This window comes from Schistocerca cancellata, chromosome 2, assembly GCF_023864275.1.
Source record: "Schistocerca cancellata isolate TAMUIC-IGC-003103 chromosome 2, iqSchCanc2.1, whole genome shotgun sequence".
Classification (NCBI taxonomy): domain Eukaryota; kingdom Metazoa; phylum Arthropoda; class Insecta; order Orthoptera; family Acrididae; genus Schistocerca; species Schistocerca cancellata.
In genome coordinates this window covers 341,041,811-342,195,243 of record NC_064627.1, presented here as the reverse complement: position 1 = coordinate 342,195,243, position 1,153,433 = coordinate 341,041,811, and the positions used below count along the sequence as shown (strand labels likewise).

General features: G+C 39.9%; 7 protein-coding genes, 1 long non-coding RNA gene and 1 other non-coding gene across 11 annotated transcripts in view; 5 read left to right on the top strand and 4 right to left on the bottom strand.

Moving 5' to 3' along the window:
- LOC126161733 (S-adenosylmethionine mitochondrial carrier protein homolog) overlaps positions 1-42,710 on the top strand; it is a 71,543-nt gene extending 28,833 nt beyond the window's left edge. For all 3 annotated transcript variants that reach the window (XM_049917767.1, XM_049917769.1, XM_049917768.1), the window contains 3 exons: positions 21,529-21,799; positions 26,160-26,310; positions 41,812-42,710. In XM_049917767.1, the coding sequence (XP_049773724.1) occupies positions 21,529-21,799; positions 26,160-26,310; positions 41,812-41,938 (549 nt within the window). In that variant the 3' untranslated portion in view covers positions 41,939-42,710. The remainder of the gene's footprint in view (positions 1-21,528; positions 21,800-26,159; positions 26,311-41,811) is intronic.
- Positions 42,711-109,842: 67,132 nt separating this feature from the next.
- LOC126161732 (interleukin-1 receptor-associated kinase 4-like) lies at positions 109,843-235,255 on the bottom strand. The gene is made up of 10 exons (XM_049917766.1): positions 234,890-235,255; positions 215,819-215,980; positions 199,354-199,523; positions 186,680-187,007; positions 179,909-180,178; positions 171,129-171,243; positions 142,240-142,395; positions 130,939-131,094; positions 117,187-117,249; positions 109,843-110,076 (listed from the first exon to the last, which is right to left on the bottom strand). The coding sequence occupies exons 1-10, from the start codon at positions 234,910-234,912 to the stop codon at positions 109,867-109,869; spliced, it is 1,653 nt and encodes a 550-aa protein (XP_049773723.1). The 5' UTR covers positions 234,913-235,255; the 3' UTR covers positions 109,843-109,866.
- Positions 235,256-300,668: 65,413 nt separating this feature from the next.
- Positions 300,669-794,128, top strand: LOC126161731 (transmembrane protein KIAA1109). The gene is made up of 86 exons (XM_049917765.1): positions 300,669-300,844; positions 336,842-337,101; positions 346,291-346,434; positions 350,070-350,216; positions 350,484-350,626; positions 365,244-365,390; positions 371,963-372,086; positions 383,078-383,166; positions 387,064-387,162; positions 391,869-391,976; positions 392,261-392,398; positions 393,278-393,428; positions 393,520-393,675; positions 393,758-393,855; positions 400,595-400,755; positions 418,558-418,744; positions 420,110-420,229; positions 421,741-421,962; positions 423,787-423,981; positions 425,545-425,664; positions 425,926-426,177; positions 435,159-435,331; positions 435,602-435,733; positions 449,121-449,312; positions 464,880-465,027; positions 465,801-465,997; positions 466,588-466,822; positions 483,086-483,321; positions 485,929-486,094; positions 493,947-494,135; positions 494,827-495,003; positions 501,560-501,662; positions 508,047-508,091; positions 508,838-509,014; positions 510,824-510,944; positions 511,054-511,306; positions 515,280-515,423; positions 516,012-516,216; positions 518,353-518,534; positions 520,026-520,278; positions 535,820-536,084; positions 537,498-537,678; positions 539,525-539,686; positions 549,317-549,442; positions 571,911-572,037; positions 597,640-597,917; positions 603,950-604,133; positions 614,847-615,232; positions 618,507-618,663; positions 619,119-619,301; positions 620,264-620,459; positions 632,673-632,839; positions 646,404-646,635; positions 647,086-647,269; positions 650,064-650,264; positions 651,832-651,978; positions 652,063-652,171; positions 659,246-659,367; positions 663,433-663,561; positions 664,269-664,515; positions 669,247-669,452; positions 673,196-673,321; positions 680,077-680,353; positions 683,534-683,733; positions 684,134-684,363; positions 685,002-685,148; positions 692,950-693,102; positions 701,397-701,552; positions 709,970-710,152; positions 710,443-710,638; positions 710,880-711,126; positions 719,186-719,420; positions 719,854-720,002; positions 721,767-721,946; positions 724,284-724,518; positions 724,603-724,736; positions 731,115-731,262; positions 731,410-731,567; positions 737,533-737,725; positions 748,172-748,428; positions 759,208-759,474; positions 762,311-762,508; positions 773,072-773,257; positions 775,397-775,527; positions 788,042-788,199; positions 790,864-794,128. Exons 2-86 carry the CDS (start codon positions 336,870-336,872, stop codon positions 791,093-791,095), a joined length of 15,126 nt encoding a protein of 5,041 aa, XP_049773722.1. The 5' UTR covers positions 300,669-300,844; positions 336,842-336,869; the 3' UTR covers positions 791,096-794,128.
- A 39,781-nt stretch (positions 794,129-833,909) lies between these two features.
- Positions 833,910-1,032,898, top strand: LOC126153905 (uncharacterized). Its single transcript, XM_049916101.1, has 9 exons — positions 833,910-834,101; positions 854,109-854,161; positions 889,405-889,579; positions 947,013-947,258; positions 949,075-949,225; positions 961,976-962,258; positions 993,797-993,968; positions 1,004,358-1,004,542; positions 1,031,645-1,032,898. The coding sequence occupies exons 1-9, from the start codon at positions 833,910-833,912 to the stop codon at positions 1,031,757-1,031,759; spliced, it is 1,572 nt and encodes a 523-aa protein (XP_049772058.1). The 3' UTR covers positions 1,031,760-1,032,898.
- On the top strand, positions 883,414-883,486 carry Trnak-cuu (transfer RNA lysine (anticodon CUU)). The gene has a single exon. It is a non-coding gene; the product is annotated as a tRNA-Lys (tRNA).
- Positions 1,032,899-1,068,624: 35,726 nt separating the features above from the next.
- On the bottom strand, positions 1,068,625-1,074,679 carry LOC126161729 (uncharacterized). Its single transcript, XR_007534949.1, has 2 exons — positions 1,071,172-1,074,679; positions 1,068,625-1,071,025 (listed from the first exon to the last, which is right to left on the bottom strand). It is a non-coding gene; the product is annotated as an uncharacterized LOC126161729 (long non-coding RNA).
- A 5,348-nt stretch (positions 1,074,680-1,080,027) lies between these two features.
- Positions 1,080,028-1,081,723, top strand: LOC126161728 (NAD kinase 2, mitochondrial). The gene has a single exon (XM_049917764.1). The coding sequence runs from the start codon at positions 1,080,430-1,080,432 to the stop codon at positions 1,081,564-1,081,566; it is 1,137 nt and encodes a 378-aa protein (XP_049773721.1). The 5' UTR covers positions 1,080,028-1,080,429; the 3' UTR covers positions 1,081,567-1,081,723.
- A 16,589-nt stretch (positions 1,081,724-1,098,312) lies between these two features.
- LOC126161727 (tRNA (adenine(58)-N(1))-methyltransferase non-catalytic subunit TRM6) lies at positions 1,098,313-1,130,917 on the bottom strand. The gene is made up of 4 exons (XM_049917763.1): positions 1,130,580-1,130,917; positions 1,121,305-1,121,426; positions 1,121,073-1,121,146; positions 1,098,313-1,103,747 (listed from the first exon to the last, which is right to left on the bottom strand). The coding sequence occupies exons 3-4, from the start codon at positions 1,121,095-1,121,097 to the stop codon at positions 1,102,144-1,102,146; spliced, it is 1,629 nt and encodes a 542-aa protein (XP_049773720.1). The 5' UTR covers positions 1,121,098-1,121,146; positions 1,121,305-1,121,426; positions 1,130,580-1,130,917; the 3' UTR covers positions 1,098,313-1,102,143.
- Positions 1,130,918-1,134,092: 3,175 nt separating this feature from the next.
- LOC126153889 (uncharacterized) lies at positions 1,134,093-1,135,537 on the bottom strand. Its single transcript, XM_049916100.1, has 3 exons — positions 1,135,382-1,135,537; positions 1,135,188-1,135,292; positions 1,134,093-1,135,100 (listed from the first exon to the last, which is right to left on the bottom strand). The coding sequence occupies exons 1-3, from the start codon at positions 1,135,535-1,135,537 to the stop codon at positions 1,134,093-1,134,095; spliced, it is 1,269 nt and encodes a 422-aa protein (XP_049772057.1).
- Positions 1,135,538-1,153,433: the final 17,896 nt, after the last annotated feature.

Here is a 1,153,433-nt window from a genome sequence, read left to right as displayed (position 1 = left end):
TTCTAACATTAACCAAAATGGCCTTGCTGTTGTGGTACTGCGAACGGCTGAAAGCAAGGGGAAACTACAGCCATAATTTTTCCCGTGGGCATGCAGCTTTACTGTATGGTTAAATGATGATGGCGTCCTCTTGGGTAAAATATTCCGGAGGTAAAATAGTCCCCCATTTGGATCTCCGGGCGGGGACTACTCAGGAGGACGTCGTTATCAGGAGAAGGAAAACTGGCATTCTACGGATCGGAGCATGGAATGTCAGATCCCTTAATCGGGCAGGTAGGTTAGAAAATTTAAAAAGGGAAATGGATAGGTTAAAGTTAGATATAGTGGGAATTAGTGAAGTTCGGTGGCAGGAGGAACAAGACTTCTGGTCAGGTGAATACAGGGTTATAAATACAAAATCAAATAGGGGTAATGCAGGAGTAGGTTTAATAGTGAATAAAAAAATGGGAGTATGGGTAAGATACTACAAACAGCATAGTGAACGCATTATTGTGGCCAAGATAGACACGAAGCCCATGCCTACTACAGCAGTACAAGTTTATATGCCAACTAGCTCTGCAGATGACGAAGAAATTGATGAAATGTATGATGAGATAAAAGAAATTATTCAGGTAGTGAAGGGAGACGAAAATTTAATAGTCATGGGTGACTGGAATTCGACAGTAGGAAAAGAGAAAGAAGGAAACATAGTAGGTGAATATGGATTGGGGCTAAGAAATGAAAGAGGAAGCTGTCTGGTAGAATTTTGCACAGAGCATAACTTAATCAAAGCTAACACTTTGTTCAAGAATAATAAAAGGAGGTTGTATACATGGAAGAATCCTGGAGATACTAAAAGGTATCAGATAGATTACATAATGGTAAGACAGAGATTTAGGAACCAGGTTTTAAATTGCAAGACATTTCCAGGGGCAGATGTGGACTCTGACCACAATCTATTGGTTATGAACTGTAGATTAAAACTGAAGAAACTGCAAAAAGGTAGGAATTTAAGGAGATGAGACCTGTATAAACTGAAAGAACGAGAGGTTTTACAGAGTTTCAAGGAGAGCTTAAGGAAACAATTGACAAGAATGGCGGAAAGAAATACAGTAGAAGATGAATGGGTAGCTCTGAGGGATGAAGTAGTGAAGGCGGGAGAGGATCAGGTAGGTAAAAAGACGAGGGCTAGTAGAAATCCTTGGGTAACAAAAGAAATATTGAATTTAATTGATGAAAGGAGAAAATATAAAAATGCAGTAAATGAAGCAGGCAAAAAGGAATACAAACGTCTCAAAAATGAGATTGACAGGAAGTGCAAAATGGCAAAGCAGGCATGGCTAGAGGACAAATGTAAGGATGTAGAGGCTTATCTCACTAGGGGTAAGATAGATACAGCCTACAGGAAAATTAAAGAGACCTTTGGAGCTCAGATGGAAACCCAGTTCTAAACAAAGAAGGGAAAGCAGAAAGGTGGAAGGAGTATATAGAGGGTCTATACAAGGGCGATGTACTTGAGGACAATATTATGGAAATGGAAGAGGATGTAGAAGAAGATGAAATGGGAGATACGATTACTGTGTGAAGAGTTTGACAGAGCACTGAAAGACCTGAGTCGAAACAAGGCCCCGGGAGTAGACAACATTCCATTAGAACGACTGACGGCCTTGGGAGAGCCAGTCCTGACAAAACTCTACCATCTGGTGAGCAAGATGTACAACACAGGCGAAATACCCTCAGACTTCAAGAAGATTATAATAATTCCAATCCCAAAGAAAGCAGGTGTTGACAGATGTGAAAATTACCGAACTATCAGTTTAATAAGTCACAGCTGCAAAATACTACCACAAATTATTTACAGATGAATGGAAAAACTGGTAGAAGCCGACCTCGGGGAAGATCAGTTTGGTTTCCGTAGAAATGTTGGAACACGTGAGGCAATACTGACCCTAGGGCTTCTCTTAGAAAATAGATTAAGGAAAGGCAAACCTATGTTTCTAGCATTTGTAGACTTAGAGAAAGCTTTTGACAATGTTGACTGGAATACTCTCTTTCAAATTCTAAAGGTGGCAGGGGTAAAATACAGGGAGCGAAAGGCTATTTACAATTTGTACAGAAACCAGATGGCAGTTATAAGAGTCAAGGGGCATGAAAGGGAAGCAGTGGTTGGGAAGGGAGTGAGACAGGGTTGTAGCCTCTCCCCGATGTTATTCAATCTGTATATTGAGCAAGCAGTAAAGGAAACAAAAGAAAAATGTAGAGTAGGTATTAAAATCCAGGGAGAAGAAATTAAAACTTTGAGGTTCGCCGATGACATTGTAATTCTGTCAGAGACAGCAAAGGACCTGGAAGAGCAGTTGAACGGAATGGACAGTGTCTTGAAAGGAGGATATAAGATGAACATCAACAAAAGCAAAATGAGGATAATGGAATGTAGTTGAATTAAGTCGGGTGATGCTGAGGGAATTAGATTAGGAAATGAGACACTTGAAGTAGTAAAGGAGTTTTGCTATTTGGGGAGCAAAATAACTGTTGATGGTCGAAGTAGAGAGGATATAAAATGTAGACTGGCAATGGCAAGGAAAGCGTTTCTGAAGAAGAGAAATTTGTTAACATCGAGTATTGATTTAAGTGTCAGGAAGTCGTTTCTGAAAGTATTTGTATGGAGTGTAGCCATGTATGGAAGCAAAACATGGACAATAAATAGTTTGGACAAGAAGAGAATAGAAGCTTTTGAAATGTGGTGCTACAGAAGAATGTTGAAGATTAGGTGGGTAGATCACGTAACTAATGGGGAAGTATTGAATAGGATTGGGGAGAAGAGAAGTTTGTGGCACAACTTGACTAGAAGAAGGGATCGGTTGGTAGGACATGTCCTGAGGCATCAAGGGAACACAAATTTAGCATTGGAGGGCAGTGTGGAGGGTAAAAATCGTAGAGGGAGACCAAGAGATGAATACACTAAGCAGATTCAGAAGGATGTGGGTACTGGGAGATGAAGGAGCTTGCACAGGATAGATTAGCATGGAGAGCTGCATCAAACCAGTCTCAGACTGAAGACCACAACAACAACAACAACAACAATTTACATACCCTCCAATGGTGTGTATGTGTATGTCTTTACATTGACTTCTTATCATGTCTTCAGGGTGCTTCACTTTTTTTTCAGGCTGTGTATTTGTAATTCCCTTTCAGGCAGCGTATTTTTAATTCTCTGAATTCCATCTGGTGCACAATGGTTGTTTCATTAAGGAAAAATTACAAAAGCTTGTGACAGGGACTCTTATCTGATGTAATGTTTTGTCTCTCTCCCTTTTGGTTCTGCTTCTGTATGCATGTTTGCTATTGCAAGTCTACTTTAGCTGTTGTCAGTAATTTTGCTTCTTAAACAGCAAAACTTATCTTCTGCTTATTATGTCTATTTTGTAATACAATCCCTTCATCTTACCTGATTTAATTTGACTGTACTCCATTACCTTTGTTCACTTTTTTTGGTGTTCATCTTATAACCACTTTTCAAGACACCATCTATTCCAGGGTCGGCCATGGCGCCAAAACTGCAGAATGTGCTGCATGCATGTGGCCCGAGGCTCAGCACTATTCGTAACATCTCAGCTTTGCTAATTTCTTCTTGGAACTGATCACAACTGCGCGATATTTCATTTTGCAGTGCAATGCAGCACTGTTTCTTCTGGCATTTGGTGTGCACGTTTTGATCAGCACAATTTTCTCCTGTTTGGCAGAACGGTGCCGTCAGCATTTTGTTTGTGATATAAAGAAAATTCACAGCTCAAGTGGCCGTTTGCACAAAAAGAGGCAGTCTAGTGATCTATCATTATAAACATTTAAAAATTACTGGCTGTCACAGAAGAGAAGGATGAGAATTCTCAATGTCTGTTATGCAGCTGCTTAATCAACAGGTACTAAAAATTTACTATGGAACAGCATTACAAAACAATGAAAGAGCAAAAAATTATGACAGTTGATGGGCGGCTGGTATGGAATTTGTTGTTTTGTACATCAAGAGGCAGTCTGTGCTAATTTGTAGATCGAGTGCCTGGTATGAGTAGTAAATATTCTGAAGTCGCAAACATTATTATCCAGTCAGTTACAACAGTTTTTGAAGGAAATGCATTAAGAGAATGGAGAAGTTAAATATTACTGCAAAGTATGTTGGTTATGTCAAGAAACATACCTGGAATGAAGTTTTGAATCAAGATCCACTATTGTATAATTTATGAAGGAAAAAGGAAAACAGAAATAAAAATTAGAAAGTCTGGAATGGATTGCAGTCCCTGAATTTTAAGTAGACACTGCCCTCAGAAAGGCGTTGCAAGAGGAGAAACAACTTATTTCTGATTTGGCAGAGATGCATTTAAAATGAAAATCACATTGTGGACAGGACAACTTTTGACAAAAAACGCTGTCCACGTCCCTACGCTCACTGGCATGGTGTGGAAAGAATTAAAAGAATAGTTTTCGAACTGTGTTATGGGCACTGCCAATCTTACATCTGTTTTTGAGCTGTGTTTGAGACCATTTGCCATTTTGGTTGAGACCACTCCCGTCAAGTGCAGATGGAACTGACTGATCTGCAGTGTACAAGTGCCATCCAATAAGTAAGTCCCTATTTTATAAAGAAACATTACACACAATACATAGTGCTGAAATAATATTATTGACATTGTACAGTGCTTCTGTTTCTTTTCTACATAGTTGCCATATTTTTCCAAGCATTTTAGGTAACGTGACACAAATTTTTCCAAACGAGTGTTGTGCCAGGTCGAGTCCTGTGGACATAACCACCTATTCACTGTTGATATACCTTTATTGTCAGTGTTGAAGTGGTTACTTTCAAGATGACCTTTCAGTTGAGGAAACATTTGAAAATCACTTTGGGCAAGACCTAGTGAACATAGAGTATGCGGGAAAACTTCCCAGTTGAATCTTCTGAGCTCCGTATAAGTCATTCAAGCTGTATGATGCTGAGATTGTCATGAAGGAAGAGAACTTTGCAAGACAAAAGTTCTGGACATTCTCTTTTAATGTCAGCTCACTGATTCCTCAAAACAAGCACAGGATCTGATACAACACTGTTTTGGATAAAACATGTGTCACATTGCCAAAAATGCTTTGAAAAACATGGTGACTATGCAGAAAAGAAACAGAAGCATTTACAATCTCAAAAAAAAAAAAAATCAACATGATAAATTTTATGTAATGTTTTTTTATAAAATAAGGAAACTTACTTTTTGAATAGCCTTCATAATTCTCGTTTAAAAGAGAAATTCTTTTATGTTAAAACTGTCCAGAAGCTCTACATTGTTTTCCTCAGGAAGAGTTTCTATGTCTCGATAATGAGGTTGCAAATATGATTAAACATGTCGATCAACATATTTGCATGAGTGGCTTTTTTCGATTATGAAACTAAAAACTCACAATTTCGTGGCAGCCTGTGTGACGAAAATCTGGGAACTGTCTGTATCTGTATAGGGCAGCTTTCTGTACTACATATAATTTCAGCACATCAAATATGTATTTAAACACTGGAATCTCCAGGTCAGAATATAAACAGAGTAAGAAAAAGGTAAGTTGCTACTTACTGTAAAGATGGCATGTTAAGTTGCAGACAGGAACAACTGAAAGACAGTTATACATTAGCTCTCATCCACAGTGTTTGTCAGAATAAGAAAAAGAAACACACACACATTCATTCACACAAGAAAGCACACCTCACACACGCAACCGCCATCTCTGGCAGCTTGTACCGGAATTGGCAATCTGGTCTGAGTTTGTAACCTCCCCCTCACTTATCGACCTTAATGACAGTGAAACATTAAACCGCGTGTACCTAATGGAAATTTGGGAAAAGCAATCGTCACTGAAGTTAACCTGTCGGTAAAGAGGGAGGAAAGTGTTACATCTAAATGAAGGAAAATTGCAAATGAAACTGGTGGAAATTAATTTTGAAAAGGGGTAAAGTTAATAAAGAAAGTAAATGTGCGGCCGTTACGTTAACAATTAACTTGCAATAATTAGATATTTGTGATTTGGGGAAAATTACGGTCGCCAGTCCTATGGACAATTACTATAGTAACTGAAAAAGAAAGGTTATTGCACATATAATTAGCACTAGAAGCGTGGCAACTGAAGGTTGACACGTGTAGTGTGAAAACTGAATGTTTGTCAGAAGTAATAAATTTTGCTACACTCTGACTTAATTTAGCAAAAGAATTAATAAAACCGGAAAATTGAAAGTTAATTTAGTGACTGAAATTAATAGTGAGCTTTGTTTCTGAAGCACATCAAAATTCAGTAAAATACGGTTAGTCTTGGGCTACCTCAACAATCATTTCAAAAGCTACTTGAAAGGGCTGCAGATTCCTCGACTTGCGCCATAGGGTGGTGGGGTTTCGGGTTCCGCTGGATAGGTCAGGAGTCCACTACACGCAACAAGCGGCTACACGGGTAGCAGGGGTTGTGTGGCGTGGGCTGGGCGGTTTTTTAGGTTAGATGGCCTCGGGCAAGTGCAGAAAGGGCAACAGCCTCAACGGGTGCGGGGCAAAGTCAGGACATGCGGGGACCAAGCAGCAATCGGTATTGTAATTGTAAACTGTCGAAGCTGCGTTGGTAAAGTACCGGAACTTCAAGCGCTGATAGAAAGCACCGAAGCTGAAATCGTTATAGGTACAGAAAGCTGGCTGAAGCCAGAGATAAATTCTGCCAAAATTTTTACAAAGGCACAGACGGTGTTTAGAAAGGATAGATTTCATGCAACCGGTGGTGGAGTGTTCGTCGCTGTTAGTAGTAGTTTATCCTGTAGTGAAGTAGAAGTGGATAGTTCCTGTGAATTATTATGGGTGGAGGTTACACTCAACAACCGAGCTAGGTTAATAATTGGCTCCTTTTACCGACCCCCCTACTCAGCAGCATTAGTGGCAGAACAACTGAGAGAAAATTTGGAATACATTTCACATAAATTTTCTCAGCATGTTATGGTCTTAGGTGGAGATTTCAATTTACCAGATATAGACTGGGACACTCAGATGTTTAGGATGGGTGGTAGGGACAGAGCATCGAGTGACATTATACTGAGTGCACTATCCGAAAATTACCTCGAGCAATTAAACAGAGAACCGACTCGTGGAGATAACATCTTGGACCTACTGATAACAAACAGACCCGAACTTTTCGACTCTGTAAGTGCAGAACAGGGAATCAGTGATCATAAGGCCGTTGCAGCATCCCTGAATATGGAAGTTAATAGGAATATAAAAAAAAAGAGGAAGGTTTATCTGTTTAGCAAGAGTAATAGAAGGCAGGTTTCAGACTACCTAACAGATCAAAACGAAAATTTCTGTTCCAACACTGACAATGTTGAGTGTTTATGGAAAAAGTTCAAGGCAATCGTAAAATGCGTTTTAGACAGGTACGTGCCGAGTAAAACTGTGAGGGACGGGAAAAACCCACCGTGGTACAACAACAAAGTTAGGAAACTACTGCGAAAGCAAAGAGAGCTTCACTCCAAGTTTAAATGCAGCCAAAACCTCTCAGACAAACAGAAGCTAAACGATGTCAAAGTTAGCGTGAGGAGGGCTATGCGTAAAGCGTTCAGTGAATTCGAAAGTAAAATACTAGGTACCGACTTGACAGAAAACCCTAGGAAGTTCTGGTCTTACGTTAAATCAGTAAGTGGCTCGAAACATCATGTCCAGACACTCCGGGATGATGATGGCATTGAAACAGAGGATGACAAGCGTAAAGCTGAAATACTAAACACCTTTTTCCAAAGCTGTTTCACAGAGGAAGACCGCACTGCAGTTCCTTCTCTAAATCCTCGCACCAACGAAAAAATGGCTGACATCGAAATAAGTGTCCAAGGAATAGAAAAGCAACTGGAATCACTCAACAGAGGAAAGTCCACTGGACCTGACGGGATACCAATTCGATTCTACACAGAGTACGCGAAAGAACTTGCCCCCCTTCTAACGGCCGTGTACCGCAAGTCTCTAGAGGAACAGAAGGTTCCAAATGATTGGAAAAGAGCACAGGTAGTCCCAGTCTTCAAGAAGGGTCGTCGAGCAGATGCGCAAAACTATAGACCTATATCTCTGACGTCGATCTGTTGTAGAATTTTAGAACATGTCTTTTGCTCGAGTATCATGTCGTTTTTGGAAACTCAGAATCTACTATGTAGGAATCAACATGGATTCCGTAAACAGCGATCGTGTGAAACCCAACTCGCTTTATTTGTTCATGAGACCCAGAAAATATTAGATACGGGCTCCCAGGTAGATGCTATTTTTCTTGACTTCCCGAAGGCGTTTGATACAGTTCCGCACTGTCGCCTGATAAACAAAGTAAGAGCCTACGGAATATCAGACCAGCTGTGTGGCTGGATTGAAGAGTTTTTAGCAAACAGAACACAGCATGTTGTTATCAACGGAGAGACGTCTACAGACGTTAAAGTAACCTCTGGCGTGCCACAGGGGAGTGTTATGGGACCATTGCTTTTCACAATATATATAAATGACCTAGTAGATAGTGTCGGAAGTTCCATGCGGCTTTTCGCGGATGATGCTGTAGTATACAGAGAAGTTGCAGCATTAGAAAATTGTAGCGAAATGCAGGAAGATCTGCAGCGGATAGGCACTTGGTGCAGGGAGTGGCAACTGACCCTTAATATAGACAAATGTAATGTATTGCGAATACATAGAAAGAAGGATCCTTTATTGTATGATTATATGATAGCGGAACAAACACTGGTAGCAGTTACTTCTGTAAAATATCTGGGAGTATGTGTGCGGAACGATTTGAAGTGGAATGATCATATAAAATTAATTGTTGGTAAGGCGGGTACCAGGTTGAGATTCATTGGGAGAGTCCTTAGAAAATGTAGTCCATCAACAAAGGAGGTGGCTTACAAAACACTCGTTCGACCTATACTTGAGTATTGCTCATCAGTGTGGGATCCGTACCAGATCGGGTTGACGGAGGAGATAGAGAAGATCCAAAGAAGAGCGGCGCGTTTCGTCACAGGGTTATTTGGTAACCGTGATAGCGTTACGGAGATGTTTAACAAACTCAAGTGGCAGACTCTGCAAGAGAGGCGCTCTGCATCGCGGTGTAGCTTGCTCGCCAGGTTTCGAGAGGGTGCGTTTCTGGATGGGGTATCGAATATATTGCTTCCCCCTACTTATACCTCCCGAGGAGATCACGAATGTAAAATTAGAGAGATTAGAGCACGCACAGAGGCTTTCAGACAGTCGTTCTTCCCGCGAACCATACGCGACTGGAACAGGAAAGGGAGATAATGACAGTGGCACATAAAGTGCCCTCCGCCACACACCGTTGGGTGGCTTGTGGAGTATAAATGTAGATGTAGATGTAGATGTAGAATCTACGCAATTTAGAAATAAGAGATTTAACTTTGAACTTCAATTAAATGATTCTGAGCAATTAACAATAGTAAAATTTAGTACATACCAAGCTGAGCTGCAGTCACAGGTAAGCTAAAATATGGTAACAAAACTCGCACTCTTAATTTGTGCTTGTGTAATCTGAATATTGTAGCCAGCTATGAATAATTTAACTGAACTTTGAACTTACTTTACTTTTTCGTGTCCGGAGATTTGTTTCAAAGCCTTTCAGCCCAATGTTGGGCCAAGTCCAATGTTTCTCTCTTCTCAAGCCATAGTTCATCAAGGGTACACCTTGTGGGGCAGATGGAACACTGTAGAAGGTGTTCCATATCCTGAACTTCACCACAGTCGCATTTGTTGTCTCCTTCATCCTTGAAGCCCCATTTGACTAGGTTTGCTTTAACTGGTGCTACGCCTGTTCTGATGCGGTTCAGTGTTCTCCAAATCTTCCAGCTTGATGTACTGCCGCTGGGTATTTCTCATGAGGCAGGGTAGTTCTTCGGAGGCTCGTTCAATTCACTAGTGAGAAATCTCTTGCGGGCTTTAAGTCTTCTACGTCCACATGAACCACCGTGCAGCGGGTGGCGCTCGTCGAAAATCTGTTTAAATTTTTCTGTATGTTCGTGCGCAATTCTTCAGGATTCAGGAGATGAGAATCCAGCTGCTTTGTATATTTTCCCAGGTGGAGTGGGTTTCATGCATCCTGTTGTTAGCCTGCATGTTTCATTAAGGACTGTAGTGACTTTTTTGGCATGTGTGGATCGAGACCATACAGGGCATGCATATTCTGCTGTGGAGAAACAAAGTGCTTGAGCAGTTGTTCGTAATACGGTCGGACTAGTTCCCCATTTACTGTTCGTCAGTTTTCTTAAAATATTGTTCCTGGCAGCAACTTTTTGGCAGGTTTTTTCACAGTGATATCTGTACGTCAGTGATCTATCAAGCACGACACCGAGGTATGTTGGTTTGTCCGTATGGTCCAGTTTGTTGCCATTCCAGGTGACGTTCAGCTTCCTGTTTGCCTGTTTTGTGCGGAGGTGGAAAGCGCTAACTTGTGTCTTAGATGGATTTGGTTTGAGGGAGTTCTCTTTATAGTATTCAGACATTATGTGTAGCGAGCTTTCTAATTTCCCTTCTACTTCCTCGAAGCTATTTCCTTGCGCTGTAATGGCCAGATCATCGGCATACAAGAAATGGGTAGTGCATTCCAGTGTTGGTTGATCATTGGTGTATAAGTTAAATAGTAGGGGGGGCAGCACACTGCCCTGGGCGAGACCATTCTTTTGTTGACGCCATCGGCTTTTTTTCCCGTCCAGCATTACATAGAACTGTCTGTTGTGCAGCAGAGATTCAATGATTTTTGTGAACTGATGATCCTTAAATGTACAGTACAGTTCTTCCATGAGCTTTCTGTGGTTGACGGTATCGTATGCAGAACTTAAGTCCACCAATGCTACACCTGTCATTTGTTTGTTTTCAAACTCTTCCTCTATGTTTTCTGTGAGTGCTAGGGTTTGACTGGTGCATGATATCCCGGGTGTGAATCCAGCCTGTTGGGGAATGAGCTTTTGGTCTGCGATATTCGCTATGCGGTTTAGGATTATTCATTCGTACAGTTTGTACAGATGGCACAGGAGTGCTATTGGGCGGTAGTTCTTCGGTTGACCTGCGTCTTTCCCAGGTTTTAGTAGCGCCACTACCTTTGATTTCCTCCACATCTTTGGGATCTTACAGGTTTTTAAGCAATGATTAAAGAGCTGCAGGATCAATTGCTTGGCACTAGGTCTGGGCTGTTTGATCTGTTCCACGCATATATCGTTGACTCCCGCTGCTTTCCCGTTTTTCATTGAGTTCATTCCATGATTAAGATCTTTCATGGTAAATGGTATTTCGAACATGCTTGACTCTTGACTCTGCATTCTGCTGATTTTTATTTTATGACATTTCTTGTTGGGTTTTCCATTTAGTAGGAGCTGATGGGCAATTTGATTGGGTGTTACTGAAGAGCATTGTTTAGCTGTCCCAGAGTCACAATTAAGTTTTTTTATTAAGTTCCAAGCGACTTTGCTGCTGTGGGTCATATCCATTCTTTCCAGAGTTTCGACCCATTTCCTTTGCATTGGACTACCTCTTCACTAAAGGGGTCCTGTTCGTAAAGCATTTCGTAATCCCTCAGGATGTTCTTTGATTCATCAGAGAGACCTGGTATGAAATGCTCTCTGCAGCCTCGGGGTATGTGTCTTCGAGAAATCTTTTGGAGGGTCTCTACGAAAGTTTGATTAATTTTCTGGAATTGGGTGTAGATTTTTTATTTCTGCATCCAGTTCCACAGCATATTCTGTCCATTTAGCTTTTTTAAAGTTGAAGCGTCTGCGGAATGGTATTTTCGTTGTTCTCAAAGCAGCGTATATTTGGATTCCGATAGGTCGGTGTTGTGTTTTAGGAAGAGGTGCATATGCAGTTTTTAAGCATCGGTCTTCCACGTTTGCACTTACAAAACAAATATCAGGGTTGTATTTGCGCTTCCAGATTTTGCTGCTGAACGAGCACGGTAGCTTGGGATCATGGATCAGGGATGAGTTACTTATTTCCGCCCACTGCTCTAATTTATGTCCGTTGTCATCTGTATGTTTGTAGCCCCATGATGTGCTGTGGCAGTTGAAGTCTCCTAAGATGAACTGTGTTTTCTGGTTGTTGAAGTTTGGCGGCAAAGTCAAGTTGAACTTCTCTCCGGGCGGCTTGTATACTGACGTTACGGTGAAGGTGCTACACTCGATAGTCAGTAATGCTATGTTATTGTATGTAGTTCTGTTAGTTGATATTATGGCCATCTCAGGTTTTGTGAAGACAGCGCTGCCATATTTAGGATGTGGATATTCTATGGCTAGTTTCATTCCTTCTATTTCTGGTCTTATTGCCCCTTCTTTCCTGTGTGTTTCTTGTATACACAGTATGTCTCATTTGTGCGTGCGGCAAATCTGTGATATGATTTGTTGTTTGTTTTTGGTGATACCCTCTATGTTTAGGCTTGCAATCATCAGAGTTGGCTCTGATAACGGCCCATTCTTTTTGCTTTTCCGGTATTGGAAGGATTGGCCATAGCCTTTTATTGCAACGTTTCCAGGGGACGCCGGTATTATCTGACAGATGGTTCTCGGTCTCTTATCTCAGATAGTGCACGCATGGAGGCTCCTTTGAAATTAAAGCAGTGAAATGGAATGACATTACTTTAATGCTGGCGTTTGAATTTCAACGACACTCGAGTTCATTTCGGAAAAGGAAGGGACCCTGCTTGGTAATGCAATTGGCACAATGAGCAACAAAGGTTCATGCTAAGTTGCTGTATTTTTGTGATGCAACAGTTTTAAAAGCTGAGGTCTGCCATACAGATCTAAAACTTTACGTGCTTCCAGTCTTCCTTGTTGGTTGATTGAAGGTTTGAAGCCATCGATCGAGGAGGTGGCGACAGTCTTTCATTGTCGGCCATCGCTGTTGCAGAAGCTGGATGTTGGCACGCCTTCTTCTCGACACGGTCACTAGGCAAAACGGGATCTTGATGTGCGACAGCTAATGATTCCCGTCCGTGACACCGTGTCAGAAACTATCATAGCAAGTCGAGTGCAATTACATGCTGCCAAACCCCAAAAGCGCGGCAACTCACGGGAGCGTCACACAACACACCTGCTCCACCGCCCTACCCCAGCCAGACTCTGTCCGCTCTGCCCACGCTCCATGCGGCAGAGTTAACACTACCAAAGATCCTAAACACTTTGGTTCTCCTCACGACCTGTCGATGTAATCGTTCGATAGCATAGTTTTCCCTAGGCCAGACCCAGCGGAAAAATACAGATAATATTTACAAAACAAAACAATTATACATCGACATATATACACACAAATAGTAAAACAATTACAATGTATAAAGATACAGAAACGTCATATCTTCAGGTAACAAATAAAGGAAAAGAATTTATAGTACAATAGATGGAAATAGGAGGATATGCATTTCCGGCGTTACAAGCTGCCGGAGACAGTGACCATGTATGCATGAGGTGTGGTTTCTTGTGTGAATGAATGTGTGTGTGTGTGTGTGTGTGTGTGTGTGTGTGTGTGTTTTCTGATGTAGGTTTTGGCCAAAAGCTAATATGTAAGCATCTTTTAGTTGCAACTTAATATGTCTCTTAATGATAAGTAACAATCTATCTTCTCCTTACACTGCAAATATATTTAAATAATACTGAAAATATGTTTTGTTTATGATCTATGTTCTTGATAAATATGAAGGTAAGCTACATGCAAGCCATTCAGTGTCCTTTACACAACTGTGTTACCATGCAACACATTCCAGTTTCCATCACCCTTTTCCCTTTCACCCTTTTTCCTGCTCAGGTAGTGTGCATGTGATTTCTGGTGACAGAGATCTGCACATATGCAAGAGTTCTGCAGCCATGCGAAATTCTTGGCCTTCCCTTATCTATTTGGTTCAACTGTCTTCCAAGTCCTCTGCCACTTCAGACAGATCCCTTTCCGAATTTCTCCTTGGTTTCCTTTATTGTTTGTGCAGTGTACACATTGAATGACAAGGAGAGAGGCTACAGTACTGGCTCAGTCTGTTTTGATTGCTGCCTCCTTTCATAATCTTAAGACTCTTATAGCTGAGTGGTAGATAGCATTTGCTCCCTGTATGTTATCTACATCTACATATACACTCCCCCAGTTAGCTTTGTCAAAAGCTCTCTCTCTAATTCTACAAATGCTATAAACGTAGGTTTGCCTGTTGGCATTCTATGTTCTGCGAGAAGTCAGGGGGTCAGTATTGCCTCTCATATTCCTGCAGTTCTCCAGAATCCAAATTGTTCTCTCCTCCAGTTGGCTTTTAGTGGTTTTTACAGTCTTCTGTAAATAATTGTGGTTAGTATCCTGCAAAAAAAATTATTGAACTGATCATGTGCTATTATTCGTATTCTGTCTTCAGCGGCGTCCCCGATAGAGTACTTAAGCGCCTGCCTCTCGCTTAGCCAGCCAGTCTAACATTGCGTACGTCTCAGGGCATATCGCCTCGCCTTAGACAGCGTATTTACTTTCGTGTTTTGTTTACGAGTGGACGTGGTTGTCTAGTTAGGTTTTGTTGACTCTTTTGTCTCATTCTTGTTGTTGTCATAAGGTCCTTTGTTGGTCGTGTCCACCCTCTCCATTGTGTAGTTGTTCGTGGGCCACTCCGCTGCGTTTTCCGTCACTTCAACCCCGCGACCGTTCCGGTTGCTGTTACAACATTTTGGCGACGAGGTTAACGGTGGTCATTGTTGGTATGGAGGCAAAGTTGGTCTCTCAGCAGCAGCTCATGCAGCAGGAGCAGCTCCAGTTAGACATCTTACAAAAGTCGCTGCAGTTGCTAACGTACAAAGTCGATGCCCGGGACGCGTTACCACACCAGCTTCAGAGTTCTCGGGTGTCCGATGCTTTCCCACGTCCGCCATCATTTCCACCCTTTAATGATGCTAACGAGGACTGGGAATCCTACTTACATCGGCTGAAAAAAATTTCACGGCTTTTCAAGTCACGGTCGATTCCTTGCAGCGGTCGTTGTTTTTGTCTTGGGCCTCCTCGGACACGTTCTTTCTTCTCCGCAAGTTGGCACCGTTATCTGATCCTGTGGCTCTCTCTTTGCAGGAGACCTGCCTTTTGCTGACAAACTATTATTCCCAACGCCACCATGTGGTCACCTCTCGGCTGGAGTTCCACCAGTACCATAAACAGCCTGGTCAATCGTATCATTCCTGGGTCACGGACTTGCAGGATCTCAGCTGTCGATGCAATTTTACGTGCACCAATCAGCAGTATGCGGATTCCCTGATCCGAGATGTGGTGGTTCAGCTGGCTCCTGATCCGAGGTCCGTACTGCGGCGTTGAAACTCGACAACCCCTCCTTGTAAGAGATTCTCCTTTGAAATTGCTCAAGCGGCTAACAAGCATCTTACGGCATGACCACACGTGGCGGCGATCGCAGCATCATGGTGGGTTCCGCCCTTGCGGCGCCGACGTGGCCCGGCCGACAAAGGCCAGCGCCATCAGGACTCCTCGTTGTCCGACGTCTGTATGGCATAGGCGCCTTCAGTCACCCCTCGTCGCTGGTTGCGCGGCCCACTTCCATCTTACCCACAGTGCTTTACTGCACATTTGCGGGCTGATTGTCCCCACCGCTGGAAAACGTGCATGCTGTGTAACGAGGAGGGCCATATCCGATCGGTTTGTCGTAGTCACTCGACTCACTCCAGTCCTGCCCCTCGTGGGCCTCAAGATACAATCCATGCTGTGCAATTGGTCATTCCACAGGATGACCCGTCAGCATGGAAGCTTTTCCTCATACTCCGCGTTTTCACTGAGGATGTCAGTTTTCAGGTTGACACTGGGGCCACCATCTCCCTGATTAATATGGTGCCATATGCCCAGCTGGGCTCTCCTGCGTTGTCGCCTCCCTCTCCGTTTGGTCACCTACGGAGACAGTTCCATTCCCCTTTGTGGGCAGTTCGTCATCCAGGCGACATACAAGTGTGTTCCCCGGCTCCTTACCCTCTTTGTCGCTGAACATCTGTCAGTTTCGAATATTTTTGGCCTGGATGCTTTTCAACTGTTTGGCTTTTCAATTTCCGACGAAGTTAAGGTCGTTTCCACGGCTGTTCCCTTTCAGGACTTGGATGATCTGTGCTCCGCTTTTGCATCATTGTTTGCACCGGATCTCAGATGTGCTTCCAGCTTTCAGGCGCACATCACCCTACGGCTGGATGCACAGCCTCGCTTTTTCTGGGCCCGGCCCCTTCCGGTGGCCTTACGGCCAGCAGTCAAGCTAGAACTTGATCAGCACCAGGCCGCTGGTGTGCTGGAGCCTGTAACTTACAGTGCGTGGGCGACACCACTGGTGGTCATACAGAAACCCAGTGGGTCCCTTGGGCTGTGTGGGCACTTCGGCACTACAGTCAATGCTCAGTCCCTCGTTGACACTTACCCCATTCCCCGACAGGAAAACCTTCTTGCCAAGCTTGCCAGGGGAGAGCATTTTTCCAAGAACGACCTGGCTGAGGCATACCACCACTTGCCCTTGGATGCCAAATCTCAGAACATCATGGTTATCAACATGCCTTTCGGATTGTATAAGTACAAGCACCTTCCCTTTTGTGTCTCTTTGGTGCTGGCCATTTTCCAGCGATTACTGGAGCAGCTTACACAGCCTATCCCTGCCTGTGTGAATTATCTGGTTGACATCGTGGTCATCGGGCGTTCCCGCCAGGAACATTTGCAAAACCTCAGCGCCTTATTTCATGCTCTACAGTCTGCTGGTTTATGCGGTCGGCTAGACAAGTGTTGTTTTTTTCAACAGGAGGTGGAATACTTAGGCCAATGGCTTAGCAAAGATGGCATTCGCCCTTCAGGTCGGGTCGTAATGTTGCGGCCATTGAGGCCCTTCCTCGTCCCAAAGACTTATCTGAATCCAGGTGTTTTTGGGCGAGGTTACTTATTACTTAAAGTTCTTGCCCCAGGCTTGCCCTCAATCACTTGCGTCGCAAAGGGGTGTCTTTTGATTGGACTCCTGCCTGTGACCATGCTTTTCTCCGTTTAAAGGCGATGCTGAAGTCCACCCGTTGCCATACTCTCTTTTCTCTGGACCGCCCCTTGGTTGTGGCGGCTGATGCATCGGCTTACAGCGTTGGGGCCGTCCTTGCGCACCGGGATGCCGATGGCTCCGAACAGCCCATCACTTATGCCTCTAAGATGTTGACCCCAGCACAACGGAACTACTCCCAGATTTGAAAGGAGGCTCTGGCGATCGAGTACGCTGTCCAAAAATTTCACACCTATCTCTTTGGGGCAAATTTCACCCTCCTGACGGACCATAAACCCTTGGTTATACTTTTTGGACCCCATTTCACCTTCCAGAGTGGACGTCTCAACGCCTCCAGAGCTGGGCATTGTTTTTATGTAATTACGCTTACACCATCCGGTATAAGCCCACCACCCACCATGCTAACGCGGACGCTTTGTCACGTCTCCCCACAGGCCCCGACCCTGCCTTTGAGCAACAGGAGGTCCTCTGCTTTCACATTGATTCTGCCCGCCTGGATGCGCTGGATGGTCTGCCTCTTATGGGTGCTCACATTGCTGCGGCTACCCACCGCGACCCTGTCTTGCGGCAGGTTCTCAACTACATGGTCCATGGGTGGCCATCCTACGTTACTCATCAGATGCAGTCCGATTTCAGCCCCCTGGTGTCACCTGTCCCACAGGCTCTCCGTAGTCGATGATGTCCTTCTGTTGGCCATGGAGTCAGATGCCCGTCACGTGGTCATCCCTCCGGAATTGTGGCTTCGGGTGCTCAGTTTGTTACATCTCGGGCATTGGGGTATGTCCCGTATGAAAGTTTTGGCTCGCCAGCATGTGTATTGGCCCAGCATCGAAGGCGATATTGAGCGCCTGGTCCATGGGTGCACTGTCGGTGAGTGGCACCAGGTGAGCCCCCCTCAGTCATTTGCACCCTGGTCTGTGCCTCGCCGGCCCTGGTATCACATCCATATCAATTTTGCGGGCCCGTTTTTGGGGTCCATGTGGTTACTCGTCGTTGATGCCTACTCCAAATACCCGTATGTTGTTGGAATGGCATCCACCACCACGGAGGCTACACTCATGGCCCTGGCCGAGGTTCTCGCAATCGAGGGTCTGCCACACACATTGGTCTCCGATAATGGTCCCCAATTCACGGCATCCTCCTTCCACGACTTCTGTCAGGCCAACAGTATCAAACATATCCGTAACCCCCCTTTCCACACTTCGTCCAATGGCGCGTCGGAAAGGTTTGTCCGCACTTTTAAAAAACAGTTGACTAAGGCAGTCGACACCTCTCCAACCATGTTGGCCTGCACCCTGTTTTTGAGCACCTGTTGCACTACACCATTTGACGGACGCAGTCCGGCAGAGCTCCTACATGGGCAACAGCCACAGACCCTGCTCCATTTTCCGATGCCATCCTCCTCCTGCCCCTACTCCCGGCCCTCGCAGCGGTATGCCGCTGGTACGGCCGTGTGGGCCCAGGCGTATGGGCTCAAGGCGGGTTGGACACCCACCGTGGTCATAGCGGCCCATGGGCGTTGTGTGACTTCAGTGCAGACGTCGAAAGGGTTGGAACACCGGAGCACCGCCATCATAATCAACTCCACCCACGTGCCACCACGGGACTCACGCCGCCGCCTCTTTCCCTAACTCCTTCAGGTACAGACGTGGTCCTCGAGTCACCGTCCCTGTCCCCAGTTGCCATCTCCCCAAGGGCCTGCCGCCAGCCCTCTCCATCTCCGGGTGGATTGGCAGCACCCTCCCCTGCCCTGGACTCTGGATCAGCTGTCATGGATACCTCAGACATCCCTTCCTCCCTGCCAATTGCGGTTGATGAGCCCGGCTCCTCTTCTTACTGCCGCCCACCTCGGCACTGTCCGGGGCGTTTCCACCCCTACATGCAAGTTTCAAGGGGGAGGGATCTGGTACCGCACACCGCGGTATTTGAATCCCCACCAGACGTCATGGACGTCGAAGACCCCTAGAGGTCTCTGCACCATCATGCCATAAGCTGTGGTGGCGCACGCCTCCTGGCCCGCATTTAGCGTGATGGTGCCACAGTGGAACACATGGTTGCAGTGGCCAATAGTGGCGTCCCTGAGTACTTAAGCACCTGCCTCTTGCTCAGCCAGCCAGTCTAACATTGCGTACATCTCAGGACATATCGCCTCGCCTTAGACAGCGTATTTACTTTCGTGTTTTGTTTACAAATGAACATGGTGGTCTAGTTAGGTTTCCTTGACTCTATTGTCTTGTTCTAGTTGTTGTCATAAGGTCCTTCGTTGGTTGTGTCCGTCTTCTCCATTATGTTGTTGTTCGCGGGCCGCTCCGCGGGTCCCGCCACGTTTTCAGTCACTTCAACCACGCGACTGTTCCGGTCGCCGTTACAACAAAGACTACATCAATGCAACCTTCTATGCACTGTTTAGTCTGAGATACAAATCCTTGTTGTTCGAGAGAAGTCATTCCCAATATTTGTGGCAGTTGATGTTGGGTGCCTGTGTGCCAACAGTTGGAGGAAACAATCCTGCATTGGTGTTGTCATACAAGGACGACCACTGTGAGGTCTATTATTCACATTTCTGATCTTTCTATACTTACTCCACACCTTAGATACACCACTTTGAGTAACATATAACTGATCAGCAGCATCCTGTTGTGTATGACCTGCTGAAAGTAAAGCCACTATCCTAATTCTATTAAAGTGTTGTATTCCGCTACATGGCATGTTACTGGATTGCTGAACACGAGCTGAACAAAGCTGTTGTTGATACTGGACTGTTTGCAGTATGCCACTGTGGCAGGGCATTTAAGATGACTAGGAAATGGCCAGTATGGCCAGTAATAAACATCATCCAGTATATGGGCTCCAACTGGGTAATGCATGGTCAATGAGACCTCATGTATCATAGACTACATTTTACGATAATATTCCAAACTTTTGTTGAGCAGTGTATCTTATCCAGATTAGTACATGATGGAAGTTCAGAAAGTACCTATACAATAAAAATACATGTTCAAACTTCAGAATGACTAAATGAAAATAATATAGTTGAATTAAATTTAACAGTATTAAAACTAGTTCAGTTGTTACTTATATGATTAGCATTCTTTATAAAATTCAACAGAGTAGAAAGACTGACCTAAGAAAAAATCATAGTTTAGTTTCAAAAAGAGATTGATTGATATCTGAGGTTTTAAGCGCTCTCTGAAATGAGTTGAATGTTTTAACACTATTGTACTTGGCTTCTCTTTGAGCAAAAAACATGTATTTTTAGTGTCAGTGTATATTATTCCTTAGCCTAGTATCATGATTGTAAACAGCTAAGTTCCTGTCATGCCGAGCATTGATACAATAAAGCACATGAGCTAAAATAAGTATTGAGAAGAAGTAAGTATTCCCAGTTGCCTGAACAGTTTATGAAAGAAGTTTATGGGACTCATTTTAAAATGACTCTAATTCCTCTTTTCAGAGCCATACAATCTCTTTCGAAAAGAGAATAAAATCAGCTGCTGTTGGCTGGTAGATGCATGTAAATATTTACAAAACAGGAACACTACAGGAAACCAACATAAAGCTCATTGTATGACTACTTCTGATCACTCCGTAACCACAGCTGTACTTCACAAGCACCTTTATGACAGGTGCGTGCATGCTAAGAAACCAGAAAAAATGCTTCAGTGGTGGTAGTAAATCCTCTCTACAAATGAGTACTAACTTTTTTTTGTACTGATATTCAACACATATTTATGTGTAGAGAACCTAGAACATTACTATCCATTCAGTGTTGCCAAAAGAGATTTAAATAAGCTAACCAGATGTTGGAGTAGCACACAAATAAAAAATGAAGTGGCCAGAATTTTCTCCCATCTCAGTTAAGCATGGTTGACTGCAATCAACCCTATAAGAGTGATAAAATGCATACAACTAAGAACTGATTTGGTCCAGTTCCTTTTTAACAGCATAGTTTCACCACTAGTCTTATACTAGTGTTAGTGGTGTCATATTCCAGTTTATAGATAGACTGAAACATGTCTTATTCAACTTTTGTAGAGATTTGTTTAGAAACAACAGTCATAACATTGTCATTTCAACAACATATGGTTTATCCATAACTCTTGTCCACTTGTTAGTAATCAATGTACATTACAACTTCTTATTTCTTAATGTAAACTTCTAAGTTGATAGCAAGTTTGGTTATTTGTGATGCATCAATTTAAGGTGAACCATCTTATACCTCTTGCTTCATAAATTCTTGTCAATATTCATATCAAATGATTCAATAGTGTACTGTCACTAATGGGTATAAAATATGTAAATTCCTAAGTTTTCCATCTAAACAAAGGATATTTCATATTTAAGAGACCCTATCTGTGGCTCATTGAATCTGTGTCAGGTATCGTATTTGTATCTCAATCTCTGACAGTTATCTTCAAAAAGAGTTTTTTTCCTTGTAAATAAAAATAAAAATAAAAATAAACCAGCAACTTCACAGTAAATAACATTTTGTATATACTCCATTTGCAGGTCTCTTGCCTGGTTAAAGTGCCAACTGAAATTTTCAAGCAACGACAACAAGCTTCTACGCAAAATTTATCCTTGTTGTCCATGTGGCACCACATCTATGCCAAGGAAGGCTTTATGGGATTCTACAGAGGCTTTGCTAGTACAGTTGTCCGGGAGATTCCATTCTCCGTTGTGCAGTTCCCTATCTGGGAATTTTTTAAACTGAGTCTCAGAGAAATAAAGGGTGATGAACTTAACCCTGCAGAAAAGGCACTCTGTGGAGCATTTGCAGGTAAACTGTTAATTAATTACTGAATACTATAAGGTTGCATGGATCTAAAGACTAACTATGTTTTCTAATCTTGAAGTGTAAAACAATTCAAGTTGTCATTATTTACGTTGGGGCATGAGCCCACCGTGGTTCTTCACAATTACTCTTCCCACGTATTTTTAAATTGCCCATTTCATATCTCTCTCTCTCTCTCTCTCTCTCTCTCTCTCTCTCTCTCTCTCTCTCTCTCTCTGCCTGTCTGTCTGTGTGTTTGGGGCGGGGGGTTAGTTTGTCTTATATTTGTCGTTTGATCTCCATGTTCTTTCACCATCTCTGGTATTGTTTTATCACTTAAATTATATGCTGAATTTTGAGTTCTGTAAAAACTCTTCATTTCTTTTCTTATCCGTGTAGCTGTGTCTCGTTAACATCACAAAAATCATTCCATTAGTAGTAGTTCTCACTACCATGCAGCAAACCCAGTAATGTTATTACTTTATAACATTTAATCAGGGTTCCTTTGTGAACTTTCTTTCCCAGTGTTTGCTGTAGACTACTGCAGAAATAATTACTAGCATTCAATATATTCTCTCTTTCTTTGTTTGAACCTTGTGTGATCTCCAAGTATTTGAAAGTTAACGTGTTTAATTACATTACTTATTTTGATTCTAACCCTTAGTGTTTCAGGTCCTAAAAAGCCATAATCTTTTTCTCAGTACCAGAGATCTAAATATTTTGTTATTTTATTGTAATCATCATCATCATCTCCATCTCTTACCTTCAATAAAGATAAAGGGCACACTGTCCACTCAGTTACACGAGGGTGAGTCAAATGAAAACCTTAAATATTTTTTTAAATATTATTTATTGTGCAGAAGTGGTACAAAGCTGTATTACTTTTCAACATAATCTTCCCCACACTCAATGCAAGTCCTCCAGTGCTTACAAAGTGCATAAATTTCTTTAAAAAAAATTCTTTCAGTAGTCCACACAACCACTCATGCACCACATGGCGTACCACTGCATCAGAACGGAACTTCTTTCCTCCCATTGTGTCTTTGAGTGGTCCAAACATATGGAAATCACTTGGGGCAAGGTCTGGTGAGTATGGTGGATGAGGAAGACACTCAAAATGCAGGTCTGTGATTGTTGCAACTGTTGCACAGGCGGTGTGGGGCCTTGCATTGTCATGTTGAAAAAGACACCTGCTGACAGCAATCCATGTCACTTTGATTTGATTGCGGGCCCCAGATGATTTTTTAGGAGATTGTGTATGATGCGCTGGTGACAGTGGTCCTCTAGGCATATAATGCTCCAAAATGACGCCTTTTTTGTCCCAAAAGAGAGTCATTATAACCTTCCCTGCTGATTGTTCTGTTAGAAACTTCTTTGGTTTTGGTGATGAGGAATGCCACCATTCCTTGCTTGCTCTCTTCATTTCCAGTTGATGGAAGTGAACCCAGGTTTTGTCCCCAGTAACGATTCTTGCAAGGAAGTCATCACCTTCTTGTTGAAAAGGCCAAAGAAGTTCTTCACATCATCAACACGTCATTCTCTCATTTCAGGAGTCAGCTGCCATGGCACCCATCTTGCAGACACTTTGTGAAACTGGAGCACATGATGCACAATCTGGTGTGCTGATCCGTGACTAATCTGTAAACATGCTGCAATGTCATTCAGTGTCACTTGGCAGTTTTCCATCACTATGGCTTCAACTGCTGCAATGTTCTGTGGAGTCAGAACTCGTTGATCCTGACCTGGACGAGGAGCATCTTCCACTGAAGTCACACCATTTGCGAACTTCCCCTCCATTCGTAGACTTTCTGCTGTGACAAACATGCATCACCGTGTTGAACCTACATTTGTAGATGAATTTCAATGGGTTTCACACCTTCACTACGCAAAAACCGAATAACAGAACGCTGTTCTTCTGTGGTGCAAGTCACAAGTGGGGCGGCCATCTTTATACTGATACTCCGACAGTAAGTGTGCATCTGCACTATGCTGCCACCTACAGGCCTTCCCGCACGCTGTTTGTAGCAAGCTTACCAACTTACAGGATAACGGCACAAAATTTCGATTTGTTATTACAAGTTTAAGGTTTTCTTTTGACTCACCCTCGTATGTTTTATATTAGTTATTGCTGAACTCAGACTAGATGATTTTCAGAACAAAGCAGCCTCATCTAAGTAGTTGGCTTTGGAATTGCCTGCTCCTATCCACAATCTGTTTAAGATTTTCATGTAGCACTTTTCAGTGGACAGATGGTAAGCATTCTATAATTGTCATCTATCCTGGGATTTCAGGAATTCTGGCTTCAAATGACTGGACTTAAGTTATATCACTTATTTATGCAGTGAATGGGTTCTGGCTTCAGGTATAGAAGCAAATAATATTAATGTGACTAAAAGTTTTAGGTATGTAGTAACAAATGGGTTTGCAATAACTGTAAAGGTGAAATCGAGAAGTTAAACAAATGATTAAAAAGTGTACAGCTAGCTGTTAATTTTCTGAGTAAAATATCACTGACCTTAGAAACAAAAGTTGAAGCTACAAACAAAAGTTTCAAGCAATATCTGAAGCAATTTACCTGGAGAAATTTGATACAGAAAACTCAAGTGCACATACACCAGTGAAAAGTAACAGTAAACAGTGCATAAACAATTCAGAGACTCTTACCAGTGTAAACAGTGGGCGAAAGTGCATAAATAATTCAAAAATTGTTTCCATTTAACTTGAAATACCCAACAAAGTTATTAAAAATTGACACATTCTCAGGAATACTCATTAAATAAACCTAATCTCGTGGGCACAAACAGCTTCAGTGTGCTATCAGAAAGTATCACTAGCAAGGTTGTAAATGTTGAAATGAACATTCCAGGGAGTGTGAAGTTCAAAACAAAATGGAAAATTTGTAAAACTGATTTCAGGATCAGTCATAAATAATGGGCAAAGAAGTGTGCCTTTTCTAACGGATAACCCTGATAGAAAGCTAAGCAGCAGTTTTCAGAACATGAACATGGATCTTCATGCAACTATCATAGTGAAGTCCAGCTTAAAAGATGAAAAAGACTGTTGTTGTGACAATACCTTATTGACATGACTTGATCTTTAATTTATTGTGAACAAATAGATCCATAAAACAAATATTACAATCAAACAATTAAGCTTCACTTACGCAAAATGCAATACAGTGGATATTAGTAGATTAGACAAAAAATTGTACATTGAATATGGTGAGCTTCTAAATTGCATGGAAAAGAAATAATGTGTTTGGAGAAAAAATAAGTTATAACTGAATAGTAAGAAAAATTCTTGCTGAAAGGAAATAGTTAAAGAGTAAAGGAGACTACCCACTGAATAGCAAAAGGGTGGAGTCGTCGAGAGGTGCACACAAAAGAGAATGAAAACTTTGCTAACTTTCAGAAGGAATCCTTTGACAAGCAGGAAAACAAGTGCATGCCCATTTTTTTTATAGAGAGAAAACAGAGGAAAGTAGGCAAAAATTCCTCAAACTTAAAGTGTGATTCTCACACATATAGAGGTTTTAAGGCAAAATAATTGGATGTAATAGAAAAAGTGAATTTGAGTACTGTTAATCACAGTTTTATTCGTGACAGTAACTAGCTGCACATCTGCCTTGTTGTGGAATGAAGTTGCAAATTGAGTAAACCAAATGTAAGCGGTAAAATAACCATATATTATTGTCATGATATGGCAGTTGATGGCATAGAAAATTTAATTTTGTCACTAGAACAATGTGACAGACGTCTTTGCACAGCTAAGTTAACAGCCATAATGAATGTGACAACGGTTTGTTGAAACCAACCATATATAATTCTGGGCACTGCAGACGAGAACATACCTCAAGGTGTTTTCGGTTCCCATTTTCAGCACTGGTATAACTTATAGAAAGACCTTTAATTTTATTTTTGCCCCTTTTCATCTCTTCCTGCTTAAATGCCATCATGAATCTTCCAGTTCCCTCCCTTGTCTCTGTTTTTCAGTCATAAATCTTTTCATTGTTGCTTAAGACGCACTTCTTATACCTTCCCCAATTCATCATCGCATTCATAATTTTTCTAGATGATTATTTTTTCTATATTATAACTTGATGTACCATAAGGTTCCACAACACTGTTCTTAAATTGGATTCTTATTTGTTATGTTTCATTTTTTACATTATACTTCCTATGTATTGTCAGTTTTGAATGATTTGTCCATATTTAACTACTTCAGCAGTTTCTCATTGACCAAATACATCCACATCTGAAAAAATGCAACTTCAGCTATGAAAGCCAGTTATGAGTGAAAAATTCAGCTAGAATCATTGTTGTAAATGTTATTTTATACAAATAATTCATATAAAGGCCCTTTGTAGGTTGCATTGCTGCTGCAGTAACTACTCCACTTGATGTAGCAAAAACCAGAATTATGTTGGCAGACAAAGAACTTCAAGTTCCAGAGGACTACAAGAAACTGAAAATATCAAGAGTATTAAGAAATGTGTATTCTGAAAGAGGATTTAAAGGGTATGTATCACATGGATGTCTTGTGGAAGCAACATTTTTTAATTTTGAACTTTCTGTTAATTTTCATCTGTAAGTTGAGTGTCTCTTAGCACACATACCGTTTGTGCTGTTTTGAACATTGCGTGGTGTTGAATAGATTTAATTATTCTGAATGGTGAAAAATTGAACTAGTAGATCAGCTTAAAGACTTGCATGCACACAAGTGTACACACACACACACACACACACACACACACACACTCTCTCTCTCTCTCTCTCTCTCTCTCTCTCTTTCTTTCTTTTCATTGACATCACTGTGTGAGAGGTAGGTGTCCATACATATTCTGGTTTTGATGGTTAACTCCAGGATATTGCAATAAAATAAAAAAGTAACTTGAATAATTTCACCTGTAACTACTTAGCTGTAAACAGGGTTCTTTTAGTACCAAACTGTTCCATAACTTTTGTTTTTAGCTTTTTAGTTTGTTAGTACAGTCACACATTTTTATTGTCTGCTTTGAAATCAACTGTATCCCAACAGTAATTTATAGTGAATTGTGTATATTAAATAATTTACAGTGACCCAACTGCTTTAGTTAAATATTATCATAATACTATTTTAACTACACATGTTAGCATAAGACAGAAGAGGAGCACCTAAATACCAGATTTAATGAGGAGGTATGTAGAGTAGAAGAGGAGATGTGAGAGTCCTTGAAAGTTGATGATGGAATATAATTAATACTGTTATTATTAAAATATTCAAAGAATATTAGTATTAAAATACTCCTTGTTGTTATGCAGTGGTCAAATGAATTTCTTGCAGAAATGGTCAAATGAATTTCTTGGAGAAAGCCCTCCTCTGAAGAGGACATTTTTAAGGTAGGTTGTAGCCTCTATGAAGGTCAAATTTACACCCTGGCTCACTACTGTCAGTAGTGAGCTAGGGTGTGAATCAGACTTCCAACCCTCCTTGAATATACCCTCCACAGATAAAGACAAAGTGTTGGGTTTCTGCGAGAAATTCATTTGGCCCGAGCATAACAGTCAGGAGCTTTTTAGTAATTGTGACATATCTGGACCTAAAAGTTTACATTTTTCAGTATCAGAATAAGACACTATGAGCACATGGAGAAAATTTTTTCAGCTCTAACAGCAAAATAGATAAAAAATTTATGTAATTTTTGTGTGGTTCCCTTTTAGGTCAGTGCACTGCAAGAACTAAGTTAAGAACCTTTTGTTGTTCATAAAATTGCTGGTTTAGTAAACCAAAAAAATCGAGATATTAATACATTTTTATATTCGTTAATGTCTTATAGCATAATTTTCCAAGGTATTTCAGTGTGTAGATAAAAGTATTAATTGCAAATAAATTAAGCACTGAGAATAAGAAGTGGAATTAAACACAATGATCTTTTAGACGGCTCTTCAGTGTGATGGGCATTTTAACTGCTTCTTCACAATATGTATTTTCACAAATGAAATTTGTCATACATAATCCATTGCAATTTGAGAAGAACAGTGGCGTTCAAAGCTACAAAATGTAATACATCACACCTCCCCTGGTTGCAACATATCTCTTTCTGTGTAGATCCACAGTTTTACGTAATGTTTTCATATTTATTTTTCATGTCAGGTGCCTTTTACTATCGATTAGTTACTTATTTAATTTTTTTTAACATTTCTGATAAAATAAAAATTGTGCGTTAAGTCACGTCAATATGGACTGTGTTATCAACCTGTTCAGTTATACGTATGTTAACAGAAGGAGTAAGAGAGCGTTAGCCACCTAAGCAAGGAAAAGATTTATTCCATCAGTCAGGTTGAAGCAGTTATATGAGAAACACTAGGAGAAAAACTGACCTTTACTATTCATTACTAAAGCTGTCTGTTGCTTAGAATGAAGTTCAATATGCGGTCACAAACATCTTTGTCCAGTAACATAAAATGACTGACAACTTGGAAGTTAGTGTTACCACAGATGGTAAATAAGGTGGCTGTTCCAACAGACTATACTTAATACCCCTCACTTTTCCCATTACCAAAGTACCTTTATGGGCAGGAGTGTAGTCCTGATAAAAGTTGATTATCTTCTTTCGCAATCCAGACTTATTCTTGAGTACTGTTTCATCCATTTGTCCCACAAAACAAGCTTAGTATTCACCAGTTACTAGTTTCCCTTTTTCAAGAAGAATCCTTTCTGTGTCCCAGTGTTTTCTGACTATGACCTTACCAGCAGTTTTAACTCCCCGGCACCAACTGAGATGGAGCAGTAGTTAAGACATTGAACTCATTTTTTGGAGGACAGTGGTTTAAATCCCTATCTGGCCATCCACATTTAGGTTTTTTGTTTATTTCCCTACATTGCTTGAAATGCCAGACTCCTTTCCAATTTCATTTCTCAGTCCAAGCTTTCATCCACTGTTTTGATTACTGTTTCGACAGGTAAGACACCCATTCTGCACAAAACTATCTTGTAGTTAATTCTCAATGTCAAATGTATTGCAGTCTTTATTCTGATACATCATGGTTCATATGTATTTATTTGCCAAAGACCCAATATTGCATTCTGCATTTTCTCAGTGTTTTCATTTGAAATATTTTTTCATATTGATCATATTCAAGAGAAGCATAGCATTTTTGAATTCAGCCTCTCCTTTTTTAAATGTCGAATATGAACGAAGAGCATCTTAAACCTTCACTATCTTTGGATAAATTTCTGTTGTTAACAGAATCACTCAAAAGGAATGAATTTGAAGTTTGATAAAGAAATGATGTCACAAGTGGTGCAATGTTATTGGTGATGTCCGAATATTCTCTGATCATGTATTTAGTCATTGTCTTTTAATGTTCTTTTGTTTCAATCTTGAATTGTTTCTGCTATCATTTGTATGTATTAAATTTGTTAATAATATATCTAAAAACAAAGATGATGAGACTTACCAAACGAAAGCACTGGCAGGTCGATAGACACACAAACAAACACACAAAATTGAAGCTTTCGCAACAAACGGTTGCTTCATCAGGAAAGAGGGAAGGAGAGGGAAAGACGAAAGGATGTGGGTTTTAAGGGAGAGGGTAAGGAGTCATTCCAATCCCGGGAGCGGAAAGACTTACCTTAGGGGGGGGGGGAAAAGGACAGTTATACACTAGCACACACACACATATACATCCGCACATACACAGACACAAGCAGACATTTTTGAAAAATGTCTGCTTGTGTCTGTGTATGTGCTGATGTGTGTGTGTGTGTGTGTGTGTGTGTGTGTGTGTGTGTGTGTGTGTGTGTGTGCGTGTGTGTTTTTGTGTGTGTGTGTGTGTGTGTGCGCGCGCGTGCGCGAGTGTATACCTGTCCTTTATTCCCCCTAAGGTAAGTCTTTCCGCTCCCGGGATTGGAATGACTCCTTACCCTCTCCCTTAAAACCCACATCCTTTCGTCTTTCCCTCTCCTTCCCTCTTTCCTGATGAAGCAACAGTTTGTTGCGAAAGCTTCATTTTTGTGTGTATGTTTGTGTTTGTTTGTGTGTCTATCGACCTGCCAGCGCTTTTGTTTCGTAAGTCTCATCATCTTTGTTTTTAGATATATTTTTCCCATGTGGAATGTTTCCCTCTATTATATTCAAATTTGTTAATAAAGTATTCATACTAAAACAGCAACACGTTTTATCACCACGAACACTTCAACCCATGCCACATCACAAACAAATATGAAACAACAGCGTCAAACATGCTGCATATCTTCTGCATATCAAACCTTAATTATTTACACTGCAGAATCCAACATCAACTTTCGATGTGCCTGTGAACATACTTGTGAACCATAAAACAGTTAAACCTGCAACCATTCTGACTAGAAATCCTGTTGTATGGTTTGCTAGAACAAGTTTGTGTTAGCCCACTACTCTCAACAAGGATATGGGCTTAAAAGTTCAGGATATTTTGGCCTGACTACGAAGTGGTGATAAATACACTGCCATTAAAAATGCTCTAATTGATCAATTGCTGAAGTCTGAGGCCAAATGATAAGAAAAGTTTATTTGCACAGAAGAGTTAGTGTCACCTATGAACCTCACTAGCAATACTGTTAATGAATATATTCTACAAAACACCTGGCTGTCGTGATTATCACTTGATGCACAGAAGATACTCGGCATATGCGTTGGCGACCACAACACTGTAGCGTGAACAGTGGACTTTATTGCCAAGATGTAGCCTTCCACATTTGTTGCAGCTGAGTGCCAACGGGCAGGCATTTCCTTGAGCTCTTTACAAGCACAAATTGCTTAGCTTATCATACAACTCACCATTCTTCAAACACAACATTCCAGTCACTTGTCACAGCTCTAGTGCTCACTGAAGAAATGCCACAATCACTTTCAGCTGAAACGATGAGCTGGTACCACAGATGATTCGGCTTAGTGCGGCATATAGGCATATTCTACAACCCAGAAAGTTGCACTAGCTTTTGAGTGAACCATTGCGTTTTTCTTCTTCTTCTTCTTCTTCCATTTTTTTGGTTTAAGTGCACACTCTTTCACTCAAAAGCACAGACACTCAAATTGACACTTCTACACCCACAGCAGCACTGACCATTGTTGAGCAGTTGCTCCAAAGGTAAGTGTTAAGAAAGAAAAAACATGTGACAAAGGGTATGATGCTGGGACACAAACACTAATCGTAGAGTATCTGTAATGGCTGCTTAGTACTAGATTAAAGAGTACTGTTACACTAAGCTCACTGTCAATTCCATTTTGTACAAGAAGTGGGAAATCCAGGTTCAAATTCTGGTCTGACAAAAGCTTTCATTTATTACCACTGAATTTATTTCAGTGTTCAGTTGCAGCCAGTGTCAATTGTTTATCTTAAAATCCTGAATGAGGAATTCCTGGGCCAACAGTGAGGAATTGCAGGGCCAGCAGCCTTATCATGGCTAGAGCACCAGAGGAACTGGCCCCTGCCAATGTGGTGCCATATTGCTGAGCATCTGGCTCACTACGTAACAGGATTTATGCTCACCAAGATGTCACTGTTCACTGTTGAGTCAACAGTGCCCATCATGCCATAGTTGTTCAGCAGGATATAAATTCTCTCCTGCCATTAATCAGTCTGTTGAGCTCATAATTGCAAAGGTGTAGTATGGTCAGGCAACAGAAGGGGGCTGGATATGATGGGATCCTTACCAAAAGTTAGAGCTTCAAGAAGATGGTCACATCAGCCTCATTTAGTTCTGGCAACAATAGTGGTGTGGTCATCTAGTGTCTACGATTCCTGGTCAGGCAAAGGAGGTGAAACTGATTCCACATCCCTTGGAAGACCCAAAGAATGAACACTGATCTCCAAAAGCTGCGGTTTAGGATCATATTGGTGCATGGGCTGAGGAATATGTGCACCTACTTATATTTAGCAGACCACTCTGAAATGCAAAATCAAGAATACCTCCCATTGTACCACTCATTAGGGTTTCTTCCTGTTCCATTGGTGTATGGAGCACATGAAAGATTTATTCCTTAAATGCGTTTGAGCCTTCTGTAATTAGTGAGATCATAATAAAATTTTCTTGGGCTTCCAGCCATGTCAGGTGGTTAAAAAACCAAGAGCTTTTGACCAAGCTCTTCTCAGCCAATGGTAAGTGTTTAATGATTGCTGTGTCGATGTGGTGTCACCATTATATAGCTGCACTGCTGGCTGTGATGTCACTGTTGATCACTTCCTATTCAAATAGCATAATGTTTTCATCCCGCATCCATCGCACCCTCTTCTACCTTGCAATGCCCAGGTCCCAAACTGTGCTAAGATGTAAACCACCATTGTTATTAATGTTGTTTTCAGATATTTTTTATTTTTATAGCTTCTTTTATAATGCTGTTCCAACATCCGTTCATCCTCATAATGACAGATGTTTCAGTGAATACAACCTGGTGTTGATTTTCTGCCATGGCTGGTTTTTCGGGATAGCATAGGCAAAAGCACTTCTCGTGATCCATCCTGCATTGCTCCACAATGCATACTGTTTGCCCAACATAGAAGCAGTCACATTCACATGGTATCTGGTACATTCCAGGTGTTCTGAGCCCTATCATCCTTCACGGGCCTCATGAGCTGTCATATTTTTGCTGGGGGTCTGATTGCAAATGAAATGTTGTGCCTCTTGAGGAGGCAGCTAATCTTTCTCAACACTGTGCCACAGAAAGGCAAGAATGCAAGTTTCTACCTCTCTTCTTCTCACTAGAAATGGGCTGTGATATCTGCTGGTAATTGTAGCCATTTTATGAGAAGGCTCTTTGGAGTTGGCTTAATTCCAGTGGCAGACAACTTTAACATGATGGACGAGGTTGTTCAGAATGCAACGTTTTTGTGCCAGATGATGGTGGCTGAATTTTGCAGGTACTGGTCCATAGATTGGTTTCCTGTAGATGCTGTGGCTGAGGTGACCACAGGATTTTTGGGGAATGAGGACACCAAGGAAAGGCATCTCTACTTACATCATAAATCTAATGTGGTTGTGAATGCCAGCCAGTTTTTCACGCCTGATGATAAATGTGTCATTGACATAATGATAAAAGCAATTTGGCTTACCAGGAACTGTGCCCAAGGCGATGTTTTCAAATTTCTCCATAAAAAGGTTGGCTTTGGACGGAGCAAACAGACTTCCCATTGTCATGCCATCCATCTGGTCAAAATACTGGCTGCCGTATAGGAAATATAATGATGTCAACATGTAATTAAACAACCCCCACAACTGTACAGTAGAGTTCCGCTATGTGGAACTAATTGCGACCGAACACTGTTCAGTTTAGCAGGAATTCAGAATAGGCAGATTTCATGAATAATATCAATGTATTGACATGTTAAGTCCTAAATTAAGTGTGATGAAATCTGTGAGTGACCTTTGACAACTCATAGCACAGACACCCTACCTATCCCCCCTCTCCCTCCCTCGTTCCAAACACATTATTGTAAATTTATTGTTAAGTTTTGTTCCGTGAGTGTTGAGTTACTTTACTGAGTTACTGTGCCTTTTTTATTTATGTTCACAGTACTTGATGTCAAACATTAAACATGGCAAGTAAACAAGGTCATTCTTTGTATACTTTAAAACAAAAGCTGGAAATGTTAAAAAGACTGGAGAAGGGAGAATGTGCTACTAAATCATCACTCATATATGGTGTCGGAAAGGCAACAATTACAGACCGGAAAAAAAATTGCGTTAAAATTGAGCAGTTTTGTTCTGGATCAAGTGGAATAACTCTGGAAAAGTGGTAAAAAACAACTGTGTCTTCATATGAAAAACTTGACAAGGCCTTATTCTTGTGGTTCACTCAAGTAAGACAGAAAAGAATCCCCATTTCTAGTCCTGTGGTAAAAGAAAAGGTGCTTCAGTGAACAAGCTTATGGATGGTGACCCATCATTTTCAACTAGAAAAAACACAGACTTAGACACCTCATAATTGCTGGGGAGGAGCTGTTAGCTGACAGCAAAACAGCTGCCAATTACCTATAAGAATTTAAAGACCTTGTTTCTTCTCAAAACTGCTCACTGCAGCAAGTTTACAACACAGATTAAACCGGACTGAATTTTAAGGCTTTGCCTACCAAAAGTCTTGCTTTGCAAGAAGAGAAATCTGCCCCAGGGTTTAAAATGGACAAACAACATCTATCTTAGCTCACAGCAACTACCCAGCAACAAACAAACTTCCACTGAGGGTAATAGGCAAATCGGGTAATAGCGATTCAAAAACTATAACATCAACTCACTTCTTGTGTATTATAATAATCCAAAAAAATGTTTGGATGGAGCACAACTTGTTCAAGGAATGGTTGGAACACAATTTGTCCCCAAAGTGACTGCGTTCATTAGAGAAAATGGACTGCCTAATTGTGCCCTGCTGTTCATAGACAATGCTCCATCTCAATCAGAAGAAACGATAATTGTTTGTGGAGACATCAAAGCAGTTTTTCTACCACTGAATGCAACTTCAGTTCTTCAGCGTACGGACCAGGGTGTGATGCAGGCCATTAAACAAAAATACAAAATAATGCTGCTTCACACCTCACTCGAAGATGATGAAAATGAAATCACAATCCTGCAAAAACTTAAGAAAATTACAATAAAAGATGTAATTTACTTGTTGGCTGAAGCATGGAATAACACCAGTAATGGTGCATTACAAAAATCATGGAAAAATCTCTAGCTTGCATTGGAATTTGTTGAAACACCTTTTACACCAGTGAAAGACTGTGATCTTCTTCCACTAATCAAGAAAATCCCTGGCTTTGAAGACGTAGACGAAAGCTATGTTGAGGTTTGGACTGCTGTTGATGACAATGGTCACCAGGGGTATGGAGATGAAGACATCTTACAATGGTGCAGGACTCATCAGCTGACATTGACTCAGAGGAAAGTGAGGAGGTGGTTAACACTCAAAACTGACCTCATACCACACACAGATATGGTAAATGCTCTTGACCTCACCTTACACTATGTTGAATAGCATACTTCATCAACACCAAATGATGTTATATTCATGTGGCAATGGCGGAACATTGCATCCTCAAGTCAATTCAGTGCTCTTTGTCAGAAAAAAATGACTTGACTTTACTTCTGTAGTGTTTGTAATTTGGTTATTTTATGTGTTTAGCAGTGATTAAAAATTATTCCACAGAATTGTATAAATGGAGCCAACATGTACTGTAACACACTCTCATTCCTATATGTTTCCAGGTGTTTTCATCAAGCTTAGGCTCTATGTATGTCTCTCTTTAAATTCTTTGTCCAATAGTAAATGTACATTTTTTCACAATGTCTTATTTAATTTCTACTGTTTTTAAGTTCAAAAATCAGTAATTTTTCTGAACTTTGTTCCGAATAGGCGAATTTTGGGAGTAGCGGGGTTCATAATACTGGGACTCTACTGCGCTATCAAATAACAGATTTTTGGAATAGAGGGTTTCGTAATAATGGGACTCTACTGTACTATTAAATAACTGGGAGAAAAGATCCATACATGAACATGCATAAATATGGAGACCTCATTAAAGCTGACCATTACGTAATCTCCCCCAACACAAAAATGCTCAATTCAGTTGATAAAATCATTGGTATTAGATGAGATGTACACACAACCCACGTTGGCTGGCCAGATATTTTGCCAATCTATATGTTGCTGTCCCAGTTTTGTTCACAGTGTGACAAAGAGGTGAATTCATTTCACGGATCTTTGATAGCTCATAAAGTGTATGTGCTCTCAGCACCTGTGGGATGAGATTGATAATAACAGCCTCTTCCAATGGTTACTGTTTTAGGAGCTGTAATGTTTTCCCACCTGACTGTTCTTGACATCAGGTGGGTCCCATGGTAATTTTCGGTTGGACTCCTCCTCAAGAATCACCTGAATTTTTGCATCATAGTGAGCTTTATTCAGAATGACAGATGCATTGCCCTCGTCAGCAGGCAGAACCATGATGAGAGGATTGTTGCAGTGTGTGCAAAGTCTGTTGTATTCAGTCCCAGTCAAGTTAGTTGGTGATGGTTTTGATTTTGAAATAATTCACCATATTTCACAATAAATTTAGTCTGCAATCTCTCAGGCATCTTGCAGATTGCATGTTCGACCCCACTTATAATATCGCAGATAGGGATACTCTGAGAGGCCGATGTGATGTTAAGACTCTTCTTAAGTGCCGTTATGACACCTATGTTCATATCTCTCTGTGTCGTATAAATGACAGTTCGTTCTGTTGACTTTCATTCTGCACCTTGTTATTGTTGAGAGATCCTACTGAACCTTTCTGTTCCTCTGTGTCCTTTTCTGTGATGACACCTGTTGTACTACAGTGGCCACATTGATCCACTTCCAGTCTAGTTCCTAGCGCACCTCTGTCAATCAGACAGTCTGTAGCGCATGACTATTTGAATCCAGCTGTCTCCTAACGAAATGTATACTCTCCCACAGCACGGCAGAGTTGGCATGATGATGTTATAAAAGAAGCTATAAAAATAGAAGCATCTAAACACGTCAATAAAGATGGCAGTTTGCAGCTCAGCAAAGCACAGCCTGGGAGCTAGCCATCACAAGTTTGAAACAGGGGTAATCAACATGGGATGAAAACATTACCAAATCTGATGAGGAAGCGAGCACCAGTGATGTCACAGTGCATCTATAGAACAGTGAGGCCACAGTAACATGGCAGTCATATACAATTTGACAGTGGCCAATGACAGCTCTGTTTAAAGCTCTTGGAAGTTTAATCGTTAGTCAGATCTTGTCTTCATGGTCATTACAAAAGCAATGCTTAGCAGGCTGTAGGATATTCCAAGACTTCTCACTTAGTTCTAGTTCTTGAAACTTTGTAAGTATGTTTTTGTGGTACAGTTTCCATCTAACTTCAAGGGTCAGCTAATTCTGGTTTTTCAGATGTTTATGATGCACCTTATGTGTGAAATCAACCTGTGGCTATTCGTACTGCCTTTCTGTATACATTCAAATCGCTCTTTAGTCCTGTGTGGTATGGTCCCCACTCTTAAGTAATATTCTGGGATGGAATCCATAGGAGTTTTGTAAGCAGTCTCCTTTGCTGACTGGATGCATTTTCTCAGCATTTTGTCGGTGAACTGAAATCTGACACCTGCTTTGCCTATGACTTACCCTACAGGATCATTCCATTTCATATTCCTACAAAATGTTACACCAAAGTATTTTAATGAGTTGGCAGATTCCAACTACAACTCATTGAGGAGGTAGTCATAGGATAGTACATTTTTGGATTTTGTGATGTGTACACTTTTACATTTATGAATGTTTAAAACAAACTGTGAGTCTGTGAACACCACTTTCAACTCTTATTGAGATCTGACATTATTTATATAGCTTTTGTCTCACAGTACTTCGTTACAGATAACTGCATCGTCAGCAAAAAGTCTGAGGTTACTTTTAAAATTGTGTGCTAGTTTATTAATAATCAGCACGAACAGCAAGGATCCCAGAGCACTTCTTAGGGCATGCCTGAAGTTACTTCTACATATGTCAATGTTTCCCATCCAAAATAACATAGTGCATCCTCCCTAACAAGAAATTCTCAATCCAGTTACAAATTTCACCTGATACCCATATGTTTATACTTTTGATAATAGGTGTTGGTACAATACTGAGTCAAGTGGCTTTTGAAAGTTAAGAAATACTGAAGCTACCTGGCTGCCTTGATTCACAGCTGGCAGGATGTCTAGGTGGCAATCACTGGATTGATGTTTTTGAAATCCACGCTTGTTGGCACAGAGGTCATTCTGTCCTAAGGAAGGAAGATTAAGAGTTTATCATCCCATTGACAACAAGATCATTAGTAATGAAGCACAAGCTTGGATTACAGAAGAAAATCATTTGTGCCCTTTCAAAGGAACCATCCCATCACTTGCCTTAAGTGATATAGGGCTATCGTGGAAAACTAAATCTGGATGGCTGGACAGGGATTTGAATCATCCTGCTGAACGCAAGTCCAGGGTGCTAACCTCTGCACCACCTCAGTCAGTCATTTTGTTTGAGATATATCATTATGTTTTATCTCAGAAAACTGCTATTTTCTAAGATTCTACAACTGATGGATGTTAAAGATACTGGTAGATAGTTTTGTGCATCACTTCTGCTAAGCTTGTTATAAATGGGTCTGACCTGTGCTTGCTTCCAACTACTGAGCAAAGTTTTTTGTTCAAAATATCTACAGTTTATTATGGTTGAAAGACCATCTAATTTAGCCACAAAGTCTTTATACACTCTGATAGGGACCCAAGTAGGCCCTCACCTTATTCAGTTATAATGATTGCAACTGTTTCTCAATGCCACTGACACTAATATCTACAACAGTAATATTTGCAAGATTTAGACTGGGGCAGTACTCTTGGATTTTCATTTGCAAAGGAACACTTGTAAACAGAATTCAGCATTTCTACTCTTGCGTTATCATTCTCAATTTCAGTTCCTGTGACATCCACATGGGTGTGGACATTAACTTTGGTGCCACTGACAGGCTTTACATATGACCGGAATGTTCCTAATTTTGTGAGAGGTCATTCGATTACATTCTGCCATTGTACCAGGTGTACCGGTATGAAATGAGCGTTTTGTGCGTGTGTGTGTGTGTGTGTGTGTGTGTGTGTGTGTGTGTGTGTGAAAATGAAACACTAATTTTGAATTGAAAAGTAAAAACATTTTATTCAAAGTACTGGCCATTGCTTTCTATACATTTTGACCACCTTTCTGGCAATATGTGGACACCACGCCAATAGAAATGTTCGTCTTTTGAAGCAAACCAATCGGACACCCAATTTTCGACTTCTTCGTGGGAATCAAAGTGGTCCTCAGCCAATGCGTATCCCATTGATGAAAACAAATGGTAGTCAGAAGTGGCCAAGTCTGGTGAACACGGCGGGTGCGGTAGCAGCTCCTAGCCAAGTGTTTTGATTGTATCCTGAACCAGTTTTGCTTTGTGTGCAGGTGCATTGTCGTGGAAAAAAATTACTTTGCCATGTCTTCTGGCCCATTCTGGTCTTTTTTCGATCAATGCATAGTTCAAATTGATCATTTGTTGTCTGTAGTGATTAGTATTCACAGTTTCACTGGGTTTCAGAAGTTCATGATACACCACTCCTTTCTGATCCCACCAAATACAGAGCATTGTCTTCTTGCCGAATCGATCTGGTTTTGCAGTTGATGTTGATGGTTGTCCCGGATTAACCCATGATTTTTCCCGTTTAGGTTCCTTAAAATAAATCCATTTTTCATCGCCAGTAACAGTTTGATGCAAAATTGATTTTCTATCATGTCTTTGAAGCAAAAGTTGACAAATGCATTGCTGTCATTTTCTTCTGACTCAAAGTACCATCTTCATCCAATATTGCTTGCAATTCGGCATCTTCGAACTTTTTTGGTGGTCTTCCACGTTCTTCATTTCTTACATCAAAATCATTATTTCTGAACCATTGAAACCATCTTTTGCACGTTGCTTCTGATAGAGCATGATCACAGTACGCCTCGACAAGCATTTGATGTGACTCTGCAGCACTTTTTTTCAAATTAAAACAAAAAATTAATGCTATCGACAAATCATCACTTTCTGGTACAAAATTCGACATTGTTAACACGATGATAACATATGATTTAGTTTGTTCCATGACTTAATGTATACTAAATATCTTTGACAGATGTCATACCAACCAAACAAAAAAAAAATTAAGGCTCGTTCACAACAAATGTTCCCTATCGACACATTTGTATCTTATCACTCATTTCATACCGGTACACCTGGTATTCATATTGAAGACTTCATACACTGACTGTCTGACAGCCAAATGCATCTCATTTAGCATCTCTCCATCTGTACTACTGTGCTTTGTTTTTACAGTTACTGTGCAGTAGTCACTGTTTCTTTAGAGAGGCTGTACACCTTGGAGGGTCTCTTTCATCACGAACTCTTCTACTAATTACACACACTATGTGATCAAAAGTATCCGGACACCCCCAAAAACATTCGTTTTTCATATTAGGTGCATTGTGCTGCCAAGTGACCTCAGTAGTCATTAGACATCATGAGAGAGCAGAATGGGGCACTCCACGGAACTCATGGACTTCGAACATGGTCAGCTGATTGGATGTCACTTGTGTTATATGTTTGTAGGTGAGATTTCCACACTGCTAAACATCCCTAGGTCCACTGTTTTCGATGTGATAGTGAAGTGAAAATGTGAAGGTACATGTATAGCAATAAAGCATACAGGCCGACCTCGTCTGGACTGACAGAGACTGCCAGCAGTTGAAGAGGGTCGTAATGTGTAATAAGCAGACATCTACCCAGACCATCACATAGGAATTCCAAACTACATCAGGAACCACTGCAAGTACTATGACAGTTAGTCAAGGAGGTGATAAAACTTGGATTTCATGGTCAAGCAGGTGTTCATAAGCCATACATCACGGCAGTAAATTCCAAACAATGCCTCGCTAGGGTGTGGGTATGGCGAGTGCCTGGTGAACATCATCTGTCAGCGTGTGTAGTGCCAACAGTAAAATTTGGGGGTGGTGGTGTTATGGTGTGGTTGTTTTTCATGGAGGGGGCTTGCACCCTTGTTGTTTTGCATGGCAGTATCACAGCACTGGCCTGCATTGCTGTTTCAAGCACCTTCTTGCTTCCCACTGTTGAAGAGCAATTCAGTGATGGCGATTGCATATTTCAACACGGTCAAGGACCTGTTCATATTGCCTGGCCTGTGGCGGAGTGGTTACATGACAATAACATCTCTGTAATGGACTGCACAGAGTCCTGACTTGAATCCTGTAGAACACCTTTGGGATGTTTTGGAATGCCAACTTTGTGCCTGGCCTCACTGGCTGACATCGATACCTCTCCTCAGTGCAGCACTCTGTGAAGAATGGGCTGCCATTCCTCAAGAAACCTTCCAGCACCTGATTGAACATATGTCTGCGAGAGTGGAAGCTGTCATCAAGGCTATGTGTGGGCCAACACCAACCATATTGAATTCCAGCATTACCTGTGGAGGGCGCCACGAACTTGTAAGTCATTTTCACCCAGGTGTCCAGGTACTTTTGATTACATGGTGTATTTATCCAGTGCTTTGTCAACTACTCTTCTGAGTTTGAGCCGCAGTTCCCCTAAATACACCTGCCTAGAGCTAAATGTTTCATGTTCCTCTGTGAGATATCACACTGTAATTCTTGTTCTCCTGACTAGCTTGATGCTGCCAGCCATGAATTCCTCATGTGCCAACTTCTTTATCTCAGAGTAGCACTAGCAACATACATCATCTTCATCATCAGCTATTTAACACTTTCCTTGAGGTAGTTTTGGAAGCCCAGTAGCAAGTAATCTTATTGTAATGATAACCTAACGACAACATCCTGACTCAGAGAAATGGCTCAGTAGTCTTTCGGCTTTACATTCTTTCCACAGAAAATCATGCTGGTGACCAAGATCTTGTGAGCTAGCTTCCCATGACTGTCTTACTTGTTTTGGAGACTGGCTAGACTTTAATTATACAAACACTACATGTGTTTGGGGATGAAAACTACTATTGTAACTGAACTTTGGCTAGTAATATGCTTTCTCACAAGGTACTTATTTGATTACATTCTTCTGTGCATTGGAACAGTTTCATGAGGAATGTGATTTGAGGCTTCACTTCATTGTACCACATACTTCTCTTCATTGACAAACATTCAAAATAATAAAAATGCAAATACTTATTGGTAGTGTTATAATTCTGACATGTTAACTTAAAAGCTGTACCTCAAACTGAATACCAATCTACTTCAGTACATTTTCTCCACAAACTATTTTTCTGTAACGTGCACAACTCTACTCAATGCTTCCGAATGGCAATGATTGATTATCTCCGTCATCTCACCATTGTTTGTGTTCAACCAGTAATTTTCCATAATCTTATCGATTTATGTGATCATAACTACTTTTTCATGTAATGTAACAGTTAATTTAAAATGTATTTTTCTCTTTTTACAGGTTATTTGCTGGATTTCTGCCCAGAATCACATGGATAACACTTGGTGGTGCCGTATTCTTTGGCAGTTATGAAGTTGCCGTTGATGTTTCCTCTTATATGTTGAAACAAATTGAGGTTATAGATTGAGTAGTGTGTGTGTGTGTGTGTTAACAGTTTGTATAACATGCAGAAGTGATGTGCTCTGAGAAGCTTTAAAGTGCGAAAGAAGCCTAGCTGAAGCTAGCATTGCAACTTGTGGGGAGCTGCAGGCCCATTTTCATTAACAGCTGAGACAGTGCAACTGTCTTGACAAGATCACTTGAGTATGTATTAAGGAATGGGCCATTGCACATGCACTCGTCAGAGAGGATTTCCACACTGTGCACTTCTTTATTATTGGGCCATACTTCAGTTGTGAGTAGTATTGCTGAAGTGATTATGGATATATGAAAAATATACGCTACATTCACTGCACAGCATGAGTTTGGATTGCAGCAATATGCAGATAAAAAAGAATTCTGAACATCTGGAACCAGGGACTTTTTCTTTAGGAGCTACATGGAAAAAAGAAATGGCAACACATGCTGCTGAAGAAAGTTGTTCACATACAACACCATAAAATGTTCAGCTCCGAAAGCTTGATGTTTGCTAATTCTGCATCGCAATAAAAATAATTAAATTAGATGGCAAAGTTGTGCCAGAGCAGTGTATGGAATATATTCAGCATCCACTGGCACAATCACTGTTGCTCAGGTTGATAGCTTGTTACTCACTCTCATGTCTACAAACTTGGGCTACAGGTGTTTCAGGTGATTTTCTGCTGAACATAACTTTTTTTCCTTTTTAATTGAATAAACAAATTGCAGGAGTATACATCACACATGAAACCATATAGCTCAAGTCCATAACAATTTTTTTTTGTGTTATCCAGCAGTAAATGTGAAATAGCTGATGATAATATTTTACAAAATAAAGGAAATTAAGTCTCCAAACACCAACAACAGTTGCTAATGTTTAATTAAACAGGGATTGTACTCCTAAATGTCAGTGCTAATCAGATCCCCCAAAGAGCCACCTATGTGATATTAATTGTATCAAAAGGAAATTTTACTAGTGAAGACTGTAAAATTGTAAGACAGGATTGCTGGCCATTACTTTCCTTTAGGAGGCAAAATTTCAGTTCCGCTTATAAATAAGTAAAAAAGTACATTACTATTCCAGTTTTCAGAACTAACAGTTCCTCCCTCAGGGAAGTGATGGGTCCTGGGTTCTGAGTAACCTGCCCCCCCACACACACACTTTTTTTAACCTTCCCCAACCGATCCCTGTCTCCTCCCTGATGGCCAGCCGCTGTGGCCGAGTGGTTCTAGGCGCTTCAGTCTGGAATTGCACTGCTGCTACGGTCGCAGGTTCGTATCCTGCTTCGGCCACGGATGTGTGTGATGTTCTTAGGTTAGTTAGGTTTAAGTAGTTCTAAGTCTAGGGGACTGATGACCTCAGGTGTTAAGTCCCATAGTGCTTAGAGCCATTTGTGCCATTTTTTTCCTCCCTGATGAAGGAACTATTGTTTCAGAAGTTAGGATAGTGTATATACTTTGCTGTGTGTTTATTGGCAGTACTGAAATGTCGTCTCCTGGTGGTAAGTACTAGCTAACAATACTGTCTCATAATTTTATAGCTCCTGTGCCGTGATGGCCTTGAAAGAATTATATTTAGTACTAGACTGATGCCAGTTTCTTGTAATTTGATACATTACACTAAATAATGGTTCTATGCCGCAAATGTGGTGTCAGTATTAAGTAGATCACTGTATCCTCTCACGTGTAACATACACAACGATTCTGAAAAACATTGACAAAGCTATGGCACAAGCTAGCAGATTATAAACAGAAAATATTTGTTAACTTCTCATTATTGCAGTTCACAGTCATGTAGCATTTTTAAAAGGACATCATACTTGCTGTTGACTGCAGAAATTGTGAAATAAATAATTTCTACAGTTAGCAGCAAATATGATGTCCTTTAGAAAATATTTATTCACTGTCTGGATACATATGTTTAACATAATATATGACTGAAAATCATACGCTGCATTATACAACAGCAACTGCATTAGTGGTGATTCCTGAATAAAGAACATGTAGAAAATGATACTGTTGCGGTTTTGTAAATTATAGAACATTTTTATTGAAAATAGTCTCCATTGATTAGCATTTTCCAACAGAAATGATATATATCCGAACCTCTTCTTTATTATAATTCTACCCTCTCCAAGACAGTAAGCTGATGTCAGCCAAAACCAGCATGGCAAGTTATACTTCAGTTGATATACCAAAGCAGTGGCAATAAACAGCTATACACTGGTGAGGAGAATGGAGATAATCCTTCAAATGTTTACTGTTAATCTAGATGCCACTAGATTACCCAGAGAGTTTTATACAATGGTGTCAGGGCAGAGGGCTTTGTGTGAAAAGTATTCTTGTTAAAGACAACAGTTGTGTATAGCAGCAATCAGATTGTGGTAATGGTAGCTTTGGAATCATATATGCCTTCTTTGTGGCATGCTTGAAAGGATATATGCTTTTGCTGGGGATATATGCTTTTGCTGGGGAAGCTGTGAGGCAGAAAATGTTTTTCTATCATTCACAAACTGCAGATGCACTATTAAATGATTCTCAGACAAAAGTTTTTCATTTCATTTTGAACACGTGAATGTGCCATGAATTTTCTATAACAAAAGAACAATCTTTTGTACTATTCAATGATGTAAAGTCAAACAGTAATGAATCTCTTCTACTGTTAGCATTAATTTAACAATATTAGGAAAAGGATAGACTCCTACTCACCTTAAAGATGACACATTGAGTAACAGATGAGCACAACAAAACAACTGTTACACATTTATCTTTCGGCCAAAACCTTCTTCAGAAAAGAAAGCACATACGTTCAAACAAGCAAGCACACCTTATGCACACATCTCTGGCGGCTCGGTGCAGAATTTGTATGTTTTCCCAAGAAGGCTTTGGCAAAAGATAAATATGTAACACGCCTTTCATTGTGCCTGTCTGCAATTCAGTGTGTTACCTTCCTGGTGAGTAGCAATCTATCCTTTTCCTAACATTGTTGATATTCCAACTTGGAGATTCCATTGTTTGTGACTATTAATTTTCTACAAAGATGACTGCAGTGGAACCTCTCATAATAAGCATAATTTGCTCCAGAAACTTACTTATAGTGCTAAACACTCATTAAGCAAAACAATTTATCTCATATAAATTAGTATAAAATATGACAATGCATTCCACGCAGAAAAAGTATTAAAAGTTTTATTCTTGCCATTTATTCAAAGAAAATTATATGTATAATGTTATGTACTTTATTATTCACAACACATAACTAATTCTTTTTTACTAGGAAGCTATCTATAGTCTTTTGTTTGTGCTGACATTTCAACACTTGGCAAAACTGCGACACAACATGATTGTCAAATAAATTTGTAGCACCCATAGCCACTGCTTCATTGGCGTGATGATTTTCAATGTACTATGCAACTGATTCCCGTGCTTTCAGCATTTCTGTTGTTGCACCAGAAGATTGCTGCTTTGCTGTTGCCACCTCCTCTTCCTCCTCCTCCCCCCCCCCCCCCCCCCCTTCTCCTCCAATGAACTCCTCTCCATAACTTCTTGCTGTGAAACACACTGCAGCTCCATAAGCTCTTCGCTGGTCATTTCTTGGCTGTGATCTTCCACAAGCTCATTGATATCATTATTATCCACTTCTAGTCCTACACCTCAGAGTCTTATCCAAGAATTAACTCTGGCCAAAGCCTCTTTCAAGCAGAAGTGGGAGTTCTCTTGGTAACCCCTTCCCACGCTTTTTCAGTCATCTTGACGCAGGCAACAATGTTGAAATGATATTTCCAAACTCACTGAGAGTGAGATTGGTAGCTCCAGTCAACTCAAAGCAATGCTCAAAGAGTGCTTTAGTGTGGAGCTACTTAAAGTTAGAAATAATGTGCTGGTCCGTAGGCTGGAGTAACAAAGCGGTGTTGGGAGACAAAAGTTGGATCTTGATGAATTGAAATTCTTCAAGGAGGTCATCTTGTAAGCCTGGAGAATGGGCAGGAACATTGTCCATAACAAGCAAGGCATGGAGTGGCAGATTCATCTCAAGCAAATATTTTTTCACCAAAGGACCAGAGACATCATTGATCCAATCACACAAAAGCTCACACGTACTGAAGCCTTGTTGTTGGACCACCACAACACATTTAACACACTCTTCTGGACTATACACTTCTTGAAGGCTCATGGAGTTTCAGAGTGGTAAACAAGCAGCAGTTTAATTTTCAAATTGCCGCTTGCATTGACACAGAATAGCAGTGTGCGTCAGTCTTTCATTGTCTTGTGACTGGGAATGCATTCTCATATGCTATTATGAAGGTACACTTCGGCATCTTTTTCCAGAATAGACCCATCTCGTCACCATTAAAAACCAGCTGTGGCAGATAACCCTACAGTATTGAACCTGTTCGATCAATCACATGACATTTAACTCACGGCCAGCATTACCAATTTGTGGGGAATACTCCAAACTGTGGGGAATTTCAATCTGATTGGGGATTTTATGGGGATTGGCTTTACATGGGGAATATGACACGGATTTTAACATTTTACTGTTTATTAATATATTGCAGCTTTTACTTCAACAATTTGACGGTTGGTGAGTTTGTTGCTGGTATTGATTCCAATGATTTTCAAAACCTTAAGCTCAGAATTAGTTTCATAGTGAAGATTTCAAGCAAAGTCTTGTAAACAGGGTAGATAAATGCTATTTTATCTATGTATAGTACTTAAACGAGATTGAACATAACAATGGTTGAGTGCATGCATAGGGCACAGCGTTATTTCCATTCCACATTGTGTTTGCTGGGTGCTACTGTCTCACCACTCATCAGTTCATATTGAGTGCATTCTAATACATTTGACTGTTTATGTTTTGTTTCTTTTCCTTGTAAACGATAATGATTTTGTGCAAAAATGGACAAATAGTTGCCAATAGATGTGTTGGAAAAGCTCCCGAGAGTCGTGTACCTGAGGTATGTTGAGTACTATCCTCTCCTGTGTATCCTGTCTCCTCTGCAGGAAGTACAGTATCTGTCATTACCGATTCACTTGACTATGAGAGGCATGCCAATGGTAGATCTAGGCATCCTGTAAAGGGTGAACAGGGACTAGGAGAACTCAGGGTGTTTTACCAAGCCCCCTAACCAACAAGTCTCAGGTGCTGTCTTTCACTGAAACTGAAACTAAGCCAGTGAGACCCACGTCACCTGTTTTGGGGAAATCTGTTTTCTTTTATGTCAGTAGGATGCAAATACAAAAACAGTAGGGATCTATTAAACATCAGCAGTTCAGACATATGTTAAATGATGACACCCCTTAGGGAAATGGCTGCAAGGGACAGGAAAGGACACCATGTGCACTCAGTGTGTATGCCTGGGGCCTCATTTACATGTTGAAGAGGCTATTCCGGCAGCCATTGAAGAAACAGGTGCAACCAACTGCAGATTGTGGCGCACGCAGGAACATATGATGCCTGTTGTCTAAGCTCCGAAGTCATTCTTGGTTCATTCCTGGGACTGTCAGAAAAGGTTGAGAAGCCCAGCCTTGTGTTTGGAGTTTCGCCGAAGCTCACAATTTGCAGCATTGTCCCCAGAACTGATTGTGGCCCTTTGGCTCTGAGTCGAGTGGCAGGACTGAACCAGAGACTTCAAATGTTCTGTGACAAGCTAGGCTGTGACTTCCTGGTCTTGCACCATGGGGTTGAGAATTTTAAGGTCCCCCTAAATACACTATGTGATCAAAAGTATCCGGACACCTGCCTGAAAATGACGTACAAGTTAGTGACACCCTCCATAGGTAATGCTGGAATTCAATATGGTGTTGGCCCACCCTTAGCCTCGATGACAGCTTCCACTCTCGCAGGCATATGTTCAGTTACGTGCTGGAAGTTTTCTTTGGGAATGGTAGCCCATTCTTCACAGTGTGCTGCACTCAGGAGAGATATCGATGTCGGTCAGTGACACCTGGCACGAAGTTGGCATTCCAAAACATCCCAATGGTGTTCTATAGGATACAGGTCAGGACTATATGCAAGCCAGTCCATAACAGGGATGTTATTGCCATGTAACCTCTCTGCCATAGGCCATGCACTATGAACAGGTGCCCAATCATGTTGAAAGATGCAATTGCCATCGCCGAAATGCTCTTCAGCAGTGGGAAGTAAGAAGGTGCTTAAAACTTCAATGTAGGCCTGTGCTGTGATAGTGCCGTGCAAAACAACAAGGGGTGCAAGCCCCCTCCATGAAAAACAACCACTCCATAACACCACCACCTCCGAATTTTACTGTTGGCACTACACATGCTGACACATGACGTTCACCAGGCACTCACCATACCCACACCCTGCCATCGGATCACCACATTGTGTATCATAATTCATCACTCCACACATCATTTTTCTACTGTTCAATCATCCAATGTTTATATACTAAGATGGTATCTGTTCTTTCAGACATGTCCGAAAGAACAGATACCATCGGTGACCATGCAGCTCGTTAGAATGAAATTACAATGAAATCAACACCCTTAGCTGCTTACAGGCGTTGACATACGTCAACGGGGACAGATGAAAATGTGTCCCCGACCGAGACTCGAACCCGGGATATCCTGCTTACATGGCATACGCTCCATCCATCTGAGCCACGGAGGACACAAAGGATAGCATGACTGCAGGTATTTATCTCTGGCACGCCTCCCGCGAAACCCACATTCTCAACGTATTGTCCCGCACTACATTCGTAGTGCCCCCGCCCATTATACTCATTACTCGCGGCGCATTTCATATTAGATTCCGAAAGAACAGATACCATCTTAGTATATATATAGTTAAGGCTCACCGGCTACTTGACCACCTTCTTCTTCTGTGCGAATGCACAAACAGTGCCCTAACTCTTACGGGAATCGGCAACGCGCTGCGAGTAATGAGTATAATGGGCGGGGGCACTACGAATGTAGTGCGGGACAATATGTTGAGAATGTGGGTTTTGTGGGAGGCATGCCAGAGATAAATCCCTGCAGTCGCGCTATCCTGGGTGATGGTCTGGATAGATGTCTGTCTTTACACATTACGACCCACTACAACTGTCAGCGGTCTCCATCACTCAACAGACGCGGTCAACCTGTACGTTTTTGTGCTGTATATGTCCCTTCACGTTTCCACTTCACTATCACATCAGGAATAGTGGACCTAGGGATGTTTAGCAGTGTGGAAATCTCGCCTACAGATGTATAACACAAGTGACATCCAATCAGCTGACTACGTTTGAAGGCCATGAGTTCTGCCGGGCACCCCATTCTGCTCTGTCACGATGTCTAACTACTGAGGTCGCTGATATGAAATACTTGGCAGTAGGTGGCAGCACAATGCACCTAATATGAAAAACATATGTTTTTGAGGGTGTCAGGATACTTTTGATCACATAGTGTAGGTCAGGTGTGCAATACAAATCAGAGGCTGCTACTCAGGTAGGTGACTGTGTGTGGGGTTCACACAAGGGTTTTTTAAATTAGGCGACTCTACATACAATCCAGATAATGATAGCAGTAGGAAACTCAGAAGTATCAGCGTTAGATTGAAAGAAATGCCTCCCACAGGTGAGAGTCTAAAATCCTATTGGTAAACTGTCAAAACATTCTCACCACACTATGAGAGTTTGAAGTGCTCATGAAAAGCAGTGAAGCTCACACAATGCTATGTACACAACACTGGTTGAAACCTGAATTTGGTAGCAGTGAGATTTCTGGGGAAAATTTAAGTGTTATCGAAAGTATAGGCAAATGGGTAATGGAGGTGGTATATTTGTTGCAGTAGAAAAGAAACTCAAATCCACTGAGACAGCAAAAGAAGCTGTATGTGAGATTCTTTGGGCATGACTCAGTATCAAGGGTGGGCCTAAAATGACAGTGGGCTCCTTCTGTTGCCCACCAGACTCATCTCCTGATGTAACCAAAAACTTTAGAGAAAACCTCAGTTCACTTGTACATAAGTTCCCCAATCATACTGTAATCATTGGTGGAGACTTTAATCATCCAACAATTAACTGAGAAAATTACAGTTCTGTTAGTGGTGGGTGTGATAAGACATCCTGTGAAACAGTGCTAAATGCCTTCTGTGTAATCTACCTACAACAGATAGCTAGGAACCCCACTCACGATAGAAACATGTTGGATCTAATAGCAACAAAGAGCCTGACCTCTTTGAGCATGTCCACATCAAAACAGGTGTCACTGACCATTACACAGTTGTGGCTACAATGATTACCAAAGTACAGAAGTCACAAAACCAAGCACTAGATAAAAAATCAGTAGTGTCCTATCTTAGTGAGGAACTTGAAACTTTCTGCACAAGCAGGAGCATGTAGAGGAACCATGACTGAAGTTTAAAAGAATAGTTAACAATGCATTGGATACAGATGTTCCCAAAAGAACAGTCCATAATGGAGAGAACCTCCATAGTATACAGTCACTGTACAGAAACTTTTAAAGAAATAGAGATTACTGCATAATAGGTGTAAAACAAAGCGTAGAGCTATAGATAGAGATATGCTGAATGAACTGCATTTGACTGTCAAGAGAGCAACATGGGATGCCTTCAGTGACTGCCGGAGCTGAATATTGTCAAATGACATTGCACAATCCAAAGAAATTCTGGTCATACATAAAAGCTTTAAGTGGCACCAAAGTAGTGTCCAGCCCTTAGCGAGTGACACAGGAAATGAAATTGAGGGTAGCAAACCAAAAGCTGAAGTGCTTAACTCCATTTTCAAATATTCCTTTACAAAGGAAAACCCAAGAGAATTGCCGCAGTTTATTCCTCATACCACTGACAGGATGAATGAAATAGGTATTAGTGTCAATGGTGTTGAGAAACAACTGAAATTGTTAAAAATAAACAAAGCTCCAGGCCCCGATAGAATCCTTGTCAGATTCCATACTGGATTTATGGAAGAGTTTGCCCCTCTTCTAACTATAATCTATTGTAGATCCCTTGAACAAAAAACCATGCCCAGTTCTTGAAAAAGGCACAGGTCACACCTGTCTACAAGAAGGTAGTAGATGTGATCCACAAAACTACCATCCAATATCCTTGACATCGATTTGTTGTAGCATATTCTGAACTCGAACATAATGAGGTATCTTGAACAGAATGACCTCTTCTACGCCAATCAACATGGATTTTGAAAACATCGATCATGTGACACTCAACTCTCACTTTTCTCACGACATACTAAAAGCTTTGGGTCAAGTGAAGCAGATAGATGCAGTGTTTCTTGATTTCTGAAAAGCACTTGACTCACTACCTACATTTATTGTCGAAAGTATGATCATATGGGTATCAAGTGAAATTTGTGACTGAGTTGAGGACTTTTTGCTAAGGAGGACACTGCATGTTATCTTGGATGGAAATTCGTTGTCAGCTGTAGAAGTCACTTTGAGTTGCCCTGGGATGTGTGTTGGCACTCTTGCTGTTCATGTTGTATATTAACAACTGTGCAAACAATATTAATAGTAAAATTATGCTTTCTGCAGATGATGCAGTTGTCTATAATTAAGTAGACTATTGTCTGAGAGAAGTATGTGAAATATACAGTGAACAAATGTATAGATGATGATAATTTATGGCGGAGGGCACTAAACGGGTCGTCAGTGCCCTTGCATTAATGATATACCGAAGATGATTTTCATAATCTATCGAAGGAGATCAATAAACTGGAAAACTACATTTAACCCCCCACCACAAGAAATATAAAGCAACCCCAAGAAGGTGAGATTAAGAAAAGCCCATAATAAAACCCCAGCAAGACACAGCGGGATAACTAAATGAATTCATGGAGAAAATATGCTGTTAAAAAAGGAACAAATAAGCATGGCTGGATGACAACTTAGAAATAATACATGACCCAGCCACTCTGTGACACATTAAGATCGCACACCAAGTATTTTGGGAATAATTCTGGACACTACACAAAATTTTAAGACACGAACAACACTTGCCTTGTTATAAGTTAAAATAGAGCGAAGATCCTGTGGGAGACCCAGTTCAACCCTCAGGTTATCATATAAAATACACTAAGTTAAAAGATGTCGTACTGATAGCTGTGTCCCACATCTCCGACATACTAGGGGCTCCTCCCAATGTAAGAGGAAGCCATGTGTCAATGGACAATGTTCCACTCGTAAGCTGAGTAAGGGCTACTTCTTCACACCGTTGCAAGCAGAAGGAGGTGATTCATGGTCGCACTGAAGTCTTGATGGAATTTAGTTTATTGTTCCTCACTTCCAGCCACTGGGACTCCCACCAACGTATGGGCTTCCTGGTCAAAAATGAAGTGACAACAGCGAGTTCGTTTCCCAGGGTGCCTGTGTGCCCTGGAACCCAGCAAAAAATGATTTCCTTGTTTTGCCTGTGCAAAAGAAGGAGAGCATCCTGTACCTGTTGCACCATCCAATCTGCTAGGTACACCTGTCCAACAGCGAGAAGGGACTTTGAGAATCAGAGCAGATGATAAATTTTTTGTCACAACACCTTCTCATCTGCTCCACTGCCCTCAGGATGGCAAACAGTTATGCGTAATAAACTGAAAACTGCTCTGGGCACCCATATCCTGAGGACAATGTCAGGGAACATGACAGAACAACCGAAATATCTCCCTGCTTAGAACCATCCATGTAAACAGTAATAAAATCTGGGTAGCTACATAAAATTTCATTAAATTTAATTTTAAAAACATAGTCTGGGGTACAGTGCTTCTTGTAGCAGTCAGTTCTAAAAGCAATCTGGGCCTTGGTAGTAGCCAGGGGGAGGCCCTACTCCACCTGTGGCTTAGGACCTTAATGACCTCCACCTGTAATAACTCAAGGTTTTTCATTGCATGGATCCCAAATGGCGGTGTTGCGTGTGGTCGATGATCGAACAGCCATTCCAGTGGCGGCTGAACAACTTAACTGGATGTTGGCGATGTAGGAATGGACAATGCCCTATATGCTTGGCGTACCATGAGAAGAAGACGTCGAATAGACAGCGGAGCCTCACCAGCCTCGGCACGCAAACTAACAACAGGGCTTGTGCGACAGGCCCCTGTCGACAGCCTAATATCCTCAAGATGAACTGCATCCAGAATTTTAAGGTATGAAGGCCTTGTTGACCCATAAATCTGGCATCTTTATTCAAGCCAAGGTTGCACGAAAGCCTTATAAAGTTGGAGCAGATGTGCTCTGTCAGCTCCCCAAGACCTATGACTGACACATTTAAGGATGTTTAAGGCCTCGAGACATCTCAGTTTCAGTTCTTTAAGGTGTGGCAACGATGTTCGCTTCTCGTCAAAGATAAGACCCAGATACTTCACCTTTTCCTTAAAAGTGAGAATGGTGTCCTCCAGTTTTAAAACGAGCAAATTAAACGGTCAGTGGGAAAGATTAAAAACAACATAAACTGTTTTCTCTAATGAGAATCTAAAACCTGTGGTGCAAGACCATTCCTCCAACTGCGTGCTCATCAGTTGCAATTGCTAAGTGCTGTGGTGAGTCTGGAGGATGCACAGAAGATGGAGAAGTCATCCACAAACAACAATCATAGTACTTGACGTTGCACTGTGGTTGTAATACTGTTGATTGTGATGGCAAAAGCCGTGACACTTAAAACATTCCCTTGAGGGACACCATTCTCCTGCTTAAAATGGTCAGACAGAGCATTCCCAACACTGTATCTTAAACGTCTGTCCAGGAGAAAGGACCATATGGAGGTCAGTAGATGTCCACGGAATCCACCATGATGGAGCTGCAACAAAATATTATGCTTCCAGGTAGTGTCATAGGCCTTTTCCAAATTGAAGAAAACACCAATAAGGTGTTACTTATGAAGGAAAGCTTGTTGAATAGCAGCTTCGAGGAGGGTCAGGTTATTGAGAGTGGAGTGCTACATTCTGAACCCACACTGGGAGTGACTGAATAGGGACCTGGTTTCAAGAACCCACATTAGGTGCCTATTGACCATATGCTCTAGTGTCTTTCCTATGTAGCTTGTCAGGCTAATACTGTGATAACTACCAGGGTCTGTCCGATCCTTTCCTGGTTTTAAAGTTGGGATTAAAATAGATCTTTCCATGAGTTGGGAAAGTCACCAGTTATCCAAATTTTTTTGAAGAGCAGAAGGAGGGCTTCCTTTGGCCACTGGACCAACTACTGCAACATGTTGTAGGTTATCAGGTCATTTCCACGGGTCATATCACGAGCAACTGACAGTGCAGAATTCAGCTCCCATGGAGAGAAAGGCTGGTTGTATTCCTCCATATTGGCTGAATGGAAATCAAGACCAGCCTTCTCCTCGACCTCCCGATATCAATGGAAGGTGGGATTCTGGCTGGAATCAGCCGTAATGGATTTATACAATTCAGCCATTGTCTGAGCTACATCCCTCATCAATGTTACAAGAGACCCCTGTATTCGTACACCTGTTATTGGTGGTTGATAATTGTGCCTTGAGATCCTCCTGATGGCTTCCCAAACTTTACTTGCGGATGTGGCTTTATTGATGGAGTTCAGGAACTCTTGCCAAGACCTCTGCTTACTCTCCCGAATTATTCTACTCACTTTTGCACGCACCATTCAAAACTTTGCAAGATTCGCATCTGTAGAGCATTGATTGAATCTGTACAAAGCTGCCCTCCTGTACCTGATTGCAAAATGAAACTCATTGTTCCATCAAGGGACAGTTCGCCTCCTATGGTACTTCCACAGACTTTGAGATGGATGCATCAGCACCATGGTGGATCACAGCTACATGTGATCAACCCAGTCCTGGACACCGTCACATTGCTCAGAAACAGCTAACTGCCTGTAAAGCATCCAGTTAGCCTTCTTGAATAATCATCTGAGTGGCTTTCTTTCTGGATCTGCTCTATCAGGCAGATGGATCCAGATAGGGAAATGATCACTACCGTGAAGGTCATCATCCACTGCCCACTGAGCAGTGTCCCCAAGAGCAGGCAAGCAGAAGGAGAGGTCTATGGCTGTAGATGATTCTGTAGCGGTGCTAAAATGTGTGGCTTGGCCCATGTTAAGCAGTATAAGATCTGTTATGTGTAGCTTATCGTCAAGTACCCAACCCTTGTGGCATGTGGTGTTAGAACCCCATAGTGCACTGTGTGCATTGAAGTCCCCCAAAAGGAGAAAGGGTCAAGGTATTTCATCAAGAATATGAGTGAGGACCCCACTATCAAGAGGCTCATGGGGTGGTAAGTACACAGAGAACACCGTGATGTCAACATGGGCCACCATCCAAACAGCAACCACTTGTAGTCTTGTTAAAGGAATAGAGTAAAAAGTGTCCTTTACAAACACTGCAACCCCACCTTTTGCCCTGTCACCAGTTAGGTCATCATTGCTATAAAGGTAATAACCTCCAAGTACAGGTGTGTCAGTATCTTTAAAATGGGTCTCTTGAAGGCACAGGCAAAAGGGTCTGCCCTGTACGAGGAGTCTCAGTTCCGCCAGATGAGTCCTGTATGCATTTATATTCCATTGAAGTTGTTGTTGTTGTTGTTGTTGTTGTGGTCGTGGTCGTCAGTCCTGAGACTGGTTTGATGCAGCTCTCCATGCTACTCTATCCTGTGCAAGCTTCTTCATCTCCCAGTATCTACTGCAACCTACATCCTTCTGAATCTGCTTGGTGTTTTCATCTCTTGGTCTCCCTCTACGATTTTTACCCTCTACGCTGCCCTCCAATACTAAATTGGTGATCCCTTGATGCCTCAGAACATGTCCTATCAACCGATCCCTTCTTCTAGTCATGTTGTGCCACAAACTTCTCTTCTCCCCAATCCAACACCTCCACATTAGTTATGTGATCTACCCATCTAATCTTCAGCATTCTTCTGTAGCATCACATTTCGAAAGCTGCTATTCTCTTCTTGTCTAAACTATTTATCGTCCATGTTTCACTTCCATACATGGCTACACTCCATACAAATACTTTCAGAAACGACTTCCTGGCACTTAAATCTATACTAAATGTTAACAAATTTCTCTTCTTCAGAAACGCTTTCCTTGCCATTGCCAGTCTACATTTTATATCCTCTCTACTTCATCCATCATCAGTTATTTTGCTCCCCAAATAGCAAAACTCCTTTACTACTTTAAGTGTCTCATTTCCTAATCTAATTCCCTCAGCATCACCCGGCTTAATTTGACTACATTCTATTATCCTCATTTTGCTTTTGTTGATGTTCATCCTATATCCTCCTTTCAAGATACTATCCATTCCATTCAACTGCTCTTCCGAGTCCTTTGCTGTCTCTGACAGAATTACAATGTCATCGGCGAACCTCAAAGTTTTTATTTCTTCTCCATGGATTTGAATACCTACTCCGAATTTTTCTTTTGTTTCCTTCACTGCTTGCTCAATATACAGATTGAATAACATCGGGGAGAGGCTACAATCCTGTCTCACTCCCTTCCCAACCACTGCTTCCCTTTCATGCCCCTCAACTCTTATAACTGCCATTTGGTTTCTATACAAATTGTAAATAGCCTTTTGCTCGCTGTATTTTACCCCTGCCACCTTCAGAATTTGAAAGAGAGTATTCCAATCAACATTGTCAAAACTTTCTCTAAGTCTACAAATGCTAGAAATGTAGGTTTGCCTTTCCTTAATCTAGCTTCTAAGATAAGTCATAGGGTCAGTATTGTCTCACGTGTTCCAATATTTCTACGGAATCCAAACTGATCTTCCCCTAGGTTGGCTTCTAATAGTTTTTCCATTCGTCTGTAAAGAATTCGCGTTAGTATTTTGCAGCCGTGACTTATTAAACTGATAGTTCGGTAATTTTCATACCTGTCAACACTTGCTTTCTTTGGGATTGGAATTATTATATTCTTCTTGAAGTCTGAGGGTATTTCGCCTGTCTCGTACATCTTGCTCACCAGATGGTAGAGTTTTGTCAGGACTGGCTATCCCAAGGCCGTCAGTAGTTCTAATGGAATGTTGTCTACTCCCAGGGCCTTGTTTCGACTCAGGTCTTTCAGTGCTCTGTCAAACTCTTCACGCAGTATCATATCTCCCATTTCATCTTCATTTACATCCTCTTCCATTTCCATAATATTGTCCTCAAGTACATCGCCCTTGTATAGACCCTCTATATACTCCTTCCACCTTTCTGCTTTCCCTTCTTTGCTTAGAACTGGGTTTCCATCAGAGCTCTTAATATTCATACAAGTGGTTCTCTTTTCTCCAAAGGTCTCTTTAATTTTCCTGTAGGCAGTACTATCTTACCCCTCATGAGATAAGCCTCTACATCCTTACATTTATCCTCTAGCCATGCCTGCTTAGCCATTTTGCAGTTCCCGTCAATCTCATTTTTGAGACGTTTGTATTTCTTTTTGCCTGCTTCATTTACTGCATTTTTATATTTTCTCCTTTCATCAATTAAATTCAATATTTCTTCTGTTACCCAAGGATTTCTACTAGCCCTCGTCTTTTTACCCACTTGATCCTCTGCTGCCTTCACTACTTCATCCCTCAAAGCTACCCATTCTTCTTCTACTGTATTTCTATCCCCCATTCCTGCTATTTGTTCCCTTATGCTCTCCCTGAAACTCTGTACAACCTCTGGTTTAGTCAGTTTATCCAGGTCCCATCTCCTTAAATTCCCACCTTTTTGCAGTTTCTTCAGTTTTAGTCTACTCCATTGAAGTATGGGAGCCATTTCGTCAATGTAGTCTTGATTTACCCCTGTCTTTGCGCTGGGATGGTGAGGCGCTTGTAGACTGAGGCGGGGTTTTGGAGCTGACTGGGTCTGGTGAAGAGGCATCAAAATCCATGATGTTCTCGTTGTCAGACGTGCCAGAATGATGTCTGATGGTGCCCGGGTCAGCTTTTGACCCGAATGGTGGGATCCTTTCCCAGCAAGGATGAAGGGGAAAGGGGGTGGTGAGAGCCACTTCTCTTTGAGAAAACTTGGCATTGAGGGACACTCTGCTTTTGGGTGCCTTTAGGCTGTGCACTGTGGAAGCATTACTGGTCTCTTTCATAATAGCTGTCTGAATCGGTATGTTTTTCACTTTACTTTGGCACATACAGGTGCTAGAGGTGGATAATGGAACACTGGACGTTGTCTGAGTCGAAGCGTTGACCTTAGTAATAGGTTTCTGCACCAATGAAGCATAAGAAGTGGCAAAGACAGAGTGTTTCATCACCTGATTGTCCTTTTTGGCTTTTGTGTAGGGGATCTGTTTGGTCACTTTGATTTACTGAATTTTGTGTTCCTCTGCAAAAACAGGGCAGGCTCAACTCCAGACTGGGTGGCTTCCACAGCAGTTGATACAGACTGCTGGAGATGGACAGTTCATCCCAGCTTCATGGGCTGCCTTTACACACTTCCCACAAGTCACTTCGCCTCTGCAATTCAACATTGTATGGCCAAAACACCAGCATTTGAAGCATCGCATAGGGTTAGGTACATAGGGCCAAACCCTAAGTCAGAGGAAACCTGCCATGATGTGATCAGGTAGCGTTGGAGAATTGAAGGTCACAATAAAAGTGGCAGTCTCCTCAGTCTCTCCATTGTCCTTGCGTATCCTTTGTTCGACATCAATGATCCCCTGTGGTGCCCATTCTTGTTTGAATTCAGCAAAGTCTATATCCAAAATATCAAGGCAGGTTATTACACCTTTGCTTGGAGTTAAGGGAGTTATGCAACTCAACAATGATGTCATACTCACCCAATTTCTGTGACTTCTTAAGGAGTACCACCTGCTTTGCCAGGTTAGTCTAAACAAGCAAGGAACCATTGCACAACCACTTAATAGACTTTAGGGTACTAGCCAGCCCTTCTAAGCCTTTTTGGATATAGAAGGGGGACGCTTTTTCAAACGTCCCCTCCTTCCTCTTGATCACTACAAAGACATTGTGATTCGTGACTACTTGAGCGCCGTTACTGACAAGTTGATTATCAGGAGGACTAGTCTCCCTCATTTTTTTTTATGAAAGGGTGTGAGAATTCCCAGGCGGTACACCTTTCCCGTTGGGAGGAGAAGAAGAAGATTTTGAGGGTTCCATCTTGGTTCCACGAGCAGCTAGGGAAATAAGGGTACACTCAGACAGAGCCCTGTGTTCCTGAGTAAGCCTTCTACTGCTGAGGTGCAGCAGGTTCCCCAGAGGTTGCCCATTAATGACTGTTCCACCTCAACAGCTATGCATCTCATCAGCGCACAGCACACCTTGAGACTGAGGTTTTTTTTTATACTGGTTTATTCCATCCTCGCGATCCGGGTCGTCAAGCCAAGCGCGATCCGGGCGGTCAAGCCAAGATTCCCATTCCTTGAGACACACAACGTTCCACCGCCGCGCCACATGGTGGTCACTGAAGTATGCCCAGAGTTTACGATGGAAGGGGACTGGCGGCACTTACCATCCCCAGCTCAAGAACCCCAGGGTCGCCAAACCCGTACTCAGCAAACAAGTGCTGAGCCCCTGAGTGCAACAAATATATAATAATGTACAGGAAAACTGTATCTGATAGAAGCTGCATAAATATTCAGTCATCTTGACAAGATTTCAACGTGGTGCAGAGATTGACAACGTGATCTAAATGTTCAGGAATGTAAAATTTGGCTCTTCACAAAACGAAAAAACATAGTATCCTATGAATATAATATCATTGAGTCACTTCTGGTATCGGCCGACTCATACAAATACCTGGGTGTAGCACTTTGTTAGGATATGAAATGGAGTGATCATATTTGTTCATTCATGAGTAAAGAAGGTGGTAGATTTCGGTTTATTGGTAGAATACTGGGGAAGTGCAATTAGTCTGCGAAAGAGATTGCGTACAAATCACTAGTGCGACTGGTTCTAGAATATTGCTCGAGTGTGTAGGACCTGTACCAGATAGAACAGGTGATGTGCATTTTCAACTTCTCGCGGCGTAATGAATACTCCATTAAATTTCGGGCATGCAGCCGCGCAAATAAAATTTCTTCTACTGATATTTCGGCCGCGTATCGTCCGGCCATCTTCAGAGCGAGTCACAAGACTGATGACAAGGTGCCAAGCGCGGCCTTATATGCTCCACCGCGGCGGTACTGCGCATGCGGGTCACAGATGCTGCGCCGCCTGTGGCGAAAGCGTACGGACGTTCGATGTGCTTATCGATGTTTGATCGGCGGCGATGACACGGTGACGACTTCTCTGCAATTTAATTAGTCCAAGAGCCGGATTCCATGCTTTGTCCAAATTGAAACCTTTATCTCTGTTTATTAAATTGTTGGCTAATCGAATTTCTATGGCTTCCTTGAATACAGAATCCCAAAAAGAAGAGGTGGATGTTAAAATCTTCACATCACTGTAATTCATGGAATGACCCGTATCAATACAGTGTTCGGCCACAGCTGACTTGTCTGGTTGTAATAGGCGTGTGTATCTTCGGTGCTCCACACACCTTTCATGAACGGTGCGTGTTGTTTGACCTATGTATGACTGCTCACAATTTCCGCAAGGAATCTGGTACACACCCGCCTTACGAAGCAATAAATCGTCCTTTACAGAGCCGAGTAAAGCCGCAATCTTCGTGGGGGGCCGGAAGATCACCTTAACACAGTGTTTCTCTAGAATACGGCCTATCTTTGAAGAAAGAGCACCCACATAAGGCAGAAACGCCCTATATCTGAAGAAATTACTATCTTCTTCCGCATCGTATACCTTCTTTTTAGGTTTTACATCGAATGCTCTACGAATTTGTTGCGGAGAATATCCATTCGATTTAAAAATACTCTTGAGGTATGTTAGCTCTCCTTGTAAATTGTCTTCATCGGATACACAGTGCGCCCGATGCACTAAGGTCTTAAGGACACCCATGCTCTGAGAAGGGTGATGGCAGCTACTGGCATGAAGGTATAGATTTGTATGCGTTGGTTTCCGATGTACGGCATGTCCTAATGTGCCATCACTTTTACGGCGAACGACAACATCCAGAAAGGGGAGGCACCCGTCTTTTTCTATTTCCATGGTAAATTTAATGCTAGCATGGATAGAATTCAAATGCTGAAGAAATCGATGTAATTCATCCATACCATGGGGCCATACCACGAATGTGTCGTCCACATACCTCCAGAAGACCGTGGGTTTAAAACATGCTGAGTCCAGTGCCTTGTCCTCGAAGTCTTCCATGAATAAATTAGCTACCAGAGGGATATTCTCCGCAACAAATTCGTAGAGCATTCGATGTAAAACCTAAAAAGAAGGTATACGATGCGGAAGAAGATAGTAATTTCTTCAGATATAGGGCGTTTCTGCCTTATGTGGGTGCTCTTTCTTCAAAGATAGGCCGTATTCTAGAGAAACACTGTGTTAAGGTGATCTTCCGGCCCCCCACGAAGATTGCGGCTTTACTCGGCTCTGTAAAGGACGATTTATTGCTTCGTAAGGTGGGTGTGTACCAGATTCCTTGCGGAAATTGTGAGCAGTCATACATAGGTCAAACAACACGCACCGTTCATGAAAGGTGTGTGGAGCACCGAAGATACACACGCCTATTACAACCAGACAAGTCAGCTGTGGCCGAACACTGTATTGATACGGGTCATTCCATGAATTACAGTGATGTGAAGATTTTAACATCCACCTCTTCTTTTTGGGATTCTGTATTCAAGGAAGCCATAGAAATTCGATTAGCCAACAATTTAATAAACAGAGATAAAGGTTTCAATTTGGACAAAGCATGGAATCCGGCTCTTGGACTAATTAAATTGCAGAGAAGTCGTCACCGTGTCATCGCCGCCGATCAAACATCGATAAGCACATCGAACGTCCGTACGCTTTCGCCACAGGCGGCGCAGCATCTGTGACCCGCATGCGCAGTACCGCCGCGGTGGAGCATATAAGGCCGCGCTTGGCACCTTGTCATCAGTCTTGTGACTCGCTCTGAAGATGGCCGGACGATACGCGGCCGAAATATCAGTAGAAGAAATTTTATTTGCGCGGCTGCATGCCCGAAATTTAATGGAGTAGAACAGGTGATATTGAATGTATACAGAGAAGTGTAGAATTGTAGCACGAAAGGTCACACGTTTATTTAATCTGTGGGAGTGTGTCACAGAGAACTAGCAGACTTTTTAAGACAGGCGTAAACTATCCCATAAAATCTATTAACAAAGTTTCAAGAACCGACCTTGAATGATTATTCTACGGACATATTACAAACCCCTATGTATCGTTCACATCGGGATAGTCAGGATAAGATGACAGTAATTACTGCACTCACAAACGCATTCGAGGAATCATTCTTCCGGCGCTCCTACGTGAATATAACAGAAAGAAATCCTGGTCACTGCTACAATGGTCTGATTCTAAAGCGCAAAGTAGTTTTAATCGCACTGTAGTCTGATATAAAGTATCGACAACATCAAAATAATTCTCACAGTAATAGTAATAATTTCGTGTGGCTCAGGAGCCTGGTTCAAGACATTGATTGGTCGCTACGTTGGCGATTTGCATGCCTCATTCTCACACTAAAAAAAAATGAAAATACACAAGAAATTAGGTAAAACACTTGCTAGAACAATTGAAGCGAAAATTCGACTCGGAGTCTGAGTCATGACATCACTAAAGCCAATACACCATTTCCGTCACGTGATAAACCTTGAAATTTAATGATTTTCAGCTTTAATTGCGGAAAATTAACAGGATAAGTGGGAAAATTGACCAAAATTCTTTCAATACTTTATTCATCACTGAGTAATAAAGTATTTATTGCACAAAAGCGTGTAATCAGAATAATAGCTGGAGTCCACCCAAGATCATCCTGCAGACATTTATTTAAGGATCTAGGGATATTCACAGTAGCTTCTCAGTATATATATACTCTCTTATGAAATTTGTTATTAACAACCAAACCCAATTCAAAAGTAATAGCAGTGTCCATAACTACAATACTAGGAGAAAGGATGATCTTCACTATTCAAGATTAAATCTAACTTTGGCACAGAAAGGGGTGAATTATACTGGCACTAAAGTCTTTGGTCACTTACCAAATAGTGTCAAAAGTCTGACAGATAACCAACAAGTATTTAAGAAGAAATTAAAAGAATTCCTGAATGACAACTCCTTCTACTCCATAGAGGAATTTTTAGATATAAATTAAGAAAAAAAATTTATAAAAAAACAAAAAATAAAAAAGTTGTTATATTAACTTAATTATGTTGTTAAATTAACTTAATTACATCATGTATTGAAAATTTGACTCGTTCCACATCATTACGAAATATCGTATTCATGATCCATGGAACTAGTATTAATCTAATCTAATCAAGATACATTCCGAGGCACATTTTTAACACTGGAAAATACTCTATTATCTCCAGGGAAAAAACAGATTTCAGTTAAATACCAGTAATATTTACTGAATTATTTTTATTCAACAATTGTCTTCTGCCATATCTTTGTAGTTAACATTTCCTTTGATGGGTTAAATTTTAATTTACCATACCCCTGTTTTTAATCCCATCTCTGGCAGCCATTAACAATACTACTGCATCAGTGCCCAAGCGATTTCGATTTTCCGTTTTTATGGTTTTAGATCACTGAATTTTCTTTCGGCAGATGCATTTTAAAGTGTCATTACAAGCAATAAGCAGTAGGCGATTTTTAAATTTAGAAACATGCATAGTCCTGCGCCGTTTTTGCAGCTGAACACCTTAACACAATAACTTTCGACATCATCACCTATCAAGATCATGTTGAGCAAAGTCTAGCATAGCGTGAACTCGCCACTCGCCCTCCAGTTTTTGCATTTCCAAATACTTCTAGAGCACAGGAAATCGCTTCACTAATGGTATAGAGACCTATTGTTGCATTGTTGAGTTTCAGTCTACAATAGATATAATAGAAAATAGAGGATCTCTGAAATAAAATATTATAGAAATGTCCGACGTTAACTCAATATAAAAATCTTGGCAAGTTTTATAGAAATCAAAATGTTGAACAGGGTGAATTTTCATCTTTTTTTTTTCAAATTTTCTATACTCTCTGCAGCCTTCACACTACTATATACGAGGGTTGGAACTTTAAATAGTGACAACTATTTATTTACAGCTCGTACAAAATAGATACGTGTTTCATAGTTTTACTGACCTTCGAAGTAGTCATCAGCATTGTGTATAACCCATTGCGGGCGATGTGGAAGTCGTAGGAGTCGTAGCAGTGCCAGTTGTGCCGACAGTTTTTAGCGGCGCGATCTATTGCCCGACGAATTTGTAGCAGTTCTAAAGCGAATGCCATGAAGTGTTTCCTTCAGTTTGTAAATCGAATTGAACTCACGAGGGCTTAAGTCAGGAGAGTGCAGTAGGTGGTATAGCACTTAGCAGCCCCAACAGTCAAACAAATCAGTAACAGCTTGCACTGTACGTGCTTGAGCATTGTCCTGCAAAATGGTGGTCAGGTCCTGCATAAAGAGTCATCACTTCTGTTTCTATGCTGTTCATTTTTGTAACACAACCTACGACCCTAAATCTCGGAACATCTCATCAATTTGATTGGAAGTTTTGCTTCTACAATACAGTTAATATTTTTGAATTCATAGCGGGACAAAAAATTAGAACAACTCCCATTTTAAGTTTTAATTTTAATTATTCCGTTATTCAGACAGGTAGTCCAATTTACTATGCAAACCTGTTACAGCCATAGAAATACCTCCATTAAAATACGTTAAAATACATTTTTCCTGTTTTCCATAAAGATTTACAATGGGAAGTCCGAAATACGTTTCAAATCGGCCGAAAAAAATTGTAGGCTTCGCACTCTCACAAAATTACTTTGAAGAATCCCACTCGGAAGTGGATCAGATGAGTCATACATTCCGAATGAGGACCTTACTAACCTAGATCCTCATAATGAAACAGATAATGACGATGACTCTCCCGATGATGATGATCGTGGCGATGAAACTATTCGATAAATATTTGAAGTAGAAAATACCCCATTCCGCGCAGAAATCGGAGAACAACGACAGCCTGACACAAGGTCTAGAAGAAGCAGATTTATCACTCCACAACTGCCTACTGTTGTTTCTAGCTCATCTACGCGTTCAGACCATGACAATCAAGATGAGAGTTGTCTTCCAGTTTCTTACTACGGAAGAAATAAATGTTTCACATGGTCATCAGTTCCTTTACGCTCTAGGTCGCGAACAGCAGCATTCAACATCACAAAAGTATGGTTATCCAAGATACAAGGTCCTGCCCTCACTGTGGAAACAAACCCAATGCCAGGAAAAGTTGGACACCTTTACTTTACCGACGACATGATTGAGACGACTGTAATTTATACCAATAAAAAGTTGCCGAAATTGCGTGCTGCTACTGAACTAAGGGAAAGTGTAGTGTATGAGCGCGGATCAAATAGAAACTGGATTTTATTTTTTATTTAAATTGATTTACTGAAAAACTCAAGGCAATTATACTTATTTTTCCACATAGTCTCCTGCTTTCGAAATGCAAATTTCCCAGCGTATGGGCAGCTTTTTGATGCCCTCATCATAAAAAGAACTGTCGCCAGCCAGTTGCATACGAAGTCTTCCACACTCTCGTCATCTTCAAATCGTCGCCCTCTTAGAGCTTCTTTAAGCGGTCCGAATAAAAGGAAATCGCAGGGCGATAAGTCCTCACTATAAGGATGATGATAAAGTGTAGTCCAGTGTATTTTCTGTAGCTTGGAGACAGTTAGAGCTGCAGTATAGTGTCGCCCATTGTCGTGGAGAAGGATGACCTGTGGAATCGACTGGTCTCGTCTTTTGCGACGGTATGCAACTGTCGCCTTGTTCAACAGTTCGCAGTAGTAAGTAGGATTGATTGTGAGTCGTTCATGCAAAAAAATCGATCTCAAAATGCCTCGCTGATCGAAAAAAAACAGTTGAAAAAACCTTGCCAGCTGACAGTCGAGTCTTGGCTTTCACTGGTGCTACCTCCCCTTTCCTCCGCCACACCTTACTGTCTTGTTTGGCTTCTGGAGTGTAATGGTGAACTCATGTTTCGTCGCAGGTGACGATCCGACTCAAAAATGCATCACCTTATTCCACAAACCTTGTTGTAAGCCTCTGACATACCTCCAAACGTCTCAACTTCAAATTTTCGCTCAAAATTTTAGTGACCCATCTGGAATACATTTTACGGAACTGTAGGTCGTTTGTGATGATTCCTTGACAGCTCCCATAATTGATTCCGACTTTTTGTGTAATTTCTGATACTCTCGCCCGTCGATCGTCGCTAGAAATATATTTAACCACACGAATGTTATTGTCTGTAATGCTGGTCCGAGGACGGTGATCGTGTTGCTGATTTTCCACGCGTTCTTGTACTTCCTTGAACTATTTATGCCAGGCAAGCACACGCGTCCTTGATAATGTATTATCACCGAACTGCGCAGTCTATCTTTGGCAAATTTCCGGCGCTGTAACCCCTTCACGAGCAAGAAATTTGTTAATTATGCATTGCACAATGGGGTGGTACGCCTGTTGCTCAGATATGGTGAGCGTTACTGACGAAACGGCGGGGAATATATAACAGCACGCTCTCCTTACTTCTAACGATCCCGCATAAGCATAGCAGAAGCGCGGGGCCAGTTCTACCAACTGTTAATATTCACGAACACAAATCCCGTTTATATTTGATCCCCCCTCGTACAAAGACACTAATGTGCATGAAGTGATTGGACGCACAGTTATTTCATCATAATCATATCTGCGAGGGAGCCTATGACCTCGCTGTTTTCCACTTCGGTCTTGGGCAGGCGAATTCTTCGATCAGTTATAACAGAAAAGCGATTAGGAATATTGCTTAGAGCATTTCGATTCAATGAATCGGACACGAGGAAACAGAGGGAGAAAAATAATCCAGCTCCTGCTATTACGGACACATTATGGAATGTTGTTAGAAGGGAGACAGGAAAAGTAACCACTGGGGTAGGTAGTATTACTGTAAAAGAGAATGAGACCATCTTAACCAACAGTACACAGGTAGCCAATGTATTTAACAATCACTTCTTAAGTGTAGGAGAAAAAATTGGTGAGAATAGTTCAAAATAAAAAAGCCAGGCAGTACATGGAAGAGACAGTTTTGAAAAATTTTAGTCAGATTAAGTTTTATCTAACAACTGCTTGTGAAATAAGGAAAATTATTAAATCTTTGAAAAATAAATGTTCTGTTGGAGTAGATGACATCTCTGACAAGTTATTAAAACAATGTGGAGCAATTACAGCTGATGTTTTGAGTCACATATGTAATGCACCACTGACTCAGGGTACTTTTCCAGACAGGTTGAAATATGCCATTGTCAGGCTTCTCTACAAAAAGGGGAAAACCACACATGTCAATAAATACCGGCCAGTATCCTTGCTTAAAGCATTTTCAAAAATCTTTGAGAAAGTAATTTACTCAAGAGTGGTTAGCCATGTCAACATTATTGGGATATTTAGTAAATCACAGTTCGGATTTCAGAAATGCTGTTGCGCTGAGACAGCAATATACAGTTTCACTGTCCACATAATAGAGTCTTTAAATAGTAAAATGTCACCAGTAGGAATATTCTGTGACTTACCCAAAGCATTTGATTGTGTGAACCATGACTTAATGTTAGAGAAATTACAATTATATGGTATAAATGGAGCAGCATATGAGTGGTTTAAGTCATATCTACAGAACAAGAAGCAAAAAGTCTCTTTATATGCTTCAAGTGATTCAAAGGAGTTTGCCACTTAATCTAACTGGGGTGAAAATACATTACGTGTTCCACAAGGTTCGGTCATGGGTCCCTCTCCTGTTCGTGATATATGTGAATGACCTCCCTTCTTATGTGAAACAAGATGCTGAACTGACACTGTTTGCAGATGATACATGCATAATTATTAACCCAGTAAAAGAAAATCCGATAGAAAATGATACAAATAAGGTCTTTGGAAAAGTTATTAATTGATTTTCTGCGAATGGGCTTGCTCTGAACGTTGAAAAAAACACAGTACATCCAATTTTCTGCTGCAAAAAGTACAATTTCTTTAATAAACATAATAAAAATGAAATGAAATGTGTGGCTAGGGCCTCCCGTCGGGTAGACCGTTCGCCTGGTGCAGGTCTTTCGAGTTGACGCCACTTCGGCGACCTGCGCGTCGAAGGGGATGAAATGATGATGATTAGGACAACACAACACCCAGTCCCTAAGCGGAAAAAATCTCCAATCCAGCCGGGAATCGAACCCGGGACCTTTGGATTGACATTCCGTCACGCTGACCATTTTTTTAAAAATCTCATTTTGTTCGCTTTCGTTCGTTGCATCTGCTCGGGGCGGACGTCGTAAGACATCCGTTTAAGTTTGTTGTTGATCGATTAACTCAGTTTTTTTATTATAGAGGGCAGTTAACCCTCTGACCGAACACGCTGAGCTACCGTGCCGGCTGTCCATTCAGCTACTGGGGCCGGACAATAAACATAATACATCAAAAGAAGTCAGTAGACAGGCTAGAGCATACTAAGTTTTTGGGTGCACATATAGATGAGAATCTTAATTGGAAAATTTATTTTTTGGATCTCCTAAAGCGACTAGGTTCAGCAATTTTGCAATCAGAATAATTGCCAATTTTGAAGATGTAGAAACTAGTGAGCAAACATACTTCGCACACTTCCACTCTCTGATGTCATACGGAATAATATTCTGGGGCAACTCAACACTTATGCATAAGGTAGTCACTGCTCAAAAGAAAGTAGTTAGAATAATGTGTGGGGTTCATAGTCGCACATCTTGTAGGCATCTGTTTAGAAGGTTAGGAATTCTTACAACTGCTTCACAGTACATTTACTCAGTAATGAAATATTTTCTCAACAACATGGGCCAGTTTAAAATCAACAGCGACATTCATGATTAAAATACCAGAAAAAGAAAGCCCTACATTATCCTTTACTTAACCTATCTTTGGCACAGAAAGGGGTAAAATATACTGCTATAAAACTTTTTGATAAATTACCAGATGAAATAAAATGTCTGACAGACAGCAATAATAGTTTCAAAAACAAATTGAAATCATACCTCCTTGACAACTCTTTCTATACCATAGATGAATTCTTGAATATGAGTAAATAAATCTGGAGATATAATATATGCATTTTGTGCCATTTAAGGGAATGGGATAGATAACAGAAATATTTAGGTATAACACTACAATGTAAACAAAAAAAGAAAAAACTTGTTTCCTGTACGCATTTGAAACATTGTGTATTTGACACGTACCACATATATATATGCCCAAAAAACCCAAATAATATGGCATCAAAGTCATCGGCCTGGCAGATGCACATAATGCATATACACTCCTGGAAATGGAAAAAAGAACACATTGACACCGGTGTGTCAGACCCACCATACTTGCTCCGGACACTCCGACAGGGCTGTACAAGCAATGATCACACGCACGGCACAGCGGACACACCAGGAACCGCGGTGTTGGCCGTCGAATGGCGCTAGCTGCGCAGCATTTGTGCACCGCCGCCGTCAGTGTCAGCCAGTTTGCCGTGGCATACGGAGCTCCATCGCAGTCTTTAACACTGATAGCATGCCGCGACAGCGTGGACGTGAACCGTATGTGCAGTTGACGGACTTTGAGCGAGGGCGTATAGTGGGCATGCGGGAGGCCGGGTGGACGTACCGCCGAATTGCTCAACACGTGGGGCGTGAGGTCTCCACAGTACATCGATGTTGTCGCCAGTGGTCGGCGGAAGGTGCACGTGCCCGTCGACCTGGGACCGGACCGCAGCGACGCACGGATGCACGCCAAGACCGTAGGATCCTACGCAGTGCCGTAGGGGACCGCACCGCCACTTCCCAGCAAATTAGGGACACTGTTACTCCTGGGGTATCGGTGAGGACCATTCGCAACCGTCTCCATGAAGCTGGGCTACGGTCCCGCACACCGTTAGGCCGTCTTCCGCTCACGCCCCAACATCGTGCAGCCCGCCTCCAGTGGTGTCGCGACAGGCGTGAATGGAGGGACGAATGGAGACGTGTCGTCTTCAGCGATGAGAGTCGCTTCTGCCTTGGTGCCAATGATGGTCGTATGCGTGTTTGGCGCCGTGCAGGTGAGCGCCACAATCAGGACTGCATACGACCGAGGCACACAGGGCCGACACCCGGCATCATGGTGTGGGGAGCGATCTCCTACACTGGCCGTACACCACTGGTGATCGTCGAGGGGACACTGAATAGTGCACGGTACATCCAAACCGTCATCGAACCCATCGTTCTACCATTCCTAGACCGGCAAGGGAACTTGCTGTTCCAACAGGACAATGCACGTCCGCATGTATCCCGTGCCACCCAACGTGCTCTAGAAGGTGTAAGTCAACTACCCTGGCCAGCAAGATCTCCGGATCTGTCCCCCATTGAGCATGTTTGGGACTGGATGAAGCGTCGTCTCACGCGGTCTGCACGTCCAGCACGAACGCTGGTCCAACTGAGGCGCCAGGTGGAAATGGCATGGCAAGCCGTTCCACAGGACTACATCCAGCATCTCTACGATCGTCTCCATGGGAGAATAGCAGCCTGCATTGCTGTGAAAGGTGGATATACACTGTACTAGTGCCGACATTGTGCATGCTCTGTTGCCTGTGTCTATGTGCCTGTGGTTCTGTCAGTGTGATCATGTGATGTATCTGACCCCAGGAATGTGTCGATAAAGTTTCCCCTTTCCTGGGACAATGAATTCACGGTGTTCTTATTTCAATTTCCAGGAGTGTAGTTACAACGCCTACATCTACTCCGGCAAAGGATGTGATGGAGCCACACATTCAGTAGCAGATAAAAAATGTAACATTCCCACTCGATCTGCCTACCTAAAGGGTTGTATGGCACAAACAGAAATATCAGTTGCGACAACTGGTTTGTTGTTTAGAACTTGCTCAGGAGCTACTAGCTCACAATTTGACATCAGTTGGGACAGTAAAAAGGAACAAACCCTAGATACCAGACGAATTTCAAGCAACAAGCGCTCGTGAAATTGGATCTAGCCTTTACGGCTTTACAAAAGACATTAATCTGCTTTCTTATGTGCCCCCAAAAAATAAGGCAGTCCTACTTCTATCGACAGTGCAGCATTCCAATTACACTGACGTTGCAAATGGTAAACTGAAATCATATTATTATAGTGCCACAAAAAGGGGAAGAGACAGGCCAGATATGAAGTGCAGTGTTTATTTTGGTAATCGTAAAACAAGAAGGTGGCCGTTGGCAATTTTTTACTACATGGTGGCCATGGCTGGATCAAACGCAAGTATTCTTTATGGACTTCTTGAAGAAACAAAAACCATATCACGTTTTGATTTCCTGAAAAGAGTTTCTCTATATTGGGTCCACGATTTCGTGAAATCCCGACTGGCAAACCCCAACCTGCCTCTAGAGCTACGAAATATTATTTTATCTATAGATGAAGAGGCAGCAAAAGAAAAAAACATTTTTAGTTCTAGTCAATGTCAAAAAAAGAGGAAAACTGCATACAAGTGGGTTTGTTGCAAGAGCCAACGTGCTTTGAGTGTTCACAAAAAGTGTGCAAAACTTGTGCCATGAAAAATAAACATTAAATTTTGTTTTTGCGTTACTTGTGGGTATTCCGTTTCTTTACATGTAATTGTCATAATCTAAAAACAAAAAAAACGAGTAAAATGTAAACAACCAAATACTGCAGATTGAAGTTTTCTAGTGATAATTTTGTATTTCTTGGTAATATAAGAAAGGTTATGGTTTAAAAACTTAGTATTGTTCTTATTTGTACCTTAAAGGCCAAAAAAAAGATGTGGAACAGCGAAAAAGTAAAAAAGGGTGAGAAAAATGTAGTTTGTGGTTTCTAGCGGTCTAGGAGACCGATGTTCCATCTTTGGAACACCCTTTTCTTTTAACTGATTTTTCTTGTGGCGATCTGAATTCTTGTGACAAATTAAGTTACTTTTATGTGCTATAAGGCACAGGACAGGGTAAATAGCCTGCTAATTCATTTCTATCTTTCACGTTTGAATCTTACTGTAGCCAACTTACGAGGTACGGTTCTTTGAGCCACAAACAGTTAAATTCATTCTGGCGTTTTACAAGCCGCCACTGACAACTTCACAATTAATTTATCATTAGAATTTTAAATTAACAAAACGGACTGAAGCCTTAACCTTTTCGATAGCTTATTCACTTTTTAATGATTCCTGAGGTGAGGGTTGTGGAAGTGTGAGCAAAGCTGCTGCATAAATAACGAGGAACGAAGCAGGGTGAATAACTTTTGCCGTGTTGCTCATTGCTGACAAAACATACACGGCTTTTGCGCCGATCAAATGCTATAGTATCTGTAAATTATGAGGCACGCGCAGAAGGAAACGCGTTTTTTTTCTTTTTGTGCACATGACGTCTTTTAGGTACACTTGAGGCCCACGAGAAAGGCAGGCCGCGGTGAGTACGTCACAAAGGTAGGCCGAGCTCGCTAAACTCAGCAGCTAAACTGCGTTTCTGCACCTGTTAACTAGGAATTAGACGTCTACGTACAAACGAGAATTGCATCTTGTACTGGAAGCCACTACTGTGGAGTCTTAGTGTCATCCGTCCTACAATGATAGTACGTCCACAAGCCTGCTGATAATTTATTACGGATGTACTGGGGTATAATAAAATTAAAGTCATGCCAAATGGTTCTCTGCTGCATAAGACGCCACATCTTGTATGACATGAGGACTGTTAATCAGAAGAGACTAAATGCCATAAACAAGCCGTTATACCATGTATGTCGAGAATTAATCTTAAATTTTGTTGTACGACTAATAATCAGTATAACCTCATAATGGCAGATTACAGTAAAAGATGCAATTCCCGTTAGTACGTACACAACCAGTTGCGAGTTAACAGGTTTAAAAACGCATTTTGTCTGCTGAGTTGAGCGAGCGAGCGCGTAACGTACGCGCCGAGGCCTGTCTTTTTCGTAGGCCTCGTGCCAGCCAACGGCGTAGCAAAACGATTATTTGCCCAACCTTATATGGAGGTAGAAAAAGATGGGAGATGGCATTATGTACCAAACTTCAATCCAGCCGAAAACAAAGGTTTACCGCATTCATGCCCCCATAGTTCACCGTGGTGACTCTTCCCCGTGACGTCACTGACTGTGTCATTCATGGAGCAAATACGCATTCAAGAACAGAAAAACGTTCGTAATTGCCTTACAGACAGGACGTTATTCATGTAAGTTCCATAATTTTTTGTATTTCAAATAGTTATTGCGCGCACACGGCAGAAATAATGAACAAGAAGCACTTGTACTCAGTAGTCTGCTAATGTTTTGGGCTACTTAAAATGGCTCATACTCTGATTTCAAAACAACGTACACCGAAAGTCTAATGCCACCTCCCTTCTTTTTAACATCCATGCCAACCTTATTTTTAAGATCCTTGCTATGGTAGAAATTTATGTAGGTAACCCACAGAAGTAAGAACTAAGATGCTTTTGTGGATGCTTTCGGTCATGCTCAAATATAGTTCTTGTTTGCAACATAGAATATGATGTTAAATTACGCCGATTCCGAATCAAATATTCGATGAGTAAGATAGGTATGATATTTAATTTATTTATTAAACATTTACAGTGGGTTTACTCTATTCCACAACTCATCAGTTGTTGTGACAGAAATAACACGTGGATGTAAAAATGTATTGTCAAAGTTTGTTAGAGAGACAAATGTTAGAGACACAAATGTGATACTGTGTGTGTTGGTACGAAAATGAAGTGAAATTAAGCCTCTTGTAATAGTCACAATAACTGTTATATTGCTAAGGATGTGAGCAGTAGAAAATGATACTTGATAGTCACGAAGCAAATGATTCATATGCCTACCAATGTGTCTTGAGCACAGAAAACGCCAACTCTCTGCTCAAATAATTGTAAGCATTTGTTGGAATTGTGTGAACAATATATTTCGTGTGTGACGGCTCAAAGTGCACTGTGTAAAATAGACCTCTTTGGCATTGTCTAACACTATTTGTGTGCGCTAATTATTCTGTTGTGTTCGCTGTACATTTTTTTTTGTTCTTGAATGTGCAAATATAGTTATTAGTAAAATGTCTTTTTTTCTCCTTAATACTTATTCAGCTGCGCAAATTCCAATAGGTTATGGGCCCAGGCTGCATTTGGAATAAGTATATCAATAAAATAGTATGGAGAAAGTATTGGAAAAGTTCCAATTTACGTGAAGTGCGAGTTATCCTTACAAGACGAACGCAATTTTTTCCGTATTATTTTTCGGTGTTCTTTACGGCAATAAAAAGCAAGTTACCGTTAAGAATGAGTGCGGCACAAATTCCACAGATTGAAAAACTTATAGGTCGCGAAAACTATGCAAACTGGAAGTTCGCAGTAGAGGCGTATTTACGTTTAGACGACCTATGGGACGTGGTATATGGGACAATGAAATCCACAGATCAGAATTATTCAAATAAGGATAGGAAAGCAAAATCAAAATTGATATTACTGATTGATTCGGTGAATTATGTTCACGTTGAAAAAGCTGCTACAGCGAAAGAAGTCTGGGATAATTAACGAAGTGTATTCGAGGATGGTGGTCTTACGAGAAAAGTAGGATTATTACGCGAGTTAATTACCACTCGTCTGGACAAATGTAAGAGTGTAGACGAATACGTTAACAAAATAATAACCACGTCGAACCGACTGAGAAACATGAGATTCGAAATCGCTGACGAATGGATAGGAACATTGCTGTTGGCAGGACTGCCCGAAAGGTATGCACCTATGAGTACACTGGTCAACACTCATTTTCTTGCCAAGGATATTTGAGTGGCTTTAGGATGGGTTAGTGGTGCTGAGGACGAATATAGCAACCATTTATGCAGTTTGGCTCTAGTTTTTGAGATAATGCATGATTTATTCAAAAAATTAGAAAAAATTGCTAATACTGAACTCGAGCGCTACAAACTACAATGAAAAAAGAAAATAATCTTTATAAATAGCTTCTATGAAAACCTGATAGGCATTTGTCCACGTATAAAACATAATTGAAAAGTTTCTCTATAAGTATATCATTTTCCGTCCATGACGAACCGCTTCCTGCACGCTTTCCTTTTATAGGTCTCTTCAGAACAGTCACGTTGCAGATTCCAGCAATAATCTGCAATCATATGCCTGTCCCAACTTCCTTTATATCTTTCCTCTATTCCTTTCATATCTTGATGGAACCGCTCTCCTTGTTCCTCACTGAAATCACCTAGATTACGAGGAAATCGATCCAAGTGGCTGTGAAGGAAGTGCAATTTTATGCTCATGTTAGCTCCTAAGTTTTGAAAGTTAGTGAGCATGTTTTTGACCAGTTCCTCGTAATTGGGATCTTTATGATTGCCCAAAAAACATTTTACAACAGCGACAAAACTGTTCCAGGCCGATGCTTCAGTGACAGTCATGACACTTGTAAAATTGGTATCGTTGATGAGCCTGCGAATTTGAGGACCATCAAATATTCCTGCCTTAAGTTTTTCACTACTGAGTCCAGGGAACGTATTGCAGATGTATGTGAAGCAATTACCATTTCTGTCTAAAGCTTTGGTGAATTGCTTCATTAGTCCTAACTTAATATGTAATGGTGGAAGAACAATCTTGTCCCTACTAACCAGAGGTTCATTAATGATGTTTGCTTCACCAACAGCCATATGTTCCCTTGGAGGCCATGTTTTCTGCTTCCAATGTTCGTGCTTTGCCCTACTATCCCACATGCAGATAAGACATGGGTGCTTTGTGTATCCACTTTGTTGTCCAAGCAAGAAGTTCACCATTTTCAAATCAACACAAATCAACCACTGGTGCTGCATATACTGAATTTTCTGCAGAACCATCTTGATGTTAGCATATGCTTCACAAAGTTTTGTTGAGTGGGCAATTGGAATAGATGCGTAACGATTGCCATTGTGTAGGAGAACACATTTTAAACTTCTAGTGGAACTGTCTATGAAGAGACGCCAGTCCTCTGGTCTATATTCTGGCAGCCCCAATTCAAGTAAAAGTCCAGGTATATTGTTGCAATACACTATAACCTCTTCTTGGTTGAAGTATGGAAGAAGGTTTTCTTCTCTCGTCCGGTAAGCTGTTATTTTAACACTTGGATGAAGACAGTTCTTTTCCTTAAGCCTGGATGCTAAGAGTTCTGATGCTTGCTTTGAAAGATTGAGTTCTCGTATCAAGTCACTGAGCTCCTTCTGGTCGAACTGCTGGGGTTGTGTCTCACGTCCTTCGTATTCCGAACCACTACTTGTACATTCCTCGCCGTGCACCTCATCATCTGATGATGTTAGCGTGGGTAATGTTGTGAAGGTTGGTACAGGAACATCGTTGCTGTGCACCACTGGTCTTCTTGCTGACTCCAAATCGGGATATTCCCACTTTCGTTTTTTGAACCTATTAAAACCTTTCACATTAACAATGCAAAAATAGCAATCATCTGTATGGTTCTTCTGCTCTCGCCATACCATAGGCACTCCGAAGTTTAAGCTTTTCCTTTTTCGTTTTGTCCACTGCCGTAAGCACTCCACACAGCATTTACAAACTTTATGGGGTGCCCACGCCTTGTCTTGATCTCCAAGTTTAATTCCGAAATATGCCAGATACGCTTCCTTCACAAAAGGAGTGATATTCTTCCTGTTCTTTTGAAGAACGTATTCACCACAAATGTAGCAGAACTCATCTGGATGGTTCACGCAAAGACGGCGTGAAGAACTCATGTTTTCCTAAAACAAAATTGCACAAATACTACATATTATGCAGAACTTTCTTGTATTTGCATGTCAATCACATCCAACAAACATAATTAATTGTTTTGTGTGAAATGAATACTCACCTCTTATTTGCTACGTCACGATGAAAAGGTTCTTTCTCCTTGAAGCTGCACTGCACATGTGTGTGACTTTCGACCATCGCCATTTTTCTTGTTTACACTGAACGCTACCTATCGGCTGTTGCGGGGATTACCTCGGCCAACAAATGAATATCGAGTACCGCCGAATTCAAATCTGCACAACCCTCAATATCTTCAACACATGCACCGCACAACAGGACTGAACACATGCTGACAGTGTGATGTTTGCATGATGTAATCCTCAACCACACAGATGCACTCCCTGAGCACAATTGTTTAATAAAGATAGTACAATATCACTAATTAAAAAACAGGTAGCAAATACATTACACCATATATGGACCCTGCAGTCGATATTATCCACATGAAACTCTCATTTCCACAAATAACCCATATCTCAAAAACCAGAGCCAATTTGGAAAAAGTACAAATATACTTGGAATGAGTATCATAACAATATCCCATTTTCGTTCAAACTTCCCTGGCAACGAAAAAAAAATTTATTTTGTAGAGCTGTGTTATGGGACTTGAAAGCTCGGGTATACCAATCACAGGCGACAGTGTTAAGGTGAAAATCCTGCAGGACGTAAAGAGTGCTCCAAGCTGTTGTACATTGGAGAAGGAAGGTGCGTCTGCTCTCTACTCAAAAAACAAAAAGAAGAAATCGGTGAGGTGCTATAAATGTCAGAAGATGGGACATATTGCGTTTCAGTGCAAAGAAAAAGTAAGCCCAGGATCAGACACTCAGCAAAAGAGGTATGTTACTGATAGCCCAGAGAGAAGGACCAATAACAAAGGTAAGACACTCTCATGTTTTTATTCTTTTGGTGGGATGAGTAATCGTGATATGGAATGGATTTTAGACTCAGGTGCATCTGTGCATATTGTTAAAGATAAATCACTTCTTTATGACATCAAAGATAAGACTCATATAGGAATATCTACTGTCGATGGCAACAAGCTCCAGTGTCACCTGGCTGGGAAACTAGACCTACATGTAAGTGTAAATGGTGAATCAGATATGGTTACAGCACACAATGTTCATTACGTGAAAAATGTTGCAACTAACCTGCTGTCTGTAGGGGAAAGTGCCAAGAAAGGAAATACAGTCACTTTTGACATGCAGGGTGCAAGAGTAATCAGTGAAAGTGGTTAAGTTATAGCTACAGCAAGTAACGAAAGGGGTATTTTTAAGTTGGATACCATTGACAGTAAACATAAAAATGTTAGTGATTCAGTATATTCAGCAGAAGGTTTTTTATGGCACTGGAGGCTTGGACATCTAAATAGAAAGAGTATGTCGATAATAAAGGATTTCGTAAAGGGAATACAGAATTTTAGAGTGTCCAAGGATCCTTGTGAGACATGTATAAAGGGAAAACAAGCAAGGTTACCCTTCAAGACTAGTAAGAGTAAATCCACAGAAGTCTTACAGTTAATCCACACAGATGTATGTGGCCCGATGGAGTGTGAATCCATAGGTGGGAGTAATTATTTTCTTACGTTTATTGATGATTACTCACGATATACTCATGTTTATTTTCTTAGTCCTAAAGACCAAGTGAGATATATCTTTGAGGAATATTGCAATATGGTTGAAAGGTGGACGGGAAAGAAGATCAAGATCATCAGGTCTGATAATGGGAGAGAATATATTAACCAGAAATTGAAGAAACTTCTGGCAGAAAAGGGAATCAGGCATCAAACTACCATAAGGTACAGCCCATCTCAAAATGGGGTTGCTGAGAGGGCTAATAGGACCATTGCTGAGAAAGCAAGGAGCATGATGACTGACGCTGAATTATCCAAAGATTTTTGGGAGAGGTAGTGTCAACAGCTGTATGTTTGAACAATAGATCACCTACAAAAGCATTAAAGAATAGAACCCCTTATGAGATATGGATAGGAAAGAAACCTGATCTAAGCAATATAAGGGTTTTTGGGTGTGATGCAATGGCACATATTCCAAAACAGCTAAGAGGAAAATGGGATCCGACAGGTAAAAAGTATATTTTTGTAGGCTATTGTGAAAATTCAAAGGGCTACCGATTAATGGATCCATTGACTAAAAAGATTGTCACAAGTAGAGATGTAATATTCTTTGAAAATACACTCCTGGAAATGGAAAAAAGAACACATTGACACCGGTGTGTCAGACCCACCATACTTGCTCCGGACACTGCGAGAGGGCTGTACAAGCAATGATCACACGCACGGCACAGCGGACACACCAGGAACCGCGGTGTTGGCCGTCGAATGGCGCTAGCTGCGCAGCATTTGTGCACCGCCGCCGTCAGTGTCAGCCAGTTTGCCGTGGCATACGGAGCTCCATCGCAGTCTTTAACACTGCTAGCATGCCGCGACAGCGTGGACGTGAACCGTATGTGCAGTTGACGGACTTTGAGCGAGGGCGTATAGTGGGCATGCGGGAGGCCGGGTGGACGTACCGCTGAATTGCTCAACACGTGGGGCGTGAGGTCTCCACAGTACATCGATGTTGTCGCCAGTGGTCGGCGGAAGGTGCACGTGCCCGTCGACCTGGGACCGGACCGCAGCGACGCACGGATGCACGCCAAGACCGTAGGATCCTACGCAGTGCCGTAGGGGACCGCACCGCCACTTCCCAGCAAATTAGGGACACTGTTGCTCCTGGGGTATCGGCGAGGACCATTCGCAACCATCTCCATGAAGCTGGGCTACGGTCCCGCACACCGTTAGGCCGTCTTCCTCTCACGCCCCAACATCGTGCAGCCCGCCTCCAGTGGTGTCGCGACAGGCGTGAATGGAGGGACGAATGGAGACGTGTCGTCTTCAGCGATGAGAGTCGCTTCTGCCTTGGTGCCAATGATGGTCGTATGCGTGTTTGGCGCCGTGCAGGTGAGCGCCACAATCAGGACTGCATACGACCGAGGCACACAGGGCCAACACCCGGCATCATGGTGTGGGGAGCGATCTCCTACACTGGCCGTACACCACTGGTGATCGTCGAGGGGACACTGAATAGTGCACGGTACATCCAAACCGTCATCGAACCCATCGTTCTACCATTCCTAGACCGGCAAGGGAACTTGCTGTTCCAACAGGACAATGCACGTCCGCATGTATCCCGTGCCACCCAACGTGCTCTAGAAGGTGTAAGTCAACTACCCTGGCCAGCAAGATCTCCGGATCTGTCCCCCATTGAGCATGTTTGGGACTGGATGAAGCGTCGTCTCACGCGGTCTGCACGTCCAGCACGAACGCTGGTCCAACTGAGGCGCCAGGTGGAAATGGCATGGCAAGCCGTTCCACAGGACTACATCCAGCATCTCTACGATCGTCTCCATTGGCGAATAGCAGCCTGCATTGCTGCGAAAGGTGGATATACACTGTACTAGTGCCGACATTGTGCATGCTCTGTTGCCTGTGTCTATGTGCCTGTGGTTCTGTCAGTGTGATCATGTGATGTATCTGACCCCAGGAATGTGTCGATAAAGTTTCCCCTTCCTGGGACAATGAATTCACGGTGTTCTTATTTCAATTTCCAGGAGTGTAGAAAGGACTCAAAAGAGAGCAAAACCACTAAGTCAACTGCACCTAGTTCAGAAGGTGAAACCTTGTGTGAGGAAATAGAAAGTGAAGAAGAGGAAGACGACAGCCAAGGACAAATGGATACAATTTATAATGACAATGAGTTAGAGGATGAAACAAATGAAGAAAACAATGTAAGGCGTTCTTCTCGTGTACCAAAACCGAAGGAATATCTGGATTTTGAGATGTATATAGCACAGTCTTTTAATGATGAGCCAAGAACAGCAGAAGAAGCAATGAGTGGCCCAAACTCTCAAGAATGGAAAGAAGCGATGAAGAGAGAATTAGAATCTTTATATCAGAACGAAACCTTTGAATGGGTAGATATGCCAGGAGATAAGAAACCACTGCAGGTAAGATGGGTATTCAATTTGAAGAACCCTGAAAGCTCATCGCCAAAATACAAAGCAAGACTTGTGGTAAAAGGATATTCACAAAAACAAGGGGTAGATTACGAAGAAACCTTTTCACCTGTAGTCAAGTATGCATCATTGAGATATCTTTTAGCCTTGGCAGTAAAACGAAATTTAATAATTCATCATATGGATGTTAAAACGGCATATTTAAATGGGAAATTGGAGGAGGAGATATATGTCATTCCACCAAGGGAAACCATAAAAACCAGATCAGAAAGTAAAAAGATTTGGCGTTTGAGAAAAAGTATTTATGGACTTAAACAAAGTGGACGTTGCTGGAATCGATGTCTACATGAAACTCTAATAAATATGAATATGAAGCAATCCAAGGCAGATCCCAGCATTTACTACAAAGGGAGAAAAGAAGAAATAATAATAATGGCGATATGGGTGGAAGATTTCTTTATCCTGACTGAAAGTGAAGGGCAAATGAGAATTTTCAAGAAATAGCTGCAAACCAAGTTTAAGGTGCATGATTTGGGAGAAGTCAAACCAGGGTGTATACGTGGACAAGGAAAAAAAAATCCCGGATTTCCCGGTTGAAAATACACTTTCTCCCGGGTGAAAATACGCATTTTCCGTGTAAAATGACAGTATACTTTTCCTCGGCACTGTAAAACTTATCAATCGTTAGAATGTTTATGGTTTTCTACAGAGACGTAGAATTTGACGGCACTTAAGGAAACGAAACCCAGGGGGAAAAAAACACGTTTTGGAAAGATCTTTGATGTGCAGCAACATGTAGGCTGCATTTCTTCATTTTACGGAGGTATAAATTCGAATTCCATAAAACACTGCATGTTACTTTCCGAAGCAATGAAATCGAGATTGCGACGTGCTTTTGTAAGGCAGTCATAGCTCATGTCACGTGACCTCGGCAGCTGATGAGAGCACAGGACACGTAGGGTAGTCAACCAATAGCAAGATCACTCTTAAGTAGCACGGACACACAAAAAGAAAAGTTAATGGTTTAAATTAATATACATAGTTTTGCTAGAAGAAAAACAAAGCTTTCACAAATAATATTGGTCTCGAAGATTAATAAGCTACAAGAGAAGCTAAGCTTCCACATACACTCCTGGAAATGGAAAAAAGAACACATTGACACCGGTGTGTCAGACCCACCATACTTGCTCCGGACACTGCGAGAGGGCTGTACAAGCAATGATCACACGCACGGCACAGCGGACACACCAGGAACCGCGGTGTTGGCCGTCGAATGGCGCTAGCTGCGCAGCATTTGTGCACCGCCGCCGTCAGTGTCAGCCAGTTTGCCGTGGCATACGGAGCTCCATCGCAGTCTTTAACACTGATAGCATGCCGCGACAGCGTGGACGTGAACCGTATGTGCAGTTGACGAACTTTGAGCGAGGGCGTATAGTGGGCATGCGGGAGGCCGGGTGGACGTACCGCCGAATTGCTCAACACGTGGGGCGTGAGGTCTCCACAGTACATCGATGTTGTTGCCAGTGGTCGGCGGAAGGTGCACGTGCCCGTCGACTTGGGACCGGACCGCAGCGACGCACGGATGCACGCCAAGACCGTAGGATCCTACGCAGTGCCGTAGGGGACCGCACCGCCACTTCCCAGCAAATTAGGGACACTGTTGCTCCTGGGGTATCGGCGAGGACCATTCGCAACCATCTCCATGAAGCTGGGCTACGGTCCCGCACACCGTTAGGCCGTCTTCCGCTCACGCCCCAACATCGTGCAGCCCGCCTCCAGTGGTGTCGCGACAGGCGTGAATGGAGGGACGAATGGGGACGTGTTGTCTTCAGCGATGAGAGTCGCTTCTGCCTTGGTGCCAATGATGGTCGTATGCGTGTTTGGCGCCGTGCAGGTGAGCGCCACAATCAGGACTGCATACGACCGAGGCACACAGGGCCAACACCCGGCATCATGGTGTGGGGAGCGATCTCCTACACTGGCCGTACACCACTGGTGATCGTCGAGGGGACACTGAATAGTGCACGGTACATCCAAACCGTCATCGAACCCATCGTTCTACCATTCCTAGACCGGCAAGGGAACTTGCTGTTCCAACAGGACAATGCACGTCCGCATGTATCCCGTGCCACCCAACGTGCTCTAGAAGGTGTAAGTCAACTACCCTGGCCAGCAAGATCTCCGGATCTGTCCCCCATTGAGCATGTTTGGGACTGGATGAAGCGTCGTCTCACGCGGTCTGCACGTCCAGCACGAACGCTGGTCCAACTGAGGCGCCAGGTGGAAATGGCATGGCAAGCCGTTCCACAGGACTACATCCAGCATCTCTACGATCGTCTCCATGGGAGAATAGCAGCCTGCATTGCTGCGAAAGGTGGGTATACACTGTACTAGTGCCGACATTGTGCATGCTCTGTTGCCTGTGTCTATGTGCCTGTGGTTCTGTCAGTGTGATCATGTGATGTATCTGACCCCAGGAATGTGTCAATAAAGTTTCCCCTTCCTGGGACAATGAATTCACGGTGTTCTTATTTCAATTTCCAGGAGTGTATAATGCTGATCATTTTGCGCGTGTTACACTTTAAGATACATCACACAAATGTGCGAGTAAAATTTTTAATAACGACTTAAAGGTCTGATCTTCTGGGTTCGAAATTCTTCTACATGGTCATCCTCAAAGAGTTGATTTTTAGATGAAAGTCAAACGCTCTGTGATTTAAGAAATTCATCGTACATTCTCGCACACAGTTCATCTTGCGTAAAAGGAAATTTACTTTGAAAGTAACACTTTTCAAACCACCATTCGTAATATTTTCCCGTGACCTGCTAGAAATTGGTTCGTTTCAGCAGTTGCCAGAGAGCGCCAGATAACAGGTGTCACTGCGCCTACGCAGCTACGGTGACGCAGGAAGCCCGCACGTTCGTAGGTGTAAAACATTAAAAGATCTTGCATTATGTCATAAAAGAAAAAAGACATCAAAGGATACTTCAGGAGCATCGGAATTTCGTGAACTATACTAAAATGCATAATTCGGCTTAAAGTGCACAATCGTACGTCCAGATTCGGATGTAAATTTTCTTGAGTAGCAGTACTGTATTATCTCGTGTTTGGTTCTTTATTATGGCATAATGCCATACGAGCCAGAAGATGGAAAACGTGCACTTGAAATGAAGCGAACAGTTGAAACTAGCCAACAGTGTGAAATTAAACACTTCGTTTCAAATAAATTGACTGCCTCAGCGCAAAATATTAATAAAAGCCAAATCTCTTTAGCAAACCGACAAAAATAACTTCATTGTTCTGCAATGTGATTAACGCTTGACTGTCAGAAAGGTGAAACTAGTAACATATTTTAGCCTTCCGTAACTATGCGAATGTATTTTAATTCATCTGGTAACTCCCGGCCACAGAAATCCGATTTTTGTTTTCATTTAATGCGAGAGCAATAAACGAAGAGGAAACAGCAAAATCATTAAACGTAAACACAGGTCACGTTGAGACTACCCACCTCCCCACTACAACTCAAGACTGCTCTGTGCATCAGCCCTGGATCTACAATGTTTCCGAACCGGAGCAATTAGATAGTGGCGCCCAGCCACACATCTGTAGCCAGAAGCGGGAGAACGTACTACTCTCAGGCGATTCAACTGCGCATGCGCAAGAGCCCGCCCGCAACTGCTCAAATGAATCAAATGTAAATAGCTGTCATGTCACCTCATCAGAGGCAATTTGTTGTTAGGAAGCACTGCATATTCTTCCTAAAGCCTTTGACACACTTTGATTGGCAGACGCTTGTATGAACACTGTGTTTTGTTGTTGTATATGGCGCATTTCCTTTGCAACTTAAGTTTTATTTTCGTTTTTTTTTCTCTCGTTCATGTTTTTTTGCTGCAGCATTATTCTGCAGAAGCGGGATACAGTAATATCCTTCGTTTGAGTATTGGTTCTTGTTGTTGTTGTTGTTGTGGTCTTCTGTCCTGAGACTGGTTTGATGCAGCCCTCCATGCTACTCTATCCTGTGCAAGCTTCTTCATCTCCCAGTATCTACTGCAACCTACATCCTTCTGAATCTGCTTAGTGTATTCATCTCTTGGTCTCCCTCTACGATTTTTACCCTCCACACTGCCCTCCAATGCTAAATTTGTGATCCCTTGATGCCTCAAAACATGTCCTACCAACCGATCCCTTCTTCTAGTCACGTTGTGCCACAAACTTCTCTTCTCCCCAATCCTATTCAATATCTCCTCATTAGTTATGTGATCTACCCACCTTATCTTCAGAATTCTTCTGTAGCATCACATTTCGAAAGCTGCTATTCTCAACAAATTCCTCTTCTTAAGAAACGCTTTCCTTGCCATTGCCAGTCTACATTTTATATCCTCTCTACTTCGACCATCATCGGTTATTTTACTCCCTAAATAGCAAAACTCCTTTATTACTTTAAGTTTCTCATTTCCTAATCTAATTCCCTCAGCATCACCCGACTTAATTTGACTACATTCCATTATCCTCGTTTTCTTTTGTTGATGTTCATCTTATATCCTCCTTTCAAGACACTGTCCATTCCGTTCAACTGCTCTTCCAAGTCCTTTGCTGTCTCTGACAGAATTACAATGTCATCGGCGAACCTCAAAGTTTTTACTTCTTCTCCATGAATTTTAATACCTACTCCGAATTTTTCTTTTGTTTCCTTTACTGCTTGCTCAATATACAGATTGAATAACATCGGGGAGAGGCTACAACCCTGTCTCACTCCCTTCCCAACCATTGCTTCCCTTTCATGTCCCTCGACTCTTATAACTGCCATATGGTTTCTGTACAAATTGTAAGTAGCCTTTCACTCCCTGTATTTTACCCCTGACACCTTTAGAATTTGAAAGAGAGTATTCCAGTCAACATTGTCAAAAGCTTTCTCTAAGTCTACAAATGCTAGAAACGTAGGTTTGCCTTTTCTTAATCTTTCTTCTAAGATAAGTCGTAAGGTCAGTATTGCCTCACGTGTTCCAACATTTCTACGGAATCCAAACTGATCTTCCCCGAGGTCGGCTTCTACCAGTTTTTCCATTCATCTGTAAAGAATTCGCGTTAGTATTTTGCAGCTGTGACTTATTAAACTGATAGTTCGGTAATTTTCACATCTGTCAACACCTGCTTTCTTTGGGATTGGAATTATTATATTCTTCTTGAAGTCTGAGGGTATTTCGCCTGTCTCATACATCGTGCTCACCAGATGGTAGAGTTTTGTCATGACTGGCTCTCCCGAGGCCATCAGTAGTTCAAATGGAATGTTGTCTACTCCCGGGGCCTTGATCGACTCAGGTCTTTCAGTGCTCTGTCAAACTCTTCACGCAGTATCTTATCTCCCATTTCGTCTTCATCTACATCCTCTTCCATTTCCATAATATTGTCCTCAAGTACATCGCCCTTGTATAAACCCTCTATATACTCCTTCCACCTTTCTGCCTTCCCTTCTTTGCTTAGAACTGGGTTGCCATCTGAGCTCTTGATATTCATACAAGTGGTTCTCTTCTCTCCAAAGGTCTCTTTAATTTTCCTGTAGGCAGTATCTATCTTACCCCTAGTGAGACAAGCCTCTACATCCCTACATTTGTCCTCTAGCCATCCCTGCTTAGCCATTTTGCACTTCCTGTCGATATCATTTTTGAGACGTTTGTATTCCTTTTTGCCTGCTTCATTTACTGCATTTTTATATTTTCTCCTTTCATCAATTAAATTCAATATTTCTTCTGTTACCCAAGGATTTCTTTTAGCCCTCGTCTTTTTACCTACTTGATCCTCCGCTGCCTTCACTACTTCATCCCTCAGAGCTACCCATTCTTCTTCTACTGTATTTCTTTCCCCCATTCCTGTCAATTGTTCCCTTATGCTCTCCCTGAAACACTCTACAACCTCTGGTTCTTTCAGTTTATCCAGGTCCCATCTCCTTAAATTCCCACCTTTTTGCAGTTTCTTCAGTTTCAATCTGCAGTTCATAACCAATAGATTGTGGTCAGAATCCACATCTGCCCCAGGAAATGTCTTACAATTTAAAACCTGGTTCCTAAATCTCTGTCTTACCATTATATAATCTATCTGATACCTTTTAGTATCTCCAGGATTCTTCCAGGTATACAACCTTCTTTTATGATTCTTGAACCAAGTGTTGGCTATGATTAAGTTATGCTCTGTGCAAAATTCTACAAGGCGGCTTCCTCTTTCATTCCTTCCCCCCAATCCATATTCACCTACTATGTTTCCTTCTCTCCCTTTTCCTACTGATGAATTCCAGTCACCTATAACTATTAAATTTTCGTCTCCCTTCACTACCTGAATAATTTCTTTTATCTCGTCATACATTTCATCTATTTCTTCATCATCTGCAGAGGTAGTTGGCATATAAACTTGTAGTACTGTAGTAGGCATGGGCTTTGTGTCTATCTTGGCCACAATAATGCGTTCACTATGCTGTTTGTAGTAGCTTACCCGCACTCCTATTTTTTATTCATTATTAAACCTACTCCTGCATTACCCCTATTTGATATTGTATTTATAACCGTGTAATCACCTGACCAAAAGTCTTGTTCCTCCTGCCACCGAACTTCACTAATTCCCACTATATCTAACTTTAACCTATCCATTTCCCTTTTTAAATTCTCTAACCTACCTGCCCGATTAAGGGATCTGACATTCCACGCTCCGATCTGTAGAACGCCAGTTTTCTTTCTCCTGATAACGACGTCCTCCTGAGTAGTCCCTGCCCGGAGATCCGAATGGGGGACTATTTTACCTCCGGAATATTTTACCCAAGAGGACGCCATCATCATTTAATCATACAGTAGAGCTGCATGTCCTCGGGAAAAATTACGGCTGTAGTTTCCCCTTGCTTTCAGCCGTTCGCAGTACCAGCACAGCAAGGCCGTTTTGGTTAATGTTACAAGGCCAGATCAGTCAATCATCCAGACTGTTGCCCCTGCAACTACTGAAAAGGCTGCTGCCCCTCTTCAGGAACCACATGTTTGTCTGGCCTCTCAACAGATACCCCTCGGTTGTGGTTGCACCTACGGTACGGCCATCTGTATCGCTGAGGCACGCAAGCCTCCCCACCAACGGCAAGGTCCATGGTTCATGGGGGGATTGGTTCTTACCAGTCAAAATAACAAAAAATTAATTGGTGAAAACAAGGAAAAGTTCCCGGAATTCTAAAAAATTCCCGGGTTTTTCCCGGTTTTCTCCCGGACGTAAAAATTCCCGGGTTTTTCCCGGATCTCCCGGGTCGTATACACCCTGCAAACGTTATTTAGGTATGCAGATTACTAAGGATGAAGAAAGACAAGAACTGAGCATAAGTCAATCATCATACACAGAAAAAATATTAAAGAAATTTGGCATGAGTGATTGCAAACCCATAAGTACTCCAACGGAAGTAGGAGTGAAGTTAAGTGTAAATGAGACTGACGTGGAATGTGACAAGAATGTTCCTTATTTAGAAGCAGTAGGGAGTCTGTTATATTTGTCTCAAACGTCACGACCCGACATTGCTTTTGCTACCAATGCAGTGAGCAGATATTGCAGAGACCCAAAGGAAAAGCACTGGAAAGCTGTAAAGAGGATATTCCGATACCTAAGAGGAACCTCAAACTATGGGTTAAAATACCATAGAGATGGTAACGCAAAACTAGAGGGATATAGCGATGTGGACTGGGGGAGTGAATTGGGAGACAGATACTCCACCACTGGCTGCTGTTTTAAATTAATGGAGGGCCTCACATCATGGTCCTGTCAAAGGCAAAAAAACTGTTGCATTGAGCACCGTAGAGGCCGAGTATATGGCACTATCTTACACCACACAGGAAGCATTATGGCTACGAACATTAAGTGAAATAGAACCCAATTTAATTGAGGAAACTACAACCATCTTCTGTGACAATAAAAGAGCCATAAACCTAGCTAAAAATGATGTTACTAGTGCTAGGACAAAGCATGTTGATATACGGCACCATTTCATTCGGGACCACATAGAGCGACAAAACATTGCTGTGGACTATCTGCGCACAGAAGACATGTTAGCTGACCTTCTGACCAAACCCTTGGAAAGGGAGAAGTTTGAGAAGATTGTGGGACTATTTGGTTTATCTTGCGGAAGCAACACACAAAATATAAGTTCAAGGAGGGGTGTTGGAATTGTGTGAACAATATATTTCGTGTGTGACGGCGCAAAGTGCACTGTGTAAAATAGACCTCTTTGGCATTGTCTAACACTCTTTGTGTGCGCTAATTATTCTGTGGTGTTCGCTGTAAATTTTTTTTGTTCTTGAATGTGCAAATATAGTTATTAGTAAAATGTCCTTTTTTTCTCCTTAATACTTATTCAGCTGCGCAAATTCCAATAGCATTGTTCGTTGTTATTCATTCACAGTTATGTAGTAGCACTCCTTGAAGAGCTAACACTACCACTTAAATTTTAAAAGCTGCGTTTCCGAGACGCTGCGCTCACGAACGACTGATAATCACAGACTTATTTACTACGCTGCAGGAAAGTTAAATGTGTGAATTATGGTTGACATGACGTCACATTGTTCTCGGCTGCAAGGAGAGCAATGTAAGGGGGGGGGGGGGGGGGGGGGGGGAGTTATAGATACATTGTATATTCACCAAGTGCTCTTGTAAATGAGTTTATTTTATTGATTTAGATTGTTATCACACCAAATCTAGAACAATTACTTTGCCTATGTAAACCTTTACAGACAAATGGAAAAACTAGTAGAAGCCGACCTAGGGGAAGATCAGTTTGGATTCCGTAGAAATATTGGAACACGTGAGACAATACTGACCCTATGACTTATCTTAGAAGCTAGATTAAGGAAAGGCAAACCTACATTTCTAGCATTTGTAGACTTAGAGAAAGCTTTTGACAATGTTGACTGGAATACTCTCTTTCAAATTCTGAAGGTGGCAGGGGTCAAATACAGGGAGCGAAAGGCTAACTACAATTTGTACAGAAACCAGATAGCAGTTATAAGAGTCGAGGGACACCAAAGGGAAGCAGTGGTTGGGAAGGGAGTGAGACAGGGTTGTAGCCTCTCCCCAATGTTATTCAATCTGTATATTAAGCAAGCAGTGAAGGAAACAAAAGAAAAATTCGGAGTAGGTATTAAAATCCATGGAGAAGAAATAAAAACTTTGAGGTTCGCCGATGACATTGTAATTCTGTCAAAGACAGCAAAGGACTTGGAAGAGCAGTTGAACGGAATGGATAGTGTCTTGTAAGGAGGATATAAGATGAACATCAACAAAAGCAAAACGAGGATCATGGAATGTAGTCGAATTAAGTCGGGTGATGCTGAGGGAATTAGATTAGGAAATGAGACACTTAAAGTAGTAAAGGAGTTTTGCTATTTGGGGAGCAAAGTAACTGATGATAGTCGAAGTAGAGAGGATATAAAATGTAGACTGGCAATGGCAAGGAAAGCATTTCTGATGAAGAGAAATTTGTTAACATCAAGTATATATTTAAATGTCAGGAAGTCGTTTCTGAAAGTATTTGTATGGAGTGTAGCCACGTATGGGAGTGAAACATGGACGATAAATATTTTGGACAAGAAGAGAATAGAATCTTTCGAAATGTGGTGCTACAGAAGAATGCTGAAGATTAGATGGGTAGATCACATAACTAATGATGAAGTGTTGAATAGGATTGGGGAGAAGGGAAGTTTGTGGCACAACTTGACTAGAAGAAGGGATTGGTTGGTAGGACATGTTCTGAGGCATCAAGGGATCACCAGTTTAGTGTTGGAGGGCAGTGTGGAGGGTAAAAATAGTAGAGGGAGACCAAGAGACGAATACACTACGCAGACTCAGAAGGATGTAGGTTGCAGTAGGTACTGGGAGATGAAGAAGCTTGCACAGGATAGAGTAGCATGGAGAGCTGCATCAAACCAGTCTCAGGGCTGAAGACCACAACAACATGTAAACCTAACCACTAACACCTCTACATAATCAAATATTAAATGTTTGTAACAGACCAGCACATTTCTCTATTGGGAATTAATAGAATAGTATATGTAGTATATATATACTGTATAGGCATTCGTTTTCAAAAACAGAGTTATCTAACAGGCAGAATACGGCTTTGCGGTCAGCAACATCTATATAACACAACAGTTGTCTGGCGCAGTTAGATCGGTTACTCCTGCTACAATGGTAGGTTATCACAATTTAAGTCAGTTTGATTATGGTGCTATAGTCGGCGCACGAGCGACGGGACACAGCATCTCCGAGGTAAGGATGAAGTGGGGATTTTCCCGTACGACCATTTCACAAGTGTACCGAGAATATCAGGAATCCCGCAAAACTTGAAATCTCCGACTTCGCTGTGGCCGGCAAAAGATCCTGTAAGAGCGGGTCCAATAACGACTGAAGAGAATTGTTCAACGGGACGTTAAGTGGAATCCTTCCACAAATCGCTGCAGATTTCAACGCTGGACCATCAACAAGTGTCAGCGTGCGAATCATTCAACGAAACATCATCAATATGGGCTTTCGGAGCTGAAGGCTCCTCGATGACTGCACGACACAAAGCTTTACACCTCACCTGGGCCCGTCAACACTGACATTGGACAGCTGGTGACTGGAAACAAGTTGCCCGGTTGGGCGAGTCTTGTTTCCAATTGTATTGAGCGAATGGATGTGTACGGGTTTGGAGGCAAAGTCATGAATCCATGGACCATGCATCATAGCGGGGCACTGTTCAGGTTGGTGGAGGCTTTGCAATGGTGTGAAGCGTATGCAGTTGTAGTAATATGGGACCTCTGACATGACTAGATACGACCCTGACAGGTGACACGTACGTAAGCATCCTGTCTGATCATCTACATCCTTTCAAGCCCATTGGGCATTCTGACGGACTTACAGCATGACATTGGGACACCCCATATGTCCAGAACTGCTACAGGGTGGCTCCAGAAACGCTCTTCTGAGTTTAAACACTTCTGCTGGCCACCAGACTCCCGAGACATGAACATTATTGAGCATATCTGGGACGCTTAGCAATGTGCTGTTCAGAAGCACTTACTCTTACGGATTTATGGACAGCCCTGCAGTAGAATTCATGGTGTCAGTTCCCTCCATCAATACTTCAGACATTAGTTGGGTCCATGCCACGTCATGCTGCGGCACTTCTGCGTGCTCTCATGGGCCCTACACGATATTAGGCAGGTGTACCACTTTCTTTGGCTCTTCATTGTAGAAAAGATTGATAACTCCATAATGAGTTTTCAATCTGCAGCAGAGTGTGCACTGATCTGAAACTTACTAGCAAATTATATCTTTATGCAATGGCAAGACTCAAACCTGGAACCTTTGCCTTTCACATGGGTATGTTCTCTACTAACTGACCTAGCCAAGCATGACCCATGACCAGCCCTCACAGCACTACTTCCACCAGTACCTCATGATATGCTTTGTTTACTTATATTGAAATGATCCTCACAGAAGAAGATATAGGGTGGCACATGAAATGTGTTACCATTTTGTTTTTGAATATAAACTTTATTGTCAATACAATCTGAAAGGAACATATACTCCAATGAAGAGCCGTCCATGGAGATTTGTTCTAACTCAGCATATGCTCAATATGTCCACCATTTCGTTTCCTAACTTCCTTCATACGAACACTGAAGTTAGTGATTACCCTATGGCACATGACTTCCGTAATTTCACTGCAAGCTTGAAGAATAAGTCTTCTGAGCTCCATTAAATCATGTGGACGTTTCGGGAAAATTTTTTCCTTTAGGTACCCCCAAAGAAAAAAGTCACATGGATTGAGGTCTGGACTATGGGGGCCAATTTTTTCCGTCATTGAAGCGACCTGGAAACCTGAGTTAAATGATCCGCATGTCGAAATGCTCATGTAAAAGCTCCAACACAGTGTTTGCAGTATGTGGCCTTGCTCCATATTGCATGAACCACTGCATGTAGAAAGGGCAAGGCAGTAGCAAGAAGCTGTGGAATGAAGCAATTGCGAAGCATGCTCAAATAAAGCTCGCTGTTCACAGTTTCTTCAAAGAAAAAGGGGTCCAATAAGTCCGTGACTGGAAATTGCTGCCCACGCTGTAATCCTCAGAGCATAATGTTGTCGTTCATGAAGCACTTGTGGGTTTTCAGTGGCCCAAAAGCGTGCTTTTGTTTGTTAACCACACCGTCTAAATGAAAATGCACCTCGTCTGAAAACCAAACGTTGTTGAGTGTTTCTTCCCTATCCTCCGCCCACTAAGCAAACAGTAGTCTCTGCTGCTTGTGTTGTTCTGTACACAGGTCATTTTGTATGGGTACATATGGAGGTCACTTTTAAGAATGCATTGAACGGAATGTCTGGATATTCCCAGTTGCACTCCTTCCTTTCTACATGATTTCCTGGGACTTCTCTGTACAGCAACTCGTACCACATCAATATTCTCCGGCGAACAAACAGGCTTAGGCCGAGGTCACTTTGCTTCCAATACTGTTCCTTCCTGTACAAATTTATCGTACAACCTGTGGATGGTCTTCTTCCAAGGGACCCATCGTGTGTTAAACTGTTGTCGAAAATGCCTCTGAGTCACAACAAGGCTTTTCGTTTCATGGAAAAGTAATACAATTGCTGATCGTTGCTGTGTCGTCAGTCTTCCATTGTCAGCCGTTGCTACTTACTAGTCTCCTAGTGGCAGTATCGTGAATTACACGTCATTTCGTAATTAATTTGTTTTTCCAAGCTCTGCTGGTACTGCTGTAGAGATCCCAGCGGGCTATCTAATGTGCGCCGTAAACTGTGAAAGAAACAATTGGTAACATGTTTCGTGTACCACCCTGTACTTGACGTCACTACTATTGTTTCAGATCTTTACGAGAGAGCTGCAAACACATTTTAAGCATCTTCTCACTTTAGTAACATTCAGACACAATTTTCTGGAGTTGTTATAGATTTATTTCTACAACATGGTACTACACACCACTCATTTTCATATCATAAATTCTGAAACAGTGTGCTACTTGAAATGACTTTACGACTATAGTGAGAGCTTACGTATTTATTTTATTTTTTATTTACACGTCAGGTTCCGTAGGACCAAATTGAGGAGCAAATCTCCAAGGTCATGGAACGTGTCAGTACATGAAATTACAACATAAAAGTGATAACAGATGAAAATAAAATGTTTATGTGCCTGAAAAAAGTCAATCCATAGGTTTAAGTAAACGCAATCCACAATACAACACGAATCACCCTAATTGTTAAAGGAACTCCTTGACAGAATAGGACCCACGAGGAAACATTTCAGTTTGGATTTGAAAGCATGTGGATTACTGCAAAGATTTTTGAATTGAAGTGGTAGCTTATTGAAAGTGGATGCAGCAGTATACTGCACATCTTTCTGCACAAGAGTTAACGAACTCCAATCCAAATGCAGGTTGGATTTCTGCCGAGTATTAACTGAGCGAAAGCTGCTTATTCTTGGGAATAAACTAATATTGTTAACAAGAAATGACAGTAAGGAATATATAGATTGAGAGGCCAATGTCAAAATACCCAGACTCGTGAACAGCGATCGACAAGAGGTTTGTGAACTTACACTACTTATTGCCCGAACCGCCTGTTTCTGAGTAAAAAATATCCTTTTAGAAGAGTTACCCCAAAATATAATACCATACGACATAAGTGAATGAAATTAAGCAAAGTAGACTAATTTTTGTGTCGAACGATCACTCACTTCAGATACCGTTCGAATAGTAAAAAATGGTAGCTTTAAGTCTTTGAACAAGATCCTGAATGTGGGATTTCCATGACAGTCTACTATCTATCTGAACACATAGAAATCTGAACTGTGCAATTTCACTAATCATATGCACATTCTGTTAAATTTAAAGGTCAGGTTTTGTTGAATTGTGTTATAGAAACTGTAAAAACTGAGTCTTACTGTGATTTAGCATTAGTTTATTTTCTACAAGCCATGAACTTATGTCATGTACTGCACTATTTGAATCCGAGCCAATGTTGCACACAACATCCTTTACTACCAAGCTAGTGTCATCAGCAAACATAAATATTTTGGAGTTACCAACTAGAGGGCATATCATTTAAATAAATAAGGAGCAGGAATGGCCCCAACACTGATCCCTGGGGCACACCTCACTTGATCGTACCACACTCAGATCCCACATCACAGCCATTCTCAACACTGTGAATAATCACTTTTTGCTGTCTGTTGTTAAAGTAAGAGATGAACCAATTGTAAGCAACTCCCCGTATTCCGTAATGGTCCAACTTCTGGTGCAATATTTTGTGATCCACACAATCAAATGCCTTAGTTAAATTAAAAAATATGCCTAGCGTTTGAAACCTTTTGTTTAACCCATCCAGTACATCAAAGTTGTTCTACGACTTCTAAAGCCGAACTGTATATTTGATAGCGAATCATGTGATATAAAATGATCAATTATCCTTACATATACAGCCTTTTCAATAACTTAAGCAAACACGGGTGGCACAGAAATAGGTCTAAAATTGTCTACATTATCCCTTTCTCCCTTTTTATAAAGTGGCTTTGCTACTGAGTACTTAAATCGTCCAGGAAACTGACCATTCCTATAGGAAAAATTACAAATATGGCTAAATAAAGGGCTAACCAGTAGAGCACAGTACTTTAATATTCTGCTAGGCACTCCATCATAACCATTAGAGTCCTTAGTCTTCAGTGATTTAATTATTGACCCATCTCCCCCTTGTCTGTATCACAGAGGAGTGTTTCAGGCATCTATCTCGGAAAGGCATTTGCCAAGAAAGTTATATGGTTCCCTGAAGAAACTAAATTAATCAAGATGTTACAGGCATCATGCCTGTGGCTTTTAAAGTTACTTGAAGTTGTTTTTCTTGTAAATGCTGGAATTTATGAAGAATAAATGCTTATTATGAACACGAAATAATGTAATCAATAATTTACTCAAGATGAGTATAATTAAACACTCAAATATCGTGTTATGTGCGGAATTTGCAGGGCATCACGAAATTTTTTCTCCAAATTTGGGGGATTTCACATAGATTTCTGGGGAAATTGGCATTGGCAAACCTGCTCGTGGCTCTAGTGCAGCGGAGAAGCTAATGAAGTAAGAGAAGCTATGTATAGACTAAGTGCTACAAGAACAGAATGCTCTGCTTAAAGAACTGACAATTTTGTGAAACACAGGAGGAAATAGCATTAAATTCTATCAATTCACAAACTTTTTTTGTATATGAACAGATTTGCAATAGAAGTTCTCACACATGCATGGATACCATATAAATACATTTATGTTGCTTTTTTAGTGAAGGTGAAGATCTTGTCGTTCAAAAACCATTACATGATTCTGAATCAAAGTCAGTATTTTATTTGGTTATCAGAAACTAATGATTCACAAAGAGCATCGCAAATGAAAATTCATTAGCTGTTCGCATATTAGGATACCGGGAAAAAAGGTTACCAGCTTTCAATCAGCTTTAGATCAATACGGTGACTTTCAGATGATCGAGAAAGAAAGTTAGTCTGGAATTAAAAACCTAACAAATAAAAAAAATCATGTTAAAAACATTGAAATTATCACTGCAAGAATAAATTATAGCGGAAAGACCCATTGTGTAACTAGTGCCAACAGACAGCACTAAATCCCGGGGCGAGCGAAAGTTCGAGAATTGGAGTGAATCGTGATTGCGATCTTTTATGTATTAGTTGCTGTTGTTAGATATGACCTACGTGCTACAAGACATACCGTCTGTGTTTCACTGTTGCTCAAGCACAGCACAATGTTAGGCTTGGTAAGAGGGAGGGGGAGGGGGGGGGGGGGGGAGTGACACGAGCTGGGAAGGTGAGTGGTGCGCGGGCAGCAAATTTCATCGTGCTGCCAATCATGGAAATCTATACCACGCACTTTGCATTTTATGGCCATCTACCATGTTTAAACTGCAATTTGCCTGAATCCATATGTAAGTTATACTGTGTAATTTGGCTTTCTCTGAACATCAATCACGTTTACTCTGAGGTTTGCCTGAATCCATTTGCACTTGTTTGCCTGAATCCATTTGCACTCGCAATCGAATTTACTGTAAAATTGGCTAGATACTCAATAATATCATGCATTTTTGCAACAGATGCTAAAAGTCTAAACTGGGGCCAGTGGCATACTTACTTTGTTTGTGCAGCAGTGTTGTCGATGCTCACCAAGAGGTAAGATTAAACGATAGGGGGTGTGGCACCAGCTGGTCCTACACAGCCAATAGGAGAGTGGTGGCAGATGATAATATTTGTGACAACAGAGATATAAGTTTCACAGCTGCCCTGTTAGGATGATGACGATGATTACTAAAGATAGTGGTAGCATAGATGACAGGCTAAACAGAGGTGGCAGTGAAGATAAAAATTAATGCAAACAATTTCTTTTTGTTTATTTTATTTCTCCTTCTATTATCAAAACATAGAAAACCAATAAACAGCATAAGTTCATAAGATGTGTAGATGGTAACTTTTTAGGCAGATACCTCATGTCAATAAAAGTTTGTAATTTTTAGTAGTAATAATGTGTTAAAAAATTTTCAGGGAGACGCTTAAAAAAAGGGGTCATCTTATATTCAGGGTCCTCTTATACTCAGGTAAACATGGTAATTTAAATTGTTATTGTATAGCTGTACACCTCACAGCACTGCAATTTATTGTTCACTTATTTTTGCATTAAAATACTAATTGCATGAAGAAAATGTGCTTTATCTAAGAAAATGTATAAATTTCAAACTTCAGTTGTGAAGATTGCACTAGTATTTATACAAATGAAGTAACAGTTTCAGAGACATTAACTGGTCTCATACGGATATGATTTTATGTATATAGATTGAAGCCTCAAGTGAAAATTTGTCCCAAGGCCGGGACCAAACTCAAGTCTCCTACTTACTAGGCATGTGTATTAGCCACTAAGCCACCTTGGCAGAGTGGTTCACACAATTGCACAGATTATCTTGGCACACCTCCCTCCTGCACTTGGGTTTCACGCTGGTTCTATTTACATTCAATTCTGAGGTGCTATTCCAGAAATGGACAGCCTCGGCAATTCTGTTCGTTTGTAAGGGGGAATTTAAAGCAGACTGGGGCAGCAGTGAGAATTTGGATCGAGGAGGGAGTAGTCTGTACAGTTGTATGAACCGGTGTGCCAAGGTGGTTTAGTGGCTAACGCACCTTCCTATTAAACAGTAGACCTGGGTACGATTCCCAGCCTTGGTACAAATTTTCACTTGCTGCTTCAGTCTGTATACATTAGTATTATTGTGTGCTTGGTGTATGCTACAAAGAGATGCTGAATGTTACAGTGTTGCTGAACAGGACTCTACTTTCATACCACTACGGGTAAGCATTGTTGACAGTACTTGAATGAGGTAAAACAATAAAGATTGAGTATGCCTTTTCTGCTTGCTGAACACAGATTGATACATGCTCATTTAGCGTAATGCGAGTGAGACCTGGATGGAATCCACAATGCAGAGTAACTATCTTGGCTGGCGGATTGGCCAGCAGAGATAAGGTACTGGCAGAAGTAAAGCTGTGAAGTCGGTCGTGGATCATGCTTGGGTACCTCAGTTGATAAGAGTGCTTGCCCATGAAAGGCAAAGGCCTCTAGTTCAAGTCTTGGTTTGGCACATAGTTAAAATCTAACAGGAATTTTTAAGAAGAATGCAGATTAACATGTTATTTTTCAAAGTGACCCAAGTCAGTCCAGATTCAATTGGTTCAACATGTCTATCATGCTTGGAAGATTGTAACGGATCCTATCTTCAAAATAATAGGATCTGCTATTTGCCATCTAACTCTAATTTCAAATGAGAGAGTTAGAAAAAGCCTTGCAGGGAAGATTACTATGTGTACAGCCTGAAAAACTTTGACCTCCGATAATGTCACCCAATGGGTCATCACAATTCAGATAAAAGAGTGAAGTTTACAGATCTAATACAAGATACTTTATGAGTATTATGAAAGAGATAGTTGCTACTCACCATATAGCGGAGATGCTGAGTCACAGAAAAGCACAACAAAAAGACTGTCAAAGTTAGCTTTTGGCCAGCAAGGACTCTGTCAAAAGTAGACAACATATGGGTACACACATGCGCACACGCGCACACACACACACATACACACACACACACAATTACAACTCACATACACATGACCACAGTCTATGGCAGCTGGAGCCAGACTACAAGCAGCAGTGCATTGTGGGAGAGGCAACTGAGGGGAGAGGGGGCAGGGGTGTAAGGAGGAGGCTGGGGTGAGGAGGGGGAAGGATAGCAGGGTAGAGTTGGGGAACAGTAAAGTGCTGCTGGGAGCGTGCACGGACAAGGTGGAGACTATGGCGGCTAGGTGCAGTCGGTAGGTTAGATGAGAGGGCGGGGGAAGTGAGGGAGGGGGGTAGTTGAAAAAGGAGAGAAGTAGAAAGAATGGGTGCATTGGTGGAATAGAGGGCTGTGTAGTGCTGGAATGACAACACAGAAGGGGCTAGATGGGTAAGGACAATGACTAACAAAGATTGAGGCCAGGAGGGTTATGGCAACGTACGAAATACTGCACGGAGAGTTTCCATCTGTGCAATTCATAAAAACTGGTGTTGGTGGGAAGGATCCAAATGGCACAGGCTGTGAAGCAGTCATTGAACTGAAAAACGTGTTGGGTGGCGTACTCAGCAACAAGGTCATCCATTTGTTTCTTGGCCACAGTTTGTCAGTGGCCACTCATGCTGTAGTATCCTGTAGAGAGAATTTGATATTTCATTGTATTCTCTGTCTTACGATGCATATGCGAAAGTGGTGAAAGTGTCAATGCTGGAAATGTTTTTTATTTTGTTAAAAGCTGGTAGTGGCAAAATGTTTACTTCGCATATGTTTTGAAATGAAATGCATAATTTTTTTTCAACGTCCGATCTGGATAGACTAAAAAAGCTATACATTGTTTTATATGTTAAAAACTATGACTGTATTAGTGATACTCAACGATATAGTGGTTGCGAGTGGCAACAGCAATACTAAAAAGAGACTTTTGTACATTGTATCTCTGGCTTTGTTAGCCGACTTGGATTTAATTTACAATTTTTTTGTTTTTGCTTCTAGCAGCAGGAGAGAGAGGTATATATTGTTGTATGTTGTATGAAAGGGATAGTCCGCCATTGCAATCAGAATTGTGGCTTTAATGTTTGGTGTCTATATAGAATATGTGGGAGGATTAAAAACCATTGCAATCCAAAAGAGCTCAACTTGATGAATAAATGGCGAATATAATCATCTTCAAAGAGGACAAAACAGGGTAAGGTAATTCATTCTTTTAAAAACCCGACATATCACATTGGACATCATATATGCTTAAGTTTTACCAGCAAGATTTACATCCTGTGGCAAAAATAATTTTAAGGGCCTGCACTGAATTTACAATAACACAGATCAGAAGTGGCGATGAGCGACATTGCCGTCTTTTCTTAAAAGTAGCATTTAGTAGCCTGGACGTGGATTTATTCTCGCTACAACGATTAAGGATCTGCTGCCATTTTCATTCCCTTCCTGTTTTTCTTTGAGATTGTGCAGAACCATCCCATCAACCCAAAACGTCAATCACTGCAGCCATGGAGTCCTAGGAGGACTCTTCCTCCAGTGAATCTCTATTGCTGTAGATACAATATTAATAATAATAATAATATTATTATTCTTTCTTTCTTTTCTCAGACGTTATGTCTGGTCAAAAATGGAAAGTGACGCGGACCTTCATCAAGCGTGACTTCCTTTTAACTGTACGGTATATGTTATATTGCATTTAGGAACTTTCGGGTAATTGAACAAGTATCAATAATTACGGATTTCTGTAGTTGTATATACACTCCTGGAAATGGAAAAAAGAACACATTGACACCGGTGTGTCAGACCCACCATACTTGCTCCGAACACTGCGAGAGGGCTGTACAAGCAATGATCACACGCACGGCACAGCGGACACACCAGGAACCGCGGTGTTGGCCGTCGAATGGCGCTAGCTGCGCAGCATTTGTGCACCGCCGCCGTCAGTGTCAGCCAGTTTGCCGTGGCATACGGAGCTCCATCACAGTCTTTAACACTGGTAGCATGCCGTGACAGCGTGGACGTGAACCGTATGTGCAGTTGACGGACTTTGAGCGAGGGCGTATAGTGGGCATGCGGGAGGCCGGGTGGACGTACCGCCGAATTGCTCAACACGTGGGGCGTGAGGTCTCCACAGTACATCGATGTTGTCGCCAGTGGTCGGCGGAAGGTGCACGTGCCCGTCAACCTGGGACCGGACCGCAGCGACGCACGGATGCACGCCAAGACCGTAGGATCCTACGCAGTGCCGTAGGGGACCGCACCGCCACTTCCCAGCAAATTAGGGACACTGTTGCTCCTGGGGTATCGGCGAGGACCATTCGCAACCGTCTCCATGAAGCTGGGCTACGGTCCCGCACACCGTTAGGCCATCTTCCGCTCACGCCCCAACATCGTACAGCCCGCCTCCAGTGGTGTCGCGACAGGTGTGAATGGAGGGACGAATGGAGACGTGTCGTCTTCAGCGATGAGAGTCGCTTCTGCCTTGGTGCCAATGATGGTCGTATGTGTGTTTGGCGCCGTGCAGGTGAGCGCCACAATCAGGACTGCATACGACCGAGGCACACAGGGCCAACACCCGGCATCATGGTGTGGGGAGCGATCTCCTACACTGGCCGTACACCACTGGTGATCGTCGAGGGGACACTGAATAGTGCACGGTACATCCAAACCGTCATCGAACCCATCGTTCTACCATTCCTAGACCGGCAAGGGAACTTGCTGTTCCAACAGGACAATGCACGTCCGCATGTAACCCGTGCCACCCAACGTGCTCTAGAAGGTGTAAGTCAATTACCCTGGCCAGCAAGATCTCCGGATCTGTCCCCCATTGAGCATGTTTGGGACTGGATGAAGCGTCGTCTCACGCGGTCTGCACGTCCAGCACGAACGCTGGTCCAACTGAGGCGCCAGGTGGAAATGGCATGGCAAGCCGTTCCACAGGACTACATCCAGCATCTCTACGATCGTCTCCATGGGAGAATAGCAGCCTGCATTGCTGCGAAAGGTGGATATACACTGTACTAGTGCCGACATTGTGCAGGCTCTGTTGCCTATGTCTATGTGCCTGTGGTTCTGTCAGTGTGATCATGTGATGTATCTGACCCCAGGAATGTGTCAATAAAGTTTCCCCTTCCTGGGACAATGAATTCACGGTGTTCTTATTTCAATTTCCAGGAGTGTATAAGTTTGGATGTAGCTGTATTGCGTTGATGTACTGGTGGATATTGTGTGGTATGACTCCTGTAGTTGATAGTATAATTGGTATGTCAACTTTATCCTGATGCCACATGTGCTTGACTTCCTCAGCCAGTTGGATGTATTTTTCAATTTTTCTCGTGTTTTCTTTTGTATATTTGTTGTACTGGGTATGGATATTTCAATTAGTTGTGTTAATTTCTTCTTTTTATTGGTGAGTACGATGTCAGGTTTGTTATGTGGCATTGTTTTATCTGTTATAATGGTTCTGTTCCAGTATAATTTGTATTCATCATTCTCCAGTACATTTTGTGGTGCATACTTGTATGTGGGAACATGTTGTTTTATAAGTTTATGTTGTAAAGCAAGCTGTTGATGTATTATTTTTGCTACATTGTCATGTCTTTTGGGGTATTCTGTATTTGCTAGTATTGTACATCCGCTTGTGATGTGATCTACTGTTTCTATTTGTTGTTTGCAATGTCTGCATTTATCTGTTGTGGTATTGGGATCATTAATAATATGCTTGCTGTAATATCTGGTGTTTATTGTTTGATCCTGTATTGCAATCATGAATCCTTCCGTCTCACTGTATATATTGCCTTTTCTTAGCCATGTGTTGGATGCGTCTTGATCGATGTGTGACTGTGTTAGATGATACGGGTGCTTGCCATGTAGTGTTTTCTTTTTCCAATTTACTTTCTTCGTATCTGTTGATGTTATGTGATCTAGAGGGTTGTAGAAGTGGTTATGAAATTGCAGTGGTGTAGCCGATGTATTTATATGAGTGATTGCTTTGTGTATTTTGCTAGTTTCTGCTCGTTCTAGAAAGAATTTTCTTAAATTGTCTACCTGTCCATAATGCAGGTTTTTTATGTCGATAAATCCCCTTCCTCCTTCCTTTCTGCTTAATGTGAATCTTTCTGTTGCTGAATGTATGTGATGTATTCTATATTTGTGGCATTGTGATCGTGTAAGTGTATTGAGTGCTTCTAGGTCAGTGTTACTCCATTTCACTACTCCAAATGAGTAGGTCAATATTGGTATAGCATAAGTATTTATAGCTTTTGTCTTGTTTCTTGCTGTCAATTCTGTTTTCAGTATTTTTGTTAGTCTTTGTCTATATTTTTCTTTTAGTTCTTCTTTAATATTTGTATTATCTGTTCCTATTTTTTGTCTGTATCCTAGATACTTATAGGCATCAGTCTTTTCCATTACTTCTATGCAGTCGCTGTGGTTATTGAATATGTAATCTTCTTTTTTAGTGTGTTTTCCCTTGACTATGCTATTATTCTTACATTTGTCTGTTCCAAAAGCCATGTTTATATCATTGCTGAATACTTCTGTTACATTTAGTAATTGGTTGAGTTGTTGATTTGTTGCTGCCAGTAGTTTTAGATCATCCATGTATAGCAAATGTGTGATTTTGTGTGGGTATGTTCCAGTAATATTGTATCCATATTTTGTATTATTTAGCATGTTGGATAGTGGGTTCAGAGCAAGGCAGAACCAGAAAGGACTTAATGAGTTTCCTTGGTATACTCCACACTTAATCTGTATTGGCTGTGATGTGATATTATTTGAATTTGTTTGGATATTACGTGTGGTTTTCCAATTTTTCATTACTATGTTTAGGAACTGTATCAATTTAGGATCTACTTTGTATATTTCCAATATTTGTAGTAACCATGAGTGGGGTACACTATCAAAAGCTTTTTGGTAATCAATGTATGTGTAGTGTAGCGACCTTTGTTTAGTTTTAGAGCTTGATATGTCACCTCTGCATCTATTATCAGTTGCTCTTTACATCCTCGTGCTCCTTTGCAACAGCCTTTTTGTTCTTCATTTATAATTTTGTTCTGTGTTGTATGTGTCATTAATTTCTGCGTGATGACTGAAGTTAATATTTTGTATATTGTTGGTAGGCATGTTATGGGGCGATATTTAGCTGGGTTTGCTGTGTCTGCTTGATCTTTAGGTTTCAGATAAGTTATTCCATGTGTAAGTGTATCAGTGAATGTGTATGGGTCTGCAATGTAACTGTTAAATAATTTAGTTAGATGTGAATGTGTTGAGGTGAACTTCTTTAGCCAGAAATTTGGCATTTTATCTTTTCCAGGGGCTTTCCAATTGTGAGTAGAATTAATTGCTTGGGTGACTTCATGTTGCAAAATTATCACTTCAGGCATTTGTGGTATCATCTTGTAAGTGTCTGTTTCTGCTTTTATCCACTATGCATGCCTGTTATGTTGTACTGGGTTTGACCATATGTTGCTCCAGAAGTGTTCCATGTCTTTATGTTTGGTGGGTTGTCTATTTTAATGTGTGTGTTATCTATTGTCTGGTAAAATTTCTTTTGGTTTGTGTTGAATGTTTGGTTTTGTTTCCTTCTATTTTCACTTTTGTTGTATCTTCCAAGTCGTTTGGCCAATGCTTGTAATTTCTGCTTTTTTTCATCTAATTGCTCTATTGCTTCTTGTTGTGAGATTTTACCTAACCTTTTTCATTTTTTGTCTGATATTTCATTTCTTATAAATTGTGTTAGCTGTCCGATGACTTTTCTCAGTTTTTCTATTCTGAGCTGTAGCCTGCGTTGCCATGCTGGTTTTGTGGGTTTCTTCTGTGTGTTGGTTGGTTCTGATCTCTGCCTAGTGTGTATATTTAGTGTAGTGAGTGCTACTATATAAACCAGTAGTTGTAACTCTTCCATAGTTGATTTTTCATTTATTTTGTTGTGTTGATAGTTGTTGTTGTTGTTTCGACTTGTGGGTTACTTGGCGGTCCATGCAAGAATGGTCTAATGTCTGTATTTGTGTCTTTGTATTCTATATATGTCAGCTGAAATTTTTCTTCTATATCTAACATGTGTGTTACTTCGAGTTCTATTTGTGCTTGTTCTGGTGGCTGTCTTAAGATTTCGTTTTCCTCTGATTGTTTAATTGATGTGTGTTGTTCTTTGTTTGTTTGCTCTGGGATGTTTGAGTCCATTACTGTATTTTCTTCTTCTTCTGATTGCACATTATTTTGTTGTAGTATTTCTTGTACTTGTTGTTTGATGTTTTCTAGTTCTGACTGGGGTATCCTGTTATTTTTGATTATTACACGGATCTAATCAGCTAGTTGTTGTTCTGTTAAAAATTTTAATTCTGGGTATCTGGTAATAAATGTTGTTTATACTTGTGATCTGTATCCAGTTGTGTTGGTTCCTAAGTTTGTTGCTTGGTAATAACAGAACATGAGGTGTCTGTTAACTTCATCTGACCATCTCATCCTCTGTCTTTGTTTTCCTTCTAGATTGTTTGCAGGTGTGGCTGGTAGTGTCGTTACCATTGTGGACGGGCATAGGGTTCAAGCGTCGTCCCCAACCATGACAGCGCTTGTCCGAGGCTTCATTAGTTCTGTCCTGAACCAACTAATCACACTAAAAGGGGGGTTAGCCCTATTAGTGGTTTGTTCTTTTCGTTGCCTTTCACGACTGGCAGAACATACCGGAGGCCTACGGGTTTATTATTATTATTATTATTATTATTATTTTCAGAGACTCTTCAAAATTTTTGTTAGGAAAGTCCTGCAATTAACTTCACAAACATTCATTATATTGTCTTTTTTTCTTTTTTCTTTTTTTTTCTGCATAGTTGCTCAGTACAGTAGACATTCATTCAAGAGAGAATTAGTGCATTTTTGCAATTAACTTGGGGAAGGAATATTATAATGCGAACGAACAGCTTCTTGGCCGTCATGCCCACATACAGTGCAGCATAGTGGTTGCAGCTTCTTGCAGATCACATGACTGATTTCACAGGTGGCCCTGCCTTTGATGGTATAGGTATTATTTGTGACCACACTGGAGTAGGTGGTGGTGGTGGTGGTGGTGGTATGGGACAGGTGTTGCATCTATGTCTATTACAGGGATATAAGGCAAGGGGTTGGGAGCAGGGGTTGCGTAGGCATGGACAAGGATATTGTGTAGGTTTGATGGGCAGTGGAATACCACTATGTGAGGGGTGGGAAGGATAGTGGGTAGGACATTTCTCATTTCAGGGCACAATGAAAGGTATTTGAAACTCTGTCGAAGAATGTGATTCAGTTGCTCCAGTCCTGGGTGGTACTGAGTCATGTTCCTCTGTGGCCGGACAGTTGGACTTTTGAGAGGTGATGGGTGACTGGAAAGATAAGGCATGAGGCATTGTATATAAGGTTTGGAGGGTAATTACAATCTGTAAAGACCTCAGTAAGACCAGCAGTATATTTCGAGAGGGGCCACTCATCACTACAGGTGGCTAGGGTGTACAGAAGGGACTTTTTGGTATGGAATAGGTGGCAACTGTCTAAGTGAAGGTACTACTGGTTGTTGGGAGGTTTGATATGGACAGAGGTGCTAAAATAGCTATCTTTGAGGTGGTGGTAAACATCAGGGAAAGTGGATTGATGGGTTGAGTAGGATCAGGTGAAGCGAATGGGGTAGGTGTTGAGGTTCTGAGGAATATGGGTAGGGTGTCCTCACCCTCGATCCAGATCAGGAAGATGTCATCAATGAACCTGAATCAGATGAGGGGTTTGGGATTCTGGGTGTTTAGGAAGGATTCCTCTAGATGTCCCATGAATAGGTTGGCATAGGATGATGCCATGGCCATATCCTGAGTGAGAGTATAGACAGACATGGCCACTAGGTAGGAGGTGATTGCTTTGAAATCCATCAGGCATTGGGAAAGGTAGTATTCAATAGCAGTAAGGCCATGGGCACTAGCGATGTTGGTATAAATCAATAGTGGCAAATGGTGCACTGTGTGGTAAAGAAAATGGAACTGGTGGGAGTCGGTGGAGGAAATGGTTGGTATCATTTATATAGGAGTGTAGATAGCAGGTAATAGTAACCAGCCACAACGGGGCGTCCTGGATGATTTGGTTTGTGGACTTTAGGAAGTATGTAGAAGGGAGGAGTGCAGGGAGTGGTAGGGGTGAGGAGAGAGATAGATGCCAGGGAGAGGTTCTGCGATGGTCCTACCGATTTCTGCAGTTCAAAACAACAGTGGTGGAGCCTTTGTCAGCAGGGAGGATTATAAAGTCGGGATCAGTTTTTAGGTGGTGGATTGTGGGTCTTTCTGTGGGTGTAAGGTTAGTTTCAATATTGAGGAATATGGGGAATGATGGTGAAGCAAGGTTTCAGGTTAAAAGCTCCTGGAAAGTTAACAGGAGGTGATTTGGAGAAAGTGGGGTTGGATCATGGTTGGGTGGAGGAGTGAAGTGAGTAAGGCAGGGTTCTACATTGATCTTTGGTTGAGTCTGAGTGTTAGTGTTGGTAGTAAAAAAGTGTTTCCACTTTAGAGACCGGGACAAGATCTTTAACAAGTACTACATGATTGATTTTGGGAGTTGGGCAAAAGCTGAGGCCTGCAGGGCTAAGGCTTTTGGAGGGAAAGTTCATGACTGTGTTTCGTGTCTATTTAGGTTGTGGATTATGTGTGGTGGTCGGAGGGAGTTTTGGACAGTGGGGTAAATGTAGCAGGTCTGCAAAACAGGGTTTGTCAGCTATGAGGGGATGTGGGGGAGGTTTGGAGTTTATTGTAAAAGTGTCCAGGCAGGGGTAGGTAGTGAGCAGGTTGAGAGTTTTTTGAAGTGGCATTGTGCATGTTGCTCTAGTTGCTGTAGGGCAAGAGTTTCAATTTGTAACTTGTTTCAATGCATAGCAGGAGAATTTTATGGATGGGGAGGAGGTGTTGCAAGGAGGTTTGGGCCTGAGTGATATCGTTTTGCAGGACAATGTGTGTGTGTGTGTGTGTGTGTGTGTGTGTGTGTGTGTGAATTCCTAAGGGACCAAACTGCTGAGGTCGTCAGTCCCTAGACTTGCACACTACTTAAACTAACTTAAGCTAAGAACAACACACACACCCATGCTCGAGGGAGGACTCGTACCACCGGCAGGAGGGGCCGTACAATCCGTAACATTGCGTCTTTAGCTGCGTGGCTGCAGGACAATGTTGGTAGGGCTAAAGATTGGCGGAAACTGAACAAATTTAGGTCACTGTGGAGGGAAGGGTGGCAACCAGAGATGGATATTTGATGGTAAGGCCATTTGGGGGGATTTCATGAACCAAGCAACTAGACAGGTACAGTATGGGGGACTGGGTTCTGGCTAGGGATAAGGAAACTTTTCTGTATTGATGCAAATGGCAGGAGCAAGGATCCATGATCGTTCATGCATTTTTTTCCACCATCGTGTCTCCTTGCTCCTTCCCGACACTGCTATCGCTCCCCTCCCTGCTCCAGCCTCCTCTTTATCCCCATCCAGTTGCCCCTCTCTCTCATAATGCACTGCTGCTCATTGTCTGTCTCCAGCTGCCAAAGACTGTGGTCGTGTGTGTGTGTGTGTGTGTGTGTGTGTGTGTGTGTGTGTGTGTGTGTGTGTTTCTATTGTCTACTTTTGACAAAGACCTTGTTGGCCGAACACTAACTTTCCGATAGTTCTTTTGTTGCGCCTTTCTGCGACTCAGCAGCTATGCTGTATGGTGAATAGTAACTATCCTTTTCATAATATTGTTACATTCCATCCTAGATTTTCCACTGTTTGCTTTTACAAGACATTTTATGTTTGATTGTGGTAGCAAGCAGTACCTTTAACCCCCAAATGTGTTACCACCAGGGCAGCGACTGCAAGCTGACTTTTAGTGATAAACTTTATCTGATATTGCTAAATACTGTAATCTTCACAGACATTATGATACCCACATCTGACTACCGAAACTCATTACGGTAAGTCAAATTGTGAATGGCATGTGGCAGTTTTATGTGAATATTACATTTTAATGGTCACTATGTCCCTCAAAGGTCATGCCTGATTGCTAATGGGTGATTTTTAAAATGTCCCCCATAATTATCTGCAATCACAGACCAAAACAACCCTCACCATGCTTCAATGTAAGTCACTGAAGTTCCATTTGTACCTGCTTTTTTATTAGAAATCATGGCACCCACTTATCACATACTAGTGACAGTACAAAAACTAGTGAATGAAATATTGTAGTAAATATTCAGTATCTCTGCCAATGCATCCAATATTACTTATCAGTTTTTCCTTACAATGGCAACCACATAGATTTTGATGTAATTCGTTGGAACAATTGGGCTGTAGTCTGTTTTGAAGGTAGAGCCATTCTTCAACTGATTGCTGTAATAGTGCATGCTGCTATGGTGAGTCTATGATACAAAGAATTAAATTTGGAAACCACATTATGCTCTCTACAAACCAACTCAATATTACACAGACAATTGTTGAACCATAATACTTTGTGCTGGCATTATTGGTGCATTAATAAAAACATTTCATTCTGTGACTGCCAACTGAGAATTACCGTTGTCACAAGAAACTGTTCTGCTGCTGCATATGTTATGCACAGGAATCACGTCCTCTGCAAATGGACCAATGCTGCCTGCTAAATTAAAGAAAGGGAGGAAGATTATACTTTTAAAGTCCCATCATTTACAGTAATCATTAGAGGTTGAGCATAAGCTTCGCCTGTAGAATCACATGATTTAGAGAATCTGCAAAAAATATACCACACAGGCTGGGATTCAAACCCCACTCTTCCTTGAATTAGAATTGCTGCCTGCTAATTGCTTGATACAGAAAATAAATAATTCTGATCTTATTACACCTGGAGTCATATCATTGCACATAGAAGATAGCAATCTGTACTTGGACAACTGTGAAATTTAACAGAATAATTCAGCTGCACATTTTGAAAATAAAATTTAATTAATATATACAATTTGTCTCTACAAAAAACCACATTTTTCAGCAATATTCTCTAGTGTATTCACTATATAATCCATACTTGGCCTCAATCTTTTTTCTTCCAGGCATTTAATGGCAATAACATAAAGTTCTTCACATATCTTCTGTCCATTTTCCGCAGTCCAACTACCAGCCTTGGTATCAAGAAGTGGTTCAATGGATCCTTCACAAATGTCATCAACATGTGTTACCTGGGGAAAAAAAAAGTGGTGTAGACTGCTTCTCAAATATCCAAGTGAATGAGAATTTAAGTATTTTTTTAACTGACTTACTAATTACTGTTATAACATAGGAAATTACTGTGAATTTTCACTATTTTAAACTTACAAGCAATTTACATAATAGCTAAGTAAAAATGAAATTTCATATATGCACTATCAAATTCATGAGTAAAGATTATTTGCTACGTAAGTTATGAAAGACAGAATATCCATTTGGTATATAAATGATATAGATTTATGTTGTCACTGATAAAGAATATTTAGTAGGAAACATGAACTTCTTTGTGTGTCCTGCATTTTCTCTTTAGTGTATTATGATGTAGATGATTAATGAAGTACACGCAGCTCACCAGCTGTTCACTCACACCTGCCACCATTTTCAATGGTATGTTTTAATTTTCATTCCCACTGTGTCAAACACATGTGGTTTAACAATTTTTGAGAACATCATTTCCGAATGTTCATGATCAGTTTCTTCCTTATTTCTTTTAAACGTGTAAAGCAATAGTTCTGGTATTTTCTGCAAATGGTGTAATAATGGAAAATGTATTCAAAATAATGTTTTTTTTTCCAGAGCATATTTTTGACCGAAGTGACCAAAATTTCGAAAGGTAAATGGGGGAGGGGGGTTAAGGGGGGGAGGGGGGAGGCTCTAGTTTTTGTAAGAGTTGGCTGTAATGTAAACAACACTCATGAATTAGGCCTTGACCTGTTCTAACTGGCTGACTACTGCCTTCAAGGCAGTACGAGGTGTGATCTATGATCGTGGGACCTGGGATCAGCATGTCATCAATCATTTCATTAATTATTGCCAGTATATGAATCCTGCTGATGCTGCTGGTTTTTTATTCATGCAGTTCCTGATTATTTGTTCCCTATGAGGTTGAATGTATCTCTTTCCAAACCTCTCTACCTCAGAAGAAAATCTGAGGGGGTACTTCGAATTGAACCCGGGTCCCTCCATACCAAACACAGTGACATTAACCACTGGCAGATGTGGTCAGTTGGAAATGAAGATGCAAAATTATGATATTGTAGAGCATGGCAAAAGGTTTTTTTTCTCCTTTTCAATAGTAAAATGTAAACGCTATGACAAAAATCATGGTTTTTATTCTCTGTAACAGTGTGTTACAATGATACAGAAATAGTTGCATGCTCACTTTGGTAATGGAAAAATACCTTTGTGTGTAATGTAAATGATATTTCTTTTATGTTTATGCTTTGGGTTTCTTTTTTCATAATGCTACACTATGTGATCAAAAGTATCTGGACACCCTCAAAAACATATTTTTTTTTTTCATATTAGGTGCATTGTGCTGCCACCTACTGCCAGATACTCCATATCAGTGACCTCAGTAGTCATTAGACATCACGAGAGAGTAGAATGGGGCGCTCTGCGGAACTCACGGACTTTGAACGTAGTCAGGTGATTGGGTGTCACTTGTGTCATACATCTGTAGGCGAGATTTCCACACTCCTAAACATCTCTATGTCCATTGTTTCCGATATGATAGTGAAGTGGAAACATGAAGGGACACATACAGCACAAAAGTGTACAGGTCGACCTCGTCTGTTGACTGACAGAGACCACCGACAGTTGAAGAGGGTCGTAATGTGTAATAGGCAGACATCTATCCAGACCATCACACAGGAATTCCAAACTGCATCAGGATCCACTGCAAGTACTATGACAGTTAGGCGGGAGATGAGAAAACTCGGATTTAATGGTCGAGAAAAACTTGGATTTAATGGTCGAGATGCTGCTCATAAGCCACACATCACACCAGTAAATGCCAAACGATGCCTCGCTTGGTGTAAAGAAAGTAATCTTTGGATGATTGAACAGTGGAAAAATGTTGTGTGGAGTGACAAATCATGGTACACAATGTGGCGATCTGATGGCACGGTGTGGGTATGGCAAATGCCTGGTGAACGTCATCTGCCAGTGGGTGTAGTGTCAACAGTAAAATTCGGAGGTGGTGGTGTTATGGTGTGGTCATGTTTTTCATGGGGGGGGGGGGGGGGGGGGGGGGGCGCTTACATCCCTTGTTGTTTTGGGTGGCACTATCACAGCACAGGCCTACATTGCTGTTTCAAGCACATTCTTGCTTCCCACTGTTGAAGAGCAATTCGATGATGGCGACTGCATCTTTCAACACAATTGAGCACCTGTTGATAATGCATGGCCTGTGGCGGAGTGGTTACACAACAACAACATCCCTATAATGGACTGGCCTGCACAGTGTCCTGACCTGAATCCTATAGGACACCTTTAGAACGTTTTGGAATTCCGACTTCGTGCCAGGCCTCACTGACTGACATCGATACCTCTCTTCAGTGCGGCACTCTGCGAAGAATGGGCTGCCATTCTCCAAGAAACCTACCAGTACCACATATGTCTGCGAGAGTGGAAGCTGTCATCAAGGCTAAGGATGGGCCAACACCATACTGAATTCCAGCATTATCAATAGAGGGCGCCATGAACTAGTGAGTAATTTTCAGCCAGGAGTCCCAGATACTTTTGAATACACATAGTATATATACAAAACTCCAATAGGACTGGTGGTACTCCTTTACAAAAAAGGGTGACGGAAAATGATGTCCACATCCACATGACCCTTACCTGCATCCACAAGTTCCATATATGCCAATATTTGAATGTAGCCATGACAAAAAAGCTCATCAGTTGTCAACAAAGCCGCATGGGATTAGCCGAGCAGTCTAAGGCGCTGCAGTCATGGACTGTGCGGCTGGTCCCGGCAGAGGTTCAAGTCCTCCCTCGGGCATGGGTGTGTGTGTTTGTCCTTAGGATAATTTAGGTTAAGTAGTGTGTAAGCTTAGGGACTGATGACCTTAGCAGTTAAGTCCGATAAAATTTCACACAAATTTGAACATTTTGCTGTCAACAAAATCTTTTTTCTCCCTAAGTTGCAAGTGGAAATGGATTTCTTGACAAGGTGTGGTTCCTTATTGATATGGTGGCTAAGTAACATACAGTGAGTGTCACGGAGCAGGAGCTCTCTAGAGTGCTCTCTGCAGTGGCTTGGATATAGTGTGGTGTGGGTACTATGAGTATGAGATCGGCAATCATATAATGCATAGGTAACAGTGCTGCTGTCCATTGTGTTGATACATTTGGTTGTTTACAGCATGTGACAATGCTCCATTTCATTATTCAGAGAGAGCAACAATGCTCCTTACACTAGAACAGCCTGTTTCAGAACGTCTACTGTCATACATATGAAAAGCGGAAGTAGCACTAAACAGATCATCATTATTTAGTCTCATAATATTTCACAAATCTGATTTTGAAGTTAAATGTTCTTGTTTGGAATGGTAAAGAATACTGCAAATGTCGCGTTTCTAAATGTCAGAAAGCTTATTACATCCTAAACTTTTTTTTCAACAGAATCAATTAAAATGTCTTGATTTATCTTGGGCCAAATTGCTAAAACTTCAAACCACTGTAAGTTAATTGACTCAAACATGTCTAGTTTGCTTCTCACAGTGTATTCAAATTTCTTTTCGACGACTTCTGCAGGCAGTTCTGAAGGTCACAAATATTTAAAAGGGTTGTGACAACTTGAGAAAAGTTTATTTATCGCTGTGCATCATTCTTCTTATGATTGGTATCTCCCACACTTGGGTGCTCCAACATAGTAATGAGAATGTGTGCTGAGCATGAGTGTGTCTTATACTAATTATGTGCTGCTGCAGTGTTTGGACCTCTGTCAGCAACATACACCATCTTTTGCATTGTGCTGAATAAACTGAACAACCATAATATCTTTATCAGTAAATGTTTAATGTTGTCTTCAATTTTTTTAATCTCACTTAAACCTCTGGTGCACAACACTAAGTTTCCCTTCTTCATTGTTAAGGTGATATTCAACCACTTCCATGTAGCTTATTTTGCAATATTAATCACTCCATAGATCAACTATTAATGCCTCTTCTACACACCTAAAATATTCCTCACCTCTCTAGAACCAGCTTCCACATATGATCGGCAGTTTCCTTTAACTTTCTCAAAATGCTTGTTGGATGAGATAGCAATTCTTTGATACTCACTGCACTATACACAGCACCCACATCAATAAGGCACTGTGCTGTTTAAAGAAATCATTGTTTAACAAATCTGAAGTCCCAGCTTACACTACACTTGTCCGCCCCATTCTGGAGTATTGCTGTGCGGTGTGGGATCTGCATCAGATAGGACTGACTGATGACATCGAAAAAGTACAGCTCATTTTGTATTATCACGAAATAGGGGAGACAGTGCCACTGACATGATACGTGAATTGCAGTGACAATCATTAAAACAAAGGTGTTTTTCGTTATGATGGGATCTTCTCATTAAATTTCAATCACCAGTTTCCTCCTCTGATTGCGAAAACATTCTGTTGGCACCCACCTACATAGGGAGAAATGATAATCACGATAAAATAAGAGAAATCAGGGCTCGCACAGAAAAATTTAAGTGCTCGTTTTTTCTGCATGCTGTTCGAGAGTGGAACGGTAGAGAGACAGCTTGAAGGTGGATCACTGAACCCTCTGCCAGGCACTTAATTGTGAATAGCAGAGTAATCACAAAGATGTAGGTGTGTCCAGTGAAAGAATGCACTTTTTACATGCAAAACAAGCCACTATTTCTTCAATTTTCTCATTACTATCAAGTAAAGAAGCAAATATCTTCCAAATCAACTATTTCAATTCGGCATGTCACAATAATGGGAAATAACCTTGTTTCATCTTACATGAACTTATGCCCATGGTGTGCATTTTATTAAAGCACTATCACTAATGTTTTCTTCGATGCAATCATTACATTATCATTCAATTACTAAAAAGTGCAACTGAAGTCAGCATCAATGTGGCAACTCGCACCTCTCAGGTACCCGGTGGCTAGAGTTGCCATCCAGAACATGTTTCACAGACTGCATGAAAGATAAGGCAACAGGCAGTCACTAGGTACAGCTCCCTTGGGTACCGCTAAACTGGTCACAGACAGAACACAAGAACGAAAACAGACTTCTGCTATACCTGGGTCCACAGAACTCAAGTTTCCAGATAACATGACAACAGCATGCAGTATTATTAGTAGTTGGGTAAATGTTTAAGGTTTTCATTGTAGTTTTATAGTAGTTGAAGTAGTTGTATTTTAAAAAATTAAGAATCAGAAATACAGAGTTAATACATAATTTATTACTAACCAAGGAAATATGATTTTTATGGCCTATTTTAGCTTTTCATATGTTGTTGTTGTGGTCTTCAGTCCAGAGACTGGTTTGATGCACCTCTCCGTGCTACTCTATCCTGTGCAAGCCAACTACTGCAACCTACATCCTTCTGAATCTGCTTAAGTGTATTCATCTCTTGGTCTCCCTCTACGATTTTTACCCTCCACCCTGGCCTCCAATACTAAATTGGTGATCCCTTGATGCCTCAGAACATGTCCTACCAACCGATCCCTTCTTCTTGTCAAGTTGTGCCACAAATTCCTCTTCTCCCCAATTCTATTCAGTACCTCCTCATTAGTTACATGATCTACTCATCTAATATTCAGCATTACTCTGTAGCACCACATTTTGAAAGCTTGTATTCTCTTCTTGTCTAAACTATTTATTGTCCATGTTTCACTTCCATACATGGCTACACTCCATACAAATACTTTCAGAAATGACTTCCTGACACTTAAATCTATACTCGATATTAACAAATTTCTCTTCTTCAGAAACACTTTCCTTGCCATTGTCAGTCCACATTTTATATCCTCTCTACTTCGACCATCATCAGTTATTTTGCTCCCCAAATAGCAAAACTCCTTTACTACTTTAAGTGTCTCATTTCCTAATCTAATTCCCTCAGCATCACCCGACTTAATTCGACTACATTCCATTATCCTCATTTTTCTTTTGTTCATGTTCATCTTATATCCTCCTTGCAAGATACTGTCCATTCTGTTCAACTGCTCTTCCAAGTCCTTTGGTGTCATCGGCAAATTTCAAAAGTTTTTATTTCTTCTCCATGGATTTTAATTCCTACTCCAAATTTTTCTTTTATTTCCTTTACTGCTTTATCAATATTCAATTGAATAACATCAGGGGTAGGCTACAACCCTGCCTCACTCCCTTCCCCACTCCCTTTCATGCCCATCAACCCTTATAATTGCCATCTAGTTCCTATACAAATTGTAGATAGCCTTTCGCTCCCTGTATTCGACCCCTGTCACCTTCAGAATTTGAAAGAGAGTATTCCAGTCAACATTGGCAAAAGCTTTCTCTAAGTCTACAAACGCTAGAAATGCCTTTCCTTAATCTATCTTCTAAGGTAAGTCATATGGTCAGTATCGCCTCGCGTGTTCCAGCATTTCTACGGAATCCAAACTGATCTTCCTCAAGGTCAACTTCTACCATTTTTTCCATTCGTCTGTAAACAATTCATGTTAGCTTTTCAGATAATAGGCTGTCATTATGAAGAATAAATAAATAAAAAACATTATAACAGATGTGCAGTGCTGATACATGCAACATTATTGATTGACCCCAAGTAACGCAATTTTACGAAAAATGTGTAGTAAGATTGATACATTCCCTTAATTTTTAACTACAAAACAAATATTATTGCAGATCCTCACTGATAACCCACTGATATCCACAGCAACACCTGCTTTTATCTGAAAGGTAACAGTTTGAATTACTGTGAATATCTGCATCCAAGCAGACCTCAGCCACAGGAAACTACAACTTACTTGTACGAATAAATTACTTCAGTATATTATTTCAGGTGTCAAGCTTTGACACTGAAGATTTCCCAAAACTTACGACATCTACACACTTGTTGGTAAAATAATGAGCGGTTTGATAGATGAATCCTTACTTGATTATATAAGTTGTGGAATACCTCCCTCACTGAATGACTAATCTCTTTGCTGTTATAATTTTAAAGTAAGATTATTTTCATTTATTATCCTTCCTACACTGGCTGGTTGCTCCTGACTTGCTGCCATATACACATTTTTATGAAGTTTGAGTTTCTAGATATGAAGGAAAAAGGAATAACAAACATAGTAAGTCTTACCAAGTCACAACCTTCTCTGTTTTCATCATAGGGTGACAGGCTTGTCAGAAGTTCCAGTAACACCTATAAAAACGAAAAAAAAAAATTATACATATAAATTAAAAAAGTGTCATTAATCTAAAATGCTTTACTGGTGTGAAATCCCCAATGAATTATTACTCAACTGTGACACTCACTATTAATTAATTGTTGAAAGTATTTTGAAATTGTCAAATACAAATGGAATTGTTCCAGCACATCCTCTATTCCCACATCTGCTAGTCTCCATCCTTTGAAATTCCTTTCCTACTACCCTGTTTTATCACAAAACGTGTCACACCCACAGCTTCTGCTTTGTCATTACGTTCCTCTTCCCACCCTGGCTGTCACCTTCTTTTCCAAACTGCTTTTGTGCTTCCATTTTTTAATTGCAATAAATTCACTCTCTCTTTCAAGGCAATATTGGACTGTATAAGATTCTTTTTTTAACATACACACATTCTACACTCTCCCACCTACTAATGGTAGTGGTCCATGTTTTATCACTGCATTTGAGAGCCATATTTATTCACCTCTCTTGCCCTCACTTTAAACCATGTCATGCCACATCCCTTTTCTTCTGACTGAACAACCGCACACAAATAAAACCTAAATGATACTGGTTAGATAAGAATCTACATCATAAATGAAGATTCATCATACCAAACAATGGAGCCTCCAGGTAGGAATATCAACAATGTACGAATAGATAGATTGCTTCTTACCATAAAAAAGACACACAGCAGACAGGCACAATTATAAGACACTTACACAAAGCTTTTGGCCACAGCCTTCATGCACACAAGCAAGCACACACAACACACACTTGACTGCCAACTCCAGCAGCTCAGGCCAGAATGCATCTATCACATGGGCTGCAAGCAACTGTCAGTTGGGGGCGGGTAACAGAAGGGATAGCCATGAATTGGTGGGTGGGAGAGGAAAACTGTCTGACAGAGTGTGCAGGGGCTAGAATTCCAACAGGTGCAGCAACTTGAGGTTGTGGGGCAGGGAGGTGAGGAAAAGAGGAGCAAAAAAGGAGAGGAGGGGGGGAAGATGGGTGGGTGAGTTTGCACAGGGTGGCAAACAAAAAGGGTGGGAGGTAAGAATGGGGAGGAGATGATAGGACAGATGGGCTCGAAACTGTTGGGAGGAGGGTGTGAGGACACTATGTTACTGTACGTTGAGGCAGGGATAATTACAGGAGCAGAGAATGTGTTGTAAGGATAACTCCTATCTGTGCAGTTCAGAAAAGCTGGTGGTGGAGGGGAGGATCCAGATGGCCCAGGGTGCGAAGTAGCCATTGAAATCAAGCGTGTTATGTTCAGCTGCTTGCAGTGCAACAGCATGGTCCAATTTCCTCTTGGTCACTGTTTGGCAGTGGCCATTCATCCTGGTGGACAGCTGGCTGGTAGTCATAACAGTACAAAAAGTTGGGCAAAGATTACTCAACTTTTTTATTGCACCATGCCTACCGAGCAGCTATCCACCAGGATGAATGGCCACTGCCAAATTGTGGCCAAGAGCAAAGTGGACCACCCTGTTGCACAACATGCAACTGTATATAACACGCCTCATTTAATGGTCTGCTCTCTTTTTTCCCTTCCCTCCCTCCCCCACAGTCTCCCAATGCTGCACCAGGTAGCTTTGTCTGCCACCTCTAGTCCCTGCATTCTCCGCCATGCAAAATTGTTTCCTCTTCCCCCACCCATTCCTTGCTATCCCTCCCCCTTTCCCACTCCACTATGTGTTGTTGCTTCCGTTCGACATGTTTCAATTTGAATCTGGCCTGAGCAGCCAGAGAGAGCAGTCATTTGTGTGAGGTGTGCTTGCTTGAATGAATGCATGCATGTTTCACTTTTCTGATGAAGGCTTTGGCCAAAAGCTTAAAGCATAACAATCTTTTTGTTATGTCTGTGTGCAAAGCAACGTGTCATCTTTATGATGAGTAGCAATCTACCCTTTCCATAATTGTTGTTACTATTGATTTTATTCCACATCCTTCTGTTATAAACAACAATTTTTCCATCTATTTCAGTATCAAACTTGCTCCCCTCACCCCTTGTCTTTAGGAGTGTTTTAAAATGTCCTGTCATTTACTTTTATACAAATGTGTGGTGTCTGTTCTTTCGGACAAATCGGACAAGTCCGAAAGAACAGACACCTGATTTGCCTTCAGGGGCCATGAATCCACAATCTTCACAGTGGATGCACAGCTATGTTCATTCTCCTGTGGGAATCTTAAAGTTGGGAGTATGGAGAACATTGATGGGGCTGATGATAGGTGGCACTCTGTGGGAATGTGGGTCGTCCAGGAGGCATGCAGAGACAGTCCATGCAATTGCTATAAACATTGTGTCTGAATGGCTAAGTGGTAAATGCAGTTTCTCAGTACGTAAGACTTCGCATAAATCCTTGATGCAGTTGACATCAATAATTCTTTCCCTTTGTTTTCTTTCTCTCCCTTCCACCTTCAGTTACATAATATGTTACTTATTTGTTTAGCTTCCCATTTTTTTGCTTTATTTTTCATTTTGACAGCTTTTTACTTCTTATCTTTTTAGTCTCTCCAACCAAAATTTTCACCTTGTGCATACTGCTATATTTTTCGTTTGCCAAACCACCTTTGTCATCTTCTAGACTGCATACATTGGCATGTAGGCTCTCACAGCAAGCACGATCCTCAATAAGGTCTTCACTTTATTTTATATTCCTATAAACCTGACTGTTTCTCCAGCTTAGTTCCTGATGATCTGAAATTAAGTAGCATGAATGTCTGAAATTAAGTAGTATGAATGAATATACCCTTGCCGCAACAACTATTTGTCAGCTTTGATTTAATTTAATCAATTGGCCAACGTTTCAATCATCTGCTTCTCCCGTTCTTTAAGTCCTATGGACCTCAACATCATTGTTGTTGCCATCAATACACTAATCATCCTTGCACTTCATTCAGTTCTAAGAAATGTGCAACAAAATCTTTAGTGGCCTTTTACGGTATGCTCTGATTTCAATCCGTTCCCTAATTTATGATATTTAAGAGTACAAAGGAACATTTCTTGACCTAGTACAGATATGACGCTGACATCAATGAAATTTTGTCTTTTATATTGGTACAATATTGTGTAATAATCTACCTGAAACGTCAACTTATACAGAATAATTTTGTTATACAGTTTTTTAAAAATAATCCAGTTGTTTGGAATTCTGTGATCAACAGATTCTTGGCTTTTTATAGTTTTATCATCAATGAATATTTATCCAAATGTGGTTAAGTTTTATACGGTGTCAGCTCATTCATTTTCAATAGTTCTTGAGTGGCTACATACAAACATGCTGTACTTCGGGTATCCCACCTGTGAGTCTTTAAAGAATCGAACTCCCATGTATAAAACAGTTTCAAACATCTGATCACTTTACAAATAAGCTAATATGTTAAATATCTAGTGTTACAGATGGAAAACCTTGGCATGATGTCAAAGTTCTGTCACATAAGCAATGAACATTTATTTAGTGACTAATCATTTTCCTTTCATTATTTTCTGAGGCTGTAAGAGAGGAAAACTTTAGGAAATGTTTGAAATTATGTTTAAAGTTTGTTGGAAGTCGTAAAGTGTTCTCATTATCAAACACTGTATGAGTGTAGGCAGGGTAATTTGCACCCTATTTCAAGAAAAGCTGGTTTTTCATGCATTTCAATGTTTATGGTGTCATATCTCTGAACTATGTGTCATATAATGATATAATGTTGCAGGTACATTCACGGCCACAATGTCCAAATATATTGTCTGCATATGCGTTGTGAATAGAATTAGTAGTAAAGAAGTACAACATGGGAGTCAAATGAAAATTTTAAAACTGTAATTAACAACCCCAATACCAGTTCAAAATGGCTGCCCCACTTGCAACATGCAACCAAGGAAGAACAGTGTTCTGTCATACATTTTCTGAGCACTGGAAGTATGAACCTACTGAAATCCATCACCAAGTGAAGCTTCAGTATGGTGATGCATGCCTATCACTGCAGCAAGTGCGTGAGGGAAGAGAAAGTTCGGAAATGGCAGGACTTCTGTGGCAGATGCACAGTGCCTGGGTCAGGCACAATAGGTTGTGACACCGCAGTCTACTGCATTGTGATGGGAAATCAGCAATGTGAAGATGGATAAAATAGCCACAAATCTGGACATTAGCCATGGCTCAGAACATCACATCATTCATGAAATGCTTAAAGTTTCACAAAGTGTCTGCAAGAAGCGTACCACAGCAGCTCACTTCAAAGCTGAAAAAGCAACGTGTTGATGTCTGTGAAGAACTTTTGTGGCACTCTGAAGCAGAAGATGATGGTTCCTTTATGAGAATCATTACAGAAGATGAAACCTGGGTACATTACCACCAGCCAAAAACCGAGAGAGCAAATAAGGAATACCGCCATTCCTCATCAAAACTTCCGGACGCAGCCATCTGCAGAGATTTTGCTGACACTCTTTTGGAATGAATGAGACGTTGTCTTGGAACACTACACAACTAGGGGAAACACTGTTCGCCAGTGAATCACACTCCAATACGTTAAAAAAAAAATCAGCTTTAGCCTGCAATGAGATCAAAGTAACATGGGCTTGTGGACTTCTGATTGCAGGTGTCACTTTGAAACATGACAGTGACTGGCCTCATACTGTCTGCACAACACACGCCATCACCTATGACCTACACTCTGATACTTGGCCACATCCACCATACTCACTAGACTTTACACTAAGTTATTACCACATGTTTGGACCACTCAAAAAGTTAATGGGAGGAAAGAAATTTCGTTCTGACAAAGAGATGCAGCAGGTGGTGCACAAGTGGCTGTGCATATGGCCAAAAGAATTTTTGTTTTCCTTTATTTTTTTCTTTAAGCATTGAGTCATTGACAGCACACAAAACAAGAATAAAAGCCAGTTGTCTACTTTAGTCAAAATTACTAACATTCTTCCACAACTTTGAAAGGTAACTGTTGATAAATATTCCACCTCGCCTTCCCACTGCCTACTATCTACTTTCTCTTGGTTACTTAAAAATATTTCTAGTTTTGCTTCATTACTATTGGTCAAAGAAAATATTGTGAAAATATGTGGCTACTGTGGATTTTAAATTTTTCTTGATTTTTAATTCTTTTTCTTATTACTTTTGTTTGGCATTATAGCTCTTCTTATTTGTTCTTGTCCATTATTGGAGTAATTCAAGATGGGGCAGATTAACATAGTAAGTGAGAACAATTATGAAAAAAACAAAATTGTTACTGGCAATAAGTGTAAAGTGTATGTAAAATGAGCCGTAAAAAGCATTTGGTGTGCCATGTGTAGTTTTTGGTTCCATGAGAAGTGATCAGAGGTGTCTATAAAATTTATAACAAACAATTTCATGTTGTCTTGTCAGGGGTGCACTACAAAAACATGCAAATGAGAAACTAAAAAGGTTTTGAAGGACAAAGACAAGTTAGTAAAAAGACTGCAAAATGAAGTCGACATCTTCAAAAATATATACAATGCTCCGAGTGAAAAAGGTGCAAATTTACAGAAGCAACTGCCTATTGAAGATCACTGTCGTTTGAGCAATTCGGATGTGAACAGTGACACATGGCGCCGACCTACAAATAGTGTCTCACTAAATGTTGTGCAAAACAAAACTAAAAGTGTTCTTGGGCTCTAAAACAAATGCAGAGAAATGAACAATGATAAAACTGCTTTTCCTGCAGTAGAAGTGAAAAAAGAATGAAAACCTGACATATGAACAATACCATAACCGATCCTACAAATATCTCTACGAAAAATGACACTCATGCAAAAAGTGTAAATAAAAATTAACTATGCACCGAGAAGAAGAAAGAAACAAAAACCAATGTGCATGGAGCCAACCAAATGAAAAGACACTCTCAAGAGCTTAGAAGCATTAGTAAAAAACTGGCAGCGACAGGCGTGATTAAGCCAGGTACAGTTTTCAAAGAAGTGATGAGAAAAATTGTGAAAAATGATGACTTGTGCTAGAGCAAATGACATGTGCAAAAATAGAACCGAAAACATGTTTACAGAGCTCGAGACTTCTATTACTTCTAACTAATATGAATACCATAATCATAAACTTCAGCCAGAGACATGACCTGCCAGAATCCTCACCAGTAAACAACAAAATTCATGGAATAAATGAAAAACTTAAAAACATGTGTAAGATGTTGGGTAATGTTAAATTAATAGATTTCAGCTCATTTGCTAGAGCGTGTTTCACCAGACATGGACTTCACTTGGATAGTAAAGAAAAGTTCATGTTAGAAAAGATGATAAGTGAAGAAATTAAAAGTAGATCCCAAAAGACAGTCCTTGAACTGGGGTGGTATGAACCATATGGAGAATGAGCTACTGAACCAGCAGCAGCAACCACTTGATACAACCACATCAGCAGCCAAGAGGAAGGATAGTGCCACCACTTGTTCATCTACCAGAAGCAGCAATGTGAGTTATTGTAGCGAAGGCTTTTTATGAACTGTCATGCCCTAGCCAGTGCCACCAAAATTGTAAATGTAGATGCATTAAGTTCTTTGCCTCTTTCAGCAAATGTGCTGACAACCAACGCCTCTATGACTAACTTGACAAAAAACAGTACACAAAAATGTTCTTTGTTTTTCCCAACTTAAAAGATTTGCACACACATTCTGACAACTGCTTAATGTGCTCAGTATGGGGTGTGACCACCCCTGGCAGCAATACAGGCCTGACAATGATGGGGTATACTGTGAATTATGCCATCAGTCTCATGTTGAGGCAATAATGCCTATTCATCCTGCAGAGCTGCTTGCTGTCTTGGAGAGTTGTTGGTGGGTGCTGACGTGATGAAAGCAGTCTCCCTAGTGCATCCCAGACATGCTCTACGGAATTCAAATCAGGAGAGTGAGGAGGCCACACCTGCTCTATGAGGTCGAGCATTATCATCCATCAATACAAAGTCTTGGCCCACAGCACCTCGCATCAACCACAAATGAGGTTCCAAAATCTCATCATGATACCTGTCAGGAGTTAAACCTTGCCAATTCATCTGTTATCGTGAAGAGGGGGTTGAGTGATGTTTGTGTCATCAAATTGTGTTTCACATTCCCTCTAGATGTGAATCCCTTGACAACCACTCTCCAGACTAAATCGGGACTCATCTGTGAAAGCAACATTGTCCCATTGTTTGGCCACCCAGGTTAATGACTCCACTCTAGATGTTCCCTCCTGTGAATACGTGTCAGAGTTACACATACAGCAGGTCTCCTACACTAAAGTCCACTGCCAAAGCCTCCTGCACAATGTTTGCCTCGATACTACATGTCCAGTGGATGCTGCGAGCACACATGCCAGCTGCCATGCAGTACTAAGGCAGTACTGTTGTCCCCTTACAGTCAAATAATGGTCCTCTCTTCTGAAATCACATGTGATTTGCTCTGCCCTGATCTTTGGGCTACACTTTAAGTCTGTATACACTGTCGCCACATCCAAGAAATAACAGAACGAATCGCACTAAGCCATCGGCCCACATTGGTTTGCGACTGTCCTGCTTCCTTTCTTTCTATGATCCTCCACCGCAGAGTCTGGTAGGCATCTTGTCTGTGCCATAAAGCACTGTCTCTGACTGTATACACAGCAATTATGGATATAGGGCTATACAGAAAACACTACATCATCTCACAGGTGCCCTGATGTCATCATCGACATGGTTGTCCATTGACCGGAATGCCCTCTTCCATGCACAACACAATTGTGCAGCCCTCTGGTTAACAGTTCGAATGATTATATCATGAATTATGCACAGGCAGGGAAACAGCAGTTTGTTTCTTTAATTTTGGACACCACTGTATATTTGTCCCGAAAGTGAATGTTGCTGCAGACATAACATGTAAAGAAACAGAGAAAGAATGGGGGGACTGGACTTCTTGCTAAAGAAGGAGTAAAATTTACCAGAATTGATTTATCTACATATTGTTCTAAGCTGGATGGGGAGTTTAGTTGTGTAAAACTCGAAAATAAAAACATAATTGCAGTAAGTCTGCATAGGTCTCCAGAAGGTGATGAAAACTTTCTTATTGAAATATGTGAATTCATAGTTTTAAAAAATCTTGGAAAATAAGTCAAGAATTATAATATGTGGTGACTTTTAACATAGAAATGGCAAACCACAAGATCAAGTCACAAGGACATTTCTGAACATGCTAAGATTACTTGACCTATACTGTACAAATAACTGTGCTACATGTAAGAATGCCTGCATAGACAGTAATATAGTGAATTTCCATTGGTAAGACTTCACAGTCAGACTTTCAGGAGAAAGGGTCGGCAGATCATGAGCCTTTACTCCTAATTAAAATTGAAGAACCTAAAGTGGTACTATTATGAGGGCAAAAGGAAGAGTACATAAGAGTGTTTATTGAGAGACTAGATAGGGCAAACTGGGGCTTTGTATAAAATTGCCAGTCGGGGAAAAGGTGAGCCGAAATGGCCCTTGATAACTGTTTTAAAGAATATACAGATTTGTGGTATTCTTGTTCTCCAGTCTCAAAAATAAAAAGTTGAAGTGGTTTTCTGAAGAACTTGTGGGAATCAAAGAAAATGTGCCCATACTGTACCAGAGACATAAGCTTGCCTGAACCCAAAGAACAGAACAGAGAGAGAACATCTATGGGTCCTATATGGAAAAAAAACTGGCAGTGGAAAACTATATAGAAATATAGAAAGGGCCCCCAATAGATTCAAGGTAGCATGGAAAATAATAAAACAAGAGGACACACCAAAATGCACATAAGGAGCTCTGATACAGCCTGAGGAATTAAATCATTGCCTTTTAAACTCAGTTAAAGAAATAGGAAACTATATTAAAGCAACAATTTCATCCGCAAGGGGCCTGATTGGAGCCCCACTGCCAGATGACAGGTATTTCAGTGGAGTGATATCACATCTGATCATAAAAGCTCGTTTTCAAATTCTGGCCTACGCAGATGACATAGATATAATAGCAAGAACCCAAAAAGCAATGGAAGAGACATTTACAGCTCTTGAACAGGTCAGTAGGAACATGGGGTTAATTATTAATGAACAAAAAACAAAATATATGGCAGCTGGAAAAGCACATAGAGAAAATATGCCAAATGCAATAACAATGGGCAATTATACATTTGAGAGAGTTGAACATTTCAAGTATCTGGGCTCGACAGTTACGCATCTAAATGATACCTCCTTTGAAATTAAGCAGAGATTAATACTGGCCAACAGAGCCTTTTTTGCCCAAACAAGACTTCTATCTTCAAGGCTCCTGACTCGTACCACGAAATCAACTATGTATAAATCACTTATACGACCTTACATATGCCTCTAAAACCTGGACATTAACAACTAAAGATATTGAAACACTGGGTGCATTTGAAAGAAAGGTACTTAGACGAATTATTGGCCAAATCTGTGAAAGAGGAAGATGGAGGAGGAGAGACAACCATGAGTTGTATACCATATACAAAGACCAACCCATCAGAAGAATAGTGAAATCATCCAGACTGAGGTGGGCGGGACATGTGGCTCGCATGAATGATACAGAAGTACCAAAAAGAATATTACAAGGAAAGCCAGGAGGGCAGAGAGGACGTGGTCGACCAAGAGCCAGACGGGAAGATGGGGTAATTGAAGATCTTAGGAAGATGAGCTATAGAAACTGGAGAGTATTGGCAAAGGACTGAGAGAGATGGAAGGAAATTGTAGAAGAGGCCAAGGCTCATCATGAACTGTAGAGCCAAGAAAGAAGAAGTTTTCACATTCTAAATGTATAGACTGCTGTTGGTTCTTGAATTATATCATTAAAAAGACAAAACACTCAGTCTCTAAACCATTAGCTTTTATCTTTAATAAATGTGTAGAATTTGGAGTATTTCCAGAATCGCTCAAGATATCAAAAGTTATTCCAGTTTTTTTTAAAAAAAGGGGACAAACAATTTCCCCTAAGCTACACAGCAGTCACAACTATGCCAATATTTTGAAAGATATTTGAGGCACTGCTAAGCAGCTATAGTGGAACCTCACATAGCCAGCATAATTTGTTCCAGAATCTTACTCGTAGTGTGAGACACTCGTTAAGCGAAACAATTTATCCCACATAAATTGATATAAAACACGATAATCTTGTTCGTGCCATTTGTTCAAAGAAAATCATACATACAGTATTACGTACTTTGAATATAATAGAGGGAAACATTCCACGTGGGAAAAATATATCTAAAAACAAAGATGATGTGACTTACCAAACAAAAGCGCTGGCATGTTGATAGACACATAAACAAACACAAAAATACACACAAAATTCAAGCTTTGGCAACCAATGGTTGCTTCATCAGGAAAGAGGGAAGGCGAGGGAAAGACAAAAGGATGTGGGTTTTAAGGGAGAGGGTAAGGAGTCATTCCAATCCCGGGACCGGAAAGACTTACCTTAGGGGAAAAAAGGACAGGTATACACTCACGCGCACACACACACACACATATCCATCCGCACATACACAGACACAAGCAGACATTTGTAAAGGCAAAAAAAAACTTTCCGCTCCTGGGATTGGAATGACTCCTTACCCTCTCCCTTAAAACCCACATCCTTTCGTCTTTCCCTCTCCTTCCCTCTTTCCTGATGAAGCAACCGTTGGTTGCGAAAGCTTGAATTTTGTGTGTATGTTTGTGTTTGTTTATGTGTCAATCGACATGCCAGCAGTTTCATTTGGTAAGTCACATCATCTTTGTTTTTAGATGTATTACGTATTTTATTATTCGTGATACATAACTAATTATTTTTTACTAGGAAGCTATCTATAGTTATTTGTTTCTGCCGACGCTTCAACACATGGTGAAAATGCGACACAGCATTATCATCAAATAAATTGTAACGTGCGTAGTCACTACTTTATTTGGGTGATGATTTTCAATGTACGATGCAACTGATTCCCATACTTTCAGCATTTCTCTTATTGTGGCAGAAGACTGCTGCTTTGTGTTACCACCTCCTCCTCCTCCTCCTCCTCTGAAGAACTCCTCTCTACAACTTTCTGCAGTGAAACACATTGTAGCTCCATAAGTTCTTCAGTGGTCATTTCTTGGTTGTGATCTTCCACAAGCTCATCAGTATCATTGTTATCCACTTCTAGTCCCAAGCTCTTGCCAAAGACACAATCTCATTGACTACAGGCTCCATAGTACCGACTGAAGCGCCTCTGAGTCACCTTTGACAACACACACTGGCCAAAGCTCCTTACACGGAAACGTTAAGGTTCTCTTGGTAATCCCTTCCCACACCTTTTCAATTATCTTGATGCAGGCTACGATGTTGAAGTCATTTCCCAAACTCTCTGAGAGTGAGATTGGTAGCTTCAGTCAACTCAAAGCAATGCTCAAAGAGTGCTTTAGTGTAGAGCTTGTTAAAGTTAGAAACGATCTGCTAGTCCATAGGCTGGAGTAACGGAGTGGTGTTGGGAGGCAGAAATTGAATCGTGATATACTGAAAGTCTTCAAGGAGGTGGTCTTGTTGGCCTGGAGAATGGGCAGGAGCTTTGTCCGTAACAAGCAAAACAAGGAGGGGCAGATTCATCTCAAGAAAATATTTTTTCTCTGAAGTACCAAACACTCATTGATCCAATCACAAAAAAGATCACATGTCACCCAAGACCTGTTGTTGGACCTCCACAAAACATTTAACCTGCTGTTCTGGGATTTACATATCTTGAAGGCTCGTGGAGTTTCTGTATGGTAACCAAGCAGTGGTTTAATTTTCAAATCACTGCCTATATCAGTACAGAATAGTAGTGTGAGATGGTCTTTCGTTGACTTGTGACCGGGCAATGCATTCTCCTCTGCTGTTATAAAGGTATGCTTCAGCATCATTTTCCAGAACAGACCCATCTTGTCACACTTAAAAATCTGTAGTGGCAAGTAGTCTTCAGGATCTACAGGCATCTTGAAGTTGCCACCGAGCTCTCTGCTACCTTTGTGTTGGAGCTGGCTGCTTCGCTGTGCCTCACAATGCTGTGGATGCCGGTAATTCTCTTAAACTTCTTGACCCACGCAGGTCCCTTAAACACTTCTTCAACCCTGATGAACATAGTGTCTTCTTAATGAGGTTGGCAAAAATCATTCTCACATTCCTGTAAATGATGTTCTCATTAATAGTATTGCCCTGCAATTGCTTTTCATTTATCCATATAAGGAGCAACCTTACGACATCATCCAAAAATGAAACCGTTGTTTAAATACTCTTGTCACTCCCTTTGAAGCATCTATTTCCTTAATCTCTTCCTCATTCTTGAGGATAGTGCAAATAGTTGAGACAGACTAATTGTCTGAAGCTCACACCACATTTGTTTTTTTCAATGATTTTACATTTCATTTCGATGGTCATTTTCTTTCTCTTGGTATCACTGCTGTTAGGTGGCCAAAGCAAAGCATTTGATTGCATTCCTGTTGACATATTAATAGGGAAGATGGAGTTTTATAGTGTGTGTGGGAGCACATTAACTATGATGTATTCTTATTTAATCAACAGAAAACAGTTCGTCTCAGTCAGAAATGTAAATTTCTCCTTAAAGGAAATCAGCACAGGTGTTCCACAAAGGTCTAGGCTCATTCTGTCATATGTTATGTAGCTAACATAACACTACTTACCACACATTGGAGGATCTCAGATCTGAATAGGATAACAAAAGAAAATCTTGATGCAGCTTTGGACTGGTTTGGGGCTAATTAACTCCTGTGTAATCTTGATAAAATCCAACAACTCCTAATGGGAATGTCCAATGAAACAGAAAATAAGTCAGTAAAATTTTTAAGTTTTACATTGGCTCCAAACTCCACTGGGAGGAACATACCAATCATATATGTGAAAAAATCTCGGGTGTCATACCTGACTTTGAAGCTAAGGGATTTAGTGAGCTTGGATTTCTTAGGGTGACACATTTTGGACTATTCCAGTCACATATGTCATATGGTCTCATTGTATGGTGACACTCCCATCACATTGAGACTGTTTTTAAAAACACAGAAGAAAGTCCTACATATAACATGTAAAACAGGACACATGGAGCATTGTCGTCATCCTTTTTCCAGGCTCAGAATACCCACAACTATACATTTATATGTACAAGTGTCTGTGCTGTACGTTAAAAATAATATTTCAGAATCTGCTGCTAGATGAGAAACTCATGAACACAGCATCAGTGCTAAGGCTAATTCAGATACCAAGGCACAAGTGAGCAATAACTGGAAATTCTCACAAAGTGAACCCATTCCAAAATTTCAACAACTTGCCAATCTATGTTTGATATATGGACCTAAAAATTTTTTTAATTAAATGGTGCATGTGGCTATCAGATCACCCATTTTACAATATTAAAGAATTTTTTGAGGTGCCTGAGGAGGATATTAGCATAACAAATTTTCCTATTGTCTACTGCATCATTATGCTTCTGTCTTTTGTACAATTATGTCCTTTATACTCCAATTATTATTGCACAGTGTTCGTACCATACTACATCACAGCATAACTTATGGTCACTAGCTATTAGAGATCTTCCTGTAGCTTAATATAAACACTACAGTTAACGGATATTATTTTATTACTACACATATGTATTATTATATTCCTGCATTATACAATAACAACAAAGCCTATTTCACTGTAAAATGAGAAATCAAATGAGGAACTTACCACACCAAAACTGAAGGCATCTAATTTGACTGACACATCTCCTCTAAAAGCTTCCGGTGCCATATATGCTGATGTGCCAAATACTGTACTTGTCAGAAGAGCACTCTGAGTCTGTTGTGAACCTGCACCCAGATGGACAAGTCCAAAATCACCTAACTGTCAACAAACAAAAAATATTTTAAATTTCTTAAATATTATGACAACTATGATGTGCTGAAGAAATTAAAGTAACACAGCAAAGCACATTTGACTTCTGATAACAATAATTGAAATTCCTTCATGGATTATGTAAAAACAAAGGAAAGGCAATCAATCACCTATAGTGAACTTATTTGTGCCACTCAGACACACATAAGAAAACAGTATTCACACTAATTTTTTAACTCCTTTTATGTTTTCTGTTACACATGTGTATGCACCACACATTTCAGTCTGCTATAGGTGAGTGGTTGCCTTTTCCTTAGTTTACATCCAAATTCTGATATGGAATTGATACTAAACATGCTGCAGAAATTCATCAGTGCAAGTATACAACAGAGAACCCAGTAACACATGGTAAAAATAGTTTAAGAAAAACAAATGTGATAATATGAAGCACAAGTTCAGAGAACTGATTTTTTGAAATCAACAGCATTTTGTTAATTTCTTAAATTATTTATTTCCATTACTATTTAGCTTTGTACAAAAAAACTAAAATAGACTGCCAATCCTCATTTCTCCATAAAAAGGTCAATTCCTTTGGAAGGGAAAGAATTAAACCCATACGATTTGCTCAAAAATGCAAACGCACATCTTCTATCTGAACATATTCATAGTGAAATAGACTAGAATTTGGAGCATGCAGGTTCAATTCAAAGCACCCCTTGAGATTTGTGAGAATGTAAAAAGTTGGATCTGGTGTACTTTAGGTCTTGTGTGGCCAACTTTAAAAGGACATGAATACAGAAACAACAGCACTATGATTAATATATGCAAATAACATGCTGAACACATGCAACCCTAAATAGGATACTAAGAGACTGCATCATTATTCAGAGCAGGACATCTGAAATGTGGATAAGCTGACAAGACAAAAAATTTATACAAAACAGAGCTTAAAAATGAACGGTAATTGAGACGGACAAAAAACCTGGGATAAATGCATGTAGCTGAAGCTTGAGGGGGGAGGGGGATGAGCAATCTAAAGACAATATAAAGTACTTCAAAAAAGGGAGAGGGGAGGGGGGCATGAAAAGAAACCCACTGAAGGCTGGAACGTACTTACATGTTCACATTTCCTGACTAATACAAATCTTCGAACTCTCATTCTTTTGTAACATTTTTATTATAATTCCCACATGCTTACTCAGCCCTTTATTCACAGATTTCCTCTTGTTCCCACTCACTTCCCACTTCTTCATTAGCACTTTCACTACATCTCATGTTCTAACTTCTTTCATCCACGCTCTAGTAAAATTTCTACTCACGTCTAGCAGAAAGGGAATGACAGCTAACACAGTTATTAGATTCTTTCAGTTTGTGGAATTTTGTACTGGGACCACAGCAGAACATGACTGATTTATGACACAGCTAGTAGAAGGCACATATTGTGTATCAAGACTGATTCACTATCAGTTGTAAGATAGCTGGACTGGCATAAATATAGTGAGTAGAGTTTTGATATATTCATGTTGATTTGTGTGGCTTTGGCACACACAGTTCAATAACAGCAGGGCAAAAGTGTATAATGAACAGCTATGTGGTCAGCCAAGGACGTCCATGTCAGATGACAATGCCTATCATATCTTTCAGGATGATTATGACATTCAACTGGTGTCTTAAAGATCTCAAAGGACAGTGCACACAACACCAATCAGGACAAATTCCATTACAGACACATATGATCATAACCAATTCCCACAAGAGCACATTCATTTCATGAGGAAGGAGTATTGTTCATGCTCCATGTCACTGCAATGGATAAAACAAGGACAATGCAAACCAGGCATGCACAGTATGGAAACATACATGGGCCATTTTTTTCCCCAACCTCCGATCGTTTAGTATAGAAGATACATGAGCGGCAGAAAGTGGACGTGCGCTGTAGGCTACCGTGCAACTCTCACACTACCCATTCTGCCATTGCTGACCTCAAGGCATCAGTCTGTGTTGCACTACAGCCATGTAAACATGGCTGCAGTCATTGTTGCCTCCGCCAAGTGTGAGTTACCATGTGTAATTCCGTTTCTGTAAGCAGAAGAGAATAGTGCAGCAGACATTCATCAGTGAATGAGCTAAGTGTACAGTGATAACTTTATGACTGATGGTGTTGTACGTGAATGGTGCCGAAAATTCTAAGATGGACAAAATAACATGCATGATGAAGGGGGCCAAGGACACAAGTCATTCGTTACAGCCAAACTTGTTGAACGAGTTTGCAGAATGGTACAGTCCTGACCTGCCACACAGTGACTTTCACCTTTTCTCTGAACTGAAGATGTGGCTATAAGGGCAGCACTTTCAAACCAACGACGACCTTCGAAACGTCAATGCTCATTTTAAATCATTGGCGGCAACATTTTTTGAAGAGGGTAATGCAAACTGGTCCACAGGTACAATAAATGTCTCAATCTTTTCATGTTGAAAAGTAACCATAAGTGTACAAAACTTTTGGTAATAAAATAATTGTTTTCTATGAACTTGTCTTTTATTTATAACCTACTGGTGGTTGGGGGGAGGGGGCGCTCATATATTATTCCAGCCGCCACATATATTTAAAATGTTCTACCCTGTACTGGATGAATTACTGCAAGAAGTGTCTTTCTGACATGACTAAGTGGTATGTAGAAACAGACCTCAGTAGCTACTGAGGTATACCTGAGAGCCACTACAGAGCTTTGAAAGATGGAAGTTCAATAAAACTATGAAACCATTCTCAAATGGCTCAAGCTATTAGCTTGCTGCACATAAACAGCAAACCCTGAGGTTTAATTTGTCATACAATTATACAATGCAGGCTTTAACAGACAGTGGTATTTCCTCAATGGCTTTTAATTGTTGACTAAAAGTTCATTTCCTGCTGTGGAAGACATTGTCAGGGGCTTGGAGATAGCTGTCTAGCTTCTCTTACTTGTACTAGTTCTAAAAGCAAAAACTTCACTTTCCAGTGTAAATAGTACAAAACTTTGCCACAGCTCAGGAATCTTTAACAGTGTTTCGAGGATGACATGAGACAATGATTATTGTGATTACAAGTAAATAGGTTGGCACCTCAACTATCTGAAGTTCTAAAGATTTGAGAAACAGTAATTGCCAGACAATCTAATTAAATGCCTCCACAGACTCTGATGATATCTGCTGCAGTAGGAGACGAAGTGTTAGACAGAAGAATGAGCCATAAACAATGACCAATAACCTAGAAACACTGTGTCTCTTAGGAAACTGTAAAAATGTTGAAATTAAACTAAGTAGCCCTAGAAAGACCACTGTGGAATGGGAATTATTACCTTGGAACACTGAAAATATTACCAATGCAGGAGGTACTAAATTTAACTAGCAATCAGGAGATACATTACTGTCATTTATATGGTAATAGCAAATGCTTGGTGGACTGTAAATAATTTACAGAGTAGAGATGACAGCACATCAGCCATCAACAGGCATATATACTGAAGCACCAAAGAAACTGGTATAGGAATTTGTATTCAAATACAGAGATATGTAAACAGGCAGAATAAGGCACTGCGGTCGGCAACATCTATGTAAGACAACAAGTATCTGGCACAGTTTTTGGATTGGTTACTGCTGCTACAATGGCAGGTTATCAAGATTTAAGTGAGTTTGAATGTGGTGTTATAGTTGCTGCAAGAGCGATGGGACACAGCTTTTCCAAGGTAGCGATGAAGTGGGGATTTTCCCATACGACCATTTCACAAGTGTAATGTGAATATCAGGAATCCAGTAAAACATAAAATCTCTGACATCACTACAGCTGGAAAAATATGCTCCAAGAACGGGACCAACAATAACTGAAGAGAATTGTTCAGCGTGACAGAAGTGCAACCCTTCTGCAAATTGCTGCAGATTTCAGTGCTGGGCCATCAACAAGTGCTACCGTGTGAACCATTCAAAGAAACATCATCGATATGGGCTTTTGTAGCTAAAGGCCCATTTGTGCACCCTCAATGACTGCATGGCACAAGGCTTTATGGCTCACCTGGGCCCATCAACACTGACATTGGACTGTTGATGACTGGAAACATGTTGCTTGGTCGGACGAGTCTCGTTTCTAATTGTATCGAGTGGCAGGCAGCGAAAGACGTCCCCGGAGGCTGATCAGAAAGCCTCCCCGGTGCGTCTGACAAACAGGTTTCAGGCACTGTCTCTGGCTCCGTGTGCATTCCGGGTGGAGTCATTACTGATGTGGAAAGGGTCCTTCCGGATGCCATGAAGAGCACAGGGTGCAGCCAGCTGCGGGTGGTGGCACATGTCGGCACTAATGACGTGTGTCGCTTTGGATCTGAAGAAATTCTCTCTGGATTCCAGTGGCTATCTGATTTGGTGAAGGCTGCTGGTCTTGCTTACAAGATGAAGGCAGAGCTCACCATCTGCAGCATCATTGACAGAACCGACTGCGGACCTTTGGTGCAGAGCCGGGTGGAGGGTCTGAATCAGAGGCTCAGACGGTTTTGCGACCGTGTTGGTTGCAGATTCCTTGACTTGCACCATAGGGTGGTGGGGTTTCGGGTTCCGCTGAATAGGTCAGGAGTTCACTACACTCAGTTGGCGGCTACACGGGTAGCGGAGGCTGTGTGGCGTGGACTGGGCGGTTTTTTAGGTTAGAAGGCCTCGGGAAAGTACGGGGTGGGCTGCAATCTCAAAGGGTGCATGGCAAATACAGGACGTGCTTGGATCAAGGAACAGTCGGAATTGTAGTTGTAAATTGTAGTTGTGCTGCGAAAGTCCCTGAGCTTCAAGCACTAATAGAAAGCACAGAAGCTGAAATCGTTATAGGTACAGAAAGCTGGCTAAAGCCTGAAATAAGTTCTGCAGAAATTTTTACAAAGTCTCAGACAGTGTTCAGGAAAGATAGATTAGGCAGAACTGGTGGTGGAGTGTTTTTGTCTGTCAGTAGTGGTTTATCTTGTAGTGAAGTTGAAGTAGATACTCCGTGCGAATTGATATGGGTGGAGGTTATACTTAACAGCCGAACATAGTTAATAACTGGCTCCTTCTACCGACCCCAAGACTCCATTGATATACTTGCGGAATAGTTCAGAGAAAATTTGCGTCTCGTAACAAATAAATACCCCACTCATACGGTTATAGTTGGTGGGGACTTCACCTTCCCTCGATATGTTGGCAAAAAAACTTGTTCAAAACCGGTGGTAGGCAGAAAACATCTTCCGAGATTGTCCTAAATGCTTTCTCTGAAAATTATTTCGAGCAGTTAGTCCACGAACCCACGCGAATTGTAAATGGTTGTGAAAACACACTTGACCTCTTAGCCACAAACAATCCAGAGCTGATAGAGAGCATCATGACTGATACAGGGATTAGTGATCACAAGGTCGTTGTAGCTAGTCTCAATACCATTTCTTCCAAATCCACCAGAAACAAATGCAAAATAATTTTATTTAAAAAATCGGATAAAGAGTCACTAGAAGCCTTCCTAAGAGACAATCTCCATTCCTTCCGAACTGACTATGCAAATGTAGACGAGATCTGGCTCAAATTCAAAGATATAGTAGCAACAGCAATTGAGAGATTCATAGCTCATAAATTGGTAAGAGATGGAACTGATCCCCCATGGTACACAAAACAGGTTCGAACGCTGTTGCAGAGGCAATGGAAAAAGCATGCGGAGTTCAGAAGAACGCGAAATCCCGAAGATTGGCTAAAATTTACAGATGTGCGAAATTTGGCACAGACTTCAATGCGAGATGCCTTTAATAGGTTCCACAACGAAACATTGTCTCGAAATTCGGTAGAAAATCCGAAGAAATTCTGGTCGTATGTAAAGTACACAAGTGGCAAGACGCAGTCAATATCTTCGCTGTGCAGTGCCGATGGCACTGTTACCGACGACTGTGCCGCTAAAGCGGAGTTATTGAACGCAGTTTTCTGAAGTTCCTTCACCAGGGAAGATGAATGGAATATTCCAGAATTTGAAACACGAACAGCTGCTAGCATGAGTTTCTTAGAAGTAGATACCTTAGGGGTTGCGAAGCAACTCAAATCGCTTGATAAGGGCAAGTCTTCAGGTCCAGATTGTATACCGATTAGGTTCCTTTGAGATTACGCTGATACAGCAGCTCCCTACTTAGCACTCATATACAACCCCTCGCTCACTGATAGATCTGTACCTACAGATTGGAAAATTGCGCAGGCCGTACCAGTGTTTAAGAAGGGTAGTAGGAGTAATCCATTGAACTACAGACCTATATCATTGACGTCGGTTTGCAGTAGGGTTTTGGAGCATATACTGTATTCAAACATTATGAATCACCTCGAAGGGAACGATCTATTGATACGTAATCAGCATGGTTTCAGAAAACATCGTTCTTGTGCAATGCAGCTAGCTCTTTATTCGCACAAAGTAATGGCCGCTATCGACAGGGGATCTCAAGTTGATTCTGTATTTCTAGATTTCCGGAAAGCTTTTGACACCATTCCTCACAAGCGACTTCTAATTAAGCTGCGGGCGTATGGGGTATCGTCTCAGTTGTGCAACTGGTTTCGTGATTTCCTGTCAGAAAGGTCGCAGTTCGTAGTAATAGACGGCAAATCATCGAGTAAAACTGAAGTGATATCAGGTGTTCCCCAGGGAAGCGTCCTGGGACCTCTGCTGTTCCTGATCTATGTAAATGACCTGGGTGACAATCTGAGCAGTTCTCTTAGGTTGTTCGCAGATGATGCTGTAATTTACTGTCTAGTAAGGTCATCCGAAGACCAATATCAGTTGCAAAGTGATTTAGAAAAGATTGCTTTATGGTGTGGCAGGTGGCAGTTGACGCTAAATAACGAAAAGTGTGAGGTGATCCACATGAGTTCCAAAAGAAATACGTTGGAATTCGATTTCTCGATAAATAGTACAATTCTCAAGGCTGTCAATTCAACTAAGTACCTGGGTGTTAAAATTACGAACAACTTCAGTTGGAAAGACCACATAGATAATATTGTGGGGAAGGCGAGCCAAAGGATGCAACAAGTCCACTAAAGAGACAGCTTACACTACACTCGTTCGTCCTCTGTTAGAATATTGCTGCACGGTGTGGGATCCTTACCAGGTGGGATTGACGGAGGACATCGAAAGGGTGCAAAAAGGGGCGGCTCATTTTGTATTATCACGTAGTAGGGGAGAGAGTGTGGCAGATACGATACGCGAACTGGGATGGAAGTCATTACAGCAAAGACGTTTTTCGTCGCGGCGAGATCTAGTTACAAAATTTCAGTCACCAACTTTATCTTCCGAATGCGAAAATATTTTGTTGAGCCCAACCTACATAGGTAGGAATGATCATCAAAATAAAATAAGAGAAACCAGAGCTCAAACAGAAAAGGTTGAGGTGTTCGTTTTTCCCGCGCGCTGTTCGGGAGTGGAATGGTAGAGAGATAGTATGATTGTGGTTTGACGAACCCTCTGCCAAGCACTTAAATGTGAATTGCAGAGTAGTCATGTAGATGTAGATGTATGGGTATGGAGACAACCTCATGAATCCATGGACGCTGCATGCCAGCAGGGGACTATTCAAGCTGGTGGAAGCTCTGTAATAGTGTGGGGCGTGTGCAGTTGGAGTGATAAGGGACCCCTGATTCATGTAGATATGACTCTGACAGGTGACATGTACACTCCTGGAAATTGAAATAAGAACACCATGAATTCATTGTCCCAGGAAGGGGAAACTTTATTGACACATTCCTGGGGTCAGATACATCACATGATCACACTGACAGAACCACAGGCACAGAGACAGGCAACAGAGCATGCACAATGTCGGCACTAGTACAGTGTATATCCACCTTTCGCAGCAATGCAGGCTGCTATTCTCCCATGGAGACGATCGTAGAGATGCTGGATGTAGTCCTGTGGAACGGCTTGCCATGCCATTTCCACCTGGCGCCTCAGTTGGACCAGCGTTCGTGCTGGACGTGCAGACCGCGTGAGACGACGCTTCATCCAGTCCCAAACATGCTCAATGGGGTACAGATCCGGAGATCTTGCTGGCCAGGGTAGTTGACTTACACCTTCTAGAGTACGTTGGGTGGCACGGGATACATGCGGACGTGCATTGTCCTGTTGGAACAGCAAGTTCCCTTGCCGGTCTAGGAATGGTAGAACGATGGGTTCGATGACGGTTTGGATGTACCGTGCACTATTCAGTGTCCCCTCGACGATCACCAGTGGTGTACGGCCAGTGTAGGAGATCGCTCCCCACACCATGATGCCGGGTGTTGGCCCTGTGTGCCTCGGTCGTATGCAGTCCTGATTGTGGCGTTCACCTGCACGGCGCCAAACATGCATACGACCATCATTGGCACCAAGGCAGAAGCGACTCTCATCGCTGAAGACGACACGTCTCCATTCGTCCCTCCATTCACGCCTGTCGCGACACCACTGGAGGCGGGCTGCACGATGTTGGGGCGTGAGCGGAAGACGGCCTAACGGTGTGCGGGACCGTAGCCCAGCTTCATGGAGACGGTTGCGAATGGTCCTCGCCGATACCCCAGGAGCAACAGTGTCCCTAATTTGCTGGGAAGTGGCGGTGCGGTCCCCTACGGCACTGCGTAGGATCCTACGGTCTTGGCGTGCATCCGTGCGTCGCTGCGGTCCGGTCCTAGGTCGACGGGCACGTGCACCTTCCGCCGACCACTGGCGACAACATCGATGTACTGTGGAGACCTCACGCCCCACGTGTTGAGCAATTCGGCGGTACATCCACCCGGCCTCCCGCATGCCCACTATACGCCCTCGCTCAAAGTCCGTCAACTGCACATACGGTTCACGTCCACGCTGTCGCGGCATGCTACCAGTGTTAAAGACTGCGATGGAGCTCCGTATGCCACGGCAAACTGGCTGACACTGACGGCGGCGGTGCACAAATGCTGCGCAGGTAGCGCCATTCGACGGCCAACACCGCGGTTCCTGGTGTGTCCGCTGTGCCGTGCGTGTGATCATTGCTTGTACAGCCCTCTCACAGTGTCCGGAGCAAGTATGGTGGGTCTGACACACCGGTGTCAATGTGTTCTTTTTTCCATTTCCAGGAGTGTACGTAAGCATCCTGTCTGATCACCTGTATCCATTCATGTCCACTGTGCATTCCGATGGACTTGGGCAATTCCAGCAGGACAATGCAACACCTCTAACGTCCAGAATTGTTACAGAGTGGCTCCAGGAACACTCTTCTGACTTTAAACACTTTCGCTGGGCACCAAAATCCCTAGACTTGAAAATTATTGAGCATATCTGGGATGCCTTGCAACGTGCTGTCTAGAATAGATCTCCATCCCCTCATACTCTTACAGATTTGTGGACAGCTTTGTAGGATTCATGGTGTGAATTCCCTCCAGCACTACTACAGACATTAATTGAGTCCATGCCAAGTCATGATGCGGTGCTTCTGCATGTTTGCCGCGAGGCCCTACAGAATATTAGGCAGGTGTACCAGGTTCTTTGGCTCTCAGTGTAGAAACGACTGGTAACTCCATGATCAGTTTTCAATTTGCAGCAGAGTGTATGCTGATCTGAAACTTACTAGCAGATTATAACTGTATGCCAGGGCAAGATTCGAACCTGGAATCTTTGCCTTTCACATGGGCATGTTCTCTACTAACTGACCTAACCAGCCATGAATCATGACCTGCCCTCACAGCACTACTTCCACCAGTACCTCATCTTATACCTCCCAGACATCACAGTAATTCTCCTGCATACCTTGCTGGACTAGCATTCTTGGAAGAAAGGATATTGCACAGACATGGCTTAGCCACAGCCTTGAGGTGTTTCTAGAAAGAAGGAGCTGAGATATTTGCAGAAGTAAAGCTGTGAGGGCAGGTCATGAGTTGTGCTTCAATGGCACTTGCTCCAAAAAGGAAAAAGTTTCAGGTTCAAGTCCTGCTCCAGCATGCAGCTGTAATCTGACAGGAAGTTTCAAATCAGCACACAGTTTGCTACTAGTGAAAATTCGTTTGGGAACCATACCCCGAGCTGCAGCTAAGCTGTATCTGCAATATCCTTTCTTCCAGGAGTGCTAGTTCTGTAACATATGCAGGAGAACTTCTGTAATGTCTGGAAAGTAGGAGATGAGGTACTGGCAGAAATAAAGCTGTGAGGCTGCATTGCCCCAACTGACTATATTGTGCTGACACTGCAGCTTGACTGGGCTAGATTCTTATCCCATGAGCTTGCTGCCTCTACTTCCCAGCCATCAGTCACCCTCCCTCCTGCTCCCCAACTCTTAGATATTAATGAAATTTCCATTGAACCATAGAAATATCTTTTCAGCTGTGCATCGTATTTGAACTTAGTCTCTCACTGAGGACAATGTGTGGACTAAAAGCTTGCACTGGATGAAGATGTGGAAGAAAATGGAGAGGATTACAGTGTGCATTTCTTATTTGTAGCTAACAGACTGTCAGCAACTACCAACTTTATCCAGTTCATTTTAAACTATTAAATCATTCCAATTTCTCTACTGATGTTGACAAAAATACTCAATTTTTTAAAATATAATGTAACTGGATGGATAAAAAAATCTATTCACCAAGCTGCAGCAGAAGAACACACATTTCTTCTTCTTCTTCCGTGTCCGGATGCACCAATTGGTTTTGGTGCTCCGGTGTTTGCAGGATTGGCCGACTAGGTCGTTTCCAGGGGACGCCCGATTGCTTGTTGTTCGAGTGGTGACCGCAATCTTCGTGGAGGCTCCTGCAGTGTCCCCCAGAACACACATAAAAAGTTATTAAAATTTGCGAGCTTTCATGGCTCCTTCTAGCAGAAGGGTAGAAGAGGAAGGAAGAGGGATGAAGGAAAAGGACTGGCAGACCTCACCAGTCCTTTTCCTTCACCCCTCTTCTTCCCCCTTCACTCCCTTCAGAAAAAGGAACCACTGGCTCTGAAAGGTTGCTAATTTTAACACCTCTATATGTGTGTTCTCCTGCTGCCACTTGGTGAGTAGATTTTTTTTTTCTTTCCAGTTGCATTATAATTTCCCTAATGAGTCACAGCACGGAACCTAAATACTTTAAAATGTCTAAAGGTCTGTAGTTTAAGTGATCTGGGAATGCAACTCAGCAACTACTAGAGAATTTCCATTCACTTACTTTGGCTTGCAAACTGTCGTTCAGCAAAATATTTGCACTTTTTATATCCCTGTGAACCAGAGGCTTCTCAAATGCAGTATGCAGATACAAGATTCCTCTTGATGTACCAAGAGCAATGTCCAATCTTGTTTGCCAGTTCAGTACAGGAGTTGAGCCCTAAAATCAATGTGATAGTAGAAAATTTATACAACACGAATCCAAACTGGCCAAAAGCTCTGATTTAAATAATATAAATCAAATTATACAAGTAAATCTCCCACTGAAAACAAAATAAAATCTGTTATTTAAAGTAATGCTACAATAACACAAAATATTTACAGTTGCGATAATAGAAAGACCTGGATGTAATACAAAAAATGGAAAGAGTAAAGGTAACATTCCACCATATAGTAGAAGCATTGGATTGTCTGTAGGCAGATAAACAAATCAGAAAATACTGATAATCTTTTGGTCTGATGACCTTACAACTGTACCTGTGAACCAGTAGCAAAGGAGCATCCTCTTCAGTACCCTGTTTCATCGTGGACTGGAACAACTTAACTACATCCTTTCCCAGAGCCTAAAATATCTGTCACAATGCCCATGAGGAACATCATATTTTGAACCCTTTGGACCTCTCCAGAAGCGGTATTCCACTGCCTACACAATCTAAGAAACATCCCGGTCCATCCATGCTTACTCCTAATCCCTTACCACACTAACCATACCCCTGTGGTGGACCTTGATGCAAAACATGTTCTTTGCACTTACATAGCAGATCCTACTCCAGTCCTATCAAAGGCATACCCTCAGCAGGAGAAGTTGTGTGTTGCATAGTGTACAGTGAGGGAATGGATTGGGAGAGGCAGGCAGGACAGAGAATGGGAGAGAAAGCAGAGAAGGAAGTGTGAGTGTAGACTGACAGAATTAAGTGGTGGTCATGGGGACAGGAGTGGAGGTAACTGTGTGGCAGGGACTAGAGGGACTAAGACCACTAGGATAGCAGGATTGAATCCCATGCACCCATCCACTACACCATATTTTCACTACCGTTGCACGTGTACTGCACCCTATCAGAATTAGAGCCACCAGTGAAACCAATCATTGATATATTTGTTCCGTTGTATTTTTGCATTTATGCATGACTACCTACTAGGTGTACCCCAAGATGAATGGTCATCAACAAATTGTGGCCAAGAGCAGAGTTGTCCATCCATTTGTGGAATACGCTGCTAAGCACAATGTGCTTGACTGCTCTGCAGTCTATGCCATCTGGATCTTCTACCCCAATAGCATCTTCTCTGAACTATGTATGTCTGGTACTGCGACAGTTTACACGTTGTGAGCATAACCTGTCAGCACCATACCATGACAGCCCCAACAAACAGCATCACCTTGATGGTTGTGTCTTCACCTTTTTTGCCAGTCATGACTCCATAATGATACAACCACAATTCTCTTGTGGCAATTGTGTGGCTAAAGAAGGTATCTGGAGTGACCTTACACAGCTGCAACATTTCCACTGCTGCCTCAATTTGGTGGGCATTTTGGAAGGGTGGAACAAAGCGGGCATCAATCTATGTCATGTTGAAAGTTTCATGAAAGAAGCTGAAAACTGCTGCATGACTGATTTTCACTTTTTACATTTCAGCTTTTCTATCTGATTGTGATAGTGTGAAACAAATGATTATTAAAAATACAGTCAAATGCTGGAAATTTCATTCAAAAACTACTATGTGACTGAGGTGCCCAAAGAAGGAAAAATCAGCATGGATTGTTGCAGTGTCGTTCCCCATCAAATATAGAAAACAAATTACTGCATGATATTACATTTTATCAATGGACAGCATACTATGGAACTGTGGCTCTGAGATTTCAATGTGTATCAGGGTTGCAGACATGTATCTACAACCGTAAAAAAATTAAATTGAATTAAATTAAATTAAATTAAATTTAGCTGAAAGTGCTTCTCACAGGCCACAAAAAGGCAAATACGCTCCACTTTAAAAGGCAGACGGAAGGGGAAAGAGCTCCATCTTCACCAAAAATTTTGGAATGGAAACCTTTTTACTGCAGAACATCCTAAATTATTTTATCCAGTCCCTCTCTTTGTGGTGAAGTCCTCATACTCAGCATATCACTGTCACTGTCTATAGATGTCTCTCTGCCACTGTCTCCTTTTCCTCACATTGGCACTTCCTCCTGGCTGTCTCCCACTGTTCCAGTCCTGATCCCTTTCTCCTCTCACTCCTCCTTATCACTGTCTCCTCTACCATTTTCTGTCTCCCTGTCAAACTGTCATCGTCTTTGTCCCATTATTTTTCTCTCCAATTGCCAACATCTCTGTCCAGGCACCCACACCCCCCAAGCCTATGTATGGTCTCCACTCACCTCTCTTTTTCATTTCCACTGTCTCTTTGGCTCCCACTGCTATTGTCTTCATTGATCTCTCTCTTTCTCTTCTACTGTCACTGTTTCTAACTGACAATCACTGTCACTTCTCTCTTTGGGTCCCACTGCTACTATAGTCATCCCTCTCTCTTTCACTGGCACTTTCTCACTGTCTCCTCTCTCTTTCTCTCCCACTAGCACTTTCTCACAGGGGTGGATCATGGGCCTAAATTCTTGGGAAGCTAGGAAACACATTGAAATATCACAATTCTTTCCCTTTTAACATAAGCATACATAGTGTTCCTAATGAGAATGATGACCACCACCAACACCACCACAAGGACTACTGCTGCTAATAACAATAACAATATTAATAATAACACCACTCATTTTTTATTTACAAACAAATCGGTAGACTGGGCATTTGAGTAACATTACTTGTAAAACCAGTTCATTCAATGATCATTCTTCTTTGTGAATCTTTCCACGACATCGTACCATGTGTCTGAGCTTTCAAGTATTTGCAGTAATGGTTTTCAATTTGGGTACAAGAAAGAGCTCAAGTTCTAAAAGCAGCTGCAAGTGACTGAAGGATGTGCCATATATTGGTAATAATGAATCATCACTGTCTACAAGGAAATGCTCTACATTACTGGTGAACTGAGCAGTACTGCATAATTTTAGAAGGAGCAGTTTATCACCATCCCCTATCCATGACATCGACTTCTTGTAGAATCTTGGAATGTATTCTGAGCTCAAACTTAACGAGGTTCTTCATATAGAATGACATCCTCCATGCAAACCAGTGTCGATTCCAAAAACAACCTAATTTACACTGTGCTCACATGATATACTGAAGCCTTTGGATGAATGCAGTGAGGCAGATGCAGTATTTATTGGTTTCTGAAAAGCATTAGACACAGTACCAAACTTATGCTTATTGTCACAAGTAGAATAATATGGGGTGTCAAGTGAAATTTGTGACTGGACTGAGGACTTTTTCGTAGGGAGGACACAGCATGTTATCTTGGATGAAGAGTCATCATCAAATATAGAAGTAAATTTGTGTGTGCCCCACAGAAGTGTATTGGGGCCCTTGCTGCTCATGCTGTATATTAATGACCTTGCAGGCAGTATCAATAGTAACCTAAGACTTTCTGCAAATGAAGCAGTTACCTACAATGAAATACTGTGTGAAAGAAGCTGGATAAATATTCAGTCAGATCTTGATAAGATTTCAAAGTGGTGCAAAGACTTGCTTTAAGTGTTCGAAAATGTAAAACTGTGCACTTAATTAAAAGAAAAGAAAATAGTATCCTATGACTACAATATCAATGAATCATAGGTAGAATTGGCCAACTCATGTAAATACCTGGGTGTAACACTTTGTGTTGTTGTTTTTGTTGTTGTCTTCAGTCCTGAGACTGGTTTGATGCAGCTCTCCATGCTACTCTATCCTGTGCAAGCTTCTTCATCTCCCAGTACTTACTGCAACCTACATCCTCCTGAATCTCCTTAGTGTATTCATCTCTTGGTCTCTATGATTTTTACCCTCCACGCTGCCCTCCAATTCTAAATTTGTGATCCCTTGATGCCTCAGAACATGTCCTACCAGCCGGTCCCTTCTTCTTGTCAAGTTGTGCCACAAACTCCTTTTCTTCCCAATTCTATTCAACACCTCCTCATTAGTTATGTGATCTACCCATCTAATCTTCAGCATTCTTCTGTAGCACCACATTTCAAAAGCTTCTATTCTCTTCATGTCCAAACTATTTATTGTCCATGTTTCACTTCCATACATGGCTACACTCCATACAAATACTTTCAGAAACGACTTCCTGACACCCAAATCTATACTAAATGTTAACAAATTTATCTTCTTCAGAAACGCTTTCCTTGCCATTGCCAGTCTACGTTTTATATCCTCTCTACTTCGACCATCATCAGTTATTTTGCTCCCCAAATAGCTAAACTCCTTTACTACTTTAAGTGTCTCATTTCCTAATCTAATTCCCTCATCATCACCCGGCTTAATTCGACTACATTCCATTATCCTAGTTTTGCTTTTGTTGGTATTCATCTTATATCCTCCTTTCAAGACACTATCCATTCCGTTCAACTGCTCTTCCAAGTCCTTTGCTGTCTCTGACAGAATTACGTCATCGGCTAACATCATCGTTTTTATTTCTTCTCCATGGACTTTAATACCTACTCCGAATTTTTCTTTTGTTTCCTTTACAACTTGCTCAATATACAGATTGAATAACATCGGGGACAGGCTACAACCCTGTCCCACTCCCGTCCCAACCGCTGCTTCCCTTTGACTCTTATAACTGCCATCTGGTTTCTGTACAAATTGTAAATAGCCTTTCGCTCCCTGTATTTTATCTCTGCCACATTTAGAATTTGAAAGAGAGTATTCCAGTCAACATTGTCAAAAGCTTTCTCTAAGTCTACAAATGCTAGAAATGTAGGTTTGCCTTTCCTTAATCTATTTTCTAAGATATGTCGTAGGGTCAGTATTGCCTCACGTGTTCCAACATTCCTGCGGAATCCAAACTGATCTTCGCCGAGGTCGGCTTCTACCACTTTTTCCATTCGTCTGTAAAGAATTCACATTAGTATTTTGCAGCTGTGACTTATTAAGCTGATGGTTCGGTAATTTTCACATCTGTCAACACCTGCTTTCTTTGGGATTGGAATTATTATATTCTTGTTGAAGTCTGAGGGTATTTCGCCTGTCTCGTACATCATGCTCACCAGATAGTAGAGTTTTGTCAGGACTGGCTCTCCCAAGGCCATCAGTAGTTCCAATGGAATGTTGTCTACTCCCAGGGCCTTGTTTTGACTCAGGTTTTTCAATGCTCTGTCAAACTCTTCACGCAGTATTGTATCTCCCATTTCATCTTCATCTACATCCTCTTCCATTTCCATAATATTGTCCTCAAGTACATCGCCCTTGTATAGACCCTCTATATACTCCTTCCACCTTTCTGCTTTCCCTTCTTTGCTTAGAACTTGGTTTCCATCTGAGCTCTTGATATTCATACAAGAGGCTCTCTTTTCTCCAAAGGTCTCTTTAATTTTCCTGTAGGCAGTATCTATTTTGCCCCTAGTGAGATAAGCCTATACATCCTTACATTTGTTCTCTAGCCATCCCTACTTAGCCGTTTTGCACTTCCTGTCGATCTCATTTTTGAGACATTTGTACTCCCTTTTGCCCGCTTCATTTACTGCATTTTTATATTTTCTCCTTTCATCAATCAAATTCAATATTTCTTCTGTTACCCAAGGATTTCTACTAGCCCTTGTCTTTTTACCTACTTGATCCTCTGCTGCCTTCACTACTTCATCCCTCAGAGCTACCCATTATTCTTCTACTGTATTTCTTTCCCCCATTCCTGTCAGTTGTTCCCTTATGCTCTCCCTGAAACTCTGTACAACCTTTGGTTTAGACAGTTTATCCAGATCCCATCTCCTTAAATTCCCACCTTTTTGCAGTTTCATCAGTTTTAATCTACAGTTCATAACCAATAGATTGTGGTCAGAGTCCACATCTGCCCCTGGAAATGTCTTACAATTTAAAACCTGGTTCCTAAATCTCTGTCTTACCATTATATAATCTATCTGATACCTTCTAGTATCTCCAGGATTCTTCCATGTATACAACCTTCTTTTATGATTCTTGAACCAAGTGATAGCTATGATTAAGTTATGCTCTGTGCAAAATTCTACCAGACGGCTTCCTCTTTCATTTCTCTCCCCCAATCCATATTCCCCCACTATGTTTCCTTCTCTCCCTTTTCCTACTCTCGAATTCCAGTCACCCATGACTATTAAATTTTTGTCTCCCTTCACTACCTGAAAAATTTCTTTTATCTCATCATACATTTCATCAATTTCTTCATCATCTGCAGAGCTAGTTGGCATATAAACTTGTACTACTGTAGTAGGCATGGGCTTCCTGTCTATCTTGGCCACAATAATGCGTTCACTATGCTGTTGGTAGTAGTTTACCCGCGCTCCTATTTTTTTATTCATTATTAAACCTACTCCTGCATTACCCATATTTGATTTTGTATTTATAACCCTGTATTCACCTGACCAAAAGTCTTGTTCCTCCTGCCACCGAACTTCACTAATTCCCACTATACGTAACTTCAACCTATCCATTTCCCTTTTTAAATTTTCTAACCTACCTGCCCGATTAAGGGATCTGACATTCCACACTTTGTAGGGATATGAAATGGAATGATCACCTCGACTCAGTCATGAGTAAAGCAGGTGGTAGTCTTCAGTTTATTGGTAGGATACTGGGGATGTAGAATTAACCTACAAAGGAGATTGCTTACAAATCGCCAGTGTGACCAGTTCTAGAATACTGCTCACATGTGTGGGACCTGTACCAAGTAGCACTAACAGGGGATATTGAATGTACACAGAGAAGGACATGACGAATGTTTGCAGGTTTGTTTCATCCGTGGGAGAATGTCACAGAGATACAGAAGAAACTGAACTGGCAGACACCTGAAGATAGATTTAAACTTTCCTGAGAAAGTCTATTAACAAAATTTTCAGGAACCGACTTTCAATGATGACTCTAGGAATATTAGTATACTAAACCCACATTTATCGCTTATATAGGGAGTGTGAAGATAAGATTAGAATAATTACATCACACACAGAGGCATTCAGACAATCGTTCTTCCTGAGGTCCATATGTGAATGGGATGGGAAGAAACCCTGATAACTGGTACAATGGGATGTACACTCTGCCATGCACTTCAGGATGGTTTGCAAGTATAGACACAGATGCAAATGTAGATATCAAATGTGAAAATCTTGTTTCCAGTTGTGTTACAATATTATCCAGTACCTTGATGTACAGCTGTTTGTCTTTTGACATCAATGGGTTACACCACTTCACACATCCATCATTTCAACTCTATTCGTGGAAGCTTCAGGTTATGAATTAGTCGAGTGTTTTGTGGAATTTAAAAAGTCAATCAATTTATAAGCTTTTCATGTAAGCCAAGAATCCTAAGACAGCATTGCTGCAGAACTGGTTTTTTCCTGAAGAATATTGAGAAACAGTTCAGTCTTTAAAAATATAGAAAAGAAAACAAAGTTGCTATTTTTTAAACCACGTGCTTCCCTTGTAATCGTTATACTAGAGCCTGGACTGTCAATTATTCCATTTGAAACCTCAGTTAGGCCTGAACAGTTTTCATGAATGGCAAATATTATTGTACAATATTATGGAAAGGACAGATCATTACTCACCATATGGAGGAGACAATGAGTCACAGACAGGCACAACGAAAAGGCTGCTACACATTAGAGTTTTCAAACCAAAAGGCTTTCTTCTAACAGCCCCCCCCCCCGCCCCCACACACATACACACACACAAAACCACTGCCTCTGGCCACTGTGGCTGGAAGTGTAGGCTGGAAGTGTACAGCAATTGTGCCTGATGGAAGGAACAATCAGTGGGTGGTGGGGCTAAGGAGGAGGATGGGACAGGGAAAAGGGAAGGAAAGCAGTGTAGGGTTGGGAGAAGGTGTATGCTGCTTGTGGGAATGTGCAAGAATGTGGTGGCAACAGGGTAGACCACTAGGTGCAGTTGGGAGTTTTGAAGAGAGATAGTTGTCAGGAGGAGGACAGGGGGAGGGGTGTTACGGAAGAGAAGTGAAATGGAAAAGGAGGGGAAGGAAAATAGACTAATGGGTGAGCTGGTGGAATAGAAGGCTGTGCAGTGCTGGAGTTGGAGCAGGAAAGGGGACAGGTAGGTGAAGGATAGGGATTAGCAAAGGTTGAGGTCAGGGGGATTATGGGAACATAGGGTATACTGAAGGCAGAGTTCTGACCAGCACAATTCAGAAAAGCTGGTATTAATAGGAAGGATCCAGATGGCACAGGCTATGAAGCAAACACTGAAGTGAAACACATTGTGCTGGGCAGCATGTCAAGCAAGTGGGTGATACAGCTTTCTCTTGGCTACAATTTGCTGGTGGCCATTCACATGGACAGGCAGTTTGGTGATTATCATGTCCATGCAGAAAATCGCGAAGTGGTTGCAGCTTAGTTTCCAGATCACAGGTAGCCTGGCCTTTGATGGGATAGGTGATGACTGTGACTGGACTGGAGTAGGTGGTGGTGGGAGGATGTATGGGACAGGTCTTGCCTCGAGGTCTATTGCAGCTATAAGAGCAAAGGCTTTGGGAGCAGGAGTGGAGTAGGGATGTACAAGAATACTGCGTCATTTGTCGGGTGGCAATATATCACTGGGGGAGCAGTGGGAAGGATAGTGGGTAGGATATTCCTCATTTCAGGGTGTGATGAGAGGTAGTTGAAGCCCTAGCAGAGAACATGATTGCTCCAGCCCTGAGTGGTACTGAGGGATGAGGAGAGTGCTCCTTTGTGGCCACAGTGTGTATGTGGTAGGTGGTAGATAACTGGAGAGACAAGGCACAGAAGTTCTCTTCCTATACAACACTGGGGTAGTAATTTCAGTCTATGGAGGCCTCAGTGAGACCTTTGTTATATTTAGACAGGGATTGATTGTCGCTACAGATGTGATGGCCACAAGTGGCTAGGCTGTACAGAAGGGACATCTTAGAATGGAGAAGGATGTGCATGCAGACAATTAAAAAAAAACAGATTTCCCTGTTAAAAATACACTTTTTCCTGAGTGAAAACAAACTATACCCTGGGTGAAGGTACATATTTTTTATGTCACAATATAATTTCCCTCAGAGCTGTAAAACTTATCAATCCTTTTAATGGTAAAAGTCTTATGTGACAGTGTAGAGCTTCCCGGCACTTTACGGAAGAAAAATCAGCAAAAAACAACATCTTTCGTAAAGATCTTTGAAGCAACATGTTTCGTAAAGATCTTTGATGCATGGCAACAAGTACACTGCATATTTTTTCTATTATGAAAGTATAAATACAAATTCCACCACATACAGCACAGTAGCATCTGAAGCACTGAAACTGAGACCTCATGTGAAGCGCTTTTGTCAGCCAATCATAGCTCATGTCATATGATCTCACTAGCTATTGACAGCAGATATTCAGAACACATGACATGTGATGTTGTTAGCCAAGAACATTACTGTTAAGTATCAGGAACACAAATAGGAGAAGTTAATGGGTTTAAATTAATATACATTGATCACCCAGAACATTATGACCACCTACCTAACAGCCTGTATTTACATTTTTGGCAAGTATAACAGTGGTGACACATTGTGGCATGCAAGAAATGAGGCCTTGGTATGTCACTGGATGGATTTGGCACCACATCTACACACAGAAGTCACCTAATTATTGTATATTCTGGGGAGGGGAGTGATGAGCTCTGACGCCATGTTTAATCACATCCCAAATTGTATGATTGGGTTGAGATCTGGCATGCTGGGGGGCCAGCACATCAACTGGAACTTGCGACTGTGTTCCCCAAACCAATCTTCACACTCCTGGCCTTGTGACATGGCACATTTTCTTCTGGAAGAATGCCACTACCGTCAAGAAACATGATCATCATGAAGGGGTGTACATGGTCTGTAAGCAGTATACGATACTCCTTGGCCATCAGGGTGCCTTGCAGGATCTTCACTGGAGCCACGGATGCGCACATGAATGTTCCCCAGAGCATAAATGAGCTGCCACAAGATTGTCTCTGTCCCACAGCACAAGTGTTAAGGCACTGCTCCCCTGGAAGATGACAGATTCACACCCTCCCATAGACACAATGAAGAAGGTACTGGGATTCATCAGTCCATGCAATGCTCTGCCACTGTGCAGAAGTACAGTGGCAATAGTTAAATGCCCACTTCAGATGTAGTTGCCGACGTCGTGCTGTTAACATTGGCACATACACAGGTTGTCGGCTGCAGAAACCCATCTTCAGGGGTGTTCAGTGCACAGTGTTTTCAATTACACTTGTATACTGCCAGCATAAAAGTCTGATGTTACTACTGCCACAGTTCACTGTCCGTCCTGTTTTACCAATCTGCCCAGCCTGCAACATCCAACATCTGTAATGAGGAGAGGCCACCCAACCCCACGAGGTCTGGACACGATTTCACCTTGGTTTCATCACATGCTGAAGACACTCACCTCAGCACTCCTCAAACACCCAACAACTTACGCAGTTTCCAAAATGCTGAGCCTCTGGGCCATCATAATCTGCCCTCTGTCAAACTCAGATACATCCTGCACTTTCCACAGTTTACACAGTTTACACATTCACTGATACTGCATGCACCATGCATGTATCTGACTAGCAGTCATTCCCTGCCAAGAGATGCTATTATCACTGGACGGGTTTAAATCTACAGTAGGTCAGTGATCATATCGTTCTGACTGATCTGTATATATACAGTATAGCTACAAGAAGAGCTAAGATTTCACATATAATATTGGTTGCCAATTTTTTTTTCTTTTTTTCTGAACATGTGGTTATGCAGGGTCCTAAGAGTACTGCTTCAATTGCAGCAGCTGCACATTTTTCACAAGCACGATTATAAATTTCATTGCTGAGCAACAAACATTTTGTGGGTTACCTGGCTGAGTACATGTTCTGGCGAGCACTTCAACTTTTTCCTAGAAAAGCCAATTATGTGACAAATTGCTCAAGAACTCACCTTGCGACCCCCTTGACCCCGTTTTCCTAAGGATAATTGTACTTTTTGCCATAATTATTGCTAAATTTGTAATCAACGAAAGAACTAAAATAAAACTAACATTGAAGATTGGTCTGTTTTAGCACATATAGATACATCAAAAACAGATCTGCCAGTAAAATTTTGAATAATGACTTAAATGGCTGGTCTTCTGGGCCCGGAATTTTCTAAGTGGATGCTCTGCAAAGTGTTAAGTTTTGAATGAGAGCCCAACACTCTCACAGGTAACATAATTCATCTCGAGTAAAAATAAACTTACTTTAAAAATAACTTCTCAAACCACCATTCACAATATTTTCCTGTGACCTGTTAGAAACGTAAACAGTTGTGACATCACACTCATCAAAAACAGTTTGTTGTTACAGAGCATTGCATAGTTTTTGTCCTAAAGCCTTCGACACATCTTGTTGTCGGCAGACACTTGTGTGTGCACTGTGTTTTTTATTTATTTATTTATTTTTGTAAATGGTGCATTTTCTTTGCAACTTAAGTTTTACTTTGGTATTATTCTCTTGTTTATGTTTTACTGCTACAGTATTTTTCTGCTAAAGTAAAATTCTTCATTAGAGTGTCAGTTCTTACCAGTGAATATTACAAAAAATTAATTGAAAACTAAAACAGAGAAAACCTGGAATTCTAAAAAATTCGCAGGTTTTTTCTGAATGAAAAAATTATAGTGTTCTTCCCATATTTCCCAGCTGTCCCGGTCATATGTACCTTGTGTTGTTTGATTGATGAGTACCAGGTGAAGCAAAGGGAGAGAAGGTGTTGAGGCTCTGGAGTTCTGGAGGAATGTGAATAGGATATTCTCACCCTCATTCCAGATCACGAAAATGTCATCAATGAATATGAAATAGGTGAGGGGTTAGGACCCTCAATAATTCCTTTACATGACCCATGAACAGACTGGCACAGGATAGTTCAGTGTGGGTGCCCATTGCTGTACCACAGATTTGTTTGTAGGTGATGCCTTCAAAGGAGAAGTAATTGTGGGTGAGGATATAATTGGACATGGTACCATGAAGGACATTGCTGGTTTGGAGTCACATGGGGAAGATAGTGTTCAATAGCAGCAAAGCCATGGTCATCAGGGATCTTGTTTAGAAGGAGGTGGCATCAATAGTGACAAGTAGCAACAGGAACAGTTAGCAACAGGAACTGTGGAGAGTTGGTGGAGAAAATGGTTGGCCTCTTTTACACAAGAGGGTGGGTTATGAAAGAGCAGAGATTATCTCAGTGGTGGCACAGTAATCAGCCACAATGGGGCACTCAGCATAGTTTGGTTTATGAACTTTATGAAGCATGAAGAAGGTAGTTGTGCAGGGATTGGTAGGGGTGAGGAGAGAGAGATTCAGGGGAGAGGTTCCAGGATGGGCCTATAGATTTGAGGAGGGACTGGAGATCCTGCTGGATTTCTGAAACGTGGTCACTGTGACAGGGTTTGTATGTGGACAAATGTGACAGCTGGTGGAGTCCCTCCACCAGATGATGCCTGCACTTCAAAAGCACAGTGGGGGAGTCTTTTTTTGACGGTAAGATTATAAGGTGAGGATCAGTTTTTAGGTGTTGGATTGCAGTTCTTTCTGTGGATATAAGGTTAGATTCCATGTTAAGGATGTTGGGAATGATGGTGAGGCAAAGTTTAAGGATAAGAAAGTCTGGAATGTTAACAGGGGTTAATTGGCGGCAGTGGGGGTGTATCACAGTTGGATGGAGGAGTGAAAGGGTTAGGCAGGTTTCAACATTGGCTTTGGGTTGAGTCTGATTGGGAGGGTTGGTAGTGAAAAAGTGTTTTCCACTGTAGGGTCTTGGAGAAGGAGAGAAGGTCTGTAACAAGTCCAGCATGAATGAATTTTGAGAGTGGAGCAGAATTTAAGGCCCACTGGAAAGCACTGATACTTCTGTAGGATTAACACTTTTAGAGGAAAGGTCCATACTGTGTTTTTGGTCTGTTTAGGTTCTGGATTCTGTATGGCAGTGGAAGAGAGTTTCTGAGGATGTGGTAAATGTAGTAAATCTGGGAGGCAGGTTTGTAGGGTGTGATGGGATGTGGGTGAGGTCTGGAGGCTGCTGTAGAGGTGGAGGACAGTTGAAGTCCAAGGCGGGAGTAGGAGGTGAACAGGTTGGAGAGATTTTTAAGGTGGCAATGTGCATGCTGCTCTACTTCTTGGATGGCACAAGTTTCAATGTGAGAGATTGGATGCAGGAATAATATTGTCGTTACTTCATCCTCTATCTTCCATTGTTTGATTTCACCTAACTGTGGCTTTCCTTCCATGCTGCAATCCAGTGCTATTTTTCTTTGTTCTTATTCTCTAACACATTACTTTACTCAGGGTCCATCTTTTCTTGGTCTTCTTCCCTGTGTTTTACCTGTTGCCTCCAAACAATACAAGCTCTGACTTGTGAGCCACAATGTATCAACCATTTTGTCCATTCACAACATGTGGCTATTGTGACCGCACTGACTGCTGGCGTAGCATCGCATGTTTGGCATTATTCCCGCCAATATAATTGGTCTTAGATCTTCAAATTAATCACTCTTCCTCCTTCACTCTCAATTACTTTTTTGAATGTTATTTTCTGTACCTTACTGTACCACATGAACTTATTGAACCTCCACCTATAAACTCACTCCCCCCCCCCCCCCCCAAGTCCCTTTATCTTCCCTTATTCCATCACACACATACCAACCTCACCTAAGTCATCTATATGTGCTGTCCCCTCTCTTCACACTTCACTCATATTCAACCACTGACCTGCATCTCATATTATCGTCTTTTTATTTTTATTTTTTTTTCTCTTTGATATCATTTTGTTCTCACATCAATTTTATTTCATCTTCACCTTTCATTATCAGCTCTATACCATCAAGTTTCACTTACATTCCGCATACTTCATCCTTTCTGCTCTTTTAGTGAATTTTCCCGGGTATTTTTATGTATTTTGCATATTTTCATGAGCCCCAATCCAGTACAGTTTCCTTATCACTAGCCAGAACCCAGTCCTACATACTGTTTCTGCACTGTTGCCTAGCCTGTGGAATCCCCCAAATGACCTCCCCATTAAATTATCCATCTCTGGCTGCAACTCTTCTTCCACCTCTAACTGTTGAAATTCTGCCAGTCCATAGCCCTCAATAACCTAGTCCTCCAAAACCACATAGACCAAGCCAAAACGTCCTTGCACTACCTTCTCTCCATATGCAAAATTCTCTTGCTCTGCAATTCCAAATTCCTGCATACCATCTCTCACACAGAAACTCTTGCCTTCCTGGAAATGGAGCAGCATGCTCAAGGTCGTCTCAAAAGACGAGCCCCCAAAACCTTCCCACATCCCTTCTTCACAGCCAACAAATTCTGCCTCGCAGATCTACTACATTTACCACACCCTCAAAAATTCTCTCCTACCACCATACAGAATCCAGAACCTAAACAGACCCAAAACACAGTATGGACCTTTCCTCCAAAAGCCTTAACCAAACAGAAGTATCCATGCTTCTCACAGGGCCTTAATTTTTGTCCCACATCTAAACCCAATCATGCTGGACTTGTTCAAGACCTTCTCCCCTTCTCCCAGTCCCTGCAATGGAAACACTTTAGCACCACCAAACCTACCAGTCTGACACAGCCCAAAGCCAACATTATACACTGCCTGACTCAGTTCACTCCTTTATCCAAATGTGATGAATCCCCGCTGCCCCTTAATCCCTGCCTCCCTCCCCCCTCTATTAACATTCCAGGATTTCTTAACCTCAAATATTGCCTCAGCATCATTGCCCAAATGCCCCAACATGGAAACTAACCTTACATTGACAGAACAAACAGCAACCCACCGTCTAAAATCTGATCCTGACCTTATAATCCTACCTGCTAATAAAGGCTTCACCACAGTGGTTTTGAACTGCAGGGATTATCTGGTGGAGCGTCTCTGCCAGTGTCAGATTCATCCACCTACAAACCCTGGCACAGTGACCCCTTTCCAGAAATCCAACAGGATTTCCAGTCTCTACTCAAATCCTAAGGCCCATCCCAGAACCTCTCCCTGAGTCTCTCTCTTCTCAACCCTACCACTCCCCAAACTCCTGCCTTCTACATGCTTCCCGAAGTCCATAAACCCAACCATGTAGGACGTTCCATCATGGCTGATTACTGTACATCCATTGAGAGAATCTCTGCTCTCATAGACCAACACCTTCAGTCTGTTACTCACAGCCTACCCTCCTATGTGAAAGATACCAACCATATCAAACCTACCAACCACCAGCAATACCTCCAATTCGACAGTTGCCACCCATTCCAGACCAAGAACTCCCATCCATACAGCCTAGCCACTCACGGCCATCACATCTATTGTGACAAGGAATCTCTACAAATATACCCCGGGTCTCAACTGAGGCCTCCACAGACCGAAATTACCATTCCAAATGTGTACAAAAACAGATCTTCCATGTGTTGTCTCTCCGGTCCTCTATCAGCTCTCACATTCGTACTGTACGGCCACAAAGGAGCACTACCTTCGTGACTCAGAACCACCCAGGACTGCAGCAATTGAATCACATTCTCCACCAGGGTTATCACTACCTGTGCTCTGAAATGAGGAACATCCCACCCTCTATACTTCCCACCCTCCCACAGTGGTATTCTAACACCCACAGAACCTTTGCAATATCCTACTCCACACTTGCTCCCAACCCCTTGCCCCATGGATCTTATCCCTGCAACAGATCTAGATGCAAAGCTTGTCCCATACATACTCCCACCACCACCTACTCCAGTCCTGCCACAGGCATCACCTATCTCATCAACACAGTGCTACCTGTGAAAGCAGTCATGTGATCTACAAAGTAACTTGCCACCACTGTGCCACTTTCTGTGTGGGGAGGACAACCAACAAATGTTCTGCCCACATGAATGGTCACTGACTAACTGTAGTCATGATGCAGCTGGACCACTCCCTTGCTGAACATGCTGCCCAAAAAAACATGCTGCACTTCAATGACTGCTTCACAGCCTGCACCATTTGGATCCTTCCTAACACCACCATCGTTTTTGAACTGAACATGTGAGAACTCTACCTTCCCTGCTCCCACTCCAGCACTACGCAGCCTTCTTTCCACTAATGTACTCAATAGTCTTTTTCTTATGCTCTACTTCTCTCCTTTACTTCGCTTACACCACCACCCCACCCGCCTTTCTCTTCAAACCCCCTGCTGCACCTAGCAGCTCTACCCTGTCCCCAACGCAACCCCGCACACTCCCACAAGCAACACTACACCTTCTCCCATCTCTACACTACTCTTTCTCACCCTTCCCATCCCATCCTCCTCCTTAGCCCTAGCACCCCTATTGCTTCTCCTGCCACGCGTCAATTGCTGTATGCAGTCCGGCCTCAGCAGCCTGAGACAGTAGTCATCTTTATGTGAGCTGTGCTTGTATGAATGTGTGTGTGTTTTCTACTTTGGAAGAAAGCACTTTGGCCAAAAGCTCTAATGTATAGCAGTCTTTTTGTTGTGCCCATCTGGGACTCAACGTCTCCTTTACATTGTGAGTAGCAATCTGTCTTTTTTAAGATATCGGCATGATTCCATCCTGGACTTTCCATTAACACATGTTGTTCTGACGTTACAGTTTCATCTTGTTACACTGTTTGAATGAATGCATTTACCAGTAATACTGCCAGAACTGCTGTGGATTTGGAAGACCTGTGAAAGAAAGCAACAATATCCTAAAGTGTGGAGGAAATGCTCATTTCTGGTATTATACAAGAACAGCTCTGCTGCAAAACTAAACAATGTGCAAAGCAGTGAGTAAAAAGGAGCTTGAGGGAGGGGGACAAATTCATGAACCTTAGCTCACAGACTATTTAATTATCCTGCCAAAACGGAAGCACCACCATAATTCTGAAGCACACCACTTAGTACAGTGAATCAAGCAGCAGTGGTTCCAGTTTGGCTAACATGATGAAAAGCAAAAAAATCTGTTCTTGAACATCACAACTGCAGTTCACCAGCCTCACAACAATATCGCATTGTGACTTGTTTGGACTTTCTATTGGTTTGTTCCACAACACAGGCATAAAAAATTACTTCAACCTAAGCTTGACTGTATACATTCACAATTTTTTTTATTTATGCATTCAATCAGTTTATTCTGTATATGGAAATAGCCCATTTTCTTCCAGTGTGCTTTCAAAGACCAAGTTTAAAAATGGCTTTGAAATTTCTGGGACGCTGTGAATTTTCTGTCTCATCATGATCTGTGAAAGCTAGTCCTGCTTACACAAAAGTCTTTACGACATCAATTAGAGTTTTCATGTTTTTTCTGTTACCTTTCATTTCATTGTTGTGTCTAATTTTCAACAGTTCGAGATGTTCCAAAATACTAAACACTTGTTTGGATAGTTCTTTAAATGAAATAAACTACTTAGATGATCTTTAGAAGAAGCATACCATATTAAATCTCTAGACAAGATTCTTCAGATCATCAAAAACCTCAGCACACAAGAAAACTAATGTAAGAGAAACCTAGAAAGGCATCATCACAGCAACTGGCCTCCTGTGTCATGGAAGTACACAGCACTGCGTAGCTAACACAGCCTGCACCTTCTCTTCTGTTTCTAGCAATGACATACTGGTTATGATGGTAACCGAGCATTTACAAGTGGCTTGACATGTATCAGGCCTCCTCGCCATATGCTTCGCACCACCATCTTAGGTTAAGATCATGCTTTTGCACTTTGACTAGCACTCTAATCTGACAGTTTAGAAGAAATAACACTAGCTAACATCTTTCACACTCACTGACAAAAGTGCATAAATGTTTATTGTAAAAATAATTATTGCCACTGCTGCTAGGGAGGAGGCCTGGCCTCCCTTGTCTACTTTGATAAGCTGCCACTGCTGTCTCCTCTCTCCCACCATTACTGTCTACACTGTCTCTCTGCTACTCTCTATCAGTGCAAAAAAGAGTGAATATGTTCACAAGACACTATTTTTGGTGAGGAAGATGGAATGAGGATTGAGGCAGCTGGTTCCCACTTTTCCGTCAGAGTATTTAAAGAGGGGCATATTTGCCTTTCTTGTGCTCTGACAGGAGCACTTCTCAGCTGGTTCTCTTCCTTTCCTTGTTACAGCAGATTGTGCTGCTTATATAAAATGAGTCCTTTACATCAGTAAAGTTTTGACAGTTTTTTTTATATAATTGAACACATTTACGCACTTTGACGTAGACAAACAACAAATAAGTACATGCAACATGAGGTTAAAACAAAATCACCTCCCATCCAACGTTAAGTTCACTTGACATTGCTTTACAAAAAATGCACAACATATTATCATAACTTTATATTAATGGAATTTTATGATTTTTTTACTTATTGTGTTACGCTCACTTCTTGGGCCACGTTGAAACTGAAGTGCCCGTTATGCAAGCCAGAATGTCAAAGTTTTATTGGTAAAGAAATAGCAACTAAAAACACAGTTTGGCGACCTCAGAACTCTTATGATGAGACCAGAATCGTTGTGTTGTGTCAGTTGAAACTACATTTAGACCTCAGACTGGATATTACATCAGGGTTGCCGGAAGTTTCCCCAAGTGAAATTCCCTGATATTTCCCTGATTTACAGACAAGTTTTAGCGATTTTCCCTGACAAATTTTGAGATCACACCAATACATAAGGACTTCTGTATCCCCCCCCCCTTCCGAGCAAAAACCTTAAGTACTAACATCAACATCTTTTGTAATGAACTGTTTTTAGATGGAGAAAGCAAGCCAGATGGTATGTGTGTTTCATTAAGACCACTGATTTTATTTTATTTCAATAAAATTACACTCATTTGGTGACAAAAATACACATTTCCTTGGAGTTGCAGGACAGATTTAAAATACCTTCACTTTTTTCAGAAATAACCGCAGAAAAAAGTAGGCCTCTTGAAAGAAGTGTGTAAGGCAGGGAAGAGTTGTGTAAACCAACACTATAGGTGATCACCAATGAGGGGAGGGGAATGGTAGGAAGGGGAGAAGCAGTAAGAAAGAGGGAGTAGGAAAGCAGTGCACATATTCAGCTGCGCCCATGCATGATGACGCACGACTTCTCAGTAAACAAAGCACATTTCATATACTAAGACAAACATGAGACTTTTCCAGTGTTTTAATCAAATTTCCCTGATGTCTCTGACAAGTTTAGAATTCCCTGATTTCCAGAACTTATGGCAATCATGTACAACCTCTGTATCTCAGCAATGGATTATGATATTGAGAAACATTTCAAGGTTCCCCGAGAACATCATATTAAGAACAGTGAGTACAAAATAAAAGAAGTGGCCACCCCCATAAATGGTACTTTTGGTGCCCAAAAGTCATAATTTTACAGTTAAAGAATTTCGAAAATGGGAAAATGGCATTTCTAGGTAAATGTTTAAAGCATTTACAGTTAAAATTTGAGCCATTTTCTATGGTTAATTATTTAGATAATTATGGCCCATTGTGTAAAAAATGGCTAAAAACCAGTTTTCTGCCTAAGTATGGTAATTTTGGACAGCTGGTCTCTGTAACAGATAATGATACCGAAAAAGTTTCAAAGTTCTCTGAAAATATGATCTTAAGAACATCTAGTAAAAATTTCCATGACTTGCCATTAAGAGGAATCACAAAAATAGCCATCCCCACAATTGGTACTTTTGATACCCAAAAATCTTGTTTTTTTGGGATTTTTTCAGGAACTGCCCATGAACACATGGTGCTTTTATAAGCCATCTATAACCCACTCTAGACCACACCTAATGCAAAAGAACCAACTGATTTGCACAATTTGTCTGGGTGAAAGGAAGCAAGTAATGTTTAAATGTTGACCCTGTACTGTAGGATAGCTGCAGTATGCCCGTTCTTCCGATGGATATGCGACCCCTTATATCTGTGATCAACAATGAATGATGACCAAAACAATGAAATAAAATTTGTACCAAGGCCACGGTTCAAACCTAGGTCTCCTGTTCAGTAGGCAGATGTGCTAACCACTGCTCCACCCTGGCAATGTGGCTAACATAGCTGCTCAGATCAGCCTCTGCAATACTGAGACAAGTTAAGAAGGGAAACATCAAGATGGGCTGAAAGAATTGGAAGTTTGTTTAAGGGAGGGAGACATACTAGGGTAATCTGTGCAGCTGTGCTAGCCACAATGCGAGGGTGGCACAGTGGTTAGCATATCTGCCTAGTGAGCAGGAGACCAGAGTTTGAAACCCAGCCTTAGTAAAAATTTTAATCCATTGCTTCAGCTTGTATTCATTATCATAAATAGCTCAAAGGCATGGGAAACTTTGCAGAGAAGTTCCTACAGTTGGCAGCCTTAAAACCATCCTGTTTTTGGTGTTGTTATACATACCAAATGTGTATGGTGTGAAGCAGAGACAATGCCTATTATTCTTCTTCAGCATTTCAGTTCACTCACTGACTATTCAATTTACAATAGCAATGACAGCATATTACCCTGTTTGATCATTTTTGTTTTAAGGAAAGCTAACAGAACAATGGGTCTACAAGTGTAAGCCTGCTCATACCAATCTACATTTGCAGGTTTCAAACTGTGACCACCTTACACAGTTCAGCAGTATATTGGGCTCTCTGGTCCAGAGAGTACCAGTCATTATCTTCCTGGAAAGTCTTCCAGAAGTGCTTCAACATCTAACAGTGGTTTATTTTGAGAAAAAAGTTTATTCGCCATTTCAACTAAAAAGATTCCCGCACCTGAAAAACCAAAATGGAGGTACCCACTATTACAGCCTTCTTGCCATTTTTGGTTGTTCTTCAAGAATGTTCAACAAACATATTACATGTATCTCCTGTCTGTATGACAAACTGAGAAACATGCTGGATCTTCTTACAGAAGATCTTCTGCTCAGGGAATGAGGCACATATTGTGACTGAGATTTGGCAGAAACTCGAAAATGACTAACACAACCCACTGAGGCTGGACTGACCAGCCAGGGGTCGTCAACAGTGGTTCTCCAACAACAACCAGAAAAACGGGCAACAGAGATGGCACAGCAGGGTAACAAAGACCAAGCAAGGTTCCCAATAGCAAAAACCCAAGATGCAGTGAATCGGAGACCAAACCCAATAGTATGTAATGAGAATAATACAACTGAAAATGGGGCCATGGTATGGCTAGTTTTTTAGTGCTGCAGTGAGCATTAATTAGCCAGTGAGATAGGCATGATCTTGCGGTAATTCGAGGTCAGTGCTGTGGATGATGATACCAGTGCTTGTAGCTTTAACAGTGCCACCTGCAGGCAAACATTGAGTTCTGTGGCTTCTGGCAGGATTTCAAGATCACCAGGCCAGGATACCAGGTCCCTCACCCCCTGAAACATATGTGTAGTGCCAGAAGCATCCTGAACGATCAAAGTGAATTGGCAGAAATGTTGGTGTCCTGGCACCAAAGCCCACTGGATGGTGAGAGGAACTGGGATCATCTGGCAATAAGCTAAGGTGACAACATGACGACCAAGGTTGTGGAGACTGCTTGGAGACCTACACCTCCATAGCTGTGTCTATGGGAAATATTGCTGGTGTTCTGGAGAGCAAGTTATACTTGTACAGTTGTGGGACTGGCAAAGATGGGCTTTCAAGGTCTGGTTGGACCACTGGCAGAGATGTAGTTGGTAGACAGGGACAGAGTTGATAAGTATGATGGCACTCCGAACCCCTTGGAATGACAGTGGTTAAGGTGCTGTCCATAGTTGGTAACAGCTGTAGCCGGCATCCACATATGTTGCACGTTAATAGTAGTGTCTGTTGTCACGGTTGCCAAGCTCAACACTTATGGGTAGTAAGTATCCACAACAATGAGCTGGCAGATGGGCCAGGGGGTGAAAGACTGAGATGGAGCAATCTGTTGCTGGGTGCAAGTGGAACAATGGCACATCATGGCTTCTGTGGCCTTAGCACTGGCCACTAGGTTGTCACTGTGTGAGAACTTTCATCTATGACACATGCAGACAACCGCAATATAAAAATTATAACACCTGATACCACACAGCAGTCAGAATGATGACATAATGAGTGTCTGCCTCAGTGTCAATCAGAAAAACATCAGTGATGATCAGCAGACAATGGGAGAGGCAAGCCCAGACCCAGTGCGTCAGAGCATGTAGATAGGGTCACGGCGCAGGTCTGAAGTGATTCGAGCAGCTGCAATGGGAAATCCATCCATAGTTTGTTGCCATTCCACATCAATGCGGAAACAAGAGGATTACTTCTGATCAAAGCCAGTCTGCTCCCATGGTTAGGCAAGATAGTGTCTCCACATTTGTGTGTTGTTCTTTGGGCTTGTACTTAATTGTACAGGGTTATTACAAATGATTGAAGCGATTTCACAGCTCTACAATAACTTTATTATTTGAGATATTTTCACAATGCTCAGCACACACATACAAAGACTCAAAAAGTTTTTTTAGGCATTCACAAATGTTCGATATGTGCCCCTTTAGTGATTCGGCAGACATCAAGCCGATAACCAAGTTTCTCCCACACTCGGCGCAGCATGTCCCCATAAATGAGTTCGAAAGCATCGTTGATGCGAGCTCGCAGTTCTGGCACGTTTCTTGGTAGAGGAGGTTTAAACACTGAATCTTTCACATAACCCCACAGAAAGAAATCGCATGGGGTTAAGCCGGGAGAGCGTGGAGGCCATGACATGAATTGCTGATCATGATCTCCACCACGACCGAGCCATCGGTTTTCCAATCTCCTGTTTAAGAAATGCCGAACTGGCGTTCTGCTTTAGCCTTTTCCGTAAGATTTTCCAAACCGTCGGCTGTGGAACATTTAGCTCCCTGCTTGCTTTATTCGTCGACGTCCGCGGGCTATGTGTGAAACTTGCCAGCACACGCACAACCGTTTCTTTGCTCACTACAGGCCGACCCGTTGATTTCCCCTTACAGAGGCATCCAGAAGCTTTAAACTGCGCATACCATCGCCGAATGGAGTTAGCAGTTGGTGGATCTTTGTTGAACTTCGTCTTGAAGTGTCGTTGCACTGTTATGACTGACTGATGTGAGTGCATTTCAAGCACGACATACGCTTTCTAGGCTACTGTCGCAATTTTGTCTCACTGCGCTCTCGAGCGCTCTGGCAGCAAAAACCTGAAGTGCGGCTTCAGCCGGAAAAAACTTTATGAGTTTTTCTACGTATCTGTAGTGTGTCGTGACCATATGTCAATGAAGGGAGCTACAGTGAATTTATGAAATCGCTTCAATCATTTGTAATAGCCCTGTATAATAGCAGGAGCAAAGGAAAAGTATGCAATGCTGCTGTCTGTTCAGGAAAATGGGAGTACAGCCCAAATAATGCCACCGGTGGTTTGTGGCCCATAATGAGTGTAAACTTAGTTCCGAAAAGGTAAATATGGAACTTTTTAATAGCAAAGACAATAGCTAAAGCTCCTTTTTTATCTATGAGTAGTTCTTTTGACTGGGTGTGAGCATATTTGATGCACAGACAATTGATTGCTCAGTAACATCACCATTTTATGAAGCAGCACCGGATCAAAGCCCTGTGGGGAGGCATCCACATGTGGGGAGGCATCCATAGCCAGAACCACTGATGCTGAAAAGGGTATAAGACAGAGTGCCAACTGCAGCATATGCTTCAGCTGTTTGAAAGCACACTCACAGGTTGCTGTCCACCAGTGCTGAATGCCTTTCTTCCCCAAGTGTTTTACCGGATGCATGGTATGAGTCACTTGGGGAATGAACTTAGACTAATAATTTACCTTTCCCAAAAAAGCTTGCAGCTCCTGTAAGTTTGAGGGGTGTGGTAAAGAGTCAATAGCTGTGACATTGATGTCAGTGGGCTGGATCCATTCCACTTACTCTTGAAGAAACTGGCATTTGTCTAAATGGCACTTTAGCACTGTGCCATGCAACATAGCAAAAAAGGTGCAAAGACTTCGCTGGTGGTCCTGATGCCTAGTGTCCATGATAATTAAGTCATCAAGATAGTTAGTGGAAGAAGGTATGGACATGGTAAGTGTTACAGGCATCTGCGGAATGAATTGACCTTGGAGGGGAATGGAACTGTCACCATAAGTGACCAATGAACAAGAGGGCAGAGCTAGTTCTGGGGAACCTAGATGAGCTTGCTTTGCGACTCCTAACCTAGCATGATCTGTGAACAACGTGTCAGAAGGTCTATCTTAGAAAAATTTTCTCCACAACATGCTCTGTAATGATATCATCATGATATGCTACATGGTAAGTGTTCATTTGTGTCTTGATGTTGACTGTCAATTGAAAGTCTCTGCTCAGCCATAAGGAACCACTCGGATTCTTGATAACTATAAGAGGTGTAGCCCAAATGCTGGTTACACCCATCAGAAACAGGGCACAATGCCTGGATTCAAGGAGATATGAGCCTGGAACTCTGTGGCACACCTCAGACCAGGTTCGAATATTGGTGAAAAAGTGGCACAAAGGTTGTCAGGTTGCTGGAAAGGAAGCGAGTCAGAGATGACCTGAACCTCCTCACTGATGGAGAGTCCAAACAACATGAAGGCATCCAGACCAAAACTGTTGCTGATGGAGTAACTATCGACAACAAACAGCATGACCAGCCACGTGACTGTTTTGAAGGTGGCAATTGTGAATTACCCAGAGGGGTATGGAATTGTCATCATAGGTGATCAATGTACAGTAGGGCAGGGCTAGGTTGGGAGAACCTAGGTATGTATGGAGGTTCATCAGGGAAACAGCAGTTTCAGTGTCTATCTGAAAATGGACGCTGGCATTCACAGTTGTGAGACTGATAAAACAACTTGGTAGTGAAAGAATCACCCTGGTGAAGTTCATCTATTATTCCTTGAAGTCACTGCCCATACCAACGGGTTGTCTCTGTCAGGTCTGAGGCCATTGACACACCTGAAATCAAGGAATCATGAAGACTTCACCTGCGAAACAGTTTACGAGTATTTCTCTCCCCCCATCCTCCACATTTCCCCCAGGGTACAATGCTGTGTCTGTATTGCTAGCACTTGTGGTTGGGCCATGAGATGCTTATTTTCTGCCTGTGGGATTCAAAATACAATACAAAGAAGTGCAGTCCAGCTTGAGGGTTGCTGTGCTCTCGAATTAAAGAGTTGGCATATAAGGTGTTGCAAGCTAGATTTGCACAAGTGTAATCAAGTCAGCAATTCAATCCCTGTAAATTGGTCACCCAGGAGCAATACGACCGACTTGGTTGCTTACGATATTGATGTAACAGCATAGAATCATTGTGAAAAATAATTTGAAAGCAACAAGCACATCTCGTCGAATGTGAGCACGACCTGATTCTTGACAGGAGCCAACTTCTTTGTTAAGGGAAATGTTTGCAGGGAAGCCCAAGAAAGGAAGGGCAACCATTCGAGAGCATCAGCATAGCTCCAAAAGGCAGCGAAGTGCTATTTCAGTCACAGTAAATACTTGTCCCATTCTTCTTAGGCACCATTAGAAGGTGGAAATATGGGTGGTCAGCTATCCACAATTGCTGCACAATGGCAGCTGTTGCTGTTTTCACAAGTTGCACAGGCTTAGTGTGCATGGGATGCTGCCAACCTTTCACTTAGTCACCAATTATTGTGCCTAAGACTTGGCAGAAAGTCAGAAATGACTACTGAAACCCCCTGAGGCTGGACCGACTGACCAGAGGTCATCAACAGCGATTCACTGATTGTGAACAGGAAGGCATCAACAAGAGGAAAACTCGACAAAAGAGAATAGAAAAATCTGAATGAGAATCTAAAGAGTGAAGACCTAAGACATAGAGAATCTGAGTGCAAAACCAACAGTGAGTAATGACAACAGTGTGAGAGCACAATGAAAATAAAACTGAAAATGCAGCCATGGCACAGCAAGTGTTATAGTGCTGTATCGAGCATTAAGTGGCCAATGAGATGAGCCTGGTATTCGGCACATTGAGACCAGTGCCACAGACATTGATACTAGTGTTTGTATCTTTAAGAGTGTCGACTGTGGGCCAAGATTGAGTTCCATGCCTTCTGGCAAGCTTTCAAGATTGCTATGCCAGAATAGCAAGACATATGAGAGTCAGCAAACATGTAGAATGCCATATACTGGCCAGATGTGTTACGCAGTGCAGACTGTTGTGATGAATGCATTGTCAAATGTGCTCATACCAGCAAGTTTAATCTGCAGTAGCACAACAGTGGCTGAGCCCAGGACATCACAAGATGAACAGAAAGATCAGGAGTATAGTCTCAGTTTCTTTCTCTTGTACCATAAAGAAGATAATACATATCTGCATGACAGAAAAGCTCATCAACAGTGATTCTGAATTGCGTTTCGGCACAGTCTGGCACCCTGCACTTTCCACCATCTGAAGGCGACAACCAAGACAAGTATTTCCAGCAATGGCTCTATAGCAACACAGCAGTGGACCTAAACAGCAACCAATTCGGTATAACTCGCCAGCATAGGAACATGTAACAGCAGCAGCAGCAGGAGTTATACTGTCCATGCACAGATGTACACATCAGTTCCCGGTAAGAAGACTCTCAATGTACTGTAGTCACCCATCTGGTTTGCCACACCACTGCACATGTGCGACTTCTGGACGCAATCTGCATAAGAAAACTTCTGCAGCACAGACAATGATTATCACTATTTTCAGCCCTCACCAGAAGTAAGCATCAAAAGATGTTTGGGCTGTTGCCTTGACGAAATACTATGCAATTTACAGAATGGGATCCAGCAGCGGACCTGAGAATGATACATTCACCTAGTGCATTGGGAAAACCCACAGTATTAAAATATTTTTGCGTGCCTTTCACAGAATCTGCAGCATATAAAATTACAAATCTACTTCATGTACTAAATTGAATATGAGTTTATTCACAAATAATAAGCTGTAGAAGAAATGAAAATGTAATATCAATGTGGGCAGTCATATACACAGTGAATAATGGCTGTACATGCTTCATTACAATTCTTGCTCCCATTTTACAGTCACAAAACAGACTCCTTTCAGGCCAGACCCAGTTCTCGGAACAAGGAAACAGTATGCCAAAGCCATGTGAGGGCTGTAGGGGAACTGGAGCAGCAATCTAACTCAATGGTTTGTTTTCATGAAATCATGAACATTAAGCACATTTGTATCACTTTTATTGGTTGATGGCCATCCAGAGCAGGATTCATCATACAACTCCTCCAGGCCCTCATTACACTACGTCAGCCTCTCATAAACTTGAGAATATTATAGGCAGAGTGCCCATAAGTTTGCCAAATCATTTGGTAAGTGTCAGGAAGACTTTTGTAGAGTTTAGCAGAGAACTTTATCTCTTAAGCAGCTCACACCAACAGCTACCTGATGCTCCCAGAGCTCAAATTAGACTGAGCTATGCAACACTGAAAAGCTTAGTCACACAGTTTTATGACAGATGCATCACAGTGAACGAATTGTCATGCTACGTTGGGATAGGGGAAGGAAGTGTTTGCAGAATACTGAAAGTGTTGGCGTTAAAAAAGGTTTGTGCCAGGTGGATTCCCAGGATGTTGACAGAGGCTCACAAAGAAACAAGAAAAATGGTATGCAGTGAACTTTTGGAACAGTACGAGAATGGTGGAGATGAATTTCTTGGAAGGTTTGTGACAGGTGATGAAACATGGCTCCATCATTTTTCACCGGAGACAAAGAGGCAATCAATGGAGTGGCATCATGCAAATTCACCCAAGAAAAAAAAATTCAAAAACACACCTTCTGCTGGAAAAGTTATGACTACAGTGTTTTTCAATTCCGAAGGACTCTTGCTTGTGGACATCATGCCAAGTGGAACCACCATAAATTCCAGTGCATATGTGACGACACAGAAGAAACTTCAAGCTCGACTGAGTTGTGCTCGACCACATCAGCAAAAGCAGAATGTTTTGCTGTTGCACGACAATGCATGGCCACATGTCAGTCAAAAAACCATGGAAGCGATCACAAAAATCGGATGGATAACACTGCAACACCCGCCTTACAGTCCTGACCTGGCTCCATGTGACTATCATCTCGTCATGGAACAAGATTTGAAGATGATGACTCCCTTGTGCATGCTGCCAAACAGTGGCTCCAACAGGTTGGTCCCGAATTTTACCGTGTGGGTATACAGCCGCTGGTTCCGAGGTGGCGTAGCAGTTGAGAGGGATGGAAATTATGTGGAGAAATGAAAATATGGTTCCTAAAGGATGTATCTACACACTGTAAAACTTTCAAACATGTAGAATAAAAGATGCTTTTGTGACAATGCAAGTCAGTTTGCAAACTGTGTGTAGGATGCATTCTGCTATGATTTCTGCTGGTTGAAGTTACAAATACATGAACAAAATGGGTAATGCTAATGTTAATCTGCTCAACTATCAGTTCCCAATTTAAAATCACACAAGCTCTTAATCATTATTTTTTATGGTATCTATTTTTAAAAAATATTGATTTTATTATTACTCTTGATAAGTTCACAATGATGACACATTTCCCTTCTTTAACAAGAAATGTATGTCTTCTTCAGAATTCTTATGTTACAGCCCATCAAACAGCTCTTCCAGCCTGTTATTTCCAGTGTGTGGTAGGTAATGAAACAGCAGATGGAAAACATAAAACGAAATAAGCAGCTTAAAGGTTATAATGTTATTGTAGACAATAAATTTTTATACGACCCAATAATGTTTTATTCTGTGTCTTAATTTAAGAAATTTATAAACAAATGTTGCTCAACATTTAAAAATCACAGAAAATTCAAATACTGAGTATCAGATAAAGATGTGAATATAAAAATGGATTATCTTTTTCACTGACCTGGCAAGCTAGCCTTTCTTGCAGTGATCCATTACTCATATACTCATACACCAAACAGTAATTGGGGCCATCACATGAATAACCCACCAAAGGTAATAAGTTCTCATGTCTAAACCTGTGTAGGAAATGCAGTAAATACAGAACATAAATATTCAGACTTTTCTTTCCTTGTTGTAATTAATCTTACTATTTTGAGTTATTAGCAAAGACTTGCGAAATTCTGTTAACACCAATAGAAAATAAAAGATAGGCATCTCTAAATACATGACACAAACACCATATATGTATACCATAAAGCAGTAAAGGCAAAGATGCAAAGTGGCATGCTGTGAACAGAGCATGAACCACTTACTAAGCATGAAATTACTGAGCCACAACATCTGTACTGAGATGCTGAAAAAGTGGCCTGTTATTTTGAGAATTACGTGGTATTAATTAACTTCATAGAAAAGCCAGTACTAATAGAATTACAGGGATATATTATGGGTCTGAACTGGCTGAAGGTCCCTGAATAATAATCACTCACACCGGATTGAAGGAGTCAGCTGCTTACCAAAGCTGCTGTTTAAGGGAAGATACACATCCTTAGCATCATCATTCCAGATTGCAACATACAGATTTCCTCCGGATAGTCATTGCTGAATGCAAGGAAACTGTGGTACAAATAAGGTCATCGTTGTCAGCTGCAATCATCTGACAATGATTGCTAAAAGTTGGACTATAAGAAAGATTACCACATCTCAAGCTGCTTCTCACATATCGTCAGTCAACCATAACAGTGTAATAAAATACAGACCTGGAGATATGTTTGGTTGCTATAGTGTTCAGTCGCAAAACTAGTTTGAAGAAGCTCCCCACCCAAGTCTATCCTGTGCAAGTTTCTTCATATTTGTGTTGCTTCTGTAGTTTATGTCCATTTGAATCCATTAACTGTAAATATACATTTGTCTCTCTCCCCAATTTTTCTTCTAATACTGCCCATCATAATCAAATTAACCATCGCTTCATAAATGGATCCCATCACCCGACTTCTTCTTTTAATCTAGTGTGTAATAAAGTTCTCCTCCCTTCAAATCAATTCAGAACTACTTCAATAATTATAAAATTCGCCCATATAATATTAATGAGAAAATAAGCTTGGGGGAGTGGGCATAGGTTTGGAAAAGTGGATAGATTGGGAAATAAGTGAACAATGGAAATCAAAATTAGCATATGGCATCGTTGGCTGGGAGGCCCCATCCGGTGAACATGCCGGTAATGAGTATGAAATGATGATGAGGACAACACAACAACCAGTCCCCGAACGGAGAAAATCTCCAACTCAACCGGGAATCGAACCCGGGCGCCCTTGCATGGAAGGCGAGTGCGTTACCATCCAGCTAAGCAGGCGGACAGTAAGTGGACAAAATCCACCTAAAACAAATCATGCAGGTATGGAAAAAGTGGTAATGGAGAGTAACAACAGAAATGAAAGGTGTGAAATAAGAGAATATTATGAATTTCCAAATACGGTCATAGAGAAAGGTATATGCTCGATAATGTAAAGACAGAGAATGGCAGCAGGATATGTACTACATTGACAAGGGCAACGATGTAGTTAGGTTGACTGCAACAGAAGTGTTGGGAGGGATCTAATAGGCTGAATCCTAGATGTAACTGCAGAAAGTGTGCTGCAAAACAAGTTGTTTTTGAGGCACAGGTACTGTCACATCAACAAGGTAGGAATGCAATGATAAGTACCCACTTGCAAGTCCTTCACTATTCCAAAACTATTCAAATGTCTTCCACCACTGAAGTTACCTGTCCTCCTCAAATGTCATACTATCATTTAAGCATACTATTCTAGTCAAAATGCTTGTATAATGTACCTGGTACCTTCACTCAAAACATGTTTATCCCCTTTTCACTTATAGACCCATCCTTAGCTCGTAACGATTAGTTTCAATCTATTCTTACGAGCTACTAAATCCTAATAGCTGCCAGCATGAGTACAGTACAACTTCATATATATTTTTGTCTTTGCAGTTCTTGTTTCTAAATAATACTCATAACTCTCTTAATTCATCAGTCTATGAAACCTACACATTAAATGCCATTTCCAGCATTGAAGCTGAGCTGCAAAAATTTTCAAAATGGCTATCTCCTCTCAAAGCATAATATCCTGGAATTTTTAAAGTATGTCTCGTGTAACTAAATCTTTCTAAAATGTAATCAGCAAACCAACGGGAATACCATTTGTGGTACGCTTATGGGCCAGCACCTCCAGCCCTGGTTACCCTCTCATCCATCACAGATATCAGTCACTCACTACACCAGCTAATTTTCATTCAAGTTTCTCTACCAGTAATCATCTTTTGAAATTAGAAGCATTTTTTTCATTAATATAATATTCTTGGGTTTTAAGCCACGTCAAGTGGTTAGCTGCCCACAAGCATTTGGCAGAGATCTCCTCCGTCATTGTCAAGTGATTGACTGTTGTATGGATGATGCTGTCATGCCTATATATCCGCACTGTCATCAGTGACATCACTGGCACTCAGTCCTGCACCATATAATGGTAATGTTTTGTGGCATGACTGCTGCACCCACTTCGACACCCAATCACAGGATCCCAGGCCATACTCCGTTGCAATCAACCATCTTCACTGAGGGTGTTGTCCTAAAGTTTCATCTCTACGGCTTCATTTATTATGCATGTTCCACTAGAGCCGATTTTTGCTGATTGCGTAGGCAGAAATACCTTTCATGTTCTGTATGACACTGTTCAATAGTGCAGACAGTCTGATCAACATAAAACTGCCTATACTGTATATTCCAGGTGTTCTGAGGCCTATACCATCTTTCACAGCCTTCATTAGTTGCCGGGCTGTGGATCTGAAGATTGTGTAAATTTTATACCTCTTTCAGAGCCAGCTAACCTGTTACTGAGCCACAAAACAATAAAAACACAATGTTCTTTGTGTCTTCTTCAGAGGCCTTCTGCTTTCATGGCTTAGATGAAACTTCTTGTGAAATTGTATGTTGTTGTAACTTTTGTCCTTCAAAACTTTATGCAAGTGGCTCAGTTGGTTTGGTAGGTTTTTTGTATCCGAGACAGTTTCAGCTCAAAGTACAAAGGTACTCAGAACACACTGTTTCTGTGCTGGGTGGTGGCGTACAGATAATGATGAGTGTGGGTGGACTTGCAGTAAACACTGTCACTGAGACACTCACTGGGTTTACGGTGAACAAGGACATCCAGTAACAGCAAGGAACCATTCTTCTCTACTTCCATCATAAACTTTATGTGGTCATGGGTGTTGTTGATGTGTTCCACAAACTCTTCCAGCTTTTCATGTCCATGAGACCATATAACAAAGCCATCATCTATGTAGCAATAAAAACAACTAGGCTCTGCAGGAGCCATGCCCAAGACAATGTCCTCGAAATGCTCCGTAAAGAGGCTGGCTACAATGGGCTCCCCACTACGACACCATCCATCTGATTGAAATATTCCCCATCATGTGACCACCTGACATGGTGAGAAACCCAAGAATATTTTACAAATGTATATTGCCACAAGAGCACGCATTCGTACATATTTTTGTCATGTTTGCAAAATGAATAGTTTTTGCAATCTTGTCTTTTGTAAAACACCAAATGATTTTCTTTCCTAGGTTTATTTATTTATTTTTTTATTTCAGCACTTATGTACCATGCTCAGTGGGCCTCTCTTTATTTCCCCAAGTGAATCATTTATGACTTGGTTAACATTGTGGCATTTTGTTCCATATGTTATGACCTGACAGCATGTCATGTTTTTTTTGCCATATTGTGCTTCCTTGGTGTATTATCTGACACAATCTTGGACATTAATGACATCACACCTCTTATGAGTGCACCATTACCTTGTTCATTAGTTTGCAACAACAAAGCCAATGGCGAAAGGCAAAAGGGAACATACCCAGAGTGTATCCAAGCAATCTTCTTTACTGCCATTTCCTGTACTGTGCCTAATTCTATATTAAAATTTTCACTATGAAGCATTTTCTTCCCAGTACTCTTGCGAAAAAAGCTGAATTACCATAACCTACTTTCTATTCCTTCACATTTCCATCATATTTGATGCCTCCATGAAAAATAAAATTCAGGGAACAATTATGGGAATGGGATGGTCTCCATTAACTACCACCCTTCACAGAACAGTTGTGTATTATCAGGGAACAATAGACCACTATTTTATTGGCACTGTATAAAATAATCTCAGTCCTCCAAAACTCTGCAAAGAACTGTGGAGTGCATGGCAGAGGGTACTTCCCTTTGTACCAAGCATATTATGATTTCTTCCAGTTCCATTCATGTAAGGAGTGTAACAAGAATGACAGCTTAATGCCTGTGTAATGGGGCTAATCCTGTCTTACTTTACTAAATGAGCAATATACAGGGAGATGTAGTATTTTCTTAGATTCCTCTCTTAATACTTGTTATTGAAACATTTTGTAAGAAGTCTTCTACAAGATAGCTGGCTTCAAAATGCCTGCAAATTCAAGTTTTTCAGCATTTCCATGGCACTCTCCAATGAGTCAAACAAATCTGTGGCCATTTGTGTTGCCTTGTGTTGTATACATTCAATATTCCCTGTAAGTTCTATCTGGTATTAGACCATATATTTGAACAGTTTTCTATGATATGTCGCATAAGAGTTTTGTAAGCAATCTTCTTTGTAAACTGACTGCATTTCAAAATATCCAAATCTGTCACCAGACTGTATCTACAATTGAGTCTTTGCGATCATTCCATTTCACATCCCCAAAAATTCTGAGACCCAGGTATTTATACGAGACAACTGATTCCAATTGTGACTCACTGATACTATAGTCACAGGATACTACTTTCCACGTGTTGTGAAGTGCAAAATTTACTTCTCCTAACTTTTGATGCAAGGTGCCAAATTTTACACCATTTTGAAACCTTACCAAGCTCTGACTGGATAATTTACAGCTTGTTTCAGATAGTACTTCATTATAAATAACCACATCATCTGCAAACCGTTTGAGGTTATTATTAATATTATCTCCCAGGTCATTAATACAACAAGAACAGCATGTGTCTCAATATACTTGTTTGGATCACACCTGAATTATTTCGATACCTGTGAACGACACTCCAACTGATATTACATGTAGTGCCCTCCTTCCCAAGAAATTCTCAATGCAGTCACAAATTTCAATAGATAGGCCATATGATCATGCTTTCATTAATAAACATTGGTGTATCATACTCTAAATTTACACTGTCTCTCTGCACTTGGAGAAAAATAATAATGAATTAAAGATTACTGCTTCGCTTTAATAACCATTTTCTTTTATTTTTCCTGAAATAAATATATACAGGTTTTATTTAGGGCAAGAAATATGTTACATTGGACTTTGTTGCTATTTAAATAACACACACACCTTATCACATCTCTGAATTTTTCATTTAGAAATACATCTTTTAAAATACATATTCTTGTGAAATCATATCATATGCCCCTTTTTCTAGCCTTACCACTGCCATATTTGGTTTTCCTGCACTGTGGTTGGTTTTTATTTGCCTGCTAAATATATTTTTTCCTGTTGACATTTTTTTCCACTTTCTGCACTATTTGGTGTGGTAAAAACATTGGAAAATCCAGAATGGAATGATGACAGTATTATAGAAATGACAGAGTTCTACTCATCATATAGTGGAGATGCTGAGTCACAGATAGGCACAACAAAAAGACTGTCAAACAAGTAAGCTTTCATCAGGCAAAAGGCCTTCATCAGAATTAGGCAACATACACATGTGCACTCATGCAAACACACACACACACACACCCACACACACACACACACACACACACACACACACACACACACACACACTTGACCACAGTCTCTGGCTACCGAGGCCGGAGACTATGGTAGTTTGTGTGTGTGTGTGGGGGGGGGGGGGGGGGGGGGGGGCATGCTGAAAGCTCACTTGTTTGACAGTCTTTTGATGTGCCTATCTGTGACTCAGAATCTCTGCTATATGTTGAGTAGCAATCTATCCTTTTCATATTATTTTGTTATTTATGATTATGTTTCATATTTTAACAATGTTTACTCGTGTTTTCTCCTGTTCATTGGTGTATTGTGTGTCTTGTTACCTTGTTGCGAATTAGACAGATTTCTTATGTGCTTCTGACAGTTTTTTATTTCACTGTTTTGTTTTTCATTGATGGCCGTGAAATTTGACTTTGTTTATGTGTGGGTGAGGGCGGATGGGGATGGAGTATTATTCTGTGTTGTTTGATAGTTTGTTTAGAGTGTTGAATAATGTTTTGTTGCAGATTACTGTTTTGCCATTGATGGCTTTCCTGCTCTGTGCAATAGTTTTTTGGATGTGATAATTTTCTTCTATTGTTAACAAATGAAACAGGTGATTACTGTGTGTCAGAACATGGAGGTCTGCTTCTATGCCACTGAGGTGGTGGTTGTATTTAATGAGGTGGTCTGCAAATGTGGAGTGTATGCTGTCAAATTTTCAGAGCACTTAAATGTTCCAAGTATCTCATCCTGAAATTTCTGTATGTCTGCACAAAGTCTTTGAAGTTAGTTGGTATAGAGCTGCTTTGTTATACTTATCTGTGGTGATGTTGGGTATTTTTAATTTTTTATGCAGTTTACTGTTTGTTCTATGTGCCACATTTATACTTCATTTGCTCACAATGTTTCCTATGTTATATATTATCTTGTTGTCAAATGTTAGTGTGTGCAATTTTTGCTTGATGATTGTGTCTTCTTTATCTTGCTTTCTTGGTGTGTTCTCTGTTGGGTGGCTGTTACTGGTGTGTTATGCTGTAATATTGTTATGTGTTTGGTGTCAGCTGTGTTATTTTATGGTTTTGCTTGTCTACAGTGTTTGATTATGTTTAGTTCTTGCGCACAGCTCTCTTCATCCACTGGAATTCCACTCAGTCTGTGTAAAATTTATTTTTGTCTGTTTTGGTTTCAAGGATGATATGGATTTTTGGATGAGCAGTACTGATGTATCTGCGTAACTGTAGTTTCCGGTCAGGTGTTTCATCCACCACACAAATTATGTCATCAGCTTAGTGGTACTAATATATTACATTGTACTGTTTTGGCTTTATTATTTGTTCAAAGATTTAGTTTTCTAGTTGATTAAGGATGATGTTGGCCAGCAAGCTTCTTATGGGTAATCTCATGGGGTGTCCTTCCTGTTGGATGAAGAATTCATCTTTAAATTTGAAATAATTTTGTCCTTTGATTATTTTCAAAATGGTTGAGACTTCTTCGGTCCCTGTTTCTGGGATAATGTTTGTCTGTCTTAGTTATTTTTCAATTGTCTTGACTATTTCTTCAGTTGTTGTATGGGTATGCATTGAATGATGTCACATGTTCCCCAGACATGACCCCCCACCCCTGCGACTTCCTTCTATTCCCAAGGCTGAAGACAACATTGAAAAAATATCATTTTGCCACCACCAATGAGATAAAAACAAAATCACTTAAGGAGTTAAACACCATAACAAAAAGCGAGTTCCATAAGTGCTTCCAAGATTGAAAAAAGTACTGGCATTAGTGTATTAAACGGAAGAGGATTACTTTGAAGGTGATAATGTTGATGTTGATGAATAAATAAAAATTCTTTAAGAAAAACAAAAATTCTTATTCTTTTTGATCACACCTCATATGTGTAGTGCTTTTGGATGAAAGTCTGCAAATGTGTGGTTAAATGATATGCTGGTGCAGTTCTGAAATCTATCACAGGTCTGGTCCAAACACTGGGCTTGAAAATTTTTGGTAGACTACGAAGGTGGGCACTCATGGTTTTTTTATGTTGTTCTCTTTATTTTGGCTTTGTGAGATGGTGGACTTGATGTTTTTTAAATAGTTTTTGTATGTCTCTTTGAATGGGATCACTTTTTAGCATTGTCATTTGGTTTTCTGTTAAGAGCTTTAGTTTTTTCTTAGTGCGGTCCCTCTCAAGCAGGACTACCATTGTGTTCCCCTCATTTGTCCATGTGACCATTGCACTATATTCCTCCAGTTATTTATGTATGTCCTTGGCTGTTTTCACCTCTGTGGTTGTCTTGCGGTCATTGAGGGTAGTTTTGTTCTTTCTAATAATCTGTCTGATTTCTCCTGCCATCCTTTCTCTGGTTAGTCCTGCACTGAAATTTCCTCTATCTTTCCTTTCTTCCTGTTTCACTATAGATTCACTTTTCTTTTCTATTGTTCTTTGTGTGATGTGTGTGTTTAGATTGTGTTTGGGTGCCTTTTGGAACAGTGTGTCTTCCTGAACTGAGAACTTCATTTCTGTTAAATCAGCAACTTTTTCATAAAATGTATGTTTTCTGTGGTGGCGTCTGTTGTTCCTATTGTGTGGGTTTATGTTCAATAGTTTCTTCAGTTTCGGGTCTTGTCTTTGTAGCTGCTTTTCTATTACGGTTTCTATATAATATTACACCAGTTCAGTAATGTCATAAAGTATACAAATTGTTTGATGTGATTGTTTAACTCTAAGGGTGTTTTGTTCAGTGTGATGTTAAGCAGTCATTTCTTTGAGTACAATTCTTGGATTTCCTTCCTAAGCAATGCAAATGCTGCTTATTTTATTATATTAATCTTCAACTTTTTCTTGGTTTTATGATATAATAATCGATCAGAGACACAGCACACCTTTTAGTACTGAGATTAATGCTTTCATAACATAATCTCTGCAGTGAAACATTAATGACAACAGTTTATGTACCGGAGACTGTTTACCTTGAAAGTGTATGTATTTCATTTTGGAACTGCTTCTCAACATTTATAGCATCTCTCTTTAATCTTTTAACAGCAACTTTCTCTGTTGGTAAAATTCCAAGATAAACAGAACCAAATGCTCCAGTGCCCAACTTTCGACCACTTCTTAAATCCTGCCCTGCTACAACAGGTGTTTCACAGAAATGGTTAGTAATATCATCCAACAATGAATATGGAAAATTTGGCACTGATGTACTTATATTAGGATGCACATCTGAAGGTGAATCAGTTCTGAAACAAAAAGAAAAAAATATATATATAATGAGACTCTTTCACTGACAGATAAATAACATTCACTATGGGAATGACAACACAGGTTTCAACAGAAACATTTTACAAAATCCTCATTCAGATGAAAAAAGGACAATCACTGCAAATACCCTTCACATATCTTTTATATTACACTGCAGTAAGAAAGAACTTTTCCTACAGAAAAAAACATCACACCCAAATACGTATTAATTAATGTAAATTGAATACTTAATAATTGTTTAAAAACAAAACTTGATCTGTGAAAAACAGTATTGTTATGCCTGTCTGCTGAGCAGCGGCTTTTATGGTTTTTGCTTCACCCCCTCCCCCTTCCACCTCATTGGATTTATGTTTTTAATGTTACCCAATTTGGAGTTTGGTACTTTTTGGCAGTGGTCATTATCTTCCACTTCTTAACTTTCATACCATCTCTCACTGCTCTATATTCTTCCGGAATCCGCCTTGCATTCATCGCATCTTTAACATTCTGCATCCATCTTCTAGGTGGTCCTCCACATTTCTTCACTCTGCTGGTGTCCACTCATATGTTCTTTTTGGCCATACGTTATCATCCTTTCATTCGAGGTAGTCTTACTAAGTTCATATTTTGCTATCTACAGTATTGAGAATAGTGCCTTTTTATCCTGTAATTTCCCATATTCTTTCATTTCTGTCATGTTCCAGTCTGGAGAAGAACATTAATTTATTTTTCGCCTTTCTGTTTCACTCCCATTTGTCAGCACCATATGTAGTGACACTCTCTATGACTGACTTGTACAGCAAGATCTTAATTTACTTTTTAATTTCGTCACTCCATAGCAAGGAGTTAAGTTGGTCACCGATTCTTTTCACTTGCCCAATTTTATTTGTGATGTCTTGTGCACTTGTACCATTTTTGCAGAAGTGTTGCCCAAGCATTTAAATGTACAGACAGTTTCAATTCTGCAGAATTCTACATTCAGATCTTCTTGTTCATCTTCACCCACTACCATGGATTCAGTTATTTTTTTATTTATTGTCAGGCCAGACTTCAAGTATTCTTTGTGTAGTTTCCTGAACATGTGACAGGAGTCATCTTTGTCTCCTGCTCTCAGGACCTACCCATTCGTGAAGAGTAAAGCACACAGTATTTTTTTGTAAAATTTCTTCTTGGTGTACTTTAAGTAAAGTCAATAGTAATGAGCATCATTGTCCTAAACCCTTATTTTTCTGATTTGCAAATATTTCATTCACAAATTGGCAAAGCTCAAAAACTTTATGGAAAAACAAATAAATAAACATAAAACACTATAATGAGTGAGAACACATGTAACTGCAGTTCTGTTTCTGTTGAACTCTAGAAAGTGAGTTGAAGTGGAAATAATGCCACTGCAGCATAAGAAAGAGTGATTTCAAAACAGGTGAAAAACTGCCAAGAATGAATGTACAGTCATGTTTGTTTTGACTTCAAGTTCCGCTAACAACAATGGAAAAAAAAACAGTAGTATGCTGAATATCTAAACAAGAGGCAGAAACACCAAAAATACATTGCGTGCCAGCTTTATAAAGAAATACCATTTTAATCTACAAAAACAAAAATGTACAAACATACTATTTATCCATATATCCAGAATGATCACAGAAGGTGCTTCATAAATAAAAGCAAAATGTATCTGTTGGCACAGTCCATTCCAAGTGGTCCATCACTGGTTGCTTGACCATCTCAGAAAACATTGATATTCACTGGGTAATTCCCTCATGTTTGATGGACCCAAAAATATTTTTAAGAATTTTTTGTTGGTTATCATTTAGAAACAGGGGTCATTTTTGTTTCAGGTCATTGGCGTTCTTTCACATGTACAAGCAATTGCAGTTTTCAAATTATTCAGTAAAGGGTTGCCCTAGATCTTTCAAATAAAAAGCATTTAGTTCAACAACGCTAGACTATCAATTAAAACCACGATCACCTAGCTAAATGTATTCCTTAATATATTTTTAATAGTTTGAAGTTACTGGTTGCAAATTAAGTCAGTTTCTGAACAGTATTTTTCCAAAGAAGGAGTAACTTATAAGCCTTTATATTTTTTGTGCTGTTACACTACACAGTATAGTTACTTTTTATAGAGTATCAATAGTGAGAAGCTTACACTTACAAAAATACACTATTTTATAGAACAGATTTTTTGAAGTTTTTCATTCTTTGGCCTGCAATATCTTTGTTAGGGGACCAGATAAAAATCTGAAAATTTCACACTTAATACATCATTATGTGTCAAACTTCAGCATAAATTTTAACTTGGAGATTCAATGGGAAGTTATATATATATTTAAAAAAAAGATTACAAATATGTGTCAAAACAACAATTCCTAATATCTGCAACATCTGGAGTAATAGATATAGAGTGTCAGTTACACAATTTAAACATATCTATGATCACTTTTTACAAAATTGTTCATTGAACAACAGGGTTTGGTTGTTAGGTTAAAATTTCACCCAGTCGCAGTTGTAAATTCCAGGGAAGACAGCTTATTCCGTACATTTTTAACATGCATCCAGACTTGATCCCTTTCAACTTTTTTAAATGAGATCCTTGGTCCAGGTGTGTGATAAAATTTAACACAATGCACATCTTGGTTTTGATAGTCAATGAAGAGATCAACTGCCTTTAATCTTCTTACAAGTGTTGAATCTTTCCTGCAAGACATTGGTGTAGAGTTCTTGTATTTCCATTCATTTTACAAAAATACAGGTAATCCCTACTACCTGTTCTTTACAAAATTTAAACATTTCCTGAGGTGTCCAGACCTGGTTCTCACAGGTCTGCTGCAGACTACCTTTTGGGACAGCTAGTGTTTTTGCACCCCCAACACCACCACATGCATTCTTCCCATGGCTTGATGCAAAAAAGTGCCATTCTGCATCAAATTCATCGATCGTCTTTTTTCTGAAGGCAGACTTGATTGTGAACCTCTACAGACTTGCAGATGCTATCTGCTAGCCTGCTGAAACTTTCTGCAGAGGACTGTTTCAACAACTAATTGTTCATTACTTAATGTCATGTGTTTAAATTATATAACTCATCATCATCATCTTGGACAGTTTCCAGCCACTGGCTGGGTCTGTCGGGAACACAAGCCAATCCATCGTGTTCTGTCTTTCCACCATTTCCCTTCTTCCACCTTCGTCCAGTTCTATCCTCTTCTCATCACACATTCCTTCACTCCCTTCACCCATCTATCCCTTGGTCTTCCTCTGGGCCTCTTCCCCTCCAGTTGCAGATCAAACATCCTCTTTGGAATTCTTCCCTCATCCATTCTCTTCATGTGTCCATACCACTGCAGTCTTGATTTTTCTATCCTGTCCTGTACTGGTTCCTCATTTAGTCTTTCCCTCACATACACATTTCGCAATCTGTCTCGTCTTGTTACACCCAACCTGCTCCTCTGGAACATCATTTCACTAGCCTGTATTCTACTTTTGTCGCTTTTGTGCATTACCCATGTCTCACTTCCGTATGCCAATATGGGGACAAAGTAGGTTCAGTATATAATTCCCTTGGATTTCTGTGGCACCTCCTTGCTCCAAATAAGCCCCCTAATGCATTTGTAGAACTGCCCTGCTTTTCTGCACCTTTCATTTATTTCCATTGCGTTTCCCCCCTTACTTTCAATCACGCTTCCCAGGTACTTGAAGTTCTCTACCACTTGTAGTTTTTCCCCTCCACAAGTTATATCCACATTTGGCCTATTCTTCTTCCTTGTTGTGACGATTATTTCACTTTTCTTTGCAGAGAAATGCATTCCATATTGTGCTGCCGTTGCCTCCCATGCATCTAACTGCTCTTGCACCTTCTTCTCGCAATTTCCCCATAACATCAGGTCATCGGCAAAAAGCACTGCTTTCATTTTATGATCTCCAATTGCATCTGATACTTGCTGTAGGAAATTATATAACTAATATACTTTATTCCATTAGTCCAGGTATTGCAGATATTAAGACATGTTTTTTTTACTCATATCTGTAACTTTTTCCACTTAACTTCTCATTGAATCTCAGAGTTGAAATTTATACTGAAGTTTGATACATTAAGTGTGTAAGTCTTAGATTTCTATCTGGTCTCTTAACAAAGATATTGCAGGCCAAAGAACTCACAAAATCCGTTTTTTAAATAGTTTATTTTGCAAGTGTAAGTTTCTCACCATTTGTACTCTATAGAAAGTAACTATACTGTATACTGTAATAGCAAAAAAATTTAAGACCAAGTAATTACTCCTTCTTTGGCAAAATACTGTTCAAAAAATGAGTTTTTAAAAATTGAAACCAATAAATCTGAACCATTGAAAATACATTAAGGAACACATTCACATAGGTGATCATGGTTTTAGTTTATAGTCCAGCACACACTGAACTAAATGCTTCTTACCTGAAAGGTTTGGGGCAACCCATTAGTGACTAATTTAAAAAATTGCAGATGCTTGTGCATGCAAAAAAACATTTACAATCTGAAACAAAAATAGCCAGTGTTTCTAAACAATGAAGAATAAAATTTTTTAAAAAACGTTTTTGAGCCCACTATACATTAGGGAATTCATCTAGCAAATATAAAATTTTTCTGAGATGATCGAGCAACCAATTTTTTCTTTTTCTCTCTCCTCCTCCTGTACCGCTTGGTATAGAATGACCCTGGTGTAAAATACTCTTCGATTAACTGCAGTAAGCTTAAGATAGAGAAATCAATAACAACTAGTTGTCTTTTCTCAATTTACCAGTAGCCTGATAGTCAGATAGTATTAACTATGGAAAAATTTTGCCATTAAAAAAACATCACAAAATTCTTCACAGGAATGTTGAAACATGAACTATGAAGAAGACTCATGCCTCAGTCATTTCTCTAAAAGTTATCACATTATCAAAAACTAGACCTTCACTTCATCAACATGATCATCTTAAAATGGCGTTAATGACGTTCCATTTTTCATTAACTCAGGCACATTTTGCACTTCATAAAAGCTTCCAGAGTCATATGAGCCATGGTGTGTACCCCTAGACTTAGTTGCTGTTATTTTCAAACAGAAGTTCTTGCTATAATATTTCCAAGTTATACATATTGTTGTAAGTGAAGTGTGTGAGATGAGGAAAAGGGGGACGGGGAGCCATGGAAGAAGACCACATATATATAATGGAAGAATAAAGGTAAGTAGACAGGCACATAAGCAAGATCAAAAATACTGCTGAATTTTCACACAATGCCCTTCATCAGATCTAACTAACACAAGAAACAAAACACGCATGCACGGCTACATTATCCCGGCCAACTACATTGAACCGGTAGTGCAACTTAACTGGGGTCAGGGGTTGTATGGAATGAGGTGAGTGAAAAGGAAAAGGAGGAAAGGGAAGAAGGAAAAGAAGGGGTACAGGGTGGCTGTGATCTGAGAAGGAGGGACTACAAGGGAACGGGATAGAAATGTGGCACCAGTGAGTTCGCCCTGGCACTGGCAGGAGAAGTTGTGTGTGGTGCACAATGAGGTGGAGGGCTGGATTATCAAGGGGGAACGGAACAAAAGCAGAGGAAGAGCATGCAGTAGAAAGTGTGCAAGTAGATCGAAGGGGTGTATTTGGGGGATGCGGATAGGGGTGGTGGTGGATGTGAGACAGAGGTTAGGAGAGTTTGAGGCCAGTTGGAACGTGGTGCTTAATGCTAAGCACCCACCGACCACATAAAATTTCACACTTGCTACCTTCATATCCTACCCCCTCAGAGGCAGGGCCACATATGAAAGCAGTCACATCATATACAAGCTTTCCTGTGTTGGTAACCTACGCCATCAGGATACCCCTCCCCAAAGCCAGCTTCTCTGAATTAAACAAAAGAGAATTGTTCTTCCAATACATTCTTTGTTCCTGCAATCCTCTTAGCCTCCTCTTACCCACCTCCACTCCCATCTCCGGCCACCACTTCACCCTATACTCTACCCTTGTTCTTTCCTCTCCATGGTCTCCCTCTCACTGTGTGTGGCACACATATCTCCACCTGCCTGTACCAGGGTGAACTCACTGGGTCCACACTCCTATCCTATTCCACAGCTGCCTCTCCTTCCCAGCCTTCAGCCATTCCTCCTTGCAGCATTCCCTCCCCTAGACCACCTCATTCTCCCTCACTCACTATTAATGTTCACTAACAAATACTTTAACAAAAATTACTATATCACAAAAAGGAAACATATCAACAAGAATGTCCAACTAGAATCCAAGTGGAATGCTGTGATGTCTTTTAAACAGATATTGTACATGAACAATAGTCTAAAAATAAGTCCTCAGAGCCTCATGTAAATTACATGAAACAGACATGAAATGCATTTACTAATGGTGGTGATAACCATTTGTTATAACCATTTTTAAACATCAAACAGACATAATTAAACAGTTAACATCCAATAACAAAAATGTCATGACAATTAACAAAAGTTAAGTGCACAAAACGTTTGATGTTTATATACCTGTACTCATTTCTTTCATTACTGATCGCAGGTGCATCTATACTATCCACTCTCCTTGTTGGCATTTCATTTATAGTTTCATTGCTTTCATTTACACCAACATGTCCTCTCTCAGTATTATTCGTATGTACATTACCAGCGCCTCCAGACTCATGAGCTCCATCAAACAATGTCAACCGTTCCAGTGGCTTAGGCAATGAATCAATCAAACCATTGACATCAGCCAGAGGTTTAACATGGATTTTTGATTGGAGAAGTTTCTGCAAAGCTTCATCAGACAAATCAACAGCAGCAGCAGGCCCAGACTCTGGTCTTTCAGGCAGTTTGTCTGTAATTTGAAACACCACTTTCAGTACAGTACATAAAATAAAATAAAATTAAAAAAACGAATCAATGACAATAGAGAAAACCTATAACAGCCCCCCACCACACTCTTCCCCTACACACACAAGGAGGTGGTAGGAGGGAGATAGAAAGGAGAGGTGGAGGGGGAGGAAAGAAAATCTTACTGTTGGTTAGTGGTAGTGAGGAGATGTGAGATTTAGTGCAGATCTCTTTGAGTGGTTGTCAGGTAACAAGTATTTTTAAACCAAATTGAGGGCTCAGTGACATCAGCTTTCATTTAAGCTCATTGAAGAAGTATCTCTAGTGTGAAGAATATATTACTTTTTGAGTCGTACAATTAGCCGTGGACGGAGCATTCTGTGCAATATGTTAATGCATAACTTGTAGAATCGCTCAAGGTAGATTTATGTTTCCATATGGATCTCACCTATGCATTGCCCCTTACATGGCCCCATCATATGCGGCATGGGTTAGAACTAAATGTTTCTGGTAAGAGACTCCTTGCATGGTTATTTTACCAGGACCATACTATCTCATCTCAGCAGCATTTTTTCCCACATCACAGTGACTTCCAATGGGGTCCAAGACTTTTTAGTACAAATTCATCTCAAATAAAAAATGCTGCAGAATTAATGTAATTACAGCTGAAAAAGCTAACACCAAAATAAAATACTGCAGCGTGGAAAGAGGCATAGATCTTGAACAACTCTCATTTAGTGTCTTTGATGAAAACATCGGTTGCATCATTAATAAAAAGGGTTAAGTTATAATACTAAACAATGGAAACTCTAGGTTGGAATATCAACACTATTAGGCAAAGGATCGATTTCTATTCACTGTAAAGATGACACTTTGAGTTGCATATAGACACAATGGAAAAACTTTTACACATTTTAGCTTTCAGGCAAAGCCTTCTTCAGAAAAGGAAACACACACACACACACACACACACACACACACACACAAGCAAGCAATCTGCTGCTTTAATCCAAAGTGACAGTTGCATTCCAGGCTGAGCTGTCGGAGAAGATGGTCATGTGTGCATGACGTGCTTGCTTGTGTGAATGTGTGAAAGAGTGTGTGTGTGTGTGTGTGTGTGTGTGTGTTTTGTCTTTTCTGAAGAAGGCTTTGGCCAGAAGTTAAAACGTAACAGTCTTTTTGTTGTGCCTGTTTGCAACTCGAGGTATCATCTTTATGGTGAATAACAGTCTATCCTCTCCCTAACATTGTTATCTTGTAGTAGCCATACTGCAAAATGAAATGACAAGTGGAATGTCAGAATACATGTTGTGCATGCAAGAACATCACATGGAAATTACTGAAATGAACAGGTATATAAGTCAACCACATCATCTTTACCTAGAAGAGCTTCAAGTGATATATGTATAATTTCACCAAACTGGATAGAAAAAAGGAAAATGCCATATCTGTCAACAGATAATTTCCTGTTTTTCTGGTACCTCATCAAACCTGAAGAGACATCCAGAAGTACCTCTGGGCTGGTACATATCATGAAGTCTCCTTCCATGAAATCAAAGTGAGTCTCAGTCTCTAACCAACATTGCAATTGTTATTTGGTTCTCCATTAGATCCTGATTTATTTTCTTTTGTAACACCGTCAAATGCAATCTATTTTCATGTGCAACAAGACATAAGTAAATCTATCAAAGTTATAATTAAATAAAATTATGACATTAGAGACAGAACATTTTAAAAGAAACATAAATGTTTTTGTCCAAATTATGATTCACAAATTTGAAAATTCTATCAAACACTATAATGCCCAGTCATTTGATCAAATTAAAACATTTAGACTAGTACAAAGCAACAATAGCAGGATAACTATAATTAATATTACTTTATATGTACTCATGGCAAATGAGAAGACTCTACTGAAGTCATACTTTCTAGAGGGCTTCCAATCTGAAGGAAGACCCAATTGCAAAAAGTATTTCAAACTGGGTAACAGTGCTTCAACAATGAAATTGGCTGTCATGCTTTTGAACCTTCCACATGTTCTATGATTTTTTATGATTTGCACTTCCTTTAAATTTTGTTGTGTAACACACAATATGAAAAGTCAATACAGAATACTTGATGAAGTCCAAAGATTAGTTATGTTTTTCAAAGAGTGTTGATTTGCCTTCGACTTGCTGAAATACAAGGATTTATTTATTGTTTTAAGATCAATCAGCAACCAATAACAGCCATAACTTGTGCAAATGCTTCATTTTGGGAGGATTTTGTTGATACCAAATGTCAGCTCCAACAAAGTCACGGCCCTGGACCAACAGTGATTGTTGAACTAGACCTACAGTGTCACACTGACTGCAAATGACAACTGTGGATAATTTTTGAAAGTATAAAATTAGTTTCAATTATATTGTAGTTTTCATATTGTATATCGTTTCCAGTAAAACTACAAAAAAGAGCAAGAATGAGTTTTATTGTAATAATTTCACAACTTGATAAAAAAAATATTCGGAATTTTGTTGAGATATTTTTTTATTTTTACTGAAGATGAAATACACGACTTTTCAGAAATCTGAAAAACTACAACACATGTAATGGAAAACTGTTAATCCTCTTTTTGAAATAAAGTATAAACTCAGATACAGTGACTGTGAATTAAAAAGGCAAGGTACCTTCCTTTCATCTGCTTTACTAAGCGAAAGTAGAGTGATGAGTCATGACAAAGAGTTAATTCATTACAGTGAGACAGTAGTTTTGATCCAGTCCCTTAAAAGAATGGTTTTGCCCATGTCTAGTTGTAACCTATTGCTGATAACTTTCCGTCTGTACATGGCGCAAACAGTAAAGGAACTGACAAGAAATTTGCAAAAGGAATTAAAAGTTCACAGAGAAGAAATAAAAACTTCGAGTTCTGCCAATGATATTTAATTCTATCACATGGCAAAGGACTTGGAAAAGCAGTTGAACAGAATGGATAGTGTCTTGAAAAAGAGTTTATAAGATGAACATCAACGCAAGTAAGTTAAGGATACTGGAATGCAGTCAAATTAAATCACGTGGAGAATTAGATTAGAAAATGAGACTCTAAAAGTAGTAGGTGCATTTAGCTATTTGAGCAGCAAAATAACTGATAATGGTCAAATAGAGAGGGTATAAAAGGAAGACTAGCAATAGCATATAAAGCATTTCTGAAAAACAGGAATTTATTAACATCTAACATAAATTTAAGTGCTTGAAAATCTTTTCTGAAGATTTTTGTTTAGAGTATAGCCTTGTATGGAAATGAAAAGTGGACAATAACCAGTTCACAAAATATAAGAATAGAGGCTATTATATTAGGTGCTTTAGAAGAATGTTTAACATAAGATGGGTAAAGCAAATAACAAATGAGGATGTAATGAATCACATTAGGAAGAAAAGAAATTTATGCCACAACTTGACTAAATATAGGGATCAGTTGATAGGACACATCCCGAGGCATCAACAAATAGTCAATTTGGTAATGGAGGGAAGACCAGGTGTGTAAAAATTATAGATGGCATGAATACAGCAAGCCAGTTCAAATGGATCTAGATTGCGACAGTTATGCACAAATGATGAGGTTTGCACAGGACTAGCATGGAGAGCTGCAGCAAACCCCTCTTTGGAATGGAGACCACCACCACCACCACCACCACCACCACCAACAACAACAACAACAAGCTTAATATTTGTGTGTTTGATGCTCATTGCTTGATTACATCTGCTCAGGAATGAACTGATCCGACTATTGCACAGGCCTCAGATATCACACATTTCGAACCTTTACAGCAGAATCTTATGAACCAGCATGTCAAAAGCTTTCATCAACAGGTCAATAAATACTTCTGCTGATTTCCGTCTCATGTCAGTCAGATTTGGTGTAAACTTAAAGCACTCATAAATGGCAGTTATTGTTGATTTCTTTTTTCTGAATCTGTTTTTTCTTTACAAAGGATTTTGTTTTCATTTATAAATTCCATAAGTTTCTCACACATAAATTTTCCAATATTTTTGAAATGCAAGAGGAAATTATCATGAGCCTACAGTTATTTACATTATCTGACAAGTCTTTTTTCTTGACATACAGGGATTGGACAAAAATATGAAAACACCAAAAATACATGTTATCATGTATACAACAAAGCAGGAAACCCACTGGTATTCAAAACAGATTCCAGTCATCTTGAAATGGGCAAATACACATCCTGTATAGTTTTTGAGGGAATCTTATACTCTTTCTGCATAATAGTGGCACATTCAGGTAAAGACGATGGAGGTGGATAGCAATCACGTACCCTTCGTTCCACAGCAGACCACAAAAGCTTAATAATATTGAGATCTGAAGACTGTGGTGGCTCACTAAACCAGTAATGGACGATGCAATCTGTGTGAATAGGGGGCCTGTCATCTTGGAAAACATCACCACCATTGGGGAACAAACATTGTACTATGGGATGGACATGATCAGCCCAAATGGTCACATAATCCTTGACAGTAACATGACCTTGCAACGTAACCATTGAGCCCTTGGAATACCACAATATGGCTACCCAAATTGACACTCAATTCCCATCATGTTTCACTCATTGGAAGTAAACTCGGCCAGAAATCGGAAACTGTGTGAATCAACATACATCCGACAAAATGACTTTCTTCCATTGCTAGTCTCAGTTTGCCATTCAATTCCTTGCTTATGGAGCTCCTTCCATGTTGTTTTGGTGCTGACAGCGTTCACAAGTGTGACTTTCAGTATCACAGTGGCTTTTGTAGATGTCACCCTCTTTTTTTTCTGTCATGGTCATTTAACAAGCACTGTCATCCACATTGTGACTTAGCAGATGACTTTTCCACTTTCCCTGTATGCAGCATAAATCTTCAATACATTGCCCAAGCAGTTTAGCTCCTTTGGTTATGGAAGCACACACCATATGAGCATGAACAATTTGCCCCTGTTCAGATTCATTTACCTCCAACATAATACATTTCCAATTGAAGTCATTCCATGTCAAATCAACACACTTTAAATAAAAATTTTACCTCACCCTCTTAGATTTTGCTGAAAGTTGGTATACTTATAATGGGTGCTGAAACTAAGAAAAATACCAAATTTCAATTTTTTACCTCAAACCATTCCTGAGATATGGTCATGTAAACGTTTCAAAAACTGGCCGAAAATGTGTGAACGGTCTTTTTTAAATTGCCCTAGGAGCTGCCCTAATTGAGCTAGAGAACTGGGAAAGGTGTCATTTTGCAGCATTTTTCATGCTCTTTCCAGTGATAGGCAAAAACATAGCTTCTAATTAATAACCTTTTTCAAAATGGTAATTAATATTTTGATTTAATTTTTTTACAAAAGTATGTAATTGAAAATTTTCAAAATATTTCCATAACTACTTCATACTGTTGTAAATAACATGGCAAAATATAAATGTGGGATGATGAGGGGTTCATTATTTAAAAAAAATTATTCTGGACTCTTGTTTTTCACTAACAGCCCTAGTTTGACCAAACTGACCTTTAAGGTAGTACATCAGTAGAGGACCGTATACATAGGGCTTCATGTCTGTACAATAATTCAGAGATGGAGCCACTGTTGAGATGATGTAGTCTGCATTGTTACCTTCTAAGGCTTTGTGTGCCTACAGCATTAGTGTGCACTGTGGTTTTAGTGCAAATCAATTGTTACCTCTGTGTTGACCAGTCTGTATCTATTATATTTACTAGTTCATTTTCAAGTAAATCTATACATTGAAGGACAGTTTATAAGTGGTTTTTGTATAAATATGGAACCAAGTAAAAAGTGCAGTGCTGTAAGAGTGCAGTGTTGTAATCCATTGAAGAAATCAAATAATTTTATTAGAGACAGAAAAAAACTGAGAAATGTCACAACATGGATGCCCAAATTATTTCCTCAAATACCAAGAGGAGCCAAGATATGTGATAAATGTAGGAAAGATGTAACCAAATTGAAAAACACACCAAAGCCCATCAGTGATGAAAGTGTTGAAGAAGAATCTTCTGGATCAGAGATAATCATCCGAGACCAAGACCCTGACTTCACTCCAACTTCAGTAGCTGTTCAAACATTTAACACAACACTTCAAGAACTAGGTGAGCCCCCAACTGACAAGAGAAAACTAACATCTAGGCATTACGCCAAATCAAAAGTGAAGAAAATCTTATCAATGACACGTAAACTTTTTGTTGCTCCTGAAACTTCTTCGTCAGATACTGATACTGATGAATCCGTTCTTGAAAATCTTAAAAGAAACTTTAAAAATTCTATAAGTAGAGCAAAAAAACTAATGATTCTTACAAGTTTACCTGAAAAATGGAGTTTCAGGAAAATAATGAGGGAATTTAATGCTCCTAATTACATTGTTCGGCAGTCCAAAAAAATTCTGAAAGAGAAAGGATTCACGTTGTTGTTGTTGTGGTCTTCAGTCCTGGGACTAGTTTGAAGCAGCTCTCCATGCTACTCTATCCTGTGCAAGCTTCTTCATCTCCCAGTACCTACTACAGCCTACATCCTTCTGAATCTGCTTAGTGTATTCATCTCTTGGTCTCCCTCTACGATTTTTATCCTCCACGCTGCCCTCCAATACTAAATTGGTGATTCCTTGATGTCTCAGGACATGTCCTACCAACCGATTCCTTCTTCTAATCAAGTTGTGCCACAAGCTCCTCTTCTCCCCAATTCTATTCAATACCTCCTCATTAGTTATGTGATCTACCCATCTAATCTTCAGCATTCTTCTGTAGCACCACATTTCGAAAGCTTCTATTCTCTTCTTGTCTAAACTATTTATCGTCCACGTTTCACTTCCATACATGGCTACACTCCATACAAATACTTTCAGAAACGACTTCCTGACACTCAAATCTATACTCGATATTAACAAATTTCTCTTCTTCAGAAACGCTTTCCTTGCCATTGCCAGTCTACATTTTATATCCTCTCTACTTCGACCATCATCAGTTATTTTGCTCCCAAAATAGCAAAACTCCTTTACTACTTTAAGTGTCTCATTTCCTAATCTAATTCCCTCAGCATCACCTGACTTAATTCAACTATATTCCATTATCGTCGTTTTGCTTTTGTTGATGTTCATCTTACAACCTCCTTTCAAGGCAATGTCCATTCCGTTCAACTGCTCTTCCAAGTTCTTTGCTGTCTCTGACATGATTACAATGTCATCGGCGAACCTCAAAGATTTTATTTCTTCTCCATGGATTTTAATTCCTACTCCGAACTTTTCTTTTGTCTCCTGTATTGCTTGCTCAATATACAGATTGAATAGCATCGGGGTGAGGCTACAACCCTGTCTCACTCCCTTCCCAACCATTGCTTCCCTTTCATGTCCCTCGACTCTTATAACTGCCATCTGCTTTCTGTACAAATTGTAAATAGCCTTTCGCTCCCTGTATTTTACCCCTGCCACCTTCAGAATTTGAAAGAGAGTATTCCAGTCAACATTGTCAAAAGCTTTCTCTAAGTCTACAAATGCTAGAAATGTAGGTTTGCCTTTCCTTAATGTTTCTTCTAAGATAAGTCGTAGGGTCAGTATTGCCTCACGTGTTCCAACATTTCTACAGAATCCAAACTGATCTTCCCCAAGGTCGGCTTCTATCAGTTTTTCCAGTCGTCTGTAAAGAATTCGCGTTAGTATTTAGCAGCTGTGACTTATTAAACTGATAGTTCAGTAATTTTCACATCTGTCAACACCTGCTTTCTTTGAGATTGGAATTATTATATTCTTCTTGAAATCTGATGGTATTTCGCCTGTCTCATACATCTTGCTCACCAGATGGTAGAGTTTTGTCAGGACTGGCTCTCCCAAGGCCATCAGTAGTTCCAATGGAATGTTGTCTACTCCTGGGGCCTTGTTTTGACTCAGGTCTTTCAGTGCTCTGTCAAACTCTTCACACAGTATCGTATCTCCCATTTCATCTTCATCTACATCCTCTTCCATTTCCATAATATTGTCCTCAAGTACATCGCCCTTGTATAGACCCTCTATATACTCCTTCCACCTTTCTGCTTTCCCTTCTTTGCTTAGAACTTGGTTTCCATCTGAGCTCTTGATATTCATACAAGTGGCTCTCTTTTCTCCAAAGGTCTCTTTAATTTTCCTATACGCAGTATCTATCTTACCCCTAGTGAGATAAGCCTCTACATCCTTACTTATGTCCTCTAGTCATCCCTGCTTAGCCATTTTGCACTTCCTGTCGATCTCATTTTTGAGACGTTTGTATTCCTTTTTGCCTGCTTCATTTACTGCATTTTTATATTTTCTCCTTTCATCAATTAAATTCAATATTTCTTCTGTTACCCAAGGGTCTCTACTCGCCCTAGTCTTTTTAACTGTGGTCAGAGTGCACATCTGCCCCTGGAAATGTCTTACAATTTAAAACCTGGTTCCTAAATCTCTGTCTTACCATTATATAATCTATCTGAAACCTTTTAGTATCTCCAGGGTTCTTCCATGTATACAACCTTCTTTCATGATTCTTAAACCAAGTGTTCGCTATGATTAAGTCATGCTCTGCGCAAAATTCTACCAGACGGCTTCCTCTTTCATTTCTTAGCCCCAATACATATTCCCCTACTATGTTTCCTTCTCCCCCTTTTCCTACGCTTGAATTCCAGTCACCCATTACTATTAAATTTTCGTCTCCCTGCACTATTTGAATAATATCTTTTATCTCCTCATACATTTCATCAATTTCTTCATCATCTGCAGAGCTAGTTGGCATATAAACTTGTACTACTGTAGTAGGCATGGGCTTTGTGTCTATCTTGGCCACAATAATGCGTTCACTATGCTGTTTGTAGTAGCTTACCCGTACTCCTATTTTTTTATTCATTATTAAACCTACTCCTGCATTACCCCTATTTGATTTTGTATTTATAACCCTGTATTCACCTGACCAAAAGTCTTGTTCCTCCTGCCACCGAACTTCACTAATTCCCACTATATCTAACTTTAACCTATCCATTTCCCTTTTTAAATTTTCTAACCTACCTGCCCGATTAAGGGATCTGGCATTCGATGCTCCAATCCGTAGAACACCAGTTTTCTTTCTCCTGATAACAACGTCCTCCTAAGTAGTCCCTGCCCGGAGATCCGAATGGGGGACTATTTTACCTCCGGAATATTTTACCCAAGAGGACGCCATCATCATTTAATCATACAGTAAAGCTGCATGCCCTTGGGAAAAATTACGGCTGTAGTTTCTCCTTGCTTTCAGCTGTTCGCAGCACCAGAATAGCAAGGCTATTTTGGTTAGTGCTACAAGGCCAGGTCATCCAGACTGTTGCCCCTGCAACTACTGAAAAGGCTGCTTACCCTCTTCAGGAACCACACATTTGTCTGGCCTCTCAACAGATACCCCTCCATTGTGGTTGCACCAATGCCAAGGTCCGTGGTTCATGGAAGGTCCAAATCCAAAACCAGGGAAGTGTTTACCAACAGAAACTGTCAAAACTGTACATTCATTTTATGAAAATGATGAAGTTAGCAGGGCAATGCCAGGTATTAAAGATTGTGTGACAATTACAGAAACAAGTGCAAATAAAACAAAAATATCAAAAAGACTTATTTTGTGTAACCTTAAAGAAGCTTACAAGCATTTTAAAGACAAGTTTCCTAACATAAAAATAGGTTTCTCTAAATTCGCTGAGTTGAGACCAAAACATTGTGTATTAGCTGGCCGGAGTGGCACACACACTGTCTGCGTGTGCACAACTCACCAAAACATAAAATTAATGATAGAAAATGCCAAACTAAATACAGTAACAAACAGTAGCTTAAACAATTATAGGCAGTGCATTGCAGAAATGCTTTGCAAACCATCATCAGTTGATTGTAACATGGGAAACTGTGAATACTGCCCAGGAGAAACAGTCATACATAAAATTTTAAAAGACTCTTTTCATGAAAACTTAGTTGAACAAGTTTAGTTCCGACAGTGGATGTCAGTTGACCGATGTAATCCGGAAATTGTTCAGAAAACTTCTGAAGAATTCATAGATTTATTTTGTAGTACGATGTCGACTTTGATTCGGCATGACTTCACTGCCAAGCAACAACGAACATTCCTTAACTCCACAAGAGAAAACCTTATGGAATCTGAATTTGTTGTCATATGTGATTTTTCAGAAAATTATAGTATAGTTCTACAGGATGAAGCTCAGAGTTTCCACTGGACAAGACAACAGATTACCATTCATCCTTTTGTTATATATTACAAACAGGAAGACAAAATTGAGCATATGAGCTTTGTCATTGTTTCTGATTACCTGGAGCACAATACAACTGCAGTTTACACCTTTCAAAAGAAGCTAATTTCATATCTAACAAATAAATCTCAAAAGATTCCAAAAAAGATATACTATTATTCTGACGGTTCTGCCGCTCCGTATAAAAATAAGAAAAACTTCCTGAACCTTTTCCTTCATGAGGAAGACTTCAACATAAAAGCTGAGTGGCACTTTTCAGCAACAGCACATGGGAAAGGGCCTTGTGATGGAGTAGGGGGTTCAGTAAAGAGCCTGGCAGCTCGTGCAAGTTTGCAAAGGCCATACCAAAATCAGATCCAAACCGCACGAGATCTATTTGAGTGGGCAGTAGATAATACTACAAATGTTGATTTTGCATATTCCACTCAAGAAGACTACGCTGCTTCAGAAATATTCTTAAAAAGCCGACTTGAAGAGGCATTGACAATCAAAGGAACACAGCAATTTGACGCTTTCATTCCCAACACTACATCAAAATTAATAGTCAAATACTTCTCAGGTGATATGCAGAGTTAGGAGAGGGAAGTAACTACATCACCAGACAAACTGAAGTTACAAGATGTATCAGGCTATGTCACCACTGTATATGGCAGAAACTGGTGACTTGGGTACATTTTAGAAAAAAATGAAGAACTTGATGAAGTGAAAATAACTTTTCTTCATCCAAGTGGACCAGCTAAGTCATTCTCTTATCCTGCATATGCAGATGTCCTGTAGGTGTCAGTTGTGGATGTTCTCACAAAAGTGAATCTATTTACTCCAACAGGAGGAACATACATTCTTAATGAAAGTGATGTAAACCAAACCCAGTCAGCTTTATTAAAATGTAATATGTGAAGTTCCAAGACAATTTATTGGGAAACTGCTTTCAACTCAAAACTTAATTTTTGTCTCAGGTTAGTGTTAATGTATATTTTATAGAAAGTTGTTTCAAAATTATTGTTAGTACCTATTGTGTTAAATTTAGCAATGTACAGATACCTGTTACTCAAAAACAAGCATTACGTATTTAATTTGTTTAATAGTTCCATTTCAAACATCATGGACCAGAACTATTATGTAAATACTTGTACTTATTCATACTTTATTTCAGTTTGTAGTTAAATGCTCAATTTCTTGTTTTTGTTATATAGGTTAATATACTGTTAGTGAAGTTGTATGAATTTAAAATAAGCAATCAACTTAATAATAAAATATGCTGATTAGTTTTGATTTAATAAGGTGATGTTTTGATATATCTAATACTTTTTTTACTTACCTTTCAGTATATTTTAAAGAAATTCCTGTTTGTTAAAGGTCAATTTGGTCAAACTAGGGCCGTTAGTGAAAAACAAGAGTCCAGAATAATTTTTTTTAACAATGTACCCATCATCATCCCAGATTTATATTTTGCCATGTGATTTACAATAGTATGAAGTAGTTATGGAAATATTTTGAAAATTTTCAATTATGCACTTTTTGAAAAAAAATTAAAATTAAATCAAAATATTTAGTATTTTGAAAAAGGTTATTAATTAGAAGCTACGTTTTGTTGTACATCCCTGGAAAGAACATGCAAAATGACACCTTTCCCAGCTCAATTAGGGCAGCTCCTAGGACAATTTTTAAAAAAGTCCGTTCACCCATTTTTGGCTGGTTTTTGAAAAGTTTACATAGCCATATTTCAGGAATGGTTTGAGATAAAAAATTGAAATTTGGTATTTTTCTTAGTCTCAGTGCCCACTATAAGTATACCAACTTTCAGCAAAATCTAAGAGGGTGAGGTAAAATAGGTATGTTGATTTGACATGGAATGACTCCTTCACAGAACACAGTTCTGATCATGACTGAGATTTGTAACATATGGAGGACATTGCACAGGTGCAGTTCATGGTCCAATGCAACAGTGCAATCTGCAGGCTTGGCTAGCATCTGCATTTATGTACAAGTAAGCATTTCTCACAGTGTTTCCATACTTCTGTCCAACCCCTGTAGAAGTATACTGTTGACAGTGTAAATACAACGCTTTGCCTTAGTTCAAGCCAAAACAGACCTTTCAATAAATCACCAGCGACAAATTCTGCAGCTCTGTACAGTTCAGCTTTAACCAAAAGTTCTAGCAGGAATGCTAAATTTGGTCTAATCCTTCCACTAGTGCTCCACTCCTCCAAAAAGATTTCTGCACAAGGTCGCTTCTGTAGATTTGCATGATGTTCAATCAGTCTGTATAAAGAAACAAGAGAAAACATAACTTCATGCCTGTTATGCATAAAAAACTATAAGATTGGTAAAAGCATTGACAAAAGCATTACTCCGCTTAAATGAAACTAAAGTAAAAATACCAACAAACTACACATAATAAAAATGAAAGACTCAATGTTAGATTTTGTACACCTTAGCAATGTTTGTCAGGATTTTTGCTGAAATAGCTTAACATGTCAATGAATAAAACAAACAATGGAAAACCAGAATGGAATGTAATAATATTATGAAAAAGACAGTTGCTATTCACCATATAGTGGAGATACTGAGTCACAGATAGGTACAACAAAAAGACTGTCAGAAAGCGAGCTTTCGGCCAACAAGGCCTTCTTCGGAAATTGACAAAACACACACACACGAATACAGTCTCTGTGTGTGTGTGTGTGTGTGTGTGTGTGTGTGTGTGTGTGTGTGTGTGTGTGTGTGTGTTTTTCTGACGATGGCCTTGTTAGCCAAAAGCTCACTTTCTGACAGTCTTTTTGCTGCACCTATCTGTGACTCAGCATCTCCGCTATATAGTGTGTAGCAACTAATCTTTTCATAACAATGATGTCAGTAAATAAATTTTCAACTACTACTTTTCGGATCTTTTTGGTCAATGACTGGCGTCTACATTTTCTGTGTCACTCTAAAATGATTAGTGTGAAACAAGCAAAAATTAGATACCAGTGATACGGTGCAAGTGAAAATAGTTTTTGTTTCTCATTTATTGTCTTCATAACATCTACCAAACCCCCCCCCCCCCCCCCCCACACACACACACACAAACTTTGCCTGCAGTTCTAGTATGTCAACTTTGCACGAAAATATACCTCCAATAATGAGCCATTCTTTAATCACTATAACAGATTTCTGCACACCTGGTATGCATTACAAAACTTTGTGTACACAAAATGGCTACAATTTTCACTCTCTTAGTCATGATGAAAACACTTTGAGACAAAGTGTCATTTTCCCAGAAAGATTTCTCTTCTGAAATGATCCTCATGATTGGCTGCAAGCAGCCTTCATAGTGATTGGTGTTTCTGGCTCCAGACAGCACATCTGCTAGAGGCCATTTCATTTCCACTAGAAGTTGGGGAAAAGTTGAGTCTTATGATGATCCATATAGTTGGGCAAAAGTAATACAACTGAAGTGCCACCAGTTTACCTGAGGTTGTTAGTTAATATTTACCATCCTTGCAATTTTGTTGGTAAGATAACATCCCTATTCCTTGTAAGACACAAAATTCCACCATTGTGCCACTTGGTGGTTCCTGAAACATGTACAGGAATACAATTACAGAGGGCGGTGGTGTAAAATTCATAATCTCAGTAACCAAGAGCTTATCAAACATATGTTCAGCCAAAAGCGACCAGTCAGAGACTGGGAGCTTCCTGGTCAGCCTGCAGTGGCAGGACATGAGGAGCAGATCATTCATAATGACCGATGTGTGACAATCTGTGACATAACACATGCGGCAGGGTGTTCACATGGAACCACTTCTACATCTACATCCATACTCCGCAAGCCACCCGACGGCATGTGGCGGAGGGTACCCTGTGTACCTCTCTCGGTTCTCCCTTCTATTCCAGTCTCGTATTGTTCGTGGAAAGAAGGATTGTCGGTATGCTTCTGTGTGGGCTCTAATCTCTCTGATTTTATCCTCATGGTCTCTTCGCGAGATATACGTAGGAGGGAGCAATATACTGCTTGACTCTTCAGTGAAGGTATGTTCTCAAAACTTTAACAAAAGCCCGTACCGAGCTACTGAGCGTCTCTCCTGCAGAGTCTTCCACTGGAGTTTATCTATCATCGCCGTAATGCTTTCACGATTACTAAATGATCCTGTAACGAAGCGCGCTGCTCTCCGTTGGATCTTCTCTATCTCCTCTATCAACCCTATCTGGTACGGATCCCACACTGCTGAGCAGTATTCAAGCAGTGGGCGAACAAGTGTACTGTAACCTACTTCCATTGTTTTCGGATGGCATTTCCTTAGGATTCTTCCAATGAATCTCAGTCTGGCATTTGCTTTACCGACGATCAACTTTATATGATCATTCCATTTTAAATCACTCCTAATGCGTACTCCCAGATAATTTATGGAATTAACTGCTTCCAGTTGCTGACCTGCTATTTTGTAGCTAAATGATAAGGGAACTATCTTTCTATGTATTCGCAGCACATTACACTTGTCTACATTGAAATTCAATTGCCATTCCCTGCACCATGCGTCAATTCGCTGCAGATCCTCCTGCATTTCAGTACAATTTTCCATTGTTACAACCTCTCGATACACCACAGCATCATCTGCAAAAAGCCTCAGTGAACTTCCGATGTCATCCACAAGGTCATTTATGTATATTGTGAATCATCATCCATGAGCAGCAGAAGTTGCATTGTTCTGCATGCTGACTAAGGAACATAAAATGAACAGAATGGGTCTGTCTTTGCAGCACCTCACTTGTTACTGTGAGGAAAGAGAGGACTTCTTCACAGTAACTGTTACAGGAATAAGTCTTGGTTGACTATTTTCAACCAGAAACCTAGTGCAAGTCTGGGTCAGGTGATAGAGGATGTAGGTTCATTTTGCAAAGACTTCACAAAGGAAGACACCTTGGTAATAGTGGGTGGGGTGGGCAACAGCATAGATAGGAACCTTAATTATTCAACTGAGAGTGACCTGGTAAAGACAGCTTCGGCAACGAGACATACTGGTGTTGGGCTTGTGTCTGTTCTGATGTGCCATAACCAGCCTCATTTAAACTCTTCTGCTATGAGTGTTAATTTAGAGGTGGAACAGTTGCTTGGATCAGATATGGGGTCTCATATCAGTGTGGTTCCTGTTGATTCTATCAGCAGGTGGGAACTATACTAGGCATGGCCTTCACCTCAACAGGAAAGGGGAGGGAAAACTGTCTGGGCTAATAGCAAATAACTTAACGGGCGGCAGGGGGGGGGGGGGGGGGGGGCACTGTCACAAGTGGTAAAGTACCAGTGGTTACAAGTGATGGATCGGAAGTTTTTTTAGGGTATGAAGGACAGAAACAAAAGATGTTCAGAGACAAGCTGAAAATGACATTCACATTAATAACACAGGCCGCCAGAAAGCAAATTTTAATGTACACAATTCAAGCAGACAGCCTCTGATTGAAACTAGATATATTCAAAAATTGGCAGGAAAATTAGGTCCATTCAGTTGTAATTCAGCCAGTGCACAAAATCAATTATCGCTATTGCATCAGAATATCTGAGGACTAAGGGGAAGCTTAATGAGTTGCTTATTTGTGTTGAAGAATTAGAGTTGAGAAAACCATTTGATATAATCTGCCTCTCTAAGCATTACGTGACCACTGGTATAGATACGTTAAATGTTACAGGATTCAAGTTACCTTCTTACTCCTGTAGAGAAAATATGGTGAAAGGAGTAGTTGCCACATTTGTCAAAAACTGTTTTGATTTCAAGAATACTGATATTGATAAGTTTTGCTCAGAGCAGTTGATATTAATAAGTTTTGCTCATAGCAGCACTTAGAAGCTTGTGCAACAGAAGTAGTATTTCATAGTAAGTTCTTTATAATAGTAGGTATATACAGATCACCTTCAGGACATTTTAACTTCTTCATAAAAAATCTGGAAGCTCTACTGTCCCATCTCATGGTAAAGAAAAAGGAAATAGTGCTTGCTGGTGATTTTAATGTGGATTTATTGAAAAGCTCTGTCAGTGAACAACTATTGCAGCCAGTAACACTATCATTCAACTTAGTTCCTACTGTGATCTTCGCTACTAGGATATGTAAATGCTCTGAGACTGTTATTGATAATATCTTTGTACACAAAACTAGGGATAAAAGTCATATCACAAAACCAATAGTAAATGGGCTGCCTGATCATGACATTCAGTATCTTGTGTTAAATTTTGAAACCTGTCACAATTAAAAATCGATTAAATCTCAGTACAGGAGAGTAATAAATAAGTCAAAAATTGAGAAATTCAGGAAATTGCTCAAAGACGTGAACTGGATAGATGTTTACAATACTTCTAACTCAAATGGAAAATACAAAGCATTCATTAATAAAGTTACCTTCACTTTTGAAATTTGTTTTCCCCTAAAGGTAACTCATATCACACAGAAGTCCAAAAACAAACCATGGATTACACAAGGAATAAAGATATCTTGTGGGACAAAAAGGAGACTGTAACTACTATCTAGGAACAGCTCTGAAGTTAGAATTGTAATGCATTACAAAGAATACGGCAAAATATTGGAGCAAGTAATTCATAAATTGAAGCAGCTTTATTATGAGAAAAAGATAATTAGATCAGGCAACAAAAAAACAAAACAAAACAAAAAAAACTGTATTGAATATAGTGAAGACAGAGACAGGTGGGGCCAAGAAGGATGAGGATCAGATACCTCTAAAAGTAAATTAGACTTTGGTAACAAGTACATGTAGTGTTGCAAACCTCTTAAACGAGTACTTCATTTCTGTTACTGACAGCTTAAGTTTTTTGTGTAATCAATCTCTTATCAGCAGAACATTTCCATATTGGCTAAAATATGCTTAAGTTCAGTCTCTTTATAAGAAGGGGGATAAAGAGATACCATAAAACTGACCAATTTCACTTTTGTCAGCTTTCTCAAAAATATTTGAAAAAGTTGTGTTCAAGTATCTCCTTAAGGATCTGACTGCAAATAATATATTGTCCAAGTCACAGTCTGTATTTCTTAAGGGTTCTGATATAGAGAAAGCTAATTACACTTACAGTGAGAACGTACTTAATTCATTAGATAATACATTAGAGGCTACTGGCATTTTCTGTGACCTGTCAAAAGCCTTTGATTGTGTGAACCACAGCATTCTCTTAACCCTTAACTACTATTGACCGTCTCTCAGACCACTACTAATTTTTGTGTCGAGATATTTCTCACACCCCTGCAAAGCCAAATGGACTCTTCCATGTACCTTCCTATTGGCTGTCAAGCTACACGTGCCAGCATTCTTGCATTGTTGCTGCTCTTTGTTTAGTAAATATTAGCCTTGAGAGGTCTCGCAGACATACCCTAGTGTTTGCGTGCCGCGTTTTTATTGCATGCTATTGTTTCTCCATGGCGGGGAAAGCTTGGCCTTCTGTGCAACTTGTGTTACGTGAGACAGATGTCTTCACTTGCAAGATGAGCCTCAGACACCGAAAGAAGAATTCGAAAATCGAAAAATGTGCACCTTTTGCCCTCCTCGCCTGAAGAGTAAAACAAGGTATCTGTGTCAACTGCGTGGTGTTCCGATTTGTTTGAAGTGTTCCAGGAAGGTCTGCGTGAAGTGATTGCAGGTGGAAACTGACTAAAGTATGATGCAGTGGCACATGAGAACAAGTATTTAGTTTCTACTTGTAATTTTAGAAGTAAAATGGTGGCAAAGTTTCTCCCTTCATAGACATATGGACTGAAATATTCACTCTACATTTCAAAATGAGTCGTAAACTGAAAGCTGACTTCGCACACAATTTATCATGTTGGATTTTTCCACCTAGTTATATTGCCAATTTGTAATATAGTCCCTCTGATGAAAATCTGTGTGTGAGTAGAGAGCTAACTATTTGCTGTTATTTTAGTAACTCATAAAATAAAAATATACTCCAGATTTCGCTTTGTTTTAATTGTCGAAGTGTTTAAAATACCGCAGTGTTTAAAAAAAATCAAATTTCTACAAAAGCCACCTCTAAGAAGTGTAATGAATGACTGGAAGTCAAGAAACTATATATATTCAGCAAAATTCTGGTTTGATATATAAAATAGAAAAATGCGGTCTGTGAGACCCCTCCATAGTAATTGTGTTCCTGTGAATGACCATAGTAGTTATGGGTTAAGTAAATTAGAATATTATGGTGTCATCGGCAATGCTGCGAAATGGTTCGAGTCTTATCTACCTAACAGGAAACAAAGGGTGTCATTGCGAAATACCTGTGCAGTAAGTAATCAGTCTTCATCTGACTGGGAATTAATTACATGTAGTGTTCTTCAAGGTTCCATCTTGGGTCCATTGCTTTATCTTGTGTACATTAATGACCTCTCATCTGTTACGGTGCCAGATGCTATGTGTGTTTTGTTTGCAGATGATACAAACATTGCAATAAGCAGCAAGCCGAATGCAGATTTAGAAACAGCTGCTAATCTAATTTTCAATGACATTAATAAATGGTTTAAAGCTAATTCACTGTCATTAAACTTTGAAAATGCAGTTCAGAACCTGTAAGAGATTTCCTTCCAGCAAGTGTATTACATATGAAGACATGCAGATCGAAGAGGTTAACAGTGTTAAATTTCTGGAATTACAACTCGATAATAAATTCAGTTGGGAAGAGCATACACAGAATTGCTGAAGTGCCTAAACAAGTCTGTATTTGCAGTGATAATGATGTCACATGTACGAGATATAAATATAAAAAACTTGCTTACTTTGCTTACTTTAAGTCTATTATGTCATATGGGATCATATTCTGGGACAGCTCATCAAATCGAGAAAAAGTTTTTAGGGTGCAAAAGCAAGCGAGAAGAATCATTTGTGGTGTAAATTCAAGAACATCATGTAGAAACCTGTTCAAGGAACTTTGTATTCTAACCTTGCTTCTCAGTATATTTATTCTTTAATGAAGTTTGTTGCAAGTAATACATCTCTATTTCCAACCAATAGCTCAATATATAGTATCAATACCAGAAATAAGAATAATCTATATAAAAACCTAAAATCACTTGCCTTGGTCCAAAAATGGGGGCCAATACTCAGGAACACACATTTTCAATAAATTTCCAGCAAGCATCAAAAGCTTTGTTTCAGATAAAACAGAGTTTGAAAGACTTTTTGAAAGGCAAATCCTTCTACTCTATAGATGAATATCTTAACAGAGACTGTTAAGCCAGCTTAAGTAAAAATGTCTGTTAGATTTCAGTTTTGACAGCACTTGATCACAACAGTCAAGATTAGGTATTTTGTGCATGATAAATTTATTGATAGTGCATAACAATGTTTCATTCTGACAGCGCGTTAATTCTGTGAATATTAGCTGTTCCAGTTTACCGCACTGTATTCATCTATCTCGACAATCTCCTGACAAATGATCAGGGTAGTAAGTATTATATTCAAATTTTTATTTTTTTATGTTATACTCTCTGAAATGTTACACACCCACAAGAATCATCTCATTTTTTGGGTCTATGGAATGAAAACTGAATCTAATATAATCTCTAAAGATTATCCATGGAATGAAAACATTCCACCTCCTCAGCAACAAGAAAGTACAAGACCATTCCGTCGGTCATGATGGTCACACCCACTGTGTTTTGGGACATGCAAGGGATCATACTGATGAAATGCTAGCCTCACAGTGAGGCTGTGAATGCCACGTCACATTGCACCACTCTGTGGGGACTCTTAACAACCCATTCGCTACAAACAACATGGCCTCCTGACAAATGGAATGATTCTTCTGGATGACAATGCCCATCATCAGTCAGACAAATGCACGAGCTGTTACAAACATTTCATATGGAACACTCACCCTACTGTCTTGACTTGCCCCATCCCCTTCCCCCCACTGAATTTCACCTTTTCGTGCCCCTCAAATCTCATTTGGGTGGCCAACATTTTAAAAATGATCAGGCAACATGATGGTCTATCAATTAGAAACAATTTTATTATTTTGAACAATGGAAAATCCTGGATGGAATGTAACAATACCAGAGAAGGAAAGCTGCTACTCACCATACAGCAGAGATGCTGAGTCGCAATACACACAACAAAAAGATTCACACAATTGTAGCTTTCAGCCATTAAGGCCTTTGTCAGCAGTAGACATACATACACAGTTCTCTGAGACTGCAGATGTGTGTGTGCAAGTTGAGTTTGCACGAGTGTGTGTGTGCGTATGTGTATGTATGCCTACTGCTGACAAAGGCCTTAATGGCCGAAAGCTACAATTGTGTGAATCTTTTTGTTGTGCCTATCGCGACTCAGCATCTCCACTGTATGGTGAGTAGCAACTTTCTTTCTCAGGTATTGTCTTATTATTTTGAGATACTTTATAATAGTGTCTTATGTCAGGTTTCTGTATCTCTGGGGATATCATTTCATGACACTATCAAAAATGTATCCTACTCCTACTGAAATGACAGAACAGGTACCTGCCATATCAAAAGAACACATGGGTCCCTCTCATCCAGAGGTCTGAGTGGCCTGCCCTTACTCCTAATGTGCCTTCTCTTTCCAGCATGAGGACGGAACTAATAGTTCCAAAAGACAGAATAGTTTCTTATACTTATGTACGTGCCTATTGTCAGTACTAAGAATTTTGTTTCCTGAGTAAGTCCTGGCCAGCTATTCTGTCTCTAATTTTAGGCAACACATACCTTGTTAGTGAATAAGCATGGCTATAACAGCAGTATAAAATTAATATGATATGTGCAGCACTTACAGTTTAACCATTTCATAACTCAAATTCACTTGGTCATTTTCCAAATCCAAAGTCATCTTCCTTGACACTTAACTCCACCTCACTGGAGCCCATATCCAAGCCTGAGTCCAAATAAAATCAACCAATACCAAAGCTTGACAGCTGCCACCCCTTTCATATAAAATGCTCCTTTCCCTAAAATGCTTCTTTCCCTACGCCATAGGCATTCATGGCAAAAGAATTTATTCCATAATCAAATCCTTCAACACTATCAACAATCCCTCCCAGACTTTCCTCTCCTGCAACTACCCCATAGGCCTTATCTACAAACAAATCTCCAAGGCAGTACCTTTTCACACCCTATAATCACACAGCTTTAACTTCCAAACAAAACTTTGGTGCATTGCTGCCTCCCCCCTTTCCCTGATATCCTACCCACACCATTCACTGATGTCTTCTGTAACATCAGTAACATCATTCACAGGCCACTAATATTACACTGCAATTAATCCTGCTGTAAAATCTGCCCCCAAGAACCCACTTGCTGCCACCTGCTCTGGCGCCATGTTTGGATGTACAGGGTGAATATGTAGCGACATAAATTTCAGTAAGTTACATTGATTATTCTTCCTCGGGGGCACTGCCTTACAGTAGCACTGTCCATGGGGGCGAGGTGGTTCGCGTACTCTGGATCCTGAGGGCTATGCCGGCAGTAGCTTAGCTACCAGCAGGGCCACCCATGCCAGATTGGTAGAGGGGGAGGAGCCAGATGAAGTGTGTCCCACAACAGCCCACTGGTCCTTTTCACCTATCCAAGCCTGTCCTTACCCTGTCCTTTTACTGCCATCTAAAATCATAATAAAGGGTAGGGGGGACTCTTAGGTGTAGGGAAGCCAGCCACCCTAGGGGAGTAAACCCTTAAAAGAAAATCGAGCAACTCTAGAGGCTCTTAGGTGGCAGCCCCACCACCAGACTAGAGAGCTGTGGGCCAATCACCGGCACTCCCAAAAACAAATGATTAAAGAGACAGCAGAAAAGAACAGCCAGATGGACTCGAATATGACGACCTTTGGCATGAAATGGACAACGAAAATAGGTTTCTGGAATACTAGAACATTGAGAGAAGCCAGCACACTGAAACATGTTACAAAGGAGATGATGAGTTACAGGTTGGACATTCTCAGACTTAGTGCGGTGCGATGGATAGATTTTGGAGAAATCCAAACACAAGCGGGATACACCTTTTTATACTCTGGGCCCACTGGAGAGGGTGCAGAGCACAGAAATGGAGTTGGACTTTTGTTAATCAAAGGAGCAAAAAAGAGCCTTATGGAATGGAAACCAGTTTCAAAAATACTACTGACAGCATGTTTTAAGACAAACATTCGAAATGTCAGTCATCCAATGCTATGCTCCTACAGAAATCTCAGAAACTGAACAGAAAAAAAGAGTTTTACCTCTCCTTAAGTGACACCATTAAAAGCACCAGTAAGAGAGACATCTTGATTATTATGGGAGATGTAAATGCAAAAGTCGGAAAGAACAATGAAGGCCTAGAGAATGTAAAGGGAGTCCATGGCATCAGAGAAATGAATGACAATGGGGATATGTTTTCAAATTTCTGTGCCAGTCATGATTTGGTGATTGACGGTACTTTATTCCCACACAAGAATTGCCATAAGGTTACATGGGTATCACCTGGTCACAGAACGGAAAACCAAATTGATCGTATAGTGCTAAGCAAAAAATTTAGAAAGTCACTGATGAACGTGAGAAATACACGTAGGACTGATGTTGGCAGTGATCACCACCTTATTGTTGCAAATCTTTGACTAAAAATCATTGCTACAAATAGAAAGTTCAAACAACAGAATAAAAAATATGATGTGGGAAAACTTAGAATAACAGCAAAACAAGAAGCTTTCTGTATTGAGCTAAGGAACCACTACGAGGCACTCCAAGAAGCACAGGAAAATGATGAAAACAATGTTTATGATACATGGACTCAGATGAAGGACATCTACTGCAATGTGAGCAAACAGGTCCTTGGCTTTAAAAACCATTTGAAGAAAGATTGGATGTCAGCATACATGGAATTTGATCAGCTGTAGGAAGGAGATTAAGGTAAGATTAAATATGAGTAAAACAAGACAGCAGAAAACTCGAATGCAAGCCGAGTAAGCAGCTACTGACTCTCAAATAAAGAGGAGTGTGAGGAATGATAAGAGAAAGTGGACGGATGAGCAAGCTCTGAGAGGAGAGAGAGCTGCAGCAATGGGTGGCGCAAAAGAACTGTACCGCATCACTAGAATGTTGTCCAAAAAAGGTTTCAACAAGAACAGACCTGTGAAAGGCAAGGAGGGTCGACTGGTGATGACAGAAGGAGACCAACTTAGAAGATGGAGAGAACATTTTTCTGGAATCTTAAACAGAGTGCAACCTGAAGGGAGAGAGAGGCAATGGAATTTTTCAGATGCCAGTCACAGAATCAATGTAAGCACACCACTAAGACTGAAATTAAAATAGCTCTCAAACAGATAAAGAACGGGAAGGTTCCAGGAATGGATAATATTGCACCTGAGGTGCTAAAAGCAGACAATGACACCACCATAAATCTACTGCATCTATTGTTTGAGAAGATATGGTCAGAAGAGAAAATACCAGAGGATTGGAACGAAGGGCTGATTATTAAGTTGCCAAAGAAAGGGGATACTACCAACTGTAATAACTGGCGAGGCATCACCCTCCTATCTGTACCAAGTAAAGTACTCTATCGATTGATGCTAAATCTTATCAATGACTCAGTCGAGGCACGACTGAGAAAAAAGCAAGCTGGGTTTACAGACACAGAAGTTGTGTCAATCTCATCAACACACTGCATATAATACTTGAGCAGAGTGCAGCATGGCAGAACACACTCTACCTTACATTTATTGATTTTGAAAAGGCATCTGACTCTTAATAGGAGAGTTATGTGGCATGCCTTGGAAGAGTACAGAATACCATCAAAGATAATAAATATTATTAAAGCCATGTTGATGGATATGAATGTAGGGTGCTACACAATGGCAAACTTACTGAATCTATCCAAACAAATGCTGGGGTGAGGAAGGGATGTATTCTGTCACCTACCTTGTTCTTGTTAGTACTGGACAGTGTAATGAAAAGAGTTGTTGAGGGTAGGAGAAGAGATATTCAGTGGGGAATGCAAGACAGACTTGAAGACCTTAACTTTGCAGACGATATCTGTCTGCTCTCGCAAAGATTGCGTAACATGGAAGAAAAGTTGGAAAGACTGAAAGAGGAAGCAGAAATTGCAGGTCTTAAAATATATGTTCAGAAAACTAAGGAAATGAGAAGGCGCTCTGAAAAACAAGTGAAGCTAACAGTGTATGGAAAAGAATTGGAACAAGTAGACTCTTTTGTATATCTAGGCAGTACCGTCTGTAAAGATGGAGGGACCAAGGAGGATGTGAAGAGTCAGATATGGAAGGCAAATGGAGACTTTGTACAACTGCACCCTGTCTGGCATAATAAGAACATCTCGAGACAAACCAAGCTGCACTTGTTCAATAACAACATAAAGTCAGTCCTCCTATATAGTTGCAAAACATGGAAGGTAGGAAACATGACTGTGAACCAGCTGCAAGTCTTCATAAACTGGTGTCTTCGGCAAATTATAAATGTGAGGTGGCCAGATGTTACATCAAATGATGAATTGTGGGAGATGACGAACCAGCACTCAATCTGTGAACAAATACGGGAAAGAAAATGGAGGTTGATTGGTCACACAACACACAAACAACAAGGAGCTGTTGAAAAGGCAGCACTGGATTGGAACCCACAAGGAACACTTAGACGTGCCCGCCCGAGTAAGATATGGAAATTAATGGTGGAAGAAGACGCTCTGAAAGCTGGTAAAACATGGAGTGAAGTGAAATGTTTGGCTGCCAACAGAACCAGATGGAAGGTCTTTACTGCTGCCCTACGATCCAACAGGAACAACAGGAAATAAGCCAAGTCACATTGATTATTACTGCCTCTATCCAGTTGTGTAACAACATGCTGACTGCAAGGTATGTATCACCAAATGCCTATTATGAAAAAAAACAGCCATGCAGACTCGATATTCTAATGATAATCAAAACACCACAGCCCAATAAAAACATATTTTTACCTCTGCATAAAAAGTTCTCGGTTTACTTGCCGCGCAAATTTGGATAAAATCCCGAGCTTTTGATGACTACCTCCATCATCTTTGTCAGAGGTAAAACTGTCAGTTTTAGCCCTGACGGAGATGATGGAGGTAGTCATCGAAAGCTCGGGATTTTATCCAAATTTGACGCGGCAAGTAAACAGATAACTTTTTATGCAAGGACTCCATCGCAAAAGACTTCATAGTCATATTTTTACCTCTGGCTCCAAGCAGGAGGAGATGGGAGCTTGCCCTGCAACATATCCTTTTATCCCGAAATCCTCCTCAAGTTAACCTCTGTTAACATACTAACATATAATCCCCGTCCTTTGTTTTTAATAATTATGTTCACATTATTTTTATTTATTATGTCTTATTTAATTATTTTCTTTACTGCTTGTTGCTTCTTCACCTTTTTTCTCGCCTCCTCCACACAAGTCACATTTTCTTCTTAGTTCTTACTTGCCCTATTAATTTCATTTTTCATCCTTTTATTCCATCTTTACTTCTCACTCTGTTCTCATAATCACTGGATTGAAGCTGGCACAGTGTGTGCCAAGATACTTGCTCTGACCTCCTACTCTCTCTGATATCTCTTCCTCCTCCATTTTTCCAATCCTTCTCTTTTTTCTCCCAGAGGAAGAAACTAACACATCCAAAAGATAGTGGTAGTATCGTGTACACAAGGTATAAAAGAGCAGTGCATTGGCAGAGTTGTCATTTGTACGAGGTGATTCATGTGAAAAGATTTCTGAAATGATTATAGCCACATGACATGAATTAACAGACTTTTACCACAAAATGGTAGTCATCAACATATACATTGAAGAGCCAAAGAAACCGGTACACCTCCCTAGTATCGTGCAACGCCCACTTGAGCACACAGAAGTGATGCAACATGATGTGGCGTGGACTCAATTAATGCCTGAAGTAGTGCTGGAGGGAATTGACGCCACAAATCCTGCAGGGCTGTCCATAAATCATAAAGAGTAGGAGTGAGTGGAGTTCTCTTCTGAACAGCACTTTGCAAGGCATCCCAAATATGCTCAATAATGTTCATGTCTGGGGAGTTTGGTGGCCAGCAAAAGTGTTTAAACACAGATGAGTGTTTCTGGAACCATTCTGGATGTGTGGGGTGTTGCTTTGTCCTGCTGGAATTGCTCAAGTCCATCAAAATGCACAATGGACCTGAATGGATGCAGGTGATCAGACAAGAAGTTTACATATGTGTCACCTGTCGGAGTCATATCTAAGCATGTTACGGGACCCGTATCACTGCAACTGCACATGCTCCACACCTTTACAGAGCCTCCACCAGCTTGAACAGCTCCCCGCTGACATGCAGGATCCACGGGTTCATGAAGTTGTCTCCAAACCCATACACATCCATTCACTCAATTCAATTTGAAATGAGGGTTATCCAACCAGGCAATGTGTTTTCAGTCATCCACAGTCCAATGTCGGTAATGACAGGTTCAGGTGAGGCATAAACCTTTGTGTTGTGCAGTCATCAAGGATATACAAGTGGGCTTTCGGCTTTGAGAGCCCATATCGAGAATGTTTCATTGAATGGTTCACACGCTGACATTTGTTGATGGCCCAGCATTGAAATCTGCAGCAGTTTGTGAAAGGGTTTTATTTCTGTCATGTTGAACGATTCTCTTCAGTCGTCATTGGTCCCATTCTTGCAGGATCATTTTCAGGCTATAGCAATATCAGAGATTTTATGTTTTACCCAATTTCTGATATTCACGACACACTTGTGAAATGTTCGTAAGGGAAAATCCCCACTTCCCCTCAGAGATGCTGTGTACCATCGCTCATGCACCAACTATAGCACCACACTCAAACCCATCTAAATCTTGATAACTTGGCGTTGTAGCAGCAGTAACTGATCTAACAACTGCGCCAGACACTTGTCTTATATAGGCACTGCCGAATGCACCCCCGTATTTTGCTGTTTACATTATCTCTCCATTTGAATATGCATGGCTGTACCAGTTTCTTTGGCACTTCAGTGTGTCCTAACACATATGTTATGACAGTATGGAAAAATTTGGCGTTAATGGGCTATGGCAGCAGAAGAATGACGTGAGTGCCTTTGCTAACTGCACGACATTGCCTGCAGTGCCTCTTCTGGGCTCGTGACCATATCAGTTGGACTCTAGATGACTGAAAAACCATGGCCTGGTCAGATGAGCACCAATTTCAATAGGTAAGAGCTGATGGCTGGGTTCAAGTTTAATGAAGACCCCATGCAGCCATGGACCAAATCTGTCAACAAGTCACTGTGCAAGCTGGTGGTGGCTCCATAATGGTGTGGGCTGTGAATGGACTACATCCTCTGGTACAAATGAACTGGAAATTGTTATTTAGCCTACCTTGAGACCTTCTGCTACTGCAGCCATTCATGGACCATATTCCCAAACAACAATGGAATTTTTATGGATGACAATGCATCATGTTACCGGGTCACAATTGTTTGCGGCTGGTTTGAAGAACATTCTGGACAATTCAAGTGAATGACTTGGCCAACCAGATCGATTGACATAAATCATGCCAAAAATCATATATGGGACATAATCGAGAGGTCAGTTTGTGCATGAGCTCCTGGATCGGTAATACTGTCCCAGTTATGGATGGCTATAGTGGCATCATGGCTCAATATTTATGCATGGGACTTCCAACGACTTGTTGAGTCTACGCCACATTGAGTTCCTGCACTACGTCAGGCAAAAGAAGGTCTGACACAATATTAGGATGTCTCCCATGACTTTTGTTACTTCAGTGTAAAATAATCTTACAACAGTACTGACATAAGACACTGTAGAGTGTCAAAGGACAGTAATATCAGAAACAAAGTAAAGCAGAAATGCATACCCGGCACGAAATAAACAGACATAGAAGGAGGGAGGAAGGAAGGGTGGGAGGGTAAATAAGAAAGCAGCAGCTCAGTACTAACTGCCAAAAAGCATGGCCATAATCTTTAGATTCCTTATCTGCAACTTCTGACTGAGCAGGGCATTGAGAGGTAAGCAATAAAGAAAGGGGATAGGGGATTCATGTGTAAGAACTCTATGCTGACACACAGCAGACTGGCAACAAAGAGTAATGGCAACAAAGAGTAATCTCATATCCTCAAAACAATTACTGACACAAAATAGTACTAAGATTACAACTGCCTTGGTGGCATTAAAGAAATGAGGCTGATTAATAATGGCACCTGTAAGATATAATAAGAAGAAAAACAAAGACAAGCAATTAAATGAACTTGGACCAATAATAAGAGAACAGGAGATAACAAAAAAGAAATACTGAAGGTTTTCAAAAAATACCTTGACTTTATGATACCATATAAGTTTTCTTTTCTGAAGCAAGGAGTTAATGGAACAGGAACAAATATCTGTTGTTATTTCACTGAACTCTCTGATTTACAAAGTTTATATAATCTTTTTAATAAAATTGAAAATAAAACTGACATAAATAAATTTTTTCCTATATGGAAGTGTACATGAAGAATCCTTGCAAAGAGATTGAAATTCCTGAACTTCCAGTCATCTCCTTTCCACAATAAAAAGACTTAAATAGATGAATCAGTTATACCATTTGCTGTGCTATAGATTACTCACTTTACATGTTCCACTTTGTATTTCATCTCAGATGTATCAGATCCAGTTTTAGGAATAATGGCCATGAGCTGCTTCCATGCTTCGCCATATTCGAGTATCTGAACAAGACGAAATAAAGCTTGAGGAGGCAACTTTCTGATTTCCAGTTCAGCAGGTAGAGATCTGAAATATAAAATATGGCCATTCTTTATTTATTTATTTGAGGAAACAATTTAATTTTTGGCTATGTGGACGATAGCTGAAAGATCAGTTCAACTAACATCTTCCTAAATATCCAAAGTTGTCCGAAAGTTAAATGTTACAAGAGCTGTAGACAATACTGTCAACACCATCACGTGATCTTGACTTACTTTCAATGTACTAATATTGTCTTTTGGTTTGCCATTGCACTTAAACATTCCTGGAAGTGCTTCGGTTCATCAATGTGCCCGTGACTGTTTTTAGTAATGAGACAATCTATCATCACAATGAAGATTACAATTTTACAAAAACCACAAACTGTCTCCAACACCACAGCTGGTGTATGTAGACAGTAGGTGCAAATGAGCCAGGGTACATAGAACAGGTGTTTCTATTGTCATGACAAGGTAAGTTGTTCACAGGAAACCTTTCACATGAGTGGAAGAAAATAAAACTTACTGATAAAGGTGAAAGGGTAGTAAAGAGTAAATGAAGATCATTAGCACACAAATGACTATTGAATTTAATAACAGTCTTGTGAACTCAGTGCCAAAGAAAGCAATGCAAAGGGAACTGCATAAACAAAACTTTTGAGAGTAGATGTGCTGTTTTCAAACTTTTGTAAACTGAAGTAATGAAAAGCAGCAGCTTCAGTGGTGTAAGGAGCTATAAATCTCAACCACTGACTGAAGTAAACCTTTCTTGTAGTTGCCTGGTTCTAGTTTTAGGTTGTTACTCATTTAAAGATTAAAAGCAGTCTTGATCACAACTTTTTATTTTTATTGGAGTGACCGGTTTCGATTCTATTTAAGAAGCATCTTCAGACTCCAGAAAGGTGGGTGGACTCCGTGGAGCAACTTGTGCTGACCTTCGATGCTGGAGCAGTTATTCCAATCGAAAACGGTCACTCCAATAAAAATAAAAAGTTGCGATCAAGACTGTTTTTAATCCTTAAATTTTAATTTTAAAAGATCGCTGATAATGTTTTCAAAAATTTTATGTTACTCATTTTAACTTGTTTACATATCTATTCCCTAGTGCAAATATGTTCGTTTATGAAGAACTGAATCTTGAACAGAATTACCTCCTCAATGCCAAATGGCATGTTTTTTGAAAGCATCGATCATGTGATACCCAACTTGCACTTTTCTCACATGACATACTGAAAGCTTTGCATCAAGGCACCCAAGTAGATGCAATAGTTCTTGATTTCCACAAAGCATTTGACTCAATACCGCACCTATGCTTATTGTCAAAAGTATGATCATATGAGGTACTGAGTGAAATTTGTGACCGGATTAAGGACTTTTTGGTAGGAAGGACACAGCATCTTGGATGGAGAGTCATCGTCAGATGTAGAAGTAACCCAGGGAAGTGGGTTAGGACCCATGCTGTTTATGTTGTTTAGTAATGAACTTAGACAATATTAATAGTAAAATCAGGCTTTTTGCAGATGATGCAGTTATCTATATCTGAGAAAAGCTGCATAAATATTCAGACAGATCTTAATAAGAATTCAACAAGATGCAGAGATTGGCAACTTGCTCTAAATGTTCAGAAATGTAAAATTTTGCACTTCACAAAATGAAAAAACATAGTATCTTATGACTATTATATTAATGAGTCACTGCTGGAAGTGGCCAACTCATGTAAGTACCTGTGTGTGACACATTGTAGGGATACGAAATGGAATGATCACATAGGTACAGTCATAGATACTGGGGAAGAGCAATCAGTCTATGAAAGAGATTGCTTACAAATTACTCATGCGACCCATCCTAGAATATTGCTCAAGTGTGTGGGACCCCTAACGGATACGATTAACAGGGAATATGGAACATATACAGAGAAGGGCAGCACAAATGGTCACAGGCTTGTTTAATCCATGGGAGAGTCACAGAGATACTGAAGGAATTGAAATGGCAGACTCTTGAAGACAGATGTAAACTATCTTGAGAAAGTCTATTAACAAAGTTTCAAGAACCAGATTTAAATGATTACTCTAGGGATATACTACAGCTCCCTACATCGCTCACACAGGGATCACGAGGATAAGTTTAGAATAATTACTGCATGCACTGAGGCATTCAAACAATCATTCTTCCCACGCTCCATATGTGACTGGAACAAGAAGAAACCCTAATAACTGGTACAATGGGATGTACCTTCCGCCATGCACCTCATGGTGGTTTGCAGAGTATAGATATAGATGTAGCTGTACATTAATTACAAAATCTGGAAGTCTTCTTAAGATGGCAGAACAAGGTGGGAGTTTGATAGTGATCTGGGCAGACATACAGTGATTTTCGGTGGATACATAGTCACAATGGAAGGAAAGGTAACTGGTACAGTCTTTCAAAATTTTTGATGACTTTTTAATCAAATGTATTGTTCCAGAAGGGAACAGCATTTTTCCAGATGACTAAGTACCAGCTGACACAGAAATGTTGTTGATTGGTTTAAAAATATGAAAATGAAATTACATTTCCCCTGGTCACAACAACCACCAGGTAAGTGCGTTATTAAGCTACTGTGGCTATAGTAGAGAAATTAAGGACTTATTACTTTCATCTAACAGTTCTTAAGGAATTAAAATGTTTCCTTTGCAGTGAATGCTGTAAAATCGCATGACATCTGTTCAGGGTTTATAAATATCAAATTCCATTAGGTTTAAGGTTACTTTGGGTGATAAAGGTGGCTTTCCATGGCATTAGAAGTGTGTACACATCGTTCTGTCCAGTCCTTGTACCCACTATCATCACTCCAAAAATAAATTCTTTTTTACACAACTTTATTAGGACACACTAAATAAACTCTCAGTAAACAATAGCTACATCAAGGGCGTACTATATTAATCCGAATAAGTGTGACTAAGGATTGTGTTTGCATTATTATGGATTAGTACAAACTGCATCAGAGATGGGCTTAACTATATGAAATGTTCATGTTGTTCTCAGATAACAAGGAGACAGTGACATCTTTGTAGTGACGAAAACTACAAATTCTGGCCCGCAATGAGGCACGGATTTATCAATACATGTCAGAAAACTATGGTATGAAGCTGAGGAAAAGAAGAGACAGTGTCCTTGTCAAGACTAGAACTCGCCTGTTAGTAGAGAAAGTGATAGTGACAGGCTTTTGTGATTCAAAAGGTGCACTGCTCATTGAATTCCTTCCTTATAGAAAAACAAGAAATTTGACACACTATTGAAAGCTGTTGGTAAAGTGAAAGCTGTTTACTTCAACAACCAAGGTCAGCAACTGATTCATAACGTTACATTTTCCATGACAAATGAGAAGCAGCAGTTATAATGACTGACAACTCCATGAAATACGCTTGACGCCCCTTGAAAATCCTCCTCACAATTCTGATTTAATCCACGTTTGGGCAAAAGGTGTTAGGAAATAAAAATTTACTGAGAACAAAGCATTTGAGCGAATGGTATGTAATTCACTGTGAGTGCCCTTCTCTTATTTTTCTGGTGGAAAGCATCAAGAAACTGTCTACTCAGTTGCTACTGGATTACTGGATTCTGGGATGCTGTGTAGATCATTATAACTGTTTGTGTACAAGCATCTGCAAACATTTTTCTGTGTTTAACCAGTTCCAGTAGCAAGTTATACAGTATGCAACTTTTAATGTTGTCCCAATGTTTCATACTTTCAGGTTACCACTTTGTAAGGAGTGACAACACAATTTAATTTTTACATGTGGAAACACACTCATGAGCAACTGAAATGTAGAGAGTTGTTTTGATGGCACGAGATAACAAACAAACAAAAACACACAAATCCTTTTAGTATCATGCCCCAAGGAAAAGCGTGAAGCTTGTATCAGAGATGGTTGACCACAATAGACACCATGGTAAAGTGAACATGGATACTCTTAACTTCATGAAGTAGCACAGCCCGATCACTCACATGACATCGATGGAAACTGATATCCACAACAGTAGATAGCACAGCATGAGACAGTGACACTTTACTTCATATTTTGATGTCTTTGCATCTCTTACTCAGCAAACTGCACAGTTCACTTTTGCTAGAAATCAGTTTGATTTCTGAAAGCATACAGAAGGTTACTGTTTGATGGTGTAGTTTTTTAAGGACTTGGCATTTCTTTCTGATTACTGATAATTCTCTCATTGGACTGTCACACATTAAGGTTATGACCAGCAGCCATGTGAAGGAATAGGAAATGATTATTTTGTGCTCATCTACTGTAATAGCACTCTGTATGTGTCAGTGAATACACAATGGCCAGAAAAGTAGCGATGATGTCCTTGAGAGTACAACCTTCAAGCTACGGAACAAGCCTTATTAAAGCTATTGGATCAGTAGACAGAGTAGACAAACTCACTTAACCAGTAGCTCAGACAGCCATCTCAATTGCTGAAACATCAGCATATTTTGGCCAGACCACCCAGCATCATTCCAGTCATTTATTAACATGAAGTGAAGACTGGGATACATATGTTCACTGCCTCCATCAACATTAGGCCACATGCAAGATATCAGACATCAAGTACAAGCTGTTTATCAGCTGGGTTAAGTCCAAAATACCCCGGTTGTATACTTTGTTTGTATGGAAAGATGTCCGCCCCCGGTAGCTGAGTGATCAGTGTGACAGACTGTCAATCCTAAGTGCCTGGGTTCGATTCCCGGCTGGGTCGGAGATTTTCTCCGCTCAGGGACTGGGTGTTGTGTTGTCCTAATCATTCTCATTTCATCCCCTTCGATGTGCAAGTCGCTGAAGTGGCGCCAAATCGAAAGACTTGCACCAGGCGAATGGTCTACCCGTCGGGAGGCCCTAGTCACACGACATTAATAATAATTATTATGGGAAGATGTTGTCACCATGTCATTTGATGAACTTACAACAGTCAAAGAATTCTTATAGTGTCAGCCTGTTTGAAATTTGAACAATACCAAAAGCTATGCGATCATTCATATGCAGCATGAGTTGCTGATATTGACAGCCTTAACCAAAGATAGTTGATATTTGATAACATAACACGGAAGCACATGCCAAAACATTTATTTGGACTGTAGACATTTGCATCTCACCATATGACCAAGTTCAATGTGCTTCATTAAAGCTTTTAGATTTCACAGTGGAAGAAGTGTTCCAAGTCATACAATCATTCAAAATTCTGCAGACTGACGAATGCACATGCTAGCTCTCATAGAAGTAGCTCATATCACTTGCCAGCAACAGTGTTGTTTGCTTAGACTGTATGAAAACTGTTTTAATTACACGAGGAGTTCAACTGTTTCCACTGAAAATAAAAATGTTGAAACTGCAGACAAGAACAAGTTGCTATTATTTGTCTCCACTCTTGGCCACTGAGAGCACAACTAAGTACATAAATGTCATTAGACCACAGAAACTAGAGCAATATGCACCATTATGACAATCTTTAAATCTAACCATAGGTTCACACTTCGTACAGGGTGACAATTATTGAAATATATGAAAAAAGGGGTAAATCAGTTACAAACAACGGTGTGCACACACTTTATTCAACATGTTAATGTCACTACACATATTCAGATTTAGATTATGCATGTCATCATTGGCGATGATGTGGCGCAGATGAAAAGCAAAATTCTGCCTGACCCCCAGAAGTATCTGAACATCGATGCTGCTCATGACCTCCTGAATGGCTGTTTTCAGTTCAACAATGGTTTTGGGGTTATTCCTGTGCACTTTGTCATTAATATAGCCCCACAAAAGGAGTCACGTGTGTTCAGAGCTGGAGAATATGGCGGTCAATTGAGGGACAGGCCAGTGGCCTCTGGGTACTCCGGAGCCAGAATGCAGTGTCCAAAGTGCTTCTCCAGGACATCAAAACACTTTCCTGTTGCAATGGGGCCAGCTCCATTTTGCATGAACAACATATTGTTGAAATCAGTGTCGCTTTGGATAATGGAGAAGAAATCACCTTCCAAAACCTTCATGTACTGTTCGGTAGTCACCATGCCATCAAGGAATATTGTCCCTTTTTGCTGTCAGACACAGTTGAGCAAAATCTTGATAGTGAGTACACCTGCCCTCATGTTTCCATGCAATCCATCATCATACCATTGTCACATCCGAATGCTCCATAAATCTGGATATAGCATGATTCAATCACCTGGCAAACGGAAACCTGTAATGAAGCTCCTTCAAACTGTCTGGTGCTGACACACTATATCGCATGGGTATGTGTCATCTCTGTGTCCTTCACAGTGATCACACAACATCTGACTGTTCATAACCCTTATATACCATACCATGCCTGGTAACAGCACAAACAACACTAATGCACTCTGGTGGTTGTTTTACCTATCACACAGAATTGCTACTCTAAAGCTTGTGACAGGATACTTTCCGGGACTGGATCAGACTCTGAATGTGGCTCTCCAGTAGGGATACGACTTCCTCAAATCCTGCCCTGAAATGAGATCCATCCTTCATGAAATCCTCCCCACTCTACCAAGAGTGTCTTTCCGCCATCCACCCAACCTTCGTAAGCTCTTGGTTCATCCCTATGAAATCCCCAAATCACCTTCCCTACCCTCTGGCTCCTACCCTTGTAACTGCCCCCGGTGTAAAACCTGTCCCATGCACCCTCCCACCTTCCACCTCCAGTCCTGTAGCCCGGAAGGTGTACACGATCAAAGGCAGAGCCACGTGTGAAAGCACCCACGTGATTTACCAACTGACCTGCCTACACTGTGAAGCTTTCTATGTGGGAATGACCAGCAACAAACTGTCCATTCGCATGAATGGACGCAGGCAGACATTGTTTGTTGGTAATGAGGATCACCCTGTGGCTAAACATGCCTTGGTGCATGGCCAGCACATCTTGGCACAGTGTTACACCGTCCGGGTTATCTGGATACTTCCCACTAACACCAACCTATCAGAACTCCGGAGATGGGAACTTGCCCTTCAATATATCCTCTCTTCCCGTTACCCACCAGGCTTCAACCTCCTCTAATTTCAAGCTGCCGCTGCTCATAACCCACCCTTTCATTCAACAACATCTTTGCCTCTGTACTTCTGCCTCGACTTACATCTCTGCCCAAATTCTTTGCCTTTACATATGTCTGCTTGTGTCTGTATATGTGCGGATGGATATGTGTGTGTGCGCGAGTGTATACCTGTCATTTTCCCTCCTAAGGTAAGTCTTTCCGCTCCCGGGATTGGAATGACTCCTTACCCTCTCCCTTAAAACCCACATCCTTTCGTCTTTCCCTCTTTCCTGATGAAGCAACTGTTGGTTGCGAAAGCTCGAATTTTGTGTGTTTGTTTGTGTGCCTATCAACATACCAACGCTTCCGTTTGGTAAGTTACATCATCTTTGTTTTTAGATATATTTTTCCCAAGTGGAATATATATATAAAACTGTAAGAACATCTCTGAACCGCTCAACACCTCACGTAGTTCATGCCTAATCGGACATTCAATTTTGCCCGCAGACACATTATCTAACAGTATAGGTACCAAATCACCACAGTAGAACTCAGTTGATGTTAAATACCAGTTTCTTACATATCTAAAAGAGCTTGAATAAAGTATGATATATAATGATGCAGTCACATCTGTATATCCTGAGACACTAATTCACTGGTGGTCCACAGAAAAATTGCTCTAAGCAGCTTGGTTTTCATTGCAAATGTATCATCAGCAAATGCAACTATAAAAATATTTAAATAAACATCCTTTTCATGCAATGAAACGGAAACAAGTTAGCAAATTTTGCCCTAGGCCACTAGTGAAGCAGATTATCTTAATACACAGGTATAACTGGTTCACCAAATAATAACTGAAAGCCTCATCAGAACTTTGAAAACCCTGACATTGGTGCTTCCACTCCAAAATACTTATCGGAAATAAGAACCTGAAATATGGAAAGTCAACAGACTTATTTATAAAATATGCATCATTCACTGTTACTGTGTAAGATATGAAACCATTCTGAATTTGTAAAAATACAACTAGTGTATCAAGTAATTTAAGTACTCTTATACCTTATACTCACAAATGTCCTCAGTTTCAAAGAGGAATAAATGTTATAAAAAAACGAGATGACACAACAGAAAAAATCGTGTTTTCCTGATTTACCCACTGTCTTATCTGTCACCTTAGTGTCATAATAACATATAGTATATTCATATAAAAACGACAAATTATGGCATTTAGACTGCAAAGACAGTGTAAGAAGCAATGTAAGCAAGCAAAACACTTGTTTTTGTACAGGGCAATTCCACAAAACCAAAAAATTACTGTACCTAAAATAAAAAGAAAGAGCCTTAGTTAAAAATGCAAAAAAAAAGAAGTTATATCTGGTAGGTATAAGATTGAGTATTTGTTTCGTTAACATCACTATAAAAACAATCAATTTTTCTCAAATAATTAAACAGGACAGATAAAAAATCTACTCACCAAGTGGCAGCAGAACACACACATAAAAGGGGGTGTGGCCCCTTCTTCAGGCAGACGGGTTGAAGGGGAAGGAAGAAGGGGGAAAGAAAGGGCTGGAGAGGTCTAGGAAAAGGGGTAGATTTCAGGGAGCTGTTCTAGATGTGATGAGTGAGATTTCAGACAGAATGGATCACATTTCAGGGCATGATTTTATGAAGTCACGACCCTGCGAAGTAGCTTATTAATACATTCCAGACCAGAATAATACTGAGTCACCAGAGGTGTACTAGGAAGTTGTTTTTTGGAGAGATCATCAGCAGTATCAGGACAGCCTTTTGTCACCCTCCCAATCTCCGCGAAGTTCTTGTCAGACCCTATGCTCCTTCAGCTCCCATCTCCCTTCTCTATGGCTCCTACCCCCTGTGACCATCCCTGCTGCAAGACTTGCCCTAAGCACCCTCCTACCACCACCTATAGCAGCCCTGTAACTGGCAAAACATATACTATTAAAGGGAGAGCCACCTGTGAAACGACATGTCATATAGCACCTGTTGTGTAAACACTGTTCGGCCTTTTACATCAGCATGACTACCACCAAATTATCAATTAGGATGAATGGGCATAGGCAGAAGGTGTATATAGCAAGACGCAATATTCTGTTGCAGAGCATTCAAGTTGACAATCACAACATCGGTGCCTGTTTCACCACACGCACCATCTGGAGTCTTCCCCCAGACAGCAATTTCTCAGAGCTCTGCAGGTGGGAAGTAGTGCTACAATATGTCCTTCGTTCTTGCCACCCACCAGGCCTTAATTTATGTTAATTTCTTCCGTCTCAGCATTTCTTCACAGTAACTAGTCTTTCTTCGCTCTGTTTTAGTTTCTACATCTTTCAATTTCTTACCCGTCTATTTTTCACCACCTCTGTTATGTGCAATGCACTTAGCTTTTCACTCTTATTAACTAATGTATGTTTAAACAGTGATCTCTGTCCAGCATATTACCTTGTCTTCCACTTTTAAGCTCTCTGGTTTTCAAATCTGGTCCAATTCAGTCCCCAAAAATCCCACGCAATAAGTCTCCCCTGACCTGCAGTTCTGGGGGACTTTCCCGAAATCTACCCTTTTCCTAGACCTCTCCAGTCCTTTTCATTCACCCCTCTTCCTTCCCCTTCAACCCTTCTGCCTGAAGAAGGAGCCACTGGCTCTGAAAGCAGGGGGTGGGGGGAGGTTACATATGGTTTTTGTCCAATACCATGGTGGTGCGGCCTATGCATATGAGCCATACTTTGATAGCTTGCTGTTTGTACCTCCAGACTCAGTACTACCATTGTTTTTCTGGAGCTCATATTGCGCAATGAGAGCTTGTTCCTGAATTTTGGTATGTTCAATCATAACACAGAATGTTTTTGTTGAGGCTGCACACCACATAATAAGTTTTTTTCGTTTATTTTCACTTTATTTGAGATGAACCACTCCTTGGTCTTTCTGAATAGCAAATCTGATTCCAGGATTGCCTGTGTGTAATTATTTTCTTTGGCAATTTGAGTAGTGTTGGCAGCAAATTTTAGTGTGTGACCATCCTGGCTTAGATCAAGAAATCTAGCATGACTTCTGCGGACAAGCAATTATTTATTGCTGCAGCTAATGGCTAAGCTATTTCAGTGCTCTACATCTGCTCACAAACACCACAAGCCACCATATACTGCATGGCGAATGGTAACTTGTATCACTGCTAGTCACTTCCTTTCCTGCTCCACTCCCAAATAGAGTGAGGGGAAAACTGAGTGTCTATATGCTTCTACACCAGAGATACCAGTGGCATGGTGAGGATTTTGTCAGAAAGACTTTTGGCTGTAAACAGAGAAGTTTGTGCTTGTTTTATTGACTGGCAGAAGGCTTTTGATAGAGCCAACTGGACAAAATTGATGAGCATCCTTAAGGAGATAAGAATCACCTGGAGAGACCAAGGACTGATTCTCAACTTGTACCTGTGACAAAGAGACGGAACCTGTGACAGAACTACGGAGAAAATAACAGTGTAGAAAGACGACCAAGAGGCAGACAAGAATGTTGTCTATCGTGGAATCTGGTGAATGGCTGACAAGAGAAGCTTTGAAATGATAGGATGACTCATCAAAACTAACCAAACATCAAAGACAACTGCAACACATGATGAACCAGCTGGTGGAAACTGGAAGCAAATGTGGCATGCAAATTAACATCAAGAAATTAAAAGTGATTAAGATATCAAAATGGGAGAAACCTTTGACAATAACTGTCCACAACCAAGAACTGGAGAACGTGATGCAATTCAAATACTTGGGAAAAGCTTTCTTACAAAGCATGCCCACTGCACAAATGAAATTCGAGCAAAAAAAACTGCCACGGTTCAACAAGAATAGGACTCTGCTGACCAGCAAGTTGAGCTTAGATTTAAGGAGTAAAATGGCAAAGTGCTACATCTGGAGCATTGCACTGTGTAGAGACATGGACCATGAGAAAAATGCAGGAAAAAATATCTGCAAAGTTTTCAAATCTGGTGCTGGAGAAAAATAGAGAAGATCAAGTGGACAGACCAGGTGACAAAAGACTATGTACTGAGAACACGAGAAAAAACTATTATAAATACAACTCTTCAGTGGAAGTATAACGGGATCAAACACATACTTAGACATGAGGGGCTCATACATGATGTCATCACATGGAAAATCAAAGGAACTACAGGACAAGGATGATGAAGAAGAATTCAGCATCTGGATATAATGAAAGATGGCTGGAGAGACAGAAAACTAAAAGAAAAAATTGAAGACATTGAAAATTGGCATCAGAAATTCTCCAAATGAAGACATGGACCTGCCACTACACAGAATACTACATAATAATAACAATAATAATAATGAGCCACAATTCCTCTTATCTTGCATTCTGTCTGCAGATGATGTGGTTGCCTATAAGAAAGCAGCAATACTAAAAGATATTATCAATCTGCAAAATGACCTGCAGAGGATTCATGAATGGTGCAGGCTCTGGCATTTACCCTGATTGGGAATAAATGATAAACTATTGGTGGCAAACTGCTGGAAACTGTGTACTGTAAAATATCTAGGAGTAACTATCCAGAGTGACCTTAAGTGGAATGACTACATAAAACAAACAGTGGCAAAAGCAGATGCCAGACAGTTTCATATGCGGAATCTTACGGAATTGTAACTCATCCTTGAAGGAAGAAGCTTATAAGATGCTTGTTTGACCAATTCTTGAGTACTGTTTGTCAATACAGGATTCTTACCAGACTGACGGAAGAGATAGAGAAGATCCAATGAAGAACAGCGTGTTTCATCACAGGATCGTTCAGTCAGAATGAATGCATTACAGAGATGCTCAACAAACTCCAGTGGCAGACATTACAAGAGAGGCATTGTGCATCACAGAGAGATTTACTATAGAAATTTTGAGACAACACTTTCCGGGACGAGTCTTGACATATTACTACGTCCCACACACACCTTATGAAATGACCATGACAAGAAAATTTGAGAAATTAGGACTAATACAGGGGCTTACCAACAATCATCCTTCCCATATACCATTTGCAAGTGGAGCAGGGTGGGGGGATCAGTTAGTGTATCAGAACTACCATCTGCCACACTTGTGGAGTATGGTGTAGATGTGATGATGATGATGATGATGATGATGTTTGGTTTCTGGGGCGCTCAACTGTGCAGGTATCAGCACCCACACAAATTCCCTTTTGCTCAGTCCAATCTCGCCACTTTGATGAATAATGATGAAATAATAAGGACAACACAAACACCCAGTCATCTAGAGGCAGGTGAAAATCCCTGACCCCACTGGGAATCTAACCAGGGACCCTGTGCTCAGGAAGTGAGAACACAACAGCGAGATCACGAGCTGCGGACATGGTGTAATTGTGGTCCTTACATGTGATGTACATTGGTGGCAGAGGAGTTGTTGTGCAGTCTGTAGCAAATGCTGCTTCTCCAAATTTTATTGATAGTATTTCATGAAAAGAACATCTTCTTCCCTCTTCTCCATTTGAGTTCACAAAGCATTTACATAATAATAATATGTTCGTTGAACCCTCATGATGTTTTCTTAAGGATAGTGCTGGACACCCCATAAATATTTGCATTCTCTGGTCTGCAAGCTTTCACTATGCCATCAGGTTGCACTTTCTTACAATTTTCCATTACGCAGAGGATTTTATTTGTTTTGGTAGCAACAGAATATACACTGAAGTCTGGGATTTCACCTACAATGTTTCTAAACTTTAATACAGAAGGCATTAAAATCTTTGGGGTTCCAAGCAATTAAAGATTACTACATCTACATAAATACTCTGCAATTCACACTGAACTATTTCGAAGTTGATGATTAGAGTGTTGACACCTAAATTTTCAGATATCTGAGTATCCAGTTACGCTGGCTACTGATGCGATATATACAGGGATCGTATCAATCGCTTCCACATCAACTACAGCCTGAAGATGGTGCATTTAAGCGCCACAAATGGTTGCGACAAAATAAATAAAATCACGATGACGACTGTAGATGTTTTATTTTCTCACAATAGTAAATGGCCATAGTCCCTAAAACCTCCTGCCAAAAGGAGGACATACAAAAATTTGGCAGAGAGTTTGTAGACCACTTTCAAACTGTCTCTCAACAACTACACTTTTGAATAGCATTTAGGAAAAATGATTCAGTAGTAGTTGGCATTCCTACTCTGCGGCCACCCAATGGTGGACTGTTTCTGCCAACATGTAGAGATTGGAGCTCTTGCACCGACTGGCCTGAATGCACACTGTGCGTTACCAAATACAATAATTTCATACACATGATGATGGGATTTTAAAATCCTGAAACCGGTCGTGGTTTGAATAAATAATAAGTACAACTGAAAAGGACCTCTCTAAATTCAGTATCAAATTTATATGAGTTATCATGTGACTGACATTCAATGGATTTTTTTTTAAATACACATATGGAGGACCTGAGTGTTTTTATTGTTTAGAACCAACTGGCATATTTTATATGATTCAGATATCTTGTCGAAATCTTTTGCAATTCGTTTTGATCCTCTGATGGCTTTACTATATGGTAAATGACAGCATCATCTGTAAACAAACCAAACCCAAAATATCACTTCCGTTTGGCTAGATGACTTCTCACTAATCACTACGAACTGTGCATTTTCTGACAGGAAATCACAAGGGGTCGACAGAAGCGTGCGATCCCACGCGTCGGCTTTGACCCGTGACATAAGGGTGTTCTTGTGTGTGACGTCATGACGGCGCGGAGTTTGGTTTGTGAGTGTGGCGTGTTTGTAGATGTCGTCGTGTTGTGGTTTGTTGTGCTCTCTGATGGTATGTTTAGGATTTTCGTTTGTGTGGTGTAATGGGCTCAGTTTGCTTTTGCTCATTATCCAGAATTGTTTGAGTATCAACTGTGTCTGTAGTCGAATTCGTTTCAGTGAGTTAACAATTTTGTGTGAAGATTAATTTAGTGTTGTTCACTGTACATCGTGTGTAATTTTAGTAAAATTAATTGGTTGTTGTTTTTGTTCAGGAATGGATATGACGGATAAAATTAACAGTGCGCAGGTCAAGGGAAGTGTTCGATCGTAATGTGTGGCTGTGTACGTTGATATTGGTATCGGGAGATGGTTTTGAGCTATACAGGCCAAGGGAAGTGTTTGATCCTAATTTAAGAGATCGGAAGCTGCTGTTGAGCTATATAGGTCGAGGGAAGTGTCCGATTCCAGATGATATTGTGTTTAGTGGTATTTGGGGTGTTTTGTGATGTCAGTTTTTTTCGTCATTTTGTGTGGTTTTGTATGGGGGCGGGTGTCTAAATTTGTTTATATTTAGTTTGCCCCCACCCAAAAACACCCATTTCCCGCGCTTGTTCCATTAGTGTTATTAGGCTTTTTGTGGAAAGTGTGTGTGTTTGTTTTTCGATGTATTTTCGTCCTCATAATGTGTACATACTGACTTTATATGCGCCATATTGGAATTGTGGTTTATGGTCATTTCCGCCATGTTTGTGACATCATGGGTGAAAGCAGACGGGCGGGATCGGACGCTTCCGTATTTCCATCACAAGCCCAGTAACACAATTTAGATGATATTCTAATGACAGGCAATTCAATCAGAAGCCACTTGTTATCAACGTTACAAGCCTTCTGGAGATATAATAATATGGAATAAACTCAATATCACCTGTCAATAGCATTCATTACTTTGTGTGAAAAAAGAGCTAGTTATGCTTCCAAGAACGATATTTTCTGAACTAGTGCACATCATGCGTAGATCATTTTGAAGGGACTTCATAATTTTTTAACACAGCATATGTTCCAAAATCCTGCTACAAATGACAATCAATGACATGGGGCAGTAATTCTGTGGATTACTTCTATTTTTTTCCATGTGCACTGCTGTGACCAGTACATCTTTCCAGACTTTACATACGGATCTGATGTCGAGCGACAAGTAGTACATGATTGCAAGAAATAGATATCTATTTTATAATGGTACTCCAAAAGGAACCTAACTAGTATACAGTCTGGACTTCTAGTCCAGTGACTTCCAGTTACTTTGCTACACTGATGGTATCTTACTTCTAAATTACTACTGTTGGCAACCATTCTTGATTTCAATTCTGGTATATTTGTTGCACTTTCTTTGGAGAAGGAATCTATCATCACTATGATATTGCAGTGACTGTGTTATTCTGATTACATTACAAAGTTCCTTTGGACATGCATGCATCATGTTTATCTGCTGATACCGGGCAAGTGACTTCCAAGAACAATGTCTGACCTGTACAGGTATATACAGGGTTATTACAAATGATTGAAGCGATTTCACAGCTCTACAATAACTTTATTATTTGAGATATTTTCACAATGCTTTGCACACACATACAAAAACTCAAAACGTTTTTTTAGGCATTCACAAATGTTCGATATGTGCCCATTTAGTGATTCGGCAGACATCAAACCGATAATCAAGTTCCTCCCACACTCGGCGCAGCATGTCCCCATCAATGAGTTCCAAAGCATCGTTGATGCGAGCTCGCAGTTCTGGCACGTTTCTTGGTAGAGGAGGTTTAAACACTGAATCTTTCACATAACCCCACGGAAAGAAATCGCATGGGGTTAAGTCAGGAGAGCGTGGAGGCCATGTAAAGCCCTACACCCCATTGTGCTATTCCTGCTTTGACTCCTGACAGGTAGACCTTGTATTCTCCCACTTCCTGGCCTGGCGGCAGAAACCTGAAGTGCAGCTTCAGCCGAACAAAACTTTATGAGTTTTTCTACGTATCTGTAGTGTGTCGTGACCATATGTCAATGAATGGAGCTACAGTGAATTTATGAAATCGCTTCAATCATTTGTAATAGCCCTGTACATAATGGATGTACAAGTTTGGGTCGTAGACGCATGATTGAAAACATATGGAAGTTTGAGTCTGGCCATGAATTGTGCAGGGATAGCTGAATGGTAAGGCGACCTCTCGCGATAAGCATAAAATCCAAGTTCGAGTCCCAGTCTGACACAAATTTCACTGTCGTCATTCCTGACAGTAGCCCTTATTCGCAATTGCGAATTCATCTGATGGGAATCTGTCACTGTTCTTCTTATCTTCATCTACTCTCTTTACACATACTGTTTTGGCCTTTAAGTAATTACACTGAAGCATGTATTTTGTTTCCAAGACTATGGCTGCCTTTGAATAGTCATTCAAGACTAGAACAACACTTTTACATCAGCTAGTTCAGCTGTGTACCACATCTTTCCTCAGACAATTGCTTTTCCTGTCTTTTGAGCTGAATATAATTTTTATTAGGCATCACTATGAACACGTCATCCAACATGGTTAACATTGTATGGAATAGACAGTTTAATGTGTCAATGCCAGAGAATACAACACAGCAGCTTTGACTGCATTTAGTTTTCCCTTTGCAATAACTCCTCTGTGAAATGTATAATCTGTTTGTCATGTATTTGACTGCTGATTTCTTGTACTCCTCATACGCAGCTCCATAATGTAGTGTGACTAGGACCTCCTGTCGGGTAGACCATTCGCCAAGTGCAAGTCTTTCGATTTGACACTACTTCGGTGATTATCGGCTGAATGGGGATGAAATGATGATGAGTAGGACAACACAACACCCAGTCCCAGAGCAGAGAAAATCTACAACACAGCCAGAAATCAAACCAGGGCCCTTAGGATTGACATTCTGTCGCACTGACCATTCAACTACCAGGGGCGGACAGCTCCATAATTAATGCACTGTAATCAAATACACTTATTTTGTAATCACAGCAATGTATGTTTGTGATAATGATGTCCAGACAGCTATCACCTCTCACCGGAAGTCTGTTTGCTACACAGAACCCATATCGTTAATACTAAATTTAAGAGAGCTCTATTTTTTCCACTTCCATCATCTATGTGTACATTCAAATCACAACTCACTCCTGCAGTTGATCTAAGACGTGTCAAATGAAAAATAACATTAGGCCTACATTTTCATGACAGAAGTTTTCAACAGGCCCATTAGGTAAAAGGTACACAGAAAAAAATAGCCGTATTTATATCTACTAACTCTAAAGCAACCACTTATAAATCCAATTCTAAAGTAGGAATTCTTTAAGTCTATTTCCCTCATATTGAGATGTGTGATGACATATGCGCACACATCACCATGGATGGTAGTTGATCGGTATCAAGAACGAATCATCTCAAGATATTCAACAGATCTGTAGCACTCTCATCCTTTAGCTAACCAGGCTCCACATACACCACATCTGGTTTCAAGCCTCCTACAAATACTGAAAACAGATCACATTTGCAACAAATGTTCAAGGGTTTCTTGCCATGTAAGATTGCAGTTGAGCGCAGCATTTTGCTCATACTGTGATCTCATACGGTACAGTAAGAAATACATCAAGACTTTTATTACACTGACACATTGCAAATATCTCTGTAGACACATATCACACCTGGCTTACAGGCAATGTCCATTGACACATGGTATAATCATGGCCACATTATTTGGGTACAAGTTCTGTTGATCTCTTCTAGTAATGGTTGAGTTCATTCTACTGTACCATGCTCTCAATCAGAAAACTGTGCTATACCTCACTGAAACAACTGTTCAGTGCAATGGCCTCACAATAAAAAGTCTTTAGTTACAAAACTTAAAATGCAGATATCTAGTACTTCTGTAACACTAAGAAACACATCAATTATTCACTCAGACATGTGGTCAGTGCAATGGCCTCTCAATAAAAAATCTTAAGTTACAACAGTTAAAATGTAGATATCTAGTACTTCCGTAAAATTAAAAAAAGACATCAACTATACACACAGAGAAATACATTAGTCACACATACACGTGTCAGACAGATAAATTGGCAAGTAATCAGCATTTGTTCTGAACAACTTCATATTTTTTTTATTTGTTTTATTTCAGTCGGAAATATACTTAAAACTGGAAATATCATGTACTTGAACTTTCAAAGTAACATTTCAGCTGGTTTTTCTGTGCAGAATGTCCTGATGACAAATAAATAAATAGTTTACTTTCAAGTGCCTAGTAGCACATTACAGAAGAATGGTAATTACAGTAACAGATGATTAAATGAGAGAAATTTTCATTTTCTACACTTTTTGGAGAACGACGAAAACACAAATAAATACTATTTACCGAACCACATTAAATTGTTATAGTGGTTTAGAGCTGTTTGTCTACGCTGCTACAGAGTATTATGAAAAAAGTAGTTCAAATACTACTTTTGTGGGGATAGTTTTGGTCAAATCTTTATTTATAGCTGTATTCGGTGGTAAAATTCGATGTGTGTGTGTGGCTTGCTTTGCGATTGTACTGTAAGCGAGAAAGAAGTTCCTCCGGACACAACTGTCGGAGATTAAGGTGTAACACTAAAAAATATACCATCATGAGTATAAACACGGACGCTGTAGTTTGTAGTGCACGGTGGCATCATCTTCAAATCACGTATATTTTTGGCAGTTGATGAAAACAGCGCTACCGATCACTTACAAACATTAGGCAAACACGACGTTAATCACGTTACTCTAATCAGAACATCCAAGCCAACCACTCAATAAATGAAAACGTAAAATGATAATATTCGAACAATACTTTCAGTCATTTATTTCACTCTCCGTACGAACTTTGTTTGCTGCCAGTACAAAAATGGTAATGACAAATTTAATGTGGAGGAAACAGCAAATGAGGTAAGTGCAACATTCCGTACAATTCTCATGAAATCTGGTCATAGTCTATCAACTTCCCCTATTGTCAAGTTCGCAAACACACAACAGGTGTCAGCTGGTATTGTTGACACACAAATACTTTGCCTCTATCGTTTCATATATTATTCACAGGAAATTGCATTGCACGCAAATATAGTATTTATACATCACCTGCTCGGCTCGCTATGAGTCATTTATAATTTTGCAAACGGCTGACAAATTTGCCGTGACTCCTAATCAACAAATTTACTAAGCAAATAGCAGAAATTTCGAATAGAACTTTAATAAATAACATCTGTGGAACCACTATGCCGCAGAGAGCTAAGACGACGTGGAGGGGATAGTGCTAAACGCTGTGTCGCTTCCATTCTCGCGTAGTATAAAACCGAAATCATTTCCCACTTGTTAATATTTGAACTCTTTTTCAGAAGAAAACTGATTCGAAAAATATCCCAAGTGTTGCGCAAACAAAGCGAGCAACAAAATAAAGATTAAGAACACACGAAAGCATAAAATGAATGAGTGCAGCGATGATAGGTCAACTTCTTACGGCCCGTCCACAGGCAACGATTTGTCTGCGCAAATGTCTGCGCACATAACATCTGCGCAGACAGATCGTTGCGTGTGAACAGAACATTTGCACCAAACTGAGGTGTGTGCAAACCTGGAAATTGGAGTTGGAGGTTTGAGCAAAACCTCTCAAACCTGTGGGTTCAAACCGCATCTGTGCAGACAAGTTGGAGCGTGTGGACCGGAGATCGCCGCAAATCTGGCGCGAAACAGCTGTTTGCTCAGTCTAGTGTTTGTATTTGTGCGCACAGGGCATTAAAATAGCTGATACTCTTCAGTTTGTGAGTTTGTAAGTGAATTCATTGAAATATATAGAAACCATCCATGTTTGTGGAAGATTAACAGTGACCGAGACGAAAAGACAGCAATTGAAAAATTGCGGACAGTTGACGCCTCGGCCAACAGAGAAACAGTAATAAAAAAAATAAATTCGTTGCGAACTGTTTACCGAAAAGAGTTATCCAAAGTTCAGAAATCTAGAAGATCTGGTGTATGAGTTTTGTATCCTGGAACAAAAGTTTGTAACAGGTTGCTTCTACACAGTAGCGAACTGAAAATGCCTACTCAGAAACAAAGTAAAGCATAGCTCATTGGCCATGTAGGTATATAATCTCTAATAATACAGGCCTACTGTGTTTTAAACACGCCTACAACACCAAAAATATAATCTGTAACTTGACAGACGTAATTTACTTGACTTGCTTTCATGAACTCATCCTTCAGGACAGCGTAAATAGCTTCACATGTGTTGGGTATTATTTCACTCAACGCTTGTTTCGATATTGCAGTTGAAAATTCCAAATCCTTGTAGCCCCTTCCTGTTGCTAGGAATTTTAATGTTACCCCCAGCCGTTCATGAGGAGAAATTGCCCTTCTCATACAAGTATTTTTTCTCATAATATGAGATAATTATAAGTTTCGACATCCATCAGCAAATAATTTCGCCAGTCGTTAGGTTCGCCCTGCAACTCTCGCAATAAATTTACGTGAGAAAACTGCTGTCGCTTTAGCAGCCACTGTCTACACCATTTTGACCGCTTTCTGTTTCCTGCGGTTGGTCTGAATGTTTTTTGCATCACAAGTTGCAAACACAGACCACAACAGAACTTCCTCCACTTCTATATTTCAAAATAACTGAATTAAATTTTTGACGTTTATGGGGAGCGTAGTCGCTTGCCACTGCTATTCCTTTTCTACACCGACAGATGGCGGGCGAGTAGTAGATTGGGGTTTGTGTGGTGTGAACACATCACAATTGGAGCGATCTTTCGCATGTACAGACATCTGCGCCGATGTCTGCGCAGACAGAACGTTGCGTGTGGACCGGGCTTTATGTTAGCTGATGATACCACTCTCACGCCATCCATGCCAACATCAATACCTTCTTACAGAGAACTTTCATGTTCCCTTCTTTTCACGACCTGTTCCAGTACCACCATTTGAAATGGGTTCTGCTTGAACGTTAAGGCCTGTCCACACGCAACGATTTGTCTGCGGTGCATTTATGAGATGTTGCGCAAAACTAGAAGTAGCAGTTCGAGATTTGAGCGAAATTGCACAAGTCTGTGGGTTCCAATCACATCTGCGCGGACACGCTGGGTTTGTGGACAGGAGTACACCGCAAATCTGGCCCTTAAACGTGTTTGAGTCACTTGTTTGTTCACTCAGCTGTTTCACGTCATGTCTGCAGAGTGAATTTTAAAATGGCAGATACACGTCAGTGTTCTAGATTGCTCATTGCCGGATTTATCGAGATGTATAGGAGTCACACACGTTTGTGGAAATTTAAAAGCAGGGAGTACAGCAATAGGGGTAAGAAGGCAGCTACTTATAATTCTTTAACAGAGGAAATAACGAGCGGTTGATCCTGCGGCAAACAGGGAAACGGTAGTTAATTTTTTTTAAAAATTCGTTGTATGTTGTTTACCGCAAAGAGCTAAGCAAAGTAACGGAATCTGCTCGATCCTGTGTTTGCTAGCACACTTTCAGTAAGTACTGTCCTATTCCATAATCTAATGTGAGTTGTGACAGGGTGGCAAAAAAAAAAAAGAAAAAGTGAAGACCTATTTGTCCTAAAGAAGAGTGTAGTCAGGATATTGTGTTAAATTGGTAATGGAAAACCTTGGAACAGTGCCTTCTGGGATGTAGTTGTTATTACACTTCCTTACTTCCTACTATAATTTGCAGTTTAAGTGATGGAACCATTTTAACCTCCGTAGGCTCTCAGTTTTATTCCTTTAATGCACAATGCATGAAAAAGTGACACACACATCACCAGTGTCATACATCTGATAACGAACAAAGGCCGAAACTGACCAGAAATGTAACTTACATGTATGGCACATTAAAGGAATAAAACTAACAGCCAGTGGTGGTTAAAATGCTTCCATCATTGAGACAAAACATTGAGGCTGTACACCTGTACAACAAGAAAAAATAATTTGTGGTTCATAACAAGAGTGATTTAGAGCTGAACAGCGGAATTCACTACCACAGTACTACAAGTATAACTTTTCAGATATTTTATGAATCCTTGTTTAGAGATTAGAATGGAATTTTTATTCTTGTGTAAATGTTGGTAGTAGACTTCAACCAGGGAACTGAAAATCTCGACTTGAAAACGAACTGGACTATAGCTCACTGGCAACATATATAACTTCTAAGATGTCAAACAAATCTCCAACTGTAAAAATTTGATATGTAACTTTTCAGAACTGAGATACAGCAATTTACTTGCCGTCACGAAATCATGACGGCGTAAACAGCTCATATGTGTTGTATATGATTTCACACTATACTTGTTTTGAAACTGCAGTAGCAAATTTCAGATCCGTTTCGCTCCTATTTCCAGAATTCTTAACGCCATTGTCAGCTAACACTGTGGAGAAATTGCTTTCTTCATACAAGTTTTTTCCATATTGTGCTAGGAGTTATGAGTCTCAGAAGATAATTCTGAAATTCTAGATCCATACTCAAATAATTACCCCAGTCGTCCAGCTTGCTCTTCAATTCGTGAAGTAAATTTATGAGCGAAAACAGCATTTTATTTGCTTTTTATTTTTTGCAACACAAGTTGCGACCACAGAGCATAATAGAATTTGCCCCATTTCCGAATACATGAAATAAACTTTTAGGTTACCATACGAGTGTGCAGTCATTTGCCACTGAAATATCTTTCTAATGCAGACAGATGGCAGGCGATCAGTAGATTGGAACTTCTGTCTCATAAAGATAGCATATTTGTAGCAATTTATTGCATGCATAGACATTTGCGCAAATATCTACATCTACATCTACATTTATACTCCGCAAGCCACCCAACGGTGTGTGGCGGAGGGCACTTTACATGCCACTGTCATTACCTCCCTTTCCTGTTCCAGTCGCGTATGGTTCGCGGGAAGAACGACTGTCTGAAAGCCTCCGTGCGCGTTCTAATCTCTCTAATTTTACATTCATGATCTCCTCAGGAGGTATAAGTAGAGGGAAGCAATATATTTGATACTTCATCCAGAAACGCACCCTCTCGAAACCTGGTGAGCAAGCTATACCGCGATGCAGAGCGCCTCTCTTGCAGAGTCTGCCACTTCAGTTTGTTAAACATCTCCGTAACGCTATCACGCTTACCAAATAACCCTGTGACGAAACGCGCCGCTCTTCTTTGAATCTTCTCTATCTCCTCCGTCAACCCGATCTGGTACGGATCCCACACTGATGCGCGATACTCAAGTATAGGTCGAACGAGTGTTTTGTAAGCCACCTCCTTTGTTGATGGACTACATTTTCTAAGGACTCTCCCAATGAATCTCAACCTGGTACCCACCTTACCAACAATTAATTTTATATGATCATTCCACTTCAAATCGTTCCGCACACATACTCCCAGATATTTTACAGAAGTAACTGCTACCAGTGTTTGTTCTGCTATCATATAATCATACAATAAAGGATCCTTCTTTCTATGTATTCGCAATACATTACATTTGTCTATGTTAAGGGTCAGTTGCCACTCCCTGCACCAAGTGCCTATCCGCTGCAGATCTTCCTGCATTTCGCTACAATTTTCTAATGCTGCAACTTCTCTGTATACTACAGCATCATCCGCGAAAAGCCGCATGGAACTTCCGACACTATCTACTAGATCATTTATATATATTGTGAAAAGCAATGGTCCCATAACACTCCCCTGTGGCACGCCAGGGGTTACTTTAACGTCTGTAGACGTCTCTCCATTGATAACAACATGCTGTGTTCTGCTTGCTAAAAACTCTTCAATCCAGCCACACAGCTGGTCTGATATTCCGTAGGCTCTTACTTTGTTTATCAGGCGACAGTGCGGAACTGTATCGAACGCCTTCCGGAAGTCAAGGAAAATAGCATCTACATGGGAGCCTGTATCTAATATTTTCTGGGTCTCATGAACAAATAAAGCGAGTTGGGTCTCACACGATCGCTGTTTCCGGAATCCATGTTGATTCCTACAGAGTAGATTCTGGGTTTCCAAAAACGGCATGACACTCGAGCAAAAAACATGTTCTAAAATTCTACAACAGATCGACGTCAGAGATATAGGTCTATAGTTTTGCGCATCTGCTCGACGACCCTTCTTGAAGACTGGGACTACCTGTGCTCTTTTCCAATCATTTGGAACCTTCCGTTCCTCTAGAGACTTGCGGTACACGGCTGTTAGAAGGGGGGCAAGTTCTTTCGCGTACTCTGTGTAGAATCGAATTGGTATCCCGTCAGGTCCAGTGGACTTTCCTCTGTTGAGTGATTCCAGTTGCTTTTCTATTCCTTGGATACTTATTTTGATGTCAGCCATTTTTTCGTTTGTGTGAGGATTTAGAGAAGGAACTGCAGTGCGGCCTTCCTCTGTGAAACAGCTTTGGAAAAAGGTGTTTAGTATTTCAGCTTTACGTGTGTCATCCTCTGTTTCAGTGCCTTCATCATCCCGGAGTGTCTGGATATGCTGTTTCGATCCACTTACTGATTTAACGTAAGACCAGAACTTCCTAGGATTTTCTGTCAAGTCGGTACATAGAATTTTACTTTCGAATTCACTGAACGTTTCACGCATAGACCTCCTTACGCTAACTTTGACATCGTTTAGCTTCTGTTTGTCCGAGAGGTTTTGGCTGCGTTTAAACTTTAAGTGAAGCTCTCTTTGCTTTTGCAGTAGTTTCCTAACTTTGTTGTTGTACCACGGTGGGTTTTTCCCGTCCCTCACAGTTTTACTCGGCACGTACCTGTCTAAAACGCATTTCACGATTGCCTTGAACTTTTCCCATGAACACTCAACATTGTCAGTGTCGGAACAGAAATTTTCGTTTTGATCTGTTAGGTAGTCTGAAATCTGCCTTCTATTACTCTTGCTAAACAGATAAACCTTCCTCCCTTTTTTTATATTCCTATTAACTTCCATATTCAGGGATGCTGCAACGGCCTTATGATCACTGATTCCCTGTTCTGCACATACAGAGTCGAAAAGTTCAGGCCTGTTTGTTATCAGTAGATCCAAGATGTTATCTCCACGAGTCGGTTCTCTGTTTAATTGCTCGAGGTAATTTTCGGATAGTGCACTCAGTATAATGTCACTCGATGCTCTGTCCCTACCACCCGTCCTAAACATCTGAGTGTCCCAGTCTATATCTGGTAAATTGAAATCACCACCTAAGACTATAACATGCTGAGAAAATTTATGTGAAATGTATTCCAAATTTTCTCTCAGTTGTTCTGCCACTAATGCTGCTGAGTCGGGAGGTCGGTAAAAAGGAGCCAATTATTAACCTAGCTCGGTTGTTGAGTGTAACCTCCACCCATAATAATTCACAGGAACTATCCACTTCTACTTCACTACAGGATAAACTACTACTAACAGCGACGAACACTCCACCACCGGTTGCATGCAATCTATCCTTTCTAAACACCGTCTGTACCTTTGTAAAAATTTCGGCAGAATTTATCTCTGGCTTCAGCCAGCTTTCTGTACCTATAACGATTTCAGCTTCGGTGCTTTCTATCAGCGCTTGAAGTTCCGGTACTTTACCAACGCAGCTTCGACAGTTTACAATTACAATACCGATTGCTGCTTGGTCCCCGCATGTCCTGACTTTGCCCCGCACCCGTTGAGGCTGTTGCCCTTTCTGTACTTGCGCACGGCCATCTAACCTAAAAAACCGTCCAGCCCACGCCACACAACCCCTGCTACCCGTGTAGCCGCTTGTTGCGTGTAGTGGACTCCTGACCTATCCAGCGGAACCCGAAACCCCGCCACCCTATGGCGCAAGTCGAGGAATCTGCAGCCCACACGGTCGCAGAACCGTCTCAGCCTCTGATTCAGACCCTCCACTCGGCTCTGTACCAAAGGTCCGCAGTCAGTCCTGTCGACGATGCTGCAGATGGTGAGCTCTGCTTTCATCCCTCTAGCGAGACTGGCAGTCTTCACCAAATCAGATAGCCGCCAGAAGCCAGAGAGGATTTCCTCCGATCCATAGCGACACACATCATTGGTGCCGACATGAGCGACCACCTGCAGATGGGTGCACCCTGTACCCTTCATGGCATCCGGAAGGACCCTTTCCACTTCTGGAATGACTTCCTCCTTTATGCACACGGAGTGCACATTGGTTTTCTTCCCCTCTCTTGCTGCCATATCCCTAAGGGATATGCTGCACAGACAGATCGTTGCATATGGAAAGACCTTTGCAGCCAATTTCGTCAGCTGTGACTCGACCTCTAGAATAAATTGCTTCCATCCTCTGATTGAATGTGAAGTTTGTGTTTCCATCACAGTCTAACATACCTGTACCATTGTGTCGTCTATCATTTGCTGTCACTAAATACAGGAGTTTCATATACTCATTGCCAGCTGTGTACATCAATTTCATTTCCATCATCACAACATGCAAATTACCAAAGTGGTGTCAACTAAAAAGTCTTGCACTAGGTTGCTGAACTCCTCGAAAGGAAACTCGTGGCCATAATAACCCATATGCAGATTTCATCTCTAGTATAGCAATAGACACTTAGATAAAATCAGAATTAGTGACATCAAGGATCCGTGTATGGTCCTTCGTTGTGCCTACACGTCGAATCACACTGAAGGAATGGAATGATATTTCAAAACAATCCACAATGAATTTCAAATGGCGACATTAACACAGGAAGTTAACTGAATGGCACATCAACTTACAGGTATCCCGGAAAGAAAGTTTTGACGTTGATGTTGACAGTGGGAAAGTTAGTGCCATTGTCTACTAAACCAGAAATAAACCTATTCTCACTGTGTTCACTCATGTTGCAGTAGGATATTTTGTGTTTTGTTTTCTTTACACATTATTCGATGAGAACTCGAAAATTTTTCCTGTGAGTGTCCTTCCAGAAAAGAGATCAAATATCTAAAATATGAAAAAAGCAAACCTACACTTTGCATGACTGAGAACATAATTAATAGACAAAATTCACTACCACAACAGAAGAGGTGGCCATGGCGGCCACGATCAACAAGTTGAGCATTAGATTTCTTACCTGGAATTCTAGGATTCATTGATGGATAGCATGAGCGCGGATTCATTCAACCCAGCATTAAATGAGTACCAGGGGTTTTTGTTAGGACGAAAGGCGACCTGGACGATAAGTCCACCGTCCTCCCCTCTTACTACCAAAGCAAAGAAAGGGTGCACTTTACACTTACTATCAAGTCTATAGCTCTGTCACAGGCTTGCGCCACAAACTTTACTTATATATAGCGGGTGGCTATAACTAAAAGTTCCCTATTTAACACATTATAACACAGAAACTAGTTATTGTATGAGAAATGAACTTGGTAGCATTAATTCAAGGACATGAGGAAGAGAAAAAAATGAAATGTACGTGTGGTATTGTTAGGCAGGAGGCCCCATCTGGGGAAGTTTGGGCACCAAGTGCAAGTCTTATTTCAGTCGATGCCACATTGAGTGACTTGGGAACCGGAATGAGGATGAAATGATGATGAGGTCAACACAACACCCAATCCACGAGCAGAGAAAATCTTCAAGCCGGCCAGAAATCTAACCCAGACCCGCAACATGGGAGGCAAGCACATTACAACTCAGCTAAGCAGGCGGACATGGGGAAGAGAAATAATGCAGAATCAATTCAACAGAAACACTTTTAATATGCTGCTATGGTACATCATACCATTACACACCGGCACTATTACTGCTACAAAAGGCGCCCATCATTGTCCAGAAGAGTCTGAATGAGCAGGATTGCATTCTGCTCAACAGAACAAAGCATGCCCTTGGGTATGATGCCTACTTCTTTTGATACGCTGCACTTCAGATCAGCACATTCGTGAATGTTCACCTGCCCTTCAGGTGGCCCCACAACAAGAAATCAGGGAGTGAGATCAGGTGATTGTGCCGGACAAGCATTTGGAAACGATCGGCCAATAATTCGATCATCTCCAAATGTATTTCAGGGAAACAAGTGAACTTGACAAGCAAAGTCCGACAGGGCCCCACCATGCATGAAAACTGTTGTGTTCAACGTGTCTCACTCCTGTAGGGCGGGTATGACATGTTGGTAAAGCATATCACAGTAATGCTGGCCAGTCACACTCACATCTTTGGTCATAGAGCGCCAATCTGTTCAGAAAAAAATGGGCCAAAGATGAAAGCAACCGTAAAGCCACACCATACGTTGACACCCACCAAAAAGTGGACCTTCATGCATAGTACTTCGAGGTCAAGATTCCCACATTCGGCAATTCCCACCAGAGAAAAATGACCTTTGTCTATGTATAGGATAGTCCAGGGCCAGCCTCCATCAACTTCAATCCTTGTGAGAAAGCAGAGAGTGAAATCAACACGTCATTGTGCGTCCAGTGGTGCAAGCTGCTGTAGAATATGGATCTTGTATGGATATAATTTGAGAATGGTTCGAAGCACCTTCCATACGGTGGACCACAGGTTGTGCAACCGTCTTCACACAGCACACACACTGCCTGATGATCAAGAATTGCGTGCAACATTGTCTGCCATAGCAACAGCTATTCCATCAACTGTCTGTGGTGCAACCGGTCGTCAGCCTCTTCCCAGAGCAGCGCCCGGTTCTCTAATTGATTCTAACGTCTTCATCATGTTCCACACAGCAGATGGAGAGAAAGGACCCTTCCGTAATAAACCTATCAGCCAGCGATATTCTTGAAGTGCAGCTAGAGCATACTGTTGTTTTGACAACAGAGCTTCACCAATAGTGTCCTACTCCTTTTATCCAGGCTCATGTTGACACATCAACAAGTGCATTGTGACTAGTCAGGTGTATGAGACTATGAATCGCGATGACTGATCACAGAACCTGCTGGCCATAGTTGGAACTGGGTGGTGGCACTGTCATGCATTGGAATCATGCAACCCTGCTCTGGACATTAATGTTATCAATTAATGCTACCAAGTCTGACACTTGTATGGTATTTAGTTTCTGTGTTATAACATGTTAAATAGGGGAAGTTTAATTATAACTGCCCAGTGTGTGTGTGTGTGTGTGTGTGTGTGTGTGTGTGTGTGTGTGTGTGTGTGTGTGTGTGTGTAAAAGGAGAGTATGGGGGAGAATAGGTTAACAGCTGATGTTACCTAACAAGCCCAACATTTCTGAAATGGTGTCAACACCAAAATTTTCCTCCTCGGTACCTTTCATCCTAATCTGTTGTTGACCTGTGTATATAGCAGAACTGAAATGCATTGTGAAATGTTTCAAGCTTTTGTTCCATCAAATATATGTATATTGATCTTAATGTACATTAACCTAAGCAACAGGATTGTTGTTAACTTTTGACTAGACGTATCACATACAATACCATACTTCTCATAGAAAGACAGAACCTCTAACTATATTTTTTTTCAAATAATAAACAATAAGGTTTCATTTGTTGGTTTAGAAACAGAACACGACCAGATTTGTAAAACCAACATATTAGACACAATGAAATGACTTAGTATGGTCAATTGAGGTACCTTTGTACCACTTTTCTCCATTTTTTTTGAAAATACTGGACACAAAACAAGTCATATATCAAAACAGACGTTGTAACATTTTATATTTATACTTACTGAGGGCTTAGTAAATTGAAAGATAGTGAAATAAGTTGAAATATTGGGATTGACCTCTTAATATATATACATAGACATTCTCCAGAATTTAAAGGCCAAATTACCGATGAATGTTTGTGAGAAATTATTAGACATATCGGAAACCAATAGAGAACAATTAGTCCCTATTGTGGACTCACTAGATCTGGTACAAGAATACATGAGAACTCACATTCAACAAAATGGATTTAATTCACACACTGTGGGACCAAAGTACCTGCCTATAGTAATCAGGAGCCACATGAGCAAAATACGTATATGCCAGACAAGAACAATGCTACAAATGAGTTCAGAAGGAATGGACAGCCAAATTAACATGGGAATAACTTTCAGTCCAACAGGCGCAGGCAAAATCGATATGAACTACAGCTTAATCCTGTTTGCACTCAAAATTAAGAGGTACAGCAATGGAACAAAGACACGACCCCACCGAAGCATAATACTGATTCGAAGGTGCTACCACCCGTCCTTACTGAAATAGTCGAGGATGCCGATTGTAACGACAAGCAGAACTCGTCAAACTAGAGCCACCTGCATTATGCCCCAGTGGAAGACCTACAACATGGGACAGGGGCCAATAGAGATCCATCCAGTTTTTTTCGATATAACAATGACGAAGATATATATGGGAGGCATTCAGTGCAGGTATTCATCGCTGTAAACAGGACTAGCGTATGGCTTCCCAATCTGCTATATGGGCCAAAATGGAGGACAATCCTTTTAGTATTTTGACTGATACAGGAGTTTCAGTAAACATTATATTAGCTAACTTTATTCACACGACTTTCGTGAAAACAAAACTGTTAGTCTTCCCAGTCACTAATCACAGAATTATAGGACCTCTATTCAAGAGATCCAGGAATGTCTGGATCCAGACGTACATAATAATTAAACTAGGAAATGGGAAAATGTAGCAGAAGAATGCACGTTCCTAGTGGTTGAATACATTTTGGGCTGGAGTTTATCCAAGAAAGGGAAGTGAAATCGACTATTCTATGGGCCCTACCTCCTTCTGGATCGAAGGAGCTGTAACCTAGATTGACTTACTACAACAAAAAGGAAGTCATAGATGAAACTGTCGCCATAGCCGGATATTTCTTGCATTTAAGCAAACTCGGTAGTACCGAAAGTTTCCAGTATGTGCCATGCAAGAACTTGGTGAAGAAGCACGAGTGCAGCAGAAGTTACAAGAACCCAAGAACTTCACTTCTCCACAGATAACAGCAGCTAGTTGACTTACTTGCACAATATCCAGAGGTACTCGAAAAAATACAAGGCTTTATAAGGGGATATTCCCACATCAGCTCTTCTGTCACAGTTTTTATGTTGTTCCCTGGTCCCAAAGTAAGGCTGTCAATGAAAAAATAAAGAGGATGTTAGCCTGGGGTCTGACAGAACTGTCTACGAGTCCTTATTTCAGTCTACTTTTGGTTGTACCAGAACCTGGAGGCGAAGTTCTCCTTGTGCTTGATGTTATACCTGTTATAACTCACCCAGAAAATCTGGATGAATAAACTGTCAACAATTTTCAAAATTTATAGATATTATACACGCATGAAGAATTGATGTTCCAGCGAGCTGAAGATGATGAGTGGTCGAGGAAATTGCCCAAGGCACCTGAGGCATAGTGCTATTGATATCATAACAGGTATGAACAGACATGCAGTATGAGTCAGCCATGACAGGTGGCGTCAGATGCAGGGGTGTACGTAGTTTCTATGATACCTGGTAAAGGTCACTAGCTGACAGATACTTTTTGAGCTGCAGTAAAAATACTGCCACTTTTATTTGCGGTTCTGCTTTTTTAATTTTCTAATTGTTTATTAATTACTGCTATAATTGTGCTTAGCTATGAAAGTGAATGAAGGTGTGAATGTGAAATAATATTTAATGTAAAGTGTTTATTCTATACATTGGAGCAGCTGGTCTTGTGAGGAATGTTGGAGAATAATATGTATGTTAGTTATTCATACCGGGGAAATTTTATTGTTCAGGGGAAATGAGATTATGATTTAGGTAAAGTAATTTTGTTAAGAGGGAGTTAATTTCACATTTTTGGATTTTCAAAATTTATTTATGTTAATTTGCTGTTCTGATTCAGTGATAAATTTTGATTGGTTCCACAAATACGCATGGGATTGAGTGGGTTTGAAGCTGCGTTCAGTTTGGCTGTGATGTTTCTCTGTCAAACAGAAATAAGCACATTTGGGGAACTAGCAAGTTCTTTTGCGTAGACAGATGAATAGAGTCAGGGCTTGGATCTCATGTGATCAGACCTATTGATAGGTGCTCTGATGAAAATTATTAGTATTGTGATATTTCGGTACCAAAATGTTTGAGAAGTTCAAGTGGTTCAAATGGCTCTGAGCATTATGGGACTTAACATCTCAGGTCACCAGTCCCCTAAAACGTAGAACTACTTAAACGTAACTAACCTAAGTATATCACACACTTCCATGCTCGAGGCAGGATTCGAACCAGCAAACGTAGCAGCAGCGAAGTTCTGGACTGAAGCGCCTAGAACCACTAGGGCACCTTAGTCGGCAAAGGTTTGAATAGTGTTGTGAAGTGTCAAAGAGAGTTTGATTTAATGCATGGTGTGAAATTCAGAACATTTGGTGTAATTTTAAATATATAAATTCTGTGTTAGGTGTTTCTTACGATCATGAATATTTTGTTATATGAGACTGATTGCAGCAAAATTTGAGTGAACTGTTCTAAAAGAAATAATCCCTTTGTAAACTTTCTGTGATAGATAATCAATAATTACCATAAACTGGTTACAGTTATGAATGATGTGTGTGTGTGTGTGTGTCGCCTTTTCAGACTTTGTATAGCTTAGAGTATGGCTTAGTAGTAACTGGTGTATTCAAGCTAACCGAAATAGAAATTTAATATAACCTTTAAAGTAGGCATTACAACGTAATGTAATAAATAATACAATAATGAAACACAAGGACCAGTGCATAAGTTCCTTAAAGGGTACTGAGGAAGATTATACCTGTAGAAGGTGTGGGCTGAAGGAGCCTTACACTGAACTACTGGCCATCATACCTCCTTTTAGTACACACATCTTACAAGAACCAAGGGGCCACAGACAGTGCTGCAGGAATCGACCTCTGAGAAGGTCTGGCAACAAACACTTTCGCGAGCAATGGGATAGGCAGTCAAGAGTTGCATTCACTTCACAAGATGGTAACTCAGACTAGTGGCAGTCTAATAAATGACTAATGATAATCTTGCTAAAGGTACTTGACGTCCGATAAACTAAACGCAACGATGTTGTTGCCGGAATCGGCGGTCTGCGCTACGTCCCCAGAATACTGTGTTTAGAGCGCCTGGAACGAGAAAGGTATCTCTACCACCAGAGTAGAAGAATCACCAACCGGCCTACAATCAAGAAAGCTATCAAAACTACACGCCTTACCGGACAGCAGCGGCAAGACGAAGAAACGTACACTGCCATTACATACACTAACCCCCAGGGCAGGTAACTGGGGTGTTAGTGGCCACTAGGCAAGAAAAATTACTGCTGGTTGAACTTAACAAATTGTAACAAGTTGAACGCAGTAAATAGTAATAAGAAGTCGAGGAAAGCTAATCAGACCGCCTTCCCCAAACACTCCACTCGCTGCTCTTCGCCTCGACGAGACTACGAGCAGCAACATGAACACAAGTCACTGGAGAATCCGGAGATACCACAATGATCGAAGTTTCGCTGCTTGGTATCCAAATGCACTCTTCTTAAAGCTTACTGGATCCGGTTTACGACGGGTTTGTACACCCTCGTGATCACACCCTTCCATCCGGCAGTCCATGCGTGGCACCAGCGGTCCCAACGTGTTCTGGCACTGCACGCACCAGGCAACTCCTGAGTGCCCAACCGAACTGGCCCACTCCCACGTCTCGGAAAAACAACGACGTCGCCCCAAAGATAGGGCAACAGTTACTACATATCGATAACCGCCGCTGCTGCTACTAGCGGACAGGCAACGCTTGCGAAACCGAGTGGCGCGAGTCAACACGAGAAGAAGACAAACAACCACAAATATGCCAAATAAACGATTCCGTCTGGCCTCCAACAGAGAGCGGAAACCTACAAACAGCACCAATGCGAGCCGCAGCACGGCTCTTGGTAACTTTTAACCAGTACAAAGCTCTGATATTGCATATAACATTTCTCGTAAATGAACTACATAAGAAGTGAATATTGAGTGGTAAGTACCAGGCAATAAACAGCGATTGTTTTGCTGTGGTCTGTGACGTTTTAAGGATTGGCTGGACGAGTGATAGGTCACAAATTTAATAACTTTTGGTAAGCATGAGGAGTGCAAATTCTGACAATGAAAAGCAGTGATAAGTGGCATGCACAGACTTGATCGTTGTCACTGCTTCTCATGGTTGTGAATTGATCCATTTACTTCGAGTAAGGAAATTTTGTTTGAATGGCAGATACTAAGTAAACATGCCATATGTTCATCCAACAACTCAAATACGGAATGACTTACTTGTTAATTTATTTTAATTGTCCTATCTGAATAAAATGCAGTCAGACCAGTCTAAGTAACACTTAATAGATGCATGTGTCAATCCTGTTTCTTTCTGGTACCACCCTTTTAACACATTATAAAACCCTTCTAATTTTGTTTTGTGTAAATTTCTCATCAATGTGGGCCTGGCCCCAAAAGAACCAAATTTCCACACCGATGATCAACTTGATTCCTCACCATTGCAATCCTGCCAATATCCTGAAGGACGACCATCACCTGCAACACACCACTTTCTCCATCAAAATCCAGTTCACTCCATTCTCAGCTTCATGCTGATGTTTCGTGATGTCCTACTGTTACAAATATATAATATTAACTGTTTTGGCTATAACACCTTCCTGTTAACCAACAGATTTCATGTCATTATAACATCACATACAAACCAGGAGCTCAGAAACAACTGGCACTCCTTAATGATCCAAGATACAAAATTCAACTATGATGTACACTTTAGCAAGATCTCTTGTATATTCGCAATGCTTGGAACACATTCCTGTTTTGCTTTTATTGTTTAAAATACCAGTTGATAATTTCCATACATTATTTGAAAAGCTTTGGGTCAATAAAGAAATGTAAACCAAGGATGACTGAGCTTTGGTCAAGGTTTTCTCTAGTTCCTCTTTGATGTATTCCAGAATGGGAAGCACAAAATCCGTCACTAATATCCATGGCTACACTGTGAACACATGAAGTACAAGTGTGCCAGTCATAAAAGTTCTATTTATTGCAGAATTTTAAGCATAGAATTTGTCAGTAATATCCATGGCTACACTGTCAACACATGAAGTACAAGTGAACTAGACATAAAAGTTCTAGTCATGGGTAGCCCATAGCAATTCTCTATCAAAAGTCACAATGGTCTTATGATAAGTTGCCAATTTACACTTAAACAGCCACCCATTCATAACAAATATAAATTCCATAATTGATAAATAATAGTTGGAAGTCATTCACAGTTTATGGACATTGATGTAAGGGAAAATTGTAATTCGTGTGATACACAAAACTGAATGAACTTATGTGATAAATAGTGATTTATTTATAAACGAAACTCTGTCACTGTAAACTGAACAAATAATTAACGAACTTGGGAACAGTTGTAAGAGTTATGCAACAAACCTATTAATATGTTAATCCTTTGCTACTATGCAAAGGAGGGGGGGATGTGCTATTCCCCTTTCCTTACTATCCCCTACTTCTTTCGCATATTGTCAAGTGAAATGTAATGACCAAAGTGAGGCTGTAATATTGGCAATAGACTGGAAACTGTATTACGTAATGTAAATGCTAAACACTAGGTAAGCAATGCACCAGCGATCATATAACAATGAATGATAAGTAGCACTGCCATGTGCTCTATGAAAATAGAGATAAATTCTTCCTTGTATTGATTTTGTGGAAGGGAGAGGAGGGGATATGTACAAAGCTTCTGTGAAAGTAATGAATGTGAATGGACCAGAAGCTATTTGATCCATCATAATCATTGATGGTTGCATGTGTTATTATAGAAAACTTCCTCAAATGTGAATAAAAATATCTGTCAGTATATGAGTCTAATAATTATTCTTGTACCACTTATTAGGAAGCATTTATATGTACTTAATAATTCAAATAATATAGTCTAGGGATATAATTCAGACTGGGGAGAAATCACGCGCTGGATTCCCCAAGTTTGAATGTTAGGTCCACTACTGTTCCTCATATGTGTAAACGATTTTCTGTCTAGTATACAAGCAGAATTAGTTCTTTTTGCAAATGACACTAGTGCTATAATCACTCCAAGCATACATACAAAAATGGAAGAATTATAAACAAAATTCTTAAAAGTACCATTGACTGGTTTTCTGTGATCAGTCTTACCCTCAATTTTAAAGAGACACAACATATTCAGTTTTGCACATGTAGAGGTACTACACCAATGATAAGTGTAACGCATGCTGAAGAAATAATAAATAGGATGGAAACTTCAAAACTCTTAGGTGTTCACAATAATGAGAATTTAAATTGAAAAAAAAAACACATTATGAAACTACTAGATCAACTTAGTTGAGCCACATTTGCACTTAGAATAATTGCAAATCTGTAAGCTGACATATTTTGTATATTTTCATTTAATAATGTCATGTGGAATAATGTTCTGGTGTAACTCATGTTTAAGAACGAAAGTCTTCATTGAGCATAAATGTACTGTGAGAATAATGTGTGGTGCTCTCCCACAATCGTCTTATAGACATCTGTTTAGAGAGATGAGCACGCTGACTATTGCTTTGCAGTATATTTATTTGCTCATGAAGTTTGTTTGTAAATAATCCACTACAGTTCAAGAAGAACAATGAGGAACCTGATGACAATACCAAGAAAAAAATGACATTCATTACTCCACGTTAAGGTTGTCTTTAGCACAAAGGGGCGCACAGTGCTGCAACAATTTTTTTAATAATTTACCTAGTGATATAAAATGTCTGACAGACAGAAAAGTCAAGTTTGATAACAAACTGAGAAAGTTTCTCTTTGCAAACTCCTTCTATTCTGTAGAAGAATTTCTATTATTGTAATATGTAAAAGGCCGTGGGAAAGAATGTACAAATTAATTTGCAAAGTTAATGTATAATGACTCATTCCACATCATTTCGATGTATTGTGCAAAATGATCGATGGAACATGTTACTAATTTACTAACTAACTAACTAACTAATTAACTATAGACATAATATATCTGCATATTATATAAGGTACAGATCACGCATTTTCATTTGCTTACTCGATACTTAATCTTTCATGTAACTTACTGTATTCGACGTTTCACGAGTTGTAGGTACGTGTGCAGGATGATTGGGTAGTATGAACCTGCACTATGATCAATACCTGCATGAGTAAATATTTCTTCAACTCGAATTCCAGTTTTAAGTACAACACTATGAAAGCTACTCTCTCAATCTGCACACAGTTAGCCGCCACAGCTCACAGGTGGACTCCTCTCCTCTTATAATTATGAAAAATTGTAGTGCTCAGAGGATGCACTACTCCTACTGTGTTTCAGATTAAATTCTCAAAAACTTTGCTGAAGTGACCTAAACTTACATTTTGGTAACTTCTCAGCACCAGTACTAACGGAACACTGTATTTCATTCTCAAACTAAATTCTTATGTTATCAAAGCTCAGTATGTTAATTGCATAAAATTAATAATAATTGTGAATAAAGTTTAACCATTGTGACATTGCAACCCCTCTGGACTGAATGTATACACTGATTCGGTGTGTAGAGTGTCATAAGGCCGTTTAATCCTATTATGAGGCGAGTTGGATCATAGCTGCTTAAATTGTCCTCGATATCCCAGATAATCTCACTGGGCTGAGGTTGTTGTCTGAACTGGTCCCATAAACGTTCTATCGGGGCAGATCTGTGGATTTTGTAGGCCATGAGAGTACCTCAACATCATACAGTTCATAGAGTCACGTGCCATCACTACAGTGTTGAAAAATGGCACTGTATGCCTGTGGTATGAGATGTAACATATGAGGGAATGGAACGTCCATGACATATCATTGAGCTGTCAGCGTTTTCTTAATCACTGTCACCCATGGTCTGAAGTCATATCCAATGGCGCTACACACCATGATGCCTGCATTAACTCATCTACATCTGCATCTACATGATTACTCTGCTTTTCACAATAAACTGCCTGGCAGAGTGTTCAATGAACCACCTTCAAGCTGGCCCCCTACCATTCCATTCTCGAACGGCGCGCGAGAAAAACGAGCACTTAAATTTTTATTTGCGAGCCCTGATTTCTCTTATTTTATAGTTTTGATCATGCCTCCCTATGTAGGTGGGTGCCAACAGAATGGTTTCGCAATCTGAGGAGAAAACTGGTGATTGAAATTTCAAGAGAAGATCCCGTCACAACGAGAAACGCCATTGTTAATGATCGCCACTCCAATTCACGTATCGTGACTGTGGCACTATCTCCCCTTCAAAACGAGCTGCCTTTCTTTGTACTTTTTCGATGTCATCTGTCAGTCCCAACTGATGCGGATCCCACACTGCACAGCAATATTTCAGAATAGGGCGGACAAGCTAGGTGTAAGCAGTCTCTTTAGTAGACCTGTTGCACCTTCTAAACGTTCTGCCAATGAATCGAAGTCTTTGGTTTGCTCTACCCACAACTTTATCTATATGATCGTTCCAGTTCAGGTTATTTGTAGTCGTAATCTCTAAGTATTCAGTTGAATTTACAGCCTTCAGATTTGTGTGACTTACTGCATAAACGAAATTTAGTGGATTTCTTTTAGAACTCATGAGAGTAACTTCACACTTTTGTTATTCAGGGTCAATTGCCACTTTTCGCACCATACATATATATTATATAAATCATTTTGCAAAGTCGTTTTGGTCATCTGATGACTTTACAAGACGGTAAATGACAGCATTATCTGCAAACAATCAAAGATGGCTACTAAGATTGTCTCCTATATCGTTAATATAGATCAGGACCAATAGAGGGCCTATAACACTTCCTTGGAGAACGCCGGATATTACTTCTGTTTTACTCGATGACTTTCCATCTATTACTACGAACTGTGACCTTTCTGACAGGAAATCACGAATCTAGTAGCACAACTAAGGCGATATTCCATAGGCACACAGTTTAGTTAGAAGGCGCTTGTGAGGAACGGTGTCGAATGGCTTCTGGAAATCTAAAAATATGGAATCAATTTTACATCCCCTGTCGATAGCACTCATTACTTCATGGCTATAAAGAGCTGGTCGTGTTTCGCAGGAATGATATTTTCTGAATCCATGCTGACTATTTGTCAATAAATCGTTTTCTTCGAGGTAGTTCATAATGTTCGATTTCATTATATGTATATGTTCCAAAACCCTGCTGCAAATCGACGTTAATGATATAGGCCTGTAATTCAAAGGATTACTCCTACTTCCCTTTTTGGGTACTGATGTGACAAGAGCAATTTTCCAGTCTTTAGGTATGGATCTTTCTGTGAGCGAGCAGTTGTATATAACTGCTAAATATGGAGCTATTGTATCAGCATACTCTGAGAGGAACCTGACTGGTATACAATCTGGACCAGAAGCCTTGCCTTCATTAAGTGATTTCAGTTGCTTTCCGACACCGAGGATATCTACTTCTGTGTTTCTCATCAGGGCAGTTATTCTTGATTTGAATTCAGGAATATTTACTTCGTTTTCCTTGGTGAAGAAGTTTCGGAAAACCGTGTTTAATAACTCTGCTTCAGTAGCACTGTCATCAATGACCACCGTTGTTATCGCAGAGTGAAGGTATTGATTGTGTCTTGCCATTGGTGTGCTTTATGTATGACCAGAATCTCTTTGGGTTTTCTGCCATATTTCGAGACAGAGTTTCGTTATGGAAATTATTAACCTTCGAGCGGTCGCACTAGTTGACTGAGTCAACCAGAGTTCGCTTTTTTGCTCTGAATTCAAAATACGCATTGTTGCAGTGCTGACGGTTCCACCTATCTTCAAGTTGGAACTCTGTCGGTCACTTGTACTGTTGCTGCGTTTGTAGCACACCGCACATTGACAACAATTGCAGCTTATTTTAGTCCGTGTTCTGTTTGGTGTACAGAGCCAACCATGCGGGCTGTGACATAAGTTTTTCTATGATAATTGTGAATACCGTCTTTATTTTGGATAAAAATCTTTCACTGGCAACTATGTTTCACTTTTATTTATGCTTTGATGGCCTTTTTCAAAAAAGTGTTATCAGAAGAGGAGGCTGAAAAGCTTCTAAATGAAGATTTGGACAACAGCAAGTGTTCTGAATTTGACTGGTCTGACGGGAAAAAGAAGTAGACGTTAGTGATCACAACAGTGAATCAGAAATAGAATTAGTTCCTTTAGATGGAGGAGGACATACGCGTATTGAAGAGGAAGTGCAATGTCATGAAGATGAAGAAGATGGTGAAGATAATTTTGATTTTATGTGTGGATGTTTTGTTAGTAAAGATGGAGAAACTATATAGGCTAAGGAAAGTGTAAGAGCCAAAACTGCGAAAACGCCCTGAAAAAATATAATAAAAATTCTACCTGGTCTGAAGTGATATGCTAAGAGTATTACACAAGAAATGACAGCATTCGATAAGATTGTTAGTGCAGATATGATGATTCACTTGTGGAATACACCAATTTACAGATCAGAAACATAGTATCACAGAACATCTATTCTAGAGAGAGAGATATGAAGGAAACTTTAGGGAAGAGATATATGCTCTCTTTGGAATTCTTATATTGATTGGCTTGAAGGGTGGAAATAAAACAAATGTTGAAGAACTTTGGAGTAAAGATGGCGCTGGTATGAAGATCCTTAGAGCTTGCATGTCATACAGAGGGTTCTTATTCTTCCTCAGAAGCGTGAAATTTGACGAAAAATTGACAAGAATACAGAAGTTCTTGTGAACCATGGATGAAGGGTATCAGACGGATGTCATATTCCTTGACTTCTGGAATGCATTTGACTTGGTGCCCTACTGCAGACTCCTAACTAAGGTACAATCATATGGGATTGGCTCCCAAATATGTGAGGGGCTCGAAGACTTCTTAAGTAATAGAACCCAGTACGTTGTCCTCGATGGTAAGTGTTCATTGGAGGTGAGGGTATCATCTGGAGTGCCCCAGGAAGTGTGGTAGGTCCGCTGTTGTTTTCTATCTACATAAATGATCTTCTGGATAATGTGGATAGCAATGTGTGGCTGTTTGCTGATGATGCTGTGGTGTACGGGATGGTGTTGTCGTTGAGTGACTGTAGGAGGATACAAGATGACTTGGACAGGATTTGTGATTGGTGTAAAGAATGGCAGCTAACTCCAAATATAGATAAATGTAAATTAATGCAGATGAATAGGAAAAAGAGTCCCATAATGTTTGAATACTCCATTAGTAGTGTAGCGCTTGACACAGTCACGTCGACTAAATAATTGGTCATAACATTGCAGAACGGTATGAAGTGGGACAAACGTGTAATGGCAGTTGTGGGAAAGGCTGATAGTCGTCTTCGGTTCATTGGTAGAATTTTGGGAAGACGTGGTTCATCTGTAAAGGAGACCACTTATAAAACACTAATACGACATATTCTTGAATACTGCTCGAGCGTTTGGGATCCCTATTAGATCGGATTGAGGGAGGGCATAGAAGCAATTCAGAGGCAGGCTGCTAGATTTGTTACTGGTAGATTTGATCATAACGCAAGTGTTACAGAAATGCTTCAGGAACTCAGGTGGGAGTCTCCAGAAGAAAGGAGGCGTTCTTTTCGTGAATCGTTATTGAGGAAATTTGGAGACCAGCATTTGAGGCTGACTGCAGTACAATTTTACTGCCACTAACTTATATTTCGCGGAAAGACCACAAAGATAAGATAAGAGAGATTAGGGCTCGTACAGAGGCATATAAGCAGTCATTTTCACCTCGTTCTGTTTGGGAGTGAAACAGGGAGAGAAGATGCTAGATGTGGTACGAGGTACCCTCCGCCACTCACCGTATGATGGGTTGCGGAGTATGTATGTAGATGTAGATGTAGAAGGTACGTGAGAAACAAATTAGCAGCAATCAGCTCATATTTAGATAAATTTGTCCCTAATTGTAAGGAAAGCTACAGTTTGGGAGAGTTAGTAACCATAAAGGAGATGCTGACACCTTTTAGAGGGAGATGTTCATTTGATCAGTACATACCGAACAAACCAACAAAGTATGGCTTGAAATTCTTTGCTATTTGCAATGGCATAACATTCTATACAGCATCTGTTGAGCTGTACTATGAAACACAATCAGATGGCCCTTACAAGGTGCCAAATTAACTGTATGATATTGTGCATCGGCTGGCAGAACCTCTGTTCAGATCAAATCGAAATATTACTTTTGCTAATTGGTATACCAGTTATCCACAGGCAGTCTCACTTTTGCAGAGAAGCATCACATGCATTGGTCCCCTGAAGAAAAATAAGACGCAAATCCCTCCGGAATTCCTACCTCTGAAATCCAGGAACATTGGGTCTTCACTGTTTGGATACCAGAAAGATATCCCACTGGTGTCATAGTGCCCAAAAGAAACAAATGTGTTAATCTACTTAGCACCATGCACAGTGAACGCACAATTGATGAGAATACCAATAAACCACATATTATCATGGACTAAAACATGACAAATGGAGGGGTTGACACAGTCTACCAAATGTGCAGTAAATATTCTGTTGTGTTAGTAACGAGGAGGTGGACGATGGCTGTATGGTTCGCTTTACTAAACATTGCTGGTATCAATGCTCAAATACTGTTTCACTGCAACACAGAAAATCCAAAAAAACCAAGGAGGCTATTTTTGAAACAACAACTTATTAAAGATTATTTACTTACACGATCCCACATTTTGATGTTTCCAAATGACCTCCAAACAGAAAGAAGAGTCGCTGTGTTATGTGTGGCAGGAAAAACAATGTTGTCAACACAATTCGATGTAATCACTGTAACACGTTTGTATGCAAGAAGCATTCCGCAGTTGTGTGTGAAAAATGTGCATGTACCATCGTGGATGAGGTAGAGGAACAGGATGAGTAAACTCTGTTTTTATATAGAAACAATGTTCAATAAAGATAGTATTATCCAATACATGCTCTATGAGTAACATGTACTCAAAAATAAATGCAGGTCAAATGCGATTTAACTTTATCCTGGGCATTAGGAATATATTTTTAAATGAAAAACTAGGATTCTTTAATTAGATTTTGTAACTGTATTTTTAGAAATAACAAATGTCAAAGATTAAAATTGGTCTTTCTGTTAATTAAAAAACCAAAATAAATTTATTATTTTTTAGTAGCAAGCATATTATGGTAGAACATTTCACATCTTTAATGAAAACGATGCTGGTTGAAGGAGTCAAACACACGACCACTGGTGTTACAAAAATAGAAGAGACCACTCGAGGGTTAAAAGCATCTCACATTGAAGTACTTGCTATATTTCAAACTCCTGTAAAACTTTGCCAGTCTTGAGGATTTTGCGTTCTTTTAAATTTGGCATGCTTCTTTCACTGTTTCTGCAACAGCGATCTGACTCGTTTTGTGTACCATGGGGGAACAGTACCATCACTTATTAATTTGTGTGGTATATATCTCTCAATTGCTGTCGATACTATCTCTCTGAAATCATTCGACAACTTTCCTAAGCTTACATGATCAGATCGGAAGGAGTGCAGACACTCTCTTAAAAAGGCGTTAAGAGCATTTTTAATCAGCTTTTTTAAATTGATGTACTTTGCGTTTCTTTTTTATGGTTGTAGGAGTCACAGTATTCTGTCTACAAGCTACTGCTTTGTGGTCGCTAATCCCTGTATTCCTCACGATACTATTTGTCGAGGATTATTTGTTGCTAAGAGGTGAAGTATGCTGTTGCACCCATTTACGAGTGGGCTCATGAACTAATTGTTAAAAATAATTTTCTGAGAAAGCATTCAGTACAATTTCGGATGACGTTTTATGCCTGCCGCCGGCTTTAAATGTATAATTTTTCCAGAATATCGAGTATAGATTAAAGTCACTACCGACTATAATTGTATGAGTGGTGTACCTATTTGAAATGAGACTCAAGTTTCCTTTGAACCGTTCAGCAACTATATGTTCTGAGCCGGGGGTCAGTAAAACGACCCAATTAATAGTTTAGTGCGATTGTCAAGCGTAACCTCTACCCATTATATTCTGCAGGAACTATCTACTTCAATTTAACTACAAGGCAAACTACTTCTGACAGCAATAAATACTCCACCACCAACTGTATTTAATCTATCCTTTCTGAACACTGTTCGATTGTTTGAAAAAAGTTCGACTGAACTTATTTCCGGTTTTAGTCAGCTTTCTGTACGTATAACTATTTGAGCTTCAGTGCTTTCTATTAGGGCTTGGAGCTCTGGTAGTTTCCCAACACAGCTACAACATTTTACAACTACAATACCTATCGTTTCTACAACTTACTGTCTTTTACAGCACCCTTTTAGGAGGAAGTCCCCTCTGTGGTTCTCTGAGACCCTTTAACCGAAAAAAACGCCCAGTAGATTCCACCCAGCCCCCACTACCCGTGTAGCTGCTTCCTCTGCGTAGTGAGTAGAAAGGCAACAGGGACGCCAGTGCATTTTGTTAGTGCTGGTTGCCAACCTCAGAGGCAGGTATGCACTCAGGGGCAAACCTACTGTTCTCCTTTAATTGACAGTTACTTAACCTATTGTTCTCCTTTGATTGACAGATCCTTAACCTATTGTTCTGTTAAGAGGTTTTCCATGTCACCGCACTTAACCTAATGTTCCCCCACCCCCTCCCACTTCACTCCCCCCTCAGGAAACACCCCACCCCTCACTGCTACAGGTACACTTCAGGTCTGAGTTAACGTATTATTCTGTTAATTGCTTTTCCATGTCACCCCCATTTCCTTGTGATTGATATGCACTTAACCTATTGTCGCCCTCTTCACTCCTCCCCCTCCCCCAACCCCCTCCCTCGTCGCTGCTACAGGTACACTTTTGGGTCTGAGTTATTGGAATAGGCCCCCTCTCACTCTTATCAATTTGATTGACTACTTAATTCAATTGATCAATTAATTATCCTCTCTGGTGGATAAGTGGCACATCCCTCTGCCACGCCCCCATGGTGGGAGGTTTAAATTCCAACAGGCCAATTCAAACTCTACTAACGAAAGAAAATGGTGGGAAGATAGGTCACTTGGGCTACCTGCACTAACCTAAGTCATCCGACTGCCACCTCTTCCTAGGGATTGGTGGGGAAGGACTTGACATGTGTTGGACGTAAGTCTTTATTTTGCATGCACCAGTCTTTATTTAAACAATTAGAGTTAGTACCACCATCCAGTGTTTTTGCCACGATTTCCAGACTCCTACTGACCTAGTACACAGTACTGGTGCCAGAGGGCGCTGTCATCTGTTCTGTAACGTAATCCAAGATGGGGGGAAAATGGCGAGACACAGTGTGGTCGCCATGGGCTCCAGAGTCCAACTGACCTAATATAAAGTAGCGCCTCCAGAGGGTGCTGTCGTCCCTTCCGTGACGAAATCCAAGATGGTGGTCTGATGGTGAAGATGAAGGGTCTCATAACAGGAAATTCAAAGGTATATTGTTTATTTATAAAAAAATCAATTCGTTTGTGTTGGATATCTTTGCTCATCATTCTCTGCTGTTTGTAAACTTGTAGGTTTTGTAAAATGTAATTATATAGAGCAAACATGTTGCATAACCTAATGTTCTGCACTGTACTCTGGGTGTTTTAACCTAATGTTTTTCCCTTTGTCGGCACTTAACTTATTGTTCTGTTAAGTGGTTTTCCATGTCATCCCCATTTCCATAAACTATTCTACTTCCTTAGATACCAAATTAAGTAATTAGTTATGTCCTGCCACTATTTTCTGGAACACTTTTAGAATTTCACATGTTTTTGAACGCCATTCCTGGTGCATTCTTTTTTGTCACCCACCCTCTTAAACATTTTTACTGCGTTTTACATAAAAATTATTCCAATTAACCTAGTGTTCTGCATTTAACCTGTTGTTCTGCTCTATGTCACCTACTCACAACCCCCCCCCCCTTAACTATTGTACCACTAACACTACCTTGGTATCAAAATTTATGCAAATTCATTAAATCGATATTTTTCACATGTATGGGGTAGTTTTTTTTTAAATTTACAGCATCCTATTGGTCGGTGAAATCGATGGCATACAGTTCAAACAAAAGATCGCTAATAAATAAGACATCCCGCCACTCGATGCCTGACACTGCAGCTGCCCCTGCAGCCACCGCTGCCCCCAGCCCTGACACCACACTGGCCGGCGCAGCCAGAGCATCACTCTGGCGTCTATGGACCTCTCTCCCTCAGGACAGCGTGTTAGGGCTGCAGCAACCAGGCTGCTTGCAACAGACCGATCTCGCAGCGTATTCTCCTTCGCCATCACGTCATCGAAGATCACGTGAGGTACAACACACACACACATGTCCACCTCGCCACAGAACTCCAAGGCCCACTCACACCGATCCTATATGCGAAACGCCTCTCGGCAACAAGTGTACTTACCGTTGCTGATGCTATACCTGTAGATACTGATGTCACAGACTGCGCCATAGAAATCTGTTCCAGAATACCATAGGCTGCTTTCTCCCTAGCGATCCTAATGAAGCATACAAGATGCGTCCCGTGTGCGTACCTGCCACAGCATGACTGACACCTCGCCACGAAACGTCCACGTGGCCACTCACCAGCTAAAATGTTTTCATTGTTATTCTGGTGTGACATGGCTATGTAAAAGTAAGAACATACTCGACCTCTCGGAAATTGTATAGTGTCCCAGAAATAGTTAACGCTCGCTTTTTTGAATTCTCAGCTTGTATGCACGGAAATTCTTGCCCTAACAGAACCTGTTTACGAAAATAGCGCGGAATAATGCCAAATGCATTCTTCCTCGCTGTCCTGATGTGGCACCCCGTCCATCATGTGTTACCCTTCCTGCTTTCAACATATGTAAACGTTCTCACCGCTATACGCCTGTGCATGCTCGGGAAAACACCGTTAATCATAAAAGCATCCTTGTTAGTTGGAAAGAGAGCACTCTCTAAGCACAGACGGGGCGATTCAGAACAATTACGCAAACAGAATTCGAAGCACTGTCATACAGAAGAGAAGAAAATGTCCGGAATTTTCGGTATCCTACAGCTACAGGTCTGGAGATGTCCTATTGCCACAGTGGCGGATGACTGACGGCATCCCCGCCAGAGTTGGATGGTCTGCTTCATCCTTTCTTAGAAAACTTGCTTTCTCAGAACTTTGTTTACATACCTTGCCCTCCTGTCCCCCAAACTTGTTCTAATCAGTATGTGCATGCTCCTATGTCCCAGCACAAAAAGTGTCTTGTGAATGAATAGAGCATTATGATTGTATTTTGTACAGTTCACCATACTTCACTGGCAATTAAACCCTGCAAATTGCCCTACGTATAGTCAAATATCGAAAGACTCTTTCTCAATTACACTGCTCTCTCACTGAGGACAGGAGCTTGATTATTAGAGTTTGAATCCAATCTACAGCTCAGCAATATATCACCACATACCGTCTCGATGTAGTAAACATACAAAATCGCCCCTCTTACATCATTTGTATGTACACCATGAAGACAGACAGAGCTGTATACACTCCTCGCAGCACTATATATCCCCCTGCAAGATCAGCGGTCAACCACCTCCGGCAGGTGACCAGAGCGCCCTCAGCGGTCTGGAGTCACACTCAGAACTGTTCTACAAATTTGGGCTCGTTCACTCCTGGCACAAACGCGTTAATGTTTCTCGTCCAGACATGCTTCTGTACTTGCTTGCTTTTCTGCACCCATCTCCAGACTCTGGGATTACAAGAACAAGTATATTTTCACATGGTTTTCACACAGCAGTATTCTACCGATCGCTTTCTCAACATAATTCCCAAGATATAGACTGGAAATTATTTGTCTAGAAACCCGAAACTTTAGCTACGTGGGGCATGCTGTAAACCACTGAGTAACTAGAAACTTATCCTGTGTGCGAAGACATTTACTTGGAAAGTCGAAAAAAATAGAGAAAACTGATATATCCACTCGTGGATGGTTTCCAAAATACAGTTGGAAAGTGATTCACAAGCTCTACATTTAAACTCATCTGTCATACCCATGGAATAACTAATGACTTTACGTCCCATTTCGACTGATGCATCATACTGCAATCATGTACGCAATCGCTGTTTCGGTGCTATCCTCCCCAGAAGGTATCCACTAAAACTCTTTCTCCAGCTGAACAAGCAATGTCGGTCAATCATTATGTGGTAACCAACAGCGTGCCAGTGGACAGATGGGATGGAAAAGACACCATCGATGTACTCTAATAATAATCATCATAGTTGTTAGTGCAAACAATTTTAGCAATTTTACAGTAATTTCAACACCAACCAATGATGTGACAGCGTGTTTCCTAATTTCAGTATCTAGCTAAACCACCCCTTCTCCACTTTGCGAGTATCATTGCGAACATGGATAGATGACTGTGCAGTACGTCCATTCATTGTTAATTCTCGAACACATACGCCATCAAAGTATATGAGACAGCACTCTCCGTATTTCTAAACCTCGAGCATAGTGCTTAATTTACGATCTATCTCTCTGCGTATGGAGTCACAGAGCATTCTCGCTGTCTTTGGGTAAAATTAGAGAGGGAAATATCCTCCTCACACTGTCACTGACCAGCCCGCCCTGCACCACCGTTACCGATTTAATCAGCAACCGACCAGAAGTAGGCCGCTACACTCCACGTCTTGTGTGCACCTGTAGAACCAAGACTGCTTGTGACAGTAACATACAGTAGTTGTTGCGATCGGTTTTTTTTAACATCTGGCTGATTACGCCTCTCTTTCTAAGACACAGTGGTAGCACTCGCAACATGTCCACCCATCGTTCTCTCAGTATTATTTTATATCGTCTGGAACCATTTATTGGTCATGTACTAGACTTAGCAATACTAGGGGATGTGTGATAGATACACCTTGAGAATCAGGCTAATAAAGTATGTGTTTGTGTTCCGACATGTGCAAAGGAGATGACTGTGGAATACTGTGATAGCAGAGGGAAGAGTATCTAAAGTGTCCGCCGCTCGTGGTGTCGCGGTAGCGTTCACGCTTCCCGAGCACGGGGTCCCGGGTTCGATTCCCGGCGGGGTCAGGGATTTTCACCTGCCTCGAGATGACTGGGTGTTTGTGTTGTCCTCATCATTTCATCATCATCCAGGAAAGTGGCGAAATTGGACTGAGCAAAAGATTGGGTAATTGTACGGGCGCTGATAACCACGCAGTTGAGCGCCCCACAAACCAAACATCATCATCATCATCATCAGTATCTAAAGTGATAACGATGGTACAGATATTTCTGTTTCCAGAGCCACTGCCCTCAGCAGGCTGTATTTCTGATACTCCACTCATTATGGAATGTCATTCAACTGAGACTGCTATACTAACATTTAGTTGTAAGTACAGACATAAAATATAAATGAGGATCGTTTTTTGGGATGATGATTCTGCCTATGTGTGCAGCGTAGGTGATCGGTGCGTGGATGATTCACGTTTGCCGTTAACGGTAGGAGCTGTCAGAGGCCTATTGGAGTGTAGGAATATGGATGAATTAGCTGTGTTGTCCTCTAGACGACCGAATAGCGAACTAATAGTTAATGTGTGTGGGATAGCTTTAGTGATCGCGTGGGAATTTGAGAAGATGTAATACGGATTAGCGTTTGTGATGGACCATTATCTCTCCCATGTAAATTGTTTGGTTGACTGCTTCTGCACATTTCGTGCATTTATTTAGTTGAGAGGAGATGGATTGTGGTGTGTGCATCTAGCGTGTGGAAGACATGTTTGCCACTTCTCTAGGCATGACTAACACCTTAGTTGACCTTGTAAATTATAGGGATGATTTGGAATCTGCTACATCACCGACATCGGTATTCACGAGTGGAAATATCAGTTTTCTCTATTTTTTTCGATTTTCTGTGTAAATGTCTTTGCACACGGGATACGTTTCTAGTTAGTCAGTGGTGAGGATCGTTTTCCATGGAAATGCGATTGACCCAACAAATAGAACATTCAATAGCCAAAAGCAGCTCCATATATAATTACAAGAGAATGAAAACTATTTTAAAGGCAAGTGCAAAAGCATCATAGAATACCTCTGTTGACTGGCGGGGAAGCACTTTGTCATGTTATAAAATTGCGCGCGAAAGCCTACGTAGGGATGACTATTATCACATATGACTTTCAAGATTGTACTCGATAATGGTATAAATGGTATAAATAATTCTATGGAAGTCAAATACAGGAAGATATAGTCAAATAGCGGTGTATTCATCCAAAAAATTCCGTAAGACTGTGGCTCAGCACCATCGATAACTTTTAAAAAACCATACATTTTGTACTGCACTGTAAGTGCCACTTCTCTCTGCTACAAACTTTTTAAATAACAACAAAGATGAAAACTATGATTCAGACATTGTAGGTTACACTGTTCTTCACTGATGCAACACAACCATGTTTAAAATAGACTTTCTGCTATAAAAATAATTAAAACTACTTCCAAAACATTTTTAAGGTGAGCATTGACAAAAAAATGAAAAATATGTTACAGACATTATAGCTTACACTGATTGTTACGTGGTACATTGCACTTATATTGAAATTAGATATTCTGAGGTAAAATCAATCAAAAATAGTTTGAACATGATTGTGAGTTTAGCAGCCATATTGAGTTTGTTTCAGAAATTCATCAACCATATAAAAAGATTTCTCTGTTATATACTCTTTGCGATTCTGATTGAATATAGGGAATTGCTTATAAAGACATTTAATGCGTGGTGGGAGTCCATTTAACAGTTTATGATGGAGTAATAAACTGCATTTTGAACCAGAGTAAGACTTATTACATCACTGTGCAGGCTGTTTTTGATTCTTGCACTGAAGTCATGTTATTTCTGGGTAGTGATAAGGATGTCCATCCTTGAAAACAGGTACCTGGAAGAATTCCTATGGCGAACGCCACTCATTATTCTAATGGCTTCTTTTGTTCTGTGAAAACTTTTTGCGGGGAGTTTCTTCCCCCAGAAAGTAAAAGTAGGAAGCCTTGATGACATGAAGTGCAAATGTTGCTAATATAAGTGTTTTATAAAGATGAAGAATGTGGGTTTACCTATTACGTTTAGGCGACTGATGACCTCAGAAGTTAAGTCACATAGTGCTCACAGTCATTTGAACCATTTGAACCTATTACGTTTGGTAAGCACCCAGGAATTTTGTATCTTTAACTTTTAGAATGAGTTAATCTTTACATTTTCTTCAAGGTTTGTTGTGGTTAATGACACTTTATATAATGATTTTATTTGTATTAAGCGAGAGACCATATGGAGAAAACCAATTTAAGATTTCAGTAAAAACTTGTGTTAGGATAAATAAATAAATAAATAAATAAATAAATAAAAATATATATATATCCAACCGCTCAATGAATTTGCAAAAATTTATTAAAGTGCCAGAACTTAATGTAAGATCAACAACAGAACAACTATATATTTTTTTTAAACTTCACAGGTCTCTAAAACAAAGAAAAAAGATATCAAAGATGCTTGCACACATGTAACAGAAACAAATATGAACTTTTAATATTATTTACAAAAATGGTTCAAATGGCTCTGAGCACTATGGGACGTAACGTCTAAGGTCATCAGTCCCCTAGAACTTAGAACTACTTAAACCTAACTAACCTAGGGACATCACACACATCCATGCCTGAGGCAGGATTCGAACCTGCTACAGTAGCTGTTGTGCGGTTCTAGACTGTAGCGCCTAGAACCACTCAGCCACCCCAGCCGGCTATTATTTACAATCCTGTAACACTCTCCTGCAATTTCATATTTCATCACCAAATCAAGAATTTAACTCAGTCTTTATTTTCATTAGTTACTTCCATCCCAATCAAAGTTTTGATTCTTGATAGCTTATTTGCTGATAAACGCTTTGTAAGAATGTCAGCTGCCTGATCTTGTGTTGGAACATACTTGACATTAATCTTCTTCTCATTGACAGTCGTACATACTGATAGCGTGTTTCAATATGCTTAGAGCGTTCATAGAATCCTGCACCTTTGATATATTTAATAGCACTTCGATTGTCAATGTGTAAAGTAGGAATTGAACTTTTTTCGACAATGTCAATTTCTTTCAATAAAAGATCAAGCCATACTAGAGATTTTCTTGCCTCACTGGCAGCAACAAATTCAGCTTCCATTGATGATTGTGAGACAGATTTCTGTAGTTTACTTTTCCACATTACTGGTCCACCACAAAACCTCATTAAAACTCCACTTGTTGAACGTCTAGTCAATTTTTCACCTGCATAATCAGCACTGCTATAACCTTCTATAGCAGAATTGTTTGTTTTCCTAATCTGAATACCATCATTTATTGTACCCTTCAAATAGCAGAGAATTCGTTTAATTAATTTTAAGTGTGCTTCAGTAGTTGAAACTTGTGCTCTTGAAGCAACATTTAAAGCATAAACTAGATCTGGATGTGTACCCAGTGTTAAATATGTGAGACTGCCTATAATTTCTCGGTAAGCGTCGGTATCAGTAGCTGGTGGTGAATTACCAGGTATCTATCCAGGTTCAATTACTAATGATATTGGCTTTGCATATGATACCTGGCTAACACTCTTTTCACATATGCAGTCTGATTAATCTTCATACAATCACTAAATCTTTGCACTTGCAAGCCAAGATAACAATCCACTTCATCTACTACCATATCAAACTCTTCATGTAATTGTTTAATGTAATTTTGAACTGTTTCACCAGGTCCCATTATCAATCTATCATCCACATGAAATAAAATGATTACATTTTCATTAAAATACATACAAGGATCAGCACTGCTCTCCCACAAATTTGTTTTCTTAAGGTCTAACTTTAAACACTCATACAAACATTTTGCTGCTTGCTTCAATCCAAGCAAGCTTCGAAGCAATCTGCAAACATGGCGTGTGCCATCATGATAACCTTGTGGTTGTTGCATGTAAATTTCTTCCTCCAGTTTACCATTCAAGAATGCTATTTTAATGTCAAATTGTTTGATGTTCCAATTTCTTTGAACAGCAACACACAAGAGGGCTCTCAGAATTGCAAACCTAATCACAGGACTGAAACTTTCAGAAAAATCAAGCCCTGGCCTTCGACTAAACCCTTTTGAAACTAGCCTTGCTTTGTACCATACGATGTCATTGTTATTATCCAATTTAATTGCAAACACCCATCGATTTCCAATAGCCTTCTTTCCAGCTGGTAAATCAACTAGTTTCCAAGTACTAACCTTTTTGTGTAAGTCCATTTCTTCATCCATTGCAGCTTTCCAATTTTCTACATATGAGGATTTCACTGCTTCATCATAGTTCCTTGGAACTTCTCTCAGCATCATCATCTTGGGTCGTTCAGGTTCATCTAGGTAACGTATCGGCCCTCTAATTGTTTGTCTGTCCCTCAAAACTCGATGACCATCTGTATTTTCAGTCGCTTCTACATGATCTCGATGATTCAGTCTTGTAATATTTTCTTTTCATATTCTGTCATCATCAGAATCAGATAGTTCTATATCATTCATAGTCGATATTTCAACTAATTTGGTAACATAACTCTTCAATGATTTCTTCAATATTTCATCCTTGAATTTTACATCTCAGGTAACAATAACTGAATGCCTATCTGGAAAGTATACACGATAGCCATAGTCATCATAACCAACTATATAACCTTTCCGACTTTCTCTGTTTCTGTGTTGGAATCTAGACAAAACATTCTGTTCCAAATACTTTTTGATGATTAAACTGACTCTTCCTTCTCAAAAATAATTCTATTGGTGTCTTTCCTTTAACATTCGTTGGCCCAGTTCGGTTCTGAGTATGAGTAGCTGCAAGTACAGCTTCTCCCCATAAAGCTTTTGGAATATGCTTTGCTGACTGAGGCCATGAACGTACCATTTTGCAGATAATCCTGTTTTCACTCTCAGTAACTCCATTTTGCTGTGGTGTATATGTCACAGTCAAAGAATGTCTCAATTCAATTTACTCAGCATATCTTCTCACATCATTATTGTCAAACTCCTTGCCACCATCAGTCTGCAGTTTTTAATGGTACATTGAGCTTGTGTTTTCACCAACTCAATAAATATTGGCAACTTCTCCTTTACCTCATCCTTTTGTTATGCCACTCTGAAGCTTCAGAAGTCATCTTTAATAACAACAAAATATCTGTGGCCAGCTAAATCGTTTTCTTCCATTGGACCATAGATGACCACAGACATCAGCGAAGATTAATTCACCTGGGTTAGTTGACTTTTCAACTTATGAACCACAAACTAGCCTATGATGTTTACCTAGCATACAACCTTCACATAATTCATTGTCTAACCTTACATTGGTATCATGAGCAGTCAAAAATAATTGTACATGTTGTTTGTTCTGGTGCCCAAACCTTTCATGCCACAATTGAAGAGCATCAGAAGCTTCCTATACTACACGGGACTTTCCTTGCTTAATCACTTTCACTGCCAAGTGCTAAAGTTCATTGTTGCTTTTAGATAGAGCAATACCAATTGGAATATTGTCTTTATAAAATGACCATATTTTACCATCATTTTTGATACTTTGATCAATACCTTTTTCTCTGGCCTTTTTCACATAAAATAAATTACAAGCACTATCTGGACAATATCATACATCTTCAAAATATCGTCTAGTCACTCTCTTCCATTAAGAGTTTCAACATCAATACAACCACTCCCAAATGCTTCGATATGCACATTATTTTTAGCACTGTGCATTTTATGTGGTTCATCGAAAGGAGTGTATAAAACATACCAGTCTTTATGATTTGTAAAGTGATGTGTCGCGCCTCTATCAATATTACCACTCGTCACATTTTGATACATCTAAATTTGTAGGTAAATTACATACTTTCACAAAAGTTTTCTATGGAATTTTTCGTGACAATGTTTTCACAGCTGATAACATTGTAGAACCACCACCACCAGTAGGACAGTTCCTGGAGATATGACCTTTGCTTTTGCATTTAAAATACACTATGCTTATTTTGCAGTCTTTCGAAATGTGTGCAATCTTACCACATGAAAAACATTTCTTCACATTGCAGCCGCTTGAATTTTGCACCTTTTTCACATTACAGAATTTAACTTTGCTTCACTGCTGTGTAGATACAATTCCCTTGGTTCTTGAAAACATTGCAGCAGCTACATTTGTTTTTTCTCTGTCTAGAATTAGCAGCTCATAATTGAAACTCCTTTTCTGTAGTTTATACCATGTTTTGTCAGCTTGTGGTAGATCAAGCCAAGTTACGTAAATGTGATCAAATTCTTTTGGCAGTGTCTGAAGAAAACGTGCACACAGATCAGCTTCCTCTATTGGTTTATTTAGCACAGACATCTTTACTTGTACTTCGTCAAATTTTGCTAAATGCCCTTGCATACTGCATGACCATTCCCATTCGATGTTGTGAAACTTATGTCGCAACAAGTCGATATTTTCAGCAGACTGAATATCATAAATGTGATGTAATTTATCCCAAAGGGCAGGAGGATGTTTGGGAACTGCCAGCTGGTAGGAGGATAGGAAGAAAGAGAACGCGATCTGACAGTTTTATCATCAACACCAAAACCAGGTATCTATCACTGTCAGAGTTAAGAGGAGAAGAGGCTCATGTAGAATGAGGAGCAGGAAACGTGCAGCACACTTGAAATGAGGCCAAGAAGCCTAGGAGTATATAAGTGTTAGGCAGAAGAAAGTGCTGCTGATGGGTAGTGGCCATGGAGGAGGTTTAGGCCCCCAGTTACAGGAAAGTTTAGGGGCAGTGTACAAGGCCATCAGTATCATCAAACCAATTGCATGGCTAAAGCATGTGATAGATGACTTAGGGTCTTTACATAAGGAATTTACAAAAGAGGACCATGTAGTGATAGTGGGTGGGGTAGAAAACCATTTGGACAGGGATGGGGCATATGACATAGGTGGTGACCTGGACAAGATAGCTTCCCTGACTCATAGCATCAACGCACACTTTGTTGAGCTGTTCAGGTGTCATGATCGACCACACCTTGATAGAGCTGTGAGGCGAATCAGTGTGGGGCTAGGGATGGCTCTGAGGGCAGGAGACTTTATTCATGTTTCTCTAGTGCCTGTCAGGACTATCGACAGAGGGGGTTTCACTAGGCATGGCCTACACCTAAACAGGACTACAAAGGGAAGATTGGTACAGCTGATTCATGAAAGTATAGGGAGTGGATTTCGGGCCACACATGGTTCAAATACCCATTGTCATGGGTAGGAAAAGTAAGTCTTTTCTAGGATAAATCCAGACAACAGGTTCCCCTGCCTGAAGAGCATGTCCAGCAGTTTAAAAATACTGAAATAATCACTCACAAGATTGATTTTAACACTCCAAATATGACAAATACCAGATGTCACAAAGTAAAACAAACCATTGGACAGAGTAACATGGGGCATTTCACAGACTTGACAATCATCCATCGAAACATGCAATAAATAAAAAATAAGATACGACTATGATTCTGTGTGGGGACATAAAGATCAACACTAATATCATAAATGAATCCAGTGGCAACCTCATAAATATCCTTCAAAGTTTTGGCATGTCCCTATTGGTCAACAGAGTAAGAAGGGTTACTGCAATGACTGCATCAGTAATTGAGCTTGTGGCCACAAATACGGACAGAGAAAAATGTGATGCAACTGTAAAAGATCTAAGACTATCAGACTGAGAAAACAAAAGAACTCCTTGCAGAGAAAGCAAATGAAACTCTCCAGGAAGTTTACGATTGTTCAGTAAGCAATAAAGTGACATTGAACATAAAGAAAACTAATGCCATGAATTTCAGTTTGAAGAAGAAAAATTACAATGTTAAATTAAATGTAGATGACACCTCTATAGACAGTGTAACAAATGCAAAATTTCTGGGAACTGATTCTCAGTTGAAGTAGTGTGACCACACAAAGGAACTTGAAAACAGAATGTCATTAGCATGTTATGACCTTAGAATCCTGTCATCAGTGTGTAATATCCAGTATCTTTTAGTTACATACTATTCATATGTACACTCAGTTCTTAGCTATGGCATTCTGTTTTGAGGAACAAATGCACAAAATATATTGACATTTTTCAAACTTCAGAAAAGAGCCATAAGAATAATAACCAAAAATGGTAGTCGAGCTCATTGTAAAGATCTGTTCAAAACACTGCGGATGTTAACTGCTTTGTGTGAATACATTTACCAGTTAGTTGTACAAACCAGAAATAACATTTGTAATTACTGCCAAACAGCTCTGTCCTTGACCATGGAACAAGACCTAGACTCAACGTGTAACGTAAAACTCAAAACAATATTTTTTACCAAGGAATAAATCTGTACAATAAATTACCAAAAGAGATTAAAGAAATTGCAAAAATACACTTATTTGGAATGGCAGGTGAAAACTACCTGTTGCAGAATACATTTTATACATTGAAGGATTACTTAGATAAAATAGAGCAGGTGTTTGGTAAAAAAAGGTCATACAAATAAATAATAATAATGATTATAAAACATCCAACATTCCACATAACAGTTTCAGATTGTTTTTTAACTTTCCTTTTCCTTTTCTAGAAGCACTTACCCCCAAGCTATGCATTGTACAATACTAACACCTCTTTCTCTTTCTGAGTTCAACATCTCACTCATTATAGAGGGATGCTGACTCAGTTTTTCAAGATAGCAAATGGGAAGTTGCGGTACAGAAAATGGCCCCGTGTGTGTGTGTGTGTGTGTGTGTTTTTGTTAGTGTAGTGAGTGAAGTGTTATGAAACAATGTGTGTACAGTGTGTGCAGTGACCGATAGTGAGATATGAGTGAACAGCGTGGCGTTAAATTATTTAATAAGTTATTTGTAAATAAAATATTGTATACCAGGAGTAAATCTAATGATTGTCTCTAACTAGATGTCTGTAAATGTATTTTATACGAATTAGCTTATTTTAAATTTATTTAAACTTTTAAATGATTTGACATATCCTATATCCTTGTGAAAATAGATCCATGGATGAATAAAACTACTACTACAACTACTTTATATACAGAGTCATATTTGGCACTTGTCGCTGATGACTTGAGTGAATCGATCTCGAATATAATTCGATCGTTTTGCGAGTCGATCTCTGCACTCAGAGATCAAGGTCTAAACGAATGTTGATAAACGTCAGAGGGGCTGTTTTGTATTGATTACGGATGGGTTGAACATTTTTAGAATACGATGTAAAGTAAAAGTAGGAATAATATTGACAACAGAGAAATAAGTACGACCTTTTCTTTCACAACTTCAAGATGTAGGAACGAATAGCATCTAATTTCGACCGCAGTACGTACTTTCAGAGTTTCCTTTGTTGCAATGTCACTGTATGCTGGCTGATAAGTAACCGATTTAACTTGACAGTTGTGTTATGTATATTTTTCGCATATTTTACATAACCGCACTTGTTGCCAATACTTGTTCAACCAGTACATGTGTTATTTTGTAATGAATGGATCCTCCATATCAAGTAGGAACGCAAATATGTATGCCGGAACTGCATACTTTTGTATCGTTAATGACGTTCTAAAATGTGTACCTATTCTCTTTTTATTTTGCTGCAGTAGATGAATGGTAGCAACTGATTTAATAGTTTCTAAAACATTTGGAATAATTGGTTATGTACATGTGAGAATAATATTGTCAATCAGGATCGGTGTCAAGTTATTTGAAACTTGGAACTATAGACAAACATTACGCCTTTTGAAAGGAATGCAGAGGAAGCTCCTACATGTTGTTTGTTTAATTATTACATTGTTTCTCATGCCTATTTTTCAGAAGTCCATTTAATAGTGAATTTAAAAGTAGTGGCAACAGTCACATTCTTGTTGATGGGTGTACGTATTACACAACAAACCTCGAAAAATGACCTATTTTGCACTTGATTCATCCCATTTCCGCTATTCTGTACTGTGGCTCTGTATGATGACTCTCACCAATATGCTTTACAGATTGGCCTAGTTTTGGCTGAAGTTACATTTTGCACCCCCCGCCCCCCTCCACTGCTTGAATATCTTGGTTCTGGTGACAGACTGATCTGTAGCGTAGCCTGAGGACTAAGTGAGGTTGGAAGTTGGAGATGGGTTGAGAGTTAGCAAAGCCAACAAATGTGAAAGCAAAAAATCTGGTTGTGCTAATAACAATTTCACTGGTAGAGAAGCCAAATGTGAAAGGGGATCCAGTACATAACTTTTACCCAGTGTTTTGAATTGTAGTTGCAGTTGTTTATCTTTATAGTTAATCTCACACCCATTATCAAATGTATTGTTCTTGGCCATTACCACGCAGTCCAAAGCGACTAGTAAAAAGTGCAGGTAACTCCTGTATATAAGAGAGGTAAAGGAATGGACCTGCTAAATTACAGACCAATATCCTGAACCTCCATTTGCTTCAGAGTGCTTGAACATATTCAGAATGAATATAATAAATTTCATTGAGATTGAAAAGCTATGTCCATGAGTCAGTATGAATTAGAAAGCATTGCTATGGAAACTCAGCTTTCCCTTTTCTCACGCGTTATACCACGAACTGTGGATGAAGAGCAACATGCAGAATCCTTAGCATGGAAGTGTGTGACAGTGCCTCACTGCCAACTGTTAACGAAGATACAAGCATATGGAATAGATTCCTATCTGTGTGCATGGCTCGAAGACTCCTTAAGTAATAGTACCCAGTATATTGTCCTCAATAGTGAGTGTTCATCAGACACAAGGATGTCGCCAGGTGTGCCCTAGGAATGTGTGATAGGACTGGTATTATTTTCTATATATATAAATGATATTGTGGACAGGGCAGGCAGCAGTCCGAGTTGTTTGCCGATAATGCTTTTGTGTATGGGAAGATGCCGAAGTTGAGTGGTTGTAGGAGCATACGAGATGACTTAGACAAAATTTCTACTTGGTGTGATGAATGGCATAGAAAAATGCAAGTTAATGTGGATGAGTAACATCTGCTGCTTGTGGTCTAGTGGTTACCATTTCAGTCCGTGGATCATGGGGTCTCAGGTTCGATTCTTGGCCGGGTCATGGATTTTCTCCACCCGGGGTCTGGGTGTTTGTGTTGTCCTCATCATTTTGTCATCATATGGAAAAATGGTGAGACTGGGCTGTGTACAGATTGGGAATTTTGTACGGGTGCTGATAACCATGCTGTAGAGTGCCTCACAAACAAAAAGTCATCACCACCTGGATGAGTAGGAAACACAGACCTGTAATGCTCAGTTATAGTATTAGTAGTGTGCTGCTTGAAACATTTACATTTTTTAAATATCTGGATGTAATGTTGAAAAGTGGTGGGAAATGGAACAAGCATCTGAGTAGTGTGGTAAGCAAGGTGAATGTTAACTTTGGTAGCACTGCTCGAGTGTTTACAGAGTCGGGCTGCTAGATTTGTTACATGTAGATTCAGACAACACGCAAGTACATTCTTTTTTAGGAACACTGTTAAGAAAATTTGGAGAACAGGAATTTCAAGGTGACTGCAGAATGATTGTACTGCTGCCAACATACATTTTGTGTAAGGACTACGAAGATATGAGAAACTAGGGCTTGTACTGACGCATATAGAGTGTTATTTTTCCCTTGCTCTGTTTTCATTTGGAACAGGAAAGGAAATGACTAGTAGTTGTGCAGGATACCCTCCACCACAAACAGTATGGGAGCTTGTGGAGTATGTAAGTAGGTGTGGATTTAATTCAGCATTACATTATGCAGTTTCCAGAATGGTTCGCAAAAGAGCTTCTGTGAAGTTTGGGAGGTAGGAGACCAGGTACTGGCAGAATTGAAGCTGTGAGGATGGGTCGTGAGTCATGCTTGGGTAGCTCAGGTGGTAGAGTACTTGCCCGCGAAAGGCAAAGGTCCTGAGTTTGAGCCTCTGTCTGGCACACAGCTTTAATCTGCCAGGGAATTACATTATGCAGTAACTGCTCTGCTTGGGTCAGCAGTCTTAGACATTCGTTTGTGCAGTTGCCACAACTCAGGGACTATATTTGAGAGATGGAAGCTTTTTTGTTAGTTTCACTGTCTGGCTTTGCTTTGTGTGTTTAGAGAAGTATGAATGAAATCTTACAGTGTTGTGGTGGGCTTGTCTATTTGTGACCTCTGTAAAATATCTTATTAGACTACGTATGAATGTACTTTGTGCCATTGAAGTGAAAGCTAATGCAATTAAACTATATAATAAAAGAAAGAATGTTTCGCATTTATTTTTTCTGTGTGTATAATACGCCAGTATGTGTACCATGTTTCATTTTAATTGATGGTTCCGTCCCTAATAACCAGTTGTGGAATGTTGTCTGTAATTCATTGGCTATAAAGCCACTTATAAATGCCTGAATTAAATTAATTGCCTATAGTGTGTTTTCATTCTCAGTTGTATGTGATTAGCTAGGCCAGAACAATTCATGTTACGCTCAGTATGCTTCCAATTCTGCATTGTAAATGTGAACATTCATTTCTGTGTCATAATATTGTTTGTTACCTCATGGAGAAAAATATTGTCTGAATTAGTATACAATGGAAATTATTTGATCTGATATAATTTCTGCTCGGAGGTCAGAAAATTCAGTTATTGTATGCATATTTGCTTATTACCCTTTTAGTTCCTTATTAAGTAAAAATGATGTGTTAAGAATTATTTGATGATCATATGAATCTTAGATGTACTTGTTCACAGTGCGAGGTCTTTCCATTACAATAAACATAGCTTTTATGGGCAAAGATATTGAGCATGCAGCTGTCATGGTGTGAGAAATCAGTTTTGTGTACAGCATTATTGACAACGTAACATCGTCTAATGTCACTTAGATGAAAGTCATATTATTTCAGAAAATTACTGCAAGGGAAACAGCAATAGTAAAATAAAAAGATAGTGAATCTAAAAAGAAATCAACATACTCAGCTATTTTCCATCATATAAGGGAGAGCTATTTGTGATTCCATAATCTGCAAATAGCAGCGACTGAAAACCTTTTTTATTTCTGTATCTGTGTAGCAGACATCTTTTTCTTCTTCTGATGTTACATAATTTACCAGAAAATCCATGTCATTTCTCAAGTTGTCATCGTGATTATTGAAGTAGCTGGTTAACAGTAATAGACACATCAAATAAACACATCATAATAAAGCTTCAGTTATTGCTGCTCCACTCAAACTAATACAAGTAGTACTAGAAACTTCTGTGAATGAAAGAAGAGAAAAGAAACTGGAGCAGTTAACAATCAGGAGGAGCACTATGCAGTCTTTAGCAATTAGTTATCTTCCCACCAGTCTTCTCATGTCCAATTTTATTTGCTTGCTTCTCCTCAATGCACAGCCCCTTTCTTACAGTACCACCTGTTGGAGTTGGAGTATTTCTGTAATAGCAGCTCTTGGAATCTTTTTTCCATTAGCCTGTCTTGGGAAGGACTCAGACTGATGAATTATGACAATTATTCAACAAAAAGTGTGAACCTGTCCATGGCACAGACTTATCAGGGTGACAGTGAAGGTGGTGATGTGGACAGGAAGCCAGGTATCAAAGATTGGTTATTGGTAAAATAAGAAGAGCTGAAAGTGTGGCTTTGATTTTTTTTCTGTGCAGGCCACAGTTTTTCCATCAACTTGAACTGTTTTCATTTTTGTCTGCAATTTCCACAAGAGACTTCTAAATGCTTCACTTGTTGAGGGCTCTAGATAGATCATCAGTGTAGGACTTAAGGTGACAGTAGGCCTAAGCCCACTCACATCAGCTACATTTTGCTTGGTATCTTTTTGATTGCCTGAAGAAGCCCCTGTACATTCCACAGGGACATGTGATTGCCAGTGCCCTATCACGTACAAATGAGTTCAGAAATTCATCATCAGTGAGAATATTTTCATACAGGGTGAAAATATCGCTTAACTTGAAAGCCTTTGCAAGTATTCACGCTCATGAAAGCTAGCATATAAAGTTTACCTACAAACACATTATACTATTAAATAATTTGTAATTGCCTAAAGGCTTTTATAAACATGTTTTTGTAATAGTTAAAACTGTTTATGTTAAAAAAAACTTCCTGTCTTCATAATGTACCTGTGAATGTAACTCGCATTGGGATAGTTGATAGATACTTTCAGAAACGACTTCCTGACACTTAAATCTATACTTGATGTTAACAAGTTTCTCTTCTTCGGAAATGCTTTCCTTGCCATTGCTTGTATCCTCTCTACTTCGACCATCATCAGTTATTTTGCTCCCCAAATAGCAAAACTCATTTACTACTTAAAGCGTCTCATTTCCTAATCTAATTCCCGCAGCATCACCCGATTTAATTCGACTACATTCCATTATTCTCATTTTACTTTTGTTGATGTTCCTCTTATATCCTCCTTTCAAGACACTGTCCACCCCATTAAGCTGCTCTTCCAGATCCTTTGCTGTCTCTGACAGAATTACAATGTCATCAGCGAACCTCAAAGTTTTAATTTCTTCTCCATGGATTTTAATTCCTACTCCAAATTTTTGTTTTGTTTCCTTTACTACTTGCTCAATATACAGTTTAATAACATCGGGGAGAGTCAAGTTTGATAACAAACTGAGAAAGTTTCTCTTTGCAAACTCCTTCTATTCTGTAGAAGAATTTCTATTATTGTAATATGTAAAAGGCCGTGGGAAAGAATGTACAAATTAATTTGCAAAGTTAATGTATAATGACTCATTCCACATCATTTCGATGTATTGTGCAAAATGATCGATGGAACATGTTACTAATTTACTAACTAACTAACTAACTAATTAACTATAGACATAATATATCTGCATATTATATAAGGTACAGATCACGCATTTTCATTTGCTTACTCGATACTTAATCTTTCATGTAACTTACTGTATTCGACGTTTCACGAGTTGTAGGTACGTGTGCAGGATGATTGGGTAGTATGAACCTGCACTATGATCAATACCTGCATGAGTAAATATTTCTTCAACTCGAATTCCAGTTTTAAGTACAACACTATGAAAGCTACTCTCTCAATCTGCACACAGTTAGCCGCCACAGCTCACAGGTGGACTCCTCTCCTCTTATAATTATGAAAAATTGTAGTGCTCAGAGGATGCACTACTCCTACTGTGTTTCAGATTAAATTCTCAAAAACTTTGCTGAAGTGACCTAAACTTACATTTTGGTAACTTCTCAGCACCAGTACTAACGGAACACTGTATTTCATTCTCAAACTAAATTCTTATGTTATCAAAGCTCAGTATGTTAATTGCATAAAATTAATAATAATTGTGAATAAAGTTTAACCATTGTGACATTGCAACCCCTCTGGACTGAATGTATACACTGATTCGGTGTGTAGAGTGTCATAAGGCCGTTTAATCCTATTATGAGGCGAGTTGGATCATAGCTGCTTAAATTGTCCTCGATATCCCAGATAATCTCACTGGGCTGAGGTTGTTGTCTGAACTGGTCCCATAAACGTTCTATCGGGGCAGATCTGTGGATTTTGTAGGCCATGAGAGTACCTCAACATCATACAGTTCATAGAGTCACGTGCCATCACTACAGTGTTGAAAAATGGCACTGTATGCCTGTGGTATGAGATGTAACATATGAGGGAATGGAACGTCCATGACATATCATTGAGCTGTCAGCGTTTTCTTAATCACTGTCACCCATGGTCTGAAGTCATATCCAATGGCGCTACACACCATGATGCCTGCATTAACTCATCTACATCTGCATCTACATGATTACTCTGCTTTTCACAATAAACTGCCTGGCAGAGTGTTCAATGAACCACCTTCAAGCTGGCCCCCTACCATTCCATTCTCGAACGGCGCGCGAGAAAAACGAGCACTTAAATTTTTATTTGCGAGCCCTGATTTCTCTTATTTTATAGTTTTGATCATGCCTCCCTATGTAGGTGGGTGCCAACAGAATGGTTTCGCAATCTGAGGAGAAAACTGGTGATTGAAATTTCAAGAGAAGATCCCGTCACAACGAGAAACGCCATTGTTAATGATCGCCACTCCAATTCACGTATCGTGACTGTGGCACTATCTCCCCTTCAAAACGAGCTGCCTTTCTTTGTACTTTTTCGATGTCATCTGTCAGTCCCAACTGATGCGGATCCCACACTGCACAGCAATATTTCAGAATAGGGCGGACAAGCTAGGTGTAAGCAGTCTCTTTAGTAGACCTGTTGCACCTTCTAAACGTTCTGCCAATGAATCGAAGTCTTTGGTTTGCTCTACCCACAACTTTATCTATATGATCGTTCCAGTTCAGGTTATTTGTAGTCGTAATCTCTAAGTATTCAGTTGAATTTACAGCCTTCAGATTTGTGTGACTTACTGCATAAACGAAATTTAGTGGATTTCTTTTAGAACTCATGAGAGTAACTTCACACTTTTGTTATTCAGGGTCAATTGCCACTTTTCGCACCATACATATATATTATATAAATCATTTTGCAAAGTCGTTTTGGTCATCTGATGACTTTACAAGACGGTAAATGACAGCATTATCTGCAAACAATCAAAGATGGCTACTAAGATTGTCTCCTATATCGTTAATATAGATCAGGACCAATAGAGGGCCTATAACACTTCCTTGGAGAACGCCGGATATTACTTCTGTTTTACTCGATGACTTTCCATCTATTACTACGAACTGTGACCTTTCTGACAGGAAATCACGAATCTAGTAGCACAACTAAGGCGATATTCCATAGGCACACAGTTTAGTTAGAAGGCGCTTGTGAGGAACGGTGTCGAATGGCTTCTGGAAATCTAAAAATATGGAATCAATTTTACATCCCCTGTCGATAGCACTCATTACTTCATGGCTATAAAGAGCTGGTCGTGTTTCGCAGGAATGATATTTTCTGAATCCATGCTGACTATTTGTCAATAAATCGTTTTCTTCGAGGTAGTTCATAATGTTCGATTTCATTATATGTATATGTTCCAAAACCCTGCTGCAAATCGACGTTAATGATATAGGCCTGTAATTCAAAGGATTACTCCTACTTCCCTTTTTGGGTACTGATGTGACAAGAGCAATTTTCCAGTCTTTAGGTATGGATCTTTCTGTGAGCGAGCAGTTGTATATAACTGCTAAATATGGAGCTATTGTATCAGCATACTCTGAGAGGAACCTGACTGGTATACAATCTGGACCAGAAGCCTTGCCTTCATTAAGTGATTTCAGTTGCTTTCCGACACCGAGGATATCTACTTCTGTGTTTCTCATCAGGGCAGTTATTCTTGATTTGAATTCAGGAATATTTACTTCGTTTTCCTTGGTGAAGAAGTTTCGGAAAACCGTGTTTAATAACTCTGCTTCAGTAGCACTGTCATCAATGACCACCGTTGTTATCGCAGAGTGAAGGTATTGATTGTGTCTTGCCATTGGTGTGCTTTATGTATGACCAGAATCTCTTTGGGTTTTCTGCCATATTTCGAGACAGAGTTTCGTTATGGAAATTATTAACCTTCGAGCGGTCGCACTAGTTGACTGAGTCAACCAGAGTTCGCTTTTTTGCTCTGAATTCAAAATACGCATTGTTGCAGTGCTGACGGTTCCACCTATCTTCAAGTTGGAACTCTGTCGGTCACTTGTACTGTTGCTGCGTTTGTAGCACACCGCACATTGACAACAATTGCAGCTTATTTTAGTCCGTGTTCTGTTTGGTGTACAGAGCCAACCATGCGGGCTGTGACATAAGTTTTTCTATGATAATTGTGAATACCGTCTTTATTTTGGATAAAAATCTTTCACTGGCAACTATGTTTCACTTTTATTTATGCTTTGATGGCCTTTTTCAAAAAAGTGTTATCAGAAGAGGAGGCTGAAAAGCTTCTAAATGAAGATTTGGACAACAGCAAGTGTTCTGAATTTGACTGGTCTGACGGGAAAAAGAAGTAGACGTTAGTGATCACAACAGTGAATCAGAAATAGAATTAGTTCCTTTAGATGGAGGAGGACATACGCGTATTGAAGAGGAAGTGCAATGTCATGAAGATGAAGAAGATGGTGAAGATAATTTTGATTTTATGTGTGGATGTTTTGTTAGTAAAGATGGAGAAACTATATAGGCTAAGGAAAGTGTAAGAGCCAAAACTGCGAAAACGCCCTGAAAAAATATAATAAAAATTCTACCTGGTCTGAAGTGATATGCTAAGAGTATTACACAAGAAATGACAGCATTCGATAAGATTGTTAGTGCAGATATGATGATTCACTTGTGGAATACACCAATTTACAGATCAGAAACATAGTATCACAGAACATCTATTCTAGAGAGAGAGATATGAAGGAAACTTTAGGGAAGAGATATATGCTCTCTTTGGAATTCTTATATTGATTGGCTTGAAGGGTGGAAATAAAACAAATGTTGAAGAACTTTGGAGTAAAGATGGCGCTGGTATGAAGATCCTTAGAGCTTGCATGTCATACAGAGGGTTCTTATTCTTCCTCAGAAGCGTGAAATTTGACGAAAAATTGACAAGAATACAGAAGTTCTTGTGAACCATGGATGAAGGGTATCAGACGGATGTCATATTCCTTGACTTCTGGAATGCATTTGACTTGGTGCCCTACTGCAGACTCCTAACTAAGGTACAATCATATGGGATTGGCTCCCAAATATGTGAGGGGCTCGAAGACTTCTTAAGTAATAGAACCCAGTACGTTGTCCTCGATGGTAAGTGTTCATTGGAGGTGAGGGTATCATCTGGAGTGCCCCAGGAAGTGTGGTAGGTCCGCTGTTGTTTTCTATCTACATAAATGATCTTCTGGATAATGTGGATAGCAATGTGTGGCTGTTTGCTGATGATGCTGTGGTGTACGGGATGGTGTTGTCGTTGAGTGACTGTAGGAGGATACAAGATGACTTGGACAGGATTTGTGATTGGTGTAAAGAATGGCAGCTAACTCCAAATATAGATAAATGTAAATTAATGCAGATGAATAGGAAAAAGAGTCCCATAATGTTTGAATACTCCATTAGTAGTGTAGCGCTTGACACAGTCACGTCGACTAAATAATTGGTCATAACATTGCAGAACGGTATGAAGTGGGACAAACGTGTAATGGCAGTTGTGGGAAAGGCTGATAGTCGTCTTCGGTTCATTGGTAGAATTTTGGGAAGACGTGGTTCATCTGTAAAGGAGACCACTTATAAAACACTAATACGACATATTCTTGAATACTGCTCGAGCGTTTGGGATCCCTATTAGATCGGATTGAGGGAGGGCATAGAAGCAATTCAGAGGCAGGCTGCTAGATTTGTTACTGGTAGATTTGATCATAACGCAAGTGTTACAGAAATGCTTCAGGAACTCAGGTGGGAGTCTCCAGAAGAAAGGAGGCGTTCTTTTCGTGAATCGTTATTGAGGAAATTTGGAGACCAGCATTTGAGGCTGACTGCAGTACAATTTTACTGCCACTAACTTATATTTCGCGGAAAGACCACAAAGATAAGATAAGAGAGATTAGGGCTCGTACAGAGGCATATAAGCAGTCATTTTCACCTCGTTCTGTTTGGGAGTGAAACAGGGAGAGAAGATGCTAGATGTGGTACGAGGTACCCTCCGCCACTCACCGTATGATGGGTTGCGGAGTATGTATGTAGATGTAGATGTAGAAGGTACGTGAGAAACAAATTAGCAGCAATCAGCTCATATTTAGATAAATTTGTCCCTAATTGTAAGGAAAGCTACAGTTTGGGAGAGTTAGTAACCATAAAGGAGATGCTGACACCTTTTAGAGGGAGATGTTCATTTGATCAGTACATACCGAACAAACCAACAAAGTATGGCTTGAAATTCTTTGCTATTTGCAATGGCATAACATTCTATACAGCATCTGTTGAGCTGTACTATGAAACACAATCAGATGGCCCTTACAAGGTGCCAAATTAACTGTATGATATTGTGCATCGGCTGGCAGAACCTCTGTTCAGATCAAATCGAAATATTACTTTTGCTAATTGGTATACCAGTTATCCACAGGCAGTCTCACTTTTGCAGAGAAGCATCACATGCATTGGTCCCCTGAAGAAAAATAAGACGCAAATCCCTCCGGAATTCCTACCTCTGAAATCCAGGAACATTGGGTCTTCACTGTTTGGATACCAGAAAGATATCCCACTGGTGTCATAGTGCCCAAAAGAAACAAATGTGTTAATCTACTTAGCACCATGCACAGTGAACGCACAATTGATGAGAATACCAATAAACCACATATTATCATGGACTAAAACATGACAAATGGAGGGGTTGACACAGTCTACCAAATGTGCAGTAAATATTCTGTTGTGTTAGTAACGAGGAGGTGGACGATGGCTGTATGGTTCGCTTTACTAAACATTGCTGGTATCAATGCTCAAATACTGTTTCACTGCAACACAGAAAATCCAAAAAAACCAAGGAGGCTATTTTTGAAACAACAACTTATTAAAGATTATTTACTTACACGATCCCACATTTTGATGTTTCCAAATGACCTCCAAACAGAAAGAAGAGTCGCTGTGTTATGTGTGGCAGGAAAAACAATGTTGTCAACACAATTCGATGTAATCACTGTAACACGTTTGTATGCAAGAAGCATTCCGCAGTTGTGTGTGAAAAATGTGCATGTACCATCGTGGATGAGGTAGAGGAACAGGATGAGTAAACTCTGTTTTTATATAGAAACAATGTTCAATAAAGATAGTATTATCCAATACATGCTCTATGAGTAACATGTACTCAAAAATAAATGCAGGTCAAATGCGATTTAACTTTATCCTGGGCATTAGGAATATATTTTTAAATGAAAAACTAGGATTCTTTAATTAGATTTTGTAACTGTATTTTTAGAAATAACAAATGTCAAAGATTAAAATTGGTCTTTCTGTTAATTAAAAAACCAAAATAAATTTATTATTTTTTAGTAGCAAGCATATTATGGTAGAACATTTCACATCTTTAATGAAAACGATGCTGGTTGAAGGAGTCAAACACACGACCACTGGTGTTACAAAAATAGAAGAGACCACTCGAGGGTTAAAAGCATCTCACATTGAAGTACTTGCTATATTTCAAACTCCTGTAAAACTTTGCCAGTCTTGAGGATTTTGCGTTCTTTTAAATTTGGCATGCTTCTTTCACTGTTTCTGCAACAGCGATCTGACTCGTTTTGTGTACCATGGGGGAACAGTACCATCACTTATTAATTTGTGTGGTATATATCTCTCAATTGCTGTCGATACTATCTCTCTGAAATCATTCGACAACTTTCCTAAGCTTACATGATCAGATCGGAAGGAGTGCAGACACTCTCTTAAAAAGGCGTTAAGAGCATTTTTAATCAGCTTTTTTAAATTGATGTACTTTGCGTTTCTTTTTTATGGTTGTAGGAGTCACAGTATTCTGTCTACAAGCTACTGCTTTGTGGTCGCTAATCCCTGTATTCCTCACGATACTATTTGTCGAGGATTATTTGTTGCTAAGAGGTGAAGTATGCTGTTGCACCCATTTACGAGTGGGCTCATGAACTAATTGTTAAAAATAATTTTCTGAGAAAGCATTCAGTACAATTTCGGATGACGTTTTATGCCTGCCGCCGGCTTTAAATGTATAATTTTTCCAGAATATCGAGTATAGATTAAAGTCACTACCGACTATAATTGTATGAGTGGTGTACCTATTTGAAATGAGACTCAAGTTTCCTTTGAACCGTTCAGCAACTATATGTTCTGAGCCGGGGGTCAGTAAAACGACCCAATTAATAGTTTAGTGCGATTGTCAAGCGTAACCTCTACCCATTATATTCTGCAGGAACTATCTACTTCAATTTAACTACAAGGCAAACTACTTCTGACAGCAATAAATACTCCACCACCAACTGTATTTAATCTATCCTTTCTGAACACTGTTCGATTGTTTGAAAAAAGTTCGACTGAACTTATTTCCGGTTTTAGTCAGCTTTCTGTACGTATAACTATTTGAGCTTCAGTGCTTTCTATTAGGGCTTGGAGCTCTGGTAGTTTCCCAACACAGCTACAACATTTTACAACTACAATACCTATCGTTTCTACAACTTACTGTCTTTTACAGCACCCTTTTAGGAGGAAGTCCCCTCTGTGGTTCTCTGAGACCCTTTAACCGAAAAAAACGCCCAGTAGATTCCACCCAGCCCCCACTACCCGTGTAGCTGCTTCCTCTGCGTAGTGAGTAGAAAGGCAACAGGGACGCCAGTGCATTTTGTTAGTGCTGGTTGCCAACCTCAGAGGCAGGTATGCACTCAGGGGCAAACCTACTGTTCTCCTTTAATTGACAGTTACTTAACCTATTGTTCTCCTTTGATTGACAGATCCTTAACCTATTGTTCTGTTAAGAGGTTTTCCATGTCACCGCACTTAACCTAATGTTCCCCCACCCCCTCCCACTTCACTCCCCCCTCAGGAAACACCCCACCCCTCACTGCTACAGGTACACTTCAGGTCTGAGTTAACGTATTATTCTGTTAATTGCTTTTCCATGTCACCCCCATTTCCTTGTGATTGATATGCACTTAACCTATTGTCGCCCTCTTCACTCCTCCCCCTCCCCCAACCCCCTCCCTCGTCGCTGCTACAGGTACACTTTTGGGTCTGAGTTATTGGAATAGGCCCCCTCTCACTCTTATCAATTTGATTGACTACTTAATTCAATTGATCAATTAATTATCCTCTCTGGTGGATAAGTGGCACATCCCTCTGCCACGCCCCCATGGTGGGAGGTTTAAATTCCAACAGGCCAATTCAAACTCTACTAACGAAAGAAAATGGTGGGAAGATAGGTCACTTGGGCTACCTGCACTAACCTAAGTCATCCGACTGCCACCTCTTCCTAGGGATTGGTGGGGAAGGACTTGACATGTGTTGGACGTAAGTCTTTATTTTGCATGCACCAGTCTTTATTTAAACAATTAGAGTTAGTACCACCATCCAGTGTTTTTGCCACGATTTCCAGACTCCTACTGACCTAGTACACAGTACTGGTGCCAGAGGGCGCTGTCATCTGTTCTGTAACGTAATCCAAGATGGGGGGAAAATGGCGAGACACAGTGTGGTCGCCATGGGCTCCAGAGTCCAACTGACCTAATATAAAGTAGCGCCTCCAGAGGGTGCTGTCGTCCCTTCCGTGACGAAATCCAAGATGGTGGTCTGATGGTGAAGATGAAGGGTCTCATAACAGGAAATTCAAAGGTATATTGTTTATTTATAAAAAAATCAATTCGTTTGTGTTGGATATCTTTGCTCATCATTCTCTGCTGTTTGTAAACTTGTAGGTTTTGTAATATGTAATTATATAGAGCAAACATGTTGCATAACCTAATGTTCTGCACTGTACTCTGGGTGTTTTAACCTAATGTTTTTCCCTTTGTCGGCACTTAACTTATTGTTCTGTTAAGTGGTTTTCCATGTCATCCCCATTTCCATAAACTATTCTACTTCCTTAGATACCAAATTAAGTAATTAGTTATGTCCTGCCACTATTTTCTGGAACACTTTTAGAATTTCACATGTTTTTGAACGCCATTCCTGGTGCATTCTTTTTTGTCACCCACCCTCTTAAACATTTTTACTGCGTTTTACATAAAAATTATTCCAATTAACCTAGTGTTCTGCATTTAACCTGTTGTTCTGCTCTATGTCACCTACTCACAACCCCCCCCCCTTAACTATTGTACCACTAACACTACCTTGGTATCAAAATTTATGCAAATTCATTAAATCGATATTTTTCACATGTATGGGGTAGTTTTTTTTTAAATTTACAGCATCCTATTGGTCGGTGAAATCGATGGCATACAGTTCAAACAAAAGATCGCTAATAAATAAGACATCCCGCCACTCGATGCCTGACACTGCAGCTGCCCCTGCAGCCACCGCTGCCCCCAGCCCTGACACCACACTGGCCGGCGCAGCCAGAGCATCACTCTGGCGTCTATGGACCTCTCTCCCTCAGGACAGCGTGTTAGGGCTGCAGCAACCAGGCTGCTTGCAACAGACCGATCTCGCAGCGTATTCTCCTTCGCCATCACGTCATCGAAGATCACGTGAGGTACAACACACACACACATGTCCACCTCGCCACAGAACTCCAAGGCCCACTCACACCGATCCTATATGCGAAACGCCTCTCGGCAACAAGTGTACTTACCGTTGCTGATGCTATACCTGTAGATACTGATGTCACAGACTGCGCCATAGAAATCTGTTCCAGAATACCATAGGCTGCTTTCTCCCTAGCGATCCTAATGAAGCATACAAGATGCGTCCCGTGTGCGTACCTGCCACAGCATGACTGACACCTCGCCACGAAACGTCCACGTGGCCACTCACCAGCTAAAATGTTTTCATTGTTATTCTGGTGTGACATGGCTATGTAAAAGTAAGAACATACTCGACCTCTCGGAAATTGTATAGTGTCCCAGAAATAGTTAACGCTCGCTTTTTTGAATTCTCAGCTTGTATGCACGGAAATTCTTGCCCTAACAGAACCTGTTTACGAAAATAGCGCGGAATAATGCCAAATGCATTCTTCCTCGCTGTCCTGATGTGGCACCCCGTCCATCATGTGTTACCCTTCCTGCTTTCAACATATGTAAACGTTCTCACCGCTATACGCCTGTGCATGCTCGGGAAAACACCGTTAATCATAAAAGCATCCTTGTTAGTTGGAAAGAGAGCACTCTCTAAGCACAGACGGGGCGATTCAGAACAATTACGCAAACAGAATTCGAAGCACTGTCATACAGAAGAGAAGAAAATGTCCGGAATTTTCGGTATCCTACAGCTACAGGTCTGGAGATGTCCTATTGCCACAGTGGCGGATGACTGACGGCATCCCCGCCAGAGTTGGATGGTCTGCTTCATCCTTTCTTAGAAAACTTGCTTTCTCAGAACTTTGTTTACATACCTTGCCCTCCTGTCCCCCAAACTTGTTCTAATCAGTATGTGCATGCTCCTATGTCCCAGCACAAAAAGTGTCTTGTGAATGAATAGAGCATTATGATTGTATTTTGTACAGTTCACCATACTTCACTGGCAATTAAACCCTGCAAATTGCCCTACGTATAGTCAAATATCGAAAGACTCTTTCTCAATTACACTGCTCTCTCACTGAGGACAGGAGCTTGATTATTAGAGTTTGAATCCAATCTACAGCTCAGCAATATATCACCACATACCGTCTCGATGTAGTAAACATACAAAATCGCCCCTCTTACATCATTTGTATGTACACCATGAAGACAGACAGAGCTGTATACACTCCTCGCAGCACTATATATCCCCCTGCAAGATCAGCGGTCAACCACCTCCGGCAGGTGACCAGAGCGCCCTCAGCGGTCTGGAGTCACACTCAGAACTGTTCTACAAATTTGGGCTCGTTCACTCCTGGCACAAACGCGTTAATGTTTCTCGTCCAGACATGCTTCTGTACTTGCTTGCTTTTCTGCACCCATCTCCAGACTCTGGGATTACAAGAACAAGTATATTTTCACATGGTTTTCACACAGCAGTATTCTACCGATCGCTTTCTCAACATAATTCCCAAGATATAGACTGGAAATTATTTGTCTAGAAACCCGAAACTTTAGCTACGTGGGGCATGCTGTAAACCACTGAGTAACTAGAAACTTATCCTGTGTGCGAAGACATTTACTTGGAAAGTCGAAAAAAATAGAGAAAACTGATATATCCACTCGTGGATGGTTTCCAAAATACAGTTGGAAAGTGATTCACAAGCTCTACATTTAAACTCATCTGTCATACCCATGGAATAACTAATGACTTTACGTCCCATTTCGACTGATGCATCATACTGCAATCATGTACGCAATCGCTGTTTCGGTGCTATCCTCCCCAGAAGGTATCCACTAAAACTCTTTCTCCAGCTGAACAAGCAATGTCGGTCAATCATTATGTGGTAACCAACAGCGTGCCAGTGGACAGATGGGATGGAAAAGACACCATCGATGTACTCTAATAATAATCATCATAGTTGTTAGTGCAAACAATTTTAGCAATTTTACAGTAATTTCAACACCAACCAATGATGTGACAGCGTGTTTCCTAATTTCAGTATCTAGCTAAACCACCCCTTCTCCACTTTGCGAGTATCATTGCGAACATGGATAGATGACTGTGCAGTACGTCCATTCATTGTTAATTCTCGAACACATACGCCATCAAAGTATATGAGACAGCACTCTCCGTATTTCTAAACCTCGAGCATAGTGCTTAATTTACGATCTATCTCTCTGCGTATGGAGTCACAGAGCATTCTCGCTGTCTTTGGGTAAAATTAGAGAGGGAAATATCCTCCTCACACTGTCACTGACCAGCCCGCCCTGCACCACCGTTACCGATTTAATCAGCAACCGACCAGAAGTAGGCCGCTACACTCCACGTCTTGTGTGCACCTGTAGAACCAAGACTGCTTGTGACAGTAACATACAGTAGTTGTTGCGATCGGTTTTTTTTAACATCTGGCTGATTACGCCTCTCTTTCTAAGACACAGTGGTAGCACTCGCAACATGTCCACCCATCGTTCTCTCAGTATTATTTTATATCGTCTGGAACCATTTATTGGTCATGTACTAGACTTAGCAATACTAGGGGATGTGTGATAGATACACCTTGAGAATCAGGCTAATAAAGTATGTGTTTGTGTTCCGACATGTGCAAAGGAGATGACTGTGGAATACTGTGATAGCAGAGGGAAGAGTATCTAAAGTGTCCGCCGCTCGTGGTGTCGCGGTAGCGTTCACGCTTCCCGAGCACGGGGTCCCGGGTTCGATTCCCGGCGGGGTCAGGGATTTTCACCTGCCTCGAGATGACTGGGTGTTTGTGTTGTCCTCATCATTTCATCATCATCCAGGAAAGTGGCGAAATTGGACTGAGCAAAAGATTGGGTAATTGTACGGGCGCTGATAACCACGCAGTTGAGCGCCCCACAAACCAAACATCATCATCATCATCATCAGTATCTAAAGTGATAACGATGGTACAGATATTTCTGTTTCCAGAGCCACTGCCCTCAGCAGGCTGTATTTCTGATACTCCACTCATTATGGAATGTCATTCAACTGAGACTGCTATACTAACATTTAGTTGTAAGTACAGACATAAAATATAAATGAGGATCGTTTTTTGGGATGATGATTCTGCCTATGTGTGCAGCGTAGGTGATCGGTGCGTGGATGATTCACGTTTGCCGTTAACGGTAGGAGCTGTCAGAGGCCTATTGGAGTGTAGGAATATGGATGAATTAGCTGTGTTGTCCTCTAGACGACCGAATAGCGAACTAATAGTTAATGTGTGTGGGATAGCTTTAGTGATCGCGTGGGAATTTGAGAAGATGTAATACGGATTAGCGTTTGTGATGGACCATTATCTCTCCCATGTAAATTGTTTGGTTGACTGCTTCTGCACATTTCGTGCATTTATTTAGTTGAGAGGAGATGGATTGTGGTGTGTGCATCTAGCGTGTGGAAGACATGTTTGCCACTTCTCTAGGCATGACTAACACCTTAGTTGACCTTGTAAATTATAGGGATGATTTGGAATCTGCTACATCACCGACATCGGTATTCACGAGTGGAAATATCAGTTTTCTCTATTTTTTTCGATTTTCTGTGTAAATGTCTTTGCACACGGGATACGTTTCTAGTTAGTCAGTGGTGAGGATCGTTTTCCATGGAAATGCGATTGACCCAACAAATAGAACATTCAATAGCCAAAAGCAGCTCCATATATAATTACAAGAGAATGAAAACTATTTTAAAGGCAAGTGCAAAAGCATCATAGAATACCTCTGTTGACTGGCGGGGAAGCACTTTGTCATGTTATAAAATTGCGCGCGAAAGCCTACGTAGGGATGACTATTATCACATATGACTTTCAAGATTGTACTCGATAATGGTATAAATGGTATAAATAATTCTATGGAAGTCAAATACAGGAAGATATAGTCAAATAGCGGTGTATTCATCCAAAAAATTCCGTAAGACTGTGGCTCAGCACCATCGATAACTTTTAAAAAACCATACATTTTGTACTGCACTGTAAGTGCCACTTCTCTCTGCTACAAACTTTTTAAATAACAACAAAGATGAAAACTATGATTCAGACATTGTAGGTTACACTGTTCTTCACTGATGCAACACAACCATGTTTAAAATAGACTTTCTGCTATAAAAATAATTAAAACTACTTCCAAAACATTTTTAAGGTGAGCATTGACAAAAAAATGAAAAATATGTTACAGACATTATAGCTTACACTGATTGTTACGTGGTACATTGCACTTATATTGAAATTAGATATTCTGAGGTAAAATCAATCAAAAATAGTTTGAACATGATTGTGAGTTTAGCAGCCATATTGAGTTTGTTTCAGAAATTCATCAACCATATAAAAAGATTTCTCTGTTATATACTCTTTGCGATTCTGATTGAATATAGGGAATTGCTTATAAAGACATTTAATGCGTGGTGGGAGTCCATTTAACAGTTTATGATGGAGTAATAAACTGCATTTTGAACCAGAGTAAGACTTATTACATCACTGTGCAGGCTGTTTTTGATTCTTGCACTGAAGTCATGTTATTTCTGGGTAGTGATAAGGATGTCCATCCTTGAAAACAGGTACCTGGAAGAATTCCTATGGCGAACGCCACTCATTATTCTAATGGCTTCTTTTGTTCTGTGAAAACTTTTTGCGGGGAGTTTCTTCCCCCAGAAAGTAAAAGTAGGAAGCCTTGATGACATGAAGTGCAAATGTTGCTAATATAAGTGTTTTATAAAGATGAAGAATGTGGGTTTACCTATTACGTTTAGGCGACTGATGACCTCAGAAGTTAAGTCACATAGTGCTCACAGTCATTTGAACCATTTGAACCTATTACGTTTGGTAAGCACCCAGGAATTTTGTATCTTTAACTTTTAGAATGAGTTAATCTTTACATTTTCTTCAAGGTTTGTTGTGGTTAATGACACTTTATATAATGATTTTATTTGTATTAAGCGAGAGACCATATGGAGAAAACCAATTTAAGATTTCAGTAAAAACTTGTGTTAGGATAAATAAATAAATAAATAAATAAATAAATAAAAATATATATATATCCAACCGCTCAATGAATTTGCAAAAATTTATTAAAGTGCCAGAACTTAATGTAAGATCAACAACAGAACAACTATATATTTTTTTTAAACTTCACAGGTCTCTAAAACAAAGAAAAAAGATATCAAAGATGCTTGCACACATGTAACAGAAACAAATATGAACTTTTAATATTATTTACAAAAATGGTTCAAATGGCTCTGAGCACTATGGGACGTAACGTCTAAGGTCATCAGTCCCCTAGAACTTAGAACTACTTAAACCTAACTAACCTAGGGACATCACACACATCCATGCCTGAGGCAGGATTCGAACCTGCTACAGTAGCTGTTGTGCGGTTCTAGACTGTAGCGCCTAGAACCACTCAGCCACCCCAGCCGGCTATTATTTACAATCCTGTAACACTCTCCTGCAATTTCATATTTCATCACCAAATCAAGAATTTAACTCAGTCTTTATTTTCATTAGTTACTTCCATCCCAATCAAAGTTTTGATTCTTGATAGCTTATTTGCTGATAAACGCTTTGTAAGAATGTCAGCTGCCTGATCTTGTGTTGGAACATACTTGACATTAATCTTCTTCTCATTGACAGTCGTACATACTGATAGCGTGTTTCAATATGCTTAGAGCGTTCATAGAATCCTGCACCTTTGATATATTTAATAGCACTTCGATTGTCAATGTGTAAAGTAGGAATTGAACTTTTTTCGACAATGTCAATTTCTTTCAATAAAAGATCAAGCCATACTAGAGATTTTCTTGCCTCACTGGCAGCAACAAATTCAGCTTCCATTGATGATTGTGAGACAGATTTCTGTAGTTTACTTTTCCACATTACTGGTCCACCACAAAACCTCATTAAAACTCCACTTGTTGAACGTCTAGTCAATTTTTCACCTGCATAATCAGCACTGCTATAACCTTCTATAGCAGAATTGTTTGTTTTCCTAATCTGAATACCATCATTTATTGTACCCTTCAAATAGCGAAGAATTCGTTTAATTAATTTTAAGTGTGCTTCAGTAGTTGAAACTTGTGCTCTTGAAGCAACATTTAAAGCATAAACTAGATCTGGATGTGTACCCAGTGTTAAATATGTGAGACTGCCTATAATTTCTCGGTAAGCGTCGGTATCAGTAGCTGGTGGTGAATTACCAGGTATCTATCCAGGTTCAATTACTAATGATATTGGCTTTGCATATGATACCTGGCTAACACTCTTTTCACATATGCAGTCTGATTAATCTTCATACAATCACTAAATCTTTGCACTTGCAAGCCAAGATAACAATCCACTTCACCTACTACCATATCAAACTCTTCATGTAATTGTTTAATGTAATTTTGAACTGTTTCACCAGGTCCCATTATCAATCTATCATCCACATGAAATAAAATGATTACATTTTCATTAAAATACATACAAGGATCAGCACTGCTCTCCCACAAATTTGTTTTCTTAAGGTCTAACTTTAAACACTCATACAAACATTTTGCTGCTTGCTTCAATCCAAGCAAGCTTCGAAGCAATCTGCAAACATGGCGTGTGCCATCATGATAACCTTGTGGTTGTTGCATGTAAATTTCTTCCTCCAGTTTACCATTCAAGAATGCTATTTTAATGTCAAATTGTTTGATGTTCCAATTTCTTTGAACAGCAACACACAAGAGGGCTCTCAGAATTGCAAACCTAATCACAGGACTGAAACTTTCAGAAAAATCAAGCCCTGGCCTTCGACTAAACCCTTTTGAAACTAGCCTTGCTTTGTACCATACGATGTCATTGTTATTATCCAATTTAATTGCAAACACCCATCGATTTCCAATAGCCTTCTTTCCAGCTGGTAAATCAACTAGTTTCCAAGTACTAACCTTTTTGTGTAAGTCCATTTCTTCATCCATTGCAGCTTTCCAATTTTCTACATATGAGGATTTCACTGCTTCATCATAGTTCCTTGGAACTTCTCTCAGCATCATCATCTTGGGTCGTTCAGGTTCATCTAGGTAACGTATCGGCCCTCTAATTGTTTGTCTGTCCCTCAAAACTCGATGACCATCTGTATTTTCAGTCGCTTCTACATGATCTCGATGATTCAGTCTTGTAATATTTTCTTTTCATATTCTGTCATCATCAGAATCAGATAGTTCTATATCATTCATAGTCGATATTTCAACTAATTTGGTAACATAACTCTTCAATGATTTCTTCAATATTTCATCCTTGAATTTTACATCTCAGGTAACAATAACTGAATGCCTATCTGGAAAGTATACACGATAGCCATAGTCATCATAACCAACTATATAACCTTTCCGACTTTCTCTGTTTCTGTGTTGGAATCTAGACAAAACATTCTGTTCCAAATACTTTTTGATGATTAAACTGACTCTTCCTTCTCAAAAATAATTCTATTGGTGTCTTTCCTTTAACATTCGTTGGCCCAGTTCGGTTCTGAGTATGAGTAGCTGCAAGTACAGCTTCTCCCCATAAAGCTTTTGGAATATGCTTTGCTGACTGAGGCCATGAACGTACCATTTTGCAGATAATCCTGTTTTCACTCTCAGTAACTCCATTTTGCTGTGGTGTATATGTCACAGTCAAAGAATGTCTCAATTCAATTTACTCAGCATATCTTCTCACATCATTATTGTCAAACTCCTTGCCACCATCAGTCTGCAGTTTTTAATGGTACATTGAGCTTGTGTTTTCACCAACTCAATAAATATTGGCAACTTCTCCTTTACCTCATCCTTTTGTTATGCCACTCTGAAGCTTCAGAAGTCATCTTTAATAACAACAAAATATCTGTGGCCAGCTAAATCGTTTTCTTCCATTGGACCATAGATGACCACAGACATCAGCGAAGATTAATTCACCTGGGTTAGTTGACTTTTCAACTTATGAACCACAAACTAGCCTATGATGTTTACCTAGCATACAACCTTCACATAATTCATTGTCTAACCTTACATTGGTATCATGAGCAGTCAAAAATAATTGTACATGTTGTTTGTTCTGGTGCCCAAACCTTTCATGCCACAATTGAAGAGCATCAGAAGCTTCCTATACTACACGGGACTTTCCTTGCTTAATCACTTTCACTGCCAAGTGCTAAAGTTCATTGTTGCTTTTAGATAGAGCAATACCAATTGGAATATTGTCTTTATAAAATGACCATATTTTACCATCATTTTTGATACTTTGATCAATACCTTTTTCTCTGGCCTTTTTCACATAAAATAAATTACAAGCACTATCTGGACAATATCATACATCTTCAAAATATCGTCTAGTCACTCTCTTCCATTAAGAGTTTCAACATCAATACAACCACTCCCAAATGCTTCGATATGCACATTATTTTTAGCACTGTGCATTTTATGTGGTTCATCGAAAGGAGTGTATAAAACATACCAGTCTTTATGATTTGTAAAGTGATGTGTCGCGCCTCTATCAATATTACCACTCGTCACATTTTGATACATCTAAATTTGTAGGTAAATTACATACTTTCACAAAAGTTTTCTATGGAATTTTTCGTGACAATGTTTTCACAGCTGATAACATTGTAGAACCACCACCACCAGTAGGACAGTTCCTGGAGATATGACCTTTGCTTTTGCATTTAAAATACACTATGCTTATTTTGCAGTCTTTCGAAATGTGTGCAATCTTACCACATGAAAAACATTTCTTCACATTGCAGCCGCTTGAATTTTGCACCTTTTTCACATTACAGAATTTAACTTTGCTTCACTGCTGTGTAGATACAATTCCCTTGGTTCTTGAAAACATTGCAGCAGCTACATTTGTTTTTTCTCTGTCTAGAATTAGCAGCTCATAATTGAAACTCCTTTTCTGTAGTTTATACCATGTTTTGTCAGCTTGTGGTAGATCAAGCCAAGTTACGTAAATGTGATCAAATTCTTTTGGCAGTGTCTGAAGAAAACGTGCACACAGATCAGCTTCCTCTATTGGTTTATTTAGCACAGACATCTTTACTTGTACTTCGTCAAATTTTGCTAAATGCCCTTGCATACTGCATGACCATTCCCATTCGATGTTGTGAAACTTATGTCGCAACAAGTCGATATTTTCAGCAGACTGAATATCATAAATGTGATGTAATTTATCCCAAAGGGCAGGAGGATGTTTGGGAACTGCCAGCTGGTAGGAGGATAGGAAGAAAGAGAACGCGATCTGACAGTTTTATCATCAACACCAAAACCAGGTATCTATCACTGTCAGAGTTAAGAGGAGAAGAGGCTCATGTAGAATGAGGAGCAGGAAACGTGCAGCACACTTGAAATGAGGCCAAGAAGCCTAGGAGTATATAAGTGTTAGGCAGAAGAAAGTGCTGCTGATGGGTAGTGGCCATGGAGGAGGTTTAGGCCCCCAGTTACAGGAAAGTTTAGGGGCAGTGTACAAGGCCATCAGTATCATCAAACCAATTGCATGGCTAAAGCATGTGATAGATGACTTAGGGTCTTTACATAAGGAATTTACAAAAGAGGACCATGTAGTGATAGTGGGTGGGGTAGAAAACCATTTGGACAGGGATGGGGCATATGACATAGGTGGTGACCTGGACAAGATAGCTTCCCTGACTCATAGCATCAACGCACACTTTGTTGAGCTGTTCAGGTGTCATGATCGACCACACCTTGATAGAGCTGTGAGGCGAATCAGTGTGGGGCTAGGGATGGCTCTGAGGGCAGGAGACTTTATTCATGTTTCTCTAGTGCCTGTCAGGACTATCGACAGAGGGGGTTTCACTAGGCATGGCCTACACCTAAACAGGACTACAAAGGGAAGATTGGTACAGCTGATTCATGAAAGTATAGGGAGTGGATTTCGGGCCACACATGGTTCAAATACCCATTGTCATGGGTAGGAAAAGTAAGTCTTTTCTAGGATAAATCCAGACAACAGGTTCCCCTGCCTGAAGAGCATGTCCAGCAGTTTAAAAATACTGAAATAATCACTCACAAGATTGATTTTAACACTCCAAATATGACAAATACCAGATGTCACAAAGTAAAACAAACCATTGGACAGAGTAACATGGGGCATTTCACAGACTTGACAATCATCCATCGAAACATGCAATAAATAAAAAATAAGATACGACTATGATTCTGTGTGGGGACATAAAGATCAACACTAATATCATAAATGAATCCAGTGGCAACCTCATAAATATCCTTCAAAGTTTTGGCATGTCCCTATTGGTCAACAGAGTAAGAAGGGTTACTGCAATGACTGCATCAGTAATTGAGCTTGTGGCCACAAATACGGACAGAGAAAAATGTGATGCAACTGTAAAAGATCTAAGACTATCAGACTGAGAAAACAAAAGAACTCCTTGCAGAGAAAGCAAATGAAACTCTCCAGGAAGTTTACGATTGTTCAGTAAGCAATAAAGTGACATTGAACATAAAGAAAACTAATGCCATGAATTTCAGTTTGAAGAAGAAAAATTACAATGTTAAATTAAATGTAGATGACACCTCTATAGACAGTGTAACAAATGCAAAATTTCTGGGAACTGATTCTCAGTTGAAGTAGTGTGACCACACAAAGGAACTTGAAAACAGAATGTCATTAGCATGTTATGACCTTAGAATCCTGTCATCAGTGTGTAATATCCAGTATCTTTTAGTTACATACTATTCATATGTACACTCAGTTCTTAGCTATGGCATTCTGTTTTGAGGAACAAATGCACAAAATATATTGACATTTTTCAAACTTCAGAAAAGAGCCATAAGAATAATAACCAAAAATGGTAGTCGAGCTCATTGTAAAGATCTGTTCAAAACACTGCGGATGTTAACTGCTTTGTGTGAATACATTTACCAGTTAGTTGTACAAACCAGAAATAACATTTGTAATTACTGCCAAACAGCTCTGTCCTTGACCATGGAACAAGACCTAGACTCAACGTGTAACGTAAAACTCAAAACAATATTTTTTACCAAGGAATAAATCTGTACAATAAATTACCAAAAGAGATTAAAGAAATTGCAAAAATACACTTATTTGGAATGGCAGGTGAAAACTACCTGTTGCAGAATACATTTTATACATTGAAGGATTACTTAGATAAAATAGAGCAGGTGTTTGGTAAAAAAAGGTCATACAAATAAATAATAATAATGATTATAAAACATCCAACATTCCACATAACAGTTTCAGATTGTTTTTTAACTTTCCTTTTCCTTTTCTAGAAGCACTTACCCCCAAGCTATGCATTGTACAATACTAACACCTCTTTCTCTTTCTGAGTTCAACATCTCACTCATTATAGAGGGATGCTGACTCAGTTTTTCAAGATAGCAAATGGGAAGTTGCGGTACAGAAAATGGCCCCGTGTGTGTGTGTGTGTGTGTGTGTTTTTGTTAGTGTAGTGAGTGAAGTGTTATGAAACAATGTGTGTACAGTGTGTGCAGTGACCGATAGTGAGATATGAGTGAACAGCGTGGCGTTAAATTATTTAATAAGTTATTTGTAAATAAAATATTGTATACCAGGAGTAAATCTAATGATTGTCTCTAACTAGATGTCTGTAAATGTATTTTATACGAATTAGCTTATTTTAAATTTATTTAAACTTTTAAATGATTTGACATATCCTATATCCTTGTGAAAATAGATCCATGGATGAATAAAACTACTACTACAACTACTTTATATACAGAGTCATATTTGGCACTTGTCGCTGATGACTTGAGTGAATCGATCTCGAATATAATTCGATCGTTTTGCGAGTCGATCTCTGCACTCAGAGATCAAGGTCTAAACGAATGTTGATAAACGTCAGAGGGGCTGTTTTGTATTGATTACGGATGGGTTGAACATTTTTAGAATACGATGTAAAGTAAAAGTAGGAATAATATTGACAACAGAGAAATAAGTACGACCTTTTCTTTCACAACTTCAAGATGTAGGAACGAATAGCATCTAATTTCGACCGCAGTACGTACTTTCAGAGTTTCCTTTGTTGCAATGTCACTGTATGCTGGCTGATAAGTAACCGATTTAACTTGACAGTTGTGTTATGTATATTTTTCGCATATTTTACATAACCGCACTTGTTGCCAACACTTGTTCAACCAGTACATGTGTTATTTTGTAATGAATGGATCCTCCATATCAAGTAGGAACGCAAATATGTATGCCGGAACTGCATACTTTTGTATCGTTAATGACGTTCTAAAATGTGTACCTATTCTCTTTTTATTTTGCTGCAGTAGATGAATGGTAGCAACTGATTTAATAGTTTCTAAAACATTTGGAATAATTGGTTATGTACATGTGAGAATAATATTGTCAATCAGGATCGGTGTCAAGTTATTTGAAACTTGGAACTATAGACAAACATTACGCCTTTTGAAAGGAATGCAGAGGAAGCTCCTACATGTTGTTTGTTTAATTATTACATTGTTTCTCATGCCTATTTTTCAGAAGTCCATTTAATAGTGAATTTAAAAGTAGTGGCAACAGTCACATTCTTGTTGATGGGTGTACGTATTACACAACAAACCTCGAAAAATGACCTATTTTGCACTTGATTCATCCCATTTCCGCTATTCTGTACTGTGGCTCTGTATGATGACTCTCACCAATATGCTTTACAGATTGGCCTAGTTTTGGCTGAAGTTACATTTTGCACCCCCCGCCCCCCTCCACTGCTTGAATATCTTGGTTCTGGTGACAGACTGATCTGTAGCGTAGCCTGAGGACTAAGTGAGGTTGGAAGTTGGAGATGGGTTGAGAGTTAGCAAAGCCAACAAATGTGAAAGCAAAAAATCTGGTTGTGCTAATAACAATTTCACTGGTAGAGAAGCCAAATGTGAAAGGGGATCCAGTACATAACTTTTACCCAGTGTTTTGAATTGTAGTTGCAGTTGTTTATCTTTATAGTTAATCTCACACCCATTATCAAATGTATTGTTCTTGGCCATTACCACGCAGTCCAAAGCGACTAGTAAAAAGTGCAGGTAACTCCTGTATATAAGAGAGGTAAAGGAATGGACCTGCTAAATTACAGACCAATATCCTGAACCTCCATTTGCTTCAGAGTGCTTGAACATATTCAGAATGAATATAATAAATTTCATTGAGATTGAAAAGCTATGTCCATGAGTCAGTATGAATTAGAAAGCATTGCTATGGAAACTCAGCTTTCCCTTTTCTCACGCGTTATACCACGAACTGTGGATGAAGAGCAACATGCAGAATCCTTAGCATGGAAGTGTGTGACAGTGCCTCACTGCCAACTGTTAACGAAGATACAAGCATATGGAATAGATTCCTATCTGTGTGCATGGCTCGAAGACTCCTTAAGTAATAGTACCCAGTATATTGTCCTCAATAGTGAGTGTTCATCAGACACAAGGATGTCGCCAGGTGTGCCCTAGGAATGTGTGATAGGACTGGTATTATTTTCTATATATATAAATGATATTGTGGACAGGGCAGGCAGCAGTCCGAGTTGTTTGCCGATAATGCTTTTGTGTATGGGAAGATGCCGAAGTTGAGTGGTTGTAGGAGCATACGAGATGACTTAGACAAAATTTCTACTTGGTGTGATGAATGGCATAGAAAAATGCAAGTTAATGTGGATGAGTAACATCTGCTGCTTGTGGTCTAGTGGTTACCATTTCAGTCCGTGGATCATGGGGTCTCAGGTTCGATTCTTGGCCGGGTCATGGATTTTCTCCACCCGGGGTCTGGGTGTTTGTGTTGTCCTCATCATTTTGTCATCATATGGAAAAATGGTGAGACTGGGCTGTGTACAGATTGGGAATTTTGTACGGGTGCTGATAACCATGCTGTAGAGTGCCTCACAAACAAAAAGTCATCACCACCTGGATGAGTAGGAAACACAGACCTGTAATGCTCAGTTATAGTATTAGTAGTGTGCTGCTTGAAACATTTACATTTTTTAAATATCTGGATGTAATGTTGAAAAGTGGTGGGAAATGGAACAAGCATCTGAGTAGTGTGGTAAGCAAGGTGAATGTTAACTTTGGTAGCACTGCTCGAGTGTTTACAGAGTCGGGCTGCTAGATTTGTTACATGTAGATTCAGACAACACGCAAGTACATTCTTTTTTAGGAACACTGTTAAGAAAATTTGGAGAACAGGAATTTCAAGGTGACTGCAGAATGATTGTACTGCTGCCAACATACATTTTGTGTAAGGACTACGAAGATATGAGAAACTAGGGCTTGTACTGACGCATATAGAGTGTTATTTTTCCCTTGCTCTGTTTTCATTTGGAACAGGAAAGGAAATGACTAGTAGTTGTGCAGGATACCCTCCACCACAAACAGTATGGGAGCTTGTGGAGTATGTAAGTAGGTGTGGATTTAATTCAGCATTACATTATGCAGTTTCCAGAATGGTTCGCAAAAGAGCTTCTGTGAAGTTTGGGAGGTAGGAGACCAGGTACTGGCAGAATTGAAGCTGTGAGGATGGGTCGTGAGTCATGCTTGGGTAGCTCAGGTGGTAGAGTACTTGCCCGCGAAAGGCAAAGGTCCTGAGTTTGAGCCTCTGTCTGGCACACAGCTTTAATCTGCCAGGGAATTACATTATGCAGTAACTGCTCTGCTTGGGTCAGCAGTCTTAGACATTCGTTTGTGCAGTTGCCACAACTCAGGGACTATATTTGAGAGATGGAAGCTTTTTTGTTAGTTTCACTGTCTGGCTTTGCTTTGTGTGTTTAGAGAAGTATGAATGAAATCTTACAGTGTTGTGGTGGGCTTGTCTATTTGTGACCTCTGTAAAATATCTTATTAGACTACGTACGAATGTACTTTGTGCCATTGAAGTGAAAGCTAATGCAATTAAACTATATAATAAAAGAAAGAATGTTTCGCATTTATTTTTTCTGTGTGTATAATACGCCAGTATGTGTACCATGTTTCATTTTAATTGATGGTTCCGTCCCTAATAACCAGTTGTGGAATGTTGTCTGTAATTCATTGGCTATAAAGCCACTTATAAATGCCTGAATTAAATTAATTGCCTATAGTGTGTTTTCATTCTCAGTTGTATGTGATTAGCTAGGCCAGAACAATTCATGTTACGCTCAGTATGCTTCCAATTCTGCATTGTAAATGTGAACATTCATTTCTGTGTCATAATATTGTTTGTTACCTCATGGAGAAAAATATTGTCTGAATTAGTATACAATGGAAATTATTTGATCTGATATAATTTCTGCTCGGAGGTCAGAAAATTCAGTTATTGTATGCATATTTGCTTATTACCCTTTTAGTTCCTTATTAAGTAAAAATGATGTGTTAAGAATTATTTGATGATCATATGAATCTTAGATGTACTTGTTCACAGTGCGAGGTCTTTCCATTACAATAAACATAGCTTTTATGGGCAAAGATATTGAGCATGCAGCTGTCATGGTGTGAGAAATCAGTTTTGTGTACAGCATTATTGACAACGTAACATCGTCTAATGTCACTTAGATGAAAGTCATATTATTTCAGAAAATTACTGCAAGGGAAACAGCAATAGTAAAATAAAAAGATAGTGAATCTAAAAAGAAATCAACATACTCAGCTATTTTCCATCATATAAGGGAGAGCTATTTGTGATTCCATAATCTGCAAATAGCAGCGACTGAAAACCTTTTTTATTTCTGTATCTGTGTAGCAGACATCTTTTTCTTCTTCTGATGTTACATAATTTACCAGAAAATCCATGTCATTTCTCAAGTTGTCATCGTGATTATTGAAGTAGCTGGTTAACAGTAATAGACACATCAAATAAACACATCATAATAAAGCTTCAGTTATTGCTGCTCCACTCAAACTAATACAAGTAGTACTAGAAACTTCTGTGAATGAAAGAAGAGAAAAGAAACTGGAGCAGTTAACAATCAGGAGGAGCACTATGCAGTCTTTAGCAATTAGTTATCTTCCCACCAGTCTTCTCATGTCCAATTTTATTTGCTTGCTTCTCCTCAATGCACAGCCCCTTTCTTACAGTACCACCTGTTGGAGTTGGAGTATTTCTGTAATAGCAGCTCTTGGAATCTTTTTTCCATTAGCCTGTCTTGGGAAGGACTCAGACTGATGAATTATGACAATTATTCAACAAAAAGTGTGAACCTGTCCATGGCACAGACTTATCAGGGTGACAGTGAAGGTGGTGATGTGGACAGGAAGCCAGGTATCAAAGATTGGTTATTGGTAAAATAAGAAGAGCTGAAAGTGTGGCTTTGATTTTTTTTCTGTGCAGGCCACAGTTTTTCCATCAACTTGAACTGTTTTCATTTTTGTCTGCAATTTCCACAAGAGACTTCTAAATGCTTCACTTGTTGAGGGCTCTAGATAGATCATCAGTGTAGGACTTAAGGTGACAGTAGGCCTAAGCCCACTCACATCAGCTACATTTTGCTTGGTATCTTTTTGATTGCCTGAAGAAGCCCCTGTACATTCCACAGGGACATGTGATTGCCAGTGCCCTATCACGTACAAATGAGTTCAGAAATTCATCATCAGTGAGAATATTTTCATACAGGGTGAAAATATCGCTTAACTTGAAAGCCTTTGCAAGTATTCACGCTCATGAAAGCTAGCATATAAAGTTTACCTACAAACACATTATACTATTAAATAATTTGTAATTGCCTAAAGGCTTTTATAAACATGTTTTTGTAATAGTTAAAACTGTTTATGTTAAAAAAAACTTCCTGTCTTCATAATGTACCTGTGAATGTAACTCGCATTGGGATAGTTGATAGATACTTTCAGAAACGACTTCCTGACACTTAAATCTATACTTGATGTTAACAAGTTTCTCTTCTTCGGAAATGCTTTCCTTGCCATTGCTTGTATCCTCTCTACTTCGACCATCATCAGTTATTTTGCTCCCCAAATAGCAAAACTCATTTACTACTTAAAGCGTCTCATTTCCTAATCTAATTCCCGCAGCATCACCCGATTTAATTCGACTACATTCCATTATTCTCATTTTACTTTTGTTGATGTTCCTCTTATATCCTCCTTTCAAGACACTGTCCACCCCATTAAGCTGCTCTTCCAGATCCTTTGCTGTCTCTGACAGAATTACAATGTCATCAGCGAACCTCAAAGTTTTAATTTCTTCTCCATGGATTTTAATTCCTACTCCAAATTTTTGTTTTGTTTCCTTTACTACTTGCTCAATATACAGTTTAATAACATCGGGGAGAGGCTACAACCCTGTCTCACTCCCTTCCCAACCTCTGCTTCCTTTTCATGCCCCTCGACTCTTATAACTGCCATCTGGTTTCTGTACAAACTGTAAATAGCCTTTCTCTCCCTGTATTTTACGCCTGCCACCTTCAGAATTTGAAAGAGAGTATTCCAGTGAATTCAAATTGTCGTGTCACAAAAATAAAGTTCAAACTGCTGTGATTTCTGCCAGTAATTTTCTTTTGGTTAAACTTAAAAAAATGTGCTAAGCAAAAATTGGATATCATTTACCAAATTATTTACTGCAGAGATGCCAAAAACAATGAACAGACACTACAACTTCTGTCTTGTTCCAAACCAGCTGATGATTTTTCCCCTTTAAAATGTTAATGAAAACTAAACTGTGACTACCACCTATGGAAAAATAAATTGACCTACAGATGAGAAAACATGAGTGACTCAAGTATCCCACACACTCAGGTATATGTACCCTCCCCTAGGAAACCTCCACCAACTAGAACTACTACTCTGAGTTTTTTTTTTCTTTCCCCACCGTACTAATGAATGCTCTTTCTCAATCAAAGGGCAGGTAAATATAGTGAATGTGCATTTTGTCAAGTGTGGGATGCTTCATAGTACAGTTATTGGTCATTGGCCTTCATTTTATCTATATTAATGTAAAAACAGTGCATATGCCAACTTTCTCTCATAAGTCCTTCCTCGTGTTCTGGACGAAGCACTGCCAGAATGCTTATGGTTTTTGTGCTCACAATGGAGTACAGTACAGCAAACTGGTATTAAACATCACCATTTCTGTTTCTTATTAAGTAAAATGTAATGAATACTTGAATAGATGACATGCTTTTGAACAGGTCTTGTGGAGAAGTGGATCACCAAATAAAGAATATAGGTTACTTTTAAGAAAAATATGGTCTACTATTTGTATCTTCTTGAGAAACAAGTTATAATAAAGGCAATCATACCATTTAATGTTCCCCTGGTAACCAAACAATATTTTCTTGATGCATTTTTTATTTTGCTGCTGGAAAAAAAGGTATTTGGGCTGGTCAGAATAACTTGGTGACCTTTATATTGCGAACAGAAATGTCTGCCTGAGGAAAATTCACTTCTATTTGTCTCCTCATTGAAAATTGTATACAGAATACTGTTGACTAGTAACTCTTTACTGCAGTCCCTTATCTGTTCTGACATTTTGAAAACACATATTATTTTGTTTAACAAGGAGCAGTGAGGAACTGCATGGAAGACTTTCTGTAATTGTAGAATTATGGCATCAACCTGTGCTGCCTGTCAGTTCTCTGATCCTTACTAAACTGTGGAATTACTTTTGTTTCTTCCCATCATGCGTCCTGTTTTATTGTTCTGTGGCCTACAACATACTGTTATGAGAAATATAAAATCTTTTCAGTCCTCCCGTTTCGAATAAAATTCTTGACCGTTCAACAGCTGTCTTTGGTGGTGGAGTCTTCGGTTATAATACTACTGACTGTAGGGGTTCTGTAATGGTGCATGCATGAGACGAGGGGCTGGGCAGCTTCTGGTGGTCCAGTCCACTAGATGACTCAATGGTATCACCTTTAGCAATGGACTGCTGCATTTGATACCGCTGTTCCTGCCTTCCTATAGCCATCAAACATTCCTCTTTGTGTTTACTTGCAGTCCAAAGACTACCACATGCCCCACTAAGTATGTCTCCCTGATCCTTATCAAAACTATTACAATTTATTCTAATCTCACTGCCCACTTTAAAAAATGAAATCAGAATGGTTACACTTGGGCCAAGAAAGTTGACTTTACAAATTGTGTTGTATGCATGTTCCCTAGCCACTTTTCAGAAGAGAGCATTGGAGATATTTGATACAGACAAGTTAGAAAACACAGAAGACAGGAAAATGCATTAAGAAAATTCTCAAAGCAAATTACCCAAATTACTAGGAATGTCAGTAGTTTGTAATAGAAGGTGGTTTAATATAAAAATCTGCATACTGAAAGCAGATGAAAAACAGTTGGATTTAATGCTGTGAACAAACTAAACACGTAATTGTTTATTGTAAATGTGTTCATTGAAGCATTGAGAGATAGAGTGACAGACAGACGGGGAATATGATGTCAGTGGTGACTTGGTTAAGATAACTACTCAAACTGGTGGCACTAATGTGCATTTCGTGCAACTGTTTCAGGTCATGATCGGCCTCACCTGAATGCGGCTGTTAGGCGCGTTAATGTGGGGCTGGGCAGGGCACTGATGGCCGAGGGCATTGATCACATCTCAGTGGTGCCAGTTGGGTCTATCAGTAGATGGTGTTTCACTAGGCATGGCCTGCACCTCAATAGGTATGGGAAGGGGAGGCTGGCTAAGCTTATATGTGACAGTGTAGTGGGTGGTGGTGGTGGTAGTGGTATCACTCATGGAAAAATTCCTGTAGTAGTTGGTGTTAGAGCTGCATCTTTTTTAGACTGAAGTCAGCTGATAGGAATACCTGCTTAAAGGAAGTGCCTCTAACTAAGGGCTCACCTCCAGAGGATGTAATGTTTCCAAGTAGAGAAGGAATTAGCATATTTCATCAAAATATAAGAGGTATTAGAGATAAAGTTTGTGAACTGCTAATAGATGTTAACTCTGGAATTATTGGTATATCAGAGCACCACTTAAATAATTTGATAATTCAGAGACTTCCTTTACCAGGCTACAGATTAGCTGGCTGTTTCTCAAGGAGTTCCTTGCGGGGTGGGGGAGTGGCTCTGTACGTAAAAAAACAGTATTTCATTTGAGTACATTGACGTATCACGACACTGCACTGAACAGATATTTGAAAGTTGTGCAGCATTAGTTGAATTTAGTGAAACTAAACTACTAATTGCTGTTGTTTATAGGTCCCCTAACTCCGACTTCAGAGCATTTTTGCTTAAGCTAGAGAGGGTTCTTGATTCACTTTGTAGGAAGTACCAGAAAGTAGTTATATGTGGTGACTTCAGTATTAATTTTGTATATGATTGTGTAAGGAAAAGGATGTTGGTAGATCTCCTAAATTCATATGATCTGATGCAAAGTGTGTTTTTTCCAACTAGGGTGCAGGGGAATAGTAGCACAGTCATAGACAATATTTTTATTCATTCTTCATTACTAGATGGGCATTCTGTTAGTAAAAGGGTCAATGGCATTTCAGACCACGATGCACAAATTTTAACATTAAAAGGTTTTTGTACTCAAACCAGTGTCGTATTTAATTACAAACTATGTAGGAAAGTTAATCCAACAGCAATAGAGAGTTTTTCAAAACTTGTCAAGGAACAAGAGTGGCAAGATGTTTATAGTGGCGATAATATAGATGATAAATACAATGCTTTCCATAACACATTTATCATGCTCTTTGAGAGTTGCTTTCCATTAGAACATTCTAAATGGGGTACTAGCAGTAATGGACAGCCCAGTTGGCTGACTAGTGGGCTAAGGATATCATGTAGAACAAAGCGGGAATTATATCAAAATGTTAGAAGTAGTCACAGTCAAGCTATGGTGGCCCATTACAAACAGTATTGTAAGGTGCTTAAAATGTTATTAGCAAGGCAAAAAGTATGTGGTATGCAAGTAGAATAGCTAATTCACAGGATAAAATTAAAGCCATATGGTCAGTTGTGAAGGAAGTGTCTGGTCAGCAGCACAAGGTTGATGATATCAAGTCAGTTTGCAGTAATAATATTTCTGTTACTGTTAAATCAGATATATGTACAATATTTAACAACCATTTTCTGAGCATTGCTGGTGAATTAAATAAAAATTTAGTTTCTACAGGAGATCATATAAATTTCTTAGCAAATGCCTTTCCAAGATTGACGTCTGAAATACTCCTCTGTGATACAGACAAGAGGGAGATTGAGTCAATAATTAAATCACTGAAGACTAAGGACTCTCATGGTTATGATGGAGTGTCTAGTAGAATATTAAAGTACTGTGCTGCACATGTTAGCTCTGTATTTAGCTATATTTGTAATTTTTCCTTTAAGAATGGTCAGTTCCCTAAGCGATTAAAGTACTCAGTAGTAAAGCCGCTTTATAAAAAGGGAGAAAGGGATAATGTAGATAATTTAGACCTATTTCTATGCCATCAGTGTTTGCAAAAGTTATCGAAAAAGCTGTGTATGTAAGGTTAATTGATCATTTTATATCACGCGATTTGCTATCAAATGTACAGTTCGGCTTTAGAAGTCGTTTGACAACTGAAAATGCTATATTCTCTTTTCTCTGTGAGGTACTGGATGGGCTAAACAAAAAGTTTTGAATGCTTGGCGTATGTTTTCGTTTAACTAAAGCATTTGACTGTGTAGATCTCACAGTATTGCTCCAGAAGTTGGATCATTACAGAATAAGGGGAGTAGCTCACAATTGGTCCATCTCTTACTTTAGCAACAGGCAGCAAAAGGTCATTATTCACAATGTTGATAATGGCTGTGATATGGGATATGAGTGGGGTACTGTCAAGTGGGGGGTGCCCCAGTGATCAGTGTTGGGGCCGCTCCTGTTCTTATTTATATAAATGATATGCCCTCTAGTATTATGGGTAACTCTAAAATATTTCTGTTTGCTGATGACACTAGCTTGGTAGTAAAGGATGTTGTGTGCAACATTGACTCTGTTTCAAGTAGTGCACTACGTGACCTCAGTTCATGGCTTGTAGAAAATAAACTAACATTAAATCACAGTAAGACTCAGTTTTTACAGTTTCTAACACACAATTCAACGAAACCCGACGTTTTAATCTCACAGAACGGGCATATGATTAGTGAAACTAAACAGTTCAAATTCCTAGGTGTTCAGATAGATACTAAGCTGCCGTGGAAACCCCATGTTCAGGATCCTGTTCAAAGACTTAATACTGCCATTTTCACTATTCGAACGGTATCGAAAGTGAGTGATACTTCGATGCGTAAATTAGTCTACTTTGCTTATTTTCATTCACTTATGTCGTATGGTATTATGTTTTGGGGTAACTCTTCCCATTCTAGAAGGATATTTTTGGCTCAGAAACGGGCGGTTCGGGCAATAAGTGGTGTGAGTTCACAAACCTTTTGTCGACCTCTATTCATGAGTCTGGGTATTTTGACATTGGCGTCTCAATATGTATATTCCTTATTGTTGTTTCTTGTTACCAATATTAGTTTATTTCCAACAATAAGCTGCTTTCACTCGGTTAATACTCAGCAGAAATCAAACCTCCATTTGGATCGGACTTGCTTAACTCTTGTGCAAAAAGGTGTGCAGTATACTGCTGCATCCATTTTCAATAAGCTGCCACTCGAATTCAAAAATCTTAGCAGTAATCCACGCGCTTTCAAATTGAAACTGAAGAGTTTCCTCATGGGTCACTCCTTCTATTCTGTCGAGGAGTTCCTTGAAAAATTAAGCTGATTCTCATTGTATGTTTGGTTAAACTTATGGACTGATTTACTTTCAGGTGCATGAACATTTATTTTTATCTGTTATTACTTTTATGTTATAAGTTCATGTACTGACACGTTCCATGACCTTGGAGATTTCCTCCTCAATTTGGTCCTAAGGAACTTGACATGTAAATAAATAAAATAAATAACAGATAAAAAATGTTGCTGAGTTTTTCGACAGTGTTCTCCTTTAGAGCTAATTAACAAGAAAAACACATCCACAACTACCTGGTCCTGGCTGATTGTGTTGTCCTGAGGCTACTGTGTCTTACTTTTGTTGATAAATCCCTTGAAACTGTAAGGCACGGTTCACACTGAGACAGTATAACTGCGATATTACACATTGAGTAAAGGTCACGTGACACTTGGGGTCAACACTAGAGTTCCCACTGAGATGACATGATATGTGATATGGTACCTGATGTGGCTTGCCGTATGACAAGCAAAAAAGACAGCACGGATCACATTTCTGTTTCAGTTCCATTTGCAATCATCAGCTCTTCTGAAGAGAACGTTATTCTTGCGCATCACTATTTAAAGCTCAAGAAACTGAAAAAGAAAAGGATGTACTGGGTGCACTTGTACAATGCTGTGAATATAAAATATAGTTTAGCGGTGGTTTCTTGTGCTCCCCCAACACGAACACAAATTACATCAATTCTACAAAATGAGTCCGTACAGTTTCCACATTTTGGAGCAACTATTATCAGATACTCTGACAAAGGACAAAAATTTCTGATTTGATACTTCTTCTGCTGAGAAACTGTTCATTACATACAATAAGGTAAGTAAGTGCAAGTGTTTTGAGTGACATTAAAAACGCTGTTATGAAAAGTTAATTTTTGTAAGTTGACCTAATACGCTGATGGGAAAGAAATGCAATACCAAAAAATAATTAATGTAGAAAATGACATTTCAGGAACATATTTGTTTAGGTAACATATTTAAGCGATTAATATTGCAAGATCATAGGTTAGTGTAAGTGCGAGATAATCCATTGGAAATGCGAAATGCTGGTACATTAATAACCTGTGTAACCACCATAATGTTGAATGCAAGCATGAAAACATTCAAGCATTTTGTTGTACAGGTGTCAGATGTCAGTTTGTGAGATGGAGCTCCATACATGCTGCAGCACTTAGTTGGCCAATACAGGGATGGTTAAGGCTGTTTGTGGATGACACTGGAGTTGTCATCTGATGATGTCCTGTATGTGCTCAGTTGGAAACAGCTGGCAGTCTAGCAAGCCAAGGCAACATGTCACTGTAGAGTATGTCGGGTTACGACAGAGGTGTGTGGACGAGCCCCTCTGGAATGCTGTTTGTGAATGGCAGCACAACAGGTCGAATCACCAGATAGATGTGGTTTGCAGTCAAGATGCATGGAATAACCACAAGAGTGGTCCTGCTGTCATGCGAAATCAAATTTCAGACCATAATTCCAGGTGTAGGTCCATGGTGTCTAGCATGCAGACAGGTTGGTTGCAGATCTTCATCTGGCAGCCTCCTAACCAACACTCAGCCATCACTGGCACTATGGCTGAATAAGCTTTTATTAGAAAACACAACAGATGTCCACTCAGTTCTCCTGTGAGCTCTCGCTTGACATCACTGAAGGTGCAAATGGCGGTCGGTTGAGGACAGCGAAATGCTCACTACAGAGCATCTGGCTTTGAACTGTCCTCAAAGTAACAATTTGTAACAGTTCATTGTGTCACTGTGGTGCCAACTGCTACTCAGATTGTTGCTGCAGATGCAGTACGGTGTGTCAGAGCCATATGCCAAACAAGATGATCTTCCCTCTCAGCAGTGCCACATGGAGCTGATGCTTCTTGCAACTGTACATTCTTTTGGCTACAGCTGTAGCAATCATGTACAGTGACTATATTCTTGCCAAGTCTTTCTGCAATATCGCAGAAGGAACATCCAGCTTCCCATAGTCCTATTACGTGACTGTGTTCAAACTCAAGTGAGATATTGATAATGACATCTGGGGTGTTGATAAGTGCATCTTTGTCACCTTAAGGCATTGTTGACTAACATCAACTCACCACGTCCAGTCTCAAAGGTAACAGTAGTTCACAACCATTACAGTATGTATTTAAAGCAAACATGATTTGCATCCTCGTAGTGGTGCTACTAGTGCCATGCTTATACAACTGGTGCAAAATTTGAATAGACATGTTTCAGATGTAGAAACATGATACCAACTTTTGTTTATGTTGCACAACTCCTCCTTGGTGTTGTGATTTTTTTCTTTCTGTGTGATACTGTATTAAGTGTGGTACATAAATAAATAATGGTTACAAATTAATAAAGTTAGGATATTATTTCTACAACAGTTTAGCAAAATGGTTTATAAATCAGCTTGAGAAGTATTTAGAAGAAACATTGCTGGATTTAGAGAGAGATGAGTGACCATAAATGGTCTAGCAGTGGCTAGTAAACTCTGCAAGAGAGTAGACAGTGTGTTTGAAGAAACGGAAGAAGCCTGTGACTATAAAGGTAATTCTGACGTGTCCTTGGCATAGTCCAGCTGCTCATTTGGGAAGGTACCCTATAACTGGTACTGTGGGACATGCCCTTTATCATTCAGGTCACAATGGTTTGGCGTAATCCGTATCACTTCAGGCAGGGGGGGTTACCATCATAGTCTCAGATGTTACTGAATTTAGCATATGTTAAAATTCAGGAGTAAGTAAGAAACACATATTTGTTTGTTTTCTCCAAAAAAATTCCTGCCTCGGGTTACAAGCCTCCAAAGATGACACTGCGAAAACCATTTTGAAGACGTGAATTTCGGAAATTTTTTTAAAATGCTGTATGTGTAACGGTTCTAGATATTTTGTTAAGAGTTTTTTTAATCGAAAGATAATTGCTTTATGATTACGGTGGTATCCTCCATTTGGACATATCTGTCAAAGTTCTTTTGTCACATTTGAATTTTTTTTATAATTTGCAGAATTTTTTTTGCTTTCAAAAATCCCAAGCCATAAAAGTTCGATTTTTTCTGTTGATTAGTACCATGTAGTACTATATTTTCTGTAAAGGAGAGCTTCCAGTTTTAAGTTGGACAGGTTTTATTTTTTACAGCTTAGTCCATAGAAATTCTATCTTCAGAATAAAATGAACCAAAGCACTCTTGCACCTCCTGCCAGGGATTTTTCACAAATATCAATTCATATATTGAATATTGAGCATCCTACAGTGAAAAGGTGCAAGTTTTAACTATTATTCCAGAGCCATTTTCAAGGAAAACAATTCTGAACCACCTTCCATCGGTATCAAAGTACATAGTAGACAAATCAAGAAATGTGAGGCCTGTAAAAGGATTATTTGGAAGACCAGATCCCTATTAAGGCCATCCTTTAGAAGCAGCTCAAGTTCAAATATGGCAGTCATTTTATTTGGAAGATAAATGGAACTGTTCTCGCCAGAGTGCCAAAAGTTGTGAAAGTGAATAGGTACATGACTCACAGTAGTAAAGAAACTTTTGCAATTTGTAAGAGCAACTATACAACTTCACATATTGGAAGATCAAAATTTTATGCACTACGACCTTACTGGGTAGTTCCACACCCACCTAGAGATGTCTGTTTATGTATGTACCGTGCGAATTTTGAACCTTGTTGGTAACTTTGAAGAACTTACTGGAGTTTGTTTCAAGAATGTGGTGACTGCCCTGGAAATGGAAGACTGTCTTGACAGACACTTGGCCTGGAAGACATAGAAGATAACTCTGCAGAAATCACATATGCGACATGGGGGAAAAATAAACTAATTAAGAAGACTGTTGCCTTTGACAGTTGCATTGATAAACGTGGTAAGTGGTCAGTGAAAGCAGTAACACACCAGCATCAACAACACATTGCAGAAGTGAAAGGGTGTGTGCAGGCTGAAGAATTATGTTTAGTGCTTCACTGTGATTTTGCTAATAACTGGCCTGTAATGCTCCCACAAGAAGTACAAGGGTATCATTGGAGTAATTACCAGGTTTCAATTTTTACAGGAGTGACATATTTTCAAAATAAGCCCACAAGTGTTGCAGTTATATGATGACACAGGACATGACTCAGCACATGGTTTGCTAGTAGTGTGCAAAATTCTTCAACTGAAAACAGGGGCACAGAAGATCATCATTATTTCTGATGGTGCTCCTATTCATTTTAAAAATCGTTTCCAGCTGTTTGAATTGAGTAAGTCGCTTGTGCCAACTGACTGGTTATACAGTGCTACTGGTCATGGGAAGGGGCCTTGTGATGGTGTAAGAGACCTGCTGAAGCACCATGCTACAAAACATAATCTTTCCACAGCAAATAAAGCTGTGATTCAGAATGCTCCTGTTCCTATTGTTTCAACAGGAAGGCATCACTGTATATCAAAGGAAGATACTGAAGCAGTGGAACACATTTTTAGTTCATTGACTGGCTAATTTCAGTACAAAACAGAGTGCATGGAAGTTGTATAAATTGAAACCTTTAAGTCTTTGGACCTTTCACAATCGTTTTGGAACCATTTAAAATGCTTAAAAAATGAGTCCCTTACTCATCTTTCAAAACTAAAATTATGTTAAATAAGGCTAGGTTTTGATTTTTATGAGCCTGTTACGTGATAATGTTGTAATGAAACAGGTTTTAGGTATGGCAAAATTTCAATTGTTTATAAAACCAGTTCGACCTAAAAGTGGAAGTTCTCCTTTTCAGGGAATGTAGAACTATATGGTTCTAATCAACAGATAAAAAATCAAAATTTTATGGATTGGCATTTCTGGAAAAAAAAAATCCATGTTATTAAAAAAGTTTAGACCGCTATAGTAAAAAAACTTTGACAGAAGTCCAAATGGAGGATTTCTTTGTAATCATAAAGCAATTATCTTTCAAAAAAGAAAACAACAAAATATCTAGAACTGTTCCAGAGATACAGCATTTTACAATTTTTTCCAGAATTCACATCTTCAAAATGGTATACGCAATGTCGTCTTTGGATGGCTATATCTCAGAGCAGAATTTTTTTTGGAGAAAACAAAAGATACGTGTTCCTTACATACTCCTTCATTTTAACAAATGGTAAATTCAATAATATATGAGACTATGAAGGTAAGATTTTCTCCCTAGCCAGCCTGAATTGACATGGACTGTGCCATTTGCAGAGTATGGATGTAGATTCAGAAATAACAGGAATTTAGCTTTCAGATCTCATTTACACTTGCACAGTTTCCTGAAATTGGGGAGCATTTACTAAAAAACATCCAATACACTTCAGCAGTTGATGATTCATGGTGTCTTCTCATTTCATTAATTTTTTTCCCCCTCTCTCTTTCCAGCTTTGGCTTGTATCATCAGCACATGAAAAAGAGAAACATGAGGCAGCGCTGCACTCCTTGTAGCAGGTCATAACAGGTGACAATAGTCTTGCATGTGGTGTATAGTTGTCAACCTTGTAATGGACATTTTTATCTAACGTATTATCTTGAGGATGAAAAAGAAGTATATCTTTCCCTTGACAGTTAAAAACAGTTTTGATATGTTAACTGCACAGCAGTGTATGCTGTAAAATGCACCAATTGTGAGCTGGCCAACAAATGCCTGCCTGTCTGTGACTCAGCAATCATCGTCACGGTGAGGTGCTAGTTTTCCTAATTATTACTGATTCTCAGAGTATTTGAACAAGTTATCGGTTGCATGGATGGATCACTGTGGCCTCATTTCATCAGCATGCTGTCTGTGGCTTGTGAATAGCTGGCCACACAAGTGGACTTCCACGATGGGCCATAACCTCAGGCTGTTTCTGCTGATACCTTAATGGATCTGCCTGCTGGTCTGAAGCCATTCATTTCCCACTGATATGCTGGCCCTGCCCATTGGTTACAGTGTATTTTCATAGTTTATTCATGGACCCAGGACTGTGTTGATCCTCGGCAGGCTAGAAGCCATGAGTGATGCAAGTACGTTGTACAGTGTGGCTGTTTATAGACTTTTTATTGGTTCTAGTACATTTTGGCACTTGAAAGAGTAGTTTATATGTTAAGAAAGTATGGACAATTAGAACACGAAATTTGTGTCAGTTGCTGGCAGTTTATACGCTATGTACTCATATATTTCTCAAAAGAAAAGCTACAAAATACCTGTAAAACAATAGATATAACACAGTGGGTAATAACCAACAATAACGAACATAGCAGAACCCACATTTTATTGGTGGTCGCCCACAGTGTTGGTTTACACAATTCTTCCCCACCTTATACAATTCTTTCAAGAGGCTTACTTGTTCCTGATGCTATTTCTGAAATCAGTGGAGGTATTTTAAATCTGTCTTGCAAGAAATGCTTATTTTTGTCACCAAATGTGTTTCATTTTATTGAAATAAAATAAAATAGTGGTCTTTATGAAACATTGGCTTGGCTTGCTTTCTCCACCTACAAACAGTTCATTACAAAAGATGGTGGAGTTAGTATGTAAGAGTTTTCCTCACATCAGGAAATGCCATCTGCTTGCTAGTTTTTTTCCCCCCTCATTTGCACTATTGTTTCTACTGTAGCTGCAAAGACAGATATGTCTTAACTTACTCTTGAGGTGTCAGAATTTTTCAGGGGAAAATGCTAAAACTTGTCTGAAAATCAGGGAAATATCAAGGACTTCCACTTGGGGAAACTTGTGGCAACACTGCTTTTGTTTTCAAGAAAGTTAACTGGATGGGGTTGTGTACCTGTTGACAAATTGCGCTGACATCTGTTAGTAGCATAATTATAGAATGGTGCACATAAAACAACATTTGTCAATGCCAAAACTAATATCTCCATTAATATTGAGGGGATTTCAGCAGAGAAGGAAGCACTACTGTCTGACATTTGCATGAATCTTAACTGTGATATATTAATGGTCCAGGAAACATACAGAGGACCAAACAACTCTTGACTGAGGGTGAATGGAGTAAACTTGCCTTAGAGACACCTAATCAGTGATATGAGAGTGCAATTTTCAGAAATCTGGGCACTGATAGGTGCAGATATGAAATGTGTAGACCTAAGGTTGCCCCATTCCATTAACAGTGGACAATGGAGGAGGGGTAATATTTTTGCCTCCAAACATATCGCTCATCGAATCAAGAAGTATATTGTAGAACCATTCTCAAGAGCACAACACAGAGCTCCTATAAGTACTGTAGAAGCTGTTGTTAAACCAGAAAAAGTTGTATTCAGGAGACAGCTCAACTTCAGAAAAAAACTTAGCTGGGATCAGTTTCCTCAGAATTTGGAAGAAGAAGTCGTAAAAATTAGGCCTGATTGAGATAATTATGGAGATTTTGGGGAGATAGTGAAGAGCACCTCTTGTAATCACTTTGCTGGAGGCTGTGGAACAGTGTACATAAGTGGAATTGATAAAGACTCAAAAGTGCTCTTTAAGGGGCATGAACGGCTCATCAGAAATGACCCACTCTCAGAAGAGCCAGAACATGCAGGAGAACAACTTATCCAAGCCATATCAACATTACAAACAGAAAAATGGCATAGTCTCCTCGAGAGATTGGACATGAAACTTAGTTATTTATCAAGGAAGATGACCAAAAAGCCATACATATTTGAGAAGTTATTTTATTTTATTTTGATTACCAGTTTCAACATTTTAGTATGCCACTTCAGGCCCCATATGCACTTCGCATATAGTTATTGAGATGTATCGATATTGGCATACTGGAGCCGTCAATGTCTGGATATCGTGAATTCGTTATTCAGATGCTTCCTTCAAAGACTTGACAGCAAGTGTTCAAAGGAAGCACTTGAATAATGAATTCACGATATCCATACACTGCTGGCTCCAGTATGGGGCCTGGAGATAACATACTGAAATGCCGAAACTGATAGTGAAAATAAAATAAAATAGCTTTCCAAATACATACGGCCATTTGGCAATCTTCCTTGATAAATATTTCACTAGCTGCTGTTCTGAATCCACTATCAATCAACAGTGAATGAAATGTAGTCGACAAGCCTGGAAATTGTTGAGAAACCTTGAAGGTGATGCTGCAGTTTCACTCTCAGCTGTGAGCAAGGTCACCCCTGACCAGATAGCACACCAAGTGCTGTTGAATGACGGAGCCACAAAAAGAACAAACATAATAAAACTCAGATGATGTGAAGTGGAGAATGATCATCTTGGCACTCCATTCACAGAGGAAGAAATGAGAACTGCTGTTCATAGGATGAAAAGTAACAAAGCTGCAGGCTTGAATGACACGAGATGAAAGCAGATAAAGAACTTTGGCCCTGTAACTATCAATTGTATCCTGAACATGATGTGCAGTTGTGTTGCTAGAATGATAATCCCAAGGATCTGGCACAAGGAAAAAGTCATGGCACTCAAACCAGGCAAAGAACTGAATAACCCCAAGAACTTCAGACCTGTATCACTTCTGTGCCATCTATTTAAAGTTCTAGACAGAATAGTTTTGAATTGAATTTGTCTGTCAGCAGGAAGATCAGTAAAGAACAGTCAGGTTTCAAATAGGGGAAGTCATGTACTAGCCATATGCTGCTTAGCCCAGAAAATCAAGGAGGAATGGTATAAAAGAAAGCCTTTACCAATCTTACAACTGCTTATGATTGTTTAAATGTGTGTGTGTGTGTGGGGGGGGGGGGGGGTCATAGTACGTAGTATTTTCTTAGAATAATCATTTAAGCCAGTCCACAAAACTTTGCAAGTAGGGTTTCTCCAGATAGTTTACATCTAAGCAGTCCACAACAACTAAGGACTACTGACTAACGCAGTTTATTCAGTGTTTGCTGCAGAGCAGATGATTTTTTTGTCACTGTAAGCGACAAAGATAGTTCACGCAGAATGCAGAAAAAATGTTCTTCCCTTGGGAATGTGCTGGCTCCACTATTATACACTACTGGCCATTAAAATTGCTACACTACAAAGATGACGTGCTACAGACGCGAAATTTAACTGACAGGAAGAAGATGCTGTGATATGCAAATGATTAGCTTTGCAGAGCATTCACACAAGGATGGCGCTGGTGGCGACACCTACAACGTCCTGACATGAGGAAAGTTTCCAACCAGTTTCTCATACACAAACGACAGTTGACCGGCGTTTCCTGGTGAAACGTTGTTGTGATGCCTCGTGTAAGGAGGAGAAATGCGTACCATCGCGTTTCCAACTTTGATAAAGGTCGGATTGTAGCCTATCGCAATTGCAGTTTATCGTATCGCGACATTGCTGCTCGCGTTGGTCAAGATCCCATGACTGTTAGCAGAATATGGGATTGGTGGGTTAAGGGGGATAATACGGAACGCCGTGCTGGATCCCAACGGCCTTGTATCACTAGCAGTCAAGATGACAGGCATCTTATCCGCATGGCTGTAATGGATCGTGCAGCCACGTCTCGATTCATGAGTCAACAGATGGAGACGCTTGCAAGACAACAACCATCTGCATGAACAGTCCAGGGATGTTTGCAGCAGCATGGACTATCAGCTCGGAGACCATGGCTGCGGTTACCCTTGACGCAGCATCACAGACAGGAGCGCCTGCGATGGTGTACTCAACGATAAACCTGTGTGCACGAATGGCAAAACGTCATTTTTTCGGGTGAATCCAGGTTCTGTTTACAGCATCATGATGGTCGTATCCGTGCTTGGCGACATCGCGGTGAACACACATTGGAAGCGTGTATTCGTCATCGCCATAATGGCGTATCACCCAGTGTGATGGTATGGGATGCCATTGGTTACACGTCTCGGTCACCTCTTGTTCACATTGACAGCACTTTGAACAGTGGACGTTACATTTCAGATGTGTTACGACCTGTGGCTCTACCCTTCATTCGATCCCTGCGAAACACTACATTTCATCAGGATAATGCACGACCGCATGTTGCAAGTGCTGTACAGGCCTTCCTGGATACAGAAAATGTTCGACTGCTGCCCTGGTCAGCACATTCTCCAGATCTCTCACTAATTGAAAATGTCTGGTCAATGATGGCCGAGCAACTGGCTCGTCACAATACCCCGGCCATTACTCTTGATGAACTGTGGTATCGTGTTGAAGCTGCATGGGCAGCTGTACCTATGCACGCCATCCAAGCTCTGTTTGACTCAATGCCCAGGCGTATCAAGGCCGTTATTACAGCCAGAAGTGGTTGTTCTGGGTACTGATTCCTCCGGATCTATGCACCCAAATTGCGTGAAAATGTAATCCCAAGTCAGTTCTAGTATAATATATTTGTCCATTGAATACCCGTTTATCATCTGCATTTCTTCTTGGTGTAGCAATTTTAATGGCCAGTAGTGTATAATCTATATAACAATGATCAGCCATTAGAACACTGGCACCTGATTCTTCACTTATGCAGAGGACACAGCTTTTGCTGCTCAGCAATCAACATTTGAGGAAGGAGAATCCAAGCTAACGTCTGCCCTCAAAGAACTTGCTGTTTACTATGATGACAACCACTTGAATCACAATCCGGATAAAACTCTTTTTTTTTTTTAAGTGTGTGCATTCCACGTACACAATAAGGAGGCAAGAAAAAAGCTGAATGTCATCTGGAAAGGACACCGTCTAAATCACTGTGTACACCTCCAATGCCAAGAGTTAAAAGTTGGATCATGTCTTGACCTACTAACAACACTGTGTAGACACTAGATAGAAAGTGTGCAACAGGAACAGTTATATGTACAAACTGACAAACACCCAATTGGGGGTGCAACCCACCATCCCCCACATATCAGCACTTGCTCTGTGTCTTTGAGTAAACACATGCCAACCAAGAACTCTGCACATGCTAACCAGGAAGAACCATATCATGAAGAGCTGCATCAGTGACCCTTCATGAGACTCAGTTTATATAGTCACCAGGTGCCTAAGACCAACACCAATCAATAACCCCCCTGCGGGTCCGGGGTAAGAATAGGCCCGAGGTATTCCTGCCTGTCGTACGAGGCGACTAAAAGGAGTTCAACCGTTTCGGCCTTCCATGTGATGGTCCCCCTTGGGGTTTGACCTCCATTTTTCTAAATTTCTACAGAAGTACGAGCCTTTTGGGGAAGGACACCTTACGTGGTGTACCACTGGTCCTAAGTGCACTCAGACCTTGGCACTCAGCATTGCACCGGCGTTGTAACCATACCCACTATTGCTCAAATTGGGCCTAAACGCCTTTTGGGTTGTCCCAGTTACGCCCATAGTGCGTCTCCATCTGCACCAGCGATCATGATGGACTTTCCATGGCACCAGAAATCCAGCACGGTAGCCAGCCCGTTGTGGTGGGGTCGTCATGTACCCTCTAGGTTGTAGCCCCCTGACAACACAGGGATCGTACTGCCGATACCTGAGCTGCACCCTCCCCACGTCGGCCAAGGAGTAGATGCCCGTCTCCTTGGGGCATCAGGACTCCCGGCAATGGTCATCCTGCCAGGTGGCCCTTGCTGCGGCTGGGTGGCGCCCGTGGGGAGAGCCCCTGGTCGGAGTGGGTGGTATCGGGGCGGACGTTTCGCAGATGAAACGTCACCACGTATCGGGTCGCTCTGCGGCCGAGTCTTTTAAAAGAAAAAGTACCGTTTCTGGTTCTGGTTCTCCTGCCCCTTCCCCCTTGGCCACTCCATGGGAGGAGGGACAGGCCCGCCGGCTTGGAGCGAAGTACTTCCCCCGCTATTTAGTCTGTTCTCGGACCGATGGGGGGACATTCGCCACCTCCAAGCCCATGTTCTTTGTTCAGCACATTGAGGACATCTTCGGGGAAATCGAGGCTCTCAGCAAGATGCGCTCAGGGTCCGTACTTATCAAGACCACGTCCGCCACACAGTCGGCGGCGCTCCAGGCGTGCGACCGCCTAGGGGACATCCCAGTCTCCATTGTCCCACATCTGGCACTCAATAGGACGCAGGGGGTTATTTTTCATCGTGACCTCCTGCTACAATCTGATGAGGAGCTCAGGGCCAACCTGGAGCGCCGAGGCGTGCATTTCGTCCGGCGAGTCCAGCGCGGCCCCAAAGACCGTCGCATCGACACTGGGGCCTTTATCCTCGCCTTCGAGGGGGACGTTCTCCCAGAGAAGGTAAAGGTAATGTGCTACCGGTGTGACGTGCGACCCTACGTTCCGCCTCCTATGCGCTGTTTTCGGTGTTTGCGCTTTGGGCACATGTCGTCACGGTGTGAGGCTGAGCCCCTCTGTGGCGATTGTGGCCGTCCTCTTCGTGAGGAACATACATGCACCCCACCACCTCGGTGCGTTAATTGTCCTGGCGTCCACTCGCCTAGATCCTCAGACTGCCCCGCATATCAGAAGGAGAAGAAAATACAAGAAATCAAAACTTTGGATCGGCTGTCTTATTCTGAGGCCAGGAAGAAGTACGACCGCCTCCATCCCGTGCCATTGACCACTTCATTTGCCTCAGTTGTGTCCACTCCTTCCGCGGTATCCTCACCCCTCTCCTATCCCCCCTCCGCCTCCTCCGCCCATCAGGGGGCTCTGCCTCCGCCTCCCAAATCCCTCCCTTCCAAATCCTCCTCCCCCGTGGCCCCCACCCCCTCTGCCCCAGGGGCCATCCTTCCTCCTCCTTCCCCCCACACGCCACCTGAGAAGCGATCCTCTTCTCAGGCGTCCATCGGGGAAACGTTCCGGACCCCGGCTTCCGAGGTCCGGCGTTCCAAAACGGACCCCGCGCGTGAGGACCTTCTTCGGGTCCAGCCCACCGTCCCTGTGCCTCCTAGGCCTTCCAAGAAGGCCTCCAAGAAGAAATCTTTATCCCCCTCTCCACCCCGGCGCGTTTCGACTGACGCTCCATCCGTGAGTCGCCGCTCCCGGCCGTCCTCAGTTTCGCCGGGACGCTCTGCTGCCAGGCGCTCAGGCGAAGTTTCGTCGGCAAATGATGCTGCCCCTCCTACACAACCAGGGACAGCGGCCGCAGCTGGCGACCAGTCGATGGAACCGGATCCGCCTCCCGTCGGTTGTAGCGAAGTTCCCTCGCAACCTGGCCCTCCGCGGCCGTCGAGGTGACCAGCTCTTCCCCCGTCTCGTTCCCCCAACTTTGACTAGCGATGGCGTTGTTTCATTGGAACATAAGAGGTATTCGATCTCATCGGGAGGAATTACAACTGCTCCTCCGCCTGCACTGTCCGCTCGTCCTTGGACTCCAGGAAACCAAGTTGCGCCCGACTGACCGTATTGCCTTTACCCACTATACCTCGGAGCGGTATGACCTTACCCCTGTGGACGGTGTCCCAGCTCATGGTGGGGTCATGTTGCTCATTCGGGACGACGTCTATTACCATCCCATCCCATTGACCACCCCACTCCAAGCAATAGCTGTCCGCCTTACTCTTTCTGCTTTTACTTTTTCAGTTTGTACCATCTACACTCCACCGTCGTCTGCCGTTAGTCGGGCTGACATGATGCACCTGATCGTTCAGCTTCCCCCGCCGTTTTTATTGTTTGGCGACTTCAATGCCCATCATCCCCTTTGGGGCTCTCCTGCATCCTGTCCAAGAGGCTCACTCTTGGCAGATGTCTTCAACCATCTCAATCTTGTCTGCCTCAATACCGGCGCCCCGACTTTCCTCTCGGACTCCACTCATACCTTCTCCCACTTGGACCTCTCAATATGTTCTACCACTCTTGCCCGTCGGTTCGAGTGGTATGTCCTTTCTGACACCTATTCGAGCGACCACTTCCCCTGTGTCGTTCGTCTCCTGCACCACACCCCATCCCCACGTCCTTCGAGCTGGAACATACTGAAAGCTGACTGGGGACTTTACTCATCCCTGGCAACCTTTCCGGACCACGATTTTCCCAGTTGTGACAGTCAGGTCGAATACCTCTCGGCTGTTATCATCCATGCTGCCGAACGTTCCATTCCTCGTACTACTTCTTCACGTCGCGTTTCCGTCCCCTGGTGGAACGAGGCTTGTAGGGACGCTATCCGTGCTCGACGACGTGCTTTACGCACCTTTCGCCGCCATCCTACGTTGGCGAATTGTATTGAATACAAACGACTCAGAGCGCAATGCCGTAGAGTCATCAAAGACAGCAAAAAAGCTTGTTGGGCCTCTTTCACCGGCTCCTTTAACAGTTTTACTCCTTCTTCCGTCGTTTGGGGTAGCCTGCGCCGGCTGTCGGGCATTAAGGCCCACTCCTCGGTACCTGGCCTGACCTCAGGTAATGCGGTCCTTGTTGATCCGGTGGCTGTCGCCAACGCCTTTGGCCGCTTTTTCGAGGAGGTTTCAAGCTCCGCCCATTACCATCCTGCCTTCCTTCCCAGGAAAGAGGCAGAAGAGGCTCGGCGACCTTCCTTCCATTCGCTGAATCTGGAAACCTATAATGCCCCCTTTACTATGCGGGAACTCGAACGTGCGCTTGCACTGTCCCGGTCCTCTGCTCCGGGGCCGGATGCCATTCACGTTCAGATGCTGGCACACCTTTCTCCGGCGGGCAAAAGCTTCCTTCTCCGTACCTACAATCGCGTCTGGACCGAAGGTCAAGTCCCCATGCGTTGGCGTGACGCCGTTGTTGTTCCTATACCCAAACCCGGGAAGGATAGACACCTTCCTTCTAGTTACCGCCCCATTTCTCTTACAAGCTGTGTCTGTAAGGTGATGGAGCGCATGGTTAATGCTCGGTTAGTCTGGATTCTTGAATCTCGACGGCTACTTACTAATGTCCAATGCGGCTTTCGTCGCCGCCGCTCCGCTGTTGACCACCTCGTGACCTTGTCGACATTCATCATGAACAACTTTTTGCGAAGGCGCCAAACGGTAGCCGTGTTCTTCGACTTGGAGAAGGCTTATGACACCTGTTGGAGAGGAGGTATCCTCCGCACTATGCACAGGTGGGGCCTACGCGGTCGCCTGCCCCTTTTTATTGATTCCTTTTTAACGGAACGAAAGTTTAGGGTACGTGTGGGCTCCGTATTGTCCGACGTCTTCCTCCAGGAGAACGGAGTGCCTCAGGGCTCCGTCTTGAGCGTAGCCCTTTTTGCCATCGCGATCAATCCCATTATGGATTGCATTCCACCTAATGTCTCAGGCTCTCTCTTTGTCGATGACTTCGCGATCTACTGCAGTGCCCAGAGAACATGCCTCCTGGAGCGCTGCCTTCAGCGTTGTCTAGACAGCCTCTACTCATGGAGCGTGGCAAATGGCTTCCGGTTCTCCGAAGAAAAGACGGTTTGTATCAACTTTTGGCGATATAAAGCGTTCCTTCCGCCATCCTTACATCTCGGTCCCGTTGTTCTCCGATTCGTGGACACAACTAAGTTTCTAGGGCTCACGTTGGACAGGAAACTGTGTTGGTCTCCACACGTCTCTTATTTGGCGGCCCGTTGTACACGTTCCCTTAATGTCCTCAGAGTTCTTAGCGGTTCATCTTGGGGAGCGGATCGCACTGTCCTGCTTCGCTTGTATCGGTCCATAGTCCGATCGAAGCTGGATTATGGGAGCTTCGTCTACTCGTCCGCTCGGCCGTCCCTCTTACGCCGGCTCAACTCCATCCACCATCGGGGGTTACGTCTTGCGACCGGAGCCTTCTACACTAGTCCTGTCGAGAGTCTTTATGCTGAAGCTGCCGAGTTACCGTTGACCTACCGGCGCGACGTACTGCTGTGTCGGTATGCCTGCCGGCTGTCGTCTATGCCCGACCACCCCACTTACAAGTCCTTCTTCGCCGATTCTCTCGACAGTCAGTACGGGTTGTATGTGTCTGCCCTGCTGCCCCCCGGAGTCCGCTTCCGTCGCCTGCTTCGACAATTGGATTTTGCCCTCCCTACCACCTTCAGAGAGGGTGAGAACCCGACACCACCTTGGCTCCAGGCTCCGGTTCATATTTATCTCGACCTCAGCTCACTCCCGAAGGATGGTACTCCGGCTGCAATGTATTGCTCACGGTTTGCCGAACTTCGTGCTCGACTTGCCGGTCACACCTTTATTTACACCGATGGCTCCAAAACTGACGATGGTGTCGGCTGTGCCTTTGTCGTCGGGGCCGCCACATTTAAATACAGGCTCCTCGACCAGTGTTCCAGCTTTACGGCCGAGCTTTTTGCTCTCCATCAGGCCGTTCAGTATGCCCGCCGCCACCACCATTCATCATATGTACTGTGCTCCGACTCACTCAGTGCTCTTCAGAGCCTTGGAGCTCCCTATCCGGTCCATCCCTTGATACAACGGATACAGCAGTCCCTCCATTCTTTGGCTGATAATGGTGGTTCTGTCAGCTTTCTGTGGGTTCCCGGACATGTGGGAGTGCCTGGGAATGAGGCTGCGGATGCTGCAGCCAGGGCTGCAGTCCTCCTGCCTCGGCCAGCCTCCCATTGTGTCCCGTCATCCGACGTTCGTGGGGATGTATGTAAGAGGCTTGTGTCGTTGTGGTGGGATGCTTGGTCATCCCTCCAAGGAAACAAGCTCCGGGCAGTAAAACCGCTACCAACTGCTTGGACAACATCCTCCCGACCATCTCGGCGCGAGGAGGTCCTTCTGACCAGGTTGCGGATTGGGCATTGCCGGTTTAGCCACCGCTACCTGCTCTCCGGTGACCCAGCCCCGCAGTGCCCTTGTGGTCAGGCATTAACAGTGCGCCATGTTTTATTGTCGTGTCCCCGTTTTAGTCAATTTCGTGTTGTCCTGTCCCTGCCATCTACTTTACCGGATGTTTTAGCTGATGACGCTCGAGCAGCTGCTCGTATTCTGCGTTTTATAACTTTAACTGGCTTGTCCAAGGACATTTAATCTTTTTACTTATTTTGTCTGCATCTTTGTCGGGTCCTTCTGGTGTCCCCTCCATCCCCTTGAGTTTTACCAGATTCCATGTGCTCAAACAACAGTGACTGGGCGCTAATGACCTCAGCAGTTGAGCGCCCTTAAACCCAACCAAAAAAAAAAAAAAAAAAAAAAAAAAAACCAATCAATAAGATCTTTTCACTCTTGGGGTAGCACCTCCAGATGTAAGAAGACAGAACTCATGCTTATCTGGCATGTTTGATATCCAGAAAAAACTTCGTACCTACAAAAGCACCAATTCCAACTTCAGTAGAAGCCTGCTGAAATGGACTGTGGAGAACAAAGTGTCCTGGAGGATTATGGACAGCAAAAGTGAAATTACTATCAGGCTGCCACCCCCAGTATGGGAACTGGAAGACCCTCAACAGGTTGAGAATGGGTGACAAGGTGCAAGAGTAATTTAAGGGGCTCCGGAAAGGCTCAAAATCATGAAAAGTTCAGTTTTTACTTTTTTGCGTTTTCTGAATCTGCAGACTATTACCTTTTAATAGATATATAATTTATTCAATTCCGAAGACTACAACTATTTTTAATTTTTTTTTGAAATGTGTTCTACATGGGCGTGACCCACTGTGGCACTGTTAAACTGCTGTCAAATGGTGTTATTATTAACGTCCGTGTTCATCAGGTACATTTTAGTAATGTGAGGTAAAGTATGTGTTGTGGCTAACCTGTGATGGTTCAATATATATCGCTGGTGTGATTGTCGATTGTTTCATGTTTATTTACTCTGTCGTTATCTTGAAAATATTCGTAATTAATTCTGTTTCTTGAGTCTCTGTTTTGTTGAAGTATAATAATGAGTAAAAGTAAAGTTATTAGAAATCCTCTGAAGGCTTTTAAGAAAAGGAGAAATGTTGGAAAGCCAAAGGTATGTGTTATTACTGTAAATAATAACATTCTAACTTGGTACGAGCGATGCTTGCTTTAGACAAGGAACGCCTTCGGGCTGCAGACAGGGCTGTAAAGAGTCTAGAAATACAAGCAAGAGTAAACAGGAGGAGGAACAAGAGGAAGCTGGAGGAGGAGTTTGCAGAGGATAAAGATAATCCATCCTATGGATCTGGAATGCACTAAAAAGTTAATCCAATATTTGTCGCTCGATTCCCAAAACTTTTATTTTGTCATACTAATTACATGTTTTCTAAGGATCTTCCAAACATATTTGTTTCAAACTTTCAGTAAATGTTACACAGTACCTTCTGCATAATTTAACACAGCCTTTTTCCAAAAAACTGTATATTTTTGAATATATAAATAAAAAATTGCAAAAAAATGTTGTGAATTTTCATTACAATTGAAAAAAAATCATCTTTAATAACTGAACTAAAATTTTGTAAAATCCCTGTGTTAAGTTGTAGCCCATATTCCAATAAATAATCTGTAAAAAGTTCAACTTCCTACCTCAAATACTTTGTGAGGAAAGATGTAATTTATAAGTGTTATTTTAACATTGCAAGTATAGGGCATTCCGGAGCCCCCTTAAAGAATGTGGTACCAGTGATGATGATGAATTTTGTGAATGATGGGCAAGGTAGGACTCTTAAACAGATGTTGATTTGCAGTAATTGACTGAACCCTGTGACATAAAGACTTGCTTGCAGGGAATGACTGTGCTGTTCTGGCTGCTGAACATTCGCCTCATAAAGTTTGATATTCCCTGTATTTGATATTGTAATGTAGATTTCGATTATAATGTGTTGGACTCAGATAAATAGATAAAAACAGAAAGCATTTTATGCTCTTGCTTATGAACTCGCTGGAAATAAAAAAACTGCTTTGTAGGGATCAACATAGGTACTGCAGGCCCCTCAATTCATTCATTTATGAGATAGCTAATGGATCAAGTAGTGGTCCCAAATTGATCCTGTGTTCCATTATTTTCATTTCAAAATTACGACCCTGGGAATAAAGTGTGAATGTACAGGATATCGGAGCAGCTTTGGATTGTAGAATTCATAGCAGACAAAACACAGTATATGTTGCTCTCGCTAAGATGCAAAAGGAACTTTGTTCATAACCTGGGAGATACTTATAGAAATTTCACTAGTATAGAAAGGCAGCATTTTGTCATTGAAGATGTCAGTGGTTTGTTGTATTATATAATGATGCTTTGAATGAGGTCAAAATCTCCAGGTTGATATTTGCAGATGATGCTGTTGTGAACAAAGAAGTTGCAACATCAGAAAGGTGTAACAAAATGCGCGTAAACCTGCAGAGAATTGATTGCTGCTTGTGCTAGGACTTTCAACTGGGACTCAGATTAAACAGTTGTAACATATTTTAAGTATCTGCACAGATGTGACAACTCTGATACTCCAGACTGTTGGCATGGGTACTTCACGGTATGGTTGCGGCTCAATAATAACAGCGAACACAACCCTGTGAGAGAGGAAAAGAAATCTCACAAAGTCAGTCTATGGAACAGAAGGTCCAAAACCTCATAGATACATAGATGGGAATAAACTCTGCATGCGGCTGGTGCAGGCGGCTGTTGACTGAGCTCCACAACAATACTTGGCATGTAAGCACTGGCCTCTCTGATTTACTACTGCTGACAGATAAACACCTCCATCATTCCACTTTGTACATGCCACATACACCCTGCGGGTTTCCACACATTTCCACTGCGTTACCACACCATTTTGTCTACTTCCATCGCAATGTCTGCTTTCAGGGATACTTAACATATTGTATGTAAATGGACAGAAATATCCGTTATTCTTTAGTTACACCATTGGCAGCCTGTCACTGAAAAGTCATGACTAAAATATCTGGTGTTATGTGTCTCAATATATTTTATGTTGAACTGTCATCTCAAAGTAGTTATAGCAAGGGCCAATAACAGACTGAGAATCAGTGGAAGAATGCTAAAGAAATAGTTAGGAGACATATTATAAAACCATTGTTCAATTGATTCTTGACAGTTTCTTGTCTGTATGGTAACCGTACCAGGTTAGACTAATGGCCGAGGTATAGAAGATTCAAGGAATAGTTCACATTTAATTAAAAATTTGTTTAGGTATTATTGTAGTCTTCAGTCCGAAGACTGGCTAGATGCAGCTCTCCACAATGGTCTATCCTGTGCAAATCTCTTCATCTCTACATAACTGCAGCAACGTTCATCCATTCGAACCTGCTTACTTTATCCTAACTTTGGCCTGCCTCTACAGTTTTTACTACCCACGCTTCTCTCCTTCATTACATTGACGAGTCTTTGAGAGCCTTCAGGATGTGTACTATCAACTGCTTCCTTCTTTTAGTTACATTGTGCATAAATTTAATTTCACCTCAGTTCAATTTAGTGCGTCCTCATTAGTTATTTGCTTTACACATCTTCAACATTCTTCTGTAGCACCACTTTTAAAAAGCTTTATTCTCCTTCTGGCTGAACTGTTTTATTGTCCATGCTTCAGTTCCTTACAAGGCTACACTCCAGCCAATTGCCTTCAGAAAAGACGTACAAACATTTAAATTTATATTTGATACTATCAAATTTCTCTTTTACACAAATACTTCACTTGCTATTGCCAGTCTGCATTTTGTATAATCTCTGCTTCAGCTATCATCAGTTATTTTGCTAGCATAGGAGACTCATGAAGATACAAACCAAGTTCAATGGCTGTTGCTACAAGAAAGGAATTGTGTTTCATGGAGACACTTGCTGTTAAATTCAAGGATGCATGTTCCAACAATTGACATAGTACAACCCTGCCATTTGTATATCAAGCAATCACCATGGTGATAAAACAAAACAAAAATCTACTTTGTACAGGGTGGCAGTCTTTTTTTGCCCAGCATATGTGAATGAAACTTCTGGGCAAGGGAAAATTGTAATGTCATGTACCCTCCACTGCACAACATACAGTTGCCTTGAAAATAAAAATGGTGTATGGCATTCATAACAGTTTGGAAGTTTCTAAATGTAGAAGTTTTCTCCTGTGTTGTTACAATGAATACTGACATAACACACCTGAAGGGAAGTGGAAAAACCAGCAGATGCTCAGAACTGTGTAAATACAAGACAGATCATGGAGTGAGAAATTAACAGTTCTTGCTACTAGTTCCTCTTCCTGTGGCAGTCTTATCAAAAGCCTTATACCATTCGACATGAAATGACAAAGACACAGGGTATCATCTCAGTAGGTCATGGAATCATGAATCCAGTGCTGGAATACTATAGACCAGAGTATGATGTAACAAGATAACTAAGTCACCTACTTTGCACGTTTGCTTTGGGAACTCCATGTGATGGACTTAGACCATTTACCTATTTTCTTTTGCTTTGCTTTCCACACAGTGTTTTGCTAAAACAAAAAATAGTCTACATCAGTTTCCAGACTATTCACATTGAGGAGTGTCTGCGTTGTTCACAATTTTAACAACACATCATCATATAAAAGTAAAGTATCACAAATAAGTATAATATGTAAGGTATTTAATACGAGGGTTGACTGAAAAGCAATGCCTCCATCTTCGTAACTCTTCAACAGTTGGTAGCATTGGTATGCAGCAGGTACTGGCTTGTTCTGTAGCCCCTTCTCTATAGTTCCAGTTGGCGGGAAGCCTTAGCATTGAACTATTGTGGTGTTACAGTGCAAAGTATGGAACCCTGTGCAGACAGTTGGACAATGCAATCTAAGCAATGTGCAGTCATTGAATTCTTGACAGCAGAAGGTATCACCCCAAAGGAGATTCATGGAATGAAAGCAGTTTATGGTGATTGTGTTGATATGCATACTGTGCATCGTTGGGCGAGTAAGTTTAAAGATGTTGAGGCATGAACATCTGATCTGCGTGACAAACAAAGAGTTGTACGTCCTGTGACAGCAACCACCGAGTTTCACGAGCAAAATGTTGACAGATTGATTCAGGATGATCATCATATCACTCAGAGAGAAATTGCAATCAGAATCAGCATTTCACAATAACGTGTGGGTCACATTATTGCTCTTCTTGGCTGTCGGAGGATCTGTGCATGATGGGTACCCCCGTATGCTGACTCCTGAAATGAAAGCACACAGACTTGAAATTTGCCAGGAACTCCACTCGCATTATGAGATTGAAGGTGACGCCTTGCTCCATTCAGTTGTGACAGGAGACGAAACGTGGGTACAACATTATGATCCGGAGACGAAATGTCAGTCTATGGAATAGTAGTTTGAATGTGTACCTTAGTGGTGATGCAGTACACCAAAGAAACAATAGGTGGCGCTCTTACTTTTTATATCTCAGGGACAGAAGTATATTCGGAAGTTTATGTTAGTGACAGGAGTAAGTGCTCTTTATGAATACAAACTTACATTGAGTTAACTTGACTAGGAAATACAGATTTACTGATTTCACTTTGTGTATAGAAACTTAGTGAGATTGCTTTGCTTCTTTTGATAGGTTTCATGTATATTTGACTTTTGACTAGGAAAAAAAACTAGTTTATTGACAAAGCAGTCCTATAAGGGTTGCATTTCCACTGATTGAGTTATGGAACCCTAAAAAGTAATGGAATGCAAAGGCCCTTCTTTAATTTCAGTTGCAAAGCATGGGTGTATAGCTAATCACTTTCAGAATGAAATTACTATCAAATAAATATAAAAAGCTCTGTCAACCAGATGGTGGTAGATATACACATAACCAAAATATGTCAAAATATTTCTTGTGAAACCCGAGTTTCTTTCATTTTTGAAAAGAAGAGAAAATGCTGGAAAAAAATATTATCGTTCAGGAATTCAATTGGAAAGTCATGGCAGGTAAAGAAAGGTAACAGTTGATATAAATATAAGGGGGGGGGGGGGGGCGAGTGAGAGAGGGGTAGGTAGGTAGCAGAGTGACAAGACTGGTTTTTGGCACTGATGCATCCACTGCGACACTAGTGGGAGGGGCATTACATTTGACACGCAATCAAGTGAGGTAGTGACTTGGGAGAGGGAGGGGTTGTAGAACATGGGAAGAGGGAGACAGCTGAGAGAAGATTGTGAGTGTAGAATGAGTGAAATGAGGGGCATGGTGTCAGGAGTAGGCGTGGTGGTCGAATTGAGTGTACCAGAGAGTGTAGCAAGGATGATTGCAGAACAATGGGTGGTACAGACATTTCTCGACGCAGAGTTTTGCTCAACAGAAGACATGTTGTGAATCATACTATTGTTGCCTGCTTTGTGAAGAAAGGAAAGTTTCACATTAAGAAAGAAGCTTTGAGATCCATCATCAATTAAAAAAGTGTAATAATAATTCCATTAACATCATTGATATAAATTTATTCATACTAAAATTTATGTACAATCTTCATACAAATTTTTTGTTGCTTCATTATTATTATGGATAAGCAGCAAATGTGTAATTTACTCACTATACATTTCACAGATGCCCATGAGTATTTTTTATGACATTTTTTATACTAGCCATTAAGGGCAAACTCATTTTGTGCAAATTAACTCACAGTTTTTGCCAATAGTTAGATCACCAGACGTGATACAATTCTGAATTGACAATTAACATGCTAAATAGTATTATGGTAACAATATTGTAATCACAGACCATCTGATTGTATAAAACAACCCTGACTCAGAAGCATTCTAAACAGTATGATATTCACTCATAACAAACTGTATTCATAAAGTGATTATCACTTTTTGGAAAAATTATCTTCATAACTTCCCAACATACAGCCCTTCAGTTTGTGTGCTGGTGCATCTTCTCCAAACATTTCATTTGCAGTGTACTGGTTCCTACTCTCTACCTCAACACAGTGGGCTAGATGCAGGAATCATACTCTACAGGAAGGAATTCTCATCTTGGCCTTCTGATAAATATTTTCAGCAATTTGTCGTAAACATATTAGGTGAATATCAGGCTGGTTGTTTCAAGAAACGTGTGATGAACTTGCTTCTCCATCTTTGTTCAATCTGAGCTTCTGCCAGTCTCAAACGACGTTGACTGTAGTGATATATTAAACACTAAGCTTCCTTATCCAGGGTGGAGAACAGTGTTTACAGACAGATGCCATATTACATTTCTTCCCTTGGATTAATGTGACACTGGGGTGTTTGGGAGTCCACCAGGCTGCAGAAACAACTGCTGAATTTTCGAGAGCGGTTTCTTTCATCAGGTAGTGACTTACCAATGACAATGTAATAACTCCATGAAGGAGTACTTTATGAAAACTTTGAAAATAGACATGGCCACTTTAGAAGATTTGAAGCAGATTATATGGATGGATCCTTTCGCTTTTTGGGAACTTCTTAAGCCTCTGTCAACAACACATTGAACAGTTAACTTTATTGTAGAAGGATGATTAGTTTGGTATCCACCAACAGCAGCTACTTCTGTGAGAAAGACTCCCACATAAGGTGATGAGAAGTAAATCAGTACCTCAAGAAATCTTGTGTTTTTATAGGGAGATTCACTTTTCTTGAGTCAGTGTCTGGAGATTTAATCTGGTCTCTTTTCTAGTAACATTGGCAGGAACAAAAGAAACACTTACACGAATACTCCAAAAGCCACTGTATAGTACAAGCGGAGGAGACATCCTACCATTGTTAACAGTTTTTTTTCCTATTTTGTGTGCGTATTGAGCAATGGAAAATGCCTGTCTAACTGCCACTGTATACACCCTGATCTCTTATATTTTTAACATGATCCCTATGCGAGATATGTATTGGACTTTGCAGCATAATGGTCATAGTCGTCTTTGTATACAAGATCTCTAAATTTATCCAGCAGAGTTTCGCAAGAACAATGTTGTCTTTCTGTCAAGGCTTCCCGTTACATCTGAATGTTTCTGTTATACTTTCATATGGGCTATACTAACTATTACAGTCCTAGCAGCGTTTCTCTGAATTCATTCGATGCCCGATACATTTCCTAATTAGTTGTTTACTTTGTTATAAAAGTATATATTTATGTAAGAGAGAAGGCAGCAGACTGTAAAATTCTTGAGAATGCATCTTGAAAACCTGTCGTGATTTATCACATACTACACATTTGCAAATAAATTGCATAGTTTGGCATGTGCTGTGATAATCTTAGCTGACAAAACAAACACGTTCACAAGAAAAATTGTATACCATAACAATTTTGAATCAGTGGTGACGATGACATTATTTCTTGGGGAAAAACAGGAAAAATGAAAAAATATTGATCTCATAAGAAAAGCACGTGTGAGAAATTTGCAAAGAGAGACCATGAGCGCATTGTCATCCATTGTTAAAGAGATGTAAATATTTTAAGTGTTTTGTCCTTCCACATGTATATTAACTAATCTTAACCATGTAAGAAGATGAAACGTCTGCAAATATCTTCTGCCAGTGAGTAATGATTTGATATATTTTGTCCAATAATAAAAATAGCTGCACAAATTGATTTTATTCATTATGACGCATGTTCTTTGGATAAACATGATCAATTCAATATAAATTTATATGATAGCTTTTTATCCTTATTTAGAGTTATTATTTTAATTTTATGCCATTATTCTAATTACAAAAAACATACCATGTGCATTATTTGTAGCCACTAACAGTAATACATTATTTTTCTTCATAGGCTACACCCGTGTCTTTTTGTAACTACAATGGTACTATTCAATATAGACACCATGGAGATCGAGCCCCGCCCAGCATTTTTGAACCAAACTACCAAATTGGATGAAATTGCAATGGATAAAAATTTCTTTTGGCTTTTGTGTTCACTTCTGTCATCTGTTGTTTGGGTTGTTTATATCACATATTATAATTCAAGAGTAATTGGTTATTTCATCACGCGACTCTTGAATCGCTTTATCACGGATGGATACATGCATGTGGGTATGTAAAACATAATTTGTTATACTGTAACTGATAAGTGAGACACATATTTACTCATTTTGAATAGATGTATTATGTTTCTAACGAAAGGAAAATATTTGAATATAAATTAGTGTGTTCCTTTGTGGGCTTGTATTTTATTATTTTTAGAGATTTAACACACACACACACACACACACACACACACACACACACACACACACAAAATTCACATTTGCAGAAGTGCACCTTGCACCCATGTGACCGCTAGCTCTGGAGGCCTGCCTGAAACTGAAGCTATTACATTTCTTCTTCCCTTGTGAGAATTTGTCCTCTGAATTTTCAGATACTTCTGAAACTTTGAATTACTAAAACAACATGGAGCTACTATACCTGCAGTGCAGTCTTTCCCATACCACTGTTTACACTTTATACACTGTCTGCCCTTCTTCCCTGTACACTTGATCACATTGTATATGCCAGCTGGTGTAAACCCAGAAAGTTCCATCACTTTGGTTAAACATTGTTTTTTATCATTGGGGTGGTAGATAATGTAGTGGCTATCAAATGGGCAGATGGCTGTCCACCAATGTTGGATGTAGGTAATGCTGACACCCACTCTGATACTGCTGATTACACTGAAACAACTGTTCTGGCTAATTGCCCATCTTTGTTGCTTACATGTTGTTGAAAAAACTAAGTATGGTTGACTCAATGGTACCATTCAGGTAGATTGACTTCTTTGTTGATAGGATTTCAAAAGGATTGTTAGTTAGGTACAGCAGTGCGTATGTGAAGTCCAGAGCCAAAGTCCTTGTCATTGTAGCTGGCAGCTGAAAAGTCAATCCCAAGATGTCACATTGAGTCCCCCCTTTTAACAGTCTCCCACTATTCAGTAATTCCAATCATTCTGTTCCCCCTGGGTGCCTTTGCTTGAAGCAAATTGTGACAGCTTCTACTGAGTCATACACTGAGTACACCTAGTGAGCTACTACTCTCTGAAAGTATTCATATTTGCTGTTCTTACCTACTATTCCAATCAATCTCTTCTCTCCGCTGGCCTTCCCCTTGATCTTTCATGTATATGACAAGCGGCATGCAGGCAGGCTGTGTGGGTACCACTTGCTCACCTTGTCATGCCACTTTTTCTGTCTTACCCCCTTCTTCCTTTTTTGGTACTGAGACCAGTAGTGGTGGTAAAGCTTCGGGCATGCCCTGAAAGGGTCAGATATGTCCAACGTGGGCAACAGTTGTATGAGTAAGGAGTTGTAACTTCACATTTTCCAGCAAGATCATCTCAGTCACTTAGCACAGAGTTTACCTAAATTTGTTTAGTTTTTCTCTTTGGTTTGTAAGTGCTCATCATCACCACCTACTGCCCTTCACGGTATTAGGTTAACTTGCCATTGTGTTTTACTATTCAGTCCTGCATTGCGTTGTCCCATTTAGTGCTGCTGTTCTAGGGCCTTTGTGTTCACTTTTTGCACTTGGTGCTATACTATGGTAAAGTTTTCACAAATTCTGCACTGATCCACTGTTTTCCCCCACTCTGGGTTTCACTATTTCAGATGGTGATGGCATCTTCCATCCATATGCCATTTTGTAATGTGACAAATCTCGATTGAGTTCTGCACTTCAGAATTATATGCTGCTCCTACTATGTAGGTAACAGCATTATGATGATTGTTGACATAGTGACACAACATCGTCCCTCTCATCCTGAAAACTTTTTTCATTCTGTCATTTGCTTGTAGGTGTAATGCACTTTTTCTTATTTTGATTTTGTAGCAAAGTTGCTTAATCAGTTCTAACTGGAAGTTAGTACCTTGATCTGTAATCACCATCTGTGGGGTACCAAACTTTAATAAACACTTATTGCTTGCTTGTGCCAATGGCTTGCTGTTTTGGAATAGCCATGATTTCTACAAAGTGTGAAGAGTAATCTATTATCATTAACACAATGATTCCCTCCTGACATCTTCCCAAAAGGACGTAAGATGTCCAAACCAATCATCTCAAATGGTTTTCTGTCTTTGGTAACCTCTGCAACAGAATAAGCTGATGACTTAATTTAGCTTGATGTGTGCATTTTACGGAGTTCCTTGTGCTCTGTTCTACATCTTGCATTCGTGTCTGCCTCCAGTATTTTTTGGCTACGCATTATTTTATTCTGTCACTTTAGAAACTCCGTACACTGCTAATACATGGTTCACTTCACAAAGTAACTGTACCTGTTTTAACATTTCATTTCACAAAGTAACTGGTACCATAATATTATGTGTTTAGATAACACTGTTGTGCACAATTATGTAAGGTTACATAACAAGTAGCTTTCAGCCTGAGTCAGCTGCTTGTGCCTTCTGCTGTTCTAAAAAGGTGAAACACACTCAGTTTATCATACATTCTTTCTGACTCAGGCCATCAGCATTTCCGTGTGATTTGCCAAGTCATTGATGCACCTCAAAATCAAAATCAGTGAGTTTTAGTGCAAAATATATTAACTGACTCCATGGATCTTTTAATCATAGTAACCATCTCAAAGTTGCTGATTTATTATGACCTAGAATTTTCTCCCGTACAAATAATTTTGAAAATTTGGTATGGCGTATATGAGACTCGGCATCTCTTTCTCTTTTGCAGAGTAATCATTTTCTGCTCTGTCCAACTGTTGTGAGGCAAAGGTGACCAAGCACAAAGCCAAGAATGCTTCCTCAGTTTTATTTATTATTCAGTACTTCCACACTATATGTCACCCTGCTGATGATTGTAGTGGATGGGCAGCATGTGTCGTGCTGAGACAGTGAGAGCTGTTGGTGGGTGGCACCCTCGCTGGTGCGAGTCAGGTGTCAGCTCTGCAGTGCATCGAGGCTGGGGTCTGGCCTGGCAAGCATTGTCTGCAGCCTGAGGCAGCTGGGAGGAAGCCTGTAGGCTTGTGCCCGATGCAGTCCCCTGTAAGAATTGGGGGGGGGGGGGATCCTGTTCAAAGCCTGGTGAGGCTGTGGCTAATTCGCCTAACCATCGACCGATGACTTTCGTGGAGACTGCGCCGGTCAGATGCACAGTGCTGAAAAGGTGCTGCTACAAGATGAGCCCTTCAGGCAGGTGTTTTATCACAGGAGCTAGGCCCCTGTTGCATAGTGCGGCTGTGAAAACACCACGGGTGCTGCACTGTACAGCAGTCCACTCTATCACTGATGATGGAATGCTGCAGTGCAGGGTACTGTATCAGCACTGTTGTAGTGCCCAGTTGCAGAATTACGTCAGTGGTTGACCTGTATATCCCTAGTTAGATTGTGAAAGCCTGCATGAAACTGATGCCGCAGCAACACTTAACTCTCTAGTAAATGCTGTCACAGTTTTTTGTATTATGTTTAAATTTTTTTCATTGATACTCATTCAATATTATTTAGGAACTGAAGGAATATAAAATTTTAAAATGGAATTCTTTATCTTTTTTTGATGTAATTATGTTATGTCTCACTCAGAAAGTCATTGGGTAAGTGTCAGATTACAAATCCATAGGTGCATGGCAGAATTGCTGCTGGTTCTGGACTCTTCTTTGTTTTCTGTCACAACTTCTTTTCTCTTTGTTAGTGTTTTACATTTGTGAAACACGCTGAGTTGGACTGTAGATTAGAATACATGTTAGACTGTGAAAATTTGCCCCACTTGTGAAGAGTATCTGCACGTCTTCCATGGTCTGTTTAGATACAGTTAAGGGTAGAGCAAATTTCCCGTGGTCAAATTCAAGGGGTTTCTCCTGCTTGCAGGTCAGTTTTGAACATTGCGGAGGATGGTTTTGTTGTCAGTAGCGTTTCTATATATGGATGGCACTGAATTCGATATCAGTAAAGATTGTGGCTATGATAAGAATGTGATGTCTTAACCTTAATCTTATTTGTTGATCAGGAAATATGTCATTCAATATGGGAAGGTTAGGGCTATCGGCAGTTGTCTGGTATTCGCATAGTAGTGTGTCAGCTGACAATCCCCAACTAATGCCACAAAGGTTATGGATAATGTTATTTCTGCTCCTGAGCTTAGAAGATCTTACATGATCCCAAGCTCCAAGGGGCTCGGCATTCATTTGCTTGGTACGGGCTTGGCCAGGCTTGGCGACCCTGGGGTTCCTGATCTGGGGACTGGTAAGCGCCGCCAGTCCCCTGTCGCCATTAGCTCTGGGCATTTTTCAGCGACCACTGTGCGGCTCGGTGGTGGAACATTGTATGTCTCAGGGAATGGGGATCTTGGCTTTACCGCCCAGATCACAAGGATGGAATAAACCTCTCTAAAAACCCCTCAATCTCAAGGTGTGCTACGCGCTGATGAGATGCATGGCTGTTGAGGTGGAACAGTCGTTAGTGGGCACCCTCTGAGGAACCTGCCGCACCTCAGTTGTATAAGGCTTACTCAGGCATGCAGGGCTCTGTCTTGAGTCGACCCTTACTACCCTAGCTGCTTGTGGGACCGAAATGGATTCTTTGAAATCCTCTTTTCCTCATCCCAGCAGAAAGGGTGGGCTGCTGGAATGTTCTAACACCCAGTCTATCAAGAGGGCTTGTGTAGTCAGTCCCCTTGACTCCGGCGCTTCTTTGACAAGTCCAGTCTTTAGAAACAGAATGCATTCTGGTAATCAGAACATGTTTCTGATAGTGAAATGGAAGGAGGGTAGTTTCGAGAAGGTTTGTCCCTTCTATATACAAAAGGGTTTGGAGGGAATCTGTGGCTCCTTAAAATTGGTGAAGCGCTTGCGCAATGGGACCTTGCTAGTGGAAACTTCCAATTCCCAGCAGGCAGCTAACCTCCAACCTACTAAATGCCTTTGGGAATATGCCAGAGACACTGAAATGCACAGAACCTTGAATTACAGCAAAGGTGTTTTGACATGCCAGGATCTAGTCGATGTTCCCAAGGAGGAACTGCAATGTGAGTGGGCTCCGGAAGATATAGTTGATGTACAACATATCTTGAAGAGGGTTGATTACAATCTTATCAAATCTGACTCCATTATTCTGACATTCAGTAGCACAAAACTTCCTGAGCATGTTAAGGCTGGCTTCCTTTGCCTTAGTGTGAGACCTTATTTCCCGATCCCAATGCGTTGTTTTAAATGCCAACGTTTTGGGCATACCACCTTAGGGTGTAAAGGCGAAGCGACTTGGGGCAACTGCGGTAAGGCTGCTCATGAAGGAGTTGGTTGCTCATCTCCAGCCAACTGTATCAGTTGCTCTGGAAACGACCCTGTTTGGAGAAGGGACTGCCGAATATTTTTAGAGGAACGCATAGACCAGGAAATAAAAACAACCAAGCGTATCCCCTATGGTGAGGCCAAAATGATCTACAAGTCGATGCAGCCTCACACATTTGCTACATCTTTTGCATCACTGGTTCAGAAGCCTACTCCAAAAGCAGATGCCTTTATGCAGACAGAGGTGGTGAGTGTTGGCACTAACATCTGCAGATGTCAGTGCACTTGCAAGGCAGCCAGTGTTTCAGAGCCTGTAGCCCCTACTTGAATGGCAGACAAAGGTACAGTGGTGAACGTGGGCCAGCCTCTGGCTCCTCCAACAGCTGAGGCTGTTCAGAAGCACAGTATGGCCATTATCACTCCCACGTCGGCTCCACCAAAGCCCAACAAACCACAATAAGCTCCTATAAAGCAGCAACAGCAGTTTAAATCATGCGGTAAACTGTCTGGCGATTTTGATGTCGTTTTACATGATGCTTCATCTAACTCTTCCCCAGAGCTGATGGAGTATGACGTACGTGTGGGGCCGTCATCTCGCCCCACGACTGCCCCCTCCACCTGCTGCAGTCTTCCCACCCCGGCGGAGAGACAGGACGAAGGTGCTACCCCCATCATAGATGGCTCCCATACTTCAGTGGAACTTGGAGGGGTTCAGGACGCATGTGGAGGAACTTCGTCTACTCTCTCAGTGTAGACCACTGTGTCTGTGTCTCCCGGAGACTTATTTCCATCCATCATACTCCCATAAGCTACGAGGCTATACACTCCACAAAAAGGACGACCTGCATAGAGAGCGAGCTAGAGGAGGAGTAGGTATTTTTGTTAGGATGTACTACAATTCCTCGCCTCTCTCACTTACGACGACTTTAAAAGCCATTGCTGTATCCGTGCATGTGTGACATCCATTGACTATATGTTCCGTTTACCTGCCCCCACATGATGCACTTGATGAAGAGGCCCTCACCAACCTTCTTACACAGCTCCCCCAGCCATTCATCATCTGTGGTGATTTTAATGCCCACAATGTGCTTTGGAGCTCTGCAATTACCTGTCCCAGTGGTAGTGCAATTGAGAGGCTTCTCATGTCATCCTATGCCTACTTGCTCAATGTGGGACAGAGCACTCACTTCTGCACAGCGACTGGGTTGTTCTCTGCCATTGATCTCTCGCTTTGCTCTCCAGCTCTTGCCTCCAGTGCTCTATGGGAAGTGGTTACTGACTTGCACAGAAGTGATCACTTTCCGATCTGGATTCACCTGCCAGAGGGCGTGGGCCTCGAAAGGAAACCTCCATGATGGGTGCTCAGTAGGGCCGACTGGACACTTTATAGCCAGTTGGCCCAGTTTGAACACTGTGCCAATGTTGTGGCATGGATGGATCATAGTACCGAAATGGTTCACCATGCCACTGCAGCTTCCATTCCACAGGCCACCAGGAAAGGCAACCCATCCCTTGGTGGAGTGCTGAATGCTGCTCTGCAATCAGGACCAGGCATGTGGCTCTGCATAAGTTCCAGTGTCGGCCAACTACTGAGAATCTTGCAGCCTTTCGGGTGGTGAAGGTAAAATGTTGCCAAATTATTCAAGAGAGCGAGAAGAGGTCGTGGCAACAGTTCCTGAACACCATTAATCATTCCACCAACAGTTCCATTGTGTGGGAGACCATCAGGAGAATTTCTGGGAGAGGAAGGAGATGCCCCATGGCTGCTGTAATGAATAACAGCACTCTCCACATGGATCCACGAGACATTGCTCAGACTATGGCAGCGTATTTTGCCATGGTTACTGTCCAGTGTTCCTTGTTTGTGGATGATTTCTCTGTTTTGCTCTTCTTTAAGCCTTGCAACAACAACAACGCGTCAGTTGCAACTTACTCTTAGACATTTGGATGAATGGGTGCAGAAGAGTGGTTTTAAGTTTTCCACTGAGAAGTCTGTGTGTTTGTTCTTTTTCACTGTTCTTGTTCAATTTTAAACTTTCCTGAGTTGAAGATGAGGGACACTGTCCTTGCTTTTAAAGACACAGTGAGATTTCTGGGCCTAATTTTTGACTTGAAGCTTACATGGTTACCTTATTATAGAGACCTGAAACAAAGGCCACTTAAGACTTTAAATATTTTAAAATGTCTTAGCCACCGTACATGGGGAGCAGACAGGACTTGTCTGCTCCAGTTTTACAGGGCATTTGTGTGATCTTGGCTCAATTATGGGTGCATTGTGTGTGGGTCTGCAAGGCCTTCTTATTTAAAGATGTTGGGCGTTGTGCACCACGAAGGGATTAGGTTGCCCACTGGGGCATTCAGAAGTAGCCCCATACCAAGCCTCTATGCAGGTGCTCGTGAACCGCCACTTCGGCTACTTACAGTGTGCCTCTGGCACGGAGTTTTCATAACTGGCAACAAGCAACAAGGCCCTTTGGGATTTGCACACAGAATTGCCTCTCTGCAATGGATGTGGCTGGTCTGCATGTTTTCTGCCGCGGTTGGAACAGATTTCCAGCTTGGCTCCTCCAGAGATCCAGACTTATTTTAGATTTGACTAATTTTAAGAAAGATAGTATGCCAGATTTTACATTCCAATCTCTGTTTTTTAACATTTTAGATGTGCATCCCGGTTTTACCATCGTTTACATTGATGGCTCCAAACAAGTGAATTTCCTTGGCTGTTCTGTAGTGTTCCCTGATCATGTTACCAGGATTCGCTTCGCCTCCTTGATGAATATCTCGTTTTTGCAGCGGAGCTCCATGCGCCCTGAAGCCACTGGAGCAGATGAATCATATTGGGGACAATCGGTTTCTCATCTGCTCTGATTCTCTTAGTGCCTTACAATCATTGCAGAATCTGTACCCAACGGAGGAGATGGTCCAGCTGATATATGACCAACTGTACTTGCTCCAACAGCAGGGTAAGCAGGTGTTATTCTGCTGGGTGCCAGGTCATGTCGGAATATGGGGCAATGAACAGGCTGGTCGGGCTGCCAAGGAGGCCTACAGAGAGCAGGATGTGGTCCAGTGTCCTATTTCCTTGCAGTCTGTTATTTCTGCACTCCACAAGAAGTGCATGGAGTTGTGGGAGGAAGAATGGCTGGCGGTGACGGCCAGTAAACTGCGGTTGGTGAAGTCAACAACTCGGCCATGGCGTTCGTCCTGCCGGTTGCTCAGGCAGGAAGAAGTGACCCTCACACATCTTCGGATTGGGCACTGTCCTCTCACACATAGCTTTCTATTACAGCAGGAGGATCCAAATAGACATCAAGGGCTCTCTCTGCCAGTCCGTCAGAGAAATGAGAACATACAAATTCTGTTGTATTTGAATTAGGTTGTAACCAACATTTATGGAAGTACTGGCTGAAAATTATTACATATCTAAGGCAAATCTCTAATTACAGGGAACATGAATCCTAAAAGAGAAGAGATTGATAACACACACATACATAGATATAAAAGTACTATAATGAGATTTCTGAAACAGAAAGGTGTTTAAATTGCAATGCAAAACAGTTGATAATGCAGCTTTATATTTGATTTTGTGACAAGAAGTATTGTAATTAGAGCCTACTCTTCTTCATTTCTCGTTATTTAAGTGTTTTACTAGAATTAGAAGAAATTAAGGAAACAGTAGTCTTTCATGCAACAATTTTATTGTGATAGTGTACACTGCTCGTACTTTAACGATAAATTTTGAGAATCAATGTAGTTAATTTGGTTTTTCTACCACATATAAACTGTTTATTATTTTGTTTCATTATTTCTAGCACTATTTCACATTCACTTGCAAACTAATTTGTTGTTAAGTGAATTCCAGAATAATTTTCTTTGTATAATAAGGATATTGGAGACACTAATTTCATTATGATGATGACTGACTAATTTATGGATTGTGGTGTTGTGGCAGGTTTTTATTTTTATTTTGCAAGCTTTTGTTGATTTTCTGCATACAATGTAATGTTTCTGTATTTTTTTAGGATCATTTACCTGTAATGCTTTGGCTGGAAAAATAATGTTCAGAGACATTGTGTACATAACACACGATTATACTGTAAGAGTCCAAGATGGCTGGCTTATATTCCGCTGGTGGAGATCATATGTGCCAAAAGATGTATCTGAAGGTATGCAATAATTTCTTATTTTTAATGCTTACAATGATATGATGATTTAGAGATACAGTATTTCATAATTATTGTGTTAGATGTGTGATTATCAGAACTGAAGTTCTCTGTGCCATAACAGCAGGCTGCAGTGCTTTGTGGTTCAAAAGATGTAATCAGTGTTGTTCATCCAATCAGTGGCATTGCCAATTTTCTCTGCAGTTCCTTCTTCAACACTTTTATTCAGTTCTGTTCCAACTTCATCCTATCTTACTGAATCTTTTGTGCACATTCATGGTTGTCTTTATCACACACACCTTCACAACTTTTAAGAAAAAGAAAAGTAAACTTTTCAGCTACTCCTTTTTTTCATATACCTACGAATATAAACCTGTGCTCAGGTACTGAATCTGCTTGAAAGAAATTCGTTATTTCTTGTTACTGCTTTTTACACTAATAATATTGCAATAATGTGATTGTTTTCCCAGTACTGGGTGACACTCTTGGCATGACTGTAGCATATTTCATTGAGCAAGTAAGTTTATAAACTGTATTTTATTTCATCATCAGATCCATCAAACTCTTCTGTGCCAAAGAATGTACTTTGTGATCTACTGATTCAGGGAAGTTATCACTAAAAAGAGGAAAATGCTCCTTTGTTACAATGGAACTTGTTATCAGCCGATAAAACTGCTTGCCTGATTTGTATTCTCTGCTAGTCCTGTGACCTTTGCAACGAGTTCTATGTTAAATGAACGCAGAGCATAAACTAACTGGAATGTAGTGTGATACCAAAAATAATTGCTTCAGAATATATGCTTAGCCAGTGGCAGAGCTATTTCCTTCACTGTCCGTTCGCCTAGAGGTGGCATTTACTCAATATTACAGGAGAATCTAATAACAGTTTATGAAACTGACCTATAGTAATATCAATACTTTAGGAGTAAAGGAAAGCGCTTACTGAAAAGTGGAAGTATTGAGTTGTTGACGAGCACACACAAAAAAGAAAGAATACGTGATAGCTTTTGGAGTGAGACCATTCTTGAGCTAGAGTACAGATATACACACACACACTTGAGGCCTACAGGGTGTCAACTGGATGCACAAGCTGACACCATAGTTGTCTCCTTTACTCCTAAAGTATTTATATTCTACCAGAATTTTCTCTGCTATATTTATGTTAATGTCACAGGCACAAGCAACATTCGTAATTGATTCAGTGCCAAGTCCAGTCACAAATCCAACAACAAGAAATCAAATCAACTTTTCGTTGGTGCTTTATTTACTGTTCATTTGTAAAAAAAGAATGTGATGCTTGCTGCTTGGAAGGTTTGTCCTCTGACTTTCAGAACAAAGAAACCACTATTGTTTTCTGAGAGAGTTATTGTATCCTTTCCAAATAATTATTTGTTGTCATTTAAAAGAAAAACTCCTTTAGTATCCTGCAAATTAAGTGACAAAGCACCTTCAGTGAATATCCGGACATGTTATACAATTTTTTCCATTTGCACATGTGTGTGTTATTGGTTTAAAACAGTTCATTGTAGTTTTTGTAATGAAATGATAAGTACTGACAGATCAGCATCTGATTCATTGCACATTCTTTATTATTTGAATATTGGAAAGAAGACAGTGTATTGACTGAAATCAGATTTTACTACAAAACACATACTAGATGTGTTCAAACAAAAAATCATACAAACATGGAATGCACAGCAGCTATTTCTGTGTTGTCAGGTTACAAAAGATGCAGCTGACCACTGGTAGCACTGTAGACCGTAGACATGCTGTATCATAACAAAATCTGCTTAAATCTTTCTTGTAAACCTCAGTGGGCTTTATGTATTCACAATAACATAAAATAAAAGTAAGTCTCATCACCATTATTATGATATGATGATATCAGTTCTTTCATTGCACATGTCCAGAATAAATGTCTCAACAGTGCACTCATGTTTTGTCTTTGGCTGCACAGCATTTCACACAATAAATGATATGATAAATCCTATACCAACCAAATTGTAACAGGACATGCAAATCCAAGTAGCCAGCAGAACCAGAGTCATAAATGATGTTCATTGTTTCTGTGTTAGTTACTGATTCGCAAGGCTCAGATTTATTCTCAGATCCCAAGAAGGGGAATTCAAACAGAAAGTTCCATTGTTTCATGGCGTGGACATTACTAAATATGGAAAAGAAACTCATCCTCACAAAAACTGTGATATGAAAATGGTAGTATCTTTTTTCCTAGTATAAATGATTTCATCGAAAGGTTTGTTTCAGACAGGAAGAGTGTAAATTCAGGATTTTTTGTGTTGTTTGGGACTGAAGGATGAAGATGATTTAATGAATGTCGGCAGCCAAATTTCAGTGTATTTGGTAACTTAACATCTCAGGCCACTGTCATTGCATAGTATTGTCTGACAATGGTACCTTGGCATCTGCTACCACCAATGTTGGGTAATTGTTCTATTATAGTATTGAAAGACATTGAAGCTGAAGTGGACAGCTACGTAGCAGGTTATCAGTGTACCAAATTTTTTCCTGCCTGATTTACTTCAGAGCAGATTTTTTTTTTCCTCCCCCCGCCTAATGTTTGAACAAAAAAGTTTCAGCTTTTTGATTTAAACGGTAGAAGATCTCATCACTCTCTTGTTTTTGCTTTTGAAAATGCGGATTCAGTATCAGTAACTTATTCGTCCAATTATCATTCTACAGTCAAATAGGATCTGTCAGGTTAATACAAGGAAAACATCTCATCATTCGTGCAAACAATGGAAACTCAACAACGTAAGGAAAAGGATAGATTGCTACTCGCCATAAACATAATACTTTGAGTTACAGACAGGCACAACTAGAAGACTGTTACACATAGGTTTTGGACAAAGCTTTCTTCAGAGAAAGCCAGCCGAGCACACCTCACATACATATGACCAGCACCTCTGGCAGCTTGAATCAAAATGCAGCTGTCACTTTGAATGAAAGAGCAATCTGGAGGGGGTGTGGAAGTGGAACAGATAGCAGGTTATGAGGGAGGGAGCGGGAAGAGATGAGCACTGTCTGGCAGTGTGTACAGGGACTACATGGAGGCATGAGAAGACTGCCACCAGGCACAGTGTTGGGAGGCTGTCAGACAGGGTGATGTGGAGGGAGGATGAAACAAGGAGCAGAAAAGGAGAGGAGGAGGGAAGAGGAGAGATGGTGGGTGCGTTGGCAGAGGGTAGCACACAATGAGGGTGAGGGGACTTGAATAGGAAGGAGGTGACAGGACAGAGTGGTGGAAACTGTTGGGGGGGCAGGGGGTGGGGTCTGGGGACAGTAGGTTACTATAGGTGGAAACCAGAATAATTTCAGGAGTGGAGAATGTGTTTAAGGATAAATCCCATCTGTGCACTTCAGAAAAGCTGGTGGTGGAGAGGGGGGATCCAGATGGCCCAGGTTGTGAAACTGCCATTGAGATCAGACATATGTATTTAATGACGACAGCACATGACAGGCTTCATTGACATATTTATGTTCTTCCATTGTTGAGTCTCTGCAGTATTTTAAATTAACACCTGACCTGAAACATACTTTCAGACACCTTATATAGATCAATTTTTAACTAATGTATCTGCTCTCATCTATATTAATGGTAGTTTCCAAACTTGTTACAGATTTGTCTCACTCGGACACTCGTTTGTCAGTAATGCTGAACGGCTTTGAACTCCATGTTTACAACCGTACCTCATTATATGCCAATCTTGAAAAAATTTTTGGTTTGGAGTCACAGATATTTCAGCGAAATGAAACCAATGGTTCAGGTACTTTAAATATTTTATTTGGAAATTAAATGTAATATAGCTAAACCATGTAACACTGAATTGATGAATTATTTATATTTTTTCAATTTGAATCTTGATGCAGTTACAAATTCAAGAAGGCGAGGATCTGATCATATTTTAGTGTATGAACTATTTATTGACAGTAATTACAAATTTGACATCTGTTGTGAGTAGAATCAGTTCAACATTTCTGTTTGCTTGTGAAGGTTGTCATTGTGTCAGTTATATGACTAACCTGTGTTACAGATACAGTGGATATTGCAGTTGGGGGATCTGCAGGTGAGACCGGTGCTCCAGGGGATAATAATAGCAGACTGCCACATCAAACTGCTGGTTTGTCAAACAGTTGGAGAGATCTTATTCCTGTAATCAAAGTCGATGTTACATGTGTAAGTGTGCACATTGCTTTCATCAATTTATATTGCAAGGCTATTTTTATTCATTGTAGATGTTGCCTTTCAACTAACATTGAAATTTAATGCACAAACATATAAGAACTTTTTGGTGACCTTAGTGCTACTGCCATTAATTGATGAACTTTTAAGTGAACTGATTCAGTTTTTTGAGTATGATAGTAGAAATTATTTGCAGGAGCAAATTACTCAAATTGTGAATTACAATGAAACTCTTAGCTTGTACAGACAACTTGGTTTCATTATGATTTATGATCACCTTGTTTGAAAACTTGTGGGAGCTTTTCTAAGAAATGACTTCCTGCAGTTTCTGCTCACTACTTAGGGAAGACTTCTTATATAATTCTTGACACTAAAGCATTTTCATGAACAAGATGAGATAGTACCGATGTGTTGGTCGATCAACAAGTACAACCCTTTACTGCAAACACCTATCCTTTACTCAGAACATGAAGAGCACTCTAAGTTTAATACCTTTGCACCCAATCAACCAACATTGCTTTGTTGCTTCTCATCCGATTCAGACTCGTAAACAGTACCTTTGTTGTTTGGACCCATGATGAACCTGATCTTGTTATTTTTCTAGAATAATCACTTTCCTTTCTATTATCCTCAAATTCACACAGTTTTTCTTCAAAGCCAATGTCACCTTTGTGGATGGTAACATCCATTTGCCCCTAATCAGTTCTACAGCAGGGTTGCCACAAGTTCTGGAAATTAGGGAAATATCAGGGAATTTCAGACGTGTCAGGGAAATCAGGGAAGTATCAGGGAAATTTGAAAAACACTGGAAAAACCTCGTTTTTGTCCCATGACAGTAAATGGTTTATTAACTGAGATGTCATGCATCATCACTGTCTGGGTGCAGCTGAGAACGTGCACTGCTTCCCTACTCCCTCATTACTACTGCTTCTCCCCTTCCTACTGCTACACTCAGCTTGCAGTCAGAGCTACCACCACTGCGTGCCATAGCCTAGCAGCTGCCGATGAGAGGCAGGGAGATGTGAGGAGTGGTTTGTTTGGATCTGATTCTCAGAGATTATTGATGCAGCAGCTGTACAACTGGAGAAGGCGGTCATGTATGCATAAGTTGTATCTGAGTGATTGTGTGAATGTGTATGTGATCTCGTTTTTTGACAAAGGCTATGACCGAAAATTTAGTTGTGAGGGTATGATTGTCTTTTCTACATGCCTTTCTGTGGCTCAGCGATCAACTTTATGGTGAGTTGTTACCTATCCTCATTAGTACTAATTCTCAGGGTATTTGCGCAAGTTGTCTGTTGCCTGGTATGATCACCGTGGCCTCATTTCATCAACATGCTCTCTGTGACACGTGAATAACTCTGTGACACATGAATAGCTGACCACGAGTGGATTCGTGCGACAGACCAAAACCTCAGGCCATCCCTGTAGGTATCTCTTAAGGTGCCGGTCTGAAGCCCATCATTTCCCACTAATGTGCAGTGTGTGCCCATAGTCTTACCAATCTGCCCGCAGACAGGGTCTGTTTATGTGTGGCACAATGCGGCGGATTTTTGTGGTTTATCCATGGACCCAGGACCGAGGTGCTACTCGGCAGATCCGAGGCCACAGGCGAAAGATTTCAGGAATTGTGACTGTCTCACTGCAAGTACTTTATACAGTGTGGTGTTTTATAGACATTTTATTTATTTGAGTACATTTTGGCACTTCGAAAGTCTCTGTTGGTTTGTATGCTTAATACATATACATTTCTCGAAAGAAAAATTGCACAATAACTGTAAAACAGTAGATAATAACAGTCGTAGTAGAACCAACATTTTGTTGGCAGTCACCTGTAGTGTTGGTATACACAACTCTCCCTGCCTTGTACACTTTTTTCTGAGGTTATTTCTGAAATCAGTGCAAAGGTATTTCAAACCTGTCTTGCGACTCCAAGGAAATGCTTATTTTTGTCACAAGATGTATTTCATTTTATTGAAATAAAATAACAACAGTGATCTTAATAAAACACATATACCATTTGGCTTGCTTTCTCCTTATAAAAACAGTTTATTACAAATGATGTTGATGTTAATACTTCAGATTTTTTTCTCAAATGGGGGAGAAATACAGAAGTCCTAACATTTTTTTTGTCAACTTACATCATTACTTACCCTTGAGGTGCTATGTTGTTCAGGGAGGTATACGAATGAGCCAAAACATTATGACCACATGCTTAATGACATGTTGCCCTGCTTTAGAACACAATACAGCAGTGATATGGTGTGACAAGTCTATGTTAAGTTCCTGGAGATGTACAGCTCAAACAATTCCCGTAAAATACAGGTTGGTGGTTTGTGGGTGTGGAGCTCGAACCCTGTAGTGTCCCAGATGTGTTCCATTAGGTTCAGATGAGGTTAATTTGGTAGTCAACATGAGTTCACTAGCATGCTTCTTAAGCCACTGTAACATAACTCTGGCCTTGTGACAAGGATAATTACCCTGCTGTGAGATGAAATGACTTGTAGTGGTACAGGGTACCCTCTGCCATGTACCGTATAGTGGCTTGTGGAGTATCTATGTAGATGAAGACGTAGATCGCATCACTGTCAGCGAAGACATCAAGTAAGAAGGGATGCAAGTGATCTGCAATAATGTTCAAGTAGTCCACAGCTGTGACAGTGTCATCAATTACTACCACAGGTTCCATGAAAACATAGGTGTGTTCCCTATAGCACAGTACTGTACTCACCTGCCCCACATCTGTGGCATGGTGAATGTTTCGAGCAGCTGTTCACTTGGATGATGGCATATCTGGACTCAGCTATTGATCTGGTGTAACAAGAAATTTGATTTATTTGACAAAGCAACATGTTGCGATTAATCCATGGTCCAGTCTCAGTAATCCCATGCCCACTGCAATTGTAATTGACAGCGTGGTTCAATCAAACCTGTAGGGGTTATCTCCTGTTGAGCTTCATGTCCAGTAATGTGCAATGAGCCATTGCTCTGAAACACTTATGCGCGCATCAGCATTGTACTCTGTTATCAAATCTGCCACAGATCACCACCTATCCTGTTTTACATAGCAGACAAACTTCCAAACTCCACATTCTGTGATGAGACACAGGTGTCCAACACCTTCTTGCCTATTTGTGGTTTCACTGTTCTTCAACCATTGTCCATAGATGCTCATGGCAGTGGCATGCAAATAGCTGAACAACTTTGCCATTTCAAAGATGTCCTTTTTAAGCATTGGCCATAACAATCAGACCTTTGTTGAAGTCACCTATGTTAGTGGATTTTCCCATTTGCAGCCTGTATTGTCACTAAAATTATTCCTCATTAATTTCTACTCGACTTATATGCTTTTCTGCCCGCCCGGTTGGCCGTGCGGTCTAACGCTCGGCTTTCAGGGTGGGAAGGAGTGCCGGTCCCCGGCACGAATCCGCCCGGCGGATTTGTGTCGAGGTCCAGTGAGCCGGCCAGTTTGTGGATGGTTTTTAGGCGGTTATCCATCTGCCTCAGCAAATGCGTGCTGGTTCCTCTTATTCCGCCTGTTACACTATGTCGCCGATTGCTGCGCAAAAATGTTCTCCATGCACGCGTACACCACCATTACTCTACCACGCAAACATAGATGCTACACTCATCTGGTGTGAGATGTTCCCTGGGGGGCCGAACTGCACAATAACCCTGGGTTCGGTGTGGGGCGGCGGAGGGGTGAAGTGGACTGCAGTAGTCGTCGTGGGGTTGTGGACAACTGCGGCTGTGGCGGGGACGGAGCCTCTCCGTCGTTTCTAGGTCCCCGGTTAACATAACATGACACAACACAACACATATGTATTTCTTACCTAGTCATGTGCTCGCAATGCCCTAAGGTGGCATTCAGTCTCACAGTGGCCATAGGTCATAAAGTTTTGACTCATCAGTGTGTTTACATTGCACAGTCTTCTTTGAGAAAGAATAAACACGAGGGCATGGTGCCACAAGGCAGGATCAATCATCATAATTTAAATCCACCACATTAATTTACAACTGTCCCTTGCTTACTAAGTCCTGGAAAGGTGATACTGAGATGAAGGTAGTCATCATCCTTAGAATGGCTAGAAAAGGTACATTGTTTAATATTGACTAAAGTTCTATACATTAAAAGGCCAGTGCCCTGTAGGTTCTCAGTCCATTCCTGCTGCATGTAATTCCACCACGTAGGTTGTGTCACATTGTTGGGATGTTATATAAATATCCAGCTTACCTAAAAATGGGTTTTCTTTCACAGGATTATTGTGTTACACAGCTAGATTATAGGTCTGAAAATTTCATCCACAGAAAAAGTGTGTGACATGCCATATGAACAGACTTTGTTGGGGAAGGGAAGGCAGGAGTATTGGTTGGAAGAAAACGAGACTGTTTTGTACATGTTCCTCTTTATATGGTTTTTAATGATACTCCTTCTCGATGCCTTTGCTGTTAATCACATTTGAGCTAACAAGGAGACGTCCCCAGGGGTAGGATTGACTTTTGAAACCATATGTACCTACTGTGGTGTAGGTTAGGGTCCCAGGTATCACACCCAGCAGCCTTTCATCACAATGGGCCCTCATTCCCGAGTAATTGATGAAAAAGAATTTTGCCTGATTCTCTAGAGCCTTAAAAATAATAGTCTAATGCAGAGAGGAGACAGTGTGTAATAGTTAAGGTACATTCCTGATGTACTGAAGGTTGTGGGTTTGAATCCTGTCAGTCCTTAAAAATTACTATTATAAAATCTTTATTGATGTGGCTTTGTTCATAATTTTTATTAATTTAATTTTTTTTTTTTTTTGCTCTCATTTTTTCTCTCTGTCACTTTTTTTTCATTTGGAAACCTTATGTGTGTGATTTTAATTATTTTTATTTATCTATGATGATATTTAAACATTTGAAAATGCTGATCTATCAGTTAAAAGACAAGATTTGAAATATTTACTTGTATTGGCTTTGCAAAGGTGTCAAAAATTTATTTTTTTGTTACAGGGTGTACATTTTTTGAATGGTAATCATCATACAAACATTTAAAACATAAATTCTTGTTGCAGTATGGACAAAAGAATGAAGTTGAAGATTTAAATGAAAGGAGGCATTATAAATAAATAAAAAAATCTAGCAGGATGAGGAATAGAAATAAAGAATGCAGTAACATGGTCAAAAATATAAAATTATAAAATGGAATTAATAAAGTCATAGTTAATACATAAAAATAATTAAAATCACATGGATAAAAATTCCTGATGAAAAAAAAGAAAATATTAGAAAGAAAAATGAGAGCAAGTGAAAAGGTTAATACGATGACTAAAATGATGCAACAGTGAATTAGAAATAAAAAAAGTATATTTAAACCAATTAATTAAATAAAAGTATTGATCAAAGCCATTTCAATGACAATCTAAATTAAAAATTTCAAAGAAGCTGACAGGATTCAATCCACAACCTTCAAGCGCATCAGGAACGTGTCTTAACCACTATGCTCTGCTCTGTGTAACACAATTATTTTTAAGGCTCTAGAGCAGTGGTCCTTAAAGTGTGCGCCAGGGCGCACTGGTGCACCCTAGAACATTTACAGGTGTGCCCTGTAAAATTTTAGGAAAACATGTGGCCAAATATAAAAGAACATATAGCTACTCAATTTTATCCACTCCATGACAGGTATCATACGGAACAAGTCCTTAAGTTTTGTCGAATAGTTCAGTATGGTTAAGGAAATAAGGTGGCTTATTCTTCCTGTAGTGTCGACAGTATGTGAAACGTTTCTAGCCGACTGTCTTCTCTCTTCCATTGCTGCTAATCTTAGATGTCTGACAGTAGTGGCTGTTTGGGAACTGGAGAAATGTATTTCAAAATGAGTGATGATAAAGCTGGCCCATTGTGATCATCCGTTACACCACTGAGAAGTGTGAGGAATTCTAGTTAAAGTGTAATTTGCTGTGGGGCAAGAAAAATAATTATTCGGATGACAGAATGCTGGAGAAACAGAATGGTCAGATAATTGTCACATTGCTACAATCATAACAATATGCAGTGGTGAGAGTGATTAATTTATTTAATAATGAATGTAACTGTATTTATAAATGTAACACTATCTGTGGTAAAGTTTAGAGTGGCCATCAAGGCAACTTATTTGATATGTTGTAAAAAACTTGCAGTCCAAGACTGCAACTGTGGACTGCAAGTTTCTTACAACATAACACTTCATGGTCATTCATAATTAATAAATGCCTCAAATGCCATTTTCTTCAACTACTTGCACTTGAACTGCATTACACCAGCCTTACCTTAATTTCACAATTTTTGATAGAAATAATGCACTTTTGGTGAGCCCTTTTTACTTTTGTGTGTAAAATATAACTATCTTAGTTGCTGGTAGAATTTTGCACAGAGCATAACTTAATCATAGCTAACACTTGGTTTAAGAATCATGAAAGAAGGTTGTATACAAGGAAGAACTGGAGATACTAGAAGGTTTCAAATAGATCATATAATGGTAAGACAGAGATTTAGAAACCAGATTTTAAATTGTAAGGCATTTCCAGGGACAGATGTGGACTCTGGCCACAATTTATTGGTTATGAACTGTAGATTAAAGCTGAAGAAACTGCAAAAAGGTTGGAATTTAAGGAGATGGGACCTGGATAAACTGAAAGAACCAGAGGTTGTACAGAGTTTCAGAGAGAGCAAAGGGAACAATTTACAGGAATGGGGGAAAGAAGACGAATGGGTAGCTTTGAGGAATGAAATAGTGAAGGCAGCAGAGGATCAAGTAGGTAAAAAGACGAGGGCTAGTAGAAATCCTTGGGTAACAGAAGAGATGCTGAATTTAATTGATGAAAGGAGAAAATACAAAAATGCAGTAAATGAAGCAGGCAAAAAGGAATACAAACATCTCAAAATGAGATCGACCGGAAGTGCAAAATGGCTAAGCAGTGATGGCTAGAGGACAAATGTAAGGATGTAGAGGCTTATCTCACGAGGGCTAAGATAGATACTGCCTACAGGAAAATTAAAGAGACCTTTGGAGAAAAGGGAACCACTTGCATGAATATCAAGAGCTCAGATAGAAACCCAGTTCTAAGCAAAGAAGGGAAAGCAGAAAGGTGGAAGGAGTATATAGAGGGTTTATACAGGGACGATGTTCTTGAGGACAATATTATGGAAATGGAAGAAGATGTAGATGAAGATGAAGTGGGAGATATGATACTGTGTGAAGAGTTTGACAGAGCACTGAAAGACCTAAGTCGAAACAAGGTCCCAGAAGTAGAGAACATTCCATTAGAACTACTGACAGCCTTGGGAGAGCCAGTCCTGACGAAACTCTACCATCTGGTGAGCAAGATGTATGAGACGGGCGAAATTCCCTCAGGCTTCCAGAAGAGTATAATAATTCCAATCCCAAAGAAAGCAGATGTTGACAGATTTGAAAATTACCGAACTATCAGTCTAATAAGTCACAGTTGCAAAATACTAACGCGAATTCTTTACAGATGAATGGAAGAACTGATAGAAGCCGTACTCGGGGAAGATCAGTTTGGATTCCGTAGAAATGTTGCAACACGTGAGGCAATACTGACCCTACGACTTATCTTAGAAGCTAGATTAAGGAAAGGCAAACCTACGTTTCTAGCATTTGTAGACTTAGAGAAAGCTTTTGACAATGTTGACTGGAATACTCTCTTTCAAATTATGAAGGTGGCAGGGGTAAAATACAGGGAGAGAAAGGCTATTTACAATTTGTACAGAAAGCAGATGGCAGTTACAAGAGTCGAGGGACATGAAAGGGAAGCAATGGTTGGGAAGGGAGTGAGACAGGGTTGTAGCCTCACCCCGATGCTATTCAATCTGTATATTGAGCAAGCAGTGAAGGAAACAAAAGAAAAGTTCAGAGTAGGTATTAAAATTCATGGATAAGAAATAAAAACCTTGAGGTTCACCGATGACATTGTAATTCTGTTAGAGACAGCAAAGGACTTGGAAGAGCAGTTGAACGCAGTGGACAGTGTCTTGAAATGAGGATATAAGATGAACATCAACAAAAGCAAAACGAGGATAATGGAATGTAGTCGAATTAAGTTGGGTGATGCTGAGGGAATTAGATTAGGAAATGAGGCACTTGAAGTAGTAAAGGAGTTTTTGCTATTTGGGGAGCAAAATAACTGATGATGGTTGAAGTAGAGAGGATATAAAATATAGACTGGCAATGGCAAGGAAAGCGTTTCTGAAGAAGAGAAATTTGTTAACAGCGAGTATTGATTTAAGTGTCAGGAAGTCGTTTCTGAAAGTATTTGTATGGAGTGTAGCCATTTATGGAAGTGAAACATGGATGATAAATAGTTTAGACAAGAAGAGAATAGAAGCTTTTGAAATGTGGTGCTACAGAAGAATGCTGAAGATTAGATGGGTAGATCACATAACTAATGAGGAGGTATTGAATAGAATTGGGGAGAAGAGGAGTTTGTGGCACAACTTGACTAGAAGAAGGGATCGGTTGGTAGGACATGTTCTGAGGCATCAAGGGATCACCAATGTAGTACTGGAGGGCAGTGTGGAGGGTAAAAATTGTAGAGGGAGACCAAGAATGAGTACACTAAACAGATTCAGAAGGATGTAGGCTGCAGTAGGTACTGGGAGATGAAGCTTGCACAGGATAGAGTAGCATGGAGAGCTGCATCAAACCAGTCTCAGGACTGAAGACAACAACAACAACAACAACAACAACAACAACAGTTGCTAGTCGGTACCAGGCACACAGGCATCTGTGGATGACTAGTATTGGTCATGAAATTTTCCTAACCATCTCCTCTCTCACCAGCCTTCGCCCTGTAGGCGCCGTGCAAATTATTTTCACACTCCTCTTTCCGTGCCTTCTATCTGTAACCAAACGGTACGACACTTATGTTGCTCTTAAAGTTTGTAAATGAACATTGAGTTAATTCACAGTGTTGTCAAGCATTAATGGATTTCTGATCAGATCCATATGTTCAGAATCAGGAGAAAACGGTGATAAAATATTTGATGACTGTTTGATTTTTCCGACAGAAACTCTTGCGGATATTGTGTGATCTTGTCGTGCTTTTGTTTCGCAGTTGATTAGCCTATGGACGTTTTTCTTTTATGATGGTAGCCACGCTGAAATCGAGCCTTGTGCACTATGCGTATGATCACAACTTGGCCATAGAATTACGAAGGTTTCATGTCGTTCCCAGTAATTGCAATCCTATTTCACTCCGAGTGGCACTGAAACAGCATGTAGGAAGTGATTTGCATATTATTATTATTGGCCATTACGACCTATTTAGATACCATGACAGTGTATAAAAAAATTATAAATAACATCTGCAACCAGTCACGTTTAATAATGTTTTATTCCAAATGCATATCTTTCTGTTGTCAGTAAAATATTATTGAAAAGAGAAGCTGGTAGAGGAAATTACCTATGAGAGCTGCGTATTGTTTGGCCTTGAGCTGTCCATGACTAAAAGAATTTCATTTCATGTTCTTTGCTTCAGATGAGTAGCGCATGTGAACACCATTGTCATTGTTCATGAAGCTTTGCTACTTCTGAGCGTCATTTCCACTGCAGTTTAGTGATGCAGCGGATTCATGACAGAAGCTTGCAGCAAGATTAACGGAACATGAAAATTATCGTTGGCTGCACTGTTAATCCATGGACGCACAATAATCCAGGCCCAGAAGTAAAACGCGTTTCCATTGTTGTTCGTTTGATGTTATCGCAGAGTTTTCAGGTAATATGTAAGTGAGGTGTTGTTAGTGTATGCGGGGCTCGTGTTTTGTGTACAGCGTGCTGCTTATTTTCAACGTGCTAGAAGTGAATCTTATATGCAAAATACAATCGAATAAAATGGATATATTTCTGAAAAGCAAGCATGCCGTCCAAGTAGAAAAGCAAAACAGCGGCCTACCTGTAAGTAGAATGAAAGATACTTAAGCTATGGTTTCACTTGGACTGGGAGTGAAGATTATCCTTTCCCACTGTGCTTAGTATGTGGGTATAAAATGGCAAATGAATCTCTGGTTCCTAGTAAACTGAGCAAACATTTTAAAACAATGCATTCACATTTGCTAGATAAACCTGTAAGCTATTTCAGTGATTGCCTGAAGAGCAAACAAGGGCAGCAAATTCTTTTAGAAGTGTAATGTCTGTTTCTGATAAAGCTCTGATTGCTTCCTACGAAGTCTCTGAATTAACACTATGCCATCCGGCGACACTACAGTTGTATCATGCGTGAAATGGCGGTCAACGGACAGCGACATCACAGTGGTGTCATGTGCATAGTATCGCTCAGTGGCCGGCAACACTACAATGGCGTTGTGAGCGTAATATCGCGCAGTGGCCAGCGACATCACTTTAGTATCGTTTACATTCTGTTGGTGTTTTTTCATTTAGGTAACAATAAGTTACACACGTCAACAAGTTTATTGTTTTTATAAGTACTTGTGCCCTTCCATCATGGCAGACGCAAGAGACGATACGGTAATTTACGATGAATTCGCAGATGTTTTGTTCGGCGTTCCGGACAATTTGGCCTATTGGGAAGAAGACGTTGGATATCAAAGAAATGAAAGTGAAGCAGGATCGTTGGAAGGTAGTGAAATACGTCCAAGAAGAATTCAGTGAACACTACAGTTGCCAACTGAGCCAGGTGAATCAGACAAAGAAGACCGTGCACTTTGATTTACCAAGGACCAATAATAAATTTGAAGGATCTCTGGGTCCAAAGATATTTCCCAAAGATACACAGAGCATTGAGAATTATATATTGGGGACAATCTATTTGAATATATTAGCAACGAAACCAACAAGTACTGCAGTCAAGATTGCAATAGAAGGAAACTGGATGAAAAAAATGCCAAATTTGTTGATGTTACGGGACTTGGAACTTAGAAAATGGTTTGGGCTTGCTAACCTTATGGGAATTGTAAAAAAAAGCAAGTATCAATGATTATTGGTGAATGAATCCTTTGATAGACACACCAATATTTCACAAAATGATGTCCCACAACCAATTAAGACAAATATTATCATTTTTATATTTTTTCCACAACAACAATAAACTAGATAATGCCGACCAGCTTTTTAGAGTGCAAGTCATAATTGATTATTTTTCCAAAAAGTTTCAAGAAACTTTCAACCCTAGTCAAAACATCTCAATTTATGATGGAATGATACCATGGCATGGATGGTTAAATTTTAAAGTTAACAATCCGTCGAAAATTATGAAATATGGAATACTCATTCGGATGTTGTATGATTCAAGTACGGGATACATTTCCTCATTCAAGATATATTCTGGCACTGGACAGCCTTTAGCAAAGACAGTGATGGAACTATTGACACCTTCCTGTGGAAAGTGGCATCATCTCTACATGGATGATTATTATAACAGTGTGGAACTTGCAGAGAAGTTACTTGAAAAGAAAATTCGAGTTTGTGGAACTATACGGCAAAATAGAGGATTTCTGTAAAAATTAAAGTGCGCAAAAGTCAATGTGTTTGAAGCTTGTCATCAACGGAAAGGTGAAGCACTCACACAGGTATGGAGAGCTACGAAAAATAAAACGATACAAATGTCTCTACAATACATAATGCCACTTTGACTGACACTCAAAGAAAAAGTAGAAAGACCAATTACACAATAAAAAAAAAAACCTGAAAGTGTAGTAGACTACAAGAAATACATAAAAGGAGTGAATCCACCAGACCAGTATTTGAGTTATTATCCTATATCCAGAAAAACTATAAAAAAAGATTTGCATGTACCTCTCTAATTGCGCATTATTCAATGCATTCTGTACATGTCACTATTGCAATACAGAACACGAGAATCACCGATTTCACCAAATTTTTTTTTTTTTTTTTTTTTTTTTTTTTTTTTTTTTTTTTTTTTTTTTTTTTTTTTTTTTTTTTTAGTGTCTGAGTCATGGATAAAAGACCATGTACCTGCTTCTGAGCAGAACTTGGAGGTTGCCACCACATCGCATATATCTCATCATTATTCGGTTGACAGACTTTCCGGTCAAATAAAGCAACACCAACTAATACTTATTTCCGAAACGACTAAATGAAAACAAAGAAACTGCCAGTGTCCTCCTAAAACAAAATAAGAACAAAAACAAACTTAATGTTACAAGTCTTGCGGAGTTGCATTTCATCTTGGAGACTGTTTTACTGCATATCATATGAAAGAGAAATACTAAGTACCAGAGACAATGCAAATAAACAAACGTATGAAACAAACAAATTATCTATGTACTAAAGTGTATATCTTCGAAAGTTCATGAAAGTATGGGAACGTGATTGAGAACGTATGAGATTAGTAAAACTTTAGCAATTTATAATCTCCTGATGATGTCAAGATCGGCCGGTGAAAAGTCAAGTAATCCGAATCAACTCTGCCGAAGCCAAGCGAATCAATTTATACAAGACGTGTGGATGGCAAAATGAATCAGTTTGTACAAAACGTGTGGACGGTAAAGTGTTAATAGTAAGGGGTATGAAAGCTCATGTTATAGGTGAGTCAATATTTTGCCTGCTTGCAAAAAAATTGTTATGGCAATGCTAGGAAATGAAGCAGCTATGAAAAAAAGCAAGATTCCTTTGTCAAACGATATAGTACTCAGGTGTATTATAGAAATGTCTACAGATATTGAGAAAAATGTATGCAGTAATAAACTCAAGTACTTGCAAGTTGATGAGTCAACAGACATTACCAACCAATCACAACTCTTAGCATTTGTTTGATTCATTAATCAAGATCAAATAGTAAATCAGTTTCTTTTTTGCAAAGAATTAAGATGAGGACATTTTCAACATTTTAAATTATTATCTTAGTAAGTGGCAGTTGACATGGAAGTCGTGTGTAGTCATTTGTACAGATGGCGTCCCTTCAGTGGTAGGCTGTGTTAAGTGCCTTATTTTTTCATAAGAAAAAACAAAAAACAAAATGAAGGTGTTATCACAACTCACTGTTTTCGTCATAGAGAGGCCTTAATAACAAAAACATTGGGAGAAAAATTGAGAGAAGTCTCAGAGAAAGTTGTTCATATGGTAAATTTTATTAAAACAAGACCTGTTAAAACCCACTTATTCGAAAAACTTTGTGTAGATATGGAGTCAGAACACAGACTGTTGCTTTTACACACACAAGTCAGGTGGTTGTCGAGGGGGAGAGTACTTACCCATGTTGCATGAGCTGTGACAAGAACTTCTCGTGTTTTTTGAAGAAATGAAACATTTACATTTTTGCAACCTCCTTCGTAGTGAATTTTGGACTGCTAGATTGCAGTAATTGGCTGATATATTTCAGCAGTTCAATATTTTGAAGAGTAGCATTCAAGAGAAAGAATAAAATATTCTCACATCCACCAACAAAATTAAGCATTTCACAGAAAACTACAAATACGGAAAAGAGAAACTTATAACTGTAACTGGTAAGGAGCACATGCGTAAATGAAATACTTCCAATAGTAGTAGATCATTTTATAAGTGTAGAAGAGAAACGGAAGTTAATATTTTCCATCCCTCAAGACTGAACAGTGTGATTGGATTCGAAACTTATTCATGGAAACTTAAGGTGATTTTGGTGTAACATTAATAGAAGAACTGGCAGCTATATCTCTTGATCGTAGACTGATGATTAAGCACAAGGAATTGTCTCATGAAGTCTCTTGAATTTCTATAAAAGAAGAATATGTGTCGTTATCTAAAAAGGCTTTGAACATTTTACTCAATTTTTGATGTCATATTTATGTGAATTCGGATTTTCTGCTCTCACCACAGTTAAATGTTGAAAGAGAGGAACTCTTCAGTGTATTGACTAGGAAATGAGAGTTTGTTTTTCAAATATATCTCCAAATATTGAAGAAATCGCGAGGACACATCAGGTTCATGTTTGTCATTAACACTAGAAAGAGTAGACTTAAGGTATGTTTCGTTTGTATTGCATTATTACTTTTCTCTATAATTTGAATTAATCGTTAGTTTGATTGCATTATTTCATTTAAATACATTTCACTTAATAGTTTCTCTTACCATTTGCCTTGGCAGGGTAGGAGGCAACATGGCGCTCGGCTGTTGCATTAGGGTGACAATCGTGCTTTATGAATCTCTCTCATTTTTTTATACCAAAATTATTTGTACACATTGTGAAATGTATGTTTTTTATTAATATAAGTTGTATTTTCTGTAGTCTTTATGCAAAATTCAAAATAAAATGACTTAATTGTTATTTTATCACAGTATTTATTTCCTGTATTGACTGTTGTAAAATATCCCTCAGAAAAGTGTATATAGTGTGCGCACAATTATTTGCGGCCTTTTAAATGTGCCTGAAGCTTAAAAAACTTTGAGAACCACTGCTCTAGAGTGTCACACAATTATTTTTAGTCTGTTACTCGCAAATGACTCTACTTCTGGAGACCTCCTCATAAGTTATCCCAGTATTGGTATTGGCTTTTGAATGCTGTAGGTTATAATTTAACTCTAGCTCATTTGGTCAGATTGAGTAAAGTGTTTGCTTTTTTTCTGTAATAATGACAATAGTATATAAATAATAAATTAACTGTCATGTTTGTTTAACAGGGAAGAGTTGTTTTTGGTAACCGACTTGTACCTACTACATTGTCTATTAATGTTGAAGAAGCACACTTTGTTTATTCTACAAAGCCAGCAGCATCCCGTTTGGATCATTTTATGCATTTCATCAAATGTAAAGGAGAAAATTTCAAGGTACTGACAAGTTTATTACATATTTAAAATAATAAATGAACCTGATTTCATTTTTGTCTGTATTTGTAGAGTTTTCTGTATGACACTCCATAAAGAAAGTGATAGTCATTTACTGAAATACAAGGGATGTTCAAAAAGTGTCTGATTATTATTTATAAAATCAGTCATTATTCAGGTACAATTATTTGATAATTGTCACCATCAAATTAATCCCATTCAGTTTCTGCTAACCTATCCTGACACTGCTGCCATTCTTGGAAGCATCCTGGAAAGCCTCTTTTGGTACAGTGTGCAGCTGCTCTTCGAATTGTACATAATGTCTTCCTATTCCGAAATCTGATCCCTTTCAGAGTTTCTTTCAGCCTGAATGGCTGCATGTTGCTGAATACAGTGAGTGGGTGCGAGTGGTGATAAGCTGTGTAATGTCCCCATGTATGCCCGGCCAATACACAGGCCAGGTGGTCAAAGATTTGGTACAAGAGGGCCCGCAGTGACCAACGTGCAGAAGCCACAGTACATTACGGCGCAAGGAAGTGGGAATCACCACCCGGGGAGCAACGTCCTCCATAGCTAACAAAAGAACCCCTGCAAACACAGAAGTGTGGTGCTGGAGGGAGGATTACTTACACAAGGGATCCGAGGCATGGCCTTGGGGTTTTTCCGGCCAACCACGCTGCGCAAAGGACCGGACCTGACTAAGTACAGGATCTACGGAAATTGCCAATTTTATCATGACACTAGTGATGGGAAAATCGTTGACCACATTCTTGTTCTCAATATCTAAGTAGAAACAAAGCAACTCATCCTGATCGAATGCTGGATCAATCCAGTCAGAAGATGAGGTAAAGCATCAGTGTTGGCGTGTAGTGCAGTCCACCGGTAATGGATCTGATAATGATAACAGGAGAGGAAGAGAGCCTGCCACTGCAAACAGTGTGCTGCCTTGTCCAGCACATAAGCCGCAGGGCTAATAAGAGCCAACAACGATTTGTGATCTGTGATTAAGTGGAACTTAGAATCATACAAGATGATGTGAAATTTCTTGAGGGCGAACACAATCCCTAAAGCATCCTTTTCAATCTGAGCATACCGCTGTTGAGTGGGAATTGAAGTCTTAGAAGCATAAGTGAGGGTTGTTCAGACCTATCTGCGTATTTGTGTGTCAACACTGTGCCAAGCACCAGTGGATGCATTGGGTAAAAACTTGTGGTGGTATGCAACTTTACCTAGAAATGCTTGCAGTTCCTTAATGAAGGTTGGTTGTGGCAAAGCTGCAATTGCGTCAGCATGGTGATGCAACGGCTTGACCCCTTTGCGAGAAATCTCTAAACCTAGGTAACCAATTGATGGCTGAAAAAATTTAGATGTGACAGGATTGTACTTGAGGACTGCAGACTGCAAAATAGAAAACAATGATCGGAGATTGCGAAGATGGTCCTCAATGGAAGAACCAGAATACTACTACTGGAGATTTCTAAGGTGGTCATCGGTGGAAGAACTCGAAACAATGATATTATCAAGTTAATCGATGGAGCTGAATACAAAGGCTGTCAGCTATTCTAAAAAACACTGAAAAATTGCAGGTGCACTAGTGGCACCAGAAGGCAAATGTTGATATTGGCAGAGGCCAAAAGGTGTATAAACAATGAGAAGGTGCCCTGTGGCCTCAGTCAAGAGGAACTGGAGGTACGCATCCGACAAATCAATCTTGGAAAAGTAGTTGCTGCCTTACAATTTTGTGAGCGACTCATCAGGGTGAGGCAAAGGGTAAGTATCTGTCAAAGACTGTGCGTTAATTGTGACATTGAAGTTGCTGCAGAGGCAAAGCTTACCCTTCGGTTTCTTAACCATGACTAGTGGAGTAGCCCATTCACTGGAAGAAATAGGCCAAATGACAATGAGCGATGTCAGATGGTCTAATTCAGCCTTGGCAGAGTCATGCAATGTGACAGGCAGCTGTTGCACCTGGAAAAAAGAAAAAAAAAAAAAAAAGAAACAAGGCCAATGTAGGTCTGTAAATCGGTAGCACAACCTAGCCCAGAGGAAAACAGAGCAGAGGGACTCCAGTTGCTGATACGGAACTTGATATGTCACTAAATTTACCTCATCAGCAATGGAGAAACTGAAAGTGTTAAACACATCTACCCAAAGAGGTCTGCTGTATGGGAATGATACACAACAAGGGAAGTGAGAGGGCAGATAACAGATTTGTAACAGACAGGAACGGAGAACTGAACCTAGGATTGGAATCTGCTGTTTATTGTAGCTAACCAACTTCCACGAAACCTGTGTGAGGGGAGAGGAGCCCAAATCCCTGTATGTGTGTGCGTTTACTGAAGTCACTGTAGCTCCATTGTCCACCTGCATTTTTAGCAGTTATTAAACACGCGCAAGTCAATAAACTATTTGTTTGGGGAAGCAGTCATTGTAGAGATACAATTTGTGTCCATTGGTACTTCTGTGTCTGGTACATTTGAAGATGAGCTATAGACCAATGCAATGTGGCCTTTCTTTTGACATTTGCTGCAAACTGCCCAATGCTTAGGGCACACAGCTTGCTCATGTTGGACCAAACAGTACAAGCAAGATGGAAAGGGAGCACATGGCCGCTGCTGTGGCGCGGCTTGTCTCTGCTGTGGCTGTACTACTGCAATGACTTTCCCGTCATCCTGAACACTTGTAGTGTGCCTAACAGTAGTTGACTGAGCAACTTCCGGCACCTCCTTCCGTGTGGCAATCTGTACGCTTGCAGCCCATGACACTTCAAAGGACAGTGCTGTATTGGGCACATCTGTAAGTGTTGGATCACATTGAAGTGCTTTTTCACAGACTTTCCTATCTGGGGCCAGATGAATAATATCGTTCACCTTGTGAGGATTTGTGATGGGTACTAGTGACAGATTCACAACAGTTCAACACTTCTAATTCCTCAGCCCAGCTTTGTAAGATTAGTTTGGGCATTTATGGCAAAGGTAAAATTCTACGTCACAATGACATGCACTCTGTCACAGTAAAATTCGAGAGAAGCTTGCACGTTTCATCAAATGATAAGCTGGCTAGTTCTTGCAAAGGTGCTAGCTGGCACAACAACTGGTAAATGCATGACAAAATGCAGGAAAGAAAGAAAGCCCTACACAGGTTTGCATTGCCCACGCAAAAAACCTGGAAATGTTGGTGTAACCATGTCTCATTGGAGTCCCAATCTTTATCAGATTCATCGTATGCTGGAAAGGGCGAGTGTTGCACTGACGGGAGAGTAATCTGCCATTGAACACACAGACATCACTTGATTTGAGTGTGGTGGCGAGAGCCTGCTGTTGATCCGCAAAAGTTTGCTGCTGGGCAGTGGGATGTTATAGTATTTCTTCTATCGGGATGTTGGTCAGGTGACGTAGCACTGACACTAATATGCAGAGAAAATTAAAAAAAAAAAATTAAAATGGCATGTACCCTGTTACATTAACCATTGTTTATGCGCTGTTATTCAGATTTAATCCTTACACTTCAAAACAAACTTTGGGGCTAACTTTTCATGTAAGATTAAATCAGTTGCATCTCTCTTTCTGTAGTTACGAGTGCTTTATTATGCGCATTGAGATTTTTGAACATCCTGCATGATTTGATTCATCTAAACCTGCATCTACGTCTACTTCTGCACTCCAAAAATTTATAGTTTGTGGCAGGAGGTCCCATTGGATCTTTGCTCTCTCCTTTCAGGTTGATTGTCAAAACTCAAAATTTGGTCATAGATTGATTTTGTAAGCTAATGCAATCATAGTTAAATTTAATGTCCTTGGAATACTTCTACTGAATCCTTGGCAGGCATCTGCCTTTCCTACTAATTTTATTGAGACATTCCACTTAAATTTTTCCACATGCCTACTTAATTAGATATTTAACACTTTTGATGATTTCGAGTTATTGATTCATAGTCATTTACCAAACAGTAAAAGGTGTTTTGGCCCATTTGTGTGCATCAGCTTATGTTGAGGATCATCTGCTAATACTTTCACCTAGTTTTTGTGTTAACAGCCTATGGGACAAAATTGCTGAGGTCATCGGTACCTACTTAATCTAACTTAAACTAACTTATGCTAAGGACAACACACACACACACACACACACACACACACACACACACACACACACACACACACCCATGACCAAGGGAGGACTTGAACCTCTAACGGGGGAAGCCGCGCGGACCATTACAAGGTGCCTCAGACCACATGGCTACCCCGCATGGCTCACCTAGTTTTGATTCTCTGCAAGTCTTTGTATGTTTCACTGCAATGTTATGGCGTTGCTTCTCCCTTCAGTACAGGAGCATCATCTGCAAGCATTCTCATGGAACCTCTGACATGATACACTGTCGGTTATGTATGTATCAGCAACTGGAATAATTGTACAATGCATTTTTAGTCTCCTGCTTTTAAGTTATTTGTATGCTTCTCTCTCTTGTGAAAGCTTTCTTAGCAAGAGTACAGCTCTGGCACTTTTTGAAGAAAAGAAATTATGTAGAATGATTTTTACATAGAAAATCTAGACCATTCAATTTATAATTATGGGTGAGGATTACCGTATTTACTCGAATCTAAGCCGCACTTTTTTTCCGGTTTTTGTAATCCAAAAAACCGCCTGCGGTTTAGAATCGAGTGCAAAGCAAGCGGAAGTTCTTAAAAATGTCGGTGGGTGCCGCCACAACTTAGTTCTGCCGTCGAATATATGTACACAGACATGCTTTGTAGGCACAAAGATAAATACTGGCGCCAAAACCTCTGCGTCAGTAAATAAATTAAAAAAAAAAAATGGTGGAAGACAAGCTTTTTTTCTCGGCGCCGAGTTTCGACCACTGCATTTTCATACATTATCCAACGAAGTAAATACAAATTCCGTATTGTTCATCTATGAATGTAGCAGCATTTCAATGTACTACGAAAACCCAACTGGCAAGAATGTTTAGGATGTTTGTCAATATGGCCAACTCTACGTTCTGAATTTTTTCCTATCTGTGAGAAGAGATGGTTGCTAATAGGAACTTTTATAAATTGTGAATCACATGCAGGATTCTCGTCACCATAAGAATAATACGAATATAAACATTTTGCCATGTATTGTTTCGTGTTTGCTGCTATCTCATTTAAATCCTGTCTGCGTAATAAACCACAAAACTAGAGTGAGACAACAGCAAACGCGCAAGAATATACATATCATGTCATGTTTATATTCGTATTATTCCTATGCTAAACAGTGATACAGTCAGAAATGAAGCGAGACAATTGACTAGATTTTGAAATCTAAGATGACTAATTTCTGTGCAGAATGTAATGTAGTAAAGAGGCGCCTGCAAAGATTTTCAAATGGAGAAAAATTTTCGCTAAACTCTCGTTCAGAACATCTCCTATCATACGTAGTCTATTATTTGGTTCTTGTTGATCTTTATCAAAGAAAGCAGCAGTGTAAGTAACAACAAGTAGCAGTCTCTTGCCATTGTTTCGCTAATGAGACGATTCCTCTCTCTCTCTCTCTCTCTCTTTTTTTTTTTTATTTGTAAGCGGCGGTAGCGCGCACAAAAGCAAGCCATGCCGCGATTGGCGACAGGCCTTAAACACGCAGTATCAGAGTACGACAAACAATGCATGACACAGTACAGTAATGCATTTTCAGCGTAGAGTGACGTAAACACCTATAACAAAGAAAACTGCGCTTATCAGATCAAAGAAAAATAAGCAATCAATTCAAACCAGACGAAGCACGTGAAAAAGGAAGGGTACCCGTATAAATACGGACGGAGCGCCTGACGCATAGCAATGGCTACCTGGTAAAGCTTAACTGCTAAGCTTACGACTCGAACCAAACTACTGTAGTTGTATCGTCATTCATTCGACCTAAATTGTCTCATATTACAGTGGACCAACTTTGTTTTGATTTGGAGATGCGGCCTAAAACTTTTCTCTCCCCCTGAATTTCGAGTCTCAAATTTCAGGTGCGGCTTAGATTCGGAAAATTTTTTTTCCTTGATTTCGAGTCTCATTTTTCAGGTGCGGCTTAGATTCGAGTGCGGCTTAGACTCGAGTAAATACGGTATGAGTACTTGTGTGCCATGCTTGAGAAGTTGGGTAAAATATGATGATAGCGGTGATCTTTAGAATACAACACTTTGTAATATTTTGATAGAACTCACATTGCCATCATTACCATAATCCCTTAATAATCGTTGATAATAAGTTACATGCAACCAGTAGCCCAGAGCCCAGTTATTGAATGAATACATGTTTTAACCATTTGATTATCTTATTTTTCTAGGCAGAGATAGGGGACTAGCCAAGCATTTGCGTAGTTGAATATGGAAAACAGCACAAAAGCTACGCACAGGTGTGTTGGTGTACAAACAAATGGTTGTTAAGTTGCTGTGCAGATTCAATCTGGGCTGGCTCACCATCCTGTCTCATAAGCTAGTGTGCCACACTTTAATCTATATCAGCTGGTCACTGAGAATAACTTAGGAGATACATAAGTTATTGAATGTTAGTCAGGCAGTGTTGTTTTTACTGCTGTGTCATCTGTTTTAGGTTATATTGGCACCAAGTCCAAAATATACAGGAATGGTAGATGATCCTCCACGTTACATGGGGGAAGGATTTGTGGTATTATCCTCTAACAATATTGAGCTGTATTTTTACATGGATGAAGCAGGTATGCAAATAAATTTTTATCATTTCAAGTTTAATGAGTCATATATTTTAATATTTATTCAGTTACCTTGTGACAATAGTTATTCCAGTATTTTAGTCAGTTTCTCTTTCTGAGATACTACAAGGAACCTCCCTGATTTACAAATGCAGTTAAAAAGGCGGGAGGAAAGAGAACCATGTGTGCACAAGTATGTCTGGCATGTTGGAGGCTGTTGCATCCACAGTTCTGCCAAGGTCACATAAAGGGGAGACATACACATTATCTTTCACGTAACCTCAGAGGGAGAAGTCCAGAGGGACTGTGTCTGGAGATTGGATTGGCCACTGGTTGGTCCATCATGTTCTATCCGTCAATGTGGAAGTATTCTGTCCAGGAAGTCGTGGTCTTGTAAAATCCTATGTGCTAGTGCGCTGTCCTGTCGGAAAATCACGTTTGGGTGAAGGGATCAGCAGAGGGACAGCAAATCGCTCAGAAAAACACTTGCTGTTACTGCTCAGTGAATAAAAATGGTTCAGTTATGCAGGCTTTCAGTAGCATGCAGGACACATTTAGCTTTTTACTGTCTCTGACATGTTCTGGAAAGCTGTTTCGAACCCCAGATGTGAATTTTGTGCTTATTAATCTTCCCATCTGTGATGATAGTTGTGTCATCAGAGAAAACAAAATTGTAAATAAGTTATACAAAACTGCAACCAGTCACTTTTTGAATAATTATATTTTATTCCATGAACCGGTTTTCGAACCTTTTCAGGTTCATCTTCAGGTAATTTCAGGAAGTTACATCATTATTGCTAACATAATGCTGGGTGCTGGCTTGCGACAGTATAAGCAGCTTTTTTCGGTTAGTGTCCATCTATCTGCCTCCATTTTTATGTCCAGTTGTTATATCACTACACACACATCCACACAAACCATAATAATTTACACTCTGACAGCGAGACTTTTCACTCTGTCAAATCTAGCATATTTATAATAACACTGTACACAGTGACTATTTAACCATAGCAAAAGATCTTAAAAACTAGCTTCTACATCTACATCTACATCTACATCTACATATATTTAAAAAGAAAGATGATGAGACTTACCCAACAAAAGCGCTGGCAGGTCGATAGACACACAAATAAACACAAACATACACACAAAACTCTAGCTTTCGCAACCAACGGTTGCCTCGTCAGGAAAGAGGGAAGGAGAAGGAAAGACAAAAGGATATGGGTTTTAAGGGAGAGGGTAAGGAGTCATTCCAATCCCGGGAGCGGAAAGACTTACCTTAGGGGGAAAAAAGGACAGGTATACACTCGCACACACACACATATCCATCCACACATACACAGACAGTTTGTGTCTGTGTATGTGTGGATGGATATGTGTGTGTGTGCGAGTGTATACCTGTCCTTTTTTCCCCCTAAGGTAAGTCTTTCCGCTCCCGGGATTGGAATGACTCCTTACCCTCTCCCTTAAAACCCATATCCTTTTGTCTTTCCTTCTCCTTCCCTCTTTCCTGACGAGGCAACCGTTGGTTGCGAAAGCTAGAGTTTTGTGTGTATGTTTGTGTTTATTTGTGTGTCTATCGACCTGCCAGCGCTTTTGTTGGGTAAGTCTCATCATCTTTCTTTTTAAATATATTTTTCCCACGTGGAATGTTTCCCTCTATTATATTCTACATCTACATACATACTTACTCTGCAATCCACCATACAGTGCGTGGCGGAGGGTACCTCGTACCACATCTAGCATCTTCTCTCCCCGTTCCACTCCCAAACAGAACGAGGGGAAAATGACTGCCTATATGCCTCTGTATGAGCCCTAATCTCTCTTATCTTATCTTTGTGGTCTTTCCGTGAAATATAAGTTGGCGGCAGTAAAATTGTACTGCAGTCAGCCTGAAATGCTGCTTCTCTAAATTTCCTCAGTAGCAATTCACGAAAAGACTGCCTCCTTTCCTCCAGAGACTCCCACCCGAGCTCCTGAAGCATTTCCGTAGCACTTGCATTATGATCAAATCTACCAGTAACAAATCTAGCAGCCCGCCTCTGAATTGCTTCTATGTCCTCCCTCTATCCGACCTGATAGGGATTCCAAACGCTCGAGCAGTACTCATGAATAGGTCGTATTAGTGTTTTATAAGCGGTCTCCTTTACAGATGAACCACATCTTCCCAAAATTCTACCAATGAACCGAAGACGACTATCTGCCTTCCCCACAACTGCCATTACATGCTTGTCCCACTTCATATCGCTCTGCAATGTTACGCCCAAATATTTAATCGACGTGACTGTGTCAAGTGCTACACCACTAACGGAGTATTCAAACATTACGGGATTCTTTTTCTTATTCATCTGCATTAATTTACATTTATCTATATTTAGAGTTAGCTGCCATTCTTTACACCAGTCGCAAATCCTGTCCAAGTCATCTTGTATCCTCCTACAGTCACTCGACGACGACACCTTCCCATACACCACAGCATCATCAGCAAACAGCTGCACATTGCTATTCACCCTGTCCAAAAGATCATATATGTAGATAGAAAACAACAGCGGACCTACCACACTTCCCTGGGGCACTCCAGATGATACCGTCACCTCCAATGAACACTCACCATCGAGGACAACATACTGGGTTCTATTTCTTAAGAAGTCTTCTAGCCACTCACATATTTGGGAACCAATCCCATGTGCTAGTACCTTAGTTAGGGGTCTGCAGTGGGGCACCGAGTCAAACGCTTTCCGGAAGTCTAGGAATATGGCATCTGTCTGATACCCTTCATCCATGGTTCGCAAGATGTCATGTGAAAAAAGGGCGAGTTGTGTTTCGCAGGAGCGATGCTTTCTAAAGCTGTGCTGATGCATGGACAGCAACTTCTCTGTCTCAAGGAAATTCATTACATTCAAACTGAGAATATGTTCGAGAACCCTGCAACAAACCGATGTTAAGGATATTGGTCTGTAATTTTGAGGATCCGTCCTTCTACCCTTCTTATATACAGGCGTCACCTGCACTTTTTTCCAGTCGCTCGTGACTTTACGTTGGGCAAGAGATTCGCGATAAATGCATGCTAAGTAAGGAGCCAATGCAGTAGAGTACTCTCTGTAAAACCGAATTGGAATTCCATCAGGACCTGGCGATTTATTTATTTTCAACCCATTGAGCTGCTTCACAACCCCAGGGATGTCTATCACTATGTCCTCCATACGGGAATCTGTACGAGACTCAAACGGCGGTATGTTTGTACGATCCTCGTGCGTGAAAGATTTCTCAAATGCAGAATACTCGGAAACTAGGGTAGTCCATTTTTGAATGTTTCTTTTGTGTTACCTTAGAGAGTTATTCCAATTATTTTCTCACACAATATACAATTTTTGTTTTCCAGTTGATTTTTGCTGTGATCTGTGTTTGCATGTTTTTCTGAATGTTAATGCAACCTTTTACATGGCTTGACAACTGAGATTCAAATCCTTGAGTACTAATGCTGAGTTTGAGACATTCTCAAGGCAAAGATGAAATCTAAAGTACCAAGAGAAAACGGAGGCCAAGTGATAAAAATAAAATGAGGTGGAATAAAACAGAAGAAAAACAGCCCCACCAACGAAATGCTAGGAAAATTTAATAAAGAGATAAAAGTATGGTAATTGCTGCAAAGAAGGTGATGATGGATCCATTCATCAAATACTTGGGATTTTATGTGATGTCTGCTCATGTATCATTTGCATTAATGTGATATGCATTGGGAGAGTGAGGGCATGTTTGAATTTGACATGGCAAGCTAACCGAGAACTCTTTATCCAAAGGAAAGGAGACTAGTGATGTTATGGCCAGATGAATAATGAGAGTCACACATTTGTTGGTGGGGCCTCAGTTTCCATCTCCACAGTTCTTAAAACTCATTGGATTAGGATTCCAAATGGCCTGGATAATGAATCTGTGTGAACTGTCACAATTGTGAAGACTAAGGATTTTGAGCAATAAAAACAGTTTTCAATTCTCTATCGTTGAAGGGTTATCATGATAGTACCTTCAGAAGGGATATGGCTGCTTTCCTAAGATGCCTTCCTTCTGTTGATTTCCTGATTCACTCTGTATGATCTCAGAGTTGATGGCAAATTGGCCCCTCTAGTTGTATGTATTTCTGTAAGTTCCAGGGAAAAATGCCACAGAATTTTGTATTAAATTGTAGGAGTCTCTAGAAAACTTGCAGTATAATGTGAACTGTCAAGATTTGAGCTCTTTTTCATTTGTAGGTAATACCAACTTCACATTGTTGAAATGAATACTTAAAAAAGGGGTGGAGGGGAGGGAGGTTAGAATTTTCAGAGAAAGCATGTAAAAGTTCGATGGAAATTCATGTAGAGTGTCATTTAGGTACAAATACTTAAAAATGTTAATTTCACTTGGAAACTACACATTGTGCTCAGTAAAATGACGAGCAAGTATTAGTTTCTGTGTTTTACTTTGAAAAACTCTTGAGAAAAAAATGCCAAGATATGCATGGAGGTTTTCATCATAGGGCACAAAAATGAAGGCCCAAAATCTTGTTCACAGTATTGTGCAAATATTGCTCAACACATCTGGGATTCATCAGGTCTCTACAGTGAAATCACTATTTCACTAAATGCTTCACCACTTAGTATCTTCTTTATTTCTTTATGCACTCACATCACTTAACGAGTGAAAGGAAAAACCATTCTTGACACTATACATTAAAAATTGAATTTACAATCAATACAGTTAGCCAACTAATCGTCTCTCATACTATCTCTTGAGACTAATGCTGGAGTTGCATGGGTTGAAACAGAACTTCTCCTTTTTGATATCATATAGCTTCCACATGTTACCAGACCAAACAGGGGTATTTGAAAAATGGTGGGCTTCTGGGTATACAGCTGAGTTGTTATTTCCATTTTATGCCCAATATTTCAGTGACCAGTCATAGTATCCAAGTTGTTATTTCCACCGAACCAGCCGTCTTCTTTAGGTGCTGCAAGTTACGTGCAGTTCTGTGTACTCATTGCCTGAACTCCAACCAGACTGGGAACTGTTGTTGGTCTCTTGCCATTATGTATATTGTGAGTTCGACTTGTGATGCCCATTCCGCTCTTTGATGCGCTTCTGCTTTTCAGAGCCCCTGAAGTGCACATTGTCTCTATGTTTTCCAGCTGTGGTAAATGTGATGGCTGGCAAGATCTTAATGAATTGAGTACTTGACTCCAAGTGTTGTTTAGATAGAAATCTCTGTACTGGTTTATTAGATTTTCCGACATCTTTATTTTGCTAGACTCTCTAATTATACTGTCCCAGAAACTTGTTTGCAGCACATACTGGTTTCGTTGTATTTCATTTCATGGTAATATCTGAGGTGGTGCTCAGTGACAGCTGATTTGCTTGGTTATTTTAGTCAGATGTGTCACTGAAGTGCCTTGCAGCTCTCTCAACTGTGTTTATAGTCTGCCACACATAAAACATGCCACATTAGCACGGAATGCAGTACACACCTGGCTTTTGGAGACCCAGATCATCTTTAGCATTACAAAGAACCTTTTTATCTTTGTTGACCATTGTGAAATACATCAGATGCCATATTTCTGTATGAGTCCACAGATCTTTCTAGATGTTAGGCCAGCACAAGGTAGATAAGTGATTCATAATTTCTCTTTCTCTGTCACAATATCAACCTATTTTTCAGATGTTCTTGAATTCTACTTCACCACCCGCTCAATTTGACAATCTAAAATGTTTGAAGTACACTGGACCAAAGCCTAATATTACAGGCAGCTAAAATTCTCCATAGGGCTGTGAATAAAAGGCTATATAGAATTCTGGGAGAAACACTTGGAAGGGAACAATATTGTTTCAGAAGGAGAAAAGGGGCACAAGGTGCCATTGGACCTCGAGCTCTATTGGTGAGAGGTAGGTTGAACAGAGTAAGGAAGTATTTGTGGCATTCATAGACCTCAAAAAGACAGTTGACAAATTGCAGTATGGTAAACTGATGGATATCTTCAAAAGAAGATGGATAAGCTGATGGATATCTTGTAGAGAAAGTGACAAATTGCAGTAGGTTAAGCTGATGGATATCTTGAAGAGAAAGGGAGTAAAGTGGAAGGAGAGAAGATGATTGCAAATCTGTCCTTTAATGAAAAGGCAAGGGTATGAGTAGGAAATGAAATCTTGGAAGAGCTCAGATATGGCTCTTGTCTGTCTCCAATCCTATTAAACATTTACTTTGAGGAAATAATGAGAAGTTAGTTGAATGGGAAGAGGTGTCAGGGTAGGTGGATGGAAAATTGAATGCTTAAGATTTGCGTAATCCTTGCAGAAAATGAAGAGCAGTAATTCAAATGCTAAATGACCTGAATGAAGCCTTTATAGCATACACTAAGAAAATGGAAGGCATAATTATAGGCTTAAAGGAAAGGAGAGAGAATTTAGGATCTGAAACCATAGAACAGATGGGAGCATTCAAGTATTATGGAATTTGGATTAGCTAAGATACACATTGTGAATGGGACATCAGAGTCAGAATGGTGCTGGTGCAACAGGTATTAGAAAAGCAGAAAAGATTCTCTTCGAATGGTTCAAACATATAATTAAGAAAGCGACTAGTGAAATACGTAGTATGGAGAATGACCTTGTACAGAGCAGAGACATGCACATTAAGCAAGTAAGATGAAAGGATAGTTGAAGCTTGTGAAATGTGGGTGTGGAGCAGAATGGAGAAGATCAGCTGGACTGATAATCAGGAATGAGGAAGTACTGAGAAGAGTTGGAGAAGATCGGGGGAGGTTTCAGACAGTGAAGAGCCGTAAGTTAACCTGGGTAGGGCATAATTTGAGATGAGATTGTCTTCTAGAAGAGTCAGTTGAAGGTGTTATTCTGGAAAAGAGAGGGAAGGGCAGAAGAAGATACCAGATGCTGGATGACATATGTAGACCAAAAGGAAGGTACCAAAGAATGAAATAGTGTTTGAAATTTGTTGACCAGAGTATTTAGCACTGAATTTCTTTTGATGGATGGTAATGCTCAAGGCATGAAAATCGAGATTAGTGTGTGTGGGTTTTTTGTGTTCACTGTGGCCCAAGGATCTGCCTGCTTTCTCTTAATTAACATATTGAGACAAGGCATGTCACACTATTTTCAAAGTTCTATCATGAATTTTACATTAGGATGGATAAAGTTTAAATGTTCTTCAGGATTTTTCGTTCCATGTGGTCATACCACAACTTTGTCATGTACGTGTTGATGGAAACACGATACTTCGAACTGTCACCATCTATCACAAAGAAAGGCGGTTCTAAAGTCTCTGGTCCATAGAACTCAAACACTATTAGACAGAGAGAACCTTGCTGAAGAATTACAACGTCTACGAGTAGTGTTCAGTAGGAATGAGTACAGACCATCAAACTCAGTGACCATTGCAGTCTCAGTCAAGAACACCTGAGAAAGGGACTGAAACTGAGTCAGAGAAAAAAAGCCAAGAATTGTGTATCCACCTTATGCTGGCCATGTGTCGAGAGAGATCAGCTGACTCCACCTAAACTTGACATCTTATCAACAATAATAAAAATTCATCTTTGTAATGTTAAAGACAATTTAGATGTTTGAAAATATAGCATGTCTTACACGGTACAGACTATTAGAATAATAGAGGAGACGCACATGTCATAACAGTGACACATCTGACTAAAACAACTGAGCAAGTAAGCTGCCGCCAAGCACTGTCTCAAGTATAGTCGTGAAACAAAGTAGAGGAGATTCGTATCATGGTGCACATAGCACATTTCAGTTAAGCATAAGTAAGGAGTCTATTGAAATAAAGATGTTGGAAAATTTGCTAAGTGGTGCCAGACATTTCAAATTAAACAAGGCTTGGAGAGGGAGAGCAGAGTAGCGGAGTATGGGTGGGGGGAGAGAGGAGCACTGTAGGTGAAGTGTGCAGGGACTAGATGAAGACATGGCAAGACTGTCACACACAATGTAGGGCAGAGAGAGTTGTGGGGAGGGGGGGGGGGGGGGCACGGAATAGGAGTAGAGCAGGAAAGGGGAAGGATTGGCAGATGCATTGGCAGAGGGTGGCACACAGTGATGATGAGGGGATGTGAATAGGGAGGAGGTGATAGGACAAAGTAGGTGGGAAGTGTTGGACGAAGGGTATTGGGGACAGTAGGTCACTGTAGGTTGAGTCTGGGATAATTTTGGGAGTGGAGAATTTGTTGTAAGGATAACTTCCATCTGTGCATTGCAGAAAAGCTGGTGGTGGAGGGAAGGATATAGATGGCCCAGGTTTTGAAGCAGCTGCAATAGTACTACAGATTCTGAAAAGCAAAAGACCATCAAAATGCATAGTAAACCTTATGAGACACGCTCACAATCATTCATAAATAGCAGTATGGGACCAGCAGTAGGTCACTGTCTGAATGGAGTCTAGGCAATGAATATACATAACCTGAAGCTAGTCAATGAAATGTTGTGCGTAAAATGGAAATGAAAACTCGACTGAATACCTAGAAGCACGCCATTAATCAATCATACCGAGATGACCTTAGAGATCACAGCAATGTTTGAGAAATGTAACAGTCGGCAGTCCAAAAGATCAGAATGACTTTCATTTTATGTAAACAACATTGAGATACTAAAACTGCTATCTTCATTTAAAAGGTATAAAAATGATGACACAATTAAAGGTGGCTCTTTTCATGGAAAATTTGTCTCATGTTATATTGTATTTGCACTGGTTTTGTTTTCCTCCTTTGAGTAGCAAAACAAGAGCTAAGATCACAAGTACTAAGTCTCAGATAATGGTTTTTGACTGGATATTGAGATCACAAGGTGAGGTTAGTTGTTTATTTTTTTGATTTCTCTGGTATGTTCTAGATATTAGGAGTGAACAACTGGAAGTGTAAATATTTTCTGTGTAGCCTGCATGTTGAAATTAATGATGATGAGCCAACGTAAAATTCTGAGAGTATTTTGAATTTTATCTTCCAGGCCTTTAAAATAACATAATTACTGTGATAACATTTACCAACATCATTTCAATTTATTATGTTTAGCATGTGAATCTTTTGTTGTATCCATTATATGGCCATTAAAATTGCTACACCACGAAGATGACGTGCTACAGATGCGAAATTTAACTGACAGGAAGAAGATGCTGTGATACACAGATGATTAGCTATTCAGAGCATTCACACAACGTTGGCGCTGGTGGCAACACCTACAACGTGCTGACATGAGGAAAGTTTCAAACTGATTTCTCATACACAAACAGCAGTTGACTGGCGTTGTCTGGTGAAACGTTGTTGTGATGCCTCGTGTAAGGAGGAGAAATGCGTACGATCACATTTCCGACTTTGATAATGGTCGGATTGTAGCCTATCGTGATTGCGGTTTATCGTATCACGACAATGCTGCTCGCGTTGGTCGAGATCCAATGACTGGTAGCAGAATATGGAATCGGTCGGTTCAGGAGGGTAATACGGAATGGCGTGCTGGATCCGAATGGCCTCGTATCACTAGCAGTTGAGATGACAGGCATATTATCCATATGGCTGTAACGGATCGTGCAGCCACGTCTCGATCCCTGAGTCAACAGATGGGGATGTTAGCAAGACAACAACCATCTGCACGAACAGTTCGATGACGTTTGAAGCAGCATGGACTATCAACTCGGTGACCATGGCTGCGGTTACCCTTGAAGCTGCATCACAGACAGGAGCGCCTGTGATGGTGTACTCAACGACAAACCAGGGTGCACGAATGGCAAAACGTCATTTTTTCGGATGAATCCAGTTTCTGTTTACAGCATCATGATAGTCGCATCCGTGCTTGGCGACATCGTGGTGAATGCACATTGGAAGCGTGTATTCATCGTCATACTGGCGTATCACCCGGCGTAATGGTATGGGGTGCCATTGGTTACATGTCTCAGTCACCTCTTGTTCTCGTTGACGACACTTTGAACAGTGGACGTTACATTTCAGATGTGTTACGACCCGTGGCTCTACCCTTCATTAGATCCCTGCGAAACCTTACATTTCAGTAGGATAATGCATGACCGCATGTTGCAGGTCCTGTACGGGCCTTTCTGCATACAGAAAATGTTCGACTGCTGCCCTGGTCAGCACATTCTCCAGATCTCTCACCAATTGAAAACGTCTGGTCAATGGTGGCCGAGCAACTGGCTCGCCACAATACGCCAGTCACTACTCTTGATGAACTGTGGTATTGTGTTTAAGCTGCATGGGCAGCTGTACCTGTACACGCCATCCCAGCTCTGACTCAATGCTCAGGTGTATCAAGGCCGTTATTACGGCCAGAGGTGGTTGTTCTGGGTACTGGTTTCTCAGGATCTATGCACCCAAATTGCATGAAAATGTAATCACATGTCAGTTCTAGTATAATATATTCGTCCAATGAATACCCGTTTATCATCTGCATTTCTTCTTGGTGTAGCAATTTTAATGGCCAGTAGTGTAATTAAATTAGTTATTATGTAGCTATCCACAATGTTGTGACTTGTTCTGTTTTCATCAGCTCAGGGCTAAAGTACTTTGTTTTATGGATTTTTATCTCCTTAAACAATTGACTTTGCATCACACATATTATACAAAAAGAGGTAAGAGGCATACACAAATTGCGCCCCATCAAGAAAAGTGACACAAGTCGAAAAATGGCATCTTAAGTTGGTCACTGAAAAATACATGTGAAGTGCCCCTAGACGCACAGAAAATATAATGGAATTTACTGCCAAAAATTCTTACTTGAAATTTAAAGAAGCTTATACTAAATCAGTAGAAGTTTTATATTATTAATTCTTTAAGTCGAGTTTTCGTAAGTATTGCATTTTTGAGTTGTGTCACTCTTCTTTCCAGGGTGCGAAATGATCAGAAGTAATTGTATTTTAGTTAGCTTCTCTCGCTTCACAGCCATTTGAAATGCTTATGATGTTCATACATAACACTATAAGAGCATTCTGTACCATCCTGCAGGTTTAGTTCCGGAAGAACCAGAAATGCTTCAATTGGCCAATGGGGATATTGTTGAATCAGCACCACCAATTTGGGGGATGGACATAAAGGTTGGCATTTAATTTAGTAACAGCCACTCAGAAAAAAGAGTAATATTATATATTCACTTCATTTTCTCATAGGAATTATAACTTTTTACTAACTAGGAATATTAAAAGTTTTATATTTGATGTGTGTAACAATTATAGTGTTAAAGGTTGAGAAAGTAAATTGGATAACAAGAAGGGTAATTAATATTGTCCCAGAAGCTCTATGGCTCATTTACATACCACAGATTATCATTTGTACTAGATTAATATTGTATTTAAATTTTGATGTTAGTCCACTGCCATTTTCTTTATTTTTGAACAAATGCCAACAGTCAGAAATTACCGTTATTGAACGTTGCAAGTGTCTTTGATTATTTTCTCAATCTGTGTGTCTGATCAATGCCACAGGCATGGGTGCCTTCGTGTGTTAACTGCCATTGGATATTGCTATAATGTTATCATGAATTCTAAAACAATGTCTTACTTATGCTTACCAGTTGAATCCTGTTTTGGGGAAAATTCTGAATATAAGTCATACTGTTGGCAAGCAACTAATATTGTTATGACATCAGAGAGATTCCAGGTCACTTTCATTAATGCCTGGACTTAATGCACATATCTGAAATGACAATTATTTTTGTAGCATTTCTGTTTGTCTTGTAACTATTACCGTACGAACAATCCTGGACAGTTCTGGACAAACAATGTGATGAGGAAAGTGTGGAAGAACTGAGGTATTGAATGGGGAAGTGAGAAGTGCATCTTGTAACTCAGATCGTCTTCAGAGCATACAGTAAAACCCCATTTTAATGAATCCCTGTGACCCAAATGCCCCCCCCCCCCCCCTCCCACTTTTCCCCTTAAAAGGAGTTTTTGCTGAATGCGGGTTTTGTTAAGAGTGCATGAAAGGAGTGACCAACGTTTAGGTGGTATAAGTACTATTAAATTACAAAATTACCAACCTCCTGTTCTACAAATTTAAATGCATTAAATATTTGATTATTACACACTTCACAGAACACTTCTTTTATTATTTTATTATAGCAGAAGTGAAACTTGGTGCAGTGGCCTCCTTTGCTTCTTCTTCTTCTTCTTCTTCATTGTCATCACCAGCTCTTATCTCACAGTTCTTTCGCACATTTCACTTGCGCCAGGCTTGGGTGGGAAGTCGGGACACTGTCCTCACAACAAAGTCCCAGAATGTTACATCTTCAGATATATCAGTGATCCTACCCCATTCTTCGTCTAGAACAATGTTGTCTTCAACAGCAAATGATGTACTTCAGCCCACCTTTGTGAATTGAATTGAACTGAATTTTATTTGATCCTGTAAGATTTCATTGTGTACAGTAAATGTACGTATAATATAGGACATGTCAAAGTATTAACAATCATTATCACTCAGAAAACAGTTCAACATAGTCTGTTGTGTTACAGAATTCCAGGCAGCAACAAATATGTGCGTAGCCTGTAGAAGGCTAGTCCCACTACTTCCTTCCTCAAAAACTGAAGTTGATTGTGCAGTTGCTATTCCATGTTTGGCTTTAACAGTGTACCATGACCAGATCCATAGGCTGCAGATGGCTTGTGCTGTTTGGTGGAAGGAACACAACATGTACATTCCTCAGAAATTAATAATAATTACAATCTTATGCATCCACTTTGACATGTAAACATCTGAAAAACCTTGTAAATATTTCTGACATCACAGACAACACTGTTGTTTTTATGGTTTTCAAACACCTGGGAATTTTAAATTTTCCTGTTATTATTGGTGACAACTTTTTGTGTCCAACACTATTTACACACTGTAGCATCATCATATGTTATTTACCTTTTTTAACCTCAGTGGCATTTTTCTCCATTTTTGCAGGAAGTAAATCATAAAAGACACCAGTTTAGACAGCATTGAAGATGTTTCTGGTCTCATAACCCTGTATCAGTTGTGACGTGTAATGTTTTTCCAGTACTTTACATTTTCTATGATCACAGCCTCACTTTCTCCACTTACACTTCAGATTATGATGTTTTTGAAAATGTTCCAACCATCCCTTTGATGCACTAAAATTTTTAACACTGATCTTCTGGAAATTTCACGAGCCTTCTTTTGCAGCATTTCCTACTTACAGGCATGCTGCCCATTCCTTGAAACCACTTTAACGTGTGTGTGTGGGGGGGGGGGGGGGGGGGGGGCGGGCATGTGCATGTACATGTGAGCTGAAGGAGAGTGCCAGTTCATAAGGTGAGCTACTGTATTCACAGGAAACATTATCTTCGGCATTTAACAACACTTCCTAATTTTTGATTATGCCATACATGTAGACGGTGCTAAGTTGCATTTCATTGCCATGTAAGCTGTTGTTGATCTGTAAGCTTTCTTTGTATGCAAGCCGTAACTCCACAAAAGTAGAGTTGGTAACTTCAACACTTCAGTTAACAAACAACTACACTTTTTGTGTTTGAAGACTCAAAGACTGTGACACTTGATCATGTGACATTCTTATTAGGCAGGGTGGAAATTGATTTCCAATGCTTACAACACATCTACCAGGATCACTATGAAGGAAACTCTGAGTTGTTGGCTATTATCTATATATGTGTCAACCGACTGAATCAATTACTGCACCACGCAACACAAAGTATGCCTGTAGGAAACTGAAAGAAATTTGAAACTAATTGAACATGTTAGGAATTACATAAAAACTAGATTTTCATTTGCAAAAGGCTTCATGTTTATTGCTTAAAAGACAGCTTTTCCTCTTGAAGTGGGATTTGTTAAAAGTGGGAGGGAATAACATTGTTCTTATAGGAGTTTTGCTTGGATCAGTGGGAGCATTTCTTAAAAATGGGATTTCTTAGAAGTGGGATTTTACAGTGGTTTGGTTGGTAAGAAACACAGGGCAATGTAGCCTCTGTGTGTGTGTGTGTGTGTGTGTGTGTGTGTGTGTGTGTGTGAGAGAGAGAGAGAGAGAGAGAGAGAGAGAGAGAGAGAGAGAGAGCGCTGAAGTACGATGCTAGTTAATAAGCTGAGCTACTGTATTCCAGCTCTTGATCATGTTCTCATGTGCTGCTCCGTGTTTTCACCACATGATGATTGGTTATTGTTACCCATACAGTTTTTATACATTCTTTAGATATGACCCCCTAAATGCCTTACATTTTATTTTTTCCCACACATTTCTCCTCCATTTTCACTTTCTCCACTTCTGCTCCAACAAGAGCAATACTTTTTGATGAAAGTTTGAGATTTTAAATGACATTTATGATTCTGTTCTATAACTGCCATTTGATATTTCAGAGAGTGGGACTGCCAGTATTAACGTTGGTTATTGGTAACAAGTTTATTTTTAGAAGAAAGCATTACAGTTAATTTACTATGTCCTGATCACGAGAGATGTATATGTGTTAGGTTCCTTTTATTGATCTGTGTGAAACAAAAGTTCTTAGCTGTATTTTCCCCAGTCTGTGTATTTGTCTGTATCTTTTATCCATCCGTGTTCCATGCAGCTGTCCCAAACCTGATATTAAAATTTGTATTATAAAATAATTTAGTTATTTGTTCAAAAGGAACAATTTTGTAAATTGTAAAAAATAGGTTTTTCTGGATCACCCTTCTACATATTTTCTATCACTTGAACTTGGATTGCAAATGGTTGCTCTACTCTTGGCACACAAACATTTATCACCACATACGCATGTTATTATTCATACAGAATGACAAAAATGCGGTCACTGTTTCTGTTTATATGTACCTGTCAAACTTAAATGTAGTAGTAACTTATAAAAACTTATTTGCTGCTTACTCAGATTCACCCTCTGGTAATTTTTTTGTTTTCAGCATGTTACAACATTTAAGTTTTGTAATTTATTGATAGCTGTTTGGGATAACACTCTCATTATATTTTATCTTTATTCTAGTGTGGCAAGGGAACAGATTTCAGTTATGGTCCATGGGCTGATCGCCAGAGAGAGCATCTGTTTAAATTCTTTTTCCCTGCTGACTACCAGCCTTTGCAGGTTAGTTTTACATTACTAAATATTTCTCCTCAACACACACACACACACACACACACACACACACACACACTCTTTCTCAGTAGACTTATACTGTAACATAGTTTCCTACAATGAATATCTGTGGGAATGAGTTGGGCACATCTTACTTTAAGCCTTGGAATGCCTCTTTGACTGACCTGTGATATATTTGACCAGAGGAATGGTGACTGTGAATAAAACTGTGATCACTAAAATTTTTACACTGAAATCATGAGTTTAATTTAAAAGGATTAGGCTCTGCCAACAGTGAATTTTGCCTTCTAGCTTCTCTCATCTTTGATAACACAAATATGAGTCTGCATTATACACACCATTATCACAGGCAACCACATTAGACAATAACTTTTAACAAACCTGAGACACAGTCCTTGACTGTGTGCAATTTGATGAGTTTTAGGCCAGGATGTGAGTCACATGAGTAAATAAAAACTACTTGGCTTTAATTTGTAAATTTAATGGAAAGCCTGTCTATCTAAACTGTCAAGGCATGGTTGGGAACCTCTGAATAGGTGAAAATCGGAAAAATCTAGATCTACATAGTGTTAGTTGCACATCATAAAATGATAATTTTGTGAGGAACATGTTACATCTCATCATATGGGCACTAGAGATCAGTTGTTTTCAAATTTATGGTCTCTGTACGCTTGGAGACATGGCTTAACTACCCATTTAACTGTAAACTCATCGCTTGAGTCTGTTGTCATGTAGAAGTGGACTACCGTATTTACTCGAATCTAAGCCGCACTTTTTTTCCAGTTTTTGTAATCCAAAAAACTGCCTGCGGCTTAGAATCGAGTGCGAAGCAAGCGGAAGTTCTGAAAAATGTTGGTAGGTGCCGCCACAAGTAACTTCTGCCGTCGAATATATGTAGCGCTACACAGGCATGCTTTGTAGGCACAAAGATAAATACTGTCGCCAAAACCTCTGCATCAGTAAATAAATTTAAAAAAAAAGGTGGAAGACGAGCTTTTTTTCTCCGCTCCGAGTTTTGACCACTGCATTTTCATACATTATCCAATGAAGTAAATACAAATTCCGTATTGTTCATCTTCAAATGTAGCAGAATTTCAATGTACTGCGAAAATCTGACTGGCAAGACTGTTTGGGATGTTTGTCAATATGGCCAACTCTATGTTCTGAATTTTTTCCTACCTGTGAGAAGAGATGGTTGCTAATAGGAGCCTGATGAAATGTGAATCACATGCAGTATTCTATTCACCATAAGTATAATACGAATATAAACATTTTGCCATGTATTCTTTCATGTTTGCTGCTATCTCATTTAAATCCTGTTTGTCTAATAAACTACGAAACTAGAGTGAGACAACAGCAAACGCGGAAGAATATATGTATCGTGTCATGTTTATATTCGTATTATTCTTATGCCTAATAGTGATACAGTGAGAAATGAAGCACTGCAACTGACTAGATTTTTAAATCTAAGATGGCTCTAATTTCTGTGCAGAATTTGATGTACTAAAGAAGCGGCCGCAAGATTTTCAAACGCAGAAAAATTTTCGCCTAACTCTCGTTCAGAACATATTCTATCATACGCAGTCTATTATTTGGTACTTGTTGATCATCATCAAAGAATGCAGCAGTATAAGTAACAACAAATAGCAGTCTCTAGCCATTGTTTCGTTAATGAGACGATTCCTCTTTATTGTAAACGGCAGTAGCGCGCACAAAAGCAAGCCATGCCGCGAGCGGCGACTGGCCGTAAACACGCACTATCAGAATGCGACAAACAATGCATGACACAGCACAGTAATGCATCTTAAGCTTAGAGTGACGTAAACACCTATAAAAAAAAAGAAAACGGCACTTATCAGATCAGAGCAAAATAAGCAATTGATTCAAACCAGACGAAGCACGTTAAAAAGGAAGGGTACCCGTATAAATACGGACGGAGCACCTGACGCATAGCAATGGCTACCTGGTAAAGCTTAACTGCTAAGCTTACGACTTGAACCAAACTACTGTAGCTGTATCGTGATTCATTCGACCTAAATTGTGTCTCATATTACAATGGACCAACTTTGTTTCGATTTGGAGGTGCGGCCTAAAACTTTTCTCTCCACTTGAATTTCAAGTCTCAAATTTCAGGTGCGTCTTAGATTCGGGAAATTTTTTTTTCCTTTATTTCGTGTCTCATTTTTCAGGTGCGGCTTAGATTCGAGTGCGGATTAGATTCGAGTAAATACGGTATACAGGCATAGAAGGAGAGCGAATATGCAAGTTTGCAAGTATAATCAAGGATTCACAGCATTGCTGCTACATGTGCATATCTCTATTCAGAGACGTCAGACAGTTACATTGACATATGCCCACTTTCAGTGTGTTAGGGGGTCTGTGACGACAGGACACGAGGATGATCAAATGGTGATTATTTATTGAAATAAATTGACAGTAGTTTTTGAAGAAGTTACAGAAAATAGTCAGCACAGAAATGAATGATAAGCTAGACAACTGGCTTTTAGCCCATAAACACAAGTTGAGCTGACCAAAAGAAAACACAAACAGTGCAGTTTCTGGTTGCAGGGACATTACAGTGATGTTGTGCTGTGTCCTACTTTCATTTGACAAAACATGATTGTTTTTTGTGCTGTATGTGGAATAAATAAGAATTCAGCCATTTTGTTGGCATTGTACGAATTTTGTTTAGCTGTTTCTGAAGCATGGCTGTAGCCTCAAACTTTCATCAGACATAATTTTTCCTCCACACTGCATCACTTAATTTTCACATAACACCCTCTACAATCTCACGAAAAACAGCTTTGTTAGAGGCCATCTGACGCCGATAGTTGGTCATTTTCGCCCTGTCAATATAGTCTTGCAACAATAATATTGTGCACTTGACGTCTGTAGTAAGTCATGATTAACCTTACGCTCACGTAAGCTTCAGTATGAGAGAATGAGCTGACGAGTAGCATGAAGAAAGGAGTCCAGTATAGTACTGATGTAAACGTGACACCCTGGTTTCTAATGTATTCAACCCTCAACATTAGGCTCATATTTGCTCCGTTTCTGTTCTATAGTGGGCACTGATAATTCCATGATAAGGGTAGGGTAGTCCATTTTAAGTTCAGCTTTCAAATTGAAACCAAAGTGCTACTGTAACTACTTGCTCAGTATTTGTTATATGTTCAGAGTAAATGTGGCAAGAATGAGGTGGCACATAGGCCATGAAATATCATTGCTGCTCACTATGCTACCAAGAATTTCAACGATACTAACATATCCTAATCCTGTGATCACAAATGATTTTCATTGAATTTTCTATGGATTGTTGTAAAGCAGACAATGAAATTTGAAATTTCATGGTCCTTGCAGTCTCCTTGTCTCACTGTCAAAATTTGCTGACAGGTTACCAACTAATTATTAATTTTATTTTTGATTTTATGTTAGTTAAAGTTGATTTAATTATTTCTGTTGTTTTTTTACTTAACCCAAACTCTTTTAAAATGTTGAGCAATTCATCGTTAATATTCTACAAATAAGTGGCAAAAATGCAATTATGTAAATGAAGCCAATGTTTCTTTGTATCCTTGAAGGAATTTTGTGTTACCAGTCATGTTAAGGTGCTGGAATAGTTAGTACAAACATCTACAGCCATTTATCTCAACATTTTCCCCCTAATGAACATGTTTTATACATGTAAATTGTATATTTTATTGCTGCTGATATTTTATCGTAAAAAATTTTATTATGTTAATGTTGTCATTGTTGTAGAAAGCAATCTGATTGACCTTATTACATCATATGAATAATATTTTTCTCCAGCCAAGTATTAGTTCATATTAAAATTTGTTATAATCTTAAACTAGCAAAATAGGACATGCATGGTTACGCACAATAATGTAGCCCACAATTTCATTTGTGCCACAATTGTTGATGACATACTGAAGAAAATTTGTGTAAAGAATGAGATGAAAGCCAAACTCAAGTTTGTTGCAAATGTATTTGGTTATTTCATGCAGAACTAAGAAAGAGTTAGCAAAATTTGCGGAAGTTAACATATAATTTAATGCTTCATTGGTAGCTCAATCAAATTTGTCAGAGATGTTAGGTGCATTCGAAAGGCAAGGGTCATTTGTTTACATTCAAATGTTGGTAGCTTGGAAAAAAGTTACATAGATGCAGTACCATCTATTGATAATTTACCAAACCAGAGATTTTAGTCACTTGACTGTGGCTGGACTTTGAAAATCAATGATGCTGCCAGTTACAAAGTGTGTGCTGTAATTCAGTTTTTTGCGCAAAAGGATCTACAGCTGTGTGTGTGTGTGTGTGTGCGCGCGCGCATATGCGCATACACATATACATGTGTGTACGCATGGTAATATATAATCCTTTTCCTGTTGTTGTAATCCCGTAACGATGTAGACACTCCTGTTTCTTTTGTACTGAAATATTATTACTACTGCCATATTGCCAAAAGCGGTCCAGAATATTTGGATTTCGCTATGTATTTTTGATAGTTCATCTTGGGGAACAATCTTGTTTTAGTTACAGTACATATCTAATGGTGTCTAGACTATTTATAGTTTTTAGTCAATTCCAGAAAAATAATTTAGCTTTGTGATTATGAGAATATTTTCTTTTTTAAGATTATTAGTCATGATTTACTAAACATTTAGTTGCAAAACTTTGATATTTATGTCTAGGTAACAAAGCCACCACAACCAGGTGAGAAGAGAAGGGCTCAGTCGTTTGACATAAGGCTCAGCACACTTAATGAAGCAACTGTCGATATTCTATTTTCAAAGAACAAGGTATGGAATGTGCATCTTTGTGACAAGTTTATTTTTAAGTATGTTAATTTGAAAATTTCTTTAATTGTGTGCGATACTGGTATCATTTTTTTAAGGGACTTGTTCGGTATCTGTATAATGAAAACCTGCCAATTTATTTTTAAAGAGTCTCTCAGTTTTCTTATATATCTGTTTTTTGCTAGTAATAATGACACATTTACAAAGCATCACAAGGGGAATATCCTGAAATATTTGTATCTTTAGGCACCAGATCTTTGTTATTGTTGTATTAAATTTCGCTTCAGGAGACCAATGCTGTCCATATCAATGTTGGAGCTGGTTCATATCTTGAGGTGACAATGCCATGGGTTATTCAACCAGATGGCTACACTACAAAAATAATTGGTCAGTTGTTGCACTTAGAAGCTACCACAAGCTTACAGGTAAAGTTGCTGAACAAATTACTAATTAGTGTTACTTTGTCCAAATGAAATGCAGAACTTGCGAGAAGACAGCAATTTATATGCCTCCAAAATTTTTCGTTTATTTTTATTCTCATTTAGTTCATGATTGAGATTATTATGTACTACTTAATCATTTGTAAATAATCAGTGCATTTGTGTAGCAGGCTAGCAGCAATAATGTTCATTGTTATCTTCTGCATGCGTGGATAGAATAAGAAAATATCTGTCAATTTCTAGACTTAGCGCATACTACAATAAAAAAGTGTTGTTTTTTGTGACGTTAAGTTTTTTCTTCTACCTCTACCCTGTTTTAGTACAGTAACTTGTTTCTAAGTGTCTTTGCAATTAGTAACTTAATTAAAACAGTATGTATATGTGGAGAGATTACTGCTTACCAAATACAGAAGGTGCTGAGAGAGGGCAGGTGCTTAGCAAAAGTGGATAATACATAGCTTTTCTAGTTGTCCGCCAATCGCCCCCACCACACACACACACACACACACACACACACACACACACACACACACACTTGCATTTGTGCGCACAAATGCGTTGTTGACCTGACGCTTTCTGCTTAATACAGTCAGGTTTAGCTGTCAAACAAAGTCCTGTGGCAAGCCTGTCGGGTGATGAAAGTGGCTCCATGTTTTATTTTTTAGATCTAATAAAGGATATTGTCCTCAGTTTGGTGAGCAGTGATTCATCCTCTTATACATATATGATATTCTATCTTGCATTTTTCATTATTGACTACTTAAAAATAAATCAACATTCATTGCCTGTTATGAAATTTCCTGATCATATGATAGAAATTTTTTGAAGATATCTTGGCTATCCCTTCTTCTCTTTCTGTTTTAGTATCGTAGTCTTGTCTTAAGTGAAACATTGGAATTCACTGTGAAGTGCCATTATCCTATCAAGTGGAATGATCATCAAGAATGGATACTGAATTTGACAGGTTGTAAAGCATCAGTGAACCTTATCTATGCACATAAGTGGTTCTTTCAAGGTAGGTGTGCAGTCAGAAAACCTTTGTCTGCTCTGTTAATGATTATATTGAGGGAATTTTAACTGATGTATGCACTGTATTTTATATGCAGACCTTATAAATGACTGGGCAAGCAAGGCAAGGCCTGATCTCTTACATTTTGTGCCATATACGTGGAAGATCTCTGTGATGTTGAAAGAGTTTGAGCTTATAACCTTAAGTAATGAATACAATTGGATTGATTGTTCTTCTCAAAATCAGGAAAATGGTAACTCACTTTCCGATATTTTTACGTTTTTTCTTATGTGTAATTCTGAATTACATCTTTTACTGATGTTTGGTTGTTTCAGCACACATTGCTTTCTGTGGCGAGTTATTTGACATGTCCTTTGATTTACCATTCAAGGATTTTCTTCCAGCAACAATACCACTCAAGTTCTGGATACAGGTAATTTTTAACAATTTCACTTCTATCAGGTATATATTACAAAGGTCAGAAAGTTTATCTAGTGTTTACTTTAGTTCTACTGTAGAGCATCAATTATTCAAAGTAGTTAGGGAACATGGGTGTTCACAAAACTGGTTTATTTGGATAATCGAACTATATACTTTCCCTTACCAATAAAAACAACATAAATTTGTAGTAACATGAATCTCTTTTATTACTACGAAAGCAAATATCATGCAGATGCATATAGTATAGCCTAGTAAACATAAACTATGTAATATGTATGCATTTTACATGCACAGTACATATGTATAAAATTAATGTCTAAAAATATCCATAATTTTTGTCTGTCTAAGCAAGCGTACCCGTTTACCAGCAGCTAAGTCGTGCACTTTTTTCAGGCCAGATACCTGATGCTGGTTGCTTTCATCTTGAGTGTCAAACCATTGCAAGGCAGTATATAAACACATAAATGCTTCAAAATCAGATGGTGTATTTTCATCCTCATTCTGTGGACATCCATTGTCGAAGACTTCTTCATCACGTTCATGGCAACTGAGTTCTTTTAGTGCATTTAGCATTTCAGACATATCATTCTGTTAATAATTTTCAATATTATGAAAAGGATAAATTACTACTCACCATATAGCGGAGATGCTGAGTTGTAGATAGGCACAACAAAAATACTGTCAGATAAGTAACCTTTCGGACAAAAAACACACAAAGACAACCACAGTCCCTGGCTGCCAATGCCTATCTGCGACTCAGCACCTCCGCTATATGGTGTGTAGTAATCTATCCTTTCCATAATATTGTCATTATTCCATCCTGGATTTTCCATTGTTCATCATTTTCAGTTAGACTTGGAGAACTTCCCACCATACACAAAATTTTATTGCAAACTTTTTCAGATTCTGTTTCCTTACACTATCTTAGGCTGCTCCCATCATGTAGGACACATTTTTCAAATCTGTATTTTTGTGATTTCGTAACAGACTTTCTTTGGCTCCTCTCCTCTTTCTAACAATAACTTACAAAAATATATGTAATTGGATAGATAAAAAACCTACTCATCAAGCTGTGGCAGGAGGACACACACATGAAAGGTATTATGCATGCAAGCTTTTGGAGTCAGTGGCTCCTCCTTCTGGCAAGAGGGTTGAAGGGGAAGGAAGAGGGGTGCAGTAAAAGGACAATCCCAGGTCAGGGGAGGCTTACTGGATGGGATGAGAAGGAAAGACTGATTGTTGACGACTGCACTGGGCGAGGTTTGAAAAGCTGGGGGCTTGAAGGTGGAAGATAGGATAATATGCAAGACAGAGATTTCTGCTAAAAGATCATGTATGAGTTAATAAGAGTGAAAAGCTAAGTGCATTGTGTGTGATAAAGGCGGGAGGGGAGTGGCGAAAAATAGATAGGTCAGAAAATGTAATGTGTAGAAAACTAAAACTGAATGAAGAAAGGAACAGTTACAGGGTGTATACGGCCCGGGACATCCGGGAATTCCGGGAAAAACCCGGGAATTTTTTCATCCGGGACAAATCCGGGAAAAACCCGGGAATTTTTTAGAATTCCGGGATTTTTCGTTGTTTTAGATTGCAGTTAAAGTTTTGTAGGTGTGGCGTGTAAGATCTGATACGCTGACAAAGAACTTTAGTCCACTACTGCTAAATAATATTGCAGCAATGAAACACAAATCAGAGAATAACACCAAAATAAAAGTTTAGTTGCGTAGAAAATGGGTAAATAGTGTCAAAGGATTTAGGTCGAAGATTATGCAGTACGTCCGTAACAACTAATATGCATTCGATGTGTGCGACGTCACAATTGTTTACATTTCTAACAGATCACCAGAAAATATTACGAATAGTGGCTTGAGATGCGTTACTTTCGAAGTAAATTTCCACGCAAGATGATTTATGTTACGTGTGAGAATGTGCAGTGCATTTCTTAAATCACAGGGTGTTATAACTCTCATTCAAAACGTAACACTTTGAGGATCAGCCATTTGAAAAATGTCGGGCCCAGAAGATAAGTCATTTATTCCACTATTTAAAATTTTACCGGCACATTTGTATTTGATATGACTTAACGTGTAACACACGCTAAAAAAAGACCGAGCTTAAAGTTAGTTTTCATATTTAATGTTGTACTTTCATAGATAAAAAATTATGCAATCGATGGCAAAAAGTTCCATTGACCTTCAAAAAAATGTGCATAATGTGTTACTGAGCAATGTCACAAGTCCCTTCATGCCAGAACACCTCGACTTTTCTAAGCAACTGATAATCATTTTGGCACGATTTTAATTGCCAAATTAGAGCCTGTTAGTAGGCCTACGGACTTCCTATCATTGTAGGACTAATAACAGTGGATGCCAATAGAGGATGCAATTCTCGTTCGTACATACACATCTGCTTATGAGTTAACCGGTGTAGAAACGCACTTTGCTGAATTGAGCGAGCTCGGCCTACCTTCGTAGCTTACGCTCCGCGGCCTGTCTTTCTCGTAGTAGGCCACGTGCTCTGAATAATTGCCGTCATTCGCTAGCGAGGTCACGTGACATGAGCTATGACTGGCTGACAAAAGTGCATCGCTCAACGCAATCTCTATTTTAGCGTTTCGGAAGCTACCGTGCTGTAATTTGTGGAGTTTGTGTATATACTTTCGCAATACGAAAATAAACTCTGTGCATATTGTCTCGCATCAAACAACTTTCCAAACGCATTGTTTTCCTGGATTTCGTTTCCTAAAGTGCTGGGACGTCCTTCGCCGGTATACGACCTTTAAGATTCAAAGGACTGATAGGTTTTACAGCTCCGAGGGAAAGTATACTATTACTTAACACGGATGTATGTTCACCCGCTTTATACGTAATTTCATCCGGGAGAAATTGCGTTTTTAACCGGGAAATCCGGGAAAAATCCGGGATTTTTTTTTTCTTGTCCACGTAGACACCCTGAGTTACTGTGAAGAAATGATGAGACTGAAGAAATTAATGTAAATTAAGGCCAGGTGGGTGGCAAGAACCAAGGACACATTGCAGCACCAGTTCCCACCTGCGGAGTTCTGAAAAACTGGTGTCCAGGGGAAGAATCCAGATGATGCATATGGTGAAACAGGCACTGAAGTCAGGACTGTCTTGTTGTAGTGCATGCACTACAACAGGATATTTTGTGGTGTTGGTACACACCCTAGTTAGGATGCATGGGCATAGGCCGAGGGTTTATTTTGCCAACACACAATATCCTGTTGCAGACCAAGCAATACAACATGACACTTGTGTTCTTTGTGCCTGTTTCACCATACCTGCTATCTGGATTCTTTCCCCAGACACTAGTTTCTCAGAACTTCTCAGGTGGGAACTGGCTGTACAACATGTCCTTGTTTCTCATCACCAACCTGGCCTTAATTTATGTTAATTTTTTCTGTCTCAGCATTTCTTCACAGTAATAGTCCTTTCTTCATTCTGTTTTAGTTTTGTATATCTATCATTTAATGATGTATTTATTCTTTGGTGTCGTCCTCCCGTATCTATCACATACAATGTGCTCTTATTAACCTGTGCATGATATTTTAGCAGTAATCTCTGTCTTGCATATTACCCTATCTTCCACCTTTAAGATCTCAGGTTTTCAATTCTCATCCGATGCAGCCCCCAATAATCAGTCTTTCCATCTCATCCCATCTGTTAAGTTTCCCCTGACTTTTCTAAACTCTAACCCTTTACCTAAACCTTGACAGTCTTCTTACGAAGGTTATTCGGAAACTAAGGTTACGAGGCATCCAGCTTCAGCAGGGAATGTTCATTGGGGAAGTGGACACCACTGCCGTGTAGCATGAAGCCAGTGGAAGGAATGAGCATTTCCAACAATCAGTAGCTTATCGATTGGTGTTGTGGTGGGCTGTTAGAAATGAAGTGTTCTTATTCTGGCTCGTGCCAAGGGCGAAGTATGTGCTGTTATTCGCTACGTAATTGCTAAGGGCATGAACACTGCTGCAATTCATTGCAAAATTGTTTAGTTTATGGAGAGTGCACTATGTCAAGGCAAGTGATGAAATGGGTATGGAATTTTAATTTTGGTAGGACAGAAATTCACAATGAAGACAGAAGTGGAAAGCTGTCTGATGTGACTGATGATATGGTGCAGAAATTTGAAGAACATCTCTCTGATTGCCATTTGACAATTGAAGACCAGCATGCAGTTTGCCCAAAAATGAACTATTGTTCATGAATCGTAACTGACAGACTAAATTATCACAAATTGCGTACGCGGTGGGTGCCCAAGATCCTTACTGAAGCACTCAAAATGAAAAGAGTCAGTGCCGTTCATGAATTTCTTGACCATTTGAGACTGAAAGCAAGGCTTTTCTCAACTCTGTAGTGACAGGAGATGAAACTTGAGCTTATCACTGTGCTCCAGAGAGCAAGTAACAATCAACAATCAGTGCAGTGGTGTCATGTTCATTCTCCTTCAGCCAGAAAATTCAAAACTCAGCAAACAGTGAAGAAAATCATGGTGTCATTGTTTTGGGACAGAAAAGGGGCTCTGCGTGTTGATTTTTTGTAAAGAAGTTAAACAATAAATGCTGCAAGATATTGAGAGACCATGAAGAAACTTCGCAGAGGCACACCGCGCACCACTCGTACAACACAAGAGTTGTTGGGATGTTTTAAGCTACTCCTTTCACAGCTCCGGTGTCGCACCTAGTGACTATTATCTGTTTACAAAACTGAAGGAACACTGTCATGGAAAACACTTTTCCGATGACGACAAGAAGCGAAGAACTGGCTGAAAAAGGCAGCGGGAGACATCTATGACAAAGGAATCAAAAAACTCACCCCACGGATGACACAATGTATTGAGGTGAATGCTGATTATGTGGAAAAATACTGCAAGACCTATAATACAATGCATGTAAATTTTATTGAAATAAATTCATTTTTTGTACTTCGAAAAATTCTTGCTACCTTACTTTCCCTGTCAACCCTTCTGCAAGAATAAGGAGCCACCGGATCTGAAAATTTGTATATGAAAGGACTTTTATATGTGTGTTCTCCTGCCGCTGCGTGGTGAATAGATTTTTTACCTATCCAATTACATTATATTTTCAAAACTTCATCATTTTTCGTTGATATGATGATAGCTTACACAACCTTCCTTTTCTGTAATACTGTTTGAAAGTCTCTACAATGCCTTGATCCGTACACTGTAATGGGGAAGCTATGTTCCATGGAAGGAACACTACTTTTGTCAACGTGTCCATTTTGTTTGAGATATCACTTGATGAATCAGTTGGTGTGTTGTTAAGGACCAGTAATGTTTTCTCCCTTTTGCTTTTCTTTAACTGATGAGCTTTACAGAGGACACAAAAACTTCCAAAATAATTCCGTGAAAATCGTACTACCCTTCCAGGCATTCTTGTGTGAGGTGTAAACAATAGGCATCGCAGTCATATTAATGCATTTGAAGCAATGCGGTTTCTTCCTTTTACCAATGATGAGCATAGGCAGTTGGAGGCTACTAATAGTGTTACCACACTCTAAAGAAGTAATATGATCCTTGATGGGATAATTGCTACTCACCTTATAGTGGACATGCTGAGTCACAGATAGACACAACAAAAAGACTGTCAGAAAGTGAGTTTTTTGCTTATTTTAGGACTAGGTGCTGCTAAATCATGACATGAAGCCAGAGTTTTTCTTGGTTAAGCTATCCAGTTGAGCCCAGTTTCATCATCACTATTGTTAACATTTTCAAGTGAATAGTATTCTTTGTTTAGTATGTCCCTTAGCTTGATTTTGAAAGTATCAGCAGACCTTTTTTTCTCCTTCTATTTGAAGCTCACAAATGCCACATCTTGATTTCAAACATTTAAACGAGCCCGTGCTTACTTTAAAATTCGTAGTCATACCATCCTTATTCTCTTATGATAATTTCGTTGTGGATTCACCTTCCTCTAACCTTCCGTTAATATCATATTTATCTCTCATAAAAAGAAAAGGACAGTATGTTTACATTTAGGCATTTTATAATGCAGGTTTACTTTACACAGCAAAGTTGACACAAGTAGTCATAACAGAGAGTAAATAGTTACTATCGAAGTAGGTAACTTGGCATTGCTTTGTCAGCAACTTGGCATTGGTGTGAGGTTGGGAGGGGGGGTCACATGTGAGAGAGTAACAGTTCCGTTAAGTGGTCGTTCAGTTGACCAACAGATAATCAACGCTTTACTGTATAATGTAACATCAACTTTAGAGGAAGGTGTGAAATATTGCCATCCTCATATATACATGGCTAAATCTTCTTACTAGTTTCTTTCTGGAATAGCTGTTAACTTCTTTGAGAATGTTTCTTTGTGTATGGAAGATCATTTAAGCAATGGATGGGACGGGAGCTGACAGTGTGATGTTAAGATTTTAGAAGCAAACACATATATATGACAGGGATAAAATTCTATGCAAATCTTTCTCCTCTTTTGAGTTTGGAGTGTTATTTGTCCTTATTTCTTCTACTTGGTTCTTCCTTCTAATCGCTAGTCAAGCAAACTGTGGTTCTAAATGCTGAATATTTTTCTACACGTGGTTGACATTGCTATTAAACATTACCCAGTACGTACTGCTTTATAAGCCAGAGTATGGTTGATATATTTTTGGTTGTTTGTGTTATGTTTCTAATTTTTATTTCCTTCTAATGTTTCTCATACTTGCTTCTTTGATGGGGTTCTTTTCTTGCAGGGAGAGAGTGTAGATTTGGCTCTGTATCTTCCTGAGACATCAACCACACGTTACACCCTCTTAGCTCTAGATGTCAATGCTAAAGTTCTTGGGCGCAACGGAACAAACCAGTCCAGTTCAACTGTTATACCTCGCAAATGGAGAAATTTGTGCCAGAAAGTGTGAGTAGTTATTTCATATGCTCATTCAATAACTCGCAAAATAAAAATAAAAATAAAAAAATATCATAACACCAAGGAGGAGTTGTATGACGTAAACAGAAGTTCGTAGACATGTTTCTTCATCTGAAAAATGGTATATCTTCTAGTTTTTTGCCAGTTGCACAAGAGTGATCCTAGCGGTGCCACTATGAAGGTGCAAATCAGTTTTGCTTTAAAGACATGCTGTAACTGTCTTGAGCGTTAGTTACCTTTGAGACTGAATGTGATGAGTCATTGTTATACTCTGTTCATCATAAGAATAAATCTGATGTAAACATTATGCCATGTATTCTTCCACGTTTGCTTGAATCTCATTGGATTTTGCTTCATGTGAAGTGGAAGGCAAGCTGTGACCAGTAAAGTCAAGTACGATCATAAGGATATTTTTTTTGCTGTGTTACATGCACATAGATTGAGTGATAATGTGAGACAACAGCTTTACTGGTGCATTTAACTTGGGACAGCACTGCCCAGCTAATGGTCCAACTAACTTGTGTGCAGTTTCATATCAGATGTAAAAAGAGATGAGCAAAGAAACAATATAGCTTCAGATGTCTTTTAATTTTTAAAGAGCATGAAATAATATTCGATAAAACTCCATCACTACCGTGTGTTTCTTAGGTGACCAGAAAGAAAGCATAAAGTGCTCTCATTCTCACCTGACATAGCGCTCTAATTACAAAGAGGAGTGATGAAAATTTATAACTTTGATGCAGCGTAACTTTTCTGAGTGAGCTGTGTGTGATGCAAAAGCATACTGCAGGGATTTCACCGTACTGTTGAATATTGAAGCCGCTGAAGGTATTAACTACAGTCAGTTTCCTGGTAATCTCTTGACTCCTTCCGTATCCGACTAGGAGAAATACATTCCAGTTCTGGAAGTGTCACCTGCTACATTGATAATGTACATTGCTACATTGATAACACACGAAGCTAACCAGGTGTCACATTTTCTCCTCTTCTTTTATAATGAGCCGTTCTATATCCTGCCAGCATTCGACAGTGACACATGAAAAACCTGTTTGCATTAGTTTCAGTACGTCTGGTAGCTTAACAATCTTGTTACTTCTTGGTCGAAATCTTGTAACTTGGATTCAGATCAGTTCTGTTTGGTTCATATTGTAATGGTACAGTGACAAGTGTAAAAATATAGCATCTGTACGATCTGCTCGATGCTGTGAAAATGATTGTTTTTCATGTTTCTGTGACACTTACCTACATCTGTGTTATAAAACGATGGACATAGTCCAAGTAAAGAATACTTGGTTTTTTTATTTTTGCCTTAAAATTTAGTTTTTATGTTTACTTAATTTAAGCAACTTGTATTAACAGTCTTTCATAAAATATAGATATTTAAGAATTTATATTTGAAATGAAAACAGGAATTTTGAGTGCAGTACGTAATTAGGAACAAGAAAACGTGCCTCATTGACAAAAAATGATGTTGAATTTTACAATTATGGGCTGTAAGTATTTCAAATTGAATGAGAAAGATCAGTGTTTTAGATGAGATTTTAACCAGTGAACCATGACCTGTAGCAGATTTTCAGCCAATTACACTACCGATTCCGTTACACGACCTGTTTGTATTTGTGACTCAAGTAAATGTAATACCATCCCTCGGAAAACTTCAAAGCCGACTCTCTCTGTAAATTTATGAAAAACATTAAGAAAAACCTATTTCTTGACACTTTTTAACCATGTTCCACTATGAAACAGGAAACAGCCTCAGCCATTTTCATACTGCACATCAACAGCACAACAGTCAGAGCACAACAGTGCAGAGGCTGTGACTGTGCACAATTTTTGAAATAAAAACTACATAGCTAAACTCATGATTAATTAAAACCTTGATAGCTGTTAATACATTTGAATATCTTATATCTTCATTTAACATAAATTAGTAATAATATATCTAATATATAAGTAGGTCCTACTTCCGAGAGCGTAAGACCACCAGTGTATGTGTGCTATGGCTTCTGACCAATCATCGCATTTGTATTTGTTTGCATGAGGTTTATTCTTATGATGAACGGAGTATAGTCAAGAATGCCTTCAAGGTGACAAAGATGCTATTATCAGCACCCCACTGAGTTTGAATGAGATCATGTAACAGGGCTAAAAGAAGCAGAACGTTCCTTCTATTATATTGCAGAAAGACTTGGCAGAAATGTAGCCACCGCACAAGATTGCTGGCAGTGGTAGTCACGAGAATGTACGGTCACAAGAAGACTGAGCTCTAGGCGGCCACGTGGCACTGACAAGAGGGAAGACCGTCATGTTTGACATATGGCTCTGGCGCATTGCACTGCATCTGCAGCACCAAATTGAGCAGTAGTTGGCACCACAGTGACGCAACAGACTGTTACAAATCAATTACTTCAGGGACGGCTCCAAACCAGAATCCCTGTAGCATGCATTCCACTGACCCCAAACCACCATCATTTTCAGTTTCGTGATGGCCTTGTGTTGGTTATTAGGAGACTGGTTGAGGGCCTCCTTGCTAGACACAGTGAACCTAGACCTGGAGTTATGGTCTGGGATGCAATTTTGTATGACAGCAGCAGCACTCTCATGGCTGTCCCTCATGTTGTGAATTGGCAGGAGCCAATTCACGGAGTTTGGAGGAAGCCGAAAGGCATGCGTTTAAGCTCACGCAGACTGGCGTGAGGTCTGGAACAATTAAAGGAGTTGAGTCTAATAAATAATGTACGTAGTTGATGTAATACTTAACTTTAATCCATAATTGGAGAACATCACTCTTGTTGATACATTAATAACAATCTCAATATAAACTGGTAATGGCGCCTTGCTAGGTCGTAGCAAATGACGTAGCTGAAGGCTATGCTAACTATCGTCTCGGCAAATGAGAGCGTATTTGTCAGTGATCCATCTCTGGCTAAGTCTGCTGTACAACTGGAGCGAGTGCTAGGACGTCTCTTTAGACCTGCCGTGTGGCGGCGCTTGGTCTGCAATCACTGACAGTGGCGACACGCGGGTCCGACGTATACTAGCGGACCGCGGCCGATTTAAAGGCTACCACCTAGCAAGTGTGGTGTCTGGCGGTGACACCACACCTCACATCCTAACTGCAAATTTGTACATCACTCTGGCAAATCAACCTTTTGTGCTGCCATTCAGGAATAGCATTTCAGGGGATGTTTTCCAACAGGATAACTCACCCACATATCGTTGTTGCAACCTGACATGGTCGCTGACATGTTGTATTTCGCTAACATGTTGTATTGGCTTGCTCGATAACTAGATCTGTCTCCAATCGAGCACATAAGGTACATCATCGGGCAACAACTCCAGCGTCATCCACAACCAGCCTTAACCGTCTCTATATTGACCAACCAGGTGCAACAGACATGAAACTCCATTCTGCAAACTGACAACCGGCACCTGTACGACACATTGCATGCATGTCGTTTGCATGCTTGTATTTAACATTCTACACCGGTTCTTAATGTACCAGCATTTCAAAGGCACAGTGGCTTATCTCACACTTTATTAATCTGTGATCTTACAATGTTAATCACTTAAATATTTTACCTAGACAAATTTTTTCACAAAATTTCATTACTCAGCATTAATTAAGTTTTGGTGTTGTGAATTTTTTTTCCATCTGTGTAGTTGTTATTCCCAAAAATGAGAACAGGTATTTTTAAAAGTGTTATAGATGACCTGAGATGAATAAGATAACAAAATAATTCCTCGTAGACTATTTATGTTGTATCTTTCTTCTAATTATATCTCTTTTAATAACTTCATTGTATCTGAATATCAGGATGTTTCACTGCTTTGAAGATTGACAAAATCCAGGTAGGCACTGTTCAAGTTCTGAACGCTACTGATAAACACAACACACAGTGAGTATAATGTGATGATGGACAAAATGATGGACTTACAGAATTGATACTGTCTACAATATTTTCCTCCCCATCATCTAATAAGAAGTTGTGAACGTATAATAAAAATTGCCTGTAGGATCATAATTACACTCCTGGAAATTGAAATAAGAACACCGTGAATTCATTGTCCCAGGAAGGGGAAACTTTATTGACACATTCCTGGGGTCAGATACATCACATGATCACACTGACAGAACCACAGGCACATAGACACAGGCAACAGAGCATGCACAATGTCGGCACTAGTACAGTGTATATCCACCTTTCGCAACAATGCAGGCTGCTATTCTCCCATGGAGACGATCGTAGAGATGCTGGATGTAGTCCTGTGAAACGGCTTGCCACGCCATTTCCACCTGGCGCCTCAGTTGGACCAGCGTTCGTGCTGGACGTGCAGACAGCGTGAGACGACGCTTCATCCAGTCCCAAACATGCTCAATGGGGGACAGATCCGGAGATCCTGCTGGCCAGGGTAGTTGACTTACACCTTCTAGAGCACGTTGGGTGGCACGGGATACATGCGGACGTGCATTGTCCTGTTGGAACAGCAAGTTCCCTTGCCGGTCTAGGAATGGTAGAACGATGGGTTCGATGACGGTTTGGATGTACTGTGCTCTATTCAGTGTCCCCTCGACGATCACCAGTGGTGTACGGCCAGTGTAGGAGATCGCTCCCCACACCATGATGCCGGGTGTTGGCCCTGTGTGCCTCGGTCGTATGCAGTCCTGATTGTGGCGCTCACCTGCACGGCGCCAAACACGCATACGACCATCATTGGCACCAAGGCAGAAGCGACTCTCATCGCTGAAGACGACACATCTCCATTCGTCCCTCCATTCATGCCTGTCGCGACACCACTGGAGGCGGGCTGCACGATGTTGGGGCGTGAGCGGAAGACGGCCTAACGATGTGCGGGACCGTAGCCCAGCTTCATGGAGACGGTTGCGAATGGTCCTCGCCGATACCCCAGGAGCAACAGTGTCCCTAATTTGCTGGGAAGTGGCGGTGCGGTCCCCTACGGCACTGCGTAGGATCCTACGGTCTTGGCGTGCATCCGTCCGTCGCTGCGGTCCGGTCCCAGGTCGACGGGCACGTGCACCTTCCGCCGACCACTGGCGACAACATCGATGTACTGTGGAGACCTCACGCCCCACGTGTTGAGCAATTCGGCGGTACGTCCACCCGGCCTCCTGCATGCCCACTATACGCCCTCGCTCAAAGTCTGTCAACTGCACATACGGTTCACGTCCACACTGTCGCGGCATGCTACCAGTGTTAAAGACTGCGATGGAGCTCCGTATGCCACGGCAAACTGGCTGACACTGACGGCGGCGGTGCACAAATGCTGCGCAGCTAGCGCCATTCGACGGCCAACACCGCGGTTCCTGGTGTGTCCGCTGTGCCGTGCATGTGATCATTGCTTGTACAGCCCTCTCGCAGTGTCCGGAGCAAGTATGGTGGGTCTGACACACCGGTGTCAATGTGTTCTTATTTCCATTTCCAGGAGTGTATTTTATCACTCAGGGAGTCAACTTTTCATCTTTAATAATTATGGATACCTCATGTCGCACTACTTTCACCACAGAGGCATTTACTTGTTCACAAGTTGATAAGTTGGTTTGTATTTAAAGGGAAAAAATACGTCTAGGCACAAGAACCTGCAAGAAATGTTTGTGCCATGTGTTTCATTCACTAAAAATTCATCATGTATCGGAATGTCCTGTAACTTACAATATTCAAATCATTTTCTTTGCTGTACCTGAGAAATTTTAATTTTAAACATGAGGAAACATGAGTCCCTTTTTTAAAAATAATGAATGAAATGTTTGACACTATTTTACACATATTACTGCGATTAATTTAATGGGTCGGTGCAAAATTTTGTAGCGTTTTTCCATAACTTTAATAAACACAACAGATACACATGACAGAAAAGTCAGCAATAATATATTCTCCTTCACAATGTATTACAGTCTGCCAATGATGGGGTAGCTATTTGATCCTTCGACTCTTGAAATCATGGTTTGGAGGTGAAGAACTCATCAAGCCATGTTTGAAGTACATTTTGATCCAGGCAAAAAGGTGGATGGCCTTTCAGATCATGATGCGCAAATTTTAACTTTAAAAGATTTTTATGCTGCAACACGTATTAAATATAGTCATCAGCTGTTCAGGAAAGCTGATCCAGTTGCTGTAGAGACCTTTGTAAACCTTATAAAGGAACAAGAGTGGCAAGATGTTTATAACGCTGATACAGTAGACGATAAATATAATGCTTTTCTCAAGACTTTTCTCTTGCTCTTTGAAAGTTGCTTTCCGTTAGAACGTTTAAAACAGGGTACTAGCACAAACAGGCAGCCTGGGTGGCTGACTAGAGGGATAAGAATATCTTGTAGAACAAAGTGGCAATTATATCAAAACGTTAGAAACAGTCAAAATCTAAATGCAGCTGCCCATTACAAACAGTATTGTAAGGTGCTTAAAAATGTTATTAGGAAGGCAAAAAGTATGTGGTATGCAGATAGAATAGCTAAGTCTCAGGATAAAATTAAAACCATATGGTCAGTCGTAAAGGAAGTTACTGGTCTGCAGAGACAGGTGGAGGATATAGAATCAGTGCGTAGTGGGAATGTCCGTGTTACTGATAAGTCGCATATATGTACAGTATTTAATAATCACTTTCTGAATATAGCAGGTGAACTAAATAGAAACCTAGTCCCAACAGGGAATCATATAGCGCTCTTAGAAAAAAGTGTTCAGAGACTGTTACCTGAAATGCTCCTCCATGATACTGACTAGAGGGAGATTGAGTTAATAATTAAATCACTAAAGACCAAGAACTCTCATGGATATGACGGGGTATCTAGCAGAATATTGAAGTATTGTTCTATGTATGTTAGCCCAGTTCTCAGCCATATCTGTAACTTTTCCTTTAGGAGTGGTCGGTTTCCTGACTGATTAAAGTACTCGGTAGTGAAGCCACTTTATAAAAAGGGAGACATTGATAATGTTGACAATTTTAGACCCATTTCTATGCCATCGGTGTTTGCTAAAGTGATCGAGAAGGTTGTGTATACAAGGTTACTGGAGCATTTAAATTCACATAATTTGCTGTCAAATGTTCAGTTTGGTTTTAGAAATGGTTTAACAACTGAAAATGCTATATTCTCTTTTCTCTGTGAGGTTTTGGACGGATTAAATAAAAGGTTGCGAACGCTAGGTGTTTTCTTTGATTTAACGAAGGCTTTTGACTGTGTTGACCACAAAATATTACTGCAGAAGTTGGACCATTATGGAGTAAGGGGAGTAGCTTACAATTGGTTCGCCTCTTACTTTAAGAACAGAAAGCAGAGGGTAATTCTCCGCAATATTGAGAGTGGTAGTGATGTTCAGTCCCAATGGGGCACTGTTAAGTGGGGCGTTCCCCAAGGGTCGGTGCTGGGGCCACTGCTGTTTCTTATTTATATAAATGATATGCCTTCTAGTATTACAGGTGATTCAAAAATATTTCTGTTTGCTGATGACACCAGCTTGATAGTGAAGGATCTTGTGTGTAATATTGAAACAGTAACAAATAATGTAGTTCATGAAATAAGTTCGTGGCTTTTGGAAAATAATTTGATGCTAAATCACAGTAAGACTCAGTTTTTACAGTTTCTAACTCACAATTCAACAAGAACCGATATTTTGATCAGACAGAATGGGCATATTATAAGCGAGACGGAACAGTTCAAATTCCTAGGCGTTCGGATAGATAGTAAGCTGTTGTGGAAAGCCCATGTCCAGGATCTTGTTCAGAAGCTAAATGCTGCTTTATTTACCATTAGAACAGTATCTGAAATAAGTGACACTTCAACACGAAAAGTAGTCTACTTCGCATATTTTCATACGCTTATGTCATATGGTATTATTTTTTAGGGTAATTCTTCTGATTCAAAAAGGGTATTTTTGGCTCAAAAACGGGCTGTTCGAGCTATATGTGGTGTAAGTTCGAGAACCTCTTGTCGACCCCTATTCAAAAATCTGGGAATTCTGACATTGCCCTCACAGTATATATTTTCTTTAATGTCGTTTGTTGTTAGCAATATTAGCCTATTCCCAAGAGTTAGCAGCTTTCACTCAGTTAATACTAGGCAGAAATCAAATCTGCACCTCCCTGCGGGTTCGGGGGTTAGAATAGGCCCGCGGTATTCCTGCCTGTCGTAAGAGGCGACTAAAAGGAGTCTCAAATGTTTCAGCCTTATGTGATGGTCCCCTCTCGGGTTTGACCTCCATAATTCTAAATTATTCCAAAGAGCGAGCCAATTGGGGAAGGGCGCCTTACATGGTGCACTGTATCCGTCGTGCATTGAGACCTTTAGCCAGCTTTTTCGTCGTTGCAATGGTGTCCCGCTCGTTTTCCATCTCTTGGGCGGGGATACGTCCCTGGGTGCGATTCCCACGCTGCACTCTGCAGTGTTTCTTTTACCTGCGATGACGACCTTGGACAGTTTTGCACCTAAGATCCAGCACGGTAGCCAGTCCGTTGTGGTGGGGCCGCCATGTACCCTCTTGGTTGTAGCCCCCTGACAACACAGGGATCACTCTACTGATGCCTGCGCCGTTCACTCCCCACGTATGCCAAGGAGTAGATGCCCATCTCCCTGGGGCATCGGGACTCCCGGCAATGGCCGTCCTGCCAGGTGGCCTTTGCTGCGGCTGGGTGGCGCCCGTGGGGAGGGCCCTTGGTCGGAGTAGGTGGCATCAGGGTGGATGACCCGCAATGAAGCGTGGTACATCATCTATCGCTGGTGGGCCTCCACCAGCAGTCTCTAAGCGATCGAGGTCTAACCTCAACGGGAAGAAATTTGATCAGAGATCGTTTCCCTCCCTAGGTACTCCATGGGAGGAACGTCTTGCTAATGAAGGCAGTGGAGAATATTCACCGCGGTACCTCGTGTGTACGCGGGTTGATGGAGAATCGTTCATGTCGACCAAGCCCCAGTTTTTTGTGGAGCACCTAGAGGACAAGTTCGGGGAGGTGGAGGGCTTGTCCAAGATGCGCTCTGGTTCTGTGCTCATCAAAACGGCATCCTCTGCCCAGTCACGGAGGTTGCTCAATTGTGACAAGTTGGGGGATGTTTCTGTTAACATCACGCCGCATAAGAGTCTCAACATGGTCCAGGGTATTATATTCCACAGGGATCTTCTTCTGCAGTCCGACGATGAATTACGCGCCAACCTCGAATGACGAGGTGTTCACTTCGTCCGGCGCGTCCATCGGGGTCCGAGGGATAATCAGGTAGCCACCGGTGCCTTCATCTTGGCCTTCGAGGGTGATGTCTTACCCGAAAAGGTTAAGGTGATGGTTTACCGTTGTGATGTGAAGCCATATATCCCTCCTCCGATGCAGTGTTTTAAGTGCTGGAAGTTCGGGCACATGTCATCTCGCTGTACTTCCAACATCACCTGTCGGGATTGTGGCCGTCCTACCCATCCCGATAGTCCATGTGCCCCGCCTCCTATATGTGTTAACTGCGGAGAACACCATTCCCCCTGCTCACCGGACTGTAGGATCTTCCAGAAGGAAAGGAAGATAATGGAATATAAGACTCTGGACCGCCTGACCTACACCGAGGCAAGGCGGAAATATGAGCGGCTACATCCTGTGCCCATGATATCCACCTATGCCGCTGCTGCAACAGTGGTCCGATCCTCTCCCATGTCGTCACGTACTGTTGCCTCTCAGCTATGTCAGGATGAACCAGCCCCCTTGGTTGTGGGGGGCACTTCCCAACCTGTTGCTCCTGCTCCATCTACTCCAGGAGCAACACCACCCCAACCACTGGAGACATTCTCCTTCCCCGGAGAAGCGTGAGGCTTCTTCGGCTACTCTAGCTAGGAAGGGGTCCCTTGGGGCCCTCCCTTCCCAGGCTTTGCCCAGTGCCAAAGCGGACACCCGCAAATTTATGAAACAACAACCGGTCGCTGGTCATAGGGCTTCCCGCTCGTCGTCAGTCCCTGAGACTGACCCAGTGGGGCCCTCCCAGCCAGGCCCTCCAAAGGCACAGCGTGCAAAGCAGTTGAAGAAAAAGGCTCCCAAGCATCCTAACATTGCGGTGGCACCTGTCCCACCGCAACCTTCAAACTCTGCGTCTGAGGATGAGGTGGAGATCCTGGCGTCCGCTGAGGACCTCGATCTCGCCGGTCCCTCCGACGCCATGGAAAGCACTAGCACAGGTGCTCAATCGGAGGCAGCAGGTGACCCAGAGGCGTAATCTGCCTTCCCCGTCCCGTCACGCCTTTCCCAGCCATGGACAACACCATCCTCCAGTGGAACTGCAGCGGTTTCTTCCACCATCTCGCTGAGCTCCGACAGCTTATCAGCCTTCACCCTTTCTTCTGCATAGCTCTTCAGGAAACTTGGTTTCCAGCAATGCGCACCCCCGCCCTCCGTGGCTATCTGGGTTATTATAAAAAGCGGGTAGCTTATGAAAGGGTGTCTGGTGGCGTCTGCATCTATGTCCTTAACGCTCTCCACAGCGAGTCTGTCCCTCTACATACAACTTTAGAGGCTGTCGCTGTTCGGGTGTGGACGCCACAGGCTGTTACTGTCTGCAGTCTTTACCTTCCACCGGAGGGTGATGTCGCGCAGCATGTCCTGGCTGCACTGATAGCCCAATTGCCGCCACCTTTCTTGTTACTGGGCGACTTTAACGCCCATAACCCTCTGTGGGGTGGGTCAGTGGCAACAGTTCGAGGCGCCGCTATTGAGCATTTATTGGCGCAGCTCGATCTCTCGATCTTAAATGATGGTGCCTCCACACACTTCAGTGTGGCGCATGGCACATACTTCGCCATTGACCTATCGCTGTGTAGCCCTAGCCTCTTGCCGTCTGTCCAGTGGGGTGTGCATGACGACCTGTGTGGTAGTGACCATTTTCCAATCTTTCTGTCACTGCCACGGCGCCACTCTTCTGGGCGCCCCAGCAGATGGGCTATGAATAAGGCTGACTGGGACTTGTTTTCCTCCACTGCCGCTATTGAGCCTCTCTCTCGTGATGACATTGATGCGGTGGTTCAATCGGTCACCACCGGCATCGTTACTGCCGCCGAATCTGCCATTCCCCGTTCTTCTGGGTCCCCTCGGCGGAGGGCTGTGCCTTGGTGGTCGCCTGAGATCGCTGAAGCGATTAAAGATCGCCGGCGGGCGCTCCAGCGTCACAAGCGCCATCCCTCCATCGACCACCTTATCGCCTTCAAACGGCTGCGTGCGCGGGCCCGCCTCCTTATCCGCCAAGGCAAGAAGGAGTGCTGGGAGCGGTATGTGTCTACCATTGGCCTCCATGTCACTCCATCGCAGGTCTGGGCGAAGATTTGACGTGTCTATGGCTATCGGTCCCCTGCCAGCGTCCCTGCACTGTCACTGAATGAATGGAGCAGTTTGTACTGACTCCGACGTCATTGCAAGCCGCTTGGCAGATCATTTTGCTATGAGAACCGCTTCTGCGACTTACCCCCAGGCCTTCCATTCCATTAAAGAGCGGATGGAACGTCGGAGCCTTTCGTTTCACACCCACCACCCAGAATCATACAATGTTCCATTCAGTGAGTGGGAATTCCGCAGTGCCCTTGCCGCTTGTCCTGATACCGCTCCTGGACCGGATAGCATCCACTGCCAGATGCTGAAACACCTCTCAGTGGACTGCCAGCGACGGCTCCTCGACCTTTACAACCGTATTTGGGTCGAGGGTGAGTTTCCGTCGCAATGGCGGGCAAGTATCGTTATCCCCATTCTGAAACCAGGCAAGAACCCTTTGGAGGTGGACAGCTACCGCCCCATTAGCCTCACCAACGTTCTTTGCAAGCTTCTCGAACGGATGGTGAGCCGGCGCTTGAATTGGGTACTGAAATCTTGGGACCTTCTGGCTCCGTCTCAGGGTGGGTTCCGTAAAGGCCGCTCCGCCGCCGACAATCTGGTGAGCCTGGAGTCGGCCATCCGTACTGCCTTTGCCCGCCGTCAGCACCTGGTCGCTGTCTTCTTCGACATGCGGAAGGCGTACGATACGACATGGCGTCTTCACATCCTTTCTACGCTTCATGAATGGGGTCTTCGGGGCCCTCTGCCGATCTTTATCAGAAATTTTCTGTCGTATCGTACCTTCCGCGTGCAAGTCGCAGCCTCATATAGTTCCACCCACGTCCAGGAGAACGGTGTGCCACAGGGTTCTGTTTTAAGTGTCTGCCTGTTTTTAATTGCAATAAACGGTCTCGCTGCGGCAGTAGGAAATTCTGTCTCCGCTTCCCTGTATGCTGACGACTTCTGCCTTTACTATAGTTATATTAGCATAGCAGCAGCTGAACGTCAGCTACAGGGCGCAATCCGCAAGGCGCAGTCTTGGGCTGTAGCGCGTGGTTTTCAGTTTTCGGCTGCCAAGACCCGCGTTATGCATTTCTGCCGGCGCCGAACGGTCCATCCTGAGCCGCGGCTTTACCTTGCCGACGAACTTCTTGCTGTGGTGGAGACCCACAGGTTTTTGGGTGTACTTTTTGATGCCCGATTGACTTGGCTGCCTCATATCCGGCAGCTCAAACAGGCGTGTTGGCGGCATCTAAACGCTCTGAGATGTTTGAGCCACACCCGCTGGGGCGCCGACCGCTCTACCCTGTTGCGGCTCTACCAGGCGTTAATCCAGTCCCGTCTGGATTATGGGAGCCTGGTTTATGGCTCAGCATCCCTATCTGCACTGCGGGCACTGGACCCAATCCTCCATAGTGGGATCCGCCTTGCCACTGGTGCTTTCCGGACCAGCCCAGTGGAGAGTATTCTTGTGGAGGCGGGTGTCCCTCCACTACGATTACGCCGCCAACGTTTGCTGGCTTCTTATGCTGCCCATGTTTTCAGCTTGCCGGGGCATCCTAATTATCGGCTACTCTTCCCACAGTCGCACGTCCATCTTCCAGACCGCAGGCCCAGGGCTGGATCTCCGATCGCGGTCCGCGTCAGAGAGCTTCTCTCCGGGCTTGGGGCTTTCCCTCTTCCGCCTCCTTTCCGGGCACCTCTGCATACGCCCCCGTGGTGTGTGCCTCGCCCTCGCCTTTAGCTGGAATTGGCACAGGGCCCGAAGGACTCAGTACCTCCGGAGGCTTTCCGCCGCCGCTTTCTTTCCATCCTCGCCACGTATCAGGGATCTGGCATTGTTTACACTGACGGTTCGATGGTTGCTGGTCGTGTCGGTTATGCGCTCACTCTAGGGGACCATTGCGAACAACGTTCGTTGCCGGCTGGCTGCAGCGTTTATACTGCCGAGCTGGTCGCCATTTTTCGTACCCTAGAGTATATCCGCTCCTGCTCAGGTGAGTCCTTCGTTATCTGTAGCGATTCCCTTAGCGGTTTACGAGCTCTCGACCAGTGTTTCCCTCGTTCTCGTCTGGTGCTGGCTATCCAGGAGTCCCTGCATACTCTTGCCCGTTGCGGCCGCTCTGTGGTCTTCGTGTGGACCCCAGGCCATGTTGGGATACCCGGCAATGAGAATGTTGACCGCCTGGCAAAAGAGGCCACCAGTACACCATCTCTGGACATTGGTCTCACGGAGACAGATTTGCGAGCGTTCCTATGCCGCAAAATTCTCGACATTTGGGACGCTGAATGGCGCGCCCTGCCTTCACGAAATAAACTTCGGGCCATCAAGGAGCCTACTGGTGTGTGGCGCTCCTCCTTGCGGGTCTCTCGCAAGGAGTCTGTTGTCCTCTGCCGGCTGCGCATTGGGCACACATGGATGACGCACGGCCACCTATTGCGACGTGAGGCCCCACCTTTATGTCGCTGTGGCTCCGTTTTGACAGTGGTCCACATTTTATTGGACTGTCCACTTTTAGCTGTGCTCAGGCAGTCGTTCGCCCTGCCTGACTCGCTCCCTGCCCTTTTAACAGATGACTCTGCTACGGCTGACTTAGTTTTACGTTTTATTCGGGCAGGGGGTTTTTATCATTTAATCTGAGTGTTTGTTTTATTTTATTGTTTTGTGTTGATTCTGGCATTTGGCCTACGGTTTTTAACTGAGTTTTTAACATGTTCTCGGTGGTTGGCTTTTCCTTTTTTTTGTTCCTGTGGTCGGCCAACCACCGTCACACTCTGTGTGATTTTATTTCGTTTTGTCTGATCTCTGTCGGAGTCTTTCCTGTCCTGTGTCGTCTGACGTCTTTCGTGTTGTTCGTTTTTATTCTCGATGGGTGGTTTTAATTTTTTGGAAAAGGGACCGATGACCGTCGCAGTCTGGTCCCTTTAATCCCCCAAACCAACCAACCAATCAAATCTGCATGTAGAATGCACTTCCTTGACTCTTGTGCAGAAAGGAGTGCAGTATTCTGCTGCATCCATTTTCAATAAGCTACCACAAGAACTCAAAAATCTTAGCAGTAGCCCAAACTCTTTTAAGTCTAAACTGAAGAGTTTCCTAATGGCTCACTCCTTCTATTCTGTCGAGGAGCTCCTGGAAGAGCTAAAAAATTAAGCAAATTCCAGTGTTACATTGTTGATTGTCTTCATTTAAACTTACGACTTGTCACCTGAATATGTTTTTTTATATTTCATTTTATCTGTTTCTAATATCGTGTTATAATTTCATGTATTGACTCGTTCCATGACCATGGAGACTTCTCCTTAATTTGGTCCCATGGAACAATAAATAAATAAAATAAAAAAAAAAAAGGAAGGCAGTACCTTGAAGGTTGTTTGAGCAGAAAGGTGAAAACCTGAGGGTGCGAGATCAGGTGAATAAGATGGGTGCAGAATGACTTCCCAAGCCATGTCCTGTATAGCGTTTTGTGTCAGTCTATCAGAATGGTGGGCGAGTATTATTGTGGAGTAGCATCACTTCCCACAGTCTTCCTTGAATTAAGTCTGCAAGACGTGTCAGTTGTTGACAATAAGTGTCACCAGTGATGGTTCTCCTTGGGGAAGCAATTCATTGTACACCACTTTTTTGCTGTTCCATTAGATGCATAACATTATATTTTGTGGATGCATGCACGTCTTTGTATGGGGAGATGCTTTTTTTGGTCTCAGCCATTCCTTTCTTTTCATTATGTTAGCTTAAAGACACCATTTCTCATCACCAGTAACGATACAGGATAGGAGCGGTTGGTGTTGTTCACAAACCAGTTGATGATGAGCAAGCAGAGATGCACATATGGTGACCTGCTGATTTTTGTGATTTTGGCTTAGGGCATGTGGTACCCACACACTATTTCTGAACCCACCCCATTGCATGCAAATGTCACACGATGATGGACAGTTCATCCCATTTACCAGTTCTCGAGTACAATGAGATTTTCACTCTGCAGCGGAGTGTGCGCTGATATGAAACTTCCTGGCAGATTAAAACTGTGTGCCGGACTGAGCTTCATATCAGCGCACACTCCGCTGCAGAGTGAAAGTCTCATTCTGGAAACATCCCCCAGGCTGTGGCTAAGCCATGTCTCCGCAATATCCTTTCTTTCAGGGGTGCTAGTTCTGCAAGGTTCGCAGGAGAGCTTCTGTAAAGTTTGGAAGGTAGGAGACGAGGTACTGGCAGTAGTAAAGCTGTTAGGACGGGGCGTGAGTTGTGCTTGGGTAGCTCAGTCGGTAGAGCTCTTGCCCACGAAAGGCTAAGGTCCCGAGTTTGAGTCTCGGTCCGGCACACAGTTTTAATCTGCCAGGAAGTTTCAGAACATATAATACTATTGGATGAAACAAAAGTTTTTTCCCAGGCTCCCACATACTGGGGCTCTATAATTAAAGAGGCTGTAGAAATAAGAATGTATGAGAAAACCTTCAACTGTGTCAGTGGATATAATCTTAGTGGTGCATGGAAGCGAGCTCTCAGTGCGGAGAAAAGCTATAGGTATTCATTCCAATGTTTATACTATGGTGGGAGCTGTGCCTCACCAGTGCAGATGTTGACACCTTCTGTGACAGCATGGTGTAATGACTGACCAATAAGAAGCTGTCTTTTGGCAATATGAGGTCACCACAGCAGCAATTTTGACAGTCAGTTGCTCCTGTCGACAATGGTGGAAACTGTCAGAAGCTCGAGGTTTTATATTGAACTGATGTGGCAAGAAGTCTCATGGATAATATGATGTAAAAATTCAAAAGCATAAGAGCTGCTGATGACAGCATAGCTCTGTCGAAACTGGTCATCCAGTAAAATGCTTTTTTAGTGATCTTGGCATGTGAAGTTGTATTCAATTACCATGCATTGCTGATCACCCCCAGACTGACCATGTCGGGTATGTATAAATTCTTTTACGTTAAGACTGTCCAGGAGTCTTACAAAGTTTCCCTCGCAGAGAGATTTCATGTCTCCGTAATAAGGATACAATGTTTTGATCAGCGTACGTATGTGTATGGCTTTTTTCAGTTATGAAACTAAATAAGAATGATAATGTGGCACGCGAAGAGATGAAGATGTGTGAAACTGTTTGCTTCTGTCCATGTTTCGACAGTTTGTGTCGGATGTAAATTTTATTTTGCCTTAAGCAAAACAAAAACAATTACACAAAAGTGAAAATTTGCTTTGTTTGTGATCTATGTTGTTGGGAAATGTAGCCATTGCAATGTTGCTGGAATGGTTCTAGATAACAAAATTTGATTCTAACTGCATATGAATGAAATGTTTATTCCACCTCTAATGTCATGCCATAGAGACCACTTGTTTTTGCCTCTCTTTTTATATCCAAGCTTAAAAGTTGTAAGAATGTAACAAGGAATGATGTGAAACACAATATTTCTGGTTCAGTTGCAAACCTAACTTTATTGTTTTTTAGGTGTATTATTTTGTACCTAGATGTATTATTTTGTACCATCAGCCAGTAACAGTATAATATTGTCCCTCATGTTTCTGAATTTCCTGATATAGTATAATTTGAAACCAAAGCCCATCCAGATTGCGTTGCCATCTAATGCGTTGTGTTCTTAGTTTACCCATCTTATGGCACAGACAGCGTGCAATGGTGGTTGGGGTAGTATGCAGTCAGATGAGAAACGTCTGCACGTGTGCATGAGATCTGCACATGTGCACAGTTCTCAGCCACACTGTCTCTAAGCTTCAGTTACTTGTTTTATTGATAATGAAGTATCACAAATAAATATTCAGAAAAAATCGATTAAAACTGTTAACTCACAATGTTGTATGACACATCATGTCTCTTCTATAATTGTTCTGCTTGAAAACTGTAATAAGGAAAATACCACTCAGAAAATTGTAAAATATATGAACAGATGGGCTGGCAGTACTTTGCTTCAGTAGGCATCAAGTAATTACCCTGATATGGTTTTGAGGTCCTTTTGTTAGACCGTGATATCTTCCCTACATCAACCAGCTTTGTTTTCCATTACCCTCCTAAAGTTGGTAATATGCCTATTGAACCCTGTGACATTCTCAGAACACAATCCGTGCCTTAAGGTTTATACCTGTGCAACCATTTTCACTGTGTAATCTACTTTGTGCATCTACCCACTACTGTTTAGTCTCCAGCCCCACCACTAGCACTACTTCTTTTTCTTTTTCATCTTCCATATCAATTGTGCTTCTCCCGCTATCCCTCAATTTTATCATGTCTGAAATGAAATTGACATAGTGTGCTGTCTTCGAACTCCCAATCTTGCTGACATCTTTCTTTCCTCCTCATAAAAGGCAGATTTCTCTTAGCAAGCGTTTTCAGCGACCAGTTTCCCCATCCCCCACTAAGAGTGCTGGTATCTGTTTTTGTATTTTTTGATCAGCTTTATTGGGAATTAATTGGCAAGTAATGGCCAACACATTCTTCTCTTTGTAAATCTGTTATTCTTCTGTTAACTTATTTAAGATTGTATTTAAATTTTTAGCCATGGTTGGGTTGATTGCTGGTCAGTGCCCATAGTAGCTCTTTGCATAAACTACACTTATCATCCAGTACCACCTCTTGGGCCTCCTCCACAGGCAGACATAACCACTCCAGAAAAGGAGGAGATACTGCTCTCTCCAATGAGAATTCCACGCTGCAGGAAATCACCTGGTCTTCAGTGGTCACAGGTAAAATGCTTTTTCTTTATTAGTTGTACAGTTCATGTTCACAAATAATCTTTTACTTGTCTTATAACCAAAACCTTGACTAAAAGCAATAACTCTGTTAGATGCAAGAAAACATTCTTTTTGCCTATGATTTAATATTAGAAAGTCTGTTTCACTTTTAAGTGTGTGTTATTTTCCACAAGTGTTTTTTTATACAGTGGCCCAATTAATCATATTGACAGTTTTCAGTATTATAGGAATTTGTTAATTCTGTTTTCATCTGTTACTTCATGAACAGTCTAACATTTCTTGATTGTGTATCAGAAAACACTATACAAATTACAAAGGGATATTGTATGAGCAATCTTTTCCAATACTTTTAATACCATATTATCGGGGGAACAAGGTGGTTGCTGTGCAATATGGTTATCTATTTAAAGAGTTACAAAAAATATAGCCCTGCACCATTACATTTCTCATGAAGGCAGATAGTTAAAAACCACTTGTGTGCACAAAGAGGACGTGTACTGTTGTTGCTAGAGTGACTCATTTTTCACTCCCTTGCTTTTCATGTTATGAAGTTTTCCTGCCATTTTAAAACTGTTTGCCGGACCAGGAACTGGATCTGGACGTTTATTTCCTTTTTTTACTTAACTGTAAATATGAATGCACACTCAAATTTTCAATTTGTGAGTTTCATAGTACAATTCACTGCCTTGCAGAGCTAAAGATTCTTCTCTGAAGCAGCCAATAAGCTTTGATAAAACTGTTTTCCTCCATTTCCTTTCTCCCAGGGATTCTCTTTCAGCAAGTCAAGGTGGTTTGATGAACCCTCTGCCAGGCACTTGAATGTGACTTGCAGAGTATCCATGTAGATGTAGATGTAAAAGTCATACAGGAGATCTCCTACAGATTGGGAGGGGGGACAGATGCTGACAGATTGTAGCTATGAGATTTGCTTGGTAGCTTAGTTGGTAAAATAATTGCCCTCAGAAGGTTTTGGTCTGGGTTTGAGATCTGGTACGAGGCACAGTTTTAATCAGCCAGGAAGTTTCTTTGCTGTTATCACTCTGGCGCAGAGTAAAGATTCATTCAGATGTTGCAATTGCTGTTGACACCACTGTACTTCCATGACTTTTTTAAAAGTCTCTCTAATGTTTGCCATTCTCAAATAACTTTGGGTTCATTTGCAGGTACAGGTGTGATAAGTGGTACAATAGAAGTAGCGTGGAGTGCTCTTATGGCACTACTGTTAATTTTCGGTACAGTAATAACTATAGAAATTTAATTTACCATTGTAATGATAATGTGCACTGCTACAATATGATGCAGTAACTTTTAACTGACTTTGTTTAATGTTTCAACTCCTATTTCTATTTGTTCCAGGATGGAAAAAAATTTGACCCAACTACATTGCCACCTGATAAAGTAACTGTAGAGCTGGAAATAGGATCCTCTGTGCTGTTCCTTTATGGATCATGGCTTAGGAATTTCATACATCTGAAGGTAAATACTACAAAAATGTATTTGATATTGTAGGTGCAAGAAAGGGAGAGAGAGAAGACTGCTAAATTTGAGAAACTAACAATTATACCTCTTGTGATCACTTGATCAGACCAAAACATATGACCCAGCTGACAAAAGTTTTTAAAATATTACACTCATTAGGGAGGACAGGTGTTTAAATCTATGTTCAGCCACTTGGATTTACATTTTTCCTGATTAACCTTAATCCCTGATTCAGTTTTTTTTGTGTAATTGCTTAAGAGGAATGCTGGGATGATTTACTTTGAAAAAGACCAGATATTTTTCAGTTTCGCAAATCATTCTGATTTTTTTTCCTCTCACTATCCTCCACTTAACCTCCATATTGCCTAGTTTTTTTCCTTCCGTATCATTAACTTGTTAAGCGCAAAAATTGAAGACACCTGAGTGGATCCTAAACAGTTTTTTTTAATGTAAGTACTGTAAATAACAATACAGTTTGATGACACATTATGACAAGTAGTAGTTTTGCCAAGGCTAGGTAATGAAATAATTAATATATAGTACTAATAATAATAATAATAATAATAATAATAAAGAGTCCTGTGAATACTACAGAAATTTTAAAATGGTAAACCAAGGATACAAATCTCCTCCCTTTGCTTTCAAAGAAAGCCCCAGAATTGTGATGAGATCAAACACAATGTCCAGAGACTGAAAAAAATGAGGCTGCTGCTCAGTATTACATAGATACTGAGAGGAAGACAATTGGTATCTACCTTTGGAGATTGAAACAATATTATGAAAAGGATAGTTGCTACTCGCCATATAGCAGAGATGCTGAGTTGCAGGTAGGCACAACAAAAAGACTGTCACAATATGAGCTTTCGGCCAACAAGGCCTTTGCCGGAAAAAAAAAAAAAAACCACACACACACACACACACACACACACACACACACACACACACAAGTGTTGTGTGTGTGTGTGTGTGTGTGTGTGTGTGTGTGTGTGTGTGTTGTTGTTGTTGTTGTTGTTGTTGTTGTTGTTGTTTTTTGACAAAAGCGTTGCTAGCCGAAAGCTCATTTTGTGACAGTCTTATTGTTGTGCCTATAGGGTGCCTGTTGTGCCTATAGGGCGAGTACCAACTATCCTTTTCATAATATTGTTACACTCCATCCTGGATTTTCCATTGTTCGTAGATTTAAAAAGACATATATGACTCCATTAACCACGACGCTGCGATAATATACTGGCAGGAACGGGAGTTGATGAGAAACTGCTAGGGTTTATAAGAGCAGCTCTAACTATTAAAGTCCAAAACAAAATTTCAAGGATGTTTCTCTGAACTCTTTGAAATCACAACTGGATTTCCACAAATATATTGGTTCTCGCATTATAATTCAATTTTGTAAATTAATTTCCTTGTATATTTCATATTCAGAATGTTATAACATCTTTGTGCCCCCACCAACCAGTGTGTGCTATTTATTTTACTGTTGTACTGCAAGAATGTTTTTCAATACTTTGCAGGAAAATATTTTTGGAGAAGATCAAGCATTTACAGATATGCACCAGAGTCATTTGTCATCTGTTGTTCCTGAAGCAGCATCTGCTCCTGGTGGAAGTGTTTCTGACCCTGCAGCAGGCGACAGTGATTCCATAAAGCAGAGAGAATTTGATCCAAGGCAATACAGACCTCTTGAGGTTTCTGTTTCTGTCACAATGCATGATATTCAGGCTCATCTGGTCAAGGTAATTATTACACACTGTGTGTGTATGTGTGTTTCAAAATAGGAAATAGGCTTTTCTCTGACTGTTGTTAATGATTGAACCAATTTTTTATCGAATGGACATAAAAGGGGACCACTAAGTATAGTGCATAGCTTCACAGCTCTTTTATTTGCTGACTAGCTGGTTATCTGGTGATAAAGTGCTGTTACGTATGTATCCCAGTTATTAGGTAGGTAAGGCAATTTCTGTTTTAACTTTAATATTCTTGTGCAGTTTCTGTCTCAAAGCCATATTTAAAATTGTCTGTGTTTATTGTAAAAAAACAAACTTTTGCTTACTTCCTCTACCCGCCCCACAGTCCTGATGGTGTTAAAGGTGCCCGAGTTCCACAGTACTTTTCCTAGATTTTACATTACATGCATACCAAGTTCAGTTGAAATTGCACGAAGGATTCCATATGTAATCTGAATCTAATATAGTTAAGTTTCAATAATTTTTACTTGTCACTCCCTTCACACTCCATCCCATTTTAAGGACGCTTGAGATGTGTTAGCCTGAGCATTATATTTTTTGAGACCGTGGGTCATATACAGGCATGTTCAAAGTATGGTGAAATGGTTCCAAGTGTTCCAGAGTTATGCTCATCCATCACCAATTCTACAGTCCCAATCTCACAAAAAGGGATGCCAGGTATTTCTTATCCCCATGGAACTTGCCTCCTAATGCTAAAAGTTGTATATGTACCACATTGAATTGAAATTACTCAAGGTACTCCAGAGATGTGTTGAAAAATACTGGATTCATAAATAAGAAGTGTGGGATTCAAATTCTTATCTGGCTCATAGTTCACTTTCACTATGGTTTATGTATGTAACTTCAGACAGATGATGGGATGGATCCTTCAATAAAGTGGTAGGTGATCTTTTTCTCCATGCTTACCCAGCAGAGTTAGTAGTTCTCCATCACTATTTACTTAAGTTACAACCTGCTGTTAAAACCTGAAGGTCCTATAATTTAAACTTAAGTTCAGTTGAGGTGTTTACAACCTTCTAATTATTAGGGAGGACATTACTTAATTGGGCACTATGAAACATGAAAAAATTCCTTTCCCAATCATTGTTTGACAAGAGGAGAATCCCTCTCGTTCTGGGGTCAGAGTCAGCTTCCTTTCCTTCATAACCTTCCTGAACCTATCCCTCTTTCATCCTGAAGGAAGGAATTAATAGCTTCAGATGTTATACTCTGCTTTCATTTATTTTTATTTGCACTCTATAAATTGTTAATATGTAATAACTCAGGCTTATTGTACAATGCCATCAATAATTTTTTATACAAAGTAATCCAAACAAGTTGCTCAGTGGTATGTAAAATGAAACATTATGTAAACAAAGTGGCTTGTAAGTATTTGAAAACTTTAAAAGTTAAGTTCTATGAGTTTTTAACTTAGTCAGTTCAGGAAAACTGGTTTTAATGAAAAGGGGGAAAAGTGACAAGATTATACACAAAGTTGTAACTGAATGTAATCTTTATTCTTTTATAAACATTGAATAAAAACCAGTGGTTCAATTTGCAAAAACACTTGGCCCTCTCTGTATCACCAGAAGACATTGCAAATGTCATGAAGTATCTATACTTGGTGCCTCCAGAGTAGCAACACAGCTACACAAAGAGCCAGCATATGTTTACTGGGGCAGATGGAAAAATTACCATCTACTTGTAGACTCAGTGTGTATTTTGTTTTATATTGTACTATGGTTGTGTAAAAAAGAAAAAAAAAACTAGCCCCTATTTGAGAATATTTTATTTATTTATTAATAACATAATGGTCCTATGTAAATGTTGTAGAATTGCAGTGAAGGGGATCCTCCATGTCCCATTATACTACTGGAAAGATTTGGGTTTGAAATGAAGAAAAGTTACAAGGAAACACAACTACAGCTGCTGCTTTCCCCTTCAAGTTTGCTTGCTTTGGACACTGTTAGCCGATCACCAAAGGAGACTCATATTGCTCAAGGGCATCTTATGCTCTCAAGTTTACAGGTAAACATTAACATGGGAGCACTTTCGGTAAAAAGTTGTGGCATAATGCTTAGAGAAGGCTGTTAAATGCTAAGTTTTGATCATTCTTTATAAATTTTATAAGTACATTCTGGCTGTTGCTTCTGTGTATGAATGTTTTACTCAGCTAAAAGATATGGCCTGCATTATTATAATTTGTTAGGATCTGCTTCTATAGAGCTTCTTGACCTTCATTTTAATAAAAATTGTCTTGTAAATACACCATTGTGTCATTGTTTTGCTTTCTTTCCCAAATCGCTTCTGTCTGGAGACTTGTACGAGAATGTGCCAAAAAGTAATGCCTCAGAATTCTTTTATTCTGTTCTTCATGTTGATTGAAGTATTACATGTCATGCATAATACTCGGTGCACTATCCCACTTCGCTGACACAGGTTGCAACACTCTGCCGCTAGAGGGCTCCGAATTGTAGTATGTAACAAAGTGGTATGTAATATAACTGTGTCAGTATGTGAGAAACAGCTTATTGTAGTCAAGTTTCAAATTCAAAGAGTTTATCCACACATGGAGCATCCTCTCCTTCAGTGTGACAATGCCAGACCACACATGAGTGCTGCGACATCTGTGAAAATCAGATGCCTTGAATTCGTTGATAATTCTCCATATAATCCCGACTTGGTCCCATCTGCTTTTCATCCATTTTTGAAAATTAAAGAACACCTTGGAGGATTTAACTTTGATAGTAATGAAGCAGTGCAAGCAGAGGTGAGGTTTTGGCTCCGTCAGTAACATCAAACATTCGACTGTGATGGTATCAATAAACTTGCCTCTCGTTGGGAGAAATGTGTTCATCACCAGGATGACTATGTTGAGAAGTAGATACAATATTAGAAAAAGGATACATTGCTACTCACCATAAGGCAGAGATGTTGAGTTTTAGACAGGTGAAAAAAAGAAAAAGAAACTATCATACAAGTAAGCTTTTAACCCGAAAGATGTTTATCCAAATTAGATAAAACACACACACACACACACACACACACACACACACACACACACACACAAATCCAAATGCAAACGCAAACGCTACTCGTGCACAACAGGTGACCACAGTCTTTGGCTGTTGAGACCAGACTGTGGTCTGTGTGTGTGTGTGTGTGTGTGTGTGTGTGTGTGTTGTCTAATCCAAATGAGGACCTTTTTGCCCAAAAGCTTATTGTTTGACAGTCTTTTCATTTTGCCTATCTGCGACTCAACTTTTCAGCTATAAAGGTGAGTAGCAGTCCATCCTTTTCATAATATTGCCGTTATTCCATCCACTACTTCCCATTGCTTAATTTTGAGAAATAAGTATGTAGAGACAAATAATAAAGATGTAGAATGTTAATAGTCAGTTTTATTTAATATTCCTTAGAGTTTCCCAAGAAAAACTTTGCAGGCATTACTTTTCAGCATCCCCTCACAATTTAGTATGTCGTGGATTTAAGATAATTTTAATGGTGTTAAACAAGTCTTGTTACTGTATCTTAGATTTGAATCATTAAATCGAATCCACCAAAGAAGAAAGAATTTATTTACAATTTTAGGTTCGTGGTCATGCAATGTTCAGTGATGAAGGACGCTCCCTCGATGATGAAACCTTGGAATATGCATGGATGTTGGAAATTCAGTTGGGAAAGCTTAGTGGAAAACTGTCTTCACCACAGGTAAGCTGAAACTCACAAAACCAGATAAAGTTGTAAACATAATAGCTCTGTGATTAGGAACATTGCTTGATGTATTTCTGTTGCTGCATTATGGTAGAGTTTAAATTAAAGAAGAAACATTGTAATTTGTACTATGAAAACTGAATGCTTACCCATGTAATAGATTTCTGTTGTGGAGGTACATCTTGTTGTGACTTTATCTTTTTACAGGCACCTGTTTTAATGTTGTTTACTCACATACTTCTAATTGTGATATTACAGTTATACCACCTTGTTACTAGTCTTGAGACATTTGCGCTGATGGTGAAGGATGCAGAGAATCACTTGAGACCTTCCCGCTCACCACCTCATATGTGCCATCATGGTGTTCCACCTCTACAGTGCCCAGAGACAGATGTGGAGAATCGATATCTGTGTCCGTCAGGAGACCAGATTAAATACCGAATGATCAGACTGGCTGTGGATGCTCTGGACATTTACCTTCTTGAGAGTGGCACTGCAATAAATCTCTGGGTATGATTTTTAACACAGAGTGCTTACATATGATGGCTTCCCTTTCTTGCTAATGCCATGTTGATTACATCACTCAGTTTATCTTTCTGTGAAAAGGATTCCCTTTCTTGCTTATGCCATGTTGATTACACCAATTCGTTTATCTGTCTATGAAAAGGATTTTCTTTTGATATTTGTATGTTTGCATTTTAAACTAAATTAAAACAAACTAACTGATGTTTAGCACTCAATTATTTGTATTTATACTAACAAGTGTTTCTTTTTAGTCATAACGAAACCCATCCTACATGTAAAGGCTGGTGTATCTTGTGTCTTTAATCTTTCCTGTAGTTATTTTATTTCTTGATAGACATTCTTGAAACCCTCACTGGGAAAATAGCTCTAACTTTTTCGCACCACTGTTGTTATTGTGTATAAACTAATCTGAATAAGCTGTCACATAACATAAGTATTTAAAAAACAATTAGTATTTGGTTATTTCAGATAATATTGGTATTATGATAGTGATGTACAGTTTAATGCCACAACAATAATGAAGTGCTTATCAGAGCAGCCATCATTGTATTTGCTTGCAGAAATAATCTTCTTTCTTGATGCTGCAAGTTTTATAGTCAAGTCCACTAGAGAGATGCCAATAAAAGGAATTCTAAATGAAACATTTTCTAATTTATTGAATTGTTTTCTGCATATAGGCAATGAGGTAATGTACAGGAAAATACTAAATACAATTTTAATAAATAGAAATGAAGAAAGACAACCACTCACCTGTAGATAAAAGATGCATGCACATGGAAATATGTATGAATTCAGAAATATTACTAGCTATTGATTTACTGATGTTTTTGAAGTGTAAGTACACACACACACATACATCCAAATGTACACTCCTGTCACCTTGGAGATGTTTGAGTGGTTACATGGGAGATAACGGGAGGCATGATAGGTCTGGTGACAAATGGATGTCAGTAGAAGTCCCACTGAAATGGAGAAATACAAACAAACACACACACACACACACACACACACACACACACACACACAGAGAGAGAGAGAGAGAGAGAGAGAGAGAGAGAAGTCAGCATGTTCAAAGATTGGCTGTAGGAAGAGTGGTATGGCAAGTGACAGGAGAGGAATTTGAGGATTAGGATTACGGAGTGGGAAGCTCGCATGCAGGGCTTTACACCTGAGGGAACTATGTAAACATAAGACATGCAGGAGTGATTAGCATTGGCCGCAGCTTTGTCAATCATAGGAAACAGATGGTAATCAAAGTAGAACATTGAACATGATTAGATGTTAAGAACTTTATTCAGAAACAACACTAGTTACCTGCTCTGCTTTGACATAGTTAGCACCAAGTATCTATGGCTGGGTGACTTGTCTGGTGTAGTAATAATAAATTATGTGGATTATTTTAGAAATAAGGTCTGAATTGCCTTAGCTAATTTAATGTCATGCGAACATTGAAACGCGCATGGGCACCAACTTCCAGCATGCCTTGCTCATCAGACGATACTATTTGCTGCTTCCAGTGTTAGTTCAAAATGTTTAAAACTTGATCATTCCACTGACTGTGAAATATGGTCAGTGGTTTGGGTTTTGACAGCAAGGTGACACCTAGTGGTAAGCACACTCCGTATCCCCTGTTGTAGTTGTGTGATTCCGTTCCATTGACTGACATTTATACTGTGGGGTCATGTGAGAGGTCCGTGTCTTGTCCTGTTGGACAGTTTTCTCTAAAAACTGATCACCATTTTTTCTGATACAGTCCAAAAACTCAAGAACACAAGCCATTCTTTTCACTTTGTGTTTCTCAGTAAGCAGCCTGGGAATCCAATGTGTGCACAATTTGTGAAATTGCGGAGAGAATTTTGTGCAAAGTTGTTCTATCCACATTCAGAAATTCCTGTTGAACTTGTGAATTGCCATTCTTCATGAATCTTTTCATCTATGGTTTTCTATAAAATCAGCAACAGTAAATTAAATAACAAGTTTAATAAGGTACATTTATTTTCTTTTCAAGCCATAATGCATGATACTTTCAAGGACTGCCAGGAAAATGTCCATGATGAGCCACAATCAGGCCGACCATCAGTGATCTCAGAAGATTTGTTCAAAGCTGTGGATGGTTATATCAACACTTTTCAATAGTAATATTTTGGCAAATAGCAAAACAAATTGATCACTTTTGTAGTCTCATATTTAAAAATAAGGAATGAAGCACTTTAATCATTCTTGCTTGAGGAGAATCTCATTACTTAAAACCCAGTGTTACCTTTTTGTGGAGATATTCATCACAACACTGATTATAACTTTATATTGTTGTCTTTTAATGAACATTGACTCCCTTTGAGCACTGTGTGTTGTAGAAGTTTAAGATTTTCAACTAGTAAGTTAGCACAAAACTAAATCAATGCTGGAAAGTCTTGTCAGGTTAAAGTTGAATTGATTTAGAAATAGAAAATTGTTTTTCGACACAAGTCACATTTAATAACCAAGATGTTGAGAGATACCATTCATAGATGTTATTATAGTTTGTGAAAGCCCCACAGTGTTTTGTGTACAAACTTCGTATTTGAAGCACTATATAAAGAACAAACTTGCTGAACAGGGATCAGAGGTATTAAAACTACATGTGGTTCTATTATAGTGGCCCATCCTCATACTCAGCATGACTTGCAGTGATGATTTGACTTTGACAACATGTTGATAGTTTCAGTGAGTATTATGGGCTTGTATTTCAAGTGCGCCCATCTTTCTCTTGAACCAATACTGTACTAAGACATTCACAGTCAAACCTTAAAGCTCCCATATTTGTTCTGCTTGACACTGCACATGTTTATATCTTTGTTCAACATTTTCATCCTTTTATACCACAATGTCAGATCATACTTGGATTATGCCCATCCTTCAGGCAAGTCATAAATGCAGCTTCTTTCACAGTCCAAAAACCAAGAGCTCCTTCCTTCTACTCTTTGTGCAATGTGTTCATTACCACTACAGTGGTATCTATGGTAAAATGGTAATCAAGGGAAATATCTCGTACAAAATTATAAAAGTTTGATGCCAGATCCTGACACAGTATCTCTAACATTATTGCAATTTCTTTTTTAAATTTATAAATGCATGCAAAACAAACTACTCTACTTACAAGCGGATGGTGGGGAAATACTTGAAATAACCAAGTTGCTCCAGCCACTAAAAGATGGTGTGAGAATACACTTTCTAACACTCTTTGATTCAGATGGTTATAACATTAAAAAAATCACAATAAAAAGAAATTATAGGCACTTTTGGGGCAGCATTACTGTGTGTGTGTGTGTGTGTGTGTGTGTGTGTGTGTGTGTGTGTGTGTTGGTATGTAGTTTCATTAATTAATACATGTGTTTAAATTTGTAATTATAGATATATGCTGCTCATGTAAGTTGTCAGCAAGTGTATCTGAAATGTTCACACATGCTTAGATCAAAAAGTACCATATTTGCCTGAGTATAAGATAAGGGAGTATATGACCAGGGACAACCAGAAAATCTGGGATAACCTTGGGAATTTTTTCATGTGGGAGAAAACCAGGAAAAACCCAAATATTTTTTGGAACTCCAGGAATTTCTCATTGTTTTAGTTTTCAGTTAAATTTTTGTGGTTTTGAATGTTAAGAAATGATACTCGTTTTTACTTTCTTTTTTTATTTTTCCCCACTACTGCAGTACAATACTGCAGCAATAAAACATGAATGAGAGGGAAAAACCAAAACAAAATTTAAGTTGCAAAGGAAGTGTGCCAATCACAACAATAAAACACAGTGCACACACAAACATCTGCTAACAGCAAAATGTGTCAAAGGCTTTAGGACGAAGACTATGCAGTACTTCATAACAACAAACTGCTTCCAATGAATGTGACATCACAATGATTTTCATTAGGTACTTTGAGCAATTGCCACTGGGCTTATGTGCATGTTCAGTTGAGTTGTACATGAGCAGTACCTTCTCCCTCTTCTGGCTGCTTTAAATGCGGCTGTTAGCTGTATCAGCAGTAGTAACAAGCTGCCAGAAGCTGCCAGGAAAATTTTTCTGACTTGCCCAAGCTACCAGATTCGTGCATGCGCAGAGCAGTCTGAGTTGTAGTGGGGAGGGGTGTAGTCACTACGTGACCCATGTTTACCTTTAGTGTTTTTGCTTTTTTCCCTTCATTTACAGCTCTCACATCAAATGAAAACAAAATGGATTTCTGTGGCTGAGAGCTGTCAAGTGATTAAAATACATTCACATAATTATGGAAGGCTAAAATATGTTATTAGTTTCAGTTTTAGGATTTTATTTTATTTCCAGGTTTTCAGCAGTCAGGCGTTGCAGAACAATGAAGTTCTTTTTGTCTATTTGTTAAAGAAATTTGGCTTTTATTAATCTTTTCCACAGATCAGTCAATTTATTTGAAACACTGGTGGCTATTCTCTACTGTTTGCTGAATTTCAAGTGCTCATTTCTATCTTTTGGCTGTTATGCCACAATAAAGAACCAAACATGAGAAAATACAGTACTGATACCCCAAGAAAATTTGCATCCCGAGAACCACACTGAAAAGCTTAATATCAATTTGGGCCCTATTTCTTTGTGAATCTGGACATAAGAATGTGCACTTCAAGCTGAATTATGAATTTTAGTATGATTTATGAAATTCTGATGCTCTTGGAGTATCCTCTGTTTCATTTATGATTTAATGAAAGATTTCTTAATGTTATATACATACAAAAATATGGGCTTCCTATGTCAATGTAGCTGCGCACACAGTAAGGCCTGTTTTCTGGAACTCTCTGACATCTCCTGAAATGAATTTCAACATTTTGCAGAGATATACTGCAAACGGTGGTTTGAAAGGTGTTACTTTCAAAATAAATCTCATTTTACGCACGATGAGATATGTTATGTGTGCGAACGTCTTTGAATTTCTTAAATCACAGAGCATTTGATTCTCAGTTACAGTTTAACACTTTGAGGGCCAGCCTCATAGAAAAATTTTACTTTACTTGTAGCTACACTGTGTATATTAATTTAAACCATTAACTTTTCCTGTTTGTATGTTCATGCTACTGAACAGTGATGTTGCTATTGGCTGACTGAATCACGTGTTCTATGCTCTGAATCTATGCTCTCAGTGGCTGGTGGAATATGTGACATGAGCTACGATTGGCTTACAAAAGTGCATCACGATCTCGCTTTCAGTGCTTCGGAAACTGACGTGTTGTGTTTGGTTGAATTCGAATATATACGTTTGTAATATGAAAGTATGCAACATATCATAATACTAAAATATGCATATTTTTCTGGGGTTCATTTTCTAAAAGTCCAGGCAAGTTCTATGCCGATGTATAAAACCTTAACCATTCAAAGGGTTGATAAGTTTCATAGTTCCGAGGGAAAATGTAGTGTTGGTTGACATGGAAAAGGTGTATTTTGATCCGGGAAAAAGTGTATTTTTAACCAGGAAATCTGGGAATTTTTTTTCCTGTCCATATATACAACCTGAAGATGACCCTGAATATAAGACGTACTGCCTTTTTATTTACTTACCCTGTAATATGTGGTATCACTATTTTTAATCATCATCATCGTGACCCTAACAGGACAGCTGTGACATGTATATCTTCATTGTCATAAATATTTGCCTATTTCTTCTGAATAGGCTTTGACTTCTGAGGCTATGATTATTGTTGGACCCAAGAACAAAGCTTTTTTTCTGAACACATAGCGGATTTCAATTCTATACTGCTGTGGGAATGTTACACTCTCTCTTGCCTTCAAACATATCTTCTGCCTGCTGCTCTCTCATTGGCATGGAGAGCAGCAGCTGAAACATACCCCAAATAATTCCCATGTACATTAAGTGAGCATCGACAAGATTGCTGTATGAAATAGGTAAGTAAGTCACACGCTCCAGTCTAGACTTCTGGCATCTCCTGCAGAAATGGATGCTATTGCTGAGTATTTGGCCAATTGTAAAGTCAGCACAATTCCAGATATAAATAGATTAACGCAAACTGCAGTTTAAACATAATAGATGTTCATAAAAAGCCAAAGTACGCAGGATAGATTCCCATGGTTAGCAGCACAATGAAATTTGCTGCCTGCTCACCACTCCCCACTGCACAGTCGTAGTTCACTGCCAAAGTTGTCACTGTTCCCCATCCAACTCTTCAGTGGTGCTGTGCTGTGGACGGCAATATCTTTTAGGGTGCAGCTCATATGTAGTTTTGCCTAGCAGCAACTAATACATAACTAAAAGATTGCAATCACAATTCAGTGCAATTCTTGAACTTTTGCTCATCCTGTGATCTAGTATCATTTGTTGGTGCTGTCTGCACAGTAGGCCTTCTCTCTGTAATTTCTTCATGTGATAACAATTGCTATCATTTTAATGTGATTTATTTTGTTTGTTAGGCACTTACTTCTAGAATAATTTTCTTTTTCATTTCATCTTAATGTAACCGTCTTGTTCTAAAGCTTATTAAAAGCTGGTGGAGTTTTCCCCAGTATTCTAATATGGGAGCAGTGACCTGATTTCTCATTTGCAACCCTCTCAGTAAATAATTAGAGTTTCTCATACCCAGATAGAAGATTGACTTTGGTTCAGGATCAAGTAATGTTTTCTGAAGTACAAGATTTTTCACCTCTGAATGTAACCTTTTCTTAAAAAGCAGCATAAATGTGTGGTACACTTTATCCATACATGTATGAGAACTTTTACTGCAAACCTGTTCAAATACAACAAAATGGTGTAATTTTATAGAATTTAAAGCTATTTCCTGCTGAATTTTGCATAATTGTCAACTTCTAAGCAGAGTATTAGATTTGTTGTAGTGGCTAGTTCCTAGTTTATCGTGTATTCCTTGCACATTGCACTAGTGCTGCAAGTCACATGTCATGTGATTGTTCGAGCAAGGCTGATACTGTATTGTGTGCTTCAGCATATCGGAAATCTCAAGCTTATTCAAATGAAAATTCTGCTAAGCCCTACCTTTTGGAATTATTTAAAATAAATTTGTAAGAAATCTCATCTGTAAATGTAAGATGACCCCTATTTTAATCTACTACACAGTGTAAAGATGTTGGCCTAAGCAGCAATAGTTTAAGCTGTGAGTATAGGCTGACCCCATATTTTTCAAATGATTAATTTGGAAAAAAACCTTGTCTTATAATTGGGTAAAAACTGTATATTGTATATTGGAGTACTTACGTATAGATCTAGTCAAGCCCACAACGCGTGTGTGGTGTACTTCCTTTCAGCCCCGTCGACGGGACGAGGTTCTCCTCACTCGGCTTCGAATAGGCCACAGCCCTTTGACGCATGGCTTCCTGCTCCGGCGAGAAGACCCTCCATTGTGTGGTGCTTGCGGCGTCCAGGTCACTGTGAGCCACATTTTACTGGATTGTGTTTTATTTTCTGACCAGCGGGCCTCAGCTGATTTGCCAGCGGACCTGCCAACTCTTTTAGGCAACACTCGGACGAATGTGGTTAAAGTTTTAAAGTTCTGTGCCTTGTCAAATGTTTTTACAAAGATTTTAGGGAGAGGATATTAATTTGCTCACTGTGTGACAAGCTCGCCCATCTTTTATGTCAGTGGCCAGCCAATGACACTTTCCTGTGTCATTCTTGTTGCTAGTTTTTCCCTTCCCTTAGCTTTTACTTTCTTATGTAGTAATTTCTCTCTTTTCCTGCTTTCTTTGAATGTGTTTTTCAGTTTTATTAGGTCTCTTCACATTCGTTCCTTTTAATGTGTGTCAGGGCGCTGATGACCTCGATGTTGAGCGCCCATAAACCCCAACACACACACACACACACACACACACACACACTTACGTATAGAAACTATGTATCCATCATATCATTATTTGCACCATTGTGCCTTACACGAATGTCTATGCACCTCCTTGTCCTCTTTTGCACCTGGCAGAACATTTCATGAGCTATGCTTGAAAAGGCTTCCTAAACAGTTTTGTGGAATCCTAAATTAATATTGTGCCGGTGTTGAGGCTTATTGGATTTGATTATTTCCTGTAATAAGTTGACTGGTGTAGTAACATCTGGACTTTGTGGTTGCTATTTCAATGAGTCTGAAGATGTTGCTGAACAATGCCCAGTTTAGCAGCCTCGAAATAACTTACCCAGGATCGTTCTCACCTAAAAAGCAAAGTGTCCTGGAGCTCTGTCTTGTTGTAACTAAATATCTTGTCGTCAAGCTAAAGTATAGCCATGTTTGGACTACATACAAATAAGTATTGCCATTTATGTACCCTTAAAAAATGTTAGGTTAAGAAGGGTACGGGACTTCTTGTACACCCAGTAGCTATATGCTCACAAAAAATTATTCTATCAGTAAATCTGTTGACATGTTTTATGTCGTGATGAAATGGTGCCACCATGTGAACCATGGAACATGTAAATAATCAGATAACGAATGCCTAACACAAATGTATCATCGAAATCAAGACTATTTGAGGTAAGGCTTCCTTGAAGCTCAAAGGTTAGTTAGGTGTTGAGTGTTTATTGTTTGAAGAAATACAGGTGTACTTTCTCTTGTAATAAAGTTCAGAGTGATTTGGTCTGGATGTCTAATTCTTTGCAGAGTACTCATCAGTGATGTGTTCAAAATTAGTCCATTTGTGTCCTGCCAAGTCTGTTCTTTTATTTCATGCTCTCTTGGTAATAATTTCACCTAAATGCAAATGTGCTCTCTAAAGTTCAGAATGTTACAGCATCAGGTGTATTGTCCTAATCTTTTTAAGTTTATTGCTGCTTATTTCAGAATAATGTTGGTGTAAGCCATTCTTAAACATTTCAGCTAACCCTCATAGGTCCTGTACTGTAATGGGTGTTGATATTATTTGAAGCACTCTAGTTGATAAACCAGTTTTTAATGTTTCGTGTAAACCTGTTGCATGGAACTGTAGAGATTTCTGCAGCAGTTTGCTTTATCTTTTCAGGCTTCTCCATTGCGCTTAGCTACATGCAATCTCCACGGCAGTCAGGTGAAGTCTGGTGTAACAGCTGTTCTACCTGCTGTACAAATTAAGCAGTATGTATCGACAGGAGGTGGTTTCAGTCACAGCAACACCAACACTGCTGGCAGTGGCCGATCACAGCATAATGGTTCTAAGTAAGTAGTATCAGTCTTATCTGATGATTCAGAACTGTGTGCTAGCCCGAGTGCTTCATATCTGAATATTAGAACATAATTGCTGCTTGTCGCAACTGATCAGTACAGTTTACAATCCCTTTAAGGGGTAAAATGATCCCCCCCCCCCCCCCCCCCCCTCCCAAATTCAGTTTCTAGTTTACAAAACCTATATAAAAGCATGAGTTATTTATGTGTACACATTGAAAATTATTTGTCTTGTCATTATAACATATGCAACTGTTTTTGTAGATTTCCATCAGTTGACAGCACGTCAATGGAACTGTGGCTAGAAGTTGGTTCTGTTACATTGGGCCCTCTTATTATTGAAGCTGCAATGTCTCTACCGACACCAGATCACAATCTGCACCTTATTCAACACAAGTAAGATAACTATCTTAGAATGGTCTTATTCTTCAACAGGAAGAGTAATTATGTGTTCCTTCTTAATAAACAAGCACATAATATTTTTGTAAAATGACAAAATAATACAACTTCTCAACAAGTTTTCTGAGATCTTTTTTTTTTTTTTTTTTTTTTTTAAATAAATGCGATACACCTCTAGATAAATTTATTCCTACTACAGTACATTGCAGCATTAAAGGCTCAATATGTTTGTTAAAAAGGAACATGTAATAATTACTGTAGTTCTTCGCTTCTTAATCATTGCTTAAGTGAATAAAAATTTCATATTAAGAAACTAACTTCATTGCTCCTAGGTTCTAGGCTGATATAATTTTTTAAGAGGCCATTATTCCACACTGTATTTCCTAAAAACATTTAATTTATTTAATTATATATTATGAATTGCAACTGATAGTTTTAGTATTTGCATCATTTTCAAACACTTGGAGTGCATACCAAGGTTCAAGAACAAATTAGATGTGTCTCTCTTTTATTTTTATTTATTTTTAGAAGAAAGGAAAAAACCAATGACTTTTTTAGAATAGAGCTTTCAAGAAAAATACTGGATGTACCTTTTGTAAGGTCAGATCTTCATATTGTTGAATGTCTTATCATTTTCGATGATGTAATCACCCAACATCCCAGAGGATTGTTCATGCATGTTACTTTTTTCCCACTTTGTTTTTCATTGTGTAGTGTACCAATTTTTACAGTGTTTAGTGACTTTTGTTTATGATTTTCATTCAACGAGAGGATATTGGAAACTAAAAATAAATAAATAACTACTTTGTTGGAGCATTTAGTGTGATCCAATTTGATCCTTTCTGACATATACTAGACTCTGACGAACAGTGCAGCACATAGTCTCTTTAGATTCCAGAGTTAGCAGCTACGTACAGTGATGTGGCTCCCATGGTCCAAGGAGATACTTGAATAAATAAATAAATACAATGAAATGAAATTTGGTGACTTGGGTATTCTTAGAAGTAATTCAGCCTCTCTAATGGGAAAGGTTTTGTGGATTGTAGATGATTGTAATATGTGTTTTCAGTGAGTATTGGAATGCTTTTATTGCTCATGGGAGGAGCGAGACAAGGAAGGCAAGGAAAACATGATACTGGCACATAACATATTCATTTGAAAAGTACTAAATTACTGTCAGTTGCAACAATCCCATACGAATTATCTCTGACAGTGTTTAATTCCCATATTGAAGGATACACTGGATGAACTTAACATTTATTGACATATTTGCACATAATCTAATGACCAACATTGTCTAAAAACTTTCTTGCTAAGAGTATGTATGCACCGTATCCATGTTTGGTTGCCGAAATTTGTACAAATAGGTAGATCAGGGAGTGAATAGTGTTCGCTCTGCTCCAAAGAAGACTTAAACATCAGAGATAAAATGTGGTTGTCCATTGTGTTTTTTAATTCATTTATTCACACATCATGTCTTCATCTACATACACTCCAAGACAAAAAGACACACCAAGAAGAAATTATCTAAATGAGACAGAAATCAATAGTTGTGATGTACAGACAAACAAATGATTACAATTTGAGAAAAAAATGAATAATTTATTCAAGAGATAGAGCTTCAGAAACTGAGCAAGTCAGTAATGTGTTGAGCCACCTCTGGCTCTTATGCAAGTAGTTGTTTGGCTTGACATTGACTGATTTCATGCCAAATTCTGTCTGAATGGCACATTAGATCATCAAAATCCTAAGCTGGTTGGAGGGCCCTGCCCATAATGCTCGAGACATTCTCAATTGGGGAGAGACTGGCGACCTTGGTGGCCAAGGTAAGGTTTGGCAAGCTGAAGACCAGCAGTAAAAACTCTTGCCATGTAAGGGCAGTTGTTAACTGGCTGAAATGTGAGCCCAGGATGTCTTGTCAAAAATGACAACAAAATGGGGTGTTGAATATCATTGATGTACTGCTGTGCAGTAAGGGCTGTCTTGATGACAACCAAAGGGGTCCTGTTGTGAAAAGAAATGGCACTCCTGGTTGTCAGGTCGCACGGCAGGTGACGCTCAGGTTGGTATCTCACCGCTGCCTGGGGCATGTCGCATTCGGGAGGACGACGGTTCAATCCCGTCTCCAGCCATCCTGATTTAGGTTTTCCGGGATTTCCCTAAATCGCTTCAGGCAAATGCCGGGGATGGTTCCTTTGAAAGGGCACGGCCGATTTCCTTCCTCATCCTTCCCTCACCCGAGCTTGCGCTCCATCTCTAATGACCTCGTTGTCGACGGGATGTTAAACACTAATCTCCTCCTCCTCCTTCTCCTCCTCCTCCTCCTCCTCCTTCTCCTCCTGGGGCATGTCCAGACATGTCTTCACTTGTCATCAGGACTCAGTTCAAAGTAGGTTTCATCACTGAAGACAATTCTACTCCAGTCAATAAGATTCCAGCCCAAAGAGCTTTCTGAAGGTGCCCCAGGCAGTGATGGGATACGAACCTGACTGTCACCCTCCCTACGGTTCGGCAGTGGCCTGGGGTGCCATTTTGTTTCATAGCAAGACTCCTGCAGTTATCATGCATGGCCCTCTTACAGCATAGTGGTACATCAACAATATTCCGCACCCATTTCATTGCCCTTCATGCCAAGCTCTTGGACTTAAATTTCAGCAAGATAAAGCTGCCTGGGCCAGCAAATTTTAATCATATGTTGTATGTGTACTTCACATCCACCAATTTCCATCCCATTTGTGTAATTCTTTCATGATGCATCTCCCTTCCCCTTAGTGTGTACGTAATCCACGAATCACAATATGGTGCATGGTGGAGGTTATGCTGTACCACCGCTAAGCATTCCCTTTCCTGTTCCACTTGCAAATGCAGCGAGAGAACGGCAACACAGTCTGTGTGTTTCTGTTAGAGTTTACTTTTCTCATCTTGTCGTTGCAGTCCTTACGCAATATATTGTTGGTGGCTGTAGGATCATCCTACAGTCTGTTGAAAATGCTGGTCCTCTGAACTTTCTGTAAAGTGTTTGGTGAGAAGAATGTGTCCTTCCCTCCAGGGATTTCCATTTGAATTTGTGGAACATTTTTGCAATACTGGCATGTTGGTTGAATCTGTCTGTAACAACAAATCTAGCAGCACATCTCAGAATTGCTTCAGTGTCTTCCTTTAGTCTGACCTGGTGGGAATCCAAACTCTCCAGAAGTAATCAAGAATGGGTCGTACCAGTGTTCTGTACATGGTCTCCTTTACAGATGAACTACGCTTTTCTAGAATTATACCATTAAAATGAAGTCGACCTTTTGCCATACAGATGAACCACACTTTCCTAGCGCTCTCCCAATAAAATGAAGTCGACTTTTCACCTTACAGATGAACTACACTTTTCTAGAATTCTCCCAATAACATGAAGTCGATGTTTTGACTTTTGTCGATCCCGTCTTGAAGGCGGGTGTTCACGGATGTGGAACGAGTGAGTTATACTAAAAACAAATTATGACTAGTGCTAATCAGTTCATACTGATAATTATGGGAATTATTTGGAATGTACTTAAGTGTGTGTGTGTGGTGTGTGTGTGAAACATAAAAGGTTTGATTATGCTGCTCACTAGCATAGCCTAGTTGTGATGAAACAAGCCCACTGAGTCTTACTGGTCCATTTAACCTCCACCGTTGGTGCTTGTTACAATCTGTGCCAGGTGGTGATATCAAACTGCTTTGTGTTTCGCACCATGACCATCGTAACAAACCCGTAACATGAGCTATGAATGGCTGCTTCAAGTTCTTTACAGCAGTGCTGTATTCGACTCTGCTAGCACTCTGCTAACTTTGTGGAGATGCAGGGCAATAACTTTTGGGGCAAGCAGTGAGGCGCAGCTTAAATGTAACGAGGTATGATATGCCAGCAACTAGGTTCCAGCAGCGAGGCGGCAGCATAAACGTACCCTAAGATTAAATGGAGTAAAATTCCATTATGGACCTTAAATAGGGATGCATAGCCTTTATGGAAATAATTTTTATTTCTAGTAGTGTGGTTGTGAATTGCCCAGTTCATCATAATTTCATTCTTGTTATTAACCTCAAATACCATAAGGGAATATTTGTATTGGCTTGTAAATGTAAGAATCCCTGAAGAGATTTTTTGCAAGATTTTTGATTAACTTCTTTACACAATAATTTTACTGCACATATCTGTGGAATACATGATGATTTTTTTTCTGTCATGTACAAACTCTAGGGATTGATTGATGAGAGGATATGGAACAAAAAAAAGTCTAATGAACTTGTGTCTGGAAATGCATGGTTTCCATGCTAGAGACCATTTATTCAGTCATACATTGTTGCAGACACTGCAATCTAATATGCACTGTTCCATCCAACCACAATTACAGTACATGGTGAAAATGGTTTCCATGTGCCTCAGCACGTGTGTGTATGCACCGTAGCATGTTCTGTCTCATGCATTCACATTGGGCAGGCTGCATCCGAACTGTGTCAAAGGCTGTGTGAATATGCTGCTCCGGTGTCTCCGCATTTGGAATGGGCTCTGCATATATGATACTTTTGAGATGGCCCCATAAACAGAAATCACACAGGTTGAGATCTGGTGAGCGAGCAGGCCATGCAACTGAACCCCTTTGTCTGATCAATTGACCAAGGAAAACATAATTGAGATGCGTCCAGATGTTAATGGCTAAGTGGGCTGGAGCACCATCATGTAGCAGCCACATAACCCTTTGAATCATCAGTGGCACTCCTTCCAGCAGGGGAGTCAAATTCATCTACAAGAAACACAGATAGTTCCAATCTGTTAAGTGACATGGAAGGAAGACTCATCCCAAGATATGGTCACCAGTTATCCTGGCCAACACATTCTGGCTGCACTGATGCTGATGATTTGTTGTCACCATACCATGGGGGCTCTGCTACTGTCTGGCAGATGACTTAAGAAACTTGAAAATACCACTTTGCATAAAGGTGGCCTCATCTGTGAATAGAATGGATGAAACAAATCCCAGAATTGTGGTTGCTTGGTAGAGAAACCAGTGACAGGACTGCTCCTGACATGGAAAGTCTGTCGCTAGTACGCTCTGCAAATTCTGTAAGTGATAAGGGTAGTAAAAATTATCATGGAGAATGTTCCACATTGTTGTCTGGCTTACTCTGTACTGATGGGCAAGCTGCTTGCTACTGACACGGCGATTGCCTTCCACAGTTTTAATCAAATTTCCGTGCAAGTCTGGTGTCTGAACATTTTGGTTACATTCTTCATGATTTCCTGCTTCCTGAAACAACCCTATATCAGACAAATGGTGAAACACTGTTGCAAACATTGAATGCTGTGGTTGTTTTCAGTGGGATAGGTCTCCTGATACAACCTTGCTGCCTACCGCCTGTTGTCATTTGCCTCTCCATAAGTAAACACTATGTCGGCAAGCTCTTGATTCGAATATGGAACCATTGCTTACAACACAGTATCACATCTACTACAAGTTGTGTCAGCAGGAGAAGTGAATCAGACACAACATTACCAATTACTATGGCAGGAGAGGGCACTAGGGATGACATTTGAGGAAGAGTACCATACTCTAGGAGGAAACCATGCATACTTTAATTGTGATTGCGTGGTACGGTGCATATTAGACCGTAGTCTCTGTAATGAAGTATGACTGAAGAAATGGTCTCTGGCATGGAAACCATGCATTTCATTGGATCTTTTTTGTTCCATATCCTCTCATTGATCACTCCCTGGAGTTTGTACACGGTGGAAAAAAAAAGTCACCCTGTATGTTAACTACATTGCCTCAAAAGATTACATCATAGGAGACTATTGAATGAAAGTATGCTAGCAATACCAGCTGCCAAGTCAACACAGAGAGATTTCTAAGTGCAAAGCAGACTGAGCTGGGTTTTGCTTAATGTTATCTATGTGCTGGTGCCTTATGAGTTTATTATCCATCTGGATGCCTAGAAATGTCATGCATTTGGTGTTATGTCTATTTCTGGCACCTCTAAGTTATTTTTATTTCTTTGCAATTGTATAACATGAGTTTTTGTAAAATTAAGGGTTAAGCTGTTTGCTGTGAACCCTGTTTCATTCCTTGGCTGTTGGGTATGGATGTGTTCAAGCATTCTGTCAGCTATTTTGTTTCATCAGCTAATATCACAAATTTGAAAGAATTCTCCAGTGTCCCAGATAAATTTATTTATGTAGGTCAAAATCAGGAATGGTTGAGGCACCGAACTGTGTCATACATAATATTTGCGATACATCATATTTAATGTCTCCACATTCTTAATATAGACTTATTCCTGCTATATCATTTGTTAATGTGACATTTGTTTATCTGTTAAAATATGGCTATTATCATTGCAAGTAAAAAGCCTATAGTGCCCCACCAATCCAATTTCTGTAATAGAATTTAAGGTCTACACAATGTAAGGGCTTGACAGTTAACACAGAAAATGCGAGCAGGATAATTTTTCTTGTTTATGTGAACTGAGTTTGCAAGGTCATATATTACTTTTTCTGTAGAGAAGTTTGTGGAAGTCAAAATGAACTGCTGTTAAAAGGTTTTTCAGAAAGAAGATAATAGACCGCATACTCAAAACTTGGGAAGGAGGTAGATACGATGGGCATTCAATAAGTAATGCAACACTTAATTTTCTGAATACAGGTTGATTTTATTCAGGAATCCAGTAAGCCATATTATTCCCCACTCTTTTAACTGCAAAACCCTATTTTTCAATGTTGTCTCCAATCGATGCGACGACCGTATGTACCTTACTCGGAAGGCCTGTATGCCCACATTGGTCGAATTGGAGACGACATCTTGCGTCAATAACCTCCCCCTAATCTCTGCACTGCTTCCCACAGAGAGCGCCTTCATTGGGCGAAACAGATGTAAGTTGGAAGGTGTGAGATTGGGACTTTACTGCGGGTGAGGACAAACAGCCCAATGAAATTTTGTGAATTCCTCTCGGTGTGCAGACTTGTGCAAGGCCTTGCATTCTCGTGGAGAAAGAGAAGTTGATTTTCAGTTTTTTGGTCAGTTCTTCAATTTCTTGAGGGTAGCACAGTAGACTTCAGAGTTGAGCATTGCACCCTGAGGGAACACATCAAACAAAATAATCTGTTCAGAGTCCCAGAAGACTATTACATGACTTTGCCGACTGGGGGTGTGGCTTTGAACTTTTTATTTGGAGGAGAGAGGGTGTGGCACTACTCCGTGGATTGCAGTTATGTTTGATCCCGTTTCATCACATGTGACAGTGGTCAACAAGGAATTATCACGCTCTGCCTCGTAAAGCACAAGCAATTACACACAGATGCTCCTTTGTTGTTCTTTATGGTCTTCTGTTAGACAGTGAGTGAACACCTTTGAGTACCCCAACTGATGGACGAGTGTGTCAGTGCTACCAACACAGATGTCCATTTGTGCAGCAAGGTGTTTCATTGTGATCTGTCGATCACCTCAAATGACAGTACCCGCACATTCCAACACTGCAGGAGTCACAGATGTGTGCGGCCAACACGAGGGTTGTCGAACAGGTTTACGCGACCTTGTGGCAGTGATGACAGATGCCCCTCTCAACAACTCACTGTGCTTTTGTTCACTAGGAACTCAATGACAGCTCTGCTTGGAATGCACCTCCATTACAGATGCCACTTTGAGGGCTACGTGTAGCACAGCCACCTATCAGGGGTTGAAGTGGGGATATTCCACAGTGTCCCACAACAGATTCTGCATTTGTGCCACTAAAATTGTCCAAAAAAAAGTGTTGTATTGCTCATTGAATGCTCCTTGTAAGTCGATAATTAGACGTCTGTTGCCTGTCTTCATTTTTATAAACAGGTTTTACAACCATATACTTCAGTCTTCCAGGAAATACACATTGACTCAGTAAAATTGATTACAAATGTTACTCTGGGGCGGTGCTACCAGATCGACGCAAGATTTTAGTACTTTGGTTGAACCGAGAGAACTACTACTTTTCACTGTCTTTTTATGATCTCTTTTACAGTTGAGTGGTAGAACTGGTGTTTCCGTGTGAGATATGCAATACCTTTCAGTCTAAATCTAGTTGATTCATTTGCTATAGACAATTTTTCTCCCTGTGTTTTCTATTACTGTTAAGAAGGATCCATTTAATTTTGTGGCCTGTGATTGGAATTGATGTTTTTCTTTCTCACTGCTTTTGTCATCATGGAGTTCAATATTTTCCTTACATAACTTATTCATTGAATGCATAATAGTGATGCAAATTAATTTTTATTTTTTCTCGCAATTTTGTTTTTTGTGTGCAAAGTACTTGATTTATGCTTTTTTTATGATATGGTGAAGAATTTTGCAACATCGCTTGTAGTGCATCTGTCAGCCTGGTTTGGACCTGTGATACATAAAGCTCTCTCTTCTGGTTACAAGACAATTGGATCATTGTTGTTAGTCAGTCTTTCTCTAGGCTTTCCCCGTCATTGATCCTAACGTTTAGTGAAGGACAACAGGATTCATTTTTTAGAAAAAAAAAATTAAATTTCTCTTCTACTGTTTATCCTTGGTAAACTTCTTACCATTGTTCAATACTTAAATTTTCTGTGAACAACCTAATTGTGCCAGCTAAACCTGATTGATGGGGATGCTTTAAAACTGCCATTTGACACCTAGTTTCTTTCTGTTTAAGTCTTATTGGTAACATCTATAATTACGTTATGAACTTCGGAATGTTTGATGTTTGTGGGGCATATACACTCTCAGAAATGCTAACCCTATATGTTTCCAACTACTGAAGAACAGCATTCAAAAGGCTATTCAGTGCACTACTTATTTATGTCTGCACTTTTTGTGTCTGTAGTCATTCCCCTTTCCATGCAATACAAATACAGTAATGCGATACTGACTTATATCCATTTAAGTAAATTGTTCATTTTTTGTGATTTCTGAATGATGTCTGTTATGCATAATGTATATACAGAAATACTTCAGAGTTTTCAGTTTTTGCTAGTGATAATAGGAGCTTATCTTTCTTAATTAACAAGTTTCTTAGTTTTGATGGAAAAGTTTTAATATATTATGATTATTGCCCTCTGCACTGTCTAAGCTGCCACTTTTTGTCTCTACACTGACTTACCACTGTGCCAGTACTTATTTGGCAGTCTGCCTATTGAAAACACACCCACACATAAAGTACTGGCATGTTAGCTTGACTAGGATATGGGTTTGTGTTGTTTGGAATCCTTTCCTAATCTGATGGGACTGGTTGCCACGCTGTTTGGTTACCTCCCCCAAACCTATCAAACAACTGTGTTGAAACAATATAAGGGCTATTGAATTTTGTTTAGTAGCCCTTTCCATGACCAAATTTACTTGATGACCAAAGTAACAGAAGCAGCATGCATTATGGTGCTTTTGTCTCACTTTAGCTTGTACTTGAATTGAATTTTATTTGATCCTGTAAGATTACATTGTGTACAGTAAATGTATGTGTAATATAGGACATGTTAAAGTATTAACATTCATTATCACTTATTTTTCTACACCTTTAGCTTACATTTTTACATAATTGATAATGAATAACGATATATACAAATTTAATGGCATAAGTATTCTGCAACATTGTAAAACTCTTTTTCAATGAGATAGTCTTTAAGTTTCTTTGGAAAGTCATTTTCAAGTACACTATCTTGCAGGTCTTTAGGCAGACTTCCTAGTAGTCTGATACCAGAGTACTGGGGTCCTTTTTCTAGCATTGCCAGTCGGTGGGGTATGCTACGTACTTCATTCTTCCTTCTTGTACTGTGGGTGTGTACACTAGCATTTGTAATCCAGTCCTCACTACCTTTTGTGATGTACATTATTGTTTTGTATATAAACGACAATGAAAAAGTTAAGATGCATAACTTCTTTAAACAGTTTCTACACGTTTCAGAGGTCATTCTTCTTAAAATGGTCCTAATTGCTTTTTTTTTTTTTTGTAATGTGAACACTCTTGTTTGTTTGAGTTTCCCCACACAGTCACTCCATACTGTAAGTATGGTTTGAAAAGTCCATGATACACTGTAGACAGAAGGTTCTTGTCTGAATACTGTGATAGCTCCATCATTAAGAATATGACAGAGCTCAGTTTCTTACAGACATTATTAATATGTTTTTTCCATTTCAGTTCATTATCCGCAAGAATACCTAAGAATCTAGCAGATTCTACTTCTTCCAGCCTTGTTCCATCAACCTCTATATCCATGTCTACAGCCTTCTCCTTGTTTTTAAACACTGCGTACATAGTCTTTTTTAGATTTATAACCAGTTCATTTTCCAACAACCATTGAGCTGTGACATTTGCAGATATGTATTCTCTTCTCTCAAGCTGTTCCATATTTGAGTCACTATTTAGTATTTTCATGTCATCAGCATACAATATTTTCTTTTCTTCCTCCTCAACACCAATATCATTAACAAACACATTAAATAACAATGGCCCCATTACCGAACCCTGCGGCACTCCATATTTGATGGGTTTGGTTTCTGATTGGTAAGAGTTTCCTAAATGATACACACTGCTTGCGGTTGCACAAGTATGATTTTATCCATTCACCTGGTTGCCCTCTAATGCCATAGTTGTCTAATTTTTGTATCAGCATTTCATGGTCATTGGCGTCAAAGGCTTTTGAAAGATCCAGAAACATTGCAGAGACAACCTTTTTCTCATCTAAGGACTGTAAAATGTATTCTGTTAGACTGGCAGTTGCTGATTCTGTAGCTTTACCCTTTCTGAAACCATGTTGTGAGGGTATGAGAATGTTATGTTTGTCCAAATAATTAACTAATCTGGTATACATAAGCATTTCTATGATTTTCGAGAAACCTGATATCAGTGAAACTGGTCTGTAGGTTGTTGGGGTCATCCTTATACCCTTTCTTGTAGACTGGCACCACCCTCATTATCTTCAGTTTTTCTGGAAAAATTGCATCTCTGAAAGAACAGTTTGCTATCTTCAGCAGTGGTGTTATTATCTGCTCACTTACCAGCTTTATTACATGATTTTATATTTCATCATCACCAGCTAATTTCTTGGACTTCAGTTTCTGTATAGTTTCCCGCAATTCATCTTCTGTGACTGGTCTTAAGAACATAATACTGCATGATCTTTTTGGTACCTTAATACCCTTCTGTTTTTTACTATTTCTTTCCAATTTTAAGTTTTCTACTACACTGATATAGTTTTTATTCAGTCTGTTAGCTATTTCCATACCATCTGTGACCACAGTGTTGTCTACTTTAATTGACCTAATACCTTCTTCTTTGTTTGACCCATCTTTTTCTTTTTTTTTTCAGCATTGATTGCATCCAAGCTGCCTTTGCCGTGTTTTTTGAGTTCGTTATGGCGGTGTCAATTGCTCTTGCTTTGGTTTCTCTTATTGTTTTTCTATATTTCTTTTTTGACATTTTATAGTTTTCAGCTTTGCCCATCCGTCTCAGATCCTGAAGCTTCCTTCGCTGTTCTGGTATTTCACTGGTAATCCACTCTGTTTGATCTTGCTGCCTTTCTTGTCTCTTTACTTTGGGAAATGCTACATTAAAATGGTACTTAATTGTTAAAATAAATGCATCATATTTTTCATTTACACTCTGGGCCTGTAGGGTTTCATTACAGGTTTCCTTACTTAACATTGTTCTAAAGATGTTGATATTTTGTTCACTGATGATCCTAATTTCTTTGGTTGTTTGTTTTGGTTCTGATATTGTGTCATTACTTCTGCAAAAACTGATTAGTTGTCCATGGTGATCAGATATTTCTGTATGAGCAGCATGTGACTCATAGTTACACATATTAGTAATTATGTTGTCAATAACTGTCTCACTTTGTGAAGTCACTCTTCTTGGTGCAGTTATTGTTACTTTCATGTTATGCTGTATTAACAATTCTTCAAAATCCTGTCTTATTTTTGTGCCTTTTCCCATGTCAATGTTGAAGTCTCCACATATAGTAAGATTTCTCTTCGTATTCATTCTCAATAAGCTAGCAATTTTTTTCAGCAAGATGCTAATATTGCCACATGGTGACCTGTACACACAAGAGACTTAAAATCCTCTGTGACTATACCAGTAACTTCAAAGTCTTTTTCTCCAGCTATGGGCAATGGAGCAGCTTCACTGTTTACATTCTGTAGTAGAGTACCTGTTTTAATATGTATACAAATGCCACCACCCTTATATTTAGATCTGCAGAAGTAACTAGCTAGTTTGTAGTCCTCTATTGCAACATTACGTATTTTACTTTCAGTTAGTCTATGTTCACTTATGCACAATATGTCTGGTCTTACTTCACTCAGAGGTACTTCTGCTTCTAATTTTTTGTTACCAAAGTATTGAATATTTTGATGAAGTACTTTTATGTAATTTTTCTTTTGTTGGTTTACATGTTGTGAGATGTATTCTGAGGCAAATTCTTTAATATCGTCTTTTTTTGTATGGTGCTTATATTTTTCTTTTCCAACTAGAGTGTATGATTTTTCACCCGCTTCAGGCCATATTAGTTTCCCTTGCTTCTAATGATTTTGCAGACATCTGCAAACATTCTGCTGAATGTTACAGACCCCAGTCTATTTAAATGCAAGCCATTCTTCGCTAGTGAGTTTTCACATTGGAATTTGTTTGGGTCTATAAAAATTGCCCCAAGACGATCACATTGTTCTTTAAGAGCACAGTTTATTTTGGCGATATATTTTTCCCTCACCGACATTCTGTTTATGCTTCCGCTAAGTGTCAGCCGAGATCCTGCATACATATTTCTCGCAGAACAAATCATGTTTCTTGTTTTGTTTGCCATTTCTTCCTCACTGCTGCTCCTTAACGAATTCGTTCCAACATGTATAAACACCCTTTTATAATTATGTCTGGTTTCAGAATCTGGTTCTGTAGTATCTTGTCTTGCATTTACCATATTTTTAAAATGTTTACCGAGTTGTTGTGTTCTAATTCCAGAAGAGATTTAGCCATCAACAGTGATATGTTATTTGGAGGCATGAAGGCGAGGAGAAACTTTCTCTGCCTGATACACAGATAGATAGAAATCAATGAAATATTGATTTAATAGAGTTACTACACATTGCACATTAACATAAGTCCTGTGTAGTGAAAAAAGTGTCTTAAACTTACAGGATTCGACTTAAAAATCTGCACCATTCACTGTCAGTCTAGTGTTTTTATCTTTTGCATTGCTGCTATACATTCTCATATGTTGACCAATTTACACTGTAATATTCTTCATTAGGTTTTGCTGTTGTGGCATTAGCATTGACCGGTTTGCAGATATCCAGTAATTTTTACCTTGTAAATTGGAGATTTTTTAAATATTATTCAAATCCACAAGTTATATTATGGCCACTTTTTTCAGGTATTTGAGAGTCCATGATGAATCTACCAAGAGATTGTGGTTCTTGTGGTCTGGTGATACATCAACAAGATCCATGGGAAAGTGCGGATGCATTGGTGGTTGTGCATTCTTTGGCAGCAATCGCAATGGACCAAGGTTCTTCAAACCAAGCAAACAAGATTTCCAGGATGGGATTAATGTAGCTTCTTTCAGGTCAGTAAAAGTCACTAAAACACAAGGAACTTAGTTTAATATGCAAGTAAAATTGTTGAATGAAGTGAAATAAACTTTTTAAAATTTAAAAATATTACATATTAGTACTTTCATTTTCTACATGTCAGGAAGTTAAATGTTGACCCTACACTACAAAACTCAGTTAAGTTACAATTAACACTAGAACTGCTATTATTTGGTCATGTGTGGTGGATCACTTATGACCAAGGTACCTTTCCATTTTATTATCCTGTGTCAGTGGCCACTAATAAATCTATTCTTTGAGATGCTGGATATTTTGTTATATTATCAACAAAATTAAAGTATCTTTTCTCAGATTATCAATAATCATTAAGGAAACTTAGATACATTTGCTGTGTGCCTTTACTGGCTAGCATCGCATAGTGAGCGCAAATAATACTCTATAGAGGTGCATTTATTGCAGACAGTTGTCTTACATGCCTGACAGCTAACAAATGATTTGTTTCCAGTACAGTTAGACTTTACAAGACAATATGTTCACTTTTCTTGTCTCTTAGGAATATCGTCAGGAGTACACAGGTACTAGTCTTTCAGATTGCTGTGTAGCTCTCAGCAAGCTCGTCCCCCAGCTGCAGTATGAAGTCCCTGCATTTCAACTTTTGCTTGTTTATAGCATTGTACAATACCCAGACCTTTATTCCAGCCAAATCCTGCATGTTGTAAACTGTGTGAACTGGCCAGTGTCTGCATGGTGCCTTGACTGAGTATTTGCAAGCCATTTGGTCAAGCATGTCCACTCCATATTTAGAGCAGTTATAAAATGTATCTGTGTCTGGCTTCTTTTTCAAACCATCCTCAGTTTTCACATAAGGATGCATGAGCTGAAAATCAGGACATTCTTGCTTCTCTTTCCCTGTAAAAAGTCTCTGTCATACCATTCTTCTTCAGCAACCCTGTGCTATTTAACTCATCTTTTGCCTTCTTTACTCAGACTGGTATTTCCCTGTGAGATCAATTTATGGCGCTCACATTACCTGTAGCACTTGCTTTCAAGGTTTCACAGACAGCCAAGGAGCCGAAAAAATAATCACATGTGACATTTCTTCCCTTGTGCACGTAAGGTTGCACCAACATACAAACGTAATTGTTACAGTTAAAGAGTGTGTCCATGTAACACATAGATGAACAATCATAAAATAAACATATGTATGTACGTTACTTCCTCATCGGTATCAGTAAATCATCATGTAGTGTAACATCAACTTCTGATGAAGAATATGAAACTACAGGGTGTGGCAATTCTTCCTGAGACGAAAACTCCACTGGCTAACCCTCAGGTTCATGAGCCAAAATCTCATTTTGGAATTTACAGTGTGGCCATAATAAATGTGTATGTTGCAAGCACTGTTTATACATTTAGAATCCATTACTAACACCATATTTCATGGAACTAATTACTGACTGGGCAGTACTTATGGACACATTCAGACATGTAGCAATCTGATCTCTCTCCACTCTAGTGCTGGAGAACTGTGACACCATCAGGTAGTGACATGTAAGTTAATTTTGAGAGCATTGAGCAAACACAATCTAAAAATAGAAATGAAGTGATACAAGATATGAGATCATCATATCGGCAGCAGCGCTGGGATCAGAACTGACAGGGCTGCAGTTAGAAATGAATCTGGATTGCTCTTTTTTAAGGTTTCGCCATAAATGGTAAAATTAAATGTGATCATTAGTTAATATATTTGATACAAAGTCACAGAAATTCAGGAGTCTAGGTAATGATACAAAATAGTGACCAACGAGGGTCCCAGCTGTGGTTCTAGTGTTAATTGACATATTTTCTGTACCCAGAACAAATGCTTGGGTTTCAGTAAAATTTTTGGAGATATGTCAATATCTTTGTATTCACCAATAGGTATACAGACTATTTTTTATGGGTGCTGTGAATCACATCATTCTGAAGAAGGGCACTAGGTGCCTGAAACCGGTTAAGGAAATAAAATTTCTTTTTTTCACCTGGTTGCTGATTATTTCAGTAAATACAAATACAGTTGCTGAAGATGGATGAAATACTAATATTAAAAGTCCCTGATCTTCTCTCATTATCCTCAGTAATTCACATTCTTGTATTATTGTAGACCTTCTGAATTAGCTGTATAAGATGTATTGGCTTGTCTCTTCTTCTTAATATCTCCCATAAATCAGGCTTTTTGCTGATTGATTGAGTAGTTATTTATAATTAAGTACTATCCAAAAAAAGATGCATAAATATTTAATCAGATCTTGATAAGATTTCAGCATTGTTCAGAGACTGGCATCTTGATCTAACTGTTCAGAAATATAAAATTTTGCACTTCACAAATTGAAAAATGTAGTTTACTGTGACCATAACTAGGTAGTCACTGTTGGAATTGACCAGCTCATACAAATACCTGAGTGTAACACTGTGTAGGGATGTAAAATGGAATGATCACATAGGTCCATTCGTGGGTAAAGCAGGTGGTAGACTTCGGTTTGTGGTAGAATATTGGGAAAGTGCAATCAGTCTACAAAAGAGATTGTTATCAAATCATTTGTCCGACCCATCCTAGAATATTACTCAAGTGTGTGGGACCCTTACCAAATAGGACTAACAGGGGGTATCGAACACATACAGAGAAGAGCTGCACAAATGGTCACAAGTTTGTTTAATCCATGGGAGAGTATCACAGAAATACTGAAGGAACTGAACTGGAAGTCTCAAATTAGACAAACTATCCTGAGAAAGTCTATTAGCAAAGTTTCAAGAAACAGCTAGGAATATACAGGGCTATAACAAATGATTGAAGCGATTTCATAAATTCACTGTAGCTCCATTCATTGACACATGCTCACGACACACTACAGATACGTAGAAAAACTCATAAAGTTTTGTTCGACTGAAGCCGCACTTCAGGTTTCTGCCGCCAGTGAGAAAAAATGGCAACAGGAGCCGAGAAAGCGTATGTCATGCTTGAAATGCACTCACATCAGTCAGTCATAACAGTGCAATGACACTTCCGGACGAAGTTCAACAAAGATCCACCAACTGCTAACTCCATTCGGCGATGGTATGAGCAGTTTAAAGCTTCTGGATGCTTCTGTAAGGGGAATCAACGGGTCGGCCTGCAGTGAGCGAAGAAACGGTTGAATGTGTGCGGGCAAGTTTCACGCGTAGCCCGCGGAATTCGACGAATAAAGCAAGCAGGGAGCTAAACGTACCACAGCCGACGGTTTGGAAAATCTTACGGAAAAGGCTAAAGCAGAAGCCTTACTGTTTACAATTGCTACAAGCCCTGACACCTGATGACAAAGTCAAACGCTTTGAATTTTCGGCGCGGTTGCAACAGCTCATGGAAGAGGATGCGTTCAGTGCGAAACTTGTTTTCAGTGATGAAGCAACATTTTTTCTTAATGGTGAAGTGAACAGACACAGTGTGCGAATCTGGGTGGTAGAGAATCCTCACACATTCGTGCAGCAAATTCGCAATTCACCAAACGTTAACGTGTTTTGTGCAATCTCACGGTTTAAAGTTTACGGCCCCTTTTTCTTCTGCGAAAAAAAACGTTACAGGACACGTGTATCTGGACATGCTGGAAAATTGGCTCATGCCACAACTGGAGATCGACAGCGCCAACTTCATCTTTCAACAGGATGGTGCTCCACCACACTTCCATCATGATGTTCGGCATTTCTTAAACAGGAGATTGGAAAACCGATGGATCGGTCTTGGTGGAGGTCATGATCAGCAATTCATGTCATGGCCTCCACGCTCTCCCGACTTAACCCCATGCGATTTCTTTCTGTGGGGTTATGTGAAAGATTCAGTGTTTAAACCTCCTCTACCAAGAAACGTGCCAGAACTGTGAGCTCGCATCAACAATGCTTTCGAACTCATTGATGGGGACATGCTACGCCGAGTGTGGGAGGAACTTGATTATCGGCTTGATGTCTGCCGAATCACTAAAGGGGCACATATCGAACATTTGTGAATGCCTAAAAAAACTTTTTGAGTTTTTGTATGTGTGTGCAAAGCATTGTGAAAATATCTCAAATAATAAAGTTATTGTAGAGCTGTGAAATCGCTTCAATCATTTGTAATAACCCTGTACTACAACCCCCTATGTATCACTCACATAGGGATCATGAGGATAAGATTAGAATAATTACTGCATGCACAGAGGCATTCAGACAGTTGTTCTTCCCATGCTCCATATGTGAGTGGAACAGTAAGAAACCCTAATAATGGGTACAATGGGACATACCATCAGCCATAGACCTCATGGTGGTTTGCAAAGTATAAATGCAGATGTAGAATGTTGTGTATTTACTTTATCAAAGACCTTTATATGATCTGTAAAAATATTTGTGTTTCTTTATTGGATTCCATGTGTAAATTGTAAGGGCATTGTCAACACATAAATACATAAAGTACAGATACAAAGATACATAAAAATACCCAATTACGCCTATAAATAGATATATACATTTCTTGCCTTACTGAGTTACTTATTTGGAAATTGTCTTTCACTGTTCTATTGAACATATTGTAAAATGCCTCTTAATTGCAGTAATCAGTCATTAACACAACTGTCAACATAAAATACAGGCATAGAGATACATAAAAATACACACTTACACATACAAATAGCTACCTACATTTCTTGCCTTAGTGAGTTACCTTTTTGGAAACTGTATTTCACTGTTGTATTAAACATATTGCAAAATGCCTATCATTAACACAATTGTCAACAAAATTTAGACATCGCTGTAGGTAATCCTTTATATTATGAAAACACTTTTCTAATAAATAATTTTTAGGGTATTCCTGAAGGCATGTATTTCACTTTTGTCTTTGATCTCTTGTGCTACTTAGTTAAATTCCATTACAAAGCTCACTATTTTGGGTTTTTGTTTTTGTTTTTTCTATTGAGATGTAAGTGATGGCTGGATCTGGTTCCATGTTCTTGTAGAGACCTTTTTGTTGGATGCTGATCAGTGTCCTTTTTTTTAAATCACTTTTTGCAAAATGTACTCATATGGAACAGGCAAGATTCCCATAGATTTAAACATTTCATTGGTGTGAGTTCTCTTGATACTTTTTGTGATAATTCATACAGCTCTCTTTAGTAGCTCAAAGATTTTTTGTCTGTTCTGCTCATTTGTTCTTGAGAACATTATACCATAACTCATCACAGAATGAACATATGGAAAATGTGTTGTTCTTGTGTGTGTGTTCCTACACTCAGATCTTATTGTTCTAAGTGCAAAGCATGCTGAAGCTATTCATTTCCTGAGAACAGTAATGTGCTCAGTCCATTTTAGTTGTGTGTCAACATGTGTCCCTAGAAATTTTGTTTATGATACACATTCTATGAGCTCATCTTTCACTTTTAAAGAGTTAATTTAGGATTTTTCTGATTATGATGCTGTTACTTACCAAACGAAAGCATTGGTATGTTGATAGAGACAAAAAACACACAAACACACACACACACACACACACACACACACACACAAAAATTACAAGCTTTCGCAACCCATGGTTGCTTCATCAGGAAAGAGGGAAGGAGAGTGAAAGACGAAAGGATGTGGGTTTTAAGGGAGAGGGTAAGGAGTGATTCCAGTCCCAGGAACGGAAAGACTTAACCTTAGGGGGAAAAATAGGACAGGTACACACTTGCACGCACACACACACATGTCCATCCGCACATGTACAGGTACAGGCAGATATATGTAAAGACAAAGAGGTTGGGCCAACCTCTTTGTCTTTACATATGTCTGCTTGTGTCTGTATATGTGCGGATGGATGTGTGTGTGTGTGTGTGTGTGTGTGTGTGTGTGTGTGTGTGTGTGTGTGTGCGCGCGCGCGCGCATGCGTGTGTGCGTGTGCGAGTGTATACCTGTCCCTTTTTCCCCCCAAGGTAAGTCTTTCCGCTCCCGAGATTGGAATGACTCCTTACCCTCTCCCTTAAAACCCACATCCTTTCGTCTTTCCCTCTCCTTCCCTCTCCTTCCCTCTTTCCTGATGAAGCAACTGTGGGTTGCGAAAGCTTGAAATTTGTGTGTGTGTTTGTGTTTGTTATTGTCTCTATCAACGTACCAACGCTTTCGTTTGGTAAGTTACAGAATCTTTGTTTTTAGATATATTTTTCCCACGTGGAATGGTTCCCTCTATTTAATTTGTTGTTGGCTACTCATCTGCATACGTACACAAGTTTTTCTTCAGCTTTGTACTTTAGTACCCTTGGTGAGTTTCCTGATTAGAATGTTACTGTCATCAGGAAACAATACTCTTTCACTGTGTTTGATACTCTTTTGAAAATCATTGATATATATCAAGAATAGTATTGGACCATGTACACTTCCCTGGGGGACTCCAATATTAATGTGTTCTGGGTCAGAAAAGTATTTTATGGTATGCCTGGAGTTGTTTGAGAGATCTCTACCCATTGTACTCTTTTTTAAGGTACGAATGAAACCAGTTATTTGCTATTCGTCTTATACCTAGAGCTTCCAGTTTATTTGACAGAATTGAGTGGTTTACTGTGTCGAAGGCTTGCTGAAATCAAGGAAGATGCCTGTTTTATGGTCTCCTTTATCTTGTGCTTTTACATGATCTCCTTTATCTAGCGCTTCCAGAACAATGTTTGTAAAATAAGCTATAGCTCATTGTGTGCTTTTACCAGGCCTGAACCCAAACTGTTCTTTACACAGAAGATTTTACTTTGTTAGGTTTCCATTACTTTTGAAAATGATGACAGTAAAGAGATTGGCCTAAAATTTTCTATATTCTCAGGGTCTCCTTTTTATGTAGGGGCAGGACCTATGCATGCTTTAGTGCCTCTGGGAAGCAACTGTGGAGAATGATTCATTTATGGTGTGCACTAAAGGGTCTTTGATACTGTCCTTACATGCCATAAGCAAGCACACAGGCACTTCATCTGTACCAGCTGGGTTTTTATTTTTTAGGTTCTGAACAACATTGCTTATTTCTTCTGAAGTGGTGGGTCACAGCATCATTGTGTTTGGAACATAGTTCAGTGTTTGTACAGGCTGTACTGTGTCAAAATTTGTTTGTACCAAATTTTTTTGGATCATGTATTGGGATACCATTTTGCTGTAATTGTATGTTTACTTGTTTTGTTGTTTTTCTATTTGTCTCATGTTTGGTGACGTTCAGGCTGTTTTTATTTCCTACTTTTTATATAATTTTATCATTTTGAGACCTTTTTGCTGTTCTAAAAATTTTCTGTATATGTTTTTGTATGTTTGGTAGTATTTTTGAAATTCATAGTTATTGTGGTTGCTTTTTTTATGCTGCTGAAGTGATTGAGTGAGTGGTACAGAGGTTTTCCTTAGCCCGTTGATCACCCAGTTACTTTTGGTTTGTGTTGTAGTGATTCATAGTACTTTTGGGAACACTTCTTCGAACCTGAATTTAAATTTCAACAGACACTTTGAAAACTTCCTATATCTACTAGTCTCCATGTACACTTCTTACCATGTTTAGTTGTTCATTTGCATGGTAAATTTAATTCTTTTTTCTTAGAGAACACCCTTCTCCATGTGCGTATTTTAGTTTTGCTTGCTACAGCTATGTCAAATTTTAAGAATATACTGGAATGATCAGAATGGCCCAGGTTACCTACAATTTTATCACAATTTTCTTTCTTCAAGTCAACTAGTATATGGTCAATGATTGATGCAGAATTCTTAGTTACTCTTGTGACTGTGTTAATGGTGATACACTGTAGCTGTACATAATGTTCAAAAATGTGTTGGAGGACCCATTTAGGTTCATTGTGTTGATGTTTAAATCTCCACGAGTGAGAATTTTGCCCTTAAGAAAGTAACAATGTACTTGGATTAGTTTTGCTATGAATGTATCTGTGTCACCACTGGGAGAGTGATAAATACATAGTATAGTTAGTCTATGATATTTGCGTCTTTCTTATTTCTATAGCTGATAATTGTACGTGTTTTTCTTCACTTAATGAAATAAAATCTCTTCTAACTTTATACATAATCCCTTCCTTTTCATTTACACATGACCCACCACTTGTCATAGTGGTTCTACTATAATGGCATGCTAGATTATACGAGTTTAGAGCTACATTTGTAATTTCAGATCCCTACACCAAAGTTTTGTTATGCAAGCAAGTGAGTTATCAGTAGTCTGCAGTTCCACTTCTAGCTGTTACACTTTATTTCTTATGGGCTAGATATTTTGGTGGTGAACTTGAGAAACACTGAGCACTTCTTGGAGTCTTCTCATTTTTCTTGTCTTCATCTAAAGAAACATTTGTATGTTTTGACTCCTCACTCCCCTCCTTTTTGTTCTGCAACTGCTGGCAATTCTATTGCTTCTACATTTTTTGAGGTGTTTTTGTCTGTCCTGTTGAGTCTGGTGATGGCAATGCAACGGTGGGTTTGATTTTGAAGTTATATTGATGTTTTATTTATTTATTTCCTTGGTTATCATGTTTGCCAAATATTCTTTACCCAAGCCATTCACATGTAGTCCAAGTTGTGTGGAATCTACACCCTATAGTACTCACGTCAATGCTTTTCACATTTTTAAAATGTCTGCAGATTTTAGAAAACTGATTATTGGCACTGTGTATTTCTGCATTAGCACACGACTGCCTCATAAGATGCGGTGATGTGGAATATTCACTGTTGACTTTTGTATTTGTGAGATTTTTCAGACACTGTTTAAGGTCACATGTAGTACTTGCCATTTCGTTTTGTATGTGTTGTTAGAACCTCCCAAAAGTATGACAAAGTCTTTATCATCTAGATTTTTTTTACCTCTGTAAATGCAATCATCTTTTTAATTTCACCAAATGGGGCTTCTGGTTTTACTATACCACACAAATATATATTAATTTATTAGCAAGACCACAACCAAGGCTGTCTGAAAGCTCAGTTTTCAATCAGATTTTGCAGTCTTGAAGTATTTTGTGTCATTTCACTGAACACTTCAGCACAACTTTGGTTTGGTAGTTTTGCACTGTCCATGTTTGCAATTGGTTTCTTATTTTCCAGCATAGATAAATTTTCCTCTTTTGTTGTATTCAAATTGTTCTTTTCCTCACCTTGTTCATGAGAACTGCATAGGCATGCCCCTTCACATTCATCAGTAGAAAATACTTGAAATAATTTTTCGTGTACAAAGTTTGGACTACTTTTATCCGCTTTTCTGTATTGGTCACATTATCACATGAAAATTTCAGCGTGTTCAGTTCACGTTTATCGAACTGTCTCCATTTTTAAAGTACCAATAATAAACTGTAAACTAGTTATGTGTTCATTCAGTTTGCAATTTTCGTCCTTACGTTTTTCACATGGTTTCCTTGAACAGCAAAATTGAGGTTTTTTTTTTGGAAAAGCACATGCTTAACTCTTACCCTTGCAACCTGAATCCTTTTTTTTTTCTCTGATAGAGAAAGCGATGCTTGCATTTACTAAATTTATCTCTCTCCTGGCAACAGTCTTCTGTGTCTGCTACTTGTTGGTTGTTGTTGTTGTTGTTGTTGCACAAAAATCTTCATTCTGACATTGGTAAACTTTGTATTTGTTGGGATGTAATTAATCAATAAATATTGTATACATTCCTTTGTTTTGTCACTAATACATATTCAGATATCTAACTCCATTTCACCTGCTGTATGGGTACACATGAGATGATCATTCACTTCTGGCGTCCGAATAGTAACTGTGTTCTTAATTATTAAAACTTCGTCTTGGTCAAACTGATCATTCCTGGAATATCTAAATTGATAATGTGATCAGCAACAATGTAAATGTCTGTTTCAAGTTGAGTATCATCAGTCTCAACAGTACCTGTAAAATGTCATTGTGAAGAGACAAAGTTTTTTTCCAAAAAACTGCCAAAATCACATCTTTTGGAGCATCCGTTGTGTTGTAAATATCATGTCTTAAATTATTAAGCTGACTTCCACAACTGGTGAAGGCCTGCAGCTCTAGGCTATGTATTTATACATTTTAAAATTTGTTACTGTTAATGCTCTTCTTAACAATGTTTACACGTTTCCCACTTATTATTTTTCGTCTTTCCCTTTGTTCACTCAGGTGAGATAGAGCCAAACTCATTGTAATTTAAGCATCGTTTCACTTGATCTAGTGGTTGCTGTCCTTTGACTTATGGTGTAATTTTTGTTATTTCTGTTTGGTGGTGACTTTACAGTGCTGTCATAATGCCACACTTTTCCTTAAACACTTAACCATTTCTCACACCATAACATAGAAGTATTTGTGACAAAGCAAGCTGGGATACTTTTTACTTCCCCTCTTGTTTTGCCATCTGCCGCCTTAAAATTCATTTTTTCAATTTTGACTAATTACCATTAACATATGCGAGTATAATCTGCATTTTCACAAAAGTTTCAAAGAATGTAACACCAGATCTAATTTTGTGCCTAGTTTTATCTATGTAATTGATTTTCTAATTTATTTTGACTATTACTAGTTAGTATCTTTCATTATAGGGCAAAATGGGTAATTGTTTCATAACTTAAATTCTATTGTTGACATATAAACAAATATAAATTCTGTACTAATTATAAACATTTGGAGGAACAACTAATAGTATTCTTAAAGGATCTATCTGGCTCTATTCGAAAACATGTTTGCAAAGCCAGCTCTTAATTAATTCCAAAGTAATTTCCCGTTTCATCAAGAGTATTGTTTGCATAACTATATCTGTTAAACAAATAATTCGGCCTAACTCTTGTAGTAGAAGAAACTTTAAAAAGAACCAATTTTTCGAGGTATACAGTTAATTGAATAAGTTAAGTTTTAATTGTAATTTCTTTAAATTAAACATCGAACAATGTGTAGTTTCAGCACCTATTATTGTGAGGATCTATAAGGGCCCAATTTTTTGTCCTGAGACAGTCAGTCCACTGCCAAGTTTCAGAGGAGGAACCTGTGTTGGTCAGAACGGCAACAATGCATCAGTTTAACAGTGAAATAAGTGTTACACCAATAGGACTTGTGGTGAAACAATGACAGTGTATGCTCCATACGTACCTTTCTATTCTTCAAGAACAGTGAACTTCGTGGTTAGGTTTCTACTGTTCATAGATGTTCAACAGTAAACTATTGTAGCAGTATGTGGTTGTTTTTTTGGCCTGCTAACTATTAATGAGGCTTGTAGGAAGTTATACAATAGTGCACTGGCCATATTAAATCTGTATATGGAGGGGGGGAGTGAAAGTAAAAGACTGTGAAACACAACTGTACATCTGTCAGCTACATCATTTACAGTAGACAGAAGTTGTACTTCCACAACCCATTCTTCAGCCAGTTTAGCAGCCAGTATGTTGACACTGAGGACTACAGATGGAAAAATAAAGCGGGCGAACCATTACGTATTGTGCATGAATTCTCTTCTGCCCCATCTGTTATGTAATGAATGTGATTCATTCAGTGTCACCACATCTGGAAATCTCTTTTTTTTATGAGAAAATGTTCTTGAATAGACTTTTGCTGTTTCTTCTTTCATGCAGACAACAGATTGTGAATCTCTGCAGCATCGGTGCTTAAAATTCTTCTTGGAAAGATTATTTTCAATAAAACTCACAATGTAAGATGCTTCTTGCCCTGAAGCTTTTTAGCATTCTTTTTCATGGCAAAGGCAGTCTTTTGCAAATGTCTGTAACCCTTCAAAAACAGTTACTCCGTGAAGTTTGCATTGGTAATATAATAATGTTCTGTTGCTTGGCTTGTCTCATAGCCATAGGGCTTCATGGTCATAACTCATGAATTTTTAATAATAAAAAATTTAAATGAATTCCTGATCCACAAAATCAGAATGTAAAATGTTTTTCAAGTTGGATTCTAGGTGCTGCATGTAAATAATGTACCCCAACAACAAATTAGAAGTTAAAAGCCATTCACTGTTCATTCAATTCTTGCACAACTTAAAGAACAGAGTGGTGAAAACCTACTTGCCGTAGCTATTCAGATCTAAAATGACTGAAGTTCCCTTATAGTGATTAAAAAACTCACAATAAATTTTAAATAAACCTACTTACACTCAAAAGTGCAAGTGCAAGTGTTCATAGTCCAATAAAGTATGTTCAGAACAGCACTATTCATGAGAAACACAAGTCTATCTGACACTCTGTGAATAAAAAAAAAAAATTAGGAAATATAATGTAATTGGACAGATAAAAAAGCTAATCACCAAGTGGCATGAGGAGAAAACACACATGAAGGTCTTGAAATCTGCAAACTTACAGAGCCAGGGGCTCCTCCTGGCAGAAGGGTTGAAGGGTCTTCACCCATCTTCCTTCTCCTTTAGTCTTTCTGCCAGAAGAAGGAGCCTGTGGCTTTGAAAGCATGCAGATGTTAATACTGTATGTGTTTTCTCCTGCCACTGTCTGGTGAGTAGATTTTTTTCTGTCCAATTACACAACACTCAGTGAAGTAATTCTAAGTCTCGGCACCTGTGAAAATATGTAGAGCCCATGGTGAATAGTCTTCAAGACCAAAATTAGCGCTACTTGTGAAAATAACCAAGTTCAACTGCATGATCAACAGAGTTATTCTTAGTGTCAACTGCTGCAAAATATTCAGAGATCACACTGAACCACCGCAAAATTTACTGTAAATTCTTGTGGCTGCTGTTGAAAAATCTTCTAAGTCCATAAAATCGTACAGCCAAAACTGCCTGACAGAGAGGCACAGATCCTGCCTCTACTGTGTGCTGGTCTGACTGCCCAAAACAAAAATGGTGGCCCTCTTTTATAAGTGTGATCTCCCTAATTTCAGACCTACTGTGAATTTTTACGTCCATTAATTTTGACAGCATAGTAGATGGAGAGCAGTGACCGGATGCTTTAATTATGTTAAAATGAACAGTCGACGAGCTGCCAGCATCAGCCATAGGGGGCCAAAAATTCTGAAGATGGCTTGTACATAAGCCGAAACCATTTAATAAACAAATATTATTGTGATCTTGACTGTTCATTTTAACTTAAATTTTTACATCATTCAGCAGTAAGTAATTTCCCCTGTCTAAACTACAACTTTTGATACATGCATGCTACGTTAAAACTAGAGATGTCAGTAGAAGTGTGCTGAAGTGCTGATTACAGTGATATACAACTATAAATTTTTGGTTAAGTTGTTTGCTTACAGTCTTAATTAATGTGATTGCACATTTCAGATGGTGAACAATATTCAATTTTTGTTAAGTGTGCTGCGAATATTTACAGTTTACAATAAATGTCACCTCAGTTTTGCAGGAAACGATCTGCTCTTTCCATTGCTGCTATCCAAGTCCAACACACCTTTAATGGAATTTGAATTATCGACAAAACTATGAAACCTCATTATTCAATTGGGATTAGTAATTAAACAAAGAAAACTTAAAATTTAACATTGTTTATGATGCTTGCTTATGTTACCCATCACATGCTGCAGTGCTATTAATCTAGCTGTCTTGTGTAATAAATTATCTGCTTTTAATTAAACACCTGATCAACTACCTGCCCTTGGTTAGTTAAGTACATAAACAAACTTGTAAGTAGCTCACTCACTGCATCTTGATGAGCACTTTCATATTGCTGGTTGATCTCTTCTGTGATTAAATTATTACAATTGTTATTAGAGATAATGTATAAAGTCCATTACAGTTACAGATTTCTTGGCTCAGTAACAAATAAAGACATCATTTGCACTGTCAGTCTATATATCAGCAGAAATATCTCGCTCTGCTCTCAAAGTTGGCGCATTGTACTCTACTGTAAGTTTTATGGTTTGCCCAAGCTATAGTGGCAGTCATGACATCACATCTGGATGTCACCACAACTGTGACAGTCCCACACATTGGCGCTAGCTGTCTCACATAGGCACCATGTCCAACTGGCTCCTCCTTTGGAGCGTCAGAGTAGTGCACAGCCAGTGTCCATGCAGCAGTGCGCAAACTGCCACGCTGAACAAAAACTACCTACCTCTGATCGCTTTACTGTCTGTTTTATCAAATTTCAGATCCCTCTGTTTAAATGGGCATCCCTATTTGCCACTAGATAACTTCAGAGTGCCCTCAACATCACTTTACTTTTGTCGTCCGTTTCTGAATATATTTTCCTTTTTCTCTTCAGCAAACTCAATATTTATCACTATCCTTTAGTGTTGCATACTCTGCTTCATATTCTTGTCATCATCATATTCATCATCATATTCCGTGCTGTCATTAATTTTCAGTGCACATTTTTGTATGGTGGATAAGTAACAACAAATTGCAGCAGTCATTTCATTTATCATTCCACACACTATACACAGTGTAGTACAGATTGTTCCCATTGCTTTTTTTGAAAACAGCTCAATAAATGACTTCTGAGCTTTGTGTTCACAGCTTGTTGTTGAAAAGTAAACTCAGAAAATTCTCTCAAGCATTTCCAACTTTTTCTGTCATCTGAAAATGTTTTAAAAACTAACTTTCATCACGATTGGTTTCAAGTATTGCAGAGGCTATACCTGTATTTTGCTCAATTTGGCTTAATATTGCCATTTATCAATATTTTATCCAACTTGTTTAAGCCAACAACAAAGTTCACTTTTGGCAGGGTTCCAAAAGAGTCCAGTTGAATATGTTATAACATCTACAATGTTCTGGGAAAACAGTGGTCAAGGAAGTTAAATGTAAACATTGCTGTAGGGTCAGAAGCTGAATCAGCAGTTGTTCATATTGATCGAAGTAGAGCCCCAAAATTGTCCTGGAAGGAGAAATATTTATCACAACATGTAGTCCGCACCCCCCATATTATGCTTCCCACTTTTCATGGATATTATCTCCGTCCATACTTGTACAAACTATACTTCCAATTACATATCCAAAAGATGACACTCATATAGATGACATAAGTGTTGGCACAATGACATATGGAAATCCTGTCATGAGCATTTTTTTTACACTCCTAGAGATGTAATAACACCATTTGTATCTGTTCTGCAGTTATTGTTCAGCAGTCTGTGTGGAAATTATCCATTGTTGTGCATTTATGCTAACAAACCATGACAGAGTAATCTCAAAACAGTTACAGGAAATGATATTTAACAGAACAGAAATGTTCTTGAGAAGTTGTACTATATAAAACAGCAGCTTTTGCTTCTACATGCAGAAGTTACTGGAACTTTACTTGGATCTGTCTCTCCAGCACTTCCAGCGACACTGCAAGATCCTAGACCAGAATAACAACCAATGTCTTGCCTTCCCTCTCATAGAGTTGTCACCTTTTCACCATCCCCCTCTTTTCCCACCACCCTCCTTTTCCCTTTTCCCCATTTACTCATTTTTCTTTTCATTTTGTTCGTGTTCCCTTTCCCCTAGCTGGCATTGACTCCAAACCTCCATAATTCTCCCAGACTTTGCTTTACTGTAATATCCTTAAGACTATCTCTTTAAATGCACAGCACTTCTTGTATAATTTTTGCTGGCTTCCTTTTTTTGCCTGATTTTTAAATTTTACAGATGAAAACTGAACACACTTCCAAATGTATTCTCATTGCTCTTGTTGCAGGATTAATGAGCCAGGACATGATCCAGGATTTGGACAGAGCATATTGCATGAAGGTCAGTTGGTGTTCCATACACCACCATATGGATCCCAAGATGTTTCATTGCAGGAGCCAGCAAATGGATGGGAAATTAAACCAGGACCATTGAAGGTGTGTGTAATATGCTGGAAGTCTTTACTGAAATATTAGCAGTGATATGTTGTATTTTATTTTCTGCGCATTTAACATCTCTCTGTGGATGCAGATGCAAAGTTTTTAAAGTAAAGCTCAAGTTGTCAGATTGATATATATAGTATATTCGTCAGGTAGCAGAAGAAATGATAATGGTTTCAGTAAAGATGTTTGCTACAAAGAGAAAAAAAATCGTTCCTAGGAGTATGATGTGAAATTGAGAAGGAAACCAGAAAATATTATGATAATCGAATTAAGTTAATACTGGATAAGGAGGGTGGACTACTTGAGAAAGGAAGTTGTGACTGTGAATGTTTGTGTAGAAGGGGCTTCTCATCATTGTTATCCAGTTTATTTTGTGTCCAACTTTCCTAATTACATTTTAAATTACCATACCTTCCAATTTTGATGATAACTGTGAACTACTCCCCTAGAAATGAGTTATAGTACAGTTGGTCTCTGTAATTTAACTTTGTTGCTGCCCTCATCCAGTGAGAAATATCATTTTTTATGAGTAACGTTTCACAGTGTTGCTCTTATCCATCTGATACTTGTCTTTAGTCTTAGCTTCTCTGATGGTTTCAATATCTACGTTATTGTGTTAGAGTGAGTCTTCTTTTTTAGACTCCATTTGTGTTACATGATATCCTGCTAGCATACTTTTGTGGGAAGCATGTATGTTCAGCTCTGTATTTTTTTTTCCAAATATCTATTTTTGGTACTAAATGTTTTTTGTGTGTTTTATTACAAAGGTTGTGGCAGCAATGGAGCGCAGCAGTGAAAGTCCTAATCTGGTTGCTGAACGTTTTTGTTCTGAAGCAAAGGACAGTTCTGTGGGTGCTAACAGTAGTTCGAGGTTGAGCACTGCATCACCCAGCCCCGTTAGTACATACAGTGACAAACGTGGACTCGGTCGTCGCTTCTCATACACCTCAAGTGGGCCTAATAGGTAGAAATGTGTTAACAGCTTTTCATATTTGTAAAATGTGTGTACCTTCTAGAGGATTGAGTGAAATAGAAGTTACAAAAGAGGAACTGAAAATGCCGGATTATACATGCTTATTTAGCACATTATTACTACTGTGGATCTGAATATTTGCTGTTAGTCCAGCACTTCTTCTGGCTTTTTGTGTTTCTCATAATTATGAATTTGGGTAAACGTTTTCATTCATCCAGCATGTGCACGTCTTTTCATTTTTCTCTTACATTTCTATTCCTGTAGCATGAGGAATACATTTGTTTTAAAAGTTCCAAAGTCCAGTTGTTTGTCTGTGCGCCCAGTTTTTGTTTGTGTGTCTCTCCTTCAAAATCTTTCATCAGTTACTAAATAGATATTTACTTGCAAACTAAAGTGATACTAATACTCACTTTTGACTTTATTAAAGATACATTTAAAATGATTGTCAGTTGTTCTGATGATTATTTTGTGTTTATGTTTCCAGAGATAACTATACATAATGGAAACTAGTGTCAGTGTATAAAAATAATTATTTATTGTGTTCTTGTGTACAACGTTCTGAATTTCGATCCACTGTGCAGGGCTAGTGCTAGCTGTCATCAGGCAGTCCCATACTCCCGACTTGTGGACAACAGCCCTACGCTGCTGTTGCCTCCTAAATTGGACAGTGACTCAAAGCTACACCATCCAGAAAGTAGCAAGTCAATCCTAAGTGTCCCTGAGACAGAGGCACCTCCAAAGAGCAGTGTTTCTGATTCCCGGTTGGCTGTTGATTATTTCACAACAGATGAAGAAACCCAACAGTCCACTTCTGAGGTAATGCTACTGCACCTGTATCAAATGCTGTTTTCAATTCACCATATTTTTTGTATATGTTTCACTGTGCTTGAAATTTACCATAGTGTATTAAAAGAAGGAAAATTGACATTATTTAATTTATCTTTATAGAAAGGAATACTTTTATAGGAAACATGAGGCCCCCCACCCCCCTGACAGTTCTTTCATTTATTACTGTGTTACGTGTTATGAACTAGCTGGCACAGTTTTGTTTGAATAGAATTTGTTTTCTATCACTATTCCATTATTCTCCCTACCTCTCACAATTAAATGAAGTTAGGCAATACATCTTGTTGAAACTTTATATCCAACAATATGATGAGACCTGAAGAGGTGACTGCATGATAGAGATGAATGGTGGTAATGGGCCATAATTTGACATTCAGTATTTATCTGGTTATAAGAAGAGGTATTTTTCCAAACTCATCATTTGGAAAATACATAATTTTATGAAGTCCTCAGTGGTACCTATGGTGGAGAAGGTCGACTTTGTTGCGGCATTGGTGGCAGAAGAGCAAATCTATAGTGTATGTACTCCAGAGGAGCAGCTACAGAAGGTGTCTGACCCCATGTTGGAGGCAGCCTAATTTAAACCTGGCAGAAGGTATAAAATGCATTACGGTAGGCCTGTATAAAGGAGGCCTGTATAAAATGCATTATGGTAGACCCTGGTGGGAGTCTGGTTGGTCAGACATTGTTGCAACTCTTGGGTAAGTGCCACAAGTCAGATTATCTGAAATGCTAAGGTGTCCCCTGCAGGTGACCTGTGTTGGTCTCACCCACCCAGTGGGAGAAGAGAGTGAGAGATACCAAACCAAGGATCAGTTTGGCTAAAGAAGCAAGTCCAAAATAAATAATTACATATTGCTTCTTGGAACGCTAGGGCTTTGACAAGCTGTAGTTGGAAACTGGCAGAAACCTAAAATCTCATCATGTCAGTTTTAGCCTGCTTGCTAAAAATACACTGGAAAGGATGGAAATCCAGAAGCTCTGGGGAAGTGTGTAAGTTGATCTATCATGGAAGAAATAATAGCGAAGTTGTTGCTATTGTAGTGAATGAAAAATTCCACAACCACGTACCAATTTTACATTGATATTCTATTCATGTCATGTCTTTGCTCATTGACACCCCAGATCATTGAATTCATATTTTTTCCAAGTGTATTTTGCAGACAGGATGTAATGAAACAGCTAAGACACATTCTGGAATAAGTTCGAAAATTCTGTTGTGACATGTAGTGAGAAAGGTGTATTTATACTGTGTGGGAATCTTAATGGGCATATTGCAGTACCAGTGAGGAGTATTTGTGCCATGGAAATTTTGGCTATGGTGTGAGGAATGAAGACAGGTACAGAATCCTAGAATTCTTGGAAACAAATGACATAGGTAGTACCAATACCTTTTTTTAAGAAACATACATCACACCTGATCACTTACACTGGTGGTGGGCACAATACCCAGAATGACTATATATTGCTCCGCAGATGTGATTATGCAATTGTCACAGGCACTAAGATCGTGCCATGTGAATGCCTAGCACCTTAACGTAAACTGCTAGGTACTAACCTTCATGTGAAAGGCCACGCCAAAACCAAATGATGGAAGCTACAAGGACTTAAAATGGCCATCAATGAAAAGACTGTCTTCCCTCCCATTGATTCTGCTCGTATTGACCACACTTGGTCACTGTTTGACAATTTCTTATCTAGTATGGCTCAAACTGAGCTTGGTATAACACAGCCAGGTTCGCACAGAATTGATAAACAGATGTGGTTGTGGACAAAGTAAAAGAAAAAATCATGCAAAAAAATCAGCTTTCAATTAAAGCTTCCTATAATGATGAAAACCTTCAGCATCACAATGCCACCAAACAGGCTGCAAAACAAGCAGTTGCAGAGGACAAAGAAAACTACCTACAGCATTTATATAACCAACTAACAACTAAAGAAAGGGAAAAAAATCTTCTACTCACTGGCCTGAGCACAGTGTAAGGTAGGTCAGAATATAAAACACCACACATGTGTAAAAGATAAGAATGGTCTGTGGCTCATGAAACCAACACAATTCTGGGACAGTGGTGACAGTATTTAACTGAAATATAATTATTAAATTACCTCATCCACCAATGCCAAAAGGCAGTGTCATGATTGTGTCAGCTCTCTGTATCACAGCAGATAATGTCAAAGCTGCCATTCATAACATGAGAAATGAAAAGGATCCAGGACCAGATGACTTCCTGCAGACCTATGAAAAATTGAGGAGCTGAACGACAAAGCGATCACCCGACTCACAGAATTCTTCAACTCTGTCATTTATTCTGGCCATATACCCACCAATTGGTCATGTGGTATAATAGTACCTATTTTTAAGTGCAATGGTGACTCTGCTGAATACACAACTACCATCCAAACTGGCTCTTCTTTCTCACTAATGAAAGATGCAATTTTTGCTGTGTACCAGCTGATGGAGAAAAATCGGCCAGTGGGAGAATTCTGGGTGGCTAAATTGTAAAATCAGTCTTGAAGCATATTTAACTTTGTTGTTGTTGTTGTGGTCTTCAGTCCTGAGACTGGTTTGATGCAGCCTTCCATGCTACTCTATCGTGTGCAAGCTTCATCATCTCCCAGTACCTACTGCAACGTACATCCTTCTGTATCTGTTTAGTGTATTCATCTCTTGGTCTCCCTCTACGATTTTTACCCTCCTTGCTGCCCTCCAATACTAAATTGATGATCCCTTGATGCCTCAGAACATGTCCTACCAACCGATCCCTTCTTCTAGTCAAGTTGTGCCACAAACTTCTCTTCTCCCCAATCCTATTCAATACCTCCTCATTAGTTATATGATCTACCCATCTAATTTTCAGCATTCTTCTGTAGCACCACATTTCGAAAGCTTCTATTCTCTTCTTGTCCAAATGCTAGAAATGTAGGTTTGCCTTTCCTTAATCTAGCTTCTAAGGTAATTCGTAGGGTCAGTATTGCCTCATGTGTTCCAATATTTCTACGGAATCCAAACTGATCTTCCCCGAGGTAGGCTTCTACCAGTTTTTCCATTCACCTGTAAAGATTTCGCGTTAGTATTTTGCATCAGTGACTTATTAAACTGATAGTTTGGTAATTTTCACATCAGTCAACACCTGCTTTCTTTGGGATTGGAATTATTATATTCTTGAATGAGATTTTCACTCTGCAGCGGAGTGTGCGCTGATATGAAACTTCCTGGCAGATTAAAACTGTGTGCCCGACCGAGACTCGAACTCGGGACCTTTGCCTTTCGCGGGCAAGCGCTCTACCATCTGAGCTACCGAAGCACGACTCACGCCCGGTACTCACAGCTTTACTTCTGCCAGTACCTCGTCTCCTACCTTCCAAACTTTACAGAAGCTCTCCTGCGAACCTTGCAGAACTAGCACTCCTGAAAGAAAGGATATTGCGGAGACATGGCTTAGCCACAACCTGGGGGATGTTTCCAGAATGAGATTTTCACTCTGCAGCGGAGTGTGTGCTGATATGAAACTTCCTGGCAGATTAAAACTGTGTGCCCGACCGAGACTCGAACTCGGGACCTTTGCCTTTCGCGGGCAAGCGCTCTACCATCTGAGCTACCGAAGCACGACTCACGCCCGGTACTCACAGCTTTACTTCTGCCAGTACCTCGTCTCCTACCTTCCAAACTTTACAGAAGCTCTCCTGCGAACCTTGCAGAACTAGCACTCCTGAAAGAAAGGATATTGCGGAGACATGGCTTAGCCACAGCCTGGGGGATGTTTCCAGAATGAGATTTTCACTCTGCAGCGGAGTGTGCGCTGATATGAAACTTCCTGGCAGATTAAAACTGTGTGCCCGACCGAGACTCGAACTCGGGACCTTTGCCTTTCGCGGGCAAGCGCTCTACCATCTGAGCTACCGAAGCACGACTCACGCCCGGTACTCACAGCTTTACTTCTGCCAGTACCTCGTCTCCTACCTTCCAAACTTTACAGAAGCTCTCCTGCGAACCTTGCAGAACTAGCACTCCTGAAAGAAAGGATATTGCGGAGACATGGCTTAGCCACAGCCTGGGGGATGTTTCCAGAACGAGATTTTCACTCTGCAGCGGAGTGTGCGCTGATATGAAACTTCCTGGCAGATTAAAACTGTGTGCCCGACCGAGATCTGAACTCGGGACCTTTGCCTTTCACGGGCAAGCGCTCTACCATCTGAGCTACCGAAGCACGACTCACGCCCGGTACTCACAGCTTTACTTCTGCCAGTACCTCGTCTCCTACCTTCTAAACTTTACAGAAGCTCTCCTGCAAACCTTGCAGAACTAGCACTCCTGATAGAAAGGATATTGCGGAGACATGGCTTAGCCACAGCCTGGGGGATGTTTCGAGAATGAGATTTTCACTCTGCAGCGGAGTGTGCGCTGATATGAAACTTCCTGGCAGATTAAAACTGTGTGCCCGACCGAGACTCGAACTCGGGACCTTTGCCTTTCGCGGGCAAGCGCTCTACCATCTGAGCTACCGAAGCACGACTCACGCCCGGTACTCACAGCTTTACTTCTGCCAGTACCTCGTCTCCTACCTTCCAAACTTTACAGAAGCTCTCCTGCGAACCTTGCAGAACTAGCACTCCTGAAAGAAAGGATATTGCGGAGACATGGCTTAGCCACAGCCTGGGGGATGTTTCCAGAATGAGATTTTCACTCTGCAGCGGAGTGTGCGCTGATATGAAACTTCCTGGCAGATTAAAACTGTGTGCCCGACCGAGACTCGAACTCGGGACCTTTGCCTTTCGCGGGGAAGCGCTCTACCATCTGAGCTACCGAAGCACGACTCACGCCCGGTACTCACAGCTTTACTTCTGCCAGTACCTCGTCTCCTACCTTCCAAACTTTACAGAAGCTCTCCTGCGAACCTTGCAGAACTAGCACTCCTGAAAGAAAGGATATTGCGGAGACATGGCTTAGCCACAGCCTGGGGGATGTTTCCAGAATGAGATTTTCACTCTGCAGCGGAGTGTGCGCTGATATGAAACTTCCTGGCAGATTAAAACTGTGTGCCCCACCGAGACTCGAACTCGGGTCCTTTGCCTTTCGCGGGCAAGCGCTCTACCATCTGAGCTACCGAAGTACGACTCACGCCCGGTACTCACAGCTTTACTTCTGCCAGTACCTCGTCTCCTACCTTCCAAACTTTACAGAAGCTCTCCTGCGAACCATGCAGAACTAGCACTCCTGAAAGAAAGGATATTGCGGAGACATGGCTTAGCCACAGCCTGGGGGATGTTTCCAGAATGAGATTTTCACTCTGCAGCGGAGTGTGCGCTGATATGAAACTTCCTGGCAGATTAAAACTGTGTGCCCGACCGAGACTCGAACTCGGGACCTTTGCCTTTCGCGGGCAAGCGCTCTACCATCTGAGCTACCGAAGCACGACTCACGCCCGGTACTCACAGCTTTACTTCTGCCAGTACCTCGTCTCCTACCTTCCAAACTTTACAGAAGCTCTCCTGCGAACCTTGCAGAACTAGCACTCCTGAAAGAAAGGATATTGCGGAGACATGGCTTAGCCACAGTCTGGGGGATGTTTCCAGAATGAGATTTTCACTCTGCAGCGGAGTGTGCGCTGATATGAAACTTCCTGGCAGATTAAAACTGTGTGCCCGACCGAGACTCGAACTCGGGACCTTTGCCTTTCGCGGGCAAGCGCTCTACCATCTAAGCTACCGAAGCACGACTCACGCCCGGTACTCACAGCTTTACTTCTGCCAGTACCTCGTCTCCTACCTTCTAAACTTTACAGAAGCTCTCCTGCGAACCTTGCAGAACTAGCACTCCTGAAAGAAAGGATATTGCGGAGACATGGCTTAGCCACAGCCTGGGGGATGTTTCCAGAATGAGATTTTCACTCTGCAGCGGAGTGTGCGCTGATATGAAACTTCCTGGCAGATTAAAACTGTGTGCCCGACCGAGACTCGAACTCGGGACCTTTGCCTTTCGCGGGCAAGCGCTCTACCATCTGAGCTACCGAAGCACGACTCATGCCAGGTACTCACAGCTTTACTTCTACCAGTACCTTGTCTCCTACCTTCCAAACTTTACAGAAGCTCTCCTGCGAACCTTGCAGAACTAGCACTCCTGAAAGAAAGGATATTGCGGAGACATGGCTTAGCCACAGCCTGGGGGATATTTCCAGAATGAGATTTTCACTCTGCAGCGGAGTGTGCGCTGATATGAAACTTCCTAGCAGATTAAAACTGTGTGCCCGACCGAGACTCGAACTCGGGACCTTTGCCTTTCGCAGGCAAGAGCTCTACCATCTGAGCTACCGAAGCACGACTCACACCCGGTACTCACAGCTTTACTTCTGCCAGTACCTCGTCTCCTACCTTCCAAACTTTACAGAAGCTCTCCTGCGAACCATGCAGAACTAGCACTCCTGAAAGAAAGGATATTGCGGAGACATGGCTTAGCCACAGCCTGGGGGATGTTTCCAGAATGAGATTTTCACTCTGCAGCGGAGTGTGCCCTGATATGAAACTTCCTGGCAGATTGAAACTGTGTGCCCGACCGAGACTCGAACTCGGGACCTTTAATTTTCGCGGGCAAGCGCTCTACCATCTGAGCTACCGAAGCACGACTCACGCCCGGTACTCACAGCTTTACTTCTGCCAGTACCTCGTCTCCTACCTTCTAAACTTTACAGAAGCTCTCCTGCGAACCTTGCAGAACTAGCACTCCTGAAAGAAAGGATATTGCGGAGACATGGCTTAGCCACAGCCTGGGGGATGTTTCGAGAATGAGATTTTCACTCTGCAGCGGAGTGTGCGCTGATATGAAACTTCCTGGCAGATTAAAACTGTGTGCCCGACCGAGACTCGAACTCGGGACCTTTGCCTTTCGCGGGCAAGCGCTCTACCATCTGAGCTACCGAAACACGACTCACGCCCGGTACTCACAGCTTTACTTCTGCCAGTACCTCGTCTCCGCAATATCCTTTCTTTCAGGAGTGCTAGTTCTGCAAGGTTCGCAGGAGAGCTTCTGTAAAGTTTAGAAGGTAGGAGACGAGGTACTGGCAGAAGTAAAGCTGTGAGTACCGGGTGTGAGTCGTGCTTCGGTAGCTCAGATGGTAGAGCGCTTACCCGCGAAAGGCAAAGGTCCCGAGTTCGAGTCTCAGTCGGGCACACAGTTTTAATCTGCCAGGAAGTTTCATATCAGCGCACACTCCGCTGCAGAGTGAAAATCTCATTCTGGAAACATCCCCCAGGCTGTGGCTAAGCCATGTCTCCGCAATATCCTTTCTTTCAGGAGTGCTAGTTCTGCAAGGTTCGCAGGAGAGCTTCTGTAAAGTTTGGAAGGTAGGAGATGAGGTACTAGCAGAAGTAAAGCTGTGAGTACCGGGCGTGAGTCGTGCTTCGGTAGCTCAGATGGTAGAGCGCTTGCCCGCGAAAGGCAAAGGTCCCGAGTTCGAGTCTCGGTCGGGCACACAGTTTTAATCTGCCAGGAAGTTTCATATCAGCGCACACTCCGCTGCAGAGTGAAAATCTCATTCTGGAAACATCCCCCAGGCTGTGGCTAAGCCATGTCTCCGCAATATCCTTTCTTTCAGGAGTGCTAGTTCTGCAAGGTTCGCAGGAGAGCTTCTGTAAAGTTTGGAAGGTAGGAGACGAGGTACTAGCAGAAGTAAAGCTGTGAGTACCGGGCGTGAGTCGTGCTTCGGTAGCTCAGATGGTAGAGCGCTTGCCCGCGAAAGGCAAAGGTCCCGTGTTTGAGTCTCGGTCGGGCACACAGTTTTAATCTGCCAGGAAGTTTCATATCAGCGCACACTCCGCTGCAGAGTGAAAATCTCATTCTGGAAACATGCCCCAGATTGTGGCTAAGCCATGTCTCCGCAATATCCTTTCTTTCAGGAGTGCTAGTTCTGCAAGGTTCGCAGGAGAGCTTCTGTAAAGTTTGGAAGGTAGGAGACGAGGTACTGGCAGAAGTAAAGCTGTGAGTACCGGGCGTGAGTCGTGCTTTGGTAGCTCAGATGGTAGAGCGCTTGCCCGCGAAAGGCAAAGGTCCCGAGTTCGAGTCTCGGTCGGGCACACAGTTTTAATCTGCCAGGAAGTTTCATATCAGCGCACACTGCGCTGCAGAGTGAAAATCTCATTCTGGAAACATCCCTCAGGCTGTGGCTAAGCCATGTCTCCGCAATATCCTTTCTTTCAGGAGTGCTAGTTCTGCAAGGTTCGCAGGAGAGCTTCTGTAAAGTTTGGAAGGTAGGAGACGAGGTACTGGCAGAAGTAAAGCTGTGAGTACCGGGCGTGAGTCGTGCTTCGGTAGCTCAGATGGTAGAGCGCTTGCCCGCGAAAGGCAAAGGTCCCGAGTTCGAGTCTCGGTCGGACACACAGTTTTAATCTGCCAGGAAGTTTCTTATTATATTCTTCTTGAAGTCTGAGGGTATATCACCTGTCTCATACATCTTGCTCACCAGATGGTAGAGTTTTGTCAGGACTGGCTCTCCCAAGGCTGTCAGTAGTTCTAATGGAATGTTGTCTACTCCCGGAGCCTTGTTTCGACTTAGGTCTTTCAGTGCTCTATGAAACTCTTCACGCAGTATCGTGTCTCCCATTTCATCTTCATCTACATCCTCTTCCATTTCCATAATATTGTCCTCAGTTACATCGCCCTTGTATAGATCCTCTACATACTCCTTTCACCTTTCTGCTTTCCCTTCTTTGCTTAGAACTGGGGTTCCAACTGAGCTCTTGATATTCCTACAGGTGGTTCTCTTTTCTCCAAAGGTCTCTTTAATTTTCCTGTAGTCAATATCTATCTTACCCCTAGTGAGATAAGCCTCTACATCCTTACATTTTTCCTCTAGCCATCCCTGCTTAGCCATTTTGCACTTCCTGTCGATCTCGTTTTTGAGACGTTTGTATTTCTTTTTGCCTGCTTCATTTAGTGCATCAGTTGTTAATTTACTTTCTTGTACTTGAGTAACTTGCAGCTGATTTAAACAGCTATGAACATTTATTATGTCAATGTGTCTAGTTCATTGTCAGTGTGGATAACCGAATTACTCTGAAACAAAATAACAGCTTCTCAATTGATCTATACATTGTAGAATGTACATTCTACCTTGGCAGTTCTTGACATCACCTACTCTGAGGTGCTCCTTCAGTGGTCCATGCGGTGTTGGAAGCTCCATGACATACTTTATGTGAAGGTGCCTGCAGGCAAAGTTCAACCACTGCACACTGCCCAAAGAATACCTCAAACAAACAACAGTACAACACAGACAAATATTGGTGCTAACATGTAATGTCATATGCAAAAATGCCGATGTCTGTGTTATTTGAAACATACCCAACAGAACATCAATAAACTACATGATTACCCGTTTATATATGGCTATGAAGGTACGGATAACTTATGAGAAAGATCCCGACTATAACTCTGCAAAAAATATGTACCCTTGCATTACTTCAGTCACCAGCTCAGCCCATCATCTCACTGTTGAAGGCCAGAGACAGTGTGGAATACCTAAATTATTGTTCCTGGTCACTATAAATGGAAATCTCAGATCAAGAAACCTAAATTCTCAGGAAGTTTTAAATCATAATAAATCATTGATTCCAAAAATGGACCCTATTCCTTCAGGAAGGTGCTATGAAAATGAAGAAGATTAATAGATGAGGAAGAAACCATGAGATGTAATGCAGCAAAACAAATACTTCTCTGGAAAAAAGTAAAACAAATAAAAAATAAATTAAAAACACCTAGATGATATTACTTTATTTTTACTAAGAGTGAAGTTTCCTGACAGTGGAGCCATCTTGTTATCTGATGGTATATTTTGCAGAAAATAACCAGATGTACCACAATGCTTTGTGTTGGAACACAGGAAGCCAGCCATAGACTAACAAACTTCATTGCATCAATGTAAAGCCAGTTGCTTTTGTAATTCTTGTCTGCCCCACTTCTGTTTCATTTTTTTGAGCTCTTTAAGATACCTTAAAACATTACAGCTTGCTATCAATATTTTATTTCTGAACTGATTGTAGAAATCAAAGCCAATATTCTTACAACAAGACATTAACAGTACCAATAGCAGGTATTTATTTTCGTATAAATTGATGATGATAAAAAAGTTAAGTGCATGTCATCTATTCAAATTCTGTCAGCATTAAACTTCCGTATCAGATTTCTTAAATTTTGATGGGTCCTCTGAACCTCTTCTCCTGAACATGAAAAATGACTTTCTGTTTCCATCAAAAGATTGTATTTTCTCTTTGTCTCATGATATTCAGTACAATTTGTATTCCACAAGCTTTCGTTAGATTCATAAATTCCTATCAGTTCCACAGTTTCTATGGCGACTTTTATTTCGACATCTTTTAAGGTGCTGCTTTCAGAGAGTGACTCTCAAACAATCTGCCGTTTGTATTTTGCAAGCTGCTGTCGGAGAGGACAGGACCTGGTTCAGCGACCCTTATACATTTGAAAGTTTTTCACTAGGAGGCCTTTTGAGAGCAATTTGCCAATATTTACTCTCAAGCGGACACACAGCTTAACACTTAATAATCTTATTTGAGAATTAAAACTTAAATTTGTGTTTTATGCATGTCATTCAAATTACTAAAGTAACAAATGACTATTGTCATCTAATCAAGCAATGGAAAATCCAGGATGGACTGTAACAGTATAATGAAAAGGGTAGTTGCTACTCACCACACACTTACACAAATGCAACTCTCTCTCTCTCTCTCTCTCTCTCTCTCTCTCTCTCTCTCTCTCTCACACACACACACACACACACACACACACACACACACACACACACACACACACACATGACCACAGTCTCTGGCAGCTGGAGCCAGACTGCGAGCAGCAGTGCCTTATGGGAGAGGCAACCGGATGGGGGTAAGGAGGAGGCTGGGGCGGGGTGGGGGAAGGATAGCAGGGTAGGGGTGGGGGGCGGTAAAGACCTGCTGGGAGCATGAAGGGATGAGATGGAGGGTAGGGCAGCTAGGTGCGTTTGGAAGGTTAGATGCAGGACGGAGGAGACAGGGTGGGTGTGGGTGGTGGAAAAGGAGAGAAGTAGAAAAACTGTGGGTGTGTTGGTGGAATGGTGTGTTGCTGGAATGGGAACAGGGAAGGCTCTAGGTGGGTAAGGACAAAGTTCGAGGCCAGGAGGGTTACGAGAATATAAGACATGTTGCAGGGAGAGTTCCCATCAACACAATTCAGAAAGCTGATGTTAATGGGAAGGATCCAGATGGCACAGGCTGTGAAGCAGTCATTGAGATGAAGGACGTCGTGTTGGGCGGCGTGCTCAGCAACAGGATGGTCCAGTTGTTTCTTGGCCACATTTCTTCTTTGTGGCAATTCATGCAGAAAGACAGCTTGTTAGTTGTCATGCCTACATAGAATGCAGCACAGTGGTTGTAGCACAGTGGTTGTAGCGTAGCGTGTAGACCATATGACAGCCTTGCCTTTGATTAGATGTGCGATGTTTATGAGGGGACTGGAGTAGGTGGTGGTGGTGGAAGGGTGTATGGGACAGGTCTTGCATTCAGGTCTATTACAGGGATATGAGCCATGAGGCAAGGAGTTGGGAGCAGAGGTTGTGTAGGGATGGCTCCAGCTGGCGGACTGTGTGTGTGTGTGTGTGTGTGTGTGTGTGTGTGTGTTTGTGTGTGTGTGTGTGTGTGTGTGTGTCGTGCGCGCGTGTGTGTGTGTGCGCGCGCACGCGCTGTCTATTTTTGACAAAGGCTTCGTTGCCCAAAATCTAGCTTTCCAACAATCTTTTTGTTGTGCCTGCCTGCAACTCAGCATCTCCACTATATGGTGAGTAGCAACTATCCTTTTCATTGTATTGTTGTCAACTAATATTATACAGGGTGATTCAAAAAGAATACCACAACTTTAGGAATTTACAACTCTGCAACGACGAAAGGCAGAGCTAAGCACTATCTGTCGGGGAATTAAGGGAGCTATAAAGTTTCATTTAGTTTTACATTTGTTCGCTTGAGGCGCTGTTGACTAGGCGTCAGCGTCAGTTGATGCTAAGATGGCGACCGCTCAACAGAAAGCTTTTTGTGTTATTGAGTACGGCAGAAGTGAATCGACGACAGTTGTTCAGCGTGCATTTCGAACGAAGTATGCTGTTAAACCTGCTGATAGGTGGTGTATTAAACGTTGGTATAAACAGTTTACAGAGAATGGGTGTTTGTGAAAAGGGAAAAGTTCTGGACGGCCGAGAACGAGTGATGAAAATGTAGCACGCATCCAGCAAGCATTTGTTCACAGCCCAGGAAAATCGACTCGCAGAGCTAGCAGAGAGCTGCAAATTCCACAATCAACTGTATGGAGAGTCCTACGAAAAAGGTTAGTTATGAAACCTGAACGTCAACTACCCGAGGCGATGGATCGGCCGCCAGGCAGCCCTTGAGAGAGCACTTCATCACTGGCCTCCAAGAAGCCCTGATCTTACCCCCTGCGATTTTTTCTTATGGGGGTATGTTAAGGATATGGTGTTTCGGCCACCTCTCCCAGCCACCATTGATGATTTGAAACGAGAAAGAACAGCAGCTATCCAGACTGTTACGCCTGATATGCTACAGAGAGTGTGGAACGAGTTGGAGTATCGGGTTGATATTGCTCGAGTGTCTGGAGGGGGCCATATTGAACATCTCTGAACTTGTTTTTGAGTGAAAAGAAACCTTTTTAAATACTCTTTGTAATGATGTATAACAGAAGGTTATATTATGTTTCTTTCATTAAATACACATTTTTAAAGTTGTGGTATTCTTTTTGAATCACCCTGTATTATGAACAAATTTTTTTCTTAACTCTAATGACAATGTAAATGCAAGTGTTTGTAAGCATAAAAGTACAGTTCTTCTAACGTAGTGTGGATACTTTAATGTGGGATCCAGCTGTGAGTGTAAACAAACAACATCTTTGATGATTGTTGGATGAGGAGTGGCACAGAGAGAGAAATCCCATCTCCCTCTCACAGAGCTGTCAGCCTGCAACCATAGGTTATCATTCTGTGAAAGCAGAACTGACACATGGTGATAGCAATTGCCAATCATTTTTTTAGGTTGTGGGAATTGTATTTGGACCCCACAATGAACCTAATGTAGCCTCATGTCTCTTTTCAAAATAATAAAAGAAAACATATCTAAAAAGAAAGGTGATGAGACTTACCAAACAAAAGTGCTGGCAGGTCGATAGACACACAAACAAACACAAACATACACACAGAATTCAAGCTTTTGCAACAAACGGTTGCTTCATCAGGAAAGAGGGAAGGAGAGGGAAAGACGAAAGGATGTGGGTTTTAAGGGAGAGGGTAAGGAATCATTCCAATCCCGGGAAAGGCCTTTACAAATGTCTGCTTGTGTCTGTGTACATGCGGATGGATATGTGTGTGTGTGCGAGTGTATACCTGTCCTTTTTTTCCCCCTAAGGTAAGTCTTTCCGTTCCCGGGATTGGAATGACTCCTTACCCTCTCCCTTAAAACCCACATCCTTTCGTCCTTCCCTCTCCTTCCCTCTTTCCTGACGAAGCAACCGTTTGTTGCAAAAGCTTGAATTTTGTGTGTATGTTTGTGTTTGTTTGTGTGTCTATCGACCTGCCAGCGCTTTTGTTTGGTAAGTCTCATCACCTTTCTTTTTAGATATATTTTTCCCACGTGGAATGTTTCCCTCTATTATATTCATATCATTAATAAAAGAAAACAGTTAGATAACACTCAACACAAAGCAAAGTGGAATATACAGAGCATTCAGCAATGACTACCACTATTGCTTGCTAATGTGGCAGTGTTGAAAACAAGGTAGTACAGGCCTGAACTCTACCAGTTTCATAGCTGACCACAATTCAAAACAGCCCCCTCCTTAAACTACCATGTTAAAGTGTCCACACGGTTAACTTCTACAATTTGTCATGCACATAATCCAAATTCTCTTACAGATATACGTTTCCTTGGTCGCTAATTTAGAGTTAGTATAAAAGATTGCATTCATTCTAGTGCAGTCATGAAATGTGAATTTCAGCCGCATTTTTGTGTTATTTCCATTTAAATTTTAATTTTCCTCCAAAATGTTCTTCAATGAACATAGTTGTTATCTGAAGATTGCTTTGTAGATGAGAATCAATTTATATGGGGTTTCCCAGGAGAAATGGTCAATATTCAGGGGTATGACATGAATGAGCGTTTGAAACAAAACACTTCATATGGAGATATGCCGTGTTCCGAATGGTTTCCAAGGTAGAACATACTTAATATACATTGTTTTTTTTATAAATTTTCTGTATTATTCAGTGCATTGTCAGGTTTACACATGTATAGCGGTTGGTAACCGTTACAGTGTACAAATTGTAACTTGAAAAATACAAATTTTCAACACATTCCCCTCTAAGTATTATTGTACATGTCGCATTACGGCTGTTGTACAGTTCACAGTAAATTATTGAATATTCCACTGTCAACTTCAATCCGTTTGTGCTCTCTTGGGAGAACATATTGTGTTGCTTCTCTGAGTGCCTCTGTATGATCCCTAATGAGGGCAGTAGTGTCCATGATGTAACCAAGCAGTTCATCTCCCATATTCAACTTTTGTTTGTGCACATAAGACTTCACCCAAACCCATACACAAAAATCTAGTGACATAAGGTCTGGCAATCATGGTAACTAGTTAATTGCTCTACCACAACCAATCCAGTGATCAGGGCTAGTGTGCCACTAGGCCCAAGACAAATGTACATTAAATGTGTTCTGTCTCAGAAACCATTTGGAATAGAACGTATGTCCATATGAAGTTTTTTGCTTCAAATGAGTGTTCCTGTTATATCCCTGAGTATGGACCATTCCTTCTGGGATGCCCTGTACATTAAATAAATTGTTGTAGAATGTTTAAAATTTTGTGTTCGCATTTTCAAAGTAAAATAAATAAATAAATAAATAAATAATCCAGACATAGAGCAACAAATGAACATATTAACAGAATAATACTGATTACATTTTATTGTGTAATAGCAGAATCCTTAGGTGACACAGTAGCGCTATAGGTGTTGGTTATTATATGCCTTGGAGTTTTCTCCAGATGATACAGGCTGACATAATTTTAAGAATTATGAATTATGAGTTGATCAGCATTTTTGCACTCTGTTTCTGATGGGAAAGAGGAGAATTGGGGGAGGAAGGGGTGGAGGAAAAGATGGATGAGTGCTGGAAGGGAGAGGTAGCAAGGGAATGGGTTGTAAATGTGGCACTGCTGAGGCTCTTCTTGGTGCAGAAATGAGAGGTGTTATCATAGTGGAGGTGTGGATTGGATTGGGTTGGGTCAGGTTGGGTTGAGTTGGGACAGGAGGGGATGGGGAGGGGGAGGGGAGGGGTGGGGTCAGGTGAGGGAGCATGGCCCTAATCCTCCCCCACTCCTACAAAACCAGTTGTAGTGACAAAAGTCACACCCTTATTATACAATATCACCCCATACTGGAACAACGGAACCACAACCTTTACCAGAGCTTCAATTATCTTTCATTGTGCCCAGAAATGAGAAATATCCTACCTTGAATCCACCTTACATTTCCTAGAGTTGTATTCCAACACTCATCCAATCTATGAAATATCCTGATCCATCCTTATGCCACACCTACTCACAACCCCTTGGCCTGTAGAAGATCCAGTTGCAAAACCTGCCATAGGCACCAACCCACCATATCTATTCTAATCTTGTCACAGGGGTATCCTACCCTATCAGAGGCACAACGGTGTGTCATAAGACCCATGCCATATACACTTCTGCTGTAACATCTGCACAGCTTATTATGTGGGTACTGCCACAAATCTACTGGCTATCTGAGTGAATGGCCACTGCCAGAAAGTGGCTAACAGTGGAAAAATGTGTTGCTGAACATAATATGTTTCACTGTAATGGCAGCTTCACAGTCTGTGCCATCTGGATCTACGTCTGTACCAGCTTTTCTTTATTATGTCTGCGGGATACTTCTTTCGGCACATATTTCTGTTTCGCTGTCCTTCTGGCCTAACTGTCCGCTACTCTGGTGCTGCACCCATCTCCATCCTTGATGCCATGCCGCTCCCCCTCCCCCTCTTCTACCCCCTACCCATCCAACTTGATCTCATAAATATACACAATATAACTGTAATGAGTAAAAATACAACGTATTTGTAAATTGTTTGTGTAACGTATTCTGAAAAATTTTAATATTCTTTGTTTGTTTGCAGCAGCATGATGCAGCAGTACCAAATGTTTCATCAGAATCACGCCAGTCATTAACTGCTGATGCAGCTGAAGAAATACTGTGCAAAGAAGTCCAGCGAACAGTTTCAATGAGCAGTGAGAATCACTCTGAAGCATTTTACTCTGCTGATGAAGAAACTGGTGCCACAGCCAGTCGCACATCTTCTCTGAGGCATTCTGTCAACCTGCCTCGGCGTGATAGTAGCAGTAGTGCCACAACGTAAGAAAGACCTCATGTAATCCAATCTATGTTGGCTTTGTAATACAGTGGAACCTCACAGAGCAAGCATAATTCATTCAAGAATCTTACTCATATAGTGCGAAACACTCATAATTGAAACAATTTATCTTACATAAATTAATGTAAAATACAATAATGTGTTCCATGAAGATAAAGTACTAAAAGTTTTATCTTATTCATGCCACTTATTCAAAGAAAATTATATGTACAGTATTGTTACTTTATTATTCATAATACATAACTAATTCGTTTTTACTAGGAAGTGACCTATAGTCATTTGTTTATGCCAACGCTTCAACAATTGGCGAAAATGCGATACAGTGTTATCATCAAATAAATTTATAGTGCACATAGCCACTTTTTTATTGGGATGATGTATAATGTAACCGATTCCCATGCTTTCAGCATTTCTCTTGTTGCACCAGAAGATTGCAGCTTTGCTGTTACCACCACCACCACCATCTCCTCCTCCTCCTCCTCCTCCTCCTCCTCTTATTCTTACTCCTCCTTTGGAGAAGTCCTCTCCATGACTTCCTGCTGTGGAACACACTGCAATTCAATAAGCTCTTTGATGGTCATTTCTTGGCTGTGATCTTCCATAAGCTCATCGATATCATTGTTATGCACTTCTAGTCCCATGCTCTTGGCCAAAGGTATAGTCTTGTTGACTACTAGCTCCACAGGTACCTCAAATGCCCCAGAGTCACATTCAACTACACACACTAGCCAAAGCTTCTACCGAGCGGAAGTGGGAGTTCTTTTGGTAACCCATTCCTAAGCCTTGTCAATCATCTTGATGCAGCAGTGATGTTGAAGTGATATTTCCAAAACTCTCTGAGAGTGAGATTGGCAGCTTAGGTCAACTCAAAGCAATGCTCGAAGAGTGCTTAAGTGTAGACCTTCTTAAAGTAGAAATAATCTGCTGGTCAATAGGCTGGAGTAACAGAGTGGTGTTGGGAAACAGCAATTGGATCTTGATGAATTGAAATTCTTCAAGGAGGTAGTCTTGTAGGCCTGGAGAATGGGCAAGGGCATTGCCCGAAACAAGCAAGACATGGAGTGGCAGATTCATCTCAAGCAAATATTTCTTCACCAAAGGACCAAACACTTCATTGATTCAATCACAAAAAGACCACTTGTCATCCAAGCCTTGTTGTTGGACCTCCACATCACATTTAACCAGCTTTTCTGGACTTTATACTTCTTGAAGGCTCATGGAGTTTCTGAATGGTAAACAAGCAGCAGTTTAACTTTCACATCGTTGCTTGCATTGGCACTGAATAGCAGTCTGAGACGGTCTTTCATTGGCTCGTGACCAGACAATGCATTCTTCTCTGCTGTTACAAAGATACGCTTCAACACCTTTTTCCAGAATAGACCCATCTCATCACAATTAGAATCCTGTTGGGGCAGATAATACTCAGAATCTATGAGCAATGGCAAATAACCCACAGAATCTACGAGCATCTTGAAGTTGCTAATGAAGTACTCTGCTGCCTTTGTGTTAGAGCTGGCTGCTTTTCCGTGCCCCACAGTGCTGCGGATGCCGGTTCTTCTCTGAAACTTCTCAAACCACCCCCAGCTTCCCTTAAATTCTTCTTTGACCGCTGATGATCCTGGCATCTTCTAAACGAGGTTGGCAAAAATCATTCTCGCCTTACCACAAATGATGTTCTTGTTAATAGTCACATTGCAATTGCTTTTCATTTAGCCATGTAAGGAGCAACGTTTTGACATCGTCCAGAATACGAAACCGTTGTTTAGATACTCTTGTCATTCCCTTTGAAGCATCTATCTCCTTAATTTTGTCCTTATTCTTGAGGACAGTCCAAATAGAATGAGATTTTCACTCTGCAGCGGAGTGTTCACTGATATGAAACTTGCTGGCAGATTAAAACTGTGTCCCGGACCTAGACTCGAACTCGGGGCCTTTGCCTTTCGTGGACAAGTGCTCTACCAAAGGTCCTGAGTTCGAGTCTTGGTCCAGCACACAGTTTTAATCTGCCAGAAAGTTACAGCCCAAATAGTTAATGTAGACCGATTGTACGTGCGTGCTAAATCAGCAACACTCATTACACCATGTTTGCATTTTTCAGTGATTTTATGTTTAATTTCTAAGACCATTTTCATTCTCTTATGGACGTCTTCTTGTGGCTTTATCTCCAGAGACATTTCCATGAAGGTTATTAGAATTTGTAAACAAAAAAAAAAAAAACACTGCGTGAACACAAGTTCAGAAGAATGTGAGATCACAAGCCGCACTAAGATGGTAGCAGAAAGAGCGCTAAACCCAAACTGCAGTGTGTACTAAAGACATTGTTTATAAGCTGCTGCTGACAATGAAAAGTGTTTGTATTGTTTACTGTTTCCCCTGCCATACGTGAACGGCTTTTGATGTCACACAAAATCGTCATCACGTGTTATGCAAAACATCCCTCATTAAGTGAGTCATTATTTTATGATTTTTTCCCCTAATTGTGCGTTATGGGAAGTGCTTGTTAAGTGAGGTTCCACTGTAATGTGAAATGCTTACGTTAAGCTAGCTTGATGTATGTCATTCTTACAAAGATATTTTGCTTTTCTTAGTGGAAGAAAGAAATATTCGAGTGAACTTAATATCGTTCCTGCACCCACTGGTGTCACTTCTGTGGCAGCTGGTACAGTTGTAGTGAGCACAGAAGGAAGGGCAAGGCTATCTAGCCACCGTAGTGACCATGAAATTCATACACCAGAACATCGTAATCAGTATATGGTGAGTAATGTTTATATCCACTTGTACACTCTTCAAGCCCCTGTTTAACCCAGATTGGATGGTACTTCATTAGTCATTTACTCTCCTGTTAAATTCATGAACTAACAGTGGAAAAATTGAGAACATAACAACTGACAACTGCTTTGCTATTATGTGCATTCTAATCTCTCCTTATTGAGTGGAAGTAATATTTGCCATGTAGTGAACTGTACACAGACATATAAACAAGAAGAAGAAGATGGTGGCTCAGGTTATGAACTTGGGATGTTTACCAGGATGCACGTGTGTGGATGCTCCCACACTCGTGGGGGAGGAGAGAGAATGCATCATCAGTAAGGCGTGTATGGTAGTTGAGCTAATGACCTGTTCCATGAGTTTCCAATATACTAAAGTCCGCATCATGTTGGAAGGCGGCCCAATTTTCAGCTGTTCTGCGCATCCTCCTCCACTAGTCACAGGCAGCCAATAATATTCATTCTATTTCCAAGCGGCTAGCACTGAGGTACAGCTAGACAGCTCCTACATGCTACACTGTTGCTGTACTTTGTGACAACTGAATTATTCATTCAGCTGTCAGTTCTAAATTTTTTTGTTTTTTTTCTTTTTTGTTTTTTTGTTTTTTGTTTTGTTGCAGTATCTAGGTGTGAATGTGTATCTGGCATGACAGCAATAACTGTAAAGTGCTTCACAAGCAGGTGGGGGGGGGGGGGCCTTATTTACCACATTTATAACTTTTTCAAATGTGAATTTGAAAACAGATCTCCTACTGTTGACATTTGGAGACACAAGAATGGACTACAGAACCATGTGGTGTTGGCAAGAGAACTGTAAACGAATGAATCACACCTATAGGAACCGTAGAAAAAGTTGTTTTTGTGTCTCCTGGAAAGCATCGAAATCACAAGGAACCTGTAAAACAAATGGATGGTTTTAACAATGATGTTTTAAAATGCTCCATGTGAATGATCAATGCCCGATATCACAAAAATGTGTTACAGTTATGCAGGAGAAAATTAGCTTTGATGGAAAGTGCTTCATCAATATAAAGAAGTTTTTAGACATTGTTTCCTGATATGTTAAGAAAGAGTTTTTAGTTCAAAGAAGTGACATAGGTGCAGCACGAACTACATTCCATATAAAGATTCATGATACAAGAGAAGGAGGTAGTTCAACAGTGTATTGCCTTGATGCAACCAGGGCCAATTAGAATCATTCCGGAAAGATCTGCTGGAAAATGAGTGATAGTATTTGCAGTTTTAAAGTTGTCATAGGAATAGGTTCGCAGATAATTATTCTGCCTGCTGACTCTTCTTCTGGTTTTGTTTCTGAGAGTCACCTTGTATTTACGTGTAAGAAACATATCAGTGACTACCATTTGGAAATTAATGCTGCCACTTTCATGACGTGATTCACAATTCTTGTCATACTTTGCTTCAAAGTTCAGCTGTAATTTATCTGTAACAGATAAAACACCAGAAAAGCAGATATTTTTCCAGCTTAAAAATAAAAATATTAAGAACATTATTAACCCGACTCGTTCCAATCTCCTGCAGCTCATTAATTTATACAAGTCACGTGTCACAACATAAAAACTTGACTTCTTTGCACATGAATGGGATCACAAAGTTTTGCGTTTACTCACGTGCCACTGTCAGTGTATCCTTATGGAATTAATTTGGGGAAAGGATTAGGCTATATGGTAGAAAAAAAAATTCAAGATAACATTCACTGAACCTCTTATGCATGAGGCAATAGACAACATCCCACCCGTAGCATGGGCACAGCCTATGCGGCATGCTGAAAAGCTTCAGAAAGAATAATTTGAGAGGGAAGTGATAATGGATATAAGCCTTGAACCTATCATCATAAGTTTACTATTGGATTGTTCGGAAACAGACTGAAATAGAAGTGAAGGTGGTATTATGATGTAGACTTTGGAACAAAGTTATAATATTTCTTAATTTTAAAGATGTGTGGTTTAAAAATGTGTTTGTCAACATATCAGTTGTGTACATAATAATGAGACCTTCCTAACGTTTTTGATTAGGGTTTTGTATCCTTTGAATTATGCAGACTGTAATGTTCAACATATTGCCCAAGGAGCAGTTAAGCTTCTCCCACCATGTTGTATGCTCTAATAACACTCGAGAATGCAGGTGGAGAAATTCACCAAAAGTCTGTTATTCCCACATGTAAACCCCTGTCATTTTCAAGGCACAAACTGGATAGCCCTAAAATGACAGTAACTGTTACCAGTCGAGATATTGGTGGTTTTCGATGTTATCAGTCATCATTCCCTGGAGTTATTCACAGATGATGGTTAATTGTTTGCTGGTTCAATGGATTATAAATGAGGTCTGTCAGTGTAATGTCGAACAAGTTAGTTTATGCTCATAATGCCCGTTAACAGCGAAAAATATGACAACTTACTGAGCAGTTTTACAATAGGCTTTTCATTAGTCTTTTCTACCACTAATTCTTTTTGACGTGCAATTTGTTATACTTTACTACAGTCAAACACATCAACACACACACACCTTATACACTTTTTTAAAAATTGTTTTGAATAGAAGCAGTTGTCAAGCAAATATAATGCTTTTGGTTTGTGCTTGAAGTTAATTTTGTTGTGTATTAAATTTTTACTTATAATACAGTTCAAATTACAATAAACGATAATTATTACAAACTGTTTCAATGATCTTGTAGTTATACAATTGTCATTCTGAGAAAAATTGTGCCTCACGTTGTCACAAAGCTGTGTCAGCTGTTCTTGCCTCCCAACATCATGCAGTTTGAAGCTGTGAAGCAGTGGATGCAACGTCGTCAAGACGTGGATTAATATTTTTCTCCTGATGACTGATCAAAATTGGTTTTAATATTTACTATTCCCCTCATGGATTTGAACGTATAATACGATGTACTGCAGTCAAATGAGCCTGACTGTTGTCCACAGCTGCGCAATTCGGCAACATGGACTTCGTGTGCTCTCTCTCTGCTGCTGCACATGTGCAGTTCTCATCCCTCCACTGCTCCGCCTCAATGCGTGCAAGCGCCGTCTTATGTGATGCGAGCTGTAGTGTATTTATGTTCTTGTGATTTTTACGTAATGTGTCATGGAAACAGGAGAATCATTTCATATCTTCTTAAAATACACATTATCAGTTGTTGCCGTTTATTTCTGTTGAAGGTCAATGCATTCAGTAGTAGTACTATATAGATGAGTGTCTGCCTCTGTGGCTGAGTGGGCAACTTCTCTGGCTCCTATGTGTAGGCCTTTGGTTCAGTTCGCAGTATTACTAGGGACTATTTCTTCAACCTCTGAAACCGCTTAAATGGGTAGAAGTGGCACTAAGTTTCTGAAGCTAATGGCGGCTAAGAGAGATGCTCCTCCATACCACATTAAACTGATGCCGTTGACAAGGACAACCAGCATTGTCTGGTCTACAGGATCTGTCCTGGTGTGATCATGGAGGATCCTTCTTTTATTCTCTTATTTAATCACCATACCTATTAAAGTGTCAAATGCAGTATGGTCTTCTCCTTATGTTCCTGTGGGTTATTGAAATTTACGTACATTTAAGGCAGACTTTCAGTATAATGTTGGAACTAAAGTGTGCTTTAATAAAGATATTCAGAAAGGAACTGTGCTGTTGGCCGCTGAAGTGGTGTTCGAGGTGGAGACAATTATTTCTCCAGCTCTCTTTATATTTTCTTCTGGAAATTCCAATGAGGAGACTTTCCCACTACCTGAAATTGTAATCATACACTATTGTCTCAGTCATTTCTGCTCTCTCAATTGTACAAGTACCCTTGTAAATAAACAATACTTATGAAACAGACAGCTGTTGCTGTCATGGTTTACATGGCAACTTTGCATTCAATTCATCCAACTCACTGTTGAAACTGGTACATTCATTTTTGCAAAGTGATGTCTGTTGCAGATCTCAGTTTCTTTTTTCTTATGTACCTTACTGTAATGTTTTCTTGTTTGTGATATATTATACCCAACTTCTATGAAACACAGTTCCTTACAAAGGAAGAGAAGAGACTCCTGTAAGGGGTGAAATTTTGTTGGCACTGCAGGTTGCAATTGTAATTTTGGTATTTCGCTCTGCGCAGTCTAGAGCATATGTTCAGAGGAAGTATGAGGAATGGAAGTCGGTCATCAGGGATGGAAATTTTGATCATTGAATGTAAAATATTAAATGAAGAATAGCTTTTACTGATCTGAAATTAAAGATGTTCAGAATTTGTTTGATGGAGTCATTGATCATGTCACTAGGTTAATTGTGTATACCATGCTGAGAATATTCATACGACTTTCAGAAGAGAGGTTCATGGAATTAATCATTGACATTATCATGGCTTTAAATGGTTGCTTTAATATTCAAACTTAGTTTTTGAACAGTTTCAGTTCTACAAAACAGAACAATTAAAAATCAATATATTTAGATTAACTATCCGTCTCTCTCTCCATCTCGTAGTTCATCAATGCACAGTATAGAGTGCAAGGTGTACATTGTATGAGCTAGCATGTTTGCCTGTGTTGTGTACCGACGAGCAGAGCTAAGTAATACTTAAATGTTCCATATAATTGGTAGAAATTGTTTTATAAAATGACCTAGTTGTAGTAATATAATATTTTGTTACAGTGTGTGTTACAGGAACTGCAAAAACTTGTTTTTCACAATGAAAATGTTTGACAGTTGAACTAAGGCTGCTGCTTCTTTCCAGTATTATTTGATTGGAAATGTTGGTAGGTCTGTAACAAATTTGTTGTTTATTTGGAATTTTCTGCTTTCTGACAGCTGATGATGAACCAGAGTTGTAGTGGGGAAAGCATGGAGAACAACCTTCCTCACTCAAAGTGAGATTCGATAAGAAAATTTAATTTTGATTCCTATTTTCCCGTTTATCATGGTGTATATCTATCACTCTAAAGTGAAGTATTTATTGTTGAGGATGAGGTTAAAGTTAAGAGAGAACACTTAAAATAACACAGGTGTCACATGTGTAAGAAATATTGGTATAAGAGAGGATGATTTCATCATGATTAAGACAACATGGCCAACATGAGAGAAATTTAGATGACACATTCTCCTTTCCTACTCACTAAGTTCAGATGAAATCTAATTTTACTTGGTTCAAATTTTTTTTGTTGCTTATAGAATGTTGTGTAATATTTAAGAAATGTAAAAAAATTACAGTTATTTAGTTGGTATGTTCAGAATAGTGTTTTTTACATAGAAGCTATTCCATATCTGTGAAATTTGTTCTGCATCCACATGCTGTACCTTCTCCTGTACCTCCATTCCCTCCACTTTTTCACCATTTCTATGCAGCAAAGGAAGGTTTTTTCTCTTCTGTGAGTACTGTGTAATATATAATCTCGCTACAGTTCATCTCGCTACGTAATTCATCACTTCCTCTTTGCTTATGTCCACTCACCAAATCACACAAGGGTTAAGATACCAGGTTTGTATTTAGTGTGGGCTAGTTTTAAACAAGATCATCAAGTAGTTATTCATTGGTTTTCCTATGTACTTTCAATGGTTCAGAGGAATACTTATGTTTTTTCCTCCAACTCTCACATGGAAAATTATTGTCACAGGGATATGTTGTCAGAGGAGGGGTGGATCTCTCTTGCCATTTCTGTTGGTAATGGTAGCACATTGAATCTTTGGAAATGAAAGAGTAGCTCAGAAGAGAAATGATTGTTAGTTTGAAACTTGGAGGCAGAGTCTGGTGATGATTTATGCCACTTTCTGAGAGTCAGTCACAGCAAGCAATTATATTGGATACAAATCCGACATTGCCTAGGTATTAATTTTGCCAATTTTCTATTATTAATGAACACAAAAAATGAATTGTGTGTGTGTAGTGTAATATCCCAGGCAGTTTCTGTACACTGGGCACAGCTGCTTCGCACGTCTACAGTGCGATTTCGTAAAAGTCTCTGTTGCAATGCCTCTTCATAGCTCTGTAGACTAAGATTGTTTCAGTGTTCAGCCATTTGCACTTCACAGTTGAAAGCATTTAAAAGCACTGCCAGATGTCAGGCATTTCCATAGGTTGACTCAACTGTAGGAGTGTCTTTGTAGTAAAGAATAAATGTATTAAAACTTCATGCATTATGTGGAACTTTTTCACGCACCTGATTGTTTATGACATCATATTTCTTTAAGAATTTGTATGGATTAAAGGTATTGAAAGGAGAGTTTGACACTCACCAGAAAGAGGAGGCATTGAATCACAGACAAGCACAATGAAAAAGAGTCTTAGAAACATTTTTCATCTTCCAGATAAAGTCCTCCTCCAGAAGTAGAGCTCATACACATTCACACAACAATGCACTCACACGTGATCTGGCTGTGACTGCATCTGACATGAGTAGCAATCTAGCAGGGGTGGGTAGTGAGAGTAAGAAGGCTGTATGTTGCGAGGAGGGGGAGGGATAGTAGGAATGGTGGGGAAAGGTGCTTGTTGGAGTGGGGTGGGACAGGATAGGACTGCTAGTTGCAGCATTAGGAGGCTGAGTGGGGGAGGGGGGGAGGATTTGTAGGTTTGTTGGCAGGATTGAAGGTGTGTGTCGGGAGGGGGGGGGGGGTAGTGTACTGAAAGAGGAACAGGAAGAGGGGAGAGGGGATAGGCAGGAGCAGGACAGTGTCCAGTAAAGGTTGAGGTCAGGGGGTTATGGGAATGAAGGATATGTTGTAAGGAGAGTATCTACTTGTGAAATTTGGAAATATTGGTGTTGGTTGGAAGAATCCAGATAGCACAGGATGTGAAGATGTCTTTAAGGTGAAGCATGTCATATTGGGCAGCTTATACAGCAACTTGGTGGTTCAGCTGTCTCATGGCCACAGTTTGTTGGTGGCTATTAATGCAGATAGACAGCTTGTTGGTTATGCCCAAGTAGTATATGGCACAGTGGTTGCAGCTAAGTTTGTAGATCTCATGGTTGCTTTCACAAGCGTGCGTGCCTTGGTGGGGTAGGAGTTGTCTGTGACAGGACTAGAGTAAATGGTAGTGGGACGATGTGTGGGATAAATCTTGCATCTAGATCTATTGCAAGGTTAGGTGCCATGAGGCAATAGGTTGTGAGCAGGGATGGAATAGGGACAAACAAGGCTATGCGCCTAGGTTGGGCGGTTGGTGGAATACCCCTTTGGGAGCAGTGCGGAGGATGTTTCTCATTTCAGAACGGGATGACAGGTCGTTGAAAGCCTGGCACAGAATGTGATTCATTTACTCAGTTCTGGGTGGTATTGGTCATGAGATGACTGCTCCCTTGTGGCTGGACTGTGGGTATGTGGGGGATGCTAGCTGATTGGTGAGAAATTGGAGATATTTTTCTGGACCACGTTGAAAGAGTAATTTTGATCTGTGAAGGCCTCAGTGAGATGCTAGACATATTTGGAGAGGGTCTGCTTCTCACTACAGATGCAGTGAGGCTTTTGGCATCCTGAGGCAGTGGATGTGAAAGTGTGAGTTGTTGTTGTGACTGTGCAAGAGTTCTACTTCCGAAGGAGGACATTGTCTGAAAGCTGAAAAGATTTCTAGTGGTCTTTTTCATTGTGCCTGTCTGAGAGTCGGCACCTCCTCTATGTGTCAGTAGCAAAATTTCCTTTTCATATTGTTGTCACTCCGTCCTGGAATTTCCATTGTAATATTGAATATTGTCAGTTTTTAATCGATACTAGTGTCCTTACATCTATTGTTTAAGTGTTTTGTAATGGAGAACTCCTATTCATGCAGAGTGTGTGTGCACCATACAGGTTTCATTCACTTAAGAGCCAGTGATTTTCTAGATTGTCTACGTACATGTTAAGTGGTTTGTAAAATGTTACAGGGAGTTTCAGGTGATGAAGATAAAAGAAGTGTTAGTGGAATCCATCCTATCATAACACCCCATAAAAAGTACAACAGCAGTTTACCCATATCCACACATCAGAGATCTATCAGTCCACGTTACTTTGTTCACAGTGGACCAGAAAGTTTGAACGACAGACTTAGCACTAATGATGGTCTAGAAGTCCCTGTGAGTATAGCATGCTACCTAGTCTTTGTGAATCACCCAGTCATTGCCAGTAGTTTGTTCTCCTCCCAGCACAAATGTTTTCAGCACATGCTTTACTTGCTTATATTATAGTGCTCTTATCAACAGCCAAACCACGTTTTCATCATTGGCCTTTAACTGATGTTACTGCTATTTAGCTGATTTTCTTTCTTCTGTTAGAGATTTCTGTTTTGTGTCCTTGCTTTCTATTATTTACTTTTGACATACTTCATGGGTTTGGTGTTGCCTCATCCATGTTGATCTTTTGTGCTTATTCCACTACATTCTTATTTTTCGTTTTCTTTTGCTTAGGAGAGCGCTTCTCAGAAAATGACATAAGCCAGAATGAGTGGTTTCTTGCATGCTGAAGATGGTGCTTTAAAAATCTTGAGTTTTTGTTTGAATCAATGAGTGAGATTTTGTTCACTCTCTGCAGATGCAGACATCACTTGGTACAAAGCAGTACTGTAGAATTATTACATAGAGCTTCCATAATAACACATTTACACTAACAACATTTTTGCAATCAAAGACTGCAAATATTTCATGTATCACATATTTACTGTAAATGTTGTTCTTAAGTTATATAATTCTTATATTATTTTCAAACAATTTTAAATGTGCAATAATATATCAGTTTTTCCTGCTTGATAACATATTTGTAATCTTTCAGGAACATGAAGCCATTATCCCTGATTCTTCTGACAGCCATTCTGTGTCTAGTACATCATTTATTTCAGCTGTCTCTTCGCAAGAAGATTTGACATTGGTTAATTTGCATATGCAAGTGAATAAGCCTATTGTGGATTCACCACTGCTAATGTCGAGTTACATTAGTCATCTATCACAGGTAAGGAGTATCCAGGAAGTAACACCAGCACAAATCTAGTATAGGTAATGTTGAATAGTTTTCTCCTTGTATGAGAAAAGTAAAATAGTGAAACAATCTTGGTTCTATTTATGTGGCACTGATAACTTCTTATTATAATATGGCTTATTGTGGCTATTTTCTGATGAACTTGTAACTCAGAGTCTTTGTTGCAGTTCAATAAAATGGTTTTCTTGTTAAAAGTAAGCTAAACAACCACTTTTTTGTTTGGAATCTATAATGGTTTTCTGTGTTTGTGCACTAAACTCAATTGGAATGTTAGTAAGTTATCTGACACTGATAATTACCAATGTTTCAAATGGGCATTTGTCTGCATTATTGTTAAGTAATAGCCGGGTAGTTAATAGCATTGTAACATTCAACATACTTCATATATTATTACAGGGTGTATATGACCCGGATTTTTTTTTAGAATTCCGGGAATTTGTCATTGTCTTAGTTTTCCATTATTTTTTTGTAACTTTGGCTTTAGGAAGACTATGCAATGTTTCATAACAACAAATTGCCTCTGATGAGGATGACGTCCCAACTGTTTACATTAGATTCGTTTGAGCGGTTGCAAGCGAGCTTATGCGCATGTACAGTTGAGTTGCGTATGAGTAGTACCTTCTTCCACTTCTGGCTACAGAAGTGTGGCAGTTAGCTGTATAAGCAATAGCAGCAAGCAGCCAGATGCTATCCGGTTTACTGATGCGCCTAAGCTGCCAGATCCACGTATGCGCAACAGGCCCGGAACTAGGGGGCGGGGACAAACCGGGGTATCTGCCCCGGGTGGCAGTTTCGGGGGGCAAATTCATATTATTCTTCAGAAGCTAGAGAGTATGAATGAAATGTGAAACAATTTCCTAACATCAAACTTTTTGCTTGTAGTAGGCCTGATAGGCATTTGGTAATGGTACTTCGTTCATTATATTCTGTCGTGTTATAAAAATGACCATTTGTGCCAAAACAGTCTTGATTATTTGCTGTGTGTAACCATTGCTGCAATATTAGGCCGGCCTATTTCGTTTTATCTAGCAGTGACAAAATACACGTAAACAGATCGAGAAACCACACCAGTCTTGGGTACTATTTGTATTAACAGCTTTTCTAGTATTAGACAACGAAATTTTGTTTTTTCATGTAGCAAAACGTTGACGAACTTTGATGAGGTTTTCCAGAAAGGGAAGTACGCCATATAAAGCTGTGGCAAGATTAGAGAGGAAAAAAATCAAGGACTTGAGGATTAAAGAAATGTGTACCATCTTGATTGTCTCATGTCTTTACTCGTTTCATGTATCCTATATTTAATTTTATGTCACACAAAACAACAAGTTATTAGCTAAAAGGCAGTAAAGACTGCAAACTTTCTGAAGAGTTCTTGTTCTGTCGGTTGCAGATAATCCTATCCAGTATTAATTGTGAAATTTTTTTAAAGAGGGGCAGGATGTCAAACCGGCTGACTGGTAGCAGTAGAGGCACCACAGGACATTTTAATTTTTATTCTCCTCCCAGCCTTCTTTGTTACTTCTCTTCTTCTGAACTATAATGATATACCAATGCACAACTGGTGATGGCACCCATTACAAAATATTGCACTTTTGAATTCCACAGAGCAGAATACAGAGACGTGCAATGGAAGAATGCTGTGTGAAGAGGCGTTGCACTGCTCTTGACCGAATAACGTGTCTTACGTTCCATCGAACATATATGTTTTATCTATCAGACTCTTCAGAAAGATGTGCGCTACAAAATTAAGATATTTTTGAAAAGTCGTTTTTTTTTAAATTTTTGGCGTCCTACCTCAAACGCTGCCCCAGATCGGAAATATCGTAGATCTGGACCTGATGCACAGAGCAGTCTGAGTTGTAGTGGGGAGGTGGTAGTCTCCACATGACTCGTGTTTACATTAAGTGATTTTGCTGTTTCCTCTTCGTTTATTCCTCTCACGTCAAATGAAAACATCATAGATTTCTGTGGCTGGGAGCTGTCAAGTGAATTAAAATACTCTCACACAGTTACGGAAGGCTGAAATGTGTTATTAGTTTCTGATTTTATTTTGTTTCCACCTTTCTAACAGTCAAGCATTAATCACCTTGCAGAAAAATGAAGTTATTTTTGTTGGAAAGTAACATGTCATGTTTGGTGGAATTCGAATCTATACTTTCGTAATACAAAAATATGCAGTGTACATGTTGCTGCACATCAGACATCTTTCCAAAATAAGTTTTTTTTCCCCTGAGTTTCGTTTTCTAAAGTGCCAGGAAATTCTACGCCGGTGTATAAAAACACAACCACTGAAAGGACTGATAAGTTTTACAGTTCCGAGGAAAAGTATACTGTTTAACACGGAGAAAGTGTATTTTCATCTGGGAAAAAGTGTATTTTTAACCGGGAAATCTGGGAAAAATCCGAGAATTTTTTTTCCTCGTCCACATATACACCCTGTATTAAAGAGCTTAGTTACTGTTGTGAATTCAAGGTTAGGGAATATCGCTTTTTTATGTGTTGTTATTATCTTTATTATAGTTTCACATACAGTGGTAGTCTTCACACTGAAAAATAATTGCGGTTACTGAATATGATCATGAATTCTAAAGATACATCATTTACCACTCAATGATCTGAGTTCATAAATTGTTTTAGCTGTTGTCTGCTAAACATTTATAAGTACAACTAAATCTCTGTAGCAGGTGAAGACTGTGACCTACACCTGTTAATTAGGTTTTTGTATTAAACTGCAGCATAATTAGTAGTACGTTTGCCTTCTTTGTTACTTCTCTTCTTCTGAACTATAATGATATACCAATGCACAACTGGCCGGGGTGGCCAAGCGGTTCTAGGCGCTACTGTCTGGAACCGCGCGACCGGTAAAGTCGCAGGTTCGAATCCTGCCTCGGTCATGGATGTGTGTGATGTCCTTAGGTTAGTTAGGTTTAAGTAGTTCTAGGGGACTGATGATCTTAGAAGTTAAGTCCCATAGTGCTCAGAGCCATTGGAACCAATGCACAGAAATATTATGTAGCAGCAATAGGATCTCAATAGAGGAGTGAGTGTATTATGATGCAGTGAGATGCTGCTGTGCAAGCTGTCATTGTGCAGTTGAGACACTGCTATGAGTTAATGTCATATCAGAAAGAAGTAATATTGATTGTATCAAATGGAAAATACACTCAAGGAAACTATAAAATTGTGAGAAAGATTTCTGGCAAATACATACCTTTGGGAGATGAAAGTAATACTGCTGATAGGCTGACTCTCGTCTTTGAGTTTGAATTTTGTTGTACTATATTTCAATTTTAATTACTTTTTCTTTTGCACCGAGTGAGGTTGCACAGTGGCATGGCTGGTTAAAATCCCTGTCCAGTCCCCCTGTTTTACATTGTTTATCAGGTTATTTGCTCAACTGCTCTCTTTTGTAATTGAAGGTTAGACAAATTGGATAATTTTTGAATGCTGCAACCTGTTTCAATTGATTGAAACAGCATTTTAGCGTGGATTCAGTACAGTCACCAGTGAAGAATTAGTTTGTCACAGTTATGTGAATCGATATTATAACTTTTTCTCTGTGTTCTAATAATTCCTGATGGTATACTTGATTCGAAGAACACCTTAACAAGTTTAAAATGTATGTTGCTGGATGTGAATTGCTACACTAAGCAGCTAGTGTAAGAAGTTCATGGCATGACAAAGAAAAAACAAGGTTAAATACTGGAAACTCGGGCAGGAATATCAATAATGTAGGAAAAGATAGGTTGCTACTTACCATAAAGAAGACATGTTAGTTGCAGACAGGCACCATTAAAAGACACTTACATATAGGTTTCAGCTATAGTAAAGAGAAATACACACCATTCATACATACAAGCAAACACACCTCATGCACACCATGACCGGCAACTCCAGCAGCTCGGGCTGGAATGCAGCTGTCATGTGGGATGCAAGCTGCAATCTGGAGGGGGCGGGGAAGGAGAAGGGGAAGGGATAGTGGTGTACAGGTGAGGGGAGGGGGGTAAGAGATAAATGCTGTCTGGCAGAGTGTGCAGAGACGAGAATTCCAACAGGTGCAGCGTCAGGCGATTGTGGAACAGGATTGTGGGGCGTGGAGTGAAAAAGGAGATGACGGAAAAATGGGTGGGTGCATTGGCAGAGAGCAGCAAACAAAGAGTGTGGGAGATGAGAATGGAGAGATGATGACAGGATGGAGGGGGTGGAAACAGTTGGGTGGAGGGTGTGGGGCAGTACGTTACCGTAGGTTGAGGCCAAGACAATTATGGGTGCGGAGAATGTGTTGTAAGGATAACTCCCATCTGCGCAGTTCAAAAAAGCTGCTGGTAGAGGGGAGCATCCAGACGGCTCAGTTAGTGAAGCCGCCATTGAAATCAAGCACTCTATGTTCAGCTACATGTTGTGCCACTGGGTGGTCTACTTTGCTCTTGACCACAGTTGGGCAGTGGCTGTTCATCCTAGTGGACAGCTTGTTGGCAGTCGTATCAATATATAAAGCTGTGCAGTGATTGCAGCAGAGCTGGCAAATCATTGCACAGCTTTTTTTATTGGTATGACTACCAACCAGCTTTCCACCAGGGTGGACAGCCACCTGCACCTGTCTCCATTCTAGTCTCTGGACACTCCACCAGAGAGCATTCATCTCTTACCCCACCCCCCACCCCCTCACCTGTACACCACTATCCCTTCCCCTTCTCTTTCCCCACCCCTTCCAAATTACTGCTCGTGCCCCACAAGATAGTTGCATTCCAGCCCGAGCTGCCAGAGCTGGCAGTCATGTGTGCATGAGTTGTGCTAACTTGTGTGTATGAATGGTGTGTTTCTCTAGTGGTGATGAAAGCTGTAGCCGAAAGCTTTATGTAAGTGTCTTTTAATTGTGCCTTTCGGCAACTGTTTTTTCATTATGGAAAGTTGCAATCTTTCTTTTCCTACATTGTTAAAACACAAGATTTGTATCAAAAGAAACATTTTATTAAGAAAACATTACAAATAGACAGGATGGTTGGCCAGTACTTACCTTTAGGAGACAAAATCCCAAGTATTGCTAGTAGAACTCTGCATTTTCAGAATTTGTATATAAATTCCCAACATTAACCCCATTTGTGAATGGCTTGCCCACCTTTCTAACCTTCCCCAACCAAGTTCTGTTTTCTACATGAGGAAGAAATATACAAGTTCCAAAAACTGGGTATAGTGTTTTTGTGTCTCACAGTGTATCCATTAAAAATACTTGAAATTTCTAGAATGAGATTTTCACTCTGCAGTGGAGTATGTGCTGATATGAAACTTCCTGGCAGATTAAAACTGTGTGCCGGACCGAGACTCAAACTTGGGACCTTTGCCTTTCGCGGACAAGTGCTCTACCATCTGAGCTACTCAAGCACGACTCAGCCTTAATTCCGCCAGTAGGCTACCCAAGCATGACTCATGCCACGTCCTCACAGCCTTAATTCCGCCAGTAGGAGACGAGGTACTGGCGGAATTAAGGCTGTGAGGACGTGGCATGAGTCATGCTTGGGTAGCTCAGATGGTAGAGCACTTGCTCACGAAAGGCAAAGGTCCCGAGTTCGAGTCTCAGTCCTGCACACAGTTTTAATCTGCCAAGAAGTTTCATACTTGAAATTTCTTCACCTGAAAGAATTGCAGTATGAGAAGATAGTGATCCATTTTGATTTTTTTAAACCTAATCACTAATAAGTATGTTTAGTCAAATGACTTTTAATTTCTATAATACCTACAGCAGAGTAAGGTATGGCCAAATCCATTTTGATTTTTTTAAACCTAATCACTAATAAGTATGTTTAGTCAAATGACTTTTAATTTCTATAATACCTACAGCAGAGTAAGGTATGGCCAAAATAAGTATATTTCTCAGTGTCAACTATTTTTATTTGATGTGTTGTGAGTTTTTGTCTTCCCCGCTGTTTCTTTGGAAACACTGGGGAGCCATAACTGGCAAATATGGTGGATGTGGAACCTTTTCAGAGTGAAGACTGTGCAGTTTTGTATCAACCATTTGAGATGTGTGTAAGGTCACATTATTGTGATAACACAGAAGTTTCTTCTTTGATTACCTTTTTCCAACATTGAAGAGTTGTACTTCACAGTGATGGTTTGGCCTTGTGAAAGTAGCTTGTAAATTTCACATCATGAGAATCCTCAAAATGCAACTATGCATTTTCCATGAGGTGAACCAGTTTTGCGTTTTTGGAAAACATATTTCAGGCCTATACTTTCCAAAGATTATGGTATTTTGGGCAGCATTCCTGCGGCCACTGTGTTAAGCTAAAAATTAAGCTAAAAACTGTTCAAGATACATGTCTTTACATGTTAAAACAATGTATCTGACCAAAAAACCAGAACTTGAACTGAGACACTCACCTTTTATGGGCACTGCTTTTACCAGATGAGTTACTGTGACAAAACTTAGTGCCTGCCCTCACAGCTCCAGGGGAGGTGAGATTATTGCAGCGTGCAAGTCACAGTGTTCTAGGATGTTGCTAACTGGTTGCTGTAATTTCCATTTCAGGTCTCATGTAGAAACTGGTCACATGCATCTCTCCCATCAGGCTGCGATGCATTTACAGTCCCACTGTTCCAGCGGACAGAGGATGGTCGTCTCATTTATGTTGGTAAGACATGACAATTTTTGCTGCTAATTATTCTCTCCTATCAATACATTATAGCTACCCAGTGTAATTTTTGTGCGATTATTTGATAGAGCCCATATTTCTATGATTTGAGCATTAATCTCAGTTGCCTCTCGAAGAAATTACGTTCCAAATTTATCACCAATAAAATTTTATGGCAAGTCACTTCATTTCAACGGGATACTCGATGGTATGATTTTGTTCATAACTGTTGTTCAGCATCTGTCATGTATATACTTTTTACCAAAATAAAAATCAATTGTCAGCTGTACAAAAATTTTAATTTCACTTTACCAGTTTCAACATATTAATCTGTTATTTTTGGAAGTTTGATACAGGCTTACAGCATAGGCAGGCTTATGTAAAATAATAACCTCTAGGAAAAATATTTCCTTCATTAAAGAGCAATTAACTGTGTCCCGTCACAAGAAGTACATAATATATTTGATGAACAATGAGCAACAGTCTGTGCAGTTGATCACAGATTTGTATTTGAATGAAAAGAATACTTGATGGTGTTTCTTGATAAAGGGAATTTTTTACTCCTGCTAGTGGCAATGATGATCGTTTGTGAAAGTTCAAAATACTGAAATAAAGTGACGTTATCTCGCATTCTGGAAAAAATTTAATTCAATGAAGCTCTTGTGAAACACATGGTGGTCTGCTTTAGACTTGGTCTACCTCAAATGTATTGTCAATCACTGGTTTGATTGTAATTTAGGTGTGTAATTATAAATTGTTTTTTGACATCCTCAGTGCACGTGGCATGAAACAATGAAATTATACATTGTGTGTAAGTCTATTTACATTTGATTTATGTATGAGTTTTCAGATAATTAAACGTGGTAAATGAAGAAGGAATACTTGTTTCTTTTACATGTCTGAACTGCTATCATTTTACTAATGGCCTTGCAGTATTTATTTTTAGTGCAGGTTATTGGTAAATGGAGTAACTTAGTAGAATAACTTTAAAAGTTGGTCTGAAATCAATAAATATTATAAAAGTGGATGTATGTATGTGGATGTGTTCCACATCTCCTCCTAAACCACTGGATCAGTTAGAACCACCTAACTGTCATACTTCGGTGTTATGGAAATGATAGACTGCTACTCACAATAGAGAGGAGATGTTGGGTTGCAGACAGGTACAACAAAAAGACTGCTATACAATTAAGCTTTCAACCAAATGGCCTTCTTCGGAGGTAGAAAACACACACTCCTTTATGCAAGCACAACTCACATACATGTGACCACTGTCTCTGGCCACTGAGGCCAGACTGCGAGCAACTGCCAACTGAAGATATGCCTATCGGCTGCTTCTGGGAGAGATCAGACAATAAATAGATCACAAGACAGTGGAAGACAGAATGATGACCAATGAAAAGAAAGTGGCAGTGCACGGAGCATATAGCTAGTGATATTGATGCCAAGTGGACGAAGTAAGTTCATAGCTATAGACCAAGAGATGAGAGAACATTGAAATGACATCCTAATGGAAAATGGCCTGAGAAAATGTGCAGGGGAAATGTGGATGTTTATCACTGAACATTAATGCTGGATAACTGCATAAGATGTCTTTATCGAACTGTGAATGTCGAATGGCAGATCATGATGCTGGTGAAGCATGACTCTGATAATTTCTATAGCTTCAGTTCAGACACATCAGTGATGCAACAAGTGAAGTGTCCTAAATATGCATTGTGAGAAAATTGAATATCTATTCCTGATTATGGATGAACTTCGCAGCAGTACATTAAGAGAAAATGTGAAAGTGTGTTCCTGACAATCAGAAACATACTGTCTAGTTTAATTATAATCCTAGAATGGCATGCAATAAAAACCATAAAAAATTGTTTAACAGGATGGTTAATTCAGTTTTATTTAAAAATTATATTGGTGCCTGCAATTTGTTTTGGGACCTAATTTTCCATTTGCAGGTCATCTATTAATCAGACAACATGCACAACATTGAATCAATTAATCACCATATCCTTCAGTTGGCTTCAATTTAGCACTGTGCAGTGGGTTCCTGTCAGCTTCATATGCCATGGATATCATTAATCTGCAACTTCTAAAGTGGCAAACCCCTACTCACCCCAACAAGCTTTGATCCTGAAATGTGTCACATACTTCATTTTATTTTATAATTGTGACTGGACACATGTGATTAATGTTAATAAATGTAATCATTTTGCCGTTCTCTTTTGTGCTCACATTTCACAATTCAGAAAGTTAAAACCTATCTTTGAGTTCTATGGATTTTGTTTTATATTGCCCGAAGCCAAAGCAATCTTTGAGGCCTGTCCACTAGGCAATGAGCAGTTGACATTATGTTAAATGATCATATTTGGGAAATTTCAACTGCCTTACTATCAACAACAATTTAGGTACTTGAAATTTTTTCAAATATTGCCATTCCAAGAAAGTGTATGGAATATTTCATTTTTACTTCCAAGTAGTGGTATTCTGTTACTCCTAGTACAAAGAAAAGTAAAGTTTGTGATCTCAACAAATATTTGACACTGATGTCTAAGGAATTGGAGTATGTATTTCTGATAGAGATTCTTGCAGTTACAATGCACTAAATTTTGTGAATCAGGAAAAAAATGAAGAGATTAGCATATTTGATAGTGGAGCTCAGCAAGGATAAGGTAATTACATGGGACAAAGGTATTTAATTCCAGTTATTCTGATATAAACATATTAAGAGGATTCAAGTAAGTTGCATTGTAATTGTGGACCTGACAAAGTGTGTCATTGGGAGGCGTTTGGTATAAAATCTTCAATCTTATTGAATGAATGTTTACAAGGCTTGTACATCATAGTGCTTCCAAAAAGTGTCAGTGAAGTGGTTGTGGTTGTGATAGTGGTGATACCGAAGGCAGTGATTCCAAAAGATACACTCCTGGAAATTGAAATAAGAACACCGTGAATTCATTGTCCCACGAAGGGGAAACTTTATTGACACATTCCTGGGGTCAGATACATCACATGATCACACTGACAGAACCACAGGCACATAGACACAGGCAACAGAGCATGCACAATGTCGGCACTAGTACAGTGTATATCCACCTTTCGCAGCAATGCAGGCTGCTATTCTCCCATGGAGACGATCGTAGAGATGCTGGATGTAGTCCTGTGGAACGGCTTGCCATGCCTTTCCACCTGGCGCCTCAGTTGGACCAGCGTTCGTGCTGGACGTGCAGACCGCGTGAGACGACGCTTCATCCAGTCCCAAACATGCTCAATGGGGGACAGATCCGGAGATCTTGCTGGCCAGGGTAGTTGACTTACACCTTCTAGAGCACGTTGGGTGGCACAGGATACATGCGGACGTGCATTGTCCTGTTGGAACAGCAAGTTCCCTTGCCGGTCTAGGAATGGTAGAACAATGGGTTTGATGATGGTTTGGATGTACCGTGCACTATTCAGTGTCCCCTCGACGATCACCAGTGGTGTACGGCTAGTGTAGGAGATCGCTCCCCACACCATGATGCCGAGTGTTGGCCCTGTGTGCCTCGGTCGTATGCAGTCCTGATTGTGGCGCTCACCTGCACGGCGCCAAACACGCATACGACCATCATTGGCACCAAGGCAGAAGCGACTCTCATCGCTGAAGACGACACGTCTCCATTCGTCCCTCCATTCACGCCTGTCGCGACACCACTGGAGGCGGGCTGCACGATGTTGGGGCGTGAGCGGAAGACGGCCTAACGGTGTGCGGGACCGTAGCCCAGCTTCATGGAGACGGTAGCGAATGGTCCTCGCCAATACCCCAGGAGCAACAGTGTCCCTAATTTTCTGGGAAGTGGCGGTGCGGTCCCCTACGGCACTGCGTAGGATCCTACGGTCTTGGCATGCATCCGTGCGTCGCTGCGGTCCGGTCCCAGGTCGACGGGCACGTGCACCTTCCGCCGACCACTGGCGACAACATCGATGTACTGTGGAGACCTCACGCCCCACGTGTTGAGCAATTCGGCGGTACGTCCACCCGGCCTCCCGCATGCCCACTATACGCCCTCGCTCAAAGTCCGTCAACTGCACATACGGTTCACGTCCACGCTGTCGCGGCATGCTACCAGTGTTAAAGACTGCGATGGAGCTCCGTATGCCACGGCAAACTGGCTGACACTGACGGCGGCGGTGCACAAATGCTGCGCAGCTAGCACCATTCGACGGCCAACACCGCGGTTCCTGGTGTGTCCGCTGTGCCGTGCGTGTGATCATTGCTTGTACAGCCCTCTCGCAGTGTCCGGAGCAAGTATGGTGGGTCTGACACACCGGTGTCAATGTGTTCTTTTTTCCATTTCCAGGAGTGTATGTGGTGTTGCAGTGCATTATTTTGTCAAAATTAGAACATCAGAAGAGAAGAAAAATTAGACATTAAAAAAAAAAAAACCTTGTATGCAACAGTAAAAAGACGGGAATCACTGGATGAATATACTGGAGGGGTATGTGGTCAGCATGCCACTCTCTTGACTGTTAATATTGACTTCTGTGTCTGATACAATTGTGTCTCCTTGAAATAGTTCCTCAGGTGCTCTCACAATACCAAGTAAACCTTATTAGATTTTGTGTACTTCTCATTCCATAGATCCACAATGAGGAGATCCTCAAGGATATAATGTGGAGTCCTGCATCAAGGATACTTATTTGGTGGTACATGATATCAAACATGGGACCTGAATCTGCCAGTCTCACATGCTGATTTCTCAGTTGTGGTGACAAGACTCACTTCACTGTCAAAAAATTAATATTTTTATTATAATCACAATTATACACTACTGGCCATTAATACTGCTACACCAAGAAGAAATGCAGATGATAAACGGGTATTCACTAGACAAATATATTATACTATAACTGACATGTGATTACATTTTCACGCAATTTGGGTGCATAGATCCTGAGAAATCAGTACCCAGAACAACCACCTCTGGCCGTAATAACGGCCTTGATACGCCTGGGCATTGAGTCAAACAGAGCTTTGATGGAGTGTACAGGTACAGCTGCCCATGCAACTTCAACACGATACCACAGTTCATCAAGAGTAGTGACTGGCGTATTGTGACGAGCCAGTTGCTCGGCCACCATTGACCAGACGTTTTCAATTGGTGAGAGATCTGGAGAATGTGCTGGCCAGGGCAGCAGTCGAACATTTTCTCTATCCAGAAAGGCCCATGCAGGACCTGCAACATGTGGTCGTGCATTATCCTGCTGAAATGTAGGGTTTCGCAGGGATCGAATGAAGGGTAGAGCCACGAGTCATAACACATCTGAAATGTAACTTCCACTGTCCAAAGTGCAGTCAGTGCGAACAAGAGGTGACCGAGACGTGTAACCAATGGCACTCCATACCATCACGCCAGGTGATACGCCAGTATGGTGATGACGAATAACCGCTTCCAATGTGCGTTTACCGCGATGTCGCCAAACACGGATGCGACCATCATGATGCTGTAAACAGAACCTAGATTCATCCAAAAAAATAATGATTTGCCATTCGTGCACCCAGATTTGTCATTGAGTACACCACCGCAGGCGCTCCTGTCTGTGATGCAGCTTCAAGGGTAACCGCAGCCAGTGCACAAGATATCTCCAGATGCAGTCATGTCGGGGAGTTTAGCAGTCCTTAGCGATTTTAGTCCATGCCGCTGCAAACGTCGTCGAACTGTTCGTGCAGATGGTTGTTGTCTTGCTAACGTCCCCATCTGTTGACTCAAGGATCAAGACGTGGCTGCACGATCCATTACAGCTATGGGGATAAGATGCCTGTCATCTCGACTGCTAGTGATACAAGGCTGTTGGGATCCAGCACGGCATTCCGTATTACCCTCCTGAACTGACCGATTCCATATTCTGCTAACAGTCATTGGATCCTGACTAACACGAGCAGCAATGTCGCAATATGATAAACCGCAATCGTGATAGGCTACAATCCGACCTTTATCAAAGTCGTAAATGTGATGGTATGCATTTCTGCTCCTTACACAAGGCATCACAACAACGTTTCACCAGGGAACGCCGGTCAACTGCTGTTTGTGAATGAGAAATCGGTTGGAAACTTTCCTCATGTCAGCATGTTTTAGGTGTCGCCACCGGCGCCAACCATGCGTGAATGCTCTGAAAAGCTAATCATGTGCATATCGCAGCATCTTCTTCCTGTCGATTAAATTTCGTGTCTGTAGCATGTCATCTTCGTGGTGTAGCAATTTTAATGGCCAGTAGTGTACTTTAAAATGCAGTATGCTTAAGTTTGTTTACTGCTGTTTTTGTGACACCATATATACTTGTTTCTTGGAATACTGCATGATCCATTTCATTGCATAGTGATTATCACTGGATGCTGTCACTTTATTACAGATGCTGATAGGTTGCATCCTGTAATGGGCAAGAACATCTGTGCAGGTATTTTCCATCATGTTTTATGTTTATGCCTAACATGCTTGTATTGCTCTGAATGTATGCTGAACAGGTTGTGAGACATGCAGTTTATGGTTCATGGCCTAATTACATAACTGGTTTACTTCTTACTGTTCATCTGCTCTTTGCATTAAACTTAATTTTTAACGTGCTTTTAATAAGAAATTGTCGACTACCAATGGAAATGGTAACTGATTGACTGTATTAACTTTCCATCAAAGATTTGAAAGTTTTTTTAACCAACTACATAACAAAAGTCGCAACAAAGTTGTTACTTTGAATGTAATTTCACTAAATGTGACTCTTAAAAAAGGAAGGAACAGTACTGAGATGCTAAAGAGAGCAGAAAGTATGAACTTCCAAATACGTTACACAGTTTTCTTCAGAAATTTGTAGCCAAGGATGACAGTAGCAGATAACTCGTGTTGGATTTATAGGACAGACTGTTTATCATTTTCATGTATAAAAGTCTAAAAATGGGAAAACAAGTTAACACAAGATACTTTGTTTGCAAATTGTGGGGAATTTTACTTTTCTGACCTGCTAAACATGAAAGCACTTAACAAGATCTGTGTACATTCATCCACAATTTATTTTAAATGAAGCACTTATGTGGAATAAATCTTTTTTCTCCCTCTCTCTGACACTCATTTTTCCAGCCGGTGTTGTCACGTAAGTTTGTCAGTGAACATTATGTTGATACATTATATGGCTTTTATTTATGTTTGCAGGTAGTAAGTATACACCAAAATTTGAAACTTTGACAGAAGGATTTACATCTCTTAAAATGGTGGGTCGTCCAAATGAACATGGTTCCCCTCCTCCACAAAGTGGCAAAACACCAACTCATCCATACACATGGGACAGTAGCACATTTATGGGCTCAGAAGCAGATGATTTGGAGAGTGGTGAGTATATTATGTTATTTCCTGGGATTAATGCAACAGTATGGTAGATAATTGAAATGAAGCAAATACGCCTGAATGTTTGCACCTGTGCTGATGATTTTTGAAATTTTACTGGATTTAAAGATACAGTAATCATGCTATTTTTGAGTAATTTTGCTTGAGACTAAGTTGTGTATACGCATACATCTGCTTGAAAGAGATGAGAAATTCTGAATGGCTTGTGAGAATATTACTGTGTAGGATTACTAAAGCTCCAGTATAGAAATCGTCCATAAATTTCAGTTTTCTCCATCACTTACTTTTAGCAAAATAAAATAATCATATAGGTATTGAGGTGGAAACTCACATCAGAGTTCATCAAACTGTTACATCATGAATCTTCAAAGGTCTCTCTGCAGTACAATTTATGGAAGAAAATGCCATAGGTAATTCTTCCATGACATTGCAATGTACTTACTGTCCCATGGAAATCTGAGTTTTTGCAATTTTGTGAACTACAAGAAAGACACATGATGGTGCAACATACTTTGAGTACCTGAATAATCTGATTAGTATATTTCATCCATCATCACCAAAGAAATATAAATTCCTGCCTTGTGAGGACAATGTTGTCTTTTACTGTAACAAGTAAGGCGTGTGTGTCAGTGATGGTTGTCTCATTTACGAGAGTCAGTCATTTATAATATTTTTCATTTTTGTGCACTGTTCCTCATTGCTCCATTTCATTGATAAGTTAGAAAATTATAATACTCATACAGAATTTTCTTGCATCCATAGTTACAGAAATTTTAAAGTAATCTTTGCAGTTTCATTTGTATTTATTCAACAAGACCATGACCAACTTTTCCTGCCAGCCTTTTCCAACTGACAACTGATTTACAGCCTAGCAAATTCACAAACAAAACAGAATATTCCATTATTTAGTGAAATATTTAGGTATTTATATCTTGGTGTCAGTCATAAAAAACCTAATCCATAGCTAAACATTACAGTAATACTTGAAGCACAAGCATTATTCTCCAACATGTTTTAATGTGTCCATGTAGTTTCTATCAAATTGATGTTGTATATTCTGAATAATGTCAGTGCATTTTCCAGGATAGAAGCACATTCGACAATACAGGTATAATCGTAAATTGTAGTCTTAAATTGTAGGTAAGTCATACAACTAAATAAATAAATAGACGTTCTTTAGTGCTAAAACAAGAAGTAATTTTATTAACTGAAAATAAACTTTGAGTGTAAGATAATGAAGATGTGGTTAATATGTTAGCTGCTGAAATTCATTAAGAGTTTTTGATAAATGAATACCCAGCATTCATATGAACTATTTCTAATAAGTTTGGAAAAAGTTTTGTGTTCAATCACACATCAGATGAAAATAGATAATGTTCTTTGAGCACTTTTTATCTGAGACAACACAAAACAAAACTAGGTTTTATGTTATTTCATAAAATGTTTGAAATGAAGCCATAACAGAAATTTCCAGTATTGGGCATTTGTAATATTGTGGTTCGGAAAAATCATAGCAGAAGCAGGGAATAGCTCAGGGTCTAATACACACAATGTTAGGCAAGATAATAGCAATGTAATAAAAGGAATGAAATTCTGAGATCACAGTTAAGAGAGTCATTTGTTTGTCAACATCATCTTCCTAGTGGATCCTGCAGACAGTTCCACTCAAATAAGAATTCCATGGTCACACTCCCATCATATAATGTAGTATTATATCATAAACTTTCCTTTAAAATATTACTCAGTTATTAACCTCTATAAGAGTTTACATTTAACATGGGAAAAAAATTACAGGTTGTGAAGAAGAACTGTTAACTCTTCAACATGAGTATGGCAATCGAACAACCGTTATACTGAAGCTGAAGGGGGATGTTGACATTATGCTAACACCACTCGTCCTAGAATCTCTGCAGAGGTAAGTTCCCATAATTTATTCTCACATTTTCTCTATAATGTTGTGATCATTGAGACATTACAGTTCTTTATGAAGGTTTTACTGTTTAATTACTTTATGTATCTTTCAGATTCACTGATGCACTGACTCCAACGCTTTCATCTCTTCATCCTTTAACAGTATTAAATCATTTGCATTCTGAGTGCATAGGAAGAGTAGAGGCTGCAAATGTTTTGAATCGTGATGGGTACTTCAGCCAACATTTGCAAGCGAGCAGCAAACGGAGCACGGCAGAACGACCTGCTGGTGTCACTCCTCATGCAAAAAATGTGTATGAAGAATGCATTTCTACTCAGGCACAGGGCACGCTTATCCTACCAAAGGTAATGATTGTAGGTGGTGACTATAGAATACACATTGTGGAAACTACCAGTGTGTTATTTTTTCTAATAGTTAAAATACTTTGTTTAACACTACGTAAATATTTGCCGTGATAACCAAATCCTCTTCAAGTACCTTGCTGTTAGAAAAGGTTGATAAAGTGTACAGTAATCTTTAGAAAAATCCAGTTTCTGAGACTACAAAAACTTTGTGTGTGTTGTTGATTCTTTATCTCAGCCAATGCTCACATCACCTAATACTGTTGTCTGTGAAATGTTGAACTACACAGAACATTAGACTTGAGTCATTAAAAGTGATATAGTAATTTCGGTTCTTCTAGTCACTTGGTAACAATTCTGAGTCTTCTGTGTACCTTGTAGCTTATTCACATCTGTTACAAACAACTTTTTTTATTTTTGCAATGTGCATGTCAGCATCTCTTTTGATATACAATGAGTTTACTGGCTTATCAGCTAATCTATTTTTAATCACATCTGCTGATATGTTACCATTGTGGGCTTGTTGCATACTGGTGACAACATTTCTATCATTTTCTAAACATTGTTTAATTTGATAAGTAATTTTACTTTTGTTATCAGCTTTATAACGAGTAAAATGAAGTCTTTGGTGGCATCAGTTTTGTTGTGTTAATCTTAATTTTTTAATATCGTACAAATAGTATGTTCTTGTTATTTTATTTATTCTGTCAAGTTCACTTATGGGTATTGAAATAGGTTTCTCTCCAAGTTGTATTTGAACATGGCTTTTCACGATGTTGGACGTTGTCTGACAGCGCTTAGGTAACTCCTTCAGTGGCTATCCTACTACTGATATAATTCTCACATGCCTTTCAATTTGCGGTGAACTTGCAAACCTCTCTCCACACGCGCGCGCACACACACACACACACACACACACACACACACACACACACACACAGTGCTAACTTGTCACAGCTGTATAGTTTTTGAAGGGCTTGCGGTTTATGTCTTAAATATGAATTAAGAGTTTATAGTGATGCTGTCCCATACATGATTAGAAAAGAAGTCACCTTATGAGAGGTTCTTTTGTACTGCTGTGTGTTTTTCATTTCTACCCCCCCTCATCCCCACCCCCACCCCCACCCCCACCCCCCAACTATCACTTACCCAGTTACAGTCTACCCTACCAATCTGCCTGAATGCTGCTGCTCCCGTTTTCTCTTCTCTTCTCTCCTCTCCTCTTCATGATGGAACATTTCCAAGACTTGGATAGCTTATGTCCCTCGTGGTGATTATGGTTTAACTTCATAGTTAACTGAGAATGAGGAGTTCTATTAGTCTTACATAGTATTGTAAATGACATATCATTTCAGTCATTAAGAATAAAATTTCATTAAGTAAGGTTATTATAAGGCTGTGCCATCCTACATGTCCATCTTTGTCAGACTAGACCTGCATGTGTATGAAAGCCTGTACCTATGAATTATGTTTTCTATTTTGAAACTGTAATATCATAACTTTGTTTTAAATCATTTATGTAAACATAACATCATGATTAATGGTAAGGATTTGTTCATGTGCATAAACTTCCTGAAGGAATTTTTAAAGTAATTTTGCAGGTGCCAGAAGTACCGAAATTGCTTCAGTTGTATAGTTTAAGGTTCCTTCCAACAGGTGGAGCTGAAAACTAAAAAAAAAAAATCAATGTTTTTGATACATACTTCATTTTTTTGCTCATCGTTTAAAATCTTGCTAAGCAAGTTAAGCTATGGTTTTGTGAATATTCTAATTTATTCAGTAAATACATAATATATTTTGCCTTTTCTTCATTGTGTAGAGTTGTGAGCTTATTGGCATGGAAGTGAAATCTTGTAAATATGAGAGTGCTCTGGAATTTGATGGTTTTGGGTTTAGTGGAATGGCTCTTATCTTTTCTGTGTCAAAAATCATATTTGGTAACTGTATTTTTAATGAGCATTTGAAATTTGCCTTTTGAATCATAATTTGTTGGCTTAATGTTATTCTGTTGTACCATTCCTTTGATTGTGCCACCAGTCATAACATTGGTAGAGCCTGAAGATGATCATAATTTAGTATGAAAAAGAAATAAGGAAATTCTAAATAGCTTCTGCAGTACATAGAAAAGTCCTTTCATAGAAAAGTCTTGTTTTCCATAAGCTAATGCAATAAATACCGTTAAAATGGCTTGTTACAGTTTTGTCTCTATTTTTCTGTTATCATTTTCAAAAAAATAAAGATTTACAGTATTCTCCAATCAAACAGGGTATTATCTATTACGTAATAAATGAAGTTGTGGAGCGGAGAAATATCTGACAACACTCCTGCTATTATTCTGCGTAGTAAATATACACTCCTGGAAATTGAAATAAGAACACCGTGAATTCATTGTCCCACGAAGGGGAAACTTTATTGACACATTCCTGGGGTCAGATACATCACATGATCACACTGACAGAACCATAGGCACATAGACACAGGCAACAGAGCATGCACAATGTCGGCACTAGTACAGTGTATATCCACCTTTCGCAGCAATGCAGGCTGCTATTCTCCCATGGAGACGATCGTAGAGATGCTGGATGTAGTCCTGTGGAACGGCTTGCCATGCCATTTCCACCTGGCGCCTCAGTTGGACCAGCGTTCGTGCTGGACGTGCAGACCGCGTGAGACGACGCTTCATCCAGTCCCAAACATGCTCAATGGGGGACAGATCCGGAGATCTTGCTGGCCAGGGTAGTTGACTTACACCTTCTAGAGCACGTTGGGTGGCACGGGATACATGCGGACGTGCATTGTCCTGTTGGAACAGCAAGTTCCCTTGCCGGTCTAGGAATGGTAGAACGATGAGTTCGATGACGGTTTGGATGTACCGTACACTATTCAGTGTCCCCTCGACGATCACCAATGGTGTACGGCCAGTGTAGGAGATCGCTCCCCACACCATGATGCCGGGTTTTGGCCCTGTGTGCCTCAGTCATATGCTGTCCTGATTGTGGCACTCACCTGCGCGGCGCCAAACACGCATACGACCATCATTGGCACCAAGGCAGAAGCGACTCTCATCGCTGAAGACGACATGTCTCCATTCGTCCCTCCATTCACGCCTGTCGCGACACCACTGGAGGCGGGCTGCACGATGTTGGGGCGTGAGCGGAAGACGGCCTAACGGTGTGCAGGACCGTAGCCCAGCTTCATGGAGACGGTTGCGAATGGTCCTCGCCGATACCCCAGGAGCAACAGTGTCCCTAATTTGCTGGGAAGTGGCGGTGCGGTCCCCTATGACACTGCGTAGGATCCTACGGTCTTGGCGTGCATCCGTGCGTCGCTGCGGTCCGGTCCCAGGTCGACGGGCACGTGCACCTTCCGCCGACCACTGGCGACAACATCGATGTACTGTGGAGACCTCACGCCCCACGTGTTGAGCAATTCGGCGGTACGTCCACCCGGCCTCCCGCATGCCCACTATACGCCCTCACTCAAAGTCCGTCAACTGCACATACGGTTCACGTCCACGCTGTCGCGGCATGCTACCAGTGTTAAAGACTGCGATGGAGCTCCGTATGCCACGGCAAACTGGCTGAAACTGAGGGCGGCGGTGCACAAATGCTGCGCAGCTAGCACCATTCAACGGCCAACACCGCGGTTCCTGGTGTGTCTGCTGTGCCGTACGTGTGATCATTGCTTGTACAGCCCTCTCGCAGTGTCCGGAGCAAGTATGGTGGGTCTGACACACCGGTGTCAATGTGTTCTTTTTTCCATTTCCAGGAGTGTAGTATTCTGTAATCTTTTTTTTTTAATATTATAGCTGCATTTTAAACACACTGTTTTTGTTAATGCCCTATTGCTTTCCGCCACATGAAATAATAATGCATACAGTAGTATGAAAGTAGTTTTTATTGTGAAATAAATAAATTTTGAAGCTATTTTATGTACTTGTTGTACTTGTATTCTAACAGCTTTAAATTTGTTTCAGGTCAATATTACTTTGCTTCAAGCATCTGTTGTTGAGGAAATTATTTCATTTTCAGCTCTCGATAATTTACGTGACTTGACATGTGTATCACTGTTTGCGGTCTGCTTTGACAGCATTACTACAAGATTTCATTGTGGGAAACAGGTAAGTTTATCAAATAGCCCATTCACTGTACTAGGCTTGACTTACACAGCATAATTGCTGATTTGTGTGAAAAAATTAATGGGACCTTGTTTAAATACATAAATTACGTATAGACAAAGTAATTGGTGAAGAGGCTTAAGTTTAAATAACTCTTATAACATAGTCTTCAGGAGTTTAAGGTAAGGGCATACCAGTTATAGTAATACCATGCCTAGTAAACCTGTACAGTTATGAAACCAACCTTCTAGTTGAGGACAGCTTTACCTTTAGTTTTCAGACGGCAACTTTTATTGTTAACTATTTTCTTGTAAATCATCACCTAGTTTCTGCCTCTAAGTACATCAGTTATGAATCTTTTTTAATCCCCTACAACTTTGTTTCCTTCCACTATGTGATTGCTGTAGTTGTAATATTCGTTCTTTTTTTAATGAATCTGAAAGCAAGATTCTGTTCTCCCTACCTCTCTTATAGTTATTGACAGTTGTTTGTTTTGTTTTATGTAATTGAATAATAAATTAGGCAACCTGAGAAAATGAAACTTATGTTCTAGAATAATGTCACTTGATTTAAAGTGATTTATCTTTAAAGGCACGAGAGATGGTTCAGACATTCCAACGACCCTCTGTTCTGCCAAGTGGACAGAAGAAAGTGAGTGGCATCAGCAAGATGAATAAAGCCCTCTTCCCAGGTCATTCAACACCAGGCACTGCAACAGATATTCTGGGAGGAGATCCAGTTTATATAGAAACATCAGAGACTCAGCAGGAAGAACTCATTGTAACACTTTCAATAGGTTAGTAAAGTGAGTCATTTCCCATAGCATGTTGCTACATCTACGGTAAAGGGCCACTCTGGGAAAGCAGGACATAAAAAAGCTGTAATTTTTTTACATTTTCTTGTTGTTAAAATTTACATTTTTCTGTTGCTAACCTTTGTTCAAGGAAAGGGAAAATTGTTTGAATAATTGTTTTGTGTCTTCAGCTAAAAATACACTCAGGATGTTGTTTGCAATGCCAATCAATTGCAGTGAGAAAACCTCAATATTCATATCAGTCTATATCCACTCCGGAATCTGTTCAAAAAAGGAATATTATGGACTACCATCCCATTGATCACTAGGTCACTAGAATGTGGCATTTTGTAAATAGCTGAATGTCTCATTAATATCTTACAACTCGGGGATTTCTTAGATAAATTATTATTTATATCGAGGGGAGACATGCACATTCAGTATATAATACAAACTACATCAGGTAATCAGACACTCTCCAACTACAATTTGAAAATCTTAGCCACTAAGGCTAAAGTAATTACTGTCTTGGGGAGCTATCCAAATTCTGTCAAAAACTGTCATCATTTGAATAACATTGAAGCCTACGCCACATATCTATTATCTTGGATATAACTAAAATATAAAATGAAATTAATGCTGATGATCATGTTGTTTAGTACACTAAATCAGGCAAAAATATAATTAACGAGAAAACAGCTACCATAAAATATGCAATATAACCTCAAGAATTCATAAATGAAAAGTAAGAAATGACTTTCAAATGAAATTCTACAAGGTGATAACAATCCATGCAGAAGAATATTGGTTAAGAGTGCTTAGGTACAAAAAAAGAGAAATGCAGTTCTTTGATTTGGTAAAAGCCTACACAAAGATAGACAAAAGTCAAAATGATGGTATGTGAAGAGAACTTGGCACAGGAGAGTGGAATTGTTACAATTAAAAATGTCACAGCTTTGTGCAAAAGTGAAAATTGTGGTTATGATTGACCACATATTATTGTTTATTCATAAATAGTAAAAATTGTCTGTTGTTTGATGTACTTATTTGTTAGGAAACAATTCTTTTTGAAGCTATATTCTTTATGTATAGGGATAGGGAAAAGTTGTTAATTTCAATGTTTTTTTTTCCTGTCACTTTATTTTTTGTCCAAGTTTTTTTATTTCTGTCCTGTTTCATTGTTCCCAACAATTTGTTGAAAATGAAAATGTTTACAGCAGGACTAACATGAGATTGACCCTCTTTTCGGATATTTATGGTTTTTATTCGCCACAGAGTCTGTTCTATTCAATTTTGCCATTAAGTTTGCATTGCAGACTTTACTTGAGGCTTTGCAAAAATGCTTGCAGTCTTAAATTCTCGCACAAACAACTCCTCTACATTTTTCATGAACAGTGCTTCGCATAACACTAGACAATGAATATGCGCTTTTTTATCATGAGCACCACTTTGTGTTACGTTCAGATGGTCACTCACTCACACCTCTCACTCCCTCCAACGAAATGACACAGCAAAGTACTCTGGACGCAGCATATGAGAGAGGTACATTTGCAAACATGTGACAGCAACCAAATGAAGTATGGAAATCAGGGCTCCCAGCATTTTATGTGGTAGGTCCATTAATGAGGACCAATTCTGCATCAACCATGTAAGTATTTTCGAGGCCAATTTTATTTTTCCTGCCCTGAACTTATTGATATCATCATCCCTTCTACAGTATCAGAATAAGAAACATTTGCATTAATTACAAATCATGAAAGGTGCCTTATCTGTGAGTCAGCAGCTCCACTATATGGTGTGTAGCTATCTGTCCTTTTCATAATATTATCATTATTCCGTCCTGGATTTTCCATTATTTAAACATTTGCATTAAATCTTTTAAATCTATGAGGGGCACTCGATAAATAATGCCTCACATCTGGTTTATTTCGTGAATGTTAGCTAGATTAATATGTTATCTATCTTCCTTTGTTACACATCTTTTCACCAATTGTCCCAATAATTTATTGTTCTTTTGCTACACCCTGTCTTGCAATTGATTTCATATTCTATATTGACCCCTGATGAAACAGAACAGACAGAAACCTTTTGTGCCTCTAACCACTTTTCTCCATCCTGTTAATCTCTATTCTTTTGTAGGAAAGATACATACACAGCTACGCAGGCTGAAAAATGAGAGCTCCATTCTGAAGGATGCAGTAATTACAGCTATACCAAGTCAGTACTCCCGTGTGTTATTTACATGTGCGAAGATTACATCTCCTCTTCGACCTGTTGATTTCTACAGCCATCACTTCTCAGCAGAATCAACAGCAGATACTGTGAGTAAATATTGCAAATCTGTGAAGCAGAGAACCTTAAACAAAGCAAATTTCAGCTGGTGAAGTCTTTTAGAAATTGTAATGTGTGAAAGAATAGGAAGAGTTGGGCTAATCACAATCTGAACTTGTGAAGAAAACATAAGCAGATTACGGATTTTGTCCATATGAAACAATTGAGCAGGTGAGATTCAGTGATTGAGCTGCATTACATCAGATTTAAGAAAACAGACAACTAGTTAGCAAATGATAATCTTGGCAAAGAAGCTAAGTGTTAGCAGGAAATGCATTAAATCAACATTACAAATATTACGACACATAATAAAGTATACATTTCACTCTTTCCTCATTATCTGCCAACGTAGATAAAAATCTTGTTTCCCAAAAAATTAAGTATGAAAATATCTGCTACACATGATATTGTGTAGATTCCTAGTGTTGGAGTCATCTGTTTCATCTCATTAGGTGTACTTAAAAACAGTGCTTAAATGGAAGTATGTGCTTATACTCTCCGAAATGGCAACTGAAGCAGAGCATAATTGTGGATGGGTTGTAGCTTTACGGATATGAATTTCGCCTTGCAAGTCTCATGGCATTTGTTATTCAATTGTCTTATTGTCTTTACAAGATTTGGCGAACAGTTATTAAGTAACATACACAGTACTGCAGAAATTATTTTTTGATCTCATCATATTTATTGACATTAAGTTCTATATAGGTGATCAACTTAGTAAAATGCAGAAAGCTCAATATTTTATAACAGATCAGTAAGCTACACCAGTTAACAAAAGTTTCACAAAGTTCACTTGTGGCAAAGACTAACATATTACTTCACACAGCTCTAATGAACCAATATAGTAACTGTACAAGTTGATATCCTATCCTCAACTGATTGACACACTTTAGCTGTCCCATCAACCTTTGTAAGTGACTCATATTTACAGACTCACATATTACAGTAATTACAGATTGGTAAAATACAGGATTATTACATTTTACTTGTTTACATAAGAAAGAAACAATAAAACAGAAAAGCAAATTTGTTTAACCAAAAGCTGCATAACTAGAAAATAATAAAATAATAGGTACTACTTCATGGGAAACAAGTTTTAAAGTGCTTGGGGATTCCTAAAATTTTCCAAGAATTTCCAGGAAGTGAAAGTTTGCTAAATTGAATAATCATCAAACTAACGTGTTATTTAAGTGGTAGTGTACATTTTTCAGATACAGAAAAATAATGGCTACTAAACTATAAGAATGGATTTTGGAAAGAGATACATTTTTAGATAGGAATATTCTGGAACAAGAAATTTTAATCTTGCTATTTTTCAAGGTTTGCTAATGTTGGGTTTTGTTTTGAACAGTCCTCCTTTGTTCTTGAAACTCATTGGAGTGAATATAGACAAACGAGTTTTCAGGTTACAGGGAAATGTGAGTTTTATTGTATATAAACATCCTTATTGTAAGATGACTAAAAAGAGTTGTACTTCACAGGGCCGCCCCAGTACAACTTCAAGCAACACTGAGGAAATAAGCACTGCAAATGAAGACAAACTTGGGTTTATTATGTTTGAGTGTGGTCTCGAAGGTGTCTCTCTGAAAGTAATAAAGAGGGCACTTTTTGAAAAAGGAGAAAATGGCAGAGACCAAGCAACAGCACAGGGAGAGACGGATACAGTTGGCAATGAATCTTCCAAGTCAAAAGATGATGTAGAATCCAACGAGAAGAGTACAGCAAATGTCACAGGTAAAATGAAAATTTAGGCAGTTATTCAGAAGTGAAGTTGTCCAGAAGTGATTGAAGTTTCTGTAACCTGGCTTTGATGATATCAGTACTTATTTGCAGAAGCTACACTTATTTTGCATTGTGTGATGAATAATAAAGTATTTGAAACAATGAATAACTCAGTTATACAGCATTAATGTTACTGTGTGTGTGTGTGTGTGTGTGTGTGTGTGTGTGTGTGTGTGTGTCTAGGGGGGATAACTATTTTAAAACATTAGCACTTGAATTGTGCATGCATTTATTGTGATATATCTTAGAGCTGGCTCAAGTGCCATTCATGGAAAAAATAAAAGTTTTTACCATATATATATTTTTAAGCTTCTGTTTGATTTCTATTACTAATCCAGCAGACATCAAGTTTTGATCTATCATGGATGTGGTGTGAGAAATGCAGTGGATCTTATTCTTCCTGGATCAACAGCTCTGTGTTATCTTTTTGCTATTTAAGTGGAATATTGATTAGTTACTGAAGGTAACCAACAAACACGTTTTCATTCAGTGGCTTTCAGATATCATCAAAAACAGCTCCCTATGAACTCCTTTGTTCGTATGCATGGTTCTATCAACTTAGTGGTTGTTTAGTTAAGAAGCAAGTGTTTCCTCTGCCAAATACATAAGTTTGAACTGCAGAGTGATCATGTAGGTGTAGAGCTAGTCACACACAATGTACACTTCACAAGATGCTTGCTGGCCCTTTTTGTTAGACTGTGAACAAACCTTTGCCTAGCTCACTCTTGTGGATACCTTCAGAATTTTTTACAAAATACCTTGTAGACTCTCCCAGCAAAGCACATATGCCTCTCATAAGTGACAGGTGTACTCAGAAGATCTCTGTCACACACGATCAAAAAATTCCATTCTATGGTTGTCATGGACTTTGATTCGTCACACTGTGAGCGTGTGAAGATTTAGTGAAACAAACAGTTTTTGAACAGCTGATGTTTCTGCTTAATATTTTGTGATTTTGTACTTTGGTACTCCATGAGTCAAAACTTGTACTTTATTGATGTGAGGTGTCCATGTTACATATTTCAGATAATATTGTAATTTGGTTAGCTTACCTAGGCTTGAATTTGGTGAACCTGGGGTATCAGCACAAGAAGTCCTATTTTTTGATAACCTCCAGGTATTCTTCAGTGACAGTTCTTGGGTGTGAGAGTGTGATATGCCTACAGAGATTCTGGCTTAACTGCCTAGATTATGATTATGATAGAAACCTCTGTAAACGAAAATCCTGTGTGTGAAGCCTTGCTTCATCATTATCTTGGATGGACCTCTGTTGATGTGATAACAACCAGTCTCTGGAGGAACTCTCATATCTCAAGTCTCTTAGGCTTGCTCAAGCATGCAGGGTCTTTTGTTTTCCTTGTTTCTGTTCGCCAGCATTGTAGAATTTGTTTGTCCATTCAAGTAGACTCTCCATATTCCATCTTTAAAACTTCTAGTTGGATGATTGTACCCAGCTTATAGAGACTTCAGAAATTGTATCCTTTTAGAGAAAATGGATGAGGGTCACTTCTCAGAAATTCTGTCTCCATTTAACTAAGTGAATAGATTGACCTTAAAACCATTTAAAGACTCCTGAAGTGGCAGTTTCGTTATTGGGACTGTAAATGTCCAACAACCTGCAGTTTCCAAATTTCTGTAAAACTGTACAACAGCTTTCATGCAGACAATGGTCAAAACTGCTATTGATAGTAAGGATTTCTTGTCTGAGTGGCTGTCTGTTGGCGTTACTGATATACGCTGCCTTACAAAATGGTGAAGCAGACACAAGGGGAGGAGAAAATGAAATGAAATTTTTTGGGTTGAGATGGTATGTGATCTTAACTTCAGTGACCAGAAAATCGAGTCATAATTACAAAGAACTTGGCAGAATGAGCCAACTTATCAGCTCGACATAGCAACTCCTCTGGCCAGAATTCATTCAGTAATAAGGTTGGGGAGGATGTCATAAAGCTGTCATATCTTCTCTTGAGGCTGGGAAAAGATCTGGGGGAACCTGAAACACTCTGCAGACATTTCATAGAGTCATATGTCATGTGTGAATGAACATTTTATTGTTGAAAAATGGCACCATATGAGAGGTAACACACCAGGACGAAGGATGTCCGTGATGTAGCGGTGTGCCATCAGAATTCCATCAGTCACTACCAGTCATACTTAAGTCATACATGATGGCTTCCCACATCATTGCACCAGGAATAACTCTGCTGTGCCTTCTCCAAAACATTGGAAGTATAGAAAAATCTCCTCAAGCTGCTGCCATATTCGCCAACAGTGGTTATCCAGGATAGTGCATAACTGCAATACATCACTGAACACAGTACAATGCCATTCATGAGCTTGAATAATAATAATAATTGAAACCAACAGCTGTGTTGTAATCCAGTGTCATTTATTCAAAACATGCTACCAATTTCGACACTAAAAAGCATCATCTTCAGGCTCCAAGTATACTGTCATCAGTGTACGAACCACACTGACCAAGGCCAACTGAGTCTTCAAATTTAAACAGTACAACTTATTAAGCATGTTATGCTAGCATGTGCAGTGAGTGCAGCAGGGCCAAAATCAGCTGATTCCATATCGTCACAGCAGTAACAATCCCACCAATTGTCAGACTTGTCATCTGTTGTTTGTAGACTCCATTGGTCTTTGTCAGTCTGGTTCATACGTTGGTGACAGATTATGCTTGAGGCCTGAAGATGCCTCTTTTTGACGTTGAAACTGCTAGCATGTTTTGAATAAACAATGTACCTCATGTTCAGCTGCTGTCCCGCTGTCCTCGATGGATTACCAGTAACCATTTGTGAGCATTCTGTGCTTCCCAGACATGGCACCAGTTCAAAGATTGCTGTTAGTATTGTGATATTAACAGTAGCTTATGCTTGGGACCGAAATTTCCTAGTCTGGGTGCTGCTAGTCTCTGATTGATGGTGTGGATAACATAGAATGTTACAGTGAAACCATCTAGTCTTCAGCATTCTTCTGTAGCACCACATTTCAAAAGCTTCTATTCTCCTCTTTTTTAAACTATTTATTGTCCATATTTCACTTCCATACAGGACTACACTCCACACAAATACTTTCAGAAAAGTCTTCCTGACACTTACATCTATACTCCATGTTAAATTTCTCTTCCTCAGAAACGCTTACCTTGCCATTGCTAGTCTACATTTTATATCCTCCCTACTTCGACCATCATCAGTTATTTTGCTCCCCAAATAGCAGAGCTCATCTACTACTTTAAATGTCTCATTTCCTAATCTGATTCCCTCAGTGCCACCTGATTTAATTTGGCTCCATTCCATTATCTTTGTTTTCCTTTTGTTGATGTTAATTTTATTCCTTCTTCAAGACACTGTCCATTCCGTTCAACTGCCGTTGCAGGTCCTTCGCTGTCTGTGACAAAACTAAAATGTCGTCGGCAAACCTCAAAGTTTTTATTTTACTTCTCCATGTTTTTTAATTCCTACTCCAATTTTTTTTTGTTTCCTTTACTGCTTGCTCAATATACAGATTGAATAACATCGGGGATAGGCTACAACCCTGTCTCACTCCCTTCCCAACCACTGCTTCCCTCTCATACTCCTCGACTCTTATAACTGCCGTCTAGTTTCTGTACAAATTGTAAATAGCCATTTGCTCCGTCTTTGGTCCCTGCCACCTTCAGAATTTGCAAGAGAATATTCCAGTCAGCATTGTCAAAAGCTTTCTCTAAGTCTACAAATGCTAGAAAAGTGGGTTTGCCTTTCCTTAATCTAGCTTCTAAGATAATTCATAGGGTGAGTATTGTCTCGCGTGTTCCAACATTTCTAGCGAATCCAAACTGATCTTCCCCAAGGTCAGCTTCTACCAGTTTTTCCATTCATCAGTACAGAATTCGTGTTAGTATTTTGCAGTCATGACTTATTAAACTGATGGTTCGGAAATTTTCACACCTGTCAACACCTGCTTTCTTTGGGATTGGAATTATTATATTATTCTTGAAGTCTGAGGGTATTTTGCCTGTCTCATACATTTTGCTCACCAGATGGTAGAGTTCTGCCAGGGCTGGGTTTCTGAAGGCTATCAGTAGTTCTAATGGAATGTTGTCTGCTCCAGGGGCCTTGTTTTGACTTAGGTTATTCAGTGCTTTGTCAAATTCTTCACGCAGCATCATATCTCCCATTTCATCTTCATCTATATCCTCTTCCATTTTCATAATATTGCCCTCAAGTACATTGCCCTTGTATAGACCCTCTGTATACTCCTTTCACCTTTCTGCTTCCCCCTCTTTGCTTAGAACTGGTTTTCAGTCTGAGCTCTTGATATTCATGCAAGTGGTTCTATTTTCTGCAAAGGTCTCTTTAATTTTCCTGTAGGCAGTATCTATCTTACCCCTAGTGATATATGCCTCTACATCCTTACAGTTGTCCTCTAGCCATCTCTGCTTAGCCATTTTGCTCTTCCTATTGATCTCATTTTTGATACGTTTGTATTCCTTTTTGCCTGCTTCATTTACTGCATTTTTATACTTTATCCCATTCTTGTCAATTGTTCCTTAATGTTCTCTCTTAAGCACTCTACAACCTCTGGTTCTTTCAGTTTATCCAGGTCCCATCTCTTTAAATTCCCAACTTTTTGCAGTTTACTCAGTTTTAATCTGGAGTTCATAACCAATAGATTGTGGTCAGAGTCCACATCTGCCCCTGGGAATGTCTTACAATTTAAAACCTGGTTCCTAAATCTCTGTCTTACCATTATATAAACTATCTGAAACCTTCCAGTGTCTCCAGGCCTCTTTCATGTGTACAACCTTCTTTCATGAGTCTGAAACCAGCTATTATTAAGTTATGCTCTGTGCAAAATTCTACCAGGCAGCTTTCTCTTTCATTCCTTACCCCCTTCCATATTCACCTACTGCTTTTCCTTCTCTTCCTTTTCCTACTTTTGAATTCCAGTCTCCCATGACTATTAAATTTTCATCTCCCTTCACTATCTGAATAATTTCTTTTATATCATCATACATTTCATCAATCTCTTCATCATCTGCAGAGGAGGGGATACTGTTGGTAGCCCCTTGGTTATCTGGGCAGTCAGTTGCTCAACTGTTACACATGTGTTCACCTGTACACAGCTCAACAGCCGTTGTTCACCCCTGTCAAATGTGTAAGCCCCGTGGTGCACCACAGTTTCCTCAGCACCGCATTTGGCTAGCGCCATTTTGCCACGGTTGGTATATTTTAACCACTGTGGCACACAAAATAATCTGCAAAGCTAGTTGGCATCTAAAGTTGTACTACTGTGGTAGGTGTGGGCTTCATGTCCATCTTGACTACCATAATGCGTTCACTATGCTGTTCATAATAGCTAACCCACGCTCTTATTTTTTTATTCATTATCAAACCTACTCCTGCATTACCCCTATTTGATTTTGTAGTTATAACCCTCTTTTTACCTGATCAGAAGTCTTGTTCCCCCTGCCACCGATCTTCACTAATTCCCACTACATATAAATTTAACCTATCCATTTCCCTTTTTAAATTTTCTAACCTACCTGCCCGATTAAGGGATCTAACATTCCACACTACGAACCGTAGAACACCAGTTTTGCTTCTCCTGATACCGATGTCCTCCTGAGTAGTCCCCGCCCAGAGATCTGATTGGGGGACTATTTTACCTCCGGAATATTTTACCCAAGAGGACGCCATTATCATTTAACCATACAGTAAAACTGCTATAGTTTCCCCTTGCTTTCAGCCATTCGCAGTACCAGCAAAGCAAGGTCATTTTGGTTAATGTTACAAGGCCAGATCAGTCAAGTCATTCAGACTGTTGCCCCTGCAACTACTGAAAAGGCTGCTGCCCCTCTTCAGGAACTACGTGTTTGTCTGGCCTCTCAGCAGATACCCCTCTGTTGTGGTTGCACCTACGGTACGGCTATCTGTATCCCTGAGACATGCAAGCCTCCCTGCCAATGGTAAGGTTCATGGTTCGTGGGGTTCCCTATGGAACAATATTTAGCAGTTTGTAGTATATTCTAGACCTCTGTGGACTGATTGCTTCCACAGCATTCTACCAATAAATCAACGTGTGCCACCCTGCTACAATCTTTTATTGTTTCTTTTCATGTTGTTACAAAGTAGAATACCCAGAGATTTAAACACTGGAATCTCCATATAGTGATATAAAAAAAGTCGGAAAAATAGGTTGCTACGTACATTATACAAGAAACATTACGGTTTAGACAGACACAATTAAAAGACACTTAATATAAGGTTTAGCCGACAGCCTTTGTCAGAAAAAGAAACAGAAATACGTACCATTCATTCATTCAGACAAGCAAGCACACCTCATGCACACATGGCCGCTAACTCCGACAGCTCGGGCCGGAAGGCTGTGGCTGAAAGCTTATGTGTAAGTGTCTTTTAATTGTGCCTGTCTTCAATTTAACATGTCATCTTTGTGGTAAGTAGCAGTCTATCTTTCCATACATTGTTGATACCAGATATTTGTGTGAGTCAAAAAACTCCGGATGTGACTCATTGATACTGTAGTCATAAAATACTTTTTTTTGTGTGTGAAGTGCACACTTCTTCATTTCTGAACATTTAAACAAGTTGCCAGCTTTTGCAAAGGTGGGACTTTTCAAAGGAACCATCCTGGCATTTGCCTGGAGCGATTTTGGGAATTCACAGAAAACACTGGATGGCCAGATGTGGGTTTGAAACATCATTGTCCTGAATGCAAGGCCAGTGTGCTAACCACTGTGCCACCTTGCTCAGTGCCCTTTCTTTGTACCACTTTGAAATACAAGGGTTGAATGAAAAGTAATGTCTCCACTTTCGTTAATTTTGTTTGGATGGGAATTTTAATAAAGCAAACACAGAGATAATCCTTAGAATGTGATCTTTAATTACCAATATTCACTTTTCCACATAATCACCAACCAATTGGATACATTTCTGTCAAGTTTTCTGAAACCTCATGGAAGAAGTCGACACTGTGTTTCTGCAACCACAGTATCACAGTTCTCTCAATGTCTTCATCAGAAGCCTAATGATGTCCCCACAGATCATCTTTCATCATCGGGAACAGATGGAAGTCAGATGTTGCTAAATCTGGACTGTATGGAGGATGCTGTACGGTAGTGAGATTCAGTCTCTGCAGTTCTGCTGTGGTGACATCCAGGGTACCCATCATGCGCAGATCTTTCGATAGCCAAGCAAAGCAATGATGTGACCCACCCATTCTTGCAGAATGCCAATTTTGCTTGCAGTTTCTCTCTGAGTGATACGATGATCGCCCTGAATCAGTCTGTCAACATTTTGCTTGTGAAGCTCAGTGGTTGCTGCCACAGGACGTCCAATTCTTTGTTTGTCACTTAAGTCAGATGTTCCCATGTCAACATCTTTAAACTTACTCGCCCATTGCCGCACAGTATTCACATCACCACAATCACCATAAATTCCTTTCATTCTCTGATGAATCTCGTTGGGGTGACACCTTCTGCTGTCAAGAATTCAGTGACTGCAAGTTGCTTAGATCGCATTGACCGACCGTCTGCGCTTGGTTCCATACTTCACACTGTAACAACACAACCGATCAGTGCTAAGGTTTCCTGTCAACTGGAGGTGTAGAAAAGAGGCAACGGAACAAGCCAGTACCTGCCGTGTACCAATGCTGTCAACTGTTGAAGAGTTACGAAGGTGGAGGCATTACTTTTCAGTCCACCCTTGTATTATCAAGGTCTGGCTGAATATATGCACGGCTTCTTAAAGATGGTACTTCTTTATAGACAAAGGTATCATTTGCAAAAAGTCTGAGGTTACTATTGACATTGTCTAGGTCATTAATACATAACATGAACAGCAAGGGTCCCAGTGTATTTTTGTGATGCACACCTGAAGTCACTTCTACATCTGTAGATTACTTCCATCCATGATAAACTGTTGCATCCACCCTATCAAAAAATTCTCACTCAAGTCACAAATTTTGCTTGATATTCCATATGATAGTAATGTTGATAAAAAGTGTGTGTGTCATATTAAGTCAAATGTTTTTTGGAAATCAAGAAGTACTGCATTTAGCTGACTAGCTTGATCAATGGCTTTCAGGATGTCATGTGAGAAAAGTGAGAGTTGGGCTTCACAGGGTTGATGTTTTTGGAATCCACATTGGTTGATATGGAGTACGGCATTCTGTTTGGAATACCTCTTTATGTTTGAGTTCAGAATCTTTATGCTTAAATTTTCCCCATATCACAGCTAGCAGTTTTGGGATTAAACTAGCTTTCTGTACTTAGCATAGAGTGAGCTCCACGGCTCTTTTGGAGTGCTTCAAACTCTGGCACTTTGCTGTGAGTACTTCAGCAAATCACTAGGATTTCAATATTGTCACATTTCGGGGGTATTTCTTTGGATCTTACACTGACACTTCTGTGTCCACTAGAGCTATCATTATCTGGAGTGGATGGAGAGTCACCTAACCTAAAAGAAGAAGAAGAAGAAGAAGAAGAAGTGAGAGAAACCTGGTGCACAACGCACACATAGTCAGCTACCTGGGTAGCAGCCTCTGTGATATAATGCACACCTTACCCATTTACAAGGATTCTGCAGTTCTCAACCCTGTGGCACAGGTCCAGGAAACCACAACGTAACTCATCACATAACCTTCAAAGTCTCTTGTTTAATCCTTTCACTCGCTTCAGAACCAGGAGGCCATGATCAGTTCTGGAGGCAATGCCACAGTTGTGAGCTTTGTTGAAACTCCGTGAACAAGGCTGGTCTCCTTGACCTTTTCTGCTAGTCAGTAGAATGGTCCAAGTACGATGTCAGAGTCCGGGTGATGGGCATCATTCGTTTCATCGTGTGCCACTATCTTCAGTTGGTTGCGTCCTGTTCCCCGAGTGGTTGCTGCAGTACTGTCTTAAGTGTTGATTGAGGCCTCCAGGCATACACTCTAGAGTGCAACTGGTGTTCCTTCCCATCTCTTGTGCCATTCCCCTAAGGGATACGATTATCGTCACTATGTTTGAACTACCAACGATTAATAGAGCCTTACCCTTTTGCGTTCGCCTTCTCTTGATGCTGGTCACAGCAGGTTTCCCTACAGGTGAAGTGTCTCACTAGCTCAGATTCAGTTTAAGTGGAAGACAGCATCTCAGACTTGTTGGTTGGGGGACCAGTATAACACCCTGAGTTCTCCCTGGTCCCTGTCTCCCTGTATAGGTGCACCTCGCCCCAACCCCTGACCTGCCTCTCATAGTCAAGTGGACAAGCAGTGATAGATCCTACACTTCCTGCAGAGGAGAGATTGATACCACCTGCCTCTTGGGAGTCCTTCCAATGTTCACAGTTCACACTCATTCATAGCAACTTCCAGTCGTTTGATGGTAGTCGAGGTGATTTCCAGTTGCTGACAAATGGCAGCTAACTCATCCCGTGTCTGAGAATTGCATTCACAGTGTGGTCTGCCTGCGTATCTGGGTGGTAACGTGTTTGCCTACCGTGCAGTGGGCGAGGGTTCGATTGCTGGCCTGGTTGGAAATTTTCTCCTCTCTTGGACTGGGTCTTGTGTTGTCCTCGTCATCCTATCATCGTCATCACCGACACACAAGTTGCCCAATGTGGCATCACCTGAAATAAGACTTGCAACCTGGTGGCTGAATTTCCCCAGATGGGTCCTCCAGGCCATCAGTGCCATACAATCATTTCATTCCATTCACAGTGGAGCTGTATTGTGACTGGTGCTTTACTGAACAGTAAACAAATAACTTTCAAATGAACTTTTGTTTCTCTTTAATTTCTGGATCTGTTAAGCTGAAAGTATTACTGATTCATTTCAAGAACTAAGGAATTGGTATGCAAATTGAGATTACTATAAAGGCAACAGAAAAACTTGTGAGAAAAGTTACTAATTTCCTGAAACTTTTTTGAACTTATAGTTAACTCAGTAAAAAAACTTGAAAATAAAATCAATTTATGATAAGTGCAGACATCATATGCTCTTATGGAAAGGGAAAGTTATATGTAACATGATATGTTAGTTATAAAATGTGTTAATGCACTGTACTCATAACTTCTGAAAATTATCAAAAAATTTACATTTATTCATGTTAATATACACTGAAATGCAAAGTGAACGATACTTTGAATGAGGTTACAACTGCTAAAATTGTATAAAGCACAAATGTTGAGGACCGCTGATGCTACAGCACAAAGTATGTTTTTCATAGCGCACAGTGTCTGAACGTACATAACATATCATGACACACTTGTGAGTTTTAAACAATTAACATGAAAAGCATTTTTAAATTTTACACAAATTTTTTGGGCCTAAGTTTTTGAAGCGAATTTATGTGACATGTATTTTTACTCAAACACAGAGGGAATACAAGAAGTTGTCTTATATACATAAATATAAGTAAATAATTGTGCAAGTTGCATGGATTTTGCACTTTGCTGTTTTTGTGACACATCTTGGACAGGTGTGCCAAAGATGAACACTGCAGCATCAGTACATCTCACAAAAAGATGTAAAATGTGGATCTTTGCAACATATGTCTTCCGATTGGAGTGGATGCTCGAGGAATGTGTGCTCGGTGCACAGGTCAGCGATCCTCCTGTGTGGTGGTTTGATTTGTTTAACCAATACCTCAATGATGAATATACCTGCCCTCATGTTCCCATGCAATCCAAAATTGGGCTAGTATTTCATCTGAATACCCGATAAATCTGCAAGCTGCATGATTTGACCAACTGGCCAAAAGGAGACTCACAATGAACCCCATCTAAAACTCAGTCAGATGTTGTTAACACTGTTTTACATGACTACATGGCACCTCCGTGTCTTTTAGTATTCACTCAAAACTTGATACTGTTCACAGCCCTTGTGTACACTTATTAAGCTTGATAACAACATGAACTGAACTCTAGTGGCCATTTTACTTTTCACAGAGAATTTCAACTGTATTTATTTACATACCTATTGATGGTATGTATGTGTACAAAGTTACATTGACATCCACCATGCAGTGGTTAGACATTGGACTCGCATTCGGGAGGACGACGGTTCAATCCCGCGTCCGGCCATCCTGATTTAGGTTTTCCGTGATTTCCCTAAATGTTTTCCGTGATTTCCCTAAATCACTCCAGGCAAATGCCGGGATGGTTCCTCTGAAAGGGCACGGCCGATTTCCTTCCCCATTCTTCCCTAATTCGATGAGACCGATGACCACGCTGTCTGGTCTCCTTCCCCAAAAAACAACCAACAACAACATCCACCATGTTTCTGCATGCTGCACTCTTTTTTGTCAGGAAGCTTAAATAATTTTATTTAGAGCAACAGTCAAATGTAGCAGACAACAGCTCCCTGAGGCTTCAGCTGGTACAACAATATAACAGTTGCATGCAAGGAGTGAAATAAAATTTAAAAAAAAGTTTTGCACCACCCCACATCTCACATAGTTTGCTTGTTTCATTGGAAAAAACTTTCTCAGTACTGCTTTGACTATGGGAAATTGCTGTCTACAGCCACCTGTGTGATAGTGCAGAAAGTAAAGCTACAATGTTAGTGCAGTTCAGTAGAGTGCACTGTATGCAATCATGAATGTGGTAAATGGCTTTTGAATTTTGTTTGGTGGGTCAGCTTGCTTTAAAGTATGATTTCAAGCTTAGACTTTGTGTACATTGTAGCTTTACATCAAGAAGCATTGTCACCACTCTAAGTTGGGTGCCAAATTGGTGTACACCACAGTGATGTCATTTGAACATTCAGCACAGTTTTGTTGAGCAGTTTATTTGTAAGTATTCTGCTAATGCACATGGTCTAGAAAAACATTCATTACCAAAAGTCAGTCACCTTGTTTGGAACTGAGAGTCATAAGTCTCTAATGAAAAGGGAGAGAATACATTATTTAATATCATCAACTGAATTTCCTATCCAGAGGGCAAGAAAAAGTTCCAAACGTTGCAGCATCTGAATTTCAACATTCCTTTCTGCTCAGTGCTCAAGAATGAATATATATTTTTAACCTCTCAGTACAGCCTAAAATATTGATTTCAGTGTGCAAAGCTGTACTTTTAAAAGTTATCTTGGTGAAATGGTCACTTTTATTTCCAAGGAGACACAATCAACTAACCTTATGAAAAAATAACGAGCAAGCAAGGAAAGTAAGCACAAATATCTAGCCATACATGTATTATTACTCTGAAATTGTAACGTGCTGAGAGAAATATCCAAACTCAAAGGAAGCTTTGAACTGTTTATTAGAAGTAGTTGAATAAGATTACAGAGAAATGGTGTACACATGCAAGGCCAAGGGGAGATTTCTTGCGTTGACACAGAGAAGGCACTGATGTGAATGAACAGGGTGTATACGACCCGGGACAACCGGGAATTCCGGGAAAAACCCGGGAATTTTTTCATCCGGGAGAAAACCGGGAAAAACCCGGGAATTTTTTGGAATTCCGGGAATTTTTCATTGTTTTAGCTTTCAGTTACATTTTTGTAGTTTTGTCTGCAGAATTGATTCTCTAGCAAAGAATGTTATTGTATCCTGCTACTGGAGAATGATACTGCAGCAATAAAATATAAACGAGAGGGAAAAAAATAAAACTGTAGTGGCAAAGGAAATGTGCATTTTACGACAACAAAACACCGTGCACGCACAAGCGTCTACAGATAGCAAAAATATGTTAAAGGCCGTAAGGCGCAGACTGTAATTCTTCGTAACAATAAACTGCTTGCTATGAGCATGACGTCACAACTGTTCACATTAGGTTCGTTTGACCAGTTGCCAGCGGTCTGTTGCGCATGCGCATTTGACTCGCGTATAAGCAGTACCTTCTCTCGCTTCCCGCTTCTTGAAGTTTGGCTGTTAGCTGCATCGGTAGCAGCAGCAAGCAGCCAGATGCAAACGAGAAAAATTTTTCTCCCGCGCCCTAGCTGCCAGATTCACTCTTGCACAGAGTTGTCTGAGTTGTAGTGGGGAGGGGGTTAGTCTCCACGTGACCCGTGTTTACGTTAAGTGATTTCGCTGCTTCTCTTCGTGTACAGCTCCCACGTCAAATAAAAACAAAACGGATTTCTGTGGCCGGGAGCTATCAAGTGAATTAAAATGCATTCACATAATTACAGAGGGCAAAAATATATTATTAATTTCAGTTTCTGATTTTATTTTCTTTCCAAGTTAGTAGTAGTCAAGCATTAATCGCCTTGCAGAAGAATGAAGTTATTTTTGCAAGTTTGCTAAAGAAATTCCGCTGAGGCAATCATTTTATTTGAAACGAAGTGTTTCATTTAACAATTTTGGGTACTTCCAACTGTTCGGTGAATTTCAAGTGCACGTTATCATCTTCTGCCATGTATGGCATTATGCCATAATAAAGAACCAAACATGAGATCGTAGAGTACTGGTACTCCAAGAAAATTTACATCCCAAAAACCACACTTAAAAGCTTAATATCAGATGGGACCTACTTCATTGTGAATCTGGAAAAAACCAATGTGCACTTCAAGCCGAATTATGCATTTTAGTATGATTCACGAAATTTTAATGACTTTTGGAGTATCCTCTGATGCCCTGTTTCTTTTATGGTGTAGTGTAAGCTCTCTTAGTGCTTTATACACACGAACATGCGGGCTTCCTACACCACTGCAGCTGCACACGCACAATAATTCGTTTTTGGCGCTCTCTGGCAACTGGTAAATCCAACCTATAACTAACAGTATTGCGAACGGTGGTTAGAAAAGCGTTACTTTCAAAGTAAATTTCTTTTTACGCAAGATGAATTATGTTACGTGTGTGAAAGTGGGATGGATATCTAAATCACAGAGCGTTCGAAACTGAACAGTTTGAGGACCAGCCACTTCAAGAATTTCGAGCCGAGGCATTTATGTCACAATTTTAAATTTACTGGCACATTTGTGTGATGTATCTTAAAGTATATCACACCAGAAAAAGACCAATATTACACGTGAAAGCTTAGCTTTTCTTGTAGATATACGGTACTGTGTACATTAATGTAAACCGTTAACTTTTCCTCTTGCGTGTTCGCGCTATGTAACCAGTAATCTTGCTAGTGGCTGACTATAACACGTGTCCTATGCTCTGAATAGCTGCTGTCATCGGCTGGCGAGATCTCGTGGCTTGAGATATGACTCGCTTACAAAAGGACATCACAACCTCGGTTGCAACGCTCCGGAAACTAACAAGCTGTGTTCGGTGCAATTCGAATTTATACTTTCGTAATACGAAATTATGCAGCGTATATGTTGCTGCAAATCAAAGGTCTTTCCAAAACTTCTCTGCTCCGGCTTTTCTTTTTTTTTCCGGGAAGTTCTACGCGATTATATAAAACGTTAACCATTCAAAGGATTGATAAGTTTTACAGTTCCGAGGGAACTTTTTCTGTGCTAAGTGACAGTAGGTCGCCCGGGAAAAAGCATATTTTTTAAACGGGATATCCGGGAGAAATCCGGGAATAATCCGGGAATTTTTTTTCCTTGTCCCTGTATACACCCTGATGAAGTATTGTTTTTGTTATTTTGGTATAACTTGAATAGTAATCTAGGCCATCTGACAGCCTGTTGTGGGGAACAGTTTTCTTTGTACAGCCTTTTGAAGTAACTGTTTCCTCTTATGTTCAAATAGACAAACTGGAGTACCACTACATTGTAAAATTAAATAGTTGGACAACTTACAGGCAATCAAAGTTCATAAAAAGATGGTGGTTTAAAAGGAGCCTCTGCTCTCATTTTCAATAAGAATTCGGCTACTGAATCCAAATATGACATTCTTCTAGTGACATTGATGCAGTAAAAGTGTACCAACATAACAACAGATCAAAACACTAAGAGTGAAATAAGGTCTCAGAGTAGTTGGCACGTTTTGTAAATGCTGATCAAAAGCAAATGCAATTTTTTCACTATTTCAAAAAGCATTCAGCTGATTTAGTATGTCAGCCTGTTATTGTGGATGACATATGTGTTCACTGCTTCACACTAGAAATGTAGTAATGGCTTACACACCTATGTACAGTTTTATTTGGTGATTGGATTACTATGTATTTTTATGGGACCCTTGTCCATTTTAATTAGGTGAAGATTTTGAAACATTTTCAGGGTTTCTGATTTGTCAACCAGCCACACATGATCAGAAATACCCGACCAGTACTTTCCCGTGGGGAACTGTTTAAACAGTAAAATCTGAGATATTTTAATGTAGTTTACATCCAATTTAATTTCTTCATTTTGTACGTTATTGCAGGTGGACTGCTTTTATAATAGTTTTGTTACACTTGATGCATTTGGAATACTGGAACTAACCACTTGCTTTATATACATTATTTGACTATGATGAGCATGCTCTTGAATCATTAAACCCAATCCACCACTACAAGCATGATCCATAAATGACTATACAATTGTCTTGATGCTGCATCCTGATGATTTTTCCCACAAGATATATATGTGTGTGTATATGCATGTGGTACACTATTTGATGTCTTTCCAGTTACTGTTACGGAACCACCCGTTACTGGTCAGGCCTCGGGAACAAAATCCGTGAAAGGTGCAAACAATATGCCTCAGTCAACTGACACAGGAACAGGTGCAGAGACCAGCACTAACATTAATAACAATACAGACAACAATAAGGTCGCTGTCTCACCTGAAGCAAACGGAAATACATCCTCATGTGTTATTGAATTCAAAACTGTTTGGTTCAACTTTGCTGCACCTCCGCATGCACCTATTACTCGAAAAATAGACTTTACTAGGTGAGTGAAACAAATAAATCATGTTATTATCTTAATTTTCTCACCTGTTTTTCCATAATTCACATTTTGTTTTTTAAAGCTAATCAGGTCACAAGAATTTAATTAGTTTTGTGTGGAATTACTGACTAGCCATACTGCCTTACGGAAACACAGGTCGTATGAGTGGTGTCAGTTTCAGTGTATTACCATGTCATCATCAGAAGATTTTAATTGTTGCATAGGAGCTCATTAGCTGAAGAGGCCTAGAGAAGCAATCAGAATGTAAACAATTTCTACAATAAGTTGCATATGTTATAGGTTCCAGATCAAAATCAAATCAGCCATTTTTATATAGATTTAATTTTTGCTTCGTCTAGCTACTTGTGTACAGATAATCTTTCAAAGTTATATGCTAAATAAATTTCTTCAGAAAATCAGGACACTCAATTTCACAGTCTTTTCTTCAAATAACTTCTATCACAGTTTATTAAACCACTTCATTACAAATAAAGAATTGCTGTTACTATCTGACCAGCATCTTTTGACAAACAAATGGGTACTAATATTTTCTTTACAAGGTTTGTTTGGAATGAATAATTATTATTTCCTCCTAAAATTTACACAAATACCTGGAATGTTTTGCAAAGTGTGTACCACCTTGTTGTAGTCACTGTCTGTTGGCTAAAAAATTGCATTGCCTACAACTCCTAAGATCTGCCTCAAAGGAAAAGATGGTACTCCACAGTCACAGTATGTGTCAGCCGCGCATGAAACAAAAAACAAAGACATTTGCATGACTGTATTGAAATGCAAGTGTCATAAATACATTAAAATATAGAAATAAAAATATTTGCCTGTGGTGTCTCAGATGGAAAGACTGCAGTGTCACTTAATTTTTGATTATACAAGGTCTCAGTTCTTGTATTGAAATCATTAAATGAGGGAACAGGGGCCTACTCCTATCCAATATAGCCTCACCATATGAGGTGAAGCTTGCTTCCTCTGTCCCATAGCACACTTACGAAAATTGCAAGTAAAAAGTACATACAGTTCTCTCGTAAATCAGATTTTCTATTTTTACAACAAAGAAGAGGACATGATGTTTCATGAAAGCATATATAGTAAAAATGATGAGCAAGAGTATGTAGCAGAAATGTCAAGTGCGTGGCAGAACGCAACTGTAAATAATGGAATATTAATATGTTCCATACATGACCCCCTTTACAACTTCTTTCACTACTTAATGTGTAGCCTAGTCCTTCATAGCTGCTTCAGACTTCATGTAGATTATCTCTTCTTTTGTTTGTTTCTTACTTTTGTAGTTGCTTTAATTTTAGCATTGACTGGTCTTCCATCTGTATTTAATGTAATTTCAATTATAATGTTTTGGTATTATATTGCTATTTATGTAAGTGTTACTTAATTGAATTTCAGATTGGACTGGAATTTATTGAGCACTGCATCACCTGCAATTAATGCATGGATGAACCCAAGCAATCGGTTTGCCATTAGAGTGGTCCATATGGTGCGCAGTATGTATCGCCGCTCGACAGGCGTTGTAGCAAGTCTGATGGCTGATGCCGTAGATGTTCGGGGAGTTCATATTCCTGTTAGAGTAAGTTTCTCATTCCCAATCCTTAACACCTTTTTTGATAAGGGTTTTTTCCCCAGATCATCTAAAAATTTCAAGTTTACCAATTGCTCAAAAATAGGCACTGTGTTTGTCTTTTGAAAATTATATCTTAATTTTGTAAATAATTTTTGTGGACACTTTAGTGCTACAGATATTTCTTTGCTCAGATTCAGTAAAAATTTGTTAGGTGTTTTGATATAAAGCAATTGTTCTGCATGTCTACCTGAGTTAAGTCTCTCATTGCCAAGATTTTTGTGGAATCTTATGTTCTAAGTAAACTAAAACTCCAGGTGGACCTTAAGTGGGTCGACAGCATAGTACATTTGAAAGAGGCATCCCCTACAATGCTAAAAATGTCTGGAGCTACTTTCAGATTTGTCAATCTCGAAACATCACTCTTCTGCCTTAGACTGTCACACTATACACTATAATTCCCAAGGAGAATGTCTGATGGCACTATTTCTTTAAATGTAGCTAGTGTTACCTTACAAGGAAATTATGAAGATGGGTGTTAAAGAACTGCTGAGTGGGATGAAGGAGGTCTGTTTGTTATAAGGGGAATTAATGTGCTGCAAAGATGATTTGCTGTTATTTTAATGTTCAAGCCAACTGCAGCATCAAGTTATATATCAATGAGGGCTTTATACACACACACCAGAATGGTGACCCTTCATCCAGTAGTCAAATGTGACCAACTGAGTAAGAGAGGAAGGTGTCACAGTGTTTTAAGACACTGGATTCATATTTGGGAGATTGTTGATTCAGGTCTCTGCCTTGACATCCAGATTTAGTTTTCAATTGTTTTCCTAACTTGCTTCAGGTGAATGGTGGGATTTTTCCTTTGAGAAGTATACGACTTGAGTTCTTGCCCTGTCCTTCACCAGTCCAAGTTTGTATTCCATCTGTAATGACCTCATTGTCAGAAGAACATTAAGCACTAAGCTTCTTTCCTTAAGTGTGACTCTCAGCAGTATTTCGTCCACTGTAAGGAAACATAGATGTTGCAACTGAATCTGTTTCTGTTCTTAAAGTGACAACAGAACAATTGCAGTTGATCTTCAAAAGGCTGTAAGATTGACTGAAAAGATAAGTTTACGAGTTTTCACAGAGAAAACGATTTTTGTAGATTTTAGTATTTCATGCCATGTTATTAACTAACCATAGTACAAAAATTATAATCACTATTTTAAATCTGAACAAATTTGTGTGGTCTGGTTCTAAAATTTGATAACAATTCTGTCTCCTGTTGCAAAGTATTCATAAAGTCACTCATTGAGTTTACCAGTGTTATTTACAGATCAATGAGTGACTCCTGTTTCAGAATAAGAGGTGCTGTTGGTGATGAAGACATTAGGCTGGCAATATGTGTTTACCAGACCATCCCTGTTGTGAGTCTGCCTGCAAAGGCTAACTGATTAGGATTTGGAACATAGTGAAATCTTATAGCATAAGAATAGTCACCAGCATTCAGTGTAGTCACTTGTCCAAACATCAAATATATGTTTGTGAATGTAACACGCATGATTAAGCCTTTGATATAATTTCTAAAGAACATTTTGTGGAACTATGTCGGTTAAATTGAAGGATAATGAGCCAGGAATTGTGCAGGTTGTCACTCTAGTACCAGTGCAAATTCCCACTCTCTCAGATACATTAACCGTTTATTGTGCCAAACAGTGTACAATCCTATAGTTTTCCATTGCAGGTAAGTCATATTTTAAACAAACTGTGTTTTCATGCAGTAGCCACTGACAGTGGTGCTGCAAGTGTCTTTAATTGAAGTTATCATCATTGTTAATGATGAATGTAAATTATTTTTGCTATACAGAGTCGTTATGGGCGTTACACACCATTGTCAAAGACATTGCAGGAAGATCCATCCTGTCAGCTATGTAATGTTCTGCAGAAATACGTACTACAGACAGATTTGACAAGCATAGAAGCCAGTCTTCGGGAAAATGAACTGCCTAACCTATCTACACTACGGCAAGTGAGTTCACCATTCTCACACACACATATATATATAGTTATAATAGAAGGAAACAATCCACGAAGGAAAAATATACCTAAAAACAAAGATGATGTGACTTACCAAATGAAAGTGCTGGCAGGTCGACAGACACACAAACGAACACAAACATACACACAAAATTCAAGCTTTCGCAACAAACTGTTGCCTCATCAGGAAAGAGGGAAGGAGAGGGAAAGATGAAAGGATGTGGGTTTTAAGGGAGAGGGTAAGGAGTCATTCCAGTCCCGGGAGCGGAAAGACTTACCTTAGGGGGAAAAAAGGACGGGTATACACTCGCACACACACACGTATCCATCCACACATATACAGACACAAGCAGACATATTTTAGAATTTCACATTTTAATGAGTATAGTAGTGTTGTTGCATCAATAGTTTTCGATAATTTGTGTGTTTTGATTCTGAATTCAAAATCTCTTTGATGGTCTGATGTCTATAAATAAAAATAATTAAATTGAGGCACTGAGAACCATAAAAACCCAAATCACAGACACAAAAGTTTTGAGAGAAGGAAGTGTTTGTAAAAATCAAATTTGTAGGCAAACCATCGCCCTCATAGGTCTGACTTCAAGTCTCAACATCTTATATTTCCTATGAAAAAGTAATGTACCCACTTCATGTTGTGAAATTTTAATTAAAATTTAGAATTATTATATATATTCTGATGACAGTAGTGTCTTTTTGACAATTGTCAGGTTTGCAATTAATGTGAAACTACTGGGTATCACATGAAAAAACCAACAACTAACAGTCTCCTCATTGTCACCTGCCATTTATTGTTTTGAAACTGTTATGGCTCGTTTTGTATTGTCAGTATTTCTTTATCATCTAATTATGCAGTGTTGTGTGTTTGTTTTTGTATGTGCTCATGATGGGCAGCAATTCATATGTATTGGGAAACAGTCTGTACTCGGAGCTGCTTTTTCATGCACATCCCTATAGAATCAGAACATAGAAAACAGATACTAAATGCACCACACACACAACTATGACCTATTCCAACACTTCATGATCCTCATTATCATCATTTTCATTAAGTACAATCTGTGGCTAGTGGTATTTATAAAATGGTCTTTCCATGAAATCTAGTTTTTTAAATCTTTGTATTTCAAGGCTGATATGTGGCTGCCACCTACACATATGGGCACTAGATTTTACAAGGCATTTACATATTGTGAGGAACTGTCAAAATCTGGTCTCCCTTATTGTTACTTGCAAGATGTTGTTGAAAGACAGGTGAGGTATGAGTGGCGGCAACTTGAAATTAGCGGAGGTTGAGGCCTGGCGGATAACGAGAAGAGAGGATATACTGAAGGGCAAGTTCCCATCTCTGGAGTTCTGACAGGTTGGTGTTAGTGGGAAGTATCCAGATAACCCGGACGGTGTAACACTGTGCCAAGATGTGCTGGCCGTGCACCAAGGCATGTTTAGCCACAGGGTGATCCTCATTACCAACAAACACTGTCTGCCTGTGTCCATTCATGCAAATGGACAGTTTGTTGCTGGTCATTCCCACATAGAAAGCTTCACAGTGTAGGCAGGTCAGTTGGTAAATCACGTGGGTGCTTTCACACGTGGCTCTGCCTTTGATCGTGTACAACTTCCGGGTTACAGGACTGGAGTAGGTGGTGGTGGGAGGGTGCATGGGACAGGTTTTACACCGGGGGCGGTTGCAAGGGTAGGAGCCAGAGGGTAGGGAAGGTGGTTTGGGGATTTCAAGGGATGAACTAAGAGGTTACGAAGGTTAGGTGGACGGCGGAAAGACGCTCTTGGTGGAGTGGGGAGGATTTCATTCTCCTTTGTGCTATTATGACTGGTTATATATATATAATAGAGGGAAACATTCCACGTGGGAAAAATATATCTAAAAACAATGATGATGAGACTTACCAAACAAAAGCGCCGGCAGGTCGATAGACACACAAACATACACACAAAATTCAAGCTTTCGCAACAAACAGTTGCTTCATCAGGAAAGAGGGAAAGACGAAAGGATGTGGGTTTTAAGGGAGAGGGTAAGGAGTCATTCCAATCCCGGGAGCGGAAAGACTTACCTTAGGGGGGAAAAAGGACAGGTATACACTCGCACACACACACATATCCATCCGCACATACACAGACACAAGCAGACATTTGTAAAGGCAAAAAGCTTTTTGCCTTTACAAATGTCTGCTTGTGTCTGTGTATGTGCAGATGGATATGTGTGTGTGCGTGTCTGGCTCTATTATGCTGGTTTAAGTACACTCCTGGAAATTGAAATAAGAACACCGTGAATTCATTGTCCCAGGAAGGGGAAACTTTATTGACACATTCCTGGGGTCAGATACATCACATGATCACACTGACAGAACCACAGGCACATAGACACAGGCAACAGAGCATGCACAATGTCGGCACTAGTACAGTGTATATCCACCTTTCGCAGCAATGCAGGCTGCTATTCTCCCATGGAGACGATCGTAGAGATGCTGGATGTAGTCCTGTGGAACGGCTTGCCATGCCATTTCCACCTGGCGCCTCAGTTGGACCAGCGTTCGTGCTGGACGTGCAGACCGCGTGAGATGACGCTTCATCCAGTCCCAAACATGCTCAATGGGGGACAGATCCGGAGATCTTGCTGGCCAGGGTAGTTGACTTACACCTTCTAGAGCACGTTGGGTGGCACGGGATACATGCGGACGTGCATTGTCCTGTTGGAACAGCAAATTCCCTTGCCGGTCTAGGAATGGTAGAACGATGGGTTCGATGACGGTTTGGATGTACCGTGCACTATTCAGTGTCCCCTCGACGATCACCAGTGGTGTACGGCCAGTGTAGGAGATCGCTCCCCACACCATGATGCCGGGTGTTGGCCCTGTGTGCCTCGGTCATATGCAGTCCTGATTGTGGCGCTCACCTGCACGGCGCCAAACACGCATACGACCATCATTGGCACCAAGGCAGAAGCGACTCTCATCGCTGAAGACGACACGTCTCCATTCGTCCCTCCATTCACGCCTGTCGCGACACCACTGGAGGCGGGCTGCACGATGTTGGGGCGTGAGCGGAAGACGGCCTAACGGTGTGCGGGACCGTAGCCCAGCTTCATGGAGACGGTTGCGAATGGTCCTCGCCGATACCCCAGGAGCAACAGTGTCCCTAATTTGCTGGGAAGTGGCGGTGCGGTCCCCTACGGCACTGCGTAGGATCCTACGGTCTTGGCGTGCATCCGTGCGTCGCTGCGGTCCGGTCCCAGGTCGACGGGCACGTGCACCTTCCGCCGACCACTGGCGACAACATCGATGTACTGTGGAGACCTCACGCCCCACGTGTTGAGCAATTCGGCGGTACGTCCACCTGGCCTCCCGCATGCCCACTATACGCCCTCGCTCAAAGTCCGTCAACTGCACATACGGTTCACGTCCACGCTGTCGCGGCGTGCTACCAGTGTTAAAGACTGCGATGGAGCTCCGTATGCCACGGCAAACTGGCTGACACTGACGGCGGCGGTGCACAAATGCTGCGCAGCTAGCGCCATTCGACGACCAACACCGCGGTTCCTGGTGTGTCCGCTGTGCCGTGCGTGTAATCATTGCTTGTACAGCCCTCTCGCAGTGTCCGGAGCAAGTATGGTGGGTCTGACACACCGGTGTCAATGTGTTCTCTTTTCCATTTCCAGGAGTGTATTTGAATTTCTTTGCAATGTTTATCGCTGTAGATTCAAAGGCAGCTGTGAAGTTTTTATATAAATATAAACATTTTTGAACCATCAGATACTGATTGTTACAAGCTACCTTCATTGGCTCACACAATAACAATAGGTGGGGGCAGGATGTGACAGTGAAAGCGTCAGTTGGTGATGTGGGTGGCAGTTGTTGACTGGTAAATTTACAGAAATAAAATGTGGAAGCAGATGGCGGGTATTCCCTGACACCCATTGCTGTTTCGTCGAGTTGCTATTATGACTGAAGAGTGTTTCTTCAAATATCCTACCGTTTTTAATGCCTCATTTGTTTTTAGTAAATTTCCATTCCTTTTGGTCATCTGTTAAGTTGCCAAAGTTCTTTCTCAAGATTTTTTAAATTACAAGCTTGGTAACCATTTTCAAGAAAAGGCATCTAACGAGGAAAAATTGAATTTTTACTTTTTTTATACCTGTGATTTAAAATGTGGGCCATATTATTTATGCTGATATCTAAATATATATTTTCCTTCATCAGTACTACTGTTGCAAAATGGAGCTAATTAATGTAAGGATATTCTCATTTCTTCAAACACTTTTGAATTAAGCAACAAATTAACAATAGGCAGCAGATGCTGGGCAATGTCCTGAAGTTCATAAGTGAGCTACCAGATCAGCAGTTCAAAAGAAAAATCAAAGATTTTCTGTTAGAAGTGAGACCTTGTGAATTTGATTAATTTTTAATTGAGGCCAAGAAAATTGATTCCAACATTTTTGTTACTATGTTTGCAGTATTAGGAAATGATGCACCAGTGAACAGTAACATTATGTAGACTTTGAAAATATCTTGATGACAGTAATATAGTGACAGGTGTAAATCCACAGCAATGAAGAGTTTGTTGCATACATATGTACCATGGCTGTATTGGTTCTTGTAATGCCTTAGATGACTTTTGAGGTCATGACAGAAATAAAAATTCTGTTCAGTTCTGTCCTTGGCTGGCATGGAAGGGGTAAGAGTGGCCAATTTATGAGCCCCAGTGGATGAACTCCAGTTGGCCCCAGCCCTTGCTCATCCCACATGAATCAAAGAGTACACCACTCCAGAATCAGTCTTTATAAAAATAAGAATTAAATACTTTAGCAATTGTAGTGCATTAAAATGCAAAATGTAAGAACTTCACAGTATTATGCTAAATTGTGAAACACAGTAAAATTTGACGTTACTTGTGATCAATTGAATGGTAGACATTTGAGAATCAGTGTCATTAAGTTTGTGACACCACAGCATATAGCAGAATTTTCATCATTTGATAAATTTGTGTGCCCTGGATTTACGTATCACTTCCAAACTGAGCTCAGACCATAAAGTTACAAGACAAGAATTTCTGAAGACTGTGTCTACAATGGAGGGGTATCTGTTGAGAGGCCAGACAAACATGTCGTTCCTGAAGAGGGGCAGCAGCCTTTTCAGTAGTTGAAGGGGCAACAGTCTGGATGATTGACTGATCTGGCCTTGTAACACTAACCAAAATGGCCTTGCTGTGCTGGTACTGTGAATGGCTGAAAGCAAGGGGAAACTACAGCCGTAATTTTTCCCGAGGGCATGCAGCTTTACTGTATGGTTAAATTATGATGGCATCCTCTTGTGTAAAATATTCCGGAGGTAAAATAGTCCCCCATTTGGATCTCCGGGCTGGGACTTCTGAAGAGGACGTTGTTATCAGGAGAAAGAAAACTGGCATTCTACGGATTGGAGTGTGGAATGTCAGATCCCTTAATCGGGCAGTTAGGTTAGAAAATTTAAAAAGGGAAATGGATAGGTTAAAGTTAGGTATATAGCGGAATTAGTGATGTTTCGTGGCAGGAGGAACAAGACTTTTGGTCAGGTGAATACAGGGTTATAAATACAAAATCAAATAAGGGTAATGCAGGAGTAGGTTTAATAATGAATAAAAAAATAGGAATGCGGTTAAGCTACAACAAACAGCATAGTGAACACACTATTGTGGCCAAGATATACATGAAGCCCATGCCTGCTACATTAGTACAAGTTTATATGCCAACTAACTCTGCAGATGATGAAGAAATTGATGAAATGTGTGATGAGATACAAAGAAATTATTCAGGTAGTGAAGGGAGACGAAAATTTAATAATCATGGGTGGCTGGAATTTGAGAGTAGGAAAAGGGAGAGAAGGAAACATAGGAGGTGAATATGGATTTGGGGTAAGAAATGAAAGAGGAAGCCGTCTGGTAGAATTTTGCACAGAGCATAACTTAATCATAGCTAACACTTGGTTCAAGAATCATAAAAGAAGGTTGTATACATGGAAGAATCCTGTAGATACTAGAAGGTATCAAATAGATAATATAATGGTAAGACAGAGATTTAGGAACCAGGTTTTAAATTGTAAGACATTTTCAGGGGCAGATGTGGACTCTGACCACAATCTATTAGTAATGATCTGCAGATTAAAACTGAGGAAACTGCAAAAAGGTGGTAATTTAAGGAGATGGGACCTGGATAAACTGTCTAAACCAGAGGTTGTACAGAGTTTCAGGGAGAGCATAAGGGAACAATTGACAGGAATGGGGGAAAGAAATACAGTAGCAGAAGAATGGGTAGCTTTGAGAGATCAAGTAGTGAAGGCAGCAGAGGATCAAGTAGGTAAAAAGACGAGGGCTAGCAGAAATCCTTGGGTAACAGAAGTAATATTGAATTTAATTGATGAAAGGAGAAAATATAAAAATGCAGTAAATGAAGCAGGCAAAAAGGAATACAAACATCTCAAAAATGAGATCGACAGGAAATGCAAAATGCCTAAACAGGGATGGCTAGAGGACAAATGTAAGGATGTAGAGGCTTATCTCACTAGGGGTATGATAGACCTTTGGAGAAGAGAGACCAACTTGTATGAATATCAAGAGCTCAGATGGAAACCCTATTCTAAGCAAAGAAGGGAAAGCAGAAAGGTGGAAGGAGAATATAGAGGGTCTATACAAGGCCAATGTACTTGAGGACAATATTATGGAAATGGAAGAGGATGTAGATGAAGATGAAATGGGAGATACGATACTGCGTGAAGAGTTTGACGGAGCACTGAAAGACCTGTGTCGAAACAAGGACCCGGGAGTAGACAAAATTCCATTAGAACTACTGACGGCCTTGGGAGAGCCAGTCCTGACAAAACTCTACCATCTGGTGAGCAAGATGTATGAGACAGGTGAAATACCCTCAGACTTCAAGAAGAATATAATAATTCCAATCCCAAAGAAAGCAGGTGTTGACAGATGTGAAAATTACCAAATTATCAGTTTAATAAGTGACAGCTGCAAAATACTAACACGAATTCCTTACAGACGAATGGAAAAACTGGTATAAGCTGACCTCAGGGAAGATCAGTTTGGATTCCGTAGAAATGTTGGAACACGTGAGGCAATACTGACCTTATGACTTATCTTAGAAAAAGATTAAGGAAAGTCAAAGCTATGTTTCTATCATTTGTAGATTTAGAGAAAGCTTTTGATAATATTGACTGGAATACTCTCTTTCAAATTCTAATGGTGGCAGGGGTGAAATACAGGGAGCGAAAGGCTATTTACAGTTTGTACATAAACCAGATGGCAGTTATAAGAGTCGAGGGGCATGAAAGGGAAGCAGCGGTTGGGAAGGGAGTGAGACAGGGTTGTAGCGTATCCCCGATGTTATTCAATCTGTATATTGAGCAAGCAATAAAGGAAACAAAAGAAAAATTTGGAGTAGGTATTAAAATCCATCATGGAGACGAAATAAAAACTTTGAGGTTTGCCGATGACATTGTAATTCTGTCAGAGACAGCAAAGGACTTGGAAGAGCAGTTGAATGGAATGGACAGTGTCTTGAAAGGAGGATATAAGATGAACATCAACAAAAGCACAACGAGGGTAATGGAATGTAGTCGAATTAAGTCGGGTGATGCTGGGGGAATTAGATTAGAAAATGAGACACTTAAATAGTAGTAAAGGAGTTTTGCTATTTGGGGAGCAAAATAACTGATGATGGTCGAAGTAGAGAGGATATAAAATGTAGACTGGCAATGGCAAGGAAAGCGTTTCTGAAGAAGAGAAATTTGTTAACATCGAGTATAGATTTAAGTGTCAGGAAGTTGTTTCAGAAAGTATGTGTATGGAGTGTAGCCATGTATGGAAGTGAAATAGTTTGGACAAGAAGACAATAGAAGCTTTCGAAATGTGGTGCTACGGAAGAATGCTGAAGACTAGATGGGTAGATCACATAACTAATGAGGAGGTATTGAATAGAATTGGGGAGAGGAGCAGTTTGTGGCACAACTTGACAAGAAGAAGGGATCGATTGGTAGGACATGTTCTGAGGCATCAATGGATCACAAATTTAGCATTGGAGGGCTACATGGAGGGAAAAAATCGTAGAGGGAGACCAAGAGAAGAATACACTAAGCAGATTGAGAAGGATGTAGGTTGCAGTAAGTACTGGGAGATGAAGCAGCTTGCACAGGATAGAGTAGCATGGAGAGCTGCATCAAACCAGTCTTAGGACTGAAGACCGCAACAACAACAACAACAACAACAACAACGTTTCTAGGGACTTACTAATCTACTAAATTGCTGAAAAGTTCAAAATATCCCGTATATACCAAAAGCTATGACAAAAAAAGCTTTTGTCTTACTGAGAGAGGTAATGGTGGCACCACATCAGCATCTGAAGATAACAATACCTAGTGGAGAAACTAGGTGTCTAGTGTACTGAAATACAGAAGACGGTTGACATTGTTGCATAGTAACTACAGTAGGTTCCAAGCATATACATAAAAAGTGTACGAAGTCGATCTTTACATCTCTTAAAATGAATATTTATATTTAAAATCATTTACTTCTTAATACAGGAGTCTCAAAATATCACTGTATAATTATTGTTCTTTTAAAACATATATTTTAAATAATTACTTCATGGAGGGATGTCATATTCTGTCTCAGTTTTTATGTTGGTTTAAATTGATCTCACACAGGATATGAGGAGACTGCTTGGAGGGCTCTCTCTACACTTCTATCTTACTTTGTACAAGTCTGTGTAGCATAAACCATATAATCTTAACTTTTCTATTCTATCCTTATTATCTCATTGATGGCAGCCACCAACAGAAACATAACTATTGTACCTGTGTTGCAAGGTGTTTCAACTTGGTAGCATACAAAAATAGATTCTGTCACTGCTAGCTTTCAAAACATCTGGCTGCTTCTTCAGGGAGAAAAGAGGCACTGGTTGGTGGAGGTTGGAATAATTGATTCTTGAATATTTTTAAAGGACAAGATGATATGTGCTTGAAGAATTTAGTTAGTCCCCACCTGATTTCCTGTTTTAAGATTTTTCATCTTATTTGATTAGATACATAGAAACTTCAATGTACTTCTAACTGTGTTATTAAATATAATATTGTAAAAACAAGGATGATGTGACTTACCAAAAGAAAGCACTGGCAGGTCGATAGACACACAAACATACACACAAAATTCTAGCTTTCGTAACCAACGGCTGCTTCGCCAGGAAAGAGGGAAGGAGAGGGAAAGACCTCTTTCCTGACGAAGCAGCCATTGATTGCAAAAGCTAGAATTTTGTGTGTATGTTTGTGTTTGTTTGTATGTCTATCGACCTGCCAGCGCTTTCTTTTGGTAAGTCACATCATCTTTGTTTTTAGATATATTTTTCCTACGTGGAATGTTTCCCTCTATTATATTTAAATATAATATTGTTTATATAAAGTTTTAAGAGTACAAAGCAACATCACAATGTGTGTGTGTGTGTGTGTGTGTGTGTTATGAAACATTAAAATAACATAAATTTGTTTCTGTCATTAAACACTGAGTGTTCAGGTAATTTAAATGCATTGTTTTTGTTCTATTTGTATTCAAGGGTGTCATTGTCTTGAGCCGCCAGTGGAAGAATGTGCTGTATACACCTTTACTTCTGGAACACAATTATAAAACAAAATATGTGAAGCCTCTCAATGTAACTTTCACTGTACCCGAACCTGATGAGGTAAGATATGGTGCTTATGAGTTACTTACATTGAAATACCGTCCTAATTCAGTTCTAGAAATATTAGTATTGTGTCAATTTACAATGGCCTTTGTGTTGTAAAATGTGGAGAGCCTAAATGTCAAGTAAATCATGAACTATTGGCTTAATCTGTTGGTGGACTGTTTTAGCAAGTGTCAAATGGTACCAGAGGCTTTAATAGGAAATATGAAGCTAATAAATAACATTGATGAGAGAATTTTATGCAGGTGAGACTAAATTTCTATTCACTGTGTTCTACAGTATCAAAGACAAGCAGCGATGAAGATAATGTTGAGTAAAGTGGAAAGGAAGACCCTCAGTAAAAAGATTCAAACTTAATTAATAAGAAATAGACAGCTTATATATTTGGGGGATACATTGTGGTTTGCAGGAATGTGGAATACCTTTTAGAAAGATGACTCATTCTTCAGAAATTCAAAAGAAAAATAAGAAAGTTGAAGTTGCATGTCTGAAAGCAAAAAATTATAGATTATTCATTACGCCCTAAAAATATGAATGTGCATAAATATGAAAGTGGTGCAGTGTGGCGTCAACTTATTGCTTAATCTGTTGATGAAACCCTTTTCTCTGGCTGTAGGTGACAATGTATTGGGTTGGTGCATAAGTATGTAGTGTTGTTCTATAAGTTTCCTAAATACAACAAGTACACATAACAGAGATTGTAGTCATCTATAATATATCTCCTTTACCATTTACAACAGTCTGACAATGCTGGGATAACTTTTTGATTCTGTGACTGTTGAAGTCATGTGGTTTTGGAATGAAAAACTCGTCAGCCATGTTCGGAGCACATTTTCGTCAGTAGTGGAAGTTCCTTGAAGAAGGCTGTGCAATGAAGAGTGGAAAAGGTGAAAATCTGAGGGCTTAAGATCAGGTGAATATGGTGGGTGTGAAATAACATCCCAACTCAGCTCCTGTGTAGTGTTTTTTGTCAGTCTAGCAGAATGCGAGCAGGTGTTATCGTGGAGTAGCGTCACTTCATGCAGTCTTCCTGGTTGTTGTTCTTGGATTGTGTCTGCAGTTCATCCCAGTTGTCGACAATAAAAGTCAGCCATGATGGTTACATCTTGGGAAAGCAATATGTAGAACACTACATCATTACTACTCCACCTGATGCATAACATTATCTTTTGTGCATGCACACAGGTCTTCATAAGGGGAGCTGTTGCTTCGTTTGGGCTCAACCATTCCTTTCTTTTCCTTTGTTAGCATAAAGACACCATTCCTCAACACCAATAACAATACAGGATAGCACTCTTCAGCATTGCTCATGAGCTAATTGATGACGAGCAAGCAGAGATTTACATGTGGCCACCCGCAGGTTTTTGTGATTTTAGCTTAGAGCACGCAGTACCTATATATGTAGTTTTTGAACATTCCCCATTCCGTGCAAATCTCACCTGATGGCGGACACTTCACATTTCATCGCACTGACACTGACCTGGATTGTTTTGTGGATTAATGCAGTTAAACAATCTTTATCAAACCCTGAAGGTCTTCCTGAATGGAGAAAACCATGTTCACACCATGGTCTGTCCAGTGGCATTATCCCCATACGTAGCAAAGAGTTCCTGGCTGCCTCTGCTACTGTCTGTTGTTGGACTCAAACAAAAGAATATATCTGAAATGTTCTGATTTCTCCACTTGGCGCTCCATTTTTCTTGCATCCGCAGCTCCACTCACTATCTCCGAATGACAAAATGACAAAGTGTAAACTCACAAATGGCAACAGAGAACTACAAATAAAAAAGACAGTTGGCAAATAAACCCATAGCAACCAGAATATCAACATGCAAAACAAAAGCACTATGAAGTTATGCACCTACCTAATATATCCAGGTACCTTTCCTTACACAACGATTTGGAGAAATGAGGGAGGAGACTTGTAACTCATTAAAATTTGATTACTTTGTGTACAGTAATTGTTAAATATTTCAACGCAGCATAAAAACGTATTGTAATAAAAATATCTTGATAACGGTTATATGACATACAAATACCTTCTGTACCACTACTATATGTTCACCACATCACATATCGACATAGGTCCATCACAGTTGTATGATGTACGTCAATAGGTCTGCCATTTGCAAATGTTATGGTTATTGATGTACATCATACACTGTGACTAACTGTGTTAATATATGATATGGAGAACACATGACAGTGGTACAAAAGCGTTTGATCTAAATTTTCTTGCAAAGACAACTATTAACTTTGGCATGACTTTTGTGTGTTACTATGTTCAAGATGTTTTTGTTATAAAATGTTTTTATGTCAGATTGCAAATGAAACTTCCTACTGAAACTAGTTGTGAATAAAGCATTATTCACTAAAAGTGGGTTTTGGTGGTAACATGAATTTCTTCAAATTATGGCTAAAGATTTACTATGATTCCACCTTGTGTTACCAATAGCTAAAAAGCCAACAATCATATCTTGCTTATGTATTGAGATACAGGTGTGAATTATGAATCATGAACTTCTTATAGGCATGACATTGATTCATTTTCTGTCACCTCTTGGTAACACAGTTTCATAATTTAAGAATGAAAACACAAAATGGTGAATGTTTCACCTCTTTTTACATTGCTGGGAGGTGACTTATTAGCTTGCAAAAGCTAATGGTTACAATTCAGTGCTAGTAACATGTAGAAAACCACCAGATTAACTCGATAAGTATAATTTCATTTACAATGTAATGCTGGAATACTACCTACAAAACAAGTAATTGTAGACAGTAATAAAATAAAAATCTCTTTGAGAGTGGCTTTTGTGAACATTGAATTGTTATTCCCTTTCCCACTTCTGACATGTTGCTACTGCAAGAGTCACTCTGAATGTTTTGGATTGTTACAAATTTTAGGGATAGTCATCTTCTGTATTGTATTCTATATGGCATTCTGTTGGTATTAGACTTGTAGCTGCAAGGAAATCATTTCTGTGTGAAAGCCTTTTTTGCTGTTTTTCTATGATAAAATGCACCCAAAACTTTCATGAATTTTGATGCTACTTCACTTAATTCAACAACTGCTTAAATACATATGCCATTATCTCTCTATCTTCCCTTACCAGTTTCGTCCTAGCCCCCTGGACTAAACCACCTCTCATTCTCATTCTTGACCACCTACTTTCCACCTTTTATTAAAAATGAAACTCCTCCAGCTGTACTTAGGATTTCATATTTATTTGGCTACAAGTTTCGATGTTGCGTCAACACCGTCTGCAGGCCCGTACACTTTGATGATATCATTTGTGTGTGGCTGAGTGCTGGAAGTCCGTGGTGATACTAATACGTGCTCCACATGGATGGCGGGCAGTAACTGCATATGTTTGCATAATTCACAGTACCGAGGATCATGCTGCATGTTTAATTAAATTTCGATTTTTTCTTCCAGCATCAATACCTTGAAGATTCACATACCAGAACTGTATCTTTACTACCATTACTTTGTCATTTCTCGCTTTCAGGGTTTTAAATCATATGAATTGGCAGCATCAACATTTCATTACAGAAACATTACTCATAGTTTTTATTGAAAACATTGTCCCATTGAAAACCTCAAGAGTAACAGGAACTCACTAGCATGTACATTAGTGGTAGGCTTTATGGTGTTACAAAATTTTTTCTTGACGACAGGTGGTGCATGTTTGTTACACTTTGCCAATACCATGAGTTGTACAAGAGTGTGCATGAATTTAAATACCTAGGGGCACTTTTCACTGAGAACTCATCATGTGAAGCAGAGATCAATACCAGAATACAAGCAGGAAACCAATTTTACCACGGCCTAGCACAACTGCTTTGGTCCAGGTCTCTCTCCAGACAGTTCAAGATTCAACTATACAAAACCCTGATCTAGCCTGTTGTTCTATGTATATGGCTATGAGACATGGAGTATCTGGAAACAGGACTTCCATAAGCTCCTCATTTGTGAGCGAAAAGTGCTCCGGAAGATCTTTGATCCAGTTCTGGATGCAGACACAGGGGATTGGAGGATCAGATAAACCAAGATCTTGAGAAACTATAGCAGCAGCCCAACATAACAGGAACTGTCAAAGCCAAACGAATGCAGTGGGCCGACCATGTTGTCCGGATGGAAGACCACAGATGCCCTCAGAAGCTTCTGGATTTCACACCTACAGGAAAGAGACCCAAGAAGTGTTGGAGGGATGGCCTCCATGAATATTAAAACCAAGCATCAGTATATATGTATGGATGGTGGATAGCAGCAATGGACAAAATACAATGGAGGAGAAAACTTGTAGCAGTGTGCAGTCCACTGGGCCTGATTACGTAGTAGTAGAAGGAGAAGGAGAAAAGAAGAGAAACATAATATATCTCCTTCTGATCATTGTCTGGAAACACCAGAAATTAAAGCATTGTCTCATCTCTCCTTGAATTGTTTCCATATTGTCATGTGTTATTGATATCAATCGAGGAATTTTCTGTCAAAATCACCCACTGAGTTCATAATATAATGTTACATCAGTTGTGATGAAATGATATAGTTCTGTGCCCTGTTTCATGTTTTATCTTTTGAAATGTTTCTTCACCCTTTTCCTATTTCGGTGTCACTTTGTAAAACAATTCAGTAGTCAATTTTAAAATTTTCGTAGATCAGTTCTTCAAAGTATTTGCAATTTATTTACATGTTGAAAGGGCCCTGCTAATATCACTTTTAGAAGACATTACTCCCCTTTGTCATGTAAATATTCTGATTTATTACTGTCTGTATGTTTCCACCTTCCTCAGGTCTTACATTACTATGTATGTGCCTTAGTATTTTTGTGCTGTGATGGCACTTAAATTATTAATTATCCTAAAATACTATATTCCGAGTGTGATAGCTTCCGCCAACAACTTTTCTTTAACATTTTATCCTATGACACTCTTTTATATTATTACCTCTTCTCATAGACAATACAATTCTTCTTTCTTGATGTCCTTCATCACTTCTTAAGATACTCGACGTGCCCATGTTCACACATCACCTTCTTAATGGACTCGGTACATGCGCTGTAGAGTTCCTCTTCTGTTCCCTGCAACATGCGATGTGTCTAAAATGAGGCACATAGAAGAGCCCCACATGTATGTCTCTGTGTCACCAACAGTCATAACCTTACTCTCACTTTTAGTATAGGGTAGTAAGAGATATCAGAAAGAAGCCAGAATAGAAAAAGAGGGAGGGAACTGTTTCACAGAAACAAAAAGGAATTAGTGAAACAGTTAACGCAGTGCCTGGTGGATGTCACCCCACAATACCTGCTTAGAATTCAAGTGCACCGGATAGTGTAAATCATTTTACCATGTCTATATTCTATCAGTCAATTATTCTGTATGGTCCTTGATGCCGTGTATTATTATCATTTTGTTTACTTGTGGTTATATGGCAATAACTACTTTCTTTCCTCCATGTGTTTCTGTTTGGATATGTATTATCTTTAGTATTACTATTTACATTGTTGTGTCAGTGGGTGTACTTACCTATCTGCTTGTTCAGTGCATCTAGTTTTTCAAAAAAAGTTAACAGTTCATTAACGTTTGTCCATCACCAATATGAAATTTCCTTGCATACATAGTAAGGAAGTCGCCGAACTAATATTTTCATGAGATGGTTCTCATCCAATGGATTCTCAATATTTTGATTGGGTTAAATGGCCTACAGTGTACTACTTATACCCTCACACCCATGAACTATTATATACTTGAGATCCAACAGTTATAACATTAGCTCTTTGTGTTTTCTTTTGGACCAATACCTTCTTTTAAGCTTTCCGTAAAGTCCTTACATGACTTAAAATCTTTGAAATTGACTGTTCCCTATTCAGCTGCATCTTTAATCAAATAACTAAGTATGAAATCAACTGTCTTATGGTCTTCTCATGTTTTAGGCAAATATCTCAAAAATACACATAAAAAGTAAGTAGGATGTGCTTCCCCCATCTGGCTTAAACTTCAGAAATTGTTTTGACAGAGTCATTCCTGTCCCTAGTTATAGTTCTTTCAACCATTTGTCTGGACTATATTTACTAGCTACATTAGTTTTTCTCTTTAAGTCTTGTATCTTTTCTAATCCTCTCCATAACCTCTGTAATTCCTGCTGATTACTAGCAGATTTGCCTGTAGAATTGGGTGTAGTATTAGAGGAATCAACCTCCACCCTTACTTTTTGTCCTACGAATTGCTACCATTCCTCCAAACTAGGTAGTCTAGTATATGGACTCAAAATTTCTTTAAATGCCCTGCCTTATTTTCATGTATCAACTCTTTCCTTAGTATCTGGGATTTCTTTATTGATTATTTTTAAATCATTTTAATTTCGTTAAGATGATTGTCTACTTCCTTACCTTTGAAATCACATTCCGCATTTATTTCAGTTTGTAAATCCTTAGGCAAATTGTTTATGACATTTTCAAAAGTAGTAATCCTAGTACCTTGTGTTTTAATCACATTTATTGTTACATCTAGTTTATTACTTACTGTTTCCCCGCCTTTTGCCTTGAGCAGCTCGCCGAATTTTGCATCTAGATCTGTCATATCGACACCCTTTGCTTCAGTTGCCATTTTATGGATTGTAACTGGCGAAGACTACTAGCAAAATCACAATCCTGAAAACATTGCTACTTAACGATTGGCACTGAATTCTAGCTCTAGACGGAATTCGTCACTTCTTAACAATGCTCACTACAAACAATCCAAAACCAAACAGAGATCAGCTGTAGAGGACTGACGCTTATCTGCACGCGCACACACACACACACACACACACACACACACACACACACACACACCGATCGTGCATTTACATTGTGTTGGCTGGACACACAATGCTGAGGTTGCAGTTTTGCAATTGGCCTCGGGCTGGGGATTGTGCTGGGTGGGCTAAACAGATGGAGAAAGAGTGGAAAGCAGGAGTAGGGCTTGAGGACAGGTAGCTAGTGGCCCAGAGGGAGGCAACAGGTGTGCAATATGGGAATGCAGGATGGGCAGCAGGTGCATGGGCTAGGCACGTGATGCGTGGGTGTTGGAGCCAGTGAGATGTGGCACACAATGAAGACGATGTGGAGGCGGGGGTTGGAGGGAGGTGGAGGGCTCTTGGGCAGAGGGTGTGGGGACAGTGGGCTGGTGGATGTTGATGCCAGGAGGATTACTGGAGAGATGGATGTGTTGCAAAGATAACTTCCATCTACATACTTCAGAAAAACTGGTGTTGGAGGGAATCAGATGAACTCAAGCATGTTATGCTCAGTGGTGTGTTGTGTCAGTGCATGGTCAACTTTGTTCTTGGTCACAGTTTGGTGGTGGCCATTCTTTCTGATGGACAACTGGTTGGTGGTAATGCCTATATAAAATGCGGTGTAGTGATTGCAGCACAGTTGGTGTATGACATGGCTGTTGTCACTGGTAGTCCTGTCTCTGAAGATGGGATAGAATGAGCCTGCAGCAGGGCTGGAGTAGCATGTGTTGTCTAGGTGGGTTGGGCAGGTCTTGCACCTGGATAGGCCTCTTGTGACAAGGAGAGGGGGAAGGGGGACATAGGGATGGTCCAGGATGTTGTGAAGTTGGATAGGCAACAGAATACCACTTTAGGGGAGGATTGGAAGGATATTGGGTTGGATGACCATTATTTCCAGGTATGATGACAGATAATCAAAGACATAGTGAAGGATATTCCTTCTAACCCCTCTTAAACTGGTATTCCATTGCCCATCCAACCTACATAACATCCTGGTCCATCCTTATGTCATTCCCACTCCCCACCTCTTGCAATCAGTGTCCTAGCCTTGTGGAAGATCCAGGTGCAAGACATGTGTGATACACCCACCCAGCACATCCTACTCCAGTCCTGTCACAGGGTGACCCATGAGAGGCGTGACCACTAGTGAAAGCAGCCATATCATGTACCAGCTGGGCTGCAATCACTGTACTGCATTTTGTCAGGGCATGACCACCAGTGAGCTGTTCATCAGAATGAATGGCCACTACCAAACTGTGGCCAAGAACAAATGATGTCCAGTGGCACAGCATGCTGCTGAGCACAAATTGCTAGGGTTCAATAGCTCCTTCATAACCAATGCCACTTGGATCCTTCCTCTGAACAAGGTTTTCTGAAATACACGGATAGGAGTTACCCTTTCAACATGTCCTTCAAACCCGTAATTCTCCCGGCCTCAAACTCCACCAACCCTCTGTTCCCAGATCCTCTGCCGAACAGTTTTCCCTCACTCTGTCTTGTCACCACCTCCAATCCATATCTCCACATCATCATCATATGCATGTTTCACGTTCCTAACTCATGCACCTCCATCTGTATCTCCCATATTCCTATCTAGCACACCTGCTGCCTCTCTCTGAGCTGTTAACTGCTCATTCCCAACTCCTCCTCCTGATACTCACCTCTTTCTTCCTCTACTCGCCCCACCTGACTCAACGTCCACCCCCACCCCGCCCCCACCCCTGCCCCCACTCCCATCCCCATCCACAACCCCCTCCACACCCCTAGTTCACCTGCGTAACTGCACCCCTGGCACTGTTTGTCTATCCAGCACAATATAGGTGCACAGATTTTGTGTGTGTGTGTGTGTGTGTGTGTGTGTGTGTGTGTGTGTTTACTCTAGCTAGTCAAAGTAGTTCTTCCAATAGCCAGCATTGTTTTAATTCTCTTTTGTGTGTAACTTTTGATGACTCAATGCTTCTGATATTTGGTGGTCGGTACACTACTTTACTCATAGATATTTATATATACAGTATTCCCTTCTTTTGCAACAAGTGCTTAAATATACTACTCATAGATATTTATATACATTCTAGCAGCAATGAAATCCCAGTTGTTTTGTAGTCTTTCCGGTGTAATATCAGCTTAAAATATGTTAATTTTATGTTAATTCCGTTTTCTTAGCATTTTTGTCATTTAAAGCTGCAAGGCAAAGGTATATTCTCTTACAGATATTTTTTACCTTGTGTAATTTGTCAGTAATAACTGAATATGAACGTAACTTGTCTCTGTAAGCTATATAAACGTGCAATCTTTGAAATATTTGTATGAGGTAAAATATGTAATCTGTAAAAATCTTGTATGCTTGGTGCTCTGCAGCTTGTATGTATTTGTTAAAAGACATCAGGCTGTACATCGTGACCAATATGTAAAAACATTTGCCAGATTGCTATTTTGGCATATAGCCTATCATCTGTGGCATCTGGGACAGGTTTTGTGGTGTTACATCCATCTTGCACAGTGTTTTGTTTGTGACAGTTAACATCTGTTTTATCTCTTTGTATATTCTACCCTTATGTACTATTTGTCCAAATGCAGGATTCAGTGTATATAATAGTGCATGTCAGAGATGTATTTAGATATGATCTTAGAGGTAACAAGAGACCTGTAATACAAGACTCTTCGTCCTGACCACCAGTTCCATGTTTTCATCTCATGACAGTAATGTCCAGTATGACCAAGAAGTATGGCCATTAAAGTGTTTGGCATCCATAACATGTACATTCAACAACCTGTGCACCACAAAGGTAAGACAGCTAATGGACTCTGTCATCACTGTCATGACGACATGGGTTTCTGTGTTTTCTAGATCCACATCAGTTTAAATATCATTAAGATTTCGTACGTTACACAATTTTCATTTGGTACAGATGTACACATTATGTAAATAACTTTATATTTCTGCTGTAATGTATATAAAATGTTCTTATGTTATAGACATAATATGGACGCATTTATTTGCTTGTACCCTGTATTAGATGTCACTGATGATGGGCTGTATGCCCAAATACCAGTCTTGCAGCTAAATATTTTTACATGCAGCTTATGGTGTTTGTGTATAAAATGACAAGCTAAATTAAAACTCCATCCATGAGATAAGCAACTGGCCTGCCTCAGAAATGTTAATATTTATTTGTAAAACATAGTAGTATTGTTTGTTGCTGTCTGGGATAGATAAAATATTGGTTGTTTCTGTTAGGTACAGATACAATTTATCATTTTAGTTTACTTATCTGATCCACTCTGATGATGAATTTGTCTTTATTTGTGTGCTGCACAAACATTAGCTTAGTTTAGGGAAATCATTTCCCTCTTCTTCTTCTTATTGCTTTCTCTCTCTCTCTCTCTCTCTCTCTCTCTCTCTCTCTCACACACACACACACACACACACACACACACACACACACACAAACACTACTGAATGTGAGAGAGAATTCATTTCTTCTTCCTAATCTTCTCATTCTTTATTTCCTCCTCTTTTTGGAAATATGGATCCTTCTCCTGAGAGTATTCCCATTGTGAGAAAACTTTTGCAATGTATACATACAGTTGTAAACCTCAGTGTTTCATAAGATGTTTTTATTTTATTAATTATTAGGAATTCGACAGCGACTATGGTTCATATTTCAAACAAGTGCTAACCAGTATGGAGCCACAGAAACTTTTGCATCAAACGAGTAAGCTGATATGTTGAGTCCTACTAACCTTTGGTTGCAGGCTGTCGCTATATCTCAGTGGCATTGTTGCTTGCTTGCTATTTGTACTTATTGCATTTTATGTTTGAAAATTTAGGTGGCAGTTCTATGTTGGGCAACACATGGTCATTGGTACCATCTTTTGTGTTTTCTATGGGTAGAATTACCTTAGTAACAGAAGCCTAGGGACAGTCATTTCTTCACATATTGAAGCAGTTAATTTTCAGCTTATTTTGCTGGTAAACATTGCACTCAGTAGTTAGTTAGGTTTGATAGTAAAGAAGAATTTGTATTGAGTTGAAAATTTGGAAATATTTGATTCTTGTTTTTGTGAAATAAGTGTCATCAGGCAATCTGGTTCTTCAAACTTTAACAACTGATTTACATGAAGTCATTCAAGGGAATCCTAAAAAAAAAGTTATTGACTCTTGCAAAAAAAAAAAAAAAAACTATTGTCATACCCTTGCAACAGCTTCAACAGAATACAGATACTCAGTTATTTCTTAGGTAGTTCTTCGGTACTAGATAAATGAAATTGGAATATTTATTAATTCATCCATGGCGAGTAGTCTTGTGAACAATTGATTTGGAGATATAGTAATGTTTTTGAGACAATGCTCTTTTCATCCTATGAAATCATAATATTTTGACATATAACAATAACAGAAATTCCTGGACATAAAATACATAAATAAGGGAAAGGCAACCACATGAATATAAATGATTGGTGCTTGGCACACAGAATCATATAATTGAAAAAAGTTGACACTAGCTTTGAGCTCTTGATCTTTTTTCTAGTAAGAGTGGATATAATCATACACACAGCCAAACTGTGAGGCCTAGTGCTGTATATTCATTATCGAAAATAGTTGCCTAGGTAGATGGAGGTGGGTAGTAGGGTGGAGAAGGATGCACTAGGCAAGCAGGGGTTAGCAAGATAGTGTGAGGCAGGTCTTTCACCAGATGACTCAGTGGCTGCACAGCAAGACAGAAGGATTTCTGAGGGTAGAGTGTATGAGGGATAGTGTGTGTGTGTGGGGGGGGGGGGGGGTGGAGAGAGAGGAAAGGAGAGGAAGGTGGTGGTGAAGAGGGAGACAAGGAGGGGGAGAGTAAGGGAGAAGGGTGGAAAAAATGGGGGAGAGAGATAGAACATGATTTGGATTGGGAAGGAGTGGCGTGGTCAGAAGGGAAAAAGTAATTTGAGAACATGAGAAAGAAGCTAGGGGAGGTTTAGGCCAAGGGGATTTGTGTGTGTGTGTGTGTGTGTGTGTGTGTGTGTGTGATATGCTGGAGAGGGAATTCCCACCTGTGGAGTTCAGAGAAACTTATGCTGGAAAGGAGTATCCAGTATTGAAGCAGCTATTGAAGACATAGTGTTGTGGTGTGCAGCATGTTTGGCAACTAGATGATCAAGTTTTTTGTTTGCCACAGTTTGGTGATGGTCATACATGTGAGTGGACAGTTGGTTACTTCGTCGTGCCCATATAGAATACTGTACAGTAATAGCAGCATAGCTGATATGTAATAGAGCTGTTTACATATATGGCCTGGCCTTTTATTGGGTAGGAGGTGCCTGTGACTGGTGTGGGAGGTTGCTGATGTGAGGAAAGAGATGGATTCAGGTGTCAGTTTTTGGGGTGGACCTAAGGCCTTGTGGAGGTGCTGAAGGTCTTGTTAAACGTCCAAGATGGGACAATAGTCTTGAGATTTGCTTCCAGAGGAGTTGGAAAGTTGATGAGACCCTCAGCCACATCATAACTATGATTAGTGACCACTGTGGTGGAGCCTCTGTCTGTCCGAAGGATGATAAGGTCTCGATTGGTTTTCTAGTTATGGATAGCTTTGTGTTCCATAGTGGTGATGATGGACTCACTGGAGAGGAGCTTAAGAAGGGAAAGCGAAGCCAGATTAGTGAGGAATTCATGACGGATAACCAGTGGATGACTGGGTGGAATGGGAGGAGTATCATCATTGGAGGGAGGTTGGAACGTCTTTAAACAGGATACTATGTGGGTTTTTGGTTGGATGTTGTCAGTAGGATGTGTAGCAAAGTAATTCAGGGGTGGGGTAAAGGAAAGCATGGTTAAATTTAGGTTGTTGGCTAAAGGTGAAGCCTTTAAATAATACTGGTTGTGTGGGTCAGAGTTTGGCAGGAAGGTGGACAACAGTGGTACAAGATGGGTATTTAAGAGTAGTCTGTTTCATGGAGGGTGGGGGAAGTTTTTACGGATAGGGAGCCAGAGTAAGCCAGTAAGACATGGTGGGAACTATGAGGGCTTGACAGGGGTGGGAAGGTGGTTGATTCAGAGTGATATGCTTTTTCTGCGTTATAGGTAATTGCATTTGGGCATAGAACAGGTGTAGCAGGGAGAGCTTCCTCAGATGGTGCCAGGAAAGCTTTTCCAACTGTTGAAGGGTAAGAATTTCCATTGCAGTAATAAAATTAAGGAAGTTGGGGTCAAAGAGTAAAATGATTTTGCGAAAGGAGCGGAGGCCAACAAGTATCATTGGAGCTTGGATTGTATGATTATGAAGGACAAGTTTGGTGAGTGTGGAACTGTTGGAACCGGAAGATGTTTAGGTTCTTGCAGTAGGATGGGTGACAGCCCAATAAGCCAATTTTAATGGTAAGCCCATTAGGTGGGATACCATGTGCCAGATAAGGCAAAGGAGAGTTTTTGATATTGGTGGAGGTAGAATAAGCAGGGACTCATGGTTGGATAGTTGGTAGACAAATGGAGCTGCAGGAAATTTGTAAAAAAAAAAAAAAAAAAAATAATACGATAAAAAAATAAGAAGGTAAAAACTTATGGTTGAAGTGTTTAACAGAAATAGTTGGTAATTACTGCAAAGAGAGCTATCTAGGAAGTTGTAAGGAATATCATGAAATGTTTTACACAATCAGGAGGTAGTAGCAGTGTTCCTAAATAGATCAGCTCAGTCGCAAATTGTTACACAGGGCTGTGAAAAACCAAGCACGATTGACAATGCAGTGATAAATAAACACACGAGTCGATAGAGGAGAATAGTGTGCAAACAGCACTGGAATTAAATGTTAAACAGGGGAGAGGGGTGTCACTGTGAGAACAGCACGGCAGTATTTAGAGTGGTTGACTTTTACCACAACGTGTTTTCAAATTGTGCAACAGACGGTGGCTGGTATGTTTTTTGAAGACAGGTGCCACAGAGGAGGCATGTTAAAGAATAAAGAATGGACAAATGTGTTGTAGATTAATGAAGAATGATAGTAACAAAAGTAAAGGGATATGGCATGGAAGAGAGCTGAATTGACAGTGTATAACAATAATGGAAATTACTGGATAGAAAAATGTGTAAAATAAGGGAAAGGCAACTGCTTACTTGTGGAGGATTGTTGCGTGGCAAACAGAAACACATAACAGAAAACAATTAACAATTGATTTTGAGCTCTTACTCTTTTTCTAGTAAGGAAGCACGCACTCTTACACACATCCACTCAGGCACTCAAACGTACATGCTTGCAGTAGCAGCAAGACTAGGAATTCAATATCAGTTATTAAAACTATTTGCTTGGATAGATGGAGGTAGGGAGGGGGTAATAAAGGATGCACAAGGGAGCTGGGCAGTGTGGGGCAGGTCTTTTGCCAAATGACTCAGCAGCTGCACAGCAAGACAGAAGTAGTTCTGATGGTAGAGTGTATGAGACAGAGAGAGTTGGAAGGGTGGAGAGGGGAGGAGAGGTAAGGAAGGTGGTGGTGAAGAGAGAGACAGGGAGGTAGAAGAGTAAGGGAGAAGGGTTGGGCAAAGAGGGAGAGGGGTGGGGGAGGTAGAGAAAATGCAGTACATGATCTGGATGGGGAAGGAATGGTGTGTGCAAAAGAGAGAAGGGGAAAGGTAAGATGATGTAGTGAGACACAAGTTAACAGAGATTTTGAGCAGGAGGATTGTGAGACTACAGGATATGCTGGAGAGACAATTCTCACCTGCGTATTCAGAGACATTTGTGTCGGCCTGTGTAGTGAAGCAGCTGTTGAATTCGTTAGTGTTGAGATGTGCAGCATGATTGGTGACTGGCTGATTGAGTGTTGTTTGCCACAGTTTGGTGGTGGCCATTCACGCTATTAGACAGTTGGTTACTTGTCGTGCCCACATTGAATGCTGTACAGTAATTGCAGTATAGATAATATATAACATGGCCCTCTCCCCCATTCTGTTAACGAAGTGTGCAATTTACAGAATGAATTCTCACTCTGCAGCAGAGTGTGCTCTGATCTGAAACTTTGTGGCAGATTAAAACAGTATGCCAGATTGGGATTCGAAACTGAGACCTTCACCTTTTGCGGTGCAAGTGTTCTGCCAACTGGGCTGTCCAAGCATGTCTCACAACCTGCCCTCACAGCTTTATTTCCGCCGTACCTCATCTCCTACCATCCAAACTTCACAGAAGTTCTCCTCCACAGCATTCCTTTCTTTCAGGAGCACTAGCCCAACAACATACGCAGAACAACTTCTATGGAGCTTGGGAGGGAGGTAATAGATACTGTTGGAAGTGAAACTGTAAGAATGAGTCATGAGTCGTGCTTCGACTATTGTCCTGGTCTGGGACAACATTTTAATCTAACAGGGAGTTTCAGAGTGTGTAATTTATTTTAACACTTATTCTTATTGTTTCAAAAAGGAATGAACTGTTTGAAGTTGCATGATCTGGAAATGGCATTTTTCATTTTCTAAACTCGCAGAGCTAAGCCTCAAAATCTGAATAAATGATGCAGTGGTACTCTTTCGATTCGTAACTTATAATTTCAGATGCTGGCTCAGCCATTCTGATTTAGTTTTTCCACATGTACCTGCAATCCCAAAGGTGGTTGCAGGTGTAGTTCTTTCAGTATTACCAGTCATATGAGTTACTAATATTTACCTAACTGTCTCACTGCTGGCTAAGTTTACCTAATTTTCTTATTAGCATTATTTCTTTATACATTCAGGGCACTTTAGCAGTTAAGATGATAATGAAAGGTATAACAGTTTATTTTCAGCAAAATATGATTTCCAGTGACTGGCAACCAAGAACATTTCGTATTGGGTTCTGTTTTCAATAACGTGTGCCCATCCATATACCAAGTTGACTTCTGTTGGCTAAAACTGAGAACTTTTCTGACAATGTTTTATCCCAGAGAACTCTCTTTAAAAAACAAAGCACGGTTTTTTCTTTCTGTTTTCTAAGAGACTCTCATTTGTTTCACATGAATGGTATCAGATATCTTTCAAAACACTGCAGGCTATTTCTATACCCAGTTGAGCTGTGTTTTTCCTTCGTAACTGTCTCATGTATTGTGATATGTTAAACCCTGACAAGAGAAAAGAATAGCCTAGTTAATGGTCTGTAGTTTCACTTTCTCTTGTCTGATTGGTTTCCTGTTTGCTTCTCATTGTGTATTCTTGATGTCAGGTAGAGTTTGGTTTGTTTATTGTGTCTCGTTTTACTCATTCATGGCTCTCATCCAAATTTTCTGAATCCACTCATAAGTTTCATACTGTTTTCAGTTCATTTAACTTTAATCGACATTCAATCTCATCCTTTTATTAATGGGCTTCTCCTTAAATTTTACTGAGACTGAAAAAAATGGTTTTTAATGGTAAAAATGCATCTAACATTTCCATTATCTTTTATTGCATTTTATACTACTTGTGTTTATATCATCTCTCTTCATTATTCTTTTTATTCTTTAAAGTTTTGTTACCATTGGTGCAGATTTTTCCTCCTCCTTCTCCATTTCTCATTTTCATTGTCCTAGTTTGGGATATACATCAAGGACTTCTATTTTTGTCTGTCTCCCCAGCACTCCTCTCCTTCTTTAAGTATATCTTCTGCTTTTCCTCCCCTCCTCACTATGGACTCCCCACCTTATCTGCTATCTCTTTCTCAGTCTTCCTCATGGCTGTTTCCAGTTAACCTGTCAGAAAATATTTTTTGTCACTTTTTCCTCTTCTGTTCTCATCATATGTTCATATCATTAACCTATAAAAACATATACACGTACTTAAAACAGGGTGTCTACGACCCGGGACAACCGGGAGATCCGGGAAAAACCCGGGATTTTTTTCATGCGGGAGAAAACCGGGAAAAACCTGGGATATTTTTAGAATTCCGGGAATTTTTCATTGTTTTAGTTTTCAGTTAAATTTTTGCAATTTTGACTAGTAAGAACCGACACACTAACAAAGGATATTACTGTATCCCGCTACTGCAGAATAATACTTCAACAATAAAACATAAACGAGAGAAAAAAACGAAAATAACTTAAATTGCAAAGGAAATGCACCATATACAACGACGACACAAGTGCTCATGCAAGCGTCTGCCGATTGAAAATTTGTCAAAGGCTTTAGGAAGACTATGCAGTGCTTCATAACAACAAATTGCCTCCAATGAGCGTGAAGTCGCAACTGTTTACATTCGATTTGTTTTAGCAGTTAACGCACGGGCTCATGCGCATACGCAGTAGAGTCACGTTTGAGTAGTAGATTCTCCCGCTTCTGTCAACTGGAATGAGGGTGTTGGCTGTGCAAGCAGTCGCAGCAAGCAGCTAGATACTTCTGGGAAAAGGGGGCGCCTAATTCATATTCTTCAGAGGAAAAAAACTTGTTTCACAAAGCACCTAGCATCCAGCGCACATTTGCCTATCAATTAGTCATATGATTTTGAAACGCTTCTCTGTTGGTATTTGAACACATTTTAAGTTGATTTCTGAATGAATCATAAGCTGACTTTTGAATGCATGCATAGTGTACGTGATGTCTCTGTCAGGAGAATCCTCGTCGCATCTAGAAATAAACTTTCCACAGACAAAAGGGGACGGGGCTATACGAGCTAAGTGGAGTAAAGCCGAATGGATGAATGGCAATCGCTGTCTGATTATGTGTGGGAATGATAATTACTAGCGAAATCCATAGATTCATACTATCAGAATGGAAATAAACAACTGACAGGAATAACAAGGTGAGAAAGATTATGTATTATCTTCTCGGTGTGTCCAAGAAAATGAAGTTTTGACAGAAGATGTTTGGCCAGATCGCTACACTAGTAAGGACCAGTAGTACAGTCCCCGGCTACGAGCCACTTAAGTTCTATTATGGAAGTAACGCAGAAAACGTGTTGTACGAACACGTAACAACGCCTAACTGGAGAATAATTGCGGGAGAACTAAACCAGTGATTCTGGCAGGGTTAGTGAAGTTAATCGGCGAACAAATTTTGACAGTGGCAGCGATAGCTACAGAATTGGTGATGACAGGATTGTTTGTTAGAACGAGGACGGAGAAGAAACGAGGACATCACACAAATTATGGAAGAATAAGACGATTCCAAATTTATATAAAAATTTCGTAATACTAGTTTTCGATGTCATGCTAGAGAAGCTGGTGCATATGAATGAAACGTGAAACTATTTCCTAACATAAAGCTTTTTGCTTGTAGTAGGCCTAATAGGCATTTGATATTGATACTTATTGGATTATATTCTGTCATGTTATAAAAATGACCATTTGTGCCAAAACAGCCTCGTTTATTTGGTGTGTTATACAATTGCTGCCGTATTAGAAAGGCCTATTTTCTTTTATCTAGCAGACAGTGACAAAATAGACGTAATCAGATCGAGAAACAACACCAGTCTTGGGTATTATTTGTATTAACAGCTTTTTCAGTATTAGATAACTACATTTCGATTTACCGTGTAGCAAAACGTTTGACAAACTTTGATGAGGTAAAAGATTCTTTCACAGAAAGGAAAACACGTCATGTAAAGCTGTAGCAAGATTAGAAAGAAAAAAATGCTAGGAGCTAAGGTTTGAAGAAATGTGTAATTTCTTGCTTATCTCTTGTCAGTACTGGTTTTATATATCCTATAATTAATTTTATGACACACAAAACAGCAAGTTGCTAACTAATGGGCAATGAAGAGTTCAGATTTTCCGAAGAGTTCTTGTTCTCTTGATTACAAATAATCCCATCCGCTATTAATTCCGAAAGAGAGGCAGGCTGCCAAACCGGCCGACTGGGAGCAGGAGAGGCACCACAGGACATTTCAATTTCCACTCTCCTGAATATAGTTTGGACGTGCAGTAGAAAAATGCTTTATGAAGAGGCATGGAACTGAACTTGGGCATACTTAAGACCAAATAATATGTCTTACATTTCCTCGAATACATACGTTTTATGTTTCAGACTTTTCAGAAAGATGTGCGCTACAAGATGAACATATTTTGAAAATTCAATTTTTTTTAGTATTGACCCGGTTCGCAAATGTCGTAGATCCGGGGCTGATGCGCAGAGCAATCTGAGCTATAGTGGGTAGTCTCCACGTGACCCGTGTTTACGTTCAGTGATTTTGCTGTTTCCCCTTCGTTTACTCTCACGTCAAATGAAAACAAAACGGATATCCGTGGCCGGGAGCTATCAAGTGAATTAAAACACATTCACATAATTACTAAAGGCTGAAATATGTCATTAGTTTCAGATTTTATTTTATTCCCACCTTTCTGACAGTCAAGCATTAATCGCCTTGCGGAACAATGAAGTTATTTTTGTCTGTTTGCTAAAGAAATTTGACTTTTGCTAATCTTTTCCGCAGAGGCAGTCAATGTATCTGAAACGAAATGTTTAATTCCACGGTACTGGGTAGTTTCAACTGTTCGCTGCATTTCAAGTGCACGTTTTCATTTTCTAGCACGTATGGCATTATGCCATAATAAAGAACCAAACATGATATAATACAGTACTGGTGCTCCAAGAAAATTTACATCCTGAAAACCACACTTAAAAGCTTAATATCAGGTCGGGGACTACGGTACTTCATTGGGAATCTGGACATACGAGTGTGCCTTTCAGTATGCACTTCAAATGTGCACATTTTAATATGGTTCACGAAATTCCGATGCTCTTGCAGTATCATCTTTCATTGATGATCTTTTACACGTATGTACATACGAGCTTCCTACGTCGTGATATCTACCCAAGCGCGGTGTCGCCTGTTACCTGAGCTTTGTGACAACTGCTGAAACAAACCTATTTGTAACAGGTCGCGGGAAAATATTACGATTGGTGGTTTGAAAAGCGTTACTTTCAAAGTAAATATCCTTTTACGTAAGTTGAACTACGTACAAGAATGGACCGTGAATTTATTAAATCACAAAGCGTTTGACTCTCATTTAAAAATCAGGTGTCTGATGATGAGCCATTTAGAAGCATTTCGAACCCTCGAACCCTCAAGATCAGACATTTATGTCATTATTAAAAATTTTGCAGGCATATTTGTATGATATCTCTTAAAGTGTAACACGCGCAAAAAAAGATCAACAGTATATGCGAAAGCTCAGCTTCTCTTGCAGCTTGAGACCAATATTTTATGTGAAAGCTTTTCTTTTCTTGTAACAACACTATGTCTATTAATTTAAACTATTAACTTTCCCTGTTTGGCACACTACTTAACACAGATGTTGATAATGACTGACTACATCACGTGTCCTATGCTCTGAATATCCTCTGTCATCGGCTGGCGAGATCACATGACATGAGTTACGAACGGCTTACAAAAGCGCATCGAAATCTCGGTTTCAATGGTTCGGAAAGTAACATGCGGTGTTTGGTGGATTTTCTAATGTATGTTTTCGTAATACGAAAATACGCAGCGTACATGTTGCTACACATCAAAGATATTTCCAAAACGTGTCTTTTTCTCTGAGTTTCGTTTTCTAAAGTGCCAGGAAATTGTACGCCCATGTACAAAACCATAACCATTGAAAGGAGTGATAGGGGAAAATATACTGTCATCCGGGAGAAAGTGTGTTTTTAACCAGGAAATCCGGGAAAAATCCGGGAATTTTTTTTCCTTGTCCACGTAGACACCCTGTAAAATCATTGAAAACTACAATATATTACATTAAAGACAAGCATTTTCTAAACTCAGACATTGCAGGATGAAAGGGAGTACATTGAAATAAGTATTTCTTGTTCCAGAATGTGTTAAACGCAGGATTTGAAATCTTAGATTACATAATTTAGGAATGAAGGTAACTGCTTGTATAATTGCTGAGTTGTCAACAACTTGATAGTTTTCATAGTTTCCAATGGTTTGTTTTATTATCTTTGGTTAAGTTTGTGTATAAGTAAATAGAGAGATTGTTGCAGTTTTCAGTTAAAGTTTCAAAGATGATTTGAGTTCAGTATGCTTTCTCATTATCAGTTCACTGTGGATGCCCATCCATCTCTTGATCTAGTGGACTTCATCTTGACCACTTCAGTTTTCATTAATTCTGGTTGCTGCAGTTATATGCAGTGTTAAGGTTTTTTTTATTACATTGCTTAAAATTAATTTAGAATTGTTTTCCATTCATTTGATATACTGCTGAATGTATGATTCTCTACATTAACATGGGATGCAGCAAGTCCTTTAGTTTCTTATGCTAGTAACTCTTGATACTGTTTTTAATAATAATAATAATAATAATAATACACTGGACTCGCATTCAGGAGGACGACGGTTCAATCCTGCGTCCGGCCATCCTGATTTAGGTTTTCCATGATTTCCCTAAATCACTCCAGGCAAATGCCGGGATGGTTCCTCTGAAAGGGCACGGCCAACTTCCTTCCCCATCCTTCCCTAATCCGATGAGACCGATGACCACGCTGTCTGGTCTCCTTCCCCAACCAACCAACCAACCAATAATAATAATAATAATAATAATAATAATAATAATAATAATAACAACAATATGCAAGTCTTGTAATTGGATGCCACTTTAGTGATTTACGTGTTTCTGACCTATCCCTGTTATCCAACTGGGGAATTGTTTCTGGTGACTCCTTACCTGATTGAAAGGGTGAAGGTTATTTTAAAATGCACTCTGAAATATCCAAAGTCTGACTGGAATTTAATCCCATGACATCTCAGTTTCCAGGAATGTACTTTACACCCAGACCACTGGGCCCGACTCTGTCTTGAAATCTGCCATTCTTTTGCTGTATGATATGACACTCATTTACATGATTATGTTTCATAATTCTGCTTGAAGGTGCAGCAATAAAAGACAAAAAGTGCGACAGCTCAATTAATAAGAGCTTCTAGTCTGAGATGTATAACTTCTGTTTTCTAATTCTTTTAATATGCAACTTCTCTTTGTTGGATACGGCACCTAATTATGAACAAGTAAAAATTCATATCAGTAAATTTGAGAAAATACACAGTTCAGAGATTTTAGCCTGTGTGAAGAGATCTTGTAGAATGGCTGTACTACAGTGTCCATAAATGTGCTGGACATACCTAATATAACTATAAAAGTGCACACATAAACTAGGTTCCCACTCAGTTTACTCAGATAAGTAGTGGTTTTAAGTAAAATAATTTGATAAGCCATAGTTGAATGACTTTGACACTTTATTAAAGGATTATGAATAATAGAAATATTTTGGGATGCTTCTTATTAGCATTATAGGGTGTTGATGGGAAAGAAAATTCTATGCAAGACTAGAGTATTGGTGTTGTAATAAGGTCAGCCACGTCCATGTTGATGCCAAGATGGCTCCTTTATTCGTTGCATGACCCTTCAATATTTTCTTGCCAAATCAGGTTGAGTTCTCTGTCTCTAATAATTTAAAACACTAATATAAAAAGGTAAACAATGAATTTAACAAGAAAATGTGAGTTTTATGTGTGTGAGAGTGATTTATTTTGGAAACTTCCAGGGAAAGAAAGCCAACTAATATGTGTTTCATGTTAGTTTGTTGTTGACAGTTATTAAGTTTGCACAGTGACTTGGAAGCTGAATTTGTAAAGTGAGTGCAAATTCAGTTTTAGCTCCAGATGAGCTCTATGTCATGACGTTTATGCATGCGTTTTGTGTTGTTTCTTAATACACATGCACACTTATCTCATTGAGCACCAGCTTCTAGAGAACTTTTTCATGCATGCTTTTTGCAGGAAAATGTTCTCACAGATGGAGAGGGATCAGGGGAGGAATGTGAGGTGACAGATGAATGTGCTATGCTTCTTAACACGAAGGATGCTTCTCTTCATAAGCATATTAGATCACAAGATAAAAGCACTGGTAAGTTCATCTCATTCATATCCATGTGTGCAGTGCATTCGGTGTTGGTGTTGGTTATGGTGTTTCTCCCTCCTCTGATGTAAATAATAGCAGTTCTCTTTTTATTATTAGTCTTGTTTTATGATTTGTTGTTGGGTTAAGGTGTAAAATATGTGTAGCTGTGAAAAATGTAACCTGTCTTTCGTTAACGGAATGCGGGTAAGACGATATGAAAGATCAAGTTTTTGAGGGATAAAATTATACTGAAGTGTGTTAAATATTTTCTGTGCCATTTCTCTTTCATACGACTAGTTATAGGCATTTGATTTCATTCCTCGATGTGATGTGTTTTGCTAATAGGCATGAAAGCTCTTTGTTTCTGCAACTAATTGTGTTGCATATTGGTGGTGGTAGATTTAGTTGCACAGTAAGTAGAGATTTGTATTCATTGTGAGTAAAGAAAATGAACAGTGGAAGGGTTAAAGGTAGAGCTCTTTGCAGATATGAATTATCTTGTGTAGTCAAATGGAACTGTTATTCATTAAGTGAATTATGTATTAGCAAACTTTTAAAATACCCTGGAGACTTATAAGGTTATTTCTAGTGTTTCAGAATCATCTGAGACAGATGCTTTAAATCGTTTGATGGAAATGTCAGTCAAGGCTGGATGTATTTTCAGTATATGGATACTTTAGAAAACCTTCACCAGGCACTAGTGTTTGATGTTCCTCACATTGCTAAGTGATGATAGTTTACACATGTTCACACACAACCAGACATACATCCAAACTGACCACTGTGGCATCAGGCTTTACATATGCTGGCTGATTAACTGTTCTAGGAGAGACTTATGCAAATATTTTAAAGTTGTAATCTTTTAGTCTGCATCTTCAAATTGTTACAGTGTTTGAATACATTTGTCATCTGCTGTAAGTGTAAACCATAAAGCACAGAGAAATGTATGTTGCAGGTTGAGGGTGAGACTAGATGAGAAGTGCTAATAGTTATGATACATAGCTAAACCATGAAACTGAAAGGGAAGAAAATATTAGTGGTGAAGTAAATAATCCCAGATATATTTATAAAAAAACTTTTTAAATTATTCTCCCCTATACCAATTATGTTCACCATGTAAACAAATACCTGACTTTGAAAAGTCTCATAAATTGATTTAATTAGTTTTCTGTGTGAGTAAATAATACCAAACAGCATGGAAATTAATATATTAAATTGAAGGTTGCTATTGAGCAGTTTAATGTTCCACACTTCTGTAATCTGTAAGGACACATTAGTAATGTCTTCATGATTGTGAATTAGGGGAGCAGTGAGGCATTTGTAATCATTCGTCATTTTGAAACCTTTGTCATTTGTTGTTTGCTATTTTATCTACATCTACATAGATAGTCCGCAAGCCATCGCACGTTGCTTGGCGGAGGGTACCCTGTACCATTTCTAGTCATTTCCTTTCCTGTTCCACTCGCAAATAGAGCAAGGGGAAAACTATTGCCTAAATGCCTCTGTATGAGCCCTAATTTCTTGTATCTTACCTTCATGGCCCTTATTTTTTACGTTCAGTGTATGTTGGCAGCAGTAGAATTGTTCAGCAGTCAGCTTCAAATGCCAGTGCTCTAAATGTTCTCAACAGTGTTTCTCGAAAAGAATGTCACCTTCCCTCCGGGGATTCCCATTTCAGTTCCTAAAGCATCTTCGTAACAGGTATGTGTTGCTCAAACCTGCTGGTAATAAATCTAGTAGCCCGCTTCTGAATTGCTTTGATGTCTTTCTTCGATCCGATCTCGTACAGATCCCAAACACTCTAACAGTACTCAAGAATAGGTTGCACCAGCATGCTGTATGCGGTCTTCTTTACAGGTGAACCACTTTTTCATATAATTCTCCCAATAAACCTAGGTCGACCATTCACCTTCCCTACCACAGTTCTCACATGCTCGTTCCACCATATATCGCTTTGCAGTGTTACGCCCAGATATTTAAACGACTTGACTGTATCCAAACATTACAGGTTTGTTCTTCTTACTCATCCGCATTAACTTACATTTTTCACATTGAGGGCTAACTGCCATTCATCACATCAACTGGAAATTTTGTCTAAGTTGTCTTGTATCTTCCTACAGTCACTCAACTTCAACACCTTACAATACACTGTGGCATCATCAGCAAACAACCGCAGATTGCTGGCCACTCTATCCACCAAATCATTTATGTATATAGAGAACAGCAGCGATCCTATCACACTTCCCTGGGGCACTCTTGATGATACCCTTGTCTTTGGTGAACACTGGGACTAAGTTAGATGCTAACAACTGCTTATCTGCTCTATCTAACAGAAACTTTCTCCTAGCCTTCTTGACTAATTTATTAACTTTCATTATAATAGTTGCTATAACATCATCATGATCGCTAATTTCTGTTTCTATACCAACATTGTCGATGAGGTCTGATCTATTGGTAGCTACAAGGTCTAAGATACTTCCATTGCTTGTGGGCTGCCGAGCTAGCTGCTCAAGACAATTGTCAGAAATCATGTTCAAAAGTACTTCGTGTGACTGTCCGCCTGTACCCAGCTTTTTCATTGTGTGAATTCACATACTAGAGAGTCTCTTTTGTTTAGAAATGTTTACTCCAACTTTGGAACAATCTGAATTTTTCAATTTTTAGTCTTTAATCTGTGACCCACCACTCTTTGTGTTTATTCCTCTTGATAGCTTACAGAAAAGGTCTGTCTGCTGCTAATAAAATGATTTTAACAGAAAGTTTTCATATTACATGGCTACATCAGATGGATGCTAGCAGCATTTAAGGTGGAAAGCAATATAGAACAAATGCTCTGCAGTCACTGCTCATAGTTGACACCTTCTACTTTAGGGATGCTATATATATAATTTTTCATTTCATATGTTTTAAATAATATGATTTTCTTTTTGATTAATAGTCCAGAATTGTCTTCAAACCACATCTAGATTTGTTCAAGACACTATAAAAGGTTGGCCGAACACTTTCATAAAGAGATTTATTAACTTGTAACATTTCCTGGAAATTTGTTACTGTAAGATACAAATACTGAATAACTAAGTAGATATATTTTTTGCACTATTTGAAACAAAACAAGGAAGAAGCATGTAAAATATTTATTTCATCTAAATTAGATGGAAATCTTTATAACAGAGGAATTAGTGCATTCATATTGACACTTAGGTATCTTCTTTCTTTCATTAGCCACTCAAGGAAGCTGTCAAGAGAACACGTTTGGTAAGTTGTAGAACTTTGGTAACACTCTGTTTGTCCCAAAAATTATAGCACATTTAGTATTTTGGGTTATTTATGAACATGGCAGCATGGATTTTTTTTTTTAATTATAAGGTTACGGTATTCAGTCTAAGGCAATATTTTGTTTAGCATTTCTGCCCTTTATGTACTAGTATTTTCAGATCTAAATCATAACCATAAATTCTCCTGTTTTGCAGTTGTCCATTGTTTCAGAGATCCTAGGAGAATTATCATCTTAATTCACAAACAAATATTTTATGTGATAAGGGTTTTATTCACAAATCTCATGATGTTACATGAAATGATGTAGCCTCATGTCAAATGTGCAGTTTTCTATTTATGTTCTTTGTTGATTTCCGGAACAGATTTGAAATAGTACTCTCAAATACTACACATGTATTACATATTACATTACTTACAATCAATTTGTGGCTTTCTTATTTTCGTGTTTGGCATGTTGAGTTTGAAATTATGAATAAAAATAAATAAGTATAGACAATATATAAGTAATATCATGTAGTGTGCTTGACAGTCTGGCCTCAAAAATTGCAGCACCAGAAACAATAGGAAATAATAAATTTTACTTCTTAGGTTTATACAGTATAGTAGGAAGAATATGTGATTAAATCAGTAGATGATTTTGATTTTAGTGCAAAGGGCTACAAGTTCTGGCAGCAACAGTGGCTGTAACCCATCTGGGCATAGAGTCAGACTGAACTTGGATCTCGTGTATGAGTATGTAATTCCATGCTGCTTCAATTCTGTACTAGAGTTCATCAGTTGTTGTGGCTGGTGACAGGTGGTGTGCCAGCTGCATGGATGCCCCTGACCATATGTTATTAATGGGTGAGGGATCTGTAGAATGTGCTGAGCTGGGGCATAGGTGAACACCATTTATATCAAAGTAGGTCATGATAGCACAATCAGTATGTGGTCTTGCATTATCTTCATGAAAATTAATGTCACAAAGACCTCAAATATAGGGCACAGCTATTGCTCTTAGCAGAAATATAACGGCTGCTATCCAAACTACCAGCTTTGCAAACCAGAGGTGATCGTCAATCCAACAACGTCCTGTATCATGATGATGATGAATGCAATCTGACAATGTTCAAACTCCTCCGAGACACCACACACGGATATGTACTTCGTGATGCTGTACATAGAAATGGGATTGCTCTGACAAGGCAACATGATACCACTTGTGCACTATTTGCTTACAAGTCAAGCATTGCAGATGGTGGTTGTAAAAAATCACATGAAATCAGCAGAAAGAATCACTCATGAGTTCCAAAGTGCTACTAGCAGTGTAATTAATAAATGACAGTGTGCAAGGAGTTCAAAAGAATGGGATACGATGGCTGCTCGTAAGCCACATATTTCTGTAGTCTGCTAAACAACACTTGAGATGTTGTAAAAAGTGACACAACTGGACTGTGAATGACTGGAAACAAGTGATTTGGAGTGATAAACTGTGCTAGACTTTGTGGAAATCCAATGTAAGAGTTTGGGTTTGGTGAAAGCCTGGAGTGTGTTACCCACCATCTTATGTAATGTCAACAGTGAAGTACAGAGAAGATGGTGTTGGGAGTGCTTATGGTGTGGTCCCCTAATTCACTTAAGCAAATGCTAAATGTGGAAGGACATGAAAATATTTTACGGCACTGTACTGCAGAGGAGCAGTTTGGAAGTGATGATTGATTGTATCGGTATGACAATGCATCCAGTAATGAAGCAGCAATTGTGAATAATGGTTTGTGTATGATAACATTCCTGAAATGGACTGGCTTGTCCAAAGTCCTGAGCTGAATCCAGTGGAACACATTTGGAATGAGTTAGATTGCCAAATTTGCTCCAGACCCCAGCATCCAATGTCAGTACCTCCTCTGGTTTTGGCTCATAAGGAAGAATGGGCTCCCTTTCCTCCACAGACATTCAGACGCCTCACCGAAAGTGGGCCCAGCAGAGTTTAAAGCCTTCATAAAGGCAAAGGGTGGACATACCTCATATTAATGCCTACTAATAAATGTCCAGCTTACTATTGATCAGATAGTGTATGTTCAGTGTTGCCATTTGGCTCACCATTATCAGCATACTTCTCTCTGTTGCTTCATCAAAGGAAGCCACAATAATGGTTACTGTCCTGATAGCCCATGATTCTCCGTATGTCGTGCGGATACTTGTCTTCCTGCAAAAAAGCCCATTTCATAATTCAAGATAATTGATTAGGCTCTACAACCCTCCGCATGGCTGAGTGAAGCATATATCTGTCCTATCAGTGTTGAGATCCTGTATGGCATTGAATATGGTCCCTTTGAATCCATTGATTCCATATTGGCATGACAATCGTAGGTTCTCAAACAATGTGAGCAACAGTATTGCTAAACGATAAATCACAGTCTCAATAGGCTCTGATCCTGCTGCTTTCAAATTCTGTCACAGTGTGGCAGATGTCTTTCTTTCAGGAGGCATATTACAATGTTCTCACAAAGAACTAACATTCAAATGCAATTTATGAATAAGACTCCAGCCGCATGATTTTTCCTTTGATACAGAATGCAGATGGTATTACTTCCATTTGTTTTATGCATTTAGCTGAAACGCTAATCACTTATGAATAATAAAGTCTGAATAATAAACATTCCTTGTACATGGTATGAAGCAAAATAATAAAGCAGTTGTTGATAACAAGCTACACAAATTTAGGGCAGTAGTATACTTTAGTTTGGTTTTCTTGTATCTGCACACATAATTCCACCTAATTTGTTATTTACAATGTGATTGAAAGGTGTAAAAATGTGTTTTGTCACCTAAGTGTTCCCTCCAATGCTATATGCAGTTTGTTAGAGGACCATTAAACCCAGTTTTGACCATTTTAGAATACATCAAGAATTCATTTATAGAACACATGAACAGCTCTGTTAGAGCCTTCTACTTGGCTACCTATTAGCATATTTCACATGTAAACCAATTGCAGTTTGTCATACTAGTGATATTATAAACTGCGGGTTAACACCAGATACCCAAGACAGCTCTGTGACTATTAGGTTTGTGAGTTCTGAACTGTCACATCTGAGATACATTCAGTGGTCTTTGATGTTGGGCAAAATTTAGGCCCATACCATAAAGTAGTTCACATCCTCACTGTTCTCAGGCTACTGTAACATAATTTCAGCAGTGTGCCATGGGCATTTTTGCTGAAAAAGGCCATGACTGTTGGAGACATCATCATCAGGTATGAAGGAATATAAGTAGTCAATGCTAATATTGTCACATCTCACGGAACTTATGATGCTCTCACAGCATAATACTGCTGGCTATAACCTATTTGTGTTACGTGTACTTGTGATGATGTGGTGTTGTAGAAGACTGAAGATCTGGAGTTGATTGTTGATGTGATTTAACAGGAAGGATGAGTCACCTGACCAGACAGTTCCATTTATAATGACCCACAATCAGATCATGGTTTTTCAATGCACGCTGCAGTCATAAATGTTGATTTTGTGGAGTAAAACATTTTTGGATTCTAGATTACACAAACACTGTAGGGCCGCGCGGGTTAGCCACGCGGTCTGAGGTGCCTTGTCTTCCAAAAACACAGTATGTTCAAAAAGTACTGAATCTTCTTCTTACCCACATAAACAAATGAAGTGTGAGACACTTTCTTTGGTGGAGATATGGTGAGGGATATTCATACGCACTTGCGAACTTTTTCCTACAAGTAGACAGCATTAGATTAGATTAGATTAAATTGATTATTCATTGCATAGACACACAAAAGAGGGGATCCTCCTGGGTGTGGAACATGTCAGATAAACACATTACAAAAATGTAATTAGAAAAACTTGAGTTTCATTAATTTTAATGATCTTCAGTCAATAAACAATAAAATCATGTACATGAATTAAAATTAAACTTCTAATATTTACAGGTTTAATACTTACATCTGTTTTCATTAAATCCATCATTCACACAGTAGGTAGTTACTTGCCTGTTACAACCAAGTATTGTCAAAAATTAAAGTATAATAAATTTTTGTTAAATGGTCTATTGCACTAGTTAAAAAATTCATGGATGGAATAGAAGGAGTTGGCCACCAAAAATATATGTATATTGTTCTTATTCCTGGTACTGATACTGTGTACTAAGCAGTTAGTTGGAAAAACAGATGCATTATTTACAACAAACTTCATTAAGGAATAAATATACTGAGAAGCTGTGGTTAGTATGCCCAATTCTTTGAATAGGTTTTGACATGATGATCTTGGATTTACACTACACATTACTCTTATTATATGCTTCTGTACTCTAAAAATTTTTTCTCAGTTTGTGTATTACCCCAAAATATGATACCATATGACATAATGGAATGAAAATACGCAAAATATGCCAGTTTTTTTATATTTATACTTCTGCTTAATTTGAATTACCTTCAGGGGAAAACAGTTTTCAAGTAAGGTGCTAACTTTATTAATGAATGTCTTGTATTATCCATTTGTGTCTTGGATGCTGTAACCATCCATCCAATTAATTTCTTTGAGCAGTCCTCTAAATTTCTCAGTTTTTTGCTGTTTTATTGGCCTTCTGTAGTCAGTTCTAATAGATGTTTTACCTTGACAATTTTCAAAATTTAATGTTAGGTTTTGCATATCATGGTCAGATAGCCCATTTACTACTGGTTTTGTAATGTGGCTTTGTTGCCTAGAATTGTCTATAAAGATATTATCAATGGCAGTCTTCGAACATTTGTATACCCTAGTTGGGAAATTTACAGTAGAAATTAAAGTGAACGACAATGTAACTGATTTCAGTAACTGTTCACTGACAGAGTTTTTCAGGACACCTATATTAAAATCACCAGCGACCACTAGTTCTTTGTTTTTTAATTTTAGATGAGACAATAAACCTTCAAGACCGTTTATAAACTGCTTGAAATTTCCTGAAGGTGCTTTGTATATGGCTACTATTATAAAGAACCTATTACGAAATTCTATCTCTGTTTCACATGCTTTTAAGTGCTGCTCTAAGCAAAATTTACTAATTTCAGTATTCTTAAATTTAAAACTGTTTTTAACAAATGTGGCAACACCTCCTTTCACCATATTTTGTTTACAGAAGTAATAGGCTAACTTAAATTCTGTAAGGTTTAACATATCTATACCAGTGATCACATGATGTTCAGAGAGGCAGATTATATCAACTGGCTTTGATGACTCTAATTCAGCAATGCACATAAATAGTTCATTAATTTTACTTCTAAGTCCTTGAATATTTTGATGCACTAAGGATAGTTGGCATTTCACATTTACTGAGATGAAATCAGGTGGAAATAAAATTTCTGCTGATTTCTGTAAATTTTTAACCAACAGCTGTGTTCGCTGATCCATTGTGCCAGGATTATGCTGTTTGAGTTCTTTCTCAAACTGAAGGTTTGTTTCAATCTTTACTTCTCTCAGAACTTGACTTCGTTCTGTCCTACCTATCCTAAAAAAGGTTCTGCTCCCAACACCTATGACCACTGGTATATTACCACTCATGGCAGTTCCTCCCCCCCCCCCCCACCCGCCCCCCCCCCCACCCCCTTACATTTCCTGCTATTAGCCCAGCCAGTTTACCCTTCCCTTTCCTGTTGAGGTGTAGGCCATGTCTTGTATATTCCCACCTACTGAGAGAATCAACAGGAACCAATCAATATGTGACCCCACACCTCACGCAAGTAGCCGTACTAACTCCAAATTAACTCTCCTGATAGAAGAGTTTAAATGAGGTTGGTCATGGCATCTCAGAACAGAGACAAACTCAACACTGGTATATCTCGTTAGTCACTAGTAATTACTTTTAGGGGCATTTGCAGCTTGGGAAATAGCCAAAAATTACATGGAACCATATTGGGGGATTAGGGAACCTGACTAACCACAGGATTGTTGTGTTTGGTGATAAAAGTCTGAATCATATGTGCAGAATGGGCGGATGCAATGTTGTGACAAGCCAAATTTTTGCCGCTCACAGATCTGGTTGTTTGCACCACACAACATTATAGAGGCAACAAAGGACCTCCTGGAAGTATTCTTCTGTGGCGATTTGACCTTGTGGAGTATATTCACCTGCACCACCTCTTGATAGGCAGAGAAAATGGTCAACATGATATTGCCGCAGACCTGTCATATTTTTCTTTTATTTTTATGTCTCGGGAATGGTGAATGTTTTCTCTGTGGTGACTGCATTTTGTTTTCTGGGAGTTACCCACATCTCATCACTTGCGATCACGGTTTCCAGAAAGTTGAGGTTACTGTTTGCAGTGTCATATATGTCCAGTGCAGTTTCCAGGCAGTGTTGCTTCTGATCCATTGTCAGCAGTTTAAATAAGAATTTCACAGACACTCTCCTCTTGCACAAATCATCATTTAGAATTGAATATACTTATTCAATGTTTATCTATAACGTGTTCACGTTTTCTTGTCCTGTGATACAATGGTCTTCCATGACCGAAGTCTGCACTTGCTCGGTAACATTGTCATTTTGGTTTGTTGAGGATCTGCCTGGACACAATTCACTGTCTACTGACATGCGGCCATCTTTGAAACATTTGTACCACTCCTTTATCTGTGACTTGGTGAGTTGTTCATGGTACCATTCCCCAAAAAGCCTGTTGAAACTTGGAAATGATTTCTGTGTGGGTACAGCCAAACTTTTGACAAAATTCGGTGCAATATTACTGTTCAATTTGTTCCATCGTTTTATGAATTACTGGCATCCAATGAGTGTTAAAAACAGACACTCGCTCGTAGATAGGCTGATAGTGACTAAAGTTGTCTACTGGCAGGAAAAAGTTCACAAGTTGCATATCTCCATATTCTCCAAGTGCACCACATCTTCACCAAAGAAAGTGTCTTGCACGTCAGGTGTTTATGTGGGTAAGAAGAAGATTCAGTACTTTTTGAACATACTGTGTTTGTGTAATCTGCAGCTCAAAAATGGTCTCTGACCAAAACTGGTTGTACAGTTAAAAAATAAATTGTTCAACAGCTTCACATGTTACAACATGTCATTTTTACAACACTTAACTAATTGGTGAGTTGAACATATACTTCTGAAATTATAACACATTTTTATGTACACAGAATACATATGAGTTAGTGCGTGGTGGTAATCATTTTACATAGGCAGTTGGTCCTAAAATACACCACATACATTAGTAACAGAACTGAGGATCCAAAATGTTATTGGATAAATAGTTTCTTGGTTTCCAGATATTTATTTTTCAGCATGAGATGTAGACACAACTGGGTTAAAATGTTATGCCCTTAGTTGTTTCTCAGTGAATGAATTGAATGTTCATGCGAAAATCTAAGTTGCAGGACATCTATACTACTGAATCATTTTTTTATGGTGTATCAAGTATCCACAAATCCTAACTACAGTAGAAATTTGCAAGAAACTACCTCGCACAGCACAATATGAACATGTGAAAAAACTTGCATTGTCTGTATGGTTCTTTGTAAAACAGTTTTTGTGCACATGGACCAGAGTAACAACATGACTGACAGTTGTGTACAGGACAGGTGCTGCAGCAACAACCAATGAGAGAATGAACTTAGTCACGACTGACATCTGTTCTATTCATTGTTGCAATACTGCTCTGCACTGGTGCAGGTACCACACTGTCAGTTGCAGATGATCCTTCCTGCTGATATTTCAAATTGTTATTCAATTACTTTATTTCTCAGTTCAGCATGTTTAATTTACACAACCCAATATCTCAAACAATATGCATTATTATATAGAAAAGTCATAAGGCTGTTATGATCTTTCAAAGCAAATTGAATAATGTATATTAACAGATGACTGTGTGAATAAATTTGTTGTGCAACCACACTGTTGTAGCTGTCACAGCCATGTTGCATGCATGGTTAATAGTGAATTAATGATATCACTCCTGTCTGTGTTCAACTGTCCTCTGCTGTCAATCACTTTGTTATTTTGATTTAGGTGTAGTTTACACCCTACTTTAAGTTGGCAAAACTCCCTAACAGAAAACTCCCTAGTAGCTTCTTTTTTGCCACTTCTCACATACTTTTTTGAGACCCCCTTGCTGTTATGTACTGTATGAAAGCTTTCATCTCACATATTTGCAAATTAGTATTAGTTGTGATAACATATTTTCATCTTCCCAATGCTCAAAAGGCATAACCATGTGGATAATAGTTACTTTAGGCAACAGCTTCTGTAACCAGTCAATATGTTGAAACCACAAATATGTAACACATTGGAGATGAGATACAATTTTATCAATTTGGTATACCATATTCAATTTTAAGTATTTACACAATATTTAGGATGTTGCTGTGGTTGCCTGTGAAAGAAATAAGAACTACAGTCAGTGGACTTCAAATTGTTCTTGATGGGTCTGGGCTACTTTGTGTAAGTACATATTAATGTAGATCAGTTGCAGTAACTGCAGTGATAGTGACATTGTATGACGTATGGGACAAACATCATAGATAGTAAACAATGTCTGTTTTGTAGCATAATTTTCAGCTGTTAGCATTTATCACAATCAGTTAGTGTAATAACATACAGCCGGCCGCGGTGGTCTAGCGGTTCTGGCGCTGCAGTCCGGAACCGCGGGACTGCTACGGTCGCAGGTTCGAATCCTGTCTCGGGCATGGGTGTGTGTGACGTCCTTAGGTTAGTTAGGTTTAAGTAGTTCTAAGTTCTAGGGGACTTATGACCTAAGATGTTGAGTCCCATAGTGCTCAGAGCCATTTGAACCATTTTTTTTTAATAACATACAAAATTATCAAATTATTAGTGGCAATGTCAATAAATACCTGTATTTTACTATGTTATGTTTATAACTTATTGGTCAGAAACGGTTGTATGCTTAAAGAATACTGACATAATGATCTGTGTACAGGAGCCAACCTGAAGCCAGATGAGTTCATGAACATCACTCAACTGACTTCTATGCCACAGACACCATTGCCAACTCCGGGCATCGTGATGGGGGGTGTAGACAGCCTTTTCAACTCACCCTCCCCTCCCTCCATACATCACCACCATCACCACCATTCCCATGGTCACACTCATCATCATGCTCATACCCACTCCCGCAAACATAGAAAAAAATCCCTTGCACCATCTCATCCTCCTTCGTCATCTCGTGCCAGTATTGTCTTCCCAATTCTCGCTAGTGCCGGAACAAATCCGTTCACTGCTGCAGCATCAGCTGCAACGAGCCAGCGCAGATTTGAAACTGATATAAACATTAGTAAGTACTGTGAGCTGTGTAGAAAAACTGTTGTAGTTGCAGTTACAGTTTTGTTTATGAAGCATATGAAACCAAACTTTGCAGTAGTAGGTACTCATTAGAGGCATGAGCTCTCTTGTAGTAGAATTGAATTGCACTACCATTAGAGTCTTGAGTGTGCCTGTGGTAACCGTTTATTTCAAGAAAATGTTACACTAGATCAGTTACTTTTAACGGCATCAATCCTTTGCATGATATTTCCTCCCTCATTTTATTTATCTGTAGTCATGAGAAGATGGGTTTTTCATCATCTGGTGTTACCACCAAATTGTAAAAACAGTTTTGAGTGACCATGCAGAATCTGAATGAATGGTTTGCATTTCTTGTATATTACGGATCGAGGACTGAAAAATTTATACTAATGTGTAGCACAAATAATGTGATAATTGGCGAAGATAGACAAAGAGAATGATAGAAGGCAACTGTTCAATCTCAATTGATTAGCAGAATGGGTAAAAAGCTTCATTTGGTGGGATGGTGTTGCAAGGTTCCGGAATGAATGTACAAAATTTATGATAAAAATAAAAAATTTAATAAAGAAAAAATGAAGGTAAAATACAGAGCAGAGCATGAAAAGCAATTGAGGTTTCATTTTATTTTCATATGATTTGCTTTTACCAACTCTTTCCTGGTTTACTACAATTTCCTTTTAAAAATACTGTAGCAGTCAGTAGCTGTAGCCCTCATTATCAGTCTGTATGAAAAGGGAAGGTATCTGGTAGAATTTTGCCCAAAGCATAATTTAATCATTGAAAACACTTGGCTCATGAATTGTGTATAATGGATGGCTATAATTAAACTTTCCCTTTTTGACACGTAACATGGAAACTAATTACTGTACAAGTACCAAACTTGGTAGTGTTAATGACAAGGAGATGTGGGAGAGAAAAAATGCAGAGTCGGTTCAGTTGAAATACTTTTAATATGCTGCTTTGGTACATCACATCATTACACCCCGGTACCATTACTGCTACAAAAGGGGCTCAATATGGCACCCATCAGTGTCCAGAAGAGTCTGAAAGCACAGGATTGCATTCTGCACAACAAAATGAAGCCTGTCCATAGGTATGCTGGCTACCTCTCTTGATGTACTGGGCTTCAGATCAGCACTTGTGAATGTTCCTCTGGTAAACCCTGTCCATCAGGTAGCCCCACAACCAGATATCACAGGGAGTGAGATCAGGTGATTGTGCCAGCCAAGCATTTGGAAATGATTGGCTGATAATTCGATTGTTTCTATATGTGGTTTGGAGAAGCAGGTAAAATTCATGAGCGTTGTGTGGTAGGGCCCCATCTTTCATGAAAAGTGTCGAGTTCAATGTGTCTCTCACCTGTAGGGTGGGTATGACACGCTGGCGAAACTTATCACAGTAATGCTGGCCAGTCACACTGCACATCTTTAATCCTTGTGTGCTAACCTGTTAAAAAAAGAATGGGTCAATTATGAATATTGGCGTGAAGCCACACAATACAGCGACCCATTCACCATACAGTGGAAATTTATGTGCAGTGACAAGGTGAAGATCCCCACAGTCGGCAATTCTGTGTGTTCACCTCACCCATCAGAGAAAAATCAGCTTCGTCTGTCCATAGGATGGTCCAGAGCCTGCCTTGCTCAACTTCAATCCTTGCGAGAAAATGGAGAGCGAAGTCAACATGTCGTTATGTATCCTGTGGTGTAAGCTGCTGTACAACATGGGTCTTATATGAATACCATTTGAGAATGGTTCAAAGCACATTCCGTACAGTAGATCATGGGATGTTCAACTGTCATGACTAATCACACGCACTGTCTTACAATTGGGAATTGCAGTGTTGTCTGCCATAACAACAGCAATTTCATCAACCACCTGTTGTGAAACCACTTGTCAGCATCTTCCTGGAGCGATGCCCAGTTCTCCAGTTGATTCGAACTTCTTCATCATGCTCCGCACAGCAGGTGGAGAAAGAGGGCCTTTCCATAATCTTTTCAGCCAGCAATATTTTCGAAGTGCAGCTGCATCATTACTTTTGTTTTAATTACAGAGCTTCACTGGTAATTCCCTGCTCCTTTTGTCCAAACTCAGGTTGATAGGTCAACAAGAGCACTGCGACTGGTCGGGTGTGTGATATTATGAATCATGATGACTGATCACGGCACCTGGTGGCCGTAGTTGGAACTGGACGGTGGCGCTGTGACACATGGAGATCATGCACCCCATACTGTAGAAATTAATGCTATCACGCTTGGTAATCGTACTGTAATTAGTTTCCGTGCTATAACATGTTAAATAGGGGATATTTAGTTATAACCACCCAGTACATGGAGGGTACTGGATACACTAGAAAATTTTGGATTGATTATAAAATGATAAACCAGAGATTTCGAAACCAGATTTTAAACTGGAAAATATTTTCAAGGAAAGGTTAGGACTCTGATCGTAATTTATTGGTTACAAACTGCAGATGAAAAGTGAAGACATTGCAGAAATGTTGGAAACTGATGGTATGAGAACTGAATTACCTGGAAGAACAAGAAGTTGTTGGGAGCTTCAAGGGGAGTATTAGGTAACAATTGACTGAACCCGGGAATGGAATACAATAGAAGACGAATGGCTAGCTTCAAGGATTGACAGCGAAGTCAGAAGGGGATAAAATAAGCAAAAGACAAGGCTCAGTAGAAGTCCATAGATAATACACTAGATATTCAATTTCATTGATAAAAGGAGAAAATATGAAAATGGAATAAGTAAAAAGGAATACAGACATCAAAAAATGAAATAGGCAGAAAGTGCAGAATGGCCAAGCAGTTATGGCTAGAAGGCAAATTCAAGGCTATTCAAGCATGCATGACCAGGGGAAAGATAGTTGCCACCTACAAGAAAATTAAAGAGGCTTTTAGAGGGAAGAGAAGCAGCTGTATGAATAATAAGAGCTCAGGTGACACTAAGGAAAGAAGCAAAGACTGAAAGATAGAAACAATACACACATGGGAAATGAGAAATTGGAGGCAACATGAAAAGAAATGGAAGAGGAAATAAATGAAAATGAGATAGGAGATATGATACTGTGAGAAGAATTTGACAGAACACTGAAGGAACAAAATGGTAACAAGGCACCTAGATTAGATGATTTTCCTTCAGAATTATTGAGGTTTGTGGGAGTGCCATGCTTGACAAAATTATTTCACCTGGTATGTGGTCCACCTGGAATGCAATAAAACAGTGACTTAGCATGCATGGATTTGACTAGTATTTGGAAGGTTTCTGAAGATGTGTGGCACCAGATAACTTATTCGTATGTCACACAATTCTGGTAAATTATGAGCCATTGGTTTGTGGGCTTGGAGTGGGCACCCAATAGTGTCCCAGATATATTCTATTGGGTTCAGATCAAGTGATTTTGGTGGCCAAGACATCAGTGTGAGTTCACTGTCATGCGCCTCACACCACTGTACCACAGTTCTGGCCTTGTGACAAGGACAGTTATTCTGATGTGACTCTCCATACTCTCCCGGAGGACATGTTGTAAATCGTCTTCACGAGTTTGCTGCCGGATCACGCTGTGCAAGTTCCACAATATTTCCTCGGAGCAACTGTCAGACTTCTTCGGGTAGTTCAACCTTGCGGGTGGCCTGGTACCTAACCATGTTGGACAGTTGCTCCAAGGAAATATCATGGAATTTGCACAACGTGATCCGGTGACAAACCCGTAAAGACTATTTATGACAGTTATCCTGCTGGAAGATGCCATTACCATTGGGGAACTCATCAGTCATGAAAGGATGCAGCTGGATGGCAGTGGTGTTCACAAAGTCCACAGCTGCCGTGGTGCTTTCCATCAAGTGCTACCATAGGTCCCATATAAGCCCATGTGTATATCCCCATAGCATAATTAAGCCCACTGGACTGAGGGCAGGCAAGGGGCATGTTTGACCAACTGTTCACGTGGATGACTGCTTTTATAGATGTGAATATTGATGTGTTGTAACTAGCAATGTGATTTCTGACCAGGCAGCACATTCCCATTGATCTACAGTCCAATCTGGATGATAAGTGTCCTACTGCAATTGCAGTTGATGATACGATTGAGTCAACATGGGAACACGTATGGATATTCTGTAGAGCTCCATGTTCAGCAAATTGTGCTGAACAGTGTGGTCTGAAACAGTTGGGCCTGTGCCAGCACTGTACTCTGCCATCAGATCTATCCTGCTTTACAGAGTAGGCAGGCTTCCAAGCTTCCACATTCTGTGGTGAGATGTGGACACCTATCACCTTCTATTGTCCCACAGTCTTATAGACCTTCAACATTTTTCGATAGATGAACATGAAAGTAAGACACAAACAGCCAACCATATTCATCATTTCTGAGATACTCATCTCCAGGTGCTGGGCACTAACTATCTCCCCTTTGTCAAAGTCACTATGTCAGTGAAATTCCCCAGTTGCAGTCTGTATTTTCACTAGAATCATTCCGCATTTGTCTCTGCTCTGCTTATATATATTTTGTAATGCCTCATGTGCCTGCAATAGCATCTGTTGGCATTCAGTCTTGCAGTAGGCAGTGGTCATGCTTTAGCTCATTAGTACGTGAGACATGCGAAATAATCTCAAACTTAAAAAAGAATGTAGTAATTCCAGTTGCAACAAAGGGAAGTGCAGACAGGTGTGAATATTTCCCCATTATCTGTTTAATAATTTATTGTTGCAAATTTGGCTACATTTTTGAAATTATGAAGGTAGGAGGGATGAAATACGGGGAGCGAAAGGTTATGTAAAACTAGTACAGAAACCAAACTGCAGAGTCTAAAGACATGAAAGGGAAGCAGTAGTTGAGAAAGGAATGAAACAAAAATGTTATTCAATCTGTAACTTGAGCAGGATGTGAAGGAAATAAAGGAGAAAATTGGAAAGGGAATGAAGTTCAGATAGAGGAAATAAAAATCACCAGGTTTGCTGATGACATTGTAATTCTGTCAAAGATGGCAAAGGACTTGGAAGAGAAACTGAACAGAATGGATGGTGTTGGGGGGGGGGGGGGGGGAGAAGTTATAAGATGAGCATCAACAAAAGAAAAAAAGTGTAATGGAATGTGATTGGATTAAATCATCAAATGCTGAGGAAATTAGATTAGGAAATGAGGCAGTAAAAGATGAGAGTCGCTGAAGTAGAGGGACTATAAAATACAGACTGACAATATCAAGGAAAGCATTTCTGACAAAGGGGTATCAGTTAACATCAAATATACAAATTTAAATTTTAGGGAGTCTTTTTTTTGAAGGAGTTTGTCAGGAGTGTAGCCTTGTACAGAAGTGGAACTTGGATTACAAACAGTTTGAACAAAAAGAGAGTAGAAGCTTTAAAATGTGGTGCTAGGGAAGAATGCCGAAGATTAGATGGGTAGATTGAATAAGTAATGGGGAGCTACTCAATCGAAATGGGGAGAAAAGAAGTTTGTAGAGCAATCTGACTAAGGGATCAGTTGATTATGGACTTTCTTTGGCATGAGTTTAGTAATGAAGAGAAGTGTAAAGGGAAACCAAGGCTCAAATGTAAAAGCAGGTTCAAATGGATGTAGGTTGCATTAGTTAACCAAAGATGAAGAAAGTGGGGCAAATAAGAGAAAGAAACTTCGATCATTTGTCGTCGTTAATAAAAGAGCAGAAAATTTTGTAAGATGGGTGACTTATTATCCTCTCAATTTTTCTTTGGCACTTGGTTCCATAATTCTGAATTGCTGGAGCTGTAGCTCTTTGGACATGGTATGTTTGCCAGTCTGTTTTTTTTTTTATTTTTATTTGTTTATTTATTTATTTTAAGTAAGGGACACAATATATACAGCTAGTAATTTTGTTATTTTCTTGTGTGAAGCTTGCAAGCAAGACCACCGAAACACTCATGAAACTGATGAGAGGATAAATATTAGTGGCAAAAGTGGAGAGTTGAATGTTTGAAGAAAGGTAAATGTTATAGATAATTACAATGACTTTTCCTTTCAAGTTTAAGATATAGGCTTAGCTTTCAGTTCAGTAAGAGTGATTTCAACACCTCTTTTCTCTAATAAGCATGATCCTACTGGAGGTAGGAATTAACTTACCCTGCCAGTTATTGGGGGAACTACAGGTTCAAGAACTCGGAAGCACAATGTAACTTAATGTTTTCAGTGTGTGCAAATCATTGTTAGAGATGAAACAAGTTATAAATGAGAGGGGGAAAAACCTAGGGCTGACTGAGGATTGAACCCCAAACTATTGGATTTATAATCTGACACTGATCCTTTCAACCTCAAAGCGACGTTCCTTAAATCTTTGCTTATGATTTCTATAGTGAAAAAGAATCCCATGGTTGAAGACAGAAGACTCTTTTAGTATCAAAATTTGCTTGTGTGACAATTAAGAGTTGTAAATTTTTATTGGGTGCCACTTTTAAACTAACATTAGCTGTTATTATCTCTCCTAATAATTTCAATTTTAATATTGTCTAAGCCTATTCAAATGATACCTCAAATGATTTGGCAATATTAAAGGAAAGAGTTTAGATATCTTTGCTACATTTTTTAAAATTTCAGTTCAATGAAATTGCAATTTTATTGATGTTAATATGATGTATGTGATATGACTTTGTGAATTTCCTCATATATACTGGAGTTGATATATTTCATATAGTGTCAGCATGTTCAAACGTATGAAAATGCTGATTACACAAAGCTTGCTATTTTCTACAAAGAATATATTGCGCTATATCAGACCTGTGGTGCACTAGTTCTTGTTTTATTACTGCTGTGCTTAAGTATGTTTATAAAATGTTTGTGTGTGGTACTAATGTTCCTTTTAATGTAAAGCGTGTAGACTTTTTACATATGTTTGTCACATATATAAAATCAGATTTATATTTTTGTGAAAAAGTGACATTTTGTTGGGAGACAGTGATTGACACTTTATTTTTACCTTTAATATATTCTTTTTTGGAAACACTTAAAATTTTTATACTGTATTGGCCACTGTTAGCCATCATTAGAACTGTTGAAGTGTCACCAGGATGGTCCCCAAGAAATGCTTTGTCCGAAGTATGTGTTGAGGAGCATCCTGATGCTGCTACAGTTATGCCAATGATGGCAAATACTGGCTAACGCTTTAAAACTTTTAAGTGATTGTGTTAAAGAAAATATTAATTGTGAAATTATTTGTTTGTTTCACTCATTAAAGTACAATAACTATGAAAATCAGTAATTTCTGATATCAAAGACATCAGTTACTTACTACACTCCTGGAAATGGAAAAAAGAACACATTGACACCGGTGTGTCAGACCCACCATACTTGCTCCAGACACTGCGAGAGGGCTGTACAAGCAATGATCACACACACGGCACAGCGGACACACCAGGAACCGCGGTGTTGGCCGTCGAATGGCGCTAGCTGCGCAGCATTTGTGCACCGCCGCCGTCAGTGTCAGCCAGTTTGCCGTGGCATACGGAGCTCCATCGCAGTCTTTAACACTGGTAGCATGCCGCGACAGTGTGGACGTGAACCGTATGTGCAGTTGACGGACTTTGAGCGAGGGCGTATAGTGGGCATGCGGGAGGCCGGGTGGACGTACCGCCGAATTGCTCAACACGTGGGGCGTGAGGTCTCCACAGTACATCGATGTTGTCGCCAGTGGTCGGCGGAAGGTGCACATGCCCGTCGACCTGGTACCGGACCGCAGCGACGCACGGATGCACGCCAAGACCGTAGGATCCTACGCAGTGCCGTAGGGGACCGCACCACCACTTCCCAGCAAATTAGGGACACTGTTGCTCCTGGGGTATCGGCGAGGACCATTCGCTACCGTCTCCATGAAGCTGGGCTACGGTCCCGCACACCGTTAGGCCGTCTTCCGCTCACACCCCAACATCGTGCAGCCCGCCTCCAGTGGTGTCGCGACAGGCGTGAATGGAGGGACGAATGGAGACGTGTCGTCTTCAGCTATGAGAGTCGCTTCTGCCTTGGTGCCAATGATGGTCGTATGCGTGTTTGGCGCCGTGCAGGTGAGCGCCACAATCAGGACTGCATATGACCGAGGCACACAGAGCCAACACCCGGCATCATGGTGTGGGGAGCGATCTCCTACACTGGCCGTACACCACTGGTGATCGTCGAGGGGACACTGAATAGTGCACGGTACATCCAAACCGTCATCGAACCCATCGTTCTACCATTCCTAGACCGGCAAGGGAACTTGCTGTTCCAACAGGACAATGCACATCCGCATGTATCCCGTGCCACCCAACGTGCTCTAGAAGGTGTAAGTCAACTACCCTGGCCAGCAAGATCTCCGGATCTGTCCCCCATTGAGCATGTTTGGGACTGGATGAAGCGTCGTCTCACGCGGTCTGCACGTCCAGCACGAACGCTGGTCCAACTGAGGTGCCAGGTGGAAATGGCATGGCAAGCCGTTCCACAGGACTACATCCAGCATCTCTACGATCGTCTCCATGGGAGAATAGCAGCCTGCATTGCTGCGAAAGGTGGATATACACTGTACTAGTGCCGACATTGTGCATGCTCTGTTGCCTGTGTCTATGTGCCTGTGGTTCTGTCAGTGTGATCATGTGATGTATCTGACCCCAGGAATGTGTCAATAAAGTTTTCCCTTCCTGGGACAATGAATTCACGGTGTTCTTATTTCAATTTCCATGAGTGTATATTAAAAAAATATCCCTTTTGAGGGTGTGGATTCCTAAGTGCTATTAAGTACAAAACATTGGTAATGTATTAACAAATTTGTTGGTAGCTGAGTGCTTAGTGTAATAGGATTTTAATCATGAAGTCTCTGATTTTATAGTAGCTGGTGACCATTTTTTGTACTATATTTAAAATTCCATATACATATTTAGAAATGGATATGTTAATTAACAAATATTGAATCATAATTTTTAAAATAAAGAGTAATGTCTGTATATTTTCAATTACTGGTATTAAGAAAATTATTTACAATAAATTAAAATTTCGTACAAAAATGTGGAACTTCAGATAGAAAATCAAGTATTTATTTCTAGAAATTAAATAAATTTATGGTTTTTATATATATATATATATATATATATATATATATATATATATATATTATACACTCCTGGAAATTGAAATAAGAACACCGTGAATTCATTGTTCCAGGAAGGGGAAACTTTATTGACACATTCCTGGGGTCAGATACATCACATGATCACACTGACAGAACCACAGGCACATAGACACAGGCAACAGAGCATGCACAATGTCGGCACTAGTACAGTGTATATCCACCTTTCGCAGCAATGCAGGCTGCTATTCTCCCATGGAGACGATCATAGAGATGCTGGATGTAGTCCTGTGGAACGGCTTGCCATGCCATTTCCACCTGGCGCCTCCGTTGGACCAGCGTTCGTGCTGGACATGCAGACCGCATGAGACGACGCTTCATCCAGTCCCAAACATGCTCAATGGGGGACAGATCCGGAGATCTTGCTGGCCAGGGTAGTTGACTTACACCTTCTAGAGCACGTTGGGTGGCACGGGATACATGCGGACGTGCATTGTCCTGTTGGAACAGCAAGTTCCCTTGCCGGTCTAGGAATGGTAGAATGATGGGTTTGATGACGGTTTGAATGTACCGTGCACTATTCAGTGTCCCCTCGACGATCACCAGTGGTGTACGGCCAGTGTAGGAGATCGCTCCCCACACCATGATGCCGGGTGTTGGCCCTGTGTGCCTCGGTCGTATGCAGTCCTGATTGTGGCGCTCACCTGCACGGCGCCAAACACGCATACGACCATCATTGGCACCAAGGCAGAAGCGACTCTCATCGCTGAAGACGACACGTCTCCATTCGTCCCTCCATTCACGCCTGCGCGACACCACTGGAGGTGGGCTGCACGATGTTGGGGCGTGAGCGGAAGACGGCCTAACGGTGTGCGGGACCGTAGCCCAGCTTCATGGAGACGGTTGCGAATGGTCCTCGCCGATACCCCAGGAGCAACAGTGTCCGTAATTTGCTGGGAAGTGGCGGTGTGGTCCCCTACGGCACTGCGTAGGATCCTACGGTCTTGGCGTGCATCCGTGCGTCGCTGCGGTCCGGTCCCAGGTCGACGGGCACGTGCACCTTCCGCCGACCACTGGCGACAACATCAATGTACTGTGGAGACCTCACGCCCCACGTTGCTCGGCGGTACGTCCACCCGGCCTCCCGCATGCCCACTATACGCCCTCGCTCAAAGTCCGTCAACTGCACATACGGTTCACGTCCACACTGTCGCGGCATGCTACCAGTGTTAAAGACTTCGATGGAGCTCCATATGCCACGGCAAACTGGCTGACACTGACGGCGGCGGTGCACAAATGCTGCGCAGCTAGCGCCATTCGACGGCCAACACCGCGGTTCCTGGTGTGACCGCTGTGCCGTGCGTGTGATCATTGCTTGTACAGCCCTCTCGCAGTGTCCGGAGCAAGTATGGTGGGTCTGACACACCGGTGTCAATGTGTTCTTTTTTCCATTTCCAGGAGTGTACAATTAAGCAATTAAAAGTAAAAATTACTTTTTATTAAAAAAATTATGATTAAATATTTGTCAATTATCATTTCTGTTTTGTTATGAACATGGAATTTTTAAAAAAGTAAAAAAAAAACGTATACTGCTTGCGAGATTTGAGCTATGAATGTTATGATTATTGTGTCATACTGCTTTAGAAAATTGATGCTTTGCCACCACCCTTTGGGCATTGATTAGCAACTTTGCAAAGTATTGGAATAAATAACTAATAGCAACAGTTGTAGAGGTAAAAGATGAACCTTTGATATTACTTTGATGAAAAAGAATTATTGGTTATCATTAGTTTAGTCATAATAACTGGTTCTTTGCTGTGAATACAACGAACTGTTATTGATATGACAAGAAAAATTTTATGCTCTTTGATGTATACTTTGTAATTCTTACTCCACTGTGGTCTATAACATTATAAAAAGATGTGATAAATGGCCTATCATCAACAATGTGCTTAGTTTTCAAACCGTGTAACTGGGGAAATAATTAAAAATGAATGATCCTTGGATTATTGATTGTAAAATTTCATTTGCCAGAAGGTGTTCTCTAATATACTTCAAGCAATGATAACCCTAGCCAATTACAAAACCAGTAATTTTAACTTAAGAGGGAAAAATTAAAGCCAGTAGTGAAACTGCAGTTTGCATTTCAGTACTGCGTTAAGTCAGTGTATATATATATATATATATATATATATATATATATATATATAGTTTCTGCTATACAGAGACTTTAATTGGTTGCTTGTATACAAGGAGTCTCAGCTGTTGCCCAATTTTCAAGTAGTCCTGCAAATATTAATGATGGTAAATTTTTTATGTTAAGTTATAGAATGGCATATGTCTGCATTTGTAACTGTTTGCCTTATGTTTTAGATGTTTTAATGTAATGTCCTGGAGTACTTTGCTGAGATCATTACCCAGTTTTTGTGCTGTTGGAATTTGTCATAAATTTACGTATGGTGCCTGCTTTTATATTTGCATCTGCATTCCTTTGACAGAAAAGTGTACTTGACTGGCACGTGCGCGCACGTGCATGTGTGTGTGTGTGTGTGTGTGTGTGTGTGTGTGTGTGTGTGTGAGAGAGAGAGAGAGAGAGAGAGAGAGAGAGAGAGAGAGAGAATTTCATATAATAATTATGGTTTCCAACACATCAGTAAGTTTGAAGACCACAAAACAGTCTGAAAGATAAGACAATCGCAGCTGTAGTGTTGAAGGCAAACACTCACTTGTGGCTGATTGATCCATAACACACAGAGATATAGTACTCCACACAGAAATATTAATGCCTTGTGTGCTACCACAATTTGTCCACTTTAAGTACAGTGTTACGCGCACTTCAAAATGCAGGTACTGGTGGCCACAGTGGCATGTGTTTCACTCTTGCACCAGTATTATAAGTTGCCTGCACTTCTATATCTCCTTTTTAACTTCATTCCATACTTAACTACAAATTTATCACACTTTTGAACTATGTTGTTTCCTGATTCTTATTTATTCTTTTTCCTTACACTGATGCTCCACACACAATGTGTGTAATTTAGTGAATATTTTATGACTTTTTCTCTCATATAAGCTGCACTGAGTTTCAGTTTGCTAAACCAACTTACCAAATATGAAAACAGTTATTTTCTGAGACAAGGTGAATCCATTTGTAAAAAAAGAATGAAAAAGAAAAAAGAATGCCCTTAACAGACTTTGTCTATAGCTAACCAATTAATAAAAGATATGAATATAATAGAGGGAAACATTCCACGTGGAAAAAATATATCTAAAAACAAAGATGATGTAACTTACCAAACGAAAGCATTGGTATGTTGATAGACACACTAACAAACACAAACACACACACAATTCAAGCTTTCACCACCCACGGTTGCTTCATCAGGAAAGAAGGAAGGAGAGGGAAAGACGAAAGGATATGGGTTTTAAGGGAGAGGGTAAGGAGTCATTCCAATCCCGGGAGCGGAAAGACTTACCTTAGGGGGAAAAAAGGACAGATATACTCTCTCGCGCACACACACACACACACACACACACACACACATATCCATCCACACATATACAGACACAAGCAGACATATGTAAAGGCAAATGTCTGCTTGTGTCTGTATATATATATATATATGTGTGTGCGTGTGTGTGTGTGTGCGCGCGCGCGCGTATATCTGTCCTTTTTTTCCCCCTAAGGTAAGTCTTTCCGCTCCCGGGATTGGAATGACTCCTTACCCTCTCTCTTAAAACCCATATCCTTTCGTCTTTCCCTCTCCTTCCCTCTTTCCTGATGAAGCAACCGTGGGTTGCAAAAGCTTGAATTTTGTGTGTGTGTGTGTGTGTTTGTTTGTGTGTCTATCTACATACCAATGCTTTCGTTTGGTAAGTTACATCATCTTTGTTTTTAGATATAACCAATTAATAAATATTATTTGTGTTTTATATAGTGCTGTGAATGTAATCAGTGAGAACTTTGTGCTGTAATTATTAGGTTATGGACCACTCCGTGAAGAAAGGCTGCCACATGTGGGCTCCAACCAGAGCATTTATTCTGGAGGTGGTGTGGCAGGTCATGGCGGAAGTGGCAAGGCTCATTCTACAACAAGCCTAGACAACAATTTTTCACCCACCGGAGCAAACACTTCTTCTGCACCAGGACGGCAAAGTATAAAAGAAGCTGGGGAAGACCTTTATAGCTGGATGGCAAAACAGCAAGATTTTATGAAAACATCTTCAGAAACTCAGCAGAATTTACGTACAGGAAACTGGGTAAGATTGTTGGATGAATACTTCATATCTGGAAAATGGAAGATGTGATGTGTCAGAAGAACATTTACTTACATATTTTCTGAGTTACTGTCATGTAGAACACTGTGAATTTTAAACTGTCCCTCTTAAACAGTATAATAATGTTAAGCATCTTTTATGATTTTGGTTTACTACCTACAATCAAAAGAAAATGAGAAAGGCACACACATGTTTCTGAGGTTATTTTGGTACATTGTAGAAGTTTTGCTCTGAAGCCCTTACCCACCTCCATACAGTCCTGATCTCTCACCATGGGATTTCCATATATCTGGAACCCTTAAGAAACACATTTTTGGCCGTCGATTTGCTTCGGGCAGAGAGATGCACCTCTGGTACAATGATGGTTCCATAGGCAACTGCAAACTTTTTCCATGAAACCAGTGAACATCTTCACTCACATGTAAATGTATTAACAGTTATAGCAGTTGCTTTTGGAAAAAATAAACAGTTTATTTGCGCCTTTTTTTCGTCTCATTTTCATTGACAGACCTTATACAGAGCGAGTCGGAAGTCCTTGGACACCTTCATAACTTAGAAGATTAAAGGGAAAATTGAAATGTGATGATGGGAACATAGGTTTGAAGTGGGGGCCACAACTTTTGGAGTGAATGTCATTCATGGCCACCATCTTGAAATCCGCCATTTTGGATTCAAGTCATTTTTTAAAATGGGAATGGTGGTGTATGACACATCAAATAACACTCGCTTGAACTCTGGAATTTAGTGGTGTAATTTGTTTTTGTCTATCTTGTACAATTCAGAGGTTATTAATGTTCAAAGTTGGGAAATTACTACAGTTGTGCATTCCACGGGATGGACAACACATAGAACATGTGTTGTAGCAGACAGTATGAAAGTAATTTCTCAACTTTGAACATTAATAACCTCTAAACTGTTCAAGATAGACAAAAATAAATTACACCACTTAATTCCTGAGCTCAAGCGAGTGTTATTTGATGTGTCAAACACCCCCCTTTCCATTTAAAAAAATGACTTGAATCCAAAATGGCGGATTTCAAGATGGCGGCCATGAATGACATTCACTACAAACGTTGCGGTGCCATGTCAGACCTATGTCCCATCTTCACATTTCAATCTTCCAACTTATGAAGGTGTCCAAGGACTTTCAACTTGCTCTATGTTTAATAGCAGCAGTGTCCATGTTATTTCATCCTTTTATCCCTAGCTCACAAAGGGAGACCTCTTGTTTGCAGTCATGATTTAGTATCCATCAGTTATTGGTTGAAGTTGTTGTCAAATAATGATATCTCATAATGCGTCACTTACAGTTTTTCATTAGCACTGCTTACATTTTTATTGTAATGAATACAGTGGAACCTCACTTTATAAGCACCTCCCATTATATGCAATTCGCATAACGAGCCAAACAAATTGTAAAAAATGACTCAGTTGACAAGTGATGTTTCGCATAACGAGTGATGACGATTTAGTGTGACATCACCAGCCGTTCGCATGCCGTGGGGGAAACAGTCAACCATATGATCACCTTTCATTGTCGGCTGCGGCATATGACAATGCCTTTAGTATGTACTGCAGTCTGGGTTTAGCGCTCTTTCTGCTACCATCTTAGTACAGCTTGTGATCTCACGTTTTCCTAAACTTGCTTTCACTCAGTGTTTTTTTGTGTGAAAATTTTAATAACCTTCACAGAAATATCCTCAAAGGAAAAGCCGCAAGAAGACAACCATAAGAGAAAGAAAATGATCTTAGAACTGAAATGTAAAATCATTGAAAATTGTGAATGTGGTGTGAGCATTGCTGATTTAGCATGCACATATAATCGGTGTACGTCAACTATTTCCACTATCTTCAAGAACAAAGACAAGATTACGAAGATAGATGCTTCAAAGGGAGTGACTAGACTGCCTAAACTGTGGGTTCATATTCTGGATGATGTCAAAAGGTTGCTCCTTCTATGGATAAATGAAAATCAATTGCAAGGGGACACTACTAATGAGAACATCACTTTTGAGGTAGTGAGAATGATTTTTGACGACACTGTTAGGAAGACACCAGCATCATCAACAGCCGAAGAAGAGTTTAAGGGAAGAACCGGCATCCACAGTGTTGTGAGGCATGGCGAAGCAGCCTGCTCCAACACAAAGGCAGCAGAGAATTTCAGCAGCAACTTCAAGATGCTTGCAGGTTCTGAGGGTTATCTGCCACAACAGGTTTTCAATTGTGATGAGATGGGTCTATTCTGGAAAAAGATACCAAAGTGTACCTTTATAACAGTAGAGGAGAATGCATTGCCTGGTTACAAGCCAGTGAAAGACTGTCTTGCACTGATATTTTGTGCCGATGCATGCAGCAATTTGAAAATTAAACCATTGCATGTTTACCATTCAAAAACTCTATGAACCTTCAAGAAACGTAAAGTTCTGAAGAGCAGGTTAAATGTGACGTGGAGTTCCAACATCAAGACATGGGTGACGTGATCTTTTTTTGTGATTGGATCAATGAAGTGTTTGGTCTTTCAGTAGAAAAATATTTGCTTGAGATGAATCTACCATTCCTTGTCTTGTGTGTTATGGACAAAGCTCCTTCCCATTCTCCATGCCTGCAAGACCGCTTTCTTGAAGAATTTCATTTCATGGAGATCCAATTTCTGCCTCCCAACACCACTCAGTTACTCCAGCTTATGGACCAGCAGATTGTTTCTATCTTTAAGAAGCTCTACACGGGACCACTCTTTGTGCAGTGCTTTGAGTTGACAGAAGCTAACAGTTTCACTCTCAGAGAATTTTGGAATATCACTTCAACACCTTTGCTGCATCAAGATGATTGAAAAGGCGTGGGAGGGATTACCAAGGGAACTCTTACTTCTGCTTGGAAGAAGCTTTGGCCAGAGTGCATGACTCTGAGGCATTTGAGTCACTACTTGTGAAGCCTGTAGTCAACGAGATAGTGTCTTTGGCCAAGAGCAAGGGACTAGAAGTGGATAAAAATATCAATGAGCTTGTGGAAGGTCACACCCAAGAAATGACAAACGAAGAGTTTATAGGATTACAGTGTGTTTCACAGCAGTAAGAGGAGGAGGAGGAGGAGGTGGTGGTGGTGGTGGTGGTGGTGGTGGTGGTGGTAACAGCAAAGCACCAATCTTCTGGTGCAATAAGAGAAATTCTGATAGCTTGGGAATCAGTTGCATCGTACATTGAAAATCATCACTGCAGTAAAAATCATCACCCCAATAAAGCAGTGGTTACGTGCACTACAAATTTATTTGACGATAATGCTGTGTTGCATTTTTGCCAAGTGTTGAAGCATTGGCAGAAACAAAAGACTGTAGATACCTTCCTAGTAAAAAAAAAAGTCATCTATTGTGAATAATAAAGTACATAATACTGTAAGTATAATTTTCTTCGAATAAATGGAATTAATAAGATAAAACTTTTAGTACTTTTTCTGCATGGAGTGCACTATCATATTTTACATTAATTTATAAGGAATAAATTGTTTTGAGTAATGAGTGTTTTGCAGTATAAGTAAGGTTCTAGAACGAATTATGCTCACTTTGTGAGGTTCCTCTGTGCAGCATAAGATCGGTTGTTGGTGTGATGCACGATGTTTACTGCCTCTAACTTAATTATAGAAGCATTAAATTTCATTTAAGTGTCAATCTTCACAGTGTTTTCTATGTTATGGATCATATTGGAAATCTGTCACGTTTTAGGTGTACCACTCAGCTGTCTTCCTGTACAAAGACTACTTTATAACAACTGATGACTACAGTAGCCTTAATGGTTGTCACTCTCTCTCTCTCTCTCTCTCTCTCTCTCTCTCTCTCTCTCTCTGTTTTTCTTTTATTATTTTTATTTTATTTGTTGGTGAAAGTTAGTGGATCTTAACATATAATACAGAAACAACCTAAATAGAATGAATCTTTCATTCTGTGGGGGAATGTGTACCATTTCAAACTTTCTGGTAGATTAAAACTGTGTTCTGGATGGGGACTCGAACCCTGAACCTTGCCTTTTGCGGACAGCACCTACCAATTGAGCTATCCAGGCGTGACTCACAGTAAGCCCTCATAGGTTTATTTCCGCCAGTACCTCTGTCCTAAACTTCACAGAAATTCTACATACCTTGCACGAGAAAGGATATTGCAGAGAAATAGTGTAGCTACAACCTAGATAATTGATTCCAGAATGAATCTTCCACTCTGCAGAAGTGTGTACAATGTTTTGAAACTTCCTGATAGAAAAACCTGTTTGCTGGACTGGGACTTGAGCCTGGAATCTTGCATTTCAGGGTACGAGCATTGCCCACAAAGGGTGAGGACCATTTCTCCATAATAAGTTCTTTTCCAGTGATTATAGCTTGCAAGGTAAGCAGGAAAATTTCTGTAAAATTTGGAAGGTAGAATATCAGGCACAGGCATAAGTAAAGCTTTGAGGATGAGTCCTTCCAGAGAACTCAGTCGGTAGAGCACTTACCTGCAAAAGGCAGAAGTCTGAGGTTAGAGCACTGATGTGGCACTCAGTTTTAACCTATGAGGAAGTTTCAGCTGAAGTAGCTTTCTTTAAAACAAGACTTCTTAAATTGTTACTATCTTTTGGTTTACAGAATTGGGAATGTTGAAAGCTGATTTAGATCTGAAGATTTCTAAGTGAAAAAAGTGCTTTTAGGGAAATTAAAGTTAAAAACAGAAACAAAAACCTTTGGCAAAGTGACAGAAGCAAATAGGTTTTGGTTGAAACACTGACTGTAATGTTCACTGCAAAGTGCATAGAACATTACTGAATGCTCATTGGTTGTTGGAAAATAGATGGTTTCAGGTGCGCAGAACAAGCCTAAACTCAACTGCCATTGTTCGTGACTCCAGCTACAGATATTTGTAAACATATTTTATAAGAAATCTCAGTACTCATACCCACAAAACATTCTTTGAACTTCTGCACCAACCTCTCATAATTGCAAAACTTTGCTTTGTTGACATGATACACTTGTAACACTCAGTCCCAAAACCATAACACGCCTAGAAACAGTTGTTAACCTCTCTTCAAAAAATGGCAGTTCCACTTTTTAAGAAGCTGCTCATTACAGTTGGGCTGTGTTGGTGCACAGACATCTCTGTGGGCGGAAAAAGATCCTGCGTGAACAGGACCAACGACGACTGAAAAGAATCATTCACTGTGACAGAACTGCAACCCTTCTGCAGATTTCACTGCTGGGCCATCAACAAGTGTTAACATGCGAACCATTCAACCAAACATCATCGATGTGGGCTTTTGCAGCCAAAAGCCCACTCATGTACCTTAATGTCTGTACGACACAAAGCTTTACGCCACACATGGGCTCGTCAACATCGGTGTTGTACTGTTGCTGACTGGAAACGTGTTGCCTGGTGAGATGAGTCTCGTTTCAAGTTGTATCGAGCAGATGGTTGTGTGCGGGTATGGAGACGACCACATGAATCCATGGACGCTGCATGGCAGCAGAGGACTGTTCAAGCTGGTGGAGACTCTGTAATGGTGTGGGGTGTGTGCAGTTGGAGTGATCTGGGACCCCTGATATGTCTACATACGATACCCCCTCGTATTATTACAGATTTATGGACAGCTGTGCCGGATTCATGTTGTCAATTCTCTCCAGTGCTACTTCAGGCATTAGTCGTGTCCATGCCACGTTGTGTTGCAGCACTTCTGCATGCTCGTGGGTGCCCTACATGATATTAGACAGCTGTACCAGTTTCTTTGGCTTTTCAGTGTATCATTAAGTAGTTTCTATAGCAGATTGATGTGTGGCGCATAGACACACATAATAGATAGCAGTAATAATTTGTCTTAACGTATGTCTATGCACTACACATCTGTCTGCTGTAGGTGGGGTGGTGTTTATGTGTTGTTCCATCCAGAAATTTCAACCATTGATATTATGTATTTTCTGTTGACTATACATGGAAAGTAAATTAAAAACAAGCTTTTTACAGGAATCATTTTGCAAAATAATATTTTTTTTTTCCACTTCAGGAATCTCGTATCAATACAATGACCACAGATGATACACTGGAGGATCCTGAATATCAGAGTGGAGCAGGATATAGTTTATATCCAATGCATGACTCCCTGCGTCTCTTGGATGCTCACCTGATATTTGAACCTCTCTTGGCTTGCCTGGGAGTAATGCCCCAGCAGATGATAAGCAATCTCAGTGGTATGTAAATTTGTTAAACATTATTGACAATGTTTTTAATAAAATTTAAGCTTTAACTGTGTAAAATTTGTCATGTTATTAACTGATGCAAATATAACTGAGTGTGCTGTCATAGTGGTCAGCATACTGGACTGACGTTTGGGAGGACAGTGGTTCAAAACCCCATCCGGCCATCCAGATGTAGGTTTCCCATAATTTTCCTAAATCACTCCAGATAATTGCCAGGATTGTTCCTCTGCAGAGGACATGGCCAGTTTCCTTCCACCATCCTTTCGTAATCCGAGCTTGTCTCCATATCTAATGATCTTGCTGTCAACAGAATGTAACAGTCTAATCTTCCTTCTTTCCATTTATGTGTGAATGGATTTTATTTATAAACTTAATGATTCATCCTCATCTGCAGAGGGCTTGTGGCTTCAGATTACTGCACACAGTGATTCACAACTGACTGAAGGGAAATTTTGTTGCAAGCTACATGCACACCAGGCCTTCAAGTCGCTTTTTTTTTTTTTTTTTTTTAAAAAGCGCACTTGACTGTTGTTGTTTGTCACAAACTATTGCTACTGTACCTCAGTTGAAGACTTGTGCACTCTCTCTTCAGTTCCAAACCAGATGCCATTTGGCCTACAGCCTGCCTCTCTTTGACTGAAATTATTGTTTTTTTTAAGGCAGTCTCTACTGTTTCTCTGGAAAGCCACTTGCAGTACCTACTTGTGGCTGCCAGGGTGTGTATGGTTGAGGGCAGGTGTATATGGGTACTGTTAATAGGGAGTCCAACAGTGTATTGAGCAGCATAATTGTGGTTGTGAAAGATGAGAAATAGATGTATCATCCATACCGGAACACATTTTGAGTGCAGGAAACCACTAAATTTGATTTGATAAGACCCACTTCTGGGCAGTCACAAAATCACACTGTACCATGTTGTACAAAGCAGTATAAAATCCCCCCCCATCCCCATGAACCATGGACCTTGCCATTGGTGGGGAGGCTTGCGTGCCTCAGCGATACAGATGGTCGTACCACAGGTGCAACCACAATGGAGGGGTATCTGTTGAGAGGCCAGACAAACATGTGGTTCCTGAAAAGGGGCAGCAGCTTTTTCAGTAGTTGAAGGGGCAACAGTCTGGATGATTGACTGATCTGGCCTCGTAACACTAACCAAAATGGCCTTGCCGTGCTGGTACTGCAAACTGCTGAAAGCAAGGGGAAACTACAGCCGTAGTTTTTCCTGAGGGCATGTAGCTTTACTGTATGGTTTAATGATGATGGCGTCCTCTTGTGTAAAATATTCCGGAGGTAAAATAGTCCCCCATTCGGATCTCCGGGCGGGGACTACTCAAGAGGACGTTGTTATCAGGAGAAAGAAAACTGGCGTTCTACGGATCGGAATGTGGAATGTCAGATCCCTTAATCGGGCAGGTAGGTTAGAAAATTTAAAAAGGGAAATGGATAGTTATAGTGGAATTAGTGACGTTTGGTGGCAGGAGGAACAAGACTTTTGGTCAGGTGAATACAGGGTTATAAATACAAAATCACATAAGGGTAATGTAGGAGTAAGTTTAATAATGAATAAAAAAATAGGAGTGCGTGTAAGCTACTACAAACAGCATAGTGAACACATTATTGTGGCCAAGATAGACACGAAGCCCACACCTCCTACAGTAGTACTAGTTTATATGCCAACTAGCTCTGCAGATGATGAAGAAATTGATGAAATGCATGATGAGATTAAAGAAATTATTCAGCTAGTGAAGGGAGATGAAAATTTAATAGTCATGGGTGATTGGAATTTGATAGTAGGAAAAGGGAGAGAAGGAAATATAGTAGGTGAATATGGATTGGGGGTAAGAAATGAAAGAGGAAGTCGTTTGGTAGAATTTTGCACAGAGCATAACTTATCATAGCTAACGCTTGGTTCAAGAATCATAAAAGAAGGTTGTATACATGGAAGAATCCTAGGGATACTGATAGGTTTCAGATAGATTATATAATGGTAAGACAGAGATTTAGGAATCAGGTTTTAAATTGTAAGACATTTCCTGGGGCAGATGTGGACTCTGACCACAATCTATTGGTTATGAATTGTAGATTAAAACTGAAGAAATGGAAACAAGGTGGGAATTTAAGGAGATGGGACCTGGATAAACTGACTAAACTAGAGGTTGTACAGAGTTTCAGGGAGAGCATTAGGGAACAACTGACAGGAATGGGGGAAAGAATGGATAGCTCTGAGGGATGAAGTAGTGAAGGCAGCAATGGGTCAAGTAGATAAAAAGACAAGGGCCAGTAGAAATCCTTGGGCAACAGAAGAAATATTGAATTTAATTGATGAAAGGAGAAAATATAAAAATGCAGTAAATGAAGTAGGCAAAAAGGAATACAAACGTCTCAAAAATGAGATCGACAGGAAGTGCAGAATGGCTAAGCAGGGATGGCTAGAGGACAGATGTAAGGATGGGCTCACTGGGGGTAAGATAGATACTGCCTACAGGAAAATTAAAGAGACCTTTGGAGAAAAGAGAATCACGTGTATGAACATCAAGAGCTCAGATGGAAACCCAGTTCTAAGCAAAGAAGGGAAAGTAGAAAGGTGGGAGAAGTATATAGAGGGTGCATACAAGGGCGATTTACTTCAGGACAATATTATGGAAATGGAAGAGGATGTAGATGATGATGAAATGGGAGATAAGATACTGCATGAAGAGTTTGACTGAAAGACCGTGAAGAGTTTGACTGAAAGACCTGAGTCGAAACAAGGCCCCCGGAGTAGACAACATTCCATTAGAACGACTGACGGCCTTGGGAGAGCCAGTCCTGACAAAACTCTACCATCTGGTGAGTAAGATGTATGAGACAGGCGAAATACCCTCAGACTTCAAGAAGAATATAATAATTCCAATCCCAAAGAATGTAGGTGTTGACAGATGTGAAAATTACTGAACTATCAGTTTAATAAGTCACAGCTGCAAAATACTTACGCGAATTCTATACAGACGAATGGAAAAACTGGTAGAAGCTGACCTCAGGGATGATCAGTTTGGATTCCGTAGAAATATGGAAACACGTGAGGTAATACTGACCTTACGACTTATCTTAGAAGAAAGGTTAAGGAAAGGCAAACCTACGTTTCTAGCATTTTTAGACTTAGAGAAAGCTTTTGACAATGTTGACTGGAATACTTCCTTTCAAATTCTAAAGGTGGCAGGGGTAAAATACAGGGAGCGAAAGACTATTTACAGTTTGTACAGAAACCAAATGGCAGTTATAAGAGTCAAGGGGCATGAAAGGGAAGCAGTGGTTGGGAAGGGAGTGAGACAAGGTTGTAGCCTCTCCCTGATGTTATTCAATCTGTATATTGAGCAAGCAGTAAAGGAAACAAAAGAAAAGTTTGGAGTAGGTATTAAAATTCATGGAGAAGAAATAAAAACCTTGAGGTTCGCCGATGACATTGTGATTCTGTCAGAGACAGCAAAGGACTTGGAAGAGCAGTTTAAAGCAATGGACAGTGTCTTGAAATGATATAAGATGAACATCAACAAAAGCAAAATGAGGATAATGGAACATAGTCGAATTAAATCAGGTGATGCTCAGGGATTTAGATTACGAAATGAGGCACTTAATGTAATAGATCCGTTTCCTATTAGGGAAGCAAAATAACTGATGATGGTTGAAGTAGAGAGGATATAAAATGTGGACTGGCAAAGGCAAGGAAACCGTTTCTGAAGAGGAGAAATTGTGTTAACATCAAGTATGTATCTAAGTGTCAGGAAGTCTTTTCTGAAAGTATTTGTATGGAGTGTAGCCATAACCCTGTATTCACCTGACCAAAAGTCTTGTTCCTCCTGCCACCGAACTTCACTAATTCCCGCTATATCTAGCTTTAACCTATCCATTTGCCTTTTAAAATTTTTTAACCTACCTGCCCGGTTAAGGGCACTGACATTCCATGTTCCAGTTCGTAGAATGCCAGTTTTATTTCTCCTGATAATGACGTCCTCCTGAGTAGTCCCCGCCCGGAGATTCGTATGGGGGACTATTTTACCTCTGAAATATTTTACCTAAGAGGACACCATCATCATTTGACCATACAATAAAGCTGCATACCCTCTGGAAAAATTAAGGCTGTAGTTTCCGTTACTTTCAGCCGTTCGCTGTACCAGCACAGCAAAGCCATTTTGGTTAATGCTACAAGGCCAGATCAGCCAATCATCCAGACTGTGGCCCCTGTAACTACTGGAAAGACTGGTGCCACTCTTCAGGAACCACATGTTTGTCTGGCCCCTCGACAGAGAGCCCTCCATTGTGGTTGCACCTATGGTACAGCTATCTGTATCAGCGAGACTCGCAAGCCTCCCCGCCATCTGCAAGGATCATGGTTCATGGCAGGTGGCTCACTGTTGATATAATAGTAATAATAAAAATAGCAATAGTAATGGTAACATAAATCAAGACAAGTTGCAGATAGACAGAAGATAAACGGCATTATGATTCAAAAAACACATGACAGTGGAGTAATATTTTACAATATTTATTATTTTACAAACTGATTTTGGGCTGTTATGCCATATCAGGTACGAAGATAAATATATGTGGTTGTGAAATTTTTGTGGGGTCAAAGATTTTAAATTAGTGCATCTAGAAAGTATCTCAGCTGGTTTCCAAAGATGACAGTTGTTAATGTCTGGTTTAGGACTAAAATGAGAGGAATTATTTCAGTAAAATTGCAGTGTAAAACTATTTTGCTCATATAAACTACGCGGCATGTTAAATAATGAACTAAATGGAAAATTTGCCCTGAAAGCTCATTGACTGGAGTATAATCGTCTTCAGTGATGAGTCCTACTTTGAAATGAGCTCCAATGAGCAGTGAAGACTTGTATGGAGATGCCCTGGACAGTGTGGGATATCAATGTGACTGGAGTGATGGTCTGGGGTGCCATTTCTTTTCGTAGCATGACCCCTTTGTTGTCATCCATAGCACCCTTACAGCACAACAGTGTATCAGTGATATTCTATGACCAGATTTGTTGCCCTTCATGGCAAGCTATCCTCAGCTTACATTTTGGCAAGATAATGCCCACACAACAACAGTTTCTACTGCTTGTCTTTCTGTTTGCCAAATCCTACCTTGGCCAGCAAAGTCAATAGATCTCTCTCCAAATGAAAATGTTTGGAGCATTATGGGCAGAGCCCTTCAACCAGCTCAGGATTTTGACAATCTAACGCATGAACTTGACACAATTTGGCATGATATCCCCATGACATCCAACAACTCTTATCAGTAAACACCAAGCCAAATAATTGCTTGCATAAGGGCCAGAAGTGGACCGTTGCATTTGACCTTCTCAGTTTGTGAAGCTCTTCGATGAATCAATCAATTTTTCTGACATTGTAATCATTTGTTTGTCTGTACATCACATCTACCAATTTCCACTGCATTTAGATCATTCCTTCATGGTGTGTGTGTGTGTGTGTGCGTGTGTGTGTGTGTGTGTGTGTGTGTGTGTGTGTGGTGGTTCTTTTTTTTTTCTTGAGAGTGTATTACTTCAAATTATCAATATATTATCATTTGCTGCACTGGATTACTCATATATGACATTGTTAAACAACTTAAATAAATTACATTTAAAATATGGATAACATTTCATTATTAGCTTAGCAGAATAGGCTACTTTCCTATGGTAAAAATGTAGTTCAGATGCTTGTTATTCTGACTGATTATGACATCTAAATAGCATTTAAAGTCAATATTCTCACAACAAATGTTACTTTTATGTAACTATAGCTTAAAAAGCATTAAATATCAAGATTTGGTCACATGATTAAAAATGCTCTGTTATTGACTGATGCTCTGCTGACACCACATGCTAGGAGTAAGATGAAGCTATATGTGTTTTATAGGAGCATTAGCAGAAGTTCTGAGGTTTTTACATACATTTTCTGCAAACCGTTAGCTATTTAGTGATAAAAATGCAATTACAACTTTTAAGTATAGAACGTGATTTTGTGAACGCTGATAGTGGAAGTCTTGCGATAGCTGATGCATTTATGCTTCACCCATTTAGAGCGGTGGTATGGACAATGGTGGACACTCTTTTCCCTGCTCTGCAACGTCATTAAATTCACTCAAAACTAAGGAATTGTAGGACTTTTGCAAATAAGCGTGTATATTATAACCAAACTGTTGACTATCAGTCATGAGCTATGACCCAAAGCACAATAAAATTATTCTTGGCAAAATTTAAGTGTTGATTTTCTCTGTAGAAGGCACTCTGCAGAATACTATATACATCAGGAATTCGATGGCACAATGGATAGCGCATCTGACAGCAGATAAAGAGGTCACATGTCTGAATCCGGGAAGGATCATACATTTTTAAAAGTTTTACACGAAATATGAAAACAGTGTTAGCAAGAACTGATTGTAGCCGTTGTTTCAGTTCGGGTATGTATTACCGTATTTACTCAAATCTAAGCCGCACTTTTTTTCGGTTTTTGTAATCCAAAAAACCGCCTGCGGCTTAAAATCGAGTGCAAAGCAAGCGGAAGTTCTTAAAAATGTCAGTGGGTGCCGCCACAACTTAGTTCTACCGTCGAATATATGTAGCGATACACAGGCATGCTTTGTAGGCACAAAGATAAATACTGGCGCCAAAACCTCTGCGTCAGTAAATAAATTAAAAAAAAAAATAAAAGTGGAAGACGAGCTTTTTTTCTCCGCGCCGAGTTTCGACCACTGCATTTTCCTACATTATCCAACGAAGTAAATATAAATTCCGTATTGTTCATCTTCGAATGTAGCAGCATTTCAATGTACTACGAAAACCCGACTGGCAAGAATGTTTAGGATGTTTGTCAATATGGCCAACTCTACGTTCTGATTTTTTTCCTATCTGTGAGAAGAGATGGTTGCTTATAGGAACTTTTATAAATTGTGAATCAGAGTGCAGTATTCTCGTCACCATAAGAATAATACGAACATAAACATTTTGCCATGTATTGTTTCGTGTTTGCTGCTATCTCATTTAAATCCTGTTTGCGTAATAAATCACAAAACTAGAGTGAGACAACAGCAAACGCGGAAGAATATACATATCATGTCATGTTTATATTCATATTATTCTTATGCTAAACAGTGATACAGTCAGAAATGAAGCGAGGCAATTGACTAGATTTTTAAAAAGATGATTCTAATTTCTGTGCAGAATGTAATGTACTAAAGAGGCGCCTGCAAAGATTTTCAAACGGAGAAAAATTTTCGCTAAACTCTCGTTCAGAACATGTTCTATCATACGCAGTCTATTATTTGGTTCTTGTTGATCATTATCAAAGAAAGCAGCAGTGTAAGTAACAACAAGTAGCAGTCTCTTGCCATTGTTTCGCTAATGAGACGATTCCTCTCTCTCTTTTTTTGTAAGCGGCGGTAGCGCGCACAAAAGCAAGCCATGCCGCGATCGCCGACAGGCCGTAAACACGCAGTATCAGAGTACGACAAACAATGCATGACACACTACAGTAATGCATTTTCAGTGTAGAGTGACGTAAACACCTATAACAAAGAAAATTGCGCTTATCAGATCAAAGAAAAATAAGCAATCAATTCAAACCAGACGAAGCACGTGAAAAAGGAAGGGTACCCGTATAAATACGGACGGAGCGCCTGACGCATAGCAATGGCTACCAGGTAAAGCTTAACTGCTAAGCTTACGACTCGAACCAAACTACTGTAGCTGTATCGTCATTCATTCAACCTAAATTGTCTCATATTACAGTGGACCAACTTTGTTTCGATTTGGAGATGCGGCCTAAAACTTTTCTCTCCCCTTGAATTTCGAGTCTCAAATTTCAGGTGCGGCTTAGATTCGGGAAATTTTTTTTCCTTCATTTCGAGTCTCATTTTTCAGGTTCGGCTTAGATTCGAGTGCGGCTTAGACTCGAGTAAATACGGTATATATAGCTTCACATTAGTCTTAACCCGAGAAATGGACAACAGAGGGTAAATCATTTACTTTGCGAAAAAACTTTTTTTTTTTTTTTTGAAAGCATTGCTAGTAGCGATGATATCACCAAACACCCACAGTGCAATAAGGTATAGGACAATGAGATTTATGTTTATGAGTGTAAACTAATGTTAGCATCTGAAGCAGACTTACTTCATCTTTAAGTACGATGATGAATATGCAAAAGTTTAATCAATAAGATACCTTGCTGGACAGTACGAAAATAAAAACATTGTTTCTAATAAAGTAAACAGTATATAGTCAAATTAAATAGAAAATATCTTCTTGAATGTGATATGTGTGAATAGCAATTGCAAATGTAAGTGCATGTAAACAGCAAGGAAAACACAGTAATATTGTGTTTCCGATTGGCGTGGTGAATTTTTTTAGTTGTTATTTCGTTTTCATATGAGAGGGCTGTTGAGTCATTTTCCAAACAAATTAAAATGTTCTTTCAGATTAGATTCAAACCAGCGATCTATGTATATCATCTCATAAAATTCAACAGTCTACTACTCTAACAATTGAGCTACTGAGTAACTGAAATGCAGCTGACTGTAATGACAATTTTCACTAGGAGTGGGGTTTTGTTGAAAGACACTATCCTTTGTTCTAACAACAGAGGTTATCATAGTGAACTTGCGTATCGACATGCTGTCAATTTGCCGGTACAGTGCAACCTCATTTTATACATCTTCTCATTCTCTGGACCACTCAAAAACAACTTTTATAGAGTGTTTATGGACTCATCTGTACAGTATGGTACTATACACCATTTGTAAACCATTTTCTGAAACGCAAATTCCAAAACAAGAGATCACTGTGTATTAGCATTATGACATTCTAGGAGCAGCAAGCTACCCAGTGTGACGTCACGGGCATCATGACTCGAAGTGAGCATTTTAGAGGGCTTTCAAATTATTTGAATTTCACTTCTATTTTTATAGAATAATACTGAAATCCAAGAAAAAAAGCAAGAGAACATAAAATGATATAATTAATCATTTAAGACAAATTCCAGGAAACAGTCAAATACCCCATTTTCAACACTAAGAAGCACAAAATATTAAACATCTCATTTTCCACTACGAGTTACTTATGCCTCTGTTGTTGTAAAGACATATCAGCTTGAGGGAGTCCATGTATTCAGGACTTTTTCCATTCTTTTCATGCAGTTTTAAAGGAGGACTGAGGAAGGGAACAAACGAAAAATTTGGATTAGGAATTAAAATCCATGGAGAAGAAATAAAAGATTTGAGGTTTGCAGACAACATTGTAATTCTGTCAGAGACAGCAAAGGATCTGGAAGAACAGTTGAAGGCATGGATAGTGTCTTGAAAGAAGGATATTAGATGAACGTCAACAAAAGCAAAATGAGGACAATTTAACATAGTTGAATTAAATCGGTTGATGCTCAGGGATTTAGATTAGGAAATGAGGCACTTAAAGCAATAGATCTGTTTCCTATTTGGGAAGCAAAATAACTGATGATGGTTGAAGTAGAGAGGATATAAAATGTGGACTGGCAAAGGCAAGAAAAGCATTTCTGAAGAGGAGAAATTGTGTTAACATCAAGTATGGATCCAAGTGTCAGGAAGTCTTTTCTGAAAGTATTTGTATGGACTGTAGCCATGTATGGAAGTGAAACTTTGATGATTGATAGTTTAGACAAGATGAGAATAGAAGCTTTTGAAATGTAGTGCGACAGAAGGATGCTGAAGATTAGATGGGTAGATCACGTAACTAATGAGGAGGTACTGAATAGATTTGAGGAGAAGAGGAATTTGTGGCACAACATGACTAGAAGAAGGGATACGTTGGTAGGACACACACTGAGGCATCAAGGGATCATCAGTTTAGTATTGGAGGGAAGTGCGGAGGGTAAAAATCATAGAGGGAGACCAAAGCATGAAGACTCCAAACAGTGTCAGAAGGATGTAGGTTGCAGTAGTTACTCAGAGATGGAGGTGCTTGCACAGCATAGTGTAGCATGGAGAGCTGCATCAAACCAGTCTCTGGACTGAAGACCACAACAACAACAATGAGAACAATCAATTTTTCACAATATAGTGTAATTGTATAGATAAAAAAAATCTACTCACCAATCTACTACAACATGTCCTTGATTCTCTCCACCCACCTGGCTTTAATTCATGTTAATTTATTCTGTCTGAGCATTTCTTCACACTAACTACTCCTTTCTTCACTCCATTTTAGTTTTCTGTATCATCTATTTTCTTACCTGTCTATTTTTTACTGTCCCTCTCCCATCTCTGTAACATATGATGCACTTAGCTTTTCAGTATTATTAACTCGTAATGATGTTTCAGCAGTAATGTCTGTCTTGCGTATTACCCTGTCTTTCACCTTTAAGCTTTCAGGTTCTCAAATCTCATCCAGTGGAGTCCCCAAGAATCAGTCTTTTCTTCTCATCCTGTCTGGTGATTCTTCCCTGAACTGCAGTCATGGGTGACTTTTCCAAAATCTACCACTTTTCCTAGACCTTTCCAGTTCTTTTCATTCACGCATCTTCCATCTCCTTCGACCCTTCTGCCTGAAGAAGGAGTCACTGGCTCTGATAGCTTGCCTCATTATAACATTCTTGTATGTGTGTGTTCTGCCTCCATTATTATTATTATTATTATTATTATTATTATTATTATGCTTTATTACCATTGTACTGTTGGTTTACGCATTTGTGTTACTCTAGGGACTGGAACTAATGGCAGTTCATCTTTCGACACACTTGGCTCCAATTTATCTTTGGTTGGGAATGTTGAAACAATGAGAATTGACATTGTTGTGAGTGAATACGGGAAATTTGCTGACAAGAAGAAGGGGAAAGGTGCTGGACAAGGAACAAAACAAGGGAAAAATCAGATGCACTCAAAATTTTGTCTCGATTTGCCACCTGAGACACCAGCATTCCTGTGTGAGAAGATTGGTGTTGAACTTGACCTGAAGAAAATGGCCGACATGACGGTTGATGACATGATTCAGAAGCAGAATGTTTTGTACATCTCCAGAGGCCAACTAAAAAAACACACCAGTAATATCCTGAATATCAGCCTAAATATACGCTACATATCACAGCAGGTATGTATAAGAAAAATTGCTTAACCCAATCTCCCTATGTACTTCTCCTCCAGTCTTCACACACACACCACAACACTATTCCAGTGAATGAATGGTAAGGTAATTCATATTCTTCAGGGAATGGTCATTTGATGTTTACAAATTCCATGGTATTACTATCCAAAATTGTACGTCACTTGCCTGTTCTTGCACATCAATAAATATTTCTGATTTCTGTTTGTCTGATTCTAAGTCACTTCGCTTCATGTGAGTACCTCACAGGTAGTTTCAAATTCATAGACATTGAAGTGTATGGTGATGTCAGAAAGTATCATAGAACTTTTATGTTATGTGATTCTCTTATCTTTTAGTGTCATGAATATTATTCCTTGGTTGCAATAAAATTTCACATTCAAGTTTTTTATGAGACTGCAAAAATCAGCACAGTTATCAACTGAAAAATCAATGTATTCCTTGTTTTTCATCCTTAAATGTTTTTGTTTCACCCCGTTATTAGAGAATATCTTATCACTGTATAGAAAAATCCTGACAAGTCCTGTATTTTCATTTTAAGAGAACTTTACAACGTAGAAAAATAATGCAATAATAAAATATATTACATATAGAATAAATGTTATACGAGGACAGTTGACCACAAGGGTACAGCAGCAGCATAGAATAGTGGTGTAGGCTGGGTACTTTTTATCCACTACCAAATATAAATTCTTGTGTGTGTGTGTATCATACAACCCCCCCCCCCCTCTCCCCCCTCCCTTGCTCTTTCTTTTTCTGGGAGTGTAGAAAGGAGAATTGCAGGTGCTGTTAGGGCAAGAAGCAAGGAGAAAGATGGAAAACATACAGTAGGTAATGCATGTGGAAAATACAGTATTTTTAGAAACTGAATTTTTATTGTTGTTTGTGATCTACCATGATGCAGATGCATCGTTCCATACTCATCAAGTAAGTAAGATTACACAGTGGTAAGACACTGGACTTGGAGGATGGCGATTCAAATCCCCATCCAGCTATCCTTATTTAGTGTTCCCAAAGTATCCATAAATTGCTTAAGGCAAATCTTTTGGTCAAAAAAAGATGCAGCTAATTTCTCTCCCCATCATTCCAGAATCTGAGTTTGTGTTACTGCCTGTTGAGAATATCTCACAGCTTTTTGTATTGAACAGAGGCATAAAGAACACTCAAAGAGAGCAAGAGACCATATTAAGTGTTTTCCAACTAGATAAATCTTTCCACCAGCACTACAAACATATGAAGATCTATAAGTTGGATTAGAGGTAAAAGAATCATATCACCAGTAACTGCTGAACTAAGCAGTGATATTTTGAAACTACTACTGGAAACATCACCCTGAAAGTGGTAGCGTACTTTGCTTCAATCACAACCATCAAGAGACAGAATTTGCTTGTCATCCAGCAGCAGCTCCTCATACTGCATCATGTATACAACTTACTATCAAACTAAAGTCCCCAGCATTCCATACTCTCACTCATCTTCCAATATAACAAATATTCCTTAATAAAACATGAACAAGAAAGTTATTTGGGATTTACTCTAAACAGGCTGAGTGGTACTTCTGTAGACTGTTTTACTGTACATAATCAAGTATCAAGCTGATCACCTCCCAGGTTAATAAAGAATGCAAGAATTATTTTGTGTTTATCAGGGTACAGAAGGAATTGTACTTCAGGCTACATTTTGAAGTCCATGTTTTATAGAATTTTGTCAGCATTCTACAAGTAATTTCTTATTTACTCTGAAAGATATAAACTGGGATATGCTGTCATCTCCTCTGTAGTACTCCCTGACTGTGTTCTCAAGATTCATTTACCCAGTGAATAAACTGTATTTGACACAAATTATATAAAATCTTGAGGGCACTGGTGAAGAAATAGGTGTAATTGTAGATTTAAATTAATTAGCTCTGAATCAATAAGTGCTCTTCAGGCTGTGTGTGGTGTGTAACAAACTAGTTCAGACGATCTGGATTGCCTTCTCTCCCTACAGAAGCAGCAGAAGCATGTCTTTCTTCTGGGTAATAGGATATGCGGGAATTAGGACAAATAAATCTGCATGCAAATAAGTGAAGGATGTGTGTGCACAAGAGAGACTATGGCACCATGTGCTGTCATACTATATGCAGTTCTTTGTTGTGGAAGCACAGGATCATTCATCACTGATAAGATTGTCTCTAATGTATTGTCATCAAAGAGACATTCAGTCTTAATCTTTCTTTCTTCTTTCATTGGGAGGGAGGGTGGTCACCCTGCCAGCATCATTTGTCAACGTTTACTTGGGAAGAAGAGTGCTTGTGTTTGAAGAACACCAAGATGTAGTCAATGAAGCAATGATTCAGCCATAGCATTCCTCCTACCAATTACTGAGGTGGGGAGGGGGGGGGGGGGGGGGGGGAAAGAGGTCATTTTAATCCATCTCTGGTAGGACTCTGCCATATTGCATGTGGATAACAGAAAGTGTTTTACTCTGACATCAGACCAACCAGGGACCACTTGATACACCAGCCAGTCTGCCATACATTTTAGGTGACAGGAAGAAGAATGTACTGCTGTATTTGCTGTACTATTTTGAGCCTTGTGAACCCTGACTGGGGGAACCCATTATATTAAAGTGAACAGAGAATATTCAATAGAAGTGAAAGCAACATCGCATGCAGTGGTGATAATCTTTTGGAGCCTGTCACATTGCTTAAAACTGAAAGTAATATCATGAAACAAGCAAACAATTTACATCAGTAGTGACAAGATGAAATATTGGTAACATACTGATATAATACAGTGCACCTGTTAAGAAACTGTATACATCACAGTAATGTGACTTAGTTGAGATGCTCAGCGAAGGTAATCAGACTTTTCTTGTTGATAAAAAGATGATTGTGTTTTCACAAAACCCTGTTTGATAATTTTAGAGAAACAGTAATAAAAGTTCAGAGAATCAATATTTGAACTAGGGTGCACAGCAATTATACTATCTTCATCATGTATATCATTCACACATCGTCAGAATGAGATGAAGAGATTAGGGTTAGGGCACATATGGAGGCACACTCACAATCATTCTGTACCTCCACTCTGTTTGCAAATAGAATAGTATCATGAGTTGATAATAATGGGGCAGTAATTTGTGATGTATAGTTATGTTGATCTATCTATTCTTCAGATAAACATTTTTCTCCCCATTCGCTGCTTATAGCATGCTGAAATAATTCTATAATTTTGTAGGCATTTATATGCAGGAGATAAGTTTCTGTATTTATCCACAGGTAAACATGCCTCTCCTGAGACTCTTGCATCAAATCAGTAACATGTACCAGAATGTGAAAGAAACACAAATGGAACTAAAAGAGGAACAGCAGCCTGTTGATCTGAAACATGAGCCTTCAGTCAATATGACTCACAAAAATAATGGATCATCATCAAGTAAGTTGTACAAAGTATGACTTGTGCATTTCACATTAAGAAACTAAGAGAAACAATGCAATGGTATAACTGCTTAGTATACAAGCAAGTATATTTAAAGCACTTAGGTGAAAACAGTGTTGTTATAGTGGTGCTAACATTTAATTAGCTGCAAAACGTGTTTTGAACGTCTTTCCTACTCGTCATATTGAAATGAATGATTTAAACGATAGCTGTGTAGTTTTCAGCTGTAGATATAAGGTGCTGAAGGGAAGAAATATCATCCTCAAGCCTAGATAAAAAGGGATTCAGACTCAGTTGTTAATCTGTTGATGCTGCCAATTCTTTCCCTTTCCCTTCAGTGGTGTTATGGAATACCTTAAGTTCTCTTCCATCGCCCTCATAAGTTGTGACTGATTAATGTTTCTTAGCAGCTTTCCAATTTTTGAAGCTTCATGTATTGTCTTTGTTTACAGCATCTGATCTCCATGAACCTGCAGCCTTAATTGATGAAAAAATAAAAATACCTCAGACAATGATCCCTCCTGAATTTCCACATTCATTGAGTCAGCACAAGACGATCTCCCCTTCAGCGTCTCTACGATCCAGGCCTCAGAGCTTCGCCCAGAAACTACGCTCCACCAGTAAGAGTGTTAAAGGTACAAATCAGTCTACAAAATGTGTTAAAAGCTTCTAGTTTAAAAATTCAATTAAGAGATTTGTTTCAAGATCCAGTATCTCTAGGGATATTATAATACTCCGTTTTTCCCATTATGGTGTAATTCGCAGAAACCTTATGACTTTTTGTAATTTATATTCATGTTTTTCAAAACAATCACAAACACAATTTAGTCCAATTTAAAGCAAATTGCATCAAAAGGAACTTTCGCCTGAGAAAACTGTAAAATTGTAGAGAGAAAGAATGGCTGGCAAACACTAACCTTTAGGAGATGTAATTCCAATGCTGCTGACACATGTTGAAGAATGAATTTACCTCTCAATTTTCAATAAGGGGCTCTTTCTAAATCTGAGAATCAATGTGTAATATCCCTCATTTCTTAGCCTGCCGAGTCTCTCTCTCTTTCCTTGCTGAGGAACAAACTAATAGTGTCAGAAGCTAAGAATATTTTATTTGTTTCACAGTATTTGTTACCAGTATTGGAATTTCACCCCTTGAAGATAAGTACTGACCAATCACTCAATTTCAAGCTAATTCAATAAGGAACTGAATGTTATTGAACTGTATTTTGGAACTACTTATTTGGGTAATGTATCTTATTTTGCCATGAGAAGCAGAGAATAAAATTAATATCTTGTGTTTAATAGGTTGTAAACTGATATTTTACGATAATTTCAGTGTAGCGAAAGAATGTTAAGGCTATAAACAAGATTTAATGTAAGACAGTATATACTGTTGTTTAATCTTATCTTTGCCACAGTGAAGTGAGATGAGAAATTCCAAGTGTGGAAGAATGCTGTTTTCATTGTTGTGGTTAAGGATGCTATGGCTATTGCTGACCTGAGCTACTGCTAATGCACTATAAACAATACTGCCCTGTATATAATGTAAGGCTTGTGCTTTGAAAATACGCAATGTAAGCATCTTCTTGTTCTTTATTAGGATATATAAACTTGAACGAGGGAGTGACAACTCCTATGTTTGCTGTTAGTCCTTCTGGATCAGGCTTGGAACATGTCACTATTGCTTCAGATAAAAGTAAAGACTGCATAAATGCCACTCCTCAGTGTTGGAAAACAGTTTATTATCTACTGGATCTGTATGCCACAATGCCTGAAACCAAGACAATTACACACAGGTAATTTGTTCAGTTGTTTTGATTTAATCCATTCTTTTTGCCTTTTATTTGTACAACTTTTAATTTTTACATGTATGTGGGATCATGTTTTCTTGTGGTTGTGTGCCAGTTACTGAAATTTGTTAGTAAATGGAAAAAAGATGAAATTACTGTGTCTCCAATTCTATGCCTTACAGTACCAGGTTCTGTGATACTGACTGGAGCTTGTAAAAGGACGTGCTATGTATTGTGCAAGCATTTTAATGAAACTTATTTTCACGATGCATTTATCTTACTTCATGACATAGATACAGCATACACTGTCAAGAAACTTCAGCCCCCTTGTAGCATAATTTGACCGCTGTAAACAATACATTAAATTTCAAAGACAGAAATGAACTAATTTTCTTAAGATAATTTATAATACTGTTGAACAATGAGAAAAAAGGAGCCAAGTGGAGGGGTCTCAACCAGAGGCTTCGTCGACTCTGTGACTGTCTTGGCTGCAGATTTCTAGACTTGCGCTATTGGGTGGGGAATTTTAGGACACCCCTAGATAGGTCAGGGGTCCACTATACAAAGGAAGCGGCTACTCGGGTAGCAGAGTACTTGTGGCGTGCACATGGGATTTTTTTAGGCTAGGCAGTAGTGCGAGGTGTCCCGATGAACACTCACCAGTCGACGTGCAGGCAGGGAAATCAGGACGCGCTCAGTGTAAAGACACTTCGGTTATCAAGATATTAGCAGTAAATTTTCAGAGTGTTTGGAATAAAGTTTCTGAATTTACTGCCCTCCAGAAAGCGTGTGGCGCATAAATTATTCTTGGGACTGAGACCTGGCTGAACCCTGAGATACGAAGTCCTGAAATATTTAGTGAGGGTTGGAATGTGAATCGGAAAGACAGATTAGACTCAGTAGGAGGTGGTGTCTTCATTGCAGTTGACAAAAATATTGTGTCTACTGAGGTCGAAGTAGAGTGTGATTGTGAAGTTATCTGGACATGTTTAACAGGGCTAGGAGAAATAAAGTTAATTGTTGGGTGTTATTACCGGCCACCAGGTTCCACTGTGACGATTCTAGAATCATTCAAAGCGAGTCTACACTCTGTATCGCAGAAGTACCCGGATCATGCTATATTAGTCAGAGGCAACTTCAACCTACCTAATATTGATTTAAATGTCTATGGATTATTACAGGTGGTACAGACAAGCCGTCATGTGAACTACTTTTGAACACATTATCCGAAAACTGTCTTGAGCAGCTAAATCGACAGCCAACGCGTAATGGAAATATTTTAGATCTGGTAGCCACGAACAGACCAGATCTCATCGACGGTGTCAGTGTTGAGACAGGGATTAGTGATCATGATGTTGTCATTACGACCATGGCTACGAAAGTTAAAAAGTCGGTCAAGAAGGCTAAGAGAATATTCTTACTAGAAAGAGCAGATAAGCAGTTGTTAGCATCCCACTTAGTGAATGAATCGACTTCATTTACTTCCGGTACGATGGACGTGGAAGAATTATGGGCAAATTTTAAACACATTGTAAGGCACGTATTGGAGAAGTATGTGCCGAAAAAGTGGGCTACGGAGAGAAAAGACCCACCGTGGTTTAACAACGCAATTCGGAGAATGCTCAGGAAGCAAAGACAGTTGCACTCGCAGTGCAAGAAAGATCGGGAGAATGAGGACAGGCAAAAGTTAGTAGAGATTCGTGCTGCTGTAAAAAGAGCGATGTGCGAAGCATACAACCACTACCATCATCATACCTTAGCAAAAGACCTTGCTGAAAACCCAAGGATAATCTGACCTTACATAAAATCGGTAAGCGGGTCGAAGGCTTCCATCCAGTCACTCACCTATCAGTCTGGCCTGGCAACGGAAGACAGCAATACAAAAGCTGAAATTTTAAATTTAGCATTTGAGAAATCTTTCATGCAGGAGGATCGTACAAACATACCGCCGTTTGAGTCCTGTACAGATTCCCGTATGGAGGACAAAGTGATAGACATCCCTGGGGTTGTGAAGCAGCTGAATGGGTTGAAAATAAATAAATCGCCAGGTCCTGATGGGATTCCAGTTAGGTTTTACAGAGAGTACTCTACTGCATTGGCTCCTTACTTAGCTTGCATTTATCGTGAATCTCTTGCCCAACGTAAAGTCCCGAGCGACTGGAAAAAAGCGCAGGTGACGCTTGTATATAAGAAGGGTAGAAGGACAGATCCTCAAAATTACAGACCAATATCCTTAACATCGGTTTGTTGCCGGATTCTCGAACATATTCTCAGTTCAAATATAATGAATTTCCTTGAGACAGAGAAGTTGCTGTCCATGCATCAGCACGGCTTTAGAAAGCATCGCTCCTGCGAAATGCAACTTGAACCTTTTTTCACGATATCTTGCGAACCATGGATGAAGGGTAGCAGATGGATGCCATATTCCTTGACTTCCGGAAAGTGTTTGACTCGGTGCCCCACTGAGACTCCTAACTGAGGTATGAGCATATGGGATTGGTTCCCAAATATGTGAGTGGCTTGAAGACTTCTTAAGTAATAGAACCCAGTACGTTCTCCTTGATGGTGAGTATTCATCGGAGATGAGGATATCATCTGGAGTGCCCCAGGGAAGTGTGGTAGGTCCGCTGTTGTTTTCTGTCTACATAAATGATCTTTTAGGATAGGGTGGATAGCAATGTGTGGCTGTTTGCTGATGATGCTGTGGTGTATGGGAGTGACTGTAGGAGGATACAAGGTGACTTGGACCGGATTTGTGATTGGTGTAAAGAATGGCAGCTAACCCTAAATATAGATAGATGTAAATTAATTCAGATGAATAGGAAAAAGAATCCCGTAATGTTTGAATACTCCATTAGTAGTGTAGCGCTTGACACAGTCACGTTGATTAAATATTTGGACGTAACATTGCAGAGCGATATGAAGTGGGACAAGCATGTAATGGCAGTTGTGGGGAAGGCGGATAGTCGTCTTCGGTTCATTGGTAGAATTTTGGGAAGGTGTGGTTCATCTGTAAAGGAGACCACTTATAAAACACTAATACGACCTATTCTTGAGTACCGCTCAAGCATTTGGAATCCCTATCAGATCGGATTGAGGGAGGACATAGAAGCAATTCAGAGGCGGGCTGCTAGATTTGTTACTGGTAGGTTTGTTCATCATGCGAGTGTTACGGAAATTCTTCAGGAACTCGTGTGGGAATCTCTGGAGGAAAGGAGGCGTTCTTTTCGTGAATCGCTACTGAGGAAATTTAGAGAACCAGCATTTGAGGCTGACTGCTGGACAATTTTACTGCCGCCATCTTATATTTCGCGGAAAGACCACAAAGATAAGATAAGAGAGATTAGGGCTCTTACAGAGGCATATAGGCAACATTTTTCCATCATTCTGTTTTGGAGTGGGACAGGGAGAGAAGATGCTAGTTGTGGTACCAGGTACCCTCCGCCAAGCACCGTACGGTGGATTGTGGAATATGTATGTAGATGGAGATGATAAAAAGATGAAGTGGTTTTTGTGCCATTTAAATTTACGATGACCAGTTTTTGATTATACACAACCACATTCATCTAGATTTCCTTCCAATCAGCTATTGTTTCTACTAGTGTGATTTCAGTGTCTCAGAACAAAATGATTATATAAAGCAGAAAAAGTAATAAGTGCTTGAGTGAAAGTCAGAACCTATAAGTGAGCAGTCATTAACTTGGGTTTTGGTTTAAATACCAAAGTACATTACTGGGTGTGGTTCTATTGATGGCTCTTCTGACCTTTAATCTGATTGCCAAGGCAGTTATGGAGATGGAAAATTTAACTTAACCTCAAACCACAGTACAATTTCTGATTTTCAGCTTAGACAAATTGTTACTCGATGTGGCAGTCACTTAAATGCTGGTATGTATTCTTAACAAACTGGGCATGAAAGACCTGAATTTTTGTGATCATAGCTTAAGATTCCCCACTTACAAATCCTAAGAAGTTAATCTGATCCTACATAAGATGCGATAAGAAACTGAATGTCTGAGCGCATATAGTACATGGCAAGCAATGAAAAAAGTTGAGCTTTTTGTTTTCTTTTGTGCTGTGCTTTCTGTAGTAACCTAATCATCATTTATGCTGAAAAGTGCGCTTCAAACTTTCCTTTTTCTTCCCCTTTTTTCTGCAGTAAATCTATTGAATCCTTCTATTCACTGTCAAATATTGTACATTAATAGCAAGAAGAAATTCATTGTCACTTTCATTTTTGCTGTTTTCTATACATTTGTTATGAAATTTTGTTTTTGCGGATGTCTGATGCATGAGCTTCTATGAGAGAGAAACCAGACAGCTCATATTACTATGAAACTACACTGAAGTGGCAGAAGTCATGGGATAGCACATGGATTTGTACAGATGGTGATAGGATCACATACACAAGATATAAAAGGGCAGTGGATTGGCTTAGCTATCATTTGTACTCACATAATTCATAAGAAAAGGTTTACAAAGTAATTAAGGCTACACGACAGGAATTAACAGACCTTGAACATGGAATGGTAGTTGGAGCTAGACGCATGGACATTCCATTTCGCAAAGTGTTAGGAAATTTAGTATTCTGAGATCCTCAGTGTCAAGACTATGCCGAGAATACTAAATTTCGGGCATTACTTCTCACCATGGACAACACAGTGACCAGCAACCTTCACTTAACGATTGAGGGAACTAGTGTTTGCTTAGTGTAGTCAGTGCTAACAGACAAGCAACACTGCATGAAATATTCACAGAAATCAATGTGGGATGTATGACGAACTTATCCATTAGGACAGTGTGGTGAAATTTGGATTTAATGGACTGTGGCAACAGACAACCAATGCAAGTGCCTTTGCTAACAGCACATCATTGACTACAGCACCTCTCCTGAGCTTGTGACAATATTGCTTGGACGCTAGATGACTGGAAAACTGTAGCCTGGGCAGGAAGTCATGGGCTCAAATTGTCAACAAGGCACTGTGCAAGGTGATAGTGGCTTCATAATGGTGTGGGCTGTGTTTACATGGAATGGACTTGGTCCTGTGGTCCAACTGAACCTGTTGGAGACTGTTTGTAGCCATTCATGGGCTTCATGTTCCCAAACAACAGCAGAATTTTTATGGATGACAGTGCCCATGTAACCAGGCCACAGTTGTTCATGATTGATTTCAAGAACATTGTGGACAATTTGAGCGAATGGATTGGCTACCCAAATTGTCCAACATGAATCCCATCGAGAGGTCAGTAGAGGTCGGTCTGTGCACAAAATCCTGCTCTGGTGACACTTCCACAATTATGGATGGCTTAAGAGGCAGCATGGCTCAGAATTTCTTCAAGAGACTTCCACCGACTTGTTGAGCCCAAGCCACATCAAATTGCTGCACTTTACATGGCAAAAGGAGGTCAGATACAAATTAGGAGGTATCCCATGGTGTTTCTCACCTCAATGTGTCTGTTGTGGTGTGTTTCATCAAAACTGATCTGCCTTAGAGCATTGTACAATGCACTTGTTCTTGCATTCCACCTAAAAATGGCGTGTATAATGTTGGGCAGAAAAGTAAGACATACTGCATAGGAGCTTGACCACTTTTGCATTCAGCCAAAGCACAAGGATACATTTGTAAATTGCTTATTAACTGCTATTAAGTCAGTTATGACAAAACTTATCACAGCAGAAGATTGCATTAATATGCCACACCAAGGAATTCCTTAGTAATGTAAGCACTCTTTTTCTTATTGCCGAGGTATGTTCTTGATAATGGAGAGCACATAAGATTTAACAATTGAAAAGTAATGAATTCTGTAGAGTGCACTCGCACACACAAGCTGCAAGATCGTGACATTCCATGGCCATATCTGATTAGCTGGTTGGCCCTACAACACTTAATATCATCTTGATAAAAAGTTGTTTCCTGATGTGCTCAGCTATTGTGATTGTTATGCATCTTTGTGATCATCTAAACACAAAATTGTTAGAATTTATTCTTATATCTGTAGAGTGCTCACTCTTTCATTTCTAACATTGTTATCTATTTTCGCCTTGGATGACCCCTTTATTTATAATCATTGATCATTGTTTCTTCCTTCATTGTTAGGGTCAGTTTTGTGCAATGTGTGTCTTCATAACTTGTTTTCACATAGATTCATGAGTGATTCCATTCTGTACATTGGCACCTTGTCAATAGTGTAAAAGGGTAATGTGAATGGGTGCCGAAATTCATTTCCATTTGATGCTTGCACCAGGTTCTGCATTTTTGGGGGAAATGTAATTGATATACTTTCATGCAAAAATTTTAAAAATTCAAAGAGAAATGTTGAATCTCTTCATTAGCGGTGGTCAAGAATTCTACATCAGCGCAAAGCTCTTGCCCACATGTCGATATCTGTTGTCCAACTGCACACTTCCTCCACCAACATGCCACACTGTCTGAGACTGCGAACCTGCAACGTTAAATGGCAATGTAGTCACACAAGGAAGAATGAATGTTTTGTATGTGGCTTGGTTTCATATTTCCCAGCAACATAGATTACAAAGAAAACAATTTTCACTATTAATTAATTATTTTTGGCTCACTGAAAACACAATAAAAATTTATACTTGCCTCAGATTATTGGCACACTGGCAGACACAAAGAGTTTCACAGATTTTCGCCATTTAGTTTGCCATGCAATCATGACTTACTAAATTTTGTAATTTTCAAAAGATTCATTCACACTCACATGTTAATCAAAAAGTTTATGTACATTTGAAGTTTCTTATGAAGACTTCGAAATTCTTCTCAAGGAAAACTTCGTAAACTCCTGGACTTTTTAAAATACAAGATTTTTCTCTTTTAAATGGGAATTACATTGCAGATCGGTCAGTTCCTTTAGCACATGTGCAGGGGCAGTTTCAACTGAAACAACAAACTGTCTCAAAAACAGCTCATAAAAAGATTGGCAGCATCCTGAAAATGTTTAAAAAAACTGATCCTGTAATTCTTTCAGTGCCCCAATGAATTCTCAAAATTCAGATTTTGTTTACTGCTAGAGAGCGGAGGGAAGTGCATGATTTTTTTCCCCCTCCTTTGTGTGTGTGTGTGTGTGTGTGTGTGTGTGTGTGTGTGTGTGTGTGTGTGTGTGTGAGATTGGGGGGGGGGGGATCTGTTCCTTCTACAATGCAACTTTCTTTTTAAATGAATTCACTTTCCCTATTAAATCAGTTGTACGTTGCTTGTCAGTGTGCAGTCGAGTCCACTAAAAAGACATGTCTGCGATCCCATTAGGATCTCCTAATTTTAGTTCCTACTTTCCTATTCCCTCCAGAAATTCAATAATAGTGCGTCTGAAATCGAAAAATCGTTCCAATCATGCCCCTCAACTTAACCATTGTACTTCACAATAATGTATGTTGTCTCCTCACTATTCATTCAGTTCCATCAAAAACTTGAAACTGATGGTGTAATAATGTGTGTGACTCCAGAGAATTTGCTGTTCATGCAACTAATCACATCACGTGCCCCAGGCCTGCAAATTTACCACAACGTTCTTATCGATATACAAAGCAATGAACCCTTTACAAATCATCTGTCGATCATTGTAATTTTTTACTCTTTCATCACCAACTAAATCATTATTCTTTGTACCTGGTGTTGAAATGCTGCGCTATTGCAAATTTGCTATATCTGTCATTAGGAGACAACATAATAGATACTGAGAATTCACATCTTTCTCTTCAAAAAATAACTGTGGTTCACTTTCATTTGTAAACGCTTTTGAGTCGCTAGAATGTCTCTTTTTGTGCAACCAGCTACTGGACCTTTGAGCTTTCTTTATACCAGGGGTAACTAGTGAAGATCAAACAGCGCTGTTATGACAGTTCTGCCGAACTGAAGAAAGTCATGCTGACCGAAGCATGCCGCACCAAATGCCAGAAGAAACAGTGTTACATTGCACTGCTAAATGAAATATCACACTGGACAAAGTGTACCAAGTAGTAACCACATGCATATGGCACATTGTGCATTCATAAAGTTTTGCATACGGTATCTGTCCTTGCTCTACATGATCATTTAATATAAAAAATGACACAAAAGAGGAGTTGTTAACCAAGAGAGATAGAATTGCTGTGATAAAGTTTTGGAATGGACTAATGGACTGCACATTCTATTTCCAGGGAATTTGAGCATATGCGTATCACTAAAGGTAAGAAAATGGCGTCCTAATTATTCTCACAAAATTGTCACTTACTGTTCATAATGACCCCATTAAACCTCTTTTCAAAACACTAACGTATTTAAAAGTTCTACAGAGTGCTGTTATAAGTTTCCAGAAAATAGTGACATAAAATATTACTAATATGAAATGAAACGACTGGTATTCACTTCGGGGGGACTAGCAAACCTAAAAAATCTGTCTAAGAAATGGTAGCTACTAGTGAATATAAAACCTAATGTAATTTTATCAGATGATTTTCCTATTTCTTTTTACAGAAAACTTACAATAGTATAAGTAAAGAAGCCACATGGCATTTAAAAGTAGTACTGCTCATTGCTTCTTATGAACATAGGATGTCTTTGTTCTTGTTTTTTATTTATGTTTCACACAGCATTGCAGTATTAGTTTACAGAAATTGTAGTAGTTTCTGATTACTTTACAGCCACTTTTCATAGCAGATTTAAAAGGTAACTGACTTCTCCCACAGTCTGTTACTGCTCAGTTAGGCATATGTATTTTTCAGGCTAAGTAGATAACCACTGTTGTTACATAAAAAAGTCATGTACTGGTAGTAATTTAAATACACTGACACTTGGGTTGTGTCATAATTTCATGTGCACTAATTAAGTCTTTTTAATAAGTAGTAATTGTCACATGTAAGTAGGTTTTGTTGTTAACCACACATTAGTGTAGTGTTAAAAATTGTGTGATTTTCATATCACTGTAATTTAAAAGGGGGCCAAAACATTTTTACAGTCTACAGATTGGTAACTATTCATATAACTGTGGTCTTTTTTTGTCACTTAATAATGGTATATGCCATGCGTTATACAGCTTTTGGGTCTAAAGTGTGTAAATTTTAGTTGTGTTAGTTGGCCCATTTCCAAATTATTTGTAACAATCCTGAAATGTTTGAGATGTGGTAGGGAAGTTAATTGTGGGATGGAATGCAACTGTTGTGATAGATAGCTTTGTGAGAAGGGGATATTGTGGCATATGAATCACAAGAAACAGAGGGAAAGGATAGATTGCTACTCACTATGGTGTAACAATGCATGCAGAACCCTAATTTGGGTGCGACGAATTGATATTGTGGTGAATGGCATGTCCCGATTGCGAGAATAGGTTGTTCTGTGCTACGAACATATATCTGTGTCTTACGGAACCAAAGATTTTGTTTTAAAGACTCTTTGTGAAGGAAATGGAGAGATCGGACCTGTGGGAGGAGGAGAGAGTGTGTATTGTTGTGAGACGCCATTATGGTATATAGTAAATATTGAAGTAGTATTTTGCACACAGTAAAATCCGATAGCTAACATCAAGTATTCAAGGTGTGTATATCTCCATACTGAAATTAGTTAATTATCACAGTAGAGATATTACAAGATGTAGATCACTCAGAGGCGAAGTTTGGAATGATAGTGTGAACCTGAATTTTCCATGCTCAGAATTCATCAAGAGATTATCTCCAAATTAATAAAATTAAACTTGCTAAATTGTTGGACCTATCATCAGACTCATCAAACAACATAGCACACAGCTGTGCCAAACGATCTGCGAAGCGAGTAAAGGTTTTAGAGATTTCAGGTGGAGCGGATAATGACGAGGAATTTCCGTGAGTCGCCACTGTGGAAAACATCTCTTGCTCTCCTGTGGTATTTAAAATGAAATATTTATATTTTCCAGGTTTTCAGGAGAGTAAAGATAAAATGAAATAAGGAATTAAGCTAAAGCAACTAAAACCAAAACTAAACCAATAATTAAAATATAAACACACACAAAGAATATTTATTTATAACAATAAATAAGTAAAGAATATTTTTAATTAACTGACCAATAATAATAATAATATATTTAATCACCATAAAGATGACATATTAAGTTGCAGATGAGCATGACTGTTAAGATTTAGCTTCCAGCCAAAGCCTTCTTCAGGAAAGAACCACACACACACACACACACACACACACACACACACATACACACACACACACAAGCAACCACATTTCATGCACACATGACTGCCATCTCTGGCAGCTCGGATCGGAATTTAGCTGTCACGCTAAAGGAAAGCAGCTATCTGGATTGGGGGGGGGGGGGGGGGGGGGTCAGAAAAATAGAGATGAGCAGAGAAGGAGAAAGACACTTGGGTGCATTGGCAGAAGGTGCACACAGTGAGGGTGAGGGTTACTATAGGTTGAACCTGGGATAATTTCAGGAGCAGAGAATGTTTTGTAAGTATATCTCCCATCTGCGCAGTTCAGAAAAGCTGGCGGTGGAAGGGGGGATACACATGGCCCAGGTTGTGTCAAGCATGTTATGTTGAGCTGCACGCTGTGCCACAGGGTAGTGGTGGACATTCATTTTGAGGGACAGCTGGTTGGTAGTCATACCAATGTAAAAAGCTGTCCATTGATTGTAGCAGAGCTGCTATGCCACATGGCTGCTTTAACAGGTGGCCAAGCCTCTGATAGGGGAGGATAAGCCTTTGAAAGGATTGGAATAGGAGGGTGGATTGGGCAGGTCTTGCACCTGTGTCTTCCACAGGGACAAGATCTCTGTGGCAAGTGGTTGGGTTTTGGAGTAGTGTAGGGATGGGCTAACTGAGGTGTTATGAAGGTTGATTGGGTGACAGAGAAGCACTTTAGGCAGGGTGGAAAGGATCATGGATAGGATGTCCCTCAATGAAGGATGTGGTTCATTTATTCAAGTTCGGGGTGGTGTTGGTTGATGAAGGGGGAATTTCTTTGTAGCTGGTTATTGGGGTGGTCAGAGGATTGGGAGTGTGTGGGGAAATGACAAAGGAGATGTTAATGGACTAAATCTGGTTGATTGTGCCTGTCAGTGAAAGCCCTAGTGAGACCTTTAGCATACTGGGCAAGGGAGCTCTTGTCAGTACGTCAGATATGCCATCCCGTGTGGCTAGGCTGTATGGAAGGATTTTTGGTGTGGAAGAGGTGACAGCTGTCAAAGTGCAGGTATTGTTGGTGGTTGGTGGATTTAATTTGGACGGAGTGGGGACGGAGCCATCAGAGAGGAGGAGGTCAGTGTCCAGGAAGGTGGCTCTCATGGGAGTATCACTGTAGTCATTGTGCAAGGCCACCAAGTATTTTAAGGGTGAACTCTGTTTGCAAGCTATCAATTAATTATAACTAAAATGTTGAGCTTGAAAGACTAAGCGATAAAAAGATTAAAGTAAATTTATTGCATGAAAAAATTAGAGTGTAAAAAATTAAAATCAGTAAACTACTGACTTGTTTATAAGAATTGCAGTGTGGTGAAACATTGTTGAATCAGAGTAAAATATTGTGTAAAGAATACATCCCATGCAGCTTACAAATAAAATACAAAACTTCTTGTTTGGGTAACTTAGCAGAAGAGTATAACCATTTTTCAAAGTATATTTTTTTTAATTATAAGATTAGTTTCTGATTGGGGCAGTGTGGAAGGTGAGAAAACAGAGAAAAAGCATTGTTTTGTGATTTGAGAAAACTTAAGTTCATAATTTATCGCAGCTCAAAAATCTGTCTATAGCAGTGGACAGGGAGAGGAACTACACCATCTACTAAGGGAAATGGAAATGCTCCACCAGATGTTGTATGATACCAAATGCAAACACCTGCAGTAGGATAAATACTTTAAATTACAATTCTTGAAACACAGAAGTACTAATACTTTATAGATTCACTTTCTGCTGTTAACTGGATTTCAGTTGGGTTGGATCCATTTGTATGTTAAAAATTATACAATAGTGGAAGAACACAACAGGTTATTTCAAACAGAATTTACAATAAATACTTACTGTAAAAGAATTTATATTACTTCCCATTCTTGATATGTATAACAGTGGAACACTGACAGTAATAGAGATCTTACTTCTTTATTTCTTCACTTTTCTTTAAAATTGTTGAGCCAGTAGCTCTTTTATTTACCCAATGTAATGACAATGTTACTTATTAATCATATGTTTCAGCTCTGTCCAATTCATATTATTTAGGAGAAAAAGATTTTTATTTCCAGGTTTTCAGTGCCAGCTGATGTATCAGAAGGATACAAAGGAAATAGAAAGTACGACTTACTGATGGAAGCAAGGGCCAATGAAGATGTAGAGAAAGGCCTTGTGAATGGTGGTTCTGAACACTTGGCAAGACTAACACCTGTACAGCAGGACAAAATGAGAGAACTGAGTATGTTCTTGCATATATAGTGAATGTTATTTTATGCCCTTCTCTTTTTGCACATAAAAAAGAAACTTGAAACCACACCTAAGAAAAAATACTTTAGTTTACATTTTATTGCTTGCTTGATTAAATAACTTCTGTGAAATATTAGAATGAATGTTATTATTTGCACATAAAATAGAAACTTAAACCATACACTCAAGAAAAAAATACATTAGTTTACTTTTCATTGCTTGATTGATTAAATAACTTATGTGAAATAATAGAATGAAAATTAGAATCCACATAAATGTGGAAGTCGTAGAAAAGTAATCTTTTGAAAGTTGAGCCTCGAAACAGGAAAAGCTATAAATACTCGATACGTATGAAAGTGTGTTGTACCTTCCTCCTCAAAAGAAATTGCTGATATTCTAGAGCTTAAGGTGTATGATTTTTTCAAAAGTAATTAGCTACTTTTAATGTGTGAGTGCTCACATTAAATCAAGCATCATATGATGATATCATCTTGCAAGGTAACAATTTTTTGTAATAGTGTCACTGTTCGTGACATATAAACCAACTGAAGTATGATCCATAACTTCTTAAGTGTTTTGCAGCATCGTGGGTACTTTAATTGCCCAGGTAGTGTTGGATATAGTGTCACCATTAAATTTCTGTTTACCTGATGATACCTATTCCTTTCTTTCATTACACAGCAGAAATTTTAGAACAATATTGTGATAAGGGAAGTTGCTACTCACCTTATAACGGAGATGCTGAGTCGCAGATAGGCACAACAAAAAGACTGTCACAAATATTCAGGCTTTCAGCCAGTAAGGCCTTCTTCATAATTAGACAACAAACACACACATACTCACTCATGCAAATGCAGCTCACACACACAAATTTTATGTTAGATATAATGCTGATTGATAGTTAATTGTGTAACATATGTATAGAATGGTTTATAATGTAGTAGGAAACAGTTCTGCTTAGACAGAAATAAAAGTATTTGTTGCAGCAACAAACAGGTCGTGAAGAGTTGAACTAATGTTAAAGAAGGTCAGTACTATCTTAACACTGAAAAGAACCACATAATGATGAAACAGGAATAACTGGAGCAATGTTGTGTATGTGCATGGTTCCAGAGTTTAGCGTTTCAGCAGTTACCAAATAAAAACTTCTCTCATGTCCAAAATTGTCTTGATATTCTTTGGTGGTAAATGTACAGTGTGTCAGTCTGTAAATACCCAATATTTGTTGCAAATAAGAGCTTATTGTATATAACTACATTCTTCTGCAAGCTTCAGTTTCGCCAAGTTATGCTTTGTAAAATTGCTTCTTAATTTTTGCTAAGGATCCATTAGCTGATCTCCAGTAAGGATTTAGTTGGATGTTTTCAAATATTGTATATTTTTAATGCGGACACAAATCGTCCTATTGCCACCAGTGATGAACCTGCTATTGCAAGCAGTTTGTACACTATGCAATACTACCTTCTGCAGTTATGTCTCCAGAAGTTTTCCATTTGTTAATAATTATGGAACATCAATATAGTGTATTTAAGTTTTTTAATTTTCAGTGCATTAAAGACACCATTATTTGGTGAGTAGTGTAGGATACATGTCAGTATATCAGCACTGTACAGTTACTGATTTAGCCTGAAATTAGAATTTTGAGAAAACTGGAGGATTACGTGTCAGTGCTGTGTCTATGAGTGCATTGAGAATTTTGCTTTCATAAACAGTTGTGTAAATAAGAGATTTGAAGCATATTAAAATGTTTCTTGCTTGTACAAATTTAAGCTGTGTGTATTTAAATAACTGGATTTGTCAGTGTTGGCTTTAAGTATAGTAAAACAACATCAAAAGTACATAGTTCAGCTCTCGCAAACAGATGTATTTCTAGGCTTCATTTTAATGTTAGAAATAATCATAGTCTTGTAATTTGACATTCCTTTATACCTGCTGGTTAGTTTAAGATGGGTGTTTTTAAAATTTTTGAACCTGATTAGTGAAGTGTAACAAGTGTGAATGTTGCCATACTTCAGAAGAAGAGGCCAGATCCTGAGGCCAACTGACTTCAGTGAGTTTCAGCATTCTGGTTGGGACCACTTGATAGTAACTCCTGTGAAAGAGTTAACGTCAATACACTTCGGTTTTCAAAATAAGCAATGTCAAAGGTAATGTAGTGGGATCGATTTTGGAACTGGTGGAATGGTTGGAAGGCTGTGAAAGTAATGAAATTTTGCTTATATGTGTTAGACACACAACCTAATAGTTCCTGGGAAATTAAAGAATTAGTAATTTTGATCAAGATGTACTTGAGGAGGGAAAGGCTTATAAACTGGGACTGTGGTCAAGTACTATAAAGCCTGAATTCAGATCACACTGGAGTTCATTCCCCACATCTTACCATCAAATTTAATTATTATGAAAAGGATAGCTGCTACTCACCATATAGCAGAGATGCTGAGTCACAGATAGACTCAACAGAAAGACTGTCACAAAATAAGCTTTCAGCTAAGGTCTGTGTCAAAGACTTGTATACTGCGACCATGGCCAAGTACTATAAAGCCTGAATTCAGATCATGCCTGAGTTTATTCCTCATGTCTCACGTATTTTGGCCAAAAGCTTATTATGTGACAGTCATTTTATTATGACTATATCTGACTGAAGATCTCGCTATATGGTGAGTAGTAACTATCATAATCTTGTTACGTTCCATCCTGGAGTTTTCATTGTTTGAAATTGAATTATTGTTATTTTTATTAGAACATATTCTGTAGAGAACAAGGAGGGGAGAATATATATATATGATTGCAATATTCCTAGTGTATCTTTATATATGATTGCAATAGAGCTGATGGACACACAGTCTTAATGAAATTGAGTTTCATTACTAAAAGCAGATAAGTTCACATTAAGTTTTAATACAAATTTAATAAAATAGAAAATAGTCTTGTGTTGCAGGGGGGGGGGGGGGGGTGCTTTGTCATGAAATGAAAATAAAATTTGTAACAGCATTCAGCTTCTTGCGAGTAAAAACTATTGCAAAAAATATCAACTGAATCTACCGGGAACAGGTACAAGCAGAGGACAAAAAGGTGAAATTTTTTTGTTAGCAAAATTTCTGTTTTTTTAGCCAGTAGAGCTCACTTTCTGCCAAAATTGGAGAAGAAAGCAGTGCCAGTTTGACGCTTAGTCAACCCAAGCTGCCACACGGACGCCAAGCTGAGAGGGATGCCAGAGTTGCCACAGCTGAAAGATTTTTATACAGGACATACCACAACTTGTAGGGGCCACTTGGGGTGCCAAGCTGAGAGGGGCTTCCCAAGAGCAATACTTATATATAGTGTGTGTTGTGTTGGCAGAAGAGCCAACACCATATTATGATTGGAGGCCGAAATGCACGCGTTTTAGCTCACGCAGGCTGGCGTGAGGAGGGAAGAACTATACTGACGTGAGGTCTGGAACATGACAAGGATGAGAATTCAGAAAGTGGACGTATTTAGTTTGATACTTAACTTTAATCCATTAATGATGAACGTCGCTCTTGATGGTACATGATTCACAATATTATCCATTCAGAACACATTCTTGAAGAATATGGCGCCTTGCTAGGTCATAGCAAATGACGTAGCTGAAGGTTATGCTAAACTGTCGTCTCTGCAAATGAGAGCGTATGTAGACAGTGAACCATCGCTAGCAAAGTCGGCTGTACAACTGGGGTGAGTACTAGGGAGTCTCCTAGACTAGACCTGCCATGTGGCGGCGCTCGGTCTGCAATCACTGACAGTGGTGACACGCAGGTCCGACGTATACTAACGGACTGTGGCCGACTTAAAGGCTACCACCTAGCAAGTGTGGTGTCCGGCGGTGACACCACAGTGTGTATCACAAGTAGTAGCAAACACTGACACAGGTGAAAGCGTACAAGGAGAAAGGGGAGAGAAGGGGCACCGAATCATAAGTCACTTGCGTGGAAAAATATTTTCAAACTACCCCTGGAAGAAAGACTCTTTTATAAGTATTGAGGAATATGAGATATAATAGAAAAAATCTGGGAAACTTACAGATAAATCAAGAGAGTAACAAAATAGGAAAAGACGAGCTCTGTCTCTAGTTAGCATTTCTGCTGCAGCTGTAGGTTCAGTGTACATGAAACAAGTTCTATGCTATCCTTACCCTGGTAACAAAAAACTTAAACATATGTGTAAAGATTTAGGCAATGATGACCTAATGCTTGTAGTTGGAGGAGCTGGAAACAGTTTTGCTTATTTAGTATGGAACATAAAATATAGTATTAGATGTGACCTGGACAAAATAGTGTTATCCATTGTACCCCTCAAGTGTGGGTTTTATTGAGGTCCTATGATGCCAAGACCAGCCCTGGATAACACTACTGTTAAGTGAGTAAATACGGAGCTGTGCAGCTTCTTTGCAATGGCTGTCAGACTTCATATCATTGTAGTTTCTTTGGTTCCTGCAGAGAGGTTCACTTCTTATGACTTACAATTGGATAAGTCATCAGATCTATTGGCAGGAAGTGTAAGTGGTCTGGGGTCTACCAGAACACGAATGCAAACCTCTGCACTTATTAGGCTCAGGTGAGACTAATGTCAGTCCAAAACTAGAATTCAGATGGACAGTATTACAGGAAATTAAACTGACAAAGACTCCCCAGTTCATCTCATAAGAGTAGAGGGAAATAGGAAATTGACTTGCTTCAACAGTATATTAGGGGAGTAAAAAGTAAACCAAGTATTTTGTTTGCAACAGCTTAGTCATTTGAAAAAAAAATTGGTCATTCTTTTGTCTCAATACCATATTTATGCAACCATAGAAAATCTTAAAAGTGCGTAGCTATAAATTAGCTATATATTCTTTTCAGGACGAAGAAGAAGCTGTTAAGTCATAAAATTAATGTAAATTTTTAAATATTTAATTATATCTAACAACAAAGATATGGGTGTGTGTGCCTGTCCTTTTTTCCCCCTAAGGTAAGTCTTTCCGCTCCCGGGATTGGAATGACTCCTTACCCTCTCCCTTAAAACCCACATCCTTTCGTCTTTCCCTCTCCTTCCCTCTTTCCTGATGAAGCAACCGTTGGTTGCGAAAGCTTGAATTTTGTGTGTATGTTTGTGTGTCTATTGACCTGCCAACGCTTTCGTTTGGTAAGTCACATCATCTTTGTTTTTAGATATATTTTTGCCACGTGGAATGTTTCCCTCTATTATATAAATATTTAATTATGTTTACATCAGGATATAGAACTATGTTAATGTTAGACATTGTAATAATTTAGACATTGTAATAATTGCTATTCTTACCGTGTTCTGAGTAATTGAGAAACATTACTGAAAAATTTGATCCCTTATTGTGCTGTCCATCATGCAGAAAGAAGGAAACATTGATTTGTGATGATTTTCATGTATATGTCTTAGGGGAATCTGACAGGAAAAATGAGCTAGAGATATTTAGTAGTATGCTAATACCTCAAAAAAAAAAAAAAAAAAGAAAAAAAAGGGGGGGGGGATGGGGGGCGGAAATATATTGTCAGATCATTATACTCAGCAAGACATATTACATAATTTAGATATACATAAACACTCTACAAAAACAATGAGTGTGTTTAATCACAAAACAAATGGAAAATTTTAGAGAAAGCTTAAAAATGTTGCTCTAAATACAACATATTTGTTAAGAAGCTTATAACCATTTTTCAAAGCAGTTTTCCCATAGACAAAAGTAATAATTGTGTGATACTAGGTTGTCTTTAAAAACCGTGGATCACTATCTTCAAAAAAACCTTGGATGACTACAAGTATTAAATCAGTGCATGATGAAAATGAAAATCTATAAAATAGCCAGAATTATGGATCCTGGAGTGCTTTCATAGTATAAAGTGGACTGTAACATTCTAAGAAAAGTACCCCGGCATACGTATACCTTGTCAGAAATGGACAATGGACAATGAAATCCAATCAGTACGAAATATTATTAAGAGAGGAACAGAGTGAAATAAAGCATAGATAATGACATTATTTTTATTAAAGAAAGTAGGAACATTATGAAAGATAGTTTCATTATGTTTGATAATTACTATTAAAAAATAGATGGAGACATTAGTTCAAGAACTTAAAAAACTATACAGAGGAAATGTGAAATGAAAATTTCTCATTCATTCTTATCTGAAATAAGAAAGATGTTAATAGTGTTATAATAAACCCAATTAGAGAGAAAGCAACACAAAAAATTGGTCATACATTTTTCAAATAATTATTGAATGGTTCTCTGAAAATTGACTTTCATAGAATTCTGAGAAAGCCCATTTCTTCTGGGCAGTGGCTTCAATTTCATAAACAAATTATTATTTAAATACTGGTAGCCTGTACAAAAGCATAGTTTTAATGTAGATGCATGAGTAGTACTGAAAAATATGTTAATTTATATGTTATTGTGAATATGGTTTATTTGTCTCATAATATATGTATGCTAAACATTTGATTTAGAGTACAGGAGACAAGTCAAAATATGGTTAATACAATTTCACTGATATAAAACTCATATATAATAACATGGCATTATATTTAAACATTAATGTAACTTTTTTAATGAAACGATACCTTTACATATTCACACAAAAATACAATTAATAAACTACATCCTGCTCAAATATTCAGTTCATCATTCATTCAGCAGAATAGCAGCATCTCTGAAGCAGAGTATAGCTTTCTTTTCAGTGAATCTAGATCCATTCTCAGAATGTTCTTCGCTTTTAGTTTTTTATAAGTTTTATAAATTTTCATTCCCATATCCTAGGGAGTCTGAGCATGTAAGTTTAAATGATGAGATGGAGCATAAAATTTTCTTTTTTCGTGTATTATAGGTGTGATCAAAGCGGTTCTCCCTGCATAGTTTTAAATTGGTATGCAGAAAAATGACAACATTATATTTGGGGGGGGGGGGGATTACTGCTAATAATTTCAGATTTTTAAATAATGAGCAACATGATTCATTCCTATATATATATATCCTGTAAACTGACTCATTCCATATAATTTTGTTAAAAAAATTGTTAAAATTAATTATGGAACATGTAAATAACTAATGACTCTTAAAAGTAATAGTTTTTAAGTATTTGATGGTATCTCCAATAAGACACTAAAATGGTGTGGTCATATAATATTTAATGTCCTTAGCTACAAGCTTAATTTTTTTCCATATACATTGAAATATGCCATTCCTAGCAACTCTATAGAAAATCCTTGATCAGTTAATACTAAAGGGTTGTCATCCACCTTTGCAATAATGGGACCGGTAGTCAATCACACTGGCCAAAGTGGCACAGTGGCAAGACACTAGGCTGGCATTTGGGAGGACAACAGTTCAAATCATCATCCAACCCTCCAGATGTAGGTTCCACAATTTCCATAAACTGTGTGATGTGAATTGCAGGATGATTCCCTTGAAAGGACATGTTTGATGTCCTTTCCCTATCAAAGTATGTGTTCTGTCGGTAGTGACCTCATTTGTGATACTTTAAGCCTCATTAAACCTTAATGCTCCTGTACTTTCTTTATCTATCTCAATTTGAATTTCAAAAGGTCTGTTCTGCCGAGACAGTTATTTCTACATTCTCTTAGCGTATAAAATTTTTAAGAGCTGAAATTTCAGTTTCGATCTATTGCAACTTATTTATGGCATTTAGTTGAATCATCCGTAATGCTTCAGCACATGCCTCATTTATTACTTTTTAAAGAAACAGGTTACTGAAAGTTGCACTGCGATGTTAAAGTAATACAAACAGGAATGCTACATTGTCATAGTGGGAAAAAATCACAATAGTTGTTCTGTAGGGTTAAAGTTCTTTACTGATTACACACAAATTCAGTAACTGTAAAGAACTGCACACTTTGGGCACACGGAAATATATGTAAGTTAACCTTTTTTTTTTTTTTTTTTTTTTTTTTTGAGTCATGATGCCCTATGGGATAATATTCTGGGGTAACTTCTCACATAGGCAGAAAATATTCATTGAACACAAGAAAGTAATTATCATCATGTGTTTGTGAATAGGAAATATATTCACATATCTTTTATAGAAGGAGAAATTAATTTGCACTTCTCCATAGGGAATATAACATTTATGTAGAATGGCATGAAGTACCCGGCTCTGAATTGCATAGTTTTTTTTTTGTTTTTTTTTTTCCAACCAAAAAGTGCTTGCCATCACAGGAACACTGTACAAATTTCTCATGTGACTATATATAATACATACTAAAATAATTTGCCCCACTGAAACTAGACATTTCCATAATTAAAATTATAGAATTGGAAAATAGAATGAGAAAACCAGACTTTGAGACAGTGAAGATAGGTGATAAATTACAGGAATGTAGTCAACCTTAATACCAAAAGAAATTATACATTTTGGTCCTATAGAATCAATCTTCATTATAAGACAAGCAGAGTGAAAGAGTACAGAAAGAAGATACCGTGCCCTGGTCTTTGAAACATTTTGAATCAATGGTTTGTCACCTTTCTCGTGATACCATTGGGCTCAGGTATATAGGGTGGTTGTAAACAAATAGTACAAATGCTGTGACGTGATTACTTGTGCTAAATACTATGTCAAACAGAAACGCACAAGGGTAGTAGCTACCTTTGACTATTGATGGTTCAAGTGATTTTAAGTGACAGCTTTCAAAAATTAAAGAGGAATTGTGTGAATAATTTTTTTTAGAAACATAATTGCCTTTGAAGATGTTACATACAACTGCCTGCACAACATGGCCATGATGTAAACATGAATGCATTGCAGTGTCACTGTCACTAACACTACCATTTCTTGCATACAGATTTTTACATTTTGTGACCTGCTTGCCTTACACAGTTGTTCATAGGTGACAGGTATTGTTTTGAACAAATAGGAAATGAGTCTTTGTTCATAGAACTGTTCTTTCAACTGTTCTTATAACTCCTGCAGCCTTTCTGCAGAGGTGTCGATTGTTGAGGGTGCCTTCTACTTCTATAAGCTGCTGTATGATGTAGTTTGTGTAATGTTTTCTATCTCATTTTACACAACAGTCAGGATCACCTTGTGTCACCCCCCCCCCCCCCCCCCTCCCATCATAATATTTAATATGCATGGCCTACAACTATGTTCATGATTTACAAAATGGAAAATGGATAGGTTAAAGTTAGATATAGTGGGAATTAGTGAAGTACGGTGGCAGGAGGAAAAAGATTTTTGGTCAGGCGAATACAGGGTTATTACAGATGATTGAAGCGATTTCACAGCTCTACAATAACTTTATTATTTGAGATATTTTCAAAATGCTTTGCACACACATACAAAAAACTCAAAAAGTTTTTTAGGCATTCACAAATGTTCGATATGTGCCCCTTTAGTGATTCGGCAGACATCAAGCCGATAATCAAGTCCCTCCCACACTCGGCGCAGCATGTCCACATCAATGAGTTCGAAAGCATCGTTGATGCGACCTCGCAGTTCTGGCAAGTTTCTTGGTAGAGGAGGTTTAAACACTGAATCTTTCACAAAACCCCACAGAAAGAAATCGCATGAGGTGAAGTCGGGAGAGCGTGGAGGCCATGACATGAATTGCTGATCATGATCTCCACCACGACCGATCCATCGGATTTCCAATCTCCTGTTTAAAAAATGCCGAACATCATGATGGAAGTGCGGTGGAGCACCATCCTGTTGAAAGATGAAGTCAGCGCTGTCGGTCTCCAGTTGTAGCATGAGCCAATTTTCCGCGGGCTACGCGTGAAACTTGCCCGCACGCGTTCAACCGTTTCTTCGCTCACTGCAGGCCGACCCGTTGATTTCCCCTTACAGAGGCATCCAGAAGCTTTAAACTGCGCATACCATCGCCGAATGGAGTTAGCAGTTGATGGATCTTTGTTGAACTTCGTCCTGAAGTGTCGTTGCACTGTTATGACTGACTGATGTGAATGCATTTCAAGCACGACATACGCTTTCTCGGCTCCTGTTGTTATTTTGTCTCACTGCGCTCTCGAGCGCTCTGACGGCAGAAACCTGATGTGCTGCTTCAGCCTAACAAAACTTTATGAGTTTTTCTACGTATCTGTAGTGTGTCGTGACCATATGTCAATGAATGGAGCTACAGTGAATTTATGAAATCGCTTCAATCATTTGTAATAGCCCTGTACAAAATCAAATAGGGCTAATGCAGGAGTAGGTTTAATAATGAATAAAAAAATAGGAGTACGGGTAAGCTACTACAAACAGCATAGTGAATGCATTATTGTGGCCAAGATAGACACGAAGCCCACACCTACTACAGTAGTGTAAGTTTATATGCCAACTAGCTCTGCAGATGATGAAGAAATTGAAGAAATGTATGATGAAATAAAAGAAATTATTCAGATAGTGAAGGGAGACGAAAATTTAATAGTCATGGGTGACTGGAATTCGGTAGTAGGAAAAAGGGAGAGAAGGAAACGTAGTAGGTGAATATGGATTGGGGGTAAGAAATGAAAGAGGAAGCCGACTGGTAGAATTTTGAACAGAGCACAACTTAATCATAGCTAACACTTGGTTCAAGAATCATAAAAGAAGGTTGTATACATGGAAGAAGCCTGGAGATATTGACAGGTTTCAGATAGGTTATATAAGGGCAAGACAGAGATTTAGGAACCAGGTTTTAAATTGTAAGACATTTCCAGGGGCAGATGTGGACTCTGACCACAATCTATTGGTTATGAACTGTAGATTAAAACTGAAGAAACTGCAAAAAGGTGGGAATTTAAGGAGATGGGACCTGGATAAACTGAAAGAACCAGAGATTGTACAGAGTTTCAGGGAGAGCATAAGGGAACTATTGACAGGAATGGGGGAAAGAAATACAGTAGAAGAAGAATGGGTAGCTTTGAGGCATGAAATAGTGAAGGCAGCAGAGGATCGAGTAGGTAAAAAGACGAGGGCTAGTAGAAATCCATGGGTAACAGAAGAGATACTGAATTTAATTGATCAAAGGCGAAAATACAAAAATGCAGTAAATGAAGCAGGCAAAAAGGAATACAAACGTCTCAAAAATGAGATCGACAGGAAGTGCAAAATGGCTAAGCAGGGATGGCTAGAGGACAAATGTAAGGATGTAGAGGCTTATCTCACTAGGGGTAAGATAGATACTGCCTATAGAAAAATTAGAGAGACCTTTGGAGAAAAGAGAACCACTTGTATGAATATCTAGAGCTCAGATGGAAAGCGAGTTCTAAGCAAAGAAGGGAAAGCAGAAAGGTGGAAGGAGTATATAGAGGGTCTATACAAGGGCGATGTATTTGAACACAATATTATTGAAATGGAAGAGGATGTAGATGAAGATGAAATGGGAGATATGATATTGCGTGAAGAGTTTGACAGAGCACTGAAAAACCTGAGTCGAAACAAGGCCCCGGGAGTAGACAACATACCATTAGAACTACTGACAGCCTTGGGAGAGCCAGTCCTGACAAAACTCTACCATCTGGTGAGCAAGATGTATGAGACAGGCGAAATACCCTCAGACTTCAAGAAGAATATAATGATTCCAATCCCAAAGAAAGCAGGCGTTGACAGATGTGAAAATTACTGAACTATCAGTTTAATAAGTCACGGCTGCAAAATACTAACGCGAATTCTTTACAGTTGAATGGAAAAACTACTAGAAGCCGACCTCGGGGGAGATCAGTTTGGATTCTGTAGAAATATTTGAACACGTGAGGCAATACTGACCCTACGACTTATCTTGGAAGCTAGATTAAGGAAAGGCAAACCTACATTTCTAGCATTTGTAGACTTAGAGAAAGCTTTTGACAATGTTGACTGGAATACTCTCTTTCAGATTTTGAAGGTGGCAGTGGTAAAATACAGGGAGCGAAAGGCTATTTACAATTTGTACAGAAACCAGATGGCAGTTATAAGAGTCAAGGGGCATGAAAGGGAAGCAGTGGTTGGGAAGGGATTGAGACAGGGTTGTACCCTCTCCCCGATGTTATTCAATCTCTATATTGAGCAAGCAGTGAAGGAAACAAAAGAAAAATTCGGCGTAGGTATTAAAATCCATGGAGAAGAGTTAAAAACCTTGAGGTTTGCCGATGACATTGTAATTCAGTCAGAGACAGCAAAGGACTTGGAAGAGCAGTTGAACAGAATGGATAGTGTCTTGAAAGGAGGATATAAGATGAACATCAACAAAAGCAAAACGAGGATAATGGAATGTAGCCGAATTAAGTCGGGAGATGCTGAGGGTATTAGATTAGGAAATGAGACACTTAAAGTAGTAAAGGAGTTTTGCTATTTGGGGAGCAAAATAACTGATGATGGTCTAAGTAGAGAGGATATAAAATGTAGACTGGCAATGGGAAGGAAACCGTTTCTGAAGAAGAGAAATTTGTTAACATCGAGTATAGATTTAAGTGTGAGGAAGTCATTTCTGAAAGTATTTGTATGGGGTGTAGCCATGTATGGATGTGAAACATGGACAATAAACAGTTTAGACAAGAAGAGCATAGAAGCTTTCGAAATGTGGTGCTACAGAAGAATGCTGAAGATTAGACGGGTAGATCACATAACTAATGAGGAAGTATTGAATAGGATTGGGGAGAAGAAAATTTTGTGGCACAACTTGACTAGAAGAAGGGATCGATTGGTAGGACATGTTCTGAGGCATCAAGGGATCACCAATTTAGCATTGGAGGGCAGCATGGAGGGTAAAAGTCGTAGAGGGAGACCAAGAGATGAATACACCAAGCAGATTCAGAAGGATGTAGGTTGCAGTAGGTACTGGGAGATGAAGAAGCTTGCACAGGACAGAGTAGCATGGAGAGGTGCATCAAACCAGTCTCAGGATTGAAGACCACAACAGCAACAAGAATTACAAAATGATAAACAAATTTCATCAAATTTCATCAGCTTGTACAGTTATATCCTTTTACAATATGCTGTATTTTCAAATCTAACTTGAGTCACAGAATTGCACTTCCATTTTATGTAGCCTGTCTGTTGACATGTCGACTGTTGAAGGTTTCTGCTACTCCATTACAAGGTGCTTAGTTTAGTTTTATTTTCATGTCCCATGAATGTGGAAAGTATCAGTAAGTTCACAGAGGTGCTTCATTTTCTCTGTGGAAAAAAAGCCTACAGGGTGTTCACTTCCTTAACTGGATTTCTATGTTATCTATCCCATTTTGCACAGAGTGTTTCCTTACAGCTTCTATACCTACAGTTTTGGACCAACTTTAAACAATTTTGTTATTCATATAATTTTTTTCACATTGTTTGTTTACCATAAAATAGTACTGGATATTTTGTATACATTTACTACAGCAATTGTGATCCTCATTTACATAATTAAAACTATACCACGAATAACCTATTTGATCAAACATTAGAAATCACTTGTGCAATTTGATCTTTTTTGAATACATAATCTCTCACTCTCCATCTCCTTTCCCTCTCTCCACTCCCGCCTTTCCTTCCATACTTTGGTGTGATTTCCTTGTTCATTGTGCTGTTAGTGTTTAACAGCTTTTTTTAATAACACACTCACACCTACAGATGTGGTGACTGGTGAAAGGACTCGCCTTGTAGTGTTTGGTGTGGCAAGGATTCACCGTACCCGCCTCCTTGCAACTCTGAGTGGACTGAAGTTAGAAGCAGAGATAACCAGTCTACATGCAAGCCTGACATGCCGTAAAAAGTCTCGTCCTGCAAGCTTTGAATGTTCTTTAACTGGGCACGTTGGTCGTACAATGATAGTATTGCTTGAAGGTGTTGCTCCAAGTCAGCAGTAAGTTCTCATAATATTTCTGTCAGTGATTCAAGCTGTGAAAAATGTAGTGACCATTCAAATGTTTATTATTTCTGAGTAGCCAGAATCTTTTAAAATCAAAATCATATGATCAATAATCCATGATTGATACATGAACTAAGTGAATTTGAAATGCACATGGAGAAATACATTCTAATAAACTTTGGTTTGATTCTTCCAAATCATTTGTATTATCAGAATAGTGAAATAAGACATAAGCATATCATCCTGCCTGTGTTCTCATTTGTAACATGAATTTTAATATTACACTCAAAAATCTTTAATGTTTTCACAAATTGTTGATCTGTCATAATATTACATCTTCCACTACAAAATCTCACATTCAACATCTGGTTAGGCATAAGTAGATGCTTGTCATCATATGTTTCAGATACCTGTCTCACTGTGAAATACCTTTCTTGCTTCTAGGACAGTGGTGAAAGTGACTGTAGGAAAGTCTCAGGCACTTTACTCAAGCATTTCTCGACGCTCAAAGGACAAAAATTCTGGTTTGCTTACAGTGGGGGCTGTAAATATTGACATCCCACAACATCCTGTAGCACTGCATGGAATGATGACTAGAGGAAGCAAGCAGCTTTCTTCTACATTACAGGTAACAAAAGGCTTTGTTTTTTAATAGTCAAGGTAAGGTGCCTAGGAGCAGTAATTTCCAATACTGAAAATGAGTAGTATTGATTGTTATTCTGTCCCTCTGGAGATTTTGTGCAAAGAGCTCAGTTGTTCTATTGGATTTCAAAATCGGTTGCTTTCAGATGGTTAAGATTCATATTTGCCTAAAATTTGTGTGTGTAACATGATCCCATTTCCTACATATTTCATTTTGACAGACAGTAACTTCAAAGGCCTTTTCTCAGTACATGAGATCTCCTTTACTTATGATGTCATTTTATACATATGTAACATACCAGGGTTACCCTGTACCCTAAAGTAAATGCTATTTACATCTACCTGTAAACGCTACCAATCACAGGGTTACGCGTAATGAAAGTATGTAATATGCCATGATGCTAAAGTAAATGCTATTTACATCTGCCTGAGTTGTTGTTGTTGTCGTTGTCGTTGTTGTTGTTGTTGTCATCGTCGTCTTCAATCCAGAGACTGATTTGATGTGGCACAAATTTCTCTTCTCCCCAATTCTATCCAGTACCACCTCATTAGTTATGTGATCTACCCATCTAATCTTCAGCATTCTTCTGTAGCACCACATTTCAAAAGCTTCTATTCCTATCTACCGATACACACTACCAATCACAGGGAGACATGTGATGAAAGTATGTAATATGCTATGATCATTTTCTTCCCAGTCCTATTCCTTTTGATAATAGCTAATGATTGTGAGACTCCAGATTCTCTAATTTTACCACTTTGACCATGACACAGGATAGGTTTACAAACAATTAATGGTTTTTTAGTCATATAGCAACATGAGCTCTGAGAATTTTCAGTGTAAAGCTGTGCTATGCATAACCACGTCCAGATGTCATTGGGTTGGGAGGCCACCCCTCATTACAGATGTTGGGCGTTTTAGGCTGGGCAGACTGGTAAAGCAGGACAGGCGGCGACTGTGACAGAACTAACATCAGACTGTAATGCTGGGCAGAGTACAAATGTGTCTGAAGGGCAGAGTACAAGTGTGTCTGAAAACACTGTGCACCAAACACTCCTAACAGTAGGCCTCTGCAGCCTATGACCCACGCATGTGCCAATGTTAATGCCATGACATTGACAACTATGACTGAAATGGGAATGTTGACGCAGTGGCTTAGCATGCCAAGGCCTGAGGAATCCCTATATCTTCTTCATCATGCCAGTGGGAGGGCACGAATCCATCATCTTCCAGGGGACCAGCACCTTGACATTGTACTGTGGTGTGGAGACAAGCTGCTGGCAGCTCAGTTATGTTCTGGGGAACATTCATGTGGGCATCCATGGGTCAAGTGGAGTTCTTGCAAGGCACAATGATGACCAAGGAATATCGTACACTGGTTATAGACCAGATACACCCCATCATGAAGACCATGTTTCCCAATGGCAGTGGCATTTTTCAACAAGATGCTGTGTCACATAACGAGACGAGGAGTGTGATGGAGTGGTTTGAAGAACACAGTAGCGAGTTCCAATTGATATTCTGCCCCCCCCCCCCCCCAGGTTTCCAGATCTGAATCGGATTGAACACATCTGAGATGTGATTGAACATGGCGACGAGCTCATCTCCCCTCCCCCTCCCCTTCCCAGTCCCCCTGCCCCCGAGGATTAGGTGACTTGTGTGTGCAAATGTGGCCATCTCCCTCCAGCAACTTACCAAGGTGTCATTGCTTCCATGCCACGACGTGTAGCCACTGTTGTTTATACCAAAGGTGGACATACCAGGTATTAGGTAGATGGCCGTAGTGTTCTGGCTGCTGAGTGTATACATATGCATACTTTGCCCCGAGGTTATTAAAAATTTAGAAATATTAAAACACGGAAAATATTATGGGGGAATCACTGGATACAACATTTTCTTTTCTCTGTCTGCTAGCCCTTCTCTATGTTTTCCTCCCTCCCCCCCTCCTCCCTCCCCCCTCACTCCCCCCCTCTCTCTCCCTCCCCCCCTCTCTCCCTCTCCCCCACTCCCTCTCTCTCTGTCTGTCTCTCTCTCTCTCTCTCTCTCTCTCTCTCTCTCTCTCTCTCTCTTTCCCACCCCCATATGCAAGCACCCCCATCGACACACACACACACACACACACACACACACACACACACACACACACAAAACTACTACTACTACTACTATTACTACTACTACGTTTACTCTTCCCCTACTTATGTTTTCATGTTATCACACTGCGGATTGCTGGTATGCAGCAATCCATACTTGACAAACCTGTGTATGTACATATAAAACAAGCAACACAGCGAGCAAACGTGATCTGAGAGAAATCTGCAATTGGCTGTCATCTGGCCCCTACCACTCGACTTGCTGAAAGTCAATCATAAAGTTGTTTTGATTGAAATATTATCTTCCTTTGTCTTTTTAGCTAATTTTTAGTTTTTATATTTCTCTCTTTCTTGCTTCACTTTACATGTTAATATTTTTGTGTTTGTTAACTGTTTGTGCTATGTAAAGTATCATATTTGTCTCTTTTGATTCGCATACATGTGTGAACACTCTCCCCTTTCCATCTTAACTGATTTTCCATGCTTACTCCGAACCATTTGTTGTAGTGTGCATGTTGCTCTTATCTATTTTAGCATAGTCTGTACTTATCATTTTTCATGCACTTCATGTGATACCTGTAGAGTATTTGTTAAATTGCATTAACCATCATTTTCAGTGTTGTTAAGTAGTTACATATGTGATAATAGGCATCGTTTTATATGAATTTTCTCTTATAACCTTACAGGAGTTGCGTGTGACAAGAACTTCTAGTCGTATAAGCCGGGGAACAGCAGGAGTGGATGAACCTGACTGCACAAACCAGCATTCCCCACGGCACATGCACACCACATGGCAGGCTACGGCTCAGCAGCCACCCTCATATAAGAGCCAGACAGAGTCCAGTTTGTTGCAGCCTCTTGTGATGCAATTTTCTATTGTGCTACAGGTGATTGTACAGCATATTCATATCTCGTGACAAGATTTTCATACAGAGCTGCTACTTACCTTGTAGCAGCAGTGGTTGACATAAGTGCACATAGATGGTGACATAGATGCTATCTTCTGAAAGCAGCGTTTTGTTCACCTGGCAGAAGAAACATTTGTTTCAAGGCACTTTTCACATACCTACATCTTCTGCCAACTAGAAAATATAAACTTTTCCCTGTCTTCCTTTATTGTAGTTACATTTACCTTGTAGCAGCAGTGGTTGACATAAGTGCACATAGATGGTGACATAGATGCTATCTTTTGAAAGCAGCGTTTTGTTCACCAGGCAGAAGAAACATTTGTTTCAAGTCACTTTTAACATACCTACATCTTCTGCCAACTAGAAAATATAAGCTTTTCCCTGTCTTCCTTTATTGTAGTTACATTTTGGAGATCCTGTTACTCCTTAACTAAAAGACCAAGTCAATATTGCTTCTTGCCCCTTTCCGCCTCAATTCAAATCCAATTAAAATCCTAGGTGTCAGTGTTGCTAAAAACTTAATTTTGTGGGGTGTTAATTCAGAACAGATGCTTTACTAATTATTAAAAAATTATTATTTTGTATATAATATTTAATAGCTTTTATAATGGTGCACAATAGAAATCTTTACTATTCATTGCCCCATCAGAAACTTGCTGATTCTGTTTCATTGGTCTTGCTATCCATTATTGATTCCTCCAACAACACACTGCTTATGCCAGCCATTTTGCTGGGTTTCTACTGTATTCTGTGATAAGTATGATAAGTAAAGACAATGTAGGACAGCAGCTGTGAAAATGATAGCCACCATTCCTCTTAATGTTGAAGTTATATAGAATTTTTAAATTTTATATAGAATTTTTAAATTTACGTTTCTTTCAGTATTTAGAAAATGAAGAAGCATCTGTGCTTATTATGACACAGCAGTTATGGAGGTAGAAAATAACGAATATTATGCAGCTTGGTAAGGAGGGTATAAGATAGTAAGTTCTAGATGGAAAGCCGGCCGCGGTGGTCTAGCGGTTCTGGCGCTGCAGTCCGGAACCACGGGACTGCTACGGTCGCAGGTTCGAATCCTACCTCGGGCATGGGTGTGTGTGATGTCCTTAGGTTAGTTAGAGTTCTAAGTTCTAGGGGACTTATGACCTAAGATGTTGAGTCCCATAGTGCTCAGAGCCATTTGAACCATTTTTTTCTAGATGAAAACAGAAAAAAGTTAGTCTCACTTGATAGCAAACCCCGTTTTTCCTATTCCCAATTTGTTATTACATTTTATAAATGAAACTGTATAATCTTCTTCAGAATAATCACATGGAAATGTACCTTTCCAGACTCTTTTTCAATGTATGACACACAATATGCAATATTTATGTGGTATAAGGTACATATTTGTGTCTTACACCAAATTTACTGTGGAGTAAACAGTTATACAGAAATTGCAATAACTGACCCTTACATCTACAAATGCTATATTTGTCAGATTGTTTATTAATATGTGTCATATTTACTTGTGTGTTATGTAATATGTGTCTGTGTTTTGTTTTAGAGTTTGAGTATCACTGCCGCCTTGTTGCCATCACTGCAAGCCCAGTATAAGATGGATCGAGTTAACAGCACAGGTATTACAGGAAGCAAAGCAAAATTCACTGTAGATCTTCCACATCACACCTTAAGTTTCACTACCAAACTCCAGGTTGGTTTTACATTTTGAGAGATTATTTCATTGTGTTTATTTTTTGTTACATAGCCCAGTATTTGTGTTCCATTCATCTTTCAGGTAACAGAGGCTAATCTGCCATCAGAAGCAAGTATTGAACTGCCAAAGGTTCATGTTTCAGCCGAATATGTGCAAGATGGTAACAATGCTGGTGAGGCACAGTTTGCAGGTAATTTTCCTTGCCACGTTCTAACAGTACTGTCAATTTCACTAACACATTACATATCTCTTACAGTTTTCCAGTTAACTACACACATTGCCGGAAAAAAATGCAACACCTTCAAGGACCAAGTTATTTTATTGACAAGAGAGGTGACAGGTATTTTATCATTGCAGGAGTATATGATAACAAATTCAGACCAAATGAAACACACGTGTCACAGTAAAGGGTGCCCAAACAGTTACATCAATACAGAGTGTACCCCCCACTGGCAGCAACATTAGATGTGTATTCTTGCATACAAACAATCATAAAGTTGCCAAATGGCTTTATACTGTAGATTGTCCCAAGCATCTTGCACTGTTTGTTGCAATTTGGCATTGATTCTTGCTTCATCGTGTCCCATACATGTTCAGTTGGTGAGAGAGTTGGTAACCGTATTGGCTAGGGCACTAATTCTATGCCATGAAGAGCATGACACATTGCAGTGGCCATATGTGGATATGCTTTGTCCAGCTGAAAAGGCACATCACCTTCCTGTCAAAGAAATGGCTGATGCTTCTCCCCTCTCCCCATACTCTGACAAACCATGAATCCTGGAATAGGGCCTGTGTATCATGGGTGAATGTACTTTGAAATAGGCTGTTCGCCAGGTCTATGCTGTACATGTGTGTATCCAACTCTCGCATACAGACAAGACCTGTTCTCATCACCGAAGACAATGAGGCACTATTGCATTATCCAGTCAACTCTTTCACAACACCAGAGTAACCATGTTTGGCAGTGTCCAGATCTCAGTAGTTGTGTGGCCAGAGGCACACAGGATTTTGATCCTGCTGCAAGCAGATGGTGCCCAATGGTCCCTGATTGCCCAGCAGGTGCAACACATGCCTAGATTTCTTCCCTGGATGATAACTGGTGTGCCGCCACTGCTCATACAATGCACTGATCTTGACGGACATCCAGAACAGTTCAGAGAATGTTTCGCAGACCATTGTTGAAAGCAGCGTCATACCATCAATACATTGTGTCCAACAGATGCAGCAATCTGTAGATACATCCATCCAGTTTCTCGAAGGACCACAATGTCTCCCTGTTCAGATGGCTGAAGTTGTTCAACAGGATTATGTATTTGTCAATAGGATGCAGTTGTGCCCTAGAATGAATGTTGAACGTACTGTTCATCTCGAAACTCAGCACAGTTACTTCCTGTAGAGTCCAAACAGAGGGCACACTGACAGGTCTCCTGAGCACCATCTGGTCACAGATGACTGTGACAAATGAATCACTATCACTACAGCCCCTCAGTATACACATATTACACTCTGGTTGCCACTGACCACAGTCCTTGAGGGTTCTGTATTTTTTTCTGACAGTGTATCAGTGATGTATCCTGATATTATTTTCATCTGTCACTGATATTTGGCCAGAAAACTGTACAGCCATCTTCTCAATGAGTTGGAGGTTCTCATTATTCCACTTGTTTCTTGCTTTTATCTTCTGATAGCAAAATTTAATGTGTGTGACAAAGTACTATTATGCATGAGAATATTTGCCACCAATGGTATGAAAAAAGCAGTATCGTAGAAATCAAACAATGGAAAATCCAGGATGGAATGTAACAATAGCAGGAAGGAAAGTTGCTACTCACCATATAGCAAAGATGCTGAGTCGTGATAGGCACAACAAAAAGATTCACACTATTAAAGCTTTCGGCCATTAAGGCCTTTGTAGGCAGTAGACACACACACACACACACACACACACACACACACACACACACACACAACGTAAACGCAACTTGCACACACATCTGCAGTCTCAGAGAGCTGAAACCACACAGCACCAGTGCATGATGGGAATGGCGACTGGGTGGGGATAAGGAGGAGGCTGTGGCGGGGAGGGAGAGGGATAGTGTGTTGGGAGTGGCGGACAGTGAAGTGTTGCAATTTAGGCAGAGGGCAGGAGAGAAGGTGTGGAGGGGGGAGGGGGTAAGTAGCGGAAAGGAGAGAAATAAAAGGAATTAAAAGACTGGGTGTGGCAGTGAAATAATGGCTGTGTAGTACTGGAATGGGAACAGGGAGGAGGCTGGATGGGTGAGGACAGTGACTAACCAAGGTTGAGGCCAGTAGGGCTATGGGAACGTTGGATGTATTGCAAGGAAAATTCCCTCCTGCGCAATTCAGAAAAGCTGGTGTTGGTGGGAAGGATCCATATGGCACAGACTGTGAAGCAGTCATTGAGATGAGGGATATCATGTTTGGCAGCGTGTTCAGCAACGGGGTGGTCCACTTGTTTTTTGGCCACAGTTTGTCGGTAGCCATTCAGGTGGACAGACAGCTTGTTGGTTGTCATGCCTACACAGAATGCAGCACAGAGGTTGCAGCTTAGCTTGTAAATGACATGACTGGTTTCACAGGTAGCCCTGCCTTTGATGGGATAGGTGATGTTAGTGACCGGACTGGAGTAGGTGGTGGTAGGAGGATGTATGGGACAGGTCTTGAATCTAGGTCTATTGCGGGGGTATGAGCTGTGAGGTAAGGGATTGGGAGCGGGGGTTGTGTAAGGATGGACAAGTATATTGTGTAGGTTTGGTGGACGGCAGAATACCATGGTAGGAGGGGTGGGAAGGATAGTGGGCAGAACATTTCTCATTTCAGGGCATGACGAGAGGTAATCGAAACCCTGGCAGAGAATGTAATTCAGTTGCTCCAGTCCTGGATGGTACTGAGTTACGAGAGGAATGCTCCGATGTGGCCGGACTGTGGGACTTTGGGAGGTGGTGAGAGACTGGAAAGATAAGGCACGGAAGATTTGTTTTTGTACAAGGATGGGAGGATAATTACAGTCAGTGAAGGCTTCAGTGAGACCCTCGGTATATTTTGAGAGGGACTGCACGTCACTGCAAGATGCGACAACCACGGGTGGCTAGGGTGTATGGAAGAGGCTTCTTGGTATGGAGTTGGTGGCAGCTCTCGAAGTGGAGGTATTGCTGGTGGTTAGTAGGTTTGATATGGACGGAGGTACTGATGTAGCCATCTCTGAGCTGAAGGTCAACGTCTAGGAAGGTGGCTTGTTGGGTTGAGTAGGACCAGGTGAAGCAAATGGGGGAGAAGTTGTTGAGGTTCTGGAGGAATGTGAAAAAGGTGTCCTTGCCTTCTATCCAGATAGCAAAGATGTCATCAATGAGTCTGAACCAGGTGAGGGGTTTTGGATTCTGGGTTTTTAGGAAGGATTCCTCTAGATGACCCATGATTAGGTTAGCATAGGTTTGTACAGAAACCAGATGGCAGTTATAAGAGTCGAGGGACTTCAAAGGGAAGCAGTGGTTGGGAAGAGAGTGAGACAGGGTTGTAGCCTGTCCCCGATGTTATTCAATCTCTATATTGAGCAAGCAGTGAAGGAAACAAAAGAAAAATTCGGAGTAGGTATTAAAATCCATGGAGAAGAGTTAAAAACCTTGAGGTTTGCCGATGACATTGTAATTCTGTCAGAGACAACAAAGGACTTGGAAGAGCAGTTGAACAGAATGGATAGTGTCTTGAAAGGAGGATATAAGATGAACATCAACAAAAGCAAAACGAGGATAATGGAATGTAGTCGAATTAAGTCGGGTGATGCTGAGGGTAGTACATTAGGAAATGAGACACTTAAAGTAGTCAAGGAGTTTTGCTATTTGGGGAGCAAAATAACTGATGATGGTCGAAGTAGAGAGGATATAAAATGTAGACTGGCAATGGGGAGGAAAGCATTTCTGAAGAAGAGAAATTTGTTAACATCGAGTATAGATTTAAGTGTCAGGAAGTCGTTTCTGAAAGTATTTGTATGGAGTGTAGCCATGTATGGTTGTGAAACATGGACGATAAATAGTTTGGACAAGAAGAGAATAGAAGCTTTCGAAATTTGGTGCTACAGAAGAATGCTGAAGATTAGATGGGTAGATCACATAACTAATGAGTAGGTGTTGAAGAGGATTGGGGAGAAGAGAAGTTTGTGGCATAACTTGACTAGAGGAAGGGATCAGTTGGTAGGACATGTTCTGAGGCATCAAGGGATCACCAATTTAGTATTGGAGAGCAGCGTGGAGGGTAAAAATCGTAGAGGGAGACCAAGAGATGAATACACCAAGCAGATTCAGAAGGATGTAGGTTGTAGTAGGTACTGGAAGATGAAGAAGCTTGCACAGGATAGAGTAGCATGGAGAGCTGCATCAAACCAGTCTCAGGACAGAAGACCACAACAACAACAACAACGGGATGGCGCCATGCAGGTGCCCATAGCCATTCCATGGATTTGTTTGTAGGTAACGCCTTCAAAGTAGAAGTAATTGTGGATGAGGATATAGTTGGTCATGGAGACTAGGAAGGAGGTTGTTGGTTTGGAATCCATAGAGCGTCTGGAAAGGTAGTGTTCAATAGCAGTAAGGCCATGTACATTAGGAATGTTAGTGTACAGGGAGTTGGCATCAATAGTGATGAGCAGGGCACCATGTGGTAAAGGAACAGGAACTGTGAAGAGTCGGTCGAGGAAATGGTGGGTATCTTTCATGTAGGATAGGTTCCGAGTAATAGGTTGAAGGTGTTGGTCTATGAGAGCAGAGATTCTCTCAGTGGGGGCACAGTAACCGGCCACAATGGGGCGTCCTGGGTGGTTGGGTTTATGGACTTAGGAATCATGTAGAAGGTGGGAGTGTGGGGAGTGGTAGGGGTAAGTAGAGAGATGGACTCTGGGGAGAGGTTCTGGGATAGGTAAGGATTTGAGTAGTGACTGGAAATCCTGCTGAATTACTGGAATGGGATCACTGTAGCATAGTTTGTAGGTGGAAATATCTGACAGCTGACAGAGTCCTTTTGCCACATAATCCTTGTGGTTCAAAACAACGGCGGTGGAGCCTTTGTCAGCAGGTCGGGATCTGTTTTTAGATGGTGGACTGCGGTTCTTTCTGCGGATGTAAGGTTAGTTCGCATGTTGAGGGATTTGGGGAATGATGTTGAGGCAAGGTTCGAGGTTAAGAAATTCTGGAAAGTTAACAGGGGGTGGTTTGGAGGTAGTGAAGGTGTATAAATAAGTGATGCTTATAAAAAAAATTAAGCTGATGTTTTGTATGGGAAAAGGTATTTTACAACCAAGTTGAAAAAGCCACTTGAGAGTTAGAGGAAAGCTATTAATTGGATGTAAACGTAACTTTTTACATCTTTAATGAGGTCAATTCTTGGGTTAGTACATAATAAAAAAAGAGAACAACTCAAATTTAAAAATAATTTTTGAAATAAAGTGTAGTTTATATTAAGTAGCTAGCGTATAGGCAGTATTTTTACTTACTACCAATTCCTGTTCCATGATTCTAAGAATTTCCGATTATCTAGGAATTGCATATGGGCATTGATATTTTGTTATTAAGTCTTTTTTTTCTTTTTTGTTGTTATTGATCTTATTTTATCTACATAAAAGTGCAGTCATACGAAAGTAAATAAGGAAAGGAGCAGAATAGAAAACTGCAGTCTGCCTCAAATGTCACTACATCTGACAGTAAGGCATTTTTTCTTGTTTTTCACTGAACACAGTTTAACATTTAAAAATACAATTATCACCAAGAAACACTTTCCTACTGTTTAATACGTTCAGTAATAGTATTCTTATCAATAATCATTCTTTAATAATATTCAGAGATTTGACACAGATTGTAAAGTGTGTTTTTTTTTTGTACTGGCTTGTCACTACACAGCTGTTCAGCACTTTATGTATGTGTGTGTGTGTGTGTGTGTGTGTGTGTGTGTGTGAGAGAGAGAGAGAGAGAGAGAGAGAGAGAGAGAGAGAGAGAGAGAATATGTTATAAATATAAACAGCAGCATGTGCCCTTCTTTGGCTCGGCAAGTTAAAATGCAAGTTAAACAACATGTTTCTCCCTTCTTTCCTTTTGTTCTTAGTAGTAAAGGCAGTAAAAGATATACATAGCATTAAGCGTAAATATTTACTAACTTTTAGTGCCGGGAGTATTGTCCCATCCCATATTTTAACTTGTGAATTATACAGTCTAGCAGCAAAAGCCTTAAAAATACTTTTTTTATATAAAAATTCTCCAGCTTTTGGCATTTAAAACTGCTTTAGGGAAATTCCCAGGCCAATGCCCATTTATGAATGTCTCGCTCACTGGGTATTTGCCCTGCTCACATCACTAGCTCCAATGAGAACTGCTGAAACAGTGGGTCACTGTTTGTCCAAGAGAAGGTGCAATGCGGTGAACTGTGCTATGTGGAATTTTACATAGTGGTTAGCATCAGTGGTAGAATGCTGGTTTTGACATCTTAAGAAGTCATTATCAGATGATGTGGCAAAAAGGGAGACAGTAAAATACTAGGAAACCAAGTTATAAAATAAAAAATTCATTATATTTCATGCAAATAAATACTTTGTTAGTTTGTTTCGTTGAGTCCGCAGCTCGTGGTCGTGCGGTAGCGTTCTCGCTTCCCACGCCCAGGTTCCCGGGTTCGAGTCCCGGTGGGGTCAGGGATTTTCTCTGCCTCGTGATGACTGGGTGTTGTGTGCTGTCCTTAGGTTAGTTAGGTTTAAGTAGTTCTAAGTTCTAGGGGACTGATGACCATAGATGTTAAGTCCCATAGTGCTCAGAGCCATTTTTTGTTTAGTTGATCTGAGATTTAAATTTTTCTTTACACTGAGCCCAAGACATTATATTCCTTATGCTACCTCTCAAATTTTTCATTCATCAGAACCCACCTGATTACATTCAACATTTAAGATGTTATTTCTTCGTCGTGGCATGCTGTTGATCAAACAAGATATTAGTAACAGAAGATTTCCTGTTAAAATATACATGGACACCATATTTTATATTGATTCTTTGCTGTGGTTATACACACTTCACCTGGGTATTAAAATTCCCTCACTGTTATACAAGTGATATAGTTGGGTGTTGTATGTTAGAAATAAAAGTTTAATCACTGTACACACTTTGTTTAACTTATCTGAATAGGCTATAATTCCATTCAGCATATAAAATATGATAGAAAATACATGCAAAGGTAAAATTATATGAATTAATAGTTTTTTATCTTTCACTTACAGATGGCGTTGTCCTGAGGCAAGGCAGCTATTTAAGTGCTGTTGCAGCAATTGGGGAATTTGAGCATTCACTAACAACAGACTTGTTGAATCATCTTGTTTTTGTGCAGAAAGTTTTTATGAAGGTATTTATATTGGCTGTTTTAGAGTTATGTACATCATTTTGTGCAGCTATATATAAGGAAATGAGGTGAATTTTACAAGGATTGGTGAATTGTGATTATCCTACATCCATGCAAAGAGTCTGTTGAAAAGAGGTAGGTTGAGACTAACGATATGGTTTGCGAAAGATGATAACAGTAGAAATGGCATACTTAGAAAGATGGTGTAGTGGAGGCATGTCCAGCATGACTTCCATCTCAGTGGTTGATGTGCTGCTAATTCTGCCTGTTATGGCTAAGCAGGCCACTCTCAGCACCTTAGCAAGCTCCTTAGCTGCAACCTGCTTTTCTACCTTCTTCCACCACACTACGGCCCCATAGGAAATCATAGGTCCAACCACTGCGGTGTATATCCAGAGCATACCTCTGGGGCTTAGGCCTCAGTTTTTACCACAAGCCCTTCTGGTACTCACTAGAGTACCTTTCACCTTGGAGCAGATGTCCTTAATGGAAGGTTTCCATGTTAGTTTCTCATCTAAGGTTACCCCTAGATATTTCACTGTCCCCCTCACAGGTAGTTTTGTTGAAGAGCTTTAGATTCCAATTTGAGTGCTGGATATGCCTCTTCGTGAATGGCACCACAACAGTCTTCTTGGGATTAACCCTTAGATCCTGTGTAATGCACCAGTCTAGCACAAGTCCAATGCACCTTGTGCCATATTTCTAACTCTGTCAGTAAATTTGCCGAGTATTACTATCACAAGGTCATCTGCGTGTCCTTGGCAAAAGCATTGTATGGAATTTAGTTCTTCAATGAATTCGTTCACTACTAGATTCCACAATAAAGGGGACACAACTACTCCTTGTGGGCAACCTCTAGTGGTGTTAATTACCAACTTTTCGTTCATCATGGTAGACTCTACCTTCCTTCCACTAACATGGCCCTGGACCACATACACATAGTGATCCCTAGGTCAAGCACATCTGCTGCCCTTACAATTGAATTGAAGGTCGTGTTACTGAAGGCCCTCTCAGGAAGATGCAGAGGGCTATTTCTTGGAAGTGAAGTGCTTTCTCCACCCTGCCAATGAGTTGATGGAGAGCTGTCTCATGTTGCCTGGTTGATATGCGTGTTGGTTTGAATGTAGAGGGGTCCTAATTAGCCTCCTCTCTCCAACGTATACATTAACCAGTTTTTCCAGTGTTTTGAGACTGGAGGACAGACTGATTGGTCTCATATTCTTGGCCTTGGTATGATCAATTCTCCCTGGCTTTGGATTGAAGACAACCTTCACTGCCCTCCAAGCACTGGGATTGATTCCTACTGTTAGGCTAACCCCAAATAACCTGCATAGGACTCATGAGATTCTCTCATGCCTGTTGCAAGAGAGCAGGAAAGATTCCATCTGGACCAGGTGACTTGAATGGTTGGAATATACCCACCACTCGTTGGATTTTATTGAAGTCCACACACTCCTCGGCAAATTCCCAGTCCTCTCTTCGAGTGCCTGAGAACCATTGTCTCTCTGGGATCACATTCTGGTCTTTGTTGTCCGGCAGAGCATATTGAGGAAAGTTAGTTTTGAGGAGCAGTTATAATGTCTCATGTGCTGTCTTTGTGTATTCCCCATCCTCCTTCCTCAACATACGTCCTGGATTGGTTGGTACTCTAGTGAGGATTCTGTGAAGTCTGGCTTGAGCAACCATGCTCTCCACTTCCTCAGAGAATGCCTTCCAGTATGCCTCCTTTTCTTGTCTTATTGCAAGGTTGTAGTTGACAAGGGCCTCACAATATTTTGCCCATTGTCTTTTACGTCTCGCAAGATTAAACAGTCTTCGTACATGATTTCTTTGTGTTCCCAAGCTATTATTCCACCAAGGCACACTCCTATTTGTGCACTTCTTGGTGATTGTGCAGTTGTCCTGATATGAGGCCACTATGGCAGAGGTAACAGTCTCTGCTACTTCCTCAAACTCTACTAGATTCCTTATCGAACTTTTAATTTCCAATAAACTTAAGTCAAGGTCCCTCCTATATATCTCCCAGCTTTTTTTTCCCTGAGATTCCAATAGGTCATGGTCTGTCTGATTCCCATTTCAACCTTGAATTTAATGTACATGTGGTCCGATGACGATGACTCTAACGCCACATGCCATTGCCTGACATATCTGCCCATCATCATGGAAACGAAGGTTATGTCAGTTACTTCTTCCCTTCTGCTATTCCTGAATGTAGGTTCAGTGCCCATATTCAAGACCTCCAAGTTGTCAGCTAAGAAAAATTCAAGAAGGAACTCACCTCTGCTGTTGGTGTCCTTGCTGCCCCACACTGGGCTCTGCTACCATCTTGACCAGCAGCTTCGCATCCTCCCACAGGGATATCATGGGCACCTTGTCTTTAAGCCATTCCACTGTGTGCATGCCCTCACAGACAAAAATGAGGGCACCACGATCTAGATAGACCCTCCTGAAGTTGAGTACTGGACCCCCCCCCCTCCCGTCTTTTCAAAGAGGGCCATCTATACAAGTTCCTCCTGCTGTGAGGTGATGGCTACCAGTGGATAGCCTTCCTGGATAACTGCCATCTTAAAAACCAAGACTGCAGTACTACAGGTGTGTTTCCCTATTTCTTGCCTCCGCTTTTTCTGGGCTCGCTTTCCCAGGGAGGAGGGACTCTTAGATTCCTCCCTTATCCTCTTGCTGCCTGTCTTCGATGTTGTGGGGGTCTGTGTATCCCCTTCTACCTGAGACAGTTTTTTCTTGGGGGTCTTAGGCTCGAGCACTTGTAATTCCCTCTACTTGTCTTTGGTAAGCCATTCTTTCCCTTCCTTTTGTCTCTGTTCCCTGAGGAGTTTCCTCCTCTGGGCACCAGACAAGGCTTTAATCTTTATGTGGTCCAACTTCTTGGTTACAGTTCCCACTTCTGGTTCAGGTCTAGATCCTGATTCAGTTGTGGGAATGCCTTCCATCAGTCTTGACTCTGATGTTAGGGGTCTGAGGTCTCAGTTTGCCCCTCAGTTTGTTTTAATTTATTTTCTTTAGTTCTGTCCATCTTCATCTCACGAGATTTGGGGATCTACACGGTCCACACCACGAATACTCTGCGCGGTGTAAGGCTGCTTACTCAGGGAGGTCACCCGGTATCCCTGGTGCTCCGTTTGCGACACATCTTCCCATGTGCCACGCACCCCTTGACACAGATCGCATCACACCTTGGGTTGGGAAAGGGAAGTGGGTAAGGACTAGGAGTGGATAGGGAAGATGGGATGTTGTGGGACACTCTTAGTGTGACACATCAGCTAAGACCTTTCCAGCTGTAGGTCCTTTACCTTCGGCATATACCTAAACTTCGTGCGGATACATAAGCCTCTCCACCTGCACAGACAGTGCTTCGTCAATGTGGTGTCCCCCAGGGAGGAACAGCTAGTATAAAAGTGTCTACTGCAAAAAAAGTTTCTTTTCTGCATTTATGAAACATGCATGCTGAAAAAAATTGCGGAAGATCCCCAACACTAAAATCTGAAATTAGAGATCCCCAACACTAAAATCTGAAATTAGCCACTAGCTGCCTAACAATAACCTAACAACAAGCAGAACTCATTGTGGCACACCCTTCTGCACATGCGCGGATTATTGCTACTTACTGCGCATGCGCGGATTGACGGTAGTTTAGAACTGTTCTCTATTCTGGCGCACAGATCATGTGTCTGCTACACTGCTAAATTTCGTAGTTTCACCTGTTCTACCGCTAGATGGCTGTCGTGCTAGACCAGTACCATTCACGGTGGATCTTTGTGTAAAGCCCGGTTTAGAAATTCTCCTGCCCCCACCCCAAACAACTAATTAGAGGCCTTAGACTTCTCCTTTTGGTAATACTTATATTAATACTGTTGTTTCTTAAGACAGTTTTCCGCATACTTCTGAAGTTTGTGTGTGTTGGTAGTCCCAGATTGTAGAGAATGAACTTTGCCTCTATAATTATAATTTGATTTGGATAGTAGTTATATAATGAGCAAGTATACGTTTGTTGGAATGTGGAAGGTTTTATCTGTTAGCAATTGTCATGTGACTCATTTGTTTTGCTTGCAGGAAGTAAATGAAGTTGTTCAGAAAGTGTATGGTGGGGAGAAACCTGTTCCTCTATGGCTTGAAGGAAGCGAAGAGACAAATTCTTCATCTCTTAAAAGAATACTCTTCTCTTTAGTGATCAGGATAAAAGTAAGAAACAAAATCTGCCTTTCTTCCCTGTTTATTGAATATATTGATTATTGTAACCATTCTGTGAATATATGTTTGACAGTATTACAATCAAAACATAACTTAAAAAAAAATTATTTTATTTAATTTTGTTTGCTTGTATGCATGTACATGTGTATTTTCTCTCTTTTGCATTCCCCATTTTTCTTTCTTCCTGTTATTTCCCCTAGTGAGGGCACACAGTGGCTAAGATGTTAGACTCAGATTTGGAAGAAATAGTTCCTGTCCCTATAGAGACATAGGTTCTGTTATTTCCCTAAATGACATCAGACATATACCAAAATAATAATTGAAACAAGGCCATATACAGTTTTGTGCCCAATCCTTGACCATTTTAGGTTGTAATCCTCTTAAATCTTATTATTATTGACAGTATACTATTTTCCTCAAATTTCTAGATAAAATAAATTGTTAATTTACATTCACCTTTAATTTTTCCTGAACACATCTTTTACTTAAGATCTTCTAGGTCAAAAGTTTATTGGAACTTACATACACAACTTCTTAGGGATAGTCGTTCTCAGAAATCCTACAGATCTTTCGTAAGGAAATTTATGTTTTATTTTCTCTGTGTGCATTTCATTATTGATGATGTCTTAATATTAAAAAAAAAAAAAAACCAAAGAGACTTACATTATTTTCTCACATATTTCTTTAATCTATTACAGCGTATTCAGTTAACAGCAACCACACCAACTAACTCTGCTGTTCGCCTTGAGACAGGAGCTGTGGAATTCCAACTGTCTAACAGAGTACAAAATGTCTCGGGTGCTGCTCAACCAAATCCTTACATGAAAATATTTGGAAAGGCACAGGTTGATGTCAATTTGAGTCTAGGGCAGCTTCTGAAAAATGTCATGTTTGAAGAGGCAGAACCCGAATTTCAACAGTATGCCTTCTTCAAGACAAGAATAGGTACACCATTTCATATAAATAAGATCTTAACCTTTTATCATGTACTAATATGAGGATCATCCTTCCAGAAATCATTGCTACCCTCCCAAAGTGACAGACTGGCGCCCATCTAATCAGTGAAATATTCTTGTGCTTCCTTATGCTAGTCCTTCTTTCAGCTTTCAATGGCTGCTTCATAACTCTGACATCTAAATCACTGCTCCCCCCCCCCCCCCCCCCCCAATTCCAGATTTTCTTAATCTGGCACCAGGCAGCCAGAGACAGTGATCCTCTGGATTAGGTAGTGGAGTACTGTCCTTGGATCACATCCTTCACACTTGATGTACACTTACACTTTCCTCTCTGCATCTCCCTCTTCTTCTGTTGTAAACACCCCCCCCCCCCCCATTTCCCGCTCTCATCTCATTCCTCCATTACATCACATGCCACTTCAAAATTCCCTTGCCTATTCTGATGAATGCATCATTCCTGCCATGTTGTCATGCAGCTTCTTCCTCCAAGCTATCATCCTCCCTCCTGGCTGCCTTGCTGCTCTCACGCACTCCATCCAACGTAGCCTCTTGCCCCAATCAGTCAGCAGCACTGTACCATTGTAGTCGGGTGTGACATTGTTGCCATACATGTGTATGTGAGTGTTCCTTTTGTTACTTTGCTCTGAAGAAGAACATTGTTAAAAAATTCAGCAACATTTTCAGTCTTGTTTAAGTGCCGACAGATTCTTAGTGCCTCAGCTGTATGGTGAGTTATAACCTTTACTTCTTCCATTACTTTTATTCCCCCTAATACTTTCCAGTATCATAAAAAATCTAGGGATTATTAGAAATTATGCAAAATATTTTATGGTCATTGATAGTCACCTTTGTATCCTTGAATAAGCTGTAACAATTATTTCTGAAAGAGGAGTCATTTGTGTTGAACTTACAGGCCACACATGTTTGAAACTGGACATGGAATGTATTTCTTTTCAAACTTTTTAAGATATCTGTGGAGTAAGGAAAGTTCTGGTAGAATGTGAAAGGAGACCATTCATCCAATAGAAGAAGCTTGAGGCATCAACAGGCACACAAAAAAGAATGAAAACTTTGTTAGCTTTCGGACGAATCCTTTATCAAGTGAGAGACATACATATGCATATCCACATGGTCGTCCCTCCCCCCCCCCCCCCCCCCCCACACACACACACACACACACTCTTCTCTAGCATAGTGTGTTAAAGGATTCATCTGAAAGCTAGGAAATGTTTCACCCTTTTTTATGTGCCTGTTGACAGCTTAACACTTTTACTATTTGGTGACTGGTCTCCTTTGCTCCTAATTATTTGCTTTTTAAGATGTCTCTTAATCAAGAAAAAGAGTCCCTAAAATGTTTGAAACGTTTGAAGCTTTAAAGAAATAAGAATTAATATTTGTGTTTATTGTAATATAAGATTTATTTGTTCAGAGTGTCTTTAGGTATTATATTATGATGTTTTGTATTGATAGAGCCCTAAAATGTTACACATCTTTGTACAGCTACGAATTTTTGCTGCAGTTAATAGACTACCAATTTAGTATTAAGTTATCTTACAGTCGCCTGAGTCACTATTTTTGTAAAAATATCCGAAACAGTCTTCTTTTCTTATTTTATTCTGTTTTTGTCTTTGCCTTGATATTTATCATCATTACTTCTTAACTTGAACGATTTTGTATTTCTTGTGCTTAAAATTTTCCTTTTAATTCTTCTCCATAATACCCATTGCCATTTTGTAATGTGTTTTTTTTTTATTTCTGTTTTAGTATATCCTTCTATCCCTGACAGATTTTACTAACCCATTGTCTTAAATTGTTTCTTGTAGATGCTGCTCTTGAATTTTAACCTTTTCTATTTGACCTTTGACTCTTACTAAAAATTATGGTGCACTTTTATGTTAGGAAAAAATTTAGTCAGTTTTTGCAGTGGAGATCTTTAAACCTGCTCAACAGGCTATCTGTTCCAGGAGACTGACATGTATTTCTATATCTGCTATATTTTCCATGTAGTACAACTGGTTATCGCTGCTATTACTGTTTATGTATTCCACCTCTCGTTCTTCTTTTCTTCTTCTTATTCTGTTTCAGTTTAGCTGTGAAATGTTCATATTATGTCTCTCTGTTTTCATCATGACCTCTCTTATCACTAATTGAACCTTTACTGATTTGTACTACAATGTGCAATTTCTCTGAAATCAAGTCAGGCCTAATTGGATTTCACAGCTGCATCTCTCATATTGTTTCTGAGCATTGTCTTAAATTTTCTTTCACAAATTTGTTCTCTTTCAAAACAAAACAAAACAAAACAAAAATACTTCCTGCACAAATAATGAAATATTTGGCTTAGCATATTAATACATACTATTATAACCTGATTATTAGTAAATCAAATCCCCATGTACAAAATAGCTTCAAATGTCTGGTTGCTTTACAAGTGAGTCAGTGTGTTAAATATTTGCCTTTAGTTTAGGAAAGGTTTGAAATTATGCTTGAAGTACTAAGTGCTCTCATGACTTGTGCTCCATTTTAAGTAAAAGTTAGTGTTAACACTTCTCAATGTTTATGATGTCACATTTCCTTAACTCTGTGTTGTACGGTGGTATAATTTTGCAGTTACATTCAGAGGTATATGTGGATACTCTCTGAATGTGTTGCAAACAAATTTAGTAGCAAAGAAGTATTAAATTAAAACATCATGCTGAAGTTTGACTGCATGAATAGCAAAATTGTAGTAAATTACGAACCTTTTTCCTGTTATGATTTTGTGAGGTTGTCAGCAAGGAAAAGTTTCTTAAAGGTTTCAAATTGTGTGTAAAGTTTGTTGGAAAACGCTAAGTGCTCTCATTCTTAAACACAGGATGAATGAAAGCTGGGTATTTGCACTCTTGTCAGTTACATTGCCTCAAGACAGACACACATTTTCTAACTGTAATACTTGTCTTATTACATTAAACTTTTAACATAAAATTATACGTGTTAATGAGTAGATTATGACAGTATTTTAAATTTTTAAATTTGGTTGATAATGGTGTAAAATATTGAAAATCGGATTTATGTTCTTCCTATGCTGCAACTGGTGCCAGGTGCTGGGATTGTGTTTAGTAATATAGATCTGATTTTCAGCTTAGAACTCTGTCCTTGTGCTATGACAAGTTTTGTAGATTTCTGTCAAGTCAGTGGTAGTGCGTAAGCAGTTTAGTGTAGATGTGGTCATGTATTTTGTGGGAACATAGTGTCTGTGGACTTATGCGAAAGTGATTAAACTTGATCATGAATTATGTGGGAATATATTGTGTGTGACCTTACACAATATCTGTCTATACAGCAAATATTTTCAGTTAATGGTGATCACCCATTAGAGTACATCTGTGTTCATCCATCCATCCATCCATTGTGTTCCATGGAGTCTATTGAAAAAGATAACATTCAGGGGTGTAGTATGAGTCAAGTTATGTATTAACAAAAGACAAGCAAATCACAGAATCTTAGTCTCTACACTGTATTAACAATAAATGGCCACTGTACTGCTTAATGCTATTTGTGCTTATGGCAACTAAATTTAATCAAGTAAATTAAAAAGAAAGCCTACCTGCCATGTAGCTAACAGAACATTTCTGTCTTTGAATCTAGATACTCAGATAACTTTTTGAAATAATGACTAATTATTGTTTAGAAAGCGGTGAAATTATTAAAATTGGACAAAGCTCCAAGACCCGATGGAATACCCATCAGATTCTGTGCCGAATTTGTGTTTGAGTTAGTCCTTCTTTTAATACTACCTATCATAGATTATTCAAACAAAAAATGCTGCCCTGTAATTGGAATAACAGCTCATGCCTGTTGTCAGGTAGGTGGTAGAAGTAATCCACAAAACTAGTGTCCAATATCCTTGACACTGATTTGTTGTAGACTCCTAGAACATATTCTGACCTCAAACATAATTAGGTATATCAAACAGAATGGATTTCGAAAATGTCAGTCACGTGAAACACAGCTTACATCCTTCTCATAAGACATGCTGAAGGCTTTGTGTCAAGACAGTCAGTTAAAAGAGCATTTGACTTAGTGCCACACCTACGCTTCTATCAAAACAAAATTTGTGACTGTATTGAGGATTTCTTGTTATTTTGGATGAACGGTCATCAACAGGTGTAGAAATAACTTCGAATTTGCTCCAGGGAAGTGTGTAGCCTTTTTTATATTACTATCCGTGACTCAGTACTTCAACTAATTTGTAAGCTGAAGAGACCAGAATGATTAAGTACCTGATTACCATATTGTTTGAAACCTACTGGTGGTTGACAGAAAAATTCATTTGTTTATATTTTGCAGTATGTGACCTGCTTGTTCAGTTGTTTACGTATAGGATTAATAAACCAAGTAGATAATTGTCTGTGTGAAAAATTTGCTCCATGTTTTCGATACCATGCTAAAACGTGCTCTCCGCTATATTATTGGTGCACGAAATGGAGAAAGGTGAGAGAGCTAAAACCTTTCAAAAGTACTATGATAATAAAATCAGACTTCTTGATTAACAGTTGCTTTATCTTTTTATCTCTTTGTTTTTGTCTGGAGCTCATTTTTAATGTACTCTCCATAAAGATAAAGTGACTGACATGTATTCATGATACATAGCTAAAGTAATTTAACCACCTAAAGAATATAATATATGGTTATAAACGGTGTTCTTATTGTGTAACAACACAATTTATCATACTTGCAGGCCTGAGGAATGCATTCCAGGATGAAATGGTTCAAGGGGAGGACAAGGAGATGGTACTGATCACCCTTAGACGACCACTTATCTACATTCAACCTATAGCTGTGGATAAAGCAATTCTTGTATGGCTGAATTACAAAAATGCTTACGAATACTGGAATGAACAGAGATCAAATCTTAACAAGGAAGTACTTACAGCCACACAGCAGGTTCGCATTTACAGAATAGCACTTTATCATAGACAACCATGTAGTATTGTTCTTAGACAATGATTTAGTCTTGACATTTAAACTGGACATTTCCAGATTGTTACTGCATATATACTTCAAAATTTGATGCTCTCTTTTTATGTTTAGAAGCTGCAAGAAAAGGTTTATGTATTCATTTGCTTTTACATAGTGCAGTAATAGGTGAGCTTTCTATACAATGAAACTAAAAAGAAATCATGTAATTAATATTATTTATAGAATATTAGCAGTAATGTATACACTTGGGCAATTCTGATGCACTTAAAAATTCATCATTGTCTGAAATTAAATTAGTAATTCACTCAGCAAATTAAAAAAAAAGAAAATAAAAGGTTGTTTGACAAATTGTTTGATCTTGTATGATGACCTTAAAGTGTTTGCATTATATCAACTTTTGAACTTTAATTAGCAGATGAATGTGTACATTTCTTTGTTATTAGACGGTAGGTCCCACAACTGAATTCTGCTTTGCATTACACTGCATTTATCTTAATTATAAACCATTCAACTGGTGACACCAGAACATCGAGCACACATATGTCATTGTGTTTATGCCCTTTTTATTTTGTAAACACATTCCTACAAAAATTATCGTTAGGAATTGGGCTTTGCCAGATGATTTGCAATACCAGTAACTGAAATCTGAGTACATTTTCAGTAATTATATACAGAAAGTAAATCTGCTTCAAATTGTGCCCAATAAAATAGTTCATCTGGATGGAGTTCACCACAAAACAGCATTTATTAAGTAATTTTGCATTTTTGCAATTTGAGGCAGAATTTTCATCTATATTTGTGTTTATTGCAAATTTCTCAAATCCTTATAAATAACTGTAACATGCTTAGTCTGTCACATCTGTGTGTATACATGCTGTTGTGACCAATCAAATCGAGGTTGATCCCTTGCCTTATCAATGAGTCTCTGCCATTTTATGCAACAAATGTAATGCTTGTAGGCCTACGTTTTAACTCCTTTTCCAACTGTATTTCATCCATAAATGCCCACAGCAATACCCAGCCTCATTTAAATTCTCCATATAAAATGGACTCCCATTCTCTGTAAAACTTTTACCCACTCAGGATGTGGTATTCTTACAACAGTGAAGGTCCTTTTAAAGTAAATTTACCCATGACTGTTGTCTCAAGTAGGTGTCTTTGAAATTTCAGGTCATGAAGTGCGTCTAACATGTTTTTGAAGCTTTGTAGCAAGTGTGTCCTTCATGCAGTGGGTCATACCAACAGATTAAAATACTCAGAAGTAAGATTGCTCTGTAGAATAAAAGGCAATAAACATTGAGCAATATCCTCTCATGGATATTCTCAAAGATATTTAAAAATACCGTATGTTTAAGAGTGGTCATTCTACAGAATTTTTTAACTAATTTACATTAATTTGCAGGGATGATTTAAATGCAGAAGGCAGTAGTTGTTTACACTTTTGTTCATGGAGCAAATTGCTCATATGAAGCCATAAAGTCAGACAATTCATTAGTATTTAATGAATATATTTGATTGTATGGAATACATTGAAACATTGTGTTAACACTACAAATTCTTAATGCTAAAAGCTACTTTTTTCTTTGCAAGTAAAGTGAGTACATTATCAAGACCAAGTTAAGATGTCATTAATGTGTAAACACTCAACTGACAACAAAGTTTTGTAGTTTGCTCAGTTTCTTTTAACTGAAATATGCATGAGTGATGTGAAAATAAATAGAAATGCCAATACTATAACAATTTGGACAGTGTGACAGTAAAGTCTGCATTCTATGCCACAAATGTTTGTACTACTTAAACAATTCCTAAGAGACTTATCAAGAGGGAATCTAGTTGAGAATACTTTTAAAATACGAGGAGATGAAATAGCCAGCCAGTATTTAACTTCAGGAGGTGAAATTCCAGTACTCCTGATAGATACATTAAAAGTAGAAAACAGGTGTGTCCTTTAAGGCTGAGGTCAGAGTAGCTTGCGCTTTCTTTCAAATCATCCCAGACGTGTTCCTCTTTTCTTTGTGACAAAGAAACCAACAGTTCTCAATGCAAGGTATAGAGTCTTATATTTGTAACATACCTGACAGCGGTACTGGAGTTCACCTCTTGAAGATAAGTACTGGCCAGTCATTCTATATCCACAATGAACTTCCTGTAATACCAAATAATGGACATGTCAGATCTGGCCTAAATGATTTGTTAGGTTCAGTGCACTGTTTATTTACAATTATAGGTTTTAGGAAAGATAAGTGATACATTAAAAGACATATACACCCACCAAGTTCATGGCACGCATCCAAATGATAATCCAGTTCCATCCATATGTTCACTATCATGTTTCTATCAGTGTCCATTATGGCAGCAGTTCCTGCAGTGTTCCTGCAATGCTCCTGCAGTGCTTGCAGCATTGTTTGCATTGGTGGCACATAAACTTTGTTGTTCATAAGACATGGTGTGAGATTTGGTGACATGGGGGCCATAGCAACAGAGGAATGTCACCTAGAGCTACACGCCCTACCCAGCATTGTGGCAGTTCATGAATGCATGGAAATTATGCTCCAGTAAGGTGGAACCCTGTCTGTTGAAGAATGAAAGTTGAGGAGTCAGCAGACAGTTGTGGCGGCAGCCACAGCTGGAACATGACCAGGTAGACAGAACCTGTCACCAACTGCTCAATGAAGAAAAAAGTGCCATACACCTCGTTACTGAATATCAGTGTCTTCACAGAGTCATAATTATCTTCTGTAGCTTGCTGTACTTAGGCACAAAACTCCAGTTGATGGGCATAATCATCTGGAGTCAGGTGTTGTAACAGTTATAAATGGTATGGTTTGAAATGCAAACACTGCCACAAAACATTCCACGCTGTTTTCTGCAGAATTTCCAGTTGACAGCTTGCACAAACAGTTGATTTTTGTGGTCTGCACTCTGAGCTCTGTTACATGTTGTCTCCCCCATACTTTTACCTTTACGGAGACAACCAGTATCACAAAACTAGGAAAAATAAACACAAAATGCTTTGGTGACCAGTTGCAAGGTTTTCGTTATTTGCATATGAGTGTATTCTGAATGCATGTAACTGATGGAACACTTCACATATTCTAACACAAAAATCCCTTCACCTGATCTTGTAGAGAACTGTCAGAGGCCTGCTATCTAGAGTGCACATGAAGCATGAGATGGACTTTTTAAACTTGATGAATGTATCTTTCTTTTCATGTATCACCCCTCTTTGTACATTGTACACTTGTCAATAAACAGTGCTTTGAAACCCTGTATATACCGAGCGAGGTGGCGCAGTGGTTAGACACTGGACTCGCATTCGGGAGGACGACGGTTCAATCCCGCATCCGGCCATCCTGATTTAAGTTTTCCGTGATTTCCCTAAATCGCTCCAGGCAAATGCCGGGATGGTTCCTTTGAAAGGGCACGGCCGACTTCCTACTCGTCCTTCCCTAATCCGATGAGACCGATGACCTCGCTGTCTGGTCTCCTTCCCCAAAACAACCAACCAACCAAACCCTGTATATCTTGTGACAAGGAGCAGGTCAGACAAAGTTAGTAAATAGGTATTATACTTTATTAGAGATAGAGCTACAGTCTCTATCCATGTTGCTCTCACTTGTTTGTTTCTTTGTTTAGAACATATGTTGCTTAAATTGTAAGTTTTATCTTGGTGCAAACAGCGTGTAATGCCTGGCTGCTGTTTTCAGGTTTTTGAAAAAGTGCCTTTTGGACAACTGACAAGTCAGCTAAGCACTCCGCATTTGGGCACACTATTTTTGCAACTAACTGTTGATGACATGGGTATTTGCCTGCCATTAAATCCATTACCTTTGGTAAGTAAACTTTAGTTCAAAGAAAAGAGTCATTGTGTTGTGACTATTATTTCGAGATATACGTGCCCCAGGAAAAACCTGGGAATTTTTTTGTCTGAGAGAAATCTGGGAAAAGCTCAGGAATTTTTTAGAATTTTTCATTGTTTTAGTTTTCAGATGAACTGTTGTAATTTTGAATGGTAATTTTGACTGGTAAGAATTGATACTCTAAAAAAGAATATTACTTTGGCCCACTACTGCGGAATAATACTGCAGCAATAAAACATAATCAACAGAATAATACCAAGATAAATATTCAGCTGCTGCAATTTAAGCTGATGCTTTTAGCATACCGCCTAACCACACCTTGAGATAAACAGCAAAAAAATTTTGGCGACCTATATTAATTGTGAGAGCTTAACTTTTCTTGTGGTTATACTATATGTGTATTAATTTAAACCATTAACTTTTTCTCTTCATGTGTATGTGCTAATTAATGATGATGATGTAATTGGCTGACTGCATAATGTGTCCTATGCTTTGAATATCTGCTGTTATTGGCTGGTGAGATATGAGCTATGATTGGCTGATAAAAAGAAGTTTCAGTCTCGATTTCAGTACCTTGGAAATCACCATGCTGTAATAGGTGGAATTCGTGATTATTCTTTTGTAAAACGAAAATGTTGACGAACATCAAAGATCTTTCAAAAATGCATCCTTTTTTTGCTGGGTTGCATTTCCTAAAATGCTTACTCATGTGCTGTTAAAATAGAGACTTATTTACTAAGAGACATTGCTGCTTTTCACACAGGCAACAGAAATCTTTAATCATTGAATCTGTATGTGTAGATAATGTATAGCAGTTGTTAATATCTGTTTTTAATTTTCTTTTGAATTTGAAAGGCCTCCTGATTTCTTGCCTTATATCTGTTTGGAAATTGTTGAAGATGTTGAACATTAGACAGTAGAGCCATGCCCTGAGCCCTAGATGAGGACGGACAGCCTACATGAAAATTGTTTTTGTGTTTCATTTTGTAGTTACATAAATCAAAGTTCAATTGAAACTGATTTTAATTATTAGGACAAACATCCATTGAGGAATAAATGAATTGTGGTGTTTGAAGAGACATCTGATAGGTGTGTGATTATCTAATGCATGCTATTTCTGACTGCTAACTTTTCCCTGAATGATTATTTTTTACTTTTGGTAAGTTACTCTCGAAATAACATTGTAAGGCATCACTGAGTTTAAGTATTACAAATAAACTAGTGACCTTACCTTGCAATCAACAAATCGACTGATGCTTTGAAGGGTACAAGAAGTCTTTTGTTTAATTTATTTGTTTGCTGAATGTATTTTAGATTCTTAGTTAACCAGGCTTCAATGCATTTTACAGATTGTGCTACACTTAGTTTACGACCATTAATATGTATTATTGTCAACAGATAATCAGTTTTCCCTGTTCTGCTACTGGTATGGTTGAGTTTGTGCCCTTGATTAGTATGCCTATGCCATCAGCAGCTATTAAAGTTTTTTTGAATTGTTCTGAAAAATCTCTGAATAGTCATTTACATAGGTTTAAAACAGCAATGAACTCTGCACCACATAGAAGTATATGCCCACAGAGTCAGAGGCCAAGGCAAGGTCATAGACTACATCAATAGGACTGCTTTTCTCTTCGAAAGATGCTTTACAGAAGACAATGGAGAGATATTTACAAAGACATACCGTATTTACTCGAATCTAAGCCGCACTCGAATCTAAGCCGCACCTGAAAAATGAGACTCGAAATAAAGGAAAAAAAAAAATTCCCGAATCTAAGCCGCACCTGAAATTTGAGACTCGAAATTCAAGGGGAGAGAAAAGTTTTAGGCCGCATCTCCAAATCGAAACAAAGTTGGTCCCTTGTAATATGATAGACAATTTAGGTCGAATGAATGACGATACAGCTACAGTAGTTTGGTTCGAGTTGTAAGCTTAGCAGTTAAGCTTTACCACGTAGCCATTGCTATGCGTCAGGCGCTCCGTCCGTATTTATACAGATACCCTTCCTTTTTCACGTGCTTCGTCCGGTTTGAATCGATTGCTTATTTTGCTTTGATCTGATAAATGCCGTTTCCTTTGTTATAGGTGTTTGCGTCACTCTTAAGCTGAAAATGCATTACTGCACTGTGTCATGCATTGTTTGTCGCATTCTGATAGTGCGTGTTTACGGCCAGTCGCGGCTCGCGCATGGCTTGCTTTTGTGCGCGCTACCGCCGCGTACAATTTAAAAAAAAAAAAAAAGAAAGAAAGAAAGAAAAGAGAGAGAGAGAGAGAGAGGAATCGTCTCATTAGCGAAACAATGACAAGAGACTGCTATTTGTTGTTACTTACACTGCTGCTTTCTTTGATAATGATCAACAAGAATCAAATAATAGACTGCGTATGATAGAACATGTTCTGAACGAGAGTTTGTGAAAATTTTTCTCCGTTTGAAAATCTTTGCGGCCGGTTCTTTATTACATCAAATTCTGCACAGAAATTACAGTCATCTTAGATTTAAAAATCTAGTCACTTGCCGTGCTTCATTTCTGACTGTATCACTATTAGACATAAGAATAATACGAATATAAACATGACATGATATGTATATTCTTCCACGTTTGCTGTTGTCTCACTCTATAGTTTCGTAGTTTATTAGGCAGACAGGATTTAAATGAGATAGCAGCAAACACGAAAGAATACATGGCAAAATGTTTATATTCGTATTATTCTTATGGTGAAGAGAATACTGTATGTGATTCAAATTTCATCAGGTTCCTATTAGCAACCATCTCTTCTCACAGATAGGAAAAAATTCAGAACGTAGAGTTGGCCATATTGACAAACATCCCAAACAGTCTTGCCAGTCCGATTTTCGTAGTACACTGAAATTGTGCTACATTCGAAGATGAACAATACGGAATTTGTATTTACTTCGTTGGATAATGTATGAAAATGCAGTGGTCGAAACTCGCGGAGGAGAAAAAAAATCTCGTCTTCCACTTTTTTTTAAAAAAAATTATTTACTGACGCAGAGGTTTTGGCGCCAGTATTTATCTTTGTGCCTACAAAGTATGCTTGCGTAGTGCTACATGTATTCGCCGGCAGAAGTTAGTTGTGGCGGCATGTACGAACATTTTTCATAACTTCCGCTAGCTTTGCACTCGATTCTAAGCCGCAGGCGGTTTTTTGGATTACGAAAACCGGAAAAAAAGTGCGGCTTAGATTCGAGTAAATACGGTACTCTGAGAAATTTGTCAGTATTTTGTTATATACCATTGTCTCAATTTTTTAAGGACTGGATGAGCAGAAATGTAATCTGTAGTTAGAGTTGATTTACCTGTCTCTGTTTTTATTGAATTACTGTATATGACTATTGCATATTCTATAGAAATGCATTGAGTCATTGACTAATTTCAAGATTAGCTCAATGAGTGCTCTTCCAAATCATTAAAAGGTGTCAATACTGTGATAGAAACATACAGTTGGCTCTCAGTACTGTAAACTTGTTTGCCAAGATACTTTCGATATTTATTAACAGGTACAACGTTTGTCGTCATTGTCACAATTTAGTGGCCAGTCATTTCAGTAGGCCAATATAAGCTGATTCATCTTGTTATCATGTGACATGTGGATAATGAAAGTGTTGAGTGATAAAAGTTACTCACTTAGATGGCTATAATAGACCATGTGATTTATGTTTTCTACAATTGTTTGGCATGCTTCCTGTAAAAAGTAGACAATACTCAATCTCACTTATCTGCAATGTTGTAGGTGCCAGGGACTCCTAGCAATTATTCAGTGTTCCACAGCAACAGTTACTTCTTCACAGTAAAAAATATGTAGGTTGAATTTGAGTGGCCCCTGTATAAGGCATTTCCAATACACACTGTTTAGAGGTTTTGTGTTTAAGTTGCCTGAGATACAATCTCGCAGAATGCTGCCAGATACCAATATGAGTGGAACAGCTGTGGAAACAGAATTACGCTTCTTCTTTGGACAACAAACAGAATTTCACACAAACGGCCTGGATGACTGTTAATAGACCATGGAGAAAAAAGCTCATGGAAATCTTAGTTTAGACAAAGTCCAAAATAAACTGTTCATGTGGGAACTCTAACAGTACTTCAGGCAGAAGGCCTGGTAATGGAGATACAAAAGCTATGAACTAAGGTTCACAACTGTTTCCTGACAATGAAGCATAAGAGGATCATACCACCAACAGATAACAGTAGTTTTTCTGTCAATGCTTAGTGTAACAAAAGAGAAGCAAGTCTCAAAAATGTAATCCATAGCTTGATTAACAATAAATTATCACCTTATTGGTTAAAGCTATCTGTATTTATGTCAGTTAGATAAGAGCAAATTGGCCATTTTACACTTAAGACGGTCCCAATGAGAAAGTTTCTAAGTTTGGTGAAGCTGAATAAAGATGAAAGATGATTGGTGAGTTGTTCATGAAGTAACAGTAAAAACTTCCCACACAATTGTTTGTCACAGTCAAAACACACAAAAAATAAACTGTTACTCATCTGACTGATGAGGTATTTTTCCACCTCTGTGGGTACAGTCAGTCAGCATTTTGTTAAAGTTGCGAGTATGCAGTTCAGTTGTCAATAAATTTTGTGAAGTTGGAAACTGTTATATTCTTTCATCAAATGAACTCCAGGCCAAGTTAAGTTAATTTAAGTATCGTTCAAGAATATAGCATCATTACAAATGGTGGAGTTGAGCTGGGATTAATGTTTGCAATGTGGAACTATGTTTAATAAGTGACTGTTTCAGGTGAACATAAGACTGCCAAAATAAAAATAAAAATTAAAAAAAAAATTGCTTTGAAAAATTTTGTGTTATGGACGTACAGAACGAATGGATGTTGCCACATGGGAAGAGTTGGTGTGTGTAAAAAAAGAAAAAAAGAGAGAGGATAAAATTTTTGGACAACACTGTCAGCCATCAGATGAGTAAAGATGAACACAGAAATATCACATATCCGCCTCTCAATCACCACATTCGGACCATGCCTTCTTCTGTGTGACCATGTTGCAATATCCAGTGCAAGAAGGCTGTCTCGGACAGTAGTGACAGTATAGGGATGCCTCCAGAATGAGCTCCCGATTGAAGAAATGCGTAAGCATTCGGCACCTGGTCCGGGAAGCCCACTCAGAGTGAACTTGCTTCTCAGGGACTGTGCGCCGGCATAAGAACAGCCTTCAGTGCCAGGATACAGTCGGTTTTTGCATCCTGTTATGTTGTTGGCGTGAGAAAGAGGTCCATGGCACCAGCAACGTCTGCTGGCACTTTGGTTGCTGTCTGGTGGTTGAATGTGATGTGGCTGCCCTTGAATGTCTTCTGTAAGGAATCAGGCTGCCCGTGCAACTTAAGTGTCATGTATGTTGCAGGCAGATTATGAAGAAGACCAGTACTGCAGTAATCTTATACTGGGTGTCTCTCCCAATAGTCATTGGTCTCTTTTCATTTGGTATTTTGACAGATATTTGCAATTTCATTTTTGCAGTATATAGCTGGAGGCAGCACATACAAATACTGCTGATCATATCTTTCGTGCAGTACCCAGTCCGTCAGTGTGTTTCCCATTACAATCAAAATTATGCTTATAAGCAGAATTTCATGTACTCATTCAATAGAGTGAACCCGAAATTAGTCAATGCCTTATTCAGTTTAGAGATATGTATTACCAGAGACAATAAATCCATTGTTCATCATGTCTTCATTACCCGTATTGTGTGCTGCCCTGACCTGTACTGTTTGCTACCACCATGCAGCACAGATACTCAGTTGCTGCTGTAGAATTCATTGTTTTTCATGTTTTACTATCCCTGCTTATACATATTGCTAAACTGAGTATCACTTTAGACTAATTTGGGACTGCTCCACTGAGTGGGCATACAAAAGCTTTCTTTAATAATAATAATAATAATAATAATAATTATTATTATTATTATTATTATTATTATTATTATTATTATTATTATTATTATTATTATTATTAGTCACAGGAAACAAAGTGACATTGTTGAGCATCCCACGAGATTTGATGTGCAGTATTTATTTCAGCTGACTGTGTCTACACAAACACAAAAACAGATTTGAACATATCTGAAGAAACACAATAGAAAGGCCTCATAGGAGAGACACCCTATATGCCTAAAGAGTGTACGCAACTGGTGCTAGGAAAAAGTCCTCAATTTTCAGCAAGCCATTTTTCAGTTCCTTTAATTATCGAAACTTTAAGGATACTGTGCATGGTCAGTAGTTTTATGTCATTAAACCTCTGAAGTAAGGGGTGTGTGTGGGGGGGGGGGGGGGGGTACAATATTATATTAATATCTACTTGTTCAGTTTTGAATTTCTAAAGAATATGGTTGTAAAACTGACACTACAGCATAATTTTAAATCATCTGACACCTATCATTATGTTGTTTGTAATTCTGGCAGACCTTGACGAGTATGTAACTCTGTATAACACATCACATAGCTTTCTAAGGCCTAGAGTTCTTGCTAGTTTATGCTGGCCTTGCCATAGTTATCCTCTTCTTATACTTTCTCTCCTCATTCCAATCTTGTCCTATTGGAAAGAAGTAATCTTAAATTATATGTCATATACTTCATGTACAAGTACTAAGAATTTTCTCATTTGGTTATTGATAAAAAAATTTAAAATATTTGTCAGAAAACATTTATTGGAAAAGAAACCAATGTTTTATAATGCATATTCTTTATTTTATAGACGTCTTGGGGGATGAACCGCACATTGTACGATGGTGACTCAAGAGGAGCTGTAGTGGTGACTCTAGAAAGCACAAGCATTTCAGCTTGTAGCTCTGGTTCGCTTGTGAGCAAAGGGCGATTTGTGGGCTTGTGTCTTCGCTTTGCAGATGATTTTGAAACAAGCCTTGATGACTGGAAGCCTGATATGAGTGACAGCACTATAATGAATCTGTGTGTGGTGTCTGAGGGAACCTATGAAGTCTGCAGTCGCACAATTGCACAGAAACAAGGCAGTGGTATGACATCTTAAGCTTTTATTATGATAACACTAACTATTTTAATTCTTTCATTTCTTGTGTAACTTCTTTTGGCAACTGCAACTTTCTTAATGATGAAGAATGTTTCATATTTGATAGGCATTCCACAATGGCTGCACTGTTTCACAAACAAGTGATACATCTGATAAATATGATAAATCACCCTTAAGAAGTGTTTTTGTTCAAATCAGGTTTACTCACCACATAATTAACACATGAGCTAAATAGGGATTCTTGCATAATTTAAGTAAAACAAGACAACATTTCAAGGCTCATCATATGTTGGCAAATTGGTAAGACAACATGTTGGCCTCCCAAATAACACACAAAAGGAGACAAGTACTTTGCTACGTGATCAGTTCTTGTGACTTTTTTAATCTTACTGTACAGAGGAGGAGGAGGAGGAAATTAGTGTTTAACGTCCTGTCGACAACGAGGTCATTAGAGACGGAGCACAAGCTCGGATTAGGGAAGAATGTGGAAGGAAATCGGCCGTGCCCTTTCAAAGGAACCATCCCGGAAAACCTAAATCAGGATGGCTGGACATGGTACTGTACAGAAACGCAGAGACCTTAGAAGAGATAATTACAGTGATGTAAATTTTTGAAGTGAAATTTTTGTAGAAATGTTTACATAACTGCACTGCTCTTTCCAAAAACATTTTAATGCCATGAAAAAGACATAATTTTATGTAAGCAATGTCTCGCTACAAAAAGAAGTTAAAAGTATTAGCTGTACTACAAAGTATTCATTCCTTTGTGTCGAACCCTTGTTTTCATGTATTTAATTCATTATAAAATATTATGGGTTTTCACATTGTATGGGTGCATGCTGTATAATGTTTTCAGTTTTATAGAGAGGATATCTAAGAAGGAATTCATTTTCACATCTAGAATTTTCTTCCTTTAAATTTTCCCTAAATATTCTAATATTTAACAGATGATGAAGTGATTGAAAAAGTAATGATGAGATAAAAGAAATTATTCAGTTTGTTAACATAGCTAAAAATTTGATTGTAATGGGGGAGTTGAATTCGATTGTTGGCAAAAGAAGAGGATAAAAAATTATAGGACATGGACTTGGAGGACAAGAATGAAAGGGATGGCCCCTCGTATTGTTCTGCACAGAGACATTTTCGTCATTGCAAATGCCTGCAAGTAGTAAAGAGAAATTTGGAAGAGGCATTAAAGTTAAGAGAAAGGAATTAACACTTTAAGATGTATCGATGGTCCTGTAATTTTGTCAGAGGCAGCAAACAATTTGGAAGATCAGCTGAACTGAATGGATAGTGTTTCTTATCACATTGCAGACTGATCCTGATTTACTTCTGTTTTGTGTGCCAACCATTATGAACAGATCTCAAGATAACTCATGTTCTCTACACACTATCTATAGATGCCATCTGCTGTGACATATTTTAACTACTTCATCTATTTAAGTGTTTACACCAGTAGCCAGTGTACCAAACTTTATTGCCTTCTTGTACTTTTTGCTTATGTATCATTTTGATTGTAGTTTGATATTTCATATAGTTACTATTCTCATCTGGAAGTTCCTCCTGCTTTTTGAGATGGCCTTATTGATAAAGCAGAAGGAAATGAATTGCTCTGATATACAGGTTGTCCCAAAATAATGTATACATTCTTTGAAACTGAACATCTCTTTAATGAAAGGGTTAGAAATACCATTTTAGTGGTGTTTGGTGCCTCATGGTCCAACTTGAGATGGTACATCAGGGTGTATATGACCCGGGATGACCGGGAGATCCAGAAAAAAACCAGGAATTTTTTCATCTGGGAGGAAAGTGGGAAAAACTCGGGAATTTTGTAGAATTCCGGGAATTTTTCGTTATTTTAGTTTTCAGTTAAATTTTTGTAATTTTGACTGGTAAGAATCGATACTCAAAAAAGGATATTACTGTAACCCGCTACTGCAAAATAATACTGCAACAATAAAACATGACTGAGGGAATAAAAACGAAAATAAAACATAAATTGCAAAGGAAATGTGCCATATAATAAACAAAACACCCGTGCTCATACAAGTGTTTGCCAACAGGAAAATGTGTCAAAGGCTTCAGGAAGACTATGCGATGCTTCATAACAACAAAGTGCCTCCGATGAGCGTGACGCCATCACTGTTTACATTAGATTCGATTTAACAGTTACGAGTGGGCTCATGCGCATGCGTAGTTGAATGATGTGTGAGTAGTACCTTCTCCCGTTTCTGGCTACAGAAATGTGGCTGTTGGCTGTGTAAGCAGTCACAGCAAGAGCAAGCAGCTAGATGCAACCAGGAAAAATTTTCCACAGCGCCCAAGCTGCCAGATTCACGTATGTGCAGTAGGCTCCGATCTATGAGGGGGGGGGGGATTCATATCCTTGAGGAGAAAATACCTTGTTTCACAAAGCGCCTAGCATCCAGCGCACGTTGGTCTATCGATTACTCATATGATTTTGATGCACATCCCTGTTGGTTTTTGAACACACTCTGTAAGTTGATTTCTGAATTAATCATAAGCCGCGTGTACTTTTGTAATGCAGCGTACATGTTGCTGCTCATCAAAAATCTTTCCAAAAGGAGTTTTCTTCCATGTGTTTCGTTTTCTAACGTGCCAGGAAATTCTACGCCCGTTAATAAAAATATAACCATTCAAAGGACTGGAGGCAGCACCCAAGTGTGTGTGCTGGCTACGCCAGTGCACAACTGAAGCATATAGTGTGTTGAAACAATAATAAAGGCTAATGCGCAACATTGATTCTGATTGTTATTTCAGTTCAACAGTAGTAACAATGTCTTTAGGGTAAATGATGTCTCTTCTCTTCTGTTTTTTTTCCTTTGTGTTATCTCATTTACTACAGCAAGTCCACAAGGATTGCGGGACTGGTGTGTTTATTTTCCTATGCTCTTTAGAGAAACGGTTTCAGAACTGAACATACTGCAAATCATAAAATGCCTTCAATGAGCTGTTTTCAGTTGTGAGCAGTGTTCCACATGAAGGAAAATAAGTAATTTGATCATTATTTATATATATAAAGTTCCCTAACGCCACTGTATGTGTAGTTGACAGTATATAATGCATTTATAGTGTAATCTATAACATCAGTTTAAACGTTTTTGAGAAGAAATTACATTTCCATCCTTTTTGTTTTGTTTCAGAAAATGCAAAATGGTTTTTAAATGTGCAGTGGCAAATGGAAGGTGTAGATATTCATCTTGACGTCAATGTTGGAAAACAGTTGTCAGCATTGGGACATACATTAACAATGCTCACAGGCTCACAAGAAGAAGATGAAGCAAATGCAACAAGCTATGACAGTGATGAAACTGATCAGGTTGATGGAAATACAGCTTCACTTGTAAGTCTTGACTCACTGTGAATCACTACATTTAAGATATGGTGTTCTCTCAATTTTAGCAAGTGAAAAAGTCATGAAGCCGAAGGGTGGAGAGGGGGCCTATTAGGTAGTTGATAGTGGATTTATGTTCAAGTAATGTGAGCTGATCAGCGGTATTACAAATAAGTATATAATTTTCGGAATTTCAGCAACTTCTGTGTTACTTTATTATTGATACACTGGTTGTTTAGCTTTTTTTCATAGGAGACTTACCAAGAACTTTGCTTTATTATTAAGCTTAATTAATCAAAATGGTTCTACTGTTGGAGGTTTATTTACTGTTGAGATAAGTATTTTACATGTAATTATTATGCACATATCTATTATAATTGTCAGCTCATATGTACTATCTTTCTTTTAGGAGAGCATAACTCTCAAGCGAAGTCGGAATTTAACTGACAGCTTGCCTGCATTTGTGTTCGACCCATCAATTGATGCCAAGAAAAGGTCGAAGTTAATAGAAAAGGAGATGAATGAGCAGGCAAAAATAATAAATGACTTAAGATCACTGGGTGCTTCTCATGGTACAATTGAACAAGAGATGAAAAGACTGCAAGAACTTGAAGCAATGGTTTTCAAGGATTTCAGAAGGTATGTAAGCAGACGTAATATGTGAAGACCTTATGTAGATTTTTTTGAGTCACTGAAGACTGTGTACCATTGGAATGTAAACTACACAATTCTATATTTTACCTCAATGAGAGTTTCTAGTGACTTACATAAAAGGCATTTCTTTCACATTATTCAGAATCATATCAAAGTTATATCCTGTATTTGCAGTAACTGTATTGATTAATTTTAGGTTATTATACTTTTTAAATTAAACTGTGGCCTGGACAATCAGTTAAGCTTCATGACATGTTTGTTTTTAACGTTGCAGTAGAAAACTATTTGAATCCACTTAGGTTTTGTAAATGGTTGAAAATGGAGCCTGATTGGTGTGTTTGGTTATTATCTATTTCCGCTCATTTTTTATCAGCACCATTCTACTCTGTCAACTGAGTTAGTTAGAGAAATCACTTTTTAATCATTAATTGAAAAAAACTATTTCTCACATTATGTCAGGGCCAATAAAAGAATAAGATAAAGATAATGAAAAATGGATGTTTAAAAGATGGGTAAATCAGTGTCAATACTTTTGCATCTAGCAAAATTTATTGTATTTCCAGATTTTGTATTGATGATAATAATAATAATTATTATTATTATTACAAATACCACTTTTACAGGGATATGATACAGAAGTTAAGGAGGCAGAGTGTGAAAGCATCATCAATTAAAGGTAAATTTGGTCTTGGGTCAAAAGCAAGTACCTACCGCTCTCGATCATTCATTGTTCCATCTCCTACACCAGAGCACCAGGTGGAGACAGACAGGTAATTTGTGAGCAGAAATAATTTTGAAATGTAACATTTTTAAATCAGTTTTTGCTGTTGTCATTATAAAGAAAGATGTGGAAGAAAAATAACATACTTCTGGAAGTGTCAGTGATGAGTGGAATAACTTGTCTGCCAATAATCAAAACATTGAGATGTCAGGGCTGCAATTGCATTAACAATTTGTACATCAATATACAGTTGTTCTATAAAACATTTTCAAAGAGGAACAACTGCAGATTTGGTTTAGACTTAAATAAATTATCAGTAGACTACACTGAAGTAGTATTATCAGGAATTTGTACAGAACATATTTTAATTCAGGAAATGTTGTAATGTTTGAGATATTCGCAGAGCAAGAAGTAACCATCCACCTACATTGAAAAAATAATTTTTAAGTAACAGATTTGTGTTCTCCTGTATCAATAAAATTGGGTAAAGTTCAGAAACATCACCCAGAACCCCGGATCAATGAAGACTTACCTTCTCATCCCGTCCGGTAAGTCTCAGTTGTTCCCCAGTTCTGGGTGACTTTTCTGAACTATACCCCTTTCCCCAAACCTCTCCTCTCCAGTCAATTTCCTTCATCCCTCTTCCTTCCGCTGGAAGCTTATGAAAGTTAAACTTTGTGTGTGTGTGTGTGTGTGTGTGTGTGTGTGTGTGTGTGTGTGTGTGTGTGTGTTCTCCTGGTGCTGCTTGGTGAGTAGATTTTTATCTGTCCGTTTACATTATACTGTCAGTAATGAATCAATAATCGTGTACACTTATTCCAAAGTAGTTGTTTCTGTCTACTGAACTTTTCTCAGAGCCTATTGATGATCAATTTGCACCAGTTGTACCACAATTTTCTTTATATGTGAGAAACATGGACTTTTATGAAAGGGTGTGAGAGACGGTGTTGTGTCCTCCTACACATACGGTGAACACTTACTAAAACAATGAGTTCAATAATGTTACATGACATAGCTAAATGACTGTGTAAAAGTCTGCAAACAGGCATGAAAAATAAAGCATTAGTGCTTGTTAGTAATAATTTTTTGTGTTAAGGTAAAAAAAATTTCTCCTTTCTGTATTTTTCTGTCACTTTCAGTGTTATTTTTTGCTGCTTGCAGTGTTATTTTTTGCCACTTTCAGTTTTTTTTGCTAGTTTGAAGTACCATTTATTCTTTATTTTTGTAGTGTCAATGAAGCCTGCAAACAATCAGACAAGCCATATTGATGAGTTTTATTACAATTAATCAAATACATTACTTAACTTTGTCACTCACACAGATGTGTTGCAAGCAAAGGGCAACATATGAAATAATTGAAGTGCCTAACATTGACACTGCTATCCACGTGGCTAATTGTGAAGCTGCTATTAAAGTGGGCCATTACCAGTCGGTTGCGGCGCTTATGTCCTCTTGACAGAGGGGTCGCTGTTGTCCTGGGGGGAAGTCCTGTCAGCGTGCGATTGGCTGAGTTCTTCTCCCATCCTTCTCTTCCCTGCCATTCCCAACTGGTGCGCCAGTGCTTGACTTTACACTGTAACATTCCTCCTCTCCCCCCCCTCCCCTCGAAGCAACAGACCGTCATTGTATATGGAGCATGACAACGGGAGGAGAGGCAGGACCATTAACGCCCTGTTGGACCGGAAGCTGTGGCTGCAGAGGACATCAGATTTACGGTTGTAGCCCATCATCTGGCCTTCGCTCTGGTGGAAGTGTCCCCTGGAAAACACTCGGAAGGGTAGGTGTCGGCCGCTGTGGCATGGGCGGGTCCAGCTCCATTGGTAGGACAAGAGAAGGCGAAGGTACCATCTCCATGAAGTCGTCCCACGGTGTTGTGATGACACCTTCAGGTGGCATCTGTGGCTGCACTGTCCTTGGGATCTGTGAATCTTGGTGAACAGATACAGAAGGATTACCATGCACATGTCAGTGGCAAATTTGATTATGATGTCGGCACTGCAATTCGTCTGGGCCTGAAGAAGCCACTTGCAACCTTCCTTTGGCACTAGATGCTGAGGAGTGTGGAGCAGATGGAGCAATGTCCGATGGCAGTTTCCATGAAGCAATTCCACCAGTGATGGTCCGTCTCGTGGGTGCTAATGATAGAAGGCAAGAAAAAGTTGCAGTGCTTGATCCCTGGTGTGTGCAATGTGAAGTTTGGCCATCTGCTGCTTAAAGGTTCTGACAAATTGTTCCGCTGTGCCACTCTATTGTGGATGGAGTTGTGCACTTGTTAGATGCTGTATGCCATTGCATTCACAGAATGTTTCAGATTTATTTGACGTGAACTGAGGACTGTTGTCCAACACTATGACTTCAGGCAAACCTTCAAGGCAAAAAATAGAGTACAACTCCTGAATTGTGCTGCGTGACACTACCAAGCTCATTGGCATGGCAAAAGGAGACTTGCTATGAAAGTCTACCACAGTCAACCAACAAATGTTTCAAAAAGGTCCCGCAAAGTCTATGTGCATATGTTACCATGTTGATTGCAACTTAGGCCAAGCAGAGAATTTTTTTGGTGGAGCAGACATTTCCTGCACATGCATGGCACTGTGATGTAATCTGTTCTATTTGGGTGTCCATAGCCTGCAAAGTACAGTGTCGATGTGCTAACTGTTTTGTACAAACAGTCCCCTAGTGTCTCTGGTGAAGTAACTGCAACACTTCTTTTTGCAAAGCCCTGGGAATCAACACATGTGACAGTCAACTCTCATTTTGAAAAGAATCACACATTGCTGTACAGCAAGGCTATGCCAAAGTGCAAAGTATTGGCGCACTACAGAGTTCTTTATGCTACACATTGAGTGAGGCCAAGATGTGCAAATGTATTTTAGCAAAATGTTCAGATCTGAATCAGCTTCCATGGCCTGTGCAATTTTCCTATAGTTCAGAGGAAAGGATTGAAGCAATTCAGAATCGTGAGCAGGATGTGACAAGAAGATGCAGCAAAAGCGTCCAAGTCTGTATGAGGGCCAATGGGAAGAAGTGAAAGTGCATCCGCATTACCATGTTGAGCTGTCGGACAATACACAATCTCGTACTGGTATTGAAACAACAACAAAGCCCATCTGTGCAATTTTTGGACAGTTCGGACATGAACTGGCTTCATCGGATGAAACAAGGACTGCAGTGGCTTGTGATCCATTACTAAGTTGAATTTTCTGCCATATAAATAGTGTTTAAATTCGGTGACACCATACACAATAGCCAATGCCTCTTTCTCTGTTTGTGAATAGTTACACTTAGCTTTGGACAACACTTCTGATGCGAAAGCAGTAGGCCTGTCTTTAATACTAAATCTGTGCGAAAGCACTGCACTGATTCTGTAAGAGGAACCATCAACTTGCAACACAACTGGTTCATCAGGATCAAAGTGAACCAAGCCTCAATCACTGAGCAATGCAGCTTTAAGTTTTTGAAAAGCTACGTGGCACTCATCTATTTAAACAAAGGGGATGTTCTTGCAATGCAATGGAGCTGTGATTTGTGTAGCATTGGGTATGAACTGAATATAATAGTTCATTTTTCCCTAATACTGACTGCAATCCTGTGATGTTGTGAGGATCTGGCAGGTCACATATGGCTGACAATTGTTACTGAAGAGGATGTACACCCTTATTGTTTATGACATGACCAGGATTCTGCAAATCAGGTTTTAAGAAATCACACCTGTCCAGTCTGCGCTTTAGTCCTGCATCAGATAACGCGCTTGACAAAGCATGCAAATTTGCGATATGTTCTTCAGGTGTTTGACCTGCTACTACAATATCGTCCAAATATTTTGAACAGTTTGGTACTTCAGCAGTTAGCTGTTCCAAATACCGTTGGAAAATGGCGGGTGTGAAAGCACTGCCAAAAGGCAAACACAAATATGTAAACAAGCCAAATGATGTTCACAACACACATAGTTTGAGATTCTTCATCTAGCTGTATTTGAAGATATGCGTTGTGCAAATCAATTTTCAGTGACTAATCTGTCCATGAGATCCTTTGGGCGTGGCAGTAGGTAAGTATCAATCACAATTTGTGGGTTGACTGTAGACTTAAAGTCAACATGGAGGCGAATGCAACCTGAAGGTTTGGAGAGCAAAACCAGTGGACTTGCCCTACACTGTCTTTTACATTGAATGCAGTCACTGGCAACACATTGTCCTGAATTTGAAAGCCAAACAAATCAAGGCCAAATATGTTCTCACAGGCGCGTGATTGTAGCACAGTGAAAGTCACAGTTCACGTATGCAAGCAATACATGACAGGCAAAATATATTTTCTGAGAATGGGAATGCCTTGTCCATTTTAAGCCGTCAGGTGCATGCTAGTTTCAAACAGGCATGGGGAGCCTAACAGTTCATATGTGTTATGCTTCAGTAATGTAACAGAGACACTGTGTCCAACTGAAATTTCACACATTTTCCACTAATATGCAAATGAAAAAAAGTTTGTTGGACTGGCATAGCACAGGAGAAAGTGCCTGCAACAGGCTTTGAATACACTGCATTGATTATGTGGGCCTTGTGACGAGAATTGTGTGAGTGGGCAAAATTATTATGTTTGTTTCATTGCAAACATACGGATTGTACGTGATGCTTCTTGTGGCAACCATAACACTGTGCTTGTCTCAACGGGCACTCTTGGAATTTGTGCTGTGAATAGCACCAAGTGCATGACGTAATTCTATTCACCTGTTTACGGGGCTTGGTGTGCATGTGCTGTTGCTGTCTCCTGGGCCAGTCATGAGCAAGGGACAACTTAACCTGACAAATTGGTGGCTGCTCAAATTTATCAGCCGTTATGCCACCTGAATCGCACTGATCCAGAATTTTCACTATGTGCTGAAATGATGGATCTGACAGTTTCAAAATCTGTTTTCTGAGTCTGACATCAGTTACATTGTACACAATCGCATCACACAACATAAAATCTGAATATAAAGCACCACAAGCACATTTTAATTTGCATTTCCTCATCATACTCTGTAAATCTGTTACCCACTCATGATAAATTTGATCCGACCTTTACTTGCAACTAAAGAATTGGTACCTAGCTGTCACCACAGTCACTTGTTGGTCATAATAGTTAGTTAGAGACCCTATACCCTGATCGTAGGACAATTCACTCGAAGTGGCATTAGGGAACAATTTCTGAATGCGGCAAAAGACTGCACTTCCTACTGTTGACTAAAAGTAATGTAATTTCACAGTAGCTGATACTTCATGAGCAATGATGTGAGCTTCATACTGTTGCAACCACTCGAGTCATTCCTCTTCTTTTTCATTAAACTGGTGAAAAGGCGGTATGGCACTTGGAGCTACAGTTGTTGCTTGTTGGTCTGTGTTAGGTGTTTGTTTCGCCAATAACTGCTGTACCGTGTTTAAAGAGTTTCAATCAGCTGCATCTGAAACTGAAACATCTGTGTTAGCTGTGTTGCACAATCGCTTGCAGCTGAGGTGCCTGAGCAGGCTGTGGGAAAGATGGGTTCCTTATTTTGGAGTAGACAAATGCAATAAACAGATAATGCAAGCAATAAAAATAAGCATACAAGCAAAGAAAATTTCTGCAATGCCCACCTGAAAACACTGAATAGAAAAAACACTGTAAGAGATAATGTTAAAACATGTAAACACACCCCTGCAAAGAAAAGATAACATAGAATTAAGGTGCTAGCAGAACACAAACTCCCACGACAAACAATACTGTGACAGCCAGGCTGTGGGTTGTTGCTGTAGTATTCGTTAACCTCATCGTCAATCTTGTAGTGTCTAGGAAGCCCGCATACCCGGTTTACTAGACATACTTGACCTAAGGACAACAGTAGCAGTAAACAAGAGGTCATGACCTAACAAAGAAAGCTATGAACATGCAGAGAACATACTACGCACCAAGCAGAAAAGGTCATTCTTGGAACATTTGGCTAGAATGGATGATGACAGGTTGATGAAGGTGAAAGGACAATCAGCATTGGTTTTCTCACACGTTAAATGACCTCAGAGAAACAAACATAAACATAATTGACACTTGGGGTAACAGGAAATTATTTAGGAACAAAGTTCAAAAAGTGGTCTCAGGGAGAAACAAGACAGGAAAAGAAAAGTGGTCCCATACCATCAAAGAGCTCCGTAAGCAGAGATTGAAACATATGAAACAAATGTGTACACAGAGGAAGCGGAAGACATTCATCAAAAATTAAAATATTGTTTTAAATTTCTCTGCAAAACAGCCATTCAAATATAAATAATAAAGCCTCGTCAAGCTGTTTGACTTGGAATAGAGCTACCAGTTTTATCTGTTGGTGTACATTTACCTACACTCTTAGACAAGAAAACAAACCAAAAATGTCACTTTTTGGAGAGAGCAGCAGTGTGGTATATCAATCAATTTGCATATTTTCGTAGTGCGCATTTATAAATACAAAAACCACCAAATACGGCACTCCAGCTTCACAAGCATGTAAACCAACATGGCACTGCTCAGTTTGCTGCTGTCAAGCAATCACAGCGAATTACATATGTCATTTGGACGTTTTTCTGCAAGGACAGCAGATTTTATTTCCCTCAAAATTATCTTTATTCTTTTGTGAAATGAAGCATGCTATGATAGCCCAAGTCTAGGTTAGGTAGAAGGTTGCTAGTTTGGTTTTGAGTTGTTTCATAAGAACCTGTCGTATTTCTCAAGCATGCATGCATGCATGCATCATATGTGGATAATGATGTATGACATCATGTGCCCTGTGGTGTGATTGGGTGATAGTTCAAACCGAGCAAGTACCAGGTTGGTTTTGTGTGTTTGCATAAGTACAGTACAGTATTTGGTCTATGTATTCATACTCACAGACTAAAAACATATGAAGTTTAATTGATGCACTGCATTAAAGGTCTCTCCAAAACATGTCAGTTTTGGTATGATATGCTGTCTAAAAGTGAGGGTAAAAATGGCATTGATGAATAATACTGTCATTGAATGGTTTCATGTGACATCACATCTAGGGCACAAGTTCATTTGTCAGGTAATGGATGTTCTATCTAAGGTGATGTATGAATCTCAGCCTTTAGAAGAAAACTGAAAATCCAATTTCAACATTAAATAACTATCAGTTGCCTATGTTAGTAAACAGTTACCTTCAGATTTACACAGGAAATTACCAAAATACATGACTTTCATAAAAAGATTTGATTTCACATTGTTCCATTAAGAACTGCTGATTTCAAGTAAACATTTATTAGAAATGTTTGTGACACACTACTTATCAGTAGCTTTACAATTCTTTGTTGATTCATATGTGGCATCTAATACATAGGACAAGTCAGAATAATCACAAATGCTACATTGTTCACATTGTTATTGCTATCAGAATCAGATTTTCCTCTTCCAGGAATTTGAAGGAGCTCTAAGAAATGTTAAAAAGAATAAATGATATAAATAAGTTGTAAAAGAGGATACATTCCTATGCTGCCTGATTGTTTCTCCTCTGCACATTGCTTGTAGTGCCATGAGCATTGTTTCTTGTTGCAGCTTTTTAATGTCAGTAGACATAACTGTTTCAGACAAAGTATCCTTCCATTTACAACCCATTATTTGTGGTATGTGGAATTGAACTCATAAGGTTATAAAATAACAATTTGTTATTTAATAAAACCAGTAGTGCCATTTCTCTTTGAACACCGGAGAAGGACTTAACAGTTTAAATATCACCTTGTGTTTGATACCTTAGAAATTTTTTTATGTCGAAATGAGTAAATCTTGTTCATAATTTAATCAATGTTTTTCATCTATTCATGTTGGATTTTTAAAATGCTTTTGTAATTCATTAGCCCAGATGATGCAGCTGTTATTTTGGTTGCTAATGGGAGCTCTGCAAGCTTTGAAAGCTCACCACGCACAGGTCCCTCACGTTCAGCATCACTAAGAGTGCGTGGTATAACTGGACCAAGGGTGACTTTTAGTGACACACACAACATCTGCAGGTAAGTTTGTCGTCATCTTCATCAACTATTTATGTGATATAGTTACAAGGTATGGCACTGTGTTACTGCATTGTCCCATGATGGGAAGATGGATAGTTCAGAAGAAAGAATAGCATTCCCACCCACAGATTCCTTCTATAAGGAACAATCAAAAAGTTTCCGTTTGAGGATGTTACTGCAGCATATATGCAATGTAGCACTGATATGTAGGTAAGGGATTATTGTAGCATTCATGTCTTTCTGATATGCATGCAGTATATCAGGAATCATTAAATGTGCTAATGTACTCAAGTGGGTTACACTCGAGCATCCACCCTATAGTCGTGATCTCTCCCCATGTGATTATCACGCCTTTGGTTCCCAAAAAAGGGCCTTGAAAAGCTCAATGTTTCCTGTTGGATAAGGGATGTAAGAGGCAGTTACAGACTTCTTCACACAGCAGGACATGGTCTTTTACCAAACAGGTATCTCCAAATTGGTGTGTCGATGGGGTGATCACCTCAGTGCTCTTGGTGATTTTTGCCTGATTGGCATACCGATTCTTGACTTTATGGCCTTATAAAAGAAACTTTTTCATTGCCCTTTATACTATTGGCATAAAGTTTAGTCTGCTGCAGTGCATTAACTGTCGTTGTTGTTGTTGTTGTTGTGGTCCTCAGTCCAGAGACTTGTTTGAGGCAGCTCTCCATGCTACTCTATCCTGTCCAAATTTTTCATCTCCCAGTACCTACTGCAACCTACATCCTTCTGAATCTGTTTAGTGTATTCATCTCTTGGTCTCCCTCTACGATTTTTACCCTCCACGCTGCCCTCCAATACTAAATTGGTGATCCCGTGATGCCTTAGAATATGCCCTACCAACCGATCCCTTCTTCTAGTCAAGTCGTGCCACAGATTTCTCTTCTTCCAAATTCTTTTCAATACCTCCTCATTAGTTATGTGATCTACCCATCTAATCTTCAGCATTCTTCTGTAGCTCCACGTTTCGAAAGCTTCTATTCTCTTCTTGTCCAAACTATTTATCGTCCACATTTCACTTCCATACATGGCTACACGCCATACAAATACTTTCAGAAACGACTTCCTGACACTTAAATCTATACTCGATGTTAACAAATTTCTCTTCTTCAAAAACGCTTTCCTTGCCATTGCCAGTCTACATTTTATATCCTCTCTACTTCAATCATCATCAGTTATTTTGCTCCCCAAATAGCAAAACTCCTTTACTACTTTAAGTGTCTCATTTCCTAATTTAATTCCCTCAGCATCACCCGATTTAATTCGACTGCATTCCATGATCCTCATTTTGCTTTTGTTGATGTTCATCTTATATCCTCCTTTCAAGACACTGTCCATTCCGTTCAACTGCTCTTCCAAGTCCTTTGCTGTCTCTGATAGAATTACAAAGTCATCGGTGAACCTCAAAGTTTTTATTTCTTCTCCATGGATTTTAATTCCTACTCCAAATTTGTCTTTTGTTTCCTTTACTGCTTGCTCAATATACATATTGAATAACATCTGGGATAGGCTACAACCGTGTCTCTCTCCCTTCCCGACCACTGCTTCCCTTACATGCCCCTCGACTCTTATAACTGCCATCTGGTTTGTGAAAAAATTGTAAATAGCCTTTCGCTCCCTGTATTTTACCCCTGCCACCTTCAGAATATGAAAGAGAGTATTCCACTCAACATTGTCAAAAGCTTTCTCTAAGTCTACAAACGCTAGAAACGTAAGTTTGCCTTTCCTTAATCTATTCTCTAAGATAAGTCGTAAGGTCAGTATTGCCTCACGTGTTCCAACATTTCTACGGAATCCAAACTGATCTTCCCTGAGGTCGGCTTCTACCAGTTTTTCCATTCGTCTGTAAAGAATTCGTGTTAATATTTTGCAGCCGTGGCTTATTAAACTGATAGTTCGGTAATTTTCACATCTGTCAGCACCTGCTTTCTTTGGGATTGGAATTATTATATTCTTCTTGAAGTCTGAGGGAATTTCGCCTGTCTCATACATCTTGCTCACCCGATGGTAGAGTTTTGTCAGGGCTGGCTCTCCCAAGGCTATCAGTAGTTCTAATGGAATGTTGTCAACCCCCGGGCCTTGTTTCGAATTGTCTTTCAGTGCTCTGTCAAACTCTTCACGCAGTGTGCATCAACTATTTAGTAAAATCAGAAAAAATAAGTTGTTGGAGACAGAACACTTAATTCACAAACATTGGAGAAGAATATTGAAAAAATTGAAACAGTGTGGCATAAGAGCAGTTACAGTTGAGAGGGCAATGTGTTAGCAAAATTTTTGTAAGCAAACTGCAGTTGCCAAATCACTGAGGAAGAAGTTAAATGACAAGAAGGGGTGAAACTTGTTTAACTTAAAAAAGTGATTTCCAACCAATTGAAATGCCGTTCTTGCCCGAGCTGCTGGAGTTGGTGGTCATATGTGCGTGAAGCGCATTTGCTTGTGTCAGTGAATGGAGTGTGTTTCTCGTTTTTCATTGAAGGCTGTGTCCAAAAGCTTATGCATCCTTTAATTGTATCTGTCTGCAACTTAGCATGATTATCTTTACAGCAAGTAGCAATCTGTCTTTTCCCACATTGCTGATATTTCTACTTCCCAGTTGGTTGGTAACCATTGGTTAGCAGAAAAAAGCACCATTACCAGCAACAGGTCAAATTTGTATATAGAGATCACTTATCCGAGCTTATGTTCTAGGCTGATGTGCTAACTGTAAAGAGGAGAACATTTTATGTGTGGTTTATAAAACAAATATTTATATACTTGCTGTGACAAATGGCCACACCTACAAAGTTCTGAGAAGGAATATAATTTGCAGATTCATGTATTTATTTTCTGGACTCGTTCTTAAGCTAAGACTTCGCATGTTTACACACACAATGATTCATAATTATTCTAGATTGAATTACACAGATTACCCTTTATGGTTCTTTCTGCAGTAGATTCCAAACACTAGGGCAATATTCATCAGTAATCACTTGTCAACTTATCTACAAAATGGAAATTTAAAAGAATACGGTATGCAGTGTACTGAGAGAGCAGGCAAATCTCCTCCCCCATAAATGTGCACAAACAGAAAGGCTAAATGATTTTGAACCCAGAGTTTAGTTTTATCAATGGATTATGTTGTAATATGTTCATTGAAAATAGCAACAATCACTTGGAAAGTTTAACATATTCTTGTGAACTTAAGTTGCCACTGTGAGAAGTAAGTTGTGTATGCCAGTATAACAAAAAATAAGAAAATATTCATTTATGACCATTAGTTCGGTATCTCAAAGCACTATCATACATATAACATTCCCTGCAAAAGTTTCAAATATCTTATAGTGATAAATTTTATTTTATCTGAGTTGTATAAATTGCCCTCCATGGGATTTTCTAAGTTATGTTTCAGTCACTGCATCCCACTTAAAATATCATTGAAATAGGAAAAAAATAGTCCTGTTTCACAATTTCTGATTATAATCACATTGCTTTCCAAATAAAGAATGCTGATAATGATTACAATGCAGATCTTAAATATACCTTATAGGCCTGACAGACTAGCAAATAACCCATTTCTTGTGGTCTCGAATTGATTAAATCTTTCTTTGACCTGCTCTCATCTATCATCAGATTGCCAAGAGCAAACACCATTGCGTTCATATCAGAAGCTAAATGAATTAGAGGCATAATAACCAGAATGATTCCCCACTGTTGTAAGACATTTACTATGTTAATTTCAATTATGTTTTACTAGTCCTTTGCACTTCAGGCACCCCGCTTCTTCCATCTCAAGAGTGCACATAAGTTACAAATAATTTATAGCTTTCCTTTTCTAAATAATTTTATAAGACTAAGATCTGAAGATCTGCTGAATTGAATGAAAAGTTTACTGAATATAGAACATGAATTGAAAGTAAATCGGGGTAAGATGAAAGTAATGAGAAGTAGCAGAAACAAGAACAGCGAGAAACTGAACATTAGGATTGATAGTCATGAAGTAGATGAAGTTAATGAATTCAGTTACATAGGCAGTAAAAGAACCCATGGTGGATGGAGCAAGGGGGACATCAAAAGCAGACTACCACTGGCAAAAGGGGCATTTGTGGCCAAGAGAAGTCTACTGGTATCAAACATAGCCCTTAATTTGAGGAAGAAATTTCTGTGAATGTACAATTGGATCTCAGCATTGTATGGTAGGGAAACATGGACTGTGGAAAAACTGAAACAGAAGAGAATTGAAGCGTTTGAGATATGGTGCTACGGAAAAATGTTGATGAGGTAAAGAATGAGGAGGTTGTGCACATAACCAGAGAGGAAAGGAATATATGGAAAACACTGACAAGGAGAAAGGACAGAATAGTAGGACCTCTTTTAAGACATCACGGAATAACTTCCGTGGCACTAGAGGGAGCTGTAGAAAGTAAAACCTGTAGAGGAAGACAGAGATTGGAATACATCCTGCAAATAATGAGAACATAGGTTTCAAGTGCTACTCTGAGATGAAGAGGTTGACATAGGTGAGGAATTCATGGCAGGCTGCATCAAGGTTTAAAACATATCATCTGCTCTAGGTGCATTTCCATGAAGTTATGCGTGTTAAAACTTTAAGCAGGAAGCAGTACAATACTCTTACCTGTTGGTACTGCAGCTGCGTGAAATATTCTTCTCCACCGACTTCATATTTTTTGATGTGGGGCTGTTCCTGGTTTAGACTCTTTATTAAATAGCTACTCCTATTTGCTTAATTGGATAGATAAAAAATCTACTCACCAAGTGGTGGCAGAACACACACATAAGGCTGTTGTGATTGGCAAGCTTTTAGAGCCAGTGACTCCTTCTTCAGGTGGAAGGCTTGAAGGAGAAGGAAGAAGGGTGAAGGAAAAGAACTGGAGGGGTGTCGGAAAAGGGGTAGATTTCAGAAAAGTCATCCAGAACCATGGGTCAGGAGAGAATTACCGTACAGGATGAGAAGGAAAGACAGACCTGCAGTTCTGGGTGACTTTCCCCAAAATCCTTCCCTTTTCCCAGACCTCTCCAGTTCTTTTACTTCACTTTTCTTCCTTCCCCTTCAACCCTTCTGTCTGAAGGTCACCACAGACTTTTGTGCGTGTGTTCTGCCACTGCTAATTGAGTAGATTTTTTATCTATCCAATTAAATAATTTATATTTAAAAAGAAAGATGATGAGACTTACCAAACAAAAGCGCTGGCAGGTCGATAGACACACAAACAAACACAAACATACACACAAAAATCTAGCTTTCGCAACCAACGGTTGCCTCGTCAGGAAAGAGGGAAGGAGAAGGAAAGACAAAAGGATATGGGTTTTAAGGGAGAGGGTAAGGAGTCATTCCAATCCCGGGAGCGGAAAGACTTACCTTAGGGGGAAAAAAGGACAGGTATACACTCGCGCACACACACACATATCCATCCGCATATACACAGACACAAGCAGAACTGTATGTCTCTTGTGTCTGTGTATATGCGGATGGATATGTGTGTGTGTGCGCGAGTGTATACCTGTCCTTTTTTCCCCCTAAGGTAAGTCTTTCCGCTCCCGGGATTGGAATGACTCCTTACCCTCTCCCTTAAAACCCATATCCTTTTGTCTTTCCTTCTCCTTCCCTCTTTCCTGACGAGGCAACCGTTGGTTGCGAAAGCTAGATTTTTGTGTGTATGTTTGTGTTTGTTTGTGTGTCTATCGACCTGCCAGCGCTTTTGTTTGGTAAGTCTCATCATCTTTCTTTTTAAATATATTTTTCCCACGTGGAATGTTTCCCTCTATTATATTCATTCAATTAAATAATTTTATCGCTAATTGATTGTTTTCATTGTTATACTCTTATTTTTTGTAATCTATATTTGTTCTTATATATTTTATCAGTTAACTGAGTTTTCATCTTTATTTTTTGAAGTTCCAGTAGATGAAGGGGGGGATGTGAATATCTCCGTATGATGCAATATTTATTTTTTTTGAATTCTGTAATATTTCTGTGGTAGAACTGTCATTTTACAGACTGTATGTTTAATTATGTTTATCCTGTTCCTATTCTGTGCTTAGTACTTAAAATAATAGCAAAGTTGTCAACACACTACTGAAAAATCCTGGATAGAATACAGGCAGTGAAACAAGCAAAGACAACGACTTGACATAGTTGGCAATGTGCACATACTAACTTGCTTTGATTATTTGCAGGTTTTCCATCTTTACCATCACTTTTGAGAAACAATCAGCATTGTAATTCTTACTGCAATCATCTCTTCAGATGGTGGAGTGAATATCATACATTTTTGTGATTATATACTGTCTATCTCTGAACTGTGATTGTAATTCCAAACTGTCACTGGAGCAGGTACATAGAACAGGATGGTTTGATCTTAATTGTCAGCTGATATGGACTGACAAGGTGTTCAAATGCAGAACAGATTGAAAAAACTAGCCAACCAGTTGCAAATAAAGGCTTATTATTGCTTGGTCTTAGTCTCCGACATAAAGTACATGCAACTTACGCAAATATTTTATCTCGTGGTGTCTATTGCATCATGTGATGTAATAAGGCCACTACTTCTGAAGAAGATATTTTTGCAAATATCAAAACCATGGTCAAGGGATAATAAACCATTATTTGCAATTCGTTGGCTTTCCAAGTCCTCCCCTCCAAAAAAAGCTAGAAGTCAAAATGCTGTTTGTCTCAGAAATAACATCAAAGATCAGTGTTTTATTTGTGATTATCACAATGCATTAACCCCTCTCCTTTATCCTTCCCCTTAGGCAAATGCACTTGTATACAGAAAACACTCGCTGTTCTCCGGAGCCCTCCACTGCTTTCACCACGAAGAGTCTTTAGCGTTGAGAAAAGAAACTGAGTCACAAAAATAAGTTAGTGTTGTGCAGTCTAATGACCCTGCCTTGGCCACTAGAAAAATTATTGAGTGTTCCTGATAAGAGTAAAAAGAACAAACAAACAGGCTGCCTCATAACTTTCTGCTACAAAATTAATTGTAACTGCTGTTCCCTACTCTTACCAGGTCCTCTTCCCTTCATAGTATTAAATTATTTAAATGAATCTGTCCCTAGGCATTACTTTTTAAATTGAAAAATTGAATTTGACCTTTCCATCAAAACTAAAATATTTAGTGCTGTTGCTCTTAATTACTGTGTTTTTGGCTGAGAAAGAGTGAATTATTAATTTTTCAGTAATGCTTGGCGTTTCTGGAGTGCAATGAGCGTACTCAAGGTTAAAGTTCTTCTTAGCAGCCAGTGTAAGAAACAGCTTTTCAGGATCTGCATCATAATGTAGCTCTAAAAATATTCTTGATGCTGTTATTGAAGAGCAAGTCAGATGGATACGATTCTGAACAGCTGTGATAGTCTGTGTCGGTAGGGAAAGTTCCACAATATTTCACTTTTCACAAAAGACCGTGATATTAAACAGGAACCGCACAGTACTACCTAGCAATCAAAATCCAAAGTCTTCTGCTTGCTTGAATTTTGTATCATAATTACTAGGAGAGGAAAGATGAGCATAATATTCTCTTCAAAAATGAGAAAAAATTTGCCTTTTAAGATATTGCAGCTGTCATTTCCTTTTTAACATTAGAAGTACACCTTCTTTGAAAATACGTCCTTTACACAAATGTGTTAAAAATCACAGAATGCTAACAAGCCAACGATATTATTTACAATGCTATGCTCTCGCAGGCAAAAGCAGTAATTCAGGTTATGAAGTGATACTATTGTAGTTTGACTAGAAGAAGGGATCGGTTGGTACAACATGTTCTGAGGCATCAAGGGATCACCAATTTGGTACTGGAGGGCAGTGCGGAGGGTAAAAATCGTAGAGGGAGACCAGGAGATGAATACACTAAGCAGATTCAGAATGATATAGGCTGCAGTAGGTACTGGGAGATGAAGAAGCTCGCACAGGATAGAGTAGCATGGAGAGCTGCATCAAACCAGTCTCAGGACTGAAGACCACAACAACAACAACAACTATTGTAGTAATTGTGACAGTTTGTGATAAACCTTGAAGGCATTGCTCTTTATTTATTTCACAGCAAAGCCACTCTATGGCTCTTCAGATAACTTGATAAAATTGTAATTTTTGTAGTATTAATTAATTTGTTTTTGTTTGGTACTTAATTTTAAGTGCAGAGTTGGTAATTGCTAACATACTTGACATGTCCCACCAGCTAGTAATTCTTCCCTGGTTAGTCTTAAGTCCATAGTTATGAAACTGTACATGTTGTGGTTATTGTAGCATCAGTAAAGTGTATGGTATGTTTGTCAATATACAGACAATCTTCATTACCAAGTGCCAGCTCAGACTTGAGTCTTCCTGAAGGAGATTTTGAGTGGCCACGTCCAGAACACATTGAAGTTGATGGTGAAATCGTGGAGCTTAGACCCAAATCATCTGTGTATTCTGGAAGCTATGATCTCTCAGAAGGCAGGTGTGTACAACATTATAAACTGATTTATATGCACATTTGGGTGCACACACACACACACACACACACACACACACACACACACACTGAAATAGAGAGATATATATATATATACTCCTATTGCTATTGGCTCCATGATGGGTGCAAATAAATTTCAAGTCATTGTGAATCTTACATTTCATTTCATCAGTACAAAATACCATCTTGCATTATAATCTATTACTTACTTGCTTCATTAATAATATCTGGTGGAATGAAAGTAGGACTACCAAAAACCTTGGAAGTTTACTTTTTACTAATAACTCCAGCAGTATGACTGAATGGGATCCTGTGCTATAAGAGATTACAGATGAAACCAAAAGGGCTGCAGACAAGAGGTGCATGTAATGTACTTACAGGTTGTCCCAAGATGATTACTCTGTGCACTCTCCATTTTTTCATCATCATCCATTTCAGTTATTTATTTTATTTTTATTCCATAGTAGTACCACATCACACCACCACACCACCCCATCATAGCGTATGTTACTACATGAAGTGCATAATAATTTTGTACATTAAATCATTACCATGTGACAACATAAGATTTTAATTCCAAAACAAGATATACTTCCTTTCAGATTTCGTCAGTTAAATTTCCAAAAATTTTGGCCCAAAATGTAAGATTTTAAATAATAATGTAATTCAAGAACATCCCAGAATGTACACAGCTCATTTGTAATGTAATGGGGTGTAGGCTATCATTCATTTATAATATCTGGTTTTTAAAAAGTTCATTGATTTACTAATAAGCAACATCATCAAAATATTTGAAAGAAACATAAATGAAGTGATTACCACCGACAAAGAGAAAAGTTTCAGCATTGATATGGACCAGTTGAATATGCGATGTGTCTTATATTACACTGACCAGAATGTATAATCTCAGAGCTTCATGACATAATTGAAATACCCCTCTCAGACAAAGACTCTGTCGAATTATCTGCTGTCTCTGCTTGGTCATGTTCAGTAGTTCTGGTGCTGGTACAGGAAAATTCCACACAAGCATTGTGCACTGGTTACTATATATGCAGGAAATTTTTAATAACCTCAAGCACATAGAGGGTATGGCACGTAAAACCGACCTGTAATATAACTGGCGCTCCTCTTCTGTCAGGTTCGAATAAAACTATTCCAGGATTCCCAAATACATGTCACTGCTCACTGTCATCTCAAAGTATATGGTCCCCATAACACATGTGACAGAAAATACACAATCTTCTCATCTTACAAGGTTACCTGGTGGATTGTGTGTGGATTTTCTGTCGACCAGTACCAGTTATTTTGCGAATTTATGTACCCATAGAGGTGGAACCATAACTCGTCACTCATGATGAGCCTTAATGTGTCCGAGACACCACTGGCAACATTTCTCAAAAGCCATGAACAGAAGTGCAATCTACATCTAAATCTACATCTACATGTCAGACTCCTTCAGTTCTTGCACAACACTCATCCAGTACGGTTTTAACTTCAGTCTCCTTAAAACATGTCAGCAACTTCTCTCACTCGCTTGAACCTGTTGACTCAGTCTACCTGTTGACTTACGAGGATTTCTTGTCATTATCTCCTGCACCTGCACCTCTTTAATTCAGTTGTGCAGAAAGGTGGTAGTCTATTTCCGGGAACATTTTGAACCAATCGTGTACTCTGACATTTTCAATCAGTTTGTATGGTGCTTTTTGTTTGCTTAGAGAATCCTGAAAATTTCTCCTGAAACAGTTTTTTTTGTTTACACTAAAGATCCAGTGTGAATGAACACTTCAACAATGGCAAATTGCTCGGGTAACGAATACGGTGTTATCACACACTCACACTAACTCGGTTTCACACAACGAAGCTTTTTTCCCCATATGGTTTTGACAAGTTTCACTGGCTGTCTCTGCAGCTGCCTTACACAACGACAAAGTTCCGCTCTGTGTTCATACATCAGAGGAAATGGATAGTTCATGGGTGCCTATTTGGACAGTATTTTGGAACATTAGCATTGTGTACGATAGGCTAGTTTTATGTGCTGCACCCTGTACAATTATAACTTTTGTATATGAGTGTGAGGGGTTGAGACGTTGATCCAGGATTATTATTTCTCAACATCTTTGCTGCTGTATCTTCCTAATGGTCTTGACCTCATCTTCTCCAATGTATTACATCACCGTGTAACGATGCTATATTCTTGGCATGGAGTTCATTTGATGAAAGAATATAACAGTTTCCACCTTCACAAAATTTATTGACAATTGAACTGCATAGTCATCACATTAACGAAACACTGACTGACATACTTCACAGATCTCTTTGACCGACTGACAAAACAACTACTCAACAACTAACTTGCAGACTTGCTTTATATAGAATTTTAACAATAAATTTCAAAATAACCCATTATTAATTTTGTACAATTCTGATGTTACAATTAAAATTTACAAAATGTATAGTAACTAATGTTACAGCCAAATAGGTATAAAATGTAATATCGTACTACATAAATTTTTATGGCATCATCACTAGTTTTAAAAACATGAAAATCAATCTGAACTTTAATTACAACAGTGTCTCTTGTGTTATTTTAGTTACGTAATTAATTAAAGTTTGGATTTGGTTACTAACATTCAATGACAGTACAACTCTTGTGCTTCATCCGACTGCATACGAGAAAGTTACAAATAAGGCCTCAAATTCTGAAAATTGTAAAGTTGTGTGATGTAAACCATTGGAGAGTTAATTAGAAATGTATTTACAAAGGATATTAACTACAGAGGAGGACATAAAAATAGATAACAAATGAAAATACATCACTTGGTAATAATTTTTAAGCCATTTCTCAAGATAATGAGGCTCTCTCTGTCAACCCACCAATCAACTGCAGTTAAGGTAATTAGAGGTGCCAGCCACTTAGGGCAGCATTTCCACAACCTCATAACATTAGTTACTAAATATCTCTTACTTCAACTTCTCATCTAGGTTTTTGATTTGGAACCTGTACATAATTTTGTTAATGACAAAAATCCATAGACAATTACGATAATATAGGTCCTTCCAGAATAAAAAACTGTATTTTGGTAAATTGAACTGAATAATGCATCCAAAACACACACAAGTCTCCAGGAAGCACTGAATCATCTGAAAACCGCCCATATGCATAAAAAAAGGTGGCATCAGACATTTCATATGAATCTAGGGGGAGGCTGTACCATTATGACCTCCCATTTTCTTTAATCATTTTATCCATTTCATGTATTACTTTCACCATCTCTTAATTATTTACTAACAACCTAGAATTAATTAAGTTCTGAGTTCCAATATAAGCAATTTTATAAATGAAAAATTTGTTTTACATTGCATGTTTATGTTTATCAATGAATTGTGGGATTGCTTTGGAGAAACTCAATTTACATACACAAGAGTTAGATCTGGCATTAGTTGTGGATTGTCCTGTAGAGACCTCTTTGAAAAAAAACTTGGTTTATGACAACTATTTCACAATAATACTGTACACAGCTGTAACAAGACTGGGCCTTAAAATTGAAGTAGTTTACTCATTTTTAAAATCTCATGTAGCTGAATTAAGACACTTAATTGATTATAGGTTATTGGTAAATGATTAAGAGATGATGAAAGTAATACATGAAAAGGATGAACTCAGCATAATGAAATGGTAGGTGGTATATTAGATTGATCAGGATGAGGCCAAGAACATCAGGAAGGTTCAGTATCAAAATCTGTTCAATACGTAGAAGCACACTATTAATTGGTTATACCAAGAAAACTGTAGAGAGATATGAAGGCTCTCAATGAGGTAGCTGACGAGAGTAACAGAATCGAAAGAAGGCAAATCTCATTGGTCATTATACAATAACTTCCTGTCATTTTAGCTAGCAGACAACAATGTGTTCAGTGCACCTGCATTAGTGAAAGCAGAAATGACACTTGGAGTCAACAGTCGATGAAATATTATGACAAAAAAGTCAAAGATGGTCAATATTATTTGATTTCTTTCAGTTCAGCTACCCCTATCAGCTAACTTGGCAGTAGATGAGTATGCCTATAGAGTTTTGTTTAATGTCTTTTGCCACTGTCAACATTTTTCTTTTCCCAGAAAATTGTATAGTGTGACTATAGTTCTAGGACCAAAACAAATCTTAACAAAAACTTAAAAAGCTTCACATTGACATAAAGAGTAGTAAGACACAAGGGTACACATTCATCAAGAAACCTACTAGTGCATATTCAATGTCTTGTAGTTTGTGGTGAAGCTTAAGACTGCATCAAAGAAATTTCTGTCTCTCATTATATTGCGCTAAATTAAAATGTACATCCATTCCGATTTCTACATAACAAAGATGACCCACTGCAAGGTGCAAAGGTTATGACCAGCATTATGTAAAATATAAAGTAATTTAAAATTTCAGTCTCTTAAACTTTTCACTTAAATTCAGTAATGGAAAAGTTTCCTTGTTTGTCAGAAATTCAGTAATGTCATCAAGAAACACATTCTAGTAATCCTCTTGTGTATCTTTTAAAAATTTGTTGCTTTATTCAAAAACAATGAAAACATAGTGCAGCTCTGTCAGAACAATGAGGCCAGTTCCTTCTTTGTAACTCGAATTTTTGAGAGTTAGAGCCAGTTGAATGAAATACAAGGTTACCTGTATGCTCCATGTGAGATGTGGCAATTCCAGTACACAGCTCTACATAGTCCTGGCAAATTATCAATTCTAAATTAATTTTGAACATAATATGAAGGTTTGGTCTCTCAGTGGTATCCTTGCCTTCTTGTGTCATAGAAATGCTGAAGAAAGGAAATACCCCTGAAATAGATGGAATACTTACAGAATGATTGAAGACAGAATAGATACCATGTCCTACAAGGGAGAGTGTACCACTCGATCTGTTTAATTTGGAAGAGAGAAAGGATCCCACCAGAATGGCAGCAGTCTGTCATTGCCCAATACTGAAGAAAGGAAACCCATTGAGATGTAGCAAATCCAGAGAAATTACCCTACTATGTATATATCATAAGAGCATATTGCTTGCTGAAGCAGCTAACGCCATTCTTCAAGGAAGTACTTGGATTCCAGCAAGCAGAGGTTTGAAGGGGGAAATAAATAGTAGACCAACTGCATATAATAAGGGAAATGTTATCAAAGAGCTGCTGGGTATTTGCATAGATGTTCACAGTCTTTTTGTGGACTTCCAGAAGTGTGCAATAGTGCAAACAGGCAAGCAATATAGTAAGAATTGGAAAGGGTCCAAGTTGCCATAAAACTAGTAAAACTAACACAAGCTTGTATACAAGAGACAATGTTGCATGGTGAAAGTGATTGAAAAGATGTCTGAGAAATTCGAGATGAGTACTGGAGTGCAGCAGGGTGACTGCCCCCCCCCCCCCCCCTCTCTTCTGTTTAATCTGATAAGCCTAGAGACAGGAACTGAGCTTGGTAGAAGGATCAGTGTGGATGTTGTTGTTTTAATAACACAGAATGGTAAGTGTTAATGGAAGAGCCAATGAGAACAGGCTAGAAGGTAACTATACATAAGATGAAATATTTCATAGTGAGCAGAGATGATGATGATAGATTTTTATAGACGTGGATGGTAAAATCTTCAAAAGGGTAAAAGAGTGCAGATACACAGGAAACGGGTGAAGGTTTCTATTTCGAAAGCTGCTCAAGTCCCAGCTTCTATTGATATCCATGAACATCAGAATCTGTACAGGATTATAACACAACCCATGGTCCTACATAGAGCAGAGAACCTGGACTCCACAGAAAACTCCTGACATTTGAGTATGCTGTTTGAGACAGATTTTTGGGCCAGAGAAGGATAGACATGACTGCAAAAAAACAGAAAACCCATGAGTGTCAGAAGTTGTATAAATTGCTGGTAATTGTGGCAGTGATTGAAAATAGGAGACTTGTCGAGAAGGCTACATTACAAGGTGGGAGATGGATGAAGACGTCAGAGATGACAGACCAAGGGTAACACCTCTGAGATCAATTGACAGGATCAGAGAGGACATGAATGTGATGGAACTAGCTGTAGAAGAATACAAGGACTGAAGAAGATGGAGGAGGCTGACTGGTGAGGCTAAAGACTTTCTGCTGTTTGGATGCCTGACTTACTAAGTAAGATAGAAAAACTGATCAACAGGGGCTGCCCTCTGCTGACTTCCAAACCATTCTTCTGTGCTGATTACATTCATTTTTAATTGAAATGCAGGTCACCTGTACCTGCAATCCTGGTCATCTACAGAGATTTATATTATTTATTGCCAGTTATCTATGTGATAGTAAATGAATAACATTCCTCACAAAGATACCAGGTATATCGGTAATAATATTGGCTCCAAAAACCAAAAGCACAGTAAACCTGATATCTTTTGATGTTGTTTATGTTGGTAAAAACAACAGTGATATATATTTATTTTATGAACTTCCTTTTATTTCTGACGTAATCAGATTTTGTGGCAGAATAATAACCAGTTGTGGCCTACACTGGTCATCTTCAGATACTACAGGGTCTATTCATAAATTATTTAAAGAAAAAAAAATAATGGACTTTCTTGTATATGACCTGCACTTAGCTGTTGTCATTACTTCTCCACGTAGTTGCCAAGCAAACTCAAACATTTGTCGTACCATGACACCAGCTTCTGTGTCCCTTCATCAAAGAATGTTGCCACCTGGTGCTTCAGTCAGTTCTTGACAGCATCCTTAAGCTCATCATCAGCTGTGAGGTGCTGAGCAGCCAGCCAGGCATTCATCTTGGAGAAGAGATGAAAGTTGCATGGTGCCAAATCTGGTCTGTAGGGAGGAGGTTGAAAAATCTTCCAGTCAAAGTGTCTGAGGTTTGCCTGTGTTCGAATAGCACTGTGGTGTCACATATTGTTGTGAAGAGGGTGATGCCTTCAGTAATCATCCCATGCCATTTCATTTTGACTGCCCTTAAGAGTTTTGTAAGTGTCTCACAATAAGCTTGTGATGTCAAAAGTATTCTCACCCATTGCTCTCATCTGTTGGCAAAATTCCTTTGTGATCCCAAAAAACTAACAATTACTTTGCATTTTCACAGCATCTGCCTCAATTTTTTGGGCAGCCACTGTTATGTCTGCTGCTCTTTAGTTTCATAATTGACTTACTGCATCTATATCTAGGCCACAGTCATGATTCTTCTCAGAAATCCCTCTCCCCCTTCCCCCCTCCCTCTCCTTTCATTGCAGTGCTGAAAGTGTGTTAATGTTGCTGAACCCATTCTTTCAGTTTTGTAAATGTTGGTTAAAGATTTTGGCACCCACTCATGCACAAAACATATAGTAACCTAACCTCTCTGTGACAGTATTAAAGGGTATTATTCTTTAAATCTGAGGCACATGTTCAGAAATATCAGAAATTGTGAACTGTCATCTCACATGCACAATGTCATCAACATTTTACACAAGTTAATCATTTACATCTGAATGTCTTTGGGTCTTCCTCAGTCACTTTCATCATACACATCTTGGAATTTTTTGTAGTGCTCCCTCAAAACACCATCATTGATAACTACATTCTCATACACAAGACACAGTTGATAACGAGTCTTGGTTTCTGTTTGCAGGAACTGAATGATAAAATATATCTCGCAATTGTCAGGAGATGCAGGAACACCATGTACTTCAATCTCTTGCTGCTTACAAACTGACAAATGTAACACAAAGCTGGCTGAGGCATCATGATTTTCAAAATCTCCATTTTTAACCATGTAATTGTCATAAATCTACAAGCATTAATTTAATTTTAATAGTTGGTTGGAGGTTAATTTATAAATAAACCTCGTATTATGTATAAAAAAAGTTGTGGAAGGCATTTGGTGAATAAAATGTTTACATCTGTGTTGTTACTACTGGATAACGGGGATTATCTCTTGTTCTGACACTTCCACTACTATACTTATTATTATTTCAAGAACTTCATTGCAGTCATACATAAATGTTTTTTTAACCACATAGTTAGTGGCTGCAGTTGTCTTTAATTCTTTTTTAATATGGTCACAGTTAGCCAATGTAATTTTCATTACATTGTTTGTAATCTGCATACCAAGTTTATGCATCAACCAATCTACAGTCATTGAGTGTAATCTAACCTTTTCTTGTTTGGCATATTTCCACTGTAAATAAACTATATCTGTATGCTTGTAACTGGAGCTGGTGCTTCACGAAAAGAATTGACAAGTCCTTCAAACACTCTCCTGTAGTTTACAATTTATAATTCTTTGACTTTATTCAACAGTTTTTTTTTTTTTTAAGAAAGGGGGGGGGGGGGGGGGGGAAGCTCTTGTATCTGTAGTATGTTAACTAAGATTTTTTGGAGCATGTTCATTCCAAGTTTCTATCTTCCCACTAGCATCCCTCTCCTTGAACCCAGCAGCAAGGAACCAGGTGGTAGCAGTCCAGCTTCATTCAGCTCAACGTTCCAGAAGGCCCAAGAGCCAAATATTGACTTCGAACTTGATGTCAAGGTATTCATAAACAGTGGAAAGTGTGTGCTGCATACCAAAGATCCTGCTAAGGAAGATGAACTAAAAGTGTAAGTAAATTTTTAATTTTTCACTTACTGTTGTTGAAAAAATATGCTTTATGTAGTATGAAGTGTTAAATTCCATTCTGTTCTGGATTCAGTATGGCGTTTCAGTGTCCGAATGTGATACAAACCTTATTGTTGAGTATTTTCAGGAGTTACTGTTTTATGCTGACTTGTACCTTTTTAGTGGCAATTCTTCATTTATCTGTATGGGTACAGAAACAATTGAGTAGGATATATACTACTGTGAAATACAGGCACTGCAGTGAAACATTAATTTTTGTTATGTTCTATAGAACCAGTCGGATGAAGAAGGAGCGAAGCTGTTCTGGAGGAATTTTTGATTTTCCGCCATCTAGCCCCAACACAAGCAGGCGTACTAAGGAAAGCAAGCATGGTACTAGTTCTGCGTCACGACTTCGATATTTGCACGGAAATGTAGCTCAATTGGTGGACCTAACAATATTCCATATTCCTGGTCTAGACGTAAAGGTCAGTATGTATACCATTTGTGTTGCGATATCTCAGTCACTCGCGCGCGCGCGCGCACACACACACACACACACACACACACACACACACACACACACACACACAATTTTCTGCACAGTTACAGATATGTGTGTCATACAGCATTCAGCTGCAAGTGTGGTTTCGTTTCCTCAGTTTTGCTCATTGTCTCATTCCTAGAATTTCCAATATTGTAAATTTTATTTATTTTTTTTTTTCATAGGTCCATTACGAATCAAAGACACTAACGGAGGAAAATTTGTCCCCAAAAATTCAAAGTGACATGACACCTCCACAGCAGCAGCAGCAGCAGCAGCAGCGTAAAGGTGGCATAAAAAAAGCAAGCTTGTTTGCATGGATGACTCTGCAAAGCATACCAGAAGAAACTATCATCAGCCCTCACATACTTGAATTTCTAGAGCAAACTCTGGAGCCAATTCCTTCCAATCTCCAGCATGCAAAAACTTCTGGTTGGTTTCTATTTTAACATTAATAAATCTAGGTAAACTTAAGTTTACTGTATGGTATTATAGGAATAGAAATGTTGGGCTGCCTAAGAAGAGATGGAGAGATCAGTTGCAATCTGCTTAAAAGTGGAACAGGTAAAGGTGCCTAGATCAAAACTGGATGATATTATGATAATGATGAAATTCTTATGTTGTATTGCTTTCTTTGCTTTGTACATTCACTTCGTACATAGCACATAGTGCATAATTAGTAATTTTTCTGTGTTTTTTGTCTCTCTAATGGAGAACTCGTATAGCGTTTTAGTACTCGTCTGAATTTCTTGTTTTAACCCAGATATTCCTGAAATAAAATTTTAAAAACTTTTGATTTATATTCTAATATTTTATTAGCATTTGTTATTACAAACACAGAAAACAGCTTTTACAACAACTACATTTATAGTCTAATCACAATAGGTCTTCCTTCTAGAAGGATGGCAGGATAATTTGACTACATTTTCAACAACATTACATCAACTAAATTTTTGTATGAAAAGACAGAAAACATGAAACATGGAGAGCCAAATCACACTTGAGGCACTTAGTGGTGGTCTTCTTCTTGCACATTCTGCCTTGCAGTTGTATTTTCTTGGTTGCTGTGCATCTACTCGTAAATCATGAACATAATGTTCTTTCCCATCGTAGCGTGATTCAATTATATTTACTCTGGAATGTCGTACTCTGCTTTGAACAATCCTCTTATTTCCGTCAAGTATGGCAGTGGTAATACAGCACCTAAATGTGAGGTGATCAATTGGCCCCTTATTACGCCTGTACAGATTCCAAGCATTTTGTTCAGCAACATCAATCAGATGTGCTGTTATAGGAAAATACCTCCTTTTTTGTCTTATGGATGTTCTATATAAGGATATATTTTGGTCTGCGCAATATATTCCACCCATATGATTATTATATGCTTGTAACAGTCTAGGTTGAGGCACTGACACTTTCTCTTTCTTCTCCCTGGAGAATCGGCCTACCTGTCTCCGTGGCAGAGCCTGGTCGTAATTGGTAGCCAAAGTAAAGAAACTATTATCTTTCCACATGACAAATGATTTTCCTGAAACAAAAGAAAGTTAATTAACATGTAGATTTATTTCAGAGCATAACATTTTAATGTATACATTTAAGACTTTTACCAGGATTTTTATCTGAACAGGACTAGTGTTTTCTTCTTTTCTCCTTCTTGAATTTTTCTGTTGGAGACAAAATGCAGCATTTGGGTATTGTGTTCCAGTGGATTGTCCCAGTAGCATCAGTGCCTCTTTACTTGAGGTCTTGCAGAAGCTGAACACTGCTAAACAGGTTGTCAAAGAAAAATCAGTATGGAATATTTTGCAGCAGCTGGTCATCATATGTACATATAAGTCCATACCCCAGACCCTTGCCCTCTTACTTTTCACTGCAAGTTCCAGCTCCCTGATAAGGTTCCAGCCATATTAGATATCCATCGCTGGTACATCCACACCAGAACTTATATCGCTATCAAATTGGTTTTCCTGAAACATATATCATTATGAAGACAATTGAAATTATTTAGACAAAATGTAATTTTTTAAAATGAACTATTTTCCTTTGATGAACTGTTTACACCCATGTCATCCAAAATATTGCACCATCAACTCATCAACTGAATGATGACATTCACGTGGTGCCAGTGCTATAAATCTCCCATTGAACATGGATAACAATCTTCTGATTTTTGCAAATTTATCATTTGGATCCAGTTCATCATTAGTGCTAACATGAAGATTGTTCACAATAAAATCGAATCGGTCCCTTGATATGGCATTGAAGACAAGTTCATTATGGGTGTCAGTTTCTCCTTGCCAGTATATCTTCCTCCTCAGGACCACAACATACCCACTAAGGAGAAGAATAGCTATAAAAACCTGCATTTCATTTTCAGTTCAGTCTCCCAATCTGTTTCTTATCGCTGCATATTGATTGGTATATGTAACCATCAGGCTAATAACCTCTTCATCAAAAAAATTTTCATAGTATTGTAAAGGACACGTGCCTTTTTTGTTAGGGACAGTATTCATTAGAGGCCATTTTACAGTTGATTCAGGAATGCTGTCTTTTGTCCACTTAAAACTTTCTTCTTTCCTAGAATTGCATTTTGAAACAGAATCCTGTTTATATTTTTTTGGGGAAGGAGGAGTAGCTGACTGAGATATCTACTGAGATATCTGATGCTTATTACCAGTATCATTTCTGTTGTTGCTACACACTGAAGTAGTTCCAGGTATTTGTTTTTTCTGAAAAGAATTTGTTTTCATTGGTGAATCTAGAGTCAAAGTCCGAATATGTGGGTCAGTAATCAAAACATTTGCATTTAGCTCACTTGCAGGTAAGTTATCTATACAAGGATTACCCTCAGCTCCTGAATCTTCGCCAGTAATGTCACCTGTGGCAATCAGAGGAGTTAGGGCCACATCTACACCATTATTTGGTAAGTCATCATTGCTATGCAGAATTTCTTATAGTTCATTTAGTGTAATTCTTTTCCTGCAAGTAAATAAGAAAGTAGTCACACAATCCTACAATCCTTCTGGAAGGACATGTAGAAATAAGGCCCTAAATACTACCTATGATACTGTTTTTAGGTAACATTTTTACCACTGTATGTAAGATTAAACATTTAAGATGTTATTAACATAAAAATAATATAAATAATAAACATTCATAATAAAGTTTACTCACTCATGCAGAACTATGTCGGTCAGTTCATCCATTGCTGCAGAAGAGTGATTTTCAAAGCACAACACAGACGACTGTGGCACCAGTATGACACTCTTTGTGGCTACACTCTGTCAACAATTTACTTAAAACTTACATTTCATTGTTTGAAAAATGTTCAACAACTCCAGCAATGTTAGTTAGTTTATTTATTGTACCTCTATGCATACAATCCTTCTGGAAGGATCATAGGGTCATCTTGGCTAAAAGCCACATATTTCTTTGTGTTCCTTTGGAGAGAGAAGTGTCAGCTTTTTATGGATTGATAAATGATCTTGGCATTGTGAATGGATATACAGTGTGACAATTATTGAAATAAAATTGTCATAACTTCTGAACTGTTTGCGTTAGGACGTTCAAACTGCACAGTTGGCTGTGCGGCATGATGGGAATTAGCATGCACATGTACACATGGTTTAGTGACAAAGCCCACTTTCCTTTGGAGTGGGTTCATCAATAAGCAAAACTGGCAAATTTGGAGGCTGAAAATCTGCATTTCGCTATCGAGAAGTCTCTTCACCCTCAGTGGGTGAGTGGGTGACTGTGTGGTGTGCTGTGCCCAGTCCTGAAATAACCGGTGCAATATTCCTTGATGGCATGGTGACTACTGAATGGTTTGTCAAGGTTCTGGAAGATGATTTCATCCCCATTATCCAAAGTGACCCTGATTTCAACAAGATGTGGTTCTTGCAAGACGCAGCATGACCCCATCAAAGCAGGAGAGTGTTTGATGTCCTGGAGGAACATTTTGGGGATCACATTCTGGCTCTGGGGTACCCAGAGGCCACTGGCATGGACCTTGATTGGCCACAATATTCTCCGGGTCTAAACACACGTGACTCCTTTTTGTTGGACTGTATTAAAGACAAGGGGTACAGCAATAACCCCAAAACTGTTGTGAGCTGAAAACAGCCATTCAGGAGGTCATCAACCGCACCAATGTTCCGACATTTCAGCGGGTCATGCAGAATTTCACCATTCGTCTGTGCCACATCATCGCCAATGATGGCAGGCGTATAGAACGTTTCATAACCTAAATCTGTATATTTTTGAACACTAATGCATAGGCGTCATGTCACCTTTGCAATTATGGGACTTGGGAGTCATGCAACAGATAAATGGATTGAATGGTTGTGGCAAGTGTGATGATTGGAGAAGATGAGGCAGTGATTAGTGGTTGATTTCAGTGGAGAAGGAAGATTCTTTGCCACTTTAATCTTTGCAGGAGGAATCATATTTAGCTGCTGCACCGGTCCAAGATAAAAATGTGGTTGTCTTCTGAAAGACATTTTAAAGACATCCCTTTTAAGAACCAAAACAATGTACTTTTGTTTTTCTAATGAAGAATAAAATATGAAATGTGTAATCTACTGCATTTATACTTTATCATCAATGTCAAATAGGAAAGCTTCAAACACATGCAACTTGTAGCCTAGTGAGTAGAGTGGAATCTTTGTAACGTTCTGAAGTGAGTGCCGTGAAGTGCTTCCTTCAGTTTAGGAATCAAAGTGAAATCACAAGGGCTTAAGTCTGGAGAGAATGGTGGATAGTGCAACACTTCCCTGTCTCCATCGATCGAAACAAATAAGTCACAACTTGTGCTCTATGTGCCCAAGCACTTCTTTCTCTAAGCTGGCCACAGGCTATGTCCCAAAAATTAACGGCTTAGAGAAAGAAGCAGACACACTTTCTGCAAGACTCGCCGATCCTTTTGTGGGGAAATGCTCAGATGCATATGACACAAATTGTGAGTGGCTTGTTTGATTGATGAGGTTGGGAAGTTATGACCACCCACCATACTCTTCAGATTTAAGCCCTTGTGACTTCAGCTTGGTTCCTAAATTAAAGGAAGCACTTCATGGCAGTTTGCTTCACCACTTTCACAGATACTCGTTGGGCAATAGACAGCTCCACTCAAACTGTCAACACAGTGGAGCTGCTAAGAGTATCCTAAGACTTCCACGTTGCTGGCAGTGTGTTAGACACAGTCCTGGTGACGACTTTGAAGGACGAGAAAACTTTGAAACATTTGTTTTGTGTAAGTTGTAAGAAAATAGTTGCCACTATTAAAGTTCCAAAACCCATAGATTAATTAAAATAATAAATTTTTGAGAACATAATGTAATTGGATATGTGTTTTCCTGCCGCCACTTGGTGAGTAGATTTTTTTATCTGTCCAGTACATTAAACCGCAAAGAGGAAGCATTGAGCTATAGACAGGCACGATGAAAAAGACTGTTGAAATATTACGTAGTCGGACAAAATCCTTCTGCTAAAATAGAGAACACACATTCCCACAAGCACATGGCTGCTCTCTGGGCACTAGAGCTTGACTGTGACTGCATATGATGTGAGCAGCAATCTGCTGGGGTGGGTTTTGCGTGTAAGGAGAAGGATGGGGTGAGTGGGGGGGGGGGGGGGCAATAGCTAGTAAGGACAGGGGAAACTGTGCTGCCCATGGGAGCATGAAGAGGTGTGTTGGGAACAGGATAGAGATATGTTGTAGACAGGTATTCATTCCTGTAACACCCCCCTGGCCTCAACCACCTCCACTAGTCTTTGTCCACCACATACCTTCCCCTATCTTGCCCCCTTCCCCCATCTTGCTCCTTCCCCCCTCCCCACACCACCACAACCACCTCCACCACCAAGTACTACACATGCCTTCCATACTTTCTTCCCCTCTACTTGTCTCTTCTTCTCTCTCTTTCTCCTCCATCTTTACTCCCCTCTCCCTTTGACACTGCACCTAGCAACACTATCCTGTCACCACAACATCCATGCATGCTCCCACAAGCAGGACTACACCCTCCCTACACCTACCCTGTTGTCCGTTCCCCTTCCATCCTGTGCCACTCAGCAAGGTTTTATATAAAGAAAAAGCCAAAAAACATTCTACAGAAATTGAGACAAGAGATTACTTTTTCTTTGGAGGGAATCTAGATTATTGTGCAGTGAAGTTGATGTAGCTTGAATGTTGAGAACTGCAAAAACTTCTGCTCCAAATCTAGATTCTTGTATTAGGAATATGTATCAAATTAAGATTTTTGGCCAAGTTATTCCTCAGCTTCTGTTTTCCTAAGCTTGCAGCACTTTCTTCACACGCACCACCTAGTAAAACAGTTCATGGTGGGAGAAACTATCCATGATATACAGTCTGTAAAGAAACTTCTAAAGAAACAGCAACTACTGCACAGTCGTATAACAGTTCATGATGGGAGAAACTATCCATGATATACACTCTATAAAGAAACTTCTAAAGAAACAGCAACTACAGCACAGTAAGTCTGTAAAGAAACTTCTAAAGAAACAGCAACTATTGCACAGTAGTTGTAAAACCAAATATAGTGCAATAGATAGAGAGATGCTAAATGAAACATGTTTGGCTTTCAAAATGACAATGTGTGAAGCCTTAAGCTACTGTCATAGCCAATTCCTGTCACAGGACCTAAAGAAATTCTGAACAATATGTAAAAGCTATAAATGACACCAAAATTGGTGTCCAGACACTTATGGATGACACAGGAACTGAAACTGTGGGTACATCTACATCTACATGCTACATCTACCACTCCACAAACCAGCGTATGGTGCGTGGTGGAGGGTACATTGTACCACTATGAGCCATTGCCTCTCCTCTTCCACTCACAAACAGCGCAAGGGAAAAACGACTGTCTGAAAGCCTCCGTACAATCCCCAATTTATCGCATCATATCATCGTGATCCTCAAGTTAAATGTATGGTGGTGGCAGCAAAATCATTCTGCAGTCAGTGTCAGATACCAGTTCTCTAAATTCTCCATGGATTCCCATTTCAGTTCATGAAGCATCTCCATAATATGTGTGTGCTAATTGAACATACCGGTAAAATATCTAGCAGCCTGTCTACTAACTGCTTCAATGTCTTCCGTTAATCTGACCTGTTGCCTGTTGGAAATTTCAAACACTCAAGCAGTACTGAATAATGGGTCACGCTAGCACTCTGTATGCTATCTCCTATCTGGATGAACTACACTCTCCCAAAATTCTTCCAATAAAACGAAGTCAACCGTTCACTAGCTGCTATTTCTGTACAGAACCTGATACTAATTCTATTGGGCCCTATAACTTTGTTCAATTTTAACATTTTCAGCATTTTATCAACACGACTGGCGTTAATGTCTACAGCTATTTCACTCATCATTACAGGGAAACAAGACAGACAGGGTAAATGCTGAACTCAATTTCCACGTCTTAAAGTGCAGGTCACACTTGACTACAAGAAGGGCAACAGAAGAGTCCCAAAAAAATTATCGTCCAATATATTTGACATCCAACTGTAATATAAGTTTAGAACATTGAGCTGAAACTTAATTACATATCTTAGAATAGGTTCCATAAACATCAGTCATGCGAAACTCAACTCGTGCTTTCTCACACGTCATCCTGAAAGCTGTAGTTTCATTGTATCACTTGACGTAAATGCAGGGATAATTAACCAGTACCATGGGTAATTTCCTTTTATTCTTGAAAGAGCTTTTGATGTTTTACCATTTTGAATATTAACCTGTTTTTAAAGAACTTCTTAAAAACTCTTGTCAGTGCACAGTGAAACAAGTGGCTAGAATGTGACTTAAACACAGTAACTTCTGAGTTGTCGAAATCATCTTCTGCTCACACATCAGAAATAGTTGCTATGGTTTTTATTTTTTATTTATTTTTTGCTGGGTGGTGGCAGCTTGTTCTGAGGTTTTCTCTCCTACTCTTTGAATAATTTTTACATCTGTTGCGCCATGCCATTTGACAGTATGGTAAATTTTTGAGCTACCTAAAACAGTTTACTGATTTTGCTCTTCTGTACCATACCATTATGACCAAACATGGGATGCATGATATCATGACTTCACAAAATACCTACCCTGTGATACCCAGGTTCTTTCAATCACTAGTATGTGACTTTTCCTTGCGACACTGCAGAACACATTTAAAATATTCTCTGATGGTTTGTACTTAAATTATACTTTAGCAGGTTGTGAAGAAAGAAGGAGGGAAAGAAGAAGATTACAATTTATTGTAACAGGTCGTTCAGAAAATACATTTTTGGTTTTCTAAGGATTTTTGAAAATGTATTTTATGCCTCAATTCTTTACTCTCATACTGATAAATATAGGTGATGTGGTTCAGTGAGTTTGAAAGTTCATCAGCTCAGTGGTTTGATGACTGTGCTAATACATTATTTATTAGTGACAGTGTCCGATTCAGCTTCATGTGACATGATGTCATTATTTGATCTATTTTGCAAGGTGGAGCAGCAAATACGATGTTCACAATGGATCAAGATTCCACTTGGGCAGCAGCTACTGCAACTGGAAATTATGTGTACGCATCATTTCCTGTTGATGTGATTGTGTATTTCCATATGCAACCATCGACATTCCGATTTTCTTGCTTACCTGTTTCACGAGTGGAATGCATGCTACAACTCCCATCATTGGACATTGTCTTCTCCTCGAAACGCGCTGAAGAGGAATTGCAAAGGTTTGGTTATTCACCTGAATTTTCCATAAATGCTAGATAGAACGTGACAGTAACACTGAATGTGCAACATCAGGAAAGTGGTTCCTGTTCAATATATTATTTATCAATCTCCTCCACCTACTTTTAGTTGTTTTGTGAATTTTTCAAATCTGCAATGTAAATGTTGCAACAAAAATAGGTGTTAATGCAGCCATCGTATTACACATAAAGACCAACAAAATAAGAAAATCTTAGATTTAGACTCCACATTGCATTTTTGAGCTGCTAGCAGTTTCCCCAGTAATATACAAGTATTTTCCATATTTGTATTCCAGAATGACATTTTTTGGGGGGGAAACTCAAATGTTACGTATGCACTGTAAATCAATTAATATGTAGTATTATTTACTGATGTGTCTCCGTGTGTTAAAACTGAAGTGTTTCATTTTGCCAGCGAATTTGGGGAAGCAAGGATGTCAGGCAAATCATCTCTTTTTGACTCATCTGCACCTTCTTCTGCTGTGGGAGGACTAAGTGTAACAGGATGTTTAGCAGACTTTTCTGTGTATATATTTCATCCGTATGGAGGTGGAAAAAAGTCGGGTAAGTAACAATGAAATAAATAAACAACTTTACAATATACCTCTAGATGAGCTGTGATAGAGTGAGTTTCCAGTCTGTAGTACCGATGCACAAAGTCATTCCCAAGGTGGCAAGTGACTGCACTTTTTGACATGATAATTATTCTTTTCATGTAATGGATCCTTTTATCATAACATTACTAAGATAATCAAACAATGGAAAATCCGGGATGGACTGTAACAATATTATGGGAAGGAAAGTTGCTACTCCCATATAGAAGAGATTCTGAGTCATAGATAGGCACAACAAAAAGACTTTCACAATTAAAGCTTTCAGCCATTGGCCTTTGTTAACAATAGACATACACGTGCATGTGCGTAACCACTACTCACACACATGACTGCAGGCTCAGGCAACTGAAACCACACTGCGAGCAGCAGCACCAGCGCATGATGTCAGCGGTGACTGTCACATTGTGGTTTCATTTGTGTGTGTGTGTGTGTGTGTGTGTGTGTGTGTGTGTGTGTGTGCGCGTGCGTGCGTGCACATGTGTGTGTGCCCACGTGCAAATTCGTTTCTATTGTTGACGAATGCCAGTGGCCGAAAGCTTTAATTGTGAAAGTCTTTTTGTTGTGCCTATCTGCGACTCAGCATCTCCACTATATGGTGAGTAGCAACTTTCCTTCTCATAATATTGTTACCTTACTAAGATAAATTTGTTGGAAAGTTCTAGTGGAATGTAAATACTTTAGAATTAAAGTAGATCATACACCGAAAGGCAGAAACACTGAGTCATCAACAGGCACGCACAAGAAACCAGACTTGCTATCTTTGAGAATACTTCTTTCTTGAGCTGGAGTACACACACACACACACACACACACACACACACACACAGATTTGTATTCTAGCTCAAGAAAGGTTACTCCGAAAGTTAGAAAATTTTCTTTCTTTTGTGTGTGCAGCTGTCGATGACTCAAGAATTTCTGCTTCTGAGTGAGTGGTCTCTTTCACTCCTAAATTATTTACTACCTAAGATAAATATAGACAGATTATGTTTACCGTTAATTCATGATTTGCATTCACAGATTATGATATAGAGAGTTTTTGTAGACAGCAATAAAAATATGGTACTAGCACAAATTATTGTGGTATTGGGTCATAACTTGGTCTAAACAACCACCTAAACACCCACTTTGAGACAGGACATCATAAAAAATTAGGGAATAAATGAACACTCAGATGTCATTAAATGAATATTTTTATTGCATTTAGACTGACACAGTGCATCAGGAATTATCTAACCTAAGCCAACAATTTTTATGGAACTTTTAGTTTTACTCATTCACCAACAGACAACACACAATACATGTAATGGGTCATTGCTGCTGAACCATGAGAGTGATTGTGCAAACATGCCAGTCACTTGTCACTTCATCCGTCCCTCACCCAAACTTGCGTAGGTTGTTCAAATTATATTGTTGCCAGTAATGATAGTAACTTTTTCCTCTCCAAGATGTTGGTCTTGTTGCGAGTAAATGTTTGATTTTTGCTTTGTGTTTCAGCATACATCTGACATATTACATACTGAACTCATATAACATTTTTAAATTCATTGTGTCTGTTTACTTAAAAAAGAAGAAGGTACATGAATAACTGTCACAATAGTAACTATTTTAGGGAATTGTGTTAACTTTTGAACTTGTATTAAAAGTGAGAGTCAAGTGTGATGGCTAAATGCATCCCACTCTACTAGAATTACCTTATTTGTTAATGTATTTGCAGGTTTGAAAGAGGCACAGTGGTCTCCTTTAGCTGACAGTGAACGCAAAGATTCGCTGAGTGTGAATGTAGAATTTGTTAAGTTTCATCTTTCGCGCAGTCGAAAGCTCAACTTCCAGTTAGAGCAACAAAGCAAATTCCCAAAGAGTTCAGATCAAAGCCAAGCAGTTATCAGATTTTCAAGTAAGTTCAAATGAAATTTTGATTATTCTAATTAATATTGTATCAAATTAAGTAAAAACATTTTTCCATCCCAGGTCTTTGAGCGTTGTTCTAGTGCACAATTTTCTCTCTCTCTCTCTCTCTCTCTCTCTCTCTCTCTCTCTCTCTCTCTGTGTGTGTGCGTGTGTGTGTGTGTGTGTGTGTGTGTGTGTGTGTGTGTGTGTGTGTGTGTGTGTAAAATCTTCCCCGCACCACCAAATACCATACAACCCTCCTGTATGGAGTGTAGTTCTTTTTTCTTGCCATATACCCAGAAATAAACGATTAAAACTTCATTGAGCATTGATCAAAAACACATTCAAATGTGCATCGAATAACTGAATAGCGAGCACCACAACTGAGACACCCTTCGTTGCATGTAGTGGTACCCTTTTTTTCTGTGGCTATGTTTGCAGTAATCATTTTCATAAGATGATGATAAGTTTGTCCATCAGTTGCACAATACTTACTTAAAATTTTAGAAAATTAAAGTTCAAGTGCCACATATAGCAAGTTGCTTAAATTTTTCATGATTGCTGGAAAAGTGTGTTGTCTGCTTTGACAAAGAGACAAATATTCAATGTATACATGGCAACTTGTGTGTTCAGAATTCTTTTCAAAACATTATTTTTTGTATTTTGATAGTTATGAAGGTAACAAAATGCATTGTAATCAGTGGAAGCTATCTACAAAAATATTGTAGTATACTTTTAATCTGAGGCCATGACTGCTCTTCATAGGACAAACTATCTCTTTATTTTCTTAAATGGCCAAGTATTCATTGTAATCCTTAACCTGTTCAAGATTTTTCTGATTTTACTCAATACTTCTCCACAGAATGGTTAGGACATCACAATTTATTTATTTATTTATTTATTTATTCTCAGTTTACAAATATAATATTTGTTTTGGATTTTATGGTAGTACTTACATGAGACTGTCTGTTCAAAGCATTTCCCGTTGTTTTTCCAAACACTGGTGGTACATTAAGTACAGGGATCTAGAAAAATTAGCAATAGCCAAATACTGCTGTAGGAATAGGTACAAGATATGCAGATTGTTGCCCTTATATTAGTCTGGAATTCGGTCATCAAAGAGGCCCTGGAAGTCTGAATGTATGTTAACAATTTCGACAGAAATATCAGCTGCACAGTAGGCAATGCGTGGAAGAAGGCATGTGATATAAACAGACTATAGAGGAAACTATCCCATATTATATGTCATGATGTAAACCATAGCACTGTGGTCAACATTTCATTCCTGCTGCCAATGTATTCTAGTGTTGCAGTTGGCACTTCTACATGATTTACATTTGTGAAACTGTGTCATCTCTATTGTTTCCTGGTGTAAAGGATGTTGAATATTGTTGAAAGCTCAGAATTATATAGAGTTGACAGCAAAAGTTCACTAAGAACATTGTAGATAACAGAAGTAGAAGATTGAGTATAGTAGGAACCAACATAAAATGCTATGTAACGATTGCAGAGGACTTGGTATATGTCATGGACACTTTCACAGGTGGCCCTGCCACTGATAGGGTAGCATAAGCCTGTAACCAGACTGGAGTGGGAAGTACTGGATGGGTGAATTTGATAGGTCTTGCACCTGAGAGTCTTCCATAAGGATGTAATCCCTGTGGCAGTGGGTTGGGAGTGGAAGTAGAAGTTTATCAGAAATTTGGGTTGAGTGAGGAGTGGCAAATAGTTTTTCTTTAATATTTTTTTCAATTTTTCATAGCTGTCTGTTAATAGTATACCCTACACTTCACTAGCACAGTTTTTTGACATTTACAGAAAATATTCAGCTTCAGTGAACAAACTAAAATATTAAAGGCCAGTCAGGGAATAACATGGCAGTAAAGGAAGTATCGATTCTCAAAAGCTTAGCACTGAAGAGAGAAAAGAAGAATACTACAAAGAGAGGAACAAGACCAAAAAAATGAGGCCAATGTGTCTCATCGCACTAAAACAACTAGAGGCTTCTGCTGTATGAAAAGATACTAAAACTCCTTAAGAACTTTAGATTCAGTGTATAATTGTAACTGTCTTTTGCATTGATTAGCTTTCATTTTAGTCATATTTGCAGGTATTTCCCCCTCATCATCATCATCATCATCTTCATACCTTTTATAAAGTTGTGACAGTTCTCATTATTCAGATAAGCAGGAATTTTAACATTTGTCCTTTCCTAAAACAGAAAACAGAGTATTGAATTTGACTATCATTACTAAATCATTAAAACATAATACAAACCTCAAATGATGCCGATGTTCACGTTTGCCTAAAATAGTAACCTTTATGTGTATTGTTTGATTTTCAGCAATAATAGATATTGGTTCTGCATCATTCAAATACGATATGCGTCGCCTTACTGAGATTCTTGCCTTCCCAAAGGCATGGTACCGACGAAGTATAGTTCGAAGACTTTTCCTTGGTGATCTGAGCATAAGTGCCACATATAGTGAGGGTGAAGAATCTTCACCTTCCAGCCTTGATGGTGACCCTCTAGCGACTCCTCAGCCTCAGGTGAAAAGTGCCAATGTATTTGACCCTAGGTGAGTCTCAACCCAAGAACTTTTATGAAAAACTATAAATTTTTGTTGTAGGATCTTTATTGTAACTCTGTCATCATTTTCCAGTGGCAGGCACAATGCTGAAGTACACGGACTTTCGAGATCTGCCCCAACAAATGAAAAAAGTCCAATGCTGTCTACAAGAGAGAAGTTGCGTTTAAGTTTGGAGACTGATATATCAAGACAAGCAAAGAGTAAAGGTATGTTTTCATGTAGGAAATCTCACTCTGGTTTAATAGTAGAGTCAAACACTAAAGAAGTAATTCTATCATCTTACGGTATTTTATCTGCCAGTAGTGTTATTATAATATAGAATTTATTCCAATCCATTGTTGTGCAGTGATACAGCAGCCTTCTATTGTGATTAATATTAAAAGACAGTACTAGATTGCAGAAGGCTCTTTATTGGCTCAAAAATAATGCATTTCACATGGGTAGGGTGTCATCAGGTTATCTGGAAGTAAAATGAAAAACGGACATAATAAGTAACTGGGTGTGGTCCTATCCTGAGCTGCTATATTCATCAGTATAAACCAAAAAAGTAGATATGCCAGATATAAAGTATAGGAAATATGTCCTGTTAATACCATGATTGGGAACCCAAGTGAGAAGATCTCTGGATATTTGCTTGAACTGCTCCGCAATGAATATGTCTTTTGTGATAATTTTGGTATATCTAATAGAAGAGACTTGTAAAACTTTCGAGTGGCAAGCCTCCCAGTGGGCAGTGATCTGCTCTCTTTGGGTATAATAATCCTACACACAAACATCCCATTAAAAGAGGCTGTCTCCATTATTCAAGATAATTTGCTCATGTATCAGCATTTCAGAACTGATAAAATTGTGTGGGTAATAACTTTGCTTAGACTTTTGTCATCATACAATTATTTTACTTTTGATAAAAATTTTACAGCCAGCCATATGGACTAGCTGTGGGGAATTTTCTTTTAGGATGCCTTACTGACATATTTGCCAACTATTTGGAATGTAATTATTTTGTCCAGGCCTCCATTACTTCGACTAAAATCTGTTTTTACAGACATGTGGATGATATATGCATGGCGTTTGACAGTGAAGATGACGACATTGCACATCTGGTAGGAGAATTCAGTCGCCTCCATGATAAAATTATCTTTACACACAAAGTTTTGAATAGTGAGGGAGTCCTAAACTTTCCTGATATGAAACTTTGCCTTTTTGACAAAGTCATTAAATTCAACATTAACCTAAGCCTTCAACAAATGATTCTGTCATGCATGCCATGTCCTCTCATCCCCGTAAATATAAGATGGGTCACTTTAAGCCATGATAATTATATCACTTAAGCTCCACTTAAAGCAGAATCAAGTAATAGTGAACTGCATAATTTAATATATGTGACTACAGTCCTTCCATCATTGACAAGTTGTATAGGCTAAAGACAGTGCCAAGTGACCATGAAGTTGCTCACAGTCCTTCACTGCAGGATTATAGATATGCTAAGTTCCTATTTTTATGTAAAATGTCCTGCAGAACTGCCAGATTCTTTCATGATATTAATTTAAAGATGGTATTCACCAGTTCTAACACGATGCGCTACCAGTATATTGTTGTAACCCAACAAGGGTCACAACATATGTGAGTCCCTCAGTCAAATAGGAAGCAATGTGAGATTTTTTGGGTCTACCAACTCGATATGCAACTGGCTTTGTGCACAGGAATAAGTCAGTGACAGGGTCTGACTGAGGTTTATCAGGTTTCTGTGGGTGGAGACATACAAAGTGTCAGGCTAGGGTTGTAGAAATAAAGAAATGAGCTTCTGGGTTGGTACCTTTGTCTAGAATCATGAAAAGGAGCCAGTTTCTTATTGCTCAAATTGGACCCTCAGGTTCTGTTACACATCACACTGTAAGTGACAGTCAGTCATAGGTGCAAATAAGCCATGATAGACTAACTACCCACAATCCAGAAGTATGTATAGGCAAGAATGCAAGTCCTTTCTAGTATACAAATGTAATTGAATAGATTCTTTCACTTACATAATTTTCTGCTGTTAGCTGAAGGACACCCAAGCCTATCAGCTGGCAGGAGCTCCCAAACTGTTGAACTCTGCCCTGCTTGTTAATAGGGGGTTTCTTTGTACTGTATTAGGGTTGTTTGCTTCCTTCGTGATGTGGTCATTACAATATTCGTAATGAACAACCCCGTAGAGATATGTATACTGCTTCCGGAGTATATAAGCTTGGGTGTAACAAGTGTAATGCAGCCTACATCAGGCAAACTGAAAGGACATTCAAAACTAGATTCCAACAACATTTGCTCACAAAGAGGGGTCAGGTAAAGCATAATTCTCTCTTTGATGAGTGTCTCAAACCTAGTGGCCACCAGCCACCCACACTCAGAAACCTTCTGACTTTACACTGTGCTCCCAAAGGGAGGAGACTTAACCTCTGGAAGAAATTTAAATCATTAGGTGCTCATGTACTACGAAATATGTGTTACTCATATTGCCTAGTAAAAACCAAGTTTTTTTTATGAGTCTGTGTTCCCTATCTTAAAGAATTTTTGGATTCCTTCAGTATTTTTCATCAGTAAGGCTAATTTCATATTTATATCTCTTCATGTTTTTACATTAAATAATTGTGTATTGTAGCTACATAATTCTCTTTAGTATATTTGAGGTTTGTAGTTCCTCTCATTTTATATTAAAGGTTCCTGCTATTCACAGAAAAGCCTTATGGTAATTTTAGCTTATACACTAATTGTATACGCCTATATAGTCTGCACATGCACAGGCTCTGTTTTTGGTTTAGTCTTATTACATAATTATTCCAATGATGCGCTCACTCTTATGTGCTCCCAATCCATTCCCCTGTGGATAATATTTTATTATGCAGTTACTGGCTTCAATTTATAGAGCCGGTTGTAGGTTTCTGTTATGGTTGTATCTTCAAAAAAAAAGTTTTGTAAATGCATTATATTTTATGGAATATTTGAGAGTGCAGTTTTGTCTTAATTTATGCAGAAAGTTCCTGTTCATGACAACAGAAGTATATGTCAGTTGTAGGATTAAACTAATTGACAATTACTGGCACTCTTTTAGTTTTAGTCATTCTGTACAAAAATTTCTCTTAGAATTACCACCACTTATGTACTTTTGGTTTGTATATTGTGTTGTATAGTGTTTGTTATGTTATATTCTTGCTATTTGTCAGGTTCCCCACTCTGTTTATTGTATTACACACCTCTGCCACATTTCTTCTTCCTGTCGCTAAATCTTTTCTATTCCATTGTAATGTGTTTGCCTACATGAACCCTAAGCCTCAGGTAATGGACAGGTTCCTATAATAATGTTTATGCAATTTGTTTCCTGTTTGTGGCCCACTTATGAGAATTTCTTTTTCTCTAGAATAATGATTTTTCAGTGACAACTTTGTACCTGCATTTGGTGCCATGTAGCGATAGTTATCTTTACTAGTACCATCAGTTGCTTCTGATCTTCTCAGTACTGTATGTACACTGTGTGATCGTCGACTGGCCACCTGCAATTTGTTCTGGAATCATGCTTAGTGTTTTTGAGTGTGGTCTGGCGGGGTTCCTGCACTTAACTTAGGATCCACTTAGCAACTAATAAATACACGAAACCCTCTGTTGCCAAATTTACCTTTATAGTAATTTTAATTAACGTGGAAGCCATAAAAACACCAAACATGGAGGCAAAATGCATGCATCTAAAGGCTACTTAAAAAAGGAATGAAATCACTTAAATTTGTTTCCACAAGACGAGAATAAAACGTCCCAATTCGGACCTCGCTAACACTTACATTTTACTGACATTAAATATAACAAGATAAATTATCATACATGTGACGAGAACAAATGAGTAACACTATCAGTCTTTACAGATGAGAATACGACTATATCCATGAAGGTTCGCGCCCTGGCAAGGGATATACTTAACTTCAACATATAAGGTGATTACAGTAAGCACTAATTCCACTCGACAAACATAGTAACGATATAAGCGAGACAAATGTACTGAAGGAGGATAACCGGATATGCCATAGTAAAAGGGCCACTATCAACCCCGCCAGGATGTGACCCCCGTGAACACGTCAGTTTCAGCTACCTGCAACATACACAGAGTCATTTGTAGCTCCTTAAAAACAATTAACATGAAAAGCCACAACGCATAACACACTAATAAAATATAAACAACTGCTTCACAGAACTAGCTCCTCTTTAGACAAAGCAAACAGCAGAATATTAATAACACATAAAATACTTCTAACCTATAACAAACTAAGGTACCACGTAATAGAATATCGTCTTGAGCTCATAGAATACTCAGTTTGACTTGCCTGTTTATAGGTCTTACTACTCAACAGTGTCAGCATAAGCAAACCTGCGAACACAAAACTCGAAATATGACAGGAATGATTGAAGCCACTGACAATGCTAGGCTGCTATACAGAGTAGACAATAGTAATTTACAGCAGCACATGACCGACCTTACATCTCCAATTTAGTATAATCAGAATAAACAATTTTATGTATAATAATTACTTACAGTACCATGACAACCTCCAAATAACACTTATTACCCAAGATAGGTGCTGGTATCGAAAGGCACCTTTAGTAATGCAGAGTTTGAGTGTATTCACTTATTGGAAGGGCTTCAACTTTACATCCCTTTCCACATAGCTCTCTGTTTACACACTTCTATAACTTCTGAAACTAAAGAAGGGCATATAAATGCAAATATAACTGACACAGATTTAAGCAGAATACAACAGTACCTTAGTATGGCACAAATGGCTTCATTTGCTTTACACATGGGATATCTTCACCATTCAGTAATTCCGAAATATATTCAACAACGCGTGAGAGCAAGATGTCACCATGGTATCAGCTATTTACTTCACATAGTTCCCTGCACAGACACAAGGCAGACGAAGTGTTTTCACATGCAACAGCGGCGAGCATCACGCATTTCCTCCGTCACGCCGTAGACACATCTCAATTTCAATGGCCAGTAACAAGAACCTATACATGCCCTCACAGCAGAAAAGCACCAAAACACAACAGTGCACCACCGCGATACCAAACCCGAGGTCCCGTCACGTCACTGCCGGGATGTCTCGGTAACCCTGCCCATAGCATGCAGGCGTTGTACCACAGGCCTCACGGTAAACGTCAACAAGCCACCTCCGACCCTGCAAATATCCAGTCCACTATCTCTTTTTCTCTCTCTGTTAACCACTCGACCACCAGCCTGAATCGCTGAAGGCAAAGATGGTGACCCTATAATCGATGGCAGCAATGCCATTTTAAGTGCGAGAACACTGGCGCCAGCCGCACCACGGTTCAGTCTTCATGGTTTTTATGTCATCTTTTATGATGTTTTTCACATTTGTTTAGCAGCTGTTTTAGGCGTATTTGATGAGTGCTTTTTGGTACTTATTATAACAGTTTTTACATTCTTTCATGTCCTTTACATCTTGCATATCTGAGTTTTTGGTTTTCACAGTTTGGTATAGTAGCTCAGGGCAGGACCACACTCGGTTATTTAGTATATCCATTTTTCATTGTACTTCTAGATACCCTGATGACGCCCTACCTGTGTGAAATGCATCAAAGATGGTTTTTAATATTAATTATTACAATATATTCAAAGAGCGTTGCACTTGTTTTTAAATAATAATTCATTAGATATCCACTTTATGTTACACAATTTCTGTAGTGTTTCTTATTTGTGTATAAGAATGCTCAGTACAAGAAATTAATCAACAGGCACCAGTACAAGAAATCGACTTTTCAACTGTGTATGTTCATAGCCAACTTTGTCCACTTAACTTTCACTTTTCCTTTCAGAATTTTATTTACAGTCATATTTGGCTAAGTTTATGAATGATCATGAGTTTCCTATAACATTCTGTCTATTACATCAACTACAATGTGACACAGATGTAAAATATGATTGATTCATCTTGTTGCATAAAATTTTCAAACCACGCTCTATAATCACTTGATCGTTCACAATTCCAGTCCATGCTGCATCTTCATGAAGTGTAAACACACTAAGAGAATAATCCAGGTAGTCCAACGCCAAGCAGTGGAATAACGCTCACAAAACTTAGTCCAGTTCAGTTCCAGTAAAAAGCTAGATCACAAAAGTATAGTGCAAGTGAGGTTTTGCTGCTGGGTGCCACATATATGGCATTTTCCTTTATAAAAGAACTTTGATGGTTAATGATCTTCTGTTTCTGAGACAGTTACTCCTTCGGTTCCTCCTATCCTATTCTGCAGCAACTCCCTTGACACAAACTCCTTAGTAGCTTACCTCTTATCACTGTAATTCCTAATAGCTTTGTGGCCTCCAGTCTTCCAACAATTATCACGTATCCATCTTTCTTGTATGTTACATGCCATAAACAAAAATTTTTCATACCTGTATTTGATTATAGACGTATTTTGAAACTTCATTTCCTTATAAAGACTTCATTAGTCATAATAAGTGTCAAACACTTGAAAATTTCTTTTATTAAAAAAATACATGAATTTTAATGTTATAAATTATTGTTTGGTGCTTATTTCAGAGGCAGGCAATGTTCATGCAAAATCTGACTCTCCAAGTCCATCTGACCAAAAACAAGGAGCTGCTTGGGAAACACTTGTATTATTTGCTGTGAACTTCACCAAACTTAATGTCCATATGAACATGGGGAATGTAATGGGCAATGTAATGTAAGAAATTAAAATGATGTAAAAGTAGCATAACTGAAGTACTATTCCAGTACCAATAGTAAATAATCCTGTAACATATATATTATAGAAACATACTAATTTGTATACCCTAATACAGTTGTTTAAGATTGAAAAATATTTTTACAGGTGGCTAACCAAAGATTTTAAATCAGAGGGACGTCTGTCGATTGGAAGTAATGGGCATAAAAATATGTATATTGGGTTTGGACTTGGCGGTTCCAGTCTGGATGCCAAAGGAGGAATTGTAGGTGGTACAATAGAGCTGAGTAAAATTGATACATACAGTGAGTATTTGTTTTATTAGGAAACTGTAACTATGTGCTAAGAATTGTTGAAAATTTGTAGCAATCATTTACTATATCCCTATGAAAATATTGACAAGAAAAGAAAACACTACAGACCATGTCTTTAGTTTCATGGCAAAGAAGGTTTGAGATCAGACTCAAGTGTCAATTGCATTGCTTATTTATTTCATTCCCAAGATCCATTCTCCTTGGAAAAGAAAACACATTTCCAAGAGGTCACGTGCAGATGGTAAACAGAAATAAGAACAGTCAAGAACAAATGGTGCCAACAAAAACCCTAGGAACTCCAGAGCCTATCATTTGTCAGGGTCTGGTAGAGTTTTGACACTTTAATAAAAGAGATACATGGACCTGTCCATTCATTATTAGGAACCCTGAAAGCTGCATAAATTACGACCACCCTCATTGACATGACATCTTGAGTTGCTGAATACGGCACTTCATCTCACCCTTCAACTGTCATTCTGCTGCTGCAGAAAACATTCTCAAACATGCCCCACAACTTTCAGCACAACATTGGCTGGCAGTCCCATCAACATTTTATGACTGAAGCAATGCTTTAAATAGCCTGAAACCGAGAAAAGCACCCTGAGCTGATAGCACCCCTTGTGGAGATCACTCAAAGAGATGGCTTACCTCTGAAAATTAGACTCTTTTCCGCATTTCTTCAAATGTGAAAATCCTAGGGTATCAGCTGACTTGAAGAACCCAGTAATTGTCAGAATTTTTTTAAAAAAGTGATCAAACCATCTGTTGTAATAACAGTGGCCTATCATTGCTCTCCATGACTGGAAAAATTTTTTCCAGAAATTTGTTCAGTTACATCCATACTCTTTCCAAATGTGTACTTCCAGAATCTCAGTGCAGATTTCACACTTCCAGAGATACTATTGATATGACCTGTGTGACAACTGCAGGGACCAACAGAAACCTTTAATATTATCATTCTATAAACCAGAAAAGGCCTTGACATGGTGCCTACATGAGCTGTGTGGAAAGTCTTAAAACATTTCCACTGTGTGTTGAACTGATTCAGGTTCTCCATGATGACATGTCTGGACAAGTGCTATATCAAAATGGAACATATGATAATTTCCTCATTACTAACGGGCTCTAATGAGGATGTGTTCTTGCACCAACTTTGTTTGCCCTGTACCTTCCAGCCATATTTTGACACTCTGTAAACAACACATGTTTGATAGAGGATTATTTAAGCAGTGCAGCCTTTATTCTAAAAAGTTCATTAAGTCTCACCCAGATAAGTGCACTGCAATATGCAGACGATGCTTCTCCAGCTCATACACGTGCAGAGCTGCAACCATCTGTAAATTGTGTCTCTTGTAAATATGAGTGTTTTGGCCTAACCATCAGTATCCAAATAACAAAGGTACTTGCACAACAAACTCCTGTAACTGCTTTTCCAGATTTCAGTATCTCTGTTTCCAACAATCCATTGAAACAAGGAGATCATTTTCTGTACCTAAGAAGTATCTTAAGAACTAATTGCTCATCAGAAAAGGATTTGGAGAATAGAGTACATGCTGTCCATGTTACTTTTGGAGGTATCACGTATTGGGTCTTCCTGGAAGGAAAAAACTGACACTATGTACCAAGCTGATAGTGTATTGAGGAATTGTTGCTTCTGCCCTGCTCTATGGTTATGAAACTATGAAACTGGGACCTATATTGCTGTGATGTTAAGAAACTAGAGTGCTTCAGCCACCTGAAATGTGGACACGTAATGAACATCAAATGGAATGACTTCATATCAAACATAACTATTCTTGAGAAGACCACCCACCAAATAACAGAAGCATTGAGTCATCGATAAGCACACACAAAATAGAATGAAAATGTGCTAGATTTTGGAAGAAATCCTTTGTCGAGTGAGAGAGCACATGGATGCACGTGCGTGTGTGTGTGTGTGTGTGTGTATGTGTGTGTGTGTGTGTGTGTGTGTTCCGAAAGCCGTCAAATTTTATTTCTCTTTTGTCTTTTGACAACTCGGTACTGTTTGGTGAGTGGTCTCCTGTACTTTTAAATCATTTACATTCTCCAGAATGAAATTTTCACTCTGCGGTGGAGTGTACGCTGATATGAAACTTCCTGGCAGGTTCGAACTGTGTGCCGGACTGAGACTCAAACTCGGGAACTTTGCCTTTTACGGGTAAGTGCTCTACCATCTGAGCTACCTAGGTATGACTCGTGACCCGTCCTCACTGCTTTACTGCCAGTAACTCGTCTCCTACCTTCCAAACTTCACAGAAGCTCTCCTATGAACTGGTGGAAGTAAAGCTGTGAGGACAGGTCGTGAGTTGTGCTTGGGTACCTCTGATGGTAGAGCACTTGCCTGCGAAAGGCAAAGATCCCGAGTTTGAGTCTCGGCCCGGCACACAGCGCCAATCTGCCAGGAAGTTTTGTATCAGTGCACACTCCACTGAAGAGTGAAAATTTCATTCTGGAAAACATCCACCAGGCTGTGGCGAATCCATGACTCCACACTATCCTTTCTTTCAGTAGTGCTAGTTCTGCAAGGTTCACAGGAGAGCTTCTGTGAAGTTTGGAAGGTAGGAGACAAGGTACTGGTGGAAGTAATGCTGTGACGATGGTTGTGTGTCATACTTGGGTAGCTCAGATGGTGGAGCACTTGCCCACAATAGGCAAAGGTCCCGAGTTCGAGTCTTGGTCCGGCACACAGTTTTAATCTGTCAGGAAGTTTCATATTTACATTCTGCCAGAATTTTCCTTACTAGTTTCATGAGAAGACAGAGATGAAGAATAAAGAACCCACTGTCATTGACTACCAACTTAGATGGTTTGGGCATCTCAAGTTAATGAGAAATGGCATACCTAATCAACAGAGTTTGTATGTTGAAGTGAGCACAGGTAGATTCCCAGGTGGTGCTTCTTTGAAGTGCAATAAGAATCAATTTGAGAAGAACCTAAAGAGTCTAAACACTGACCTGAATAATTGGTGCATCACAGCAGGAGATCTTACTAACTTGCATGCATCTGCTGTAGCTACTGTTTACACTTTGATCAGAAATGTCAAAAATTGGAAAATGATAAATGTCAGAGATGCATACTTCAGTAGGTCTGCCAATGCCCTCCAACCTGTACAGACATTTCAAGTATTATGATTTGTCACTAATTAGCATGATTTATAGGCTAAAATTACAGTCTTATGGGAGCCCCTGCCAAAATTAAGGAATTCGATGTTGGAGTTATTTTAGCAGTTTGATGACACACTGTTTTGTGTTGCATCATTTTGTGAACCAGTATTGTTTCAGAAGTAACATAATATCATTTTATCATTTGTTTAGCACAGAAGGTATAATATGAACAAATGCTTCTCAGCTACAATGGTGCCTCACTAACTTCACTACTGTTGGTGCGTAATGTTGTAGTTATGTTGCGATTTGGCATATTGGTGTTCACACTGTGACATCACTGCCAAGTGTAAAGCAATTGAGTAGCATTTAAATTAACTCTCACATGCTTTTTAGACTCTTCTGGGCACATGTAAATGAATGTAAAGTTTAATATAATTGTTTCTTTTAAAGTCACAAATACTCTGCCAGACTATTTTTTTTAGTTGGCATCTTTCTCGTGTCTTCACAATTATCTCATAAATTTTTGAGCACATTATTAGCAATTCCATCCACAGTTCCAAAGCGACTAACAAAATACTCATTGCTCTACTCTGTGTTCGCAGAGCATTGCACTTTTTATCCTTCACAAAGTATATTGTGTATAGTTTCAAATCGTTAATTTTTCTTTAATAACATTTTTGATTGTGTTAAGTGATTAGTTTAATTACGTTATGTCCTGCTGCTTTAAGAGAAAAATTTTGTTTTACCGAAATGCAAGTGAAATATATGATCTGTATTTATCATACAATGTTTTTTTTGCATTCAGTAATTAAAAATGAAGAGATGTTTTGTATCTTCAACTTCGAAAGTTGATTGCAGTAATTCAGAAACCTGTAGTGGTATAAATGTACAGAAAAATATAGTGTGATTCAGAAATACAGACCGAGCTGTTCGAAATTCTCTTATCCCCATTACTGGCATTGTCTTTCCAAATTTGTCATCTCTGCCTACATTACATGTAATCTAAGTGGCTACACATTTCTTGGCATGATTGGTCGGCTGTACCATCAAAGACATCTCCTCACCTGAACAGGGAGGCAACAAAGGAAATACAAAAGGAAAATGAAAACTTGCATTAAATATCAGCTGACAATCATGAAAATAATATGTGATTGCAAGAAATTACACATAAACAGGAATTATTTCCAGTCTACACTAGGTACAGGACAATTTAAAATTCTTATTGTAATGTTGCATGACATTTAGAAGTTTCTGAGTAAAAAGTATTTTGAATAAGAATCTATAAGCAGCAACACATTTTCCTTTTAGTAAAACATAGCCAGGTTAAAATTTGTCATCATTCTGTTCAGTTTCTGTACTGTGGCGTGACGTGGATGCAAATTTCACTCATAACTCAGAAACATTCCTATATGGTTATGGAAAATTCTAAATCATATGCTGTACTAACAATGGAATTAGTAAAAGAAAGTCACACGGTGAATAGGCACATAAACAATAAGTTGAAATTAGTGACGTAGCTTTATAACTTGAAGAAGAACACAAGTTACACAGATAACATGTATACACAAACACTCGAACTTAAATTTCACTCTCTATCCGTATCCCCTGCCGCAACACCCTCACCCTTGTTATTTTCATCTCTTCTTCAAAGTGAACACCACAGTCATAAATTTGTTGAATTTTTCCTCAGACACTGTAATATTTAATAAGACCACGTATAGTCACACGAGTTTCAAGTTATATAACCATTTCCAAGTGTTTATCAACAACATCATTAAGTATGTTGGTAAATAATAACTTGGAAATTCATAACAATAATGGAAATTCTGGGATGGAACAGCACGTAAAATAGGCGGAATGCAACCATTCACCTGTAGCAGACAAATGTGTGGAGCATACAAGCATACTACAAGGAAAAAATGTTGACACTAGCTTTCAGCTACACACTCTTTTTCGAGTAAAATTAGATACAGACACTCAAATGCACACTTGCATGTGTTTGTATGTTCATTAATGTTTGTTGTGTAAGTACTCTTGTCTTATCATCCATCCCAAACACTTTTGGCACTTTAATAAGTGTGTGGCAGTCTGTTGAGTCATACATCTTAAAACTAACAAATGTCATGATGACCACCTTACCTCTTGTTGGCATTTTGGTTTTGATCTACTTTATAATTGTGAATAACTAGTCTGCTCATGATCACCTTTTTCTGAATCCTGCTTGGTTCCCTCCCTGTTGCTGATGTATGTGACTCTGTATTCTGGTAAAGTGTAAATAATTTAGGAGTAAAAGTAACAATTCACAAAATAGTAGAGGCATGGACTTATTAATAGAAAACTTCGCTAGTTTTCGGGAAATCCTGTCAAGCTGTAGTACGCATTCATGCCAATCCCATGCGCTACCCTCCCCCCCCCCCCCCCCCCCCACCCACCCACCCCCACATGCACGTGCACATGTGGCTACATTGTGCCAGCTGAATACACTGTGCAATGACTGAGTTCTGCAGCTTGATTGGGTGAGGGGTTGTTTCACATACAGTGGGCAGTGGAAGAAAGGAGTCTGTGAGAGGGAGGGAGGATTAAGGAAAAATGATGTAGAGGGACAGCAGGTGCTTGGGATAGGAGTGCTGAAGGGATAAGAATGTGACACAGAAACTGGTACCAGAGAGTTCGTGCAAAGCATGATGACAATGATGTGCTGAAATTTTGAATCACTCTATACTTCTTCTTTGAAGTAGATGCTGCTTTTGCACAAACATGAAATCAGTAAAATTCTTTGTTAAATTAGCTTTCAGAACTGTTCATACTTATTTGCAATTATTTGTCAACAGTACACATAAGAGAAGATCCAGGAACAGAACCAGACCACACAATAGGCCTGAAGCTGTTTGCGCTGGAACTGCGTCTAGATTATATGGGAACTGGTATTCTCATGTCGAGAGTGAGCTCTCTTACAGTATCATTGCGGGATGAATGGAAACTGAACCATAGCAGAAAATCAGAGACATTTAGTCCAACACGCAGGTATTCATTATAATCTGTCTGATTTATTTCACATTAGAACAAGTTAGATTCTTATTACATACTGATGTATTGATATTTTATGAGAGTACTGTGTCATATTTCATGATATTTTTGATATTTTATGAGAGTATTGTTTCATATTTTATACATAATACATCATCATAGCCTGTAGCGAATTTACATTTTATGCAGCATACTCGCATTTTGTAGAGGAAGAGACTATATTAGTCTCAAAGCTATCAGATGTGCGTCTGTTCTTATTTCTCCCACTGATCATTGCCAACACTCAATTAAAAGCTTAAAGGCAAATGAAGATTAATGAATGAGTTGCAGTCCCAGATGTATGAAACGATAGCAGAAGCAAAATAAAGTTTTGAAAGTTAAGCATAAAGTCAATATACTTCAGAATGATTACCATAATACACTGCAGAAAAACAACTATTGTTACCATAAGAAGTGGCCAAAGGAAATGTTTAAAGTAGGTCATTCTTTTATAAAAACACAAATTGTTGCTCAAGTCATTTTGGTAACGTGGCATATTTTAGCATCCTGCTACCATCTTTCAGGTGCACAGTTATTAATTACAACATTATTTTGTATGATTTTATGCTGTGCAGGTATCCAAAAAAGTATTGGATCATAACCCACTGTAAATTTCTCAGCCAAACAGAAACGAAAATATAATACTTGTGGCATACTTCATCATACAAAATAATGTGTAATTAATAAACGTGCACCTGAGAATGGCAGAAGTTTAACCGAAATGCAAGTTAACGATAATTATGTCAGTACTGAACACTGAAGCTATTAGTATTTAAATAGTTACAAGTTTTGTAGTGTGGGTAATTTTAAGTATGTAAACTCTTATATACCCTCTTCCTTTCTTATTGCCAGTGCTTCAGTTTTTTTGTTTTCTATGCTGTATTTCTTTTAAAATTTACTCATTTCTTAATTTTCTTTCTTTGTTTCTTGTCGATTCCCTAATGTCTTTATCTTTTTCTCTCTTGCCTGTCCTGCCTCACTAAATCATTTTAATGACTGTCCCCTTCAACTCATCTCGGTAATCAGCATGTAATACTGATCCAGTTGATGACAGTTTTTTTTTTTAAGTTATTGTCTTCCTACCCCACCATTTAACAGCAACTTATCAGCAGTAATATTTCTACCCATCAGGATGCCTCTATTCAGAGCCCACCTAAAAATCATTTTTAAGGAAGAGATTTAAGAGTGGCACAGAGTACTCTAGGACACACTTACTCAGGTTACAATACAAAAACCGGAAAAGTTGTGTACAAGGTTGGCCCATTACTGTCACGTACCCAGATGCACAATACAAAGGAAATGGTGACTAAAATTAAAGATACAGTGAATGGTTAATTCATCGCATTTTATATTTCCAATTTATATACTAAAACATCCATTAACAAGACATCTGATGTTGCAAAGAATAAGTTAAAGAAATTAATATGTGAACATTCGGGAGTTACCAGAATTAGTTGGCACTGCCCTATGACTATATTAAGTATCAAAACGAGATTCATTTCCAACAAGATAGTATTGATGTAGTGACATATTTGTGAATCATTTAAATGTGACTTCTGTAATAAATAAGACACAGGCACTGATGCTGCTGGTTGGTGCTGAGGGTGCTATTGACATCAGGTGGAAAGGGGATTTCTATGAGTAGATGGACGGTGTAGCTATGGGTTCCACTCTATTGCCTGTCGCGGCAGATATTTTTATGCAGGCGCTCAAAGAAACAGCACTCCAGTCTGCACCATTACACCCAAAATGCTGGATACAACATGTTGATGACACCTTTGTCATCTGGCCACATAGAACTTTAAGTAAGAGGGCCTGCAGGATCAGCAATGAAACAATCTCAAAGCTGAACTACAGAATCTAATGGCTACGATATTAGGATGATACATAAAACCATGGTCCCAAAGGAGGAGGGCAACAGGGAAATGCAAAATGAAGCACAGAACGCATCCTACTACCATACGTACAAGGGGTCACTGAACATCTGGGCAAAATACTCCATTGGGCAGGTATTAAGCCAATTTTTCATAGCAACAACAAGATAAAAGACATTCTGGGCTTGACGAAAGATACAATTGACAAGTTTCATGCCACTGTATTTTATGAAATCAGGTGCAAATGTGGACTGATGTATGTAGATGAGACTGGGCATCCAATAAGCACAAGGTTATCTGAACACAAGAGATATATCCGTCTCAAACCATACAACAAATCAGCAGTGGCAGAACACTAGGAACAGTGCAGGATGAAGATTGAATTTCAAGAGGCCCAAATACTGGCAAAACAGCCATTTAGCTTGAGGGTCAAGGTCAGGGAGACTATAGAAATAGCCAAGCGACCCGACAGCATGAGTAGAGGAGATGTGTACTGACTCCCAGCATCTTGGCTGCCAGCAGAGCAGAAGGACAGCTCTGGCAAAGCAACAGGCGTGCGGTAGGCCACATCGGCGAAGGATAGCCGATACTAGGCAGTTAGTAAACAGTGTTAAGCTGCAGTCACCACTCAGTTTTCTATTCACCGATTTCCACCAATGGAAAACACCTATTTCTGCCAGTAACACATGCAATGCAAAGATCAATAAAAGAATACCTAAAACCCTTTCATCCTCAGGTCGAATGACAGCATTCCTCCATAGTATATAAGTAATTAAACTAGCACCCATTCAGCAGTTAGCAATACACCCTGAGAAAGGCGTCTGGATATAGTCACCAAAATGTCGGAATTTTATATTTGACAATACGGCCACAAACCCAGAAGAATTTATGATGATGCCAGGCTTTCCACAATGGTGTGAAGAGTATGCATGTAGATAATTTATGCTCAGTTAAATGGCCTACACAGTTTAATAGAATTTTGTGGGTTAATGAAACCAATCAAAGCAGCAGCTTTTTAGTCATGGAAAATGACAAATGTTAAGCTGTTGCATAAACTTGAAATTTATCAAAGAAAAATAAAATTCCTAAATTACAAAAAGTCAGGTCATTCAAACATTAGTCTTCTTTGACCATACGCTGAGTAACTTGATTTGCGAAACAACGAAGAAAAGTAGACTGTAGTTGCCCCAAATTAGAGATCTATACTTTTGAATGGGGCAGGTGCTGAAAATTTTGCGTACACTAGATGCCCGAAATTTTTGAATAGGTCACACAGGAAGCCATTTCAACTCTCAGATCATAGAACATACAAAACTGACATATACTAATAACTTTGCAATGGTAGCCCCCATTTGAAAGAATATTATCACACAATTGCAGATATTGATCACTCCCTACAAGCATTATATAGAACTAATAATTTTAAAAGTATTGTATCAGAAGGAGAATTTACTTGAGAAGACTGTAAAATTGCAATAGTCGGTATTTCAGTTGAGAGGCAGGCTGCTAGGTTTGCTACCGGTATGTTCGAACAGCACATAAGTATTACAGAGATACTTCGGGAACGCAAATGGGAGTCAGCAGAGGGAAGGCAACAATATTTTAAATGAGCATTAGAGAGAAAATTTAGAGAACCAACTTTTGAGGCTAACTGCTGAATGATTCTACTGCCACTAATGTACATTCCGCATAAGCACTCTGAAGGTAAAATTAGAGATATTAGGGTTTATATGTCGGTATATATTTTCCCTCACCCAATTTGTAAGTGGAACAAGAAAAGGAAATAACTGGTAGTGGTAGAGGGTACCCTCCGCCATGCACCATATGGTGATTTGTGGAGTATGTATGTAAAAGTAGATGTACCTAACTGAGGTAACATTCTGATATTGCCAATAAACATGTACAGAAGTGAAAAGAAAAAACAATTCTCCTAGCTTTCAGAACTGTTAGTTCCATACTCGGAGAGGAACTGTGGAAAAGAGGGTCACATCACTCAGACTACGAGTTGAGAGGCACCCACCTGTTATGAGGAACTACACCCTTTCTCCCGGAGGAAGTAACTAACATCATTTACTATCTTATTCATTCATTCACATCTCGTAACAAGAATTGACCATTACATATTAAATTGTTATGATCATTTTTTGTATGCTTTTCTTCAGTATTTGTATATTTCTTTTTCTTTATTTCTGTTTATTCCTGCTACTATCAATATTCTAACATTGCAACAGCTACCTACATCTTACTCTGCACAGTATTTTCATGGAATATATTTTTCCATTCTCACACCAGTGCCCTTCTTTCTCACAGAAAAAGAGCCAAAAGTTTTCATTATGTTTGATCTGTTTCAATTGATCTGTTGTTATCCTTGTCATCTTGTATTATTAGTCCTATTACAACTACCATGATTACAGTTACATGTAATATAACTGCTACACTGCTCTGCACAACTTGAGGACAAGATAGATAAAGTAACATAACATATTCACAACTTGGTGGAAATGAATTAAAGTGCTGAAGCATGTTGTCAAAGGTCTCCCAATTGTGCACAAGAAGTCGGACATCACATGGCGTGATGTCAGTGAAACTGAAACTGTAGTGCCAAATGGAGCTGGCCCTGCAACATGAGGCAGCTGAAAGAAAGTAAAAAGTAAGTGTGTGTCTATTAGCGAGCAGTATGATGCCCTGTGGTGGTGTTCTTTCTTCCAACATGCCCGTGAGACAATATTTAGATGACTTCACATGGAGAAGAAACATAGTGAAACTGGAAGAAGGGCAAAGTGGTGACAGGTGTAGCCCAGCAGTTTGGTATTGCTTACATATGCGTGAAGAGTGTTCCGTACCACAGGCACTGCTGTCCAAAGGAGAGGAAGTGGTTGACCACAGTCAGCTACAGCAGCAGATGACTGCTACATTGTGCAACAGGCAGGAAGGAACCCAAGGCAAACTGTAGGTTCACTTCCAACCACATTTAACAGGACATCAAGGCACACAATCCCATGCTCCACAGTGGCACAGTGATTACATAGGAGTGGATTAGTATGTTTTGTCTCGTTGAAACCATCACATATACGACACTGTTTGCAATTATGCCAAGAGCCTGGGGACTGGACCAACAGAGAGTGGGATTGTGTTCTTTTCAGATGAGAGCAGATTCGATCTGAGTACTGATCTGGACATACCTTCATATGACAAGAAGTGATAACATGTAATGCATCCAGGAACATTGTCGAACATGCTCGTTTTGGTGGTCCATGTGCTGTAGTGTGGGAAGGCATAATGTTGCAAGGGCATACTGACCCCAGATCTTTGGACGTGGTACACACCCCAGTCAGCATCCTTGTGACACTGTACACCTTCCTTCCCCATGTACATCTTTTCAGGGGTGCATTTGGCCCTAACTTCATTTTTGTGGATAGTCTAACAATCCCTTTTAGTTCAGTAATCACTGAAATAATAAAATATAGATAGATGAATGTTTTGACACTTCTGTCTCAAACTTTTTTTCCTAGATATTATTGCCTCAGTTCTTTCTCCAGTAAAATTCTGGGTATAACCCCTCCAGAGGCCCTGGTCTCATAAGGTTTATGAAAAAAACATTACTTGTTAATGATGGATTATCATAATATGTTCTTGAACTCTGACAATAATATGATTCTCCTCAGTTACATAATAAATGAATGTTTAAAAATGATCATTTTCAAGTTAAACACTGCTTTTAAGTGTGACTGGATTTATATTTCTTCTCATACTGATGCACTCCAATTCTTTATAAAGATGTTTGTGGCTGTAGGCAGCTCACAAGACAAATTTGACATCATCTAACATAGAAATAAGTCACAGACTTGGCTTCCTATGGCTGATCACCGCCAATTGCTTCCCAAAGACTTTCTAGCCAAAGTTATATTACAGTAAACAAAGATAGCAGACTTTGTCAGTGCACAGAGTTTGTAAGGTAACTTTACAGCAAATCTGAGTTTACGGTTATAAGGAAAGTACTAATTAGAGCATAAATACATGTATATTCTTAAGCATAATTTTTGGTAATGAAGTTTTGTGATTTGGGTAATGTTAAATATGTAATTATCTGACTGTTGCTGACTAAAGGAACAAATCCAGTTTCACCGGATACTTAACATTTTCTTAAGTTAAGAATGAAAGGAATGGACTTACACAATATAATAGGAAAAAGATAAATAAAATTTCAAATAATAGTCGCTAAACAATATAATAATCCAAACAGCTCCTATAATGAACAAAGAGATGCAATTTTCAAAGGAAATTGTCAAAATATGAATGGTATTAAATGATTCATGAAACAAAGATGTATCATTGTCTACTGTTGAACAGATGACACTATAGTACAGATTCATTTAAATGACAGTGTGATATCACATTGAACAGTGCAGGTGGAGGAGCACTCGGAATGAGAGGATATTTCGCGAATGCCTGCCCTTTCCTCTGACTAAATCCTATCAGCGGCATGTGTGGAATGTATTGGGGAGATGTATTGCAGCATGTCTACATGCACCAATGCCCATCCAGCAGTTGTCAGCCACACTGGTGGAGGAATGGAATGCCCTACCATCTTCTGACCAGCAAGAACGCAAATTTGAGAGCGTGTGTTACCGTTCGTGGTGATACACCCTATTAAGAACCCATGTCCTATCTTTTGTAATTTCCAATGGATCCTTCATGCAGTGATTTCATTGATAATTATTATCTTTGAATAAAAGTGTAATTCCTGTTTGTCTCATTGCTTATTTTCTTCAGTTACCTGCTGTACTGTATCAGTTCTTTCTATGCATGGTCCAGGTTTCATAGAAGTATGCACTTGACTGTGACACATCATGCGAAAGCTACTGTCATCCTTAAGTTTTGTGCATGGAGCATACAACAACAACAGCAACTACTACTACTACTACTACTACTACTACTACTACTACTAGTCATTTTTTGGACTAACTCTCTGGAGCATCTTTCATGACTGAAAGAGAGAACAGGTTACTCCCATTTTCAAAGAAAGTGCATGTTTATTTATCTAAATCTGTCACTAAAGCTCTAAGTGTATGTCACTGAATTAGTTTGGTTAGGAATTGTGAAATTGAGTTCATGCTTAAATTTGATGAGTTTCCATGAGACTAAATGTCACTTTTGGCAGAGTCAGCCGTACTTTGGAGCATTTTTCATGTAAAAACTACATTTCTTTCTTCCCAACACCCAGAAACTAACATGTAATGACATTTGAATTGTCACAGTATTTTGTGACTTCAAGAGGCTTCTGATGTGGCTCCAATCAATTGTTTGGCAATGAAAAGAGATGCTTACAGAAAATTGTGCCAGTTCATAATTTCACCTTGGATTCTGTCTAGGTAAGAGTTCATCTCGACTGTCGTCATCAGAAACAAAGATTGGCTGAGCTTCAGAGAAATGTTAGGATTTCTGTCAGTGACTCTCAAAGAGAAGATAGTGCTGTGTTTGTATGGTAGTGGTCACCTAAAGGTTTCAAACTAGAAGGATGTGGTTCATGTGAATGCTGAAAATGCAAGTATTTGTGAAGTGCTTTCATTCTTTATATGTAATATCAGTGACACATCACTACAGTCAGTGATCAGACTATTAAAATTAAAAACAGTACAAAGTTAGTTGCATTGTGAATCTTGTAATTATAAAGGGCAATTAGTCAATCATATTTCATTTTTATGATTCAGAAAAATGCAGCTTTTCTGAAAAACAAGTAATTTGAAAGATATGCCTGCAGTCCATAATTGACTGTTGGTTGTTTTTCTTGTATCATTTGTGCGCAGTGGAAGAAATTTAATAACTTTAGTTAAAAGTTTCCCAATTCTCAGCTGATTTATTTTGTCATCTTAGAGAGATTTTCAGACAGAAACATAAAGAACAAGTGAACTTGTGAGGGATTGCCTTAAAATTCTATGAATCTGATGGCTTAAGTAATTTTAAGAACTACTTACATATTCTGTAGGCATTAACAATGTTACAAAAATTAGGAAATGTATTGGTTGCCGAAGTCCGATATACACTGATCAGCCAGAACATTATGACCACCTACATAATAGCTGGCCTAATAGCATGGAGAACAGTGGCAATACGTTGTGGCATGGAAGCAGTGAGGCCTTGGTAGGTCACTGGAGGGAGTTGGCACCACATCTGTACACACGAGTCACATAATTCCCATAAATTCCAGAAAGGGGGCGGTGAGCTCTGACGCCATATTCAATAACATCCCAGATGAGGAGTTGGGGCTGGTAAATCAATTGGAACTAGCCATTATGTTTTGCAAACCACTCCATCACACGCATTGTGACATGGTGCATTTTCTTGTTGAAAGATGCCATGACCATCAGGAAACATGATTTTCATGAACAGGTGTATGTGGTCTACAACCAGTGTGTGATGTTCCTTGACTGTCATGGTGCCTTGCACGAGCTCCAGTGGACTCATGGGTGCCCACGTAAATGTCCCCCAGAGTGTAATAGAGCCGCCACCAGCTTGTCTCCATACAGCAGTACAGGTGTCGAGGAGCTGTTCCCCTGGAAGACAATGGATTCACACCCTCCCATCAGCATGATGAAGAAGGTGTTGGAATTCATCATACCATGCAATGCTCTGCTACTGCACCAACTTCCCATGCTGATGGTCACGTCCCCATTTCAGTCATAGTTGCTGATGTCATTTGCACATGCATGGGTTGTTAGCTGTGGAGCCCCATCATTAGGAGCGTTTGGTTCCTGTGTATTCAGACACATTTGCACTATGCCAAGCATTAAAGTCTGATATTACTTCCACTACAGTTCACCACCTGTCCTTTTTTACCAGTCTGCACAGCCTCCAACGTCTGTAATGAGAGGTGGCTGCCGAACCTTGCAACGTGTGGAAGTGGTTTCACCTTGGTTTCATCATGTGTTAAAGGCACTCGCCACAGCACTCCTCAAACCCCCAATAAGTCGTGCAGTTTCCGAAATGCTGTTGCCAAGCCTCTGGGCCACCAAAATATACCCTCAGTCAAACTCGGATAGATTGCATGACTGCCCCATTCTACACACAAATAGCACACTCACTGATACTATATGCACCAAGTGTGTGTATGATTAGCAGTCATTCCTAGCCAGGTGATGCCGCTATATCCTGGATGGGTTTCTACATATACATGATTACTCTACAATTCACATTTAATTGCTTGGCAGAGGGTTCATCGAACCACAATCATACTATCTCTCTACCATTCCACTCCCGAACAGCGCGCTGGAAAAACGAACACCTAAACCTTTCTGTTCGAGCTCTGATTTCTTTTATTTTATTTTGATGATCATTCCTACCTGTATAGGTTGGGCTCAGCAAAATATTTTCGCATTCGGAAGAGAAAGTTGGTGACTGAAATTTCGTAAATAGATCTCGCCGCGACGAAAAACGTCTTTGCTTTAATGACTTCCATCCCAACTCGCTTATCGTATCTGCCACACTCTCTCCCCTATTACATGATATTGTTAATAGGTTGGTGGTCATAATGTTCTGGCTGATCATTGTGGAATGGTGGTGAGGAAACAGTGTTAATACCAAACGCAGCACTGCACATTATATGGTTTGTTATGGAATGTAAATGTGTCTGTAGATGCAAGAAATTATAACTAATAATAAGAGCCATATTTGTCCAAAGCTTAGCATTGGCTGTGTCATGTTTAATACATTGGTTTTGACGGCTATTTTTGTTCCACTACTAATATCCACTGCCTGCATCTGCAACTAATCTGAGGTCTGTCCTGTGGTTAAGTGACAGTTGCTGCAATAATAATAATTTTATTGTCATTAGGTCATTACAGCAATAGAAAGTGTCATGTACAAGCTACAGTTGTTAATTCAAAAGAACAATACACCACTTATTAACATTTATTTATTTAAATATAACAACAACATTAATATCGTATTGCTATCTCTGAGTATTACTAAATTTCACAGCTAAATCATTCATAATTTTGAACTGTTTGAATTTGTGGACATTTGTTAAGAGAAACAAAGCTACATCTTTCATTTTAGATTGTCCAAATTTCAGCCACATTTCATTGTATACCTCGTTGCTATTACCCATTCTGCGTTCAGAATACCAGCAGAGAACCAGCAGCCTTTCTTTTCCTGAAAAAGTCGGACCACTTTTTTTTGTGCAAAATATATAAAATAAAAGCACATTATTTTAGTTCCTTTGCTTTTGTGAAAGCTGTGCATCACTACCTTAGGGCTTGTTTTGAACTGCATTTTCATAAAAAATTAGTACAATTTCTCCAGTTCTAATTTCAAAGTGTGTGTGTGTGTGTGTGTGTTCCTGGTATTTACAGAACAGTGTAGATATTAACAGAGGCCATCATATTTGTTGGAGTAAATACAACATTCCTGCCCTATCTTGATAAAAGGTAATTTTCATTGGAATTTTGAAATGCAGACTGTGTAGTCTTTAATGTACTAAGAGGTATAACATTACATAAAATGACATTATTACAATTACCATTTTTTGCAGACCTGCAATGATTTTCATGCATGGTGATCTCGGTTGGGATCAGCTGCAGCTCATGATTTCCAAGTCAACAACAGCAGACTTGCTCAAGATGTTCTATAAACTAGAAGAATTCTTTTCACAACAGTTCAAGAGCAGTAAACGGGTGTTCTCAAGCCTGCAGCCTCGGAACACAAGGGCCAGCAGCTTTAAGCGAAAGCAGCAACAACCTCTTCAGCCAGCAAGTGCTAGCAAGAGGAGAGCCACAGCCATACCTGAAGGTATTCACAGTTTCCTGGTGCATGTCTTCAGGTCGCTCGGTAAGTGCATGTTGGCTTTTGGGTAGCCCCTTCTAATAGCATGTAGCAAAAGCATAACTTTTAGTTTGGTGGTTTTCGCTTTACAAACAGTAATTCATAATAACTTTTCAATAATCAGTGATGGAAATGTAGCAACATTTGTAAGAATGTAGTTGTAGTTCAGTTTTGCTAACATATTGTAAAGCATAGTCAAGTAGTATTATTTTCAAAAAATAAGATAATGAAAATTTCATGCCTCATCAATAATGAGATTATCAAAGCCAGAGCGTTAGTTCAATTTGAGACAGTTGAAGAAAAGAGTAGTGTGTGAGTCTGTTGGAGAAGGCAACCCAGCATTCGTATGAAGTATTTCAGAAATTATAGAAACTAAAATCATTAAAGCTGTGGGCTTGTATTCCCATTAAGTCTTCTGACTGGTTTGAAGTGGTCTGCTATGAATTCCTCTTCCATGCCAATTTCAGTGCAACACACTTAACATTCTCAATTACATGCTATATGTCTACCATTACAGTTTATGTCCTCTGCAGCTCCATCCAGTACCATGCAAATTAGGTCTTAACACATGTCCTGTCATACTTCCGTTCTAGTTGGTGCTTACACATATTCCTTTGCTCACCAGTTTTGTAGAGAACCTCATCATTTTCTGACTTACCAGTCCATTTAATTTTTAGGCTCCATCTGTAACGTAACCTCTCATACACTTCTGATCTCTCTTTCTTTCCCCTTAGGCCATAATTTCCTACAGGGTGTACATAAGGTCCGGAAACACTTTCAATTTGCACAAGAAACAAACATTCTACAGATATCATACATATGTCATTTTGAAGAGAAACCCTGAAAGTCGTCCCTGGACTGTCTGTTCTTCTCCACAGTCACGCCGAGTATCATTTGGATCAGTGTATCCCCATTTTGACAGGTTAACTTTTGATCTTCTAACTCCAGATCTCAGTCTATTCCGGGACTTCCAAGTTGTCCATTCCCTGTCATAGCCTGGAGGTAAAGCTTCAACAGCTCTTTTTCTAACCAGGGGGAAGGAGGGTCGTAGCCCTCCATAGTTGTAACCTGGGTTTTTCAGCAGTGGTTCTAAGTTACTTTGATGTCCTGAGGAAACTCTTCCTTGACTTCCATTGTTGCGGATGCAGTTCATGCCCATACAGAGGATGAGTAATTTCCTGTTCCACTGCCTTTCATTCCTTGTTCGCAGCTATCTCTCTTCGAACAGGTGGTGGTGCTATTCCTGCTAGGTGGTAAAGCCATTTGACTGGAGTATGTTTCAAGCAACCTGCTATAATTGTGCAGGTTTCGTTGAGCGCTACGTCCACCTGTTTGGCATGAGTTGAATTACACCAAACAGGACAGGCATACTCTGCCACAGAATAGCATAGTGCCATTGCAGATGTTCAAATTGTTTCAGGTTGACTACCCCACTGTGATCTGGCCAGTTTCCATAGGAGATTGTTCCTGGTGGAGACTTTCAACTTGCATTTCATACAGTGCTTCTTGAAAGTGAGAGATCTATCAAGTGTCACTCCTGGGAATTTTGGAGTCTCGTAGTGTCCAGTTCAACCCCCAACCATACTATTTTCAACTTGTGAGTGGTTCCTTGTTTCTCAAATGAAAAGCACACACTTTGGTCTTTGAAGGGTATGGTTTAAGCTGGTTTGTGTTTTAGTATCTGGATAGATCTTTAAGGGCATTCATGAGGCTGTTCTGTGATTCAAAATCTGTGCACTGGGTGGCTAGAGCGAGGTAGTCAGCCTATAAGAAGCTCCTGGTATTTGGGGCTATAGGTTAGTCGTTTGCGTATGTATTAAACAGAATTGGAGCCAAAACACTTCCTTGCAGGAGGCCATTCTTCTGTAGTCTCCATCGACTACACTGTCCTTGAAAGTCGGCGAAGAACCTGCAATTCTGCAGAAAGGAGGTGATGAGTCTGGTTAGACCTAAATCTTTGGTCAGATTGTAGACCTTGTCTAGCAGTAGCTAGTGATTGACCGTATCATATGCCGCTGATAAGTCGACAAATGCCACTCCTGTCACCTTCCGAGCTTCAGAGCCATCTTCTATAAACTGTGAAAGTTAGCAATTATCCAGTACAGCTTTTATCTGGATGAAATCCAGATTGCTGAGGTGTACCGTATTTACTCGAATCTAAGCCGCACTTTTTTTCCGGTTTTTGTAATCCAAAAAACCGCCTGCGGCTTAGAATCGAGTGCAAAGCAAGCGGAAGTTCTGAAAAATGTTGGTAGGTGCCGCCACAACTAACTTCTGCCGTTGAATATATGTAGCGCTACACAGACATGCTTTGTAGGCACAAAGATAAATACTGGCGCCAAAACCTCTGCGTCAGTAAATAAATTAAAAAAAAAGGTGGAAGACGAGCTTTTTTTTCTCTGCCCCGAGTTTCGACCACTGCATTTCCATACATTATCCAACGAAGTAAATACAAATTCCGTATTGTTCATCTTCGAATGTATTAGAATTTCAATGTACTACGAAAATCCGACTGGCAAGACTGTTTGGGATGTTTTTCAATATGGCCAACTCTACGTTCTGAATTTTTTCCTACCTGTGAGAAGAGATGGTTGCTAATAGTAACCTGATGAAATGTGAATCACAAGCAGTATTCTCTTCACCATTCACCATAAGAATAATACGAATATAAACATTTTGCCATGTGTTCTTCCGTGTTTGTTGCTATCTCATTTAAATCCTGTCTGCCTAATAAACTACGAAACTAGAGTGAGACAACAGCAAACGCAGAAGAATACACTTATCGTGTCATGTTTATATTCGTATTATTCTTAGCCTAATAGTGATACAGTCAGAAATGAACCACGGCAACTGACTAGATTTTTAAATCTAAGATGACTCTAATTTCTGTGCAGAATTTGATGTACTAAAGAAGCGGCCGCAAAGATTTTCAAACGGAGAAAAATTTTCGCCTAACTCTCGTTCAGAACATGTTCTATCATAAGCAGCCTATTATTTGGTTCTTGTTGATCATTCTCAAAGAAAGCAGCAGTGCAAGTAACAACAAATAGCAGTCTCTTGACATTGTTTCGCTAATGAGACGATTCGCCTCTTTTTAGTTGTAAGCGGCGGTAGCGCGCACAAAAGCAAGCCATGCCGCGAACAGTGACAGGCCGTAAACACGCACTATCAGAATGCGACAAACAATGCATGACACAGTACAGTGATGCATTTTCAGCTTAGAGTGACGTAAACACCTATAACAGAGAAAACGGCACTTATCAGATCAAACAAAATAAGCAATCGATTCAAACCAGACGAAGCACGTGAAAAAGGAAGGGTACCCGTATAAATACGGACGGAGCGCCTGACGCATAGCAATGGCTACCTGGTAAAGCTTACGACTCGAACCAAACTACTGTAGCTGTATCGTCATTCATTCGACCTAAATTGTGTCTCATATTACAATGGACCAACTTTGTTTCGATTTGGAGGTGCGGCCTAAAACTTTTCTCTCCCCTTGAATTTCGAGTCTCAAATTTCAGGTGCGGCTTAGATTCGGGAAATCTTTTTTTCCTTTGTTTCGAGTCTCATTTTTCAGGTGCGGCTTAGATTCGAGTGCGGCTTAGATTCGGGTAAATACAGTAAGTGAAGGGTCAATTGCAGTTAACAGGCGATTCAAAATCAGTCTTTCCAGCAATTTGTAAAGATGACAAAGTAGTGCAACTGGTCTAAAATTCTTTGGATCATTTCCTTCTTTGCCAGGTTTCAGCAATGCAATCATTCGACTCTTCCACTGTATCTCATATTTTTGGAATCTGGTTTCTGCTTACACAGTTATCGAAAAGTTGGAGAGTCCATTTCTTTGTATTTAAGCCGAAGTGTTTGATTTGCTCGGTTCGTATATCATCCAAGCCAGCTGATTTGCCATTTTGACATTGTTTGATAGCCTTCTGTAGTTCTTCCATGGTGAATGATGATGTAAGGTCATTACTCTCCTCTTGCTCTTCTCTGTGCAATTTCGGTTTTTGTGATTTGTGTGTTGGCTTCCCGTTCATCAGTAACTGATATGCTCTTTGATTGGCAGCAATATTATGATGTGTAATGGTCTTAGTTGGATCATTGTTTAGGCGTCTCAGAAGTCCCCAAGCTTTATGGCTATCTCTTTTCAGATCCAAGTTTTCTATAGTTTTTATCCACTTATCTCTTTTTGTCTCCCTTATAGAGGAAATAAGCTTGTTCCTTATTTCCACAGTTGCTTCACTGAAAGGGTTTTCTTCAGATAGGTAGCTGTATTCCACTCGTATGGTGGCTTGGTCTGAAGTAAGCCCAGGGATATAAGATGTTCGACAGCCGCGAGTAACAGACATTCTCGAACATCTCTTTACAGCTGCCGTGAAGGTGTCATAGCATTCGGGTATTGGTTCTGTATAAGATACGTCAATGTTCAGCAATTCTGCAAATCTTGACCAATCAGCCTTCTTAAAATTAAACCTTCTCCGGAAAGATACCATTAGGTATTATAGCAACAAATAATTGCTGCATTATTGGTTCATGTTGTGAGTTGGGTATTGGGCAGCAGACAGATTTTACATATTGTTGGCTGATGCTCGTGCCACCAAAAATTAGGTCAGGATTGTAAGCTCCCCTCCACCTGCCACTATTAAAAGATCCAGGCAGTTTTGCATAATGGATTAAAGTCAGATGACTTGCTTTTGCCCACACTTGTGCTGCTGTCCCATTCTCTTCTTCATGATCATAGCCCCAAATGGTACTAGGACTGTTGAAATTGCTGATCACAATCTGCACATGTTTATGTAGAAAATTGGGTGGTTTGTTAACAATGAATTCAGCACCAGGTGGTTTATAAAGTGATGTAATGGTGCAATTAACTGTTTCTAGAGTAAGAATTTCAATGTTGTTTTCCTCCGTGAATGCTGTGGATAAGATCCGGATATCTGGATGAACAAAGATAGCACTTCCATATTTATCATGTGGTCTTTCGATGGCGAGACACATTCTGTCTAGTTTTGGTCTATGCATGTCAAAACTTCTGTGTGTCTCTTGTATGCACAGTATATGACACAAGTGCTGACTGCATAGTTCTCATAGCAGTTCTTCTTTGGCTGGTGTTATACCTCCTATGTTAATAGATACAATCATTAACTGTGGCCCTGAAAAGGGCTCAGGTGTATATATGTTTCTGGTGTGAAAGGATCAGCCATCAGATTATTATGAATCATATTCTGACATTGCCCAGGGTACGCCCGATTGCTTTTATCATTCTGATTTCAGATCATAGCAATCTTCTCGGAGGCTCCTTTTGTGTACCCCACCGCATATGTGACACACGCATACACAGTATTTGAGTAGATGTAAGGTAAAGTGAGTTATTTAGCTCAGGAAGTTAATGCCAAAGGCAGTGTGGACTCGTAACTCTGTAATTGTATTCTATGAAGATTTAAGCTTGCATAGAAATAGTATGCTAGTCTCACAGAAACATTGAAAATACATTTCAAAATACTTGAAGGAAAATTCAATCAGTCAAATTCATTTTTGTTATAGGATGAAAAATCTCATCGTGTGATTATGACAATATTACAATAACATTAAAAAACACAGTCAGTACCAATAATTGTAATTACATTGTGATAGCAGCTGAGGGCCAACTAGGCAAAAGAACAGAGTATAGTAAATTAGTTTACAAGATACTGAATAACTTACAAAAGAAAATACAAGCTTTTTTATTTTTTAAGGGGGGGGGGGGGGGGATGGTGAACAGGAGTGGCTAGAAAATTAATGCAAAGTTGTAGAACCATACATGGCTTTGGATAACATAGATGCTCCATATAGGACAAGTAAAGAAACCTTTGGAGAAAAGAGAGACAGCTGTATGAATATCAAGAGCTCAAACAGCAAGTCAGTACTAACCCAAGAAAAGAAGACTGAAAGATGGAAATTTCCTCCATGTAGAGGAAAGAACTTTGAAGAGAGTATTGTGGAAACAGAAGAAGATGAAATTGGAGTTGTGATACTACAAGGAGAGTTTTATAGAGCACTGAAAGACCAATGTTGAAAGAATGCACCTGGAGCAGACAACATCCTTAAAAGAACCAACCAGTCAAAACAATTCCCCTGGTGTCTCAGATGTATGAGACAGGTGAAATATCCTCAGACTTCAAGCAGAGTGTAATAGTCCCAGTTCCAAAGAAATCACATGCTGAAAGGTGTGAATATTACTGAATTATCAGTTTAATGGTTGCAAAACTGTAACATGAATTATGTGCAGAACTACAGTTGGAGCATTTGTAGATTTAGAGAAAGCTTTTGACAATGTTGACACTCCTCGAAATTCTGAAGATAGCCGGGATAAAAATAGAGAGAATGAAATACTGTCTACAAGTTATAAAAACTAAACTCTGCCTGAACAGGCCATGAAGGCCCAAAGGTACTGACTGTACAAGCTGTACAGAAAGCAAACTGCAGTTATTAGTTAAAGGACATGAAAGGAAGCCAGTAGTAGAGGCTGGAATGAGACAGGTTTGTAGTCTATCCCTCCATGTTCAGTCTGTTCTTTGAAGAAGCTGCAAAGGAAACCAAGGATAAATTAGGAAAGGGAGTTAAAGTCTAAGGGTAAGTAACAAAAAACATTAAGGTTTGCCAATTATATAGTAATTGTGCCAGAGACAGCAGTTTAACAGATTGGGCAGTTTCATGAAAAGAGGTTATAAGATGAACAGCAATGGAAGTAAAGCAAGTGTAATTAATTAATTCTGGCAATAATGGGGAATTAAATTTGGAAATTAGACACTAAAAGTAGTAGATGAGTTTTGCTATTTGGACAGCAAGATAGATAATGGCCGAAGTAGAGAGGATATAAAATACAGACTTGCAGAAGCAAGAATAGAATTTCTGAAAAAGAGGAATCTGTTAACATCCTACGTAAATTTAAGTGTTGAGAAATCTTCTGTGAAAGTACTTGTGACTGTAGATGGATATGGCAGCGAAACATAGGCAGTACAGACAAGAGGGGAGCAGAAGTTTTGACATGTGGTGCTACATAATAAAACCAATAAATAGATTGGTAGATCGTATAACTATTGGAAAGGTACTGAATCAAATTGGAGAGAAAAGAAATTAAGCATAACTTGACCAAAAGAAGGGATCAGTTGATAGAACTAGTTTTAAGGCATTAAGGAATAGTTAATTTAGTAATGGTGGGGGGGGGGGGGGGGGGGTGCAAATTGTAGATGGAGACCAAAGCTTGACTAAAGTAAGGGGCTTCAAATAAATGTATGTTGGAAGTAGTTATGCAGATATGAAAAGACTTGCACGGATAGACTATCAAGAAAAGTTGCATCAAACCAGTCTTTGGAGAATAAACAACAGCAACAATTATAAATGTGATTGGTGCAGTAGAGTTAAGTTCATGATCCATGAGCAACTTTAGAAGTTGTATATTGATGAAAGCCTTATCATGGTGGAGAGTTGCAAAAACTGCTTCCAGAGGAGTTTCTAGTGTCAGTTCACAAAAATAATAAGGAAGAAAGAGAGTAAGAAGATACGTGAATAGGGGACAGAGAAAGAAGAAAAACCTTTTATGACAAGAATAAGATTGTAGTGATCAAATATGCAAATTTAGTCCTCAGTGACCAGCATAGTGTTAATATCACTATGTTACATCCGCCATCCCAGGTAATCTTTCTTTACTGCTCTATTATCCTATGGCCTTGTTGATTAGTTGATTTCCTGTTCTGCTTTGACTGCCTCTTCAACAATGGAGTTGGTTGAGATGCCCAAGAGTCTTGGCACCTTCATACTTCATACCATGTCCTGTATCTAGACAATAATCAACAATATCAGATTTTTCTGGCTGCTGTAGTGTTTCTCGGGGTAATATTTGTCGTATCTGTCTACAACCATGTGACAGGTCTGGTTGATGTATTGTTTCCTACACCAAGGAAAAAATCTTATGATTCCTTGCCTCCTTTAAGTGCAGGAATCATATTTTTAAGGGTGACTAGGCTGGACACACTAGAAAGTGTGTATGCAGTGTGTGTCTCTAACAAGGAGCTCTTGATGTCAGCTGAGATGATGTAACTGTTGCTTTTGCTCCAAGCACTTGCATGTTTATGCAGCCTACCAAATGAATTGGCTGTCTACAGTGGTACCAGCCCCTGAAAATGAACAGCTTCCGGTAGGAATATTTATGGCTTCTACAGTAACTTCTGACATTATGCATGATGCAGTGATCTTATAAGTAACTATCTTATTACAAAAACCTAAAGAAAACATCTTGTTTTTTTTTTTTTAAAAATTATGTTTTCATTTAATGTGAGAATACATACATGGTGACAAGAGTAGAATAGTTTTTCTTATTACCAGAGTTAAAGGTAATAACTAGATCTGGCATTAATTTGTAGTCAAAGTTGTAGCATTGTGGTTTCACTTCATTTCTTACAAAGAGAGCTATTTAAAGTCACTAGTTTTTGCTATATATAGTAGACAGGGAATTCTGTTATTGTAGTGTAACATATACAAATTCATTCTGTCTGTCTTTGCAAAATAATAATTCTTCCATTTTCTGGATCAAACCTATTTTGTCTCATTTGTCGAAGCAGCAATGGGTTTTATTATATACGAGCACTGTTCAATAAAGAATGATCATAATTTTTTTGACATCATACCATTACTCATCCTCTTAATTTTGATAGTCCTTCTCACAGTGTTCTCCCATGAATGCAATGCACTTGTCACAGCATTTCTGCCAGTCTTCAAATACATGCTGGAAACTATTTTTTGAGAGATCCTTCAGAATCGCCTCCACAGCCTTCACCACTGCTTCTGATGATTGATAACGCCTCCCACGAAGGCGTTTCTTCATGTTAGGGAATAGAAAAAAGTCACATGGGGCCAAATCCAGACTATAGGGAGGGTGAGGGATGCACTTCACGTTGATTTTTGCAAGATATTCAGCAACAACATTGACAGTATGCGGCCGCACATTATTGTGATGCAGCATCCAGCCTGTTTCACGGAAATGTGGTCTTTTGCACCTGATATGGACTTGCAATGTTTTCAGGATGTCCCTGTAATATTGTTCAGTTACTAATGTGTGTGTATGTACAATGTGCTGATAAACCTTTCCATGAATATCAAAGAATGAGATGACCATAACTTTCCCAGCAGAAGCAATCGCTTTTCCTTTTTTGGGGATCGATGATGAAAGAGATTTCCACACTGACCTTTGCTGTTTACTCTCAGGATCAAAATGATGTAGCCAGGTTTCGTCAGCAGTGATTACATTTGGAAGAAACTGTGGATCTTCCTCTAACGTCAATTTTAACTGCATGCAGACCTGCTCGCGAATTTCCTTTTGTTCGGGAATCAGCAGTCTTGGAATCCATTGCGCGCAAGCACGTGTCATGTAATTTTTCTGTCACCAACATGTGGGTGACACCCAATGAAATGTTAAGTATTTCAGAAAGTGATCTTAAGGTAATTCATCAATACTTGCTCACAATGACAGCAGCAGTGTTGATGTTTTCTTCCGTAAGAGCAGTAACTGGGGCACTGGGTCCACCTTCCTTTGAAATCGATTGTCTCCCCTCTTTAAACATTTTAAACCACCTTCGAGCTGTGCTGTAGGGAATAACAGCCTCTCCTTAGACCTCCTGTAACATTGTATAGGCCTCAGCTGAAGATTCGTTGAGACGAAAGCAGAATTTCAAAGCCGCGTATTGTTCCTCGCATTTTACCTCCATTGCAGCGATAGGCAGTAATGAACATGTCTGACCTTGCCTGCCTCTACAGGCGGGAACCAGGAGTCTCAAAAATGGAACTGCTAATGCATGTTTGTTGCACATTAAGTTAACAGAATATCATAAGATTAAATTTTAGCATGTGAAATTATGACCATAAAAAATTACGATCATTCTTTATTGAGCAGCCCTTGTACAACAAAAAAGGGCCACTGATGACTGCCCAGACTTGCAAAAGCTTGCTTTCTCAAGAAAAGTAAGAATAAGTTGTGTTTTCCAAAAACAGTCAATACCAAGTCCTAAACTATTTATACCAATTTTATAACTTCACAAAACAGATTGTAATTTTTTTGAGAATGCCGTTTCAGGATGCCTTGTGAAATGTGGTTGAGCACTTTCCTTTTGCTGTGTTGTTGCTGTGCACATTTTTTTGCATTATGCTGCACTATTCATAACTTAACAGTGTAGAACAGACTGTAGTATTATCTTCTTTGCATGTTCGTTAATATTTGTAGTGTTGTTTTCCGTAATATTATCAACTGTAGTTTTATTTTGTAATTGTCAGTATGACCCTACGTTCAAGTAGAGGTAAGTATACTACCTTGATTCACTTATCATTCATCTTATGTTTCACAAGAACTAAGTTGGAACTTACAGTTAAGCCTCTACAGACAAGTTGCAGTCTCATCATGAAACAGGTAACTGGTTTTGTATATCTGCTCATAGAAGTGTTGTATACGTGTAATTTTTTATGTACATAGTAAAAGTGAATTATATTTTAAATTGAGTACTTCTTAAAAGCCTATCTCTTGTCTCACAATACCATTACAAGAATTTTCTTTCCCAATTTGAGCATGTACTCTATTTCCGATGGCCTCATTCTGAAGTGACATCAAACCTTATCTTCATTCCTTTTTCCTTGTTCTGCTTCCCCTCTTAATGCTAGCACCTAGCTTATAGTTTTGATGATATACAGTATGTTCTAATAACCCTATGAAAATTTCAGCAAGTGTCCCATGGGAGGATGCAAGGCACCACCGTCACTGGCAGCGAGTCCTTTCTCAGGTGGCAGGCCTGCACTTGTCAACACTGAGCTTCCCACTCCCATCATCAGGCACTGTGCTAGGTGGTACTATGGAGCTACATGGCAGCAACATCTCACTCGCCTGCTTTCACGGGATAAACTTCAAGTCAAAGTCATGGGCACTGTTCTCCCTCAAAGAACCCTGCATCTCTTTTGCCACTGAGGCTCAGGAAGTACCTTCAACAGATGGTAAGAATTAAGACTCCAAAATTACATTACCTTAAAGTAATAAAATACCTATTCTCACAAAAGGTGGATCTACAACATTGTAACTGTCTCTCTCTCTCTCTCTCTCTCTCTCTCTCTCTCTCTCTCTCTCTCTCTGTCTCTCCTTTTTTTCAAATCAGAAGTGCTTTACACATCTGAAATGATGATGATCGGTGGCAAATCTCTAATCAAAAACATCAAGCTACAAGAAAGGAAAAGTCTGAGGAAAATCTTAGGAACCAGTTACATAAGTGGAATTTGGATGAAGAAGAAAGCAAAGGGGAAAAAATCACAGACATAATCAATAAATTGCAGTTACATCTTTATTTCACTTACATGGAATGACTAACATCATGTTCACTGAGAATGTTCTGAACTTAGATTCATTGATGAAGGATTGAAACAATTGGCTAACAGAAATTCATGCATACCAGAAGCAAATTAGCAAATGTAAAGAAAATGTTTGACATAGAATAAAATACAAAACTATAACTAACAATCACAAGTTTTTTGAGCCTCCTTGACACACAATGGAGAGAATAATTGCACGAGGGGGGGGAGGGGGGGGGAATGGGAATACCTACACAGAACTTATTATGATGAGATTTCAGTGTGTGTGTGTGTGTGTGTGTGTGTGTGTGTGTGTGTGTGTGTGGCGGTGGGGGGGGGGGGGGGGGGGTAACACAACTTTTTTCCCTCTCCCCAAAAACTATGAGCTGTCCATTTGGTCATTCACATGTCTGTTTGCTGTATTCGTGTATTCAAATATGTGTGTGTGTGTTGTTGTGGTGTAACATCTGTTTACAACAGTGAGGTGTAAGGAAGGGGCCTCCAGAATACTTACCTCCTCTTTGTCCTGCACAAGTACCACGTTTTGACTCTGGCATTCCATATTGGAAGTTTTAACTCTTGAATTCCTTTGTTGTAACATAGTTTACACCCATTTATTTGTTGTTTTCATTTATGTAAGATATTTGTGCAGCATCTCACCTGCACTTGCTATTCATCACATACTTGTGATGGTAATATACTCTTACCTCTCAACTCATATTCTGTAATGAGTGTATAGTATGACAGTCACCAAGATTACAAAAAGGGAACAGATACATCAATGTCTGGACAGAAAGTTCATAATTTTGTGAAGAAAAATTACAGGACATGAGGGAGATTTGAACACTGATCTCATGCTCTGCAGTTTAACTCTGTGACCACATGACGACGACAAAATCGTGATTATTGCATGTTGCTTGATGTTGCACATCTTGAGCTTGGGCCATTCTCAGTTTCTATTTTGCTTCTTTTTTCATAGTTCCAGAAGTCTTCTTCCTGTTTTCATAATTGACCTGTGTTCAGTTTTGACGGGCTGCACTTTGAACCATTTTACCACTAAATCTGAGGAGGGTGCATTGGGAAGTTTCCCTAGTGAGGTATCATGTATCAACCCATGCTACAATGGCCATATGAGTACATAGTGTAACCTCCATAGGCACTGACTCTGTCATCCAGATGATTGTACAGATGGCAAATACTGTCCTCCAATATGTTATGCCATGCCTGCTCAACCTATTCACATAGTTCTGTAAGAGTTGTTGGTTAACATGTCACCTGAATTGCTTCTCATCCCACCATATCTCACACAAGCTTGATTTGAGTCAGGTCTGGAGATCATGCTGGCCAAGGAAGTCATTGCACATCTTGCAGAGCACATTGAGTTTCACAGGCAGTATGTGGGCAAGCATTATCCTGTTGGAACAACACGTCACCTTCCTCTTGCCAGAACAGCAAAGGAACGGGTTTAACAACATTCTGCACATACTTAGCCCTGATTAGCATCTCCTGTATACCCACCAAAAGGCGTACAAAAGTTGTAGCTTATCGCATCATGAACCACGACGCTTGAAGTGGGGCCAGTGTGTTTTGGACAAATGCACTCTACAAGACAACGCTCACCAGGTCTGTGTCGTATGCACAACCAACCATCACTTGTGTGCAGGCAGAATTTGGTTTCATCGCTGAAGGCCACGGTGTACATTTTCATCTTCCAAGTGATTCTCTGTCAACACCAGTCGAGCCGTGCATGTTGATGCTGTGGCGTGTTTGGAAGATGGGCTAGAGGTGTGCTTACCTGTAGGCCCACTGCTAACTACCAGTTCACGACAGTCGGTGTTAACACACCTGGGCTCAGAAGCCCTCTTACCTGTGCTGTGGCAGTTGTACGATCTGCCACTGCTGCCTTCACAATTTGGCGATCCTGGTGGGCATCTGTGCTGCATGGATATCCAGCACCTCTTCTACAGGTGTGAGAATGTTCATGTGGCCACCGAGACCAGCATTGTCGCACAACTGATGCAGCACATCCAACTTGTGTGGCAATTCCCTAAAAGGACTACCCCACCACTTGGACATTCACAATTTGACCCCTTTCAGATTGGTTCAGTTGGCTGTAGGGAGCAGAAGTGCATCTCCACAATGTGATTGCCTGCTTGCTTCAATTTGCTCCGCACCATCTATTTTGGCTGTGAGCATTCCTATTAATGGGTAGACAGAAAGGGGTCTCTGGCAGCTATGCCACTATGCTGTCAGACAACATTGAAACCATTGGCAGTACTTCTACTGTCCCACAGGTGGTGGGAGAGAGAGAGAGAGAGAGAGAGAGAGAGAGAGAGAGAGAGAGAGAGAGAGAGAGACCGACCGCACCTGCTGGCCAACGAGTTTTGTCATCTTCTGATTTTCTTGTTATATTATACATACAGTATTATGTAGCTACAGATATCAATTGTTACTTAACTATGTACTGGTATTTTTGTATTCTCTGCAGGTAGTGAACACCAACGTTTGGATGTCCACGTTGTACAAACACTAACATTCAGTTTAGGCATGACAACTGAGCAACCTCATGCCCAACATCTCAGCATGGCAACAATATGCCGCGTCAGTCGAAATGTACTGTTTCCTCCACAGTTTCGAACACTTCAGGAATGGTTTCATTATGCATTTGCATGCAGTGAAATTGATGGTAAGTATATAGCATCCTCATAAATATTATCAGCCATACACAACCAGCACAAGTTAAACAAAACTGATTTTTTTTTAATATTTTGAAACAATGTCACAAACAAAAGTAATAAAGCTGTTACCCAGCAGGAAGTGAAATAGATACATTTTTATGTGATTTCTTTTCTCCTATGAAGTAGATCGACTAGCTACCTCTGAAGGGACCTGTAAATAAATATGAACTTTATACTATAGTACAGTTTGTCTTTTTTTTCCGCTTGGTGCTTCACAAACATAATTTGAAAAAAATAAGACTTTCAGTTGCATGATGACCAAGGCTGCTCTATACAATAATTTATTTTATTGTTGAACCAGTGTTGAGCTAATGCTCATGATTGATGGCCCTGTTTACAATAGAGAAGCATATGTTGAAATAATTACTAATCAGTGTAATATATTATTAGTGTAATTTTATGTATAACAGCAATGAAAATTCCTGGATGAAACAACACATAAAGTAGGGAAAAGCTGGAACACAGCCTATGCCCTTAGAGTAGCTCCAAGGTTACTGTTGACCCAAACATCCCAATACGATGGATGCATCAGCAGTGTCATATGCCTTCAGTGATACAAAGTGGAGAGCCATGAAATTTAATCTGAGGCATTGACACAAAGTCTAGTCGTAAGGGACTACATGCCCCACCACCTTGTCATCTCTTCATCCCCCTGCTACATATTGATCCACCACAATTCAAACTGACTGACTGTTGAGGGCATTAGATCAGTGGCATTAGTGACTTGAGCTCAGTGTTTGGTTCTTTGTGTTATATTAAGAAAAATGATGTTAAACAATGGAAACTCCAAGTAGGAATATTAACAATATAGGAAAAGACAGATTGCTACTTACTGTAAAGAAGCCATGTCGTGTTGCAGACAGGAACAATTAAAAGACACTCACAGTAGCTTTTGGCCACAGCCTTTGTCAGTAAAAGAGAGACAACAAACACACACACACACACACACACACACACACACACACACCTCATGCACATATGACTGCCAACTTCATTATCTCGGGCCAGAATGCAACATCTCGTGTGATGCAAACAGCAATCTGGAGAGAGTTGGGGAGGGAAAGAGGAGAGATAGTAGTGTACAGATGGGAGAGAGACAAACACTGTGTGGTGGAGTGTGCAGGGACTAGATTGCCAATGGGAGGTTGTGGGGCAGGGAGGTGGGGAAAAAGGAACAAAAAAGAGAGAAGCAGGGAAAGGCTTGCAGATGCATTGGCAGAGGACTGCAAATAAACTGGGCGAGAGATGAGTTTGGGGAGGAGATGAAAGGACAGAGGGGGTTGAAACTGTCGGGTGGAGGGTGCGGACACAGTATATTACCATAGGTTGAGGCCGGGATAATTACGGGAGCAGAGAATGTCTTGTAAGGATAACTCTCATCTGCACAACTCGTAGAAGCTGGTGGTGGAGGGAAGGATCCAGATGGCTCAGTGAAGCAGCCATTGAAATCAAGTGTGTTGTGTTCAGCTGCATGTTGTGCCACAGGGTGGTCTACTTTGCTGTTGGCCACAGTTTGATGGTAGCCTTTCATCCTGTAGACAGCTGGTTGCAATCACACCAATATAAAAAGCTGTGCAATGTCTCAGCAGAGCTGGTAAAGGACATGGTTGCTGTCACAGGTGGCCTGGCCTCTCATGGGATAGGATAAACTTATGATAGGGCTAGAAAAGGAAGTGCTGTGTAAGTGGATTGCGCAGTTTTTGCACCTGGTTGTTCCACAGGGGCATGATGCTTGTGGCAAGGGGTTGGGATTGGGAGTGGCATAGTGATGGACTAGGATTTGTGGTGCTTGGGTGGGCGACAGAACACTGCTTTAGGAGGGGTGGGAAGCATCTCGGGTAGAATGAATGGCCACCATCAAACTGTGGGCGACAGCAAAGTAGACCACCTTGTGGCACATCCTACCCAAGATACTTCCCACCCCTCCTGAAGTGGTGTTCCATTGCCCACCCAACCTCCACAGCATCCCAGTCCATCCCTATGCAACTCCCAATCCCTTACCACAAGGACCTGTGTAAGACCCACGTGCAAAACCTGCCCAGTCCACCCACCCTGCACTTCCTTTTCCAGTCCTGTCACAGGTTTATACTATCCCATTAGGGGCCAGCCCACCTGTGAAAGCAGCTATGTTATTTATCAGCTCTGCTGCAATCAGTGCAGCTTTTTATATTGGTGTGACTAACAACCAGCTGCCCACTAGGATGAATGGCAACTGTGAAACTGTGGCCAGGAGCAAAGTAGACCACCCAGTGGCACAACATGCAGCTGAACGTAACACACTTGATTTCAGTGGCTGCTTCACTACCCTAGCCATCTGGATCCTTTCCTACGGTCTCAACCTACAGTAATATACCATGTCCACACCCTCTACCCAACAGTTTCCACCACCTCTGTCCTCTCAGCTCCCACCCTGTTTATTTGCAGCCCTCTGCCAACGCATCTGCATGCCTTTCACTGCTCCTCTCCTTTTTTTGTTCCTTTTTTTCTCCACCTCCCTGCCCCACAACATCCCGATGCTGTGCCTGTTGGCAGTCTAGTCCCTGCACACTCCACCAGACAGTGTTCATCTCTCTCCCCACCCGTAGACTACTATCCCTTCCCTTTTCTTCCCTCACCCTCTCCAGATTGCTGCTCGCATCCCATGTGATGTTGCCTTCCGGCCCGAGATGCTGGAGTTGGTGGTCATGTGTGCTTGAGGTGTGCTTGTTTGTGTGAGTGAGGTGTCTCTCTTTTACTGACGATGGCTGTGGCCGAAAGCTGTTGTGAGTGTCTCGTAATTGTATCTGTCAGCAACTTGATGTGTCTTCTTTACAGTAGTAGCAATATGTCTTTTCCTACATTGTTGAAAGGTGATGTTATTCATGCCCATTCCAAGTAATTTTTCAAGATTGTCCTACATTATGAATCAAAGTGGCTCCATCAATATACTTGCATTAAGTCATTAAATATAGATACAGTTTTCCAAGGAGGAAGGGAAGTCTTTCAATAGGCAGCAGGAATGTTTTGAAATTAGTAGGTTTCTTCTCTTATAAAGAAAGAAAACTGATAGGGAAACTTAAAGACAACAAAGAAAGGAACAAATCAATTAAGAACAAAAATTAAGAGTGAGTCACCCAATGGACAGAAGAAAAGGATGCATTTCTTTTTAATGTTTATAGCTGCTAAATTGACACAACTTCTCTCTACTTCCCTCTCTCTCACTCCCTCCTTTCTTCCTGTGTACCTTATCTTTGGCATTGGTTTAACCAATCAAAGAGCTTCTTTCATCAGGAAAAGGGGTTCCTCTAATGCTTGTTGTACTGTATCAGATATAAGCAGACATGTGTATCTGGTATGGTCGCGTGTTTAACTATGTGCTTTGGTCCCATAAGTCTGTGCTCTGCACTTGCAGCAGACAGACAACTTGAACAAGGATCTATTCTGATTTTCACAATGTATATGATAGTTGTAAATGTGGATATAGCTTTCATTTATGGAGAAAATTGTTCACCTGTTAGAGGAGAGATGTGATTGAAAACTGGAAGGCATCCTGATTGTCCGAGCCCAGTGTGAATATGCTAGAGGTATCGGCCAAAGGAGTGTTGTTTAAATACTACATTGCAGCACATTTCATCCTTTTCCCATTTGGCTCCACCAGAAGCTTCATGGCAATGACATTCAGAATCAATTATAGTTGTCCAAATAGTGCCTACAAAGAACGATCAGTGATACAGCAATTCAAAAACTGTGAGCAAATTGATCTTCACAATATGCACTACTGCTCAGTTGAAAATACGCACTAATTGAGAGAAGTGAATAAACAGTGACTTTAGTTTCTCAATTATTCAATACAGGCTTTTCAAGAATCACATTGTTGGTTCCTGTTTTATCAGTGCGACTCTAAATAGCCACGTAGCTCGTGCAGCTCTCATTATGAATAGTCTTCTCAGTGGGGACAAATTCGTACTGGCATTCCACAGGCTTCAATTATGATACCACCACTGTTCATGCTGTATATAAATGACTTGCATCTTCTACTGCTAAAACAAAAATAGTTCCCTTTGATGATGATGCAAGCATCATAATCAGGTCTAACAAACCTTTGCAGATGACGTAAGCGTCATAATGAAGTCTAGCAAAGCTGCAACAGCAGAAGCAGCAATAAATGAAATACAGAGGCTTAGCCAAAAGTTTTCAGCAACTCTTAAATAGGAAGTGTGACAACAGTGGGATTATCTTAATTTCAAACAGCAGTTTTTCTTGATCTCAGAGCATGCATTTAGCAGTCCCCCTGCCACTGGATTTCAAACCCTACTGCGAACAGTGAGTGAAGACGCAGACAGTGCTGAGTGTGATGAGTGCAAGATGAATCTGTTGCACCCCAAATTTTGTACAGTGGTTTGTTATGGCTACAAAAAGAAGTTAAATGCAGAAGACTGCCACTCTTCTCTGGTTTGTGTTTTTGGTGAGTCTGCTCCTTCTAGGGTCACCATTGAAAATGGTTTCATGAATTTTCAAGGGGTTGGGAGTGTCTTAAAGATGAATGTTAGTGCAATCCGCCATCATTGGCTGTGACCCAAGAAAACATTATTACTGTAATGGAAATGACAGATGATGAACCTCTTGTCACATTTTGTGACATTGAAGAGACCCTAAAAAAATTGGGTTGGCTGCGATGCAGACCATCATTCGTGATCATTTTCACCTGAGAAACAGGTATGCCCATTGGGTGCCACATGACCTGGACAGAAGCCCAAAACCACACAAGAATGGATTGGTGTTGTTTTATTCTTGAAAAATTCAACAAATGGTGACTGAAAGGAACTTACAATGTCAACATAGGTGATGAAACGTGGATGTTCCATTATGATCCCAAAACAAAGAGGTGCTCTTCAGTATGGTGCTTTCCAGGTGAGGAACTGCCCATGAAAGTTTTGAAAAGTAGGAGCTCTGGAACTTTCTTCACCAAGAGGATGACCTCACCTCTGTGACCTTGGGCACACATTGCACAGTCAATGCTGACTGGTATGTGACTGAATGCTGAAAGTCACAGGGAGACCACATGCGACATGGAAGTCACAGCATCCAAAGTTGAAGAACAGGCACAGTCTTCTGCATCACAGTAATGCTTCAGCACATCCAGCTGTCAGAACAATGGACATCTTGGAGAAGGAAGAAGTGTGAGTGTTACTGCACCCACCCTATTCACTTAACCTGGCTCTGGGTGACTACTTCCTTTTCCCAGAGACAAAGGAAAAAAAAATTCATGGGAAGTGTTTTTCATCTGATGACAAGGCTGTTGCAACACACAACAGTGCTCTAAGTGTCTTCCCTAAAGAAGCTTGGTCTGAGACATTTTTGAAATGTTTTCGAAAGATGGAAAAAATTTGTAAGTCCTCATGAAAAGTATTTTGGAAAGTTGTGACATTTATATTATAAATAATTTTTTTTTTCTGAATTACTGCTTAAAGCTAATGGTGTAACCCTCATACTCAAAAGTAATATTGACTGGTTCTTGGTGAACTCACTTAACTTAGAGAAGACACATTTCATTCAACCTTCAACTGTTGAACATACATATTACAGATCACTATCCACAGATTTAGGCATCTTTCCATGTGGATGAAATTTCAGTAATTTGCAGGTTTTAAAGCCACTGTTATTTAACATCAAACATAAAGTTTTTGCACAGAGCAGCAGATGTGTACATTTGCATTGTCTGCTTTGGTAGAGCTGTCATCCATCCAAAGGTTGGTGTTTGCCTTCATCCAGACTTTGAACTGACTTGCCCATCAAGATATCAGAGATTCTACAATGCGACTTGACTTTTCAACATTAACAAATGTGTCCAGAGTTAAAAGAAGTGATAAGTACCAGAAAAATTCTGGTTCTGACCTTTAAAACAGTAGTTGAGCATGTAACTGCTTTCTTTCTTTACCCTTTTGCTGATTGACGTACATGTACTTACTATTTTGGTTATCAACACACACACAATTATTATAGAAGTTTACATGTGATGTTGGCATTCAGTAGTTAAATTCTAGCTCTCCTCTCAACAATGGTTTGGGCTGAATTTAATACAAGTTCCATATTTACTGCTATCCAAGCTTGGGGATTATTTTTGTAAAAGATGTTCAGTCATTATTTGTTTGCTGTCAAACTTGACATACTCAATGTGCATTGCAAATAGTCTGAATTCCCCTTTCTTACTCTGCCATAAAGTGTCTATGAAACACATTTAAACTTTTTCATGTTAATTGTGAGTTGTCTCCAAGAAGTCTCAAGGGAGCAATTATTGTCTGCACTTAGTACTTACATTGCCAACAACTACTACAATCTTACAAATCGAAAAATTTTTTTTTAGCTATAAGCAATGGATAATCCAGGATGGACTGTAACAGTATAATGAAAAGTATAGTTGTTACTCACCGTGTAGTGGATATGCTGAGTTGCAGGAAGGCACAACACAAAAGAAAGTTAGCCTTTGGCCAACAAGGCCATTGTCAAAATTAGACAACGTGCGCGCACACACACACACACACACACACACACACACACACACACACACACACAGAGTCTCTGGTAGCTGGAGCCAGACCAGTCTTTTGTTGTCCCTTTATGTGGCTCAGCGTCTCCGCTATATGGTGAGTAGCAATTATTTTTTGAACTTCAGACATTTTAGAGTAATGTGTTCACTTATTTAGGTATCATTTTTGTGTTAATGATTTCTTTATTGCTTTTCTACCTCCAGAACAAAATCAGTTCTTTTGTCTTGTCAGTATGTTGTGAAGTGACAATTAGAATCAAACTTTACTCGGTCTGTGAAATTGTGCTAGACAGAGTTGATCCTATTTCATGCCAAAATAATCTGCAATTAATGTTTGCAATGCAGATACCAAATTCAGCTTTATCTGAATAAATTTTTGTGCTAATTTAAGGTCGATGGCCGTAGACAATTGGCTTCAGGATGAATCATTAACATTCATCCTGAAGCAATTTGTATATAACTTGGGCAGAATTTCTATTTGGTGTAATGAATGGCTGCTTGCTATAAACATGGAAAAGTATAAGTTAAAGGAGATGAGTAGAAAAAATGATTCTGTAATGTTCAAATACATTATTACTAGTGTCCTGTGTAAACCATTTTGTTGATTAAATATCTGGGTGTAACATCGCAAAGCGCCATGAAATGGCAGGAAAGCTGATGGTCAATTTTGGTTTATTGGGAGAATTCTAGGAAAATGTAGCTCACCTGTAAAGAAGGCTGCATACAGAACACTTTTGCAACCTTTTGTTGAGTACTGTTTGAGATCACTATTAGGTCATATTGAAGGAAGACATTGAAGAAATTCAGAGGCATGCTACTAGTTTTGTTACCAAAATGTTTGATCAACACATGAGTAGCTCTGTGAACTCAAATCAGAATCCCTGGTGGGGGAAGGGGGGCTGTTCTTTTCGCGACACACTACTGAGAAAGTTTAGAGAACTGACATTATGACAGACTGCAGAATGACTACTGCCACCAACATTCATCTTGCATAAGGACAACAAATATAGAGAAATCAGTGATAGTATGGAAGCATATAGATAGCTATTTTTCCCTCATTCCATTTCCGAGGGGAGTAGGAAAAGGAATGAATAGCATTGGTACAATGTGCCCTCCATCATGCAGTGTATACTGGCTTGCAGAATAGATATACATGTTTCTGTCTAAAAGTTCATGGAATGCAGTATAAGTATTTTTTGAAGGAAACAGTCCCCATGAAAAACTACATCAATTAAACATAAGTTACTATTAGGACATGGAGAAAAAATAAAAATGAATAAATAAACCGTAAAAATGCGAACTAAATTGGTTGTGCAAGTCACTCAGGTTGTTGAATTGAAGGAGCTGCATGATAGAAAAAGAGGGATTATTACATTAAGGCATGTGTCCACTAGCAAGTAACTTATGCAAGCACTTGCTGAGGTGTTTACATTAGAACTGAAACTTGTGCAGGTTTACTTTTGCAAGTCAGTCGCAGCAAGTTCCTGAAATTAACTTGCCCATGTCTTTGTAGATGTGTTTTCACTAGGATTGCATAATGAGATAGGCAAGGGGAAGTTTACAATGTGTGTTCTTAAGAACCAGAGCAGTTGCCACCATTGGTGGATAATTATTGAAGAAAAACTGTGACAAAAACAAAAAGTTAACAGAAAAGAAACATTTGAGTAAAGAAATGGATACAGAGAAATACATTTTAAGTTATCAAGAAAGACTATTGAATGAACTAAAATGGGAGGACTTCACTCTAATTAAAAACTTTCTAAGAATGCCACATACAGTTATAGAAAATTTTTTGTCTGCTGTACAATAAAATATTTGGAACAAGGGTACAAAAATGCTGCCAGCTGTCACCAAGAGGTCACCTTTTAATTACTCTGTGATTTTTGCAAACTGTGTCTATTACTTTTATTATAAATGTAATGCATTTGAAAATAGGATACTAAAAAGTTGCAAGCTGTATCACCACGAGATCGCATTTAATTATTCTTTGATCTTTGCAAACAATATTTATTACAAACTTACTTATGTTTACACTAACATTAAAAAATCAGCTAAAATTTAAAGACATCTCTAATGCCATCTTGTTCCCCTTATGGTGAAACAAAGTAATGCATAAATTCCTTTATACTTCTTTGGCTGACAGTGGCCAATTATACAAGGTGTAAGGGGTATAAGTGGGGATACTGTGGTAATTAGTTCCTTAATATGTACCCATTTCAGTGTGTTAGTTTTTTACTCTGTGTGCGACAGTCTTCCTGCAAATATGTCACATAATTTATTACCAGGATATTTTTTTTCCGAGGTCGTAACTGCACCACTAAGTGGACTGCCCCACCAGAATATACTAACCATTTTGCGTCCACGCTTCAACATCTGACCACCTGCCCAGGAGAAAATAAGCGTTAATGGCTTGATCTTACCACATGTACTTGGAGGTAATATTCAACCTAAAAACACACTCCTCCTGATAGCTATAATCATTAGTCTGCAAATGAAGTAAATACTGCCCTAAAGTTGTTCAGTACCCTGTCCTGAGACACCAATAAAAAATGTGTACTTATACCCCGAACATGTGGGTATGTTTATGGGTACCCATGGTACATTTTTTCCCATACTTCTGTCTTTGTGCCATTTTCCTTTTTCACATTCATGTTTTTGTACTCGTATTGAACACACAAAACTTTCAGCAACTGGCAAGTACTTGCAGCAAGATGCACAAAATTGTTTCCACCAGCTTGCAGAAGCTACTTCTTCAAGTTGTTGAAACTTAGATAGTTCCCACAAATGACATGCAGAAGATTACCTGCTAGTGAACATATGTGAAGGTGCCCATACCCAGGGACAAGGGGGCCACGGTCCCCCAGCCCCCCCCTCCCCCCAGCTCTCAGGGAAAGGAAAAACTATAGTGTAGTCAGATGTTTCTCTTTCGAGAAAATCATTTAAACGTCAGTATTATGCAGGTTTTTGGCAGAGTTAGAACTGGAACTTTTTATGGCTACTTAAAAGTTGCTTTTCACCTTCCAAAATGTTAAAAATAGTCCAACCCCAGATTCAAGTGCCCCTGCCCCCCCCTCCCCCCCCTACAAACTATTGTATTGGCATCCTTGAACACAGTACCGAGCGAGGTGGCGCAGTGGTTAGCACACTGGACTCGCATTTGGGAGGACGACGGTTCAATCCTGCGTCCGGCCATCCTGATTTAGGTTTTCCGTGATTTCCGTAAATCGCTCCAGGCAAATGGCGGGATGGTTCCTTTCAAAGAGCACAGCCGACTTCCTTCCCTAATCCGATGAGACCGATGACCTCGCTGTCTGGCCTCCTCCCCAAAAAACAAAAACAACAACAACAACATCCTTGAACACATGCCTTAAGCAATAGTCAAGATTTGAACATGTGAGAAGGTGCAGAGAGAACATTTTGTAGATGATAAGATTAGAGCATGAACAGAAGTCCACAATTAATAATCATTGCTATGTACTATATTGGTATGGGGGGAGAGTGGGACAAGAAATAATAAGAAAAGTCACCTTTCATCGTACATGTTGTTCTGGCTTTTGGGGAACAAGTATAGGTATACACATTGTAAAACATACAAGAGAGGTATTAAAGGAAAATACATAAACATGAAGGAAATATGGTCGATATTTGTAGGTCAGTGAATGGGTTATTGCTTTTTACATCTGTTTATATCTTTTAATTCCCTTCATTGAGTGTGTTGGTTATGATCAAATGATAGTGTTGGTTGATGTTATCGAGTACATATTTTTAATATTTTGCTCACACTTAACTAATGCATTTGTTCTCTAACAGTAGTCCACATCATCCATAAGTATTGGTTTACAAATGCATGATTTTCTTTTACCTTGATATTTGTATTGCTTCTTACAATGTCGTAGCTGTAGTCCACATCATCCATAAGTATTGGTTTACAAATACATGCTTTTCTTTTACCTTGATATTTGTATTGCTTCTTACAATGTTGTAGCTGTGGATCGATTTCCAAGTTTGGAGCGTGAGAAAGAAGCAACTGAGCAGCAAAGAGCACGTAGTACCAGCAGCAGCAAACTGCAGGATCATAATCATACGAGGGAGGTGATTTTTGCTTTGCCATCCATGCAACTTCATCTCAAGACTGAGCACCTCCAGTCAGCAAGGACACCAGATCTTTCAGGTAAATGTTACTTTCACTCTTCTTTGTTAGAATGTTACTTGAGCATTTCATAAGTAATGTTTTATTTCTCAAAAGCTTCCAGCATGTTCCTTTTAACAATATTTTCACTTTAAAATGAATATTAAAATCATTTCCCTGTATTGAGCCAAATACAGAGATTTTCTTACATCACAGAAGGAAGTTATTTATTCATTGAAATGTGACAAACAAGAGATAATAAAGGAATACATATTGAGTACTGTGAGCTTGCTGTCTTATTGTATAATTAAAGTATTAGATGGGCTGTTACATGCCACTTCCACAACAGATGCAGTTGAGTAATCTTTACTCAGATATCTTAATATTAGGGGTACCAAAACTTTCATGCATAGAAAAAGCTATAATCTAGTAACCAACATAAATTATTATGTTAGGTGGAGCTTGGACAATGTTTAGTCATAAATATGAAGTTCACCAATCACTTAATGGGTGATTGTTTATGTTATCTGAAACTGTCATCGGGGCACGTAATTTACAACTCAGTCTTATTTGTTTCTTGAGCAAATATTAATGACATCATCTGTAAACATGAGATTCTAAGTAACATAATTACTTCTAAATTGGGTTTTGCGACAAAAATTTTCCATCAAAAATTATCTCGTAAGTAGATGTGCTGTAATTGTTACATTTTTTTTTGTTATTGCTCAGTGTTCTGTAGCTCTTAAGGTGTAAAAATACCGCTGTACCAAGAAATAATGTAAATTCCAAAGTTCTATGTAATTATAATTGTTACATTAATGTAATCAAATGCTTAAAATGGATTTTTTAATTTATTTGTACAACATTGGTGTAATTAAGCATCCTCTGATCTACTCCACACTATGAACTCATCAGATTGCTGCTGATGCAGTCAGATGTTTATACTGAATTTCTGATCATTATTTTTTATTATACTGTCCAATTTTTTGTTTTACCTTTGGTCAACATTAAATCTGAATTTTTGTTGTATATTCTTGTATAATTATCAGATATGACAAATATTAACTGTATTTTTATCCAGCACTGTAGATATTTCTTCAGATTATCATTCATTATGGCTTTCGTGAACCTGCTGTTCATCTTACATCAATAAACTTTCCATCAGCTGTCAGAAATATGTAATAAGTGAGCACCTTGCAATCAAATTATTCTTAAGCACACATTTTCTCCATAATACAGTAATAAGGAACTAACAACGGAATATTAAAAAAATAGCCCGTATCTACTTTGTTCTCATTTTAAAGTAATTGTAAACTTGTAGCTGTGTCCTCGCAATATTTGAAATAAATAAAAGTATACTCCATGAAAAGCGAGCATTGTAATAATGATTCAATGATTTGCATATGTTAAAAAGGAAATCTTACATACAGCAAAAATTAAATACAAAAATACTTTAAAACCTAGATCACATTTACATAATACAGTTAAAATACAATGACTAGGTAGTTTGGATGTAAGTAACAATCATCTTCAGATCTGTAAACTAGCAAAATAAAGAAAATTGCATTAGAAAATTTTGTTTACAACATAATATTAAAGATAACACTGTTTGAAGAAAGCAAAAATACAGAGGTGAAACCTGTTACTCTAGTAAAAAATGGTAGTGTTTAACATTGTACATAAATGAAGAAACAATCCTACATAAACAATGAATGTGCCTCATAGTCGACTTCACAGTATTTGAATTAAAAAAAGAAAAAAAAATGTGCTTTTATTATAACCTCCCATGCATGTTTTTAATCCAGGTTGAGCACAAACTGGATGTACCAGTAATAATAATCATGCAGTGACATGCATTTGTGTAGAAAGCAACATGAATAATAGTCACAATATTTTAATTGTCATATGTAAATTAAGATTTTTGCAAAAGAAGTTAACAAATTGCATAAAGATGATAATGTCAGGCATTACTAAGTTTTATTTGTGGTGTAATGCTTCCAAGGTTCTCGGGTATGGTGCTGGATGCAATCATTGAAGGCTCACTCAATGATGGCAGAACGGTTGTTTAGTCATGGACCTTCCATGATTGCATCCAGCAGTATACCTGACAATCTTGGAACCATCATATATGCCGGGAAAGCCTCAGATATGTGTATCTAGTGTTTGCCAATTTCTGTGCAGGACAAAAGCCATTAGTCGAATGCAGTTTCATTACTGAGTTTGAAGATCACATTTTTGTTACTGTGGATGCAGATGCTTTCTTTTTTCTCCATGATCTCATCACATCGTACATGAAAGAGAAGGAAAAAGTGGTGAGTAAATTTTTTATTTATGCAGTTTTTCATTGGAAATAGGCTATAAATATTAGTTTTTATAACAGTAAATACCATGTAAGTACACAAATTTAAAAACTGAGAGATATGCTTAATTTAGATCCCAACCTTATTTATAATTATTTACATTTAGGTTTTTATTTCATTTTATTTTTTATTGACCTTTTTCAAAGATTTGTTAAGTTTTATTTCCAAAATTACAAGTATAAAATTACACACTAGATAAGTCAAATCTGCTCCTGATCAACTTGTGGATAAGTCAGAATTCTTGTGCTTCCATAGTGGTAATACTTTGTAAAATTCCACAACTTCTTATATACACTGAAGTGCCAACGAAACTGGTATAGGCATGCACATTCAAATACAGAGAACTGTGGACAGGCAGAATATGGCGCTGAGGTGAGCACCATCTGTATAAGACAACAAGTGTCTGCCACAATTGTTAGATCATGTACTGCTGCTACAATGACAGGTTATCAAGATTTCAGTGAGTTTGAATGTGGTGTTACAGCAGTCAGCACACGAGTGATGGATCACAGCATCTCCGAGGTAGTGATGAAGTGGTGATTTTCCAGTACAACCTTTTCATGAGTGTACCGTGGATATCAGGAATCTGGTAAAACATCAAATCTCTGACATCAATGCGGCCAGAAAAAGATCCAGCAAGAACGAGACCAACGACGGCTGAAGAGAATCATTCAACGTGACAGAAGTGCAACCTGACTGTAAAGTGCAAACCATTCAACGAAACATTATCGATATGGGCTTCTGGAGCCAGAGGCCCAGTTGTGTACCCTTGAGGACTGCACAACACGAAGCCTTACACCTTGCCTGGGCTCATCAACACTGACACTGGGTTGTTGATGACTGGAAACATGTTGCCTGTTCAGACGAGTCTCATTTCAAATTGTACCAAGTGGATGGACATGTACGGATATGGAGACAACCTCATGAATCCATGGACCCTGCATGTCAGCTGGGAAATGTTCAAGCAGGTGGTGACTCCCTAATGATGTGGGGTGTGTGCAGTTGAAGTGTTACTGGACCCCTGAAATGTCTAGGTACGACTCTGATATCTGATGCATATGTAAGCATTGTGTCCAATCACCTGCATCCATTCATGTCCATTGCAAATTCCGACAAACTTGGGCAATTCCAGCAGGACAGTGCAACACCTCACACATCCAGAATTGCTACAGAAGGTCTCCAAGAACACTCTTCTGAGTTTAAACATTTATGCTGGCCACCAAACTCCCCAGACATGTATGTTATTGAGCATATCTGGGATGCCTTCCAACGTGATGTTCAGAAGAGATCTCCAACCCCTCATACTCTTATGGATTTATGGACAGCCCTGGAGGATTCATGGTGTCAATTCCCTCCATCACTACTTCAAACATTAGTCAAGTTCATGCCAAGTCTTGTTGCAGCTCTTCTGTCTACTTGTGGGAGCTCTACTTGATATTAGGGAGGTGTATCACTTTCTTTGGCTCTTCAGTGTATAATTTCATTAAAAATGTTACTCATCCCGTGAGGATTTGTGACATCAATATTGTTATTAGATATCTGTATGTTGATGTTACCTGTTAGTTTTGTTTTATTGTCTCTTATTTGATTTACTATTGACCAGCAGGTCTTGGAGATACAATCTGAGTTTTATATTTTCGAGTTAATCTTTTCGGCCTTCAATCTTTTGATTTGCTTGCGAAACTGGTACTTATATTGTTTGTGTTTATCACTGTGCTCATTGCTTTTTGTCTTTCTTTGTGTCATATACATTTCTTTGTAATAACCATGATAGTTTGTCAATTCTACATTTAACTTCATGATTTATCCAATTACTTTTTTTTCAGTCATTTACTGGAAAGGTCATTTCTAGGGATGAGACATTGAAGTAATAATAAAAATTCAGTGATACTATTGCTGTTCTTTTCACACTGTTGTAATCTTTTTAGCGTACTGCTGAAATTGACATAATTGTCATCAGTTGTGGCTCTTTTGTCAGTTTTTGTTACCGACATGATGATTGTCATCAACAGCAAGTCATTGTTTATATCTCCAGTTTGTATTCTGTTAACCCAGACATTGATATTACAATGTTTAGTGTTGATTCAACAAGCAGGTGATTAAGAATTTCAAAGACAATATCTAGGCTAGCACCGGGAGGTCTGTATAGATCAATAATGATCTCCCCTCCCCACTTGTAATTAATTGCTGCAAGTTCTACAACATCCTCTATGGTAAAAGTCTAGAAAGTTTCAGTGAATCATTTAGAAAACTCACCAGATTTTGGCATGGGCTGTCTCTCAAGATGATAGCAATGAACTTTTTACCACACAAATTTTGTTTCCCATGTAATTCTGTACCTATTTTTATTTTGCTTTCAAAGTTAATGATTGATAACTTTGAGTTAGTGGGCTGTGCATCATTTTCAGCATATATTGGTTTTACCTGGATGTAGACATGTATTTCAAGCTGCTGGTGATATGCAGGAATTCTTGTTGGAAGTACCAGAATCAAGCTCCTTGTTCACAAGTGTAGAAATGTTTCCATTTGCACTCCTGACCAATTGTGAACCTTCATTTCTTCATGAGCTCTTTATATTTGGAATGTGCTGACACAAGACTTCTTTATCCTTATATTTGGAATGTGCTTACATAAGACTTCTTTTAATGTATTTAAGAACAGAATAGAAGTTCATTGTCTTATAATATACAATTTGAAATCATTGACATAATGTATAGGAGACTCGTCAAAATAGAAAAATGGATTTACAATTTTTATTATAATATCAGTAATATAATATACTATGCTGGAGATGTAATTAATATGCAACCAATAATTTTTCTTAAAAAGTAACAAACTTTCTTAAAAAATTAACAGTGCTAAGTACTTGCTCTATCTTGCTCAAATTTTCAGATTTTCCTTCATGAATTCTTCTACTGAATAGTAACATTTCTCAACTAGTTTCTCTATAAAGCTTTTTTTTTTCAGTGTTTCTAAATTTATACTGAGCAGTCCTCTTCCTTTCACTTGGATATAAATTTTCATGCCCAAATATTGTGAAGTTTTAAACGGCGGGTGGGTGGCATAAAATCATTTTGATTTCTGATGATGTAATCTTGTTGAAAATGCTATGCCACGAATAAATCAGGGTTACTGTGTACAAAGATAATCAACTCAGAGATGTATAGTGAGAAAACACTTAATATAATTAGATTTTTTAAGAGTGGGTGAACTGATGTTCTTCGTCCTACATTGTGAATGTTTCTAATGATGGTTTTCTGAAGTTTTAATATTCAACACATTTGGTTGGAGTTCCCCAGAATACAATTCCGTACCTTATTACTGATTTTAAGTAGCTGTGCTATACCACTATTTGTATGTTCATACTGGTAGCATTGTACAATATCCTTATTGCAAATGCCAGGCCATTTAATTATTTGCAAGGTAATGTATACATGAGCCACATGCTACAATATTATGAAAAGGAAAGTTGCTACTCACCATATAAAGGAGATACTGAGTTGCAGATAGGCACAACAAAAAGACTATCACAAATAAGCTTTTGGCCAGCAGAATGAGACCACCCACACACACACACACACACACACACACACACACACGCAAAAACATGTGGGACTGCAGTCTCTGGCAACTAAAGCTTCCATTGCCAGAGACTGCAGTCGTGTAGATGTGAGTTGCAATTGCACGCGCGCATGTGTGCGTGCGTTTGTGAGTGTGTGTGTGTGTGTGTGTGTGTGTGTGTGTGTGTGTGTGTGTGATGTGTGCGTGCGTGTGTGTGTGAGAAAGAGATTTAATTTTAATGAAGGCCTTGCTGGCCAAAAGTTTATTTGTGAAAGTCTTTTTGTTGTGCCTATCTGCGACTCACCATCTCCACTATATGCTGAGTAATAATTTTCCTTTTTATAATATTGTTACATTCCATCCTGGATTTTCCATTGTTGCATTCCTAGGAACTTCACACAGCTAGCTTCTTGCAAAACCATGTTTTGGCAATTGATTTGAATATCATTTAATTTTGCTTGTTTCATTTTAAACTGCATTGACTCAGTCTTTTCCATGTTTAATTTTAACTCGTTTAAATCAAACCAGCTATTAATTTTTCTTAAGTATGAAATACATTTTGAGAAATTTATGTAAAACAGAAACAGAATGGGACCTAAGACAGAACCTTGGGGTATTCCTTGTAAAATGATTTCCCATTTTGAAATATAAGTTCCTCTCCCTGATGATATAACTACTCTTTCTCTCCGGTTGGTTAGGAATGACTTAAACCGTTCTAATACAGTGCCCCTAATTCCATATTTACAGAGTAGCAAGAAATGGTTCACACTATTAAAGGCATTTGATAGGTTACAAAAATTTTCTATGGCAGGCAGTGAGTTGTCTAGTGAGGTGCTAATTTTATCTTCAAAAATTCTGTGGTTTTGCCTTTTTTAAATCTCTACTGATTTTGTGAGATTATTTTAAATTTTTCCGTGAAATTTTTAATTTGTGTGGTGACTACCTTTTCAAATATTTTTGATAGTGAGGGAAGAAGAGAGATTGGGTGATAGTTTGCCATATGTTCTTTTGTACCTTTTTTGAATAGTGGCTTAACTTCTGCATATTTATGTGTGTCTCAAAAATATCCTTCTTGAAGGGACGGTTTAACTATTGTAGATAGTAGCTACTCATTTATTTTAGAGGCTGTTTTTAACACCTTTGTTGTTGTCCCATCCCATCCTACTGATGTTTGACTTTTAGTGATAGTATCACATTTTCTATATCTTTTACAGTAGTTTCGCTGAATGTACAGAAAAGTTCACCTTTAAATTGCCCGTGGTTAAAGAAACTTACCTTGTCTGGCTAACTTTCTACATTGATGATTGATTTATTTGCGTTTATAAAGAATTCATTAAATAATTCTGAAATTTGAGCAGGATTTACAATAGTTTTGTCCTCTTTCTTGATATCAGAAATATAATGGCCTCTGTCGCTCTGTTTCAGCTTTGATCACTGACCATAATACCTTTGATTTGTTTTTCCAATCCAAAACAAATCTACTATTCACCAGTTCCTTTGTTGCGTTTACAACTATTATAAAAATATTTGTGTAGTTTCGTACATAGGGGGAAAAATCAGGACTTTTGCTATGTTTTAGTTCCATATTTAGCTGTCTTTTTCTTGCACTAGAGATCTTTATTCCTTCAGTCATCTACTTTACTTTATTTCCTACTTTTTTGTGATGTACAGTAAGGGGGAAAAGTTTAGTTAAAATGTGTACGAAGTTTTCCAGGAGAGTAGCAAAATTTCCAAAACATGAAATACTATGATATATAGCCCACTCCATCTTATGTAATCCATGATGGAGTAAGTTTGTATTTTTTGTGATGAACTGACATTTGGTGTAATTTTTTTTTAACATGGTTCTGTTGTGTTTAATAACTCCATAAACAGAGCACAGACCTACATCTAAACAAAACTTGTTTGGCTCATTATAAGTATGATTGGTTAAAATACAGGGTGTACACAAAGTCCGGGAACACTTTCAATTATTTATTGCCCAAGAACTAAACATTGTACAGATGTCATACATATTGCATTTTGAAGAGAAACACTGAAAGTTTTTTTTTTTACAAACATTCGATATGCAAACCATGAGTGACCCGGCAGATGTCAATACAGTAATCGAATTCTTGCCAGACCTGTCCCAGCATGGCGTCATCGACTGTGGCAGTCACTTCCCATATTCTCTCCCAGAGCTCTGCTACATTGCATGGCAGAGGTGGTACATACACAAGATGTTTAATGTGTCCCCCCAGAAAAAAGTCACACAGCGTGAGATCTGGTGTCGGGGGAGGCCATTTCATGAAACAGCTGTCCCCTTCTGTAGCATGGCCGACCTATCGATGCGGCAGCCGCCATGTTCAGGTACCCACAAGCTTCACAATGACAATGGGGTGGAGCCCCATCCTGCTGAAAGATGAATGGGAAGTCCGTTTGCATTTGAGGCATCAGCCATTGCTGCAACATGTCCAAGCAGGAATATCCAGTGACAGTGCTCTTGGCGAAGAAGAATGGCCCATACAGTTTTTGACGTGACAAGGCACAAAAAAACATTTACGTTTGGAGAATCACGCTCAAATTCAATCCATTGTACCCCAGATTCAACAATTATGCCTTTCCACTTTGCCATTAGTGTGAAAAGTGGCTTCGTTGTTAAATTTAAGTGATCAACAATGCCATCTCCTTCCTCATTCGATTGATGCAAGTCCGAACAAGACTCAAAACACTTGTCTTTGTCGTCATCATTTAGCTTCTGCACTAGCTCCAATTTAAATGGTTTCATAGACAGCTTCTGTCACAGGACTTTCCACACTTTCATTGGAGCCATTTCGAGTTCACGGGATGCATAACGCACCGATTTCCTTGGATTTCTTGTGAATGTCTCTTGTATGCCCTCCACATTCACTTCACTCACACTGAGATGTCCGCTTCTCTTTGCCAGGCACAAGCAACCCATCGTAACAAATTTGTTGTCCCAGTGATAATTGGCCTTCCTTGTTAGTGGCTTCTTACCATACTTGGTTCTAAACATTCATTGGACAGCTGTAGCACACTTGTTTTTGTCGAACTCCAACACACACAAAGCTCACCCCACTCGAGTAAAATCAGTGAAATTAGAACTGAAACCCAATATTTGAATCATGTCAGTGAATTTTGTTGAGTTGTTGGCATCACTGGCTAAATCTATGCTGAAATTAGCAGTTATTTAGACTCTTTTCTTGGTTTCTTTTTGAAGTTTTTGCAGTAGGCACTGGAATTTCGCCAAAACTTGTTTTGTTATTTCTGGAATTCTCTACACAAGTAGAATTTTGATATTTTGCCCTAACTCTAGACAGTAACTTTCAAATATAGATTCTTCATTAAGGGAATCAAAATCGTATCTTGCACTATATTCCATTGATCTTTCCACAAGTATGCACGATCCTCTTCAATTAAATTACTCCTACAAAAAACTCCTTGCTATGATACCAGAAAAACCTTGAGATTTCTTACTTCCATGAGTTCTTCATGTTCCGGACTCATTGCTACTAGATCCTCTTTAAATGTGTTAATTTTGTTTCCTACAACTTTAAGAGACCCTTTAAATTGTTTTCGCCTAAGTGCTCAATACTTGAACAGCATTTCCACTGATCTCCATTGTTTATGAATTTAAGAGTTATTTTCAGGCACTTATCATGATACCTTCATTAACCTATGCATAACATAATACTTATTACATTTTTGGGGCACTTACTATGTATGGAACAATCGCATAGTAACACAATTCAGAGAATACCTTTTCACTACCTTTGATATATATATGAAACTAAGATGTAGTACACATCTTTCCCCATTTCTGTGTTAAGCTAGAATCAGGCTTAACTGCTGCACAAGGGTAGCAGGTCTAGACATACATTTAAAGCCAGGAATATGTCATAATTAAGGAATTATGTTTTACATGGGAGGAAAATAAAGCGATCATCACTCAATATCTACACCTGATAGATCAAATTAACTTACTTTTTAATATTTTGTACTTTGTTTCCGTACTTTTTCTTGCAGTATCTGGGTGTATGATTAGCTTCATTCTTTCAAGAAATTGTATGAGTAAGTACAACACTCACCACATAAAGAAGCATTGAGAAATAGACTAGACATTAAACATTGTAATTCATTTCATATTCTTATTCGGACCATACAGCAACAGTGCATGTTCGAGCACAAATGCACGCACAATTCCTGTTGGGTCACCTAGGTTTCCTGTGAGTTTCATGAATCACTTACGGAAAGTTATAGGATAAAGGCCACATCTCACTTTTCCTCAATGTGAGCTTTTAGTTTGTCTCTAATTACATTGTCATGAATGGGACAACAGACCCTAACCTTCCCTCCTTCCTTTAGGTCAGGAAGTTAAAATATTTCTGAATGTAGTTTTTGTTACTGGATTAGCAAGAATGAAAATAATTTACATTTTATACAACAATTTGATGTGGCAGAAACCAGGGTTGAAGTAAGCCTTACCTATCACCTGAGACTGGACATTATGCTTTGAAATGACTCTTAAAAAAGTTGCTGATTACAGTGTTTTCTTTTGTTTGTGAAATGCCTATAGTCTACAGTCACCTGGTATTCATGTCAGGCTAATGATTTAAGTAAAAAAGAATTCAATGACAGAACATATCAGAATTAGGAAAAAAACATCACATGAAAATAACACAATTGTAAAGCAAAAGAATTTCAAGTAATCCCTTTAAAGCAACAAAAAGTACATTTTGTTTGGATTTTAGACATGTCCTTTATTGATTCATTTCAAGAAATTGACAAATTTTTGTAGTTTCAAAGACTGTGTGACATGTCGTTCTGTAACCTTATGTTTATCTCACCACTAAAACACAATGAAGATAAAGAGGTAGTGAGTTTTTTGGACAGTTTGCATAATACTGCCTTAACAGTTCAATTTAATGAAGTTTTCTCATAGAAATTATACTGAAGTACTGAGTCCATACTTTTCTGAATACATTTTATGCAGGTCATAAATATTGAATTATTGAATGAGATTAGCAGAGTACTTTTAGATGTATCGTGTGTTGACTTTGTATAAGGGTCATATAGAAGTAAGTTCTGGCAGTCAGTTAAAAAAGAAAAACCATCAATATAATATATCAAAATGAAAACTTATTTATATATTGATGTAGTTATTGTTCATCTTCTATGTGTTCCTGTACCATTCATCTATTATGATGAAACCTTGGTGAGTTGTGTGTGCTCCCACAAAGGTTTCTGAGTTAGTATGACCATAGCCCTACCCCCCCCCCCCCCCCTCTAGGAATGGGTGGTGGGGGGTACTTGGTTTAGAACCCATGACATGTAAAAATATTCGATAATGACTGATACCAGTAATGAATCCATAGTTTTCTGGGATGCTAGGGTCATTGGGAAGACAGTGACAGATCAGCATATCAGTGTAATGCCTGAAGCATTTTCTTCCATATTTGGGCCACCTATCACTTGCTAATCAGAAAAAAATTACTGTGTGTTCTAGACACTCCATGTAGCCCTATGGCTGAGGATGATGGTTACAAGGTACGACATACAAGCATAACTCGTGGACACCTGGAGCTATTTCAACCAAATTATATATATACACTCCTGGAAATTGAAATAAGAACACTGTGAATTCATTGTCCCAGGAAGGGGAAACTTTATTGACACATTCCTGGGGTCAGATACATCACATGATCACACTGACAGAACCACAGGCACATAGACACAGGCAACAGAGCATGCACAATGTCGGCACTAGTACAGTGTATATCCACCTTTCGCAGCAATGCAGGCTGCTATTCTCCCATGGAGACGATCGTAGAGATGCTGGATGTAGTCCTGTGGAACGGCTTGCCATGCCATTTCCACCTGGCGCCTCAGTTGGACCAGCGTTCGTGCTGGACGTGCAGACCGCGTGAGACGACGCTTCATCCAGTCCCAAACATGCTCAATGGGGGACAGATCCGGAGATCTTGCTGGCCAGGGTAGTTGACTTACACCTTCTAGAGCACGTTGGGTGGCACGGGATACATGCGGATGTGCATTGTCCTGTTGGAACAGCAAGTTCCCATGCCGGTCTAGGAATGGTAGAACGATGGGTTCGATGACGGTTTGGATGTACTGTGCACTATTCAGTGTCCCCTCGACGATCACCAGTGGTGTACGGCCAGTGTAGGAGATCGCTCCCCACACCATGATGCCGGGTGTTGGCCCTGTGTGCCTCGGTCGTATGCAGTCCTGATTGTGGCGCTCACCTGCACGGCGCCAAACACGCATACGACCATCATTGGCACCAAGGCAGAAGCGACTCTCATCGCTGAAGACGACACGTCTCCATTCGTCCCTCCATTCACGCCTGTCGCGACACCACTGGAGGCGGGCTGCACGATGTTGGGGCGTGAGCGGAAGACGGCCTAACGGTGTGCGGGACCGTAGCCCAGCTTCATGGAGACGGTTGCGAATGGTCCTCGCCGATACCCCAGGAGCAACAGTGTCCCTAATTTGCTGGGAAGTGGCGGTGCGGTCCCCTACGGCACTGCGTAGGATCCTACGGTCTTGGCGTGCATCCGTGCGTCGCTGCAGTCCGGTCCCAGGTCGACGGGCACGTGCACCTTCCGCCGACCACTGGCGACAACATCGATGTACTGTGGAAACCTCACGCCCCACGTGTTGAGCAATTCGGCGGTACGTCCACCCGGCCTCCCGCATGCCCACTATACGCCCTCGCTCAAAGTCCGTCAACTGCACATACGGTTCACGTCCACGCTGTCGCGGCATGCTACCAGTGTTAAAGACTGCGATGGAGCTCCGTATGCCACGGCAAACTGGCTGACACTGACGGCGGCGGTGCACAAGTGCTGCGCAGCTAGCGCCATTCGACGGCCAACACCGCGCTTCCTGGTGTGTCCGCTGTGCCGTGCGTGTGATCATTGCTTGTACAGCCCTCTCGCAGTGTCCGGAGCAAGTATGGTGGGTCTGACACACCGGTGTCAATGTGTTCTTTTTTCCATTTCCAGGAATGTATATACATGACTCATTACTTGTATAAAAATATCTTGAGGATGAGAAGGGATGACATGTAAAAATGACTCCACTCAACATTTTATCAGTACTGTTTTAGAATGCCCTTTGCAGATTTCACAGTGTCTGACAGTACTAATCACCGTTTACAGTATTTATGTTAATGAAATTGATTTTAACAGATGAACCGCTATGAACAATTTATTGATTGTTATTTTGTTTGCAGTGTGACATGTGAAACCTATGTTTCAGTACTAGTGAGACTACGAGTGAGAAACTCGTTACACTTCTCTTCCTCCTGCTGGAGAAGTGTCAGTGCTGTGGCCAGACAGTTGGTTTCATGTTCATCTGTGAACTGTCTTGGTATTCATTTCAAATACACTTTGTCATGAATAAGCCATGAGGCAATGTTGCAATGTTTCTGTTCAGCAATGACCAAGACATCTTGGAGAATTGACCAGAGTGTGGGGAAGTGTTGGACCTGAAAAATTGCATCCTCACACTTTTCGTCATTTTTTGGATCACCAAGAGGGGTTGTTGGCCACCATGGTTTTGACTGTGCAGCTCGGTTTGGCTTTCAGCTAATTGTCTGTATTACCATCAACATCTACATTTAGGTACCTTGTGGCAGTAGAATTGTACTGCAGTCTGTCAGAAATGCCGGTCTTTAAACTTTCTCAATGGCATTTTGTGAGAAGAACATCATCTTCCCTCCAGGTAAAGAAGCATTTTGATAATCCTATGTGGTGGTTGAATCTAATGGTATCAAATTTATCAGCTTGCCTCTGAATTGCTTTTTGGCTTTCTTAAATCTTACATGGTGGGATCCCAAATATTTGAACAGTATTCAAGAATGAGTCAAGTTTTCCATACACTGTCTGCTTTATAGATAAGCTACACTTTTCTAGAATTCCTCCAGCAAACTGAATTCAACCATTTGCCTTTCCTACAACTGCTCTCATGTGTTTGTTCTATTTCATGTCACTTTGCAGTATTACAGGATTATTTTTACTACTCATCTCTATGAACTTAGATTTTTTCAACAATTAGCACAAGCTGCCAGTAATCACACCAAATAGTAATTCTGTCAAAGTCATCGTGTAGCCTCCTACAGTCACCTAATGATGGCACTTTCCTATACACTACAGTGTCATCTGCAAACAGTCCCAGATTGCTGCTTACACTATTCACCAGATTGTTTACATTTACAGTAAATAAGTGTGCTCCTAACACACCTCGCTGGCCTTATAGCCTGTCAAAGTGTCAGGGCAGTGGATCCATGCTTGATTTTGTTTCTGAGTGTGCAGAAATCTGATGATTTCACTACACTCACAGTTTAAAGGGTGCTATTTTCTCTGAATATTGTGAAATAACAACTGCCATCCCAGCTATAAAATAGCACCATAGTATCGACTCATACTCCTCTCTACTATCACACAATTACATTCTGATCCCACAACTTTTACATCTCTGAGTATGATGAGAACTTACTTTCTGGATTGCTGTCGTAAAATATTGACACATTCTGTGTCACAATGAATTGTATATGTCATCCACATAACAAGTAACAAACAGTGGCTGCCAGAGTGGATTTTCTACTATAATAGTTCCAGTTCAGTGCTGTGTAGGACAGGAGATGTGAAATAAGGGTAGGGCTGATAGTTGACAATAAATCTATCTTAACAATTGTTGAATTTTACTCCATAATTAGGATTATAATTGTTAGTGAATAAGAAATGATGGTCTCTCCCTGATAATTAATATACATGCACCAAACTTCCTGGCATCCTGGACACACAACCAGTTTGTAACATATTTTGCCCATATGCTGTCAATATGCTTAGCAGTTCCCTTATGTAACTGAAATTCTTTACAGAGTGGCCTTAGAGCACACAGTCCAGAGCATGAGAGGCGAACAAACAGTTCTTTCAGTGAAGAAGAAAGAAAGCGCAAAGCATTTGATCCAGCAGAGATGTTTACAAAAGACTGGAGAAATTACCACTGCAAGACATGGCACTTGGAACCCACTGTGAGGTATTTAACATTAAAAGTTACTTAGTTAGGTGTAGTGCTAGTCAATTGTTTAAAAATGTTTCAGTGTAAAGTAAAGGAGTAAGGAAATTGAGGACAGTTAGTTAGCTTACATATACAGACATTATGAATGAAAAAAATATGAAAGTAAGTTACTGTTACAGTAGGAGAGCAGGTATAGTGTTCTTCAGGTAAATCACGAACACTGGCTCTGGAAGTCAATGTGTAATTCTTTCCTATCCTCAAATTAGAACTTGTTTATTGTACTACTTGTAAATAGAAACCTGAGAAGATCTCTGAAATAATTTTAAAAATGTTGACTCTTTGTTTGTCAAATATATTTGCCATTACATGGTAACTTAGCATGTTAACACTATAAAAATATTGTAGCTTATTATACTTAGCTCGTAGTTCAGCTGTGTAGTGCTGGCTGAACACACATTGCAGGGGCTGCAGTTTTGCAGCTCAGCTGGGACGAGAGGTGGTATTGGATGGACAGGGTAAGGGGGAGAAAAGAAGGTGAGAAGTGAGAGGAAGGGTTGGGAAAGGTGGCTAATGCCTGGGAGGGAGACAGCAAGTGTGTGGGATAGGAACATGACATGGGCATCGGCAACAGTGAGTGTGTGCAGTGTACAATGGCGATGATGTGGAGGAGTGAGTTTACAGATGGTGGTGGTGGTGGTGTGTTGGGGCTTATGGGCACTCAACATTGAGGTCATCAGCGCCCTGACACACATTAAAAGGAACGAATGTGGACAGACCTAAGAAAACTAAAGCACACACTCAAAGAAAGCAGGAAAAAAAGGAAAATCCTACATAAGAAAGTAAAACCTAAGGAAAGGGGAAACATAGCAATAAGAATGTCACAGGAAATTGTTATTGGCTGGCCACTTACATAAAATATGGGCGAGCTTGTCACACAGTGAGCAAATTAAAATCCTCTCCCTAAAATCTTTGTAAAAACATTTGACAGGGCACAGAACTTTAAAACTTTAACCACATTCGTCCGAGTGTTGCCTAAAAGAGATGGCAGGTCCGCTGGCAAGTCAGCCACGACCCGCTGGTCAGAAAATAAAATGCAATCCAATAAAACGTGGCACACAGTGACCTGGACGCCGCAAGCACCACACATTGGAGGGTCCTCTCGCCGGAGCAGGAAGTCATGCGTCATAGGGCTGTGACCTATTCGAAGCAGAGTGAGGAGAACCTCGTCCCGTCGATGGGGCTGAAAGGAAGTAAACCACACACGCGTTGTGGGCTTGACTATACGGAGCTTATTGTCAGTCACTTCCAGCCACACATCCTCCCACCGACGCATGACCCGTGAGCTCAACAGCGAGATGAGTGCATGCAAGGGGATAGCACACCGAGATACTTGTGGGGCGAGACACGCCTAGATCTCGCAGCCAAGGAGTTTACAGAGAAGACAGAATGGATGAAGGGTAGATTGCAGGGAAGAGGGGTGAGTACAATATAAATGCAGTTAGGTTCCTGGGGCAGGGTGCAGTGGGGTGTGGGACAAGGGGCTAGCAGAGATTGAGGCAATTAAGATTACTGGAAGTTTTTGTTTTCCCCCATACATGTCACACCAGCAAGCTCAGTGTGGCGATCACAATGATGTCTCTGCTCACACTCTCTGCTACAGCCTATTGTCTGACCATCAACTAAAATATTTTGCTGCACTTTTTTCCTTGCATAGCAGTTTTACACATGTCGTACTCTTTCTTTCAGTATTATTAAGATTGGCATGAAAAGGCAGTGCTGTACACCAGATAATAGACCTGTCAACAATAAAAAAATATGTAGCTTAAATAAAACTGTTGCATAGTTGCATATTTTACAGCTAAACAACACATAAATTGGTAATGATATGTATCATGTCACTGTAACGCAGTAATGTAAAAGGGGAGCAAAATATTGTCAGTAATATTGTTGTGTTCAACAGCTTCTTTCCAAGTTTTTAACTCTCATTAGTTCTGTTCATTATTTTTTATTTATTTGTCACATTTGAGATGTTCTATGTTTGTTTCTGGTTAGTTGATAGAGTCTAGTTGGATGTTTTCAGAGATCTTGCATGCGTACATTATGTGGCACTAGTTGATATCTCTGTCTCAGTGTATAGTTCTGGTTTCTCTAATGCTGTGTGGCAGCACATGAGAGCAACCACTTCCAACACTCATGACTCTGTACATGTTAGCACTCATATTTTATTTTGCTCATTACAGTGCAGGTTAAGATCTCTGTTCTGAAATTTTCTAAACTAGCATTTTCTGATGGAAGTATTTATTTAATAATATTAATTATCTAGACAGTGTAGAGAGCTGCATCAGACCACACTGAAGATGATAACAACAACAACTACTACTACTACTACTACTACATGGTTCTGAGCCTATAATACTTCTCCTGTTTATGTCAGATATGGCTACAACTCCAAAATGAGGAAGAAATCTGTCACATTATTTCTTTTTAATCAATCTGATATTTTACAACAGATGCCTGTGTGTAATATGAATGTTACTGAAGTGCCAGCAGTACTTCATACAATCTAATACAATTTCTGCATCAGACAAAAATCATTTTTGGGTGCATACTATAATAGCAATGTACATCTTTTCCTCTGTTCTAATACTGGAAAGGAGATAAAGTAATTTAAAAATGTTTCAGGCTTCTCTCGTGGGCGGGTAAAAGCATAGAACCATACGGAGTGGATTACATTCTGCAGAAACTGGGATTCTCTCATGCTCGTACTACAATACCTAAATGGGTGCAGCGTGGATTTATGGACCCTCTTGACAAAGTTCTGGCTGTCCTTATGTTGCGGATGGTGTCAGTTGTCCGAGGAGGTGAATCTGGAGCGGGTGATGAACAATTACACAGAAGATTAACTGATAAATAAACATGTTACGTAAAAGTATATAATATTGTCAGAGCCTAACATTGTTTGATAAATTTCATATTGTATGTACCCACATACAAATATTGAATGTAAGGAATGGCAGTATTCTTTATAACACCTGACATCACATTTAAGCTGATGTGTATAGCATTACTTGTAGCTGAGATATTTGTTCTTTATGTATATAATTCCATTGCCATTTACTGTGTTTGCATGACTGAGCCTTTTCATAAATGTAAATTAGTTTATTAGTATGCTTTTATTTCTCTGTTGTCATAGTGACACTACACTTTCTTTGGCCATGAAGTCCTGATATCAGTATTGAAATAAAAACTTGTATATGGCACAAGTATTTCATGTATATCTTTGTGTGTATGAGAAACAGAGGGAGGAAGAGGGAAAAGGTGTTGTAAATGTATTCTATAAAGAAGAATGTTCGCTGAAAAATATTGCTCTACTATGTGGTGTAATTACTCTACCTGTAATTTTCATATCTTGTATATAATTTTATGATATTTAGAGAGATGAAACAACAAGTAAACTTAATAATAACAAAAGTTTATGTAAATATTGCCATGTACATTTTTTAATTTAATTAATCTCAGGCATTTGCAGTCAGATTTTTGTTACTGCCTAGTTCTACTTGTTAAATCCCACTTTTATTTGCTTAAATGTAAGAATAATCTAGAGCACACACTTCTTCCAGTTAGTTCCAAATCTTTGACTAGCTTTTACTCATGTATACTAGAATTTATATAGATGTTAGGTAAATCAACAGTGAAACCCATAGTTTCTCGTGCACCTTTATATGATAGCAATAATAAATTTTTTAACATTGTTTTTCAATATTTTGTTCATTGTATTAACGTGTTTTTTTAATTATTAGACTTATCTAATTCGTATTGTTGAGTTTAAATTGTAAGAAGAAAAAAATTTAAATTGTCACAATTCAGTTTATGTACAGTTGAAGGATGTATTTTATGTCTCACAAGAGAAACTTTATATTCAATGCATTTGTGTGTTTAAATGTCCAAGAATGGATAGAGGTATGTGTTTTCTTTGGTTAGTAGCAATTTGTTGTTGGGAGGGTTATGAAAATATTTGTTTCTTACTGTTTACTATTGATGAATGCTTATGTGTTTATACTATGTAAGCAAATTTGGGTTGTTCTGTGAAGAACCTTATGTAAGATCAGTTACGTATCTTTCCATTTTTGTAAATAGTTGATCATTGGCTCAGCAGTTGTGTGTTTTCATCTAACCTCTAATGACCAAGAGTTTGATTTTCTATTTTAAGCTGAAGTAGTGTCTCAGTATTAAAGTAAAACATTTGCCACAAACATGTATGTGTGAAACCTTTCATATAGTTGTCTTAAGAAGTATAGTTACATTGTTGACTTACAGTATAACTGAACTATGCAGCTTTTAAAAACAAAAGCTGCAGCTGTTCACCAATGTTTAATATTTTATCTAGTCATTTAATTAGGTATTGTGTGAATGTTGATGTGTGTTTGTTTTAAAGATCAAGAGTTTTATTAATTGTTATAGGATGTTAATGTGAACTAATATCACATGCAGTTACTGTGTTAAGCTTTGGAATATAAGAGTTTTGTTAATGGTGTTGACATTTTTTGTAAGGGTATCTAATTTCTAGGTCTTGTTTCAGATCTATACCATTGTGACCTGAAACGTAGAAAACACCGCTTAAATTTATGAGTATTCCACAGTTTTAGTGAACTGCATCAGAATATGCTAATATGCTGGTAATAATGAACATTCTATAGTGTACATTATTGTAATCAAAATCATATCAGTGATGATAATACTTTGTTACTACATACTGCACTACTAGGTCACATATATCTATCCCTTTAGAGTTACAGTATTAATAAAATATTAAGCAGTGGGTATCAGCTATAATCTGATTTCAATTCAAAAGCATAAGTCAGTTTAAATTTTTCTATAATGTCCACTGGTCATACATATCAAGCAATGGATTCATAACAGAATTCAAAATATAGTTTCATCTCATCCTCTTCTGATACATACTTGTTTTCAACAGTTACTTAGTCACTTTTCAATTCATGTGATTATGGTTTCCAGTTTTTATTCAAGATAATTTGGCGTACATAATGTCATTGTGTTCGTATGTGTGGCAGAAGGGGTTGAGAGTAGTACCCAAAGTATCTGAGTTCTGTAATGAATGTTTTGGCTTTTATTCATTCCAATCATCAAAGCATTCACAAATTTCAGTTATTAAGTATTTACCTCTTCTATTCAAAGACCCAAAGTAATTCTCTTTGAAACTGCTGCAGTAGAATGTTCAAAGGACTGTTGTTTCAGCTTACTAATAAAATAAATCTTACTTCCATGTGCCATGTAACTGATTTGTCAGAAATGTGACCATTCCAGAGATAGAATAATCTCAGACATGAATGCAAAGCCTTATATTTTGTTAGAAACTAATGTCGACCATAAGAATAAATCATCACCTTTTTCCTCAATGAATATCATGTCAGTAGCAACTAAGCATGATCTTTTTTTATGAAATTAATAAATGTATTTGATGTGATAATTCTAAGGAGCCTCTAGTTGAAGAGTTTTCATGTGGTTTGGCATAACTGCAGCCTATATGTAAGAAAACTTCATTACCATGTTGTATTGTAAATAACTGGATATTCATTCCAAAGGCCCCATTTTCCATCCTTCTCAGCAGTAGAATGATGGTGAAACTGCTACTCTATTAACAAGCTACATTCTTTGTGCAATTTTTTTTTTTTTAAAGAAAGTATTGAATTGTGTATTTGTGCCTCCTGAGTATTAATAAGTGCCCTGTTGTTTTCATAGTATTGATGCTTGTTAAGGGAGTCATTTTTATTTTGATTGTTAAGAAAATACCAATAAAGCAAATGCTTATTATTTGTTATTTAACATATTTAATTAACTCTTTCAATAGTTCCTTTTGTGCAGCTATTCAGTTATGTATTGGTGTTTCCTCTCCTTTTCGTTATACAGAAATAGTTGCAATAAAGTCAATTGCACTTACTAAACTGTGTTATAGTTGATTTGTAATTGTTTAATAAACTAATGCCATCTGACATAGATGATAACCATATCAAATTAAACATAGCAAACAAATTAATAATAGTAATAATGTCAAACATTAGATTTTTTGTGTCAAATGACCTATATTTGATGCCGTAAGTTTGTAGAGGTATGACTGCACACTCCTTTATCACACAAAAATGTCCATAACCCATATTTGCAAAGATATTAGAGACAGAACAAGCTAGCATATGCAGGTAAAACTATTTTGAGTCAACTTTAATCAACAGCTGATGGGGATAGTCTACAGAACAGAATGGTAAAAATGTGAGAGTTAGGTGGTCACCGAGGGGAAAAAGATGATGATTGAATGAAAGTTTAAAGATGGGGGTGGGGAGTAGGGAATGGATTAGAGGAGAAGAGAAAGTTAGAGATGGAGCATAAAAAGGAGATATAAAAATCTCAATATTGAATGACCACCAATTAATACAATAACACAAGATTAAGGAGATGAAACTAATGGGAATGGAAATTGTGGAAAGAATGAGAAACTGGAGATGATAAATGCACGTTAATGAAACCCACTGGGAAACAGGATCAAATTATCTTTCAAAGTGAAGGCTGATGATTATAATGGTTGTTTTATGAGTTTCTGAGTTGGAGTAATCATTGAGAACTAAGTAAAATACCTTTGACCCGTTGGACAGGTCTTGATGCATAATAATGCAAGTTACTCACTGTGGACACACCTGAGTTAGAGATCTGTGTACGCAAACAACTGAGGAAGTTGGAAGTCATTTCTCAGAGTTTCAAGTCACATCTAAGGTTTTTCCCCCTTTTTTGAGTGGGGGGAGGGGGGGCTGTCTGATCATTCCATGATTATATATGCTGTGATATTCTGTTTTGTATGAATAGGTAAACATGCTGCAGAAATTATTGGCAGTAAGAACCAAATATCGCTAAGATTACCTTACATAAATATTGATATTAAGGGGAATACTTGATGTGATTAAGGGAAATGGTTGTATGACACATTATTCAACTAATACCATGTGCAACAGAAAGATAACCTAGCACTCTAGCCGTATTATAGAACTGCATTCATATGCACTCTTATTTGACTACTGTTAGGCATGGTCACAAGAAACGAAATGACAAACAGTGCACGAGCTCAATAACAACTGCTGTGTTGAGGTCTTGTGCCTACTCAGACAGCAACACAAGACACAATTTGTGGGCACAGACTTCACAAGGGACAGCTCTTCAGATGACAGACACAATATGGCTGTGTTATGCTGCCACATGTGGCAACCCAAGCACTGTTAGAGGATACTAGCCCCACGGAACTTTCCTCCTCTGCAAGAAACATTACCAAAAGTAGTGCCAGCAGTATCTAGGTGCCCGAAAGTATTTAGGCCAGCATTCAGGTTACACTTGAGCAGAATGCTATGAGAGAGTCTCCTGAGCCAGGCACCAACTGCAAAAGCATTCCCTCAATCAGGATCTCACTCTGGAGCCACTGCTATGACACAGCTATCCTTGTAGCCCTTCAGCTCCAGGAGCTGCCAGATACAGACCTACCTTTTGTGACCTCCACAGTGAAGAGACGTGGCCTTCAACACCGTGACCACCAATTGGGCTTTGTAATATCTGTCTACGTTTTTCATCAGCAATAAGCTGACCTTACACTTCGTGCATCTCTTCAACTTTGGCTCATCCTCTCAGGACTTTAACTATTGCATGCTCCTTCTGGGCCTTGATTGTGGCACACTTAATGTAAGGACATTGGAGTCTGGAACTTTCAGTTTACTGTGACATCTTCAGGCCTTCAGATATTATTGTTGTTATTCCAGTATTCAGGGAGTAGCTTGTTTTCAATTACTGTGTTCCAAACAGCCTCCCATCAGAAAACATTGTTTATTTGTGTTACAGTAAACTTCATTTAATATGTGGGTATTTTTCCATTGTTGCGTTTGGTGTCACATTAGATGGCAATGAGGAGGAAATCCCCCAAGGCAGTATGTCACGAGTGTCCTCTGACACAGGCAGGCAGTGTTTTGGCATGTGTTTTTCCACTTCCAAGTTCATTTACTGTCATATTTCCAGCATGGCAGAAACAGTGTATGGCTGTGCCCAAAGTTGTTACAGCTCCAGCAGATGCAGCACACCTGTAAACTCCTGATCGAGTGGCTGGCAGCCATCTCCAAGTAACCTGGGGCTCACCAACTTTTTCTCTCGGATCAACTGCATGGTCAAGGGTTTCCTAGTGACACTCTTGCCATTCCAGCAGTTCAATAAGAAGATTGACTGTGGGTGAACTACGTAGCACATATGGAACAGCACTTCTTAGCCCATGGCATCACAGGTGATACACAGAGTGCTCCTTCTTTCTGGCATATGCCAGCCCAGATATTTACCACCCTCTGCAACAACTTCACCCTGAAATGAAACCCCACATTCTGCCCTATGACAGGTTGAAGTCCAGTTTGTTAGAATACTTTGACTCCCAGGTGCATGAGCAGCAGCCCGCACCAAGTTTTTCAGCTGCCGTAAACTTAACAGGTTGTCTTACTGCAAATGGACCACTTGACTCCGGGGTTTATCTCATGACTACTGCTTCCAGCATAGTAATCAGTGTAATCAATCATAAGCAGCTCCTTCATCTGCGAAATGACTCTTGTACACGCCCCCGATGAAGGACTACACACAGATCTCTTAAAATTGAAGGGCGCTTCCTTAGATACAGGTCTCCCCATTATCAGAGCTTATGAAGAGTCTCACATATCATCAGTCACCCTACAGGACCCCTCACAAGTGTTTATGTCTCCTCCAACATGCCAACTCCACAGTCAGATACATACAATGCAGGCCAAGATTCAGTGGCCAGATGCTGCCTTCAAGTGCTCCCTTCCAGTGCACCTCTTTTTGGAAATCCAGGCTTAGGACTAAAGCATGCTCAGCAGCACTCAAAATGAATGTCAACTGTGTACATATGGACACTGTTGTCAATAGGGCAGACCTGTGCTCAGATGTATCCGTCCAATCTATCCTTCCCAGCCCAGATGGGTCTCTTGCTCACGGTAGCCATCAACAATGTGCCCATCACGCAGAAGACTGACATGGCCTCCTTTGCGACCATTATAGATGGAAATATTATTATATTGTCCCCTCCCCTTCAATCTTTTTGACACTCCACTGCATAGTTACAGCGATGACATCATTAAAGTCAACAGTCAATTTACAACCCAAGTTCAGTACTGTTCAACCTCTGTCACAGCCATGATTTTGGTTTGTGGACACTCCTGTGGCCATCAGTCTTGGACCTGGATCTGTTCAATGTTCTTGGCTTAGAAATCCATGACTCCACACCCCCCCCCCCCCCCCCCCCCATGTCACTGCCACAGCTCTCTTCCAAGAGCTCTGACGTGGCACATGTTTACAGGCAACAGTCCAATGACTATCACATGAACAATTCGTTTCGCTAGCAATGACATCTCATGATGATTCTGAGAATTTTCAAAGCATCCTCATATTTAGATGACATTCTTGTCACTAACAAGGACACACTGAACTTGGCTATCAACACGCTTGCGCTGTTAATGGTCCTCCAACAGGTCAGCCTTAGATGCAGTAAAGGCAAATGCTGTGTTCATAAAGTAGAATACTTTGGTCACATTTTTAGTGTGCCATGCACCCGACCTACCTTAGAGTAAACTGAGTTGGTGCAAACGACCCCCACCAACACCAGCCAGCTGGAATCAGTGCAGGGGCAGCTCAATTAGTACTGCAAATTTATTCTGCATGCAGCAGCCATTGCAGAACCTTTACACCATCTCTTATGCAGAAATGTTCACAGTCAATGTCCCCTAGCATGTGATAAAGCTTTCCGGAGCTTGGAGCAGGCCCTGACGTGCCTCACAGTGTATGACTCCACTGAGCCCTTGCTCTTGGCAGCTGATGCTTCAGACTACAGGTTGAGGACAGCCCCTTGACATGTGACTGATAAGGTGGTGTGACCAACTACATTTTTTTCTATGACATTTTCTGCTGCACATCGTAATTACAGAAAAAGAATCCCTAACAATCGTATTCCGCCAAAAAATTTTCATGACTATGTCCACAGCTGCCGTTCAAGCTGTTCATAGACCACAAGTCCATGCTTCCTCTTTTCAAAGTGTCTGCAGGTATTACAACCAAAACAGCACACCTCCTTCAGTGGTGGGCTGTGTTTCTTTCAAGTTATAATTGTGACATTCAGTACCTAACATGCTAGTGCTGACCACCCTTTGTGTCTGCTTCTGGGCCAGGACCCTGCCTTTGATGCAGATCCTGAAGTTTGCTTCCACCTCAATATCGCTGCCAACTTAACCGCAGCCAACCTCCCATTGTGTTCACCAAACACCTGGGCCGCCAACATCTATACTGACGGGATGTAGATGCGGCTATCACCCATGTGGTTACCTCCAGCCCCACGTGCCAGAACAAGCAGGCCACCCCTCCATTTCTTTTTTTACCACGTCTGCAGGGCAGACCATTTAAATCCTGTCCCGCATGTTTTCAATTTGCTTTTCCACTTTCTGTGAAGGAAACTGCATAGTGCTGATACATACTGCATCTTTCCACCCTGCTTCTAAGACTGTGGCTGAACGCATCTGTACCTTTAAATTTCGGGTGCCCAAGCTCTGCTGCCATCACCCTTTGGACAAGGTACTTATGTTCTTTCTGGCTTCTTTTAGTTCCACTCCCCAGGGTGGGTCAACATGGTTCATTGTAATGAGATCCACTTTTTGCTGTAATGTGTGAGTTGGTTGTCTCAAGAGTATAAAAATAATTCATCGTCAGTTCCTTGTCTCAAAGCACTCTGCTTAGGATTCTGTACTATCCAGTTCCTTGTCTCAAAGCACTCTGCTTGGGATTCTGTACTATCTGTATAATTTTGACTAAAGTTTTGGGACAACCTTGTATACTGTGTCACTGTCTACAGCTCAGAAATAAATTCCACATTAGTTACAAGAGTCATTACATCAGTCAGGAAATTGGTAAATCACAGATATTGAAAAAAAAGTAAATTGTAAGTCACTCCTGTAATTTATTACAATGTTTTTATTCTGTAATATACAGTTCACTTCTCATAAGTCTACAAATTAAGCAGATTTCAGCTTTTTCCATAAAAAGCTTATAGCATTCTCTGATAAGTTGCAGCTGATCTGTGTAAGAGGAAGATTAGTTGTGTTGTCTTATTATTATTTTTTTTTCAAGCGAGTTGTTTTCTATTAACACACATTTATCCATTTCAAATTGTAGTACATTTAAAATGAACTAGAAATATTTATGATACATAATAATAAATAATTAGCACTTATTGCAGTTTGTGGTTCCTATACATTACAGATGTCTGAAGTGGCTGGTTTTACCTGTCTGTGTGTAACATGCCTCATTTCACATCCCTGAAGACTGGGCTTTATGAAGCAGAGACTCTGAATTAAGATGAAAAATGAATGCCTGATACAATTTAGTAAAAAGTTTAACATTTAAATAGACATTCATAATATCCTGTGAATTCTAAATACATTGCCCATCACTTATACTGTTGGTAAAATGATGTTCACATTTTTAAGTGCACTGTCAACTTCAGCAAGACACTGCTTTGCTGATAATTGGCTTTTAAGAGGGTAACGATCAAGCAAGACTTTGTCTGCTGTACCAAAATGACACAGTAAAGTGATCTGTTTATTCTGTATTTACAATTATTGACGTGCTTCAGACAATTTTGGTGTGGAGCCAACAAACATAGTACCAACCACAGGCAGTTCATTCTAAAGGGCAAGAGGGACACAGCCCCACTAACAATTTTCATACACAGAACTTCAAAGTTTCAGTAAAACCATTGAACTACATTTAACAACAATTATGACAATTAGCAAAATTTCACACTATTTAGGTTAAAGTTACCAAACTTACCAATACTCCAATGCATTACTATGTGACGTGATTCTTCAAGTTAGTAATTTTGATGCAGGAATCTGCTGCTGGCTCTGTTTCCTGCACAATTCCTCTGCATGGCGTATTGACCAGCACTGCAGAACTACCCATCACCCTCACTTTGTGGCCTGACTTCCTCCCATCCCATACATTAATTAAGAATTGATAGACCAGGTTCATAGGCAGTTGAAAGATCATTACGATCCTGAGGAAACAGAGAACCACAGGCAGTTCGTTCTAAAGGGCAAGAGGGGCACAACTCCACCAACAATTTTGTGATATTTTTTTTTTTTTAGTTTTATATCAAACAGTTTGAGTATGACATGATTGTGACACACCTACAACTGACAGAAACCAGACGTAATCAAGCCCAGTTCTCTCTGTTGCAAACCCAAACAAAGTGTATCATCCTGCAGTGACAAAACAGTTCTTTCTCCATCCCATTCATCGAAAGCTGAGGGCCAGCGGCAGGTGGCCTGTAGCCCCGTACTTCCTCCACACTCCCAGCCTGCAGTCACAGTGACATGACCAAGCAGTTTCCCCTTCTCCCCACTCACCACTCACAAAAGCATCACTGTGAGCCAGCAAGCACAGGACCCGGTGGACGGGCCATCGCACATGTACCCCTCTTTCCCCGCACCCAGCCATGCTGTGGGTAAATAGCAGACAGCCCTTACACCCCCCACACCTCCGGCTCCTAAAACTGCAGTCACAGTGACATGACCATGCCGTTTCCCTTTCTCCACCTTGGCCTTCCCTAGTGTAGCTTAGGGGCAGCTCAAGTGAGCCTGGTGGATGGACCACCTCACCCATACACCACTTTCCTGGCATTCCAGTGAACACCGCTGGCCCTGCCACGTACCCACTCTCCTCCCCTTGCTCACCTGCCCACAAGTCTTCAGAGTGTTTGGGGCCAGCCATCTTGGGGCCTTATCACCCAACTACACTCCTGGAAATTGAAATAAGAACACCGTGAATTCATTGTCCCAGGAAGGGGAAACTTTATTGACACATTCCTGGGGTCAGATACATCACATGATCACACTGACAGAACCACAGGCACATAGACACAGGCAACAGAGCATGCACAATGTCGGCACTAGTACAGTGTATATCCACCTTTCGCAGCAATGCAGGCTGCTATTCTCCCATGGAGACGATCGTAGAGATGCTGGATGTAGTCCTGTGGAACGGCTTGCCATGCCATTTCCACCTGGCGCCTCAGTTGGACCAGCGTTCGTGCTGGACATGCAGACCGCGTGAGACGACGCTTCATCCAGTCCCAAACATGCTCAATGGGGGACAGATCCGGAGATCTTGCTGGCCAGGGTAGTTGACTTACACCTTCTAGAGCACGTTGGGTGGCACGGGATACATGCGGACGTGCATTGTCCTGTTGGAACAGCGAGTTCCCTTGCCGGTCTAGGAATGGTAGAACGATGGGTTCGATGACGGTTTGGATATACCGTGCACTATTCAGTGTCCCCTCGACGATCACCAGTGGTGTACGGCCAGTGTAGGAGATCGCTCCCCACACCATGATGCCGGGTGTTGGCCCTGTGTGCCTCGGTCGTATGCAGTCCTGATTGTGGCGCTCACCTGCACGGCGCCAAATACGCATACGACCATCATTGGCACCAAGGCAGAAGCGACTCTCATCGCTGAAGACGACACGTCTCCATTCGTCCCTCCATTCACGCCTGTCGCGACACCACTGGAGGCGGGCTGCACGATGTTGGGGCGTGAGCGGAAGACGGCCTAACGGTGTGCGGGACCGTAGCCCAGCTTCATGGAGACGGTTGCGAATGGTCCTCGCCGATACCCCAGGAGCAACAGTGTCCCTAATTTGCTGGGAAGTGGCGGTGCGGTCCCCTACGGCACTGCGTAGGATCCTACGGTCTTGGCGTGCATCCGTGCGTCGCTGCAGTCCGGTCCCAGGTCGACGGGCACGTGCACCTTCCGCCGATGACTGGCGACAACATCGATGTACTGTGGAGACCTCACGCCCCACGTGTTGAGCAATTCGGCGGTACGTCCACCCGGCCTCCCGCATGCCCACTATACGCCCTCGCTCAAAGTCCGTCAACTGCACATACGGTTCACGTCCACGCTGTCGCGGCATGCTACCAGTGTTAAAGACTGCGATGGAGCTCCGTATGCCACGGCAAACTGGCTGACACTGACGGTGGCGGTGCACAAATGCTGCGCAGCTAGCGCCATTCGACGGCCAACACCGCGGTTCCTGGTGTGTCCGCTGTGCCGTGCGTGTGATCATTGCTTGTACAGCCCTCTCGCAGTGTCCGGAGCAAGTATGGTGGGTCTGACACACCGGTGTCAATGTGTTCTTTTTTCCATTTCCAGGAGTGTATTTTAGTTGCTGTCAAGTGCCATACTGCATTCCTACCCCCCTACTGCCATTCATCGATGGGAAATATGAAAAATAGCAAACAAGTCACCCTCTCAGTAAAGTCTGGTATTCTGGAGCTGTGTCATTGAAACTCAAGTGTTCATACAGCGATTTTAAAATGAATAAAGTAGATTATTTGCTTAAAACATCTTTTATTTATTAAGTATGGAAGAGAAGCTGGAAATCAAGTGATTAGGTACACAACCAAAATATTCCTTGGTGTCTCAACTCGACGGAAAGAAGAAGAAAACTTTTTGTAATGTATAGTTCCATAAAAAATCTTGGTTAACAATGAGTGAAGAGAAACAAAAATTATTTTTTTTTTCTATTGTATGTTATTTGGTGGTGAAGGATTGTGGACAACAGTTGGCTATAAGGAACTAAAGCATTTAAGTGAAAAAATTAAGGAACTTGAAGAAAGCAGACTACATTTAGAAAATGCTTGTAACTGCAAAATGTTTGGCACAATTAACATTGCTACTCAGATTGATTCGGCATATAAAATTTCAATTCAGAAATATAACAAATTAGTTATGAAGAATACACACATATTAAACAGAATAGTAGAGTGCTTAATGTTTTGTGGAACTACAAGATAGCACTAAGGGCTTAAGGAAAACTGGAAGTTAGCAAACCATGACAATTTCTTAGAAAAATGGTTCAAATGGCTCTGAGCACTATGGGACTCAACTGCTGTGGTCATAAGTCCCCTAGAACTTAGAACTACTTACACCTAACTAACCTAAGGACAGCACACAACACCCAGCCATCACGAGGCAGAGAAAATCCCTGACCCCGCTGGGAATCGAACCCGGGAACCCGGGCGTGGGAAGCGAGAACGCTACCGCACGACCACGAGATGCGGGCGACAATTTCTTAGATTTGGTATCTCTTCTAAGAAATCCTGGCAGCATGTTAAATGACCTCTTAAGCCGTTCCCGTACTTCCATATGCAAATATACATCACACATGATCCAAAATGAGCTTTCAGGCTGTATGTATCAAGTTTACATTGAAGAACTAATTGAAGACATTAATACTGCTACTTTTGTTTCTGTGCAGGCACATGAAACAACAGATATTACATGCAGAAGGCAATTTGTCATTATACTATGGTATAATAAGGGGAAGACACGTTGAAAGATTCCTTTCCTTTGAAAATGTTAATTATAGGACAACATCTGGGCTTAGTGAGGTTCTGAAAAGAAGTTTGAAACCTTTCAATGTTCAAGAAAAACACATTGCACAGAAATACAATTGGATCCCAGTAATGAGCGGCAGTCATGGTGGAGTACAGACACTGATGCACACTACATTCCCATATGCCAAGTACAGGCTGTACGGAAAGTCCAGGAACACTTTCAATTATTTATTGCACAAGTATTATACATTGTACAGATGTCATACATATTACATTTTGAAGAGAAACTCTGAAACTTTTTTTACAAACATTCAATATGCAAACAATGATTGACCCGGCAGATGCCAATACATTAATCGAATTCTTGCCATACCTGTCCCAGCATGGCATTGTCGAGTGTGGCAGTCACTTCCCATAGCTCCAGGTACCCACAAACTTCACGATGAAAATGTGTTGGAGCCTCATCCTGCTAAAAGATGAGCGGAGAGTCCAATTGCATTTGAAGTATCTGCCATTGCTGCAACATTTCCAAGTAGGAATAACCAGTGCAGTGCTCTCAGCAAAGAAGACTGACTCGTACAGTTTTCGACATGACAAGGCACAAAAAAATTTACCTTTGGGGGATCGCACTCAAATTCAGTGCATTCGTGTGGATACTTTGTACCCCATATTTGACAATTATGCCTGTTCACTTTCCCATTAATGTGAAACGTGACTTTGTTTTTGTCAAACACCAACACACCGAAATCTTGCACCGCACCTGAACTCGACATGTTTGCGACTAGCGCTGATTATTGGCAAATTACCAAACCACGCTGTGGCAGTATACATGAAAAACAACTTTCAGAGTTTCTCTTCAAAATGACATATGTATGACATCTGTTCAGTGTTTGGTTCTTGTGCAATAAATAATTGAAAGTGTTCCCGGACTTTATGTACACCCTGTATGTCAACTGTTTTGCACACCAAATGTATTTGGTCGTTCAAAATGTTTGTAGTAGAAACTTAAGTCTGTGAGGTTGTTCTTCATAAATATTTCTGGATTTACAACATTTTTTTCTTCATTGCCTAGGCAAAGTGATTCTTATGAACACTCTGCAACAACAGAATTCCTTCAGTCTCTTCAACTACATGTAACGTCCAGTCTCATGTAGTAACTAATGTTCAAGAAAAGAAATTACACTTATTGGAATGTTTTGATAAGACTGAGGAAGGAGATTCTTGGGATGATATTACAATAACAGAAGCATTTGCTTTACGAAATCTACTTCAGAATCCAGACCTTTTGTTCCTACTAAGTTTTTTCTATGAGGTTATTTTGTCGCAAATGCCGTTACTATATCCAATGAAATATGTCATTTTGAGTCAGCTGTTTCTGAAATGTGAGAGAACATTGAAAGGTATTGACTTTCTGAACATGAATGTTTTGCTCCTGCAAGAAAATATTCCAAATGTAACACTGAACCTCATTTGACAGCAGATGCCAAAAAAAAATGTGTGACATTGTAACCAATCAATTGAAAGAAAGATTCCAAAACTCTCATGTATTCAGCAGCTTCGAAATTATTCGTGCAGAAAAGTTTGCTTCTTTCAAAGAACATTTCCCAGGCAATTTAGTCAACAATTTTTCATAAAGTTACGGTCCCTTTATTTGCCCTGATATATTGAAAATGAACTGTCAGTTATTTATTGTAATGATACTTGTAAAGGCATTACATTGTTTTGTAAGCTGTTCACCTTTCTTGTGGAACATTCCTTTGAAGAATCATTCACTGAAGTGCATGAAACACTGCCAACTTCACTAACTACACCTGTTTCAACAGCAGAAGCAGACCGCAGTTTCAGCAACTTAAAAAGAATTAATACCTTCCTCAGGAACAGTAGGGGCCAGAAAAGGCTGAACCCACTGGCTGTTTGTTCCATTCCAAACTTCAGCAACAGAGTAATTAATATGTTTAGCAGTCAGAAGAATAGGCATGCACAACTACTGTATAAGTACCCGCCAGGATAAAGACCTCGTTAGTTAACATACTAATTGGATAAACCACTTCTAGTCAAGATTTTTCTCAGGGTTTTCCCCTTTGCCATAAGGCAAAAGCCAGGAGGGTTTCTGTATTTGCACTCTGGTACATTCCCCTCCCACAGTCACACCATTTTTCTTTTTTACAACACAGACAGACTACAGAAACGTAATTAGAATAAGTATGAACATCAAAAGGAGGAGAGCTGATGAACTTCTGTTTGAACCCAAACAGCTCCAAACACCTAAAGTTATTTGACAAAGTGTGTTGCAACAGCATTACCTCACACACCTTTAAAGTACGTGGAAAAATAGTGAAGCTGGTGCACCAGACCAACTACAGTATTACACACACACACAAACAAACAAACAAACAAACAGTGAGTTCAAGTCTTTATATATTTTATTACTAGCTACATTTAAAACTGCATATTTACTATCTTTAGAATATGTGTAAGCAGTATGATATAAATGAAGGTTATATAATAAACACTTCAGAACAGTTCCATTACTACTTTTAAGAACTGGACCCCAACAACAAAGGTGAGCACAAGCCACCACTGCAGAGAACTGTCTCTTTGGTTTTGGACATCGTTATCCCACATTCTAATGTTTGACACATTACCTAAGATGATGTTAGACCCCTAAAAATTTCACCTCTGTTCCCACCTTTTTTTCTGTCTCTGTGGGAAGTGATTCTGTTCTGTCAGCATCAGGACACTGTGGGAAAGATAACGCCTCTAGGACCAAAGTCAGAATACACAGAGACCTGTCCATTTGCATATGAAGAAATGAAGAGGTCACCTTGGCATGAAAATTCTGCACTAAAAAAAAGGGATCATAGCTGAGAAAGATGCCTCCAACTTTGAAAACTGCAAGCACACTTGTAATGAAAAATTTGTGGACGAAGTTCTGTCAATCTTAATAATCATATAAGTCAATATTACTTTTAAGCACTTTAGCTAAATCTTTGGAGAGCCTCTTGTCCTGCCTGCAGCCTTACAGAAATCTCCTGGACCTTAGCCAAAATCATTTTGGCTTTGGAAAAAACAAATCTACAGATGATGTGATAAATCAGACCCTACAAACTACTCAGACCAAAAATACTCAGTTGTGATGATGATCAACATTGTGGTCACCTTCAATAATTTTTGACAGCCCACGATGTTTATGCTCCTCCCTGGGCTGCAGGTGCCTGCTACCCTGTAGAGCAGCGTGCATGACTATTGTATAGATGGAGTAGCCAAATAGTGATACGAGGAACACAAAGTCATCAAACAGATAACAAAAGGATGTCCACAGATGTCTGTCTGTCTGTAGACCCCTCCTACATCTTATGGACAGAGTACCTCTGCACGGATGGAGTCACTGGCTATACTGACGACCTATTAGTTATGATTTCAGTGGACTTGAGAACACAAAGCCAGTAACACGCTACGTATCATGGATCACTGATACAGACAAAATACATTGTCAGTAGTCACCAATAAGGCACCATATACATATCACTCAAAGGCAGATTAATACAAAATCCAACTCTAAAGCTAAACAATGTAAATATATCTAGAAAGAAAATAAAAAGATTTCTGAGATTAAACAATGAGCAACAACACCAGAATTAACATGTACTAAAAGTGTATCACTGTTTACTCTTCGAGTTCATAATATGCTTTGTGGCCACTTCATGTACACAACATCACAGTCTGTCGACAATTAGGAGACAGCATCTGCTTCTCCATTCTGGAGGAAGTCTCGTCCATTAGTGTGCCATGCCACTGACTATCTAGTATCAGTTGCTCATGACAAAAGGCACAGCGCATAAGAGCATTGTAGTTTTTGCCTGTTGTGTTAAGTTTTTGACATACTTATTGGCCTTAATTTGCTTATATGCTTTTCTGAGATGAATTCAAGAGCAGATACAGAAAAGGAGCTGTTCATTTTGTCCCACTGAATGTTCTGATTGCCTTGAAATGCAACTTTCCAGAATGAATCATTGACCTCAATGAGATAGACAGTGCATTCACATCACTTGCTCCATATTTAGTGAAGAGGTGCTCTGGACATGCTCGAACCCCTCCAGACTGAAGTCCATATCATGATATTGTATTGTATATGATTTTGCTGACGAAATCCACACAATGTAAATTGTTACATGGATTAATAAAGAAATCAATCAATCAAAATGATCTACAGAGTGTTCAGAAATTCCCATTACCAACTTCTCAGACTTGTAGAGGGGAGTGAACACATAATATTTTAAACAGGAACACATTTCCAGGAATGTACCATTTACATTGTACAATGGTTTCAATTTAGACGTGTAACACATCCACGTCTGCTGAGAGAAAGAGAAAAGTCTCAGAGTTGCCTATCATGGTATGAAACAGATAAGCAGGATGATGTGTACTAAGTCAGATGGTCACCTGATTTCACTTAACATGTGCCTTGCTGCAAGACCACCTATTCAGGGCCTGTGCATCTCCAGTACAGTAAACATTGTTCGGTACATGTTTTTGGAATACATGAAGATGCTCGTTGTGTATGGCAAAGCTCGAGGTAATGGAAGAGCTGCTAGTTGGCTGAATCACAAATGTTTCCTGCAATGTAACATGTTATCATTCAAATTTTTTTGCTCAAGTTATGCAACAGCTCCAAGAAACAGCTACCTTTACTGTGAGTAGGCAGGACTGTGGTGTTCCATGGCTATGCCATACACCTAAATTTGAAGAAGATGTACTACATCACACTGAAGAGAACCCATCAATGAGTCCTTGAAGAATTGTGTGTGCAATGCATCCCTACCACTTACAAAGGGTACACATTATGAGTCCAGACAATTTTCCACAACATGTTACCTACTGCACGTACTTCCTGCAACGCTGCATCAACACACCCATTTCCACATTGAGTTCTGTTCACAGATGAATGTAATTTCATTAGGGACTGTGTTCAGAATAAGCGAAACAGCCATGTCTGGGCAGATGAAAACCCTTGTGCCACGCATATTCAGGGATTCCAGCACCAGTTTGGTATTAGTATATAGGCAAGTATTCTAGACGGTCATTCGATTGGGCCATACTTCCTTCCACTCAAGCTAACTGGTTCTGCATACTTATCTTCCTACAAAATGTATTTGAACCATTCCTGTAAGCTGTGCCACTGATTGTCCATAAGGAAATGTGGTTTCAACATGCTGGTGCACCACCTCACTTCTCACATGTCATTTGGAGACATCTCAACAGATGATATGGTGAAAGATAGGTAGGCCAAGGTGGTCTAATCGCACAGCCACCATTATTGTGGGATTTAACTTCTATGGATAACATCTTGTGGGGTTGTATGCAAAGTTTAATTTACGAGACTCTTGTAAGAGACAGAGGAAGCACTGATGTCACCAGTCCTGGCTGCTGCCCTAGAAACTGAAGAGTCACCAGGTGGGATAGAGAGAGTGTCCCAGAACATGCTTCATAGGTACATTGTCTGTAACAATGTTGGTGGTTGCCACATCAAGCTACTGTTGTAATGCATCACTACTGTCCTGTATGTACATTATGCTGGGTTCTTTTTTGTTTTGAAATAATGTAAACACACAATGTTTAAGTGTTAATAAAAACAAATGTGATAAGTGATAAATGGATGTTTCATTATCTTTCCTTTTGAATTGTTACTTAATAATAATTTCACTGCTCCTCACATAATCCAATTTCTCAAGCAGAAGTGGATGAGTTAAACATCTGAATTGAAACCATCATAGAATAGAAACAGTATGTTTCCAGGCATGATTTCCTATTCAAAATATTATGAACTCACTTCCCTCTAGAAGTCTGTAATGGTAGTTTTTTAACACTCTGGATATTCAAGTGTTATTTCATGCTAACTGTTTCAGTTGTGTCTTTCTGGTGCAATTGACGTATGGCTTCTGAACATCTACATCAGACGAATGTAGAAGGGAATTCTCAAGTCGTACAGGTTAAAACCTGTCTTTTGCAACTGCAATGAAAGCCTCATTAAGACCAAATGTGTTTTGTTTTATTTTGACGCACCTTCAGTGGTCACTACAACAAAATGGTTTCTTCTCTTCCAGTTTAGTTTGCTAGGATCATGAACATTTCACATGCTTTATTTACTGCTATAAACAGTATTCATTCTTATCGTTACTCACACTGTTAACAGTGGTAAATTAAAGCATGCGAATTGTCCATGATCCAAGCATGCAGAACTGTAAGAGGAAAAACCTGTATTGTTACAGTGACCAGTGAAGATGCTTTATAATAAAGCAAAGTATGTTTCATCTTAATAAGACAAACAATGGAAAATCCAGGATGGAATGCAACAATATTATGAAAAGAGCAGTTGTACCCACAATATAGCAGAGATGCTGAGTCGCAGAAAGGCACGACAAAAAGACTGTCACAAAATGAGCGAGCTTTTGGCCAACAAGGTCTTTGTCAAAAATAGACAACAGACACTCACACAAATGCAGCTCACACACCAATGAGTGCATGTGTGTGAGTTGTGTTTGTGTGAGCATGTGTGTGTTTCGGTTGTCTATTATCAACAAAGGCTTTGTTGGCCAAAAGCTCATTTTGTGACAGTCTTTTTGTTGTGCCTATCTAACACAGCATTTCTGCTATTGCTGAGTAGCAACTATCCTTTTCATAATATTGTTACATTGGTCTTAATAAGACTTTCATTACACTTGCAATAGATGTTATTTAAGCTTTACAACTTAACTATCTGCAGCTGTAGAAAGAAGAGCCCAAGAAACAAAGATGACAACATGTAAGAGAACTCTTACTTAACATCACACTTAGACTCATCATAGAGCTTCAATGTCTGCAACTAGACAACACAATCCTGATGTACATAACGGATGTGCTTAATCTGAGGAGATTGCCTGCTTGGTGACTGTCAGATTTATGTGTACAGGAGATGGAAGCATAGTAATCAGTATTTAGGCAAGTTACTGATCTGAACAAATATTCAGTTCATAAAAACTTGAATTGTTCACGACTGCTGTCAGACTGAACATGTGGTAGGTATCATGAAACAAGGCCGTCAGTAATTAGACCTTACAAGGAACTCCTTGAATGTGAGGTAAGTCTTATTTGTAGGTGATGTGTTAACAATTATGGCAGGAAAAATATTAGCTGCTAGAGACTCACCATGTTCATCAGGAGGGCGACAGAAAAAGAGTGTCTGGGAGACCTTCTATGGGACGTTATTACACTTCACACAATAGATACTGTTAAAATGCAAGAAATGTTCAAAACAAACCGTTAACTTGCAGCATGAACACCAAATGAATAATGGCATGCCACAGTGATTACAAGGGTTTACACCATCAAGGTCAAAAGTGAACCCCTTGGAAGTTACCAAGCATGCAGGATGTCCAGCTAGGTATCCACTCTTAAACAATGTGTATAGAATCGTATTGGTGTAATAGGGTGATAAGAACTGATGGGTTGTGATTGGCATGCAACTGAATGCAGAACAGTCTGTCAAGGAGCTATTCATGAAACTGGCTACCCTTTAAGGCGTAGGTGCAGGTAGTGCACTAGTATGTTTTATAGGCACAAAAAAAACAAATACCTAAGGCTGAATTTGTCCAGTGGCTCCAGGTGGTATGAACTGCCATGTCACACACTTTTCAGGAGGGATATTTTGCTCTAGAAGAGTATTATTTTTATATTCAAACCAGGAATTAAGCAAAGCAAGTTATTTTGACCAGCTATTGGCCAAACGCAGTGCCCATACCATAGTTGTAGTTCTCTTAGTCCTATTTTACCACTCTTGCTTGGCATGACATAAATATTCCCTAATGCCCTTGCAAGATCACACACAAGAGAAAGAATCATAGGAGGCAGAGCATCTCCAAATTCTTGCAGTGTAATAAATAACTTTACAGCAGATTTAACATCCAAATTAACAGTTGGCATAATTGTACACAAATAAGTTAAGGCATTGGAGTTAGTTGACCTTGATACAATTCTCTTGGTACCCCTAATTTCCAGGGTTGTTTTCATTGCACTTGCTCATCAAATACCAGTTGGGTGGAGTTGAAAACGAATTCCTTAATGAACAGTGGGATAAGTTTGTTTATCTCGTCTACAAATTTTCAGACCAATTCAGCAGTTTGCTGTCGATCATTAAGTTAGCATTTTGTTTGAAATTGCTTTATCTTCCATCTTCCAATTCTGTAGCACTGTTTGAAGCTATGCAAGCATTCACCATGTCCATTGAAATCACTGTAATTTGTGTCATGCACAATTTAATATGCGTACTGTAGCAGTTCACTATCATGCATATCCAGTAAAGTTACACAAGCACCAGTTTTTGTACAAAGTGCACCTTGTCCCCCCTTGAATATTCGTAGCTTTCCTTACACACTGCGTGGTCATATTGCTGCGAACATATTCAAAATCTGTTCATAATTGTTCCTTTCCTGTGATGCAGATTGTTTTCCATGTACACACAACAGCACAAAAAGCAGGCCACCCCTTCATTCCCATGTATAAGCCACACCTGACTGTATGCAACCAACATAGCATAGCTGTGTCACAGGTCCTCTAGACCATTTACAGTACTGTTGTTTGACTATACACAACGGATACCATGAGAGATTATTAGAGAACACTGCTCTTCACAGAAATCAGTCCAGATGTAAACCAATACCACCATACAACAAATATTAGAAAACATGCTATTATAGATGAGACAGTCCTTACCGCTTGTAAATTAAATTTCATTACAATAAGTGATACTGTGGAAGTCTTATCACACTCATTAAATGGCATGACATGAGTTGTTGTTTGTGTTTCAAATTTGAATCCACTGTTTACCAAACAAAGCTTGTGTGTCTGATAGAGACTCAGCTAGGCATACAGAGACATAAAGTATTGAAGTGTTCACCAGTATCACCAGTATCATTTCTGAACCTGGAAATAAATTACATTATGTTTAGTATGCACCAGGAACTCCATGTAGCTTATATTGCCCCCGAGAAGTAATCATGAAAGTATGTAATAAAGTGCAATGCACAAGTATGAAAAGCCATGAAGTAAAGTTGTGGTGATGGACTGGGAATGGAACCCACTACCTAGATGAATTGTTAACTAAGAACAATCTGATGTCAGATATTAAGTATGTTCACGAATAGCTTGATATTGGAACCTGAAACGATGATACAAATGATTTTTGCCTGGTGTGAATTTGAACCTAGCACCTTCCGCTGTTGTAGCGATTTGAGCTTGGCACCTTTCACTATTGTCTTATAGCTACGGATAGATATGAAATATTTATTGTTTCTTCAGCAGTAGTAAGATGTGCACATGTTCAGCTAGAAGTAATGCGACGAATAATTCTGTGCTGCCTAAGACTCCAAGCGTGTGCATACCATCATTTTTGATTTCATATGAAGAGGTGTCAACTCTCAATTTCTCTTTCACTAGCAGTTAGGATAGCACCATTCGTAGAGACCTGGAGGAGTCTGGCATCATGAGTAAACAACGAAATGATGGGACAGTGTCATCACGAAGGGGTCAAATCCATAGAAAAACTGGAATCAGAGCTCAAATTCCAGTCCAGTACCAATATTTTCAAAACCTCAAGGTCACTTAAAATAAGAAATGAAGGTCATGTAACCTTACATGACGATTGTTTCATGAATTAAAATAACATTACTAGTGTAAGAAAGCTTACTAGAGACAGAATTTTTGCAAGCACCAACTTCTGCCTTTGATTGCCAAAACTAGCCCAACTCTTTTCTAGTCAGTAGTGAATGGACATGTTAAATGTTTATTTTAAACCATGGTATAGTCCTGTGTTCTTTATTAGTGTTAATTAAGGTGAAAAGAGTATGTTTGTGGCTGTTACAAAGTGATACTCTCAGCAGGAATCAAACACACACCTTAGCCGTTACAAGCTAGTCCCAGTCAACCAACCACTGTATTTCACCTGTATTAGCATTATGTCATTTGTCAGTGTGTAATTTGTCATAATGGGGTATGCAGCACATAGTACAAGATGTTTTGATCTCCACTTGAGCTGCTGTTGTGAATAACCTATCTGTGGTCTAGTAGTCAAAATCATGCAGCGCAAACACAAAGCCATCATATCAACCCCTTTTCTTTCTATTTTTAATCCATATTCTGTCTGTTTTCTAAGAGCATCAGTCTGACAGAAGGTCAAAGACAGTTTCATTTGTTTTCTACCCACCCAATAATAGAGAAATCTTGTAGAAACATGTTTGTGAAAGGGCTTGTGGGTATCCATCATGGAAAGACCATTTTCAGTGCCACCAGCCAGTGTCCACTTGATACAGACTGGTGTCCGTCCTAGTGATCGTGACGCATCATGCATAGAGCCTATGATAGTCAGCGGACTTTCCTGCACTTGAATTAGGAAGCATAAAACTTTACCATCTGGTGAGCAAGATGTATGAGACAGGCGAAATAGCCTCAGACTTCAAGAAGAATATAATAATTCCAATCCCAAAGAAAGCAGGTGTTGACAGATGTGAAAATTACCGAATTATCAGTTTAATAAGTCACAGCTGCAAAATACTAACACAAATTCTTTACAGACGAATGGAAAAACTGGTAGAAGCCGACCTCGGGGAAGATCAGTTTGGATTCCGTAGAAATGTTGGAACACATGAGGCAATACTGACCTTACGACTTATCTTAGAAGAAAGATTAAGGAAAGGCAAACCTACGTTTCTAGCATTTGTAGACTTAGAGAAAGCTTTTGACAATGTTGACTGGAATACTCTCAAATTCTAAAGGTGGCAGGGGTAAAATACAGGAAGCGAAAGGCTATTTACAGTTTGTACACAAACCAGATGGCAGTTATAAGAGTCGAGGGGTATGAGAGAGAAGCAGTGGTTGGGAAGGGAGTGAGACAGGGTTGTAGCCTCTCCCCAATGTTATTCAATCTGTATATTGAGCAAGCAGTAAAGGAAACAAAAAAAAAAATTGGGAGTACGTATTAAAATCCATGGAGAAGAAATAAAAAGTTTGAGGTTCACCGATGACAGAGACAGCAAAGGACTTGGAAGAGCAGTTGAACAGAATGGACAGTGTCCTGAAAGGAGGATATAAGATAAATATCAACAAAAGCAAAACGAGGATAATGGAATGTAGTCTAATTAAGTCGGGTGTTGCTGAGGGAATTAGGTTAGTAAACGAAACACTTAACGTAGTAAAGGAGTTCTGCTATTTGGAGAGCCAAATAACTGATGATGATGGAAGTAGAGAGGATATAAAATGTAGACTGGCAATAGCAAGGAAAGCGTTTCTGAAGAAGAGAAATTAGTTAACATTGAGTATAGATTTACGCATCAGGAAGTCATTTCTGAAAGTATTTGTATGGAGTGTAGCCATGTATGGAAGTGAAACATGGACGATAAATAGTTTGGACAAGAAGAGAATAGAAGCTTTCGAAATGTGGTGCTACAGAAGAATGCTGAAGATTAGATGGGTAGATCACATAACTAATGATGAAGTATTGAATAGAATTGGGGAGAAGAGGAGTATGTGGCACAACTTGACAAAAAGAAGGGACCGGTTAGTAGGGCATGTTCTGAGGCACCAAGGGATCACAAATTTAGCATTGGAGGGCAGCATGGAGGGTAAAAATCGTAGAGGGAGACCAAGAGATGAATACACTAAGCAGATTCAGAAGGATGTGGGTTGCAGTAGGTACTGGGAGATGGAAGAAGCTTGCACAGGATAGGGTAGCATGGAGAGCTGCATCAAACCAGTCTCAGGACTGAAGACCACAACAACAACAACATTAGGCAAAGTTGTGTATGACATATACTACGTTTCAGCATGCTCTGTGGCAATTTTGTATAGCATGTTGCTGTTAGCATATTTAACTATGGTCTTATTTTGTTCAAGTTTGTACTATAGCTCATGCCATGACACTTTCAATATTTCTCATTTTTGATGTAATGAGGAGTGAATGCAGAGGACGCAATTCAAAACACCTGTGACCTGTATGGAGTGAGTGCTATTAAGGAAGTCAAGTTGTATTGTTTCAAGTGCGATTATTTTGAGATAAATTAATCACTGCATTCAGGAAGACAAACAGGCATTGTTGAAAGGCGTTTCTGCGATTTACTACTATGGTCAATGACAGTACATCTGATAAATGGCAGGTGTGATGACCAATTAATCTTCATGTGACACTTGCCTTAAGTAGTCATATTGAGTTTAAAAGAAAGAAAGGGGGGTTATGGTAGAATGTCTCTTCAAAAACGAGAATAGATGTGAAGCAGTATGTCAAACTGGGAAGGATGGGGAAGGAAGTGCACCCTGATGGCTATTTGAAGTACTGTGTGGTAACTTCACAATGAGCAAAAAAATTGGGTAAGCCATAACAAATATTATCGCAAACTATGGCCTGTATATGTCCAAAAATTTATTTTTGTTGATATAGGCACAAAGAAGGTGTCTTGTGTTATGAACTGCTTCACAGGGCTGTGTCCTTCGCAGCTGCCATTTATTGTCAACAAATGAGATGCCTTGCAGTCACAGAGTAACAAATGTGACCTGGAAGACAGCAAGAAGGAGCTTGGTTGGCAAACATGTCTATCACATATCTTCTAATGTGGCACCTGCATGTGTTTATGTTTCTTGCCCAGTATCGACCAACCACCAAGAAAGTTAGTTTTTGTCTTCTTTGGTTTGTTTTGTTTTTGTGTTTGGGCTTTAAATGTGATTTAACTCAGAATCAGCAAGTTGCTACACGAGTCAGATCGAAAAACTGCTGCGCATCATAAGACAGTTTTTGATCATGAGGTGGAACATATTGTTGAAAATTTCTGATATTTGTGTCTATTTTGATCAGTAACCTATTGGGATATGCTATTAACATGCACTACGCTAATACAGCTGGTGTCTCATCATAATAACATTCAACAAATGGCTATCTTAATCAAACGTGAAGTATTTTGTCGTACTTAAATAGTTTTACCAGACTACAATATAAATATGGCAATCTGTCTGTAAGAGTAGTTAACAGAGTATTCAGTGATAGGATTTCATTAACAGATTTGTGTATTTTCAGTAGCAGTTCCACAATATTTTATGTTTCTTATCTCTAGATCTGCTAAGTACTGTTCGTAGCGAGAGGTCTTATGATAAAAAAATTTCTAAAGATGTCATTCTGAGTTCAATGTAACTGTTTGTAGCTCTGTCATAAATGAGGTAAAATGTTGCTCTTGCACCAGTTTGGAACTGAGGGCTACTGCTTCTTACGCTTTACAGGGCATCAATATTTTCAATGGAGCAAGCAACAAACTGCAGTGTTCATTGCCTCCTCATTGCTCTTGTGATGGCTGATATAAATAATTCACAATGTGGACAATGAGATTAGTTATAGTTGCTGTGTGAAAGTACTCTCCCCTGTCTCCAAACATATATTTAGTAAGTCGATGAAACACTAAAGTGGAATTCATTCAGAATCTTTGACTGGTACATTCGAATATGTCAAGCAAATCTTGCAAGATAATTCTCTATCATTCCAAGAAGGAACAAAACTACCAGAGTGTCACCAGACATATTCCACAATGTTGTCATGACCCTATCATAGTTCTTTTCTACAGGCAATGTCTTTCTTGAGTTGGCTAACAATTTAGGCGTCAACCTTATGCATCAACGATGCAACGGCTTAATTACTTTTCCTACAACGTTATGAGGAGTTTTCTAGAATTTATGGTGGGGGAGACGAATGGAAAGTTGCACAGACTATTGCAATTCATGTGAGAGGAAATAAGCGTAATCCAGTGTTATAGATCAATTTCATTAAATTCGACATGTAGTGGGACGTGTGAAGAAATACTTTGTTCCATCATTATGAAATACCATGAAATGTACTACCTATTGACATCAAAGCAGCATGGATTAGGGAAGTATTACTCTTGTGAGACACAGCTGGCACTTCGTCCACATGGTGTACTGTGTACTGGGGCTTTCAGATTGATTCCGTATTTATTGAGTTCTAAAAAGGCTTTTGATATCATTCCTCATAAGTGGCTTCAAACTGCTTCCCTATGGACTATCGTCTCAGTATGCAACTGGAATCTTATCTGATAGGTCACAATCTGCAGGGACTGATGGGACATAACCTAGTGGAACAGAAGTGATGAGTGCGATCCACAAGTAACGTGATGTAGACCTTTCGACCTAAATATTTAGGAACTACGATCACAAATAAATTGAAATCGTCATATGGAAAATATTGTGGGGCAGGGAACGCGAGGACTGCGTTTTATTGGTAGAATATGTATAAGATGCAGCAAATCATTTAAAGTGATCGCCTACAACACACTTGTCCGTCCTGTTCGTGAGTATTCCTGCGTTGTATGGGATCCCTACGAGGTAGGACTGACGGAAGACACCGGAAAAATTAAAAGAAAGGCAGCTCGGTTTGTATTAACACGAAATAGGGGAGATTTTGTCACGAAACTGCTAAATGAGTTAGGATGGAAATCATTGGAACGTAGGCATTTTACATTGCGGTGGGATGTTTTCACTGAATTTCAATAGCCAACCTCCTCCGCTGAATGCCACATTTTGTTTACCCCGACAAACATAGGAGACATGACCATTGTGATAAGAGCATCAGTGCTTGCACGGTAAGGTTTAGTTGTTCATTATTTTAGTGCGCTTTTTGAGAGTGGAACAGTAGGGAAATAATGTGATAACAACATGGCAATTGAGATTCCGCCTTGATGCAATACACTTTTGTTATTAATTCCCCAAACTAGTTTCAGCGACAAATATCGCCATTATGAGTGGGTTCCTTAAATCTTACAAATTGTATTGCTGTTGGCGTGTTTTCGCGGCACACGCGAATAGCAAGATGGCGTAATGTTTTGGATTGTGAACGAAGTGCGAAAGTCCTGTCTTTCTGTGCATAAAAGTAGCTGCAAGCCGTCCAACGAACTTGCAGATGACATGATGTATACCTAGAGAAACGGCAACAGAAAAACACAGAAAATATGCCGCTAACAGCGACAACAATCTTAAAATGTATAATAAATAAGATTCAAAGAACACATTGATACTGGCGATATCTGTCGTTGAAACTAGTTTGGGGAATAAATAAATAAATAATAAAAGTGTGTTACATCAAGGCGGACTCACTCTTCCCATATTGCAGTTATTGTATGCACACTTGGACCAAATATAAGAGTTCAAAGACAAAATTATTAAATAATGTGACAGTTGTTGAAAGAATCCCCTGCCAGGCATTTAATTGTCAGTTACGGAGTATTCACGTAGATGTGGATGCAGATGTCAAGGAAGGGATAGTAGGAAGTCGGGAGGGATCTAGGAATGGATAGGAGTGCAGAAGTGCAAAATAAAAGAATGAAAAGCTTGCAAAGTTTTACTTACACCTACGTCACAGTTTGTTTTATCTTATGAGAGAGAGAACAGAAGGTAGTGTTTTCAGAACGAAGAATAGATTATAGGTAAGGGGATATAAATGAATAAGGTTTTTTTGGTTGTAAGAGGAGTGATAGAGGACAGTAAAGAAAGCAGAAATTAAACGAGAACGTATAGTTTCAATGAAAACCGTTATGTATGTTTATAACGTTCCTGGAGAATGGAGGAGAAATTAACAATGAACAAATGTAACATGAATTCGTTTGCATAATTTTTCTGGACAGAGGGTGTGTTAATGGATGGAGGGACAGAGAAAGATGTATTTAAAATAACAGAAAATACTTTTAGTGCACCTAATCTGATTACTTTGCATGTATCTAGACAGAGCGCAAATCAAACAAAAAAAAGAATACTTGACAAACTGTATATTCAAAAGAAACTCACTTCAGTTAAAAAGGTAACTCAAAGGAAAACTAACTCAAATTTTATGCATTGCCAAGAGATCTTCCTCTGGTTCTCAATGAGGAAAAATGAAGAAAAAGATGACATAACAAAACGTTTTAAGGTCTCCAATATTTTATCCAGAATCCCAAATTATTTTGTACTTCTATCATGCATCTTGGCATAGAATCTATAAGACGTCAGACGTAACAGCCTAAAGAAGGAAGCTCCTCCCAGGCCTCAAGAGTGCAGTCCCTAAAGCCGCGTTCACACACGCAACGAAAGTATCTCCACAAGTCAAGTCATTCTGAAGTGGCGCTGTGAGCTACCGTTCACACAGGACGCCACAAATGCTTCGTAATTGCGCAGTTTGCAAAATGGCGTCACCTGTCTCAGCTGATTAAGCGGCTGTACATATTACTAAATAAGATGTTTTGGAAACATAATAAATGTAAAATATTACTTACCAAAGTGTTTCTCGTCTCTCTTGTCTCGACTACATGTTTTAAGAACCGGTCTGCAGCTTCAAACCAAGCAAGGCTGGGTTTATAAATACCATCTGTACACGCACCACTCTTAAGTGATTTCAGTACTTTTTTATGTTCATTCATGTAAACATTTCGAATGCTTCGAATTTTTAATTTTGTTGTAGCTATATCAATTCCAGGTACATATTCACGCATACTGTTTACTATTTCAATTAATGCAGCATCTCTCAAATTTCTGTCTTTGTATGATTCGTTTTTGTGGTTTCAAAGGAATTCTCGTTCTTGATACACCTCCAAGAATCTCAAAATTGTCGCTGTTGACCACTTTTTCGACATATTAATAGCAAACGCACAAACAAAAGCACTATCTGCGAACGAATACGCACTAGAAAGGTTTGAATCCAGCCACAAGGTAGCAATCGAATGAAGTTATTCAATTATGGAGAAGGCAAAATGGCGCAACAAAGTAGAACCAAGTTCAACTTTTTGTGGCGTGACAAAAGTTGCGCTTCTTAAATGGCGCCACCGAAAACTAGTAGTTCACACATGCAACTACAAAGCAACTGCAGTTCGCCATTAGCAGTGGCGATACTTTTGTTGCCTGTGTGAACCCGGCTTAAGAGCGTCCGCTGTAGTTGGTTGGTTTCGTGGCTAGTTCTCCGTTACCCTTTTTGGCGACTTCAGCCGACATGTTTTCCGTAGGGTTCATATCAGCAGCCGATGGTGGCCAGTCCGTGACGTTGATGCCAGTCGTGGAGAGCTGCTGCTGAATGAATGCAGACTTGCTTTTGGAAATTTGTGGTAAGGTTCTATGGGACCAAACTGCTGAAGACATTGGTCCCTAGACTTACACACTACTTGAGATAACTTAAACTAACTTACGCTAAGGACAACACACACACACATACACACATATGCCCGAGAGAGGACTAGAACCTCCGACGAACCATGACAAGGCGCCCACACCACGCGGATACCATTCGCGGCTGCAGACTTGTAAAGGGAGAATGGCCCTCTCACAATGTGAAGTCCCCTTCTCCGTAAAGCATCCGTACTCACATTTTCCAGTACGTGGGCGTACTGCTTGCTGTCGAGAATTCCTTCTGTTCTGTGAAGAATGCCTCCTCCACGTTCCATGCGGCCTGTAAACGACTCTTGGACGGTCATTACTGGTGGGCCGGCCGTGGGTGGCCGAGCGGTTAAAGGCGCTACAGTCTGGAACCGCGCGACAGCTGCGGTCGCAGGTTCGAATCCTGCCTCGGGTATGGATGTGTGTGATGTCCTTAGGTTAGTTAGGTTTAAGTAGTTCTAAGTTCTAGGGGACTGATGACCATAGAAGTTGGGTCCCATAGTGCTCAGAGCCATTTCAATCATTACTGGTGGAAAACACGTTCTCATCAGTGAAAACGACATTTTCACACGACGCACTCAGACAGAGCTCCGCAAATGCCAGCCAGTATAAAACACTGTCTTAGCTTGTTTCACGGCGAATCGTCGTGTACGCAGTCCAGCGTCCCTCAACCTTTGACGAGTTGTGTCACTGGAGCTGGGGAAATTGGTCTTTGGCAACAACTGCTTCGCATTCAGAAAGGGATTTTCTCTGCTTTTAGACACTAGTTCCCTGTTCTGCTGTGAGCTCACTCTCTTACTGCCTGAGCCAGGAGCTCTTTGGTAGCGCGTCTTTCAAGGTACTTCCCCTCCATCTCATCACAGTGGTATGCGGCACGCCATACCTTTCGACAGTTTCTCTGACGGCACATCTACCTTCTTCAATACGGGTAACGACTCTGTCTCGAGTTGATCTCTCCCAGTGTGCCATTGCAACAGACAGTCTGATGTGTATTTCCGCTTGCCGCCCTTATACTGATGCCAGGACAGGGAGTAAACGTATATATGTCAAAAGGAGCGGCTGAGGCAGAGCCGTACGCTGCGAACAGGAATCGTTAGCGCTAGGATTTCACCCGGAACAGGTCCCGCCCACTCACCCCTCCGGAAAAGTCCAGCCCATTCACCCGCGGTTTTCCCGGTCTTTATTTTACGCCTGGGCATCGTTTCAGTTGACCCACGTGGTTTACCGCGTTCGGCTGCATTTGGAGTGAATGTTAAATTAATATCTTGTTATGTCTTAAATTTTGCCAGATAGTCAAAAGACACGATACGAAAAACGTGCACAATTGGCCTTAGCTGTGCCACGTACTTCCACAGCAAACATAAGAGAAAACAATTTAGTACTGAATTCTCTAATTACGAGAACTCAGTATTCAGATGAATAGCCTATGAAGAAACAGTTTTCTATGTGAGAAAAAGCACCCAAAGCTAAAACAGGAAAAACCTACCCTCAAAGAATAACTTACTTGGAGAAAGAGGAAACACAGTATACTTAAGTTTCAGAATTCAGACAGTATATGTGAAACAAGCACCAATGTTCGCTGTACTTCCAAAGGGCATCAAAATTACTTTGTTCTTGCTAGATCGATCCAAGCTGTTTTTGCGTGTTATTCACTGAATAGTTTTGCTGAAAACTGAGTGGTGGAAGAAGAACTAGTACAGCATGAAGGACGGTTTACAGCCGTGAATCACTGCAGCACTTACTTCCTCCATAGCTGCTCTGTGACAAACATACACATCATCATTATTGTTTTTAAAAATGGGTTTGAGTGACTATTACGAAATTAATAAACCTTTTGGTTAAAAACAGACAGGACAAAGAGTAACAACAGATAATGTTCCTGAGACGTTTGCAACAGCATATAGGACACTAATCACACAGAAACAGCCACAATTCTTTATAACCTCGTTCATAAAGCGCAGGTATGGCATTGGAAGAATTTTACAAGTTAAAATTCACCCATTATCCATGCAAATACTAACGAAATGTGTCATGTAAACAAAAATCTTACTGCTCTCATTAGGCATTTCTACTTTATGGTATTCTTATATTCTTTAATTTTCGTGAGCTACTATGAGGGCCTACATAAACAAAACGACTTTGACTTATTTCTATATAACGTTGATTTTAGACAACAGAGTTATTCGACTGCATCCGTGGCTTTACTACCGACATGACAGATTCAAGACCATTGTTTTCGCATTGTATGTTTGCTCTGCTGTTTCCCCTCAAATAAACGTATTATAATAAGTGAATTCGTTAATGAAAATTTGTCCTTATTGCCCTTAAATAACACCACGTTATTTTTTGTTTTCTATTGCTGGCGATGCTTTCAATTCTCTATAAATATTTTTATTTCTTTAATAATTCAGATTCATATTATATTACTATCCAGAAAAACTTAAATTTTTATCAGTACTGAATTTCATCACAGGGTAACATGTGTTGAACTGTGACGATAACAACTTTGATGTAGCTTCCCAGTTTGCGGGATTGGCGGCTGTTTAGGGGAGGGCCTTACACTATGGATGGGCTTGGAGGGGGGTGAATGGGCGGGACTTGTTCCGGGTGAAATCCTAGCGCTACGGGACTTTCGGTGGGGGGAGCTTCTAGCCTAAAATATAGATGGGGCCCCTCCACGCCGCCGGCCGGAGTGGCCGTGCGGTTCTAGACGCTACAGTCTGGAGCCGAGCGACCGCTACGGTCGCAGGTTCGAATCCTGCCTCGGGCATGGATGTGTGTGATGTCCTTAGGTTAGTTAGGTTTAATTAGTTCTAAGTTCTAGGCGACTGATGACCTCAAAGTTAAGTCGCATAGTGCTCAGAGCCATTTGAACCCTCCACGCCCGCACCAACGTGGTGACCACGCCAAAAGTTCTACTGTCACCTCCGACAACATGTTAGTTGCCTAATCAGTGCAGGGGCGGATCCAAGGGGGGGGGGGGGGCAATGCGAGTAATTGCCCCCCCTCCCCCCCCTGCTGCTTGACTGATCTTTTTTTCCGACTGCTTTAGGGGCTGATTACGACGGCCTATCTAGTACATTATACTTGAAGTCGAAGATGTAAACAATGGCACGCAGTTTGATGTAACAATTCAAAAAGAGACCTTGAAGCCTCTTCCATTTAGCGAATAAACTACAGAAGAAACAACTATACTTGCGAATAAAATGATAATATTCGCTGAGGCATGAGCGATGTGTGTCCCTTTTTAGCACTTTCCCTGCCGTGCGTATGTAAGATTTTGTTTCTAGTGGCAATTTGCAAAGAGATGGTGTTGATAATTAGGCAATGAGCACCGAAGGAATACTTGAAAATATTCTCATTAGTTGCAAATAGTGAGAACCTCGCGACAGTCCCTTTTATTCTGCAATTGCACATTTCGATCTGGATGAATGCTTCGCCCCCATTTTGGCTTTCTTCTCACTTTTGATGCGGAATGTGAACAAACATTAATTAGCCAAATGTAAAAATGTACACGAAAATAACGTTCATTCACAATCCGTTCTCTCATTTTATTTTTTATTTTGTCCAGTAAGAATATAAATGTTACGGTCATCAGATTCAAACAGATACTGAAATCTAGAAAACTCATTCACTTCTCTTTCTTCAGAGTGCAGAGGACAACTCTGCCAAAGACTGAGGAAGATGCGTTTTCCTCATCAAAATAATTTATTCTGAGGTACTAAGCGTGTGCTTCTGCCGCAATCTGAAAAAAGCATGAATTTCATAACAGTGTTAGATCTTAGAGCTGTGGCTTTGTTCTAAACTGTTTGCTTATTTCGGAAGTCAAATCTTGAACAAACGAACTGGTGTTTGCAAATAGCCCAGGAAACTGCCGGAGTAGAAGGAAGAATCTGCTGTCGAGCTTGCTAAACTGTCATAACTGTATTTAAAGTAGAAATGAGCTCCTGTTGCTAGTTCATGAGTTTTTATTGTTTACGTCCTGTTTCTGAATCCTACAATGCCATCATTCCCCACCTGCTTTCATCCCACATGATTTTATTGATAATATATATATTTCGCCGCCAGTTCATAAGTATTTCACAGTACTCTGAAAAGCCAATGGTACTCGATCGCTGTAGCGGAACAGCTTTAGGCGTTGTCATGAGCCGCGCGTACGCGAAGACTGTGTTCGTGTCCCCCCTTGGGTATCGGTGTTAGTGATGTATGTAGATTAAGCTACAATAAGTTAGCACTAAGCTGTCTCAAATGACCACACTGTCAACAGGACGTAAAACAACAAAGTAAAAAAAAAACGAAAAAACGTAGGCTTCGCATTTTTTGCTTCTCAAATTAAGTGAAACACGATAGTGATAATGTAAGTCACCACTGTAGTAGGCCTAGAAGCGTGATTTGACAGAAAAAATGTCATATATTAGAAACTACTGCGAACCGCTGAAGTCAAGAAGGTTGTGTTGAGGTGCGGTCTGACTGTTAAGAAAGTGACAGCGAGCGAACACTTTGGGTGGCCACCCTCATCGAGCTCAATATCCCTCGCATACTTCGCCACGGTCGACGCCAAGTTTATCGTGACAACCCTCAAACAAATTCGGCAGAAGAATATTACAGAGTAACAGACGATGCTCGCGCCTCTTGTGTTGCAGCCTTTCTGCGGGTGACAGCAGGAGAAGTACTACTGGCGTCCGCCATCTTGTACTCAGGATGATTTATTCGGTAGGGAGGGGGGACGACAATTTTGCTTTTATCGATATACGAGAATAATGTACACTGTTCACTATAGAAGTGGGAACTCCCTACGTCCTAACATGCGCTGTTAGTGCAGAGGCTCGGCAGAAAAGAAAAGGCTCGCGGCACGGGGGCGTGATCCTTTTAAGGAGCCCTGGTACTGCCTCAGAGTCCCTAAAAGAACGTGCTAATCACACTGGGGGCGCTGGGTGACCGGAGCCTACCGAGAGCTGTGAGCCGAAGCTCTTACGCGGCAGTCCGCGACAAATTGCGCGGCTTTGCGTCGAAGGGGAGCAAGCACAACCCTCCGGTACTCGACCGGTTTACCGCTGGGCGGCTACGCCGGTAGCGGCAGATGCGCACTCCCCGTCAACTGGGCCACCACAGGCTCGCTCGCTTCTGTCTCGCCTCGGCACCAAGTTGTAGCTGGCCTGCCAGCCCGGCAGCCGTCCAGCCTGGCCGGCCTGTAGCTCTCGAGCCGCAGTTAGCACAGGCCCTGGTTAGAGAGCCTGTGTAGGGAGAGAGTGGCCAGCCGGACGATACGGCGGCCATTTTTCTGCCAAACCGCGGGCGGGACTTTTGAATGGCCAGTAGTGGAGTACACACTCACCGAACCAAAAGCAAAAGACAATATGGCGAAATCATTCGTTAAATGCCTTTCTATACTCACAGTAGCCTACTACGTACAGCACAGGAAAATCTGATACATTGGCTGTAAAAATTATTCGTTACTTGCATTTATCTCCTTTAAAGTTTGTTTACTAGACATATTGAAATGAAAGTAACGTAAATAAAAAAAATATAGTGTATAGCATTTGTTTTGTATCGGAAGTGCATAACGCTAAAGATTTAACGTACCTGTATTACGTCAGATCAATGAAAGTCGTAAGCAGTTGTTTACAACCAATTGCAGCACAACCTGGCATCGTTTAAGAACGTCTGCAGAACGAGTTACAGATGTCAAAAAACAATACTGTACAATTACTAACGTGTTTACTTCAAACATGTAGGCCTACCGACTTCATCACAAAACGCTTCATTATTTCAACTCGTATTTAAGATCGCAGACGCTAATTACGTACTAAAAACGATATACAACTAAATCGAACATGCATGCGCAACGCATAAAAAGTCTCTCAATAATTCAAATACCTTTTAATCGTTTCCGAAAGTCCTCTGAACTTCAATTCAACTCAAAAGCACGGCGAACATAGGAAGCGCGAGAGACGTTTGGCAGAAAAATGGCGCCAAAGCTAATCAACCAATCACGGGTAACTTCACATATGGCCACTCTCTCTGTATACAAGCTCTCTAGACCAGGTAGCAAAGCCACGCTCACCTCTCGAAGGCTCTCACGTTTCATCTACCCTACCCGAGTCTGTAGTATACCTTAACGCAACTAGAGCTATTTTGCTACAACATGAGCAGCCACATCTACTTTTGACGTTTCATTCAAATATTTAATGAAAAATGAGTTAAAGAATACATTCGTGATAAACGTAGCTACCACAAAATATTTCATCTATGTAGCAATTGCATGACGCAGGGTACTATCCTTTCTTGAAAGCGCTCTACATTCGATCTCACCTTAAGAAAATATGTGTTCCACCAAGATAACTTAGCGGATTGTAAAAGTAAAACGTTTTTATGGCAACCTTGCCAAATAGTTGGGAATATGTAATATATAATTCACCTTTTAAGCACTTATAAAGTATACTCAGCGTCTCTGAAAAAGTTAGTGCTGCACGGCGGAAATTACGTTCTGCTGGGGCACCTCATTTACAGCGCAATGATACACGATCACTGTGTAATTCACGAAAAAAAAAAATGGTTCAAATGGCTCTGAGCACTATGGGACTTAACTTTTGTGGTCATCAATCCCCTAGAACTTAGAACCACTTAAACCTAACTAACCTAAAGACATCACACACATCCATGCCCGAGGCAGGATTCGAACCTGCGGCCGTAGCGGTCACGCGGTTCCAGACTGTAGCGCCTAGAACCGCTCGGCCACTCCGGCCGGCTGTAATTCACAGTTAAGTGTTTCGTAAAGTATTCACAGAATCGCTTCAGATTCTCGTCCGTTCCAGTCACGTACGAAGCTCGAGAAAAACGAACACCAAAATCCAAATGTGCTAGTTCTAATTCAGTCTTTTTTCGGCTGTGGCAACAAAAACTGTCTGCATTCGGAGGAGAAAGATGGTGATTGAACTATCGCGGAAATAACGTACACAATGAGGAAGCTTTCGTTTTAATATTGCGCCCCCAATTCACGCCCCTGCCCCCTCTCCCCTCCAACCTCAAGGGGAAAAAAACAGAAATGTTCAAATGCATATGAATTCCTAAGGGACCAAACTGCTGAGGTCATCGATCCCAAGACTTACACACTACTTAAACTAACTTATGCTAAGGACAACACATACACCCATGCCCGAGGGAGGACTCGAACCTACGGCGCGATGGGCCGCGCATTCCGTGACATGGCGCCTCAAACCATTCGGGCACTCCGCGCGGCGGAAATATATATACAGGGTGGTCCATTGATCGTGACCGGACCAAATATCTCACGAAATAAGCATCAAACGATGCTACAAAGAACAAAACTCGTCTACTTTGAAGGGGAAACCAGATGGCGCTATGGTTGGCCCGCTAGATGGCGCTGCCACAGGTCAAACGGATATCAACTGCGTTTTTTTAAAATAAGAACCCCCGCTTTTTATTACGTATTCGTGTAGTACGTAAAGAAATATAAATGTTTCAGTTGAACCACTTTTTTCGTTTTGTGATAGATGGCGCTGTAATAGTTACAAACGTATAAGTACGTGGTATCACGTAACATTCCGCCAGTGCGGACGGTATTTGCTTCGTGATACATTACCCGTGTTAAAATAGACAGTTTACCAATTGCGGAAAAGGTCGATATCGTGTTGATGTATGGCTATTGTGATCAAAATGCCAACCGGGCGTGTGCTATGTATGCTGCTCGGTATCCTGGACGACATCGTCCAAGAGTCCGGACCGTTCGCCGGATAGTTACGTTATTTAAGGAAACAGGAAGTGTTCAGCCACATCGTCAAACACGACCTGCAACAAATGACGATGCCCAAGTAGCTGTTTTAGCTGCTGTCGCGGCTAATCCGCACATCAGTAACAGACAAATTGCGCGAGAATCGAGAGTCTCAAAAACGCCGGTGTTGAGAATGCTACATCAACATCTATTGCACCCGTACCATATTTCTATGCACCAGGAATTGCATGGCGACGACTTTGAACGTCGTTTACAGTTCTGCCACTGGGCACAACAGAAATTGGGAACGTGGCACTTGCATTAAGAAACTTTCAGTTCCCATGGGTTTCGCTCTTGATTAACTAGGGGTCCGCCAAGGATTTTCGACTGTAGAAGGGGTCCGCCAAGGATTCTCGACTGTAGAAGGGGTCCGCCAGCTGAAAAGGTTGGGAAGCCCTGACGTATTACTTTCTTCAGGTTGTCAAAGATGTGAAAATCACACGTTGAAAGGTCCGGGCTGTACAGAGGACCAACAAAATCGATGAACCGTAGACTTCGTCCGATTGGCAGTATGGGGGCGGGCGTTTCCGTGCAAGACGAAGATTTGGTCCGACAGCATTGCTACAACCCAAGGGCAAACGACAAAGCCAACAGTGGATACTTCCCACATCTCCCCCACCAAGGAAATCGGAAGCTTCCAGAATGAAATTTTCACTCTGCAGCGGAGTGTGCGCTGATGTGAAACTTCCTGGCACACTAAAACTGCGACTGTTCTATCGACCGCGAAAGGCAAAAGAAAAAAAAAAAAAAGATACGAATTCGAGCCTCGGTCCAGCACACAGTTTTAATCTGCCAGGAAGCTTCAAATCCAAAGCTGTTAACACAAGTTCTGGTAAGGTCAGGATGACCTCCTTCTTCGATTGCTTGTCGAGTTCTTTGAGCATGGAACCACAATCAATGCGCAGCATTATGAAGACACTTTGATGGCCTTGTGTATCGTAGTTTCTGCAAAGTGTCTTCACAGTGTTGCGCATTGATTGTGGTTGCACTTCACAGAAACTAAGATCTCTAAAAAGGACAGTCAAAGAAGTTGGACAGAAAAAAGGAAGATAGGTGCGAGGAAACCATTAAAAGAGCAAGAGGGCAGATAGATGAAAAGAGCACACTGTAGGCTTCTATAAGGGAGAGGACCCGCTGGAATTGGGTCGATTTGAAAGACATAAAGGGTTCAGTATTAGTCATAATTTGACCGAGCTTTGAAAGACTTGTTGTCCAATAAGGTTGAAAGTTGGTTGTTACATTGCAGCTTCCAGTATTTAATTTGATATGTTTACAATTCAATCATTTTGCCTACTAGTTACCACAGACTTATTGTAAAGATGCTGTTCTGTACCTAGTATTAATTACGGGTAAATTACTCATCTTTCGGGTAGTCTGTGAGGTATTCAGATAGTCTGTGAGATACGCAGGAAGTCTGCTTTGAGATGTGGGTGAGCTAACCAGTCAGGTAGCCTCCCGCCTCGCTGAGAATTTGTGGCCGGCACTCTTGTGTTGAGCAAGGTCGTGTTTGCTGTCTAATGGCGCGAGTTGCTGGTTGATGGACGTTGAGGTGGTGAGATGCAGCTTGTCTCCTTGCAGAAGTGTGCACGTATCTATTTTCTGATTCGCATAGTGAAGTTGTTGCAACTGTAATGTGTTGGGCACGTGTGGATGTCGCTATTTGTGTATTTGTGGGGCGAGTGTTTCAGGCTCGGTACAAAACCTGTTACATCTTTTGGACTGTAATAAAAGACTTAAGACCATACGAGTTTCACTCTATTTTTAAGCATTCTCAGTGGTCAGGCATTTTTGGTTCTTATTTCATTCTTAACGTTCTTCTGCACATATGTGTTAGATTTTCGTGCACGGCAGCCGGCCGGAGTGGCCGAGCGGTTCTAGGCGTTACAGTCTGGAACCGCGCGACCGCTACGGTCGCAGGTTCGAATCTTGCCTCGGGCATGGATGTGTGTGATGTCCTTAGGTTAGTTAGGTTTAAGTAGTTCTAAGTTCTAGGGGACTGATGACCTCAGAAGTTAAGTCCCATAGTGCTCAGAGCCGTTTTGAAACGTAACGGCATTTTCACTGATATGAAGTACTTACTTTTTTATGCTGTGTAGGTCCACTACCATTTCGCCATTTCGTGTACCTTTTTTATGAAAACGAACACGAAACGGCGAAATGGCAGTGGACCTACACAACATAACAACGTAAATACATTTGATGTCAGTGAAAGTGCTGTGTACAAAAATCTAACACGTATGGTTAGAAGAACGTGAAGAATGAGGTAAAAAAGAAACTGACCACTGTAGATGCTTTAAAATAAGCGAAACGTGTATGGTCTTAATAAGACCTTCATTACAGTCGCAAAAGACGACATTAACCTACGTAACTTGTATAACTGCGACTGCGGAAAAAGACATCGAAAAACAAAAAAGACAACATGCTTTGTAAATGCTTTCGACTTGTACGAATTAGACTTTGATTTTCTTACGTTTGGAACTCTGTGTGTCACTTCTTTTGTGGGCACTAATGAAACTATGCAATTGTTAATTCCTCTCTCTTCTAAAGTCGATTATATGAATTTATATTAAATTTTCTTTCCAGTCATTTTCCTAGTTAAACGTATTAGGCCGACTTTCACAAAGCAATACGTTAACTTGATGCGGAAAATACAATTTGCCTTCCACAGTTGGTGGAATCTTATTTATTAGAATTTACATCATCAACAGTAGTAACCTCCACGAATATTGTACTTCACATTTCTTTGTATGCATTTCAGAAAAAGTGGTAGGTTTTGATGCTGTCGTTGATGGTAGAGACATTGTCCTTTTTCTATGGAAATCGTTTTATTCGGTGCCTTATATCTGCGTGTCATTATAACAGACTGGGTCCACATACCCATTTGGACTGCAAATGGCTGTAACCTACGTTCCTTAAACACTTTTATGCTTGATCAGATATTTTGTACGATTGTTGATGTTCACTTAAATTCAGTTTTCAGTTTTGCTACGCCCACTGTCAATCCATTTTGTAAAATGAAGAAACCACACGCCAGTTGCTGAAGGAACAATTTTTTATTGTATACACGACCGGTTTCGGAGCACTTAAAGTTCCATCATTTGGTCTAAACTGTAATAATGCAAATATTTTCTTACAGGACAGTGGGAGCGGATCCTCAAGTCTGAAATGTAAAACAAGGAACTATGTGGGTAAAATTTCTAAAATGAATTAAAATAAATTTAAAGAGAGAACAGGACGTTACAAATTAAATCACTTGACCATCTGAGGTCATCCTCACCCCAATGTTGTCCTGGAACAAAAGATCCGAATCAAATAGAAAAATCCGAAAAAAAACGACGTTACGGCCGTATACCAGAAGTCACCAGCATCTTTCTACATGTAAATGCAATAAAGAGAGGAAGATAAATCACATATTGTGTGGAATTACTTACATAAATTCCATAAAAGGTATTCTTCCGTGCTGTGATTGGTGAACTATTTAAACTGGAAAAGCGGGAAGTGACAGCAGAACCGAGATGGATCCATCACAACAGGGAAGAGAACATGTACATTTAAATAAAAGTGTATGACGAACCATGCTCGCCTTGGCCTGCTTGTATAATGTCGTAATGTAATAAACAATAAAATTTGTCGATTCAGCAACTGTTGTGCGTTTTCTTCATTTCACGAAATGGACTTACACAGTTGCGGCTGGCCCATGAGAACTCTTTGTCCTCAACAAATCGTTGTGGTGAAGGTGTAAGCATTCATTTCATAAAATCGGGTGTATTCGGATTTACTTCTATACGTAATCCACTTTTCGAGCCAGATAGGCACCTTTCGAAGTGGAGGGAGTAAATAACATTCCTGTTCAATTTCTAAAACCTTTGGGGAAACTGGCACCCAAATGACGGTTTAGATTGGCGCGTCGAATATTAGAAACTGGAGTCATATCATCAGACTTTCGGAAAATTATCATCCACACAGTTCCAAAGATAGCAACAGCAGAATATGGGAACTATCTTCTTACTGAGAAGACGGTATACAGAAGAACAGAAAAGAAAAAAAAAATCTCTATGGACGGCAATCAGTTCGGACTTAGAAAAGGCATATGTATGTGTATCGCGCGAGGATTTCGGTGTTTGTTTTAGTTTGTTTGGAGGTTCATGCTTGCATTTACGGAAAGATTTCCTTAGCTGTCTGCTTTGGCCTGACGCAGCTGCAACATTTGTGATGTCGCTGAAAACGATTTGCAGCACTACAGTCCAATTTATCAAAGAGTTCGTTTTTTTTTGTTTTTTTTTTTCTCCTCTCATGCTGTGCAGCGGATGCATGAATATACGTGTGTTTGTGTGAGAGGGAAATAACCACTGTACTACGTACGTAACAGTAACAGAACAGCTCGAAGCACCCGTGTCTATTGGCGAACATTGAACAAAAGATGACATTTCCACGAGGTGTTTCTTGCGTGTACAGCTGCAGCACAGACGCACTAACGGCGGTAAACATGCCGTGCGGTATCCGGTGAATACTCCATGCAGCCGCTAGTAACCTCAATTGTGTTACTATATAAGTATCGCAGCCAGGAGGCAGCTCGAATGTTTTCAGTTTAAACTCCACTAGACAGTCAGCTGCGATACAGCTTATAGAGCAAATGGGGATAATAATTTGTGCTGTTTTTCTTTTCACCTGCTTACTGGTAAGCTATACCTTGATTGACGATTTTGCCTTTACATCTACAACCGTACTTTGCCACTGGTATAGTGTGTAGAAGAACATACCTTTCCATTGTACTATTATTAACGCATCTTCCCGTTCCAGTTTTGGATAAACCGTGGTGTGAATGATTGTTTATATGTCTCTGCTTGATCCGTTAGCCTAATTACGTTTCAGTGTGTCTACGACTCTACGAGATTCATACTTAGAAGGCAGAAGTAAGTGAAATTTGTAGTTTCCACACTGAAAGGCAGTTCTTGGAATATTCCAAGAAGATTTTCGCGAAGTGCACAACTCCTTTCTCCGAATGCGTCCCAATTAGAATTATTCGGCGTTTCTAATAGACTTTTCTGCGAGTGAAACAGGTCTGTAACCATTCGCGTCCCCCCTCCATCGATAACGTTTGGCGAACGAGTCTGGCGCTTGGTGTTTTACTAAGTGTCTCTGTTTGCATTATAGACACGCAGTTCAAACTAACAGTTAAATAACCATTCCCGGGCAGTTACAGGACAGGTAATTAATACTGCCACTGCAAGTGTTATTCAGATCCGACGGGGATGGACGAGATGCTTCAATACCGCAAGCAAAACTCGTCACTACCGGAAGATGTGTACACGATAGACACATATCAACAAGGTGGTGCTACGCAGGAGGATCAGCCCATCATTCAACCGAGTATTGGCGTGCTGCTGGAATCTATGGGTACTGGTGCTAAGAAACGAAGGAGAAGTGGAGAATCAGACATGGAAGTGAAAAGGATTCGTGTGCAAACTAACCCCAGCATTATGACGTATCTATTTTTCACGTAATTCAGTAGCTTCAAATCCTGGGGCACTCAAGTCGCACCAAATTAGGGATCATAATGGTAGAGCGTTAGATAAAAGTGCACTAATATTTTATCTTTCCAGCAAGGACAACAAATATAATAATAATAATAATAATAATAAGGTTTATAATTATTGCAGAAAATGCTGAACTCAGCGAGGAGAAAATGTTAAGCGAAATCCGGTACTCGGTCCCGGTGCTACATGTGAAAAGGTACACAAAAAAAATATAAGAAAGGTGAGGTACATCCGATTCCTGTCCGTGTTTTAAGTTTTCGAGCACAACACTTTCCACAACATGTTGCCATACTGCTATTCTAAAGTGTCTCCACTATTCTGGAAACCATGGTTCAACTGATAGGGATTTCTCTGACATTAAGAAATTTGCAGACATTAAGGATGTCGTGGTAGTGAATGACATTCCACTGTAAGCTGCAATCAATCAGACCAAGAGCCGAGGCCACTCCAAGGCCGCGAAAAATCCCGAATTTAGCACGAGAAATCAGAAACGTGTCTCACCACTTCCGACAGCAGTGTCCGCATGTAGGATAGTGAACCTTTGAAGCACGCGGAATGGTAATGTCGTTTCCTCTCAAGGGACCATGTGCGTGGCGCCACATTTCAGTCACAAGGAAAGTATTTGCGTTCGAACGAACATATCTGTATGAAATTTTGTTTACACTCGTAGGACCGTTACGTACTTCTCAATGACCTGGTGAGTGTCGATTTTTTGCAAGACTCTACAAACAGGCTCTAGAAATCACTGCAAATGTCATTGTAGAAGCCACACGCAATGCAGACATGTTGTTGTTGTTGTTGTGGTCTTCAGTCCTGAGACTGGTTTGATGCACCTCTCCCTGCTACTCTGTCCTGTGCAAGCTTCTTCATCTCCCAGTACCTACTGCAACCTACATCCTTCTGAATCTGCTTGGTGTATTCATCTCTTGGTTTCCCTCTACGATTTTTACCCTCCATGCTGCCCTCCAATGCTAAATTGGTGATCCCTTGATGCCTCAGAACATGTCCTACCAATCGATCCCTTCTTCTAGTCAAGTTGTGCCACAAAATTTTCTTCTCCCCAATCCTATTCAATACCTCCTCATTAGTTATGTGATCTACCCGTATAATCTTCAGCATTCTTCTGTAGCACCACATTTCGAAAGCTTCTATGCTCTTCTTGTCTAAACTATTTATTGTCCATGTTTCACTTCCATACATGGCTACACCCCATACAAATACTTTCAGAAATGACTTCCTGACACTTAAATCTATACACGATGTTAACAAATTTCTCTTCTTCAGAAACGCTTTCCTTGCCATTGCCAGTCTATATTTTATATCCTCTCTACATCAACCATCATCAGTTATTTTGCTCCCCAAACAGCAAAAACTTCTTTACTACTTCAAGTGCCTCATTTCCTAATCTAATTCCCTCAGCATCACCCGACTTAATTCGGCTACATTCCATTATCATCGTTTTGCTTTTGTTGATGTTCATCTTATATCCTCCTTTCAAGACACTATTCATTCTGTTCAACTGCTCTTCCAAGTCCTTTGCTGTCTCTGACAGAATTACAATGTCATCGGCGAACCTCAAAGTTTTTATTTCTTCTCCATGGATTTTAATACGTACTCCGAATTTTTCTTTTGTTTCCTTTACTGCTAGCTCAATATACAGATCGAATAACATCGGGGAGAGGCTACAACCCCGTCTCACTCCCTTCCCAACCACTGCTTCCCTTTCGTGCCTCTTGACTCTTATATCTGCCATTTGGTTTCTGTACAAATTGTAAATAGCCTTTTGCTCCCTATATTTTACCGCTGCCACCTTCAGAATTTTAAAGAGATTATTCCAGTCAACATCGTCAAAAGCTTTCTCTAAGTCTACAAATGCTAGAAACGTAGATTTGCCTTTTCTTAATCCAGCTTCAAAGATTAGTCGCAGAGTCAGTATTGCAACACGTGTTCCAATATTTCTACGGAATCCAAACTGATCTTCCCCGAGGTCAGCTTCTACCAGTTTTTCCACTCGTCTGTAAAGAATTCGCGTTAGTATTTTGCAGCCGTGACTTATTAAACTGGTAGTTCGGTAATTTTCACATCTGTAAACACCTGCTTTCTTTGGGATTGGAATTATTATATTCTTCTTGAAGTCTGAGGGTATTTCGCCTGTCTCATACATATTGCTCACCAGATGGTAGAGTTTCGCCAGACTGGCTCTCTAAATGCTGTCAGTAGTTCTAATGGAATGTTGTCTACTCCGGGGGCCTTGTTTCGACTTAGGTCTTTCAGTGCTCTGTCCAACTCTTCACGCAGTATCGTATCACCCATTTCATCTTCATCTACATCCTCTTCCATTTCTATAATATTGTCCTCAAGTGCATCGCCCTTGTATAGACCCTCTATATACTCCTTGCACCTTTCTGCTTTCCCTTCTTTGCTTAGAACTGGATTTATATCTGAGCTCTTGGTATTCATACAAGTGGTTCTCTTTTCTCCGAAGGTCTCTTTAATTTTCCTGTAGGCAGTATCTATCTTACCCCTAGTGAGATAAGCCTCTACATCCCTACATTTGTCCTCTAGCCATGCCTGCTTAGCCATTTTGCACTTCCTGTCGATCACATTTTTGAGACGTTTGTATTCCTTTTTTATATTTTCTCTTTTCATCAATTAAATTCAGTATTTCTTCTGTCACCCAAGAATTTCTACTAGCCCTCGTCTTTTTACCTACTTTATCCTCTGCTGCCTTCACTACTTCATCCCTCAAAGCTACCCATTCTTCTTCTGCTGTATTTCTTTCCCCCATTCTTGTCACTTGTTCCCGTATGCTCTCCCTGAAACTCTGTACAACCTCTGGTTTAGTCAGTTTATCCGGGTCCCATCTCCTTAAACAGCCTCCTATTTGTAGTTTCTTCAGTTTTAATCTACAGTTCATACCCAATAGATTGTGGTCAGAGTCCACATCTGCCCCTGGAAATGTGTTGCAATTTAAAACCTGGTTCCTAAATCTCTGTCTTACCATTATATAATCTATCTGAAACCTGTCAGTATCTCCAGGTTTCTTCCATGTATACAACTTTCTTTCATGATTCTTGAACCAAGTGTTAGCTGTGACTAACTTATGCTCTGTGCAAAATTCTACCAGGCGGCTTCCTCTTTCATTTCTTACCCCCAATCCATATTCACCTACTACGTTTCCTTCTCTTTCTTTTCCTACTGTCGAATTCCAGTCACCCATGACTATTAAATTTTCGTCTCCGTTCACTATCTGAATAATTTCTTTTATCTCATCATACATTTCATCAATTTCTTCGTCATCTGCAGTGCTAGTTGGCATATAAACTTGTACTACTGTAGTAGGCGTGGTCTTCTTGTCATCTTGGCCACACTAATGCGTTCACTATGCTGTTTGTAGTAGCTTACACGCACTCCTATTTTTTTATTCATTATTAAACTACTCCTGCATTACCCCTATTTGATTTTGTATTTATAACCCTGTATTCAACTGACCAAAAGTCTTGTTCCTCCTACCACCGAACTTCGCTAATACCCACTATATCTAACTTTAACCTATCCATTTCCCTTTTTAAATTTTCTAACCTACCTGCCCGATTGAGGGGTCTGACATTCCACGCTCCGATCCGTAGAACGCCAGTTTTCTTTCTCCTGATAACAACGTCCTCCTGAGTAGACCCCGCCCGGAGATCCGAATGGGGGACTATTTTACCTCCGGAATATTTTACCCAAGAGGATGCCAATATCATTTAACCACACAGTAAAGCTGCATGCCCTCGGGAAAAATTACGGCTGTAGTTTCCCCTTGCTTGCATCCGTTCGCAGTACCAGCACAGCAAGGCCGTTTTGGTTAGTGTTACAAGGCCAGATCAGTCAATTATGCAGACTGTTGCCCCTGCAACTACTGAAAAGGCTGCTGCCCCTCTTCAGGAACGACACGTTTGTCTGGCCTCTCAACAGATACCCCTCCGCTGAGGTTGCACCTACGGTACGGCTATCTGTATCGCTGAGGCACGCAAGCCTCCCCACCAACGGCAAGGTCTATAGTTCATATTCACTATAAATGCAGGTGAGGACTTACAATAAAATACTCAAAGCAATATGAATGACTACAAAACGCAAAATGAAGAAAAGTAAGTTGATCATATGAGACACCTACACATTCTATAATATCAGTGCTTACGGCATATCAGTGACACTTTTGAAGTTGTCCAAAGATTCATCAATGTCGTAGCCAGAGTTCTGCCACATGTAACAAAGCATTGGTCTATATATTTCCGCAGATAATTGATTGTACATGACAGAATGCATTTTCATGATACAGAATCTGTCATGCAAATTTGGCTGCACATTGCGGAACGTAGTTTCGAAATATTATTCCCTTGAGATATATTCTCTAAAGAAATACACGTCCAGAGGTCGTGCATATTTTGTAGTTTTAGGTGAAATGATTTTTAAAACTAATCTATTCCGCCAGAAGCTTCCAATAGTACTTTTTCATCCTTATGTCCAGACTAAGAGTCACGTAGTACTAGTGACTTTGTCAGAAAATGCGGAGTCAAAACTGGCAGAAAAAGCGTGTTCGGATGTTCTTTCGTCATCTTCTCGCTCACACTTGCATCTACGAAGATATTTGGAGAGTACCGTTTTTCCATTTCCCTTGACAGTCGGGATCAAAACTTTCCATTTCGCCATGGGAAGCGTATATTGAGATTGTCTGCCAATCGTCTGTCCATTGATAGTAGCTAAATCGATCGTGTAGCTGTGCGTTGCGCTGTTAACTGATTGCAACGTAGAGACGGTGTTTCCCTCCCATTTCATGGATAACGTTCTTTCGGAACCAAGCTCGTAGTTGAACTAACTCGCATCACAGTTTCACACTGAACCCTTTTTGGTGTTTTCTGTCGTGATATGAAGGCTGACTTCAGCGACAAATGTTTGAGCTCTTTGAATCATCTCCTTCGCGTTGTCCTCATCTTTTCGTGCTTGGAGCACAGATATCCTAAACATTTTTCCAAATTAATACTAAATTCCACTGATGCTGTAAAGTTTTTACACGCGAGATTCCTGGCTACAACAAATGTCCAATGTTGTAGTACCAATACTGGATGGAATAACCGCATTGTCGCGCTTCATAGTACTTCGCCGCCACAAGCTGCTTGATGATATAGAACTGCAGCGGACGATTTCTTTTGAAGCTGTATTGCCTTCTCTTTTCCTTGTCTTTAACTTTCAGTTCAGGGTAGCTTTTCAGGAGTTTGTCATATGTGTTGAAACCCCTTACATGATAATCATACAGTACCGCTATGTGGATTTCCTTCATTTCTGGAGTCACCTCATTTGGTCGACCATTGCGTGCTCGTCTTGGCAGCTGGTACGGCGTCGTTTAAACTCAGCTACCCAATATTTTCTGTTGTCAACGAAGGAGCAGACTCTCCCAAAGTAGAATCTAGCTCAGCTTTAATATTGGTTGCGCTGAGGCTTTTGAAAAAAAAAAAAAAAAAATTCTATGACATAACGATGACCAATTTTCTCCATTTTCACAAGTTCACTTACAACGTTAACTATTGATGGCTGCCAAACATATACCAAACAATGTGGCGTCTTCAAACTTGAAGCATATGTAAGAATTTTTAACATGTAGCAGCCCTGTCAGCAACTGTGATAAATTAATACGTCAAAGATCCGACTCGGTTGCGAAAAGTTACTGGTCTTTACTCAGGTTTCAGCTAGAGTAATCTAGCCTTCTTCAGAAGCATAAAATAAACTAATACATGCCAGAATAAGGCACGGTCAAACATAAAAAGCTTAAGTACCGTGGTACCATGACAAGCTACGTTACTCAGCTGAGGAACAGCCCCGGCCCCACTTCGTGGAAAGCGGTCGGTTAGCCGCGGACGCTGCGTTTGACCGTGCCTTATACTGGCATGTATTAGTTTATTTTATGCTTCTAAAGATTACTCTGGCTGAAACCTGGGTAAAGACCAGTAACTTTTCGCAACTGAGGCGGATCTTTGACGTATTGAAACATATGCTCCATAGGTCATATACTTTCTAATCCTGAGATAATTTTCAACCACGACTGCCATCTCTCGGTCAGGCCGGGTACTTATGGGACCACCCTCGTATGCAGCACAAATCTTCGATCCGGTTCCTCTTGGAACACTAAACACTTTGACTATCCTGTTTGCTGGAGCACCCGCCACAATTCGCCCACGCTGGACTTCACTTAGCTCCGACATAATGCACTCACAACTACGCAGAGCACTGTTCTGACCGCGACTGACACCTGCATCATATTGAGGTCTTTGCACAGGTGCCGTCCCTGATCAAATATAACAGCGCAACCAGCTGGTTAGGCCAGCGCTCCCGACTCAGTCTCCTCAAGCTCCTCTCCGTCTCTCAACCCTCCTTACCCTCTCCCAAGGTGGCTTCCACCAGCTCCCCCTCCCTGATGATGTCCTCCTCCCCTCCATCTACCCCTCCTATCAACTTTGACCCTGCCCCACCCCCCACTTCCGGTGTCCTTTCCTTTAGGCACCCTCCCTCCCTTCTCTTCCCTTCCCTTCTCTTTCCTTTTCCCCCGTCCCCTCCCTCCACCCCTCTTCCCACGGGCTTCTCCTCCCCCTTCCTCCCTCCCCCTATCTCCCCTGCCCGTGGCATCTTTGCTCTCCCCTCTCGCTCTCCCACTCCCCTTCCTCCTCCTCCTCTCTTGGCAGGTCCCCGGACTCGCACACGCACAGTGAACATTCGCGCGCGCCGGAGGTCATCGCCATCAGTGTCTCGTGTGTGTGCCTTCGTTTATGTTTAGTGTTTGTTCGCCGTCACGCCGCCACTGTTCACGTGTACCGTCGCCATCATCCATGTTTTGTGCGCCGTGTCAACTAGTGTCAGTGATGTTTTCTCGTCCAGCGTGAACGGCTCCATGTTTTTTTGTTTTTTAGTGTCTACATTGTTTTGCCCGCTGTTTTGATTGTATTCTCTGTGCCCCCTCTATGTACACTCCTGGAAATTGAAATAAGAACACCGTGAATTCATTGTCCCAGGAAGGGGAACTTTATTGACACATTCCTGGGGTCAGATACATCACATGATCACACTGACAGAACCACAGGCACATAGACACAGGCAACAGAGCATGCACAATGTCGGCACTAGTACAGTGTATATCCACCTTTCGCAGCAATGCAGGCTGCTATTCTCCCATGGAGACGATCGTAGAGATGCTGGATGTAGTCCTGTGGAACGGCTTGCCATGCCATTTCCACCTGGTGCCTCAGTTGGACCAGCGTTCATGCTGGACGTGCAGACCGCGTGAGACGACGCTTCATCCAGTCCCAAACATGCTCAATGGGGGACAGATCCGGAGATCTTGCTGGCCAGGGTAGTTGACTTACACCTTCTAGAGCACGTTGGGTGGCACGGGATACATGCGGACGTGCATTGTCCTGTTGGAACAGCAAGTTCCCTTGCCGGTCTAGGAATGGTAGAACGATGGGTTCGATGACGGTTTGGATGTACCGTGCACTATTCAGTGTCCCCTCGACGATCACCAGTGGTGTACGGCCAGTGTAGGAGATCGCTCCCCACACCATGATGCCGGGTGTTGGCCCTGTGTGCCTCGGTCGTATGCAGTCCTGATTGTGGCGCTCACCTGCACGGCGCCAAACACGCATACGACCATCATTGGCACCAAGGCAGAAGCGACTCTCATCGCTGAAGACGACACGTCCCTCCATTCCGCCGTGAGCGGAAGATGGCCTAACGGTGTGCGGGACCGTAGCCCAGCTTCATGGAGACGGTTGCGAATGGTCCTCGCCGATACCCCAGGAGCAACAGTGTCCCTAATTTGCTGGGAAGTGGCGGTGCGGTCCCCTACGGCACTGCGTAGGATCCTACGGTCTTGGCGCGCATCCGTGCGTCGCTGCGGTCCGGTCCCAGGTCGACGGGCACGTGCACCTTCCGCCGACCACTGGCGACAACATCGATGTACTGTGGAGACCTCACGCCCCACGTGTTGAGCAATTCGGCGGTACGTCCACCCGGCCTCCCGCATGCCCACTATACGCCCTCGCTCAAAGTCCGTCAACTGCACATACGGTTCACGTCCACGCTGTCGCGGCATGCTACCAGTGTTAAAGACTGCGATGGAGCTCCGTATGCCACGGCAAACTGGCTGACACTGACGGCGGCGGTGCACAAATGCTGCGCAGCTAGCGCCATTCGACGGCCAACACCGCGGTTCCTGGTGTGTCCGCTGTGCCGTGCGTGTGATCATTGCTTGTACAGCCCTCTCGCAGTGTCCGGAGCAAGTATAGTGGGTCTGACACACCGGTGTCAATGTGTTCTGTTTTCCATTTCCAGGAGTGTATTACTTATTGTAAACCTCAAGGCTGAAGAGCGGCGTACTCAGCTGCTGACAGCCCGCCTTGTGTAAGGTGATAAAAATCACAATAAAGAAAAAAAAAGTTAGCCAGCATCTGCATTTATGTTCAAGCATGCTTTTCTCGCGGTGTTTCCATATTTTTGTCCAACCCATGTTTCTACCCAGTCGTTTCTCCTTGAATCTTTCCGAAGAGATGTTCTGGCATACTTGGCAGTTTTGACTGATTCCAGTGACTAGTCGTCAGTCATGTAGTTCAACGAAATCAGATCTTCTAGCCTATCTGCAGGCGTCACATTTGTATCTGCATCTACATAAACACCCAAGCTCTGAAAATCACTGTGAAGAGCATGGCAGAGGGCACTTCCCATTGCCCGACGATTAAGGCTTCTTCCCATTGTATTCGCGTATGGAGAGCGCAGAAATAAAGACTTTAATCATACAGTGAATGCCTTTACGCCCGGTTCTCTTAATTACTGGTGAATGTTTTGGGTTGTGTGCTCGTGATCCATGAAATTTTTTTTCTGAAGTTTCTTCCAGAGCCGTGTTCCGCTGAGCCTTGCCGACTAAGTGGAGCCAGGAGCGCATCTGAAATTGTTCAGTGCAGTTCTGAACGAAATGTCAGAGAAAAACTTTGTTGGATCATTTTCATTCAACCCGGAAGATTCGTTAGCTATTAACGGCTTTAATTCCCTTGTAAATTCCGTAATTAGTCTTCTCTTCGTGATCACTTCGTCGTCCACACTCAGGTTCTTCAGTGTGCTCTTAGAATCCTCGGTGCTGGTTCTTGGAACATTTTTTGCGGAATAGTTGGCGTCTATCTATAAACGTCTGCGAGGAAAGATTTTTCAGCGTATCCGTGACACTTTCCCGTATTTCAGAGAAACTTGTGGCCATCTGCAGCCCCCTTCTTACGATACGTCGACTATACCCTGTTAGTCTCTTTTCATATGGGTTCCACACATATGATCGATATTTAGGTTGGGCCTCACGATAGCTTTGGAAACAATTTCCTTCGTGTACTAATTGCATTTTCCCAGCGACCTTCCAAAATAAACCGAAGTCTGCCACCTATTTTAACTAAGACTGAACCTCTCTGATTATTCCTTGCTTACTTCCACAAATTGTAAAACCTTGGTGGACTGCCTCCAGTTTCATTCACTGATGTTGTAGTACTACGATCCTGTGTTTTCGAAGTGCGATATTGCAATTTTTTAAACCTTTAAAGCAAACTGCTCATCTTTGCACTACTTTGAAATCATTGAATATTTGGTCAGGCTCTTTTCTCAGATACCACATCATTAAACGTAATAGCACCACCAACAAAAATCCTGAGAGTACTGTAATTATTGTCTGCCAAGTCTTTAATACTCTCTATGGACAGCATTCGTGAATGTAAAAGGGAAGGGGGAACAGACAGTGGCACCAGAAGTATGGTCCGCCACACACTGTAAGTTGTTTCGTGGTGTAATGATGTAGATGTAGGTTTTCGAGAGGTTTCCCTTGGCCGCAAAGCAAATGCCAGAACTTTGTCCGATTTATTCCCAACTGGGACTCTTCCTGTCCTGCTATCACCTAGCATGATATTTGGCTGAAAACGTACCGGATCGAAAGAGTTCACTGTGGTGTTCAGGCTGCCTTGAGCGGGATGGTTGTGAGGGTCAGAAGGGAGGCCGGTTAGAAAGGAAAGAGAGACTATACTCTCACAGTTCGGTGTGTAAGAAGGTTCGCCTCGGTCGCGGAGGTGAAGGCTTGCTACAAGTCTAGGAGTTAGGCTTAAAAACGGGGTAGATAGGAGGAGACGTGTCTGGTGGCCGGTCCTGAAGAACAGAGACTCAGATACCGGCGGCACGAAGCTAAAACTTAAGAGCATCTGCTCTGAACAAAGGCTGGAACTGAAGAGAGGAAGGAGCAACTGCTCTATTCATCCAGGGGCCTCCAACGACCACATACGTAACGTGCACCCACGCACCCTACTGGATAAATGGTGTCGTACTGACTCCAGTCTATTCGGTAGAGACACTAGAAAAGTAGCGTGAGACTGGATTCAGCGAACTTTACTGGAATGAACCGGTTCTGTCCTGAAGGAACAGCCTGGGATGGCATATAGTAGAGATGGGCAAACTCGTTCATCCTTGGGAACTAGTGCACTGCTGATCGTTCTTTTTTGGGAACAGTACATTTTTACTCGTTCACCGTTCATTTGTGCTTGGTATATGGTTCTTATGAAAAACTGAAAACTAGTAGTGTAGGTGACTGAACGATGGAGGGCACCAAGAGGGGGCACTTCCCTCCCCCTGGAGTATAGAGTTTTTATTCATTACAGAGTTCTCACACACTTTTAGAAGTAATTTCTGTGATTCTGCAGAACCTCTCGTTTAACCAACTGTAGCGTTGTGCGGCTGATCGCAGGGAGATAATATAGGGTGGCGCACGGAAAACCGGCCCCGAGTACAGACTGCTCGCCAATTACGGACGATGTGTTGCCCGTTACGAGCAGATACAACAAACAGACAAACATGTAATAATTAGGCAATGAACAAATAACAAGCTAATGGAAGCAACAATGGCGAAACAGTCGATGACGATGTGTAGAGAGCTGGAGAAGAGAACATAAAAATCTCACGCGACGCGCATGGGCTATAGCACATGTAGTCTTGTAAACCTGTTGGTGGCTGTTTCCCAACTTATTAGAGCACAAGGGTCTTCTATAAAATTCTTCGTTTCGACGTCCACTACATAGCTATGCTACGTTGTAAACAATCGTTTACACCCTATATATACTTCACGTTGTCTCCGAGTTCGTAGGCGAAGTAGACTTTATGGAAGTACAAAATAAAATGTGGTTTTCTCATCATACTTGCGTCACATGTTTAGTAAAAATTACGTTAAAAATGGTTCAAATGGCTCTGAGCACGATGCGACTTAACTTCTGAGGTCATCAGTCGCCTAGAACTTAGAACTAATTAAACCCAGCTAACCTAAGGACATCACACACATCCATGCCCGAGGCAGGATTCGAACCTGCGACTGTAGCTGTCGTAAAAATTAGGTTTTTACGTTGCATTATTAAAGTTAATGCAGCAATAATAATAAAAATTAAGTTCGCAGTAATAAAGTTTTTGGTTTGAAAGCTCCTTCTGAACAAATGTTTTTGAGATAATAAGTAAATATGATTTTATGGCAATCTATGTCTTTTCAAATAGAGAGGCACCGCTTTTCCTACTGAGCCAAAATGACCCACAACCCACTTTTTTTTTATTTCAAAGAAACCAAACTAGCAGGTTATGCAAATTGGAAACAACCAAACTTAAAAATAATTAGAGCCTTCCTAAATGTAATGTTTTGCATATGAAAGATACACGAAAATCGTTTTATATGAATTTTCTTACACTAAAAATTAAGCAAATTATTGAATGTTAGTTACTAAATCAAGTCGATGAAACCAAAAAATTTATGAATAACAAAAAAAACTTGCCTTGTTATAAGTATGTCTTCTGCTCTTCAATAAAATTCTTCAGGGTATCAGACCGCATCGCCATAATTTAAAATGCGCCAACGTTTCGGCCAGCGTTGCAGCTAGCCTTCATCAGGGCCTTACGTTAACTGCTAAATGAAACACACTTGGTTCCTTAAATAGCTGCACAAGAAAACCGTGTCGTTACTTGATTGGCTGTAAAAGGAGGAGGAGGAGGGGTGAAAGGTATGCTTTATTGGCTGAAATAGCTGTTTTCTATTGGTCTTTATATTAATCCACCCCATTGGAGGAGACGGACGAATAGCGAACAGGTGATGGCTGTGACGTCACACTGTTTGCTTGCTGTCCAGAAGCCGGCTGCGGCGTGCCATTGCTTTGTGTGCTCGCGACCACTACTGCGGCTCTCCGCGTGTCTGCATGGGCCGCCACGGCTCTGCCGCCGCTCCGTAGCCTTGCTATTGCAGGCAGCCAAGACCTCGGAAGCTTGTACCCGTCCTCTCTATTCATGTTGGCGGGTCTTTTGGCTATTTCTATCGCCTCTCTAATCTTTCTTTCGAAAGTGAGAGGCTGTTTCGCCAGGACGCGGGCTTCTTGAAAAAATATTGGTTTCCCGCACTCGTCTCGGTGTTCCGCCACTGCTGACTTAGTGTGTTGTTTCAGGCGGATATATCTTTCATGTTCCGAGAGCCTTGTGCTAATCGGACGTCCCGTCTCACCTATGTAGACTAATCCACACGCACAACCAATTTCATACACTCCAGCTGTGTGTAGTTTGTCAACTGCATCCTTGGTAGAACCGAGCATATCTGATATTTTGTTTCTGCTTCGGAAAATTGGTTTGATGTCGGCTTTTCGTAGAATTTTGCCAATACGTTCGGTGACCCCTTGTACATATGGTAACACAGCAATGCTCTGTGCCTCCTTCTCCTCTTCCCTATTAGTCTTCTCCCTTGTCGACATGGTGCTGTCTATCATCTGCTTCCCATAGCCATTAGTTCCGAAGATGGACCTGAGGCGTTCAAGATAATAAAGGAAACACCAATAAAGCATACCTTTCACCCCTCCTCCTCCTCCTTTTACAGCCAATCAAGTAACGACACGGTTTTCTTGTACAGCTATTTAAGGAACCAAGTGTGTTTCATTTAGCAGTTAACGTAAGGCCCTGATGAAGGCTGATATGCCGTTTTGTTACCTGAAAAGATGTACCTATTACATACAACGTAATTTTAATGTAATTTACGTTACTATAAAATACTTTTTGATTACCGGTCGTGGACGCTGAATAGCCAGACCCAAGTGCAAGAACAGTTTGGATCACATGTAAAATGGGCGAGCGCAGTGAACGAAACGAACAACTGGATACTGAACTAACTAGGAGCAGTCGGCAGTGAAACTGAGACAGGTGGTCATGCAAAGAACGAGTGCGGCCGAGGGAGACGTAGACTGTGATAAGCACGGGACCGAGGCAGGAACGAGAACTGCCGAAGTGACCGCCGCGACCGAAGTGAACTAGTGAACTACGAACCGATCGTTCCTCGTTCCCGGGAACTGTAAGTAGACCTCCGCGACCGAAGTGAACGATGAACCGATCGTTCCTTGGAATTCGTTCCTCGGTCCTTTCGTTCATCTTGGTAAACCATTCCTTTGCACCCGTTCGTTCGCGAACTACCTTTCTCTGGCATATAGGCATTGTAATAGTCACACTGGTAACTTGGTTGAAAAGCATACGAGAAATTTCGGAATAGAATTTTCCGTAAGATTTCTGCACTAGCGATGGCAACTTGCGCAGGGAAGTGGAAAATGGAAATTATAAAAAAAGTAAATAAACACAATACAACAAAGAACTCAAGAAGACGACAGCTCTTGTCAGGGTTTTCGGAGATTTATTCTGGCTGAAAGGTAAATAACACAGCTGTTAACCAAATTGCTTTCTATGAATTCCTAATTGAGAGCAACCTCTTCTCTTCCCCCTTTTACCATTACCTCTCAACACAGTAAAGATGCAAAACAGAATACCATCAATCCCAAACGACGGCAAAGAGCATTTCTGATACCAAACAGCCCGGCCTCCTCCCTAAGAGGAACAGAATGAAACGTGGGTAACAAAAGAAGAAAAAGACGATGAGCAGTTGCAACAAAGGACGAACAAGTCACCGAATTTACAGCTACATAACAGACTTAAAGATACCCATGTCCTCGTATCTTTGTCTAGGATAAATTGTTGCCGGCCGGATTGGTCGAGCGTTTCTAGGCGCTTCAGTCTGGAACCGCGCGACCGCTACGGTCGCAGGTTCGAATCCTGCCTCGGGCATGGATGTGTGTGATGTCCTTAGGCTAATTAGGTTTAAGTAGTTCTAAGTTCTAGGGGACTGATGACCACAGATGGAAAGTCCTGTAGTGCTCAGAGCCATTTGATAAATTGTTAAGCAAACATATTAAAAGTAAACCCAATATCTTAGTTCCGATCAAGGTTTGGGGAAGGTTTTTCGCGAAGCAAATGACAGATCTGGAAACCCTTTCCTATATATCCCTAATTGTGCTCTCATCTGCCCCATTCCCAGCTCGCTGGGATTTATCTGAAAAAAAAAACCACGAGGAAACGTTTGTGAAGGGGCGGGGTGGGAGAGGGATTACCCTGCAACACATCCCGAGCAGGTCTTTGGGCATCACTGAGTTATATACACCAACAGGTTTACCTACGCACACTGCTCATTATATAGGACGATTCAGCTAAAGTGTTCAAATGTTTCCGGAAGTGGTTAAGATTAAGATATCGCAATTCTGTCTCCACCTAGATGAATAGAGGAAAAGTCCTGGCTAAGCGACGTTTAGTCACTTTTCATAAGTGTGTTAATTACGCTTTTTCAAATGAAGTTATAGTAATTGTATTTGCTAGTATTGTAGTTCTAGAGAGACGAATTTAACAGCGTTTCACTCTTTGCAGTATGATTACTGCTTTCGGAGTGATTACAATGTTTACAACTTCTAATTTATTTTTTTGGAACAGGAAACTGATTGTTACCTTATGCATAAATTCGTAACTTCATATCCATGTGGAAATACATCAAGTCGAATAAGGACAAAACAGTGTTGCACTGTCGCAGTACCGGTATAAAAGAGGTGCATAAGAAATGTAGCTCTCATTTTGTGTGTCGTTCATGTGTATCGAGTGCTGGTCAGTTGAAAAAAAAATGCGTTTCACAAGCCAAGCGAAAGTAGATATGTTACTGTTTTACGGAGAATGCAGAAGGAATGCAAAGAGAAGAGCGGAGTTGTACGCACAAAGATATCCCGACAGACGGTATCCAACAAGAATGACAATTCAGGGAATGTGCGACAAAATTGTTTTTGAAAGGGCACTGTAGTACAACGTAGAGAACAAGGAGAAAGCCTACAACAAGCGAAGCGAATGAACTAGATGTCCTCACAGCTGTCGCTCGTAGTCCACAAGACAGCTCCAGAGGAACTGAGTGCCTCTGGAGAAAGTCAGTCCGCGTTTTTCGCAAACAGCTTCTATCAGTACCACGTGTCACTTCACCAGCGAGTTAACCAGCGAGATTGCTGAAGACGCATGGAATTCAGTCGGCCGGTCCTGATGCAACATCAGGACAGCCGGCCGCGGTGGCCGTGCGGTTCTAGGCGCTGCAGTCCGGAACCGCGGGACTTCTACGGTCGCAGGTTCGAATCCTGCCTCGGGATGTCCTTAGGTTAGTTAGGTTTAAGTAGTTCTAAGTTCTAGGGGACTGATGACCTCAGATGTTAAGTCCCATAGTGCTCAGAGCCATTTGAAACATTTTTGAACATCAGGTCAAGTTCTTTCTTCACAGAATTCTCTTTCTCGATGAAGCTACCTTTACAAACTATGGAAAGTTGAACTTAATAAACTAGCTTAGCATCTGCTGATTGCTCGCATACACTATGTGGTCTCCACAGGTTTTTATTCTTTAATCGAATTTTTATTTTGTTTAAACTTGCAACACCCTCTAAACTCTCCACGCTAGTTAATGCTGTAGAAGCATGGTGTTTTCCGAATCTACTTCTGACCAAAAGCGATTCTTGTTAATCTTGTCTTCTGCGTTCCCGTGGTGATAGTTTTATACAAACTTTCATTCCCTAACATATATTTCTTTGTATGTAACAAACAAGTGAAATAACAATTTTCATATATTTAGCTTTAAAAATTTTTGATGAAACTAAATATTTGCTTAAACATTTACATCCCCTATTTCACCCTCTTAAGGATTGAACTTCCAAAAACAGTAAAACAGGTATTTTTTCATCTGTAACGGAGAAGCCAAATACCAGTTTTCATAGAGCTCTAAAAACAGTTTCACAATGAAATATTTTCATAGAACATTTCAACCCCTATTTCATCCCTTAAGGGTAGAATTTCCAAAAACACCGAAACACGTATTTTTTAATTTGTAACAGAGAAGTCAAATACCAATTTTAATAGATGTCGCTTTAAAAATACTCCAGTGGTTCTTTAATAATGGTTTATCTTAGAAACCAAATACTAATTTCCGTAGGCCTAGCTTCAGAATTGCATTAAAAGCGACATATTTTCAAAAAAACTTTTATCCGCTATTTCAACCCTTAGGAGTGGAATTTCGAGAAATCCCTTCTTAAACGATGACTACAGCATAAGATGAACACCCTCTCCAAATTTGAAGTTGCTATCCTTAGCGGTTTAAGCCGGGTGATGATGAGTCAGTCAGTATATTGCCTTTTACGTGTATAGATACGCAGTATTGGGACTCTGGCAATCCGCACTGGATGAAGCAAGTTACACATTAGAGGCAGTGGAGTGTGAACGTTTGGGACGGTACTACTGGGGACTGCATGACTGGTCCTTACTTAACTGAAGATACTTAACTGGTAAAATATACCCACAATTTCGTACCAATAATGTCACGACATCTACATAGTTATTAAAATATTGTTCCAAATGATCTCAAACATTTATCGCCATTATATTTTAACGGTAATCAGAAAAAAATATGATTTATTATCGGAAAGTAACGCATAACAGATCGCAAGTCGCACGTAACTAATAAATGACAGCTTTGCATAGCGTCGGGACTTAATCACGCAAAACTATATAAAGAAATCCCCCAAATCTCAATTTCTCCATACCAACTGATAGATACAAATAAGATATTCAAGACCGCATAGATCAATCCCGACCTGTAATGTTATACCAAGTGCTACCGGCCCTCGCAGAGGAAGTACCACTTGAAATAAATAGATGTATGTGAGACCGAAACAACCGCGAGACCGCTACGGTCGCAGGTTCGAATCCTGCCCCGGGCATGGATGTGTGTGATGTCCTTAGGTTAGTTAGGTTTAAGTAGTTCTAAGTTCTAGGGGACTGATGACCTCAGAAGTTGAGTCCCATAGTGCTCAGAGCCATTTTTTTGAGACCGAAACGACTGGTGTGTAACACTACTCGCTTGTGGCTAAGAATGCGCTCAACCAGTTCTTTCCTGTTCGCTGGATACGATGTGAAGGCCTTAACAGCTGGCCTGCACGTTCGCCTGATTTCATGCCATTTGACATTTTTCTCTGGGGTAAACTCACATATGATGTGTACGCACAAATTCTGACAACTCCAGAGGTTGTACTAACTGCAACCGTGTATTGTAATAGATGTTGGGAATTTCAAAGAGTTGATGATGTAAATAGAATTTCAAGGCAATCTTTATGACTACATTCTTTCGTGATTTTCTTTTTGTTGCTGTTGCTGATGTAATTTTGAAATGTAAGTGTGCATCATAACGTTAAACTCAGGACACGAAATTACTAACAATATTTATACTTCAGTTTGCTGTTTCAGAAATCCGTAGAATTTTTTACGTGCAATTTTATTTCCAGTCTCAAGCAGCAGCAAGAGCTGAACCGTTTCTGTAGTTAACTGGTGAAGCGTCCTCAACTGCCACGTTGTTTGCCTTGTAGCTAGTATGTCGGTCGAATCATATGTAGCAAAGTGTGATTAGGATCAACTTTAAATTTAACTATTCTCAGTTATTGCGCCTTTGTAAGTAGACTTTCTTAGTAGCGTAGAGGTGGAACACTCTATCAGCCTCATTCGGGAGGACGACGGTTCAATCCCGCGTCCGGCCATCCTGATTTAGGTTTTCCGTGATTTCCCTAAATCGCTCCAGGCAAATGCCGGGATGGTTCCTTTCAAAGGGCACGGCCGACTTCCTTCCCCGTCCGTCCCTAATCCGATGAGACCGATGACCTCGCTGTCTGGTCTCCTTCCCTAAAACAACCAACCACTCTATCAGCCTGAGGCGACTATGTGTACAACTCGAACATTCGCAAAAGACAGCAGTCGCTTTCATGTTCAGAACATATAAATTCTAAATTGTAAATATTATAATTCCTTCGAAGCAGCTAATGTGGTTTTGAAGAGTGAAACGTCATTGCGTTCTTCTCATTTAGAACGACACTAGCAGCGGACGTTACTATAATTCTGTTCGAAAATGTGATGTTGATACCATTATCTCCGTAATTAATATACGAGGCGTGTTTTTTAAAGTAAGTATCGTTTAGAAATAAAAATAAAACAAGTATGCTTTGGGTAGAAATTTTATTTTTACGTGAAAGCCTGTACTTTAATCTATTTTCTACATAATTCTCACCAAAACGAGTATTTAGGCTCTTATCGTATCGTATAACCAGCTTTGAATACCATCCTCAAAGAAATCTACCTCGCGATTAGCATAACTTCCGATAATTGAAATGTTCTGTAGCGTAATGCACACTTCTTGGTACTTAAGAAGACTCATCACGTAACTACGAAATTGTAAAGCTTCTATGCTCTCTCACATGTTCACCAACTTTCTGCACTAAATCGTCAGTAATTACTGAAGGTCGCCCCTTCGTTCATCATAATGCACATTCGTATGGCTATCTTTAAAAGCCCTCACCTGTTTCCGCACCATCCCATCGCTCACAATATTTTCCCATCACTGATAAGACGATGAAGTTCAGCCGTTTTCACGCCTTTAGCATTAAGAAAATTAATATAAGCGCGTATTTCACAGTCATCGGCTTGTCAATCGGAGGAGGCGTTTCAAATACTCGCATACAAACGTAAACACGCTGAGTGATTCTGTAAAGGTGTCTGTGGCCTCCAAACAGAGAGCGGGACAAAGCGCGGATGCGCCAAATGGCGACCGCGGCGCTGCAGTAACGCAATTTCAAAACGGTGCTTACTTTTAAAACATACCTTGTAGCTATGAAAAGAGACTACACGTTATTAAAGAAAAGTTTTTCACCATTCCTTTGAGTGGAAACAGAATTACGATACCTTAATCGGATCGGGAAACATTTGCGGTTAACAGTTTAGCTGCCTTACCCTGTATTTTTATCTCGAACATTTTTGACCCATAAGCAAATGGAAAATATCTTCAATCCTTCTGTCCTCCCACATACAATATCTGCAATTGGGAATTCATCTGCCGAACAACCAGTACACTGGGACTTGATTGTAAAGAGCACAGTTGTACAATGGGCCGATTCTCAAAAAGAATTTTATGCATTCGAATGAATAGTATTAAAAAAATAGTGTGATCTGTACTTTCATCCAGCCGTTCCAATTTACGTCGTCCATGATTTCCTTAAATCAGTCCAGGCAAATGCTGGGATAGTTCCTTCATTAAGACCACAGTGCTGTCATTCCCCTGCCCTCACCCCAAAAAAAGTTCTAGGTCTTTATAAACATGACATCGATGGACTCTTTGGACCAGACACAGACTGGATCCCATGAGACGAAGACAGACGGAGGCGGCGGCGGCGACCTAATAGAAGACGATTAGACGAGCATGTAAAGCTTGCAGCAATTGCGAGGACGCGTCTGACCTAAGGCCGTAACGTGCGCAATAATCTAAAAGGCGCCAAATAGCTGGTAGCGATTATGATGATTTATTGCCTCAAGAGTGCTGCATCATTTCGTTTCCTGTTTGTCATTCCATGCTCTCTTTCTAGCTCCTGGCCCATCCAGACCTACCCTAACGAGTCTCTTTGCTAAAAATATCTCCTGAAAAACTTTTCTTTTTCACAGGGTACCAGTTTGCATGCAGACAATTTCGAAGGACTTAGGTGAGTAAAACATGAACTAATTACGTTACGCATATTCGCCACATCGTTGAAGTGTAATATATTTGCGTGGATTTTTTACCAAAACGATCAGTGAACTCTGTTATGCACTCTAGCGGTTTTTCATGTCTCGCAAGACTATTTCTCTAAACACAAGTTTCACGGTACAGATTGCTATCCACATACACTAACCGATCAAAAGTATCCGGACACCTGTTAATGAACGTTAATATGGGGTGGGTCCACTATTCACCTTTATGATGTCTTGAACTCTGCTTGAGGTCACTTTAAATTATGTGTCTGAATGTCAGTCGAGGGATGGCAGCCCATTCTCCTTCAGAACCCGAAACCAGAGGTGGTAGTGCTGCTGTACGCTGGAGTCGGAGCAAGGGCGACGCTCTAACTCAACCCGAAAGTGTTGCAGTGGCTTCAGGTCGGGACTCTCGGCAGACTAGCACATTTCAGGAGTGACATTTTCCGCAAATCATTGCCTCACATATAATACTTTAAGTGCCGGCCGGTGTGACCGAGCGGTTCTAGGCGCTTCAGTCCGGAACCGCGCTGCTGCTATGGTCGCACTTTCGAATCCTGCCTGGGGCATGGATGTATGTGATGTCCTTAGGCTAGTCGGGTTTAAGTAGTTCTAAGTCTAGGGGACTGATTACCTCAGATGTTAAGTCCCATAGTGCTCAGAGCCATTTCAACCATTTTGAATACCTTAAGACAGGTGCACTGTCAAGCTGATAGAAACCATCTTTGTCTCCGAACAGTTTCTCTACTGTACACAGTACACAATGCTGAAAATGAGTTCAAGTCTTCCGCATTTAGCGTTTCCCTAAGCGGCAATATGAGGACCACATCATAACCGCCGGCCAGTGTAGCCGTGCGGTTCTAGGCGCTTCAGTGTGGAACCGCGTGACCGCTATGGTCGCAGGTTCGAATCCTGCCTCGGGCATAGATGTGTGTGATGTCCTTAGATTAGTTAGGTTTAAGTAGTTCTAAGTTCTAGGGGACTGATGACCACAGATGTTAAGACCCATAGTGCTCAGAGCCATTTGAGCCAACCACATCATAATCACAAAAAACATCCCCATCCGTAACACCACTTCCTCTATACTTCAATGTTGGGACTAAACATGATGGCAAGTCATGCACTGCAGACGTCACCAAGCCCAAATCCGTCCATCGGATTTGTAGAGTCTTGTACTGCAACGAAGCGAGGGAGAGGATGTTGTTATGGATGGCCATAACACAAATGCACACGTGGATTAGTACGGTTCTTTATTTACATGAACTGGAAACTTAACTTGAATAGAGCCCATGTGTTGTGGTACAATCTTCTCGGCAAGTCCTCTTGCAGACTGATGTAAAGTCCAGCGGCAATCTTGCTATTATAAACGTTAGTCTGTCACTGCTAGTCCCAATATAGGCACTAATATGGTCGCTATGTACTGTCATAAGCTGTGATGAACGATACTTACTCCGCTAGTGAATAACTTACTCCGCAGCCGCCAATGTGGAAAACTGAGTCAGTAAGAGCGTGAGTGACTGACGCCCTCCGGTCAGCGGCGGCAGCCTAAATGTATGCTGTCGAGAGGGCGTTGGCAGCACGTTGCTTTTCAGCGTGTCTCTGGCCTCTCTCGTGATAGGCGTGGTTGATCCAGCGCCTACTAACCGATCTGCATTATCTTTGCCGACCGGTGTGCTGGCGACAGCTTATGCCATCACAGGTTTGCCACAGGTATAGCGCCATTCATCACCCCAGATCACTCATTCACGGCATCCAATGTTCACTGGTGTTGCTGTTTACACCACATCAAGCATCGCTTAGCACTGACTACAGATATGCGTGGCATATGAGGAACTGCTCGACCAGTGTACCACATTCTTTTTAATTTCATACAAGTAATCACTATGTTCGCTGGAATGCTGGTAGCAGTTTGGACCTCACGAGTCATTCCTTCTGCTGGTTTCACGCGATTTTTTACAACCATCCACTGCAGTGCTCGACGGCTCTTGATCGTCAGGGCTGCCTTCTCTTGCATTAGCTGTGGTTTTTCCTTTGCATTTACACGTCACAATCACATCAACTGTCAACTGTGGCAACTTTAGAAGAGTTGAAATTCCCTGACGGATTTGTTGCTCAGGTGACATCCTGTGACTAGTCCACTATCGAGATCGTTGAGCTCTGCTGTCGACCCATTCTGCTGTTACTGATTCTCTACTGACAACACAATACTGCTTTTATACTGGTGGGTGCCCTCGCGTGGCATCTACTGGACAATTCCGTATTTTCTAGGTGTGTCTGGATACTTTTCCTCCGATGATGTGTATTCCCAAAAACATTCCTTATGAAGCCAGTAAATGAGAGAAGTCTATCTGACATCAGGTGTAAGAAAATAACTTACCTCAGGAATCGACTATGAGGGGCGTTTGAAAAGTCTGTGCAAAAATAAAAACTACTTACATGTTTGGGGTAAACCTTTTTTATTTTTCGACATAGTCTCCTTTTAGACTTATACACTTCGTCCAACGCTGTTCTAATTTGTTGATCCCTTCCGAATAATAGGAATTGTCCAAGTCCGTAAAATAGCTATTAGTTGCTGCAATCACCTCCTTATTTGAATAAAATCCTTGTACCGCAAGCCATTTCTTCAAATTGGGGAACAAATAGTAGTCCGAGGGAGCCAAATCTGGATAACAGGTGGGATGTGAAAAGAGCTGGAATCCTATTTCCATTATTGCGACCGTAACTGCTGAGGTGTGTGCTGGTGCATTGTCGTGATGGAAAAAGACTTTTTTGCGGTCCAATCGCCGGCGTTTTTCTTTTTCTCGGTTTTAAGACGGTCCAATAACGATGAATAATATGCACTTGTAATAGTTTTACCCTTTTCCAGATAGTCGATGAGGATTATCCCTTGCGAATCCCAGAAGACAGTCGCCATGACATTTCGGCCGAAGGAATGGTCTTCGCCTTTTTTGGTGCAGATTCTCCCTTGGTAACCCATTGATTAGATTGTTCTTTGGTCTCAGGAGTATCCATCTTTCATCCACATTGACGAAACGACTCTTAAAGTCCTGCGGATTCTTCCTGATTAGCTGCAAACCGTCCTTGCAACACTTCACACGATTCCGTTTCTGGTCAAGCGGTAGCAATAGCGGAACCCATCTTGCGGATAGCTTTCTCATGTCCAAATGTTTATGCAAATTATTATGCACCCGTTCATTCGAGATGCCCACAGCACTAGCAATCTGACGCACCTTTACTCTTCTGTCATCCACCACCATATCATCAATGATTTCTGGTGTCGTAACCTCCATAGGGCGTCCAGAACGTTCAGCATCACTTGTCCCAAATGGCCACTCCGAAAATTTTGAAACCACTTATAAACTGTTCTAATCGAAGGTGCAGAGTCACCGTAATGTTTACCAAGCTTCTCTTTAGTCTCCACAGGCGTTTTGCGTTTCATAAAGTAATGTTAAATCACCACACGACATTCTTTTTCGTCCATTTTTTGACAATCACTCGACTTCCTTGATTCACACGAATGCCAAACACAAAGAAATAGACCAATATAGCTGAAACTTGGTGTGCGTTCTTTCCAAAGATGCTACTAACTAAACATGACCTTGATACGCGCCGGTGGTGCCGTCTCTCGGACTTTGCACAGACTTTTCAAATGCCCCTCGTATGTTTCCAGCAGTCGCTGTAGTGCTACAGTAACAGTACGCAGATAATGCCAGACGCAAGCGTGTGGTACCTGATGTGGAGCAGAATGATACTTTTTGAAGACACGTGTTACTTCTCTCAAAGTAGAGAAAACAATAAATCTGTTACGAACGAAAAACGTAGTAGATCCGGGATCACTCACGCTGCCCCTCTAGTGGCAATTGAACTAGAGTACATAACAGATTAATTGTTAAAATTCACAAGGTGTCTTTAAAGGTAAGTTGACGTAAAGAAATGGTACAAAGACAACAGCAACAAGTTGCTTTTCATACTGCTACTGTAAAGCAATCAGCTTTGTTTTCACAACACTGGCAGAAAACAGTTCGTATGCTTCCACTGGAATTGGCACGTGTATCTAGCAGCCAAGTTTACAATTCTGGCTCCACCAAATCTCTTAGCCGCCCCCCAGTCTTTTTAAGAGAACTACAAAAGGTGGCAGAATGTCATGGCACTCGACTCGCATTCAGCAGGAGCTGGGTTCACATTCCGTCCGACCATGTAGCTGTAAGTTTCTCATGATGTCCTCCAAAGCATCTAAGGTGGATGCTGCGAAGAATCCTTTGAAAAGGACACGGCCGATGTGCTGCCTAATAATCATCCAATCTGAGCTGCGCCGTGTCTCTAATGACATTCTCATCGACGACACGATATCCTAATCATCCTTCGTTTCCGTCCAAAGGAACAATTTGCAGTTATACTTCGCAAGCCATCTTCCCGTGAGTAACGGAGAATATATTGTGTCCAGCTAACATTTCCCTCTCTCCACTTACATTCGGGAATGATGCGCGAGAAGAATGACTTCTGGTAAAAAGTAACATGAGCTCGATTTCTTTGATTTCACCGTCACTGTTGTTTCGTGAGGTACAGTCAGAAAATGTAAATTTTTGTTTAGCTCTTCTGGGAACCGAAGTTTTCTGTGTTACACAGTGCCTATCTTGTAGCGTCAGTAGTTGAAATTGGATGAACATCTCCGTGATATTGTCGCAGACATAACTAATCCGTGAGGGACGTATCTCCTCCGTTAATCCTACCTAGGAGTGGTCCTAAACTGACGAGTAATTCTTAAGAATCGCAAGTTTTGCAAGCTACCTCATTTGTGAGCGAATTCCAGTTCCTTCTACTCCTCCAACAAACCTCTCTCTGAAAGCTGCTTTCCTACAACAAGTTTTATGGGTAATTTCACTATAGATTACACCAGACATGTAGTCCTAGATATTTTAAATATGTGACTGTTTTAGTAACTGATACTCAATCGTGTAATTAAATAATAACGAATGTTTCCTCCTATTTATACGCACTATGTTACATTTACTTACGTTAAGGGTGAACTGCCAGTCCCTGCACCTAGTTTTACTACTCTGTAGATCCTCCTGGATTTCACTATATTTGTCTGGCGTGGGAGGACTAGGAGAGATTCAATGACGTCCGTGCAGGAAATAAAAAAATGGTTCAATGGCTCTGAGCACTATGGGACTTAACATCTGTGGTCATCAGTCCCCTAGAACTTAGAACTACTTAAACCTAACTAACCTAAGGACATCACACACATCCGTGCCCGAGGCAGGATTCTAACCTGCGACCGTAGCTGCAGGAAATAAAGACGGAATGAAGAAAATGGAGAAGTCTTTAAATGGAACCATATTAACAATAAACAGAAAGGAAGAAAAGTTTGTGTGGTATTCGTTCAGAAGAGCATTCAACATCTTTCACTAATTAGTTGCTGTAATTGATGAACAGTTTGGACTTCAGGGTGTTTACAGTGCAGTTTTAAATTATTTAAAAATACCGAATGATCTATCACTCAGGTCATCAGGGTTTTGAACATTAAGGAGGAAATGAAGCTCCGCTGTTATGTAGGAGTGCTTCAGACTTCAATTTCACGACTGATGTGCATTGCTTTATGTCACTTACGTTAGTCAGCTAAGAGATCTTCATTCCTGGATAATTTGCCCGCCGTATTGTTCAACAAAGGGCGACACTGATAATTTTTTAAAAATCAAACTAGTTTTAAAAAATGATTTTAGTGTTTCCAAAATATTCCTCTTTCACATTAAAAGATTTTTTCATTATATGAAACCAGTCCTTAAAGCATGTTGTCACTTTTTTCGAGGCACTTCAGAAATAAGATTTTTATAATGTTCCCCTGCTGCATCTGATGACGAAAAAGTGAATCCATGCATTTTATCTTCAAATTTGGAAACAGAAAGAAATCATAAACTGCTATGTGAGGACTGTGTGCTGGAGGGTCCATGGAGCTGACCTTCAGGGCATCCAGATACTCGGTTGTTTGTTTCGCCATATGCGATGGTGCATTGTCTTGTTGGAAATTTTCATTTACTTTTTCAAACATTTGCTATAAACAGAGATTTATGTACCAGTCGGCATTAACGGTGCGTCTACCTTCTAATGCTATAGTACCAAAATGGCCCGTTTTTATATAAAAAAACTAGCTACCATTTTATACGAGCACCGCGAATTCGTCGGACTTTTGTAGGCTTGGTTCTGTTCGAAAGAAACGTTGAACTGAACGACTTTTCTTTGCAGGGTCATAACAATGAATCCAGGCTTCATCATCATTATCGATGTTCCAGATCAAATTTGAAGAGCTGCCTAAGATTTTTTTTTCAGTTTTTTTCTGCACCAAACAATGCATCGTTATTTTTGATGGGGAGTTGGTTTATGTGGACCTTATCGACAACAAAAGTGTTCTTATATCGAACTCTTGACGTAAAATGTTTTGTATGTGACTCATACCAATACCCAATGTCGCCTGAATAAATTCCTAAAATGTCCCTCGAGCATCGTGAAAACATTGTTCGAACAGCGGCAATATTTTCACCAGTGACAGCACTTCTTGGGCGTCCTTCACGAAATGCATCACTAAGAACGAAACCGATCTCTTTTGAATTAGCTGTACCAATTATAAATAATTGTTGCTTTAGATGTAGCTTGTTGCCAAATGCATTCCTACGCCAATCTTCACATTGTCTAACAGTTAATCGCTATTCAAATCCGTAAAAAGTCGTAGCTCAGAAACATTCTGTGGGTGCACACGAAATCTTTCCATGATAATAATTAACAAACGATTAGAGCAAATCGAACAAACTATATACCAATCAACTCACAACAGTTTTGAAAGTAACTGCTACATATAAACGAATTTCTTTTGTTATAGAACCAGGGCAATCTAAAAGTTTGCATTCGCCCTCGTAAGCGTATCCTTACGCTGTAACAAATATGTTTGAGAAGGCCGTGCGCGGAATCACGGTTTGGGTTGAAGCGGAGGGAGGGGGGGGGGGCCTTTTAGTCGGTTTTTATTTGAGTTAGGAACATGAGGCGAAAGTTTCTGATTCAGCCCGGACCAGCGGCCATCTGTATAGCCATTCGAACACCTGTGATATTGCAGCTATTTACACTATATTAAACAAGGTTTGAACGACAAACCCGAGTAGGCGCCTAGGCAAATTGTGCAAATCATTAATTCCTTTTGCCAAAGATGCCAATTGGGCTGAAATTAAAGCTCAGCTAATGGCACCATTTTCATGCGCACCGCTCGGATTTTACGAAGCGCGCCCCTTCTATATTTTATACTTGTGTCAGTAAGTTCAAACTTTGCACTAAGGTAGATAAATTCAAACCGAAACTTTTTTAATCCAACAATGTTTATGCGCTCTCGAAATGCTATGGTTAAAACTCGAGCTAAATGTAGCAAGTAAAATACATTCTCAAAGTGATCCAAATAAATAAAAAAAAACTGAATACTCTCTTTCAAATGTCTAGCTTCATTCATATTTTAAGTGCAAAAAACACGTTTTTTTTTAGTTCCTTTAGACACGTCACTTCTATGGTCAAACTAATGCAAATCGGTTCAAATTTTGTAAAAAGATAGACAAATACATGTGATCAGTGGTCATCCAGTTGTTTTTTGTAATCTTTAACCGTTGCTACAATGTAAGCAACATGGTTCGAAAGACAATGAAAAGCTATAATGGATAAGTCGTCGCTCGAACCAACAGAAATCTACTTCGGTTGCCACCCTAATGTCAAATTTATGGTAGAGTAAAAGGTGGGAACCAGAATGAAGACCGCTCCTATCATAGTACAACAAAAGGCGAATATGTCCTAGGCAGAATTAGTGAGGTAAAAGAAGGGAATTGGCTTTTCAGCTTTCCTGGCAGCTTCAAACCAGTTAAACCTTTCTTCCTCAGCGCAGTGAGCGATCTTAGCTGAAAGGTGTAGGCACACCTGCATCTTGCAATTTATAGGGTAAAGTCGGTCCTGAACCCAAAATCCAGAAGATTCTCCAGCCATAATAAACAATATGTAATATCATATGACTGAAGAGCGTACATGTAATAGCTAAAAAATTTCTGGAAGGGATAAAGTTTGTTGGCTTTGGTCCTGGGGGATGCCATTATGTAATCATGTTACTTTACTTGACTTGATGCATTTTAATACATGACATGCGTACTGATACAAACGAGTAAAAGGACGCGAATAAGTCAAGATGTTTTGTTTTAAGCTGCCAAATAAGTCGAAAAGCTAGTTCCCTTCTTCTAAATCCCTAACTCTGCCCAAGATATACTCGCCTTTTTCCGTACTTCATTCTGGTTCTTTCGTAATATATACCATTGCAGTTGATATTAATACGGACATTGCACAAACTACGCGAAAGCGCAAGGTAAGCTACATACTCCATTTTACTAAATTGTTTAATTCATTTTCGCGCTGTCCTTTCCAGGAAATACAACGCTAGAGCCATCTTCACCCATTTGAAGCTAGTCCTCGACTTTCAAAAAGACTCCTGCCGGTTATTTAGGTACGTTGTTACAGCGTGGAGGACGCTGGAGCAGATACACTATCTTCTGATGATGAAAAGAAAAACTTGAGGTCTAATGTAAAGTAAGGAAAAGACTGGCGTTGGTATTCCATCAATGCAACCGGAGCTTTGCTGCCTACACACAAAATATTTTGACGGAAGGTCTATGCATCCACCATACCTGAAGAATGCCAGTGGAGCATAATTCTCTACAAATCTACTGAATGGAGTGCCTTATGCAACAGTCGTCAGAAGGCTCATGATAAAGTATGCCTATAATCCAGAATGAGATTTTCACTCTGCAGCGGAGTGTGCGCTGATATGAAACTTCCTGGCAGATTAAAACTGTGTGCCCGACCGAGACTCGAACTCGGGACCTTTGCCTTTCGCGGGCAAGTGCTCTACCATCTGAGCTACCGAAGCACGACTCACGCCCGGTACTCACAGCTTTACTTCTGCCAGTATCTCGTCTCCTACCTTCCAAACTTTACAGAAGCTCTCCTGCGAAACTTGCAGAACTAGCACTCCTGAAAGAAAGGATATTGCGGAGACATGGCTTAGCCACAGCCTGTGGGATGTTTCCAGAATGAGATTTTCACTCTGCAGCGGAGTGTGCGCTGATATGAAACTTCCTGGCAGATTAAAACTGTGTGCCCGACCGAGACTCGAACTCGGGACCTTTGCCTTTCGCGGGCAAGTGCTCTACCATCTGAGCTATCGAAGCACGACTCACGCCCGGTACTCACAGCTTTACTTCTGCCAGCATCTCGTCTCCTACCTTCCAAACTTTGCAGAAGCTCTCCTGCGTGCTTCGGTAGCTCAGATGGTAGAGCACTTGCCCCCGAAAGGCAAAGGTCCCGAGTTCGAGTCTCGGTCGGGCACACAGTTTTAATCTGCCAGGAAGTTTTATGCCTATAATTTTTGGCAAATACAGTTTAAATTACTTATACCTCCATCACTGACTCAAAAGCATAATCAGCGTCAGTTGCATCAACACCAGCACCAATTTGACACCCACTGCTGAATGAATGCTTCCTCCCGGCGTTTTCGTGCGTTACCGGTATGTCTTCATCTATACCTTGTATTAATGTTGCACCTGAGTATTTTGTAACGTCATCTGTCTCCCTTCCACCACGGCGTTGCTTCATTCCTTTCTTTTTTCTTCCAATCCAGCATAGAATTTCCTTGGTCCATCTACACCGTTCGTTCGCCACTGTGGCTTCCTCACCTCAATTTCATAACATCAGATCTATAATTATGTCTTTCACGTTAGACTTTCCCTGTTCGTTTTTTTTCCTCTCTCTTCTAGTAATTCGCAACCTGCATCTCATTGTTACTCATCGAATAACTTACAGAGTCTGAAGGTTTTCGATTAGAAAGTTAGTGTCTCACTACTATAAGTCAGAAATGGTGACGCATACTGATAGTAACCTCTGCATTTCAGATACATCGAAATCTCGATTTTAAAAGTCTATTTGGTGAGCCGATAGGTCATACACACTATCCTCTTTACGTTTTTTATGTCCAGCCAGCCATCGTCTTAAGCTTCCAAAAGTACAAAACTTATCCACAGGTTCTATGAGTTCATTGTTCTTTTGTACTATTTTCTTTTCAGTTTGTCAGCTGAACATTGCATATCCAGATATCAGTCACTGTGTGGTGATCTTCAGCGCAGCAAATGTAGCTTAAAACATTAAAACCACTCAAGATATGCACATAGTCATTACTGGACTATTCATGTCAAAGGTGGAGTTCGCTCTCTGGCTTTAATGTTTCAACTTACATTTACTGCACTGAAGATGGCCGGCCACATATTGACTGAAATCTGGATATGCAGTCAGCATTATTTGCGACAGACTACTGTACCCTGTACTACCTGAAATAAATACAGTTGCTGGGGACAGCTGCTTCCAAATGGAATAAAACTTGATTTTCTTGCTATTCCAGGCTGCATTTTATACCTAATCTACTTCATCCAAGTCAGATATTTTGCTGCCCAAGTGGCAAAACCCATCAACTACTCACTTTCTCATCTAATTCTATCAGCATCAAATGATTTAATTTGACTATATCCCATTGTCCTCGTTTTTATTTTGTTGCTGTTCATCTTATAACGTTGTGTTAAGGCAATATCTGTTCCACAAGCTGTGACGTAAAGTCGTGCAAGAGGCCAGTGCTCAGATTTAGTACTCATTTCGTTCCACTGATCGTCCAAGTCCTTTGATCTCCATGATAGAATTACAGTATCATCGGAAAACCTCCTCCCTGAAACTTTTTGATTTCCATAGCCGCTTGCTCAATGTACACATCAAATAACATCATTTTCATGCTCTTCGGCTCTTATGACTGCAGTATGGTTTCTATGTAAGTTGTAGATAATTTTTGCCTCTCTCTATTTAATTTCAAAACATCTAATCCAGTTAACAGTGTAAAATGTTTCCTCTAAATATACAGACGCTATTAAGGCGGGTTTGCCTTTCCTTAACCTGTATTCTAAGTAAGTCGTAGGCTTTTACTGCCTCAGGAGTTCCTAGATTTCTCGAACCCTTGCTGAGCTTCTCCCAAGTCCGCTTCTACCAAGTTTTCCATTCTTTGTAACCAGAGATGCGATGTAGGAACAAGTTCAGCACTTCAGTTACCTACGGAGCTATAACACTTGTAAGGAAGATAAGGACATTAAATTGCAGAATTATCAGGGTATACGTTGCACAATAAGCAGAACATTAAAAAACACGCGAAGAGTCACAAAAATGAAATTTTATAAGATGATATCTGCACCGTGTCCTTGAACGTGGGGCTATGAAGAGGAAAGATTCTAGCCATGTTCAGCCGGCTGAAAAGAAATTTTTACGAGGAGTCAAAGGTTGCACTACGGTGAAAGGGTTCCTGATGAAAACATTAGACAAGAACTGAATATTTTTGTAGTAGATCACAAAATATAAGAACATAAACAAAACTGTAAGGGATATCTGGAACGAATGCAATAAACAAGGATTCCTGAAATGGTCTTACAATACAAACCCATAGAAAAGGAGGACATATGACAGCCAGTTAAAAGATAGGACTGAGGCAAGACCAGGCCGGCGGGCCTAATCTGGGAAAGGCAGAAGAAGATTTTGTAACTACGGCTTATTAGACTCATAGTCCGTTAATAGTCACACTTGTGAGCACTTGCCTTCTTTGCAATAGGGATTATTACATTCATCTTGAAGACTGAGGGTATTTCGCCTGTCTCATACATGTTGCATACCAGGTGGATAGTTCTGTCATGGCTGGCTCTTCCAAGGATCTCAGTAATTGTGAAGGAATGTCGCCTATTCCAGATGTCTAGGCACAGGTCTATCAGTGCCCTCGTAGTATCATATCTTCCAGCTCATCTTCACCTTCTTCCTCTTCTGTTTGTGTAATATTGTCGTAAAAATTATTTCCCTTATACAGGGTGTTTCAAAAATGGTGGGCATTATTTTGGTTATGTATTCCCTAACGCATACAATAAAAAAATTCATTAAAACTTATGTTTGAAAATGCTTTGTTTCCGAGGTAAGGCCTTCAGAAAATTTATATTCACCGGAACGTGTTTCTTCCTGCAGATATAGCCCACTACGTATTCCTTCCACATTTCAGCTTTCCCTAGTTTGCTTAGGACTGTCTTGTCATCTGAATTTTTGATATTCATACAGTTGCTTCTCTTTTGACCGAATATTAAGTTAATTTTCCTATGAGGCATCTATATTTCCGTAGTCATGCATGCTTTTACGGTTTTACATTACTACGCTAGCCATTTCAGCTTTGCCATCTTGTAGTTTCCGTTTATCTCATTTTCGAGGCATCTGTTGCGAAGAAATACTGTGCAGACTGGCAATAACGAAAAAAGCCTTTCAGAAACATCGAAATTTACTGACATCGAATATAATCGTAAGTTTGTGGAAGTCATGGTTTCCACAGAGCTGTATTGTCACTTTACTAAACAACCAGTTTCGGTCAGAAACAGACCTTCCTCAAGTACTATGTGACATCATTAATGAGATGCCGGGTGTCACATTGTACCTGAGGATGGTCTGTTTCTGAGAGAAACTGGTTGTCAAACAACAGCTTTGTACAAATCATGATTTTCCAAAAATTTCTAGAAGCTGTAAATCACAGTGGAGGAAAATGCGGGAGCTAAAAATTTTAGAGGGAGGCTGACTCGAATACATATCGGGTTCAAATGGATGTAGTTTGCTGTAGTCATGTGGAGGCTTGCAAAGAATAGACTAGCTTGGAGAGCTGGATTAAAAACCAGCCTTCGAACTGAAGATCACAACAACAGTAACAACACGTTGTCTTTTTGTCAAGGATTCCCGTGTAAATTTCCCCAGCATTTCTCTTACACTTTCGTATGGGCTGTACGGACGTGTTATATCCTAGGAGCGTGTCTCCAAATTCGCTCGTCTGTCGTACCTGCTTTATAAGGATTCGTAACGCTGGGGCGCTGCACTAGAGCTAGTGGTCCTAGTATGTTGTACGCGGTTTCCTTTCCAAATGCACAGTATCCCATGGAACTCCTACTACGGATTTCATTTGTTAGTTCCACTTCAGATCTCGTTTTAGTCACGTACTCCAGATGTTCATTACTAATCTAGTAATCGGGTTCTATCGCATAAATTCGCTTTGTTATGATCTTAACCAACATTTATCATAATTTAAAGGCAGCTACTGTTCATTACACTAAGCGGAAATATTGTTGGGTGGCCGAGCGGTTCTAGGCGCTACAGTCTGGAACCGCGCGACTGCTACGGCCGCAGGTTCGAATCCTGCCTCGGGCATGGATGTGTGTGATGTCCTTAGGTTAGTTAGGTTTAAGTAGTTTTAAGTTCTAGGGGACTGATGACCTTAGAAGTTAAGTCCCATAGTGCTCCGAACCATTTGAACCATTTTTGCTTTTACATTTCCTTATGATTGTACAAGACAATACTGTCCTGTAGACTACAGCGTCGTCAGTTAACAATCCGATGCTTCTGCAGACATAACATGTTACATCGTTTAGGCATACTAAGAACATTGTTGGTCCTATTACGGTTCCAGGCGCTACTTCAGTTTCTGTTGCATATTCGTCGTCCAGCGGAATGTACTAGGCCCTCTCAGTCAATGGGCATAGAACCCATCGGATAACTGTAAAGATACTCTCTGTGACCGAGTCTTGATGATTTCTCTACGACCTGGTACAGTGTTCAGCGCTTTTCGGAAATATAGTGTCACATTATCTACCTTTTCGTCTATTTACAAGCTCTCGTATGTTAATAAATCAGTGTTTTTATGTATGGTGCAGTTGGTATACCTTAAGTGGCAGAACAGTTGCACTGCCAATGTCCCGTTTGTTTCAAAGTAATAACCAACGTCCTGGAAGTCACTCTGAGAGTATAATTAATGGAATTTGAATATCTTTTATTTTTTAGTCATAATTTGTGATGGAAAGATATTAATTTTTTTAGAAAGGATAACTGAAATCAACTAATCGCAGTCCTAAATAGAATATTGTGTGAAAATAGAAGCAGTCATAATAGACGCTGTACGAATGGATGGTTTCGCGGTGATATGTACTGATAAAATTCTCTCGAACTTCCAGCCGCGTCAAGTTTCTTAAATTCACGAGCTTTCGGCCGAGTACTCCTCGGCCATCGTCAAGTGATGATTGCTTTCTAGTTGCTACCGACCTTGTACAGCCGCGCTGCCTTCTGTGACATCACTGATGCTGCATACCATATAAGGCCATGTTTTCGTCGCGCGCCCTCCTCACCCGCTTAATCCTTCCCATGGCCGTGTCCGAAGCCGTGCTTAGTTACCTGCAGCCGCTACCTGTATTCAGGATGTTGTCACAAATTTTTATCTCGATCGTTTCTTTTATTAACATAGCCCAGAAACTATTAGTCTGTATAATAACTCAGGTCTCTTTGAATGCAATACTGTGTCCGTTTGTAATCCCTGACACATTACTCGTTAAAGCCTGTGCTATGGTAAGTGAGCGGGATTCACCTTATGAGAAAGGATTTTCGCATAGATATCGACCGCGTGTACCTGAATGGTGCCAAATCAGACTTACATCCACTCTGTACTAACAATTATTATTATTATACTTGACGTATGTCAAGTAAGTTCGAAATGCAATCACACGTCAGGATGGATCAAAAGCAAACCAGAAGATGCTACCAATGTGACAATAATACGGTCGCCAGCCTAATTAGGCATTAACTGAGTTTCTTCCCTGTACAAGTTGGTATATATTCATGCAGAACAAGAAGTTGTAACACTGCATAATATAGTAGAATTTTAGAACCAGAAAATCTATTGAACTGATAGATTCACGTTCGGTACTGATATGGAAAATCATGAATACATAACACTACACTCTAATGTTTACTACAAAACTTTATACTGTCTATTAATCTGATTAAAATCGGGCATTGGTTAGCCTAGCAATTGTATTTTCATGCCACACACAAAATGTCAATTTTGATAAAGATAAAACACTGATAAATTTTGACTTTTATATTGACTTTAACTTTTGCTGGTCAAACCAATTTAGAACACTTCAGAATTCAAATGAATGAAGGGGGACCCTGAAACTGTTATGAACGCTGTATTTTAAAAAAATGATTACTGAATTTATTATTCATTCAAGATTTCCAGTATATAAGTTACTACTCTTTTCATCTTATTTATTGCTCATTTAAATGCCTTTAAATCTGTCTCGAAACAAACTTCATTACTATATCAAACTTCATTACTATATCAATACTAAAGTTATCTTTCGACTTCGTTAGACCTTCGCTATTTATTTACTGGTCCATTAACAAAACATTTCTATAACCATTCTAATATCGCTAGCTCTACAAATAATTATTATTAACACAATTTTTAATTTTCATTTCGGGGCACTCGGATTGCACAACGTTTGGAAAGGACCCTGTCTAGATTAGTTGTGAGGATAATTAAATTATGGAAAAGTTCTGGTAAAATTTAGGTTATTATTGCACCAAACAAACACAGTTCACTCTCTGATCCATACGAATACAGTACTAAAAGATTCAACCTGCTAGTATTCTTCTTAGCGTCGCAATACTTTTCCATTTAGTGCCTATGGAATTTTGCTATGCTGTATGGGCGTTGGAACGGCATACCCGAGGCTCAGTGAAGCTACAGGGTGTTTCAAAAATGACCGGTATATTTGAAACGGCAATAAAAACTAAACGAGCAGCGATAGAAATACACCGTTTGTTGCAATATGCTTGGAACAACAGTACATTTTCAGGCAGACAAACTTTCGAAATTACAGTAGTTACAATTTTCAACAACAGATGGCGCTGCGGTCTGGGAAACTCTATAGTACGATATTTTCCACATATCCACCATGCGTAGGAATAATATGGCGTAGTCTCTGAATGAAATTACCCGAAACCTTTGACAACGAGTCTGGCGGAATGGCTTCACATGCAGATGAGATGTACTGCTTCAGCTGTTCAATTGTTTCTGGATTCTGGCGGTACACCTGGTCTTTCAAGTGTCCCCACAGAAAGAAGTCACAGGGGTTCATGTCTGGCGAATAGGGAGGCCAATCCACGCCACCTCCTGTATGTTTCGGATAGCCCAAAGCAATCACACGATCATCGAAATATTCATTCAGGAAATTAAAGACGTCGGCCGTGTGACGTGGCCGGGCACCATCTTGCATAAACCACGAGGTGTTCGCAGTGTCGTCTAAGGCAGTTTGTACCGCCACAAATTCACGAAGAATGTCCAGATAGCGTGATGCAGTAATCGTTTCGGATCTGAAAAATGGGCCAATGATTCCTTTGGAAGAAATGGCGGCCCAGACCAGTACTTTTTGAGGATGCAGGGACGATGGGACTGCAACATGGGGCTTTTCGGTTCCCCATATGCGCCAGTTCTGTTTATTGACGAAGCCGTCCAGGTAAAAATAAGCTTCGTCAGTAAACCAAATGCTGCTCACATGCATATCGCCGTCATCAATCCTGTGCACTATATCGTTAGCGAATGTCTCTCGTGCAGCAATGATAGCGGCGCTGAGGGGTTGCCGCGTTTGAATTTTGTATGGATAGAGGTGTAAACTCTGGCGCATGAGACGATACGTGGACGTTGGCGTCATTTGGACCGCAGCTGCAACACAGCGAACGGAAACCCGAGGCCGCTGTTGGATCACCTGCTGCACTAGCTGCGCGTTGCCCTCTGTGGTTGCCGTACGCGGTCGCCCTACCTTTCCAGCACGTTCATCCGTCACGTTCCCAGTCCGTTGAAATTTTTCAAACAGATCCTTTATTGTATCGCTTTTCGGTCCTTTGGTTACATTAAACCTCCGTTGAAAACTTCGTCTTGTTGCAACAACACTGTGTTCTAGGCGGTGGAATTCCAACACCAGAAAAATCCTCTGTTCTAAGGAATAAACCATGTTGTTTACAGCACACGTGCACATTGTGAACAGCACACGCTTATAGCAGAAAGACGACGTACAGAATGGCGCACCCACAGACTGCGTTGTCTTCTATATCGTTCACATCGCTTGCAGCGCCATCTGTTGTTGAAAATTGTAACTACTGTAATTTCGAAAGTTTGTCTGCCTGAAAATGTACTGTTGTCCCAAGCCTATTGCAACAAACGGTGTATTTCTATCGCTGCTCGTTTAGTTTTTATTGCCGTTTCAAGTATACCGGTCATTTATGTATCCCAGAAGAGCCTTCTCTATCCAGAAGGTGTTGCTCAAACCAGTGCCAAACTCCAGCTACTACTGTGTCCGTTGTGCCGTGCAGTGCCCGCGCGCATTTTCCCGCGCTCGCCTGCCATCCACCTTTTACCGCTCCCTGACGGACCAGGTATTCACCCGAGGTTTTGCATTCTACATATCCTAACACATTGCCTACGTATGTATCAGACGCACAGTTACAATTTTAAACATCTTACAACAGTTTCAACATTTGTTACATTTCAATTCTATTACAATATTACTTGACATTTGACATAAACATTAATATTCACATTGAAACTTATTTACAGTTTTCTTAACATAATGGCATGAAACAGGAAGAAATGAAATCAGAACATCAATTACACAAGTTTATCGTAAAATCAGATGAAAAGAATTACTTATATGCACAATAGTACAGAGTCGTTGTTTTCTAGAGCATGCTCTGCTACCATTGGTTTCTCAGAGAACTGAAGTCGAAAGCATCTCTCGTGTTCTACGCAGCGCTGTTCAACAGCACGCACGGTCTATCTGACGTAAGACTCTCCACACCCACATGGTATTTTAGATACTCCTGGCGTTCTGAGGCCTACCTCATCTTTCCCAGGGCTAAAAAAAAAGGCTGTCGAATTTTTGTTGGAGTACTGAAGATCGAATCGATTTTATGCCTCTTTAGGAGTCGTCTATTCTTACATGTTACTGAGCCACAGAACGGCAAAAACGCAAGCTTCTTAGTGTGCTCCTCGGGGTCCTTCTGCCTCCGTGTTTTTGAAAAGATAGCTAGCGGAATCTGGCGGTTGTTGTAGCTGTCTTCCTTGAATACTTTCCTTAAGTGGCTCAGTTACATCGGCAGGATTTCAGCGTCTGATACGGCTTCCGCTAGATGCATCAAGGTCCTCAAAACAGAACGTTTCTGAGATGAATGGTGATAGCTGTTAGCGTTCAGATATCGGTCGGTGTGGGTGGGTTTCCGGTAAACACTGTGGCTGAGACACCTATTTGCTTTACGGCGGACGATGTCATCAAGGAACGGCAAGGTATCATCTGTCTCTACCTTTGTCGTGAGCTAGATGTTCTCGCGGATATTATTGATGTAATCCAAGAATTCTCCCAGCTTTTCACGTCAGTGAGATCAGACAGCGAACATGTCGCCGACCACAACCATAAAAGCAGCTAGGCATTGCAGGAGCCATGTCCAGGACGATGTCCCCAGAGTACTCCATAAACAGATCGGTTATACGAGGGTCAGTCAAAAAGTAATGCCTCCTATTTTTTTTCGACGTTTAATTGTCAGGAAATTTAAATGCAATTACATAGGTTGAAAACCACAACATTGAGGATCATTTTGTCATTTTTCAATGTAATCTCCGCCCATCTCTGCAGTTTTGGTCCATCTTTGAACAAGGGCATGTATCCCAGCACGGTAAAAATCACAGCTCTGCTTCCTAAGCCATTGACGCACGGATGTTTTGACGGCCTCCTCATCTTCAAAATGAATCCCACGATGAGCTTCTTTTAGTGGCCCGAACAGATGGAAGTCTGATGGTGCCAGGTCAGGGCTGTATGGGGGATGAGGCAAAACTTCCCATCCAATTTTGACAATCTCGTCAGAGGTGTGACAACTGGTGTGTGGTCTTGCATTGTCATGCAAAAGAAGAACATCTGCCATTGATTTTGTTGGGCGAACTCGCTGAAGACGTGCTTTAAGTTTGTTGAGGGTTGTGACGTATTGAACAGAATTTATTGTGCATCCCTGCTCCAAAAAATCAACCAGAATCACACCCTCTGTATCCCAGAAAACTGTTGCCATAACTTTCCCTGACGATCGCACAGTTTTGAATTTTTTCTTCCTCGGCGAGCTTGTGTGACGCCACTCCATTGACTGCCTCTTTGATTCGGGTTCAAAAAAATGCACCCATGTTTCGTCCCCGGTCACAATTTTTTTCAGAAACTCATCTCCCTCCAAACGGAAGCGCTGCAAGTGTTGGGAGGCTATTGTTTTCCTTGCCTCTTTATTCTGATCGGTTAACATTCTTGGAACCCACCGTGCACAAACTTTTGAGTACCCCAATTGTTTAATAATCGTGATCACACTGCCTTTACTAAGAGAAATAATGCGACACACTTCATCTGCAGTCACCCGACGGTCACCACGAATGATGTCATCAACTTGCTGAATGTTGTGTGGAGTCACTGCACTCACCGGCCTGCCGCTCCGCTTTTCGTCAGTCAACGGTGTTTGCCCTTCAGCTTCCTTACAACGACGAACCCATCGTCTAACAGTGCTGACATCCACTGTCACAACACCATACACCTTCTTCAGTCTTTCATGAATGCGTATGGGCGTTTCACCTTCTGCATTCAAGAATTCAATCACACAACGCTGTCTCAAACGAACATCGATGTCGGCCATCTTACAAACTTCTGCTGTGCTGCCACCTGTTGACACAGAAAGTTACTACTGCAGTGGATTGCAGAAGAAGGTTTGAGGAATGGCGCCAAATTCAAATTTTTCACTTAACTTAATTTCTTTAAGTAGAAAAAAAAATGGGAGGCATTACTTTTTGACCGACCCTCGTAAATGGAGCTAGTGGGCTCCCTATCACGACACCGCCCGTCTGATTAAAATATTCTCCGTCATACTAAAAATGCGATGAAGTCAGAGTGTGCTTCAAATTACACAACAGTGTCATCAAACAATCAATATTTTTTAATGTCGAGTGGCTTAATTAAAGTTGAAAAATGTGTTACAATAATTAATTTTTTGGATAAAATGAAGCCGATGACCAGCATTCAAACTCCCCAAAACAATCCTGAAATTAGCCGACAGAACTGACTGTTAACAGTCTTACGACTGATGTAGCATAACTTCATGTTGTTTTGCGCTGCACCTCTTAGTGTGACGAAGCCTCAAATCCTGTAAAGAATACTTTTTCGATCTTGAAATTCCACCGACTTTTTCACCTCTCTCCTAGATAAATGGTAAACTACCGCTGTGATTAAACTGTGCAGTAGGAGGAGGTAAAACCATTGTAAGAATTAGGTACAGATGTGGGGCAGTGCACAGCAGCCATGTTTATTTGGAACTGGAATCCGTGCCCGACTGCTAGAACAGTTTCTTTCTACAGTTCGAAAAGGGCTGCGGAAGGGAACGACGAAGAAAAGAATGGAGACTATTTCGGCAAAATTTTGCAAAAGTTCCCATCCACCTCAAGCGCAGCGCAATTCCAAAAACTTCACCGAACAATTTCTCGCGAGTAGCCTAGCAATCAAACAAACCCAGGTTATTTACCAATCCTTATAACCACAGCATTTCCTGTCACACTCAGCACTGCTAAGTCTACTGTTTAATACAGTTACAACAATTTCTAGAAAATCTCAACAAATCGTAATAAATAAAAAGTCTTCCATTACAATGTTATTACCATGTGTGAATTGTGTAAATTATCTTTGTAATAATCTGCTTTTACTAAATGAGGTTTGTTTTCGAAAAATTGATGATTAGTGCAGGTTCGAATTGAGAAAGGCTTTAAAGAAAAAGGGGCACAATACTTCTGACTTTTTCAATTGGAAATTTTCGCTTAATACTGTAAATTAGCTACAAACTACGGCGTGCACATACTTTATTCAACATGTAAACTTCACTACAGATATTCGGATTTAGCTTATGACATGTTCGATATGCCTGCCGTCATTGGTGATGATGTAGCGCACACGAATAGCGAAATTCTACATGACCCGCCGAAATGTCGGAACATTGATGTTTTCGATGACCTGCTGAATGGCTGTTTTACGCTCAGCAATGGTTTTGGGGTTATTGCTGTACACCTTGTCTTTAATATAGCCCCACAAAAGGGTGTCGCATGTGTTCAGATCCGGAGAATATGGCGGCCAATCGAAGCATATGCCAGTGGCCTCTAGGTACCCCAAAGCCAGAATGCGGTCCCCAAAGTGCTACTCCAGGACATTAAACACTCTCCTGCTTCGATGGGGTCGAGTTCCGTCTTGCATGGACCACATCTTGTCGAAATCAGGGTCACTTTGGATAATGGAGATGAAATAATCTTCCAAAACCTTCAGGTACCGTTCGGGAATCACCGTGCCATCAAGGAATATCGCACCGATTATTCCGTGACTGGACATTGCACATCACACAGTCACCCATTGAGAATGAAGAGACTAGTCGATCACGAAATGATTCTCAGTCCCAAAAATGCGCCAGTTTTGTTTATTGAGGAAGCCATCCAATGAAAGTGGGCTTCGTCACTAAACCGTACAGCGCATTCTAATTCCCATCACGCCCCGCGGCCAAACATGGTGTTTGAACTTCCTAATGCAAATCGTTCAGAGGTTATGATGGTTTTATGTCGTACAGTTCAATAATTGTCACCTTGTACCTCGCTGTTATATAATGCGGTTACTATGAGAACCGGAGATGGTAAACGAGTGCAGCATAGGCGTGGAGGCTTCAGGCGCAACTTCTTGATATATTCTCAGCGTTTTTAAATTGGTTCTTCAAATGAATTTTAAAATTTCCTTTTAAATTTTAGGTATTTCTTATCACCTAGTTCTTTCTGATAGTTACACATCGTAATAACAGTAACAGATAGCTTGTAGACCTTTTATGTCACATTTTAATATCTGCTGCTGAAAATTAAAGTCAACGTAAATTATTAGTTCTTTATAGGTCTTTTGCCATACAATCACTCATATAAAATATACACTCCTGGAAATTGAAATAAGAACACCGTGAATTCATTGTCCCAGGAAGGGGAAACTTTATTGACACATTCCTGGGGTCAGATACATCACATGATCACACTGACAGAACCACAGGCACATAGACACAGGCAACAGAGCATGCACAATGTCGGCACTAGTACAGTGTATATCCACCTTTCGCAGCAATGCAGGCTGCTATTCTCCCATGGAGACGATCGTAAAGATGCTGGATGTAGTCCTGTGGAACGGCTTGCCATGCCATTTCCACCTGGCGCCTCAGTTGGACCAGCGTTCGTGCTGGACGTGCAGACCGCGTGAGACGACGCTTCATCCAGTCCCAAACATGCTCAATGGGGGACAGATCCGGAGATCTTGCTGGCCAGGGTAGTTGACGTACACCTTCTAGAGCACGTTGGGTGGCACGGGATACATGCGGACGTGCATTGTCCTGTTGGAACAGCAAGTTCCCTTGCCGGTCTAGGAATGGTAGAACGATGGGTTCGATGACGGTTTGGATGTACCGTGCACTATTCAGTGTCCCCTCGACGATCACCAGTGGTGTACGGCCAGTGTAGGAGATCGCTCCCCACACCATGATGCCGGGTGTTGGCCCTGTGTGCCTCGGTCGTATGCAATCCTGATTGTGGCGCTCACCTGCATGGCGCCAAACACGCATACGACCATCATTGGCACCAAGGCAGAAGCGACTCTCATCGCTGAAGACGACACGTCTCCATTCGTCCCTCCATTCACGCCTGTCGCGACACCACTGGAAGCGGGCTGCACGATGTTGGGGCGTGAGCGGAAGACGGCCTAACGGTGTGCGGGACCGTAGCCCAGCTTCATGGAGACGGTTGCGAATGGTCCTCGCCGATACCCCAGGAGCAACAGTGTCCCTAATTTGCTGGGAAGTGGCGGTGCGGTCCCCTACGGCACTGCGTAGGATCCTACGGTCTTGGCGTGCATCCGTGCGTCGCTGCGGTCCGGTCCCAGGTCGACGGTCACGTGCACCTTCCGCCGACCACTGGCGACAACATCGATGTACTGTGGAGACCTCACGCCCCATGTGTTGAGCAATTCGGCGGTACGTCCACCCGGCCTCCCGCATGCCCACTATACGTCCTCGCTCAAAGTCCGTCAACTGCACATACGGTTCACGTCCACGCTGTCGCGGCATGCTACCAGTGTTAAAGACTGCGATGGAGCTCCGTATGCCACGGCAAACTGGCTGACACTGACGGCGGCGGTGCACAAATGCTGCGCAGCTAGCGCCATTCGACGGCCAACACCGCGGTTCCTGGTGTGTCCGCTGTGCCGTGCGTGTGATCATTGCTTGTACAGCCCTCTCGCAGTGTCCGGAGCAAGTATGGTGGGTCTGACACACCGGTGTCAATGTGTTCTTTTTTCCATTTCCAGGAGTGTACATTAAGAATATCAGTATTAAGGTGCTCGGGTGATCGTACAATAACAATGAGTGTGTAGATTCAATTTTTATAATAGTAATACAATGATGTTGGCCAACTTTTGAAGGATGAACTAGGATCAGAATACCAGGTCACCAATTTTTTTAAACCTAGTGTTGGTCTGGAGCAGGTGACAGAGAATTTAGGATCACTTTGCAAAGATTTCACTAAGGAAGACACCGTGGTTATAGTGGGTGGGGCAGGAAACAGTATTGACAGAGATCCTGGGTACAGTATAGAGTGTGACCTGGCGAAGATTGCATCAGCATCGAAGCATACTAGTGTTGAGTTTGTATCTGTTCTTGGGCGCCATGACCGACCTCATTTGAACTCTTCTGTCAAGAAAGTTAATTTGGAGCTGGAACGGCTGCTCATGTCGGGTGCGGGGTCACACATTGGTGTGGTTCATGTTGATTCTCTCAGTAGGTGGGATTATACTAGGCATGGCCTTCACCTCAACAGGAAGGGGAAGGGTAAATTGGCTGGGGAAATAGCAGGAAAGTTAAAGGGGGGAGGCACTGTCATGAGTGGTAAAATACCAGTGGTTATAGGATTCAGAAAAGACCCTTTTTTAGGGTAGGGAGGACGGAAAGAAAGCAAATTTTAAGAGAGGTTAGAACTGAGACAAACCTTCAGTTTGAGAAAGAAATCAAAAAACATAATTCCACCTTATTACATCAGCATAAACAGCCATTGGCTAAGAATTTTCAACTGTCAGCAGATATTTTAACTCCACCCAATTTTAACTCAGTCAATGTGAAATGTCAGCTATCTTTATTGCATCAAAATATTCGAGGACTGAGAAATAAAATTAATGAATTAACTATCTGCATAGATGAATTAGAGTCTTCAAACCCAGCTGACATAATCTGCCTCTCTGAACATCATGTGACCACTGGTATAGAACTTTTAAGTGTTACAGGGTTTAGGTTAGCATCTCACTTTTGTAGATCAGAAATGGAGAAAGGAGGAGTTGCCACATTCATCAGGAACTGTCATAAATTTAAGAACATAGACATTCATAAATTTTGCCTAGAACAGCATATGGAAGCATGTGCAACAGAATTAGATTTTCACAAAAAATCTTTCATAATATTAAGTGTATATTGAGCACCTGCAGGTAACTTTAATCTGTTTGTAAACCACCTTGAAGCTGTACTGGCCCATTTAACAACCAAAAACAAAGAAATAGTGGTTGCTGGTGATTTCAATGTAGATTTCCTTAAAGACTCTCCCAATAAGAACTTATTTGAGTTAGTAACACTATCATTCAACTTAATTCCCACAGTAAAGTTCCCCACTAGGATAGCCACTTGCTCACAAACAGCCATTGATAATATCTTTATAGAAAAGTCCAATGAACAAAATTATATTGCAAAACCAATAGTCAATGGCCTCTCAGACCATGACATGCAGTTCCTTCTGTTAAATGTTAATACTGAACAGGATATAAAATCTGTTATATCTGAGCTCAAGAGGGTAATCAGTAAGCCAAAAATTGATTATTTTAGGACACTCCTCAGAGACATTCACTGGACTGATGTTTACAGTGCTCATGGCATGAATGAAAAATATAACATTTTTGCTAATAAAGTGCTTACCTTATTCGAACACTGCTTTCCCCCAAAACTTACCAACGTTAGAGCAAAATCTACAAAGAAGCCATGGATTACTCGAGGAATAGGGGTATCTTGTAAAACAAAACGAAAACTGTATCTGTCAATCGGAAACATTTCCAATGTTGATGCTATAGCACATTATAAGAAATACTGCAAAATATTAAAGACTGTAATACGGATGTCAAAGCAAATATATTACAAGGAAAAGATAGTCATATCAGATAACAAAATAAAGACAATATGGGATATAGTGAAGGAGGAGACCGGTAGAACCAGACATGAAGAGGAACAAATAGCATTAAGAGTAAATGATACATTGGTGACAGATGTGTATAGTGTTGCAGAACTTTTTAACAAACATTTTATAACTGTTACTGAAAAGATGGGGTTGTCAGGTTCGGTAGATGCTGCTATGGATTACCTTAGACCAGACATTTCAAGTAACTTCCATAATATGAATTTGACCCTCACTACCCCAACAGAAATAATGTCCATCATAAAGTCTTTAAAATCAAAAACATCTAGTGGGTATGATGAAATATCAACAAAGTTAATTAAAGAATGTGATTCTGAGCTAAGTAACATATTAAGCTATCTGTGTAACCAGTCGTTTATCAGTGGAATATTTCCTGAATGGCTGAAATATGCTGAAGTTAAGCCACTGTTTAAGAAGGGAGATAAAGAAATAGCATCAAATTTCTGTCCAATTTCACTGTTGCCAGCATTCTCAAAAATTTTCGAAAAAGTAATGTACAGTCGTCTTTATAACTATCTTATCTCAAATAACATACTGTCAAAGTCACAGTTCGGATTTCTAAAAGGTTCTGATATTGAGAAGGCTATCTAAACTTACAGTGAAAATGTGCTTAATTCATTAGACAAAAAATTGCAGGCAACTGACATATTTTGTGATTGTGATTGTGATTGACTGTGTAAATCACAATATCCTTTTAAGTAAACTAGAATATTATAGCGTAACAGGAAATGCTGCAAAATGGTTCAAATCTTATATCTCTGGCAGGAAACAAAGGGTGTTATTAGGAAAGAGACATGTATCAAGCTATCAGGCATCATCCAACTGGGAACTAATTACATGTGGGGTCCCACAAGGTTCCATTTTGGGGCTCTTAGTTTTTCTTGTGTATATCAATGACCTTTCATCAGTAACATTACCAGATACCAAGTTTGTTTTGTTTGCCGATGATACAAACATTGCAATAAATAGCAAATTATCTGTAGTCTTAGAAAGATCAGCCAATAAAATATTTGTGGACATTAATCACTGGTTCCTAGCCAATTCTTTGTCACTAAACTTTGAAAAAACACACTACATGCAGTTCAGAACTTGTAAGGGGTGTCCCAAGACTATATGTCTAACATACGATGACAAGAAGATAGAAGAAGTGGACAGTGTTAAATTCTTGGGATTACAGCTTGATAATAAATTCAACTGGGAGGAGCACACCACAGAACTGCTGAAGCGTCTTAACAAATCTCTGTTTGCAATGCGAATTTTGTCAGATATAGGGGATATAAAAATGAAAAAGCTGGCATATTATGCTTACTTTCATTCCATAATGTCATATGGGATTATTTTTTGGGGTAATTCATCAAGCCAAGCTAAAGTTTTCTGGGCACAAAAACGTGCAGTAAGAATTATATGTGGTGTGAACTCAAGAACATCCTGCAGAAGCCTGTTTAGGGAACTAGGGATACTAACTACAGCTTCCCAATATATTTATTCCTTAATGAAATTTGTCATTAAAAATATATCACTTTTTCAAACCAACAGCTCAATTCATGGAATCAATACTAGAAATAAGAATAATCTTCACAAGGATTTAAAGTCACTTAGTCTTGTACAAAAAGGTGTGCATTATTCAGGAACACACATTTTCAATAACTTGCCAGCAGCCATAAAAAGCTTAATAACCAATGAAATTCAGTTTAAGAGAAGCCTAAAGGATTTATTGGTGGCCAACTCCTTCTACTCCATTGATGAATTTCTTAGTAAAACCAACTGATTTGTATATAAGTACAACATAACTTCTGCACAATTTCAGTGCAGTAATGTGTTCACTGAAAATTTGTGTGTGTGTGTGTGTGTGTAAGTAAGTATAATCTAACTTCTGCACCATTTCAGTGCAGTAATGTGTTTATTGTAAATAAGTATTACAGTAGTTGTATTACATGTTTATTACCTTATAAATAAATAAAAAACTTTTTTATTTTAAATTCAGTGCATTAGTATTTGTAAAATGACTCTTAGTGTTCATTAAAAACTGCCGATCATTCCACTTGGGACCTGTGGAATGGTACATTAGCTTATTTGTTTTAGTTGTAAATATTTGTCATGTATTGTTGTTTTTCTGACATGTTCCACATCCTGGAGGACCTCCTCACTACGGATCGATTGGAATGAAAGTAAATCTAATCCAATCTAATCAATAATTATTGCTGACATCTGAAATCTCAATTTTTCATTCATTGATGTTATATTTTTCTATGAATGTACGTAGGACTTTTCTTATTGTGAACATGCACTTTTGTTGAGTTAATTTATCACTATTTCGTAGATGGAAACTACTCCTGATCCCAAGTGAGTGCTATTAGACACTGGGAGAGGTACACTTTTCCGTCACGGATTACTCAGTAGTTCCTCTTGGTGATTCCTTAAGGGGGACAAACAAGTAGGTGGTTCACATGAGCAACTACTTCATTTATACACTGACAATAAGGCGCATCACGAAGACCGAGACGGTACAGATGGCTTGGAAAATTCCCATAGTTTAGCCACATCCTTATTAAACTGGAGATGCTTCTTCTGCTGTAGTTTGTTTGTGAAAGCAAGATTTCGATGGGATCTTGGCTTCAACTGCTGCGTAGTGACTGCCCTTTAACTTCCTTGGTGAAGTCCAGTCTCCTTAAAATTGAATCGGCAATTTATGAAAGGGCTCATGTTAATGACAAGAGCCCTTTCTTAAATAAAGCACGGTTGGCAGCAGTGGTCAAGTAACTAGTTGTTTCTGTTCACTAGTCTGTGTAGTTTTTAGTTCTGTTCCTCTCTCTTCATTGTGACTGTTATTGCTGTAGGTTGGTTTCAAGTGATATCTTTAACATAAAATTAATCTAAGAGTTGTTAAGAAGATTTCGTGTGCTCCTAAAATTGTCAGAGAGTGATAATGACGTAGTGGAAGGTAATAAACGTAAAAGAGGAGTTCGCAAGATCGAGAACTACAAAGTAAATCGTCTAAAAAAAAAGGAAGAATCCGTGGTGATGAGTATATTAATTATAAAGAGAATGTTTCTCAAGCACGAAAAACAGGGACACCATGCTCGTAAGCTGATTTATTTATTTTGAAATACCTTAGATATAGACAGTTCTGTAGGTTCGTGTTGTAGGTTATGCTTCAATTTATTGAGTTTTGTTGTTGTACATGAGCCCTAACTTAGCCTATATCTTCAAGTCTTACATCTTAAAACTGATTTTAAAAGAAATGGGACTAACTTATCCTGCATTTTGTAGGTGCAGAATGAAATGTTTCAACATGTTTTCTGAGGAGGACCAAATTGACATTCTTAGCAGAGGCGGAAGCTTTTGCAAGCAAAGATGAACAATACTTATTTTATCAATCATTAACAGAAGCCCACCCAGTGAAAAGTAGGAGGCCTAGGTTTCGATCAAAGACCACATTAAGTCATTCCCCCTAGAAACTAGTCACTACTAGTTGAAAGAAATACAATATTTGGACACAATGCTTAACATAAAGAAAATGTACAACATGTTTTTAGAAAAATATCGTGGTCGTGATGTAAAAGTTATTCAACGAACATTTTAACTATCGGTTTGGAAGGCTCCAAATTGACACCTGCTGTGAGTGTGAGTGTGAGACGCTTAATACGCGAATCAAAAACCTTCACCTTAATGACACAGCAAAACGAGTAGTTGTTGCACAGTTACTTTTGCATAAAAGGAGGGGTGACAAATTTTACACTTCATTACGTGAAACAAAACAATACTGTGCAGAACATGATAGCAATAAAACTGAAATACGTGACGTGTGTTACGCCAGATAAACATTAAACAGCATGGAGAGATTCTATAAGGGTCTACCCCACCCAAAAGAATAGTTTTTGACGTTCAATCCGTCGCCTGTAAATCCAGGAAGCCCGGCTAGCTCAGTCGGTAGAGCATGAGACTCTTAATCTCAGGGTCGTGGGTTCGAGCCCCACGCTGGGCGACATGGAATTTTGTCTCCCTGCAGACATAAGTTGCTGTGTTTTGATTACATGGAAAACATTTCTTTGTCCACAATTCCAGTTCAGGGTGTCTGTTACGTTAGGTAGCTGTCAGTTTATCCATTTTGTATCCACAACAGCAGTACTGACACAGCATCCTTTTACTTGTACCACCAAAGAGTTGCAGGCAAGGGCAGAAATTAAGTTTGCTCTTTTCTAATGAAGTATATCAATGATTATATACCAGAAAATGTTGATAAATTGTACCTTTACAGTGATAACTGTGCAGGTCAAAACAAAAATCACACAATGATTAGGTTCCTATTTTCTCTTACAGTCAGTGGAAGATTAAAAAAGACTGTATACATACTGCCCATAAGGGACTATTCTTATCTGCCCTGTAACAGTGTCTTTCGCCTTGTCAAAAGAAAATTAAGGAAATGTGACCGATGTTACACAATAAAAGAAGTATTTGAAATGTGTACGGTACAGGGGAAGTTTAATGTTGATTAGATAAAAACAGAAAATATTTTGGATTTTTAAAAATGGTGGCCTCAGTTCTATAGAAAATGTACTGTTTCAGAAGAAACCAAATCTGAAAGAAGGGAAAGAGAGAATATTTTACTGTTTCTGACTACCATGAATTCTCGTTCCAGCAATCAAGTAAAGGAAAATAACAGTATCAGCTTTTATTAGTGGAATTCTCTATAACACATCCAAACTAGCTATCCCAACACAATAATGCACTTCTCTACCCCTACACAAAGCATACACTGAAAATACCTATCGCTATAAAGAAAATGGATGATATAAAGAAGCTTGTTCAATTCATACCTGAGGAACGCGTTTTTTTTTTTTTTTATGACGAGGTGATTGAATGGCCTAAAGTTGAAAAAGAACTGTGAAATTTAATGATATGAGACTTTAATGTTAATTTGTGTTTGTTAAAAACCCATTCTTATGTATCTGTTACAGCCAATCTCAGTTGTGTATACAATGTTTAATGTAAAATAAATAGCCTTCATAAAGTCTCAATCAATCATTGCTTTTTTGTTTACTTTTGTCTCTATGAATGGGCGTTTGTAGCCCTTTGTTTATGAAAGGACTTCTGTCAGACAACTTTGATAGGCACTATCATGCAACATAAACAACATAATTTTCTTTAATCATTGTTATTATTAGCAACTAGTAGAATTAAAATAACTAATCTGTTGTATTTAGTAATATTAGGAAAAATAAACAGTTTTTTTAATTTCCTAACAGTTTACTTTTCGTGACAACAGCCCTTTCATAAATAACCGATTCAGTTCTGTATGTGGCGGTTTTATATGTGAATGTATTCCTCTTGTTATTGCTTCCTTTGCATGTTCCTCCGCTTTTTCGTTGTTTTTCACTCCGCACTATGCTTTCACCCGTTGTATTGGCAAAACATTTTGACTGAGCATTATTAATGCGTTTCGGAATTATTCTTCTAGTAATCATATGTTAAGCATTGCAGGTAAAAGATCTTCAAGAAAAAATTAATCACTCGACCACGGAGTAACGTTCAACAAATCACAAGAATTCATTGCACTTTGATAAACAGTCTACTGCCAGTTACAAAAGTGTCACTTTATTTAACAAAGGTTACAAGTAAATGTGGCTAAAAGTGATCTGAAACATCGTTTCATGACCACTTATCTGTTTCTTTCATTTCTGCAGTTTTAATAACAATGAGCGCATCTTGACTCAGCGGCACGCATCTTCTTGCGAATATGGTTACCTTGCATGTCGGCAATAGCTTGGACCAGCACCTCAAAGCCGGCAAACCGTTCCACAAGGTCCATTCGCTGATCCCAAGACTCCGCGTTGAACATGATACAGATCATGATACACTGAAGCGCCAAAGAAACTGGTATAGGCATGCATATTCAAATACAGAGACATGTAACAGGCAGAATACGGAGCTGCGGTCGGCAACCCCTGTATAAGTCAACAAGTGCCTGGCGCACTTGTTAGATCGATTACTGCTGCTACAGTGGCAGGTTATCAAGATTTAAGTGCGTTTGAATGTGGTGTTATAGTCGGCGCACGAGCGATGAGACACAGCATCTCCCAGGTAGCGATGAAGTGGGGATTTTCCCGTACGACCATTTCACGAGGGTACCGTGAATATCAGGAATCCGGTAAAACATGAAATCTACGACGTCGCTGCGGCCGGAAAAAGATCCTGCAAGAACGGGACCAACAACGACTGAAGAGAACCTTTGAACGTGACAAAAGTGCAACTCTTCCGCAAATTGCTGCTGATTTCAATTCTGGGTCATCAACAAGTGTCAGCGTGTGAATCATTCAACGAATCATCATCGATACCAGCTTTCAGAGCCGAAGGCGCACTCGTGTACCCTTGATGACTGCACGACACTAAGCTTTACGCTTCGCCTGGGCCCATCAACACCGACATTGGGCTGTTAATGACTGGAAACATGTTACCTGGTCATACGAGTCTCTTTTCCAACTGTATCGAGCAGATGGACGTGTAAGGGTATGGAGACAACCTCGTGAATCCATGGACTCCGCTTGTCAGCAGGGGATTGTTCAAGCTGGTGGAGGCTCTGTAATGGTATGGGGCGTGTGCAGTTGGAGTGATATTACATCCCTGATACGTCTAGAAACGACGCTGACAGGTTACACGTACGTAACCATCCTGTCCGATCAGTTGCATCCATTCATGTCCATTGTGCATTCCGACGGACTTGGGCAAGTCCAGCAGGACAGTGCGTCACCCCACACGTACAGAATTGCTACAGAGTGGATTCAGGAACACTCTTCTGAGTTTAAACACTGGCCACCAAACTCCCTAGACGTGAACATTATTGAGCACATCTGGGATGCCTTGCAACATGTTGTTCTTCACCCCCTCTTACTCTTACGGATTTATGATCAGCCCTGCAAGATTCAAGGTGTCAGTTCCCCCCAGCACTACTTCAGACATTAGTCGAGTGAATGCCACGTCGTGTAGCGGCACTTTTGCGTGCTCCCGGGGACCCTACGCGATATTAGGCAGGTGTACCAGTTTCTTTGGCTCTTTAGTGTATACAGGGTGGTCCACTGATAGTGGCCGGGCCGAATATCTCACGAAATAAATATCAAACGAAAAATCTACAAAGAACGAAACTCGTCTAGCTTGAAGGTGGAAACCAGATGGCGCTATGGTTGGCCCGCTAGATGGCGCTGCCATAGATCAAACGGATATCAACTGCTGTTTTTTTAAATAGGAACCCCCATTTTTATTACATATTCATGTAGTACGTAAAGAAATATGAATGTTTTAGTTGGACCACTTTTTTCGCTTTGTGATAGATGGCGCTGTAATAGTCACAAACGTACAAGTACGTGGTATCACGTAACATTCCGCCAGTGCGGACGGTATTTGCTTCGTGATACATTACCCGTGGTAAAATGGACCGTTTACCAACTGCGGAAAAGGTCGATATCGTGTTGATGTATGGCTATTGTGATCAAAATGCCCAACGTGCGTGTGCTATGTATGCTGCTCGGTATCCTGGACGACATCATCCAAGTGTCCGGACCGTTCGCCGGATAGTTACGTTATTTAAGGAAACAGGAAGTGTTCAGCCACATGTGAAACGTCAACCACGACCGGCAACAAATGATGGCCAAGTAGGTCTTTTAGCTGCTGTCGCGGCTAGTCCGCACATCAGTAGCAGACAAATTGCGCGACAATCGGGAATTTCAAAAACGTCGGTGTTGATAATGCTACATCAACATCGATTGCACCCGTACCACATTTCTATGTACCAGAAATTGCATGGCGACGTCTTTGAACGTCGTGAACAGTTCTGCAACTGGCCACAAAAGAAATAACGGGACGATGACAGATTTTTTGCACGCGTTCTATTTAGCGACGAAGCATCATTCACCAACAGCGGTAACGTAAACCGACATAATATGCACTATTAGGCAACGGAAAATCCACGATGGCTGCGACAAGTGGAATATCAGCGACCTTGGTGGGTTAATGTTTGGTGAAGCATTATGGGAGGAAGGATAATTGGCCCCCATTTTAGCAATGGCAATCTAAATGGTGCAATGTATGCTGATTTCCTACGTAATGTTCTTCCGATGTTACTACAAGATGTTTCACAGTACGACAGAATGGCGATGTACTTCCAACATTATGGATGTCCGGCACATAGCTCGCGTGCGGTTGAAACGGTATTGAATAGCATATTTCATGACAGGTGGATTGGTCGTCGAAGCACCATACCATGGCCCGCACATTCACCGGTTCTGACGTCCCCGGATTTTTTTCTGTGGGGAAAGTTGAAGGATATTTGCTATCGTGATCCACCGACAACGCCTGACAACATGCGTCAGCGCATTGTCAATGCATGTGCGAACATTACGGAAGGCGAACTACTCGCTGTTGAGAGGAATGTCGTTACACGTATTGCCAAACGCATTGAGGTTGACGGACATCATTTTGAGCATTTATTGCATTAATGTGGTATTTACAGGTAATCACGCTGTAACAGCATGCGTTCTCAGAATTGGTAAGTTCACAAAGGTACATGTATCACATTGGAACAACCGAAATGTTCAAACGGACCTACGTTGTGTATTTTAATTTAAAAAAACCTACCTGTTACCAACTGTTCGTCTAAAATTGTGAGCCATATGTTTGTGACTATTACAGCGCCATCTATCACAAAGCGAAAAGAGTGGTCCAGCTAAAACATTCATATTTCTTTACGTACTACACGAATATGTAATAAAAAAATGGGAGTTCCTATTAAAAAAAAACGCAGTTGATATCCGTTTGACCTATGGCAGCGCCATCTAACGGTCCAATCATAGCGCCATCTGGTTTCCCCCTTCAAACTAGAGAAGTTTCGTTCATTGTAGTTCTTTCGTTTGACGCTTATTTCGTGAGATATTTAGCCCGGTCACGATCAATGGACCACAATGTATACAGTCTACTGCCGCTTACAAAAGTGTTACGTTATTTAACAAAGGTGTACAAGTAAACGTGACTGAAAGCGCACTGACACATCGTTGCATAAACATTTACCTGTTTCTTTTAGTTTTGCAATTTTAATAACAGTGAGTGGCATGTTTACACGCGTCGGCGGTAGCTTGTTCCAGCACCTCAAATCGCTCCAGATCCATTCGCTGATGCCAAGGCTCTGCGTTGAACATGAAACAAACTTACTTCATCACACATCGTGATAGCATCATGACCCGTAGTGGTGCAGCTCCAGACGTTGAAACACTACATCCTCCACATACCAGGAGAGGTAGGTGCCTCCTCTCCTCTCCCTCCCATCCCACCCAGTGGACTCCTAGGTCCACAGCTTTCCTGTCCAAACGCCGCACGCCTTCTCCAGCCACGAGACGACGCCACGTAGACGACGCTACTCTTGAAACTTCCTGGCAGATTAAAACTGTGTGCTGGACCGAGACTCGAACTCGGGACCTTTGCCTTTCGCGGGCAAGTGCTCTACCAACTGAGCTACCCAAGCACGACTCACGCCCCGTCCTCACAGCTTTACTTCTGCCAGTATCTCGTCTCCTACCTTCCAAACTTCATTCTGGAAACATCCCCCAGGCTGAGGCTAAGCCATGTCTCCGCAGTATCCTTTCTTTCAGGAGTGCTAGTTCTGCAGGGTTCGCAGGAGAGCTTCTGTAAAGTTTGGAAGGTAGGAGACGAGATACTGGCAGAAGTAAAGCTGTGAGGACGGGGCATGAGTCGTGCTTGGGTAGCTCAGTTGGTACAGCACTTGCCTGCGAAAGGCAAAGGTTCCGAGTTGGAGTCTCGGTCCGGCACACAGTTTTAATCTGCCAGGAAGTTTCATATCAGCGCACACTCCGCTGCAGAGTGAAAATCTCATTCTGGACGCTACTCTTGTTTGCGCAGTGAGTCCCTGTGCGGCGGCGGCCCCGGACTGTGGCCGGTGCCCGCGGACTGCAGAGGCTTCGTCCTCTGTGTGGCCGACGCTGCGTCCTCCAATGCGACGGCAGGCCGCCTGCTACGCTGTCCGCCTAGTACCGCCTTCTCTGCGCAGCTGCGGACCTGCGTACCTGCCTCAGAGGTTAGTTGCTACGCTACAGCAAGAGGGAAGCGTTCACACGCTGCAGGAGAATCCAGGTAAGTGACTACAGCTAAAAAGCAACGCTGCACTCGTTACATGTGAGGGTCCAATTCGGAGGGAGGGAAGGGTGGGAGGGGGCCTTGGGGTCACGACTGTTCTCAAAATACAGTTCTGTAAGAGCGTTTATCTATTTTCGTGCATAGTGACCTACTGGAAATGAACGTTTTTGGACTGCCTAGTAAATTCCAGTCCAGAGAAGTACCCCACTTACAAGGAAACGTGACCAACTCGACCTCAGCTTCAAGTAAAAAAAGAGCTCTTGCAAGATATTAGACACAACAATCGATTACGGGCGATAATGCGGGCCATAACTATTGTTTATCACTTCATACACAACGGTAATGGAGTGTAGCCATGTATGGAAGTGAAACATGGACGCTAAATAGTTTGGACAAGAAGAGAATAGAAGCTTTCGAAATGTGGTGCTACAGAAGAATGCTGAAGGTTAGATGGGTAGATCACATAACTAATGAGGAGGTATTGAATAGAACTGGGGAGAAGAGGAGTTTGTGGCACAACTTTACAAGAAGAAGGGACCAGTTGGTAGGACATGTTCTGAGGCATCAAGGGATCACCAATTTAGTACTGGAAGGCAGCGTGGAGGGTAAAAATTGTGGAGGGAGACCAAGAGATGAATACACTAAGCAGATTCAGAAGGATGTAGGCTGCAGTAGGTACTGGGAGATGAAGAAGCTTGCACAGGATAGCATGGAGAGCTGAATCAAACCAGTCTCAGGACTGAAAACAACAACAACACAACGGTAAGGAGAGGTGCATTACAGCGTGCTGCAAACACGAAAATAAAGTAAACGGGAGTTTTATTTAATTTATGGCTTTCTCCAAGCGTTGCGAAGTCACTTTTCAATAGAATGGAAAGTAATAAGGTCCAGTTATTACAAAAACAAACTAAAGAGCGTAGTGCAGTTTGAGGCTCCCTCTGCTAACATCGGGCCAGACAGTGCACCATTCGACCAGGCGGCCAAATGGAGAGCCACATCGAGGGACCTCTTAAATTCTGGAAGGTCCTGATAACGCTGTCTTATATGTGTACGCAGCATGTCCGTCTTCTTCTCAGTGATCATTCAAAGTCTGACGTTCTTCACGCCCCTTGTATGCCTCATCATGCCTGGTAACAATATTAAACGCGAACTGCGCTAATGCACCTAGGAGACCGTTGTAGCTGTCACAGAAAATTGTAAGTCCAATCATTTACAAATGGTTCAAATGGCTCTGAGCACTATGGGACTTAACATCTGAGGTCATCAGTCCCCTAGAACTAGAACTACTTAAACGTAACTAAACTAAGGACAGCACACACATGCATGCCCGAGGCAGGATTCGAACCTGCGACCGTGGCGGCCGCGCGGTTCCAGACTGAAGCGCCTAGAACTCTCGGCCACACCGGCCGGCTTAATCATTTACATCCCTGCTTGTAGTTTGCATGTACATGAAGTTACATTGCCATCCGACAATGTCTTCTGGGTGCTTCACTTGTGTTAGAAGTATACACTCAGGTGACAAAAAGACGGGAGATAGCGACGTGCACATGTACAGACGTGAGTCGTATCCCGTCCACAAGGTACAAGAGGGCAGTGCGTTGGCGGGGCTGTCATTTTTACTCAGGTGATTCATACTAAAAGTTTTCCAACGTGACTAAGGCCTCACGACGGAAATTAGCAGACTTTAGACGCGGAATGGTAGTTGGAGCTAGACATCCCATTTCGGAAATCGTTGGGGGATTCAGTATCTCGAGATCTACAGTGTTAAGAGTGTGCCGAGAATACCAGATTTCAGGAATCACATCTTATCATGAACAACGCAATGGTTGAATGTCTTCACTTACAGAGCATTGAATAACTGAGCTAAATTCGCCTGATTTCTCTTGATTTCTATCAGAAATGAATATACACAATAATTTTTGTCATTTTGTTTTCATTCTTAATTTTTCTTTCTATAAAAATGTTTGTTTTTTATAATTTAACACTTTATTAAAAATGAGTGTACGTGGATATGTCAACTATTCTGTTTGCTTTTCTGAAATATGAATACTGATGCTGAAAGAAACACTGGAAATTAATGTTTTAACATAACACTGGTGGATTTTAGTGTTTGTATTGCCTCATATGAACACAGTGTTGCATTTAATACTTTGTTGCTCCACCATGCGCCTTGATCACCACTTGGCATCGTGAAGGCATTGAAAAAATTAACTTTCTAATGTACTCCTCACTCAGTTCATGAAACCACATACGCACAAGGGTCTCCAACAGGCTCCCGTTTATTCCGTGGCTTCTTTTTGGTTATAGCATTTTCATAACCTTCCAACAGTTCTCAATAGGATTGAGATCAGGACTGTTTCCAGGCCACTCTAATACTCGAACTCCATTTTGTCGAAGGAAAGATTTTACCTGAAATGTAGAAGTACGTGATAATTAACCAAGAAAGTAATCTGCTTCGTGTTTGGTACAAGTATTAGTCACAGGACTCACCTTCAAAGCTCTATGGCAAGGAGCAGCTTCCTTTCAAGGATGCTTATGTAGGCATCTGCGTTAACAGTGCCATTGATGAAGTCCAGACGACCTACTCCGTGACTGGAAATGCACCCCCAGACCATCTGTCCTTGTGGATGTTGCACATGTATGTGTTATGCATGACGTCAAAAACTCCTCAGCTTTTCTTAGACGCACGAACACTTTTCCATCTGACCCATGCAGATTAAATTTGAATGCGTCTGAAAAGATTACTTTGTTTCACATCTCTGGTGTCCATGTCGCATGTGCCTTTGCCCAGTTTAGTCGTTGTTGTCGCATTATCGTGGTCAGCAAAGGCTTCCTTCTAGGACGACGGGCTGAGAGTCCCGTCTCCTGTAGTCTATTTCTTATAGTTCTACTGGTTACTGGGATGTCGCACATTTCTTCCTATTCTCGCTTTAGTTCAGTTGATGATAGGCGACGATCGTTGAGCAAAGGCATTTTCAATACCCTGTCCTGTTTGGCAGTAGACCCCCTTTTACGACCTCTTCCTTTCTCACAATCAACATTTCCTTTTTCCCTGTATTTTTTCAGTAACCTCGAAATCGTAGATTGATTAAATCCTGTCTTAGAGGCTATCTTTCTGGTGCTCAGACCAACAGATGGATAGGCAAATACAGCAGCTTTCTTTTCTGGCGTTAATTCAACTGACATGCCCATCTTCTCACTGCAAAATCTCAACTCAAAATGGCAGTATAAACACTGGTTTCATTGTAGAACCAAACGATAACAACAAAGAGTTGTGTATTGTTGGAAAACATGCGTGAAGAATTCATATTGTTAAGGCAAGAATATGTCAACAAAGTTTAGCAACAATGGGACTGGTATAACCTGAAGCAAACTTGTGCAAAACACAAAAAGACGAAGTAATTCAAGGTGATGCAATAAATATTTCCACGACTGTACCTTCTGAACAATTCCAGCTACTAATTGTTGAAGACTAAGCCTGAAGGCTGCCGAAGACTGCGACTGAGACTGGCGTGTAGCTCCCGCCAGCCATCCTATATCACGGTGACGGAGGCAACTTGTAGTCTAAGCTGCAGAAGGTGTGGCGCAGTGGCTGCGCAGATCCCCGGGCGACCACTATCGGTGCCTGTCAGAAATATGCGTTTCTATTGCGAACTGTGAGACACTGGTGGGGGTGGTACCGATCGACGATACCGCAATAACTCTGATACTATGCAATTACAGCCATCTTCGCGGAAGTGGTTGTTTGTCACTTGCTCTGCCCTACTGCAACCACTTAATGCCCGAGCCTGAAGTACTGTACAGCGGAGTGACATCCAGGGACCTCTTCGGGGATGTGGAAAGGCAGGAGGTGGAAGGTGGGCATATCTGCCCAACGAGTTTGAAATCTTGTTCGAAAACACGTTATTGTACACCAGAAATAGTTAGTACTTCAATTGTCAACCTTACGCACATACACGTTCAATATTATTTTAACGATATTCTCGTATTGATATTCTGCAGCTCTACACATGCTTCAAAATCAAAATTAATAAACGTAAGTAACTGAAGAAAAACTATGATATGAAGCTAATTATTTGTATTTATGATTTAATCATTCCAATCATACTGAAAAATAGCGCATAGCGAATGAACTTCACTTTAACAGTGCCAGATTTAAAATCGAAAGAAAACAGCACACAACAACGATGTTAATAATTCAATAGCGCTAAGTTACTTCTTTGATGAAACATCATTTCATTCATTTACGCTGCAGTTGTGAACCGCAACATAAAAATGTTAAAAACAAACATATCTCTGGTACCAGCTGCAGGTTAGAAACAGCGCACTTAGACACAATGGACAAAGCATGTTATCAGTGTCGAAACAGCGTTTCACAATCCACTTAGTCATTATGCTGTAGAGTACTTTCAGGCTGTTGCATTAACAAACGAAGGGAACCGCGTAAGTTTAAATGCTGTACATTTAGAAAGTCATAACTGCATATTATCAAAATTATGGTCCAGACTTTCGTGCTTAATCGATTGCAAGTAGGCTTTTTCTCTTTAAAATGTGAAGTCGAGTTGGTGATGTTTCCTCGTTAGTTGAACTGCAATATTTTCTTGTTTTTCATTTCACTCAATGTTGTGCTTGGATGTTGATATTTTTAGAACCCTACTTCAGTCTGAAACAGTCATTGAAAGATGTAAAATAACATTTTATGAAGAGAATTTTATTTTCCGGGTTTAAAAATAGATATACTACGAAGTCAACACGATTGGAAAATCTTGTTGACAAGTGCCAATAACTTATCATTATGCCACTAGATGGCATAGTAGTAGTCCCTTGTGAAACATTGTGCCTACTAATAGCTGCTGAAGCGTGAAAAACTCGTTTTCCTTCCACCCGGAGAGAAAACAAGTCACAATAAGTTTCAGTTTAATATTTTGTGTGTTATTTCTTGTTAAACACATCTGCATCTACACCTGTACTCTGCCAGCCACTGTGAAGTCCACGTATCGGATTTTACGCCTCTTTCACGTAAGGACCGCGGGGAGAACAACAGTTCAAATGCCTCTGTGCATCCTGACTTTTAATTTGTTTGTGTGACTTCAGTGTATTTTAAGTGCCCCACTAATCGCCGACTGTGTTATTTTTAATGTATGTCGACTTTAACTGTCCCCCAAAGAACGTCCCCGTGTTAGTGTATATTTTAACTTCCATTATCTCCATTTAATGTATTTTTATATCCCCCTTTTCCCTCCCTTTTTTATGCATAAGTTTGATCTTTTATTATTTGTATGCCACTGGGCTGAAGAGCGACGGGTTGTGCCATTGTCAGCCCTCCCCTGCCCGTGTGGGGCAGGGGCATGAAATAACAATAAAGAAAAAAAAGTGCATCCTGTAATTAATTTAGTTCCCACGATTTCTACGGGTGCGATACGTAGGAGGTTGTCGTATATCCCAGAGTTATCACTGAAAGGTGGTTCTAGAAACTTTGTAAGTAGGCTTTCTCGGAACAGTTTACGTCTATCTTAAAGAGTCTACCAGTTCAGTTTCTTACGAATTTCTGTGACACTCTCCCAACGGTCGCACAAAATGTAACCATCTGTGCTGCCCTTCTCTGTATACGTTCAATATCCCCTGTTGGTCCTATCTGGTACGGGTTCCATAAACTTGACCAATATTTTAGGATGGGAAACGCGAGTGATTTGCAAGTAACCTCCTTTGTAGACTGACTGTATTTCCCAAGAATTCTACCAATAAAGCGAAGTCTGCCATTTGCTCTACCTACGACTGAACCTATGCGATCATTCTATTTAATCTCTCTACTAAGTGATACAACCAGGTATTTCTATGAGTTGACTGTGTTCCAGCTGTGACTCGTTGATATTGTAGTTGTAGGATGCTACGTTTTATGAGGTGCACAGCATTGTTGTAATATTGCTATGGTTTTAAATATTTGTAAAAGGTCCCTGCAGAATATGTAACCTACAATTCTCGCATTAGGTTATGGTAAGATAGAATGATATTTCATCGAGGAAGCAAGGAATGGCGGTAGTGCTAAAAAAATACAGGATATTCGAACAGGGAAATTGCAAGGAAATTGTTCATTGTCCACGAAACAGTGGGTATATCTTTATAAAAACAGAGAGGTACCAAATTGTCAAGTTTGCAACACCAAGCGAAAAGGAAAATGAGTTCAAGTGATATTGCTTTCAAAACAACGAGATTTTCAGAAGAGTATTTCACATAGAACAATGTTTAGACGACTTTCAAAGATGAATGCCAGGTCAGGAAGAAGACTATCAAGAAGAAACCTATGCTGACTATGAAAAACATTGCAGCTATGGTTCAGTTTGCAACATGTATGAAGACTGGATCGTACGAGACGGAGACAGAGTAATTTTCTATGTCGAAAAGAAGTTTAGTGTGTGTGTGTGTGTGTGTGTGTGTGGAAGCGATGCTGGCTTGAAACACTCAATTGAAACTGGAGAGGAACTGAACAAAGAGTGTGTTATTCAAATCGAAAAGTTTAGTAAAGGGGTGTAGTATGGGTGTCTTTTGTTCCAAAGGAAGGGTAAAAATATGTAGAGATGAAGTCAGTCGTATGGAATACTGTAAAATCGTTGAAAAGGAAGTAATGAACAAAGTTAGCGACCATTTCAGTGATGAAAACCTTGGGCAATTTGTTTTTCAAGATGACAGTCTCAGTTGCCACCGATCAAGGGTTGCACAGCAATGACTGAATGATGTGGATTTCCAGAGACTGTGGTGGCTAGCAAACTCTTCTGACGTGAGTTCTATTGATAAATCTGGTCACTAATTCAAAAAAAGTTCCATTAATATTGCTTTCCATCATCGCACGTTGGTGTACAAGTTCAAAAATGGTTCAAATGGTTCTGAGCAGTATGGGACTTAACATCTGAGGTCATCAGTCTCCTAGAACTTAGAACTACTTAAACCTAACTAACCTAAGGACGGCACACAAATCCATGCCTGAGGCAGGATTCAAACCTGTTACGGTAGCGGTCGCGCATATTTTTAGGTAGAAAGTGCCAGATAAAAAGTCTGGATTTGGAATTCCATCTGAATCCAAGATACAATGGTGATACAAAGGTAGCGAGTTCCAACAGTGAGAAGAACTCCCTGTACATATGCAGGTGATTTTTAATCCTTTATTTGGAAAATGGTGAAAAAAAAGAAAAACATTTTTCAGTGCTTATATTTATTTATTATGCTTAAAGAAATACAATTCAGTTAGTTTTAGAAATTTTTGACAAAAATTATGAAAATTGTGAAATGTTGCTTACAAGCAACATTGCCAGCAGTAGACCACATTTATACATATTATAGAAAAAAAGTGTTTGCCAATAACCTCTAGCAAAAGGTTTCCTGTGCGTGAATAATTTAATTTATAAACACATTTATGCATTCCTGCTGTGTAATAGAACTGTTTCATTTTCCCTTCTAGTTATTCTTGCAATGGAATTTTTGGAAACAGTTCCTCTTTGGAACGAAGCACAATACTAGATTGCATTTTGAACACATGACTGTAGAATATCCAGATGGACAATAACGACAACGATCTTTGGGACCGTATACAGGCCAATGCTCCATATTATCAAATCGGATATCTTGTGTAACAGTCGGAGCTGTTGGCTCCCTCCTCTTCTTTTGTGGTGGTGTTATGTCTATTGAGGGCCTTCCTACTGCCCTTTTCCCTGAAAACATCAAACCATTGGCAATATCTGCTCTGAATGACTTCAATGGGGTCTTCTTATTCAAAGATTTTCTTCGAAATACCAGACAGGCATTTACAACATTCAGATCTAGCATCTATCAGCATACCAGCAAGATCAACTCCTCCCATATGCTTGTTGTACTAACGTACAATACTGGGACAGGGCACATCAATTCTTTTTTCATTGCTGTCCCATTGTTTTACTGTTGAGAGTGGTTGGACACCACAAAATAAGCTTGCAAGTATCACGATTTTATTGTCTGCCCACCTTACTAAAATGAGGTCTGAGTGACCGTCCTTCCTGTCGTCATAGCTGCCTCGTCCTTGTTTCAGTAACTGCTTCTCGTCTTGTAGAGGACAGTTCTTTATTCGGTTCTTCCTTATGGTGCCCATGGACTCAATGTTTTGATTATTTATAGGTATGTTATAAGTTCAAGGCTGCAAAAGAAATTGTCAAAATAAACTCTGGGAGAAATATCTCTTGGAATACTTTTACAAAGTGTAACCACAACTTGTCCTCCAATTCCAAATACTTTCTCGTCATCAGCAAGATCAGTTATCATCCCCTTGCTAGTATAGGGGAGAAAATCATAGACAACTCCAGATACACCAGCACGTACAAAAATCTTAAAACCTCACTTGTGTGGCTTGTTTTGAAAATATTGGCGCAAATTACCTGCTCTTGTACCTTTATATGGAACCATCATCTAATCTATAGAAAATTCCGACTCTTGTTTCTGCTCACGGCAGTTCTTTACAATTGACTCAAGAATAAGTCTTATTTTGAAAAGTCTGTCAGAAGAGTTCACAGCATTCTCATTGTTCGTAAAATGCAGGTATCGGCGGAGTTTCTGAAAGCGCTTCAAACTGAAAATACTGGTGATTTTTTCACAATTCATTGACTGAGACCAATAGTCAGTGTACGAAGGCATAGAAACAAGACCCATGTATATCAGAACACCGAAAAATTGTTCCATTTCATTTATATTGGTTTTTACTGACGTGGTAGTTCGTTGCACAGAGTATAAGTTCGTTTCTTGCACAATTTTGTCAATTAGTTCTGAATAACCCAGTGGTGTATTGCCTTCATCAGAAAACACAGGAGAGAAACTTTCTGCCCTAGCAGTTATGTCTTCCTTTACCCACATGTAAGTGACTGCTTTTGTAATTTTCTTTTTCACTTCACTGGCACTTGCACTAGAAGCACTGCAGAAGGTCCTTGCACATGTTCAGCTTCTGAAATTTCACTTCCTGAATCAGAATCAGTTTCTGGTATAACTAGGTTATGCAACTGAGATTGAAGCTCTGGAATTTAGTCTGGATCATCATCTCTACAGTCTGCCAAAACTTCGAGTTCAGAGTCTTCAGATTCGCTTAGATCAGACAAATCCGGGTTTGCTGGTGGAACTACTATTCCTCTCGCTTTTTTAGTTCCATAAAATATTGTGGAATCCATAGCTAAAAAGCCCCTGAAAATAAAAAGTCTACTCTGTCACGCCGTAAGCATATGTAATATACTAATGGCCCATGTCCCAACTATGGGCAATGTTGCTCGCAGGCAACATAAAAGTTTTATACTATTTGCCTAAATCAAAACAATATTAGATGAAATATTTCTGCTGTAACCTCACTTCTGGGTATTTCTTGAAGAAAATCTGCTAATATTACTGCCAATTTATTGAAATCCACTCTTTCAGAACCAAAATAAGACTCCCCTGTTACTCACACGAGGAGATCTCTGTAACACCACTGCACAAATTGCCATCTCTTGTGGAAAACCTTGAACTATTACAACAACTGGCATTCGCAGTGTGTAAAGGAACGTTGCCTGGAGGCAACAATGCCAGTAAAAGGCATTGGGAAGTGTTTGTTGTCCCTTAAGGCCAACGGAAATTTGATGTTGCTTGAGAGCAACACTGCCAAATAAAGGGTTAAAGCTGACGCAAATGTAATAGTGCTTACAAGCAATGATGTGTATTTTCATTTAAATGGACCAGTTTAACGGAACTATATTTTTGGGCTCCTGAACGACCTTGCGTAGCTTATGAAATAGGTAGGGTTTTCAGTAAGTGATGCAATAAATTCTTTTCTCGATCAATTTCGATTGAAAAAATCCAAACGTCTCGCTGCTCAACTGGACATCTCGGTTGGTACTGCTGACACACTCGTCCACCAGTTGGGGTACTCAAAGGTGTACAGTCCGGATCTCTCACGTTCCGACTTGCATCTGTTTGGCTCAATGAAGGAAGCATTCCGCGGGAACCAGTACGTGGATGATGGGGAGACTATTGATGCAGCTGGCTCCGAAGTCGACCAGTAGGGTGGCGCCACGCTGGCATAAATGCCCTCCCAGTAACGTAGCGTAAGGCCGTCTCATTGAACGTATATCATACTCGTACTGAAAATAGGGTTTTGTAGCCAAAAGAGTTGGGAATAATTTTGTTTATTGAAGTCCTGAGAAATCCAACCTGCTTTCAGAAACAAAAATGCGTTACATTACTTATTAAACGCCCTCGTACTACTTCACTAGCCACACATGACTCAGTGGTGTCGCATAACTGCTGTTGGTGTGATGAGGCCTTACCTTTTTGAGGAGGACGGTATAGAAGTGACAGGGGACTCTGAACGTTGCGTTTGCATACATATGTTGAATACATTCTTCCTGCCAGAATTGCAGAAATGACCGATAAACTCAGGATTTTTTATTTCCAACAGGACAGTTCAACGTCACACACTGCAAAGGCATCCAAGAGAGTTTTGAGGATCATTTTACCTGGACGCGTTTTGTTTCTCTTCATTGACGCTACCAAGAGCACCAGACTTTCCCGCTTGTGACTTTTAGTTGCGCAGGTATATGAAAGAGGATATGCACATGCGAGTGCTTCGGTGCCGAGAAATGTTGGAAATATGTGAAAATGATCCTCATTTTTTAAACTCAGTTATCACTGGTGATGGGTCGTGGATTTTTGAGTACGACCCTGAGACAAAAAGCCAGCGTTCAGAGTGGCACACTCCATCGTCGCCCCGTCCCAAGAAGGCGCATTGTCCACCACGAATTCGTACCTACCGGGAGTACAGTGAACTCAGATTTCTACTTGGAAGTGCTCAAAAGACTGAAAAGGAGGGTCTCGCGCTGCCGAAGCGACGTCAAGGACACGTGGAAAGTTCACCACGACAACGCGCCGAGTCACAGCGTCTTCATTGTCAACGACTTCCTGGCCAGGACCAAGACCCCATTGGTTCCCCAGCCTCCCTACAGTCCTGACGTGGCTCCTGCTGACTTTTTCGTTTGCGCAGTTAAAAGGAGTCATGAAAGGAAAACATTGGGACACGATTGAAAGCATCCAGGCGCATCTTACATCACCTCTAAAGGACATTCCGGAAAAGGCATTCCAGGATGCCTTCCAGGCGTGGAAACACCTCCTCCAGAAGTGTATCGACGCAAGAGGGTACTATTTTGAAAATTTTTGATTATTTGTACGAATATATTCGATAAACGATTTTTTATTAATTTGGTCGCATTACTTATGGAACGCACCTTGTACATCAGACATGGCAAAACTGGGTCTAAAGGCTCTCGATGTAGTCCCCTGTAATGTTCACTTCACGCTGCCACAGATGGGGCTGACAGTGGACAGAGCAATCTTACCGTACAACGACGCAGAACCGCATACTACATCTACATCTACATAGATCCTTCGCAAGCCACCGTACGGCGCGTGGTGGAGGGTACCCTGTACCACTACTAGTCATTTCCTTTCCTATTCCACTCGCAAATAGAGCGAGGGAATAACGACTGACCATATTCGTCAGTATGAGCCCTAATCTCTCGTACCTTGTCGTCGTGGTCCTTATACGCAATGTATGTTGGCGCTGTTGAATCCTTCGGTACTCAGCTTCAAATGCCGGTTCCCTAAAGCTTTTCAATAGTGTTCCTCGAAAAGAACGTTGCCTTTCTTCCAGCGATTCCCACTTGAGTTCCCGAAGCATCTCCATAACACTTATGTGCTGTTCGAACGTACCGCCTCTGAACTGTTTCCCGATGTCTTCCATTAATCCGACCTGGTACGGATCCCAAACACTCGAGCAGTACTCAAAAATGGGTCGCACTAGCGTCCTATATGCAGTCTTCTTTACAAATGAACCACACTCCCCTAAAATTCTCCCAGTAAACCGAAATCGACCATTCGCCTTCCCTACCACAGTCCTCACATGCTCGTTCTATTTCATATTGCTTTGAAACGTTACGCCCAAATATTTAAATGACATGACTGTGTCAAGCAGGACACTATCAATGTTGTATTCGAACATTACGGGTTTGTTTTTCCCACTCATCCGCATTAATTTACAATTTTCTACATTTAGAACTAGCTGCCATTCACCACACCAACTAGAAATTTTGTCTAAGTCATCTCGTATCCTCCTACAGTCAGTCAGCTTCTACACCTTACCGTACGCCACAGCATCGTCAGCAAACAAATGCAGACTACTGGCTACCCTGCTCACCAAATCATTTATGTACATCGAGAACAACAGCAGTCCTATCACACTTCCCTAGGCACTCCTGACGAAACTCTGGTCTCTGATGAACAATGACCGTTAAGGACAACATAGTGGGTTCTATTACTTAAGAACTCTTCGAGTCAGTCACATGTCTGTGAACGTATTCCATATGCTGGTTCCTTCGTTAACAGCTTCCAATGGGGCACCGCGTCAAATGTTTTCCGGAAATCTAGAAATATCGAATCTCCTTATTGTCCTTCATCCATAGTTCGCAGTATTTCATGCGAGAAAAGGGCAAGCTGAGTTTCACACGAGTGATGCTTTCTAAAACCAGGCTGATTCGTGGACAAGCTACTCCGTCTCAAGAAAATTTATTATACTCGAACTGTGAGTATGTTCAAGGATTCTGCAGCAATCCGAGGTTAGGGATATTGGTCTGTAATTTTGCGGGTCCTACGCCTTTTTCCAGTCGCTTGGGACTTTGCGCTGGGTGACAGACCCACGATAATGGTTCTAATGGCTCTGAGCACTATGGGACTTAACATCTGAGGTCATCAGTCCCATAGAACTTAGAACTTAAACCTAACTAACCTAAGGACATCACACACATCCATGCCCGAGGCAGTATTCGAACCTGCGACCGTAGCGGTCGCGCGGTTCCAGACTGAAGCGCCTAGAACCGGCCGGCCCACGATAATGCAAGCTAGGTAAGGGGCCAGTGCCGTAGAGTACTCTTTGTAAAACCGAATTGAGCTTCCATCCGGAGCTGGTGACTAATTTCCTTTCAATTCTTTCAGTTGTTCTCTTATGCTTATTACTACTCGTGTGGTCTTCAGTCCTGAGACTGGTTTGATGCAGCTCTCCATGCGCTTAAAGTAAAGCTGCATGCCCTCGGGAAAAATTACGGCTGTAGTTTCCCCTTGCTTTCAGCCGTCCGCAGTACTAGAACAGCAAGGCCATTTTGGTTAGTGTTACAAGGCCAGATCAGTCAATCATCCAGACTGTTGCCCTTGCAACTACTGAAAAGGCTGCTGCCCCTCTTCAGGAACCACACGTTTGTCTGACCTCTCAACAGATGCCCCTCCATTATGGTTGCACCTACGGTACGGGTATCTGTATCGTTGAGGCACGCAAGCCTCCCCACCAACGGCAAGGTCCATGGTTCATGGGGGATTACTACTCGTATGTCGTCCATATGGGAGTCTGTCAAAGGACGGTATGTTTACACGATTCTATTACGTGAAGCGTTTCTTAAATGCGAAATTTAAAACTTCTGCTTTCGTTTTGCTACCTTCAACTACTACACCAGCCTGGTCAACAACGGACTGAATGGAAGCCTTAGACCCGCTTAGCGATTTTACGTAGGACCAGAATATTCTTGGGTTCTCTGCCAGATCTTTTGCTAAGGTGTGACGGTGGTTGTTGTACGCTTCACGCACAGAGCTTTCCACAGACGCACGAATCTCTCCTAACTTTTGCTTGTCGTCATTTATGCGTCCCCTTTTTGAACCGAGAGTGCAGCAGCTTCTGCTTCTTCATCATCTTCCGAATTTCGTTATTAAACCATGGTACGTCTTTTCCACCCTCTAGCGGTCTAACCGCTTACTACACTCATGCTCATAAATTAAGAATAATGCTGATACATGGCGAAACAACGCTCTGGAGGGCGGTTTGCGGGTTTAAATCACCTGGGGGTATGACCATGAGGTGCATTTGACCTGCGGTCGTCGCATGGTGGCGCTAGCAGTAGTGCACATACGCAGAGGTGTGTTGGTGCATGTCAGAGTACGGTGCAGCGAGTAAGTGTGCAGACGTTTTCAGACATGATAATGGTGACTGTGTGTTGAAAATGGCTCAAAGAACACATATTGATGACGTTGTGAGAGGTGGAATACTAGGGCTACTGGAGGCTGGTCAAACACAGCAGGTCTTAGCACGGGCCCTCCGCGTGCCACAAAGTGTGATATCAAGATTATGGCAACGATTCCAGCAGACAGGAAACGTGTCCAGGTGCTACAGTACGAGACGTCCACAGCGTATAACACCACAAGAAGACCGATATCTCACCATCAGTGCCCGCAGATGGCCACGGAGTAGTGCAGGTAGCCTTTCTCGAGTCCTTATCGCAGCCACTAGAATAGTTGTCTCCAGATACACAGTCTACAGACGATTGAACAGACATGGTTTATTCGCCCGGAGACCTGCAAGATGCATTCCACTGACCCCTGGTCACAGGAGAGCCCGTAAAGCCTGGTGTCAAGAACACAGTACATGGTCATTGGAACAGTGGTCCCTGGTTATGTTCACGGAAGAGTCCAGATATAGTCTGAACAGTGATTCTCGCCAGGTTTTCATCTGGCGTGAACCAGGAACCAGATACCAACCCCTTAATGTCCTTGAAAGGGACCTGTATGGAGGTCGTGGTTTGATGGTGTGGGGTGGGATTATAATTGGTGCACGTACACCCCTGCATGTCTTTGACCGAGGAACTGTAACAGGTCAGGTGTATCGGGACGTAATTTTGCACCAGTATGTCCACCTTTTCAGGGGTGCAGTGGGTCCCACCTTCCTCGTGATGGATGATAACGCACGGCCCCACCGAGCTGCCATCGTGGAGTTCAAATGGTTCAAATGGCTCTGAGCACTATGGGACTTAACATCTGTGGTCATCAGTCCCCTAAAACTTAGAACTACTTAAACCTAACTAACCTAAGGACATCACACACATCCATGCCCGAGGCAGGATTCGAACCTGCGACCGTAGCAGTCTCGTGGTTCCGGACTGCGCGCTTAGTACCGCTAGACCACCGCGGCCGGCGTGGAGAAGTCCCTTGAAACAGAAGATATCAGGCGAATCGAGTGGCCTGCCTATTCTCCAGACCTAAACTCCATCGAGCACGTCTGGGATGCTCTCGGTCGACGTATCGCTGCACTTCAAACCCCTAGGACACTTCAGGAGCTCCGACAGGCACTGGTGCGAGAATGGGAGGCTATACCCCAGCAGCAGCTCGACCACCTGATCCAGAGTATACCAACCTGTTGTGCGGCCTGTGTACGTGTGCATAGTGCTCATATCCCATATTGATGTCGGGGTAAATGCGCAGGAAACAGTGGCGTTTTGTAGCACATGTGTTTCGGGACGGTTTTCTCAACTTATCACAAATGCCGTGGACTTACAGATCTGTGTCGTGTGTGAGCCCTATGTGCCTATGCAATTAGCACCAGTTTTGTGTAGTGCCACGTTGTGTGGCACCACATTCTGCAATTATCCTTAATATATGAGCATGAGTGTAGTCACATAACTCTCAAGACCACGATTTACAATCTGCTTAAACTTTGCCCACAGTTCCTCTACGTCCATCCTACTGGAACTAAGTGATGTCAGTTTACTGTCTGAGTAAGATACACTCCTGGAAATGGAAAAAAGAACACATTGACACCGGTGTGTCAGACCCACCATACTTGCTCCGGACACTGCGAGAGGGCTGTACAAGCAATGATCACACGCACGGCACAGCGGACACAACAGGAACCGCGGTGTTGGCCGTCGAATGGCGCTAGCTGCGCAGCATTTGTGCACCGCCGCCGTCAGTGTCAGCCAGTTTGCCGTGGCATACGGAGCTCCATCGCAGTCTTTAACACTGGTAGCATGCCGCGACAGCGTGGACGTGAACCGTATGTGCAGTTGACGGACTTTGAGCGAGGGCGTATAGTGGGCATGCGGGAGGCCGGATGGACGTACCGCCGAATTGCTGAACACGTGGGGCGTGAGGTCTCCACAATACATCGATGTTGTCGCCAGTGGTCGGCGGAAGGTGCACGTGCCCGTCGACCTGGGACCGGACCGCAGCGACGCACGGATGCACGCCAAGACCGTAGGATCCTACGCAGTGCCGTAGGGGACTGCACCGCCACTTCCCAGCAAATTAGGGACACTGTTGCTCCTGGGGTATCGGCGAGGACCATTCGCAACCGTCTCCATGAAGCTGGGCTACGGTCCCGCACACCGTTAGTTCGTCTTCCGCTCACGCCCCAACATCGTGCAGCCCGCCTCCAGTGGTGTCGCGACAGGCGTGAATGGAGGGACGAATGGAGACGTGTCGTCTTCAGCGATGAGAGTCGCTTCTGTCTTGGTGCCAATGATGGTCGTATGCGTGTTTGGCGCCGTGCAGGTGAGCGCCACAATCAGGACTGCATACGACCGAGGCACACAGGGCCAACATCCGGCATCATGGTGTGGGGAGCGATCTCCTACACTGGCCGTACACCACTGGTGATCGTCGAGGGGACACTGAATAGTGCACGGTACATCCAAACCGTCATTGAACCCATTGTTCTACTATTCCTAGACCGGCAAGGGAACTTGCTGTTCCAACAGGACAATGCACGTCCGCATGTATCCCGTGCCACCCAACGTGCTCTAGAAGGTGTAAGTCAACTACTCTGGCCAGCAAAATCTCCGGATCTGTCCCCCATTGAGCATGTTTGGGACTGGATGAAGCGTCGTCTCACGCGGTCTGTACGTCCAGCACGAACGCTGGTCCAACTGAGGCGCCAGGTGGAAATGGCATGGCAAGCCGTTCCACAGGACTACATCCAGCATCTCTACGATCGTCTCCATGGGAGAATAGCAGCCTGCATTGCTGCGAAAGGTGGATATACACTGTACTAGTGCCGACATTGTGCATGCTCTGTTGCCTGTGTCTATGTGCCTGTGGTTCTGTCAGTGTGATCATGTGATGTATCTGACCCCAGGAATGTGCCAATAAAGTTTCCCCTTCCTGGGACAATGAATTCACGGTGTTCTTATTTCAATTTCCAGGAGTGTACTAACAACTGTGTATCTGCTCTATCAAGGAGAAACACTCTCCTAACCTTCTTGACTGATATATTAATTTCCATAACCATAGTTGCTATTGATCGCTAATCCCCGTTTCTATACTGACATTGTCGATAAGGTCCGGCCTCTGTGTAGCTACAAGGTCTAAGATATTTCCATTGCGTGCGGACTGCACAAGACAGTTTTCAAAAGTACTTCGCGCGGCTATCTGCCTATACCCCGCGAAATGAATCCATAGATATTCCAGTCTATACTCGGTATGTTAAAGTTACTTCCAACTAGATTTGCATGATCAGGGTATTCTCGATCTGCTGACTGTGGATTTTCTTTGAATGACTCTAGAACTGTCACAGCGGAATTGGGTGGCCGGTAAAAGTATCCAGCAATTAATTTGGTTTCACCTATATCTGTTATACGCAACCAGATAACTTCACTCTCACACCCAACTTCTACCTCAATAGAGATAATATTTTTGTCAACTGCAATGAACACTCCCCCTTCTACGGTCACTAATCTGTCTTCCCGATATACGTTCCAAGAATCGCTAAATGTCTCAGAGCATTCCACTTCGATTTCAGCCAGCTCTCGATCCCAAGAATAATTTGAGCGCGAGAAATTTCCTGGAGGGCGTTACATTCGGGAACTTTGTTACGAATACTTCGACAATTTAGTGACAAAAATTTTTAACAGTCGAAATATGTAAGGCAGCAATTGCGACGCTGGCGATTGCAAGAATTGGAACATCCGCCTACTCCCCTGACATTTGGCCCTGTGACTTTGATCTCACATGACACGTGTTAGGCGGTGTGCAACACGAGAGGACACTGTTGAAAATGAATGAGCGGATGGCATCATTTGCCGGGAGGCCCCATGTGGGGAAGTTCGGCCGCTGAGTGCAAGTCATTTCAGTCGACGCCACACTGGGCGACTTGCGCGCCGGTGATGAGGATGAAATGATGATGAGTACAACACAACACTCAGTCCCTGAGCGAAATAAATCTCCAACCTGGCTTTAATGTTGTGTGACAATAACAGACGACCCGATTCAGGCATGGTGCAGGAAATGGTGACGCAGGTGGTATTCAGCGCCTCGTACAGCGTTGGCATCGTGTGGTGAACGTTGCAGCGGAGTACTTTGAGGGCTTTTAGACCTAGCTTTACCTCAACTGTGTATGTGCTGTGCTGTAATCATTTTGTAGCATGAAACCAGCATAGTCCTGTACACCACTATAATAAATATGTGATGCACAATGTTTGCAGGTTCTTCAATGTCCAGTAGTTGCCACCTCGTCCTTTCATCTGTGTATGTCGCATTTTCCAACCAGGATGTTATCTCCAACCAATAACTTTATCCCCAACTCTCTTCTAGTCGTAGGAATCTATATCACGTTGAAAGTGGGCATTCGATAAGCTGAAGCGTGCTTCTACGTTGCCTCTCTACTCTGCGGCAGGCTCTACAAGACAATGGGAGACGTGGTAGGCAGGGGTGAGGGGGAGGAGGGGGAGCTGGGATCACACCATCAAGGTCAGGACTGCTGCAGAGAGCCTATAAATTATGCGAAGTGCCCAACTGACACATTTATCACACATTTTTCTGAATGTGAATGTAAAGAAAGCGAGTTTAATTTATAAAGCTTCATTATCAAAAGGACAGTAACATACTTCTCTGTTAGAAAGTGCTTATAAATGGTAATAGCACACAGTCGATTATGGAGCGCGGTTTTGCCACGTTTGAGAGTTATTCTCCCTTTAATACTGTTGTGCTCGTTATTGTATCGGAATTGCACCAATGGTCTAGGGGCGCCAGCACGGTAGCTCAGCGTGTTCGGTCAGAGGGTCAGCTGCCCTCTGTAATAAAAATAAAAAAAACCTTGAACGGGTGTCAGTGGGACGTCCACCGCGAACAAATCTAACTAAGAAAATGAGATAAAAAAAAGGGGTCATGTCTCTGATTAGTAATTAAAACGTCTTCGGTCCCGGGTTCGAACCCAGCCATCACTTAAATTTTGAATCAGAATCATTAGCAATGACGGCCGAAGACTTCCGGCATGTGAAGTCACCCTCATTCAGCCAATGGCTTTATCAAAGATGGCGGAGGAGCGGACAGAGGTTCAGGGCACTCTCTTGTCCTTCGAGTGGGAAACTGCCCCTAAAGGCTGAAGAATCAGCGATGATCAACGGCATGAGGATGCAGAAGGCAATGGAAACCACTGCATCAAAGACACATAGCGTGTATCCACAGGACATGTGGCTTGTAACTGAAAAAGCGTCTTGATGATCTCTTCTTTGGCAAAAGATTCTGGAATAGTCCCCCATTCGGATCTCCGGAAGGAGCCTGCAAAAAGAGGGGTGACTATGAGGAAAAATTAAATAATCAACGAAAGGATAACATTTTGAGATGAATAACCATCGAAGCAATAACGTTCTACGAGTTGGGGCGTGGAATGTCAGGTGTTTGAACGTGGTTGGGAAGATAGAAAATCTGAAAAGGGAAATACAAAGGCTCAATCTAAATATAGTAGCGGTCAGTGAAGTGAAATGGAAAGAAGACAAGAACTTCTGGTCGATGAGTGTAGGGTAATATCAACAGCAGCAGAAAATGGTATAACGGGAGTAGGATTCGTTATGAATAGGAAGGTAGGGCAGAGAGTGTGTTACAGTAAACAGTTCAGTGATAAGGTTGTCCTTATCTGAAGCGACAGCAAACAAACACCGACATTGATAGTTCAGGTATACATGCCGAAATCACAAGCTGAAGATGAAGAGATAGTGGAAGTTGACGAGGATACTGAAAGGGTAATGCAATACGTAAAGGAAGATGAAAATCTAATAGTCGTGGTGGACTGGGATGCACTAGCAGGGGAAGAAGTAGAAGAAAGGATTACGGGAGAATATGGGCTTGGTACTACTTATGGGAAAAGAGAAAGATGAATTGAGTTCTACAGTAAATTTCAGCTAGTAATAGCGAATACTCTGTTCAAGAATCATAAGAGATGAGGTATACTTGGAAAAGGCTGGGTGATACGGGAAGGTATCAGTTAGATTACATCATGGTCAGTCAGAGATTCCGAAATCAAATATTGGATTATAAGGCGTTCCCAGAGGCAGATATAGACTCAAATCACAATTTAGCAGAGATGAAGAGTAGGGTGAAGTTTAAGAGACTAGCCAGGAAGAATCAATGTGCAAAGAAATAGGATGTGGATGTACTAAGAAATCAAGAGGTACGCTTGAAGTTCCCTAAGGCTATTGATAGTGCGATAAGGAAAAGCTCAGTGGACAGTTCAGTTGAAGAGGGATGAGCATATCTAAAAAGGAAAATCACAGAAGTTGGAAAGAAAACCGTCGGTACAGAGAAGGTAACTGCGGAGAAACCATGGGTAAAAGAAGAAATACTTTAGCTGATCGATGAAAAAAGGATGTACAAAAACGTTTAAGGAAATTCAGGCATACAGAAATACATGTCACTTAGGAATGAAATAAACAGGAACTACACGGAAGCTAAGGCGAAATGGCTACTTGAAAAATGTGAAGAAACCGAAAATGAAATTATTGTCAGAAGGACTGACTCAGTATATAGGAAAGTCAAAACAACTTTCAGTGAAATTAAAAGCAAAAGTGGTAATATTAACAGACCTCTATGAGGGGGAGGACTTACCTGATGACGTGACAGAAAAAGAAACAGGAGTCGACATTGAAGAGATAGGGGATCCAGTATTAGAATCGGAATTTAAAAGAGCTCTGGAAGACTTAAAATCAAATAAGGCAGAAGGCATAGATAATCTTCCATCAGAATTTGTAAAAATCATTGGCAGAAATGGCAACAAAATGACTATTTACGTTGGTGTGTAGAATGTATGAGTCTGCGATATACCATCAAACTTTCGGATAAACATCATCCTCACAGGCTGGGAGTAGTGGCGTACTCTTGTAATCCAAGCTTCCGGAAGGCCGTTGTGTGGGAGAGATCTGGAAACAACTACAGATTCGGCCGTTTCACGAGCTGAGAAACGGCCGCGATACCTTCATCGAGCTCTGCGGATCAACAGATGACAGTGTGGAATTTTCGGCTAGCGGTGGCTAAGGGTTAAGAGAAGCCGAACGCACTAAACACAAGAACGCACTAAACAATACCGAAGACTGCAAGAATAGACAAGTGCGAGAATTATCGTACAATCAGCTTAATAACTCATGCATCCAAGTTTCTGGCAAGAATGAGAAAGAGCCTGCAAATGAGAAAGAAAACTGAGGATGTGTTAGATGACGATCAGTTTGGGTTTAGGAAAGGTAAAGGCAGAGGTGAGGCAGTTCTGAAGTTGTGGTTGATAATGGAAGCAAGACGAAAGAAAAATCAAGACACGTTCATAGGATCTGTCGACCTGGAAAAAGCGATCGACAGTATAAAATGGGGCAAGATGATCGAAGTTCGAGAAAAATATGGGTAAGTTACAGGAAAATATACGATACAATATGTAAAAGAGCCAAGAAAGAATAATACGTGTGGAAGACCAAGTACGAAATGCTCGAATTAAAAAGGGTTTATGACAGGGATGTAGTTTTTTGCTCCAACTGTTCAATTTCTACATCGAAGAAACAATGACGGAAATAAAAGACAGGTTTAGTAGTTGGATTAAAATTCAAGGTGAAAGGATATCAATGATAAGATTCGCTAATGATATTACTATCCTCAGTGAAAGTTAAGGAGAATTACAGGATCTGTTGAATGGGATGAACAGACGAATGAGTACAAACTATGGCCTTATAGTAAATCGAAGAAAAACGAAAGTAATAAGAAGAAGCAGAAATGAAAACAGTGAGAAATTAAACATCAGAACTGGTGATAATGAAGTTGATGAAGTTATGGAATTCTGCTAACTAGGCAGCAAAATAACCAACGACGGACGGAGCAAGAAGGACCTAAAAAATAGACTAGCGCTAGCAAAAAGGACATTCCTGGTCAAGAGAAGACTGCTAGTATCAAAGGCAGAACTTAATTTTAGGAGGAAATTTTTGAGAATGTACGTTTGGATCACAGCATTGTGTGGTAGTGAGCCATGGACTGTGGGAAAACCGGAAAAGAAGAGAATCGAAGCTTTTGAGATTTGGCGCTACAGATGAATGTTCAAAATTCGGTGGACTGATAAGGCAAGGAATGAGGTGGTACTGCGCAAAATCGGTGAGGAAAGGTATATGTAGAAAACACTGAGAAGAAGGGATAGAATGGTAGGACAGGAATTTAGCTATCAGGGAATGACTCCCATGGTACCAGATGGAGCTGTATAGGGTAAAATTTGTAGAAGACAGGTATTGGAATACATCCAGCAAATAATTGAGGACTTAGGTTTCAAGTCTACTCCGAGATGAAGAGGTCGGCACAGGAGAGGAATTCGTGGCGGGCCGCATCAAAACAGTCATAAGACTGATGACTTAAAAATAAAAAAAGTTGTATTGGGGAAACAACGGAGGCGAAAAAATACGTGACAAGTTAAGTTTCTTGTGTTTTATTCTAGTTTATACAGAGTAGAACTCAAAAAGAGGATCAAAAGATGGTTTGGATGTACAGCAGAGACTTAACGAATGATGGTAGTGCTGTATTGAGCAGGCCTGTAATGTCAGTTGTGAGTAAAAATTCACAATATCTATTATTGAATGGAGTACATACAGTACTTAACTCTCTTCTGGGGAGCACCAACGTCAGACATAATATTAGACTGATAATCGCTTCGTATCAAAGCTATAACCAGGTTAAGTTATATCTCCAAGAAGTTGTGAGTACATTCTCTGAGCGATGAATGCGGTAAGCGAACGGCGCTCGTCGCACTACCTGGCAGGACGTCGACCCTGGAAATAGAACTGCTGACGTTCCAGCTGATTCTCCACATTGCTCTGCTGACGTCACTCACTCACTTAGTAATGAAATGCCCACACGGCCTTGCTGTAGTGCAGGCAAAGCAGTCCAGTGCTATTCCTGCAGGTCTAGCGTCTTGCAATATTTATTTGGGTCTGTCTTATGAACTGTTAGCTGGATTAAGCGTCTTTCATGGTGGGAATATTTTGATACTGCAGGTATGGCTCGTAACCATATGGAGTCCAGCCATCGTGTAGTCTCTCAAGAGATGAGGAGGCTTTCAGACTGTTGAGCCTTCCCATAAAGAAAGACGCTCGCCTGACGGAGGCGGTCCCTCAGGAGTGAGAAGCCAGTGTCTTCGTGGAGCTGACATGCTGAATAATCGGGTGGAAGGCGAGCCGCACAGCCCAACTCTGCACCGTTCGGAGTCATTGGATGGTCATTGCCGCGACCTTTCCCCACAGTCCGACAACAAATTTCGGCACGGGTATAAATGGAAATGTCGTGTGGCTAGGGCCTCCCGCGGGTAGACCGTTCGCCTGGTGCAGGTCTTTCGATTTGACGCCACTTCGGCGACCTGCGCGTCGATGGGGATGAAATGATGATGATTAGGACAACACAACACCCAGTCCCTGAGCGGAGAAAATCTCCGACCCAGCCGGGAATCGAACCCGGGCCCTTAGGATTGACAGTCTGTCACGCTGACCACTCAGCTACCGGGGCGGACGGCACGGGTATCACCAGCCCCAGATAGAGAGTGAGGTCGCAGTGTGGAGGCAGCTTTGACGTCGGGTTGAGAAGATGGTACAAGGCACGGAATCGCCTCAGAACCCCGTTCCTGGCGTCCGCGATGTGAATCTGTCAAGTAAAACGTCTGTTCAGGATCACCCCCACGTATTTTCCCGTTCTGGGCCACGGTACGGGGCCAACCATGATGGTGACAAGTGATATGGCAGGAGACAGCGCCCATCTGGTGAACACGAGCGCCTGACCTCTGGTGGCGTTAAATTTGAGGCTCCACTTCGTCGACCACGAGTCAAGAGCATCACAGGTGACTTGCACACGTCGTCGTAGCATCTCTGCAATCATATCCCGGGCGAAGAGCGCTCGAAGGACGCAACCTTGGGACGTTGAACATATTCAATGGGGAACAGCAGTGGCCGAGCACCCACCCGAGCGGTACTCTAGACACACAAAGGGTGTTCAGAGAGTTTCTGATCGAAGGCCGTACAGTACAGAATCGGTATGTCAATCAAGCAAAATCGCTGTGAGCATTTAGATAATCATCCCACTGATGCACCAAGTTGAAGATACCCGTTTGGAAAAACACTGCGTCCTGTCGCATGAAGAATTTCCATAACTGGCTGCTGTTCATCCTCTTCCGATATGAATCGTCGACCCTTCAAGACCTTTTTTAAGGAACCGAAGGCTCGATAATCGCATGAGGAGAGATCAGGATTATAGGGAATGTACTCGAATATCTCCACTTCATTTGGCGTAACTTCTGCGTTACGCCATTTGCGATATGTGGACGTGCATTATCATGAAGTAGCAGCGTGGAACTTGGCACACCATTCCCCAGCGTTGGTTTTCGACAGTCATGCTGCCCAATACACATTCTTCACTGTCCGATGGGTATCTACTGCTGTTTGTCCTCTGGCAGGTGAAAAGAGAATAACAGCGCGTTGGTCCTGTTTGGTAATAACGTCGCCATAGTTCACATTTCCGCATTTGCAGCTCGCCTGTCTGAAAGACACGAATACCACACTATTTCTTTGCCTACGTGTCAGTGCTTATACACCCGCATTGAAGCCGCGCTAGGTCCATATACGCTGCAGCAACGCCGTCAAACGGAAACTTTTTGATCACCCCTTAATCTGTTGCGCCGCTGACATCCGCCGTCCCCACGAAGGTGAAACGTCCTCCCGGCTAAGTCAGAGAAGCAGGCTACCGTATGACGTCGGACCCCGTGCACGAAAAGCTCGTACACGAGGCCATAAAGCCACATGGGATCAAACGTGCTGGAGATTTCCGAGTGCACCACCCCTACGGCACTCGCACCGCTCCAGGGCTCCCATGGCCTGCTCCATCAGTATGCTGCTTGAAGAAGGCCGTAACTGCCTGCTTTACAAACTCGGAGAGCGCAAGGATAATGCGAAGCTCTAGTTCCACCCTTGTGACCTGTAGAGCAAAATTTTGTGGCAAAGACGGCACCCTCAGCCTCTCCATTGTATATACGAAGAGTGACCATCGCCGCTACGGCGGCCATGTTTCAGCCAAACGGCGGTGGAACGAAGGATAGCCCAGTGTACATACCGCCAGTATACCTCTCTGTATCTGAGACAAAAATGTAAGATGAAATGGAGAAAAATTCACTAGCAGTATTTCTTGAACTACTGTGTGCTTACTAGAACAATTATACATCTCCCTAGCGTTATTTACGCTTATAGTACGTGTAGTTGATACAGCGAATGTAAACACTATTTAGGAATCTTCGAGTTTCTGCTTTGAAACTTGCTGAGGAGACAAATCGCTTCACTAACCAGAACACAGACTCCACATTGCGTTGTTGCGAGATTTGTTTTCCATATCAAGTGCAAGAAGTCAAAAAAGAAACTCACGTAACGACAGATAAGATAAGATCGTAAGCAATCTTACGTTTTCAACAATGAATAAGTGTTAGAAGTCGTAAGAAAATATGATAATGTTTCTTCAGAATCACTCATGGATTCAGGGTAAATCCCTTTTATGAGCAACTTTACGAATAACAAGCAAGATTTCATATTGCACTACCCTTTTATAACTAAATAAAAGAACAAATATAACAGGAAAATTTCTGTAAAACACAGTAGATATTAAAGTCGTAATTAGGCAGTAAATTGGCACGTGTGTTATATCATGAGACTATGAAGTACTGTGAAGGCAATTTGTTCAGCAAAATATCTTCAGGTGGACGCTCTTTGCAGTAAACAGTGCTACGGTAACCAACTAAAAATGCGAAAAATAGTGTGTTCACAACTTACTGGCACTAGCAATCAGCGATAATACCGAAATCGACTGAAGCACGGTGTTCTGCATCGTATTAACTAATAGTGAAACATGAAGTTAGCTGCAAGGACTGGCAGATACAGGCTTCGTAAAGTCTGGTGATCGTCTCTGTTTACTGCAAATGCCCACTAATTCGTTCTTTCCTTGTTACATGGAAATAAGAACTTACAAAACCAATCAGTTCACCAAAAGTATTGACGTATATAAGTAATTTACATGTATGTATAAAATTTTGTGTCGCGTGTTCAGCAATTAAAAATAAAAGATTATATTTTCATTAGAAAATTGTGATTCAATATTTATTTATTAAAATTTCCATTTGACACCAAATATAGCACCAAATATAGTTAAAAAATGCTAAGTACGAGATTTGAACCAGACTCCTCGATCATTAGACTTCGATTCTGTCCATTCACCTACCAAGCCTCAGTAAATGCACGCGAAATGTTTGGACTTAACAGCGCTTGGGAATCTTCTAATCTCTGAAAGAAATTTTTTCCGAACTTTCCTTTTTTTAGAATTGCGTCGCACTCCATTAAGAAATTAATCTCTGGCCACAGGCTTTCAAACATCATAAATATATAAATATAAAGAAACTCAAGGAGGGCTTGTCCGTAAGGTCTTCTTGTCAGCTAAAAGCTCATATTTACGCTCACAGGCGGTCTGACCAAAGTCCAAACACATATGGATTGCGTAACGACTCCGTAAATAACTCAGATACATTTCGGGCATTTTCACAAGTCTTGAAAACAATGTTCCAACAATGGAAAGCTCTGGAAACGTACGAATCGAGATGGACCCGTGGCGTAAACATGTCTTTGCAACTGATTAGTCAGTCATGTGCTATTTCACCTATGACCATTCTCTCTCTCTCTCTCTCTGCATATATGCGCTCTAAACCATTGTGCCCTTCTGTATGCCGGACCGGAGCTACCATCTAGTGTCGTCTACCCACATGCGCCTGTTGCTTAGGCAACCCAGGTTAACACGGCAGTACCGCGTGGTGCGTTCGAGCCTCGTGGATACAGCAAGCAGCCATACAAGACTGAACTGACAGTTCTGTTCTGCTGTTCTGTATAGGACATATCGTCACTGGATGGTCGTAAGGAAATGCAGAAAAATTTGAACATCATTTCCACTTGGTTTAATGAAGAACTGCTCTCTTTAATTAGGACAGATGTAAGATAATGCCTGCAACAGAGAAAAAAAGGCCAGTAGTATCCGATTACAAAATTAGCAATGGTCACCTTGAGCATGTGACATGTTTCAAGTATTTAGGAGTGCTACTATGAAGCAATCTGGAATGGGAACAAGTTAGGAAGAGCGAATGGAAGATTTAGAGTTGTTGCAACGGGTCTATGATAATGCTGTGTTTACGTAATGGAAATCAGCTACAAGACGCTAGTGCACCAAGTCTATAGTGTTGCACCAGTAATTGGAGACTTCTCATAGGCATGACAACAGACATCTAATGGATTGAGAGGTGCGATACTAGGATCTAGAAGGTAGGTATACTCCATACGAAAGTGTAATACACTCCTGGAAATGGAAAAAAGAACACATTGACACCGGTGTGTCAGACCCACCATACTTGCTCCGGACACTGCGAGAGGGCTGTACAAGCAATGATCACACGCACGGCACAGCGGACACACCAGGAACCGCGGTGTTGGCCGTCGAATGGCGCTAGCTGCGCAGCATTTGTGCACCGCCGCCGTCAGTGTCAGCCAGTTTGCCGTGGCTTACGGAGCTCCATCGCAGTCTTTAACACTGGTAGCATGCCGCGACAGCGTGGACGTGAACCGTATGCGCAGTTGACGGACTTTGAGCGAGGGCGTATAGTGGGCATGTGGGAGGCCGGGTGGACGTACCGCCGAATTGCTCAACACGTGGGGCGTGAGGTCTCCACAGTACATCGATGTTGTCGCCAGTGGTCGGCGGAAGGTGCACGTGCCCGTCGACCTGGGACCGGACCGCAGCGACGCACGGATGCACGACAAGACCGTAGGATCCTACGCAGTGCCGTAGGGGACCGCACCGCCACTTCCCAGCAAATTAGGGACACTGTTGCTCCTGGGGTATCGGCGAGGACCATTCGCAACCGTCTCCATGAAGCTGGGCTACGGTCCCGCACACCGTTAGGCCGTCTTCCGCTCACGCCCCAACATCGTGCAGCCCGCCTCCAGTGGTGTCGCGACAGGCGTGAATGGAGGGACGAATGGAGACGTGTCGTCTTCAGCGATGAGAGTCGCTTCTGCCTTGGTGCCAATGATGGTCGTATGCCTGTTTGGCGCCGTGCAGGTGAGCGCCACAATCAGGACTGCATACGACCGAGGCACACAGGGCCAACACCCGGCATCATGGTGTGGGGAGCGATCTCCTACACTGGCCGCACACCACTGGTGATCGTCGAGGGGACACTGAATAGTGCACGGTACATCCAAACCGTCATCGAACCCATCATTCTACCATTCCTAGCCCGGCAAGGGAACTTGCTGTTCCAACAGGACAATGCACGTCCGCATGTATCCCGTGCCACGCAACGTGCTCTAGAAGGTGTAAGTCAACTACCCTGGCCAGCAAGATCTCCGGATCTGTCCCCCATTGAGCATGTTTGGGACTGGATGAAGCATCGTCTCACGCGGTCTGCACGTCCAGCACGAACGCTGGTCCAACTGAGGCGCCAGGTGGAAATGGCATGGCAAGCCGTTCCACAGGACTACATCCAGCATCTCTACGATCGTCTCCATGGGAGAATAGCAGCCTGCATTGCTGCGAAAGGTGGATATACACTGTACTAGTGCCGACATTGCGCATGCTCTGTTGCCTGTGTCTATGTGCCTGTGGTTCTGTCAGTGTGATCATGTGATGTATCTGACGCCAGGAATGTGTCAATAAAGTTTCCCCTTCCTGGGACAATGAATTCACGGTGTTCTTATTTCAATTTCCAGGAGTGTAGAAATTACAGCACGTGTATACAGCCACTTCGGCTGCACAAAGTTTTATCAACTGACCACGGTTTCGATTGCACAATCTTCATCAGAATAAAAAGTTACATGCAATACATGTAATCACACCATGGTTTAAAACGTCTGAGCAAAAGTGCTCCCGTTAGACAGAAATGTCATAAGAATAAAAACTAATATATTCCTATGAACTGGCCTCTCGATTATGTCCTATAAATGTTCAATGGAACTCAAGTCGGGCGATCTGGGTAGCCGAATCATTCGCTCGAACTTTCCAGAACGTACTTCAAATCAATGTGAACAGTTGTGGTCCAGTAACATGGTGCATTATTTGGGAACACGAAGACCATGACTGGCTGAAAATGGTTTATAAGTAGGCGAACATTATCATTTCCAGTCAATGATCAGTTCAGTTGGACCAGAGGATCCAGTCCATCTCATTAAAACAAAGGCTACATCATTATGGAGCCACCACCAGCTTGCACAGTGCCTTGTTGACAATTTGGGTCCATAGCTTCGTGGGGTCTGCACCACACTCGAACCCTACTATGAGCTCTTACCAATTGAAATCGGTGCTTATGTGACCAGGCCATCGTTTTCCGGTCGTTTAGGGTCCAACCGACATAGTCACGAGTCCAGGAGAGGCGCTGCAGGTGATGCCGTGCTGTTAGCAAAGGCACTCCCGGTGGTCGTCTGCTGCCATAGCCCCTTAACACCAAATTTCGCCGCACTGTCCTAACGGATACTTTCGTTATATGTCCCACATTGACTTCTGCATTACTTCACGCAGTGTTGCTTATCTGTTGGCACTGAAAACTCTACGGACACGCCGCTGCACTCGCTCGTTAAGTGAAGGCCGTCAGCCACTGCGTTGTCCGTGGTGAGAGGTAATAATGCCTGAAATCTGGTATTGTCGGCGCACTCTTAACGCTGTGGATATCGGAATATTGAATTCCCTAAAGATTTCCGAAATGGAATATCCGATGGCTCCAACTAAAATTTCACGTTTAAAGTCTGTCAATTCCCGTCGTGCGACCTTAAGCCGTCGGCACACGGACCGTGCATCCGAACGTTGAGCGTGCCGAGTTTCTGACGTCATGGCGTGGAATAGCACGTTCGGGAGTCTTTCCGAACGTGCAGAGCAATATCTGGCATGTCAGATATTCTGAGCGTGCGTCTGAGCGTTGACCAATGAGATGGCACACCACCACCTACGTCACACGCAAGCCGTCTCCCTTCAGTACAGAGCTGTGAGACGCCATATTGGCATTCATTTCAAGCCTATATGTATATATACCGTTTCTGAGCACCAGCAAATTGAGAATCACTGGAAAACCCGTTGTTAACTGTGTGATTCGTTCCAATAAAATAATAAGAAACAACATATTCGTGGCAAAAGAATTATTGTAACTTGCGTATTATGAGACTGGGCTATTTGAAGGCAGCGACACACTGTAGATCCATCCGAAACGCATTGTTCTTGGTACAATTTGTTATAATTAAATTTCAATTAGTAACATATCTACGATTAAGGTTTTCAGCAAGGGGTAACATACTATGTTGGATGTTGGGGGGTGTGTGGTTGGTTTAGCGTAAAGGTCACAGTGAAGGTGCTAAATTGTGCTACTACTAAAGACTCAATATGATTCCTCATTCTTTCAATGCTCTAATTTATTACTGCAATTATCTGTCACCTTATTTATGTCATTTCATTGTAGCCATTTTTGTTACTGTGAAATAAAAAAAATAGCGTCACTGACCTATGTAGAGTTGTTTGTTGGGGCGGTGGTTCACGTCTTGACTCTTCCAAATTTTTTTCCTAACATTCGCGTTTTTATTAGGTTCTGATACTTTATTATTAGTTTAATATAAGTATATACTATGATATTTGATGTTATGTAAACATAAGTTCACCTTTTTTGAGGAGTGACTTTGTTCGTTTGGCTTAATCTACAGGACAGCTTGCGCTTCTTGTATAAAGATATTTTGCTCCTTTTTCTTTTACGCTTCGTAATTCACATGTTGCAAAGATTCTGCTACTGGGTAGGAACAGTGATCAAGTAAGACTGACCTTAGGGCTTTACTAAAATGTGGAAATGATGAAATAATGTTTATCTTATGCGGAGAAGTATTCCAAATTTTTACCGCACTGTTTGTAATTGAACTTTTATAAGTCTTGTGTCCTTATTGATTGGACATGGTACTTTCCTTTTCGTGGACGATGGAGAAATGTGCGTTTTAATAGAGCTAAGGTGGGAAATTTAAGGGCGCCTGTTGAGTAAACAGTCTGATTTACGAACTAGAAACATCCCTCAACTGCCGCTGGAGTGCGTTGCGATCGCGTATACCACGTTGGGGCCGACGTACCGTATGCACAAGTCGTATCGTTCCTGAGCGTTCAGCAGCACGTTGAACATGACACGCTCAACGTTAACGTTCGACAGCACGGTCCGTGTGCCGACGGCTTTAGTAACATCCGAAAAATTCGCGCATGAATCACCTAAGTACAAATGACAGCTCCGCCAAGGCACTGCCCTTTTATACCTCGTGTACGCGATACTATCGCCGTCTGCACATGTGCATACCACGACTGTTGCCACCTCAGTGTATAATTCCAACTCAAGTGAAGCACCCAGACTACATTGTCGGATGACATTGTAACTTCGTATACATACACAGATATGTAAATTGTTGTGGATTGGCAAGACAGCCAATCCACTATGAGGAAGCCGAAAGGCACGCGTTTAAGCTCACGCAGGCTGGCGTGAAGTCTGGAACAGGACACGGAAATGAGACTAGTAAAAAAGGTACGTAGCTTCTGGAATACTTAACTTTAATCCGTAATTGATGAACATCGCTCTTGACGGTACATGTTTTACAGCATCAATAGTGACTGGTAATGGCGCCTTGCTAGGTCGTAGCAAATGACGTAGCTGAAGGCTATGCTAACTATCGTCTCGGCAAATGAGAGCGTAATTTGTCAGTGAACCATCGCTAGCAAAGTCGGCTGTACAACTGGGGCGAGTGCTACGAAGTGTCTCTAGACCTGCCGTGTGGCGGCGCTCGGTCTGCAATCACTGATAGTGGCGACACGCGGGTCCGACGTATACTAACGGACCGCGGCCGATTTAAAGGCTACCACCTAGCAAGTGTGGTGTCTGGCGGTGACACCACATAAATAATTAGAGTTACAGTTCTCCGTGACCAGTACAACGGCCTCGAAGATGAATTACCGTCCTTCATGTTAAGTGTTGTTACCAGACTTGGTATGGCATACAAGGGGCGTGAGGAGCGTCAGGCATTCAGTTATCACTGTGAAGGACCGCCTGGTCGAATGGTGCACTGTCCAGATTTGTGGGACATGCTGATGTGAGAGTGGCCCGATGTTGGACTGCATGTGAACGTGAGTGCAGACATACCTACATCTACATCTACTTCTACATGATTAATCTGCAATTTACAATTAAGTGCCGGGCAGTGCGTTCATCGAACCACCTTGAAGCTATTTCTCTACCGCTCCACACTCTAACAGCTCGCGGGAAAAAACGAGCACTTTAACCTTTCTGTGCGAGCTTTGATTTCTCTGATTTTATTATGATGATCGTTCCTCCCTAAGTAGGTGTGCGCCAATAAAATATTTTCACACACTGGGGAGAAAGTTGGTAATTGGAATTTCGTGAGAAGGTCCTGCCGCAACGAAAATGCTTTCTTTTTTTTCTTTTCTTTTTTTTTTTTTTTTTTTAATGATTGCCACCCCATTTCACGTATCATACCCATCGCGCTCACTCCTCTATTTCGCGATTTTTCTATATCCCCCGTTGACCCCGCCTGATGCGGATCTCACACCACACAGAAATACACTCCTGGAAATGGAAAAAAGAACACATTGACACCGGTGTGTCAGACCCACCATACTTGCTCCGGACACTGCGAGAGGGCTGTACAAGCAATGATCACACGCACGGCACAGCGGACACACCAGGAACCGCGGTGTTGGCCGTCGAATGGCGCTAGCTGCGCAGCATTTGTGCACCGCCGCCGTCAGTGTCAGCCAGTTTGCCGTGGCATACGGAGCTCCATCGCAGTCTTTAACACTGGTAGCGTGCCGCGACAGCGTGGTCGTGAACCGTATGTGCAGTTGACGGACTTTGAGCGAGGGCGTATAGTGGGCATGCGGGAGGCCGGGTGGACGTACCGCCGAATTGCTCAACACGTGGGGCGTGAGGTCTCCACAGTACATCGATGTTGACGCCAGTGGTCGGCGGAAGGTGCACGTGCCCGTCGATCTGGGACCGGACCGCAGCGACACACGGATGCACGCCAAGACCGTAGGATCCTACGCAGTGCCGTAGGGGACCGCACCGCCACTTCCCAGCAAATTAGGGACACTGTTGCTCCTGGGGTATCGGCGAGGACCATTCGCAACCGTCTCCATGAAGCTGGGCTACGGTCCCGCACACCGTTAGGCCGTCTTCTGCTCACGCCCCAACATCGTGCAGCCCGCCTCCAGTGGTGTCGCGACAGGCATGAATGGAGGGACGAATGGAGACGTGTCGTCTTCAGCGATGAGAGTCGCTTCTGCCTTGGTGCCAATGATGGTCGTATGCGTGTTTGGCGCCGTGCAGGTGAGCGCCACAATCAGGATTGCATACGACCGAGGCACACAGGGCCAACACCCGGCATCATGGTGTGGGGAGCGATCTCCTACACTGGCCGTACACCTCTGGTGATCGTCGAGGGGACACTGAATAGTGCACGGTACATCCAAACCGTCATCAAACCCATCGTTCTACCATTCCTAGACCGGCAAGGGAACTTGCTGTTCCAACAGGACAATGCACGTCCGCATGTATCCCGTGCCACCCAACATGTTCTAGAAGGTGTAAGTCAACTACCCTGGCCAGCAAGATCTCCGGATCTGTCCCCCATTGAGCATGTTTGGGACTGGATGAAGCGTCGTCTCACGCGGTCTGCACGTCCAGCACGAACGCTGGTCCAACTGAGGCGCCGACGTGGAAATGGCATGGTAAGCCGTTCCACAGGACTACATCCAGCATCTCTACGATCGTCTCCATGGGAGAATAGGAGCCTGCATTGCTGCGAAGGGTGGATATACACTGTACTAGTGCCGACATTGTGCATGCTCTGTTGCCTGTGTCTATGTGCCTGTGGTTCTGTCAGTGTGATCATGTGATGTATCTGACCCCAGGAATGTGTCAATAAAGTTTCCCCTTCCTGGGACAATGAATTCACGGTGTTCTTGTTTCAATTTCCAGGAGTGTATTCCAGAAGAGGACGTACAAGTATAGTCCCTTTAGTAGACATGTTCCATTTTCTCCGTGTTCTCGCAACAAGAAATCGTAGTCTATAGTTTGCTTTGTCCACAACATTATCTATGTAATCATTCCAAATTAAGTTATTTGTAAGTGTAATCTCTAAGTATTTAGTTGAATGTACAGCCTTTATATTTGTGTGATTTATCCTATAACCGAAATTTAGTGGAAAATTTTTGGTACTCGTGTGGGTGACTTCACAGTTTTCATTATTTAGAGTCAATTGCCACTTTTCGCACCATACATATATCTTGTATAAATTATTTTACAATTTTTTTGATCATCTGATGACTTTATAAGACGATAAATGACAGATCGTCTGCAAACAATCCAATAGGGCTGCTCAGATTGTCTCCTAAATCGTTTATGTAGATCAGAAATAGAAAGGTGGCGTAGTGGTTAACATACTGGACTCGCATACGGGCCGACGACTGTTCAAACCCGCGTCCGGCCATCCAGATTTAGATTTTCCATGATTTCCCTAAATCACTCCAGCCTAACGCCGGGGTGTTGCTTTGAAAGGGCACGGCCGATTTCTTTCTCTGTCCTTGACTCTGTGCTCCGTCTCCAATGACCTTGATGTCGACATGATGTTAAACCCAAGCTTCCTTCCTTTTTTCATCCCTGTAACACTTCCTTGGGGAACGCTAGTGTTACTTTTGTTTTACTCGATGACTTTCCGTCAGTTACTACAACTGTGATCTTTCTGGCAGGAAATCACTAATCCATTCGCACAACTGAGGCAATAGTCCACAGGCACGCAATTTGATTAGCTGTCGCTTGTGAGGTACGGTATCAAAAGCCTTCAACCAGTTACGTGAAAGTAGTAGTGTAACACCTAGACAACTTAACAGAAGGAAACAAACGACGACAGAAGAGGAGGAAATCAATATTCTTGCCGCTGTTGCAGTTGATCCGCACTCTAGCTCCCGCAAAATTGCGTGAGGAAGTGGCACGAGTCAAGACAAGTGTCCTACGCATTCTTCATCGACAGAGATTCCATCCCTGTCACGTCTCTCTCGATCAAGAGCTGCATGGAAATTATTATGAGAATCGTGTTAACTTCATTACATGGATATTAATACACGATACTTCAGATGTACCATGTATCATATATCTTGTTCAGTTATGAGGCCATATTTACCAATCGCGGTCAGGTAAACCGCCGAAACATATCCTGTTGGTCTGTTGACAGTCCCCATTGGCTATGTCACGTGGAACGTCAGTCCATGGAGAGTAAACGTTTTGTGTGGGATAGTGAATCATCGACTCATAGGCCCGTTATTCATAGACGGAACACTGAACACGCACAAGTATCACAGCCTCCTAACAGACCATCTTCCACAGGTGCTAGAATTCGTCTGCAGACTAGGGAGAGCTGAAGTGGCCGTGCGGTTACAGGCGCTGCAGTCTGGAACCGCAAGACCGCTACGGTCGCAGGTTCGAATCCTGCCTCGGGCATGGATGTTTGTGACGTCCTTAGGTTAGTTAGGTTTAACTAGTTCTAAGTTCTAGGGGACTAATGACCTCAGCAGTTGAGTCCCATAGTGCTCAGAGCCATTTTTGAAGACTAGGGAGAACCTATGGTACCAATATGAAGGCTGTCGAACGCACAGCGCACGAATTGCTGCAGCATGTCCTCATGAATTGTTTCCAAATCGTTGAATTGGGCGCAGAGGACCTATACCTTAGGTCCCCCCCCCCCCCCCCCCCCCATTCCCTGTATTGTCGCCCGCAGACTTTTTTCTATGGGGAAAGCCGAAAGACGCTGCCTGTAAGGACACACTAACTCCACCTGATGATATGCAACGACATATTACTCCAGCCTGCTCAGACATCTCCACGGAAATGCTAGCATGTGTGCGGCATTCCTTTCGTACCAGACTGGAAGCGTGTACTGCTGCTGCTTGTGGTCATTTTGAACACAACCTGTGTTGGTCAATTGTCTCGTTACTGGCCAGAATCCACATAACTAGTGTGTGCACTTGTGTTGTTCTTTAGCACATGCTATCACAGGTATTATACAAGTGTCGGTGGGAGAACTTTTCAAAATACAATAGCTCATAAACGACTCGCACTAGAATCCTGCAACAAACTCCATTGACATTCCAATTTATCCTACTCTTAGTTTGTTACTGTCAATAGGCATTGTTCCATTTAAAAAGTGTATGTTTGTGTAACGTGCCAATGGAGTGGTGGTACTGGGGTTACAGGTATATGTAATAACATTCAAATGAACAAAGTTCCATCCTTTTGTTACATGCATATATTTAAACAGAAAATTCATTCTAGAGGTGAACCCCCAGTTAGCCATACAAGAGAATCGATACAACAGTTTTCATCACACAATGTTCTGGGCGCTGAACAAGTAGCCGGCCATGAATCCTGCTTCGGGCATGGATGTGTGTGATGTCCTTAGGTTAGTTGGGTTTAAGTAGTTCTAAGTCTAGGAGACTGATGAACTCAGATGTTAAGTCCCATAGTGCTTAAAGCCATTTGAACCATTTTGAACAAATAAGCTTTTTTTAAAATAACACTTCCAAGATAAATGAACAGGGAAAATTTCAATTTAAACTTCCATTCCCCTTTATCTTTAAGAAACACAAATATTAAGACAGCAGCTAATGAACCCCCATGACATAAGTGTACTTTTGATCAACCAAAACAACTTTCAAATTTGTACTAGGTTCACCTTTCTGCATTTAGAATAAACAATTTTAAAGAGCCTACATATAATCTCTACATAAGAAACGAATCCCGTCAAGCTAACATGGACGGACAAAATTGCTCAGATCTCACTAGCAATTAAATTGACTGACTGAGTCCACCATCCTGCATTTCAGAATAAAAAATATTAAAATGACCACAGGTAATCCTTACACAACAGACAAATCAATTACTACATTGAACTGACGGCTCACACTTTTAACATAAGTCGTACACAGCTCTTCTCCCAAATGCCAGGATCGTTTCTTTGAAAGGGCATGGCTGATTTCCTTTCCCATTCCTCCCTAATCTGGTGGGACCGATAACCTCGCTGTTTGTCCCCCCGCCCCCCCTCAAACCAACCAACCAACCAAAATGTGAACACCTTTTTCAACAAGAATCAAATGAATAACAGGATACACAGTACTCAAATGAATAGCACATAATGTGATAAAGATGATTCTTGTCAAGGCAAGCATGCCCATCCAAACCCACACTGACTCAGTAGAATAACCACGATGCACGCCATTAACGTACTTCATTACAACCAAGTCACTCAGGGGTCTAAGCAGTGAATACGCCTTTATAAGCTGTAACGGCCGCTTGAACCCCCACAGGCTAAACAGTTGCAAACAGCCATCACGACCATCATCACCTTCTTTTATGTGGCTGTTTAACGTCGCTCAGAGTCCACAATTCGGCGAATTGCGGTATGCAGTAGTTCCAGCAGGCCCCTTCGCAAAACTCTTCATGGCCACTTGATCCAACAACGACCTGGAACCTCCGGTTGATCAACCATGTGCCCGGATCAATCCAACGGATCACCGGGGCAAAGACTGCAGCCACTCTTCATCAGCCGACAGAAGGTTCTGACTGCACGCTGCCAGCAGCACATGGGCGTGGCCAATCCCGGAGCGCTGCAGGCGCCACTTGGGAATTCAAAGTGGCGGCCACTGGCGCCGAATTCGAACCGTCAAACTTGGCACAAGAAATACGCTTTCTAAGTATTATTACAATCTGTCTATTGGCTAAAAATACAAGCCCCTGACTGCCAATCCCTTCTGTGAAAACTGCATGTCAACAGCACTTTCTATTTTCTCAATATTTGTGGTGCTAATTTTAGGTGATTCACCCTGTATAATTTGAGAAGTACTCATTTTAAAAATTAAAATTTACATGTGACATGCAATTTATTTAAGAACTACAATAGTAACAAACTCTCACAGCTCTGACAAAATTGTTCTGTATTAGATACAAAATCGAAATGTCCTCTCACCATTAAACATATTTTACCATGTTCTAAAATAGTGAACACAGAACTGTGTAAGAGGGGGAAATGCTGTATCTTCCAGTTGTTCTGCCCACATTTATCAAAGTCAGACTTTGTGTTAGTGTTTCTGAAGGTCCCTCCCTCTCCTGCCTGCCTCGGCTTCCTGTGGTTCGCCGGTTTTACCTGTGGACTCAGGTGCCATGTCGGATTTGTCGTTAGCTGCAGGCATGATCAGCCTTTACCTGGCTGAAATACTCCCTGCAGCCCGTCAGGCCATGGCCCATCCGTGCAAGGGCGCCCGTACGGTAGTTTTTAGGGGGGAGGGGGGGAGGCTAGACGTGAGGGTATAGGGTATTTTTAATATGGAAGACGAAAGCAGCCACAAAAAAGATTCAGTGCCGACCCTTTTAAAAACCTCCGTAATACCGACTTTTAAATAATTGTTTGAAGGAATAATACCTTACTACACTATATTTTTCCTTTCTCCGAGAACTTTCCCTTGGTTGGGAGTCCTCTTGCATCCATGTGAGTAGCACCTCAAACAAGCAACTGAAAAGTATCCTGTGTTAAACATAGGTTGATGATGATGATGATGTTTGGTTTGTGTGGCGCTCAACTGCGTGGTTATCAGCGCCCGTACAATTATCCAATCTTTGCTCAGTCCAATTTCGCCACTTTCCGGGATGATGATGAAATGATGAGGACAACACAAACATAGGTTGTAATTTTCTAGAATCCTTGCCATTTTCGAGATTCTTAGTTATCATGCTACTTTATTTCTAAAAATTGGCTGAGAAATTTGAATGTATAAAGGTAAAATGTATACGTTATTGTAAAATTTTCTTGGGGCCAGCCGGCAGCCGGGGAGGGGGGGGGGGGGATTGAGGAGGAGGCCAAGAACCCCATGAACCCATTCCCGCCCCCCTTTTGTTCCACGCCTAGTACTCAGTGTCTGTGTCTACAGCTACAATTACATCCATACTCTCTAAACCACTGTGAGGTGTATGGCAGAGGGTACATCCCGCTGTACCAGTTAGTAGGGTTTCTTCCATTAATGTATGGGGCGTGGGAAGAATGATTGTTTGAATGCCTCTGTGCGTGCAGCAAATACTCTAATCTTATCTTCACTATCCCTATGTGAGCGCTACGTAGTGGGTTGTAGTATATCCATAGAGTAATCATTTAAGGCCGGTTCTTCAAACTTTGTTAACAGACTTTCTCAGAACAGTTTACACCTATCTTCAAGGGTCTGCCTCTTCAGCACCTCTATGACACTCTCCCACGGATTAAACAAACCTATGGCCATTATGCTGCCTTTCTCTTGTATATGTTCATTATCCCCTGTTAAGCCTATGGTACAGGTCCCACACACATGAGCAATATTTTCTAGAACCGGTCGCATGAGTGATTTGTAAGCAATCTCCTTTGTAGATTGATTGCACTTCGCCAATGTTCTACCAATAAATCAAAGTCTACCACCTGCTTTACCCACGACTGAAACTGTGTGATCATTACATTTCATATGCCTACTAAGAGTTACACTCAGGTATTTGTATGAGTTGTCCGATTCTAATTGTGACTCATTGGTATTATAGTCATAGATTACTACGTTTTTTTTGTTTTTTTTTTTTAGTTTTGTGAAGTGCAAAATTTTACATTTCTGAACATATAAAGCAAGTTGCCAATCTCTGCACCACTTTGAAATTTTATCAAGTTCAGACTGAATATTTATGCAGCTTCTTTCAGACCGTACTTCATTATACACAACTCCATCAATTGCAAGAAGCCTGATTTTACTGTTAACTTTGTCTGCAAGATCATTAATATACAACATGGACAGCAAGGGTCACAACACACTTCCCTGGGGCACACCGGAAGTTACTTCTACATATGACGATAGCTCTCCATACAAGATAACATGTTGTGTCCTTCCTATCAAAAATTCCTCTATTCAGTCACAATTTCACTTGATGCACTGTAAGATTGTAGTTTTGACTATATGTGTAGGTGTGGTATTGAGTCAAACACTTTTCGGAAATCAAGAAATACAGCATCTGCCTGATCGCCTTCATCGAAGGGTTTTAGTATGTCATGTGTGAAAAGTGCGACTTGGATTTCACATGATCGATGTTTTCAAAATCCATGCTGATTTCCACTGAGGAGATCATTCTGTTCAAGATACCTCATTTCTCAAAAATAATAGAAAGGATAATGTGTCATAGACTATACAAATTTCTTATTAAGAATAGAATATTGGTTAATGCGCAAAATGGTTTCCGTAAAAATAAATCAACTGAAACAGCTATCTTCAATTTTTTGCCACTTGTTCTATATTCCATAAATAGAAAGCAAAAATTGTGGATTGTTATTAGACTTATCAAAGGCCTTTGATGTCATCAACCATAAGTTACTGCTTAGGAAATTATATGCCTAGATACGTGGAGTTGCCCACAAATGGTTTGAATCATATTTGTCAGACAGGTATCAGAAGGTAGAGATAAGCCATGCAGATAGGACATATTCATCAAGATTCGAGAGAGTTTTGCCCGGAGTACCCCAGGGATCTGTATTAGGGCAATTACTGTTTTTAATATTTAACAATGACCTACCAAGTCAACTAACTGAAGCAGAGGCAGTACTGTTTGCTGACGATACAAGTTTGTTTGTTAAAGCAAATAGTGAAGCTGACTTACAGAAAAAGTCACATTAGCAACAGATGAAGCAGACAGATGGTTTAATGAAAACAGACTCATTGTGAATGCCAAAAAAACAATGTGGATCATCTTCAGATATTACAAATAAAATAATAACTAACCTTACAGTAGAACTGGGTAAGTTTAAGATTGAACAAGCATCATACACTAAATTCTTGGGAGTATGGTGCGATGAACACTTAAGAAGTCAAACATGTTATCTACTTAGAATGCTTAAAAGCTCATGTAATATTAAAACAGTGTTATGTGTTTATTTCTCATTCATGCACAGATTATTAAGAGACAGTGTACAGTTTTGGGGGAACAACATTCTAACAAAACATTCATTTAGACTACAAAAGAAGGCAGTCAGAATAATAAAAGGTATAGGATATAGAGACTCTTGTAGGCATGCTTTCAAAGAATTAAAAATCATGACACTACCATCCTTATACATATATGAAAGGATATGTTTCTTAAAAGAACACGAGGAATTTTGTACACTAAACAGAGAATTTCACAACTACAAAACAAGGAATAGGAATGATTTCCACAGAGAAATTCATAAAACAGCTATGTATCACAAAAGTGTACTATACCAACCCAAAATCCTCTACAGTGCTCTCCCCAAAGAACTAAAATAATAACAAAACTGCACATATTTAAAAGAGAATTAAAAAACATGTTATTGAGCAATAGTTTTTACAGTATTGAAGAGTTTATGAATCACTGACAATAAAAGCGCAGTTAATATTTCCCTGACATAATAAATATGTATAATTGCTCACATTTAAATACTTGCTGTTTCTATGAAAGTGTGAAACAGTGTTAATGTAAGAATGGAAATAATCTTTGATGTGAGAATCACTAGCTTTCTTTTGTATGTTGTTATCCTACTTGTATATTTTTATGTTAATGTTCTTATAGTTCTATTAAAATTGTAATGTCTAAGTGACAAGTAAATTCAATTATAAATTTTATATCTAAAAACAAAGATTTTGTAACTTACCAAATGAAAGCGTTGGTACATTGATAGAGACAATAACAAACACAAACACAAACACACACACACACACACACACACACACACAAATTTCAAGCTTTCGCAACCCACGGTTGCTTCATCAGGAAAGAGGGAAGGAGAGAGAAAGACGAAAGGATGTCGGTTTTAAGGGAGAGGGTAAGGAGTCATTCCAATCCCGGGAGCGGAAAGACTTACCTTGGGGGAAAAAAGGGACAGGTATACACTCGCGCGCACACACACACACACACACACACACACACACACACATATCCATCCGCACATATACATATGTCTGCTTGTGTCTGTATATGTGCGGATGGATATGTGTGTTGGGTGAATAAATTAACTACTGCAAAGTGGGTGTTGTTTGGTGTAACCAAAGCGAACTCCTCCCTCACTGGCATTCAAGAGTATTGGCATTGTCTCAGCTTTGTCAGAGGCTGCACGGACTATGTGGTGGTTTAACAGCCTTTGGTGCTTCTTGCTGGTATTTTACAATCTACCAGAACTTTAGTGGACTATACTATATTTTGTGGAGTGACTGAACCCATCGGCCACTTGAGAGTTCAGTTAGGTGTGTCCTGACTTCTTGGGCAAGACTGTTGGCTATCCTCCTGGCTATTGAATCCCTGTACATATGCCACCATTTTCTGAAGTGTTATTTAGACCTCAGTAGTTCTTGTATTTCTTTGGGAAAGTCCTTGGATATATTTTGGTGCATCTTTGTCACTAACCTTGAGTAGCATTTGCTCAATGTGTTGACAAAGTGCTCCAAATTTTCATCAATCTGTCTTTTTTTGTTGGTATTTGCGAGACAATTGATGTGGAGACCTGCCAGATGTTCATAGCTCTCCCAGTCAGTCAAGTATGTGCAGTAGCTTGTGTTTTTACCTATGTGGTTGGCAACAGCTACTTCCAGGCATACTGCAATACGGTCAGATTCGAGCTTGTTTGTTGTCATTGGGTTATACACCCAAGGGAAATTTTTTACTAGAAAGATGTGTAGTGTGTTGGGGCAGTAGTTTTGGTTGTGAGGGTTGTATGTTGGCTCTTCTGGTGCCATAATATTAATATCGTTCTTTGCCTCTTCCAGATTGTCCAAGGTTCTCACACTCACATTTCCAGTTCTACAACCCCATGCCTTGTTTTTTGAGTTTAGATCCCCTCTAATAATCACTCTCTGACCTAAGCCTAATAGTGTTTCTACATCTACTGTGGTAATAGTCCCATCAGCAGAATGGTAGGCTGCCACTAGTATGACAGTCGTCCTGTTTACTTCTATCTCTATCCCAGTGGAATCAGTTCTCCCTAGCTGGAGGATGCCAGCCTTACTATGGGACAACCTATTCTTAATTAAGACTACCATCTCTCCTTTAGGATGATTTAATCTATCATTTATATGAATAGTATAGTTTCTAATCCCAAGGTTATTATGAGGTATAAGGTGAGTCTCGTGTACTACTGTTCTTCTATGAATAGTTCTAGGGAGTATTTTTTGTGTTGAATGTCATCTGCATTCCAATTTACTATGGTAAGGGAGTCCTTAAGATTAAGATCCATTGAAGAATGACGTCACAACTGTGGCAATAATCATGAACTTTGACAGATTATATGGGGCAGTCAGGAGCTGCTCCATCATTGGTTTCACTGTGGTGACTATTTTGCTGATGTTGAAATTGATTAACAGGTGGGCAATGTCATAAAATTGGGTGAGCATGGCCGCTCTGTCTGTTGAGTTGGTTGTGGTTCTCATCACCAGGCTGCCAGCTGACTGAGGTGGTGCAGTGGCGTCCTGTGTGGTGGGCACAACAGTGGCAGTGGAAGGGAGAGCAGTGGTGGTGGCAGGAGTGGTGAGAGGAGCAGCAGGCTCCTCTGCTGTCACCAGTTGCTGTTACTGACTCTGTTTCTCAGCAGTGGAAAATTTCGCACTTTGAGAACAAGGACCAGTTTGAGAGCAGCTTCCACTCTCAGTCTCTGTTTGGACTGCATGGACTTCACCATTTCAATTCAAGAGGGACTTTTTCTGTAATTGGCTGGGTGTGATCCTTTACAGTTCACACATTTTGGAGGATCTGATGTTGCTTTCACCTCTTAAGAATAGGAATACGATAGTGTTTCACACTAAATGATTCGTGTGGTTTGATATTAAGCTTGCACTCAAAATTCATTACTTGTCCCAACCTGCCAGAAAATACCTTTATGTTTTTCCTGACAACATTCATTAGTTCTATCGTTTTTGGCTTCAGGTATTCCATCAAGATTATTAATTATTTTTCAAACTTCTTCTTTCATCTCATCCTCAAAGACTATCCACTCAGTACTTTGCAACTCCACAACATTTTTGTTTCTTCAATTTATATATAATAATTTCAGTGGTAGCACTCCTTTTTCCTCTTCAGTATTTACTATCATTACTTTAAAATCTACCACAACTATTCCTTCCTTCAGTTTTATATGTAAACAGCCATTCCTTCAGTTTTATATTGAAACAGCCAGTCTCACAATTCATGTGCACTTTGCATATCAGCATCCAGTCCATTTCTATAATGAAGTTCACACTCATCCCAGAAAGAATTAAAACTTCATGCCGCAAACTCAATCCTCCTTTTCCAAACTCCACACATACATGTTTTGTAATGGACTTAATCAATTTGCGTGTTGCCCCTAGTACCTTGGCACCAGTCACTGGCATCTATGTTAACCTTGGATGGTCTTTCAAAACTTCATACATAGATTTTGAGATAGCCAATATTTCACTATCCTGAGTTGACTAATGCGCATTGTGCCTTGCCATATACTTTTATATTAATCAGGGGCTGACAAATGTTCATCTCTTCCTCCATAATTTCCTTTTATAACAGATCTTTTTCTAACATTTCACGTTGGTTTCCTCCTACTTCACCCTGTCCTAGGGACATTTTCTCATTACTTCTTTGTACGGTTAATTGTCTCATGTTTTCCGGCCCGCTTGGATTAATCCCTTATCTTGTGGCATTTTTCTCCTTGCTCTTCAATTCCTATCTCAGTATTTTCATCTGCCTGGTGATTGTCAAGCATTTCTGGTTTTTCTTCCTCATCTTTGTCATTTCTTCCTTATACAAAATATTTTATTTTTGTCATTCTCATCTTTTTCTTTCATTTTCACTTTTTCTGTTGCTATTGAAACTATTTTGTTGCCTGTGCTCCCTTGACATAGTATTTCTTCCTAGTCATCCTCTATGAATTCAACTTCCAATTTCTCCTTGAAATCTAATCAATCTGTACCCTTATCATGCTCATTATCACTTTCTGCCTCATCTTCATCCTCACCTCCTTCATCTGTTAAATCTTCTCTTTCTTCCCATCTATCATATCTGCCTTTATACCTTTCACTCCTTTTCCTTCTTATACTCAAAAAATTCTGCCCCCTTATCAAGTAGCTCACACTCCCATGGACACTGCTCTTCCCACCTAGCCACAGTGTTAACATCAACAGCATTTTCTTCTTGAGATCTGTTTTCCACATTTTGTTTTGGGACTCATGACTGACTTCCTTCTTCTCTCCCCCTACCATGATACAAAAATCCAAGAATGCATCCTCTCTACTCTCATTAAGCAGACTGGGTTACTTCATCTTCTTTTGAATGGATCTTTTAATTGTCTCTCAGCCTCCTTGTTTTCTTCATTTCTCTTCATGCTACCTTCTAGACAGTGTTCTTCAGCTGTATCCCTACACATCACCAACAATTCAATTTTGATACATCCTTATTCTTTTGTCTTGCAAATTCCCTTAATTAAGTCTCCATAAACATGCCCTATTTTCACCTGACCCACAAAAATTTGACTCACACTGATCCTGCATATTACACTTTCTATTTGATTTCGATTTCCTTCTTCTCTTTCTCAGTATGCATTGGCTATAAATGTTATTGGCCACAGCTCATTTTCTATCCCAGTTGAGCCCCTTATTGTTGTGGAGAACCTTATTTCACAAAGAGTTCTTTATCACTCTAATTATATGCACCTCAGCAGCAGTAGCTTTGACCTCTTCCTCCTCTCATTTCTGCAGCCCATCCTCTTTTTGTCTGAAATGATCTCATTGCAAAAGTATCTCCCTTCTATAGGTGTTGATCCTTCCCTAAAATACTTGTTTTCATCCCTATTATACCATGTATTGACCTCATTTATTCGACTTAAAAACCAATCAGAATCAATAGAATTAGACTAATGTGGTTTTGCAGTTTTCTTGGTAACCTCTTGTGTATGAAGTAGATTTAATCTTCCTCACACATTGGCAGGCCGATGTAATCCACAATTCTAGACAACCTTTCACAATATTCCTTCATGGAATCATGTGAATTTCAACCATAATGTGGGAATTTATGGAAGTGTATTCATTAATCCCTTTGCCAATTTTTCAACCAGTATTTAGTTATGGACCACTTAATTAACTCTTTATAAGTATCAGATCCTTCCAGTGCTTTAACTGCCCATCCTCAAGCATCTCCAGCAAGACAATACTCCATCAAGTAAATTTTTCTGCTTTGTTACAAGTATTTGCTACATAGTGCCTAAATTTATTTATAAATACCATGGGATGTGGGTTGCCTTTAGAATCAAACTACATATTATGATTACCTACCCCATGAGACCCTTGGAGAAAGGCACTGTTCCTTAGAACTTTTCTCTAGTGGTTTTACTTTTTACTGTATGTCAAAAGCTTTTATCTTCATTTTATCTACTTCTCCAATCAGCTAAGAACAAGTTGTGAAATCCCCTTTCCAAGACTTTTATTTCTTCCATAATGTTCTTCATTTTGAGGGTCTTTATCATCAACCTCACCTATCTGTCCTATTAAACTGATTTCAATCATCTCTATTTTTTCATTAAACTAGCAAAATAGTAGAGCAACACTCCTCACTCCAGAGAAGGAATTGAGCCCATCTTATACACTAATAATCAAAATTACTAAAATTACTCGTAGGTTCTACTGGATTTTACACTTCTATTAGTTGTGAGAGAAAGATTAATAAGAGCAATGATGTCTCCAACAAAGAGCCCCACCAGAAAATGAATCATCCCAGTGGAAGCACTTGGTTACAGTTGTAGGTAATGTGAATTGCTGCTTACTTTTCGTAGGCTTGAGGATTCATCTCTGACAGTCCTGCCTGCACTGATCTTGTGCCCCAAGCAAGTTTCCATAAGAAAGCATTCAGTCCATGGGCAAAGAATAAATAAATAAATAAATAAATAAAAAAGATTCAGCGTTAGGAATATTAAAGGCTTCAGTGAAATAAAAGTAAGCAGCTTAAGGAACCAATTTTGAACGCTCTGAATTGGCAAAGCAGTTCTCAACCAATGTGTTACACTGCTGCTGGCCACTATTAGTTGATGTCCCAGTAAGTCTCTGAAGTTATTGCCCTTTCTCAATGACAAAGTCATGTTGAAACCAATTGCAGACAGCTTTATTGATGAGAATTTCCTTGAGTAGTCTATATACCATGAGCCAATTTCTCTCGTCTCTCTGGCTGGACTCTGCCAACCTGTCCACTGATGTTGGTGGATGATAATAGTGGGGTAGACTATATTTCCAGAGCCCAAATGAGTGTTAGCAGTCCTCTGATGCCTCCACCGCAGCCTCAGGTCACTCACATCATAGCATGCAGCTATCTCTTCCACTTGTCCATCTGCGTTACCTCAGCAGTACTGTCATTAGCAGCAACTGAAGCATTGCATCTTCCAAGACTTCCATTGGCTAGTATTTTTGGCCTTCTGTTCCTCTAATATATTTTACCTTTGCTTGATTCAGAAAATAGGTTATATTCTGGATTTACAATTTTAGATCAGTGTCTACATTTTTCATTAATAAATTTAACATTACAAGTACTTCACAGCTACTTCAGAAACACACTATTTGAATCTCTCTCACTACTCTTCCACCAATGACAGGATTATTGCTTAATATAGGGGCCATTCCACCCCTCCCTGCCATGGCCAGAGCAACTAAGGCATCCATTTTTGATCACTTGACACCTTATTGCACAACATTATTAAAATTATATATATATATATATATATATATATATATATATATATATATATATATATATATATATATATATATGATATGAATATAATAGAAGGAAACATTCCACGTGGGAAAAAATATATCGAAAAACAAAGATGGTTTGACTTACCAAACGAAAGCTCTGGCAAGTCGATACACACGAAAACAAACACAAACATACACACAAAATTCTAGCTTTCGCAACCAATGGTTGCCTCATCAGGAAAGAGGGAAGGAGAGGGAAAGACGAAAGGATTTGGGTTTTAAGGGGGAGGGAGTCATTCCAATCCCGGGAGCGGAAAACTCTTTGCCTCTGTATATGTCTGCTTGTGCCTGTATATGTGTGGATGGATATGTGTGTGTGTGCGAGTGTATATCCGTCCTTTTTTCCCCCTAAGGTAAGTCTTTCCGCTCCCGGGATTGGAATGACTCCTTACCCTCTCCCTTAAAACCCAAATCCTTTCGTCTTTCCCTCTCCTTCCCTCTTTCCTGACGAGGCAACCATTGGTTGCGAAAGCTAGAATTTTGTGTGTATGTTTGTGTTTGTTTGTGTGTGTATCAATGTGCCAGCATTTTCATTTGGTAAGTCAAACCATCTTTGTTTTTATATATATATAATAGAGGGAAACATTCCACATGGAAAAAATATATCTAAAAAGAAAGATGATGAGACTTACCAAATAACAGCGCTGGCAGGTCGATAGACACACAAACAAACACAAATAACACACAAAATTCTAGCTTACGCAACCAACGGTTGCCTCATCAGGAAAGAGGGAAGGAGAGGGAAAGACGAAAGGATTTGGGTTTTAAGGGAGAGGGTAAGGAGTCATTCCAATCCCGGGAGCGGAAAGACTTACCTTAGGGGGAAAAAAGGACAGGTATACACTCGCACGCACACACATATCCATCCGCATATACACAGACACAAGCGGACATTTGTAAAGGCCAAGAGTTTGGGCAGAGATGTCAGTCGGGGCGGAAGTGCAGAGGCAAAGATGATGTTGAAAGACAGGTGAGGTATGAGCGGCGGCAAATTGAAATTAGAAATTAGCGGAGATTGAGGCCTGGCGGATAGCGAGAAGAGAGGATATGCTGAAGGGAAAGTTCCCATCTCCGGAGTTCTGACAGGTTGGTGTTAGTGGGAAGTATCCAGATAACCCGGACAGTGTAACACTGTGCCAAGATGTGCTGGCTGTGCACCAAGGCATGTTTAGCCACAGGGTGATCCTCATTACCAACAAACACTGTCTGCCTGTGTCCATTCATGCGAATAGACAGTTTGTTGCTGGTCATTCCCACATAGAAGGCTTCACAGTGTAGGCAGGTCAGTTGGTAAATCACGTGGGTGCTTTCACACGTGGCTCTGTCTTTGATCGTGTACACCTTCCGGGTTACAGGACTGGAGTAGGTGGTGGTGGGAGGGTGCATGGGACAGGTTTTACACCGGGGGCGGTTACAAGGGTAGGAGCCAGAGGGTAGGGAAGGTGGTTTGGGGATTTCATAGGGATGAACTAATAGGTTATGAAGGTTAGGTGGATGGCGGAAAGACACTCTAGGTGGAGTGGGGAGGATTTCATGAAGGATGGATCTCATTTCAGGGCAGGATTTGAGGAAGTCGTATCCCTGCTGGAGAGCCACATTCAGAATCTGATCCAGTCTCGGAAAGTATCCTGTCACAAGTGGGGCACTTTTGGGGTTCTTCTGTGGAAGGTTCCGGCTTTGAGGAGATGAGGAAGTGGCTCTGGTTATTTGCTTCTGTACCAGGTCGGGAGGGTAGTTAAAGGGTGCGAAAGCTGTTTTCAGGTTGTTGGTGTAATGGTTCAAGGATTCCGGACTGGAGCAGATTCGTTTGCCATGAAGACCTAGGCTGTAGGGAAGGGACCGTTTGATGTGGAATGGGTGGCAGCTGTCATAATGGAGGTACTGTTGCTTGTTGGTGGGTTTGATGTGGACGGACGTGTGAAGCTGGCCATTGGACAGGTGGAGGTCAACGTCAAGGAAAGTGGCATGGGATTTAGAGTAGGACCAGGTGAATCTGATGGAACCAAAGGAGTTGAGGTTGGAGAGGAAATTCTGGAGTTCTTCTTCATTGTGAGTCCAGATCATGAAAATGTCATCAATAAATCTGTACCAAACTTTGGGTTGGCAGGCCTGGGTAACCAAGAAGGCTTCCTCTAAGTGACCCATGAATAGGTTGGCGTACGACGGGGCCATCCTGGTACCCATGGCTGTTCCCTTTAATTGTTGGTATGTGTGGCCTTCAAAAGTGAAGAAGTTGTGGGGCAGGATGAAGCTGGCTAAGGTAATGAGGAAAGAGGTTTTAGGAAGGGTGGCAGGTGATCGGCGTGCAAGGAAGTGCTCCATCGCAGCGAGGCCCTGGACATGCGGAATATTTGTGTATAAGGAAGTGGCATCAATGGTTACAAGGATGGTTTCCGAGGGTAACAGACTGGGTAGGGATTCCAGGCATTCGAGAAAGTGGTTGGCGTCTTTGATGAGGGATGGGAGACTGCATGTAATGGGTTGAAGGTGTTGATCTACGTAGGCAGAGATGCATTCTGTGGGGGCTTGGTAACCAGCTACACTGGGACGGCCGGGATGATTGGGTTTGTGAATTTTAGGAAGAAGGTAGAAGGTAGGGGTGCGGGGTGTTGGTGGGGTCAGGAGGTTGATGGAGTCAGGTGAGAGGTTTTGTAGGGGGCCTAAGGTTCTGAGGATTTCTGCTCCCGGGATTGGAATGACTTCTTACCCTCTCCCTTAAAACCCAAATCCTTTCGTCTTTCCCTCTCCTTCCCTCTTTCCTGATGAGGCAACCGTTGGTTGCGAAAGCTTGAATTTTGTGTGTATGTTTGTGTTTGTTTGTGTGTCTATCGACCTGCCAGCGCTTCGTTTGGTAAGTCTCTCTCTCTCTCTCTCTATCTCTCTCTCTCTCTCTCTCTCTCTCTCTCTCTCTCTCTCTCTATATATATATATATATATATATATATATATATATATATATATATATATATATATATATACAAAGATGATGTGACTTACCAAATGAAAGTGCTGGCTGGTCGACAGACACACAAAAGAACACAAACATACACACAAAATTCAAGCTTTCGCAACAAACTGTTGCCTCATCAGGAAAGAGGGAAGGAGAGGGAAAGACGAAAGGATGTGGGTTTTAAGGGAGAGGGTAAGGAGTCATTCCAGTCCCAGGAGCGGAAAGACTTACCTTAGGGGGAAAAAAGGACGGGTACACACTCGCACACACACACATATCCATCCACACATATACAGACACAAGCAGACATATTTAAAGACAAAGAGTTTGGGCAGAGATGTCAGTCGAGGCAGAAGTGCAGAGGCAAAGATGTTTTTGAATGACAGGTGAGGTATGAGTGGCGGCAACTTGAAATTAGCGGAGATTGAGGCCTGGTGGATAACGGGAAGAGAGGATATATTGAAGAGCAAGTTCCCATCTCCGGAGTTCGGATAGGTTGGTGTTAGTAGGAAGTATCCAGATAACCCGGACGGTGTAACACTGCGCCAAGATGTGCTGGTCGTGCACCAAGGCATGTTTAGCCACAGGGTGATCCTCATTACCAACAAACACTGTCTGCCTGTGTCCATTCATGCGAATAGACAGTTTGTTGCTGGTCATTCCCACATAGAAGGCTTCACAGTGTAGGCAGGTCAGTTGGTAAATCACGTGGGTGCTTTCACACGTGGCTCTGTCTTTGATCGTGTACACCTTCCGGGTTACAGGACTGGAGTAGGTGGTGGTGGGAGGGTGCATGGGACAGGTTTTACACCGGGGGCGGTTACAAGGGTAGGAGCCAGAGGGTAGGGAAGGTGGTTTGGGGATTTCATAGGGATGAACTAATAGGTTATGAAGGTTAGGTGGATGGCGGAAAGACACTCTAGGTGGAGTGGGGAGGATTTCATGAAGGATGGATCTCATTTCAGGGCAGGATTTGAGGAAGTCGTATCCCTGCTGGAGAGCCACATTCAGAATCTGATCCAGTCTCGGAAAGTATCCTGTCACAAGTGGGGCACTTTTGGGGTTCTTCTGTGGAAGGTTCCGGCTTTGAGAGATGAGGAAGTGGCTCTGGTTATTTGCTTCTGTACCAGGTCGGGAGGGTAGTTAAAGGGTGCGAAAGCTGTTTTCAGGTTGTTGGTGTAATGGTTCAAGGATTCCGGACTGGAGCAGATTCGTTTGCCATGAAGACCTAGGCTGTAGGGAAGGGACCGTTTGATGTGGAATGGGTGGCAGCTGTCATAATGGAGGTACTGTTGCTTGTTGGTGGGTTTGATGTGGACGGACGTGTGAAGCTGGCCATTGGACAGGTGGAGGTCAACGTCAAGGAAAGTGGCATGGGATTTAGAGTAGGACCAGGTGAATCTGATGGAACCAAAGGAGTTGAGGTTGGAGAGGAAATTCTGGAGTTCTTCTTCATTGTGAGTCCAGATCATGAAAATGTCATCAATAAATCTGTACCAAACTTTGGGTTGGCAGGCCTGGGTAACCAAGAAGGCTTCCTCTAAGTGACCCATGAATAGGTTGGCGTACGACGGGGCCATCCTGGTACCCATGGCTGTTCCCTTTAATTGTTGGTATGTGTGGCCTTCAAAAGTGAAGAAGTTGTGGGGCAGGATGAAGCTGGCTAAGGTAATGAGGAAAGAGGTTTTAGGAAGGGTGGCAGGTGATCGGCGTGCAAGGAAGTGCTCCATCGCAGCGAGGCCCTGGACATGCGGAATATTTGTGTATAAGGAAGTGGCATCAATGGTTACAAGGATGGTTTCCGAGGGTAACAGACTGGGTAGGGATTCCAGGCATTCGAGAAAGTGGTTGGCGTCTTTGATGAGGGATGGGAGACTGCATGTAATGGGTTGAAGGTGTTGATCTACGTAGGCAGAGATGCATTCTGTGGGGGCTTGGTAACCAGCTACACTGGGACGGCCGGGATGATTGGGTTTGTGAATTTTAGGAAGAAGGTAGAAGGTAGGGGTGCGGGGTGTTGGTGGGGTCAGGAGGTTGATGGAGTCAGGTGAGAGGTTTTCTAGGGGGCCTAAGGTTCTGAGGATTTCTGCTCCCGGGATTGGAATGACTTCTTACCCTCTCCCTTAAAACCCAAATCCTTTCGTCTTTCCCTCTCCTTCCCTCTTTCCTGATGAGGCAACCGTTGGTTGCGAAAGCTTGAATTTTGTGTGTATGTTTGTGTTTGTTTGTGTGTCTATCGACCTGCCAGCGCTTCGTTTGGTAAGTCTCTCTCTCTCTCTCTCTATCTCTCTCTCTCTCTCTCTCTCTCTCTCTCTCTCTCTCTCTCTATATATATATATATATATATATATATATATATATATATATATATATATATATATAAACAAAGATGATGTGACTTACCAAATGAAAGTGCTGGCTGGTCGACAGACACACAAAAGAACACAAACATACACACAAAATTCAAGCTTTCGTAACAAACTGTTGCCTCATCAGGAAAGAGGGAAGGAGAGGGAAAGACGAAAGGATGTGGGTTTTAAGGGAGAGGGTAAGGAGTCATTCCAGTCCCAGGAGCGGAAAGACTTACCTTAGGGGGAAAAAAGGACGGGTACACACTCGCACACACACACATATCCATCCACACATATACAGACACAAGCAGACATATTTAAAGACAAAGAGTTTGGGCAGAGATGTCAGTCGAGGCAGAAGTGCAGAGGCAAAGATGTTGTTGAATGACAGGTGAGGTATGAGTGGCGGCAACTTGAAATTAGCGGAGATTGAGGCCTGGTGGATAACGGGAAGAGAGGATATATTGAAGAGCAAGTTCCCATCTCCGGAGTTCGGATAGGTTGGTGTTAGTAGGAAGTATCCAGATAACCCGGACGGTGTAACACTGCGCCAAGATGTGCTGGTCGTGCACCAAGGCATGTTTAGCCACAGGGTGATCCTCATTACCAACAAACACTGTCTGCCTGTGTCCATTCATGCGAATGGACAGTTTGTTGCTGGTCATTCCCACATAGAATGCATCACAGTGTAGGCAGGTCAGTTGGTAGATCACGTGGGTGCTTTCACACGTGGCTCTGCCTTTGATTGTGTACACCTTCCGGGTTACAGGACTGGAGTAGGTGGTGGTGGGGGGGTGCATGGGACAGGTTTTACACCGGGGGCGGTTACAAGGGTAGGAGCCAGAGGGTAGGGAAGGTGGTTTGGGGATTTCATAGGGATGAACTAAGAGGTTACGAAGGTTAGGTGGACGGCGGAAAGACACTCTTGGTGGAGTGGGGAGGATTTCATGAAGGATGGATCTCATTTCAGAGTACTCTGCTGGAAGTATCACTTTGCCACGAAGAAAAATGATCCTAATCCTACCCCTAATGATCCAACTCCCCAAGACACTATCCAAATTGAACCCTGCCTGGAACAGTTCCGTCCTCCGTCAGGAATCCTCAGAACCTTAGGCCCCCTACAAAACCTTTCACCTGACTCCATCAGCCTCCTGACCCCACTGACACCCCGCACCCCTACCTTCTTCCTAAAATTCACAAACCCAATCATCCCGGCCGCCCCATTGTAGCTGGTTACCAAGCCCCCACAGAACGTATCTCTGCCTACGTGGATCAACACCTTCAACCCATTACATGCAGTCTCCCATCCTTCATCAAAGACACCAACCACTTTCTCAAACGCCTGGAATCCTTACCCAAACCGTTACCCCCAGAAACCATCCTTGTAACCATTGATGCCGCTTCCTTATACACAAATATCCCGCACGTCCAGGGCCTCGCTGCGATGGAGCACTTCCTTTCACGCCGATCACCTGTCACCCTACCTAAAACCTCTTTCCTCATTACCTTAGCCAGCTTCATCCCGACACACAACTTCTTCACTTTTGAAAACCAGACATACCAACAATTAAAGGGAACAGCCATGGGTACCAGGATGGCCCCCTCGTACGCCAACCTATTCATGGGTCGCTTAGAGGAAGCCTTTTTGGTTACCCAGGCCTGCCAACCCAAAGTTTGGTACAGATTTATTGATGACATCTTCATGATCTGGACTCACAGTGAAGAAGAACTCCAGAATTTCCTCTCCAACCTCAACTCCTTTGGTTCCATCAGATTCACCTGGTCCTACTCCAAATCCCATGCCACTTTCCTTGATGTTAACCTTCACCTGTCCAATGGCCAGCTTCACACGTCCGTCCACATCAAACCCACCAACAAGCAACAGTACCTCCATTACGACAGCTGCCACCCATTCCACATCAAACGGTCCCTTCCCTACAGCCTAGGTCTTCGTGGCAAACGAATCTGCTCCAGTCCGGAATCCCTGAAGCATTACACCAACAACCTGACAACAGCTTTCGCATCCCGCAACTACCCTCCCGACCTGGTACAGAAGCAAATAACCAGAGCCACTTCCTCATCCTCTCAAACCCAGAACCTCCCACAGAAGAACCACAAAAGTGCCCCACTTGTGACAGGATACTTTCCGGGACTGGATCAGATTCTGAATGTGGCTCTCCAGCAGGGATACGACTTCCTCAAATCCTGCCCTGAAATGAGATCCATCCTTCATGAAATCCTCCCCACTCCACCAAGAGTGTCTTTCCGCCGTCCACCTAACCTTCGTAACCTCTTAGTTCATCCCTATGAAATCCCCAAACCACCTTCCCTACCCTCTGGCTCCTACCCTTGTAACCGCCCCGGTGTAAAACCTGTCCCATGCACCCTCCCACCACCACCTACTCCAGTCCTGTAACCCGGAAGGTGTACACAATCAAAGGCAGAGCCACGTGTGAAAGCACCCACGTGATCTACCAACTGACCTGCCTACACTGTGATGCATTCTATGTGGGAATGACCAGCAACAAACTGTCCATTCGCATGAATGGACACAGGCAGACAGTGTTTGTTGGTAATGAGGGTCACACTGTGGCTAAACATGCCTTGGTGCACGACCAGCACATCTTGGCGCAGTGTTACACTGTCCGGGTTATCTGGATACTTCCTACTAACACCAACCTATCCGAACTCCGGAGATGGGAACTTGCTCTTCAATATATCCTCTCTTCCCGTTATCCACCAGGCCTCAATCTCCGCTAATTTCAAGTTGCCGCCACTCATACCTCACCTGTCATTCAACAACATCTTTGCCTCTGCACTTCTGCCTCGACTGACATCTCTGCCCAAACTCTTTGTCTTTAAATATGTCTGCTTGTGTCTGTATATGTGTGGATGGATATGTGTGTGTGTGCGAGTGTGTACCCGTCCTTTTTTCCCCCCTAAGGTAAGTCTTTCCGCTCCCGGGACTGGAATGACTCCTTAGCCTCTCCCTTAAAACCCACATCCTTTCGTCTTTCCCTCTCCTTCCCTCTTTCCTGATGAGGCAACAGTTTGTTGCGAAAGCTTGAATTTTGTGTGTATGTTTGTGTTCGTTTGTGTGTCTGTCGACCTGCCAGCACTTTCATTTGGTAAGTCACATCATCTTTGTTTTTAGATATATTTTTCCTTCGTGGAATGTTTCCTTCTATTACAACTATATATATGGTCATGAAACACAACCAATACAAAGGTTTTACATAGTTCTAAAACTTTATAAGTAAACTATTTTCTGCCAGTATCAGTCCATTATTATTATGCATAATGGAAATAGGCTTTGAGGTTATTGCAGTAGTTGAAATAGAGTTTTTAGGAGACTTTTTGTTCAGAAAGAGGTTCCAGTTGAGGAAAAAGGAATGAGAAAGGTAAAGCTTATGAGTGGTAGCTGTTTCATTGTTAAAATGTGGGACAATGCTGCATCAGACATTAGTTCAGTGCTCTTTAATGTTTGAACTAGTGTGCACTGGATTAAAGTAAATGAATTACTAGCACATCACAATAATGTAATTAGCAGTTTTTTTCATTTCATCCATAACCTGAGTTATTGTAAGAGCAGACCTTCATTGTTAGTTAAGTAATTACAGGTACCGCCAAATGGAGGGAATAGTGAAAATTTTGGTCAGTAAGAATGCATTTTCTCTTGTCATAAAGGGTATGTGGAATGGTAAATTTCATGATTGGAAGCACTGATCATTAATGTCCTTATGAAATGAGTGTTGTGTGTTGTGTTATGTTACAGTATGTGATGGTTGTCTCAGTCATTAATTGATGGAGTTGGCTGGTTGTTTGATCGAGAGGTCATTTACAACTTTATGAATGTTAACCTCTTTCCCTCAACAGTGATACACTGAATTTCCACAGTCAGAAAAATCATCACTTGAGTTTTATTATCTGTTCACATATATTCTATTGTTAGTGTTAGTGGGCATCATGTGCATGAATATTGAGCTGACACACCAGTGTTGTGGACGATGATAATATGATGTTGGCAGGTAGCGGGCTGTGCAGAGCAAGCTGATGAGAACAACACCGATCCCGTCCACATTCATGTCCCTTCAAGGCAGCGTCGTGCTGAAGGAGTAGACCTGGCTGGGGCAGAGGAAGACTGTGATGCTGGAATCGTGGGACCAACCTGTGCTGACTGCAGCCGGCTGGTAATCTGCGCACAACTCAATGGCCGCATCATCCCCGTTGGCAGTGTATCCTGCCCCTCTTTAGGAGGCGGAAATACCTGTTCTGTGAGTGGAAAAGGCAATCAACGAAAAGATTTTCTGATTATGCACATATTACATTAGTTAAATAAAACTTTAAGTAGTCATGCATTTCTGTCATGCCAAGTTTAGACAATGATGAAGAAGCCCTTGAACTTAGGTTTATTGACTTTTAATTACAGCTGTGGGCAAATTTTTGTGCTGTCATTAGTTAATTGTATCTGCGATATTACGAGAAATATTCTGGCGCAAAGGCATGTTGACATTGACAGTTGGGTGAGAATGATTTACTAATGATTAAAAAGTGTAATTACAGCTAATAAAATGAGATACTAAATATTATAATCAATTTTAAATTCAACTTTCTTCATATTACAACAATTTTCATTACACTTATCACTTGTAAGAGCCCTTCTTATGCAGAAGAATGTACACAGAAATTAATTTGACACTGTGCATTCTCTGCTTTCAGTTTTTTATAAATAGTTGTAAAATACTTTGAATTCATATGCTTCTCTGTGTGTTTATTCTTACATATTATTTTTTTCTCTCATACAAATTTTGTTATCAACATATCTTTGTACTGAAACAACTGTTAGTTCTCAGATACATCAGACCACTTTTCTCATTAAGGCATGAGATATGCTTTTACAATTCTGCTCACAGAATACTAACAGAGAAGATTTAGGTACAGCAACTGTCTTCATCAGCAGTGCATCACTGTCCAAAGAGGGATATTATACTCAAATTCTGAAATGGAAAATGAATCTGCCTTTTCAAAATATCAACTGGTAGTTCATGTTATATGTGATGCTAACCACAGAGAAAGGAATATATTAGCATTTTAAATAAAACACCTGGGAGCATATTGAAGATAAACATAGACAATTTCAATAAGCCCAAGCAAGATTAGGAAGGATATTCCAAATTTTCTTTTCTTACAGTTGCAAGGGACAGCATACATTGATAAAATTTGCTTTCATATACATAGCAGAAACAATTACTGTAAGTGAAACTCTTCAATTTGGTCAACAGACAAGCTGTGTTACAATATCAATAATCTACGCAATCAAGAGAATTCTGACATCAAAATTTAATAAAGAAAAATTCTGTTGAGAAAATCATATGAGACAGAATTGCTGGTCAGTTTTTATCTTCAGGAGGTTAAATGTGTATAACTATCAATAGATTTACAAAAGTAAAAATAGTATTCTCATGCTTGGGTCTGAATGACTAGCCCATCCTTTTTAACCTTCCACACCAAACCCACCTCTCCTCACTGATGAAGAAACTATTAGTCCCTCTCCTGTGTCAATCCATTTTTACTCCCATTGCCTTGTCAATGGCAGATGGGTCTTATCCCCACAGTACTTCTTTCCAGACAATAAGTGGTATGTGCACCAAGTAAGTACTATACATTTCACCTCCTGAAGGTAAATTTGGGCCAGCAATTAGCAATTCTTGCACACATTTTATTACGTCTGATTCTGTACCATCACATTATATCTACCATCACAGGAAGCATTCCTGAATTCACTCACTCTGATATAGTGGAATTACTGAAAATCTAATTAGGATGGATGATTTGAAAATCATATTAGATTCATTCCAAATAATTGGACAGTGATTTAATTTCTACTATCTATTCAGTCAGTAACCTGGGTATCACTGATTAACAATTGAACAGCAGCACACTTGCAAACTTCAACTGGGTTATGTATCTAAGCCACAAATTCTTTAGCTTTTGTTACTTTCCTTCTATTTTGGTCCTCTAATGTAGAATTTTGTGCCATAACATCATGAGACAGTTGTGCCTCTCTACTAATATTAATGTGTGATTCAGACCGAGCAAAATAGTTGCGTACCAAATGGTCCAGCATGCAGTGTGGCTCAACCACCACTGCCATTCCGCTGCCTGGAACCTGGTATCTTCCCAGATCCCGAGGACTGCATACACTACCACCTGTGTGGCACTGACCTTGGACACATCTCTGGTAAGTATCTGTGCAAAAGCCACTGCACAACTTATGCTGTGTGGTGCTGTGTTCTGATACCTTGTATACCATATTTTCATTCTGTTTTGAATGCACAATGCGGTAAACAATTATTTGTGTAGCTTTGATGATGACCTGAATTCCCTAATGAATGGATTTAGTGTCTATTTTCAAGTGATTAGTTCAGATCTTAATGTTGTGCCCTTTTGTCATAGATGTTTGTGAGATGCACTTAAAACATTTTGACAGAGCTCCCCTCCATTCTTCACTGTAGTCATAATATCTCAATTGCACACCTGCTGTAAGTATAACGTATATGCTCAAATAATCTGTGCACCTTAATTCTGAGGAAGGAAATTTATTTTTTGCTTTAATTTGTTTTATTCACAAATTTTTTTCTGAGGTAATGATGTGTTCAAAATTACATATAATGTCAATTGGTTTGAAGAAATGCATCATAATCTTCTCATGCTGTTGTACCAGTTGATAAATCATTAAAATGCAACCAATTCAGCGGCATGCAGCTATCCAGCCAGTGAGCCTGCCAGTTGGCCCATAACCAGGTGGCTGACCGGGCAACATTATCCCCACCAGCCAGGACTCCAGGCCTACCTACCATAGGAAAACAAGGCGAATTATCATGTTTAAGAATTTTATGTTTATATGTGCAATAAAATATTTTAGTCAATATGTATGCTCCCTTACCTCTCTATTCATCATCATTAGAAGTTTTAGTAAGTGGCTCCGTGAAAAACATGTATACTGCCGATATAAAGTGCATCTTATGCAGTGAAAGACTTTTTAATGGTTTCAGACTATGTTCAGCGAGTCAAAAATGGATTCATTCAAAATGCATCTCGAGTTCTGCCGCGGTAAGTGCAAAATGTGACTGTGGTGTAATTGGCTGTTGTTTGCGATCAATGTGCTTATCAAAACAAGATACTGTGCGAGAAGAAAACGTTGTTTCCACATTAGAACAGGATTTATTGTACGCTAAAGAGTATATACATAATTTGGAAACAGTGATTAGTGATCTCAAACAAAAACAAAAAGTGGAAAACGAGCCTTTTCTTAGGCCTAAAATAAACAGGCGTGTGAAACAAAGTGGAAATCGTTTCGAACTAAAAACAAGGAATAAATATGAGCTGCTGGACACGTATGAAGAGACGAACAACCAGGGACATAAGAGAAATGAATACACGTCTCTAGGGCATACTTTGAAGAGTGAAGAAAACACTAAATTTTCGCAAAATGGTTCACGAAGTGAGAGTAAGGGCGATGTTTACATTCTTTCAGCTAGCCACGGAAGAGGCTTAGCAGGTAAAATGGCCACTATGCAAAATAAACGAAAAGTAAGTGGAACCACCAAGCCTGGGGCTCCTCTACGAGAAGTGCTAAAAAACTGTGAAACATCAGTAACAAAAGGTTCGAAATGTGTCATTATTGGAGGAGGTAACGACGTTTATAGAAACAAAAGTGTCAATGCAACAAGGGCTCTACGTGAAACCTTAGGGAAAATTACACATTCAGATGTATATGTTGTAAGCATTCCACAAAGACACGACTTGATGGAAGCTTCATGCGTAAATAAAGAAATTATTCGAACAAATAGAAAATTTAGAAAGATCTGTAGCAGTTTCGCCAATGTAACATTTATTGATGCAACAAGCTCTCAGAGAGATCATTTTACAAAGCATGGGTTGCACAGAAACAATTTTGGTAAAACAATTCTGTGCAAAGAAATATTAGAAAAAATTGACAAACCACAAGAACAGATACATCCACCCATAACACTGCCAGTGAAGGAAGAAAAGGAAGAGTCACCACTTTGCCCTATAAAGGAAAAATCAGTGTTATTACCAGCAGAAGAACCAGTGTTGTCACCTCCAGAAGAAGAAGTTGTGACACCACCAGCTGAAGAAGAAGCACCACCTTCAGAGATCCTGCAGCCAAGATATGGGAGAGGAGAGAGAAGAAAGAAACAGCTAAAGGACCAGGATTTTGTATACAATGAAGCCAGCAGCAGCCGACCAATTCACAAGAGGCAACCACCTGCGAGAAGTCAGGATTTTTGTTGGCCCCAGATCAGCAACAGCACACCATAACAGACATGGGGATCAACAATCTGACAAGCACACCACTCGTAGGTAATGTAAAAAATATAAACTGTGATTCAAAGTCAAACTGTATCCAGATAAACAAAAAGGGAGATAATATGCTGACATTACTTCAAGTTAATATTTGTTGTATTAGAAATAAGATGTTAGAATTGGAACATTTCTGTAAGATTAAGAATGTTGATGTAATATGTGTATGTGAGCATTGGTTAGTTGCAAATGAGGTAGATATGTTTGTACCTCAAGGATACGTCACTGCAGACATAATGTGCAGAAAGCAGAGGCGAAATGGTGGGGCTGGGATCTTTATCAGAGATAATTTCAACTTTACAAAAATAGATGTATCATCTTACTGTACAGAGTTAGATGCAGAATTTAGTTGTATAAAAATGACTGATGAAAATCTAATAATTGTAAGCCTATACAGATCTCCCAATGGCAACATTGATACATTTTTTGAAAGATTTGAACTACTGGTTAGAAAAATACTAATGCATAAAACAAAGATTGCCATATGTGGTGATCTTAATATAGAAATGGTAAACACAAGTAATGAGCCCTCAAGAACTTTTCTTAATTTATTAAGGTCCCTTAATCTGTACTGTACCATCCAGTGTCCAACACGTAAAAATTCATGCATAGACAATATTATTGTGAATTTTCCCCGTGGCAGCTACACTGTTAGCCTTGCAAATGGGTGCTTTGCAGACCACGACCCATTGCTTCTCAATCTCTTTAGTAAGCAACCAAATTCCACTAGTGTGCACAATATGACATGGGTAAGAAGACAAAAAGAAGAATACATTATGTCATTTATTCGTATACTAGAGGATGCAAGTTGGGACTTTGTCTATAAGTGTTCATCTGAGAAGTCTAATGTTGAAACTACCTTTGAAAACTTCCTTAAAAATTATACAGAATTATGGTATTCATGCTCACCACTAATTAAAACCAACTCTTCTGGAACATATAAAAATAAAAAGCTGGAATGGTACACAGACGAACTGATCCAGATAAGAAAAAACATGCTCGTACTATACACAGCATATAAAAATGCATGTAAACAAAGATCAGAGCAGGAGGGCACCTTTTATGCAGCATACCAAAAATGTAAAAAATTCTACAAACTTAAGCTGATACAGACAAAAAAGGCTGCTTATGAAGGGTACATAGAAGGTGCAACAAACAAGTGCAAGGCAGCATGGCAGATTGTAGCACAAGAAAATCCCACACGTCACACACATGAAACTCAGCTCACTCCAAGGGAACTAAATGACTACTTCATTAGCTCAATTAAAGAAATTGAAAGTAAGATAGAAAAAACAGATACATCTGCAAGCGATTTACTTAATGCCCTTCCACCAGTAGATCATGTCTTTAACTGGTATAGTATCACACCTGCTCAGATTAAAAGAACGGTCACAAAATTTTCAAATTCTAAAAGTATGGACTGCTACTGGCTCTCCAATTACATAGTAAAAAAAACTGTAGACTTGATCGCTAAACCATTGGCATTCATATTTAATAAATGTTTACAGTCAGGAGTGTTTCCCGACTCCCTCAAAATTTCCAAAGTTATTCCAGTGTTTAAAAAGGGTGACAAACATCTTCCTAAAAGTTATCGCCCAATCTCAATTGTGCCAATATTTTCTAAAGTATTTGAGTCACTTATGTACACTCAATTAAGTAGCTATTTTGAGACACACAACCTTTTGAGCAATAGTCAGTTCGGATTCCGACAGGGCAGAAATACCACTGCGGCCATCCTGGAAATTGTTGACCAGACATTAACAGCCTTTGAAGACCGGAATATGGTGTCACTTGTCTTGTGTGATCTGAGCAAAGCTTTTGACTGCATTCCCTTTGGCACCCTGGTTGCAAAACTAGAATTTTATGGTGTATGTAACCCAGCATTAGCAGTAATAGAGTCATATCTTCATAATAGAAGACAGTTTGTCTCAGTTAAAAATAATTACTCCCCTGTAGCAGCAGTTAGTACTGGTGTACCACAGGGCTCGGTTCTGGGACCCTTCTTCTTCATCATAGCCATCAATGACCTACCTCATCACATAAATAGTACTACCATATGCTATGCAGATGACACAACCCTCCTCACCTCACATCAGAACATCTCAGCTTTGGACAATAACACACAGGAATCACTCAAATCAGCCATCCACTGGTTCACATCCAATAAATTACTGTGTAACTCAGAGAAAACACAACAGCTTCTCTTAGGGTTACCCAAAACCATAGAAAACAAAACTGTAAAACTACTAGGAATGCATATTGATTCCAAACTTAACTGGGAAGAACACGTAAATCAGGTTTGCAAAAAGCTTTCAAGAGTCTCCTATCTCCTTTGGAAACTTAGGGACATGATTAGCATGAACTTTCTGAGAACAATGTACTGTGGACTCTTCCAGTCACATATTACATATGGCCTTCTCATATGGGGGCACAGCTCTCACAGTAACAAAATTTTGTTGATGCAGAAAAGAATGCTGCCATAATGTGTAAAGTCGGTCCCACGGAGCACTGTCGTCCTCTCTTTATAAGGCTAAGACTGTTGACCATTGTAAACTTGTATATTTATATCTGTGTGTTACACATTAAAAACAATGGTATGGAAGGTGTTGTCAGGGAAGAAATTCATAACTACAACACTAGAAGGAAGGCAGATTATGATATACCAAGACACAGACTAACAAAAAGTAGTAACTCACACAAAGTGAATACCTTAAAAATATTCAACAAACTACCGCAATCTGCTCGGGACATGCCCACAAAAATTCTTAAACAAAATTTGTACAATTGGTTATCTGACAATCCATTTTATTCTATGCAAGAATATTATGATCTGAGTAGCACAGAGATAAACCTGTAATTGCATAATTAACTTAATTAACTACTATATATACTGTTACAAAATATTTCATATTTAATACCTTTGTATTTCAACTGTGTTAGGTAACTACTTTATTTGCCAGTGTTATGATGTGTTACGTAACTACTGTGTTTGCTACTACAATGTAACTCATTTTTGGTACCTTTGTATGTATCTGAAACAAGAATATGTATTAAGCATTGTAGTCACCTGCTTAAGGTTTATGTTATTTGTAAGTTACTCATATGCTAATTATATCTATGCCTTATATATAGTGTCTGGAATATTAATATTATTTTATGTACTGACGAAGCCTATTTCATCTTGCATGATCAATGGCTAATAAAGAATCTTGAATCTTGAATCTTGAATCTTTTCATCGTTATCACTAGTGAGGGAAGAATTGTTGTCTTCACCACCTTCCCATAGAGCGTCATCCTCTGGTCCATCCAGTGAATTTGTGAACCCACATTTTTGAAGAATTTTTCCACCAGTGGTTGCAGAATGGAGTCCCACACACTTTTCACCCACTCACCAATCTTGGGCAAATCCAGCTGTTTGATTTTTCCACTCAGTGTGAACTTGTGGTTTTCATCAGCCATCCATTGTGTATATCACTGTTTAAGCACAGCTTTGAGTGAACAATTTATACACACATCTAGTAGTTGTAGAATGGATGTTAGGCCTCCAGGGATAATAATCAAGTCAGTTTTCCTTTTTGTAATTTGTCTTGCACTTCCTTAGTTGTATGTCCACAGAAGCTGTCCAGGACCGATATGTTACCTAAATTCAGTAATGCACCAGTACGATGTTGCCAAACATGCGTCACCTGGTCAATTACACAGTCATTGTCCATCCATCTTTTTGGTTCACTCTCACTAATACACCTTTCACTGATATTTTTGGTATAGTTTTCCTTTTAAAAATCACATAAGGTGGTAGCTTTCATCCATCACCAGTTACTCTCAATATCACTGTACACCTTTGCTTCTCACTGCTGCCAGTTCGTATCATGATGCTTGACTCTTCTTTCCTGTTCATGGTGTTGTTGAGGGCACTACCAATTTGTAATAACATATAGGACTGTTTGCGTTGCACATTTATCAAGTAACAATGAAAATGCACTACTTTTTCCTCATAATAGCATGGAAGCCGATGAGTGATGGTAGTTTTCCTTTGGAAACCTAACCCATTTCGGTTGAAAAATCTTGATAATCAGCGCCGGCTAGCTTTGAAATTGGTAACGCCTAGTCCTGTAAGTTGGCACATTTCACTTGCCACCAAGCATCCGTATTGTTGCTTCTCATCTTATAATCACAGAGCCTTTTTCTGAGGTCCAGATGCTTTGCTCTTTGGCTGAAAAATGCCCAGTGATTACTGTTAGTGTCTTGAGGTCGCATTTTGTTTTTTCCACCAGTTGCAAATACAGCCCTCACTCATGTCATTCTTTCTTTCCACTGCACAGTTTCCAATATTCTTGGCTTCTTCAATAATTTTCAATTTTTCTTTAGCAGTGTACAAGCAATAGTGAGAACTTGTAGCCATAATTAACAAGTTTGAAGACATTGTTAACACTTCACTTCTAATGTGCTACTGTGCTACTGACATGACACAGACCAAGGCCACAACAATGCGATAGTATAATGGGATATATTGTTGGAGGCAGAGCAGAACCAAACTTATTTTGATTAATCCATGCACCACAATTTTCCATCCTTAAATTCAGGAAAAAATGTGCGGATTATTTGAGTATATACAGTAACTATTAAACCTATGACACCATTCCTCTCCTCAAGTGTTTGTAACATGGCAAGGGGGAGTGGGGGGTGGTAATGTACTGTGAACATTACGACTCATCTGAGCTTACACAATAAGATTAATGCTAGGAAAAAGAGGTGAAAAGACTCGGATGTCAATGCATCTGCCCAAATATTTGTGACCCCACAGACAAATGTGTCTTAATATTTTTTGCAGATAATTTGAGCTTACAAACAAAGCCAAATCAAAATGATTTTGCTGCAAAGCAAGTGCACACTATAAGTTGATCAGAAACACTCACTGCTTTCAGAACTATTTTACAAACAAACACTAGGTTAATTCATTCTCTAATATATCCCTTACCCTAGCTATGCCAATCCAACAAGCCATGTGGGAAAGATTCTCAGGAGTACAATAGCTAGGAGATGGGAACAAACAAATGAAAGTTGTGAGATTCGTTGTGAATCATGCGTAGATAACTCAGTTGGTGAGATCATTAGTCTTGATAAGCAACAGTCTGCTTCAAATAATTGTCCATCACACAGTTTTATTTGTCAGGAAACCTTATGCAGTTGTCTGCTTTGTGCAAATGGCTTGAGAGGATTGCGAGCCCTTTGGTTTTCATGTAGCAGTTATGAGCAGCACTAATGTAAAATTGACATACTCAACCTTTGTGCTAACTGTTGTTTCATTTTCTTGTGTTATTTGTGCATTAGTGATGGTTTCTTAATTTAGGGGCACCAGTATAGCGTGTTTATAATTTATCAGTATACAGTGAGATCAATTTTTCCCCCTTCTGTTCTGCCCAACCAGAGATCACGTGACAGTTTAAATTCCATCTCATGTCCATTTCTCCTTTTCCTCCAATATCTTTCCATCTTTTCACTATCTCTCTCTATATTTTCTTCTGACAGATTCATGCCTATTCTCTTGTTGCTTTTGGCTTGGAATCTGATATGTACTGCACTGCTGGAGGGGCAATAAGAAGATGCCTCAGGCAAACAATGCAGAACAAATCTTTTAGTGAGTACAAGAACTCATTTTTCCCCATTGGAGGAAGTTTTCCTCCTTGGAGTAAGTTTTTATGTTGACAGTATGTGGTTATGTCAGAGTTGCTCTTGAATGACACAGTAACTGTTTGTTGAGGACATGGCCCTAAGAAATAACAAAGTTAATTTCTGGATTCACTTTAGAATGAAAAGTTAATAACACAAAGCATTACAAGGGCCAAGACCAAAGACCACACATGTCCCCATTTCAGAGCCCATGTCTTCACGAAGCCTAGTGACAGCACTGGCAGCTCTACACAGTGGAGATTACTGGCTGGGAAATGATGTTGAAAATCCTGATGGCTCCTTAGTGAGACTCTGATTGATGAACCACTACTGTGATAGGCACCCGGACCATAGAGCTCATCGTTAGGAATGAACTGGCCTGGCACAGCCTGGACACCAGCATAAAGACTGTAAAGATGCCAGGACACAGCCAGGTCTATTTGCAGCCTCGCGATCCTGCATAGCAAGTAGGACTGTGAGGCCAGTGCCCTCCTGTGACTACTACTAGTCATTTCCTTTCCTGTTCCTCTTGCAAATAGAACAAGGGAAAAATGACTATCTATGTGCCTCCTTATGAGCCTTAATTTCTTGTATCTTTTCTTCATGGTCCTTACACACAATATATGTTGGAGGTAGTATACGTTCTACAGCCAGCTTCATATCCTGGTTCTCTAAATTTGCTCAATAGTGTTCCTCAAAACGAACATCACCTTCCCTCCAGGGATTCCCAATTGAATTCCTGAAACATCTCAGCAACACTTGTGTGTTGTTGAAACCTATCAGTAACAAATCAAGCAGCCCACCTACAATGACCTTCATGGGGGAGGGGCAGGATGCTTTGTCTGAGGGTTTGTGGAACCGTGACCATTGTCCCCTTAAGCAAGAGGATGCCGTTGAGAGTTGATAGTTCATTTTGATGATACTGGATGACTGAGTCACCTAATGATCGGCAGGCTATGACTGCCAAATCCAAGTGAAAGTTTGCCACCACTTTTTCTGATTCTCTATCCATGTGGAAACAGAGCTCTGGCATGGAGTTGATTTCCAGGTCCTGTCCAGGGGGTAGTGTTGAGAGGATATCAGCATTGGTGTGCTGCATTGTGGACCTATACTGTATCTCATAGGTGTGCCCTGACAGGAACTATGCCCATTGCTGGAGACAACATGCCATTCTGGTTGGAATTTTGGAGCTGGTCTTGAACAATGGCAAAAGAGGTTTATGGTTGGTTAATGGAGCAAAATTTCTGCCATTAATGTAATCATGGAACTTCTTCAGTGCGAAGGTAATATCCAGTGCTTCCTACATTATTTGGCTATAATTATGTAGTACTTTGCTAGTGTCTTGGATATGAATGCAATAGGGCATTCTATCCTATGAACTTCATGGGAAAGGACTGCTCTGTGGCCATTGTCTGATGCATCTGCTTGGAAGGGTCATAGGTCCTGAGATATGTTGGATGAAGAAATGCTTATTTGAGATCCCTGACAGCCTTGTCGCATGTAGGAATCCAACTTAACATTTTTCTGCAACAGCTGGTGGAGAGGTTCAGCAATGGCCATTGCATGAAGAATGAATTTTCTACAGTTGTTATGTTGTTCAAAAATGGATTTTAATTGTTTACTGTTGTTGGGAGCCAGGAGTTCCTCAATCATCAGGATGTAGTGCAGTGTGCACCATATCCCTGTTGTGCTGAACATGTGTCCCAAGTATTCTACTTGTAGTAAGAAACAACTACATTTGTCCTTGTTACACTCGAGATTGGCACAGTGGAGTGTGTCAGATAAGGAGTTGAGGTTGGTAGCTAAATCTTGAGCATTTTTACCAGTAACAGTAATGTCACCTAAGTAGTTGGTCATCTCTGGCACCTTTCATGTAAGATGTTCTAAGTAGTGTTCAAAGATAACAGGTGCATTGGCAATGCCAAGGGAAGCTGATTATATGTACCAGAAAATTCCAAATTGAGTCCTGTTGATCAAGATGTTTTTTGACACATCATCTAGTGAGAGTTGGAGGTATGCATCACACAAAGCAATTTTTGTCATGATCTTGCCACTGGTATGCCACAACATGATGTCTTCTGCCTTAGGTAATGGTGAACTGGGCGTTAACCATGATTTTGAAGTCTCTACAAATCCTTAACAAACCATTCAGTTTTTCCACATCAGTGATGGGAGTGGCCGACTGAATGCTAGGGATTGGGGTCAAGATATCCTAATCCTGCAGGCATTGGAGTTCACTCTGAAGCTTACTACTGAGCACAAAAGGAACTGTGTGCCCTCTAAAGAAGTGGGGCATAGATGAGGGGAGGAATGCGGCATGTGTCTCAAATCCTGTGGCTCTGATAGAGGGATGTGAAAAAACTGATTCATATTCAGAGCAAAGGTCTTGTAGGTATTATCTGGCCACGAACAGTTGGATACTGTCAGTAGAATCATGGACTTCCAACCCCAGGGCACTGAAAGGGTCTAACTCTAGAATGCTTATATCCCATCACATCAAACATGAGAATGCTCACTGTGAATAAGACTCTCACACTAAACTGACCTGTGACCTTGAGGTGTCATTGCTGTAGCTCTTGAGCAGTTTGGAGAACACCTGGAGCAGACGGGAGCCCATGTGGTGATATGTTTTCCTGTCAACAGTGGTCATTGATGAGCATGTATCAATTTGGAAAACCACTGGAGCAGTGTTGACAACCACAGTCAGCATGAAGAGTCTAGGGAGAGCAGCCTGGACACGCAGAACATCTCGAGGAAAAATACCATACCAGGCACCTATTCTGTTCCTGAATCGGGGGGGGGGGGGGGGGGGGGGATAGGTGAGCACAGTCCACATTCATTTCAGAGATGACTCACAAACTTTTGACTTTTGTCCATTTTTACACAAGCAAGCATTTAGTTCAGTTGATGCAATGAAACAATTACCATGGGAGGACAGCTAACGGAGGCATCACATGTCTAAAGTGTCTTCACCTGTGGTGAGCAACTTGAGCCTGCGTAAAGGCCGAGGCTGAGACTGGATCCAGGGGATTAGGTGAGTTGCAAACATCTGAGATGGGTCCTGCAACAGTGCTGAGGATTTAACAGGTTGTGTAAAGGCTGTAATAATGGGAAGAAATGTATCCAATGAGTGATCCTTAAGCTTAAGGAGATCATTGCAGAGTCCTTCATCAGATGAGTGGATGGGAATCATGCCCTGAACTAAGGATGTGGTGTAAGATTGTTTGCACTGGGAGGGTTTGCATACTGAAAATGGTAGCTTCTGGACAGATCCTATAATGCTGCTATTGATACCCTCTATGACTGTCCACTGAGCTTATGGCTGCTGAAAAATTTGTTACAGACAGCTGTGATGTGCACTTGAGAGTCAAAATAGTCAAATACACAAAACTTCAACTGTGCATACGAAAGGGCATGAACCTTAGCCCCTGGATTGAGCTACTACAGTAAACGGTACACTTTGGGGTCTGCATAGACTAAAAAGTATGCACACTTCTGAACATCACCTGTGATCCCATGCACCAGAAAAAGTTATTCAAGCTTAGTCACATAGTGCCTTTTACCAGTGAATTGATGCATCACAAGCAGTTGGAGATTTCTGACAGTGTCATGTTGATGGTAGCAGTCTTCTCTAGCTGCAGTTCTTGAGTCTGTTGCATATTCTGGAGAAGTATCAACACTTGGTTGGTAGTATCTGTTGTAACAGACATGCTGGAATAGAGAATTACATGTAAGAAAACACTATCTACTTGGTAGGTAGCATACATTTTATAATTGAATTCAATGACAAAACACTTTGTTGCCAGCTGATATGCACTGTGCCACTGGAGGTGCAGTAAGAACACAGTCCAGGTAAACAATGCAGAACAAGTTTATTAGTAAACACATGAACTCAAATCTCCTCCTTTGAATAAGCTTTTACATTGACAGTATGTGGTTAAGTCAGAGTTGCACTTACTGTTTGTTGGGCTCATGGCCCCAAGAAATATCAAAGTCAATTTCTGGATTCATTTTAGATAGAAAATTAATAGCATGAATCTCTACTGCAGCCAATACTGTAATCCACGCATGTGCCCAGTACAGAGGCCACGTCTCAGCGAAGCCTGGGATAGCACTGGATGCTCTGTGTGATGGAGATTGCTGGCTGGAATATAGAATTGAAGATGCTGATGGGTCCTCAGTGAGACTCTGATTGCTAAACCACTACTATGATCAGCACCTGGCCCAGAGAGATCATTAGGATTGAACTGGCCTGGCACAGCCTTGAAGGTGCCACAGTACAGCTGGGTCTGGCTCAAATGGCTCGGAGCACTATGGGACTTAACATCGCTGGGTCTAATTGCAGCTGTGTGATCCTGCAGAGACAAGTAGGACCATGTGGTCAGCAACTTCTGATGGTCACACTGCTGCCCACAGGCCCAACGGGTATGCAAACCCATCTGGGTTGTCTGCTGGACTGTCCTCTGCAGATTTGGTCTGCTTGATTCTGGTATATGACTGGTTACTATGTGAGCCGATGAACAGTTCTGGCACAGCAGAATCCTTCTAAATTTAACACTTTCCTTCTGAAAATATTTGTTTCTGCTGATTCTCCTGCTTTTGTGTTATACATTTCTAAATCTTTTTTAACTTGTCAAATCAAACTCACTGTTGATTCCTTTCCCCCAAGACACTTGAACATTTGCTTCGTCAACCTGTCATCATTCATTTTCCATAAATGTCCAAAAAATATCCATCTGCTTTTTCTTGTTGTTTCTGGCACTCTTCTGTTTCTATTGATTTATTTTTATGTTTTCTTTATTTAGCTTCCAGTATCTTGACTATTCAACTGCTTCCAGTATTACATTGAACATGTAACCAGTGTTTGTACCAAACTAGAAACAATTATTTGCAAGTGAACACTATTTTATGATCACACAAGCTGTCTCCACAGACAAATGTGATGAGCGCTATGACCCGGAGAGCAAGAGCTGCATGGACAGTCCTACAAGTAAAGAACCAACCACTTCTACATCTTGCGGAGCAGCTGTGGACTGCAGCAGCAAACTGGGCGCAGTGCACGCACTGGCCCATGCACCTGCCTACTATGCAGTCTGCTTGCCTTCATTAGCACCTGCCAAGGATGGCACAAAGCCTGAGATAACCAATCACATATCAGTTCTGAGCTGCCCAGAGGGACAGCTCTTCGATGATAAACTCAAGAAGTGCAGACCCAGGTATATGTGGTCATTGAGGTATCTTACACATTTGGCTGCAACATATCACATACGAGGTCTGTTTAAAAAATTCCAGAACTTCATCCACAAAGTTTTTCTATGCTTACCTTTTACTTACTGTACATGATCTTTTTTGAAATAATCTCCTCCACAAATGATACACGAGTTTCAACACCTTACCACTTCCAGAAGCAATCTTGGTACACCTCTTGCTGGTTCGCAGGCAAAGTGCCGTCTGTGAATTTTCTTTTATCTCTCTATCATTGCAAATCTTCATCCTTTCAATGGAGTTTTCAACTTTGTAAATAAAGAAAAGTTGGCAGGGGCCAGGTCTGGGGAGTACGGAGCATGAGGCAACACAGTGATTTTGTTTTTTGTGTAATAGTCACATACCAACAGGGATGAATGTGCGGGAGCCAAAAATTGTCTCACCACATTTCCTCCTCACATTTTCTCACAGGCATCACAACATGTCCTGGTAGTGCCATTGATTATCAATTTGTCCCTGTGGCACAAATTCATGATGAACTAATCCTTCAAAGTCAAAGAAAACTATCAGCTTGGTTTTGACATTTGATCTGACTGGGCAGGCTTTGTTTGGTCTTGGAGAACATTCCCTGACCCATTGTGATGATTGAACCTTTTTCTTAACATCATAACAGTAGGCCCATGTCTCATCACCACATCTACATCTACATCTATACTCTGCAAATCACATTGAGGTGCATGGCAGAGGGGTTTCTTCCTGTTCCATTCATGTATGGAGCACAGGAAGTTCTGATTCTCTAAGGAACATCTTGTTCTCGAGGCGAAGGTCTTTCTGGTCGTGACCCACAAGCTGTGGGATGAACTCGGTGACAACACAATGAAATCCAAGTTGCTGTATCAGGATGTCCTGATGTGATTCAGCTGAAATGTTACATTCTTCTGCAATCTCTCAGAAAGTCAGTCTTTGATTGGTGCACACAATTTCATTGATGTTCCTGTTGTGAGTGTTGTTGGTAAACTTCCATCTGGCCATTTTTAAAACACATGAACCATTTGTAACACACAGTATGGCTTAAGCACTCGTCACCATAGGCATTCTGCTCATTTAGTGTGTCTCTGTGCAATTTTTTTTTTTTCTTTTAGTTTCACGCAAAATTTAATGTAGATATGCTGCTCCTCTAACTCTGCCATCTCGAAATTCACAAATCGGGCAACGCAATGTTCTACTCAAACACAGCACTGAACAATAACTAGCAGACATGCAATGATGAAACTTCCAGCAGTTGCACATTAACACGGGAGTGTGCTGCTATACCAACTGCATTTTGCTCCAACACACCATTGGTGCAAAATTATGAATGTTCTGGAATTTTTTGATCAGACCTTGTAATTTAATGTTCTAAATGTTTTTATGTGTTAAATTCAATCTATGCTCTGTGTTTCAGATTTTTCCTCATGATTTGATACCATACTAAATTTATATCATTCTAGAGCATTTTTAAATACTGAAACTGTTCTTCATCAAACAATGGAAAATCCAGGATGGAATGTAACAATGTAAGGCAGTCGTGTGTGTGAGTTGCGTTTGTGTGTGTGAGTGTGTGTGTGTGTGTGTGTGTGTGTGTGTGTGTGTGTGTGTGTGTGTGTGTGTGTGTGTGTGTGTGTGAAGTTTTAAGTGTGAAAGTCTTTTTGTTGCGCCTATCTGCGACTCAGCATCTCTGCGATATTGAAACTCCTCTTAACTTATTTTAAACAGTGGAAACTCCAGGTAGGAATATCAACAATGTATGAAAAGATAAGTTGCTACTTACTGCAAAGAAGACACATTAAGTTACAGACAGCCACCATTAAAAGACATTTACTCAAAGCTTTCAGCTACTGCCTTTATCGGCACAGGAGAAACACATGCCATTCATGGACACAAGCAAGTACACCTCATGCACGCGTGACTGCCAACTCTGGCAGCTCAGACCAAAATGCCTGCTGCCGGAGTTGGTGGTCATGTGTGCATGAGGTGTGCTTGCTTGTGTGTGTTTCTCCTTTTCTTATAAAGGCTGCTGCTGAAAGCTTTGTATAAGTGTCTTTTAATAGTGCCTGTCTGCAACTTAAAATGTCTTTATTGATGGGAAGTAGCAACCTGTCTTTTCCTACATTGTTGCTATTTTTTAACTTATTTTAAATATTTTCTCAAGGTACATCTAAAAGTTTAGGTCAATGATAAAAAATGCTAATGAAATATCTATAGTCATCTTAAAAATTATTGCAGCTGGCCACACATCACCTCTTTTAGAATCAGTCAAAGCACTGATGTCACATTTATGCCGAAATCTATGCATTGCAGCCTTGTTGATTAGTTAGTTAATTGATGATTCATCCACAGATCATTTTACTGACACTTTAGACATATCAGCTTAATACAAAAACAATACATTATTAAAAGTTAACAATATAACATAATTAAGAGTTAACAAGGTTGTACATGCAGGTATATTACTTAATTTTGCCTAATTTGCACTTGAAAATCTCTCTCCTTGTGTTAATCTGCAGATAATATGCCTAGCAGACTTTGTATACTTTCACTCATTGCTGTCCTATGGCATAATCTTATGGTACAGTTAAGGTAAGAAAATTATTTATGCTACAGAAATGTGCATTAAGAATACCAAGTAAAACAGTTAACTGAACAGCATGCAGGAGCTTCTTCAGACATCTTGGGGCTCTTACATCTTACATACCAATACGTTTGCTCCCTAAAGGTATTAGTGGTTAACAATAAAGAATCATTTTAGGGTTAACTGTAAAATTTATATGATACAAGGAACAAAATAATTTCTAAATGTAAACATGTAACTCAGGTGTGGTTTGTATGTTTGCCTGTGTGCTTTAAGCCCATTGGTCTTTGCTCTGCTGTTGTAGAAATCAGACAACTTGTTCTGGAAGCTATTCAGACTTTTACAATGTACATGGCAGTCAAACAAGTGGATATTATTTACGTCTGCAGTGAGTTGTACCAAACTGTTAGTGCAGCAGTTAGATTGTATTCTGAAAGATTTCCTGATTGTGCCTAGTGATGTAGCTATGTAACCAAGGGCCCCAGGGCAAAAATGAAATTGGGGCCCTATTTAAACTAAACTAAGTACTTTAAAGATGTAAAACTACTTCATCATCAGCTTCTCGCTGCCCACTTTTTGGCACAATAAGGCAAACCTACTTACTATAAGTAAATTATTATGCATAACGCAGCATATAATATTTGATCATACTTCATAATAGTATTATAAATGTGAAAGTTTGTTTGTTTGTTATGCTTTCATGCAGAAACTGTTGGCTGACTTTGAATGAAATTTTGCACATGGATAGAGTGTGATCTGGGTAGGACATAGGATACTTTCATACTGACAAAAATATCCCATGAGATCATTTTCAATGTTGGTTCATACCAACCGAACAGAGTTGCAGGCAGATGCTAGTAAAAAATAAACAATGAAGAAGAATTAGACAGCCATGAAAACATGGCCCCTTACTGCAAAGCACTCTGGAAACAGCAAAGTCAGGACTCGCGCATCTGTGAAGGCACAGAGGTGTAGGGAGGTGGGCTGTCATCAGAGCCAGCAACTCATTCTCGCTAAACTAGTGTGCTGTGAGCTGAGTGCACTGTACCAATCAGCCTCCTTTTGTTTAGAGCTATGATTTCCAATTGGTAATTGTCAGTAAGAGTATTTTACAGTTTTTTTCTGTCTTTAATTCTTGTAAAATCATCAGTAATTACTGTTAAATCTAGACTTGATGCAGTCCTGTTTACGATTGCTTTGAGTGCCAAATGTTGGAGTTGAGCTTGACACATACTATTCCTTAAATAAGTTTTTATTATTTTTAATTCGCTGAATGATCTTTTGGCTGTTGCAGAAGTGACATGTATTGTATAAAATTATAAAATTGTGGTAAACTCTTCCATAATATTGCATTCTAGCATTGCATTTTTAATTATAATATCCTTACATAATTGGTGAACAGTCCATGTCAGAGTCAATTTAGATAGAAGAAGGTGATAAATATTAATAAACTAAAGTGAAAAATTAGGGTCTATTATATCATAATATTTACCTTAAAATTGAAACATTTCTGTAACAAATATTTGACATGTGTTTAACTGACCTGTTGTTGTGTGTAGTACATTTCTGAAAATAGCAACTTTAAATATTTCTTCCCTGTTTTGAAATCAGTGGTCAAAAGCTAGTTCATCAAAATGTTTTTTTAACTTTCTTTCATTGTTTTCTGTGAAAATTGTAATCTCTGTCAGATTTTTTTTTTTTTTTTTACAGTTCCACTGGCTTTGCACTTGAATGATTCGAAATCATAGCTATAAAATATGTTTTATTGTAATATCTGTTAAAGCTCTATTTGCCATGTCCAAATTGATATCATGTTTTTTGTGGAATTTTGGATGCATAATTGGTGTCTTTCAATATTTGGTGCATGAATTCACAAAGGGATACGGACTCTGAATTTGGCACTTTTATTTTAATACCTTCTGCTTCACTACTCTCATCTTTATTGGAACTCTTCAGTACTATTTCTGTAAGTTTCTTGATTATATTTTTAAAAAATGAAGTTTTATTGCAAATTTCTTATTAACTCCCCTAGACCACTACTTAGCTGTATTCAATTTTTTTAGAGTGATTTCTGATCCACCAGTGAATTTCGACAGTCCATCCAAATGGTTAATGCTCTTCCCAAAAAAATTATATGTGTCTTGCACTGTTGCAAAAAAATTCTGTACTTCCACACAACTGCCAATGGCATCATTTATCACTAAATTCAAATTATGACTGGTGGAATGTACACACTCCACATTTGGCTGAATATTCTTAATCTGTTTTTTACATCATTATAAACACCTCTACACACTGGCCCCATCACACTCTTGATGTACGCACTTTTTAAATAAATATTTTTGTCAATAAAAAATAATTTTAGTCACCTGCTTGACTAAATCTGCTGTGTTATGTTTGATGACTGCATAAAACCCTGGAAATAATTCTTTTACTTCTATAGCAATTAATTGTTCATTTACTGATCTTGTCTTTACTGCATATCTCAGAACAATGCTTAGCTGATCTACCTTCAATATATCCTGTATATTGTCCATTATGATGGCAAAAAATGGTGATCCTCTAATTCTCAATCATTTTGTTTTGAATTGTTGGACTCAGACACCTTGTGGATCCGAGAAACAAAAAGACATGATTTTAAAAAGGTTTTCAAATGTAAGCAATTGAAAAAAATAAACAAACAATAAAATGCTAAAAAATTGTTTAGAAGTGAAAATGATTACCTTTGGGCGTTTCCAAAATTTGCCCCTTTGTGATCATACTGGATGAAAGCTCTATAACGAACAGAAAATTGCTATGGTAGCCTTCCTCCTGACTACGTTCTCTCAATGTCCTATGAAAAGCAATAAACTTTTTGTTACAGTAAGCATGATATCGAATAACCTGGAAAGAACCATGTTCTAAAATGACACTTCTTTACAGATTTCATTTTCAACTTCTTGTCAGTAGTATTATTCTTTTTCCAAAGTTTGAAAGCAGCACATTCTCTATAGGGCCACTCGAGAAACTGTGTTTTTTAATTCTATTTTATAAGTGCTTCCAGTGCTGATTACCTGTACACTATACATTATTACTTTCTGGAGCAAACAACCAGCAAGGATGACAATAGGCAGCATCTAGAATTTTGGAATAATGGAGCCAAAAATGATTAACTGGTCCATACTAAGAACCTAAAACATAGTACAATGTTGAAAAACACTTGTTGTTCTAGTGTGGGTCTTTAGGAAATGGACCTGAAGGCTGTAATGTTCCCAGTTAAGAATTAGACATTTTCATTGTCACTCTATGTCTTGATAGTGAAGTTTCCCAAGTCCCATTTTGAAGAGTTTATAGGTCGACCATTATTTCCTTGTTTCATATGCAGATGTCATCAACACGATCAGTGGCGTCATAGTGGCCGGCAGTATTTTTAACTTGTGTTTATTATCAGATTGTCATCAATAGGCTTCTCAACAGATACCACATTATCTGAATCACAATGAGCACAAATGTTTGGGCCAGACGTACTTGTAGAAGGTTGAGTAAAAAATTGTCAATTTAGTTCAATTTTTGTTTACTCTCTTCTTTTTCCTGACATTGTTTTCGCTTAAACCTGCCAATGTGTTTCAATTTTTTTTTTCAAACCAAACATTCCTAATGCTTTGTTACCCATATGTGCTTGAGTCAAATACTTACTGCTCTTGATTGACTTTATACATTGTTAAGCATAAACCTGATGCAAACATTATGCTATGTATACTTCTCCATTCACTGTAACCTCATTGGCTTGTCATTTATGTGAAGATTAAAGCACTCCCTCTCGAGAACACTCAAGTAAGATGATAATAAAACAAGTTGTGCTGTAATGTTGCTGATAAGATTGAAAAAAAATCTTACAACCACACAAATACACTGGTGACCAAAATTAAAGCAACAAACTGCTGTTTCCCCATCTTGTGTCTAATTCATGATATAACATACAAACAATCAACAGATGTCCATACAATGTGTCCTGCATGGAAGATGGCATTTCAATCAATGGAAAACCTCACCAACAATGATGTCAGGGCACCTGTCAAATGGAGTAGTGTTTTTTGGGTAGTCCCACATCCACAATCACTGTGTACACAGTCACAGACGGTGCAGTATGGCATAGAGAAGATGCCTACCAGACTCTCTGTGGTGGAGGCCCATAGGAAGAATGGAGGCAGGACGGTCACAAACTCATGTGGCCTGATGGCTTAACATGAATTGTTCTGTTTCTTGGATGTGGCAACATGTTTATAGAGACCAAAACTGTATCCCGAAGACCAGGGCATTGCTGACCAGATGTGACATCAGAAAGAGAGGACCATTACTTGGCTGTAAGGGCATGCAGTATCACCACAGTACTGCGCAGCAACTGACATCAGGCCATGCAGTACCCACTAGACATGTCGTATTGAGGCAAACAGTGTAGAGAAGGCTTTAATAGAGTGACCTTTATTGTTGGAAACCTGCTGTATGTGTGCCTCTGACACATCTTCACAGAAGGGAATGTGTAGAGTGGTTTTGTCAACATGCCACATGTACAGTCGAAGAGTGGGCCAATGTTCTTTTCACAGATGAGTCCCAATTTGGTCTGAAGAGTGGTTCTTGATGGATTCACGTCTGAAAGGAATGTGGAACATGATTTTGAGACCGTGGAAAGAGACTGATATCAAGGAGGATCACTAATGGTGTGAGCAGGGTTTATGTTGACCATTCAAACACCTCTTCATGAAATTGTACGGGTGAATCAGAAAGGTTTAACTGCTGTCAAGTATCATGATGAGGTCTTGGGACCTCAAATACAGTTGTTGCGAGGTGCTGTGCACCCAGACTTCGTATTGATGGACGATAGTGCTTGACCTCATAGAGAATGAGTGGTTGCTGTTTTCTTGGAAACAGAAGATACTGCATGGCATGGCCGGCTCACACTCCTGATTTGAATCCCATAGAGCATGTCTGGGATGCACTTAGGGAGATGGGTTGCATCACGTCAACATTTACCAACTTGCGAGCAGCTCCGCAGGAAGAATGAGCGTTATTGCCTCAACATGATATTGATGACATTACTCTCAGCATGCTCTGTCACTGTCAGGCCCGTGTTGCTACCAGAACTGGTCACATCCCATAGTGAGTACACTAACCAGTTGTCACAATGTGTGTGTTGTTAAGTTGGAAAAAGTGAAGAACATTTTTGTCTACTGTGATGCATGTCACAGTTGTTTACATTCTGTGTTATTATACATTGTTTCTACTTTGCTATCACCTGTTTGTACTGTTTTGTGGCAAAATAAATGCAACCTTGAAAAAATTTCCGTTTGTTGCTTTAATTTTGGAAAATTGCTGGTGCATTTGCGCTGACTGGCCAGCTAACTCATAGTTATGTAAACACCTGCAGATAATTTGTAGAAATGACTACTGATAGAAAAACAACAGAACAGCAAATGCTAATTGATTTTAAGCCAATGAATTAAAACAAGGTAAAACGTCTGAAGTAGACACTTTAACAGTCAGGTGGAAAGCATATGCCAGTTCAGACGAAGAGCAGGTAGAGAAAGTGAAGCAACAGAAGGCAGTAGTTAGTGTCATTAACTCATGACCGAGCGAGGTGGTGTAGTGGTTAACACACTAAGCTCACATTTGGGAGGATGACGGTTCAAACCCACATTCAGCCATCCTAATTTAGATTTTCTTTGATTTCCCTAAATTGCTGCAGGCAAAGGCCGGGATGGTTCCTTTCAAAGGGCATGGTCAATTTCCTTCCCCATCATTCCCTAATCCAATGGGACCAATGACCTCACTGTTTGGCCCATTCCCTTAAATCAACCAACCATTAACTTATCCAGTAATCTTTTAACTCCTTCAATACCTGAATCTGATGGATACAGCCATACAGGTCACCACTGGAGCTGTTGTTTGCTACACTGATGATGAGCTGATCGCTAACACAATTCACAAAACCATCCAAGACCAAGATCCACATTCTCTCTTCTTCTTTTATGAACGTTGGACTGCAGTTGGCTACAAAAGTTTTTGGGGTCTATGGTTAATGATCATAAGCTTTTTTACAGTAACGCAGACATTTGTTGGATCTCTTCCTCTGACAGTAGGATAGTGGTTAGCTGTGTTGTTACCGTTACTATTTGATCAAGTTCCACCCATTATGTGACTGAATTGCCCTCCAAACACTCTTTTTGATGCCACAGAAATAAGTACATAATTCCATTAAAAGAATTGGTGTCATATTTAGCAGCTATAAACATTAAGAATTCCTATCATATCTCAGAAAATTTGCCACGTCATCTACTGTAACTTAAAGAAAAATGCACCTTGATATTCATTCTGGAAGTATTTGAAGTGACCTTTCTTAGCTGCCTCACTCTGTGTAGACAGCTGATAGTGGTCTCTGAAATTAGTACGGTAGTTAAGTTACACAAATATTTAGTACAAAGTATTAGATAAAATCAGTAGCTGAGAAGTGTAAGAAGAAGAGCAATGGCTTTCTTTTTCTTTCTTTCTACTTTTCCCCCAAAATAGGTACTATTTCTGTGTTAATTCCATCCCTGAAGGCTCCCCTGAGTGAATGAATGGTTTGACTTTGTAGCATTAGTCAACATGGCTTTGCTTTTACAGTACAGTGAATGGATAAAAGCAAGGGGAAACTACAGCCATTATATTTCTCGAGGATGTGGAGCTCTACTGTTATCATTTGATGATGATGATGATGATGATGGCATCCTTGTGGGTAGAATATTCCAGAGGTAAAATAGTAACCCATTTGTTTCCTTGGGTGGGAACTGTAAAGAGGATGTTCTCCAAGTTGGAGTGTGGAATGTTAGACCCTTGATCAGTAAGCTGATAAAATGCAAGAGAGAAATGGGTTGGTTGAAGTTATAGTGGGAATTAGTTAAGTGGGGTGGCATGGAGAACAGGTCTTCTACTCATGTGAGTACAGGATTATCAACACAAAATCAAATTAGGGTAATGCACAAATATGTCTAATAATGAATCAATAAATAAGAAAGTAGGCGAGCTACTACAAACAGCATAGTGAATGCATTATTGTAGCGAAGGTAGACACAATGCCAACACCCATCACAGAAGCTCAAGTTTGTATTATGTGCCTACTACGTCCACAGATGATGAGATGATTGAAAGAACTATGATGTGATAAAAGAAATTATTCAGATCATGAAAGGAGACAAAAATTTTATTCTGATGGGGGACTCAAATTAAATAGTAGGAAAAGTAGTAGGAGAACATACACTGGGGGAATGGAATGAAATGGGAAGACACCTGATAGAATTTTGTACAGAACACAAGTATCATTGCTTACACTTGGTTTACAAATCATGAAAGAATATTGTATTCATGGAAGAGGTTTGAAGACCCAAAAGCCTTCAGGTAGATAATATAATAATGCGAAAGAGATTTTGAAACAAGATTTTAAACTGCAAAACATACATAAGAAAGATGTGGACTCTGAACATAAATCATTGGTTATGGACTACAGCTTTAAACAGGAGAAACTGCAGAAAAATTGGAAATTATGGAGCTGTGACTTGAATAAAGTGAAAGAAACATTGCTTGTTGGGAGTTTTGAAGGGAGCATTTAGCATTGACTGGAAATGGGAAATAAATACAACAGTAGACAAATGGGTAGCTTTGAGAGATGAAATAGATAAGACAGGATAGAACTAAAAAGGCAAAAGACAAGTTACAGCAGAAATCCTTTGATAATACATGACAAATTGAATTTTGTATGAAAAGTAAAAAACAACCAAGAAACTAAAACATGTATGAGACGGAACTGCTGGCCAGTAATTATCATCAAAAAGCAAAATATTTAGTACTGTCAGTAGATACATATAAAATTACAAACACTATAATTGGTGTTGAAACTATTATTTCCTTCTTCAGAGAGGAGGAAGGGATAGGTTGGGGAAGGTTAAAAAAGAAAGTAGATCACTCAGACCTCAGGATGAGAGGGACCCACCTGTTGTGAGGTTGAAAGGAGACAAAGATGAAGAGGGATATGTCAGAGAGAGTAGGAGGTCAAAGATAATACATTGGTGACCACTGTACCAGTTTCAGAGCAGAGATGATTGGAACAGAGTGAGAAGTACAGATAAATTAGAGGATGAGCAATGAATAGTGTGTATTAGAGCTAGGATAAAAGAAAAGAGAAAAAGAGGAAGGAGGAGGACATATACAGAAAAGCAAAAGCCTCTCCAGACAAAACATTAGTCACCTCATTAAAAGGACATACTGGTGAAGCAGTGTGGGAATTTGTGTCAGGCAGTCATATGATTCTCCAGTGCTGATGTAAATTGTGGCAGTGAGGTGGGTTGTATGAGCCAGTTGGTTGTAGGAATCAGTACAGCAAGATGAGTTAACTTGGAGAAATGGTATATCTTGTTTGGGCATGCCATTGGCCACACCTTGAGTGAAGTTACCCAATTTAATGGTGTTTCAACAAAGAGTGTACAATGTTTTTACAAGCAATAATACAGAGGGGTCCAGAAAAATGTAGACACTCTCTGATAGTCAATATTAATGGAATGAAATGACATCATTACAATTCTTGCATGGAAGAGAAGATTACTTTATGTGTTCAAAGTGACTCCCATTGGCAGCCAAACAACATAGATGCTGCTGAACTGTTGACTGAACTACAGCTGTCAGTGTTGCTGGTGTGATAGCTGCACAGGATGCCTCAATGTTTCCTCATAGTTCATTCAGTGTAGCTAGCTTCTGTTGATAAACTTCAGTTTTCAATTTTCCTTACAGGTAGAAGTCAAGAGGTGTAAGGTCTGGAGATTGTGGTTGGTACTGAATACCTCCTATTTGACCTATCCATGGTCCAGATAGATTATTGTCCTAGTAGGCTCTGACATCTCTGTGTTAGTGAGGTGGAGTGCCATCTTGTTGTAGGTAAAATTTTTCTTTTCCAAACACCTCTCCAATGGCAGGTAAAATCAATGTTTGCATGATATGAAGATACACCTCACTAGTTACAGTACCTTCATAGAAGAATAGGCCAGTCAAATGCCTGATGACAAACCACACCACACATTAACACCCAATAGATTAACATGTTTGTCCATGCGAACGTGAGGATTTTCAGGAGCCCAGTACATGTGGCTGTGGCAGTTTACAGAACTGTTCAGTTTGAATTGTGCCTTGACAGACCACATAAGCACCCTGCAGACTGTTCATCCTCATGAAGTAAAGTATGCCCTCAAACCACTCACAGTATTCCATCCTCTGATCCAGGTCATCCTCGTTCATAGCACACAGCAATCTTGGAATGTACACTTTCCACTTGCTTCACGGACTTTTTAGGTTACCTAACAGAATGTTACAACACAGCAGCACTGGAACCTGGATTTGTTGATGTTTTTGGTTGGCCACATCCTGAAGAGTGCTGTCAGCCTTAAATTTATCCTGAATGCAATGAATTGTTATATGTGTTTGTGGCTGAGTTCCATACACATCATGCCATTGCCATTGCACCTTCTAACAATACCACCACTTGCAAAGTAGGTTAGAAATCAGATTAAAAATGTTGCTCACACAGCATATGTTTGCTTTATTGGGCAACAATGAAGTTATTGACTGTGGATGGTATTGTCAGAATGGAATTAATGAAGTCACTGTAAAAAAGTCATTAATTTTGGCACTTATCTTGAATGGGTTCCCACATAGATTTTGTCGAAGTTGTTATGGCGCTTGTTGATTCTAGGGTGATTCCACTTCGACTGCTAGAAAGTCCAGATCTGTATTTTAGCAATATTTGAAGACCTAACAAATGCGTTTTTCAGGAAATTCTTAATGATCAAACAATCCCAGATCAGAGCAATGGTATGGTAGAAATAATTTTTGACTTGGTGTTCATGATCCACATTTTTATTAAACTTCTTGTAAATTCACATATTCTTCTTCTTAATTGTCACATCATCAAGAAAACAGTTTTGTATCAATCTTCATATATTTAATTTCCACTTTAACCAAACACAAGACTTGACTGTTCTTTTACAAAGTGAAATAACAACTTAACTTCTGCAAAGTGAAACAAAGACCGCTCTGTGTGCAAACTGTGCATTTGCACCAAAACGTTTACAAGTAAGTCAAAGATTATGACAGTCTCACGGAAATGAATACACACAAGAACCATATCACTGTAATATATTGATACATCGGAGTACCTATACATTAATAAAACCAAATGTGAATATTGTCACAAAAATATGTCTGTTACTTCACAGAAAAGTAGTATGATATTACTGGTATTGAGAACTGGGGTTGGAGTGCCATAATGGTCACGTAAATAAAGAACCATTACAACCTCTATCATATTTTTGCACTTCCAGTGCCACTTCAATATGTCCTTGTGCTCCTCAAAAGACAATCTTACTTCGTTCATTGCTGCACTGTCAACTGCTGGAAAATGCATACCATGATCTGTTGAGAAAATAATGGACTACACTACCACACAAAATTGCAATATCATCTCAGTTTGTTCCAAAGATATTAACTATCAAGGAGTGTCTACATTTTTCTGGACCCCTCTGTATATCACCCACACTCATGTAACACGGCATAAGAATGAAGGTCATAAAAAGATCCTAAGTGACAGGGATTGGAGATGAGTGTCATGGCTTGTCAGTAACAGATGATTTTCACACCTGACAGAAGTTACTGTTGTTAGTGAATGGTGTCAACCTTACCATCTACACCAACAACTCTCTCATGCTTTCCCCTCCCGTGGCTACGCCACAGATCTTATTTAGAAACAATTCTCCTGGCAATTACCCCCTGCTGCACTCTAATATAGCCCCCACTTCCAGAAAAACTCAGAAGCCTCCACCTTGCCATCTAGTATTTCCAGGCCCTGGATGGCCACTACATTACTCATCTAAGGCTGTAACTTTCATAAGTCAGGCTCTGAAATGGGATTCTGTGTCCTTGTTATCTTCCCCACACCACACACAGTCACCTTCTGCTACCCTTCTGACCTCTAACCCCATGTAAAACTTGCACCATGCATACACCCATTACCACCTACTCGAGTCCCCCTACTGGTACCTCCTACAATATCGAAGGTAAAACAACCTGAACTCATGTTGTTTACCAACTAACTTCTGTTCAATGCAAAGCGTTTTGTGTAGAGATTGCCACAATTAAAATGGCTAACCAGTGTTTCTGTCATCAGCAAACATAATATTTTCTTGTGTCTAACATTATCTGAAAAGTTATTGATGTATATTAAAAATAATAATAGTCTTAATATGCTATGCCAAAGAACTCCTGTAATAATTTATTTTCCGTCTATTAAATATTTCCCAAGAAAATGATGATGATGATGATGTTTGGTTTGTGGGACGCTCAACTGCGCGGTTATCAGCGCCCGTACAATTTCCATTTCCCAAGAAAGGAGATTTCTGCTATTTCTGACTTCTACCTTATTTTCCAGATAAAAACGGAATGATTAATTTGCTATTCCCATTATTACTAATGATTGCAGCCTCTCTAGTGTGATTTTATCATTAACAGTATCAAAGACTTTGAATGGATCTTAACAAATGCCTGTGACACTGCCATCATTGTCTAGTTCATCGAGTACCACTTTTGTAAACTCTGCTATGATTCTGTACTTTTACTAATCCAGAAACCAATGAGAGCTTTGTTGGTGAGGTAACCTTTTTTAAGGTAATTCATCTTTTATAATTTATTCAATTATTATTTTAAATGATGACAGAAGCAGGTCTGCAGTTTCCTGTGTCTTTTGTATTACCTTTGTTTTGTGCAGATACAACTTTTGCTTGTTTTATAACAACAAAAACAATCAATTGTTGACAAAATAATTTAATAGGATAGAGAAAAAAAATCTACTCACCAAGTGGGGCCAGAACACGTACATAAAAGATGGTTGTAATTGGCAAGCTTTCGGAGCCAGTGGTTCCTTCTTCAGGCAGAAGGGTTGAAGGGGAAGGAAAAGAGGTAAAGGAAAAGTACTGGAGAGGTCTAGGAAAAGGAGTAGATTTCAGGAAAGTCACCCAAAACCACGGGTCAGGGGAGACTTATCACATGGGACGAGAAGCAAAGACTGATTGTTGGGGACCGCATCAGATGAGATTTGAAAACCTGAGAGCTTAAGGGTGGAAGACAGGGTAATATTCAGTCAGAGATTACTGCTTAAACATAGTGCATGAGGTGATAAGAGTGAAAAGCTAAGTGCGTTGTACATAACAGAGGTATGAGGGGTGCAGCCCTTTTCCCTTCTTAGGAAGAACCTTTTACCTTTTTACCTTCTTCATAAGATCCACAAACCCAATCATACTCGCCCGGCTTCAAAGCACCCAACAAACATATGTCTGCCTTAGTTGATCAACATCTTTAACCCTTAGTTCAAAGATTCCCCTCCTACATCAAAGATACCAAACAATTCCTAGAGTGTCTGAAATCCATGCCTGTCCCACTTCCACCACATACCTTGCTTGTCACCACTGATGCCACCTACCTCTATACCAACATCCCCCATGTACATGGTCTGTCTGCTACTGAACATTTCCTCAGTCAGTGCCCACCTGGTTCCAAACATATGACATCATTGGTGCTCACCTTAATCAGCTTTATACTTACCAACAACTATTTCACCTTTGAGGGGCAGACATACAAACAGATCAGTGGTATGGCCATGGGAACGAGGATGGCTCCTTCCTATGCCAACCTTTTCATGGGCTGCTTGGAGGGCACTTTCCTGGGATCCATAAGTCTTCAGCCCATGGTTTGGTTTAGATACATAGATGACATCATTACCGTATGGCCTCATGGTGAGGCTAACCTGCTAACATTCCAGGAATCTCTGAATACCTTCTCCCAATTAAATTTCACATGGTCCTATTCTGAATATCATGCCACTTTCCTTGATGTTGATCTCGTCCTCACCGAAGGTCAGCTACACACTTCTGTCCACATTAAACCTACCAACAAACTTACATTTTGAGAATTGCCATCCTTTCCATGTCAAATGTTCCCTCCCATCCATCCAAGGCAAATGTATTTGTTCAGATGCAGACTCTTTACAGCAATACACCACCATTCTCACCTCAGCCTTCACTGCACGTAATTACCCCACCAGCCTAGTTAAAAATCAGATTTCCCGAGCCATCACATCCAATCCTGGTACAAAAGACAACTTTGGAGCACACCACTGGTGACTCAGTATTATCCTGTTCTGGAATATGTTAATCAGCTTCTTCAACTTCCTAAAATCATACTCTGAAGTGAGATCCATTGTGTCTGAAATTTTACCCACCACTCCTAGAATAGTTTTCTGTCGTCCTCCCAATCTCCACAATATTCTTGTCAGACCCCATGCTCCTTCTGCACCCATCTTCCTATCCTACGGCTCCTACCCCTGTGATCATTCTTGCTGCAAGACTTGCCCTATGCACCCTCCTACCACTACCTATAGCAGCCTTGTTACTGGCAAAACATATACTATCAAAGGGAGAGCCTCCTGTGAAACGACACACGTCATATACCAGCTTTTATGTGTAAACACTGTTTGGCCTTCTACATCTGGATGACTACCACCAAATTATCAATTAGGATGAATGAGCATAGGCAGAGGGTGTATACTGGCAACTCACAATATCCTGTTGCAGAGCATGACAGACGTGACCTCGGTGTCTGTTTCTTCACACATGCCATCTGGATTCTTCCCCCAGACACCAGTTTCTTGCCACTCACCTGGCCTTAATTTATGTTAATTTCTTCTGACCCAGCATTTATTCACTGTAACTACTCTTTACTTCACTCCATTTTAGTTTTCTACATCATTCATTGTCCATCCCATCTATTTTTCACTGCTCCCCTCCCATCTCTATTACATACAATGCAATTAGCTTATCACTCTTATTACGTCATGCATGATGTTTGAGCAGTAATCTCTGTCTGCACATTACCTTGTCTTCCACCTTTAATTCTCTCAGGTTTTCAAATATCGTCCAATGCAATCCCCAACAATCAGTCTTTGCTTCTCATCCCTGCAGTAAGTCTCCCCTGCCCCGCAGTTCTGGGTGACTTTCCCGAAATCTACCTCTTTTCCTAGACCTCTCCAGTTCTTTTCCTTCTCCCCTCTTCCTTACCCCTGAACCCTTCTGCCTGAAGAAGGAGCCACTGGCTCTGAAAGCTTGCCAATTACAACTGTCTTTTTTGTGTGTGTTCTCCCACTTTATCTATCCAATTAAATTATTTTGCCTGTTTTAGATACTCTGGAAAGATACCTTAGCTGAAGGACTTATTTATTATGTTAGTTATGAAAGCAGATATTATGCCTGTGCATTCTACCAGTACACAGACTGGCACTTCATCCATGTGTGCTAATTTTAATTTTTGTGCTGTTTTCATGACTCCTTTGTGGGTGGCATCTTGCCCCCATCTCACTGATGAAGGTACAATTGTGTGGATCATTTACTAACCTATCCCCATCCTTCCCCTATATGTTTTTATGCATATGTTTGTTTTATCTGCGTTTGCTGTTTAATGACCTTCCAAATTCCATTGCTTTTGAAGTTTCCTGGCAGGTTAGAACTCTATGCCATATTAAGACTCAAACATGGGACCTTTGCCTTTCACAGGCAAGTGCTCCACTGACTGAGCTATCCAAGCACAACTCATTACCAGCCTGTGAGGGTGGCTCATGTATTGTGCTTAAATGGCTGAGCTGGTAGAGCACGTGCCTGCAAAAAACAAAGGTCCCAGGTTCAAGTCGCAGTTTTGCATGCACTTTTAATCTGTGAAGAAGTTTCAGATCATGCACACTCCACTGCAGAGTGAAAATTCATTTATTTATTTTCAGCATTAAATATTATTTTATCATTTGATCACTTATTTCACTGAGCAGCAGAATGCTGTAAACTATTTTGTGATATTAATAAGAGTTTAGAAATTCAGGCTCACTATGGTTTTTAATGGTAATGAGTGAGAAACTGAACAGTCTGGGAGGACTTTCTATAAATGTTGTTATGCATATTTTTTATTGGCATTGTTACTGATACGTGTACTTTTGCAGATGTCCACACAAAATTCTGTTTAAATAGTCTAGAGAAATGGAAAATTTTCCACCTATATCGTTTCTGTACCACTTCCTCCTAGTTCTGGTTTAAAAAATACCCTTAAGGATTTCTGCATTTCATCACCAAGGAAAAATACAATGTAATTGTAATCTGGGTCAATTTGCGTGTAAATGCAAAAGTGTGTGCAGCCACAATACATTGTTACTGCATGTTACTTACCTCACCATGAAGGGAAGTAGTTCTTGAGTCAAGATTACCACTAATGGAAATAGACAGTATTTCACAAGACATGAGAAAGAAATTGTTGCTCATTTGAAAGTAGTGATGAAATTATTTAATTGGATAGATAAAAGATCTTTTCACCAAGTGGCGGCAGAACACACACATAAAACAGTGTTGTGATTGGCTAGCTTTCAGAGCCACTGGCTCCTTCTTCAGGCAGAAGGGTTGAAGGAGAAGGAAGAAGGGTGAAGGAAAAGGGGAAGGAAAAGGGATTTTGGGAAAGTCACCCAGAACCACAGGTCAGGAGAGACTTACTCCATACAGTAAGTCCAGGAAAAGGGGTAGATTTTGGGAAAGTCACCCAGAACTGCAGGTCAGGGGAACCTAACCCATAGGTAAGTCTTCCCTGATCTACGGTTCTGATTAACTTTCCCAAAATCTATCCCTTTTCCTAGACGTCTCCAGTACTTTTCCTTCACCTTTCTTCCTTCCCCTTCAACTCTTCTGCCTGAAGAAGAAGCCACTGGCTCCAAAACCTTGCCAGTCACAACAGTCTTTTATTTATGTGTGTGTTCTTCCACTGCTTGGTAAGTAGATTTTTTATCTATCCAATTAAATAATTTCATCAATAATTGATTGGTTTCACTTGCAACTAGGATATGAAAGAGGAGATTTCTTTTTGAGACTGATTCATAGCTGCCAGCCACTGCAACAATCATCAATCTTCTACAAGTCTTCCTGCACTTTGCTATAATCTTCTGGCATTATCACCTCCCTAGAGACAACAGAATAATCTGCAAAGATTCTTTTGCAGTTACCTGTAATTTAAACTTCTTTTAACTTATTCAATTTAGGTATTCTTTCAGCTTAATTTGCACTTTGAGGAATTGAAAATTCATTATCCTGAAGTAACAGCAGGTGCACTGAGTCAACTGACCAAAATCCGGAAAATCAGATAGAGCACTGTTTCTTCAACAACGATTGTATTTTTTAGAAAAAAGATCGTAAGTATGTCTGTTGTTTGATGGTTTTTTCCAACAGCTTTTACTCTTATTATTTGCATGAAATTATCAGTGTCCAAGAACTTTTGAAGATACATAGCAGTGGTCCCTGCCTGTATTTGTAACCACTTGATGCTCAGGTTTCATTCACAATTCCTGCCCTTTTGAACTGCTGTGGTATGCCAAAACTGTGAGAAATGTTTATGAGAAAGCTACTGATTTCATCCATGACACTTTCTTTATATTTGTGTCTTCATATAAAATCTTTGTAGAAGACATAGGACATTGTCTAGAACTTCTGTTACATTATTGAAAATTTATTTACAATACCACCAAGTGATAAGTATACACAAAGCATTACTAATTTTTTTGTAAATGCCAAATTCTTTTAGTTCCATGATGAAAATTTTGAAGTATTTATCATAATGGATTGTGATTAGGTCATGTTTGGCTTTAAACTGTATTATTTATAGAGGGCTGTTTTGCTGTATTTTTAGTTCTTTAATATATTCTATTTTGCTTGCAACTGTGGCTTTTTGTTTGTGATACCCAATAAGCATACTTTTTTATGTATTCAATTCTATCATTTATGGGCAGGTTGAAGAAGTTCTAAAATATGGTTATGTTGATACAATCTAATAGACTTCCCAGGGAATCATTGTCACCTTGAGATTGGGTGTTCTGCTGGTGATCCATGTCTTCCCAAAATGATATTTCCTTACTGGAACTTGATGACTACATTAAATGTTTCCTGAGACTGCCTACCTGGCATTCTGGGCCCCATATTCATGGCCGAGCAGTGCCTGGAGTTCTGTCTGCCATCCTCTCCGGATTGGGTATAACCTCTCTGGGCTGTGCTCACATGGCATACCTCCACACCACTGCAGGTGTACCCCATTCCATTCATACCCACTGCTGCAGTCTCCCACGGTGGTGGCTGCATCATGGTATTCTGTTTTCAGTCCATGCCTATGAGGCACATTCTCAGCAACCTTGCACTACTATAGACATTCCCTATGCCATCCATGCTCACTGTGGCCATCTCTAATAATGGTATCCATCACCTGATGTTCTGTGTTCAGTCTGCACGTGTGAGGCGTGTTCCACAGGGCATGTTCCACACTGCTCCAGGTGTTCCCTGTTCCATCTGCACCTGTTGCAACTGTCTCCCACAGTGGCGGCCACCTCCTGCCATTCCATATCCAGTCCACATCTGTGAAGTGTGTCCCCTGCAGTCTCATACCACTATAGATATTCACTACATTGTCCATGCCTAATGCAGCCGTCTCTCGCAGCAGTATCCATCTCCAGATGTTCCGTATTCAACCTACACCTGTGAGGCATGTTACACACTGCTCCAGGTGTTCCCTGTTCCAGGTCTCAGATTGTTCACATTGTTCCATATCTCATGAGTGCCTGCTGTGGTGGTGGTCACTATCTGGTACTCTGGTGGTCTGAGCCTGTCATTTATGCCTGCAATTTTCTGTGGTTCATTACTGGAAATGGGAACTTTTTTTCACTGTTTCTGTAGTATTTCTCATGCCAGATTCCAAGCAGTGCTGAGCTGATACCCTGCTTCCTAACTGATTAGATTTTCTACGATCTTGATTTCTGTTGAATCATTTAGACACTATCCCAGAATCTGGGAGTATGAGCCAGGATCATGGTTCTGATGTAACCCGTGTATGTTCACACACAAGGCAGTATTTTGCTATTGCTGATTTTCTGGCATGCCCTAACCTAGTATGTTTTTGGTGTTCCATACATCTTAAGTCCACTGTTTTGGTGGTAGGTAGAGCACACTTCTGATTTCGTGTTTCTTCAGGATTCTGCTGAACTTGGTCTTGTGTGATGGTGATGGCGGCTGTTGGCCTGTAGATGTAAACTGGTGTTTTGGCTTTCGATACACACTGTGGCCATATCTCAGATGCAGCCAATGTGGTCAGTTTTGACATGGTGTCCGTGTTGACTGGGATACCACTCTAGGACACACTCGGTTGTATTAGTAAGATGTTTGATGAAGCTCTGCTGGATCTCTTCAAACATATTTTAACATCAACTTACTTCCTATGTTGTTGTTGTTGTGGTCTTCAGTCCTGAGACTGGTTTGATGCAGCTCTCCATGCTACCCTATCCTGTGCAAGTTTCTTCATCTCCCCGTACCTACTGCAACCTACATCCTTCTGAATCTGCTTAGTGTATTCATCTCTTGGTCTCCCACTACAATTTTTACCCTCCACACTGCCCTCCAATGCTAAATTTGTGACCAGTTGATGCCTCAGAACATGTCCTACCAACCGGTCCCTTCTTCTCGTCAAGTTGTGCCACAAACTCCTCTTCTCCCGAATTCTATTCAATACCTCCTCATTAGTTATGTGATCTACCCATCTAATCTTCAGCATTCTTCTGTAGCTCCACGTTTCGAAAGCTTCTATTCTCTTCCTGTCCAAACTATTTATTGTCCATGTTTCACTTCCATACATGGCTACACTCCATACAAATACTTTCAGAAACGACTTCCTGACACTTAAATCTATACTTGATGTTAGCAAATTTCTCTTCTTCAGAAATGCTTTCCTTGCCATTGCCAGTCTACATTTTATATCTTCTCTACTTCGACCATCATCAGTTATTTTGCTCCCCAAATAGCAAAACTCCTTTACTACTTTAAGTGTCTCATTTCCTAATCTAATTCCCTCAGCATCACCCGACTTAATTCCACTACATTCCATTATCCTCGTTTTGCTTTTGTTGATGTTCATCTTATACCCTCCTTTCAAAACACTGTCCATTCCATTCAACTGCTCTTCCAAGTCCTTTTCTGTCTCTGACACAATTACAATGTCATCGGCGAACCTCAAAGTTTTTATTGCTTCTCCATGGATTTTAATGTCTACTCTGAATTTTTCTTTTGTTTCCTTTACTGCTTGTTCAATATACAGATCGAATAACATTGGGGAGAGGCTACAACCCTGTCTCACTCCCTTCGCAACCACTGCTTCCCTTTCATGCCCCTCTACTCTTATAACTGCCATCTGGTTTCTGTACAAATTGTAAATAGCCTTTCGTTCCCTGTATTTTACCCCTGCCACCTTTAGAATTTGAAAGAGAGTATTCCAGTTAACATTGTCAAAAGCTTTCTCTAAGTCTACAAATGCTAGAAACGTAGGTTTGCCTTTCCTTAATCTAGCTTCTAAGATAAGTTGTAAGGTCAGTATTGTCTCACGTGTTCCAATATTTCTACGGACTCCAAACTGATCTTCCCCGAGGTTGGCTTCTACCAGTTTTTCCATTCAAATGTAAAGAATTTGTGTTAGTATTTTGCAGCTGTGACTTATTAAACTGATAGTTCGGTAATTTTCACATCTGTCAACACCTGCTTTCTTTGGGATTGGAATTATTATATTCTTCTTGAAGTCTGAGGGTATTTCACCTGTCTCATTCATCTTGCTCACCAGATGGTAGAGTTTTGTCAGGACTGGCTCTCCCAAGGCCGTCAGTAGTTCTAATGGAATGTTGTCTACTCCCGGGGCCTTGTTTTGGTTCAGGTCATTCAGTACTCTGTCAAACTCTTCACGCAGTATCGTATCTCCCATTTCATCTTCATCTACATTCTCTTCCATTTCTATAATATTGTCCTCAAGTACATCGCCCTTGTATAGACCCTCTATATACTCATTCCACCTTCCTGCTTTCCCTTCTTTGGTTAGGACTGGGTTTCCATCTGAGCTCTTGATATTCATACAAGTGGCTCTCTTTTCTCCAAAGGTCTCTTTAATTTTCCTGTAGGCAGTATCAATCTTACCCCTGGTGAGATAAGCCTCTACATCCTTACGTTTGTCTTCTAGCCATCCCTGCTTAGCCATTTTGCACTTCCTGTCGATCTCATTTTTGAGACGTTTGTATTCCTTTTTGCCTGCTTCATTTACTGCGTTTTTATGTTTCCTCCTTTCATCAATTAAATTCAATATTTCTTCTGTTACCCAAGGATTTCTACTAGCCCTCGTCTTTTTACCTACTTGATCCTCTGCTGCCTTCACTACTTCATCCCTCAGAGCTACCCATTCTTCTTCTACCATACTCCGCACAACCTCTGGTTTAGTCAGTTTATCCAGGTCCCATCTCCTTAAATTCCCACCTTTTTGCAGTTTCTTCAATTTTAATCTGCAGTTCATAACCAATAGATTGTGGTCAGAGTCCACATCTGCCCCTGGAAATGTCTTACAATTTAAAACCTGGTTCCTAAATCTCTGTCTTACCATTATATAATCTATCTGATACCTTTTAGTATCTCCGGGATTCTTTCACGTATACAACCTTCTTTTATGATTCTTGAACCAAATGTTAGCTATGATTAAGTTATGCTCTGTGCAAAATTCTAACAGACGGCTTCCTCTTTCATTTCTTACCCCCAATCCATATTCACCTACTATTTTTTCCTTCTCTCCCTTTTCCTACACTCGAATTCCAGTCACCCATCACTATTAAATTTTCGTCTCCCTTCACTATCTGAATAATTTCTTTTATATCATCATACATTTCATCAATTTCTTCATCATCTGCAGAGCTAGTTGGCATATAAACTTGTAATACTGTAGTAGGCGTGGGCTTTGTGCCTATCTTGGCCACAATAATGCGTTCACTATGCTGTTTGTAGTAGCTTACCCGTACTCCTATTTTTTTATTCATTATTAAACCTACTCCTGCATTACCCCTATTTGATTTTGATTTTGTATTTATAACCCTGTATTCACCTGACCAAAAGTCTTGTTCCTCCTGCCACCGAACTTCACTAATTCCCACTATATCTGACTTTAACCTATCCATTTCCCTTTTTAAATTTTCTAACCCACCTGCTCAATTAGGGGATCTGACATCCCACGCTCCGGTCCCATGTGGAGGCCAATTCTGTGAGCAGACTGAAGGAGTGGTGATGGGTAGCCCCTTGACTCCGGTAGCAGCCAATCTGTTTTTGGATAAGTTTGAGCATGAGGTCATTGTAACTGCCATCTGCCAGCTGACATGTTTCTTCAGATATGTGGCTGACACATCCGTCATGTGGCCCCACATCTGGGAAAGACTGGGGGGCTTCTTGGATAATTTGAACTCATGACATCCCAAAATAATGGTAACCATGGAGCTAGAGAAATTTGGTCAGAAAATTACCCCATTTCCCTGCTGTCACCATTCTCAAAAATAATAGAAGCAATTATGAAATACAGATTAATAAATTACCTGAATAAACACAATCTTTTAAGCGACTCACAGTTTGGTTTCCGAAGTGGCAAAAACGCGGAGTCAGTCATAATAGAATTCACAATGGTTGTACTTGATGCTCTTGACAAAGATGAGTGTGTCAAAGGCATATTTTTGGATCTTTCTAAGGCCTATGATACAGTTGACCATAAGATTCTGTTAAATAAATCAGAAGCATTAAGAATAAGAGGGGTAGCTAATGACTGGTTTCAATCATACCTATCAGATAGGGTACAAACAGTGGTGATAACATATACTTCAAATAGATCTTAACATTTAGTGAAACACATATCAGAACCAAAATACATTAGTATAGGGGTTCCACAAGGTAGCATATTAGGACCAATACTATTCCTGATATACATCAATGACTTTCCATGTTACTCATGGTGAAAAAATTCTCTTCGCTGATGACAGCGATATTATAGTCACTGGAAAAACCAGAGAACTCCTTGCAGAGAAAGCAAATGAAGCTCCCAAGGAAGTTTACAATTGGTCAATGAGCAATAAGGTGACATTGAACATAAAGAAAACTAATGCCATGAATTTCAGTTTGAAGATGGAAAATGAAAATCTTAAATTAAATGTAGATGGCACCTCTATAGACTGTGTAACAAATCCAAAATTTCCAGAAATGAATACTGATTCTCAGTTGAAGTGGTGAGAACACATGAAGGTTCTTGCAAAAAGAATGTCATCAGCATGTTATGCTCTAAAAATCCTATCATCAGTGTGTAAGATGCAGTGTCTTTTAGTTACATACTATTCATATGTGCACTCAATTCTTAGCTGTGGCATTCTTTTTTGGGGAACAAATGCACTAAATATGAACACAATTTTCAAACTCCATAAAATAGCCATAAGAATCATAACCAAAAATGTTAGTCGATTGGTAATTACTGCACAAATGGTTCTGTCCATGACTATGGAACAAGAGCTAGGCTCAACTTACATTTGCCAAGAGAAAGTAAACATAAAACTCAAAACAGCATTTTCTACAAAGGAATAAAACTGTACAATAAATTACCAAAAGATATAAAAGAAATTGCAAAAATACACTTATTTGAAAAGGCAGCTAAAAAGTACCTGTTAAGCAATACATTTTATACATTGAAGGATTACTTAGATAAAACAGAGTAGGGGTTTGGTAAAAAAATGTTATACAAATAAATAATAGTAACAATTATAAAACATCCAACATTCCACATAACACCTTCACACTATGTTTTTTCTTCTTTTTTTCCTTTTCTAGAAAAACTTACTCCCAAGCTATGCATTGCACAATGCTAACACCTCTTTCTCTTTCTGAGCTCAATATGTCACTTATTATAGAGGAATGCTGACTCAGTTTTTCAGGATAGCAAATGGGAAGTTGTGTCACAGAAAATGGCCCAGAGATCACAGATCACCAGTGTGTGTGTGTGTGTGTAAGTGTGTGTGTGTGTGTGTGTGTGTGTGTGTAGTGAGTGAAGTGTTATGAAACAATGAGTGTATAGTGTGTGCAATGACTGATAGTGAGATATGAGTGAACAGTGTGGCATTACATTATTTAATAAGTTATTTGTGAAAGAAGTATAGTATACCAGGAGTAAATCTAATGATTATCTCTAACTAGAAGTCTGTAAATGTATGTGTATACAAATTAGCTTATTTTAAATTGGTCTAAACTTGTAAATACTTTAACATGTCCTATATCCTAGTAAAAAGAGATCTACAGATGAATAAAGCTACTACTACTACAGAAAGAAAAATGGCTAGGAGTGTACAAAATGAACGATATAAATGAAAAATTCGACACTTTCATTGATACATTAACCCATTTCTTTGAACTTGCATTCCCACTGAAAACATTAACCATACAGGGATCACAAAGGGAATAAGGGTTTCATGCCAGAAGAAAAGACTACTTCATGAAATATGTAACTCAAAAAATTCCTCACCTGTAGTACGCGCATACTATAAAAAATACTCCAAAATATTAAGAAAAGTAATAAAAGCAGCAAAAATAATGCATAATGATGAAATCATTTATAATTCAGCTAATAAATCAAAAGCTATGTGGAGTGTTATAAAAAAAGAATGTGGAGAATACAGACAACCTTGGAAAAATATAACACTATCACATAAAAATAAAAAAGTAACAAACCCCTTAGAAGTAGCTAACACATTTAACAACTTTTTCACAGGTGTTGCTGAAAATATGTTACAATCAAACTTTAAGAGCATCCAGGCAAATGAATATAAAATAAGTACATGTAGAGGATCAATGTACATCAGTTCTGTTTCACAAGATGAAGTAGCTAAAGCAATAAAAGGACTAAAAAATTCCAAATCGGCAGGTATTGATGGTATACCTGCAACAATGTTAAAGAAGAGCGCATCAAACCTAATTGAAGTACTCACACATTTATGCGACTGCTCACTTCAGGCAGGCACTTTCCCTGATGTGTTAAAAACATCAAAAGTTATTCCTGTATATAAAAAAGGGGATAAAGACAATGTAAATAACTACAGACCCATCACAATTTCCTCCTGCATCTCTAAAGTACTGGAAAAAGTTATGTATGAGAAACTTATGAAATTTATAAATAAAAACAGCATCCTATGTAATGAACAACATGGATTCAGAAATAAGAGGTCAACGACAACTGCTGTCCATGAGTGCATCAATTCCATCCTAAACCTGATGGACAAAAAACAGGAAACAATAGGAGTATTTATTGACTTGTCAAAAGCTTTTGACATGGTGGACCATAAAATTCTGCTATCAAAGCTAGAAAGATATGGTATTTGAGGTCCGTCCAACAAGTGGATCAGTTCCTTCCTGACAAATCGTATGCAGGCAGTGTGCGTCAAGCACACAAATATTGAACTAAAAACTGTGTCTAATCACTTATCTGACTATAAACAAATAAAATGTGGTGTACCCCAAGGATCCGTATTGGGACCCCTTCTGTTTCTTCTGTACATAAATGATCTAAGCTTAAATATTGATGCACACAAATCAATCATATTTGCAGATGACACCACGATTCTACTAAAAGGAGACAACGATGAACAGTTACAGCAGACAGTAAACACGGTCACGAAACAACTTAGCAGCTGGGCACAGAGTAATCAGCTTGTAATAGACAGTAAGAAAACCGTTGCTCTAAAATTCCACAATGTTCCTAACAAGGACATGTTTATCCCATCAGTCTCTATCAATGACGAACCAGTTGGTAACAGTACTGAAACCAAATTCTTAGGACTTTGGCTGCAGAGTAACATCAGATGGAATAAGCATATTGAATGTCTCAATGCAGAACTGAGCAAAACATGTTATCTTCTTTGTTCATTAAAATCATGCTGTAGTGAGAAAACAGTATTGAATGCATATCATGCGTACTTTCATTCTCGTCTTAGATATGGGGTCACCTTCTGGGGAAACTCTAAAATAGCTAATAGCACTTTTAAACTACAAAAAAGGGCCATTAGAATCTTGTTTGGGTGCAAGCCTAGAGACTCTTGTAAACCCCTGTTTAAGAAATCTGGTATTCCCCCATTACCGTGTGTATACATTATGGAAACCCTTTTGTTCTTTAAATTAAATGTAATAGGCAAGGACCAGAGGCTACAAAAAAACTGTGATATACGTGAGCACTTTACCAGACAAAACAGGAACTTACATATGACTCAAATCAGCACAGCACTGTGCCAAAAAGGTACTTTTCACATGGGAGTTAAGCTTTATAACAAACTTCCTGAAAACATAAAAGCTATCACTGAGGTCAATACATTTGGAAAATCTCCAAAGTCATATTTACAGCATCACTGCTTTTATTCCATTGAAGAATATTTAAATTTATGAAATGTGTTATATAAATACTTGTGTGTAAAGTGTATTATTGTAAGCTTAAATATGTATGCCTTGAAATTACTTTCAGCCTGTATATTTATAACTTGACTTGTCCAATGTCTTATGCATAAGCTGCTATGTAGACAACAGGACCAATAAAATACAATCTACAATCTACTACTACTACTACTGCCACCTTTTGGTGTCAGTATAACGTGTCTGAAGTCAACTGTCTCTATTGTCACCTACAGCCTCACATTAATCCTCATTGCAGCTTTAGTGAGGCATGGCCAGTCACAATGTTTTAACAGTTTAACAAATTGCACATTGGTTTCACAGAGTCAGAAAGGCTATCTTATCCAGCTCACTATTTATGTTAAAGACCCTGTTCAGACTGTCTCTTGTCTTACTCATTATTACTACCTAAACTTCCTTTCTGAAGACCCTACATAAAGGCACTTGACACAGCCCAGCACATCTAAGGGTCTCTCTACTTTCCCAAGTGCTCATTCACTGCACTCAGCCCTGAAGAAACATTGCTTATAAGATTCACAATAAATCCCACAACCCTTTGACAGCAAGCAAAGTTCCCACTCTTGGTGAAAAATACTGAAGACAGAAGCAATAATAAAAGATGTAAATACACAAAAAGATACATTGTTCATTAAGCCTACAGGTCAGTATATTTCAAGTTATACATAAACAAACAGTACGGTAATTATTTATCATGTTTTCTTTTTATTTAAGTGCATGTTATTTACTTTTAACTTAATTTGATGGAAATTGTGGTACTAAGTTTACAATATAATGTTTTTTGGAACATCTGGCTCATAAAAGTAGGCATAAGAAACAGTAGAATTTCAGATAATCTGAGATGTAGTCTAAAATGCATTTACGAACATCAAATCTTTACTTATGTGACAAAAACTGACATTAATGAGTGTATTCACCAAAAATGTGTTCATATCAAGCCCTATAAAATTTTTAGTGAATAAATTGCAGCTGCAAATACAAGTGTGTCATACCAGTTGGCAGGCATGGATGTATGGTTTCTATACTTCTCAGTGTTTGTGTCCTGTGATGATGATCTGCATCAGTTCAGCTGGTCAATGAAATCTCAGTAGTTTCCATCTGTTTTACCTTCAGCCTATCAGGCAATTTATGTGGCACAAATGTGCAATAGATCTACCTCGTAATAAACATATCTCTGAATGACAGCATTAAAACTGTTTTTGCTAATCTCTATTCCAGTCTCAGAGGCAGCAACCGATTTTGTGGCAGAATATGCTCAGGTTTGTTTGACATTGTGGCTGTCAACAGTTAGTGAATGTGACACATCATAAATAGTGTCTTTTCCATATAAAAAGTATTTTATCCAGTCATAAACAAAAAATTTACTGACAGTTTGCATGAACATACCATCCTTCTCATTGTGTAACAAAATTGCCCGTTATCAGTTGCTCCATTGCACTATCTCATTAGGCTCTGAACTCACTATATTTGGTTAGCTAAATGAAGTTGCTTCTGCTTACTGTTTTAGACATTCCTGGTACTTTTGAGCATGCTGCTCCAGTGCTCAGTTCTATGTAAGAATATTCAGCATCTGTCCTTATTTGGATATTGGTCAATTCACTAAAAATTTTAGCTGCACCATTTATTTTGTAACAAATTGATTGTGTTGCTGTCTGTTTTTTATTTATAAAAACCTGAAAGTTTCTACTGATGTAAAATGCATATTATTGCATCATTAAGGCCATTGTGTATGGCGTATGTCTGTTTACCCTACCAGAAATCATACAGCATGGCAACTGACATTAACTTGAGCATGGAAAAAAACTGGAAAACAGTGCTTGTAGGCAATGTCACCTTTCAGTCATTGCTGGGTACCATTCCTGAGGCAGCACTTGGACATTATTGCTGGCTGGTGTGGTCAAAGTTGTTCATGTGGAATTAGTGGAGTACAGTAAAGTATTTGTTTTCTTGAATAGGTTTCAGTACATTTCCAATTATGTCCTTTCATTTTAGTCAAACCTCAGTTTACAAAAAAGGTGTGTCATTAACATCAACATAGTACTTTGACATTTGCATCTCATTTCTAGTTACTTAAGTGGAAGATTTTGTCACAGGATGCACTAAATACATATATTGGCCATGCACAAGTGATTAGAGCAAGATAACATTAATTTTTCATGTTTTGTTCAGCCTTTTGTTTACATTAATCATTTATTATAGACTGATGGGCCAAAACATTATGACTACTGCCACCACAAGACTGAATGTCTTCTCCTAGTGTTGCAGTCACATGATGCAGTAAGGAAAGAATATAAGTGGAACAGAGATGAATTGGTGGTCTTTATAGCGAACATAACGACCACAAATGCGGAAATTCACTGATATGAGTGACTTTGAAGGAAGTCAGATTGTTATGGCCCTGAGCCTGAGAACAAGAATCTCTGAAATTGTGAAGCTCGTCAGCTATTTGCATACTACTGTCATTAGCATCTGTGGAATGTGATAGGAGGATGATGAAATAATGAGTAAGCCACTTGGTATTAGACATCCATGTCTCATCACAAAGCATGGAGACCAGAGTATTGCCTGCTGTGTAAAGCAGGATAGGCAGTGATTTGTGGCAGATCTGATGATAGAATACAATGCTGCTGCAGGCACACGTATTTTAGAGCACACTGTTCAAAGGCCATTGTTGAACATGGAACTCCAGAGCACATGATCCCCTACTTGTTCCCATACTGAACCAACAACATCATCAATTACAATTGGCAAGGCATCTCTGAGCTTCCACCATAGATCATTAGACATGGGTCACCTGGTCAAATGAACCACATTTCTTCTTACAACAGGTCGACAGTTTTGTCCTTACACACCATAATCTAGGTGCTTGAAACATGCACAGTGCCACAGATGCAGACCGGTGAGGGCAGAAGTATACAATGGGGTATGTTGAGTTGGGCATCTATGGCACCCATGGTAGTAATCAAAGGCACCATGAAAGCTGTGGACTACGTGAACATTATTGAGGGCCAACTGCATCGCTTCATGTGTGGTGTCTTCCCCTATGGCAATGAAACCTTCCAACGGGATAACTTTCGATGTCACAAGGTCAGACCTTGCTGCAGTGGTGTGAGGAACATGGCATTAAAGCCACTTTGATGTCTTGGCCAGCAAATGCCCATGACCTGTACCGGTTGGAACACATATCAGGTGTCGACTACAAACCACCAGCCTGTAATTTGCGGTAATTGCCTGAACTGAGCGGTGACATATGTTGTTGCATATCTTTGGAAACCTACCAAGGATGTGTTGAATCCAAACCATGCATAATCATGGCTGTATTCTGTCTGAAAATTGCACCAACACATTATTAAACAGATGGTCATTAATGTTTTGGCTCATCAGTGTATCCCTGTTTCTGGCTATGTCTGTCCAGTTCAGTTAAAATTCAACTGCAGATCTAGAATATAAATGAGATAGCAGCCATAGAAAAGATTTAGATGTTTTGTTATGATAGCTGTGGGAGCCGTCGTGGTCGGATGCCTGTGGAGGGTGACTGCCGAGCTTACATCGAGTGCACTGGTGATCGTGCACAACCCCGTCGCCTGATGTGTGGTCCAGGACTTGCCTTCCACGCTGTTCGCCGCATGTGTCTGCCTGAGTCTCAAGTGCCAGGCTGTTCTCAACAGGTATTGTAATTCACTTCACATTGCACTCATTTACACACGCAGATGGCTATTAGCACAGTGAGTTATTGATTGTTGATCAGGACAGGATCGCATACCCTATGAAAGACTAAGTCCACATTGTTTAAATCATTACTAACAGTAATCATCTGCTACTTTACAGTTGCCAAAGAACGTATTCCTAACAGGATTTCTGTAGAGTAAAAACTTATTTAATGAGTTAAAAATAGCATCTGCTTGTTTAGTGCATTGAAACTCTTAGACAGTGTAGTGAATACTCTTACTATACCATATATAGAGAAAGGTACCTCTGCCTGTAGTAGGAACTAAATTTGGAAAAACATTATTTAACATATAGGCATAATAGACCTATTTTGAGTGCTCTATATTTGTATCAATAGCTTAGGATAATGACATAGTATTATCAACATGTATATGATAAGGACATAGTGTCATCAACATGAATACTCCCCACTTAATATAAATCTGTATAATGTTTTCTTTTTTATTGTAAAATTAACAATATATAAAATTCCAAATGTGTGATATTGTACTACACTAATATTCATATGATTTATATATACATTGTTATGAGAATATAACCATCTTTATACTGTAATTGAACTTATTGACGAAGCCCATTGTATAAGAAAATACAGCTAATAAAGATTCTTATTCTTATTCTTATAGAATCCCACAAATGTTTAGAAAAAACGAGATCAGGTGTGACTTCATTTGACCTCATAAAGAAATTCTGATTTCTTCTGCCCCCTCCTCCTTTCTTTAATTCTATGCTTTCTCTACATAGTTGTTTCACAAAGATTGTGTCAGCTTATTATTATAAAGCAGAGAAATTTTTTCACTTATTCCATAAATTTGATCAATTACTTCAGTGTCCACTCATATAGCTAAATTACACTTAAATATGCAATGTATATAATTTCAGAAGACATACTAATAGGTAACAACAATATGAGGACAGCTTCTTACTCACCACAAATAGGAAGCATTTAATTGCAGACAGGCCCAATGAAAACACACACACACACACACACACACACACACACACACACACACACACAAGCACAACTCATACAAACATGGCCACTGTCTTCAGGGGCCAAGCCCCAACTGTAGACTGTGATTGCACTTGAAGTGAGCTGCAATCTGCTGGGATGGAGGCAGGTGAAGCAAATGTATCAGAAGGTGTTGAGGTTCTGGTGGAATGTGAGGACAACCTATCACATTTTTCCAGAACCTTAACATCTTCTCCCCCATTCACTTCACCTGGTCCTCCTCAACCCAAAAAGCTACCTTCCTTGATGCTGACCTCAACTTCAAAGATAGCTACGTCAGTACCTCCCTCCTCATCAAACCTACCAGCCACCAATAGTACCTCCACTTTGACAGCTGCCACCCATTACATACCAATATGTTCCTCTCATACAGTCAAGCAACCTAAGGTCATCACATCTGTAGTTACAAGCAGCCCCCTAATATACCAAGGGTCTCACTTAGGCTTTCACAGGCTGAAATTATCCTCCCAACACTGTACAGAAATAGATCTCGTGTGCATTCTCTCTCCAATCACCTACCACCTCCCACATATGCACTCTTTAGCCACAAAAGAGCACTCCTCTCATAGCTGACTCAGTACCATTCAGGACTTTAACAACTGATTCACATTCTCTACCAGGGTTTTCATTGCCTCTAGTCATGACCTGAAACTAGCAATATCCTTCCCAGTATCTTCCCCACCCCTCCTACAATAGTATTCTGCTGCCCACCAAAGTTACACAGTATCCCTGTCCATCCCTACTCCAACCCTCTCCCAACCCCTTGACTCATGGCTCATATTCCTGCAGTATAGCTAGATGCAAGACCTGACCCATACATCCTCCCATCACCACCTACTCCAGTCCTGTCACAGGCATCTCCTATCCCATCATAGGCAGGGATGTCTGTGAAAACAGCCATGTGATCTACAAACTAAGCTGCAACCATTGTGCCACTTTCTGCATGGGCATGACAACAAACAAGGTGTCTGTCCACAGGAATGGCCACCATCAAACTGTGCGTAAGAGGCAGGTGGATCACCCAGTTGCTGAACATGCTGCCCAACACAATAAGCTTCACTTCAATGACTGCTTCACAGCCTGTAGCATCTGCATTCTTCCTACCAACACCAGCTTTCCTAAACTGCACTATATCCTTCGTTCCCATAACCCCCTTGATCTCAAACTTTGCTAGTCTCTGTCCAACACCTACTTATCCCCTACCCTGCTCCCACTTCAGCAGTACACACAACTTGTGTCCCACCAACATACCTACTAGTCTCTTCTCCTTCTCTTCTTCTCTCCTCTTATTTCTCCCTTTCCCCTCCCCCTACCAACTAACCCCCCATCCCTTCCTTCCCAACCTGCACCCCTGCACAGCCACCTGACTCTGCAAGTAGCAGCCCTTCCTGTCCCCACCTCTTCCCTGCCCACTCCCATAGGCAGCACAGCAGTGCTGTATTGGAAAGTGATCAACAACTTACCGATTAGAGGTGCCAGTTACAGATTATCTGAATGATCACAGGTATTACACTCTGCTATGAGAGAAACTTGAGAATCAGGTGCATCAAACCAGTTGCTCAGTATGCAGTGTGGCACTTACCACAGTAATACAGAAGACATTGTGGTGAGACCACTCCACTACCACTCTCTCTTAGAACTTTGTTGTCAAGGGGATTAAAACTTTAGTCTTCTTTACTTCCTTCTTAAATACCGCAAACAGTATGTATTTTGTTACTGCCGATGCTTCAATCCTGTACAAGAAAATTCTCTTAGTCTGTTGTCTTGTTGTCATAGAATTTATTTTTCCCGACATCCTCCTGACCTCAGAACAATTGCCCCTTTTATAATTCTTTCGGTTAACTACGTTCTGACATTAATTATTCCTCCTTGAAGACAAGATTTAGAAATTCGAAGAACTATCATAGGCTCCTTTCTGCACCAGTCTGTTTATATAACATAGGGGAAACTCTACTATCCAGTTTCCATCTTAACCCGTTTCTGGTTCAGATTCATTGATAATATTGTCAAGATATGCAACCATTGTAAATACAGCCAGCCTTTACTCTTGCCTCCAGAACCTCAACAGCCACTCCTGAATCAACTCATTGCTATATGTGAGCTCCCCTCTAGGATATTCCAAAAATTATCACTGAAGAAAAAATGTCAACCAACCACAGTTTTTGAATGACTGATTTATTTCACTTTAATTAGTTTTGGGCCTGAGCCCATCATCAGACATCAATAATGGTTTCTTGTACAAATATCACACATTTGTTCTTTGTTGTGTGTGCAGTTGTACTGTTGTTCTTCATGTTCACATTGAGATACTGTGGAATCTCATTTCCTGCTAGATCCATGTTGCCAGAGTGGAACTGCAGACATTAATTTTGTTGCCGACGCTGCAGAGATTGCACTGGAAGCTGTTGAGGAGATTGACTGTGCTGCAAAAGTTTCACTGGAAAGCCCTTACACATCCCATTCTCTTCCCATGTGATTTCTTCCCCTCATAAATGTAGTCTGTACTAGAGTAACTAAATGTGTGGATAGCAACATGGGTGATTTAAGTACAGTAGTATCAGCCTCATTGGGTGATAATGGGTGATGTTTAGAGGCCATAGAGTCTGGACCAGATGTACAGTCAAGCGCATGTGCTGGTGGTTTTTGTGTGAAGCAGAGTGGAACTGCAGACAGTAATTTTTTTGCTGATACTGCAGAAATTGCACTGGAAGCTGTTGATGAGGTTGATTGTGCTGCAAATGTCTTAAGTAATGAAGGGTACACATGCCTTTATTTCCAAAGCATGACTGAGCAAGGTGGTGCAGTGGTTAGCACACTGGACTTGCATTTGGGAGAACAATGGTTCAAACCCGTGTCTGGCCATCCTGATTTAGGTTTTTGATGATTTCCCTACACCACCTCAGGCAAATGCTGAGATGGTTCCTTTGAAAGGGAATGGCTGACTTCCTTCCCCATCCTTCCATAATCCAATGGGACCGATGACCTCACTGTTTGGTCCCCTCCCCTGAATCAACCAACCACCCAACCAACCAAAGCATATAGATTCATCACTCCTGGGGTGTCGCGGCCTCCTCAGAAGCAGAAACTAAGTAGGAGAAGGAGGAGGAAACATGTTTGTAAGAGAAATGTTTAGACTAACATGGTATATCCCTGAAATCAGTCATAAATTTCATTTGGTACCCCTTATGTACATGCTTTTGCTAATAATCATTGGTACTGAGTCAAATGCTTTACCAAAAATCAGGAAATACTGCATCCCCCCAATGCCTTAATTCATTGATTTCAGGATGTCATGTCAGGAAAGGACAGGTTTGGTTTTGCAAGACAGATTGATGTCAGTGATATTGGGGAAAACAGAAGGAGGATTAAAGTTTAATGGCCCGCAGTGATAGTGGACAGTAGTTTTGTCTGTCACTTGTGCTACCTTCTGGCCCATGTGTGTGACCTGTTTTCTTCCAACTGCTGATTAAAGTTTTTGTTCAAGGGATTTATGTTTATTATAGGTAGATGAAGGGCTAATTCAAATGCAAGTTCTGTGTAGAATGTGACAGCAGTTCCATTGGCCCCTAGAACCTCATTCAGTTTTAGCGATTTCAACAGTTTCTCAGTGCAGCTGATACAAATATCTATGTCACTTATCTTTGCAATAGTGAAAGAATTTGACTGCAGCAGTACTCCTTTATCTTCATTTGAAACCATAGTTCAGCACTTCTGCTTTTGCATTGTTAATCTTGGATTTATTACTTGGGTCATCTGTGAGTGTATAGATACTAATTTTAGTGCCACTAAGAACCGTTACAAATGACCAGAATTTATTTGGCTTTTGTGGAAGTCCTTCCATAAGATTCTGCAACAATATTTGTTGAAGGTTACATGTTCTTCTCAGCGTCTTTCTATTGATAGTGCTATACTCTGTTTTACACACATTATGCATTATTCACTGCTTTTTAATTTTTTTTTTTTACACACATTATGCATTATTCACTGCTTTTTAATTTTTTTTAAAGTTTCTTTTCAGTGAGGGAGGTTTCCTGCTATCATGTTCTGCTAGCCACATAGCAACCCAATGCTTGATCAACTGTTCTTCTCAACTTGAGCCACAGTTTCTCTACATGATCCTCTCCAGATTTAAAAGTTCCAGCTTTTTCCTTGAAAGAGTACAATGCTCCTCTTTGCCTATTTTACTGAACATGCAAATCTTTGTATTTGTTTTGTTGCCCTCACTACTGTAATGGCATCAACTGTTCTGGGTAGTTTAGACCCTATTTGAGGGTGGGGGCCAAGTGTAGACCTTGTCAGGGCAGCCAGTTGATCCCTTTCCCCCATGTGTTGATGGGCATGTTTACATATGCACGCTTTAGGAGTTATGTAGTTCCCCTGTCCCAGTGCTGCAGGTTCATCCTGGATTTCGAAAACACTGCTGGTCGCCAGTCGGATGACCACACCAATGTGTTGAGGACCACCCCCAGCCCATACTGGGATGTATCTGTGGCCAGGAGCAGATGCGTACCACAATGAAATGTTGCAAGATATGGTGCAAAATGAAGACTATCCTTAAACTGCATAAAAGCATGCTGACAGGCTGCAGACCAAACAAAAGGAGCACTTTTCTGAAGCAACAAATGCAAGAGGCGGGTGATACTACCCATTCTGGGAATAAATTTGTGATAATACACGATTTTTCTGAGGAATGTCTGAAGTTCCTATGGGTTAGAAGGATGGGGCAAAGCTGTAGTGGAGGTGACATATTGTCCCATGGGCCACATGCTCTGCCAGGAAATTTCAAGACCAAAATAAACAATGGAAGGCTGGAAAAAGTTAGACTTAGCAAGATTATATTTGAGGCCCACAGCTTGCATAACAGTAAACAGAAAACAGAAGTTAGGTAGGTGATCCTCCGTCATGGCACCTGTCACAATGATATCATCAAGATAGTTATGCATTGAGGGATAACTGTCATAACCTGTTCTAAGAAATGTTGAAAGATGGCAGGTGTGCTAGTGATCCCAAATGTTACCCACTGATACTAATAGAGACTGAAATGAATATTAACCACAAGCAACTGTTTAGAGGCCTTGTCCAATGAAGTCTGAAGGTAGGCTTCAGCCAAGTCGACTTTTAAAAAGAATTGTTCCCCAGCCAAATTTGTGAGCAACTACTCCAGACGAGGCAGGAAGTAGGTGTCTATGACTGCCTGTGCATTAATAATAACTTTGAAGTCACCACAGGGCTGGAGCTGACTGGATGGCTTCTTTATTACCACTAAGGGTATAGCTCACTCACTTCAGGAAATCAGTCATATCACTCCCAGTGACGTTAAGTGATCTGGGCCCATCTTAACCTGATCACCTAAAGCTACTGGCAAAAGCCACACCTCCCAAAAAAATGAGAGTGGTCAGAGGGTTTGAGGGCAATGTATGTTGTGAAATTGTTTGCACAACCTGACTCTGGGTCAAATAGATACAAAATTCAAACACAAGGAATCCAATTCATGATAAGGCTTTTGGTCTGACACCAGATGCACCACATCAGCAACAGAGAAACCAAAAGTTGCAAAGGTATCTAACCCAAGCAAATATTTAGTACTTGATCATTAATCAATTATGTAACGGAGTGGACAACTGACTTATAAACTGGCTATGAATTGGCTAAGAACAGAAAAGTGCTTTTTGTTTCAGCTTACAAATTGACACTCACAAATTGCCAGCAGTAGGGACCCTAGCCTGGTGTACATCTATGTGTTGAGTAGACACACAGCAGCCCCTGTGTCGACTTGTAGTACACATTTCAATGGAAAGTTTGTTGTGGGCTTCAGATAATGGAAAATGTGGCAATGAAACAGTATGAATATTAATGTCCATTGATTCCTGTAATGACTCCTGTAGAGGTGGGGCTAGGGTGGGGGGTAGACATTGACATACCTCTGCTATGTGACCCGCTGTTTTTTTTAAATTCCAAGAGGCCCACTGCTTGGGGCAGGGTGTCTGTTAATGCTGCACAAAACAACAACATTGTCAACAATGGTGACATTATTCCAAGCCTCTAATTAGTAACTCACAGCATGGGAGGCCTTGAACAACTGTGCAGCATCAAAACCTCTTCTAATACAAGTTCTGCAAACTGAAGAGTACATTTACGCACCTCCTTTCCTGGAGCCATGCAAATGATGGCCTCTCTGACCATAGTGATGATGATGATGATGATGTTTGGTTTGTGGGGCGCTCAACAGCGTGGTTATCAGCGCCCGTACAATTACCCAATCTGTGCTCAGTCCAATTGTGCCATTTTCCTGGATGATGATGAAATGATGAGGACAACACAAACACCCAGTCATCTCGAGGCAGGTGAAAATCCCTGACCCCGCCGGGAATCGAACCCGGGACCCCGTGCTCGGGAAGCGAGAACGCTACCGCGAGACCACGAGCGGCGGACTCTGACCATAGTGTGTGCATAAGGCTCCAAACTGGCACTTATGATTGAGGCCAAAAAGCTTGGTCACCCTAACTTTGGAACAACTGCTGCAGCTGCTTGTGACACTGGTAGAATTCAACTCATGCCTTGACCACATGTGTATGCTTGTGGTGATAGGATGGTAGCAAACTACACAGATTGTCAAAAGAAAGTGATGCTGGTTTTGCATAGGAGCTAATTGGTACAATGAGTGATACATCTGATGGTGTATTCACAATAAATAAAAAACCTTACAGACCTTTGTGTTGGCCACCTGGAACGCTATAAAATGTTGGTAAAGCCACTTCTCATAAGCATACCAGTCTTCACAGATTCATCAAATGAGCTAGCCTGAATAATGCAGCCAACTGTTGTTCCAACATTGCCATATGCACCTGAAGTCGGTGCAAAAGTGACTGGAGTAAAACCTCCATGGAAGAGCCAAACAGCAGAAAAAATACAGAATCCAAAACACATAAAAACTCAACCCTCAATGTTGCCACTTGTGTTCTAAATAGGAACACAAGGAAAAAAATGACTGTAAAAGAGATACAACTAGCATACACTGACAGTATTTACATATGTGGAACAGATTTAACGTCTGTGTCACTGGTGTTTTGCTGCACGTGCATAGCAGATCTCATGATGGTGGTTGCTTATGGTCTGCCCTTGGCAGCCACCTCAGATAATTGCAGACATGCTATTCTAATGTCAGCGTGCACACTACATTTGCCACAGCAGCCTGTTTTATGTCTGGTATGGTTGGTGAGTGTAGTAAACAGCAGATTGCTACAGTTACCTTTACTGCTTCCATTATTTTTATATGAACAGATGTGTTGCATCATCCCAATAGGTCATGCAGACATGTTGCTATTGTGACGCCTCCTGGGCTGATCAGAAGGCCCGAGGAATACCAATAGATGGTATGCATAGCTGCAGTGACCAGCTAATCTAGTGACCATTTTATGTATTTATTTTTAAATTTTAATTTTTAGTATATTTCTTCTTCTCATGTTAATGTGTATTTCAGTGACTAATTGGAACAGTATATACAAGAAAGGCTGTGTGTATAAGCACTTGACACCCAGTCGTAAATCATAAAATTATCTGTGGTAGTTTAATTATAGGGCTTATGAAAGCACCAGAATTTCTGTATTATTGTTTGAATAAAATCTGATCCATTTCTGACTGATATTATCCATGAAATACTTACAAATAAGAATTACACATTTTCACATATTCCCAAGCAAATGATTCGCGGGTTGAATGAATAGTAATGCCTCCACCTTCGTTAATTGGGTTTGGATGGGAACGCTTTAATAAATCAAATGCACAAATAATCCTTAGAATGTGATCTTTAATTACCAATATCCACTTCTCCACATAATCACCAGCGAATTGGAGACATTGCTGCCAACAGTGAACAAGTTTTCTGAAGCCGTCATGGAAGAAGTCGGCACTCTGTTTCCACACCACAGTCTCACAGTTCTCTCCACATCTTCATCAGAAGCATAATGATGTCCCCGCAGATCATCTTTCATTACTGGGCACAGATGGAAGTCAGACGGTGCTAAATCTGGACTGTATGGAGGATGCCGTACAGTGGTGTCCTTTCATTTCAATAGTCAACATCCGGGCTACCCATTGCGCACAGATCTTCCAATAGCCAAGCAAAGCAATAATGTGACCCACACCTTCTTGTGAAATGCCAATTGTGCTTGCAAATTCTCTTTGAGTGATGATGATCGTCCTGTATTTATATGTCAACATTTTGCTTGTGAAACTCAGTGGTTGCTGTCACAGGACGTCCAACTCTTTGATTGTCATGCAGGTCAGATGTTCCCACCTCAACATCTTTAAACTTACTCATTCAATGACATGCAGTACTCACATCAACACAGTCACCATAAACTGCTTTCATTTTCTTATGAACCTCCTTTGGGGTGACACCTTCTGTTGTCAAAAATTCAATGACTGCGTGTTGCTTAAATTGTATTGACCAACCGTCTGCACAGGGTTCCATACTTTACACTGTAACAACACAACTGTTTAGTGCAAAGGCTTCCTGCCAACTGGAGCTGTAGAGAAGAGGCTATAGAACAAGCCAGTACCTGCTGCATACCAATGCTGCCAACTATTGAGGAGTTACAAAGGTGGAGGCATTACTATTCAGTCAACCCTCATATAAGTAGTTCATTTTACCCTCCCCTTTTCTTTTCAAAACTTGTATATTTGTTTAACAGTATTGAACTTTTTTGTTTAACAGTGATGAATCTCCAGAATTGGTGAGTCACCAGTGTATGCTGAATACTCTGTCTGGTGAAACACAAACTTCTCTTCTTGCATTCTCATTAATCTACACATAAGAAATGGAACCCAGTACACAGTAAACTACAGCTCTTACAGACTATGTAAAGTTGCAGTGAAACACTGTTACAACCTCATTGTTACAAATGCATAACATACTGAAACAACTACTTCTGTATATTAAATGGGAACATTTCATAAAATCTGCTTTTTGCAAGAGAAGTGTCTTACTATGTAGATCGATGTTATGAAATGCACATAACTATGTAATAAATGATACATATAGAGTGTAATGTTGAAACTACAAAATGTCTTGTAAGCATACCACAGTTTGTTCCATGATAACATGTCCCCAGCCTACCTGCTTTGTATAAAATGTTTTTCCATCTTTACAACAAATAAACTTCGACTTCCTGGTGTTGCAAAAAATATACAACACAACTGATATCCTGTGTTTGTAGTAATCAAACTATAACATTTCATCAAGACTTTTTGCTACATTATTATAATGTTGTTGTTATGTGTGTCATTGTGAAGCAGTTAAATTTCCTGTTGTTAGGAGAGCATCACAAGCCCTCCTCATGTAAACCCTCCAGCTACCACAGCAACTTCACAAACGAAACAGGTGGCATCATCTCCAGTCCAAGCAACATCAGTGACACCAGCTGTCACCAACACTCATGCACCACAGCATCCATTCTGCATCACTGAGGGCCGGTTTATAGACCATTCAAACTGCAGGAGGTAAGACTTGTCACTGTTGTGACTACATGATATTAAGCAAAGAACAACCCACATCAGTATATTAGCAACAGATTTACAAAAAGATACCATAAGCTAGATTTGAATTATGACTGGTTAACTGTGTATTTAACACATCCAGAATGTTTATTTCTGGTTCTTCATGTGTTCAGAACAAATATTTTATTTTTCATGGATTTTTTGGTAAAAAAAATAGACACCATTACTCAAACTATTTTATGCATAGTCTTCCATCATAGTTTTTTTTAAAAGCCTCAATAATTTTGACCAGTGTTGAACAACTTCAAATATTCTACATATAATTACACAGAATAGATGTTAATCACTGAACAGAATTAATTATCTAGACTTTTAAAATAATTGTGTCAAATACTGTGAATAAAATAGTTTGAATATTCTTAGAATCACTGGTAACTGCTGGCAACAATGTTGCAATCAGTAAAACACAGTTATAAATATTGGGGAAAATATTAGTCCAGTTATGTTTTGAACACTTTGAGACTTCTAGGTACAAACCTGGCAGAGAATGAGATGCCTAATGCATTGGTTTAAATTCAATTTGCAAATTTACTTGCAAGCAAAGAATCAAACAAAGGAAACATTACAAAAATGTGGCCATAAATTTCAAAGTAGACTTGCAGCAGATACTTTCATGAGCCAGTGTACAGAGCAGAGCACAGCTAGCAAGACACTGAATAAAGGTTCTGAATGCTAACAAGTGTCAGTTTGTAGTACATGTAACAAAATTTAAACACTTTGCAGTGTTTTCTAAATTCCATTGAAACTCGTTACAAATCAGATTAACTCTTTACACTGAACTCAGTACTAATATTTACTTGCTTACTATTTTAATGTCCCAATGTGGTCACCTATAATTGCAACAAGTCCATACTACCACTATGCTGAACCACTTTATCACAAATGGCTCATTGATCTCCCGGTCTTACCGACACAGACCTCCGCTCTTCAATGACAATAATCGGCAAACCTTATTCACTCCAACAATGACAGCAACAAAAAACCACTCTTCCTGCCTACTCCAGGGTTTGGTCACATGATCAACTGCTGCAGTCAAGTCTGTTATTTTCCCTGGCCCACCTTCTCAGATATACACTTTACACTGTTTTGTATACATTATGAAAATTCAGTTAACATATTCTTAAATGTACATTAATTTAAATCTTATCCAATAACTAAATGTCTACACTTTATCCTTTTGATTTATTATTTTACTTTTGCTCAGAAAGGAAATTACAGTAGCTAGTCAAATACATGTCTGTATTCTACTGTGGCACCATGAGACTCAAAGCACATTCCTTAAATGTTTTTTTTATGAACATAATAAATCATATTGACATAATTTATTACATCATAGTCCCTACTGCAACATCAACATGCTGAAGCTAAATAATAGTCTTTGTGTGCAGAATTCTGTTGTATCACAGCTTAATTCAAAATTATAAATAATTTAACAATTTGTTTTTGTGCATATTGCACAACAAGCTTGCTTATCATATAACCAATGTCAACCATATTTGTTGGTGTATCATATGTGTTAATAAGAAGCCTGCTAACAGTTATTACGTGTTATAAATAAATAAACATGTAAACTTTAATGACTTCTAAATCAGAGTCATATAAATATGGTAATAATTTTATCAAACAATGGAAACTCGAGGTTTCGATGTCAACTATGTAAGGAAAAGATTGAGTACTACCATGAAGATGATACATTAAGTTGTAGACAGGCAGAATTGAAAGACACTTACACATTCAGTTTTGACCATAGTGTTCATCAGACAAAGAAAGGGAAACACACACCATTTATTTACAACACCTAGTATATCTCACACACACATGACCTCAAATCTAGCAGCTCGGATCAGAATGCAACTGTCACATGTAATGGAAGCAACAATCTGGAGAGGGCAGGGAAGGTAAAGGATAGTAGTGTATGGGTGGGGCTTCTGACAATTCTAGAAATGTCCTTTCATTTTCTGTACTTCAACTGTAGGCAGTTTTCGCTATTTTAGAGGATATGGCATACTTTTAATGCAACACATTCAGTTGCCAGACCACCTTGGCATTCACCTCCTTTGCTGCCAGGTGTGTTAGCTTTGGGCTTTCCCCAGTGCCATGCACTGTCCACAGACAAACCAGTCCTCAGACGCTTTACTCCTGCTGCAGCTCTGGCCAGCCTTCTCGATTCACCTAGCCTCGCCATATACAACAAAAAACCAGTTCTCCACTGCTTGCCTCCATATAGCACTCAACAGATGGCTGAATGGCCTCCCCCCTACCCCCCCCCCCCCCCACCCCCCACTTACCACCATTTTGTGTCAATTTTGCCCATCGCATTTGAGACAAAGTAGCACAGAGAATACACTCCTCAGTTAAAATTCCAAGTAATTACTTATTATTTGGACCACAAAGGTGTGTGCTAATATTGTTGTTGTGTATTAGACTATTAGCCAGCCTGTCCATCACCTTATATGTACCTCAGTTTATACACACTTTTGTTTCTTACTCTAGAATCATATGATGTCATAACACTTAAATCACACAAGAGAAAACTGACATTGGTTGACACTATTCATTGCTTGTTGATAGTGTTAATTCCAGTCCTCATTGTCTTCAGTCTTCATAAGGCCCTTCTTTTTTAATTTCTATATATATATATATATATATATATATATATATATATATTAAATATGTCTGCTTGTGTCGGTATATGTGTGGATGGATATGTGTGTGTGTGCGAGTGTGTACCCGTCCCTTTTTCCCCCTAAGGTAAGTCTTTCCGCTCCCGGGACTGGAATGACTCCTTACCCTCTCCCTTAAAACCCACATCCTTTCGTCTTTCCCTCTCCTTCCCTCTTTCCTGATGAGGCAACAGTTTGTTGCGAAAGCTTGAATTTTGTGTGTATATTTGTGTTCGTTTGTGTGTCTGTCGACCTGCCAGCACTTTCATTTGGTAAGTCACATCTACTTTGTTTTTATATATATATATATATATATATATATATATATATATATATATATATATATATATATATATATATATATATACCCAACAAAAGCGCTGGCAGGTCGATAGACACACAAATACACACAAAACTCTAGCTTTCGCAACCAACGGTTGCCTCGTCAGGAAAGAGGGAAGGAGAAGGAAAGACAAAAGGATTGGGTTTTAAGGGAGAGGGTAAGGAGTCATTCCAATCCCGGGAGCGGAAAGACTTACCTTAGGGGGAAAAAAGGACAGGTTTACACTCGCACACACACACACATATCCATCCACACATACACAGACACAAGCAGACATTTGTAAAGGCCAAGGGTTGCAGCCAGAGATGGGAACTTTAAGTGTGAGGCCTTTGGGGGTGATGCCAAATGTCAGACAAGCCTGAGAAAATAAAATATGGGAGTGTAATCTGGCTAGGGCGAAGGCATGTTTGCGGAGGGAATGTAAATAAAACTTAATGGGGTCGTTGTGGAGGTGTTGTGAGGGTGACATGGTACTGGAAGGTGGAAAGTGGAACACGAGGCTGAAATGAAAATGAAAATAAATATAAAAATATAAAAATATAAAATATAAAATATAAATAAAATATAAAATATAAATAAAATATAAATATATTTTTCCCACGTGGAATGTTTCCCTCTATTATATATATATATATATATATATATATATATATATACCCTAGCCGAGCCTCAGGTACAGGGCGGGTCGCAGGTGGCGGATAGCGAACGATCCATCAGATATGGTGGACAGCTGCGAATAAGGGGAAACCCAAATAAGCAGTCCCGGACCGAGGCGGCAGCATCACGAGGGTGTGGGAGGGTGACTTTTGGCAAGGGTCACACTCATTCAAAAACCACAGAACCCGAAGACGTTGCTGTGTCATGGCGAGTAAGTGCCGCCATTACAATAAGCATTGTCAACACCCAAATCCAGGACGCGTCTGAAGTGGGAACCATCGGCATCCTGGTCAGCGTCTGTTCACACAATGTGCGGCTGGTCATAATGTGCCAGGAACTAACAATCCCTGGTTCTAAACACCCAGTGGAAACACTGGACCAACTTGATTACAAGCAAGTATGACTCGTGCAAGTAATAACAACATTACCCCAGGTGGTAACCAATCCACCCATCAACAGATGGCAACCAGGAATTCGGATTCTGGGGAACCTGGACTTACACGATTACATCAGAGAAAGTCGGAGCTCTCTGGCAAACTTCCACTCAAAACACCTACATACATTGGAACCTTTAACATAAATACATTAATCCAACCAGGAAAACTTCTAAACCTTACAACAGAACTTGAAAAGCAAAAGATAGTAATACTAGCTTTACAGGAGACGCGTTTTACAGATGAAGAAACATCAGATTATGGCAACTATCGCATCTTTAAGAGCAAGACGGATAAACGAATCGGAAGAGGAGCCCCCCATCTCGGGATGGCGTTTGTCATACACAAGAGCGTGCTCAGCTCCATCAAGGAAGTTACTCCCGTAAATAATAGGATAATGACGATGCGCTTACAATGTGCCAACAAAACATACACAATGGTTAATGTTCATGCTCCCACAAACGGAGACAACAAGAAAAACCCCATAGAAACAGAAAAGTTCTGGGAAAATTTGGAGAATATAATGGCCAAGATTCCAAAAGATGATACAAAAGTTCTACTCGGCGATTTTAATGCCCAAATTGGTAGAGAGAAAATCCACCAAAAGACCGTAGGCAAATATCCTGCACATAAATTTACCAATAAAAATGGTACAAGGCTCGTCGAACTATGTAAGCAGAATAACCTGAAGATAATGTCAACATCTCTAAGAAAATGTCCAAGAAAACAAAAGACATGGAGATCTCCTATACAACAAATTGGCGAGTTTCAAATAGATCATGTGGCGATTTCATACCCAGTACAAAAAGAAATTTACGACGTCCAAGTACGCAGAGGAGCAAACATTGATTCAGACCATTACCTAACTAGAATTAAAATCAAGTTTACAGCACGAAGAAGTCATCAGAAGAAAACAGAAATACAGAAATATGACACCAAGAAGATTAAAGAATCTAAAGTAAAAGAAGAATGGGAGAAGGAAAAGGCAAACACATGGGAAGAATTTCATTCTAAAATCACGCGAATAGCTAAGGAAACTATTCCCTTGATAAAGATATTCAAACACCCTTGGTGGGATTCAGACTGTGAAAATGCATTGGAAAGGAGAAAAAAGGCATTTCAAGAATATAACAGTAAAAAATCACAAGAAAGTCTACAGTTATTTAACGAGGTTAGAAAACAGGTTTCAAAATCTATTAGGCAAGCAAAAAGGAAGTACACAAAGGCACAACTGGATGCCATAGAAGAAAATTTCCAAAACTATAATACAAGAGACTTCTACAGAACTTTCGCAGATAAAATACGAGGATATATCCCTCAAAATTTATGTTTCAGAAAACCAGATGGTAAAGTAGCCCTAACAAACCAGGAAAACTGTCAAGTATTGGCTCAATATTTTTCTAACCTACTAAATTGCCCAGAACCTAGTTTAAGGTTTCCCAAAGAAATCAGTGCCAACGCTCAACCGGATTCATTACCACCAACACAGGAAGAAATCAAATGTCACATTAAAAACTTAAAAAATAATAGAACATCTGGCGAAGATGGCATTGTTGCAGAGCTATTAAAAAACCTAGGACCAAAGACGTTGCAAGAGCTCACAAAAATAATAACAAAAATATGGGAAACAGAAAAATTACCAGAGGATTGGAAATGTGCCCTTATTCACCCGTTACATAAAAAAGGAGACAGAACAAATGTCAATAACTACAGGGGAATTTCACTTTTACAAGTCACCTACAAAATTCTCTCAACATGCCTGCTGAAAAGAACACAAGAGCAGCTGGAACGCCAAATTGGTGATTATCAAGCAGGCTTCCGCCCCGGTCGCTCATGCATAGAACAAATATTTAATTTAAAGACAATATTAAAACACAAAGCAATTAGAAATGCCCCCATAATTTGTACATTTGTAGATTTTAAGAAAGCCTATGACTCAATAGACCGGCAATCTTTGTTTAACATTTTAGAGGAACTTGGACTTGACTCCAAAACACTAAGGCTTATCAAAGAATCACTGACAGACACTGTATCTAAAGTTAAATTCAGGGGAGAAATCTCTGAACCTTTTCTCATAAAAACTGGAGTACGTCAAGGTGACGGGCTATCTCCACTTCTGTTTAATATAGTCCTGGATAAAGTCATTAAGGAATGGGAAAAAGAATTAAAAAATCAATCCTACTGGAAACCAATCCATCTTGGTAGAACCAAAGACAACGTGGAGATATCTTGTTTAGCATTCGCGGACGACTTGGCCATACTTGCAGATGATGAAGAAATCGCCACCAAACAAATAGAGATCCTTAAGGAATGCGCGGATAAAGTAGGTTTACAAATTTCGTTTCAAAAGACAGAATTTTTCTGTACAAAATTACATATACACAGTTTGAACACAAAATATGGAAAAATAAATAGAGTAAAACATTTTAAATACCTAGGTGAAATTTTGGAGCCAACCGGAGGAGAGAAAGTTGCACAGAAGATCAGACAACAGAAAATGAAGAGAGCATATGGTATGACACATGAAATATACAATAAAAAATGCATCTCCTCGAACACAAAAATCAGACACTACTGCGCAGTAATTAAGCCAGCAGCACTATATGCTAGTGAAACGCTCACACTCCACACAAAATGTGATTTAGAAAAAATACTAAAAGAAGAACGCAAAATTATGAGAAAGATTTTAGGTCCAAAATTAACAGAAGAAGGATATCGGATACAATCAAGAAGAACCACAGAAACTATATCAAACCTGGCAGCAGACATAAGAAGGCGAAGATTAAAATTTTATGGACATGTCACTAGACTTCCCCCCACACGACTCACCAACAGAATTCTCACTTACATAGAAAAAGTCAAATCAACAACACCATGGATTAGCCAAGTAAAATTAGATTTACAAAAAGCAAATATTGAACTTAAAGATGTCAAAGACAGAAAAACTTTTAGAAATAAGGTGGAAAAGTGGATTGTATTGTCGGAGAAGGAAGCACTAAAGAGACCAGGAACAAAATGGACAGAAGAAAGAAAAAGAAAACATGGAGAACGGATGAAAGAAGTATGGAAGAAACGACGTCAGAAAGCTTTGCGTGATCCTTCTGGGTCCATTCGCGATAAGTAAGTAAGTAAGTAAGTATATATATATATATATATATATATATATATATATATGAATATAATAGAGGGAAACATTCCACGTGGGAAAAATATATCTAAAAAGAAAGATGATGAGACTTACCAAACAAAAGCGCTGGCAGGTCGATAGACACACAAAAAAACACAAACATACACACAAAATTCTAGCTTTCGCAACCAACGGTTGCCTCGTCAGGAAAGAGGGAAGGAGAAGGAAAGACAAAAGGATATGTGTTTTAAGGGAGAGGGTAAGGAGTCATTCCAATCCCGGGAGCGGAAAGACTTACCTTAGGGGGAAAAAAGGACAGGTATACACTCGCACACACACACATATCCATCCGCATATACACAGACACAAGCAGACATTTGTAAAGGCAAAGAGTTTGGGCAGAGATGTCAGTCGGGGCGGAAGTACAGAGGCAAAGATGATGTTGAAAGACAGGTGAGGTATGAGCGGCGGCAAATTGAAATTAGAAATTAGCGGAGATTGAGGCCTGGCGGATAGCGAGAAGAGAGGATATGCTGAAGGGCAAGTTCCCATCTCCGGAGTTCTGACAGGTTGGTGTTAGTGGGAAGTATCCAGATAACCCGGACGGTGTAACACTGTGCCAAGATGTGCTGGCCGTGCACCAAGGCATGTTTAGCCACAGGGTGATCCTCATTACCAACAAACACTGTCTGCCTGTGTCCATTCATGCGAATGGACAGTTTGTTGCTGGTCATTCCCACATAGAACGCTTCACAGTGTAGGCAGGTCAGTTGGTAAATCACGTGGGTGCTATCACACGTGGCTCTGCCTTTGATCGTGTACACCTTCCGGGTTACAGGACTGGAATAGGTGGTGGTGGGAGGGTGCATGGGACAGGTTTTACACCGGGGGTGGTTACAGGGGTAGGAGCCAGAGGGTAGGGAAGGTGGTTTGGGGATTTCATAGGGATGAACTAAGAGGTTACGAAGGTTAGGTGGACGGCGGAAAGACACTCTTGGTGGAGTGGGGAGGATTTCATGAAGGATGGATCTCATTTCAGGGAGAGATTGGGGGGGGGGGGGGGGGGTGTCATCAGTCTTTTGACTGGTTTGATACGGCCCACCACAAATTCCTCCCTTTTGCCAACCTCTTCATCTCAGAGTAGCACTTGCAACCTATGTACTCAATTATTTGCTCTGTCTTCCTTTATACTTTATAGTTTTTCCCCTCTACAGCTGCCTCAGCTACCATGGAAGCAATTCCCTGATTTCTTAACAGATGTCCTATCATCCTGTCCCTCCTCTTTGTCAGTGTTTTCCGCATATTCCTTCCTTCTCCTATTCTGTGCAGAATCTCCTCATTCCTTATTTTTCAGTCCACCTAATTTTCAGCATTCACCTGTAGTACCACATCTCAAATGCTTCAATTCTCATCTGTTCCGGTTTTTCCCACAGTCCATGTTTCACTACCATACAATGCTATGCTTTAGATGTACATTCTCAGAAATTTCCTCCTCAAATTAAGGCCTATGTTTGATACTATTAGACTTCTCTTGACCAGAAATGCCCTTTTTGCCATGGCTAGTCAGCTTTTGATGTCCTCCTTGCTCTGTCTGTCATTGATTATTTTGCTGTCCAGGTAGCAGAATTCTTTAACTTCATCTACTTTGTGACCATCCATCCTGATGCTAAATTTCTCACTATTCTCATTTCTCCTACTTCTCATTACTTTAGTCCTTCTTTGATTTACTCTTAACCCATATTCTGTACTCATTAAATTGTTCATTCCATTCAGCATATCATGTAATTCTTCTTCACCTGCACTCAGGATAGCAATGTCATCAGCAAATCCTATCACTGATATCCTTTCACTTTAAATTTTAATTCCACTCTGGAAGCTTTCTTTTATTTCCATCATTGCTTCTTCAATGTACGATTGAACAGTAGGGGAGGGGGGGGGGGGAGGGAAGACTACATCCCTGTCTTACACCCTTTTTAATATGAGCAGTTCATCCCTTTTATTCCTTCTTGGCTCTTGTACATATTCTATATTACCTGTCTCTCCCTGCAGCTTACCCCAATTTTTCTCAGAATGTCGAACATCTTGCACCATTTTACGCTGTTGAACCCTTTTTTCAGGTCAACAAATCCTATGAACGTGTCTTGATTTTCTTTAGTCTTGCTTCCATTATCAACCATGACATCAGAATTGCCTTTCTGGTGCCTTTACCTTTTCTAAAGCAAAACTGATCGTCATCTAGCACATCCACAATTTTCTTTTCCATTCTTCTGGATATTATTCTTGTCAGCAACTTGGATGCTTGAGCTGTTAAGCTGATTGTGCAATAATTCTTGCACTTGTCAGCTCTTACAGTCTTCATAATTGTATGGATGATATTTTTCCAAAAGTCAGATGGTATGTCCCAGACTCATACATTTTACATGCCAACATCAATAGTTGTTTTGTTTCCACTTCTTCCAATGATTTTAGAAATTCGGATGGAATATTGTATATCCCTTCTGTCTTAATTGATTTCAAGTCTTCCAAAGTGCTCTTAAATTCTGATTCTAATAATGGATCACCTATTTCTTCTAAATCGACTCCTGTTTCTTCTTCTATCACATCTGACAAATCTCCCCCTCATACAGGCCTTCAATGTACTCTTTCCACCTATCCTCTCTCTCCTCTGCATTTAACTGTGGAATTCCTGTTGCACTGTTAATGTTACCACCCTTGCTTTTTTGTGTCACCGAAGGTTGTTTTGACTTTCCTGTGTGCTGAATCAGTCCTTCCAAAAATCATTTCTTTTTCTATTTCCTCACATTTTTCATGCAGCCATTTCATCTTAGCTTCCCTGCAGTTTCTATTTATTTCCTTCCTCTGCAACTTGTATTTCTGTATTACTAAAATTCCTTGAACACTTTTGTACTTCCTCCTTTCATCAATCAACTGAAGTATTTCTTCTGTTACCCAAGGTTTCTTTGTGGTTAACTTCTTTGTACCTATGTTTTCCTTTCCAACTTCTGTGATTGCCCTTTTTAGAGTTATCCATTCCTCTTCAACTGTACTGCCTACTGAGCTGTTCTTTACTGCTGTATCTAAAGCCTTAGAGAATTTCAAGTGTTGTCTCCTCATCCCTTATCACTTCTGTATCCCACTTCCTTCCACATTGATGCTTCCTGACTAATCTCTTGAACTTCAGCCTACTCTTCATCACTACTACAGTGTGATCCGAGTCTATACCTGCTCCTGGGTATGCCTTACAGTCCAGTATCTGATTTCAGAATCTCTGTCTGACCATGATGTAATCTAACTGAAATCTTCCCATATCACCTGATCTTTTCCAATTATACCTCCTCCTCTTGTGATTATTGAACAGAGTATTCACTATTACTAGCTGAAATTTGTTACAGAACTCCATTAGTCTTCCTCCTCTCTCATTCCTTGTCCCAAGCCCATATTCTCCGGTAACCTTTTCTTCTACTACTTCCCCTATAACTGCATTCCAGCCCCCCATGACTATTAGATTTTTATCTGTTAATTATACTCTGGCTGGTAGCCTTTTTTAGTGGATGTAGCCTTACACATCAAGAGTTTAAAGAACATACTTCACACACCACTCAAAATGCTGGTAGTCTCCCAAACAGATTGATAGCCAGCAGTTCACCATTCTTGTTATGAATAATATTCTGCAAGTCTCCTTGTACTGCAGCAGAATTATACTTTACTTTTTGACATATGTCACAAGAAGCCATTTTATTAATGTTTCCAGATGCTTGCCTGCATATTACATTTTCCACTCCTCTTTGCCAAAACTTCTATACCTAAATAAAATCCCCTTATAAATTATATAAAATTGTGCAATTTTCTTATGTCCTTTAATTCCAAAGTTGATTTTAATTAACTTCAAGGTCTGGTCTCCGTAAGTCCTTACAGATGTATTTGGTCTTATTCTCTCCACTCACTTATTTCATGTACAGTATTTGTAGTTCTTTCTCTACTCCATTCCATTTACTTTCTTCCCCAACCAGTGGTAACCTTGACAAGGCATCAGCCCCATTTTGTCTGTACTTTTAACATATCTTCTCATAATAAGATATTTATACTTACACAAAAAATCTGGAATCTGCATCCTCTTTTCCTCATTTAAATGACCCATTTCATTTATTTTGTTATATATTACTTGTTCAGTACACATTTCATAACATATCTAATCTATCCTTTGTAAATGAGCCTTGTCTTGCCTCCTTTCAGTTCTTTAAATTTTGTTCTCTTTCTGTTTCCACCTGCATAAAATTCCACCACTCTGTCCTTCACAAAAGTGCTACAGTCATGTTTGTACAAGAAATCCATATCCAAAATTATATTCAATGCCAAAACCTTTGTCACATAACAATTTATATTAAAAAATAATCACTAATTTTGAATACCAATGATATTTCTTTGCTGATGGGCTTACCAGATGCTCCAGTTGTTGTCTTAATCTTTACTCCTGTAACTGATAGTTCTATTAACCTTAAACATTTAATTTGTTGCCAAAAAGATTCAAAAATTGGAGATAAACTTGAGCCAGAGTTTAATAAGGCTACATCTGCAATTCCTCCCACATTGATATAAATTATTGACTGCTTCAGGTCTGTTTAATAATAAATCGCCTTCTATTTCACTTCTGCTTTCTTCCTACATAATCCAAATACCTTTACATCTGCCTCCAAAATACACATCACTATCCACTTCAAAAAGATCCTTAATGGCACTTTAAACAGTCTCTTCTGCACTTTGTTCCTCCAATTTATTGGCAGTTTTAAATTTTAATTCATCCCATTCATCAGGCAACAAAGCTTTGTGTAATTCTGCATATGATCATTTTAATCACAATCAGCCTTCTCCTGTCCTAATCAACTTCAATTGACATCATTCAGACTTGCATGCTCGCCATTTAAAAAAAGCATAGGTTTCAGTTTTATCCTCAGGGCAAACTATAGTAGTTTCCATATGATCACACATTTCCATTTCTACAATTAACTCATAACCATAATTATCACCTAGGTTCCATATGATCACACATTTCCATTTCTACAATTAACTCATAACCATAATTATCACCTGCAACCACAGGCACATCAACATTATCAACAAATAATTCACCAGCATCTGCTACATTATCACAGACACCATACCCTTTACACTACAATGAATAATCCTTTCTTTACTTTCTGCACAATTCTCCCTGCAATTCACTGTAGACTCTTTCCTTTCTTCCTTTCCTTTCTTCATCACACTCATTGTTACTGTGAACATTGGCCCTTGTTTCCATATTCGCTTCTGTTTCCCCTTTTGATGAAACTACAACATCTGTCTCTGATATGTCAATGAATTTTGTTGCACTTAAACCAATATTGTCCTCTGATTTTGTTGCTCTCTTAAATAATCTCATCAATGCTAAAATTGCATTGTTCTATTACTGGTATTGACCTTTGTGCCATTTTCTCTTTTTATCTCTGTTTCTATGATTATTAAATCCTCCCCAAAGCTTTCGATTACTTAAGACAGCATTCATATGACACTTCTCAGTTTCTTTATTTTCCTTGCTAATTTTATTCCTCATCCCATCATGTCCTTGTCTGATGCTGTTCACATCATAATTACCATTCCCCATGCAGACATTAAGTTTTTTGACTGCCTATCCTGTCTGTTTGCATCTGGCAACTTGTCTATTCTCATACCTTCCCTATCACTCCTCTGTTCAAAACTGTCCCTTCTCCCTCCAAAATTTCTGTTATCCTTTTGTGGCCTGCTTCTCCAATCTCTATCCTGATTATTTTGACCATTTATATCCTCTCTCCACCTGTTATTGCGATTAATTACTGTGATTTATTACTGTACTCCTTTTTACTATTTACCCTTTCACAGTACCTGCCATTCGTTCTCCCTCTGTTCCATATATCTAGGTCTATAACAAAAACCCTGTCAATCTTCTCCACACAATTTAGAAATTCCTCCACTGACTTTGTTTCACTATGAATCAAATCCCATTGCAAGTGCTCTGTTAACCTTTTCTTTACTATTGAAATTTCTGTTAGCACACCCAGTGGTCTATCCAAGCAATGTAATTTATTTAGTTCTCTAACAAACAAAACCCCTCTCATACTCTCCTTTCCACTCTTATAACTAAGTCCATTCAAAAAGTCATTCTGCAATCTTAGTTGTTTTGCCTGACCTCCATATTTATTCAAGAACAAATTTTTAAAGATCACAAACCTTATTTGCATTTTGGCTGCCCATGTTTAAACACCCCCTTCCAACGGTATCTCAACAAATTTTATTCCTGCCACATCACTCTTTCCAGCCAACTGCATGGTACTTACTTTCCCCACTAAATAGTTTTGACTGATATCCATGTCATATAGAACATCTCAACAACATATTTCCATTCCCTGCTGCTGCATTCATAATTGTCTCCCTCAATACATTAATTTCCCCTTCTAGTTCCCTTTTATTATCGCAGATCCTCTTATGAAAGTCAGAAATTCCCACTTCAATTAATTTAATTTCTGCCTCTGTCTGTCTTTTAAGTAATGTGCAGTTTTGTACCTGCACCTAAATTTTCCCCACAAGGTTACTTTGCACAGCTTCTGTTTCTTCTCATAACACTATTTCCACCCCTCTACTCTATTAGTGAGTTCTGCAACCCTTTCAACATTATTTTCAAGCTTATTTTCTACTTCTGCAAATTTATTTTCCAGCTGATCAATTTATTACACACAGCACTGATTATATTTCCCAGCTCCTCACTATTCTTTCCAATTTTAGATTTTATCTCTTCAAATTCATCATCAAAACCAGATTTTATTTCACCAACTGGTTTCTCACTTACTGTCTTTATGAATGAATTCAGTTTACTTTCTGGCACCCATCCCTCTTTATACTTTAATATCCTAATGCAGTCAATTACAATCGCAACAAATCTGTACTACCACTATCCTGAACCACTTTATCACAAGCGGCTTGTCAACCGCCCAATCTTGCCGACAAAAACCTTCGCTGTTCCAGTGACAATGATCAGAAAACTATATTCACTACACCAACGACAGCATCAAAAGACCACTCTGCTTGCCTACTCCAGAGCTCAGTCACAAGACCATCTACTGCAGTCAAGTCTGTTACTTTCCCTGGTCCTCCTTATGGAAAATACATGTTACACTGTTTTGTATACATTATGAAAATTAATTTTTTAAATCATATATATATACATCTTATACTATAACTAAATGTCTCTTTTAATTTATTATTTTACTTTTGTTCAGAAATGAAATCTCAAAAGTCGAAGGTCATTTCTTTTTTTTATGAATATTGCAAATCATACTTATGTAAATATTATATCTTAATCTCTACTGCAATGTCAACATGTTGAAGCTAAATAATAGTGTTTGTACGCAGAATTCTGTTGTATCACAGCTTAATTAAAAATAATAAATAATTAAACATTTTGCTTTATATTATGTCTGCTAATCAATGTTATGTATTATAAATAAACAAACATTTAAACTTTAATGACATCTAAATAAGCTGTCATATAAATTTGGTAATAATTTTATTGTGTTCTAGGGCTTCCAAAAATTCCAGAAATGTCCTTATATTATCTTTACCTTAACTGTAGGCGGTTTTGGCTATTTTAATACATGAACAATACTTTTAATGAAACACATCCGTTGCCAGGCCACATTGACATTCACCTCCTTTGTCACCAGGCACATTTTCCTCAGGCTTTCCCCGGTATCATGCTCTGTCTGTGGACAAGCCAGTACTCAGCCACTTCACACATGCTACATCTCTGTTCAACTTCCCCAATTCACCTAGCCCAGCCATACACAACAAAAAAACCAGTTCTCCACCACTCGCCTCTGTATAGCGCTCAACAGATAAGCCTAGCTGCTGGTTTGTCACAATTTCTTCTGATATGATCGGTTGACATAAGTTTGTTTCACTTAAAAATCTTGTGTTGAAGGAAGTACATGGGTGATTATCTGAGGATTTGTCACTCACATGTATAATGTTTGCAGTGACATAAGTGTAATGATTCATATGTTTGTAAACTTGTACAGTGGAATTCCTTTATATAAAAGGAATGAATTGTGGACTATGGCACATGGAGACAGCAGCATTTTCATTAAATGCAGGGGCATCAGTCCTGATTCCAAGCTCATCTAGCCTTTTAACATTAGCCAATATCATGTTGCTTTGGTAATAATGTAGCAGGGCTGAATGCAAGGATAAAACACAGCTGTTAAATTTCCTGAGGGTGTGCAGCTCTACTGCATTGTTTAATGATGATGGCATCCACTGAAATAAATTATTTTGGAGGTGAAACAGCCCCTCATTTGATTCTCTAAGGAGGATGTTGTACGAAGAAAAAACAAATCTGAAGTCCCACAGGTCAGAGCATGGAACGTTTTGATTCCTTAAAAGGGTGAATGGCATTTCAGACCACAATGCACAAATTTTAAAAGTAAAACGTTTTTGTACTCAAACAAAGGTTATATATAATTACAAACTAAGTAGAAAAGTTAATCCAATGGCAATAGCGAATTTTTTAAATCTTGTTTAAGAAACAAGATTACAGGATGTTTATAGTGCTGCTAACATAGATGAAAAATATAATGCTTCCCTTAACACAATTCTCACGCTCTTTGAAAGCTGCTTTCCATTAGAATGTTTTAAACAGGGTACTATTAGTAAAAGACAGCCTGGGTGGCTGACTAGTGGAATAAGGTTGTCATGAAAAAAAGGCGCCTTGCCACGGTTAGCGTGGCTCCCCACGCCCTAGATTCGAGTCCTGCCTCGGGCGTGTGTGTGTGTGTGTGTGTGTGTGTGTGTTTTGTCCTTAGTGTAAGTTAGTTTGAGTTAGATTAAGTAGTGTGTAAGCCTAGGGACTGATGACCTCAGCAGTTTGGTCCCATGGAAACTTACCACAAACTTAGACAGACAGATTCATGACAATTGAGCTACAGTAGTCCATTACAAACAGTATTGTAAGATGCTTAAAAATGTTATCAGGTAGGCAAAGAGTAGTGGTACACAAATAGAATACCTAATTCACAGGATAAAATGAAAACCATATGGTTAGTTCTGAAGGAAGTGTCTGGTCAGAACCAAAAGGTTGATCATATAAAGTCAGTATTTAGTGAAAATATTTCTGTTACTCATAAGTTAGACATGGGTACACTATTTAACAGTCACATTTTGAACATAGCTGGTGAAATAAATAAAACTTAGTTTCTACAGGGAATCATATAACACTGTTAGAAAATGCCTTTCCAAGACTGGTATCTGAAATACTCCTCTGTGATACTGACAAGGGGGAGATTGAGTTAATAATTAAATCACTAAAGACTAAGAACTCTCAAGGATATGATGGAGTATCTAGCAGATTACTAAAGTACTAAGTTGTACATGTTAGCCCTGTGCTTAGCCATATTTGTAATTTTCCCTTTAGGAATGGTCAATTTCCTGAACGATAAAAGTATTCAGTAGCAAAACCACTTTATAAAACAGGAAAGGGATAATGTATACAATTTTAGGCCCTTTTCTATGCCATCAGTGTTTGGTGAAGCTATTGAAAAAGTTGTATATGTAAGGATAAATGACCATTTCACTTCATATAATTTGCTGTCAAATGTACAATTTAATTTTAGAAGTAGTTTAACAATTGAAAATGCAATATTCTCTTTTCTCTGTGAGGTACTGAATGGATTAAACAAAAGGTTTCAAATGCTAGTCATATTTTTTAATTTAGCTAAGGCATTTGATTGTGTTGATCACAAAATATTGCTCCAGAGATTGGACCATTATGGAATTAAGGGAGTAGCTTACATTTGTTTCAGCTCTTACTTCAAGAACAGACAGAAAAAGGTCATTCTCCATAGTATTGAGAATGGTTAGTGGGGTCTGAAGGAGCACAGTTAAATGTGGGTTGCCCCAGCAATCAGAGCTGGGGCCACTCCTGCTCCCTATTTATATAAAGGATATGCCTTGTAGTATTACAAGTGATTCTAAACTATTTCTGCTTGCTGACAATACTACCTTGGTAATAAAAGACATTTTGTGCAATGTTGGCACTGTTTGAAATAGTGCAGTCCAAGACATGAGTTCATGGTTTGCAGAGAAAATAAACTAATGTTAAATCACAGTAAGACTATGTTTATATAGTTTCCAAAACACAGTTCAACCAAATCTGATGTTTTTAAATTACACAGAATAGGCATATGATTAGTGATACTTAACAGTTCAAATTTCTAGGTGCTCAGATAGATAGTAAACTGTCATGGAAAGCCCAAGTTCAGGATCTTGTCCAAAGAATTAATACTGCCATTTTTACAATTTAGAACAGTACCTGAAGTAAGTGATAGTTCAACACAAAAAGTTATCTATTTTGCTCATTTTCATTCAGTTATGATTGTATGTCATTATATTTTGGGGCAACTCTTCCTATTATCAAAGGGTATTTCTGACTCAGAAATGGGTGGTTTGGGCAATAAATGGTATAAGTTTGCAAACCTCTCGTTGACCCCTGTTCATTAGTCTGGGTATTCTGACACTGGCCTCTTATTATATATATTCTTTACTGTCATTTCTTATTGACAATTTCAGCTCATTCCCAAGAATTAGCAGCTTTCACTCAGTTAATACTAGGCAGAAATCCAATGCATTTGGATCATACCTCCTTGACTCTTGTGCAGAAAGGTGTGCAGTATTCTGCTACATCCATTTTCAGCAAGCTACCACAAGAATTGAAAAATCTTACCAGTAATCCATGCACTTTCAAATCCAAACTAAAGAGTTTCCCCATGGGTCATTCCTTCTATTCTGTCACAGAGATCCTTGAAAACTTAAGCTAATTCCTGGGTTATATTTTTGTTTACATAAACTTATAGCTTGAGATCTTTTTTGGATTCATAAACATTTTATTTAATCTGTTATTAGTTTTCTGTTGTAATTTCATGTGCTGACATATTCTGTGACCATGGAGCTCTGCTTCTCAATTTATGGAATTTATCCATGGAACTAGACATTTAAAACAAAATCAATAAAATGGTCCAGGTAGATTAGAAACATTTTAAAAGAGAAATGGATAGGTTGAAGTTAAATGTAGTCAAAAATACCAAACTGCAGAAGTGGAAAGAACAGTATTTCTGGCCATGTGAGGGGGTATCAATACAAAATCATATAGGGATAATGAAGGAGTAGGTCTAATAATGAACAAGAAGAGAGACATGAAGGTGAACTATTATGAAGAACAGAGCGAATGGATTATCACAAACCAAAATAGACAGAAACACACCACAGTAATAAAATAATACATGCTACTAGCTCTGTAGGTGAAAAGATATTTAAAAAGGGTATGATGAGATAAAAGAAATTCGTCAGTATACTAAGAAAGGAGAAAATTTAACAATTTTTGGGGGCTAGAATTTAGTAGTGGGAAGAGGATGAGAAAGAAAAAGGGCAGGAGATCATGAAATGGAGGAAGAATGGGGAAGCTGCCAACCAGAATTTTTCACAGAGCACAGTTTAATCATTGCAAACACTTGGTTTATAAAAAAGAAAGAATATTGTGTAATGCAGAAGTTTTCAGATAGATTGCACTGATGTATACAGAGAATTAGAAGTAATGTTTTAAACTTCAAAAGAGTTTCAGGAGCTGTTGAGCACTCAATCAATAATTTATTAGTTGCAGACATTGCAGACAAAAGGTTCAGGTACTGTAAAAAAAAGTAGGAAGCTAGAAGATGGGACTTGGATAAGTTAACACAACTGGAAACTTTTCAGGATTTCAAAGATAGTATTAGGCAATGACAAACCAAAACATAGGACATGAATACACCAGAAAAGGAATGGAAAGCTTTGTGAGATAAAGTAGTGAATGAAATAAAGGAAGATTTACATAAAAAGACAGGTCCTAGCAGAAAATCTATGATGACTCAGGAGATATTAAATTTGAATGAGGAAAGTAGAAAATATAAAATACAGCTAAAGGAACTTGTAAAATGAAATACGTATGTCTAAAAAGTGACTGTCAGCAAGTGTAAAGTGGCAAAACAAGAATGACAAAAGGAGAAATGCAAAGCTGTAGAAGCATGTGTAACTATAGTTAAGGTAGATGCTGCTTACATGATAATTTTAAAAAACTCTGGAGGATAAAGAAGCAGCTACATTAACATCAAGACCACAGAGGGCAAGGAAGTTCTAAGCAAAGAAAGGAAGGTTGAACGGTGCAAAGAATAAATAGAAGGGTTATGGAAAGGAAGTAAATTTGATGACAGGTGTGAGTATTACGAAAATGTTTGTTTAATAAGTCATGGTTGCAAGATGGTAACAGTTTATCTACAGAAAGCTGGTAGTAGCTGACCTGGAGGAAAGTCAGTTTGAGTTTTAGAGATATAGGAACATTCTAAGTAATACTGACACTATGATTTACCTAAGAGGATAACAGAAAGTCTGGGCTAGAATGACAACAATATAAAATTGATAGATTACCACCAGATAAAGAAGGCATTGAGTGGCAGACCCACACACTGAAAGAAGACTGTTAGATATCATATACCATCAGTAAAGTCCTCCTTCAGACATAGAAAAATACACACACACACACACACACACACACACACACATTCATACATGCACAACTCACACACATATGGCCACTGTTGTTTTTGGGCGCTAAAGCATGAAAGTGGTGAGCAGCAATCTTGGCTGAGGGGTAGCAGAGGGGCAGAAGACAAATGGGGCATTGAGGGCGAGGGATATTGGGGTATGGATGGAGGGGGGAGGGAGATGCTGTAGTGCTGCCTGTGCGAGTGTGCAGGGATATGATGGGACAGTGTGGTGAGCTGCTAGTATCAGGTGTCTCTGCTATGGAGGAAAACTGGAGAGGAGAGAAGCAGAGAAGGGAAAACTACTATGCAGATGTGCTGGGTGGATAGCAGGTGTGGGTAAGGCTGGAGTGGGAGCAGTAAGGGGATAGAGGCAAGGTGGAACAGGGACTAGTGAAGTCAAGTACACCACGATGCATAGCATGCTCAGTAACTGGATGATTCAGCTGTCTCTTGGCTACAGTTTGGCAGTGGCCATTCATGAAGACAGCTTGTCAGTGGTCATACCCACATAGAGTGCTGAACAGTGGTTGCAGCAAAGTTGGTAGATCACATAGCTGCATTCACAGGTGGCTCTGCCTTTCATGGGTTACGAGATGCTTGTGACGGGACTGGAGTAGGTGATCGTGAGATAATGTATGGGTCAGGTCTTGTGGCTACATCTTTTACAGAGATGTGAGCCACCGGGCATGGGGTGGGAGCAGGGGTGGAACAGGTATGAACAAGGATGCTGCATAGGATGGATGGATGGCAGAGGAGGGGACAATAGTAGGGACAATATCATTCACGGTCACTGTGACTGGCTATCCCCTCACCCACAATTACATCTCCTTTGAATGCATCACCTACAAACAAACACCATGGTACATTCATGGGCACCTGCATGGCAACATCCTATACCAAACTCTTCATGGGCCATCTGGAGCAATGCTTCCTAACCACCCATAATCCCAAAACCCTCACCTGGCTCAAGTTCAATGATGACACCTTCATGATTTGGACTAACAATGAGGACACCATATCCACATTCCTCCAGAACCTCAACACTGTCTCCTCCATTCATTTCACCTGGTCCTTCTCAGTCCAGCAAGCCACCTTCCTGGAGGTAAGCCTCCAGCTTTCAGATCCACATCAGACCTACCAACCACCAACAATACATTCATTTTGACGACTGACAACTATTCCTCACCAGGAAGTCTCTTCCATGATGCAGTAATGAGTAATCCCTCATCATATGTGTTGAGGTTCTCACAGAGGCTTTCATGGACAAAAGTTACCCTTCCTTTCGCAGACCAAAATTATCCTCACTACCTTGTTCAGAAACAACTGCACCTTATCTCTTTAGTTACCTACCATCCCTCACATACCATAGCAGGTCATTCCCATTTTCAAGAAGGGTCATAGAAAAGACATGCAAAACTTTAGAACTATATCTCTGACATTAGCCTGCTTTCAAATTTTGAAACGTGTTTTATAACTATGTATTACAACATTACTCGAGATCTAAAATCTCCTCTGTAGGAAATAACATGGTTTTCAATACCAGTGATCACGTGAAACCTAGCTTGCTCAGTTTGTCCATGAGAGCCATAAAGCATTAGATGCTGGTGCCCAGTTGATGCTGAGTTTCTTGACTTCAGAAGACATTTGACACAGTTTCACCCTACTGCCTAATGAACAAAATACGAGTGTATGGAATATCAAACCAGCTGTGTGTTTGGATTGAAGAGTTCTAGCAAATGGAACACAGCATGACACTCTCAACAGAGCTAAACTTGTGGACATAAAAATATCTCCAAGCATACCCAAAGGGAGTATTATAGGACCGTTACCACTTGTAACAGATATAAACAACCAAATGAATAATGTCAATAGTTCCACAAGGCTGTTGCATACGAGAAGTCACAGTGCCTGAAAAGTCCCACAGATGATTGACGCTTGGTGCAGGGACTGATAATTTACCCTCAACATAAACAAATGTAACATACTGAACATAAACAGGCAGAAAGACCCACTACTGTATGATTACATGATTGCAGAACGATCACTGGAAGCAGTCACATCCATAAAACATCTAAGGATATGCATGTGAAACAATTTAAAGTGGAATGACCACATAAAATTTATCACAGTAAGGCAGAAGCCAGACAGATTCATTGGAAGAGTCCTCAGGAAGCATATCCCACTCACAAAGAAAGCAACTTACAAAACCCTTGTTTGACCAATACTTTGATACTGCTCATTAATCTGGGATCTGTACCAGGTAGAATTGATATATGAAATAGAAAAGAGCCAAAGAAGAGAAGCAAGTTCTGTTACAGGTTTATTTAGTAATCATGAAAGCTTCACAGAGATCCAGAGGCAGGTGATGCAAAGAGAGGCATTCTGCGTATGGTGTGGTTTACTGTTAAATTTCCAAGAGTGTGTATTCCTAGAAGGGTCAACCAATATGTTGCTTCCTCATACGTATATCTCACGAAATGACCATGAACATAAAATTAGAGAGATTCTGGCTCACATAGAGGCTTACTAAGAACGTTCTTCTCACAAACCATTCTCGCCTGGAACTGGAAAGAGGTGGGGGAGTGACACTAGCAAGTGCCCTCGACCACACACCATAAGAAGATGGCTTGAAGAGTATAGCTGTAGATGTAAACTGGTCAGAAAGGAGTTCTCCCTTGTGACTTAGTACCACCCAGGACTGGAGCAAATGAATCATGTTCTCCATCAGGGTTTCATCTATATGCAGTCGTAGCCTGAAATGAGAAATATTCTCCACACTCCTCCCTCAGTGGTATTCTGCCACCCACTTAACCTTTGAAATATACTTGTCTGTCCCTATTCCACCCTTGTTCCAAACCCCTTGCCCCATGACTCATATCCCTGTAAAAGACCAAACCTTGAGACCTGACCCATACATCCTCCCACTATGACTTACTCCAATGCTGCCACAGGTACCTTCTACAAAACACTGTCCAACATTCTATGTGGGCATGACTACTAACAAGTTCTCTGCCCACATTAATGGCCATAGCTAATGCGTGACCAAGAGACGGCAGGACCAACCATTTGCCAACTTCATAAAATACATACGGCTGTTGGTAAATTATTCCATCAAGAAATTTGCCAAGTATGCTGCTCAGCATGATGTGCTTGAGCTCAACAACTGCTTCACAGCCTGTGCTATTTGGATTCTTCCCACCAACACCAGCTATTCTGAACTGCATGGATAAGAACCCTTCCCATAACATATCCATGCCCTGGCCTCAAACTTTGCTAATCCCTGTCCCCACCTAACTCTACCCTCTTCCTGGTCCCACTCCAGTCTCACACACACCTGCTATCCCCTCAGTGCATCTGCACAGTCCCATCTCCTCCTCTGCTTCTCATCTCCCTCCCCACCCTTCTTTTTCCTGCACTCCCCTTCCCTTTAGTACAGTCTCCATACGCTGATCCTATCTCTACTACATGGCTCCACATTCTCACAGGCAGCAATTGCTGCTCACTGCAGACTGGCCTTAGTGCCTGGAAATGTTAGTGGCTGGAATTAAAGTTAAGCCAGAAGAAATAAGAATTTTAACTTTTGGTAATGACATTGCAATTCTGTCAGAGATGGCAAGATGAAGATATATCAAAATAAAACAAGGGTAAAGGATTGTAGTCAAATTAAATCAAATAATGATGGGAGAAATAGTTTTGAAAATTATAGCTGAAAGTAATTGACGAGTTTTGCCCTTTGGGCAGCAAAGTCACTGATAACTGCAAATGTACAAAGGATAGAAAGTGTAAACTTGAAATAGCAGCTGAGCTTTTCTAAAAAGGAAAATTTGTAAACATTGATTATAAATTTAAGTCTTATGAAATCTTTTCTGAAAGTATTTGTTTAGAGTGAATCCTTTTTTGAAAGTCTGTGTGGCTGATAAGCAGTTTATTTAAGATGAGAACAGAGGCTTTTGAAATGTGGTGTCACAGAAGAATACTAACAATTAGATGGATAAGTTGAATAACTAATGAATAGGTACTGAGTCAAACTTAGGAGAAAAGAGCTTTATGGCATAACCTGACTAAAAGATTAGTTAGATTGACTGGACAAATTCTGAGGCATTAAGAAATAGTTAATTTGCTGATGGAAGGAAGTTCATGTGTTGGGGGCTTGACTGTAACCAGTTCATACAAATATTGGGTGCATTAATCACACAGATACAGATGTAGAGAGGGGGGAGGAGGAGAGGAGAGAGAGAGAGAGAGAGAGAGAGAGAGAAAAGAAACTCTATGGGATAGATTATTAGTGTGGGGAGCAACATCAAACCACACAGGCATGGAACTAAGATAGGTAAGACACAGCATGATACTTCTTGTAGCAGTCAATTTACAAGATTATCAGACTTGTTGTTGTGCTTCCTCAACAACAACTCTCATATCAGAAGTATGTTTATTCCAAATGTTTAACTCAGCAATGTTCCTTGTAATCTACACAGTTTTAGGAACATACTTGTTCAGAGAGAGAATATAGTACTAGTAATGACCACTAAACAGGTCACAGTCTTATTACAAGACTAAGTACACCATTACAAATATTGCCGAAAAGGATACTTCACATCAGTTTGACATATTAAGATTACACACAGGTGGAGTTGGTGGAAAGCCACTAGATTACCAACACAATTCTCAACATGAATTTACGTTGAAATACAGCAGTTGAAAGACTGCTGACACGGTTGTTCACCAAAGGCATTACATGCAACCAATATAGTGTTCAAGCAATTCCCACACTTAGCAACAAATACATATAACTTCTTTTGGGACAAAAGAAAGAATAAGGTGCAGACTAGCTGTAGATGCACAACTGTAATGGTGGTGACGTATAGGTTTGGGTGGCCTAACTAAAATCTTTTTAAGAGATGAGAGGGTTAAAAGTATAAAAACAGTAAAATACAACAAGAATTAAAATATGAAAAGACAATAAAAACTCGAGAGGGTGTGAATTCATATTGCCCCCCCCCCCCCCTCCCATACACACCCACACACACACACACACACACACACTTAGGGACACCAAATTCATGTTGATAGACAGTTCTGAAACTTATGATAAAAGGATAAATCCTTTGGAATGATCTAAAATAGTATAGCAGGTAAGTGTGCATGGCTGATCACTGGATCAATGAACCAGGCAATCTGCAACACACTACATGAAAAATTCAACAGTGTTACCACATCCATTTTGTCATCATTTGCATGGGCAAATGTCAATATAGTTTTGCCCCCACCCTCTTATTAAAATATAAAACGCATCAGTTACAAAATGTGGCATACAGTGAGTTGCTACAGCCAGATGGTTGAGTGTGAGCCCCTCCTCCTCCCTCAGCTATATGGCTCTCTGAGTCAGCAGCAGGATGACAGCTGACAAGGGAATGTCTCATTTGTCACGCTGAGTTCCTAGCAGGAATTCTTGGTTGCTTATTCATTTCCCGAGACTCCCCCATACCCCAGTACACAACATAATGAAACGTGTCATTTCAGGTGTTCTGAGCATACGATTATTTTAAATGTTCTTGGGTAGTCAGCTAGGTGATGTCATCCAAATGATACAAACTGATTTTTTGTCGCCTTCAGGCAGTCCTAATGACTGGTTGTCTGAAGATGGCAACAAGTTAGTTTGCCAAAATATCACACCTTTTGGACAAAGCCAACCATCTACATACCTGAGAACATTTAAAAAACAAATTATACATGCATCCCTTGCTGTTGAGAAAGCAGTGTTTTTCCTGCACTGCTGTATCGTTTAATCTGCTGGATACATTTGCTGTAGTACTTTTAGGGGACTAAGAAAACTGCAGCAAATGAGAAACATTTTGCTTTGAAGAAAAAACTGCTGCTTCTTCAACAGCTAGGGAAGCATATATAATTTGTTTTTTAAATGTTCCAAGATATTCAGCCAGTTGGCTTAGTCCAAAAGGCATGACTTATTGTCATCTTCAGACACTCAGTCATCAGGACTACTCAGGTGCCTACAGAACTTCAGGATCACATGCAGTTCTGTACTAAATACCCATTGACTGATTGGGAAGGTAAATTCTGGGGCCATTGTCAGAGAAAATGACTGAATAGCCAATAGTCATGTATATGACATGGAAATCATCATGCTTATCTAAACTGTTACAAAAAAAGTATTTAAAATTAACTTAGGTGTGTATCCTTCTTAAAGCTTGTAATGTCCAAAACTATCCTGAATCTTTTAAGAAGCCAAGATGGAGACTTACTCCTGCTTAAGTGTAAAACTTTGAAATGGGCTATTTCTGTCTCTAAACACTAGTAGTTCACAAAAATCCAAAAATGCCTTCTTCCCCGAGTAGAGTACTTGTGGCATTGGCTCATGGCAACCATTGTTTGGATGTAAGTATGGAATATTGGTATAAATTCATATGTTTGTATAATTTCTGTATCTTTCATTGAAATAGAAAAGCTCTTTTAATAAAAAGAACTGCTTTCTCTTCAAAGAGCAGTAAACTCACAAGAAGTGTCTGGTGATGTGTTCCATCTGTCAGAAGACTGTCAGCAAATGAAAGAAATTGTGTATATGAGAATGCTATCCACTTGCACATATTAGAATATGCCTAACTTAAACAGTGGAGTGGTAGTTTACACACATTGCTCTTAATATTCAGACTCTGGGTCTTAGTTAACACTACAGTAGACAACTTTATCAATACCATGGCAATGGATTGGATGAGTAGCTAAAACTATGGAAAATTTTGATAGAATACATGAATGTGGTAATTTTGACTGTTGGTGGAAGAAATCAAAAGAGCATGGTAGTGGTGAAACATCTTACTGTTTTATCTTGGTAACAATACATTATTGTGAAATGCAGTTAAAGTTATTGGGTGGGCTGCCAATTCCAAAGGCACACATTAGTTACCTTGCTGTGCCACCTATAGACTACACTTCTTGGGACGTAGGCCTGATATACTTTTCAGATCAACTCCACTGCCGTTCACTCTCTTTAATTGTTTTCCTGTCACATATCATTTTCGTCTTTTCATTTCCAGGATAAAAGTCATGTTTAGTTTAGTTAGCCAGTCTGTTACTATGGTTCAAAGATTTTTGGCTAAAACAAGAGCTATTATATATAATAAAAATCCATCTCTTACATGATTTTTGACAGAGTGCATCATTGTTGCTGCAGGTATGTGCACTGCTGGCGGGCCTGGGGTGGAGCTCTGACTATGGCTTTGAGGTGGTGCCCACTGTTCACATACTTTGATCCAGCAACCTCAGCCTGCCGTATTGGCTTTTGCTGAGAGATGCTTTGTAGCTTCAGTATTTTATTACACTGACAGCACCAAAGGATAACACATTTGATACTTTGTTGGATATAAAAACTATCACCAAAAAACAAAAATGTAATAATTTACAATCTATAGGCAACAATATCTTATGTATCACTGTAAAAATAACACAGCAAAATTAAAATGTGTCTCATAATGAGGTACTGTGCACAGTATATTTAGGAGTCACTGGCATAAATCTTCAATGTGCTTTCAATGTCAATACATTTTTTGTTCAGCTTCATTTATTGACAAAGGCACACATGAATATAATTTTTTTTTCAAAAGCTACATTCTGTAAACCAATAAAAATAAAAAGTAAAAACCTACACACTAAAACAAAAAGAAGGGGAAAGAAAAAAGAATTGATATAAATGAGTAAAAGCATCACACAGTCTTCCAAAAGTCTGATTGTCGCTTGTCTTTAGTTTATTTTTCTAGTGCTGATTTCGATTTGGAGAGTTGTAAAATCTTTCTGTTCTTGTAGGTGTTTATACACAGTAGAGAATACATATCTGTGTGCCCTTTGTATGCTATTAAGAATTGCCTGTGACAGCCACTGAGCACAACAATAGATGAACTGTATCTTAAATCAGTGTTATAATCATAAATCATCAGGATCATTTTGACTGGAGAAAATGCTTGTCTTTTGCTCCAATTATAAAATTCCTCCAAGTTAAAGCTGAAAAACAAGTTTTGACTAGATGATCTCCTTTATCATACATACACGTTCTCTAGATGAATCAATGAATGACAGCAAATATTCAAGTTAATGAAAAACTGGACTTAATTGCTAACAGCTGTATATGCTATCACTGTAGAAGTTGTATTAAGCTGGGAGTCCACTATAAATGCTCTCCTATAGCAATAATTCCATGACTCATCTGGTTAACAGCACCCTGTGAATGACATGCATGTAATGCTTCATAATTATAATTACATTTAGCAGTAAATTATGAAACTGGGTTCTCTAAATTAGCTTTCACTCATGTTAACACTATTCTCAGATACATAGATGTAGTCCTTGCTCATTATGAGTGTAATAAACAAACCAATTTTGCCACAAATATTGACACTTGCTGTGTTTGGAAAAAAAGAAGCGGAAAGGAGGCATGTGTCATTCCTTTCCATTTTCTCATCCCTTAGACAAGAAAGCCAGGCTTGATATTTAAACTCCTGATTTCATTCTGTATACAAGTTTCAGTGAAATGTGAATATCTCTCTCTCTCGCTCTCTCTCTCTCTCTCTCTCTTAAGACCTTGCAAAACTGGCATTAATAATTATAATAATTACAACTGAATTACTGAAGTATTACTTGCAAGTTTACGATCACTTATTCTCTATACTAATAAGTAGTAGGCTATTACTAAGCCATGTTTCAAGTGAACTTTAGAGCTTACCTCTGCCCACCACATACACTAATTACCATCATTCTGTAACCATGCTCATGTCTCATATTGATGTATCTGACTAAAACTGAACTGTGTAGTGCTTATCTTTATAGAAAAGGCCAACTTGTAATTAGAGGTTGTACAAAGGTATTAAAGAAAACAACTTTCTGTACCCAACAATATAATGTAGAAACAGCCTTGGACCTTACTGTATTGCACATGGCTCATACCACAACCAATGCGTAAAACTATACAAAAAAAAGTTAGTCACCCTTAATCCATGACATTACATTCTGTACAATGAGACATTATCTGAAATTAAACACTGACCTTCATTAAACCAAGTAGTTACCTCCTGTCATTACAGAGTAAAACTCTGAAATGTATCATTAAACTACACTATCATCCCTATTAAAAATAACTATTTTGAATGGAAACATCATCTTTTTCCAGGAAAAGTATGACACTGTCCAGCCCATAAATAAATTTCCTCAAAAACCGTTTTTCCAAATCAATATTACTTATTATTAGGTAAAATCTTGAGAACTAATGGTGAATGATTACTTCGTGGTCTGTACTTGTATATCTTATCCAGATATCCACTTCACATGAACTAAAAAATGCACTCATCCTCTCAAAAGTCCACCCATCTGAAACATAAAATCTCAGCATCTAGAAGGTGTCCTTTTCAGTGATTCCATTGTATATGAACTTTCTCTCTCCAAAGCCCATCTCCCTCAAAGACAACACAAATCTGAGCTAACAAAGTCAAGAGGTAACCAGTCATCAGGAGCTGAAAGGTGAGGTACTGATCAGGTCACTGAGGCAGTTGCCATTTGCAGTTTTATACTAGTTGGTACCCATGAGTTCTGGCAGGACTGTGGTAACCATGGAAGGAGTGAAATCTTCCAAGCCTGCAAGTTATTTGGTTTCACTTTCAATAACCAAAGATAAGGGTTACTCCGTGGTAGCTAATGACATGGGTATGTTATTTTTCTGGAGTGCCAAAAGTGTAGCTGGTTCATGTATCACAGACAAAGAACTTTTTTCTTGGACAATGTACATTTGTCAGCACCTGTAGAAAGAGTGTCAGGGTTCCAGATATGCAAACTGTCAACTGATGTTGTGGTGTGGATAAACTGTTTTTTTCCCTTTATTTTGACATATATGAGAGCATTTAATATATAATCTATGATGTGTATCAACTGGACTACATGAGTGACAATTATGACTAGAGACTGCATTTGCTGAAACTTGAACAAATACTGTGGTCACCTGCACGTGAACAATATCAGCAGCAGTCCTACAGCCACAGCACATATGCTCAGCTCTGTTCAGTTCATTGTGAGACAAGATCAACATTTGTGGCATTAAGGGCACTTTTAATACTAGATTCTGTATAGAGTGCAATTTGTTAACTGTACACAGTTTTTTTTATGGGCTAAGCTATCATTAGACATCAGAATGGAGAAAAATTGTTGCACAGTACCATTTGATTTTATGTAACCGACTATACATACACACTATGTGATCAAAAGTATCCAGACACCTGGCTGTTGTCTGCCCCTGGTAGCTGAGTGGTCAGCATGACGGAATGTCATACCTAATGGCCCAGGTTCGATTCCCGACTGGGTCAGAGATTTTCTCCGCTCAGGGACTGGGTGTTGTGTTGTCCTTATCATCATCATTTCATCCCCATCGACATGCAAGTTGCCAAAGTAGCATCAGCTCGAAAGACTTGCACCAGGTGAACAGTCTACCTGACAGGAGGCCCTAGCCACACAGCATTTCCATTTACTTACAAGTTCGTGGCACCCTCTATCAGTAATGTTGGAATTCAACATGGTGTTGGCCCACCCTTAGCCCTGACAACAGCTTCCACTCTCACAGGCATTCACTCAATCAGGTGCTGGAAGGTTTCTTGGGGAATGACAGCCCATTCTTCATGGAGTGCTGCACTGAGAAGAGCTATTGATGTCGGTCGCCAAGCCTGGCGTGAAGTCGGCGTTCCAAAACATCCCAAAGGTGTTCCATAGGATTCATGTCAGGAGTATGTGCATGCCAGTCCATTACAGGGATGTTATTGTCATGTAACCACTCTACCACAGGCCGTGCATTATGAACAGGTGCTCAATCATGTTGAAAGATGCAATCACCATCCCCGAATTGATCTTAAACAGTGAGAAGCAAGAAGGTACTTAAAACATCAGTGTAGGCATGTGCTCTGATAGTGCCATGCAAAACAACAAGGGGTGCAAGCCTCATCCATGAAATACATGACCAAACTATAACACGACTGCCTCTGAACTTTACTGTTGGCACTAAACACGCTGGCAGATGGCGTTCACTGGGAATTCGCCATATCCACACCCTGCCATCAGATCGCCGTATTGTGTACCGTGATTTGTCACTCCACACAATGTTTTTCCACTGTTCACTCATTCAATGTTTACACTCCTTACACCAAGTGAGGTGTCGTTTGGCATTTACCAGTATGATGTGTGGCTTATGAGCAGATGCTCGACCATGAAATCCAAATTTTCTCACCTCCCGCCTAACTGTCATAGTACATACAGTGGATCCTGATGCAGTTTGGAATTCCTGTGTGATGGTCTGGATAGATGTCTGCCTGGTACACATTACGACACTCTTCAACTGTCGGCAGTCTCTGTCAGTCAACCAACAAGATCGACTTGTACATTTTTCTGCTGTACATGTCCCTTCACATTTTCACTTCAGTACCACATTGGAAACAAGGACCCCACGGGTGTTTAGGAGTGTGAAAATCTCATGTACAGATGTATAACACAAATAACACACGGATCACCTGACCATGTACGAAGTCCGGGAGTTCCGCGGAGCACCCCATTCTGATCTCTCACAATGTCTAATAACTACTGAGGTCGCAGACCTGGAGTACCTGGCAGTAGGTGGTAGCACAATGCACCTAATATGAAAAATGTACGTTCTTGGGGGTGTCCGGATACTTTTGATCACATAGTTTATTTGTACATACTGTGATATTGTGTATCTTTCTGGAAGTTGGACAATATCTGTAGATTTGCTGAACAGCATTTCCAGAGTGAACTTTCCTGATTGCAGGACGTACAGAAGAAGCTTTTTGCAAAGTACATGAAATTATTCAAGATCATTAAAGAGAATTAGCAACTTCAATCACTGGAGAGCAAGCTGACAATTATTTGATACATGTCACTTCTAATCACTTAAGTAGTTGGGTAATGATGACCATTCAGTGGCTTTCATGAACATTGAGTAGTGTATTCTCAAACATATGGAATGAGACAATTAAATCTGCTTTTGTCATTAGTTATTTATTGGATGATATGGGTCAGCAAATAGTGTCAGAATTACACCTAGTATGAAGGACCATCATAATACAGGGTGTATCAAAAAGAATCATCTGATTTTTAAAAAAATCATAACTCTCATATTATTTGAGATATGTGCATGAACAATATGCTGTTGGAAAGAGTAAACTCTCAAGTTTTACAATGGTTCCTGACACTAGGTAGCAGCAATGTGAGCCCACTTCAGTTCTAGTAAAAATGGTGTCAGGACAATAGAAAGTGTCTTGTATTCTACGTTTTGCACATTGCGAGTTAGTAATAACTGTTCAGTGTGACTTTCATAATAGGTATGTTGGGGATCCTCCTACAGCACAGAGCATTGGACAATGGCATGAACAATTCCAAGAAACGGGTTGTTTGTGTAAAGGCAAATCACTGGACCATCCCCGAGTGTCTGACACAGACATCAAACACATCAGCCATAGTTTCACAAGGAGTCCACAGAAATCCATTCGCCGTGCAGCTCGACAGCTCAAAATGGTCCTGATAGCCATCTGGCATGTGTTGCGTTGATGTTTATACATGAAACCATACAAAATTGAGCTACTGAAAGCTCTTCCTGAGGGTGACAACATGTGGAGTTCTGTAATTTCGGTCTTGGCAGGATGGAGGATGACAGTTTTCTTACATGCTTAGTGTTTAGTAACGAGGCAAAATTCCATTTATATGAAAAGGTGAACCATCATAATGTGAGAATATGGGGTACGGAACAACCATATGAAGTTGTACAACATGAGAGGGGCTCTCCAACATTTAATGTGTTTTATGCAGTTTCATGAGAAAAGGGGCTGAGAACACTGTTACAGGAAGCACATATCTTGATATGCTTGAGGACTTTCTTTTCCCACAGTTGGAGACCGATTCACCACACTGGCATCTGGAAGTGTGGGAACTTTTCAATCAAATGTTTACTGAATGATGGATTGGTCGCACTGGACCAAATGATTCGGCCTTACATTACTGGCCTCCAAGGTCACCAGACCTGACTACATGTGATTCTTTCTTGTGATAGTTTATAAAAGATTCTGTTTATGTGTCTCCATTAGCAACAACAATGAATGAGCTGAGACATTACATAACAGCAGCTGTGGAAGCTGTAACTCAAGATTTTCACGTTGCAGTGAGGGAACAATTTGAATACCACATTGACATATGCTGTGCATCTCAAGGGGGGCATATTGGACACTTAGGAAAAGGTATGGAGAGGAAAAAAAAACTTTTTGAGTTTCCCGTTCATCAAAAAACAAAATTCATTGTATATGTTTATTAGTTACAGAAATATAGATGAGCTAAATCAGATGATTCTTTTTGATACCCCTGTATTTACATTGTTGAACCTATTATCATAGTCATGAAAAAATGGAACCCTGAAGGATTACATCAAAATATACTAGATGATACTAGGAAGGAGGAAGAAGTGACTGACTTATTTTGAGATTATCACTTGCAGTGATGGAAAAGATGACACTAATTACACAGAGAGACATTTATGAAGAACATCTTTTTTGGATGAAATTGTTTCATGAGCAACTGAATAATACAGTGAAATGATTTCCATTTCCAGTATCCAGAATGAAACCTGGGGTTCTGGAGTTCAGATATTTACTGTATTTGTAGAAATAATTGTCTGTGATTCTACTGAACTGCAGATTTAGAATTTCAGAGGGCAATGGAAAACAGGTTTTATTGTCTACCAGGTGGTTCAAGAAAAATGTGCCATTTTCTTGGCATGATGGAAGTTTTAGTGCCAACTTGCAGTCCAGGCTGACTGCGAGTTTTATGGGACACTGCTGAAATAGTCCCCAAATTTCTATCACGTCCTCATAAAACTCTTATTAAGTTGAAAGATTTATTTGCGCTTAGATAGAGCTAATAGGGCTCAAACAGACTTAATATAATTTCAGGAAGGGAAAGTCGATTAGTGACACTGTATATCAGATGTCTGCAATCATTGCTAATAGTTATGACTGCAGCACAAATTTTTTTGCAATACCAACACACAAAATATGTAAATATTTAAGTAATTAAAAATGGTAAAACATGTAAGAAAATACGTAATATCATGAAAATGTTTTAATAAATATTTAGCATTAAATAATAATTTCAACTGAAATCAACATCTGAATTAACACCATACTCCGCTATATTATTTTAATATGCACATAAAAGTTCTAAAAACACAAGAGTAGGTATAGAAAGTCTATACTGTACCACAATAGATTATTATTTTTGTTCATATCTGTGTACTAAAATGTCCCTCTGCATTTAAATTACCAACATATGCAACCTTACTTTTCATTCTGAAGCACAATGAACAGACAAATACTTCCCTAAATTTTCAGTGGTTATAGAATGAGTTGTTCCCTCACTGCAACGTGAAAATCTTGAGTTACAGCTTCCACAGCTGCTGTTATGTGATGTCTCAGTTCACTCATTGTTGTTGGTAATGGAGACACATAAACAGAATCTTTTATAAACCACCACAAGAAAGAATCACATGTAGTCAGGTCTGGTGACCTTGGAGGCCAGTAATGTAAGGCCGAATCATTTGGTCCAGTGCGACCAATCCATCATTCAGTAAATATTTGATTGAAAAGTTCCCACACTTCCAGATGCCAGTGTGGTAAATTGGTCTCCAACTGTGGGAAAAGAAAGTCCTCAAGCATATCAAGATATGTGCTTCCTGTAACCGGGAAATCCGGGAAAAATCCGGACCTTTTTTTTTTCTTGTCTGCATACACACCCTGTTACAGCATGTGGAAATGTGGCAAAATCATTAACACACTTTTTGATAAAGGGCATGATCAAATCAAAGCCATAATTTCTAGACTACTTGATGTAACAAGGACATTGCTTTCTGCAGTCCTCACGAATCTGAATTTGGGGTATAGTTTGGCAAATTCTTGAATATAAAGACCTCTCCAGGTATGGTCCTGTTCTAAGGGCACATCCTTCAAATGAAAAACTAAAGCAAAATATTTGAGCCCACAAATTCAAAACAAGATGAAACGTTAAATGATTGTTTTTCAGAGCGGATCATTGGAGAAATTGAACAGCGGCTATTCCTTTCACTTACTGTAGATATAATCTCTTTTGTATTACAAAAGCACAAACTTAGTGTTGTAAGACATTTGCACTTAGATTTAACAAAACCAGATAGATATGAGTTCCAAATAAAAAAATATTTGTGAACTCATTTACAGAAGATGAACTTACAGCTGGATAGGTGCAGAGGTCAAGGAGATGATGGTGCTGCATCTGTGAGCGGCAGATACTCAGGTTTGCAATCAAGAATTAAAGCACAGAGTTTATACATTGTTCAACTTATAATTTATATTTGGTACTAAATGATTCCATCATCAATATAGTGGAACTGTAACAGTTTCATGAGAAAATACAATGCATTTATGTTTTCTTTGGTGCTTCTACGGTTTGATGGCATCAAATAAATGAAACTGTTGCAACTGCCTAGTGTGTTATGACAACTCTGAAGAAAATGTGCCCAGCTAGACGGTTTCCAGATCTGGTTCATTGTCATCAGTCAAACAGAATTTCATTTCAATTTTGCAGTACACATCCAGCATCATTTTAAAAGGTAAGAAGAAAGCAGGGAGGGAAGAAGCTCCTAATCTGATAAAAAATATGTAAGCTTTTCATTTTGTTGTACCTCTTGTATTTCAAAGTATAAGGGGTGATCCAAAGGTTCCCTTTGAGGGTGCTGCTACAGCATATGTGCAACATAGGGCGACTCCAATTCAGGTATTAAAAACTGAGATGCAGGCAAAAGATAAGTGTGGCATTTGTGTTTTACCGGTGTGCATGCTGCAAATGCAGAAATGTGAGCTATGGTAATGTTATTACCAAATGCATCCAAACAAGACCAACATGCTGCTACTGTTTTCTTGGCTGCCGAAGAACAAACACTGGTGGACATTCATCAGAAAATGAAGAATGAGTATGGTGTCATCCATTATCCACTTGTCCCAAGGAGTTCAAGAGCTAGCCGTCTGTTGGAAAGATCATGCTCAGATGCTCACACGATTGTTTGATTCCCCAGGGCCCACTGCTTATCAATTCCACAGAACCTAATGTCCCTATCGCTGGGAAATGGTACTGCCTGATGCTGGAGAAATTATGGTGTGCAATTAAGGTGAAACAACCAGGAAAACTGCAACAATGGGTGCTGCTGCTTCATGATAACTCAGTTCCCCATATCACAAATTTCATAATCCAGAAGTTACCTTAACTGAACTGGGACACACTCAATCACCTGCCTTATAGCCCTGATCTCTTTCCATGCAATTATCAAGCCTTCAGTCTCTTAACAAATGCCATGAAGGGTCGACATTGTCAGGATGAGAGTGTGCAGCAGACAGTTATGGACTTTTTCACACAGCAGGACACAGTGTTTTACCAAATGGGTATCTTCTAAGCTGGGGCATTGGTGGGATGATTGCCTCAATGCTCAGTGCGATTTTGCCTGATTGGCATACAGATTCTAGACTGTACGGCCTTCAAACAGACACTTGTTGATCACATGGTGGCACTACACAAAACTGGCGCTAATAGCATAGGCACATAGGAAACACACATGACACTGATCTGTAAGTCCACGGTATTGGTGATAAATTGAGAAAACCGTCCCGAAACACATGTGCTACAAAACGCCACTATTTCCTGTGCACGTAACCCAACATCAGTATGGGATATGATCACCATGTACACGTACAGAGGCCGCATAACAGGTTGGCACAGTCTGGATCAGGTGGTCGAGTACCTGCTAGAGTACAGCCTCCTGTTCTTGCACCATTGCCTGTCGGAGCTCCTGAAGTGTCCTAAGGGTTGGAAGACGTGCAGTGATACGTCGACCTAGAGCATCCCAGATGTGCTCGATGGGATTTAGCTCTGGAGAACAGGCAGACCACTCCATTCGCCTGATATCTTCTGTTTCAAGGTACTCCACGATGGCAGCTCGGTAGGGCCTTGTGTTATCATCAATCAGGAGGAAGGTGGGACCCACTGCACCCCTGAAAAGGCAGACATACTGGTGCAAAATGACGTCCTGATACACATGACCTGTTACAGTTCCTCTGTCAAAGACATGCAGGGGGTGTATGTGCACCAATCATAATCCCACCCGACACCATCCGACCACGACCTCCATACAGGTCCCTTTCAAGGACATTAAGGGGTTGGTATCTGGTTCCTGGTTCACGCCAGATGAAAATCCGGCGAGAATCACTGTTCAGACTATACCTGGACCCATCCACGAACATAACCTGGGACCACTGTTTCAATGACCATGTACTGTGTTCTTGACATCAGGCTTTACGGGCTCTCCTGCGACCAGGGGTCAGTGGAATGCACACTGTGGACGTCCCGTACTGTAGCGCCTGGACTCGTTTCCTGTCTGCTGGAATCATTGCAATAACCGCGAGATCACACTTTGTGGCACACGGAGGGCCCGTGCTACGACCTGCTGTGTTTGACCAGCCTCCAGTCACCCAAGTATTCTACCCCTCATAACATCATCAATATGTATTCTTTGAGCCATGTATAACACAGAGTCACCATTAGCATGTCTGAAAACATCTGCACACTTACTCGCAGTACCATACTCTGACATGCACCAACATACCTCTGCGTATGTGGAACGCTGCCAGCACCACCATGCGACGACCGCAGATCAAATACACCGCATGGTCATACCCTGAGGTGATTTAAACCTGAAAACTGCCCACCATGTTTCACCATGTATCAGCATTATCCTTAATTTATGAGCATGAGTGTAATTTCCAATCTACTGTAATCCCTTAATGCTAATATGGAGAATGCCTCTCATCTTGTTCAAACTGCAAGAAACAATCTAGTCACCTTAAGTAACAATTTTGAAGCTGTTGTAGAAAAAGCAAAAGATCATACAATTGTGGATACACTAAGTCTTTTCAGGTACAAGAGTCACAACTTGAGATGCTTGTGGAGAGCAAATAGGAGGTACATACATCTGGAGGTCTCTTCCTTACACCTTGCTGTTGCAAATGGGCATAACACACCAACTCAAGACACAAATATAAGTACAGTGAAAAGAGACGCCAATGACTGGATAGACAGACCATAATTTTGTGGTAGGAAAAAAAAGGTGGATCTCCCACTTTGCACTCCAACACCGTGACCACACAACCATGATGCCGTGGGTATTCAAATTCACTCGACATTGCAGGTCTTAAGCTTGAACTGTTAACTGTCTCATTTTTGTTCTTTTTTCACTGTTCAGTACACCTTCTTCCTGTTTTCATGCTTGATCTACATTCAGTTTTTGATGGGCTATCAAACGGGCCATCTTACCACTAAATCTGAGGGGTGATGCGATGGGGAGTTTCCCCTTTGTTAGAAACTCAATGTCCATGTCCAAATTAAGTGCTTTGGCAGTTCTAAACAATAGGGTGGAGATAGAAAAGTTTTTGAGTGCCAAGCATAGGAGAACCAGACAGATATGTTTGCTTCAGCATGTAGTCTCACTTCAAAAAACTGAAGGCGTCAACAAGGAGTGCATCAATAGGCGAGTTTATTTCACTTTGAACCTGAATTATGATACGTATTTTCATATTTCTTCTTTCAATGTTTATTGGTAAACAAGGGCCCCAAAATTTATTTAAAACCTTACTTACGCTACTGGTCTGTTGTTCATATATTGCTCATTTGCATAAAAAATATAGGCCATTTGTTACACATTTCTTGAACTCTTGAGCAGAGTAAAATGCTTTATTTTCCATATATTTTGCAATGCTAGTTGCTGTTGGATAAACATCATGTAATTCACTTATTCTTACTAAAGTATTATTTTTATCGGAAGTGAAAAGAACCTCTCATTTGCCATAGAGTTATTAGTTCCAGTATTTGATTTGACGGATGCTGTAGCTTTTTTCCACTTGGGTGACTGTAGTGGCATTGAATTGGGGGAATAAACGAGGCTTTTCAGCAGTTTTGTGGAATATATAGTAGTGCAACTCACACCAAGAATCCAAGATGGCGCCGAGTGTAAATTGTGGCTGTGTTAATTACCGGAATAAACTCAACATAAACGTTAAAAAGTGTTTAACATGTAAAAACTTTGATGTATATCGTGATGAATGTGTATCACGTGTTTTGTAATTAAAAAAGTTTCGGAAGGAAGAAATGGGGTGTACCAAAATTGCGAAACTGAAATCGCACATGGAGCTAGTACCTCGTCTTACGAATCGCGAGAGCCAAGACAAAGACTTCGCTACTGCAAATCGTGCGCCGTGAAGGGCATAACGTGCACACACTGTAAAACTGTATACCATTTCGCGTGTGTAAAGGCAGATCCAAGACGAAAATTATGGTGTTGCGGAAGGTGTAATGAATATGGCCTAGACAAAGCACTACAGAAGAGCGACTGCAAAGTTGAAATTATTGCTATGCTCAATGCTGTTAAAAGAGGTACACGCCTTGAAATACAAATATACCAATAACGATCCGTGTGAGTATAAAACAAACAGTGATCTTGTAATTGATAATGATTAGTGGTGGCCAGGAAATCGCGTATCGGTTAGAAATCACAGTGACTGAGAAGTCACAGATATCACAGTAGCAACTTTACAGAATCTAACTGCGATTTCAGTCACAGTTAGCAGTCGCAAGTAGTATTTCATATTCAAAGACGTGAGCCATCTATTGGTCGAATTTAGCACTGCTTTCTGCGATTTCAGTGACAAGTCGCAACTAAGAGTCGCAAGTAGCAACTAAAAAGCGCGGTTAACAGTGGCATCTGTTGGCCAAAGTTCGTACTACGTATATCTCTGCGGTACGCTATGGAGTCCAACTGCGATTTCCGTGACAAGTCGCAACTAAGAGTCGCAAGTAGCAACTAAAAAGCGCAGTTAGCACTGCCATCTGTTGAGCAAAGTTCATACTACGCTATTCGCTACCGAGTCAAACTGCGATTTCTATGACAAATCGCAAGTAGCAGCTAAAAAGCGCAGTTAACATACTTTTCCTAGTGTCATCTGTTGACCGACGTACGTACTTCGTTATGAGAGCCTTGTGCCTCACGAAATCGATGTGCTCATATGAAGGGCTTATTTCAATAGTGGTACAAGTCCATTTTTGTTCATTTTGAGATACAGAGTCGTAAAGTTAAATGAGCGCTGACAAATCTGCATTTGAGATACCAGAAATATTCAAGCATATGGCTTCTTGCTAGAGATGAACCTTTATTTATGTTTGTTTGGATCACTAATTTCAGAAGCATTATAGACAGAAAAGTGGAGGTAATGGACTTGTACCACTATTGAAATAAGCCCTTCATATTATATGACGACATGCACATTCAGCATCAGTTATGGTTGGTCAAATACTGCTGTGGCTCTGAATGTATTATATTAATAAGAAACAACATTGCCTTTTTCTCCTGAAAATATCAAGTAACGTAACAAATGTTTGATTCTGCTTCCAATATGACAGTTTTGGTTAATACTCCACATGCCTACAGGACTTTGCAATGTTAACACAGCAGAACTCAGACATCTGTATAAGTGTAGAGAAATGAAAACAGTCATATGAATGCCTCACTTTTGTTCCGACACAGTTCAAGACTCGGGAGAAAAGTTTTACACCTGGTGTTCTACATGGCAATTTCACACACAAGAACTTTTTGCCGACACTACTACCACCTACATAAGTAAGCTTTTCCTGTGTTACTTTCAAGTAACGCACTTAAGCTATTCCTGATTTAACTGGAAGATCTGTACTTCCCACTTTCATATCAACAGCCTCAAAATGCAAAACTGGCTGGGATAATAGCAACTGGCTGGGGTAATAGCAGGAAATTTAAGGGGGGGAGGCACTGCCATGAATGGTAAAATACCAGTGGTTACAGGTGTTGGAGCAGCACCTTTTTTAGGATAGGTAAGACAGAAAGATGTCAAGTTCTACGAGAGGTCAGGATTGAAACAAATCTTCAGTTTAGGAAAGAAAAACAGCACAATTCTAGCACATTGGATCACCAATCACAGCTGTCAATTATAAATTTTCACCAATCACCAGAAATTTTATCTCCACCAAGTTGTATCTCAGTCCTAGGTAATTGCATTGATGAATTAAAGTCACCCAACCCAGTTGACATAATCTGCCTCTCTGAACACCATGTGACCACTGGTATAGCAACTAGGCCTAAGCACAATGAGAAACTCAGACAGGAGAGTACTGCAAATGTTAGAATAAGGAAAGGTTCTCATGAAAGTATAATTAAAAATAATGTAAGTATATTTCATCAAAATATCGGGAGTTTAAAGAATAAAATAGATGAGCTTCTGGTGTGTTTAGAAGATTTAGAAGCTGAGGATGAAATAGATATACTATGCCTGTCTGAGCATCACATTGTTACTGATATGGATAAGGTAAATGTAAGTGGATATAAGTTCTCTGCACATGTAATGAGAGAAAATATGGAGAAAGGAGGAGTTGCCATATATGTCAAAAGTTATCATTGTGCAAAAAGTATAGAAACAAAAAAGTTTTGTGTAGAGAAACATATAGAAGCATGTGCCTGTGAGCTTAAATTAAATAAAGGCACATTTGTAATTGTAACTGTATATAGGTCCCCATCAGGAAATTTTCATCTATTTCTGAAAAATTTGGACTCCTTGTTGTGCTATCTGTCAGACAGGGGGAAGCAAATTATTATTTGTGGGGACTTCAATGTAGATTCTATGAAAGAGGGTAATAGGAAAAATGACCTCGAAGTATTACTCGGTTCTTTCAATTTGACACCCGTTATTGATTTTCCTACTCGGGTGGTAAAGGATAGCAGCTCACTGATAGATAACTTCTTTATAGACCAAGATAAGTTTAACCAGATAAATGCTCAGCCTGTTGAGAATGGTCTTTCTGATCATGGTGCACAGCTAGTTACAATATATGACATAGCTCCATTCAGCAATACTAAACAGTCCCCCAAAGTAGTATGTTCAGTCAATGATTTAACAATTGCAAATTTCAGGGAAAGCCTACAGCAGTTAGACTGGGATGAGGTGTACCGTGAACCTGATGCCAATTTAAAATATAATTTATTTCATGACATTTTTGTAAATGCATTTGAAAACTGCTTCCCCAAGAAAATAGTTAAATATACTCGTAAGAAACCTCGTAACAAACCATGGCTTACTAAGGGTATAAAAATATCTTGTAACCAGAAAAGGGAAATGTATCTGACAGCAAGAAAGAGTAGTGACCCAGAAACTATAAAACATTATAAAAACTACTGTGTTATATTAAGAAAAGTTATTAAAAAATCCAGAAGTATGTGTATCATGTCTGAAATCAGCAACTCTGATAATAAAATTAAAACAATTTGGAATATTATTAAAAGAGAAACAGATCAACCAAGAGCACAGGAAGACAGTATTACCATCAAATTGAATGAAAACTTTACGAACAAAAAGTCAGAAGTTGAAAATATTTTTAATAATCATTTTCTAAATGTTGTGGATATAGTAGGATCCAGGTGTTCATTAGAAGATGCTAGGCTGTTAATGGAAGAGGCCATACCTATGCAATTTGATACAATTGAAATCTCACCCACTTCTCCCTCTGAAATTAGGAAAATAATAAATTTGCTTAAAAGCAAAAACTCACATGGAATTGATGGCATTTCCAGCAAAATACTAAAAGCTTGTTCTCAACAGATAAGTAAGATTCTCAGCCACCTGTGTAATAGCTCTCTGGAACAGGGCATTTTCCCTGATAGACTGAAATATGCTATTGTTATACCTTTGCATAAAAAGGGGGATAGATCTGATGTCAACAATTACCATCCAATCTCCATTCTACCAGCTTTATCCAAAATTTTTGAGAAAGTAATGTATTCAAGAGTAGCTTCACATATCTGTAACAATGAAGTACTAACAAAATGTCAGTTTGGTTTCCAGAAAGGTTTTTCAACAGAAAATGCCATATATGCTTTCACCAATCAAATTTTGAATGATCTGAATAACCGAACACCACCCATTGGGATTTTTTGTGACCTCTCAAAGGCTTTTGATTGTGTAAATCATGAAATTCTGCTAGACAAGCTCAAGTATTGTGGCATGAGTGGGACAGTGCACAAATGGTTTAATTCGTACCTAACTGGAAGAGTGCAGAAAGTTGAAATAAGTAGTTCTCATAATATGCAAAGATCAGCACATTCCTCAAACTGGGGAACTATCAAGAATGGGGTTCCACAAGGGTCAGTCTTGCGTCCTTTGTTGTTCTTAATATATACTAATGACTTGCCATTCTATATTCATGAAGAGGCAAAGTTAGTTCTCTTTGCTGATGATACAAGTATAGTAATCACACCTGACAAACAAGAATTAACTGATGAAATTGTCAATACTGTCTTTAAGAAAATTACTAAGTGGTTCCTTGTAAACGGACTCTCACTGAATTTTGATAAGACACAGTACATACAGTTCCGTACAGTGAATGGTATGATGCCATTAATAAATATAGACCTTAATCAGAAGCATATAGCTAAGGTAGAATATTCCAAATTTTTAGGTGTGTCCATTGATGAGAGATTAAATTGGAAGAAACACATTGATGATCTGCTGAAACGTTTGAGTTCTCATTGCAAATTTTGGTGATAAACATCTTAGTAAATTAGCTTACTATGCCTATTTTCACTCGTTGCTTTCATATGGCATCATATTTTGGAGTAATTCATCACTGAGGAATAAAGTATTTATTGCACAAAAGCGTGTAATCAGAATAATAGCTGGAGTCCACCCAAGATCATTCTGCAGACATTTATTTAACGATCTAGGGATATTCACAGTAGCTTCTCAGTATATATACTCTCTTATGAAATTTGTTATTAACAACCAAACCCAATTCAAAAGTAATAGCAGTGTGCATAACTACAATACTAGGAGAAAGGATGATCTTCACTATTCAAGATTAAATCTAACTTTGGCACAGAAAGGGGTGAATTATACTGGCACTAAAGTCTTTGGTCACTTACCAAATAGTATCAAAAGTCTGACAGATAATCAACAAGTATTTAAGAAGAAATTAAAAGAATTTCTGAATGACAACTCCTTCTACTCCATAGAGGAATTTTTAGATATAAATTAAAAATATATATATATATTTAAAAAAAATAAAAATAAAAAACACAAAAAAATGAAAGAGTTGTTATATTAACTTAAGTATGTTGTTAAATTAACTTAACTATGTCATGTATTGGAAAATTTGACTCGTTCCACATCATTATGAAATATCGTATTCATGATCCATGGAACTAGTATTAATCTAATCTAATCTAATCTAATATTGTAGACTTCGGGATAACTTACAGGTCAGTGTCACACCAAGATTGTGGAGAAAGGGGGGGGGGGGCGGCATGTCACTCTCCAACAAGTGTTTACCAATAAGTAAGTGGCGGAAAATTATGGGTATAGGACGGCTTAAACATGTGAAAAATGAGATTTTTATTATTCACTCACTGTATTTGACATTTATTATTCCTTTAAAATCGCACAACAACTTCAATAAAACACAGTTTAATCATTCACACACTTATTTCACAATTATTTCACTTTTAAACTGAAAATCCTCTAAGAACTGTCTTGAATCTTCACGAGTCTCTCTCAAAAACAGCCTTGATGTGGATAGATACGTACAGTAATCAGAGTCAGAACTGTGTCTGCAAAAACACAAGGATTATTTAACAATTTTTGCTGTCATTCATTACTAGCAATATAATTGACAGAGTAGATTGCTAATATTTGCTATAATGAATATTACATTTGCAAGAACGATCTCACTGAAGTAATTAAGTCCATCGAAACGCTTAGAAACTAACCTCTCGTCTGACGAAAACGGTCTAAAGACGCAGTGGCAATTTCTTCAGATCTGTTGACAATGATATTTTGAGTTTTCACTTTACTGAGTGACTGAAATGTAGTTCAGGTACCTGTGAACATAACAATATGTTAGAATTCATTTTCTAAATACGAACTATTACGGTACTGTACGGCTACTTACATATTAATTACACTATTAATATTTTCACAGTTGTTTCTTTAATACAAAATTAAAGCCAACGGAAGAAAAAACGTAAAACATACTTGCCAATGACAGGTTTGTTGAGATGCAATTTTCTGTGTTGACAGATGTAACTTTTTCATACGGTGGTAAGTCGCAGAAATCGCAGGAATCACAGAAATTGCAGAAGTAGCAGAAGTCACAGAAATCGCAGAAGTAGCAGAAATCGCAGAAATAGCAGAAGTCACAGAAATCGCAGAAGTAGCAGAAATCGCGGAAGTAGCAGAAATCGCAGAAATAGCAGTGGCGGAGGGATACACGACCTATGTTCCTTAACTGCGACTCTTAACTGCGACAAATCACAGTTAAGAATAACAGATACTCAAAAGTAGCATTCACAGAAATCACTGATATCGGAAAATCGCAGTTTAGCCCATCACTATTTAATGATACTACAACCAGAGGCTACAAATATGTTACCAACTGTAAAAAAAAAAAAAAAAAAAACACGGGAAAACCGCTAAAAGAGGAGTAGCATGTGTAAAATGTGAAACAAAATTTCACTTTCGATGCGCAAAGGTGGGCTGTTCATTGTAAGAAAATAAGAAATTTACAAAAACGTGGAAGTGTAATACATGTAGACCTACCGATATACTAAGAAGGGCCGCAAATATGTTTACCAATAATGCCCAAGGCTCTACCAATGCATTGTTCGACAATTTTTTTAATTCTTTTTTAAATATATTCAAGAGCAACTGTCTGCATATAAATGTATTTTCACAGGCCTAGGTCTGCAATTGCGGCTTGCTTTCTTGGAGTTTTCGGTTTCATTACTTCTATTGACAGTTGACGTAATATTTTTACTGCACCCATTATTCACTTCACTTCTATTGACAGTTGATGTAGTACTGTTGTTACACCTATTACACCTAGTCATCACAAGACCAATAACGCAAGAAAAATAGTCTAATTTCATGGTCTCACTCAGTAATTATGACTGGTCACATATGTTTAACAATAATGCCCAGGGCTCTGCCAATGCATTGTTCGATAGATTTTTTTTATTCTTTCTTAAATATATTCAAGACCAACTGCCCTCAATACAAATGTAAAGTTAACCCCACAAGTAACAGTAATAAACGTAGGGACTTCAGAATACTTATATGGCTAAACAAAGGTACTTAGCAGCACAAAAGGAATAGAAGAATGCTTTAAATGAGGCCAAAAACCAACATAACCTAGTCAGCATTGAGTCATCAGAAAATAAATGCAAAAAAGCATGGACTATAATAAATTCAGTGGCCAAAAGCAAGCAGAAAGCTGAGGTAGAAATTTCAGCAGATGAATTTAATAACTACTGTATAAAATCTGTTAACCAAATTAAGGAAAGCTTTGGGAGGCTGCAAGAAACTGTAGCTGATCTCATTAAATATCATAATGTACACTACACTCTGAAAGACAGATTCCTTTTAACAGAGGTCACACCAGATGTTGTTTTAACTATTGTAAATAATTTTAGGCTCTCTGATAGTGAAGATATATATGGTATTTCTTGTAATATGTTAAAAAAGATAATTAGGCACATAGTATATCCTCTTACTGAATGTGTAAACAGATGTCTAATTGAAGGAGTATTCCCAGATGTATTAAAATTATCCAGGGTAGTGCCCATTTACAAGAAAGGAGACAAAAATTGCCCATCTAGCTATCGCCCAATATCTCTGACACCTATTTTATCTAAAGTTTTGGAATCCATCATCAACTCCCAGTTGTGTGATTATCTGACATGTAATAACATTATTACTGCGGTACAATTTGGCTTTAGGAAGGGCAAATCCACTGTCCATGCCATTGACTCCCTGATTAAAAAATTGCTTAATGCTTATGAAGGAAAAATTTTTGTTCTGGCTACCTTTGTGATCCTAGCAAAGCCTTCAATTGTGTGGAGCATATTTCACTCCCCAACAAACTAGTTTATTATGGAATCACAAATAGTGAAGTTGACAACATCTTCGAATCTTTCCTCAGCAACTGTAAACAAATTGTTTGTATTGGTAAACAGAGATCACAGCTAGCTGAAGTTAAGTGCGGTGTGCCACAAGGCTCAGTATTAGGACCTCTGCTATTTATCCTAATGACAAACGATCTACCATCTTACATAAATACTCACTCCAATCTCTATGCAGATGATATCACTTTTTTCAGTATCAGCTCGGACATGGATATGCTCCAAACTGTGGCAAATGACACAATATCGCAAGCATCAGTCTGGTTTCGAGCTAATGAGAGTAAAACTCAAAAGTTTGTTTTTAGTTTAAGAGACCTGCCAGTAGCAGACTTCATGGAGAGTGTTAAGTTCTTAGGTATTGTTATAGATATTAAGCTGACTTGGGAGCCACATATTAAATACATTAGTGCAAGGCTGTCTAGAGTGGTGTATTTGTTAAGGAATTTAAAAAACCATGTTCCTGCGGCCTATGTAAGATCGGCCTACTTTGCTTTTTTTCAAAGCAATATATCTTATGTGCTTGTAATATGGGGCAATAGCTCACACCTTCAGGATTTTTGGTACTTCAGAAGAAAGTAATTCGAATTATCACAAACAGTGATAAACTGGACCACTGCAAACCATCGTTTATCAACTTAAAAATATGAACTGTTATAAACTAGTATATTTACATTGTCCTACTGCATATAAAGAGCAACTTATCAGAATACCAGCGTAGAAGAGATGTACACTCTCATGTAACCAGAAATAATAGCCATCTTGACATACCTTACTACAGATTACCTAAGTCACTGAAGAGCTACGAAGTGGTGGGTATGAATATGTTTAACAAACTGCCACTAGAATGGGTAGAAGCTCCATTTGATTTATTTAAAGACAAATTATTCAGTTGGTTAGCTGCAAATCCTTGCTACTCACTTCAGGAATTTTATGACTGTAAAATATCATAGTGGTACCGGTTTGGAGAGAACAGCATAATTTCTTTAACTGAGTAATTTATGATGCAATGTTTTCATATTATTTGATTTTAAATATTGTATTTTGTGGAAAACCAATAGTGACATATTGATCTTCATGAATATGTGCTCTATAACTTGTATATATGTAACTTGACTTTGTCAATTGCTGTAATAGCTAAACGACAATAAAATTTCATTCAATTCAAATCAATTCAATTGACACGAGAACACTGTCTCTGGCTGCTGACGCCAGACTGCAAGCAGCTGCGAATGATGGAAGAAGCAATCTGATTGATGGGAGTAAGGAGGAGATTGGGGCAAGGAGGGGGAGCAATGGTAGGGTAGGGGTGTGGGATGGTAAAATGCTGCTTGACAGATCACAGTTTGGAGCAATATGGTATCTACCCACTTTTGCAGTTCACCACCACAGCTCTTGCATTTACAGGCAACTCTATTCATGTCTTCTCAGCCACATACATACGAGGTTTGTGGCAATGGAAAGCATGTTGTGATAATGGAAGGTGACCAATGACTATGAACAATTCACCTTGGCTGAAAGCAGCTTTGACCAATTGATCACAATATTAATATCAGACATTATAGTGCACTCGCCAGATATGGAGCTTACGGTAAGCTGATCTCCCACTGCACAAAATCTATTGACCATAGAATCAGGCAGGTGCTATATCAGGAGATGCAAGGTGACAGAACATCATCACAGTTCTGGCGGCATCTGCAAAACTTGGTAGACTGTTCCACAGAGCCAGACCACTTGCTGAGACACGTTTGGCCGCAACAAACAGCATGATATGTTAGACTGTTTTGCAAGTCATGCTTTTTGCATATTCTACACTCATATGCACAGAGATAGAAATTGAATCTGCATGTGAGATTGTATGGGCAAGACTCAATATCAAAGTGGGCATAATATAACTGGATCCTTCAATTGCCCACCAGACCCATCTCCTGATTTAACCGAAAACTTTAGAGAAAACGTCAGTTCTCTTGTACTTAAGTTCCCTAATCATATTGTAATCATCGCTGGAGACTTTAATCGTCCAACAATTACTTGGTAAAATTACAGTTTTGTTAGTGACGAGTATGATAAGACTTTCTGTGAAACTTCACTAAATGCCTTCTCTGAAAACCAACTAGAACAAATAGTTAGGAACTCCACTTATGATGGAAATATATTGGATCTACTGACAACAAATAGACCTGACATCTTTGAGGATTTACACATCAAAACTCATATCAGAAACCATGACACAGTTGTGGTAACAATGGTTGGTTGGTTGGTTTAAAAGAGGGGGGGGTGGGACCAAACTGTTAGTTCATCGGTCTCTCATTCCGATAAAAATAATTACACAAGGGTGGGACTAAAATAACCGAGACATACAAAACACAGCTGGAAGAAAGGAGAAAACCACAAGAATGAAAGAAGGGCAACAAACACGAAAATGGACAAAGTCGGACAAAAAAACCACAGAGAGATGCAAGGAACATATAGAAGAGATAAAAACAAGAGAGCAGATTAGCACGGCTAGCTGACAATGAGAATAAAAAGCACAAGCCACCCACTCTGCAACACATTAAAACCTCCATCCTAAAAGCACTAGGGTGGACTTCCGTCATTTGTGAGCCACAGCGACAATGAGGTGGGTCCTTGCGATGGAGGAGGTAACCATGTGTTAGCCACATATGGCCAATGTGGTGTCAGCAGAGGACAACTGATTCCCTGTGAGACGACCACATGGAAGACTTCCACACATTCGTAGTCTCCTTAATGACACACAGTTTGGTGTGCATACTGTTATGCCATCCCATCTCCCAAAGCCGAAAAACAGTGTGGCGTAAGACAAAATGTAGGCACTTAAGACAAAATGTAGGTCAGTTTCAGAGATGACCATCTCCAGAAGCAGTCTCCGCACAGCCTGTTGGTCAGCCTGTCGGCAAGTTCGTTGACTAGGATTCCGACTTGTCCACACACACACACACACACACACACACACACACACACACACACACACCACTGAATGGTGCGACCGTTCCAGGTCATAGATAGACTCCTGAATGGATGCTACCAAAGGATGGTGAGTATAGCACTAGTTGATAGCTTGTAGGCTGCTCAACGACTCAGTACACAGGAGTAATGACTTGCCAGTGCATGAGTGGCCATGCTCAAGAGAACGAAGTATGGCCGACAGCTCTGCAGTGAAAACACTGCCGCTATCTTACAAGAGGTGCTGTTCAATACGTCCTCCATGAATATACGCAAAGCCTACATAACCATCAGCCATCACGACGTGGGCGTAAACCACTTCATGGCCCTGGTACATGTCGAGAATCGAGAGGAAGTGATGGCGAAGAGCCGCAGGGTTAACGGAGTCCTTAGGGCCATGTGAAAGCTCCAGAAGAATCTGCGGCCTAGATATACACCATGGAGGTGTATGTGAATGGACCTCAAGGAGAGGTGGTAACGGGAAGGACTCCAGGTCAGACAGAAGGGACTGGATGTGAATTGCAATCATAAGCCCTGACCAGGGCTACCAATGCGAGATATGAACCACCGTGGTTGGGAAAAGGAGATGGTAATTCGGATGTGCAGGAGAACTATGAATGTGTGCAACGTAACTGGCGAGCAGTTATGCACGCCTAATCTTCAATGATGGGACTCCGGCCTCCAGCAGAAAACTGGTCATCGGACTCGTTCTAAAAGCTCCCGTCGCTACACGAATGCCACAGTGGTGCACTGGGTCGAGTAAACGCAATGCTGAGGGTGCTGTCAAACCATAAGCCATACTCCCATAGTCAAGGAGGGATTGAACAAGGGCTCTATAGAGCTGCAGCAACATAGAGCGATCTGCGCCCCAGTTGGTGTTGCTCAGACAGCAGAGGGCATTGAGGTGCTGCCAGCACTTCCACTTAAGCTGACAAAGGTGAGGTAGCCAAATCAATCAGGTGTCGAAAACCAGTCCTAAGAATCAATATGTCTCCATTACAGTGAGTGGATCGTCATTAAGGTGAAGTTCTGTTTCTGAATGAATGGTGTGACGCCAACAGAAATGCATGACACATGACTTTGCAGCTGAAAACTGGAAGCCGTGGGCTAGAGCCCATGACTGTGCCTTGTGGATGCCTCACTGTAGGCACTGGAGGAGTAGAATGCAGAAGTCGTCTGCATACAGAGAAGGTGAGATGAAGAGCCCTACCGTTGCTGCTAGACTGTTAATGGCCACTAAAAATAGAGCGACACTCAATACAGAGCCCTGTGGAACGCCATTCTCCTGAATAAGGGGGGAACAATGGGAGGCACTGACTTGGACACATTTGACATGGGAAGTCAGAGTGACAGGAAGTTTTGGATAAAAATCCGGAGCAGGCCCCAGAGACCCCACTCATACAATGTGGCAAGGATGTGATGCCGCCAGGTCGTGTCGTATGCTTTACGTAAGTAAAAAAAGACGGCAACCAGATTTTGGCGTCTGAAAAAGGCTGTTTGGATGGCAGACTCGAGGGATACAAGATTGTCAGTGGTACAGCAACCCTGGAGGAAGCTGCCCTGACATGGAGCCAGTAAGCCACCTGACTCCAGGGCCCAACCGAACTGCTGACACACCATATGTTCCAGCAGCTTAAGAAGAAAGTTGGTGAGGCTGATGGGGCAGTAGCTATCCACATCAAGTGGGGTTTTACTGGGATTGAGCACCAGAATGATGGTGCTCTCCTGCTATTGCGATGGAAAGACGCCATCGCACCAGATCCTGTTGAAGATGACAAGGAGATGTCACTTGTAGTCAGAAGAGAGATGTTTAATCATCTGACTGTGAATCCGATCTGGCCCAGGAGCTGTTGGAGCAATGTGCAAGGGTGCTGAGGAGCTCCCACTCCGTAAATGGGGCGTTACAGGGTTCACTGTGGTGTTTAGTGAACGAGAGGACTTCCCTTTCCATCTGTTCTTTGAGGGTACGAAAGGCTATGGGGTAGTTCACCGACACGGAGGCTCAAGCATAGTGCTCAGCAAAGTGCTCGGCAATCACGTTTGTGTTGGTAGATTACACACCATTGTTGTTAACGCCAGGGACACCTGTTGAGGTCTGGTACCCAAAAAGACGTCTGATCTTTGTCCAGACTTGGGAAGGTGGACGTATGGCACCTAGCAGTCGACGCATATTTCTCCCAACACTCCTATTTCTGTCGTTTTAGAAGCTCGCAAATGTGGGCATGGAGCCGCTTAAAGGCTATTAGGTGCTCTAGGGAAGGGTGTCGCTGTAGAGCTCACTGACGCACTTTAATTGCCTCAGCGACTTACGGCGACCACCATGGGATTGTCTTTCATCAGGGGCACCCTAAAGAACAAGAGATAACGTTTTCCCGCCACAGAAAGGATCGTTGTAGTGACCTGCTCAACGAAATATCGATGGCACCATGTGGGGGGAGATTCAGCGGCGACAGCAGGGGTGAAGGCTTTCCAGTCTGTCTTGTTTAAAGCCCATTTAGGTAGGCGTTTGTGGGCATGTCGCAGGGGGAGTGACAGGAAGATGGAGAAGTGGTCACTACCACACAGGTCATCATGTGCTCTCTAGTGGAAAGATGGGAGAAGGCCATGGCTGCAAACTGAGAGATCAATGGCCGAATATGTGCCATGTGCCACACTGAAATATGTGGGGGCACATTTATTTAAGAGGCAGAGGTCGAGTTGTGACAGTAAATTTTCGACCTTCTTACCTCAGCCAGTAAGCATGACACCACCCCACAACGGGGTTAAGTGCGTTAAAATCTCCCAAAAGTAGGAAAGGTTTAGGGAGCTGATCAATCAGTGCAGCCATTACGTTTAGAGCTACTGCACCATCTAGAGGAAGTTATACATTGCAGACAGTTATTTCCTGCATCGTAATTGTCCTGACAGCCACAGCTCCAAGAGGGGTTTGAAGGGCCACAGGTTCACTACATGCTGAGTTCAGGACATAGACGCAAACTCCACCTGACACTCTATTATACTCGTTACTGTTTCTGTAATATCCCTTATAGCCACAGAGGGCAGGGGTCCGCATTTCCATGAACCAGGTTTCCTGGAAGGCAATGCAGAAAGCAGGAGTAATCCTTAACAGTAGCTGTAGCTCACCCAGGTGGTGGAAGAAACCGCCACAATTCCACTACAAGATTACATGGTCATGCAACTGGGAAGGCATGAAACAATCAATGAGGCAGTCTATGCCTCAGGGTCACCTGCTGCCACCAGATGTGTACCTGTGCGATCGACATCCATTGTGTCTGAGGGCCCAGCGAGATCTAGGTCCTCAGCGGACACCAGAATCTCCACCTCATTCTCAGACACAGAGCTTGTAGGTAGTGGTGGTGTGGGTACCACTGCAGTGCCTTGGTTGTTGGGGGTCTCTTTCTTTTTAGGTTTCTCTCACTGCTCCTTGGGTTTGTCCAGATGGGAGGGCTTCATTGACTCAGTCGCAGGGACTGAGGAGGACCGTGAAGCCCTATGACCAGCTACCTGTGGTTGCTTCAGCCACTGGCAGGTGTCATCTTTGCCACTGGTGGGAACCTGGTAAGGGAGTGACTCAAGGGATCCCTCCCTGGCGAGAGGAGCCGAAGAAGACTTATGCTTCTCCAGCTGAGAAGAGGGGACTGACGTCCCCGATGGTTGGGGGGGGGGGCGGGGGGTTGTTGCTCCCGAAGTAGGGGGTAGGTGGAGTCTGACAGCTCTGAGAGACAAGTGTACATGGCGGAACAGAAGATGGTAGAACCGTTGTCATAGCGGCAGCATAAGTTGACATCATATGCACATGATCTAGTCTCTCATATTTTCTATTAGCCTCAGTGTAGGTCAGTTGTTCCAGGGTCTTGTACTCCATTATTTTTCTTTCTTTCTGGAGAATCCTGCAGTCTGGCAAGGAAGGCGAATGGTGCTCTCTGCAGTTGACACAGATGGAAGGCGGGGCATAGGGAGTATTGGGATGTGAAGGACGTTCACAATCCTGAGATGTGATGCTGGAAGTACAGCAGGAAGACACGTGGCCGAACTTCCAGCACTTAAAGCACTGTATCAGGGGATGGATATATGGCTTTATGTCACAGCAGTAGACCATCACCTTGACCGTCTCGGATAATGTGTCACCCTCGAAGGCCAAGATGAATCTCGGGTAATGTGTCACCCTCGAAGGCCAAGATGAAGGCACCAGTGGCAACCTGAATATTCCTTGGACCCTACTGGATGCGCTGGGCGAAGTGGACACCTCGCCGCTCTAAATTGGCACACAGCTCATCGTCAGATGCAAAAGAAGGTGAAATATGGTACCCTGAGCCATATGTAAGGTCTTATGGGGTGTGATGGAAACAGAAACATCCCCCAGCTTGTCACAGGTGAGTAGTTCCCGTGACTGGGTAGAGGATGCTGGTTTGATCAAGACCAACACTGACCGCATTTTGAACAAGCCCTCCACCTCCCCAAACTTGTCCTTTAAATACTGCACAAAAAACTGAGGTTTCATTGACAAGAAATATTCCCCATCAATTCTTGTACATACAAGGTACCAGGATGAATAAGCTTCACTGCCATCCTTAACCTGATGTTCCTCTGATGGTGTGGACGGGGGAGGGGGGTTATGACTTGGGGTCATATTTCTTAGCACTGAAGTTAGACCTTGATCGCTTAGAGACTGCTGGTGTTTGACCAACAGCAAGAGATTACGTACAATGCTACATGGCGTGTAATACTCCCTGATGCCACCCACTCCATTCAGGGGCCCTCCCTACGGGTGCCACTCAGTTGCAGCAAAAGCCACCTGGCAGGATGGCCATTGCCGGGAGTCTCGATCCCCCAGGGTGACGGGCGTCTACTACTTAGCATATGAGGGGAGTTAACGGCGCAGGCATCAGCAGAGCGATTCCTGTGTGTACCCCAACAGGGTACATGGCAGCTCCACCACAGCAGACTGGCTAACATGCTGGGTATCAGACGCAAATGAGCTAAGTAGTCCATTATCGTCGACAGCGCAGAAAGCGATACTGCACAGAGGATGGAAGAAAACACACCCAGAAGGGTGACCTCATCCAACAGCTGGAGAATGAGCGGAAGTGCAGATCTATGACGACAAAGGATGCAAGAGGTCTCAGCACATGATGGACACTATGCACCATGTAAAGCGCCCTTCCCCAGTTGGCTTGCTCTTTGGGAAAATTTTGAAAAATGGAGGTCAAAACCTACAGGGGACCATCACATACATCTACTACATCTACATCTACATTTATACTCCGCAAGCCACCCAACGGTGTGTGGCGGAGGGCACTTTACGTGCCACTGTCATTATCTCCCTTTCCTGTTCCAGTCGCGTATGGTTCGCGGGAAGAACGACTGTCTGAAAGCCTCTGTGCGCGCTCTAATCTCTCTAATTTTACATTCGTGATCTCCTCGGGAGGTATAAGTAGGGGGAAGCAATATATTCGATACCTCATCCAGAAACGCACCCTCTCGAAACCTGGCGAGCAAGCTACACCGCGATGCAGAGCGCCTCTCTTGCAGAGTCTCCCACTTGAGTTTGTTAAACATCTCCGTAACGCTATCACGGTTACCAAATAACCCTGTGACGAAACGCGCCGCTCTCCTTTGGATCTTCTCTATCTCCTCCGTCAACCCGATCTGGTACGGATCCCACACTGATGAGCAATACTCAAGTATAGGTCGAACGAGTGTTTTGTAAGCCACCTCCTTTGTTGATGGACTACATTTTCTAAGGACTCTCCCAATGAATCTCAACCTGGTACCCGCCTTACCAACAATTAATTTTATATGATCATTCCACTTCAAATCGTTCCGCACGCATACTCCCAGATATTTTACAGAAGTAACTGCTACCAGTGTTTGTTCCGCTATCATATAATCATACAATAAAGGATCCTTCTTTCTATGTATTCGCAATACATTACATTTGTCTATGTTAAGGGTCAGTTGCCACTCCCTGCACCAAGTGCCTATCCGCTGCAGATCTTCCTGCATTTCGCTACAATTTTCTAATGCTGCAACTTCTCTGTATACTACAGCATCATCCGCGAAAAGCCGCACGGAACTTCCGACACTATCTACTAGGTCATTTATATATATTGTGAAAAGCAATGGTCCCATAACACTCCCCTGTGGCACGCCAGAGGTTACTTTAACGTCTGTAGACGTCTCTCCGTTGATAACAACATGCTGTGTTCTGTTTGCTAAAAACTCTTCAATCCAGCCACACAGCTGGTCTGATATTCCGTAGGCTCTTACTCTGTTTATCAGGCGACAGTGTGGAACTGTATCGAACGCCTTCCGGAAGTCAAGAAAAATAGCATCTACCTGGGAGCCTGTATCTAATATTTTCTGGGTCTCATGAACAAATAGAGCGAGTTGGGTCTCACACGATCGCTGTTTCCGGAATCCATGTTGATTCCTACATAGTAGATTCTGAGTTTCCAAAAACGACATGATACTCGAGCAAAAAACATGTTCTAAAATTCTACAACAGATCGACGTCAGAGATATAGGTCTATAGTTTTGCGCATCTGCTCGACGACCCTTCTTGAAGACTGGGACTACCTGTGCTCTTTTCCAATCATTTGGAACCTTCCGTTCCTCTAGAGACTTGCGGTACACGGCTGTTAGAAGGGGGGCAAGTTCTTTCGCGTACTCTGTGTAGAATCGAATTGGTATCCCGTCAGGTCCAGTGGACTTTCCTCTGTTGACTGATTCCAGTTGCTTTTCTATTCCTTGGACACTTATTTCGATGTCAGCCATTTTTTCGTTGGTGCGAGGATTTAGAGAAGGAACTGCAGTGCGGTCTTCCTCTGTGAAACAGCTTTGGAAAAAGGTGTTTAGTATTTCAGCTTTACGCTTGTCATCCTCTGTTTCAATGCCATCATCATCCAGGAGTGTCTGGACATGATGTTTCGAGCCACTTACTGATTTAACGTAAGACCAGAACTTCCTAGGATTTTCTGTCAAGTCGGTACCTAGTATTTTACTTTCGAATTCACTGAACGCTTCACGCATAGCCCTCCTTACGCTAACTTTGACTTCGTTTAGCTTCTGTTTGTCTGAGAGGTTTTGGCTGCGTTTAAACTTGGAGTGAAGCTCTCTTTGCTTTCACAGTAGTTTCCTAACTTTGTAGTTGTACCACGGTGGGTTTTTCCCGTCCCTCACAGTTTTACTCGGCACGTACCTGTCTAAAACGCATTTTACGATTGCCTTGAACTTTTTCCATAAACATTCAACATTGTCAGTGTCTGAACAGAAATTTTCGTTTTGATCTGTTAGGTAGTCTGAAATCTGCCTTCTATTACTCTTGCTAAACAGATAAACCTTCCTCCCTTTTTTTATATTTCTATTAACTTCCATATTCAGGGATGCTGCAACGGCCTTATGATCACTGATTCCCTGTTCTGCACTTACAGAGTCGAAAAGTTCGGGTCTGTTTGTTATCAGTAGGTCCAAGATGTTATCTCCACGAGTCGGTTCTCTGTTTAATTGCTCGAGGTAATTTTCGGATAGTGCACTCAGTATGTCACTCGATGCTCTGTCCCTACCACCCGTCCTAAACATCTGAGTGTCCCAGTCTATATCTGGTAAATTGAAATCTCCACCTAAGACCATAACATGCTGAGAAAATTTATGTGAAATGTATTCCAAATTTTCTCTCAGTTGTTCTGCCACTAATGCTGCTGAGTCGGGGGGTCGGTAAAAGGAGCCAATTATTAACCTAGCTCGGTTGTTGAGTGTAACCTCCACCCATAATAATTCACAGGAACTATCCACTTCTACTTCACTACAGGATAAACTACTACTAACAGCGACGAACACTCCACCACCGGTTGCATGCAATCTATCCTTTCTAAACACCGTCTGTGCCTTTGTAAAAATTTCGGCAGAATTTATCTCTGGCTTCAGCCAGCTTTCTGTACCTATAACGATTTCAGCTTTGGTGCTTTCTATCAGCGCTTGAAGTTCCGGTACTTTACCAACGCAGCTTCGACAGTTTACAATTACAATACCGATTGCTACTTGGTCCCCGCATGTCGTGACTTTTCCCCGCACCCGTTGAGGCTGTTGCCCTTTCTGCACTTGCCCACGCCACACAACCCCTGCTACCCGTGTAGCTGCTTGTTGCGTGTAGTGGACTCCTGACCTATCCAGCGGAACCCGAAACCCCACCACCCTATGGCGCAAGTCGAGGAATCTGCAGCCCACACGGTCGCAGAACCGTCTCAGCCTCTGATTCAGACCCTCCACTCGGCTCTGTACCAAAGGTCCGCAGTCAGTCCTGTCGACGATGCTGCAGATGGTGAGCTCTGCTTTCATCCCGCTAGCGAGACTGGCAGTCTTCACCAAATCAGATAGCTGCTGGAAGCCAGAGAGGATTTCCTCCGATCCATAGCGACACACATCATTGGTGCCGACATGAGCAACCACCTGCAGATGGGTGCACCCTGTACCCTTCATGGCATCCGGAAGGACCCTTTCCACATCTGGAATGACTCCCCCCGGTATGCACACGGAGTGCACTTTGGTTTTCTTCCCCTCCCTTGCTGCCATTTCCCTAAGGGGCCCCATTACGCGCCTGACGTTGGAGCTCCCAACTACCAGTAAGCCCACCCTCTGCGACTGCCCGGATCTTGCAGACTGAGGGGCAACCTCTGGAACAGGACAAGCAGCCATGTCAGGCCGAAGATCAGTATCAGCCTGAGACAGAGCCTGAAACCGGTTCGTCAGACAAACTGGAGAGGCCTTCCGTTCAGCCCTCCGGAATGTCTTTCGCCCCCTGCCACACCTTGAGACGACCTCCCACTCTACCACAGGTGAGGGATCAGCCTCAATGCGGGCAGTATCTTGGGCAACCACAGTCGTAGTCCGATCGGGGGATGCGTGGGATGAGCTGGCCGTCCCCGACAAACCCCCATCCGGACCCCCACAGTGATGCCCATTGGCAACAGCCTCAAGCTGTGTGACCGAAGCCAACACTGCCTGAAGCTGGGAGCGAAGGGATGCCAACTCAGCCTGCATCCGAACACAGCAGTTGCAGTCCCTATCCATGCTAAGAACTGTTGTGCAAAGAACGTCTGAACTAATCTACAGAGAGCGCAAACAAAACGACACAAAATTGAAACGGTTATTAAAATACGAGATTGCCTAGTAAATGCAGTAATGCTGCCACTTGTGCACTGCTGACACACTGCTCGGCGGCGGAAGGAGACTACGCGATTTAACACTATTCGAGTACTAAAACGCGATGCTACAACTCTCAAATACTATAATACGCCCGAAATTTATGAATTAAACAATGCAAGTACCAAAAAACACGCAAAGAAATTAAGAATTAAACTATGTAACGAATGAGTGAGCTAGGAGTATACGACTTGCTGCTGCAGCTGCTTATCCAACGGCGGCAGGGAGCACACTGACTGTGACCAACCGACACTGGCCGTTCAAAACAAAAACAGATGACAGACGACTACGCGAATTTACACTATTTAGGTACTAAAACGCGATGCTACAACTCTCAAATACTATAATACGCCCGAAATTTATGAATTAAACAATGCAAGTACCAAAAACACGCAAAGAAATTAAGAATTAAACTATGTAACAAATGAGTGAGCTAGGAGTATACGACTTGCTGCTGCAGCTGCTTATCCAACGGCGGCAGGGAGCACACTGATAGCTGAAACATGAGAGACTCCTTTTAGTCACCTCTCTCGACAGGCAGGAATACCTCGGGCCTATTCTACCTCCTCCCCCCCCCCCCCCCAGACCTGCAGGGGGGAGGCAACAATGATTACCAAAGTAGTAAGGACAACTAAAACAAGCAGAAAGATGCATATGTTCAGTAAACAAGACAAAAAAAATCAGCAGTCATATCTCAATGAGAAACCTGAGATTTTCAGCACAGAGCAGGAGCATGTAGAGGAACTCTGGCTCAAATTAAAAGAATAGCTGACCATGCACTCGATAGTTATGTGCCCAGTAGAACAGTTGATAATGGTATATAGTTCTTGGACAAAGGCACAGGTCACACCAGTCTACGAGAAGGGTAATAGAAGTGAGCCACAAACCTATAGTCCAATATCCTTGACATCGATTTGTTCTAAAACCTTAGAACAAATTGTGAGCTCAAACATAATGAGGTGTCTTGAACAGAATGACCTCAATGCCAACCAGCATGGATTTCAAAGACATTGATCATATGAAACCAAACTCGCAATTTTCTCACGACATAATGAAAGCTTTGGATCAAAGCAACCAGGTAGATGCAGTCTCTCTTGATTTCTGAAAAGCATTTGGCACAGTACAGCACCTACACTTATTGCCAAAATTACGATCATATGGAGTAGCAAGTGAAATTTGTGACTAGATTAAGGACGTTTTGCTATGAAGGACACAGCTATGATGGAGAGTCATCCAGAATGAGATTTTCACTCTGCAGCGGAAATCTGCCAGGAAGTTTCATGGAGAGTCATCATCAGATGTAGAAGTAACTTCGGGTATGCCACATGGAAGAGTGCTGGACCGTTGCTGTACATGTTGTATATTAATGACAGCACATACAATATTAGTAGTAAAATCAGGGTTTTTCCAGATGGTGCTGTTATCTGTAATGGAGTAATATCTGAGATAAACTGCATAATATTCAGTCAGATCTTGATAGGATTTCAGTGTGGTGCAGAGATTGGCAACTTGCTCTAAATGTTCAGAAATGTAAAATTTTGTGCTTCACAAAACAAAAAAAATTAGTTCCTATGACTACAATATCAATGAGACACTGTTGGAATCGACCAACTCATACAAATACCTGGGTGTAACACTTTGTAGGGATAGGAAATGGAATGACCACATAGGTCCAGTCATGGGTAAAGGAGGTGGTAGACTTCCATTTATTTGCAGAATACTGGGGAAGTGCAATTAGTCTACAAAAGAGTTTGCGTACAAATCACTCATGTGATCCATCCTAGAATACTGCTCAAGTGTGTGGGACCCATACCAGACAGAACTGCCAGGAGATATTGAACATATACAGAGAAGGGCAGCACAAATGGTCACAGGTTTGTTTAATACATGGGGGAGTGTCACAGAAATACTGAAGGAACTGAACTGGAAGCCTCTTGAGACAGATAATGTAAGCTATCCCGAGAAAGTCTGTTAACATATTAACAAAGTTTCAAGAACCAGCTTTAAATGATTACTCTAGGGATATATTACAACCCCCTACATATTGCTCAAGTAGGAATCGTGAGGACAAGATTGGAATAATTACTACACACACCAAGGCATTCAGACAGTCACTCTTCCTATGCTCCACATGTAAATGGAACAGGAAGAAACCCTAACAACTAGTACAATGGGACATACCATCTGCCAAGCACCTCATGGTAGTTTGCAAAGTATGGACACAGATGTAGATATACTACATGTCCAAATATGGTATTCTGAATATATGAATGCATGCCTAAGATGATATAAATTTTTATCCTTTACATGTAGGAACTGGAGAAATTCCAAATCAAACTTATTCTTTTAAAATAATGTATCTTAGAAACAATGAAGAGACATGTAATATAGATTCTTTGGTCTGTCTGTTGCATGCTTATACTGTATGACATTTATGTCAGATGCGATCACAGCCTAAGATCTGACAGCAATAACATACCCAGTAGCCTGTGAACCATGAGGTAGGACAGATTTCATATCCTATCATAGGCATGGCATGGTTGTAATTGAGTTCTAGGTATCCACTTGGTTGTTTGGTTCCTAGATACACATCAGGTTAAACATACTAAAGAATTTATAACTGACACATATCTCATTGATACAGAGATAAATAATGTAAGTAGACTTACATATCTGATTTATGTACACAGTTTTCACATTGTAGAAATTGATTTACATACAGTTGTTTGTCCCTTTGCATCTGATGCCACTGACAATGGATACACCCAAACACCAATATGGCTACTAAACGTTTAAAGTGCAGCTTTTCGTGTTTAGATGATGTCATTTAACAAACAGAAAACAGTAATGTTACATCAGCTACTTGGTTTACATAGTGACTTTGGGTGGCGCCATTACATACCCTTCCTCTCCAGTAGTAAACACGGGAGAGAAAAATGCAGGTGGTGTGTGGAGGAGCAGCCACTGAAAGCAGTGGTGGATCAATGCCCATGGGCACTACGGCAGAAGGGCAGGACAGGACGAGGTTTGATGGAATTTGCTGAATCGCTCTAGGACTGGAGAGGTCTGTTGGGGATGGAGAAACAGGTGACTGCTGACCAAGACGGTGGAGGCAAAGTTTTTTTCTGTGCCACCACCAAAATCCATGGGTGGAGGCCATGGGGTACAATACGAAACCATAGTATGGAGATTACCCCACAGATCCAAGTTGGGAGGCATCTGAGGTCTTGGGTCACACTGGGTCATTGGCTTCAGAAGGGAGACGTCTTGGCAATGACGTGCTGGTGTTGGTGCAGCATGTTGAAGAGGATGCAGCAACTAGCAGTTGTGAAGCTGCAAAGCTGCTCCACTGGGCTGTAACCTTCAGTCAGGGTAACACTGTAAGTTGCTAAAAACCACAGAGGGCATTAGATGTGTTATACGTCATTTCCTTATGGGTGATGACCATGATATAATTCTTTCTTGATGCACGAGCACTGGATGGATGTTTGAACCCCAAATATGTCAAAGGTGGCTGCTTGAAAAAACACTTGTGTAGATTGCATTTGAGTTCTTTCTCTGCCACAAAAGCTCAAAATTGTGAAAGTGGTCCTCTGTAGTCACACCTGTAACTAAGACATAGCCCAGGCATGCAGCACAATTTGGAATTCATCTTCATTAGTGAGTCAATCTAGTTCTATTTTACGAGCATCCTTTAAGAGTACACACCACTAGACAAGCTTAGAAAAAGCATGTGGCAGCTGACACTTTCAGAGTGATATGAGGTTCTAGATCATTTGCTTTCCCTAACCCAAGTGAGAAGACCTAAGCGTATCTATCATAGTGATTCTTTGAAGCAATGTAAGACCCCGATCACATAGTGTCCACTGTTTAATCAACCACAAATACAAAATCATGGAGAGTTTCTATCCCAAAAATATTATCTACTATGGGGTCAGCTACCAAAAGAAAATTTATTACACAAGTGACCAAGTTATAAGTGAGTTTTCCTGATGACATCCATAAGACCAAAGATTTGTCCCTGGTGTCTACAAAGGCAGTGACCTTAAACTTAAGTAAGCAGATTGCTTTAGCAAAGATGCGGAATCATCGGTGTCGAAGAATAGCTTCATGGGGTGCTTGCCAATAGGGCATCTCAGAAAATTTGCTGGTTTGTGTCCTGAGAAATCTGTACCTCCATAGATTTATCAGCCACTTGGTACACATCCATGGGTTGGGGCATATCTGCAACGGAACTGCTACAAGTAACCTCTTCCAGGTGTCCCTCTCTGTCACACCTGTGGCATGTTGCACTCCGATGGGAATACACAGTACATGAGTGGCAGAGGAAACAATGTTTACAGGCAGGCACAGGTATCACCACTTATATGGCCCGTTGCTCAGGTGTGGTTGTTTATGAGATTGAGCCATGGAACAGGTGAGGGGCATGATCTCCTGCATACTGCCATGATGTCTTCTTCCATCATAAACACACTCTGGGCTGTATGGGCAGTTTCAGAACTATTTGCATTGCTTATAATGCTTTTCTCAATGCATGGTTCCTTACTACCTAATCATAGGTAAGGTACACTATAACGTTCCAGATTACAGAGTCCACATATTTCTGCATTCACATATCTTTAAAACTACAGTTTCTACTTAATCCCTGTTGGTCAGCAGCCCAGTCTGGATAAGACTGATTGGGGCTCTTCTTCTGATGCCACTGGTGACAAAATTCTAACCTGGCTGCGACAACATGTTTCTTCAATGAAAATTTGTGATGAAACTGATTTGAAGAGCACCAAACTTATCACCTTGAAGCTGAAAGTTCAAATGAGTGCTACATGATGATTGCTAAATAAAGTACACACAACACCATATTTTAGGGATGACATGAACACATACATTTTTATTCGCAGGTCAATTATCAATTATGATGAAAAGTTTTTACACTTTGAACAGTAATTTGGCTGTTTCAGGCCAGCATGAACAATCATAGTGGCCAAGTTTTCAACTGTGGCACAAAATGAGTGGTTCACATTTAGCACAGTTCTTTAATAATTCATTGGAAGCAGTCACACTGCACCAGATCATTTAAATCATTCCATAATTAACATCAACATGTTCAATAATTGCTCACTTCAATGACAAAGACCTTTCTCAGTACTTGTTAATTACAACACAATTGGGTCACAATGTTAATTCATTAGAGGTACTGTAATCATGCGAAAGTTTTTACACATTTAAGTTCTTTAACTTTGAAGTTCCTGGTGCACATATTTTCACTCATAAGATGTGTGTAACTGTGGTTTGAGTCAACAATGCGTTCAACATGGATTTTAGGTACTCATTTGCTTTCACACTGTGGACTGCCAATTTTGGGTGACATCCGACAACTCGTAGACCATTGTAATAACAAACTGTTATTTTGAAAATTACATGATGCTTTGAAAAATCTGTTAGAGCACTTGCCCGCAAAAGGCAAAGGTCCCAAGATCGAGTCTCGGTGGGGCACACAGTTTTAATCTGCCAAGAAGTTTCATATCAGCGCACACTCTGCTGCAGAGTGAAAATCTCATTCTGGAAACATTCCCCAGGCTGTGGCTAAGCCATGTCTCCGCAGTATCCTTTCTTTCAGGAGTGCTAGTTCTGCAAGGTTCGCAGGAGAGCTTCTGTAAAGTTTGGAAGGTAGGAGACGAGATACTGGCAGAAGTAAAGCTGTGAGGACCAGGCGTGAGTCATGCTTCAGTAGCTCAGATGGTAGAGCACTTGCCTGCGAAAGGCAAAAGTCCTGAGTTCACGTCTCGGTCGGGCACACAGTTTTAATCTGCCAGGAAGTTTCATATCAGTGCACACTCCGCTGCAGAGTGAAAATCTCATTCTGGTTAATACACAAGTGTTTGCATGGATATTGTCCTTATGCTGCTGAAGTGTACACAATTTGTTCATGTCCACAAATTCCTTAAGGTATCCACACAAGTAGTAATCAGAGGCTGTAAGGACAGGGGAACATGGCCACCAATTAACATGAGAATTTATTGAAATTCTCCGCTAACTGAACAGTTGCCTCTGAGGTTTCACTGTGGTTCTGGGAGTATGGGAGGTTGCCCCATCCCACTGAAACCACATTTTGGGATGATTTTCTACTGCAGGATATAAAAAATTATCAGTCATATCTTGGGCTCTCACTAGTAATTGACAAATTGTCACCGTTATCAGTTTCAAAGAAATAAGGCCCAATATCTTCCTGCGAGGTCACCCCACACCAAACTGTGCACTTGATAGGGTGCACCTGGGGCTCATGATTTATCCTTAAATTTGTCATACACAGAACCAACAGTTCTGCTTATTGACGTAATAATTCAGATGGAAATGAGTCTCATCTGACATGATAACTTGGAGGATAAATTCATTGTTTTCTCTGGCTAATTCTTGGATGTGAATTACAAAATTTCGGCACACTTCATGGCCCATGGGTCTCAGTTCCTGCACTAACTGTATTTTGTGTAGATACATATTTAAATTATGTTTTAAAATTCTCCTTAAGGATGTTCGGGTTCCCTAATTCCCTAGAACATCTTCATGTTGATGTTTCCCATTCTTCTTCAACACTGGCCCTAACTCCTACAATGTTCTCTTTGCTGCGAGATGAACATGGTCTACCAGTAAGCGGAAGGTTCATCACAGAACCATTTTCCTCTAAGTGTGCCATTAGTTTCCAAATCATCATTGCTGAGGTCCATGTCTTACTAGGAAATGGTTATGATAAGCTCTTTGCATTAGAGTAATAGACCTGTTATTTTGAAAATAAAATTCCACTATTTTCAGTCATTCTTCCTTGGTGTAATTCACCATGCAGTCTCCAAAGCATCAGTTATGATATGCACCTGTAACAAAAGAAACAGCCATAGCAAACACGATATATATGTGTTAAATCCTCCTCTGCCTTCTGGTCCATTCTTTATTTACATTTGTGTGCAGATAATATGTAAAAAATTTAGACTACAGACTTAAAAAATTGTACAGTAAAGAATACTGTAACATTAAAATGATATTTTTAAGAATAAACAGCTCTATTTACTTGACAGGAATAGTAACAAGTTTTGTCCAGTGCAAGTTATCAGCTAAAATTTCATTAATTGTTCCAATGATTAAAAGCATCTCGATATCACTAACTCAGTTAACAACATGTGTAGTAACTTATCCCATAAATTGTAGCATCTGACAATTTAGCTCAAGTCAGTGGGTAGGAAGCATAACAGTTCCTTTGTTTATTGTGTTCTGTACAAGGACAAAATAATTTTCCTTAAACAACAATGTAAGGAAAAGACAGATTACTACTTATTGCAAAGATAATACGTTAAGCTGCAGACAGGCACAACTAAAAGAAAGTTACGCTTTAGCCTTCTGCCAATGTTGTGGCTCACCTCGACTCAGCAGCAGAGAGAGGTGTGTGTGAACAGTGGTGCGTGTGACCCCGCTGGACACAGGAGTGCCAACAACGTGGTCTTTTCAGATGAATCCCAGTTCTTCATACAGTATCACAATGGACATATCCGTGTGTAGAGAGTCTGAAGAGAATGAATGTTGCCAGATTGCATTTTGTCATTGTCAGATGGGCCAAGAACCCAATGTTATGGTATTGGGAACACCAGTCACCCCTGGTTCTCATATCTGGTAAACTGGACATCAGCCATTACGTTACTGATATTGTAAGTCAGGTGGCTTCGCCATTCTTTTGAGGTTTCTGTGACATTATCTTTCTACAAGATATTGCAAGACCATATGTTGCCTGTACTGTTCCCACCCTGATACAAGGAATTGCCTTGATCCAGCACATTCAGATCTCTCACCCAACGAGAATCCGGTATCATCAGCATCTCTACCAACCTCAAGTGCCACTCATAGCTATGCAAAAGATGGAATTTTAACAATTCTTGCAAAGACTTAGGGAGATTAGTGCAGAAAACTGCAGTGAGGATCATTACATCGAAGTAGCACAATGCTATTAAGGATTATTAATATTCAGACATGTATATGTGAATCAGCATTCAAGGCCATTTTGATGCTATCAAGAACACTGTTCTCATTGTATATAACTCTAAACCATAGAAGAACTATAGCATTCAAAGTTATGTACAACTCAATCATTACTTGAACATAATGTAAACAAACTTACCATTGTGTTACCTTTTTCAAGATGTCTATTTCTGTTTACTAGCTATCTCACTATGGATACAACAGAAAACATCTGGTTATGAGTTGCTGAGAGATTAGCATGCCACCCCTTGCCAGCCACTACAACTGGTGAACTCTGGTGTACAGTTGATGCAGAATGGAAAGACTTACCTGTAATCTGTAACCCAAGCTCAGCCAAGTCAGAGCTGTTGTGGCAGCCAGAGGTGGAAACTGTTGGCTAAATTTCACACCCTGTAAAACCCTAATCACTTACAAATTTAATTGTGTATTATTCTTTTTATACTGTGTATGCACACTAAGTAAAATTTTGTTATTTGCTGTCTTTCCTGATGTTGTTGTTTTAATGGACAACAACATGTACAGGGATGACTGTCCCATGAACCATGCACTTGCCATTGTGGGTGGCCTGCATGACTTAAGGATGCAGATAGCTGTATCATAGGCACAACCACATTCAAGATATATCTGTGGAGAGACAAGACTAATTCATAGCATCAAAATAAAGGCAGCAGGTTTTTCAGGCATTGCAGCAGGAACAATCTGATTGATGTGTCCTTGTAACATTAACAACTAAGTCTTACAAGTTGGTCCTGCAAACAGCTGAAAGCAACGGGACCTGCAGATCTGTTATACAGTTTAATTGATGATGGCATCATTCTGGACATAAAACTGTTCCCCGTGTGGATCTCTGGGCGACAGCTACTCAGGAGAATCTTGTTGTTAGAAAAAATATATCTGGGTGTTCTACCGATTACAGCATGGATTGTTTGATATTGTAATTGGGTTATCATAGCCAAGATGGATACTAAATCAATGGCCATAGCAGTAGTCATAGTTTCTATGCCTATGATGAGTTAGAATATTTATATGAAGAGATAAAAAAATTATTCAAAACATTCATTATTAGTCGTTTTACAAATTGGTTAGTGCTGTGACCTCATTTCCTCATTCATTCTTACGTAGTTGAAATTTCAGACAGATGTCTCTATCCACAGCAATCTTCGGCCATTCTTAACATGACATGAAGCAGCAGGCTGATAATCTTCTTCGCTTGATCCAACCATCTGTTTGCTGCTCTCCCACGTGGTCTTCTGCCCTCAATTTTTCCCTGCACGATGATCTTCTCTAAATTATCCCCTTTACTTCCCAAGATGTGCCCAAGGAACTGAAGGTACTTTTGGCTGACATGAGAAGATAACCTTGTGATTTTAAGTTGTTCTGTTTTTGAAACATTTGTTCTTTTTTTGTGGCCACAGTACACGTAGCATCCTCCACCAACACCATATCTTGAAGGCATCAATGCGGCTTTTATCACTACCTTTCACAGTCCAGGTCTCACATCAGAATAAGAATACAGGAAACACCAATGCTTCTACCAAGTGCATCTTCGTTGTCTTGGATATTGCCCGATTCTGCCATATCTTAGTGAGTTTGACCATTGCGACTCGGCCAAGAATGATTTGTAGTCTTATCTCTGTATCACACTTTCCTTTGCAATTCAAAACATTAAGGAAGACAAAAATTTAATTGTGGCAGATGTCAGGAACTTCATAAGAGGAAAAGGAAGAAAAGAAAAAAATAGGGCAACTGGATGAAAAGAATGAAAGAACCCACCTGGTGGAGTAAAAATTAGTTTGAGAATCGTGAAAAATGGTTCTATATATGGAAGAAACCTGAAGGTTCTCAAAGGTTTCATATGGATTGTAAGATGGTCAGACAAAGATTTTAAAAACAGATTTCGAACTGTAATACATTAAAGGGGCTGACGTGGATTCTAACCATGCAGATTAAAAGTGATGAAATCACAGAAAGGAATGAAATTAAGGAGATGGGTCAGATTTGAGAGATGAAATAGTGAAGCCAGCATAGATCTAATAGGCAAAGAGAAAGATCCAGCAGAAATCCTTGAAATACATACGAGACATTGAATTTAATTAATGAAAGGAGAAAATATAAAAATGTAGCAAATGAAGCAGGAAAAAGTAAATTAAATTCCCTCAAAATGATGGAGATCTTTAAGAGAACATTTCATGGCCAAGTGTTCTACCTGATATTCAAGATTTATGATAGTGGCAAATACCAGTAGGCTTTAAGAATAATGCAATAGTTCCAGTTTCAAAGAACATTTGCTGACAAATGTAAATATTGCTGAACCATTAGTTTAATACGTCATGGTAGCAAAATACTGATATAAATCATCTGTAGAAGAAAGGGAAAACTGGTGGACACCAATTAATTTGGGTTCCAGAGAGGCATGTGAGGCAACCATGACCCTACAAGTTGTCTTAGATGACAGACTGAACAAAGGCAAATCTATTTTTACAGCATTTGTACATTTAGAGAAAACTTTTGACAGTTTTGACAGGAATACACTATTTGCAATTTTAAGGTAGTAGGGATAAAATACAACATGCAACAGATTTTATAATTCATCTACACTACGCTATAAGAGTCAAAGGGATTGAAAAGGAAGCAGAAATAGAGAAGGGAGTGAGACAATGTTGTAGCCCATATCCCATGTTACAATTTAGAGAGGGACCTAATGTTCAGGAAAAAGCAACGAGAGTTTTCAGGCTTGCCAATGACACCATAATTCTGTGAGATGGCAAAGGTCCTAGATGATCAGTTGAAAGGAACTGATAGTGTGTTGAAAAGAGATTATAAGATGTGCATCAACAAAAATAAAACAAGGCCTTTGAATATGTCTGCTTGTGTCTGTATGTGTGTGGATGGATATGCGTGTGTGTGTGCGAGTGTATACCCGTCCTTTTTTCCCCCTAAGGTAAGTCTTTCCGCTCCCGGGATTGAAATGACTCCTTACCCTCTCCCTTAAAACCCACATCCTTTCGTCTTTCCCTCTCCTTCCCTCTTTCCTGACGAAGCAACCGTTGGTTGCGAAAGCTTGAATTTTGTGTGTATGTTTGTGTTTGTTTGTGTGTCTATTGACCTGCCAGCGCTTTCTTTGGTAAGTCACATCATCTTTGTTTTTAGATATATTTTTCCCACGTGGAATGTTTCCCTCTATTATATAAAATATATGATGATGTATAAAAGCAACTAGGATCATGCAAATGAAAAGATCTCAAAGTTTAACAGCAAAATTTCTTGCTAATATTTTTACACTTGAATGACCGTCATTACTAAGAAAAGATGAGTTTCAATCAAGCTTTGTTGATGAAAATCTCTGTTGGCAGTGGAAGAAGAGAAATAGTTATGGAATTCCAACATGACATCAGTGGAAGGATTAGTGTTGACCTCGTCAGTTTTTTTTTTATTTTCTGTTTTAGTTGTGTTCACTCCAATTTATTGGTGACTAATTTTGAACACAATGTTCATTTTAAACACATTACCTGAGTCTTTGTCGTGTGAATTGTCGTAAAGCAACTTAATTCGAACAGGTCATATTTATACCTTTCATTTATTTACAATTATGAGCTACTCTGCACTCAACTAACTGACAACAGATGCACCAGACTGCAAACTGTGTCTCATGTTCACACTTTCAAATTTCTTTTTCAAATAAGAGAAGCTCTTGTAGTCTTGTAAAGTATGACTCATGAATGATTTTAATTGGAAAATGCCCTCTGAGGAGATTGACTGCTGATGGGAGGGAAAACACATTGAGAGTCATGTGTTTCTGCTCTTTGCAAAAGAACGTTGTCAAAAAAGCAAACCTAGAGCAGAAGATCTACTTCTTTCTTAAAAAGACACAGCACTACTTGGAACAGGGAAATAGGCAATACAAATTAGATGAAGCTGCATACACACCAAAATGTTGTGATTGTGAATAGTTTTAATTGCTATTGTTTTATTTATTTATCTTTTGTTGCATATAGTCACCAACTGGTGACTTTTGCAAACATCATAGCATTTTTATACAATTTATACAATTTTTGCACAAACAGTAGGAATTTGCAATTCACGTGTGCAAGAAGCCGCCATTTGAGAGTTAAGAATGATTTCAATTCCTTTTTGAATACTTCACCTCCGTGGCATCTTATAGCACTTGGCAGTTTGTTAAACCATATCTGGCCATATATCCAAGGACTATGATCTGTTGTCTTCAGTTTAGTTCAGTTTCTTAAGAAACAATCTTTTTGTCTTGTGTTATGGGTACGCACATCAGAACACTTAGTTTCATTATTTTTATGGTCCACAATGAATGTTATTAATTTGTACAGATACAGAGAATATACTGTTAGATATTTATGTTGTACAAAGGTTTCCCTACATGAATCTCTGTATCCTAGTCGATGCATGGTCCTGATTGCTCTTTTCTGCAGTGTTAGGATTCTGTTCATGTGTCTATCAGCATCACATCCCCATACCCCTATTCCATAATTAATATATGCAAATATTGTCCCATAATAAGCAGTTTTTAATGTTTGTTCAGAGACCAATTTTGATAGTTTGCTAATTAAGTGCTGTGAACTGCTGATTTTATTGCATACGAACTTGATATGGTCTACCCAACTAAGATTTTCGTCTAGGTATATCCCCAAAAATTTACATTTGTCAGTGTCTAATTTTTTGATGCCACTTATATTATCAATAGAGGTTTGGTATGAATTACCATGTTTAAATGGTAATAGCTGGGATTTGCTAATGTTGACCTTTAGACCTTGATCATGGAAGTAAGTAGTTATTTGACTTAAGCCATCAGTTGCTGCCAATTTCAAGTCATTAGTTTGTTTGCAAAAGAACAAAAGTGAGGTATCATCTGCATGACTTACTAATTGGGAGTACAGAGGTACCTCTAAATAATTAATATAGACCAGGAAAAGGAAAGAGCCCAATACGGAGCCCTGAGGTACACCTTGTTTTACTGTTTCATAGCTAGATTGGAAATGTTTGATCTGATCATTAATTTCATAACTCAGCTTTGTACACTGCTTACAATTGGTTAGATACGTGATCAGTAGTTGAATGGATGTGGCATTTATATAATACGTTTTCAGTTTGCTTAATAGTAGCTCATGGTTCACTGAGTCAAATGCTTTAGTAAGGTCTAGGAATGGCCCTGCTATCTGCATTCCTTCATCCAGGGCATCATACACCTTGGGGAGAAATTCAGTAATTGCTGTAATGGTACTGTGATGCTTTCTGAAGCGATGCTGTGTTTCTGCTAGTAAATTATTCTTTGTGAAATAATCAGTAAGTTGTGTCAACAAAACAATTTCAAATATTGTACCGAAAATTGGTAATAGTGATACGGGCCTGAAGTTTGATAGCTCTTCCTTCAATCCTTTTTTATGCAGAGGTTTAACTGTACTTTTCTTCAACATATTTGGAAATGTGTGCTCCCTGATACAACTGTAGATCATATGGGTAATTATTCCTTACTGCATTTTTTAATTATAATACTGCTCAGTCCATCCCATCCAGATGAGGTCTTATTCTTTAAGTTATTTATTATTTTTCCTGTTTCCTCCACACTCACTTCCTTAAATGCAAAAGCAGTTTCCAGCCTAGGGTAAGGCTTTACCACCCGAGTCACACCTGCGTTATTAACTGGATTCACAGCTGAAGATATAAAATATTCATTAAATATATTGCAGATTTTATCTGGATCATTAATATGGTTTCCTTCATGTTGGATTCTGTCAACTTGAGTATCTAACTTATGGGTAGCTTTGCAATATCTATTTATTTATTCTATGAAGTCTTCCCTATATTTCTTGACTGAGCTATTTCCTTATCTAGGATCAGTTTTCTTAAATTTGAGAGCTGTTCCTGAAATTGTTTTTTAGATTGATTGTACTTATCCTAAAATATTTGTAATTTAGTTGACTTGTGTAGCACACTTAGTTCCTCAATATTTTGCCCGAGTTTAATCACGTAAGCTGGAAGAGTCAGTCTGGTGTTTCTTACATTTTGCTTGTGAGTTACTACTTTCTTAATTTCTTTCACTGGGCAGCAAAAATTAAGATATTGTAAAATAATATCATAAAATTTGGCCCATTTGTATTTGGACCCTTTTTGCTGAAGAACTAGTTGCAATTCCTCAGATGTTAGTTTACTTTTAAAAGCATTAATGTTTTTCTCTTTAAGCATTCTTTTATGTTCTATGAGCCGAGTCATTTCTTGGAAGCTTGTGTGTTCATAGTCTACAAATTGACATTTGTGGTCTGAGTAGTGGAAGTCCACATTCCAGCATCTAATACTATATTTTACTTCTTTACTTAGTATTATGTAGTCTATTCTACTAGAAGTAGACCGAGTTACTCTTGTATCTGAATTTACTGCATTCATAAGATTATAGGAGTTAAGGGTATCTATTAGCCTGCTGTTATGGTTATTGCAAGATGTTGCCTTTATATTCAAGTCACCAAGTATTGTTACCTCATTTGGGTCACAGTGTCCCACTATTCTACTAAAAATATCTATGAAACACACTACCTCTGATTCTGGTGGACGATAAATCCCAATAATTTTCTGTTTCACCGTGCCCTTTCCGCAACCTCTGATATGGAGTTTAATGCCTGTCACTTCAGTCAAGCCTTCACTATTATACAGATCTAGATGGTTTAATTTATTTACTTTGAGCTGCTCTCTAACAAATATTGCTACACCTCCACCTTTAAGATGCTGTCTACAGTAGCTATTTCCTAGGAAATAGCCATCTAGTTTAATGTAAATAATTTCCTCAGATTTCAGTCCATACTCAGTTAACACAACTACATGAGGTGAATGATCATTTACAAAAGTCTGCAAAACATTGAGCTTATTTATGAGATATTGTATATTTAAGTGCATGAGCCTTAATGGTACTTTTAGTTTGTCACTTTGAATTTCCTCCTGTTCTGGAGCCTTTAGTATGTTGAGGGAACTACACTCATACATGGGTGGTAAAATGCAATAAAAATATGCCACTCATTGTCAGCTCCGAAACAAGCATACGATAGAACACTTTAAGCTCCAGATATAGAATCAATAACTATTACAGAAGAAAGGCATATGGTTTATAACTGCAGAGACTGGGTTGGCAAACAAAGTTCCTCAATGAGAAAATACAGAGATTTTGAAACACGACAATGAATGTGAAAGGATCTCAAGGTGTGGGCAGATGAGATTGGATAATACATTGGTTCCTGTGAGAGACTGGTGTAGTGAGGTGCTCGTACTTTTTATTTAGGAAATTAACTGTTGTGTTCCTGGGTCTTATTAATTTGCATATTAGTGAGTATTTAGTTTCACTTCTGGACCAAGTAAAAAATACTGATAATTTTTTGCTTACAAATTAAAAGCCATAATTTTTAAAATTTCAGTAGAAATCTTAAAAGTATAAAACAGAAAGGATACACAGACATTTTTAGTTCAAAATATTTTTGCACAGCACTGTACTTCTTATGCCATGCAATACTGCAAAATACTTTAGCACATGTAAGTAATGTCTGATTTTGCTTTTAATAAATGTTCATATTACTGTTCTTGATCCTGTTTGTACATGGCAAAACAATGCTCTCTTTCGGCTACATGGTCCCATACTAATATTACTTTCCTGCACTCGGGCTACTGTGCCCTTCTCTTACCTATGACATTATTCTCAACGTTTCTATCAATAGGCTTTACTGCCATCTGTGCAAATTACTTTGCTACTTCTATCTGTAGTCCCTTGCAGGACTTTTTCTCAAACACAACTTTAAACTAGTATTTCATACGACGTCCGGAGGCCGAAAACAATAAAGGAGAGAAGCATATCATCATCAAAAGCAATTGCATTAACATCTGAAAATATAAACTAACGTACAAGTGCATTAGTGGTAGTGCTGTAATGAGACCACAGTGTGCTCTCATTATAACACGATTAACAGTATTCGAATGTATATTTTTAACGCCTCGTTCCTGTTAGTTTATTTGTTTCGTTTTTGTTTTAGTGGTAAGATTAAGTTGTCGAAGTGCTTAGATAACTACTTTAGCCCTCGGTACTGTTGATACGTTGGAACCGATAACGAGGGTTCGTAATCATAAAAACAAGACCGCTTAAGGAATAAATATTGTATTCTTCGTCACTATTGCATCTAATTATAACAGAACCATAAAGCACTTATGACTTACGCTGAGGTATGCATTACGTAACAGTAATAACACCCAACCAGGCAACCACAACGCAGAATGTACCAATGTGCATTAAGATATGCTATCGACGTCAACAAGCCGCTGCAGAAAATCTTACGAAACTATGCAAGTCATATAATAAGCATAAGCACTGAGCACTACTGTTCCCATCGTTAAGACAGTACAAGTTCAATGCAGCCGTACAAGATTCTGGTTTTCCACAACGACATACCACAAAGATTTATTTGTCCCAAAAAACAAGAATATTTAGTCAAACTAATGACTGAATTAAATATAACACTTATTAATTATAGAAGTACTCAGTTAAATAAATGTATCTTCACATAATTCATCATTAATTGATAATTCTTTATCAATCGAAACCCTATTTCGGGACATGTTGAATTTACCAATCACAGTCCATTGCGATGCGCTCGTTAGAAGTGGCAAGAGTTAATTTCAAGCGTGCATTAATAGTGACGAAACTATCGCGATATGAATACGAAAAATATCGCTACCCACATTTAACCGAGACTGAGTTGGAAGCAGTACTGAAGAAACGAGGTTCTGAGTACGGAAATTTACTTCGTCGCTACGAAATTCATAAAACATTTGAAAAGCGTTTAGTGGAAAGTGTGGAAGCATGCGGAATTACGACCAAAGTGGTGAACCGATTCGGATACAATGAAGAAAATCTTAAATGGGCAGATGTTGTGGTGCCTGTTGGTGGTGATGGTACTTTCATACTAGCTGCAAGTAAAATCCAAGGCAACTATAAGCCTGTTATTGGTTTCAATTCAGATCCAAGTCGTTCCGCCGGTTACCTATGCCTACCAAAAAAATATTCTGCCGACGTCAAAGGAGCTTTGCAGAAGATCATTAATGGAGATTTCAGGTGGATGTTTAGAAATAGAATACGAATAACATTGTTCGGGAAAAACATTTTCGATGCTCCACTTGAACTTAACGAAGAGCAATTGCGAGAACCTGGTGACACTCCTCTGCCGAAGAGAACAACTGTAACAGCTGATTCTAAGGTTTATAGGAGGACACTGCCAACATTGGCTCTTAATGAAATATTTGTTGGTGAAAAACAAGCCACTCGTGTGTCATACTTGGAACTGAAGCTAGCTGGCGAATCAAGAACGAAACTGAAGTGTACCGGAATCTGTGTCGCGACAGGCACCGGGTCCACCGCTTGGCACGCAAGTATGAACCGTATTTCTGAACAGTCTATAAGTGAATTGCTATCATTATTGAAGCAGCCAGTTTCAGAGGAAACGCGAGCAGAATTGTGTTCACGTTTTTCGGAACAGTTGAAGTTCGATCCCGAAGAACGAAAAATGTGTTATACAGTGCGTGAGTGTATAGACACGAAAACCTGGCCAGAAGGTAAACGAATAAACCCACGCGGCTTTGTATCGTGGCTCGCAATACGCTCCCGTTGTTTCGACGGAGGCCTTGCACTTGACGGTAACGTCGTTTACAATTTCGATGATGGAGCAGTGGCAATTTTTCAGGTGCTCGATGAAGATGCCCTACAGACGGTAATGTTGCGGGAATGATGGTTTTCCCTGCACAGTCATTTTCGTATGTAACAGAACTCCAGTTTCGTGAAGTAATGGGGAAATTTTAAGCTACTGTAAATGTTCTCTAAATATGAAACCCCTGGCCGACAATGGACTTAAGTTGTGCCTATATTGCATAGATGATTTTTTTCCCATGTATTAATAGTGCAGCTTAAGATTTTATAAAGCCCTAGATGACTGATTGCATACCATATTGTAAATGACATATTTTGTGCGCTTGTTGTATACCAGCAACTGTTTAGGCATTCTTACCATATTGCAATATAGCAGTGGCATCATAGACACTCCCTGTGAAACACGTACAGTCAGAAAACTTACAACTTGATTAAGCTCAGCCTGTGAATTTCATTTTGAATGAAATTAATATTAGATTGCTGGTATAATCCAGTATAGAGGCCATTCGAGCTAACTAGGTCTTCGTTGCTCTATCAGTGTTTTCATAATATTTTGGTTTTGCCTGCCTACAGTGTATTATTTTTTTCAGAGACCACATTTTAAAGAAGTTATGATGCTGTGGCCAAAATTTAATGTGTTGTTGCTAGGAGCAGCATGGTTCCAGAATGTTTTGAATTTGTTTGCATCCATAAAGATAATTTTACTGACATAACACATTTGCTTCATGCAACTTGTGACAAATCTACAGTGTTCAGAGCAGGCCATATGTGCCATTATAATCAACAAGAACATGAATAACAAGAAAGCAAATGAAAGAAATCTGGCTGTTGACATGCCATTTGATCCACGGCAGTTTAGTGTCACCAAAACACTGTACTTAATGCATGATCCATCAGAAGATTGCACTAGCTAATATAAAAGTTATTCTCCTCTGTTATCTTTTTCTTTACCCCTCTCTTTATTCTGTAAAAACAACCTTTATAGAATTTATGAATTTCAAATAATTTCATTACCATCAAAATAGAGAATCTCAAAAAACAACCTCAAGTTCATTACCGAAAAATTCCAAAGAGGTGTACCATCATATACAAAAATAAATTATGATACCTATGTAAATACACAGTCTTAAAAATCTATCAGTGCAGCCTAAATGAACCAGACAAAGCTTCCCTTATTGATTTTATTGCAAAACTTTATTATGCAATAATCACTGTTCAATATTTTTAAGATATTTCTAAAGCCTGGAAATTAATGATGTGTACTTAACTTAAAAGACTTAGGTTTTTGTTATAGTCCTCTAATTATGATGCTCCACATTTCACTAAGAGCTAATGGTAATGTCAATACCAAAAAATACAGTTCTCTCATGCAAAGAATTGTAATCATGATCTTAAAAATGGCTGCAAATCAGCAACTGTGTAAATCTGAAGAGGTTGAAAATATCAGCCAGCAAGTTGCAAAACAAAGGTTTCTTAGCCTTTGACCTAAGTTTCGATATTTCTAAAGCTCCTTGTCACATCACATGATGGTACATTAGATTAGCTGAAGCCAAGGGCTCTTGTCATGCATAAAATTGGCAAAAACAAGAATTATCCCAAGCCATGGCTTTAGATTAGCCCCACTACTTCTGAAGAAGATATTTTCAGAAATACTGAAACCTAGGTCAGTGGGTAATAGACCTTTGTTTTGCAACTGGTTGGCTGATCTTCAATGTTAATCATGATTTACTGGACATATTTTGTAAAACTGCACTGATCTCACATGCCAAACAACTTAATATGATTTATTAATTTATATTTGATCTGGGAAGTGTGGTTTTTTGAACTGTGGTCATAAAAACTGTTGAACATATAAGCATTTACTACCAAATAGTCAAGTAAGTACCTGTTAAAAAGTTTGTATTTCTATTTATGTTAGTAAACCATTATTGACTTGCCTATGCCTCCGTATTAGGTGTAAGAGTGGATAGAATCTGTATTTTCATGATGTCTTCTTTTATACCAATTGACACTTTAAAAAACTGTTATAGATTGATAATATTTGTATACTGGAAGCAAGACAGACAGTGCTTGAATCTGAATGCTGTCATAACACGATTGAAATAAAAAAACAGAAATAAAAAACAGAAAGCACTGTCTTATTTCATAATACCCAAGAAATCAGGTTAAAAATTGTATCCTGAATGCCCTTCTGTTTTTCATGTTTTAAATATGGCATTATTTTCTCAACAGTTCATATTATTATATGCAAGGAATACAGTTAGTCATTATGAGGAGTATTTCCAGGGCTGCATTTTCAGTTACTTTCCTAGGATTTAATTACCTTATTCATCATCAGAGATTACTGGATAGCAAATAGTAATATATTCTGAAGCTATATTTTTTGGACAGTCTGTCTAGGGGGTGAAGAAGAAAACTTCACAAGCTAAGGTCTACACCTACATCCATACTATGCAAACCACCACAAAGTGCATGGCAGAGGATATGTCCCATTGTACCAGTTATTAGGGTTTATTCTCATTCCATTCACATATGGAGCATGGGAAGAATGACTGACTGACTGAATGCCTCTGTGCATGCAGTAATTATTCTGATCTTGTCCTCATGATCCCCATGTGAGCGATACAAAGGGGGTTGTGGTATATTCCTAGAGTCATCATTTAAAGCCTCTTTTTGAAACTTTGTTAGCAGAGTTTCTCGAGATAGTTTACATCTACCTTAAAGAGAGTGCAAGTTCAGTTTCTTCAGCATCATTGTAACACTCTGCCACAGTGACTATTCGAGATTGCACATCTCTGTATTTGTTCAATATCCCCTGTTAATTCTGTTTCACACACTTTGGAAATATTCTAGAATAGGTCACAAAAGTGATGTCTGCAGTTGCCTTTGTAGACTGATTGCAGTTCCCCAGTATTCTAACAATAAATCAAAGTCTAACGCCTTTACCCACATCTTCTGAGTGTGTGATCATTCCATTTCATATTCCTACAAAGTGTTACACCCAGTATTTTATGATTTGACTGTTTCCAGCTGTGACTCATTGGTATTACGGTCATAGGGCTCTACATTTTTTTCATTTTCTGAAGTGCACAATTTTACATTTGTCAGTATTTAAAGTAAGTTGTCAGTTTTGCATCACTTTGAAATCTTAGCTAGATCTGACTGAATATTTATGGGGATTATGGAAGTGTCCGATTCCAACCGTCTGTTTGACCCATGATGTCATGAATATAGCAGAAATGGCTATTGTAAGCGTCTCCAGTATGACGCCTATGATGTCGCTACATACACATGGCAACAAATATGAAAATACATATAAATAAGACAATAACATCTCCCTCAAAAAATACAATCAAACTAATGAGACAAACACGGGAAATTGGGGGCTTTAGGGAGGGGGGGGGGGGGGGGGGAAGCACACCTGATCCCAAAAGACACAAAATGATGAACAAAAAAAAAAAAAAAAAAAAAAAATTACAAAATCTACATGAATCGGACACTTCCCTTGACGTATATAGGTCAACCGCAACGCCTTCACCAAAAACTACGAAAATTGGAATCAGACATTGCCCCTGACCACGGCTGAAGATACCAAACCACCAGTACCTATATATACAACTACGAAAATTGGAATTGGTCATTTCCCTTGACCTGTATAGGTCAACCATAACTATTGATGTGAAAAAACCAACACCTACAACTACGGAAAAAAAAACCACCTCAAAAATTCAAAAGTCAAACATCCCTACGTAAATTAAAACACGTTCAATACACAACACACACACACACACACACGGCGCCATCAAATACAAGACATCTACAAACACAACCAACTCATAAACTCTGCGATGTAATGACATCACACACCACAACACTTACGTCATGGGTCAAAGCAGAGTGGTGGAATCGGACACTTCTGTTGACCCTAGTTATGCATTTTCTTTCGGACACTACTTAATTACAGATAACTTGAACCGCAAGAGTCCTAACACACCCGAAGGTACTTCTACATCTGACAATGACAATGACAAAGACTCTTCATGCTGTGCCCTCCCTACCAAAACGTCCTCAGTCTAGTCACAAATTGTACTTATTACTGCACATGATTGAACGCTTGACAATAAACATAGGTGCAATACAGAGTCAAATGTGTTTTGGAAAAGAAGAAATATTGCATCTACAACTGCTTTGATATGATCCAAAGCTTTCAGTATGTCATGTGAGAAAAGTGTGCGTTGGATTTAACATAATTGATGTTTCCAGAATCCACGCTGATTGACATGGAGGTCATTCTGTTCATGTTTGAGCTCAGAATATGTGCTAAGATTGTACAACAAAACTGATGTCGAAAATATTGGACAGTAGTCTTGTGGATCGTTTCTAGGACCCTTCTTGTACCTGGGTGTTACTTGTGCTTTCTACATCTACATCGATATTCCACAAGCCACCATATGACGAGGGTTCCCTGTACCACTACATAGTCATATCCTTTCCTGTTCCACCCACAAATAGAGCGAGGGAAAAATGACTGTCCGTACGCCTCTGTATGAGCCTTAATTTCTCGAATCTTATCTTTGTGGTCCTTATGCATAGTGTATGTTGGTAGCAGTAGAATCATTCAGCAGTCAGCTTTGCTGGTTTTATAAATTTTCTCAATCATGTTTCTTGCAAAGAATGTCGCCTTCCCTCCAGGGATTCCAGTTTGAGTTCCTGAGCAGTACTCAAGAGTAGGTTCACACCAGTGTCCTAGATGCAGTCTCTTACAGGTGAACCACTCTTTCCTAAAATTCTCCCAATAAACAGAAGTTGACCATTCACATTCCCTACCAGAGTTCTCACTTGTTCGTTTCGCTTTGCGATGTTGCGCCAAGATATTTAAACGACTTGACTTTGTCAAACAGGGCACTAGTAATACTTTAACCGAACATTACAAATTTGTTCTTTGTACTCATCGGCATTAACTTACATTTTTCCATATTTGGAGCTAGCTGCCATCCATCACAACAACTGTAAATTTTGTCTAAGCTGTCTTGTATCATCCTAAGGTCACTCAACTTTGACACGTTACCATACACCACAGGATCATCAGCAAACAATCGCACATTGCTACCCATCCCTGTGCACCAAATCATTTATGTATACCGAAAACAACAGCATTCCTATCACACTTACACAGGGCACTCCTGATGATACCCTTGTCTCTGATGAATGTTCACCATTAAGGACGCATATCTGTGAACTTATTCCATATGGTCGAACCTTTGTTAACAGCCTGCAGTGAGGCACCATTTAAATGCTTTCCGGAAATCTAGAAATATGAAATCTCCCTGTTGCCCTTCATCCACAGTTCGTGGTATATCAGGTGAGAAAAGGGCAAGCTGACTTTCACACGAGTGACCATTTCTAAAACCATGCTGATTCAAGAACAAAGCTTCTCGTCTCAAGAAATCTTATTATATTCGAACAAAGAATATGTTCAAGGAGTCTGCAGCAAATCAAAGTTAGGACTATTGGTCTGTAATTTTGCGGGCCTGTTCTTTCACTCTTTTTATATAATGGAGTCACCTGCAAAACTTCGGCTTTCACTTTGCTGTCTTCAACTGCCACACCAGACTAGTCAACGGGAGACTGAATGGAAGCCTTAAACAAGTTTAGCGATTTTACATAGGAGCAAATAATGGGCACAGTTTTTTGTTTGAGGGATCTGTGATAGATTATAGTTAGAAGTGGGGCTAACTCAGTCACAAATTCAATATAGATTGTGATAAGGAATCCATTGGGACCCGGAGCTTTGTTCAATTTTAACGATTTCAGGTGTTTGTCAACACCACTGACATTAATACTTATTTCACTCATCTCTTCAGTGCTATGAGGATTAAAATGGGGCAAAACTTCTTTTTCTTTGTAAAGGAACATTTGAAAACAGGGTTAAAGATCTCTAAAAAAAGCATTTTATTGGTTGACATGTTTTGACAGAGCTATGTTATCATCATTGGATCTTGTACTTTTGAATTTTTCATATCATCCAATTATCGATTTGTAATAGCGATTGATATCATGTAAAAATTCAGAAGAATAAGATCCAAAGATGACAGCATAGCTCTGTCTAAACCAGTCATCCAGAAAATGCTTTCTTTAGTGATCTTGGCTTGTGAAGTTTTTTAAGTTACAGTTGGTCTGAAGCATTCACATGCAGTGCCTAAGGTCAAATATAAATCATACAGGCAAGAAATTTAAACAAGAATGCAGGCTATTGTAGAAGATTTGGACATCAGCACAATACGTAGTTATAGCATGTGATATATATTGTAGCTCTGTAGTAATTGAGTTTTAATCAGGCAGAGGAACAAATTGGCTTAAGAACTAGATATAGTACAACAGACATGTTGCAAATGGCTTGAGTGAAGTCATGGAACAAAGCAATAAGTTGTTTAACACTTTACCTGGAATTCTCATATTCCTGAAGAAGCTTTGACTCAGTGGCGTTATGTTCCAAGTTTGGTGAGGGCAGTCTCTCAGACTAATACAATAAACAATTGAATAAACATAATATTTATTAGTATTTCAGTTACAAACAAGAACAGAGCTTTCTTTTATCTTAGGGACTGTTTGTAAGTAAATGTAGCGTAAATAAAAATTAAACAAACAAATATTATGCAACTCTTTGCTCAAATAATTAGTATGTACCACATGCTAGCATATATTAGAGTGCAGAATGGGAATTTAGAATTACTACAGAACAAAGTGAAATGAGATGTGTAATTATGATTGAAAAGCACATATAGCCAAGTGATGGTCAGTCAATGGATCAAAGAAGTACTTTGCTGGATTCCATAACTGGAGACCATATTGCATGGATAAGGCTGTAAGTGACCATTATTTGACAGTGGGTGACAAATGGCTGACAAAGATTTCCAAATTTTTATGTTTACAGTGTATTGACATGATATGAAAAAGAGTTCAAAATTTTATTTCCTTTGCAGTTTCTGTCACTTATAATACAAATTAAAAATCTTGGCACATGCTATTTCACCTTTCAAGTTAACTGCCTCCACAGTCTTTATGATATGATCAGCAGTGTTACAGGAAAATAAAATTCTGCAGGGATATATTAAGAAGTCTGATTGTAATTTCTGATATATGTTAAACAATTCCAATATTATTGCTGCAGATTCTCAGAGACCTTCTGTTTGTAACTTTGTCATCTGTTAGAAAATGTATCTTCCAATTTGCTTTACTGTAACCATTTTGATAAAACAAACCATATGAATTCTGTACTTAAATAATTGAAAATGGCAACTCTTAAAACAAATTACTTAAATACAGTTGCAGTATATAAATGTCTTTTGTGGAAACTGACTGCAGGTGAACATAAAAACTCTAGGTGCTACCTGTTAACAATAACTGTCAAAGGAGTGGGAGGAAGAATGCACCATTAAGTTTTTGGAAACACTGTCAGTCCAGCTGGGACATTGAAATATTATGATTATCAGTACTGTATACACATGTTAGAAAAAGCCAAAGATGTTACTTGGACCCTAGGGATCTCCTTCAACCAAGCAAAATCTGACTAAGCACAGCATTTATATACCTATGGATACTACCAACATCAACACTTGTGTGAAACTCACATATTCCAAGCCATAATGCCTCTCCACCAACTATTACTTCCCACTTCAAGATGACTGTAGGATGATGATAATTTTGTAGATTGAAGCAGGGGTCATCACTTCTTCCATTCATTCATGGAACCATTCTGTTTTGAGTGGGGGCACATTTGCTCTGAGTCTCCTACATACAGATTATTGAGAAACTTCAACGCCTGGGCAGACTTAATTTCTGTAGAACTTATTGAATTCTCATGAAGTGGCTACTCTTGATCTTTCAGAAACATTTTCTTTCTCTCATTATCATAACCAGAGCCTTAAAATGACATTCCATGGCACATTAGTGTTTTTTAGACTGGTCTTTGACTGACCCTATGTCCAAAAAGCAACGTCGCAGCATTATATTGTAATCCGATATTATATTCTGCTCACAGCGTAAGTGCAAACATGGTTTGAAGCATTGAATGCTATTTTTTTATCCAGGTAATACAATTACAGTATATGGGGTACTATTGATGGTCATTTAAAGTGATTCTCACCTTGTCACTTTCCATTTTCTCAATTATATTAATTATTGGACAATGGTTATCCTCAGAACCCATTAAGGATATTGTTCTTGATAAAGAGTGCTAAATGTCTGCTGTTTTTCAATTAACAGTGTCAACAACAGAAGGAGACCATGATGACAGAAAAATGGCTCAGGGTGGCAGTAAAATAGCATTTTTTTGTATTTAGAAAGCAGACCCTGTATGATGGCCAGGCAGTGTTTTGAATCCAGTCCTTCATTGTCAACCGCATCACCTTGCTAAGTAACTATTAAAAATACAGAGGGATTTACTAGCCCTTCCCTTCCCTGGTGATGACGAGGCGGTATTTGGTTTGACGAGTATGCTGTTTAAAATCTAAAATTAAAAATCATAACCACCTGTTACTGAAGTTGTTATTGCAACACCACATTCCTTTCACAGGTGGTAGCTTCAAATTCCATTATTCTACTCCTCCCCTTTAAAAGATAGTGATGTCTGTATATGAATAGTATTACTGCAAGTCTTAAGTCACTAACTGTTACTTTGGTTAGTAGTTAAGAAACAACCACACTCAGCAAGATGGCCCAGTAACTAAGGCATTGGACTCTCATTTAAGAAGAGTGAAGTTCAAATCCCAACCTGGCCAGTTCATTGTAGATTTCCCATGTCTCCCTTACAACAATTAAGTGGATAACAGGATGGTTTCTGTAACTGATATTGAGCTCTTAATTACTTTATTATCAACAGGACATAAAACCCTTATCTCTATGTCCCTCCCTTCTTTTCAACAGCTGCTGTACAGAAGCTGTACCATTATTTGGATCCTATCCCCAGTACATCCTTATTCTTACAACTTTCTGGAACTGAACCTCAACTAGCCTCATCTTCCACCATTCCCTTACCCCCTCCTGCAATCTCCTGTCCCTAATATTTCCTCTTAGCATTCTCCTCCCATCCTCTCCTGTCCGAATTTTGTACTCCCTTTTTCCTTGATTCCTTCTCTCTCTCTCACTGTGTGTCTTTGTGGCAGGATGGGAGCATACTGTTGCCAAAAGAAGAACAGACTCTGTGTCTGTCTGTGTGTACTACCATGACGATAGACTCGTAACCACTGGAAAATGACCTTAGGGAGAAAACCTGTCATGGTGATCAGAAATAAAAGGGAATTTCGTGCTGTTGCTTGATTCTTAACAGGAGAGAAAGTCATGATGGGCCACATCAAACCAGCCAGAAGACTTGACGACAAAAGGGGACAAACTGATCTTCCAAGTTTGTTGCTGTCTAACTGAATTATACTGTCGTCAGAAAAACAACATTTTTTATTTCCTCTCCCTGAACTCTCAACCCAGTTCTAAATTTCTCTTTAGTTTCCTTTATTGTTCTCTCAATTTACAGATTGAATAATATGTGTCTCACTCCTTTCTCAGTTACTGCTTTCCTTAAATGTCATTTGAGTCTCCCAAATGCAGTCTGATTTCCATACACATTTGTAGATAGCCTTTTGCTCCCTGATAACTTCAGAATTTCAAAGAGTGCATTCCATTCAACATTGTCGAAAGCATTTTCTAAATCTGCCAATGTGGTTTTGACTTTTTCAATATATATACCAAGATAAGTCATAAGGTCAGTACTGCTTCAGATATTCCTTCATTACTATGGAAATCAAACTGATATTGCTGTAGGTCAGCTTCTTCTCTTGTGTTAGTATTTCACAACCATGAATAATTAAATTCAAGATCACATTGCTAAACATAACAGGCTACTCTGCTCACACATATTGCCAAATGGAATATAGAAGACTAATAACATGTTCCTTTCAATGACGCTTGATAATGACCATGTGATCAAAATTACCAATAGTGAAAAATAGAAATATTTCATTCAAACAACAAGTTAGCTTCAGTGGAATGATGACTTCTTTTACATTATAAATAGTTGTGCCAAGAAAATTCTGTCTTTTTTGCCTTACCACATCCATGCTTTGCTAACACACTACAGCTGCTGCCACTGACAAGATGTAGAATCCACATCTGTGCCAAGGTCACATCTAGTGCTTCACTTCAACTGCATAATGTTATTAAACTGCATGTTATCATAATTGCATCTCAGAACAAAGTTTAATTGTTTTTCTTCTGCATAAACTTTCAAGTTATAGCTATTGTATTGTTTCAAACATGGCTTCGATGACATCATTTATTAGTGAAGTTGGAAGGAAATACAGCCCAAGAGTCATTGTCGAGGGTGATGCAGCTGATTTGCTTTAGTGTGTCATAACCTAAATGCAGAATTGTCACTGTATTGGTTGAAAAACAGTCAGTCTGCTTTTAAAATAAAATGGTTCTATTAAATGCAGTTAAATTAAAATTCGAGACAAAAACCACTCTCATTTTCCAGCTGCGTGTAATAGTTCTTGTGCAAATTATGTGAAAACAACATGTCCCAAAAGCGTCGCTGTATTAACAGTTTGAAGACACTACTCAGCAGATTTTCTGTGTGGCTGGCACTGCAGTCCTCATCTGTGAGCATAATTTGCTTCTCTCCTCCCTACCTTCTGGCAGCAGCAGTGACGGCGGCAGCGGCAGCAGCAGCAGCAGCAGCAGCAGGAGTAGTAGTAGTGGTAGTAGTACTGTGCTCACCTACTTAATACACATATCACACAATGTTTTCATTCAATATGATAAATTACTTTAGAAGGGCCAGATGATGTTATGCATACCTAGTCAGTGGTGACTGTGGAGTACCTGAGTACAAAGTAATGAAAGAATACTGCTACAACATAACAAGTCATGTTCTCACAACAGATTCTTATTTCCTTCAAAAGAGGAGGACTGGAAAAAGAAGTAACTGCAGTAAACCATCAAGAATCACTGAAGTAATGTTTGTAGGCTTAATGGTAAAAGTTCACATCTTTCTTACACCCTTGGTGAGAAGTACCATGTTGAGTCAAGTTACACAAGAACACGGTTAGATAAAGACGAAAACAAAAAGTATGGCTTATGTGCAAATCACAATCAAAAATATTAATAACGCACAACTTTGTACAAAAAAAAAAACACATACATTTCTTACAGAATACATTTTTAAGCAAAATACATAGGAAACGCTGATATACATCACCTTCTTGCACAGTGAAAGAATAATTGATCAAGCAATTCCTACATGCATGTCACAAGAAATTCCAAAGTTCTTATTTAAAAAAATGAACTTTTAATCTTACTAAACAATTCGTGGAGAAAAAAACATCACAATAACCTGTAATCATCAGAAAATCTTCAAAGTGCTTAAAAAGTGTGTAGAAAATTGCACTTGCTTCAAGCAAAATATACAGTAAGTGCATTAAAAAATGTGGGAACTATGATGATCAACATATTTATTGCCAGTAAAAATTGAAATTATTAGGTAACCCAAGCGATAACTTTACAAGTATGGAGGAATGTGAACCAATCACAATTTTCTAAAGTAGTGAAACTGAGTGGTTGAAAGTAGAGGACATTTCTACCATGATGACAAAAACTTTCAGGGAAGACTGAGATGGGCAGTTCTTTCAGTTATAGATAAGGAATCTTGGTGCAGAAATAATCAGGCAGAATGTGACGAATCTATATCTACATGATTACTCTGCTACTTACAATCAAGTGCCTGGCGGAGGGTTCCATGAACCACCTTCAAGCTGTCTCTCTACCGTTCCACTCTCCATCGGCGTGCGGGAGAAATGAACATTTAAATTTTTCTGTGCAAGCCCTGATTTCTCTTATTTTATTGTGATGATCATTTCTCCCTATGTAGGTGGTGCCAACAATGTTTTCGCAATCAGAGGAGAAAACTTGTGATTGAAATTTCATGAGAAGATCCCGTCGCAACGAAAAACGCCTTTGTTTTAATGATTACCACTGCAACTCACGTATCATGTCTGTGGCACTATCTCCCCTATTTCACGATAATACAAAACGAGCCACCCTTCTTTGAACTTTTTTGATGTCATCTGTGTCCCACACCACACAGCAATACTCCAGAATAGGACGGAAAAATGTAGTGTAAGCAGTCTCTTTAGTAGATCTGTTGCACCTTTAAGTGTTCTGCCAATGAATCACAGTCTTTGATCTGTTCTACCCACAACATTATCTTTTCAATCGTTCCAATTTAGGTTATTTGTAATTGTAATCCCTAAGTATTTAGTTGAATTTACAGCCATCAAATTTGTGTGAATTATGAAATCGAAATTTAGTGGATTTCCTTTAGTACTCATGTGAATAACTTCACACTTTTCTTTATACAGGGTCAACTGCCACTTTTCGCACCACACAGGTATCTAAATCACTTTGCAATTCGTTTTGGTCATCTGATGACTTTACACGACAGTAAATGACAGCATAATCTGCAAATAATCTAAGAGGGCTACTCAGACTGTCTCTTATGTCGTTAATATAGATCAGGAACACTAGAGGGCCTATAACACTTCCTTGGAGAACGACGGATATTCCTTCTGTTTTACTCGATGGCTTTCCATCTATTACTACGAACTGTGACCTTTCTGACAGGAAATCACGAAACCTGTTGCACAACTGAGGCAATATTCCATATGCACACAGTTTGGTGTCGAAAGCCTTCTGGAAATCTAAAAATATATAATCAATTTGACATTCCCCTGTTGATTGCACTCATTACTTCATGAGTATAAAGAGCTAGTTGTGTTTCACAAGAACAATGTTTCTTGAATCCGTGCCGACTATGTGTCAATAAATCGTTTTCTTCGAGATAATTCATAAAGTTTGAACACAGTATATGTTCCAAAACCCTACTGCAAATCGACGTTACTGATATGGGCTTGTATTCAGCAGATTACTCCTATTTTCCTTTTTGGATATTGGTGTGACTTGAGCAATTTTCCAATCTTTAGGTACGGAACTTTCTGTGAGAGAGCAGTTGTATATACTTGCTAAATATGGAGCTATTGCATCAGCATACTCGGAAAGGAACCAGACTGGTATACAATCTGGACCGGAGGCCTTGCCTTTATTAAGTGATTTAAGCTGCTTTGCTACACCGAGGATATCTACTTCTATGTTTCTCATCTTTGCACTTGTCCTTGATTGTAATTCAGGAATATTACTTCATCTTCTTTGGTGAAGGAGTTTCAGAAAACCGTGTTTAATAACTCATGTTTTAGTGGCACTGTCATCAGTGACTTCACTGTTGTTATCGCGCTGTGAAGGTATTGATTGCGTCTTGCGATCAGAATCTCTTTGGGTTTTCTGCCAGATTCCGAGACAGAGTTTCGGTATGGAAATTATTAAAAGCATCTCACATTGAAGCACGCACTATATTTTGAACTTCTGCAAAACTTCCCCAGTCTGGGGGATTTTGCATTCTTTTAAATTTGGCAAGCTTTTTTCGTTGCTTCTGCAACAGCAATCTGACCATTGTATGTACCACGGGGGTCGGTACCATCATTTATTAATTTATGTAGAATATGTTTCTCAATTGCTGTTGATACCATCTCTTTGAAATCATTTCACATCTTTTCTACACTTATGCGATAAGATCGGAAGGAGTGGAGACTGTCTCTTAAAAAGACATTAAGAGCATTTTTATCAGCTTTTTTTTAAATAGATGCACTTTGCATTTTTTTTTATGGTTGTGGGTGTTACGGTATTCAGTCTAGCAGCAACTGCCTTGTGGTTGCTAATCCCTGTATTCGTCATGATACTCCCTATTTGTCCAGGATTATTTATTCTTTGAACTGTTCAGCAACTATATCTTCAGAGTTGGGGGTCATTAAAACAACCCAATTAATAGTTTAGTCTGATTGTCAAGTATAACCTCTATCCATACTATTTCACAGGGACTATCTAATTCAATTTCACTACAAGGTAAACTACTTCTTACATCAATAAATACTCTGACAGCAATAAATACTCTTCCACCATCTGTATTTAATCTATCCTTTCTGAACACTGTTAGGTCGTTTGAAAAATTTTTGGCTGATCTACTTCCAGCTTTAGCCAGCTTTCCATACCTATAACTATTTGAGCTTCAGTGCTTTCTATTAGGGCTTGGAGCTCTGGTTCTTTCCCTGTGCACAGCTACAACAATTTACAACTACAATACCGATTGTTTCTACAACTGCCTTACTGCGTTTTACCTGTCCCCTTTTAGACAGATGCCCTTTGTGTGGTTTCCTTTGAACCTCTAACCTAAAAAGCCACCCACAGTCCATTCCACACAACCCCTGCTACCTGTGAAGCTGCTTCCTGTGTGTAATGGACTCCTAACCTATTAAGCAGAACCCAGAAACCCACCATGTGTTGTAGGACAACTATCAATGGAATCTGACAACTTACAAAACCATTGTTTATACAGTCTAATATTGGAAGGTAGGAATGTGTTCAACATGTGCGTTTGTATCGAGAGGCTAGAACATTAACACAGTTCAAGTGGGTACAATAAAACTTTATGTGACAATGTCAAGCTTACATAGACACTGTGGGAATTTTGCAACAACAGTTAATGATTACATCACCTTGTGCAATATGAGCAAATAAATAAAATTTCTACTTACATTTTTGTCATTATCAGACCAACAGTAAATTCTAAATTTTATCACTTACATTTATAACATTTGGCTTTGTAATTTTTTCTTTAAAATTTCTATTACTTCCACAAAAAAACACCTTGTATAATAGAGTCCATTACATTTAAATCTGGACCATTAATATGTACATTAAAGGTGCAGGAGAGGGGAAGGGAAGGGAAGGAATCGATGATATCAACTGCACTGGGACTTTATGAGGAATCAGCAGCAATGACTGAAAATGTGTGCCAGACTAGGACTCGAACCCGGGATCTCCTACTAATGAGGCACACAATGTTAAATGCAAATGTGCGGACTACATCAGCCTGCCATTAAGCCGACTTACATTCTCATCTAGCACCAACACTTATCTGCAGTCTCTGTTAATGTCAATGTCTTCCATGCTCGCTCATTTTAGATTCCTGTCGGAGGTCGAATGTAAATGTGCATCTGCACTAATGGGGAGTAATAGCCCATTGAGTTATATCAATTATATGAACACATGATGTCTGTTCTTTTGGACATGTCTGAAAGAACAGACACCATGCAGAATCTGCAGCTGTGATACATGTTACGTAAATTAAAGGCGGAGGGGAAGAAATAAAAGGAAAGGGAAGGAACTGATTATATCAGCTGCATCAGGACTTTTTGCGAAATCAGTGGTGGTGAGTGAAAGTGTGTACCATAGTGGGACTCGAACCCAGAATCCCCTGCTTACTAGGCAGCAGCATTAACCATTGCATCACCCAGACACAATGTTAATCGCAAATAAGCAGATTATTTCAGCACATCTCTTGGCCAACACAGATATGTCTGAAAAAACAGACCTCACGCATTTATATAATTTCTGTTATATTTACAAAAATTATTCAGCCCTGTTGCACGCCATTCGATTTTCAATTCTAGTTTATTAACACAATAATACAGCCATCACAATATTTCTTTCTATTCCTATACTGTGTTTGATTTAGTAGTAGTGATGTCTGACACTTGTCCAATTTAAGTGATGCACAAACTATAACAAAATCAGATACTGGGAAAACAGCCCACAGTATATATGGGAAATTGAAAGACTGGTACTGCACAGCCAACACTGTAGATTTCCACAGCCATGTTTGTGCAGGTAACACACAAACATCTGACAGCTCAAATCTCCGAGGGTGAAAAAAGAAAAAATGTTGAATCATCCCATTTTCCTAAGGAGGTGCTGCAATATGGACAAATTGACCAAATTTCCATAAATGGAGGAAGGACTAAAATACTAAAAGGTTACATGGTAAAAAGTTCTTAAACATAACAAGCATTATGGAAGATGGACTGTATATTAAAAATAAGTAAAAATCTTTTGACAGATAAACCACTAACAGCACAAATGGTTTATGTAAATGTTTTAAAAGAGATCAGTCGCCGAAAAGCACAAGTGTGTCATTGATTGGTACAAGAGGGAGGGGGGATCAACATTGCTAGCTTTTGGAGTGATTCTTTTTTGAGAAAGAGTAAAATACACAAACACCCGACAAATGGTCCCGTTAATCCACTTCAGCTGGTGGTGGCACATGCTGAAAGTGATGTGGGCAAATTAATATGGACAGTGTGACAGGACAGAGGAATGGGAAACTCGAGTCCTGTCCAACTCTATCAGATGCTGGAACACCTATGAAAGCAGCAATGTTGTACACCGATTCTGCTGCAAACACTGCAGAGCTTTTTATGTTGGTATGATTACCAACCAGCTGTCCAGCAGGATGAACAGCCACCAGAAACAATTGCAATGAATAAAGTTGACCACATTGTGGCACAGCATGCAGCTGTGTGCAAATCAACTTCAATGGTTGCTTCACAAACTGGGTCATTTAGATCCTTCTCTCCACCACCAGATTCTCAGAACTACACAGATGGGAGTCATCCTTAACACATCATCTGCTCTCATAATCATCCTGGCCTTAATCTCCTGTAACCTACTATCCCCACACCCTTCACCCAACAGTTTCCCCTTCCTCCATCCTGTCACACCTTGCAATTCGTGTCCACATGTCACGTTCAGTGTTTGCCCTTCTCACTGGCTCCGAAAAACGAGCGTCACCTACCTAGCCCGTGCACCTGGCAACCCTCCCTCCCTCCCCTATTCTGGGCCAGCAAACCAGCTTCCTCACTTAGCATATTTAAGTTCTTCACTGGATCAATTAATAGAAGAGATTAAAAACAAACTGTTCAATTCACCACAGGTCTGATTTGACAGCCCACAATTTATCATCACTCTGTGGGAAACAATACACGAGACACATTGTGCCTCAGTGAAAGGCATCTCTTGAAGTTCTAGAGCAAATTCCAGAACAAGCCGAGAAACTTATTACTTCCCAGTTATCTCTCTCTCTTTAGTGTTCAGTGCTGAAGATGGTTTGCAGCATTGCACCATTCCCCTCTTCTGTCTGCCTTTCTCTTCATTTCCAAATATGTACTGCATCACACATCATTAATCACCTGCACCATGTATAACATCCTTGGTCATCCCCAGTGATTTCTTCCCTCAGTAGCTCCTTCTATTTATTGAAAGACGATGTTTGACACTGTGTCTTAAAATGTGTCCTACAAGTTTCTCTCTTTATGTTTGGGTGCGCCTACACAGAAATTTGGTTCCCTGCACTCTTCTCAGAACCTATTTATCGATAACTCTCTCTCCAGCCGATCCTCATCATCCTTCTGCAGCACCAAATCTCCATGGCTTCTAGTCGTATTCTCTCTCGTTTTCCTATAATCCAAGTTTCACACTCATGTAGGGGCCATACTCCACTGGTGAGTAAGTTCTTTCTCACATTAACTGCAATTTTGACCTGCTGTATTCTGCTTACAGTTTCTTTCCAGCTTTTACCTTCCCTTGTGACCCTAATTCCCAAATATTACCTATCACTTCTAGGTCCTCTCTTCCAATTCTTATTCTTAAAGGTTCATATTCTTCTTCCGTACTGCATATTATGTAGACAACATATTGTGGCAGTTGGCTGTGACTGTACTCAAACAAGAACTATGACTGCCCAAGGGGAGGAGAGGTGCAGGGGAATAAGCCCTGCCTCCCTCTAGAAGTGCTCCATCCTACATCTACGTTGTGCTTCCATGAAAGCAGAACTCACATAATAGTCATAGGGATCGCTGATTCCTTTTGTTATTATGAGAGTCACATTCAAATCCCTTTATGCACCAGGATTAGTCTCTTCACTCATTTCAAAATAAGAAAAGAAAACAAGCAATCCACAACACAAACTGGAGTACACGAAGCATTTGGTACTGGCTACAGCACAATTGTTTGCAGCAGACAGCAGTGGTAGTAAAGGTGAGACCTCTACGAGTACCTTATGCAACTACAGTTCAAAAGATTCCCCACCTAAAAGTGCCAAGATATAGTTACCACATAATACCATCACTTTAGTCTTTATTCTCATACCATACCACAATGATTACATAAAATCCTTTCCATTGTGCTGAGAATGATCTCTAGACCTTTTGTCTTGTGACTACAGCAATACCATTTGCATAATGCAGTATGTCTTATCTTCTGTCCATTAGTTTTGTCTTCCACTCAATAGTTTTGCAAACTTGGTCTACAGCTTTCTGGGTGTAGGCACTGAACATAAAGAGGAGAGAGAGCACATCATTGTCTCATACCAATTTTTGCTTCTTGTTTCTGATGAAAATTCATAATCCAGCCATTTCATTCTTAAAGAAACTGAGTATCATCCGCATGTCTGTGTATTTTTTACCTGCTTTCTTCAGCACTCTTAACATCTCTTGCCAGATAACATTATCAAATCCCTTTCCCATATCTACAAAAACAATGTAAGTTGGTTTAATTTTCTGCATTTGCTTTCCGATAAGAAGCCTCAGTGTCATAACTGTTTCTTTGATCCTGAATCCAAACTGATCTTCCTCAGCATATCCCCTGCCTTCTCTTCAATTGTCCACAGAATTATCTTTATGGGAAATCTCTCGTCTCCCATAAACACATGAGAATCAAGATGGGCAAATTTAGGCTTATATTGTGGCATATCAGCGGTCTTTCCACAGACATATGCAGGTGGAATAGAAAGGGGACAAAATAACACACCTTCCACTCCAAACAATATCATGGGTTGTGAATCTCAGATGAAGATGTGGGTGGCATGTGTGGACAGGCATTTGAAATGTACACTATTGTGCTAAAGCTCCTTTGTATTCTCTTTTTGTGGTATGTCTTAACAATGTAGTGGACACAACAGACAGCAACAGTGATTTCTCACACACATATGATATTTAGCCATGTTATGAGCATTGTTCCATCATCTGCTGATGAAGACAGGTAATATGTACTCAAATATACATATTTTAAGTAACATGCAAACGGACATAAAATCAGAAATCATAGAACAAAATTAAAATAATACAAAACTGTCTCAATCTGAAGTGATTTAAAACTAAATAACATTATCTTTGGCATTTCTCAGTGCATATATTCAATCATGATTACTACTAACTCCTCTCCCAGATATTTACTCTTATTCAAATGCTGTTGCTGATGATGATGATGACTGCAAAGTTAAAAAGTGAAATGAACATGTAAGGTAGGTTATCGGGAATGCAATTGGTCAACTTTGGTTAATTGGGAGAATTCTAGAAAAGTGTACCTCATCTACAAAGGAAACTGCATACAGGGCACTTCTGCAACTCATTCATGAATAATGCTTGAGTTTTTAAGATCCCCACTAGGTCACATTAAATGAAGACATCAAAACAATTCAGATGCATGTTGTTAGATTTGTAATGGTTATATTTCATCATGAAATATTACAGAAATACTATGTGAACTCAACGGGGAATCTCTGGAGGGAATATGATGTTATTTTTGTGAAACATGTTGAAAAATATTAGAGGAACTGCATTTGCAACAGAGTGCAGTAAAGTCCTACTGCCAGCACCTTCCATCTCATGTAAGGATCACAAAGGCAAGATTAGAAAAATCAAGGGTCATATGGAAGCACATAAACAGTTGTTTTTTCCTTTGCTCCATTTGCAAGTGGAATAGGAAAATGAATTACTAGCAGTAGTCTGCCATGTACCATATGCTGACTTGTGGAGTATGTATGTAGATGATAAAGGAAACAGCATTCATGCTGATCAAGATGCATCAGTTGTTGTAAGTCAGTAAATGAGAATACTAATTGTGCTACCAAGAATAGGAAAAGAAGAAAAGACTAAGAGAAGTGTAAAATGTTAAAGAACACTTTCTTGATATTATAAGCAATTCCAAACAGGGTATACATGTAGGTTAGACTATTATACAACTTTAAATGAAAGGGGAAAAAGGCTTGTCCATACCATGTTGTGCAATTACTAAAAAAAAATAATGCAGCGAAGCACAGGTAAACATAGGTGCTGCAAACCAATGAATAAAAAACTTTACAAGCACATATTATTCAAATGTAGAGGATCAATGTGGGGATGTCTCAAAAAACACTTTCTTTCAGCTAAAGCACATGACAGTGTAATGAGCACTGGTGAGGATATTGGTAAGTTAATTTAATATGAAATTTTTATCGTGCAAACAAAACAGCATAAACTCAACTACATAGCTTGAAAACTCAGATAAATGACATTCCAGTAGTAACTACCATTTATTTCATGTACTACAAGATCTTCATTTACTAAGAAAGGTAAAATCGTTTAAAAAATATTTTTCCAATATGCTTGATGTACAAGAAAAGGAAATATTTTGTCACAAAAATATATTTCTTTAGAGAATTATTTTAACATTTTAATTATCTAGAGCATGCTGTGGATATGAGATGTCTCAAGAACATATAAAACTGTTAGCTAGTTCTTCTCAATACAAATAGGTAAAATCAAAAATGAAAAAGAGTGGATGTATTGATTCAACATTTAACACCACCACTGAATATAAAGTTTTTCGTCAAAAAATACTAAAATTAATTATTTTTTTCTTTTGGTGAATGCTGAAGCACTACTGTTCCCAATAATATATAGCCTCCACTTCCACTCATCTGAATATCAGGATGTGTTCTGTTGGGAAGAACCTGATGAGTCCGAAAGAATGTTTCTGTAAGGTGAGCGTTAATGACACCACCATCCTTCTTTAATTTGATATAAAGTTCAACTAAAGGCTCACGACACCAGGAATATACAGCAAAATTTCTTGATGGAGCGAGGTATGGTAGCAACGGTAAAACTATGTCAGCTGGATCTTCACGTCCAACAACAACTAGACCGTCAACATTTTGTGGTGACAGCAAATCCACAGCTCTGTCTAAATCCATCTCCCAACGTGGTTTCTTTACTTCGTTCAATTCAGAGACTGCATTTTTTCTTTTAAGGTCATGAAAAATTCTTTCTTCCTTTCGGCCGTCATTACTTGATGTTAAGGTCTGATGCGTGACTCCACTCCCTGAATCATCTAACCTAATATCACCTGAATTCAAAATAAAATGATTATTTTCATCTGATCTATCACATGACAGCTGATCCCCTGTTAAAAGGTCATTCCTACTGAACTCTGTTTCTTCTACACTCTGCTTCAAATTTGTATCAGGACACACGTCTACATGCCTTCCACTTTCCTCATTCATCACTGCGCCACAGCTATTAGACATAAAAGCAGTGACACCTGTAAGTTCCGAATGACCACTTTCCCCTCCGTTATTAATATTTTGTTGTACATGGTCTCCTGTCTGTGAATGACTAGTACTACTTTCAATAGCAACTTTTTTATTTAATTTTTCCATGAGACTCATGATACTAACACTGATTAGTCGCTTTTTCTGGGACTCACTATAATTCATAGCAAAAATTGCCTGTCTTGGAGGTGTCATTCCTGGGAAAGTATGTACTAAATACCCATCGTCACCTAAATAATTGAGAAGTGCTGCTGTCGGTAATCCCTCACAGGAGCTTTCATAAACTATGTATGTCCCACCTGAACTGACACCTACACCAGTAATCAGTTGAGAGAGTGTGTCACAACGCAAACCTATTATTTTCATAGGGTCTTGTTTATAAATTATGTCACATACCAATCGTAGAGTAGGTTTCCTAATTAACACATAATCAAAATACTTCTTTTCTTTCTTACTTAAATATTTCTTTTGAGAATACTCAGTTTTCTCCTGAAATGTTTTACTGTTCTCTAAAAGCTGACTTACTATGTCACAACCAGACATTCCACTATCACGCAAGCTGACAATCTCCTCCTTGGATAATTTTTGAGAACTGTTATCACTAACTATATTTCTATTGTCTGTTCCACTGGCAACATCCTTTATAAGCTTTTCAACAAGGCTTTCAGCCTTGCTACACTCCTCCAACACAAAAACATTTCTTTTCTTTTCCTTTGGCACCATTCTGAAGGTTGTGGAAAAAGGTCGTCCAATGATGTTATCCAGTTCCAATTGGTTGTTTCCAATCATCACTGACAATTTGTTGGAAATTTTGTGAATTTTTGAATAATTCTTCCTCTGTATGACTACATAGTCACCTATTTTCATCATATTTTCCTTGGAGCGCTGAGCGTGGGTTCCTAGAAAAGAAAGAAAGCATCAGAGTGTAAAAGGCACTAATAAATAGCGGATTTAGGTGTTTTTTTAATCAATGTACAATGCGAGTTAAGGAGATTGCTTACTTAAAACATGTAAGAACTAGTTGAAGATATTGTTACTTTGGTTTCTTGAAAAATAAATATTTATTAAATCAATCAAAATGATATACTTTAATTGTAGTGGATGGTACATAAGACAGTGAACAGAAACGTGTGAAAGTTGGAGCTGCTGAATGCAGCATTGTCAGATTGGTACATATGACAATCACTTTTTCCATAAGCGATGATTTCTTTCTCCTTACCCTTGGTAACATAAGGAAAGGAAGCAATTTGGGCCTCTGTCACTAGTTCTAACTCACATTTAGAAATAGTTTATGCAAAACAATTGTTATTTTTTATTTCCTGTGTAATAAACAATGTGACTGCTCTATATACAGCTCTCATCTACACAAACAGGAATTGCAGTACCGTAAACATTACAAAATCCAAAGCCATTACTAAGGCTGCATTCACAGTGGCTCCAACAATGGTCATCAGATGCAGTTTCCAAAGATTTCCCAACAACATCGGCCAACAGCTTGGCCATTGTGCGTCTGATCTCATTTCTCAGTTTTTGATGGGACTGAGGAAGTTAGGTTAGAATCTATTCTAGTATGAAGTAGGTTATATTTTAAACTTTAAGGATAGGATGGATACCATGATGCCTCTGTGCTTGGAGACAAGTGCGCAAACGACACTGAATGCAAGGAAATAAGCTATATCTGTCTCAAAAAGAATGCTGCGAGTACTGTACACTCTGTCCTCAGTTACTGCAATTACCGGACAAGTTTTATGAAGATAAGAAATGAAGGGAAAAACACCATGCCACAAAAGTTAAAAATGCTTTAACTTTGTGATGTCACTTTACTTCTCTAACCAGCGATTAGTGTCGGAAGGGAACACCATCTCTGAAACTAACAGGCCGTAATTGATGTTTTTCATATTCATACACACTTATTATGAAAACATGTAGTTTCAATGAAACACTGCACTGATGGTCTCTCATAAACACTCAGAGTGAGGTTTATTATGCTACAGTGGCAAGATGTGTGACTTCGGAGAGTGAAGTTTTTGCCAATGAGTTTAGAAGCACATAATGGTTAACTTATGTGGTGAACGTATGTGTTTCTTTTATAGGTTGCATGGATAAAATGTGTGTGTGTGTGAGTAAGCAAATATTATGTAAATAATGAAAGGTAGATTTTTGGTTTCACAGCAGATCACTTTAATCTGAAAATGGTGAAAATTAATGCAGTACTGACAGGATATTCAATTAATCACATTCTAGTACACTTCATTGTTCTCCAAACACTTAACCAGTGGATTTGAGAAAGGAAGTAACAGTATTCCTGGGGGCGGTATTATTTATGATTGAGTGTTGGTTTTAATAAAGAAAATCAACAACATTACAGTGTCTTTTAGTGCACTAGCACAGCTACCAAAATTCGGTATAGAACAAATTAAGAAATTCATAGTACAGGTATTTGTGGTGCAAAAGTGAAAATATTAGATTTTAAATTAGTTTTTAGAGCATCTTAAATAACACTCAACAACTCACACAAAAACTCTGAAGCTGTACTTTTCAGAACATGGTGTAGCCCTAATTATTAGAAAGATATAATTGACAGATATCAAATCTCAAAGTGTCGCTTCTAGTTTTACTTCAACCAGAACTGCATCTTTAATGTGAGAACCAGATTTTTTAACAGACCTCGACTCACACCTCCGCAAGTACGTGGCTACTCGAAATCTGTTTTGTTGAATTTATTTAACATTGTGCAGGCATACGTCAATTACCCTTCAATGGCTGTCATTCAGTATACATTTGAAATACAAACATTAAGTTTAATGTAAGATACTCTGAACACCCACAACACTGAAAAGTGGAAACACTTACATACACCCCATCTGCAAACCACCTCATGTAACAGAATCACCACCCTACTGCCATAAAAACAACAGCAGCAAGGAGGAATAATAATCTGTAGACAGCAGATGTCCACCTACCACAACCCAGAATGACCAACTATAGTAACTTCACACAAAAGATACATCATCCTATAAATTATTTTTCCAGGTTATAATCCACACCTAAAATTTCTGATAAAGATTTTGCCCACTTGTGGTTTCCAATAAAGCTGCAATTTCAGTCCACCAATAAAGCTGCAGTTTCAGTACATGGATTCCAAACTGTATCCGGTTATGATATTTTTTATGTTCAGGATGCCACAAACTCTACCTCTAACTAAAGTTACCAGTTTCTCACAGTTCATGTTTCATGTTGTTTCAGCCATTATAACAACAACAAAAAAGAAAACTCAAATGAATTTCACCAGTTGTCGTCTGAAATATGTACTTTCGGATAGTGAGATCAGCTACATTGTGACCATGCACAAAGAGGCGTACTGATTTGAAACAATTGGCTGTCTTTGGCTGATGTTTGTCGGCGGTGGAATCCACTGATATCAGTGCCACTACGACCACATCCTAAGGAATACCACAGACACGCTCAGAAATGAATTCACGAGCACTGAGTGACTGTTCCTTATGAATAACATACTATTGTGTATTATTCTTGGGCAGTAACATGCCGCATGCAATTTCTGAAAATTAGTTACTAGTCCCTTCCCTTAAAGCACCTTATCTGTAAAGAGGGAACATTTGGGACAAGGAGCTTGTAATTCAATCATTTCATTTGTGACTTGTTGCTTGTCACATTTCATGTTAACAGAACTTTCTAAATTGTTTTACTATAGTATGAATATTTATTTTTAACTAGTCTTTCTTAAGAAGAAAGCAGGTTAATTTCTGGTTATCTGCATCCACAGGAACAATAGTGAAGTATCTTAAATGTCAACATTGCCGCCTTTAACAGCATTTATTGTTAATTTTCCACTGTTGGCCATTTCTGACTAATTTGCCATTTTCAGGCACTAGTTGACATGCATGCATGAGGGACAAGCCTTTAAGCTGTCCAACCACTGGCATATAGCAGGCAAACATAAAACTTACCTGCCATATGTTGGTGGTGGATAGCTTAGTGGCTTGTCCTCACACTTGTCAGCAACTGTGTGAAAATGACATAATAGTCAAAACTAGCCAATAGCAGAAAATAATAATTACAAACAAAAGTGGAAATGTTGACACTTAAGAAATTTTGTACTGCTGTGGTACTTGCCAAAAGGAAAATAACTGAATAGTGAAGTAGTGAGATGTGAAATTTTACTGTAGTCCTATAAACAATTAAGGCTGAAGCATATAGATTTAGAGAGATATCAGCAACTGCACAAATAAACCAGAAAGCATTAGGCCTTCTTCGAGGAAAGGCACAAGCAATATCAGAGCAATTATCAACCTGCACACACAAGATACAGTTAGAAGGAAGCTTTCAGCAAAAATACTAAATACTAATCATGAATGTATCATTTTGCAAATGGATAATTATTTACTGAAGTTGTTTTTCGTAAGGACTAAGATCAATTTTACACTGCAAGTTGAGAATACAGATAGAGTTACATTGCCAGCGAAGTACTGTATTTGCAGTATATGAGAAAGCTTACAATTCAGAAACAAAACCAGTAAAGATGGTTTCCTTGACAGAATGACTACCGTTGCTTGAAATCTGTGACAGAATTAGACCTTACATTATTAAAGCAAAGCACTGCAAGAATCTCTTTCAACATAACAAAATATTTATCAAACCAAAAATATAAAGAAAAGTAAAGTTCATATGTAATGAGCTACAGTTTCATGCAAACAATAATTGGAACACAACAGAATTGCTGAGTTAAACAAAATTATTCAGTAATGTCCTTGGGAATACATAATGATAATATAAGAGAAACAAAGGAGACAAAATTTTTAGTGGGTAGATATCAAAATTGATCTGTTAAGATGGTCGATGGCCCAGTAAGAGAAAATGCAGGCATCACTGTACATGCATTTCAAGAAATCTTTAACTGATTATATTTTCAAGGGATAAATCAGAAAAACAGACAGTTAACAATGACAGCACTGATAATGCAGTAACAATGGCAATGTCGTGTATAAAGAAGCCATTAAAAGTATGAAGAAGGAAAGTGTGCCAGCAGACACCGGCGTTATATTAAAACAGAAAGGAACTTGCAAAACTGGTTACTGAATGTCTACAGAGAAAAACAACTCCCTAATATTGGAACAATGCTGTATTTATTATATTTCACAAGAAAGGAGACAGACAACAAGATATAAGAAGCTATCAGTCTCTTCTCCATGATGCACCTGTACAAGCAACTCACTAAAATTATCACCATCTACATAAGAAAAAACATTTGATTTAACCAGGCTCGCTTGACAAGTGGCTATACCACAATGAATCATTTACAAGTCATGAATGAAATAACAAAACAGAGCAGACAATATGAATATTGTAGCATTCTCAGTGCAGATCAGTTGAACATCCAATTGTGCATGGGACTATGTGGCTTGCTTACACTACTGTGCCTGTCAACAGGCTCAAGGGATCATTTGCAGCTCAGACTGTGTGTGCGCTGTCACCTTCTGGCAAGACTGGTTAGTTGCACAAGACAGTGCCCACTGTACTGGTGTAAACCACAGTGACATCATTCGAACATAGAATCATTATTGTGAGACTGAAAATCTGCCTCACTCACAGATAATAACAATATCTGATGACAACTACTTACAAATTATGGCTTACTGGAGGAGAATGTGACTGTGCATTGCCTATTCAAAGGCAACTGAGAGGGCTGGGTCGACCAAGACTGCATGGAACTATCTCCACATAATCAATACGGCTTTCAGGTACCCATCATGAAAAAAAAAAAAAAAAAAAAAAAAGGCTGCTCCCCCACCCCACTCCCCGCTTGTTGAACAGTGAAAGAGGAGGGCAAGGGCACACCTGGAATGGAACCTAGATCAATGACATTGGTTCTCTTAACAAACAAGTGGAGAATTTGTTTGAAGCCTTATGATCACCACAGAAGAGATGGTTATGTACAATCAATAAGTGGATTACCCTTTGGTAGCTCATTTAATTCAGTCCAGAATGAGCATCACCATGTCCAATAATCACTCATTTTGATGACAATGACATTCTGCATCACTTGTTAATTTTATTAATTACAAAACAGTTCAGTTAAAATTTTCATTAATTTTGGTTACTGAAATCACTCAAAAGTCTTTGAACATTAAAGTTCTCAAGTTTCGCAGATGTCAGTGTGCATATTGTCATGTTCAGAATCTGGGGGGGTGAGGATGAGGCTGGGGAGGTTAGGGGGATAGATAGCAGGGCAGGGGTGGGGGACGGTAAAGTGCTGCTTGTAGGAGGGTGGGGAGAGGGTAAGGCAGCTGGTTTAATTTTGCAAATTTTTTTGCACATATTTCTACACATTTTAGGTATTTTTACATGTTTTTAGCCTCCACCATGGACCCATGCTCCTTCTATTTTCATCAATACAGAAAATTTCCTTATCCATGGCCAGAATCCAGTCCCACACACTGATTCTGCATTGTTGCTTGGCTCATGGGATCTGCCCAAATGGCCTTACCATCAAATTACCCATTGCCGGATGCAACCCTTCCTTCCACTATGACCTCAAACTGTTCGGATTCTGCCAGTCCTTAAACCTCACCAACATAGTCCAACAAAACCATATGAACCAGGCCCAATGCTCCTTGCAGTACCTTCTCTCCATCCGTAACATTCTCCTGACATGCAATCTCATATCACACACTGAAACTCTTGCCCTCCAGGAACTAGAACAGCATGCACAACGCCACCTCAAAAAACTCTCCCACCTGTTCACTTCCTGCTACCACCTTGGACTGCCACTATCCACCACCTCTACAACAACCTCCAAACCTCCGCCACATCCCCTCATAGCTGACAAACCCTGCCTCACAGGCTACTACATTTATCCCACCCTCAAAACTCCCTTCAACCCCCACGTAGAATCCAGAACCTCAACAGACCCGAAACAAAGTCATGAACACTTCCTCCAAAAGCCTGAGCCACGCTGCAGTATCAGTCCTTTCCAAAGGCCTCACCTTTTACCACACTACAAAATTCAATCATGCAGGGCTTGTTAAAGATCACCTCTCCTTCTCCCGGTTTCTACAGTAGAAACACTTTTTCGTCACCAACCAAAGACCAAATGTTGAACCCTGCCTGATTCAGTTCACTCCTTCATCCAACTATGATCCACCCCCACTGTCCCCAAATCACCCGCTGTTAACTTTCCAGAATTTCTTAACCTCTAAGCTTGCCTCACCATCACTCGCCAAATCCCTCAACATGCAAAATAATCTAACTTCTGCAGAAAGAACTGCAATCCCACATAAAAACTTATCCCAACCTTATAATCCTACCTGCTGACAGAAACTTCACCACTGCTGTTTTGAACTGCAAGGATTACCTGACAGAAGGACTTCGCCAGCTGTCAAATTCACCTACAAACCCTGCCACGGTGACCCTATTCTAGAAATCCAGCAGGATTCTCCAGTCTCTCCTCAAATCCTTAGACTCGTCCCAAAACCTCTCCCCATAGTCCCCCCCTCTCTCCCTCCCACCCCCCACACTCCTACCTCCTACACACTTCCTAAAGTCCCTAAACACAACCATCCAGGGCACCCATTGTGGCTGATTACTGTGCCCGCACTACGAGAATCTCTGTTCCCACCTATCCTTCTACTCCTAAAAGATACCAACCATTTCCTCCACTGACTCTCCAGAGTTTTTGTTTCTTCACCACACGGTGCCCTGCTCATCACTATTAATGGCACCTCCCTTTACACTATAATAATAATGGCGTGTGACGAAGGCCTCCCGTCGGGTAGACCGCTCATCTGGTGCAAGTCTTTGGATTTGACGCCACTTTGGCGACTTGCGCGTCGATGGGGATGAAATGATGATGATTAGGACAACACAACACCCAGTCCCTGAGCGGAGAAAATCTCCAACCCAGCCGGGAATCGAACCCGGGCCCTTAGGATTGAAAGGCTGCCGCGCTGACCACTCAGCTACTAACATCCCTAATGCCAATGGCCTTGCTGCTATTGAACACTACCTTCCCCAACACCCAATGAATTCCAGACATACAACCTACTTCCTAGTCACCAAGACCAACTTCTCACTCAAAATTCCTTCATCTTTGAAGGCATCACCTAGAAACATATCCATCGTATGGCAATGGGCATCCGCATGGCACCATCCTCTGCCAGCCTATTCATGGACCACCTACAGCAATCCTTTGTAACCACCCAGAATCCGAAACCCCTCACTTGGTCCAGATTTGTTGCTGACATCTTCGTGACCTGGGTCGATGGTGATAACACCCTATCCACATTCCTCCAGAACCTCAACACCTTCTCCTCCATTTGCTTCACCTGGTCCCCCTCAACCCAAAAAAGCCACTTTCCTCGATATTTACTTCCACCTCAAAGATGGTTACATCAGTACCTTCATCCATATAAAACCAACCAATCACCAGCAATACCTCCACTTCAATGGTTGCCACCCATTCCATGCCAAGAAGTCCCTTCCATACAGGCTAGCCACCTGCAGTTGTCACATTTATAGTGACGAGCAATCCCTCTCAAAATATACCAAGGTTCTCACTGAGGCTTTCACAGACCATAGTTATCCTCCCAATGTTCTACAGGAACAGATCTCTCATACCTTATCGGTCCAGTCACCCCCTCCCCCCCCCCCCCCCACCACTTCCCAAAGTCCCACCATCTGGCCACAGAGGAGTACTCCCCTTGTGACTCAGTACTACCCAGGACTGGAGCAACTGAGCCACATTCTCTGACAGGGTTTCAACTAACTCTCATTGTGCCCTGAAATGAAGAATGTCCTATGCAGTATCCTTCCTACAGTGGTATTCCACTGCCCACCGAACCTGTACAATAGCCTCATCCATTCCTACACAACCTTTGCTCCCAACTCCTTGCCTCGTGGCTCATATCCCTGTAACAGACCTAGATGCAAGACCTGTCCTGTACATCTTCCACCACCACCCACTTCCAGTCCAGTCGCAAGCATCACCCATCCTGCCAGAGGCAGGGTTACCTGTGAAACCAGTCATGTGATCTACAAGCTATGCTGCAACCACTGTGCTGAGTTCTATGTGAGCGTGAGCGTGACAACCACAAGCAATCTGTCTGCACGGATGGTCACTGACAAACTTTGTATATTAGCCACCCACCTGTTGAGCACGTTACCGAACATAACATTCTTCATTTTAATGACTGCTTCAAATCCTGTGCCATCTGGATCCTTCCTACCAACTTTTCTGAAAAGCACAATTGTTAACTCTTCCTGCAGTATCCCCTATGTTCCCATAACCTCCTGGCCTCAACCTTTCTTAGTCATTATCTTTACCCACATATCCCCTTCCCTGTTCCCACTCCAACTCTCTGTTTCACCAACATATCCACAGTCTTTTTACTTCTATCCTTTTCTGCTGCCCCCCACCCTCCGTCTAATGACCCAACTGTTAACTGTATCTAGTTGGGGAAGTGCAATCAGTCCACAAAAGAGACTGCTTACAAATCACTCATGTGGCCCATCCAGGAATAATATTGCTCAGGTGTGTGGGCCCCATACGAGATGGGACTAGCAGGGGACATTGAACGTATACAGAGAAGGGCAGCATGAATGGTCAGGCAGCATGAATGGTCACAGGCTTCTTTAATCCATGCAAAAGCATCACAGAAATACTGAAGGAACTGAACTGGCAGACTCTTGAGACAGACGTAAGCTATCTTGAGAAAGTCTATTAACAAAGTTTCAAGAACTGGCTTTAAGTGATTACTCTAGGGATATACTACAACCCCCTATGTATCGCTCACACAGGTGTCGTGAGGATAAGATTAGGACACTTACTGCATGCACAGAGGCATTCAAATAATCATTCTTTCTGCACTCCATGCGTGAATGGAATAGGAAGAAATCTGAATAACTGGTACAATAAGACTTATCCTCCACCATGCACCTCACGGTGATTTGCAGAGTATAGATGCTGGAGGTAGATGTAACTGCCCTACCCTCTCTGGACCTTGTCCTCGTATGCTCTCATAAGCAGCACTTTACTGCCCCACACCCCTGCCCTGCTATCCCTCCCCCTCTTCGTCCCAGCCTCCTCCTTACCTCCGCCCTCATGCGTTGCTGCTCGCAGTCTGGTCTTGGCAGCCAGAGACTGTGGTCGTGCACGTGGCTGTGTATGCGTGTGTGTGTTTTTGTGTTATTTTGATGAAGGACCTTTTGGCCGAAAGCTTACTTGTTTGACTGTCTTTTTCCTGTGCCTATCTGGAACTCAGAAGCTCCACTATATGATAAGCAGTAATGTATCCTTTTCATAATACTATCTTTATTCCATCCTGGATTTCCTATTGTCAGATTTTACTGGTTTTGATGTGATACAAGAATCAACAGAATTTTGCCTTATAGAAAATGTTGCTAGTTATAAATCTGATTTTCCAATTTTGTAACCAGTAATATTTTCTTTAAGTCAAAATTCTATTGATTCTTGCAGTACATCAAAACAGTAAAATCTAAGCTAGTCATTTTTACATCATTATGTAGTTTTGAAACATAAGCACTGTTATTCTTCCTTTATGTGGATCGCCTCATTTACATGTGTAAGTTCCATATTCCAAATAATAATAAATTACATGAAAATATTAATTAGTGAATTCATTAATGCTGCAAGTCATTTTGCACAGAAAAATTACAGCAACAAAGGTAATTAGTCGAAAGTCCGAATCTAACAACAGTTAGGGCAATACCCGCAACACAAATTTGTTTGGCAAGGAACTTTAATTATTTCAGAAGATAATTAGTTCCTGGTAACTTAAAATATATAACTGGAAAGTTGGACCCCCAAGGACTTTAAACCATAAACTGATAATCTGATATCACATCTTAAGTGATAATCTCTAAGATTATTCAGTGGAAATGACAAGGAAATATCAAGTAACTTTAGCACGATAATTCTGTGCCATCCAGGTACTAATTCAACTGTCACAGAATTTCCACACACATTCTCACTGTTGCTGTGTTTCAGTTATTCTACCAGCAGTAAGAATTTGTTTTTCCAGCCAGTGTGTTCCTTGAGCAGGCTCAGGAGTGACTCCCAGCTCGTGTCTTAAACAGGCATGCACAGAGGGCCAGAATACCAAAAGTATATGTCAATGAGTTTTATTCCTGTTTCTGTATCTAGGTTTAGAGCTCAGAGTGTAGTTAAAAATAATACTCAGCTGCACCAACTGTAAACTAAACATCATAAAACAATGCCTGTCACAATTACTTTCATTTTTCTATTTTAAAAGAACTGAAAACTGAAAAAATCACTAACCAAACATGATTCACATTCTTGGAGCATCTTCAATGATTATACTGTAAAAATTATGAGTAGTCAACGTGTCTTTTGATCACTACAGACTTAGAATGGTTCAGCAGACTGTGAATAAAAGGGAAATTCAGGAATATAATGATAATAATTGCGCATGCACCAACAGAGACAGAAGAAGAAGAAGAAGAAGAAGAAGAAGGAGGAGGAGGAGGAGGAGGAGGAGGAGGAGGAGGAGGAGGAATAAAAGGACAGTTCTATGAAGACCTAATAAAAGAACAGTTCTATGAAGACCTTGAATGTACATGAAAATCCTGACCTATTGCTAGTTTTGGTAGACGTCAATACACAGTCGAGCAAAATGAATGTGGAAAACTATCAGGAAAGTAATGAGAATGGAGCTGCATTTATGTCAGTTTGGTACTAGCAATAATTTACTCACTGAGTGGAGGAGGAGGAGGAGGAGGAGGAGGAGGAATAAAAGGACAGTTCTATGAAGACCTAATAAAAGAACAGTTCTATGAAGACCTTGAAGGTACATGAAAATCCTGACCTATTGCTAGTTTTGGTAGACTTCAATACACAGTCGAGCAAAATGAATGTGGAAAACTATCAGGAAAGTAATGAGAATGGAGCTGCATTTATGTCAGTTTAGTACTAGCAATAATTTACTCACTGAGTGCTTGTTTTCCACACAAAAGAATACTTAGCTGGAACATGGAATCAAGTAGTTTACAAAACAGGCCACGTGTTAGTGAAAGCAAGATATTCCACGTGTAAGGAGCTGCAAGAATCCAAACTGTGGTTCAGACAACTGTGCTGGAAAAACTATTGTGAGAGACAAGTAAGCTGTAATATTTAAAACTGGAATGGTAAAATAGCAAATTGGAACACAGAAAAACTGAATTATATCAAAACTGTAAAAACATACCACATAAACACCCTGATAGCCGGTGAAGAAACAATGATAAATCAAGATAGATAGAATAGAATGCAGAAAGTGGTGAAGAGCCAACAGAAGAAACAACTGGGGTAAGAAGAAAGGAAAGGAATGGATGGTTTTGATAACTAATATAAACTACCACAAGACTAAAAATACAGCAAGACTGAGAATGCTACAGAGGGAGACAAGAAGAAATGTAAAGGTTTATAAACAATTAAGGTCTAATGCTCATAGGATATGTAATAAATAGGAAACAGAATGGCTGATACCAAAATTTCAAGAGGTAGAAGAAGTAAAGGAACAGAATGAAACAAGAATTATTTCACCAGAAGGAGTGGCCGACCAAAACTAGATGGCTCAACAACGAACTGGCAGACCGTACCAAGATGGAGATACGAGGATGGAAGAGAAAAACAGAGATATGGAAGAAGACTATGGAGGAGGCCATGGCCCATCAAGGGCTGTAGTGCTGGAAAAGAAGAGACGAAGAATCTCCATCAGAAGTCCTCTCATTACTTCAGCACTCCATATAAAGTAAGAGCAAAAAATTTGTGGTTCCTCACAGTTGATTATTTGTGACACTATGGCACTAAATAATTTATTAACTGGGCTTCCTTGTGCATCTCTTCCAACTGTCAAATTTCCATGCTGCTTGAGCATGACAGAACACAGGTGAAGTTCAAAATACATAACATCTTACTAATTCATGCTGGTTTAGGCACACTCATGTTACAGGTACTTTCAAGTTTTATTAAAATATACTTAATCAGAAGGTTACGGTGGCAAGTTGTAATTAATTTGTATCAGAACTGTGCATATTTTAACAGCACTTTTCCATTGGTTTGTTGAAAACAACAGTAAACATATGACAGAAATTAATCATCAACTATATACTCTCCAACATATCTAAACAACATGCAATGCTCATGTAGTTTGCAGATTCCATGCCTATAGAAACCTACTTGTTTGGAGCTGGGGATGTCAAGTCAGATTTGAATGCATTTTTGACAGAAAAGGAATTTTCTTGGTGATTGATTGATAAGTAGTGTGAAAGGCAAACACCTGAAGGTGTAAGGTAAGCAGAGTAATTGTGTGAGGGACGACTTCCCATGAATAGTTTTGTTTGTGAAGTTAGCAGAACACATTATTGTGTAGTAATAATACTTAATATAGTTTTGTTGGTTCTTTTTCATATACTGTGACTGAAAGGTGTCAGAGTTGTTGGCAAGAAACACCAGCTGTAGTGAGCACACCCTTGGTGAGAAGTCTGCAGTGTACAACAACCATTTAGTGCCATCTGATACAAAATATTACCTGTTCACACTGCCTACTGCTCAAGGAGATCTCTCTTGTTAGTGCTCCATCATCAATTTCTTCTTAAGAAGTTAACATAAAGACATCACAACTCATCACCATGAACAATGTTGCACAGGAATCCTCAATGAGTGAAATGATGACATTCAAGCAAAAATATATTAATAGGCACTCCTTTAGTGTTTGTTGCCTTGAATTAGCACATGCAGTACTCCAACACCCAACTTCTGGAGCTTGCCTTTTGAATGTAAATGTCACCCCAATGTTAAATGGTCACAGTTCATTATATACATCATTTGTTGAGATTTCTTGAATGTGGAAAATCATTTGCACAGAATGATCTTTCTTCAAACCAAAAAATCATTTTCTGATGCACAGAAGCCTTCATGTGTTGTATTACTACATGATGTTCATTTGGTTTATCAAAGTTATTTTGCGTAGAAAATGAAACTACAACAACAAACAATTTTATGCTTACCAATGCAAGAGTAGAAATATGTCCAAGACACGCACTGCATACCATGCTACAATCACCTTGCTGGATTGCAGCTGGCTTACGCCAGTTGGTGGGCAGTGAGCACCTTACAGTGAAGAAAATCTCAAGCATAAACTCTTCCGATCCTGATGCAGCCACAAGCTCTTTCACAGAAATGTTTCTAATAAGTTTTGCTCTTACTGATGTGTTTGAGAGTGAAGAAAATTATTTTTGAGGCTCCACCAGATTAACACCTTTAGAAGGCAGCAAAATGTGGTTTAAAAAATAAAACAAGGAGTGGATTTGAACTCTTGGCTTTGTGTTTGCATTGTGTGACATTTACTGTTAGACCACAAGTAGATAAAGCACTTTTAGCAGAAGCAACACTTCCTACAGACATTTCCACAGCCTACAGTGTTACAAGATTGTGCAGATGGCCGGATATAGGGGCAAGTGTTCAATTGGTGCCTTAATTCAATGACACAGACTTGGACTCTGCTTTGGCCACATTTTGTGTCTAAGACTTTATCACTGCACGTCTTATAGGTTCAGTCAGTAGATAGGTCAGTCATGTTTCAAGCTGGTATTTGTAAGGATGTTGAGCTCTTCTTGTTGCTGTTGAGGGTAATTTGAGGGATGTGCAGGTTTGGATAGGATCCACCAACCTGTTGTCCAGCCCTACAATTAACATTTCTGAAATGAGCTCATCCTGAAAGACTTTAACCATCCAATGTGGTACACCGTAACAAAGTTAGGCCATTAACTCATAGCTAATTGAAAGTGGAGGCACACATAACAGCATGAAATGCAGCCTGACACATAGCAACAATAGTATAGATAGTATAGTTTTACATTTATCAATTTACACATGTTTTATATAACTTGTGGACAACAAGAGAGACTAGTATCACAAGTCTTATATGGAGGAACCTGTGACAGTAAAAGTTTGGCCACAATACTTCATAAATTTCCAGTTGAAAGATGCTGGACTGATAGAATTTAGCACAAGTTACAGATCAGTTATACATTTCAGTTTGCAGCAGTATGGGCTATCCTGTATATCATGCATTGAGTTGAATTATTCTTGGATGATGAGTATGAGGACTTGACATCTTTCCATTGTGTTCTGAACTTTAAGTGAAGCTACTTGATTTCAGTAAATCACTGTGGTTTTCCTGAACTTAGTCGAAAATAGGATAGAGCTGAACATTAACTTAGGAGCTGTATGTTGAGTATAGGAACATTACTGGCCTGCTCCACACAATGTAACTTGGAGAAACAGTGACATTTAAAAATGTAAATACAATCTTCTTGAGTATTATTAACTGGTTTTCTGCAAATGACTTTCATTAGACTCATTTAACATAATACAGTCTGCAAATTAGTATGGCACAAGGCCTGACCACATCATTACAAACAGCACCTCAAAGAAAATCTATTATTGGAACAGAATATTGTAAATTATTAGGTGTCTATATTGATATGAATCTGAAGTGAAAGTCAGGTGTTATGGATCATCTAAAAATCTGCACCCTGCAGCTACTGCATTACGGATAACAGCAGATATTTGGGGATTAAGATGTTAAAAAGTTGACTTATTTTTCTTATTTTCATTCACTTCACTGTGTTCGTTGTGCAGATATGTGTAATAAGGATAACATGTGGTGTCCACTCTGGAACCCTTTTTAGGCAGCTAGTTAAACATCTGGGTGTTCTGACAGCATCCTCGCAGTATATTTACTTCATCATGACATCAGTTGTCAACAACCAATCACAGTTAAAAATGAACAGTAGCATTCACAAATATAATGCTAGGAGGAGGAATGAATTACAGCATCCATCCGTAGTGTGGCACAGAAAGGAGTGAAGTATTCACTCATAAAAATCGTTGACCTTTCACCACAGTGAGGTGAAACTCTAATAGATAATATCTGCTTGATAACTCCTTCCACTATGTTGTCATGACCAAGGAATAGTGTATCTTAAGGAGAAAAGATTCCAATGAAAGCTTCTCAGTGGCACACTAGTCTGCTCAACTTAGCTCTAGAAGTGCAGGGCTGTCTACTCTGAGAGGCGACGGAGTGGTGGGAAAGATATTTGGAAAAGATAATGTGTTTGGATAAAGGTGTTCACTGCATTATCACTTGAAGGTCAGCATGTGGTTACAACTCATCAGAAGGCTGAGAAGGTGAAAAATGTGGCTAACAGGCTTGTCTAGTAGAGAGAATGTTCCAGCAGGCCAGAAAGACAATAAAGAACATCGTGTGCAATCATAACTGAGTGGAAAAGACCCTCAATATGTGTATAAAAAGGCAGCTATTGCCAGTATCAAATCAGAGAGTGTGAGAATATCAATGAAATATTCAAGCAGTAACCAGTCAGTGAAGCTGAGGCAGAAGCCAGCAACACTGGCAGACGGTAGCAGCTACTGAAGAAACAGCAGTACTTCACCCACAGACAGACAGTATTACTCTTGGTGGCACAACTACAACTTACAGACAAGTAGCAAGCTTACGAGTGTCTAATTTATGTTTCAATGAGTGGTACTGCACAGTCTGTCTTTGTCTCAAATAGCAGTGTTGTGGATTTTATTTGCTAGTAATAACAATTAGCTGAATAGTACTTGTCTCCTGTGAAGTATGCTAAGGAACCAGTGCTATAATGATTAGGCCAAGTGACCACTGATTTAGTGGTTAGGTCAAGCAGCCGTTGACTCAGTAGATGACAGAACAAGTGGCAACAACTGGACTTGTCTCTGAGTTCGGCACCCAAGGTAGTCCGTTTAATATTGATTAGAAGCCAGTGGCTCTTGCCCCTCAATAGTGGAAAGCGTATGTGTAATAGGATGGAATCAATGTGAAAGAGGTTCCAATTGATGTTAGTTGATCTGCTGATCAGACCTTGCATATAAATATGTCTAACGGTTAATAAACTTATTTACAGAGTTTACATCAACTTGCTACTTTGGCAGATCATCATCCCCATCAAAGATCCTACTCTGCTTCTCAGCACCCACCCTAAGCAATGAAAGAGGTTCTATTCCATCTCGATTCCATTACAAAGGTTAGAAGACAGCACAAAAGAACAATACTGTCATCAATGTCCAGAAAGCACCATGCAAGCCACACCAACCTGATATTGGTAGCTAGGACATGTGCCAGGATGTAATAACAAACAAGAATTCCTGAAAGTATAATACAGAACTACAGACGGGGAAGGTGGGTGGGGGGAGTGAAAGGGAGAAGGGGGATGGGGCGTAAAGCTAAATATAAATCACCAAATGTAAAAAACAATAAAGGTAAGTTAAGATTAATGTAAAAGGCAGTTATGTAAATGGCCAGCTTGTTACCATATTTTTCACTAACAAAAATGTATTATAACTGTAAAGCAACTGAATCATTATACATCATAGAAAGAGATCACAATAACGATCGAACACACAAATAATTCACTAATCCCTTGAAATTCAAAGATCCACAGCTAATTACAGTAACAACACACTGTTCCACCAGCTTCCTTGAAAGTCACCAAATGGTTGCCCCATTTCAATTTTTGAAACATTATCACTAGTAGTACGGACCAGGTTGCTAATCGCAATAATACTTCACTTTGTACTGTGGCTCTTTTGTACCTCATTATTTGTCTTCAATAAGAAGGGAAGTGTTTTAGTTAGTGTCATGTTGCACAATGAGCATTCGAGCACTGCCGGAACACAACTACTTTTGCTTATCACAATCTGTTTTCTTTCTTTCAGTCCCCTAAATTTAATGAGCCAATCTCCCAGGGGCCTCTTGATTGTCATTATGGGAAGAGTGTAGTGCAGGCAAAAATGATACTTACGCTAATATGTGACAGTTTACAATTTTCAAATTGCCTTAAACTTGGGTTATCTGTACTATTCACACAATTCATTCACTTTACGGTAAGTAACTTGCATAACAAAATATGGCAGATCTTTTAAAAATGATAGCCAATTGTTTTGCAGGTTTCCTTGAGCATGATAACAAATATTTCATGAAGTTCCTGTCTCAGTTTTGTACAATCTGAAATCAGCCTGCTGAAGTTAAGTCTCCTTGGTACTTATTTCTGGTGACTCTTCTTCCATTTAAACCCTACTTTTTCCATGCAGATTCATCTAAATAAGTCCCTGTTAATAAAAGTGTACACATAACTGTCCTACTTACCATCAGAAGCCTCATCCACTTCCATAATGGGAGGGACAACTGTCTGCTTTTCTAGTAGCACTTCACTAAAATCACTGCAAATTATGAAACCAATATAAATGCACACAAATACAAATAATAATGTTGCGGACACTAATATTTGCACAAAAAGAAAAAAAAATTAATTTAACTTAATTTATAAGCAACAAGGATACGCTCACTACAACAACATGCAAGAGAGATTCCAGCCTACCTTCCAGCCAAGCTGCTGACAATCAACAGGATAAATTCAACATATGACCACAATACCAGGCTAACTTCAGTTCAGAAGAAGAGTTCTTGAAAATTAGTAACCAGAGAATGTTCACATCAAATCTAAAAAAAATAATAATAATAATAAAAATTAGTTCAATGAATATTAAAGAAGTACATAGTAAGAGTCAATAAATGTACAAGAACTGTTCAAAAAGTATCTAACTTTTATTTATAAAATCAATCTTTATTCAGATACAATTGTTTGACACTAGTCAGCTTCAAACTAGTCCCATTAAGCTTCTACAAGCTCTCCAAATGCTGCTGCCACTGCTACAAGCATTACTGGAAAGCCTCTTCTGGTGTGGCATGGTGCTGCTCCATCAAATTTTGCATGTCTTCCATGTTCTGAAATCTGGTCCCATTCTGTCTTTACAGTTTAGGGAAAAGTGAGAAATCACTTGGTCTAGTTCAGGGGGAAAGGGAGACTGACAAATCACAGCCATGTTGTGTTTGGCCAGAAAAACTCTGAATAATTGAAAACAGAGTGGATGGCTTATCATGCTGAAGGTGACTACTGCCTGCTGCCCACAAGTCCAACTGATTGCATCTCACTGCTTCACAAAGATGACACAGAACATCCTGCTAGAACTCCTTATTGATGTTAGTACCTTCTGGGGCGTACTTTTGATAGACCACACAACTGGAGTCAAAAAAAGACAGTCAACAGAACTTTCATGTTGCTACAGACCAGCCTCGCTTTTTCGGGTCTCGGGGATGACTGATGCTTCAATTGTAACAAATGGAATTTTGGTTCTGGGTCATTCCAATAAACCCAGAACTCACCACCGGTCATCACTGTGTTAAAAAAAGTTGGTATTAGTGTTCAGAGTATCCAGCATGTCCTGTGCGATCTGCAAATGACATCTTTTCTGTTAGGTTGTTAGCAACTTTGACACAAATTTTGCTGAGATCCTCCGGAAGTGCAAATGTTCCATTAAAACACAATGAAAGGGTCCAATCCCAATTTTAACCTTGTCTTCAAGTTCTCCGAATGTGGTACATCTCTCCTGCACACCAGAGTCCTTACGTGATCAATAACAGCTTCATTTGCAGAGGTTCAGAGCCTACCTGAATGTGCTTCACTCTTCACTGATGAGTGGCCATCTTTGGAGCAGTTGCACCATTCCTTTATCCATGTGGTATCAACTGCTTTATGCCCAAACACTTGTCGAGTCTTGTGGATTGTCTCAACTTGAGAATCGCCGAATTTAAAACCAAATTTGTCACAATAATGTTGCTCCAGTTTTTCTGTCATTTTGCCCACAACACAAAATCCAGTGACTACTGCTTACACACTTTCACTTGTTAATGATGAGCCAGTAATTGGTTGTTTACACACTCATGGAAAAAAAAACTCAGTCATGTACTCTGCTTATGCCTCTAAACATGGAGAAAGCCTGCATCCCCCGATACGACTGCTTGTTTTGACAATAAAAATAAGACTGGATACTTTTTGAACAGCCCTCGTATTGAAACATATGTGTAAACAAGCCAGAGATATGATTCTTCAAGTGTTTTTACAAATAAATAAGATGGTTCCATAAAAACTACAATTTGTGGTATGTGGTAAACTAATGACCTTGCAAACACTAATGTGTGTAAATGTTATATTGAATTGTGACATGTAACCTATTATTGATTGTTGTAATAACTACCTGTAACAGTAAGATTCATATGTATAACATTTGCTATGTCACTGTATTGATATGTCCATGCAAAAAATTGTAAATAATTCAATTTTTTTAAAAGAATTACTTCATCTTTTGGAGCTGTAGATTTGTTACAAAAGGTAACTACATAAGGATATAGTCTTCCTTTCCCCTCCCCCCCCCCCCTTTGAGTTACTCGCAGACTGTGGGGACACTGCTAAATATAGATATACACTGATGGACTTGGGTTGGGTCACAATCTCCATGGAAACCAAATTTACTATAAGAAATAACAAATAATCATGGAGATGGTTAGTTATAATTTCCTCTTGTTGTTGTTGTTGTTTTTAGTCCAAACACATAATTCAAGCAACTCTCAGTATTAGTCTATTCTGTGAAAGTTTTTCCATCTCTACTACCACATCAAACATCCCACTTTACCTCTTATCTGTAATCATGCCAAAAAAAAACAAATGTTTTCAAAAAACGATGGCTCAAATGGCTCTGAGCACTATGGGACTTAACATCTATGGTCATCAGTCTTTCAAAAAACAGTTTAACACTTAAAATTTATATTCAGTGTCAACAAATTTCCACTTTTCAAAAACACCTGTCTTTCTATTACCAGTCTGCATTTTATACTCTGTTTACTTCTGACATTAACAGTTTCTTGCTGCCCAAATATAAATTATTTCAATATCTTATTTCCTAACCTAATTCCCCTAGCACCATCTAATTTAATTCAACTACACTTCATTATTTTTGGTTTTAGTTTTGCTGTTTTTTTTTTCTTATAACCTCTTTTCAAGACTCTATCAATTGCATTCAATTGCTCTTCCAAGTTCTTTGTTGCTTACAACAGAATTACAATGTCATAAGCAAATCTTAAGGCTCCTAATCACACACCAACCAACCAGTTGAGAAACTGGACTTTCTTATTTATTCTCCTTGAACTTTAATTCCAGTCCCACGTTTGATTTACTGCTTGTTCTATGTCCAGATCGAATAATATGGGGGATAAACTGCAACATTGTCTCATTCCCTGTTAAACTGCTGTTTCTCTTTTATGTCATTTGACTCATATAACTGCAGTCTGGTTTCTGTGCAAGTTGTAGATAGTGTGATAACTTCAGAATTTCAAAGAGCTACTTCAGTCAACATTTACAAAAGGTTTTTCTAAACCAGGAAATGATATCCATGTAGGTTTGCTTTTCTTCAACCTATGTTTAAGATAAATCATAACGCCAGTATTGCTTACAATTTAATGAATGATTTTATTGACAATTTGTCAGTGGAAATTTATGAAATCAAAAAGCTCTTCTTCAGGGAAAATAAGATCAAAAAGTCAAATTCAGTCAAAATAAGGGATAATAAGATCACCAACAGCTTGAATCTGACAGTGGCACTTCGTGCTGTTAATAAGTGTATGTATGGAGCCCACTGTCTCCAGAGAGCATTCATTCTTAATCTCTTATACACTTCATAAACAGAGAGAAAGGCCATGCAGTCATTCATTGAGAGCTACACAAAAGATTTAGAGAGGATCAATTCCTGAAAACTTCCTTGACTGTTCTGCTCAAGGTACTGAGTTATTCCAAGTTTTGACCAAATATATTTGTGGAAGGTATTATCGTCTCAGAAGTCAAGTAACATTGGACGAACCTCCCCAAAGAGTGTAAAAATTACAAGACTTGATTATCACTGAGCAATTATTCTATGCCTAAGTATCAACTAAAGATTAATTCAACCAAATATTTTTAACATACTGGGACAGAATGTATCCCAAGAGATAAATATAATTGCTACGTAACTTGCATAGAGACAAGAAATAAAAAAAACGTGCAATACTGAAACACTCAGAGCAGGCAATATTAATTGGAGACAACTTTAACCTACCAAGTATAAACGGGGATGTGTATGGATTAACTGTAGGTGGTATTGACAGACAGTCTTCTGAAGTAGTTTTGTACACAGTTCCTGTAAACTGTCTTTAGCAGCTAGTTCAACAGTGCACATGCAAAGGAAATATTTTAGACCTTGTAGTAAAAACAGGCTTGACCTTAACAAGAGCCTCAATATAGATGGAAATTAGCGATCATGATATCATAGTAACAATGGTTACTAATGTTAGCAAACCCATCTGGAAGGCTAGGGGAGTATTTTTCCTAAAAAGAACAGATAAGCAGTTGTCAGCATCCCACTTAGACAATGAACGGACATCATTCAGTTCCAGTACAACAGACAAGGAAGAATTATGGGCAAAGTAAAAACCGATAGTAAATCACACTCTGGAGTAGTATCTGCAAAGTAAGTGGATTAAGTATGCAAAAGACCCATCATGATAAAGTAACAAAATTTGGAAAATGCTGAGGAAGCAGAGACTGTTCCACTCTCATTTCAAAAAAGAATGTGTCAATGTTGACAAGCAAAAGTCAGTAAAAATTTGTGCAACTGTAGAAAGATCAATGTGCAAAGCATATAAAAATTTACAGTGTCATACCACAAACTATTTTACCGAGAACTCGAGAAAATTCTGGTTCTACATAAAAGCACTAAGCAGGTTGAAGGCTTCTACCCAGTCACTTGCTTACCAGTATTGTGTAGCAACAGAAGACAGCAAAAGGAAAGCTGAAGTTTTAAAAGTACATATTTAAGAAATCATTCACACAGGAGGATCACACAAACATATCTTATTTGAACATCGCACAAGCTCCCATATGGAGAATGTAATAACAGACAACCCTGGCATGAAGAAGCAACTGAAAGAGTTGAAAACAAATGAGTCACCAAGTCTAGGAATTCAAATTCAGTTTTACAGAGAGTACTCTACAGCATTGCCTCTCACTTAGCTTGCATTTATTAGCAATTTCTCACCCTCCTCAAAGTCCCAACAGACTGGAAAGTTATATGAAGGGTAAAAGAACAGACCCACAAAATTACAAACCAACATCTTTAACATTGGTTTCCCACAGAATTTTTGAACATATTCTGAGTCCAAATATAATAAATTGCCTCGAGATGGAAAAGCTTCAGTCCACAAATCAGCATGGATTTAGAAAGCATCACTTGTGCGAAACTCAGTTTGCCTTTTTATCACGATATCCTGTGAACCATGGGTGAAAGGCAACACGGAGATTCCATATTTCTTGATTTTCGAAAAGTGTTTGATGTGATACCCAACTGCAGACTGTTAACGAACATTCAAGCGTACGGAATAGGTTCACAGATATGCAAGTGGTTCAAAGACTTCTTGTGTAATAGAACCCAGTCTGTTGTCCTCTGTGGCATCAATGTCATGCCGAAACTGGTAGCATATAAGAAGTTCATAAAATAAATTTCTACTATACATACGGCTGTTGGTAAATTATTGCATCAAGAAAATCTATGGCAAGTGTTCATCACAAGCAAGGATACAATCAGAAGCGCTCCTGGTACATGGGATTGAACCACTCTTTATTCTCCATGTACATAAATGATCTGAGGGATACAGTGAGCAGCAATCTGTGGCTGTTTCCTGATGATGGTGTGGTATATGGGAAGGTGCCAGAGCTGGGTGACTGTAAGAGGATACAAGATGTCTTAGACAAAATTTCTAGTTGGTGTGACATATGGCAGCTTGCTCTAAATGTACAAAAATGTAAGATAATACAGATGGGTGCAGAAAAAATCTCATAATGTTAGAATATAGTGTTAGTATTGTGCTGCTTGACACAGTCCAGCCAATTAAATGTCCATGCATAACATCGCAAAGCAATCTGAAATGGAATAAGCATGTGATTACGGTAGCAGGGAACATGAATTGTTGACTTCTATTTGTTGGGGAAGTTTAGCAAAGTGTATCTTATCCATAAAGGAGACAGGGTATAGAACACTACTGCACCCATTCTCGAGTACTGCTTGAGTGTTTGGAATCACCATCAGGTCATATTACAGGAAGACAATGAATCAACTCAGAGGTGGGTAACTGATTTGTTACCAGTAGGTTTTATCAAAATGCTAGTATTACGGAGGTGCTCCAGAAACTCAAATGGGAGTCCCTGACAGGAAGACGATGTTCTTTTCGAGAAACACTAGTGAGAAAATTTATGATTCTACTGCCACCAATGTACATTTCGCATAAGGATTCCAAAGATCAGATAACTTGGGGCTCATATGAAGGCATATAGATTGTCTTTTTTCCCTCATTCTATTATCTTTGTGAACTCAAACCTACAAGCTCTTTGAAATTAACGACAGTGAGATCATCTTTTACAATTCAGTGCCATTACGGCTAAATTTGTAAAGAAACCTACAAATTGAGAACTACATTTCACACTGTCTGAAGAAACATGATATCTGTCTGTGATGATCTGTTCTAAATGTCAGTGCTTATAAGACTATACTTAGGACTAAAAATAATGGACAGGTTCTATTGTTATAGAATGAAACCTAACAATCCATCTTTTATCAACACTCACAGATTTTCCATTAATTTAACTATGCACAGCGTGAACCTAGAGTTTATAATTACAAGTGATTGCATAGTGCACCTGTGCTCAAAAGTCTGTGTCCGCTCATAAATACAGTACACAGCCATACAGGCAGCAGAGGGCATCACACTGCAAAGGTAGTTTCCACAGTGGTGCCACAAAGTTAGGACGGATGAGATACATGGTGTACATAACAGACTATATTATGCTTTTGCCATGCGTTATTCAAATGGTCCTATCCATCTGCCATACATATGGTATGATGCAATGGTACACACCCAATGGGACTACATGCTGCTTCCATATGACATCAGGCAAATAAATCACAAATAAATATTCATCTGTCAACTGCACATTTAAGATATTATCTTACTGAAGTTATTTATCTGTAGTTTTCAGTAAATTATTGTTAATTGTATCTTAATGTGTGCTACCTTAAATTACTGTTAATACTTAGTTTTCCCTGTGATGAAGCTATTTAGTTACTACAAGTTGCCACTTCAGTATAGCATCTGCTTTCTGCGGTATGATGTAAACTGATTATAAGTGATATCTTCACTGCTATAAGACACCAGAAAGTATGACTCAAAAGGAAACACAATTTTAGAATGGTTGACTCCCTCCAAATTCTATTAAAAAGGAATTATTTGTAGATTGCAACAAAAACTGCCCAAGGACAATTATTCCAAGAGACTTATAAAGGAAAATATTTGCAACAGCTGCCATACTAAAAGGGCACAATCAAGACCCATTCAGTGAACAACTGCTTCAAATATGTGACAAACTCTGAAGCAGCAATAGATAAAATTAATGAAGCAGCTCATGGAACATGGAATAGCCAAACCAACTTTCTCTACCAAAGCACACAAAAAATTCCTCGCAAGGTAATTTATTTAAGAAGGGAGACAAGTGCGGGAAATGGGGTGTTTTGGGTGGGGGGGGCAAACTAAATATAAGCAAATTTAGACGCCTTGCGTAGCTACAGCGTGTAAGTGAAGACAGCCATGCATGAATACCCACCCACCTCCCCAAGGGTCGTAACCCCTGCAACCCATAGAAGATAAAGATGCTTCAGGAGCTGATTAGTGTTTTTTGTCTTTTTTTTTTTTTTAAATCTCACGGGATAGAACGAACAGATCAGAAAGATAAATATAATAAACTAAAACAGAAATTGGAGGAAACAGATAATTAAAATAAGTAATAAGCGTTTTTAAATTTTAAAAAAATCTCACGAGATAGAACGAACAGATCAGAAAAGTAAACAAAATAAGATAAAACAGAACTGGAGACAGCCACACTCAAACCAAACTCCGCGCCGTCATGACGTCACACACGACAACACCCTTACGTCACGGGTCAAAGCCAACGCGTGGGATCGGACGCTTCTGTCGACCCCATCCACAGATGGGTGTGATAGAGACACGAATACAGTAGCTATTTACATGGGCTTTAATGCAGCATACAAACCTGCAAATCACTGTATTTTATTTTTTAAAAAAACCTACAGCATTACAAAAGAAAACTATCCCCAGATGACTAACAACAAATCTGTTTTGGAACCAAAGAGTCAGTATGGGATCCCAAAGGCATATTTGTTCAATATGTATACAAAAGATCACCTTTTATATGAAAGGATTAAAGGTTTTACCTATGCCAATAACTGTGTTGCCCAAAACAAAACAAAAGAACTGAGACTGTAAAGTTGCACATAGTTGCTTCTGTGAGTACTAGTGCACCATAAAATTCTTAACAAAAGATGCCGTTAGTGTTCTTCTTGTATTCATGTTGTGGTCTGCAAGTGTCAAACATTTTTACTCTTCTTCTTTTTTTCTACATCTATGTTCTATGTTGTTTGCTTCTGACATGAATAAAAATATTTCAGACAATATTTTCTCTACAACCCCCCCACCCATGTAGATTGTCTGACATGGTGAGTCTGGCTGTCAGCACAATATCTTGAACCAGTTTTCCTGGAGACAAACAGAAACTTCCATACATTCTTAAAACCAGATGCCACTCGCAGCACACACAAACACGCCACTATTTAATACAAGGTAGAAGGGTATACAATGATGGATTTCTCTAGGTCTGTTCATAACACTCTCATTGGGTTTCAAATGAGTTACTACATCCAATCCCATATGACTCAGGTCGTACACAACAAATTTAACGTACCTGAAATTCGCACTAAAACAGAGAAACTGTAATACTATGTAGACTGAGATAGTAGTAAACATAGCTTGCCACCATATTTAACACATGGGATTCTTTAACAAAATTTCACTTTTCAAGACAGCCGTATACATAAAATTCACACAAATGTGCCATTATTTTGTTTACTAGAAAAACATTACGTAACTATTAATATTTTTGCACAAACTGGTGCTTGAATAATTTGTGGTAAAAACAGTTATCAATATCCAGAGTGAATTTTCACTCTGCTGTGTGGTGCTTTTTGATTTAAAGTTTCTGAAAGTTACTTATCTATTTCCAAAGAGTTGTGTTCCATCACTCTTTTTAACAGACTGTTTTTGGGCCAACTAGAAGGGCTAAAATTAACAAGAAGTGGAATGCAAATGAAATAGTAGGGGCAACAATTTTCACTTTGTTTCAATACATACATAGCACAAAATTAATGTGGTATGGTCATGTTCATTCTGTTGATACCAAATTTTCAATTTTGTACGACGCCATATATCATCTGACGATTTCCCTCCAGCTAGTACCACATAGCTATACATAATGTATTTATTAAAAGTTGAGATTTGGCTGTTTCATTAAAAGTCCGTGACAGACCAAACAAGGCAAGATTCAACTTTTGAAATTTAATGATTTCTGACTAAATCGCGACTACTAAGATCAAGGAGCTTTAGACTACCAAAATGCGATTCAAATATTACTTTCCCATTACAACGGTCATTACGTTCAGCATTGTAATATTATATGTTTCTGTCCTCAATAATGAGTTTGCACGATAACTGAGGATAAAAGGGAGTCGGGATGATTGTCTTGAAATATTTCAATGCTTTTTTTTTACCCTTACTAGGAAAAAAAGGCATAATATAGAATTGTACAGTCTCCCAAGTAATCGTTACCTCGCTATGTATGAACGACAACTCCCTCATTAATCTAATGCATCCCGTTCAAATCTGTAGCATGTCCAACCAGGCTCTCGGCCGGTCTGACAATATTTCTGAAATTTGTATCAATGCTGTTTGTAAACAAGCTACATTAAGAAAAATTAAATATCACTTTCTTGCTGCCAGGTTTTTTTTGCTGATGTTAAGCTGAAACCATAATATATATGCGCCCATTTCCGATTCATAATTCTGATCTCACATAAAGTGTGAAAGATCTTAATTCATATTACAATAACGGACACAGACAAACAACACACGTGCTGCCATATATACGTCAACATAACATATCAACAATCCAAAGATAACTCCTGTGTACTAAGCAGTTCGTCGGAAAAAGAGATCTATTATTTACAACAAACTTACCTACTTAATAAAGTCTGTTGTAAATAATACATCTCTTTTTCCAACCAAATGCTTAGTACAGAGTATCAATACTAGGAATAAGAACAATATACATAAATATTTAAAATCATTTACTCTTGTTCAGAAAGGAGTCCAGTATTCAGCAACGCATATTTTCAATAAGTTACCAACAATCATTAAAGGCCCGTCCACACGCAACGATCTGTCTGCGCACATCACATCTGCGCAGACAGATCGTTGCGTGTGGAAAGAAGATTTGCACCAAAATGAGGTGTGCACAAACCTGGAAGTTGGAGTTGGAGGTTTGAGCGAAACCTCTCAAATCTGTGGGTTCAAACCACATCTGCGCAGACGAGTTGGAGCGTGTGCACAGGAGATCGCCGCAAATCTGGCGCGAAACAGCTGTTTGCTCAGTCTAGTGTTTGTATTTGTGCGCATAGGGCATTAAAATGACTGATACTCGTCAGTGTTCTCGAGAGTTTGTAAGTGAATTCATTGAAATATATAGAAACCACCCATGTATGTGGAAGATTAAAAGTAAAGAATATAGTGACCCGAGACAAAAAGACAGCAGCATACAATGCTCTAATTGAAAAATTGCGTGCAGTTGACGCCTCGGCAAACAGAGAAACGGAAATAAAAAAAAAAAAAAAATTCGTTGCGAACTGGCGAAATTACTTGTAGTTGGATGTCGAAACTTATAATTATCTCTTAAAGCTTGTAACCCCTCATATTATGATAAAAAATACTTTTATGAGAAGGGCAATTTCTCCTCATAAACGCCTGGCTTAACATTAAGATTCCTAGCTACAGGAAGGAGCTACAAGGATTTGGAATGTTCAACTGCAATGTCGAAACAAGCGTTGAGTAAAATAATACCCAACACATGTGAAGCTATTTACGCTGTCCTGATGGATGAGTTCATGAAGGCAAGTCAAGTAAATTAAGTCTGTCGGCGAACTGTTTACCGAAAAGAGTTATCCAAAGTTCAGAAATCTAGAAGATCTGGTGTAAGAGTACATCAAGTATACCAGCCAACGTTATGGTATTTTCATCTGCTTGGCTTTCTTAGTGATCAAGAAACGCCAAGACCAAGTAGGAGTACAATTGAAGATGAAATTGGAGTGTCAATGTGCCAGGAAATGGAACACGAGGTAATGTAAAACAAAACAGGTTCGCCCTGCAACTCTCGGAGTAAATGTACGTGAGAAAACTGCTTGCCACTGATATTTCTTTTCTACACCGACAGATGGCGGGCGAGTAGTAGATTGAGGTTTGTGTCGTGTGAACACACCACATTTGCAGCGACCTTTCGCATGTACAGACATCTGCGCCAATGTCTGCGCAAACGGATCGTTGCGTGTGGACCGGGCTTAAGAGTTTAGTTTCACCTAGGTTCCTAGGTGGCACTGACTGGAGCCGGGTGACCTTTCACGGAACGAACCGAAGATGCACGAGGTAGCAGATGACACGCGACTGTGGCTGACAAGCGAGCCACTTTGTGAAAAGGAGACCTTTTACTTACACTATTATAAATTTTTACTGTTTTAATCACGAATGTAGCAGAAAATAAAACTATTAAACAAGAAAGCCAAACATACAGCAATGATTTAAATTAATTTCTTCATATTTAATAAGGGATGATAGTCATCCTTATGCCACTGACTGAAGTTTAATAGCAACAGCATAATTACGATGTGAACAGCAAAATACTAAGAAACGTCACAAACAAAGGAATTAGGTAAGGTAAATTTTCACTGTATGAACGTCAATATCTATTGACTGTTTGTAATAGAGAAACAGTAATGTCTTGTGCCTCAGCTGTACTTGGTTTCTAGAAATGGTGCACTATTTTCCTCCTCTTCTTTGTAGAGAACAACCATCTCTGAGGCTGTATATTTTGTTCCCTTCTTGATGAAGCAGTGCAGAGACCAATTCCTTTATGATCTTTACTGGAGTCAACAGCAGCTAATGCAGCTTTCAAGCTTGACAGCTGGCGTTTTAAAACTTCCAGTTGCCCTGGAGAAGATATTGTCAATGCAGCTTTCAAGCTTGACAGCTGGCGTTTTAAAACTTCCAGTTGCCCTGGAGAAGCTATTGTCAATCACTTCAGCAAATTTTCCCTTCATTTTCTCCTTCTCCTGAGTTAAATCTGAAGATTCAATATTTCCTCTGCTGAGTTCGACCAATATACTTTCTTTTTCACTTACTACTGATTCCCCTTCTTCATAAATATGTAATATATCTTCGTCATCTTTAACATCACGAAAATTACTGACGTTCACTGAACTGGATGACTGTCTTGGTTTATATAGGCACACAGATTGAATATGTTTACACATGTTCCATCTGATGCTCGAATCTACGCATGAGCATATATACTGATGTATGCAGGCCTGACAGTCAATACAAATCAATTTACAGCTGCAGTCTTGCACATTTTGCTGTACAAAATAAGTGATGTCCACCTCAGAAGTAGATGGTACAAGGCTGCCTTTTCCTTCTTCAACTATGCGTTCCTGAACCACCTTAAAACTTAAGTCATGCTTTGAGCGAATACCCTGGAGTCGTTTGTCAGTTTTCCCTTGGTCAGAATTATGAACCTGTCATATAATTTGTCCCTGACGAAGCTCATTAATGCATGGATGGATCTGTCAACAAGTCGTTTTACATGTTTACCAAGCAAATATATGTATTTTATTGTTCGATGCATCCTTTCAATATGCATGTTTGTATTTATACCACTGTTGGCTCTGCAAAAATACGCCCGGCATCTGGTGCTTTTAGCATAATGTTCTTGGAGGTGGAACCCGAACTCAGCTGTTGCAGGATCTGAAACCAAGTGCTTCAGAACTAAAGGAAATGCTTGCTCAAATGTTATGACGTCTCTTTCCTGCATTAAACTCCTCACTAGCTTATAAGTTTCAACCTATCTTTCCTTTGATATGATTTTAATACATATATTTTTCCTCCATGCCCTGTCAGTATGCCACGAGCAATAAAGTCTTCTCACAGGTTCTTCCATTTGTGAAAGCCAAGCATTGTAAAAAGACTCAGCTAAATCTGACATGAACACTTGAGGATGTACTTTTCCTACTTTAGTCTTTATTTAATTAAAAATAATGACAGCACATCTTGATCAGACCTGTTTGAGATACGAAAAGCACAAGGAAAACCTTGTCTCAAGTCGTCAAGCACAAGAAGTGTAATTAACTCGAAACTATAACCGTTAGTTCCATGAGTTCCATCGATGGAAATACAGTCACTGCCATGCTTCTTCAGAATTTCACATGGAGCATTGTTCATAATGATGAGGACAATGTCTTGACTACTCAGGAGAGGATGACTTTGGCTGCTTGTATCTTGTAGTTTGTAGAATAAAACACAGGGATTATCGCTCGCATTGATTTCGTTTACCCACGTTTCTACGCTAATGCCATCGTCTTTCTGTCTCATGACCTCGGAACGTAAATTATTACACTGCTCAATTTTGTATAAATATTTTTCTGTCAGTAGATAGATATGCTCTAGCATGGAATCAGATAAAGTGTCAACTACTTTGTCGAGTATCGCTTGCAATGGTACCTTGTTTGCCATGTCAACAGCTAACTTGTTTCTTTCTTCTTCCGTCAAATCTAAATGTCTAACACCATTTTGATGACCCACATGAGTAACCACGTATTTTACTTTGCAGCTACCATCCCCAGCTTCGGTTACTTCAATGCTGGAAGGACATACACCTCCTATTTTGTTAATGCCTTGGATTTTCATACGGCGAATACCTTTACTCTTAGATACATACTGTCCTGAACGATAGCATACAAAGGAATGCCGAGTGACATTGTCGGAAGTACGATACGACCCACATTTTTTGACGTAAAGTGACAACGTTTTTCTCTCAGTCTGCTTCTTCCACTCACAGAATTCCTGGAAAGATGCAAAGTCAGTTTCTTCAGGTGCTATCGACACAGCACGTTTCATTGACAAGTGATCACAATAGTTTTTCTTCGAAAGAACTGAAATATCGCACAATGGGCATTTCACTTTCATAAAACTATTTTCCAATCCACATTCCTTTCTATCGTGGCACATTACATTGCGCTCATGGTTGAACTGTTTGCCACATAAATTACACAAATATTTATAAAACTTTTGCACTTTTATTTGTGGAACGATATCATTTTACTTTCCTGGATGTACCTGTGATACATGTGTCTTCAGGGTCTTGTTATAGCTGTAGCTTTCTCCACCCTCTGAACATGTGTATCTCTTTCCTGGATTCATCATATTTCTGATGGTGTTGTCCTAGTTCAAGAAGGAGAAAACCTTCACACTTTCACAACATCTCGAAGATTTCACACGACTGAAACGAAAACTGCACATGCGACACATACACAATAGACCACATAGGCTACTAGTATCAGACCGCTATTCGCCGAATATGCCGTTTTGTGGGTCGTCTGCTGCATCGGCTCGTTTCGCGAACGCTCGGCTCCAGTGCCGCAGTTGCTTGCCACCCTGTAGACACATGTTAATAGGGCAGAAGACATGATGCAGAAACCTGCACTGCCTGAATCGACAGTTAGACTGTGCATTATAGGAAAACCGACCCAAATGCAACGATTTCTCTGCGCAGACATTGTAGTGTTTCCTTATCCTCGGGGATCTGCCGTGAAAAATATAAAATAGAAAATCTGATTGATATCTCGAATTTTGGTGGTTTCAGTTACGGATAAGGCGAACTTATTATTGACTGAGATCGTGCTATAATTTGACCGTGCATGGCAGACCGGGTCGGCAACACTACAAAAAGCGACTGTACGGAAATAGCAACAGAAAACTAATTGAAATTTACCTTATTATCTTGTTAGATACGCAGTATTAATTACAATATAGTCTTCATGGCTTTCCTCCTAATTTCTCTTATAGGACGAACCGTCTTTCACTTTTCTCCGTCTGTTGAAAACTTCTTCAAGTTGTCACTGTCATGATCAATTTATAAATTTAGCGATAACCACCTCGAATCACTATTGAAACAACCTCGCTTTGTAATGTAATTTTAATTTCCACCCAAAAGCACATTCAACACATCGCCGAAAAATACACGTCTCTCGTATTAAGACAAGAGAGAGAGTCTAATCAATTAGTTGTTAAAAACAAAAACCTACGCAAAAGTAAAAAGACGAACAAAATTATTTATAAAAATCGGTCGCTGGCGCAGCGCTCTTCTGTGTGCGCGATCGTAAATTATATCTTTGTATTGGCGGAGGCACGGAAGTCAAAGTACCATTACAACATATGTGCAACAATAAATCGCCGCAAATCAACTGCTACTTCGCCATTAATTTTGAATTGAATTGAATTGAATTTTATTTCATCCTGTAAGATTACATTGTGTACAGTAAATGTACATGTAATATAGGACATGTCAAAGTAGTAACATTCATTATCACTCGTTTTTCTATCCCTATAGCTCACATTTTTACATCATTGATAATGAATAACAATATATACAAATTTAATGGCATAAGTATTCTGCTACACTGTAAAGCTCTTTTTCAATGAGATAGCTTTAAGTTTCTTTGGAAAATCATTGTCAAGTACACTATCTTGCAGGTTTTTAGGCAGACTACTTAGTAGTCTGATACCAGAGTACTAGGTTCCTTTTTCTAGCATTGCCAGTTGGTGGGGTATGCTCCGTACTTCATTCTTCCTTCTTGTATTGTGGGTGTGTACACTAGCATTTGTAATCCACTAGCATTTGTCACCCTGTAGACACAAGTTAATAGGGCAGAAGACATGATGCATAAATCGACAGTTACACTGTGCATTATAGGTAAACCGATCCAAATGCAACGATTTGTCTGCGCAGACATATGTGCAACAATAAATCGCCGCAAATCAACTGCTACTTCGCCATTAAATTTTGAATTGAATTGAATTGAATTTTATGTACATGTACATGTAATATAGGACATGTCAAAGTAGTAACATTCATTATCACTCGTTTTTCTATCCCTTTAGCTTACATTTTTACATCATTGATAATGAATAACAATATATACAAATTTAATGGCATAAGTATTCTGCAACACTGTAAAGCTCTTTTTCAATGAGATAGCTTTAAGTTTCTTCATTAATACTTTTTGTATTGTGGGTATGTACACTAGCATTTGTAATCCAGTTCTCACTACCTTTTGTGATGTACATTATTGTTTTGTATATATACAACGATGAAAAAGTTAAGATACCTAACTTCTTGAAACAGTTTCTACACTTTTCAGAGGTCTTTCTTCCTAAAATGGCCCTAACTGCTTTTTTTGTAATGTGAACACTCGTTTTATCTCTTGTTTGTTTGAGTTTCCCCACACAGTCACTCCATACTGTAAGTATGGTTCGAAAAGTCCATGATACACTGTACACAGAAGGTTCTTGTCTGAATACTGTGATAGTTGCATCATTAAGTACATGACAGAGCTCAGTTTCTTACAGACATTAATAATATGTTTTTCCATTTCAGTTCATTATCCACAAGAATACCTAAGAATCTAGCAGATTCCAGTTCTTCCACCCTTGTTTCATCAACCTCTAAATCCACGTCTACAGTCTTCTCCTTGTTTTTAAACACTTCATACATAGTTTTTTTAGAGTTATAACCAGTTCATTTTCCAACAGACATTGAGCTGCGACATTTGCAAATATGTATGCTCTTCTCTCAAGCTGTTCCATATTTTGGGCACTATTTAGTATTGTCATGTCATCAGCATACAATATTTTCTTTTCTTCCATCTCAACACCTAAATCATTAACAAACACATTAAATAACAATGGCCCCATTACCGATCCCTGTGTCCCTCCATATTTGATGAGTTTGGTTTCTGATTGGTACGAGTTTCCTAATGATACAGACTGCTTGCGGTTGCACAAGTATGATTTTATCCATTCATCTGGTTGCCCTCGAATGCCATAGTTGCCTAATTTTTGTATCAGCATTTCATGGTCAGTGGTGTCAAATGCGTTTGAAAGATCCAGAAACATTGCAGAGACAACCTTTTTCATCTAAGGACAGTATAATGTATTCTGTTAGACTGGCAATTGCTGATTCTCTAGATTTACCCTTCCTGAACCTATGTTGTGAGGGTATGAGAATGTTTTGTTTGTCCAGATAATTAACTAATCTGGTATACATAAGCATTCCTAGGATTTTCGAGAAACCTGATATAAGTGAAACTGGTCTATAGTTGTTGAGGTCGTCCTCATCTCCTGTCTTGTACACTGGCACCACCTTCGTTATCTTCAGTTTTTCTGGAAAAATTCCATCTCTGAAAGAACAGTTTGTTATGTTCAGCAATGGTTTAATTATCTGCTCACTTACCAGCTTTATTACATGATTTGATATTTCATCACCACCAGCTGATTTCTTGGACTTCAGTTTCTGTATAGCTTTTCGTAGTTCATCTTCCATGACTGATCTTTTTGGTACCTTATTGTGCTTCTGTTTTAGACTATTTCTTTCCAATTTTAAGTTTTCTACTACACTGATTTAGTTATTATTCAGTATTTTGCTATTTCCATACCATCTGTGACCACTGTGTTGTCTATTTTAATTGACCTAATACCTTCTTCTTTGTTTGACCCATCTTTTCCTTTCTTTCAGCATTAATTGCATTCCAAGCTGCCATTGCTTTGATTTTTGAGTTTGTTATGGTGGTGTCAATTACTCTTGCTTTTGCTTCTCTTATTGTTTTTCCATACTTCTTTTTTAACATTTTATAGTTTTCTGATTCGCCCATCTGTCTCAGATCCTGCAGCTTCCTTCACTGTTCTAGTATTTCACTGGTAATCCACTGTGTTTGATCTTGCAGCCTTTCTTGTCTCTTTACTTTGGTAAATGCTACATTAAAATGGGATTTAATTGTTGTAATAAATGAATCATATTTTTCATTTACACTCTGGGCCTGTAGGTTTTCAATCCAGGTTTCCTTACTTAACATTGTTCTAAAGATTTTGATATTTTGTTTACTGATGATCCTAATTTATTTACTTGTTCGTTTTGGTTCTGATACTGTGTCATTACTCCTGCAAAAGCTGATTAGTTGTCCATGATGATCAGATATTTCTGTCTGAACTACATGTGACTCATAATTACACATATTAGTAATTATGTTGTCAATAACTGTCTCACTTTGTGAAGTCACTCTTTTTGGTGCAGTTAGTGTTACTTTCATGTTATACTGTATTAACAAATCTTCAAAATCCTGTCCTTTTTTTGTCTTTGCCCATGTCAATGTTGAAGTCTCCACATATAATAAGATTTCTCTTCATATTCATTCTCAATAAGCTAGCATTTTTTTTCAGAAATATGTTAATATTGCCACATGGTGATCTGTACACACAAAACACTCTAAAATCCTCTGTCACTATACCAATAACTTCAAAGTCTTTTTCTCTAGCTACGAGCAATGTAGCAGCTTCACTGTTTACATTCTTTAGGAGAATACCTGTTTTTAAATATATACAAACGTCACCACCTTTATATTTAGATCTGCAGAAGTAACTAGCTAGTTTGTAACCCTTTATTGCAACATTACCTATTTTACTTTAAGTTAGTCCATGTTCACTGATGCATAATATGTCTGGTCTCACTTCACTCATGACTAATTCTGCTTCTAATTTTTTGTTACCAAAGTATTGAATATTTTGATGAAGTACTTTTATGTTATTTTTCTTTTTATTGATTTACATGTTGTGAGCTGTATTCTGAGGCAAATTCTTTAGCATTGTCTTTTTTGTATGGGGCTTATATTTTTCTTTTCCAGCTAGAGTATGATTTTTCACCCCCTTTAGGCCATATTAGTTTCCATTGCTTCTAATGATTTTGCAGACATCTGCAAACATTCTGCTGAATGTTACAGACCCCAGTATATTTAAACGCAAGCCATCCTCCGCTAGTGAGTTTTCACATAGGAATTTGTTTGGGTCTATAAAAACTGCCCCAAGACGATCACATTGTTCTTTAAGAGCACAGTTTATTTTGGTGATATATTTTTCACTCACTGACCTTCTGTTTATGATTCCGCTAAGTATCAGCTGAGATCCTGAATATATATTTCTTGCAGAACGAATCATGTTTCTAGTTTCGTTTGCCATTTCTTCCTCACTGCTGCTCCTTAACAAATTCGTTCCAACATGTATAAACACCCCTTTATAATTATGTCTGGTTTAAGAATCTGGTTCTGTAGTAGCTTGTCTTGCATTTACCATATTTTCAAAATGTTTACCTAGTTGTTGCTTTATAATTCCAGGTCGCACGTCGATCTTGCTATTGGAGACAGCGATGTTCTTCAGCAGCGAATCGCCAATTATTAAAAAGTCATTTTCCTTTTGTTGCCTATCTGTCGCCTTGTTTTTCCTTTTACTGTATGTCACCAATTTCCATTTATATTTATCTTTCGGTTTTTGGCTTACTGAGTTTACTGAGACATCAACGGGGACACTTGAAATGTTGTTGTTTTTAATTTGCGATCGTTCACTCTTATTTTCGCGATCTTCTTGCTTTTCTGATTGATAGTTTTTACACACACAGGACTTCTTGTCTTGTATTAATGTATCATTTTCTTTCTTGATGGTCGAAAGTACGGTTTTTAATGCCTCAACGTCACTTTGTTGTAGCTTTATAATTTCGTTTTTTGTATCAACTGCACTTACAAGATCGGCCGTTTCGACACGTAAACAACCGTGATATGTCCACAGAAAACCATCGCTGACGAATTTTAGACTTATTTTCGCGCACTTTTCGTGTAGCCAGTAGTTGCATTTGATACACAGAATACCCTTCATCACACGCTTTTTACATTCTCTACACGAAGAACTGTTCATTTTTCTGTCGGACAGAGATGTGAAATTTAAGCTGCAAGTGGCTACAGGATGTTTCAGTTAAAGACACTAACTCATAATGGACGAAGCAGTAGCAGTAGTAGTTTTAATCATCCATAGACAAGTTTTACAAAGACAGTGGACATGTTGCTATATTCAGTTCAAGAACAACCAAAACATCATGAATCATAACCATAGACATTTACATATTTTCAGGCCTACTTTGACAAGGGTAGGACACGTAATCGACTGTTGCCTTAAATACAATCTATCCTGGCATTTGCCTGTAACAATTTACGGAAACCAAGGAAAACCAAAATCAAGACGACTGGGTGAACATTGGAGCCCCACCGTCTTGAGTACACAGCCATGTGTGGTTCTACAGTTGGTTTATACCTAACGTGGAATTCTGCTTTACAAAGTTATTTAATAATCAAAGAGATTAGTACTACATTGTTCATTCATTTCTCACTTCCAGTCACTGCACTCACTACAATATACACATTATTCATAATGTAACAATACATTCCCTATCAGCTGGCATCAGGATGTTACGTTTCCATTTTTTGCACCACAACTTGCCATTTGCTAGCTTGAATAACGGAGTAGGCCTCGCTGTGTAATGAATGAGAAGTTGAGTTCTACACATTCCATAATTCTGGGAGTAAGGTTTTCCAGAAAAGAAAAGAAAACCAAAGGAAAAAATATCGTGTGGAAGTGTTGTGTGAATTAGAAGATGTTTTATTATCATTATTAATATTTATTTGTGTAACAATGTTAGCAAGCCCTTGCTGCGCTTTTAATAAGTTATAATTCACTGTGTAGAATATATTGCTTAGTAGGTGATTTTTAACCACCTTTTTTTTTTAAAAAAAAACAAAGTATGGTTTAATGATGTCTTTATATCCTTGGGCAATTTATTGCACAATTTTATTCATCAATCGCTGTTTTCAATTTTATTTTCATTCCTGAGTATCTGTTTTCAGTTTTATGTGTATTTTTTCTTGGCAAATGTACCTTCAGCCTGGACATTGGTACATTGCCATGGACAGAACTGTCCATGCAGAAATTATTAATGTTATTTTTTATATGTGTATCTGACTGATAAATGAACACACATGATGAAGTTAAAATCCAAAATCTTTTGAACATATCTTTAAAATGAAGTCGATTATTATATTAGGCTATTGTTTTTATGGCACCTATCTGTAGCCTGAAAACTGTGTTTATATTCTGTGCATTTGTTCCCCTGCACAGAACTCTTTAGCTAATATCTGAGAGTCCATATGTTATTATACAGCCTGCAGAGGTGCCATTCTAAATTTAATTTCAGTGTTATTTTCTTCTTTATACTGAAATTCATGGCATTTGTTTCATTTATATTCAGTGTGTTGAAGTGCATGTTGATAAATTGTAAACTCACTTGAGGGTTTCATTTGCTTCCTTTGCAAGGAATTCTCTGCTTTCTCAGTGACTATGACATTGCTGCCATAAGTAAGAAGAGTTCTTTTCCCCATAACTAACACTGTGGGAAATGTCACTAATGTATATCAGGGTCAGTATTGGTCCTAATATGCAACCCTGGGGAAGCCCTATGTTAATTTATTTTGATTTTGTTAATTGTTTCACTAAAAGTTCATTCTTATTTGATGAATATCTTATCCCTATTCTTTATAGTCAATCTGCTATGTGTGATTGGAACCAGTCATCAGTTATTCCTCTTATTCTTAATGCTTCTAGCATATTTAGTAGAATCATAAGGCCAACTGATTAGAAGTCTTAGAGTGATTTAAAATACCCATGACACCCTCATATTTGTCAAGAGTATCAAATACCACTTTTGTGAATTCTACTGTGGCTGATTGTGTACTTCTATCACTTCGCAAACCAAATGGTGATCCTCTTAGAATGTTGTATTTATTCAAGTAATTAATTAATCTGTTTCCTTAATTCTATTATTTTTTAGAATGATGGTCACAGGGAAATAGTGCAGTACTTTCCAATATCTCTTGCATCACATTTCTTTAGCAGAGGTAAAACTCTTGTGTGTCTTAAATACTCTGGAAATTTTCCTTACATCAATGATTCATTTATTATAGTTGTTAAAGGAGCTTGTAAACTCTATATGCAGTGTATCACCACATACTTTGGTAATTTATCTATGCCCAATGTCTTTCAGTTTTTACAGAATTACTGACTTCATTGTTCTATAGTCTGTGTTTGCAATTAGTTTTCAAAAAAAGAGTCTCAGAGGTGGAAAGACGAAATTAAATGGTCTAGACAATGGCTGCTTAATCAGCAGCATTGCTCACATATTAGAAGCCCATTACACACTTGCACAAATAATGTGGAAATAAAACTTCTTTCCTGGTCCATGAATATGGCGGCAGGACTGTCAAATACCAGTACCAAATGATTCACAAATACTTGCACTACAGTCTCTGCTGTCATATCAGCAAGTAGTAGTAGTAGTAGTAGTAGTAGTAGTAGTATTCATCTGCAGATCTCTTTTTACAAGGATATAGGGCATGTCAAAGTATTTACACCAATTTAAAATAAACTAATTCGTATACACATATATTTACAGACTTCTAGTTAGACATAATCATTAGATTTACTCCTGGTATGCAATATTTTTTTTAATAAATAACTTATTAAGTTAAATAATGTAATGCCACACCGTTCACTCTTACCGCACTATCAATCACTTCACACACTATACTCACATTGTTTCAAACACTTCACTCACTACACACACACACACACACACACACACACACACACACACACACACACACACACACACACACACACTGGTGATCTCTGGGACATTTTCTGTACTGCAACTTCCCATTTGTTATCCTGAAACACAGAGTCAGCATCCCTCCATAATGAGTGTGATGTTGAGCTCAGAAACAGGAAGAGGTGTTGGTACTGTGGTACACATAGCTTCGGGGTAAGTATTTCTAGAAAGGAAAAAAGAAGGAAAAAAAACCATAAAGTGAAGGTGTTATGTGGAATGTTGGATGTTTTATAATCACCATTGTTATTATTATTATTACTTATTTGTACAACATTTTTTCATCAAACCACTACTCTGTTTCATCTAAATAACCCTTCAATGTATAAAATGTATTGCATAACAGGTACCTTTTATCTGCCTTTTTAAATAAATATATTTTTGCAATTTCTTTAATCTCTTTTGTTAATTTCTTGTACAGTTTTATTCCTTGATAGAAAATGCTGTTTTATGTTTATTTTTTCTTGGTAAATGTAAGTTGAGTCTATCTCTTGTTGCATGGGCATGGACAGAGCTGTTTGTGCAGTAATTACCAATGTTATTTTTGACGTGTATGACTGACTCGTAAATGTATTCACATGGAGCAGTTAAAATCCCCAGTGTTTTGAACAGATCTCTACAATGAGCTCGACTACTATTTTTGGTTATTATTTTTATGGTTCTTTTCTGGAGTTTGAAAATTGCGTTCATATTTTGTGCGTTTGTTCCCCAAAAAAGAAAGCCATAGCTAAGAATTGAGTGTACATATGAGTAATATGTAACTAAAAGACACTGCATGTTACACACTGATGATAGGATTCTAAGGGCATAACATGCTCATGACATTCTGTTTGCAAGTACCTTTGTGTGTTCACACCACTTCAACTGAGAATCAATATTCATTTCTAGAAATTTTGCATTTGTTATGCAGTCTATAGAGGTGCCATCTACACTTAATTTAACATTGTCATTTTTCCTTTTCAAACTGAAATTCATGGCATTAGTTTTCTTTATGTTGAATGTCACTTTATTGCTTATTGACCAGTCATAAACTTCCTTGAGAGTTTCATTTGCTTCCTCAGCAAGGAGTTGTCTTGTTTTCTTAGTGACTATAATATCACTGTCATCAGTGAAGACAATTTTTTCACCATGAGTAACACTAGTGGGAAAGTCATTGATGTATATCAGGAGTAGTATTGGTCCTAATATGCTACCTTGCCGAACCCCTATATTAATGTATTTTGGTTCTGACAAATGTTTTACTAAATGTTTAAATCTATTTGAAGTATGTGTTATCTCTACTCTTTGTACCCAATCTGCTAGGTATGATCGAAACTAGTCATTAGCTACCCCTCTTATTCTTAATGCTTCTAATTTATTTAATAGAATTTGTGGTCGACTGTATCAAACGCCTCAGAGAGATATAAAAATATCCCTGTGACACACTCATCTTCTACAAGAGCATCAAGTACATCTTTTATGAATTCTACTATGGCTGATTCCGTATTTTTGCCATTTTGGAAACCAAACTGTGATTCGCTTAAAAGATTGTATTTATTCAGGTAATTCATTAATCTGTCTTTCATAATTGCTTCCATTATTTTTGAGAATGGTAACAGCAGGTAAATGGGCTGGTAATTTTCTATGTCGTCTGCATTACCTTTCTTAAGCAAAGGTACGACTCTTGCCTGTTTTAACTGCTATAGAAATGTCCCTGATGTGAAGGAATCATTTATTATATTTAAGGGGTCTTGTATAATCCGTATGCATTGTTTTAGTACACACATTGGTACTTCATCTAAGTCTACTGACTTTTTATTTTTTAGTTTTTCAACAGTTTTATCGACTTCATTCTTTGTGGTTAGAAGTAACATCATTGCATTTAGTGAAACATTATTTACAGATATGACATTTGTTTTGGGAAATTTTTGTTGTAACTTCTCTGCAATACTTGAAAACCTCATTTATTACCTCATCCACCTCCCTTATTACTATGTTATTCTGCTATTGTTTGCCTCTCTCCATTTCCTTTTTTATAACATCCCAGACTGTTTGCTTTTATTCTCTGCATTATGCATTAGTCATTAAATGACTTTTTCAGCAATCAGCACCTTCCTATAGCTGTTCCTGTATCTATGATAAAATTTAAGAATTCTGGATAATTGTGACTCTTTTTCAGGGAATTGAGGTATTTAAGTGTGAGGACTTCTTAATATCTGCTGTTATCCATCTGTTTTTTTTTATCTGTTGATACAGACATGCATACTTTTGCCAATTTCTTTTCAAAGTTCAGTTTAAATAATGTGGAGAATTTTGAGAATTTCATATTCTCATTGGTTTCCTTATACACTTCATCCCACCTTTGTTTTGCTAGTTCCTTTGAAAAATCTTTTATTTTGATATCTGATAGATATTGTTTGTTGGCTTGTAGTTTAGGGAATAATTTGATGCCTGATTTTACTGTTGTTATTTGACAGAGATGGTCTGATAGTCCGAGATCTTTTACAGCTACATCACATTTTTCCCTGTCCATATTTGTGGCCACATGGTCAATTACTGATGCAGTCATTGTAGTAATCCTTGTCCCACTATTGACCAATACGGACATGCCAAAACTTTGAAGAATATTTGTGAGGGTGCTGCTGGAGTCATTTATGATATTAGTGTTAATGTTAATGCACCACACAGAATTATGTTGACCTTTGTACTTGAGACTTTATCTGGAACTTCTGTTAATTTATTGAAAAACGTGTCCACACTACCACTGGGCGATCTATATACACACAAAATGATTAATTTCTTGGTGATATCAAGCCCTGTTAATTCAATAGATGATATTTCAAAGTGTTTGTCTTCACTTACTGTACTCAGGTCATGTCTTGATTTGAACTGTGTTTCTTTTCTGATATAAATTCATGATCCTCCACCCCTTGAAGTAGTTCTGCAGTAAGAGTTTGCCCTTTCAAACAATGATAATACTACATGTAGGATTTCTGTGTCTCTACATCAGTGCTCAGTAATACAAACTACTGTGCAGTTCAGAGATTGGAGCTCATCTTCTAATAGTTGTATTTTATTTTTTAATGATTGCATGTTTTGATGGAGGATTGCTAAGTCTGTGAAATGCCTCATGTTACTCTTTCCAGTGGTTTGTTTTTCTTTGTGACATCTGGTATGTATGATGTTTGAAGTGTTAAAATCTGTCTTGTGAGTGATTGTTTCAGTATTTTTTAAACTGATGGAGATATACTTTAGGCAGTGGGACCTGTTGTCTGGTTTTATCCTAAAAAAGACCTACTTTTCCTACTTACAGCAATAGTTATTTGACCACGTATGACCCAAGATCCATTCCCTTTACTTTAATGAATCAGCTGTACCAATCTTCTCTTCCCAGTCCTGTTTAGGTGTAGACCCTGCCTAGTGAAACCCCATCTGTTGACAGTCCTGACAGGCACCAGAGAAACATGAGCAAAGTTAGCTGTACTCAGAGCCTCCTATAACCTCATATTGATTTGCCTCACAGCTACATCAAGTTGTGATCGATCATCTACATCTACATCTACATCCATACTCCGTAATCCACCTGACGGTGCGTGGCGGAGGGTATCTTGAGTACCTCTATCGGTTCTCCCTTCTATTTCAGTCTCATATTGTTCGTGGAAAGAAAGATTGTTGGTATGCCTCTGCGTGGGCACTAATCTCTCTCATTTTATCCTCATGGTCTCTTCGCGAGATATACGTAGGAGGGAGCAATATACTGCTTGACTCCTCGGTGAAGGTACGTTCTTGAAACTTCAACAAAAGCCCGTGCCGAGCTACTAAGCGTCTCTCTTGCACAGTCTTCCACTGGAGTTTATCTATCATCTCCGTAACGCTTTCAAGATTACTAAATAATCCTGTAATGAAGCACGCTGTTCTCCATTGGATCTTCTATATGTCTTCTATCAACCCTATCCGGTACAGATCCCACATTGGTGAGCAATATTCAGGCAGCGGGCGAACAAGTGTACTGTAACCTACTTCCTTTGTTTTCGGATTGCATTTCCTTAGGATTCTTCCAATGAATCTCAGTCTGGCATCTGCTTTACCTACGATCAACTTTATATGATCATTCCATTTTAAATCACTCCTAATGCGTACTCCCAGATAATTTATTGAATTAACTGCTTCCAGTTGCTGACCTGCTATATTGTAGCTATATGATAAAGGATCTTTCTTTCTATATATTCGCAGCACATTATGCTTGCCTACATTGAGATTCAATTGCCATTCCCTGCACCATGCATCAATTTGTTGCAGATCCTCCTGCATTTAAGTACAATTTTCCATTGTTACAACCTTTTGATATACCACAGCACCATCCGCAAAAAGCCTCAGTGAACTTCCGATGTTATCCACAAGGTCATTTATGTCTACTGTGAATAGCAACAGTCCTACGACACTCCCCTGCGGCACACCTGAAATCACTCTTACTTCGGAAGACTTCTCTCCATTGAGAATGACATGCTGCGTTCTGTTATCTAGGAACTCTTCCATCTCATCACACAATTGGTCTGATAGCCCACATGCTCATACTTTGTTCATTAAACGACTGTGGGGATCTGTATCGAACGCCTTGCGGAAGTCAAGAAACATGGTATCTACCTCGGAACCCATGTCTATGGCCCTATGAGTCTCGTGGACGAATAGCGCGAGCTGGGTTTCACCCGATCGGCTTTTTCGAAACCCATGCTGATTCCTACAGAGTAGATTTCTAGTCTCCAGAAAATTCATTATACTCGAACACAATACGTGTTCCAAAATTCTATAACTGATCGACGTTAGAGATATACGTCTATAGTTCTGCACATCTGTTCGACGTCCCTTCTTAAAACGGGGATGACCTGTGCCCTTTTCCAATCCTTTGGAACGCTACGCTCTTCTAGAGACCTATGGTACAAAGCTGCAAGAAGGGGGGCAAGTTCCTTCACGTACTCTGTGTAAAATCGAACTGGTATCCCAACAGGTCCAGCGACCTTTTCTCGTCTGAGCGATTTTAATTGTTTCTCTATCCCTCTGTCGTCTATTTCGATATCTACTATTTTGTCATCTGCGCGAAAATCTAGAGAGGGAACTACAGTGCAGTCTTCCTCTGTGAAACAGCTTTGGAGAAAGACATTTAGTATTTCGGCCTTTAGTCTGTCATCCTCTGTTTCAGTACCATTTTGGTCACAGAGCATCTGGACATTTTGTTTTGATCCACCTACCGCTTTGACATAAGACCAAAATTTTTTTAGGGTTTTCTGCCAAGTCAGTACACAGAACCTTACTTTCGAATTCATTGAACGCCTCTCGCATAGCCCTCGTCACACTACATTTCGCTTCGCGTAATTTTTGTTTGTCTGCAAGGCTTTGGCTATGTTTATGTTTGCTGCGACGTTCCCTTTGCTTCTGCAGCAGTTTTCTAACTCGGTTGTTGTACCACGGTGGCTCTTTCCCATCTCTTACGATCTTGCCTGGCACATACTCACCTAACGCATATTGTTCAATGGTTTTGAACTTTGCCCACTGATCCTCAACACTATCTGTACTTGAGACAAAACTTTTGTGTTGAACCGTCAAGTACTCTGAAATCTGCTTTTTGTCACTTTTGCTAAACAGAAAAATCTTCCTACCTTTTTTAATATTTCTATTTATGGCTGAAATCATGTATGCAGTAACCGCTTTATGATCGCTGATTCCCTATTCTGCGTTAACTGCTTCAAATAGTTAGGGTCTGTTTGTCACCAGAAGGTCTAATATGTTATCGCCACGAGTCGATTCTCTGCTTAACTGCTCAAGACACCGGAACAGCTCAACAAAGTGTACATTGGTGCCATGACTCAGGGAAGCTATCTTATCCAGATCACCACCTATGTCATATGCCCCATCCCTGTCCAAACTGTTTCCCGCCCCACCAACTATCACTACATGGTCCTCTTTTTTAAAGTCCTTACATAAAGACCCTAGGTCTTCTATCACATGACTTAGCCCTGCATTAGGCTTGAAGATACTAGTGGCCTGGTACACTGCCCCTAAACTTTCCTGTAACTGAAGGACTACACCTCGCCCATGGCTACAATCTAGCAGTAACACTTTCTTCTTACTAACACTTTGTACATTCCTTGGCTTCGTGGCCTCGGTTGAAGTGTACTGCCCTGAGCGGTTCTAGGCGCTAAAGTCTGGAACCGCGCGACCGCTACTGTCGCAGGTTCGAATCCTGCCTTGGGCATGGATGTGTGTGTCGTCCTTAGGTTAGTTAGGTTTAATTAGTTCTAAGTTCTAGGACACTGATGACCTCAGGTGCTAAGTCCCATAGTGCGCAGAGCCATTTGAACCATTTTTCGAAGTGTGCTGCACATTTCCTGCAACCAGCACTAGCTCTAGGTACCAGGAAAAGTGACCAATAATCGTGAGCATATATTTATTTTCCTGCTGTGTCTGAGGAAAAAATACTGGTAAGTCCAGAGCCACAATCTCAATGGACTAGAAGCTTCTGGCAAAGTCTGTAACGAAATTAGTGGCCACATACATAGCACCTGCTGTGCACATACATATCTTTATAGGTCCCAGTCTTGACTGTGCCACCAATAATGGGTAGAAATTTGAACATTTGTGGCTCTTTACCACTGTGACAGGCGTGGATGCTATCATGGTGCTGACAATGACATGACTTTGAAGAGCCTTAGGTATTACCAACCGATTCCCAAGAGGAATATTTCGTAACGGTATACCAACATCAGATACAAAATTTCGAAGTGTGGTATAGTGTTTACAATTGGCATCTTTTATTAGTGCTTCTTCAACTCTATGATGAGTACTTCATGCGCATTGTCTACATTAACCTTTCTATTCATGACATTTGCATTTTGGCAAAATTTGCCTAGTTCATGACGTATGCAATAGTGATACTCACTCAATTTCAGTGCACTAATCAGCTTCTGTGGTCTTTCAAATTCAGGAACCGTGAAAGGGCACCATGGTTGCATCATGGTGAATTTTCTGCTGTAGAGATAGCATTTTAAAAAAAAACTGACTCCAGGCACTGAAGATAACAACTCCCTGTGCTGCTGTAGTACATTTCTGTATTAATGAGTTGGCAAGAAGCATAACTAATTAGTTTTTCTTCGCCATTGCGTTCCTGGCTCAAAATGCAACCTGCGACACAATCTGAGGTATCTCACAACAATGTAAATGGGTTCTCAAAGTGAGGCTATGCCAGTAAAGGTGAGCTTGTAACGTGTCTTCGACTTGTTCGATGGCAATTCAGCATTCCATGGTCCATTCCTTTCTTCAGAAGCATCCTTAAGATTTTAGCTTTTGCGGTATAGTTTTCCCCAAAGTGATGGTGATGGTTTGACAGCTCTAAAAAGCTCTGTAACTCTTTTACATTTGTAGGGACAGGAAATTATCTACTGCTTCTCTTAGCCATGGATCTAGTTGTACTCCAACAGAGCTAATAATATCTCAGAAGCATAGAACTTGCAAGTCTGTAAAAGAACATTTCTCTAACTTCAGACTCAAGTAGGTACTTTGTAAAATTGAAAATATATTCTTCAGTCGTACAGCATGCTGCATAATGGTTTGAGAAAACATTGTATTATAATCTAAATGAACCAAGCATATCACAGGTTTCAACCTTCGCAACAACAAGTCTGTAAATCTTTGAAACTTGGCAGGCATATTTCTTAGACACATACAATCCAGAAGGTACTATGAGAGCAGTCTGTTGTTTCTCTTGAGGGCCGTTGGAATCTCGTGGTAGCTGAATTTCATTCCATGGCTAAAGTAGTGAAGAATTCGCAGTTTTCCAATTTGTTCAAAGTTTCATCAATTCAAGGCAAGTAGTAAGTGGTAGGGGTAGTGATCTTACTAACTGCCCTAATATCCAAACATAAGCAGTAAGTCTTTTTACTGTTGACTTAGGTACAAACACTACTAGCGATGACCAGGTGCAGCAAGATGGTTGAATAATTCGTGAATTAAGTTGTTGCTGAATAGTTTCTTCCACAGCAGACTGTGCTTTTTGTCTAGCATCTCAAGTTGGAACTTCATGGTAAGCAAGGTCAATAACTGGCAAATATTACATTTTTCAAAAAACAGAGCATAGTTCTCTAAGCTGTATGCAACAGATGCTGTTCAGACACAGTTAAATTTGACAGCTTTCTTGGCAATCAGAGTGGTGTCATTCTGCATACTTCTTTAACTGGCAAAAACTTTGGTTTAGCTCTTCAGTTAGTCCTTTTACATTTTTCAGTACTGTACTGTAATGTCATCTTGGAAATAAACACAAAGTATGTTTTTGCTATACACAGTCAAGGCTCTTTACACTACATGTGACAACGTAAGGAATGGCTCTTGGCACAAGATGAATGTAAATGCCACAAAGCAAGTAACACACAGTATTGTGTGTATTCTTTCATTCCAATACAGGTGATGGTAGCTGCCCTCTTAACATTTCCTTTTTGTCTGTAGCAGTGTAACTATTTTAGATGAAGACAGCAGAAAATTCATGCCTTTTCAACAAAATGGAAGATGCTACTAGTTCAAGAAAATGCTTTTTGGTCTTTCAGTCTCAGCATCGGGTTTATTGAGACAACTAAACGAAGTTCTGGGAGAAGAATTACTGAAGCATGTAACCCTCTGGGCAGACAACATTCCATTACCATTACTTTACGGGAAGAACATTAATGACCTCGTTGTCGACGGGACGTTAAACATCAATATCCTCCTCCCCTTGAGTTCTAGTAGCCTTTAGGAGCTGGCATAATGATCAACTTTGACGATTTGAAATTCAACAAATCACAGATTCATTGAATTCTAATAATTCCTACATACTGTCAGACAAGACTAGAAGTTGGATGGATTTTTAAAATAATCAAATAAATATAAAGATCCCATGGGGAAAAGATATGTCAACATCATTTAAAGCATGATGACATATTATACAGATGAAGTGACATAAATTGAGATAACTGGACACTATTTGTGCCGAGAGATGAAGACGATCCTATAAAATCACTCCACATTAGCTGTACTCACTTTGGACCACGCAAATGCATGTTGTACTAGCAAGAAAGTGTAATGTTCTACAGCACAGAACAAGTCTTGAGATCTCTGACAGGAAATTAAAGTTTCTGCTGACCAACATAAAGGTTTAATGCACAGCATCATAGAGCTGAAGCCTAGAGAAATTTCAGCATTAGATCTTTATGGTCCATTGTTGGAATCTAAAGGAAATTTAATGCAAATTATGATTGTTATAGAAATCTCTTTGAAATTTGTACAGCTCTAGCCATTAAGAAAAGATAACAGCAAAATTACGATTAAAATGATGAAATATGAATATTTATTTGATAAATACCATGAAACCCTAGCAGATTTTGTCAGATAAGATTCCAGAAATTCGTTAAAGTTTTTGGAAAGACTTCAAGCAGGAACCTGGAATTCTGGACATTTTGGTATCTTTTTGTAGGTTATCAACACGAGCATTAGAACAATTAATGCTTGAGTTGGGACGTCTATTATGTGCTCACTGTAGAAAAAAGGATAAGAACTCGATTAGGCAACTTTGAAATAGTTATGGCTCATTTGGGTTTTCTCTTTGAATAAACACCAGACAGTAATTTTGATTAACATATTACTTTTCATAGAAACATGATCAACTTAGAATAACATTAGAGACAATGAAGAAAAAAGGAGAAAAAAGAAAATATGCATATGACAGAACTTTGAAATCAGTTACACATACTCTATTTGAGTGGATCTTCATT

Coding starts and splice junctions, on each gene's coding strand:
- LOC126161728 (XM_049917764.1), top strand. CDS start 1,080,430: ATGCGCTCGTTAGAAGTGGCAAGAGTTAATTTCAAGCGTGCATTAATA.
- LOC126153905 (XM_049916101.1), top strand. CDS start 833,910: ATGGACGAGATGCTTCAATACCGCAAGCAAAACTCGTCACTACCGGAA. Junction 949,226..961,975: donor TGACCTTGGACACATCTCTG/GTAAGTATCTGT, acceptor CTGTCTCCACAG/ACAAATGTGATGAGCGCTAT. Junction 1,004,543..1,031,644: donor GACCATTCAAACTGCAGGAG/GTAAGACTTGTC, acceptor TTGTTGCTGCAG/GTATGTGCACTGCTGGCGGG.
- LOC126153889 (XM_049916100.1), bottom strand. CDS start 1,135,537: ATGTCTTCTGCCCTATTAACATGTGTCTACAGGGTGGCAAGCAACTGC. Junction 1,135,293..1,135,381: donor TAGCCTATGTGGTCTATTGT/GTATGTGTCGCA, acceptor TTCTTGAACTAG/GACAACACCATCAGAAATAT. Junction 1,135,101..1,135,187: donor TGAAGACACATGTATCACAG/GTACATCCAGGA, acceptor TGTGGCAAACAG/TTCAACCATGAGCGCAATGT.
- LOC126161727 (XM_049917763.1), bottom strand. CDS start 1,121,097: ATGGAAGTGGATGAGGCTTCTGATG. Junction 1,103,748..1,121,072: donor AGTGGATGAGGCTTCTGATG/GTAAGTAGGACA, acceptor TTTCTTTTCTAG/GAACCCACGCTCAGCGCTCC.
- LOC126161731 (XM_049917765.1), top strand. CDS start 336,870: ATGGTACTATTCAATATAGACACCATGGAGATCGAGCCCCGCCCAGCA. Junction 466,823..483,085: donor CCCAACAGTCCACTTCTGAG/GTAATGCTACTG, acceptor GTTTGTTTGCAG/CAGCATGATGCAGCAGTACC. Junction 509,015..510,823: donor AGCAGATGATTTGGAGAGTG/GTGAGTATATTA, acceptor AAAAAATTACAG/GTTGTGAAGAAGAACTGTTA.
- LOC126161732 (XM_049917766.1), bottom strand. CDS start 234,912: ATGACTCATAGCGAGCCGAGCAG. Junction 215,981..234,889: donor ACTCATAGCGAGCCGAGCAG/GTGATGTATAAA, acceptor TTTATATTTCAG/ATCTCTACCTGCTGAACTGG. Junction 187,008..199,353: donor CGCTGGTGATTTATTGAAAG/GTCTGTTTTGGC, acceptor TTCAAATTACAG/ACAAACTGCCTGAAAGACCA.